The following is an 865,883-nucleotide window of genomic DNA, read 5'->3' on the forward strand; positions in this document are numbered from 1 at the left end:
GGGTTAAGCAGATTTATAGGAAATTTAATGCTCTTTCGTTTGGAATAAACAGATTTGCTCTAGGATAAAGGACAGAAAAGTTACGGCCGTTTTTATGGTGAAAAAAAAAACGCGAATATCGACGGAAAAGTTAAAAATGCAAATATCTTGGACACTATTGAGAATCGGGCCAAAGTGAAGAGAATATTTTCTGAATATATAGGTTTCGTGACCGTAAATTGTTAAACTTAGGATTCAAGATTGGCGAGGAATCGGTAAAATAAAAAAAAAAACTGGTCTTCTTGCCAACACTTCAGAGCGTGGCTATGCGGGTTGGTTGAGTTACAGGAAACTGCATAGCTACGCCCTGAAGAGGACAATATATTTGTCGAAACGTTTGGCAAGAAGACGAGTTTGTTTTTTATTTGGACCGATCCCTCGCCAATTTTGAATCCTAAGAATATTTTTCTATTGCATTTAAGATGCTGAATCACCTCCCGGAAGTGCAATAAATAGTAATGGCACTTTAAAGGAAATGGATAATCGCCTCCTCTTCCCGGAAGTGCCTGCCCACTGTTGAAATTTTGCGGAAATAAGGTTGTTGATCTATAAATTTGTTATTAATATACAATTTTTTTTTTTTTTAAATTTATTTCGTTATTTACAATCTGAATAATACACTATACAATAAGTAAATATGGAGATAGAAGTATAGAGGCGTGAAAGGCAGGAGGAAAGAAACTGCCCAGCGGCAGCACTTTCTACAGGATATTAATTTTAGGCCTTCAGACTGCGAGGAAGTCGCGGGGCCAGTCGACGCGGAGGATTGTCAGGAATTGTCAGAGGAGGCGAGAGACTGTACTAGAGGATTGGAGCAAGTGGAGAGAGCACTATGGAATTTTTGATATTTAGTCTTGGCTAATTGGTGTACGAAGGGGATGTTGAGGTCGTTGTGTAGAGTGAGGTTAGTCACGTAGAAAGGAGCGTCAGCTATCTGTCGAAGTAGTTTTGATTGAAATGTCTGTACAGTTCGTATGTTTGTAGGTTTGGCTGAACCCCACAGCTCTAGTCCGTAAGTCCACATTGGTTTGAGAATAGTACTGTATATTAATCGTTTAATAAGTATAGCCCCCACGGGATAGCTGAGTGGTTTAAATCTGTGGCCTCTCAGCGATGTACATTTATACAAATTTTAAAGTTTAAATCGTTGGAGCCTTTGAAAATCGTCGAAAGTTGAGGGATTATAATCAATAGGGGCTCCTCAAAATGGATACATCTGATTTTTTTTTTTTTTTAAAAAATCTAAATCTAAATTTTTTGACTTGATTTCTCCAACTTTTTTGTACCTATTTATAGAGAAATTAAACAATTTATAATCATGATTAAGATCAAGAGAAAAAAGATCTACAGTTAAAAGTGTGTACAGCAAAGTTAGATAATGACATACTGAAACAACAACAAAGAACAAAAAGTAGTTGTAGCCTGTAGTAAAGAACATCATCAACTCCCGCCCCCGCCTGAAGACTTCACACAATGCCACCACCGCCACCTGTTGGCACCGACATCAAGCACAGATGTTCGCTTTCCTTTTTTTTCCCCAAGTGCTAATGTTATGTGTATACATTTGTCAGGAAAACCGCTCTCCTCGCGCCCCACCCTGGTACCACCTTCACTACAGCTCGTTTTTAACATTCTCTTCTACCTCTCTGCCAACTAAATTGACCGAAATGTCTGAGTTAAGCGTGCCAAGTGAGAGAAATAGTTTGAAAATGAGTAGAATGAGTAGAAAAGATGTTGTTGCTAAATAGATAATGTAATTTAACAGACGATAACAGATTATTATCTCTTTATTTACCTTAAACCTTTTTTTCTTTTTCTATTTTTATTGTTACTTATTCTTACGCCTGGCGAGGAAAGTACTGCGATCGTGTGCATCTTCAGGAAATGGAATTTTAACCGGAAATACATCCTTTTAAGGTTTCTGATAGACGAATTTAGCGCTATGGTTTGTCGTGTGTGTTGGTTTGTAACAGGATATAGTCACCGATAACTTCAAAAAAATTCTGTATATTTCGACTTGGGAAAACAGAACATTGAGTAACTGTTTTGGTGCGAATTGAACCAAATTTGAGGACGTGAAAGAAAGATCTATGAGCACAAAGAACAAAATCGCGTGTCGTCTACTCTACTTTTGCTCCGGTATGAAGATGCTGTGATCTGTGGACAGCATCCAGCATCGTTATACTAAAAGTGACATTACTTAATATTGTCGCTTCCGGAAATGTTTCGAACTTCGTTATTGTTGTTGTTAGGGTTGGAATAGAATAATAGAATTGAATAGAATAAATATTTATTATAATAAATATATACATAAAATAAATATTAGAAGTATAAATGTATACAAAACATTTCAACCTTCTTAACTAAGTGAAGTAAGAGAAAAGTTAGGTGAGGAGGATTGGAAAGCAGGGAAAAAAGGAGAGGAAAAACCTGCAGCTAGTGTACAAAGTTAGAGTAGGATATGTTTTAGTATTCTGTGACCTGTAGAGAATAGAAGGATTGTAGGAGGCTCTGTCGCGACAGAGGGGATTAGGATGACAGTCTAGGTTGGAAAGGAGTTTGAGCAGACGATTTTGGATATAGGAGTGTACCAGTCTCCGTGGAGTGAGTCAATTCTAGTGTGTCGTGCAGAGTCAATCGCTAAGTCTGAGATATTTGTTTTGCGTTATCTTGAAGTTTCTTGAAGTTGCTACTACATGTCAGGGGCTCCAGACGGAGCAGGCGTAGAGCAACATCGGCCTAATAACCACTTTGTATAGGAGGAGTTTGTTGGTCCACAGTCATTTTGGAGTCACGTGAGTGTAGAGGAAATAATGGTCTTACTAGTCCAGTTTGCCAGCGTTTACTTTGTCCCCAACGTGGAGTAGTGAAAGTCAGTTTGTTGTCTAAAGTTAGCCCTAAGTACTTAACGTGGGTAGACCACGGAATGAGAGTGTTATTACATCTGATTTGACGGTTAAGAGTGGGTCTGCGTTTGGTGAAGAGTATAGCGCTAGTCTTGTCGTGGTTAATTTTAATTTTCCATTTGCGCAGAATTTTGTAAGTCTGTCTATTGCAAGAGTAAGTCTTGTTGGTGATGGTGTCCATTCTCCAAGATGACGTGTAAAAAGGCCACGTCATCAGCGTACAAGGCAAGGTTGACATGAGGAGGTTTTAGGGAGGAGGATTTATGTAGGTGATAAACAGGATAGGACCTAGGGATGGAACCTTGGGGAACGCCTGCTGCGATTGGGTAGGGGTATGAGGAGGCAGAGCTAGGGTTGGATCTAATTTAACGTCTTTAGAACAAAGGGTGTTCTTGGTAACGTTTAATTTTCATACATCGTCATTTACTTTTCGTTCTAAAGTCAATAATTGACACGACTTTACGAAACATCCTGGCTCCAGTGATGCTTTTAAGGCCATCTGTAGGTTCACGTTATCTTTTGAAGTGTCCAGTTTCTTATACCTGGCGAAAAAATTAAAAGGTGTAATTAGGATTTTGAACATCACACACATTTGGTGCAGATGATGGCATAGGCATTAGGCTTAGCTTTCATCTAAGGCAGATTCAAAGCTCAGCTAAACATCTTGAGATATTAAGTACCGAGTTTTGACACCGCTCATGATCATGCTGGCACCCTTTTTCGTTGCAAGTAAATGCTTGTCCAAATTTGTAAGATTAGTTCGTTCTCACTCATTTTTGAACCCAAAAGAATATATGTGCGGGCGGGCGGAGTCTCATCCTCATCAATTAGCTAAGAGCTTGAAATTGCTAGCCGTCATCTTCAGCTAGCTATAATAGTATACCCAGTTTGTCTATCGTGTTTCCACTAAGAAAACTAAAATCTCGAAACTCACCATACTTCCTAGTAGTGGAATGATTAGAGGAAATAACAATAGATGCTTTTTACTGAAGTACTAGACCACTCTACCATCTCCTTCTGAGCACTTTAAAATGTTCTTACCTAGGGAAAAAGAAAGAGCTTTGTTTAAACCCTAGAAAATTGGTATAAAAGCTTTGTTTCAACTTAATGGTTAAGTAAACTTAAGCTTGTGGCTTGAGTGGGAAGATTAAATAACTTTTCCATAATACTTAAAAATAAGCTCTTAAAATGAATGATATTCTTCTCTATTAATAATAATAACAAAGGGAAGAGATTAGCTACGCGGTTAGCTTATTGGATTCTCAATTGGACGCAGGTTTCGGGTCCAGCTGCTGACCCTTAGATTTTTTTCTTTATAGGAGCTTCTTACAGCTCACTGTCCGGGTGATGTACAGTGTTGGTCTATAACGAGAGAACACTGAAAAAAGCTCCGGGCGCCAATAACCTCAGATGTGGACGCGCCTTAATTCATTAAATAAATTAATAACAGATCTCCCCGCTCCAAAAAATATGAAATTTTGCGGATTCTGTTTTTTCCTCTTTTCCCAAAAATTATAAACATATTTGTTTTATGTGCCGTAGGAGACATGTTTACGAGGTGTGGCTATTAAATAACGAGACTATTGCTATAAAACATTTTATTTTAAATTTATACATATTTAGTTATTATCACCTTCAATATACACCCCTCCCCTATCCCTACAACGCTCCATGCGAATTTACTATTGTTCCGAAACAGTGCTGGAAGTCTTTTTCTGTGAGCTCCTGCTTGACGCGTGCCGCTTTTTCTTTCACACAACTTCAACGGACTGAAATCGTGTTCCTTTTGACTTTGGGGAACAGATGAAAGTCACATGGGGCCAGGTCAGGCAGGCGAATAAGGCGGATGGCCTAAAAACGGGGGTGTTGTACTCGGCTAGAAACGTCTTGCGACAGACAATGCAGTGTGAGCCGGTGTGTTGTCTTGATGGAGAACCCATGACTTGTTCTTCCACAACCTCTCACCGGAGTTGAGCAAGCACCTCCGGTAGTAATGTTGATTAATTATAATCGATATTTTCACGTCCGTTTTGGACGTAGAAGAGCGACCCGGGCGGTCATCATCTCCGACATCTTCTCGGCCATCTTGGAAACGCTTGAACCACTTAAAAAACTCGCGCACGTGATACAACATTCATCGGCATAAACTTCTTTTAATCAAAAGATAAGTTTCAGGTAGCGGTTTTACCAAGTTTGGTGTGAAATTTTCACGACAATTCGTTGCTTTACTAACTACATGTGTAGTATCGTGTTTTGCGGCAAAACGAAACTAACACCTCTTACACAAACACGTCAGGTTCCGGTCAGACAGATTTCTCTACAAACACGTGAGGCGCTACAATCGAAAGAGAAGGCTTTACGCTGCACAGCTGTCGGTCGTTAGGGATTTTGGCGCATGCATAGTTCTTCTGTAGCAGCATCAGTCTCGTTATTTAATAGCCACACCGGTCGTATCCGGTTTTTGGATTTTCATTACGTCATAGACGTAAAAGTTAGAAACTTTAGTGCGAGTGTTTCTCACTCTCTTTGTTTCTAGTTCTTTTAAAATTAATTACAATTCTTTCGTAAAATTAATCATATTTTAAAATTAATTATCTAGTAAGCATTATATTTCCGGTATTTACATTCTCTTTGCCAATAAAGAAACTTTGAAAGAAACTTCTTTTTTTGGCCCACTTCTCTTTTGGGTAATTTTTTTACTTTCTCATTTCTTTTAGCTGTCTATCTCAATTTTCATGCTTTCTAAGCACAAGAGCCGTGCTAAACAAAGTACAGAAAGGAACAAGAAAGTAAAAATAGAAAGAACAACTTGATACAAATATAAAGTAAATTCAAAAAGGCAAGAGAGATGAAGTAGTTTGGGAGGTAAAAGTTTGAGCTTTCTAATAATAAATACAATTCTATTACAAGTTATATATTTATGCATGGCCCCGTACTTATGTCTGTATTCAGCGCATAGAATGCGATCTATTATTATTATTGAATAACAGGGCCCAATGGCTGTGTTTAGTGCCTTCCGTTTTAGCTGGGAATTGTGTGAGAAAGACAAATTTGACGTGAGACTTGTCTGTAGGGAATTCATATTTAGCCCCACTATGTATTGCTGAAAGAGAGCACTCTACTGGCTGACTTTACTACTACCATATTTGTACGGCCAGTGGCGGATATTAAAAGTTTTTTTTTTGTTTTTCCGTTTCATGGCACCAGTGAACGAAGTGAAAAATGTATACGAACGTAACCAATAAGTCGATTAGTAAATTGTTTTCATTTATATGTCTAATTCGATTTTGATACTTCCTTTTTGCACACACTTCGCGTAAGAGATTTTCCATCTTGTGTCAGCGGAAGTACCCGATTTGAGTTTCTTCTAGTTTCCCTAAATTCGACTTTATGGCGTGACTGGTTGTGAAAATGGTGATCACCAATAAAGTCATGAGAAATGAACAAAGAATTTGGGATTAACTCGACTGTCTTTTGTCACAAATTGCGTATTTAAATTTCCTTAAAATTTAGAATTGGTAACGGAAAAGTCGGAAAACATCAAAATAGTATTTCCGTTCAACAGATGAGCTTAAAATTTAGAATTTAAATTAAATTCTCTGCAATTCTATCGCCTCATCTGGATCCTGTAACAGCTTGCCGTGCACTCCAAAATCACACCTAAATCTTCTCGAGCCTTGGCTACAAAAGTGGAGAATCAATCTAACATTTCATTTCACAGTGTTTTGTACAGAGTTACCAACTATGTATCAAGAAAGTCGCTTTGAACGGAAGTGGGAATCTCCTCGAATAGATAAAATAGTCAACAAAAAGATTATCGCTTTCATTTGGGTTATAAAGGCGCTACGGTAGCCAAGCGGGTTAAGAGGCGAGACCTGCAAAGCTAATATGCATTGTGGTACTGGGTTCGATTCCCGGTCTTGGCCTTGGAATTTATTTAATGGTTAAATGAAAAATAGTAAAGTACGTTTCCTAGTCGCCTCCGTCCACGACACCTAGTAAATGGTAGTTGGACGTTAAGCCCCGCCTGAAAGAATAGGCGATTACTTTACTTTAAAGGCAAAAAAAAAGTATTTGAAAATTGAGGTGTGGTACTAAAAATTCTTCAACTCTTTAAATTTAAAACCGGAAGTTGTGTATATATATATTCGTGGTGAGTTGTGTTTTCTATCCTGCAACCATTTCCGCTATTAGCTAGTCTCTAAGAAGATTAAGAAAATTTCATTATAGAAGAAATAAACCATTTATTTACAAGAAAACAAACATGACATTAATGTAAGCAGACAAAGGAGGCGGAAGGAGAAAGAGCGAATCATTGAAATGAGCGAGCGAGAGAGAGGCAGAAGTATTTCCGGCCAAAGACAAAAGGGAAATTCTTATTTTTTTAAGATACAAAATTATATAATCAAATTTTTTTCTCTCTTTTTCTATAAAATTACAGAAAAGCCTGGCATTTTCTATTTTTTTTTTTTAAATTACTTTCTATAAAATATACAATCTTAAGAATAGCACAAAAAGAAAAGCGGGTTTCCTTTACTTTAATTTTCATGTCTATATATATTTATTTGCACCAAAAAAAGAAATTGTGTAACTCCAGCTTTTCCAAGTTTTCTCTCCTGTTGTATTATCCAAGTATTTAAAATGTATTTTAATTTCGCTTCAGGATACATCAAATCTTTTACTAAAAATGAATTTACAAATTGTTTTTCGTTTGCTCCTTTAAATAAACAAGAAAGAGGAAGTTGTTATGACAGTAGTTTTCTTTTGATTTCTTCTTTTCTTTTTATTTCCTGATACTAGTTTTGGATATCTATCTATATATATAACATATAAGATATGTTTCGAAATTCTAAGTCCTGGGCAAAGAAGTGGCGGATTAAAATGAACCCACAGAAATGCCAGCATGCCACTCTCCGGCGGGGCTCCTGTCCACCTGTCTTAACAGCAATCCTCTTCCTTGTACAGAGTGCGCTACCTTGGGCTCTACATAGACAAAAGACTCACGTGGAATCCACACACTAGACTTAAAAGACCAAGGCAATGACGAAACGTGCGAAACTGCTTTAAAGGATTTCTTGGACGACGCTCCAAATTACCCATTGAACTCAAACGCTTGATATACAACACTATTCTCAAACCTATGTGGATCTACGTGGACTAGAGCTGTCTGGGGTTCAGCCAAACCTACAAACTTACAGACAGTACAAGACACTTCTGTCAAAACTACTCCTTACAGATAGATGACGCTCCTTTCTACGGTGACTAACCTCACTCTTCACAACGACCACAACATTCCCTTCATAGACCAACTCGCCAAGACTAAATACCAAAAATTCTATACTACTCTCTCGACTAGCTCTAATCCTCTTGTACGGTCTATCGCCTCCTCTGACATCCCTAATACTCCTCGCCGACTGAATCGCCAGTGGCCCCGCGACTTCCTTACAGTCTGAAGAACTAAATCTCTTCTCTCTCCTACTCATATTCTCCTCCTCACATTCCCCTCTCACCTATAGAGAGTGCTACCGCTGGGTAGTTTCTCTCCTCCTGCTCCCCTCCCGCACCAGTTCATCACTCTCTCCTCCTCACATTCCCCTCTCTCCTATAGAGAGTGCTACCGCTGGGTAGCTTCTCTCCTCCTGCTCTTCCCGCACCAGTTCATCTTATTTACCTCCTATTTACTTATTGTATATATTTATACATATTGTAAATTACAAAATAAATTAAAAAAAAAAAAAAAAAAATTCCAAGTGCAAATAGAAAAACCACGTGTGTGCGTTTGTTCACGCTAGAATCAAATTCGGCTTGATCAACACGCGAGTTGTTATTAATTTTGATCAATATTGTTTACAAATACTTTTCGGAAGTTTCCACAATGTACAAACAAACATCTCATATGTCCCATATGTTCACTGTTATTTCTGGAAATGGATGAAATTCTACAAAAGTTAGAATTTTATTTAATTGTACTTAGTTTTTTTGTTTGTTTTTCCCGCCCCCGCCCTGGTCACAGTCACTGTAGTAAAACTTCTTCGCAAGGGCATCATCATCTTTCAAAGATACATTCTCCATCTTAAGGTGACGGTGGTTTGTGCAAAATTCTTGTACAAAATGTTCTTTAGGGGCTGACAAAGTTAACATTGTTACTCCTACGGTTTCATCACAAAGAGGGAAAACAATGAAAGGGGAAAAATGGAGAAAATCCTGGCACTATTTCCCCCTTTCCTCTGTGACTTCATATTGTTTTTGTTCATCCTAACTTCATTTTTCTTTTGATTTTTGTTTTGTTTTTTTTGTTCAGTATCCTTTGAATGAGTTACAGTATAACCTCGATTAACTGGCCCTCGGGTTTAACCAGGATCATGTTGAGTCATCATAAGAACACTTCGGATCAGCGCCGAAAACAAAAGTTAATTTTCGGTGGCGACAGGAAAAAACGTTTTTGTCTACCGATGTACAATATAATTGTAGGCGATAGTGATAGAGATGCTCCACAGTTTGCATGCCTTAGTCCTAAAGAAATCGTCCAGAACATTTGAGAAGAAAATGAAATCGATGAAGAAGAGAATGATCACCCAGGAATATCCCTGGATCAAATTCAGTTGCTGAATTGATTGAATTTTTTCACAATAAGGACATTCCAACCAGTGACAAAGTTGTGCTTTTTAAATTGCGCACAAATTGAGTGGTCGTTTGATAAAAAAGCAAAAAAAGCAAACAACTCCTGGAAAAGTATTTTTCAAAAAGTTGAACGGCAAAAAAATCAAAAAAAATTTAAAAAAAAGAAAGAAGTTAGAAAAAATATGTAAAAAATAAAAAAAAGGTTTGCCGTCTAAGATAGGAGTTGATCTCTGGGACGAAACAGTAATGTATTAACTATGTAATACTGTGTATTCGGTTTAACCCGGATTTCAGTTTTCCGGGGTGGTTACAGCCGGAGGTTGTACTGTAGTTAAAAAAAGTAAAAGTAAAGTATTCGCCTATTTTTTCAGGCGGGGCTTAACGTCCAACTATCATTTACTAGGTGTCGTGTACGGAGGCGACTAGGAAACGTACTTTACTATTTCTCATTTAACCATTAAATAAAATCCAAGGCCAAGACCGGGAACCACTATTACTCGTAGTACTGTAGGTATTTCTAATATTTGTATTGATTTAGAAGAAGTAAGGGATAAGTTCAGTGTACTGGATTCACTTGCTAAGAGCTTTTTTTACAGCCCTGGTGATGGACAGTGTTGTCTGTAACGAGAGGACACTGTTCAGAAGCCAGCAGTAGGCCGGAAATAGCTCCAGGAGATGCTGAACTCGCTTTAAATTAAAAAAAAAAAAATCATAAGATCATGCAGGGATCATGTTTCTAATTAACTGGTCATATGGAGGATATGAAGAGCTATTGACCTTTTGGCGTAAAGCCCCTTTTTCTTTCTCATACGCGCGCACACACGTGAGTAAATAACACGGGACTATTCCGTACAGGTATTTAGGTCATGGAAACTGAAGGAGGTAAATAAAAAAAAGGAAAAAAGAAAATAGAGAGAGGAAAAATGGGGCTGTTAACGTTCCAGTATTGAAAACCTGGACAATAGCCTGAAGGAATGGCCCCCTTAGTATAGGAAAGTGAGATGGTTCCCGGGTGGCAGGCGGGTAGGTTTCGGTTGAAGTCGTTAATGAGCAAGGCTTGGACTTCCGCTGTTGTCTGCTTACATTCTTTTGTATTTTCCAGGCTATTTTTTTTTTTTTTTTATCCATTACTTCCTCATTATTCTCGTGAATGCTGCCTCATACATCTATATACATCCTGTATGTATGTGCATTAAAAAAAAGGAGATAACTACCTACGAAACGTTAAAAAGGAAATTTAACTCAGAGGTAGCATTTTTCTTCTTTTTTTTTAAACTTTAAATGAAAAATCGGTTCAATAAACTAGCACTTCCGGTATGCTTACTTCACCCCCGAGGTGCCACGGTAGCCGAGCGGTAAGAGGCGAGACCTGCGAAGCTAAGATGTATTCTGGTACTAGGCTATATTCCCCGGTCTATACCTTTAATAGTTAATGAAAGAAATTTGCAGTAAAGTATGTTTGCTAGTCGCCACGATAGCCGAGAGGTTAGAGGCTAGACCCGCAAAGCTAAGATGTATTGCGGTACTAGGCTATATTCCCCAGTCTATACCTTTAATGGTTAATATGAGAAATTCACAGTAAAGTATGTTTGCTAGTCGCCTCCGTCCACGACACCTAATTTAGTAGTTGGACGTTAAGCCCCGCCTGAAGAAATTGGCGATCACTTTACTTACTAACACTCCGAAAGCTTTGCACCGATTCCCTTATAAGTAGCGTTTTCAATACATCAATTTGAACTATCTGAGATTTATGATTCATTAACAGGATTATGCAGACTCAAACCCACAAAATAATTTTGGTAAAAACCAATTTTTTTCTGATTTAAGTTGCCTCGAAACGGATATTCTCCCAGCGAAAAACCTGGTTCGTAATACATTCTTCTAAAATAGTAATAAAAGATAATAAAATTTGATGTCTGATAATTTTTTTTTTTTTTTACAAAATATATATATATATATATGTGTGATTTCACATTATTTGCAATCGATCACTTACTGCAGGAATGATCCTGTTGAAGTAAGGTCTACCACAAGGTTTTGCCACGTTTACTCTCCGGCGGAGCTCCTGTCCACCTGTCCTCTTCAACAGCCATCCTCTTCCTTGTACAGAGATCTGGTGCGTTACTTTGGGCTCTACATAGACAAACGACTCACGTGGAACCCTACACACTAAACTTAAAAGACAAAGCATTGACAAAACTTGTGAAACTTCTTTATAGGACTACTTGGACGACGCTCTAAATTACCCATTGAACTCAAACGCTTAATATACAACACTACTCTCAAACCTATGTGGACTTACAGGACTAGAGCTGTGGGGTTCAGCCAAACCTACAAAACATACGGACAGGACATTTCAGTCAAAACTCCTCCGACAGATAGCTGACGCTCCTTTTCTACGTGACTAACCTCACTCTTCACAACGACCTCAACATTCCCTTCATAGAACAACTCGCTAAGATGAAATACCAAAAATTCTGTACTCTCTCGACTAGCTCTAATCCTCTTGTACTGTCTCTCACTTCTTCTGACATCCGTAATACTCCTCGCCGATGAATCGCCAGTGGCCCCGCGACTTCCTTGTTGTCTGAAGAACTAAACGCCATTACTCTCCTATCTCTCTTCACATTCTCCACTCTCCTATAGAGAGTGCTACCGCTGGGTAGATTCTCTCCTGCTGCTCTCCTCCCGCACCAGTTCATCACTCTCTCCATATTTACTTATTGTATGCTGAATACAGATTGTAAATCACAAAATAAATTATTATAAAAATATGTAATTTTATATTTAACAAAAAAAAAACTGTATTTATTTTAGTTAGAATATTAAGGGGCCCAATTTTAGAAGTGCCCCGGTCTTTGTTGGACACTAAGGGCAAAGTTTTGTACTATATGTAAGAAAAACACTTTCATTAATTAACAAAAAAAATTATTTAATAACCATTGAAAAACGAGGAAAATAGTCTAGATAAGTGGTAATTAATTTAAGTGAGAAAAAAGGTCAGGGAAATTGTTTATTTTCCCGTAAACATCAAGTATTTTTCGCGATCAATTTCCATAAAATAAATAGGGATTTTATATATATATATGTATATGTATATAAAGAAAATATGATATTGGAAAAGTTCAAAGATAATTTATTATATCAAGCAAAAAATATAGGTAATGAGGAAAATTAATTAGATATTCCCTAGTTAACATGATATAACATGTGACGTAAGGAAAAGTATCTATCTAAATATGGATCAATTATGTAGTGGAAAATTAATTAACTGGAGAAAAAAGGCAGATACATTATTTTCTCGTTAATACGGCTCCAGCCATATTCTTTGTTAAACTTCAAAATCTCGATGGGTAGAATGCATTGTTTCCTTCTCAGTGTTTTGTTTTGTGACTATATTTCCGTTCTTCGATCGCATGGCTTCCGTTTTGAGTAGATGAGAGGAAGTAAAAACATGAGTATGCCTACAGGATGTCTAAGTGTGGCCTGGTAAACAAAAAGAAAAGTTTCGACAGTGTTCTTACATCTCCCGCTTTTTTTAAAGTTATGTTAAGAAAAAAGACCGCAACCCCTTTGTATCTATTGTGGCTCCCCACCATTCTCTAGAGCTCACTCTCCAGAGCCCGTCCATTTAATCAGACTCTTAATTCTGGGAGAGCGACTCTTGGGTAAAGCTGCTCAGGCCTTGGTTTTTTCCTCCCCCGAGAAGTAACATCCTTAGCCAGACAAGTCCTTCGCACTGATACAACACGTGCAGCAGTGCCGTTTACTCCTCCTCCTCCTAACAGAACCTACAAAGGCTCTAAATCTGCCAGGCCCATGTTTTCTGAGCCTACAGTGACCGGTTAATAGGCTAACCTATGACCCGCGGGTCGGACACTGACCCGCGCAAGCTTTTACACTGACCCACAATTGCTAGGCAACCATTTGTTTGTTTACGCGGGTTGATTTAGATTTTCTAATTGTTGTGGATAATTTATATTCTATCTGTATTTTTTTTTCAATCACGCATTGACACAAAAGCAATTTAAATGCTATCTATAATCTTTAATTTGTTCATTACAGTTCTATAAAACGCAAATGACGACAAATGCTTTTGTAGTATTTGAAATAAAGCAAAAGTGTTTACAAAATATCAACTAAAATGTATAATTTTACTCATATTTTGTTTGTTAAAAAAATCGACAACTCAAAGCAAATAACCATATTTAGATTTTTCTTCAGATAAAACACACTTCTGTAATGTTTTGTTCAGTTATGTTTGTAAAAAGAGACTTCCATAGCACTTGTTTCGTCCCGTTTTACCCGTTAAGCCAACTGAATTTTAAAGATGTTTAGTTTTGAAAATATTCAGTTTAAAATTTTTAAACTTAACTCTTGTACAAATGGGCATTAGTGACCCAAGAGCTAGTACTAAAAAAAAAATGAACAAAATTTGACCTACGTTTCAAAAAGGTTCGCCATCCCTGGCCTAGACTTTAGCCTGATAACCCCAATGGCCTTGACGGATTAATTCTACAGTCAGCCTTGGCGAATAGCCCGTTATGAACTTCTTCGCCAATCTCTGCCCCAGTGGTGGCTGTTAAGTATTTAGCTAAGAGAACTTCATTCTGGCCTTTTGGGAGGATGCTTTCTCATTGTGACATTTAAAAAAAAAAAATGTCGTGTTTACGTGTAAGCGCTTATTTTGTAAAAATACTTAACTAACACGATCGCTTCTCATTACTAGAACACCCATTTAGACACAATGAAATGCTGTGAAGCATAGCTTGCGGAGATGCTGTAAGATAGCTTTAAGTTAGACAAAGCACGCCAAAGAAGAAAGACTAACAACTAACTGCTTACCAAAGCTTAGCTTCTATTTCTAGCGTAGCTTTTCTTTGCTGTAGCTCTAATCATACATCTCCTTAACAAAAACTTACAGTTTCAAATGTTAAGTATAAGGTACAAATGTTAAGTATTAAACGCCAAAAGGTACACAAATCAGCGTGTGTCCTACATTTCATTAATACTTCATTAATAGTCAAGTAATTCTACTGCATTAATTTTCATTAATAAGTTATTTTTTAGAATTTATTAGATGCCCTTATGCTGGCCATTTTCGTCTACAAAATATAATATGTTCAAGTAGCACTGTAGATTGACTGTAATATCTAGTTATTTATAATAATCAAACTATTAATTACAGGTTAAAAAGAAAAACGTTACAAAAAATAAAAAAAATTATGAGGCTAAAAAATTCAAAACTTTTTTTTATAAAAAACTTACATCAATGATTTTGTTTATTTCATTTATTTATTTTTATTTTTAAATAAAAATCGTCGGTTTAAGTTCATTCTTTGATTAAAGCAATTGTTATTTTATGAAGTAGTCAAACGTTTATAATAATAGATAATAATTATCTGGCTTTATCGCAAATAATATAGTTTTCTTCAATTACATTCTCAATCTAGGTATTCATCCCACAATGTTGTATATATGTAATATCGGTAAGACGAATTCAAGACAGTAGCCTACCCTAACTTTGTATTTTTCTACTTTAACATGCTTGTTCATATATATGTAGATATACATATTTTTAGGACAGCTAATTATTCCAGCATTTTACTATAAGTAAAATTAGGGGGACTAAATTAAATTACAATTGAGAAATCAATAATTGTTGTTGAATAATCTACTTGTTATTAACTGTTTGTTATTTGTGCTCACGAATATTTCGGTAAGACGAATTCAAGACAGTAGCCTACTCTAACTTTGTCTTGTTCTACTTTAACATGCATGTACATATATATGTGATTTATCATAATTATAACAAAAAATATTATAAATGAAGTGGCCAGCATAAGGGTCTGTGACATCTAATAAATTCTAAAAAATAACTTATTAATGAAAATTAATGCAGTAGAATTACTTGACTATTAATGAAGTATTAATGAAATGTTGGGTACACGCTGATTTGTGTACCTTTTGGCGTTTAATCAACCCTTATACTTAACATTTGAAACTGTAAGTTTTTGTTAAGGAGATTTTTGTACCTGTTGGATAGATTTTCCTTTTTGTCTATTTTACAAAGTTACATATCTTCTTTACAGATTTTTATAAAATTTGGAACAAGCAATTCTATCATTATAATCTGATAAGGTGTTAAGTCGGAACCGTAACTACCACTGGAGAGATCTTTTTAAAGAATGATTATAGTTGCGTTCCCCCAAACCATCCTCAATAACAATTTTTTTGAAAAAGCGTTTTGAATAACATAGGAAGGTATTTGTACGTAAATAGCAAAATTAAACTGCGATTTCAGTACTTCCTTTTAAGAGGAGTAAGAAAAATAAACTACGATTGCAGTACTTCTCCCTAAAAGGCAAAGAGGCAAAGATTTTTTAATCGAACGACAATTCATTGATTTAAATCGGTTCATTCATTGATAATTTAAACGATTGCAGTACTTCCTCTTAGTAGGTGCAAGAGCATCAGCAACGTAGAGGAGCTTTAACCACTTATTCGAGCTGAATTTTATCAAAATCGGATTTAGCGTTATAGAAATATTGGTAATAATAGTTTTAGAAAGGGCCTTATTTGGGTGGGGCAAACTCCCCTCCTTATGAGGCACGGCGTCGAGACTTTTAAAGTGCAAATCTGTACAAAATTTCGATTCGAATGACACTTCATTCATGAAAATCGGTTCACGTGTCGATAATTTGCAACGATTGCTATACTTCCCCTCAACAAGTGTAAGAGCTGATCGCCGCTTTAATGTTACGTAGGGGAGCCCTAACCCTATCATCCTACCAAATTTTATCAAAATCGGGCCAAGATTTACAGAGTAATTAGTAATAATAATTTTGGAGGGGCCTTCCATTAAGGGGGCTAACTCCTCTCTTGTTTAATGTACAGCGTCGAGACCCCCAAAAGGCACATCTACATAAAATTCCGAATCGAATGACACCTCATTCATGAAAATCGGTTTGCGCGTTTAGGCGCTACGTTGTTTACAAAAAAGGTAACAACAAGAACAACAAGAACAACAAGAACAAGAACATTTTTTGAAAAAGCGGTTTTTGCTCATTTTTGGCAACTTTTTTCTCGAAACCTATTAGATCTGGGTCGTTACAAAAAAATTACAGTTATAAAGGAGGATTTCCCTTATATTTTAAAGAAAATTTGGGAATTTTATCTTTTATAGAAAAAGAGAAAAAAATTGTCAAAGTTGGGTGTTTTTCAACGTTACGCTTTTTCGTGCAGTTTTTGACGATCAACCCTTATACAACTGTCCTACCGGACAGTTTTAATCAGAACAGACCCTCGTTTCCACAAGGAAAAGATACACCCTATAATCAGCTGACAAGCGTTCATGCTTTTTTTTCTGCAGAGCTTCTAAAAGAAAATTCTCCAGCATGCGTGGAAAAACAATGTAGAGATTTTTTTATTTTATTTTTTGTACCTCCCGAAAACTTCTACATTTACCGTGGATTTCCACTTTCCATCCATCCATTCCTTTCTCGGAAAATATGGTCACTCTTGAAGAAGAACATGTACGAACTGGTATATGTTTACTTTAAATTTTCCAAGGTTTTCTCTGAAGCGTAAAAAAAAAAAGTTTTCACATAAAAGCGGAGTATAATTATATATATATTTCTATATATAGAGATGTTATTTTTCCATTATTTTCCTCACACCCCCTCCGCACATAATAATGAAAGGAAAATTGCCGTAAGGTTTTTCTTTTTTATTTTGTAAATTTTTATATTATATATTCTTTTTTTTAAACTAGTGAGACAGAAGAGCCCTTCTATTCTATTTTTTCTCCCCTAATCTAAAGTTTTCAAACCCTTAATGACGTTATTTTATTATTTAACTTTTTTAAAATTTAACTCACGTTTTTTTAATTAAAAAATCTCTGTTCGCGGGGGCCCCCCACGTATGAATTAAATATAAATAAATTTTTTGTCATTTTTATCATTTAGAATACGGGTGCTTAAGTTTCAATTTTATTTTTATTAATTATATTTATTTATTTATTCTAGGCGCCTCGGTAGCCGAGCGGTTAGAGGCGAGACCAGTAAAGCTAATAAGTATTGTGTGGTACTGGGTTCGATTCCCGGTCTTAGGCCTTGGATTTTTCGAGGGTTGGCTGAAAAGTAATGCACACATGCTAGGAGAGGGGGAAAGAAAAGTGTTATCAAGTTCGGGTAAAAAGTATATTAAAGTGCAATTCTTAAGCTTCACAATTATGTATTACTTTTCAATGTAGACACCATTAACGCTAGTACATTTCTCCCAACGTGAAACAAGTTTTTTCATTTCGTCTCTGAAGAATTCTTTTGGCTTTTCTTGAATCCAGGAATTGACAGCTGCCTACACCTCATCGTCTGAGGAGTAGTAATTACCCTTGAGATCTCTCTTGAGTAGAGGAAACAAATAAAAATCGCAGGGGGGCAAGATCCGGGGAATAAGTAGGGTGTGGAATTGGTTCAAACTTTAGTTTGAAAAAATTATTTAATAACCATTGAAAAACGAGGAAAATAGTCTAGATAAGTGGTAATTAATTTAAGTGAGAAAAAAGGTCAGGGAAATTGTTTATTTTCCCGTAAACATCAAGTATTTTTCGCGATCAATTTCCATAAAATAAATAGGGATTTTATATATATATATGTATATGTATATAAAGAAAATATGATATTGGAAAAGTTCAAAGATAATTTATTATATCAAGCAAAAAATATAGGTAATGAGGAAAATTAATTAGATATTCCCTAGTTAACATGATATAACATGTGACGTAAGGAAAAGTATCTATCTAAATATGGATCAATTATGTAGTGGAAAATTAATTAACTGGAGAAAAAAGGCAGATACATTATTTTCTCGTTAATACGGCTCCAGCCATATTCTTTGTTAAACTTCAAAATCTCGATGGGTAGAATGCATTGTTTCCTTCTCAGTGTTTTGTTTTGTGACTATATTTCCGTTCTTCGATCGCATGGCTTCCGTTTTGAGTAGATGAGAGGAAGTAAAAACATGAGTATGCCTACAGGATGTCTAAGTGTGGCCTGGTAAACAAAAAGAAAAGTTTCGACAGTGTTCTTACATCTCCCGCTTTTTTTAAAGTTATGTTAAGAAAAAAGACCGCAACCCCTTTGTATCTATTGTGGCTCCCCACCATTCTCTAGAGCTCACTCTCCAGAGCCCGTCCATTTAATCAGACTCTTAATTCTGGGAGAGCGACTCTTGGGTAAAGCTGCTCAGGCCTTGGTTTTTTCCTCCCCCGAGAAGTAACATCCTTAGCCAGACAAGTCCTTCGCACTGATACAACACGTGCAGCAGTGCCGTTTACTCCTCCTCCTCCTAACAGAACCTACAAAGGCTCTAAATCTGCCAGGCCCATGTTTTCTGAGCCTACAGTGACCGGTTAATAGGCTAACCTATGACCCGCGGGTCGGACACTGACCCGCGCAAGCTTTTACACTGACCCACAATTGCTAGGCAACCATTTGTTTGTTTACGCGGGTTGATTTAGATTTTCTAATTGTTGTGGATAATTTATATTCTATCTGTATTTTTTTTTCAATCACGCATTGACACAAAAGCAATTTAAATGCTATCTATAATCTTTAATTTGTTCATTACAGTTCTATAAAACGCAAATGACGACAAATGCTTTTGTAGTATTTGAAATAAAGCAAAAGTGTTTACAAAATATCAACTAAAATGTATAATTTTACTCATATTTTGTTTGTTAAAAAAATCGACAACTCAAAGCAAATAACCATATTTAGATTTTTCTTCAGATAAAACACACTTCTGTAATGTTTTGTTCAGTTATGTTTGTAAAAAGAGACTTCCATAGCACTTGTTTCGTCCCGTTTTACCCGTTAAGCCAACTGAATTTTAAAGATGTTTAGTTTTGAAAATATTCAGTTTAAAATTTTTAAACTTAACTCTTGTACAAATGGGCATTAGTGACCCAAGAGCTAGTACTAAAAAAAAAATGAACAAAATTTGACCTACGTTTCAAAAAGGTTCGCCATCCCTGGCCTAGACTTTAGCCTGATAACCCCAATGGCCTTGACGGATTAATTCTACAGTCAGCCTTGGCGAATAGCCCGTTATGAACTTCTTCGCCAATCTCTGCCCCAGTGGTGGCTGTTAAGTATTTAGCTAAGAGAACTTCATTCTGGCCTTTTGGGAGGATGCTTTCTCATTGTGACATTTAAAAAAAAAAAATGTCGTGTTTACGTGTAAGCGCTTATTTTGTAAAAATACTTAACTAACACGATCGCTTCTCATTACTAGAACACCCATTTAGACACAATGAAATGCTGTGAAGCATAGCTTGCGGAGATGCTGTAAGATAGCTTTAAGTTAGACAAAGCACGCCAAAGAAGAAAGACTAACAACTAACTGCTTACCAAAGCTTAGCTTCTATTTCTAGCGTAGCTTTTCTTTGCTGTAGCTCTAATCATACATCTCCTTAACAAAAACTTACAGTTTCAAATGTTAAGTATAAGGTACAAATGTTAAGTATTAAACGCCAAAAGGTACACAAATCAGCGTGTGTCCTACATTTCATTAATACTTCATTAATAGTCAAGTAATTCTACTGCATTAATTTTCATTAATAAGTTATTTTTTAGAATTTATTAGATGCCCTTATGCTGGCCATTTTCGTCTACAAAATATAATATGTTCAAGTAGCACTGTAGATTGACTGTAATATCTAGTTATTTATAATAATCAAACTATTAATTACAGGTTAAAAAGAAAAACGTTACAAAAAATAAAAAAAATTATGAGGCTAAAAAATTCAAAACTTTTTTTTATAAAAAACTTACATCAATGATTTTGTTTATTTCATTTATTTATTTTTATTTTTAAATAAAAATCGTCGGTTTAAGTTCATTCTTTGATTAAAGCAATTGTTATTTTATGAAGTAGTCAAACGTTTATAATAATAGATAATAATTATCTGGCTTTATCGCAAATAATATAGTTTTCTTCAATTACATTCTCAATCTAGGTATTCATCCCACAATGTTGTATATATGTAATATCGGTAAGACGAATTCAAGACAGTAGCCTACCCTAACTTTGTATTTTTCTACTTTAACATGCTTGTTCATATATATGTAGATATACATATTTTTAGGACAGCTAATTATTCCAGCATTTTACTATAAGTAAAATTAGGGGGACTAAATTAAATTACAATTGAGAAATCAATAATTGTTGTTGAATAATCTACTTGTTATTAACTGTTTGTTATTTGTGCTCACGAATATTTCGGTAAGACGAATTCAAGACAGTAGCCTACTCTAACTTTGTCTTGTTCTACTTTAACATGCATGTACATATATATGTGATTTATCATAATTATAACAAAAAATATTATAAATGAAGTGGCCAGCATAAGGGTCTGTGACATCTAATAAATTCTAAAAAATAACTTATTAATGAAAATTAATGCAGTAGAATTACTTGACTATTAATGAAGTATTAATGAAATGTTGGGTACACGCTGATTTGTGTACCTTTTGGCGTTTAATCAACCCTTATACTTAACATTTGAAACTGTAAGTTTTTGTTAAGGAGATTTTTGTACCTGTTGGATAGATTTTCCTTTTTGTCTATTTTACAAAGTTACATATCTTCTTTACAGATTTTTATAAAATTTGGAACAAGCAATTCTATCATTATAATCTGATAAGGTGTTAAGTCGGAACCGTAACTACCACTGGAGAGATCTTTTTAAAGAATGATTATAGTTGCGTTCCCCCAAACCATCCTCAATAACAATTTTTTTGAAAAAGCGTTTTGAATAACATAGGAAGGTATTTGTACGTAAATAGCAAAATTAAACTGCGATTTCAGTACTTCCTTTTAAGAGGAGTAAGAAAAATAAACTACGATTGCAGTACTTCTCCCTAAAAGGCAAAGAGGCAAAGATTTTTTAATCGAACGACAATTCATTGATTTAAATCGGTTCATTCATTGATAATTTAAACGATTGCAGTACTTCCTCTTAGTAGGTGCAAGAGCATCAGCAACGTAGAGGAGCTTTAACCACTTATTCGAGCTGAATTTTATCAAAATCGGATTTAGCGTTATAGAAATATTGGTAATAATAGTTTTAGAAAGGGCCTTATTTGGGTGGGGCAAACTCCCCTCCTTATGAGGCACGGCGTCGAGACTTTTAAAGTGCAAATCTGTACAAAATTTCGATTCGAATGACACTTCATTCATGAAAATCGGTTCACGTGTCGATAATTTGCAACGATTGCTATACTTCCCCTCAACAAGTGTAAGAGCTGATCGCCGCTTTAATGTTACGTAGGGGAGCCCTAACCCTATCATCCTACCAAATTTTATCAAAATCGGGCCAAGATTTACAGAGTAATTAGTAATAATAATTTTGGAGGGGCCTTCCATTAAGGGGGCTAACTCCTCTCTTGTTTAATGTACAGCGTCGAGACCCCCAAAAGGCACATCTACATAAAATTCCGAATCGAATGACACCTCATTCATGAAAATCGGTTTGCGCGTTTAGGCGCTACGTTGTTTACAAAAAAGGTAACAACAAGAACAACAAGAACAACAAGAACAAGAACATTTTTTGAAAAAGCGGTTTTTGCTCATTTTTGGCAACTTTTTTCTCGAAACCTATTAGATCTGGGTCGTTACAAAAAAATTACAGTTATAAAGGAGGATTTCCCTTATATTTTAAAGAAAATTTGGGAATTTTATCTTTTATAGAAAAAGAGAAAAAAATTGTCAAAGTTGGGTGTTTTTCAACGTTACGCTTTTTCGTGCAGTTTTTGACGATCAACCCTTATACAACTGTCCTACCGGACAGTTTTAATCAGAACAGACCCTCGTTTCCACAAGGAAAAGATACACCCTATAATCAGCTGACAAGCGTTCATGCTTTTTTTTCTGCAGAGCTTCTAAAAGAAAATTCTCCAGCATGCGTGGAAAAACAATGTAGAGATTTTTTTATTTTATTTTTTGTACCTCCCGAAAACTTCTACATTTACCGTGGATTTCCACTTTCCATCCATCCATTCCTTTCTCGGAAAATATGGTCACTCTTGAAGAAGAACATGTACGAACTGGTATATGTTTACTTTAAATTTTCCAAGGTTTTCTCTGAAGCGTAAAAAAAAAAAGTTTTCACATAAAAGCGGAGTATAATTATATATATATTTCTATATATAGAGATGTTATTTTTCCATTATTTTCCTCACACCCCCTCCGCACATAATAATGAAAGGAAAATTGCCGTAAGGTTTTTCTTTTTTATTTTGTAAATTTTTATATTATATATTCTTTTTTTTAAACTAGTGAGACAGAAGAGCCCTTCTATTCTATTTTTTCTCCCCTAATCTAAAGTTTTCAAACCCTTAATGACGTTATTTTATTATTTAACTTTTTTAAAATTTAACTCACGTTTTTTTAATTAAAAAATCTCTGTTCGCGGGGGCCCCCCACGTATGAATTAAATATAAATAAATTTTTTGTCATTTTTATCATTTAGAATACGGGTGCTTAAGTTTCAATTTTATTTTTATTAATTATATTTATTTATTTATTCTAGGCGCCTCGGTAGCCGAGCGGTTAGAGGCGAGACCAGTAAAGCTAATAAGTATTGTGTGGTACTGGGTTCGATTCCCGGTCTTAGGCCTTGGATTTTTCGAGGGTTGGCTGAAAAGTAATGCACACATGCTAGGAGAGGGGGAAAGAAAAGTGTTATCAAGTTCGGGTAAAAAGTATATTAAAGTGCAATTCTTAAGCTTCACAATTATGTATTACTTTTCAATGTAGACACCATTAACGCTAGTACATTTCTCCCAACGTGAAACAAGTTTTTTCATTTCGTCTCTGAAGAATTCTTTTGGCTTTTCTTGAATCCAGGAATTGACAGCTGCCTACACCTCATCGTCTGAGGAGTAGTAATTACCCTTGAGATCTCTCTTGAGTAGAGGAAACAAATAAAAATCGCAGGGGGGCAAGATCCGGGGAATAAGTAGGGTGTGGAATTGGTTCAAACTTTAGTTTGAAAAAATTATTTAATAACCATTGAAAAACGAGGAAAATAGTCTAGATAAGTGGTAATTAATTTAAGTGAGAAAAAAGGTCAGGGAAATTGTTTATTTTCCCGTAAACATCAAGTATTTTTCGCGATCAATTTCCATAAAATAAATAGGGATTTTATATATATATATGTATATGTATATAAAGAAAATATGATATTGGAAAAGTTCAAAGATAATTTATTATATCAAGCAAAAAATATAGGTAATGAGGAAAATTAATTAGATATTCCCTAGTTAACATGATATAACATGTGACGTAAGGAAAAGTATCTATCTAAATATGGATCAATTATGTAGTGGAAAATTAATTAACTGGAGAAAAAAGGCAGATACATTATTTTCTCGTTAATACGGCTCCAGCCATATTCTTTGTTAAACTTCAAAATCTCGATGGGTAGAATGCATTGTTTCCTTCTCAGTGTTTTGTTTTGTGACTATATTTCCGTTCTTCGATCGCATGGCTTCCGTTTTGAGTAGATGAGAGGAAGTAAAAACATGAGTATGCCTACAGGATGTCTAAGTGTGGCCTGGTAAACAAAAAGAAAAGTTTCGACAGTGTTCTTACATCTCCCGCTTTTTTTAAAGTTATGTTAAGAAAAAAGACCGCAACCCCTTTGTATCTATTGTGGCTCCCCACCATTCTCTAGAGCTCACTCTCCAGAGCCCGTCCATTTAATCAGACTCTTAATTCTGGGAGAGCGACTCTTGGGTAAAGCTGCTCAGGCCTTGGTTTTTTCCTCCCCCGAGAAGTAACATCCTTAGCCAGACAAGTCCTTCGCACTGATACAACACGTGCAGCAGTGCCGTTTACTCCTCCTCCTCCTAACAGAACCTACAAAGGCTCTAAATCTGCCAGGCCCATGTTTTCTGAGCCTACAGTGACCGGTTAATAGGCTAACCTATGACCCGCGGGTCGGACACTGACCCGCGCAAGCTTTTACACTGACCCACAATTGCTAGGCAACCATTTGTTTGTTTACGCGGGTTGATTTAGATTTTCTAATTGTTGTGGATAATTTATATTCTATCTGTATTTTTTTTTCAATCACGCATTGACACAAAAGCAATTTAAATGCTATCTATAATCTTTAATTTGTTCATTACAGTTCTATAAAACGCAAATGACGACAAATGCTTTTGTAGTATTTGAAATAAAGCAAAAGTGTTTACAAAATATCAACTAAAATGTATAATTTTACTCATATTTTGTTTGTTAAAAAAATCGACAACTCAAAGCAAATAACCATATTTAGATTTTTCTTCAGATAAAACACACTTCTGTAATGTTTTGTTCAGTTATGTTTGTAAAAAGAGACTTCCATAGCACTTGTTTCGTCCCGTTTTACCCGTTAAGCCAACTGAATTTTAAAGATGTTTAGTTTTGAAAATATTCAGTTTAAAATTTTTAAACTTAACTCTTGTACAAATGGGCATTAGTGACCCAAGAGCTAGTACTAAAAAAAAAATGAACAAAATTTGACCTACGTTTCAAAAAGGTTCGCCATCCCTGGCCTAGACTTTAGCCTGATAACCCCAATGGCCTTGACGGATTAATTCTACAGTCAGCCTTGGCGAATAGCCCGTTATGAACTTCTTCGCCAATCTCTGCCCCAGTGGTGGCTGTTAAGTATTTAGCTAAGAGAACTTCATTCTGGCCTTTTGGGAGGATGCTTTCTCATTGTGACATTTAAAAAAAAAAAATGTCGTGTTTACGTGTAAGCGCTTATTTTGTAAAAATACTTAACTAACACGATCGCTTCTCATTACTAGAACACCCATTTAGACACAATGAAATGCTGTGAAGCATAGCTTGCGGAGATGCTGTAAGATAGCTTTAAGTTAGACAAAGCACGCCAAAGAAGAAAGACTAACAACTAACTGCTTACCAAAGCTTAGCTTCTATTTCTAGCGTAGCTTTTCTTTGCTGTAGCTCTAATCATACATCTCCTTAACAAAAACTTACAGTTTCAAATGTTAAGTATAAGGTACAAATGTTAAGTATTAAACGCCAAAAGGTACACAAATCAGCGTGTGTCCTACATTTCATTAATACTTCATTAATAGTCAAGTAATTCTACTGCATTAATTTTCATTAATAAGTTATTTTTTAGAATTTATTAGATGCCCTTATGCTGGCCATTTTCGTCTACAAAATATAATATGTTCAAGTAGCACTGTAGATTGACTGTAATATCTAGTTATTTATAATAATCAAACTATTAATTACAGGTTAAAAAGAAAAACGTTACAAAAAATAAAAAAAATTATGAGGCTAAAAAATTCAAAACTTTTTTTTATAAAAAACTTACATCAATGATTTTGTTTATTTCATTTATTTATTTTTATTTTTAAATAAAAATCGTCGGTTTAAGTTCATTCTTTGATTAAAGCAATTGTTATTTTATGAAGTAGTCAAACGTTTATAATAATAGATAATAATTATCTGGCTTTATCGCAAATAATATAGTTTTCTTCAATTACATTCTCAATCTAGGTATTCATCCCACAATGTTGTATATATGTAATATCGGTAAGACGAATTCAAGACAGTAGCCTACCCTAACTTTGTATTTTTCTACTTTAACATGCTTGTTCATATATATGTAGATATACATATTTTTAGGACAGCTAATTATTCCAGCATTTTACTATAAGTAAAATTAGGGGGACTAAATTAAATTACAATTGAGAAATCAATAATTGTTGTTGAATAATCTACTTGTTATTAACTGTTTGTTATTTGTGCTCACGAATATTTCGGTAAGACGAATTCAAGACAGTAGCCTACTCTAACTTTGTCTTGTTCTACTTTAACATGCATGTACATATATATGTGATTTATCATAATTATAACAAAAAATATTATAAATGAAGTGGCCAGCATAAGGGTCTGTGACATCTAATAAATTCTAAAAAATAACTTATTAATGAAAATTAATGCAGTAGAATTACTTGACTATTAATGAAGTATTAATGAAATGTTGGGTACACGCTGATTTGTGTACCTTTTGGCGTTTAATCAACCCTTATACTTAACATTTGAAACTGTAAGTTTTTGTTAAGGAGATTTTTGTACCTGTTGGATAGATTTTCCTTTTTGTCTATTTTACAAAGTTACATATCTTCTTTACAGATTTTTATAAAATTTGGAACAAGCAATTCTATCATTATAATCTGATAAGGTGTTAAGTCGGAACCGTAACTACCACTGGAGAGATCTTTTTAAAGAATGATTATAGTTGCGTTCCCCCAAACCATCCTCAATAACAATTTTTTTGAAAAAGCGTTTTGAATAACATAGGAAGGTATTTGTACGTAAATAGCAAAATTAAACTGCGATTTCAGTACTTCCTTTTAAGAGGAGTAAGAAAAATAAACTACGATTGCAGTACTTCTCCCTAAAAGGCAAAGAGGCAAAGATTTTTTAATCGAACGACAATTCATTGATTTAAATCGGTTCATTCATTGATAATTTAAACGATTGCAGTACTTCCTCTTAGTAGGTGCAAGAGCATCAGCAACGTAGAGGAGCTTTAACCACTTATTCGAGCTGAATTTTATCAAAATCGGATTTAGCGTTATAGAAATATTGGTAATAATAGTTTTAGAAAGGGCCTTATTTGGGTGGGGCAAACTCCCCTCCTTATGAGGCACGGCGTCGAGACTTTTAAAGTGCAAATCTGTACAAAATTTCGATTCGAATGACACTTCATTCATGAAAATCGGTTCACGTGTCGATAATTTGCAACGATTGCTATACTTCCCCTCAACAAGTGTAAGAGCTGATCGCCGCTTTAATGTTACGTAGGGGAGCCCTAACCCTATCATCCTACCAAATTTTATCAAAATCGGGCCAAGATTTACAGAGTAATTAGTAATAATAATTTTGGAGGGGCCTTCCATTAAGGGGGCTAACTCCTCTCTTGTTTAATGTACAGCGTCGAGACCCCCAAAAGGCACATCTACATAAAATTCCGAATCGAATGACACCTCATTCATGAAAATCGGTTTGCGCGTTTAGGCGCTACGTTGTTTACAAAAAAGGTAACAACAAGAACAACAAGAACAACAAGAACAAGAACATTTTTTGAAAAAGCGGTTTTTGCTCATTTTTGGCAACTTTTTTCTCGAAACCTATTAGATCTGGGTCGTTACAAAAAAATTACAGTTATAAAGGAGGATTTCCCTTATATTTTAAAGAAAATTTGGGAATTTTATCTTTTATAGAAAAAGAGAAAAAAATTGTCAAAGTTGGGTGTTTTTCAACGTTACGCTTTTTCGTGCAGTTTTTGACGATCAACCCTTATACAACTGTCCTACCGGACAGTTTTAATCAGAACAGACCCTCGTTTCCACAAGGAAAAGATACACCCTATAATCAGCTGACAAGCGTTCATGCTTTTTTTTCTGCAGAGCTTCTAAAAGAAAATTCTCCAGCATGCGTGGAAAAACAATGTAGAGATTTTTTTATTTTATTTTTTGTACCTCCCGAAAACTTCTACATTTACCGTGGATTTCCACTTTCCATCCATCCATTCCTTTCTCGGAAAATATGGTCACTCTTGAAGAAGAACATGTACGAACTGGTATATGTTTACTTTAAATTTTCCAAGGTTTTCTCTGAAGCGTAAAAAAAAAAAGTTTTCACATAAAAGCGGAGTATAATTATATATATATTTCTATATATAGAGATGTTATTTTTCCATTATTTTCCTCACACCCCCTCCGCACATAATAATGAAAGGAAAATTGCCGTAAGGTTTTTCTTTTTTATTTTGTAAATTTTTATATTATATATTCTTTTTTTTAAACTAGTGAGACAGAAGAGCCCTTCTATTCTATTTTTTCTCCCCTAATCTAAAGTTTTCAAACCCTTAATGACGTTATTTTATTATTTAACTTTTTTAAAATTTAACTCACGTTTTTTTAATTAAAAAATCTCTGTTCGCGGGGGCCCCCCACGTATGAATTAAATATAAATAAATTTTTTGTCATTTTTATCATTTAGAATACGGGTGCTTAAGTTTCAATTTTATTTTTATTAATTATATTTATTTATTTATTCTAGGCGCCTCGGTAGCCGAGCGGTTAGAGGCGAGACCAGTAAAGCTAATAAGTATTGTGTGGTACTGGGTTCGATTCCCGGTCTTAGGCCTTGGATTTTTCGAGGGTTGGCTGAAAAGTAATGCACACATGCTAGGAGAGGGGGAAAGAAAAGTGTTATCAAGTTCGGGTAAAAAGTATATTAAAGTGCAATTCTTAAGCTTCACAATTATGTATTACTTTTCAATGTAGACACCATTAACGCTAGTACATTTCTCCCAACGTGAAACAAGTTTTTTCATTTCGTCTCTGAAGAATTCTTTTGGCTTTTCTTGAATCCAGGAATTGACAGCTGCCTACACCTCATCGTCTGAGGAGTAGTAATTACCCTTGAGATCTCTCTTGAGTAGAGGAAACAAATAAAAATCGCAGGGGGGCAAGATCCGGGGAATAAGTAGGGTGTGGAATTGGTTCAAACTTTAGTTTTTCCAGAGTTTCACGCGAGGTGTGAGGGCGAGCATTGTCATGTTGCAAGATTATTGGTGCCAAGCTGCCTCTAACACGACAATCTCAACGTCGGAGGTTTCTTAGAGTCTGTACGTACCGAGAAGAATTGACTGTTGCTCCTGGATCCAGGAAAATCGGTCACATAAACTTGGTGAGCATCCCAAAACACAGTCAGAAGAATTTATTTCAGCCGAGGTGAAGGACGCATGTCGATATTTCAGTGCTCTGCCTTTTCTCTTCTGGGTGTCGTAATGATGGACCCATGATTCGTCCCCAGTCACAATATTCAAAAGAAAGTCCGATAACAGCACGCTGTTAATCTCGCAGTGACATAGCACCAGTACACGTGTCCATACTTTGGCATCTAGAAATACACTGGCTGAACGCAGCGAGTCCAAACTGCGCAAACGTAATAAGGGGAAATGTGACTTTCAAATGCCACCTCGCGCGCTTTTTGAAGCTCTTCGTTCGCGCTCGGCAAGCATGTGTGCATTACTTTTCAGCCAACCCTCGTATTTAATGGTTAATAAAAGAAATTTACAGTAAAGTATGTTTGATAGTCGCCTCCGTCCACGATACCTAATTGGTAGTTGGACGTTAAGCCCGCCTGAAAAAATAGGCGATTACTTTACTTTTTACTTTATTTATTTATCTATTTATTCTTAATTATAAAATGCGTTAACATCCTAAGGTCATTAGATGGCCCGTAATATTTTTCAAAGTTAGGATAATCTGAAACAGTTCTTTTAACTTTAAGGCAGTGTTCCGGAACTTCCTTCAATCCGAAATACTTTGCGATCGGGATTAATTTTCGAAATTTGAGTTTTTCACCGGAAGTTGTTGACAGTGTGTAAGCTAAATCTCTAAACTGATTAAAATTAATTCTGATAATAGGTTGTAAGTCCGTTACCGGTCAGGGATATTAGAAATATACGTTTTAAGATCGATAAAATGGTAGATATAACTATTTCTTGTTAAATTTTTTCTAGAAGATTTGAGAGAAGAGTAGTTTGGGATAGATGGTTTATGAGCGGGTTGAAGTGTTGGGAAAGTTTTGGAATGTAATTTGGTGTAACGGGATTAGGCTAGGTCAAGGACAAATGGGATTTTTAGGTCAGGGTGGATAGTGTGATTGCTTACGTAGAAAGCGTTAAGGATGGTCGTAGGATTTTCGATTGAAGGGATTGATGCGGTTGAATTGGAACGCTTTGCAATGCGGCACAGTTCAAGTCCTTATGTCCAGATTTGGGCTAGTAGAGCTGTGTAGATTTTCTTTTTGTCGGTAAGAGACAATTTGGAGCGTTTGTCGAAGAGTCTTTTGGTTATTCTGTGACGTAAGTAAAGTTCCCGTCGCTTAAGTCGAGTATGGGGGTTCCAGGTAAGGCGTTTGTCGAGAAAAAGTCCAAGATAACGCACCTTATTTGCCGGAGGTATAGGAATATGGTTCAAATAGATTGGTATGTAATGAGATTTAGACTCGTACACCTTTATTCTCCGTTTGCGAAACCATGGTTCGAGGATATGAAGATGAGATTGGATGATCGGATTCATTGGATCTGAATCGGCATACGAATAAATTGAGTGCTAGGAAGAATAGATTTATGCTTAGCTAGAAGGCCTTGATGCCACACTTTGTCAATTGCCTGGGAGACATCCAGAAAAACTCCTGGGCAATATTGCTTGAGCTCAAGAGCGGTGGCGACAGTATCCACCACACGGTGAACCTGGTGGATAGTAGAGTGACAACCTCTGATTAACGTTAAAAATTTTAATTTTACAAACTACGAATGTCGATAAGAATTAAATACCGGCGCGCAAAATATTCCAAACTCAAAGTGAGATTTAAGAAAATAAGAAAAAGTCTAACTTTGAATGAATCCACAGAAGGGGGTATGACGATTTATTTATTGGTCGGCAAGTACCAGTCGGAGTTATTGAGGTTGCCAGAAGACCATGGGTGTTTGGAAACGAGGAGGAAGATGTTTTGCAAAGTTAATATTAAATAATTCCATCGCAAATATGAAAATGGGGAAGACGGAATGGGTTGGGTTGGGTTGGCGTCCATACCCTCCAGTGCCCCAACTATTACAGTGATTGAATGATGTTACAGTGTTGTTGTTGTGGGGGGGGGGCGAGAGATTGTGTCTGTGTGTCTGTGAGAAGGAGAGAATGCTAGACAGCTTCTGTTGCGGGGGAGAGGATGTTCCGCGCCCCCCAATAGATGGCGTGCCGCACGCTACGTCACTCAACTTTATTCCTACTTCGCCGCCTGCAAAGTCTTACTGTGTTGTACGTTGGCCGGCCCCCTTGTCTCTCTCTATCCCCTAGAATAAAACCACCAGAATAAAGTTAGGGGGCTGCCATTTATTCCCGACATACATACTTTCTGATCTCATTTCTAACATCCCTACGTCTGTCAAAGTTCATCTTCTTCCCAGGCGGATACTACTTACATTTACTTTTATGTTTCATATCTATTATATTTTGTTTTCCACTCCCCCCACCCTTTACCCCCTCAAAAAGCGGAAATATTGCCATCGTGCTAGTTTTAAATTTTTTAGTTCCACCGGAAATATACTTAGGACGCATTCCTACGTAAGAAGAAGTGATTTATTTTCACCTGTTCTTCCACTTACACTTACAGTACAGTGAAGGTGATTGGGTAATTGTAATTTTGCAGATTTTTTTTGTATTAATATCTCACCGGAAGTAACTTCTTCTTTTATGAGTACGTATTTATCCGCCATAATTCACAAAATGAAACAAAATAAATTGCAAAAAGCTCAAATTTTATATTTCACTTATAGCTTTTGCAACAAAGGATATGAAAATATGGTTTTAATGATTAAAATCGATCAAACGGAAGTACTACTTTGCGGAATCGATTTAAAATAAAAATAACGGTTTTATTTAAACGTTGTTGAGGTAATTGCCCTCATATACTAGAAATAGAAATAGAAAAGAAATTTATTATTCTGGGACAATTGTCCCCTAAGAATAAATACAGGTACAAATAGAGGCCTTAATAGTTTAGCCTGTGATTAAAAGAAAATAAATAAATACATAAGTATTTACAAAAAGTGAAAATAAAAATAACAGCAGAAATTAAGGAAATCAATTAAAACAATTAGAATTTCGGAGGAAGCTGAATAGAAAGATGATAACTGAATAGAAGGGATTTAAAGATAGATAGGGTAGGAGCATGGCGGACAGATGATGGTAAGGAGTTCCAGAGAGAGGTAGCACGTATCAGGAAGGACTAGATCAATAGCTTTCATGATTATTAACTTTTTATCAGCGACTTATTATTATTGAAATTTCTAAAATCTGCACGACGAAAGACTTCGTCTTTCTACAATGTCTTTAGAGAAAATAATACATTTTGTATATCCTACTAATGACCCTCTAGAATACATGATTAGAACTATGAATAGTATCTTAAATTTCTAGTATCTACTTGCTCTTAGGTAGTAGCAAGCAACCAGGGTAAATTTTGCTACCTTGAACAACATCAAAGAGGTAGTAAGATGACTCTATGTCTCTTTGATGTGGTCAACCTTATGGTAGTACACAACACAACAAGAACACGGCTTAAGTCTTAACGATAGGTAGTTCGCGTGTGGGGGCGGACGGTGGGCGGGTACGGGAATAGATTGTGAGGTTGAGGGTTACATTAAGGCTATGCAATCCAGGAGGCCATGCACTGATCCTACATTAACCTTTTCCTACCGGTTATATACTCCCAAAAACAATTACATTAGCATTTAAGGCTCAACTATAGCATTTAAGACTCAACTTTTTTTCTTTTTTTAAAAGATTTTGTCAGAAATGGCTCTTAAAAACTTTCCTTACTTATTGGGCAAAAATAAACTTATATCCAAAGCAGCATGCTGGAAGAAATAATTGATTAAAAGACACTTCTAGCAAAGAAGTGGATGGACTTTTTTTTCTAAATTCCCAATTCAGTGAACTATATGCACTTAATCTTTATTAATCTCAAATTTTAATAAATAAATAAAACAGCTGAATTCCTAAGCTGAATAATAGTGGGTTACCACCGGAAGTGCATTTCAGTGAATGGATTAGCGATGTGTATAATATTGAATTTTAACTATTTTTTTTTAGAACAAAGAGTGAATTTCTAAGTTTAATTACCAAACAAAGAATTGGAAACCTCCTGCCACATGTTTAAGTGATCAATATCTTTCATTTAAATGATCAAACTTATTTCTTAATTTATCAAATAATGCACTTTACTCAACTTGTGGTAACATGTACTGTGCCTTCAAAGGTGCCTCCTCTGGCTTGCAAGCCAGGTTAGCCAGGAGGTTATCAACTGCTCTCTTGTATCTGAGGAGGCACCTTTGAAGGACACAGTACATGCTTCACAAGTTGAGTAAAGTGCATTATTTGATAAATTAAGGAATAAGTTTGATCCTTTACATGAAAGATGTTGTGCACTTAAATATGTGGCAGGAGGTTTCCAATTTTCTTGGTAATTAAACGCAACTCTCCCAAAATTACCAAATAATTATTAAACCTTCTTGTTTGTAACAGATGTTTTTTTTTTTTATTTGTTTATTTATTTTGCAACTGTATGCAGTACAATAAGCAAAAGTGATGAGTGAAAAGGGATGGCACAAATACACATGCACGCATATGCATATCCATAATACGCGCACATGCATGTACGCCAAGGGCGTGATTGGAGTGAACGACGACCATCCAGTGATGGAAGCCGTTAGTTCGCCAGATTGGGCAAGCTTACACAGCAACCATCCTAGGAGGTCGGCGTTGTGTTGAGATGGTCGCGTGGCCACCGCCGCTTTAGTCTGCGTTGAGGATTAGAAGGAAGTGTTGTGGCAGACATGTTATGGATCAGAGGGTTGTAGTGATCGTGTAGGTTTGAATGGAGTTTTGTGTATCGAGTTTGGGCTATTTCAGAAACGAGAGGAATATTGAGATCAGAGTGTATAGTATGATTGGAGACGTAGAAGGGAGCGTTAACTATGGTTCTTAGAATTTTTGATTGTAAGGTCTGAAGTCGGTTGATGTTCGAATTTTTGGATCTTCCGTAAAGTTGTATTCCGTACGTCCATATTGGGGCAAGTAGAACGGTATATAGTGATCGTTTGTTTGTCAGGGTCAGTTTTGAACGTTTGTCGAGTAGTCTTTTCAACATTTTATACCTCAGATTGAGGTCAGTTCGTTTGAGTCTCGTGTGATGTAACAGATGTAAAATTAATTTTTAGCCATTTTATGCTTGCTTGAGATCATCTAAAGCTCTTAAAATTTGATTATTGCTTAGAAAATCACCCGGAAAACTACTTATTTCCCGATATTAAGAAAAATACTAGCTTTACGGCCTTGGCAATATTTTTAGAATAAAGGGGATGAAAAAAATACATAAAAATGACCTCTCCCGTGCTCTTCTTTCTCTTTGATAACAAGTTAAAAAAATTGAAATATGATTAATAAATATCCTATTTTGAAATGGCCTAGCACCTTTAGTTTTGAAGATATCGAGTTGCGGTTTCCGGTTTCTTTCATAACTTTTTATACTCTTTAAAAGTGTGTGTAGGAAAATGGATGGGTTCCCCCTCATTTTTGGTCGCGCGTCAGCCGCGTATGCTGACAGGTATCTAAAATCAAGTCACATATTCTGAAACTAGAGGTGATGCGCAACAAATTTTATGCTCTACCAATTTTTTGCTCAGATCAATCGTTTAAGCATGAAATGCATTTGAGCCGTCTTAAAATGAACATCCTGTATAACAGTAAAATATGAGCTTCCGTCTCCATCCAAGGTGCCTTGGGACGATGAGCTTCCACCTGCAAAAAAAAAGATGGACGTTTACTTATTCAAATAAGTACTCCGCTGTAAGACTAATTCGTTTAAGTTTTCTCAATGTTTTTTTAAAAAAAAATTCTTTCTGATTAAGAATTGAATTAAAAGACAGGGAAAGGATGCAGGAGAGATGGAAACTTGAAGGAAAGATATGGGGAATGTCCAATTAACAGTTTTAAAGAGATCTGGACCGTATTAAAAAGTAAAATGGTTTGTGGTGGGTGATTAATTTAGATTCATTGAGAAATAGATTTATTTGATGTGAATGAATTAATACTTAGTATTTAAAGAATGAACTTGGGTCAAAGTAGATCAAGATTTTTTTTTGTCACAAAGTATCCAGCAAATTAACGAGACAATGTGCGATGACAGTACACATGAAAAGAGTTAATAAATTGAACTACACAGAACAAAATGATTAAACATATGGAGATAGTTCAAATGTAAAGCTGTAAACTAATAGGATGTCCCCCTTTTGTCCGTCGTGCAAACGTTATTTGTTCACACTGACCAATCAAAATCACCATTCTATTAATTTCCTTTGATGGTGAACAGCATTATTACCATCCACAGAAAAGCCTTTGATGATTGGGCAAGTCGTTATTAGTTCAGTGAATAAATTCTTGTTACTAGTTTTCAGCTGGCGGATATGAGTTCTTCAGATTTCACATGATTCCTTGTTTCTAATTTTAACCCATTAAATACATGATTTCCTTTTATTTCGGGTCTATCTTGTGTGCTCATAAGAAACTCGAGAAACAAAAAAAAATGATATTTTTTGGGTAACGTTTCTCTATACAGATCTTAAATACAAATTTAAATTTCAACTTTGTGTGTGTGTGTGTGTGTGTAAACGTTCACCTTAGTGATGCATTTAAGAGCATTTTGGAGGGAGGGGATTAGCAGTGTCCCACGCTGAGATCCCCGGGTTCAAATTCAGCTGCTAACCCCTTCCTAGGAGCTTCTCTTCTCTTGTTTCCCGCCCATTTCGACTATGGTTGCCTTAGTAGTCTGGCCGGTCTTAGTGGTGATATTGAAGCTCTAAGCCGGTGTTTCCCAACGTGGGGCCCACGCCCCCCAGGGGGGCAATTCGAAAATGGACTCGACACGACTTTAACCCTTTCGCTCCGGGCCATTTAAATGCAATGCTAGATATCGCTGCCAAATTTTATCAAAAAAAGCAAATTCTTAAATAATTGCGGTAAATAATTATTAGGTATAATTCCGTTTGACGAGACCAAAATATCAACTGGGTGATTGGCGTCGTCAAGTAAACTTCGTCCGGGGTTCACCGCGGAGCGTGCAGTCTGCCGCGGGGAACCTCGGACGTTTTAAAAACTCGCTAAACAGCGCAGTTGTTGGCACTTAATTGGCCCATCGCTGCATATCAAATATGCAGTATCAAGAAGAACTCGCAGAATTGCAAAATGATGAGTCAGTTAAAACTTTATTTAATATAAAAGGAGCGATGGCATGGCTTTGTGAGGAAACAGAAATCAAATACCTAAATTCAACCAAATATGCAAGAAAACTATTGCTACCATTTCCATCTTCATTTTTAGCTGAATGTGGATTTAGTGCTGTAAATGATTTACTGGTAAAACAAAAGAAATCGGCTGGATATAACACAACGTGGAGACTTGAGACTGCAGCTAACCAAATTGGAACCTTATATAAAATCTCTGTGCAGCAAGCTTCAAACGCAAGGATCTCACTAAATTAAAATAATAAATTAATATAGAAATATCTGTATTAAAATTATTTGGAATTTGAATTTCAGTTTTTCATTATATGTTTTTGAAACGCCAGTACTTTTTTTGGCTTCATTCCTTTTCCAAGTTATCCTAATCTCAAAGACACCATCTTATATTTTCCAACTCTTCAAGTTCAAATCCTCGATCCTTTCTCCCAATACTAGATCTCGTTCCTCTGATCTCTATATTCCCTCACACCGTACTTCATCCTTTGACAAATCTTTCTTAATTCGTGCTACCTCTTTCTGGAACTCCTTACCATCATCTGTCCGCCATGTTCCTACCCTTTCCATCTTTAAATCCCTTCCTTTCTACTCAGCTTCCTCCGCAATAATAATTGAATGCATTTATTTCTTTAATTTTAATTCTTATTTTTTGTAAATACTTGCCTATTTTTTGTGTATGAATATCTAAAATACAGGCCAAACCAGTAGGCCCTCCAAACTATACATGTATTTATACTAAGGGGACAATAGTCCCATGATCCAGGATAATAAATTTATTTTCATTCTTTCTTCTTACAGCTCACATTACTTTTATTTCCATAGCACAGTATTTTCAGATATATAATATACATCTACCATATAATTATTATTTTGATGATTATACTAAGAGAATTGGTTTTTGAGCAGTTCTGGGTAGGTATTATGGAAGACTTCCGGGTCGTCTCCATTATACTCTAGTTTAGAATGAAATTGATTTTAAAAGAAAATATGAAAATTGATCTGAAATTCAGCAATAAAGTCTTGTGAATTTTCGTGCGATATTCTAAATAATTTCGAAACCAAAAATTCAATTGTTATCTCATTTCAAAACTATCCCCAAATTCTTGTATTTTTTTTTTTTTTTTTTTTTTTAAAGAAAAGCCTAATTTCTTTCTCTTTTTGTTTTAGAAGCGGAAGTTGAAGAGAATGTAAAAATAAGGTAAGGAGCAGCTTTCTCATGTAGAATTAATCTTTTATAAAGAAATTTTAGACCAAGAAGTCTTGGCAAATCTACCGAAATTGTAATTTAGAATGAAAATTCGAATTAATTAAATATGCCAGTCTTATTGCTGATTTAAAGAATTTAAAATGTACGAACAGAAGTGCAACCCAGATAATGAGAGCTGCTAATACGATTCGACGTTTTCCACAACTGTGGGGACCGTCCTTCCAAAAAAATCATACAGTGGGGGCGCAGTTATTTAACCCGTTGCCGCAAATGACGGCTATAGCCGTCCGATCTTTGTTGATATATAGGCAAACGACGTCTATAGCCGTCGTGCACATTTTAATTAATAAAAAAAAAGTTCAGCGTTAGTACGAAGTGTACTAACGCATACACTTGTTAATTATTGAATTAGTAAAGCAAATGCTGTATAGTCGTCACGACGGTCATAGCCGTCATTTGCTCTGGAAAGAGAAAAAAATGACATGATGTGCAAATGACGGTTATAGCCGTCGAGAGTTTTTTTTGGAAAAACCGTGGCCAAATGTGATAATTTTTATTTCCAAACATACAACTTACACTTGATTCCATCTGCCAGTCATAAACAATTGAGAAAAAAAAAGTGTGTTTCTGAGCACGATCATCAAAATAAAAGTGTGCGGCAACGGGTTAAAGAAGTTTATGTAAGGGCCTCGTTAGGCTATGAAAAGGAAGATTGAAATATAAGAAATGTAGTAAATCATATTCTGAAAAAATCTTATGCCTGAATGAATTATTTACACTAGTAATTGTACTAAGTATTTATTAAGTAATTACACTATAATAATACTTTTTCTTCTTCTGGGGCGCTACAGTCCTGAAAGGACCTGGGCCTCCTCCATTCCTCTCGATCCAGGGCTCTAGAAGGCCACCTATGCACGCTCATGCTCCTTAGGTCAGCCTCTACATCATCCAGTCACGTCATACGAGGCCTCCCTCGATGACGTCGACTCCCCCCCACCCCACCTGGAGTGCAATAAAGTATCCAAGTGTTCCGATTTCATCTGCTCCGCATGACCAGGACCACCTAAGGGTGTCCTTGTTTAATGAAGGCTACGAGATCCGGTTCCTTTCAACTCTACATTCGACCTAATCCTCCACCGATCTCGCTCCTTCACTGAACCTTTCTAAGGATCTTCCTCTCCTCCAGACATATAGGGGGCCCGCTCGTCTTCCCTGGTCAATATCCACGTCTCACTTGTGTAAGTTACTACTGGCCTATAACACCAGTAACTTTGCACAAGTAGATAACGTTTTATAAGTTTACATTTTGTGAATCGCGAAATAACTTCTTGTCTTATTGTCTGAGCTAACGTCCTTCAGCTCGATAACAAAAAACGCTCCTAAATATTTGAAGCTTTTTACACTCGCTAATTGATATAGTTCATCAACTTGATGAAATCTTCTTCTTTGCCCGGATCCTCTTGCGGTTTTCTTGAAAAAAAAAAAAAAACTATCTTCTCCGCATTTATTTGTAAACCAAGCTTCTTTGCTGCATCCTCAAAACTCCTGCAAAGCTCCAGCATTCATAGTATGCACCATTCTAACCACATCATCGGCGTAAGTCATGTGCTGCGTGAGACGATTATAAATAGTCCCATGTTGGTTAGTGCAGGTGGTTAGTTAAATAGTTATGTAAGACGTGGTTTTTTTGCGACTTGAAATCCCGCCGGAAACTGTATTGTAGCTTATCTTTTTTGATTTTGAGGATTTAGACTGAAATCTTATTTTCGCAACCTTACATTGATACATAAACACTTTTTGATACTTTTCTGCAGATAGAAAGACAACAAAATATGTATTTCCGGTGTTAAAGAAATATCTCTAAAATCTACAAGATTACAGAACTTCCTCTTAAAACACGTGAGTGTAAAAAAAAAAAAAAAAAAAAAATAGAATCTTTATTCTCCTAAGTAAATATTATTTACTACAAGAAAGGCCTAAAGCCAAATTTGCATAATGTAATTTCAGCTTTATTTCTATGAAGTAATTTAGTGCGTAGAAGGGGAAGATAATAAATATAAAAAAAACGAGGGGGGCGCTATTTTCTCAAAAAAAAAAAGCCCCTCTATTCAGGTAAACTTGTTTTTTAAGAGAAAATTATGCCGGTCTTTGCCTCACATTTTCTGAACTTACTCTAGAAGTAAACTTCCGCATTATTCTCACTTAATAATCAGATCATTAAAATGATAAAAAATTATTCATCTTCATATTAAAGTTATAAATTTAATTGGGATGATGTAATTGTTGTCTTGACTTCTGCTGAGAACAGCTGATGATAATTGAACTGAAAATACATCCACAAAGAAGGGTACATGTTTAAAATTTCAGTTATCTCAGAGATACAATAAAAATTGCATTTATAAACGAAGATTTGCCCTATATTTTAAAGAAAATTTGGGAATTTTATCTTTTTAATAGAAATAGAGAACAAAAATTGTCAAAATTGGGTGTTTTTCCAACGTTAAAGCTTTTTCGTGCACTTTTTGACGATCAACCCTTTATACAACTGTCCTACCGGACTTTATTCTTGAATACTCTTCAAAAAATATTCAAATTCCTCTTATTAACGGGAGATTCCACTTTGCGACTACATAGAACTAATCACCGATATCTATTTTTGTAGTGCCAGATAACCGTTAAACAGTTAAGCGTTTTTGACGTGTATACACGTCAAACCAAATCTCTATTAAGGTACGTTACGATGGGCACACTCGTGAAAAAATATAAAATTGCCATTAACTACAAAAAACTCGAAATTTTAATAAAATACAATAAGAATATTATTTGGTGGGGATGTTTCCTTTATCTTACCGATAGAATTGCCAAGTATTTTATACGGAGGGATGTGGTGGAAGTCAGCCAAATGATAAGTGGTTGGTACACATGTTTGGTCTCCGTATTAGAGATTGGGAATAACGTACACAAATAGAAGCTCTCAACCCTTGTGAAATGCCCCGTTTTTACCTTTTAGATAGAGGTTCAGACCTCAGTACGAGCATGATTTCATTTTGAGCACAGAATTCAAAAAGCTCTTTTCTTCCTTGTAAAAGCTCTGGCGTCTCTAGTTAACTAGAGCAATGCATACGTGAAGAAGCGGTGCAAGATTTTTGAATGAGCACAGAATGCTCTGGTAATCTCAAGCCCCGCAGAGATTGCAGAAAAAGTCGCTTGCAGTGACTATTATGACGTAGTAAACTTTTAGTTGTTTTACCCTGCGTTCGACACGTGTACACACGTCATTGTCTGATTTTAATTCCGCACACTGTGTTTTTTTTTTGTTTTTTTTTAACTAAATTCCACGCTTAACTGGTTAAAGCTCCGCCGATGAAACCGATCCCTAGTTCATGTAGGGGGAAGTTGGAAAGCGAGAAGGGGATGGAGGTACTTAAGGATAAGCTCTCCCTGGTGGAAGTTCCTTTCTCCCCTGTAGTGTCCACATTAAATATAATCAGTCTCCTCCACTATTTAAGACTCAGAATGCCTAGCTAGGTTACATTCTTCTCCCAATCCCTGGTGACCGGCCAGGCGCCGAATCAACAGGGATAAAAACCCCTCAATGGTGTCTAAACATTCCTCTCCTCTTAGAGGGAAATATCCTCCCAAAGGATGTTCACAATACCCACACCAAATAACCTGCAAATAACCAGGAAAAGGCTACTCAATTCGAAGGAACACTTCGCAGGCTTTAGTTTCAACCCGGAAACCTCTGAGCCATCCATTCTTCAGCACGAATCGCATAAAACCTTCAGTTTTGCTCAGAGTTGTATTGGCTGTACGGAACTCCCAATTTCCTTAGAAATTGAAATTTTTAAGACACTCTAATGACGTTAACTGAGTCGAGGAATTGTTTTTTGTTTTGGGCCCTTCCCAAAAAAATATTTTTTTCGCATTTAGAAGATCACGAAAGATTTGTTACCAAAGTAGACTCAAGACGATTACAAATAAAAAAAAAAAAATTCTAATTTAAGAAACATTCCACCTAAAAAAAAGACTTAAAAAAAAAAATGCAAATCTTTGTCACTTTTTTTCCGCTTCCGGGCCAACGTTTTAGAACGAAAATTGCCCCCTTTCCTTCATCACCTTTCATCCGGTCATTTATTTAGCAAAAAATATTTCCGTCAAGATAAGAAATTAAATTATTTATTTATTTATGCAGAATAAATAAATCCATCATGGCGCTGTTGGCTTTAGTCGAAAAAAAGACTAATGACGATTAGAGTGCCGCCATAGTTTTTGGTAACGCCCACTATCACTCATTTGTTGTTATTTATTCTATTTTATTTATTCTTCTATTTTTTTGGGGGGGGACCAATTTAATTTTTATAGCACGCGATTTATTTTTATTTATTTATTTATTTATTTTTTTACTAAATATAAATACTTTTTTTATTTAAGTCGCGTCCGCATTGGTGGTCATTAGCACCTGAAGCTTTTTCCAGTGCACTGCCGGCTTCTTCTGGAGCTGTCCATCTAGTTCGATAACTACCCAACAATATCTCTCCCTTAAAAGTGCTTTTTAAAAGGAATTACCAATGATTAACCAATAATTTGATAATTTAGTGCTAATTTTGTTTATTAATTACGAAGGTCGTTTGAAAAGTCCGTGCAAAAATAAAAACTACTTAATTTTTTGGGGTAAACCTTTTTTATTTTTCAACATAGTCTCCTTTTAGGCTTATACACTTCGTCCAACGCTGCTCTAGTTTGTTGATCCCTTCCGAATAATAGGATTTGTCCAAGTCTGAAAAATAGCCATTCGTTTCTGCAATCACCTCCTCGTTTGAATAAAATCTTTTTCCCGCCAGCCATTTCTTCATATTGGGGAACAAATAGTAGTCCGAGGGGGGCAAGCCTGGAGAATAGGGGGGATGTGAAACGAGTTGGAACCCTATTTCCATTAATTTTGCGACCACAACTGCTGAGGTGTGAACTGGTGCGTTGTCGTGATGGAAAAGGACTTTTTTTGTGGGCCAATCGTGGGCGTTTTTCTTGTAGCTCGGTTTTCAAACGGTCCAATACCGATGAATAATATGCACCTGTAATAGTTTTACCCTTTTCCAGATAGTCGATGAGGATTATTCCTTGCGAATCCCAAAAGACAGTCGCCTAATCTTTCCGGCCGAAGGAACGGTCTTCGCCTTTTTTTGGCGCAGATTCCCCCTTGGTAACCCATTGTTTAGATTGTTCTTTGGTCTCAGGAGTGTAGTGATGTCCACAGTGACGAAACGACGCTTAAAGTCCTGCGGATTCTTCTGGAACAGCTGCAAACCGTCCTTGCAACACTTCACACGATTTCGTTTTTTGGTCAAGCGTGAGCAATCGCGGCACCCATCTTGCGCGGATAGCTTTGTCATGTCCAAATGTTGATGCAAAATATTATGTACCCGTTCATTCGAGATGCCCACAGCACTAGCAATCTCACGCACCTTCACTCTTCTGTCATCCATCACCATATCATGGATTTTATCAATGATTTCTGGAGTAGAAACCTCAACAGGGCGTCCAGAACGTTCAGCGTCACTTGTGCCCATATGGCCACTCCGAAAATTTTGAAACCACTTATGAACTGTTCTAATCGAAGATGCAGAGTCACCATAATGTTTATCAAGCTTCTCTTTAGTCTCCTGAGGCGTTTTGCCTTTCATAAAGTAGTGTTTAATCAACAAACGAAATTCTTTTTCGTCCATTTTTTGAAAATCCTTCCTCGATCCAAACGAATGCCAAACACAAAGAAATAGACCGATCTGGCTGAAACTTGGTGTGTGTTCTTCCAAGAGATGCTACTAACTAAACATAACCTCGATACGCGCCAGTGGTGCTATCTCTCTGACTTTGCACGGACTTTTCAAACGACCCTCGTACTTTATAAGTAACGATAGAGTAAAATTCACAGAGATGGGAGATGTAGAGGGAGCTGTAATCCATTCCTTTCCCCGGAAGTTGAACTTTCTCTAAAAAATCATTTTAAACAAAATTTAAAGATCAACATATAAACAATTTTAAATGAAATCGTTGGAGTCGTTTTTTTGTTTAAAAACAAAATAAAAAAACGTGGTAAAAAGATACTGGAACGTAGTACTTGACGGTGGTCGATTTTGACGGATTTTATTCAGTGACGTAAGCGAAATATCAAATTTTTAGCTTTTTGGGTCTTTTCATTTTTACAGGAAGTGAGAGAACGATAGTGGGAGAGAGTGGGGAGAATCTTTTTGTCAATAAAACTTAAAAAAACATTTTTTTTTCGTACTCATTATCACCTTAAAAAAAAAAAAAAAAACTGAGGATGCATCATGGACCCGGCCGTGTGTTGTACGTGAATACGTTTACGTAACGGGTTATATCTTTTATATAAACGTCGTAGTGAAACGTGCACCAGCTACTGCCCAATGTGTCTTCATAATCGACGATCGAACACAATCTATGCCTATACAGTCCGTTGTCGATGTAGAAGCGATTTCATCATCCACTTGCATAATTTCAACCTCCCCATCTGCAGATGTGCAGACACCGTCGTTGATCCGCTCGGCCGCATTCATTCTTTTACGTTCCCAGCACAACTTGACTCGGTCATATGGTGTTTTATTATTACCATTCGATTGTTCTTGAGAAGCCCTTTCCAACCGTATACCGATCTCTGTATTTGGTTTTGGCTATTCGACGCGTAATAGGCCGACATTATATATTTTTGATAATATTTTTTTATTTTAACACCTTATTATATTCACTGTCACTATTTTACACTAATGTTTTATATACAATCGATAGATTGTGACGACAGCTGACGATTAAAACTTAAACGAACATCGTAGCTTCTCCGAGTCAAAAGTTATACTAATTGCAAATCTCGATACGCAGCAAAATGATCTCAAAATGGCGGCGCTTCCCCCTCCACCACGCGCGTGATACGTCACAGTCCTCGCTTATCGTAATGAAAATTCTTTGATCCTTTAGCTTTCCAGTGGTCTAATTTAATTTTGGATGTAGCCGATAGATTCGAAACTACAATGCCAAACTGAATCCCCCGATTTTGTTATCATTAGGTTTTTTGGATTGCTTCCATATGATAGCAAATTTCAAGACGTATTCACGTCATAACGAATATTTCCGGTTCAATTTCAAAATCGATTATCTCGAAAAATCAAAACAAGTATTCAAATCACGTGAATATTTTTCCGGTAAAATCTCGATTATTACAAAAAATTTCACATCATTGTACGTATTAAAAAGAAAAAGATTAGGCGGTATGGGTTTAATATTAAAAAAGAAAATACCGCGTAATAATCTTCACGTGATCAAACCACCTACCTGTCCAACCATCACGTGAACTTAAAAGGGTATAAAAGTGACGATAAAAGGAGTTAATTGTTTTTGTAGTTTAATGTTATTAGAAAACTCCTAGTTTTAAGTAATTGTTAAAATTTTCACTCAACTCTAGGCCGACATATTGTGTGCATATCATGTGTGTAAGAACCCTTTTATCCTATGGTAATATTTCACCATCAATGCACACGATATTGTAGTGAACCCGTCAACGTCATATCCTGTGGCCCATGTTCTCTTAACCAATTTTAATCTGTATTCCGTTTTAGCCTTTAAAGCCCTTTAATTAACAGACACCAGTAATTTTTTTTTTTTTTTTTTTTTCATGTGCCATCTAGTTCGTAGCATGAAACTTATAAAATCATTTAGCAGACTGTATTTGATGCATCAGCTGGTAAACTAATCTCACGACTTCCATCTCTTACAATTGTAAATGAACAATTTACATGAAATGTTTAGTTTGACTCAGATAACTCAAAGGCAGGCTTTTTTTTGGCATAGTAATTGGTATAGGTATAGAATTTAACCCGTAGGGGGAAGAGGATTAGCCACTTCTTTAGGGTACTTGGCGTCCCTGCGGGTATCCCAGCCTAACAACATGAACATGAGCAACATATACTGTTACACCCCCCAATACATTTACACAGTACACATAGGACATAGTCATCTGTACAAGGTGGGGGCTTATTAGCTCGGAACCGTTGTACAGATTGTGTCAGGATGAGGAGGAGACGGCCTCTCTCACTGGCTGTTCTGTGAAGGCGCATCAATATCTGAGCTTTGTCGGCCTCTGAACGTGATCCCTCGAGTTGTAAGAAGCTTCTAGGAAACGAAAATCAAAACAGTCAGCGCCTGGATCTCAGGATCTACGCGTTGGAATTTATCACGCTAACCACTAAGCAAATCCCTTCCCAAAATTTCCTTGAAGTGGTCTAAGACCCCCCACAATGGTAGGTAGGTAGGTTTTAAAGATATATGTCTCTTTGATAACATTCCAGAAGTGTTTGAATGTAACCATGGCTGCCACTACGAATCGTTTGCCGTTGCGGTTATGCTCACTTCAAACTCTTCCCTGTTTAAAGATGACTTCCCTAGGACGTCATTCATCGTAACTAACACCTAAAATATCGCAGTGTTTTGTTTTAATTTAATAACTTTAATACAATATGAATTTCTTGTAGTCAACAATTGATTAAATTAACAAACGTTTAATAAGTAATCAAGTAAGATCTGTCACTAGTTTTGATTAATATTAAAGTGAAGAATGACGCCATTACTTTCTCTTACCCTTTGGAACAGAAGTAATGTAATCATGCAGATTTTTATTTGGACTTTTCGCCAGAAATAAGTTCATTACTTTTTTTCTTCCTTTTTGTAAATTTTAAAGCGCGACAAAAACTGAGGTTATTGTCGCCCGGAGCGTTTTTGAGTGCAGTAAATGGAGGTGGTTCCAATTAAGGGGACGGATGGTCTTCGTCGCGGATATTTAGAGAGAATTCAGATTTCTGAGAAGTTTCTAGATGTTGGGGGAGAATATAACCTGTTTTTGGGAGGACTTGACTCAAAGGGAATGCTGTAGCGGGATGATCTCTGTCTCACAGTAGGGGACCCAGAAGATCTATAAAGGTCACAGTATCCTCTTCTCTCCCTACACCCCTCCAAAAAAAAAATCGTTACCCCGAGAAAACGTGATGAGAGGTTTCAAGAAGTGGTTTTGAAAGCAATTGAAGCTCGCGCAGACAATGTCCATTTTTTTTTTTTTTTAACGATGTGGAGAATTACCAGGATGAGAGTGTGTAGATAAAGTTTGGAACGATAGGATTTCTGGTGATCTGCTAGATTGAGGTGGAAATTCAGTAATCAGGTGTAGGTCATCCCCCTTCATTACTTCATTGACATTGGGGACTTCATCGTCATGATGGAGGATAAAGATTAGAGTCATAGTAAGGGGCGTTTAAAATTCTACGAAGGATTTTTGGCAGGAAGGATTCTATAGGTTGGATATCTGGAAAGGTTGGCGGAGTCCCACAATTTAGTGACTAAATTTTTACGAATAAAACAGCACTTTCGTTACATTTTTGCTGATTTTTGACCAGACAAACTTTATTCTCTTGATTAAAAAGTGACGCAATAAATTTAAACATGGAATTTTAAGTTCCTGTTAACCACAGAGTAAAGAATTAAGATAAGTGGGGTGGATGATACAAAACGTTTAATTCGAAATGAGATGAGATACTTAAAAGGGTTTTTTATTAAAAATTCAAGTTTTAAAAGATACCTTCTGGTTAATGATAATGGTATAAAAAGAAAGGGAAGTAGCCTGGAAGCTGGAGATGGACCTTTTTATCCCCTTTCTTTCTGTGGCACCCACCAACCCTCCTCCAAAACTTCCTCCAGCCAATGTTTACAGGTAAGTGTTTTATATTAGAAGCAATTAATTAGTGAAAAAGGTATGATTATGGGCTGTTATTATTAAAAGGTAAAGTGGCCATTCCCTTTGCCCGCAATTCCCTTCATCCTGGTACTTTTACACGGCTTCATGTTTTTATTTATCGCCTTCTCTCCTCCACCGATCCACTGTCGTCTCCTAAGAAACTTATTGTTACCCTCTATTGAAGAGGAATGATGCTGACAAAAACTCTCCAATATCCCCTCTCTTTTCTTGGTTATTATTATATCCTGTTTTGGAGAGAGAGAGAGAGAGAGACAGAGGGTTTCCAGGCACACAGCTAACACAATCAATCGCTTATTAGAGATTGCCGTACTTCTTCTTTTTCTTTCTTTTATTAGCGAAGTGTTCTTTATATCCGGTGACGTCAAACTTTTCTTCCTTTTTCTTTATCATTTTGTTTACTTTCCCATTATGCAGATTCTTTCATGCTTTTTTTTTTTCTCAGTTTTCTCTTTTGCTACAATTTTCTGTGAGCTTGTTTGCTTTTCTTTCCACAAATTAGAAAGTTTCATTTTTCATTTAAAGCAAATTGGATGATATTGCTTTTTCTCCTCTTCTATTTTTGTTTTGTTCTTTTTTTGTTCGTTCGACACAAAGATAACAAAGTATCATTGCAGAACAATGATTTTTGTTGAGCTTAAGATAAAAAATGATTTTCCTAAGAAAACTTGTTTCCTTCAGTTGATTTCTAAATATATTAAATGTTTTCTTTTGGAAAAATGTGGTTATTTCCCATAGTTTAGGATAATATCTTTGATTAGGGTATTTTGTTCCCTACAAAATATTCTGGATGATAGATTTTATCCGTACTGGCACGATTAGATTGATATTCATTCATTGTCAGAGGTAAATTAATTAGTTTGGTTTAGACATTTCGTCATCACTTTTCATTAAACTAAAATTCTATTCGATAAAAGGGCACTTTTTGTTAACCGATTTTATTTTATTTTTCCCCAATTTAGAATTCTAATTGAAATTGAAAAGTTTATTTACAATTTAAAAACAGTTGTACAAATATACAGGGTGAACCAGTAAGTATTGTCCATTAGCCTACTGTGTGTAGTACGAGGGTCGTTTGAAAAGTCCGTGCAAAGTCAGAGAGATAGCACTACTGGCGCGTATCGAGGTTATGTTTAGTTAGTAGCATCTCTTGGAAGAACACACACCAAGTTTCAGCCAGATCGGTCTATTTCTTTGTGTTTGGCATTCGTTTGAATCGAGGAAGTCGAGTGATTTTCAAAAAAATGGACGAAAAAGAATTTCGTGTGTTGATTAAACACTACTTTATGAAAGGCAAAACGCCTCGGGAGACTAAAGAGAAGCTTGATAAACATTATGTTGACTCTGCACCTTCGATTAGAACAGTTTATAAATGGTTTCAAAAATTTTCGGAGTGGCCATATGGGCCATATGAACGTTCTGGACGCCCTGTTGAGGTTACTACTCCAGAAATCATTGATAAAATCCATGATATGGTGATGGATGACAGAAGAGTGAAGGTGCGTGAGATTGCTAGTGCTGTGGGCATCTCGAATGAACGGCTACATAATATTTTGCATCAACATTTGGACATGACAAAGCTATCCGCAAGATGGGTGCCGCGATTGCTCACACTTTGACCAAAAACGAAATCGTGTGAAGTGTTGCAAGGACGGTTTGCAGCTGTTTCAGAAGAATCCGTAGGACTTTAAGCGTCGTTTCGTCACTGTGGATGAATCATGGATACATCACTACACTCCTGAGACCAAAGAACAATCTAAACAATGGTTTACCAAAGGGGAATCTGCGCCAAAAAAAGGCGAAGACCGTTCCTTCGGCCGGAAAGATTATGGCGACTGTCTTTTGGGATTCGCAAGGAATAATCCTCATCGACTATCTGGAAAAGGGTAAAACTATTACAGGTGCATATTATTCATCGTTATTGGACCGTTTGAAAACCGAGCTGCAAGAAAAACGCCCACGATTGGCCCACAAAAAAAGTCCTTTTCCATCACGACAACGCACCAGCTCACAAATCAGCAGTTGTGGTCGCAAAATTAATGGAAATAGGGTTCCAACTCGTTTCACATCCCCCCTATTCTCCAGACTTGGCTCCCTCGGACTACTATTTGTTCCCCAATATGAAGAAATGGCTGGCGGGAAAAAGATTTTATTCAAATGAGGAGGTGATTGCAGAAACGAATGGCTATTTTTCAGACTTGGACAAATCCTATTATTTGGAAGGGATCAACAAACTAGAGCAGCGTTGGACGAAGTGTATAAACCTAAAAGGAGACTACGTTGAAAAATAAAAAAGGTTTACCCCAAAAAATTAAGTAGTTTTTATTTTTGCACGGACTTTTCAAACGACCCTCGTACAGATCTCCAAATTCCACTCATCTCCTAGAACTTGCCAATAACTTTTTTTTTTTGCAGTCAGAGGACCTCACAAAACGTGTATTTCTGGTGGAAAATTAATATTGAAAACCGATCACGAATAGACTAAAATTGTAACTTTGATCTTAAATATCTCGACAAATATTACGAATATTGAAACGGGGTCAACGTCATTTTTTACAGTTTTGTATGTAGTTTTCATAATCATGGTGGTCTTTATGAAACCTTGATCAGTTTATTTTGTCCGTAACTCCACCAAAAATAAAGATACATCAACGGGGGTGGAAAATTTGAAAACTAGACCCAAATAATCATATACAGTCGATTCTCGATAAATCGAAATTCAAGGGACTACAAGAAAAATTCGAATTATCGAGAGTTCGAATTATCAAGAAGTTTGAATTATCAAGAAGGGGAAAAAAATTCGAATTATTAAGAGTTTTTATTATGTATATATGTAAGTACATACGTATATTGAAAATACGTATGAGCTTACCTAAGTTTTAGACATATATAGCCTCAAGTAAAATAGTAAAAATAATGAAAACGACAAAAAAGAACAAAAAAATTACATATGTATTAACATTTCAATAAATAGTAATATAAATATGTACCTAATTAAAAAAATGAAGAACAGTTTTTTGTTACAATGTGGCTTGACTTAGTCAAGTGACTTAGAATTGTAGAAAGCGTTGATGGTGGAATATTGAAAGTTTTGGCGATATTTTTATTTTTTTCGAACCATTTTCCACGGCCGCGATAATTTTTCTTTTTTGTCGGACACAGTAAGGGTGACGTACTTCCCATCGTGACAAACTAAGAAAGTGAATTGGAAAGTTAAACTGGACAGGAAAGGAGGGAAACATTACGCAGAAAATGAACAATAAGCGGAAAATGAGAAATAAACATTACTAGGGAAAATTCGAATTATAAAGAGGGGAAGGTGGCCTCGCTCGAATTATAGAGCCTTCTCTCCCCCTGTTGTTAAGGGAAAAGGATTTCGAGTTATCGAGCGTATCTAAATACACTGCATTTTTTCGATTTACCGAAGTTAGCAGCTGTAGAGTTTGAATTGTCGAAAAATTCGAATTATCGTGGTTCGAATTATCGAGAGTCGACTGTAGTTTACTTTGTGTTTTTTTTTTTCGAGATTCCGCTTCCCTAAAAAGTTATTAGCGATTGGTGCGTTTTAAATGGATCATCCACACATACCAATTTGTAAACAACTTTTTTTTGTTTTGCGCAAACTGAACCTCAGAAAAAGGTAGATTTCCGGTAAATGCTCAGAATTTTAAAATTTGCACGATAGTAATACTATAAGTGAAAGTGCTAAAAAAGAAGGGTTAACAGTGAACTAAAAATGAAATGTTTATAAGAAATTTCGTAAAATTTAGTGTTTCAAATGATATAAAATAAAATAAAACATAGTTTTAGCTTCCGTTCAACCATATATTTTTACGCGAGATAAAAAAAATACTCTGAATACCCTTTGGTGGGACCCTTCACCAACACAAAACCGGATGTACTAGTTTTATATGTAAGCCATTTCCTGGCGAAAGTGTTTGCAATTCTCTTTATCAGATTGGCATGCTTGTTCCGTTCAGTTGAACATTTCCTGTTTTTTTCTAGCTATACTAGAGTATATAAAAAAATACATATCATCGTAGATGTAAAACTTTCATGTTGATCGATATCCAGCCAATAAAATCTGTAACTACCGCTTAATAATTAACTGTGGAAAATGTAAGTAAGCTGTTTTTATGTTTGACCATTTTCAGACTTTTCTTGTGGAAAATTGGCTAACTAAAAATGTTATTTCACCTAATGTTAGAAGTTTTTTTTTAAAGAATGTAAGCTTTACCCAAATTAGGAGTCTGGATAAAAGGACGGGTCTCTAGAGTGGGGGTGGGAGCCACAATAGATCCAATGGGGTCGTAGTGGCGTAGCTTTTAGGGGCTGCCCTACTAGAATCTTATCTTATAAAAGTTTTTCAGTAACTTTTCCAAGAATTTTTACCTTTAACGTGGAACTTCTTTTAATGTTGATTGAAATCAACTATTGTTTAGTAAAAACTGTATTTTCCAAGAAAATTTTAAGTACGTAAATTAGAGAATAAAAGTGGTGCGAGTGTGTATTATTTTTGTACAGAATATCCTGAAATGTGCTTGCATTGTCTGGGGAAAAAATAAAAAAAAATAAAAATAAAATGATCTTTAAGGACGAGTATAACTTAGGGCAAAAATCTAAAAAAATGTAGATCCTTTATTAGGGCGTGCTCGCAGGTAGAAAATTGCGAACGTACAAAGGGGACCGTTTTTCCGTTTGAAACAATATAATTTTCTTCTTCCTGTTCTCTAACAAATGATATTTACCCTTCCAAGTACATGGCGGCGGCTCATTGGCAAAGCAAGAGGGTAAGATTGTTGTGGCTGTGTGGGCAAGTGAGAGGGAAAGAGATAAAGAACTAAAAATATACCGCCTCCACCACTACCTCATGAGGTTTAGTTGCGAGAAAATAAGACTGGAGGCGGAGCCACTTTATTCAGATCAATTCCCCACGGATTTTCTCCCTTTGAATGGAAACTGGGTTTGACTTCTCTTGCTTAGAACACAGGGAGGATATCTTTTGGAACTTTTTTATTTTTTTATTTTTGAAGGAAATGCCAGGAAAACGAATAGAAGAAAAGCTCGCTCGACAGGGAACTCTACTAAAGCTTTTCCTTTAACATCTTATTTGTGAATCATGCTGATTTTCCACCTATATGTAGCACAATATATATCGCTTCAGGATCTGTGCTATATATTCCGCGTATCAGATAAAGTACGTAGATATTGTTACCATCGAAAAAGAGATAGAGATAAAAGTAAATCTAAAATGTTTACGCAAAAATATAAAAACCAGCGTCCCCCTGTTAAAGATGTACATACTTCAGCATTGAAACGCTTACGTATTACAACTCTTAAATTCTTATTAAAACTATCCGTTACGATAGTTGTATATAAGGGTTGAGATCGACCAAAAACTGCACGAAAAAACTCCCAACTTAGACAATTTTTTTTTTTTTTCTATAAAAGATAAAAAGCCCAAACTTCCTTTAAAATATAGTGTAAATCCTCCTTTATAACTTCATTCTTTTTTTGCAAGAATGCAGATCAAATAGTTTTCGAGAAAAACAACGCCGGAAATGGGCAAACAAAAACCGGTCTTTTCAGAAAATTTTCTTGATTATAAGAAATATAATTACCTATATTTCACTATCACTATCCTCAAACCTATGTGGACTTACAGGACTAGAGCTGTGGGGTTCACCCTACAGGACATTTCAGTCAAAACTACTGCCGACAGATAGCTGACGCTCCTTTCTACGTTGACTAACCTCTTACTCTTCACAACGACCTCAACATTCCCTTCATAGACCAACTCGCCCAAGACTAAATAACAAAATTTCCACACTGCTCTCTCGAATAGCCCTAATCCTCTTGTACTGTCTCTCGCCTCCTCTGACATCCCTAACACTCCTCGCCGACTGAATCGCCGGTGGCTCCGCGACTTCCTTGTAGGCTGAAGACCTAAATTATTACTCTCCTCTCTCCTCTTCACATTCTCCTCCTCACATTCTCCTCTCTCCTATAGAGAGTTCTACCGCTGGGTAGTTTCTCTCCTCCTGCTCTCCTCCCGCACCAGTTCATCACTCACTCCATATTTACTGATTGTATACAATGTATACAATCAGTAAATTACAAAATAAATTTTAAAAAAAAATTTCAAGCGCCTTGTAAAGTGAGAATATTTTTTTCTTGTAAATTCTAGGACAAATTTTGAATTCAAGTTCAACAAGAGTTGTTTCCGGTCGTCTGATTTAGTCATTTCCTGAAACAAAATGTGTGTAACTACCACATTACTATTTTTCAGCAATCGACAAAAGATAGACTACAATGTAGGTAGCCTATTTATATAATAATAATAACAATAATAATATTAGCGTACTGGATTCCCACGCGGAGGCTCGAATCCAGCTGCTGTTCCCTTAGATTTTCTCTTTCTAGGAGCTTCTTACAGCTAAATGTCCGGTGATGGACAGTGTTGTCTGTAACGAGAGAACACTGTCCGGAGGCCGGCAGTGCACTGAAAAAAGCTCCGGGCGCCAATAACCTTAGAAGTTGACGCGCCTTAAATCATAAAAAATAATAATAATAATATTACGTTACTCATACGTTATTTTCGGTAAATATCGTAGATAAGACCGTAAATCTGCTTTTCACTAAAGAGAAGTAAGTGAGAAGTAGAATTATTTGAATTGAATCCATAATATTAACAATTCAAAATGGACTCATAAAAAAAAAATAATAATAATAAAACCGATTTAATAATCAGGATATTGTTTAAAACAGAATGAAAGGAACAGATTACAGGAATAAGGAGAGAGAGAGAGAGAAGACGGAAAATCAGAAAGAGACAGAGATCCATTTTAATTGGATAATCATAGTATAGTTTGTGCTACAGAATTAATTTCTCCCTCAAACCCTCCCGTAAAAAACACTTCTCCCCCTACTGTATCACAGTCTCTTACCATCCGGGGAGTATTGTTAGCTACCACTTCACTAAAAGAGGCGACTAAAGGATTCTACTGATTCTCAAGAGACCTGTTTATTTAGCTTCTTGGGTTCGACTTAAAAAAAAAAAAACCTGCCGACGATCCTACTCACTTCAGCCTTCGACCACTTCAACAATTGGCGTTTTCCTTCTCCAGTAAAGGAGGGGGGCGGTTACTGCTGGAAGAAAACCTCAACTCACTTACCTTTAACCTTTTTCTTTATTTAAAAAGACAATTCATAATCGTCCTCCTCTTCAATTAATAACAGAGCTTTTTTTTTTTATTTTTATTTCTTTAATTAAAATTATTCTTTTATTTTTATGTTTCATTACCAGTTAAGAAATTGTAAGAGGCAAAATTAATATTCCGGTACTTAGAATCAAGCGGACAAGATAGATAAACACAGCCTGGACAATATAAAAACCACCTTTTTTCTATACTCAGGGAAGTTTCAAATTTCCGGTGAATTACGAAATTTGGTACGATCATACAACTTCCTCTTCCCATGTATGGTGAAATAAAGTACAAAAAAAAGGGGGGGGGGATAAATATCCTTTAATTCAAATTAAAATATACAGGGTGACCAGAGTTATATGCTCCACCCACTTTTTTGTTTTAAACGGCGGGAAATTTCGAAAAAATAAAAAACACTTATTTAATCATTTTTAGTCTAGTTTATTTTCAGTGATCGACCCATTTTTTTAAACCCCTGTATCTCGAGATACAGCATCCAACTTTTGTTTTTTCAAATAGAACGTTATATTTTTTTTAGCATATTTTTATAGTATTTGAGCTCCTAAAGAAAACAAAAAAAAATTTTTTTTGAAATCGGTTAGGTTTTTCAAAAGTTATGGGGTATTTAAAATATGAAAAACAAATTTCAGTTTACTGTCAAAATTACGTTATTTTTTTTAAAAAATCTGTTCAAACTGGGCACAATCAACGGATAGACTAGCCAAAACTCTGGACTCCCACGCTTTGCTTGTAGCAGCACTTATGGTGGCGAAGTCAAGATCTAGACAGGCTAGAGTTATTCGACGTTCAGGCTGTTTATTCAACAAACGTTTGGTGTGGAGTTTTAGGAAATCAACTAATTGGCCTATACTTCTACAGAGAGAACTTAACTGGTGCAAGCTGCAAAGTAACTTTTTTTAAGAGACATTTAGCCAGTTCTGCTTGAAGATGTTCCACTACAACGTCGGCTAGGTATGTATTTTCAACAAGATGGTTGCCCGGCACATAATGCGAGAGTGGTTCGACGTTACCTGGACAGAAATTTCTGTGAAAAGAGCATAGGAACTATAATTGTCCCATCCAATGGCCACCTCGATCTCCGGACTTGACCCCCAATGGACAACTTTTTGTGGGGATATCTAAAAAATAAAGTGTACAGTAACCTTAATCTCGTGGCCATGATCTGAAACGTCGACTAACTCTAGCCTGCCTAGATCTTGACTTCGCCACCATAAGTGCTGCTACAAGCAAAGCGTGGGAGTCTAGAGTTTTGGCTTGCCTATCCGTTGATTGTGCCCAGTTTGAACAGATTCTTTAAAAAAAAATAACGTAATTTTGGCAATAAACTGAACTTTGTTTTCCATATTTTAAATTACCATAACTTTTGAAAAACCTAACCGATTTCAAAAAATGTTTTTTTGTTTTCTTTAGGAGCTCAAATACTATAAAAATATGCAACAAAAAATATAACGTTCCATTTGAAAAACAAAAGTTGGATGCTGTATCTCGAGATACAGGGGTTTAAAAAAATGGGTCGATCACTGAAAATAAACTAGACTAAAAATGATTAAATAAGTGTTTTTTATTTTTTCGAAATTTCCCGCCGTTAAAAAAAAAAGTGGGTGGAGCCTGTAACCATGGTTACCCTGTATATTAATTTATTGAATACAATTTCTCGGAATGTTTTGCCCGCTCTAATATTTTAGCATTCAAATAAATTATTAATTTAATGTCGCTTTTACTCGCGTAATATTTTATGTGAAATGTTCAACTAGAATTATAATTAAATTAAGTCCAATTAATTTTAGAAAATAAACCCATTGAACTAATTAATTAAAAAATGTTTTAACACACTCGTCGTGACAAAAAATTTAAAATTGAAATCACTTTATCACAGGTCAGCAATATCCAATTCTATTTAATTCAATTAAAAAGATCAAAATGGTTGATTGGGAGTTATCTAGAGAACTATTTGGATGGATATGGATGGTGGTTGATGGAAGGGAGAAGGGAGAAGGGAAATGATTGGTGATTTATTTTCTAGAAATAAATTAATTCATTAAATTAAATTTCTGACCCTTGTACTTCTCCCAACAAAGTTACTGAGCTACCACAAACTTTTCTTTCATTAGGGACTTTAGTGAAGAGAATTTGGCCATCATCTCTCATTGTTAACTCTCTCTTTACGCTCGTGTTTAAGGTTAATTAAATTGTAGGAGAAAAAATCTGATGTGAACGGCATTTTATGACTTCCTCTTACGCCATTAAATTGTCGTTAAACTATGATTTTGTTGAGTATCGATAATCTTTTTTTTGGTGGGCGGGGGGGGGGGGAGGACTGATTCTTCAATTCTTTAATTCTATAATCTTCTGCCCAGCCTGCTTAAGAACTGAATGACAATAATAGACAGGACAGAAGATAATTGAAGAGGACGATTATGAATTGTCTCATTAAATAAAGAAAAAGATTAAAGGTGAGTTGAGGTTTTACTTCCAGCAGTAACCGCCCCCCCCCCCCACCTTTACTGGTGAAAGAAAACGCCAATTGTTGAAGTGGTCGAATCGCCGAAGTGAGTAGGATCGTCGGCAGGTTTTTTTTTTTTTTTAAGTCGAACCCAAGAAGCTAAATAAACAGGTCTCTTGAGAATCAATTAGAATCCTTTAGTCGCCTCTTTTAGTGAAGTGGTAGCTAACAATACTCCCCGGATGGTAAGAGACTGTGATACAGAAGGGGGGAGAAGTTTATAATAACAATGTAAAAAAATTATATTGTCAATAAGCCACGAAGATGACCCTAGTCCTTAGGACAAAAGCTCGGCTAAATAATTATTTAAAAAAAATAATGACGAAAATTGGCATTATTCGTTCTTTCCTGCCTCTAAATTTGTAACAGTTTGTTGGGTTGAAAAAAATGACAAACAAATTTGGTAAATCGCGTCACTGGTAATATGATCTTCAAACAAATAAAGAAAAAAGCATTTTCTCTCGTTTCTTTTTTTGTTTTTTTTTGTATTTTCATTTGAAGTTTATTAAAAAATAAATAAATTTAATGACGCAATTGTAACCGTTTGTCGGGCCCATGAAAGCAAACATCTGTGCACTTAACTGCTGTTAACACCAACTACAAATTGCTTTCTGTTAGTTTATTAAAATTCCCCCCTATTGTATCCATTTTTATTCTGTTTATTTACAGAATTAATTAGTGCTATAAAATAGATCTCTGTAAATTATATTTTACAGAATTAAAAATGTTCTTGGAAGTATTTTTCAATTATTTATTTTAAAAAATCAACTCGATGAGTCAGGCAATACTGAAAGTCTAAATTCTTGTATAAAAATCACGAAATTGGAGCTGGAAATATTCCATGAGAACATAGCAAGGGTTCTTCCAGTCAAAATATAAGGTTATCTGGGTGTTTATTATTCAATTTTTACTTTTTCTTTCTCCTCATATTAACCATTAAAGGTATTGACGGGGGAATATAGCCTAGTACCGCAATACATCTTAGCTTTACGGGTCTAGCCTCTAACCGCTCGGCTACAGAGGCGGCTAGCAAACATACTTTACTGCAAATTTCTCATATTAACCATTAAAGGTATAGACCGGGGAATATAGTCTAGTACCGCAATACATCTTAGCTTTGCGGGTCTAGCCTCTAACCGCTCGGCTACCGTGGCGACTAGCAAACATACTGTACTATAAATTTCTCATATTAACCATTAAAGATATAGACCGGGGAATATAGCCTAGTACCGCAATATATCTTAGCTTTGCCGGTCTAGCCTCTAACCGCTCGGCTATCGTGGCGACTAGCAAACATATTTTACTGCGAATTTCTAATATTAACCATTAAATGTGTAGACTGGGGAGTATAGCCTAGTACCGCAATACATCTTAACTTTGCGGGTCTAGCCTCTAACCGCTCGGCTATCGTGGCGACTAGCAAACATACTTTAATATAAATTTCTAATATTAACCATTAAAGGTGTAGACAGAGGATATAGTCTAGTATCGCAATACATCTTAGCTTTACTGGTCTAGCCTCTAACCGCCCAGCTACCGTGGCGACTAGCAAACATACTTTACTGCAAATTTCTCATATTAACCATTAAAGGTATAGACCGGGGAATATAGACTAGTACCTCAATACATCTTAGCTTTGCGGGTCTAGTCTCAAACCGCTCAGCTACCGCGGCACCTGCTGGATATTTTATAATTTAATGAATGTTTATGAGTTAGAACTTTGAGAGTAATAGTGGGTAATAGTCGTGTGTGTGTTCACACATAGATCTCTTTTAATTTAAACAAAAAAATGTATGGGTAATAAACCTATATTCTTGCACTAATTACATTTTGAGAACAACACATTGTGCAGTCCAAACAGGCTTTCATAGAGAATAATTATAATAATAATAATTAAATCCATATTTAATGTTACAATTTATAAAGCTTTGCGGTTTTGTAAAAGCTATACGTAAAATTAATTAAACCTTAAAAGCTTTTTGTTCAATTAAAAGACTACATTTATTAATAAAACCAATATGTACGCTTTAATTAATTGAGAAAATTTAATGGAAAATGATTTCCTCACATTATCACTATGTATGTATGTGTGCATTTAAACATCTGATCTATTAATTTCTAGCATTACAGAAACAATAGCTCTCTCTATATCTGCACTAGATCTAACCAATTACCATATTCATGTGATACAATCATACTTCAAATTGGTTACATTATTTTAGTGTTATATTAGTATTGAACAAATACATACATTTTGTATGTGTGTACAATGTACATATAATTTCCTATTTCTAGTTATCACTATATTTTATACTGTGAGAGAAACTGATTTAAATTATGTAGTGCCTGATAGGTCATATTGTAGACTATTTTGATTTCCTTTTGTTTAATTTAAGACAGGGAAATTTCTTAAGTCTAAATATACCAAGTTTGGGAAAAAGATTTTCTGAGTTTTCTTAATAAATAAAATTATTCTTCTTGATGAGCTCATACATGTATATATGATGGCTCATAGATAACATTGATAGGAGACCACTTTAAAATTATTATTAGATTAGGTGGGCCTATACGGAGTTAACGGAGACACCTAAGGGCCTGCTCTAGAAGCAGCCTTCCGCGGTATGCCTTCGATATCGTAAGACAGCTCTGAGCTCCTGGTCTTCCCCAACGTTCCATTCAGAGTTTACCTCCTTTATTTCCTCCATTAATCCTTCTTGTGGCCAAAAAACAGTACCCGATAATAACAATAATCCGTTTATAGCATACATTACGATGACACAAACAGTAAATTTAAAAAAAATAATAGGTAAAAAATCCTGCTGTTACTTCTGGTTACGTCGCTCCAAGGAAGTTTAAGAATTCCGGAGCCGGCAGCACGGTGTACCGCTCCTTGGAGCAAATCACATATCCTCCCTTTGCCCTTCATCAATATTCTGGAGAAAGCTCCCATCTATAGAGTTCCAGGCAGGCTTGTGTTCTTCTCTCACACCTGGCAACTAATCAGGCTCTCTAAAAAAAAAAAAACCTTCTACGTTGTAAGGTTAGTTCTCTACCCCATAAAAAATGGGAAAACAAGCTCCTTTACAAGTTCTATAAAGAGAGAGAGGAGCCCGGCATAATCTCCACAGTTTTTTACATCCAATACTCTCTCCAGATTTCCAAAATTGTCCCAAAATATCGGTCAAGAGTATTCTAAGAAAGGTTTACACCTCTCCATCCTGGGAAAACTAGTAGGGAAATCCCAGGAATCAGGTAGCCGGCCCTAAAAAAAAAATCTTTTCTACAATAGAAGAGTATGTTCTCGCTCACTTCTCGATATTCACGAAGGTTTTTCTACGCTAGCGAAATGCCCTCCAAAGTTTGCGTTCACTGGAAAAGGCCTATCATCCTTGGTGGCGACCGATATTAAGGCTTGGTTTACGATATAGACACCGCTCTGATCATGAGTTGCCATAGGTTGCGCTAGGAAAGTCAGAGATAAACAGCAGCACTCCTTGGCGCTATAATATGCTGCTTTCCATCTCTCTAGCTGTCCTCAGGAATTGATCTCGGATATGGGGGAGAGTTCTCATACCGTCTCTCTTTGCGTGCTCTTATCCAGGTACCATGAGGAGGTAATGATTAGATTTTGCTCCTCGACATTCTCTATAATGTTAATGAAACGTTGAGCAGCAGCTTTTCTGATCCCAACTTTGGTGAAAGTTCTTAGTAGAACAAAGTATTCTTTGGCAAAAACTTGGGCGAATCCTAAATCTGTTATAGTTATTTAAACATTAATAGGAATAAAGTTGTCTATGTTGAACATAAAAGTGTTTTGTGCATCCAACCATCTGACGATAGGGAGTGTACTGGGGATTGGACCGCATACAGTAGTGTTGGCCCAATAAAAGACTGACGTTCGCTGAATATGAATGAGCCCTAAACATCTAGCTGAAGTTTTACAATGGACATGTATATCCCAGGAGAAGTAGAGAATCATTACAGCATCACTAAGCTAAAAGATCTCTTGTTTTATCCATTTCTCTCCCGCGCATATTCATTTCTCTCTTTTCAAATTCTATTAACCATGTTTACTTTCTGCTAAATTTTATTTTCTTTTAACTCTCCATTTGTACTAATTGCTATTCTATTTATTCTTTGTCCAGATAAAAACTCTTGTTATCAACCGATGGCATATTTTATATCAGTGTTTAAAATAATAATAATAATAATTTATTTATAGATTATTGACTTACAGTTTGAATACTATAAAATAATTACGGATACCATTAATCTATATTATTTTAAATAAATATTAATGAAAATGTACAGCGCATGTGCATTTGAATATTCATAAACGAGAATAGTGAATTTCAAATGCTGTCCGAACAACTCCACTATCATATTAATTAAATATTCAACTGATCAAACTGAAAATAATTGATCTAGGAATACATAAGTTATATGTTAGTTATACGAGGGTCGTTTGAAAAGTCCGTGCAAAGTCAGAGAAATAGCACCACTGGCGTGTATCGAGGTTATATTTAGTTAGTAGCACCTCTTGGAAGAACACACACCAAGTTTCAGCCAGATCGGTCTATTTCTTTGGGTTTGGCATTCGTTTGAATCGAGGAAGTCGAGTGATTTTCAAAAAATGGACGAAAAAGAATTTCGTGTGTTGATTAAACACTACTTTATGAAAGGCAAAACGCCTCAGACTAAAGAGAAGCTTGATAAACATTATGGTGACTCTGCACCTTCGATTAGAACAGTTTATAAGTGGTTTCAGAATTTTCGGAGTGGCCATGTGGGCACAAGTGACGCTGAACGTTCTGGACGCCCTGTTGAGGTTACTACTCCAGAAATCATTGATAAAATCCGTGATATGGTGATGGATGACAGAAGAGTGAAGGTGCGTGAGATTGCTAGTGCTGTGGGCATCTCGAATGAACGGGTATATAATATTTTGCATCAACATTTGGACATGGCAAAGCTATCCGCAAGATGGGTGCCGCGATTGCTCACGCTTGACCAAAAACGAAATCGTGTGAAGTGTTGCAAGGACGGTTTGCAGCTGTTCCAGAAAAATCCGCAGGACTTTAAGCGTCGTTTCGTCACTGTGGATGAATCATGGATACATCACTACACTCCTGAGACCAAAGAACAATCTAAACAATGGGTTACCAAGGGGGAATCTGCGCCAAAAAAGGCGAAGACCGTTCCTTCGGCCGGAAAGACTGTCTTTTGGGATTCGCAAGGAATAATCCTCATCGACTAACTGGAAAAGGGTAAAACTATTACAGGTGCATATTATTCATCGTTATTGGACCGTTTGAAAACCGAGCTGCAAGAAAAACGCCCACTATTGGCCCACAAAAAAGTCCTTTTCCATCACGACAACGCACCAGCTCACACCTCAGCAGTTGTGGTCGCAAAATTAATGGAAATAGGGTTCCAACTCGTTTCACATCCCCCCTATTCTCCAAACTTGGCTCCCTCGGACTACTATTTGTTCCCCAATATGAAGAAATGGGTGGCGGGAAAAAGATTTTATTCAAACGAGGAGGTGATTGCAGAAACGAATGGCTATTTTTCAGACTTGGACAAATCCTATTTTTCGGAAGGGATCAACAAACTAGAGCAGCGTTGGACGAAGTGTATAAGCCTAAAAGGAGACTAGTTGAAAAATAAAAAAGGTTTACCCCAAAAAATTAAGTAGTTTTTATTTTTGCACGGACTTTTCAAACGACCCTCGTAGTTATGTATTCCACCAGTAGTTATCATGTTTATTGTGCTAACAATAATTGTTCTTCAGATCATCAAGATAGCAGCATCATCACGATGTTGCATTTATTCTCTAAGTGACCGTCGTCACTAATATGCTAGGAGAAAGCCGTTAATTCCTCGCAATCCAGGATGTACCATTTTATTTTATTATAACATTTTTTTTGGAACAAAGGGCACTTTTATTAAGAGGGCGGGTAACAAGTTAACCCTTCCTCTCAAAGGGAAGGCATCCCTCTTCCTTTTGAACTCCTTTTTTGCTGTTTAATAAAGGACGAATTGTGCACAACTTGAGGTTCTAGATTCTGATACTGGACAGAAGGTCCTATGCTGACGCGTTCTAGAGAATCTATTTGGAGTAAAACAGTGTAGGGTTCATTAAATCTTCTCCTGCTACTTCAGTTAACTTCAAAAGAAAATAATTATAGTCATTAATGACTATCCGATTGCTGAAAGGATTATTTCTTTTACCATATGAGAACGGATTCAAATTTAACAGATTATATTCCTACTTTGATTGGAGCATTAGTATGGTTTGGATTCGATAAAGATTAAATTCCTTGACAGGGCCTTAATTCCTTAAGTACAATTAAGGCACAGGTCCCTGCAAATTCTTTTACATACACTTTTGTAAAAGCCGTTGGACTTATTCGACCAAATATTAAATTTAAAAAAAAAAGAATCAATCAATAAATAATCTATTTTTCTATTTAACTATAATATATTTATAATATATATATTATATATAAATTGATATAAATGATAATATTAAAACTGACCCGTAAGACAATTATATAAGAGATCGTCAAAAAACTGCACGAAAACACCCAATTTTGACAATTTTTTCCCCCTTTCCTATAAAAGATAAAATACCCAAATTTTCTTTAAAATTGAAAGCATATCTTCTGTAATAAGTTGTAATTTTTTTTTTTTTTGCAACAACCTCAAACCTATGGTAGACTTACGGACTAGAACTGTGCGGTTCAGCCAAACCTACAAACATACAGGACAGTACAGAACATTTCAGTCAAAACTCCTGCCGACAGATAGCTGACGCTCCTTTCTACGGTGACTAACCTCTTACTCTTCACAGCGACCTCAACATCCCCTTCATTGACCAACTCGCCCAAGACTAAATACCAAAAATTCCATACTACTCTCTCGACTAGCTCTAATCCTCTTCTACTATCTCTCGTCTCCTCTGACATCCCTAAGGCTAAAAACATAGTGGTGCGGCGAGCAAAGCGGTGATGATAGGGAAGAGCAAAGCGGCGAAATCAAACGCAAGTTAACATATGGGACCGCGCATAGTGGGGAGCAAAGCGAAGATAGAGCAACGCTATCTATAGAGAGTGTTTGTTTTCCCCGCTCCACCATGTTTTCAGCCTAATACTACTCGCCGACTGAATCGCCAATGGCCCCGCGACTTCCTTGTAGGCTGAAGACCTAAATTATTACTCTCCTCTCTCCTCCCCACATTCTCCTCCTCACATTCTCCTCTCTCCTCCCCACATTCTCCTCCTCACATTCTCCTCTCTCCTATAGAGAGTGCTACCGCTGGGTGGTTTCTCTCCTCCTGCTTTCCTTCCGCACCAGTTCATCATATCCTCTCCATATTCAATAATTGTTTACAACTGTATTGCATATTGTAAATTACAAAATAAATTAAAAAAAAAATAAAATAAATAAACTGGGAAAGATTAAATTCAGTGCCTGAAAAAGAATAAATAGTTTAAGCGAGCACTGAATGTAGTCAATATTACTAATTTATTACTGTAGACAAATACAGTGAAATTTATCTGCAATTAGAATTTCATGATGTTGACAATATGATGGCTTTTTGTTGCTAGTAGAGTATAGGTGATAGACAGATGATAATGTAGGCCAAAAGAGGCATTCTCATCACTCAAAAGAATCTTCAAATATTTAAAGTCATACCTGTCAAGCACTGGTATGAATAAGCAATTACTCTTGAAAATATAACAACGTTCCGTAATAAAATATTTAAAGTCATTGTATTTGGGAAATCATAGGTTTTAAACTTCATACAAACATTTATGGTAATAATTTCTAAAATATAGAATGTACATGAGAAAGCATCGTTTGAATCTTTTTCGTAGTGTAATAACTTTTGGAAACATTCATGGAGTATTTATTTTTTTAAAATGCGTTTCAAATCGTTTACAGTTTGAAAATACTCTCCCTCCACATGATTTCGATTGGAATAAATAATTTAATAATAATAAATAAAAAAGAAGTAATAAAGCCCGATGTTTTGCACCAGTTAGAAGCTGCAGTCAAATGGTCAGTCTCCGACAGCTGAAGACAACTGGGCAATCTGACGAATGCATGCAATTTAACTAGTGCATTAGGCGCCACAGTAGCCGAGCGGTTAGATGATGCTAGACCCGCAAAGCTAAGATGTATGGCGGTACTAGTCTATATTCCCCAGTCTATACCTTTATTGGTTAATATGAGAAATTTACAGTAAAGCATGTTTGCTAGTCGCCACGATAGCCGAGAGGTTAGAGGCTAGACCCGCAAAGCTAAGATGTATTGCGGTACTAGGCTATATTCCCCAGTCTATACCTTTATTGGTTAATATGAGAAATTTACAGTAAAGCATGTTTGCTAGTCGCCACGATAGCCGAGCGGTTAGAGGCTAGACCCGCAAAGCTAAGATGTATGGCGGTACTAGTCTATATTCCCCAGTCTATACCTTTATTGGTTAATATGAGAAATTTACAGTAAAGCATGTTTGCTAGTCGCCACGATAGCCGAGAGGTTAGAGGCTAGACCCGCAAAGCTAAGATGTATTGCGGTACTAGGCTATATTCCTCCGTCTATACCTTTAAAGGTTAATATGAGAAATTCGCAGTAAAGTATGTTTGCAAGTCGCCACGATAGCCGAGCGGTTAGAGGCTAGACCCGCAAAGCTAAGATGTATTGCGGTACTAGGCTATATTCCCCCGGTCTATACCTTTAAAGGTTAATATGAGAAATTTGCAGTAAAGTATGTTTGTTAGTCGCCTCCGTCCAAGGACACCTAATTTGGTGGTTGGACGTTAAGCCAGCCTGAGAAAATAGGCAATTACTTTACTTTACTACTTGACTTTTTAACTACTGCATTATGAGCGCTCACTTGATAACATACGAACTATACAATTAGACGGACTTATTTGGTTTTGGTGGACTTATTTATTTCTTTTTCATCTTTATCAGCAACAGATACTTTGTTCAGCATCATTAATTATCCTGAAAATTTAATCTTGCCGAGTAGCTTATTCCAACTTATCTCCAAGAATAGCTCTAAAAACTAACTTTCTCTTGGAAAATGATAACCATCTCAGCCTCCAAATGTAGACTGACAATTCCATGATGTACTGGAGAACTGGTTTCTGGTTACTGAAGACGTCCTTCTGGATATTTTTTTTTTTAAAAGAAAAATTCAGAAAATATTTTCTTATCCACTACTTTTGAATTATTTTTTAGGGCGGCCGTAACAAAATATCGTTCCAGCCATTGTTCTAATAATGAGCGTTAATTCTGTTCCTCAATGAATCTCCAAGTATTATGTTACCTTATTTCAGTTTACATGTCCATGTTACAAGTAGTAATATGTGAGATTATTTAGAAATATATGAGAGTTAGTTGCTAGAAGTTTCAACAATGTGCATAAACAAACGCTGGCTATGCCGCCGAAGACAGGGAGTAATGGGAGCCATATTTAGAGAGAGAGAGAGAGAGAGGAGAGGAGAGTGAGAAAGAGACAGGGAATATGGAAGGCAACTTGTTGCTCTGTATACGAGTATAGTAAGGGTTAGTCTATAATACTTGGCTGATAACACTACTGTTAACTATCGCTAACTAGATTATATTCTTGGATCCTAAACAAGTGACTTCATTTGCCTTTTACACTGCCTTATAGATTTTACAAAGTTTATCATAGTTTTTAATCTTGTTTACATAAAACTTTACAATAAATAGAATCTATTTACAAAATGTTTAAATTATGGAAATAGGTTTTCCCCCCCTCTTTTTTTCCAATTAAATTCTAATTGTTTCGCCTCTCTCCCCCTCCCACATTCTTAGATAATTATCTCATCTATTTTGTAACCACTAGAAAATCTGAACCTCATGTCTGGTACTTTCATTTGCAACAATTCTTCTGCAGGTTCTTTTTATTTATTTATTTAGTTAGTTATTTACAATCTGTATATACGTACACAATAAGTAAATTAGAAGATGGATGAGATATATTGGTGCGTGATGAGCAGGAGGAGAGAAACTACCCATCGGTAGCATTCTCGTCAGAAAACCGATTATGATAATCTCCTTGAGGTCTCGGGGGACCATTGACGATTCAGTCGGCGAGTAGTATTGTTAGGGTTGTCAGAGGAGGCGAGAGAAGAGGATTAGAGCTAGTAGAGAAAGCAGTATGGAATTTTAGGTATTTCGTCTTGGGCGAGTTGTTGTACGAATGGGGAATGTTGAGGTCGTTGTGAAGAGTAAGAGGTTAGACACCGTAGAAAGGAGCATCATCTATCTATAGGGAGTAGTTTTGACTGAAATGTCCTGTACTGTACGTATTCTGCAGGTTCTAACTTGCACGTTTATTTTAATCTATAAATTATAAAATTCATTCTAGAGTACATCCTGTTGCGTCATTTTTTTTTTGGTGGGAAAGATAGATTATGGCCATACTTTATAAATGGTGATCGATTTAAAACGCACCAAATCGCTAATAACTTTTTAGGAAAGCGGAATTCTGAAAAAAAAAAAACATTAAATAAACTAAATGCTTTTTTTGCCCTAGTTTTCAAATTTTCCACCCACCGATGCTGTATCTTCATTTTTGGCAGAGTTACGGGCCAAAAAAAAAAAAAAAACTGATCGGGGAGGACCACTGGTTTTTGACAATGATTATGAAAACTACATAAAAACAATTGTAGAAAAAATGACGTTGACCCCTGTTTCGATATCCCTAATATTTGTCGAGATATTCAAGATCAAAGTACCAATTTTATCTTCGTGATCGGTTTACAATATTAATTTACCACCACCAGAAATACACGATTTGGGAGGCCCTCTGCCTGACAAAAAATGTCATTTGTGACGTTTTAAATGGATCTGTGAACAGGTTACAATTTACATTGATTCTGTGATAACAAAAAGTTGTTTACAAAAATTATTTAACTTTTACTGAATAAAAATTAATAATTTGTTTTACATTATAGGTAATTTTGTCTTAAAAGTTATTTATTATCTGACTACGATTTTTAACGTTCAGACTCCCGAATTATCTTCACTTTAAAAGTAACCCGATTTTCCCTGCTCCCAAAAAATACCCTTCATCAGATTTACGGGAAAAGAATTTCCCAGTAAAAGTTGTAGGATACAGGATTTATTTTGTAATCATTTTACAGAGTTTAAATAAAATCGTAGCGTTACGTTAATTCCGGTTGATCAATTTTGACCAAAAACCTTATTGTGGCACCTTCTTGTTGGTAACTAAGTTAAATATCAGATTTTCTGAGATTTTTTTTGGGGGGGGGGATTGAGTTAGGTGGATACAAACACACACACCCATAAACCAATTTGTAAAAACAACTTCCTCTTTTAGGACTCAGGAGGAACTCAAAATGGATCATTGAAAACACATAAACATGAACAATACCTAAATTCAATTTCACTGAGTAATAATTTAGGACTTATCTAATAAATAGAAGCTCATAATTAATTAACTCCATTATTTATTTTTATCTGATTATTCAAACTTTGATTACGTTCGAATAAACTTTGAAAAGATAACGATCTTTTTTTGGGGGGAGGAGGGAATCTCAAAGTAGAAAATCCAATAAAGCCATTATTATGGAAGCTGTAAAAACCAGGAAGCTCCTGGAAGAACAAATCTTAATGGGGGGATAGTGGAGATGGAGGAAAATGAACTCCTAATTATTGGACAGTTTTCCTTCAAAAAAAAAAAAATGCTATTGTTCTCTGGCTGCTGTAGATGGACCAGTCTTGATCAAAATAAAGACGGTGAATGAAAAGGAATGGTTTAGCTTTAATGGGTCTTATTTTCATCACCACTGGGGAGTCAGAGTCTGTCCTAGATGGAGGGAGGCAGCAAAGGGAAAGTACTCTTTCTGTCCTTTCTTGTACATGGTAGTTCAGAGAGTGGTGCCAGTTCTTCGAAGTTGTGGTTGCTGAAGCGGACAAAGAAAAAAAAAAAAGAAAGAGGGAAAATAATTTGGAATATTGTGTGGAGGGAACTTTCTGGACAGTTCTTCTTGAACAAGGAAGTATGGATATACTAAGGGGATCGGACCGCTTTATCTTCATCTTTTTTCTTTTTGTAAAGTAAGACTTCGTGACTTTAGTAAAAGGGTTGATAATTCTGTGCGTACACACTATTTGGATTTTAGGACAGATGGGTTGGGTTTAGGGCTAGCTGTGTGGGAGGTCTGCCAAAGAGAGAGAGAGAGAGAGTGAGAGTGCGAGGGAAAGGGCAAGTTTAAGCGGCGGAGAGTTGAAACCCTTTAGGGCTACTATCATCATCATTCTGCTTCACCGGATTTCTCTTTCTAATCCCCATCCCCCGCCGGACTTCTTCAGCACACTGTTACCAACATACCAATATTATTCCTCAATATTCCCCATATACATATTTCTTATTTCATCTTCTTGTTCTATCTTTATACTTGGTCGAGAAAAAGGAAGGAAATAAAGTTATTTCTCTTTATTTTTTGAGCATTACACTTTCTCTTACATTTATGAAGAGAAAGTACTGTAATCGTTCTGATTTCCTATTAAAGATTTCATCACAAATATTCCCGTAATTGTGGATAGTGAAGCTAAAGTTTTTACCTGTAGGTTCGCTAAACCCAAATATTTGATTTCAATATTCGTCTTCCTCCGATCAAACAATTTTCACCAAATTTAGAAATTCAGTCTAATATTTGATTCTAATTAATATTATTCGGTGGTAACTCAATGCAACTTACAAAAAATGACATTTTAGAGGGATGCCCCAACAAATCCCTCATTTTTCAACTGAGGCGTTTTTCCAACAACAACAAAAAAAATCCTGGTGGAATAAAGGTGATAGTTGTTATGATACTCAGGATTCAAGATTGGCGAGGTATCGGTCAAATAAAAAACAACTCGTCTTTTTGCCAACGTTTCGACAAATATATTGTCCTCTTCAGGGCCTGGATATTACAAATACAAAAATACAAACAATTTAGAGAATCAGTAACACAGAAAATCAGTAAAAATCAGTAATAAAATACAATAAATTTTTTATAATTATTGAAAACTTAAGTGGCTTGATTGAGTTACAGAAAACTAAGAGCCAGAACTGGAGAACAGGTATATACAGGGTAAACCAGTAGGTATTGTCCATAGGCCTACTATGTGTAGTACATCTAAAGTGAAGTTCAATGACGTATTGGCCAACTTTATATTTTCCACTGTTCTTGAGTGACGTCACTTTAATTTTTTCCTCTAAAAACATTACTTTTTTCCAATAAAAATGTTATTACTCAGAAAGTTTTAGTCCGAATTCGGTTCTGATGACACGGTTAGAAAGACAGATAAATTTTCTAAAAATTGATACCATTTCGAAGCATAAGTTATTCTCAAAACAGCCTCAATCTTCCTTCGAATGCTGGAAAAATAAAAGTAATCGAAATTTTTAAGAAAACTCATTAGGCCCTTACGTGATCATTATCAGACCTAGGTGCTGCCACTTTTTATAAAAGTTTCCTTGTTTAATGGGCTTTCAAACGGTATATCATTTTCCAGGATTCCTTTTATCTTCGTATGAGAAATTACGTTTGTTTTGCAAGAAAATGTGTTCACGAGCACTCAACAGTGTTAGTTATCAAGTTGTTTAATTCATTGAAAACTCTTTTAGATGGACCAGTAGTCAATTTTTAAAGTAGATTGTCTTAAAATAAGGAAGTCAAAAGTTATAGCGGGACTTACAAGGGAATTTTGGTAATGATAATGGGACAGATACAATAGAGTAATAACAATGTTCAATTTTGGCAAAAGAGTAAATAAAATAGATATTGGGAAATTTCTTTTCATACAAAAAAAGCCGGAAAAACCAAAAACCCCTTTATGACTAAATAACTTAAGAACCAAATGATTAGCAAATTTTAAAGAACACAGCAATAATTATGTACAGAATTTAGATATCTATTTATTTTTTAATGACAAAATTGTAGCAGTTGGCTAAATTCGACGTGTCTGTCCTAAAGTTCACTGTGTTGTCTTGTTTCACTATGTGGCACATTTCTAGAAAATTACGTTTGTACTAGTTCTTTTCGAGTATTGTCCACATTCTGGAAGTCAAAATTGTGTTTATTTTCAATGTGGTGTCCTAAGTAACGCGGTGGAACTGTCGTCTATTTTCGGTGGGTAGCTAAGCGCAAGAAATCATCAAATTTCAACTTTAAATGCCAAAGTTCTCGTAGCACCAAACAATTGCTAAGTTCAGCATTTGTCCAATGACCCGAATCGTGAATATATTCTATACATATATTGTGACCTAACCATTTTTTAAAATATATATATATATATTTTTTTTTGTATCCAAACAAATTTCCCAGAATGGTGTTAGTTATTACGTATGCAGTTTTCATTTTATTTATTTATTTCAAGGAATACTGTATTTTTGAGAAGTAATCCTTTGTTTTTCCCGAAGCGTGCCTTGCACTAACTGGATCGATAGGTCACTGAGTTAGTAAATATATTCCAGGAACATCCCTTTTTTACCGCTAAAATGGGAAAAGTGACATTTCAAGTACCTAATTAGTGGACGTTATAAAAGTGAAAGTTTGCTTCCACACTTTGAATCCGACGTATACGAGGATTTCCGACTCGTACAAGGATCGTTATACAAAATGTTTAAAAAGAGTCACTTCTAAATTAATAGAAAATTCATCAAATAGGATGTCCCCCAGTTTTTCTTCGTCTTTTTTCTGTGCTAATTATGGCAGCATTGACATCCGCTTTTCCCCCCACAAAAAGGGTCATTACGTGTTCCAGAAAATGTTAATAATTATTACCGTTCATTTATTTTTGTGTATGGTTTAGTTTTTTGTGCTAAATTTTCTTAGTTTTTCTTTTTTTTTCCTAATAAATCACTGCATATTTTCTTTATTTTTCTAATGAGGTGATCCATTGACGTAATTAGGCAATTTAAATAATCATTTCCTGTAGAGGATTTTGTTTATAGAAAACTTTGCTGTGAAAAACTTAAATGAATTCCTATTTATTAAAACTCAAAAAACGATGCGATTCAAAACCAAAGTTTGTGATTGGATTAAATCATTGGGTGAGTCCTTATTACAATTGGTGAGGTTATAGTGGCTTCTTGAAGGAGCTGATCCCTCTGTAAGCGCAGAAGGAAGTTCTTTTTTTTGTAGAAATCCAGGAGTTTTCCCACCAACCTTTTTTTTTGAGCTCGCCTGTTCTCGAATTGTTGTCCATCGTCATAAACTAGCTAAATTATAACGTAATCAAAGAGGTTTTCAAGTGGTCGTTTCCTCTTATTCACAGTCTCAATCTAAACAGGAGATCTTCTGAGCTGATCAGTCCCAGCCTCTGAGATATTTTTTTAAATCTTATTTTTACTTTGTCCACTAAAAAGTTAAATTGATTCTTCTTGGGCACTATCCTGATCTGGAACAAAAAAAACTCGCGCTAAGTTTAGCAGTGGTACAATTGGAAATTTGGCCAATAGAGAGATCATTAAGATGGACCAGTGCATTGCATGCTGCCCTTAAGTAACTAGTTCTTCTACTATAAAAATTCTAAGGGCAATATCCATAAAAAATTGGCATAATCACAACTGATAAGATGGTGATAATAGAAATTAATGGACCACCACAAAAACAATATAAAAGAACAAAATATGGGCTAGGGCTAAAGTAATGATGTCATCATATCTTTGCGCTGCCCTAAAGACATAATTTATTAAAATATTTCCAAACTTTATAGGAGCTCTTGTGATAAAGAATTGAAAACATTGTGGCGAAGAAAGATGCTATTCATTGGCTATGGTCGAACAGGAAGGAAGATAGAAGGGGAAGACGGAAGGAGTGAGATAGAGTGAGAGAGGGAGTGCATTCTAACCTAGAAACTCCCCTCAATCATACAGCCACAGAAGAAAACAATTTCAGTTGAAAAATGAGCCCATCAAAAAAATATATTTTATATTTTTGTTTGTTGAAAAGATTCAGTCGGGAAAATAAAGGAAAATTATTTTAAAGAAAACAGATAAAGTGAAAGCAAAGAAAAAAAAAAAAATTAAGGGCTTTTCATTTTGTTGCAAATTTAAGATAATTGAACTCTGGGCTAATAGTTTTTAACTTCCGGGTTAATGAAGCGTCAGACCTTAAAAGGGAAAGGTTTTATTTCCTTCATTTACGCAACATTTCTGAGACCTCTTCAGCTTCATTGATTCACGCTCATCTCATTGCGACTCAATCGAACGGTAGGTACAGAAAACATCTTCTGAGTTTAAGTCTAATCAACTATGGAGCTCCTGATAGGGCAGCTTGTAACTAAAGTAAAAGGAAGTGACCTCTTACATTCAGTTTGGTCGCGATGTAATCGCGTTTTTAGTCTGAGACATTTGACGCCTTAAGATAGTAGAATGGAAAAAATCTGCAGAACCTTTTAGGTGGAGCTTTCTTGCTTTGAAGGGTTCAGCGTTTTAGCTAAAGTTAGGCAGAAATGCCTGCAAAACCTATATGAATGTAGGGTTTTCCTGTTTTTGAAGGGTTCAGCTTTTTAGCCTCTTTAAGGCTGAAATGCCTGCAGAACCTTTATGAATGTAGGGTTTTCCTGTTTTTAAAGGGTTCAGCTTTTTAGCCTCTTTAAGGCTGAAATGCCTGCAGAACCTATATGAATGTAGGGTTTTCCTGTTTTTGAAGGGTTCAGCGTTTTTAGCCTCGTTAAGGCTGAAATGCCTGCAGAACCTTTATGCAGGTAGGGTTTTCCTGTTTTGAAGGGTTCAGCGTTTTAGCTAAAGTTAGGCAGAAATGCCTGCAAAACCTATTTGAATGTAGGGTTTTCCTGTTTTTGAAGGGTTCAGCTTTTTAGCCTCTTTAAGGCTGAAATGCCTGTAGAACCTTTATGCAGGTAGGGTTTTCCTGTTTTGAAGGGTTCAGCGTTTTAACCTGGTTAAGGCTGAAATGCCTGCAGAACAAGTACCACCCTATGAAATGGTATGATCACAGTTTCTTCTTCCTATATCAGCAAAAAATAATTTTTTGTTTTTCGTAAATATCCTGAAAATTTTTAAAAATATTAAACTCAATTGCTCGTACAACTCATAAGATTGATATCCATTACTATGAGCTCAAACGCATTTTGAGTTGCTGATTAGAGCTGTGAGGCTTAACCATATCTGCAAACTGATTGTTCAGTCATTACAATCAAAAACTGCTCTCTTTCTAGAAGCTTCTTACAGCTCACTTACCATGGGCTGTTTTGTAACTTAGATAATACCTGTCTGAAGATCCGGAAATAGCCCCGGGTGCTAATGATGTTAGATGTTGATGCGCCTTAAATTGAAAAAACTAAAATAATCAGCTAGCTGATGTCTTTGTCACAAAACCTTGGCCACAAAATGCCTCAGAAACTGCTGACTAGCTGGAATCGAACAGATTCTCGTCGCTACAGTCATTTAGACGAATCACTTATTTTGTTGAATCGCACTTATTTACTCGCTGTGTTGAATTTATTTACATTCAAATTGTTGGCCAAAAGAAAATGTTTCATGGACATGAAAATTATTTTTCGAATTGACAATTTTCTTTTCGTTTTTTTATACCTGTAGCGATTGCTTTTATTTTCCACGCCTTTTTCTTTCCTTTAACTTCCGCCCCAAGGAAGATAGTTTATACTTTTTTTGTTCCTGTTTGAAATGCTATTGCATGCACCCCTGGAGAGTATTGACTGTTGCCAGGCTGCTGTGCCGCCAAGAAGTTTCCGGCACTGTAACCCAATCTACATACATTATGAGGGGATGGTGAAATTCATATTGTATGACTACAATTGGTGCAAAGGGAGGAATAAAGAAGTACAATAAAAGATAGAAATAAGGCAGACAGCTAGCGAATCTTTTATATTAGAGGTTTTTGTATTTTTTATTAAGATTTTTTGCCCTTTTTTTTCTTTTTTCACAAACTGGACAGCGGAAATCGGTAAAGCTAGTCATAAAAAATGAATTAGATTAGAAAAGGTGACTACGGGAAAATCGTTGCTTAAGTTTTTCCTCCCCACTCCTTGAAAGTGCTAATTTTTAGTCCTCTTAAATTGAGTATTGGCAGAATGGCGATTAAGTTTTCACCAATATCTGCTCTTGAGAGGCTCCCCCCCCTGAGTAAAAAATAAAGTGGTGTTTTGTTTGTGAGTGTGAACGAATTATCCCAAAAATTAAACTAAAGTTTTGGTTTCGTCCAAGCCACGGGTTGCGCCTGTAAAACTGGGTAACCAAAATTCATTATTAAAATGGTACCATTTTGCTCAATGAACTATTTTTTAAAAAAAAAAAAAAAAGTAAAGCCTATTGTTTAAGGCAGCCTTTAGTCCAACTACTAAATTAGGTGTCGTGGACGGAGGCGTAAATTTACCGATTTCCGCTGTCCAGTTTGTGAAAAAAGAAAAAAAGGGCAAAAAATCTTAATAAAAAATACAAAAACCTCTAATATAAAAGATTCGCGCTGTCTGCCTTACTTCTATCTTTTTTTTATTGTACTTCTTTATTCCTCCCTTTGCACCAATTTACGCAATTTACTGTAAATTTCTCATATTAACCATTAAAGGTATAGACCGGGGAATATAGCCTAGTACCGCAATAAATCTTAGCTTTGCGGGTCTAGCCTCTAACCGCTCGGCTACCGTGCCGCCTAGCAAACATACTTTACTGCAAATTTCTCCTATTAACCATTAAAGGTATAGACCGGGGAATATAGCCTAGTACCGCAATACATCTTAGCTTTGCGGGTTCTAGCCACTAACCGCTCGACTACCGTGGCGACTAGCAAACATACTTTACTGCAATATTCTCATTTTAACCATTAAAGGTTTAGTCCGGGGAATCTAGCCTAGTACCGCAATACATCTTAGCTTTGCGGGTCTAGCCTCTAACCGCTCGACTACCGTGGCGACTAGCAAACATACTTTACTGCAATATTCTCATTTTAACCATTAAAGGTTTAGTCCGGGGAATCTAGCCTAGTACCGCAATACATCTTAGCTTTGCGGGTTCTAGCCACTAACCGCTCGACTACCGTGGCGACTAGAAAACATACTTTACTGCAATATTCTCATTTTAACCATTAAAGGTTTAGTCCGGGGAATCTAGCCTAGTACCGCAATACATCTTAGCTTTGCGGGTCTAGCCTCTAACCGCTCGGCTATCGTGATGCTTCGATATGTTCTTTTAATTCTCTCCAATGAAGTGAAGATTAGATTAGATACGAAAGCGGGCCTATGCCACGCGTCGTCGCAGCCACAAGAGGCTTACTGTGCCCTTCCCTTTGGATCTAATTGACGAAATCTCCCCTACTAAAAAGGTTGAGAACTTCCCCTTCTAGTTCTTTTAGCGCTCCTATCTCCTTTGGTCTTAAAGAGCTAAAGGTTTCATAGCGCATCCGCTCGATTGCAACGCAATCGAACAACAAGCAAGAGGCCGTTTCCTTCTCTTCCTATCACATTCTACACAACGATTCCGAGCAAATAAGCCCCCGCCTTCTACAGAAGCTTCATGAACCTACCATGCCCCTGTGAATAGGCTTGTGATCAGAGTACAGCCCAAGCTCAAGCACAGAGTCACTTTGGTTCTTTGTTTATACACATCCCGAGGCTTCATAGTCTTGTGTGTTTAACCCCAGGACAAATCACCCAGTACTTTTCATGCTCTCTCCAGATCCAGTCTCTGAAAGTCACACATACTGGCCAGCCAGGACAGGTTCCGGACCAATGAAAAGAAGTATTAGCTCCGTTTCTTCTGGTTCAGCAGATCGGCTATTTCATTCCACTTGATCCCCCCACATGACCTGGCACCCATTTCAGCCGAACTTTATTGTGTCGAGCATGTTGTCTCAAGGCCTTTTTACATTCCCTTTGTCCCAAGGGTAGAGGTAGTTCTGAAGAAAGTAAGGGCCTTCAGTGCAGCCTCGCTGTCCAAAAGTAAATTGAAGTGTAACACAGACTTCAGGAGATCCTTTTGAAGAAGTCCCCAGTATTGGGAAGAACTTATATCAGCAAATTATTTATTTTAATATTGTAAGGATTTTCAATATCCCCAGATAATTACATTACAATGGAAATTGTTTAATATCAAACAATCCATCCTGGAAGGACTAACCTACGGTACTGCTTCTAAATAAACCTTTTTTTGACAAGAACAGTGGGGGAAGGAAATGGTTCGACCCTGAAGCAGAAAGAAAGGAAGTGCAGTAACTATTAGAAGCGCCCAGCTTCTCTAAAACTCTTTAATGAATTAATTATGAAGACGTTGTGGGTAAAGTTATCCAAGATCTTACTAACTAGTGAACTAGTCTAAATCCAACTGGCTAATTAGATTACAGTTTCGCTAACTAAAGACTGTAGGGTAAAGGTGTATTAAAGTTCACCAGAAGGGTTGAAGAGTTTCAAGGAAAGACTGCGTAAAGGGTTATGTACTTATGTAGGAGCGTATGTTACATACGTAATTTTGGAGCAGAATGGAGGAGACTTCCGGCCGGAATAGTGAAAGAATTTTTTTTTTTAGTTTTATCTTGAGCCTACTTCCGTTTTCAGGTATTCCTTCATTAACAGAATATGTAAGAAGAAGAAGGGGGAGGAGGAAGAAGAAAAATAGGCATTAATACGACTTAGCCCGAGTAAAAAACTCACCATACATAGAAGAGAATTTAGATTCAAGAAACGAGAAAGAGAAAACAAAGTGCCTTAATAAAAGAGAAATAAACAGTTCCTACGCCTTGCAGAGATTTGCTGTTACTTATGAGGAGAAAATAGGATACGGCAGATCAAGAGAAGCTTAACCTTGAAATCCCTACCGTCAAGATTCCAGCATAAAGATAAAGCTACTGGCTATAAAAAGGAAAAAAAAGGAAAGCTGAGAGAGAGAGAGATGTAAAGAGCAAAACTATGCAAAGGGAGAGTGTTTACCCAGAAGAAGATAGGAAGAAATTATGTACACACGGCATAAAGGGTAATAATAAGTTAGGGTTTGATAAGCCCTATAAAGAAGTTTCCTTTTCCTTTTGTATGTGTATATATTTGCTTAAGCATAAAAACGAAAATAAATAAGAATTTAGTAGCTTAGGGGTTATGACATGGGGTCATAAATATTGGCAACCATTTTTTTTTGGGGGGGCAATAAGTTGCAGTAAGGGTTTAACAGATCTATTGGGCTGTTCCTATGCTTCTACTCAATAAGGGACATCCATCCCTGGAGTACTACATCCTTCCAGCATCATTTACCTAAGCTATCCAAGAATCTACAAAAAACAAAAAGGTTCTAGAGGAAATCCGTGTTCCACTCAGGGAATAAGCAGCCCCACAAACTTAACCGTTTCCCCTACCGGTTAAACAATCGCTCCAGAGCACTTGCTAAGTCCCAAGTCTAAGAAAGCCAGACCCTTTTTAAGAGAAATCTACTTAGTAGGAAACAACAAACTCCTTCGCTGCGGTACATCACATTGAAATGGCCCATTAGAAATATGTCTTCCATTATCCCTCCCTTCTAGACTTTTCCTTGGGAAAACTTAACAAATCGCAGCTGTTTTTCTTGAAGAAATTCTGAAAAAAAAATGTAAAAACTGAATTCAATAAAGGGCCTTTACCGAAAGGGTCCTCATTTTATCCGGATCCATTAGTGGCCCTTAGTCTTCCCTAAAAAAACTACTTCAAGAATGACCGCGATTCCCGCCCAGGTGTCCAGTCCCATTTTGCAGTTTTTCCCAGGATACTTGTTCTTCTATTGCCATAGGTTTTGTTGTAATATATAGAGCAAATGCTTCCTAAATCTACCCATTCTACTCCTTCACTTTATTGGTTATCCTCCAATGATTAGTACAGGCATTAAAAAATAATTATTATTTAAATCCCAGACCTTACCAATTTTTGAACTTGCTATAAATAAAATTATTCATTTATTATAAATATTCTTAACTGAACTTAATTAGGATTTTTTTTAATTGGTATTCAGATGAACAGCCGTTCTTGTCCACCTGTCCACCTTACCTTAATTAAAAAAATAAATAAATAAAAATTGAGGACAAGGGATGAAGATGTTATCTAACTCCCTAGGCTTTCATAATGACATGTTGGCGTAAAGTTAAAGGAGTTATATATAAAATGTAAGTAATTACACGCTCATTTGTCTGTGTAATTAATAATTACATATAATATAATTACATTTGTAATTCATCAACCTTACACTTCATCTACCTTTATAGAATATATAATAATTATATGTAGTTTACAAAACAAATCATAAATACGTATGCTCATTAGAAACAATTATACATGATATTTTGATGGTTATTACGCACATATACTTAAAATTGACATGCAAATTGGGCATAATTATTTTATTTACCAAGACTTAGCACGCAATACGCAATAGTTGTTGCATATAGGCGCCACGGTAGCCGAGCGGTTAGAGGCGAGACCTGCGAAGCTATTATATATTGTGGTACTAGGCTATATTCCCGGTTCTATACCTTTAATGGTTAATATGAGGAATTTCACAGTAAAGTATGTTTGCTAGTCGCATCCGTCCACGACACCTAATTGGTAGCTGGACGTAAAGCTTGCCTGAAAAAAAAAAATTGCATATTCTGCAAGGCGTTAAGTTTTACAAAATTCACACTTTTAAATTATGACGGGGTATATAATAAATATAGTTAGTATATAAAATAGAATAGATTCTGATAAATGTTGATTGGAAAAATAGATGTGCCAATCTACAACTTTTTGCTCTAAATATTTTAATAGTAAACTACTAAACACAAGTTAGGCGCCACTAGATGCTAGACCCGCATAGCTAAGATGTATTGCGGTACTAGTCTACATCCTCTGTCTACAATCTGCACAACTGTTCCAAGCTAGCAAGCTCCACCTTGTAGTACAGATGTTTTCTGAAGCTACCATAGGTCTGTAATCAGATTAATCTAATTTCTACCCAAGCTCAGAATCTCTTTGGTTCCTTGTTTACACATCCATAGGCATCATAATGGTTATTGTGAGAAATTTACAGTAAAGCATGTTTGCTTTACGCCACGGTAGCCGAGCGGTTAGAGGCTAGACCCGCAAAGCTAAGATATATTGCGATACTAGGCTATATTCCCCGGCCTATACCTTTAATGGTTAATATGAGAAATTTGCAGTAAAGTATGTTTGCTAGTCGCCACGGTAGCCGAGCGGTTAGAGGCTAGACCCGCAAAGCTAAGATGTATTGCGGTACTAGGCTATATTCCCCGGTTTATACCTTTAATGGTTAATGTGAGAAATTTACAGTAAAGTATGCTTGCTAGTCACCTCCGTCCACGTCATCTAATTTGGTAGTTGGACGTAAAGCCCGCCTGAAAAAATAGGCAATTACTTTTTACTTTGACTAAACACAAGAAAAATTACCAAGATCTCTCTCACTCTATCCCTCACTATCTCTCTGTCTCACACACACCATGATGATTACTATTAGCATCTAAACATCCATAATGTAGCTGTACTCGTTCATCCACCGTAAAGTTAGATCATCAGTTAGCTGTCAAGTCTAATCTTACCATTTACACCTCGGTACATCTCAATCATACAACAAAATCCCATCTTGGAATACAGGATGCTGGAAAATTAATTGCTATCAATCATATTATCAACACACCTCTATGAACAGGGTTTATTTAATGTGTAATTTGTTTAAAACATTATTATTATAATATTAGTTATTATTTTGACGCTATCCGAAAGGCTAGTCTACGGACTATGTCCCATTTAAGCAGCGCTTTTTAGGTGCAAAGTTTGGGGATTGGTAGGTAGCATAGTCACTCCATTATAATTTTGTTAGTTAGCTTAACTTGTTGCGTGAATATAGATTTGAAGAATAAAACCATTTGCTTTAAAGTTTATCCTAAAACTTATCTTTTTAAAATAAATAAATGAGTAAGCCATAAAAAAAACCTTACTTTTAAAGTTCCTAAATAATTCGTAATGTTTATTGTGAAAACAGTTTTCCCTTTTTAATTTTGGTTTTCATTAAAAACTTTCGGGAAAATTCATTCATTAGGCTACAAAAAAATATAAAAATTTTATGGCTTCTTTTGTTCAATTTCGATATGTTTTAAGTTTAAAATAGATCTTCATTTTCATATAAAACAGGGACACTGAACTTCCCGAAAGGTTTAGTGGAAACTTTAATAAGGAAATCTTATTATTTTCTTCTCATCCCCAGGAAAGAAGAAGTACGATGATTGCGTCCAAATTTCAAAACCGACTTTTAACCGGGAACAACACAGTTTTTGTGGGCTAGCAAGTCTGAATCTTTCTTTACAACTTTATTTTGCGAATTTTATTTTGAACCTAAGTAACCACTGAACTGGCATTTCCGGACAATGTTTTTAAAACGGAAAACATCGCAAAACCACTAGAAATTAAAATTACTTAAAAAAAAAAAAAATTAAAAACTAGAATAAAGTAATTGCTTGATTTAATTGAACTAATTGCAGCAAGATCTGTTGCAATAAAGCTCCAAGGATCAATAACCACTAATTAGGTGAATGCACCAGTACAGGGAAACTATAGTTAAATTGTGCAATTGGTTGACAACTTGTTACTTATTGTATAATTTAGACGCTAATAGCGAGGTCTTGTGTTAAAGTTTAAATAATTCACAATGTTTGGAAGGTCACAACTAGTAGTTGGTGAAACAGTAGTTCAACCCACGCTACGATCTACCTGTACGGGTTGTTTTGGCGTTGCTGGTAGTGCTAATTGGACAGTTACGATAATGACTGTTTCCAATTTGGGTGTAATTATAGTTTTATACTATTGATTGTTAAGCATGAAGTGATAATCAGTATTATTGGAAACTAATAATAGTTTTACAGTAGTTTTTACTTTGTCACATTTCTTCTTTTTCATTTGGAGGCTATCCTTAGTGACGCCCAATCTTGTTGTATTTCCTCCACTTTTCTCTCCCCGAGTCAGCACCTGTCAACACCTCCTTTTAGGTTTTGATCCTTATCATCCATGGTCTGACTCCTTCAAGCTCAGATAAATCCAAAGAAAAAAATAAAATACAGTAAAGTAATCGTCAATTTTTTCAGGCGGGGCTAATCGTCCAAATACCAATTAGGTGTTGTGGATAGAGGCGGAAGCTCATACTTTACTATAAACGGGCGGGTGTTGGCCTAGTGGTCAAGATCGTGGCCTTTTAACTAGGAGATCCCCAGTTCGAATCCCGCGTATGACTGCTTTTTATTTGTTAAATCCAAAGTAGTCTTACTGATAGAACATAATTGTTTTTAGTTTCGGCACTGATATCTTTATTCCCCAAAAATTATTAGGTTATAACAAAAAAAGGATCTGGTAACTGGCTGGGAATAGAAAGCTATCAGTGAATTTCCAGTAATGTGAAAGGGTCCAAAGCAGGTTGATAAACTGGCTTTTGAAAACGAGCAAATTTTAGGTTGATAACACTGCGTGATCTTTTTAGTAACTGTGTGGAAACCAGCCTCTAAATGGGACCTTCTGTGTTAACCAAGGGCAAACATATTTACAACTTGTCCCAAAAATTATCCTCGATCATGAGTAACGCAGAATCTGATTAATTACGCCACAGACGCGAAGGGCAAGAACTGTGATTCCCTACCAAAAAGGCTGGCTTAGAAAGAAAAATCTTCTTCCTTCCTGGTAACCAGCACTTGACGTCTTTGCATTTCTATCTCTGTCCATTCTCCATTTGGCAAAGTGGATGATATCCCTGCAGGCAAATCAAGCCACTACGTCTCTGTCTTTATTTAGAATATTAAGAGTGATTCATATTCAGCGAAAATAGCTTTTTTGACTTGAACGCTAACTGTGCTGGGCACTATGAACATATTTAGAGAGCCTGCATAGTGATCAGGTGATGAAGGAGGATATACTCACTTTTTTGGGAGCGCGAAGGTGTTTACAAATCAGGCAGTGGTTTAGCCAACATGCCCTTTTCCTAACGACTCCCTACTGTGTTACGAGTCTCCAGATTTGAAGCAGGATATATCCTCCAAAAAAAAATTAAGAAAAGCATCAGAAAGTGATTTTCCCAAATTGCTGGCAACCATTCTCCCTACCTGGATTTTCCAAAAGAGCCATCCGATAACCAGGATTGGTCTACACTCTCCATAGAAATTTTCAAATCTCTTTAATTTATGTTCTCACCTTAAGAATATCTAGGGTGGAGAACAACGTTCAGGGTAAGGTTTTTGGCCCCAGAATGGCTTTTCTCCCTTTCTACCAAATAATAAAATAAAATAATACAATGAACTAGGGTAGTTTGTAAACCAGGATGTGATTATCCCAGAATATCAGCTCTCCTTGCTTGCTTAAACTTCCCTACTAAATTTCTAATACGGAGAACGGTCATCCACCTCAGTACCATCTTGGGAGCTTTAGATGGTGGTGGCATCCGTAACAGTCAGCTTCCTTCCAAGTTTCCAAGCCTTCTAGGAGAATGCATCCTACTTAGAATTCTCTGCTACTAAAATAAGAGCCTATTTTATTGAACAAAAAAAAGTTATAACTTAAAAAAAAAGAAATAATTAGCAGAATTACTCGCGTTTGCTGCGAGTAATTACTCGTGAATAAAAGAGTCGAACTCACTAATCCGACGTACTGTATTAGTTATATTCATTGACGGAGCGTTATACTCGTATAAATACAAAAGTAAAACGTTCTATTTGTGCCCAACAGTTACACCCTTTTAAAATTGCCACAGTTCTTTTACTGACAGACAAACAGAAACGTTAAATTGGTGCGCCCTAACACAAACAAAATTCACAAGACACAAAGAGTAAAACACAAAACCCCCCACAACAAACAAACATAACAATAATTGTCTGTATATATGTATGTATATATAGAGAAAACAAGTCCTTCTATAAGCTTTTAATTTAAATTGAAATTGCAATTTTCAAACACCAACGCGTATTGGTCACACAAACCGACGCACAAACGAAATAGAAATCACGAATACGCACGCATACCACTTAGCAAATTAAAATTGGGTGGGAAGGGGGGAACTGTTGACGCAGTTAATTAAAAGATTCGTTCAGATACAATTGCCTACACTTAAATCTATTGTGCTCGACTAAGTATTTTGTTGCCTTTTTTTTCTGTCTTTCTTTATATCCAAAACACGCTTGAATTAATTTATTGTGCACAATTAATTTCTCTTATTATTCTAGAACTACCCTTTCATTCAATGGTTCGTTCAATTCATTTAAAAATGGCTTCTAGGCTATTCTGTGGAAGTATTGATTGGGTTGGGGCTTCATTGTAAGGTTACATTTCAGTGAAATGTAAGGGTTTTTACAAACTGTATATTGTTTCGTGAGAATCAATATGAGTTAACAGAGTTTGAGGAAATTGATTGGGTTAGAACCTTTCGGAATTGTAGGAAGAGAACAGTCGTGAGAGTTGATTTTTTTTCAAAATTATTTTGTAATTTAAGGTGCGACAACATCTGAGGTCCGTCGCGCGCAAAGGCTTTTCTAGTTATCTAGCAGCATCCGGGACAGTATACTCTCGCTAAAGGCTGTGGTGAGCTGTAAGAAGTTCTTCCGGAAAGGGGGTGAAAAAAATCTTAGGGCCATCAGCTGGATTTGGGTCTCAGAGATCCTTCGTGTGGCAAAACAGTGTTCACCGCTTCCTTGCGGACAATTCGAACAACTTGGGGCATCTTTCTTCTTCCTTTGAACCAAAGTCCTACGTCCTTGGTCTTCTTTAGCAAATCACCTGCAATCTTCTCACTCTAAGTCACCTTCCGCCAGGGATATCCTGAGCATCCAATGGGGGGGGGGATAGCCAAAATTCTTTCTATCATAACGCGGGGGATCTAAAATTAGGGATTTAGGGCATAATTTGGAGATCTTTCATCACACGATAATTCTCCAGATGACGCCCTTTTTCAATGAACTCTCCGCGACTGGGCTTTCAACATTGATCAGTTTCATGACTATAGATACTTGTCAACAAATTTTGATGTTGCATTGTGACGGTAATAAAAAAAAAAGCACAGCTATCTGCATCAACCGTATACAAAAAAGAAACTAACGGAAGTCATGAAAAGGACCCAAATCTATTCATCCGTAATTTATATTAAGAGCGACGTAAATTTTAATTCATTATTAGGTTAATATTTAGGAAGTGAAGCTTGTTAAGAGAGAGAGTGTGTAGTTAGACAAGGAGACCGAGAGGGCGGACGACAAAAATGGGGTAGGGAAAGCTCACAATTTCAACAAGCCAAGACATTGTGTTGGTTTAGTTGAGCGTAGTGGTTAGGTGTGGGACGGCCCTGGGATGTCTGTCGGTAAAGCCTTGGGTTTTAGAGCTTTACAGCGGCTGGCAATAGATGAGCTTCACTTCAAGATCCTTTTAGTAATTCAACCGCTAGCAAATGATGACTGGGTATCCTGTTTGGTAGGGAGGTAGAGCGGTGGTACAAGTACTTGACAGCTCACTATGTAGAAGTTGCAGAAGGATGCTGAGCAAACGCTGATGATGTAGATACTGGCTTCATCACTGGCGCGTACACAAACACATTCATGTACAACAAAACTTCTCAACACTAGGTGGAACAATTCATCCTCCTACTAGATAAGACAACTAACCTAAACATAAACAGAGACAAGACGACAGACACTCTGTCAGCGTGCCCCATGTTCTTACAAGCTTGGTCATGATGAAAGCTCTCTAGTAAAATTAATCTTTTAAAAATTCAATTTAGTATCACATTTCAGTTCACAAATATATCAAAAACGAATGAATGACCCATAAAGTTTTTTAATCAGGTCAAATTGTATTTATGTCCACCAGTGTTTAAAGAAAGAATTGAAAATAAAACAGCGCCCCCATCCGAACCCACTCAGTACAATATATTGAGGAAAGATGCTCACTGAATGTAGCCAATTTAAAAGAACTGGATAAGGTACACTGTTGCCAACATTTAAAGAAATATACCTACATGTATCATCTGCAAACGTTCTTGTACGAACAAGGGATGAATTAATGTGTCTTGAGTTGGTGTTTATGGGACAAGATGCAGGTGTTCATCGCTTTCTACTTGGATAGTGTTTGGTTCTTCCTCCTTCTTTGAAGATGGTGTTCCGGTGGAAGAATGTTTGTGTGTCTGTAACTGTTCACCGTAACATATTTGATAAAAGCTTGGTTTATCACTTCTTCACCAAAAGAAACTGTACACAGATGAACAAATAGAACATAGACTATAGGACTGGTCTTTACGATTGAAGGTATACGTACTCCTATACAACAACCACCTCACCTTTACCATTGTTATTTTGTGAGGTTTTTCCTCAGGTAACTGTGGACTGGCACCAACCACCAAGTGTGTGCTTTATGTCCACCACTTTAGGCCAACAGCTATTCATTTGTCACTGGGGGCCTCGTATACAAGGCACGTTATCATTTGTCAATAAGAACAGGGCTTTTGCAATGGGATTGTACCATTCTCTACTCCATAAAAAAAAAGAAGGAAAAAAGTCCCCCTGCTGCAAGCACCTCGAACAAAGTACAACTTTGAGACAGACCCACAAAACCATAACTCAGGAAAACTTCCGTTCGCCTCTCTCTGTATGGAAAATGCTGTACTCTGCTTGGAGCTTAGCACTTAATAGAAAATCGTTTTCTAGCGCCATTTTTTTTTGCACCAAGTAGAACCGGCTTAAGAATAACTAACTTCCCCCCTTTGTAAGTATTCCATCTAATAAATGGACGGAGGCGACTAGCAAACATACTTTACTGTAAATTTCTTGCATTAACCATTAAAGGTATAGACCGGGGAATATAGCCTAGTACCGCAATACATCTTAGCTTTGTGGGTCTAGTCTCTAACCGCTCGGCTACCGTGGCGACTAGCAAACATACTTTACTGCAAATTTCTCAAATTAACCATTAAAGGTATAGACCGGGGAATATAGCCTAGTAACGCAATACATCTTAGCTTTGCGGGTCTAGCCTCTAACCGCTCGGCTACCGTGGCGACTAGCAAACATACTTTACTGCAAATTTCTCATATTAACTATTAAAGGTATAGACCGGGGAATATAGACTAGTACCGCAATACATCTTAGCTTTGCGGGTCTAGCTTCTATCGTGGCGCCTAAATTGGTAGTTGGACGTAGAGATCTGACAAGAAAAGGAAATTACTTTACTTTACTATCCAATAAATTTACTCCATTGAAAAATTTCCCAAAATATTTGCTATTTCAGTAACCAATCAAAACAGTCTTAACTTCAGCTCAAACATACAACAATCTTGTACATCTTAAAAGTGTATCTTCAAAAAAATAAAATAAAATCATTTAAACGAAACAGTATAATATACATGCCTGTGTATTCGCGCCATCCCTTATCTCTCACCTCTTTTGCTTGTTGTATTGGATACAGTAGCAATAAACAAATTAAAAACAAACCAAAATATATACGATTTACGTGGCACTTTTTATGTACAGTTTCAGTATATATCAGAAAAAATAATGAATGAAAAATCTTTTATTTATTTTATTATTTACAGATATAAACATTTTATTGCTAAATTCATCCAGTTCATGATTACATGTGTAGTATATAATACGTTTATATATGATAATTTATGAAATACCAAAGGGCTAAACCTACAGACCATGCTTTCAAAAATGAATATAATATATTCTCATATATACCAGAAATAAATAAATTTACAGTACACAAAATAAAAAAATTGAATACAAATGACCATTAAAGTATAATACACTATTTTGGTGGAGGGAGATGACTGGACTTTCTTTGCCATCTATATAATTTTAATAAAAATCATAAAAGGGATGGAATTTCCTGATTTACAAAATAATAAGCTAACTGTGCCATTTTCCTGAAAAGATTTCCATGAAAATTACACTTATGATTTCATTTTCATGAAAATGACTGCAAACATATAAATGTACGACACACATATTGAAATTACTTGTCTTTTCAAGAAAATTCTGTTAAAGGTATTTCTGAAGGAGAGAGGAGATTGGTAGATTCTCCCCCCCCCTCGTAGAGGTCCGTATTTCTGTTAGGATCTGTTGTGTGCTATTGAAATGGGTTAAATGTATTTATTGTTAAGATCGTGTTTGGAGATTTCTCATCTGCAAGGTACTCCTACATTCAATTGGTTAGTTCACTTTCTTGAAAATGGTTGCCCAGGATATTCGGTAAACTTCGTATTGATTGGGGAGGGTTAAGGCTTCTGTGTGAGGTTTACATTTCAGTGTAAGGTTTGGAAATATTCCCAGTTCGTGCGAATTATTAATGAGTTAGAACCTTGGAAATATGGTAGTAAGTGGAAGTCATGCGAGTCTACACACCACAGATTTCACAGCCTGATATATCTCTCTGGCTGTAATACGGCATGTCCCCCCCCTTTTTTTTTCTAGGTCAACTGGAAATTGAGCAATATTTTCGTATATCTACAAATCCACAAAAAGCCAAAGGAACATAACCCAATGTGGTAATAACAATTTATCACCGAGTATAACCACAGTGTGAGGTTGTATTTCCCAACAGACACAACCATCCCCTCACTGACTGTCTTGGGATACCCAGACCATCAAGCTGACTTAGCTAGCAGAAGACGTCCGGAAAGTGAGTAGGACAGGGGCAGGGAAAAAGCTGATGCAGAAAAATATTAAACTTCCGGTTTGGCCGTTTGGTACACATAAATATGTGTTGAATTTATCCGAAATACTACTTCGATAGCTAGAATCGATCATAAATCATTCTTAATCATCATTGTTAAGTCACCTAATGATAATCATCAAGTAACTTTGAATTTCAAAAGTTGAATTGATGGCCAAATTAAAAGTCTGCACGCCTAGGTTTTCAGGAAACATGGGTAGATCTTAAGCAAGCCAGGTAGACCATTCGGAAGTCTATAATCCTCTGTAAGTTCTATCTTCTTACGAGGAACACATGCATCGAATGGTCCCATCAATGCGAGACAAAGTATGCCTACTTACAACTTTAAAACAAAACTTTTTTCGCATAAGTTAAGAAAAATCAGATTTTCTTGAACAATCTTTATGGTTAAAACAAACTTAATAATTTGTATTAGATCCTATTCCTCCGGCAGATGAGGTGCGTTATCTTAGACTTTTACTCGACAAGCGCCTTACTTGGAACCCCCATACTCGACTCAAGCGACAGGAACTTAAATTACGTTACCGAATGACCAAAAGACTCTTCGACAAACGCTCCAAATTGTCTTATTACCAACAAAAAGAAACTCTACACAGCTCTACTAGCCCCCAATCTGGTCATACGGACTTGAACCGTACGGTACTGCAAAGCGTTCCAATCTCAACCGCATCCAATACCTTCAATAGAAAATCCTACGCACAATCCTTAACGCTCCTTTCTGCGAACCACCACTATCCACTATCCACACTGACCTAAAAAATCCTTTTTGTCCTTGACCTAGCCAAATTCCGTTACACAAAATTTCATTCCAAACTATACCCAACACTTCAACCCGCTCATAAACAATCTATCCCAAACTACTCTTCCCTCAAATCCTCGCCGAAGTCTGAAGCGTCGATGGCCTCGCTGATCACCTGAGTGCATGATAATAAAGGGCATCCTTCGAATTCACTTCAACGGCATCTTACGTTAGCCAACTCATGATGGTTATCGTTGGATGGCCCTCATTCAAATCTTTCCAGCCATTTTTATTGATGTATTTAATCCGATTTACTTGTTACCAATAGGCAGTTGCAAATTAAAGACATATCAACTCCAACCATTTTTTTTTTTACTTCCATTTCTGTGACTTAGCAGCCAAGAATCTAGGCTAGCAACCTGGATTATTCTTATCCAGGGTTCCAGACAATGTGTACCAATACTACGCTGTCCTACTGTCTTGGAATAAACTTCGTAGGACTTCATAGCCGGTCTAAAAAAAAATTATGACTCTGGTATAGATTACGTCTTCTTGTAATCCCAGCAGCACTAATTTGTTCGCTGCTAAGCTCTATCTGGAAGTGTGAGGACCAGTCTTCCGAGGACTATCTGGTTATCTTACCTCGGCTTTCACTCCTTCTTCTGACTTGGAGCCCAAGAACTTTCTCAGAGTCTTAAAGCTTAAAGTAATTGTATAATTATTAATTTGACATTTTATTATGTTATAACCTAAATAAAGGAAGAGTTTAAATTGAAAAAAAAAGGTATATACTTCTCAAACTGAATCCACCCGCTTCTCTCTCAGAAAAAAAAAACAAGTTTGGATACGCCCCGCTGTAAACAGCTTGTCCACAGCTTCTATTGATCATTTAGCAATTAATCTTGTTTCATAAAAGAGTGGAATGCTGCTAGAACTAATTTAAAATAAATACAACAGAGTATAAAAAAGCAACAAAAAAGCATAGGTTTTAATAACTAGCCATTGACAACAAAATATTTTTTACAAAGTATTGTTTTTATCAGTACAAGGAATTCAATATGTATTGTTGCAAAAGATATCTTTCCCTCAACTAGAATATGTATCATTTTTCTTTTTCCATTCATTTTCACTGAAACAAATAGAAATTTTCGTGGTATTAATTAGTTTTACCCAAACAGCAATCCCTTGCCGTCAGTTATTTTATTTTACTTTTTTCTTTTATTAATATTTTGTTTGGTTATCAGATTACATAGGAATATGCGGCTGTCGTTATTTTATTTTTCCCCTCTTGACATTAATTAATGAACATCAATTATTTTATTATACAATATAATGATTATAATGAAAAGTAAGCCTAAAAATAAAAAACAGGCTAACTTCTTTTCTGGGAAAACGCTTTTCTAATTTCTAGTGGAGGTGATGGGCCATCCTAAGCAAGCCTAGGGGGGGTGAGAGCATGCGGAAGACCATAATCCTCCACAAGATCTGCTTCTTAAAACACATTATCATAATCAACGAGAGACAAATTAGTTGGAAAGGGTGTTTTAGGCGGATTTGAGGGGCGCAAGACAGAATAGAATTGGCTTTCCCTCAAGATGGTATTTTGATTATTGATATTTATATTTCCATCATTACTTTCAAAGCAATATTTTTGGAGCTTTTCATTGGCATTAAGTTGTATACTAGCATTTGAAAATTATTGAAAAAAATAAAGAAAACTTAAAACTAAATTCATAAATTTTTAATTTCTTTCACAAATAACAATGAAAATTTAAAAATTGTTTTTATCCAAATCACAATAAATTACCTATATCTCAATTGAAATTATTTTGTCTGCAGATACCAGTTGTTGCTCTTGTCCAGCTTAGTACAGTTGTTCGTGAGCAGCCAAACTGTCCCATCTCTCCATTCTGTGTAAGTAGATTTTAATTAATTATTTTATTAAAAAAATTACGGTTTAAATGAATTCATTTAAGATTTTAATTGTTCACTAACAAATAGTGGCAGCACTGGTTATTGATTTCTCTCTTCCTGTGTCCGTACGGTTGCGTTATGCGTCCGCTATGCCGGGCAGCTTTTGCATCATATACGAGGGTCGTTTGAAAAGTCCGTGCAAAAATAAAAACTACTTAATTTTTGGGGGTAAACCTTTTTTTATTTTTCAACATAGTCTCCTTTTAGGCTTATACACTTCGTCCAACGCTGCTCTAGTTTGTTGATCCCTTCCGAATAATAGGATTTGTCCAAGTCTGAAAAATAGCCATTCGTTTCTGCAATCACCTCCTCGTTTGAATAAAATCTTTTTCCCGCCAGCCATTTCTTCATATTGGGGAACAAATAGTAGTCCGAGGGAGCCAAGTCTGGAGAATAGGGGGGATGCGAAACGAGTTGGAACCCTATTTCCATTAATTTTGCGACCACAACTGCTGAGGTGTGAGCTGGTGCGTTGTCGTGATGGAAAAGGACTTTTTTGTGGGCCAATCGTGGGCGTTTTTCTTGCAGCTCGGTTTTCAAACGGTCCAATAACGATGAATAATATGCACCTGTAATAGTTTTACCCTTTTCCAGATAGTCGATGAGGATTATTCCTTGCGGATCCCAAAAGACAGTCGCCATAATCTTTCCGGCCGAAGGAACGGTCTTTGCCTTTTTTGGCGCAGATTCCCCCTTGGTAACCCATTGTTTAGATTGTTCTTTGGTCTCAGGAGTGTAGTGATGTATCCATGTTTCATCCACAGTGACGAAACGACGCTTAAAGTCCTGCGGATTCTTCTGGAACAACTGCAAACCGTCCTTGCAACACTTCACACGATTTCGTTTTTGGTCAAGCGTGAGCAATTGCGGCACCCATCTTGCGGATAGCTTTGTCATGTCCAAATGTTGATGCAAAATATTATGTACCCGTTAGCACTAGCAATCTCAAGCACCTTCACTCTTCTGTCATCCATCACCATATCATGGATTTTATCAATGATTTCTGGAGTAGTAGCCTCAACCTGGGCGTCCAGAACGTTCAGCGTCACTTGTGCCCACATGGCCACTCCGAAAATTTTGAAACCACTTATAAACTGTTCTAATCGAAGGTGCAGAGTAACCATAATGTTTATCAAGCTTCTCTTTAGTCTCCTGAGGCGTTTTGCCTTTCATAAAGTAGTGTTTAATCAACACACGAAATTCTTTTTCGTCCATTTTTTGAAAAATCACTCGACTTCCTCGATTCAAACGAATGCCAAACACAAAGAAATAGACCGATCTGGCTGAAACTTGGTGTGTGTTCTTCGAAGAGATGCTAGTGACTAAACATAACCTCGATACGCGCCAGTGGTGCTATCTCTCTGACTTTGCACGGACTTTTCAAACGACCCTCGTATTGTACTTATTGTATTCACACTTTTAGATTCTGATAGGATAGGCCCTCAAGGCCTACGCCACTGCGACCCCTTTGGATCTATTGTGGCTCCCCTCACTCTAAAGGTCACCCTCCAGACCTGTCCTTTTAATCAGATTCTTGATACTGGAGAGCGACTCTTGGGTAAAGCTCCTCAGGCCTTGGTTTTTTTTCTGCCCGAAAAGTAACATCCTTCAAGCCAGACAAGCTCCTCGCACTGACACAACACGTGCAGTGCCGTTTTCTCCTCTTCCTGACAGAACCTCAGTACAAAGGCTATCATCTGCCAGGCCCATGCGATGCATATGTGTTTTCTGAGCCTGCAGTGGCCCAGTTAATAAGCCTACAATTATCCTTATAGCCCCACGCGGCCTTGACGGATTTAATTCTGCAGTCAGCCTTGGCGAATAGCCCGATATGAACTCCTATTCACACTTTGTCTGATGTATTTTCTAAAGTAGCAATAAACATATATATTAATAATAGATATAATAATAATCGTGTTTATTAAGAAACAACATGCTTACAAAAACAAAATATTCTCAGAGAACCCTACTGAGCAATCAAAATAATCAAACATTCCTATATTTATCAACAAAACAAACCTTGGGAATGGACTTAGTCCTCTCTAATTTATAGAACATTTACTAAACTTCGATACTAAACAGACAAATTTTTATAAAATTATCTACTAAAAATTGCCTATAATTCCAAGCTGATACTTTATACTCATACAGCTTGCCCTCAATCAAGGCCATTCAAATAGAGAATTCTTGAGTAATCTGTTTCCCCAAGAAACTGTACCCTGAACTCCTGTAGAATCCGGGACATTCCCCAATGAAATGGATTATTTCTTCAATCGCTCCAAGATTCCAGAGAGAACAATAAAGGCCTATTTTCATCCCTGTTTACACAAAAAATTTAAATTATACAGTGCTCCTCTAAGATTCATTATTATATTAATAAATTTCAAACTGTTTTTATCCAATAATATAACCGCTCTCCCATAAATCCAATACTAATTCTTTGTAAATACAAATGGTATTTAGCACTATTTGCTTTTCGTAACAGACTATCTCTAAATTCTGATTTTATCTTTAGCAACAATTCATTATTACATTATTTTATTTACTAAAATGTAATTGAGCTGGGCTAGGCCATGATATATACAATATTATAGTTTCCTAAAGTAACCAACATCGTTGAACTTAACCAACATGAATAACCAAACTATGCGGGGAGAATAATATTAATAGTTGAACAGAATTTATTAAATTTCATTTTTATTACTTTAATATTAATATTAACATTTTATGATTACGTAGTTTTGATTAAAAAAATGGTGAAAACGTTTGTATGTACATTGTTTTATCACTTAATATATTATCATTACAATTACTTTTAAATATCAATTTGTGCAATCGATCATGAAATATATGATGATTGAAATACAAAAAAACAAAATGCAATTCACTACCAGAGTGCAGTCATTCACAAGCTATTTTATAAAAAGTATCGGTTTTTATCAATTACCTATATTATTTATTTTTCATAACAATTTTGAACAATTTATTGAAATTTAAATGAAGAAAAACCAAATCTATTTAAATTATTTTCGCTAAAATCAAAATTATAAGGGCATACATGTATAATTATTCATAAGGCAGTGTGAGGAGCCATGTTTAAGTAGAGTGAACAATATGGCCTTCGATTATCAAGTGCTAATTAAGTTGATATATCGAATTTGGATTTTAATTTTGTTATTTGGTGAAGTTTTTTGTAAGTGTTAAATATTATTTAGATTATTAACTTATCAAGAGAAAAAAGGAAAAGTAATTTTGTTTCATGACGAATCCATCATCACCAAGTGAAGTGGTAAGTACCCATTATTAATACAAAATTGAATGTAAAAGAAAGATTGAAGTACTATCAAACTGATTAGTTATTGTAAATGGAAACTTGAAACTAAAAAACTGAAAATAAATTTTAAGGTTTTGATTTAAGAATTTCATTTAGTGAAATGGTCAAGAATTTTCAAATTTATTTCGAATAAAAGCTTAATTTTATAAGTGATTAGAAAGTCCACCCACATTTTTTGATGTTTAAAGTGCTTTAAATATTCATCGTTGAGAAGCTTAAAAGATTTTAGTCACGTAATATTATTGTAATTAGTTTTTTGAATATATAGAAATTTGGAAGATTTCCATTTTTTAAAATTACTAAACCAGATTACATTTTTAATTTAGAAGGTTAAACTTTGAAACTAATATTTTCAAAACAGTGTGTTAATACTTTATAAAGTAAATGCAGTTTGTTTTTATTGGAATTTAAGGAAGATTGCTTTAAATTTGGTGAAGTTAAGAAGATTTTAAGTTCTTAATAGCTTTTTTCTTTTTTTAAAAAATAAGTATTAACTTAGAGAAGTTTAAGTACCCACTTTTATAATCCATTTCATCTAACTGCAGTGAAAGTTTCAAGGTTTTACTTTTCAAAACCTATAATCCAACAAAAGTTCAGAATATAAAATGGAAAACAAAAGGCAAATGAAGTTTAATTAAACCTTTTTAATTGGTGTTTTGTGTAATTGATTTGTGATTTCTACATAGGACTTGATCAAAATTAAAAAAAAAAAGGTTAAGCACTTGAGCAAAGTAAAAAGTTACTTCAACATACCTTACTTATTCCTGAATTTACTCATTTAAGCATAGATTTTGAGTAAAACAAAAGAAATATCAAGACTGTAGTAATGACAAATTCAATTCTTCATGATTAGGTTTCCTCTTCAGTGTTTAAAACTCTTCCAAGTAAAATACTATGTATTAAAATCTCAACCATGTCTGGAACAGATACACAGAAGTTGTAAAATTTTGAATTCTTTATAGTATTTTAAATTAGTGACCAACAATAACTGTTCACAACATAACCATAAACTTGTGCTAATAGTTTTTCTTCATTTCAAAGTTTTGCAATTAGATCATTCAGTAATATCAACCAACCGAAACATTAATTCACTTCATTTATAACTATGAACCATTGTATGAAATGATAGAAAGACATGAAATTCACTAAGAAAGTAGCACGTTTTTTTTTTGCACACAATGCTTACAATGACGCCATGTAACTTAACCTTAAAACCTTAGTTACACATGTAAAGCGCCATCAGAATTAAGATTTCCCCACTCTACCCAAATTGCGGGTGTTAGAGAGAGAGACGAAACATAATAATCAACCAAATATAGGTTACAATTTTTGACAAGTGCTTCTATCTAGGATTTTGATGGTTTACTTTTACTGTTGACATTCTAAAACTGGCCAATTTCAGTAGATAAAAATTGCTGAATCTATGTTCCCAGAGAATTCTTCGTTTAGATTTAAGCACTATTAGCTTTATTTAAAAAAATAAATAATTGTAATTGTCCACACAATATGAACCATACTTATTTTAGAAGTAAATTTAATGAACTAAGGCTACATCGTTAACTTATACCCTGATAATATGTGAAAAACATTTAAATGGTCGTTATTTTATGAATAACTTATCCCGGGAGCTAATCCAATGAATAGATTTGGGGCTGTTAACGATATCGATTTGGAACTACTAGCTACCGACTTCTGGATGTTAATTTTCTGTAAAATATATCACAATCTCTAAGTATTGGTATTGAAAACTGTATCCAGCGCTATTGGGATTGTTCTATTCATAATTTTAAACAAAAATTTGGGTATAATGATGCTCTTGGGACCTTTAAGGTACTTCGTAGATTGTACTCCCTTACTGATGCTTGAGTTAAAGTCTGTAACACAAACTCCAAATTCATTCAGATTTCAGAATCTGAGATGGTATCAGTAAGAATAAATCCTCCGCTAGCACCTGGTAATTTCCTAGTTGCCAAATACTTTTTTTTTTATATATAATATCAAGATGGTCGGGTAGTAGGTTTATTGGAGCATCTTTTTTTTTCGGAATCTACAGTTCCACATACAGCTTCAACATGTGACCAATTGCAGTCGACAATAACCCGAGAATATAACCTTCAACTTAAAGAACCTCAAACCGGGGCAAACTTCAAATCTATTTCAAATATCTCTACACAGACAGATTTTCACCTGCTGCAAACCTGAGAGACTGGACTTATCTTCTCGTTTCAACAATAGCTTCTTACAACAATTTTTTTGTTCACAACAATGCTTACTTTTTTTCTGGATACCTCAATCCACATTTCTCAAGCGTTGCTTTTTCTTCAATCCATTTGGTTATATCTGAACAAGCTGTCATTGCGATTTTCCTCAAAACTGAATATTCTTTACTCCAACAGGTTAGCTATCCTTACAAACAGTTATACCCATTTCTCAGATACTGAGTTTTCTCTATACCAACTTAGGTATCTGCATACAAGCATTTTTCTCAATCACTGCATTTTTGTTTTTGTTTAGGTTACTCCATCTGGTTATTTCATTACAACAAACCATGAAATCCACATTTTTTTTAAAACACTGCATTTTCTGTACTTCATCTGGTGATCTCTGTAATAGCTATTACAATTTCTTAAACAATGTCGTTTTCTCTTTATCAAAGAAGCATCTCCATACAAGCAGTTATAACCATTTTCTGTTTTAACCAAATTCATAGTCTTAATGAACTTCTTTAGATTATAGGCTTTTACTTTACAGCCAAATTATTTAAAATAACCATAGGTGAAGATAGGGATTAAGTATTGTGGTTAGCGTACTGATTCTGCAGGCTCTTAGATTTTTTCTACCTAGGACAGGGGTCGGCAACCCGTGGCTCGCGAGCCGCATGCGGCTCTTTTATCCCAATTGTGTGGCTCTTCAGCCTGCCCAAAATATAATGTATATTTTAATTTTATTGAAACGAATGAAAACTCCATTTATTAAAGGTATTTTTAAAAAAATAAGATCAAAACTGGTAGAAGTACTGAGCAAGAACAAAGTGTGGGAGACCTTCTGCCAGATTTCTGATATTATCAGTGGAACAGAAGTCACCTCAGAACATCGTGTACCCTTTACAACCAACGAGATAACTTCTTTCAGCAAGGCACCTATAACATCTGTAGATGTTGAATGATCTTTTAGTCGTTACAAGTCCATCTTATCGTCACTTTACGTTCCAACATTTGAAATTTCATGTGGTTGCAAACAATTTCGAAGAGTGAAGTTTTCAAAATTGAAAATTTAACACATCTTTTTATAAATAGTAAAAATGTTCTTTGTTGTATAAATCATTATAACTGGTAAAAACAAATTATTTTGTTCCTAATAAATTATTATAAATTGAAATAATATTCTTTTCTTGTATAAATAATTATAACTTGTCCCCCCCCCCAAAAAAATTCCATTTTCATAAAAAAAAAATGTCCATTTTACTTAAATATTCCAGAAAATATTTTAAGAAAATCACATATTTTCCACGTAATTGAAAATAAATGCATATTTTAATTAAATATTTGGCATTTTTAAATACATAAAAATCCGTTCCTTAGTGATTACAAATGATCTTCAGAGTTGTTTACACTCTATCACCCTTGCGGCTCTTGGTAAGAATTATTAAAATTATTTAAGGAGAAATGGCTCTCTACTTAAAATAGGTTGCCGACCCCTGACCTAGGAGCTTCTTACAGCTCACTTACCGGTGATGGGCATGGTTGTCTCTAACGAGGAAATACTGTCCGGAGGCTGGCAGTGCTCTTAAAAAAGCTCTGGGCGCCAATGTACTTAGATGATGAAGTGCCTTAATAATAAGTACATAGAACATTAAGTGCATTCATGTTAGTTTTAAGTAATTTTTTAAATCCAAAACTTTTTACTTAAATTTTTGTTTTTGCTTTTTTTTGCAGGAAGTACGGGAGTGTTAACATTACGGAAGTGTTTTTTTTTTTTTTAGCGGAAGTGCTCTTTAAATAGAATAAAAAAATGTATTTTTTTAAAATAGTGCTTTAAATAAGTAAAGTGAAATTCGGTTATTCCAAATTCCGTTTTTTAGAAAAGCAATGCGTTACAGTATTTTTTGTTGCGTTACACTTTTTAAACTGTGTCCAGTGTCCAGTGTGGATGAACAGCTGAAGACCATCGATGGATGTATGTGGACTGCAAGAGATGTCTCACGTCCCAGCCGACAGCAGAAATGGTAAGTCATTTTTAAATATTGTATTTCTTTTAACGCATGTTGTTAATTGTATTATTGTTGTATATTTTTTAAAATGCATTTCAATGACGGTACTTTATTATTTCGGGGATTTATTTATTTTTTTTAGTTTTTAAATATTTTTAAAGTTTTGGTTTTACATGATGGTATTTTTAAAAAAAACTTTACTTGGTGATCTAACTGACTTCTTTAAATCATCTAGTCTTTCTGATTGAATTCGTTGTGGATTTCCGCTTTGTTTTTTGGATTACCTCCATTTCTGCAGAAGTGGCTTAGTTTTTTTTTTGGTTTATTTCTTAAGTTTGTCTGTTGAATAAGTTTTTGTTCTAGTGATTATGTTAGTCGTTTTTCTGTCGATTGTGTAAAATGCCTTGTATCTGAATGTTTCTCTTCAGTAATTTCTGCTTAAAAACGCGATTAAAATCCTCTCATATTAAACGACCCTGCTTCTCAACTCCTGCCAAATGTCCATTATCCACCAATCGGTTAATCCTAGATGATCGTATTCCTTATCGTGAACTGTTCAAGCTTCTCTTCCCGCTCCTCTTCTTTTTCACCATTATTGCATCTCCATTGTTATCGTTATTTGCTACTTATGCGCCTGTTCGTGATAGAGTATAGAACTAGCTGGAATACAGAAAGGAGAATAACTGAGCTCTACCTCTACAGCACAGCAGACTACAGATCCGGTAGTATTTCCAGGAAGTAGATAAAGAGAATATTCTCAGTTAGTTGACTCCTACATCTTTAAGGTGAAGGTTATTCCTTTTTTTGGTAACCTTGACTCCAGAGCCCTGATTGTTTATTCTTCCCGAATCCTTTTAGTGTCACCAGTTGTTGAGGCCATTAAATATGTCAAGAAAGCTGTGCTTATAAAATAGTAAATCTTATTTTCTTAGTAAAGTCCAGCTTTATTGTGCTTATTGTTTTGGTCTAGATTTATCAATGATCCTTTTGTTGCAGCTTACAGAAGCTCATTTAAAGCAGAGTTTAAGCCGAAAAAACCGTGATATATCATTTTCTGAAGATGATATACAATTCGAGACCGGTTAATATTAACTGAAAACTAGTTTTCTAGTCGGATTAAGTCATAGTTACGTTACCGTGCAGTTGTAAGAAACGTCCAAATTGTAAATTTTCTTACATCTAATAAGAAGATGTATTGCGATTAGATCAAATTGTCGAAATATATGTTTCCATTTAAACAGGTACATTTTGAGGTTCCTGATTTTGTAATTTCCGTTTGAGTGTATTTGTGCGTGGGTACTTGTATGCCTCAAAATCGGGAAGTCGCAAAAAAGTCCAATATTTTGTTCTAAACTTACTGATTAAATTGTTACGATACTTCTTCGCTTTAGAATTGATCTAATGTTTATCCCCGTCACACTTTTACCTAGAGCGCATAATTTCAAGCATGCAGAATTCTGAGATAACTATTTGTTTCAAAAAAAGTTATTCCAAGATAATTTAATCAAGCCAAAACTAGCAAAAAAACTACGTGTTATAAATATAGATACAACTCACTTGGATTAAGATAGGGTTTTCCAAATTAAGTGACAGTATAGTTTGCGATGTCAGATAGTAGTTACATGCTGCACTAGTCTGTCACATCAACAAACCATTGCTAGATTTTATATTCTGACAAGTGACCATAATGATAAGCTGGGTAGGTTGTCAAAATTTTGAAGATTTACTGTTACCTAAATTTGGCATTGGTACGTAGTATCCAAATAGGATGACAGTAAAGTTTTAGGTTGTTACTAAGGAAATGTAAATTCGACATTGAATTAATATATACGAGGGTCGTTTGAAAAGTCCGTGCAAAGTCAGAGAGATAGCACTACTGGCGCGTATCCAGGTTATGTTTAGTTAGTAGCATCTCTTGGAAGAACACACACCAAGTTTCAGCTAGATCGGTCCATTTCTTTGTGTTTGGCATTCGTTTGAATCGAGGAAGTCGAGTGATTTTCAAAAAATGGACGAAAAAGAATTTCGTGTGTTGATTAAACACTACTTTATGAAAGGCAAAACGCCTCAGACTAAAGAGAAGCTTGATAAACATTATGGTGACTCTGCACCTTCGATTAGAACAGTTTATAAGTGGTTTCAAAATTTTCGGAGTGGCCATATGGGCACAAGTGACGCTGAACGTTCTGGACGCCCTGTTGAGGTTACTACTCCAGAAATCATTGATAGAATCCATGATATGGTGATGGATGACAGAAGAGTGAAGGTGCGTGAGATTGCTAGTGCTGTGGGCATCTCGAATGAACGGGTACATAATATTTTGCATCAACATTTGAACATGACAAAGCTATCCGCAAGATGGGTGCCGCGATTGCTCACACTTTGACCAAAAACGAAATCGTGTGAAGTGTTGCAAGGACGGTTTGCAGCTGTTCCAGAAGAATCCGCAGGACTTTAAGCGTCGTTTCGTCACTGTGGATGAAACATGGATACATCACTACACTCCTGAGACCAAAGAACAATCTAAACAATGGGTTACCAAGGGGGGGGGGAATCTGCGCCAAAAAAGGCGAAGACCGTTCCTTCGGCCGGAAAGATTATGGCGACTGTCTTTTGGGATTCGCAAGGAATAATCCTCATCGACTATCTGGAAAAGGGTAAAACTATTACAGGTGCATATTATTCATCGTTATTGGACCGTTTGAAAACCGAGCTGCAAGAAAAACGCCCACGATTGGCCCACAAAAAAAGTCTTCCATCACGACAACGCACCAGCTCACACCTCAGCAGTTGTGGTCGCAAAATTAATGGAAATAGGGTTCCAACTCGTTTCACATCCCCCCTATTCTCCAGACTTGGCTCCCTCGGACTACTATTTGTTCCCCAATATGAAGAAATGGCTGGCGGGAAAAAGATTTTATTCAAACGAGGAGGTGATTGCAGAAACGAATGGCTATTTTTCAGACTTGGACAAATCCTATTATTCGGAAGGGATCAACAAACTAGAGCAGCGTTGGACGAAGTGAATTAACCTAAAAGGAGACTATGTTGAAAAATAAAAAAGGTTTACCCCAAAAACCTCTTGACCATGCTCTTGCGTGGCTTTGTAAGTGAGGAGATCTTCAGTTCGAATCTAGCGTATGGCTACGTTCTTTTTGTTAGGAAAAAATTGTTTATATAGTGAAGTATGAGCTAATTGGTGTAGTTGGACGTTAAGCTTAGATTACTTTACTACTTTATAGTAAGTAGTAGTAAAGTAATTGCCTATTTTTTCAGGCGGGCTTTACGTCTAACTACCAAATTAAGTATCGTGAATGGAGGCTACTAGCTAACATACTTTAACTATAAATTTCTTTTATTAACATTTAAATAAAATCCAAGGCCTAAAGACTGGGAATCGAACGCAGTACCACAACTTTACTTTACTACTTTATATTTAACCCCGATTGTTCGCTTAAATTTTCTTTTGACTTTACCTAACTATTGATTAGAGAGGAAATATTGGAAAATCGATTCTAATTTTATCTAATGATTATTAATCTTATGTATAGTTATGCTGCTTCTTTTGGCGTTCCAAAGCTGAGCTTACTTCCAAGCTTTTTTTGTTTTTTTACTTAAAAAGAAGTAGATTAGTTTTGTATTTTCTCTATGTCTTTAGAAAGTGGGAGTATTGAGGCAGATTTTCGATCAATTTAAGTTTAAAAAAAGTTGTTTTTTCCCCCTAATAGTCTTTTGTGTTTATATATAATAGTTTTTATGTGTAAAATATCCACTACTACAACTACGTAGCCCTACAGCCCGGGGTGGGCCTTGGCTTCCTTAACAATTCGACTCCAGACATCTCTATTGGCTGTTTCCATGCCGATACTCCAAGGACTCTCAAGTCCTACTCAACATCGTCAAGCCAACGTCTTCGCGGTCGGCCAACTCTCTTCTTCTTAATTTTAAGAATTAATTTTTATTTTTTTTTCAAATTTAGATATTTTGCTTACGTATCTTTATCGGACCAGAGAGTTAGGTTTATTTCAATAACGGTCTGCCCGGAAACGTCTCTTGACAGGATATCGATTTTTTTTTTATTAAATTACATATTTCGAGATTTTCTCAAAGATGGCTCCTCTCTTTTCTATGAACTTTTCGTAATTATGCGAATAATTTTTTTTCCAGAAAATTCTAATAAAAGCGGTAGTAGCCAGAAAAACAAAAGTAATTTCATCTCTTTTGCTTTAAGGAGATGTCCTAATCCAATATGAGGATGTATAATATCTGAGATTATATTTAAGACCGTCGATATAGATGTAATGACAAGACAGGGATAGGGAAAAAACACTACAAAACAAAAGAGTGATTTACTGGACAAAATTATTTTGTCAGGACTTAACGGAACTGAACTATGGGGTTCAAACCCAGCAATTCCTGTAGCGTCCAGACATCCTATCTAAAAATTCTCTCCTGAATCACAGACGACCCACATTTTATGTCTCTTCATGATGTTCTTAATATCCCTTTTCGTTTCCGTTCTGGTTTCATTTAGGTCTACGAAATTTTGTACTCCTTTCCTTTCCACGCCAATTCCCTGATATCCTCATTACCAGCTGCCACTCTGTCCGTTAACCCTAGGCAGTCACCTGAAAAGTGGTCTAAGAGAATCATCTCATACGATAATGCAAATCTGCAGTTAGAAAGGCATTCTAATGCGACTGTACTACGTCCAGTGTCCCCTGTGTGTTATTATTGTCTCTGCGATTTATTTTACTTGTACACAATGCAGTTGTAATCACCGGAAATGATATTTCAAAGTGTTTTTTTGTAGCTTTTCAGCGATTTTCTTTAGTTTGTTTTTTTTCGGCCAAAAAATATTACCTTTTAATTGAATATGTATTGTGTTGTGAACTACTTTTTGGTGTAAATTGTAAGTTAAAAGAAAATCTAAGTGGATAAATCAGTGTAAGTGAAAGGCGGGTGATGGAAATTTAAGCTAAAAGTGAGCCAAGTAAACTAGATAATAAGTAATGGGGAATTAGGGATGGGAAATCTAGGGAGAAAGGAAAAACGTGGGAAATTTATATGTTTTCCGATTCTTTTTTCTTTCTATATTTATATGGGGGGATGGAGAAAGAGGTAGAATCGTTGACGTACACATGCAGTTTCCGTTCTTTTGTATGTGTGTATTGGTACGGGAAGTGTGCACTGATTGCCACCATATTTCCTGAGCACTGGACTCGGAACTCTTCCTAGACTGGACAGGAGGGCCATTCTTCTTTCGGAAAAGGCACAGAAAGGAAAAGACAGTGGTGGTCTTTAACTGAAGAAGATGGAGGAAGGAAAACTCTTCATTTTTCTTCAGGTGTTCAGTTTTTACTCACAATCATTTTTCTACTAACCTACATATATGTCCAGAGAAAAAACCGAATTTTCTCCTTTGCACTGTCCATCAGTTGGCCAACCTGTAACCTCCATTATAGCTACTCTCATCTATTACGCAATCTTCTTTTCTGGAAAACTCTCCTCCTTTTTCTTTGTGTATCCCTTATAATACTTCACCCCCCAAAAAAATATCCCAAAATAATATCTCATGTAACTTTCAAGGGTAGTATAGCAATCAAGACCAACTACGGAAATTAAGTTTTTAACCGGAACAACTCGTTCTTTTTGACCACGAAAACAACGTTTTAAGCGTTTTTCCTCCTCCCATGTGATCGTGCGTTTTAAACAAGATATGACAAGAAACAGAGTGGTTATAGTTAACTATAGATAACTATAGTTAACTATAGCTAATTCAATCTTGATATTCCGTTTTGATGTGTGAGGGGGTACGCAGGAACTTAAAATTTGTTAGTTCGCTTACGAGAAGACGCGACAATGCGGCTTCGATCGAAATTGGTCCACCCCAAGTGTCAGTATACTGACTTGAATACTTTTTCTGTCTTGAGATCATGCAATTGTTTAATTCAAAGGAATTGTGGGCAATCTTTTGCTTGTGGATTTGTAGACAATCTTTTGCTTGTGGATTTGTATAAAATCTTTTGCTTGTGGATTTATATAAAATCTTTTGCTCGTGCATTTGTAGACAATCTTTTGTTCTGCATTTGTTTTGAGCCTTGTATGGCCATAATAAGCGTTTTATTCCAGCTGAAGAACACTCTCCTGTCTTAAGTCATATCTGATCATGATGTACTTTGTCGATTCCTGTGGATAGGACACTCCCATCAGAATTGGAGAACTGTACATAAATATGTTTGCAACAACTTACAGCCTTTCATGTCTACTTGAAAATTTGGGACTTCGAGGAATATTTTGATGCTGAAATTTCATTATTTTTCATTTTTCGGGAAAAAATATTTTTGATATGCTGCCCGCTGTTCCTTTAAAAGAACTCCATGAAATTAACACTCGACTGGTTAATTAGGAAAACACAATTAACTGGATTAACAAGCTAAATGTTATTGTAAACAAATCGTTGAAACAATCATTAATCGACTGATTAGTATCATGCTAGTCATTAATCAGCTTTATTAAGTCATTACAAAGCTCTTTATTACTTCGATGACGTCAGTAATAACAGCTTTCAATATCATTTTTACATATATATTTATAAAGTTAAACATTATTCGCAATAAATGATGTAACAATTTCTTGCAACATAACCGTTTAACAAAATGGTATCATTTTGTAAAATGGATTAGCTAATAACATGAAGAAAATCCCTGGTATTACAGAGAGGAGTATAGTTTTATGGGTTTGGATTAAGGATAATAAGGAGTCTGGCAGTGCGAGATAATATTCTTGTTGCCATGGTGATGTAGAGAAGACTTTTTTTTTATTACAAAAAAAGTAAAAGAAAAGAGTTTTGACATTGGTTTTGGCGAGAATTTTCTTTTTTTATTTTCCCAAACTAGATATCCATTTCCCTTAGTAGCTTCCGCTTTAACTTCTAGTGCGAGCTTTCCGCTTATTGGTCTTCAACTCATTTTCCTTTTCTTTGGCAGTAATACCAAATAACATTCATTCACTTCAGTTCAATTAGATTTTCGCCAGATTTGGAAATTTAGACCCTCATTCGATTATTAACAAAACTATACAGGGTGTTCATTTTAAGACGGCTCAAATGCATTTCATGACCCCCATTTTCATATACACAGTTTTAAAGAGTATAAAAAGTTATGAAAGAAACCGGAAACCGCAATTCGATATCTTTAAAGGTGCTAGGCCGATTCAAAATCTGATATTTATTAATCATATTTCAATTTTTTAACTTGTTATCAAAGAGAAAGAAGAGCACGCGATAGGTATTTTTTCATCCCCTTTCTACTAAAAATATTGTAAAAGGCAGTAAAGCTAGTATTTTTCTTAATATCGGGAAATAAGTAGTTTTCCGAGTGATTTTCTAAGCAATAATCAAATGTTAAGAGCTTTAGATGTTCAAAAGCGTAGAAAAAAGGGCTAAAAAATAATTTTACATCTGTTTCAAACAAGAAGGGTTAATAGTTTTTGGATAATTTTGAGAGAGTTGCGTTTAATTACCAAAAAAATTGGAAATCTTCTATCACATATTTAAATCTTCAATATCTTACATTTAAAGATTCAAACTTATTCCTTAATTCATCAAATAATGCACTTTACACAGCTTGTGAAGCATGTACGTGTCTTCTTGTTAGCTAGGAGGTTATCTACTGCTCTCTATATCTACCAGATCCAGATACAGAGAGCCATTTGAGAATGCAGATGTGCTTGCTAGCCAAGTATACCACTGTATAGTTTTGGCCAGATAGCACAATACACATAGAATTATATTTTTTAATCCCTTAACCGTCCTAAACTCTCAGAAATGCCCTGACTTGAATTTTGTTCGAAAATGTTAAAAAAAATTTTTTTTGGACCTTTTTTTTGAGGAAATCTCAAAAAACAAACGATTTAATAAAGCACTTCCGGTTTACTGAGCTTGACCGTGACCTTATTGTTGTTTCCTTTACACGGCACCTAAACGAAATATTAAGTTTGTACTACCTGTTTTTTTTTGGATTTAGTTCTAAATAGACAGACACCATTTAGTGAAAACCACTTTTCTGGTTCAGGGGATCTCGTAATGGGTACTTACGGCGTGATTTTCTAAATTGAAAGTCAGTACGATTTCATTACCTTTCTATTACTGTAATAAAGTATGAGTGTGTAATGAAATTATGTAATTAATGTTCTAGTACAATGATTTTTAGTGCCAACAATTTTTTTTTTGATCGAGTAAGATTTCTCATATAACAGCATCCCTTTTCTTGCAAGATGAAATCTGGCAGATTGGAGTTTACCTTATTGGGTAACATTAGCTTTTCTCCTACAATTCAGCAAAAAAAAAAAAAAAAACTTCAACTAGAAAGAGCTCGTTCCCCATTGGAATCCAATGGGTTCTGTTTGAATATTTAAGAATCTTACCATATCGTTTAAACCTCTATCTACAACTCTTGCTCCCATGAGCGGCAGTAAAAACACAGAAGGCAGCCGCGTAGGGAGTTAGAGTGAGATGAAGCCGGTTAGCCTGGGTGAGGAAGTGGTAGATTGTTACTTTATACATGAAAACGTGAAACCGAATGGAGTAAAAGAGTCCCCGGGACTAGTAGGGCTTGCCACCCTGGTTCCTGCTATTAGTTATCATCCCGTTGTGGCCAGTTGCGGATTAATGACCACTCATACCATTGTAGATCCATTCGCACTCGGCTTTTCTTCAAAAAAGCTCAAAGTCAGTGTGCGTTAGACCTATCACTTTGATTTGAAAGAGAAAAATGGTTTTTAGTTGACTTTTGGAGTAGCTGGGAAATCATGCTTCCTTCGACAGGGTACAATATTTTAAAACTATCTTTTATTTCAGTAAAAAGTACAAGTATTAAGAAATTTCACTTTTTATAAACAATGATAAGAGAAAGTGGTGTACCTTTCTTCTAATAACAATGAATTATTTTTTATTTTCTCGTACTCTACTGCAATAAGAGTAAGTGCAGTAATCCTGCTGATTTTTAATTCTGAAATTTTCGTTTAATTTTGGAAATATTCGTTTTTAAGACTCACATAAAGTATGTTTGATAGTCACCACGGTAGCCAAGCGGTTAGATGCTAGACCCGCAAAGCTAAGATGTATTGCGATACTAGGCTATATTCCCCAGTCTATACCTTTAATGGTTAATATGAGAAATTTACAGTAAAGTATGTTTGCTAGTCGCAACGGTAGTCGAGCGGTTAGAGGCTAGACCCGCAAAGCTAAGACGTATTGCGGTACTAGACTATATTCCCCGGTCTATACCTTTAATGGTTAATATGAGAATTTTATAGTTAAGTATATTTGCTAGGCGCCACGCTAACCGAGCGGTTAGAGGCTAGACCAGCAAAGCTAAGATGTATTGCGATACTAGGCTATATTCCCCAGTCTATACCTTTAATGGTTAATATGAGAAATTTACAGTAAAGTATGTTTGATAGTCACCACGGTAGCCGAGCGGTTAGATGCTAGACCCGCAAAGCTAAGATGTATTGCGATACTAGGCTATATTCCCCAGTCTATACCTTTAATGGTTAATATGAGAGATTTACAGTAAAGTATGTTTGCTAGTCGCAACGGTAGTCGAGCGGTTAGAGGCTAGACCCGCAAAGCTAAGACGTATTGCGGTACTAGACTATATTCCCCGGTCTATACCTTTAATGGTTAATATGAGAATTTTATAGTTAAGTATATTTGCTAGGCGCCACGGTAGCCGAGCGGTTAGAGGCTAGACCAGCAAAGCTAAGATGTATTGCGATACTAGGCTATATTCCCCAGTCTATACCTTTAATGGTTAATATGAGAAATTTACAGTAAAGTATGTTTGATAGTCGCAACGGTAGTCGAGCGGTTAGAGGCTAGACCAGCAAAGCTAAGATGTATTGCGATACTAGGCTATATTCCCCAGTCTATACCTTTAATGGTTAATATGAGAAATTAGCAGTAAAGTATGTTTGATAGTCACCACGGTAGCCGAGCGGTAAGATGCTAGACCCGCAAAGCTAAGATGTATTGCGATACTAGGCTATATTCCCCAGTCTATACCTTTAATGGTTAATATGAGAAATTTACAGTAAAGTATGTTTGCTAGTCGCAACGGTAGTCGAGCCGTTAGAGGCTAGACCCGCAAAGCTAAGACGTATTGCGGTACTAGACTATATTCCCCGGTCTATACCTTTAATGGTTAATATGAGAATTTTATAGTTAAGTATATTTGCTAGGCGCCACGGTAGCCGAGCGGATAGAGGCTAGACCAGCAAAGCTAAGATGTATTGCGGTACTAGACTATATTCCCCGGTCTATACCTTTAATGGTTAATATGAGAAATTTGCAGTAAAGTATGTTTGCTAGGCGCCACGGTAGCCGAGCGGTTAGAGGCTAGACCAGCAAAGCTAAGATGTATTGCGGTACTAGGCTATATTTCCTGGTCTGTACCTTTAATGGTTAATAAAAGGAATTTTATAGTTAAGTATATTTGCTAGGCGCCACGGTAGCCGAGCGGTTAGAGGCTAGACCAGCAAAGCTAAGATGTATTGCGGTACTAGGCTATTATCCCCGGTCTATACCTTTAATGGTTAATATGAGAAATTTACAGCAAAGTATGTTTGGTAGTCGCCACGATAGCCGAGCGGTTAGATGCTAGACCCGCAAAGCTAAAATGTATTGCGGTACTAGGCTATATTTCCTGGTCTGTACCTTTAATGGTTAATAAAAGGAATTTTACAGTAAAGTATGTTTCCTAGTCGTTACGATAGTCGAGCGGTTAGAGGCTAGACCCGCAAAGCTAAGATGTATTGCGGTACTAGGCTGTATTCCCGGGTCTATACCTTTAATGGTTAATATGAGAAATTTACAGTAAAGTATGTTTGCTAGTCACCTCCGTCCACGACACCTAATTGGTAGTTAGTCGTAAAGCCCACTTGAAAAAATAGGCAATTACTTTGCTTTCACTTTGAAACATTTTTCCCGGAAAATTCCAATTAAGGGGACTTCTAGGAGAGAAGGGTGGGGGATAAAGTGCAATTCCTGTGTATAGTGTTATCTGGTGGCTACCTATATAATTTTATTGTGAATAAAATATTGGTCTAAAAAAAGTAACCGCCTAACTTTTACGTCTAATTTTGGGCAGGGTTGCGGAGTGCCATCCTGTTTAATGAATTAGAAACCTTGGGATTTTAAGAGAAAGTCTAATTCGAATCCAACTGATGGCCCTCAGATTTTTTCTGTTCCTAGTAGCTTCCTGCAGTTTACCGTCCGGTAATGCGCGGCATTACCTTTAACGAGAGTACGGAGGACGGCACTTAAAAAAAGTTCCGGTCGCCGATGAGCTCAGACCTTGATGCGCCAAAATAAAAGTCGTTTGAGTGTTCTCACTAGATTTCTTTAAAAGCAAGAGAAGTATTAAAAGATAAATTATGGAAAAGCATAAAAGATTTTAAAGATAGTTCTTTTCTTTTAATAATTTAATTTTTCTATTTTCTTTTTCCCATTTGAAACTAACTTTTCCCATTGGTGCTATCTTTGGACTTTAGTTACCATGAGAATTAGGCAATCTACCAAACTACTTTTAGATGTAAAAGAACCTCTTATATATCGAAGGGCGAAGGAAAGGGGCTTTAGGGAGGAAAAAAAAAGAGGAAAGTTTGGTGCCTTAGGAAGACACCGTTACCTGCATTATTGATGAACTTCTATCACTTAATCCTCCTGTGTAAAGGAGAAGACGAAGAAAGGGCTCGAAGTAAGCGAAGTTAGGGCGAACTCGCTCTCTGCCTTATCTTACTTTAACTTTGGCTCTAATAGAAATCAGAATTACTATAACTTTATTACAAGGGAATTACCGGATTTTTTTAAAGAAATTTAAAATCAATATTCATTACTTTTACTAAATTGTTTTTTTAAAATTAATTATTTACATTTTTCCTCCATTATTTTTAAATTAATTATTTACAAGAAGTATTAACAAATTAATTATTAAATCTGTTTTCATAAACTGATTTATTTGAAATTTGAAACTTACAACTACAGAACAGTTATGGCTTTACGTCTAGCTACCAATTAGATATCGTGCACGGAGGTGACTAACAAACATACTTTACTGCAAATTTCTCATATTAACCATTAAAGGTATATACCGGGAATATAGCCCAGTACCTCAATACATCTTAGCTAGCCTCTAAACGCTCGGCTATCGTGGCGACTAGCAAACATACTTTACTGCAAATTTCTCATATTAACCATTAAAGGTATAGACCAGGGAATATAGCCTAGTACCGCAATACATCTTAGCTTTAAGGGTCTAGCATCTAACCGCTCCGGCTATCGTGGCGACTAGCAAACATACTTTACTGCAAATTTCTCATATTAACCATTAAAGGTATAGACTAGGGGAATATAGCCTAGTACCGCAATTCATCTTAGCTTTGCGGGTCTAGCCTCTAACCGCTCGGCTACCGTGGCGCCAAGTTTAATTACTTGATCTCGCGGACAGCACCATCTAAGGAGCCGAGAAGAATAATTGTTGGATAGGGTAAGAGATGAGAGGTGCTGGATTAACGGATTAGGATAATCAAAATCATTGGGCGCAGAATTCGGGACTGAAATATTTGTAGGCGGCAAGATATTGGGCCTGCTTGGGCAGAATCTCAAACATATAATTCGTAAGACCAAATCGGTTTCAGTAGTAAGTTAAGCAAATCCTTGCTTTGTTGGTCATTGCTAGTTTTAAACTTTAAGGTTTCTATTTCCATTTAAGTTTTCATTGTTTAGGGTTTATCTGCGTATTCCATGTTAGTTGTTTTTCTCAATTTAACCTTCACTTGTCTTTCTAACATCTAGTAACTTATCAGATTCTATAGAGAAGGGGCGAAATTCATCTCTCTCCGGATATTCTGAACAATAGAACCCGTATATTTGCTCATCCTCCCGGATATTGTCTCAAAAATAAATAAATTCAGAAAATTCCACAGTTTACAAACATTTATCAAAGGTAAAAAATGATTAAGATAATGTCAGTTACAACCAAAAAAAAAAACAAAAAAAAATGTGGAAAAAGACGCCTTTTTTTCCACATTAATATAAACTGAGCGGAAAGGGAAGAAGTGGCTCGTCAGTTTCATGAATAAAACTTTAATAAACTGTTTGACATTGTAGCGTACAGACAGACTGTTTTATTTCCTTTGCACAGCGAATTCTAACCCATTTCAGCTTTTACTTTTCAGTTTAGTTATAATTCAGCTTGAGAGACGATTATTTAGTTGTAAGAAGTATTCCCTAAAGGGACTTTAGTTTGTAAACTTACTATACATTGGAACATTTGTAAAGCGCTTAATATAAATAATATGACAAAGTTTTAGCTGACATATTTCGGGGATTGTTTAAAGCTGGATTTATAAGTCATGATTAAGATATTTGACTATTTAAGGATTATTAAATTCAATTTTCCTCATTTTACTGTTGTGAATTTTGAGGTAGCTATAAATGGAATAACTATGTTTTGCTGCTGAATAAGGGTCACATTTCCAAAATTGTGGATAATGAAGAACTTCACCTATCACCCTTAAGTGTAGCTTAGCTTTTATCACAGCCTCAGAAGGATTTCCGATCTATTAAAGGTCAGTTTGAGACTGCTGGAGATAGTTTCCGCTAGAAATGGTACATATTTTCCTTCCTATATTTTTCAACTCCTTAAGTTTAAATCCTCCATCCATTCCCGTAACACTAGATCTCGCTCATCTGATCTCTATATTCCCTCACACCGTACCTCATCCTTTAACAAATCCTTCCTTATATGTGCTACCTCTCTCTGGAACTTCTTGCCATCATCTGTCCGCCATGCTCCTACCCTTCCTATCTTTAAATCCCGTCTATTCAGTTATCTCCTTTCTATCCAGCTCCCTCCGAAATTCTAATTGTTTTAATTTATTTCCTTAATTTCTGTTGTTATTTTTATTTTCACCGTTTGTCAATACTTATTTATTTATTTTCTTTTAAACACAGGCCAAACTGTTAAGTCCTCTATTTGTACCTGTATTTATTCTTAGGGGACAATTGTCCCAGAATAATAAATTTCTTGTCTATTCTATTCTATTAAACTAGGTTTTTCCTTCTACCAAACCTTCTTTTCCGGAATTGCCCTTAATCGAATGTTTTCTTCTGGAATAACGATTTGAATAAAACTTGTAAAACCAATAAGAGTCCGACAGAAAAACTTGGTTAAGATTCGAACTAAAATACTTCCTGATTCTTCAGTTGGAATTGTGCTATAGACCAAAAGCTTGACTACATAAAAAAACAAGCTTTCAAAAGACAAGAAAGCCTTCAGAGATTGTTCAATCCTCTTAAATGAAAGCGAAACTTTTTTTAAAAAATTAGTGGAGAATGTTCTGCAGAAGAATCAAAAGTTTACTCGTTTATGGACCATAGAAGAGGACACGAATACCATCACTGAGATGGTATTACTGAATGAGGTGCTTGTAGAAGAAAAAGAAGCAGTGCAGGATAAATGACTACATAAGAGAAAGGATAGAATTCAAAGGTTTTTGGACGACTGAAACGTCTATAAGGGTAAGCGAAGGGTTGTAAAGAATGCCTCTAAAGAGTAGATGAGGGAAGTAGGTATACGTAATAGATCTTACATCTTCCAAGGGTCGCTTAAACTGGAGCAATCAATAGTAGAAGAGCATCAAGAAGGGAGATTGAAATGGGAATATGGAGCTCACTACGACCTGGGCAAAAGATACCAGAAGAAAAGTCTTCATGAAGTATAAGAAGTTCAGCAGCATTTATTGACCCAATATGCTTATCTATAAAAATCATTCATTTCCAAGTATTGCGCTTTGTGAGAGCCTATGACATCACTCACTGCATACCCACCAATATGGTGTTCAGCTTGAAATGTTTACTGAATACACAATAAACGCAAAACAAGACTGTAAACATAAACACACTCTACAGTAGAACAATAGTACTAATAATTATAAATACCCATTTATATCACGATAAATTATCTGCTAGTTATACTATGGTGTGCATAAACTTGTATATTATACATCACAGTGTAAACACAGTGACTTTGTATCGTACATTGCATTACACTTCACTTGCAATCAATACCCCTCTATCGTTGGCGCTTACAAGTTGATGGAATATGTATCTACTATATAGTACAGTAACTTGATCTCTTTGTAAATCTAAGATTGATTATTATCGATTTACAAAGTTGATATTTTTTTTTACTAATCTTTCTTTGATTTGATTTGGGTCCTATATTCTAGGCACTACAGCAAAGCGAGGCTTATATAGTGCTGAATAGTTTTAGGTATAAAGTGAGTGACTGTATATAATTGTGTTTCCTTTTTCTATTGTCAGGGTTTTCTTGTATATCGGTTAGGCTTATCACTTCTTCTGCCCCTCGAGTTGCCAAAATCGTTGCCTATAAGACCATTTCCTCTTCTAAATATCTGCAGTAAGTTCTATTGCTACTTAATTCTGCCCTCGATTAGTCATAGTTGCTAAGTTTTCGCTCTAAAAGCACATTAATCACAGCAAATTTTGTCACCTTGACTGTGTTAATGTCAAAAAGGGAGAGTAATCTATGCTATGGCTGGAAGGACCGCCCTTAACATTCCTTATTTATGCCCTGTACCTACCACTTACTGTGACAGCTCAGGCCATTTAAATTAACAGCCTAATATTCATAAATTTACATTGGTTTCGTTACATAAGTTTCATCAGTTTCGACTAGAGTATAACGGTGTATATTGACTAGAGTATAACGGTGTATATTGACTAGAGTATAAATAATATTTATTTATTTTTATTTTTAATAACTTCATTGATATTTAGAACAGCAGGTGCGATTGTTATTGCAACAAGTAAATCTAATAACTGATGTAATAAAATATGAGAGAAGGAATTAGCTCAGTTTTAACTCATACTGGATTCCAACGTGAAGATTCCAGGTTCGAAACCAGCTGTTAGACCTTTAGATTTTCTCTTGTTAGCAGCTACGGGCACAATTGGCCTAAGATAAAAATAAAATAACATACGAAGAGTAACCATCTGTTGGTTTCTCTACTGGAGATTGTGGCATCTTTACCAGAACTCTCTTAGGTTTATTCAGTGCACTGGGCGATTGAGTCGCCATGCTCCCTAGAGACCTGTTACTACTTTATTAGTTGATTATATTAGCATCTGGCAACTTTAGCTGGATTTATTGGTCTTGAAGCCCCGGTATCTCTCATGAGATGAGTGGTGGGTGGGGAACAATGGGCATTTTTGATTGCCTGTGTTCCTTCTCCTTTCTGGTGGAACCGTCCTTCTAATACAATCTACAAAATCTACAAACTACCCGTTGGTAAAACAAAAAATCTTCTAATCAAAGAATCTGGAGAGATTTTTCAAATTGTGAACATTTCTAGATGAATAGATATTCTTGCAAGTGTAAATGGGAAGTAGGCAAACAAGAAGTGGTAAAAAAAAAGAAGTCTTTGAACAATATAACTCAGTATGGCTGGTGTAAAAGGAAGATTGTGGAATGATAGTAGTGAGAATGAGTGGTAGCTGGCACAGAAATAGTGTGTGTGTGCGGTTCTTGGGACCGAACCATGCATTAATAAGGCGTAGAGAACACCCAGCCAGCCACTTAGGCCCATTACTGGGACCACAACAGCCATTAAGCAGAGACCCTGGGCCGGCCTAACTTCTATTTTTTTAATGCTCCTACTCCTGCTACCACCCTAGGCACCATACTTCTTACTCCTCTTAGCTTGTAACTTCGTATACAACTTGTTTGCCCGCTATCTATCTTGTAAGTTAAGCCACTATTTTGCTGCTTGTTTGAACTTGTTCTTGCTTCTCTCTTTTTTCTTTCTCACTCTCTCTCTCTCACCTTCGTGGGAGAGGAATGGGAGACACTTCGCATTACAAATATTAGACTAAGATGGTTTAAACCTTTTATTTATTTATTTGGTTTTGAGCAATAAGTTTGAGGAATGCAAAAAACTGCATGAATTAATCACGCAGTTATCTCTTACAGCAAATTTGCTCTGTTCTAATTAAATGAAATCCAGCGAGAACACTCACATGACTTGTTACTATTCTCTTATTATGAGACTTAAAAGAACACTTCAAAACCCTTTTAAAAATGAATTACCACAGGAAATTATTCAAATAAGAACTTTTCATCTAAATACGAAGTTTTTTTTAGATTACTTGGAGAAACCAAAGTAAAAAAATCCATTCAGTAATGTCATACTTCCGGTATTTTTGGAATTTTATGTCCTGTTATTCCGATTCTCTTCAAATTACAAAATTTTAATTAGTTGTTGAAATCCTATTGGTTTTATAAAGATAACGAGTCAATTTATTACTCATTAAATGAATCTTTATAGGCAAGATTAACCCTACTTAACCCTTAATACTGCTTTAATAAGTCTTTTTGTTTGAAATTATGTAATATAAACGTTTTAGAAGCGCCACGGTAGTGGAGCAGTTGTAGGCTAGACCCGCAAAGCTAAGATGTATTGCGGTACTAGGTGCTATATTCCCCGGTCTATACCTTTAATGGTTAATTCGAGAAATTTACAGTAAAGTATGTTTGCTGGTCGCCACGGTAGCCGAGCGGTTAGAGGCTAGACCCGCAAAGCTAAGATGTATTGCGGTAATAGGTGCTATATTCCCCGGTCTATACCTTTAATGGTTAATTCGAGAAATTTACAGTAAAGTATGTTTGCTAGTCGCCACGGTAGCCGAGGGGTTAGAGGCTAGACCCGCAAAGCTAAGATCTATTGCGGTACTAGGCTAAATTCCCCAGTCTATACCTTTAATGGTTAATATGAGAAATTTACAGTAAAGTATGTTTGCTAGTCGCCACGGTATCCGAGCGGTTAGATGCTAGACCAGCAAAGCTAAGATGTATTGCGGTACTAGGCTATATTCCCCGGTCTATACCTTTAATGGGTAATATGTGAAATTTGCAGTAAAGTATGTTTGTTAGTCGCCACGGTAGCCGAGCAGTTAGAGGCTAGACCCGCAAAGCTAAGACGTATTGCGGTACTAGGCTATATTCCCCGGTCTATACCTTTAATGGGTAATATGTGAAATTTGCAGTAAAGTATGTTTGTTAGTCGCCACGGTAGCCGAGCAGTTTGAGGCTAGACCCGCAAAGCTAAGACGTATTGCGGTACTAGATTATATTCCCCGGTCTATACCTTTAATGGTTAATATGAGAATTTTATAGTTAAGTATATTTGCTAGGCGCCACGGTAGCCGAGCGGTTAGAGGTTAGACCAGCAAAGCTAAGACGTATTGCGGTACTAGACTATATTCCCCGGTCTATACCTTTAATGGTTAATATGAGAATTTTATAGTTAAGTATATTTGCTAGGCGCTACGGTAGCCGAGCGGTTAGAGGCTAGACCAGCAAAGCTAAGATGTATTGCGGTACTAGGCTATATTCTCCGGTCTATACCTAAAAACCCAATATACGAGCCTGTTTTTTCAGCTTATTTCCAGGTGTTACTAAAAAACACATGTTTCGTACTAACTTGACGTACTAATATCTATTTTCGGTTTAAACTTAAAAAATAAAATTTACACTATTAAAACTTCTCTTTAGTTAGGTTAGTTATTAGTTTTAAAAGATGGTAAAAATAATTACTAAATAAATTAGGTATCTAAATTGGAGATCACTTTGTGAGCTACTTAGTGGCTGTGTTCGCTGGACGTATAGGTAAATGACAATGTTATTAATGCACGTCTCCGTAGGGCTGGAAGAGGGTGGGTGTTTATGAGGTTAGGGATACCGGGGTACCTGTGGCTGTAAATATGCCCTCTAATACATTATATACAGGAGGGTGGAAAAGGTGGCTTCTCAGGTAATATCCCCACCTATCATGTGTTTTCCATTACTTGAAGTTGCTCTCTCACTCTTTCTCTCTCTCTCTCTCTCTCTCTCTCTCTCTCTCTCTCTCTTTCTGGTACACACACACTCCCACAACAATACGCTCTCACACTTACAAAAACTGGTCACTATCTTAAAACCACATTCACTTTTCATGGCAGCCATAATTAGCTAGCTAAAACAATATATTCTATTAAAACTTCATATTATTCAACATCTGTCTTCTTTCATTAAAACATAATTTCTGGTCGAAATGTCTGTCAGTTCGTTACGAATGTTTTGGTGCCAAAAAGTAATAGTTACTATTTTCGAGTTAACAGAGTTTTTTCTCACTCCCCGCCCTCCCAGGAGCTCTTTAATCCTGAGGTTTTCCTCAATTTCTTTTAATTTCAGCTTCAAAGCTGGTTCTATCCCGGAATAACCCTCTTCTCTCTGTCCGTAACCGTGGAGGCTTTCTTGGACGCCATCTGTCCATTATTCATTGGCTCTGCCCTTTCTTTTTCTTCCTTCAGCTTCCCCAGTCTTACGATTTCCTTAGCCATTCGTCACACTTTCACTATCTAATTTCCTCTCTTATATTCCCCCATTTCGACTATGGTTGCCTTAGTAGTATGGCCGGTCTTTCTGGTGATATTGAAGCTAAGCTCAAGCGCCTCATGAACTGCTTCATACGATTTATTTTTGCAGCATTTCCAGAGACTCTCGCATTTCGCACTGCTACGATGAGTTGAAGTGGCTTTTTCCTGTCTATCGCCGCCAATATCTTTTGGCTTCTTTTCTTTTTCAAGTCATCCAGTCTCAAAGGCCATCCTATATTTTTCCAGCTCTTTTAAATCCTTGATCCATTCCCGTAATACTAGATCTCGCTCATCTGATCTCTATATTCCCTCTCACCGTACCTCATCCTTTGACAAGTCCTTCCTAATACGTGCTACCTCTCTCTGGAACTCCTTACCATCATCTGTCCGCCATGCTCCTACCCTACCTATCTTTAAATCCCGTCTATTCAGTTATCTCCTTTCTATCCAGCTTCCTCCGAAATTCTAATTGTTTTAATTTATTTCCTTAATTTCTGCTGTTATTTTTATTTTCACTTTTTGTAAATACTTATTTATTTATTTATTTTCTGTTTAATCGCAGGCCAAACTAATAAGGCCTCCAATTGTACCTGTTTTTATTCTTAGGGGATAATTTTCCCGGAATAATAAATTTCTTTTCTATTCTATTCTAACATATTCTATTCTAAAATAAGCAATATGGCTATTGGGTCAAATTTCTTCCAACAAGTCCTCCACAGTGCTTGCTGGATTAATATTGTTGATTTTTAACCGTTGTAGCCAAGCATCTTTGTTTGTATGCTTGACCGGTTTCGGTTCTTCATCCATCATCAGCATTGAAGAAAGATTATTGCCAATTTCAGTCATAATTTCTAAATTTTAGGGAAGGGATTAGCTATGCGGTTAGCGTACTGGACTCCCACGCAGAGGTCCCGGGTTTGAATCCAGCTGCAGACCCTTAGATTTTCTCTTCCTAGGAGCTTCTTACAGCTCACTGTCCGGTGATGGACTGTCTGTAACGAGAGAACACTGTCCGGAGGCCGGCACTGCACTGAAAAAAGCTCCGGGCGCCAATGTTGACGCGCCTTAATTAAAAAAAAAAAAATTCTAATTTTATTGCCCAGATTTCGGACCTAGGTCATCTTTTTAGGGCGGTTGATGACTTCGGTACATTGATTTCATATGAAAAATAGTTTAACATATGGTTACAAAATTAAGTTTATAAACAGCTGATTCTATATTTTAATAAGGAATATTTAGAAGTGTGAGAGGAGTGGTATGCAGAAAATTCTCAGATTCATTATGGTTGAAATTCCTGTGCATGAATGAATTCCGGGCATATCTTTATCTCACCTGGATAAATCAATATTTCCAGATTATAAAGTTACATTCACTCTTTGTGTTCAGTGTGTGTCCGTACCTTGTTTTCCGATGTATCGATATGTTTAGAATATTACTTTGTGGCCCAATATCATCCCAATATTGAGGCACCTTAGGTTACTAGGCAACGTCTAAATACATGTATCAACTTGTAACTTTTTGTAATTTTAGCGCCGAAATTGAATGTGTGGCTCTTATTTTTTATTACCATATTTTTCCTCCTTGGTACCGGAAGTTTTTTGGTAATCCCTGGTCGATTTCTCGTATCTTTACCCATTAATTGAGTTTTTAGTGTAGTAGAGCATTCAACCTCAACTCCAGATAATCGATGAGTCGTCTGAAGACAACGGTTACTGTCTGAAGACAGCGATATTATTCAGCTGCAGAAACTATCCTTATTTTCAATAGCATTTTTGAAAATTAATCTTCAAGATTGAATTAATTTTATTAACTACGCACCTTCAACAATAATGTTCTTATCTCTTTAATTAACTTGTCATCTTCAGCATCTACAACAACTTCTACGGTTGGCCGTGTTCTCTCAGCGGAACCCTTTGCAGAAGTCCATTTTTTTCTATTTTTTAAATTCACTTAGTGAATAATTAAAGTGTAAAATTTGATTTCAAAATGAAAACAATTAAATTAAAGATTCTTGTTAACGATTAGCTTATTAATTACTAAGTTAATTTACTCTGTGTCGGTTCTGCTCTGTGGAATACAGGAAGGAATCTGGTATATGGGTATGAGTTGAATGGCATTGTACCCGAATGGTTTGTGTTATGTCAGACGGAGGTCGAATACAATATGTTTCTAATTAACTGGTTGTTGGCGATAAGTCGTCAATTACATCCTCCAGGTTAATTGGAGAAGAGAATAGAGCGGTTGTAGAGAGAGAGAGAGATGCAGAGAGAGAGAGAGAGAGAGAGAGCCTTACACCCTCAGACAAACATAGAATAGATCAGTTTGTATGGAAGAGGTGGTAATTGGGCATGCGTGTAACTGACAGTTGATTTGATAGCGTCATAGTGAATGGTGTCGTCATTATATAGAAATTCTGCCTTTACAAGAGAATAGAGAATGTTATGTAAATGACACGATGAACTTATTCTAAAACTGTCTTTAAAGCAAAACTTAAACCAATCATTAAACTCTCTTTTAATGCTGGTCTAATTAAAGACGTAAGATTGCAGTTTCCGTGCAGCACAACGCTTTAGGTCATTATACTTCCGCTTTGCTGAATCCTCGCACCCAATGAAGCCGGTCTAGTTAGGCTCGTTTGTTTCTTTAAGCCTATGATGTCCCATCTAGTTGATCGCTAATCCATAAAATCCAGCCGAAAATTCATAAAAAAAACTATGATTTATTTATCACAAAATCATGGCAAATCTTCAAGCTTCACCATCATACTCCTAAATTCCTAAACCCAGTTCCTAAATCCCTTTTAACCTTCTTCTTCAGCCCTTTGCTCTATCCGCAGCACGGATCTGTTGCCACAAGCACTCATACTTTATCATTGTAGTACTGGGTTCGATTCCCGATCTTTAGGCCTTGGATTTTATTTAATGGTTAAAAACAGAAATTTACAGTAAAGTATGTTTGCTAGTCGCCTCCGTCCACGACACCTAATTGGTAGTTGGACGTTAAGCCCCGCCTGAAAAAATAGGCAATTACTTTACTAATCATACTTTATCTCAGGCATACGCCATTTATTCTAAGTCAGGGGACCCCAAACGTTTTACACAGAAGAGCCAGTTCACTGTCCCTCAGACTGTTGGAGGGCCAGAATATATTTAAAAAAAACTATTTTAAAGGACAAAAAAAAAAAAACGGGAACAAATAGTATATTTCAATTAAAGAACATGTAAATTTAAATCACCAAACTGCCCAGTATTTCTGTGGGAACTATGGACCTGCTTTTGGCTAATGAGATGGTCAATGTCCCGGTTTAGTTACAGTGCTTTGCCTTTTTTTCCTACTTCTGGCTGTTATTTTTCGGAGCCGTGATGCGTCCGTCCCGCGTCACCGGAAGTAGTACTGTACATGAGCGACGCAACGCTTTGTGGTAGTGTAGTGCTCCTCTCACTGACCACCAATGAAAGAGATGCCCCTTCCGGAAGTGCGGCGAGGGCCGAATAAATGTCCTCAGGGGGCCGCATGTGGCCCGCGGGCCGCAGTTTGGGGATCCCTGTACTAAGTACGCGGCTAAATACTTCACTGTTCTTCTCCATTCTACGGCTACATTTCTCACTTCATTCCTTTTCGATTCACACTCTACTCATTAAGAGTTTCTTAACTCATGTAAGAACCCAACTTAACTCTCATGTAATCTTTTTAAGATCTAAGTATAGCTCGAGAGTATTTCAAGTTCGATATATAGAACGCTCTATACACCACAACTTTGTCTATTATTTTATCATGTATTTCATTTATTTTAAATATCGATATAATTTATAAGAAAAGGTTCGGACAAAAGCATTAGAATTTGGGCTAATCCAAGCCACAAAAACGGATGTTGTTCTGTATCAAACTCTTTATCAAACTCTGCAACACATATGGATCAGTCTAATCCTCCAACAAGCGAACAATCACAAAGATAAGACTGCACAATCAGCTGACATTTAAATTGATTTCCAGTTTAAATTTAGTAAATATCTTAAGAACTGTTTTTTTTTTTCATTTAAAGACGAGGTTTTATAAATTGATTCCTTACACTTGTAAGATCTAAAAGAATGATACAGCCTCCGGTAGATTGATTACTACAATAAATCACCTGGATTGGTTCATCTAACTTCAGCCATGCTTTCCCCCCCCCTCAGGACCACTCATCTTAAAAAGCTCCCTATTTTTAACATTTATTCCCGATGTACTGTTTCCCCCTATTTTTAGGGCCATAAAACCCTTAAAATGTGTGTAAGTTACAAAATAAAATAATCATAATTTTGTATTATTTATGCAAATATAAAGATTAGAATCTCTATAGAAGTTTTCCTTAAGGGAATTATACATGTACGATATATATGTATATAGTTTTCCTCCTCTGAAGATGATATATACGATGTACGTATTCCCACGGGAAACTTCTTCGGGCGATTCTCTGTACAGCTTCTTCGCTTTACTCCTACTTCTATTTTCCTGGGAAAACAGTAACATTTTCTTTACTTTAATTCTGATTCACTTGGGAACATTGTGAAAATTCTCCATACTGTTTTATATATGATATATTATGTGATGTTAGGTATTCATTTTTCTTATTTACAATTTTCCTATATGTCAACCATATAAATATTTTTTATTTTATTTTTCTTTTAAGGGAAAATAAAATATTTATGTGTATTTTCTTTTATGTTTTTTCATTATTATTACTTTATATTTATTTACTTATTCAATTTAGCCTTTATTTATTTAATAATACTGAATTGGGAAACTCTTCTATTTCCAGCAGTTTTCTAGGTCACATTATACAACTATTCATGTTAAATAATTCAAAGAAGTTACTTATAATTGCTTTTTCGGACTAACTTGGACTAGAAACTAAATTTGGGTTCTCCATATGGAACAGGTCACTAGTAAAGTAAACAGGTTTAGGTGGGCTTGAATTCTAGCGCCTTTAATCTAAGCTGTATTAGATATTCTTTGGCTAGATGAGACCGTAAGTATTTTAGAAGGGAAAAGAAGTCTTCTACATCGGTGCTAAATTTAAAAAGTCTTGTGTGATTGGTTATTTGGGCATGGAGTTCCGAGTACAGCCTTAAAGGAGCTTATAGAGTTTCCGCCATTGCGTATTTCCGTACAGTTCCTATTGTTTATCCTATTAATCAATAAGCATCATCCCATTAACGCTTTTTGTTCTAGACAAGAAGTAACGGGGGGGGGAGAAATTCCCCCTTATCTATGGACAGTGTTCCGCAACTTTTTATCGTTTTTTGGCACTTCCGGTTCACTAAATTTGTATTTCGTGCCAAATCTTTCTCGGTTTTTCATTTTCGAGAATTTAGTAACATAAATTTTTACGCAATAATACACTTATATTTCGGTTTAGTAATGTCCAGTTATTACTTAGGTGCACTGCAATGGGACCCAAAATTGGATATAGTTATCCCCTTCATAAGAAAGGGCTTAGCATGCTCCAGGTGGGTGAAACCACTGAGACCAGCATCTCTAGGAAATTCCTGAGCTGGCGCGATAGATCACCACTTGCTTAGCTAACATATCCTCGCTGTTTAATCCTAAAGAAGTCACCTCCAGATTAAAAGAAAGTGGTAGGATGCTAATACAAATCCATGTTTCTTCCTTAGGAAAGCTCAAAGGGAGTAACTGAATGTTTGGTGTAACCATACTCTGTTATCAGCTCACCCCTTCTCTGCTGTACCACCAAAGAGGGTACATCCTCCTCTGTTATGTAAGTTATAAAGTCGGTTGAGGAAGTCAATTGGAAAAGAAACGAAAGAAAGTTGTGCCAAAGCCGGCTATTTCCTTAGCTTCGAATGAACATATGTTTTCTATTTAACATATTTCCGCCTTTTTTTTTTTTTTTTTTGGCATTGGCTTCCGCCATACAGCCAGCATCGTCTAGGTGCTTATCACTAGAATATCACTCCCCATTCTTACTTATAAATACATTCGCTTCACACATTCATCCCTCTACTATATACAACTATTTACATACAAACTTTCAACTAATGGATGGAGCAGCACTCTGTGCTCCTGCCATCCTTATAGCTTAACCAAAATTAAAATCACGTAATCCTTCTCTAAGCATTTTCTTCCATTCATTCTAATTCGGCTATAGCTTTTAAATACATTCATATTTCATTGCTAGCTCTGCTATCGACTTAAGCACATAAATGTTGGTGGAGAATATAATGTCTTCGTAGCGAAATGGTGCATCTAAATACCTGTATATATCGTCAAACATTCGTTTCCTTTCTACCACATAACGTGGACATATCCATTATTATATGTTTGAAATCCTCCTCCTCATTGCAATCTACGCAAAGAGGAGAGGACCTTTTGTTGATCCTGTGTAGATACGATCCGCACACCGCGTGGTTCGCTCTCAGCCTGCTTATTGTCGTAACAACCCATTTTTCCGCCTTTTAAAAATTCCCGAATCTTACCCCGAAAACAATAAAACCAAATTGGGCATCGGTTACGAAACTATGATGCATAGTACCCGCCCTAAAGAAATTTACCTACATTTCGTATCAAAATTCGAACATGCAGACGTGGATTCTAATTTTGCGTGAACGGAAACAAGATCATGGTCTACCTGTTCTAGGATCTGAACTGGTAACGGGTTATTCTTCCATATTAAAGGAACCTGCTTGGACATTACCATTTCTCTTTGTGAGTTCTCCGATAATTGTGTATAGATGATAATTTCCGTCAAGTCTTTGGAAGATTGACGGATAGCGTCAAATTGAATAATGGAGTCCCTCAAAAATAAACCACAAGCTACGTACTTGGTTGTTACTGATGCTTAAACGCTTACAAAATAACATTATAGTCTGGATAGGCTGGTTTAAAAGGGTAGAATTCGGGAATAGCCTCCGTCCCGATCTTATCTACAGCAATTCGTACACAAATTGGCCGTGGCAGAAGTAGGGAAGAGCAATGAATTATATAGAATATCTTTTCTATTAAGTATATCTGTTCGGAGGGAAGGAGTATTTTAAGATTCCTGGGAACAGGGCGCGGAATCGAGCTGGATCAATGATATCAACCATCATCCTCTTTTATATAAACGGCAATTTTACAGAGTAGAATTGGCGAAATTACGCGTTTATATCGATAACTCTGAGTAGATATTGTCTACTGAGTAGATATTGTCGCGTTCCAGCGCCACCATGAAAATCCTATTAATATATTTGCCCATTTCTTTCTTATAAGTATTTACCTTAAATAAGTATCAAAAAAACCACTTCAGTCGATGGGCCGTTTAAAGTGCTTTACGAAAATCGTTCTAGTCGAACATTTACCATCAACACGAAATTGCCTCTTACTTAAGTGGAACTTGAACGAACAAGTGAAATGCTTTGAAAAGAAATAATAATAATAATAAACTTTGACATGCTCTTTAATCCATTAAAGCTGTGGCAATGTTATTTAGTTGAACACAAGTAGAACATCATAATAGTGGCAAGCTTAACTTGAAAGCCGAACATAAATCTCTTTGCCTTTGTGTGTAAGCTCAGCTTTTAGACACACTATCAAATCTTCTTGCCTATTAATATTCCATGGTTAATGTATATTACCTGTTGTCAGACTAAACTGCTCTCTATCTACTCAAACTTTAACTACTAATAGCTAATAATCAAATTTTCATTTCTTAACTCTTAATTTAGGAAATTCTTAATTATAATTATACGAAATCATTGGGCTTAAATATGAAAAAATATGAAATTCTTGAAATTGATGAAAATGTATATTTTCACTCCATTATTGGTGTTCCAATCAGTGCGTTGGTGGCTATAAGTGACAACGATAATAGTTAACAGTAGAAGTAAACGAGTGGATAAGTTACCCAGTGGTAACAATCCAAGAAACTGAACTTGTCACTCTCTTCACTAGAGAGGAGATCTCGAAGCCACTGCTTTCTTTTAAGACATCCTATTGGCACATATGATTGCAGCTTGAAGTACAGTTTCCTGTATTGGGTTTTGGCGAATGTTTAGAGCAGGGATGGCGATCCTTTTTGAGACGTGGGTCAAATTTTGTTCATTTTTTTTTTTTAAGTACTAGCTCTTGGGTCACTAATGCCCATTTGCACTAAGAGTTAAGTTTAAAAATTTTAAACTGAATATTTTCAAAACTAAACATCTTTAAAATTCAGTTGGCTTAACGGGTAAAACGGCACGAAACAAGTGCTATGGAAGTCTCTTTTTACCAATCATAACCTGAACAAAACCTTACAAAAGTGTATTTTATCTGAAGAAAAATCTAAATATGGTTATTTGCTTTGGGTTGTCGATTTTTTTAACGGACAAAATATGAGTAAAATTATACATTTTATTTGATATTTTGTAAACACTTTTACTTTATTTCAAATAGGTACTACAAAAGCATTTGTCGTCATTTACAATTTAGAACTGTAATGATCAAACTAAAGGTTATAGACAGGCATTTAAATTGCTTTTGTGTCAATGCGTGATTGAAAAAAATACAGATAGAATATAAATTATCCACAACAATTAGAAAATCTAAATCAACCCGCGTAAACAAACAAATGGTTGCCTAGCAATTGTGGGTCAGTGAAAAAGCTTGCGCGGGCCAGTGTCTGTCCCGCGGGTCACAGGTTCGCCATCACTGGTCTAGATGATAAAAAGTCTCATGAAAAAATAAATAAATTTATAAATAATAAATTTTTCTGAGTCCCATTAAATGGTTAGTACTCTGGACTCCCGGCTCGGAAATGCCGCTCCCCTAAGATCGTACTCTTCCCAGGTATCCATACAGTTCACTGCCCAATGCAGGCTGGATGATTCGCGCACCTATGATTTAAGACGTTGACTTCCTTTTAAATTATAAGAAATAAATGAAACCTAATATTTATGGTTTTTTTTTTATCAACACCTTTCTGCGTATAATTTATAATAATAATAATATATAAAAGAATGCCTGGAATTCAATAATAAAGTATTATTTGTTTCAAAACGTTAAATGGTAAACAATATTAAACGGAAATAATTTTCCCAAATATTTTCTTTTTCATTTTAAAGTTATGAAAAATCATTTAATTTCATCAACATTTTTCTCTTTTATTAAATTTTTGTTTATATTTCACTTTTCTCCGTCATTCTGTATCTGATTTTCATAATTTTCTCCAGAGGATTTAACCTTTTACTTACGACATTCACCTTAATGTGCTTTGTACGATAGTAAAGCATTTTCAGAGAACATACGGGGAAGTTGAAGAACCGGAATTGGAACTATGGACTAGGAGTGCGAACACACAAACTAATCATATGTTTTGTGAGTTCGAACCTAAAATATGTAACTGCGCATGCGGTTACCCTGACCGGGTTTCAGAGATTCATCCACCATCAGAGGTAGATTAATCAGTTTGTTGAAGAGATTACGACGTCACTTATGTTTCCATCACGTACTACACATGCTGACTCAAAAAGACGATATTTTTTTATTAAAAAAACAGGAAGTGGGTACGTCTATCTTTACTGCACAATATGTTGCTTACTGGATCCAAAACTTCTATAAAAGACAGATATCCTACTTCCGCTTTGCGCACCCAATTCTTTATAATTATTCAATAACTTGTTTTTGCATTTTTTTTGCCTGTTTTAATTATTTATATTCGCAGTTTGAATTTCACTTCCTCTGATTCGGCCTTTACATTTGGATCTGAAATAAGTTTACGATAAAGAGGGATATTTCTTAGGCAAGAAGTATTATTGAACGAGGGAAAGGAATGAATTTTAGGATTGCGGAAGTGAGAGATAATGAAAAGAACAAAAACGGAAAAAAATCTAAATCCGATAAGAGGATGTTCAATAAATTTAATACAATAAATAGCGATACATAAAGCAATAGTGTAAATATAGTTCCATCTCTTACAATATTCAAAATAGCCATACCTCTTTGTATCAAACTGAAATTTATCTTCAACAATAGAAACTGTAAGGCATGTACACCAAAATGTTCTCCCCATTCCTGGGAAAATATATTCGACAGGCGATAATGTGATCTCCAAGATTTACGGGACAAGTTTATATCGGAACTCTCTAACTCTCCAGAACATAACCCACTGCTTCGCTTCCATCAGGTGCCCAACTGCATTTGTGTGTGTGTCCATTATTCCTGTAATATAAATAACATCGAATCTATAGGATATAGTGATTTTTTGTATCTTTTCTTCGCTGATCTTTAGGATCCGTAGCGTATTTAGCGTATGTAGGCATCATTTTAATTCACATCTTGGCATAGAACGATGTTTTACTGCTGGTAGCTGGGAGTATTCTATGAATCCATCCTGTAGAAATAGTAGTGTCGCCTAGATATAGTAATGTCCTGTGACACCGATGTATTTCCCTCCAAGATGTAGCTAGGAACCTTGGTTACATGACTAAAGGGGTAGCCAAACTATCTACCTGTTCCCCTTATTGCGTCCAGCTTTAGGTTAAATTTAACGTCACAGAGATCTAGCCAATCTAAGCTGAGATAAGGTTCTAACACTGCAAAATATATGAAGTTAGGCGCCACGGTAGCCGAGCGTTTAGAGGCGAGACCTACGAAAGCTAATATACATTGTGGTACTGGGTTCGATTCCCGGTCTTAGACCTTGGATTTTATTTAATGGTTAATAAAAGAAATTTACGGTAAAGTATGTTTGTAGTCGTCACGGTAGCCGAGCGATTAGAGGCTAGATCCGCAAAGCTAAGATGTATTGCGGTACTAGGCTATATTTCCCGGTCTATACCTTTAATGGTTAATATGAGAAATTTACAGTAAAGTATGTTTGCTAGTCGCCTCCGTCCACGACACCTTATTGGTAGTTGGACGTTAAGCCCCGCCTGAAAAAATAGGCGATTACTTTACTTACTTACATGTAGTTGACCCTTTGAGTGAGATACATCAACCCAAGTTTTATCATAAAAATAAAGTTCATTGATAGGAACTGTTGAAAGGCCGTGACCTTTTCACACTAACAAGTGAATGTATCCATTGTTTCATGGATAGCCTATAAAGAGAATGATTGTGGTCTATTCTGAATAAGTGCAGAAGAACGAAGAGAGAAAAAAAAAACAACTTTCGGGAGAGGCAGAGGAAACTTGGTAATCCTTTAGGAGACACAACCAGGCAACAGTCTCCAATAGTTTTATATACAGGGTGTATACGGAGGAGGGGTCGAAACTTCGGGAGGTGATTCTGCAGCTCAAATGCAACAAAAAATATTCTCTTCACTTTGGCCCGATTCTCAATAGTGACTAAGATATTTGCATCTTTTAACTTTTCCGTCGATATTCGCGTTTTTTGCCATAAAAACGGCCGTAACCTTTCTATCCTTTATCCTACAACAAATCTGCTTATACGAAACGAAAGAGCATTAAATTTCCTATAAATTTGCTTGGCACAGAGCCTCAAAACGATTCTAATAACAATGAAATTTTTACTTGAATATCTAAAAATTTCGTTCTCGATGATTTTGGTTAAAATTTTTAACTGCATTTTTTCAATGGTTAATGAATCAAGGAATCACATAATTTCAGAAAAAGTAGCGCATTTATTGAGCTTCAAGATAATATGGATTTTTTTGGTTTTTAATAAAACCCTACCCCGAACAGAGGGATGTAAATGCAGAAAAGTGGGATTTTGCGAACTGACTTTTCATTACTAATTTACTCAAATGTCAATTTTTACCATTTTAGTAACCATTTTAGTTTAGAACAATGATTATTTTATAAAACAGAAGTAAAAAATAAAGTAGCAATAAAACACAGAAGTGAAAAAGTACAATAGGCAGGTGCCTAGTTAAAATTGCTACAAAAATCGTTCGAACTATTCAAACAAGGAAGTGGGAAAGAATTGTGGCAAATTTTTAGTTTCTAGACTACAATTGTTTGTGCAACATATTTTAACGACATAATGGAGGATTTTTTTCATCAAAGTTAATTAATAATAATTCAAAACTTATCAATTTTTGGAGAAGGAACAAAAAGATTGTAACCATTTTATTTTTGAATTATTATTAATTAACTTTGGTAAAAAAAAACTCCATTATGCCATTAAAATAAGTTGCATAAACAATTGTAGTCAACTATTGCGTTTTATTGCTACTTTATTTTTTACTTCCGTTTTATTAAATAATAATTGTGAAAAACTAAAATGGTTACTTTTCTTTTTGTTCCTTCTCCAAAAATTGACATTTGAGTAAATTAGTAGCGAAAAGTCGGTTACGCAAAATCCAAGTTTTCTGCATTTACACCCCCCTGTTCGGGGTTGGGTTTTATTAAAAACCAAAAAAATCCATATGATCTTGAAGCTCAATAAATGCGCAACTTTTTCTGAAATTATGTGATTCCTTGATTCATTAACCATTGAGAAAATGCAGTTGAAAATTTTAACAAAAATAATCGAGAACGAAATTTTTAGACTTTCAAGTAAAAATTTCATTGTTATTAGAATCGTTTTGAGGCTCTGTATTGAGCAGATTTATAGGAAATTTAATGCTCTTTCGTTTGGAATAAGCAGATTTGATGTAGGATAAAGGATAGAAAAGTTACGGCCGTTTTTATGGTGGAAAACGCGAATATCGACGGAAAAGTTAAAAAATGCAAATATCTTGGACACTATTAAGAATCGGGCCAAAGTGAAGAGAATATTTTTTGTTGCATTTGAGCTGCAGAATCACCTCCCCAAGTTTCGACCACTCTTCCGTATACACCCTGTATAACAAGAGACGGACGTGTACACCTTTGGTAAGAAAATGTACGATGAAGGAAGAAGTTTTAGAAGAGATGAACAGAGAACAGTCTACGGCCTCCTACATCAGCTGTTACTATGTGGGAATAAAGGGATGGCTGATATCCCTGTATAGTATCTGTGGAAGCATGAGGAGAATGTAGTTTAAAAAGAAAAGGGAAGGAAAATGGAGGAAACGGGTATGAAAGGAAACGGATGTCCAGGTCGTATTTCAAGAACATACTGCACTGACGGCTCGCTAAACTTTGTATACGTATATTCACTACAAGGGATGCTGTATCTTATTACATTAAAACGTTCATTTAATTTATTTACTGGAAAATGAACAATTAAAAAAAAAATAGAACAATAAAAATAATTGTCGTGATCATTAAAATTAATAAATATAATTATATTGCAATATTTTGAAAAGCAAATCTAACAAATCATATTTTCTTTTTATTTTAATTTAATAGAGAAACATAATCCATTTTATATCAAAAGATCCAATTAGCTGAGGGCTTTATTAGGGCTTTATTTATTTATTTATTGCTAATAAAAATAAATAATCTTCTTGCATGGAATTGACAATAGATGCTTGCGATCAATAATAATTTAGTCATAAAATATTATTTAATAATAATAAAATTACATTGATTAGGATTTTATAAAATTTAACGGAAAATATAACTTTTCTTTAAAGTGATGTCAACTATTTTTGGGTACTTGTGAGTTTCAAGAAAATGTAATTACGTAAATTGTGGTTAAAAAGTCTTAGGAGTGTTCTCAAGTGATTTTTTCCAACTTTTATTTTTTGAAAATTAAGGCACGTCACTATCTGAGATCTTTGGCTCCCGGAGCTATTTTCAGTGAACTACAAGCCTCCAGACAGTGTCCTCTTGATTGTAGATTGTAATAAAAGGGCGGTTCCACCAAAAAAAGGGAAGGAACGCAGGCAATCCAAAATGTCCATTGTTCCCCGCCCACCCCTCATCTCATGAGAGACGCTGGGGGACTTCTAAACCAATAAATCCGGCTAAGAGTTTCCGGATATCAGTACAGTAAACTAATAAAGTAGCAACAGGACACTATGGAGCACGGCGACTCAATCGCCACAGTGCACTGAATATAGTACCTAAGAGAGTTCTGGTAAAAATTACCAGATGCCACCAACTCCGAGATGGGAAACATTTAACCTCCCCCAAAGACAAGAAAACTAGTTTTAGAATCTCCACTGCTCTGTTCTACAACGTCGATAGGATACAAAGATAATGGGCTGAGGAGACATTATTATCAACGCAGCTCTTTCCTTAGTTGTTTCATCAGCAAGTTCGTTACCCGGAATCGCAGAATGACCAGGGAACTAAGCAACCGAAACAGTATTCAAACAAATTGAGAGCAGCATGGCCAAGAATTGACCGAAATTTGGTTCCTACTAGGAGAAGCCAGAGCTTTAATTGCAGCCTGGCTATCTGTGAAGAACCTAATATCAGTATCGGCAAATTCCCTTCCAGCAGAGCAAGGTAGCTGCCATCTGTCCTATCGATTAGTTGTCACTGTCCAATACCGGATAGTGGGCTGTAATAAGATTGTAGAAAAAGAAATATCCTAGAGTCAGCAGCTGGATTATCCACAGTTACTGCTTTAAATTACTTAGGAGTTTTACGAACAAATTTTATTTTTTATAAACTGCTCGCTACAAAAGTGAGGGTTGTTAGAGGAAATTTACTTCCAATATCCGCCAACATGTAAAGTTGAATTGAAGGTGGGTTAGGTAGCAGCAGATAATGTGGGTGGACAGTGGACCATAGTTTGTATGGTACGAGTCTCTAAAGGTAGTAGCATTATACCCGTGGGTGAGTATGGTACCAGTCAATGATGCTCCGTTATTGGACGATACAGAGGGCTAATAACATGTTAATTGCGCAGTGAAGGCAATCGAAAGGCCTCGCACAGATATACAGGGCTCGGTTGTTAACGGTCGAGAATGGGAGGTTACATTCGACCAAAATGTGCCTGCCATACATGAATGGACAGACATACACTGGACCCATTCGTTCGCATATCCACCTAGTTCGACCAATTTGCATATTATTGGGGCTACTACGGTAAAGGTAGGTAGGTTGGTAGACCGGAAAGGAGAGAGAGAGCACACGTATGCAACATATTATCTGGTGGTAGTCCGAGGATGTGGATGACTCTATTGGGAGCGGCTAGAACTGGGCGGAATACAACCTCTCTGGAGTATATCACACACTTAGTTGCCGCCTCTCGCTCTCTCTCTCTCTCTCTCTAACACTCACACCCCCTCTTTGTCCTGCCGCCTCCAAATTTATTCAAATGTGTTCACTAAACAATACTAGTGATGACATGGTCCTTCTTTAAATAAATAGGAAGTCCTCCTGTAGGACCTCATCACTTTAAGATGATCCATGCATGTTCACTTCCTGCTATCCTGTATCCTGTTAATAAATTATGTCTCACAATTTTGTGTGAGGAACTACCGAGATGGCGTTTTAATTCCAGAATAGAATTTGCTTGGATTTCCCTCTAAAAATGGCTTTCATGGTCAATATGGACATTGGTATTGTTTCAGTTCTTCACGATTCCTCTATAGTTCACTATCGTTCCTGTAGATAACCCAGTCTAAAAACACTTCAAAATGATTTTTGGTGAATATCGAGGTGCGGTCTTGAATAAACACAACTTTTTTGCTTTATACCAACGTTTCGGATAATTTTTACTACCTTCTTCAGGGTCTGTACAAAAGGAATATTACACTAATATAGATAAAATTGGAAAAATAAAAATAAATGAATAAAAATTATTTCTAAAACACAAAATTAAATAGATAGATAAATATAATTTGGAAAGACTTACATTATAAAAAATGTTTGTGAAGTTCTATGTAGAGAGCTACGAGTATATCATCATAACTGTTAAGGAATTCACTGGAAAAGCGGGTTAATATAGTGATAAGGGAGGGGTGAAAACAATAGGGCTGGAAAAACCTAAGGAATGTGGTGAGTAATTGTTAAGTTACTGTTTGAAGAACTGTTATTGTAAAAATTAGAAAGATTGTTCGTGTCTGTCCTAAAGTTGATGGATTTTTGTTGTTTTTTAATGTGTATCATTTCTAATATGTTTCATTTATTTCTGTTGGTGTTAGTTGCAAGTATGGAAGTGTTGTCAAAGTCAAATTGGTGTTGTAATTCCTTTTGTACAGACCCTGAAGAAGGTAGTAAACATTACCGAAACGTTGGTATAAAGCAAAAAAGTTGTTTTTATTTAAGACCGCACCTCGATATTCACCAAAAATCATCTATCAATAACGGTCGGAAAAAACCAAAAACCAACACTTAAAAATGTTCTTCTTTGAAGATGGTTTAAAAGAGTAACTTGGATCTAGCGAAGCAATCTCAAGCTCAGTTTAGTACAAGATATTATTGTGAGGTCCAAGCCATAGCGGAGACTTAGGAAGGCGTATAGTTTTTCACAAAGAGCCTGCCATATGTTTACGGTAGGATGATTTAAGAACGAATCCATCCTAAGGCAATGTAAAAGAAAAACAAAAGGATAGAACTACAGTCTAGTAATGCTAGTTTTAAAGTAATGCTAATTATAAAACATTAATTTGGAGTTTAAAAAAAAAAAGTTTGCGGTTAGAAGATGTGTAACTAGAATTCACAAAGGAAACCAGCTCACAAAGGAAACCAGCTCACAAAGGAAACCAGCTCACAAAGGAAACTCATCCACAACTAGATTTTCATTTACTCATTCATACAGAGCCAAACCGGAGAGTCACTCACTGGCTGGTTTACATGAAAACCTTTTCTCCCACTCACTATATATAGCACATACCATATGTATGTTTGTACGCGTGAATGTTTTTTTCTCTGTAGTGTAATGTTATATGGGTACATACCAGTAATATGCATGGAAGTGTGGTGGTGGTGGTACACATATGCATACATATGTACTACACATTCTCAGGGAGAGAAAGCTTAAAAAAAGCTCCAACATTTCATTCCGTGTGGGCATGCGCACTAAACTAGATGAAAGAGCTTTTTAATCAAATTATTTAGTTGAAAGTCAGATTTTCCTTCTCCCCCACTCTTTCATTCATCCCCCTCTCACTCTTGTTTTTCCCTTTTGTTTTTGTTTTTGGTCCTTTACATGATTAATGAAAAACAGACTCCGCAAAAAAAAAAAAAAAAAAATTGAAAAACACAGCGAACGAATTAACTTTATGATCCTGGACCAGATTTTCAGTTATATATTTTTATTTTCAGGATTTATTATTATTTGCTTTATTAATTATTTAATTTTTTGGCCAATAATGCCAGTAATTTAATATTTTGAATATATTATAGCCGAACGGTTAGAGGCTAAACTCACAACGCTAAGATGTATTGTGGTATTAGGCTATATTCCCCGAACTATACCTTTAATGGTTAATATGAGAAATTTGCAATAAAGTATTTTTGCTAGGCGCCACAGTAGCCGAGCGGTTAGAGGCTAGACCCACAAAGCTAAGATGTATTGCGGTACTAGGCTATATTCCCCGGTCTATACTATTAATGGTTAGCGTGAGAAATTTACAGTAATAGTTATTTATTTAACAAGTGTTAAAGAGGAAAGTAGTACTTTTCCTCACGCGAGGCAGGGTTTGCACGCACGAGCGAGCGAAGCGAGGCGAGTGCAAGTGCAAATTGCCGAGTGTGAGGAAAATACTTGACACTCGAGTTAAATATTATATTTTTTCTGCAACCATTAGATTTATTAACTAAAAAAAATAAAAATTTCATTTTTACAGTCTACAAAAAGTAATTTATTTATTATAAACATTTATTGTTATATTACAATTATTTACATTACTTACGTATTTACATTACTGATTACATTTTCTGCTGTTTCTTTTATTGATGGAGTGTTTTCTAAACAGGAATCGCAAGAATCCATTTTAAATTTCTATAAGGTAACACTATAACCTTTTTAACTGTTATAATTAAAAATATCTAATTATTTATTAAAATATTATTTTTATTTCTATATTCCTTCCAATTTTTATTTTATTTTTTAATATTCGTTTTTTAATTATTTAGTTACGTTAAATAAGCTTATTAAAGTTTTGCAGAAAATATTTATGTTAATAACAAAACTTCTTATATCAAGGAAGCACAATAAAGTTTTTCCACTCACTTGTGCGGAAAGTGACACTAATGGGAATTTTTCCCCACTTGTGTGGGAAGTTGGGCATTACACAGCTGATTTTAATTGAGTAATGAGAACTTCCCTACATGGTTGCAGAAAAAGTATGTTTGCTAGTCGTCACGGTAGCGAGCGGTTAGAGGCTAGACCAGCAAAGCTAAGATGTATTGCGGTACTAGCCTATATTCCCCGGTCTATTCCTTTAATGGTTAATATGAGAAATTTACAGTAAAGTATGTTTGCTAGTCGCCACGGTAGCCGAGCGGTTAGATGCTAGACCCGCAAAGCTAAGATGTATTGCGGTACTAGGCTATATTCCCCGGTCTATACCTTGAAAGGTTAATATGAGAAATTTTTAGAAAAGTATGTTTCCTAGTCGCCATGATAGCCGAGCAGTTGCAGGCTACACGGCTACACCCGCAAAGCTAAGATGTATTGCGATACTAGGCTATATTCCCCGGTCTATACCTTGAAAGGTTAATATGAGAAATTTACAGTAAAGTATGTTTGCTAGTCGCCACGGTAGCCGAGCGGTTTGAGGCTAGACCCGCAAAGCTAAGATGTATTGCGGTACTAGGCTATATTCCCCGGTCTATACCTTGAAAGGTTAATATAAGAAATTTGCAGTAAAGTATGTTTGCTAGTCGCCACGATAGCCGAGCGGTTAGATGCTAGACCCGCAAAGCTAAGATGTATTGCGGTACTAGGCTATATTCCCCATTCTATACCTTTAATGGTAATATGAGAAATTTGCAGTAAAGTATGTTTGCTAGTCGCCTCCGTCCACGGGATCCAGGAGATCTGATCTAGAGAGTACTCTAGAGATAAGTTGTTCATATACTTATTTTCTCCATAAATCATAGCTCAGATCCTTGTACAGCCTTCCAAAAGAGGAGTTTCTAGCATTAATCTAAGTCCAATATTATACGCTACATTCGCAGCTGATCTATAAAAATTGTCATGTTAAACATCTTGGTTGATCGTTTCTATTGTTTTCTCAAGTTTTTATTGTGGTGGGCCCCTTTACTGCCCTGTAAAGGTAAAGTTTATGTATAAAATATAGAGTAATTCAGAGAAGAACTTAATTTTACCTGTTTTTTTCTAGCCTTAGGTAGTGAACTTTACCGGAAAAGAGTACGTACTCAGTACGAACAGTAATTACAAATAAATAAATAAATAATTTGGAAAAATTGCGTACGATTTTTTCAAGTACTTCCTTCCTCTTACGAGTGAAATAAATAGATAAAAATTGATCCACAGGAATAGTTGAATATAGTTTATTAAATTCCACTTTACATCTAAATTCAATGAAAGCAAGCTAGCTAGTGAAATGTTGGTATTAATTTGGTTAATTGTTGAATATTCTATTGGTTGAATATTCTATTCAAATGTGACAAATGATTTTCCTGAGTTAATTTAGGGTTCACTAAGTGACTACTCGCTATTAGAATGAATCAATGTGCGAACGTATACGCTTTGTCTGGATAGATAAGAGGGGAAGTCCTGAGGAGATATATGCAGGCTCCCCTAACTGGGATGATATGCCACGTAGCTATATGTTCACTAATGGTTACATTAGTGTTTCTCACATTCTGGTTAGTTTAGTTCATGTTATTTTAATAGTTTGACCATAAATGTTGTAAATTTGAATCGATGTTATATTAATAATTTGACCATAAATGTTGTAAATTTGAATCGATGTTAAAACCGAAAGCTTTAAGCTGCCAAAAACATAGCTGCTTTAAGCTTTCGTAATCATAGAGATTTGGCTAAACAACTTTTAAAACGTACGAAAAATAATAATATCAAAAATATGCATTGCTAGTAATAAAAAAACAACCCATCTATAATTATCATTAAGGGGTGCCTCCAGTATTTTGGGCCAAGGCTTAAGAAAGTGAAGTAAGCCTATTTTTTTGGATAAGCTTTTTTTTTTAGAGACCTCTTTACGAGGGTCGTTTGAAAAGTCCGTGCAGAAATAAAAACTACTTAATTTTTTGGGGTAAACCTCTTTTATTTTTCAACATAGTCTCCTTTTTGGCTTATACACTTTGTCCAACGCTGCTCTAGTTTGTTGATCCCTTCCGAATAATAGGATTTATCCAAGTCTGAAAAATAGCCATTCGTTTCAGCAATCACCTCCTCGTTTGAATAAAATCTTTTTCCCGCCAGCCATTTCTTCATATTGGGGAACAAATAGTAGTCCGAGGGAGCCAAGTCTGGAGAATAGGGGGGGGGGGGTGTGAAACGAGTTGGAACCCTATTTCCATTAATTTTGCGACCAAAACTGCTGAGGTGTGAGCTGGTGCGTTGTCGTGATGCAAAAGGACTTTTTTGTGGGCCAATCGTGGGCGTTTTTCTTGCAGCTCGGTTTTCAAACGGTCCAATAACGATGAATAATATGCACCTGTAATAGTTTTACCCTTTTCCAGATAGTCGATAAGGATTATTCCTTGCGAATCCGAAAAGACAGTCGCCATAATCTTTCCGGCCGAAGGAACGGTCTTCGCCTTTTTTGCGCAGATTCCCCCCCCTTGGTAACCCATTGTTTAGATTGTTCTTTGGTCTCAGGAGTGTAGTGATGTATCCATGTTTCATCCACAGTGACGAAACGACGCTTAAAGTCCTGCGGATTCTTCTGGAACAGCTGTAAACCGTCCTTGCAACACTTCACACGATTTCGTTTTTGGTCAAGCGTGAGCAATCGCGGCACCCATCTTGCGGATAGCTTTGTCATGTCCAAATGTTGCTGCAAAATATTATGTACCCGTTCATTCGAGATGCCCACAGCACTAGCAATCTCACGCACCTTCACTCTTCTGTCATCCATCACCATATCATGGATTTTATCAATGATTTCTGGAGTAGTAACCTCAACAGGGCGTCCAGAACGTTCAGCGTCACTTGTACCCATATGGCCACTCCGAAAATTTTGAAACCACTTATAAACTGTTCTAATCGAAGGTGCAGAGTCACCATAATGTTTATCAAGCTTCTCTTTAGTCTCCTGAGGCGTTTTGCATTTCATAATGTAGTGTTTAATCAACACACGAAATTCTTTTTCGTCCATTTTTTGAAATTCACTCGACTTCCTCGATTCAAACGAATGCCAAACACAAAGAAATAGACCGATCTGGCTGAAACTTGGTGTGTGTTCTTCCAAGAGATGCTACTAACTAAACATAATCTCGATACGCGCCAGTAGTGCTATCTCTCTGACTTTGCACGGACTTTTCAAACGACCCTCGTACATTACATGCTCCACAAGCTGCCTAAAGTGCATTATTTGATAAATTAAGGAATAAGTTTGATCCTTTACATGAAAGATATTGATCACTTAAGTATGTGACAGGAGGTTTCCAATTTTTTTTTGGTAATTAAACGCAACTCTCCCAAAATTATCGAAAAATTATTAAAGCTTCTTGTGTGTAACAGAAATAAAATTAATTTTTAGCCCGTTTGTTTAGGCTTGTGAATATCTAAAGCTCTTAACATTTGATTATTGCTTAGAAAAATCACTCGGAAAACGACCGATATTAAGAAAAATACTAGCTTTACTGCCTTGGCAATATTTTTAGTAGAAAGGGGATGAAAAAATACATAAAAATGTCCTATCACGTGCTCTTCTTTCTCTTTGATAACAAGTTAAAAAAATTGAAATATGATTAATAAATACCAGATTTTGAAATGGCCTAGCACCTTTAATTTTAAAGATATCGAATTGCGGTTTCCGGTTTCTTTCATATTTTTGTATACTCCTTAAAACTGTGTATATGAAAATGGGGGTCAACTGCGAACCCTTTACTTTTGGTCACGGGTCTGCCGCGTATGCGGGCAGAAATCTAAAATCAAATCGCATATCCTGAAACTAGAGTTGACAGGCAACCAATTTTTCCTCTACCATTTTTCGCTCAGATCAACCGTTTAAGCATGGAAAAGCATTTGAGCCGTCTTAAAATGAACACCTTAAGTCTCTCAGTATGTAGGTGTTTTTTTGCCAGCGTGACTCAAAAAAAAAAGTTCCGTTATTAAACCCTTTTTTTGCTCAAATCAGCATACCGGAAGTGCTTCTTTATTAAATTGAATATTACAGTTATTTGAAATTATTGGGAACAGCTGCAACGTATTGATTTAGAAACTTTGCATGCACTTAGTGCACATGTAGATCAGTATCTAGTGTTTAACTTGCACAATATTCGCCGGAAAATAGTTCTTATGATAACAAGTTAAGAGGTAATGATAAGCTTTCCTCTTAAGTGTAATTTTAAGTTAATAAATTGGGCAATTCATTTTTTATTAACCAGTCAAGTGTGGAATTTAGTTTAAAAAAAAAAAAAAAAAAAACTCACTGTGCGGAATTAAAATCACGACAATGACGTGTATACACGACGTCGATCGCAAGGAGCAAAACAACCAAAAGTTTACAACGTTGGTAATAGTCACTGCAACGCGACTTTTTCTGCAATCTCTGGTGGTGCTTGAGATTACCAGAGCATTCTGTGCTCATTCAAAAATCTTGCACCGCTTCTCACGTATGCATTGCCGCCTAGTTAACTAGGGACGCAAGAGCTTTTTACAAGGAAGAAAAGAGCTTTGAATTCTGTGCAAAATGAAATCATGCTCGTACTGGAGGTGTGAACCTCTATCTAAAAGGTAAAAACGGGCACTGCACCAAGGGTTGAGAGCTTCTATTTGTGTGCGTAATTCCCCAATCCCTAATGCGGAGACCAAACATGTACCAACCACTTATCATTTGGCTGACTCTCACCAACCCAAATTCGTATGAAATACTTGGCAGTTCTATTGGTAAGATAAAGGAAACATTCCCACCAAATAATATTCTTATTGTATTTTATTAAAATTTCGAGTTTTTTTTTATAATTAATGGCAATTTTATATTTTTCACAACGAGTATACACGTCATACACGCTTAACTGGTTAAATAAATTTCAAACAGATATTTCAAGTAGGAAATCGGTACGATTTGCAGTACCATCTCTTACTAAATATAATAGTAAATGAACTATATCAGGTACGATTTTGATGCTTATTATGTGATGTTAGCGTTTTTAGGTGGTTGTAAGGTAGTAGTGATGGTAACAGGTTAATTTGTATACTTACCATTCGTTTTGATCATTGCGACAGTAATTACCCCTGGGGCAACGCCATAGTGATGGTAATTAAATAGGCTTGTTTACACCGACAGGGCTTACAAAGTCTAAATACTTTGTCTGCTTTGACAAAAGTGTAATTCACTAGTTACCCACTCAGACAACAGTACCTTGTTATTTCAATGTTATTTACACACACACACAAAATTTAATTTTTTTTTCAGTTTCCGGCTTTTTGATCGAAAAAAAATGCCTCTAATTAAAATTAATTTTTTTTTTTTTGTTGAGACTATTTATTCTAAAATTTTCTATCAAAAACCACATCTTGCTAGTTTATTTTTAAAAAATATACTTAGATCGAAGAATTTCATGGAACCCCCACACTAGACTTAAAAAAACAGAACTAAACAGACCGCTATCGACTACTTAAAAGACTCTTAGACGATATCGTAGATCAAAACTCTCTGTGGACAACAAAAGACTGATTTATATTTCTATTTTGAAACCCATTTGGGCGTATGGAATAGAACTGTAAGGTTCAACCAAACGCTCCAATCTCCGAAAGGAGTCTAATCTCTTCAATCTAAAATACTTCGAACTATTTATGTCTCCCAACCTGGACTATACACACTGACCCTTAATATTCCTTTTGTCCACACAAGTTGCTAAAACACGATACAGAAAACTCTACTTCAGCCTGCTCCTCTTGCTCAAAATCTTTCTTCTAGAACTCTTCCTGATGACCCGAACAAGACGTCTTAAAAGGCAGTGGCTGATCTCCTCTCCAGTGAAGAGAGCGACTAACCATATATAATGTTTTGGAGTGTTACCACTGCGGTAACTTCTCCACTCGTTACCTTAACATTTGTTACTCGGTTATCACTGTTACTTATAGCGCCAACGCGCTGTTTGTAGCATAAATAAACGCACAAAAAAAAAGTGTACTGTGAAACGATTTTGAAAATGAATTGTGATTCTGAAAGAGCGATTTTTGGGTAAAAATAATCTGTGAAGTATAAGACCGAAATTTGTTTGGTTTTTGACGAAATGTCCTGCACTGTAATCTGCATTAGACTTTAGAGTGTGCCTCCCTCATACACAAGTGTTGAAACCTGCATAACCTTGTAAACTGTAGGAATAGTTCTAGACGGGAGAAATGGGAGCCATCAGTTAGGGATAAATTACTCCCTAGATCCTGCTCTATCTCGCTCTCTCTCTCTCTCTCCTGCATTGCCCACCCTAAATATTCTAGAGCTAACTCTTCCCAAGAGAATTCTGTAGACAAGGGGTATATTCTCCTCTTAACACCTGCTTACTATCCAGACTTACCGGTAAACGTGAAGTATATTCCATGTTTTAAGGTTTATTAACTCTCTAGTAACTCGTGCACTTTTTTTATTCCCGCAAAACCCTCATCAGATGGTCCACAGCTGCCCCCCCCCTCTCCGATTTAAAAGGATACGAGTGTTTTAAGAAGGTTATAAACTCTGATAACCACCTTAGGCTCTTTAGCGATATGTAAACCCTGATTCTTCTCTACAGTAAACCTTCCACATTACTGATAACTACCCAGTTGCTCTCTGGTGAACCCCCAGAAATGACCACCCTTCTCTTCTCTTCATCTTCCTCCAAAGTATAGATACATCCTCTTCCTCTTTGTTGAGGTTAAAGTTTGCCAAACAAAGCCACTTACACCAAGCGCTCTTACAGTATCTTAGAAGCACTGTCAACTTTCAACAAAATATTTTCTGTTAAAAAAACAATAAAGGGGTTAAATAAAACAATAAGAATTGAAAAAATAACTGCCATTTCAGTCGCGTAAAATTTATTATGCCGAGCTTTCGACCTAGGGACTAGGTCATCTTCAGGGCTGTGGAACATATTTACAGATTGTTAACAATAATTCTATTAAAATGAATATGTATAATGTAACAAAATTTACAAAAATATTTACCTAATTTACAAAGGGTTGGCGTGTCTTCTGTCTTATCTGTTCATGGACTGAGTGTGATCGGTCTGTGTGTAATATGTGTTAGGTTGTGAGGAAGTCTGTGTTGCCAATTGTCACAAGTATTTTTGTTGTAAGTTGGCCGTATATGTTCTTTAAATTGTTCGTGTCTGTTTAGAAGTTTAAACTGTTTTTTGTCTTAGGTATGTATATCATTTCCAGAACTTTACTTTTTTGTGTGTTGGTTTCTGATTTAAGTGTCTTTGTGTTTGGAAACTCGAAAGTGTGATGATTTTCTGTGCTGTGTAAGATGACCTAGTCCCTAGGACGAAAGCTCGGTAAAATAAATTTTACTAGACTGAAATGGCAGTTATTTTTTCAATCCCATTGAAACTGTGAATCAGTCACCAAAAACAACAACAATAAAACTATAAGATTTATTTACAAACTTTATTTTTTTTCTTTATTTACTATGTACATAAATATATACATTCACAAAAAAGAAATGGCAACCCTTCTTTATATACATACATAAAACCATAAGTGGAAAATAAATAGACATTCTTTATTTAGGCATATTGTAGGTTCTCTTTAAATCGTGGTATCGGCCAATATTTATAGTACAACACTTTTTACTTTAAGTACCCTTTTTGACCATTAATGGATCTTAGATCTGGCCATTATTTGGTAACATAAAAAAGGGAAGAAAAGGAAAGGTCCTAAAGGTCAGAACAAATTATTTTTCGAGAAAAAAATTATTCAAAAATAAAATTTTTCATTTATTTTTCCCACCTCAAGTTGCTCACCTACCTTTGGGGTTTTCTCCACACTTTATTTCCATTTTATTTTTTACATCAATTCTTTCAGGACGTTTCTTTATTTTCCTTCTTCTCGTACATCTCATTTATTTCTTTAATTAGTTTAAAATTATCTGGTCATTTTGCTGAAAACTTGCTTTGGAACTAGATATTTTTGACTATTTCCTCAGCGATGTTAATGCCTGCCATAAGCCTTCAAACTTTTGCTTTGAAGTTTTCAAGTGATGAGCAATATGGTTAATATTAGAGTTATGTTGTAGGTAATTTTCCAAGCTTTTCCTTTTACTGAAACATAGAAAATGATGGAGCAAGTTAGAAAGTGATTAGAAAATAATAATAATAATAAATAAATAAAATAGAGATAAGTAAGGTAGGGAATTAGATAAGTGGTTACCCCAAGGTCGACTCCTTAGATTTGCTCTTCCCGGGAGCTTTTAACACTTCACTGTCCGGGAATTGGCTAGGGTTCTCTTTGTAGCAAGAGAACACGATTGGATAAAGTACATTGGATAAAGCTCCCGGCGCCGATTGATCTAAGACAGAGATTCCCAAGCTTTTTACCCAGGGGGGCCTGTTCACTGTCCCACAGACTGTTGGAGGGCCGGTCTATATAAAAAAAAACAACCTATTTTAAAGTAAAAAACAAAACAAAACGGGAACAAATAAAATATTTAAAATAAAGAACAAGTAAATTTAAATCACCAAACTGCCCAGTATTTCTGTGGGAACTATGGGCCTGCTTTTGGCTAATGAGATGGTCCAATGTCCGGTTTAGTTATAGTGCTTTGCCTTTCTTCCCTACTTCTGGCTGTTATTTTGCGGAGCCGTGACGCGTGCGTCCCGCGTCATCGGAAGTAGTACTGTACATGAGCTTGCGCAGCGCTTTGCAGCACCGCCACATATAGTGGCTTCTCTCACTGGCCACCTAGTGAAAGAGATGCCCCTTCCGGAAGTGCGGCGAGGACCGGATAAATGTCCTCTGGGGGCCACATGTGGGGTAGCCCTGATCTAAGATGTAAATTAGCGGCTCTAAATAAAAAGAATAAATTATAAAACCCCCATAGAAGTAAGTGGGTCTAGGCAACTTCTTCACGGATCTTGGCGTCCCTGCGAGTATCTCAGTCTTAGCAACACGAACAACAAACAAGGATATCAATCACTAACAATCACACAATACACATTGGGTGTTTCAGCCCTATAGGGATAATTCGGAAGGCTAGCTCTTATGATACTGTAGGCAACCCCCCGTGGCTGCTTCTAAGGGTTTTGGGCAGAGAGGGGGAAAACCATTCAAAATGGTTTAACCTAGCCCAACACCCATTTTGGCATATCAAGGTTAACTGAGCTCCTTCGGTAGTTCGACGAGCTACTGATTTCCATCCTTATATCCTTACTTTCTCTCACTCTGCTACAGCCAGAGAGGGGGGTATTGTAGTCAGCTTTTCACTGGAAGTATTCCTGTTGAGGTCCTCCTCATGGACATATATCCCACCCTAACACGCAAACGACAAATCGCTGAAACTTAGCCATTTTCAGTAGAGAGGATTTGCCGATTCTGGCGCACCTAAAATACAAAATGGCGGCCATCCCCTCCCCTCCCACCCCCCTCCCCCAACCCTACCCCCACCCCTCCTTATTGACCAATCATCGAACTCGACGACCACTTAGGCCACGCCCCCTACCCCCACCCCTCTGCTTTTGACCAATCATCGAACTCGACGAGGGCTTTAGGCCACGCCCCTTCCCCCACCCCACCCTTCTTAATCGACCAATCAGCGAATTCGATGACACCCCTTTTACCCCCACTCCTTCCCCCACCCTTATTAATTGACCAATCAGCGAATTCGACGACACCTCATTACCCCCACCCTAGCCCTACTCCTATTACATGACACCTACCTTTACCCCCACCACCTCTAGGTCGTCGTATTCGTTGGCCTCTTAAGCTCCTCCTACAAGATGGCGGCTCTCCTAACAGCTGTAGTACACAAGATGGCCGACCTCGTACCAGCTGATGACCACAAGATGGCGGACCTCATACCTCCACCCCCCTCGCCCATTGATAGACAGGAGGGGATTTTTTTTTTTAATTATTTTTACTTACCTGGGATTCGATCCTACAACCTTCGTACTGATAGACACGTCATCTGCACCAGTCGGCCACAGTGGTAGTCTCGCTTACTCTAGTTTTGAATGTTCTCTTATGTTTTAACTTGGAATTATTTTTTAAAAAATCTAACCCCCTCACCAAGAATTTTTTTTTTTTTTTATTTAAATTACCCCCACTATCACAAAAATATTCAACTTAAATAAAAATGGATAACCTCACTGTAGGTAATAGAAAAATTATTTACTTACCCCCTCCACCTGGACTGCTTCCGTTGCTGATGACGCGACCTACACTCACTGAAAACTAAACCCGAACTGACACTTGGACTGCGATACTAGCATTAACCCCCCACCACAAATACGTCACACTCTAACTAGCCAATAGAATTGCATCTTTTTTTCCAAATGATTACCTCTCTGGACAGGTCTCTGTAGCAAGCCACCCCCTTTCCCTTCCACATCTTTTATCATACCTGTTAATTTATATATATGCCAACATAGCTGAACATGCTCCAACAAGTCTGGACATGTAGCCAGCTGTTTGAACAGGCAAGTAAAAATAATGATGACTCATACCATTGTCATATCCTCAACGAGCACAAACATGCTCCAACAAGTCTGGACATGTAGCCAGCTGCCTCTTTCGCTTTAACCGTTTTTTTTTTTTTTTTTTTTGTTATTATGAAGTTAAAAGTAAATTGAACTTTGAACTTTCATATATCTTATTATTATTTCCGTTTACCAACTATACAAACCTGTATGAACATGCTCCAACAAGTCTGGACATGTAGCCAGCTGCCTCATTCGCTTTAACCGTTTTTTTTGTTATGTGTGATTACCTGAACATGCTCCAACAAGTCTGGACATGTAGCCAGCTGCCTCATTCGCTTTAACCGTTTTTTTTGTTATTATGAAGTTAAAAGTAAATTGAACTTTGAACTTATTAATAAAATATAAATAAGTTTTAATTAACTTTTCTTTATTTATAAGTGTATAAAGTAAAAATAAGAATGAACAAACATTAATTAAAACATTTTATTTTTATTTAACGGAAGTATACAAGTAAAATAATAACATTTATTTCACAGTATAAATTTTATTTAAATTCTATGTCATATCTTCCATTATTAAAGCCTTTGTACATTATTAACAGTTTTTTCTTTGATTGTTGGTAATCTTCCACCATTTCATCAGTTATCACTGCCGCAAATCTGCGTGGAAGGAAGATCCTCGTTGGGTAGTCCATTGTCGGGCCAATATAATGTAAATGGGCAACGATGGCATCTCCAAATTTAGTGTTGATTCTTTCGAATTGCTTCACTTCGTATGAGTATCCGGTTCTTAGATCTGATAATTTGCCAATGCCCACAGACCTTGTATTCACATCATTCAAAAAGCTTGCCAACTTAGACATCTGAAAGAAGAATATTATATGAAAGTATCACATCATTATCAAAATATTGTTTCAATAAAAAAAAGTATTATTACTTACCTTTGAAGTATGAAGTTAACCTCTCGAGCTGTGGGCAACGAATGACGAATTACCTTACAAGCTTCACTACTCTACCGTTACGGATGTCCCCCCCCACTCTATGACGTCACTCATAGTTAGCCAATAGAATTGCGTGCTTGTCTTCCCTCTCTCTCTCTCGCAAGTGTCTCTCTCTCTCTCTAAGGTGAATCATACCTCCCACCTTTGATGCAGGACTCAACCTGTCCGTTAACTTCATATATGTTTCTTAGAAAAAACAATATTTTTGAAACTGAACTTTGCCCTTATTAGCTTTTATTGCTTTATAAATAATAAAACTTTGAATGTTTGTAGACTTAAAAACTTACTTTTTAAAAAATGTAAACACGCTTGCACAACATGTTTGTACAGCCAAGTAAAAAATAATGATGACTCATACCATTGTCATATCCTCAACGTGCAAAAGCTGCAGCTTAGTTTTTTCTTCTTTTTTTTTAACTAAATAAATTTTGTATATGCGCCCCTCTTAGTTCGGCTTCCGCCTTAAGCTTCCTCACCACGTCAAGGTGGAGGTCATCGAGGAAGTTTTTATTTTTTTTTTACTTTTTTTTATTTTTTTTAATAATTTTATAATAGTAAAAGGAATACTTGAAAAATAAAGCAATAATTTAATTTAATACATTTATTGAAATAAAACTTTAAAAGATACATATCTACAGAAAAATATAAAAACTTAAAAATCAACTTCAAATACAAATAAAATATTTAACTTCTAATTAGTACATTAAAGTGAAATAAATAAGAAATGTTTTGCTATCGAATCAGTTTATTTTAATGGTTGTTGGAATTTTAGCTGCCTTGCATCAATCGCATTCATACATTGTACAGAATCTGCACAAATCCATTCATGGTTTACGGGGATTTTACACCCCGCCAGTGACCAACATTCAGGTTTGTGTGCAACTCAATGCATTCGCCAGTGACCACATTCGTTCTTCAAGGCAAAAATATTTCCGTCTCATTCCAACCAAATTTACTGTTGAGCCAGCAATTGATGGCTTTAATTCGATATTGCGTACATTTCTCTTTACAAGTATTGTGTATAATACACTGATTTCCTGCTGTTTCTAATGAATCAAGTTTTGGACAGTCATAATCTTCTAAATTAATTACACAACAACTGTACAGATTTTGTAAAAGAAATCTTTTCTTTTCATAACCCTTAACAAACACAAATTTATAATTACAATCAATAAACTTGAAAATATCTCTAATCATTTCATATTCAATATCCCCGTCATTCCACTTAATTTTATGATAATAATTTTCTAACCAATAATTGGTTCTTCTACTTTTTTCACATTGTTTATGTTGGACAGGTGGCTTGAATATCCAGTGTCTGACTGATTGAAAATTATAGTCTAATAGAGAAAGCTCTTTAACAATATAACCTCCTACACTGTCTACAAAGCACTGGAAGTCAGCTATCAGCACGCCTGTCTGAGCCATACTGAACACTGAACTAGCTCTTCAAGCCTTCTTATACCATACGACGTACAATACCTGTTAGAGGATTATATTCTACCACCCTGTCGTGAATAATAAGGCAATAAGCAGTGGTGTTGGGCGGGAACATTTCTTTTGATTCAAATTCCAATCTAACATCTACCGGGCCACATTTGATAGATTCACACTGTTTAGAACAATCTATTACAATTAAGGGTGTTTTCTCTTTAAAATTTTGTAAAGAACTTAGAGGATACATTTGTTCTCCATAATATGACATTTGAAAGGAAGCATACATATGATATAGAATGGCAAAACGGTTAGAGGAAAAATCTACATTCAAATCGCCGTATGGGAAAGCTTTACAATTAAGATAAAGTTTTACATTTGAAATAGAACAGTGGTCAAAGTGACTAGCGTTGCTTTCCACATTATTAGCACGTCCGGTCTGAAAAGCTAGAATGATATATCGGGGCTTTTCCATTTGACTAGAAGTCTTTACTGACCAGATTTGCCTCTGAGTGGCCGGCAACAAAGGGTAATCATAGAGTTCCCAACTTCTAAAACTTAGAGCAAATACCTTAGCAGATTTAAGATGACGCATAAGAGCCAATCTCTGATGTTCGTTGACTGTTACATAGGGCAGCATCCAGCAAAGCTTCACCATTTCAATTTTACACCTCTCCACCGCTTGTTCTTCATTCAATCTGTTGAATTTATAGGCATTTCCATCTTGTCTGCTTCTAACAAGTATCAATTCTTGTTTAACATTAATCACAATTTTCTGGTAATCTTCACAAAATCCCAGCAGCGATGACAGCGGAATGCATAAATTAAAACATCCTTCTGCTGAAGTGATGTTGAGAGCATCGCTTTGGGGATAGCACCAGCCCCAGTTTGTAACATACTGGCAGCCTGCCTTAAGCGAAACCAGCCCTTTAAGTGTACAAGCTATTCCTGGGTTTTTTACTCGATCTATTTCAACTCCACTTAGTTCGTATCTTATTTCATCAAATAGAAATGCAAAAGCATTATTGGTCAATTTGGATGAAACAGGAACTGCAGAGCCGTCTTCCTTTAAAAACTTGCCTTCCAAGTAGAGCAAACTTTGACTGGGTAGCGTATATAGATCTTGATGTTGTACACTAATGCGTATTTCATCGCCTGGCAGTAGTTTTGAAGAAGCATATGGGTGATGGGAATGCAATTCTATGCACTCGATTGAATTGTCAAACTGACATTTCTCTTCCAAATCTAAGACTTCCATGATGACGATAGAACGTAGTAACCTGCAGACTGAAGAAATCGAATACTACTGTTGGTCAGCGATGTTCGCTCGGCAACTGTTCTCACTGGAATGATGCTCTTTTTCTCCGCAACTGTCCTTTTATCGCCTCTTCTAAAGTCTAACCCCATCTCCGTCTAGTGATCAAATGGCCAACTTCAGTTGTGAGCCTCTCTTTTATAAGACATCCAGCAGGAAGAGTAGACAAAGCTGGCCGCAGTTGTTAGTGCCAACTTTCTGATACTGCTTCCTGTTCCATGAAATTCGACTTCCCTTTACATATCGGACAAATTCAGCAGGGGGATTGGCACCACTGCTATCGAAGAATTGAACATATTCTCCTCTCTTCTTGTAACAAACCCAGTGAGTACCACTGCCAACACTGCTATCCAAATTAAAAATGGCTCGTTCATTTTTCCAAGGTTTCTTTGGAAATTCATCAATCATGAATACTCCTCTGAAATGAGGAATTTTATTTGATTTCGCCAACTTAATTAGATCAAAATTACTTAACCGCAGGCGAGGTAGCGTATCCAGCATTCGTTTAGCTTTTCCACTCAGTTTTGAAGATTTGCCACCCATTCGTCTAGGAGTGGGGATGATTCTCTTCTTTTTCTTCTTATCTTTAGCACGTCTCATGATAAACTAAAACGTTGTTAGTTGTTTCTGGCTTTATATATGAACATTTTTAACATTCTCCCAACTGTTGTGTGAATTATCTAAGCCCAACCATTTCACCAAAATTCTATCACCTTTCCGTTTAATAACCTTCTCCACTAGGTAACTGTCGGGATGTTTGGCCAGCTGCAGTTCCTCTTGATAGAAACCTCCAGCAATCATTTGCCCCTTATAATCTTTCAGATGATAGGTGATCGGTATGGTATTTTTCACTTCAGCAACTTTAAATATTTCTGTAGACCATGAAGGGCAGTAGCCTTTAGCAAATTGAGCTTTATATTTGGATATGCGTACATGATCACCAGCTTTGAACTTGGGAATGCTGGCATTTTTCAAAGTTTTCTTCGCATATACTTCACGTAACAGCTGTTCTTCTATTTCTTTTCCCCGTACTGAAGCCGGCGTCATTTTGATAGTTCTGTGTTTAGTGTTATTATATTTGTTCACTAGCGATTTAATGCCGGTTAGCCATTCGTACGATCCTTGGAGACTAAATTTTTTCCACATTGCCGCTTTCAGAGTACGATTGAATCTCTCCACTATTGAAGCTTTTAAGTTACTATAGGTAGAGTAGTGATTTATACCGTTCACGTTCATCAGCTTGCCAAATATCTTGTTGTAAAACTCTTTTCCATTATCCGTTTGCAAATTGTTTGGCTTCCGATCGGCTAATACTTTCTCGAATGCTTGACTCACTTCCAGGGCTGACTTATTCTTCAGAGGGATCGCCCATGCATATTTGGAGAAACAATCAATCACGGTCAACAGATATTTATGACCTTTATTGAATCTAGCGTAGGGTATTAGTTCCACCAGGTCGGCTTGCCATAGGTCATCTAAGCCCTTTAGAAGAACTGCTCTTCTCTTGAACACTCTTCTTGCTGGTCTATGCAACTCGTTTACAATCTGTTCCTTAACAGAGGCCATGATGAAATGAAGCTTGCTCATGACCACACTACGCTATTATACCTCCATCTCTCAGCTGGGCTTCAATACTTTTTATTTCCGCGCTGGCATTGTTGGTGCCAAGTAACCTTCTTAATCGATCTACAAGCATGTTAGGATCTACATATCCGGCACCTCTTTTTGTTGAAAACAATTTTGAAATCACATTCTTGTATTTCATGTTTGTGTTCAGAACTTTAATTGGTCCGGAAGGGCTGTGCCCTTCTCTATGAGCGTTCGTCTGTTGCAGTATGCTCTTATAATTGATATAATCCGTCTTTTTCACCATAGACAAGTTTGGATTTGTCAAGAATAATAACTCGAAAAGACCTGGCGTGCCGAAATAGGTATTATCACCAACGGATAGAATATCTTTGCTGATGGAGACCACTGAGTCACCAATACTAAATCTCCGGCCGTCATAAACTACACCATATATCATATCCAAGTCCTTGGTCTCATTTTTAATAAATTTTTTGATATATTTTGAGGACATTTCTCCAACTTCCTTCAAATATTTTGCTGAAATTTCCTTCCCTTCGGGAGTTTGTGCTTGTTCTCGTACCTCTTGAAGCGGGCTGGTTGCTTCAGCAGAAGCAGAAGAAGATAACTTTAGAACTTCCGGTCGCTTTGGGGTTGAAAGTTCTTCATGCCATGTTTTTGTAAATCTTGACGGCGGTGTTGTAGCCGATTCCAGCCTCAGAAATTTTAGTCTCTTTGGAGGTGGAAGGGGTGTTTCACAAGTAGCTACTTCCGGTTTAGGAGATTCTTTTAATTCAAGTGGTGGCTTTTCCTGCTTTTCCACCAATGCTTTCAATGGACTCAATAAAGGTTGATATTTCATTTTCAAATATTCATCGGTCTCTTCTCTGTTTCTCTTCAATAAATTACACTTTTCTTGAATCGCCTTTCTGGTTTCGATTATTTCACGCATTACAACGTCACTAGTTGACCCCTCCATGGCTCAATGAACAATGATCTTCAAGTACATAGTTAAGGTATTATATAGGCTTCGAAACCTTTTCGATACCTTCCCTCAGTAATCTGTCTATCTTTGTCCAACACTAGAAAACCATATCTATTTTCTTTCCAACACCAGTGGCAAATTTTTCTAAAAGTTTGGAATTCCATGTCGGAATTGATATGGTCATCGTAAATTCTTCTCAAATTTAATTCATCTTGCCGAAAGAGTATTAGGAAATTTGCATTTTCTCTTACTAAGTGCTTAGGAACTCTAGTATAACTTTGACTTAGATAAAATATATCAACTCCGCTGTGGCGCCCCATACAAAAATAGGCTCTTACATTATCTTGCTTGTCACATGCTATATCATCGAAAATAATTATTGAATTTGGCAGGGCCTCTTTAGGTGGGGGAACTTGAGAATTGTCTTCAAATTCAAAGTACCCAATATCTTTTAAAGGTTCTAAAATTTGAGCTAACTTCCGGTACTTGGGCTGTTGTAATGACTTTGCAAACAAATATATATTTTCACATCTCAACCCCTTTGGATCGTATATTAAGCTCAACATCAGGTTAGTTTTCCCACAATTAGACGGTCCACATATTAAACATCTAATGGAATTTGGGAAAAGCGGACCGTGTTTGGAACATTTCTTGGAAGAGGCCCTGTCGTCAAGGTTTTGCACGGAGAGGGTGTGATGTTGCTTTATCAAGCGCATGATGGGAACTAATAAGGAACGCTCTCTCGCTTCTGTATATATATATAACTAAGCTATGTACATGGCACAGGAAATCTATCTACACTGCATTCACACACCCGCCACCAACATTCACACATCCTATTTACATAAAATAAAATAACTAAAACTAAAATACCCACCACCTTTTTTTTTTATTTATTAATTTTTTTATTTTTTTTTTTTTATTTTAATAAACTATTAATTAGAAAAAACTTAATACTATATACTAATAATAAATAGAAAAAATATTTACAAAAATACGTTTAAAAAAAATTAATAAATAAAGATTGACTAGAACAAAAAAAAAAAAAAAAGACCTACTCTAAACAAGGTAACCATGTACATAGTATATGAAATATATATATTTACAAAAAATCCACAACTTTACACAGGCAAGTCCGCTATGGTAAAGTGGCCATGGGCGAGAGTATGTACACGATCGACTAGATGGCGTTTGTCGTCGTGGGGCGAAAGGGATACTTTTCTCTGTTCGACGGAAAAGAGTTTATGTTCTTTAGAAATTATTGTTCTAAACGTGGTTGTAAACTCTTTTCCCTCGAACAGGGCAGCCATATAATCATCAAAGGTGATTTTTTTATCTACGGCTGCCTTCTTTATCCCTTTCGCCCGCTTCTTCTCTAGGCCGCGGATGCGTACTGCGTACATCTTTGCGCGGAGGCCCACGAATTCAGAGACAGGCTCTCCACTGGCTTCATCCTTGAACTTCCCCAACACCTTCTTGTTTCTATTGTTTTTACATGGATGTCCGTCTGGGTAGTCGCTGGTGTCAAATTCGTCCATCATTGTAGTTATGTCCTCGTAAAAGTCTTTCGTCTTTACTAAGTACATGAGGCTGTCAGTGTCTGTATATAACAATTTTAGTTTGTCAGGTCCGTATTTTGTCAGCATTGTAGCGTAGTGAAAGTCATACATCCGGACTTTGGACAGATCAAGAATGGCCATCCCAACATAGATTGGTTTGTTCATCGTGATCTGTTCAAAGTCCAGATGTACAGCAGTCAGCGTCTCAGAGTAGATCGTCCTGTCTTTAAAAGTAGGTTTCGCTATAAGTTTCCGTATTCTACGTTCGTCAGTTACTAGTTCTATTTTTGTTCGTTTTCGTACGTCCTCCATGAATTTGCCAAATACTGCGTTGTTCATTAGTTTGTAGAAGTCTTTGTCAAAGTCGTTGGTCGCCTGTTGTCTCATTTGGGTGTTGAGGTCGATGTAGGGACGAAGCCAACGGGACTGCTTGAATCGCAGCGCTCTATGTACGCGTACCAACCGCAGACCTAAACCCATAGCCTGCCTCAAGTTGACGAAGTGAACAACGTATTTCTCCCTGTTTGTCAATGAAGCCAACAATTTCTTATTAACCTGTCCCGGAGGCACCCTATTCTCCGGGAGAAGGGGGAAATCGTTGTGCAGTTCGTGCAACTCGGCCGGATACTCAATATCGGCTTCGACAATATACCCGAAGGGACCATCTTCCTGCATATTGCCCCAGTCTAGAGTATCCGGATCTGATACCCATTCGAAATCCCCGTAAGGAAGCGGATTTGACATTGCCCACCCGTACAAATTATTTGCATCTAGGTAGGCAATGTAGCTAGATTCCTTATGGGGATCTCGATCTGGGTACAGATAAGCATTGTCAGCTTTACCATAGCGAAGACTGCACTGGCAAATGCCACCCCTAATACCCCGCTCAACCATCAGGAGCTGGTCATAATCAGTGAGTAGATCTAATTGTACCCCTGTACACTTCAGCATGGCATCCCAAGCCAGTCCTGGGGCCGTGAAATACCAGGCAGGGTCCAGCGAATATGCTCTTATGCAAACATCTCTGAAATTTTCAAAGATGTCACATAAGAGCATTACGTCTACCTTAAGGTAGAGTTCGCTGTACCCCCCTAGGGTACTAATTTCAAAGGCCTCCCAAACTGACTGGGCATGCTGATAGTCTTCGTCCGAGATGTGGCATTCATTAAGGGTGCTGTAGAATGCCTCCTTAGGGGGTAGAACCGTCTCCCTAAGTTTCTCGAACGAATCTGTGTAGTCATAGGGGTACACTCCTTTTCTTACGACCAGATCCATCTTGTCGGCGGGGAAGAATTTGCCCGTGTCTATAAATTTATTGTTGGGCAAATTCTTGGACAACCTATCTAAGCTAGAAGACATGAAACGGAAGGTGTCCACAAATCTGACGGTTAGAGCGCCCACTTGCTTGCTAAATGAAATGTATTTCTCTTCGCTGTTGGGGATGACGTCAATGCGACTTGAGTCATACCCCAACTGGCGAACAATAAAGTGGGCGTCATAGCCGCTCAGATTGTGGAGGAAAACGGGAAGGAAACGAGGAGTGCGGTAGAGGATATTGCAGGAATTGTGAGCAGGACCACGATACACACCAGTGATGTGATCGTGATCCGCCACTTTAGGATCGGTTCTGTTGAAGGGAAGATTACAGAGGTGACATTTTGGGGACCGTTTAAAGCCTTCCAACTGAGATGGTGTCAGGGGTAGCATTGGCCGCTTAATGGAGTACACCAGAGCCACCTTCTCGGCCACCGCCTTTATGTAAGCCATAAATTTCTCTGCGGAATCTTCACCCGTATAGATGTAAGGTTCCGCAGGAAAATCGGCAGGAAGGCAGTGGCATATGTCTTCTGCCACTTTCACATAAGTGCAGAAACTCATAGGAAGATGGCTCTGGTAGGGAGTTGTGTACGACCGGCCCACATTGTTTCCGTTTGCATCCATTTTTTTTAAAATTGCCTCAAAATCAGCATAAACAACGAAGGGAACCCTCATTTGGTTTTGTATTTTTGTGAAAGATATTTTTGGAGGGGTCCCATCGTCGTTACATTCTGGCAATACAATCCGGGTCGGTCTATTTACTCCACAATACTCCATATGTTCCCTCACCCGCTCGGCGATGCTTTCACCATCCAAGTTGAAATGGGTAAAGCACCGCTTGCAAACGTGTACCCTTTTTCCATGCGCAGTAATTTGTCGGACCACTAATTTATTAAAATCTTTGATGTATGTGTAGTGGCTCCGTCCATTCTCTAAAGTCAGAAGAAGGAGATCGCGATGGTCTTCCTTCTCCTGCTTTACCACTTTTAGAGGGTACACGTTTCCTTTCTCTCCAAGGGTGAAAACATTTATCGTAATGTTGTTGTACTTTTCAAATTTTTTCACCTCATGGAGAGGAGTGGGGAAGGAAATGCAGTCAAAATTGTACCTGTGCTCTATATTAGCATATTTACTAACACGTTGTGGATCCTTTGTGACGAAGCGAGAAAGAATTGAGTACTGAAAACACCGGTCATCCGTATTTTGGACATTGATGACGGCTTTTTTATTGGCAATGTGAGGAGGAAGGGGAATGAAGCTGGAGCCGCCGAGAGGGGTAAATTTATTTACTTTTAAGAGGACTCCGTCGAACTCTTTTAGGCACCAGCCGCTCCCCTTTAGTGTTGACTCCTCCATCTCTACTACAATCTTCTTGAAGCTCTCATTAAGAGAATCGTCGATGGAGGAGTCTTCATAAATTACTTTATTCTTAGTCTTGAAGGCGCGATCACAAGTTTCACCTTTGATGTTTTCAAAGGTCGCCTCCAAGACCAAGTTATATTTCAGGGGAGAATCGCTGTCTGCCATTACTTCCTGAAGCAGACGACGCAATGTTTCTATCTGACCTGTTAGAAATTCCATTGCGTCGACTGCCCCAGAACTTGGAAGGAAAAAAGTTCGAAGTGTCCTCCCAAAAGCTGACTCCACTTCATATAAATGGCCTTGAGCTGCCTCAATACGAGCTCGTTTTGCCATGACTGGTGTTTCAGTATCGCACCGTCGCAAATGAGCAAGCATCGTTTTTCTTGAGGAATAACATTCTCTACAATTTGGACATTGACGAGATTGCTCATTTGCGGCGCAAGCACGTTCATGACGTTCCTTAAAGTCCCCCCGTAAAAACATTTTTCCACAATATTGGCACTCCATTATTATTCAAATAGTGAGTAACACAAAATAATAACTACAAATATATATATATTTAAACCACGAATATTTCAAAATTACTAATAAAAAGGAATAAAGAATATAAACTAGACTAAGATATTACTAAAGAAATATATACAAGAAACAAAATTAACTATATAAAATGAAATTAAAATTGAAAACTTATAAAAATGAAATACTAAAAAGTGAAATAATAAAAAAAAAAAACGAATATATATATATTTGTTGAAAATTAATAAAAAAAGTACTTACAGTTCAAAGAAGGCAAGACGCTGGAAAAGCTGTTGACACTAAGAACACTAAACACTTTATGACCGCAGCCGAATTCGGAGCGACTTTTATATCATCAGAAGGATCGATTATGATAATCGATTATTAGTAAAAACACGAAATGCCATTGGCTAACAATAAGTGACGTCATAGAGTGGGGGGGGACATCAGTTAGTTACTGGCCAATTCAAACAGGGCAAGCTCAGACATGCAAGTTGAGCAATATTAAGCCATATACAAATTATGTGATAAATAAAGAAAAGTTAATTAAAACTTATTTATATTTTATTAATAAGTTCAAAGTTCAATTTACTTTTAACTTCATAATAACAAAAAAAAAAAAAACGGTTAAAGCGAAAGAGGCAGCTGGCTACATGTCCAGACTTGTTGGAGCATGTTTGTGCTCGTTGAGGATATGACAATGGTATGAGTCATCATTATTTTTACTTGCCTGTTCAAACATGTTGTGCAAGCGTGTTAACATTTTTTAAAAAGTAAGTTTTTAAGTCTCCAAAACATTCAAAGTTTTATTATTTATAAAGCAATAAAAGCTAATAAGGGCAAAGTTCAGTTTTAAAAATATTGTTTTTTCTAAGAAACATATATGAAGTTAACGGACAGGTTGAGTCCTGCATCAAAGGTGGGAGGTATGATTCACCTTATAGAGAGAGAGACACTTGCAAGAGAGAGAGGGAAGACAAGCACGCAATTCTATTGGCTAACTAAAAAACGGTTAAAGCGAAAGAGGCAGCTGGCTACATGTCCAGACTTGTTGGAGCATGTTCAGCTAATCATACGTGTCATCCTATTGAGACTATAACGATATGTTCATACAGGTTTGTATAGTTGGTAAACGGAAATAATAAAACGGTTAAAGCGAAAGAGGCAGCTGGCTACATGTCCAGACTTGTTGGAGCATGTTCAGCTATGTTGGCATATATATAAATTAACAGGTATGATAAAAGATGTGGAAGGGAAAGGGGGTGGCTTGCTACAGAGACCTGTCCAGAGAGGTAATCATTTGGAAAAAAAGATGCAATTCTATTGGCTAGTTAGAGTGTGACGTAATTGTGGTGGGGGGTTAATGCTAGTATCGCAGTCCAAGTGTCAGTTCGGGTTTAGTTTTCAGTGAGTGTAGGTCGCGTCATCAGCAACGGAAGCAGTCCAGGTGGAGGGGGTAAGTAAATAATTTTTCTATTACCTAAAGTGAGGTTATCCATTTTTATTTTTCAATATTTTTGTGATAGTGGGGGGTAATTTAAATAAAAAAAAAAAAATTCTTGGTGAGGGGGGTTAGATTTTTTAAAAAATAATTCCAAGTTAAAACATAAGAGAACATTCAAAACTAGAGTAAGCGAGACTACCACTGTGGCCGACTGGTGCAGATGACGTGTCTATCAGTACGAAGGTTGTAGGATCGAATCCCAAGTAAGTAAAAATAATTAAAAAAAAAAATCCCCTCCTGTCTATCAATGGGCGAGGGGGGTGGAGGTATGAGGTCCGCCATCTTGTGGTCATCAGCTGGTACGAGGTCGGCCATCTTGTGTACTACAGCTGTTAGGAGAGCCGCCATCTTGTAGGAGGAGCTTAAGAGGCCAACGAATACGACGACCTAGAGGTGGTGGGGGTAAAGGTAGGTGTCATGTAATAGGAGTAGCGCTAGGGTGGGGGTAATGAGGTGTCGTCGAATTCGCTGATTGGTCAATTAATAAGGGTGGGGGAAGGAGTGGGGGTAAAAGGGGTGTCATCGAATTCGCTGATTGGTCGATTAAAAGGGTGGAGTGGGGGAAGGGGCGTGGCCTAAAGCCCTCGTCGAGTTCGATGATTGGTCAATAAGGTGGGGTGGGGGTAGGGGGCGTGGCTTAAACCCTCGTCGAAATCGATGATTGGTAGGGTTAGGGGAGGGGGGTGGGAGGGGAGGGGATGGCCGCCATTTTGTATTTTAGGTGCGCCAGAACCCCCAAATCCTCTCTACTATTTTCATTGACTGCCAAAAGACGCCATAACCAAATTTTAGGCCAAATTGGTTAACCGGAAGTCAATGATTTATTCGTGGGAGTGGTTCACACCAAATTCTTTTTTGGTTATTGTAGGTTGAAAAGAGGAAGTAAAAAAGAAATAAGAGAATAATATAATATAATTTTTTTACAAACAGAAAATGTTATTCCATTGAAATAATATTGAGATTGCAAATTAGCTTATTGTTAAAAGACGCGGACTTAATGCAATGACGTAAAGCGATATTAGATTCGATTTCAGGGGTTTTAGCCTTGTGTTTTATCTAGCGTGCTAATACGCTTAATGTAGCGTAAGCTATGCCTGCTACTCGCCTTCGTCCAAGTTATATCAACGATTTGCTGTTGGACGGGCTCGAAGTTAGTGTGTATTATTCTTGTTTAAATTCTATATTCCTAGTGATTAATGAAGTTGCCTATGATGCTGAGAGAAGATGAAAATTTAAATCCTGGAATATTGCCTCTGTAGGAAGAATTTAAATTTATAAACTCTCTTTCTCTTTATATTATTTTTTTACTGTCTCTCTCTCTTTCACTCTCCCTTTTTACTTATTCTCTCCACTCGTAAGAGGAAATATGGTGATCGTGAACAATTTTTAGAGTTTGAAAATACACCGGGAAATACACGTTTAGTGGTTTCCGATAAGTAAGAAGATTGGGCTGAACAAGAAATCGTGTTTTTTTACAAATTTATCAGTGTGTGTGTGTGTATTTGTGTGTCTGTGTAGATGTTCAGCATATCAGTTCGAACTTGATAAGAGCCTAGAAGCTACCAAAGGATAAGGTCAATTCAGTTTCTGGTCTAAATTATTTCGAACCACAAAAATGGATCGAAATATTACTTTTTTCCGCATCACATCTGCGCTCATTGGCGCTTGAAGCTTTTTTTTTTTTCAGTGCACTTCCGGCTTCTAGATGATGTACTGACACAAGCTTCTGGGCGGAACGGTAAAGGCTCTATAAAATATGCAGTGTAATGCACACCATCTGAAAAATGTTAAAAAATATTTTCTAAGTAAAATTTCAAATTTAGAAAGAAATCAACTACCTTGGGATGTACATCGACAAAAGACTGACGTGGAATCCGCACACTAAACTGAAAAGATTTGTACTCAAACCGACGAAACAAATTACTACTGCGACTAATTGGCAGACAATCTAAGCTGCCACTGGAACAACAGTGTACCGATCTGGACTTACAGACTTGAACTGTGGGGTTCAGCCAAACTTCCCAATTCACAAAAGATCCAGTCCTTCCAATCAAAAATACTCTGTCAGATTACGAATTCTCCACTTTTATGTCTTTAACTCCACCCTCCATAACGACCACAAAATCTCATACGTAACTGACTGAATCTAAATCTAAATATATAAAATTCTTTGACTCTCTTCCACTCTGTACCAATCCTCTTGTTCGAAATCTTGCCTCCAAAACGATTCTAGATTGTCCTCCACGACGATTGAAACGCTGTTGGCCTCGTGACCAGCTTCAGTAGTGTAAGAAACTCCAGCGAGAGTGTTGCCGGTTGGGCAGCTTCTCTCCTCAAGCTGATCCTGTCATGAAGTCTTTTTGTATCATATTCACTTTGAGGTGTGTTCAAAAAGTAACGGGAATTTTTAAATTTCGCGGGTTTGGAGAGTCTGATTGTAAAAATTTTTTTTTTATTATGTTGGTACACATGCCCCTGAAGTAAGATAAAATTTTCAGTAATATTCATTGTTTACTTCTTAAGTGGCAGCCGTTAAGGTTAGACGTGTTTTTCGAGCTTGGCGATTTTTGTTTGTTAAAAAAAATGGATCAAAGAATTTGTATTAAATTTTGCGTAAAAAATGAAATAAAGTGTAATAAAGTGTGTGAAATGTTAATAAAGGCATATGGTGAGTCTGCTATGTCTAAAACAAGGATTTACGAGTGGTATAAGCGTTTCCAAGATGGCCGCGAAAACGTTGAAGATGACGAACGACCTGGACGTCCAAGCACATCAACAACCGATGAAAACGTGAAAAAAGTGAAAGAAATGGTTATGAACGATCGCCGAATCACAATCAGAGAAGTCGCTGATGATGTTGCCATATCAATTGGCTCATGCCATGAAATTTTTTCGGATGTTTTGGGTATGAAACGTGTGGCAGCAAAATTTGTTCCAAAATTGTTGAATTTCGAACAAAAACAGCGGAGAATGGAAGTTGCTCAAGAGTCACTCAATGAAGTCGACAACGATGCGGATCTACTGAAACGTGTTATAACAGGTGACGAAACATGGGTTTACGGATATGATGTCGAAACTAAGGCTCAATCGTCCCAGTGGAGGCATTCTGGATCGCCAAGACCGAAAAAGGCTCGACAAGTGCGGTCGAATGTGAAGGTTATGCTCACTGTGTTCTTCGATTTTAATGGCATAGTGCATCATGAATTCTTGCCACAAGGTCAAACAATCAATAAGGAGTACTACCTACAAGTTCAACGCCGTTTGCGTGAAACAATCCGAAAAAAACGCCCGGATTTGTGGCAAAACAATTCATGGATTTTGCACCACGATAATGCACCTGCTCACACTTCATTGCTTATTCGTGAATTTTTGGCCAAAAACAAAACTTTAACGATGCCCCAGCCTCCATATTCGCCAGACATGGCTCCATGTGACTTTTTTCTATTTCCAAACATAAAGAGAACATTAAAAGGCCGTCGTTTTACAAGCATAGATGACATTAAAAGCGAATCGCTGAAAGAGCTGAAAGCTATCACAAAGATCGAGTTTCAGAAGTGTTTCGAGGATTGGAAAAAGCGCTGGCACAAGTGTATTGTATGCGAAGGGGACTACTTTGAAGGCGACAATATTAATGTAGATGAATAAATAAATATTTTTTTCAAAAAACGAAAATTCCCGTTACTTTTTGAACACACCTCGTACATTTTATTCTTTTTGTAGACTGTGAATAGCGAATAGATTAAAAAAAAGAAGGAAATAGAATAAATCGGAAGTGCCTTATATTTCTTTTTTTCCAAAGTTTGAAACCATTTTATATTGGAAATACGGTTTCAATAATATTTTTTGAAGTTTAAATAAAACAACATTTAGGCCTGTTATTTTTTGAAATTTATTGTGGTTAAGTCCACAGTGCTGGACCAATTATCTTTGATTATACTCGTATCCGGTCGTAGGACGCATATCTCTGACCGGCTTCGGACTTTCAACCATCACCAGAGGTAGAGATTTTCACATTTATGTTGCCTTCAGGTGCAACTTACACCTGTTTGAAACTACTTCTGTTGGAGATATTTTCTTTCTAGAAAGTTAAAGCGAATTTCCTCGGGTTAAAGTTAAGGTACGGTTTCCGACAGTTTGTGTAGAAAATTTAACGGAAATTTGAGGAAACTCGCTTGACACCGGAAGTTGAATCAATTGAACATAAATTTATTTTTTTAGCTTTTCTATAACATCTTCTGAAATAAGATTTTGATCAAAAAATTTGTTTATAGACTTTGGTACAACTTTGATATTTACCTCTCTAATAAAATTATGACAAGAAATATTTGGATTGTTTGGAAAGTAAGTCCAATTATCTTGTCAATACGGGAGATGACATCTGACACAGATAGTAATTCTGCCTTACAAGTTGATTGATGTACAGGTATTTAGAGATCTTTCAACAATGGTTTTGTAGCGAAATCGCCGTTACATCAACCATTGTTGTCTCGCGATGTCTCTATATTAAAAATTTTGGTATAACCAATGTTTTCTTTTATCATGACAGTTGATTGGGTTAAAAAATTTCCCAGCGTTTTGTTTTCTTTCCTTTACAGTTTGAAATACGAGGGTCGTTTGAAAAGTCCGTGCAAAAATAAAAACTACTTAATTTTTTGGGGTAAACCTCTTTTATTTTTCAACATAGTCTCCTTTTAGGCTTATACACTTCGTCCAACGCTGCTCTAGTTTGTTGATCCCTTCCAAATTATAGGATTTGTCCAAGTCTGAAGAATAGCCATTCGTTTCTGCAATCACCTCTTCGTTTGAATAAAATCTTTTTCCCGCCAGCCATTCTTCATATTGGGGAACAAATAGTAGTCCGAGGGAGCCAAGATGGAAAATAGGGGGGATGCGAAACGAGTTGGAACCCTATTTCCATTAATTTTGCGACCACAACTGCTGGGGTGTGAGCTGGTGCGTTGTCGTGATGGAAAAGGACTTTTTTGTGGGCTAATCGTGGGCGTTTTTCTTGCAGCTCGGTTTTCAAACGGTCCAATAACGATGAATAATATGCACCTGTAATAGTTTTACCCTTTTCCAGATAGTCGATGAGGATTATTCCTTGCGAATCCCAAAAGACAGTCGCCATAATCTTTCCGGCCGAAGGAACGGTCTTCGCCTTTTTTGGCGCAGATTCCCCCTTGGTAACCCATTGTTTAGATTGTTCTTTGGTCTCAGGAGTGTAGTGATGTATCCATGTTTCATCCAAAGTGACGAAACGACGCTTAAAGTCTTTGCGGATTCTTCTGGAACAGCTGCAAACCGTCCTTGCAACACTTCACACGATTTCGTTTTTGGTCAAGCGTGAGCAATCGCGGCACCCATCTTGCGGATAGCTTTGTCATGTCCAAATGTTGATGCAAAATATTATGTACCCGTTCATTCGAGATGCCCACAGCACTAGCAATCTCACGCACCTTCACTCTTCTGTCATCCATCACCATATCATGGATTTTATCAATGATTTCTGGAGTAGTAACCTCAACAGGGCGTCCAGAACGTTCAGCGTCACTTGTGCCCATATGGCCACTCCGAAAATTTTGAAACCACTTATAAACTGTTCTAATCGAAGGTGCAGAGTCACCATAATGTTTATCAAGCTTCTCTTTAGTCTCCTCAGGCGTTTTGCCTTTCATAAAGTAGTGTTTAATCAACACACGAAATTCTTTTTCGTCCATTTTTTGAAAATCACTCGACTTCCTCGATTCAAACGAATGCCAAACACAAAGAAATAGACCGATCTGGCTGAAACTTGGTGTGTGTTCTTCCAAGAGATGCTACTAACTAAACATAACCTCGATACGCGCCAGTAGTGCTATCTCTCTGACTTTGCACGGACTTTTCAAACGACCCTCGTAGATGAAAATAGAAAATAGATTTTTATATTTACCATTACTATTCTAAAGTCTAGAACTGCGACCGGAATGAAATTAAAGGTTGTTCCTCTATTGAGTTGTCGCCGGAAATAAGCTTTTTAAAGTCCCCTAAATCGAAAAAATATTGAGCGGGTGGACAGCGTGACTAGAAATCGACAAAATTTCTGTTCAGCTAATCGGAAGGGCCATTTCAATAAATCGAAATTTCAATCATTCTTCCCATCTGGGCGTATGGAATAGAGCTGTAGGGTTCAACCAAACGCTCCAATCTCCGAAAGGAGTCTAATCTCTTCAATCTAAAATACTTCGAACTATTTGTAAACGCTCCATTTTATGTCTTTAACCTGGAGTATACACACTGACCCCTTAACATTCCTTTTGTCACACAAGTCGCTGAAAAAACGATACAAGAAACTTCATTTCAACCTGCAACCTCATATAAATCCTCTAGCTCAAAAATCTAACTTCAAGAACTCTTCCTGATAACCCGGACAAGACGTCTTAAAAGAGACAGTGGCCTCGTGATCTCCTCTCCTAGTGAAGAGATTAGTCTAATGTTTTGGGAGTGTTACCACTGAGGTAACTTCTTCACTCGTTTGTATTTACCATTCATTTCTATCATTGTTACCCATTGATCCTAACAAAGTTGCAATGAATTGAGTAATTGCTTGACGAAGCGCTTGTATTAGAAGTAGAAGTCTTAGAAAAACATCTGGATTTTCCTGTGGCAGTTTTCTTCTGGACAATGATCGCCCTGAAAGGCCCATTTTTGTTAGTTGGAAAACACTTCCGAGTTAATCGCAAAAATTATAGGGAAATCAGAGGCGGTTTAGTTTACTATTCTAATCGACGAATTCCAGCTAGAATCTTAATTTCTGGAACAAAGAAAACTAGATCTACTTATTCAGTAAAATAGAACTTGTTCTTGAGTTATTCTATTCGGACGTACATATACCACTTTCTTGTTACTTTTAGTGGCAATGCGCTGATTTTAGCACAAATGAACAAATAATACTTGTTACTTTTTCTTTTGTAATCAACGTAGAGCCTAAACGCGCGGATGGATTTTTAGGAATGAGGTACCATTCGATTTGGAATTTCATGTAGATTGGTGTTTTAGGGGTTCCAACGCTGTTCATCAAATGGGAGAGGAGTTAGCCCCTAAAATATATGTAAGGCCGCCTCCAAAAATTGCTAAATTACTCTGTAAATCTTAGCCCGAATTTAAAAATAATTTTGGCAGAGCAGTAATGAATGGGTTAGGGCTTCCTTAAGTAAATATTAAAGGGCCAATTCTCCTGTATATTTTCAGAACTCAGTGAACGGAATTAGTTATTTTTTCTGTTGCATCGTCTTTAAAGGTTTTTTTTTTCTTTTTATGTTTAAAAGTTCATCAAATCGGCCAAACTTTTATTTTATTATATCTTTTTTGTCTCAGCAAAACGCCAGTATCATGTCAAAGCCACTGATAAAGGTAGTCACATCCATACCCAGGGCCGGATTTAGATGAAAAGAGGTCCTAGGCTATTCCACTTATGAGGCCCTTTCACCCTTTCGCGTTGATCTTAACCAATATATTTTTATGTTTGTTTATTAGTCATATGCGTAGAATTTCTCCTTATTTTCGGTTCAAAGTTTTAGTGTTCACTGTTTTTTGGAATAGTGTAATTTTAATTTTGCTAACAATTTGAATGTAGGCCACTCTTGATCTTGAGGCCCTAGGCTGAAGCCTAGTTAGCCTATAGGAAAATCCGGTCCTGACCATACCGAAAACGTTTAAATAAAATCATATTTCATAAAAAGATCATATTTCCTTCTTTTTATTTTTTGGCTCTTCGTATGGACCGTGTAGCAGCTTCAATGCTCCACATCTCTGATTAACTTTTTCTTTAATATTTATCTTTTATTTTATTTTTTTGTGAGGAAAAAAAATAAAAGATTGTAACAATGTCAAACCACCATGGGTTTACAAATTATAAAACGCAACAGGATACTGGTGGCAGTTGTTATCCCTAGTTAAAGGGATGAACACCAGAACTCTCTCCCTAGCTAGCCTTTGCTCCATCCTCACTTCGCCACACCATTCCCTTGACGTCAACATCGCTAAAGGCAAATCCATATTGAAGTCACGTACATATAATGTCCTGTACAGTGTGGCCCCTCCCCCACCACCGCCACTCACGTACAATCCTCGGCTAAAGCATGTTACGACAATTAAGGATCTGGTTTCCACAAACCGGATCTCTTCCCAAACACAAACACACGCACACGCACACCATTTTAGCGCCTCTCTCCCTCTTTCACGCGCCCAGCCAAAACCACTTCCTCTTTGTACTCAAAGAGCACTCGTGAGTATTACCACCACTATTGGGAATGCCCCTCTCTATGCGCCAGGACTGGCGAAATCCCTGCTATTTCTGCAGCATAACTGTTGGTAATTCCGTCGGATATCTGCTACTCAAGCGGCTATATGTACACACATACTCGTACACACACACACACGCACGTCTACAACTTCCGTATTTAGATACAATCAACAACTTATATGAATAATCAACAGTAATAATCATGCTAATTATACACTGTTAGACCATACTATTAGTTTGGTTAGTGTATCGATTTGTATTCGATATCCCTGACCATACAATTATATTGTATTTATTAAGTAGATGTACGTGCTCAAATATGATGCATTAGTTAATCACATATTTTAATTGCTACTTTCAGCTTTAGGAAGAATCGATGATTTAATATTTTTTCGGGAGTTGTAATTTTTATAGGAAGCGTAGATTTTTCAGATCAAATAAATCTGTACTTCCTCATCGACCAAGTCGACATTCACTTAATGCAATTATTAAAACTGTTTCCGGTAGGACAGCTGTATAAGGGTTAATCATCCAATAAGTGCATGAAAAAACGTCACTTTTAAAAACACCCAACTTTGACAATTTTTTTTTTCCTCTTTTTCTATAAAAGATGAAAATTCCCAAATCTTCGTTTATAAGGGTAATTTTTTTTGCTACGTCACAGAAAACTAAGATTTCGAGAGAATCGGTGCCAAAAAAAGGGGTAAAAACGGTATTTTCGAGAATCGGAAACTTCCTTTTTGGTTCTTGTTTTGTTCTTGTATTCCAAGTCAGTAAAAAGATTCATTGATCCTAACGGAGCGTTGCAATGAATTGAGTAATTGCTTGACAAAGCGCTTGTATTAGAAGTGGAAAAGTCGTAGGATTTTCCTGTGGCAGTTTTTCTTCTGGACAACGATCGCCTGAAGGGCCCCTTTTTTGTTAGTTGGAAAATACTTCTGAGTTAATCCGCAAAAATTTTAGGGAAATCAGAGCGGTTTAGTTTACTATTCTAATCGACAAATTCCAGCTAGAATCTTAATTTCTGGAACAAAGAAAACTAGATCTACTTGTATACAGTACAACCTCGATTAACCGGGGATTCTGATTAACTGGGATCATGTTGAGTCATCATAAGAACACCTCGGATCGGCGCCGAAACAAAAGTTAATTTTCGGTGGCGACTGGAAAAATTTTGTCTTCCAATGTAAGATAATTGTAGGCGTGGCAGCAACTCTTTTATACCTGATTTTCTTGAAGGGTCATTATGTATGTATGTATGCAATATGTGTGAAAACCTAAAATATGGTGCAATTAGTACTGAATTTCTTGAGATATACCACGGTCTTACAAAAGAAGTGTCGTAAATGGTTGATTTTCAACTTCACAGTTATATGTAATATTTTTATGGATAATTAACCTGCATTATTTTAATCTTCCCAGAGAGAGCAGCCTAATCTCAAGCTAGTCTTCAGTCTTAATCAGTACCGTCCTACAGGAAACATCTTTCGTTTGCCCCTTTCCGTCGAATGTTTATTTCACTTACGCAATGGAATCCGTTAAGAAAACTGGTGCTAAACGTACGAATGTACTATGTAATACTGTGTATTCGGTTTAACCGGGATTTCAGTTTTCCGGGCTGGGTATAGCCGGAGGTCAGCCTGGTTAATCCAGGTTGTTCTGTAGTAAAATAGAACTTGTTCTTGAGTTATTCTATTCTGACGTATACCACTCTCTTGTTCAGAGAATATTTCGCCATTTTTTTCTGCATAACATTTTCCTTGTTGCCTTGCCAAAATACTGGTGAATACCTTGCCAAACATTTCAATCGTACCTTGTCTTAGTTGAATGAGTATACTTAAACTAAGAATTGATGTCTTCAATCCGCGTGGATGTTCAACATTCAGGCACTTTTTCCACAGCTTCTAAAAAAGAAGCAAAACTAAAATTGCTTTAAAAGAGGAAGTTATTGTCTTTTCCGCGCGCAGGTAGAACCTAGAATGGGGCCCGCCGAACTGACAAAAGTAATTACATCACAACTTTATCGATTTAACTTCCAATGAAACTATTACATTTAACTATTGTACATTCATCATTATTGGACCATATACGAGTTGATGAACTGCAGTGGCTGTCGTCCGCTTTAGGGTCACTTTAGTTTGCAGTGGTTTAGAGTGGCTCTCCATACACAAATTTACATCTATTATTTGATTAAAGCACGTCCAGACATATTAAACACTCATTTATAGAGCTTTTATTGATTTGATCAATAGATCGGCCACAATTCATTAGTAACAGACTTTAACAAGCTTAGCACACCCACTGTTATTGCTGTTGAATCTGGATGCTTATTGGTTAGGTCTTTTTGGTTCATTGGAGTTTTGATTTTTAAATAATTTTAATCTCCGCACTCCTTCCCGAGGCTTAAAACTAGTATATCCGGTGAAAACTTGATATCTAAAAGCTGAAAAGATCGCAATACTTCCTCTTAGTACCGGAAGAGGAAGTGGAAATCATAATAAATAAACAATAAATAACTTAAGACTGTAAATCAAATACAATAAAGTTGGTATTTTATACCAGAAAAGTTTTCATACCAAAAGTTAAGAAAATTCCAGACAATACCCATTAGGGGTGGTTGGTGGAGGAACGGGATGCTTTCTTAACCAACCCTAGGACGGTACAGGGAAACTCACAAGACTGAGTTTTCATATCTTTTCAACAAAAAAAAAAGTCTTAAGCTAAACTCTTAATACTTCTAGCAGCCCACAAGTATTTAGAATTTATATTCATAAGTGCGTGTACAGACATGTATAAACGTGAATATGTTTGTTTATTTGAGTGCTTTTTCCTTAAAAACTTCTGTTAAAGTACAGTTAAGTACTTCTTAAAGCTAGAATGTAAAACGCTATCGTTCAAGTTTTATATCCTTTTACGTACAGTGGATATGCATTTAAAATGGAACGTGGATTTCAGGAATCTTTCATAATTTAATTAGGAGATATAACTCTTAATTATAATACTTTCAGCTTGCAGCAGTTTTCTTGAAATGAAATTACCCTTTGGGGGGGGGGGCGAGTAGGTGTAATTACTTTTTTTATAATTCTCGTCTTAATTTAATTTTATATATATTTTTTTAAAAAGTTATTTTTATCTTACAAATTTTTAAGTGTTTATTTTTTTTTTTTAAAAAAAAAATAGAATTGGCTTACAATCGTAAAAACGTAATGGCTGGCTAAATTCTGACAGCTTTAAGCTCTGGGGTGACCTACCGAGACTGAGATCTGTTTCCTTATTGAGGCGTTTCCAATCCAGAGGATATCCGGAAAAAAAGCTTTTACCTAAAACGTTAAAGTATCTATGATTCTGTAAGGAGTTGAATTGTTACCACAGCCTGGTGGGACTTGATTTTGGGAGTGGCTTAAAACATTACTAGTAATAGGGTGTAACCGAAAAATGGTAGTGACCCTTGGACTGCCAGACAGGCGTGTTGTTTACCGCTAATGAATAAGAAATTCATTCCGTGCGGTTCTTTCGGCCGGGCCAGTGCTTCGATTAACCGTAAGTTACGAAACTCTTATTCTTATTATTACGATTTTGTATAGAGTTTTCTCTCTTATCCATTATTTAAATAATTAATTTGTTGTATACCTTTTCCTTTTACATCATTTTGGTTTGCACCAAAATTTTCTATTATTTTAAGTTGTGTGTTCTATTAAATAAAGTTATTCTTTTGTACGAGTAGAGCACACTAGAGGATCTTATTTCGCTTCCTGTCGCCTGCTCCTCTCCGGATTGAGCGATCCCTCCAGAGGCGCCCTTAAGGGTATATTTTGTTTGGGGCTGGTTAGGGCTATCTTCTCTGATAGCTCCGGCTATCTGGCGCCCGTAAGGATACCGTCCCCCCTCTCACCCCTAGCCGGTAACAAGGGGGAACGAGTATAACTATTTTGGTCACAATGTTATGTTTAATCACCTCAAAAAATAAAAATAAATAAAAAAAATTATAACTTAAATAAATTTACTGGAAAATTTCTTCAGAATTGTGAACAAGAAGACGCAGGAATTATAAGTAATTAAACAGAACAGGATACGCAATGTGTTATTGGGTAAAGGATTCCCAGGAAGTGGAATGGGACGCGTGGAACTAACTAAAAATATTTCCCTAAAGAAGGTGATTTGGTGTCCACCATGTCCAGCAATGGGGGTTCATTGACTGGAATTCGGCCCTTAGCCTCTTTGTTACTTCCTTTGATTGTTCATCTCTCGGATGAATTGGATTTAGTTGAATGAAGTGAAATGAAAGGAATTGGGTAACATGAATTTTAGTTTTTTTCTTTTATCCATTGTTAGTCTAGTTCCAGTTGATGTAGTTTATTGAAGCAGGGCTCTCTCTCATCAGGGAAGACAAAGCAACAAAATATTGCTGATTATAGCAAACATTATTTATGAGCTTCGGCTCTAAGCTGTTCGCAACAAAGCTGTAGGCACTTTGATCCCAGAAGCTTTATCCATAACAGGAAATTGAATAGCTTAGGACTGTACAGGAAGCTTTCTAAGAACTAAAGCTTACTGTGCACTCTGTAATCCTGGTGTGTCTTTTCTAAGCTCAGCAAAAGTTCTCGAGCCTGACTCAGTGATCTAAGCAGAAATCGGTGATAAGGTTTCGTTTCTTAGTTTTTTTATTCGTTAAGTTTTTAGGCGCGTCAACATCTTATTGGACTCCCAGAGCTTCTAAGAAGAAGAAATCTACGTCCAACAGCTGGATTTCTACCCAGGATCCAAATTAATCCCTTCTATGGATAAGCTATCTTATTTTGACAACTAATTTATCTGTTGAGTTGAACATTCTTGTCACTTATAAGACGATCAATCATAGCCTAGGCGGAAGGACATCTCTTGTCTTTTAGCTCGGTAGTATGAACCACTTCTACGTTGCCACTACCGGATAGACATGCCTGATAATCTCGTTATTAAAGCTCAGAACACTTGATCAAAGTTGATATTACAAAAAAAAAAAAAAAAAGCTCCGAAAGGGACCAGTATTATTTTCGAATTCTCTTACCAAATTGAGAAAGGAAGTATCGCGATCGTGCCACATTTCAAACGGGAAATCTTTGTTATGGCGTTCTTTAACGAAAATGATGAAGTTTTTGTGCGAATGAATTTTTTGTTATTAAACGTACAAATTTTTTTATTATTTTTTATTTATTAATTTATTAAGAGGGGAATGTGAGGAGGAGAATATGAGTGGGAGAGAGGAGAGCTAGGAGAATAATGACGTTTAGGTCTTCAGCCTACTAGGAAGTCGCGGGGCCACTGGCGATTCAGTCGTCGAGGAGTATTGTTAGGGATGTCACAGGAGGCTAGAGACAGTATAAGAGGATTAGAGCTAGTAGAGAGAGCTGTATGGAACTTTTGATATTTAGTCTTCGTGGGTTGGTGTACGAAGTGCGTTGAGGTCGTTGTGAAGAGTGAGGTTTGTCACCGTAGAAAGGAGCGTCCAGCTATCTGTCGGCAGGAGTTTTGATTGAAATGGCCTGTAAAGTCCGTATGTTTGTAGGTTTGGCTGAACCCCCACAACTCTAGTCTTGTAAGACCACATAAGTTTGAGGATAGTATTGTGGTATTAAACGTTTGAATTCAATTGGCAATTTGGAGCGTCGTCCAAGTAGTCCTGTAAAGCAGTCTAGTGTGTGGGGTTCCACGAGAGTCGTTTTTCTATAAAGTGCCCAAGGTAGCGCACCCAGATCTGTACAAGGAAGAGGATTGCTGTTGTAGCTGACAGGTTGGACAGGAGCCCCACCGGAGAGTAAACGTGGCATTTCTGTGGGTTCAAATAAATTTTAGGCACAATTTTAATAGTTTTTCAGGACAAAAATGAATTCAGTTCAATAATATTATTGGTTGTAACAAATGTAACTAACACAAAACTCAACACCACCAAAATGTATTATATTTCCTGTGGGATAAACATCATCTCTGAATGGCTAAAAATATTAATTAAAACGTAACCGGATATTATGGGACCTAAAGTCAAAATAAATAAATATAAATACGAGCAACGTTGTTCTAATTAAGCAATCAAGGTAATAATATCCGAGAAAGATGTTCCACCTGTCTAGATTTTTTTTTTGTTTTATTTATCTGCCCAGGTTCCGGTAAATATTACATGTTATACAAATAAAAAATATATATTCAGATATTTTTCAAATACAAATAAATGATGAGGAAGTCCTACATGGGCGCACATTGGGGGGGGGGGGTTACGTTTTGTTACAATACAAAAATAAATGATTAATGATTCCAGCCGCGGAGCCTTACCATTTCCCTATGCCATTCTCTGGATTCTCTCAATTCGTGTGTCACGGGAGGAGGGCGGGGAGAGGTTTAACATCTACCCTCAACAAAACCAGGATAGTGTAACCAAACCAACATACAGGTACCACCCACATATCCCTCTGCATAGTAACCACGTAGAGGTAAAATGTTGTCGTGTGTATGGCATTAAGTTTAAGGCTATCTCATGTTACATGCATTGTGGTTTGGCTATTCGTGAGTGTATTAGTGCATGAGATGAGAGAGAGAAAGAGAGAGAATATTACGTGTGCGCGTAGTTTCCTAAAAGTTAGTGCGTGAACGTGAGGAAGTAGAATTTGGAAGTATATTCTTTATCTTCATAGAAAATGCGCTTTCTGTCTCTTAACTCTGCAGAATTATGTCCCTAATGTGTTTTAACCAAGACATATATATATATGTACACAAAACACACTAATCCAGTTGAGGGAAGCCATCCACTACCTCCAAGAATAGCAAGAGAATAAAGGAAACTAAGGTAAACAACAGGAAGCCTAAAAAAAAGAAACCCATCACTAATGCCAAAAAGGAAAAAGATTGGTAGAAGCAAACCCATGGGTTATGTGCATTTGTTTCAATTCTCCTCCGCTAGTTTTTCCTAGCAGCGGCACTCTGGACCCACCTCCTCGTATCATCCAGGAAACTTGTGTGTACAACCTACCAACAAGCCGTGTGACTTCTCACTTTGTGAGAAAATTGAGGTCGAGCCCCAGTAAGGTCGTTCGAACAAAGAGACCATCCGTCGTTCTCTTTGCCGCGCCTTCTTCTTCTTCTTCTTCTTCTGCTAAAAAAGGCAAGTCACGTGTTGTTCTACTGCCATACCACTGAGCAGGAGGGGGAGGAGAAGAAGAAGTAGGAAGTCCTGTAAACGCGTGCGTGTCCCATCAGTTTGCCAACACAGTGACTTGGTATACTCCCTGGGAAACTACTCCAGTGATACCTTGGTTGGTGTGTACAAGTGGTAAGAGGATATAACATCCTGAAGGAACACCATCTCCCCCTACTGCCCCCGAAAGATCACCTTCCTTGTAAACTTGTACCAAAACAATTTCACTTTCAGGTGTAATAAATTTAACTCGTGTTTGTATGTGCTTGCACGGTTAAACTGCCTTTATTAGTGTAATAAAAAATTATTACACCTTCCTTTTTACACATATATTATTTATCTTATTCCACTATAAAACCACCGAACAAAACATTTTAATTACTTGAATAAAAAATAATAATAATAGTAATAATTCAATAAAACAGCAAAAATAGATACGTGAACAATAGGTAAAACTAACAGCAGAAAACAAGAAAAATTCATTTATACAAACCAATTTATCATTGATGTACCAATGAAATAAAGCGGCAAGATATTATTTATTAGATGGACAATTTAAATTGATTTCATTACCAGTTGCATGTTCTTTCAGTGAACCTTTTATGTTTGGTCCATTGTTTGGAAGAATAATATAACCATTGGTTTAGTTTTAATAAATTTAATTAAAAAGCAAAGGCCTTGGAGATACCTTAAAAATTAATCTATAAATAAATCAATAAACTCATGTTAACCATTAAAGATGTGGACCAGGGAATATAGGCTAGTACCGCAATACATCTTAGCTTTGCGGGTCTAGCCTCTAACCGCTCGACTACCGTGGCGACTAGCAAACATACTTTACTGCAAATTTCTCATATTAACCATTAAAAGTATAGACCGGGGAATATAGCGTAGTACCGCAATACATCTTAGCTTTGCGGGTCTAGCTTCTAACCGCTCCACTACCATGGCGACTAGCAAACATATTTTACTGCAAATTTCTCATATTAACCATTAAAGGTATAGACCGGGGAATATAGCCTAGTACCGCAATACATCTTAGCTTTGCGGGTCTAGCCTCTAACCGCTCGGCTATCGTGGCGACTAGCAAACATACTTAACTGCAAATTTCTCATATTAACCATTAAAGGTATAGACCGGGGAATATAGCCTAGTACCGCAATACATCTTAGCTTTGCGGGTCTAGCTTCTAACCGCTCCACTACCATGGCTACTAGCAAACATACTTTACTGTAAATTTCTCATATTAACCATTAAAGGTATAGACCGGGGAATATAGCCTAGTACCGCAATACACCTTAGCTTTGCGGGTCTAGCCTCTAACCGTAGCGCCTAAATAAAGCCTAAGTGAGAATAAAATTAAAAAATTTGTAAACAAATGTACAAATACCAATAAATATTGGTGTTAATGAAAAAACTCGTAGATAATTATGTTTTTTGGGGGGAATTTTTTGCTGAATTTGGTTGAAAATTTAAGTATGCAGCCTAGAGAGTATGTTACTATTGCGTAAGTTCGAGATATCTTTAAAAACAATCGGGAAGATCATGATTTCAACATGGATTGAGGTAGAATCAGCCCGATTTCATGAGCTATAGCCCAATTTTTTTTGTACTTGTTCCAGTTCATTTTATTATGGACCACCCTGTATGGAATGTATAATTTTTGGAAACAAGTACTATATTAATGATAAGAACAAGGTGAAATTTCAATTAGAAGTATAATCAGTAGAGTTGGTTTGCATGTAGTAGGGTAGATTGGGGAATGGACGAACGGAATTGGAACTAGTAGTGGCTCCCCTTTAGCCCCCTACTAACTTGGTTGTTCCAACTCCTGGACACAGAGCTCTGGAGCCACTATTGCAGGTTTATATGACTATAGTAACTAGTGTGCAGTATGTGCCCGTATCTATGTTGTGTTGTAAATTGCAGCGGCCGCCCCCAGCTAGCTAGCTACTAGTGGATGATGTTGTTGCCGCTATGTTGTCGATGCTAGTAGCCTAGGAATTAGTATTCACTATTCCGTCCTGTACAATGGAAATTAGGAGGTTAGCTGGGGCTGCCCTTTCCCTTGACCAACTCTATGAACTACGACAAGCTTCATTTCAGAACCTTCTACTCCTCTCTCTCTCTCTCTCACCCACCACGGCCTCCAAGCGACCTAGTTCGCATATAATAATGATGATGAACGTCATCATCATGCCCCTTGTTTCTACCCAACCCTTTTACTTATTAAAGGGACCTGTAGGGCTAGTCACTTTGACCACAACATCTCGTTCAATATATTACTTGAAGACAAACCCAACTAATTTATTAGTTTTAAACATAGACCTAATTAAGGAAATTACTTCCTCCAATTTCTCGTAAAAGGAAACATTGCAATAGATTGATATTTCCGGAAAATTACTTAGAATTCAAAATTTTTTCACTATTTTCACTGAAGGTAATCGACGGTTTAAGTAATTAAAGTAAGAGTAGTTTGTGAATGAGTGGATTTCAAGGGATATTTTTGGAATAAAATTTAGTGTACCGGGATTTGGCTGGGTCCAGAACAATAGGGATTTTTAGGGCACTAACTTTCTCCGTTGGGGGAAGTGGATTAGCCACTTCTTCAGGGAATTTGACGTCCCTGCGGGTATCCCCAGTCTAACAACATGAATATGAGCAACATATACAGTTACACCCCAACAATACATTTACCCAGTACACATAGGGCATCATAGTCATCTGTACAAGGTGGGGGCTTATTAGCTCGGAACCGTTGTGTGCAGATTGTGGTCAGGATGAGGAGGAGACGGCCTCTCTCACTGGCTGTTCGATTGCGTTTGCAATCGAGCGGTTGCCATATGAAACCTTTTGATCTTTGAGCCCAAAGGAGATAGTAGCACAAAAAGAACTAGTAGGGAAAGCCCTTAACCTTATTAATAGGGGAGGTTTCATCTACTAGATCCAAAGGGAGCTGGCACAATAAACCTCTTTTGGCTGCGGTGCCGTAGGGCATAGGTCCCGTCCCGCTATTGTAATCTAATCTAATCTACTATAATTTTCAAAATTTTTATTGCACATTACTTTGAAATGACACCCTACAGCATAGTCTAACCCTAATAATTATCTGAGACTGGAGAAGTGGATTTTCGAAATTGGTGTTGGTCTCTCTCTTTGTAGTTTTCTTAAGGATATTTTCAGTTTGGAAAATCCAACATAATCGCATTAGACTATTTCACTAGCGATAAGGGAAGGAAAATTATTGGAAGGTTGGGCGCAACAGATCTTTTAAGGGAACTTTTTAAAGACAGTTCTACGCAACTGTCTTCTCTTCATTTTCATAATACCTGATTTCCAATATTACCTTCTAAGAGGCGAAGTATCACATTAAGTATCACAGGTGGCAGAAGTACCTGTGCAAGTTGTACTAGGTTGAACTGGCTAAAGAGACAGGTGGGCAGTTCTTCGACCTCATTAGCGACAAAAAAAAAAAAGTAGTTTAAACTGAGATCCGATTCTCAACAGGTTTTAGGATATAGTGGCTATTCCATATATTTTATTCTGACGTAGATGTAGGCGTTAAACGATCACTCATGTGGACCACAAGGGGGATTTTGGGTAGAGGGGGCAATTTTAGCCTCCTCTCTTCACTTAATCCTCAAGCCAACCCTACCTCCTCGCGGTGTGGTCTGGACATCTCGCCTACTTCAATTTCCAGAGTGTGAATCCCCCCGTTGGTTTGTTTTTTGTTTCTATTTGCGAAGATCACGAACTTTGACTAAACAAACAAAACTTCAAAAGATTCTCTGGAATTAAGGCGGGATGGCTAACAGGGCTCTGGCGTCTAGGGTGGAGGGCGAGAGTCAGTAGCAAAAAGCAACTTATCTCTCTACAAAATCCCTGATTATCCCTAATTACTATTCAAGGCCTAAAGTAGTTACGGCTATTCTCTGCTTCAATATGTTCACGTTCGCTGAACATCTTAAGGAAGTTTCCCTGCCTCGTTTTAGGGAATTTGAAGGCAATTCTTTTGCCACTTGAGCCTTACTTCAAAATTTTAACCAAATAAGTCAAGTATCACCCTTCACTTCTGGGTGAAGTTTAAATAAAAAAAATTTTAACAACTTAGGATTAGCCTAAGCTAACCAAAGTCCCCCAAACAAAGTTTCATAAAAGGGAATAATCTACCTTTTTAGGTTCCCTAGAAGAACTTGAATTAACCAATTAACCAATTAGATTAAAAAGAGATCCGTCAAAATTAATCCAATTTAGTTTAAATATTTCTGTTTTATTGACGGAACTTCCTGAGGCGTAAAGTTAGTGGTAAAGTATTGCGGAACCTCTACAGGAAAGGAAATCCTAAGAAAAGTGATTTGGAAATTTAATTTTCCGTCATAATTTTCTTATTACCCATCAATACCAAACACTATGCAAGAATAGTTTATTGGAAAAATGCATAAATTGAACAGCACTTATCAAACTTAAGCGTAATTCTGTTTCTATATTGTTATTTCTGTCTAATCTGTTAAATTAAATAAAATTCTGTTTTTATTGTTACAGGACGCGCGGAAATGTTAAAATTCCCCGGAGTGCGGGATTAAAATCTCTGGGAGTGCTTGTCGGGAGTTCGGGATCGGAGTGCGGAAATGTTGAAATCCCCGGGAGTGCGGGAGTGTTAAAATCTCCGGGAGTGCTTATTGTCGGTAGTTCTTACTCTTTATTAAGATGGAGGTGATTACTTTTAACCTGTGCGCTTAAAAATAAAGTAATAAAATGCTCCGGTTATTTTCAAAAAAAAAATCCGTCATTAACAGTAAATACGTCACAGTTTCATTTCCCTTTAAAATCTTTTAAACTGTGTCCAGTGTCCAGTGCTGATGACGAGCTGTAGAAGACATCGATGGATATGTATCTGCAAGTGTTTGGTGCATATCCCAGCCGAGAGCTAAATAAGGTAGGGCGAGGAATTAATTATGTGGTCCATATTAATGATTCTTAACTCTTTTTAACTGCCATTCTTCGGGATGGCACACTACTCCTGCCACAGATCTAATAATAACTCTGCCTATAATAATTATAATTCCAATTATTTTGCTTGCATGAAAAAAAATGGCACTAGTCATTTCAGAAAAATTAATGGAATTATAATTAATTAAACATTAATATGGCCACTATTAATATCCTCCTTCGGAACTTCAAGTCCAAGTAGAGCAGACCAGGTTAGTCCATTTCTGCATGTCTAATTTGCATGTTTTTTCTCTTTTTTATCATTTATATATTTTGAAATGTATGCGTATGTCTTTGTCGGGTTTTAATTTTCAGCAGTTTCAGGGACGATTTTAACCGATAAGATGCTGATACCGACAGATTTAAGTTGGTTATCGCCCCTCCATTGGACTCTTTTATAAGCTGCGTAAATCTGACAGTGTACCGCATGGTACCTCAAGAAACCAGAAGAAGCTGGATGTACTTTCTACAGCTGCTATGTTCAGCCGGACTTCCAGTAACCCAGTATCATCTTCTGGAGGACGTCTTCAACATAGTTCTACTCTTCCATCTTCTGGAGGACGTCGTTGCTCTTCTTATCCACCTGTCTCTTTTACTTGGATTCTGTTTAAGGGATCAAGTCATCACAGTCTTGCCAGGTAATTTCCGTACATTTATCTGATTGGTTCCGCCTTTCGTAACTGTCTCCTATCTATACCTTACTTTGGATTAAAATATGAACTTAGAAAAATATTCTAGGTTTTTCAGATTTTCTTGAAAATAATAAACTTCTACGGTTCATTTAAATCCGGGCTCAATTAATTCATGTAAAAACTTGAAGAACTATACCGTTTTTCTTAAGTAAATAATTGATTCATAACAGTGAAGCATCAAGTAAAATAAATAAGCATTAATAAAGTACATTAATAAAGTAATAAGTGGTACCAGAGACGGTAATTCAATGGAATAAAAGAACTGCGGAGTTAATAGAAGGAGATGGAGAAAGAAATATAACAATGGCAGAAGTTATACGAGTGTGTAAAGGCGGAGGTTTCATAAACAGCCGGTGGGTCTCTTAAATGGTTTGGAAACTGTGGGTCTTAAAATGGTGGTGGGCGAATATTTAGGATAGAGTTGGGTGGCCAAGTGGTAAAAGGTGTTTGAGGTGGGGGTGTGCATGTTGTGACAGGTATAAAGTCGTGACAGTTTAGTAGAACTTAGAACACCAATACAGTAACCATTTCTTTTCTATCCAATTTATCATTACGGGCAGCGTACTCCAGAATATTGTATGAATAAGGAGCCACTTCTTTATTTTCCTATAAAAAGGAGAGGATGGTTATAAGTTTGAGGGAGCATAAAATAAATAAATAAGTTTAAATATTTACTATCTAATATAAACAGCCTGTCAATCTAAATATTCTTAACTAATACATAAATTCTCCCTTCTTTACACAGGGTGATCCACTTAAAACGCACCAATCGCTAATAACTTTTTAGGGAAAGCGGAAATCCGGAAAAACCCCATTAAATAAAATACATGCTTTTTTTTTGTTTAGTTTTCAAATTTTCCACCCCCCGATGCTGTATCTTCTTCATTTCTTACGGAGTTACGGCCAAAAAAAACTGATCAGGATTTCATAAGGACCTCTGGTTTTTAACAATGATTATGAAAACTACATAAAAAAATGACTTTGACCCCGTTTCGATATCCCTAATATTTGTCGAGATATTTAAGATCAAAGTTATAATTTTATCTTATTCGTGATCGGTTTTCAATATTGATTTTCCACCAGAAATACACGCTTTGGGTGGTCCTCTGATTGCAAAAAAATGTTATTTTTGGCGCAAAGAACAGAAATACGAGGGTCGTTTGAAAAGTCCGTGCAAAAATAAAAACTACTTAATTTTTGGGGGTAAACCTTTTTTATTTTTCAACATAGTCTCCTTTTAGGCTTATACACTTCGTCCAACGCTGCTCTAGTTTGTTGATCCCTTCCGAATAATAGGATTTGTCCAAGTCTGAAAAATAGCCATTCGTTTCTGCAATCACCTCCTCGTTTGAATAAAATCTTTTTCCCGCCAGCCATTTCTTCATATTGGGGAACAAATAGTAGTCCGAGGGAGCCAAGTCTGGAGAATAGGGGGGATGTGAAACGAGTTGGAACCCTATTTCCATTAATTTTGCGACCACAACTGCTGAGGTGTGAGCTGGTGCGTTGTCGTGATGGAAAAGGACTTTTTTGTGGGCCAATCGTGGGCGTTTTTCTTGCAGCTCGGTTTTCAAACGGTCCAATAACGATGAATAATATGCAACTGTAATAGTTTTACCCTTTTCCAGATAGTCCATGAGGATTATTCCTTGCGAATCCCAAAAGACAGTCGCCATAATCTTTCCGGCCGAAGGAACGGTCTTCGCCTTTTTTGGCGCAGATTCCCCCTTGGTAACCCATTGTTTAGATTGTTCTTTGGTTTCAGGAGTGTAGTGATGTATCCATGTTTCATCCACAGTGACGAAACGACGCTTAAAGTCCTGCGGATTCTTCTGGAACAGCTGCAAACCGTCCTTGCAACACTTCACACGATTTCGTTTTTGGTCAAAGTGTGAGCAATCGCGGCACCCATCTTGCGGATAGCTTTGTCATGTCCAAATGTTGATGCAAAATATTATTTACCCGTTCATTCGAGATGCCCACAGCACTAGCAATCTCACGCACCTTCACTCTTCTGTCATCCATCACCATATCATGGATTTTATCAATGATTTCTGGAGTAGTAACCTCAACAGGGCGTCCAGAACGTTCAGCGTCACTTGTGCCCATATGGCCACTCCGAAAATTTTGAAACCACTTATAAACTGTTCTAATTGAAGGTGTAGAGTCACCATAATGTTTATCAAGCTTCTCTTTAGTCTCCTGAGGCGTTTTGCCTTTCATAAAGTAGTGTTTAATCAACACACGAAATTCTTTTTCGTCCATTTTTTGAAAATCACTCGACTTCCTCGATTCAAACGAATGCCAAACACAAAGAAATAGACCGATCTGGCTGAAACTTAGTGTGTGTTCTTCCAAGAGATGCTACTAACTAAACATAACCTCGATACGCGCCAGTAGTGCTATCTCTCTGACTTTGCACGGACTTTTCAAACGACCCTCGTATAAGTCTCGAACTATCTATGCATTACAGTTAAACTAAGGATGAGATATTCAAGGAATGAAATATTAAATAAAGTAGCGTCAAACAAATAATTGAAATAAAATCTTTATAAGCAAGAGAACTGACGTACGGACACGGAAGTCCGGCTATTTCACCTTTGTACAAAGCTATATCCTATCTTAGCCTTCCAAATATGGGTGACAGGTGATGACACATAATATGACGTATTGGCAGCTGATCCTGACGTAGTGATATCTATCTATTTTGGCCCAAAATCTTAACTTAACATTCCTAAACAGTAACCTGAATAATGGTATTTTAGATAATTTTATTCTACATTAGAATCTATTTTGTGACACAGGAAAATCTAAAAATTCTCAAATTTTACTGGATTTTTTTCTCAATCCATTACTGATTCTCCCAGGATATGTTCTCCGAAGACTGAGCTTGGAATGAAATATTGATCAGCATAATGCAGAATGAAGCTAATTAGATCTTTTCTTGGTTGAAAATTATCCTTGAATCAGAAATTAGATCAGCTAGTACCTTTTTGAAATTAATTGCATTTGTGCCGCTAACCAAACAGAAGTCGATAATTGAATTGCATAAATATCCAGCGTTGAATGAATTAGATAGATCGATAAGACTATTTCCAATTAAGGGAAGCTAGCTTATTTATTTATTTATTTTTTGGAACTACCTGGAAAATAAATATTCTAATAAATGCTTAATTTTAATTAATGGGACGTGCTTTTAACAATAAACAGATGCTGTAAATTAAGTTCCATTATAGTGATTATAGTTGTATTAACTTCCTTGGAGCGTAGTCACAGATCTAAAGACCGCAAACGTTCCCAGCATCCGATACTGTACTCACCCTTGATTGCTGTAACCTTCACGATCTAATCAATTCGTGCCTACAATTAATTTTTTCTAGCTGAACTTATTTTAATTACATTATCATAGAATTTATTTGCTTGTGCGTCTTTGACGTGAAAATAGAAAAAAAAAAAAAAAATTTAAGTAATGACTGTCGCCCTTTAGAAATTATGGAATTCGAAAATAGTGACATTACTGGATTCCTACGGGAAGATCACGGGTTCGAGAATCCAGCTTCAGGCCCTTAGATTTTCTTTTCCTAGGAACCTCTTACGGTTCTACTGTCCTGGTGATGGACAGTAACGAGAGAATACTATCCAGAAGTCGTTAGTGTACCGAAAAAAAAAGCTCTGGGCGCCATTGATGTGCCTCAAATTAAAATTAAAATAAAAAACATGATCTGGTTTTGAACACTTCAGGGTGAAACGGTACCAGTTTCTTGCAATAGCACTTCAAACGGAAGTGGCCAAATACTTCTTCCACCCGGAAAACCTTGTTCTAAAATGAATTTTCTTCTTGTATTCATCTTCTTGTATTAATCTTCTTGTATTCATCTTCTTGTATTAATCTTCTTGTATTAATCTTCTTGTATTCATCTTCTTGTATTAATCTTCTTGTATTCATCTTCTTGTATTCATCTTCTTGTATTCATCTTCTTGTATTCATCTTCTTGTATTCATCTTCTTGTATTCATCTTCTTGTATTCATCTTCTTGTATTCATCTTCTTGTATTCATCTTCTTGTATTCATCTTCTTGTATTCATCTTCTTGTATTCATCTTCTTGTATTCATCTTCTTGTATTCATCTTCTTGTATTCGGTCATCTTGTTCTATTCATTCTACATCACAGTAGCTATGCAACGCAAATTTGCTGTAGCTCACTTGCTTAACGCACAGCCGGAAATAGATTTTCGCTAGTCCTAAGATAATGAACTGAATCTTCTGCAGTATTTTTTTTACCATTTATTGGATATTGCCTTCCAGCATCCATGTTACATACAACATAATTGTCTTTCCAGGATAATTGTCTTTTCTTTGACATCCATTTTGCTTTTTGCTTTTTTTTCTTTTTTTTCAGGTGAAACATTCTTTCTAGTTGAAAATTCTTTTGATGTATTTAAATAAAAGAAATTGAAAATTTCGAGAGAAGAGGCTCGAAATTAAATGAATTTAAAGAGAGAAAGTTTGTTACAGAGAGGTGTTGTGATTGGCTGAAGGTTGTACAGGTACGGAGAGTAGTTTGGCTGATGGTTTTTGGTTGGTTCGTGTGAACGTTTGTGTGTGTGTATGTGTGTATGTGTGTATGACAGTAAGAGGGAGAGAGAGAGAGAGAGAGAGGGGAAAAGAGGGATACGGGATCGTGGCACAGCTGGCGGAGTGCAAAATTCAAATCTGAATTTTAACAACACCATTAATATCATTAGTCGACTGAATAGAAAGTCGTCTGTCAACAACATTAATAATGGCTCAAAGTGAGTGGGAGGGGAGGAGGGAGGATTTAGAGCGGAAGTTGATAGTGTGGGAAATGTAGGGCGCGAGATGATGCAGAGAAGTTTGGCGGCGGGAAAATGTGACACAGAAATCCATGGTTCCTTTACACTTCTAGGTTTCACGACAAACCTGGTGGAGTTTGATAGTTTCAGGGAAATTGGAGGTGAGGAGGGGGCGCGTAATAAACACAGAACAGCTTTGGGGAAGTCTCGTTAAGTTTGGTGATAACTTTTAAAGGGGCTGCTGGCTTCATCAAAGTCACCCTGATCTACTTTACCTTGTACTTGATCACGCTTGTCTCTAAGATAAGAGATTATGGAAATAGAATTATATCTTTTTATTCGTCCATCCGTAAAACACGCCGATGTCCCTACAGAATCACTGGAGATTGATGATGTCTTAGAATAGGATAGAATAAATCTTTATTATAATTTAAATATTCTTTATACAAAAAAAAATAAATATACGAAGTGTTAATGTACAAAACATTGTAACTTTCATAACAAGTAATAGTTTAGAAAAGTTATGATATGATGGATACAGAATGCAGGGAAATTGGAAGGAAAAAACCTGCAGATAGTGTAGAAAGTTAAAGAAGGATGTCTTTTGTGTCCTGTAGGGGTATAGAAGGATCTGTAGGAGGCTTTTTTCGGTTGAGTGGATTAGGATTATAGTCTAGAATAGTAAGGAGTTTCAGGAGACGATTTTGGATATAGGAGTGTGCCAGTTCTCCGTTGAGTGGGTCAATTTTAGTGCATCGTGGAGAGTCAGTAGCTAAGTCTGAGAAATTTGTTCTGTGTTGTCCCTGGAATGTCTTAATGTTAACTACTTACTACAAGTGCAGGTTCAAAGCGGAGCAGGCGTAGAGTAACATCGGCTTGATGGCCACTTTGTAAAGGATGAGTTTGTTGGGCATAGTCATTTTGGAGTCACGTGAGTGAAGAGGAAATAATAGTCTTACTAGTCCAATATGTATTGTGGTAATTTTTCCACAATTCCACGATTCCCAGACTTAGGCCTTGGAATTTATTTAATGGTTAATAAAAGAAATTTACAGTAAAGTATGTTTGCTAGTCGCCTTCGTCCACGACACCTAATTGGTAGTTGGACGTTAAGCCCCGCCTGAAAAAATAGGCGATTTCTTTACTTTACTTTAGTCTTGTAGCCCAGTTTGCCTTAGTTTTCCTTTGTCCAATAAGTAAGCAAGGCTGGAAGAGTCCAGCATCTACTTTAGTACTTATCACACTAATCATAATATCAAATAGGAAACAGAAGAATGGCAAAAGAACAACATCCTATTTAACCTGAAGCCAAGGTATTCTTCATCTTATCGCTTCTACTGGAATCTATGTACCAAGAACTATACAGTAAAACTGTTCTTCATCTGACACAAACCTGGGATTGAAACTTCAAATTATTTTTAATGTCATCAATTGACCTATTTTCTTTATCATTTTTGTGAATTACGAGTACATCACAGTGTTTCATCACTTAAGCATTACATAAAGAAAGGAACGCCTTTAAGGCCAAGTAGTGGAATCGATTCTCTTTATTCCACTTAATGTTCTAGCTTATGAGTACTTAGTCTATTCGTTCATCAAATCAATAGCTAACAAGTATCGGCCAAACTTGGCTCATCATTAACGAAATTAGAGGCACAACGTACATAATAAATTAGGTGACGAGGACGAAAGCAAATCCTTTATTAATATTTTTTTCTACCAAAAATAAATAAAAAAAAGTAGCTACACTGGGGATCTTTCACTTAGAAATCCACGCTTCATAACCACAGCACTTGCATACTTCCGTTAAAGACGCTCTAAACAAAATTTTATCCTCTCTCTCCCACCCCAAAGCCACAAAAGTGGAAATTACATTATTTGTGATTATAGAAAAACTATTAAAGGAAAATCGTTAAACGAAAAATTAAATCAATCAAAACCAAAGTTTTACTTCCGGTTTTAGGGCGATTGGATAAAAAATTAATTATTTTCTTCTTACAGTTAAAAAATAAGTTAAAAATAATAAAATACTATAATTAATCTTTTATTAACCATAATAACCATGATTTTTCATTAAATAAGAAAAACATGAGCTAATTTCTACAATATTTAATTGTCTTTATTAGAACTTTGTCTAAATAAATTACTATAATTTATTTTTTGAAATAAAGTTAGCACTGGGATGGTTAAAGGGCTGTTGGTCATTATAATTATCTTTTAAATAGTGCTGGCAATGGTAGAAAAAGGGCAACACCAAGATAAGGGTAAAAGAGTTTGGAAGCCAGAAAATTGATGAAAAGTTTAGGTTTCGCATTTTCTTCTCCAATTTTCTCCCTTTGTGGTGGTAGGGGGCGGGAAATTACAAATAAAATTATTCTACTAAAGTGGAAGTTTTCCTTTTTGGAGAACTAAATATTTCACTTCCTGTTACATTTGGATAATAATTGGGATCGCATCAAACGTTTAAATTTGAGTTTTTAGATCCTTGATATCTCTTTCGCTGAGATAATCCCTGGATAAGGATTACGATATTCGAGGAGCATTTGTAGTGGAAGTCGGAAACATAAGTGAAGTCGAAATCTCTGTAAAAAAGTAAAAAGAAAAGTAATCGTCTATTTTTTCAGGCGGGGCTTAACGTCCAATTACCAATTAAGTGTCGCGGACGGAGGCGACTAGCAAACATACTTTACTGTAAATTTCTCATATTAACCATTAAAGGTATAGACCGGGGAATATAGCCTAGTACCGCAATACATCTTAGCTTTGCTGGTCTAGCCTCTAACCGCTCGGCCATCGTGGCGACTAGCAAACATACTTTACTGCAAATTTCTCATATTAACCATTAAAGGTATAGACCGGGGAATATAGCCTAGTACCGCAATACATCTTAGCTTTGCGGGTCTAGCCTCTAACCGCTCGGCTACCGTGGCGCCTAGCAAACGTACTTTACTGTAAATTTCTCATATTAACCATTAAAGGTATAGACCGGGGAATATAGCCTAGTACCGCAATACATCTTAGCTTTGCGGGTCTAGCCTCCAACCGCTCCGCTACCGTGGCGACTAGCAAACATACTTTACTGTAAATTTCTCATATTAACCATTAAAGGTATAGACCAGGGGATATAGCCTAGTACCGCAATACATCTTAGCTTTGCGGGTCTAGCCTCTAACCGCTCGGCTACCGTGGCGCCTAGCAAACGTACTTTACTGTAAATTTCTCATATTAACCATTAAAGGTATAGACCGGGGATAGTACCGCAATAGTTATTGGTGCCCGGAGCTTTTTTTTTATTGCATTCTTGGTCTTGCTCTGGACAGTGTTCTCTCGTTACAATTTCCATCACCGGATAGTGAGCTGCAGGAAGCTCCTTAGAAGAGAAAATCTAAGAGGCAGCAGCCTGGATTTTCGTACACGGGATCTCCACGCTGCTATATCTCGTTTTCTATTATACAGAATTCTATGTATTTTGACACAGTTGTGGACTACAGGTGTTTTCAGTATGGTGAGAGCAAATTTCTTCTCTCATATTGTTATTATTTATTCCCAATTCTATAAAAAACAGTTCTTTTCAACTTACCTGCAAGAATTATTCAGAATCACTCTTCCAAATTATGCGAGAAAAATTTTGTAACTTAATACTATCTACTTACATCAACTTTGATTCCTTCCACTTTGTAGGAGACTTGCTTTGGATTTGATTTTGGTACAAATCTATAGAATTCTTCATTCTCTTTGTACCATTTTACTGCGTACAAATTGTCACCTTCTAGTTCATAATGACATTCTAATATTGCTATCTCTCCGCGCATCTTATACTGTGGTACCACCAATCTGGACAACCGTAAACTCCAGCTACCTGTTTCAACAGAAGAAAATTTATAGATTTTTCTCATTTAAGATTAAGATTCTAATAGGGCGGTCTTTAAGGCCTACGCCACTGCGAGCTCTTTGGATCTATTGTGGCTCCCACTACTCTAGAGCTCGCCCTCCATAGCTCGTCCGTTTAATCAGACTCTTAATTCTGGAGAGCGCTGGGTAAAGCTCACTAGGCCTTGGTTTTTCTCTCCCCAAGAAGTAACATCCTTAACCCAGACAAGCCCTTCACACTGACACACTTGCAGCGCCGATTCCTCCTCTTCCAGACAGAACCTACAAAAGGCTATCATGTGCCAGGCCCATGTTTTCTGAGCCTGCAGTGGCCGGTTAATAGGCCTACAATTATCCTTATAGCCCCACGCGGGCCTTCACGGATTAAATCTGCAGTCAGCTTTGGCGAATAGCCCTTAATGAACTTCTTCACCTGACATTTTTCTCATTTGGTCTTGCCGGTGCGATAAAATGAATGTTACATCCATTGATTGGAAATTATAATCATCGTATAACTTAAAAGAGATTTCTCTTCAATTATTTTTAGAATCGAGAAACACAGATCGAATTATATAAGCAAGTAATCAAAACCCAATCAATGTGGCAGGTGCTAAAATGAGGTCAACGCAACCATCTGATTGTAACCATCATGTACTCGTAGCACCTAAACGTTTACCTTATTCTTGAATTTCCCAATTATAGATTTAAAAGAGTCAAATTAATATTAAGATAAAAATAATTTCAAAATTATTATTTATTGGAAAACAAGTAAAATAAGCCAATAACCTAATGGTGATTCATTAGATTCTGTTCGGGAAATTTCTATATTCTTTATAATTAATAGCTCTTTTGGAGAACTTCCGTTTCACTTCCTACTTGTGCGATAGTATAAGTCCATCATTAAAAAGGACTTAATCAGTTATTGCTTTTATAGCGGAAGTTAGGCGTTTTCCTCCAGAGCACACCTGTGCAACACTGAAAACCCTTTTTCCATCTCCACCGCTCCTCTAAAATTTCTATAAAATATCAATCTTACTATAAATTATGTGGAATTTCTGTAAAATATTTTTCATTGCCGCTGGAGAAAAGTTTGAACAGGTTTTTCTAACTCTGGCTCATTTATAATACAAGTTTTCTTTTTTATTTCCTTACTTTTTTTTTAGAAAATAAAAAAATCAAACGAATCTGTTTTCTTGGTGGCGGGAAATTCAGAAAAAAACATTAAAATAAATAAAAATTATCTGGCCGCTCAGATTTGTCCCTTCTTAGGAGCTTCTAAGGACCAGCAGCTGGATTCGAACCCAGTATTTCCTCTGAGATGATTCGCTTTTAATAAATCTCCTAGAGTTCTCTCTCATGAGTTCTATCATAAAAGTAATCAACCTTAATACTTTATTTTTTTTCTTCTTGCGTTTATTTATGCTACAATCAGCGCGTTAGCGCTATAAGTAACAGTGATAACCGTGTAAGAAATGATAAGGTAACGAGTGGAGAAGTTACCTCCAGTGGTAACGCTCCCAAATATTAGATGATTAGTCACTCTCTTAACTGGAGAGGAGATCACGAGGCCACTGTCTCTTAATGCGTCTTGTCCGGGTTGTCAGGAAGAGTTCTTGAAGAAAGATTTTTATAGTCCAGGTTGGAGACATAAAAAGGAGGGTGTACAATAGTACTTTAGATTGTAGCGATTGAATCCTTTGAAGATTGGAGCGTTTGGTTGAACCCCACAGCTCTATTCCATACGGCCCAGATGGGTTCACAAAATAGAAGTATAAATCAGTCTTTTGTTGTCCAGAGATAGTTTTGATCTATCGTCTAAGAGTCTTTAAAGTAGTCGATAGCGTCTGTTCTTTTAAGTCTATGTTAGTGAGGGGGTAACCTTAATACTTAAAAATGAAATCAAAGCTAATAAGGCTTAATTTTGGAGGAATTCCTCTAACCAACTGTGCACTGTTTTTACTTAAAAGAAATTCTTATATTGTTACGATTATTGATTAATTCAAATAAATGCATATCAGTAACTTTAATTTTTATTCTTCCAAAAGGGAAATTCGTTTAACAGCATTGCTGAAACAGTTTAATGAGGTTTTCCACATTAAAATGCATAAAGATGGAGAAATTTATTTATTTATTTTAATCATTTAGTTAGTTACAATCAACGCAATATTGCTTACGAGTATAAGCAACAATGATAACAGTAAGCAACAGTCACACATATCCGGAATGGAGAAGTTACCCAGCGGTAACACTCTAAAAGCATTCTAAATTTTATTGACTTTCTTCATCGGAGTGGAGATCGCGAGGTCACACTGTCTTTTAAGACTGTCCTAGAAGGGTTGTCTGGAAATATTCTTGAAGATAGATGTTGTACAAGTGGGATTGTGATGTTGTTAAGATGGAGTATTCTGTAACGTGTTTTTGCAACTTGTGAGACGAAAGGAATGTTCAAATCTGTGTGAATGGTTTGATTGGTGACGTAGAAAGGAGCGTCAACTGCAGAGCGATTTTAGACTGCAAGGACTCTGGATCCTTTGCAGATTAGAGCGTTTGGCTGAACCCCCACAGTTCGATGCCATAAGCCCAGGGCTGGCTTTAATATACTTACATATATAAGTCTTTTTTTTTTTTTTTGTCTAGCGTGAGTTTTGATCTGTTGTCGAGTAGTCTTTTCAGTTGTCGGAAGCGTCTGTTGTGTTCTGTTCTCTTAAGTCGAGTATGAGGGGTTCCATGTAAGTCTTCTGTCCAGGTAAAGCCCAAGGTGGAGAAAAATTAAATGCATTTTCTAATGCGGTGATTAAAGAAAATTTGCCCGTTAAAATGTAGATTATTGTAATAGGAAAAAGATTGAATTTTTCTCAAATTATTATTATTATTTTTTCTTTCATTGAAAATGGGTCTTACAAAATATTCAGTACCATTTATGGCCCTCAAGAGATAAGAAAATCGTGAAATAAGGTTGGAAATCCAAAATTATTATATTAAATAAAATAAAACTAAAATAGGAAAAATATTAGAAAAAGTTCTGCTGATTCCATAAGAAAATGAAGGCTTAAATAAAGGAGTATATTCTAAGTAGAGATGGTTAAAGTCCGCTGGTTAAGTTCTCAAAGAACGATAATGTAAGAAGCCTAACATTAAGTAGAAAGAAAGAAAAGAAAAACCTTAGTCCCATGTACAAGAACCGGAAGACCTTCCTAAGAGTTTACTTCCACGAAAAACAAGGAAACGGTGAATAGGATTGCGATTTTGGTTGATTCTTTATTTTTGCGGTGACTAAGTGGAGGGGCTGTTTCGGGGAAAGCACATTGAAGACAGGAATTTGTATGGTGGTGGGGTGGGGATGAAATCGTTTTATGGTAGGAACAAGGGAAGCTACTATTTCTGCAGGTAAGCTAAAATGTGTGGACAAAGAGGATGACTACTATCTTCATACCAGCGATGGTCTGTGGGACCATGTCGTGTGGGGGGAGGGGATACTCACTGGCTATAAAGTAGAAACCTCTGGGATATATGAGGAAGTCAACCCTGCTTCCTTATGCTTACCAGATAGGTTATCAATAATTCAAGTTCCTGCAAAGTGTTGTTGTGGAGAAGGAAGTGTTCTTCTATATATATATATATATTCGTATATAATAGAGCAGGAAGATGTTGCTTAGCTTGGACGAAAAGAGACGACGGTAGAGTGCATAGTAAGTTGGCAGTCCTGGAGACCAGTTCCTTTCTAACTGGAGGCGGTGAATACTCTCTGTCTCTCCCTAAGTGTAGTTGTCTTTTTTGCCTGCCTCCAACTGCCCCCACACCCACACAGTTACAGCCTTCCTAACTTCCTCTCCATCCTGGAAATACTGTCTCTCTGTCTCTCTCCATCTCACACACACATTCTCCTCCCCTCAGCCTTTTATCTTTCTCCAGTTTTTCCCCCACCCAGATCCTGCTACGTTTAACCCACTGTCTTTCACTTTGGTACTACCTCTTAGAAATGCGCCCGCTTTTTCGTATAAAAAATAATTCAGCCTACTTTTTTGTACAGAGGGAACCTTACCCTCTTCTTAGATTCTTTCTCTTCTTCGTCTTTCAGTTATACACCATTTCTTTCTTCAGCTTCCTTCTTCTTCTACAGGATTAAAAAAAAAAAAAAATTAAGGAAATTGTATTTCTTTATTTCCTCTTCAAAGGAATATTCGAAAACCAGGAAAGTTTAACGGTGTTGTTTCTTTTTCTTGGCCGAAAGAAAACGCTTTACTTTGCGTTTAATCCGCTTGCGCTGGCAATTAAGCTTTAAATAAAATAACAAATTTAAATATTTCATATATTTTCTACATTTTTATTTAAGCGTAGAGTCTGATCTATATTTTGGAATAGTAAAAAAATTAAGAGAGCTTGTTGTTCATTATTTTTGGTGACTGATTCATAGTTTCAATAGGATGAAAAAATAATTACCATTTCAGTCGTGATACATTTATTCTGCCGAGCTTTCGACCTAGGGACTAGGTCATCTTCAGGGCTAGTTTACAAAGTTATATTTTTACATTACAGGGTTGGTGTCTACTGTTAATCCGACCGATCACACTCAGTCCATGAACAGACAAGACAGAAGACACACCAACCCTGTAATGTAAAAAATATAACTTTGTAAACTAGCCCTGAAGATGACCTAGTCCCTAGGTCGAAAGCTCGGCAGAATAAATGTATCACGACTGAAATGGCAATTATTTTTTCATCCTATTTAAGAAAGCTTGTTTGGCTAACTCTAAACCAAAAGAAATAAAACCAGACGATGGCCATTTCCATATGATTTCAGCTTAAAATAAGGTGGGAAGTAGGGGAGGCAATAGCTGACGTCTATCTCTCCTTGACATCACTCCCCCGTCTAGACAAACAGGCTAACCGTGTGGCGATAAGTGGACTTTCCTTTCGATTGGGGTTAAGGCAAACTCTTCAGGGGGAGGGAAAGCCATCTTCAGAACATAGGAATGGTGGGCGTGAGTCGAAACACAAGGGATATTTTGGCATTAGATTTGTGGCTATCCCTGATCGCAGGCAGCTCGTTTCACATACCTGGGGAAGCCTTGTTATTTAGCAGCTTGCATTTGGAACAGGTTGTACCTCCCTCGAAGACACTGGAGGAGAGATTTTGTTACCTAACAGTAAGTTTCCTATTTATTCTATTGTTCCAAGAGGATCTGTGTAGTTACCCGGAAAAAGGATTACTTTTCGGGGAGGAAAAATCTAAGGCCTGTGAACTTTACCCAGGAGTCGCTCTCCCAGAATCAAGAGTCTGATTAAACGGACGGGTCTGGAGGGCGAGCTCTAAAGCTGGGGAACTACTAAAGATCCAAACGGGTCGCAGTAGCGTAGGCCTTCTTGAGGCCGCCCTAATCTAATCTAATCTACCCTGAAAAAGATGGATATACATCTTCCCTAAAATTGTCCCAGTTTTTTTTTTTTTTAAATTTGGGTAGAAATCTTTGAAACAACTGGTGAGGGAATTAATGGAGGATTGATTTGGATCAAGTATTGGTTATTCCTGATTTTTTGTTTTTTAAAAATGCCTACCTAAAAGAAAGAAAATTCCCAAGAGTAGTAAGCAGAATAATTAAAGAAGCTCTATGAAAAATTAGGTAGTGCGTCCTATATTGCAGAATTTCCCATCTAGTAAAGGCTTAAAGCATCTTCGAGCTTGTAAAGGCTGGTTAAAGAAATATAAAAAAATTAAAAGAACAAGTGGTTTAGGCTTTAAGTAGTGAGAGAACTTAAAAAGGAAAAAAAAACCTTTTTGCTCCCTCTCCCTATTCCCTTTATTCCTCTTCTCACTGGCAACTCTTTCCAGCTTTTAATTTGTAAATATTTGCAGCCTTAAAGTTTTACTTAATAGCAAGAAAGAGGGCCCAGAAATTAAAATCAAGGAGTACGAAGTAATAGTTTTAATTTCTGTTATATTACTAATATATTACCCAATGGGTTACCATTAATCCCCAAATAATGTTCGGGACTAATTTTTCTCTTCATCGGAGGAGAGAGAAAAGCTAACAGCGATTTAAACGCCGAGGAGGAATGGTCATGGAATGTGTTTGTGATGGTCAATGATGGACAAGATGATTGCAATGAGAAATATTGATGAAAGTATGACTTCCTGGATAACCTGAAAAAAAAAAAGAAAAAGGGAATTCTGTTAGAAGTGAAATTTAAATTGGGGAAATTCGTATTCATTCGTAGTTCCGTATATACAGGTATGTATTCGTAAAAAAAATACGCATAATATGCTGCCACTACTTCCGGGAAAAGTCACTTATATGCGCAAACCATAGTTGTGCATCGCGTAAGGGCAGCCATGGAACATGGCTGTGAAATCCCAGACTAGAGACGCATTATAAATCGTAAAGTGACTGTTAACAAATTTGGCGAGAGTCTAAATACAGGAAGTGTGAAGTTCTTATTTACGTTTTCTACGGAAGTTTCGTGGGTGGGGGGAGCAGTAATTACAAGTCAACCCCCCCCCCCCCGACAAGAGAAGGAAAAATAAAGGTACACACAGAAAATTGCAATAAAGGGAAAATATTATTACATAGGGAAAGAAAATAATCAGCAAGTCAGTCTTAGAATAGTGAAAATTGATGTCGAATTAGCATGACTACATGCAATTATAAAAACATTCTTGTTAGTCTATTGTATTTAATCTTTAGATTTGCCTTTTTTCTTTCTCATTCATACACGATTTATTGCTATTAATTATTAAAAAGAAAAATGGAAAAAAAAGTAATTAAATCAATGAATAATAACTATTTTATTGCAGTCACAAGAACAACAACTAGAAAAAATGTGCGGACACTGTCACGTGACGTCACAAATTCTCGAGGTTTCTCCTACAATTTTAACATTTTTTTGGGGAGGGAGGGCGATTTGGTTCCAAAAAAAAAAAGGTAACATAACTTTACATGATATGGTCACTGTCATGATGTGGTGGGGGAAACGGAATGTAGTTTTCTAGAAACGACATAGTAAACCGTTTTACTAGGGGCTCTTGGGTGACGATGATGTCAATGTAGTTTTGCAGGGTTGCCAGTGAAACCTATAAAAGTGGTATTATTTCTTAAGTATCGTTTCAATAATTAATAAAAAATAACGTTTTCAATGCTCGATATATTTGTGAAAATCGATACATTTTTTTTATTGATACTCCGAATTATAAAACTTCTCTAACATAGTTATGATAGGATGAAAAAATAATTGCCATTTCAGTCGTGATACATTTATTCTGCCGCGAGCTTTCCACCTAGGGACTAGGTCATCTTCAGGGCTAGTTTACAAAGTAATAGTTTTACATTACAGGGTTGGTGTGTCTTCTGTATTGTCTGTTCATGAACTGAGTGTGATCGGTCTGTGTGTGATATGTGTTAGGTTGTGTGGAAGTCAGTGTTGCCAATTGTCAAGTATTTTGTAGTAAGTTTGCGTATATACGAGGGTCGTTTAAAAAGTCCGTGCAAAAATAAAAACTACTTAATTTTTTGGGGTAAACCTTTTTTATTTTTCAACATAGTCTCCTTTTAGGCTTATACACTTCGTCCAACGCTGCTCTAGTTTGTTGATCCCTTCCGAATAATAGGATTTGTCCAAGTCTGAAAAATAGCCATTCGTTTCTGCAATCACCTCCTCGTTTGAATAAAATCTTTTTCCCGCCAGCCATTTCTTCATATTGGGGAATAAATAGCAGTCCGAGGGAGCCAAGTCTGGAGAATAGGGGGGATGTGAAACGAGTTGGAACCCTATTTCCATTAATTTTGCGACCACAACTGCTGAGGTGTGAGCTGGTGCGTTGTCGTGATGGAAAAGGACTTTTTTGTGGGCCAATCGTGGGCGTTTTTCTTGCAGCTCGGTTTTCAAACGGTCCAATAACGATGAATAATATGCACCTGTAATAGTTTTACCCTTTTCCAGATAGTCGATGAGGATTATTCCTTGCGAATCCCAAAAGACAGTCGCCATAATCTTTCCGGCCGAAGGAACGGTCTTCGCCTTTTTTGGCGCAGATTCCCCCCTTGGTAACCCATTGTTTAGATTGTTCTTTGGTCTCAGGAGTGTAGTGATGTATCCATGTTTCATCCATAGTGACAAAACGACGCTTAAAGTCCTGCGGATTCTTCTGGAACAGCTGCAAACCGTCCTTGCAACACTTCACACGATTTCCTTTTTGGTCAAGCGTGAGCAATCGCGGCACCCATCTTGCGGATAGCTTTGTCATGTCCAAATGTTGATGCAAAATATTATGTACCCGTTCATTCGAGATGCCCACAGCACTAGCAATCTCACGCACCTTCACTCTTCTGTCATCCCATCACCATATCATGGATTTTATCAATGATTTCTGGAGTAGTAACCTCAACAGGGCGTCCAGAACGTTCAGCGTCACTTGTGCCCATATGGCCACTCCGAAAATTTTGAAACCACTTATAAACTGTTCTAATCGAAGGTGCAGAGTCACCATAATGTTTATCAAGCTTCTCTTTAGTCTCCTGAGGCGTTTTGCCTTTCATAAAGTAGTGTTTAATCAACACACGAAATTCTTTTTCGTCCATTTTTTGGAAATCACTCGACTTCCTCGATTCAAACGAATGCCAAACACAAAGAAATAGACCGATCTGGCTGAAACTTGGTGTGTGTTCTTCCAAGAGATGCTACTAACTAAACATAACCTCGATACGCGCCAGTGGTGCTATCTCTCTGACTTTGCATGGACTTTTCAAACGACCCTCGTATTGTTTAAATGTACATGAAATTTAAACTGTTTTCTGTCTTAGATATGTATATCATTTCTAGCACTTTCCTTCTTTTGTGTGTTGGTTTCTGATTTAAGTATCTTTGTCGAAAGCTCGGCAGAATAAATGTATCACGACTAAAATGGCAATTATTTTTTCATCCTATTGAAACTACGAGTATGAATCAGTTACCAAAAAGAATGAACAACAATAGTTATGATACTGAGATTAAGCATAGTTTTATGCAATTATAAGAGTACAATGTGACTCTTACAAAGCAGATTTTGCTGATTTCATTAATATTCTATGTTATGATAGTTTTGGTATTCGACCGTTGTTTATTAATGATTTTATGGAATATTGTGATGCGGTCATTAAATTTAAACACAAATTTTTGGTTTTTTTCATACCAACGTTTCGGTATAAATATATTACCTTCTTCAGGGTATTGTAAAAATTTGTGGAGTTTAATTTTAAAGCTATGATGATGTATTATAGCTTAAATTTGTGTTTAAATTTAATGACCGCACCACAATATTCCCCAAAATCATTCTATGTTATATTATTTATATTAAACACATATTAATATGACATAGTTTTGAGCAAATTTTAGAAAGATTTGAATTATAACACGATCTGATAATCCAGCTCCAATTTGATGGTGTTGAATCAATAGTGAACATGAATCTATCTGTCAGTGGCTATTGTTTATTGGTCCAGTTTAGGGTCCATAGTAATGTGGTTGTCCAATAAATAGGCTTAAAAATAAAATAATTTTCCTTGAATAACTCAAGTTAGAGCTTTATTAAGCTCCTTTTTCTCACCTTGACACTAACTTTTAAAAACCGATTAAGTTGACAAAATGAAAAGTTAGGAAATTGTTTGACCTGATTGAGATTTTACCAAAGTTTTCTTAAAGATTCTTTTTTATTTTTATTTTTGCTTTTCTATTTGATTGTTTTTCCTTTTTCTTTTTACCACTGCGATCGTCAATCATTTAACGTCATCCTTTCTTCTTCGTAATGATAACTCTGGGAAAGTTCAACAGGTGCTTGGATTTTTACAAAACTGGTGGATACTATACTTTTGCCTTGAAAAGTTACAGGATTTATTGGGATATTTAAAGGATGAGATGGTCCACTCCTTTAAACTGACATAGTTGCTAAACGTTCTAGGGCGCCCGTTTCATGATCATCATCAGCAACCCGCTTTGTGTGCGCGTGCTCCCGTTGAAAGACAGGCCGTGGAGTAACAAGGAAATTCGAGAAAAACAATAGATTCAGAAATTAGGTACTCTCTCAAGAGAATTAGCCAAATACTGTTGCATTAACATGTTGGGACGTTTTTCTTTTGGGTTTCCCCTAAGGAAACATATCGTATAACCATTTTTCTGGACCCGCAATCACACTGAGAATGGTGCGATTAACTGGTTCCTGAGTAACCTACATTCAAGGAAGATAGAAAGGTGTCCCTGCGGAAGAGCTGCCAAATCTTCCAATGCTTGAAAATGCCCAACTAATACCTTATATTTCAATAGGATGAAAAAATAATTGCCATTTCAGTCGTATTACATTTATTCAGACAGACCGATCACACTCAGTCCATGAACAGACAAGACAGAAGACACACCAACCCTTTAATGTAAAAATATTACTTTGTAAACCAGCCCTGAAGATGTCCTAGTCCCTAGGTCGAAAACTCGGCAGAATAAATGTATCACGACTGAAATGGCAATTATTTTTTCAACCTATTGAAACTATGAATCAGTCACCAAAAATAATGATCAACATCTTATACTTCCTTAAAAAACTAAGATTAAGGGGTACCATCCATTCCTGGCTCCTCTCTTAAATACTAGTACCTGCTACCTCTTCTTGACATCATCATGTCAATCGCGTACCATTTTCATGAAGCCATAATCTGAAGTTTCATGAAACATTATTACACTATGTTTCGTATTTCTATATATCTGGTTGTCCCTAATGTTTGTTGTATGTACGCTTTACGTACGCAGCGTGCTCAATCGTTCTAGATCTCTTTTAGGGTTAGGTTAGAAGACCCACAAATGGGTAAAGAACCACTTTTTCTCTTCAGGGAACACCACAATTAGCTTTACAGCTGAAGACACTAAATAGAAATTTTACATAACTTCAGTAGAATCATCTCTCAAACGATAAATGAACGTTTCTTTATTTTATTTATTTATTTATTTATTTTTTTGAGTTGGGAAATAACTTTTTTAGTTAAATGAAAATAAATATAAATAAATTATTAATTAAACCGTATATAAACTAGTTGCTTCGCCATTTCCCTGAAAGTAAAACCAAGTGGAAAATGGGTTTATCTGGCTTTCTCTCTCTCTTTTAGCCCTTAATGTACATATATGCCCTTTTTTCCTCTCCCTCAGTTGCTTTTCATATTCACTTTCCCCGACGTTTACCTTTATTTGTGGAAAGTGTATTTACATATAAGTGTGTTTATTTTATGTAAAGGTCTACTACAATTTTATGTATTAACCGTTTTATTAAAACTTTACAGTTTATTTGTTAATATAATGGTATTTCCTATTGATATTATTGGTCGATTACTGTTTAACTTTGTTGTATTTTTAGTGGGGGTGTAAAAAAGAGTAATTAAAACGAGATAAATTTAGTGATAAACTTTTTCGCTATTTACCTGATTGGGAATCAATTTGGAAATGTCTGAGTAGGGATGAATTTGGTTACCAGGGATTTGCAGGTTTTCCTTCTTTTTCTTTTTCATAGAATTACCTTGGAAAGCTTTGTTTTCCTTAATCTGGAAGCGTTTATCCTAAGAACATCTGTGTATAGAGTAGATTCCTAAGAAATCTCGGATTACCTGTATAGCGTAGGAGGACGTTTTTAGAGAGTTCTGGGTAATTATTAGTCTGTGTCTAGACAGTCGGCCGATTCTGTGGTAAGTTGAAGGAAGTTCTAATTGATCTGTCAAGATTTTTAGAAACCCTCCTGTGGGAAGATGCCCCTAGGGCTGTAGCAGGATATTCTTTCAGATTTGGAGATCGCTTAGATACGAGGTGGTGGCTATTAAATAAAGGAGACTATTGCTGTAAAACATTTTATTTTAAATTTAAACATATTTAGTTATTATCACCTTCAATATACACCCCTCTCCTATCCCTACAACGCTCCATGCGGGATTTACCATTGTTCCGAAACAGTACTGGAAGTCTTTTTCTGTTAGCTCTTGCATGACGCGTACCGCTTTTTCGTTCCGCTGAAATCGTGTTCCTTTTTTAATGTAGATTTGACTTGGGGGAACAGATAATAAGTCACATGGGGTCAGGTCAGGCGAATAAGGTGGATGGCCTAAAACTGAGATGTTGTACTTGGCTAGAAACGTCGTATTGACAGACTATGCAGTGTGAGCCGGTGATGGAGAACCCTTCCATAAATCGGGTCTTTTTTTTCCTTCCTCTTTCACGGAGTTGAGCAAGCACCTCCACGGTAGTAATGTTGATTAATTATAATCGATATTTTCATCCGTTTTGGACGTGAAAGGGCGACCCGGGCGGTCATCATTTCCGACGCCTTCTCGGCCAACTTGGGAACGCTTGAACCACTCAAAAACTCGCGCACTTAATTAAAATTCATCACTATAAACTTCTTTTAATAAAAGATAAGTTTCAGGTAGCGGTTTTAACAAAGTTTTGCTGTGAAATATCACGACAATTCGCCGCTCTACTACATTTGTAGTATCATGTTTTCTCGGCAAAACGAAACTAACACCTCTTATACAAACACGTCAGGTTCCGGTCAGACAAGATTTCTCTACAAACACGTGAGACGCCGGCAATCAAAAGAGAAAAAGCTTAACGCTGCACAGCTGTCGGTCGTTAGGATTTTGGCGCATGCATAGTTCTTCTGTAGCAGCATCAGTCTCGTTATTTCATAGCCACACCTCGTATATCTTGGACTGGAGGATGTACGGTGTCTCATCTAGCATCTCTGAGGCGGCCACAAAACATCTTGGGAATCACAGTGAAGAGAAATGAGAGAGAGTAATAAAAATTAAATATTTACTTAAGTTTTATTGAACAGTACTCTAATTTATTTACTCTAGAACTTTACTATGTATATGTTGGTAATAATCAGACAAGTGAAGTATAAAATTTAATCCCAGTGTTGGTTTGCTTTTTAGTTGAATACATCCGTTTGTATTTATGTACGTAGTTTAGATTGTTTCCCAGACAGTATTATGGGTGGGTATTTGCTAGGACATGAAGGTGTGCGCGAATGGGTTAGTGTAGATTTGTGTATGTACTCTAGATTCTGGAAAGGGTGTGGGTGGAGGAGGAGCCCTAAAACTCCCTTCATGCATGTTAGCTAAGCAATGCTTACACACTACCAGGGGTGTCAGCCAGTGTTTATATATGAGTGTATGTATAAGTGTATACATAAGAGCATTTACACATGATTCTGTATGTATGTGTGTGTGTATAAGTTTAAGTTCCTCATGGAGTGGTGCCTCCCAAATTCACCAAAATCCAATCGGCTAAGTAAATACGAGTCTATCGAACGTTCACCCCGGTTCTCTTTCTCTATCCAATCACTCCTGTGCTCCCATCTCCCATCCCTTAGGACTCTCTGGATTTGGGTTTAGATCAAGATACTTGGCTTTATCAACATCCTAATCGCTTTGTAACTATCTCCATGAGTAATAACGATCTGGAGAATTTTTTTTTTTGCGTCATATTACTCGTATTTCTCTCTGCTATCCTGATAACTTGATGAGAAATGATGACAAAGCCTGCAGATATCCGAGTCGGAATTTTAACTGGAAGTATTAGTTTTTCGGTTTTCTCGAAACTCGAGAAAACGGAAAAAACTTTTTCACACACTTGTCTTTCTTTTTCTTTTCCCAGAAAATACATCAAGTTCGGGCTATAGATCTTAGTGATATTGACGTTGATGCTACAATTTTTTTTTTAGATTTTTAGTCTGAAAAATTAGTGTTTATTTGGCGGAATGGGAAGTTGCTATAACTTTGGCTACTTCCTGTTCAGGAATAAATACCCGCAATATTTACTTAACCCAATTAGATCTCGAGAAACATCCAGAGAAGCCAATAAAATCAATTCAATCCTCCATATTCTGAAATTCTTTATCTCGCATCTTTTTTAATCAATAAAACTACAATAACATCATTTAATACTTATTTAGACAGGCCCACTTCCACCGTTTGGTGTAGAGGGATTCCCCCACTCCGATTTTTTTTGTAACTGTCTTTTTTTAATCTTTTTAGATTCGGAGGGGGGAGAATCAGCCTACATTACTCCCCAGCTTGTTGAAGATGCTGCGTGCTTTAATCTGGCAATACCAGCTGCTCCTACCAACTTCCCTTGAAGTAACGTACCTCTACTACTTGAGACGTCCTTCAGGACCTCAGGTTGTAGCCAGGGAATCCCTCCTCCTTTTGCAACCAGGCTTGGAATCGGGTTCGGCGGAGTTATCATTTAATTTTAAATCGTATAATTATTTATTGCAGTTACTCTGAATAATGAATAAATATTTATTTCTATAAATATATATACATAAAATAAATACAGAAGTTTAATGTATAATACAAGGCGCCATGGTAGCCGAACGGGTTAAGAGGCAAGACCTGCAAAGCTAATGCATTGTGGTATTGGGTTCGATTCCCGGTCTTAGCCTTCGATTTTATTTAATGGTTAATTGAGAAATAGTAAAGTACGTTTGCTAGTCGCCTCCGTCCACGACACCTAGTAAATGGTAGTTAGACGTTAAGCCCCGCCTGAAAAAATAGGCGATTACTTTACTTTTACTTTATGTATAATAATTTCAACCTTTTTACCAAGTGAGGAACGAGAAAGGTTAGGTTGAGCAGGATAAGAATGCAAGGAAAAAAGGAGAGGAAAAACCTGCAGCTAGTGTAGAGAGTTAGAGGGGTATCTGTCTTTTGTGTTTGTACATTATAGAAGGATCTGTAGGAGGCTATGTCGCGGCAGAGGGGATTAGGATGACAGTCTAGGATGGAAAGGAGTTTCAGGCAGACGATTTTGGGTATAGGAGTGTACCGAGGGGATAATGGACGCACTCTCCGTGAAGTGAGTCGATTTTAGTGCGTCGTGGAGAGTTTGTCGCTAAGTCTAAGAAATTTGTTCAATATTTTCCTGGAGTCTCTTGATGTTACTTACAAGTCCAGGCTCCAGGCGGAGCAGGCGTAATAGAGTAACATCGGGGCTTAATGACCCACTTTGTAGAGGAGGAGTTTGTTGTGTTACAGTCATTTTGGAGTCACAAGATTACAGCTACTCTATGTTAATGCCAACGAATAAATTTAGTTTTATTTTATTTTTTCATTTCTTTTTTCTTGGCCTGATGTTTCTTGCCACCTGTTGTAAAGAAAAGACCCTTAAGACCATTGGATTCGATTCATCGTCTTGTTTTGCGATTAGAAACCTTTATTAAGGAATAAGAGGAAGTGAAATTTAAAATCGGATGTAAAAAATCACTTTTGTTTTACTAAATTATTTGACGGTGTTGTTCCATCAAAGAATACGAAATTACCCCCTAAATTATTCTAATATTATTTGCATATTTTCTTTTTTTTTGATAAAAATTTCCAGGAAATACTAATGGAAATATGTTTTTCTTACTGTTTTACTTATTCACGAAGTTTTATTTAAAAAAGAAAAAACAAGACATATTTATATTGCTTTTACTGAACACTAAAGTATAAAAAATATATAATAACTTGGAGGTTGCACTGTTTATATTCCCAGCTAGTTTTACTCAGAAAAATGTAAGTAAATAGGAAAATGGGTAGTAAAAAAAGAAGTGAAAAGGAAAAACAATGAAAAACTGCAAGCAATAATTGGGTTTATTGGGTTTGAAGAGTGGGTGGGAAGAAGAGTTTTTAGATAAACATGCTGCAGCTTTTCAGAATATGCTGACCAGCAGCACACTATAGTTGTGCTGTGCCGAAGAATCTCTTCTATTCAAGCAGCTCTATAATAGAGTCTGGGAACGCTCTAGTATCTTAACCAAACTCTCTAGAATCTCCCCTCCCCCCTTTCCGCCACATCTTGGACGCCATCTTTTCAGACCAGACCAGAGAGACTATTCGACTCACGTCTCTTCGGGCCAGTTGTTTTCCCGAACCCTATAGGGATTCCCTGCACACTGTTGCCCCTACCTACCTGTATTCTTGGTTTAAACACTCGCTCCCAACCCCTTTGCCCTTCCTCTTTTACCCTCCTATATCCTCTACTTCCTTCACCACCTCCATCCCCATTTTTCCAATTGGACCCTGAGTAAATATTTTATTTAGACACAAAGACAAGAATCCAGAGGAGGACCTGGATGTGTCTTGCAATTGTGACCCCACCTCTGTCCTGGATATCCAGACCTTTCCATCAAAAATACATCAGCTGTAGTTCTCGTTTTTCTTTCCTTTTTTCTCTGTCTCTCTCCTTTTATGAGTTTTTCCCCAAACAAACACAACACTTACTTACAAATTATATATTTCCTTTCACCTCTCCAAGCGTTTCCAGTTTCTACGCACACGAGAGAAAGTTTAATATATTATTTCCTGTCACCCATTACCCCTTCCCCCCAAAAGGAAGTATAGTGATTGATCGTGCAGAGTTTTGATCCTAAAGTTTCGCCGGAAGTATAAATTTTGAGAACTCATTATTACGAAACAGTGGCCCTTTACAAATCGTTTCTGAATATCTACTGTAATTAAACGGAGGATTGCTGACCAATGCGATATAGTTTAGGTGATATATGCGAACGGGACAGTAACCTCGTTTTAGTCATACAGCTTTAACGGAAGATTTTTTTTATAACAATTTTTTAGATATACTGTGAGGGTATGGCACACGGGACTGCTTTATAAACTCAAACGCCTACTGACTTCTACGTTTTATCTCATTCTTAAGTCTTATCTCTCCGACCGTTTCTTCCAAGTCAGACAAGGTTCTTCTTCTTCTCTTATCCTTCCAACACTCGCTGGAGTTCCTCAAGGAAGCATTCTAGCCCCCTTACTTTATATTCTCTATATTGCCGACTTACCAACTCACCCGACTACAATTACGCCGACGACGCTGCAATTCCATCACCTCATCTGGATCCTGTAATAGCATGCCGTGCACTCCAATCCCACCTAAATCTTCTCGAGCCTTGGCTGCAAAAGTGGAGAATCAAAGTGAACGAATTGAAATCTAAATACATAGTATTCACTCTGAATAAGAAAACTCTCCCTCCTCTCTCCTTCCACAATACTTCTATTACCAACCAACTACGATATCTCGGCAAGTACATCTAGACAAACGACTAATTTGGAACCCCCACACGAGACTCAAACGAATTGACCTCAACCTGAGATATAAAATGTTGAAAACACTACGCGACAAACGTTCTAAACTGAGCCTGACGAACAGAAGAAAACTATAACACCGCCCTACTTGCCCCAATATGGACGTACGGAATACAGCTCTACGGAAGCGCCAAAAAATCGGAACACCATTCGACTTCAGACCTTAAAGTCTAAAATTCTAAGAACAATAGTTAACGCTCCCTTCTACGTCTCCAATCACACAATACACTCTGATCTAAATATTCCTCTCGTCTCTGGAAATAGCCCAATCTCGATACACAAAACTGCACTCAAATCTACAAAGCCATTACAACCCTCTGATCCCACAACATGTCTACAATAACACTTCCTTCAAATCCACACAGCGCAGACTAAAGCGGCAGTGGCCACGCGACCATCTCAACACAACGCCGACCTCCTAGGATGGTTGCTGTGTAAGCTTGCCAACGTGGCGATCTAACGGCTTCTATCACTGGATGGCCGTCCTTCACTCCACTCCACATGCATTTGACCCGTCTTAAAATGAACTCCCTGTATATACGTGCATGTGTATTTGCGCCATCCCTTATCTATCATCACTTTAAAATTTAAAAAAAAAGAAGAAGATATACTGTAAGAAAAAAATAATGGTTAATTTGCAGTATTATTTTTAAAAAACTTAAAATTTATACTCCAACTAATTTCATCATCATCAATACGACGTAATTCAGTGCGCTGAAGGAGGAAGAAAAACTCTGGACCAAAAACTTCCCCTCTAAAAATGAAGAAGAAGAAAATTATAAAGGTTTTCTAGGAAAAGATGGAAAATGAAAAGTAAAGAGGAGACAAAAAAAAAAAGTGTCCCTGGATGCGAACAACTCGTACAATTTTTTTCAGAATAGCAAGCTGGAAAACTCCAGAACTGAGAGCCAAAGTACGAGTATGGCGCGAGGAAGACAGAGGCCATATTGTGAAGAGTAAGAGCGCGTGTTGGGAATACGAGAGCGGGAACAATAGGAATAAGCGCGGGAATTTTTCTATACGGAAATGGAAGCGTATATATATATATATATATATATATATATATGTGTGTGTGTGTGTGTCTGTATGTACTAATGCTCCCCATTCTCCTTTGGGGAATTATGTTCTTCCGCAAGATTGCGCGTAAATCACAGAGAAATGCATTCTTGTGTGCTTTTGTTGTTGTTGTTCCTTTTCTATAATAAATATCTCTCCTCTTTGCTGCGGTGGGAAGTTTGTGCGTAGTATATGTGTATATATGTGCGTCGTCCCTTATTTATCCTCCTTTTGGTCACATCTACGTCGCGTATATGTAACAATGATTTTGTATGCACTGTTCAGCGTTAAGAATTAATGGAATTTAGTTTGCTCTCCATTTCTGCAAATTATTATATATAACAATGGGTAAAGGCTTTATATGGTCTTTTATAAAACACTTCAACTTCATCTATAGGTTCAGCTAAAAAATCAATTCGTCTAGCGAAGCATTTAATTAAGTTCGTTTCAACTGTCCGAGTGTGTAAAAAAGATATTTTGTTCCAGATTAACAGTATGGATTTATATTTTTTTTACAGCTACATCATAATCCCTTAATCCGCAGCTCTCGTCCCTTACTACCCTCCCTACCTTCTGCGTAGGCTATAGCGATGATGGCGGTACAATAAACAGGACATCCTTCGGATTCGATATATTCGATAAAATCTGCATTAACCGCCTTATAATGGTCATCGTTCGATTATCTTCATTATCCAAGCCTTTCTATTGATTTAGTTTTAGTTTTTATTCGATTTTTATGCTTTAATTTTCTATATTTATCTTAATTTGCTTGTTACGTCACTGTAATATGCAGTTTCGAATGCATTAATGAAAACAAAAACAAACAAAAAAATTGTTATGCAACAGCATCATATTGTTTCTTTTCTGCTTGTTCCAGATATTCCGCACAGCAATTCATTAGTGCCAGATGAAACCATCCTGCAGCCACATCGGTGATGAAGTAATTCAACCAGCTATTCTAGAGGAGTTCGAGGAAGAGACAGAGGAGCTGACAGAAAGTAATTGGAAGCCAACACATTCTTCTCCTTTGTTGTACAACGCTCAGTTTCTGCAGGTTAATCTTTATTTTTGAAGGCTTTTTCGCAGCGGTATATAATAAGACAGCAAGTGAACAAGAAAATAATTGCCAAATCTGGCGTCGTCTAGGGAGGGAAACGACTGAATTGTTTTCCATGTTTAGCCTTCTGACTTTGGGAAGTTCTAGTTCCGCAGAAAGGAGCAGCTTACAGCAAGATATTCATCAAGAAATTTTAGTTCATTGTTGATAACTGTGGTACCACAAAGATCATTAAACATCATCTCAATCATCAATCAACCCCAATGGTTAAAAGGAACTGCCAGGACACATGAATGGCCTAAATTGCAATGTCCTGGTATAACTTACGAGGATATGATCCCATGTTGTCGAGTTAGGCGTTTCTATTAAAGCTCTCCACTCTCCTCTACCCACCGTAAAGGGGGGGGCAAAGCTCTAACTTATTGTAGTTCACTTCATTGCAATTTTTTTGTGACCCTTCTGTATTTGCGAAACGAACGATTGTGTGTCAGTCGTTAAGAAGAAAAACTAAACTAATGAAGAAAATTATTCTCTTAATTTTGTGAAAATTGCTCTTAAAAACAAAAAACAAAAATCTTTCGCCAGTTTTCCTATTCCGATGAAAAGCTCTGCTTCAAAATGTCTGATATAATATTTAAATTATTTTGGGACTGAGAATGAGTCTAAAGTGAAAATATACTTAATTAATGGAAAAATCTATTTTGTTTTCTTTAATTATCAGCATATGCATAAAATAAGATGTGTGTGTGTGTAAGATGTGTAGTAAAGATTTGTTTGCATGAATATATGCATTTGTTGCACTTATTTGAGCGTTTGTATGGCTTTGTTGTAACATGCAATCCACTAGAGGCGGATATGATAACATAGTATAGTGTGTTAAGACCGGAATAATTTGCTTTCAAGTCCTGGGATTAATAATTACATTGTGATGTGTATTCATTACACACAACGATGTTGGGCTATATAAAGCAGAGACTCTCCACTATACGCACATATGCACCCACACGTTGGCAACACTAACAGAGTTGTGGCTTCGCTTCTAGAGGTTATGGCAACGTTATGGGAATTCAATGTTAACATTAACATATTGTTGTATTAATGATCAGAGAAATGTTAGCCTGGTTTAAAATTGGTATGGTTTAATTCTATTAACAAAAAAAAAAACTGGGAAATCTTCAAAATTGAGTTTTCATCAAGAAAAAATATCCTTTTTGAGATCTGGAGTCCTGGAAAAAGTGATTTTTAGAAAACAACTCAAGGTGGTAGCAATTTTTGACCAATCGTTGATATTATCTTCGAATTAGTAGGTCAATCATATAATTAGATCATCTTCAGGGCTTAGATTTTTTTTGATTAATATCAATTTGTACAAATTTTGGTCAAAATTATTGTGCAATAATATTAATTATTGTACTACAAAAAAGTGAATTGAATAAATTTTGTTGGCCCAAACCTGCAGCCCTCATTTCCTTCCGGAGTTCTTGACCTGTTTACCAATCATTCGCTCTCGTTTCTTAGTACCAGGGAGTAAATGATTCGACTCTCCATCCTCCCGCCTATTGACACATATCCTCCAGAATATATATTCAGAAGAATTTTTTCGTTTCTTGATCATTTAGACATTGAGGAAGTATTCCAGAGAAAGTATTCGGGGATGATTTCCGGGCAAGTTTCTGGTTTCTAAATGAACGTGTTCTTTGTTTGGTTTTATGGACGTCTAGACAATGACTTTTTTGACTACACTTTGATTTGATTGATTGATGGCGTCTGGCTCCCGGAGATGGCTTGCTGAACTCAAGAGCGTTTTACCAACTACATATTTTCTCATTCTTCAATCTTCGTCTGTGGTAATTCCTACTCTCCTTCTTTCTCATTTCGTGCAGGTGTTCCCCCAGAGAACTGTTCTTGGGCCTATCTTCTACACCATATACACCGCTGATATTCCTACCAATCCTCATACTTTTCTTTTTTTATCATGCCGGTGATACGGCAATCCTCTCTCTTCATAACGACCCGGTTTCTTGCCTGTCGCTCCCTTCAATCCCACATAAAATCTCTAGAGCCTTGGCTAAAGAAATGGTAAATTAAAATAAATGAATTACATTACATTCTCCACCTGTTTACTTAAACCTCACTCCTCTTCATGGAAAAATGCCTAACCTACAGTCCACGAGCTCAGACTTAAGCAGAAAGAACTAAGCAGACAATTCAAACTTCTTTCTAGATTTCTCGACTAACGATCGAAACGTTCACTAAACAATAAATGATACTGACACACAATACATACTGATGCATAAAAAATACTGACACTGATAGATAATACTGACACTGATAATGATACACAATGATACTCAAACCTGCCTGGCCTTACGGAATCAAACTTTGGGGCTAAGCCAGGGGACCCCAAACTTTTTACACAGGCCAGTTCACTGTCCCACAGACTGTTGGAGGGCCAGAATAAAAAAAAAAACTATTTTAAAGTAAAAAAAAAAATATATATAAAATATTTCAAATAAAGAACAAGTAAATTTATATCAACAAACTGCCCAGTATTTCTGTGGGTACTATGGGCCTGCTTTTGGCTAATGAGATGGTCCAATGTCCGGTTTAGTTATAGTGCTTTGCCTTTCTTCCTACTTCTGCTATTATTTTTCGGAGCCGTGACGCGTGCATCCCGCGTCATCGGAAGTAGTACTGTACATGAGCGACGCAGCGCTTTGCGGCACCGCCACATATAGTGGCTTCTCTCACTGACCACCTAGTGAAAGAGATGCAGCTTCTGGAAGTGCGGCGAGGGCCGGATAAATGTCCTCAGGGAGCCACATATGGCCCGCGGGCCGTAGTTTGGGGACCCCTGGGCTAAGCCAAAGCTTCCAGTATCTATAAAAATACAAAATCCTTCCAGTCAAAAAAAAAAACTCCGTCGAATCCGCTAATGCTCCTTACTTTGTGTCTAAGTCTACCTTGCACCGAGATTTCCTTGTTCCCCTATGTTTCAGAAGCTGCACGCTTCAATTACCTTACATCCTAATCCGCTAGTGCACTAGCTTAACTTACTGTGCATTGTCTGGAAATCCTCCCAAGACGGTTGAAGCGCTGGTGGCCACCGCGATCTTCTCAATGAAGTGCCAGAGTGAACTGTACCTCTTCGGGAGTTTCACCAATGGGTTAATTCTCCCCTCATGCTATTCATGTATTTATTCTATGTATCTTGTTGTAACAGCTTCACTTGTTGCAGAAATCTGCTGCAGTTGAAAATAAATAAAGTAAAAAAAAAAGAAATCTGAAGGCACCATCAGTGTTTTAGACAGATACTAATTGATTCATTTTTTTTGTTCCTTAAAGAAGAGTTAGATAGTCGAAAACCATCTTTATTTTTCTTTCTTCTCCAGCATCTTCTTTCTCTTCTAAGACATTCACTAATTCCTTTCTTTTTGATTAAACACAAATGATTCCTGATTCTCCCTTTCGTTTCCTTCCTCTTTGTGTCTTTCTTTCTGTCTGCCATTGATGACTACAGATTACCTAGTGGGTGGTTCAAAAAGAAAAAAAAAAAAGGAACTTTATTAAGTGCAGCTTACTGGAAGTGGCAGCTACTTAATTGGTAACATCAAACTTAGGCTCTTTTTAAGTTCTTTTTCAAAAGGAAAGAGGAGATTAACATTTTTTAAAAGTTAATTTATTACGTAAAATATTTTGGTACAATATTTTTCGAAGTGGTTTAAGAGGGGGTTAGGATTTTTAGAAAAGCTATTGCTTAAAATTTCCCTAAATAAACTTCCAAGTTATTGGGGGAAATCTACGTTAAACCTCTTTCCACATAACCTGCTAAAATAAATTTTCATGGAGAAAATTATGAATTAAAATTATAAAATCTTTTTTTTTTCTTTTTTGTAAGAATTTTTTTCGTAGAATTTCCGATTTAAAGAAAGCAGATCAGCCGGAGCGCTTTTTCTCTTTAAGTATATCGTGGAAAACTGTAGGCAAAAGAAAAAGAAGCTTTTCAGGAAAACCACATTTCCGGTTATACCATTCACTTTGGTAACGGAAGTTTAACAATATCTTAGCGGAACAAGAACAATTTCTGAAAAAATTTAATTGATCGAAATGTAATTGATCTATGTTGCGGTAAAATGGAACATGTTCTTTTTTACTTAGTTCTGTACTGTTCAGCTCTGGTCTGGCTTTTTACTTAGATCTGTACTGTTCAGCAGGTGTTGAGAATTCAGTGATTTTCACCTACGTATTACATGGTGTTATTGCGCTTCTATTTCTGACTTAGTGTGACTTCATTTGTACTGTCCTGGTTTTGGAACATTGTAGACGGAAATGATCCTTTCTGTTTCTTATATTCTTTGTCTTGGACTCCTTGTACTTCGGCCATTTTGTCCTCTTCATTTACTAGTTCTTCTTGATTTCTTTCTACCAACTTTTGTCTACATTTTTTGCCTCTCTTCATTGGCCTGTAATGTCTATTATAACATATTCTTTGTCTTGAACTCCTTCTTCTTGTCTGCCATTTTGTTCTCTTCCTTCATCTTTCATAGTTCTTCTTGATTACTTTCTACCAACTTTTGTCTACATATTTTGCCGCTCTTCATTTGCCTGTAATTTCTCTTATATTCTTTATCTTGAACTCCTTCTTCTTCTTGTCTACCATTTTGTCCTCTTCCTTCATCTTTCATAGTTCTTCTTGATTACTTTCTACCAACTTTTGTCTACATTTTTTGCCTCTCTTCATTGGCCTGTAATGTCTATTATAACATATTCTTTGTCTTGAACTCCTTCTTCTTGTCTGCCATTTTGTTCTCTTCCTTCATCTTTCATAGTTCTTCTTGATTACTTTCTACCAACTTTTGTCTACATATTTTGCCGCTCTTCATTTGCCTGTAATTTCTCTTATATTCTTTATCTTGAACTCCTTCTTCTTCTTGTCTACCATTTTGTCCTCTTCATTTAATAGAAATAGAAATAGAAAAGAAATTTATTATTCTGGGACAATTGTCCCCTAAGAATAAATACAGGAACAAATAGAGGCCTTAACAGTTTGGCCTGTGATTAAACAGAAAATACATAAATAAATAAGTATTTACAAAAGTGAAAATAAAAATAACAGCAGAAATTAAGGAAATAAATTAAAACAATTAGAATTTCGGAGGAAGCTGGATAGAAAGGAGATAACTGAATAGACGGGATTTAAAGATGGATAGGGTAGGAGCATGGCGGACAGATGAAGGCAAGGAGTTCCAGAGAGAGGTAGCACGTATTAGGAAGGATTTGTCAAAGGATGAGGTACGGTGAGAGGGAATATAGAGATCAGATGAGCGAGATCTAGTGTTACGGGAATGGATGGAGGATTTAAACTTAAAGAGTTGGAAAAATATAGGATGGCCTTTGAGACTGGATGACTTGAAAAAGGAAAGAAGCCAAAAAATACCGGCGGCGATAGACCAGAAAAAGCCACTTTAACTCATCGTAGCAGTGCGAAATGCGAGAGTCTCTGGAAATGCTGAAAATAAATCTTATGAAGCAGTTCATGGAGGCGCTTGAGCTTAGCTTCGATATCACCAGAAAGACCACGCCATACTACTAAGGCAACCATAGTCGAAATGGGGGAATATAAGAGAGGAAACTAGGAGTTGCTGGGTCTTAATTGGGAAAAAGGTGACGGAGAACTATTAAACTGCTTCAGGATGTGGATTTACTCCCTTCATCTTCCATAGTTCTTCTTGATTTCTTTCTACCAACTTTTGTCTACATTTTTGGCCGCTCTCCATTTGCCTGACTCTTATATTCTCAGTTTTGAACTCCTTCTTGTCTGCCATTTTGTTCTCTTCTTTCATCTTCCATAGATCTTCTTGATTTCTTTCTACTAACTTTTGTCTACATTTTTGGCCACTTTCCATTCGCCCAAAATGATCCACTTCTTCATGTTATCCGCACTAGTGGTTGTGAAATGTGGACATCCAGCTACCTCTATTCTATCCACCACATAGGATCACTTTGTCCTATTTTGGCTGGCTCTTGGCCATCGTTTGCTTGTCAGCCATGTTCAAAATTTGAAGAAATTCATGAGTTTCGAACTTGGAGAATAGTAGAAGTAAGTGCAAGACGTGAGAATAAGCACAACAGTTTTTGTTTCTTATATTTAGTGGAGGCAGCAGTATATTTGTTTGTAGAGAGGAGCACTGTTTACAGAGTTAGTGAACAAGGTAATATTGTACCATTCACTCGTGGTGTTTGTGTATGTATTCTGTAGGAGGAGGAGGATGTGAGAATGTGAGGAGTAGTGGGTGTGAAGTTTGGGGAATGAGGAGGACAAACAGGTGTCCTAATGGAGAATCCTGGTTTGTTCGTCGCCCCAATTGTAAGCGCTCCTATGTAGAGATAGAAGGGAATTGTAATAATCTGGAGTTAGTTAGTGTGTCTGTGTGTGATGTTTTAGCACTGTAGCTGGCTCCACTGTAGCAGTAGACGTACCTAGCAGCTATAACAGCACATTCCGCCGCTATAGCCTCCTCCTCCTAGCGTGAAACACCCCGCCTTCGCACTTCCTAGAGCTCCTAAAACTCCTTTGCAACCTCATGTAACATGCTAACAAGCCTGTATTTACCTACAGGATACCTCAATCTACAGCTACGCTTCGTTGTCAAGAGTTGGGGGAAACTTATCATTTGTTATTTCTACCACAGTCACTAAGTTTATTATTGTATTCTGCCCGCTCTAGTTTGTTGTGTCATTCTTATAAATCTTTAAAAACAGAAATCTTAAAAAGTTCCCCAAAAAACCTTTTTTTAAACAAAATGTTTATATCTCTTAAAATTTAATCTGTTACAAAATATCTTCTATGGGCACCCCCCAACATTTGGTGGCTTCTCTATGAGCGTAAAGGCATTGTAGTGCTTTTTATCAAATCCGTGTTTTTACTAAGGTAATCGACGGTTCAATTCCTTCGAGCGGAATGCAAAAGTAAGAATAGTTTGTGAATGAGTGGATTTCAAGGGATATTTTGGAATGTGTACCGGGATTTGGCTGAGTCCAGAACAATAAGGATTTTTAGGTCACTGACTTTATCCGTAGGGGGAAGTGGATTAGCCACTTCTTCAGGGGATTTGGCTTCCCTGCGGGTATCCCCAGTCTAACAACATGAATATGAGCAACATATACAGTTGCACCCCAACAATACATTTACCCAGTACACATAGGGCATCATAGTCATCTGTACAAGGTGGGGGCTTATTAGCTCGGAACCGTTGTGTGCAGATTGTGGTCAGGATGAGGAGGAGACGGCCTCTCTCACAGGCTGTTCGATTGCGTTTGCAATCGAGCGGTTGCCCTATGAAACCTTTGGATCTTTGAGCCCAAAGGAGATAGTAGCACAAAAAGAACTAGTAGAGAAAGCCCTTAACCTTATTAATAGGGGAGGTTTCATCTACTAGATCTAAAAAGAGTAGGGCACAATAAGCCTCTTTTGATGCGGTGCCGTGGGGCAGGTCCCATCCCGATAATCTAATCTAAAGCACTGACTACAAACCTAGAAAGTTGCATAGTACGAGTAAAAAGTAAGTAAAGTAAAGTAATGGCCTAATTTTTAAATAAGCGTGGCTTAACGTCCAATTACCAATTAGGTGTCGTGGACGGAGGCGACGAGCAAACATACTTTACTGCAAATTTCTCATATTAACTATTAAATAAAATCCAAGGCCTAAGACCGGGAATCGAACCCCGTACAACAGCACATATTAGCTTCGCAGGTCTCGCCTCTAACCGCTCGGCTACCGTGGCGAGTATTTTCGATTGCGGAAGAATCGATTGCTATTAAGGTTGAGAGCGCCTAGCATTACACTTTCAAGTCCGTCAAGTCCAGTAAGGCTGCTTGTTTTTTTTTTGTTCGTTACAGTCCATCTGGATCGTTTATCAAGTTCTCTCTTTTGATCATTCGGTGACGTAATTAAGTTAAGTTCCTGTATTTTAATATATGATATGGCATTATTTTTTTATTTTTAAGTATAAATTCAGAGTTTTTGGAAAGGAAATTTTTGTAAAGTGCGATAAGTGATTTTTCTTTTGTGCCATTAAATATTTAATTTTAGGATTTTGTAAAAATAGTCCAGTAATTAGGTAATTTTCTGTTTATTAATAATTAACGGGGAACATACGAGTATATGTATTATATAAAATTGCAAAGACTAAGGATTATGTTCCCATTATTAGAATAGTTAAATCTTCTAAAATTTTGATATTAATTAATTATTATGTACATCAACTAAAATTTACTTAATTATCATGACATTTATTATGTAATTTTACCATTATTTTACATACTGACCTAAAATATTCTCCTCATAATTTCATTTTAAACTGACAGAAATTAATATTTTAAAGGGTAAAATTAAATTTCAACGGCTCCATCAAATTCTGTAATAGTAAATTTTAGTCGGAGGGTGGGGTTGGGTAACTTTAGCAATTCAATGAAACTTAGTAATGGTCAGTCAGTTGTTCAGTTGAAGGGGGGGGGGGACCAAAATTCTGGCATGAAAACTAAGTCTCTGAAATCCTGTTAAATTTCCTCAAATTTTGCACTTTTACTAATACTCAATAAATGTATATGTTCCCTTTAATAATACCACAAGCTCCTATGGGTCTAAAATTATTTCTTTATTTCTTATTTATTATCCTAAAATTTATCAATCAACCAACAAAATTGGGATAAAATTTTAATAAAATATAACTAATAAATTTTGTGAGCAAATTTATGTAAGTAGGAGCTTTTTATTTACGAGGTTTGACCCAATTCAGTTCCATTAGGACTTGAACCTGTTCAGCTCAGGGAAAGCTTGGGGTGTGGCTGGGTGGTGGAGGAGGAGAAGGAGAAGGAGAGGGTGTTTTATAAATTGTGGTCTAACTTAGCAACTTATCTACTTAATAAATATTTCCACAGAATTTATGTTTAATGAATTAGATTTTCACTTGGATCTATTTTTTTCCTCCTCCTCATCAATAATCAATTACATCCCAACATGTAACTGGAAAATATACTATCCCGTTTTTTTCTATAAAATACCAACCATATATTTTGATAATTTATAATCTCACTTCACTATGTTTATCCATATGATAACATAGAATTTAAGATGAGAGCTACGTTATCATATCAGCTGGTGCAGAATTTATAATTCATAACCTGTTATCTTATAACCTCCAGTGCATGTACTGTGGCCCTAAATATAGAAGTGGACCTTCTTTATATTTATGTGTGTATATATATATATACATATATATTTATGTAATTTGTAAACAGGTACACTGAAAACATTCAAGGGACTGAGTAAAGTCCAATCTCTTTAAACCATTTTCTTTATTTTTGGAAAATTTATTTGAAAATTTGTCTAGCAAAATCCGAAACATGGAAATAGCCTTGATATCCAATGACGTCGAAGCCGGAAACACGCTCGCTCTTTCAGTGATTGCTAGTACCATATACACTACTACACTTCACTTCCGTGTTGATGCTTTATTGCTCTATTGCTGGGCCATCTTCACCTCAGTTTTCAAGGGAGATGACCTGGAATAGATGATAAAAGAAACGTGGCAGATTAAAGGATTGTGATGACTGGTTCTAGAAATCGGGATAAAATGGTCGCTACCAACTGTTTTTTTTTTCTCTCTCTCCTTAAAAAAAACAGTTCCTCCTGAAGATGGATAAAAGTCTTAAACTACTTAGAATTAAAAATAATCGACTTTAAAACGAATAAAATCAACTAAATGGTTTTATAGCATGCGAAAATCAATCTAAACGTCCAAGTTTTTGATGAAAATGCTCATATAACATATTGTTTTAATTTAAAGGAGAATTACTTTTAAGGTAGATCTACACGGAGACACTAGCGTCTAGCTAGAGCAGGTGTCACAATGTGGACAGTTACTAGAGCAGCCTCCTAGATCGAGTTGCATCCCCACCACCACCAGTTGCGGGAAGTGTCGGGCTTTTTTCTCTGAAGTACACGCGTGTAGACAATTGACCAGTAAGTGTCTTGAGATTAGGTGTCTCCTAGTTTTTCACTCAGGTGAAACTTTTCCCTATTCAAACAAAAATGACACCACCTGCACCAATTTTACATGCGGCAGTGGACGAAAGAGGAAACAGAGCACCTCATCTCGCGGGCTTGAAGAGTCCTACGTACCAGAGTTTTGGGACGCGACTGGTGATTTGTACATGGCCCGCAACTGAAAGTAAAAATATTGTTGCTCAACTCGCAATAGCGTTTAATACAGATCACAAGGAAGTGACGAGGAAATTACACAATTTAGATGCTATAAATTTTGGTGCAAAGTTTTTTTTTAAGTTTTCCGAGCTTTTTTTAAAGACTTTAATCCATAAATTCTATGGGTTTTTCTTTAAACAACAGGCAAAGAAAAACGAACTTTTTTCCTTTTTTTATCTTGTTAAATAATTTTAAGCTTTACGTATTATATATAGGAGAAGCTCATTCTAAACTTAACTGTACAGCATCCTCATCTGACGACAGAGCTTCACTCGTGATTATCATCTAAGTCACGTCCTCTTTTATCAAAAAAACTCTTTCACTTTGCTCGCTTTTGTTGCATATATATACACACATAGACACACACTTTGTTGCCAATGCTGACTTTGTTTGTTAGTAATTTTCAGTTTTCCTCTTCCTCCTCCTCTATCCTGTTGGGAAAACTCCGTTCCTCTTCGCAATAAACTTAAGGCTGTTTGTCTACCATATATAAGGAAATTCTCTCTCTCCTTAATAATCATTTTCCAAGTAGAAAACAAAGTGGGAAAATGGGAAAATTTTTAAAAGACATAAATCCGAATTCAAAAACTTGTCTTTTTGTTTTGTATCATTTCCTCCTAAAGCACTCAAAAGCGTCCTGCAAGTTTCTTTCCCATACTTCTTTGCCTCTCCCCTTTTTTTTTTATCCTTTACTCTATTCCCAAAGTGAAGGGGTGGATGGATATCCTACTGTTCGAATAGCTCCTTTTCTCTTTAACAGCCATCTTCCCACAACCCTATCCTTACTTCTTTATAAAGTCTTACATATTTTTACATTATATCAGTGGTTATATCGTGAAAACTGGAAACGCAGAATCCCTCCAGCCACCATCTCGTATCCATTTCACCAATCTCCTCCAGCCAGGAAAAAGACCAAAAAAAAATCCTTTACTGCTACAAACATATTTTTTCTCCATCTTACTTCCTCTTCGTCCAGTACCTCCTCATGCACAATCCTACTTCCCTAACATATACCAACTTATATGATTATCCAGACCAGCTCCAGGCATTTCCTTCTTAAACTTCGTGTGTTTTACTTACATATATACGATATCCTTTCACCTAAATCTTATCTCTTATATCCCCTCTCCCGCAAAGAAAAAAAAAGGGACTTTCTTCTTCTTAAAGTGTTGAAAAACGTAGAATCTTTCCTTCTTTTACATAGTATTCCCTTGAGGATCTTGGATTTTCTTTTTGGTTTAATGAATTGTAACCAACCATTTTGATCGAAATAAACTTTCCGGTTTATCTAACTTACTAACTTAGTTTTATATGCTTAGAATAAACATGAAAAATCTAAGTTACTATCATCCGACAGGCAATAAATGTGGAGAAAATAATGGGTTACCAAATAAGTTCGTTCGGTTTTTGAGGGAGGAATAAATAACAATTTTTTTGATACACAGAATAAATTTTAATCAATTATATATTGGACCATTCTTATTGGTAACTTCTTGCCATCTTTCCACCAACTTCATTATACCACTTTCTGCAGCTTATCGTCGAAAAACCGATCAAAATGTTTTTTTTGACAGTCTTCTCATTAGCGAAAGTTTTTCCGTTCATGGAGTTCTGCAACTATCAGAGTAAATGATAATCAGAAGGTTCCAGGATCGGTGAATACGAAGGATGAGGCAAAACATCCCAGCAGTTTATTCCGAGTGGTCAATGACGTATGCGATCTGGCGTTGTCGTGGTGGGAGACGACAACTTTGCGATTTGCCAATTCTGGACATTGCATTGTCCAATTTGGTTAACTGGTAGCAGTATGCGGTTGAATCAATTGTTTTGCCTGAGACGGTAACAGCTCGTAATAGATGATACCTTTATAATCCCACCATACGGAGAGCATGATCTTCTTCGGATGCAATTTCGCCTTCGAGCTTGTTTGCGGCGGCTTACTGCAGTGCTTCCATGATCTTTTACGCACTACGTTATCGTGGACGATCCATTTTTCATCTCCCGTTACCATCCGCTTTAAAAATGAGTCGTTTTCTTGACGTTTCCGCTGCGAATCGCAAATGGATATGCGAGTGGCAAACATTGAGCCGAGAAACGTATCCCAGCCGGCGCAAATGGTTTTCGGCGCTCGTATAGGATATGTTAAGTGCTATTGCTATCTCTCTCACCGATTGTCGTGGATCTTTATCGATTACGCTCAATTGTCAAACATCATCTGAATTAATCTCGGTCGGGCGACCGGAGCGGGGCGCATCATTAATGTCAAAATCTCCAGAACGGAATTTGGCAAGCCACTTTTGGTACACGCGTTTCTGTTAAGGCATCATCACCATAAACAAAACATATCTTTTTATGAGCCTCTGCAGTTCGTTTGCCCTTTTTAAAAGAATAGAAGCAAATCGTGACGAAAATGCACTTTATTTTCTTCCATCTTTACAGCTACGCAGCAAGCACAATAGTAATGTTTGTTAAACCGAAATCCATAGAAAGGTTACGCTTAACATAATCTTTCAAATGAACAATCGAGTTGTGCGCTTGCGCCGAAAATAAAAAAAGAAAATCGGGATGAATCTGTACCAAAATAAAAACTGAACGAACTTATTGGCCAACCCATTAAAATATGAGATCTTTTGAAAGGAATTACCCGGAAGTTATATTTTTAGAGAATGAAGAAAAAGCATGGGAGCACAATGTGGAAGTTTGGAACAGTGTTCCCCTAAGGAAGAAGGAATTATCTTCTTTTAATTAGCAGAATCCTTTTCCATTTTCCTTAAGGAGGAATTTCCTTCTTTTGGCTACCTTAATTTGAAATAAATTTTCATTTTCATTTATCATTTTACAAAAGTAATGCTTTTAACATCGCTTTTTAAGTACACAAAAGGGCTGGAACTTAAAACTGAAAACAACTTATTAATGTAAACTTTACATTTACACATGAACTTTGCTCTTCAACATGTACGACTTATATAAAACAATTCATGCTCAAACTTCGCTAATATTAAATTAAATTCAAATATAGAATTGCCTTTACAAAGTTGTGAAAGCTTTACGTTCTTCTAAAAATAGAAAAAAACACCCAGCTTTTCATAATCTGCGCCATTAGTGTGAAGCTTTTTAAGTTGGTGCTTTATAGTGGGAGTATTGTGAGCTCTCTCTCTCTCACACCTGTTTCTTCCTCACAGTCGTGCTCTCTGTCTCGCAGTCCCAAGCTCTTGGACTGTGTAGTTGTGTACAAATAAACCCAAAAATCGAAAAAAGTTTAATATTTTGTTTCGTTTGGACATTCTATCGTGTCAGGTTTTTAATTTTATTATTATCATTATTTTTATTTAAATGCTTTGAAAATTTCAATATTTAAGAAAAGTCCTCAACAAAAAAATTTCCCTTCTTTTTCTGAAATAACTCCTACGATTTTCTCTTGGATAAATCGTTTTTTTTTGTTTTTCTAGAAGTTTTCATCGTTTGTCGGTAGATCGTCTGTTCAGTTCTTTTCGTTTAAGCCTAGTATGTGGATTCCATATTAGGGCGTTTGTCCATGAAGTGTCTTAGGTCTTTATCACAATCTGTGGCGCAAAGTAGAGCCTGCGGTTCAGTTGAAATTCGCCTTGAGGAAAAAGTACGTTGTCATTACATTTGTTTTCTTTATTTTTTTAATCAATTGCAGCACTCATGTTTATTGTATTCCTTATTTCTTAGTTTCTTACGTCTTTTAAGTCTTGATATTCTGGCTGCCCTTCACCAGTTATCCATTTCGGTAACTGTTGGTGCTTCCGCTTTTAAAGCCTCAAGGTCCAAGTATACTTTATACCAAATATACTACGTATATATATATATATATATTTTTTTTTTGGTACTGTGCAAAATATGGCCGCTCCCATAATATTCAGGGGGTTCAGCATGCTGATTGCGCTTACATTTCTTTGTAACATTGCATTTTTTACTTGAAGCATCCCTGCTGACGCCATTTGCCCAAGTATTTGAATTAATCAACTGTAGTGATTTCTGTTTATTGATTAAAAAACTATCATTTCACAATATTAATTCAGAAATATGTTCACTTGGTTACAATTTTCAAATAAACCTGTAAAATGTAGGGATTCAATTTGTATTATATTTTATATTGATTTGGTTGATCACCAGTCCTTTAGGGAGATATTCCACCCACTATAGTTACAGGAACCTCTATAGTTAATATTCTATAGGTCGCCCAGGATGGTAAATAATAATTTATGTTGTACCTTTGAAACATAAAATATTAATATTTATTTAATGGAGGCCAAATGGACATTGTATAATATATAATATAAATTTTGTTCTGTATTTAGTTTTATGTGATAATGGCTTCCATTATCTAGGCTAGCATCAATTATAGAAAAGATTGTCATTGTTGATTTTATCCCTCATAGCGCGTTTGTTTATTGTATCCTTGACCGATTTTTTAGGATTCTCTTCCATCATCAGAGGTACAGTAACCAGTTTGGTGTAGAGATGTCGACGTCACTTATGTTTCCATTACTCATGACGCCCTTAAGCTAGCTTAAGCTCACTGCTCGATATCAAACTTGAAGCTCATGCACTAAGGCAACTTAGGGGAAGCTCATAAGGAGAACGAGTAGAGGGAAAATGGCGGTTCTTTGTATTATATATTATTAATATTTAAATAGCAGTAAATTCGATTTTTATGTCAACCAAAAATTATTACTTTTTTCAAAGTATTTCAATGACCCGGTGATTGACATACCGAATTTTCGGTGGTACCAGTGTTTGACATGGGGTGGGACCAGTAATTGACAACAAGTATATTTCTGAAACGACCTAAAAAATTCAAAATACCTAAATCACTGTTCCACTTAGATTTTTAACAAAAAATCAGTCTTATTCATAATTAATAACAATCGGTTTTTAATTGGCCCACCTAAATTATGTAATATTTTTCAACATTACGCTTTTTCATGCAGTTATTGACGATCAACCCTTGTACAACTATCCTACCGGAGAGTTTTAATTTCGTTCAAACCTTCTAGGGCATCTGCGTCATTCATTTATCGAGAAACTTCATTATACAAAACGTTCAAACTAGTATTGGTTACTTTGGCTCAAGAAACAGTTCGCTTATCCTTCTTGCAATGATAGGATGACGGTTCCGGAATACTTTCTACCAAAATTTACCTGGTAGGTTATTATTGAAAAGGAACGGTATATCAGTATTTTAATAAGTTGCCCACACACTCATCAGTAGATGGCTTTTAGTGATGGGAAACCCAGCTCTGGCAACGGACGTGATCCACAAAACTAAAAAAAAATCCTCTTCCGCAGAGGAGAGTCATGTACCTGGCTCCATTCGTCTGCTGACTGTAGATTTACCTTGCAATTTGTACTTTCGAGTAGGGTAACTCGAGCGACTGGGTGCTTTTTAGCAGCTTACTAATTGATGTACCTTGACCTAAAACTACCTCCCGCAGTTAAGAACACATTATTGGCATGAAATTTTGTTCACTTATATACTACACTTTACTGAGTTATAACTTATATGCTGTAGTTTCCTTGGGTATAGACTATTCATATGAAATTTTGTGCTCTTACACACTCGGTTTTACTGAGTAGTATGCTATAGTTTTCTTGAGTACAGGCCCATTTGTTGAGAAGATATTGAGAGTTGAAAATTTTTTGGGTCATGGTTATACGGTGAAATGGGGCCCTTATAACTCACACAGTAAACAACAGATTATTCGTATGAAATTTTGCGCTCTCACACACTCGGTTTTACTGAGTAGTATGCTATAGTTTTCTTGAATACAGATCCATAAGTTGAGAAGATATTGACAATTGAAATTTTTTTGGGTTATGGTTTTGCTGCGAAATGGGGCCCTTATAACTCCCACAGTAAACAACAGATTATTCGTATGAAATTTTGCGCTCTCACACACTCGGTTTTAGTGAGTAGTATGCTATAGTTTTCTTGAATACAGATCCATAAGTAGAGAAGATATTGAGAGATGAAATTTTTTTGGGTCATGGTTTGGCTGCGAAATGGGGCCCTCATAACTCTCACAGTAAACAACAGATTATTCGTATGAAATTTTGTGCTCTCACACACTCGGTTTTACTGAGTAGAATGCTATAGTTTTCTTGAATACAGATCCATAAGTTCAGAAGATATTGAGAGTTGAAATTTCTTTGGGTCATGGTTTTGCTGCGAAATAGAGCCCTTATAACTCCCACAGTAAACAACAGATTATTCGTATGAAATTTTGCGCTCTCACACAATCGGTTTTTCTGAGTAGTATGCTATAGTTTTCTTGAATACAGATCCATAAGTTGAGAAGATATTGAGAGTTGAAATTTTTTTGGGTTATGGTTTTGCTGCGAAATAGGGCCCTTATAACTCCCACAGTAAACAACAGATTATTCGTATGAAATTTTGCGCTCTCACACACTCGGTTTTACTGAGTAGTATGCTATAGTTTTCATGAAAACACATCCATAAGTTGAGAAGCTATTGAGAGTTGAAAATTTTTTGGGTCATGGTTTTGCTGCGAAATGGGGCCCTTATAACTCACACAGTAAACAACAGATTATACGTATGAAATTTTGTGCTCTTACACACTCTGTTTTACTGAGTAGTATGCTATAGTTTTCTTGAGTACAGGCCCATTTGTTAAGAAGATATTGAGAGTTGAAATTTTTTTGGGTCATGGTTTTGCAGTGAAATGGGGCCCTTATAACTCCCACAGTAAACAACAGATTATTCGCATAAAATTTTGTGCTCTCACACACTCTGTTTTACTGAGTAGTATGCTATAGTTTTCTCGAATACAGATCCATAAGTTGAGAAGATATTGAAAGTTGAAATTTTTTTGGGTCATGGTTTTGCTGTGAAATGGGTCCCTTATAACCCCCACAGTAAACAACAGATTATTCGTATGAAATTTTGCGCTCTCACACACTCGGTTTTACTGAGTAATATGCTATAGTTTTCCTGAATACAGATACATAAGTTCAGAAGATATTGAGAGTTGATATTTTTTTGGGTCATGGTTTTGCTGCGAAATGGGTCCCTTATAACCCCCACAGTAAACAACAGATTATTCGTATGAAATTTTGTGCTCTTACACACTCGGTTTTACTCAGTAGTATGCTATAGTTTTCTTCAATACAGATCCATAAGTTGAGAAGATATTGACACTTGAAATTTTTTTGGGTCATGGTTTTGCTGCAAAATGGGGCCCTTATAACTCCTACAGTAAACAACAGATAATTCGTATGAAATTTTGCGCTCTCACACACTCGGTTTTACTGAGTAGTATGCTATAGTTTTCTTGAATACAGATCCATAAGTTGAAAAGATATTGACACTTGAAATTTTTTTGGGTCATGGTTTTGCTGCGAAATGGGGCCCTTATAACTCCCACAGTAAACAACAGATTATTCGCATGAAATTTTGTGCTCTCACACACTCTGTTTTACTGAGTAGTATGCTATAGTTTTCCTGAATACAGATCCATAAGTTCGGAAGATATTGAGAGTTGAAATTTTTTTGGGTCATGGTTTTGCTGCGAAATGGGGCCTTTATAACTCCCACAGTAAACAACAGATTATTCGTATGAAATTTTGCGCACTCACACACTCGGTTTTACTGAGTAGTATGCTATAGTTTTCTTGAATACAGATCCATAAGTTGAGAAGATATTGACAATTGAAATTTTTTTGGGTCATGGTTTTGCTGTGAAATGGGTCCCTTATAACCCCCACAGTAAACAACAGATTATTCGTATGAAATTTTGTGCTCTTACACACTCGGTTTTACTGAGTAGTATGCTATAGTTTTCTTGAATACAGATCCATAAGTTGAGAAGATATTGAGAGTTGAAATTTTTTTGGATCATGGTTTTGCTGCGAAATGGGGCCCTTATAACTCACACAGTAAAAAACAGATTATACGTATGAAATTTTGTGCTCTTACACACTCTGTTTTACTGAGTAGTATGCTATAGTTTTCTTGAATATAGATCCATAAGTTGAGAATATATTGACAATTGAAATTTTTTTGGGTCATGGTTTTGCTGTGAAATGGGTCCCTTATAACCCCCACAGTAAACAACAGATTATTCGTATGAAATTTTGTGCTCTTACACACTCTGTTTTACTGAGTAGTATGCTATAGTTTTCTTGAGTACAGGCCCATTTGTTAAGAAGATATTGAGGGTTGAAATTTTTTTGGGTCATGGTTTTGCTGTGAAATTAACCTTATAACCCCCACAGTAAACAACAGATTATTCGTATGAAATTTTGTGCACTCACACACACTCGGTTTTACTGAGTAGTATGCTATAGTTTTCTTGAATACAGATCCATAAGTTGAGAAGATATTGAGAGATGAAATTTTTTTGGGTCATGGTTTTGCTGCGAAATGGGTCCCTTATAACCCCCACAGTAAACAACAGATTATTCGTATGAAATTTTGCGCTCTTACACACTCTTTTTACTGAGTAGTATGCTATGGTTTTCTTGAATATAGATCCATAAGATGAGAAGATATTGACAGTTGAAATTTTTTTGGGTCATGGTTTTGCTGCGAAATGGGTCCCTTATAATCCCCACAGTAAACAACAGATTATTCGTATGAAATTTTGCGCTCTCACACACTTGGTTTTACTGAGTAGTATGCTATAGTTTTCTTGAATTCAGATCCATAAGTTGAAAAGATATTGACACTTGAAATTTTTTCGGGTCATGGTTTTGCTGCGAAAAGGGGCCCTTATTACTCCCACAGTAAATAACAGATTATTCGCATGAAATTTTGTGCTCTCACACACTCTGTTTTACTGAGTAGTATGCTATAGTTTTCCTGAATACAGATCCATAAGTTCGGAAGATATTGAGAGTTGAAATTTTTTTGGATCATGGTTTTGCTGCGAAATGGGGCCCTTATAACTCCCACAGTAAACAACAGATTATTCGTATGAAATTTTGCGCACTCACACACTCGGTTTTACTGAGTAGTATCCTATAGTTTTCTTGAATACAGATCCATAAGTTGAGAAGATATTGACAATTGAAATTTTTTTGGGTCATGGTTTTGCTGCGAAATGGGGCCCTTATAACTCACACAGTAAACAACAGATTATACGTATGAAATTTTGCGCTCTCACACACTCGGTTTTACTGAGTAGTATGCTATAGTTTTCTTGAATACAGATCCATAAGTAGAGAAGATATTGAGAGATGAAATTTTTTTGGGTCATGGTTTTGCTGCGAAATGGGGCCCTTATAACTCTCACAGTAAACAACAGATTATTCGTATGAAATTTTGTGCTCTCACACACTCGGTTTTACTGAGTAGAATGCTATAGTTTTCTTGAATACAGATCCATAAGTTCAGAAGATATTGAGAGTTGAAATTTCTTTGGGTCATGGTTTTGCTGCGAAATAGAGCCCTTATAACTCCCACAGTAAACAACAGATTATTCGTATGAAATTTTGCGCTCTCACACAATCGGTTTTACTGAGTAGTATGCTATAGTTTTCTTGAATACAGATCCATAAGTTGAGAAGATATTGAGAGTTGAAATTTTTTTGGGTCATGGTTTTGCTGCGAAATAGGGCCCTTATAACTCCCACAGTAAACAACAGATTATTCGTATGAAATTTTGCGCTCTCACACACTCGGTTTTACTGAGTAGTATGCTATAGTTTTCATGAAAACACATCCATAAGTTGAGAAGATATTGAGAGTTGAAAATTTTTTGGGTCATGGTTTTGCTGCGAAATGGGGCCCTTATAACTCACACAGTAAACAACAGATTATACGTATGAAATTTTGTGCTCTTACACACTCTGTTTTACTGAGTAATATGCTATAGTTTTCTTGAGTACAGGCCCATTTGTTAAGAAGATATTGAGAGTTGAAATTTTTTTGGGTCATGGTTTTGCAGTGAAATGGGGCCCTTATAACTCCCACAGTAAACAACAGATTATTCGCATGAAATTTTGCGCTCTCACACACTCTGTTTTACTGAGTAGTATGCTATAGTTTTCTCGAATACAGATCCATAAGTTGAGAAGATATTGAAAGTTGAAATTTTTTTGGGTCATGGTTTTGCTGTGAAATGGGTCCCTTATAACCCCCACAGTAAACAACAGATTATTCGTATGAAATTTTGCGCTCTCACACACTCGGTTTTACTGAGTAATATGCTATAGTTTTCCTGAATACAGATACATAAGTTCAGAAGATATTGAGAGTTGATATTTTTTTGGGTCATGGTTTTGCTGCGAAATGGGTCCCTTATAACCCCCACAGTAAACAACAGATTATTCGTATGAAATTTTGTGCTCTCACACACTCGGTTTTACTCAGTAGTATGCTATAGTTTTCTTGAATACAGATCCATAAGTTGAGAAGATATTGACACTTGAAATTTTTTTGGGTCATGGTTTTGCTGCAAAATGGGGCCCTTATAACTCCTACAGTAAACAACAGATAATTCGTATGAAATTTTGCTCTCTCACACACTCGGTTTTACTGAGTAGTATGCTATAGTTTTCTTGAATACAGATCCATAAGTTGAAAAGATATTGACACTTGAAATTTTTTTGGGTCATGGTTTTGCTGCGAAATGGGGCCCTTATAACTCCCACAGTAAACAACAGATTATTCGCATGAAATTTTGTGCTCTCACACACTCTGTTTTACTGAGTAGTATGCTATAGTTTTCCTGAATACAGATCCATAAGTTCGGAAGATATTGAGAGTTGAAATTTTTTTGGGTCATGGTTTTGCTGCGAAATGGGGCCTTTATAACTCCCACAGTAAACAACAGATTATTCGTATGAAATTTTGCGCACTCACACACTCGGTTTTACTGAGTAGTATGCTATAGTTTTCTTGAATACAGATCCATAAGTTGAGAAGATATTGACAATTGAAATTTTTTTGGGTCATGGTTTTGCTGTGAAATGGGTCCCTTATAACCCCCACAGTAAACAACAGATTATTCGTATGAAATTTTGTGCTCTTACACACTCGGTTTTACTGAGTAGTATGCTATAGTTTTCTTGAATACAGATCCATATGTTGAGAAGATATTGAGAGTTGAAATTTTTTTGGGTCATGGTTTTGCTGTGAAATGGGTCCCTTATAACCCCCACAGTAAACAACAGATTATTCGTATGAAATTTTGTGCTCTTACACACTCGGTTTTACTGAGTAGTATGCTATAGTTTTCTTGAATACAGATCCATAAGTTGAGAAGATATTGAGAGTTGAAATTTTTTTGGATCATGGTTTTGCTGCGAAATGGGGCCCTTATAACTCACACAGTAAAAAACAGATTATACGTATGAAATTTTGTGCTCTTACACACTCTGTTTTACTGAGTAGTATGCTATAGTTTTCTTGAATATAGATCCATAAGTTGAGAATATATTGACAATTGAAATTTTTTTGGGTCATGGTTTTGCTGTGAAATGGGTCCCTTATAACCCCCACAGTAAACAACAGATTATTCGTATGAAATTTTGTGCTCTTACACACTCTGTTTTACTGAGTAGTATGCTATAGTTTTCTTGAGTACAGGCCCATTTGTTAAGAAGATATTGAGGGTTGAAATTTTTTTGGGTCATGGTTTTGCTGTGAAATTAACCTTATAAACCCCACAGTAAACAACAGATTATTCGTATGAAATTTTGTGCACTCACACACACTCGGTTTTACTGAGTAGTATGCTATAGTTTTCTTGAATACAGATCCATAAGTTGAGAAGATATTGAGAGATGAAATTTTTTTGGGTCATGGTTTTGCTGCGAAATGGGTCCCTTATAACCCCCACAGTAAACAACAGATTATTCGTATGAAATTTTGCGCTCTTACACACTCTTTTTACTGAGTAGTATGCTATGGTTTTCTTGAATATAGATCCATAAGATGAGAAGATATTGACAGTTGAAATTTTTTTGGGTCATGGTTTTGCTGCGAAATGGGTCCCTTATAATCCCCACAGTAAACAACAGATTATTCGTATGAAATTTTGCGCTCTCACACACTCGGTTTTACTGAGTAGTATGCTATAGTTTTCTTGAATTCAGATCCATAAGTTGAAAAGATATTGACACTTAAAATTTTTTCGGGTCATGGTTTTGCTGCGAAAAGGGGCCCTTATTACTCCCACAGTAAATAACAGATTATTCGCATGAAATTTTGTGCTCTCACACACTCTGTTTTACTGAGTAGTATGCTATAGTTTTCCTGAATACAGATCCATAAGTTCGGAAGATATTGAGAGTTGAAATTTTTTTGGATCATGGTTTTGCTGCGAAATGGGGCCCTTATAACTCCCACAGTAAACAACAGATTATTCGTATGAAATTTTGCGCACTCACACACTCGGTTTTACTGAGTAGTATGCTATAGTTTTCTTGAATACAGATCCATAAGTTGAGAAGATATTGAGAGTTGAAATTTTTTTGGGTCATGGTTTTGCTGCGAAATGGGGCCCTTATAACTCACACAGTAAACAACAGATTATACGTATGAAATTTTGTGCTCTTACACACTCTGTTTTACTGAGTAGTATGCTATAGTTTTCTTGAATATAGATCCATAAGTTGAGAAGATATTGACAATTGAAATTTTTTTGGGTCATGGTTTTGCTGTGAAATGGGTCCCTTATAACCCCCACAGTAAACAACAGATTATTCGTATGAAATTTTGTGCTCTTACACACTCGGTTTTACTCAGTAGTATGCTATAGTTTTCTTGAATACAGATCCATAAGTTGAGAAGATATTGAGAGATGAAATTTTTTTGGGTCATGGTTTTGCTGCGAAATGGGGCCCTTATAACTCCCACAGTAAACAACAGATTATTCGAATGAAATTTTGCGCTCTCACACACTCGGTTTTACTGAGTAGTATGCTATAGTTTTCATGATAACAGATCCATAAGTTGAGAAAATATTGAGGGATGAAATTTTTTTGGGTCATGGTTTTGCTGCGAAATGGGGCCCTTGTAACTCTCACAGTAAACAACAGATTATTCGTATGAAATTTTGTGCTCTTACACACTCTGTTTTACAGAGTAGTATGCTATAGTTTTCTTGAATACAGATCCATAGGTTGAGAAGATATTGACACTTGAAATTTTTTTGGGTCATGGTTTTGCTGTGAAATGGGTCCCTTATAACCCCCACAGTAAACAACAGATTATTCGTATGAAATTTTGCGCTTTCACACACTCGGTTTTACTGAGTAATATGTTATAGTTTTCCTGAATACAGATCCATAAGTTCAGAAAATATTGAGAGTTGAAATTTTTTTGGGTCATGGTTTTGCTGTGAAATGGGTCCCTTATAACCCCCACAGTAAACAACAGATTATTCGTATGAAATTTTGTGCTCTTACACACTCGGTTTTACTGAGTAGTATGCTATAGTTTTCTTGAATACAGATCCATAAGTTTAGAAGATATTGACTCTTGAAATTTTTTTGGGTCATGGTTTTGCTGCGAAATGGGGCCCTTATAACTCCCACAGTAAACAACAGATTATTCGTATGAAATTTTGCGCTCTCACAAACTCGGTTTTACTGAGTAGTATGCTATAGTTTTCTTGAATACAGATCCATAAGTTGAGAAGATATTGAGAGATGAAATTTTTTTGGGTCATGGTTTTGCTGCGAAATGGGGCCCTTATAACTCTCACAGTAAACAACAGATTATTCGTATGAAATTTTGCGCTCTCACACACTCGGTTTTACTGAGTAGTATGCTATAGTTTTCTTGAATATAGATCCATAAGTTGAGAAGATATTGACACTTGAAATTTTTTTGGGTCATGGTTTTGCTGCGAAATGGGGCCCTTATAACTCCTACAGTAAACAACAGATTATTCGTATGAAATTTTGCGCTCTCACACACTCGGTTTTACTGAGTAGTATGCTATAGTTTTCTTGAATACAGATCCATAAGTTGAGAAGATATTGAGAGATGAAATTTTTTTGGGTCATGGTTTTGCTGCGAAATGGGGCCCTTATAACTCTCACAGTAAACAACAGATTATTCGTATGAAATTTTGTGCTCTTACACACTCGGTTTTACTGAATAGTATGCTATAGTTTTCTTGAATACAGATCCATAAGTTGAGAAGATATTGACAGTTGAAATTTTTTTGGGTCATGATTTTGCTGCGAAATGGGTCCCTTATAACCCCCACAGTAAACAACAGATTATTCGTATGAAATTTTGCGCTCTCACACACTCGGTTTTACTGAGTAGTATGCTATAGTTTTCTTGAATGCAGATCCATAAGTGGAGAAGATATTGAGAGTTGAAATTTTTTTGGGTCATGGTTTTGCGATATTTTTTTGGGTCCCTTATAACCCCCACAGTAAACAACAGATTATTCGTATGAAATTTTGTGCACTCACACACTCGGTTTTACTCAGTAGTATGCTATAGTTTTCTTGAATACAGATCCATAAGTTGAGAAGATATTGAGAGTTGAAATTTTTTTGGGTCATGGTTTTGCTGCAAAATGGGGCCCTTATAACCCCCACAGTAAACAACAGATTATTCGTATGAAATTTTGCGCTCTTACACACTCGGTTTTACTCAGTAGTATGCTATAGTTTTCTTGAATACAGATCCATAAGTTGAGAAGATATTGACACTTGAAATTTTTTTGGGTCATGGTTTTGCTGCGAAATGGGGCCCTTATAACTCCCACAGTAAACAACAGATTATTCGTATGAAATTTTGCGCTCTCACACACTCGGTTTTACTGAGTAGTATGCTATAGTTTTCTTGAATACAGATCCATAAGTTGAGAAGATATTGAGAGATGAAATTTTTTTGGGTCATGGTTTTGCTGCGAAATGGGGCCCTTATAACTCTCACAGTAAACAACAGATTATTCGTATGAAATTTTGTGCTCTTACACACTCTGTTTTACTGAGTAGTATGCTATAGTTTTCTTGAATATAGATCCATAAGTTGAGAAGATTTTGACAGTTTAAATTTTTTTGGGTCATGATTTTGCTGCGAAATGGGTCCCTTATAACCCCCACAGTAAACAACAGATTATTCGTATGAAATTTTGCGCTCTCACACACTCGGTTTTACTGAGTAGTATGCTATAGTTTTCTTGAATACAGATCCATAAGTGGAGAAGATATTGAGAGTTGAAATTTTTTTGGGTCATGGTTTTGCTGCAAAATGGGGCCCTTATAACCCCCACAGTAAACAACAGATTATTCGTATGAAATTTTGCGCTCTTACACACTCGGTTTTACTCAGTAGTATGCTATAGTTTTCTTGAATACAGATCCATAAGTTGAGAAGATATTGACACTTGAAATTTTTTTGGGTCATGGTTTTGCTGCGAAATGGGGCCCTTATAACTCCCACAGTAAACAACAGATTATTCGTATGAAATTTTGCGCTCTCACACACTCGGTTTTACTGAGTAGTATGCTATAGTTTTCTTGAATACAGATCCATAAGTTGAGAAGATATTGAGAGATGAAATTTTTTTGGGTCATGGTTTTGCTGCGAAATGGGGCCCTTATAACTCTCACAGTAAACAAACAGAGTGTGTTTATTTACAGACTAAGAGATTACCATTTCCTGTTACCAAAATAGCACGCCTGCAATGTACTAATAGGGTCCGATATGTTCCCCTCCATTATAATAGTACGTAGTAGTATTCTGAGACGCGATAGGAATTTTTAGAAATACTAAAAAGTAATCTATTTAGTCAAAATCTATTTATTTATTTTATCAATATCTTAAGAAAAGAGTTGGGAAGAACATTTAAAAAAGAGAGAGAGAATAAAAATGACGTCTGTCAAGATAAAAAGATACTCTACTCTAATTGCCTAAAACTGCTCTTATATATAAGTATATACTTTAAAGGAAACTACGTAATAACTCATTTGAAGTAATTACGTCATGAATTGTTTGGTGGGTCGTTTGGACTCACTGGTTTGAAAATACCACAAAGTGGGTATCCTAGTGGCCAAGGGGTAGTGTGCGTCACACACACACAAACACATAGGATACCCCCACGAACATCATTGGTCGTTTCTCTTTTCTAATCTTACAAAGCTGTAGAAATCCGTCTGCAGGATTCTTTAAAGGCGGCTGGCGATCATGTTGACAATTATTAAATTTGTCTGTCAGTAACAGCAGTCAACTTATATCCTTCATTTTATCTGGGCGTGTGTATATTTATGGAAAATAGGCAAAAAAATTATTTTTTAAAATCAAATTTATTCATATTTAAAAATACAGGTAAAATTGCTTCTGCCAACTGATTCTTGTCATGAGCAGAGTTTAACACCCATTAATGAGTCTCTAAAGAGTGAGATCTAAAAGTCAAGTAAAGTAATCGCTTTTTTTTTTTTCAGGCGGGGCTTAACGTCCAACTACCAATTAGGAGTTGTGGACGATGGTGACTAGCAAACATAATTTAATGTAAATTTCTCATATTATCCATTAAAGGTATAGACAGGGGAATATAGCCTAGTACCGCAATACATCTTAGCTTTGCGGGTCTAGCCTCTAACCGCTCGGCTACCGTGGCGACTAGCAAACATACTTTACAGTAAATTTCTCATATTAACCATTAAAGGTATAGACAGGGGTATACAGGCTAGTACCGCAATACATTTTAGCTTTGTGGATCTAGCCTCTAACCGCTCGGGTACCGTGGCGCTCAAGAGTGAGATCTATAATTATTGACTTTCACTTCCAAGTAAATCGCTAGGCTAGCTTTTCGGTTCAGGTTCGAATAGTTAATAGAGTAGCGCAGATTAAATAAGCTTTACGTAGACATAGCGAAAGTTAATTAACATTTATTTAATTCTTTTATAGTTTATAATAAATTCCTTTTGTCGCAATCATAGTCTCTATGCAATAAATCTACGAAGTAATGAACAATAAGTTTTCTCTGAGAGACTGTGGAGCGTCTCCTTAGTCTATATATCACAAATCTTTTCTCTCTTGTTCTCCAGCTGACTGTGACTTAGTAGTAAAGAAGAAAGTATTGTAAGTGAAGATTAATGATAAACCATGGACAAAAGCAGATAAGAAGCCCCACAATCCTTTAGGAGAAGAACGAAAAGAAAAATACTTCTACCAAGTACTGGAAAGATTTTAAAAACCTTTTGATAAGATCATTAGATAAAGGAGACAATGGCGATCTCTCTCACTTGGGATTATCTCCTGCATACTGGGAACTTCTTTTTATTATTTAATTTAATAGGCGGAAGCCTTGGACAATCGTGACAATTTTCTTCTTCTTTTTTCAATTCCTGTCTGGTGGTAAATTGGGAATAATGTAGCTTTGGTGAAGTGATACTTTGATACTTTCTCAGGAAATATTAATTGTAATGAATTGCTATGAGGGGAGGGAGCTATGACATCACGTTTTCTTCAGAAGTTTCCTGTAATGAACTTATTTAATATTGAAGATCTTGGTTTTCCTAGGGCCGGAAGTTTAAATCATAATAGTTTAAAATATGGTTAAATACTTATTGATCGCACAAACCACTTTCAACTAAGTTAATAAAATTCAAGCTGAAATAAACTCAACAACCATTTGTATCCTAAACAAATACATCACGTGCGAAATTTATGCATCCGCCCGTTCCAGTTCCGGGAGAATGGCAAGTGGCTAGTTCAGATCTCTCCCTAACATAGCCTATACTACGAGTAGCCCAACTAGCCGCATAAACAGTATTCATATTATTTTGAATTTAAAGTAGCCTTGGGTTATTTATGGGATATGGTACTCATTAATATTATTTATTTTTGTTATTATTATAAATTTCTATTTTTGATTAAAATTTATGATGTTTTAATTTGAATCATTAAGGTGGTTTTAATTATTCATTATTTGTGTATCATTAATTTATAACTAAAATCCCCGTAGATGTTATTGGCTAGAATGGTTGGGTGCAATAAATATATTTTTTTTAAATATATTTGTTAAGTTACATCATCACTAGATACACTATAAGTAACAATGACAATAACTGACACAACTACAAACCCCACTAATTGAGGGGAGAAGTTACCCAGTGATAACACTCCCTAAGTCGTCTCCGAGGATTAGCTACTCTCTTCAGAAGAGAGAAAATCGCCAAGACCACTGGCTGATTTTAATCGCCTAGGAGGATGATCTGGATCGGTGATGAGATGATAAATGGCGGACAAAAGATGGATTGGAATGAGAGTGCAAGTTCTGGATGAAAACTTTTATAGGCGAGTTCGTGCCAATCTTTGGACCTACAAACGGGAATTTCCAAGTCTGTGTGGATAGTTTAGATTGGAGACGTACGTAAAATGGAGCTGTTTAACGATATTGCGGAATATTGAATTTTAGACTGAAGAGATTGAATTCTGTGAAGATTGGAGCGTTTCGTTGAATCCCACAGTTCAATCCAGGCGGGTTTTAGTATAGAATTGTAAATCTGTCGTTTGTTATTAAGTGAAAGATTTGATCAGTTGGTCTAGTAGTCTTTTAAGTAGTCGATAACGCCTGTTAACTTCAGTACCTTGAAGTCGTGTGTACGGCTTTCAAGTCATTCAATAAAAATAATAAATAAATAATTACTAAGATCAAAGTAAGAAAATAACGTTTGTCCTGCGTTCTTTATTGTAAAATATAGTTCTAGACGGGGGCTTTATATACATAGGGACTAAACTCCTCTCTTCTAGGATGTACAACATCGAGACCTCCCCTCCCAAAAAAGGACACATCTACTCCGAATTCTGAATCTAATGGGCACTATATGCAGGAAAATTGGTTAATTATTTTTCCAAAACGTTTTTCTTCGATTTTCTCTCTCTAAAAAAAAAGAAAAAGAAAAGTGCACTAAACTTACAGAACTCTTAAAGGTTCCATTGAATTATTATTTAATTATTTTTACAAGATGTTTGACGATTCATTAAACATTTTTGAATAACAACATGTACACTCATGTAACCTTCCTCACTCAGTCAGCAAGTGAAGTACGGAGATGGTAACTCTAAGTGACGTAGAGACGTAATCTCTACTACAGCAAACTGATTCATCTACCTCTGATAATGGTAGAAGTTCCTAAAAAAAAAAAAACCGTTCAGGTGTATACAATAAACCTGCCTGCTTACTTTACTTGGGCCATCACAGCCCTAGAAGGGCCAGGACCTTAGCCACTACATTTTTCCAAACCTTCACGGTCCCTCGCAGCCGTTCTCCAACAGTCCTCCACGACCCTCATCGATTTCAGCCTGGCTCTGGGCCCACACAATGCTCTCTTTGGGGTCCTTATATCCTGTATCCGGTGTATGTGTTCATCGCAGTCTTCCTGCTTTCATGCAAGCCTTAATATCAGACTTCCTCCAAACTGTTCAGCTACTTCTTAGTTCGCCATGATTCTGAAGCTTTCCTCTGCTCTCCTAGGTCCAAAAAAATTCTCCTTAATATTTTCAATTTCCCACCTGCGTAACCTTTGTTCATCAACTTCAGTTTTTAACGATGGTTAAATTCAACACCATTTTCATCAGAATAATAATGTATACAGCAGTGATTTCTATCATAATTAAATCTCAGCACGAAAATAGATATATAATTTATGAGGAAAAAATGTAACAGTCTTATATACGTACTATTATCTATTCTAACTTGACAGCTATAGTATTACGAAGTCACGAATAGAGAAGGGAGAAGGTTGCATTAAGAAATTGGCTGCATTTACCCCCCATCCACCCGCACCCTTGCAGGTTGATGCAGGGGGTTAGAAGCGATAAATCGATTCAGTACTGTGGAGGTGTCAGGCTTGATGGTATCCTATATAGATGTAGGAACTTTTTTTTTTTTTGTACCATTGGGGTGAATCATCCAGTTTCTATCCTGTCGAGCGGAGGGATGAGGTGGCTGTTCCGATGATGTGGATGCTATCCAAGACTTTGTCGATCCTGGAGAGGAGGTTGGTGATGTGGCAAGTCCCCCCACCTCCAGAGAGAGAGAATGGATGAGTTCCTATTATCCAACCATTTTATGAGCTATGCATTAGGCATAATGCTTTTGTCCAGGAGTCAGGCTTGTGTGTAGCCATTTTCATTCCAAAATGGGATGCCTTACAGCCTCTTCGATCACCTTTTTCCCCCCCTCCATTCTCTTTGTCCATTGTTAGTATTTATGTCCATGTTTTATTCTCTCTCCTACTTTCTATTATTCCACACAATAGATACATTACCATCAGAATGCCGGCCACAATCCGATAGCTATTATAATGTCACGATAACAATGAATACAGTTTTATTATTTTTTTCCCAGCAATTATGTAAATGGACTAATTTTCTACAGAATTAATCTTTATAAACTTAAAAAAAGATTAAAAAAAAATCACAGGGCGTAGTCTCACAAGACTCCTTTTTACGGCAGTCTGCGGAATTAAACTATTTATTTCGCAATAGCTTCTAAAAAAATGGTTGAAGTCATGTTAATACTCTGGAAATAAAATAAATAGTAAAAAAAAAATCTAATCTCAAAACCAGCCGGGATCTTATAAGGATGTCAGCATCACTAGAGGGATACAATCATTGCATTTAGTACACATTCTTGAAATGACGTTGTACCTAAGTATGCTTGTTAAGGTTAAACATGTCCAAACAAGTCTGTGAGCTGGCTGAAAAAAAAGTATGGCTGCCAAGAGCTAAGAGTAGGAGTCAGTTTCTCCATTTTCCCATTTTCTAGAAGAAAGACAAGTACGCCATTAATCTTCTAAAAATCAAAAGGGCTTTAAAATTTAGTACATAACTTGAGAAACTGCCTAATATAATGAGAGACTGCGGCCGCATCTAGTCGGTTAATTTCTGATTTGCAATATGGAATTCCATATCACAGAGCCATTCTCAGTGCACACTGTCGGCCACCAAACAGTGATCTCTCGTTACAGATAAAGATGCTTCATAATTGAATGATGCTGCACAAAGAAATTTCATATTTGCTACAATTTTTTTTACTTAAAGAATAACTTCATGTTTTTTTTATAGTTTTTTTTTTTGGCATTGGCTTCCGCCATGCAGCCAGCATCGTCTAGGTGCTTATCACTAGAATATCACTCACTCTCCATCCTTACTTACGAGGGTCGTTTGAAAAGTCCGTGCAAAAATAAAAACTACTTAATTTTTTGGGGTAAACCTTTTTTATTTTTCAACATAGTCTCCTTTTAGGCTTATACACTTCCTCCAACGCTGCTCTAGTTTGTTGATCCCTTCCGAATAATAGGATTTGTCCAAGTCTGAAAAATAGCCATTCGTTTCTGCAATCACCTCTTCGTTTGAATAAAATCTTTTTCCCGCCAGCCATTTCTTCATATTGGGGAACAAATAGTAGTCCGAGGGAGCCAAGTCTGGAGAATAGGGGGGATGTAAAACGAGTTGGAACCCTATTTCCATTAATTTTGCGACCACAACTGCTGAGGTGTGAGCTGGTGCGTTGTCGTGATGGAAAAGGACTTTTTTGTGGGCCAATCGTGGGCGTTTTTCTTGCAGCTCGGTTTTCAAACGGTCCAATAACGATGAATAATATGCACCTGTAATAGTTTTACCCTTTTCCAGATAGTCGATGAGGATTATTCCTTGCGAATCCCAAAAGACAGTCGCCATAATCTTTCCGGCCGAAGGAACGGTCTTCGCCTTTTTTGGCGCAGATTCCCCCTTGGTAACCCATTGTTTAGATTGTTCTTTGGTCTCAGGAGTGTAGTGATGTATCCATGTTTCATCCACAGTGACGAAACGACGCTTAAAGTCCTGCGGATTCTTCTGGAACAGCTGCAAACCGTCCTTGCAACACTTCACACGATTTCGTTTTTGGTCAAAGTGTGAGCAATCGCGGAACCCATCTTGCGGATAGCTTTGTCATGTCCAAATGTTGATGCAAAATATTATGTACCCGTTCATTCGAGATGCCCACAGCACTAGCAATCTCACGCACCTTCACTCTTCTGTCATCCATCACCATATCATGGATTTTATCAATGATTTCTGGAGTAGTAACCTTAACAGGGCGTCCAGAACGTTCAGCGTCACTTGTGCCCATATGGCCACTCCGGAAATTTTGAAACCACTTATAAACTGTTCTAATCGAAGGTGCAGAGTCACCATAATGTTTATCAAGCTTCTCTTTAGTCTCTTCAGGCGTTTTGCCTTCCATAAAGTAGTGTTTAATCAACACACGAAATTCTTTTTCGTCCATTTTTTGAAAATCACTCGACTTCCTCGATTCAAACGAATGCCAAACACAAAGAAATAGACCGATCTGGCTGAAACTTGGTGTGTGTTCTTCCAAGAGATGCTACTAACTAAACATAACCTCGATACGCGCCAGTAGTGCTATCTCTCTGACTTTGCACGGACTTTTCAAACGACCCTCGTATAAATACATTCCCTTCACACATTCATCTCTCTACTATATACAACTATTTACATACTAACTTACCAACTAATGGATGGATCAGTACTCTATATTACTGCCATCCTTATAGCTTAACCGAAATTAAAATCACCGTGATCCTTCTCTAATCATTTTCTTGCATTCATTCTAATCGGCTATAACTTTTAAATGCATTCATATTTCTTAGCTAGCTCTGCTAAAAGATTTAAGCACATAGATGTTACTGGAGAATATTATATCTTCGTAGCGAAATGGTGCATCTAAATACCTGTATATGTCGTCAAACATTCGTTTCCTTTCTACTCTACATAACGTGGACATATCATTATTATATGTTTGAAATCCTCCTTCTCATTGCAATCTACGCAAAGAGGAGAGAGGACCCTTTTGTTGATCCTGTGTAGATACGATCCGCACACCGCGAGGTTAGCTCTCAGCCTGCTTATTGTCGCTTATTGTAGCTTCATGTTGTAACACGTTTACAAGTTATGAAATGATTGTGATAAAAGAAATTTAAGGCTCGGCAACATCTCAAATCATTAGCGCCCTGAGGTTTCCCTCCTCCCCACCAGCACTACAAAAGTTAACTGTCGGCCTCCAGATAGAGTTCTCTTGTTACAGAAAATACTGTCCGTCACTGGAGACTAAGCTATATAGCAGCTCCTACCAAGAGCTAGCAACTGAATTCGAACCCAAGATCTCTATAGGCATCCCATCTACAAACCACTCATCTCCTAATACTTCTCGCTAAAGCATTTTATTATTTATTATACTTTTTCACTCGCAGCTAATTGATGAGCTATTTTTCTGCAGTAAAAGTACCACAATTAGGCACAAAATTTAGCTGATGTTTGCTTCCATTTTAAAGATAATCGCTGAACATTTAGTGTCGTCCACCATTTGCCATTATTGTATATTTGTGCTGTTCATGAATGATTTACATCCAGAATTGTCCAGAATTGTTACAGTTCAAATACTGCATTCTAATTCGTTTTATCCAACCGTAAACAATCATTTGTACCCGACGAAAATACCAATGTTACGAGTTAAATTTCTCCAAATGACAGTTGCTTCCACCACCATTGTATGTGTTCACTTATTTTAGTTTTATTCTCTCGGGGCATTCTTTTAAATAAAAAAATTTCTTAACAATCCATCACTTTATGACGTCACTTAATGTGCCAGAGTCGCCTAAATTTATCTGCTCACATTTATTCAATGCCAATTCACTCCGTTGAATTCTTGATAATGATAATAATTTTTTCTGCAACCATGTAGGAATGTTCTCATTACTCAATTAAAATCATCTGTGTAATGCCCAACTTTATCTCACTAGTAGGGAAAAATTCCCATTAGTGCCACTTTCCTCACTAGTGAGTGGAAAAACTTTATTGTGCTTCCTTGATATAAGAAGTTTTGTAATTAAATATTTTCTGTAAAACTTTAATAAGCTTATTTAAATTTATTTTAGCTAAATAATTAAAAAATGAATATTAAAGAAATAAAATAAAAATTGAAAGGAATATAGAAATAAAAATAATATTTTAATAAATAATTAGATATTTTTAATTATAACAGTTAAAAAGGTTATTGTGTTACCTTATAGAAATTTAAAATGGATTCTAGTGATTCCTGTTTAGTTTTTTTTTTAGTTAATAACCCTAATGGTTGCAGAAAAAATATAATATTTAACTCGAGTATAAAGTATTTTCCTCACACGAGGAAAAGTACTACTTTCCACACTTGTTAAATAAATAACTATTATCTGATAAAGATTAGAAACAATAAAATAATTAAATAAAACGTAGTGAAGATCAAGAAGTTAATATAAAATATAAACACAACAGTAACATTAATTTGCAAGCAGAAAGGGAAGAAAAATAGACCTAGAAAGTATTATAGTTGCATGGAGTAAAAGGTTAAAAGCGGAAGATAGGTAGCTTCAGGGCGTTTTGGTTTGTAGAAGAAGTTAGCCGGAAGGAGAAGAAGTAGAGGAAGAAAAAAAGAAGGGGTTTGGAGACTGGGGAACTAGACTTTTCGCCAGGTCTTTCGCGATTAGCTAGCGCTAAAGGAGGTGGAAACTTAAAAATGTAAAGCAAATTGGTGGAGACGGCAGACAGAGATGGGGGGTGGCAGTTAGCTGTTTTGAAGCAACAGTAACGCTAACTTATTAAAAGTTTAGCTTTGTATAAAGTTTTGGTTGTCCCCCGCCTTCCATTCTTAGTTGGTCGGACAGTCGCCCGGGTACAAGGCGATGAAAGTTGGACTGTTGTCGGTCTGTATGAGAGTTCTCCTGGACACCTTTAATTTCTTCTACTTCCCTACTTCTTGTTGGCGCTCTGTTTGGTTTTCTACCTTACAGCTTCCAGACTTTCCAATGGCCGTATCAACGTTTAGTAAATGTATATATATACATCTCTATAAAGAGGTTATTAAAAATAAATTGTGCTGCTCTCTCTTTCCGCCCCTTTCTCTCTCTCTTCAACCACCCTACTCGCTCAGAACTTCTCTTATTCGAATTTTCTCTGCAAAATATTTATTTTCGTGTAATAATAATGCCAAGTTAAAAAAAAAAAAATAGTAGAAGCAAATAGGAGAAAATCTGAAGAAAATTGTTAAATCGATTCAATAAAGTGACACTTCCGTTGTACGATTGGCCGCAAGAATTTCAACCAATCACTTACAATTTATTGGCTTTAAAACTTTTTATAAGTGTTAGTTGGCAACCATGCGAAAAGTATCAGCCAGCTATTCGATTATATTATTTACGATGATATGTGAGCTCGAATAAAGTACTTTTTTTTTAAGAACAGCGTACCGTGATCTGATTTATTTCTGGCAAAAAAGTGTACAACTGTCAGAAATTTTCTCGCAAATAATATGGCAGTAGTTGCATGAATCAGCAAAGTTTTTTTAGGCGTGGGTGGAAAAAGTTTAAATGTTGGAAGAAAAATAGACCTAGAAAGTATTATCGTTGCATGGAGTAAAAGGTTAAAAGCGGAAGATAGGTAGCTGCAGGGCGTTTTGTAGAAGAAATTAGCCGGAAGGAGAAGAAGTAGTCGAAGAGAAAAAGAAAGGATTTGGAGACTGGGGAACTAGACTTTTCGCCAGGTCTTTCGCGATTAGCTAGCGCTAAAGGAGGTGGAAACTTAAAAATGTAAAGCAAATTGGTGGAGACGGCAGGCAGCGATGGTGGTGGGGGTGGCAGTTAGCTGTTTTGAGGCAACAGTAACGCTAACTTATTAAAAGTTTAGCTTTGTAAAAAGCGAAGTTCAAAAAAACGGGAAACGACGGTAAGACCAGTATCAACGTTGGCGTTGCAATTTGATGGAGAAACGCACCATCAACAGTTCTACGCTACTCAGACATGATTGACATGTAAAATCAAGCCCAAGCTGATGAGGAAATGCGTTGTGGTAAAATAGGTGCTTCTGTTTCATCCTCTTTATAGCCTGATTGGTCCAATGAAAGAAGTATGGCGTCCAGTACAAAATGGCAACGAAGAGGTGAAGAAAAGAGAAAAGCCCCAAAACTGGCTTCGAGCTCTAGGACCAACATGATTACCATCGTTGGATCGTGCTTCGAGAAAGTTCAAAGAAAAAAGCGATACTTTCAGTGGCGAGATTCGGATCCCTAAAGTAGTCAGGTCAGCTGCAGAAACCAGAATTATCTATTTCATGGCATTTATCCGGTTACGAATGTTCCTTGATGCACGAGCGTTTTATAAAAAAAAACACTTTTCCTAAATCAGGGGAGGTTTAAAGCGAATATTTCTGGTAAAAAGTGGAAGTTCCGGTGAAGTTTGACAAGATCGTAATAGTTTCTCATACGTATTAAGAGAAAATACAAAATAAAATCGTTTCCGCTCTTGTGTAATTTTTGAATAAAAAAAAATAAAAACGAGGTGATTTTTAGTTTTATGTGTATCGTTATTAAAATGTGCGATTCTATAAAGAAAGCTTGCTACTCACGATTTTCGTGCTCCTTATCTGTCATATCGTGAAAAGAACTAACGACCTTTTTTCGTTTCTTATCACATTTTCTTATCAAAAGATCGTTCAGCTCGTGGTGGGGAAGAGAGAAAAAAAATAAAATTAAGTAACCCAGCCCCTGCCACCATATTAACCACCTGCGGAGTGTGGTATCTCCTTCTCATGATCACTTCCGCTTACCTCCAAAATCACCCCCCATTAGATTATTATTTACCGTAATTTCCTGTAAAGTAGAAAGCGTAAAGTTTAAATTAGTAGCATTAATAATTATTTTTTGTTTTTACTCAAAATAATTTTTTTAATAAGCATCACGAAGCCAAAACTTACTAAATACAATAATTTAAAATTTTTACAAAATATTTTCAGTAATTTGTCTTTCCATTAATGTTAAAGGAATCGAATAAAAAAATTCTGCACATTTACATAATAAAACAATTATTGTACCTCTCCATAATACTGTCTCCATGTTCAGGTTACTTCCTGCATTTTCGTGACTTTGGTGGTGTTCCTGCAGGGGTCATTTTTGGAGGGCAGAAGTAAGCCGTTAAGCGATAAGATATTGTTTTATATTCATAAAACTCTGGACTGCCACGGTAGCTGAGCCCTTTTAGAGGCTAGACCCGCAAAGCTAAGATGTATTGCGGTACTAGCCTATATTCCCCCGGTCTATACCTTAAATGGTTAATATGAGAAAATTGCAGTAAAGTATGTTTGCTAGTCGCCACGGTAGCCGAGCGGTTAGAGGCTAGACCCGCAAAGCTAAGATGTATTGCGGTACTAGGCTATATTCCCCGGTCTATACCTTTAATGGTTAATATGAGAAATTCATAGTAAAGTATGTTTGCTAGTCGCCACGGTAGCTGAGCGGTTAGAGGCTAGACCCGCAAAGCTAAGATGTATTGCGGTACTAGCCTATATTCCCCGGTCTATACCTTTAATGGTTAATATGAGAAATTCATAGTAAAGTATGTTTGCTAGTCGCCACGGTAGCTGAGGGCTTTTAGAGGCTAGACCCGCAAAGCGAAGATGTATTGCGGTACTCGGCTATATTACCCTGGTCTATACCTTTAATGGTTAATATGAGAAATTCGCAGTAAAGTGTATTTGCTGGTCACCACGGTAGCCGAGCAGTTAGAGGCTAGACCCGCAAAGCTAAGATGTATTGCGGTATTAGGCTATATTCCCCGGTCTATACCTTTAATGGTTAATATGAGAAATTCGCAGTAAAGTGTGTTTGCTGGTCACCACGATAGCCGAGCTGTTAGAGGCTAGACCCGCAAAGCGAAGATGTATTGCGGTACTAGGCTATATTCCCCGGTCTATACCTTTAATGGTTAATATGAGAATTTTACAGTAAAGTGTGTTTGCTGGTCACCACGATAGCCGAGCAGTTAGAGGCTAGCCCCGCAAAGCTATGATGTATTGCGGTATTAGGCTATATTCCCCGGTCTATACCTTTAATGGTTAATATGAGAATTTTACAGTAAAGTATGTTTGCTAGTCGCCACGGTAGCAGAGCGGTTAGAGGCTAGACCCGCAAAGCGAAGATGTATTGCGGTACTAGGCTATATTCCCCGGTCTATACCTTTAATGGTTAATATGAGAAATTCGCAGTAAAGTATATTTGCTAATCGCCACGATAGCCGAGCGGTTTGAGGCGAGACCCGCGAAGCTAATATGTATTGCGGTACTAGTCTATATTCTCCGGTCTATACCTTTAATGGTTAATATGAGAAATTTGCAGTAAAGTGTGTTTGCTAGTCGCCACGATAGCCGAGCAGTTAGAGGCTAGACCCGCAAAGCTAAGATGTATTGCGGTATTAGGCTATATTCCCCAGTCTATACCTTTAATGGTTAATGTGAGAAATTTACAGTAAAGTATGTATACTAGTTGCCTCCGTCCACGGCACTTATTTTGGTAGTTGGACGTAAAGCCTTCCTAAAAATAGGTATTACTTTACTTCATTTACTCATAAGAATCTTCAATAAAATCTCCTAGAAGACTGAAACGCCGCTGGCCCGTGATAATTTTTCTTTAAGGTCTGAAACACTGATAGTAGTTTGGCATAACATCGAAAGTCTCCTTTTGCAGCCAGTCTTTTGCATCCTGCGTTTAATTGAGAATTGCGTTTTTTTCCCTGAATCTTCTTCCCCCATACTGTTCAGGAAGGTTCCTGATGCTAAATCCTAGTTTGACCTAAAGTCCTGCTCCCATATTACGAAAGATATATATTTTTTTTTTTTTACCATATACTTCTTCTTTTCTACCAATGCTGAAATCCCATAATTTTTTCCCTTGATGCTGGATGTAATGTTTTCTTCAGATAGTGAGATAAGTTTCAATGAATTTTATAATTGTTTCTACCAAAGACTGTTTCAACTGACACTCAACTGCAATCAAATAGTAGTCGTACAAAAATGAGGTCCCGAGGAGTGGGCTCCTACAAAAATAAAAGCAAATCGATCTCCTACCATTTCCGCTCTCATTAATAATCCAAAAGTACAAATAAATGGCCCTTACTCTGCTTTCCAATTTCATTTAAATTACTTGCACGTGATCGCTGACCATTTAACATTAATACGCTTTGTATCTCTCTCTCTCTCTCTATATATATATATAAATATATATATATATATAAATATATATATATATGTGTGTGTGTGTGTGTGTAAGCAGCCTTAATTAAATTGTTTAAAAAAATCAAAGGATTATGAGCTCTAAAATAATATAAACTAGGGATTACGCTCATTAATTCCAATCGGAGTAAAAAATCCTCGGATTAGTAACAGATTGTTCTTATTTATTGCACAAATCCTAACGCAAATGTAATTGCCTCTAAATCTGGTACCAGAATTTTTCTAAAATGCTGTGAACTTTATCATGCTGATCTTCTACAACTTATTGTCGTATCTATTTCTGGGAGGTGAGCCAAATCTGTTGTTCATGAAAATGTTGTCTCGCACTTTCAGTCAGCAAGTGAAGTCTGAAATCTCTTCTTTACCAAACTGAATAACCAATCTCTGATAATGGATAAAACACTAAATCCGTGCTATAAAATCAAAGAACTTATCCTACAAGTGGAACGTTTTGATTTAGTGCTGTTACAACCTTTATTAACCCAAAAATAGGAAACTGAGTTAATTGCAAGATAATTGGGAAGGTATTACTTTTATGCACCCTTAGCTAAGGGCACTATATTAGCCACTCGTCATGCTATGGTCACGATGCGCTGATCTACGCGATAGTGTTTACACAGATTGGAACCCATTTCGTTTTGTATGCCAAGTTCTATCTTCAAAATTCTCCTGAAATTTGGTTGCCGTACCTGCCAAGATCTTATACAGTACAGCCTTCCCATTTCCGTTAGTGATCGTTCAGCCATCTAATTTAACTTAAGCTAAATCTTAATGAACAAATCATTATTGAAATTTAGTAAGGATAATTTTTTTTTAAAACGGAAAGCACTCACCCTTCGATCCCAGCAGCATTAGTAAAAATAGAAACTGATGTAATTCTTTATCCATGACGTCAACAACCATTATTAGCATTGTTTTCGCATCATGCCTGAAACAGAAGCAAAATTTAACTTTGAGCTCAGATACTTCGTTAGTCAGTTTTCAGTATGCTCAGATTATCGTTTAAACCGGAAATGTACTTATTGAGTCCATTATAATTTGAAAAACAGGATATTGCCCAAGGTTGTAATTAGTTATTTCGTTTAGGTGCCGCCTGAGATCTAAAAGCGTTTTTTAGACGTGAATATGTCTTTAAATTTGATATCATATGGAGTCAATCCAAAAAACCTAATGATAACAAAATCGGGGGATACAGTTTGGCATTATAGTTTCGAATCTATCGTCTACATCCAAAATTAAATTAGACCACTGGATAGCTAAAGGATCAAAGAATTCATCATGATAATGATAAGCAAGGACTGTGACACATCGCACGCGGTGGACAGGGAAGCGCCGCGATTTTGAGATCATTTTGCTGCGAGATTTGCAATTAGTATAACTTTTGAATCGGAGAAGCTACGATGTTCGTTTAAGTTTTAATCGTCAGCTGTCGTCACAATCTATCGATTGTATTATAAAACGTTAGTGTAAAATAGTGACAGTGAATGTAATAAGGTGTTAGAATAAAAAAATATTATCAAAAATATATAATGTCGGCCTAAACGCGTCGAAAAGTCAAAACCAAATACAGAGATCGGCATACGGTTGGAAAGGGCTTCTCAAGAACAATCGAATGGTAATATTAAAACACCATATGACCGAGTCAAGCTGTGCCGGGAACTTAAAAGAATGAATGCGGCCGAGCGGATCAACGACGGTGTCCAGTACATCTGCAGCTGGGGCGGTTGAAATTATGTAAGTGGATGAAGAAATCGCTTCTACATCGACAACGGACTGTATAGGCTCTAGATTGTGTTCGATCGTCGATTTGTTTCCTTGATTTCATCCTAAATACATAAATAAAAATATTTTATATAAAAAATATAACCCGTTACGTAAACGTATTCACGTACAACACACGGCCGTGTCCATGACACAGCCACAGTGGTTTTTTCTTTCAAAATGGGTTAACCGAAAGTATCAATTAACCGGATGTAATAAATCCGGGGGTGTAAACGAGCCAATCTTCCAGTTCTAAGTCTTTCGTAGAATTGTAAACGCTCCTTACTATGTCCTCCAATCGTATCCTCCATAGAGAACTTGAAGTTTATTAAGTCAGTTAAGTAGTACTAAATGAGCCAATCTTCCATTGTAAGTCTTCCGTAGAATTGTAAACGCTCCTTACTCTTCCAATCGTATCCTTTATAATGAACTTGAAGTTGTCTATGTCAGTTAAGTTGTACTAAATGAGCCAATCTTCCATTGTAAGTCTTCCGTAGAATTGTAAACGCTCCTTACTCTTCCAATCGTATCCTTTATAATGAACTTGAAGTTGTCTATGTCAGTTAAGTAGTACTAAATGAGCCAATCTTCCAGTTCTAAGTCTTCCGTAGAATTGTAAACGCTCCTTACTCTTCCAATCGTATCCTTTATAATGAACTTGAAGTTGTCTATGTCAGTTAAGTAGTACTAAATGAGCCAATCTTCCAGTTCTAAGTCTTCCGTAGAATTGTAAACGCTCCTTACTCTTCCAATCGTATCCTTTATAATGAACTTGAAGTTGTCTATGTCAGTTAAGTAGTACTAAATGAGCCAATCTTCCAGTTCTAAGTCTTTCGTAGAATTGTAAACGCTCCTTACTCTTCCAATCGTATCCTTTATAATGAACTTGAAGTTGTCTATGTCAGTTAAGTAGTACTAAATGAGCCAATCTTCCAGTTCTAAGTCTTCCGTAGAATTGTAAACGCTCCTTACTCTTCCAATCGTATCCTCCATAGAGAACTTGAAGTTGTCTATGTCAGTTAAGTTGTACTAAATGAGCCAATCTTCCATTGTAAGTCTTCCGTAGAATTGTAAACGCTCCTTACTCTTCCAATCGTATCCTCCATAGAGAACTTGAAGTTGTCTATGTCAGTTAAGTAGTACTAAATGAGCCAATCTTCCAGTTCTAAGTCTTCCGTAGAATTGTGAACGCTCCTTACTCTTCCAATCGTATCCTCCATAGAGAACTTGAAGTTGTCTATGTCAGTTAAGTTGTACTAAATGAGCCAATCTTCCATTGTAAGTCTTCCGTAGAATTGTAAACGCTCCTTACTCTTCCAATCGTATCCTCCATAGAGAACTTGAAGTTGTCTATGTCAGTTAAGTAGTACTAAATGAGCCAATCTTCCAGTTCTAAGTCTTCCGTAGAATTGTAAACGCTCCTTACTCTTCCAATCGTATCCTCCATAGAGAACTTGAAGTTGTCTATGTCAGTTAAGTTGTACTAAATTTCCTCCTCATTCTAGTGTCCCATCTTTATCCACCCATTTCCATCCTGATCCCAGACTCTTCCAGCAACCCACAGTGTGCCAGCGCTGTCTGGTTTTTTTCCCCTCGTCACCCGGTTGTGACGATGAGCTAGCTCGGTGACGCAACCTATATGTTCTGCATATACATATTTTTTGCTTATAAAACAAATATAAATAAATAAAAATTGTCTCGAACATTTTAAGAACTGATAGTCGGGCAACCTAAACCCTAGACTTCTAAATCCCTCACGTTCCCTTCATCCAAGAGACGCTACAAAGTCTCCAGAATACAGGATAGGAAGTCTTTTCTGTTTGGTTATTATGTTAGTAAACAATCTGGGGGTAAATATGTTTGTTATTTATTGATGATGTTGGTTTACACGGGGGGGGGTATATTGCTTGTAGTTGTTTAAATCAGTGGTTACCTGTTTTCCGAGGTTACTAGAACTTGATCTGCAAGGTTACTAGAGAAAGAGAGGAGTTGCCATGGGAACTGTATAGAAATAAATTACTTTCAGAATAACTCCCAAACCTGTTGTAATACAACCTACCTTCTTATTTCTTGTACCTTTTGTATTTGTACATTGTTTAACGCATGTTGTAAAATTTACTGGTGTAGTTTTACCTTAAGATTGCAGTAATATATTCTTCTCTTAAGTTATAGTTAGTTAATGTTTTTATTTTATCTATGTAATTAACAATCTGTATATAAATAATATACAATAATATAATGGTGAAGATGTTCCCGCAGGGGGTAGCTGTTGCATGCAGCCTCCCTGGGTGTTGCAATCCCACGGGATCCTAGCACAGTACACCATGCACTTTCACTTGTACAATAGGGACACATTCACGATCACAAGGCACATATGATACAGTACACGCTCAAAGCGCTTGGAGATAGCTTCGGTTTGTACCCTTTTAAATCCCAAGAACCTTTATTAAATCGGTGAGATGGGCTTAGTGATGGACAGCCCTACCCTCCAATAGCTTGATACGTCTCGGTAATAATCTGCAGACTTCGAGGAAGGTCTCGGGGAAATCCACTGGTGATTCAGTTACTGTCTGGAACTCAGTAAAAGTTGTTGATTTAATGTTTCTTAACTAGAGCTTGAGAAAGTTCCAAAAAGGTTTGAGGAGCTTTTTGTGTTTCCGCTAAGATAACTACGCAGCGAATTCGCAGAAATCAAGAATCTCAAGATTTGTTTGTATGCCTCCATGATGTAATCAGTAATCAGCTTACGGCCGAATTTTAAGTGAAGTTTAAACGAAACAACAAGTGTTTAGGTAATTTACATTTAAGTACTTAATACTGTTAAGTAAGGAAAAGCACTTACTACCTTAAGTATTATCAGTTTCGTTTAGACTTTGTAAAACAATTCGAAGAATCAAGTATTAATTTGATTTCATACTAAATATTTCTGTTCGTTTCAAATATTAAGTACAAATCTGCCGTGCTTTTATCATATCAAATGGCAACAACTAGAATTTTATTGTATTTTTTTGGTATTTGCTGCCTAATCGTGGATCCTCTGGTATCTTGAACTTGGACTTCTACGGCGATTCGACACTCTCGGACGTAGAGGTTGTCCTGAGTGGCACCATTTTTTGCTGGAGATGGATGAAGTTACATAGGGCCAGCAAGTCAAACAAGCACTTAGATCTGGCCACCCTGAATATTGAGATGAAATTTACATGGTTCTGTTTAATCCCTTTTTATTGTCTTCTTCTTCGTCTTCATCATCCTTTTCATCCTTCACTCTTTAGTCTTGTCCCAAAATTGTTTCTTGTCAGCGTCCACTAGTTTAAGGAAAAAAAAGGAACTGTGCCGATCCTCTCCTCTTTGCGTGGATTGCAATGAGGAGCTTTTCAAACATATAATAATGACATGTCCATGTTATGTAGAGTAGAAAGGAAACGAATGTTTGACGACTTATACAGGTATTTAGATGCACCATTTCGCTACGAAGACAATATTCTCCACCAACATATATGTGCTTAAATCTATTGCAGAGCTAGCAATGAAATATGAATGTATTTAAAAGTTATAGCCGAATTAGAATGAATGGAAGAAAATGATTAGAGAAGGATTACGTGATTTTAATTTCGGTTAAGCTATAAGGATGGCAGGAATATAGAGTACTGATCCATCCACTAGCTGTAAATAGTTGTATATAGTAGAGGGATGAATGTGTGAAGGGAATGTGTTTATAAGTAAGAATGGAGAGTGAGTGATATTCTAGTGATAAGCACCTAGACGATGCTGGCTGTATGGCGAAAGCCAATGCCAAAAAAAAGGAAAAAAAAAGGAACTGTGCCGATAATCCCAACTCTTAATAATCTCTCCTGCTACTTCTACTGCAGACAGCAGGAGTCAATTATTGCTATGTTTTTAGTTTGGAATAACATGCTCATTCCTAAGAGTCACAATCCCCGATGTTAAAACCCCTACAAGCTCCTGTTCCAGACTGGCTAAATTGCTCCTGGCTGGAACCATCAGCATATTAGCTGTCTGTAGCCGTTACTCAACGGAGCGTATCTGTACTCCACTGGCAGGAAATATTAACAAAGCAGAAATCGCTTAGTTTGAGTCTCGTCTTCTTTCATATTCTGCTAAATCATCCATGGAAATTTAAGAGGACCAGAGTAGCCTGAACGAGTAATAGCCTAGTGTTGACATTCAAGAAAACTACGATATGAAAGGATATGGTAAAGAAAAAAGAAAAAGCATGTCGGAAAACAAGAAAAGACTTCTCCTTTTTTTTGTTTTTCTGTTGTCCTTGTTGACAGAGGATAAACAGTGGCCGGCTAATGACGGCCGTCTGTTTACTTGGTAAATAGCCACTCCGTGGGGGCGGCAACTATTACGGACTTGTTGGGGATGTTAACTAAGGGTAACTGATTAATTAGTATTACCTTTTTTTGTTCCCCCATCTTACAGCATACTTGGGGACTGGCTTCATCCTTTTATAGGATAAAGAAAAAGAAAGTTAATTGTAAATTGATGGTCCAAAGAAAGTTGTCTTAAGAGCCTTAACGTTGCTTTCAAGAATTCTTCTTCTTTCGAGAAGGCACAAAACTAAACAAGAAAGAGGTACATGAAGATTTGCAAATTAATTGGCATTGAGGAATTTGCTTTCATGTCCTAACTGGAATTCCTCAGAATTTCTTGGTTAAAAAATGATATTTCATGCTGTTCGTAAAATTTAAATATATATTTTTTCAAAATAATCTTTCTCCAATACCGAATCGTTCATTTTTATGACGTTTCTCGCCTATGGGAACTTACTGGTATTAGGTCTTGTTGCAGTGGAAGGGATACTTCGCTTAATTATCCAATAAAACTACAAAACTGATGTCACGGAAGGAAGTAATAAGAAATTACCGACATTTTTCTGTAACTAACTTACCCTAAATTGATGTCTATCTCAGGGGTCCCCAAACTTTTAACTCAGGGGGCCCAGTTCACTGTCCCTCAGACTGTTGGAGGGCCGGACTATAAAACGAACTATTTTAAAGTAAAAAAAAACGGGAACAAACAGAATATTTAAAATAAAGAACAAAGTAAATTTAAATCACTAAACTGTCCAGTATTTCTGTGGGAATTATGGGCCTGCTTTTGGTTAATGAGATGGTCAATGTCCGGTTTAGTTATAGTGCTTTGCCTTTCTTCCTACTTCTGGCGGTTATTTTTCGGAGCCGAGACGCGTGCGTCTCTGTACTGTACATGAGCGACGCAGCGCTTTGCGCAATGTGCTCGAGAGAAGTTATTAAAGTGACAACAGACTTGGCTCGTTTTCTTACAGAGACGACAGTTTGGGTGTGGGGTTATTAATACGATCTCAAATTTTCTTCAGTATAATTTCCGCGGTTAGTGTTCTGTTTTTTATGCTGAGTTGGCATTTTTCTGCAGTGAATTGGAAACTGAGCCAAACTATAACAGAAAAAAAGTAAAAATAATTGGCCATCTATCCCTACTGTTGGTATGGCCATCTGTCCCGAATGCTAGAGAGAGGTGGCCAACATGATAAACATAACTCAACGCGTACTTTTTGACAGTTTTAGAAGTTAGGATTCATTAATGTATACTGCACTTTCCTAATATGTAAAAAACAACACTAAAATTTCTGCACATACATTCAATATGCAACTATCATAAAATTTGTTGTTGAGGCGATAATGTTTTTATTCTCTGAGTTAATTAATAACGCTTTGACGCAGACCAAAATGAACTCACTGTAGTCAGACATAAATGTTCATCACTTGAGAGGTCACGCAGCGCCGTCGGACGACATTTCGGTTAAATTTCGGCTGTTGGCCGTCTCTCCCGATTGGCCATCTCACCCGACTTTACCATCTCACTGACCACCAATGAAAGAGATGCCCCTTCCCCGAAAGTGCGGCCAGGGCCGGATAAATGTCCTCAGGGGGCCACATGTGGCCCGCGGGCCCTAGTTTGGGGACCTCTGATCTATCTGTACGTCCATAAATATAAAATCCAATCGGAATATTTCATTTTTTTTTTTAAATTTGTAGCATTTTTATTTAATTAATTTACGGTTTTAACTTGTTCCTGTACAATATAATAATTCTATAATTTCCGGTTACATTTTCCGTGTTATTTCATGAGTACAGAAATAAACAGCATTGTAATATATGAATAATAACGCTTCATATTCCTTTTTTTTTTTTTTTTTGATTAAGAACTGCTTACTAAATTTACATTCAAACCGGAAACCAGGACATATGTGAGTAGCGAAACCCATTTAGAGAGTCCAAAACCAGAGCCAAATAGCTATTATGACGTCATATCTCTTTCCACTTAAATGTATATACTTATATACTAACAATAACGCTTTAGAACAAAACGCTAAATGCTTTGCTAACACCCCTAATCCTGCGATATGAATGGCTTATACAAATCCCTTACACATCGACATGTTCGTGTAGACTAGATTTACGAAACCCTGTGTGTAGTCCCGTAAGCTGTTAATATTAAGCATTCCCCCCCACCCTTTCCCCACAAGAGCTGAAAGCTGTTACTACTAATTAATTCAATTATGATTGTCTGTTATGATTGTTGAATAGATTACTTATTTTGGTAATTTATTATCATATTACTAAGTATTGTATAAGTATGTTGGTGTTGGCCTAGACCTCTTATATTTCCCCCCACCCATACCTATGAAGCATCTTTCAGATGGAGGACAGTGTTGTATGTAACGAGAGAATACAAGAGAACTGGGCCCGGAAGTACACAAATTTTGCCATCAAATATCGATCGATTTTGATTGAGAGTACGTAGACCATACTACAGACAGACCAGATTCTCGCCAATTAGTGACGTCCTTAAAGCGATATTTCCGCTAATAAGTCCACATTGTAATTCTACGTGATTGCCAAATTTCCTGTCGCAAGTAATATTTTTAATTTTTTTGAATTTTCTACAATCTAATCCTTATTTTCATTAATTGTAATTAATCATTTTTCTTTGGAGCAATATAAATATCTTTAGAAAGATAGAGATTGTTTTTATTTTTGCATTCGCTCTACGTAATTAATTTTTAAAATCAATTAGGGATTGCACGAGAGACTTTAAGCAAGAATAAAATTTCATTATCTTTATTTTTGAGAGGGTATATATCGAAAAGAGTTATCTGAAAGGTCATTATCGATAGATGGATTTACCTTAAATTGTGTTTTTTTAATTTTAAAATAAACTTATCGAGAAAGATTTTTAAGTGGACCAAGAACTTTTAGTTTTTTGTGTGCGTGCGTGCGTGCGTGCGTGCGTATGTGTGTGTGTGTGTGTGTGTGTGTTTGTGTGTGTATGAGGAGAGAATTCAGTAGGCAGAGATAACGGAATTTATAGTCCAAATGGATGCCGGTAGATCGTGAGCGATCTGGATACATCTTAGGAGTATATTCTGCTAGTGCTGTAGGGTATTTTCCCCTGAAATCTGAAGTTATGACAGTGCACTGAAAAGAAAAACGAAGTGTTACCACTTCCGATTCTGCAACGCCTTTGCATTGTCCATGACTTCCGTTTATCCTTTCTTCCAACTGTTTCTAAGTCTTTCAGCGAACCTATCAATCATTTATCTTCCCTGTCTCTGGAATCTAGAACTATCGCCGTAGTAATCATGTTTATTGCATACTTGACCGATTTCGAAGAGGAAGATTAATCACTTTGTTGTAGAGATTTCGTCTTCACTTATGTTTCCGTCTCGCACAACACTTGCTGACTGAATAAACTAACCCTGACGATGGATAAAAGTGTGAACCCCAGTTAGTGATGCAAATCAAAGATAATATCCTGCAGTCATAACTACACTGTCTCCATTACTTTAAATATCCATATTAAGATCCTATCTTAATATGGATTAATTATATATCTTATTAAGGCGCCAAGGTATCCGAGCGGTTAGAGGCTAGACCTGCAAAACTAAGATGTATTGCGGTACTAGGATATATTCCCCGGTCTATACCTTTAATGGTTAAAATGAGAAATTTACAGTAAAGTATGTTTGCTAGTCGCCACGGTAGCCGAGCGGTTAGAGGCTAGACCTGCAAAGCTAAGATGTATTGCGGTACTAGGCTATATTCCTCGGTCTATACCTTTAATGGTTAAAATGAGAAATTTACAGTAAAGTATGTTTGCTAGTCGCCACGGTAGCCGAGCGGTTAGAGGCTAGACCTGCAAAACTAAGATGTATTGCGGTACTAGGCTATATTCCCCGGTCTATACCTTTAATGGTTAAAATGAGAAATTTACAGTAAAGTATGTTTGCTTGTCGCCTCCGTCCACGACACCTAATGGTAGTTGGACGTAAATCATTTGAAAAAATAGCCAATTATTTACTTTTACTTATATATCTTAATATAAATATTTTATAGAGTTAATTCTTGATTGAACGTGGCGAGAAATGTGGCCGAATAGCGCATTCACTTGTTATCCGAATCAGTAATTCATGAAAGGCTTATGCCTTTAAAGGCTAACTAAAATTCAAGTTAAAAATAAAATAAAAAAATTATAATTAATTACGTAACTATATGAGACCAAGAAGGGAATTTTTCACAGCGGATATAACTTTTTAAATTTCTAAAATTGGGTAAACTTTATCAATTCATTTAAACAGTTCATTCTAAATGAAAATGACAGTGAAAAATAATTGTATACAAGCACTAAAGTTTGGGAAAATTATTGTGTGCCAAATTTCCTTTAGACTAACTTGTTTTTCATTAGTATACTGTCGGCTAGTTTGGCTAACAGTAGGAGGAAAAAAAAAAGAAAATGTTATATTTACCAGTGAAAATAAATTTCCTTCTTGACAGTTTGGCGGCTGTGAAAATTTAAACCACTCGTATGTAAACTTGATTTATGTAAAACATTGATTTACATGTGGGCAAATCAATCAATGTGTGATAAATCAATATTTACTTTTTATACGAACTAGTACAACCAGTTGCCAAGAATGATAGCAAAAATCGATGCTTAAAATTGCATTATAAATTGCTTGATATCGTCCGTGTAGCAAGTGTTGTTTTTTCGCCAAGTATTTTTACTGATAACGTTTGCTGGCCGCTAATTATCAATTATCTTATTTTATTTTATTTTTATCTAAAAAAAAAAATTATTATCACGATTTATATTGCTGATATGTTGATAATGTGGTTAGTTATTGGATGATATCTTAGACTTTATCCGTTCAAGTCACGAATGTTTATTGCATCCTCCCTCTACAGTATCGGATTATTCAGTTTCGTGTTGTTTCCGTCACACATTACACTCGCTGAAGAAACATGCTGAATAAAAGCAACTACTTATTTTGTCCCAGCATCTTCCGCAGAAATAGCGATGCCATCTACATCCGCTATTTGACGCCTTTTCAGTGCTCTTTTCAGGCACTCCCAAAAGATTATAATTAATTCATTAACAACATGGTTAAATATGAGTGAAAGGTAGTCGTATATAAGTCTAGTTAGTCCTCGACATGGTTAAACATGAATGTAAGGTGGTCCTATACGATATAAGTCTAGTGAGTCGTCAGCATAATTAAATATCAGTGTAAAATAGTCCTATATAAGTCTAGTGCGTCATCACTACTTAACTTAACTTAACTGTTTTATTCCGATAAAATTCTTCATTCAAATCAAAATTAGGCTCATGGTAATTAAAATATAACATATTCTGCAATTATTCATAAACTGTAGTTGATGGTGAACCGTAATATAAATCTTCAAAATAGTTTATTATTGTTTTTACATAATTTCATTCTTTATTAAATACCTATAGAGGAAAAAATAGTGAAAAAAATCTAGAGAACATTTTTGTTGAGAAAAAAACGCCTAAAAAGTCATAATGGTGGAACGTAGAAGAGGTATGTGGGCGTGTTATTGAGTGTGGTTAATCCCAACCTACCTACGGTTCTATTGGCCAGTAGACACGCCCACTAGACACTTATTCGATCCGCCATTAAGATTTTTAATGTCTATTTTCTCTATTAAAACAATAGTTTAGAATTTTTTTACTATTTTTTCTCCCATAGGTATTTCATAAAGAATCAAATTATGCAATAAAAATTTGTCATAAAAAAATTAATGTAATATTTATCTTAACTGTTTTATTCTGACAAAATTCTTCAATTGAATCAAAATTAGGTACATGATAATTAAAAGAAAACATATTCTGCAATCATTCATAAACCGTAGTTGATGTTGAACCGTAATATAAATCTTCGAAATAATTCATTTTGGTTTTTGCATAATTTCATTCTTTATTAAATACCTATGGAGGGAAAAATAGTGAAAAAATTCTAGAGTACCTTTTTGTTGAGAAAAAAACGCCTAAAAAGTCTTAATGGTGGAACGTAGAAGTGGTATGTGGGCGTGTTATTGAGTGTGGTTTATCCCCACCTACCTACGGTTCTATTGGCCAGTAGACACGCCCACTAGACACTTATTCGATCCGCCATTAAGATTTTTAATGTCTATTTTCTCTATTAAAACAATAGTTTAGATTTTTTTTACTATTTTTTCTCCCATAGGTATTTCATAAAGAATCAAATTATGCAATAAAAATTTGTCATAAAAAAATTAATGTAATATTTATCTTAACTGTTTTATTCTGACAAAATTCTTCAATTGAATCAAAATTAGGTACATGATAATTAAAAGAAAACATATTCTGCAATCATTCATAAACCGTAGTTGATGTTGAACCGTAATATAAATCTTCGAAATAATTTATTTTGGTTTTTGCATAATCCCATTCTATATTAAATACCTATGGAGGGAAAAATAGTGAAAAAATTCTAGAGTACATTTTTGATGAGAACAAGAGACCTAAAGTCTTAATGGTCTTAAATTAAATTACTTTTTTAAAAAAACTAGATCACCACATGTCCCTCACGTGCCTGTTCTTGGATTAACTATGGTTCCCTTACCTGGATAACAATAAGACGCTGGAATATTGAATTAAAAAAGAAAATTTTGCTTGGAATTAATAAAATACAAAGTATAATGTAGCAATAGTAGTTTAATTCCGTAGAAAATACTATCACCTCTTTCTTGGGCTATCTAGATAACCAATTTCAGCAGAGTACATAACTTTCTGTTGTCCTAAAGCATGTTTTCCGCCCTACGCCTATCACCCCCCCAGGCTTCCCCATAGTACATGGAGGCTATAATTGAAAACCGGCTGAGTACGTCCAAGTGTACCTAGTTAATTACAAAGGCAAAGGGAGAGGCCCAACAGTCTGCAGAGGCTTTGCGAAGGGCACATTGTGTTCGGTCCCGATTGAATCTTTGATTTAAATTCCCCCCACCACCCATCCACCTAACAGCCGTCATGGTCTCCCTTGTTTAAATTAATAAGCTGATAATGTTTGCAAATCGCTGGCTCTTCGTGAATCATCAAATTTGTTTTGGGGAACTTCCTCAGTCTTATTTATACTCACTCGCTCATTGTTAGAACTTTTGGCTTTCATCTTTGATTGAGTTTAATTTCTGAACCGATATATTCATAAAATTATCACAAATTTTGAAAAAAAAAAAAAAAAGTAAAGTAATCGCCTATTTTTTTCAGACGGGCTTTACGTCCAACTACCAAATTAGGTGCCATGGACGGAGGCGACTAGCAAACATACTTTACTGTAAATTTCTCATATTAACCATTAAAGGTATAGACCGGGGAATATAGCCTAGTACTGCAATACATCTTAGCTTTGCGGGTCTAGCCTCTAACCGCTCGGCTATCGTGGCGACTAGTAAACATACTTTACTGTAAATTTCTCATATTAACCATTAAAGGTATAGACTGGGGAATATAGTCTAGTACCGCAATACATCTTAGCTTTGCGGGTCTAGCCTCTAACCGCTCGGCTATCGTGGCGACTAGTAAACATACTTTACTGCGAATTTCTCATATTAACCATTAGAGGTATAGACCGGGGAATATAGCCTAGTACCGCAATACATCTAACCGGCTACCGTGGCGCCTAATTTTCATTTATATTAATGTCCTAATGGACGGAAACTGAAACTCTGGTATTCATTTGTACTTCTATTGAAGTAATTTTGAATAAAAATCAATAAAAAAATAATAGCCTCAATTTACGGACGATAATTTGTCATTAATAAATTATCCAAGATAATGATATAGAAATCAATTATTCATAAAACGTTTATTACATTTTATTGCGACATTTAAGATATCAAAACTTTTCTATTTTTACATCTCTATTTCTTTTCTCTCTCTTGGCCGGAAAAGAGAGTTCCAAGAATAGTAAAGTGGCTAGCTCTAGCTAGCTGTGACTGTCACGTGTTTCCACGGAGTAAATGAATGGGAAAGATAAGAAATAACAGGGTCAGAGTAAAGAAAAGGCTAACTTCGTAGAGGTTGCGAGGGGTTGGAGCGGGGGCGTCTAGTCTACAGAAGGAGGCTACAGCCTCAAGACAATACTCTTGTCTACGCTGTACTTCGTGCTAGAATTTCACAGATGAGTACTATCCTCTCTGTACGCTATCTATATATTACAGTATTAAATGGAGTGTAATATCTAGATTATTGTTAAATAATATTATACTTACAGTATGTATTATGTATTTCTATGCAGCAAAAAAGAAAAACTGAAGTTTAAGGAAATAGCTTTTTCCTTGAATACACTATCGATATTGGGGGAAATACTTTCAGAAGATTCGCGGAAGTAATGTTGCAATAAATATGCGGAAAAAAAATTAATATTATTAATTTGGCGCTTCGTAAATTTCATGATTAATTATTTCCGGAGCTTTTAATTTTCTGTTAATTACTAACTAAACTTGTAAAAGTCTACTTAAAGCTCGGCCTGCACTATTTGTTTCTCTCATTCAACCATCAATCTTCAGCTCAAGGCACCTCCAACTCAAATGGAGACTTCCAGTATGTAGCCTAGGTATACATCCGGAAGATTCCAATTTTTTTTTGGGAGGGATACATACATGAAAATATATTGAGTTACAATATTAAGGCTGTGGATGAAAGGTTTTATTCACAATTCTGTGATTCAGATTGATATGATTCAGACTATAGTTCCATGATGGCTTTAGAAGCACGCTTGAACGCTATGAAAAGAAGAAATGTCCAAATCTGCGAAACGTTTCTTCCAATTATTTGAAAACTTATTTTTTTTCTCTCTCTTTTATTGTGGTACAATCTGCGCGTTGGGGGCTATAAGTAACAATGATAACAGAGTAACAGTAGAAGTAAATGAGTGGAGAAGTTACCCAGTGGTAACACTCCAAGAAACTGAACTATTAGTCACTCTCTTCACTAGGAGAGGAGATCACGAGGCCACTGTCTTTTAAGGCGTCTTGTCCGGGTTATCAGGAAGAGTTCTAGAAGAAAGATTTTGAGCTAGTGGGATTTATATGAGATTGCAGGTTGAAGTGGAGTTTTCTGTAGCTTGTTTTCAGCGACTTGTGTGAACAAAAGGAATGTTAAGGGTCAGTGTGTATAGTCCCAGGTTGGGAGACATAAAATGGAGCATTTATTGATAGTTGGAAGTATTTTAGATTGTAGCGATTGAATCTTTTGGAGATTGGAGCGTTTGGTTGAACCTCACAGCTCTATTCCATACGCCAAGATGGGTTCACAAAATAGAAGTATAAATTAGTCCAGAGAGAGTTTAGATTTATCGTTTTAGAGTCTTTTAAGTAGTCGATAGCGGCCTGTTCAGTTCTGTTCTTTTAAGTCTTGAAACCTTATAACAAACTTTCTATTCTTTAATAACGTTGATCCCAGTTGATCCTAAATTGGGACTCGCTGGTTTGAAGGGCCCATTACTTTACACAGATAAACTATACAGATCTTACAGTCACGTTCAAGTCTGAAATGAATCGCTGCTATCAAACCAAGCAACTACTGGACCATACTATCCTTTAAACAACAAAGTAATGCTCTAAAATCTACTCTTAAACCCCATTTGGACTTAGCTACCCGAATTATGGAGTTCATCTTGGGCTTACCTACCATTCCAACACCCCTCCTTCCACCAAATCCTTCAATCGAAAATAGTTCGTTGTATATAAACTAATTTACCAATATATGTATCTGTAACATGATTAATCTCATTCATCAAATAGCCTAATCTGGAATGTGTTATTGAAAATTACACACTCCCATCGTGTACGTCATCCTTTAATCCTTTAATCCTCCCACAATTATCCATCCCAGATAATCCTGTCCGACGACTGAGGTAACAGTGGCCACGCGGTCTCCTAATAATGTGTCAACAGTGAAATAATTTAATGTTTGGCGAGGATTTACTGAAAGAATGTGGTTAGGGGGGCTCATATTTGATTTGCTGGAGGTGAAATGTTCTAAAAATGTATTTTTTTAAAGATTGATTTAAAAATAATATTATTAACTTTATTTTTTACTTGGGATTTACTTAGATCGATGACTTTCTTTCCTCACACTTAGAAGAAAAAAACTAAACAGGCACTATCGACAACTTAAAAGACTTTTAGGTGATAGATCTGTCTCTAGACAACAAAAGACTGATTTTATACTTAGGGTTAAACGTAATTCTTCAGATCTAAAAACATTCCTTTTTTTACCTTCCAAGTCGCCGAAAACCTGATACAGAAAACTTTGCAATCACAGCAAATCCTCTACCACAAAATCTTTCTTCTAAGAACTCTTCCTGATAACCCGGACAAGACGTCTTAAAAGAGACAGTGTGGTCTCGTGATCTCCTCTCAAGTGAAGAGAGTGGACTAATAGTCTAATGTTTTGGGAGTGTTACTACAGGGTAACTTCTCCACTCAGTATGTATCTTCTATTCAGTGTTCTCATTAGTATTTATAACGCCTACGCGCTGGTATACACCCACACTGAACGTTAATATTCCTTTTATCGCACAAGTGGCTGAAAACACGATACAGGAAACTTCATTTCAACCTGCAATCTCATATAAATCCTCTAGCTGAAAATCTTTCTTCTAGAACTCTTCCTGATAACCCGGACATGACGTCTTAAAAAAGACAGTGTGGTCTCGTGATCTCCTCTCAAGTGAAGAGAGTGGACTAATTTTTTTTTTTTTTATGATTTAAGGCGTGTCAACATCTATGGTTATTGGCGCCCGGAGCTTTTTTTCAGTGCACTGCCGGCCTCCGGACAGTGTTCTCTCGTTACAGACAACACTGTCCATCACCGGACAGTGTGCTGTAAGAAGCTCCTAGGAAGAGAAAATCTAAGGGTCAGCAGCTGGATTCGAACCCGGGACCTCCGCGTGGGTGTCCAGTACGTTAACCGCATAGCTAATCCCTTCCCTGAGTGGACTAATAGTCTATTGTTTTGGGAGTGTTACTACTGGTGTAACTTCTCCACTCGTTTGTATCCACTACCATTCACTCCTATCATTGTCACTTACAGCGCTTATTGTGCCACTAATAAATGTGATTTTTGTAAAAAAATTCTTAAATTCTAACAGAAAAATACAATCTTCATGAATCCGTTTAAAATTCGAATGTATATAAAATGGCGGAAAGTGGTTTGCGCGGATAGAGGACAAGTGTTCCGGTTATTCTTGAGTATGGCGTTACTATGTGATACAATTTTGTAAAACATGGATCAGATCATGTACTAGTTTGGTGTTGTTTTCAATATTTCTATCCTGACTACAACATTGAGCATGACCTATATATGTATATAGTTGTATACGTGTGCACAGCGTATGTTGTACAACCATGTACAGAAGTGTTGGTAATCATTTATTAACGGTGTTCCCGCAAAGCTACTCTCTGTTCTGTGTTGATTATTCTGGGATCAGATTGTTGTTGGAGATGGAGTTTTGTTGCTGGAAAGTGTAGATTATTGGGGGAATAACTTGGTGGAAAGGGAGGGTTGGGGGATCCAAGTTGCAAGTTCAATTCAGTTGAAAGTTTAAAGTTAGTGTGACACCTGTCCAAATAGTCAGAAATTGCAGCGCACATGGAATTCTCCAAAACCATCCCTGGATAAACCAATCCTCGAATTGCTGCTGGCCACAGCAAAGGTGATTTAGGATTTTTTTTTATAATAAGTAGGAAAATTTTTGCTTCTCTTTATCCATTAGTTATGGAGAACGTGTCAAATCTGGAGCTTTCACAGGAATTATATTTATAAAAAGCACACAATACGTGAAAAAATATTAGCACACTCTCTGTTGTTTGCGCATGTGCGAAACGGGGCTAAAAATAAAACAAAGTTGAAAGCTCTAACTTTATTTCCCGTTTTGGTAATAATATCGCTTCCTGTAGCACAGTTTTTGGCGGATATCCTTCAACTAAAATTACTGTTTTACTGAAGCAATTATTTTTTTTAAACTTGCCTTGAGATTATACGACCATATACCACACTGAATTGACACTTAATAAAAGAAGCCTGCTGTTAGCCTGTACTCTGTTAGAAAAACCAACTCAATAGTCAACAGTCAGTCTCATTTGTGGGTACCTAAGGTACTTAGATAAAATAAGAAACATTTGAACATTATGTTGAGTTTTATTGACTAACCACCAACTTTTTGGTATTTTGGAACATTTCCGGTGACGGCACATTTATTCTCACTCTATACTGACGACGTCACTTTACTCGCCAATTATTTTAGAAGGACTATGGCCAGTTAGGGCTCAGAACAATAGTAGCTACCCCAAGCCATCAGAGTATATAAGGTCGGAACACTCAATCGCATCCAGGCATTACGTTCACTCACTGAGAATTCATTCTTACACTCTATTCACGACCTTACTCTACTGGTCATCCAGTTTAGGCCAATTCTTTTAGAAGGAATATGGCCAGGTAGAGCTCAGAACAATAGAAGCTGCCCAAGCCATCAGAATGTAAAAGGACGCCAGACTAGGGACACTCAATCGCATTCAGCCATTGCATCCCTCACTGAGAATTCATTCTTACACTCTATTTACGACCTTACTCTACACAGTCATTCAGTTTAGCCAATTCTTTTAGAAATCGTTTATATTTAGTTTACCCTAGTTATTGTAATTTAACGCTCGTTCCCTGAGTTAGTGTTAATGATAGCCACTAAACTCTTAGCCAGTAATATTATCTCTTACTCTATTTCAGCCCTTCAGCCTTCCTAATCAAATCACTAATATTCCACTCTTGCCTATAAATTATCAGCTACTTCTATCTTCTTTTTTAGTGGCTGAACTCAGCGACATCAACCTCATCTACGGCCACCAACACAACTACCACTTGCGAGAGGCAATAAATAACAGAGAGAAAAAAAAAACTAAGGAAAACTATACAAGAGAATAAATTGACCAAACCAAATCGATTTTAGCAAGAATTTATTTGTGCATAAATTCAGGTTAGTACTTGTCAACTTATGTCCCAGTCTCCTCTTTATGTAGCTAATATCTTTACCCGTTCAGCTATAAATTTGCTACTGTTATTCTAGATTTTTCAAATAAGAGTTAAACAGACTGACGCTCATTTATATTTTAAATTTAAATTTATTTTACATTCCATTTTTGTTATTACAAAAAGAGCAAATTTGGGAATGGGTTACTTTATCATCGAAAATCACGCGTAAAGAATGAGGCTCTTCTAGACTCGTTGAGGTATCGGTACAATATATATTCTGTATGCATAATTATTATTTAATTAATTGTCAGTTACTGTATACCATTATTGATGGAATTTCAATCAATTTTCTGCTCACACATGCGCACAAAATCAAAATAAATCTAATAACGATTATAAAATTTTTTTGAATATTCTCGTACGTTATTACACGCAAAATTAGATTTGCTAGTATACGAGTGTTTGACGACATATACAGGTATTTAGATGCACCATTTCGCTACGAAGATATAATATTCTCCAGTAACATCTATGTGCTTAAATCTTTTAGCAGAGCTAGCTAAGAAATATGAATGCATTTAAAAGTTATAGCCGATTAGAATGAATGCAAGAAAATGATTAGAGAAGGATCACGGTGATTTTAATTTCGGTTAAGCTATAAAGATGGCAGCAATATAGAGTACTGATCCATCCATTAGTTGGTAAGTTAGTATGTAAATAGTTGTATATAGTAGAGGGATGAATGAGTGAAGCGAATGTATTTACGAGGGTCGTTTGAAAAGTCCGTGCAAAAATAAAAACTACTTAATTTTTTGGGGTAAACCTTTTTTATTTTTCAACATAGTCTCCTTTTAGGCTTATACACTTCGTCCAACGCTGCTCTAGTTTGTTGATCCCTTCCGAATAATAGAATTTGTCCAAGTCTGAAAAATAGCCATTCGTTTCTGCAATCACCTCCTCGTTTGAATAAAATCTTTTTCCCGCCATCCATTTCTTCATATTGGGGAACAAATAGTAGCCCGAGGGAGCCAAGTCTGGAGAATAGGGGGGATGTGAAACGAGTTGGAACCCTATTTCCATTAATTTTGCGACCAAACTGCTGAGGTGTGAGCTGGTGCGTTGTCGTGATGGAAAAGGACTTTTTTGTGGGCCAATCGTGGGCGTTTTTCTTGCAGCTAGGTTTTCAAACTCCAATAACGATGAATAATATGCACCTGTAATAGTTTTACCCTTTTCCAGATAGTCGATGAGGATTATTCCTTGCGAATCCCAAAAGACAGTCGCCATTTTTGGCGCAGATTCCCCCTTGGTAACCCATTATTTAGATTGTTCTTTGGTCTCTGGAGTGTAGTGATGTATCCATGTTTCATCCACAGTGACGAAACGACGCTTAAAGCCCTGCGGATTCTTCTGGAACAGCTGCAAACCGTCCTTGCAACACTTCACACGATTCCGTTTTTGGTCAAGCGTGAGCAATCGCGGCACCCATCTTGCGGATAGCTTTGTCATGTCCAAATGTTGATGCAAAATATTATGTACCCGTTCATTCGAGATGCCCACAGCACTATCAATCTCACGCACCTTCACTCTTCTGTCATCCCATCACCATATCATGGATTTTATCAATGATTTCTGGAGTAGTAACCTCAACAGGGCGTCCAGAACGTTCAGCGTCACTTGTGCCCATATGGCCACTCCGAAAATTTTGATACCACTTATAAACTGTTCTAATCGAAGGTGCAGAGTCACCATAATGATTATCAAGCTTCTCTTTAGTCCCCTCAGGCGTTTTGCCTTTCATAAAGTAGTGTTTAATCAACACACGAAATTCTTTTTCGTCCATTTTTTGAAAATCACTCGACTTCCTCGATTCAAACGAATGCCAAACACAAAGAAATAGACCGATCTGGCTGAAACTTGGTGTGTGTTCTTCCAAGAGATGCTACTAACTAAACATAACCTCGATACGCGCCAGTGGTGCTATCTCTCTGACTTTGCACGGACTTTTCAAACGACCCTGGTATAAATTAAATTTATAATTATAAATGAATAATTAATTTTACTGTGTCATTTAATAACTAATTGTAATAATATTTGGTTATTTTCTATAGAATATTCAATTAAACTATTTCCTTTTTTTTTAATTAATGCTTTGTGTTTACAGAACAAGACCAATATTTATTTAAATGATAAAACTTAATTAATCTAATGCTTGTAATGACGCAAAAGTAGATTATTTAACTAATTACTAATATTATTATTAATAAATAATTTATTCAACAAACAGATTAGATATTTATAATAATTCCAATAATAATAGTCTACATAGTACCCCATTTTCGGTCTATTATTTATTTATTATTACAAAAAATAAATATTTAATCTTTTTTGTACATTATATTATTTATTTATAATATAGCTTGGCTAAGTTCAGGAGGCCAAAAAATAAAAATATGCATTAAAAGTATGAATTTTTTAAACTTATGTTAGTTTTTAAAATATTAAATTTTTATTTATTGATTTTGTTTAATATTGAAAAGCGATCATAAGTAAAAACCAATCAAAAAACGTATTTTTTTAACGTCGTTTCGGCAATTTTATTGCCTTTTGAATATTTAATTATAATTACAAATTTAATACAAACAATATCAGAATAAATAATTAATGACAAGACATTTGGTGAAATATCTAACTTTGATTAATAATTACAGAATAGAGTCGCAAATGAAACACTACACGTTTAGACTTAGTCATGAAGGCATTGGCAACAGACCGCTGATTACAGTATGATTATAACCAGAACACAGAGTAACCTTCTCTTGTAGTGCTCACATCAGCCACTGTTTGGGAACTTGCCTGAAATCTTTTGACTAGACTTCGTCCAACTAACCAGTGTTCACATCAAATGTTTATGTAGGTAAGTACATTGAAATAAAATGTAATTCGATTTATTTGTAATTCAATAACAGTGAAATATCATTCGATCAATCGAGCTGTACATAATTGATTGTTATTAGAGATTTGATATCTGTGCTACATCTTAGTAATAGGTTCCATCATCTTATCATATTCAATTAATATTCAAGTTGTTGCAATCAAAATTGATCTTTGATTTGATACGGGTAATTTACATAACATTATATTACAATTCGAACCAGATGTCAGACCCAGTAGCTGATTTTTTTAAAAAAAAAAAAAAAAAAAAAAGATTGCAGTTTTAAGACAACTCTAGTTGATATTCTATTGTAAGAGAAGTTCTAGAAAAGTTGGATTATGCCCTAGACTAAACTCTGATCACTGTCTTAACCTAGTCTTTCATACTTATTTTTAGTTTGTGTGTGTAACAATCAAACATTTATCAATCAAATATTTCCGAACAGAGAGATTTCTGACTGACGTTTGTATAAAAGTAAAGTAAACTAAAGCCTATTTTTTCAGGCTGGCTTTACATCCAAATACCCCAAATTAGGTGTCGTGTACGGAGGCATATATACTTTACTATAAATTTCTCATATTAACCATTAAAGGTATAGACCGGGGAATATAGCCTAGCACCGCAATACATCTTAGCTTTGCGGGTCTAGCCTCTAACCGCTCGGCTATCGTGGCGACTAGCAAACATACTTTACAGCAAATTTCTCATATTAACCATTAAAGGTATAGACCGGGGAGTATAGCCTAGTACCACAATACATCTTAGCTTTGCGGGTCTAGCCTCTAACCGCTCGGCTACCGTGGCGACTAGCAAACATACTTTACAGCAAATTTCTCATATTAACCATTAAAGGTATAGACCGGGGAGTATAGCCTAGTACCACAATACATCTTAGCTTTGCGGGTCTAGCCTCTAACCGCTCGGCTACCGTGGCGACTAGCAAACATACTTTACAGCAAATTTCTCATATTAACCATTAAAGGTATAGACCGGGGAATATAGCCTAGTACCGCAATACATCTTAGCTTTGCGGGTCTAGCCTCTAACCGCCCGGCTATCGTGGTGGCTAGCAAACATACTTTACTGTAAATTTCTCATATTAACCATTAAAGATATAGACTGGGGCATATAGCCTAGTACCGCAATACATCTTAGCTTTGCGGGTCTAGCCTCTAACCGCTCGGCTACCTGAGGCTACCCGACTAACGTTTGTGTATGTTATGGAGAATTGTTATAGAGATTTCTGGCCTCAGAATGACCTGAAATATTTTGAAGTCCGTCTTCTAGTCTTCTTCCCTTGCTTCCCAAACTTTTGTTCAAGACTATTAATGAAGGATTTGCTGTCTCATAGTTTGATCCATTTATAAATTTTAGCTCCCCTACTAACAACTTTTGTGTAATAAACACTACTTTATTTAAGAATATAATCCAAGTAGATTCTACAATCTAACCTCTCAATCATCTGCTAGTAAATAGAAAAATGATTGCAAAAAATAAACAAAAATCTGATCCATTAACTTGTAGTGATTTTGTCCCGAGAAAGATTCGTTCTTTTGCTTTGTTTCTAAAGAACGAATCAAACATTGGTGGAGATAACATATGATTTTTTTCCCACTTCGTTATTTTAACAGCTATTTCACAATATTGCTGTTAAAGATAAACTCAACATGGTTCACCCAGTATGTAAATAATTGATGACCAGTTTTTTGTTTAGGTTAGGTTTTGCCAAAACATGAAATCAAGGTTTTTATTGCATTATATTTAATTATTCTTGCGAAAAGTTGTTAAACATTTAATAATTTATTCAAATTCAAACCGTTAAAATGGTTTTAAAAACAAAATTGCTCAGAAAATTCAGTGGTTTGTAAAAAAAGAAGGGCGAATTGGAAAATTAAGAGTATAATAATGGTACATTCAAATTAGTTTGTGTCGATATCTTTCTTCTTCGGAGTACATGCTCTGCTAAAACAAAAAAAAAAATCTAGTACTTACTTCTGGTGTGTTGATTACCGGTCGCAGGTTCAACGTCTACTGAACACTTATACACAACAACGGGAAGCCCAGCTTCACCCACTTGGCCACCCACATTTAGACAGAGAGAGAGAACAGGAAGGTGAAGAGTGGCTTCCTGAAGACACACTCGCCCGAATTTTGTTTTCTTTCAGTTATAAGTGACAATTACAAGTAGATATCCCGGAAGATATCGTTTATTTTGCAAAGCATTCATTTATTTCGTTCGTCAATTTCCGGTATGCTATATTACGAAATTCAAATTTGCTTTTCTGGGTTACAGCACCGTACTTAAATATTTAAATATATATTATATACATATACAGGGTGAACCAGTAAGTAATGTCCATAGGCCTACTGTGTGTAGTACATCTAAAGTGGAGTTCAATGACGTCAATTGGCCAACTTCATATTTTCCACTGTTCGTGACGTCACTTTAATTTTTTTTTAAAAATCATTACTTTTCTGCCATAAAAATGTTATTACTCAGAATGTTTTAGTCCGAATTCGATTCTTGTTGACACGGTTAGAAAGACAGATAAATTTTCTAAAAATTGACACCATTTCGAAGCATAAGTTGTTCTCTAAACAGCCTCAATCTTCCTCCTGGATACCGGAAAAATAAAAGTAATCGAAAATTTTTGAAGAAAACTCATTAGGCCCTTACGTGATCATTATCAGACCTAGGTGCTGGCCACTTTTTATGCAAAAGTTTCCTTGTCTAATGTGGACTTTCAAACGGTATATCATTTTCCAGTATTCCTTTTACCTTCGTACGAGAAATTACGTTTGTTTTGCAAGAAAATGTGTTCACGAGCACTCAATAGTGTTAGTTTATCAAGTTGTTTAATTCATTGGAAACTCTTTTTTGGATGGACCAGCAGACAATTTTTAAAGCAGGCTGTCTTAAAATAAGGAAGTCAAAGGTTACAAAATTGCACTTTAAACATTTACTTCTGATCTCTCTGAAATAGGTATTTGAGAAAATGTTAGGAAATATTTTAAAGAAGTACTACATATTTTTATAATCGAAGGTTAATTTGCTTAGGATAGAATAGAATAAGTATTTATTATAATAAATACAATCTATTCATAAAATAAATATAGAAATGTAAATCTATTATACATTTCAACCTTCTTAATTAACTAAGTGAAGTAAGAGAAAAGTTAAGTGAGGAGGATTGGAATGCAGGGAAAAAAGGAGAGGAAAACCTGCAGCTAGTGCAGAAAGTTTTTTTTAATGTAGAAAGAGTAGGATATGTTTTATTCTTCTGTGTCTGGATGTTGTGGAAGGATCTGTAGGAGGCTATGTCGCGACAGAGTGGATTGTAATGGCAGTCTAGGATGGAAAGAAGTTTCAGTAGACGATTTTGGATATAGGAGTGTACCAAGGGATAATGGATGCAGTCTCCGTGGAGTGAGTCAATGTAGTGCGTCGTGGAGAGTCTGAGAACTTTGTTCTGTATTGTTCTCTGGAGTTTCTTGATGTTAAATACTACAAGTCAGGCTCCAGGCGGAGTCTAATTTGCTTAGTTTCAAAATGGGGTTCAGTAGAAAATTTTGAAACCAAGTCTAACAGATAAGGGAAGTTTATTTGTTAGGCACCTAGTTAATACCTACCTAATTCAGATATAAGGATTATCTGTTTGTGGGTTCAAAGGGTTGTTAAGGCTTATTCACATTCTTATCTTTTTCAACAGAGTAGTTGTGTGTGAAACTGTAATTTGGAGTAAATACAAACTATATGAATTTTTTTTTTAAGTACTTGTTTAAAATATTTCCTAACATTTTCTCAAATATTTCATAGAGATCAGAAGTAAATGTTCTACAATGGGTCTTTTAGTGAGCTTATTTTAGCTGCTGAGTCTAGAATACAACTCTAGAAATTCCCAAGTCTAATTTAATCTAAAATAATCACCACTACTCAACGCTGAGTTGTTTAAAAAAAGTAAACGATAGTCTTCAGTAATACCAAAATCGTTTTTGTTAATTATCTTCACGTTTTGAAAAAGGGAATTTAATTTTAGTTCGAATATCTCTCTCTCTCTCTCGCTCTTCTGGTATTAAATCATTATTCGCATTCAATTCATTCTCAGGCCAATTTGCCAGCCAATTAGCAGTCTTCAAGAAATGACGCCTAGTACGTGACTCGTCGTCGCTTTTCCCCTTCAATCCCCGGCGTTTCCTCCTCTGATTTATAGCTAGCTTTTCTAGATTATAACCCAGATTAGCGGGACAGGGAATTTTGTGATAACGCTATTTACCATCGTCGTTGTGCTAACGTCGTTGTTGGCGCTTTTAGTCATTCTCTACGTCGCCTTCTCTAGGCTGTTATTCTGCGTGTTTATTCAATTAGGCATTAAATTATATTATGACCAAAACTCTCTCTTCGTCTTCCACCAATTCCTCTCTCTTCTAATCCTTGGAAAATGTCGTGGAAATTTTCCCTACATACATTTTCTAGTATATTATTGTTGTTAAAATATAATTTTCTCGTCTATTTTTTTTTTATTATTATTTATTTGAGGAAATTCAACAACTTTAAGGAAAATAGTTTCCATTAATAAGGCTAATAATTTAGGGTTTTCATAATATTTAGGGAAAACATTAGATTTCCCTATTAGTAACCATAAACATTATTTCCGATTTGTATTAGGTTAGAAAAATGAGGCGGTAGCTAAGGCATTGTAGCTAGTAGAGGTTACGGCTTTCTCTTTTGAGTCAAATAGAAGAAACCACTTCCTTTTGCATGTTCTAGGGTTTCTCCATCATCAGAGTCTTTTCTTGATTTTATACCCTTAACTTGCGATTGTAATGCTACCCCAGACAGGATATAAGAGGTATTTATTTCTCTGCTCCAGTTAGTCTATACAATGATTGAACCCATTCACTGTTAAGCTTCCGGAGAAGTTTTCTATGTCTACAGTGCCCTATAGATATGCAGTATTCAATCTTTCCACTCTGCAGTGTCTCCAGAAAAGATATTTTGGATTCTAATCCAAAATCTAATAACTAGACAGTTTCTCTTACCCTAGGGCTCTATGAGGAATTCACAATGCCCTGCTAAGTGACAGATTCAATAATGGCGACCAGTTATTTGGTGGTGCGTATTCGTGTTTGGAGTTTTTTGGAGTTTGAGGGCAAATGAAGGCGAAGCGTTAAAACTTTTTATCTGACCTTAATAGATTATGTCGCCGTAAGATAGGCCCTAAATTTCCCTACGTATATATTAGAGAGACCTTTATTGATAGTGTATCGAATAAATACTGTTTTATTTCTAAAGAAAAATAACTCTCTAATATTATGACGATAATAAAATCCGTCAGCTGATTGCACTTCTTAGCATTATATACGTCAGACAAATTTAGTCTAGCGAAAAATAAATCGATGTTAATTCCGGTTGAAAATAAGGTCTCTAACTGAATTTCAATTGATATTCTTCCTATCGATTCCCACTTTTTGGTTATCTTCATAAATATTCCCAAAAAAAATAAAAGTAAAACAGAATTTTTTTTTATCTCTTTTCTATGTGAGGTGACGAAGAAGTAAAAAAAAAGATTCAGAAGTTTCCATCTTAGGATATGCGTCGGCCATCTTGGAGGAAGATTGTGGCGCCGAGTCCAAGAAGGTAGGCGCTCCTGTCGTCGGCTCACACTTGGGCTAACCTACGTGACGAGGGTGGAAATATAGTCACACTTTTAAATTATAACTCAATGGTTATAACTTTCTTTCCATTCATTTTTTTTTCCAGGAAAATGAATAAAATACCAACTTTAGCCATCGTTCCTGGCAGATATGGGAGAAAAAAAATTGTTACGTGTATGCTCTGGTGAGAACACCCATATGAATTACTCCTGCTACAATTCCCAAGGTTCTAAACCAACAAATTTCCTACAAATTTCGAACATTTGAATGGTATTAAATTAGTACCAAAATTACAGAGTTTGTAGAACCGTACATTAGACTAAAATATAAATTTAGAGCGAAACTTAACCCAGCTCCTCCTCAGGAACTGCCCTAAAACAATTGATTCTACATTTTAAATCTATCCTAAATTGACTCTAAATTAGATCTATTTTGAGCTTCTCCTCCAGGCGTGTCAGGAGAAACTCTAAAGCACTCTTATTACCCTGGTGATGAATGAACTCAAGCTCAAGCAAGGCTTACTTGGAAAGTTTTAGGAAGGGCTGTGAGAATCAGGGATAACAAACTCTCTAATGCAACTCTTCAAACGCTTTCCAGATTTTTCAAACCACAAATTAGGGGAAACCAAGCCTCCAGCATGGGTCTAGGAAGAGAGTTGGACCGGCTACTAAGAAATAACCCAGGAGGAATGCATTTTTCTTTCTTGATGGGAGATATTATAAAGGTTTGTCGTGTTCTAGTGAGAAAGTAAATCTCTTTATTTCTGGCAACCTCTCAGGCTCTCTTGGGAAACCGCAAAGGAATAGTAAGCTGGCACTTAGGAATAACCCACTTGCTGGCATTTAACTTTTCACTCTGCAGTATCTCCAGTAAAGATATATTCTAATCCAAAATCTAATAACTAGACAGCTTCTCTTCCCTAGGGCTCTATGAGGAAGTCCACAATGCCCTGATAAGTGGAAAGGAAAGGCTGTTTGCCTTTTCATCCTCAGGCGACATTCAAGAGTAATGTTTCTTTTTCACTTTCTTTCCTACTTAGTTTTGCGCAGAACATGATAAGATCACTATGATTGCATTCTTCTGCACAGTTATCATTTTTGGAAGGTCATGGCCGCTATTTATGAACTCGTGTAGTTTGGAATCAAACAGGCTGTTCTCAATTAGAAAATTGTTTATAATATCAAGACATATTCGATTAATAAGGCCATGGTAGCTGAGCGGTTAGATGCTAGACCCGCAAAGCTATGATGTATTGCGGTACTAGTCTATATTCGCCGGCCTATACCTTTAATGGGTTGATATGGGAAATTTGCAGTAAAGTATGTTAGCTAGTCGCCACGGTAGCCGAGCGGTTAGAGGCTAGACCCGCAAAGCTAAGATGTATTGCGGTACTAGGCTATATTTCGCTGTCTATACCTTTAATGGTTAATATGAGAAATTTACAGTAAAGTATGTTTGCTAGTCGCCACGATAGCCGGGCGGTTAGAGGCTAGACCCACAAAGCTAAGATGTGTTGCGGTACTAGGCTATATTCCGCTGTCTATACCTTTAATGATTAATATGAGAAATTTGCTGTAAAGAATGTTTGCTAGTCGCCACGATAGCCGAGCGGTTAGAGGCTAGACCCGCAAAGCTAAGATGTATTGCGGTACTAGGCTATATTCCCCGGTCTATACCTTTAATGGTTAATAAAAGAAATTTACAGTAAGGTAAGTTTACTAGTCGCCTCCGTCCACGACACCTAATTTGGTAGTTGGACGTAAAGCCCACCTGCAAAAATAGCCATTACAGTACTTTATTCGATAAATAAAAAGTTAATTAGTGGAAATTAAGACCTGAAAGAAATAACTACCAGAAAAATGATAATAAATATCTTAATCAATGCCCCTGTAGTTTAATTAGACCAAACACTTGGTAGCAGTCACGCTCTTCTAAAAGAGCGGATGTCCTCGTTTCTTGATGTAAACTTTTCGCTCCGTTTCCTTCACTTGTTTGTAGTGTTGGTTAAATAAAGACAGGAAAAACTAGAAAAAGAATGAGATTACACTGGTGACTAACTCATTTCCAACTACCCGCCACGTATTCACAACTAGGAAATCCTTGAGAATTTTCCACTTTCCCAAACCATCATGTCTTGGTTTAGCTTTTCTTTTTCTTTTTCTTTTTTCTTCTTTTCTTCTTATTTCCTATTCTTTTTGCCTACTACTCTTCTAGTTTTGTTTTGTTCTTTGTGCACCCACACAGTTGCTGTACACTTCACGCTGAGTCCTAGTTTTACTAAAGGACAACGAGGATTGGATAAAAACAGCTAGAGCCGGAAAACTCTAGGTTTTTCTCTCTCTATCTTTTTTTTTTAAGTTTAATCTGTCTAAATAACATTTTTCTTTTTTTAGTTCTGGAAGAAAAACTATGATGTGCAATATATATATATACGTGAGAAAAAAGGAAAACCGACTGGAAGAAAACAACTTGCTTTACTCATTTCCCAAGTTTTTCCATTTTCTGGTGTTTATACATTTATACTATATAGGTATTACAGGAAAATGTAGAAAAAGGTTATCCTTATATATAAATTTTGGTCTACTTAAGTACATATCCTAAGTTCATATTCTAAAAACGTATGCTTTGTTTTCCATTACAGATGGAGTCACGATTTGTACAAACAGGAATAAAGACTATATTAAGACTATATTAAGGTAAATTAAAGAAAATACTAATCGTATATAAGGACAGCTAGTTCTAGTTATTAACTTATTTTAATTTTTACGCAATTTTCTCGTTTTTCTTTTTTATGTAAAAGTTTTGCTTTTTATTTAATTGAATTTATGGTAATTTGTTTCTATGTACAGTAAAAACTCAGACAGACGGCTGGCTAAGGATGATGGTTGTGGAGGGAGATGGTAGGGATTAAAGCAAAGGTGGCTTCGAACGAAGAGGTCTGCTGGATATATATTTCAACATCCTTGTCTGCTACACACATCTTGGGCTCATCTATGAACCTTACGGTAGAGTTGAGCTGTGCTCCTGTCTTAGCTAGTAGAGGAAAGCTTGATTAGTGTAGTAAAGTACAGAAGTCTTTTCTTAAGCTGGTAAGTTTTACGTTAATTTCTACCGTTCACCGGACAGTGAGCTGTAAGAAGCTCCTAGGAAGAGAAAATCTATGGGTCAGCAGCTGGATTCGAACCCGGGACCTTCGCGGGGGGATTCTACGTTAAAAATATTTCAAATAAATGTTACAGATTTTCATGAATTTCATGCGAAAATGAAATAGAATTTCGTGAAAATTGTTTTTCTAGTGAAAATATAAAGTTTCAGCTTCATACATTTTCTTTTGTTTTTCTTCACACTAAGATAAAAAATAAAAAAAAAAAAAACCACTTCGTGGGAAATATTGAAAAGTCTATATAGAAAATTTTACACGATCCACAATACTTTTCCAGTAGTTGCAGAGAATAATAATAGAAAAAAGGAAAAAACATCCTTAGAAGAAGAAAAATACTGATTTGTCAACTTTTTCCATTTTCTAAAAATATATATATATATATATATCGCAGGATGTTCTATTAGTGTGTATGTAGGTTTATATGTCACGTTTGTTTCCGTAAATAAATGTGTTGGTTGTTAAGAAACGAAAGGTGTACGTAAGTATGTTTCCAAGTTGTCACATTGCATCCGCTTATCAAAACTACACATCGATAATTCTCTGCAAATGCCACATACCAAACATAGAGACAAAACTTGTGCGTATGTATTTGTTATTATTGCACTGGCCGTGGGAGGGGGGAGAATGAAACGGAAAAGAAAAATAAAATAAAAAAAAAAAAGGGCTTCAGACAGTTTTCCTTCCAACTGTTTTAGATTTTCTTCTTTTATTTTAAACCTCCATTTCCTTTCTTTCTGTTAGTTCGCTTTCGATTCTCTGCAACCGGAAAATTTTCTTCCCATTCCTTATATATTACTACTTTAGGTCGATTTACATTCCTCTTTCATTTCCTGTTTAAAGTGAAACGCTATTTGATGTAGTTCATTTGAGGAGGAAAATTTTATCTTATATATATATATATATATTATATAGTATTTGTTTGTGAAAAGAGAAAAGCGTTATAAACCTGTGGTATTCGTTGCCAAGTAGAGCACATTTTCCGTTTGTTCCTTCTGTAGTAATAATAATAGAAAAGATATGGGAGGGTACAGTATTAGCGAGGGATAATGAAGCTGACATCATTGAACATCATTGGCAACATTCTTTCCCAGGGGAACCCAAATTATATAAAGCAGGGGGTGTTAAACTCAATTCAACCACGGGCCACTTGGTGCAAAAACAGGCAAGATTCACGCCGGCCATAAACATATTTACAACATATTTTCCCTAGTTTTCCAATATCTGGGGATTCTCAGAGACTGAGAGCAGACAATCTTGATTAAGGCAAATAGATATATATATATCCAGTCTCGATCTTGATCTGCTGTTTTTCCGTTTTACTTAATTTCCTGTACGGAAATAGTTGCTCACACAAGTACGTATCTCCAAACATTTGTACAGCAAACATTTTTGGATATTTCTCACATAAATAAGAATATATTTTGGGAATTCCTACTTCGTCTTTTAAAAGCCGAATCATTCTGGAATTCCACTGAGAGTAGCGGACAGACGTATCGCTTCTAAAAGTCGCCTGAGGTAGTCATTGCGTTACCACAAGCCCAGTGGCCTTCAGGTAAGGCACTGGGCCACGTGTTTACTCGGTTTCAGTAGTTAAACGGTTAACAAGGAAGGGAAATGGTGTATATACGGTATTACCTCAATCTCCCATAAGCGCTATTTTTCTCATAACAATTTTTGTTATTGTCATTTTATTTCAGTAGATGGTGGACCACAAGAAAATACCTCAGGGGGCCGTCAGTTTGACATCCCCTGTTATAAAGGGTTGTTTGAGAATTAGATGAGACAAATCAGGAAATATTTTACCAAATTTAGTCTACATCCAACAGCTAGTATCCTAGGTCACAACGCGACTCTTCTTCACTGACATTCGGGATTTTACTGTCCTCCGACACCCTTTCATCCATCACTTAATCGAGTTTAAAGGCGAAGACTATGTTGGTAACCCTTTTTTTAAATTAATTTTTTTTTTACTTTAATTTTCTTCAAAGAATTGATATTCAGAATCATGCCCTACAAAACAGAGTCCTTTTTTTTGCCATGATTCTGGGCTTGATTCTCGATGTTTTAATAAATAAGCGTAAAATATAAATTTTATATATATATATATATATATATATAATCCATTTTCCTAAACCGGATATGAAGGCGCGACAATTCGAAATTAGCTGGCAATATACTTCTATCTTCTGAGAACCCACTATGAAGGTACTAAAGATCTTTGATGGCGTTGAACCTAAAAAAATGAAATTACATTAAAAATAAAAAATAAAAGTAAATATTAAATCTACAGTAATTAATTAAGGCATTAATTAAGAATCATCAACTCTTAATTCCAGTTTTTAGAATATTCTAAAAAAGTAAACTTCCAAATTTACAGCACAAAGTAATAATAAATCAAATTAATTTTAATTAAAAAAGAAAATTGAATAAACCTTATTAAATAATAATAAAAAATAAATAAAATAAATATACTATGTACTATGTGTGCATATATGAATACATAAAATAATAAATTATTTAAGTTTTCATTCCCATGAATAAATTTACATGCTCTTTATCTCTTTTTTAAAAAAAAATTAACGCAATTTTACTTCTGTAATTAGAATTCTACTGTAGTTTAATAATCTCTTTGAGATTTATTTTCAGTTTAAATAAAAATAAATATATATATCACGTACTTTATGTTTAACTGCTTCAAGAGTACAAGGAGCTAAAGAGTTGTAGGTATCCGTTATTGAGAACGCGTCAAATACTGAGATTTCCGGTTTGTTGGCAGTTTTTTGACGTGAATACGTCTTTAAATTTGCTATCATATGGAGGCAATCCAAAAAACCTAATGATAACAAAATCAGGGGATACAGTTTGGCATTATAGTTTCGAATCTATCGTCTATATCCAAAATTTAAATTCGACCACTGGATAGCTAAAGGATCAAAGAATTCATTACGATAAGCGAGGACTGTGACGCATCGCGCGCGGTGGAGGGCGAAGCGCCGCCATTTTGAGATCATTTTGCTGCGAGATTTGCAATTAGTATAACTTTTGAATCGGAGAAGCTACGATGTTCGTTTAAGTTTTAATCGTCAGCTGTCGTCGCAGTCTATCGATCTATCCTATCTATCTATCGATTGTGTATAAAACATTAGTGTAAAATAGTGACAGTGTATATAATAAGGTGTTAGAATAAAAAAATATTATCAAAAATATATAATGTCGGCCTATTACGCGTCGAAAAGGCAAAACCAAATACAGAGATCGTATACGGTTGGAAAGGGCTTCTCAAGAACAATCGAATGGTAATAATAAAACACCATATGACCGAGTCAAGCTGTGCCGGGAACGTAAAAGAATGAATGCGGCCGAGCGGATCAACGACGGTGTCAGTACATCTGCAGCTGGGGCCGGTTGAAATTATGCAAGTGTATGATGAAATCGCTTCTAAATCGACAACGGACTATACAGACTGCCGATTATGAAGATACATTGTTTCATTCTAAATACATAAATAAAAATATTTTATATAAAAAATATAACCCGTTCCGTAAACGTATTCACGTACAACACACGGCCGTGTCCATGACACAGGCACAGTTTTTTTGTTTTTTTTAGTAAAGACGTCATAGGTTCATTTTCATATCGATTTTTGAACTCATTGCGTTTTTGCGACTTTAATTTGTATTGAAGACACATTTGTAAAAAAGACTGACATACAAATACAAGGATCTGTTTGGGGAAATATGTAACAATGGTGAAAACTCTTTAACTAATCATTTGAACTCACCACGAGTAAGAGAGAGAAAAGAAAAGGAGTACAAAAGAAAACCTGGGAAAACCAAAAAGAAAAACACACAAAATTTATTTGATACAATTTTTTAAAATTTTCTCATAATATACTCTTTTTTTTATATTGTGAAAAATTGGTTGGCCATTTTTCACTTTCCTGTTAAAATAGTGAGCACAAAAGAAAAGCGGCTGGGGAAAGCGTGTGAAAGAGAGAGAGGGAGCTATTGACTGGACCGGCTGTCCAAATCTCCTCCAGGCCATTCGTCCTCTGTCAAGTGTAACACGGTAATGCACTGTGGCTGCAGAGAGAGGAGCAATGATGCTTCTTCTTGCACAGGAAGAAATACGTATTATAGTGCTGTTTTTAGATGGCATTGGCATGGCCTATAACCGTATTCTTCTTGTCTACTTCCTTTCGCATTCTCTCTCATTTTTTTTCTTTTTTGTTCATCTTCATTTTCCTTTAAACTTATTTCCGACTTTCCAGGATATTTCCGGTTAGAATTTACAATTTCCCAAATTTAGCATGATCCCAATTTTTCCCTTTAGTTAAATAAAGTAAAAATAATTTAATGGTCATTATTACATTTTATCTTTATCTTATTTTTTGGCCGAATAAATAAAGATGGTAAATTAGTTAGGCAATTTCCCGTAGAGAATGTGAATAATATTTAAATTCGAGAGAGTTTTCCAACGTGTCTAAACTAACTTTTCATGAGGGAACCCTAGTGATTATTCTAAAAGTTTTTAGGATAACTCTACTAAATCAAGTGAGAAAAATGCCACCAAGTCAATAAAGTTGATCTCTATATTTTATTTTCCAAATGAAAATTAAATAGAAAAAGTAGCTGAAGCTTCACTTTTCCTAGCTCTACACGCACGGCAATTCTCACGGCAAGAAATTCGATTCTTACTTTGATCCTTTATCGATTAATCGTTAAACTGTGATTCTGAACAAATAAATCGTTCAAGGAAGATTACTAATTAAAAATAGCCCTTTTGTTCAAGGAAAAGGAGTTTTAATTTTCACTGTTTTTATTTTATTTTTATTTATCATTTTAATGAAATTTACCCCTGTACCTAAAGGGTACAATAAGTAAATGCGATAAATGTATAAATAAATAGCGTGGCAGACGTGAATGACGGTCATCCAGTGATGGCCGCCATTAGTCACCCAGAGTTGGTCACGGGACCAACGGCGCCTCAGCCGTCATCTTCGAGGATTGGAGGGTAGCGTAGTTGAAAGACAAGTTTGCAGCTAAAGGGTTGGGATGAAATGAGAGTTTTTGATGAAAATTTTTATATCGGATTTTGGCAAGTTCTCGGAGATGAGTGGAATTTGGAGATCTGTGTGTATTGTGTGGTTGCTAACATAGAATGGAGCGTCTACTATGCGGCGGAGTATTTTGGAATGGAGTGTTTGCACAGTCTATTAGCTATTCCGTAAAGTTCGAGTCCATACTGGTGTGAGAAGAGCTGTATAGAGTCGTCGTTTGTTTCTGCAGTGAGAGTTTTGAGCGTTTGAGCGAGTAGTCTGGCTAGAAGTTTGTATCGTTTGTTTAGTTCGGTACGTTTAAGTCTTGTATGGGGGTTCCAGGTAAGTCTCTTGTCTAGGTAGATTCCCAAGGTACCGCACATGGTCGGCTGGTGGGATAGGTGTATGATGTAAGAAGTCAGGTGGTGGAGTGTGCAGACTATGTGTTTAGACTTAGTTAGGTTAATTTTTATACGCCAGTTTTCTAACCAAGGAGTGAAGGTGGAACTGTAGTGAGCGTACTGCGAGGATAGGGTCATAGTGTGTGGTGAGAATGGCAGTGTCATCAGCGAAGCTGTAAATAGAGGTATTATTCACTAAGTTAGGAAACAAATTTATGACTAATTTTACGTGGAAAAACTTGTTTGTAAACAGGAAATCCATACTAATCTCTCTCACTCAGCTTCGTGGCATAAGTATCAAGCTTAGTACAACTGCCGGAAAAGGACTGTGTGTTGCTAGTCAGGGTCAGTGTTTTCTTGCTGTTAAAATGTGGAAATAAGCCCTTCCAAGTTTGTTGTCAAATTGCCGGCACACTTCTAGCCCTTTATTCTGGGGCCTAGTCCCTTTTTTTAGGACGTGCGGTGGAGGATGAATGACAAACGACACTTGTGAACTAGCCCTTTACGGCAGGTAATAAAGGTTAGAGTGGCAGGAAATCTGGGATACCCCCCCCCCAACAATGCCACTTTGCTTTTAACTATTTTTTTTTACTTCCTTTTTTTAATACATTTTTAACTGTACAATTATGTCCGGGGACACTTTAGGTATGCCAATTTTTGGCACAAATTCAACTGTGAAAAGATGATGGAGATTTTTATTCTGTCTGCTGTGAGCTTCACTATTTTCTATTATTATTTTTGTCACCATTTCCTTTCTTCTTTTTTTCCCACCCAAGCTCTGTCCCGGTTGTGTTCGTATGTCCTGGTGAAATAGCTTTTATTACAGCCGGCCGGCGGTCTAATGTGCCAACAGATTTATGAAGAAATGTCCATTCATTTCCTCCCCCAACCTTGCCTACCACCATATCCTGCCAAAATGACCCATCATTTCAACAACCCATTTTCAACAAGCTACAAAGTTATAGGATCCTTTATTTCTCTCTCTTTCCATCCAAAGTAATTAATTTCCCGCAATGATATTAGACAGTATTTCAAATGTCAAAAAAAAAAAAAACTTTGTGAGTTTGTGTGTTTTTCATTCCAATTTTTCTCACCCCAGATTATCTTTTATGGGAATTTACAAAAAAAAACTCCCCCTATTTCCCTTTATCATAATTTTTAAAGGTTGAGGCGCCACGGTAACCGAGCGGTTAGAGGCTAGACCCGCAAAGCAAAGATGTATTGCGGTACTAGGCTATATTCCCCGGTCTGTACCTTTAATGGTTAATATGAGAAATTTGCAGTAAAGTATGTTTGCTAGTCGCCACGATAGCCGAACGGTTAGAGGCTAGACCCGCAAAGCTAAGATGTATTGCGGTACTAGGTTATATTCCCCAGACTATACCTTTAATGGTTAATATGAGAAATTTGCAGTAAAGTATGTTTGCTAGTCGCCACGGTAGCCGAGCGGTTAGAGGCTAGGCCTGCAAAGCTAAGATGTATTGCGGTACTAGGCTATATTCTCCGGTCTATACCTTTAATGGTTAATATGAGAAATTTGCAGTAAAGTATGTTTGCTAGTCGCCACGGTAGCCGAGCGGTTAGAGGCTAGGCCTGCAAAGCTAAGATGTATTGCGGTACTAGGCTATATTCCCCGGTCTGTACCTTTAATGGTTAATATGAGAAATTTGCAGTAAAGTATGTTTGCTAGTCGCCACGATAGCCGAACGGTTAGAGGCTAGACCCGCAAAGCTAAGATGTATTGCGGTACTAGGTTATATTCCCCAGACTATACCTTTAATGGTTAATATGAGAAATTTGCAGTAAAGTATGTTTGCTAGTCGCCACGGTAGCCGAGCGGTTAGAGGCTAGGCCTGCAAAGCTAAGATGTATTGCGGTACTAGGCTATATTCTCCGGTCTATACCTTTAATGGTTAATATGGGAAATTTATAGTAAAGTATGTTTGCTAGTCGCCTCCGTCCATGACACCTAATTGGTAGTTGGATTTAAAGTCCCGCGTGAAAAAATAGGCAATTACTTTACTTTTAAAGGTAATGATTGTTGGTAAGAAAAGAAAGCGCCATCTGTGATTGCTCCTACAAGTTTACAAGTCGCGCGGCTTGGCTATTGAAGACAGGCTAGTTTTGTTTTTATCCCCGTAGGGGGAAGTGGACTAGCCACTTCTTCATGGAACTTGGCGTCCCTGCGGGTACCCCAGCCTAAAAACATGAACAACACTTCTTCTACCGACACCCTAATATCTTCATACAATACATTTATTGCCTGTTAAGTGTGCAATTATTTGGGCTTTAGGATACCCACAAGCAAACTAGAGGCTGTTAATTTTGGGTTTTTAAATACCCAACAATAAACACTGATGCCACTAAGGTTGTCACTATAGTTTCTCTAAATCTCAGTGGATTTAGCATCTGCTAACTCCCTTTTACACTCTTACAACTGTAGTCTTTCTGTGGGTAGAGCTATTTGCAAAATAATAATTTGCTAGTTTTTCTAAGAAAAAGAAATAAACTGCGCTTCTCCAGAATCGTCTTAAACGGAAGTGCTGCCCTTTAAGCTATCAAGTTCTGCAAACTTGAAAGCCAGTGTGGACTGTATGAAGTTTTCCTGAAGAGAATTGGTGGCCCAAAATATGGGCTTACTGGGATAATGAGACGGGCAGTTCTACTGGGGTCATTCCTGTGTAGCACTCTTACACAGAACCCCACTAATTCAGTGAAAGTTATCTCCAAAGTTTATCTTCAAATCTGAGCTCGGTTACACTGGCTTGGATGGTGGTCGATCCTCTAAATTTTAAAATCAATTTATGGTCGATTTCTAAACTTTCAACCAGATTCATAAAATTTTTGAAAACTTCTTTTTTCTAATTTCTAAACATTCTCCTAGTGGTTTTTCTCATATCTACTTTTCTTTTTCGGCCACAGAAAAAAAAACCCACATCTTTCCAGATAGCTTACATCTAAACAGCAGTTACCATGCCTGGAAAATTATTTGTCTAACTTCAACATAGAGCCTAGCACAAGTCGACGTGAAAACTCTGTACTGTTATTTTCCTCAAGTCCAGTTTTCTAGCCCCCTTTCTATCTTGAAAATAATTTTTTTTCTTTTAACACTATGAGAACCCGCACTTTATATTTTCCAGTTAGTTCTCGCCTATTTTGTGGAAAAAATTTCATTTTCGTTCTTACAAGTTAGAAAATAAGAAAAAGAAAATGGAAAATGCAAACAACAAATTTGCCATTCTCTTGTAAGGTTGCCAATTGTTGCAACTTCTCTTTCAATTTCTCTTTATTTATTTATTTTTCGCTCAAAGTTTTGATCGAGTGGACGGAAGTTATGAGAAAATAAAAGAAAATACTATGGCAATTTGACTTGAGGCTATTTCCTGTGCGAAAATTGATAAAATGGTTCCTACTTCTTAACAATACTGTTTTTCTTATTCTGATCAAGTTTTTGATTATTTTTTCTCAATTTCTTTTTCTTTCTTACTATTAATATTGAGTATATAAATTAAGTGATAATATCATGGTGAATAAGATCCGGTACATTCACAGTATAAGATCTCCCTCGAATTATATCTTTATAATCTTTATAGCAAATTTTGGGAAAAAGGAAACACTCTAAGAAGGGGAAGTCCAAGTAAAGATCCTTCAAGCTCATGAAGGTCCATGAATATCACTGATCGGAAAATGGAAAAAAAATAAGTACTTAGTAAAAAGCTGCAAAAGTATCAAAAGGCTATTAACAGTACAATGTATTGGCCAGCGCAATTTCTGTCATGTGCAGCAATCAATTCAAGGAAAAAAAAAAGGTCCAAAATTGACGTCATAGAGACATGTTTCAACATGATTATCTCATACGCCTTAATCTCAAATCGTTTCGCTTGCTTTTTTGCTCTCTCTCTCTCTCTCTCTCTCTCTCTATTTCTAATGAATTCCGCGTGAATTATATCCTGAATTACCTTGAATTTTTTTCACAGCACAAAACCTTAAATTCTGTTGTAATTTATATTATAACGCACCAAAAATAATCTATATATATAAAAATGAATGTGTGTCTGTTTGTTTGTACTCGATAGATTCAAAAACCATACATCCAATCGCCGTGAAAATTTGGGAAATTATTAGGTATATCCCCGGGAAGGTTTTTGCAAATTTTTTTTAAAAAATCAGAGTTGGGGTTCCAGGTGCTCCCGAACAAATATCCCAAAAATATCAAAATAACATTTAATTAGTAATATTTGTTAAAAGTGTAACCATGAAAACCAAGAAAAACAGTTTTTTGCAATTATTAATACGAGAATAAATTATACCGAAGATGGTGGAAAATCCATTAAACTAAAAGTACTCAACAATACTATTGACGTTGATAATCGTAGGGTAGTACCATATTCTCTATTACTACTAAAAACGTATAACGCACACATAAATGTTGGGTACTGCAATTCAGTGAAAGCTATAAAATATATTTGCAAATATGTGAACAAAGGAAGCGATATGGCAGTGTTTGGGGTGGAAAATACAACTGCATCTAACGATGAAGTCACCCAATATCAACTGGGACGCTTCATAAGTAGCAATGAGGCCGTATGGCGTATTTTATCGTTTTCCATTCATGAGCGATGTCCAACGGTTGTTCATTTAGCAGAAAATGGACAGCGTGTGTATTTTACATCAGAAAATGTACGTGCAAGAGCAATGTCACCACCGCCAACAACATTAACTGGATTTTTCACATTATGTAGAAATGATACCTTTGCAAGGACACTACTGTACTCTGAAGTAGGGATAATTTTATTGTTAATTTTCATTTCGATGTATTGTATACATTTGATCATTAATAAATTATGTTTGAGGTATCAAAACTGCCTTTTGGTTAAACACAGCAACGTGTGAACGGGTACAGCTAGTAATTAATATAATTAAAATAATTTATATAATTAAAACATCAATAGACTACAAACACTCCAATCCAAAATACTCCGCCGCATAGTAGACGCTCCATTCTATGTTAGCAACCACACAATACATACAGATCTCCAAATTCCACTCATCTCCGAGAACTTGCCAAAATCCGATATAAAAATTTTCATCAAAAACTCTCAATTTCATCCCAACCCTTTAGCTGCAAACTTGGTCTTTCATCTACGGCTACCCTCCAATCCTCGAAGACGGCTGAGGCGCCGTTGGCCCCATGACCAACTGGGTGACTAATGGCGGCCATCACTGGATGTCCGCCATTCACGTCTGCCACGCTATTTATATACACTTATCGCATTTACTTATTGTACCCTGTAGGTACAGGTGTAAATTTCTTTAAAAGGATAAATACAAATAAAATAAAAAACAGTGAAAATTAAAACTCCTTTTCCTTGAACAAAAGGGCTATTTTTAATTAGTAATCTTCCTTGAACGATTTATTTGTTCAGAATCACAGTTTAACGATTAATCGATAAAGGATCAAAGTAAGAATCGAATTTCTTGCCGTGAGAATTGCCGTGCGTGTAGAGCTAGGAAAAGTGAAGCTTCAGCTACTTTTTCTATTTAATTTTCATTTGGAAAATAAAATATAGAGATCAACTTTATTGACTTGGTGGCATTTTTCTCACTTGATTTAGTAGAGTTATCCTAAAAACTTTTAGAATAATCACTAGGGTTCCCTCATGAAAAGTTAGTTTAGACACGTTGGAAAACTCTCTCGAATTTAAATATTATTCACATTCTCTACGGGAAATTGCCTAACTAATTTACCATCTTTATTTATTCGGCCAAAAAATAAGATAAAGATAAAATGTAATAATGACCATTAAATTATTTTTACTTTATTTAACTAAAGGGAAAAATTGGGATCATGCTAAATTTGGGAAATTGTAAATTCTAACAGGAAATATCCTGGAAAGCCGGAAATAAGTTTAAAGGAAAATGAAGATGAACAAAAAAGAAAAAAAATGAGAGAGAATGCGAAAGGAAGTAGACAAGAAGAATACGGTTATAGGCCATGCCAATGCCATCTAAAAACAGCACTATAATACGTATTTCTTCCTGTGCAAGAAGAAGCATCATTGCTCCTCTCTCTGCAGCCACAGTGCATTACCGTGTTACACTTGACAGAGGACGAATGGCCTGGAGGAGATTTGGACAGCCGGTCCAGTCAATAGCTCCCTCTCTCTCTTGCACACGCTTTCCCCAGCCGCTTTTCTTTTATGCTCCCTACTTTAACAGGAAAGTGAAAAATGGCCAACGAATTTTTCACAATATAAAAAAAAAGAGTATATTATTAAAACATATTATTAAAAAAGTAGTTTATATTGTAACGCACCTAAAATAATAATTAATATAATTAAAATAATTTATATAATTAAAACATCAATAGACTGCAAACACTCTAATCCAAAATACTCCGCCGCATAGTAGACGCTCCATTCTATGTTAGCAACCACACAATACATACAGATCTCCAAATTCCACTCATCTCCGAGAACTTGCCAAAATCCGATATAAAAATTTTCATCAAAAACTCTCAATTTCATCCCAACCCTTTAGCTGCAAACTTGTCTTTCATCTACGGCTACCCTCCAATCCTCGAAGTCGGCTGAGGCGCCGTTGGCCCCATGACCAACTGGGTGACTAATGGCGGCCATCACTGGATGACCGTCATTCACGTCTGCCACGCTATTTATATACACTTATCGCATTTACTTATTGTACCCTGTAGGTACAGGTGTAAATTTCTTTAAAAGGATAAATAGAAAAAAAAAAAAATGCTTTCCATTTTTTTAATGAACAAGTTTATTAACTACGTTTTTTTTGAAAAGGGTAAAATTGTTACGTGTTGACATTAGCATTGTGCCGCGTGGTTTAGTTGGTGTTGTTGTAGCAGCCTGAAACAATAACCGCCTCTCTATCTACTATAGCATTTAATTGGCCACACTTGCATACAAACAATATCGCCCTAATGACGCCACTTTAATCACTAAACTAATTAATAAGCCCCAGCGTGTGTAAAGCAGACGATTGTAATAAATCGTGTATTAGATTTCTATTTGTACACTTTGGTAATAATTGCGGTGTAACTGAATGGGTATACTATTTCTCCTACCTCTCTCTCCAGGTTCGTAACTACCCTCGCCTCCTGCTGCTAATTCTCTTTCCTTTGTATTGTGATTGGTTTGGCTGGAAACGTATTGTGTTCCGTTTGTGATTTCTGTGTGTCTATTGGTGGAATATATTTTGTACTATTTGTTACGAATCAGGACGATTCAACTGGATTTATATCCAGAGAAAAAATAAGTTGTAATATTCATTCCAATTTTTTTTCTCCCTTAAATGGATAAAAATAATCAAATTGTCGTACAATATTATTTGTGGCCAGATTAGGTTGGTAAGATTGCCAATATTTTTTTTGCAGGAAATGGATTCTCTTCAGATATCGATCTTTTAAAATTTAAAAAAAAAAATTGGCAATTCATTTATCTTTAATAAATTGTGCGACATGCAGGAAGTATTCCAATAGCTAGTTCTTCAGTGATCTTCCAGTCCCAAGTGTGTATCCCCATTTTTCCTCAGGCGTCTCCTTCTCACCTGGTAACCTACAAATTTGAAAAATTCTTTTTTCTCCTTAACTATTACTTCTTGAATTTTACTCTATCATAGGGCTAGATAGTTTTCTTAATTGAATAATGGATAACCTATAATGATTACAACAGATCGAAGCACTGTTTTTATCATGTTTTTTTGCCCTTTTTTTGGCCTTGGCTTCCGCCATACAGCCAGCATCATCGTCTAGTTGCTTATCACTAGAATATCACTCACTCTCCATTCTTACTTATAAATACATTCGCTTCACACATTCATCCCTCTACTATGTACAATTATTTACATAAACTACAGCTAACGGATGGATTAGTACTCTATATTCCTGCCATCCTTATAGCTTAACCGAAATTAAAATCACCATAATCCTTCTCTAATCATTTTCTTCCATTCATTCTAATTCGGCTATAACTTTTAAATACATTCATATTTCTTTGCTAGCTCTGCTAAAAGATTTAAGCACATAGATGTTGGTGGAGAATATTATGTCTTCGTAGCGCAATGGTGCATAAATACCTGTATATGTCGTCAAACATTCGTTTCCTTTCTACTCTACATAACGTGGACATATCATTATTATATGTTTGAAATACTCCTCCTCATTATGTTGAAATAACCTACTTGGCTAATAAAGGTTAGCCCGATCCACCTTAAATGTGACCAATAGTTTCAAAAAAAAAATAGGAAGTAAATGGAGGACCAGTAATGAACTTACAGTCGATGCCCAAAAAATTAGAAATAACAAAAAATAAAATAATTATGATATAATGACAAACAAGGAATACACGATATTATGGCAAAGAGCCAAATGATGGTTAAAATGGTGGGCAAACTGGACATCACGTACTGGATAGGGGGGTCTAGTTTGTGGAAAATTTGGCCCGTCATTTCCAGCATCCTGGGTAATATATTTGGATTGGTTTTGTTCCCCCCAACTAACCACTTTACTTCACCTGTTTTCTAACTTATCCCATATACATTACACATACACAAACACTTTCTCCTACCCTCGGCATGCCTATCCATGTAACCGTCCAAAATAGGGATTGATTGTGAGCTAGAAAAATCAAGGTTAGATCGTCCCATGGTAATCGCATTGAGTCCACAGATACAAGGAGTGATGCCACGATAGCCGAGCGTTTAGAGGCTAGACCCGCAAAGCTAAGAAGTATTGCGGTACTAGACTATATTCCCCGGTCTATACCTTTAATGTTTAATATGAGAAATTTGCAGTAAAGTATGTTTGCTAGTCGCCACGGTAGCCGAGCGGTTAGAGGCTAGACCCGCAAAGCTTAGATGTATTGCGCTACTAGGCTATATTCCCCGGTCTATACCTTTAATGGTTAATATCAGAAATGTATAGTAAAGTATGTTTGCTAGTCGCCACGGTAGCCGAGCGGTTGGAGGCTAGACCCGCAAAGCTAAGATGTATTGCGGTACTAGGCTATATTCCCCGGTCTATACCTTTAATGGTTAATATGAGAAATTTACAGTAATGTATGTTTGCTAGTCGCCACGGTAGCCGAGCGGTTAGAGGCTAGATCAGCAAAGCTAAGATGTATTGCGGTACTAGGCTATATTCCCCGGTTAGTACCTTTAATGGATAATCTGAGAAATTTATAGTAAAGTATGTTTGCTAGTCACCTCTGTCCACAACATCTCATTTGGTAGTTGGACGTAAAGCCTGCCTCAAAAAATAGGAATTACTTTACTATACTTTTTACTACCAAAGCCCGCTGACTTACCCGGCCTCCTCCACCTCTTATGTTTCAAAATATAAATATGTTCATTTTCCAAAAAATTAATCAAATAACTAATTAGCCGACATAAAATGTAATAAAACTATTAGAACACTGAACGCGGTTTGTTTTTTTTTTTGCCCTTTTGTTATAATGTTTTCCCCTTTCTGGTAATAAAAACAGAGACAAATTGTAAAGGATTTCCTTTCTAAGATAAAGTAATGGCGCTTATCAGCAGAGAGAACCCGAACATTTAGCTGGAATAATGACCCATGTTTCCGCCCCCCACCCCAAAAAAAAAATTGAAGATAAGATTTCCTTGCTACATGGACCCAACTGCTAAAAAACTTTCTTGCTTTCTATTTTATTAAAAATCTAAAAAGAAGTTGCTTTCATAAATTTATATATTAATTTTATTACGGTAATATACTCGAATCTATTAAATCGTTAATTGCTTGTTACCGTGTAATAATGTGGCAATTTTAGTCGTAATTTTTCATTATTTTTTGCCCAGCTTTCGATCTAGGGACCAGATCAACTTCAGGGCTTTTACATGTTGACAATTATATATATATATATATATATATATATTCTACATTTTTAACAACAAAGATTGGTACAAGATGGTTACTTTCAAGGGTTCGGTATAATTCTTGATCGTACAGGCTTTTATTTATACATAGAACATGATTCTTTTCATCAAAGCCATATTGTTTGCTTGTTTTATGGTAGCTTGTTTAGGAATTGTTTTTTTTGTAGTTAAAACGTAAAAAAAATATTCTAATTGTCAACGAACATCAGTTCTGAAGTTGACCCAGACACTTCTCGACTGCATTTATGTTTTTTTAATCAAGCAGTTAATCAATCCAGCTTGATTGATTGCAAGCAATTCTTAAAATATACTGCTACTGTTCTTGGCGCGCCTGCGCATAAAAATTGGACTCAATTCGCTGTCTACTCAGGGTACTACCCAATCTCCGAACATTAAACCTCTCGTTACAGTAACAGCTGTTAATCTAATCCAGCAGTAACAGGCTTAGGGGGGGGGAAGGTGATCTAAAAATAGCAATAAATAATTATCTTTGTATAAATTATGTGCGTGCAATATGTATTGTGGCACGCCTGAGTCTTTCTAAACTTTGTAAAACACTTAAATACTAATTAAGCACCAAAATTAATTGAAAACTTTCATAATGAAAACAAACTTAAACGATAAAGTTAGCCATGTTGCCTTGAAAATACGTCAAACTTATTTGACATATCCGACAAAACCTAGTTAACCTTATTCCTTAGATATGATTCTGGATGGGTTGGGCAGGAAAATTAGGTGATGTTTTTCAAGTTAAAAAAAAAATAAAAATAAAAATAAAGCCCCTGACTTAACTGTGAGTTTTCCCAAATAAAGTATTCATTTTCCAAGTATCCATTTTAAGTTGCTGAGAGTTGCGACGGAAGAAAAACCCTGCGATTTCCTTTGCATTGATTTCCGCCCGTATAACATTCCAAATGATTTGTGTCAGTTACACTCCGGACTACATTGCCCCTTACTATTCTCCAATACCGTCTAAGCCCCAGCTATTTTGAGGCTGCTTCTATTCTATTCAAAAATTTTACTAGTCGAATAAAAAGAAAAAATAAATTATTATTGGTTATATAATTTTTTTTTTACTCTTCGATCAATATTTCATCTAAATTTCCGTGAAACTCTAATTTCTAAATATCTAATCTATAAAATTCCTAATTTCTCATTACAGACTTTGTATTAAGCATAGTAGGATAAATAGTGATTGATTTTTGGTAAGATTTCTGTTTGGAAAAGATTGATGTTAACAGACATCTGCCTTAATTAGGTTTTAGAAAAAATCGGTCGATTGGTATCAGTTATCTGAAGCTTTTTCTTTTTTCACTTTTCTGAATAAAAAAAATGAGATTATTTACTGCAAATTTCTCATATTAACCATTAAAGGTGTAGACCGGGGAATATAGCCTAGTACCGCAATACATCTTAGCTTTGCGGGTCTAGCCTCTAACCGCTCGGCTATCGTGGTGATTAGCAAACATACTTTTCCTGCAAACTCATATTAACCATTAAAGGTGTAGACAGGGGAATATAGCCTAATACCGCAATACATCTTAGCTTTACGGGTCTAGCCTCTAACCGCTCCGCTACTGTGGCGATTAGCAAACATACTTTACTGCAAATTTCTCATATTAACCATTAAAGGTATAGACCGGGGAATATAGCCTAGTACCGCAATACATCTTAGCTTTGCGGGTCTAGCCTCTAACCGCTCGGCTATCGTGGCGACTAGCAAACACTCTTTACTGCAAATTTCTCATATTAACCATTAAAGGTGTAGACCGGGGAATATAGCCTAGTACCGTAATACATCTTAGCTTTGCGGGTCTAGCCTCTAACCGCTCGGCTATCGTGGCGACTAGCAAACACTCTTTACTGCAAATTTCTCATATTAACCATTAAAGGTATAGACCGGGGAATATAGCCTAGTACCGCAATACATCTTAGCTTTGCGGGTCTAGCCTCTAACCGCTCGGCTATCGTGGCGACTAGCAAACATACTTTACTGCAAATTTCTCATATTAACCATTAAAGGTATAGACCGGGGAATATAGCCTAGTACCGTAATACATCTTAGCTTTGCGGGTCTAGCCTCTAACCGCTCGGCTATCGTGGCGACTAGCAAACATACTTTACTGCAAATTTCTCATATTAACCATTAAAGGTGTAGACCGGGGAATATAGCCTAGTACCGCAATACATCTTAGCTTTGCGGGTCTAGCCTCTAACCGCTCGGCTATCGTGGTGATTAGCAAACATACTTTTCCTGCAAACTCATATTAACCATTAAAGGTGTAGACAGGGGAATATAGCCTAATACCGCAATACATCTTAGCTTTACGGGTCTAGCCTCTAACCGCTCCGCTACTGTGGCGATTAGCAAACATACTTTACTGCAAATTTCTCATATTAACCATTAAAGGTATAGACCGGGGAATATAGCCTAGTACCGCAATACATCTTAGCTTTGCGGGTCTAGCCTCTAACCGCTCGGCTATCGTGGCGACTAGCAAACACTCTTTACTGCAAATTTCTCATATTAACCATTAAAGGTGTAGACCGGGGAATATAGCCTAGTACCGTAATACATCTTAGCTTTGCGGGTCTAGCCTCTAACCGCTCGGCTATCGTGGCGACTAGCAAACACTCTTTACTGCAAATTTCTCATATTAACCATTAAAGGTATAGACCGGGGAATATAGCCTAGTACCGTAATACATCTTAGCTTTGCGGTCTAGCCTCTAACCTCTCAGCTATTGTGGCGCCTAATAAAATTAATATATTTCCTCTTTAAATATTTTAAAATGAAAAATTACTTTTTCTCCTAGTTCCGCTTCCGTCGGCTGACACCATGCTTGCGATTACGTTGATGTATAAAAAAAAGAAGTCGTAATCATTTCAATATAATTTTTTTTTCCTCTCCATTATTTCTTTTCTAAGTGACTAGGTCATTAGGATTTGGGTAAAACGCAAAGTAGAGGTCATTAATTATTAGCCCCCGATAGCTATCTACTGACGGGAATAACTATGCCCTTTCCCAGAATCCTATATATTGAAATGATTTAATTTCACTCGCAGTAGCAGCCCTTTGCCCGAGGGCAATTTTGCACCCTTTTGTCGCATTCATAGCCCGTATAACACAGAGAGGAAGGTAACTCTAATGGAGCCTAACCTAACTCTGTGATTTATAATGCATTTAACTGTCCATAACAAATAGTGAATAAATGACCTTATAATCTTCACAAATAATTTCTTTATTTTTATTATTATTTTTTCCATTAGACAATAATATATTATTTTATACAAAAAAAAGGGGGAAAATTGTTTATAACTTTTTTTAATCTATATTATAAAAAGTGATATTACCGGATAGTTGCAACATTTTTCAAATTTATATGCTTTTCAGAAATTCTGCATCCGCTTAGAGAGACTGCACGGAAGTATATCTAGCTCTATGTTGCACATAGTTCTAGACATTCCTATAGCTTCAGGTCTTTGTTCACAACACAGATAATTTAGGCACCACTATAGAGTAGGGAATGGAAAGCAGCAATCTTGGTCCTTCCCTATTTCCGGGATGAATCCCACTTAACGTTTCATTCTTCTTCTCGCTAATCTATAAATTCATCCTAACACCTGGTAGTTTGAAGCCTTCTCTTCTACTTTCCACTCTCCTAGCCACTGAAGACGGCGATGACTGTCTCCAATGAACTCCTATTATGGAGAATATCTGGAGAAAGATCCAGGCAGTTCGTCCCTTCTTTTCAGGGTACTGCACACGATGTTGCACATGTGCAGTTGTACTAGTCGTGGTGAATAAATAAACATTATTATTAGTACTTCCGGGAACCATTTTTCTAATCAGTGACCCGCTAATTTAAAAAAAGTAATCATAATAATATATTTATTAATTTAAATTGAATTTTAAAATCCCCGTTTACTCTCCGGCGGGGCTCCTGTCCACCTGTCCTCTTCAACAGCAATCCTCTTCCTTGTACTGATCTGGTGCGCTATCTTGGGCTCTACATAAACAAACGACTCACGTGGAACCCCACACACTAGACTTAAAAGAAAAGCAATGACGAAACGTGCGAAACTGCTTTACAGACTTCTTGGACAACGCTCCAAATTATCCATTGAACTCAAACGATTAACATACAACACTATCCTCAAACCTATGTGGGCTTACAGGACTAGAGCTGTGGGGTTCAGCCAAACCTACAAAACATACGGATAGTACAGGACATTTTAGTCAAAACTACTCCCTACAGATAGCTGACGTTCCTTTCTACGGTGACTAACCTCACTCTTCACAACGACCTCAACATCCCCTTCATAGACCAACTCGCTAAGACTAAATACCATAAGTTCCATACTATTCTCCCGACTAGCTCTAATCCTCTTGTACTGTCTCTCGCTTCCTCTGACATCCCTAATACTCCTCGCCGACTGAATCGCCAGTGGCCCCGCGACTTCCTTACAGTCTGAAGAACTAAATCTGTCCTCTCTCCTACACATATTCTCCTCTTCACATTCCCCTATCTCATATAGAGAGTGCTACCGCTGGGTAGTTTCTCTCCTCCTGCTCTTCCCGCACCAGTTCATCTCATTCACCTCCATATTCACTTATTGTATATATTTATACAGATTGTAAATTACAAAATAAATTAAAAAAAAAAATCAAATAAAGATGTTCAAGAATGGTTGATTGGTTTGAGGCTGCTTAACGATAAACAAGTTCATGGTACTGAACGGCCCTGTAAAACTTAATACGCTATATAGGCCCAGATTAAGCCGGACTTAGCGGGATATTGAAGTTGTAGCAGTGGCCGGGGGTTGGTGGGGACAGAGGTGAATGAGTGAAGAGGAATACTGTGCGAACTGAAGCCAGAAATAGGAAGTGGGTTGGGAGAAAAAAGGTCAGATACAGTTTTACTGTATTAATTAAGAAGGATTTTAAACGTAACATGGGATTTCCACAGGATTTGTTTTTTAAGTACACTCCTCCGATTTTTTTCACTCTTTATCTTTCCCTCTCACTCACTTTTTGTAGTGGAATACTGAGTTTAGAGAGTTTGTGGAGCATTTACTCATATATTTGCATATTTATTATACAAACTAAGTTTCAACTTTTTAATATTCTTTTACGATCAGAGAAGAGGTCCACAACTTTAAGAGTGCATCAGTTAGTCTGATAAATAATAGCCAACATCATGCTAAATCAGTTTGGTCCAAGAATGATGAGAGATGCTTAATCTACAAAGAGATGTGTGATTATAATTACTATAATCAATATTACTGGGAATACTTCTTAGTTTTGCGTGCCTCGCCTTTTATCCGCCTAGATAATTTACTGGGCCTTGGCCTCCTCAATCCGCTTCCGCCAGTCCTCCCTATCCATTGCAGCAACCTTCCAATTCCTCAACTCCTGGCAGATCTCTGGCATCCACGCCTACCACATCATTCCATCTCAATTTAGGTCTGCCCACACTCCTGACTCTGTGTACATCTTCTTGCAGAAGCTGTCAGGGTGTTTCCAACTCAGACCTTCCTGGTCCGCCCATCTGAGCCTGCCAAGCCTAATTACCTTTAAGATGTCGGCTTCCTGGAATAGATGCTGTAGTTCCTGATTCTTTCTTCTTCTCCAAATCGTGCACCCCACTTTAATAAGGCCAAAAATTCGTCGAAGAACTTTTCTCTCAAACACTTGCAGCATCCTTTCATCTTTTTTTTTTTTTTTTTTTGAAATTACCCAAGCTTTGGAGCCATAAGTTAATACAGGACCGATCAGGGTCTAATAGAGAAGCACATTTGTATTTTTTTGATATTAGGTTGCTTCTCCTATGCTTATTTACGCCATAATAGCATCCTGGGTAATTTCCAGTTGTACGAATACCGGTGCTAAATTCAGTGAATTGATGCGTTTGAGGAGGGTATGAATTGTCTCCAGGGAGTAAGTTATCCTTTACTGCTTGGGCTCCCCACTATTCCTGTGAGTATTGGTATAGAAATATATCTCTATATGCTCCTGCGACAAGGAATCAACAGCCGAGGCTAATCATATTATCTTGGCCTACAGCAAGAACAAGAACGGTACGGATCAGCTGTAGAGGACAATATTACAGACGAACTGCCCACTTCCGGCCAACTTAAACACTATACTGACGTACCCAGACTTGAATAACTACTTTAGGACTACCAAAATTAAAATATAACTTTCACGCAACCATACGAACAATGATTTTAAAACTCTACATACTAACAGACAAACTACCCAACTGTTTAAAGACAGACACCGAATGATGGCTAATTTGGAATCACCTTAAGGGCAAGAAGAAAAAAACTCAGGTGAGTGGTTTCATCACTAGAGGATACTTCGGGATCTTATTCTAGCATTAGAGGTGGAGAGCTTGATAGATCTAAGGCTGGAAACATAGTGGAGCGGCGAGCAAATGCGGCTATGATAGCGAAGAGCAAAGCGGCGGAATCAAACATATGGGACCGCGCATAGTGGGGAGCAAAGCGAAGATAGAGCAACGCTATCTATAGGGAGTGTTTGTTTTCGCCGCTTTGCTCTTCGTTATCATCGCCGCTTTGCTCGCCGCTCCACTATGTTTCCAGCCTAACGCAGAAAACGCAGCTCTGATATACGTCATCTCCCTCTCTCCCGCCCGAACGAAGCCTCGAAAAGCCTTGAAACGGATTTTTTCAAGGGCAAACTTTTTTTTATTGATTAAACACAATCGGAATACGACTTCCCTATTTACCTATAGTTAGAGGAAGTAATAAACCATTTACTAAAGACCCAATTTTCATTCCATAATAACCAACCCTCTCGAAATACCACGCCCATATTCATGTTGAAAATCTTACTCCAATTATAAGGCTAATTTGACCTCGATGGTTGGAGTGGGGCGGGGCACTGACAAAGAATTGAGCTCAAAAAGAGAGAGGGATAATATCACCTGAATGGCTGATGTCCTTCACAATATGGCATCCGTTTGGCGGAAGTAATCCCAATGGACGTACTTCATATTATTCGTATCTTTTTTTTTTTTTTCTTTCTTTTGTATTTCCGGCTGAAAGACATAATGTACTGTATTTTCTTGGTTAGCTTGTCGTTATTTTTTCTTAAACATGGAGGATTAAACTTAACACTACTAAATGTATACAGGTGACATTCACATTACGAAGACAGACCTGCCCTCCACTAACTATTTTAACAATACTGACCTACCGACTTCCACACAGGTTCGATATCTAGGGCTCTACCTAGACAGCCGCCCTAACCTGGAACCCTCACACAAGACTTGAAAGACAAGAACTGAACGGACTACTAAGGAGACTCCTTGGACCGAAATCCTCCATGAACGTACAAAACAAACTTACACTTTACAAAACACTATTACGGACCAATATGGGGACATATGAAGCAGAATTATGGGGAGGGGGGGCTCCGCCAAACCATCCAACATCCAACCTATCCAATCTTTCCACAGTCTAAAGTCCTCCGCTGAATCTTTAACGCGCCCATTCTATGTGTCTCCAACCGCACCCTCCATCATGATCTCAATATTCCTGTATATGTAAATGAATTAATCCACACCCCCCGATTCCTGAAATTTCCACAGCAAACTCTCTGTGATCACCCAAATCACATCGTCTCATCCTGACAATCCTCCACGTCGTCAAAAACGGCGTTGGCCACGTGACGACCTCATTGCTTCTTAAACCCCAATAAGTTCCTAGAGAGTTCCAGCGCTGACTGGTTTCTCTCATCCTGTCATCCTGGTTGTGGCTCACACAATCTAATGTTTACCTGTAAATACACATTTGTTAGATGTATACTTTATACAGTTACAAATAAATAAATAAATAAATAAATTTTCTTAAAGACATTTTAGTTATTATTTTCGTTCCAGAAATGGTTCCTTAAGCTTGTGCACTTATTACTCCTGTCAGGTGGGGATCTCACCTACGGCCTGCCTGTCAAAAAAGTAGGTTCTACTTCACTTAACCCATTAATTTCATTCGTACACTCTTCTATCGATTTTGTCCAAAGTTGCGAGTTGATAAATAATAAATGAAATAATTAATTAGTTTTTCAAATTGCTACATATTTAAAGAACATCTTCTCTTCTCTCTCTCTCTATTTTGCGATTGAATAATGCTCACATTGTTACACGGTTGCTGAAAACACCGGGTTTTTTTAATTAACAATGAGCTAAAAGCCATTGTAAATTGAAAATATATGACTTTTTTTTGTTTTCCTGAAAAAGGAAAAAAAGTTGATTTTAAAAGCAAATCAGAGTATTAGATATTCTCAAAATGAAGCGAAACAAAAGCTTAACCGAACCCCTGCATGATATTAGCATGACTGTGGGCAGTGTGTGTGCATGAAAAGTGATAAATTGCTTGAAATAACCATTGCAGGCATTAGGTTTTGTGTGTGGCTAGTAATATAGGCAATGATAATTTGGCCATAACTCAAACGGTCCGGGAAATTCAAGTAGCATACAACAACACATAGTATTGTTGGATATAGCCAAAGTGGGTGAAGGTTGTGCAGCAGCAGGTTATGATGAGGATATGGAAGAATGGTTGGGAAGGGGTTGGCGGAGGGTAGTTTTGGGGGGGGATGGATTGAGGAGGACAGAATTGGCAGTAGTCCTTTTGAGGGCCCACTTTTGTATTTTGTGTGGGCGAATACAGGAGTATGGTAATATGATGCTAGCCTAGTTTCTCTTGTGGTTATTGCAATTCAGCCCAAAATAACCTTACCTAAAATAGACACACCTTATCCCAAACCCTTTGAGGCAAGAACTCTGCAAAGATTTCTAAGTTTTTTTTCTTACTGCCTTGTAAGTGAAAGAAATTATTTGTCGTAAAATTTGACCGAGTTTCTTACACTTCGTAGTTTTAGTTATAATGCTCTTCTTTATGATTACCAATAAACATTTAAATGTACTCAGCATTGTCTTGGGAAAATTGCGTCACGAATTGGTTTTTCCAATCAGCTGATCATCAATAATACTCCCAGCGGTTCAGCTCTCGACCAAATCAGACTCAATCCTAATCTGAATCATAATGACTCAACAATAACAACTCTGAACAAGGAGAAGTGCACGTATTCGACCTATGATAATACTCGACTGAGTTCAGCACGATGGATTGATTTCTCTATTCAAAACTGGAATCAATAGTAGCTAAATTCAATACTAACATCTCCAGCTGCTGTGGTCCCTTAGATTTTCTCTTACTAGGAGCTTCTGAAAGCTCACTGCCCCGGTGATGGATAGTGTAACGAGAGAATACTGTCCGGAGGCCGGAAAAAAGCTCCTATTTCCGCTAGTTTCCCTATTTGCAATTTTAACAAACCACACTCTGATGTTCATCATCTCCACTCTTACAAGATTACGCAGATGACCGCTTCTTCTTTCAAGATATCACAAAATTTATGAAGAAAAAAAAACAACAACTATCTTCTGTAGAAAGTGACCGTCGAAAACATTAAAAATTTGAAACACTGGCATTCTTTGAAAGTTGCAGGACGAAAGAATAAAAATAACTAGTTTAATCCTGACACAAGACTAGTTGGAGGCGCCACGGTAGCCGAGCGGTTAGAGGCGAGACCTACAAAGCTAAGATGTATTGCGGTGCTAGGCTATATTCCCGGTCTAAAGCTTTAATGGTTAATATGAGAAATTTATATTAAAGTATGTTTGCTTGTCGCCTCCGTCCACACCTAATTGGACGTTAAGCCCCGCCTGAAAAAAATAGGCGATTACTTTGCTTTATTTTTTTACTCGGATTCTAAAGTAACATTGAAATTAATACAAGTCTACCAACCTCTTAGACAATTCTGCCCTCTAATTAACCGATAAGACACCACTAAAACAATGCTCCTAGACTTCTTTATTAATCCATATTCTGACTATCTATGGACACGCGCATTCCCTGCTCTAGCTGAAGGGTTAGAAAGACTACAATAAAACAAAAAAAAAGAAGTTTTTTTCTAAAATAAAGTATAGCGTGAAGCTGTAGGTCCATTCGTCATGCATCTTGGAGATTCCGAAGTGCTGTGAATCTTATGAAGTGTCCCTTATCGACTTGTTAAAGGGATTAAAGAAGCCATTTCGCCCCGCAGAAGCAATTGTAGATTGTATTAAAAGGGCGGTTCCACCAAAAAGGGGAAGGAACGCAGGCAATCCAAAATGCCCATTGTTCCCCGCCCACCACTCATCTCTTGAGAGATACCGGGGCTTTAGAACAACAGTTCCGGCTAAAAGTTGCCAGATGCCAATACAATAAACTAATAAAGTAGTAACAGGACTCTAGGGAGCATGGCGACTCAATCGCTCAGTGCACTGAATAAACCTAGAAAGTTCGTTAAGATTACCAGATGCTACAATCTCCGGTAGGGAGACATTTGAACTTCCGAAGACGAGAAATCTAGTTTTAGAATAAACGGGGCACACTCTACAAAGTGCCGCACAGTCTCATTGGACTCCATCACAGCCGGCGCAGATTAGCGACTGGGTAAGGCTGCATTTGAAAAGATGGTACGCTAAATTCGCATGTCCACTCAACACCTTAACCAACTGGCGGATCCGGGAACTGCTAAAAACAACTATAGCCGTTTTTGACAGCCAAGAATTTCTTTAGCCGCAGAAGCAATACTCCGGAGGGATTAAAGAGACTGCAAGGGAGTAGGTCGTAGAGTCTTCGTCGCTTTCATCAATTCGTTGAATTGAGAGTCTAGGACAAGCTCAAAACTTACTCAAGGCTTTCAAAAATGAAGCTCTTTCATCTCATACCAATATCAAAAAATAAATAAAATTCAGCAAGAACCAATAAAGTTATATTAAACTAAAATTGAGGAAAAAAATAATAAAGCAATATTAAGCTATTGAAATATTCTCAAAGACAATAGAGATGAAGAGAAAGAAAGAAAATCAATGAGGCATAGAAATATTGAAGAAGAAATTGTTTTTCCAGGTTTTCCTTATTCGTGTATTCATGTTAATGAAAATAGAAATATTGAAATGCAATAGAGAGAAATAATTCTGATATTGTGCGTTCTCTATGAAGCAGCGATCGAATGTAGACGCTAGGAAAGCACGCAGTGACAAAATGAAACCAATATCCAAAAGGGAAGATGGAGCTAAAAAAAAAATCATTTTTTTTTCATAAGATAGATCCTGAGGTCCGCTGCAAAAAAAAAAAGGAAACAATGTCTTATACTCTGGCGTTCTCTGGAGACGGTCAGGAGGCAGGAAACAGGAGACAAGCCCTGTCTTCCCACCTTAATAAACATATAGATTGGGAAAAAAGCTGGAGTGGAAAAAAAAAGAAAAACAACAAAAAGGAAAGCGCGCGTACCTCAAGACCTCTACTAGGAGCACAGCTGGGAAAATCAAGTAAAATTGAACTAACAATGTCCTCCACTCCTGTCGGTCCTGCTTATATCCAAAGGGAGCCCCTTTAAATAAGAATTTTCCTCCAGCTACGACCTTCCCCTACTTCTCTGCCACTTCTTAAATTGTACTTATTTACAGCATATTGCCTTTTTATTGTTTCCAATATAAGAGAGTTCGCCCCTTCAATTCATTTTAAAATTTTCTCTTATTTTGTTGGTAATAAATTTGTATTATTTTCATTTTCTCTCTCTCTCTCTCTCTCTCTCTCTCACTCCCTCATTTTCTCCCTCACTCCCCCTTTTTAAGCCTAGAAGTTATAAAAGTTTGAAGAAACAATTAAAAAGCCTAAAACTCGAAGTCAATAAATATTTTGTTTATTCTTATATTATCAGGTTGGCCAATAAGTTCGTTCGGTTTTTATTTTGGTACAGATTCATTCCAATTTTCTTTTTTTATTTTCGGCGCAAGCGCACAACTCGACAGTTCATTTGTAAGATTATGTTAGGCTTAAACTTTCTATGAATTTTGGTTTAACAAACATAACTATTGTGCTTGCTGCGTAGTTGTAAAGATGGAAGAAAGTGCATTTTCGTCATATTTTGCTCTATTATTTTAAAAAGGGCAAACGAGCTGCAGAGGCTCATAAAAAGATATGTTGTGTTTACGGTGATGATGCCCTAACAGAACGCGTATGCCCAAAAGTGGTTTGTCAATTTCTGTTCTGGAGATTTTGACATTAATGATGCGCCTCGCTCCGGTCGCCCGTCCGAGATTAATTCAATATATGTCAAGAGCGTAATCGATAAAGATCCATGCGAATCGGTGAGAGAGATAGCAACAGCACTTAACATATACTATACGAGCTCCGAAAACCATTTGCGCCGGCTGGGATACGTTTCTCGGCTCAATGTTTGGTTACTGCATGAATTAACCGAGGCCAACTTAGCCACTCGCAGATCCGTTTGCGATTCACTGCGGAAACGTCAAGAAAACGACTCATTTTTAAAGCGGATTGTAACGAGAGATGAAAAATGTATCGTCTATGATAATGTAGTGCGTGAAAGATTATGGAAGCACTGCAGTGAGCCGCCGCAAACAAGCTCTAAGGCGGAATTGCATCCGAAAAAGATTATACTCTCCGTATAGTGGGATTATAAAGATATCATCTATTACGAGTGGTTACCATCAGGCAAAAAAATTGATTCAACCGCATACTGCTTGCAGTTATCAAAATTGGACCATGCAATCCGCGCAAAACGTCCAGAATTGGCAAATCGCAAAGTTTTCGTCTCCCACCACGACAACGCCAGACCGCATACGTCATTGACTACTCAGAATAAACTGCTGGGATGTTTATTCTCTTCCTCCGTATTCACCGGACCTTGCACCTTCTGATTATCATTTATTCTGATAGTTGCAGAACTCCATGAACAGAAAAACTTTCGATAATGAGAAGAATGTCAAAAAACATTTGGATTAGTTTTTCGACGATAAGCTGCAGACCTTCTATGAAAGTGGTATAATGAAGTTGGTGGAAAGATGGCAAGAAGTCATCAGTAAGAATGGTCCAATATATAATTGATTAAAATTTATTCTGTGTATCAAAAAAATTGTTATTTATTCCACCCTCAAAAACCGAACGAACTTATTTGGTAACCCATTATTTTTATTTCATCTGAGTAAATTTACAGCGTAAAAGATTAATTGTCTCGTATCTCGTTGCGTACCAATCGCTTCTTGACGATATTAGCCCATTATTAAGTGACCCTGTAGTAAAAAAAAAAACATCCTGGAGCCTTGAAAACCAAAGAAGATATACGCAAAAACGACTGGTAGTGAATCCCTGGTCCCTGGTCCTGTTGCGATAAATTTACTGATATTTTGGAAAAATTCTAAGTATCCAATGGTGAATAAAAAATAAGTTTGGTGTTGAAAGAGGTTAAAGCTTGATGAAGTAGAGAAATCCAGCAGGAATGATGTTAAACGAGAAAGAATGAATTGCGAAGCTTTTGTTTGAACAAGGTGTGATGACCAGTATTCCTCTGGCGGTCCTAGAAAAAAAGATGTGAATCTGGGACAATCTGTAAAAGGATGACCAAAGTGTGAATGGAGTGCTCAATCAAGGTAACTGTGATGAATATCTAACCACGGTGAAAGTGCTCTTTTACAACTCTTGTAATGCATGGCGATGACCATCGTAAAGTATAAGAGTGTGTTGATTCTAGGATCGGGCGGGGTTTTGTGGCGACAGAAGATTTAACCCTCCGTTGTACCATGATGTCCTAAAGGGTGATGTTATCACAGAGATACATACCTCTACCTGTAAGCTTCTCTACTGATAGCGAACAGTGAACAGTACAAATCCTTTTTTTCATCTTTCTTCTTATCTAAAACCTTCTAAAGCACATATACACTGCGCAGGCGTGTCAGTACTGTAAACCAGCTCAAACATGTACATACGAGCACAACTCTAACCATGATCATCCTTTTTTTTGGAAAGAAAAACTAGCTTCCTCCGCAAGGTCCTGCTTCTTCCAGCCAATCCTCTTATCGACGTACTATATCAATATGGTTGGATATCCCTAAACCGCAAACATATGTCTTTAGCCCTTTTTCAAAACATTCTTCAATTGGTCGATACCTAGAAAGGAAAAAAAAAAACATTTTTTAGGCTCTCTAACGTTTAAGTGGAAAACTCAGTCACGGGTATGTGTTCTCCTGTGGGTAGTTACAAGAATGGATGGCCAAGATGTAAATGTTGGTTCTGTTGGAAGATGGTGAGAAGATATGGTAGGGATGGGTTTAACTTAAGTTGGACTAAACTTAACCTTCCACATGCCAGGTTACATCTACACGGACACAAACCCTTAAAGGACTTTTCTGCCCTCTCTTTCTCCTTAAGGGCCATCCTTTTCCCTTCCACGTAGAACACTCTAATCTCAGGCACTGTACCTACGTACACACACACACACACAACATCCCACTTTTGCACCAACTGGGAAATGTTACCCAGGATTTATCAAGACCAAATAATAAATCGACTCTCGTATCTCTTGAATTACAAACGTACCTCCTGAGGAAACCAATAACTGTACCCTGCACTCAGAAAGCGGAAAGAGCACCACTGCTCTTTAGATTCCTGAATGTTTAATAGCATATTTTATTAAGTGAAGTTAACTCACCCTCTAGTCTGACACATAGCCGGTCTAATGCTTACAGTACAGGGAAGAAATATCTGCAAAACGTCTACCGCCCATACAATTTGCAAGCAAACAAAATCTGCTGTGCGTCACTCACACGATGCTTGCAAGTATTTCTTCAAAATGGTAAATTTTAGTGTTCAGAATCATATGATATGTTACATCAGGACTTTTAAGAGACATGTGACGTTCCAGTACTCCACCCTACAATTAAATCTTAATGAAAAGAATTGCCCAAAAAAGGGGTAAAAAGAAATTATTCTTAAGACCACCTTTTTTTGTGGAGGAAGAGGTGACATCACAACTTCTAGGGTTACTCTTAGCTATATTTAGTGCTGGAGCTGGAGTGGCACTCGCCTTACAGATTTCTGACATCCAGATAGCCTGGAAAGTAAAGCCATATTACTCTACCCCTTCATCTTGACCATCGTGGCTTTATTACGTCTAACTACCCAATTAGGGGTCGTGGACGGAGACGACTAGCAAACATACCTGACTATAAATTTTTCGTATTAACCCTTAAAGGTATAGACCGGAGAATATAGCCTAGTACCGCAATACACCTTAGCTTTGCGGGTCTAGCCTCTAACCGCTCGGCTACCGTGGCGACTAGCAAACATACTTTACTAAAAAATTTCTCATATTAACCCTTAAAGGTATAGACCGGAGAATACAGCCTAGTACCGCAATACATCTTAGCTTTGCTGGTCTAGCCTCGAACCGCTCGGCTATCGTGGCGACTAGCAAACATACTTTACTATGAATTTCTCATATTAACCCTTAAAGGTATAGACCGGAGAATATAGCCTAGTAACGCAATACACCTTAGCTTTGCGGGTCTAGCCTCTAACCGCTCGGCTACCGTGGCGACTAGCAAACATACTTTACTATAAATTTCTCATATTAACCCTTAAAGGTATAGACCGGAGAATATAGCCTAGTAACGCAATACACCTTAGCTTTGCGGGTCTAGCCTCTAACCGCTCGGCTACCGTGGCGACTAGCAAACATATTTTACTGCAAATTTTTCGTATTAACCATTAAAGATATAGGACCGGGGAATATAGCCTAGTACCGCAATACATCTTAGCTTTGCGGGTCTAGCCTCTAACCGCTCGGCTCTGTATTTGTTTCAAATGAGCACTGTTATTTATTACCGCTTTCAGCTTACGAAAAGAGAGTATTAAAATTGAATAAATATTTAATTAACTAATTTTTTTTGTACCAAACATTCTTTAAACAAATTAACATGTACCCATCGTAATATTTTGTAATCACACACTTACATGTAGACACAAAGTACACATAAAACTGTAACCAACTTACACAGTAACTAACTACCACCTACCCTTGTGCGTCACCCACATATCCCAGCTCTGATCCCCTCTTCTGGATACATACATTATGTATTTTATTATAATTGAGTGGTAATTGCTAGCTTGTTCAGAGCCTACCAAACAGCGTAGCGGGGGGGTCTGTAGATTGGGGCCTAGCCTTCGTCTACATACCACTCCAGTACACCAAGACCCTGTATATATATATTTGGTATCCTTTTTGCCATCCTATTTAATATACCATACAAAACTGTTCATATAACTAGGACGAACACATACGTACATCAAAACATATAAACGCCAACAACTACTACACGTTGAACACTTGGAAGTCCATCCGTCCAGTTTGTGCTCCTACATGGCTTAGATTTTATTATAAAGTACAGATTCATTTTAAAGTCTGACGCAGTCGACATTATTTAATATCATGTAAATTAAGTGCTAATTAAACGCTTGCTTGACTTTATAACATTGTTATGCATTTTCACATGAAATATGGTAATATAATATTCTGTAAACATTTTATTTTATTTTTCTCTCGTTTTTATCCAATAAAAATCCTTAATTCAATTAAATATATATTTTATTTTTGTAAAAAAAAAAAAATTGTAAACAAGAAAATTGTATAAATCCATTAAATCCATAAAATTTATTTCTAAGAAATGTAGCTTTGTAGATTTGCATGGCAAAACTATTTTAAAGCTTTCTGAGTTAAATAAGGATATTTATATTGTTCCAATTTACCTTAACTACAATGAATGGAAATACGATTTTGATTTAGTAACTGATTTTGTATTACAATCTAATTTAAATAATATCGTATTAATTGGGGATACTAATGCTAGAATTTCTAAAACGCAAGGAATTAGAACTGATTTAATATACAATGCGAATATTTATACAGATCGTAAATCCAAAGATAATTGTGTTAACTCTAAGGGAAAGTTATGGATTGGGTTTTGTGAAAACAATGATTTAGTTATTTTAAATGGGAGAACCAAGGGGGATGAGGAAGGGGAATTAACGTTTGTTGGAGCCATGGGCTCCTCGGTAATTGACCTGTGTTGTGTAAGTCAATCATTATTGTCATCCATTGATAATTTTGAGGTCATTCCGGAAATATTCTCGGATCATCTACCTCTGGTTCTAACCATAAAAACAAATGAGGATAGTTCTGATGAGATACCGTTGCCCCTATTGCCAAAATTAGTATGGTCGGAAATGGATAGTAAGCATTTTAAAAATAAATTAGAGGCAGAATTACTGACTGGGGATTTGTTGGCAAATGAACCAGAAATATCTTTACTTAAATTAACCAATTCAATGAAAAAAATCGCAGCAGTTAAGGTTAAAAATTTTAGTGTAATTTTACAGAAAAATCAAGAATGGTTTGATTGGAGCTGCCTTAAACTGAGAAATAAATCACTTAAATTATTAAGACGATATAAAAGAAATAACTCTGTAATTATGAAAAAATTATATTTAGATTGTAATAAAAGGTACAAGAACGTTTGTAGTTTAAAACGAAAAGAATATTTTGATGAACTGATTGAAAAATTGAAAAATGTTAAAGATTCGCAACAGTTCTGGCAGACAATAAAAATATTTAAGCAAAAAAATTTTTTGTGTAATAAAAGTATTAGTATTAATGATTTTAAAATCTATTTTCAAAATTTATATAGCAGGCAAATTGATACACCCTTAATATCTCACTGTGAACCGCTATATAAAGACGAATTATTGGACAGTGACTTTTCAATGTCGGAGTTAAGGGCGGTTCTGGGAAAAGCAAGAAACGGCAAGGCCCCTGGTATAAACCGGATCCCATACGAGTTTTTCAAAAATGCGCCTGATTGCTTTTTAAATAACTTAGTTACAGTTTTTAATAAAATATACAATACCTTCCGTATTCCAAGTAATTTTAAGGATTCTCTCATATTTCCTTTATACAAAAAAGGGGATTCCAGTCAGGTCTCTAATTATAGGGGTATATCCTTTTTAAATACAGACACAAAATTATTTACAGGGTTATTGTTAAACAGACTTCAAATTTGGATTGAGGAGCGTAACGTGGTCTCCGAATTTCAAGCAGGTTTCCGTAAGCGGTATTCCACTATCGATAATATCTTCTGCTTAATCAATTTAATAAAATTAAAATTGGTAGAACGATCTGCGAACCGGATATATTTGTTTTTTGTTGATTTCAGAGCTGCATTTGACACTATTCCGAGAGATCTGTTGTTCTATAAGTTGTCTAAGTACGGTATTTCTAATAAATTCATAAATATAGTAAAAAGCTTATACGAAAATACGCGAGCGGCTGTCTGGGGTAATAACGGCATGTCGGATTTTTTCGATACATCCATTGGTCTTAGGCAAGGGTGTCTTTTATCACCAATATTATTTTCCATTTATATTAATGATTTAGTTGAAGAAATAGAAGGTGGTATAAATATAGGCGGCATAAAAGTGAATCTGCTAATGTACGCAGATGATATAGTTTTGATTAGTGACCGGTCGGATAAACTGCAACACATGATAAATAATTTGTGTACATACTGTAAAACTTGGGGACTCGAGGTTAATCTCGATAAGTCGAAAATAATGATTTGTAAGAAAAAAGGTGGAAGGTGGGGGGGAAGCTGGGACTTTGATGGTAAAAAGATAGAAATTGTAAACAATTACAAGTACTTGGGGGTTCATCTTACTCCTACTTTATCCCTTAACTATCACTTGAAAGAAAAGCTCTCTTCGGCGAAACTCGGGATTAATTGTACTTGGCAGAATGTGTTTTGTAACAGTAAGGTACCTCTTTCCTCCAAGGTGAAGGTATTCAATGCAGTATCCAGGACTGTCATGTGTTATGCTGCTCAAGTTTGGGGGTATAATAGGTACGAACAAGTGGAAAAACTACAAAGATTCTTTTTTAAAAAATTATTTGCGCTTCCAAGCAATGCGCCAAATTACATTTTAAATTTGGAATTGAAGATTTCCAGTATGTACTTGTATACTTTGAAACTTCATTTAAATTATGTAGCAAAGGTCTTAAAATTGCCTAATTGCAGACTGCCACGAATTGTTGCGACAGAAGTAATTAAAAGAAATTTATACTGGTGTCAAATTTGGAAAAATTTGTGTAATCAATATAATATTAATACAGAGGCAGATGGTGACACTATAGTGACAGTTTGGGAATCCAGTATAGGTGAACTAATTGGTAACATAAACCGGGAAGAAAGAGCTAATGCGGAGGTAAATGCAAGGCAAGGTGTTTCGCATGGATTATACCCCTTGTTAGATTATAATCGTTCTAGTTATATAGATTGTTGGCCATTAAATGAGGTTAAGCTAATATTGAAGGCTCGGTGTGAGCTGTTAAATTTAAATTATAGACCATTTAGGCCAGAAGAATGTCAGCTTTGTTCTCTCTGTAACTGCAGGGAAATAGAAAATGTAAAGCACTTGATCGCTATTTGTCCCATATTGAAGCCATATAGATATAGATATTTTAATAAATATTCCTTATCAGAAAATGAGCTGCTAAACCTTCTGAACGGCCAAAACTGGACTGCCTTAGTCGGATTTTTGAAAGAGGCATTATATTATAGATCTCTATTAGTTAGAGAATTTAATTATAATTAATATTCATAAAAAAACAGAGTTTTTTTTCCTTTAATAAGTGTTTTTTCTTGTTTTTTATTATTATTTTTATTTATTATATTTATATTGATTCTTTAACTTCGCATTTGCAACTCTGCTGACGGATAATATCCAAAGCAATAATAATGTTAAATTATTGTATATATACACCTATGTAAAAATATTCCTGTTAATAAACATTAATAAATAAAAAAATAAAAAATAAAAATATAAATCCATTAAATATTTTAATAGGAAAAATCAGCTTACGTGATTTTCAAGGGAAATTCAAGGGTTGGAGACCCCCCCCCCTTTATATAAAGTGAGATACAGTACTCAAATTTTAAGTTACCATATCAAGCTTGTAATTTACCAAATCTGTAACAACAATTAATAACTGCTAACAACACTAGAACTCAGTGAATCTAGGACATTATAGTAGATTCGGTAGCGGTAGTGGAAAAGAAAATATCTATTGTACACTGTTAGGGGTCGTAGACGGAGGCGAATATCAAACATACTTTACTGCAAATTTCTCTTATTAACCATTAAAGGTATATTCCGGGAAATGTAGCTTAGTACCGCTATACATCTTAGCTTTGCGGGTCTAGGCTCTCGGCTCCATAGCGACTAGCAAACATATGTACTTTACTGCAAATTTCTCATATTAACCATTAAAGGTATAGTCCGGGGAATATAGCCTTGCACCGCAATACATCTTAGCTTTGCGGATCTAACCTCTCGGCTATCGTGGCGACTAGCAAACATGCTTTACTGCAAAATTTTTCTTATTAACCATTAAAGGTATAGTCCGGGAAATATAGCCTTGCACCGCAATACATCTTAGCTTTGCGGATCTAACCTCTCGGCTATCGTGGCGACTAGCAAACATGCTTTACTGCAAAATTTTTCTTATTAACCATTAAAGGTATAGGACCGGGGAATATAGCCTAGTATCGCAATACATCTTAGCTTTGCGGGTCTAGGTTCACAAGACTCAGTTTTGTGTTGCAATTTCTAGGTTCTGTATGTGTTTTGGCTCAGTTTTTTTTTTTTTGACTTGAGTTTCGAAATGAGAGAGAGAGAGAGAGAGAGAGAGAGAGAGAGAGAGAGAGATTTTTTTTGATAGCCCTATTTTTGCAATACTTTAATAAAAGGCCCTTAGCCAAATGCAGACTATTTTAGACTTTTCCCTACAAATGTTTTTTCAATTTAAAAAGTTGATATAAAAAAAAAAATTATAACCATAAATAAATCTAAAATTAGTGCAAATTAGACAGGATTGATGAAAAGAAGTTGCGATTTAATTGGACTAAAAAGGAAAATTCTTTGGTTATGGTGGAGCTAGAGGTTGTTGAGGTGCAGGGAAAATAAAATCCAACACTGGTAACCTTAGGGATTTTATGCATAAAGTACTTAGTGGCCCTTCAACTAGAAAAGAAAAAAAAAAAAAAGAAAGGACAATCCGGAGATGGAGATAGAAAGGAAAAAAAGCACGGCTTGAAAGTAGAAAGCCGCAGGAGCTGAAGAAGCAGGACAAGAAGAAGAAGAAGAAGAAGACGACAACGTCTTAACCTTCTTGAATTATTGCGCTATCCTTCAAAATGGCGTCCCTTCCCTCACTCCTACCGCAACCCATCCTAACCGCCCAGTGATTTATATAATGTGTTTGGAACACCAGCATTCACACACACACACACACTCACCTAGGGTAATTTATATACTCACAGATATTGGACTATTTTGCTCTTAAACTACGGTGCTATGTCCGTTCTATAGTTTTTCCTTTATTTGACACACAAATTTTCACACCCTTAAAAGTGTGCATATATGTGGAAAATTTGTTTCTGTAATGAAGGAAAAATGGGGGGGGGGGGAAATCACTTTCTATTTGCTTTATTTCATGATTTACTTTCCCATCTAAAGCAATTTTCTACTGATTTCAAATAATAATTGGGAAATTCAGCTTAATGGAAATCAAATCCCTAAATATTTTCATCTACCGTCGCATCATTCTCCTCCCAATTTATTACAATTTAACCCCTAATTCTCTCATCTATGTTTTACCTTGAGCTGTCCATTGATATCCAACAAATAATTGGATACCTTTTATTCAACTAAAAAGACGCGTATCCTGCTATTTGTATGTGCTTTAAATTCTAGATTTTAAAAATTAAATTTTAAACTTTGTAGAACACTTCACACCCACTCAGGCGAACTGACGGCTCATGGGCGAAGTCAGACGAAGAAAAAGCCGAACACCTGGCGCTGCACCTCTCCTCGGTGTTCTCACCGCACCCTGACATACAAGACCCACAACACACGGAACAAGTCCTCAACGAACTAGACATACCCCTTCCTCTTTCTCTACCTCCCAAACCCTTCACTCCATCTGATATCAAATCCATCATCCACATCCTTCCCAGGTCCTGGATATGACCTGATCACAGCCAATATTCTCCATCAACTCCCAAGAAAAGCAATAGTTTTCATTACTTCACTCTACAATGCAGTCCTACGAACCACATACTTCCCTATCCTTTGGAAGTTTTCCTCTATACGCATGATCCTTAAACCCAAAAAACCAGCACACGATCCTGCCTCCTTCCGACCCATCAGTCTCCTCCCAGTTCTTGGGAAAATGCTAGAGAAGCTACTCCTGCTTCGCCTGCAAAGTATCCTTACTCCTAATCCTTCAATTTCATCTATTATTCCCGATCATCAATTTGGATTCCGAAATTTTCATTCCACCATCCATCAAGCACATCGCGTTGTAGACACCATTGCCACCTCTCTTGAGCTAAAGCAGTACTGTCCAGGAGTCTTTTTGGATGTGTCTCAAGCCTTTGACAGAGTGTGGCATGAAGGACTTTTGCTGAAGCTCAAGAATGTCCTTCCAAGTACCTACTACCTCATCCTGAAATCCTATCTATCAGATCGCTTTTTCCAAACTGTCCAAGGCACGTCCTATTCCGCTATCTATCCGATCCTAGCTGGAGTCCCGCAAGGAAGTATCCTTGGCCCCCTATTATACACTGTTTACACGGCTGACCTTCCTCCTCATCCAAATACTAGCATTTATACCTTCGCAGACGATACTGCTATCCTCTCCCATAACACCGATCCGGTTATAGCCACTAGATCCCTCCAGGCCCATCTTAACATCCTTGACCCCTGGTTCCGTAAATGGAAAATAAAGGTAAACGGAAATAAATCCCGCTGCATATCCTTCACTCTCAACAGAAAGATACTCCCTCCAGTATACCTGAATCACATTCCTATTCCTGTAGCTGATACCGTTCGTTATCTTGGAATATACCTTGACAAGCGACTCACTTGGAATCCACATACTAGACTCAAACGACTTGAACTAAACCAGAGATATCGAATGCTCAAAAGACTACTCGACAAACGATCGAAACTGACTCTTACAAACAAGAAACGACTATACTCAGCCCTACTCGCTCCTATCTGGACTTACGGACTTGAACTGTACGGAACAGCTAAGCGTTCGAACCTAAACCGAATCCAAACCCTCCAGTCAAAAATCCTTCGAACCATCACTGACGCACCCTTCTATGTGAGCAACCGTACCATTCACACCGACCTGCAAATCCCATTTGTTTCTGACCTTGCCCAGTCCCGCTACATCAAATTCCACTCCAAACTTTACCAACATCATAACCCCTTAATCAACAACCTGTCCTGCACTAACCTCCCGTCAAATCCTCCTCGCAGACTGAAGCGCCGGTGGCCTCGGGATCACCTGGTCGAAAGATAAACAAGGCCATCCTTCGTATTCCACTCATTCGGTATTTACATTAACCGACTTATGATGGTCATCGTTGGATGGCCTTCATTCATGCCATTCCAGTGATTTTATTTTATTTATTATATTACTTTGTTTTTTTTCTTTTTTTCTTTTCTTCTTTTTTCTTTATATATTGTTTTATTTTATTTTTATATATCGCATTATGTACTATATGTTACGCTATCATATTTGCTTATTGCGTTTTGTACTACGCAGTTGCGAATTCAAAAATAAAGGAAAAAAAAAAAAAAAACTGTAGATATTTGTGTGTTTCTGAAACTTATCTTCTATTAAAAGAAGTTTATGGTGATGAATACTAATCATGTGCGCAAGTTTTTGAGTGGTTCAAGCGTTTCCAAGATGGCCAAGAAGTCGTCGGAGATGATGACCGCCCGGGTCTCCCTTCCACGTCTAAAACGGATGAAAATATCGATTATAATTAATCAGCTTTACTACCGGTGAGGTGATTGCTCAACTCCGTGAAAGAGTAAGGAAAAAACGACCCGATTTGTTTGTGGAAGAACAAGTCATGGGTTCTCCATCAAGATAACGCGCCGGCTCACACTGTATTGTCTATCCAAGACGTTTCTAGCCAAGTACAACATCCCAGCTTTAGGCCACCCGCCTTATCCGCCTGACCTGGCCCCATGTGACTTTTATCTGTACCCCAAAGTCAAATCTGCATTAAAAGGAACACGAACACTTCAGTCCGTTGAAGCTGTGAAAGAAAAAGCGGCACGCGTCATGCAGGAGCTCAAAGAAAAAGACTTCCAGCACTGTATCGAACAATGGTAAATTCGCATGGAGCGTTGTAGGGATAGGGGAGGGGTGTATATTGAAGGTGATAATAACTAAATATGTGTTCCAGCAATAGTCTCGTTATTTAATAGCCACACCTCGTATGTCTTCGTAGCGAAATGGTGCAACTAAATGTAAAGGACGGAATTGTGGTTTTGGTAAATTGTAATTATATTTTCTTTTAGAATTAAATTGTTATACATAGAGGACGTAACACGATACCTATAATGTAGTCTTAGAATGCATAGTCAGGAAGTTAATGCATTGTTCGCGCTGCCGACGGAATGGTGGGAGGCCTAGAGAGTGGTGTGTGTGTGTGTGTGTGTGTAGGGTGTGTCTATGTGGGGCTGTGTGAGATGGGGTATGAGAGAAAAAAAGGGAACAGAGAGGAGAACAGTGAGTGTGACCGAAAGGAGTGGCTGGAGCTGAGTGCGAAAAACCCTGACGAAGACGAGAAGATTTTTGGTGAGGAATGGGCAAGCTGCAGGTGTTGGCGGCGGGTAAGCCAAATCAGTCTATGGTCTTTGGGGTACCACTCTCTGGTCCCGGTTGGCAGGGCGACGGGCGGTAAGGGGGAACTCCTGTATTAGTGGTTGTTTTTTATCCTTTTTAGTTAATTTACATATTTACAATTTACGTGTATTATTAGTTAAGTTACATATTTACAATTTACGTTAATTAGTTAATTATTAGTCAAGGGTTTTATGTAAGATAATAAAGTTTTAAAGTGTCGACCAGGTGTTCTTCTTTTTTTTAAATTGAAACCCCTAAAGTCTGGGAGGAGGGTTGAAGCATTACCTGTATAAATCGTCAAACATTCGTTTCCTTTCTACTGTACATAACGTGGACATATCATTATTATATTATGTTTGAAATCTTCCTCCTCATTCTAGGGTTGAAACAAACGTTTTAACCTTCAATCCCATGTTAATACTCCCTTCTACGTATCCCCCAATTTGACCATTCACAGAGACTTTGGAATTCCTTTCGCCCGTTGATCTTCTATCCCAACCTAATCCCTTTGCCAGTCATCTCTCTCATCCTGCATCACCCTTAGAAAAAATGACAAGAGCAATTGGGATGGTTATTCTTTGGATAGCATCACTTTTCACAATCATGTGTGTGTGCTAAGCAGTGTTACTAATAGCAACTGTAACCAATCACTAATGAAAAAGAAAAAAAAATTGAATATGTGTTATTGCTGCACGAGAAACGAGACAAATCTCGGTCTCGGTACCGAGACCGAGACCGAGACGAGACTTGAGCAACCGAGACCGAGAGCGAGATCGAGACATGATATATATCTCGTCGAGAAATCTCGGTCTCGTCTCGGTTTTTCAAATATTAATTTTTAGCTACAAAATTATAAAATTGTGTTCTTTATTAATAAATAATCATTACGGGTATTGAATTAATTATTAAAAGATACGATTTTATTATATATGTTCAATATTACTACATCTATTTGACTTCGAATTACATAAGTAAAGTAAGCAAAGTAAAGTAATCGCCTATTTTTTCAGGCGGGGCTTTACGTCCAACTACCAATTAGGTGTCGCGGACGGAGGCGACTAGCAAACATACTTTACTGTAAATTTCTCATATTAACCATTAAATAAAATCCAAAGCCTAAGACCGGGAATCGAACCCAATACCACAATACACATTAGCTTCGCAGGTCTCGCACCGCTCGGCTACCGTGGCGGCCCCCTTCGAATTACATAATTTTTACATAAATTCACTAAATTTCACTATTCATATCATTCATTCATTCAATTTCATAAATTTCACTATTAATAATCTAATACTTTGAACTTTGATATCATTTGAATTATATTTTAGAATTTTGGAATTAGTGAATTTGAAAAAAAAGACTATCTATGCACTTAAAAAATATTGCCACAAATTTTCGTTTTTAAGATACACTTTGCCCAAGCATTGATACATGAAAGAGCTTTTACTGAGTCAGAAGTTAGAGAAGATCTTCTATTGGTCATTATCATCGCAGCTTGCGAAAATAATCTTTCCGATGGCACTGAAGTTGCACAGATACTAAAAATATCTTTCGCCATTCTAGACAAATTTTTGAAGGAATTCTCAAGTGTTTTCCACCATTCTAAAATGTCAACGTCTACTGGTGCTTGGTCTAATTTGGTGTAATTAATTATTTCTGTCTTCCATGCTTCGGTGATATTTGCTGATTTTTGAGCAAACGGTGCAAAAATATTGATGCAGTCGTCGTCGTCGTCAAAAGGTGAATCATCAGATTCTTTATCTTCACCAACAGCCATAACTAATGGAGCGGGAAGTTTGTTGGGAGGTGTATTTTTTATTTCACGAATCGACTTGTTATAGTAGGCATATATGTTATTTGGGTCTTTCATTTGGCGCGTTTTTAACATCTTTTTGAAATTATATAAAGATATATATAACAGTAATAGTAATATATGATGCATTGAAGTGTAAGTAGTTGTCTTCTTTTACACACATTTTCATTACCAATATATAAATTAAAATAATTATTATAAAATAATTACATTTTTTTAAAAGATTATTAATAGCAAACCGCTTTTAATACTTAAACAAAAATTCAAAAAACCGAGACCGAGATATCTCGACGAGACCGAGACCGAGACTGCATAAAGTCTCGCCTCGTCTCGGTCTCGTGCAGCACTAATATGTGTTTTCCTTTAGCCATAAATAGTTTTCCATTCGTTTTTCTTGGCCCCTTTTTTCTTAATAATACGTCACCCCCCCAGCGGAATCCTTAGGTGAAGATCAAATGGCCGAGAGCTCAGAATTTTCATAGCTTTAATTTTACCATTTCCCTTGCTTTTCTAATCAAAATGAAAATATTAAAACTTTGCTGTAAATACTAAATTTTCTCTCAAGGAGGTAATTTTATTAAGTAAATATTAAAATTTACTTCAATTTTCTCCATTTTTCTTTTATTCGAAGTAACAATTTCTATTGAATTATTTTACTGACATCATTTTTTAAACAGCTGTCATTACTTGGAAAAGAAAAACATAATTTTTAGAAATAATAATAATAACAATAATAATATTAAAAAGAGATAATACAAAAAATAATAATGTGAAGGAATTACTTTAAAAAAATAAAATTAAAATAACATTTTATAATTTAGAGAGAGAACCATATTAACCTTATTATGGAAGTTATTTTTTTGTGAAAAAATAACAAATTTATGCCCAGGGAGAAATTTAAATATGTTGACATTAAATAGGATGATTATTATATCCCATTGTTATGTTTTAATTAATCATGTCCATTTGAAAATGGTATTTATCTCCTTTTATTTATAGCATTGTAATTAATTATGTTATTACTATGTATCTAAATGTATATTTAAATTTAAATTATTTTTATTGATTTGTTTTTTTTCCCTCTGTATTGTGGAGGGTTTAAAGTAGAGAAATTTATTGAAACTTTTGAATGAATTTTAAAAAAATTACAAATATTACTAAATAAATACTAGATTTGTTGAAAATGTGATTAGGTTCCCAGCGCTGGATGATGATGGCATTGATTTGTGTCGTTGATGCTTGTCGTTGATTCGAGCAGTTGATTCGTGTCGTTGATTCGAGCAGTTGATTCGTGTCGTTGATTCGAGCCGTTGATTCGTACAATGTTTATTGTATCCCTTAAGGGTACGTTCACAAAAGAACTGTGAGTATAGATGATAGTAGAGATGTTAACTGATAGAGTAAAATATAATCGCTGATTAGTGTGCACAACGGAGCTGTGATACATGCAACATGTCCGAGTAGTGAAGAAGAGTTCAGCAGCAACAAAATGGTATATTTAAAAGAAGAAACAATTTAGAAAATTTCATGTACATCCCATAAATAAAAAACGAAGTACTTTGGGTGAATTTCACCATTTATGTTTTATATAAGGAACATAGAAATTATCCGGATCGTGTGAGGATGGGTTCACACCCACATTCGACTATATTTTAGAAAAAAATAAGGTCAAAATTAAGAAAACGGAAAAATTGTCATGGAAATCCTAAAACCATAGAAAAAAAACTGCTGATTACTCTTAGGTAAGTAATGGTTTTATTGAGAAAAAACCAATACACATGAAAATAAATGTAAGCACGATTTAAAAAACAAAATATTGTTTAAAAGTAAATAATAACAAAAAATAATGAGTAAATACAGCACTAATTAATTTTTCTACGTCCATTTTGAAGCTCCGATACTGGAGTTCAGGCTAGCAGAAAAATAAAATACTTAATTCTATCATCTCTCAACACCAAAAGTATCTTGAATCCCTATCCACGGACGATAACTCCCTCTGGTTTGCCACTAAAAAAATATTAAAATATCACACTGCTATTTCCCCTATCCGCTCTCCTAATGGCTCCTGGGCCAGGGGCGATAAGGAAAGGGCTGATGTGTTTGCCAACTATTTACAGCAAACCTTCACTCCACATCCTGATGTAGTTGATCCTCTCCATGTGAGTCATGTCCTTCAAAATCTCGACATTCCCCTTCCACTCCACCTTCCTTCCAAACCAATTCATCCTTCCGAGGTTAAATTCCTTATTGACCATCTACCTCGAAAAAAAAGCCCTGGACATGATCTCATTACTCCTGTCATACTTCGCCAACTTCCACGGAAGGCCATTATTTTCCTTACAACCATTTTCAATTCTATCCTACGCACAACCCACTTTCCGGCTCAATGGAAATATTCCTTAATAACTCTTATCCCTAAACCATATAAACCTCCTAGCGAGGTATCTTCTTATAGACCTATTAGCCTTCTTCCTACTCTATCCAAAGTCTTGGAAAAATTACTCCTTAAGAGACTTATCCCCATCCTAGAAGTCCAAAATATCATTCCTACCCATCAGTTTGGTTTTCGCACCCGTCACTCCACTATCCAACAGTCATTCAGAGTCGTCGACACTATTTCCTCGGCTCTAGAACAAAAGAAGTACTGCCTGGGTGTCTTCCTCGACGAGGCCCAGGCTTTTGACAGAGTTTGGCACCCAGGACTACTATTTAAACTTAAAAAATTCCTCCCCACTCCTTTTTACCAACTCCTGCAATCCTACCTTACCGATCGCTGTTTCAGAGTGAGATGCGGTGGAGAGGTCTCTGATCTTCATGCAATACACGCTGGCGTGCCACAGGGCAGCATACTTGGACCAATCCTATACACCATCTATACTGCTGACATCCCTATCCATCCCCAAACCCTAATCACAACCTACGCTGATGACACCGCCATACTATCTTCCCACCCTGATCCTCTTCAAGTCTCTAACATTGTCCAAGAACACCTTGAGCTCATAGAAGCTTGGTGCCGAACATGGAGAATTAAACTTAACACTACCAAATGTATACAGGTGCCATTCACATTACGAAGACAGACCTGCCCTCCACTAACTATTAACAATACTGACCTACCGACTTCCACACAGGTTCGTTATCTGGGGCTCTACCTAGATAGCCGTCTAACCTGGAATCCTCACACAAGACTTAAAAGACAAGAACTGAACAGACGCTACGGACTACTAAGGAGACTCCTTGGACCGAAATCCTCCATGAACGTACAAAACAAACTTACACTTTACAAAACACTATTACGACCAATATGGACATATGGAGCAGAATTGTGGGGCTCCGCCAAACCATCTAACATCCAACCTATCCAATCTTTCCAGTCTAAAGTCCTCCGCCGAATCGTTAACGCACCATTTTATGTCTCCAACCGCACCCTCCATCATGATCTCAATATTCCCTACGTAAATGAGTTAATCCACACCCGATTCCTAAATTTCCACAGCAAACTCTCTGATCACCCAAATCCTCTGGCTCAATCACTATCCACATCGTCCCATCCTGACAATCCTCCACGTCGTCTAAAACGGCGCTGGCCACGTGACCTCATTGCCTCCTAAACCCCCAATAAGTACCTAGAGAGTTCCAGCGCTGGTTGGTTTCTCTCATCCTGTCATCCTGGTTGTGGTACTGAGCCAGCTCAGTGGCACAATCGAATGTTACTAGTATTTTTGCACTTTTGCTAAATGTATATTTTTGTACAGTTGCAAATAATAATCATAATAAAAAAAAAAAAAAAAAATTCTATCATCTAACACAGGGATGAGCAACACGCGGCCCGCCAAGCATTTCTAAAATTGAATTTATTTTATCGACTTTCTCCCATCAATATATTGTTATAAAATTAATTATAATAAAATGGTAGTACCATACTAAACCGAAATATTTTTTTATGGCGAGTTACTTGTCGACGACGTTTTTAAACATGCAATACGAACGCGCCGCGTCTGCGCGATTTTTTTGTGACGAGATACACACTTGTCGGTGACTTGTTCAAACATGCAATACGGATGTTTCGTAAATTATTAGTAAGAGTTAATCTATGTGCGGCCCGCCAAAAAAAAAATTTAAATTTAAATTGGCCCATTGATTAAAAAGGTTGCTCACCCCTGATCTAACATGCTCGTTTATAGCAGCGCGTATGAGTCACTAGTTGCAGCTTCGTTGTGCACGCTCACATTCGAATGTACGTATTATGTTTTTCTTCAAGCGCTGATGCCATCACTTCTATCATCTCTGCTATCATCTATGCTCACAGCTCCGTTGTGAGCGTACCCTTACTCGTTCCGGACTTTAATCTGTGATCAGTGATAGATTAATCAAGTTGGTGTAGAAAATTAGACTTCATTCATTTTTTTGGTCTCCCACTACACGTCACTTTAATCTCTCTCTCATTCAGTGAGCAAATGTAGTGGTTGTGTAAGACAAAATCATAGTTTAAGTCGAATTCTGAACACTAATATTTCTTTAAGAAAAAAAAACTACCTTCATTGTCGATGATTCAAGTGGAGAAACAGGAGAGCAATATTATCCCCTTACATTTCCAGGCTCTGTCCAAATTTTGTTCGATCTGGATTTCAGCTCTTGGTGGAATCAGCTCCAGTGGAGATTATACGAGATTATACAATTATATCGTAGGCTAAGGGGACCGCTGATAATCTAAAAGTTGGTGCGGCGACAGAAAAAGAAAAGTCTCTGGATACCTTAAAGCTGATATAAATTCTATTACTGTAAGTGAAAGCAAAAATTTGTCATTTACAATGACCATAATTTGGGTGTCAGAAAATTGGTAACCATTAAAGTGACGTATGACAGAACTAATCTATCATTTCCTAGAATTGATTATATGACGTAACTTCCTCAAAAAACTAATATAGAAAATTCTAATTTCAAATTCAAAAATAAAAAAATAATTTGGATAATATAATTACGGCCAATTTGTAAAATGGAAAATAACAAGAAAAATTAATGTATCGTCAAAGCTTTTATAGCGCTAAAAGTTAAGTAAACCCGTCGGCCGGTAATAGTAATTTCCAGATTATTGGGATAATATTAATGTCTAAAAGTATATTGCTGTAAGACTTTTTTTTTTTTACGCTCTATGAAAAGTTAAAGACGTCTAAAAATGGTTTTCGATAGCCACCATAATTCATATTGTATCGATTTCTGGTGAAACCATTTTTCCTATCAAAAATTATGGTTGGCAAAACGAGAGTGACAAGGTAATTGGTCTGTTCATTACTAAATTGTAGTTTATTTTTTTTACCCTCTCAGCGAACCAAAACAGTCTACCAGAAACTAATCATGTACAAAGCATGTAGAAAATTATAGATAACTTCTCCTTCAATGATCTATTCTTTCGAACCTAATAAAACTAGTTTTTACCACGAAAACTATTAAGTTATTAAACTTTCCAAAGTTATGCATTATAAATGTAATAAGTATAATTTATTAAACTCCATTATCATAATATCTATTTAGATAATTTCGGTTACAATAACTTTTACAGTCAAATGAATCAATTATGATTATAGTTCATCTTCTGTTGATGTTATTATCGTATATAGTGGACAAAGCCCTATTTCCTTTGTCCTCGTGGAGCTGCCAATAAATAAAGAAGCTTTTCAATTAGAATATAAAATTTATTTTTCACAGAGAAATTGGCGAGATCAATACTAATCAATAATAAATAATGGAAATCAAAAAAATAAATAAATTGACAAAAATATCAGTTCAATAATTAAAAATAAACAAAGCCAACACATTTACTTGAACTCCTAGAAGTACTTGAAATCAGCATCTTTGTCTACTGACAGCCCACCACAGAGATCATTTATAAGAATGAAATTGCCCACGACATATATACGTGCCGAAACGACACACAATGCTTCAGATCGTCCAACTGCTCGCTATCCGAGATCCCCCAAATAACCTGGTGCAGAGCTAGAGAGTTCTCCTAGGACATTCCAGCACCAATTTCAAGGTGACTTAGTGCAATCTACATAGCCTGGAGTTACTTCCCTAAGAACACGACATACAGGGTGTCCCAAGCTATATGGATAACGACTTTTTCTCGGAAACTAAGATAGCTAAAATACGTGTTCCCTTAGTTTTTTGATAGAAATCCAAATTTACTTTGTAAATTTTTTTCGGTGCTTCCAGAAGCGAGATACAGGCACCAACTTCATTTTTTCAAATGGGGAGGTGCGGTTTTTATTTCAGAAATAGATTCCTCTATTTTTTTTAAAGGAAAATTTACTTGAACGGTTTTTTTCTGTGAGCGATATTTTAGAAGTTATGAATGAAAACATGATTCTTATAAGAAATGTCAAAATGATAATTTATTATTAAAGTCTTTATTTATAAATGTTACATGCTTAATAAAGAAAAATACAATTCAAAATAAAACAATCAAAAGACATTACCATGGTCATAGTCCGTCGGTGGAGTCGAAAAAAAAAGAAAAAATTCCATTGAAATGAAGAAAAATGCTTCAAGATAACTAAATAAAGTATAAACAATATTAATCCAAATGAGCAGCAGAAATATAAAATAAAAGTATTAATGTTAATTATTACAGAATTAAGAGAGAGTGAGCTAATCAAGTAAAAATACTACTGTATAATTCTAAATTCTTACATAAATTGATACGTAATCAAATCGTACAATAAATAAGAGTCTATGAGTAATTTAGAACATGCACATACGCAGCTTTGATGTAACTAACAGTTGGGACCCAGTTACGACCGTTCCTGTATGCCAATGCTTCCTCTCCAGATAGTTGCAGCTGGCCAAAATATCCGAGCCTAATGTCGGATTCAAAATGATAATATTATAACGGTTTTTTGATTGAATAAGAAGAAAAGTACTATTTTCTTATAAATTTTACTCCTCATTAATATTACAGATCATGCTCGAACTGGCCTCCACCACTAGAGATGCATAGAAATGCTCTTTCTTGCCAATCGTCCCTTACTGCCAAAGAAATAGATTCGGCTTTAACCGAGTTACAGGTATCTATTATTCTCTGCTTTAGTTCATCTACAGATGCCATCCCGACTTGATTCTGATGCACCTAGATTTAGAAATGCTTTTAGATAAGCAGAAATAAGGAAAGAAAGAAAAAAGTTATGAATAATCACCTTGTTTTTCAGGTATCTCCAAAGGAAATAGTCCATAGATGGCAAATCCGGTGAACGAGGTGGCCACTGAATTCCCCCCGTGTCGATATAACACCATCAGGCATGTAAAGAAGTATCTCGATAGGCAATTTGATGGGCGTGTTATATCGACACGGGGGGGCGATTCAGTGGCCACCTCTCTCACAGGACTTGCCACCTATGGACTATTTCCTTTGGGGATACCTGAAAAACAAGGTGATTATTCATAACTTTTTTCTTTCTTTCCTTATTTCTGCTTACCTAAAAGCATTTCTAAATCTAGGTGCATCAGAATCAAGCCGGAATTGCATCTGTAGATGAACTAAAGCAGAGAATAATAGATGCCTGTAACTCGGTTAAAGCCGAATCCATTTCTTTGGCAGTAAGGGACGATTGGCAAGAAAGAGCATTTCTATGCATCTCTAGTGGTGGAGGCCAGTTCGAGCATGATCTGTAATAATAATGAGGAGTAAAATTTATAATAAAATAGTACTTTTCTTCTTATTCAATCAAAAAACCGTTATAATATTATCATTTTGACATTTCTTATAAGAATCATGTTTTCATTCATAACTTGTAAAATATCGCTCACAGAAAAAAACCGTTCAAGTAAATTTTTCTTTAAAAAAATAGAGGAATCTATTTCTGAAATAAAAGCCGCACCCTTCCCATTTGAAAAAATGAAGCTGGTGCCTGTATCTCGCTTCTGGAAGCACCGAAAAAAATTTCAAAGTAAATTTGGATTCCTAACAAAAAACTAAGGGAACACGTATTTTTTAGTTTCTTTCTAGCTATCTTAGTTTCCGAGAAAAAGTCGTTATCCATATAGCTTGGGACACCCTGTATATTTGCGGAAACGTCATACCATGCTTCAGTTTTGTCCAGTACGTACATCCAACTGCTCGCTATCCAAGATCCCCAAATGACCTTTTGCGGTCTGGAGAGTTCTCCTAAGACATTCCAGCACCAATTTCAAGGTGACGTAGCCTGGAGCTACTCGAACAGGGTGCAAATCCCCCTCTTTTTCTGGGAAACCACAGTAAAATAGCATCGGCCGCGCTATGGATCAGGTAAACACAAAAAAAATATTTCAATTTTGGGATGAAAGGCCACATTTTTATTTATATTCTGAACTTTTTATTTATCAGTTTTCATTTATTGCATCCATAAATGTTTGGTAATTTTAACGTTCGATAACCTGCCCTGCTAAAAAAGCATCCTAATTAAATTCAATTATCGAAGTTTACTGTTGGAATTTAGTAATGAGTTATAGTATCGTAGACATTAGTATCAAAACTGCTAAAACCTATCATAACTACTGACGGATGACAATATTATATTTTTTTTAAATATAATATTGTAAATTTATAAAATTTGTTACTAAATATATTACGTAAAGTATTTATTTATTCAAAAGCGAAATATATATTGGTATCAAGAAAAGTAAAACGGTAGAAAACGTATCCAAGTAAGGGGATACATATTGACAATATATATGTATGTGTAAAGAGATACAGACCAGCTTCTTGTTTTTGGAGCAAAACATGTTTGTTGATCAAGGAGGCGATGGAGCAGGTTTTGCAAGTGGTTACAACGCCTTCTAGATACAAAACAAACAATAACCTTCTAAACACATCACACTGACACATGGGAGAATATATGTGTATACGAGTATATATAAATATGTTTGCGATGGCAGATCTCTTGAACCTACTCCATGTGTGCTGAAAAATGTAGACGCGAGCCCTTTAAACTATATATTTTGATAACGTAAATACATTTTTTTTTTTTTGTTGCTACGTAAATTTATATAAGGGATGTTCACGAAAAGATGTTCTATCACCAAAAATTTACAAAATTAAGAACACTCAACATGAAATTTGACTTTTTTCTTTTTTGGGCAAAGTATTTATATCCAAACACAATTTGGAAGTAAATGAATAGAGCCAAAGTGTGTTTATTGAATGTAAGTTTTATTGGGAGGCCAGGTGACATGGTAGCCAAGCGGTTAGGGGCTAGACCTGCAAAGCTAAGATGTATTGCGGTACTAGGCTATATTCCCTAGCCTTTAATGGTTAATATGAGGAATTTATAGTAAAGTATGTTTGCTAGTCGCCACGATAGCCGAGAGGTTAGAGGCTACACCCGCAAAGCTAAGATGTATTGCGGTACTAGGCCACATTCTCGGTCTGTTCCTTTAATGGTTAATATGAGAAATTTGCAGTAAAGTATGTTTGCTAGTCGCCACGATAGCCGAGCGCTTAGAGGTTAGACCCGCAAAGCTAAGATGTATTGCGGTACTAGGCTATATTCCCCGGTCTATACCTTTAATGGTTAATAAAAGAAATTACAGTAAAGTATGTTTGCTAGTCGTCTCCGTCCACGACACCTAGTGGTAGTTGGTCGTAAAGCCGGCCTGAAAAAATAGGCATTACTTTACTTTATAGGGAGGCCGAGCATAATGTTTACCTGGCTCACGCAGACGGCCAAATCAAAGGGGTGCCTATAATGATTATTGACACATGGGGGCAAGTTTCCACGGTACTATAGCCTATCCCTGCTTAATAATTGAATTTCCCTCTTTTTAGGCTCGGCTAAATTTTGTTAACTGCATGGCGAGAATTATTTAGAGAAGTTAGAAGGAATGGAAATTTACTGAAAGCCCAAGAGACAAATTGAATTATCACCTAGAAAACAATTCTGCCCTTTTTGAAGCTGAAATTCTCGCAACAGCTCACTAAGTCTATTTACCAAAAATGTATAAATTCCATCTTTTCAAAATTATTTAACTTTTTTTCCCCACGTGAAATTAAAAAAAAAGCTCATAATTTTATAAAATTAGTGAAACTTTCATGATAATTTTACCATCTTAGCCAACACATACGTACCTAAAGTTTACATTCCCCCATTCAAAATTAGGACTCATGAATATTCAGGTCATAACCTGCTCCACTACGCTCATCTCTTTGGTGGAAACACTTGCAATTAACCATCTGTTCGCTTATTTTTTTTTTTAAGGGGTGGGGGCGAATCTATTTTTTCTCTCTCTCTCTCTCTCTGGATTTTTAAGTGAGAAGTTAGATACACTATACTGTTATGAGGAGAGTAGGTCACGGGGCCATTTTCTCTTCAATCTCCTTGGAGGATTGCCTGGTAATGTGGAAGAAGATAAGTGTTCAATTAAAGGATTAGGATGAGCTGCTTGTAAAGGAATGAAATTTTAAGAAACGAGTATTAGTAAGGTCGTTAATGAAAGGGATGTTGAGATCATTATGAATGGTGAGGTTAGAAATATAGAATGGAGAGTTAACATAGTATTTTTGATTGTAAAGTATGAATGCGTAAAGAATTGGAACGCTTAGTCGATCTCCATACTTCAATGCCGTATGACCAAATAGGTCTTTTGTTTTGTAGGTTGGGTTTAGATCGTTTGTCAAGTAGTCTGGCAAGAAGTTTTGTAGCGTTGGTTAGTTTCTTGTCTTTTCCAGTTTAGTATGAGGATACCATGTCAACCGTTTGCTTCTACGAGTAGGTACAGTCCAAGGTAGCGTACTTTGTCCACAGTTGGTATAGGAGTTTCGTTCAAGATGATGGGAGGAAGAATTTTTCGTCTTAGAGTAAATACTATATATTTTGATTTCGTAACGTTAGTTTTGATTCGCCATTTGATAAGCCAGTCCTATAAGTGGTTGTAAGTTAAAGTGAAAATCAATTTAAGTGGATACAAAAAAAAAAATTATTGTTTTAAATAACTGCAAGAATAAAAAGTCTTTTAATTGCTACATAAATGTACAACAAATTCGATCTGATAGTTAATTGGTTTTTGACCATTCCAAATCAATAGAAGAATCAATTTTGTACAATAAATCTAATTCCCCTAACCCCCTTCACCTGCCGCTATTACATTCGTTATATTGAATAAAGTAAATAACCCAAGTTAACAGGTGTGTTGATAATTTGTACGTCGATAGCACTATTTTACTTTTTGTTCGCTTATTTTTTTTTCAGGTACATCTATTATGTTGCTAAATTTATATACAAATAAGTTTATAGATTTGTTGAACTATTTATTTTTCGCTTTTTAACATGCAATAACACCTGTTGATCAAAGTGATTTCTATCGTAGAAAATATTTAATTGAAATTTTAAGGGTGTTTATTTTGAGTGGAGCAACGTTTTTTTGTAAAACGTTTTTATCATGATACGCTTTTTGCGCAACAAGTGGTGGTTAAGCGGTTGCAAGGACAGGCGAAGAACAGAACTGACAGACAAAAATTTAGTGTTAAGGACTCTTGACAAAAATATTTATAAATAAATCGAAAAGGCTATCATTTTTAGTACGGATTAGTGGGCCACTATCGAGTGAGGAGAATTAGTACACAGTTCTCAACAATAAGGGGTCCAAGTCTTCTTGCATTACTCCAGAGTATGGCTAGGTTAGTATAATGTGCTAGCCGTATGCAGGGGCAACAAACCTGGCTCTAGCCTTAACTATACCTTCCACTATCGTGCCCAAAACATGTAGCTTAATTATTTAAACAGGCTTATATAGGAGCTATGCATTTAGGCCACATGGGAGTGATACATTTTCACTATAACTCCTCTAACTCCTGTTTTATATACTTAAATATTCTTTCCACACAGTAACATAGTCTAATAAAGAAATTTTAATATACTGGATTATTCATAACATAAATAATTTTAAAAGCGTACATTATCCTAATCTTCGCCATTTATTAATCCTTCTCTGTATATTATACGTAAAATATTTTTTAAAAAATATTCTTCTTAAAATTTTGCACGAAAAACCGTCATTAAGCGAGTGCTTAAACTTTAAAAAACTCTGGTAAACATTGTTCGTATTAAATTGTAATTAAACACACCGGTAGGACAGCTGTACAAAGGTCGATTGCTTAAATTTGACCCTTTTTTTAACACTTTTCCTACTCACACGACTTTTTCTAACTACAAATTCTCATCGATCTAACTCACAAATTTTTTTGTTTTCTAACTTACGGACAATTGAGTTATATTTCATTCTTATCACTCTATCTTAAAGAATTGATTTTCCAACAGATGTTTCTAGCATAAGTTGTAGATTTATGTGTTTGTAATAAAGAGTGCTAGATAGATTTGCTCGCCATATCGGAATCAACTCACAATGGGTTCTAAATTATTGTTTTTAAAAACGCCAGTCTTTTGCTTTTCGCTCTAATGAATTCCGAGCAAAGTTATTACAGGAATGAGAAAACTTCGTCTCCTCCATCTGATCCGGGAATAATGTATTTATAAGTAAAGTAATGCCCATTGACGGGCTTTACATACAACTACCAAATTAGGGGTCATGGACGGAGGCGACTAGCAAACATACTTTACTGCAAAATTCTTATATTAACCATTAAAGGTATAGACTGGGGAATATAGCCTAGTACCGCAATACATTTTAGCTTTGCGAATCTAGCCTCTAACCGCTCGGCTATCGTGGCGACTAGCAAACATACTTTACTGCAAAATTCTTATATTAACCATTAAAGTTATATCAAAGGCTAGCGTGCCTGAGTGTCACCGGTGCCATGAGGACCTCCCCTACTGCGGCCTTGGAGGTTTTGTTAAATCTGCCCCCACTGCACATATACATTCAAGGCGTTGTAAGGGCCGTTGTCGTTAGGCTTATGGAAGGACAAGCTCCTATTACCGTCAGGCATGGAGGAGCATATCAAGAGTTATATGAGGAGCTGGAGGCCGATTCTATTTTGGGCCTGCCTTCGGATTCTATGACTCCCAAATATAACTTCGACAAGCCGTTCAAATTCTGTATTGGAGACCGGGAGGCTTGGAGACGTGGACCCCCAGTGGTGGGAGATTCAATGTGGTACACTGATGGCTCCAAGATGGAGGAGGGAGTGGGAGCGGGAGTGTACGGGGTGAAGCCGAAATGTAGCTTTTCGGTTAGCCTAGGGAAGCTAGCTACAGTTTTTCAGGCTGAGCTGGCTGCAATTAGGTTCTGTGCTACCGAGATTGAAGGGCGAGGAATTATTAATTCTAAAGTCGTAATTTTCTCGGATAGTCAGGCTGCTCTACGGGCAATTAGTTCCTATCAGGTTAACTCAAAACTGGTTTGGGACTGTCTGGGTGCCCTGAAGGAAATTAGTGACCAAAATAAGGTCTTTCTGGTCTGGGTACCTGGCCATTCAGGACATAATGGTAACAAAGCGGCAGATTTATTGGCCCGGGAAGGCTCTGCGAGATACTTCGTTGGCCCGGAGCCCTGTTTTGGGGTTCCGAAGTGTATTAAGACTGCGACCATTAACTTATGGGTGCAGAGTAGGTCTCAGGAGTGGTGGTTTGCCACCACTGGACAGAGACAGGCGAAGGAGTTTATTAAAGGCTATTCGCCGAGGCTGACTGCAGAATTAATCCGCCAAGACCGTGGGGCTATCAGGATGATTGTAGGTCTATTAACTGGCCACTGCAGACTCAGAAAACACATGCATCGCATGGGCCTGGCAGATGATAGCCTTTGTAGGTTCTGTCAGGAAGAGGAGGAAACAGCACTGCACGTGTTGTGCCAGTGTGAGGGGCTTGTTTGGCTAAGGATGTTACTTCTCGGGGAGGAAAAACCAAGGCCTGTGAGCTTTACCCAAGAGTCGCTCTCCAGCATTAAGAGTCTAATTAAAAGGACAGGTCTGGAGGGTGAGCTTTAAAGTTAGGGGAGCCACAATAGACCCAAAGGGGTCGCAGTGGCGTAGGCCCTGAGGCCACCCAAATTTAATCTAATCTAATCTACTTTACTGCAAAATTCTTATATTAACCATTAAAGGTATAGACTGGGGAATATAGCCTAGTACCGCAATACATTTTAGCTTTGCGGATCTAGCCTCTAACCGCTCGGCTATCGTGGCGACTAGCAAACATACTTTACTGCAAAATTCTTATATTAACCATTAAAGTTATAGACTGGGGAATATAGCCTAGTACCGCAATACATCTTAGCTTTGCGGGTCTAGCCTCTAACCGCTCGGCTACCGTGGCGACTAGCAAACATACTTTACTGCAAAATTCTTATATTAACCATTAAAGTTATAGTCTGGGGAATATAGCCTAGTACCGCAATACATCTTAGCTTTGCACGTCTAGCATCTAACCGCTCGGCAACCGTGGCGACTAGCAAACATATTTTACTGCAAAATTCTTATATTAACCATTAAAGTTATAGACTGGGGAATATAGCCTAGTACCGCAATACATCTTAGCTTTACGGGTCTAGCCTCTAACCGCTCGGCTACCGTGGCGACTAGCAAACATTCTTTACTGCAAAATTCTTATATTAACCATTAAAGTTATAGCCTGGGGAATATAGCCTAGTACCGCAATACATCTTAGCTTTGCGGGTCTAATCTCTAACCGCTTGGCTACCGTGGTGACTAGCAAACATACTATACTATAAATTTCTCGTATTAACCATTAAAGGTATAGACCGGGGAATATAGCCTAGTACCGCAATACATCTTAGCTTTGCGGGTCTAGCCTCTAACCGCTCGACTACCGTGGCGACTAGCAAACATACTTTACTACAAATTTCTCGTATTAACCATTAAAGGTATAGACCGGGGAATATAGCCTAGCACCGCAATACATCTTAGCTTTGCGGGTCTAGCCTCTAACCGCTCGGCTATCGTGGCGACTAGCAAACATACTTTACTGCAAATTTCTCATATTAACCATTAAAGGTATAGACCGGGGGAATATAGACTAGTACCGCAATACATCTTAGCTTTGCTTGTCTAGCAACTAACCGCTCGACTACCGTGGCGACTAGCAAACATACTTTACTGTAAATTTCTCGTAATAACTCGTTGGAGATCGCTAACCACTTAGCTTATCACTTCCGCAAAAGTTCGTAGATAATAATAAAATATGTATAAGTAGAATCTTAGGTTTACTAAAGTAAGGGAGAGCCTTATAAATGAAATAAGTGCCATTTCTACAAGACCTTCAGCCAAACACTAATTTATTTTATTTTATTTTATATTTTCACAAAGGATATTGTAAGGATATAAATATTATAAAAGGCTCATTGTGAGTAATAAAAGTGGATAAGGTACTTTCAGTTGAAGCTCCGCCTTTGTTAGACTCTGTGTGACAGAGATATCTTCTACTTGCTCTCTCTCCACCACTAGTGTGATGAAAGGTTATTATAGCGTCATTGATTTTTATTGCTTTTTATATCAAGCGGCTTTACTAGTGACATTTTCATTAATTAGGTCGTTATTAGTATTTTAAAAGAGGTTATATTCTAGCTTAAAATTTATGACTCGATCTTTTATAATTGATATTAAAGCTGTCAGCTACATGGGATAACTTTAATCAATGGAGCTTCTATCTTTTATTCTTCATTTATTGTGTAGTGTAGTAATGCCTTATTGCCTTCTGGCGAGCTTCACGTCCAAAATTAGGTGTCGTGGACGGAGGCGACTAGCAAACATACTTTACTATAAATTTCTCATATTAACGATTAAAGGTATAGACCGGGGAATATAGCCTAGTACCGCAATACATCTCAGCTTTGCGGGTCTAGCCTCTAACCGCTCGGCTATCGTGGCGACTAGCAAACATACTTTACTGCAAATTTCTCATATTAACCATTAAATGTATAGGCTAGTAAAAAACAATGTTTTAGATTTGATTTCTTAACTCTTGTAGTAGTTTAAGCAATACTTGTAGTAGGCAATACTCAAGCTTAATAATTGGAACTGTTTTCCATTCCGAGCCGGACATAAAACAGACTTTTAATGATTTTTTTGTCCCCTCATTTCTCTTAAATCATCTAATTTTTAAAAATCCTGATAACAATATGCGTTCAAAGAAATTTTGTTTAAAAATAAGAAGAAGAAACCTTATCTTCATTTTTAGAATGGGTACACTCCGATTATTTTTTTTAAACGGTGTGGGGGGATGCTCAAGATGTGGTTTGTGGAGGAGATAAAGAAAGAGGGAATTAGATAGAATGAATCTGTAGATTTAATTAAGGCAAAACAAGTAATGAATCCAGCTTTCTTTTTTTTTGTCTTGTACTCTCAACATCTAATTGAAGTAGATGAAGGCAAACCCAGGGAACAAGCTAACCCCTACATTGGGTTATAAGAAGATCCACGGCAGCTATATTGAGAATGTACGAAGGTGTGACCACAAAATGGGATGAGATTGAAACCTATCTAGCCTGGGTAGATGAGTTCTGGTTAAAGAAAGATTACTCCCTGTGATAAGGTGCAAGGAAATTATCCTGAACTTTACACCTAGAAGCAAAGTGAGTTGGTGTTACAAACTCTCCCTCCTTGTAAAAGATCCTGTGGATATAAAAATGCTCCCACACTAAATTACATGGACTTCCTTGACACTCCTCTTTTTTTTTTTTTTAGAGGGGAAAAATAATTATTTCCTGAGAGAAAAATTGAGAAGCTAAAGCATGTTGTAATGTAAAATCATTAGTGACACAAAAATATTTGAATTTAATTTGGTTTTCATTACCTCTGCTTGACTTCATCCGGTCTGGAAACAAAATCTTCTTCCTTACCTTTGTGTATTGTTTATCAAGCCTTATTTTTCTGCATTTCCCACCTAATTGCTTATGGTAAACTGGTAATCATTAACAGAAATGTTTTTGTTAATTAATCTGTATAAGTTATATGTTATGTTAAGTTTCACGTATTATGTAAAATCAATTACCGTTTAGATGTAAAAATTATAGATTAAGGACATTTCAAGTTGGTGTAGATGCAGAGGAACATAACTATTCACCTGCCAAAGTGTTCTTAAAAAACATATTTTTTCGCCCCCTCAACGACCGCAAAATGTTTTATTTTGGTTTAAATTTAATTTCAAAAAATCCTTAATCCTAAATATTGGGCCTATAAAGTACAAAAAAAATTTTTTTGCAATTCATTTAACCTTTATTGATATTTTACAAGTGAAAAAATGCCTCAAATTTAGGCCAAAACGGAAGCGTAAACAATTTCCCTTTTCCACAGGTGCCCTACAATGAAATTCCCCACCCCCTAAAAACCTTGGTACTGATTTTGGAATATAGTAAACATGGAAATATTGGACTGGCGATGATTCAAGCTAAATATAAATATAAGGAAAAAGTCACAAGATGCTGTGTGAGGGAAAACGGGAAAAGTAAAATGTAAAACCCTTTACTCCTGGACATTCCTTATACAGACAGACTGCCAGAAAAACGGGAGCAACATCATGAGAGAGTGTTTGTATGTGTGTATCCTTGCATTCCCAAACCAGCCAACAAACATGGGCTAGCTATAATGTACTTGTAAAAGGGATTGTAGATACGCTGGTGTCCATGTTGATGTGATACGTGATGTCTCCTAGCTCGATTCTTATCCCATTTCCCTGGGTAAGGTAAATTTAGGGTTGAGTACGCTCTAGGAATGTAAAGAGAAAGAAGGGTTGGAAGAATCCCACCCAAAGTTACCTTCTATTTTGCGTGCCAGATTCACTACTATATTTGTACTAATGTACCACTATTTTTAGAGTGCTCCTCTTCAGCAAAACCAAAGAAACTAAAATTACCTTCTCAAAATAAATTCATAAGATTAAGATTACTCTTGATTACGAAAATTTTTTCTCTCAAAATAATCAATAAAAGAAATTTAAGCCATTTTCCAACCATTTTCCAAAAAGGAAAATTGAATAAAGGAAGTAGAAGCATCATTTTAATATCTCTACATACAAGAATCACAGACGATGCTTAAAATTGTAAAATATACAAGGAGGAAGTGGTTACCTTAATTGATATCTTATGCTTCCTAAAATACCAGATTCAAAGTAAACTACATAGTTACAAGAAATTAAACATTTTAATATCTAGTTCTAATGTATTTCTGATTAATTATTAGCATTGTTTTTGTGTAGGTATTAAATTGTTTTTAATAATGTATTTTTTCAGGCGACCTATCCTAGAACTACTTTGCACTATCCAGGGAAATCAATCAAGATTTTAGCGAAGAAATATTATTACGAAAACTTAGTGAATTTAATTGTAACACCTCAAAAAACAATTTTATTTAAGAAAATGTATAATAAAATAAGGTTTAAAATAAGTATAATATTATATTACGATTAATATGTATTATAGGGAGTGAAAATAATAGAAAAACTAAAAAAAAAAACTGAGAAATTCTGTAATTTGCAAAAAAATACCGACTAAAACAAACGAAAAATGCAGTTTTAGTATCAGTAGGACATTACAGTATAGGAGCTCACGGCAAAATCATCGCAAGAAGTGTGACAAGGAGTGGGGGATATGTACCAGCCAATTAGAATTGAGTTGCTTTATATTCGTTACTTTTGCCATTTTGGTTGCAGCCCACTAAGCTGTAGAACTGCAATACTGCTTTCTGATTGGCTAATAGCTTCTTCCAATCCAGTGCCACTTGTTACCATTGACTTTGCAGTGAGCTCCTAGCGTATTATGTTACCCGGATATAAAAATTGAATTTTGCCCTATTTTTAGTGGGGTTTTTTTGCATTATTTTTTGTTTTTTTCAGTTTTTATGCATTCCTTTAAATATTTTGTCCATAATTATAGTATTTAAGCTTTATTTTGTAATAATAAATTGAAATACACAATTTTTATCAAAAAAAAATAATTTTTTGGCAAAATTTATTGATTAATCGTTTACCTAAAATCTAAAACGCTAAGGCGCACATAATTTCGAGTGCATACATTTAGTTTAAAACAAAACGAGACTATAAATTTCACCGTCGAAAGCAATGATCAATTCTAGTATTGTATTATACTTGCACACGTGGCCAGATTTAAATATAAGAAGACAAAAATATAATAAAAGTAAGTATTGTCTCTTAGTTTGACTAGATATGTTAATTTCTGAATCTTAGAACAATTTTTAAGGTAAGTGAACATAATAGAAACACCAGCAGCACAATAAAGATATAATAAATCCAAGAAAAGGAAGGACAAATAATAACCGGCTCTCAAATTACCCAAGAATACTTCAAATTCTATCTCTGGCAGCATAAACCAATACCAGCAAGATATAATACATTTTAAGTCGACCAGGTTTCGATATAAAGTTTTTAAAACCATGTGAAAAGTAAGAGTTCAATGTAGTTTGGCTAATGGAGCAAATACCAGTCACACAAAAAGAGATTACCATTACAAAGCGTTCCACCAATGAATTACTCATTAATTAACATTGTCCTTGTTTGGATATAAAATTGTTTTTAATTTTCCACATTTAGGTGACATGTCCTAGTAATAATTTACTCAAATTAAGGGAATACTGCAATAGAAAATCAATGATTTCAGCGAAGAAATTTTATAAGGAAACCTCAAAGAATTTAATTGTAACTCCTTAAACAACAATTTTATTTAAGAAAATGTATAAGCAATATATAAATTTACAATATCCTCTAGTAAAAAAAATGTTTAAAGTAAGAATAATATTTTATTAAGATTAATATTCGTAACAGGTAGAGAAATTAATAGAAAAACTAATAAATATCTGAGAAATTCTTTAATTTACAAAAACTACAAACTAAAAGTAACGAAAAATGCAGTTTTATTAACTGTTGGGGCATAACCGTACACGAGCACATGGCAGAATCTGCGTTAGAAGTGTGTGAAGAAGTAAGGGGACGTACCAGCCAATCAGAATTGAAATGTCTGCACTCGCCTTATTTTTAGTTACCGCCCACTGAGCTATTCTAAACGTAGAACTGCATTACTGCTTTCTGATTGGCTAATAGCTTCTTCCAATACAATGCAAGTTGTTACCTTTGACTTTGCAGCGAGCTCCTAGCGTATTATGTTACCCAGATATAAAAATTGAATTTTGTAACGAAAAATGCAGTTTTTATTATCAGTATAGGCATGTCACTATAGGAGCTCACGGCAAAATCATTGCAAGAAGTGTGAGAAGGAGTGGGGGATATGTACCAGCCAATCAGAATTAAGTTGCTTAATATTCACTACTTTCACCATTTTGGTTGTAGCCAACTAAACTGGAGAACTGCAATACTGCTTTCTGATTGGCTAATAGCTTCTTCCAATCCAGTGCAACTTTTTTTTCACGACTTTGCAGTGAGCTCCTAGCGTATTATGTTACCCGGATATAAAAATTGAATTTTGCCCTATTTTTAGTTGGTTTTTTTTTTGCATTATTTTTTGGTTTTTTCAATTTTTATGCATTTCTTTACATATTTTGTCACTAATTATAGTAGTTAAGCTTTATTTTGTAATAATAAATTAAAATATACAATTTTTATTAAAAATTTATTGATTAATCTTTTACCTTAAACCTAAAACGCTAAGGCACCAACAAAACTAATGGCTGTAAGAAATCTCCATAATAATTATTGATTTAAATAGCGTCCTTTTTATAGTTTTTCTTTTGTAAACCAAAAACCAAGCTGGTCTGCTTGGTAACTTCACACTTCATATTATAGCTTTAACCTCTTCATCAGTTTATTTGAAGGTCTTGTTTTAGTTGTTCTTGGGTTAGATGTAACCCAATATTAGCATTAATTGATTCAGAATGAATAAGGATTAAGGTTTTGACCAATAATTTAAAAAAAACTGTTCAATTTTGTTTAAAATTATATATTTTTATTTAATTAATAAAACATAGCTGTCCATTTTTTTAAAACTTTTTTTTACATACCTTTAATTACAAATATACTTTGAATTCCATACAATTAAACAATTTAATGATAAATTTATAGAATGCCGAAGTTTATTTTATTTCATCATTAATTTACAAATATTAGCAGGGGCAAAAATGAAATTTTATAAAATAAATTATTAGAAAATTTATTAATTTTTCTGTTTGCAAATTGTCATCAGTAAAATATAATTAAGTTACAATTAATTTTATTTATTTATTAAATAACTATATTGATTTGAAGATGAAATCTTCGTTTTTTTCCCCCCCCAATCATCTTATGAAACTTATTTTTAAGTATATATATAATTTTTTTTTATTATTTATTTTTACATTACAATATACAAATTTTCTTTTTTCTCAAAAAAAATCCACTATTTAACAAATTTTTCACAATTGATTTCCAACTTTCTCTTACATTTCCTAATTACATGGATTTTCTTTTATACATATATAATTTATTAAAAGGAAGATACTGAAGAAAACACTTATTATATCTGTCTTTGCAAAGACGAAAACTTGGAGATCATGCCAAAAACAAAAGAGGAGCAGATTACGACAGAAGTTTGATTTTGGGAACCAGTATTCTCTTCCTTAAATTGGCTGAAACATGTCTCTGAAGATGCCAGAGAAAATGGTCTCTCTCTCTCTCTCTCTCTCTCTCTCTCTCTCTCTCTCTCGGAATGGATACAAAGCCTTGTCGAAGTTAGAAGAGGAAGCCCAGTTTGAAAGCGAAAAAGGCAGAGAATGTGATGAATAGGGAACGGATTCGTATGTATTTACATATTTTTTTCTAGGTAATTTACAGACGTTTTTCAACTAGAAGTATTCATACTGACACTTTTTAAGCCGTTTGAGCCTACTTTTATTTCACATATTTCCACATATTTGGATGTTATCGCATATTTATACATATTTGATTAAAATAAATAAATATTTCTACATATTTAATCAAAATATGTACATATTTTTCATTTTGGGCATATTTTAATAATTGGGAGGTGGTTGACAGGAACTGTGAACCACAGACTGTAGGGCTGTGAATCACAGTGGTTAAAAAAGTGTTCTTAAAAGCACCAAGTCGCATTAAAATGCTAAAAGATCTCAATCCAGACTTGTGCCTTCCACCAGAACCAATATTGACAAGATGGAGTACTTGGCTGGAAGCAGCTCAGTATTACTATGAAAACTACAATAAAATCAAGAATGTCCTTTCAAAATTGAAAATTTAACACATCTTTTTATAAATAGTAAAAATGTTCTTTGTTGTATAAATCATTATAACTGGTAAAGACAAATTATTTTGTTCCTAATAAATTATTATAAATTGTAAAAATATTCTTTTCTTGTATAAATAATTATAACTTGCCCCCCCCAAAATTCCATTTTCATAAAAAAAAAATGTCCATTTTACTTAAATATTCCAGAAAATATTTTAAGAAAATCACATATTTTCCACATAATTGACGAAAATAAATGCATATTTTAATTAAATATTTGGCATTTTTAAATACATAAAAATCCGTTCCTTAGTGATGAAGGTGTGGTTTAAGCCCTAAGTAAGGTCCTAATAAAGACAAAGAACAGTTTTTTTGGTTTATCTATTCTCCAGTAAAAATTCCACGTTATAGGAAACTGCAGTAAGAGAAAGTCTAATGCACTTTTTTATGCATTTAAATTTCTTCAAAATAGAGCATTTTATTTATTTTACTTATACAAAGATTTAATATTAATAAAAATTAATATTGATCAATTTATTTTTTTACATAAAATAATAAATGTTTATCCTTTTTTTAAGAATTGTACGTAGATTACACTGATTTGCTTTCAATTAAAATACATATAATTTTTTTCCCCTCAAAAAGTTTATCTATAAAATATAATTTTATTACAATTTTTAATAAAAAATAAAGTACATGTATAAACATCGAATATTCATTTATTTTTTCATGTAAATTAAAAGAATTGTGCATATTAAATACATTAAATGTATTATGATTTTTAAATGACTATTTATTTATTTATTTATTTAAAATTGAACAATAAATACCTTTTTACTGCAACCGGAAGAATCAGAGAGAAGACCAGCCGGTACTGACAGGTAGTAAGTACTTTTTAAAAAATCCAGACAGGGTAAGTAGGTACTGGTTAAAATGATAAGCTAGGGGAGGTTCGACGATTGATCTTTACAGCAATGAGATCAATATTCATCTTGGTGAGAAAGTCTTCCAATCACACTGGCTAACTTCCTTTTAACTATTGGCTTTTCTAACTCATTGGCTGGTATAAATAAACGTAAATATTCCGGTAAATTCCATGTTAAAACCGGAAATGGTGATTAATTCATTCCGAAATTTCCAAATTTCTCACGATTTGACCAATTATCCATCACTTGGATGATAGAAAAGGTGATATTCTGAGTGAAGATTAATTATTTTGTAGATTCATCAGGCTGAGAATTCAATTCATCGACAACTAGAAAGCATTAGTGGTTACTTATTATCTTGGAATGCTGGCTAGAATCTAGTTTTAATGGTCATTGAAATGATATTAGAAGGAGGCGTTTGGGGTTCTTGGACTACGTATTTTAATATTAACCAGGCAATGAGTCGGCTGAAAAAGTGTTAAAAAAAACCGGAAGTGGAATTCAATAGACGGATAAGGCCGATTTCTTTTAAATACACTGCCAATGTTATCTCCTCCAAGGAAATGTGTGTGTGTGTGTGTGTGTGTGTGTGTGAAGAACTTCATTTTAAGGGGGATTTCTGAAGACAAGCTTTGTTCATTGTTCAACAGTTTAAGGTCAACTTCAGGTATCTTAAGTTCAGGATCTGATTTCCCCACCACCTAGGTTTTGGTACAACAATAGGGTTTCAAAAAAAAAAGCCCTTAGATAGTTCAGGGCATCGTTGTTACAACCCAGAAACTAACTTTGACTTCTTAAATTATCTGAAAAATAGGACAGTACAAGTAGCATGTATCATTTGCCATTGGCTGCCTTCAAAAGATCGATTCCATTTACAGATTCAACTATTAAAGGCGAAATAAAATGTGGGGCCTTATTTGAATGTATTTGCAGCATTACAGGAAGTTAGTTTTTTGTTGCAAATAAATTCACGGTTGCAGAAAAAAAAAAAGAGAAACTTAACAAGTGTTAAAAAGATTTGTATTCACACTGTTGGATAAATATTTTTTTTTAAAAAAAAAACTTAATCATCTGTTCTAATTTATTCAATTATTAATTCGAAATTAAAAATATGTCTTAAAATACTAGTGTATACTTTTTTAAACAGAAAAACACCGGTATTTTTTCTATTTAAAGTTTTCTTTTTTGTGCTTAATGAACTTTTATATCAGCAAAAAACAGAAAAAATAAAAAATTATTTATATTAATTAAAATAACTTTGAAATTATGATTATTTTTTGTTATTATTTTTTATCACAGCATTTCTGATGAGTATTTCATCAATGAATCCCATCATGTGGAGACGAGTGTTACTATGGTTACCAAAATCAGTAACCAAGAGCACGGTTTATAAAATGTTCCATCACCTCTCACTGTTCAACAGAAAAATAATTAAAAAATCACATTATTAATTTAATATTTTCTATAAATGTAGAATCATTTAAAGAATTTAAATATTTTCAATATAATATATCAATTCGTGGTCGGTGCTAAGACAGGATTGGTTTGGAGAACTAAGCTTTATTAATTTCAGTAAGACTAGATCGATAAACTATATCGACTCTTCCACTAAGACCGTGCTGATGACGAAAGCATAAACCTGGAGTGACTATGAGTGCAGAAATGTGTTAGCATATTCAATGACCTAGGTTGGGAATATATAAAGTCATTTCACTCTGGGTTGCCAGAGCATTAGTCGGAAATAAGTCGGAAGGCGCCCTGACTGTGCCTGAGGAATTCAATCAAGAAAACTAATCTGCAGGGTTAGAGGTAAGTAAAGTGATGCCTATTTTTTCAAATAGGCTTAACATCCAACTACCAAATTAGGTGTCGTGGACGGAGGCGACTAGCAAACATACTTTACTGTAAATTTCTTATATTAACTATTAAAGGTATAGACCGGGAATACGGCCTAGTACCGCAATACATCTTAGCTTTGCGGGTCTAGCCTCTAACTGCTCGGCTACCGTGGCGACTAGCAAACATACTTTACTGTAAATTTCTTATATTAACTATTAAAGGTATAGACCGGGAATACGGCCTAGTACCGCAATACATCTTAGCTTTGCGGGTCTAGCCTCTAACTGCTCGGCTACCGTGGCGACTAGCAAACATACTTTACTGCAAATTTCTCAAATTAACCATTAAAGGTATAGACCGGGAATACGGCCTAGTACCGCAATACATCTTAGCTTTGCGGGTCTAGCCTCTAACTGCTCGGCTACCGTGGCGACTAGCAAACATACTTTACTGCAAATTTCTCATATTAACCATTAAAGGTATAGACCCGGGTATGTAGCCTAGTACTGCAATACATCTTAGCTTTGCGGGTCTAGCCTCTAACCGCTCGGCTACCGTGGCGACTAGCAAACATACTTTACTGCAAATTTCTCATATTAACCATTAAAGGTATAGACCCGGGTATGTAGCCTAGTACTGCAATACATCTAAGCTTTGCGGGTCTAGCCTCTAACCGCTCGGCTACCGTGGCGACTAGCAAACATACTTTACTGCAAATTTCTCAAATTAACCATTAAAGGTATAGACCGGGAATACGGCCTAGTACCGCAATACATCTTAGCTTTGCGGGTCTAGCCTCTAACTGCTCGGCTACCGTGGCGACTAGCAAACATACTTTACTGCAAATTTCTCATATTAACCATTAAAGGTATAGACCCGGGTATGTAGCCTAGTACCGCAATACATCTTAGCTTTGCGGGTCTAGCCTCTAACTGCTCGGCTACCGTGGCGACTAGCAAACATACTTTACTGTAAATTTCCCATATTAACCATTAAAGGTATAGACCCGGGTATGTAGCCTAGTACTGCAATACATCTAAGCTTTGCGGGTCTAGCCTCTAACCGCTCGGCTAGGATTAGAAGTATACAAAAAAATACCAGTCATTTCAAAAGCTGGGTTTGAGGAATTTGCCTTTTTTAGAGAACTGTATCGTCTTCCGAATTCTTTCATATAGCTTCAAGTTAAGCAATTAATAGAAAATTTATTTTTAAATTTAATAATACAAAAAAATACAAATAATCAGAATTTTATACTAATTACCCAATAATAAAGCTTCTCTGTTGCTAAGTAACGGTGCCATACTTTCGACTACGCTCTCTCGATCTCCTTGCCAAAGTACAGGCGAAAGGCTGGCTACGCATTTCGCTCGCATGATACCTTGGCTGAAATGCTCTGGCAGGGCGGTTATTCTTAGTCCAAGCATGGCAGTTTTCAATCCATGAGGGTGTGACATTATAGGATATTGGATTAGAGCGTCAGGATCGTTTACCTAATCAAAAACGCAGGAATAGATACAAATTATTTTAAAGCATTATCTTGTACGATGTGGTGGTCTCTTGTTCAAGGACCTCCACCTGCAACTTAGCCAAATTTTACAGGGGATCTAGGCGTTTCTCTGGGTATACCAGCCCAACAGCACTAACAACACTCACACTGACAGTCTACAAATTCTCATACAATACGCACACATCCTGCAGAGGTAGCTGGATATATTTTTAAATTATCTACTTTATAAATAATACATATCACTATACTTTGTAAAAAAAAAAATCAAAATAATATTTAGAGAAAATCTATTTTTGTACTTCTCTCTTCCCCTACCTGGAGAGTTGCCGAGCTTATTGTTCCTAGAAACTAATTTAGGTAAATCTGAATTGAATATGAAACCATTTCTAAGACAAAGGATCTATTGGAAACGTGGGAAGACAAAGAGCCCGTCTTTCAGTAAGTTGAATTAGATTGTTAAGACAGATGGAAACGTACAGCTTCCAGAGACTCTTAGAAGTACAAAGTATTAACAGCATTATGGTTGTGATATTATACTATACTGCTGGAGTAATAATTGTGTAAAAGAACGTTTTGGTTGGTAGAAAAATGATAACACGTTCTTTGATGAGGGTAAAAATGAACCGAGATGATTAAAAACCTTAGATCATGATGTTTTAATTTTTTATTATAGAAATAAAGATCACTGAAGACAGTAAAGAACGCTCTATTATATAATAATAGTCTTATAAAGATATATAATATCTTATAATTCGTGTCAAAGGTTTTTCTTTTTTGTAAATTTTTTTCTAAGATAAAAGTTATATTGGAGTCTAATTACTGTGGTTAGGAGGTAGAAGCTGATCATCCTCTATGTAGACATGCAGATATTGTGAACAAAGATCTATCTAAAAGAATCTATCTTCGCAGCCCTACTAGCCCCAATCTGGACTTGGAACTTTACTGCACAGTTAAGCGCTCCAATCTTAACCGCATCCAATCCTTTCCAATCGTTAAAGCACCATTCTACGTCAGCAATCCGACTATCTTCTCTGCTGGCCAAGAAATCCCTTTTCTTCTTTGTCCCAGCCACAAATCCTTTTACAACAAATTTCCTTCTAACCTGTCCCCAAACTTCTATTCCGCTCAAAGTATCCTCCGTCCTCGTGATTACCTGAGCACGTTATAGAAAAAATCCTTTGAATTCACTTCATCCGTATCCTGAGCTAGCCAAATCTCGTTGGATGCCCTTCATTAAATTCCTTCAATTTATTTTGTGTATACTCGTACATTATAAGCATTCATATTTTCTTGTTACCAATAGGCAGTTCTAGATTTGAGTTAATTGAATTATGTTATACTAACAAATGCTATTCAACCTAAGCGTGTTTGACGTATATACACGTAAAAGCAAGTCTCTATTATGGTGCGTTCGACGTGTATACTCGTTGTGACAAAATATAAAATTGCCATTAACTATAAAAACTCGAAATTTTAATAAAATACAATAAGAATATTATTTGGTAGGATGTTTCCTTTATCTTAACCAATAGAACTGCCAAGTATTTTATACGGAGAGGGTTGGTGGAAGTCAGCCAAATAATAAGTGGTTGGTACATGTTTGGTCTCCGCATTAGAGATTGGGGAATTACGCACACAAATAGAAGCTCTCAACCCTTGTGCAATGCCCGTTTTTACCTTTTAGATAGAGATTCAGACCTCCAGTATGAGCATGATTTCATTTTGCACAGAATTCAAAGCTCTTGCGTCCCTAGTTAACTAGGCGGCAATGCATACGTGAAGCGGTACAAGATTTTGAAAGAGCTCAGACTGCTCTGTAATCTCTGGCCCCCCCAGAGTTTGCAGAAAAAGTCGCATTGCAGTGACTATTACGGACGTTGTAAACTTTTGGTTGTTTTGCCCTGCGTTCGACACGTATATACACGTCATTGTCGTGATTTTAATTCCGCACAGTTTTTTTTTTTTTTTTTTTTAACTAATTTCCACGCTTAACTGGTTAGGAGTTAAGTTTAAGTACCTGGGTTCTGTTCTTGATAAAGTAGGAACAAGTAAAGATGAATACGATCTGTGCACTTATAAGTGAAAACACAGAGGTAACTATTTCTTACAATGGTGAGAACTCTCAGTTTTTTGATTTGTTTAAATTCGATCAACTGTTTAGTCTTTTTAGAAAGAAAGGAGCTGATAAAAATAATGTTTATCTCAAAGAAGAAAAAGCGGAAATAGTAAAAACTAACAGGAAATCTAGACTTTCAATGACAAAAAAATAAAAAAACTTTGAAAGCATTTACCAAAAATGCTAGCAACTTCCTTCTGTTAAGCTCTGTCACAAAATCTAACCAATAGAGAATAAGAAACTATTAGCAGAACACAAAAGAGGTGGTGCCAAAGTAATTGAGACGGCCTTAGTGAAGAATTACCAGCCTATATGACTATAAGAACATTCGAAGGAACATGGGCAAGGAACAGTGGGGAAATAAGTAAAGAAAAGGTTCCAGCAGAAGAGCTGAAATCTGTGAGAAAGACGGAAGTGAAGGAAAGATAGAGATAATTACAGAACCAGATAATGGATCACTGGAGTGAACAACTGACCAGGACTTCTTCAGATACAATCTTCACAATCTTAATTAACAATCTTTTTTTTTTCTTTTTGAACCAGGAATTTCTGAACAAACCGTTTTACCAATTAAAGTGCCAAGTATAGCTCTATCCGCTTGTTCAAATATTTTTGAAAAATATCTTTACCAGTAATCACGAGTTGTAAATGCAACTGTACAATATATACGAGTATATTTTCTAAGTTCGCTATAAATTTTCCAGACCGTCACCAAAGGGTTAGATTTGAAGTTAAGTTCGTCGTGTGTTAGGCGATGTAATAGTACACACTGCATAGGGAATAATAATTTTACCGGAAATACCGCTATCCAATAAAAAGTTAAGAAGTTAGCCAATTGCTGCTGGAAAGCAACATACCCTCATACCCTGGGAACACTTTCACAATTAGGGAGGCACAATAACAATTTATGATTGCAGTTTACTGTTACATTCCGGAAAAAAAAAATGTGACTGTGTCTTTGGCACGGCCGTGTGTTGTACGTGAATACGTTTACCTAACGGGTTATATTTTTTATATAAAATATTTTTATTCATGTATTTAGGATGAAATCAAGGAAACAAATCGACGATCGAACACAATCTATGCCTATACAGTCCGTTGTCGATGTAGAAGCGATTTCATCATCCACTTCCATAATTTCAACCGGCCCCAGCTGCAGATGTACTGACACCGTCGTTAATCCACTCGGCCGCATTCATTCTTTTACGTTCCTAGGCACAGCTTGACCCGGTCATATGGTGTTTTATTATTACCATTCGATTGTTCTTGAGAAGCCCTTTCCAACCGTATCTCTGTATTTGGTTTTGGCTTTTCGATGCGTATAGGCCGACATTATATATTTTTGATAATATTTTTTTATTCTAACACCTTATTACATTCACTGTCACTATTTTACACTAATGTTTTATATACAATCGATAGATTGTGACAACAGCTGACGATTAAAACTTAAACGAACAACGTAGCTTCTCCGAGTCAAAAGTTATACTAATTGCAAATCTCGATACGCAGCAAAATGATCTCAAAATGGCGGCGCTTCCCCCTCCACCGCGCACGATGCGTCACAGTCCTCGTTTATCGTAATGAATTCTTTGATCCTTTAGCTATCCAGTGGTCTAATTTAATTTTGGATGTAGACGATAGATTCGAAACTATAATGCCAAACTGAATCCCCCGATTTTGTTATTATTAGGTTTTTTTGGATTGCCTCCATATGATAGCAAATTTATAGACGTATTCACGTCAAAATAATGTCAACCAAACATAAAAATAAATATAATTCATTTCCAATAAATCTAATCGCGAACACATAATGCAATCAATCATTTGGCCGCAGCTACAATCAACAAATCATATTTGAATAACATTCAATAAAGAAACGTATAAATCATTGAGAAAAATAAAATAAATAAATAAAATCAATTATTTGGAAAATATGAAAACTTTAAAATGATGGTAATCCAATTTTAAATAATAAATGTCAACCAAACACTAGACTCAAACGAATTGACTTCAATCTCAAGATAGAAAATGTTGAAAAGACTACTCGACAAACGATCAAAACTGACCCTGACGAACAAACAAACTCTACTTGCCCCGATATGGACGTACGGAGAACACAGCTCTACGGAAGCGCCAAAAAATCGAACATCAACCGACTTCAAACCTTACAGTCTGAAATCCTGAGAACAATAGTTAACGCTCCCTTCTACGTCTCCAATCACACAATACACTCTGATCTAAATATTCCTCTGGTTACTGGAAATAGCTCAATCTCGGTACTCAAAAAACTCCACTCAAATCTACTCAGCCTTTACAACCCTCTGATCCCACAACATGTCTAACTACAACACTTCCTTCAAATCCACAGCGCAGGCTAAAGCGGCGGTGGCCACGCGACCATCTCAACACAACGCCGACCTCCTAGGATGGTTGACGCGTAAGCTTGCCTACATGGCGAACTAACGGCTTCCATCATTGGATGGTCGTCGTTCACTCCACTCACGCCTCTTGGCGCACATGCATATGCGCGCACGTGTATGTAAGTGCATATATGTGCGTGGATATGTATTTGCGCCATTTCCTTACTCTTATCCTTTTTGCTTGTTGTATCTATTACAGTTGCGAAATAAATAAACATAAATTAAAAAAAAAAAATGCCAAATTTATAACACAATAATTTATGTTGCCAATGATGTCTCATTTTCGCAGTCTTATTTTTCAATTTTCCTGATCTGTAAAGCCACCGAAAGATACCGAATTATATTTTTACATTTAATGGTGACATAAACAATAAAGATCTTTGGACTTTCCAGTAGAGTAACTGCTCTTATATAAAATTTATGCAATCTCTAAAAGAAAAAAAAAAAAAAAAAAAAAAAATTAAAAGAGAATAGAAGAGGAAGTTGTAAACAACTTGTTGATCAGAAAATTCTCTACAAGACCAACAGTGTGGAAAGCATTGCAGGGTGGTGTTAGGAAAGCTCTACTGTGTCTTCTTATTGGTCAAGATATTACTTTCCCAGTTTTTCACGCTCCAGCAATATTCTCAGTTATCTGCTTCTGACAGATTTTCCGCGCGCCCCCCACCCGCCCACTTGATTTATTTTCCATGGAAATTTCCTCATAGATTTCAGTTTCAGATGATATTAATCAGCTATTGGACATTATGGTCCAGAAAATATTTTTAAACAGAGAGATATGGTGATTGAAAATTTACTCCAAAATTTACAAAATTACTCAATCAAGAAGTTGATTGATGATTTTGTTGACGAGGAATTAAGTATGTCAGTGTTTAGCCAGAAGGAAGCGTAAAGGAAAACTGGAAAAGAAGCAAGAGTGAAAAATGAAATTACTCTATTCAAGAAAAATGAATGAATAAATAATAAAACATAAAAATAACTGATAAATGAAATATGAATAACAGCCTAAAGAAAATTAAAAATCGAAGTAATTTTGGGTTTAAATTTAATCCGCAAAGGATTTATTTGTTTTTTTGTTTTCCCACTTTTTTCACAGAGTTCAAAATTTAAATGATGTAAAAGGAATCACGGATTTCAGGAATATAACCTAGTTTTTGAAAGGACTGGTTTATTTATTTATTTTTTAAGGGAAATATCGTTAAATAAAACTGCTTTTCATGTTAAATATGATTTTCAATGCTACCCTAAACAGAGATGAGTATACAGTCATCCCTCGCTACTTCGCGGTTCATTTATCGCGGCCTCCAGTACATCGCGGATTGTTCTAAAAATTCAAAAATTGAGGAATTATGGCGCGAAAGTTGCCCGCACGCCAGCAGAAGGCAGGGGGGAGTGCCCACACAATTCAAAATCTAAATAAAAGAGTTCTAAATACATATTTACAGTATGTACACTTTAGTTACATTTACGTATATTATACATACACACGTATCATAATAATATCATTTATACATTATTTTATGTATGTTATTTATACTATTAATATTTTATTTACACGTTTGAAACTATTCTTTAATGTTCTAATGTTAACATATACACTTATTGATATTATAAATACACTAAAAATGAGAGGGTGGCTCTACTTCGCGGTTTTTCACTTATCGCGGCCGGTTCTGGTCCATATTAAAGCGCGATAACTGCGGGATCACTGTATTCTTATTTAAACCCTTAAAAATACAAATCATTAAGAAATGGACTAACCATTCACTTGTTCAGGAAAATTTTAGTAGGTATCCCTGAAGCGGGATCCCTGTCCCAAAAAAAAGACACGCTAAGATGTGACATTGTTCGGGTTTAAGTGATATTTATTCGATTCTTATCACAATTTTTTATTTCATAACCGCCCAAGGGACATTCTTTTTTCTCTTCTTTAAAAACTCGTGGCTCCTTAAAATGGCTACTTCCGGTATATAAGTTATTTGCAATTTTCTGCTGTTATCTAACTTCCTGTTACTGATAAAAAGTAGAAATTTGAGAAAGATAATAACGGATAAAAAGAGAGATTCATTTATTTATTTTGTGCAACGAAATACATGAAGCATAAATTAATGCCGGGAAGGTGAAGCGAGAAGTTGAACCTCCAAAAAAAAAAAAGAAAACTGCAACGAACTGACGCACATAAGGAAAAACGATAGATTGCTTTCGTGATATTTACATACAAAGTATGGATATTATTAGGATTGTGTAGGAGAAATCCAGCTTATGCATACAATTATAACAGTTCGCTCTGATTCTCTATTCAAAGCCTATGGTTTGGGGGAGCCAACAGGATGATGAATTTACACTAACACACATAACACACATACACACTCTGACGTAACAAAACACCATAATCTAGACTGCCTGGAGCACATTGCCAGCGTATACACACACATACAGTTAGTTGTAATATATTATCACACGCTTAGTAAATATTCAGTACCTGTTGCTCGTTGACAAACCAATGTAGAACTGAAGCTGGATATGATTTACCAGATGTACAGTTCAAGTTGATTTCATCGCCAATGTAGTATTGTTTCTTCTCGCCAGTTATTACTGGGCCACCATTCGGTAGAACTGCACCAAAAACAAAACAAAAAAGAAAAAAGAAAAATAAATAAATAAACTTGGAAAAATAATAGATTAAAGATCATCAAAATCATCATACAAAACAATTTTTATTTCAAAGAAGTGATGCTTTACAGCAGGGGTGACAAACTCAATTTAAATACGGGCCAATTAGGTGCTACATACAAGATTCACGCGGGCCACAAACATATTTACAAATCTTGTTAAATCTGTATTCTGAAGTGAGGGATTCAGGAATGTGGACAAGATAATTAAAACACTTTATAAAATGAAAATTAAACTGCTTTTTTTACCGGAAACTTGGCCGGCGCTTTCCTCGTTCTAGTTTTCCAGCATCTGGATGCAGAGACTGAGAACAGACAATCTTCATTAAGGCTGACAGATGTTTATCCAGTCTCGATCTTGATCTTTTTGCCTTTTTATTTAATTTCATGGACAGGAAATAGTTGCTCACACAAGGACGTACTCCAAAAATAACACAAAAATTTGTGCACCAAACTTTTTGTGGGGGGGGCTTCCGCCATACAGCCAGCATCGTCCAGGTGCTTATCACTAGAATATCACTCACTCTCCATTCTTACTTATAAATACATTCGCTTCACTCATTCATCCCTCTACTATATACAACTATTTACATACAAACTGATGGATGGATCAGTACTCTATATTCCTGCCACCCTTATAGCTTAAAATCACCGTAATCCTTCTCTAATCATTTTCTTCCATTCATTCTAATTCGGCTATAGCTTTTAAATACATTCATATTTCTTTGCTAGCTCTGCTACAGATGTTGGTGGAGAATATTATGTCTTCGTAGCGAAATGGTGCTTCTAAATCACCTGTATAAGGCCGTCAAACATTCGTTTCCTTTCTAATACTACTTAACGTGGACATAACATTATTATATTGTCCTGAAATCCTCCTCCTCATCGTAATCTACGCAAAGAGGGGAGAGAGGGAGGACCTTTTTGTTGATCCTGTGAAGATATGATCCGCACACAGCGTGGTTCGCTCTCTCAGCCTGCTTATTGTCGTAAACAACCCATTTATTAGTGACAGTTCCCTTAAACCATGGTTGTCTAGGTAACTGATCTACCATAGTTTTACAGAATCTCCCTTTATTATCATTACTTTAATCTGTCTGCACCAAAAGTTTAATTTCCGGATATTTCTCACCTATATTATAATATATTTTGGGAATTCCTGTAAGGCTTGATATTTACCTTTTAAAACCGAATCATTCTGGAAATGATTTAATTCCAGTCGTATCAAATTAGGAGCATTAGGGTGGTACGGTATTGCCTGGATCTCCCCTAAGCGCTGTTTTCTTCATAATTTTTTTTTTTCTATTTTTATTTTATTTCAGATCATTGTGGGACACGAAAAAATTACTTCCGAGGGTAATGCCAGTTTGACCATCCCTGATTCCATCGCAGAACTACTCCTCCCCCAAAAAAGGAAATGTAGATATGAAGTTTAGAGATTATGAAGATAGAATGATTGTAATGGTGTTTGAGGAGATGTTGGTTGTAGATGTTGATGGATAAATAACACCTTGTATTGGTATAAGATATTATATATGTATTTGACTGACTGCCAAGGACTGTATACTTTACACTACAAGAACAGAACAGACTGACTGACGTGGCTAAAACGATGTGTACAATTAAAGTGCAAGACTTTGAACAGAATCTCTTTTTGACTTTCCTCTCGTTTTTATATACATTCGCCGAGCCTCCCTTCTCTGTGTGCCGAGGGGGCTGTCTCTTTCTCTCTGGCTAGAGTGGGTGAGTGGTGGGGTTTCACTACCCCTACGCTAGAGTGGATGAGTGGTGGGGTTTCACTACCCTTACATGATTAAGAAAAATCCATCCTAAAAAAGATCCAAAAAATCAAGTAGTAATTCTGATTGTTGAGTTACTCAACACGGTTTACTCAATCTTTCATGAGTAAATTGCAATAAGAGAACATCGTACGAGCGTATTAACACCCACCGGATTGGTTTTTCATTTTTATTTTGCGTGGGGGGGGGGGTAAATGGAAGAATGATCCCCCCCACTGGAGATATAGAGAGGCGTGATAAAGCCTGGAAAAAAAGGAAAGATTGAGTCTGGCAGAATCATTATAACAGGACAAACAGCCCTAGGCGTATAACTCTTAAAGCTGCCCTAGGCTATCAGTTTTATTTTATATTAAAGTTTACTGCTCCATTTTTTATCCTCTCATCTCTTACAAAATGTCCTTCAACTTCTTGTCTCTCTCTCTCTCTCTCTTTTAATTACTTTTTTTTAATTTTCTCCCTTAAAAATTAATAAAACAAAAATAAATTAATAAATAAATAATAGAAATAGAAAAGAAATTTATTATTCTGGGACAATTGACCCCTAAGAATAAATTCAAATACAAATAGAGGCATTAACAGTTTGGCCTGTGATTAAACAGAAAATAAATAAATAAATAAGTATTTACAAAAAGTGAAAATAAAAATAACAGCAGAAATTAAAGAAATAAATTAAAACAATTAGAATTTCGGAGGAAGCTGGATAAAAAGGAGATAACTGAATAGAAGGGATTTAAAGATAGATAGGGTAGGAGCATGGCGGACAGATGATGGCAAGGAGTTCCAGAGAGAGGTAGCACTATCAGGAAGGATTTGTCAAAGGATGAAGTACGGTGGTGTGAGGGAATATAGAGATCAGATGAGCGAGATCTAGTGTTACGGGAATGGATGGAGCATTTAAACTTAAAGAGTTGAAAAAAATATAGGAAGGCCTTTGAGACTGGATGACTTGAAAAAGGAAAAAGACAGGAAAAAGCCACTTCAACACATCGTAGCAGTGCGAAATGCGCGAGTCTCTGGGGAATGCTGAAAATAAATCTTATGAAGCGGTTCATGAGGAGCTTGAGCTTAGAGCTTCAATATCACTAGAAAGAGCGGCCATACTACTAAGGCAATCATAGTCAAAATGGGAGGGAAAATAAGAGAGGAAACTAGGAGTTGCCGGGTCTTAATTGGGAAAAAAGGTGACGGAGAACTATTAAACTGCTTAAGGATATGGAATAAAACGGAAGGGAGACACAAGTTTGGGAAACTGGAAAGAAGAAGTATGTTTTTCGGTAGGAAAACTGTTTTTCTAAAAGTTGTCTCAATCTGAGAAAAAAGCCCTCACCGGAAGTGAGAGAAAATTCCACTTTTTTACTCTTTGTATTTCCTGAAAAGGGTAAAATAATACCAGTTAAAGTTTAGCAAGCTAAAGATAACATTTTCAAATTTATACTTAGAATCCCGGTAGTCCCTTTAAGGCTAGGTAATAAATTATAGTAGCCTAACTTACAACAGTTCTTGCTTAAGAAATTGAGTAAGCTTTGAGTCGTGTGAGGAGGGGTGGGCTCTGGTAGCCTTGAAAATGGTGTGCAACTATGTACATAGATGGCCGTGCACCTTAAAACGGGTTTCTGGCTATATACCAACTTATTCAGTGTAATGGAGTTAAGTAGCAGTAAAGGAGGCTGTAGGACGAAGGCTTTAAGTCTTACTTTAGGAGGTCCAAGCAAGCTTTGCCGGGGAGGGGGGTTTGAAAGTGAGGGAAATTGTTTAGACAGCCAGGAGAGAGCGACCGTCAAGGTATATGGAAGGCATGAGACAAGAGCCAAGAGTCTGGGGGTCAGCCAAGGGACCTCCTAGCTGGATGGTCCCAGTAATACCCTGTAACACACTACGTCCCCTGTTTTGCCTCATTCTGCCCGTCATCGTGCAAAACTTGGGGGGCGGCGATAATTAGAACACTTTGTCCTTCCATGGTCGCCTAGACTCTTCGCAAGTGTTGCCGTCTAATCATAAATAAACAGGATGGGCCTCGTCCCAACTATTACGGGCCTAGAGAAAGTTAGGCCCTTCCCCTGGAAGAGGGATCTACTTCGCCATTTATCTCTTACTCCTTCTCGCAAGGAGCCACGGAACTTTACTAAAACATTGGCCAACTTTATGCACACCTACAAGCACACACTAACAAACGTGGCCCCAAAATCGCCCCCTCTTGGTTCTAGAGAGAAAGAGACAGAGAGAATTTCTCCTCACAGTTACAGGCCAGCACTATATCTCTGCCATTCGCAGCATCCCGTTCTTCCCTCGGCGAAAGACCTGATCCTCACCCCAGCCCCCTATCTACCGCCACTTAGTCTAGGATGCTTCTGCCTTCATGCTAGTAATTCTCTTAATTGCTCACAACAAACTATAATAATTGTCGTTTTCCTTGTCCTCTATTATTAGTGCAGAACGCTTGCTGGGCATGCACGCCTGCGTAGAGACATAACTTTACAACTAACAAACTGTCGGAGAGAGAGAGTGAATGGAGTATAGTCTAGAACATGATTCTATTTGTGCTTTTGTGGTATAAAATGGTTGGCTGGCTATATTAAGTACATAAACTCAGGTAGAATTTTGAAAAAATAGTAAAGTAATTGCCTATTTTTTCAGGCGGGGATTAACGTCCAACTACCAATTAGGTGTTGTGGACGAAGGCGACTAGCAAAAATACTTTACTACAAATTTCTCATATTAACCATTAAACGTATAGACCGGGGAATATAGCCTAGTACCGCAATACATCTTAGCTTTGCGGATCTAGCCTCTAACCGCTCGGCTACCGTGGCGACTAGCAAACATACTTTACTGTAAATTTCTCACATTAACCATTAAAGGTATAGACCGGGGAATATAGCCTAGTACCGCAATACATCTTAGCTTTGCAGGTCTTACTCTCTAACCGCTTGGGCTACCGTGCCGCCTAGCAAACATACTTTACTGCAAATTTCTCACATTAACCATTAAAGGTATAGACCGGGGAATATAGCCTAGTACCGCAATACATCTTAGCTTTGCAGGTCTTACTCTCTAACCGCTTGGGCTACCGTGCCGCCTAGCAAACATACTTTACTGTAAATTTCTCACATTAACCATTAAAGGTATAGACCGGGGAATATAGCCTAGTACCGCAATACATCTTAGCTTTGCAGGTCTTACTCTCTAACCGCTTGGGCTACCGTGCCGCCTAGCAAACATACTTTACTGTAAATTTCTCACATTAACCATTAAAGGTATAGACCGGGGAATATAGCCTAGTACCGCAATACATCTTAGCTTTGCAGGTCTTACTCTCTAACCGCTTGGGCTACCGTGGCGCCTAGTTTGAAAAAATTAGCTCATCCAAAAGGAACGGACATTCATTTTGGCAGCCAGGAACTCTTTACAAGGAGACTGATTAGTTTCCGGCATCTTTACAGTTTCTCTCGAAATCTATTAGATCTGGGTTTTGGCCGAAAATTACGGGTATAAAAGCGCGGATGTTCCCTACATTTAAACCAAACAAAAATTAGGGAATTTTATCTTTTATAAAAAAACTAAAAACTGACAAAAATCTATGCTTTCCAAGTTTCCCCGTTTTCGTGTAGTTCTTCTTTAACCCCTTATAAAACTGTCCTACCTCATATCTGTACGCTTTATCTTTGGCGACATAACATAAAATGAATTTAATTTCAGTCACGTTCAAGACTGTCACCACGTTCAAGGACAAGCAAGCGAACTTATCCTGTAGAAATATTTATTACACGTGAGAAGACCTAGATTGAAAAGGAACAAATGAAGGAAAAAAATAAAGGCGGTTATAAGAGGTACTCCAAATAATGGAAAAATACACTTTAGGAAATGCTCCAGTACTTTTGAAGAAAGTACCTTTATGATCAGAGGTACCCAGCTTGGGTAAATAAAGGTGACAGCTTCGGGTAGCACTGCAAGATTCGTTCTAATTTTTTTTTTTTTTTTAGTTTTCTCTCTCTTTGCCTCCCTCTCCCTTGGAAGCACAACTTTGCGAAGTCACTTCTCATATATATAAAGCACTACCAAGATTTACGACGATTTCGAGTGACGTGTAATAAATATTGTATACAATATCAGAGAAAATGTGGCTCACTTTTTGGAAGGCTGGAGAAATAGTAAGGAAGTGAACATATGGAACTTTAGACATATAAATCGGGAATTGGAGCCAATGATTTACCTTTATTTAATGTATTTTTTTTTTTATTTGATTTAAGGGGCGCCAACATCTCAGGATTCTCTTTGCTAGGAGCTTTTTTCAGTGTACTGCCAGCCTCCGGAACAATAATGTCCTATCTTCGGACAGAAAAAAGTAAAGTAATCGTCTATTTTTTCAGGCGGGGCTTAACTTCTAACTACCAATTAGGTGTCGTGGACGGAGGCGACTAGCAAACATACTTTACTGTAAATTACTCATATTAACCATTAAAGGTATTCACCGGGTAATATAGCCTAGTACCGCAATACATCTTAGCTTTGCGGGTCTAGCCTCTAACCGCTCGGCTATCGTGGTGACTAGCAAACACACTTTACTGTAAATTACTCATATTAACCATTAAAGGTATAGACCGGGTAATATAGCCTAGTAACGCAATACATCTTAGCTTTGCAGGTCTAGCATCTAACCGCTCGGCTACCGTGGCGACTAGCAAACATACTTTACTGTAAATTTCTTTTTATTAACCATTAAATAAAATCCAAGGGCTAAGACCGGGGAATCGAACCCAGTACCACAATTTATTAGGATGATTGTATTTATTAGGACGAATGTGATTAATAAGATGAGTATATGAGTGTACATGTAAATGTGTAAATGGTTTTTTTTTTAAAATTTAGGTTAGATCTCTGTGGGGTGCGAGGAATATCGAGTACTCCACCCCAACATTAGTTGGTTAGGTTAGAAGAAAATAGGAGTTAGGCCAACCGTTAGGTTTGTATCGATCAGATTGACTAGGTTAGGCTGTGTAGTAAAGTGTCTATTCTACAGTATAGTTTAGGTGCAAAGGACCCTTGTTGTTGCGCACCTTACAAAAACCCCAAACAAACAAACAAACATCTTACCTTTGCGGGTCTAGCCTCTAACCGCTCGGCTACCGTGGCGACTCTATCTTCGGACAGCCAGCTGTAAGAAGCTCTTAGCAAAGAGGAAATCCGTCAACATAGAAATAGTAACAGGAGGATCAGACCGAAATGTTCCGTAACCCCTTAAAAACCCAGGAAACTTGTTCAATTTTTTTTTTTTTTGCACGATTGCAAGAATTCCTTTTGCCAGGGTGAAGTGAAAGCAAATAAATAGTTGTTTAAAATATTTTACGTCGACTTTTTTTTTTTTGCTGAAATCCTGCAAAAACTGAGAGGTTTAGTCTGAGGATTTCCTTGCTGAGGGTAGAACAATACCACGAGACCGGAAGTGCTCTGTAAATAGCTCTGGGCAAAAAAAAAAGCCGATAAACTTCAAATGATTTTCAAATTTTAAAAAAACATAAATAAATGAACGTGTTAATTATTGTACTAAATATGGTATCTTCTATAAAACTGTAACAAAACGTCACGTGAACTTCAAAGTGTATTCATTTCAATCAAATGTCTGCGTACCTCTCTCTCTCTAAACTTTCAAGATCTCAAGATACACGTAACAAAATTGAATTTAAGAGTTTCGATAACAAAGCCAAAGTTCAGGAAGTTTTGGTTGGGGGAAAAGATTTTTGTACTGTCACAGAAATGACATGGTGAAAGAGGTGGATGAGCAGAAACCTTGAGGGCATTTAACGGCCTCACTTGGCGCGCTTTTTGGGTACCTAACCGTTGCGCCATTGTGAAAGAGTTGTTGTGAGGGAGAGGAGGGGGGAGAAACGCTGTCAGCGCTTAGTGTTAAGAGGAGGAAAAGAGGTGCGTGCTCTCTGTTGTCGCGTATGCTCAAGAGAGAGGAGAGCGCAAGGGTTGAGCGTAATGGTGAGCAAAAGGAGAAGGGTTTATGTTTTAGACAGTACAAGCAGGAGGCGCGCGCCCTCCTCCGAAAAAGGGATTAGTAGAATCCGTCTCTTTCAAGCACAGAACCCTGTTGTGTGGAACTTTTACCTTATTAAAACTGTGCAAAGAGAGAAACACGAGAATTAAAGGTACCACCCAGTGAAATCCTTGCAAGGATGCGGCGAGGAAGAGATTGTCCCTTATTTCTGTGCTCTGCCCTCAATTCCCTTTCATTACTACCAAGCAATTCTTGTGCAGCGTCTTCCTAGCCATTCATTCCTTTCACAATTACTGCCAACACAGGAGTAATGTACACACTTTCATACCCCAAAAACACATAGTTGTTCTTGACAACATTAGAACAATAGAAATACTAGCGCATACAAAAACTTTATCCAACTTATTCTCACTCATTTATCACTCGTGATTTTAGAAAAGGGCATTTTCTCTCATCAACTACTTCATTTAGAATTTAGACTTCGCTTTTGCATCTCCTTTTATGGGAATCATTTCGAAAAGGAAAGGATTACGCCTCAAATCCAAGGATTAGGCCCACTGACTTTCAAAAGAATCACACATAAGGCCTGCTCTGAGATAGTTGAATTAGGCCACTATTTGGGTTTACCTTATTCATCTTATACACATTTCACACTTAAAGGTGCATCAACATACACTTTGGATAATCCAAACAAAATAAGAAAGAATAGGGAGATGTACGCCGAAGCGGATGTTGCAAAAGTGTTCAAGACAGGAAGGCTGATCTGGGCAGGCTACTTAGCCTAGAATGGAACCTGAGATTCCAAGGAATGTGTTAGAGAAGAGACCATTCACCGAACTAGAAGGGCAGGAAGGCTGAGGCTGTGGGGGGACCCGCTGATGCTAGGAGCTCTTTTGGGAATTTCTAACCGGAAAACAGCCGCACAAGATTGAGCAATATGGCGGATGCTCAGTAGGGAGGCCTTGCCGCGAGGTTGTAGCGCCTTAAGTAAATAATCCAAACAAAACCTTTAAAGTCACCATGGATTCGGCAAAGTAGTCACTAGCTTTAAAAAAAAACTACTCAACACCATAAACAGAGCATGCTCATTTATGCTTTACCATTGATTTTACTTTCAGGTGGCGTAACTTAATTTTTTTCAAATCAATAAATATTCTCATCATATCCGTTATAGAAACAATTTCAAATACGATTATTTTTTTAACGACTACATATAATATGTATATACTTTTTTTTTAATCCTGCCACAAAACACAACAAAACCATTACTATCAAAGTTATTATTGGCAGACCACCTATCCAATCTTAAATCTACGAACACAATACAAACAGTAACCCATTTTGTTACAGGAGAATCCAATCCAGTCGATGGTCCCTCCCGGCCCCTACCAAATGCTTCTGCTTTTTCTAAAACTTTACATATATACACACATATATACATGGAACACATACACATAACTTTATGAAATGAATCGATATCTTGAGCCACTTTATTTTATGAAAATGGTAAAGCACCGTTGAGAAAATATTATTCAAATTGCTTATCTCCATTCATAAATGTTATTTATCTATATTCCTTTTCTTTACACTCATGTTTAGCAGCAAGTGTTGCGATTCACATTTTGGGGATATTTAGTTTTATTTTTCATTAAATAAGGGAAAATGCTGGCTTTAAACACCCAAAATATCGGTAAATGATTGTTCTAGGGGAGTATATGTACTCCCTTTAATCCTGCTTTCTATCCTAGCTTTCTAGGGGGATCCCAGGGATTGGAGAGCAGGTAGATAATGAAAGCTAAATACTCTTTCGCTCCCAAGAGAAACTACATTCTGGGAGAAGTCCAATGTCCTCCCCTAGGAAAGGCAATTACTACAAGGAACGCTTGTTGCAGAGAAAGTACTCTTTCAAATATTCATCCCTGAAAATATCCACTGTTCGTCACCGGATCCTTCTGCCCTTTGAACCTCCCTAAGAAGGACTAAATAGTATTTATGAAGGATTAAGAACAAAAGCTGTCCACTACAATCCGATTAAAAACACATATGGCATTGGGATGCTGCAATCTTGTTGTAAGGTATTGTTTTAGCGTAATTCAAGGTGCTATGTGTTATTATATATCGTAATATTAAGTATGGATTTTGGAATAATATTAATCTAGTAATCTGGCAACATAATTAGCTGCACTATTAGTAACAATGGCTATAATATTGACACTACTAAATTCTGACTAATTGAGGGGAGAAGTTAACCGCAGCGATAACACTCCCTAAGTCACACCTCTAGGAGTAACTCTCTTCAGAAAAGAGTAAATCGCCGAAGCCACAGGGTGATTTTAATCGCCTAGGGGAGGAGATATTCTGGAAGGTGATGAGATGATAAATTGTGGACAAGAGGATTGATAAGATAAGATTTTAATTAGGGTGGTCCTTAAAGCCTACGTTACTGCGACCCCTTTGGATCTATTGTGGCTCCCCTCACTCTTCAGACCCGTCCGTTTATTCAGACTCTTAATTCTGGGAGAGCAACGCTTGGGTAAAGCTCCTCAGGCTTGGTTTTTTTCCTCTCCAAGAAGAAACATCCTTAGCCAGACGAGCCCCTCACACTGACAAGAGGATTGGAATGAGTCTGTAAGTTCTGATGAAAGTTTCTATAGACGAGTTCGAGCAACCAGGACTTACAAACGGAATTTCTAAGTCTGAGTGGATGTTTAGATTTGAAACCTAAAATTGGAGCCGTTAAAGATAGAGCGGAGAATTTTAGACTGAAGAGATTGAATTCTTTGAAGACTGGTACGTTTCGTTGAACCCCACAGTACAATACCGTGCAGTCAGGATGAGTTTTAATTGTACAAGAGTCGTGCAAAAAGATAGCACCAGTTAAACGATAGCGTCAGTTCGTTTAAGTCGTATGAGCTTGATCCAAGTCAATTTTTATTGTCTAGGTACAGTCCAAGATGGCCAGGAGGAATAGAAATTGAGTCCTCCTAGACCAGAGAAAGCTAGAAAATCTAGTATATTAAAAAGTCTTTTGCCATCACATAAAATATTAGATATTTATTTGAATACAAAATATTTTGAAGTTAGTTAAAGCATTACATCGTTTTAGTAACTCAGGCCAGCTGTGACAGGCATGGTTAGAGAAGTAACATCTGTCTAACCACAGCTACTCTGAACTAGAGAGACAGAGAGATCCTTGCCAAAGTGCCCGGCCCAGACTGTTTGGGGTAGGAGGATCTTAATAATAGATTTCATAAATGGCCTAGACTAAAAACCGCACACCGGAAACACCATCGTGCAGAAACCTGAAGAACCTTGATAACTCTTCCTCTGGTTAGATTATCTCGTCCAGAAAATCCTCCAACATTGTGTGGAGTGGGGGGGGGAGGAGGAAGTTTAAAGGAAGTTACTAGTTCATTCAGCAGAGAACTTCCTTTACAAGAACTTTGCTTACAAAACTGCCTCCTAGATAAAAACAATCCTGAAGTTCCCCTTTACGATATTTTGTATTAATGGATAATTGAGTTTTGCTTAACTTTTTGAATTTTTATTAACACTGCCGTAAGGTTGCCCTAAAACTAGTTCAAAATGGAGGAACCTTACCTAAAAAAGGGCAGTGAGATGTACTTTCTTGGCGAAAAATTCAAATTAAAAGATCGATACAGGGCGTCTTCACTGCAGACTTGATAAAATCCATAAGGGAAATCCTTTAAGACTTATACAGGACGTTTATTTTCTAATCTGCACTGACTATAATAGGTTTTCCATCAAAGCTACCTTCTTGGGGATGAAAATAATTCAAATGTGAACTCTATACCTCTACAGGGTGAACCGTAACTATTATCCTACTGTGTGTAGTACATCTAAAGTGGAGTTCAATGACGTATTGGCCAACTTCATATTTCCCACTGTTTTTGAGTGACGTCACTGTAATTTTTTTTTTTTAAATCATTACTTTTTTGCAATACTCAGAAAGTTTTAGTCCGAATTCGATTTTGATGACATGGTTAGAAAGACAGATAAATTTTCTAAAAATTGATACCATTTTGAAGCATAAATTATTCTCCAAACAGCCTCAATCTTCCTCCTGGATACTGGAAAAATAAAAGTAATCGAATTTTTTGCAGAAAACTCATTAGGCCCTTACGTGATCATTATCAGACCTAGGTGCTGACCACATTTTAGTAAAAGTTTCCTTGTCTAATGGGGCTATCATATCATATCATTTTCCAGGATTCCTTTTATCTTTGTATGAGAAATTACGTTTGTTTTGCAAGAAAACGTGTTTATGAGCACTCAACAGTGTAAGTTATCAAGTTGTTCAATTAATTGAAAACTCTTTTACGAGGGTCGTTTGAAAAGTCCGTGCAAAGTCAGAGAGATAGCACTACTGGCGCGTATCGAGGTTATGTTTAGTTAGTAGCATCTCTTGGAAGAACACACACCAAGTTTCAGCCAGATCGGTCTATTTCTTTGTGTTTGGCATTCGTTTGAATCGAGGAAGTCGAGTGATTTTCAAAAAAGAATTTCGTGTGTTGATTAAAACACTACTTTATGAAAGGCAAAACGCCTCAGAAGACTAAAGAGAAGCTTGATAAACATTATGGTGACTCTGCACCTTCGATTAGAACAGTTTATAAGTGGTTTCAAAATTTTCGGAGTGGCCATATGGGCACAAGTGACGCTGAACGGTTCTGGACGCCCTGTTGAGGTTACTACTCCAGAAATCATTGATAAAATCCATGATATGGTGATGGATGACAGAAGAGTGAAGGTGCGTGAGATTGCTAGTGCTGTGGGCATCTCGAATGAACGGGTACATAATATTTTGCATCAACATTTGGACATGACAAAGCTATCCGCAAGATGGGTGCCGCGGTTGCTCACGCTTGACCAAAAACGAAATCGTGTGAAGTGTTGCAAGGACGGTTTGCAGCTGTTCCTGAAGAATCCGCAGGACTTTAAGCGTCGTTTCGTCACTGTGGATGAAACATGGATACATCACTACACTCCTGAGACCAAAGAACAACTCTACCGTTTTGGACTTTAAGAACTGTACACGAAAAACCATCTCTATGGAGCTAGGCTTATTGCCTAAACTACGAGTTTTTTTGAAGAAGAAGTTATTTGAGACTCTCTTACTGATTAGGCTTAAGGAACATCAAAACGCTGTCGACAATTTCAAAAAAAGAAATGGATTTAGGCTAAGATTTTTTATTTTATAAAAAAAAACATTGAACTTTTGGAGGCACATCATTTTCACCATTTATTGATGCTATGTACTGATCAAAACGCATACACAGAGTGGGATGGAAAAGTAGATCCCTCACTCCCACAAACTTTGATTACTCAAAGTTTAAAAACAAAAATCAATGAAAATAATAATATGAAAACTTGAATATTATGTGGCCTAATTAAACTTTACCATCATCATGATAATTTTAATCATGGAAAAGACTGAAGCAGTAATTTGAGAAATTGATGGGAAATGAATGCAGCCAGGAATAAAATAAAAGTTTTTCCCCCTGATAATGAAATCTGATAAGTGAACAAGAGGAAAAGTTTCTAGTGAAAAACACAATATAGATCCCCTCTGTCTACTTCATTTTAGGATTTTCTATCAAAGTTTTGTTACGACAATCGTTAGGAATTTGAAAATACTTTTAGTTAAACTCGTTTTGGTGATGAGTTGCCTGCCCTCACATCTCCCTTTCCCTTAATTGCGTCAATAAATTACGTCATTATTATTACTTTTAACTGGGGAAAAACCAAAATTGCAATCTCGTATCTTGCTGCTAATCAAAAAGGAAGTTGCCAAATTTTCGTAACTTAATTAGATAATAAAAAGCTAAATAAATAACTAGCATTTTGATTCCAGAAATCTGATCTGGAACACCCGTACAAGTTTTAATTTCTTCATTAATTACACTTTTCTGATAACCTGCTTTTCAGTGTGAATAGATTAGATAAGATTATTGGGACGGGACCTGTGCCCCACGGCACCGCAGCCACTTATTGTACCCTCCCCATTGGATCTAGTGGACGAAACCTCCCCTTCTAAAGAGATGGAGGACTTTCCCTACTAGTTCCTTTTTGCGTTACTATCTCCTTTGGTCTCAAAAGATCCAAAGGTTTGATAGCTCCTCTTCCTGACCACAATCTGCACACAACGGTTCCCCGAGCTAATAAGTCTCCACCTTGTACAGATGACTATACCTTATGTGTACTGTGTAAAATGTATTGCTAGGGTGTACCAGTATATGTTGCTCATGTTCATGTTGTTAGGCTAGGGTACCCGCAGGGACGCCAAGTACCCTGAAGAAGTGGCTAAAATCCACTTCCTCCCACGGGGGAACAAGAACCTAAGTATCCTAACTTTTTTTAAATGATGTCGTACAACATTAAAGTCATTGGACATTTCTTGTATTTGTGAGTGTGGTCAGTGTGAGCAACTACGAGCAATTTATGCAACATCCAGCTTCTGGTGTCCCTCTAAAAAACAGAAAAAACATTTGGGGAAACGCTTGAACCTGAAAAGGTAGACTAGCGACAGAATTCACATGATTTGAGGCAACAATCTCTAGCGTTAAATTAACTTTAGGAAGGAGAAGATAATTTGGAATAAGAAATAAGAATTCAGTAAGAAATAAGTAATATTATTAACGTATTTACTTTAAACAAAATTTGGAAACTTTATCTTTTATAGAAAAAGAGAAAAAAAAAATTGTCAAAGTTGGGTGTTTTTCAACGTTACGTTTTTTCGTACAGTTTTTGACGATCAACCCTCATACAACCGTTCTAATAAGTTATAATAAGATTGGTCGGTCTTCGGTGCTGACTGTTTAGGTACTATTAAGCCTAGGTACAGTACTCCGTCTCATTGACTTGGAAACATAAGTGAAGTCGTACCCTTTACACCAAACTGGTTAATCTAGCCCCCTTAAGTATGGATGAAAGACTGAATCCGATCAAGGATACAATGAGCGCTGTATGCGGATAAAATCAACGTTATTATCCATCCCTGCGGGTCAAAACCACATTCTCCACATCTCTGCCAGCCTTTTTGCACTCTATTTGGTTATGCCAAACATTTGTAATAATACGAGGAAATGGATATGGTACACTTAGAAGTTTGCTCTGCGCTAGAAGAAGGTCCACTCGGACTATTCAAGAAGGGCATCGCTGTAGTAGGGTGTTGATTTGATCGTATTAGAGAACTCAGGATTTTCTGTGCTTCGGATCCCTTCTTAAATCTCACTTGGTCCAACCAGGAGATTTATTTCAACAAAAAGTGGCTTCAACAGATCAACTTTGGTAGTAGACATGCGTTATTGAGGTAATTATAACAACATTACAAAAAAACAAAAAATGTTACCAAGATCAAATGAATACTTTTTAACTAGAAACGCCAACATACAGAGAATAAATTAAGCCAGAAGCTTTAAACAAAATTGTGAATTTGAACTGTTCACAAGACAAGCGGGCTCTTTTTTTCCTCCCCATTACGCTACCCCAATTGATCATTGTTACATAATTAACCGTGTAGGCGTGTGTATGTCCGCTTAATATACAGGAGTTTCGTCTGCGGTTTCAACTTCACTTAATTAGTCCGGCCTTTTATTAAACTAACAACGTCAATGGATACATTTAATGCTGGGAAAATTAAGCTTTTCCTCAGTATGATTATACTGAGTTAATGAAAATGATGATTTCCACATGCTTTACTCAGTCCTAGCTGCACATAACTCTTTTTTAAAAAATTTAGTAAAAGTAGACTTGTTTAATGCAAACAAACATTGGGCTGGTACTGTTCCACAAAGAAACCAGTTTTAAAGTGACTTAGTAGTGTACTGAAGTTAAAAAATGTTATCATTATTCCATGGAAAACGGATGGAAGTAGTTCTTACTTAGATGTAGTCTGGAGGAGAGACAATCAGTGGTTGTCTAAACGCCTTCCTGGTGACAACCTGGGTAGTTACCCAGTTATTAGAACGGGAATTGCCCGCTAACTAGTAATCTTCCAGTTTCTTCTAGCCAGTCTACCTCAAAATATCTTGGAAGGCGTTGAACTTGGAGTGGCAAAGAGAGAAAGAAAGAAGAAAGATACGTTTATTATGCCCTGGGACTCATGTCCCTTAAGGGCAACAAAAATAAATAAAATTTACATAATAAACTCAAAAAAAACTCTCGGTTAAAATAATAAATATAAAATAAAATCCAAACAGCTGTTCGCAAAAAATTATTTACAATAAATATAAACTAATAAGAAAAAATTATAACTTTCACAACTAGAATAAATAATAAATAATAAAAATAAATAAATAAACTATTTCCTCCTAAATTCCTGTAATAAGTAGTCATAAAACAAAAATCTAAAATTAAAAATTGTTTTCCTGTTCGTAAGGTCCGTTGGTAGGTCGTTCCACAGTCTACAGGAAGTAACGAAAAAAGAATTCTGATAGGTAGCAGTCCTGTAAGTTGGTATGTACAGTCTGGCGAGGACAGTCCTTGTAGTCCGTAAGTCCAGTACACCCTTAGCAGTAAACATGTCAAACAGATATCGTGGAGTCTGCGTCCTAAACAACTGGTACAGAAAATTGCCCTTAAAATATTTCCTGCGGAACTCAATATTAAGCCACCCCCAACTCATGGTAATGTGCTGTTAAATGTTCATCTTTTCGCACATTTAATATAAAACGGACACATGAGTTTAGTGATCGTTTTAGCTTTAAGTTGAGTTCCGCAGTCAAATCAGCATACACTAGGCAGCAATAATCTAAATAAGGGGATATCAGGTGTACTGACCAGCTGTCTACGGAGCGGTACAGATAGCAAGTCTTTGTGGAGTCTTAGCTGGTACAGTGGACTTGTAAATACTGTTTGAAATATTACTGACATGATTATTCCAGGACAGTGTATTTGAAATGGTCACTCCTAAACATCTAGCAGACTCCACATAAGGTATTGCAATGCTATCGTTTACAATACTTTTCGGTGCTATATCCAGCTTAATAGAACTTATATATCTGTTACTGCTAATTATCATTGCTTTAGATTTAGAAATATTAAATGAAATAAAATTACACTTTGTCCAGTTATAGATAGCTTCTACATCCGCCTTGACTTTTTCTATTCCATCTTCTAATTCTGAGAGAGAGAGTGAGAGAGAGAGAGGTGATCCATAACTCCCACCTCACTTTGGGTAGAAAGAGGACGAATGGGTATCTAAGATAAGTAGACTAAATAGATCTATTTTAGCCGGGAATGCAGTAGATTAGAACATCTCTTTAGATGTAGATTTCAAAGCACGGGTACATCTCAGCAATAGTTAAAACATTATAGAATTCCAAACCAAGCATCAAATCACTGCATTAATGCCCTAAAATGAGCCACTTGAGCCGCAGATGGTATAAAAGTTAAAATTAATTTTCTACAATTAAATGAAATAATAAAATTTGTCAAAAGTTAAAAACCCTTTTAAGTTCAACCCTAAAACTTTTAACAGAAATTTTAACCAAAAAAAACCCTTTTCAATGAACCAGTTCAAACACAAACACACACCCCACCCTAAAAAGTAAAAGGTCACCTAAAGTTGACCCCCATTGCTGGCTCGCTTGAAACCTATTTCAATATTTAAATATGGATGTTATAAAAAAGTTTTCTTTACCGACAAACCTACAAACTATATTATTTATTTACTTTTTTTGTTTTTCTTTAAATATATTTTTTACAATAGTTCACCGCCAAAAACAAAATAACATCAGCTATCCTACATTCCGGCCAGATGTTACTCTGGACGGACTAGATAAAGGTTTTGCTTCTTTAGTAATTTCTGTTATTTTATCCCAGCTGTTTTCCTTCAGCTGACGGAAGTTTAGCGTCTAAACAGAAACCAAAAAGTAAAAAAAAAATACTTAGTAATTTATTTTTGGTACTTCAAATGATTGCTAAGTTCCGTGAGCAGATGTCGACTAAAACGATATTCCAGCCATATATGTTCTATTTTTTTTTTGGAAAAGATCGTGATCTGCCTTAATTCGACTACATTTTATGCTGCTGCTGAATTTTAATTAGTTAAATTTTTACTAATCTCTACCAACGGGAAGTATTGCGTTTATGTAGGCTATTTATTTTGACTTTTAACCGGAAAGACAGATTTTACAGTTCTGCTGAGTACGAAATGATAGATTACTATCCGACTACCTTCTCTGTAGAGCCATGCTTTCTGATTTTAGGGAAACTACACTCAGAACATCTGGGTAGCGTTTGAGGAGGATGGCTAGAATTGTGTCAGAAGGCCAAGTTTGAAAAGAACCTTTAGAATTGTAGCAAGAGAAATACGAAATACGAGAGAAATGGATGAAGTACAGTGATGCTGTTGGTGAGAAGATGATGGGCCTCGTACCGAAATCGATCCCTCCAAATACTTCTTTGATCGCTCATTTCCTTCTTTCTCTTGTGTAGCGTGGGCATTATATGTTTTAGATCTTCTTCTTCATTGCGGTGAAGAGATCTCTTATTGATTCTGTGCAAAAATGAGCCATAAACTACTTAAACACCTACTTAACTCAACCTACGTACTTATTTTGCTAAAAATTCTTTACTCATAAGCCTATCCATTGAACTAAGACTAAGACCATTTGGGTAATTGAGTCCGTTATTGGGTTGTAGAGTTTTTACACATTGTTGATCTTACTCGCATGAATGAACTGCTGCTTCACCGCTTCGTCGGCTAAAACATTAAAAAAAACCAAGTCACTTCCTGTCTAAACTTAGTCCCAAGAAATCTAATACGATTACTCCATGAAGCACTATTTCCCAATACTTCTTTCCGGGGAGCGGGGGGTTTTCCAGATGGGGAAACTAGGTCGAGGAAATATGTGAAAGTGAAAGGATAGTAGATGGAAGATATTAAAGTGGATATGAGATTGAACTGTGCGACCATCATTACGAAGTCCCGGCCATTTTCTAGGGATAAACGTTTTTATGGGATCCCAGCAATCTCTTTCCATTTTCGTCGCCAGTAATTTCATATTTACCCTACTTTCTTCGAATCCATTTATATATATATATAGGAATGGATTCCAACCTCCTCAACTATTACTTCTATCGCAGGATATTGGACAGAGATAATGCGTTGCCAGCCAGTTGGGTTCAGATATCAATTTAATGAAATTTGGATAAGATGAGATGATGACGTCAGTGAAATAAATATGAATTTCATAAAATTTCTATCTTCCTAATTAGGTACATTTAAAATTTATTTTGCCTAATTTATAACATATATTTTTTTTTTACGAAATTTGTTATTTCAGCGCAATGTTATTGGCTTATTAAATGTTAAGGATTATACAGGGTGATCCATTTAAAACGCACCAATCGCTAATAACTTTTTAGGGAAAGCGGAAATCCGGAAAAACCCTAGAAATAAACTATATGTTTTTTTTGGTCTATTTTACGAATTTTTCACTTCCCAATGCTGTATCTTCATTTTTGGCGGAGTTAAGGACAAAAACCCGATTAGAGTTTCATCAGGACCACTGGTTTTGACAATGATTATCAAAACTACATAAAAAACTGTGAAAAATGACGTTGACCCCGTTTTGATATCCCTAATATTTGTTGAGATATATTTTTTTTAATTTATTTTGTTATTTACAATCTGTATACTGCATATACAATAAGTAAATATGAAGACTATGATGCACTGGTAGCGGGAGGAGAGCAGGAGGAGAGAAGCTACCCAGCGGTAGCACTCTCTATAGGAGAGAGGAGAATGTGGGGAGGAGAGTGTGAGGAGGAGAACGTGAGGAGGAGAATGTGAGGAGCAGAATACGAGGAGGAGAGAGGAGAGATTTAGTTCTTCAGCCTACAAGGAAGTCGCGGGGCCACTGGCGATTCAGTCGGCGAGGAGTGTTAGGGATGTCAGAGGAGGCGAGAGACAGTACAAGAGGATTAGGGCTATTCGAGAGAGCAGTATGGAATTTTAGGTATTTCGTCTTGGGCGAGTTGGTCTATGAAGGGAATGTTGAGATCGTTGTGAAGAGTAAGAGGTTAGTCACCGTAGAAAGGAGCGTCAGCTATCTGTCGGCAGTAGTTTTGACTGAAATGTCTTGTACTGTCCGTATGTTTTGTAGGTTTGGCTGAACCCCACAGCTCTAGTCCTGTAAGTGCACATAGGTTTGAGAATAGTACTGAATCGTATATTAAACGTTTGAGTTTTAATGGCAATTTGGAGCGTCGTCCAAGTAATCTGTAAAAAAGTTTCGCACGTTTTGTTATTGCTTGTCTTTTAAGTCTAGTGTGTGGGTTCCACGTGAGCAGTTTGTCTATGTAGAGCCCAAGGTAGCGCACCAGATCTGTATAAGGAAGAGGACTGCTGTTGAAGAGGACAGGTGGACAGGAGCCCTGTTGAGTTATTTAAGATCAAAGTTACAATTTGACTTATTTTGAATATTTTTCACTATATAGACTTTTGAACTTTTTAACGCAAACTTGCATAATTTGTAAATTATTATTATTATTTTTTTTTTGTAAAAAAATTTATACGTTTCAATAAAATTTAATTACGTAAAACTGCAGTTAAGTAATGTGAGTTCTTAACGTGAATTCTTAACATATTCCGCCCGCCCTCCAAAATAGTTTCATGTAACGTTTCAGTAACCTATGTTAGGAGGTTTCACGCCTGTAAACTTGTTTGTGCAAGTCTACATAATTTTATTTGTAAACTTAGTATATTAAAGATTTGGAAAATTCAAATTAATGAACTTTGTGGACACATCTTTCAAGATATTATTTCTGTGCTTTAAAAGTTGCTTCTTTTAACGAAAGAAAACGAAATTTAAAAAAAACAAGATCTGCATAAAGAGTAAATTTGGAATTATATCATTATTTCATTTTATTTTTTTTCATTTATTTATTATAGGCCATTATTTTCTTACATTTTTTCCTCCCATTCCCTTTGTTCGGTCTTTATTTTGTTATACTTTTTCTTCATCTTGAAGAAATACGAGTTGTTTTTTTTTATTATAACTTCTCTCGCCTAACAAACATTCATTCTTCTTCCTTTTTCGGCACTGTACAGGTAATAAATAAAATGTACAGGTGCGCAACACTGTTTGCCTCGCATTAACCTTAAAAAAACAACATCTTGCCTTGAAAAAAGGAAAGGAAAAAGTTTAGGCCATTCTCCTTACACTGGAGGTTGATTTTTCTTTTTTCTTTTTTTCTTTTTCCTGTCATTTCATTTACTATGGAAAAATGTTTCAGTGTGTGAGTAAATTTTTGTGTTATTTTGTGTTATAAAACATTTAAATGTTATTGAATATCATAAAATAATAATTTGTGAATACAAATGAACTACAGAGATGTTGACCACTATCAACCTTGCGGCTTTTGGTTAGATTTATTAAAATTATTTAAGAAAAAATGGCTCTCTACTTGAAATAGGGAACCCGACCCCTGACCTAGACGATGCTGGCTGTATAATATAGACGATGCTGGCTGTATAATATAGACGATGCTGGCTGTATAATATAGACGATGCTGGCTGTATAATATAGACGATGCTGGCTGTATAATATAGACGATGCTGGCTGTATAATATAGACGATGCTGGCTGTATAATATAGACGATGCTAGCGGTATAATATAGACGATGCTAGCTGTATAATATAGACGATGCTGGCTGTATAATATAGACGATGCTGGCTGTATAATATAGACGATGCTGGCTGTATGGCGAAAGCTAATGCCAAAAAAAAGTCAAAAAAAAAAAATTTGTGTTGCCTAAGTTCCTCGCTTGGTCCTGTTTTAATGAAGGGCAGTTCTAGGGACATTTTTTTTATAAAACCTGTACAGTTGAAAAAGTGATCAATGTATTCCCTTATTATCCACAGATATCTGGGTATAGGTAGGTTTAATAAGTATCACTTCCGCCGAGATTCTGCAAAGATATTAGACTCGAAGTCTATCCCTGGTTTTTAGAGGCAGTTAAAATGTGGTTTTAGATTATTTTAAGGAAGAAAAGTGAACTGTGACCGGTTATAAAGCCGGAAGTGATCAGAAAATATGTAAGTCAACACTGGGGAGCCTTTACGGCTCACTGTCCAGTGTCCAGCAAGAGAACTCTGTCTAGCAAATGTACCTGGAAGGCTCCAGGTACCAGCCATAATGTTAAAGAGTTTAACGCAATAAAAGGAAAAGCCTAAACCAATGGAAATAGAAAATACACCACTCTTTCTCCCCCACCCTAAGCAGAAAGGGAAAACCAGTAGCAAAAGAAAATTACTGGAACAAAAAAAAAAGATGCTTTTAATTAGAAAAAATTTAAACAGTGAAAAACTGGGAAAGTAACCAAGGCTATTCCTTCACCCTGATTCTCACATCCCTGGCATTGGTCTCTCTTGGCTCCCTAGTGGCCTATTTTACTAGGTCGTGCCACTACCGCTTGGCACCGCTACTTGTTTAAAAAAAAAAGGAGCAAGAGATTTTTCCTCGGGTTTTTTTCTGTTGGGAAAACGCTGTTTGTTTTTGTGTGTGCGCGCCTATGTGGTTGGTTGGGTGCTTTGGGAAACTGATAAAATGAAAAGGAATTTAATTTAGTTTTCATTTAGGTACTTAATTTCCCCCTTCAGTAATAATGGGATAAAAAATGTACATGCAGGCACTAAGTAGCTGAATATAGCTTTTTTTTAAAGTGCCTCCCACCAACCTTACCATAGCGCTACCAGTGGCAGCCATAGTAAAACAACTACTTAGTCTTTTTTAAGTGCATTTCTATGTTCATACAATGTTTAAAGTAGAGAGCTACATAGTTGTTAAGCCGATTGACATAGAGCTGTAATTTATTATGTATAAAGAGACAAATGTAGCTTTATTTGGATATAAAAAAAATAACCTAGAGGACAATTACGAGGGTCGTTTGAAAAGTCCGTGCAAAGTCAGAGAGATAGCACCACTGGCGCGTATCGAGGTTATGTTTAGTTAGTAGCATCTCTTGGAAGAACACACACCAAGTTTCAGCCAGATCGGTCTATTTCTTTGTGTTTGGCATTCGTTTGAATCGAGGAAGTCGAGTGATTTTCAAAAAATGGACGAAAAAGAATTTCGTGTGTTGATTAAACACTACTTTATGAAAGGCAAAACGCCTGAGGAGACTAAAGAGAAGCTTGATAAACATTATGGTGACTCTGCACCTTCGATTAGAACAGTTTATAAGTGGTTTCAAAATTTTCGGAGTGGCCATATGGGCACAAGTGACGCTGAACGTTCTGGACGCCCTGTTGAGGTTACTACTCCAGAAATCATTGATAAAATCCATGATATGGTGATGGATGACAGAAGAGTGAAGGTGCGTGAGCTAGTGCTGTGGGCATCTCGAATGAACGGGTACATAAAATTTTGCATCAACATTTGGACATGACAACGCTATCCGCAAGATGGGTGCCGCGATTGCTCACGCTTGACCGAAAACGAAATCGTGTGAAGTGTTGCAAGGACGGTTTGCAGCTGTTCCAGAAGAATCCGCAGGACTTTAAGCGTCGTTTCGTCATTGTGGATGAAACATGGATACATCACTACACTCCTGAGACCAAAGAACAATCTAAACAATGGGTTACCAAGGGGGAATCTGCGCCAAAAAAGGCGAAGACCGTTCCTTCGGCCGGAAAGATTATGGCGACTGTCTTTTGGGATTCGCAAGGAATAATCCTCATCGACTATCTGGAAAAGGGTAAAACTATTACAGGTGCATATTATTCATCGTTATTGGACCGTTTGAAAACCGAGCTGCAAGAAAAACGCCCACGATTGGCCCACAAAAAAGTCCTTTTCCATCACGACAACGCACCAGCTCACACCTCAGCAGTTGTGGTCGCAAAATTAATGGAAATAGGGTTCCAACTCGTTTCACATCCCCCTATTCTCCAGACTTGGCTCCCTCGGACTACTATTTGTTCCCCAATATGAAGAAATGGCTGGCGGGAAAAAGATTTTATTCAAACGAGGAGGTGATTGCAGAAACGAATGGCTATTTTTCAGACTTGGACAAATCCTATTATTCGGAAGGGATCAACAAACTAGAGCAGCGTTGGACGAAGTGTATAAGCCTAAAAGGAGACTATGTTGAAAAATAAAAAAGGTTTACCCCAAAAAATTAAGTAGTTTTTATTTTTGCACGGACTTTTCAAACGACCCTCGTACATTACCTAATTAAACTCCAAAAACTTGAACTATATTTTTTTTTCAAACAAGAGTTTTTACTTACCCTTACTTCAAGTTAAAAAATAATAATTTTTTAATTAAATTTTCAAAAAGTGGCCCAAATTTTAAGTAAGTTTAATTAATGCGCCTTAAAGCAGCATGTGCTTGCGACTTAAATGTTTAGCGAAAAGATGCATTGTTTCTGATATATAGTTCTTAAACTTTGAGCCCACATCTAGAATAAGCGTTAATCGTCTTCAAGAAACTAGAAAAGGTCGATAGATAGAAGTTTTTTTTAAACTTTAGACGAAAACATAATATATGAAATAAAGACTTAACGGAAAATGACCGAGACTAGACGACATAATCAAAGAAGACAATGAAATAGATCGACTGGATGACCGGTGGTGAAGAGAAATGACTGAGTGGACACCGCTCTGAGTTATAGAAGTAAAAGAAGCACTAGGAAGAGGCCAGAGCTTTAATTGCAGCCTGGCTATCTGTGAAGAACCTGATATCAGAGTATCGGCAAATCCCTTCCAGCGGAATCATTTATTAAAGTAAAGATATTTTTTCAAAAAGAATTTTAACTGTGATCGGTTAGAAATTGAATAGAATTATACTAAAATACAGTACGTAATATATAGAAAAAGAGAAAAAAATTGTCAAAGTTGGGTGTTTTTCAACGTTACGCTTTTTCGTGCACTTTTTGATGATCAACCCTTATACAACTGTCCTACCGGACAGTTTTAATAAGACTGCCGCCATTTTCATTCAAATACAGGTTTATTTATTATTTATTTGTTTATATACTTTGCAATATGTGAAGATAAATGTATTAAAACTGTCCGGTAGGACAGTTGTATAAGGATTGATCGTCAAAAAGTGCACGAAAAAGCGTAACGTTAAAAAACACCCAACTTTGACAATTTTTTTCTCTTTTTCTATAAAAGATAAAATTCCCAAATTTTCTTTAAAATATAGGGCAAACCCTCCTTTATAACTGTAATTTTTTTGCAACCCCCCAGACCTAATAGATTTCGAGGAAAAAGTTGCCGAAAATGAGCAAAAACGGCATTTTCAGAAATTGTTGTTGTTCTTCTTCTTCTTCTTCTTGTTGTTGTTGTTACCTTTTTTGTAAACTACGTAGCGCCTAAACGCGAGAACCGATTTTCATGAATGAGGTGACATTCGATTCGGAATTTTATGTAGATGTGCCTTTTGAGGGTCTCGACGCTGTACACCGAATTAGAGAGGAGTTAGCCCCCTTTATGTAAGGCCCCCTTCAAAATTATTATTACTAATTATAATCTCCTTAACAAAAACTTACAGTTTAAAAAGTTAAGTATAAGGGTTGATTAAACGCCAAAAGGTACACAAATCAGCAAGTACCCAACATTTCATTCAAGCTTAGTTGATATAATTTAAGTAATTTTGCTGCATTAACTTTTCCTTCACATTTTTTAGAATTTATTAGATGTCACAGACCCTTATGCTGGCCAGTTCGTTCATAATATTTTTTTGTTATAATTATGATAAAATGAGTTCTGAATTATTCTGAGTAGTCACAAACACATGCATGTTAAAGTAGAAAAAGACAAAGTCAGGGTCGGCCACTGTTTAAATTTGAAACACGGAGGATTTAAAACAATATTTCAGACTTGAATTCGTCTTACCGAAATATTCGTGAGCACAAATAACACACAGTTAATAACAAGTAGATTATTCAACAACAATTATTCATTTCTCAATTGTAATTTAATTTTACTTACAGTAAAATACTGGAATAATTAGCTGTCCTAAAAGTATGCAATACTTATTTATTTTATATTACATAACATATATATATAACATTGTGAGAAGAACAGCTACATTGAGAGTGTGATTGAAGAAAACTATATTATTTGCGATAAAGCCAGATAATTATTACCTATTATTATAAACGTTTGACTTCTACATAAAATAACAATTACTTTAATCGAAGAATAAACTTAAACAGACGATTTTTATTAAAAATAAAATAATCGAAATCATTGATGTATGTTGGTGTAAGCATTTTTTTAAAAAAGTTTTTAAATTTTTTGGCCTCGTATTTTTTTTTATTTTTTATAACGTTTTCTTTTTAACCTGTAATTAATAGTTTGATTATTATAGATTAATAGATATTACAGTCAATCTACAGTGCTACTTGAACAAATTTTTTGTAGATGAAAATGGCCAGCATAAGGGTCTGTGACATCTAATAAATTCTAAAAAATGTGAAGGAAAAGTTAATGCAGCAAAATTACTTAAATTATATCAACTAAGCTTGAATGAAATGTTGGGTACTTGCTGATTTGTGTACCTTTTGGCGTTTAATCAACCCTTATACTTAACTTTTTAAACTGTAAGTTTTTGTTAAGGAGATTTTTGTACCTTTTGGATAGATTTTCATTTTTGTCTATTTTGCTAAGTTACATATCTGCTTTACTGTTTTTTTTAAATTTGGAATAAGCAATTCTATCATTATAACCTGATAAGGTGTTAAGTAGGAACCGTAACTACCACTGGAGAGATCTTTTTAAAGAATGATTATAGTTGCGGTCTCCAAACCATCCTCAATAACAATTTTTTTGAGAAAGCCTTTTTATATAAAATAGGAAGGTATTTGTACGTAAAAAGCAAATTTAAACTGCGATTTCAGACCTTCCTTTTAAGAGGAGTAAGAAAAATAAACGGGCGATTACAGTACTTCTTCCTAAAAGGCAAAGAGGCAAAGATTTTGAATCGAACGACAATTCATTAATGTATAAATAGTTTCACTCATTGATAATTTTAACGATTTCAGTACTTCCTCTTAGTAGGTGTAAGAGCATGATGGCACTTCACAGCCATGTAGAGGAGCTTTAATCACTTCTTCGTGCTAAATTTTATCAAAATCGGACAAAGCGTTATAGAAATATTGGTAATAATAGTTTTAGAAACGGCCTTACTTGGGTGGGGCAAACTCCCCTCCATACAAGGCGTAGCGACGAGACTTTTAAAGTGTAAATCTGTACAAAATTTCGATTCGAATGACACTTCATTCTTGAAAATCAGTTCACTTGTCGATAATTTGAAACGATTGCTATACTTCCCCTTAACTAGTGTAAGAGCAGATCGCCGCTTTAATGTTACGTAGGGGAGCCCTAACTCTATCATCCTACCAAATTTTATCAAAATCGGGCTAAGATTTACAGAGTAATTAGTAATAATAATTTTTAAGGGGGCCTTACATAAAGGGGGCTAACTCCTCTCTAATTCGGTGTACAGCGTCGAGACCCCCAAAAGGCACATCTACATAAAATTCCGAATCGAATGTCACCTCATTCATGAAAATCGGTTCTCGCGTTTAGGCGCTACGTAGTTTACAAAAAAGGTAACAACAACAACAACAACAACAACAACAACAACAACAAGAAGAAGAAGAAGAAGAACAACAACAATTTCTGAAAATGCCGTTTTTGCTCATTTTCGGCAACTTTTTTCTCGAAATCTATTAGGTCTGGGGGGTTGCAAAAAAATTACAGTTATAAAGGAGGGTTTGCCCTATATTTTAAAGAAAATTTGGGAATTTTATCTTTTATAGGAAAAGAGAAAAAAATTGTCAAAGTTGGGTGTTTTTTAACGTTACGCTTTTTCGTGCACTTTTTGACGATCAATCCTTATACAACTGTCCTACCGGACAGTTTTAATTACTCTGTAAATCTTAGCCCGATTTTGATAACATTTGGTAGGATGATAGAGTTAGGGCTCCCCTACGTAACATTAAAGCGGCGATCTGCTCTTACACTAGTTAAGGGGAAGTATAGCAATCGTTTCAAATTATCGACAAGTGAACTGATTTTCATGAATGAAGTGTCATTCGAATCGAAATTTTGTACAGATTTACACTTTAAAAGTCTCGTCGCTACGCCTTGTATGGAGGGGAGTTTGCCCCACCCAAGTAAGGCCGTTTCTAAAACTATTATTACCAATATTTCTATAACGCTTTGTCCGATTTTGATAAAATTTAGCACGAAGAAGTGATTAAAGCTCCTCTACATGGCTGTGAAGTGCCATCATGCTCTTACACCTACTAAGAGGAAGTACTGAAATCGTTAAAATTATCAATGAGTGAAACTATTTATACATTAATGAATTGTCGTTCGATTCAAAATCTTTGCCTCTTTGCCTTTTAGGAAGAAGTACTGTAATCGCCCGTTTATTTTTCTTACTCCTCTTAAAAGGAAGGTCTGAAATCGCAGTTTAAATTTGCTTTTTACGTACAAATACCTTCCTATTTTATATAAAAAGGCTTTCTCAAAAAAATTGTTATTGAGGATGGTTTGGAGACCGCAACTATAATCATTCTTTAAAAAGATCTCTCCAGTGGTAGTTACGGTTCCTACTTAACACCTTATCAGGTTATAATGATAGAATTGCTTATTCCAAATTTAAAAAAAACAGTAAAGCAGATATGTAACTTAGCAAAATAGACAAAAATGAAAATCTATCCAAAAGGTACAAAAATCTCCTTAACAAAAACTTACAGTTTAAAAAGTTAAGTATAAGGGTTGATTAAACGCCAAAAGGTACACAAATCAGCAAGTACCCAACATTTCATTCAAGCTTAGTTGATATAATTTAAGTAATTTTGCTGCATTAACTTTTCCTTCACATTTTTTAGAATTTATTAGATGTCACAGACCCTTATGCTGGCCATTTTCATCTACAAAAAATTTGTTCAAGTAGCACTGTAGATTGACTGTAATATCTATTAATCTATAATAATCAAACTATTAATTACAGGTTAAAAAGAAAACGTTATAAAAAATAAAAAAAAATACGAGGCCAAAAAATTTAAAAACTTTTTTAAAAAAATGCTTACACCAACATACATCAATGATTTCGATTATTTTATTTTTAATAAAAATCGTCTGTTTAAGTTTATTCTTCGATTAAAGTAATTGTTATTTTATGTAGAAGTCAAACGTTTATAATAATAGGTAATAATTATCTGGCTTTATCGCAAATAATATAGTTTTCTTCAATCACACTCTCAATGTAGCTGTTCTTCTCACAATGTTATATATATATGTTATGTAATATAAAATAAATAAGTATTGCATACTTTTAGGACAGCTAATTATTCCAGTATTTTACTGTAAGTAAAATTAAATTACAATTGAGAAATGAATAATTGTTGTTGAATAATCTACTTGTTATTAACTGTGTGTTATTTGTGCTCACGAATATTTCGGTAAGACGAATTCAAGTCTGAAATATTGTTTTAAATCCTCCGTGATTCAAATTTAAACAGTAGCCGACTCTAACTTTGTCTTCTTCTACTTTAACTTGCATGTATAAGATGTTACAACTTCAGAATAAAGGGCATATTAAAGATAAATCAGAAGAATAATTTGGAATAGAGTTAAAATAAAGTACCTATTTAAAAACGAAGATATAATATACATTTTATCATAATTATAACCAAATAATATTATGAACGAACTGGCCAGCATAAGGGTCTGTGACATCTAATAAATTCTAAAAAATGTGAAGGAAAAGTTAATGCAGCAAAATTACTTAAATTATATCAACTAAGCTTGAATGAAATGTTGGGTACTTGCTGATTTGTGTACCTTTTGGCGTTTAATCAACCCTTATACTTAACTTTTTAAACTGTAAGTTTTTGTTAAGGAGATAAAACATATGTTATTGGATATCATAAAATAATACTGTTCGGTCGTGACCGAGACCATTCGGCCAGTTTGGCTAACTTCCGACTCCCGCGGCTCAGTCTCGCGCCCGCGCGCGTACTAATGTACACATCCGCCTTAATTTCCTTTTTCTACGTATCACTTATCGCCAATTACTAAGTTATTATTTTACACCTTTTTTATCCTCTCAAACTCTCTATATTAACTTGTTGTTTCCGCTTCTATTTCCTTTATTTGTTGTTCTATATTCTGAACCCTTTGCCCCACTACTTCCTTTGGACCATGTGGTCACCTTTCTAGTCTGTGCAGTTCCCTGCTAGTCCTTGGTTAAGACGCCTCTCTGCTCACGCTTTAGCAACTTTTAACGCATCTCAGCCCGCTTCACTTCCGCTGACACCTAACAGTACGCATCATCCGCATCTAAACGCCTCTCCAGAATATCGCTTCACGCATATTCCACCGCTTATAGTGCACTTATTGCACTATTCCCCCTTTACTCTTCCGCTTACCTCATTTCCACTTCCGCTACGCTTCTCTGAGCCTGAGCCCAAATATTGCCTCCCTTTCTCAGAGCTCAACACACACACACACACACACACACATTTACATAAACATATATACACGCTTCCGCTCCACAGCTTCCTTTCCTCTCATCGCTTCTCAGGCAGATTATCAACATACCTCACGCACATCGCTCCTTGCAAAGGGTAAGTACCTTCCCCTTTTTCTTTTATTTCTCTTTATTTTTTCTATTCTTCTTTGTCTACTATTATTTCGTACAGCGCCCACTTGGGCACCTTAGCATTTGGGTGTAGGCGGCCACGCGCGCCTACAAATACTTTGTGAATACAAATGAACTACAGAGATGTTGACCACTATCATTCTTGCAGCTCTTGGTAAGATTTATTAAAATAATTTAAGGAGAAATGGCTCTCTACTTAAAATCGGTTGCCGACCCCTGATCCTAGGCGAATATAAATACATATTTAATGCGATTGTTAAAAAAATAAACAACTAGAAATAAAAGTTTAGGCAACTTTACCAACTGAAATTTACCTTTTTCACACCTAAAAAATTGAGTTCATCTAAAAATCTCAAATTTTTAATCAAAATTACTCTATCCAGATTTCAGATTATTATTTTGTCAGGAAAAACTGTTACAGTTAAGTTGATTACAACAGAGACAAAAAAAAAAACCAAAAAAAAACATGCATGTACAAACAGGCAAATAAAGTGAGCCTAATGTTTCCACAGCTTTTCCATACAGATACAGAAAGCTTTTCTTTCCCCCTCTTTATCAAAATTGGAAAGCTCTACAAACTTTTTGATCCTACAAATGCCAGTACAGTAATATAGGCAGGGCCACAGTTGGGGGGGGAAAGCCTGTTTTTTTTATGGTCGTCAATGAAGAGCACTGTTAGTATTTTCTAATCAGCCTGAAATGTTTCCTTTCTCTGGCTAAGCATAACAGGAAACAAGTATTCAATTTTAAAAATTGGATTCTTCACCTGAAGTAGATTTTTTTCTGTAGATGTTCTGTACACGTAATTAGATTCTTCAAAGCGAATAATCTGAATATCAATTTGGACAAAATATCTCAAAACCAAAAAAATAAAAATAAAATTGAAGATAATTCCAACTTGAAGCTCAAACTTTTGAATTACGTTAAATAATTCCGTTACGGGTGGGGGAGGGAATTTAAAGGAATGTCGATAATCTGTGTAAATTGGGGAAAAAGCGTACCACCAATCAGTAATCCAAATCCAAATCCTAATCCCCTAGTTTACTGTCTCGCTATCACTGGCAATTCTTTTGATGTTAAACCATTCAACGCGCTTCTATTTGTACAAAACTTAGCCCGTTTATCTTCACTAGTAATTCATCTTATTCTTTAGAAACAAAAATTTACGGAACTTTGGTTGAAATAAATCATTAGAATTAATAGTGAGCATAGCAATTTACATGAGAGTACAACAGTAAAGTATGTTTGCTAGTCGCCACAGTAGCCGAGCGGTTAGAGGCTAGACCCGCAAAGCTAATATGTATTGCGGTACTAGGCTATATTCCCCTGTCTATACCTTTAATGGTTAATATGAAAGAATTTACAGTAAAGTATGTTTGCTAGTCGGCACGGTAGCCGAGTGGTTAGAGGCTAGACCCGCAAAGCTAAGATGTAGTGCGGTACTAGGCTATATTCCCCGGTCTATACCTTTAATGGTTAATATGAGAAATTAGCAGTAAATTATGTTTGCTAGTCGCCACGGTAGCCGAGCGGTTAGAGGCTAGACCCGAAACGCTAAGATATATTGCGGTACTAGGCTACAGTCCCTGTCCACGACACCCAATTAGGTATTTGGATATAAAGCTCGGCTGAAAAAATAGGCATTACATTACTTTCCTTAATTTTTTACTAAGGGCCAATCCGCCGTTCGTACACCTGAATATCCAATTAAAAGACCAAAAATAGGAGAGGCGTGTACAGATAACCAACTTCCTGATTTAGATGTTTAATATTTGGCAAAGATCAAGAGCCTTGAGTAGACCGGATATCTGTGTAGGCGTGATCTGGTGGTACTTCTCACCAGAAAAAGAATTTGAAAGAAGTGCTAAAAAGAAATAGTTCTATACTTTAGGCTGTGTTGTAATAGGAGCACATAATAATAGGAGCACATAGTGTTAGTATATTTTTTTTAAGAGTGCTACGACAGCAAAGCAACCAGCGTTTAGTGACTTATGTGGTAACATAAGGCTCTTTTTTCTTCCGCCCCAACTGTGAGTGGAAATGGGTGGATGCAAGTAAGTTTGTATGTTCGCTGCGAAAGGAGTTGTGGGGGGGGGGGGGTGGAGGGCGGGTTTATGCAACGAGTTATGTAACAGGAGAACATATCTTCTTTAAACACCAATAGTCACCCTGTATATGGCTCCTCTTGAAGGCCTTCTTGTATATACATGCTTACTAACAAAGTAAGCTTATGGAAGCATAGAAGAGAGAGTAATGCTGTGTGCTAGTTTCGGCCATATTCTCCCAAGAGCCGGGTGTAAAGGCATCCCCCACCACCAAGCTTTACTTCCCTTCCCAAACTTGCTGCTTCGTATCCCGCTAGCTTCTTCCTTAACCCAGTATATTTATGCTATAGTAAAAACTCTTCTAGCTACCTCCATCCCAATCTCCCTCTCTCTCATTCCTAGATTTATAAAATCAGAGAATGTCTTCTTCTACGCTTATATTTATAACATAGCACATAGTCTAAAAAATAAAATAAAGTTGGGCATATATATATATATGTATATAATTTTTAGTAGCCTAGCGCGTCTAAGAAGTTTTCGCCGTACGCCAGCCGACTCCAAAAATAGCTGGGGCATATTACCATCCCCATCATTCCAAGCTACTCCAAAGCGCACACTTTTTCTAAGACCTACTGTGCATGGGCCAAGCTGTACGCACAGTTTCTTCCCCCTCTTCACAACTGTATTTGCTACGTCACGTGCCCTCCCTTTTCCTCTTAAATATGATAAATGTGAAATGTTCTAAATAAAGTTATGTTAATGGTCTACTAGGTGTATTTTTTGTCTCCTCCCCAGAGGCGCGTTATAAAAAGGAAGAAAATCTAAGAATTGTAACTTCTTTTCCGGTTTCTTTCTTCTTTTTTTCTACTTTTATATAAATTTATTTATTTTTTTAAAAAAAAGTCGTTTCCTTTAAACAACTTTCCTCAAGCTCCCTGCATTCTATTGACTTTTCTTCCCCGATTTAACATTTTATTATAAAATTTGCCAAGTTTTGGTAAATGTGGCATCCCGTGTTTCTATTCAAGCTATAGAAATTCCTGCTCTTTCAACATTACCTTAAATACAATCTCCTCAATAAAAAAGAAACGTGTCCTAGCTCCTTATATTACTAAAAATACAAAAAAAAAGGACATCTTTCTGACTTCTATTCTATATTCCAAGGTGCCTCTGTGCCAAAAAAAAATAATTAAAAATAATAAATGTATTAGCAACCTTCCCTTAAATGAAGATTTAAGATTGAATTGGGCATTTCGGGACCAAGCTTGGGGAGCTTAAATGCCACTTCAGTGCAGTTAACTTTTATCTTACTCACAGTTTAATTATTTTTTAGGAAATTTAGAGTTTAATTAAAGATTCCAAATCTAAAGAAAACTGACTAGCCTAGAAGTGAATAGAATTTCTCTTGATGTTTTAAAGATTTTCGGCCAAATTATTCGATTTGATTTTCTTTAAATTTTGTGGATTAGATTAATAAGCAAGAATATTTTCTCAGTAAATTTAAGCGGGGCTCAAAGGGAGGGATAAATTTAAGCCTCTGATCTAAAGTGCTGTTAAATGTACGGTTCCAACAAAGTAAAGCAGAAATGCGTTAGTATTGCGATACTAGGCTATATTCCCCGGTCTATACCTTTAATGGTTAATATGAGAATTTTGCAGTAAAGTATGTTTGCTAGTCGCCGCGGTAGCCGAGCGGTTAGAGGCTAGACCCGCAAAGCTAAGATGTATTGCGGTACTAGGCTATATTCCCCTGTCTATACCTTTAATGGTTAATATGAGAAATTTACAGTAAAGTATGTTTGCTAGTCGCCACGGTAGCCGAGCAGTTAGAGGCTAGACCCGCAAAGCTAATATGTATTGCGGTACTAGGCTATATTCCCCTGTCTATACCTTTAATGGTTAATATGAGAATTTTGCAGTAAAGTATGTTTGCTAGTCGCCGCGGTAGCCGAGCGGTTTGAGGCTAGACCAGCAAAGCTAAGATGTATTGCGGTACTAGGCTATATTCCCCGGTCTATACCATTAATGGTTAATATGAGAAAATTGCAGTAAAGTATGTTTGCTAGTCGCCACGGTAGCCGAGCGGTTTGAGGCTAGACCAGCAAAGCTAAGATGTATTGCGGTACTAGACTATATTCCCCAGTCTATACCTTTAATGGTTGATATGAGAAATTTGCAGTAAAGTATGTTTGCTAGTCGCCACGATAGCCGGAGCGGTTAGAGGCTAAACCCGCAAAGCTAAGATGTATTGCGGTACTAGACTATATTCCGCGGTCTATACCTTTAATGGTTAATATGAGAAATTTGCAGTAAAGTATGTTTGCTATTCGCCAAGGTAGCCGAGCGGTTAGAGGCTAGACCCGCAAAGCTAAAATGTATTGCGGTACTAGGCTATATTCCCCCGGTCTATACCTTTAATGGTTAATATGAGAAATTTGCAGTAAAGTATGTTTGCTAGTCGTCTCCGACTACGACACCTAATTTGGTAGTTGAACGTAAAGTCTGCCTGAATAATGTTCACCTAAAAGCGATCGAGAATAAAGAATTATTTAATTTTGTTTTAGAGCTTTAATGTGGCCTAAATCTGTAAAGTTTCAGATCTCCACTGGATCTGATTCTTGTGATTGATTCTTCAGCGTGATGATTCTAATACTCGTTGGCCTTCTTTGGAACTTAAGTTCGCATTCCACAACGTACCAGTCTTCTCCTATTTTCTGATTAATTCCAAAGTTAATGAAGTGTTAAAATAACAAAGTTTTACCTCCTAATCATTCTAGAAATTAGTAATGCATGTAATATTAATTAATTAAAGGCCAGCTTATATATTATATACTACATTAAGTAATACCATAGAATATCTAATTGTGATATTATAATCAACATTTCATGCATTTACGCACTTTCAAACTACATACATATAATTAATAAATCATTAGCAAGATGTACGGTCCTAAATTTGCACTGATTAATTCATTATGGTGAAAAATCATTAAGAAACAATGTTCTTTAAATTCTAGATTTTAAAAATAAAATTTTTTTTGCTAAAGATTTATTTTTTACTTCTACGAGTACTTAGTAGATGTTTGTGTGTTTCTGTAAATGCATGTTCATACGTGTTCATACATGTATATACGAACTCGAACATGCTCACTCTGGCTCAAAAACGAAACATTACAGGAAACTTAAAAACTTCTTTTGAGTATCCTATTAGCTCAATCTAATACTATGCAAAAAGTATTATTTTATTTTACTTTCGGGGCAATATTTTTTTTTATATAACGGCGTTAAAGATTTTCTGATAACTTGAAACAATAACTGCACTCTTAAAGATCTACGAGGTGAGGCTATTAAATAATGAGGCTGATACAGAAGAACTATGCATGCGCCAAATCCTAACGACCGACAGCTGTGCAGCGTAAAGCCTTTTCTTTCTATCTGTCTGACCGGAACCGTCGTTCGTGTATGAGGTGTTAGTTTCGTTTTGCTGAAAACATGATACTACATATGGAGTAGAGCAACGAATTATCGTGAAATTTCACATGAAACTGGGTAAAACCGCTACTAAAAACTTATCTTTTATTAAAAGAAGTTTATGGCGATGAATGTTGTATCACGTGCGCGAGTTTTTGAGTGATTCAAGCGTTTCCAAGATAGCTGAGAAGACGTCAGAGATGATGACCGCCTGGGTCCAAAACGGATGAAAATATCGATTATAATTAATCAACATTACTACCGGTGAGGTGCTTGCCCAACTCCGTGAAAGAGTAAAAAAAAAAAAAAAAAAAACGCCCCGATTTGTGGAAGAACAAGTCACGGGGTTCTCCATCAAGACAACGCGTCGGCTCACACTGTACGAGGGTCGTTTGAAAAGTCCGTGCAAAGTCAGAGAGATAGCACTACTGGCGCGTATCGAGGTTATGTTTACTTAGTAGCATCTCTTGGAAGAACACACACCAAGTTTCAGCCAGATCGGTCTATTTTTTTGTGTTTGGCATTCGTTTGAATCGAGGAAGTCGAGTGATTTTCAAAAAATGGACGAAAAAGAATTTCGTGTGTTGATTAAACACTACTTTATGAAAGGCAAAACGCCTCAGGAGACTAAAGAGAAGCTTGATAAACATTATGGTGACTCTGCACCTTCGATTAGAACAGTTTATAAGTGGTTTCAAAATTTTCGGAGTGGCCATATGGACACAAGTGACGCTGAACGTTTGATGGATGACAGAAGAGTGAAGGTGCGTGAGATTGCTAGTGCTGTGGGCATCTCGAATGAACGGGTACATAATATTTTGCATCAACATTTGGACATGACAAAGCTATCCGCAAGATGGGTGCCGCGATTGCTCACGCTTGACCAAAAACGAAATCGTGTGAAGTGTTGCAAGGACGGTTTGCAGATGTTCCAGAAGAATCCGCAGGACTTTAAGCGTCGTTTCGTCACTGTGGATGAAACATGGATACATCACTACACTCCTGAGACCAAAGAACAATCTAAACAATGGGTTACCAAGGGGGAATCTGCGCCAAAAAAAGGCGAAGACCGTTCCTTCGGCCGGAAAGATTATGGCGACTCTCTTTTGGGATTCGCAAGGAATAATCCTCATCGACTATCTGGAAAAGGGTAAAACTATTACAGGTGCATATTATTCATCGTTATTGGACCGTTTGAAAACCGAGCTGCAAGAAAAACGCCCACGATTGGCCCACAAAAAAGTCCTTTTCCATCACACCTCAGCAGTTGTGGTCGCAAAATTAATGGAAATAGGGTTCCAACTCGTTTCACATCCCCCCCTATTCTCCAGACTTGGCTCCCTCGGACTACTATTTGTTCCCCAATATGAAGAAATGGCTGGCGGGAAAAAGATTTTATTCAAACGAGGAGGTGATTGCAGAAACGAATGGCTATTTTTCAGACTTGGACAAATCCTATTATTCGGAAGGGATCAACAAACTAGAGCAGCGTTGGACGAAGTGTATAAGCCTAAAAGGAGACTATGTTGAAAAATAAAAAAGGTTTACCCCAAAAAATTAAGTAGTTTTTATTTTTGCACGGACTTATCAAACGACCCTCTTATTGTCTGCCAAAAGACGTTTCCATGCCAAGTACAACATCCCAGTTTTAGGGTCATCCGCCTTATTTCGCCCTGACCTGACCCACATGTGACTTTTATCTGTTCCCCAAAAGTCAAATCTGCATTAAAAGGAACACGATTTCAGCAGTCCGTTGAAGCTGTTGAAAGAAAAAGCGGTACGCGTCAGGCAGGAGCTCACAGAAAAAGACTTTAGCACTGTTTCGAAACAATGGTAAATTAAATATGTATAAATTTAAAATAGAATATTTTACAGCAATAGTCTCCGTTATTTAATAGCCACACCTCGTGCAATGTATACAAATATTTCCAAAATTTCTGATTGTTGAAAGAAATATTTATTCGACTTCTGGCTGTGTACCCATTCTTACTATGAACTATGAGAAGATTTAGGTACAATTTTGGGAGGAAGATCTTCAACTTTTTTTTACTTTTAAGGTTATTTCTGATTTGTTCAGCAGTGTTCTTAGATGAGTGGGAAGTCTGGAAGTGAATTTTATGGTGCATTTTCTTGCGTAAACACTGAAGTTTACGCAAGGATGCTCTGAACAGAGTACAGCTTGGCCATCTTACAATAACAATAACAATACAATAACTTTTCTCAAACGCTTGAGAGATAGTTTTAAAGGATCAGTCCCCTCTTTCTGTTGAAGAAATCTTTTCATTGTCATCTGTACAACATCACGAAGCAATAAATTAATAACACTAATAAAAAACCAGAACAAGAGAGACAGAAATAAAGAGATCTGAACACTGATAATAGAGACAACAAATGTTTATTAGTTGTGGGATAAATTTATTGGTTAACGAAGAGTAGAGGGGGGAATCAGCTGATTTTTTATTCTGGGGCGGCGGAAGGCGCGAATAGTAGCGCTACTGCTTGTAGATCGTGTTCCTAACAATTGATACTTATTTTTTTTTGGTGTGAGTGTGTGTGTGTGTGTGTGTTTTATTTTTTGTGTGTCGGTGAGACTTGAGTTATTTTCATTGGTCACGTAAACTTCAACTTAAATATAATTGCCAGATTCGTTAACTTTTTAACGTAACGCGGTGACCATATTAAAACAATTTCCTCAAAACTTCCCTCTCTCTTCCTCCCTCTCTCCCTCCCTCTACCCCTCTCTCACTTTGATCCAAATTATTTACAATCATTTCAGTTTGCCCATAAAAATGCTAATGTATTTTCTTGATAGCTTTTATGAGTATAGCATGCATTTTGGTAACTTTCCGTTGGTATATAAGTTCACAGCTAGCGCTTTTTTTTTTGGGTGGGGGTAAGCTACTGATTTTTGTTTTGTTTGTTTTTCTTTTTTCATGTTGTCCTTCACCAGGATCTCAGTAAGTAAAGTAATGGCCAATCAGGAAGTGCTTAACGTCCTAGTTACTACAAATTAGGAGTTGTGCAAGGAAACAGAGGCAAAAAACTTAGCTATTAACAGTAAAAAAAAAAGGTAAAAAGTAAAGTAATCGCCTATTTTTTCAGGCGGGGGTTAAACGTCCAACTACCAAACTAGGTGTCATGGACGGAGGCGACTAGCAAACATACTTTACTATAAATTTCTCATATTAACCATTAAAGGTATACACCGGGGAATATAGCCTAGTACCGCAATACATCTTAGCTTTGCGGATCTAGCCTCTAACTGCTCCGGCTATCGTGGCGACTAGCAAACATACTTTACTGTAAATTTCTCATATTAACCATTAAAGGTATAGTCCGGGGAATATAGTCTTCGTACCGCAATACATCTTAGCTTTACAGGTCTCGCCTCTTAACCCGCTCGGCTATCGTGGCGTCTAGCAAACATACTTTACTATAAATTTCTCATATTAACCATTAAAGGTATAGACCGGCGTATATAGCCTAGTACCGCAATACATCTTAGCTTTGCGGGTCTAGCCTCTAACTGCTCCGGCTACCGTGGCGACTAGCAAACATACTTTACTATAAATTTCTCATATTAACCATTAAACGTATAGACCGGCGTATATAGCCTAGTACCGCAATACATCTTAGCTTTGCGGGTCTAGCCTGTAACCGCTCCGGCTATCGTGGCGACTAGCAAACATACTTTACTGTAAAGTTCTCATATTAACCATTAAAGATATAGACAGCGCAATATAGCCTAGTACCGCAGTACATCTTAGCTTTGAGGCTCGGATATCGTGGCGCCTGCTATGTACCTACAGTATTTTTCTAGTAAATAAAAAGAAAATCAACCTAACTAGTTTTATACTTTAGGCTGTGTTGTAAGAATCTTTCCACTTACAAATCCACCCGTCATAACCACTACACCAACACCCTAATAAAGCTTTAATGCTGGGAATCAGCTGAAAAATGTTTGAGTCCAATAACTTTGTATAAGAGGAAGTCGTTTGGGTGTTCACACCTTTAATTTCTTTTTATAATTGCAAGCCGACAGGATTAGAGAGGGTTGTTCCCAAGTAACAGATTACTGAGCCATAAGAACTGAAAAGAGATTCATAAAATTTTAAACCAATTCACAAAAACGCTTAGTAGATTTATTACTGTTTCTTTTAACCACGCAGTACCTTTCCTTGTGCCCCTACAAGCACCCTAACTCCCCATTTTTCCACAACAGGAATAAAAAAAGGGCAAGAAAAGTTGGAAAAGTAGAAAATTACATTAATGTAATATTGCAGTATAAGCACATATAAGCTACGTAAAAGTCCAGCGCCCTCAAGTCAAGGGACAGATGATAAATATATTTTTCTCCTTCCACTTTCAAAAGAAAAGGCCCACCCCCCACAGAGTTAGGGCAAACCTTCCTAAATTAAAATGAACTAGAAAAGGGAGGAAATACTCATTTCTCCTTCTCTCACAACCAAAAAAAGAAAAAGTGTAACAAGATTATTTTTACCTTAGGAAGTGAGTTTCCATGAGCAAGAGAAAACCTTCTACCCATAGGCTGAAGGTCTGCTAGGAAAATCTTTTACAATTTAATTAATTCTCCAACACCCGTCCTCGGATAATTTCCCTTTTTCCATTTTTAATTTAGCCTCTTCACTTTCTATTTCATATAAACTAAATATCACTCGAGCAAAAGCACTCACAAAGAGTAGCCAAATTTTGCTATTTAGTTACGATTTCGATTTCCGCCTTAGATTTTTGCATAATATAAAGACAAATCTGTTCTTTATATCTTTACTAGTATTTTCAAAATTTTGACTCGCAAATTTTCTTAAGAAGTCAGAAAGTTTGTTTTATAAAATCCTGATCAATTTAGAAGGAGTACCTTAATAGAATTCTTGGAATAAACTTTCTGGAGAACCCATCTCTAGATTTTTTGGAATATATGTTACAGGTACTATTTGAAGGGTTTTATGTATTTTTTTTTTTTTAATAAAAACCCTATGTATTCTATATCCACCTCTGATGATGCATGAAAGTTCGAAGCTGGTCAACGATACAATAAACATGCGTACTATAATGGATAAAAGCAACGATATTAGGCTCTGCGGTCCTGATAATCCTGATAACATTTTTAATAGCTTGCCCGGATAAGCTGCTAAATTATTATTTTTATTTAATTTTTTAATAACTACAGCAGTATATCTCTGGTGATGGATGATATTGTGGAACAATAAACGTGCTTCGATTTAGATAAAATCAACAATAAACCCTTTTATCATTAAAACTACCACACTCAATTGCGCCAGAAATCTTTCCTGTTATCCCAAATTCGAATTTAGCTCGAACTCCTTTCCTCTATAATTAATTCATCCTGATAATCCACCACGACGAGGTCTAAAACAACGTTGATCTCATGCTCTGCTATCCTAGTCAATGGTAATCAATAAAATTCCCAAGAGTGTTAGCGTTGGCTAATTTCTCAGCTGACTTCTTGATGAGCTCTACGGTTGCGTTATGGCATTGGCTATGCCGGGACGTTTTGCGAAATGCTTCTTTTTTTTTAGAAAAAAATAAGTTATAAGATAATGAATGTTAACCAAAACTTTACACGAACTTCATGCTATTAATTTCTAGCTAAAGAAAATAATAAATAACTTAAATAACTCACAAATGTTTTCAAATTGTGGCAAAGGTACTTAAATATCACTCAAAAACCCTATATGATTCTATGAAAGGAATTGAAAAGCCAGAGATCTATTTGATCCCAATAATAAGCTTTAAAGGTGAATGACAACCCGGAAATTTGGTTTGTTTGTTTTTATGACGCCATAACTTTTAGTTCTCACAATTTACGACGTAGTATCATAAAAAGAAAGAAACAATAAAATAAAGACGCAAAAAAGTGGTCAACAGAAACGTGGAGGAATCCCCAAGGAGTAACATTAAGGAATATACTAGATCATCCCTTTTGATCGTCCATAATTCTTCTTTTCAAACTCTCATGATTCTGACCAAATGGGCATACACACGGGAAATACGATAAAATATTTTGGTCCATTCACTGGAAAAGACAAAAATAAAAAATGCAACACTATTTCCTTTAAATGGAAAATACTAAAGTGAAAATATACTCTCCAGTAGCAACCATAACCACCTCATCTAGAAATAGATACTGAGGTTAAAGGAAAGAGAAAACAAAAAGAAATTTTTCCACCATTGCAAAGTTTTCTTCTTAGTAGGTAACTTTTGCTTCTTATATTGACACCATTGGCTGATATTGAAGTGGAAATCATAAAACAATGAAATAGGAAAAATAAAAACTTGAAGCTTGAAGAAAATTTATAGCAGCAAAGTAACTGCGGTTATTCTGCAAGTTTATTCATGGCTTTTCTTCAATAAAATAGAATAAGTATTGTTTATATTTTATTCATTTGGAGGGTGGTTAGATTAACTCTATTTATTATTAACCTCTCTTAAGTTAAAACATTTCGAATACGATGAACAGAACGAATCAAGTTGTCCAATAGAAGTGACAGATGGACGAACTCTAAGCACCAAAATCTTCAGTCGTTTAACTCACCAAATTCATTTACCAGTACACCTTTAAAAACTTTGCGGATACGCCCACATTACACTACAATAAAAATAGTTATTCTAGTCCGCAGTGAATATGACTTTACATGCACAATGGCCACTATAAGGCGGATGTCAGGATTACCCAGCCTGTTAGTGCTCCCCATCCCCAACTGGTCAACTACCAAGGCTCTCTAGGGAAGGACTGTGAAGAGCCATACACTAAGTGATAATCAACCATTCGGCGCTCCTAATACAATGTGCTCTCTCACATGTTCTGAAGATAGGATCCCTAAATTAAGAGACACTCTAGGGAAGTTGCAGGAATAGTATGAAGCCGGCTGTCTGAGATAACAATTCACTGTAACCGGATATCTCCCTTACAACGCTCTCCGCAGGTATTAAATTGGATACTTCCGCCAAATTAAGAATCTATAAAAAAGATGATTGCCAAGTTTTCGACCTGGTGACTAGGTCATCATCAATGCTTAAAAATGATTAACAATTGTAATTTGTATTTACATAATGTGTTACACAATAGAAAAGCACTTAGGGTTTACTGCCAAAATGCAAATTAAAAATTGCAATTCTTAGAAAGTATAAGCTCTGTAGATAATATACTAGTTCCTAGATTGAAAACCAGCAATATAACACTGTCCGAAATTGGCAATAATCTTCCCTTTGGATTAATTAAAAAAATAATGAACAACACTTAACAATCAAAATAATTCAGATCTCTAGACGCCACGGTAGCCGAGCGGTTAGAGGCTAGACCCGCAAAGCTAAGATGTATTGCGGTACTAGGCTATATTCCCTGGTCTATACCTTTAATGGTTAATATGAGAAATTTACAGTAAAGTATGTTTGCTAGTCGCCACGATAGCCGAGCGGTTAGAGGCTAGACCCGCAAAGCTAAGATGTATTGCGGTACTAGTCTATATTCCCCGGTCTACACCTTTAATGGTTAATATGAGAAATTTGCAGTAAAGAACGTTTGCTAGTAGCCATCGTCCACGACACCTAGTTAGGTAGTAGCTGGACTGAAGTAGTATCTACTTATTTCCAAACAAACCTAACATCCAAATATTGAGCCTAAAGAAGCGAAAGATTCCTCTTATTAAGCGTTGTAATATGAGCATAAGCAGAGTATTACACAGTTTAATCTATACCGCCACCAAAAGCCCCAAAAAAGAGGATAAACTCTTACATATATATCAAGGCATTATCAGTACAATAATAAATAACAAGCTACCGGATTGGCAAACTTGTTTGTTAGCTAAATAGCATTTACTTTGATGTTAAGACTTTCCGCTTTTCCAAAGTTTCACTTTCATTTTCCCTTATACCACTTCTTCACAGCCCAGTCAGCAGGAAAATACAGCGCAACAATGTTTGGAATTTAATTCAGAGGAAAGTTTATATATATAACAGACAGACTTGTTGTAATATAGGGAAGGATCTAGAAGGTAGGGGTTTTTCTTTGAGTGTAGGGTGGAAAGAGTAAACCCCGGTAATATATGCATACAGGTTCCTTATATACACTGTTAGTTCCTTGAATTGCTATACAACATAGTGTATATACCTAAATCAAATATATATCGTATGTGTAACCATAATAAAACATGCGTTTTACAACATTTTCCACTTTCCCAAAAAACAATTGCTTGTATGTACAAAACAAATTACAACAAAACACTTTTGTTTGCTTAACTACTCACAAAAGGCGAGAACTCAGTCATTCAGATAAAACTGTTACATAGACACACACACACACAGTAAAATAGCGCATAGACAGAGAGAGAGGTTTAATACGCGTAGAACATCACTTAGAATATAGGAAACACAAAGAGCCTACAAACACTATATATGTATATCTCATTCACTGTACGCATGTCAGTGCTTGTCAGCAGTTTCGTTTTAAGAGAGTTTCTACAAATGGGAATGAAGCCCCCCCCCCTCCCATTCCAGCTATACTCACGTACAAAGAAATACCACAAAGTGGAGAGTGAAGAATACTACTATGTAGACAGAATTACTTGGGAAAACACCAACACTATAAAATACCCAGTGGAGAATTAACTTTTCGGTTTTTATTATGGTTATAAAGTTTATTTTATTCAATTTTTTTATAAAGTTGTTACAAAAAAAAAACTGTTTTCTACAAAAGACAAAATTAAATAATAAATAATAATGTAAGGGACTTCAAAATAATGCTTAGTTTTTGTTAAAACACTTAACCTTTATTACCTAAAGTAAGGTATAATTTGCGATAGTATTGAATTTTTGAAATATCGTCCCAAATCTTTCCCGAAAATATTTGTTTTAAGGCCCCCGCCCCAAAAAAAGTAATAACTGTTTTTATACAGGGTGGAACAGTAAGTATTGTCCATTGGCCTACTGTGTCAGTACATCTAAAGTGGAGTTCAATGACGTATTGGCCAACTTCATATTTTCCACTGTTCTTGATTGACGTCACTTTAAATTATTTTTTCTAAAATCATTACTTTTCTCCAATAAAAAGGTTATTACTCAGAAAGTTTTAGTCCGAATTCGATTCTGATGACACGGTTAGAAAGACAGATAGATTTTCTAAAAATTGAACAACCATTTCGAAGCATTTATTCTCTCCTCTATACAATTTACACTGCTGACCTTCCACTGCATCCAAATACAGCTACCTATACCTTCGCTGACGATACGGCCATTTTATCGTCTGACAATGATCCTGTCATGGCAACTCGCCATCTTCAATCCCATCTTAATAACCTAGAACCCTGGCTACGAAAGTGGAGAATTAAGGTAAATCAACAAAAATCCAAACATAATTTTCACACTAAACCGGAAAAACCCTCCCTTCCATATATTTCAACCATATCGCTCTTCCTACCGTTTTACAAAAGTACGTTACCTTGGACTTCACCTCGACAAGCGACTAACTTGGACTCCTCATACTCGACTAAAACGAACTGAGTTAAGTAACAGATATACAAAGTGTTAAAAAAATTACTAGACAAACGTTCAAAACTGACGCTACGTAACAAAAGACAGCTGTACTACATACGAGGGTCGTTTGAAAAGTCCGTGCAAAAATAAAAACTACTTAATTTTTTGGGGTAAACCTTTTTTATTTTTCAACATAGTCTCCTTTTAGGCTAATTCACTTCGTCCAACGCTGCTCTAGTTTGTTGATCCCTTCCGAATAATAGGATTTGTCCAAGTCTGAAAAATAGCCATTTGTTTCTGCAATCACCACCTCGTTTGAATAAAATCTTTTTCCCGCCAGCCATTTCTTCATATTGGGGAACAAATAGTAGTCCGAGGGAGCCATGTTTGGAGAATAGGGGGGATGTGAAACGAGTTGGAACCCTATTTCCATTAATTTTGCGACCACAACTGCTGAGGTGTGAGCTGGTACATTGTCGTGATGGAAAAGGACTTTTTTGTGGGCCAATCGTGGGCGTTTTTCTTGCAGCTCGGTTTTCAAACGGTCCAATAACGATGAATAATATGCACCTGTAATAGTTTTACCCTTTTCCAGTTAGTCGATGAGGATTATTCCTTGCGAATCCCAAAAGACAGTCTTTCCGGCCGAAGGAACGGTCTTCGCCTTTTTTGGCGCAGATTCCCCCTTGGTAACCCATTGTTTAAATTGTTCTTTGGTCTCAGGAGTGTAGTGATGAATCCATGTTTCATCCACAGTGACGAAACGACGCTTAAAGTCCTGCGGATTTTTCTGGAACAGCTGCAAACCGTCCTTGCAACACTTCACACGATTTCGTTTTCGGTCAAGCGTGAGCAATCGCGGCACCCATCTTGCGGATAGCGTTGTCATGTCCAAATGTTGATGCAAAATTTTATGTACCCGTTCATTCGAGATGCCCACAGCACTAGCTCACGCACCTTCACTCTTCTGTCATCCATCACCATATCATGGATTTTATCAATGATTTCTGGAGTAGTAACCTCAACAGGGCGTCCAGAACGTTCAGCGTCACTTGTGCCCATATGGTCACTCCGAAAATTTTGAAACCACTTATAAACTGTTCTAATCGAAGGTGCAGAGTCACCACAATGTTTATCAAGCTTCTCTTTAGTCTCCTGAGGCGTTTTGCCTTTCATAAAGTAGTGTTTAATCAACACACGAAATTCTTTTTCGTCCATTTTTTGAAAATCACTCGACTTCCTCGATTCAAACGAATGCCAAACCCAAAGAAATAGACCGATCTGGCTGAAACTTGGTGTGTGTTCTTCCAAGAGATGCTACTAACTAAATATAACCTCGATACACGCCAGTGGTGCTATCTCTCTGACTTTGCACGGACTTTTCAAACGACCCTCGTATTACTAGCCCCTATATGGACAGAACTATACGGGACAGCCAAACACTAGAACCTTCACCGAATCCAATCCCTTCAATCCAAAATCCTTCGTACCCTAGTCTATGCTCCTTTCTACGTCTCTAACCATACTATCCACAATGACCTTAAAATTCCCATCGTCTCTGTCCACGCCCAAATCACTTTACGTAAAATTCCATTCCCAAACTATCCTCTCACATGAATACTTTAGTCCAAGCCCTCTCAACCTCCACCTTCCTAACTAATCCTCCACGACGGTTGAAGCGTCGGTAGCCTCCAGACCATCTGCGACTAGTGTGACAGTCGTTATTCTCTTGCTATTATGGCATATTACGACTGCTATCGCTGGATGGCCGTCGTTCATGTTAGTCATGTCAATGTGTGCTTGTTGGCCTAGCCTATCAGCACACTCTATTATCGACCATCTGTTTTACTTATTGCATTGATTTCTGTGCAGTTGTAAAAATCTAAATAAAGGTTAAAAAAAAATATTCTCCCAACAGACTCAATCTTCCTCCTGGATACTGGGAAAAATAAAAGTAATCGAAATTTTTTGAAGAAAACTCATTAGGCCCTAATGGGGATCATTATCCGACCTAGGTGCTGGCCACTTTTTAGTAAAAGTTTCTTTGCCTAATGTGGGCTTTCTAACGCGGTATATCATTTTCCAGGATTCCTTTCTATCTTCGTACGAGAAATTACGTTTGTTTTACAAGAAAACATTCTTCTCTAAAAACTTCTTTTTCTAATTCAGGGACTCCAAAAAATTGTAAGTTCTTTGAAAAAAAAATCAATTACAGAACTTTTACTTGATCGCGTTACTTCCCATTACAGGAAATAAGAAAAAGAAACAAACCCATTCTTAAATGTTTTACACATTTTTTCTGGATTTTAAATTAACCGTTATTACTACCGTTTTAGTCTTCTGCAAAATGAATTGTAATTAGAAGAGATTGGTAGGAACAAGTTGAAGCCAGGAAAATTAAAGATAAACTAGTAATAAAAATAACTTTTCCTTTAACAACAGTTAGGTGGTAACACTGTTTTGAAAATAAGAAAGAAAATGGGGCGAACAAAAGAACAAAATAAAGACTAAATAAAAAAGTTAGAAAGATTTGTGCTTACTTTGTCTAGCAATCAACAAGTACCCCCAATTACTGAGCGTCAGTTTTGTGCTACTTTAATACCAACGATGAACAAGTCTTATTCTTGTCTATAAATATTTCAAACCCTGCTACCGTACGGCTCGCTACTCGCTCCCTTGGTGGTGAGTTAAAAGTGAGTAAAACTGACTCATTGTGACCCACTTTTCGGGTCTTAACAGAGATAGCCTTGCCCACACTATCCACCCCTCTTTGGACCCCTCTCTTTCCAGATGAACTCACAAGGTATTAATAACGGAATTCCGTATTCTTTTTTTTAAAAAATAATTGTGCTTTTTTTCCTTCGACATGTCTCTAATCTTTTCCCTAATTGTCAAAAAATATCAACAAAATTCTAGTTAACTTTTGATTCACTACAATAAAAGAACTTTTGGTTCAAGCTTGACGTGCAAGAACAATCTCTTTTTCAAGGGAAAAAAAGAAGCTTTATGTAGGTGAGAAACTTCGAGAATGATTTTTTTTTCTCTGAGTAAGTAAAAATAAACTATTACCTATTTTTTTCTGGTGGCATTACGTTTAAATACCCTAAATTAGGTGTCATGGACGGAGGCGACTAGCAAACATACTTTACTGTTTTCTTATATTAACCATTAAAGGTATAGACCGGGGAATATAGCCTAGTACCGCAATACATCTTAGCTTTGCGGGTCTAGCATCTAACCACTCAGCTACCGTAGAGACTAGCAAACATACTTTACTATAAATTTCTCATATTAACCATTAAAGGTATAGACCGGGGAATATAGCCTAGTACCGCAATACATCTTAGCTTTGCGGGTCTAGCCTCTAACCGCTCGGCTACCTTGGCGAATAGCAAACATACTTTACTGTAAATTTCTCATATTAACCATTAAAGGTATAGACCGGGGAATATAGCCTAGTACCGCAACACATCTTAGCTTTGCGGGTCTAGCCTCTAACCGCTCGGCTACCTTGGCGAATAGCAAACATACTTTACTGTAAATTTCTCATATTAACCATTAAAGGTATAGACCGAGGAATATAGCCTACTACCGCAATACATCTTAGCTTTGCGGGTCTAGCCTCTAACCGCTCGGCTACCTTGGCGAATAGCAAACATACTTTACTGTAAATTTCTCATATTAACCATTAAAGGTATAGACCGGGGAATATAGCCTAGTACCGCAACACATCTTAGCTTTGCGGGTCTAGCCTCTAACCGCTCGGCTACCTTGGCGAATAGCAAACATACTTTACTGTAAATTTCTCATATTAACCATTAAAGGTATAGACCGGGGAATATAGCCTACTACCGCAATACATCTTAGCTTTGCGGGTCTAGCCTCTAACCGCTCGGCTACCTTGGCGAATAGCAAACATACTTTACTGTAAATTTCTCATATTAACCATTAAAGGTATAGACCGGGGAATATAGCCTAGTACCGCAACACATCTTAGCTTTGCGGGTCTAGCCTCTAACCGCTCGGCTACCGTGGCGACTAGCAAACATACTTTACTGTAAATTTCTCATATTAACCATTAAAGGTATAGACCGGGGAATATAGCCTACTACCGCAATACATCTTAGCTTTGCGGGTCTAGCCTCTAACCGCTCGGCTACCTTGGCGAATAGCAAACATACTTTACTGTAAATTTCTCATATTAACCATTAAAGGTATAGACCGGGGAATATAGCCTAGTACCGCAACACATCTTAGCTTTGCGGGTCTAGCCTCTAACCGCTCGGCTACCTTGGCGAATAGCAAACATACTTTACTGTAAATTTCTCATATTAACCATTAAAGGTATAGACCGGGGAATATAGCCTAGTACCGCAACACATCTTAGCTTTGCGGGTCTAGCCTCTAACCGCTCGGCTACCTTGGCGAATAGCAAACATACTTTACTGTAAATTTCTCATATTAACCATTAAAGGTATAGACCGAGGAATATAGCCTACTACCGCAATACATCTTAGCTTTGCGGGTCTAGCCTCTAACCGCTCGGCTACCTTGGCGAATAGCAAACATACTTTACTGTAAATTTCTCATATTAACCATTAAAGGTATAGACCGGGGAATATAGCCTAGTACCGCAACACATCTTAGCTTTGCGGGTCTAGCCTCTAACCGCTCGGCTACCTTGGCGAATAGCAAACATACTTTACTGTAAATTTCTCATATTAACCATTAAAGGTATAGACCGGGGAATATAGCCTACTACCGCAATACATCTTAGCTTTGCGGGTCTAGCCTCTAACCGCTCGGCTACCTTGGCGAATAGCAAACATACTTTACTGTAAATTTCTCATATTAACCATTAAAGGTATAGACCGGGGAATATAGCCTAGTACCGCAACACATCTTAGCTTTGCGGGTCTAGCCTCTAACCGCTCGGCTACCGTGGCGACTAGCAAACATACTTTACTGTAAATTTCTCATATTAACCATTAAAGGTATAGACCGGGGAATATAGCCTACTACCGCAATACATCTTAGCTTTGCGGGTCTAGCCTCTAACCGCTCGGCTACCTTGGCGAATAGCAAACATACTTTACTGTAAATTTCTCATATTAACCATTAAAGGTATAGACCGGGGAATATAGCCTAGTACCGCAACACATCTTAGCTTTGCGGGTCTAGCCTCTAACCGCTCGGCTACCTTGGCGAATAGCAAACATACTTTACTGTAAATTTCTCATATTAACCATTAAAGGTATAGACCGGGGAATATAGCCTACTACCGCAATACATCTTAGCTTTGCGGGTCTAGCCTCTAACCGCTCGGCTACCTTGGCGAATAGCAAACATACTTTACTGTAAATTTCTCATATTAACCATTAAAGGTATAGACCGGGGAATATAGCCTAGTACCGCAACACATCTTAGCTTTGCGGGTCTAGCCTCTAACCGCTCGGCTACCGTGGCGACTAGCAAACATACTTTACTGTAAATTTCTCATATTAACCATTAAAGGTATAGACCGGGGAATATAGCCTACTACCGCAATACATCTTAGCTTTGCGGGTCTAGCCTCTAACCGCTCGGCTATTGTGGCGAATAGCAAATATACTTTACTGTAAATTTCTCATATTAACCATTAAAGGTATAGACCGAGGAATATAGCCTACTACCGCAATACATCTTAGCTTTGCGGGTCTAGCCTCTAACCGCTCGGCTACCTTGGCGAATAGCAAACATACTTTACTGTAAATTTCTCATATTAACCATTAAAGGTATAGACCGGGGAATATAGCCTAGTACCGCAACACATCTTAGCTTTGCGGGTCTAGCCTCTAACCGCTCGGCTACCTTGGCGAATAGCAAACATACTTTACTGTAAATTTCTCATATTAACCATTAAAGGTATAGACCGGGGAATATAGCCTAGTACCGCAATACATCTTAGATTTGCGGGTCTAGCCTCTAACCGCTCGGCTATTGTGGCGAATAGCAAACATACTTTACTGTAAATTTCTCATATTAACCATTAAAGGTATAGACCGAGGAATATAGCCTACTACCGCAATACATCTTAGCTTTGCGGGTCTAGCCTCTAACCGCTCGGCTACCTTGGCGAATAGCAAACATACTTTACTGTAAATTTCTCATATTAACCATTAAAGGTATAGACCGGGGAATATAGCCTAGTACCGCAACACATCTTAGCTTTGCGGGTCTAGCCTCTAACCGCTCGGCTACCTTGGCGAATAGCCAACATACTTTACTGTAAATTTCTCATATTAACCATTAAAGGTATAGACCGGGGAATATAGCCTACTACCGCAATACATCTTAGCTTTGCGGGTCTAGCCTCTAACCGCTCGGCTACCTTGGCGAATAGCAAACATACTTTACTGCAAATTTCTCATATTAACCATTATAGGTATTGACCGGGGAATATAGCCTAGTACCGCAATACATCTTAGCTTTGCGGGTCTAGCATCTAACCTCTCGGCTACCGTGGCGACTAGCAAACATACTTTACTGTAAATTTCTCATATTAACCATTAAAGGTATAATGGGGAATATAGCCTAGTACCGCAACACATCTTAGCTTTGCGGGTCTACCCTGTGTAACGCCTTCCCTTAAAAAAAAAAAAATAAATAAATAAAATTCAAGTAAAACTATAAAAATCTACAAGTAAACATTCAGTTTGACAAGTTCAAAGAAAAGCAATCGGAACAGTTTTTCTTGGAGGAAATCCAGAAAAAGAAAAACTGAAACGTTGATTCAGAAAAGTTAAAATTTACTTCCGATTAAACTCAGGGTACCTGTATTAAGGTATTTCTTTTAACTTGAATAAATCTAATTTTAACTTGTATTACATTTACTCAAGGAATATTCATTGTATAATGAGAGAAAGGATTAGTTCAGTCCTAAGAGATCCCGGGTTCCAGCCCGGCAGCGTGTCTTAAGACTTTACTCTCCCCAAATTGCTCTTAAATCCTGTTGCCTGATGATGGACTGTTATTATGAAAAAAGATAAAAAAAAAACTGCCTAAAACAATATCCACCAGAGCATTGGCATTCAAGTGGGATGCGGAAATGGGGAAGGTTATATTATCAGAAAATGGCGGCAAGAGATAAAAGAAAATCCAGAAATTACCCAATGAGAAAACTATAATAAAAGCTGTTAAAGAGATTAGAAAAAGTTTAATTTTAATTAATTCAGCTTGAAACTTCTGTCACATTCACCAATATGGCTTAAGTGTTAAGCCATAAAAAATTAAAAATTAAAAGAAAGAAAAATCGAAATATTCTTTTCAGCGGAAAATCTAATTGTAATCAGAGAAAATAAAGAAAATCATTGGAATATTTCCCAACTTTACAGAAATGGTTTGAACTTTTATAAGGTATGTAATTGAAAAGAAACGACCATAATTTTCACGAAAACTGTATTTTAAAGGAAATAACTTAAAAAAAAAAAATTCAAGGTAATAAAAAATGTATATATTATATACATAAAAGTTAATGCCCTTTAATTATACATATTCATTAGGAAGGGCATTAAGAAGTCTGAAAAAAAAAAACTAGAAATAATAATAAAGCAAACTGAACTCCCCTTGCACAGGACTTTAATTTTTTGCCCTTCTCCCTAAGGGCATATAATACTTAACCCTTATGCCCCCGACCCCTGTATTACAAGCCACACGCGAGAACTCAATAGAAAATAATAGCAATAAACTTTTGCGTGCTTGATTTTAAAGAAGGTAGCCACGATTTGAGCTTACAACTTTAAGCATTTCTGACCTCAAAAGGTTTTTATATATTTATTCGGCTTTTCGCATTTTCTTTTTTTTTTTTTGTCATTTTTCTGAAATCCTTGGCTTCAAGGGCATATTTATGTTAATTTTTATTTTTTATTTTTTTAATATATGGTCAAACCGGCACCTTTCTATTGATTTGGTGACCTAGATATTGCCTAATTGCTTCGTTTTTTCAGTGTGTTTATAACTATTACAAAAATAATTAAATTTCTTAATGAATAGAATTATTTCATGCACAAAAAATTAATAATTATGTTATAAAATACAGAGAGAAAAAGTGGTTCTCATGTAAACTCATTTGCGCCACGGTAGCCGAGAGGTTAGAGGCGAGACCTGCAAAGCTAAGATGTATTGTGGTACTAGGCTATATTCCCCGGTCTATACCTTTAATGGGTAATATGAGAAATTTACAGTAAAGTATGTTTGCTAGTCGCCACGGTAGCCGAGCGGTTAGAGGCTAGACCCGCAATGCTAAGATGTATTGCGGTACTAGGCTATATTCCCCAATCTATATCTTTAATGGTTAATTCGAGAAATTTACAGTAAAGTATGTTTGCTAGTCGCCACGTTAGCCGAGAGGTTAGAGGCTAGACCCGCAAAGCTAAGATGTATTGCGGTACTAGGATATATTCCCCGGTCTGTATCTTTAATGGTTAATTCGAGAAATTTACTGTAAAGTATGTTTGCTAGTCGCCACGGTAGCCGAGAGGTTAGAGGCTAGACCCGCAAAGCTAAGATGTATTGCGGTACTAGTCTATATTCCCCGATCTATACCTTTAATGGTTAATATGAGAAATTTGCAGTAAAGTATGTTTGCTAGTCGCCACGGTAGCCGAGCGGTTAGAGGCTAGACCCGCAAAGCTAAGATGTATTTCGGTACTAGGCTATATTGCCCCGGTCTATACCATTAATGGTTAATAAGAGAAATTTATAGTAAAGTATTTTTGCTAGTCGCCTCCGTCCACGGCACCTAATCTGGTAGCTGGACGTAAAGCCTGCCTGAAAAAATAGGCAATTACTTTACTTTTGACTTTACGCGGACGCCATTTTCTGTTACCGCAATTTAAGAGATTAAATTTTACTGTAATAAGTAGGAGTAAAGTAAAAAAAGCCATGCTGAAATATTTTGGCACAAGGCGCCACGCAATATTGATATAATAAATTATTAATAATTGACATCATCCTCTCTTAAGTAAGTTTTGTACGAGAAAGGTTTTGGTATTATTACTGGAGAATGTTTGGTTTTGTCCTGTGGCTTTGTCGTGTCACGCCATTGTGTGTGAGATGGCAATACACTCTGTGTGTTTGTGTCGGAAGTTATTTAATAAATAATAGGCCTGTGAGTTCTGAGGTGCCACAGGAATATCGGCCGAGATGGTGGCTTTAGGGCTGGCATTGGTGTTTTGTTAGTGAGCAGGAGTGGGTGGGGGTGGGGAAAATGATTGTGGTCTGGGATAATTGAAGTTGAAATGGTTGAGATGTCGCCTGCACGTGTGCTCGCACGTGTGTGTCCCTCTGACGCACAGTCGTATATCCTTCAAGCTGGGAATGAGAGGTGGGTGTTATATATACTAGTAGCCGCCATATTCTCTTGTCCTTGGTAACGGCGGAAATAGAGTGAGAGCGAAGGCTTTTGTTCTTTTCCCTTTCACTCACTATCCCCAAATTCAAAACCTCCTTCTTCCGTGGACGGAGCAAGTATATCGGCAAGTATTGTGCGTAGTGAATGTCAAACTTCATTGTGATAGTCCTGAAGACAAAAAGAGGGAGTTCTGCCAGGGATATGCATACAACAGCTCCTCCACCTTGGAAGGGAGTAGAGAAATAGTTCTCTCTCATGTCGGCGGCGGTAGGTTCTGCGGGTAGTTTATAACCGGCTAAAAAGGAGACCGAAGTACTTTGTGAATGTCAACCCTTCTACAGGGTCTAATACTTCCTAAGTTGTAGTCACCCCACTCCATCTTTGCCCCCTCCGTTCAGGGGGGGAGGTCTTCTGTATACTCTTTAGTACTGAACAGCCTAAACTTCCACCACCCAGCGTTCAGTTATAATACTGGAAAAACAGTGGCCGGGTGCTTATCGTTCGGGTAAAAGCCTCAATGTTCCACCCCATCGATACGCCTCTCTATAGCCGCCTCCAAGTAAAAAAGCGGAGTGCCGGGAGAAAGAGAGGGGGTCTCCCTCTCACTCCCGCCCGCAACTAAAAACCTTTCTTCTTAACCAGCCGAAAACTCCCTCACCCGAAGAGGTCGAGTCTCAGGGCTTAACTCTGGCGGGGCCAGGAAGGTCCTTGGCTGAAGAAGAGATGATATTAGTTAGCCAAGGATGGAAGGATGAAGAAAGCGAGAAGGTTTAACACCGTTCTTCTCTCATACCACGTTCATCGGGAAGGCGGCAACCCTCAGATTGCCGGGGTTGTGAGGGGTACACCGCGTATTTGGCAGGCTGCCAAGTTAGCCTTTATTGCTGTACTGTTGCCTAACCTTGCTACTCGTTCCGTCTCAGCCAAACCGCAAAAACCTCACCTACACCCCGCACTTCCTACCCAGAAATCTCATTCCATTTCGTTCTAACCTTCTTCATCTGAATCTAAATGCATTTCTCTCTCTCTCTCTCTCTCTTTATCTCTCACAGCATCTCTCCCAGCATCTCCTACACCAAACACCGCTAATTAATTTTATTTGCCTAATCTAGCCAGACTAACACACTCAGTTAGCCCAACTCTCCTTGTTCTTGAACACCATTAATGATTTCCCTTTTAAGAGACTTTAATAAAAAGGAGAAAAAACCCATTAGTTTATTATTAAATCCTATCGTTGTATTACATCTGTTAATTACCAGTCATTTTCCTTTTAATTTCTCTTACTCTGGTAAGATTTCTCTTACTCTGGTAAGAGAAAGAACTTACTTCCTGTTGATTTTCGATTTTTACTGTTCACTAGAAATAACCGTTTCTAATCCGCTTGAGTCCCTAAAAGTGGTTTAAAACAAAAAGGGACTCACGGTCAGGATGAGGGTCAGCATAACTGGAACATGGAAAACCTGGTGGAAAGATCAACGCCTGGATTTAGGCAGTTCTGGTAAATTAAGGTATCCCCTTAAATGCGAAAAAATGTGACTTCATTTACTGGGCAATTTTAGGAAAAATTATAAAACATAAAAAGTCTTCCTTTTTTCGTGTGTGTGTGTGTGGGGGGGGGGACCTTCCTCCAAGAATAAATTTCTGATGATCAAATTCGACACATTACACTGAAATACAACTTAGCTGGTGGGGGGCCTAACCTGGCCTAAACTGAATTTTTTTTTTGTTTTTCTAGAACGATGATAACGGTAAAAGCTAATATCCATATGTACAAGGAAGTTGACGGAAAATTCGAAGGAAAAATTTTTGAGAAAATCCTAACAAAATGAAAAACCCAATTGGGAAGCAGAGATTTTATTTCCATACAAATTTCAAGGAACTAAATTTGGGGGAAAATAGATTCACGAAATATTATTCCGCTAACAGCTGTAAAAACGTAAGATTTCCGGTTTAAATAAAATAACTTGTCTCAATCTCAACTAGAAACACATTATTTTTATTTTGTTTATTTCCTTTTTTGGCCTTAGATTGTTAGCAAACAGCCAAAGGTTAGGTTGTATTATTTAAGAAATGGGGCTGCTATAGTGGGGTAACATTATATCGTGCAAAATGTGTGTGCTGTGGTACTTATTGTTTTATTATTATTTTTAAGTTGTTTTTATTGTTGCTATTGTGATAATTTGTATCGGATTTATGGAGAAGATGGTGTCTGTAGTTCAACCAATTCAACGTGGAATTTAGTTTTTTTTTTTTTTTTTAAAAAAAAACCTACAGTGTGCAGAATTAAAATCACGACAATGACGTGTATACACGTGTCGAACGCAGGGCTAAACAACCAAACGTTTAACAACGTCCGTAATAGTCACTGCAAGCGACTTTTTCTGCAATCTCTGTGGGGGGGAGGGCTTGAGATTACCAGAGCATTCTGTGCTCATTCAAAAATCTTGCACCGTCTTCACGTATGCATTGCCGAGCTTTTACAAGGGAGAAAAGAGCTTTGAATTCTGTGCTCAAAATGAAATCATGCTCGTACTGGAGGTCTCAATCTCTATCTAAAAGGTAAAAACGGGCATTGCACAAGGGTTGAGAGCTTCTATTTGATCGGTTTGTTCAGCTAGTATCGACTCTAAGAGGGGAGGGATTAGCTATGTGGTTAGCGTACTCGATTCCCACGCGGAGGTCCCGGGTTCGAATCCAGCTGCTAACCCTTAGATTTTCTCTTTCTAGGAGCTTCTTACAGCTCACTGTCCGGTGATGGACAGTGTTGTCTGTAACGAGAGAACACTGTCCGGAGGCCGGCTGTGCACTGAAAAAAGCTCCCGGCGCCAATAACCATAGATGTTGACGCGCCTTAAATCATAAAAAAAAAAAAAAAAAAAAATCGACTCTAAGTTGGCAGGTAGTGGGCATTTTGAGGCAGTTCTAAAAATGTGCCCTGCCTTTCTTGAATTTATCGCAGTCCAAGATAATTATTATTTAAAAAAATAAATAAAATAAATAAATAAATAAAAAAAATAAATAAAAAAATAAATAAAAAAATAAATAAAAAAAATAAATAAATAAAAAATTAAAAAAATAAATAAATAAAAAATAAATAAAAAAATAAATAAATAAAATAAATAAAAAATCAATTAAATAAATTTCCATAAATGATACTAAAGCATAGTTAATAATAAAAAGAAGTGAACTTATTTTAAGTTTAAATTGAGTCTACATCCGGCTCCACATTATATTTATGTGAGGATTAGTTTTAAAAACATGTTTTTAACTATGACGTGAACTAGGAAAATTATTTCCAACTGTAATTATAAACTTTTACACTACCAGGATGGCCATTTCAACTGGGACGTGAGGTGGGGTAGTAAAAGCTAGTGAAAAGTGGAGGAAAAATTTTGTAGAAAATTAAAGAAAAGTTTATACTTACATATAACTTCCATTTTAGATTCTTTGTGTGCCGACGAGAAGGAAGGAGCTTCCGCAGACACTTCACATCTGTACAGTCCAGTTGATTTTAGATTTACACCGCGTAGAGCTACTTGCTGGCTGTCAGAGAGTTGATGCTGGAAAAGCAAAATTATTGATTTTTATGAATGATCTTTTCGTAAAAGGGATTTTATAAATTACAATGTCAATAATACTTGAATTATTTGTGTCGAATATATGATTCAGCTTTTTTGGCTGAAGAAATAAAGGAATTGTATCATTTCCTCTGCTGAATCTATTTTACGTATGTTCCTGCATTCTGGTTTCCTAATGACGGGTAGTACGCCCCACATATCTGACGACAAAAACAAAAAGGCAAGGACAGCAACTTAATATAGACACTCTTGTGAATCTGGGTACTAACGAAATCAGTTATCGTATCCTCAATCTGTGAGCAAGCTGGCCAATAAACAACCAAAACATATATTGGAATTTCCAATAACTCACAGAGATCAATGCCAAAGTCCGTGAGTCTTTGTGGGCTACGATTTGATTTGAGTTACTATGTCGTCCGGGGCTAATTAGGTTTGGCTTAAAATGGATCTTTTTTTTATTTCTGGGCGAGTTGAAATCGTGAAGATATCCCAGATACGTTAGTCCAGGAAACTCGAAAAGATAAATAGAAACTTTTGCTTCGAGGAACTTCTATAGCCGCCTATTTCAGGCGGGCTTTACGTCCAACTACCGAATTAGGTGTCGTGGACGGAGGCGACTAGCAAACATACTTTACTGTAAATTTCTTTTATTAACCATTAAATAAAATCCAAGGCCTAGACCAGAAATCAAACCCATTACCACAATACATATTAGCTTCGCAGGTCTCGCCTAGGATCTTCTATATTTACACACAGAATCCGCTTTTGGTTTAGCCACCAAACTCTAGCTTATCGTCACAGACAATTTCCCAGATAGCTGGGCTACTTTTGACAAGTTTAAACAAAAAAATTTGACACACATCTTCTAATTCTTAGGAGATCTGTGTTCGTAGATTGCTGGAACAAGATAATGCTGTAAGAAGTATGTTGTGTGTCTGCAAGTAACTTTGAAACACATTGAAAGCTTTAATTAAATTAGATCGATTTCTCTATGGATCGATTTCTAGATAGATCGATTTCTCGATAGATCGCTTTCTTGGTTTTTTCAAAATGAATTTGCTATTTATATAGCTTGCAAACAAACCTTTCTTTTTCATTCAATTACTTAGGAGATAAATCTTGCGGCATCTAAACAATCATTCGGATAGATTATATCCTGGGCTGGAATTACGAGTATAAATCACTAAGTTCTGGTTACCCGTATAGATTCGGAATTGGGCTTGGACAAAGTTGAGACAATCCAGACACCATAAAGGACGATGTACATTCTAGAGACAATCATCATCATTCTCATCTCTCATCCAAAAAAAGAAGCAAAATATCTACTTACATCAACTTTGATTCCTTCAACTTTGTAGGAGACTTGCGTTGGATTTGATTTTGGTACAAATCTATAGAATTCTTCATTCTCTTTGTACCATTTTACTGCGTACAAATTGTCACCTTCGAGTTCATAATGACATTCTAATATTGCCATTTCACCGCGCATTTTGTACTGGGGTACAACAAGTCTGACCAACTTTATACACGAACAGCCTGTAATCAAATTAATAAAATTGTTACAAAATCTTTATTATTTCCATAATTTATTCATTATCAAGGAAAATTTCATAATAATCTATAATTAGAATTAAATTATGGATTATGAATTTAAATTTACTTTCGTGTTAATTTCACGAAGTTAAAACTATTTCGTAAAACGATTTATAAAGTAAATTAATTCAAATTTTGTATTTGCTTAATTGAGTTGCTTTTCCGGGGAACTATACGAAAATTAACAGCATACACTCAGGAAAACTCAGGAAAAACACCACCTGTTGATAGCAATTAATTCAAGTAGCTAACATTGTGTTTATTGGTTTAAAATTGCAGCAAAGTTAGTAGTTTTCTGGCAAGGTGTAAATATATGTAAATAAATCATTTTGGAATACAAGAGAGAATGACATGTTTATATAACTTTTTTTCTTACGTAAGTAAGGGAAAGTAATAAATCATCATTGTTACTTCTCCAGATGATTGCAGAACTATCGTAGTAAATCACCTAATGCTGGAAGAATGTAAAAGAAAAATTGAGGCATTTATAAAGAGCAATAACAAACCGCGCAATAACCATTTCAAACGGTACAGAAATAAAAACCACCATAAATAATGCGAGATGCGATGGTACACCACCATAAATATTAAAACATGATGAAATGGAGGATGCTTGAATCATCAATCTCTTTGATGGGAGGTTATTGCAGTTATACATTTCATGGAAATTAAAATTGCAAAACTTTCATGGGACCAGTTATTTGTGTTAAAGCTGGTGTTGATAAATGTTAACAAAAACCATTTTATTGAAGGCCAAAGTTAATTATTTTGTTGTAAAACTGGTTGCCACAGAATATTACGCCAATTTCCTTGCAAAAGTAGCCATTATAATAATTACACTCTCTATTTTAGGATGTGACCAAGCATTATGCTGTTTAAAAGTTCCCTCAGGATCTAACTTATGCTATCTGTAGTTGGAAAACAAGAACATATTATCGCGTTTAAATGGGAGAACACCATCTCAAGAAGATCACATCTGCTCCCCATTCTGGTGCCAGGCGGCGACACTAAAGGACACCCGCTTTGTGCATTCCCGGATATGTGTGAAATGAATCTAGTAGTAGTAGAAGTAGTAATTGACAATTGTTTCAGGCGGGCTTTACGTCTTTTGGTGGTCGTGGACGGAGACGACTAGCAAACATACTTTGCTGTAAATTTCTCATATTAACCATTTAAGGCATAGACCGGGGAATATAGCCTAGTACCGCAATACATCTTAGCTTTGCGGGTCTAGCCTCTAACCGCTCGGCTACCATGGCGACTAGCAAACATACTTTACTGCAAATTTCTCATATTAACTATTAAAGGTATAGACCGGGGAATATAGCCTAGTACCGCAATACATCTTAGCTTTGCGGGTCTCTAGCCTCTAACCACTCGGCTACCGTGGCGCCTTGAAATGAATCTATTTTGTCCCCCATACTTGAACAATTTTACCCGAATCTCCCATATTTCCCTGAAGTTTGAGTTGAATATTAATTATCAGGTTTTCTCGCAAGAGGAAGTGGGTTAACTAGTCTCTTCTTCAGGAATCATGCCTACCATGTAGGGAGCCCAGGCTAACAACACTCACACTGACACTTTAAACAAAAAAACTGCGTCCTCTCCTTCCTGGCAGGTTTAAATAACTCGAAGCGCATTCCATCTTCCCCATTCTTTCTCACCCTCATACATATCCGATCGATCAGTAGACAGAAACACAGGCAACCTCTGAAAGGACTGATTTCAGGTCCCAAGCTCTGCTGCTAGTCAACACTTCTCACAAGGCCTAAAAGTCAGTATGAGTGTTGTTTGTATTGTTAGACCGGGATACCCGCAGGATAGGCATGATTTCTGAAATCCTGTCAAGGCGCCAGAAGTCCATTGCAAGATCACTAACAGAACCAGGTGAGGAAGTTACTTATTTAGTTCAATGGGTTAAAGTTATTGTGCCCTATGTTACTAATCATAACAAAGACGATAATGGCCAAAATTGTCGATGAACCAAATGAATAAACCTCTAATGAAAGCAAAAGTAACATGCTAACTAAAAATGTGCCTACATTAACAAGCGACAAGAGAGGTTTAAATACATGGCGAGCAAAGCAAATAACAACGTTATGAATCTATTTAATTGGGTGATTAGAGTAGCGCTAGCCCGAGTGGCAAGGCAACATGGGTAACCATGATGCAGGGGAGATGTGGGTAACTAGGCTATCATGTGCAGTAGGTCTAGTTTTTGCCGTACGTTCAAAAACCACACTGTAGCTGTATGTGTTGAGTAAGACTAATTGATGCTGACTGCTGTAATGTGTGAGTGAAACATTCATATATGGCGGAACCTCCGTTTCCGTTTCTTTACGCTCCTGTGTTTCCCATCTAATTATTCACTCATAAATTTTCTCATAAACTTCGAATCGTTGCTTAACTTAACATAAATTTTAGGGCAAGAAGCTAGAGATATCTCAGAGTTCTGATTCAATCTTTTCCCAGTAGTTCCCTGGAGCAAAACGTAGATAAGGCTTTAGGAAGCGTTCAACGTAACCAGCTGGCTTCTCGCTCTTCCTGGGGATTCCCTAGTAGAGCTTGGGAGGTTTCAAGAATTGGGACGAGATATTCTCTACCTTGGTGCAGTTGGGTGCAGGGATAGGCTGACGGCTCCCTGTAGATCTTTGGGATTTCCCTCCCTATTAGAGCCCAGGCGATTACCAAGGTTGTAGATGGAGTACATATTCCTTAAAAGGGTCCCAAATTTTGGAAAATCTGCGGAGGAAGCATACTGCTTGGGATATCATACAGGAAATTATACCAGACTATAGGTTTTCCTATTTCTTTTTTCCCCAAGAAGTTCCTTGTAGAATAACTGGGAAACATTGGGTGGAGGAGGTTCTTCGCTTGCTGGAGAGGCTGAGTTCTTGCTAGGTGATAGGGGGGGATACACCTGGCCTAAAATCTGATACCCAGAATCCTCGTATTTCCCACTGCTTTATTTAGAATATTTAAAAATGGCAAAGTTGGGAGGAGCGGTGAGTTATTACTAGGAATGAGTTAACTATTTATCCTATCTGCTCCCGGAACTTCTCTCAAATATGATGAGAGTGGTTTCATCACTAGAGGGATGCTGCCGCGTCTCACCTAGCACTAGTATGAACAAAAATAATGATCCTCTAAAAAGGAGTTCACCGTTATGCTGCAGCAAGTGAATTTAAATTTATTACGAATCATACCGGAAGTTGAGTGAATATGGGTACGGATATGTTGCCGTCCGTATGTCTGGATAAGGCCTTCGATACATAAGTTAAACGATACTATCGTTTATATTCTGGTAATCAAGCGTCTACTCAAACATGTAAACACGAAAGCTGCCTATGTTTTACCCATAAACGTTCAGAAAACCAAACATTGTCATTTAATGACACAATTGCAAATCCTGTTTGTTGTCTTCCCATCGCCGACCATTCCTCTCCACTCCGTCACAAAACCATCAGTTGGAAAATTGTAATGCACAAGCGTTTTCCCTCACATTGGACGGAAATAGTGAATATTACAAAAGTTAAACTACCTCCCGCCACTCCAAACCATCAGTGTACTGATACTCCAACCATGTTACTGGGTTACTTCGCCATTCACATCGGTCATCAATTTATTATTCAATTATCCTAATTTACATATATGGAGCTCTCTGACAGTGGAGTGCATTGAAAATTTAATTCACTGTGGCCAGGTGAAATTGATGTTGAAGGTATAGATGTTCTGAAATCAATGAGTGGGGGGAAACTCAAAAAGATTATTATTAAGTACTACATAATTAAAATGACTGAAATTAATGAGAGGCTTAAATAATCTTCAAATTACGAGTAAATTGAAAATTTAATTGAAACGTAAATTTGAATCAGAGTTATTTTGAAATGGGCATCAATGAAAAGAAAAATAAAAAAACAAATTTTACTTTAGACCGGGGCGTTTCCCAACCTTGGGTGGTTGGAGGTACACGAAAAATAATCAATAATGGCGGACATACAAAATTAAATCATAAAAACATCTTAAAGAAACGTTTTTCCCTACAATACATAAAAATTATTTTAATTAATAATATTATACAGTAAAGTTGTTAATGTGTACAGTAATGAGGTTAATCTGTCTTAAGATATACGAGAAAATATAATAGCACATTTAACAGGATTAAAATTGTCTTTCATGGAGTATTTTCCAAAACCCGAAAAGAAAACATAAATGATAATTGGATTTCAAACCCCCCCTTCTAGAATTAGAATTGCTCATTAGAATGTTTATATCACAAACCTAATAGTAAAGTAATCGCCTATTTTTTCAGGCGGGTACTTGACGTCCAACTACCTAAATTAGGTGTCGTGGACGGAGGCGACTAGCAAACATAAATACTTTACTATAAAGTTCTTTTATTAACCATTAAATAAAATCCAAGGCCTAAGACCGGGAATTCGAACCCACAATACATATTTAGCTTTGTAGGTCTCCACAAACCTAATATTTCTATATTAAAACAGGGAACATGCGCACTTAACTGATTTAAATAAAGTAAATAACATTATGTTCTTCAATATATTTTGGAATTCTCAAATTTTTTTTAAAATTTATTTATTTATCCTGTTAATGAGATTTACACCTGTACCTACAGGGTACAATAGGTAAATGTGAGAAGTGTATATACAGGGTGTTCATTTTAAGACGGCTCAAATGCATTTCATGCTTAAACGGTTAATCTGAGCAAAAAATGGTAGAGGAAAAATTTGTTGCCCCTCACCTCTAGTTTCAGAATATGTGACTTGATTTTAGATTCCTGCCCGCATACGCGGCTGACGCGCGACCAAAAGTGAGAGTTCGCAGTTGACCCCCATTTTCATATACACAATTTTAAAGAGTATAAAAAGTTATGAAAGAAACCGGAAACCGCAATTCGATATCCTTAAAATTAAAGGTGCTAGGCCATTTCAAAATCTGATATTTATTAATCATATTTTAATTTTTTAACTTGCTATCAAAGAGAAAGAAGAGCACGCGATAGGTCATTTTTATGTATTTTTTTCATCCCCTTTCTACTAAAAATATTGCCAAGGCCGTAAAGCTAGTATTTTTCTTAATATCAGGAAATAAGTCGGAGAGGTTTTTCTAAGAAAAATCAAATGTTAAGAGCTTTAGATGTACTCAAGCATACACAAAATGGCGATAAATTAATTTTACATCTGTTACAAACAAGAAGGTTTAATAATTATTTGGTTATTTTGGGAGAGTTGCGTTTAATTACCAAAAAAATTGGAAACCCCCTGCCACATATGTAAGTGATCAATATCTTTCATGTAAAGGATCAATCTTATGCCTTAATTTACCAAATAATGCACTTTACTCAACTTGTGAAGCATGTACTGTGCCTTTAAAGGTGCCTCCTCAGATACAGAGAGCAGATGATAACCTCCTGGCTAACCTGGCTTGCGAGTCTGAGGAGGCACCTTTCAAGACACAGTTCATGCTGCAAAAGTGCATTATTTGATAAATTAAGGAATAAGATTGATCCTTTACATGAATAAACCTAACCGATATCGAAAATTTTTTTTTGTTGTTTTTAGGAGCTCAAATACTACAAAAATATGCAACAAAAAATATAACGTTCCATTTGAAAAACAAAAGTTGGATGCTGTATCTCGAGATACAAGGGTTTAAAAAATTGGGTCAATCACTGAAAATAAACTAGACTAAAAATGATTAAATACGTGTTTTTTATTTTTTCGAAATTTCCCGCCGTTAAAAAAAAGTGGGTGGAGCATATAACTCTGGTCACCCTGTATATATATATATATTTTATATAAAATATTTTTATTCATGTATTTTGGATGAAATCAAGGAAACAAATAATTACTGTGTTACAATATAAATTTATTAATTATAGGTCTGTGATATGAAAAGTACGACACAGATGGCATGCAAGATACATCGAGATTTCTGGTAAACGTTAAATCAATATAGGTATTACCTAACGTTGTTGGAGAAATTTCAATATAAGACAAATTGAACTCGCTGAGCATGATGTCGGGCAATGAGCGATTTTGTGAGACATCAACATTAAAGTCTCCAACTATCATAATTGGTGTAGTAAGACCAGGCTCGTAAAATCGGGTATAATTTTAGAGATGATTTTGGAATATTTTAACAACGATCGTAACATAAAGAGTTTAATTTCTGCTAACGCTGTGGCCGGATGGATATACACACACCCGAGTACGAATTTGAAGATGCCATTGGCCTTTTTCGTTTACTAGACAGACATCACCAGCTTTTGCGTCTTTCATTTCCAAATAAATTTCCGAAAAGTCAATGTTAACTCTATTACAATCAGTGAAGCTATTGATGTTGCGATATATGGCGACTCCACCGGCTTTGCGACTTTTACCATTCGATTGTTCTTGAGAAGCCCTTTACAACCGTATATGATCTCTGGCTTTTCGACGCGTATAGGCCGACATATATATTTTTGATATTTTTTTATTCTAACACCTTAATATATTCAGTCACTACTTTACACTAATGTTTTATATACAATCGATAGATTGTGACGACAGCTGACGATTAAAACTTAAAGGAACATCGTAGCTTCTCCGAATCAAAAGTTATACAAAGTTGCAAATCTCGATACGCAGCAAAATGATCTCAAAATGGCGGCGCTTCCCCCTCCACCGCGCGCGCGATGCGTCACAGACCTCGCTTATCGTAATGAATTCTTTGATCCTTTAGCTATCCAGCGGTCTAATTTAATTTTGGATGTAGACGATAGATTCGAAACTATAATGCCAAACTGTATCCCCCGATTTTGTTATCATTAGATTTTTTGCATTGCCACCATATGATTCAAATTTAAAGACGTATTCACGTCAAAAAAAAAGAAAACACGATACTAACTGATATCTACAGTATGTACAGAGCCACCCAGAAATAGTGAACTCTAGCTCAACATAATCATGGTGGTTTGCGGCACATGACGAAAGATGAATGGGTTTAGGGAACAGTGAATACTGAAGCATGCTGAAAAAGAAAAAAAAAAAAAATTAGCTGAAAGAGGCGGCTGACCATTTTCAGGCACGTCCTTTTGCTTCCAGTAAAACTGGTAGAGCTAACCCTGAATTCTCCTTGGGGTAATTTCACGTGATATATTGGAGTTTCTACTATCTCCTCAAAGAAGCTGTAGGTAACATCGTGTTCCAGACTATCTGCTTCCTTTTCAAGCGCCTTTGATCATTATTCAGATCAAGGCTCACTTCAGACCTGTCCAGCATATAATTAAACCCAGGACATATCAAGTTTGGAGTAGCTACTCGGTGTTTGAAGCTTTTATATATCCTCCTTAATTTCGTACAGAAAATTGTAAAATCATTATTTAAATACTTAAATTAAAAATCCCTTCATTTTATAAATTTTTGTTTAAATAATTCACCAAAAAAAAATTCTTATCTACAGAAAAACAAAAAGAAGAAAAGTATTCTGTAACAAATGTGCGGCAAAGCTGGAGTTGTTAATTAAATTCTTGTCCTCTAGTTTCATTAAAATTAACTGCAGGGGGGCCTCTAACAGAGCGCGTTACTGGTAAGAGGGGCCTTCGCGTAGGAGGCCAAGAGAAATTGCGGTTTTTACATTCCTAGGTTTAATACTACTTATCACCGTGTTACAGCATGTTTTCCTCCATTTGTAAAAAAAAAGTTATAGTATTTCGTTTTAGGTTTAACTTTTGGAAATTAGAGGTTGACTTGAAATGTTTAAAACTAAGTTGGTACGAGCACTGTCAGTTCGTTTTGCCAGTAAAGTAGATTAAAGGGCTTACGCTAACTTGATAAGAGTATTTTTAAAGTAGCTAGTTGTATTGACAGACCAAGCTGTTATCTGTTCCATAAAATTTGATATTGGATATTTATTAACAAAGTCTAATATATCCAATAACAATATCCGGTAGAACAGGTCAACAATTACACGAAAAAGTCTAATGTTGAGAGAAAAAACACCCAAATTTGACAATTTCCCCCCCCTCTTTTTCTAAAAAAGATAAAATTCCCAAATTTTCTTTAAAATACAGGGTAAATCTATACAGGGTGTTCAGCATAAGATTACGGTAACTTCGGGAGACGATTCTGGGCATCATTTGCAACAAAAAATTCCATATAAACTATGGCTCGATTCGGCTTCGTTTTGTAGATATTTTCAATTATATGTTTTTTCAAGGTGTTACTACTTTTTAACAAAAAGTTGCCTATATTTCTCAAACTATTAAAGCTGCAGCTATTTTAATAAGCTCATTAGAAAGAAGGTTAAATTTCCTTTTAAATAAGCTAATTTGTATTCCAAAATAATAATATTAAGTATTTTACTTTGTGGCCCAAACATAAGAAATAGCAAGTTTTTAATTTTTTCCAAAAACTTTGACTTCATTTTACTCAAAAACGTTTTATATGAAAAAACCGTGCACTATTCAGGAAAAACATCTACATACGATCACCTTTCGAACGGTATACAATAATTGGGGTTATGTAAAAAATTGATGCAGAAATCTGTGATTAATTGCAAAAAAGTAGGCCTCAAAACAACGTCGGCATTATGAAAGGAATTCTCCTACCATAAGAATATAACTGAACAGAATCATCAAATCCAGTACGATTTTTTGCAAACGTGTAATTTAATAATTAATTTATTTAAGAACTATATTCAAAAATATAAAACTTACATTAAAAATAATAATGATGTATGACATATCGCGATATTCAGTATTCGAATATTGGAATTGGCATATTGATAGCAAAATGACAACTAAATATCTAATGAAAATGTAGACTTTAAACTATCTTTTCTTCTTCTTGTATTTATTTGTTTTTATAAGCCGTATTAGGATAAAACATTTCAGTTTTTAACTTGGAGATTATAGCGATAAGTAAGTTCTCGGCTTATTCATTAGCTCTTCACAACCTGTTAATTCCAAAAGTTTATTGAGTAGTTCAAAATGATGAAATGATGATTTATTCACATTATTTGGCATATTTCTTTAATTAACTAAAGAATAGCACACAGATCTAAACTCGTTAAACGAAAATCCTTTCTTTCGAAATTGGTACCTAACACTCATTTAACATCATATTCATTTTTATTCTTCTTATTTTATTTTATTACTTTTAATGTAAGTTTTATATTTTTGAATATAGTTCTTAAATAAATTAATTATTAAATTACACGTTTGCAAAAAATCGTACTGGATTTGATGATTCTGTTCAGTTATATTCTTATAGTAGGAGAATTCCTTTCATAACGCCGACGTTGTTTTGAGGCCTACTTTTTTGCAATTAATCACAGATTTCTGCATCAATTTTTAACATAACCCCAATTATTGTATACCGTTCGAAAGGTGATCGTATGTAGATGTTTTTCCTGAATAGTGCACGGTTTTATCATAGAAAACGTTTTTGAGAAAAATGAAGTCAAAGTTTTTGGAAAAAATTAGAAACTTGCTATTTCTTATGTTTGGGCCACAAAGTAAAATACTTAATATTATTATTTTGGAATACAAATTAGCTTATTTAAAAGGAAATTTAACCTTCTTTCTAATGAGCTTATTAAAATAGCTGTAGCTTTAATAGTTTGAGAAATATAGGCAACTTTTTGCTAAAAAGTAGTAACACCTTGAAAAAACATATAATTAAAAATATCTACAAAACGAAGCCGAATCGAGCCATAGTTTATATGGAATTTTTTGTTGCAAATGATGTCCAGAATCGCCTCCCGAAGTTACCGTAGTCTTATGCTGAACACCCTGTATAATCATAAAGTAATATATATATAGTCATAAAGTAGGATTTACCCTGTATTTTAAAGCAATTATTTGTTTCCTTGATTTCATCCTAAATACATAAATAAAAATATCTTATGTAAAAAATGTTACGTAAACTTATTCACGTACAACACACGGCCGTGCCCATGACACAGCCACAGTAGAGCTTTTTTTTAAAGGTTGAGATATCTGGCAGAAACGTCACGGAAGAAGTGGCTAATCCAATAACCCGACTAGATGTTTTAACAGATGGTGGCTATGTTATCCCTTCTCTAACGAAGCGTAACGTTGCTACAATCATTGCTGGTGCAAATCTCGATGGTAGTAATTGAACAAACATCAATAAATCATTACTCCGGATAAATATCCGAAAAATATCGAAAGTATAGTAATATATTGGTACCCCCCAATATTTAGCAAACAATATTTCCGATATTGTCATTGGTATTACAGGAAGCTATTAATAATAAACAAATAGCATAAGTGAAATAACTGTACTGGGGAGAATACTGCTTTGGACTTGGGATCCCCTCGCAAAATGGGACGCACACATATTATGAGCTCACAACCATACACAGACGCATGCACATAATATAAATATCCCTATTTTGGATGAGATCGCCTGGGAGTTTTCGGGCTATTAAGCGTGCACCCATTGGGCCTATCTTCCACACACCCACGAACAGATTGTGGCGTGCACACATTGGCTCGTCGACCAACAAATACTCTCCACCCCCTTCTCTACCCAAATATTGTTGAACTCGCCCAGGACGAAGGACCGGAGATTGTTCAAATTCTCGACTGAGTGCCACAGCGCCCAGAATATCCACACACACACCCTTCTTCTAGAATTGATAATCTAACCTTCTCCCCTTCTCCTCAAACGTTTAGCTGTGGCCAATCCCTGTTAGCCATAATAGTAAGCTGAGCAAAACGGAAGTTATCGATAGCAACACCAACCTCTGCTACAATCTACCAACTGTGCATTCACATAAATAGCTCGCCCCTTCTATACAAAGTGCAGCTAAACTGCCAAGTATATTATAATATACATGAAATGTTACATTACACTATGCGTGTACAATATCACTTTTCCTAGGTGTTACAATATTGGGCAGCAATATTGGTTAGATAATAATCGCGAACAGAGTTTATACAATATACAGGATATTATTAAATAGTCCAATCTATAGCCAATAGTTGTAAATAATTTTGCTGTCTAGAAATCATGTTTTAGCGTAATTGCAGTCCATTTTCAAAGATGGCTGACTTGAAATTCTTTAATGATCCCTTATTTTTTTAAAAAAAATATTCATACGCTCCGATTTCGCACCATTCCGGTACAAATATTTTTTATATTTTATATTTTTTTATAGTTACCACCAAAAATTTGCCAATTTCCCAGATATAAGTTTAAATTTTTCCTACATTTTTAATGAACACATTTTTCTTTTTAATAATTTAAGGCGCGTCAACATCTAAGGTTATTGGCGCCCGGAGCTTTTCTATAGTGCACTGACGGCCTTCGGGCAGTGTTCTCTCGTTACAGACAACACTGTCCATCACCGGGCAGTGAGCTGTAAGAAGCTCTTGGGAAGAGAAAATCTAAGGGCCACAGCAGCTGGATTCCAACAGCAGTGGGAGTCCAATACGCTAGCCTTTAATATGCAAATTATTATTATTTTTAATTATTGTTATTAAAAAAAGACATTTTACTATTTCATTTGAGCCCAATAAAATAAGCCTACAAAATTTTGTTCGCCAACTAGAATTGAATGCCTGTCGAACAAGAAGCTATTAGATTAGATTATCAGGGTGGGACTTGTGCCCCATGGCACCCCAGCCACTTATTGTGCCTTCCCACTTTTTGGATCTAGTATGCGAAACCTCCTCCCCTACTAAAGAGGTTGAGGACTTTCCCTACTAGTTCTTTTTGGGCTACTATCTCCTTTGGTCTCAAACTTCCAAAGATTTGATTTGGCCATTTCCTCCTCATCCTGACACAATCTGCACGCAACGGTTCCCCGAGCTAATAAAGCCCCCCCTCCACCTTGTACAGATGACTATGCCCCTATGTGTACTGTGTAAATGTATTGTTAGGGTGTAACAAGTTATGTTGTTCATGTTCATGTTGTTAGGCTAGGGTACCCGCAGGGATGCCAAGTCCCTTGAAGAAGTGGCTAATCCACTTCCCCCTATGGGGAAACAAGAAGCTATATCCTAACTTTGTAAATGATTTCGTACAACGTCTTTGACACTTCTTGTATTTATTTATTTTTTGTTCGTATTTATATTATAATAAAGATTTATCCTATTCTAGAGTTGAAGTTATTTAATCTAACAATTTTATCCTTTATTTATTAGATAACAGCCATTTTATGTGAATATTTATAGTGATTTAGGTGTAATAAAGTATTTTTAACTCTTAAAGACAAGCGATTCACTTGAAATCTCGTAAATGTCACTCATAAATAATATGGGGTATCACATGAAAATTGTATTATGGCTAAAAATAAATAAATAGATAAGTTTAGGGTAAATAAATTTTGGAAGGAAGTGTGGATAAGATTTATCAAAATGAAAAAAGTTAAATATCAAGAGATAGAAGTCACAGCTTCGGCGAAAATTTCCAAAATAAAGAAAAGCAGATAACCATAAATCACAACAGAAGGACATAATGAAATAAAAGAAGACCAAGATAGAAAGAGAAAGAAAAAAAACGGGGGAGTTACAGTTTAATAGAATTTCCGATAGAGATGGGGGCGAGGTAGAATGAGATGAGATGAGAGCAAATATTTTCTCAGGATGGTGGCACCATCAACAGCAGGAAGCTCTCTCTCCTGGCGGAGGAAGGTAATAGGGTAGCTGCTGGCTAGCTGCTGTAGTGGGTACTACAGGATATTATGGGTTTGGCAGTTTCCAGTGGCCCAGGTAAAGTGTACCAAGAGTGTGTCAGCAACAGTATTTCATGTACGTGTATACGCGCGCGGGTGTGTGGATGTAAAAAGGGACACAACAGAAATATGATTTAGGTGGCACAACACATTTATCAATAAAATTCACAATCACTTCCCTTCTATGTTCCTCGTCTTTCCGGCCCCAGTAACCGCCATTGTTCTCGGACTTCACTAGCTAAGTGCAACTATTACGATCTTATCGATGTTGTCTATATCGAATTTACACTAGAAGTATCCATTTTGAACTCATCTGAGTTTCCCTCCAAAAAAAAAATGGTTTTAACGAATTTGTTTTTTGAAAACTCTTTTCTAATAAAAGTGAACATTTTCCGGAAGACCGTATTTAATCTAAACTTTATTGTAACATCCTTTGGAAACGCCTAAATGAGAAAAATCAAAATTTGAACTTGGTGCAATTTATAAGTTTTGAGTTATGGTGGACTAACATCTATCTGTGAAACAGATAGACAGACATTTAAAGATGAATTTGTAAAAAAAAAAAAAAAAAAAACTCTTTTTCAGATTTGTGACGATACGGCCATATTATCGTCTGTAGAAGTAGCAGTAAAGTAATTGCCTATTTTTTCAGGCGGGGCTTAACGTCCAACTACGTCGTGGACGGAGGTGACTAGCAAACAAACTTTTCTGTAAATTTCTTTTTATTAACCATTAAATAAAATTCAAGGCCTATAGACCGGGGAATCGAACCCAGTACCACAATACATATTAGCTTCGCAGGACATATTTCGCAAAAAAACATAATATTTCAACGTCTGACAATGATCCTGTCAAGGCAACTCGCCATCTTCAATCCCACCTTTATATCCTAGAATCCTGGCTACGAAAGTGGAGAATTAAGGTAAATCAACAAAAATCCAAACTCATAGTTTTCACACTAAACCGGAAAAACCCTCCCTTCCATATATTTCAACCATATCGCTCTTCCTACCGTTTTACAAAGGTCGTTACCTTGGACTTCACCTCGACAAGCGACTAACCTGGAATCCTCATACTCGACTAAAACGAACTGAGTTAAATAACAGATATAAACTATTAAAAAAATTACTAGACAAACGTTCAAAACTGACGCTACGTAACAAAAGACAGCTGTACTACTTATTACTAGCCCCTATATGGACATAAGGAACAGAACTATACGGGACAGCCAAACACTCGAACCTTCATCGCATCCCTTCAATCCAAAATCCTTCGTACCCTAGTCTATGCTCCTTTCTACGTCTCTAACCATACTATCCACAATGACCTTAAAATTCCCTTCGTCTCTGTCCACGCCCAAATCTCTTTACGTAAAATTCCATTCCCAAACTATCCTCTCACATGAATCCTTTAGTCCAAGCCCTCTCAACCTCCACCCTCCTAACTAATCCTCCACGACGGTTGAAGCGTCGGTGGCCTCGAGACCATCTGCGAATGTCGGCTGTCTAGTGTGACAGTCGTTATTCTCTTGCTATTATGGCATATTACGACTGCTATCGCTGGATGGCCGTCGTTCATGTTAGTCATGTCAATGTGTGCTTGTTGGCCTAGCCCAGGGGCAACCTATTTTAAGAAGAGAGCCATTTTCTCCTTAAATAATTTCAATAAATCTTACCAAGAGCCGCAAGGATGATAGTGTAAAGAACTCTGTAGATCATTTGTATTCACAAATTATTATTTTAGGATATTCAATAACATTTAAATGTTTTTTGATTTATTTTCACATATTGCAAAGTAAATAAATAATAACTAAACCTGTGTTTGAATGAAAATGGCGGCAGCCTTTATAATTACGTACTGTATTTTAATACAATTCTATTCAATTTCAAACCAATCACATTTAAAATTCTTTTCACTTTAATAAATGAAATTTTCCTTTGTTTCAATAAAATTGAAATATACAATTTATTTTGGACTGGCAGAAGAGCCACAAAATTTGGATAAACGAGCCGCATGCGGCTCACGAGCCGCGGGTTGCCGACCCCTGGCCTAGCCTATCAGCACACTCTATTATCGACCATCTGTTTTACTTATTGCATTGATTTCTGTGCAGTTGTAAAAATCTAAATAAAGGTTAAATTAAATTTCACATTTACGGGGCAACAAAGCGGATGTTACCGGTAAAAAGTCAAAAAAACAATGCTTCCTCTTACTTACTTACAAGTGTAAGAAAAATTTAGAAAAAGGAAACGTTCTGTCCATTAACAGAAATGCGTGGAATTGATTTTACGACCGAAAACGTTTAAAGAAACGTATTTTAATGAAAGAATATATAAACGTAGAAATGGGCCAAACGGTATCTCTTTTGGTTCAGTCTTAAGACGCTTCCAGAATCTCACTAACAGACTAAGAGAGAGAATCTCTCTCTCTTAGTCTTTAATCTGGAATAAACCCCTCCCTCACACAGGTCACTGATTATCGTTTCGTACGTTTAGGCTATCAGTTATGCGCGGAAAAATAATCGCAGAGAAGAAAAAGGGGTACCGATCTAAAAAAGGAAAAAGACTGCATCAAGTTCTCCTGCTGGATTTTCCATCTATCAATGATCTTCCCAGCCTTGCACAGAGAGAATTACATCCTCTCTTTGGCCGGCCCCCCCCCCCACCGCAACTCCAGGAGGTAGTAGCCTGTTAGCCACGGTCTACTGGATCTTTACACTTGACAAGACATACCTCTTCCACTCCTGCCAGCAGTTTGCCCCTTCCTGCCCAAGGCGTTTATATTCCAGAACTTAAAAACCTTCCTCCTCTATTCTGGCTGAAAGTACCTCCTAACCCATGGGTATCTTCTTCTAACGAATTATTTCATCCATTTTATTCAAGCCCGCCTCCAAAGTCTGAGATGGATTTTCTTTTCCCTTCACTGGTTCAGTGAAATTTTCTAAAAAGAATTAATAATGTTGAGAAAATTATTAACTGTTATTAGTATCAATAAAATATTAAATATTTTATACAAGTACGTAAATGAAAACTCAACATCTTTTTTAGAAAATAAAATTTCCCTTAACACACTCCATTTGGTAATTTTCCTTTTATACATACAAAAAAAAACGATAAATTTTCTTATTTGCCATATTATTTGTAAGATGAAGATTGGCCGCCACTAGGGCAGAGACAGGCGAAGAAGCCAAGGCTGACTGCAGAATTAATCCGTCAAGGCCGTGCGGTTATCAGGCTAAATTGTAGGGCTATTGACCGGCCACTGCAGGCTTAGGAAACAGATGCATCGCATGAGCCTAATCATAGCCTTTGTAGGTTCTGTGTCAGGAGGAGGTGGAGGGAACGGCACTTTATGTCAGTGTGAGGGACTTGTCTCGGTCCTCGGGGAGGAAAAACCAAGGCCTGAGGAGCTTTACCCAAGAGTCGCTCTCCTAGAATTAAGAGTCTGATTAAACGAACGGGCCTAGAAAGCGAGTTCTAGAGTGGTGGGAGCCAAAATAGATCCAAATGGGTTGCATATGGGTTGAAAACTTAAAATCCAAAATCTTCACGATTAAATTACTTTTTTTTTAAGTAGAATAAAAGAAGGTAAAAAGGAAATAGCCTAAAATAAATAGGATGATGAATTGACACAATATTATAGCCTAAAAGAATTTGCTTTCTATCAAAATGAATAGTGATGAATCAGCCAAGCGTTTCTACAATAGTTGCATAATAATAATCTAAAAAAAAAATAAATTAGTGAATTACCAAATACGTACAGCGACTCCCATTAATATTGGGACAGTACATACAGAAGTTAAAAATTGACGAAAATTAAAAGTGGCACCCATTTATTCAAATTTTTATAAATTCATTTCATTTGATAATTACTATTAATTAAATAAAAACTATTTAAATAAGTACATAAAAATGTTTTGGTAGATTAAAAAAAATATATATAATAATAAGAGCTAATTCTACCTCTCATAAATATTGGGACACTATTATAATTTATAGTTTGTCCAAGGTTTTGCCCGAATATTTATACAATTTGTAAATATATACCTTAAGCATATATTCAATATGAAATTAATAATTAAATTAGTTTATATAAATCAAGCCAGGTGTAACATGTCACGCAAAAATACAAATACAACGATTGAACAAAGAGATATTATAATTTCTTTGCACAAAGACAATAAAAAGTGTTAGAGAGACAGAAAAACTGATCGGACCTAAAACATCTACTGCGTGGAACATCATTCAGCGTTACCAAAAAGAAAAAAGAATTGTTTCAACCCCACAAAAAGGCCGTCCACAACTGCTCTCTGAGAGAGAGCAGCGTTATATATTAAAAGAATTAAAAAAGATCACCGACTTAGTGCTCCAAAACTTCTATGTGAAATTTTTGACATGTTCAGAGAGCAAAAAAGGAGCAGAAACAGTTCGGAGAGTGCTAAGAAAACTCGACTATCATGGTAGAGTAGCCTGGAAGAATCCTTTTGTCAGTAAGATAAATCGTGCTAAGAGAGTGAAATTTGCCGAAAAATATTCCAATGTAAATAGTGACTTTTGGAATGATATACTCTAGCGATGAATCAAAATTTAATGTTTTCCAGTGAGATGGAAGGGTTATGGTCTGGAGGAAAGCGAATGCTGAACTCGAAAAGAAGAATTTACAGCCAACTTTAAAGGGTTTTAAAGCTGCACCTCCGGGTGGAGGTGGGTCAGTTCTGGTTTGGGGCTGGATGTCCGCATCAGGATTTGGAGAATTAGTGTTTATTGATGGAATGATGCACAAAATGGTTTATAGTAATATATTAAAATATAATTTGAAAAAAGTGCCCAAACATTTGGTATTTTAGGGTCTTCTAAATTCTACCAAGATAACGACCCCAAACCTACGGCTTGGGTGATACGTCAGTGACTGTTATACAATTGCCCAAAAGTATTCCAAACGCTTGGCAGTCACCAGATCTTAATCCCATTGAACATTTATGGCAATATTTAGCCAGTGCTTTAAGAAAAACGAATAAGATCTAACAAAAATGAATTAAAACGATGTTTCCTGGAAGAATAGGAAAAAAACACCACCTGAATTAACCAAAAACTTGTTTCACCTATGCCTGATCGTTTGAGGGCTATTGTAAGTCAAAAAGCAATTATTAAATTATTACCAACCAATTATTAAATAGTAGGAGATTTTAAATATTGAACATTTAAACTCTAGCACTTCTGGTGTCCCAATATTTTTGAGAGCCTTATTTTACACTTTTTCAAAAAGTGCTACCTAACAGTTTGGAATTTCATCGATTTATACTTATATATAATTTGTACAGATGTTGCTAATGTTATTAAAAAAAAAAAAAATTCCAAACTTTTGTATGTTGTTTTCATTTTCCTTTTAAATCATTTTGTAATAGGTGTCCCAATATTAATGGGAGTCACTGTATATGAAAATCCCATTTTGATGATTCGTATTAAAATAATAATAATTTTATAACCATGAACAGTCTTGCATAATATGTCAGTTAAGCCTACAACATTCCGAGTTGAACGCAACCGAACCGAGAGTAAATTTTGTCTGGACAAAATGGTGCATAAACACGCTTGAAAACGTCCAATTGAATTAGCAATTTAAAACATTTCACAAAATAGTGATGCAAAAACGGCTTAATTTAAATATAACATAGATTCAGCGTATAAATATATACATATATTTCAATTAGAGTACGAAATAGATTTACAAAAATAAATAAAATAAATAACAGAATGTACTAAATTTAATAGTGAATTAGCAGAATATTGTTAAAAACAATAAGGGAAAAAGTAATAATCCAATTTCCATGGCGGAAAAGCGGCACTTATTAAAAAGGAAAAGAATGGTATCTTGGAAAAAGTGCTATTTGAATGTAAATACTATCTATAAGTTTTCAGTACAAAAACTACCACCATAATGAAAGAAAGGAAAATGAAAAGTCCATACAGAGAATTTCACCATGCTTGGGAAAATTTACAATTCTTTTTATTATATTTCATTTTCTTAATTAAGTATTTCGTAAGTATTGAATTTGTAAGGAAAAATTTGTGACCACAAATGCTATTTTAATTGATTATTTTTTCCAGAAATATTACCTTTAAGTGAACATGTATAAGGGAAATAAATCAATTTAGGGCTTAACTTTGTGGAATTCCTTTACTTTTTAGGGCAAATCGTAAGTTTCCAATACTGTGCGTGTTAGTGTTGTTCAGTTGAGATCCGATCTGAAGGCTCAACCGAGTCGAGCTTCGACTCAAGCCTTTACGGCTTCAGCCTTCCGAGCTCGAGCCTTATAGCCCTCGAAGCTGGAGCCGTGAAGCCCAAGTTGGAGGGCTCACAAACCTGGAGTTGAAGGCTCACAATAATGTGCGTGTTAGTGTTGTTCAGTTGAGATCCGATCTGAAGGCTCAACCGAGTCGAGCTTCGACTCAAGCCTTTACGGCTTCAGCCTTCCGAGCTCGAGCCTTATAGCCCTCGAAGCTGGAGCCGTGAAGCTCAAGTTGGAGGGCTCACAAACCTGGAGTTGAAGGCTCATAAAGTGTGAGCCTTTTAAAATTCTTAAGGAATGACGAATATTCAATTTCAATGAGCAAAGAACATTTTAGAAATTATTGTACTCATTTATACAAAAATATGTTTGAAAAATTCATTAGCTGCTATAAGTTCATTTTATTTTAAGAAATGAATTTATTAATTAAGAACAAATAGAATGCTTCATATAAAAAACAAAAAAAAAAAAAGCTCGAGCCTTTTGAGTTGAACCTTGGAGGCTCACCGAGCTCTCTGTGTGGCTTCAGCTCGAGCTCTGACTCGAACCATCCACTGAACCCTGAGTGCTCGAACCTTATAGCCTTATGGCTCAGCTCTTGAACAACACTAGCGCGTATTCATACCTGAATAAATCTCTCTGAAATTTAGTTTCTAAACATTAGGGTTAGGTTACCATACTGAGAAGATAAGTGAAATGAATATAATGTGCCTTTTCTATCCAATGTTTGATTCTACCATTTTTAAAATTGAGCTTTTAAGCCACAAGAAGGAGTAAACTGCTGTCCATCATCACAGGTACAGGGAGATGTAAGGAATATACCCGTGTCAGGTAGGAGAATGGAGAATATTTACGAGAGAGAAAAAAGATGGAACAATGTTTGAGTCACAGAGTGAGAGAAAAATCGTCGTAAACTACACGTTAGAAACGAGAAACTCTCTCACAAACCGCGCTAAATAAGACAAAGAAGGAAGAAAGGGCTACGTGAGATTTACGAGCTAGCGCTAGCTACGGTGGAAAACTTGGTTTTCACTGGTTCTGTTTGTGGGCACTGATTGAAAGCGACTTTGACAGTAGGAAAGAGCCGAGAGAAAGAATGACTATCCTAGCTAAAGAGATAGAATCTAGCCAATAAATTACCTATCACGTCGTTATGCTCACTGTTTTACTATGCCTCCATTACCAAAATTGTTCCAAGTAGTAATAAAAGAAAGTACATGCACTTTTTAAATATTTGTTTGCCACTCTATAGTAAATTATTGATAATAATAATAATAATAATATTTTTATTTATTTATTTATTTTTATGGAGGGAAAAAAATGCATAATGCATCATCGTGGGGAAATGCCCACGGTATGTGGGACACTCAGCCACTAAAAAACCCACCTCCCCTAGAGGCACAGAAACCCATCCTGGAACCACTTGCGCATTACTTCAGGATGGTGCCTCAAAGTAGCTCATACGAGCTCCTACGAGCTCCTACCGGCCTTTATTCGACTCTCTATTATGACAGGAGCAGACGGAAGTCCAGCTCCTGTTTCTTTCTTTTTAATATTACCTTGACAAAGATAGCCACCCGGTCACAGCACTCTCTGTGAGAGAGCATAATCCCTACTATGTTCTCGGGCGTGATTCTCCCGATCTCCTGCACCAAGCTCTCCCTCTACGGTACCTATCTATCACAGAGAAAGAATGTGTAATGGGGGTTTCATCGAGGTTAGAGTCTCCGAAGATACATGAAGGGTCTTCAACTTTCCCCCATCCTATACAGGTACAGGGAGGTGAAACACCCGTGCCCTGTAAGAAACTGGATGAGTCGACCTCGCCATACTTTCTTCCGGTCCACTCAGAAGGGTTGTCAATGAGCCGAGCAGTCCATCTGCTTCGAGTGTCTATTCGCTACCTCTCATGCCAGGACCGGATAGAATGATCCCTGGCCACCACCTTCGCCTCCGATCTTCCGAAGACTTCCCTTAGATCGTAGGCCATCTTTCGTTCTTGGGCCATCAAATCGATAGGGATCACTCCAGCAGCCACCAGTGCCGTAGGCTCCGAGTTCGTTAATAATAATAATAATTGTTTCTTTTCCGAGGGGAAAAAAAATGCCACAGACACCTTCCAGATTAAGACTGGGTGTGTGGGGCTCTACCCACTGAAAAAAACCCTTCTCCAGGCATAGCGACCACGCCGGAATCGCCATAAGCATTACTTCAGGGTGGTGCCTATTATTGAATTAAACTATCCAAATTTACATCTTGTCTGGGCGGTAGATCTTATCGACGGTCTAGCTCCTTCTTCTTTGTTCTTAGCACAGACCTAACAAAGTACGGAACTTTCTCCCACAGGTCTGGGCTATCCAGCATAGTTTCAGCTATGCTGTGCAGTGAAATAATAATAACTAAATTTTAAACATTTATTGAATACTTCACACGTCTCAGTGTTTATAAAATAAAATAAAATAAAAAAACCGTGAATCCATATTACATAAGGAGATTTTTAGGGAAAATCTGGCTGACCTTACACCGGAAGTGCCACTTAACTGCATACTGTTTTCCACATGTGAAAGATCTTTTCAGATTTTGAAGGCATTGTGGTGAATTAGAAGTTTGAGCATTGTAGAAACAGGAAATCAGTGTGACTTTTCTCACTAGAATTTTCTTTTACTTAATACCTCTTGGCAGGTTGGTGAAAAACTATTTATAATCTGGAAAAGCAATGTTTGAATATAGAGGGGGGCATAACTGGGATAACTGGGAGCGCTGGTTTGGTGAGTGTGTGAGTGTGGCTATGTAAAGGAGAGAGCCGCCGGGTTACTTTATCACATCGTTCATTTCCAATCGTGAACAGACGTTACCTCGCATTTATTTTCTAGCGCCTAGAAATCACATGAAGTTGGACTCTACTGAAAAAGCTAGGCTACCCAGATTTTACTTTTTTCCTCCATCGATATATCATTTATTATTTACACACTTGGAGATTATTAAATATCTTTTAATATATGTATATATTGCTATATGACATTGAGTTTTGAAAAATCTCTTTCTCTCATTCTGAATCTATCATCTTTGACAAATGCTAAATGAAACTAAGCGCCCCAGCGAAGGAAAGTTGACTTTACGAAGAGGGAGTTTTGAAGGAACCGGAAACGGATTATATATATATATATATATACAGAGGAATATATAGCGGAATATAGCTCAACAGCTGGACGTTTTAGAGCGAGATCTGCTAAGCTCCACTGTAACTGTTCGGTCTTCTTCGTCGATTAGAAGAAATCTTGCACTTTCAATGCTTCCATCTCATTTCAGGATTTGGAAGAAGAGGCTGGTCCTTCTTCAGTAGGCTATAAGTGATAGGGGAAAATGAGAATATTGTTGCGGATTAAATTAGAGGTTCCGATCCGACTAACTGCAAATATTTCAACAATAAGCTCGTTAGCCTGTAAGTAACGATAATAGTGAACAGTAGATGCATACGAGTGGAGAAGTTACCCAGTGGTAACACTCCAAAACATTAGACTGTTAGTCACTCTCTTCACTAGAAAGGAGATCACGAGGCCACTGTCTTTTAAGACGTCTTGTTTAGTTATCTGGAAGTGTTCCAGAAGAAAGATTTTGAGCTAGAGGAATTTCGGGTGATTGCACATTAAAAAACCAACTAATATCTATTTTTTTACTTTTTATGACTGAAACTAGCGAATGAAAATCATAATAAATTTTAAGTAAAGAGGGAATAATGAATAGAAAAGCTGATAAGGGTGTAGGAGTCTGTGCAATAAAGGTTAAGTGGAGGTGAATATCTCAGCAACTAGGTTAGGCTACTCTAAGAGGACGCTGGATTTTTGCTTGGTGGTTTGTTTACTTTGTACAGACTCACCTGTGCCATCCATTCTTCGGCTCCGGGACGCATTAGCTAGCTTCAGGATTGGGCTAGGGAAGTATGCAGACTCGGATATCCTGATCCCTATACAGCTATATTACCTCCCCACTCACAAAAAAAAAAAAAATATATTTTCCAGATTTTCTGAGATTTACTCCCCTTACTCAATACTCAGGAAAAATGAAAAGATGAGACTGAGGATCGCCTCAATCCTTAGGCCGTCTATCTTGATTTGCTCATAGGAGTCACTCAAAGGAGTTCTGTTCCTAGGTTGTATTACTAGTTGGGGGCAATATGAAATAGTTATTTATTTAACAAGAGTGGAAAGTAGTACTTTTCATCACGCGAGACAGGGTTTGCACGCACGAGCGAGCGAAGCGAGGCGAGTACAAGTGCAAATTGCCGAGTGTGAGGAAAATACTTAACACTCGAGTTAAATATTATATTTTTTCTGCAACCATTAGATTTATTAACTAAAAGAATTAAAAATTTCATTTTTACAGTCTACAAAAAGTAATTTATTTATTATAAACATTTATTGTTATATTACAATTATTTACATTACTTACGTATTTACATTACTTGTTACATTTTCTGCTGTTTCTTTTATTGATGGAGGAGTATTTTCTAAACAGGAATCACTAGAATCCATTTTAAATTTCTATAAGGTAACACTATAACCTTTTTAAATGTTATAATTAAAAATATCTAATTATTTATTAAAATATTATTTTTATTTCTATATTCCTTTCAATTTTTATTTTATTTTGTTAATATTCGTTTTTTAATTATTTAGTTACGTTAAATAAGCTTATTAAAGTTTAACATAAAATATTTATGTTAATAACAAAACTTCTTATATCAAGGAAGCACAATAAAGTTTTTCCACTTACTAGAAAGGAAAGTGACACTAATGGGAATTTTTCCCCACTAGTGTGGGAAAGTTGGGCATTACATAGCTGATTTTAATTGAGTAATGAGAACTTCCCTACATGGTTGCAGAAAAAAAATATTTTTTTCTTTTAAAGCTACATCCCGCGGCTGGATAACGACAGGACATTGCACAAAGGTCGGCAGGGCACGCTGAGAAAGCGCTCAATAACTTATAAATTCAATTAACTAAATTTTTCAGTAATACCATTAGAGATATTACAGAATTTTTGATTTAAAATAGAACTCTACATAACGTGTGCACATTTCCCAGTACTATGGAATATTCAATAAGTAGCCAGAACATGCTAATGGATGAAACAAGCTGGTTTTGTATAACAATCTCCATCGTGCTTATTTAATTAACGGTTATGGTTTTATGCAAAATATTAACATTATTTTTACACTAAATTTTCAACTATTTTCATTGAATATAACCGTAAATAAGTAATTTTTTTTTTAAATGTTTTTGAGTGTGGTACAGACAGGAAGTGAAAATGGTGAGGGGCAGTTTTTGATATTTTTTTAATCAAATAATTTCCGGTTCACCCTTGCAGCCGTTCACATGATTTCCAATAATTGCTCATGAATTTTATCATTTGAGATTAACAAGAGCCAATCGAAAAATTAAAAAAATCGAATGGAAATAATCGAACAAAATTGTTTTGACTATCTCTAACTTTTTTTTTGAAAACGGAAACTACACTTACGTGTACTACGTTGTGATCGTGTCCAATTTTTTGTTGACGTTTTCAGCGGAAGTACGTACATTGATGTGCCCTCTCCAAAAAATAACAACACGCAAACGAGAAACAATTCACTCGACTTTCACTTGCTACTTTCTGAAGATTGAGGCTCTCAAATTTTGGTCCCTTACAGGAAATCATACTCGAACCTTTCCACTAAGGAAGTGAGAAGTTAACCGAAAAAGCTAACCTTGGAGCCACACTTGAGTAGGTGAAAATGTTTTGGGTTACGAGTCACTTCCGGTTAAACATTTTTTATGTAAACACAATTTTTTAGCTACATACTATTTTCATCTCCGTTAATAGTGCACAAAGTATCATTTTGTGAGATCGGATGTAAAGCGAAGAGGAAAAAAAATCCAAAATACTGAGTTGTCCCAATTTTTCTAAGAAAAAATCAAGGAAGAATATAAGGAAGAATCTCTTAATAGGAAGAAAAAATAATTGCCAATTCAGTCGGGATACATTTATTATGCCGAGTTTTCGACCTAGGGACTAGGTCATCTTCAGGGGTAGTTTACAAAGTATTATTTTACAACATTACAGGGTTGGTGTGTCTTCTGTCTTGTCTGTTCATGGACTGAGTGACACACCAGTGAAGACACACCAACCCTGTAATGTAAAAGAATGTTTGGCACAATTAAGAGTAGATTTAGACAGACATCTGGAGACAAGTGTAAAGATTTAGCAAAAATAACAAGCCAGGACTTTTTTTCCCCAAAAAATAATTAGATTCACAAGATTTAAAATGGATACGGAGCAAAAGCTATTAAACTTGTGAAAAGAAGTGAACCACAGGACCAAGAGGACGTGATGAAGATGGGCAAATCTTAAGTTCAAGTGGGAGGATGATGTCAAAAAAAAAAAGGATGCAGGAGCCGTAACTGGAAAGCAGATGACCTACGAAGACATCTATCTATGGCTGTTATAACCACTCAAGAATAACTAGAAATATTTAAACAACTGCATAAAATTTACTTAAATCCTTATTCAATTTAAAGTGTATTTAAATTTATACTATTACCATGGAATATATAAAATAATAAAAGCACTGTTTTGGAATATATATATAATGTACTACGGTAGAGAAATTACTATTTAAACTATAGACAAGAGGAATAACTGTTGGAGAGAGAGAGACAGAGAGATATTCCTACGTCTCTAGATCGTTACTATTTAAATTTAATGTACGCTGTAGAAAAGCCCTCCTTTAACCCAGCCGAGAACTATAATAGTAATCTTTGTAATAATAATGGTGACATTTTAAAACAACGAACAATAACATCCCACTGCATTGTCCCAGTTTGCAAAACAACGTCGCCAAAATGGCCTCCGCCATTAAAGAAGTGGGGGTCGGCTTCAGCTTAATAGAACCTTCACCAGAGTGTATTGTTTTATTGTGGCTATTTTCTTAACTGAACAATCTGCTGTGTTCACACTCATACGACTCACGCTGCTCTTGGAGTAGACTTACAATAAATTGTTCCATAAAAATCTACATCATTACGAAGCGTCATACAAAGCATAGCAGGCATTTTGGCCATTATCAGAGGTGGAATAATCAGTATGTTGCAGAGAATTCCACTTCAATTATGTTCCCTTCTAGCACTACACTTGTTCACTAGACTTACTATAACCTTTTCCAGTTAACTTCTTCTCACTTTTCTACTTCATCCTGAATAATCTACCTCTGATAATGGATGAAAATCCGAAATCAGGTCAAGGATACAATAAACATGCTTGCTACGCTGGATAAAATCAATGATATTGCCGAAAAAGTCTTGGAAAAATGGGAAATCCGTTCGATAAAGTTGGTAAAGTCAAGTTCGAGAACAAATTTTGTTACCTCCTTTATAATAAGTTAGAACGCAAAAAAAGGTACATTTCATTGTAATGATACTTTAGAGCAGCGTTTTACAACCTTTTTTGGGCTCGCGTACCACTTGGTAGTAAGTACATCATGCTTCAGTGGTGTACTACTTAGTAAAAATGATTGGATTTCGTGAAATTTGTTATTTTATTATTACTATCTTTATTTGTATAGACAAACAATGTATCTGTTCACTTTATAAACTTTGTAAAGTGTAAGATCTTAGTTTTAAAACTTTTTTTAAATTAAATTTAATGTTGCTTGAATAGAGCTTACTCATTACAATCAGTCTCCTTAAGCAGATTTTTACATAGTTATCATTTAAGTTCTGTCACATGATAATTCTATTAAAATTTTCTTTATCTTTTATTGATAATGATGTAGCTTTTCCAAAATTTTCTTTATAGAAGGGGTTTGTGTTTTCGGGTTTTGGAAAATACTCCATGAAAGTCTAATTTTAATCCTGTTAAATGTGCTATTATATTTTCTCGTATATCTTGGGACAGACTTACTTTATTCCTGTACATAGTTATTAACAACTTTACTATATAATATTTAATTAAAATAATTTTTATGTATTATAGGAAAAAAACGTATCTATGATAATTTTATGATTTAATTTTTTTATGTCCGCCATTATTGATTATTTTTCGCGTACCACCAACCAGCAACTCGCGTACCACAGGTTGGGAAACGCTGCTTTACAGAGAAGAATATCAAATCTCAGAGTATTGCAGAAGTTTTCTTGATGGAATTTTCCAAAGTAAAAGTTTCAGTTAAAAGATGCAGAACATTTAAGAATACAAAAACAAAAACAAAAATCGTTTAATTGGTCTTTGGGTTTGCATAACCCCCCCTCCAAAGGAAAATCGAGGAAAGTTCAACGTGGAGTCCAAAGACTTTTCTATTTTTTTATTTTTTATTTTTTTTAAACTTAGTTTACAGTTTGGGAGGAGAGTTGGTCATCTAAGTGTAAAGTACTTTTATGATATTATTAGTCATACATATACAAAAAATTATAATAGGTTTTGTGAATGTGAAAATTCCCAGGGATAACTGGCTCGACACAATAAAGTTCGCTTGGTATTAGGAGCCAGGTCATTTGGGGGATCAAGGGGAATGAATTAGCCGACTAACTGGCCAATGAATGGAGTGTTAGCTGTCCTGGAGATCACCAAGCGGCTCTCAAAGACTGGATCTGGAGAGAGAGAACTGGGTGATGTGTCCTGGGGTTAAACACAGCAATACTATGATGTCTTGGCTGTGTAAACAAAGAGCCAAAGAGACTCTGGGCTTGGGTAGGAATCAAGATTACTCCTGATCACAGGCCTATTCACGGGGGCTTGGGTAGGTTCAGGAAGCAGTTCTGTATAAGGTGGGGCTTGCTAGCTTGGAACTGTTGTGCAGATTGTTGTGTAGGAAGAGGAGGAAACGGCCTCTTATTTGTTGTTCGAATCGAGCGGTTGTGCTATGATATCTTCGGCTCTTTGAGACCAAAGGAGATAGTAGTACAAAAAAGAACTAGTAATGAAAGTCCTCCATCTTTTTTAGTAGGGGAGGTTACGTCGACTACATCCAAAGGGGGAGTAGCACAATAAGCCCCTTTTTGGCTGCGGTGCCGTGGGGCATAGGTCCCTTCTCGCTATTTTATTCGTTATCCCTGCTATTCGAATGCGAATGGTTGTACTATGAAACCTTTGGATCTTTGAGACCAAAGAAGATAGTAGCCCAAAAAGAACTACTAGGGAAAGTCCTCAACCTCTTTAGTATGGGAGGTTTCATCCACTAGATCGAATAAGCCTCCTCTTGTGGCTGCAATGCTTAGGTCCCGTTCTAATCTAGTCTTATCTATGATATTAATAAAGATTCAATATTTAAGTAAAAATTCCAAACTTTTAATAAAATCTGTTGAACGGCACTACGAATTTCAAAGAAATTTCATTACGTCAAATTTTATAGCCCTAAGTGAAAGACAAGTGAGTGTGTAGATAACATCAGATCACTAATTTTTCACTTTCAAAAAAATATTTTTCGTAAATTACTCTTTTCGATTCTCTATCTCTCTCTTTCACTTCTTCACCCTTTTATTTTAAATTGCCTCTGTGGGAACGATAAATTGAGTGATTGGAGGGGGGGGGGGGGGTAAAAAAAGGACATCAATTTGATGTTGACCTGTTGACCGTAACGCTCAAACTTTTTTACACTTCTGACACCTGTCTAAAATGAATTTTACAATATTAAATCACTTGAGAGAGAGATTTTTATTTTTTTATTGGTCCTAATTGCTCATCCAGGTGGAAGCTGGTTATTTTAAAAAATAAAAAATGAATGAAATGTCACACCAATTTTCGCCTACAGCTGGTGTTCAAAAAAAAAAGAGCTCTCCCAGGGATATGTTGGGAAATGAGAAGACGGACAAAATGAGAGGAAGGTTTTTTTGATGCAGGCCTAGAGCTTTGATAAAGTCCACGCTCTTCAAGTTCTGATGAGACCATAATCACCAACCACCGACCCAAAGAGACTGACGAGAGATGTCAATTCGTTAATGGATATGATGACCAGCCCACTTGAGGCACAGAGAAATCATTGTTCTAGCTAGGTCCTAGGCACGATAGTGGTGAACTTGGTTACTATGGTTACCAAGTATAGTTTCCCTTAAGGGCCCAGTTTTCAGCGATGCAGAAACAAAAGAAAGAAAGAAAACAAATCCGCAAATAGAAAAGTTGAATAAAGATTTTCACTAAATTACAAAGCACCATTACTTTAAAATAATCCTTTTATTATTTCGCTTTTAGAATTATTACTCGTACTTAGATTAGGTTGATGTAGATTTCTCTGATCGGTTAAAGAAATACAAATTGTTAAGAAGTCTTGAACTGGCAGACGGGCAGATCTTTCCACAAGTCTATTCCTTTATCTTCTTCTACTTCTCCTTAGAGAATATAAATAGGGCACAAGGATATGTACTTGGAGCAGAGAAAAGAGGAACTTCTTTTATGCCTTTTATTTTTGTTTTTTTGGTTCGTCAAGTGGAATAAGAAAACTGTTTTTCTCCGTCAACTATTTCAAGAAAGAGTAGACTTATATAGGACAGACAGTTCAGCAATCTTATGGTGGCAGCGCTACCAACCCATTTAGTTGATTAAATTCCATAAAAAAAAAAAAAAAAAAAAAAAAAAAAAAGCCCGTCTAGATTTCTAACATCCCATCCTATCTCCTTCAATGGGAAGCTGCTGTTCATAAGATGTAAAGCGAGTGACAAACATTTTGTAGTAGAGACTTGTGATGTCAACAACCTCATGATTGTTAATGCGTCACAAATAGTGACGTAGTTAATTCGCTGTAATTAATAATTTCATTTTTTTTTTTTAAGATCATATTTTGACAAACGATCAATAAGCTTTCACTAAACAATAAACGACTTATTCTACACAATGATACTGTAAAACCTGCCTGGACTTACGGGAATGGAACTTTGGGGCTCAGCCAAAGCTTCCAGTATCTATAAAAATCCAAAATCCTTCCAGTCAAAAAAAAACACTCCGTCGAATCCGCTAATGCTCCTTACTTTGTATCGATACTCTACCTTGCACCGAGATTTCCTTGTTCCCCTATGTTTCAGAAGCTGCACGCTTCAATTACCTTACATCCTAATCCACTGGTACCCCCAACTTACTGCATTGCTTGGAAATACTCGCAAGACGGTTGAAGCGCCGGTGGCCACCGCGATCTTCTCTATGAAGTAAGTGCAAGTGTACAATAGTGAACTGTTCTTCTTTGGGAGTACCACCAATGGGTGAATTCTCCCCTTATGCTACTCATGTTTATATTATGTACCATGTTGTATCAGCTTCACTTGTTGCAGAAATATACTGCAGTTGTGAAAATAAATAAAGTAAAAAAGAAAATAAGATCATATATACTTCCAGAAATGATTCATTTAAATTAACTTCAATTCCTGAAAATGCAGCGTAAAGCCTTCTCTTTCGATTGCAGCGAGTCTCATGTGTTTGAAGAGAAATCTGTCTGACCGGAACCTGACGTGTTTGTGTAAGAGGTGTTAGTTAAATAAGACAAAATGAAAATGGAAGCACATTGGCGAAGTGAGAGAGAGAGAGAAAAAAGATCGTGCGTCTAAGTGTGACCGTTTTATTTCTTGACGATGACGTTTGTCCTTGCTTAGTAGAAGAAGAGAAAGAAGTACATACTTCTCCAGGCATGGTGAGTAGTTCCATCATTCGGGGAAGCCTATACAAAGAAAAGGATAAAAAAAAAAAAAAAGCCTGGAAACCTAATGCGTTCTAGAAATACATTCCCCATTATTTGTGAAAGCTTCATTCCCTGAAGCTCACCACTACCCTCACCTATTAACGGTGGTGGGGGGGGGCCATCCCAGTTTTTCTCACTTCCAGCGAAGCACTAGAGAGTATTCCAGCTGTGGACCACCTTTCAAATACGAGAACTCCATTTATGAAGCCTTGCGTAAAATAATATTTCCCAAGAAAAGATATCTCCCTCTCCCTCTTGTTCTTCCTGTTAGGGCTTCGGGAAGTGGGTAATATATAAAAGAAAGGATGGAGGAAGTAGGGCAAGGAAAATGGAATTTTTTTGATGAAAGATGGAAAAGCCAAAATATATATATTTGTTATTAAGTAGAGGAATAAAGAAGCTGCGAACCACAGGTGTGTCCCTTATAACCAAGATAAATTTCTTCGAATAAGTTTTCACCACTTATTTTGAAAATATTAATGCAGTTTTTCTTCCATCTTCCCAATAGAAATTTTCCTAACAATGATCGATTTTTCAGTTTTTCGCCACACAGATTTTCTTCAACAAAGAAAATCCTTTTTATATCAGTACTAAGGCCTCAAAAAGTGACATTCAAGTCTAAAGTACGGCCCAATTTTTTGTAGTACTAATAGAAATTCAATAAGTACGTAAAATTCTAAATTTGAACGGAAATCTGTAAAACGGAAGTTCTAATAACTGTTTTTCAAATTTACAGTAAGAGAAAATCGTGAGAATGTTTTCACAGTACTATTTTCTCAAAAAGAAACAAACAAATCTTACAAAACACATTTTAATTTCTATTAATTAGAAAATTTATTTATTAAATTTTCTAACAACAATAATTTCCACCAAAACTATCACGTATTATATTACATTAAGCTATTACTGAAATACATACCATCGAATGAAAAATCGATCTGATAAACGTAATAATAAATAAAAAAAAATTCGGATGATGCGCGAGGCCAATTTTCCAAATATAGTCTAGCAGAATTTCTTTCTACACGAACATAGCAAAAACTTTCCATTTATTATTTCTACAAGATGTAGTTTTATATCATGCAATGCTATTTACTAAAGATAGTTGGATGATTGAATATGAATAGCACAAATTTTTATTTATTTATAAATATTTTCTTCATTTTATTCACTTTTTCTCACGAGTAAAAGAGGTCACCAATTTCCAGTATCGAGTTTTTCACCAAGAATAACTGGTTTGAAGCCCCCGAGTCCTCGAGTAAAAAAAATAAGGAAAAGGGGAGATTTCCGTGGCTCAAGACCAGAAAAAATATATTTTATCTTAAATTGCATCCGAAACCCAAGTTGGGAGGAGATTTCCCCCTCAAATAATAGTGGGTCGCTCAATTTCAAGGAAATTTGGTACTTGTAAACCTGTGGGCCTTGTTTTAGGGAAGCAAATTGATCTGAGAGCTTGAAAACTATTAATTAGGTGTCGTAGACTGGGACCAAAGAAAAAAAGAAGAAGTCATGGATTGCCACCTGAGAAACAGGATCATACAAGATGTAAATGAACTAACGGAATAGGACACTTCAGAGTTCAATTACCAGGTCCAATTACCAAATAGGTGACATGGACGGAGGTAACTAGCAAACATACTTTACTACAAAAATATCTCATATTAACCATTAAAGGTATAGACCGGGGAATATAGCCTAGTACCGCAATACATCTTAACTTTGCGGGTCTAGCCTCTAACCGCTCGGCTATCGTGGCAACTAGCAAACATAATTTACTGCAAATTTCTCTTGTTAACCATTTATGGTATAGACCGGGGAATATAGCCTAATACCGCAATACATCTTAGCTTTGCGGGTCTAGCCTCTAACCGCTCAGGTACCGTGGTTCCTTAACTATGTCTACTTATTTCTTCTTGCCGATTGCGCTACTTGCTTCTAGCAAGAGACTACTTGTTAAGGACAGAATGAAGAAGGAAACTGACATCAGATATTGGTTCCATGAATAGACAATAATATTGGATATCAATAACTTGAATATACCAAATACTGTGCAATAAGAAGTAGCCAATAAAAATGGCTACTTCTAATATCAGAAGAGATATTATCTATCCATAATTTCTGTGCTGTCAGAAGATGTTAATTTACGCAAAACATAAATCAAGTAGAATGGTATATCAATAATTGTAAAGGAGAGTCGTTATAAATTTTAGGCTTCATCGCGGCGAGGATATAAAAAAAAAAAAAAAAACCAGCTGACAGTGGTTTGGGTGAATGGGAATGGATTCCTTCTACGAGGTGTATATTCTGTGCGTTTAATCTAAGTGCCTATAACCAGGAGCTGGTTGCTATCCTGACGCCCTTACCACAGGACCTTTCTAGTTAACGATTTATGTGACCCCCTCCCTTAAGCCAAACCCCCCACCACCAAAAGGGGGAGGAAATTCTGGCAGACAGGCTCCTGTACCCTCTTCCTCAGCCACCGACAGCAAAAGGCAGCTTCTTCTTCGTCTCCTTCTCTCTCTCCTGCAGCCAATACTGGGTTTCCCTTCCCTGAAAAGCTACAGTTTCCTCTTCTCCATATCTTTACTACTATATAGATTAAAGAACTCTCCAGGCTTCCCCGACTTCCTGGCTTCTATTTTCTACATATCTAATCCTTTCCATTATTCTTCAGCTAACCTTTCTTCAGTGAGTTCTCTCCCACGGGGTTGCTACTTATTTTTTTGCTCTTCCTCTGCCGGCCGCTTCTTGTAAACATAATGTTTAACCGCTTTTACCATTTCCAGACCCTTCTTCTTCTTCTTCTTTTTTTTATCTTAACTGCTTCCGCATGAATTATTATTTTGGCAACTGAAAGTAGATGAATGGCTTCTACTTTACTTCAATTTTTTTTTTTCATTTCCCTTTTCTTTTACGACTTTTCCTTCTGTCGTGCCCATTAAATTTTCTTTTCATTTCATATTGACTCTTAATACTGTTATTACTCGGTGGTTCCTGTAGCACCCATTTAGGAAACTTTTAAGTAATTTGCCGAGACAATACTTTACTGCAAATTTCTCATATCAACCGTTAAAGGTATAGACTGGGAATATAGCCTAGTACCGCAATACATCTTAACTTTGCGGGTCTAGCCTCTAACCGCTCGGCTATCGTGGCGACTAGCAAACATACTTTACTGTAAATTTCTCCTATTAACCATTAAAGGTATAGACAGGGGAATATAGCCTAGTACCGCAATACATCTTAACTTTGCGGGTCTAGCCTCTAACCGCTCGGCTACCGTGGCGACTAGCAAACCATACTTTACAATAAAAATTCTCATATTAACCATTAAAGGTATAGACCGGGGAATATAGCCTGGTATCGCAATACATCTTAGCTTTGCGGGTCTAGCCTCTAACCGCTCGGCTACCGTGGCGACTACCAAACATACTTTACTGTAAATTTCTCCTATTAACCATTAAAGGTATAGACCGGGGAATATAGCCTAGTACCGCAATACATCTTAGCTTTGCGGGTCTAGCCTCTAACCACTCGGCTACCGTGGCGACTAGCAAACCATACTTTACTATAAAATTCTCATATTAACCATTAAAGGTATAGACTGGGGAATATAGCCTAGTACCGCAATACATCTTAGCTTTGCGGGTCTAGCCTTTAACCGCAAGGCTACCGTGGCGACTAGCAAACATACTTTACTGCAAAATTCTCATATTAACCATTAAAGGTATAGACCGGGGAATATAGCCTAGTACCGCAATACATTTAGCTTTGCGGGTCTAGCCTCTAACCGCTCCGCTACCGTGGCGACTAGCAAACATACTTTACTGCAAAATTCTCATATTAACCATTAAAGGTATAGACCGGGGAATATAGCCTAGTACCGCAATACATCTAAGCTTTGCGGGCCTAGCCTCTAACCGCTCGGCTACCATGGGAACTAGCAAACATACTTTACTGCAAATTTCTCATATTAGCTATTAAAGGTATAGACCGGGGAATATAGCCTAGTACAGCAATACATCTTAGCTTTGCGGGTCTAGCCTCTAACCGCTCGGCTATCGTGGCGACTAGCAAACATACTTTCCTGTAAATTTCTCATATTAGCCATTAAAGGTATAGACCGGGGAATATAGCCTAGTACCGCAATACATCTTAGCTTTGCGGGTCTAGCATCTAACCACTCGGCTACCGTGGCGACTAGCAAACCATACTTTACTATAAAATTCTCATATTAACCATTAAAGGTATAGACCGGGGAATATAGCCTGGTATCGCAATACATCTTAGCTTTGCGGGTCTAGCCTTTAACCGCTCCGCTACCGTGGCGACTAGCAAACATACTTTACTGCAAATTTCTCATATTAACAATTAAAGGTATAGACCGGGGAATACAGCCTAGTACCGCAATACATCTTAGCTTTGCGGGTCTAGCCTCTAACTGCTTTATAACCAAGCTTTCGAACAAGAGGCTAGATCTAGATATTTGTAAAAAATATCACAAAGTTGCCCCTGAAATAGAGCAACCATATTGTTTGCATCCATAGATTTCCTGCAGTTCTTAAAAGGTCATGCTGTTTCTAATAGTTAATTTGTTTCTTTTTCAGCAAAAGATATTGTGTTGAAAAACATGGTTTGTTATTATCGTGGCTCAGATATCTTCAAACAGATATTGAAAATCGCAACACTGTAATTTAATAATGTAGAGTATTACTCTGAAACAAGAGACCAGTTTTCCTAAAAGCGTTTTTAAGATAAAGTAAAGGTGTTTTTTTATAAAATTTACCAAAGTAAAAACAAAGTTATTTGTGGAATCGTCTCAACAAAAAAAAAAAAAAAAAACAAAAGAAATAATTAGTAATTTTCAACTGTAGTGTGTGACAAAAAGTAGAGAAGAAAAAATATAACTAAAGCATGTATCCTTTAATGAGGTCAATGACTATGTGTAGCAAGATACAGCAATATGTCTGTACGTATGTATGTATGTGCTATGCAGAGAGCTGGGAAATAATGTGACTAGAGGAAAGATATGTATCTGTCTGTCTGTAGGTAAGGCAGAAAGGATAGAGTTAGGAGAGGCGACAGGTTATCTCCTCCTATCCAGTGGGAGAAGCGGTGAGGCTGGGGGGGAGGGATATGAAAGAGCGACGAGTGTCTCTGAGGTGTAAGAGGACGGGGTGGAGAGAGGGGAATGTAAAATAAAAAGAAAATAAAAAAGAAAAACGTGAAGGTGTAGAAGAGAACACCACGGGACTTGCAGAAGAGGGTGGTCTCTTCCCTACCAGAACTGGGAGCAGACCTCCCAGGGTGGGACTACTGCAATGCTTACTTCCATTCTCATTTTAGAACACTTTGAACAGCTCTCTTCGCCCTTCCACAACAGATCGATCCACGGTGAGGAAGTAACGCATGAAGATCTCTACCGACAAGCGCGCACACACACTCACACTGTAATAGCTTCAATAGTACTTTTAATTACACTAATTAAAATCCACCAGAGCGGAAGTGTGTCACCCCTAGAACTGGCCCCAGTAGTCCTAACATTGGCCGAGGCCATTTTAAGGGCGCTAGGCCGAGTTTTGAGGGCACAAGTACAAAAAAAAGAGTAGGAATTCAAGTAAAGAAATTGCCCTTGGCTAATTTAACTTAATGGTTCAGTCCTAAGTTTCTTTTATTTTATTTCCCCTTTTAAATTTTCCTTCCTTTCTTTTAGTTTTTTAATTTGTCTTTTGGGTTAGTGTCAATATTAGATTCGCCACCGCAAAGTACTCTTCACTTCCTCCCAAATAATAATGAATTTTCTTCTCTCCTTTCCATCTCCCTCTTCCTGCTTTTCCTCTTTCCACTTCCCAAAAATAATAAACTCCAGAGAGTACAAAAAAAAAAAAAAGGAAAAAGGAAAAATAAAATAAACAAACAAAAAAGAAAAGAATCCTATTATCCTGAATAAATAATAGGAGGCAGTTCACCTAATTAAAAGGAGTAACATTTAAAAATAAAAGGATGAGTAAAGTATAGTCATTTTCTTTGTTGATACTTAATTGTCATTAAACATTTTGGGGGGGTGCGATTGGAGGGGGATGTTGGGCAGAAAATTTCTTGTTTATTTATTTTTCCTTCAAAGGTTTCAAAACCTTTTCAACTTTTTCTTTTAATTCCTTTTTTTCCCCAATTTTTTAGTCATTAAATTCTACAGTTTCATTGACTGGGGCCCCCACCCCATTCACACCCCCACTCAAAATTAAATTCGACCTCTTTTTACTGAATCTACAGCCATTCTCTCTGAGCCCCGTCCAAATTGTTGTCTTTTTTTTTTTTGTAAGACTTTAATGCCACGAAAAGCTATCAAGGACTAGATATTTTTTTAAATTATATTTAAGTATCTAGTCGTGAGATGTTTGCTACCAGTAGCCCATCCTGTTTCAGGCAGGATGAATCTTTCTACTACGGAAGTCCCTCTGAGGCTTAGCAGTATCATGGTCATAGGCAACATGTTAGGAGATACCGTGCTGTAGTTGAATTTAAGACTTCCTTACTTATTATATGTAACAATCTAAGATTCATCCATGAATTACTTATCATTCTCTACCTTTTCTTACGATTTACTAACAGTTTACTTCACCGGAAACACCCATTTGACGCTGATTACAAAGTGTACTTGTTTTATGGTTGTGTGGTGGCATGATGGTGTAAAAGTTTGTGTGTTGTGGAGGGAAGCCTAAAATAAAAATGAATCGTAGATGGCTATACATACTACTTCCGGTAAAAATAGAACGTCCCATCGACTACGGCGACTATCTTTTGATACTAGCATTAGCAGTAAGTTCTACTTGAATTAACCAGTTAAGTGTGAAATTTAGTTTTAAAAAATCCCCCGACAATGTGCGGAATTAAAATCACGACAATGACGTGTATACACGAGTCGAACGCAGAGCAAAACAAACAAAAATTTACAACGTCCGTAATAGTCACTGCAAGCGACTTTTTCTGCAATCTCTCTGGAGCTTACAGATTACCAGAGCATTCTGTGCTCATTCAAAAATCTAGCACCGCTTCACGTATGCATTGCCGCCTAGTTAACTAGAGACGCAAGAGCTTTTACAAGGAAGAAAAAAGAGCTTTTTGAATTCTGTGCAAACTGAGGTCTGAACCTCTATCTAAAAGGTAAAAACGGGGCATTGTACAAGGGTTGAGAGCTTCTATTTGTGTGCGTAATTCCCGAATCTCTAATGCGGAGACCAAACATGTACCAATCACTTATCATTTGGCTGACTCCCACCAACCCTCTCCGTATAAAATACTTGGCAGTTCTATTGGTAAAATAAAGGAAACATCCCACCAAATAATATTCTTATTGTATTTTATTAAAATTTTGAGTTTTTATAGTTAATGGCAATTTTATATTTATTCACAACGAGTATACACGTCGAACGCACCGTAATAGAGATTTGATTTTACGTTTATACACGTCAAACACGCTTAACTGGTTAATGGAGTTCGGTGGACCGTACTAAAAAAACCTGTAAAAGTCTTAAATTATCAGACAAACTATAAACAAAATATTATTTTAAGTCTCACTGACAATTTTTTGGTACCCAGAATGGAGAAGAGATGAAGATGAAGAGCATGTTAACCGAAAAGGTTCCTCGCTCAAAAACATAAAACTCATAATTCCCCCAAAAAAATGCTTTAAAAAATGTACCTGTTTTGGTAGCTGAAGTGATGAGATAAAGCCAAAATTTGTACTTACCTGTAAACATAATAAGTACAGATATTAGTCAAAAGAAAACTAACAGAGGGTACTTAGAATATTACTGAAGAAGAATAAACATTTATTATAATAAATATATACAATACTTAAAATAAATGTAGAAGTATAAATGTATACAAACATTTCAACCTTCTTAATTAAGTAAAGTAAGAGAAAAGTTAGTTGAGGAGGATTGGAATGCAGGGAAAAAAGGAGAGGAAAAACCTGCAGCTAGTATAGAAAGTTAGAGTAGGATATGTTTTAGTCTTCTGTGTCTGTATGTTGTAGAAGGATCTGTAGGAGGCTATGTCGCGGCATAGTGGATTAGGATGGCTGTCTAGGATGGAAATGAGTTTGAGCAGACGATTTTGGATATAGGAGTGTACCGGGGGATAATGGACGCAGTCTCCGTGGAGTGAGTCAATTCTAGTACATCAGAATATTAGTGGTTTAATGGAGGACCTTCATCTTTCTTCGCTGAATAACGACTCAAGACATAGTCCAGAGACTCGGATGAAAACCCAAAAAAATTTCTCGTTTCAGTCAACAACAGCCACTAAAACCAAATTCTACTTTCTCACTAACAATATCTTTCCAAATAATACCTGTTTACAGGTCCAGCAGAAATGTTGTTTCTATGCAAAGATCTTGCGGGCTTATAGATTTTCTTTAATCTCCAGGGTAGTCAACAGTTCTGGATTCAATTAAACTTGATGAAAAAGGAAAAATGCCACTTTTTGAAGATTTTGAAGACCCCTGAACAACCCGAGCTAAGAAGAAGTCCTAAGCACGCTTCATTTGAAAGAGAGACCCTTCAAAAACTTAAGTTTCATTTCACATGTTTCCCATACTTGATGAGAAGAAGAATAAAGTAAAATATTTAACAACTTAAATGGCCACAGAAAAAAAGGAGGGTTGAAAAAGAAAATTGAGAAAAGTTAACATTTAAGAAGATAATTTTCCTGTAGTAATAAATAATCCTTGAAGCAGTCTTAGGATTCTTGCAAGGCTTTGCTTGCGCTCTAGAGAAATAAGTTTGTTTTTTTTATACAAAAAAAAAAGTCTAGTTTGAGAAGAAGAAGTTGGAGGAATTAACTGTGAGAAGAGTGCGATGGAGGCGGATGACTGAATACCTCCCACAAGCAGAAGAACAAGTTAAACACTAACACCGAAGGCTCTGCCACCGAAGAGAATTATGAGCCCAAGAAGTCCCATTTGGCCATAACGCCGAGATCACTTATATTTGTCTGATTAGGCTTACCAACTTCTGCGAGAGGAAAGTTGTTCCTTAAGCTTGCATTTTTTTTTTTTCTTACAACGCCCAGGACTGGGAAGAACAACTAGTAAGAAGGGAACGAACCGAGGAACTGTGTACAAACAACGTCACGCTTGTACATTGCCTCAACTGGCCACAATTCTATCTCTAAGACCAATTGTCTGGACCAAGATTTGTACGTTGCTGGAAGCTTATTTAAGAATTAGTTTTTCTTGTAGACCACCTTGATCTGGTAAAAAAAAACCTCTTGCGGACTGACTGACTGTCTTGGGAAAAAGAAGGGGCTGTTCCCTCTTGTTCTACTGCTCTATTATATGGAGGAAAACTCCTTGCATCCTGGATCCTCTATCTTATTTTCAACCATCTTGGGAGCAATTTCTTTTTTACACAACCTTCTATTAATACTTCTCGCTATTCCTATCTCCAAGTATAACTTCTTTCCAAGCTGTGAGAAATTTCCATAGTTACTTTTACTTTTCTCTTTCCTGTTTCTCTTTTAGCCACTTATTACTTCCTGCCTCTTGAGCCTCTTGAGCAATTCTAAGAACTATTACTATTTTGAAAATTCATTTCGACACATGCGTCTTTCACAGTCCACATTGTAATTACACTAAATAAAATACTAAATCACTTTAGTATAGATCATTTTTCAGTTTTGGAAATTTCCAAATCTCTAATTTAGATCCATAGAAAACTCAAACGAGATAAAAAATTTGTAATTCCTGCAATTTTCGTAAACTGGATACCAACCCGGTGATGCTTGGTTCGTATCCAGCTGCTATGGCCCTTAGATTTTCTCTTCCTAAGAGCTTTTTATAGCTCAATGTCCGGTAATGGACAATGATGTCAGTAACGAGAGACAGGAACTGCATTGAAAAAAATCCCGGATATCCTACGACCTCAACATATTTGCGCAACGTAAATTAAAATAATAATAATGATGCTGAGAATTTTCAGTCAAATCTAAACGTTGATTCAAAAAAACTTCATGCTATAGTATAGAAAATGCAAATTATTACGGTCATGTACCATGTGATGTACCATGTAATGCAATTTAATGTTATTTGAACGTTTTTTAGTGTGATTCTAAATGCATGTCTAGACAGCCATGTCACCATAAGCATGATGATCATGTACAAATTTGTTAGACCAAACTATTCCCAGAATTATAGGCGCAACAGACATTCATGCACAAACATGTGTGTGTGTGCATGTTACTGTTATCAAAGTAAAATGGCACAAACGCTCTACTCCATCATTTTCCACATTGAATGTCCCATTGTTAACATTCGCCTAGAGGCTTCCAGCGCACCTGAATGGTAGTGAACGGCCAACACATATTCACCATAAAACGAAATTCTCCCATTTGATAACATTGATCACAAAACAATAAAACATGGAAATTGGATTTTTAACTGTTACAAACGAACATTTTTTTTTATCGTGTACCTAAATTTTAAAAAATTCACCTGAAAAATCATAAAAATGAGTTATTTTAACGAAATAAATAAAGAACCAGAAATAAAACAGAACCGTTTTTCTCAATAACCATGAAATTAACAAATAGGCTAAACGTTTTGTTTTTATCTTTAATATAACTTTTTTTTTTAAACATTTAAGACGCAACAAATTATTGTTCAGGAGCTTTTTTTCCCCCAATGCACTGCTGGTTTTCTGTAAGTGATTTCCAGTTACAACCAACATTGTCCATCAACGGACAGTAAGCTGAAAGAAGCTCCTAGGAAGAGAAACTCTAAGGGCCACAGCATCTGGATTCGAACCAAGAATATCCGCGTTGGTAACCAGTATAAGCTAAACACTGAGATAATTCCATTCCAAAGATCATAATTATTATAATCCCTTGTTTTTATCCGTCCATAGCAGGCGCCATGGTAGTCGAGCGGTTAGAGACTAGACCCACAAAGCTAAGATGTATTGCGGTACTAGGCAATATTCCCCGGTCTATACCTTTAATGGTTAATATGAGAAATTTGCAGTAAAGTATGTTTGCTAGTCCCCACGATAGACGAGCGGTTAGAGGCTAGACCCGCAAAGCTAAGATGTATTGTGGTACTAGGCTATATTCCCCGGTCTATACCTTTAATGGTTAATATGAGAAATTTGCAGTAAAGAATGTTGGCTAGTCGTCACGATAGCCGAGCGGTTAGAGGCTAGACCCGCAAAGCTAAGATGTATTGCGGTACTAGGCTATATTCCCCGGTCTATACCTTTAATGGTTAATATGAGAAATTTACAGGAAAGTATGTTTGCTAGTCGCCACGATAGCCGAGCGGTTAGAGGCTAGACCCGCAAAGCTAAGATGTATTGCGGTACTAGGCTATATTCCCCGGTCTATACCTTAATGGTTAATATGAGAAATTTACAGGAAAGTACGTTTGCTAGTCGCCACGATAGCCGAGCGGTTAAAGGCTAGACCCGCAAAGCTAAGATGTATTGCGGTACTAGGCTATATTCCCCGGTCTATACCTTTAATGGTTAATATGAGAAATTTACAGGAAAGTATGTTTGCTAGTCGCCACGATAGCCGAGCGGTTAGAGGCTAGACCCGCAAAGCTAAGATGTATTGCTGTACTAGGCTATATTCCCCGGTCTATACCTTTAATGGCTAATATGAGAAATTTGCAGTAAAGTATGTTTGCTAGTTCCCATGGTAGCCGAGCGGTTAGAGGCTAGACCCGCAAAGCTAAGATGTATTGCGGTACTAGGCTATATTCCCCGGTCTATACCTTTAATGGCTAATATGAGAAATTTACAGGAAAGTATGTTTGCTAGTCGCCACGATAGCCGAGCGGTTAGAGGCTAGACCCGCAAAGCTAAGATGTATTGCTGTACTAGGCTATATTCCCCGGTCTATACCTTTAATGGCTAATATGAGAAATTTGCAGTAAAGTATGTTTGCTAGTTCCCATGGTAGCCGAGCGGTTAGAGGCTAGACCCGCAAAGCTTAGATGTATTGCGGTACTAGGCTATATTCCCCCATCTATACCATCTACGATACCTAATTTAGTATTTTGATGTAGTGCTGCCTGAAAAAATAGGCATGACTTTACTTTTTTAAAATTATTATTCTTATTTTTTAAACTCTGTACATTAGCTTTCTATTTCATTATGACGTACCTTAAAAATAACTTAATAATAAAATATTATTTTATATTCAAGGCTAAGCATAAATTTTATGATTTTTTAATCACATTTTCTAGAAAGCTGAGTCTAAGAATAAAACTGGCAGATAGAAGAAAATCCTAAGACAAGAATATTTTATTTTTACTTTTTGGACTTCATCTTCTGATACTTAAAAATGAAATTGTTTAAATTTTATATAAACTAAAAAATAACTTTTTTTTTTAGCTTTGTATTTATTTATTCATTTCATTTTTGTAGCAAATTACAGGTGAACTATAGCAAATAAATTATGTATCTGCATTCTTGACGTAATAAACATTTAACAATAACACGTATTTATAGAAATAGCGTTTTTGACCGTTATGGAAAATAGAAAAACGGAAATCTTTTTTCATTTTTTTCATCCATCGGAGCAGAATTAGGGGATCCACCAAATTCTCAGAGAACCAAAGAATACAGTGTCTCCGATCCAATGTCTTCAAATCCATGCTTTCTTTTAAATTCCTGAAGATATTCTCGATTAAGACCTTAAAGTATTGTCGATTTCCCAACAAATCTACTAAGTTCTCCTTTTTTCCCCCCAACTCTAATCTACTTAGTCATTCTAATCTTGTATCTCAAGTCTTCTCCTTCGCTTCCGAACTTACCAGGAATGCTTAAAACGGCAATGGCTTCGTGATTTCCTCGTATAACTGAAGGAGTAAAGTGTAAAGTTTCTCGTTACGTTCTCAGTAAGTTTGTTGCTAAAGGGCTATCAAGCTATCTGATAATTGAACTCTATACGACAGATATTGGAAAATAACAAAATAAGTTGAGCTTCATGTTTTTTCATGAGCTTGTAAAAGAGAACTAATACCGGTTTGATGTAAAACGAGCCTATTTGATGCATCTGATCAAAGAGGTAGTATTGCGTTTATGTCAAATTTGACGAAATTGAATTTTACAAAAACAAAAAAAAGTTTTGAAGCTATCTAAATATGAAATGTTTGTTTGACAAGTGAGGGTAGAAGAAGGAAGTTCCGGTTTTATACTCGGGATCAAATACTGATACGAAAGTTACATGCTGTCACTCTACTTTGAAATGTTTTCCCAGTAAATGGAAATTATTTATTAATTTCCAGTGAAATAAATCGTTCAATATTCTTTTAAAGTGTTACATCAGAACAATATACTGATCAATAAGCTTTGTAATGCCATTAGGGGGAAATGGATTAGCCACTTCTTCATGAAACTTGATATCATTGCGAGCAGCACCCTAGTGATATCAAACAACTTAGAATTCCAAGACTAGGGAACCTAATCTACGTAGTTGACACGTAACTCAAGCCCGATGTACCTACAGTCGGCAAAAGAGGTGACTTTGCCGAGAACGGGAGGAGGACCTTCTAGGATTAATGCAACCTCCTTGGAAGGTCATTAGGCACACTTTAGCTATTAGCCCAAATCTTCCAGTTTGGTGCAGAGCCTGGTGAGTTACCAGTTGTTATATCTTTTCAATTAGGCGCTGCGAGAGCGTGTGGTGGACTAATGCTATTTTATAAAAAATTATATGAGCCTAAAATTTCACTTATTGAATCAAATGAGTGGTTTTTAATAGTAAAATTAATTGTGGAATGCAATACTTTGGTGTTAGGTTGTTTATATTGGGGACCCACTGTGAATGTGGACTCTTGTAGCACTATCTTTCGAGAGAAAATTGATTTTCTTAAAGAAACTCTTCCTTCCGAAACGTTGTTTGTTATTATGGGTGATTTTAATGCAAGGGTAGGAAATTTAGATTACTCGGACGAGCAAGTGTTTTTGAAACCAAACTAGAGTGGCCCAGATTTTCTTATGATAATAACCTGAATAAAAGAGGTACTTTGCTTTTAGAAATGATGGATAGTCTAAATTTTGAAGTATGTAATGGTAGAACAAAATCTGATAGACCGGCTCATTTTACCTATATTTCCACAGTGGGGAAAAGTCTAATTGATATGGTCTGGGTGAATGATTCGGCCTTAAAATTAATAAATGATTTAGAAGTAATTGATTGTTTTGATTATTCACAACATAAGGCATTATATTTGAAACTAGACGTACCTTCTGCTAGTGTAATACTTTCAGGAATTTCGGTACATTATAAAGATTATTCAATGATAAAATGGGATCCCAACAAAGTTGATCATTTCAAGTATTGTTTGCAAGCCTATGATAATATTTACTATAATAGCTCTGATCCGGATAATTTATATATTAACTTTTTGTTGACTTTGCAGCAGGTGGCTAGGGATTGTGAAATGTTTAGAGTTTGTAAAGAGTTATCATATGTTAACTATAGTAAACCAAAACCTTGGTTTGATTCTGACTGTAAGCTTAATAATAAAAAACTAAAGCAATTATATAAAAATTTAAGAACTACAAAATATAACGAAGAATCTTTTTTCTTGTATTCCAAACACAAAAGACAGTATTTTCAATTAATAAAAGATAAAAAAGAAAACTACTACAAACAGCTAACTGCGGACTTTTGCCAGGTTAAGAATTCTAAACAATTTTGGGCAGCAGTAAAGACTCTTTCACCTAGACGAGCACCTGCTATTCCTATTGTAATTAAAGATTGGTTAAATTATTTTCAGGTGTTATACCCAAGCATTGACTATGTACATACTGATTATTGTAATGTTGGCTGCCAGTTGCTTGATTCAGCAATAACCTTAGAAGAACTCCAATTTGCTATTGCCTCTAGTAGTAATAATAAAAGTCCTGGTAATGATGGTCTAGTTTATGAAGTCTTTAAAAACCTTAGCCCTGAATGGGAACACTATGTTTTAAATTTGTTTAACTTAATATTTTTAGCTGAAAAAATTCCGCAACAGTGGGCTAGTATTATTCTTGTTCTTTTATTTAAAAAAGGCGACATTTGTGATCCTAATAACTATCGGTCCATTGCTCTTGTTAATACAATTGCTAAACTCTTTACATCAATTTTGCTTGCAAGGCTTACTACCTGGTGCGAACTCAATAGTATAATACCTAAAGAGCAATCTGGATTCAGAAAGGGTCGCTCCACGATGTATAACTTGTTTTCTTTGTCCGTCTTAATATCGCTTCATACCCGAGTTTATAAGAAACCCCTTTTTGCAATCTTCATTGACCTTCATAAAGCTTTTGATAGCATTAATCATGATCTCCTCTGGAATAAATTGAATGTAATCGGTGTTAGCGGTAAATTTATTAGGTTGATTAAAAATTTCTATGCCGAATCAAATTTTCAACTGAGAGTAAATAATAGATTGAACAGTGCATCTTGTAGGATAAGTAGGGGAGTGTTGCAGGGTGAATCCCTATCCCCCTCTTTATTTTCCTTATTTCTGTCAGATTTTGTAAAATTCTTCGAAGAAAGAGGGTTATCTGGATCTAAAGTCGGTGATGAATCGAGTATACTCTGTCTTATGTTTGCAGATGACCTTGTTCTGTTTGCAGATTCCCATGAGGATGCTCAAATTAAATTAACTACCCTTCATGATTATTGTGCTCTTAATCAGCTGCAGCTAAATACCGACAAAACACAAATCGTTATTTTTCGTGCTTCCCCGAAAGCAAAGTTTTATCCTCCACTTTTTTATGACAATAGAATTATTGAATACACTAATACATATAATTATCTTGGAGTTCCTTTTACATGTACAGGAGCATTTAAGTGTGCTTCCAAGTACTTCTTTACTAAGGGTAATAAAGCTCTAGCGAAGGTTCGGGAAATTTTAATTAAGGCCAAATCAAACACATGGGAGTCTAAAATTAGATTATTTGAGTCAATCTCAGCTGCTACACTTCTGTATGCTTCTGAACTTTGGTCCATCAACTATTTGAAAGTACCGGAGAAACTTCAAGTTTCGTTTTTTAAAGGTCTATTTCACCTACCATTAAACACCCCTAATCATTTTATTAGAAGTGAAACTGGGTGCAAAGATATTCGCGTGGTAATACTGGAGCGTACTCTTAACTGGTGGATTAAAGTACTCGCTATGTCTTCTTCCGAGCTACCAAAGATTTGCCTTTTCGAAGTATATAAGCAAGACAATACAATACAAAAACACTGGTTTTCTTATCTTGCCAAAGTATTGCATACAATTGGTTATTATGACGTAAGATTTAGTAGTTTGGATCTGCTCCGACAGTGTAAAAAAGACATTTTAGAGAAATGGTCGAACCACTTAAAATCCCTGGATCTGGAGAGAGTGTATAATTCAAAATATAACCCAGATTTTAGATTTTTTGTACAAACAGACTGTGTTCCTTTTTATTTTATTGGTAATTCAAACATAAAACAGCAAAGGTTATTAATTCAGCTTAGGCTAAGTAATATAAATCTAATTAGAATATATTTAAATGGAGAACAGTATGTCATAGATACAACAATTAATTGTCAAACTTGTAATCTAAATGCAAAGGAAACGCTCGCTCATATCTTAAAATATTGCCCTTCTTATAACAATTATAGAAAATCTTTGTTTAAAAATATAAATGTAATAAATAGTGATGTAGCAGATATATTAGATGTTGCAAACTGTCAACAACTTAATAACGTTTATAATTATTTTTTATCTGCTTTAAAATTCAGAAAATTTGTGTTTACTTGTTTTGATTGGTAAGTAGAAGAAAATTGTATTCAGTTATGCACCAGTGAATTATTTTTTTCGTTTATTTTGTACCACTCACTGTAATACGTTTTCATAAATACAGAATATTTATCTCTCTTATCTCTCTCTCAATTAGGCGCTGCGGTGGCCGAGCGGTTAGAGGCTAGACCCGCAAAGCTAAGATGTATTGCGGTACTAGGCTATATTCCCCGGTCTATAGCTTTAATGGTTAATATGAGAAATTTGCAGTAAAGTATGTTTGCTAGTCGCCACGATAGCCGAGCGGTTAGAGGCTAGACCCGCAAAGCTAAGATGCATTGCGGTACTAGGCTATATTCCCCGGTCTATACCTTTAATGGTTAATATGAGAAATTTGCAGTAAAGTATATTTGCTAGTCGCCACGATAGCCGAGCGGTTAGAGGCTAGACCCGCAAAGCTAAGATGCATTGCGGCACTAGGCTATATTCCCCGGTCTATACCTTTAATGGTTAATATGAGAAATTCACAGTATATTTGCTAGTCACCACGGTAGCCGAGCGGTTAGAGGCTAGACCCGCAAAGCTAAGATGTATTGCGGTACTAGGCTATATTCCCCGGTCTATAGCTTTAATGGTTAATATGAGAAATTTACAGTATATTTGCTAGTCACCACGGTAGCCGAGCGGTTAGAGGCTAGACCCGCAAAGCTAAGATGTATTGCGGTACTAGGCTATATTCCCCGGTCTATAGCTTTAATGGTTAATATGAGAAATTTGCAGTAAAGTATGTTTGCTAGTCACCACGGTAGCCGAGCGGTTAGAGGCTAGACCCGCAAAGCTAAGATGTATTGCGGTACTAAGCTATATTCCCCGGTCTATAGCTTTAATGGTTAATATGAGAAATTTGCAGTAAAGTATGTTTGCTAGTCGCCACGATAGCCGAGCGGTTAGAGGCTAGACCCGCAAAGCTAAGATGCATTGCGGTACTAGGCTAATTCCCCGGTCTATAGCTTTAATGGTTAATATGAGAAATTTGCAGTAAAGTTAGTTTGCTAGTTGCCTCCGTCCACGACACCTAATTTGGTAGTTGGACGTAAAGCTCGCCTGGAAAAATGGGCTTTTCTTTACTTTATTTTTTATTCTTGAAGGTAATAATTTAATAGAAATTTATTTTTTTACTTTATTTGAGATTAGTTTTCTAAATAAAGAGAAAAACATACAAATGTGTGGAAGAAAATTCTGTGTTTACGTTAACATAAAGAGTGATAATTTTCCACGAATGTAACAAAAACATGGCGGCAGATAAAGCTAGTAAGCAGACATGTAAAGGGCGAGCAAACAAAAACAGAAAAGCAAAAAAGTTTTTCCTCTGTAAATATTACTAAGAAGTAGGATGAAATTAAATGGTGAAACTCGATTTTTTTTTTTTTTTTTTCTTACCTATAAGAGCTTCAATTTATACAAACATTAAGTCAAGTAAAAAACAAGCAAAATTCATGAACTTTATTATAAAAGTTCAACAAAGAATCGTAAAATAAAGAAATAAATGTAAATTCTATTCGAAAAGAATTTAACAAAAGAAAAAGGAGCGCTTAGAAGAAGGTGAATAATGCATGGGAAAAATCACCGACAGACAAACATAGTTTTATCATTTTAAAAAAAAATAGATTTTAATAGGAATTGGAAAACTCGTAGTTAAAATAAAACTACTTTTGCTGTAATTTAATGACTGTAACATAAAATTACATTTGGAAGGTATAGAATGTAATCAGAAACTATATAGCCAATAGTGCATCAACTCCTATGAGCTTAGGCAGAGGTCAACAGGGTAATCGATGTGAACGAGTTGAACATCGAAATGAGGAAGAGAATATGAGTAAAGAGGAACGCTTGGAAATCTATGGAAGTCAAGCTTTTAACATGAGAAAGATGGGTCCAGAGAAAGATTGGCTAGAATGGTGGTGGACGATGAGGAAAAAGGGGAGAGGAAACCGATGTGAAAATTGAAGGATTAGATTGAGTAGAAGACGACGCAGGATGTACACGAGCGGATGTATTCCCGGCATCATCTAACATGTGCCCCCTCCTACTTATCTGGTTTCTTCCTCTATTTCACATCCAAGGACTCTGCTGATCTCCACTATAAATGTTCATTTCTAATACTAGAGATGTTTTCTTTTAGATTCAGGTTCAGGGATTTTTTTTTTTTTTTTTTGAAATTACGCAAGATTGAAGCTGCGGAAAGAGAGTGAGATTATTAGGGATCGTGCGGCGACGAAGCCTAGTCGTCCTTCATCTGTTGCGGAAAACTCCATTGTATCACAGATTTTATTGAATCGAGAAAACTTTGTTCAAACTTCCAGCTTTCCCCCTACCCCCCGGAAAATGCATTTTCGTCGATTTATTGTCAAAGAAAAAAAATCTACTATTAAACCAATGCACTAAATGCTGGGGCTACCGTACCGGAACCCTTTAGACGGAAGTCGTTCCCATTTCCGTTCCACAAAAGTGGAGAAATAAGTTGAACAAAAGTTTTAAAACTATGTGCGCAATTGTGGTATCTCCGGATGAGGTCTTTTGTTAAGTTAAAGACGTGAATACGTCTTTAAATTTGCTAGCATATGGAGGCAATCCAAAAAAAACCTAATGATAACAAAATCGGGGGATACAGTTTGGCATTATAGTTTCGAATCTATCGTCTACATCCAAAATTAAATTAGACCACACTGGATAGCTAAAGGATCAAAGAATTAATTACGATAAGCGAGGACTGTGACGCATCGCGCGCGGTGGGGGGGAAGCGCCGTCATTTTGAGATCATTTTGCTGCGTATCGAGATTTATTAGTATAACTTTTGACTCGGAGAAGCCACGATGTTCGTTTAGGTTTTAATCGTCAGCTGTAGTCACAATCTATCGATTGTATATAAAACATTAGTGTAAAATAGTGACAGTGAATATAATAAGGTGTTAGAATAAAAAATATATTATCAAAAATATATAATGTCGGCCTATACGCGTCGAAAAGCCAAAACCAAATGCAGAGATCGTATACGGTTGGAAAGGGCTTCTCAAGAACAATCGAATGGTAATAATAAAACACCATATGACCGAGTCAAGCTGTGCCGGGAACGTAAAAGAATGAATGCGGCCGAGCGGATCAACGACGGTGTCAGTACATCTGCAGCTGGGGCGGATGAAATTATGCAAGTGGATGATGAAATCGCTTCTACATCGACAACAGACTGTATAGGCATAGATTGTGTTCGATCGTCGATTTGTTTCCTTGATTTCATCTTAAATAGATAAAAAAAAATATTTTATGTAAACGTATTCACGTACAACACACGGCCGTGTCCATGACACAGCCACAGTTTTTTTTTTGGAACTGAGAGGACTTCGAAATATTAAATAATGCTGGTGGAAATGGCACAAAAAAAAAATTTGATGTGATCGTCATGAAAAAATAAGAAGAAGAGTTTGAAAAAGAGAAAAGATAATATAAGTGATATGTTTGGATATCAATATTATATTAGTCCGGAATACAGTCTTGCCAACTTGGGTTAAAGGAAACGTTGAACGCTGTTCCTGGTTTTCTACTAAGTACATAACTTATCTACGTTGAACACCTTTTAACCTATCCTCCACCCCCCCCAAGTATGAGCATAAAACCTGAAGGATTTAGCGGAAGTTGAACTCGAGACCGACTGATGTGGTAAAACCGTCCAACCAACCGCATACGCGCGAGTGAATAGCCCGCATTCAAGTTTGAGGAAGCGCACCCTTGTCTGACACTTTTGACACGCAGCTACTTCTTCACTTCCGCCCCCCCTTTCCGCAGCCTCCACAGCCAAACATCATCTCCAACGCGCCCCGGGCTTTATAACTCGCGTACTTTTCATACAGTTGATAAATTATTTATACGACCGTAATGCGGCATACCACTCGTACAATTTCCTATCCCTTGTACACCTTCATCCTGCCTTGGTTATGTTTCCGCCCTAAACCTACAAACTCTTCAAATACAAATATACTATACACTACCTATGTATTTAATAAAACTTTATGTACCAGACTATCAATCTATACATATCTATAAATTCAAAAATAAAACTTTATCATTTTAGTTTTTTAAGTCTTAAAATCTTGAAGGAAAGAGCTTCGATTACATTCAATTACGATCAAATTTACAAAATACAAGTTTCTACAGGAAATAGATGTTTTCAAGGAAGTCTTCGGTAACGCTCGAATGATTGCGAAAAGGAAACACAAGTAAAATCGAATTTTCTACAACCAAACTGATTTATTTACCCCTGATGATGGTTGAAAGTGAGAAACCCGGTCAGGGATGCAATAAAAATCGACGAAATTTTATTTTAATCATTTATTGCAACGAAACAAATCCACCATCAACACTTTCTGCGGCGCCCAAGGGTAACACCATTGCCTGTGGCGGATACACTCATCCTCTCCAATGCCCTCAAAATAAAATTTTAATGGCTGATCCCCCCGTCCGAATAAAATAAATAAATAAAACTGGAAATACTTGATAAGATTTTATTCCCTTAAAACAATTTGTAAACCACCCAGGATTCTCTCAGGATGAGCGAAAAGTTGGTAGTTAAAGATAACCAGTTGCTAGGGCCCCCCCATTAACATCGGAAACGGTGGAGATCCCGAGCTGACTGCCGCCAGGCTAAGGAAATCCTTGGCCTGTCAAAAACGGATATGGTTGGTTTTAGCAGGTCCTGGATCCGCCAGTTGGTTCAGGTGTTGAGTGGACTTGCGAATTTAGCGAATCATCTTTTCAAATGCGGCCTTATCCAGTCACCAATTTGTGCTGACTATGGTGAGTCCGATGAAACTGTGCGGCACTTTGATGAGGAGTGTCCCGTTTATTCTAAAACTAGATTCCTCCTCTTCGGGAGGTTAAATGTTTCCCTTCCCGGAGATTGTGGCATCTGGTAATCTTTACCAGAACTCTCTAGGTTTATTCAGTGCACTGGGCGATTGAGTCGCCATGCTCCCTAGAGCTCTGTTACTACTTTATTAGTTTATTATATTAGCATCTGACATCTTTTAGCCGGATTTGTTTTTAAACCCCGGTATCTCTTATGAGATGATGGGTGGGCGGGGAACAATAGGCATTTTGGATTGCCTGCGTTCCTTCCCCTTTTTTGGTGGAACCGCCCTTATAATACAATCTAGGGCCCCCTCATGCCGCAAAATGACCTGAGGATCGGCTTTCCTAGCTTAGGAGAACTAGGCTCTCCAGGAAGTGAAAAAAAGAGTCGGCATTCTGGAACAATCACTTCTTGTTGGGGTAACTTACTCCTTGTTGGGGTAACCCATTCCACATATTCTGAAGGTGTGATCTCCTAAATCTAACTAAACAAACGAAATGATGGAAATGCCACTGTACAGCCTTCACAAAGCTATCCTTACCAATCCGAAATCAGAAATGAAATCTATTTGGCAATCAAAAAAATAAATAAATAAATAATTGTAAATTTGAAATGAACGCAAAACTTTAATTTGAGGGCACTTAGACGAAGAAATGAGAAATCCCTTAAATGCCCTTAGTTTCCTTCATTAAATACGATTTCATCTAAAAATAAAAATGCTTATTCCGAATCAAAATGACACCTCATTCACTGTTCACTTCCGCTCTTACTTGCTTTTGGAAGATTGCCCAAAATTACCTTAATACTGAGACAAGCAAATATCACAGGAAAGGAGATCTTGCTAAATCTGCTTTCTTTGGGTGAATAAGATGGAAGAACACAGACAGAAAAAGAGATGGGGAAGAAGAAGATGAAAAAAAAGGAAGAAAAATATAGGTTTTACCACAGAGGACCGAGACAGTGGTATCGTAAGTTAGGGAATAGAATTGAGAAGGTAGAGATGTGATTGTATTAAATCCATTCCGGTAGATCCGCACTCACACAAGCGCAAAACAACCACCGCCTCCAATATGCCAGATATAGTGGCCGGAGGAGGAAATAAATCGGCTTGGTTATGTCTAAAGGATTTGTGCCGGTCGCTTGCGCTACATTAGGTCGGATGAACGATCTAGAATGGGTGTCGCTGGTTTAACTTTGGAGGCGGTGTACGGATATTGTCCGGGTACTGTGTGTTGGTATGTTCTAACTGTTCCTCTTTTGATTCCCATCTCTCATACCATTTTCCCGTCCTCCACTTCTCTTTGGGACGCTTCGACTTCCTGCCTTCCATATCCGCCAGTCAGTCTTTATACCAAGTTCTTATTCCTTTACTCAAACCAAAAATACCAATGCCTTCTTCAATCCCACTAAGGAAATGGGTGATACTTCTAAGCGCAGGATTGTCTTTCTTTTTCTTTCCTTTTTACTTTCCCAATCCTATCCTGCTCTTCCGCTTCTTGACTGGGAGAGAAGGGAAGTGAATGCGCGAATTGCAGAGGTGGTGCTTCACATCTTTCGACTTGCCTCTTTCCATTCTAACCATCAAAAATGGATTTCTGTAACTTTCCATCTTCTTAACCGTCAGCGTGAACACTGAAAGCACATATATATAGCGATTTCCTCCGTCCAAAACTCCTAATCGGTAGTTGGACGTAAACTCCGCCGGAAAAAAAATTTGTAGCGGATTCCTTTACACTTGACATCACACGAGTAAAGGCTCGTGTTTTAAAAGATTGAGAGAGACACACACACAAATAATTTCTTCTTCCTTTACCAACACTGTTCTATTTTTTTCCAAGTATCGGTCGGGTAAAGTACCCAGCATCTTTTAAGCGAGAAATCCACGAAATAAAGTTGCATCATACCTCTCGACTAGAAACATCAAAATCAACTGATACTAATCTATTCCAACAGCCTGGAGCCAATGAAGCACTCAGCTTATCGTCAGCTGAAAAACTGTTCTGGGTATTTGCTGAAAAACTCAATACTTAATCTGCGTTAAAAAAAAAAACAAAAAAAAACTTAAATTTGCCTTGTTCTAGATTGCAGGATGTCAACACCCTCATCAAAAGAGGGAGAAACCTAGCATTTCTAAAATTCTGTGAGCGTGCTCTTAGAGCAGAGACCAGCAAAGAACTTCTGAACAATTATAATATAAAGAATTCAGTGATTTTCTTCGACGTGAGCTATATACTGATCGGATAGGCGCCACGATAGCCGAGCGGTTAGAGGCTAGACCCGCAAAGCTAAGATGTATTGTGGTACTAGGCTATACTCCCCGGTCTATACCTTTAATGGTTAATATGAGAAATTTGCTGTAAAGTATGTTTGCTAGTCGCCACGATAGCCGAGCGGTTAGAGGCTAGACCCGCAAAGCTAAGATGTATTGCGGTACTAGGCTATATTCCCTGGTCTATACCTTTAATGGTTAATATGAGAAATTTGCTGTAAAGTATGTTTGCTAGTCGCCACGATAGCCGAGCGGTTAGAGGCTAGACCCGCAAAGCTAAGATGTATTGCGGTACTAGGCTATATTCCCTGGTCTATACCTTTAATGGTTAATATGAGAAATTTACAGTATAGTATGTTTGCTAGTCGCCACGATAGCCGAGCGGTTAGAGGCTAGACCCGCAAAGCTAAGATGTATTGCGGTACTAGGCTATATTCCCCGGTCTATACCTTTAATGGTTAATATGAGAAATTTGCTGTAAAGTATGTTTGCTAGTCGCCACGATAGCCGAGCGGTTAGAGGCTAGACCCGCAAAGCTAAGATGTATTGCGGTACTAGGCTATACTCCCCGGTCTATACCTTTAATGGTTAATATGAGAAATTTACAGTATAGTATGTTTGCTAGTCGCCACGATAGCCGAGCGGTTAGAGGCTAGACCCGCAAAGCTAAGATGTATTGCGGTACTAGGCTATACTCCCCGGTCTATACCTTTAATGGTTAATATGAGAAATTTACAGTATAGTATGTTTGCTAGTCGCCACGATAGCCGAGCGGTTAGAGGCTAGACCCGCAAAGCTAAGATGTATTGCGGTACTAGGCTATATTCCCTGGTCTATACCTTTAATGGTTAATATGAGAAATTTACAGTATAGTATGTTTGCTAGTCGCCACGATAGCCGAGCGGTTAGAGGCTAGACCCGCAAAGCTAAGATGTATTGCGGTACTAGGCTATATTCCCCGGTCTATACCTTTAATGGTTAATATGAGAAATTTGCAGTAAAGTATGTTTGCTAGTCGCCACGATAGCCGAGCGGTTAGAGGCTAGACCCGCAAAGCTAAGATGCATTGCGGTACTAGGCTATATTCCCCGGTCTATACCTTTAATGGTTAATATGAGAAATTTACAGTATATTTGCTAGTCACCACGGTAGCCGAGCGGTTAGAGGCTAGACCCGCAAAGCTAAGATGTATTGCGGTACTAGGCTATATTCCCCGGTCTATACCTTTAATGGTTAATATGAGAAATTTACAGTATATTTGCTAGTCACCACGGTAGCCGAGCGGTTAGAGACTAGACCCGCAAAGCTAAGATGTATTGCGGTACTAGGCCATATTCCCCGGTCTATACCTTTAATGGTTAATATGAGAAATTTGCAGTAAAGTATGTTTGCTAGTCGCCACGATAGCCGAGCGGTTAGAGGCTAGACCCGCAAAGCTAAGATGTATTGCGGTACTAGGCCATATTCCCTGTCTATACCTTTAATGGTTAATATGAGAAATTTGTCCTATTATGTTACATTTTTGGAATCGCTTAACATTTATTTATTATTTAATACTTATTTCATGATAATTGCGTAAAACAGTGGTTGAAAGTTGTACTTCTTTCAATAAATTTCTAATAATCATGTACAAATTTTGTAATGATATGTTCCCATCAGAAATGTTTCTATTTTCATCCAAATGTTAACAAAATTAACACAGCAATGCCACGAAATATTCCATGAAATAACTCAGATATGCCATAATTCGTGTTTTTTTTTCCAACACATCAATGTCATGCTTCGATTATCTAAACAGTGAAAGACATTAAGTAAGATTTGTTCATGAAAACTGGCATATCGCATGTTAACTCATCGTTATCATATGGCCGCGGGGAATCACCTTTTTATTCACCTACCCACCTCCACTTCTAACCTATTACGTCATAAAAACGAAACAAATATGGTTGTTTACACTTTAGTGTCTTATATTGATACCTTATTATGTACATTCACATAATATATGGAATAAAAGTGATAGCAAAAAAGATACTTAATATTCAAAGCGTGAATACTGTAATGACACGTCTGATGACGCAATATATGTAATTAAATTTAATTACAACTAAGAAGTTGACCATTTAGGTTCACTTGTAATAAAATATTAAAGGAATTGAGTAGTCACTTTTCCCCCCAGAACTCCACTAAAATCAAATTAGGCATAACATACGTCATGTCCAAAATTCAGATGAAGATCTTAAGCTTTAGAAATTTCAGGAAACCTAAAAAACAAAAATTTCTGGTATTAGAACCGTACAATATACTGGACTCGACACCATAAAACAAAAAAGCTCAACTTCAGAATCCCTACTCAGAGTTTTCAAGTCAAATATTTCATAATAAAAGGTATTAAATAATAAAAGGTATTAAATAATAAAAGGTATTAAATAATAAAAGGTATTAAATAATAAAAGTACAATATTGTGAAAATTAGCGGTTGAGGTGAGCGAATTAAATAGTGTACTTCCAAAGGCACCAATCTCCAAAGGATTCAATCGCTACAATCTAAAATACTTTGATCCTTAGAATAGAATAGAATAGAATAGAATAGTATTTATTTGTTTTTAGAGTTACACTCTTTACAAATGGGTCTGGTTTTCATTTGTAAACAAAACTAGAAAATAAAAGTAATTCTTACAATAATTATACAATTAAATTTACAAAACTAGAATACTGAAAAAGAAAAAAGAAAGATAGATGAAAAATACAATATTAAAGAAAAGAGGCTAACATGCCAACATAAGATGCTCAATTTTAGATTTTGTACATTTTATTAAGTTTGAGAGGGCAGAGTACGGAAATAACTGTATTGTTGAAGAAAGTATAATAATAATGACAATAATAGTTGAAACACACACAATGTTATCATTAAGTATCTTATTACAATAATATTAGTTGTCGTATTTTTAAGGCTTCTATTGCAAAATAGTAAATGTCATTTAATTTTTCTTTGGAATTAACTGTTAATATGTTATGCAGATTTGTGAGATTAGAGACATTTTTATTAATATACTTATACAGATATCTGCGCCTAGGGTCATTATACATAGCGCATTCCATTAAAAAATGCAATAAGTTCTCGGGATTACATGAATTGCAAATCGGGCATATTTCCGAACTGTTTAATTTGAAATGTTCATTGTTAAGATAAAAAGAGGGCGAATCAAAATTTGATAGGCGAATTTGAGAAACCAATCTATGCTTTTTAATGGAACACCTAAATTCAAAGTACTCTTCACCACCCTTTAGAGAGCTAAAATGCCTAAATTCCTTATTATACTTTGAATGGCTGACCCTATCGATATCAGAGGACAACAAATGGTTATAGAATCGCTCGTCAATATTGTTTATTTCAATACTAGAAAGGCTGGAGTTTAATTCTAAAATATGTTCTGAACCAACAGGCAAAAATTTATTCTTAAATTGGGTGTACCAGTTATAATTTACGTTATTATACTTGCAACTATCGATTGCTTTTAAAGCATTAAATACAATTTTTGGTAACCGCTGGTCAGTCATATTTTGTATTTTATTGTGCCAAGAGACCATTCTTTTCACTACTTCAGTCTCTGGATGAGGGAGACCGGTCTCCAATCTAATGAAATGACTGGGAGTTAGACGAGGTAAATGATAAATATTTTTAACGAAATTGTTTAGAACTTTATCAAGATCACGACTGTACATGGGAGCCCAGACTTCAGCACAATAAAGTAGAGAACCGTTTACTATACTTTTATAGAGTCGCTCCTTAGTAGCCCATGAATCAGACTTAGACTTAATCAGAATATTTTTAACGATGGAGGATGCATATTTAGCTTTTTTAATGAACATCTGACTGGCCTGCCTAAACTTTCCGGATGAGCTAAAGTGGACACCTAAATATGTATAGGAATTTAATACCTCAATAACGTGATTATTGTAAACAAGCGGCTTAAATGTTTTCTTTCTTCCAGCTTTATGGAAGATTACAATTTTGGTTTTGTCAGTGTTGACAGTAAGTGAATTATTACTACAGTATTCCTTCAAGAAATTCAGTTTTTTTTGGCATTCATGCCACGAATCAGACAGAAAAACCATGTCGTCCGCATATAATAGAATGGATAGATCATAGTTGCTGGAGATTGGAATACCAAATGAATTTTTAGATTTATAAAAATCAGCAATGTCGGAAATAAATAGATTAAACAAAAGAGGGCTAGCTGTTTCTCCTTGGAGAACACCTCTGGTAATATTAATCGGATCTGAAAGCGAATAATTATAATCTAATAGCATATTAGCTTTGTCATAAATATTTTTTAATGAAATTATTATTTTTTGAGAAATTCCAAACGAGTGAAGTTTGCACCACAAGTTAACATGGTCAATTGAATCAAATGCTTTCTGCATATCAACAAATATGGCAAAGACATATTTATTTTTCTTAATAATATTCAAGTTTATGGCAGAACTCAATGTGAAAATGCTATCAATACAACTCCTGGACTCACGAAATCCGTTCTGTTCCTCGGGGATAATGTTATTTCGTTCAGACCAATTAGAAAGTCGTTGGGTTATGATAGAAGTAAAAAGCTTCATCATAGTGTTAACGAGGGCAGATCCTTAGTAAACGCTCCATTTTATGTCTCTAACCAGGCTATACACACTAATCCTAACATTCCTTTTATCACCCAAGTTGCCTTAACAGTATATAGGAAACTCTCCAATTTAACCTGAAAATCGTCCTTCTAGAACACTTCTTGAAGGTAAGTAATAATAAGCATTTTCTAGTATTTAGATTTAATTATATTTTTATATTATTCAGGCTGGCTTTACGTCCAACTACAAAAGTGCCGCAATACATCTTAGCTTTGCTGGTCTAGCATCTAACCGCTCGGCTACCGTGGCGACTAGCAAACATACTTTACTGCAAATTTCTCATATTAACCATTAAAGGTATATACCGGGGAATATAGCCTAGTACCGCAATACATCTTAGCTTTGCGGGTCTAGTCTCTAACCGCTCGGCTACCGTGGCGACTAGCAAACATACTTTACTGCAAATTTCTCATATTAACCATTAAAGGTATATACCGGGGAATATAGCCTAGTACCGCAATACATCTTAGCTTTGCGGGTCTAGTCTCTAACCGCTCGGCTACCGTGGCGACTAGCAAACATACTTTACTGCAAATTTCTCATATTAACCATTAAAGGTATAGACAGGGGAATATAGCCTAGTACCGCAATACATCTTAGCTTTGCTGGTCTAGCCTCTAACCGCTCGGCTACCGTGGCGACTAGCAAACATACTTTACTGCAAATTTCTCATATTAACCATTAAAGGTATATACCGGGGAATATAGCCTAGTACCGCAATACATCTTAGCTTTGCGGGTCTAGTCTCTAACCGCTCGGCTACCGTGGCGACTAGCAAACATACTTTACTGCAAATTTCTCATATTAACCATTAAAGGTATATACCGGGGAATATAGCCTAGTACCGCAATACATCTTAGCTTTGCGGGTCTAGTCTCTAACCGCTCGGCTACCGTGGCACCTTATATTTTTATATTATGTTTGATTGGAATTTAATGTTTAAAGTAATTCCATTATAATTTTGTAAATACCCCAGATCTCACGTTTTTCTTTTTCTAGCCCTGAAAATGAATTAAATCAAGTTCGAAACTTTTTATTTATAAAAACTGATCAAGATCAAGATCGAAATCTGTTACTATTTTAAAGTGATAATTAGTTCAATGATTTGGAGACTCATCACTTATAGCTCCAATCGTTTTGTAATCTGCAAATTTTCCATTTTCATGATTTTTCCGTTTAAACACACCCCCTCCGTTCGCTAAACACATTTTCTTTTTTTTTCGTGGTCGTATTTTACAGTGGGATTTCATTTTTTAAAAATTATCGCATTACTTATTGCCTTATTAGGAAAAATACTAATCGACATAGATAACAAAAAAGCGAATAGTCTGGTTTGTATGATTAGACGGAGTTTTAATTAAACGGCAATTAAGAAATGAATAAATAAATATGTAGATTATGAATAAATAATAGCTGGAAATTATGAATAATTGTGCATAAATAAAAATTAATTTTAGTGTATACCTTTATATTGTGTTATAACGGGTTGCGTGTAACCAAATAATAAGGTGAAACTAGAGGGGTATTACCCGTAGAGTCGCCACTATACTCTTTGTGCGGCCATTGTGAACATAATGACCCGCGGCTCCAGGCCAGAGCCCAAAGAGACCCGACCTAATGCACAATGCCGTCCCCCGGTCTAAATTCTCTATATATCATTATATAATTACTGCTAGTATACTAGCCATTCACTGTACGCCCCTTTTTACTCATTTAATGGCACAGTCTCTTGTATGTACCTGTATCATTAACTATGTAATTAATACGCCAGGGCTTTTTGTTTTCATTTTTATTCATATTTACGATTTTCTTTTTTAAAATGTTGCTTGAAATATGAAAAATCTGTTATGGACACGAAATTTAAAAAAAAAAAAATACAATTCACAAGGTTGTTCTTTCATATTTCAATATATAATTTATAGTAATTGTTATTCTAATAACCGCAAAATAACATCATATATTGTTAAATTATAAATGGTTGTTAGAGCGCAAAGAAACCTGACTTCATCTCGCCAGATAGAGGATCATGATATAGGGAGGATAGACAGTTTTATGATTCTAGATTCATTGATGGATCCATCAAATCAATCACACATATTTTGACAGTTTACAGGTCATATTATGGACTTAAATGCTGGTAGAACTAGAAGCATCTAGCAGAGAGGCAGGACCTTGACAAAACTGTTTTATTTACAAATCCTAATAATAAAACTAAAGATATTTCACTAGAAAATGTTACAACTAAAATGGGTTAAAGAAACAGTTTATTTGGGGCAGCTAATTAGTTTTGATGACAGGACTAGCAAAGAAGTAGAAAGACGAATTACGCTTGCCTGGCAAAAAATACTGGTCATTGAAATATTTAATGAAAAATAGAAATATTAATATTAAACAAAGAAGTCAAGTTTTAGAACGATGCGTAATGCCCTGCCTTCTGTATAGTGCTAAAACATGGTCTTGCACAAAACTAAATCTAAATAGACTTCAGACTACTCAAAAGAGCTATGGAGAGGAGTATGGCTAGGAGTTAGTCGGAAGGATAAAGTCAAGAGCACAATCATGAGTGAGCAAACTGGTTTGACAGATATTATAAAAAAAGAGGTGAAGATGGCAAAGTGGAAATGGGCAGGAAAGCTGATGAGAGTGAAAGATGGCCGATGGACTAATCGACTTACTAACTGGTCTCTGGAATTCAGGAAAAGAAGGGTCGGCAGACAAAAAGAGAGATGGGCGGATTATATTTTACAACATGCTGGACTATCATGGACTAGGAAGGCGAAAGATGAAGAATTGTGGAGTTCAATGGGAGAGGCCTATGCTCAAGTAGTGGGCCTGGTTTCAAGAATAACTCAATATATAGTATTCTTTTTTTTGAAAGGTTATTATTTTATTTGTTCCATTATAACATGTATTATATACCTAGTATATAAAAAAAATATATTATTCTTAAACCAAATAAATGGCTTTATTATTATTAATATGGACTTATTTGAAATTTTTTAATGAGTAGGAGAGGTGATTAAATTCGATGGGAAAATTCTGCGATAAATTTTCAGCTAGAGTTAAAGAAGGAGGACTAATTGGCAGTTTTATGAACTCTAAGACGAAATAAATGCCCCCATAAATTTATAAAATTGTAACAATTACGTAGGTTAAGTCATGTTCAAGTAATGAATGAATGGTGAAATGTTGTACTACCAGATTTGGAGGCAGAAAACAAAACGGATTGGCTAATTCAGATGTCCAGCTGGAGCAGAAAAAAAAAGTGGTGGAGGTAGTTGGTTTCAAACCAATGGTGGAGGTTTCAAGTGGAGGCTATAGCTCGAGACGTGAATGAATGAATAATCTGTGAATGAATAATGAATTAAAAAAAAAAAAGGCGAGGAACATCTATCCTTTGATAACTTTTCCAAGATATTGAAGGAATCAAGTTGAGTTGTTTTGCAAGAGATTACAAGAGATTATGAATGAGAAAATAGTTTCGTAAAAGAATGAGAAAAATTGAGAATAATAACAATGCTATAGCTGCTGACCCTTAGATTTTCTCTTCCTAGGAAGTGTATTACAGCTCACTGTCCAGTGAGTAACGAGAGAACACAGTCTGGAGGCCGGCAGTGCACTGAGAAAAGCACCGGGCGCCAATAACCTTAGATGTTGACGCGCCTTATATCATAAAATAATAATAATAATAGTGCTATAAGAACTATATTACTTTCATTAATACCACATATTTACTAAATACAATACATCAAGCTCTACAGCCACTGATGACGAATGAAAAACCCACAAAAACGGCCGGAAATAGGAAAAAATTTGCGCGATGTGGAGACACAAAAAAATCATTGACCCTAAATACTTAGTAATGAAAATTTTAGTAATTTAATGAAAATTTTAGTAATTCAGTCAATTAACTTTAATAAATGTGTCATTACGCCACGAAATAATAAATAATGGTCAATACGTATACAAGTAAATATAATATTGAACACCATAAATAAATACATCATTACGCGGATGATTTACACGATAAGTATAGAGGAAATGACATCATCATTATTTTGAATTATTGATTGATTTGATTAATTTTAATACACGTCATACCGATATATTATGTATTTATATTTAACCCCACTCTTTCAAGGTATCAAATATATTTAATTGAATATACTTGCATTATGTGATGAAAGCAAATTATAAATTTTGATTGGGCTACATAAGTTTTTATATAATCAACTTATGGAAGATTTAAATTGTTTGCACAATTTGTGCGTACATATTTTATTTATTATTATTGTTCTAATTTTCGATACGAGCAACAAGAAGGAAACGGATGTTTGACGACATATACAGGTATTTAGATGCACCATTTCGCTAGAAGACATAATATTCTCCGCCAGCATCTATGTGCTTAAATCTGTAGCAGAGCTAGCATAGAAATAAGGTTGTATTTAAACGTTATAGCCGATTAGAATGAATGCAAGAAAATGATTAGAGAAGGATTACGGTGATTTTAATTTCGGTTAAGCTATAAGGATGGCAGGAATATAAAGAACTGATCCATCCATTAGTTGTAAGGTTTATGTAAATAGTTGTATATAGTAGAGGGATGAATGTGTGAAGCGAATGTATTTATAAGTAAGAATGGAGAATGAGTGATATTCTAGTGATAAGTACCTAGACGATGCTGGCTGTATGGCGAAAGCCAATGCCGAAAAAAAGGCAAAAAACAAACGTAACACGATTGCCTTTCGCACAATAATATCGACTTATTGACCGGTAGACTTGAACTGATATGAATGGATACTAAGGCAGAGTTATCCAGGCAATACTTAAAGCGTTATAAAAGGACTGCTTATTGTGCCTCTCTCTCTCTACCAGGACCCCACTTGAGGAGAGCCAAATAACCTCTATGATCTCCCCATGTTCGCTGTGGGTATTGAGTGAATACTGTGAGCGACAAAGCTTTAAGATATCTCCCAACCCCCCAAATTGTTTGCTTCAATTTAAACTGGATTTTTAAGCGAGTTTTGAGGATGGGGAGAATTTGAGCTCCTCTCAATCGAATTAAAATCTTCTCTTAATTAAATCATCGCTTCATTAATAAAACTGTTGTAGAACCATACAATGTGATTGGTTAATGATTCAGAGTGGAGCAAATTATTTAATTAAAAAAAATTAAATTATTTTTCTCTCTAAATTATGAGATTTATCAATTTAGGTGCCACGATAGTCGAGCGGTTAGAGGCTAGACCCGCAAAGCTAAGGTGTATTGCGGTACTAGGCTATATCCCCGGTCTATATCTTTAATGGTTAATATGAGAAATTTGCAGTAAAGTATATTTGCTAGTCGCCACGGTAGCCGAGCGGTTAGAGGTTAGACCCGCAAAGCTAAGGTGTATCGCGGTTCATGGCTATATTCCCCGGTCTATGCCTTTAATGGTTAATATGAGAAATTTACATTAAAGTATGTTTGCTAGGCGCCACGGTAGCCGAGCGGTTAGAGGCTAGACCCACAAAGCTAAGATGTATTGCGGCACTAGGCTATATTCCCCGGTCTATACTTTTAATGGTTAATATGAGGAATTTACATTAAAGTATGTTTGCTAGGCGCCACGGTAGCCGAGCGGTTAGAGGCTAGACCCACAAAGCTAAGATGTATTGCGGTTCATGGCTATATTCCCCGGTCTATGCCTTTAATGGTTAATATGAGAAATTTACATTAAAGTATGTTTGCTAGGCGCCACGGTAGCCGAGCGGTTAGAGGCTAGACCCACAAAGCTAAGATGTATTGCGGCACTAGGCTATATTCCCCGGTCTATACTTTTAATGGTTAATATGAGGAATTTACATTAAAGTATGTTTGCTAGGCGCCACGGTAGCCGAGCGGTTAGAGGCTAGACCCACAAAGCTAAGATGTATTGCGGCACTAGGCTATATTCCCCGGTCTATACTTTTAATGGTTAATATGAGGAATTTACATTAAAGTATGTTTGCTAGGCGCCACGGTAGCCGAGCGGTTAGAGGCTAGACCCGCAAAGCTAAGATGTATTGCGGCACTAGGCTATATTCCCCGGTCTATACTTTTAATGGTTAATATGAGGAATTTACATTAAAGTATGTTTGCTAGGCGCCACGGTAGCCGAGCGGTTAGAGGCTAGACCCACAAAGCTAAGATGTATTGCGGCACTAGGCTATATTCCCCGGTCTATACTTTTAATGGTTAATATGAGGAATTTACATTAAAGTATGTTTGTTAGGCGCCACGGTAGCCGAGCGGTTAGAGGCTAGACCCGCAAAGCTAAGATGTATTGCGGCACTAGGCTATATTCCCCGGTCTATACCTTTAATGGTTAATATGAGGAATTTACATTAAAGTATGTTTGCTAGGCGCCACGGTAGCCGAGCGGTTAGAGGCTAGACCCGCAAAGCTAAGATGTATTGCGGCACTAGGCTATATTCCCCGGTCTATACCTTTAATGGTTCATATGAGGAATTTACATTAAAGTATGTTTGCTAGGCGCCACGGTAGCCGAGTGGTTAGAGGCTAGACCCGCAAATCTAAGATGTATTGCGGTACTAGGCTATATTCCCCAGTCTATACCTTTAATGGTTAATATGAGAAATTTACATTAAAGTATGTTTGCTAGGCGCCACGGTAGCCGAGTGGTTAGAGGCTAGACCCGCAAAGCTAAGATGTATTGCGGTACTAGGCTATATTCCCCGGTCTATATCTTTAATGATTAATAAATGGAATTAATTTATTTATGTTTAGTCTCCCACCTGAAAATTTAGGCAATTACTTTTTACTCGATTAATTTTTGTTTTTCAATCGCTTATTATTTTCTTTTTATAAGATGAATCAAGTAAAAGGGGTGCCTCGTGTGGAAACAGTGTTTGTGAAATAGTGTGAGGGAGTGAGTGAGACAGACTTGAGAAAGAAGACGAGCTTTACTCATATGCAAAGCAATGCGCTCAAAAGCTAATATCGAACCTTTTTTTTTGAAAATTTAAGTAAGTTTAATAAAAACCAAAGTTATTTAAAAAAGTTAAAAATAATATTATAAACAATTTAAATATAAAAGCAATTCTATGAAATAGAAATAATTTAGAAGCAAAAGTTGAAAGTTTAATAAAGCTACAGGTCTTCTAGCAGTAGTGGACAACAAACAGAAGTTATACTAAATTGGTATAGCTGGTGCGTAGTGCGGATCTAGTATAACCACCAGGCGAAGAAATGAGGATTTCCACCTCTCTACGCGTTCCATTTCGACCTGGCCACATGCGAGTTTATCTACACCGACAGAACCTTCCATTATAGAAGTGAATGCTTTCTCTTTCTTTGTGAGTGCGTGTGTATGCGTGTAAAACTTGAAGATAGGTAGCCCCAGTTCTATTTTTTTTCGTCCTGTATTTTTGTTTGTTTTCATGCAATTGAGTTGGCAAGAGTGTTTGTACACTGCCTTGAATTATTGAACATGTTATGAAATGCAATGGTTGATAATATTCGACCTTAAGGCCCTGTTTTCTTTTTCCTGCTGCCCTCTACCCCCCTCCCCCACCAGCACACCAGTCTTATATCCCCTTTTTAGGGTTTAAAGGAGAAAATAAAGACCAGTCTACATCCTGAAGGAATTGCTTTGCGGTTTTTACTACTCCACATATAAAGAGAGCCCTTTGGAAAAGCATTTTCCCCATGGTTTTTCATTCCCCCCCTTTCACCCTGGTAAACCATTACCCTCCCCCCCCACTCAATCATAAAAAGTGTCGACTAGAGAAGACCCCCAGTTAGTAACGGACAGTGTTCCCAATTTTCTCCTCTTAAACCATAAATGTTTTCCCAACGCAAAAGTACTTACACAAAAACACATTAAATCCCACTTAAGCGGAGCCCCGGAAAAACAAAAAGAAGAAGAAAATACAGTCCTATTTTAGGAAGTTAAAGCCAAATTACAAACCCTTTTTGTTTTGTATTTTTGTACCCATTTTTATTACAAGGGCATACAAAGTAATAAAAATCCATCTATTTAGAAAGTAAGATGGTATTGTTCTTTATTTTAGTTCATAGCTTTTATGTTTATTGTGCCCAGGATAGAATTATTCCTTTCCTTTGATTGCATTGTCTATTCTTTATTATTAAATTTAGATCGGGGAATATAGCCTAGTACCGCAATACGTCTTAGCTTTGCGGGACTAGCCTCCAACCGCTCGGCTACCGTGGCAACTAGCAAATATACTTTACTGTAAATTTCTCATATTAACCATTAAAGGTATAGACCGGGGAATATAGTCTAGTACCGCAATACATCTTAGCTTTGCGGGTCTAGTCTCAATCCGCTCAGCTACCGTGGCGACTAGCAAATATACTTTACTGTAAATTTCTCATATTAACCATTAAAGGTATAGACCGGGGAATATAGTCTAGTACCGCAATACGTCTTAGCTTTGCGGGTCTAGCCTATAACCGCTCGGCTACCGTGGGCTGAAATGCGTAGTTTTTCAGCAATCTTAAAATTACCGAGTGAGAACGAAAGTATTTTCGAAAATTGGTGTTTGTATGTAAGTGGAAAGCTTCCGGCAGGATCTCGGTGGATTCGGTGAATTCGGTAATGCCAATCAAAAGAGTAAAAGATACATTCGTATGATTGTTCAACATCGGAAGTGATGTGAGAATTACCGATTGTAAAAAGTTGTAAAAAAAAAATAATACAATTAAAAAAAAGGATCTATAAATTAGTACCTGATGAATTGTGATTATGTACACAGAAATTTCTTTTTATTACGATCAAGATTATCGCAGCAGATAAGTCTAACAGCTAGAAAATCTAATTCTAACCAAGCTATTAACATTGATTTTACTGCCGAGAATCTAGGTGGTGAATCTTGTATCATTTACACGCAATGTCTTATAGTATAAAATTTTACGTGGAATACATTTTGTTTCACCGGCTGGAAATTATGAAAATGTGAAACGTTATTGTACAATGTGAAACGTTATTGTACAATGTGAAACGTTATTGTACAATGTGAAACGTTATTGTACAATGTGAAACGTTATTGTACAATGTGAAACGTTATTGTACAATGTGAAACGTTATTGTACAATGTGAAACGTTATTGTACAATGTGAAACGTTATTGTACAATGTGAAACGTTATTGTACAATGTGAAACGTTATTGTACAATGTGAAACGTTTTTGTACAATGTGAAACGTTATTGTACAATGTGAAACGTTATTGTACAATGTGAAACGTTATTGTACAATGTGAAACGTTATTGTACAATGTGAAACGTTATTGTACAATGTGAAACGTTATTGTACAATGTGAAACGTTATTGTACAATGTGAAACGTTATTGTACAATGTGAAACGTTATTGTACAATGTGAAACGTTATTGTACAATGTGAAACGTTATTGTACAATGTGAAACGTTATTGTACAATGTGAAACGTTATTGTACAATGTGAAACGTTTTTGTACAATGTGAAACGTTTTTTTTTATGTGTTAACTTTTTTTTTTTTTTTTTCAAAAAGTGGTGTGTCTGTCAGTTAATTGTGGCAGTCAGGAAATCAATGTGGCAGGTCTGCCAGGAAGTATCTACTCACTATAACCCAAAAAGAAAAAGAAAAAAGAAAATTAACAATTTGAAAAAATTCTAATTTTAATATTTGGTTTAGGCGCCACAGTATTCTATCGTTTATTGGGGATAAATATTTGCATAAAATTCCAGAATTTGATGATTTTTAACCAAAACTTGGTTGATAGAATAAAATATAGCAACGGAAGTTTTTTTTTTTTTTTTTTTTTTTTTGGGCGCATCAACAGCTGAGGTTATTAGCGCCCGGAGCTTTTTCCAGTGCACTGCCGGCCTCCGGACAGTGTTCTCCTCGTTACAGACAACACTGTCCATTACCGGACAGTGAGCTGTAAGAAGCTCCTAGGAAGAGAAAATCTAAGGGTCAGCTGCTGGATTCGAACCCCATTCGAAGTTGTGTTATTATTATTATTTTTATTTCAGGCGTGCTTTACAACCAAAAACCCAACAAAAGGTCTTCTCTCCTCTTTGCGTAGATTGCAATGAGGAGGAGGATTTCAGGACAATTAATAATGATATGCCCACGTTATGTGGTAGAAAGGAAACGAATGTTTGACGACATATACAGGGTATTTACGATAGATGCATCCTTTCGCTGCGAAAACATAATATTCTCTACCAACATCTATGTGCTTAAATCTATAGCGGAGCCAGCAAAGAAATATGAATGTATATAAAAGTTATAGCCGAATTAGAATGAATGGAAGAAAATGATTAGAGAAGGTTTATGGTGATTTTAATTTCGGTTAAGCTATAAGGATGGCAGGAATATAGAGTACTGATCCATCCATTAGTTTGTATGTAAATAGTTGTATATAGTAGAGGGATGAATGTGTGAAGGGAATGTATTTATAAGTAAGAATGGAGAGTGAGTGATATTCTACTGATAAGCACCTAGACGATGCTGGCTGTTTGGCGAAAGCCAATGCCTAAAAATAGCAAAACAAATTTGGCGAAAGCCTAGACCGTGTGACCGGTCAGGGGAAAGGGACGGTATCCTTGCGGGCGCCAGATAGCCGAAGCTATCAGAGACGATATCCCTAAACCAGCCTCAAAAGAAAAATACCCTTAAGGGTGCCTCTGGCGGGATAGCTCACTGGTGAGAGGAGGGAGGGTCCTGGAGACAATGCCCTGGGCGATAGGGAGTAAAATAAAATTCTCTCTTGTGCTTAATGAACCAAACGACAAAATACCTTTAATTAAGGAAAATAATCGTACAAAAGGAAAACTTATACTAGATACGAAATACTAATAAAAATATAAAACTCACAGACGATAGATAACATAAGCAGGCACTGGCCAGGCCGAACGCACGGTAGAGAATGAATTTTTTTATTTTTATTTTGGAATCTTGGCTGTAAACAGCACCTGGTCTGGCAGTCCAAAGTGCAAATTTATTTTATGTAGCAGCTCCTGCCACCTACGACTATTTTTCGGTTACAACCGGAACTCGAACCCACTACCCCTGTCTCAAAAAGTGGCTCTTAATAGAATTTTTCAGGAAAAATCTATTCAAATTTAATAATCATGTTTTTCTAAAAACACTGTACGAAATTTTAAATAAAATCGTAGCAGTCGTTTTTTTGGGTGTGTGTGTGGGGGGGGACCATGTCCAAAAATAAAATACTGGAAAATCTATTTATTATTGTGGCACTTTTGGTTTGCCAATTTTTCTTAATTTAAGGAAATTTAGTTACACAATTGATTTTATTTTCATTATTGTAGGTGGGTAGATGATAAGAAGTTTTTCCTTACAGTCAGCAAAAGCGGAAGATAGAAATTGAGTTTAATGAATTAAATGAAAATATGCGGGAATTGAGACAAAGGAATGTCCACTAATCCAGACATATTTTCTTCTTTCCGCTTCTTTTATCATAGTTTATTTATTTTAAGTCTGACAGGATTGTGATAAAACAAAAACAAAATAAAATAAAAATACAAGGACGAAGGACAAACAGACAAAAAAAAAAGGGAAGGATAACTAGCGTGAAGTGACGGAGTGGGATATAGCAGGTTTGGTTGTGCCATGATATTGAGGATTTGGGATGTCCGATAGAGGAGCAGCATTATCTTTGTTTAGCTATGTATTTCTCATCACTTTGGCAGCATTGTGCGCTTCCGCGCATGTATTTGTGTGTGTTTAAAGTGACGTCACACACACACACACACAAATCAAACCAAATACAATGTGGGCAGAAAAAAATCTGTCGGTGAAAAATATGATCTATTGTTTGCAGAACATATATATATGTTCTCACTTAAACCAACTATCACCTAGGATTATATATATTTCACTAACTTTTTCACTTCTTTCTCCTCCTCTAATCATCACTTCCTCTACTGTGTGTTTACGTCTAGTTTAGGGATGATTTAAATGTAAAACTATTTCTGGAGAACTAGAATAATTTTACTAAATCATCATATTATAAAAATTATTCAATCAATACAAGAGCCCAAAAAAAATAGGAGCTAAAAATCAAGCGATTTCTTTGTACAAATCAAGATTTTTGAATAATTTCTATAAAGAGAATTTTCGTGAGATAAAGTAATACGAAAAGAGAGATACTTTAGCCGGAAATAGATATTTAGGGTACCAAACAAAAATGTAGCTTATCCGTAACTGGTTCTCATGGAAAACTCTTGTTTATTTCCTCTATCGCATCATCTACGGTAAAATATGGATAATATACCATGAGAAAACTAATATGTTAGAAAAGTTTAATAAATATTATGTCCAAATTTAAAATGAAACACTTTTCACAACAAAATTAACAATGAAAACCTTTTTTCCAAAGTAAAGTTTAGAAGAAAACTTATCTTTTTGACCCCATTTCTTTGGAACCCCCCACAAAATAATAAAGAAATATAATTTGTCCATACTACAAAAAAAAAAGAAAGAAAAATGAGGGAGGAAAATATGAAAAACTTATGAAAAGCCTATTATCATAGTGGACAATCTGTGTGGGTACAATGTATAATAAATTTGTAAGTATCTTGATGTCTGTGTTTAAGCTACTGGTGGCTGTGGCTATAAATCATAACTTAGGAAAATATTCTACTATGAGAAAAATGTATTTTCCCCACAGGATGTTGACATATTTTTCTATTTTCCTTTCCTTTTACTTTTTTAGTAATTAGAATTCTTCTACTATTATAAAGATAATTTATTTTATATTCTCCATTGAACTAAAAAATATATTTGCTAAAATTTGGTTCTACATTCCCTAAACGAATTCATGAATAGTAAAACTAAGCCATATATAGACAATACTAGTGCCTATATACGAGTTAAATATAAACCTAAACGGTAGATTAGTTTAGCAGAAAATAGAGGCTAAAGTTTTCATAGTTTTACAAAACCCGAAATTTCAAACCTCAATATCTCGCTCCACAGTAATCGAATCCTAATAAAAACCTACACAAATGTAGACAATACTAGTGTCTATATACGAGTTAAATATAAACCAAAACGGTAGATTAGTTTAGTAGAAAATAGAGGCTAAAGTTTTCATTGTTTTACAAAACCGAAAATTTCAAACCTCAATATCTCGCTTCGCAATCACCAAAACATAATGAAAACCTACATAATTGTAGACAATACTAGTGCCTATAATCGAGTATAATATAAACCTAAACGGTAGATTAGTTTTGGAGAAAATAGAGGCTAAAGTTTTCATTCTTTTACAAAACCGAAAGTTTCAAACCTCAATATCTCGCTTCGCAATCACCAAAACATAATGAAAACCTACATAATTGTAGGCAATACTAGTGCCTATAATCGAGTATAATATAAACCAAAACGGTAGTTTAGTTTAGCAGAAAATAGAGGCTTAAGTTTTCATTGTTTTACAAAACCGAAAATTTCAAACCTCAATATCTCGCTTCGCAATCACCAAAACATAATGAAAACCTACATAATTGTAGACAATACTAGTGCCTATAATCGAGTATAATATAAACCTAAACGGTAGATTAGTTTTGGAGAAAATAGAGTTTAAAATGTTCATAGTTTTACAAAACCCGAAATTTCACACCTCAATATCTCGCTCCACGGTCATCGAATCCTAATAAAAACCTACACAAATGTAGACAATACTAGTGTCTATATACGAGTTAAATATAAACCAAAACGGTAGATTAGTTTAGCAGAAAATAGAGGTGATCTATAATATAACTATTGATGATCATATCGCTAAGTGTATCTACTATTGTCTATTTTTAATTCTATTTTCAGTTATCATTTATTATAAATTAATATAATATATTATAGACATGTCTATATTATACACGAATATACGCGTATATTATATATTATACATGTATATATTATATTATATAGACATCTATATTATAGAAATGCTGATAGTTTTTTAGACAAGTTTAAATATTTTTGGTAACTATTAGAATTAGTAACGTTTTCAATGCTTTTACGAGGGAAACATTTTCTAATTTAGTCCCAGATGTAACTTTTTTATTTGAACTCAAACACTTCTGCCCTTTCTGGTGGGGCTGAAATTCTTTCAAGTAGTTTGAAGTACTACCAAAAAATAAAAGAAAGAAAAAAAGAAAATGAAAACTGAAAAGTATGTGTAAAAAGTTTTCCTCACCAAGAGTTGTAGAAAGAAAAATACATTTTCAAAGACAAACAATTTCCAGAATTCTAGTGGTTGAACGAGTGCGCGTTTGCTGGAACGGAAGTGGAATAAGAAGATGGTTTGTAAAGAGTGGGGGGGAACTCCACCCTCTGGTGGTAAAGTGAAACCTTACACTTTTTCTAAAGTGTGACTTCGGTCCGCGTTCAAATCTACCATTTAAATAGATAATTTTTTACTTTGTGAAAAAATAATGTATTTTCTCTTACAGTTAGTTGTTTTCTCACAGTTAGTGAGAAATTGCTTTTTAGTTTGTTTTTTTTAAACTACGAATTTTATCGTCATACATAATTAATAAATTAATTTTGAAATGACCGGAAATAAGGGCTAGAGCTATTGTAAATAACAATAAAATTTTATTTTCTTTAACTACGTATTTCTAGTTAAGAATTTTAAAGCAATCAAGTTTTCAAAATTCAGTCTTTCCGTAGAAATATCCGGTTGGAGATCACTTGAGATCCCCTCTTAAAAAATTCATTTATTTCGCCTAACAATTCGATTTTAAGTAACTGCACAAGATTTGCTTTAAAATTTGTTGATTTTGTTTTTTTTTAAAGTTGCACAAATGACACAAGCGTACCAATAAGCGGATTGCCTCTAAATGTTTAGCTGCAATCCGGAAGTAATCACTGACTGCAGAAAAGTTCTACTTACGTCATTTTATTAAATATAAACAAGTTCTTAACAGAAAATTTCGTTTAAGAAAATAAACAACCTTAAATGGTGCTCTGAAAAAATAACACAATAACATAAGTCCTTCGAAGCTTCATTTTGATGCCTGGGCCACAAAATTTAATAGAAAAATGCTTGTCTATCAACTACCAAAATATCAAGTCCTAAAATGGTAATTAGAAATAAGGAATTCGATAGACTTGTATTTATTTCGAAAACACGATAAGTCTAAATTCATTCAACTTATTTTCCAGCAATACGACTTTTACCACTGATCGTAGAAATCTAAATTAATGTTGAAATTAAATAAATACAATGATAACGAAAGCAAATTATAGATCTTATAGCAACATTTTACAAATCTGTGTAAATGAATTAGTCCAGAATACAATGAATAATGGTATCATCTCAACTAACGAGCTTCAACAAGAACTACACCCCATTTCTTAAATTGATTTGTGAACTACACAAAGTAGCCATTCCCTGTTCTTTTTTACTCTACATTCTACACAATGTACTCTAGATAACCCAACTGTACTTACACGATAATCCAAAACGATAACAGCGCTACCCTGTTTCTAAAAAAAATAGACATTCATTAACGCCTAAAGCATTTCTTCTTTTTTTTTTTTTACAGTGCCGGCCTTCCGGACAGTGTTCTCTCGCTACAGACAACACTAGGACAACAAAGCAGTAAGTAGCTCCTAGGAAGAGCTTATTCCAAGTGCATGCAAATCCAGGATCACCATTATTTGCTAACCACTGCGCTAAAATCCCTTCCCTCACGTTCTAATCTGTTCATTATGTTTGTTATAATGAATTATTTATTTAAATTAGGTATTTTTACTTTTGCTTTTGCAGTAACATGACTGACGAATTAATTGTATTTAAAAAAATTCACAAATAATAAAATGAAATCAACTTCCTTTTAGTAAATAAAAAACTAAAAGAGAAAATACGGTTCTAGTAAAACTCCTTACAGCTGATTAGTGCTGCACGAGAAACGAGACAAATCTCGGTCTCGGTCTCGGTACCGAGACCGAGACGAGACTTGAGCAACCGAGACCGAGACCAAGTTCGAGACATGATATATATCTCGTCGAGAAATCTCGGTCTCGTCTCGGTTTTTCAAATATTAATTTTTAGCTACAAAATTATAAAATTGTGTTCTTTATTAATAAATAATCATTACGGGTATTGAATTAATTATTAAAAGTTACGATTTTATTATACGATATATGTTCAATATTACTACATCTATTTGACTTCGAAATACATAAGTAAAGTAATCGCCTATTTTTCAGGCGGGGCTTTACGTCCAACTACCAATTAGGTGTCGCGGACGGAGGCGACTAGCAAACATACTTTACTGTAAATTTCTTCTACTAACCATTAAATAAAATCCAAGGCCTAAGACGGGGAATCGAACCCAGTACCACAATACTCATTAGCTTCGCAGGTCTCGCACTATTTTCGTTTTTAAGATACTCTTTGCCTAAGCATTGATACATAAAAGAGCTTTTACTGAATCAGAAGTTAAAGAAGATCTTCTATTGGTCACTATCATCGCAGCTTGCGAAAATAATCTTTCCTATGCCACTGAAATTGCACAGATACTAAAAATATCTTTCGCCATTCTAGACAAATTTTTGAAGGAATTCTCAAGTGTTTTCCACCATTCTAAAATGTCAACGTCTACTGGTGCTTGGTCTAATTTGGTATAATTAATTATTTCTGTCTTCCATGCTTCGGTGATATTTGCTGATTTTTGAGCAAACGGTGCAAAAATATTGATGCAGTCGTCGTCGTCGTCAAAAGGTGAATCATCAGATTCTTTATCTTCACCAACAGCCGTAACTAATGGAGCGGGAAGTTTGTTGGGAGGTGTATTTTTTATTTCACGAATCGACTTGTTATAGGAGGCAGATATGTTATTTGGGTCTTTCATTTGGCGCGTTTTTAACATCTTTTTGAAATTATATAAAGATATATAACAGTAATAGTAATATATGATGCATTGAAGTGTAAGTAGTTGTCTTCTTTTACACACATTTTCATTACCAATATATAAATTAAAATAATTATTAGAAAATAATAACATTTTTTGAAAAGATTATTAATAGCAAACCACTTATAATACTTAAACAAAAATTCAAAAAAACTGAGACCGAGACCGAGATATCTCGACGAGACCGAGATTTGAGCGACCGAGACCGAGACCGAGATCGAGACTGCATAAAGTCTCGCCTCGTCTCGGTTTCGTGCAGCACTACAGCTGATATACGGCAGTATTTTCCTTTTAATTGAATTAATTATTTCTTTAGCTTATCTTCTTGAATTAAAATTTTTTTTAAAAAAATCTTTTTTCTAAAACAGAGTCAAGTTTTCCTTAATTTGTGAACTAATAGAAATTCTATTTATAATTCAATTAGTTAAATGAACTTCTTAATTAATGTTAGTACACCATTACGACGTGGTTTTGCATACTTCAGTAATAGCAAGTTGTAAATTACTACGCTATTGTTCTTGTTAAGTTAATGGGACTTTCGCCATTTTTATTTACAGTTTTTTCTTTATTAAGCATTGAGATTGTGCAGCTTTTTTTTTTCCACCGGAAGTGCAGGTTTTCTCTCTAAAATATGAAAAAGTTATTTCTACAATTTTTTTGTCTTTTAAAAGAAACGAGAATCGCAAAAAGTTTTTAGTATCCATGGTACCATCATTTGATTTAAATTTACATCCGGTCAATAGAACTTAAGCTCCATCAAAATCAACCAAAATATAAATTCGCATTCCATCCATGCGAATAATCGATTTAAATCAAAATTAAAGCAAATCGTCGAATACATTAAAATAAAAAAATGACAATTACACAGACGCATTCTCTTAAATTTTTTTAAGGCTTCATTTTGATTCACATCAACGACCGGAAGCCAGCCTTCCGGAAGCCAGGCTGGATCTGATATCTTCAAAAATAAATCATATTTCAAACAAGAGGTAGTATTCGTAAATACAGAATATTTCTTTATTTTTATCCGGATTAATATAAGGCGATCTTTCGATAGCACAATAAATGGTAAAAAATAAATAAAAAATTACGTCGATTTCTGGAATCGATTGTATCGATCTGGAACGAGACAAGCTTCTGTTCCAATGTCTGATATGTCGTCCGCCACCTTGGGCTGTTCATCGTTAAAAAAGACTAACACTAGACTTAAGCGACAAGAGAAGAATATACATTATTTTAATTTTAATTTATTTATTGATTGTGTATTGTACAAGAATAAACGTTACAATACATAGAGCTGGATTTATACAATAAACGATATTAATTAAAAAATTAGATAAAGAAGAAGTAAGGAGAATTAGAAAAAAAAGAGTAATAATTAGTAAGTAAATAAACTTTAAACTTTATGAACAAAAAATGAATGATAATTCAAACTGAAAAATATAATAATACAGTTCTGGAAATGTTAACAATAGCAAAATAGAAAGAAAATATGAATAAAAGACTGAAGTGCATTAGAATTAAAGTACTAAAGAACCCAGGAACGTAATACAAAAATTTCTAAACTCAGAGAAGAACATACTACCCACAGATAGTTCAAAAAGACTATTAGACAACTGATCAAGACTATTGCTAGAGAAAAACAAACAGTCACTTTGTACAAAAGTTTTGCTTTAAACCAATATGGAGCAACAGTATCGAACTTATGGAGTTCTACAAAAGCAGTTCGACCATCAAAGAATGCAAAACCTTACCATTAAAAACCCTCCGTTAATGTTGCCTTCTTTGTACCCAACCGAACCATACGTAATGACCTCCCATATTCCTATCCTGCCTGGAAGTAAGTTCAATTCAATACAAGAAATTTCCACAACACCTTATCCACCCACCCATTTAGTCTATCGCCTCTCGTCACGAACAATTCCTGTCGAATTTTCCTGGACGTTTTACTCCCGTGAATGTATGGGATTAAAGCTATCAAATCTTTTGTGCGACGTGCCTATAATTACCGCAAAATTTTGCCATTGTAATAACTAAGGAACGGATTTTTATGTATTTAAAAATGCCAAATATTTAATTAAAATATGCATTTATTTTCGTCAATTATGTGGAAAATATGTGATTTTCTTAAAATATTTTCTGGAATATTTAAGTAAAATGGACATTTTTTTTTATGAAAATGGATTTGGGGGGGGGGAAGTTATAATTATTTATACAAGAAAAGAACATTTTTACAATTATAAATAAGTTTGTGGAAAGGGATATCTGCTTTAACCAAAGCCCGACACAGATCTGTATTCAGAGTAGACTTATTTGATGATGGAGATGTAAGGAAAGCTTGATAGGACGTCCTCTCTTTCTTTCTATTTTTATTCTCTATGTGCGATCCGGTGGCAATATGTTGGGTGACTTGGAAACGTTGAGAGCAAGAAACGCGCTTGTCACAAGCTGTACAGTACAAAATGTCTCCATCACTTCGAAAAAGTTCTGCTGGAAACTCGCGAAGATATTTAGCAACCAGTTGTTTGTTTGAGGCCGATGTTCGTGGCATTTCACCCAAAAAAGAATACACTAAGTGACCGAACGAAATGAATTGGACACTTCAACGAACGAGCTGAAAGAACAGACAACGTCAGACAACTTCAAAGAACTAACAAGTGCCCCGTCACTGTTTAGCAGCATTCTGTGTAAATTACAATAACCATTGTACGCACTGTGATTCACAGCCCTGCAGTCTGTGGTTCACAGTTCCTGTCAACCACCTCCCAATTATGAAAATATGCCTAAAATGAAAAATATGAAAAAATATGTACATATTTTGATTAAATATGTAGAAATATTTATTTATTTTAATCAAATATGTATAAATATGCGATAACATCCAAATATGTGGAAATATGTGAAATAAAAGTAGACTCAAACGGCTTAAAAAGTGTCAGTATGAATACTTCTAGTTGTAAAACGTCTGTAAATTGCCTAGAAAAAAATATGTAAATACATACGAATCCGTTCCCTAGTAATAACTTATTATTTAAAAAAAATGTATCGATAAACTGATATCGATTTTTTTTTTAAATAATATATTTTTCGATAGAAATATCATTTTCAACCATTTTAAAATGATAACATTCTTATTACCAACACAAGGTAAGGTAGGTAATAACACATAACAAGACCTGGCCGGTTGTAACCTTTCCCTGCAATGCGGGTTTGCAGGCCTACTGACTGTAGAAATATTATTATAGTAACTGTTTTTATTGGCAACAATGCAGTTAAAATAAAAAAGGACAGAAAATACACTTATACTCTACATTTAAAAAAAAGCCTACAATTGAACATTACAACTGAACTAACACACGTACGTACATCTTGCTGCAGTATACATGCGCAGCTTATCTGTGTGGACAATAAATTAATAAATCTTTTCTGCATAATAAATAAACTGCAGTTTGTTTCTAATTAAAAAACAAAAAAAGAACCTGGAAAGCCACATGCATTTTATTGCAATGTACCATGTGGTCATGTTATGCAATTAAGTTTGTATCATAAATTCGGTAAAAACAATTATTAAAACTTCAATGTTTTTAAAAAAAAAATTGTTGTTTAGTAAGAAGCTTCTAGGAAGAGAAAATCTAAGGACCAGCAGCTGGATTCGAAACAGGGATCTGCCGCGTTTTGAATCTGGTATACGCTAACCACTGGACCTAATCCCCCTTTACTTTCGACAAAACATTTTGTAGAACTATATAGAAGCAAAAAGTAAAGTCAAATTGGAGGAAAATCTAAAATAATCTATTATAGAAACTGACTAATTTCTATAGCTATTATAAAATCTAAAGTGGAACTATACAGGGTGTTCAGCATGCGACTACGGTAACTTCGGGAGGCGATTCTGGGCAACATTTGCAACAAAAAATTCCATATAAACTATGGCTCGATTCGGCTCTGTTTTGTAGATATTTTTAATTTTATGTTTTTTCAAGGTGTTACTACTTTTTAGCAAAAGGTTGTCTATATTTCTCAAACTATTAAAGCTACAGCTATTTTAATAAGCTCATTAGAAAGAAGGTTAAATTTCCTTTTAAATAAGCTAATTTGTATTCCAAAATAATAATATTAAGTATTTCAAATTGTGGCCCAAACATAAGAAATAGCAAGTTTCTAATTTTTTCCAAAACTTTGACTTCATTTTTCTCAAAAACATTTTATATGAAAAAACCGTGCACTATTCAGGAAAAACATCTACATACGATCACCTTTCGAACGGTAAACAATAATTGGGTTATGTTATGTTAAAACAGCGTCGGCATTATGAAAGGAATTCACCTACCATAAGAATATAACTGATCAGAATCATCAAATCCAGTACGATTTTTTGCAAATGTGTAATTTAATAATTAATTAATTTAAGGACTATATTCAAAAATATAAAATTTACATTTAAAATAATAAAATAAAATAAAAAGAAGAAAAATGAATATGATGTTAAATGATGGTTAGGTTCCAATTTCGAAGGAAAGGATTTTCGTTTAACGAGTTTAGATCTGTGCGTTATTCTTTAGTTAATTCAAGAAATATGCCAAATAATGCGAATAAATCACACATTTTCTTGAACTACTCAATAAACTTTTGGAATTAACAGGTTGTGAAGAGCTAATGAAAAATATAGTCAAAGTTTTTGGAAAAAATTAGAAACTTGCTATTTCTTATTTTTGGGCCACAAAGTAAAATACTTAATATTATTATTTTGGAATACAAATTAGCTTATTTAAAAGGAAATTTAACCTTCTTTCTAATGAGCTTATTAAAATAGCTGTAGCTTTAATAGTTTGAGAAATATAGACAACTTTTTGCTAAAAAGTAGTAACACCTTGAAAAAAACATAAAATTAAAAATATCTACAAAACAGAGCCGAATCGAGCCATAGTTTATATGGAATTTTTCGTTGCAAATGTTGCCCAGAATCGCCTCCCGAAGTTACCGTAGTCTTATGCTGAACACCCTGTATACATGGTGAACCAGTAAGTACTGTCCAATAGGCCTACAGTGTGTAGTACATCTAAAGTGGAGTTCAATGACGTATTGGCCAACTTCATATTTTCCACTTTTCTTGAGTGACGTCACATTTAATTTTTTTTAAAAAATCATTACTTTTTTTTGCAATAAAAATGTTATTACTCAAAAAGTTTTAGTCCGAATTCGATTCTGATGACACGGTTAGAAAGACAGATAAATTTCCTAAACATTGATACCATTTTTGGAGCATAAGTTATTCTCCAAACAGCCTCAATCTTCCTCCGGAAACTGGGAAAATGAAATTAATAGAATTTTTTGAAGAAAACTCATTAGGCCCTTATGTGATCATAATCAGACCTAGGTGCTGGCCACTTTTTATACAAGTTTCCTTGTTTAATGAGCTTTCATACGGTATATCATTTTCCAGGATTCCTTTTATCTTTGTATGAGAAATTACCGTTTGTTTTACAAGAAAAATTCTTCTCTAAAAACTTCAACAGTGTTAGTTTATCAAGTTGTTTAATTCATTGAAAACTCTTTTAGATGGAGAAGTAGTCAATTTTTAAAGTAGGCTGTCTTAAAATAAGGAAGTCAAAGGTTCAAATTGCACTTAAAAAAAAAAATCAGATCTCTCTGAAATATTTGAGAAAATGTTATGAAATATTTTAAACAAGTACTATTTTTTTAAACGAAATTCATATAGTTTGTATTTACTCCAAATTACACATAACTACACTGTTGAAAAAGACAAGAATGTGAATAAACCTTAACAAGTGCAATTTGTAACCACAATTTGTAAAATAGACAATTTTTAAAATGACAATTTGTAAAATAGAACTATATATAGGAGCAAAAAGTAAAGACAAATTGGAGGAAAATCTAAAATAATCTACGAGTATTTAGTTAAATGGTCGGGTGATTTGGTCCAAATGGTTAATCACGGATCTGATGGCCACCACCTTAATAGCTATCAAATTAGACACTTTCTACTTTTTTTAAAAAAAAAAAAAAAATTATATTTTGACCACAGGAAGTATTAACACAAACAGACGTACAGATGTGGTGTTGTTCATCATTTTAGGTGACTAATTTTTGTGGCCAATCAAATGAACAAGAACACTTTAGAACCAATCACGCAACAGAACAGAAAACACACCAAACCTTTTATGGTTAACAATGTAAAACAAATGTTAATAAATCAATCAAATCAATGCACACGGTAAACTGTTGCTATAAAACATATGTTGCACAGCCCTGAAGATGACAAAGTTCCCCTAGATCGAAAGCTTGGTCCAAAAAAAGAAATAGAAAAAAAATGATGACCGAAATAGGCAATTATCTGTCTTCTCTTTGTATTAAAACTATTCGCTAGGATAGTTGCCAAAAACTACCCAAAAAATCCCCCAAAATTTGATAAGTTTTTTTCTCTTTTCCTATAAAAGAGAAAATTCTCTAATTTTCTTTAAATTAAAGAGCACATCCTTGTTTATGTGGGTAATATTTTGGCAACAACATAAGATTAAATAGATTTTATCCTAATCAACATTCAATTGGCTACTTTACACTGATTAATCCACCAATCAATGATCGATTATTAAAAATAATAAAGCGTTCAATAAATAGTGTGTTTTACAAGAAATGCTATAAAAAAAACATTTATTTATTTATTTATTTTAAAGATACGATCATTTAATTCAAGCCAATTTAAACCGGCACAATGTGTAAATGATGTCACTGGCGATGACACTTCAACAATCCATTCATACTTTTTTATTTATTTAATTTTATTCGTCCATTGATAAATACATCTTGAATGGAGAGACAAAGAAAATTTATTTGTATAGCGTATATTTTTCTTGCGTTAATATTTTATTCATGACTACGAGTCAGAGAGATAGCACTACTGGCGCGTATCGAGGTTATGTTTAGTTAGTAGCATCTTTTGGAAGAACACACACCAAGTTTCAGCCAGATCGGTCTATTTCTTTGTGTTTGGCATTCGTTTGAATCGAGGAAGTCGAGTGATTTTCAAAAAATGGACGAAAAAGAATTTCGTGTGTTGATTAAACACTACTTTATGAAAGGCAAAACGCCTCAGGAGACTAAAGAGAAGCTTGATAAACATTATGGTGACTCTGCACCTTCGATTAGAACAGTTTATAAGTGGTTTCAAAATTTTCGGAATGGCCATATGGGCACAAGTGACGCTGAACGTTCTGGACGCCCTGTTGAGGTTACTACTCCAGAAATCATTGATAAAATCCATGATATGGTGATGGATGACAGAAGAGTGAAGGTGCGTGAGTTTGCTAGTGCTGTGGGCATCTCGAATGAACGGGTACATAATATTTTGCATCAACATTTGGACATGACAAAGCTATCCGCAAGATGGGTGCCGCGATTGCTCACACTTTGACCAAAAACGAAATCGAGTGAAGTGTTGCAAGGACAGTTTGCAGCTGTTCCAGAAGAATCCGCAGGACTTTAAGCGTCGTTCCGTCACTGTGGATGAAACATGGATTCATCACTACACTCCTGAGACCAAAGAACAATCTAAACAATGGGTTACCAAGGGGGAATCTGCGCCAAAAAAAAAGGCGAAGACCGTTCCTTCGGCCGGAAAGATTATGGCGACTGTCTTTTGGGATTCGCAAGGAATAATCCTCATCGACTATCTGGAAAAGGGTAAAACTAATACAGGTGCATATTATTCATCGTTATTGGACCGTTTGAAAACCGAGCTGCAAGAAAAACGCCCACGATTGGCCCACAAAAGAGTCCTTCCTTTTCCATCACGACAACGCACCAGCTCACACCTCAGCAGTTGTGGTTGCAAAATTAATGGAAATAGGGTTCCAACTCGTTTCACATCCCCCCTATTCTCCAGACTTGGCTCCCTCGGACTACTATTTGTTCCCCAATATGAAGAAATGACTGGCGGGAAAAAGATTTTATTCAAACGAGGAGGTGATTGCAGAAACGAATGGCTATTTTTCAGACTTGGACAAATCCTATTATTCGGAAGGGATCAACAAACTAGAGCAGCGTTGGACGAAGTGTATAAGCCTAAAAGGAGACTATGTTGAAAAATAAAAAAGGTTTACCCCAAAAAATTAAGTAGTTTTTATTTTTGCACGGACTTTTCAAACGACCCTCGTATTTAGTAAAAAAAGAGTAAGTTAAGAAGAATATGGTTTGGAATTTAGTAATATAATTACTAAATTTAATAAATTTTCTTTACATTTCGAGCATTTGAACTATATTTCATGCACAGCAAACATTATACAGTTTGGTATATTTTACAGCACATTACACCGAAATTTAGCCTTACAAAGAAAATCTATATCAACTTTTCACTCCCCAACAATTGCCTTAAAAGAATTCTTCTAGGTTAATGGCGTAAATCTGTAGGTGAAATGTAGTTTAATTTAATGTGTTCACAATAAAAATGTATTAAAGGAAAACTTTCCTAGTTTTTCTGCCATTTTCTTCAAAAAAAAGTGAACAAAATCTAATGCGTAAAAAGGACCGTACTTCCGACTGAGGAATTTCCGATTTTGGTAACAAAATTTAAACTATTTAACTCATAAAAAAAAAAAAAGGAATAGGGAACTTGCCTGAAGAGATTTTAAAGTTCACAAAGTTGGTTTACAAAAATTTCAAAGATAAACCAAATTAATATAGAAGAGTCTGAATTTAAAGACTTAAAAAAAATTAAAGAGAGAAATAAAGGATTAAGACTAAGTGTACGTTTCGTTAAGTCTAGTGTGGTTTAACTGGAAATCAAGTCCAACCAATCATTTGGAAGGTTTTGTAAATTTAAAATGATGACAAATGAAACTGTCCGCTTAAGATCAAGCGTTCTACGAGTTTTTTTTTTTTTTTTAGGACAATATAAAACCGGATAAGGAAATATAAGTTTAGGTAAGAGCAGTTTTATAAAGAGATATAGGGCAACATTTTTTTAAATTTTTTATGCAGTCTTAATAGGTTATAGCAGCGTTTCCCAACCTGTGGTACGCGAGCGAGTTTCTGGTTGGTGGTACGCGAAAAATAATCAATAATGGCGGACATAAAATATTAAAAAAAAAATAAAATCATAAAAATACAGAAACGTTTTCTCCTATAATTCATAAAAATTATTTTAATTTATAATATTATACAGTAAAGTTGGTAATACTCGTAAGTACCGTAATAAGGTTAGTCTGTCTCAAGATATACGAGAAAATATAATAGCACATTTAACAGGATTAAAATTGTCTTTCATGGAGTATTTTCCAAAACCCGAAAAAAATCACAAATGATAATTGGATTTCAAACCCCCCCCCCCTTCTATAAAGAAAATTTAGGAAAAGCTTGTATCATTATCAATAAAAGATAAAGAAAATTTAATAGAAATTTCTTGTAAAAAAATCTACTTAAAGAGACTGATTTTAATGAGTAAGCTCTATCCGAGCAACATTAAATTTAATTGGTACTTACAGGTAGTTGAATGCTTAAAAGAAATCAATTTAGAAGATTTGGGCACAAATATAATGATCCTAAAGAAGAACTTTGTAAATTAATTAATAATTTTGAAGAGAAAAATATGTACGCAATTTTTAATTATTTAAAAAAAGTTTTAAAACTAAGATCTTACAGTTTACAAAGTCTATAAAGTGAACATGAACTTGTGAACTCCTTTGTAACAGATACATTGTATCTCTATACAAATAAAGATAGTAATAGTAAAATAACACACTGGGAATAACAAATTTCACGAAAGACAATCATTTTTACGAAGTGGTACAATTTAGCATGATGTACTACCACCAAGTGGTACGCGAGCCCAAAAAAGGTTGGGAAACGCTGGGTTATAGTATAATATACCATTGTAGATATTGCCATAGCATATTAAACAATCCAAGACAAGATATTATTTATTTGTGATTGTCAGTCACAAAACATTGTGCCAAAATAAACGGTAAACACTATCCTACATTAATTACACTGATTTTAATTATTAAATGTAAATTAATCGCACTTTGTAACCTGTTACTGCCAATTAATAGGGCTTTTGATTTGCAAATATTAAATTTAATAAAGGTTAAACTTAAACCAATTAAGGGATGGGATTTTATATCGAGATCTGGCTTTGGCAATGCCAATTCTAAGTTCTGACTGTTAACGGTTCAGAGAGAGCTACAGTGGGGACCAATTAAAAAATGTCTTTGATACAATTTGTACAATTTTCTCACTGTATTTGACCAATAAAAATATTATGTCTGCATGCAAAAATAATGACGTCTAACCCAGTGATTGGTTAAAACCAAAAATCGAGTAAAAACTAAGACTGTTTAATAATATTATGTGACTCACATGATGATACCATCTTTTTCAATCCCTTTATTCCTTTGAACTATGGCCAAAAGCTGGTTCCCTGAATCCTGGAATCTAGTCTGTCAGCCAAACCGTGCACTAATCAATAACCGATACATTACTGAGATATTGGAAAACGCATGAGAAGGTTATACACTGTTATAAACAGGTGGCTGATACCACTGCCTTATTGATTTGAGTTTAGATTTATTTATGTGTGAATTAGGTTTTTTTTTTGTTTGAATGTTCTTTTTGGTGAACAGAAATTTTTTAACGATGGCCATTAGCTGATGAACTAGCCGAAAAATACGTACATCATGATGGGTTTACCGCACACTGGCTCTACTTAAGTTTTATCGCGGCATTTATCCAAATTATTTACGAATTTAACCAACAAACACTTCCATTGGAATATTATTTACATTAATTGGTATCCAACCAGGACATAGAGAAGGTAATAAATTCTCAGTATAATTCTTTATATAGAGTAATATCTAACTACAGTTTGACAAAACCAATTTTACAAATTAAATGTAATCTCACATTTCTAGTTTGTTGTTCAATTAAGATTGACGGGAGCGAAACACATCACATTTTACATCAAAGATAAAAAGTATGTATTCAACTATCCATATATTTCCCCATTGTGTATGAGAGATACAGATAATTTAATAGATTTTTGTTCATGTTCTAGATTTTATAATTATATATTTTTTTGGGGCGTTTATTTATGCTACAATCAGTGCGTTAGCGCTATAAGTAACAATGATAACAGAGTAACAAATGATAAGGTAACGAGTGGAGAAGTTACTACCCATTGGTTACACTCCAAAACATTAGATGGTTAGTCACTCTCTTCTTTAGGAGAGGAGGTCACAAGGTCACTGTCTTTTAAGGCGTCTTGTCCGGGTTATTAGGAAGAGTTCTTGAAGAAAGATTTTGAGCTAGAGGATTTATATGAAATTGCATGTTGAAATGGAGTTTTTCTGTATCGTGTTTTCAGCGACTTGTGTGATAAAAGGAATGTTAAGGTCATGTGTATAGTTCAGAGTTGGAGACATAAAATGTACAATAGTTCGAAGTATTTTAGATTGAAGAGATTAAATCCTTTGGAGATTGGAGCGTTTGGTTGAACCTTACAGTTCTAATCCATACGGAATCCAGATGGGTATCAAAATAAGAAGTATAAATCAGTCTTTTGCTATCCAGAGAAGGTTTCGAGTCTTTTAAGCAGTCGATAACGTCTGTTCAGTTCTGTTCTTTTAAGTCTAGTGTAGGGTATATCGATTTAAGATCTAAATATATCAACAAGCATATTGGAGATCATTTGCAATTCCCATCTGAAGTGAAATGGGAAAAGCTATTGATGGTTGACTCTTTCCAGGGAATTAAGGATTTACTTATTATATAAAGGAATGTTTAAAACTGAGAAATAATCATTTAAAGCAACAGCCGATTGGTTATTTGTAATGAATGGGCACTTTTTGGTATTACTTTTTATGGAATTTATTAGGCGCCACGGTAGCCGAACAGTTAGAGGCGAGACCTGCGCAGCTAATATCTATTGTGGTACTGGGTTCGATTCCCGGTCTTTAGGCCTTGGATTTTATTAAATGGTTAAATGAAAAATAGTAAAATACGTTTGTTGTCGCCTCCGTCCACGACTACTAATTGGTAGTTGGTCGGTAAGCCCCGCCTGAAAAAATAGGCGATTACTTTATTTTACTTTTATGGAATTTATTTATTTAGTATTTATGCAATAAAGATACATAAGTTACTTTATTTTTTTTTATAAATAAGAATTATTATTATTTATACAATATTTTTTAAAAATACTTTTCATTCGTTTCTGTAATGTTATTAGCCTTTTTATGTAAGTTCTTTATATATTTTCCATGTAATTTCTGCTTGAGCTTGTCTCTTTGTAAATACATAAGTATGTATTTACATTAGACAAGTAAATAAATAAAAATAATACATAATAATTGGTATCTAATAACAAACAACCTCAACACTCAGAATAAATACAAGACGATCTCCAGGAACTTGGTGATTGCAACGGCTTAGCCTTGTCAAGTATGAATCTACATTCTGCAAGTTAATTAAACGACATTCCCTAGCCTAGGCAATCAACAATTCTGCAAGGAAAACACGATTCAATTTATCTAATTAATTAATTCCATTACTAAATATTATGGTTTCCTGTTTACTTTATAATGGTTCCGGAAATTGTATTACAGCCGGTTATTTGTGGTCCCTTTTTGCTTTTTTGTAAATTTTGATGAAAGACAAAAATTGAGGAATGAGAAAAACCAATTAATTTAAAGGAAATTCCTGGTAAATGAGGTAAAGAGAACGATCAAGGAACACCGCCTGTACAACAAATTTTGTTTCCCTTTTTTTAAGGGAATTTGAGGGCGTTCAAAGCAGTAATTTCTAGTAAATTTTGTAGAGAGAGAGAGAGAGAAGTACGTCAGAAACAGCACTGATGTTCAGGAGGGATTCTGCTAGGTGAGATTAAATCAGAGGTCGCCAAAGTGGTCTATATAGATCCCCAGAGGTCTATTTAACAAAAGTAGGGGTCGACCTGAGCCAGAACTCAACATACGCTTCCGACAACTGAAAAGACTACTCGACAAAAGATCATGATTCACTCTAGACAACAAAAGATTTTTACGAGGGTCGTTTGAAAAGTCAGTGCAAAAATCAGAGAGATAGCACTACTGGCGCGTATCGAGGTTATGTTTAGTTAGTAGCATCTCTTGGAAGATCACACACCAAGTTTCAGCCAGATCGGTCTATTTCTTTGTGTTTGGCATTCGTTTGAATCGAGGAAGTCGAGTGATTTTCAAAAAATGGACGAAAAAGAATTTCGTGTGTTGATTAAACACTATTTTATGAAAGGCAAAACGCCTCAGGAGACTAAAGAGAAGCTTGATAAACATTATGGTGACACTGCACCTTCGATTAGAACAGTTTATAAGTGGTTTCAAAATTTTCGGAGTGGCCATATGGGCACAAGTGACGCTGAACGTTCTAGACGCCCTGTAGAGGTTACTACTCCAGAAATCATTGATAAAATCCATGATATGGTGATGGATGACAGAAGAGTGAAGGTGCGTGAGATTGCTAGTGCTGTGGGCATCTCGAATGAACGGGTACATAATATTTTGCATCAACATTTGGACATGACAAAGCTATCCGCAAGATGGGTGCCGCGATTGCTCACGCTTGACCAAAAACGAAATCGAGTGAAGTGTTGCAAGGACGGTTTGCAGCTGTTCCAGAAGAATCTGCAGGACTTTAAGCGTCGTTTCGTCACTGTGGATGAAACATGGATACATCACTACACTCCTGAGACCAAAGAACAATCTAAACAATGGGTTACCAAGGGGGAATCTGCGCCAAAAAAGGCGAAGACCGTTCCTTCGGCCGGAAAGATTATGGCAACTGTCTTTTGGGATTTGCAAGGAATAATCCTCATCGACTATCTGGAAAAGGGTAAAACTATTACAGGTGCATATTACTCATCGTTATTGGACCGTTCGAAAACCGAGCTGCAAGAAAAACGCGCACGATTGGCCCACAAAAAAGTCCTTTTCCATCACGACAACGCACCAGCTCACACGTCAGCAGTTGTGGTCGCAAAATTAATGGAAATAGGGTTCCAACTCGTTTCACATCCCCCCTATTCTCCAGACTTGTCTCCCGCGAGCTACTATTTGTTCCCCAATATGAAGAAATGGCTGGCGGGAAAAAGATTTTATTCAAACGAGGAGGTGATTGCAGAAACGAATGGCTATTTTTCAGACTTGGACAAATCCTATTATTCGGAAGGGATCAACAAACTAGAGCAGCGTTGGACGAAGTGTATAAGCCTAAAAGGAGACTATGTTGAAAAATAAAAAAGGTTTACCCCAAAAAATTAAGTAGTTTTTATTTTTGTACGGACTTTTCAAACGACCCTCGTATATGTAAGTATATTAAAGCCAGTCAGGGCTTATGGCATCGAACTGTGGAGGTACAACCAAACGCTCAAATCTGCAAAGGATCCAGTCCTTGCAGTCTAAAATTCTTCGCTCTACAGTTAAACGCTCCTTTCCACGTCACCAATCCAAATCATTCACACAGACTTGAACATTCCTTTCGTGCAACACAAGTTGCTGAAAACACGATACAGAAAATTCCATCTTAACATTCAAACACATCAGAATCCCTCTTGTACAACATCTATCTTCCAGAACATTTCCAGACAACACTTCTAGGACAGTCTTAAAAGACAGTGTGGCCTCGCGATCTCCTCTCTGATGAAGAGTCAGTAGAATGTAGAATGTAATTGAAGTGTTACCGCTGGATAACTTCTCCACTCTGATATGTGAGATATGTTGCTTATTGTTACCCTTGTTGCTTATAACGCAAAAAGCGTTGATTGTAACTAAATATAAATGATTAAAAAGAAAGAAAGATTTTTCATAAAACTATTGTTACACAATGTCACAAAATTACTTTAATAAATGTTTAAAATAATAAAATAAATGTACAAACACACAGTACCTAATAGATAGTTTTATTTTAATTAAATGAAAATTACTTTTATGGGGGTCTGTTGGAGATTTCGAAAAATTATATAGGGGGGGGTCCATGATCAAAAACGTTTTGGCGACCCCTGGATTAGATAAAAGTAAATTAACAAAACAATGAAGCAAAATGAAAGTAGTTTCTAACTATGAGTTACAAGACAACAACATAAAAATGAAGAAATTAACCTTAATAAGTAGGGAAAAATCGTGGTTTTTCTCAGAAGAAAATTCAGAAATAAAGCTTTACTGAATTTTCATCAACTAATAAATGGTTCCATTTTTCGAGTACACGTGGATAATAGAACAAGGATAACTCCCAAAATTACTGCAAGGGAAATAAAAGGCAAAGATGGATTATATACTCGTATATATATGTATAACATGCATCATGCATCATCATTAGATTTCTTAAAGAATCGTTTTAAGCACTTTTTTTGGCGGGGTGTAGAGGGGGGGACCTCTTTCTCCTGGCTTTTATTATTAAAAACTTACTGTGGTATTTTTTAATAAATTTCCTCTGGACGGGAAAAGAGGAGGAGGACATAAGTCTTCAGTGAGATGGCTACTGAAACACAAGAGTGAAAGTAGAGGGAGCACAAAGGATAATAAGAAGGAGGAAATTTTCTTCCAGTTATAAGGAACGGGAAAATTTTTATTAAATTTGAGTAGGGTATTAATTTAATTTTAAGAGGGGCAATCATTGTCTCCCGGTATCCCAAGGGTTTTTTTTTTTTTTTTTTGAACTGCTCCTCTTTTTTTTTTAAGCGGTGTTTTATTTTTTATGAGGTTAGAAAGTGTCTGTAAACTGGGAAGGAAGAAATGGCCTGGAGTAGAGCCGAATTTTCTCCTAGAGGGGACGAAAAATAAAGGTAATTACATTTTATTAAATATTTCTGGAAGAGAGGATGAACCCAGCAGCTGAGCAATGATAACCAGTGATGACAAGATTTTCTTTTTTTTATAGCACATAAATCTCAGGTAGATATTTTGGGTTACAGGAATTCAGGGAGAGAGTGGAGAGGTTTCCGAAAAAAAGTGTTCTCTCACCACAGAATCTTCACATCATCGGTCAGTGGAGCTGTAAGGAGCTCCTAAGAAGAGAAAAAAAAAAAAAATCTAAGTACCAGCAACCAGGATTCGAACCCATGATCTCTAATATCCTTAAACCACTGAGCCTAAACCCCGTTTAGAATAAATTTTATTTTTATTGTTCAATCTTTTATTGGAATTTACAACTGCAACGATTGTTGCAACAAGCAAATATGGTTCCTGATAAAAGAAAATCATGAGTGGAGAAGGCACCCAGTGGTGTCACTCCAGTAACGTGATTTGCTCTCACGATAAGAGTAGATCATGAGGCCATCTTCTCTTTAATCTCCTTAGAGGATTACCTGGTAATGTGAAGGAAGATTGGTGTACTATGAGAGGGTTAGGGATGAGCTGCTGTGGAGGAATCAAAAATTTGAGAAAACGAGTGTTAGCAAGAGATCTGTAATGAAAGGGATTTTGAGGTCATTATGGATAGTGTGAGGTTAGATATACATAGAATAATAGATTAAAATGGAAAAACTACTATTTTTACACAGCCTAATCTGATTGGGTATTTAAAAAGATAGAGACCATTTTCAAAGTAATTACTTTTAACATTGGAGCATAACTAAGCATTAAAACAAGCCGAAGACCGTGCTTGAATGTTAAGTTTAACAGGTACTTTGTAATTGGATTAAGTGGTTTACGCACGATTGGGTATTGGTTAAATTAATTCCAATTCAATTAAAATCTATTTTATAAACACTGTGTCCTAAATTAAGTACTTAGGGGCTTTTTTTAAAATTTAAATCATTCATTTTCCGGATGTGCATGCGAAATAAGTCCTTCATTAGGTTATAGATTATTAAAAGTCGATGAAGATGATTTTTTTCAAAAAATAATTAACAAAAACCTGTTTTAGCATGAGAATTTTATAAATTTATGTAAAATATATGATTGTGAGGTAAATTATTGCAATACATCTAATGCAGTTAATTTGTTGGATAAAACAAGAATTGAAATGCAGTTTACTGCCCAAAGCATATCGTTGTGTTTATCATAGTATACGAGTTGTGGCGATTAAATAACGAGGCTGATGCTGCTACAGAAGAACTATGCATGCGCCAAATCCTAAAAAACCGACAGCTGTGCAGCGTAAAGCCTTCTCTTTCGATTGCAGCGTCTCACGTGTTTTGTAGAGAAATCTGTCTGACCGGAACTTGACGTGTTTGTGTAAGAGGTATTAGTTTCGTTTTGCCGCAAAACATGATACTACACATGTAGTACAGCAACGAATTGTCGGGAAATTTCACATGAAACTTGGTGAAACTGCTACTGAAACTTATCTTTTATTAAAAGAAGTTTATGGCGATGAATGTTGTATCACGTGCGCGAGTTTTTGAGTGGTTCAAGCGTTTCCAAAATGGCCGAGAAGACGTCGGAGATGATGACCGCCCGGATCGCCCATTCCACGTCCAAAACGGACGTGAAAATATCGATTATAATTAATCAACATTACTATCTGGTGAGGTGCTTGCTCAACTCCGTGAAAGAGTAAGGAAAAAACGACCCGATTTGTGGAAGAACAAGTCACGGGGTTCTCCATCACCGGCTCACACTCCATTTGTCTGTCCAAGACGTTTCTAGCCAAGTACAACATTCCAGTTTTAGGCCATTCGCCTTATTCGCCTGACCTGGTCCCCCCCCCCATGTGACTTTTATCTGTTCCCCAAAGTCAAAACTGCTTTAAAAAAGAACACGATTTCAGTCCATTGAAGCTGTGTAAAAGAAAAAGCGGCACGCGTCATGCAGGAGCTCACAGAAAAAGGACTTCCAGCACTGTTTTGGAACAATGGTAAATTCGCATGGAGCGTTTTAGGGATAGGGGAGGGGTGTATATTGAAGGTGATAATAACTAAATATGTATGAATTTAAAATAAAATGTTTTATAGCAATAGTCTCCGTTATTTAATAGCCACCCCTCGTATTTTTGGTAGTATTTTTTGACAGGTACTTTTGTGTAGTATTCAAGGAGGATTATACAGGGTGTTTTTAGAATCGATTTTGAAGAAAAGTTATCAACTAGAAGTAGAAAATTCTGGTATCGATCATGCTAATGGTAGCATTAACTGCAACAGATATTTGCAGCAATTTTTTTGGGGGGGAAAGGGGAATTCAACATGTAAGGTTTCCCACACCAGATAACATAGAAAATATCTTTACAGCCAGAGAAGTTCGTGTTACTCGTATTGTTTATAATAATAAATAGTGTTTTTTTTCCTTTCTACATCGTTTAAAACATTTAATCGAACATAAATAAAATTTTCTCCTAGTATTACGATTTATAAAAAGGGGAAAAACTGTACAAAAATAAAAGTTATAGAACCTTAAATTAAAAGAATTTCCCCCAACGGTATTTTCCACTTCCTAAAATCCTGGGGACCAATGATATTTATTTATATCCCGTCTGATATATACATCTTACTTTAAGTCACTTGGAATCTGTCCAAAGTTTCTAAAAGGAGCTGGGGAAATAGGCGGAAAAAAGGTCGGATGAGGCAGTCGAATGGAGAGGTGGGTGAGCGAGAGAGTTGGAGAGAGGGGAAAATTCCTTTCCCAGGATTTTGTAAGAAGAAAAAAAGGAAAGAAAAGGGTAACTAGAATTAAAAAAAAGGGATAAAATGTCTTCCGCGGCAAGACCCATACTGGGATGTTAATAAGGTACCTTTATTTAATTAATTTTTAATTAAAGCCAGAATGGTTTTGGAGGGCGTAACTGTAGTACTATAAAACTGGGCGAATGGCTCCCCTTTTTTTTTTATGGGAAAGGCTCTTCGAAACACTCAGCGGGATATCAGCTCCAGTTGTCATTACAGTTCTGCTGGAAGTCTTTCTTTTTTCCACCCACTTTTCTCTTTTTAAAGAAAATTAAACTTTTATAAAAATTTTTCCTTATTTTCTAAGATAGCATTTTCTTTAGTTCAAATACTTTTTACATTTGCTGTTCAAAAACAATTTATATTTCCAAATTAATATTCAACCAAATTATTTACTGAGATGGGACCCGAGGGAATTAAAGAAAAATGGATTTGTACTGTGTAACGCATACTAAGACCATGAAAAACCACATTTTTCCGGATTCAAGGACTTTCTGGTAAAAAACAAAAACTCTAGTCAAAAAATTTGATCGCAATATTTTCCTTACCCTATTAAGTGAAAATCCAGAAGTATATTTATTTACATTGTGATTTTTTTTGTACATTTTTACTCTAATAATTTATTTTAACCAGTTAAGCGCGGGAATTTAGTTTTTTAAAAAACCCTCCCACAGTGTGCGGAATTAAAATCACGACAATGACGTGTATACACATGTTGAACGCAGGGCAAAACAATCAAAAGTTTTGACAACGTCATAATAGTCACTGCAAGTGACTTTTTCTGCAATCTCTGGGGGGGGGGAAGGGTAGGCTTGAGACCTTGAGATTACCAGAGCATTCTATGCTCTTTCACGTATGCATTGCCGTCTAGTTAACTAGGGTCGCAAGGAAGAAAAGAGCTTTGAATACTGTGCTCAAAATGAAATCATGCTCATACTGGAGGTCTGAACCTCTATCTAAAAGGTAAAAACGGGCATTGCACAAAGGGTTGAGAGCTTCTATTTGTGTGCGTAATTCCCCAATCTCTAATGCGGAGACCAAACATGTACCAACCACTTATCATTTGACTGGCTCCCCCCTCCGTATAAAATACTTGGCAGTACTATTGGTTAGATAAAGGAAACATCCCATCAAATAATATTCTTATTGTATTTTATTAAAATTTCGAGTTTTTTTGTAGTTAATGGCAATTTTATACTTTTCACAACGTGTATACACATCGAACGCACCTTAATAGAGATTTGGTTTGACGTGTATAATAAACACGCTTAACTGGTTAATGAATTATATTACAAATTATAATATATAAAAATATATTTAAATTATGGCATTTCCAAAGAAAGTTGGGCAGAATAATAGAAGTTAGATGGGGTCAAATTTTTGGGCCCTCAATAATGGAAATAATTAATTATTTTAACCTTTTTTGAAGAAACCATTTCCAAAATATTATATTAAAGGATACAAAAAATAAATTAACCTAAGTTCTAATAAGAACCATAAATTCAAAATGAGGACGTTCTTGTTTTTTTTATATATTTTTTTTATAACCAAATAAATAAAATACGAATAAAGAAATAGAATAATAGGAATAAATAATAGCAGTAAAAAAGGGAGATTTGCATTTTTTCGGACAGTTAAGCTGCACTGAAGGCCCTTACCTCCTTCAGAACTACCTCTTCCCTGGTTTGGGAATGTAAAAAAAGCCTTAGAACAACTGGCTCGGCACAATAAAGTTCGACTGGAATGGGTGCCCGGGTCATGTGGGGATCAAGGGGAATGAATTAGCTGATCAACCTGGCCGGGAATGAAGTTAGTACTTCTTTCATTGACCCGAAACCAGTCCTGGGGATCACTAAGGGTCCGGCTCTCAGAGCTTGGATCTGGAGAAAACATGAAAAGAAACTGGGTGATGCTCTCTGGGGTTAAACACGTCAATAGTGTCATGCCCGCTTGCTGTGTAAACAAAGGACCAAAGTGACTCTCGGCTTGGGCAGAAATAATCAGATTACTCTGGTTACAGGCCTATTCACAGGGGCTTGGTTAGATTTTAAAAAGCACCTTCACAAGATAGGGCTTAACAGCTCGGAACCGTTGAGCAGATTGTTGTGCAGGAAGAGGAGGAAATGGCCTCTCACTTGTTATTCGATTGTGTTGCAATCGAGCGGCTGCGCTACGATATCTTTGGTACCTTGAGACCAAAGGAGATTGTAGCGCAGAAGGAGCTGGTCGGGAAAGTCTTCAACCTTTTTAGAAGAAGAGATTTCAACTATTAGACTCAAAAAGGGGAAGGCACAATAAGCCTCTTGTAGCTGCGGTGCCTTGGGGCGAAGGTCCCGTCCCGCTTTTAAAATCTAAATCTAGAAAGAGGAGTAGAATTAAATTATTTGCAAACACTGAATATAATAAAAAAACATTATTTAAATCTGTATAGCGAATAAGGGGTACAAAATGGATTTAGTGAAAATTTAAAATTAGTTTTTTACGGATGTGGCTATAATAACGTAACGGAAATGGAAAACAATAGCCCATATATATTACTATAGTGTACCGCACAGTGATTAGGATATTCATGGAAAAACAACGTACAAAAGAACATGCACTTACGCACAAAACGAAGTTAACCTAAATAGCAGCCAGTTGTGCCAAATGAAGTGGGTCGTTGAATAACGATCTGGTGGTTTTTCTAACAATACCCATTCTCTACGTATCTCCCTCTGTATATGGGTATATATATACCTATATATGGGTATATAGGGGCTGGCATCTTTGGCGAAACAGCTGGAACGGGAAACGCTTGTGATTGAGCCAGAATTATTAGAGAATTTTTGGTTTATCCCTCTCTCTCTTGACACACACACCCACAAAATATATATATATATATATAATTTATAAAGAGAAAATGATGGAGAGAATAACAGAGAAGAAAGAAAAGAGGACGGCAAGTATACAGGAAGCTGTGAACAAGCCGGAAGGCCGTAGAAGAAAGAGGCGAATATAACCTTATATATTCCGGTATCCTGGCGGGATTTAGAAGGCTATGGTTTAGAAAAAAGAAGTTTAGGCTCGTCTGTACGTGTGCAGCATTCACTCACACAGAGAGAGAGCTGTACAGTAAGTATTCTTTGTTATTACACATATACATCTCACTTTTCTCCCTAGGGTCTGCGAAAGGCGGGGGATGTGGGATAAGGGTTTTGGTATGAGGAAAATCGCTTTTCCCCAATAGCCACGGTGAGAGGGTGGAAGGAAGGCAGGAAGTAAAAAAAAAAGAAAAGAAAATAGGGTATTGCCAGCCAGTGATTAGAACGACTTTTCCGTGTAGCTTTTCATTTCGTTCTGGGCCTTGCTTATCTCACAGCTCACATACATTACTGTTTTTATTTTAAGGGAAAACTTCTCCTCTCCCCTCCACTCGCAGAGAGACATTTCCATTTTAATGAACTATTTTACAAATAATATATACATTTATATTTTTTAGATTTTCCCAAACAAACAGATGTGTTACTTTCTGTGAGCCGATTTAATTTTATAATTATTTATATTTGTTTTGATTTTCTTCACTACTTAGAAGTTGCATTGAAAATAGTCAAATTTTCGACTCAATTTTCTACCGGAAAAGCCGAAATGTAGATATTCGGTTAGCCAAGGAAAACTAGCTACAGTTTTTCAGGCTGAGCTAGTTGCAATTAGGTTCTATGCTGCCGAGATTAGTGGGCGAGAAATTATTAATTCTAATGATTTTCTCGGATAGCCAGACGGCTCTGCGAGCTATCGGTTCATACCAGGTCAATTCAAGGCTGGTTGAGGGACTGTCTGGGTGCCCTGAAGGTTATTAGTGAATTAGTGACCAAAATAAGATCTTTCTAGTGTGGGTACCTGGTCATGCAGGACATAAGGGAAACGAAGCGGCAGATTTATTGGCCAGGCAAGGCTCTGCAGGACACATTCGTTGGCCAGGAGCCCTATTTTGGGGGTCTCCAAGTGTCTTAAGACTGCGGCCATTAAACTGTGGGTGCAGACTAGGTCTATAGGAGTGATGGCTTGGCCACCACAGGCCAGAGAGGCAGGCGAAGGAGGAGTTCATAACGGGCTATTCGCCAAGGCTGACTGCAGAATTAAATCCATCAAGGCCGTGTGGGGCTATAAGGATAATTGTAGGCCTATTAACCAGGCCACTGCAGGCTCAGAAAACACATGCATCGCATGGGCGCCTGGCTGATGATAGTCTCTGTAGGTACTGTCAGGATGAGGAGGAGGAAGAAACGGCACTGCACGTGTTCTGTCAGTGTGAGGGGCTCGTATGGCTAAGGATGTTACTTCTCGGGGAAGTGAAAAACCAAGGCCTGTGAGCTTTACCCAGGGAGTCGCTCTCCAGAATTAAGAGTCTGATCAAAAGGACGGGTCTGGAGGGTGAGCTTTAGAGTGAGGGGAGCCACAATAGGGGTCACAGTCGCGAAGGCCTTATAGGGGCCGCCCTACTAGAATCTTAATCTTAATTATAATCATAGAATTATCGTGTATAAAATGAAACTATGTTTCCTTTACCAATCTAATACTTTTCAACAAATTAAAAAAACAAAAAACAAAAAAAATCAATTTAATTGTAAATTAACCAGGGGGAAAAACCAATCAATCAATTTGGTCAATCATTCATAATCAACCTACACTCCACTCATTCAACCGGAAGCCTGGTATTAATATAATGAAGAGATACCAGAATCAATCATGTCCCAGTTTTCTTTATAGTACCCTAGGAATTATGAAGCAAGATTATTAATGACATAATTATCAAAGCAAGGCTGTATTCACAATCAATTGATTGGCTGACAGTTATTGATGTTTTCTATATTAGATTTTTTGTGCATCATTTGATTCATCAATATTAAAATGTTGAACATTATGTTTTCATCATCTTCTTTTTTAGACATTTAAAACACATATTGGAGTTACATGTTCAATTTCTCTTATTACATAAATACAGTAAGAGAAATGAAAAAAGGGTGGAATTTTGGATGGTTGATCATAATAATTGAATCTTTAGTTGGTGGTCTAATTCGCAGGGGCTTTCCCGTTCGGAAAATTCCATTATTCCTTAAGGTTTTCATAGGAGAAGCAGATAAAAATTTAAGTATGATAGAGGAGTAGTTAGGCAACCCGAATACAGACAAAGTTGGTTACTGTAATGGGAGCCATGTAGCCCAAAATGAGATCAAATTTAAGTAACTATATGGTGAAATATTACTCCTTAGACTGACCAAGTGGGCCCCAACCTGCAGCTACGAAAGTATAAAAAGTATTTTATGAGAAATAAGTAGGACCTTTATTGGTCCTAGAATGTATTTATTGACCAAAATGTATTATACTATAGTGTAATAATTATTGTTTTAAATTATATTCTTACGGTTTTTAAATATGCTCTTTGTAATTACTTCTCCTCTCTTTTTCTCTCCAATGAAATATAAACAGACCGCACGAGATCCCTTTGAAGAAGTATCCAGTAATGGGAATAATTAATGACAGGAAAATTAATTAAAAAAGTAAATTAAGGAAGTAATTGCTCGCCCCAAAATACGAGGCATGTTTTTTGACATGTTGGCTACACTGCCGTGTAGCCTGATTCCTCCCCTCTGGTCCGAGATCAGTACGTTGAGAACTGGTCGACGCGACCATTGGTTACGTGAAAAATGTCAATCCAATCTCCCGCCAAGTGCGAAATACGCGGCGTCATCCGTTATCTCGTTTGGTACGGAAAAAACTTCGGTTGAGGTTTATAATGAGGTAAAAACTGCATATGGTGGATAAAGCTATGAAATCGTACGAGTGTGTTCAAGTGGTGTCAAACGAGTTTAAAAACGGTCGGAACGTCTGTGCATGATGATCAGAGGAGAGCGAAAGACCTTCAATTATTGTGACTGACGAAATTGTGTGGAAAAAAAAATCGAAAATGCGCTCCGTGATGATCCACAGATTTACTGTGGATGAACTTTCTGCGATGTTTCCAGATCTCTGGAAACACGAAACCATCACAGAAACTCTCGGATAACAGAAAACTGTTCGCGAGGTGGGTCCCAAAACAACTGACAGACCGACAACACAAGTTGAATCGAGTGGAGGCCGGGCAAGAGTTTTTTGAGACGCTGCAAAACTCCATGGAGATGAATCACTCCGCTCCATTGTTACTGGAGATGAAACTTGCTTGGAACTACACAACTGAAACCAAAAGGCAGTCTCAACAGTGGCGCGTCACACCTCTTCACCCTCCGCCAAAAAGTTGAAAAAAAAAACACAATTTCAGCCAAGAACATCATGGCATCCATATTTTGGGACTGTCAAGGCATAATTTTAACTGAATACATGCCCTCAAGGGGAGACCATCAACTCTGCAAGATACTGTGAGACCTGTATTATATTACCCACAGTATGTCGGTGGGCCTTTTGATTCAAAATTGCGTCCAAAAAATTGTAGTGTCTGCCTGTACGAGTTTGCAGCAACGACTCAATTTGGAGTAATTGAAAGAAATCGATTAGTATATCGTATTGTTTAAATTAAAATTCTAATATCTCAAAAAGTATTGGACTAATAAACGAAAAAAGTATAAATATTTCTTAAAATAATGTTCGCACTCAAATCTCGAAAGGTCCTAGAAGGAATTTCCTCTCCAAAAAGGAACTACAAAAGACTACAACAACAGCAACAACAAAAAATACACCAATTTTCATGTAAATATCAAGCATTGAACAATTACAGCTGTCATTTACCCCCCCACCACCACCACGGCCCACGCCAAAAAAACTCCTTACCCCAAAAGACAATTTTTTTTAGAAGGTTATTTCACCAATCGGGCCCGGTATGAAAAAAAAATTCGAGCTAAAAACCCCCACCACAATCAACAGTGACGTCATGTCGTGACGTTACCTTTTTTTTAACCAAATAACCCTTCCATAAAACATTTTTCTTGGGTAAAAACCTGGTTCAAATATTAAATTGAGATTTTTTTTTTTTCTTCGTATTTGGTTGAACCTATACAAAACCAATAACCATGAACCATGTGAAAAAAGTTAGTTTTTACACCCCACTTGCTACACAAGAGTTCCTAAAAACCACGCTCCAATTTTTAACCAAAAAATACCAGTAATATTACGTACGGAACAGAAACAATTTTAGCATTCTACGAGTTGGAAAAAAGCCCTAACAAATTCGGATAAAAGTCATAAAAAATAAACAAGAATTTTTATTGTTAATTGTAGCGTACAAAAATGAAAAATTCAAAGTAGAAGAATGATAAAGATGACTTACCGGTAAAGAGGATGAAAATGGCAAATTTCAGCATCAGTGTGGAGCCCATGATTGTTTGCATGATGATCGGCATTGACGCAGGCACACTTATGTGAAATGATCACATTATATTTCGTTCGGAAATCTGGAAAATAAAATAAATTCATTAATTAGGTTGATAATTTTCTTAGAAGGATTTCTGATCTTTCATCGCCATACTGGAGGAGATACACTGCACTTAAGATAAGCAGAGATAAGCTGATGAGTGAATAACTGTTTTGAATTTAATGAACCTATTGGTAAATTCTAGCTCATAATCACACATTATATGATCATTCATTCAAGGGCACATTCATTTCAAAAACTGAACCACAATCATGTAGTATTTACTTACGTTGGAATTAATAACGGCAGCGAAACGGTTAGATTCTAGACCCGCAAAGCTAAGATGTATTGCGGTACTAGGCTATATTCCCCAGTCTATACCTTTAATGGTTAATATGAGAAATTTGCAGTAAAGTATGTTTGCTATTCGCCACAGTAGCGAAACGGTTAGATTCTAGACCCGCAAAGCTAGGATGTATTGCGGTACTAGGCTATATTCCCCAGTCTATACCTTTAATGGTTAATATGAGAAATTTGCAGTAAAGTATGTTTGCTAGTCGCCATGGTAGCCGAGCGGTTAGAGGCTAGACCCGCAAAGCTAAGATGTACTGTGGTACTAGGCTATATTCCCCGGTCTATACCTTTAATGGTTAATATGAGAAATTTGCAGTAAAGTATGTTTGCTATTCGCCACAGTAGCCGAGCGGTTAGAGGCTAGACCCGCAAAGCTAAGATGTACTGTGGTACGAGACTATATCTCCGATCTATACCTTTAAATTAATTTTTAACTTAACTGATTTATTCCGACGAAATTCTTCAATCAAATCAAAATTAGGCACATCACAATTAAAATAAAACATATTCTGCAACCGTAGTTGATGTTGAACCGTAATATAAATCTTCAAAATAATTTATTATTATTTTTGCATAATTTCATTCTTTATTAAATACCTATGGAGGGAAAAATAGTGAAAAAATTCTAGAGTACCTTTTTGATTAGAAAAAAACGCCTCAAAAGTCTTAATGGTGGAACGTAGAAGTGGTATGTGGGCGTGTTATTGAGTGTGGTTTATCCCCACCTAGCTACGGTTCTATTGGCCAGTAGACACGCCCACTAGACACTTGTTCGATCCGCCATTAGGATTTTTAATGCCTATTTTCTCTATTAAAACAATAGTTTAGATTTTTTTTACTATTTTTTCCCCCGTAGGTATTTCATAAAGAATCAATCTATGCAATAAAAATTAGACATAAAAAATTAATTAAATATATAACCTAACTGTTTTATTCTGATGAAATTCTTCAATTGAATCAAAATTAGGCACATCACAATTAAAATAAAACATATTCTGCAATAGTTCATAAACCGTAGTTGATGTTGAACCGTAATATAAATCTTCGAAATAATTTATTATTATTTTTGCATAATTTCATTCTTTATTAAATACCTATGGAGGAAAAAATAGTGAAAAAATTCTAGAGTACCTTTTTGATTAGAAAAAAACGCCTCAAAAGTCTTAATGGTGGAACGTAGAAGTGGTATGTGGGCGTGTTATTGAGTGTGGTTTATCCCCACCTAGCTACGGTTCTATTGGCCAGTAGACACGCCCACTAGACACTTGTTCGATCCGCCATTAGGATTTTTAATGCCTATTTTCTCTATTAAAACAATAGTTTAGATTTTTTTTACTATTTTTTCCCCCGTAGGTATTTCATAAAGAATCAATCTATGCAATAAAAATTAGACATAAAAAATTAATTAAATATATAACCTAACTGTTTTATTCTGATGAAATTCTTCAATTGAATCAAAATTAGGCACATCACAATTAAAATAAAACATATTCTGCAATAGTTCATAAACCGTAGTTGATGTTGAACCGTAATATAAATCTTCGAAATAATTTATTATTATTTTTGCATAATTTCATTCTTTATTAAATACCTATGGAGGAAAAAATAGTGAAAAAATTCTAGAGTACATTTTTGATATGAATTTTTGGCTTCAAAAGTCTTAATGGTGGAACGTAGAAGTAGTATGTGGGCGTGTTATTGAGTGTCGTTTATCCCCACCTACCTACGGTCCTATTGGGTTCCCCATCACTAAACGCCAACTGCTAATGAGTGTGCGGCAACTTATTAAAACACTAGATAGACCGAATCCTTTCAATAATAACCTACCAGGTAAATCTTGGTACTAAGGATTCCGGAACCGTCATTCTATCATTGCGACAAGGATAGGCGGAAACCTTACTGTTTCTCGAGCAAAAGTAACCACCAATACTACGTAGTTTGAACGCTTTGTATGATGAAGTCTCTCGATACTTAAATGAAGAAGAAATTGCGGATGTCCCTTGAAGGTTTGGACGTAATTAAAACTCTCCGGTAGGACAGTTGTGTAAGGGTTGATCGTCGTGAACCGCATGAAAAATATTACATTATTTAGGTATGCCAATTTAAAAACGGATTGTAATTAATTATGAATAAGGCTGATTTTTGTTATAAATCCAGATGGAAAAGTGATTTAGGCATTTTGAATACCTAATGTCGTTTCATGAATATACTTGTCTGTCAATCACTTGTACTACCCCATGTCAAGCACTGGGTACCCCCGCATATTTGAAGTCAGTCACCGGGTTATTGACATAAAGATCGAATTTACTGCCATTTACTTAATATACGAGGTGTGTTCAAAAAGTAACGGGAATTTTTAAATTTCGCGGGTTTGGAGAGTCTGATTGTAAAATTTTTTTTTTTATTATGTTGGTACACATGCCCCTGAAGTACGATAAAATTTTCAGTAATATTCATTGTTTACTTCTTAAGTGGCAGCCGTTAAGGTTAGACGTGTTTTTCGAGCTTGGCGATTTTTGTTTGTTAAAAAAAAATGGATCAAAGAATTTGTATTAAATTTTGCGTAAAAAATGAAATAAAGTGTAATAAAGTGTGTGAAATGTTAATAAAGGCATATGGTGAGTCTGCTATGAGTAAAACAAGGATTTACGAGTGGTATAAGCGTTTCCAAGATGGCCGCGAAAACGTTGAAGATGACGAACGACCTGGACGTCCAAGCACATCAACAACCGATGAAAACGTGAAAAAAGTGAAAGAAATGGTTATGAACGATCGCCGAATCACAATCAGAGAAGTCGCTGATGATGTTGCCATATCAATTGGCTCATGCCATGAAATTTTTTCGGATGTTTTGGGTATGAAACGTGTGGCAGCAAAATTTGTTCCAAAATTGTTGAATTTCGAACAAAAACAGCGGAGAATGGAAGTTGCTCAAGAGTCACTCAATGAAGTCGACAACGATGCGGATCTACTGAAACGTGTTATAACAGGTGACGAAACATGGGTTTACGGATATGATGTCGAAACTAAGGCTCAATCGTCCCAGTGGAGGCATTCTGGATCGCCAAGACCGAAAAAGGCTCGACAAGTGCGGTCGAATGTGAAGGTTATGCTCACTGTGTTCTTCGATTTTAATGGCATAGTGCATCATGAATTCTTGCCACAAGGTCAAACAATCAATAAGGAGTACTACCTACAAGTTCAACGCCGTTTGCGTTAAGCAATCCGAAAAAAACGCCCGGATTTGTGGCAAAACAATTCATGGATTTTGTACCACGATAATGCACCTGCTCACACTTCATTGCTTGTTCGTGAATTTTTGGCCAAAAACAAAACTTTAACGATGCCCCAGCCTCCATATTCGCCAGACATGGCTCCATGTGACTTTTTTCTATTTCCAAACATAAAGAGAACATTAAAAGGCCGTCGTTTTACAAGCATAGATGACATTAAAAGCGAATCGCTGAAAGAGCTGAAAGCTATCACAAAGATCGAGTTTCAGAAGTGTTTCGAGGATTGGAAAAAGCGCTGGCACAAGTGTATTGTATGCGAAGGGGACTACTTTGAAGGCGACAATATTAATGTAGATGAATAAATAAATATTTTTTTCAAAAAACGAAAATTCCCGTTACTTTTTGAACACACCTCGTACAATCTTATGGAGCGGTACAATTGTCCAACCTACAGCTGGAGCCAAAATAACGGAAATTATTCTAAACGAAACTTGAATTTATCTTAAGCTGTCAATTACCGGTCTTACCCCCTTCACCCTACTTTCCGATCCACCAATCATTATCTAGAAACGGCACTTCTTCGACTTTATCCGAGTTATTAGAATTATTATTCGATTTTTCAAAATATATATATATATATATATATTTGGCCACCATTCTAGAAGAGATTGCAAAAAATAAACGTTATATTTTCCCATGGGGAAAGAAGTTTATTCCCCACTAAATACAATATGTCGTCCAGCTTCCTATCATCAACGTGATGCCATGAAGAGGGGTACCTATAGCTTTGGGAAACAGCATTTTCTCCAATTTTCTTTCTTCAATTCAATAGAAAAGATCAGATTTCCCTTTATATCGTATATTTATATATAAGAAATAATCAAGCAATTGCTTGACGTCACAAGATTACCTTAACAATATCTCCAGACATAATATTTTTATTCCATTTCTTATTGCTTACACAATAAAGGTAGTAGTGTAATCGTGCCTAATTTGTCACCGGAAGTATAAGTTTAAATGATTTGTACTACCCCATGTCAAACACTGGGTACCCCCGCAAATTTGAAGTCAGTCACCGGCTTATTGACATAAAGATCGAATTTACTGCATATGTATATGTATGTATGTATATGTATTTATATAAAGTCTAAAGTCTCAAAACTACTTTTAGCTGAATGTTTCAATCCCGGGTTTCAATCCCCCAGATTTTTCTCTTCCTAAGAAGCTTCAGAACAGTTCAGTGTGACGTTGATGGACAGTGTTTGACTTTGACGAGAGAACATTGTTCACAGGAAGTGTACTAAAAAAAAAAAAAACTCTGGGCGCCAATATCCTCTGATGTTAAAGAGCGCCTTAAATACTCTTTGTGGACGATTTCGTGGATATTGAAAAAACAAATCAGCATGCATTTTTTATCTTCGACTTCGCCATCCTTGCTTTTTTGGGCCTTGGAGAGGTTGAAGTGTGCCACTCCATGCTCTGGCGCTTGGTTTCTGGGCCGTACTCAAACACGACTGGTCCACCAGTCTCTTCCCGAAATTGAAAAATCAACTCAAGGGAACTCATTTTGGGACAGTCGAAAACATTCAAACGGCTGTAACCGTCGACCAGCTGAAGGCTATTCCAGTATCGGAGTTCGAGCACTGCTATGAGGAGTGGAAGAAATGTCTCCTCCAGCGCTGTGTGACTTCAGAAGGAAGTTATTTTGAAGGTGACAATATAGAATTGTAGTTCTTTTTGAATACAAAAATTTTAAAAAAATCAGTCTCATTACTTAATTTACAGACCTCGTAAGAGTGTACCTTGGGATAATGGATGCAGTCTCCGTGGAGTGAGTCAAATTTAGTCCGTCGTCGAGAGTTTGTTCGTAAGTCTGAGAAATTTGTTCTGTGTTGTTCTGGAGTTTCTTGATGTTGCTACTTACTACAAGTCCAGGCTCCAGGCAGAGCAGGCGTAGAGCTCCATCAGCCTCATGATCACTTTGTAGAGGAGGAGTTTGTTGGTCCACCGTCATTTTGGAGTCACGTGAGAGGAGTAATAGAATAAAGGATAATATTACTGGCTAAGAGTTTAGTGGCTAAACATCAACACTAATTCAAGGAACGAGCTTAAATTACAATAACTAACTGGGATAAACTAATACTAAAAGAACTGGCCTAAACTGGATGACGAGTAGAGTAACGCCGAGAAGAGAGTGTAAGCTACGAGTGATTAGGCCAGAGTGAGTCCAGAAAGCGAATCCAGAGTTGTGCTCCCATGCAGCGGAGACTTGTGAATGGATCGACCTAAGTAAACCCTCGCTTATTGAAAAGCTCAAAAAACCCAAATTAGTCCAATCTACCTATAAAGCATCCCAGAACAGTAACCTGTACACCCAAAAACGAATTACTGCTACACTTTCATAACCAGGCACACACAGAATTTAAAAAATTGCTTCTTCCAAAGAGCTACCAAAACTAAGCACAACTTCCAGAGGAGTTCCATATTCAAAGAAACCACTTAAAGTGAAATTTGTTACAATAAATTGAGCTTCTAAAAATTAATGCGGCAATTATTTTTCCATCAATTCAAATCCTAGAGAAATGCCGTTAAATTTTCCGTGGGAATGTTTCAACTTCATGGAATGGAATGATGAATCCGTAAGGATTATAGTCGGATCAAGTGGGGTTAATGACTACTAATCCCAGTTCTCCTAATTGATTACACCCTTTCATTTCGGTAGCAAAATTTCCGGTTAATACCTCTATTTACGTCATACTGGGAGGAGTTTTAAAGAATGACGCGATAATACTCCAATTTATGCCAATTTAATGAATAAATTTTTGTTTTTCTTTCATTTTATTCAAGTTTACATGTTTATTCTCTCATATAAATTCATGGAGGCTCATTAATTTCTGTGACTGTACCCAGCGAAATCAATTTCAACAACACAGCATCTTAACTGGCTCTAGTGGAGGCACAGTTGATCGATATTACCATACACTATGCGCTTTAATTAAATAAATATATGGTAATCGATAACTTCTCTACTTTTTCATTGATCGTTGAGCCCATAACACTTTACAAACTAAACCAAAACCATAAAAATACAGCAGCAGAAAGGAAAAGTGAACAAAAGTTTTTCCACTTTTCCCCCTCTGATCCACCAGAAAATTCACTGATGCATTCATTGGCCAGTTCTACCTCCAGAGTGGTATTAAAAGTTCCTACCCCGTCAATGCTCGGAGGGGGCCGTAGTAACAAAGTATCGCAAAAAAAAAGAAAGAAAAAAAACAGAAGATTCTATTTCCGGTCAGTACCCTTTCCGTCAAGATAGGACCAAATTGTATTTTCTGAACAAACTTTATTTATTTTCTTTTAAAGTAAGTACTTTTATTTGTATGTAAACATTTACGTTTCTACTCAGAAACAAAGATGACGACAGACTCTCCTCGCTTTCTCCTGCTTGGATAATTGGCAAATTTGTTTACGTCATAATACACCTCACATCAATCCTTCGAAACTAATACGAGGAAAAAATACCACATGGCCAGTATATAAAGCAAAGAATGAAGTTTTCAATTAAATTAGAGTTAAAGTAAAATCATTACTTACAGTCGTTGGTAAAGTTTTAATAATTACTTCAAATCTTCGAAAAACAAAATAACCAATTTAACAGTAGTTACGTGTTAAATTGTTAATTCAACCAACCAGAACAAGTTTCTCTTTGGTTTGTAATAGACGGCTGTTAAATTTTCTTGAAATATTACTTTGATTAATTATCTCTAAGACTAAGACAAATTTTTTCCCTTGCAGTATTAATAAAAAACTTTATTATTTGATTTTAATAATTAAAATTTCGATTTTCAACAAATAATTTGCGAGAGGAAAGAAATAAAAATTATTCTAATATTTCACCAACAGCATTCTGATTTTCATGATGGAAAAGCAGGAGTCAAAAAAGTGTTGGATACATTTTTTATAATACAAATTAAAATTTCCATTTTAACAAGTGCTTTTTGTCCTTGATTATCATTTACAAATATTGTAGACGTTACAGGAAGCTGAATTCGTAAAAAGGATTTCCGTTTAGGAATAGTTTTATATTTTATAATAGGAATAGAGTTCAAGTTACGAGGGATTAACTTTAAGCCCTATTTTTTGCCTATTCCTTAATTTTTGGGGGGTTTACCTCCTCTTAAAAGCTTTTCCGAAATCAGTTTTGGAACATACATTTGTACAGAATAGAGTTCTTTACGTAAAAGTATCTAAATAAATTTTTGAAGAGGTTTTTTGCGCATGGTAAAAGTGTGTAGAGTTCAATAAAACTTCAGTGAAGTTCAAGTAAAAAAAGTCTAAGTTAAATTTGTTTGTCTTTTGTTTTTTTTAAAAATCTTTTATTGAAATTTGCTTGTTGCAACAAGCAAATGTGATGTAATATAGTGGTCTTGATTGAAGATAGGAGAAGGCACCCAGTGGCGACACTCCATTAACGTGAACAGATGCACTATACTGTTATGAGGAGAGTAGGTCGCGGGACCATCTTCTCTTCAATCTCCATGGAGGAGTACCTGGTATTGTGGAAGAAGATAAGTGTTCAATTAAAGGATTAGGATGAGCTGCTGTAAAGGAATGAAATTTTAAGAAATGAGTTTTAGTAAAGTCCATTAATGAAAAGGATTTTGAGATCATTATGAATGGTAAGGTTAGAAATGTAGAATGGAGCGTTAAGTAGTTTTCGTAGTATTTTTGCTTGTAAATTCTGGATGCGTAAAGAATGGGAACGTTTAGTCGATCCCCACACTTCAATGCCTTATGACCAAATTTAATTGTAAAAAAAAAAAATTAAGAAAATAACTTTTAATCTCTCCCATTCGGGATAAACCTCTATTGGAGAGGAGAGCTCTTTAGGGTATGGTTATCCCAAACTGCCAGCTTCACTCTTTTATTGGGGCTTCCCCCCAGAATGGCTGAATTGGTTACTTTCATCTGTTAGGGCAGCTGAAGGCGTCAAGAAGTAGATTTAGTCCAATCCTCCAATCACTGAGATTTCCCTAGGGCTTGGATAATTTTATGTGGAGGGGAAAACGGAATTAGTGGTGAACCACCACTAATTTGAGGTGTGTCATCTTTGAAGGATCCTGGATGTAGGACTAGTAGGTATCACCGCTTTATCTGGAACTTGCTTTGAAAGCTAGGATAGTTTGGGAGGATAGTTTGAATATAGCTTCTCCCAGAATCCTGTTAGAAGAGCTCCATTGAGAGTTTTTAAGAAAGGAGTGTATTGGCTGCAGAAAGTGGTTATCCCATAACTATCAATAGGGTGGTAATCCCTGCTACCTGTGACCTGTGCTGAGGAAAATCTGCGAATGAATCTTAGGGATAGGGAGGTTCGCATCTTTTCGGACAGCCAAGCCGCGCTGAAGGCCATTGTCTCATCGTGGGGATCACCACGAGTGCAGTTCGTGAGGCTCTCAGAGATTGGATCTGGAGAGAACACGAAAAGAACTGGGTGATGCTTCCTGGGGTCAAACACAGCAATAGTGTTATGCCCTTGCTGTGCAAACATAGAACCAAAGAGACTCTGGGCTTGGGCAGGAATCAGATCACTCTGATTACGGGCGTATTCACAGGGCACGGTAGGTTCAGAAAGCACCTGCACAAATTAGGGCTTATTAGCTCGGAACCGTTGTGCAGATTGTGCCAGGAAGAGGAGGAAACGGCCTCTCACCTGTTATTCGATTGCGTTGCAATCGAGAGACTGCGCTACGACATCTTTGGGACTTTGAGACCAAAGGAGATTATAGCGCAGAAGGAACTGGTAGGGAAAGCCCTCAACCTTCTTAGAAGGGGAGGTTTCACCTACTAGATTTAGAGGGAAGGCACAATAAGCCTCTTGTGGCTGCGGTGCCGTGGGGTATAGGTCCCGTCCCGTCCGTCTAAATCTAAATCTAATCCCTGCTAGAACCTCCCTGGGGATATGGCACTGTTAATCGAAACAATAAGGTGCGCAGGGCAGAAGTGCAATAAAGTAAACGAATTTGATAAAAGAAAAGGAGTTTTCAAATTAGCCAATTCACAGTTCCTTTCTTGTTTACAATGTTAACCAATTACAACTTATTCACTTTACAAACAATCATAAATAACAAGAGGAACAAGGGGCCAAAGAAAAATTACTGCCTAGCAGGGCGAGTATTATATATCATTTAACAGATTTGCAAGCTCGACTCGCCAACCTACATTCCCTAGGCGCATTTAATATATTAGATAACGGAGAAAAGTAAGAACTTGACTGCTGTTGTAGGGCGGGAGTGAAAGGATGATAAGACGAGGAGCTGGAGGACCTTACTCCTTCACCATCCTGTCTCAACATGCACGCTATCTTTATCTCTCTCTCTCGGCTCTCGTCCATCCCCTCATCAAGGGGTTAAAATAAATGGCAGTGCGTGCAAACACATTCCCCTATATATATATACGTACAAAGACTGTTCCAGTCTATTTCAACTTCCGTCCGTCTGTCTGTATATGTGTAATAAATACCTTGACTTGAGTATGTGTGGATTTATTACGTGAGAAATATAACATCTATCAAAGTGTACGTGTAAATAATAATGGTAAGTACAGGGGATGTAATAACTGTTGAAAATGTATAAACCTAAATAATGATTTCAATTATTTATAAATAACAGTTATTTTCAGAAATGTTATTTTGTAACAAACAATATGGTACGTAGTTAATTTGGATAGACATTGTTCAATAAGACACGCATCAGTTTAATATGTTACGTAAAAATTACTGGCATACATAGAAGTTTCTAGATAGTATCTTGTGACGTCTTTTTTTTTTTGCGTTTATTTGTGCTACAATTAGCGCGTTAGCGCTATAAGTAACAATGATTCAATAGAGAAGTTACAATGATAAGGTAACAAGTGAAGAAGTTACCACAGTGGTAACACTCCCAAATATTAAATGGTTAGTCACTCTCTTCACTAGGAGAGGAGATCACGAGGCCACTGTCTCTTTTAAAACGTCTTGTCCGGGTTATCAGGATGAGTTCTAGAAGAAAGACTTTGAGCTAGAGGATTTATATGAGATTGCAGGCTGAAGTGAGGGTTTTCCGTATCGTGTTTTCAGCAACTTGTGTGGAAAAAAGGAATGATAAGGGTCAGTGTGTATAGTCACAGGTTGGAGACATAAAATGGAGCGTTTACAATAGTTCGAAGTAATTTAGAATGAAGATTGGAGCGTTTGGTTGAACACCACAGCTCTATTCCATACGCCCAGATGGGTTCACAAAATAGAAGTGTAAATCAGTCTTTTGTTTTCCAGAGAGAGTTTTGACCTATCATCTAAGAATCTTTTAAGTATTCGATAGCGGTCTGTTTAGTTCTGTTCTTTTAAGTCTACTGTGTGTGTGTGTGGGGGGGGGTCTCGTGACGTCTAGATTTCATGAAGTGGGAAACAAGATAACTTTCTCTTACCCTACAATTGCAAGGTATTGGTGATCGTGCCGATTTTTCATTTAAAGATTTCACTGATTTTTTTTTGGATCCTTCGGGAAAGATGTTTTTACAAAAGAAACCGGAAAGATGCAACCGTAGGATGCTGATATAAGTTTATTGGTCAAAAATAGCGGAAATACCATTTTTATTGAAACGTTTTTCAAAAGTACAAAGCTCTAAACGTTTTTTCCTTTAAGGGATACATGAGTAGCACGAAGCGAGAATCTGCCCTATAGTGGTATCACCAGCGCTTCAACAGTCATGCAGGATTTCTTGGCAATACAGTTAAATTGGTGAACGGATATGAGGAAACTGAGACACACAACAGGGCAGGAGATCTTCCCTGAGTTTCAGAAACATAGGTAACAAGATGATGATAGAAAGGAACCTAAATCAAATTTTAAATCTAAACCCAGCGATTTTCTCATTTCAAGAATCTGAAGACCTAGAAAATTTGCTTTTCTGGAGTAAAACTTCAAAATTTAGAAATCAGCAGCTTCAAAATTTAAACCAAGCTGTTCTCATTCAAAGCAATTGGCGATGGCACCAATTTCCAGCGTATTATAAGCTGTCAGTTATATTACGCTACAAGTAAAACGCTCAGTTTTACAGTTTAAAAAAATGTCTGCTTAAAAAGCAAGAGAAAATAAAAAAAAAAATTATTTAATGAAAAATATAATTACAAGAGGTAAACAAGAAAATTAACAAAAAAGAATTTAGTATATAACCAAGCGAATAAAAACGAGTAATGAGGGAAAACAAGCAAGCTTTTTCTGGTGGATGGTTAAAACGTAGGAAACGTCATAAAAAAAAATAAGTGGGGAGGGTAAAAAATAAAATAAATATAAAAAGCTCCAAGTTAAAATAAAAAAAAATCTTTAGAAGCTCCAGCCTAACTTCCGCTATCATTGGTTAAGTTTAAAATTAAAAAAAAATTCCAGGTTAGTCATGGTGAGCTCCTTTCTTTTTCACGTCCTCCTAATCAATGTAAGAGCCGTAGCGTTGTTATTTTATCTGGGTAGACCGGCAGGGTGACTCATTTATACAGTATTAGATTCGTAATTAAAAAAAAACAACAAAAAAAAAATGTTTTTTTCAAAGATGCGATTTCAGACCAATGTATGGTCTCATTATCTGTATATAGTATTAATCGGGAATATTTATTTTATTATTTATTATTATTTATTTACAAGCTTAAAGGTAAATACCTTTAGCTGGCAGTTGCAACAACATTGCACAAAAAAGTAGAATAACATTACATTAATACAGTAGTAAAATAGAGGAAATGAAACTATTTTTTATGAAATAAAAAATTGGAAAACTAAAACATAACTCATTGGCAAACATACGAGGGTCGTTTGAAAAGTGCGTGGAAAGTCAGAGAGATAGCACCACTGGCGCGTATCGAGGTTATGTTTAGTTAGTAGCATCTCTTGGAAGAACACACACCAAGTTTCAGCCAGATCGGTCTATTTCTTTGTGTTTGGCATTCGTTTGGATCGAGGAAGTCGTGTGATTTTCAAAAAATAGACGAAAAAGAATTTCGTGTGTTGATTAAACACTACTTTATGAAAGGCAAAACGCCTCAGGAGACTAAAGAGAAGCTTGATAAACATTATGGTGACTCTGCACCTTCGATTAGAACAGTTTATAAGTGGTTTCAAAATTTTCGGAGTGGCCATACGGGCACAAGTGACGCTGAACGTTCTGGACGCCCTGTTGAGGTTACTACTCCAGAAATCATTGATAAAATCCATGATATGGTGATGGATGACAGAAGAGTGAAGGTGCGTGAGATTGCTAGTGCTGTGAGCATCTCGAATGAACGGGTACATAATATTTTGCATCAACATTTGGACATGACAAAGCTATCCGCAAGATGGGCGCCGCGATTGCTCACGCTTGACCAAAAAGGAAATCGTGTGAAGTGTTGCAAGGACGGTTTGCAGCTGTTCCAGAAGAATCCGCAGGACTTTAAGCGTCGTTTCGTCACTGTGGATGAAACATGGATACATCACTACACTCCTGAGACCAAAGAACAATCTAAACAATGGGTTACCAAGGGGGAATCTGCGCCAAAAAAAGGCGAAGACCGTTCCTTCGGCCGGAAAGATTATGGCGACTGTCTTTTGGGATTCGCAAGGAATAATCCTCATCGACTATCTGGAAAAGGGTAAAACTATTACAGGTGCATATTATTCATCGTTATTGGACCGTTTGAAAACCGAGCTGCAAGAAAAACGCCCACGATTGGCCCACAAAAAAGTCCTTTTCCATCACGACAACGCACCAGCTCACACCTCAGCAGTTGTGGTCGCAAAATTAATGGAAATAGGGTTCCAACTCGTTTCACATCCCCCCTATTCTCCAGACTTGGCTCCCTCGGACTACTATTTGTTCCCCAATATGAAGAAATGGCTGGCGGGAAAAAGATTTTATTCAAACGAGGAGGTGATTGCAGAAACGAATGGCTATTTTTCAGACTTGGACAAATCCTATTATTCGGAAGGGATCAACAAACTAGAGCAGCGTTGGACGAAGTGTATAAGCCTAAAAGGAGACTATGTTGAAAAATAGGAAAGGTTTACCCCAAAAAATTAAGTAGTTTTTATTTTTGCACGGACTTTTCAAACGACCCTCGTAAGTGAGAAATAACTTAATTAGTTAGACATAATTTACTCAACAGTTATCACTCTAAGAGCGAAGAACTTCTGAGATTCAGAGCTTGGTATCTAACAATTTGAGAAACTTATCATTTAAAGAATCATTTGAAGACTGATACGAGTTAAGAAAATGACTTCTAATGGGTAAAAGTGAGGTAGATTCAAAAAGAAAATGAACAACTGAATCAGGAGAAAAAAAGAGTTACAAATGAGGCAAATATTGTTTTCATCAAATTCATAATAGGGGTCATTAATATAGAATCTTGCCTTGGACAAATTGCACTGCCTTAATTGCACTACCACTCTCACTTTTTTTAATATTGACTTTCCAATCCAGATATGGCTCTGGTAATCCGAGTGTAGCTAAAGATCTGTATAAACAGTTGTATCTGGAGTTGAGAATGAGATCAATATCCTCACTGACACATTTATTTGTTAATAAGATTGTGAAATACTTTTCTCAGTACAGCAGCACTTTGACAGTGAAAGAGATCCAACGAACCAACAGAGATAAATATATTTTTCAAATTGGAGACCCAGTTGTTATCCTTACTAGAAAAAGAATTGTCTAAGTTAAAGAGAGCGTTTATAAGAGATTCTGAGCAAACGAAAGTGAGGCATATCTAAAATTTTAATAAGTAATGAAAGCATAGACTGAAATACAATTACTTTAACTGGGAGAAGACTGAATTCTGAACGTAATTAATCGGAAATAAAGCAAAGTATCAAATTTGAAGAGTGGACCGGAAGTAAAATTAAATAAAATTTTAGTAAGAGATGAATATATGTTCCTAAAATTTCGAATTTTGTAGTAAAATTTATATGTGAGTTAAAAAAAAAAAAAGCAGGCGACTCCATAATGATGTGGTCTTGACTTCCAGGATGTTCGTTCACCACACCAGACTCCCCTGTCTCTGTACAGTAATCTTGGTTAAGGAGAGAGCAGTGAAAAAGAGGACATGTTATTAGGGAAGCCAGTCGTAGTAAATAGCCAGCCAGAGGTTGTCCTATTTATCACGTGACAGATTTGCATCTTTCCGGTGATATTAGGGCGTGATATGTGGAGGAGTGGCTCTGACATGTAACAACATGAGAGGGGTGGGTGAGCCGAGGGAGGGGGGCGATGAAAGGTAAACGATACTCAGGAGAATGGGAGAGATAGAAAGATCTGAGTAGAGAGGTAAGCTGAGTGGAGGGTTGATCGTTTTCTTGCGCGGCAGCTCTCCCATTTCTGGAGAGGATGTAAGATGCGGTTAGAGAATAGAGAAAGAGAGAGAGAGAGAAAACATGCAGCGGAAGGAGAGAAATGCCTGGACATCCGCTCCAAATATTAGCTACAAATTTGCTGAAATAAATTGCGCCCCTCCGTTAGAGACCGGTGGTGAAGGAATAAAAAAGATTTATCTTGATGAGTAAATTTTGGGGGGAAAAATTGGTAAGAACACTCACACGACTTCCTGAAATCCATTGATTAATATGACACTTCCGGTAGTTTGGGAATTTTAAAAGAAAACGGAATTTGTTCAAGACGTTTTTAACCGCTCTTTATAATAATACAAAACTCGAAGTATCGTACTTCACACTGAAATGGAACTTTAGAGGGATGAACAGCCACTTCCACTGCTAAGAGTCCCTTTAATCCAGCGTTTCCCAACCTGTGCTAGTTGGTGGTAAGCGAAAAATAATCAATAATGGCGGACATGGAAAATAAAATAAATCATAAATATACCATATAAAAGTTTTTTCCTATATAATACATAAAAATTATGTTAATTAATAATATTATACAGTTAAGTTGTTAATACGTACAGTAATAAGTTAGTCTGCCTCAAGATATACGAGAAAATTTAATAGCACATTTAACAGGAATAAAATTGTTATTCATGGAGTATTTTCCAAAACCCGAAAAAATCACAAATGATAATTGGATTTCAAATCCCCTCTATAAAGAAAATTTAGGAAAAGCTACATCATTGCCGATAAAAGATAAAGAAAATTTAATAGTATTATCATGTGACAGAACCGAATGAAAACTCTGTAAAAGTCTGCTTAAATGGTATGGATTGTAATGAGTAAGCTCCTATCCAAGCAACATTAAATTTAATTGGTACTTACAGGTTAGTTGAATGCTTAAAAGAAATCAATTTAGAAGATTTGGGCACAAATATAATGATCCTAAAGAAGAACTTTCTAAATTAATTAATAATTTTGAAGAGAAAATATGTACGCAATTTTTAATTATTTAAAAAAAGTTTTAAAACTAAGATCTTACACTTTACAAAGTTTATAAAGTGAACATGAACTTGTGAACTCCTTTGTAACAGATAAATTGTATCTCTATACAAATAAAGATAATAATAATAAAATAACACACTCGGAATAACAAATTTCACGAAATACAATCATTTTTACGAAGTGGTACAATTTAGCATGATGTACTTACTACCAAGTGGTCTAAGCGAGCCAAAAAAGGTTGGGAAACGCTGCTTTAATCGAATTTTCCAGGAAAAAAAATGGCCTACGCTAGTGTAACAAAGGAAGTTTAAATAAATTAATTACAGCTATTTTTTTGTTTTTCTTTACTTCAGTAACGAAATTTCCTTCAAATTCGTAATTTTAGCAACACATTTTTAATAATACGTAGGATACAGAACCGTGCATTATACTTAAATTGTTCTTCAGATGTAAGAACTTTCGAGAAAATCTCAAAATTATTAAAAATCCGCTCAATAAAGGGGTACTTCCGGTAAAAAGATCTTGATCGATAGGTTGGTTAGCTGTAGAAGCATATCGATTATTTATTAAATAATTAGGAATACATTGAAGGAAATTGTCTGTGAATGTCGATTTTTCCCGTTTTTAGTTTTAGCATTGAGATCGATTTTTTTCCTTGTAAGCAAAAAAAAAATGAAAAAATGAATAATGCAGGAGTTCATAACTAAATGGGTGAATATATTGTGTCCTGTATTATCAGCACGGAAATGGGAACTCCCTTGTTTTTCCTTTCTTCCCTCACTTTATCATTCCACCGCTATTTTCCTTATGTTTCCCGCTCGTAGACTGACTGGGAAATTTTTTTTTTTTTAAAAAAAGAAAAAGGTCTGTAGCAGACATTAATGGTAATATGATCCACTGCATAATACTGTGGCACTTCTCTCTTTCTCCATTTTCTTTTGCCTTCCGCAGGAAATGAAAGCAAGTGTATGTTCGCCCTTTCCTTTTAATATTACCATTATTTACCCTTTAAAGGTAAAATTTATAAAAATCCCTACACATTTGTAAGAAGTATTTTTTAAGTCACCTTGAATTACGAAAATATACAGGGTGAACCAGTAAGTATTGTCCGTAGGTCTACTGTGTGTAGTACATCTAAAGTAGAGTTCAATGACGTATTGGCTAACTTCATATTTACCACTGTTCTTGAGTGGCGTCACTTTAAATTTTTTTTTTCTAAAATCATTACTTTTTTGCAATAAAAATGTTATTACTCAGAAAGTTTTAGTCCGAATTCGATTCTGATGACACGGTTAGAAAGACAGATAAATTTTCTCTCTGTTATTAACCAATACAACTAGGCATCTTATAAATAAACTTCCCTGATCTGTTAGACTTGGTTTTTCAAAATTTTCTATTGTACCCTATTTGAAACGAAGCAAACTTCGTTTACAAAAATAGCACTTTAAAATATTTTCTAACATTTTCTCAAATATTTCAGTAAGATCAGAAGTAAATGTTTAAAGTGCAAGTATGTAACCTTTGACTTCCTTATTTTAAGACAATATACTTTAAAAATTGACTACTGGTCCATCTAAAAGAGTTTTCAATGAATTAAACAACTTGATAAACTAACACTGTTGAGTGCTCGTAAACACGTTTTCTTGTAAATCAAACGTAATTTCTCATACGAAGATAAAAGGAATCCTGGAAAATGATATACTGTTTGAAAGCCCATTAGACAAGGAAACTTTTACTAAAAAGTGGCCAGCACCTAGGTCTGATAATGATCACGTAAGGGCCGAATGAGTTTTCTTCAAAAATTTCGATTACTTTTATTTTCCCAGTATCCTGGAGGAAGATTGAGGCTGTTTGGAGAATAACTTATGCTTTGAAATGGTAACAATTTTTAGAAAATTTATCTGTCTTTCTAACCGTGTCATCAGGATCGAATTCGGACTAAAACTTTCTGAGTAATAACATTTTTATTGGAAAAAAGTAATGTTTTTAGAGAAAAAAATTAAAGTGACGTCACTCAAGAACAGTGGAGAATATGAAGTTGGCCAATACGTCATTGAACTCTAATTTAGATGTCCTACTACACACAGTCGACCTATGGACAATAGTTACTGGTTCACCCTGTATATATATTTAATTTCCTGAACAGCATATAATTTTCTATTACAGTCATTCATTCTTGCTACTACCAAAATCAAATTAGTCTCAAAGATTAGGAAATTAAAAAATAACTTATAGGTCAGTTGTATAAGGGATGAGATCGTCAAAAACTGTACGAAAAAGTTTAACGTTGAAAAAACGCCCAACTTTGACAATATTTTTTTTCTCACATCCTATAAAAAATATAATTCCCATATTTTCATTATAATATAGGGTATATCTTTGTTTTGGTATATCTTTGGCTTGCCACCACTGGGCAGAGAGACAGGCGAAGGAGTTTATTAAAGGCTATTCGCCGAGGCTGACTGCAGAATTAATCCGTCAAGGCCGCGTGGGGCTATAAGGATGATTGTAGGCCTGTTAACTGGGCCACTGCAGGCTCAGGAAGCACATGCATCGCATGGGTCTAGCAGATGATAGCCTTTGCAGGTTCTGTCAGGAAGAGGTGGAAACGGCACTGCTCCACGTGTTGTGTCAGTGTGAGGGGCTTGTCCAGGCTGAGGATGTTACTTCTCGGGGAAGGAAAAAACCAAGGCCTGGTGAGCTTTACCCAAGAGTCGCTCTCCAGAATTAAGAGTCTGATTAAAAATGTTCGAAATGGACTTAGCAACGGACCCATATTGCGCTTGTCGAGACCCAGAGACAGCGGAGCACATTATTATGCAAAGTGATCTTTATGATGATTTACGCTATATTATGTGGCGGAGGGTGGGATTCCCGTTCTGCGTAGCTGGAGACGTTTTCCCCTTGTTACTGGAGAACACGTCTGCGTATGTGGCTTTCCGCGAATTCGCACAGGCGGCCTTTGAGAGGCGGATGACCTCGGTGGTTGGCAGATGAGGCCGTGGATCTGGTTGGTTGACTGGAGCGTGTTGTTGGGGGGTTTGGTTTGTGCGGTTTTTCGAGTTTGTGTTGGGTGTGTGCGTGTGTGATTTTATTTTGTTTTATTTCTTTGTAATTATGTGATTATTGTTAATAATTTTGTTGTTCTTGTTATTGTTATGATTGTTGGTGGCTGTTGGCATTTTGTGGACGTTTGGATGAGCGGTAGAGGTGTGTACGTGAGGCGGGTATGAGCTAGCGCTCGGGGACCGCCCATAAAAAAAAAGAAAGTCTGATTAAAAGGACAGGTCTGGAGGGTGAGCTTTAAAGTTAGGGGAGCCACAATAGATCCAAAGTGGTCGCAGTGGCGTAGGCCTTGAGGCTGCCCTAGTCTAATCTAATCTAATCTAATACCTTTGTTTATAAGTGTAATTTTTTTGCAACACCCTAGATTTTACAGATTTTGAAAAATGGGCAAAAATGGAGTCTCCAGAAATTAATTTTAAGTCAGGAATTCTTTTTTGATAATTATTTTATATAAAAATTCAAAGCTGGGCCAAAAAAAAAAGACCTTGAGAATTGCAATGAAATTTTTCCAACTTATAAGACTTCGTAAAATTTACTACCGGAAAACCAAACTGTAATTCCTAAATACGGTCATGACTATAATGCAAACTTCCTCTTCATACAAACAATAAGTTGGAGGTAAAACTGTAATTACTAAAAAAAAAAAAAAAAAAGTTATAGACGTAATTACAGTTAATCTCGATAACTATAACAGTCTACAAATAAAAATGCATAATTATTCAAAATGTTATTAAAGAAAATAATAAATGGTGGCATAAAAGGAAGAATTGTTAAGATATATTCTCAAATTAATTATTCTTATTATTTATCCAGCAGTATCGTGAGCCGCTCCAAATGGGCGGTGCCCCTCTCCCCCCAACCATTAAAAAAAGATATTAATTTTACTCTTACAAGGGCATTAAATAAGCTTATTTCCATAAAGCGGACAGTGAACAACTGCTATTAAACAGAGATCGGCCCCTTTCCCATTTTTTCTCTTTCTTTTTTTAATCGTTCGTCCTTATTCTCCTCCCTTTATTCTGTGCCGAAAAGAAAAGTTAGAATAAAGAAATTGATGATCAATCTTTGAAAAAAAGAAGAAGAATAAATGGCAATTTTTACAATTGTTTTAATATCCACAGTGCTTTCTTTTGTAAATGATCCAATAAGATTATTTTGAATATAAAACAGTTTAATTGCTCTTTCTTTTATGGCAATAAAATTACATAATCTTTTTTTTTTTTTTTGGACAACTTTTATGTTAACGACAAGAAGTTTCAGGATGAAATTGTTCTATAAAGGTATGAATCCAAAGACCCAATTCTTTTATTTTTTTGATACCAAATTTAAAGAAAAATTGTTGGGGAGTATAGCCTAGTACGCAATACATCTTAGCTTTGCGGGTCTAGCCTCTAACCGCTCGGCTACTGTGGCGACTAGCAAACATACTTTACTGCTAATTTTTCATATTAACCATTAAAGGTGTAGACCGGGGAATATAGCCTAGTACCGCAATACATCTTAGCTTTGCTGGTCTAGCCTCTAACCGCTCGGCTATCGTGGCGACTAGCAAACATACTTTACTGTAAATTTCTCATATTAACCATTAAAGGTATAGACCAGGGAATATAGCCTAGTACCGCAATACATCTTAGCTTTGCGGGTCTAGCCTCTAACCGCTCCGCTACCTTTTTTCTGTTAATTTCCTTTTTGAACAGTGGCAAATGAAACGTGTTTTTTGTTTTTTTTTTAAGGTTAAACGTAAAAGGCAACAAAATGGCTGCCCCCAATATACAATGAGAAAAAGTGTAACGGCTACGCTATTCAGTGAAGGGTTAAAGTGAATATGGTTAATTATATTAGGAGAAGAGAGAGGGGAAAAAAAAGAGAAACAGCCTTGCTTTTGGATAGAATTTGTTTTATATTTATAGCTTGGGAACCATGTTTTGGGGGAAGTGGTGTCGCCGCCTCCTTTCCACCTCCGCTTATATAAGTACATATATTTATAAGGTAGTATGTATGAGGTGACGGCAAGCGCTAAGTAAGTAAAACTAGGTTAGAAAATTTATAGCAAGCGTGGGTAAAGTGACTGGCTAGTTAAAAGGGAAAAGTGTGGTTGTTAAAGCCAGGAACGAGGTTCACTGGGAGCGGCTGGGAGAAAAAAGCCATCCCCCCTCCACACACACACACAGCCGGGAACATAGAGTATAAGCAAAATAGGAACTGGAGAAAACAGAGAGAGGGTGGGTGCGAGTAAAGTAGAGGAAACGAACCATCCTAGTGGAGAAGAGACTAACCGAGGAAAAACCTGGCGCAGTAGAAGTGTCGGAAAATGGCAATGCTACAAGATTACATGAATTCTTCTTCACACCGCTGCGAGGGAAATGAAAGGGAGGAAAAAAATTTCCACCAACTCCCTCTCTCTCTCTCTCTTCCGCTTCCTCTCTCTCTATCCCTCTCTCTCTCTCTAACACACACACCCAAAACTCCAGGATAATATTCTCCAGCATTTCTCTTCTCCAGAGATCTCTAAACTCCCCCACTTCGTTGCGGTCCATTTCTTTTACTTCGCTTTTAAGAATTGTAAGAATTTGCTATGTACTTATTGCTCCAAGCGTTTCTATCTAAAAGGGTGCAAATATAAAAGTACAGAAAACTACTAAATCTGGGTTCTTCAAAAACACACTCTTTTTTTTTTTTGCCTTTCAAGGACTATGTTAAACAAGCTAATTTTAGCTTAAGAAAACCCCTTAAACCCTTAAATTTAGCTAAAAAAAAAATTATTACTTCATTTTACTGGATTTAGAGGAGTTAGGTACTTTAACCATTTCTTTAACAGTCTTCTATAATGCGATGCAGTTCTTCTTACCAAGACAGTAATTTTAGCAAGATTCTACTATCTTGCTTCTACGGCATTTAGTGTCGTAGTAGTTACGAAGCGTAGATATGTAAGAAGGAGATCCCCAATTCCAATCCCTAGTAAAGTATGTACTTTCAATCCCCGTCCACGATACCCGGTTTGATACTCGGACATTAGGCATCTCTAAGAACTTCGCTGAAGTACATTTTCGAGAAATTGGGCAAATCCAGTGAATTCCGGTTTTGGGAATTTTCTCCAAACACGATTTGAACTAATGCATAAATGTAATGTAACAGAATTAGGAAAATTCAAAAGATGGGAATAGTTGCTGTGAAAGATTTAAGGAGTTAAAGACCAGGTAGGGCTTAGAAGAATAGGAGCTGCCCAAGCCGCAGAGTGGACACCAAACCACAGCTCGGGACATTCAATCGCATTCACTCACTGAGGTTCCATTCTTACACTCTCTTCACAACCTTACTCTTCTCGTTATCAAGTTTAGCCAATTCTTTTAGAAAGGCTATGGCCAGAAAGGGCTCAGAACAATAGAAGCTACCCAAGAGATCAGAGTATATCAGGACGCCAGACTAGGGACACTCAATCGCATTCAGGCATTGCATTCACTCACTGAGGTTTCATCCTTCAAGTGTCATCATGAAGTGTAGTGCAAAACGAAAAACACAAGTGAAATGGAAATCTCTGCACCAAACTGATTGATCTCCTCTGCTGATGGATGAAAATCCGATACCGATCGGGGATACAATAAACAAGTGAGCCATGACAGGTAAATTAAAGATAGTTTTAATTTCTAAAAACTATAGAAGCTGGAAACTATCCTAAATTGATACTTTAAAGAAAAGCCTACCTCATTTCTCCAGAACTTCCTTATAAAGAAAATGAAAATATCATGAAAAAAAAGAAAAGAAAGCAGCCATTACTCCAAGAAAAGATTAATATAGGGGACCTGTGCAGAAAAGAGGATGGAAGGATTCCCTCCAAACAGGAGGTACCAACAGCTTCCTTGAAAGCATTTTTCACGTTTTTTGAGAATGATTTCACGAAAAATGTTCCTTCCTAATATTAACTTTTATTTAGTCGCCACGGTAGCCGAGCAGTTAGAGGCTTGACCCGCAAAGCTAAGATGTATTGCGGTACTAGGCTATCTTCCCCGGTCTATACCTTTAATGGTTAATATGAGAAATTTACAGTAAAGTATGTTTGCTAGTCGCCACGGTAGCCGAGCAGTTAGAGGCTAGACCCGCAAAGCTAAGATGTATTGCGGTACTAGGCTATCTTCCCCGGTCTATACCTTTAATGGTTAATATGAGAAATTTACAGTAAAGTATGTTTGCTAGTCGCCACGGTAGCCGAGCAGTTAGAGGCTAGACCCGCAAAGCTAAGATGTATTGCGGTACTAGGCTATCTTCCCCGGTCTATACCTTTAATGGTTAATATGAGAAATTTACAGTAAAGTATGTTTGCTAGTCACCTCCGTCCACGGCACCCATTCTGGTAGCTGGTCGAAAAGACCGCCTTGAAAAGATAGGCAATTACTTTACTTATTAACTTTTATTTTAATATTTTTTTACTGCATCATACTTGTTTTTTAACATATTTTTCAAATCTTGCAAGGCTTAAGTTTCTTACCCGCATCCCAGCTATTATAATGGTCCACTATAGCCGTATCATATAACTCGTATGTACGCAGATATATATGAAAGATACAGCTTGAGTGAAGGCTTGTAAAAATGAAAGTAATAGAACTTATTTAATCTATATTTAGAGTATTAGGTTCAGACCGATCTCTGTAGGATTATTCAACTACGCAGCTTTAGAGGAAACTCTAATATTGTATCGTTCCAATCATTGCGCTACGCGGCTGTCTAAGCTGCGGGATATTTAATACTCGGTTTACAGAGTACGGGGTTATGAATGCTCAATGCGGTGGATTAACGAACTAATAACACTTCAATTAAAAACCAATTACAAAAAAATGATAATCGACCACCTCATATTGCAATTAAGTTTTGTAATATTAATTACTAAAGTTCCTTTGACGTAAACAGAAAGCAGTGGTGAAACGTATTTCCTGGACTGCCGGCCTCAAGGCCACACTGTCTATCACTGGGTAGTGGGCTGTGAGGAGTTCCTGAGTGAAAGAAAATCTAAGAGAGGGGCTGGATGTGAAGGTTGGTATCCAGAATACGCTTAAGACTTCCCTAAGTCGTAAACAATAAATTGTTCCACCTGCTCCAGCTTCAGTTTAATTTTATAAGTACTTCTGGGCTATCAGAAACGTAATAAGTTGATAAGTGAACTGTAGAAATATCTATTAGAAGTGAGTTGCAAGAGGAGAGGTCTAACTATCCACAGCACTCTTGAGTGGTTCCCAATTTGCTGGTCAGTCCCGAAAGAGATCTTGGGAACGTTTGAGCTTCAGTCGGCTGGGGAGGATTATCAGAGATGGTAGAAGAAAGCACGCAAGGATTAGGATAATGATAAGTGCATTGTGCAGTGAGGACTTGCGCAGTAAAACGGTGGCACCAATTTAGACGTAATGTGTGAGCCCAAATATCTTAGTTCCGTCATTAGTTTAGATCTTCGCTCATGAAATCAGTAAAGAAATTTAAATAATATTCTTATGCTACAATAATGGATCAACCAATATTTTGTAAAGTTCCTAACCAAATTATATGGTGTAAGTTCGAATTTTGATTCTAGCTCAAGCACGGAATTCCCAAAAATGTTTTTTAACTCATTCTGGCATTATAAAAGTAGTAAAGTAAAGTAAAGTAATCGCCTATTTTTTCAGGCGGGGCTTAACGTCCAACTACCAATTAGGTGTCGTGGACGGGGGCGACTAGCAAACATACTTTACTGTAAATTTCTTTTATTAACCATCAAATAAAATCCAAGGCCTAAGACCGGGAATCGAACCCAGTACCACAATACATATTAGCGTCGCAGGTCTCGCCTCTAACCCGCTCGGCTACAGTGGCGCCATTCTGGCATTATAATAGTTCGCCAAAACGTACTTTACAATTCCTGAAGGAAAGGCTTTACACTATTCCTAACCAGAACGGCCCCAAAAATAGATTCTACTATAAAAACAAGTATTGTTGTATCGTTCTCGTATCGTAATTATAGCTATTTACCGGACGAAAGCTTATGAAAAGCCGATTTCAATCTCTAAATGCCCCCAGACACCCTGTTAGTCTGGAGTCCTGGGCATTTTCCTATAAAACCAGACCCTTCCTTAGCCATTCATGCTAATCACCATCCTTTCTATTCGGTTTCTCCTCTTTTTCAACTGCCTACTCACTCTGCTTTTAACTGATATTGCTTTTCTCCACTAAAAGTTCTTTCCAGAACCACAAAAAGAGGTAAGAAAAAATAAATAATTTATATTTATAATCAAAAATTCATCATAAATCAATCAATAACACACACAAAAAATCCCCAATACATATTCATATCAAAATGATGTACGTTTAAATATGAATAATACATAAATAAATAAAACAGCGATAAAAAAAAGAAAAGAAAAAAGAAAAATTCGATTGTAATATCGATCCTCCACTCTTATCGATATTGCAGTTCAATTTATTTATTCTAAAATTAGACTAGACAATAAATATTTTAAGCAACATGGAACGTTATTATTTCAGACACGCTAAGTTTACAATATACAATATGAATAATAATATCAGTTGATTTTGTTATATTATATTAGCAAAATATTTTTAGGCAATGCAGAAATTTTTTTTGAAAAGTGATTGCTTTCATAGCGCTGGATAGGATCGATTTTTATCGATAATAGCTGATATATTTTTATTTTTTAATTGCTAACCGACTTTTTTTTGTTGTTGTTCAGTTATGGTGGACACATACACACTAACACTCTGATAGACGTAGACATACACTCACTTAGATTAACTAGAATAATCTCTGTTAATTTTATTTATTTTTTATTGTTCTCAGAGCTCCTGAGAACCCACAGTGTGCGGAATTACAATCACGACAATGACGTGTATACACGACGTCGATTGCAAGGAGCAAAACAATCAAAAGTTTTGACAACGTCATAATAGTCACTGCCAAGCGACATTTTCTGCAATCTTTGGAGGGGACTTGAGATTCTACAGAGCATTCTGTGCTCATTCAAAAATCTTGCACCGCTTCTTCACGTATGCATTGCCGCCTAGTTAACTAGGGACGCAAGAGCTTTGAATTCTGTGCAAAATGAAATCATGCTCGTACTGGAGGTCTGAACCTCTATCTAAGGTGAAAAACGGCATTGCACAAAGGGGTTGAGAGCTTCTATTTGTGTGCATAATTCCCCAATCTCTAATGCGGAGACCAAACATGTACCAACCACTTATCATTTGGCTGACTCCCACCACCTCCATCCGTATAAAATACTTGGCAGTTCTATTGGTAAGATAAAGGAAACATCCCACCAAATAATATTCTTATTGTATTTTATTAAAATTTCGAGTTTTTTTGTAGTTAATGGCAATTTTATATTTTTCAAGAGTATACACGTCGAACGCACCGTAATAGAGATTTGGATGGACGTGTATACACGTCAAACACGCTTAACTGGTTAAAATAGATATTTCCTGTGACATTTCATATGTCAAGATCTATATATACTATATATATTATATAATTACGAATTATGTAGTTTTTGCTTCATACGAAGTACAAATGAATACCAACGTTTCAAAGAATCCGTCCATTTAGGACATCAATATAAAGGTGTACGTGAACATATCGGACCCTCTGATATGTCAAGATCTTAGATCAGGATAGGATAAGAGCTAAATTTTATCGTGTGAGCCTATAATGAATAAACAAATATACAAAAAAACGAGTAGCCTAGATCTTATGCACTATTCCCTACTTTAACTTCGACAGTTAAAATAAGTTCCTAATAAAATTATCATTGAATAGTAATTTCGTATAGCTCTTTTCAGAAAATTCTAATAATTTTATCAGCTGATTTGCATTTGGTAATATTAACAGTACTATTAATGACACTTAAAATGCATCTTTTTCCACAGGATACGACATTAGCTTCGCTTATTCCATGACGTAACCACCTCTTGAGCGTTTTGTACTTTATTTATATATTTTTTTTACGTATCTTATTTTTTTTTTTGTCTAATTTATGGCGTCATTGACACCAGAGACAGCACTATCCATTACCGGGCATTAAGCTGTAAGAAGCTTCTAATCTAAAGGCCAACAGCTAGATTCGAAACCGTTATCTCCTCATTGAAATCCAGCATACGCTATCACTACTACCAACAACATAAGTGCAAAAAATACTTTCACAGGCGATTCGTTCAAAATATCTTGTTAAAATTCGTATTTAATCAAAACTATAATTTGTGATGCCCACAGTTACTTTGATGAACTAATAATACAGAAAGTAACATTAGACTTGACCGGAAATAACAAATAAACTTAACATGAGCAATTCTAGAGTAATAAAATCAATAATGCTCAAATAAAAAATACATAAAAATCTGTTCAATTAATTATACAGTTAATATACAAGTTAATTATGCAATATTTTAGGTTAATTATGCCATGTTATTAATGATTTAATGTTCCCGATTCTCATTAATGTTGTATTAATAAATGATGAAACGAGAAACGTACTATATCGGAAAAAAAGCCGATTTCTTATATAAACTTTATAAATAATTCAAAAATGTCTACAGACATACAAAACCAATCGATAGATTGAAGAAACGCTGTATATTATTTAAACTACTGGTACATATTTTTTGTAAAAAAAAAACGCATAAATACGTGTGCAAACACTTAGGCTTCCGGTGCGTGTCTCGTATTACAAGAATCATTTTATTTACTAAGAGTACAAATAGAAATAATTTCACACAAAACTTGACTCTGTTTTACTCCAACTAAAGCAAGAAGTAAGAGACGCACAGCTTCCAAAGCTACCCCCAAAAGCAGGTACAAGGGCTGTTATTCTGTTCAGACTTAAACGGGACCGTTGTACATCTAAAGAAATTTTTAAGGTAATATTGGAACCTTTATCGTATCAAATCCCTTCAATCCGAAAATCTTAAGCACCCTAGGTCAATGTCCCTTTACTACGTCACTAACCACACTATCCACAATGACCTTAAAATTCCCTTCATCTCTGTCACCCTAAAAACCTTTTTACCTAAAATTCCATTCCCAAACTATCCTCTACCAACGAATCCTTTAGTCCAATCTTTCTCAACAACTAATCCTCCCACGACGTTTCGATGTCCTCGCGCCTAGTCGAGGCATGTAGCGTCGAGTCTTACAGACAGTATAATGGCTAATTACGACTACCAACCTTAGATAATCGAAAGAGACAATTCATTCGAGAGAATTTTTAGCATCTTATTTAGTATTTTGCGGCAATTTAAAGTCAAGCTTAATCGTCTCCGCCTTCCAAAAAAAATGAAGTTACCTCGAGAAATTATTCACGTAATTATTGTTGTACAGTGAGTGTACTAAATGCAAAAGGAAATAATCAAAGCCTTTTTCAGAGGAAATGAACAAAAAGGTGAAAAGAAACTCTTCCAGTTGTGAAATCGCCCAATTTTTGTAAGGCGGAAGTAGCTATTCGAAGTTATCAGTTTAAACTTACTCCGGAAACTTGCAATTCCGATGAAAAAACAATATCCTCTCTCTAGATAAAAGTGAAAGGGAAGTAAATAAATAAAATAAAACAAGAACACACCTAAGGAAAGTTCAAAAGATAAGTATCGATTGTTTAAGTAATCTGGTTCTTAATCAATTATTAAAATTGAATCGATAGTCCCAATCTTATATATTAGTAAAATCACTTCTATATCTAGGCCAACTTAAATAAAAACAATATTGAATCAAGACGCACGCCCTACGCTAGAACACAACCTTGTTTGAACAAGTTAAAATTTCGTGGCTTTGTAAGTGAGGAGAGATCCCCAGGTTCGAATCCCGCTATGGCTACTTTTTATTTGTTAGAAAAACAACTGTTTATAGTAAAGTATGAGCTTCCGCCCCCGACCACGACACCTAAATTGGTGGTAGGACGTTAAGCAATGTCTGGAAAAAAATAGGCAATTACTTTACTTTACTAAATAAAATTTATAATTTAAGCATAGCAAAATTTTTAGAGAAGTTTTCTTGCTTCTTAAATTGGGAAATATGAAATAGAAAAATTGTTGCCAAAAAAATTGGTTAACAGGTAGTGGAAAATCTTGTAAATCATCTCAGGATTTTATCTTATTTCCGTATTTCGGAATTCTTATGAATTTAAAAGAAAAACTTCTTTTTTTTTTTAGCAGTAAATTCACATATTTTTGCTATATAATATATAAGTTATGGTCAAGATCATGCTGAGTTCGGGATTCACACGCGGTAGCCGTGAGAAGATCTTTGTTATCACAAGCCGCCCACAACAACAAAAGTATAAAAGATACTGCAGCCACGCACCACTCTGGATTCTTCATCTAAACCAGGTCACTTCCGGCAGTTCTCTGTCGTATTCAGCACCTTAGAGTCTGCTGTACTGTTTTGATAATTAATGCAGTCCGGTATATTCTTGTAATTCAAATAAAGTTGCATTTTTAAAAATAGTTTTTCCCCAATGAAAAACAACTTATATATATATTTTTTTTAATTTTTAATTTTAGGCGCATCAACATCTAAGGGTATATGCGGGATTGAAGCTTTTTTTTCCAAGTTTTGAGTTTCTGTTTTTGAGTTGGAATGGATAATTAAAAAAACACACACAAACAGCTGTTAAAAAAAACTACTTTGGACTCAAAAAACCTCAACAAAAATGGGATACTTCCGGTGACTACTTAAAATTGCACCACTATTTCTTTTATAGAGGAAAAGAAGGGTGCAACTTTAAACTAAAAGATAACTACTCGTAATCTCTGTTGGAGTAAGCAGGACCGGAAATCCGCATGTAATTTCCAAGTTAATAGTTTTTTTTAAAATGCATTTCTTATCATTGCGACATTGTAAAATGGTTTGGTGTATGCGTTCTTGTGGGTACGCCAACAATAACTTTAACAGGAATGAAATTTAAACCCATTAGTGAAATTTTAATACGATGTAAGAAAAAAAAAAATTAAAAAAATCTACTAAATATGGTAATTATTACAAGGAATACTTTATCAAAAGAAAAGTTAAGATAGAAAATTATTCAGTGGAGTGGGGGGAAAACGCCATCAGATTTCTAAAGTAATACTTTAACATGCTACTAAGGGTGGAAAATTACGTGCACAATGTACCAATGATTTATCTCCTTAACGCACAACTCTCGTCGCTAATTCTGATGTAAGGCTCTCTGCAGCACAAGTTTACGATTAAAATTATATTCTTTACAAAGTAGAAAGATTTTCAATTTAGCAAATCCCTTTTTTTTTTAGCCCTTATTTAATTATTTTCTCGCTTGTACTATTCAATTTTTTATTCTAGCACAGTTTACCTTCAACTCCATGAACCCTGGGCTCTCCGCCAATGGAGGATCAAGGTTTATCGAAGAAAAATCTAAATACATAGTGTTCAGATTACATCGCCAAACTTCGCCCACCTTTATACCTCAATAATCTTCTCACCTTTGTGAAATTGAAGTGTAATGTCGGGGACTTTAACTGGACAAACGGCTCACTAGAGTAAGAGGGTAGACCCGCAAAGCTAATATGTATTAGGGGAACTAGGCTATATTCCCCGGCCTATACCTTTAATGGGTTGATATTAGAAATTTACAGTAAAGTATGTTTGCTAGTCGCCACGGTAGCCGAGCGGTTGGAGGCTAGACCCGCAAAGCTAAGATGTATTGCGGTACTAGGCTATATTCCCCGGCCTATACCTTTAATGGGTTGATATGAGAAATTTACAGTAAAGTATGTTTGCTAGTCGCCACGGTAGCGAACGGTTAGAGGTTAGACCTGCAAAGCTAAGATGTATTGCGGTGCTAGGCTATATTACCGGTCTATACCTTTAATGGTTAATAAAAGAAATTTGCAGTAAAGTATGTTTGCTAGTCGCCACGGTAGCGAACGGTTAGAGGTTAGACCTGCAAAGCTAAGATGTATTGCGGTGCTAGGCTATATTACCGGTCTATACCTTTAATGGTTAATAAAAGAAATTTGCAGTAAAGTATGTTTGCTAGTCGCCACGGTAGCCGAGCGGTTAGAGGATAGACCCGCAAAGCTAAGATGTATTGCGGTACTAGGCTATATTCCCCGGTCTATACCTTTAATGGTTAATAAAAGAAATTTACAGTTAAGTATGTTTGCTAATCACCTCCGTCCACGACACCTTCAAAATCAACTAAAAAGGAAATACTTTAGCTTCAAATACAAAATAGCCAAACGACTATTCGACAGGCTCTCCAAACTAACACTAAGGAATAAAGGAACACGGCACATTGCCTTACTAGTGTCCCTACAATGGACATAGTGACTCGAACTTTACGGGACAGCCAAAACGATCCAATCTCCTTCGAATACAAACTGTCCAAGCCAAAATCGTAAGAACTTTAAAGTAAATGCTCCATTCTACGTCTACAACCTGTACCATCCACATTCCTGTACGAATCCAAACCTAGCCCAATTACGCTATACTAAATTCCATGGCAAATTATCTGCCTACTTTAGTCCACTTTAAGCCCTTTCTTCCAGAACAATCCCATGCAATCCTTCTCGAAGACTTAAGCCCTGCCATCTTCTTACTTCTTAACGTCATCCCACTTGTATTTATTTCTCTTTATCATTTATCAAATACCAACTTCTTCCAGTTTTGTTTCACTATTTCAAGATTTTCCCAAGATTTGTTGCTTTGACTTTTATTGGAAAGAATTTCCCAGGAAAATTCTATTAAGGACGAGAAAGGAGTGGAGAGGCTTTTCTCTAAAAAGGTCCATTTGAATATAATGTCCTACATATTATATTGGAGGGTTAAATTTTTATGCCCAAATTTAGTTTGATAAAAAAAAAAAATCCACAATTACTGATATCCGTAACGAGAGAACACAATCCCTAAGCTGACCTAGCGTATTGAATTTACTGATGGCTAACTCATACGACGATTTAGGTATGCTGGGGACATATCGCATCCACAATAGTCGAGCGGTTAGAGGCTAGACCCGCAAAGCTAAGATGCATTGCGGAACTAGGCTATATTCCCTGGTCTAATGGTTAATATGATAAATTTGCAGTAAAGTATGTTTGCTAATCGCCTCTGTCCACGACACCTAATAGTTAGACGTAAAGCCCGCCTGAAAGAACTGGCATTACTTTACTTGCACAAAGTTTCTCTATAAAAACGTTTGATTGACCTACGAATTAGGCCAAGAAAATGAAGTCACGCTGTGCTAAGTTAATATAATAACATCTACCTGCAAGAGAAGCTGCAATATTGGGTAATAATTAAAAAAAAAATGGAAGAAAAAGTTAACCAATAAAGATACACCTAATTACCAGCTTTATCTCAGTATTTTGATCTCCGCCCAAAATAATTGTGTCCCAGGCTCGTACTTTCATAAAACACTGAATAATGGAACGAAAGTGAATCTGTCGTTATTATGAGGGAGAGGTTATTTCGATGTTATACTTTAGTGTATTAAAAACTGTAGATTATTTCTAATAATGGCACACCTAACTAACCTGACCAAAACTGTTTACTTTTACCCTTATAACCTTACACTTTAATTAAAGACTTCCTAACCTAAGCTAATCTCGTTCTGACGTCCAACTTTAAACTAACACCAAAACACACTGCCATTATTTTAATAAAAAACTTTTGTAAAAAGAAAAGGACCGACCACAACTGTGCTATCATATCCTCTAAAAAAAAAGATGCAAAAATTACGGGAGAACTCCCTTAGATAGGTATTTAAACTATATAAAACTTGGGAGAAGCACTGGCAAATTTGACCTTCAAATATAATTTCAACCATTTTAAAAAGATTATTTCTGCTACAAAATTTATTAAAGTAAATACATAGAATTTTAAGGTTGCCCTAAAAATACATTCTCAGTAGGGTTCTTAAAATTAAGGCTCAACATTTCTTGGACACTAAGAATTTTTTTTGAAGTTTATTAGCATTACAGTTTGTAGCGATCTTACATTAAACTGTAATCATACTTTGCGAGAGGAGTTTTTGGGAAACAGAACATTGTGGATCCATTTACCGAAATCGCCTTAAATCGAAATTTCCTAGCAAAATGATTGCAATCTATTGTATTTACATTAAGTTTATAGAAAGTCTAAGTAAATGCGGATCCAAAAAAGGCTAAAATTGTTCTGAATGTGCCAATTTGAATAACGACTGTATTTATTGGGCAGAATGGTAACTAATTACTAGGATAATCTAATTAACCTGAGATCAAAGTGAGTGGGACAACGCTACAGCTAGATCCCTAGGGCAACTTTAAAGGCGCTAAATTACCTTGGCAATTGATGCGTCCCTAAAACGTTTACTAGTTCGCCTACGTCCAGGACACCTAATTTGATGTAATACCTGCCAAGAAAAATAGGTATTGTTTTGCTTTTCTGCTTTTTATATACAGGGTGACCAGAGTTATATGCTCCACCCACTTTTAATAACTCTAGCCTGCCTAGATCTTGACTTCGCCACCATGAGTGCTGCTACAAGCAGAGTGTGGGAGTCCAGAGTTTTGGCTTGCCTATCCGTTGGTTGTGCCCAGTTTGAACAGATTCTTTTAAAAAAAATAACGTAATTTTGACAGCAAACTGAAATTTGTTTTACATATTTTAAATTACCATAACTTTTGAAAAACCTAACCAATTTCAAAAAATGTTTTTTTGTTTTTTTTAGGAGCTCAAAAACTATAAAAATATGCAACAAAAAATATAACGTTCCATTTGAAAAACAAAAGTTGGATGCTGTATCTCGAGATACAGGGGTTTAAAAAAATGGGTCAATCATTGAAAATAAACTAGACTAAAAATGATTAAATACGTGTTTTTTATTTTTTCGAAATTTCCCGTCATTTAAAAAAAAAAAGTGGGTGGAGCCTGTAACCATGGTCACCCTGTATATGTAAAGGTGCCATCAGAGGGTGCTGACGACAACTCTACACAACCTGAATCTTAGGTTACAGTCCCTTTGGATTTAGCGTCACTTTGGACTTTTGACATTACATGTAGTTCGTTAGAGTGTTTAGTATTTTAAATTACTAGTCTATATGTTACCGTCACTGAACACTATGAAAACACTCTAAAGAACTATATAATGTCAACAGTCCAAAGTGACGCTAAATCTTCCGAGAGTGTAACCTAACATTCAGGTTGGGTAGAGTTGTCGTCAGCACCCTCTGATGGCACCTTTATATATATTTAATTAAAGGAAGAAGGCGCCACGGTAGTGGAGCGGTTAGAGGCGAGACCTGCGAAGCTAATATGTATTGTGGTACTGGGTTCGATTCCCGGTCTTAGGGCCTTGGATTTTATTTAATGGTTAATAAAAGAAGTTTACAGTAAAGTATGTTTGCTAATCGCCTCCGTCCACGACACCTAATTGGTAGTTGTACGTTAAGCCCCGCCTGAAAAAAATAGGCGATTACTACTACTTACTACTAATTAAAGGAAGATGTAGTGGTTATGAAGCCTGGCCTAGTAAGTGGGAGATCCCCACTTAGAATACTGCGTGTAGTCAATTTTTATTTGTTAGGTCCATGGCACCTAATTGGTGGACGTTAAGCCAGTAAAAATAGGCGTGATCACTTTAATTTTATCTTTTTTTTATATTTAAATTAATTAAAAAAATAAATAAATAATGTAGAATTTATGTAGGAAGGGACGTATAGGCAAATATTTCACTAATGGTTCTCTGATATAAACCCATTTAATGACCGAATTTAGATTTCTAAATCTGCAAAGACCCTGGACTACCCTAAGAGAGGAGGATCCTAACTCAATAAAAAAAAGAAAAGACCACCTAAAACTTGTTAACCGAGCTATAACTTCCGTTTTATCACCACCTGCTTTCAATCTAGAGCTGCTGTTCTAGGTACCCTAGAATACAGCAGTAACCTGAATACCCATGGGTCAGAAGGGTGTTCTGTAGACGTGACCTATTGGAAAATGAAACCAAACAGTTAATAAAAGTTTATTAATTTTATAAACTAATAATTTTCAGTGAAAAACAAACAAGTATGGTGGAATTTTATTTTATCAGAATTCTATAAGAGGAAAACAAAATTTTATGGAAAACTCGCTTCCTCTTCCGGCAATTTACGGAAATAAAATTTTTCTTTAAAGTAAAGAGAGTTTGTACGAAATGAACGATAAAAATAAAAATTCCGCAGAATCGATTATCCGCAAATTTGATATTTAATTAACATAATTTGTACTATAAAAATAATGAGGTCATACTTTAAATTTCAAAGAACCTTTAAAGACATGCTTATCACCTTTACCTTTACCCCAGAACTGCCTTAAAAAAAAAAACCTAGCAAATTCGAGCAATTTCTCAAATAAAGTGAGAAATTAATTTTTGGTAAGTTGGTACTTTTTAAGTAAGCTGATCTTGTTTTGAGGTGGTGGCACCTTTTTCCGGAATATCAAATTGTTTTCAAAATGAAAAAATGTATCAAATGTTTTGTAACTATTTTAAAGAAAATTTGGGAATTTTATCTTTAGTAGAAAAAGAGAAAAAAATTGTCAAAGTTGGGTCTTTTTCAACGTTACGCTTTTTCGTGCACTTTTTGACGATCAACCCTTATACAACTGTCCTACCGGACAGTTTTAATACAGGAAACCGTATAGTTTCCTATACGGAATTCCTATAAGGGAACTTCATATCCCTTCATAAATCTCTTAACTAGTTTCTCATTATGACAATCATAATTGGTATTTTTGATAATAAAGATATGGGGAACTCACTAAACAAACTAGCTAATACGTACATCACATTGCTCGCCAGAGGAACTACTAGCTTAAATAGCTTCGTCAAAAAAAACGTGCGCTAAACAAGACGTTAATTGAATAATTTGTAGCCTTGGAAATGTTTGTGCTCACAACACACAGGAGGCGCTATTGTGGTTTGTAACATTAATAATCTCAAATACGAGCACGGCCTTCTTTTTTAATAAAGATTACGTCATTAACTCAATTTATTTTTTGGCTATTATTTGTGGTGTGTGAGAGGTTCATGGCGATAGATTACTTTAGAAATTAAAGTGGGTTTATTTTTAAAAAAAAATAAAATCAACAATTAAATCAACAAAATCAAATAAATTTAGAGCCTATATAAGATGATGTAAAATCAATTGTTGCGAAACATACTGCTCTTGATCTAGCCGATTAAATCCTAACAGAGAAACACGTAATCGTATTCTTATTACCCACTATAATTCGTACAATTCTGGTAACTGATAATTTTCCATCTGCCTGTCCCCCCACTCAAATAAAATAAAATAAAATTAGGAAAAGTCTGAATCATTGCGACGAAAATTTTTGCAATTCTATTTGAAAAAAAATTAAAAGTTGCCCCATATTTATTATTAAGCTGAAACTTCTAACCAATCAAATTAAGACTACAAACTTAGTTTTTCTTTTTTTTTAATTGGTGATTTAACAATTTGAAAACTCCTTATCTAGAAGGCAAATCCGAGAAGTCTTTTTTCTTTTTTTTCTCGCCCTCCGCCGGCGTTTTGCTAACGACTTTTCACACTAACGAGCTGAGCCGATTCTCCTACCACCCCTCCTCCGCGCGATTCAAGTGGGTACTCAGAGGCCCCCTTATAGATTACTCTATACAAATTACACTTTCTCTGCATTTAAAATATAGCTACAGTTTTTCTTTTTTTAATTTTCCATTCCTTTTTCTTGTTATAATTTGAGAAAATTGTAAATTACTACTCGTATATATAATTGTTACTTCTTATTGGCTGCAACAGTAATAATTATAAGTCAGAGGTCGATGAGAAAAACTGTTCCAGAAGCCGCTGTGCTTGCGGTTGCTTGTGGTGATGTCCATAGACTTACATCACCCAGGTTGGACACTGCAGACTCAGAAAACACATGCATCGCATGGGCCTGGCAGATGATAGCCTCTGTAGGTTCTGTCAGGAAGAGGAGGAAACGGTACTACACGTGTTCTGTCAGTGTGAGGGGGCTCGTATGGCTAAGGATGTTACTTCTCGGGGAGGAAAAACCAAGGCCTGTGGAGCTTTACCCAAGAGTCGCTCTCCAGCATTAAGAGTCTGAATAAAAGGGCAGGTCTGGAGGGTGAGCTTTAAAGTTAGGGGAGACCCAAAGCGGTCGCAGTGGCGTAAGCCTTGAGGCCGCCCTAGTCTAATCTAATCTACATCACCCAGGAAAAGTAAAAGACTTCTGCGAAAGAACACTCAAGATAGATGCGTTTAGGCCGTTAATTGGGCCAGAAGCGATTTCTTGACAGGAGATATTTCTGCCGAAAGCCATGACAGATGGGACAACCGAAGGACCGGAATTAAGATGGATCTATAGATTTAAGCACATAGATGTTAATATTCTCCACCAATGTGCTTAAATCTGTAGCAGAGCTAGCAATGAAATATGAATGTATTGTATTTAAAAGTTATAGCTGAATTAGAATGAATGCAAGAAAATGATTACAAAAGGATTACGGTGATTTTAATTTCGGTTAAGCTATAAGGATGGCAGGAATAAAGAGTACTGATGCATCCATTAGTTGTAAGGTTTATGTAAATAGTTGTATACAGTAGAGGGATGAATGAGTGAAGCGAATGTATTTCTAGGTAAGAATGGAGAGTGAGTGATATTCTAGTGATGAGCACCTAGATCAGGGGTCGGCAACCTATTTCAAGTAGAGAGCCATTTCTCTTTTTAAATTATTTTAATATATCTTACCAAGAGCCGCAAGGATGATAATGTGAACAACTCTGTAGATCATTTGTATACACAAATTATTATTTTATGAAATTCAATAAAAGTTTTATATATTTATTTTCATATATTGCAAAGTAAATAAACAAATAAATAATAACTTAACCTGTGTTTGATTGAAACGGCGGCAGTCTTATATAATTATGTACTTTATTTAAAAATAATTCTATTCAAATTACTAACCTATAACATTTAAAATTCTTTTTGAAAAAAAAAAATATTTACTTTAATAAATGAAATTGTCATTTGTTCCAATAAAATTGAAATATACAATATATTTTGGACAGGCTGAAGAGCCACATAATTTGGATAAAAGAGCCGCAGGTTGCCGACCCCTTGAACTAGACGATGCTGGCTGCATACCTAGACAATGCCTGGCTGTATGGCGAAAGCCAATGCCCAAAAAAAAGCCCCCCCCCAAAAAAAAACAACAAGACAGTGGTTGATTAATTTTTTTTTGTTTCAGAACTTCGTAAAGAGGAAAAGTAGAATCCAGAAAACGGAATACGGCGTTTAACTTTGATTTTATTCTGAGATTTCCTGCTGGACCAAAAAACACACAACTATGCCTAAAAAAATCTTCTATTTTGTTTTTCCCCACGTATTCAACGGAACTCGTATTTCCGGTATTATGACAAAATATAGATAAATAATTGAATCACCAAAATAAAATAACCCCCCCCCCCCCAAAAAAAAACAGCAAATATTTATTTATTTATTTTTTAAAATTTTTAATTTAGTATACATAAAAAATTCCAAACAATAAATAACCTACATCAATTCATGCATAATAAAATAAAGTTATAGTCATTTATTTTATGGTAAATAATAAAGTTATATTGACTCCGACATTTATATTCACTTTTTTGTTTTTTAATTTTTCCATTTTATTCCAGGATTTTTTATTACGCTTTTCTTTTTATTTTTTTCAATAATTTAAGTACAAAGAACTTAAAATAAATAAATAAAAGCACTTCCGGCCAGTTAGTACCTATATAGTAATTTTCTTTTTAATACATTTATTTTATTAGGAAAATTTATAGTTTCTTTTCCCCGTTCGCATCCCAATTTGATTGGATTTTATTTTATTTTCAGTATATTAAAAATGTAGGAAAAGCTGTGAAAATGCTTAAAGAGAAAAATAAAACGTAAAGTAACGATTTTACTCATTTAAACACAAATAAAAGGAAAATTATTTAATTCAATAAAAATTCGAATTTTTTTTGCTCCGCGCAATTTCTGCGCAAACTTTTCTTTTTTCTTATGAGCTTTGATAAAAAAGTACAGAACTTTTTTTAAAAATTATTTAAGTTCTTTTTTGGAGGGGGTTGGTCATCTTGGAGGTAAAATAAAATTGCCTGCAATTGACGTATTTAAAATTTTCCTGAAACATTGAATTTCAGCTAACACGGAAGTTTGTACGTAGTTTCGTTCCTTCCAATATTAGTACGTTTACGATTAAAAGAAACGTTGTAAAAGGAAAACGTGACGTCATAGTCCATCCCAATATTCTGTTGAAATCAATATACCCTAAGAAAACGATACATCTTTAAGTGACAGGCCTAAAGAATGGGGATTTCTATGTTCAAGGGAAATTCTCTTTCAGCCTACCTAGAAAAGTACAGAAAAACGAAAAAGTCGTACCGAATAATAACTAAAATTTATTAAATTAAAAAAAATTAAATATTGTGAAAAAAAAATCTTCTAAAATCTTATGAATTAAAACAATAAGAAGAGCGATAAAAGAGATTTAAACCATCTCTTACACAAATAAGTGAGATAAGATGTTGCGATTGTAGTATAGAATTTACAAATATCACAAGAAATATCAGTTTTCTTGTCCAGCAGCACAAAATAACTCAAGAACATAAAATAATCGAAAGTTTTGAATCGATTCCAGAATGGTAATAAGTTTTATTGACAACATTTGCCAACCGGCGTTACCACTTTTCGATTTTTCGATAAAATCGAATCGATTTTTGGGATTTAAATTCAACTACGTATACACATTGCAGGCACAGATCGGAGGCGTCTAGCCAATCATACTACACTGTTAAATTCTCTTATTAACACTTAAAGGTATAGACTGGGGAATATAGTATAGACTAGTACCGCAATACATCTTAGCTTTGCGGGACTAGCCTCCAACCGCTCGGCTATCGTGGCGACTAGCAAACATAGTTTACTGCAAATTTCTCATATTAACCATTAAAGGTATAGACCGGGGAATATAGTCTAGTACCGCAATACATCTTAGCTTTGCGGGTCTAGCCTCTAACCGCTCAGCTACCGTGGCGACTAGCAAACATACTTTACTGTAAATTTCTCATATTAACCATTAAAGGTATAGACCGGGGGGATATAGCCTAGTACCGCAATACATCTTAGCTTTGCGGGTCTAGCCTCTAACCGCTCGGCTACCGTGGCGACTAGCAAACATACTTTACTGCAAATTTCTCATATTAACCATTAAAGATATAGACCGGGGAATATAGCCTAGTACCGCAATACATCGTAGCTTTGCGGGTCTAGCCTCTAACCGCTCGGCTACCGTGGCGACTAGCAAACATACTTTACTGCAAATTTCTCATATTAACCATTAAAGATATAGACCGGGGAATATAGCCTAGTACCGCAATACATCTTAGCTTTGCGGGTCTAGCCTCTAACCGCTCGGCTATCGTGGTGACTAGCAAACATACTTTACTGCAAATTTCTCATATTAACCATTAAAGGTATAGACCGGGGGAATATAGCTTAGTACCGCAATACATCGTAGCTTTGCGGGTCTAGCCTCTAACCGCCGCTCGGTTACTGGGGCGCCTTTAAAATGAATTAAAACACTAAGAATGTTTTGTAAGCGAAAGTTGTAGGAATAACAGTTTTATGAATGAATTATTTATTTTTAATTGGCGCAATAAAGATGAATGTAAGACCTTCTACTAATAAATAACATTTATTTTGAATTAATTTGAATGATGTCATAAAAGGAAAGAAAAATGAAAAACTGGGTTAAGTTTTTAAAGGAAATAAATAGAATTTTAAAAAGTAATTTAAAACTGGGCTGGTAATAAAAGAAAAGCACTTTAACCGCGGTTATACTTCTTTCTAATAACAGTTATGACAAAGACAGTTACGATCTCAAGCGCGCATCGTTTCCATCTTACTTTAGTTGAATTCTTAAAAACTAACGACGAACATGACTATAAAACGTTTAACGGAAAAGTCCCCCTTTTTTTATGATAGTACACGTTTCTAACGCTGTATAAGGGGACGTTTTGGTGATCGCGTTATGTTATTTCTAAATTTGTACTTTCAGCAACTCTTTTTTTATGATCTCTTAAGTGCGACCAAAATTTAAGTTGCTATTTCCAATTAAAATTAAGGCACCACGGTAGCCGAGCGGTTAGAGACGAGACCTGCAAAGCTATGATGTATAGCGGTACTAGGCTATATTCCCCGGTCTATACCTTTAATGGTTAATATGAGAAATTTGCAGTAAAGTATGTTTGCTAGTCGCCGCGGTAACCGAGCGGTTAGAGGCTAGACCCGCAAAGCTAAGATGTATTGCGGTACTAGGCTATATTCCCCGGTCTATACCTTTAATGGTTAATATGAGAAATTTGCAGTAAAGTATGTTTGCTAGTCGCCACGATAGCCGAGCGGTTAGAGGCTAGACCCGCAAAGCTAAGACGTATTGCGGTACTAGGCTATATTCCCCTGTCTATACCTTTAATGGTTAATAAAAGAAATTTATCAGTAAAGTATGTTTGCTAGACGCCTCCGTCCACGGCACCTAATTTGGTAGTTGGACGTAAAGCCCGCCTGGAAAAATAGGCAATTACTTTACTATTTTCAATGAAAATAAAATTTTCAGAAAAATAAAATAAGTTTTCTCAACCGAACTTGCTTTTAAGGTTTCGGTAAGTACAAATAAGTTGTTTTTTTTTTGAAAAAAAAGTTTGCATATGTTTGTTTGTCAATTCTACGCTGAAAAACAAGAAAATTACAACGAGCTACTTTTGGAGGGATAGGACTCTTAATAAAATACGGACAAGAAGTAAGCGGTACCGTAAGTTGCATCTAACTGAAATTTCTTATTTCAATTTCTAATAAATACGAAAAATATGATTTCCACTTAATTTATTCCAAACATTTGCTTTCAATTATCATTGTACCTGATGTAGATTGGCAACATCTATTTGAAACTTCGTTTTTTGGGGGGGGGAGAAAATCCTTGAACGATTACTGAATCGATTTTCCTTTTCTTTTGTGATTTTCTCCAAAAACAGTTCTTTCGATTCCCTTTTGAATTGAAACATATTCCCAGGAATCGATTAAGAGCAATCAGGACAAGAAGAGTAGTTAGGCAACCATATCATGGGATATTTCCGTTTAATTAAAAAAAATTGACTAAATTATTTAACTAAAAAATGTTCCAAAATCCCCCTTAGGAAGAAAAACAAATAGTTTTAACAAAAATTAATGTTATAGTTTGGCGTTTCTATCTTATTTGACATGGTTCTGTCTGTCAGTATGTGTAGTAATATAGTTTTAGCGGCACAAAGAAAATTTCCCAAAATTAAGGAAATTCTAAATTTTGTTTTCACTAGAAAATGCTCGTTTTTGAGGTGCCCCTAGAAATAGGATAACTTTGACGGATTTTTCATATAATCAATTTTAATTTTATCACGAAAATTGATTTTAAAAGAGTTTCCAAAAATGTGATGTTGAGGTTTTCATTTATCTATTTCAAGGATACTCTACGCTTTTTTTTTGTGCAAATGAAATGTTCATGGGGAAAAGTAAAAGTTTGTTGTTAAATTTTCGAGTTAGGTGAGAAAATTTGAACATCTGTTGGAAATTGAGTGAGAAAAGTTTCGCGTATTTTTTAAAAAAAATTAAAATTATTTAAAAAATGAAAAAGGAAAAATTGGATTACCTTTTTTTTTTAAAAAAAAAAAAAAAAGTGGAAATGAAAATTGCCCAGATAGGAAAAAGGAAAACTCATTTCTATTAAACCAAAAACTAATTTCAATTCTTCTAAGTGTACGACCAAGATGTTTATACGATGCCCTTGAGCGTAAGTTCCATCCTATTTCAGTCGCAGTATCCTACTAACTACAGAAACTCATAAAAACGTTTTTCCTATTTTCTTTCTTCTGTATGTTTTTCTTATTTCCCAGAAAGAAGTAATGACAGGAGGAAGCTATTTGAGTTGGGTGTGTTTTTTTGCCTTAAGTACGTTAAAAAGGGTATGTTTTGTAAGGGTGAGGAGAGGGGGGGAAGATCCGGTAGTTACTTCAACATTAAGCATTAACTCAGTAAAGGACTTTTTTTTTTAGACGTAATGGGATTACCGGGCGATTCCTTGTACATTTTAAATCTCCCTTCTTCCTTTTTTATTAAACCCTGGGTTCTAGGGCTAAATCACCTTTCTCTCCGCATTTTATTCCTTGTATAAGCCTCTTTTTTTTAAATAGTTTATTTTTTCCCCCCTGTAGCAGAGATTTTCCTTCCTGTAAGGAATTACACCAAAGTAAATAAAGGACTTCTTTACAAGTAGTTAAAAGAAGAGTAAAATAAATAGAAATAAAATGCAGTAGAACTCATTTACTTTAATTATTAAGTTCAAGCTTTAAAAAAAGAACTTGAAGGCAAAGAAAATAAGGGAAGGAAATAAAGCTTGACTTTAATTAATAAGGGCGAAACTTTAATCACAAATTTTAACCCTTTCATTGTGATAATAATTAATTTAAAAAAAAATCTTTTCAATTAAAAATTCTAATCAACGAACATTTAAAAAATAAATCAATTATTAAATCAATCAAAATATAAATTTAATTGTTTTGTATCTACTTACAAATTTTACGATCGACAAAGTATTGAAGACTTATTTTCAAAAAGTTTATGTTTTATATTAATTTTTACCTTTATTAATTTTTAATAACGATAATTTTTGCGGTTTATAGTTTTAATTAAAAAATATATATTTAATTAAAATTAATTTTTTTTTTCTTGTTTTATAGTGCAGCAAAATCGCGCGACGTTCACTGTTGGAAGGTACAACCGACACTGCCGTTGGTTGGCCAAGTTTGGCTCCAGTACCGCTACTGGCGGTCGCTCCGTGTAGTACCTTAGCCAGACAGCGGTGTACATAGGTGGGGATGGTAAAATACTAAAGATGGTAAAGGGAGCGCCAGGAGCTCTTCACATACATACACACGGGCCAAGTATAAACCATTGTAAAGGCGCATGCTCGACACCCTTACTAATCAAATCACAATACATAGACACATTCTATAGTAAACAGTAAACACATACAGACAAACATAAACCGCACTGGACTGAATTACGTGTCTTCCCCCTCCAATTCAGAGATGTGACAAAAAAAAAAAACCTTTAATTACAAACAAAAAACTAATAAAACGTGTGTTGAAGGAAAGCCGTAAAATTGGAGAAGAGTATGATCTGGCTGACGAGAGTAAGATATAGAAGGCATTGGAGGCTGAACAAAATGGAGCTCAAAAACTGGGAAAAACTAGAAATAACAAGTCACTCAACTTCCTGTTCTAATTTTCTCCAAGTTCTAACACGAAAAACAAAATTCTTTAATAAACTTCCGGAACATTACAAGTCATATTTAAAAGAAGGAATCTACACATCTCTCTTCAGAAATATTCACAGTAAAGCTTCACAGCTTTAAAGCTCCAAATTAAAGCTCCACAGACTTAATTCTAAATATTTTCTTGTCCCAGGACAGTTCCAAGCAGTGGTCTCGTTCCAGTACTTCTTTTTTGGACAGGAACGTGTTCTTGGAACTAAAGATGATTTCTGTTCTAACGAAAATTGGTTGATATATTAGAAAAAATAAAATTAAGTAAAAAAAAAAAAAACTGTGGCTGCGTCATGGACACGGCCGTGTGTTGTACGTGAATACGTTTACGTAACGGGTTATATCATTTATATAAAATATTTTTATTCATGTATTTAGGATGAAACAATGTGTCTTCATAATCGACGATCGAACACAATCTATGCCTATACAGTCCGTTGTCGATGTAAAAGCGATTACATCATCCACTTGCATAATTTCAACCGCCCCAGCTGCAGATGTACTGGACACCGTCGTTGATCCGCTCGGTCGCATTCATTCTTTTACGTTCCCGGCACAGCTTGACTCGGTCATATGGTGTTTTATTATTACCATTCGATTGTTCTTCAGAAGCCCTTTCCAACCGTATACGATCTCTTGGTATTTGGTTTTGGCTTTTCGACGCGTAATAGGCCGACATTATATATTTTTGATAATATTTTTTTATTCTAACACCTTATTATATTCACTGTCACTATTTTACACTAAGGTTTTATGCACAATCAATAGATTATGACGACAGCAGACGATTACAACTTAAAAGAACATCGTAGCTTCTCCGAGTCAAAAGTTGTACAAAGTTGAAAATACGCAGCAAAATGATCTCAAAATGGCGGCGCTTCCCTCTCCACCGCGCGCGCGATGCGTCACAGTCCTCGCTTATCGTAATGAATTCTTTGATCCTTTAGCTACAATTTTCTACATCTGGTCGCTTGGAGGTCAGATCCAGAGCTCTGAATTCTCTAATTTATGTAAATGTAAGTCTTGTATGTGGTTATTATTGCATTGCATGATGACCGTAAAGTAATTTAATAAATGTATTTCGAGTATTAGATCCAACAGATATTGAAGCTGACTATGGAGAAAATGAAATCCGAGTCTTTATGCACCAGATTTAATTTAATATCAACGACGCGATCTATCAACGCGTTTAGAGATTATATTAATAATGGAGGCAAAGAAATTCCTGAAGATTTACACATTTTAATTCGATATACTAAATACTATTCCTTTCAGTTCGGCAGAGTGCGAGCGAGGATTTAGTAATATGAATATTACTTTAAAGGAACAAAGAAATAGAATATTAATAGAAAATCTAGCAAATCTCCTATTTATAAAAATGAAAATTATTTAATCCAAATGATTATGTAAAAATTTGGTTGAGGTATCCATCGTTCAGCAGATGGCAACAAAATAAAGAAAATTCAACCAAAAGATCCTGAACATAATCCTATTTGGAATATTTTATAAAAATTATTATTTTTAATGTATTATTATAAATATTTATGCAATTTTTTATGAGTACTATACGTATTTTATATATTGTTAACTATTTTTGTAAAACGTTATTATTATTGTTATAAACGTATGTATATACATAAAATGGGGTTCGCAATGATTTTCCTTTACTTTTTGGTGCATAACGAATATTTTAAAAAAAGTATATCTAAGCGTTCCGTTAAAAAAAAAAAAAAAATTAACAGGACACCCCTGGTTCCAAGTATAGATGAGGAATAACTTTACATTCTATCTAATGTCTTAGTATCCTGTGAGTAAGGTTAACAGCAATTAATTATGTTATGAAGTTCCAAGCTCGCAGGAAATATAGAAAAGTTATATGTAACGGGATGCTTGGAAAAGTTTTACCTCAATAAATAGAACGTTGAGAAAACTACAGTTGGTATTTTTCACTTAAGATTTCCATGAAAATTTAGTTCAAAAGTAAAAAAATTAGCATTGGATGGTATGAAAATAAATATCTTAGAATCAGTATTACGCTAAGTTAGTTACAGCAAACAAAATTTGTTTGCTTGATGATTTACTTGTTGACTACACAAGTCAAAATAAAACCACCGGAAATTAACAAAAAAAAAAAAAAAGAAAGCCAGTTTTTCCCACAATATATATATTTTTTTTATTTTACGCCAATGAAATGAAGTTTTCATAAAGTTTCACTACTCTGCATCACATTCTGTGAAGAACATAACTTTCCACTAATCAAAAGAAACCTGTAAAAAGGCTTTTCAAGAAGCTGTATAAAAATTTAGCGACTATATATAACACTATCTATCAGCCAATCAGTGAATAAGTTCAACAAATAAAATTACTTCATCATTTTGTTGTGTTTAAGCGATATTTAGAGAAGGGGGTGGGTGGAGGAATCAAGCTTGAACTCAAACGAATTTCTCTTACTACTTATATTCTTACTGTTTCAAAATGTCAACAGTTACGATATGATGATGTAGCTTAATAACAATAAACTCTACAAATTTTACAATAATCTGAAGAAGGTGGTAATATATTTACCGAAACGTTGGTTTGAAGAAAGAAATGTTTTTGTAAATTTATTGACCGCACCTCAATATTCCCCAAAATCAATAATAATAATAAAAATTAGGGAAGGGATTAGCTATGCGGTTAGCATAATGGACTCCCACGCGGAGCTCCCGGGTTCAAATCCAGCTGCTGACCCATAGATTTTCTCTTCCTAGGAGCTTCTTACAGCTCACTGTCCGGTGATGGACAGTGTTGTGTGTAACGAGAGAACACTGTCCGGAGGCCGGCAGTGCACTGAAAAAAGCTCCGGGCGCCAATAACCATAGATGTTGTATTTTTGTATTATTTAATTGTCGTATTAATTAATTGTAATTAATTATTTAAGGGTCGTTTGAAAAGTCCGTGCAAAGTCAGAGAGATAGCACCACTGGCGCGTATCGAGGTTATGTTTAGTTAGTAGCATCTCTTGGAAGAACACACACCAAGTTTCAGCCAGATCGGTCTATTTCTTTGTGTTTGGCATTCGTTTGAATCGAGGAAGTCGAGTGATTTTCAAAAAATGGACGAAAAAGAATTTCGTGTGTTGATTAAACACTACTTTATGAAAGGCAAAACGCCTCAGGAGACTAAAGAGAAGCTTGATAAACATTATGGTGACTCTGCACCTTCGAATAGAACAGTTTATAAGTGGTTTCAAAATTTTCGGAGTGGCCATATGGGCTCAAGTGACGCTGAACGTTCTGGACGCCCTGTTGAGGTTACTACTCCAGAAATCATTGATAAAATCCATGATATGGTGATGGATGACAGAAGAGTGAAGGTGCGTGAGATTGCTAGTGCTGTGGGCATCTCAAATGAACGGGTACATAATATTTTGCATCAACATTTGGACATGACAAAGCTATCCGCAAGATGGGTGCCGCGATTGCTCACGCTTGACCAAAAACGAAATCGTGTGAAGTGTTGCAAGGACGGTTTGCAGCTGTTCCAGAAGAATCCACAGGACTTTAAGCGTCGTTTCGTCACTGTGGATGAAACATGGATACATCACTACACTCCTGAGACCAAAGAACAATCTAAACAATGGGTTACCAAGCGGGAATCTGCGCCAAAAAAAGGCGAAGACCGTTCCTTCGGCCGGAAAGATTATGGCGACTGTCGCAAGGAATAATCCTCATCGACTTTCTGGAAAAGGGTAAAACTATTACAGGTGCATATTATTCATCGTTATTGGACCGTTTGAAAACCGAGCTGCAAGAAAAACGCCCACGATTGGCCCACAAAAAAGTCCTTTTCCATCACGACAACGCACCAGCTCACACCTCAGCAGTTGTGGTCGCAAAATTAATGGAAATAGGGTTCCAACTCGTTTCACATCCCCCCTATTCTCCAGACTTGGCTCCCTCGGACTACTATTTGTTCCCCAATATGAAGAAATGGCTGGCGGGAAAAAGATTTTATTCAAACGAGGAGGTGATTGCAGAAACGAATGGCTATTTTTCAGACTTGGACAAATCCTATTATTCGGAAGGGATCAACAAACTAGAGCAGCGTTGGACGAAGTGTATAAGCCTAAAAGGAGACTATGTTGAAAAATAAAAAAGGTTTACCCCAAAAAATTAAGTAGTTTTTATTTTTGCCCGGACTTTTCAAACGACCCTCGTATTACCTTTATATTATTATTTTCTATAAATTTTGTATATTTGTATTTTCCTTTAACATTCTGGTTACACCAACCTCTTTTGTACGGGGCTAGACCTCGATTGCATATAAATAAATAATAATAAATTAATCAATTAATTTTTTTATGGAGGGGGAAAATGCATTATGCATCATCGTGGGTGAAATGCCCACGGTATGTGAAACCCTCACCCACTAAAAAACCCACCTCTCCTAGAGGCATTGAAACCCACCTTGGAACCACAAATAATAATAATAATAATAAATTAATACATAATTTTTTTTTTTTTTTTTTTTTTAAAGAGGGGTGAAATGCATTTTACGCACATTGTGCCGGACTCCCTCGCGGCCTACCGGCTAAAACATCCCCCTACTACCAGGCCTAGCCTGGATTCGCTTGTGCAGCACTACTTCAGGCTAGGCTCCTGTTCCTTACCCACTAGGGGTTATCCTCCTCTCCATCCATGCCTCTTCTTTTAAGGGTTAGAACTACCCTTGTAAACATCGCCACAGCATTCCACTGCGCCCTGCCAGAGAGCATTATGCTTTGGAAGCGCTCAGAAACCCATTGACCCACTCTTTCTTCCAAATCTCTTCTGATACGACCCCATCTTTCGCACTCAAAGAATGTGTGATGGGCGTCGTCTCTTATTCCTGAACAGTGGGGGCAATTTCCCACCGACCGCTTCCCTATCTTCCGGAGAAACTCCCGGAAGTAACCATGGCCACTGAGGAGCTGGGTGAGGTAGTAATCTACCTCACCAAAACCTCTACCAACCCAACTTCTGACATCTGGGAGCAGAACTGCCGTCCATCTGCCACGAGTTTCCCCCAGTCCACGCATCTTGCCACGCAGCCATTGTGCGTTCCCGCTCTTCTCTGTAGGCTGCTGCTCTATCGGCCTCCCACCTTCTTTCAAAGAGCCGTTTCCTCTCACCGGCCAGTAGCGCCACGGGAATAACTCCCGCGATCACCAAAATGGCCGGTTCAGAAACTGCTCTGTAAGCGGAGGCAATCCGTAACGCGCCAACCCTCTGTACCCGCGCCAGTCTCTTTCTGTATACCTCCTTCTGGAGCGCGTCCGCCCAGATCTCAGCCCCGTATAGCAGTAAGGAGTGCGCTACTCCCATTAGCACCATACGGGTATGAGCCCTCGGGCCCCCTACGTTAGTCAGTAACCTACTTAACTTTCCGACATATTTTGATGCCTTATCGGCGGCCTTCTGTAATTGCTTGCCGAAAGTTAACTTGGCATCTAAGGTTACTCCTAAATACTGGACAGTGTCCTGTGAGACAATCGTCTCTGTACCCACCTTGAATGGGAGGCCCGTCTCAATCCGTCTCCTAGTGAGCATTACGACCTCTGTCTTCGCCAGTGCCAATGACAATCCGTGTGCCGCCATCCACCAATTTACCCTGCGCATAACCTGGTTTAACTTCAGCTGGGCTACATTGAGGTCCCGCGCCGAAATTAGAGCTGCTACATCATCCGCGTATCCTATCAACAGCGTTTCCTCCGGTAATATTAGCCGAAGTAACCCGTCGTACGTTATGTTCCAGAGGTCAGGTCCTAGAATCGAGCCTTGCGCTACTCCGGCCGTAACATTCATGGATCTAACCCCTTCCTCCGTCTGATATACTACAACTCGGAATACATAATAATAATAATAATAATAATAATAATAATAATGATAATAATAATAATAAATTAATTAATAATAATATCTTTTGGAAGAAAATTTCTTTTAAGAAGAACCTTAAAAACGGAAGAAGAGATGAAAATTTCACAAAATTTTACTCATACAACAAAATTGTGTATATATGTGGCCAAATTGCCCTAATTAAAGCGTACAAGTAGGGTATATAAACAGAACCATATAACTTGTCTGGATGCTCTAAAGGCTAGTGACATCATCAGAGATGTTCCAGTAATTCTAGACCTTAGGCGGTCTGCACATATACACAATGAGTAGTATTGCAATCAATTTAGTTAATAGACGCATGCTGAAACAAATGGGCAAGTGGTTGGAATTGCAATTTGCGGTTATAGTGTATATATATATGTGTATGTCGTAGGGGCTTTAAATGTGTATGTGTGAAGGCGGGATTCGAAGTACCAGGAGTGGGGATGAACACTAGTGCGACAGGATTAACAATATAATGATCATTTCCGCTTGGTTCCTCTACCTAGACTCAACTATTTACATAATATGTTGTAAATAATTTATATGTATGTATGTAAGAACAAATTTGAATCGATTGATTCGATTGACTTTGAAAGGTATTTGAGTTTTTTAATGGGCTTCGAGTTAGTCTTAATTTCGCTGATGGCAAGGGTACACTTAGACATTACTGGACACATGATAGCCGAGCGGTTAGAGGCTAGACACACAAAGCTAAGATGTATTGCGGTGCTAGGCTATATTCCCCGGGCTATACCTTTAATGGTTAATACAAGAAATTTACAGTAAAGTATGTTTGCTAGTCGCTACGGTAGCCGAGCGGTTAGAGGCTAGACCCGCAAAGCTAAGATGTATTGCGGTGCTAGGCTATATTCCCCGGTCTATATCTTTAATGGTTAATAAGAGAAAATTGCAGTAAAGTATGTTTGCTAGTCGCCACGGTAGCCGAACGGTTAGAGGCTAGACCCGCAAAGCTAAGATGTATTGCGGTGCTAGGCTATATTCCCCGGTCTATACCTTTAATGGTTAATAAGAGAAATTTGGTAGTTGGAGGTAAAGCCTGCCTGAAAAAATAGGCTTTACTCTACTTATTAATCAGGTCTGTGTGGAGGTTATATTTGATACCTACTGCGGTGCTTCTACGTCTTATTTTGGAATGGATAGAATTGCAGAATTTCTTTTGAAATTTGAGCGCTTGGTTGAGCCCCTTTGCAGACAAGATAGACGGTAATACGGGTCTTTTTTTTGTCAGAGCCTCAAAAGATGGCCCAATTAGGCAAAGAAGTAAGGCAAAGTGGTTATCTAGGAAATTCAACCTGGTCTACAACAAGAAAATAAGATTATATTTTGATTTAGATTAAATGTTCTGTTTTACTGATAAACAAGTAGTATGTTAATTGAGTTCCCGCACCTCATGGGCATGAAGATTATGTCCTTTGGTCACATCATAATTAATGATTCCCCATATGCCACTATTATAATGTAATGTATACCACTTTCCCGAGAAATCTGTACCCTATTTCCTGTCACTGTTGGCTCCTAATACGAACTATAACTTCCGTATTAAAACATAATTAAAAATTCCGTGACGGAAATTCCCCTTCTCTTCCCACTCCGACTAAGACCGGAGTTTTTTCCCCCAACCCAGTCCACCACATAAGTGACCGCCCCCAAATCCCTCCAACGGGGGACTACCAAAAAAAAAAATTAGCATATCAGAGTTTGGAGGCGACAGCCATCAAATAGCCATAGAGGGGTAATGGCTTAACTGGAAAACGGAATAATTGAGCGAGTATAGCCGCCATATACATACGAGCGCTCGTCCATACATTCACACTTCCGCTTCCAGCGCCTTCACGAGTTCTAGAATCTAAACTATTACCTTAAAGGGCCGTGGCAGAGTGGAAGCTCGTTAAATTCTCCCATAATAATGAGTGTAATTATGTGTGGGCCACCCCTTTTGGACTACTGCGACATCTAGACGCTCAAATTACCCTTCTTCGCCAGCCAGTCGCCACTTCCTAGAATGCTAGCTCTCTTTTCTCTCTCTAACTCTCTCTCTCTCTCTCACTCTATATATATAAATCGACACCTAAATTAATGGCCCCCTTGAGTTAGCGAGTTACAATCCTGGGACCACCTTTTACATCGACATTATCTCCAACAAAAATATTTAATCTTTGGTTTTTACAAAATAAAACTTTTAATTCCTCACTTGGAGCTTGTAACTTTTTTTTTGCAACTTAAATGTGGAAATCCCATGACTTTTCCAAACTATAATTTTTTAACAATCTAACTTATACATATACTTCGAAAACTTCTTAACGCTCCGTTCTATGTATCTAACCTCACTATCCATAATGACCTCAAAATTCCTTTCATTACAGATCTTGCTAACACTCGTTTCTTCAAATTTCATTCCTCTACAGCAGCTCATCCTAACCCTCTCATAAAACACCTATCTTCCTCCACATTACCAGGTAATCCTCTAAGGAGATTGAAGAGAAGATGGCCTCGTGATCTTCTCTTATCTTAAGCACGTTACTGGAGTGGCACCACTGGGTGCCTTCTCCAATCACGATTTCCCGTTATTTCTTTTCCCTTTCACCGTATTTCCTTGTTGCAACAACTGTTGCAGTGGTAAATTGCAATAAAAGATTAAAAAAAAAAAAAAAACACATTTTTTTTTTTAAAACGTTTGTAGATTGTAAAACCAAACAATGCATTAAAATTATATTTTAGAGCTAAATACCAAACAAAGCAAAAGTACAAACTACCAACTTAGCACGACGAATTTCCTTGGAAATATGTAAAGTTTTAGAGTTTTCTGAATACACATATTCTATATACATTAAAACTGTTTCCGGTAGGACAGTTGTATAAGGGTTGATCGTCAAAAAAGTGTACGAAAAAGCGTAACGTTGAAAAACACCCAACTTTGACAATGTTTTTCTCTTTTTCTATAAAAGATAAAATTTTCATATCATAAATTTCCAAATTTTCTTAGTAATATAGAGTAAATCCTCCTTTACAACTGTAATTTTTTTTTTTTTTTTGCAACAACCCAGACCTAAATCTATATACGAGTTTTATACGATCGCTAATTCACATGGAAAATTTATTTAAAAAAATCATATTTATTGAGTAAATAGATAATTATAATAGGAAAAAGAGGAAGGCATCACTCACCATTGATCCTGACGATGAAGAAACATACGAAGCTATCCTGGGGAAAAAAAACAAACAGAATAATTAAATTAATTTTAATTTCAACTCACGTGGAGCCCACACCCAAAAAAAAAATATGCAAGCAATGACAAAACGTGCGAAACATCGATACTGACTAATCGGAAATCGCTCCAAATTGTCTATAGAACGATTGATATACAATAAATATCGTCGTCATAAGGGCTAGAGAACTGTAATGGTTGAGCCAAACCTACAAACATACGGACAGTACAGGAAATTTCAGTCAAAACTACTCTCTACAGACAGCTGATGCTTCTTTCTACGGTGACTAACCACTTACTCTTCAAAACGACCTCAAAATCCCATTAGTACAACAACTCACCAAGTCGAAATATCACCAATATCAAACCAATTACTTTAATCCATTTAAAACAGTATCTCGCCTCTACTTTTATTCCTAACGATACAGCTTGCCGTCTAAAGCGCCAGTGGCCCCCCGAGACTCCCTTAAGATCATCGATCATCGAAAGAATCATCGATTTCCTGAAGAGAGTGCTACAGCTGAGTAGTATCTCTCCTTCAGGCTCTTCACGCACCATATATACCTTCATTATTTACTTATTGTACGTATTTATATACAAATTATAAATAACAAAATAAATTTAAAAAAAAAATATTGTAAAGTGATGCAGTAAAAGTAAACTCAATGCTAAAATGAAGTCTAAATTGGTGCTATAAAAGTACTTTACAAAAAACTGTTTACATAAAGAAATCAGCATCTGAAGTGAAAGGAGCTAGCTAGAACAGTATCCAACGTTTCGCTTTAAAAGCTAGTTTAAGCTTAAAGTATGCTAGTTACCCAGAAGTACGGCTTAGATAAGTGCCTTGAGTTTTGCTATGTATATTCTCGACCATTCTAGTATTAAGTAGGTAACTTACTCCGAAAATTGCTCCGAAGTTAAACTTCTCCCAAAAGAGCCACCTAAGTTTGAATTAAATCAAATATCTAGAAGTATAATTTAACAAAGAAAACTTTTTCTAAATATTTTCTTCCATGAGAATATTTTCTCATGGAAGAAAATATTTAGAGATGAGAAACTTTAACACGACTATCGCTTACCGACATTTTCCAAAGAACATTTTGCATAAAGTTCCACTATTACCGGAAAAGCCACAATTCCAAATTGATTTTTCAATTTCCACAAAAAAATGGCTCCCAAAATTTTTCTTTAAAATTGGTTCCCTAACAGCAATAGTAATAGTAAATCTATAGTAATATCTATTTGAAGGATGTACCTAAGAAGAAATAGTTCTCTGAGAGAAATTTAGAGTTAAGCTTCTCACTTTATATTATCATCTAAGTGTAAGGTACTCGACTCAGTAATTTTATAATACTAACAGGAATAGGTTGATAAATTAAAAGTGAAGTAATGCCTATTTTTTCAGGCAGGCTTTACGTCCAACTACCAATTAGGTGTCGTGGACGGAGGCGACTAGCAAACATACTTTACTGTAAATTTCTCATATTAACCATTAAAGGTATAGACCGGGGAATATAGCCTAGCACCGCAATACATCTTAGCTTTGCAGGTCTAGCCTCTAACCGCTCGGCTATCGTGGCGACTAGCAAACATACTTTACTGCAAATTTCTCATATTAACCATTAAAGGTAATAGACCGGGGAATATAGCCTAGCACCGCAATACATCTTAGCTTTGCGGGTCTAGCCTCTATCCCCTCAGCTGCAGTGGCGACTAGCAAACATACTTTGCTGCAAATTTCTCATATTAACCATTAAAGGTATAGACCAGAGAATATAGCCTAATACAGCAATACATCTTAGCTTTGCGGGTCTAGCATGTAACTGCTCGGCTATCGTGGTGACTAGCAAACATACTTTACTATAAATTTCTCGTATTAACCATTAAAAGTATAGACCGGGGCAATATAGCCTAGTACCGCAATACATCTTAGCTTTGAGGGTCTAGCCTCTAACCGCTCGGCTATCGTGGCGACTAGCAAACATACTTTACTGTAAATTTCTCATATTAACTATTAAAAGTATAGACCGGGGAATATAGCCTAGTACCGCAATACATCTTAGCTTTGCGGGTCTAGCCTCTAACCTCTCGGCTATCGTGATGCCTAGTTAATAAATTAAGAACCTTACAAAATACAATCATTGGAAAAACTAAACTGTTCCCAAGAAGTCTTGCGAGGATTAAACAAACAAAAAAATAGGAAAAATTAAAATTAGTTTTCCACAACAGAGAAACACAAATTAGGCTTAATTTCTTCGAAAAGTTTTGGGCAGAATTATCACTCTGTATGACACCATATCTTTTAATCAAAATATTTCCCTGCTTATTTTGCTGGAAGTTAAAGCAAGCACAAAATATATATCGTTTAAAGAAACTGCTACATAAAATATAATTTTCATATTGTGTATTTCATGTATACATATTTAGGTAAATAGCAAGACGTATCCTGTTTACAAATATTTTTTTATTTATTTATTATTTATTCTTGATGCATTTGTAATAAATTGTTTGCTTGTAAATTTTATCGAATCCATTGTAGCTCGAGTCTTGGAATAGAATTCAATTGAAGAGTTCTGCTTTGATTTTTTAAACTCCATTCTCGAACTTATTTAGTGAATCTACTTGTAATATATCTACGATTATTTACGATGACAACAATCTCAGTAGCAAAATTCAGGTATCAATCACTCACACGACTTTTAATAGCAGCAATTCAAAATCACCTACTTTTTTTCTGGCAGAGCTTATATCCAACTTAGGTGTTGTGAACGGATGGCGGAAGTACTTACGTAGGGTACTTTAACTTCTTCTAGAAGAGTCCTTCATTGCATTTTCATGAAATGGCACTTCCGGTTAGCCAATTTTGGAGAGAAAAAAAATTCTTATTGTGGTATCTTTTCAGAGGAACGTCTAATTTAATCTTTATTCAACTTTTCTTTTACTGAATAATAGAAATCATTGGGTGTCGGGACTGAAATTAACAACGAATCAAAAAACCTATTTGATTTTGGGGTGGGTTACGAATAACAAAATAAACATTTTGAGGAAAACTACTGCAGAGCTGACAATTTAAATTTTCAAATGGAAAACTGGGGGGAAAAAAGGAAAAAGAAAACATGGAAAATAAAATAAAATCAGTGGTCTCTGTATGTTAGCATATGATTCGGTCGAAAAGCTAGTGGAGCGTGTAAATTCAGCGTTACAGCTTTTTTTTATTTTTTCTGTAACTTTTTTTTTACCCAGCAACAAGAACCCCCATCATATGCTTGCACGCCAGGAGTCGAGGCCAGTCACGCTCTGAAAATTTTACCTCGGTCACCCTTTAATAATTTCCCAGGTAGGCGTCACTCGTCGCTAGTCCGTGAGAGAGGGTACACAGCCAGCCAGGGTTTTGTGACTGTGTTACTGGCGCTGGGGCGCTGGCAGCGTAAAAAAGGGTGACAAAGTGAGGAGATCTGAGGTAAAGGGCAGAAGTAGTAGTAGTTGTACGCTCCTACTACCACACGACGGACCACCCTCCCCCACAAAGGGTGACGTGTAAGGTTTTTGTGAAAGCAATAATTTAAGGTGGTAGGACATTTCGCGGACGGACGTGTGGACGTCTCCCACAGGAAATCACCCACTACTTTATATACCCTCTCATCCTAGGCCAGGGCAGAGTTTTCTTTCTTCTTTGTTGGTGGTTGGTTGGTTGAGGGGGGGGGGGGGGTTGACCAGCTCTACGTTCCATTTTCAGCATATCTCTCCATTTGCCGATTTCCCACCTACAAAACTACATTTTCGAACCTTTCTCACTTCGCCTATAAAATAAATGAAAAAAAGACAAAAAGAAAAACCCTAGACGTTCATCCCAACGCACGCACCCAAAAGCCTTCTACAATATTTCTGAGATAAAGGATTAAGATGTCCCTGTGTCATCTGCTGCTAGGCAGAGATTCTTGGCCCAGAGAACCCCTATACTTATCCAGTTCTCTCGGGATAAAAAGAGAAAATACCAGGACAGAAATGAGAGGCTGTAGAAAGGAGAAACTTATGAATTATTCGTCAGATGTTCGTGTTCCCAGCGACTGACTGACTGATAGACATAGTACAGTCACGTACCTAGGTGATCATGTTTAATACCTGAGTGAGTGTTAAGGTCCAGCATTTTATTTGCCCCTTTACCCTTAGTGAGAGGACGTAACGAAGAGAAAGGGACCACCACAAAGAAGAGGACGAGGAAAGATCTGAGCAATTTCATGGTATTTCAGGACATCCTCGAAGAACTTCAAGCCAGCCACCCCCATCTGCCTGTGGGGGATGATTATTATTATTTGCCTGTGGAGAAGAGACTAAGCCCTAAGGTATCCAATGCTGTTGTGGGCCAAGATAGCAAAGCAAAAGAGAAACGGAAGCCGAAATGTAGGATAAAAATTCAGATCCTGATTTAAGCTTCCTTAAACTCACACAGCTACCCACCTCTCAAATATGACAATGATCATAAGATAAAAAAGCAACCCAACCTCTCTTCCACAAATAACCTGCATCTGATTACAGTCGAATCTCTCAATAACGGCCACTGGCGGGGGAAAGCAAAGTGGCCGCTGTTTGGAGGTGGCCGTTAGAAGGAGTGTAGGCAAGTTTCATAATGAAAAAATATGGGTTTTTTTTCCCAAACATCTATTTAAGAATTGTTTATTATTAATAGATTTAAAAACGTACATAATTGCATAATTATTGCAGCTATATGATATGCATAAAAGTTTTTCTTAATTATCCAAAAAATTTATCAAAAAACTACATATTATTCACTTAATTAATAAATTTATGGTAAAATTATCATCATACTATCATCTATTATTAGAAAAATAGAACAAACCTTTCGGCAAGTTTGGTTCGATGGCTCGATTTGGTTTTTGCAAAATCTTCCAACACATTTATTTTCTCTTCTAGAGTTAACCACTTTCGTTTAAGAGACATATCCAGAAAAAATAATATTGTGCGTCCAAAATAATATTGAAAAATGATTAAAATGGTACATGATGTATGGAGCTTATATAGTAAACTTTAGGAAAAACTAGAAAAAAAAAAAAAAAAACTTGCGAGGGGATAATTGTTTTTATCACCGCGTCAAACGAACTTTTAATAATAAGGTGGTCGTTGGTGGGAGGTGAAACATATAATCTGTTCCCCAAAATCAATGTCCGCGGTCGCTATATAGTGTGACCGTTAGACGGAAGTTCTTTTATGTAGAAAGTGGTATAGGGATAAAACGGGGAAATCCAAAAACTGTCCGTAAATAGAGGAGGTCGCTAGTGAGAGTGTCCTTTATGGGAGGCTCGACTGTATTTCTTTATACCCTTAATCTGTTCTGAAATAGAGATGTGTCCAGATTCCTTGGCCAAACCCTGTTCTCCTCCACAAAAAGATACTCTCTGACAAAAGTACCAATTTATAGAGGATGTCTCCTTAATTAATACAGTAAGAAAACCCAAACAGCAGACCAGGACTTTGAGCGACAAGAATTATCTTCGATGATTTTATTTATCGTAGCACGGATGCTGCTTCTTCTTCTTCCTCTCTTCATTCCCAAAGTTCTTGAACGTTTTTTTATATTTATGAATATCAGGTTATATTATAGTTTCTAAACGTGAACGTTGCGAAGTTTAACCAAATTAATTAGTAATATTCAAAAATTAATTGAAGAATTTTTTTTATTAAAATAGAAACGTCTTATAAAGATCTTCACAAAGCTGGTACACAATCTAAAGGAGAATGTTTCACTGGATTTAATTTTGTATTGAAACAAAAGATTTAATAGACAACAATTTACCAGTATTTTCACCACAAAACTAGCTGGATAACTGACAGACAAACTTGGACAGACACGCAGAGAGAACAATGCTGAAGAGTTTAGCCGTCAAGTTTTCAGTGTAAGATGTCAAGAAGGATGAGAGAGAACTAATTAATCTACTACTACTGTTAGTATACCAGGGAGGAGATCAAGAAGATAGAATATTTTGTAGAAGATTGTGTTAGAGGCAGGGAAAGTGGCACAGAGAGAGAGAGAGAATGGAGTTTGGATATTGTGTAGAGTGGTACGTATACTCTCTGTGGTTGTAGAAGCAGGATGACTGGGTTAGAATATATATCCAGGAATAGAGAAAGGAAGAGATGAGTATCAAAACCTCCACAGGATGGTGACAAATCGTCCAAGCCAGGTGCTACCTTAGGTGACTAATTATCCAATGGCAGGGCAGGTATTCCTGGCTGCATTCGTGGACAACATCCCCCCCCCACCCAACCACACCAGGAGATTAATTGAGCTAACCGCAGAAGATAGTCAACGACGACGGAAGGGAAAATGGAGACCATACTACAGATAGTGAATGTAATGTGTTGCCCCACACACACATACACACCAAAACATTAATTATATATATATATATATATAGAACAACACATTTCCATTACAGAATCCAGTATATACACGTTTGGTTATCACCGACCTTTTCAATACATTATTAATCTTAAACCAAAATACTCCATCTTCCACGGGCGACCAACCCAAAAAAAAAAAAAAAAAATTATAATCTAAATGAAAACCCTAAAATAGGACCCAGAAAATAAAAAAAATCATCCTCTATAATAAATTTTCCCTTTAATAGGGTCACAGCTACATACAACATACAAACACCCAAAAAATTTAATTGATTTAAAAATCCAAAAGAGAGTTAATTAAATTCTGTCAATTAATCAATTTCATGATTGGCTTGAAGGATGAATTCCTACCCGTTCTATTTCCAGGACTTTGCAGGATAATACTGTGAAGAAGATGAACAAAAATTGTATTTGGAAAATTCCAAGCCAACCATTAGTTTGTGTGATTGGCTATTTGTTTGTTTTTTTTCCGGAAGTACAGGATCACTATAAAAATGGCCAGACAGATTACAGTAATGGTAATAAAGGGAGATTCTATAAAACTACGGCTGATCAGTTACCTAGACAACCATGGTTTTTAAGGGAACTGTCACTAATAAATGGGTTGTTACGACAATAAGCAGGCTGAGAGCGAAGCACGAGGTGTATCGTATCTTCACAGGATCAACAAAAAGGTCCTCTCTCTCCTCTTTGCGTAGATTGCAATGAGGAGGAGGATTTCAGGACAATATAATAATAATAAGTCCACGTTATGTATAGTAGAAAGGAAACGAATGTTTGACGACTTATACAGGTATTTAGATGCACCATTTCCCTAGGAAGACATAATATTCTCCACCAACATCTACGTGCTTAAGTCTATAGCAGAGCTAGCAAAGATATATGAATGTATTTAAAAGTTATAGCCGATTAGAATGAATGCAAGAAAATGATTAGAGAAGGATTCCGTGATTACGTGATTTTAATTTCGGTTAAGCTATAAGAATGGCAGGAGCACAGAGTACTGGTCCATCCATTAGTTGTAAGGTTTATGTAAATAGTTGTATACAGTAGAGAGATGAATGTGTGAAGCGAATGTATTTATAAGTAAGAATGGAGAGTGAGTGATATTCTAGTGATAAGCACCTAGACGATGCTGGCTGTAAGGCGAAAGCCAATGGCAAAAAAAAGTACGGGATGCCAAATAGATTTGTACTTCCAACATTTATGATTTTCTTAAGGTGTTTCAACTAAAGGAACTTCAGAACTTAAAGGCAAGTCGATAATTAGATGTGATTGGCGGAGAAGACGCTCCAAGGACTGCCCGTTTAGTGTGGTTGTGTGGTTCTGGAAAAGATAATTTCAACAATAACGACACCCTAAGTTCTAAGAGCAAGAGAGTGTAACAAACACGAAGCACAATAGTAATGGGCAATAATTCTAGAAATTGGAATCTGGATGAAATTGATGTTCACTATGACATCAAGAAGGATTTTCGGACCTGTAAGGAGCAGGATGGCTATAGAATCAGGACGAATCGAGAAGTCGTTGAACTGTTCGGTAAGCCTGATATAGTAGCCAACTATAAAGTCTGGTAGACTATGGTGGCTGGGTCATTTGCAACATTTGAGAGGTCCCAGGAAAGCTCTATAAAGGACACCCTGGTGGAAAAAGGCCGATGGATAGGCCTCGACTAGGATGGTTGACCGACGTGCAGGAAGACATGGAAGCCCTTGGTCAGCAGAGATGGAGAACGTCGGCAAGAGACAGAGAGAGGTGGAGAGCTGTAGTGGCTGAGGCTCGGGTTCTTCATGGACCGTTATAGCCCTTGAGTAATTAAGTAGTAAGTAAGTAAGTATGACAACAAGAATAATGTGGTTTATAGTTCCGAGACACCTATTTGGAGTTGTGGCCGTCTTGGACGGAGATCTACCAGGAGGAGGCGATTATTGCCATGTACCTGTTATTTAACGATCGCTTTGCAAAAACAAGACATGTTGAAAATTAAAATATGTAAGGCTTTCGCAATTGAAGAGGATAGAATTAATTTTTATGGATCAAATAATTGGAAATTGTTAGTTTTCTCGTCAACCAGCTTGTGGTTAGTTAGTCTTTTTCTTCAATTCCTTTCACAAGAGAAGGGCGACACAAAGGGCCGCCTTGGGAAAAACCATGGAAAGGTCCCGACAACGTTTTCGTATAGATAGTTCAAACCATTAGTTACAAGTACTAGTGATAATAACCTCAGGAAAATTTTGTTTTAATCCCTTTGAAGGGTGCGGTTAAGTTTTCTTTTCTTTCTTTTTTTTGTGTGTGTGGGGGGAAGCATTGAATGTGAAAATAATACCAGCGGCAAGATCAAAGATATACTTTTTCCCAGTCAGAAGGAAAATACCCATCTTTCTATTCTTGCTCCTCTTATTTCCACAACAGTTTCTGTTTTCCTACAAAATTATATAGAGCTTTTCTTTTCTACTTCCTCCTTGTTCTGTTACTATAACTTCTCAAGGTTCTAACTTACCCTTTTCTTCCCCAATTCCTAATTTTATAATGTAAACTGTGTGTACTATCCAGAAATAGTATAAGGAACGGAGAGAGCTACAGGAAAACGATTAATTAAACACTCTAAGCCGTTCCTGGGGGGACTACTGACAAGGATTTCCATTAAACCAACAGTTCCTCATCCAGTTTACATCTCCATAATCCCTATTTATCTCACATTCAGGAACTATCTCAACTGTAACAAGCTAAAACGGAAACTACCTGCTGCTCTAACTTCTTCCAAATCATTCAGCAAAAAACTTATGCAGAAACACGGGGGGGAGCTTCTTCCGTTGAACCCATCTCAGTGGCTACAGCAAACCAAACGGAAGCATAATAGATCATTCGAGATAAATGAGTTGAAGGGGTAGATTAGTATCTTCTGATGCGTAAAGCAAAAAAAATGGACCAACGTTGAGGCCAAAGATCGGACATGTTACCCTTTGTGTTCATCCAAACCAAAGCAGTGATTCCCAACCTTTTTTTGGTCTACCGCCCCCTTTTCGAGAAAAAAAAATACTCACCGCCCCCAATAATCTAATTGTAATCCATAGGTTCCCATCTTTATTGGGTCGTAGTCAACTTTTTTCAAAGAATGATTCGATAGCGCTCGGGTCTTGGGTGAAAAACCAGAAAGATTTAGAAAATTATTTTATTAGAAATTATTAACAATATTGGTGTACTGCTCAGAATTTGACAATCTGTATACAGTATATGTTACAATAAGTAAATATGGAGAGAGTGATTAACTGGTGCGGGAGGAGAGCAGGAGGAGAGAAACTACCCAGCGGTAGCACTATCTATAGGAGAGAGGAGAATACGAGGAGGAGAATGTGAGGAGGAGAATGTGAGGAGGAGAGTGTGAGGAGGAGAGTGTGAGGAGGAGAGAGGAGAGTAATAATTTAGGTCTTCAGCCTACAAGGAAGTCGCGGGGCCACTGGCGATTCAGTCGGCGAGGAGTATTAGGGATGTCAAAGGAGGCGAGAGACAGTATAAGAGGATTAGAGCTAGTCGAGAGAGTAGTATGGAATTTTTGGTATTTAGTCTTAGCGAGTTGGTCTATGAAGGGAATGTTGAGGTTGTTGTGAAGAGTAAGAGGTTAGTCACCGTAGAAAGGAGCGTCAGCTATCTGTCGGCAGTAGTTTTGACTGAAATGTCCTGTACTGCCCGTATGTGTTGTAGGTTTGGCTGAACCCCATAGCACTAGTCCGTATAGTCCACATAGGTTTGAGAATAGTGTTGTATATTAAACGTTTGAGTTCTAAGGGCAATATGGAGCGTCGTCCAAGTAGTCCTGTAAAGCAGTTTCGCACGTTTTGTCTTTTAAGTCTAGTGTGTTGGTACCACGTGAGTCGTTTGTCTATATAGAGCCCAAGGTAGCGCACCCAGATCTGTACAAGAAAGAGGATTGCTGTTGAAGAGGACAGATGGGCAGGAGCCCCGCCGGAGAGTAAACGTGGCATGCTGGCATTTCTGTGGGTTCATTTTAATCCTCCACTTCTTGGCCCAGGATTCTATTTTATGTAAGTGTGTCCTGTAACTTGTATGAAGCTGATGAAGGATGTGTACTTGTAGCTAGTATGGCTGTATCGTCTGCATATGTACAGAGTAGTGTAGAGGGTAAATATATAACATATTATTAAAAAAATAGATATAATATTATTAGTGAGAGGGCTGAGTCTGGTGTAATGACACGAATTTTTCGAAAATTTGGTGCCATTTTGGTCATCTGCAATCTTAAGTCACCGCGTTCCACTTCTGACAATCTGTTTCTTTTGCTTGTTAGTAGATTGAAGACTACGCTAAATACAGTTTCGGCTAAATTTGACGATGGGAATGCAATAAAAAACTTTCAGACTGTAGACCATACGGCCGGATATAATTTCTGGACTTTGCCTTTGAAGCCAAAATTCTTGATATCCATTTTATAATTTCAATTTTAACTCTTCTTAGTTGACAGTTCTATCAACTCCTCCTGCAGTGATAAATCTGCTGTTTGTAGGTTAGAGGATGGTTCTAGGACCTAATGAACATGTTGAGGATATCCCAAAAGCTATTTTGTAAAACCTTCTTTAAGTGTTTCCCAATGCTGGCAATCTTGTCATGACCTACGCACGACCTATGCTTTGGCTCCTTTCATTCCCTAACGAGGCGTCGGCTAGTCCTCAACGCCCCCCCCTAAATTTGCCTTTGACCAAGCCCTCCCCCCCTAGATCACTTCAGCGCCCACCGGTGAGCGGAACCACTGAGCCAAAGCATTCTAATAACAGACGCTCGCTATTCGCTATTCTTACTCAGAAGATGTTGAAAACATGTTTTTTTTTGTTTTTTTTTAACGATTTAAGGCGCGCCAACCTCTAAGGTTATTGACGCCCGGAGCTTTTTTCAGTGCACTGCCGGCCTCCGGACAGTGTACTCTCGTTACAGACCACACTATCCATCACCGGACAGTGAGCTGTAAGAAGCTCCTAGGAAGAGAAAATCTAAGGGTCAACAGCTGGGCATTCGAACCCGGGACCTTCGCGTGGGAGTCCAGTACGCTAACCGCATAGTTAATCCCTTCCCTGAAACCATGTTTTGTGGACTTCCAAAAACAGAAAAAGTAATAGGTCTTAATTAAGGCAATATTCTACAAGAAAATTCTTAGAACCAATTGCTATTATCGTGAAAAAAACCTGCTATTTTTACAACAGGTAATTCAGAAAATATAGGAAAAACTTATTTTAAAAAAATAAATAATAAAAAAACCCTCCCGAGGACTCTCTGGACAAATGTAATTATATCCAGAACAGATGTTTCTGTTTTTATAGCCTTAAGTGGATAGAAAACGCTATTAAATTGTGAGCCGGAAAATGAAAACTAAACAAAAAAGGAAATCGATATATCTTTTAAACTTTTTTCCACCTCTTTTAATAAAATGTCCAATATGTACGAGTAAATTAAAACATTTCTTTAATGCTATAAAAAGAGAGTTCTTATTTCCTTAGTAAGTTCCTGAGCAAGTTGACAGGTACAAGTTTTATTCGAAGGTGAGAGGGTTAAGTTAAAAATAATTAAGTTAAAAAGAAAAAACACTTATATCGATGTTTGAGTATCGCTTTTTAAAAGTATAATCGATTCTTTACTTCGATCAATTGAGTGGCTAAGTAGGTGACAGATGTCCGATAGTTATGGAAAGTCATTTCTAGTAATAGTGTGTAAAGTATAGCGGGTACAGTGAAGCTAGTTCAAGTTTTTAACTAGTTTTTAAAAGTAACTAAACTGCTCCACAAAAAAAGTGGCGCACTTTGAAAAAAGCGTTTATTTTTTGTTTTATCACATTTTGGGGAAAGATTATTAGTTTAATTGTTTTCATAAACTGTCAGGGAACAATTATTCGAATCAAGGCCCAAAGTTTCTTGTAAATAGAGAAGCAATTCCTCGTTTAATCCCCTTCGGTCTTTTTGTGTAAACAGCAACGTGAACTTTACCTCAACAGTAAATAAATTTATTGACCTCTACAGTTGCGTTTCGACTTTTTTCAAGCTGAAAGCATTGCAAATTCTCAGAAAATGGTGTTTACTGCAGAGCAAGTGGCCCGTATTATTGCATTAGTTGAGAATGGACGGAGTGAGCGGTACGCAGCACGAACGTTAGGGTTGCCTGAGACCACCGTCCATAGAGCCATCCATCGTTACCGGGAGACAGGCCTCTGCACTCGCAGATAAAGTTCGACAGCTCGGAGAGCCACAGAAACACTTGATGACCGATTTATTAGAATTCACACTCTGAGAAATCGTACATCAACTCCTTCTGAAACTGCTCAAACACTGCTTACTGTTCGTGGAGTTTCAGTCAGTTCTGAAACTGTACGAAGAAGGCTCGCTGAAATGAATTTACGCCCCAGGTAGCAAACCACGGGACCATTTCTCACCGTAGACCATCGGAAAGCCCGTCTAGAGTTCGCTAGGGAACACCGCAACTGGTCTGAGAACGATTGGAGAAACGTTCTCTTTTCAGACGAGTCCCGTTTTGCTCTCTACGCACCTGATGGGAGGCGACGAGTTTACCGAAGGCCTGGGAAGCGCTACGCTCCGTGCAATATTTCTGGTAGACTACCATTCGGAGGTGGTTCAGTGATGGTGTGGGCTGGGATTTCTTTGGGGGCTTAGACTGAGCTCCACGTGTTCAACAGGGCAATTTTGAATGCAGATTTGTATGTGAGGGAAATTTTGCAGCAATATGTGATACCCTATGCACCATTTATTGGGGAAAATTTTATTTTTATGCAAGATAATGCCCGACCACACACTTCCGCCTGTGTTGTTCAATATCTACAGGATACTAGCATTCGTGTTTTGAGGTGGCCTGCACGCAGCCCGGATTTAAATCCAATTGAACATCTTTGGGATGAGCTGGGTAGGCGATTAAGATGGAGAAATAATCCTCCCAGGAGCTTAGAAGAGTTGCGAGGTGCTCTGGTGGAGATATGGGAGGAATTAACAAGAAATTTAATAAGGAGTATGCCGAGGAGATTGGATGCAGTAATGCGAGCAATACACGTTACTAAAATTCTTTTTCTCTTTTTTTAATCGGAAGAAATACATTTTTTTTCAAACTCATATTTTGCTGAGAAGTACTTTTTTGTTAAATTAAAGGTTTCTATTTCTTTTAGATCATTTTTTATTTTATTTTAGCCCTCCCGTAACTTCATACTTCTTATATTTGCTAACTAAAATAAAATGTAGAACAAAAAAGTTACAGAGAAAAAAAAATAACGCATTTTTAAAGTGCGCCACTCTTTTTGTGGAGCAGTGTATTTTCTCAGCGTGTAAAAAAAAAAAAAGTTTACCAATGTCCTCGCCAGACATTAGAGGAAGGAAGTGCTGCAAATGAACTTGAATCTTGGTTATCTATTATTACGAACCGAGGGGGAGTAGCACAACTCAAAAACGGTAAGATAGTTATCAAAATTTTAAATTTAATTTTGGGAAGCTGGTAAGCAGCTTGCTCTGAGGAACCATTTCAATGGATTTAATGAGGATGGATGCAAAATCCGATCTCATCCTCCTAGTGGTGCTTTGGACGTCAACTAACACGGGAGCAGGCCAAAAGAGATGGTAAAAAGAATTTGTCCCATTAAATGATATTTGGGAGAAGAGATGGAAATACACGGCGTTAGGGTGCAGGATATCGCAGAGTACTGACTTCCTTTCTTACCATGTAGGTCCCCAAATCCAAGAAATCATGTGACTAAAGCATGTGATAGCGCAGAGGTTACTTTGTCTCAAAATGAACTGTGTGACCGGCTAGGGGAGTGAGAGATCCCTCTCTCTTAAGGGACGTTATCCTTGCGGACGCCAGATAGCCGAAGCTATCAGATACGAGATCCCTAACCAGCCTCAAATAGAAAAATACCCTTAAGGGTGCCTCTGGCGGGATAGCTCACTGGTGAGAGGAGGGAGGGTCCTGGAGACATTCACCCGGGGCGACAGGGAAGCAAAAATAAAATTCTCTCTGGTTCTTACTTAAGAAAAGATTGATACAGAAAGGAAAATTACACTTAATACAAGATAATAATAAGGAAAATATAAGACTCACAGACGATAACATATGCAGGCACTGGCCACGCTGAGCGTACGGTAGAGAATGGATCTCTTATTTTTATTTTTTTTTTTGGAATGTTAGCTGTAAATAGAACATCGAAATTGCAGTTCAAAGGTCAAATTTATATTATACAGCAGCTCCTGCCATCTATGACTATTTTTCGGTTACAACTGGACGCGCCCTGGAATAATTAAACCCTTTTGCTTAGTAGATGCGAGCTTAAAGAATGACTCAGAAAGCTTTCATAACGTGGTGAAGGTAGAAGGGAGAAGGGTCCTGCTTTAGGGAGTGGGGTAATCCTCTATCTACCGGCTAATCCGATCTCTGGAATTTCCATAGAGAGTCCAGATCGGTTGTAGAGTTGGAGGGAAGTAAACTCTCAATAGAACACTTCCAATCGTTCCTTTTTTTTGAGGGGGGATTAATTTAAGAAAACTCAAAGTAGGAATGAAAGGGATTATACCAGACTATCAACTGCTCCTACTCTTCTTTCCCCAGAATAGCTTGGTTCCCTTTTTTGATCGGATCATTAGAACATCAGGGAGCGTCAAGAACGTGACATGGTTGAGATTGACTTATTGACTAACTTTCCGTAGTTAAGAGGGGGAATGCACAGCCTACTTAGGAAGTGGGAATTTCCTTCATCACATGACATTAGAGACATTAGAGGAAGTCTATCCCACTATCCCGCTGTAGAACGAATTATCCTTTACAATCAAATAAAAGTTATAGGCCCTCGTGCAACTCCTGTAAACAGGAAATTGAATGAAAGACAAGTTTTCATTGCCAACACCCCATCAAAGAAGAATAGCCAAAGATAAACAAGGCAAAGAAAGGTAAGCATTTAAATTGGAATAAGTTTCAGGAAACTGAAATTAATTAAAAGAAACAACAATGTTTAACGTTTGTAGTAATTCAATTAATTACAGGTAATTTGGTTTTAATGTAGGTCACAAATGTACGTACAATTACAAATATTACAAAAAATATTTTAGCACAAAGTATAAATAAATAAAAGAAAAGATGAAGTGCTAAAAGCCGGAGGGCGAAAAAAATTAAATATAATCCTCATCTAACCAGTATATTAACAACTTGTATGTGAAACTGTGGAAATTATTGAACAGAAAATTTGTTTTCCAAAAAAAAAGACAACCAAATGTGGGTTCGATGGGGGTAATCCCCTCTCATAGCTATTCTCCGCTTGAATGGGTTTTGTAAGGCTGGGGTTGGGATGGAGGCGCCATATTATGGGGCTTGGGTTATATTTAGGATTGTATTGGGTTAGTATATTTTTTTTTGGTTTTCTGCCCACAAATGCTCAGCTGAATGTCTGTTATTGTAAACTGAATTCCAATGTTAGTAAGAAGAGGGAAAAATAACTACAAAAAAAAAGAAAAGAAAATGAAATTGAAATGATAACAAATTGAAAATTGGGTTCTCAATAATATCGCCACGAAAGCCGAGCGATTAGAGGCTAGACCTGCAATGCTAAGATGCATTGCGGTACTAGGCTATATTCCTCGGTTTATACCTTTAATGGTTAATATGAGAAATTTATAGTAAAGTATGTTTGCTAGTCGCTACGGTAGCCGAGAGGCGGTTAGAGGCTAGACCAGCAAAGCTAAGGTGTGTTGCGGTACTAGGCTATATTCCCCGGTCTGTACCCTTAACGGGTAATATGAGAAATTAGCAGTAAATTATGTTTGCTAGTCTCATCCGTCTACGATACCTGTTTGGTAGTTGGCTGAAAGCCTGCCTGAAAAAATAATATAAAATAAAATAATAATCTTATCGAAGCAGAGCTTTTGGATGATTCTTTTATTAAGCACGTTCGTTCCTGTTAGAAGATCTGCTTAAATAAGTCCTAACTATTTCTTATAAGAGTATTAACTAGAGTAAATTGTGTTGCCAAAGTATTTGAAAACCAAAAGAAATTTACCTAATTTAAAATATAATTATTTACTTCCTACAACAGGAAATGACCGACAGACAAGACAATTGGCAGGTGGAGGGGGGGCAACATAAGTCTGTGCTAGAGAGATGTCTAAAATCAAAACAGCATCTCACAAGATTAATTAGGATAACTTGCGTATAGACTTTAGAGTATAATTTATGGATATCAATTGCCAATTGGTGGAATGGATGAAGTTTGGAGTAAGTTTGGAGGATGTAGGGGGGGGGGAAGGAGCCGATCCCTCTCTCAATCATGCAACATTGATCTGGCCCATAAATCAAGCCAATTCAAGTTGAATACACACCTGCCACCATGATCTTGGCGAGTAATGGCTGGCAGCGGGCTAACTTCTATAATCACTATTTGCGTATATATAAGATAAATTCACAATTACCATAATATACCATTATTAAATGAAATAACATCCTCAGAGCCACCAATCACTCGATTCTATTCCATATTCTCGAAGTCTATAAGTTATTGCAGCAAAAAAAAAATATCGATTTGAGGATTTTGAGTGGGAAAAGTATCTATAAATCGAGAATTGTAGTAAAGGATATTGTGTGCGTTTATACTAGATTCTTTTTTTGAATCAATCTATGTTCGTTAAGGAACAAAAGAACAAAGTATTGAGATTGTCGTGGGCAATTTGGAGTTGGGTTTCGTAGATTTGTTATTTAAGTAACAAAAGTTGAATGTGATATCGGCTTGGGGAGAGAAAGAGAGACAGAGCGATCACGAAGAGGGTTACCAGAGGAAGTAAGCGCAGGAAGACGGCCAGAAGAAGGAGGAGGAGGAGGAAGAGAGGTAGTGGGAACCAAAGTCAGCGAACATGGTACTTTTGTTTCGTTTCCATTAATGCCAGCAAGAAGAGAGAAAGACCAGGGCCAGGGCTAACCATCCCTAACAGTAGGCGGCCTGAGGGACTTGGGTTAATGACACCCATCCTCACCCGAACTCTGTGGCAAGGGACACAAAGGAGTAGAAGCTGCAGCCAGAACTCCGAAATCAACCCATCGCCCTTCTTCCTTCTCTGCCCTTTTCTTTAACCCTTACCGCAGCCACCGACCCGCAGTACATCCGCGTCTATTCACTTCCTCTTTTGTATATACAACACACCACCACGAAAACTGACCTTGTTTAGCGGTCGGTGGGGGGAGGGGGCCCGGCAAGACCTTTGTTTGGCTATATCGCTGGGTTCCTTTTACTGTTTACCTGATTATATATTCTAGATCCTTTAATTCCCCTACCGCTTCGTCATTCGCTTCTAACTTCATCCCTTCCAACTACCAACTCCTCTACTAATAAAACGTCCAAACCATCTTACCCACAATCCATTATTACTTCCCCCGTAAATTTCCATCTTCAATTTTCAACACAACTTGTTACAGGACTCATTACGTATTTACCTTTTTAGATTTGGAAATTAAATGTTTTTTGTTTTGTTTATGGCAAACTTGCAGAATTTTTTTACCGGAAATTACCATTCTAAGATTCGAAAAAATTGGACAGTGGGTGTGGGGAGAAGGGGAGGAGGCCAAAGTAACTCAGAAAAAGATTAGCAATCTCTGATCCGTCAGCTGGTAAAAGTATGGACTACAAGCTTTGAACCGTCTACTTAATCTTCCCAGTTCGACTAGAATGGGTGCCGAGCCATGTGGAAATTAAGGGGAATGAATTAGCTGATCAAATTTGCCAGGAATGGAGCTAGTACTCTTTTCATTGACCCGGAACCAGTCCTGGGGATCACTAGGGGTGCAGTTCGTGAGGCTTTCAGAGATTGGATCTGGAGAGAACATGAAAAGAAACTGGGTGATGCTTCCTGGGGTCAAACACGGCAAGAGTGGCATGCTCTTGTTGTGGTAAACGAAGAACCAAAGAGTTTCTGGACTTGGGTAGAAATTAGATTACTCTGAATTTACAGGTCTATTCACAGAGCATGGTAGATTCAGTAAGCAGTTCTATACAAGGTGGGGGCTTATTAGCTCGGAACTGTTTTACAGATTGTGGTCAGAATGAGGAGGAAACGGCCTATTACTGGCTGTTCGATTGTGTTTGCGCTACAATATCTTTGGAACTTTGAGGCTTTTGAGACTGACTGGTACTGCCTTCTCACTGGATAGGAAAATTTCCATAAAAGTTTTTCTTGCAAATCAGTATCTTAAGACTTCATTTAAAAACTAAATATGCTGATAACAAGCAAATAAATCTACAAGTTTTCCGGGGAAATTCTAACATTTTTCCCGCCAAGTCTATTAAGGAGGATAGGATAAATTCTTTCAAAAGCAGTGGTTCCCCAACCTGAGGTCCGCAAAAACTAAAATATGGTCCGCGAAATACTTTACATTTTCAAAAATAATAATATATTTATTTGACATGCAGCCGCGTGTGCGGCGTCGGCGCGGTGAGTGGCAAGGTCGAGCGAGCGTAGAGCGCCTAAAAACAAGTCCAAGAGACGACTGAAAGCAAATGATGATGTGCGTTTAGCTTTAAACAATCTAATCAATCCCAGGATTACCCCATCTTGTTAAGAAAATGCAAGCTCAAAAAGCTCATTAATATAATAATTAAAAACATAATCACAATGTTAATTGAAGTTTATTTTTAAAATCTAAAAGTAGTTTATTGTGATGCTGAACCTTGTGGTCCCTGCTAACAACAAAAATATTAAAATGGTCCCTGGTCATAAAAAAAGGTTGGGAACCACTGTTCTAAATTGGATAAGTGTTAAAATAAGAACTCAAAAGCTTGGAGTTTGAAGAAAAAAGTTGTGAGTTAGAACTTATGAGTTAGAAAACATATAAACTCAAAATATATATTTCCGTTAAAAACTATATTTTGAAAATTCAGAATTTCATAATATTCTGGAAATGCACTTTTCTTTTATAGTTTAACAAAAACATTTAACGAACGGAAACAATAAAAGTAAATGCGGTGTAATTGTGAACAACTTCCGGTTGTAATAAAATCAAAATTAGTTTTAGCGAGAGAGAGAGAGTAAATGAACAGGTGTCCTGGAGTCCTGGTTTTTAATTTGGAGTCCTGGAGAATTGGTTGACCTCCCCCTCACGGTCGCCCGGCTGTTGTTATTACTTACTGTAAATTTATTATTGTTGACAAAGTTGACAGAAGAAGTTAAAAAAAAGAACCGAAAAAATAAAATGCAGGACGATTGGTTCGTAACGATGTTTATTCATTAAGGAAGAAGAGAGAGACGGTAAATGTGGAAGTGAGAGAAGAGAAAACAGCAGCACCAGTCGTCGTTATGAAACTGTAAACAATAAAGCGAAAAACAACAGCAACAACAACAATAACATGAATTTGGAATGAGTATTGTTGGTTGAAGTGGCCCGGGAAAGCTCGCTAATTGTCGCTACGTCAGAGTTGGGTGCTGTTGAGTGTAAAGTGAGTTTTGAGTAGACCTACGTCACAGTTACTTTGTGCTTTCTTCTTATTTCTACTTTGTACACATTTATATTATTACAACCTTTTTTCTTTTTCTTTTTTTTGTGATGAAAAGCGAGAAAAGAAAACTGGATAAATGGTCAAATTAATTGGGAAAACAAAAAACCTCTGGTTGGAAAACATTTTTCTTTTACTGCATTTTAAGTATACACAGTACAACCTCGATTAACCGGGCTGACCTCCGGCTATACCCACCCCGGAAAACTGAAATCCCGGTTAATCCGAATAGTACATTTGTACGTTTAGCACCAGTTTTCTAAACGGATTCCATTGCGTAAGTGAAAGAAAAATTCTACCGAAAGGGGCAAACGAAAGATGTTTTCTGTAGGACGGAACTGATTAACATTGAAGAAGACTAGCTTGAGATTAGGCTGCTCTCTCTGGAAAGATTAAAATAATGCTGGTAATTATCCACTAAAAATATTACATATAGACTCTCGCATTTCGCACTGCTACGATGAGTTGAAGTGGCTTTTTCCTGTCTATCGCCGCCAATATCTTTTGCCTACTTTCCTTTTGCAAGTCATCCAGTCTCAAAGGCCTTCCTATATTTTTCAACTCCTTAAGTTTAAATCCTCCATCCATTCCCGTAATACCAGATCTCGCTCATCTGATCTCTATATTCCCTCTCACCGTACCTCATCCTTTGACAAGTCCTTCCTAATACGCGCTACCTCTCTCTAGAACTCCTTGCCATCATCTGTCCGCCATGCTCCTATCCTATCTATCTTTAAATCCCGTCTATTCAGTTATCTCCTTTCTATTCAGCTTCCTCCGAAATTCTAATTGTTTTAATTTATTTCCTTAATTTCTGCTGTTATTTTTATTTTCACTTTTTGTAAATACTTATTTATTTATTTATTTTCTGTTTAATCACAGGCCAAACTATTAAGGCCTCTATTCTTAGGGGACAATTGTCCTAGAATAATAAATTTCTTTTCTATTCTATTCTATTCTATAACCGTGAAGTTGAAAATCAACCATTTACGACACGTAAATCCCGATGTCTTTTGTAAGACCGTGGTAAATCCCAAGAAATTCAGTACTAATTGCACCATATTTTGGGTTTTTACATACATACATACATAATGACCCTTCAAGAAAATCAGGTATAAAAGAGTTGCTGCCATGCCTACAATTATGTTACATCGGAAGACAAAACATTTTTCCTGTCGCCACCGAAAATTAACTTTTGTTTCGGCGCCGATCTGAGGTGTTCTTATGATGACTCAACATGATCCCGGTTAATCCGAATCCCCGGTTAACCGAGGGCCGGTTAATCGAGGTTGTACTGTAAGTTTTTTTTTTTTTCTTTATTTGAAACCTGAATTTCATGCCCCAAATAAAAGATGGGGGTAGAGCCGTCCTGACGTTAAGAACAGCTAGTAGCTGGCAGAGTCTATATGAGTTCTTCTTCCATTACCCAGATTGGGTAAAAATCTTCATCTGGTGGTTGAGAGATGGATGAAGTCAAATAACTACTGGAGAAGGCTCTGAAAGGGAGAGAGGTGGTTTTTTTTTTGGTATACCTTGACTTCCGGTTCTACGCTCTTCCTGCTCTGAAGAACCTGGAAAGATACCAGGTGTTGTGTTAAGGAAGGATTTACCCAATCTAGCCGTCCGAGTAGGGAAGGCGGATACCATCTCTCGGGGGGGCATTGGAGGAGAGATTGTTTTGAGTAGAGGGAATGCCGAATACTTCTTTTCTCTGGGGACCATTTTTTTAAAGACTTAACAATTGGAGAAGGATATATATCCTTTTATCCTGTATCTGCCACTTTCAAGTCTTTCTGAAGCTGACCTTAAAGCAGTGATGGCGAACCTATGACACGCGAGCTCATTTTTGGTGATACGCATCTTCAAAGATAAAAAATTTCATAATTCAAATATTTGTCTCTCAAAGCGGCCAGAGTTGGTTATTAATAATAATATCGATGAAATATATAAAACCATTCTCTAAATGTAAATCATTGATTTCATAATTTTGGTTTTTGTATTTTAAATGGCGTTAAACAAATAATTAACTTTAAAAAATTATAAATACATATGTCTATTTTTTTTTTTAGTTTTTACTTTTGTGATGTGTGACACGCCACGAAAATTTCAAAATTTTGACACACCGAGCTCAAAAGGTTCGCCATCACTGTCTTAAAGAGACTGGATAGTTACCGACTGTTTGGAGAGATGTAACATAACTACACTCCAAAAAGTTTCTTTTAATTTGGAGAAATCTTAGGATTCTGAAAACTGATCCTTCCGGCGTAAATTCAAATTCTACTATAATATCTGTACGAAAACACACGATACTTCCTTTTTACAGAGAACGGCAAGGGAAGTTAAATTGTTTTGGTAAACTGCAGCAAACTCACACTCCAAACAAGTTTAATGAAGTTGAAACGAAAACCCTTTTGAATTTAAGGGTGGTAGAGAATGGAAAAGGTTAAAATGGTGGCGTAACGGAGGTGTAAATGTGTGTTAGTGTGTGTACAGGAGAACTATTAAATTACTGTTAAACACGAATAGTAAAGATCGTGGTTATGATAGTAAGTGTGGGGGGGGGGCCTTAACTTTAATTGTTTTTGAGTGTTACGGGAAGGGGCAGGAACTTGGTAGGCCAAGGACTTGCTCTCTTACAACACTGGACACGATGTAGACATGAGAGCACGCTCGTTGTAAGAAGTGAAAAAAAAAAAGAAAAAAAAAGGTAAAGGTCGAAGAATATGGCAAAGACTTTGCAGGAGCCGAAAGCTGCTGCCTTCACTGGCGACTGAGGTAAAGTTCAATCATATATCTCTCTCTTTATCTTGAGACTGAGAGAAGACTGACGTCCTCAAAATATCACCGAATAGAGTTAGAGGATAGGAGTAGAAGATAGCGGTTACTACAGTTAACAACGCCCTTCCTAAAACTTCTCCAGGACGCTTGAGAATTGTTACGAGGAACTTAGAGGAATATACCTCTCTTACGGTCCTTTCAGTATACTCTATTTACGAGATACTTGGTATTTAATGGCCAAAGGAGAGAACAATATGATAACCAAGGTTAAAGAAAATCGAACCAGTCTTTTTCCTACAGAATCCTCTTTAAAAAATCTTATATTACCTTCAAAATCCCACTTTTGGAAACATAAGCAGATTTTTAAAACTATATAATCACGTTGAAAATTGATTTTAAAAAAAAAATTAAGCACGATCTCAATAATTCCACGCTTTCAAGTAAGCTCCCTCTAGGACGGCCGAGATGGTTGCAACTTACAGAGTAGACTTGTGAAGTCGGGGCCCTCTAATTTACTAATAGAGAAGGTGACCGCCCTGTGCTTATCGCACTTCTCTAACTAAGCACGCAGCCAAGTTTCTAGCACCTGATGGCCTCTAAGGTACCGACCACTCCATCATTCCCATTTTGCCCACTTCATTACCATCCTGTGGGAAAGCAGCCTAATCACAAAGTTGGCCTAAACATTAAGTTAATTGCACTGATGGTACTAATTTCAATATTTATAATTTTCTTTTACTATTTATTCAAAACAGGACATATTTCGATTTTTTAGGAGCTTAAAATTAACTTTCGACTAAAAATACGGGTTATTGTTACAAACAAAAACCAGAGTTAGAACCAGTAGAATCTTAATTATTTTTTTTTTTTAGCTCCTAATGAACTCCTCATAATATCAGATCATGATCATGAAGAGAACATGTTGGGAGTTGTCTTAAAACCTGAAGGAACCTACTGTAAAATTTATAATTTAGCCGAAATGAAATTTTTCAATTTTTTGTCAGTAATGCAGGAAATTGTTTGTAGAAACAAAACTTAGATTTTTTGGAAATAACGTGTAAATTTTGCCCATCAAAATCTTAATTCCAGATTTGGAAGAAAATTAATGGTTGAGAACAGAAAGTGATAGATAATCGAGAGGGTTTTGGAGTTCAAATTTTTGTTCCATATTTTTGGTCAATCTAAAAAAGTAAAGTAGTTCATATATTTATTCAGATAGGCTTTATGCCTAAATACTAAATTAGGTGTCGTGAACGGAGGCGCCCAGCAAACATATTTTACTGTAAATTTCTCATATTAACCATTAAAGGTATAGACCGGGGAATATAGCCTAGTACCGCAATACATCTTAGCTTTGCGGGTCTAGCCTCTAACCGCTCGGCTACCGTGGCGACTAGCAAACATACTTTACTGCAAATTTCTCATATTAACCATTAAAGTTATAGACCGGGGAATATAGCCTAGTACCGCAATACATCTTAGCTTTGCGGGTCTAGCCTCTAACCGCTCGGCTATCGTGGCGAGTAGCAGACATACCTGTACTTTACTGTAAATTTCTCATATTAACCATTAAAGGTATAGACCGGGGAATATAGCCTATTACCGCAATACATCTTAGCTTTGCGGGTCTAGCCTCTAACCGCTCGACTATAATGGCGCCTTGGTCAATTTAGTAAATTTTTGGTTCATGTATGCAGAATACAGGTTACCTAAAAAAGTATAACATTGAAGGAAAATTCGAAATCAAAAACATGAACGATAGCAATCTTTTGTAATCTTCCTGTTAGATTAATGAAAATGAGAAAAGAAAGAGAAAAAAGAAAGAAAAACAAAATAAGAACATTACAGTCAATCTGGTAATAAAAATTTTCACCTTAAAAAGAAAAACATCCCCGCCATACTTGCATACATAAACCATTCTCTTACGTTAATAAATTATTGTTTTAATATTCGCGTGTTTAGCTAACTAAAGCCATTAGCAATATTTAGGCGTATAAATCAGTAGGGCGAATGTGGCATTAAAAAATAAATAAATGAAGCCATAAGCCATTACAAGGGGCTGGAGTCCCGGTTACAACTTAGGAAAAAAAGGTGGAAACATGTTGCCTTGGGTAAAGGAGGAAGCAGGGCAAGTGAAATGGGCCGACTTTAAAGAAAATTAGTTTTTCTTTTGAAAAGCTAAAAGAGTACGACTTTTCCAACAACTACCAGGATAATTTCGCATTAAATAAGACTGTAGAATATTTATTAAAACAACGGATACCAATTAGGTTGTCTTTGAGCTGTTCTATTCATCGTTCTTTCGGGTGGCAATCGTCCTAGACCGGCGCTAAGGTTTTTAAAATTAGGCTACAGAAACTTAACTCCTTGCAGTTACTCCCTATTCTATGTCGGGTTAGTATTGTAGACGGAGGCGACTAGCAAGCATACTTAACTGTAAATTTCTCATATTAACCATTAAAGGTATAGACCGGGGAATATAGCCTAGTACCGCAATACATCTTAGCTTTGCGGGTCTAGCCTCTAACCGCTCGGCTACCGTGGCGACTAGCAAACATACTTTACTGCAAATTCCTCATATTAACCATTAAAGGTGTAGACCGGGGAATGTAGCCTAGTACCGCAATACATCTTAGCTTTGCGGGTCTAGCCTCTAACCGCTTCAAATCGGTGACTGTCAAGGAATCACGAAGAAGTTAGTAGACTAGTATATAGACCTAGTATATAGCATTAGAGTTGATAGGATGTCCTACTTTGGGTATGGCATTAACCAGTTAATCGTGGAATTTAGTTTTTAAAAAATCCCCCACAGTGTGGGGAATTAAAATCACGACAATGACGTGTATACACGTCGATCGCAAAGGCAAAACAACCAAAAGTTTACAACGTCCTTAATAGTTACTGCAACCGACTTTTTCTGCAATCTCTGGAGGGGACTTGAAATTACAGAGCATTCTGTGCTCATTCAAAAATCTTGCACCGTCTTCACGTGTGCATTGCCGCCTAGTTAACTAGGGACGCAAGAGCTTTTTTTACAAGGAAGAAAAGAGCTTTGAATTCTGTGCTCAAAATGAAATCATACTCATACTGGAGGTCTGAACCTCTATCTAAAAGGTAAAAACGAGCATTGCACAAGGGGGTTGAGAGCCTCTATTTGTGTGCTCAGTAATTCCCCAATCTCTAATGCGGAAACCAAACATGTACCAACAATTTATCATTTGGCTGACTCCCACCGCCCACTCCGTATAAAATACTTCGCGGTTCTATTGGTAAGATAAAGGAAACATCCCCACCAAATAATATTCTTATTGTATTTTATTAAAATTTCGAGTTTTTTGTAGTTAATGGCAATTTTATATTTTGTCACGAGTATACACGTCGAACGCACCGTAATAGAGATTTGGTTTTTACGTGTATACACGTCAAACACGCTTAACTGGTTTTAAGGTGGAAGTAGTGAAAGACCTGGAGATCGTTCCGAGAGGACATCCATCTATCTGCGGCCCTCGAAGCTTTTTGAACTGAAGAGTCGCTTTAAGTCATCTTTACGTCATAAAGTTCATCTCTTTATGCTGGTTAAGGCAAGCGGTCTCGCTGGTAACATCTGTTGAGCCGAGTGCATTATGCCTCATTTATAAGGCACGATAAGTCCCCCCCCCCAAAGAAAAAAAAGTAGCAGAATATGCCACCAGCTCCAGCGGAAATTATGAAAGAAGAAATTACTTTTTCAGGTGGGCCTTAACGTCCAACTACCAATTAGGTGTCGTGGACGAAGGCGACTAGCAAACTTTTTACTGTAAATTTCTCACATTAACCATTAATGGTATAGACCGGGGAATATAGCCTAGTACCGCAATACATCTTAGCTTTGCGGGTCTAGCCTCTAACCGCTCGGCTATCGTGGCGACTATCAAGCATACTTTACTGCAAATTTCTCATATTAACCATTAAAGGTATAGACCAGACAATATAGCCTAATACCGCAATACATCTTAGCTTTGCAGGTCTCGCCACCTAACCGCTCGGCTATCGTGGCGCCTAAATTACTTTTTATAGGACTAATTAAATAAGGAACCCAAAATTTGGTTATATTGAGGAAAGACAAGGAGAAAAACCTTCAGGTGCATGAGGATATGGTCCGAGTTTCTAGGTTCATCAAGACAAGAGACATGAAGGGATGAGAAGAACTACTAAGGGCTAAAAGAGTGCACGTGACCGAAGTGGTGTCCAGGGCGTCCCTGAAAAAGGAAAACTAAGATCTAAACCCCCCTAGGAGGGGGTCTAAACTCCTCCTCTTCATTGGTCATTATCTCACGGATGCCCCAGTCCTGATAAAAACCCTCCTCATTTCTCTTAAACCAGAACAAGCCGCAGTACGATTCTTTTCCTCTTATCTTTGTTATCGTTAACACCCCCACTATTTCCAACACTTTACCTTCCCACCAGTGGAACACCCGTCTCAATCCACACGAAACAACTAATCCTAATTATTTTTTAACTAAGAGATAAAACCCCCAACGCTATGCCCTACTACTGGTTAGAATTGGTTTGGTATAAAGTGTTGGTGGTAAAAGTGGTTTAAAGCTTGTGTTCCAAGCCCTTTACTTCCTAACTACCTAAAACCAAACCACTTCACTTTAACTTGACTTGATCGTACATCCACCTCCTATCTACACTCACACAGTGGAAGCACAGCCCCCCTCAAAACCCCGCAGGTGGTTTTCTAGATAAGTTCGGGAAATTAAAGCACTTAATTTATTAACAAGCTAACTAACTTAGTTTTCATCTTGAAATAGATTTCACCCGTTCCGCCTTTTTTTTTTTCTAATTTTTCTTTTTTCCTGATGCTCAACTTTAACCCACTTCACTTATTCAACTAAAGCTGTTAGAAAACAGAAAACTTACTAATTCATTTAATGAAAAGCCGTCATTCGTATTAATAGTTGCACGAAATGTGGTTATTTTTGTTCTGTGTGTGAGAGAGAGACAGATAGACAGAGAGAGAAATGACCCTTGAGAAGAGATCTACCCATCCCTTCCCCAAAAGTACCTTTAATTAGTAAAAAAATTGTTTTGAAATAAAAATGTATAGATCTATATATACACCAAATTAGTACGAGTTCAAAAAAAAAAAACACGGAAAAATTGATTCAGTAATGAAGTACTTCCGGCCAACCGGATTTTGAACGAAATAGCTTTTTGTAACGACCTCTGTTGACATCTAAGCTAAATTACAAAGTTTGAACAGCCTGCTGATTTTTTTTTTCGTTTGTATTCATACACGAACTACTAAAGCTGGCCACCAATTTTGGGAATCTCAAAAGGGATACTTCCAGGGTAAACTTAAAAAAGTCGAAAATCTGCAAGATTACAGTATTTTCTGTTACTTAGTAGTATACTACTACTAGGCTAGACCCGCAAAGCTAAGGTGTATTGCGGTACTAGTCTATATTCCCCGGTCTACACCTTTAATGGTTAATATGAGAAATTTGCAGTAAAGTATGTTTACTAGTCGCCACAATAGCCGAGAGGTTAGTGGCTAGACCCGGAAAGCTAAGGTGTATTGCGGTACTAGTCTATATTCCCCGGTCTACACCTTTAATGGTTAATATGAGAAATTTGCAGTAAAGTATGTTTGCTAGTCGCCACGGTAGCCGAACGGTTAGAGGCTAGACCAGGAAAGCTAAGGTGTATTGCGGTACTAGTCTATATTCCCCGGTCTACACCTTTAATGGTTAATATGAGAAATTTGCAGTAAAGTATGTTTGCTAGTCGCCACGGTAGCCGAACGGTTAGAGGCTAGACCCGCAAAGCTAAGATGTATTGCGGTACTAGGCTATATTCCCCGGTCTACACCTTTAATGGTTAATATGAGAAATTTGCAGTAAAGTATGTTTGCTGGTCGCCACGGTAGCCGAACGGTTAGAGGCTAGACCAGGAAAGCTAAGATGTATTGCGGTACTAGACTATATTCCCCAGACTTCACCTTTAATGGTTAATATGAGAAATTTGCAGTAAAGTATGTTTGCTAGTCGCCACGGTAGCCGAACGGTTAGAGGCTAGACCAGGAAAGCTAAGGTGTATTGCGGTACTAGTCTATATTCCCCGGTCTACACCTTTAATGGTTAATATGAGAAATTTGCAGTAAAGTATGTTTGCTAGTCGCCACGGTAGCCGAACGGTTAGAGGCTAGACCAGGAAAGCTAAGATGTATTGCGGTACTAGACTATATTCCCCAGACTTCACCTTTAATGGTTAATATGAGAAATTTACAGTAAAGTACGAGTATGTTTGCTAATCGCCACGGTAGCCGAGCGATTAGAGGCTAGACCCGCAAAGCTAAGATGTAGTGCGGTACTAGGCTACATTTCCCGGTCTATACCTTTAATGGTTATTATGAGAAATTTACAGTAAAGTATGTTTGCTAGTCGGCTCCGTCCACGACACCTAATTTGGTAGTTGGACGTAAAGCCCCGCCTGAAAAAAGTAGGTAATTACTTTACTTTAATAATTTACGATTAGAGTTACTAAGAGATGAGAATTAGCCCTTCAACAGACTCCGCAAAGCTCCTCCCACACTGGGCACTGGCAAAGGAAAAAGAAAACCGTGAAAAGACAGGAAGCGAAGCGAAGGGATTCCCGTGTATAGTTAATTTTAAGGACTTTGGAATTCCTTAGCAAGGCATTAGATAACTCCGTCGGCAGACATATTAAGTTCCTTATGTTCTCTAAACTATTGGTTACGTAATAGTATACGTTTAACTATGGTTCGGTGGGTAATCTAATTAAATCTAATCTAGAGGTTAATTGAGCTTAGGCGTTCAGACCATAAGGTGTTCACTGTAATTTGTGGAATTTACTCCTACATTAGATCTTGTCCGACTAAAATCTGAGAAGCCCTAATCAATTAAAGAGCTGCCTTTAATTTTATAAGTAGAATAGAGGGAGTGAAAGAAAAGCGGATGTGGGACAAAATGAAATGGAATGGTAGTAATGGAAGAAACCAGCCTAAAACTGTTTAGTGGTAGTTGTAGAATTGCCTCTAATGGGCTATTTCAATGAAAAGTACATGCTCAAGACCTGCATTATACAGATAAGTTAGTGAAATTTCAAACTTGACGAATAAAGGACTCACCGGAAGTGAAATAAACTTTTAATTGCTATAACTATTTAGAATTTTTTCAGCGGATGGAACAGTTTTTTATGTCCCAATGTCTTCTTTTTCGATTTCCATTCCCGGAATTATTCCGGAGTTATTTCATGTCTCATGACATGCAAAAATTAAGTTAGTTGGTTATGTCCTAATAGAAGGAGGTTGGTCACTAGCGTAAGTTGCTGGAACAGAGTTTGTTCCCTGTAGGAATTGGTATTTATTAAAAAAAACTTCGCCCCTCTCTACATAGTTATTTCTAAGTACGTTTTATTGGCTACAAATACTTGGTTAAATGTCAAGATCGTTAAAAACTAAGTAACAACTTTTAAGACTTAGTTTGCTGTTAGTTATAGTTGTCAACAAGTCTTGAGAAAAGATGACATTGATTATAAAAAAAAAATATTTTTAAACATATAGCAAATTAAACTTTATAGGAAAATTGTCTCCTTTTTTCCGCCATGGAAAAATTATCTAACTAACTTCCTTTGATGATTTTTAACTTATTTAATAATGTTAACATTTAATTTTCTCTCAAAAGTAGAAGATAGAAAATTACTTCAAGTTAGTTAAGGAGTGGGGTAAACTCGATTTCCCCTTAACATATTTCAGATTAAAGAATTTTTACTTAAAACAGAAGATAGATGGCGTCAATATTTACTTGTTCAATATAATGAAATGGTACTGATAAAGGAAGTATGACGTCACAGAACACCTATGTTAAAAAAAATTATTCAACCCAAAGTGAGACGCTTTGATGTACATAAATGATGTAAATTAATGTACTTATCTATGAGTTAGTAAGTATAGCAAGAAAAGGAAACACAAGAATGAATCTAGCTCTAATGATGGATGAAAGCTCAAAATCTGACAGAGATGGTGGAAATGACACTTCCGGTAAGTAGTTTAATTTGGAATTTTTACCCATTTAATCCAAATTAATATTTAATAAAACACAATCCTCAATATACTTAATTGTCACTTTAGAGCCCCGTCCTACCATCTCGCCAGGAAGTCCTCTAAATGGACTTCCGATTTGCTAATTAATATTGATCAAGAGCAAATTAGTTCACGAAGAACCAGTAAAGTTGTTCCAGTTATTTATAATTCATCATAGCATTATGCCTTCCGAGGAGATTCTGAGGCCGACTAGGTAGGGATACGATAGGGTTCAGAAAACCACTCTTCGCCTCTATGTACGATAGATTTTACGTCAAGAAGGAGGCAAAACGGCTTCTCCAGATATCCCTGTTTGACGCTGAGATATTTGACACTATACAACCAGAGAAGATCATAACAGTGGAGATCAAGATTCTGGACCCAGTGAGAAGGGTAATGATTGGGAGTAAAATCCTCTCAGTAAGTAAAGTAATCGCCTACTTTTTTCAGGCGGGGCTTAACGTCCAACTACCAATTAGGTGTCGGTGGACGGAGGCGACTAGCAAACATACTTTACTGTAAATTTCTCATATTAACCATTCAAGGTATAGACCGGGGAATATAGCCTAGTACCACAATACAACTTAGCTTTGCAGATTTAGCCTACCATTTGTCCTACAACGTAACAATCAGAAAACTCCTGAAAATTGTCATTTTTTTTTTTTGACCACTTTTTTTTTGAAATCTATTAAATCTGCATTTTTAAGGGTCTAGTCTCTAACTGCTCGGCTACCGTGGCGACTAGCAAACATACTTTACTGCAAATTTCTCATATTAACTATTAAAGGTGTAGACCAGGGGATATAGCCTAGTACCGCAATACATCTTAGCTTTGCAGGTCTAGCCTATAACCGCTCGGCTACCGTGGCGACTAGCAAACATACTTTACTGCAAATTTCTCATATTAACCATTAAAGGTTTAGACCAGGGGATATAGCCTAGTACCGCAATACATCTTAGCTTTGCAGGTCTAGCCTATAACCGCTCGGCTACCGTGGCGACTAGCAAACATACTTTACTGCAAATTTCTCATATTAAACATTAAAGGTGTAGACCGGGGAATATAGCCTAGCACCGCAATACATCTTAGCTTTGCGGGTCTAGCCTCTAACCGCTCGGCTACCGTGGCGACTAGCAAACATACTTTACTGCAAATTTCTCATATTAACCATTTAAGGTTTAGACCAGGGGATATAGCCTAGCACCGCAATACATCTTAGCTTTGCGGGTCTAGCCTCTAACCACTCGGCTATCGTGGCGCCCTTAATCTCAGTAATTTCGTACTAAAGAGCAAAATGAAAATATGGTGACTAATCAGCTGTTGCAAAACAAAATTATTGTTACAACAACAACTAAAAAAAAGACGTAATCTTTGTAGCATTAACTTAGTTTTCTGAAAATAGTTTATAAAAAATTCTATTAAATTGTACTTTCACACAATAAAAATAACTACAAACTCCAGTAAGTTATAAGTTACAAGAGCTAGTATATTACATAAGTCTTGTGAGTTATATTCTATATTTAGGCTAGGAATTATTTATAATAGAAATGAATAGTGGTAGTTGTGTGTAAGCAAGTAACCAAAAGTATATTACATTTAGTTGTAGTTGTGCACTACTCGGTAACTACTAGCCACCGTGTTGGGCTCGCGTTGGCCACTATTCTTAGCTTAGGGGTGCCCAAGACACATTACTAATGAAACATCGTAACTGGTAACTATGTTTGTTGCTATTAGTAATTTACTATCCTAGCACTAAGACATTATTACTACAAACTCTTCTGCTCCTGAACAGTAGATCTGTAGTAATAACTCTTACTACAAAAATTCTTTAGTTATTTTGTTCTTTTCTTTCCTAATATTTTATTGAAATTTTTTACTGATGTGTTGGTGTAATATTTGAAAAAGAACACTTTCAAAAAATGAAAATGCTTACAATAACAATTAAAAAGGGAAGTGATTAGCTATGAGGTTAGCATACTGGACTCCCACGCGGAGGTCCCGGGTTCGAATCCAGCAGCTGACCCTTAGATTTTCTCTTCCTAGGAGCTTCTTACAGCTCACTGGCCGGTGATAGACAGTGTTGTCTGTAACGAGAGAACACTGTCCAAAGGCCGGCAGTGCACTGAAAAAAGCTCCGGGCGCCAATAACCTCAGATGTTGACGCGCCTTAAATCATTAAAAAAAAAAATAATAATAATAATAATAATAATTAAAATACAAGTTCGAATGACTTAAAAAAGGAATTTAAAAAAAAATAAAAATAAAAATAAAAGTTTTCAAATCTTCCAGGAGAAAAATCCCAGAAAAGTAAAAAATTTCAATCCCTAGTGAAATCATCTTCAACCCAGGTATTTTTTCAAAAGTATTTAACAATCCCTTAAAAAAGTAAATATACAACGTTGAGACACCCCCCCCCCCCCATGATTTTCATTCATGAAAATCGATCAACGCGTTTAAAAGCTACGTTGTCCTACAACGTAACAATCAGAAAACTCCTGAAAATTGTCATTTTTTTTTTTTCTGACCACTTTTTTTTGAAATCTATTAAATCTGCATTTTTAAGGGTCTAGTCTCTAAGTGCTCGGCTACCGTGGCGACTAGCAAACATACTTTACTGTAAATTTCTCATATTAACCATTAAAGGTATAGACCAGGGAATATAGCCATGAACCGCGATACACCTTAGCTTTGCGGGTCTAGCATCTAACCGTTCTGCTACCGTGGCGACTAGCAAACATACTTTACTGCAAATTTCTCATATTAACCATTAAAGGTATAGACCGGGGAATATAGCCTAGTATCGCAATACATCTTAGCTGTGCGGGTCTAGCCTCTAACCGCTCGGCTACCATGGAGACTAGCAAACATACTTTACTGTAAATTTCTCATATTAACCATTAAAGGTATAGACCGGGGAATATAGCCATGAACCGCGATACACCTTAGCTTTGCGGGTCTAGCCTCTAACCGCTCGGCTATCGTGGCGACTAGCAAACATTCTTTACTGCAAATTTCTCATATTAACCATTAAAGGTATAGACCGGGGAATATAGCCATGAACCGCGATACACCTTAGCTTTGCGGGTCTAGCCTAGTAGTAGAATACTACTAAGTAAGAGAAAATACTGTAATCGTGCAGATTTTCGACTTTTTTAAGTTTACCCCGGAAGTATCCCTTTTGAGATTCCCAAAATTGGTGGCCAGCTTTAGTAGTTCTAAAAATTTTGTTACCCTTATAAAGGGAAGATAAGCACTTTATTTTTTTAAAAAAAAATTGGGAATTCTATCTTTTTTAGGACAAATTGGGGGAAAATTGTCCAAGTTGGATGTTTACTACAATTTTTCTCCCAGTTTTTTGACTATCAATCCTTATAAAACTGTCCTACAGGATACACAGTCTTGTAAATTAAGTTATTCAAGTGATATACGTATTAAAAGTAAGGTAACCACAGATAAACGTTCTAGATCACGTTGTGTCATCAATTGAGAGTAATAAATTAAAAGAAAATGTTTAAAACTATTTTCCACAGAATTGCAAAAAAAGAAATTGGAAAATCCATTAAGAAAAGTTGTACTTGCGCTTGAGGGAGCTTAAATAATAACAGTTTTAAGTTTACTAGTTGAAGGCGATCAAGCCCAGCTAGATATAGAAGGATTTAGAAGTTTTCAAATCTTCCATTAATGAAGTTGAAAGCATTGAACGTTGCGCAAAAAAAAGTAATTCAATCCAAGGAAGTTGTAAGAATGTCCTTTGGTGAAAGAAAGAGACTGATTGGCCCGACTTCTAACTGACTTCCGCTGCTGTCTTCAGCACTGATGAGGAGAATCTTCCCCCCCCCTCCCTTTCAATTCTCTGCGATAAAGGATCTCATTCTAAGTGAGAGTACTAATGTGAAGGTTCATTAAGTCTCCTCTAGTTTCAGAATTCTATTCTATCTTTCTCTCCTAGCTGCATCGCTACTGAGAGGCGGATATTGGTCTTGCGGTTTATGAAGTCTTGGCTTTGTTAGTGGGGGGTGATCGCCAGTTCGAATCCCGGGTGGAGCTACTTTTTATTTGTTAGAAACGATTTTGATTTTATCGATTTACAAGAATCTCTGAACTGTTTTGAACTTTCAACCATTGTCAGCCGTAGAATAATCAGTGTGTCGTAGAGATTTCGTCTTCATATACAGGGTGATCTATTTAAAACGAACCAATCGCTAATAACTTTTTTGGAAAGCGGAATTTCGAAAAAACTCACGAAGTAAACTATGTTTTTTTTTGGGTCTAGTTTTCAAATTTTCTACCCCCGTTGCTGTATCTTCATTTTTAGAGGAGTTATGGCGAAAACCCCGATTGGGTTTTTATAAGGACCACTAGTTTTGACAATGATTATGAAAACTAAATAAAAAATTGTGAAAAATGACGTTAACCCCGTTTCGATATCTCTAATATTAGTCGAGATATTTAAGTTTAATCAAAGTTTATCTATTCGTGATCGGTTTTCAGTATTAATTTTCCACCAGAAATACACGTTTTGGAAGGTCCTCTGACGCAAATAACAAAAATAATAATAATTGAAGATTTTAAAATAAGAAGTGTAAAGTAATGGTTGTGGGTGAATCAGGATAAATTTGTTTTATCATTAAATAAAAGCAACCATCCCATCAGTTTAATGTATCCCGTATGCAAAAGACTTCTTGACCTATGATTACGGTAAGAGTATGCAGTCATTCTTATAACTTAAAAAATAATAATACTTTTTTGAATAAAATGTAGACATAGGCGGGATTCGAACTGAAGATTTTTCACTTACAAAGCCACGCTCTTGGCCACCAAACCAACACCCTGGCAAGAGATTCTTACCGTAATCATTGGTCAAGAAGTCTTAAATACTGGGTGCATTAAAATAATGTGATGATTGCTTTTATTTGATGATAAAACAAATTTATCCTGACTCACCCATAACCATTACATTACACTACATGTTTTAAAATCTTCAATTATTATTATTTTTGTTCTTTGCGTCACAGATAACATTTTTTTAAAGTCAGAGGACCTCCCAAAACGTTAATATTGAAAACCGTTCACGAATAGATAAAATTGTAACTTAGATCTTAAATATGTCTACTAATATTAGAGATATCAAAACGGGATTAACGTCATTTTTCACAGTTTTTTATGTAGTTTTCATAATCATGGTCAAAACTAGTGGTCCTTATAACAACCCAATCGGGTTTTTGGCCGTAACTCCGCTAAAAATGAAGATACAGCATCGGGGGTGGAAAATTTGAAAACTAGACCAAAAAATACAAATAGTTTACTTCGTGGGTTTTTTCGAAATTCCGCTTTCCTAAAATGTTATTAGCGATTGGTGCGTTTTAAATGGATCACCCTGTATGTTTCCTTCATGCAATACACTTGCTGCATGTGTGGCGGAAGTTTAAACTGGTGTGTATGTGCGTTATTCAATGTGATAAAGGAAATTTAAATATGTGTATAGAGTTCTCGGTTATAGCGTAATAACTGGGTCAGGCTAGGCTACAGGACTGAAATTAAGTTTTGAAAAATTAAATTATAATTTTATTAAAGTAATAAAACTAAAGTTTATTACACTGGTTTAAAACATTATCATAACGATAATGATAATGACAAATATAATTGCCTGATTCCATGTGTGAGTTGGAGAGGATATTTGTGAGAGTTTTACTCACGCACACGAAGATGACGACATCGAAGGAAGTGCCAAGTTTCTAGCTAACAATTTAGCCTACACCAAGTTATAACTTACCGTTATTACTTAGTTGCTTCCATTAGCTAATTAATTTCAGTAGGGAGGCAAAGTAGCTGACAGATGTGATACATATGCACCACAGCTTCCATAATCATCTTCTCGACCGAACGCCCTCGCTCCTAACATAGCGCAGTTTTCCTTAAACCATCCCCGTCGGCCGCCGCCTTACCACACGTCAAGCTAACTCAAAACTATGGTTACTACAAATATAGTATAACATGCTTTTTTGGTTATTATTTTAGATGAAATGGTAACCACTATACACTTATAGTGATTGTGAAATATTAATGGATTGTTGACAGGGGACTTTTAAGTGCATTATCCAATTCCAAGTTTTCCTGGTGGGCCTTGAAATGGTGTGGGAAGAAATGAAATTAGAACTGCCTGTCAAGTATCAGCTGTGCAATTGAGGAAAGAAATCGACTTTATCCGTTAATCGATCAACTTATTGCTTTCTCTTACTAGTTAGAGAAAGAATTCGTTATCGTGTAGATATTCTCTTTCACGTTTTCACAGGACATTTATTCCTAATTTATTTCCTCTTATTCATTTCCTCCTAAATATTTGATTAAGGGCATATCTTGGGGGAGGGGGTTGGTTAGGGTTTCCTTTAAATAGTGTCATCACTGTTTATTAAACTAAATTTTAACATGAGATCACTTAGAAAATTTGATTTGATCGCGTTACTATTTCCTACATACTCTGGATACCATAGTTCCGTTTTACGATCAAGTGATGGGTTATGAGACGGTACATTACACTGGATTGGCACCAAGTTTAATAAAAAAGAAATTGATGGATCGTATTTTCAAGGAAATCTTCGGGAAAAACTGGTAAATAATTTCAATAAAAAGGGAAATGGGACATCACCACTAATTTGTACAATAACTTTTCCTTGTGACGTACGTATATCCCCTTTCGGCTACAATACTGTGTGAAAACTTACACAATTTCACTACTTCCTGTTTGTGGTGTTGAGATAATGTAAAAAAATAGAAATAATTAATTATGACCACAAAAAAAAATATTGTATAGTGAAAATTAATTATACACACTTTTCTTTATTAAAGAGATAATAACTGCTAAACAGTTAAAACTAAAGTGGTGCAAAACTGCCCCGTAAAATAAATTTCAGCGCCCTTAAATTCACTTTATAATCCATAAACATATAAATGATAACAGTTATGCGTAATAAGCGGTTACTTTCAAGTTCTTTGGTACATAATATTAATAAAAACGCTTATCTTAATTATTAATCAACGAAACGGTTTATCTTTTTCTTTTTTCGAAATTTATTTAAGTATTATTTTAATTAATGAATGGCAAGTAATTTGAATATTAAGTAAAAATTGACTATGGCGCACTTTTCTGAGCATAAAATGTTGTTAATATATTTAACTAATTCAATTTTAATGACAAATAAAATCTGGTGTAAAGCTTTCTAGTTTCCTTGCTGCAGTAAGAGAATTTTCGTTTTGTTTCTAATTTAAGGTGCGTCATTTAAGGTTTAAGGCTCGTGCGACTCTTAGAGATTGGATCTGGAGGGATGATGTGTCCTTGGGGTTAAACACAGCAAGACTATGATGCCTTGTCTGTGTAAGACAAAGAGCCAAAGAGACCTTGTGTTTGGGCAGAAATCAGATTATTCTGATTACAGGCCTATTCATAGGGGCTTGGGTAGGTTCAGAAAGCATCTGTACAAGGAGGGGGGGGGGACTTATCAGCTGGGAACAGTTGTGTACTGATTGTGTCAGGATGAGGAGGAAACGGCCTCTTACTTGCTGTTCGATTGCGTTACAATTGAGCGGCTGCGGTGCTACGACATCTTTGGAACTTTGAGGCCAAAGGAGATTGTAGCGCTGAAGGTACTGGTAGGGAAAGTCCTAAAACTTTTTTAGAAGGGGAGGTTTCGTCTACTAGACTCAAAAGGGGTAGGAACAACAAGCCACTTTTGGCTGCGGTGCCGTGGGGCGTCTTAAGGTGCGTCAAAATTTGAGATTATAAGCACCCGGAGCTTCTTTCAGTGTGCACTTACCGGCCTCCGGACAGTTTTCTCTCGTTACATACATTCACTGTCCATCACCGAACAGTAAGTTGTAAGAAAAAAAAACGTCTGGGAACGGAAACACTAGCAACTATAACAAAGCGTTTTTTGAAAATTCAAAAATATTAATAAAAATCTCAAATATGCCTACTAAGTCAGCTAAGAAGGTGGTGAACGTGGCTGGAAAGCGTAAAGGGACGGAGAGTGGACTGGTCCCTACCACTAGAAGCATGTTGCGCCAACCGGATGTGAAGGTAGCTATGGAACTGACTGAGGTAAGCACCAACCAAGAAGCAAACAAGGTAAGTGATGACCAAATTTACACCAAGGCGAACAAAAGTACAAATGGATACACAAATATGGCATATCAAAGTACGGATTTAGGACCCTTTTATGTTATAGTGGAAAGCACTAACAAGGACAAAAAGGGGCTTTCGAGGGTGCACCCAATGTCAGTTGGGAAACTATTATACGAAAAACACATGGACATTGCCAAAAGTATCGACGGAATTAAAAAGCTCGGCGTAAATAGAATGAGAGTTGAGATGAACAATGGGGTAGCGGCCAACAGATTAGTGAGTTCCGCAATTCTAAAGGAAAAGGGGTTCCGAGTATACATACCCAGATATTTATTGCAGAGAAGGGGAGTAATTAGGGATGTAGACACGGATCTGACAGAAGAGGAGATAAAGGAGGTTATGAGGGGCCCATTAGGGGCTGAATACCAGCTAATAGAAATCAGAAGATTAAAGCGAAAAGTGATAGACAGGGATACGAAAGAAACAAAATTCGTTCCCACTCGATCGGTTTTGTTCTCGGTTAGGGGACAGCAGTTACCACAATACGTTTATATACATTACGTAAGATGCGAAGTGCACAATTACGTTCAAAATGTTATACAATGTAAACAGTGTTTACGATTTGGTCACTTTAAAGACCAATGTAAAGGGAATGTAAGATGTGGGAAATGTGGGGAGAATCATGAAGCATCTCAATGTAAAGATAACACACCTAAGTGTGTGAATTGCGGCAGTGCTAGCCATTTGGCAACTAACGTGAATATGTGTCCCCAATATAAGAAAGAGAAAACTTTAAAGCAATTAATGGGCGAGAAGAATATCTCATACTTGGACGCAAGAAGATTGCTATCCAGTAACTCGTTTGCCGCCTTAGCGGAAAAACAAGCCCCCACTTTAGATAGTCTAAAAGAATTCCCCTTACTAAATAAACTCGTAGGTAACGATAATAGGCCATTCGCGTCTACCATCTCTTATAAGAGGAAAACCAAAAGAAATAGGTTTGAGGTGTCCCCTAATTTCGATAAAAAATTGATTAACGACCTATTAATTCAACCGGGTACGAGTAAAAGTACACCAGGAGGATTAATTCCTCAAAACCCATACCGCCCCTCAGAGGTAATGAAAACTGCGAAATCCCTTCAACAGGATCCCCATTTAGATATATTATATGAAGCGGTATACTCCATTTTAAAGAGTATAAATGGAATAGAATTAAAAATACCTGACGACAAACTGAGATTACTAATCAAAGATAAAGTGATAAGTTTGAACGAGGCAATGTAAATTTCCAATTGGTTCTGTTATTAAGTAACAAATACTTTTTAACTGTACAGTGTATATAATATCTCATAGTTTTACTTAGTATACTTTCATTTACAACACATGAATAAAATAAAAATACTACAATGGAACGCAAGATCAGCCGTTTCCAACAAAGGCAGCTTGGAAATCTGTCTAGGCGATGAAAAAATAAATGTAGCTATATTAAGCGAAACTTGGTTTAAGCCAAAGTCAATTATAAAATTTACACATTTTAATATAGTGAGAAACGACAGAATGGACGGAAAGGGCGGTACAGCGATACTAATTAAAAATGATATCCCTTTTAAAGAAATTACCAATTTGTACAAAATAAATAAGCTGATGACTGTGGGCGTTAAAATTCCATTTTTTAAGGATGAATTGTCGGTAATTTCGATATACAACAACCCGGAGAATAAAATAACATATCGCGAATGGAATTCACTCTTTCAGAGTATATCCCCTCCCTTTGTGGTTGCTGGTGACTTCAATGTACACAGCCAAGCGTTTGGCTCTAGTTACACTGAGTCTAAGGGTCGCTATCTATTAGAAGCAATACAAGATAACAATTTAGTTTATTTGAATGACGGAGCGCCCACTTTATTGAATAATTTAAAACAAAAAAATAATTCGGCCTTAGATATTACGATTTGCACCGCACAAATTGCTTCAAAATTTTCCTGGTCCGTAATGGATGATACAATGGGCTCAAATCACTTTCCCATTATTATAGAAACGAATGAAAAATGCTTAGAATGTATTTGTCGACAGAATTTCCGGACATGGAATTTAAAGAAAGCCGATTGGCCGACGTTCCAAAATAGGTTAGATGAGGCTATTTCCAGTGTAGAAGATTATGACAGTTTCATAAATGCTTTAAATATTGTAAATGGAAAAGCTATACCTAAATTAAATCCACGGGTAACCTCGCGTAGTAAATGCTGGTGGGACGAGAAATGTAAAGCCAGTGTAGCAAGTAGGAAAGATGCATTTAGAAAATATAAGTTGAATCCTAACTACGACAATTATATAGAATATAAAAAACAAACTGCTAAGACGAAATTAATTATTAAAGAAAGCAAAACGAAACATTGGAGGAATTTTTGTGAAAATTTGAACAAAAATACTCCAATAAGGCTAATATGGAAAAAAATCAAATCTTTAATGACCCCACCAAATAGTTACATTCCAATAGTTAAAGGTGACTGGTCCAACGATTTTATAAACAAATTAGCTCCCCCTTTTACACAAAATAAAATAGAATTAATGGGCAATAATAATGATAAACATACGCTATTAAAACCGTTTACCATCAATGAGTTTAAAAGAGCTATCAAAAACCACACGAATACGGCCCCAGGAATGGATCAAATACATTACGCAATGATTTTTCACCTTCCCTTAGCGGCTAAATACAGGCTGTTACAATTGTATAACGAAATGTGGAGTAAAGGTGAATACCCACAACAGTGGAAAAATTATTTAATAAGTCCGATATTGAAGAGAAATAAAAATAGGGACCAATGTGAGTCATATCGACCAATTTCGCTGTCTTCTTGCGTCATGAAGACGTTCGAAAGGATGGTGAAAAACAGGTTGGAATGGTGGCTGGAGTCAAAAGGTTTACTTCCGAATAGCCAATGCGGGTTTAGGAAAGGCAGATCGGTACAGGATAGTCAGACTGAGCTCGTTACCGACATTCAGTTGGGTTTCACGACCAATAAAATAACATTAGCATTGTTTTTAGATTTTACCGCTGCTTATGACTCGGTTCAAATACCTATACTAGCAAAAAAGTTAGAAAAATTTAAATTGCCGGGTAAATTTATTAGGAATATTATCGAACTAATATCAAACAGACAGATCTTCTTAAAAATAAACAACCTTCTGGAAGGCCCCCAGCTGACCCAGATAGGCTTACCGCAAGGAAGCATTTTAAGCCCAATCCTGTACTCTATGTATGTAGCGGATATAGAGACAGTGTTGGTCGAAAATGTTAAAATGCTACAATACGCCGACGACGTGTGCATCTACACAACACAAAAAACTTCTGAGGATTGCAAAAAAGCGCTTGAAGAAGTTATGGTAAACCTAAAATCCTGGACACTTCTGAACGGGCTGTCGCTGTCAGAACCAAAATCAGTTCTCTGCCCATTTACTAGAAAGAGGAGATTGGGCCTCTCCGGTGAGATGGTACTGGCGAACTGGAAATTTCCATGCCAAATGTCCGCAAAATTCTTAGGGTTGACAATGGACAAAGTACTTAATTGGAAAAAACACATCGAAACCGTGGAACTAAAAATAGAAAAGTACTTCAACACACTACGAGCCTTTTCCCATAGGAAGTGGGGGGCGGACCCGGAGGTGTCCCTAATGTTCTACAGGGCCACAATAAGAGCGGTACTGGATTACGGGTGTGTTCTGTACGGTCAGGCCTGCAAGTATGTTATGCGACCCCTTCACGTATTACAAAATAAATGTATCAGATTGTGTCTCGGATTCTTGAACAGCACACCTGTGGACGTAATGTACGCGGAGGCTGGCGAATTACCGCTCGCTTATAGAATAGAAGTACTGTCCGATCGATATGTCTTAAAAAAATTAGCCACGAACCGAATAATTTATAACAAAATAAGCCAATTAAATACCGAAGTCCTCACTCACAAATATTGGACAAAAAAGAAAGGCCCCATTTACACAGAAAGTTTTATTAGAATCTCTACCTTTAGAGATAAGGTATATTCGAATAATAAGTTAGATGTGTACAACTTAAAATACGAACATTTATTGAGCGAATTAAGTGTTAACACTTCCTTCGACTTGATAAAGGTACCGGAAAAGATGAGAACTGCGGCCTTCGAAGATTACATTTCTTCCCATTATCCGGGCTCATATCGTTTATTTACAGATGGGTCCAAAATCAATAATAAAGTCGGAAGTGCTGTGTATGATCCGGTTCGGAACTATTTTACGATAATTAAATTAGAAGATGAGGCGTCCATCTACACAGCGGAGCTAATTGCTATTTTAACGGCTTTAAAATATATTTTATTCGTTGTCGGAGAAAAAATATACCATTATTAGTGACAGCCAGAGTGCGTTGTGTAAATTATCACATATACACAACCAGTCTGCAGGAATGAATCACATTATCGCAGAGATTGTAGAAACTATTGCCATTTTTAAAGAGAAGGGAGTCTGCATTAATTTTTTGTGGGTAAGAGGTCATTGTGGTATAAAAGAGAATGAAATTGTTGATACACTTGCAAAGGAAGCCACCAATAGTGGGGAAATGGCTAATTATAAATTACCACACACCGATATCAAGGGTATAATTGCAAAAGCAGCACTACAAAAATGGCAGACAGATTACAATAATGGTGATAAAGGTAGATTCTATAAAACTATGGCAGATCAGTTACCTAGACAACCATGGTTTAAGGGAACTGGCACTAATAAATGGGTTGTTACGACAATAAGCAGGCTGAGAGCGAACCACGCGGTGTGCGGATCGTATCTACACAGGATCAACAAAAGGTCCTCTCCTCTTTGCGTAGATTGCAATGAGGAGGAAGATTTCAAACATGTAATAATGATATGTCCACGTTATGTGGTAGAAAGGAAACGAATGTTTGACGATATATACAGGTATTTAGATGCACCATTTCGCTACGAAGACATTATATTCTCCACCAACAGTTATGTGCTTAAGTCGATAGCAGAGCTAGCAATGAAATATGAATGTATTTAGAAGCTATAGCCGAATTAGAATGAATGGAACAAAATGCTTAGAGAAGGATTACGTGATTTTAATTTTGGTTAAGCGAGAAGGATGGCAGGAGCACAGAGTGCTGCTCCATCCATTAGCAGTAGTTTATGTAAATAGCAGGATATAGTAGAATGATGAATGTGTGAAGCGAATGTATTTGTAGGTAAGAACGGAGAGTAAGTGATATTCTAGTGATAAGCACCTAGACGATGCTGGCTGTATGGCGGAAGCCAATGCCAAAAAAAGAAAACAAAAAAAAAAAAAAAACGTCTGGGAAGAGAGAGAAAAATCCTGAGGGCCAGCAGCTAGGATTCAAATCCGTGTATGTCTTCACTCAGTTCATGAACAGAAAAGACAGAAGACCCACCAACTCTTTAATGATGTGAAATATTACATTGTCAATTAGCCCTGAAGATGACCAAGACCCTAGGTTGTAAGCTCGGCATAATAAATTTTACTCGACTGAAATGGCAATTATTTTTCATCCTATTGAAACTATGAATCAGTCACCAAAAAGAATGAACAAGTATAATTTTTCCTTTGTAAATTATGTAAATATCCCTCTCTGAACTCGTTCAGTCACTATTCTCACTCAGCTCTATTACCTTGCTAATTACTCGCATCTCGCTCATCTCAAGTTCTTCACTATTCCCCTATCACGTTCACAATCTACTGCCGGCATATTTCTCATTGCTCACAGCTTGACAATATCTCGGAGGGATGTCAGTGGACAACTGCTCCACTCTTGTGCTGATTTCTTCCCTTCATCATATCTACTAGGTGCTAATTTTGCAGTTGTAAATTTTTTAATAAATAACTTTTTAAAAAAAAGTGAATTTATGCCGTCCGGAAGTGAAAATATGGTTCTTCCGGATTTTAGCGTTGATGTGGGTATTTCAGCCAAACACACTATAAACTATTAATTCACTATTTTGCCAGATAAGATCATTCTTAGAGAAAACTAACTCTTAAGACTAACTAACTAACTAACTAACTAACTCTAGGGAAGTTATCTTAGAAAGTTCTACTAAATGGTTGTAAAGAGTCAACAGTTCCACTCAAATGCCTTAATCTAAATATTCTAGAAAAGATTCTACAAAATTAATCTGGACTAAATGGTTTCCAGAAAGGGGGATATACTCCCCCTCCAACAACGATGCATGGTAACTAGTTCCCCCAAAGAAGCTCCTAGAGCTAACTAGAGTTTCCCTGAAACTAGAGAAGCAATCAGAGCTAACTGGGGCTAAACTTTGACCTTTTTCTCATCAAACAGAACAAAATGAGAAATCAGAAATTTTAATTACGAAAGAATAAGATTTAGGATCGCTCTTTGACTTTTTCTTTGTCCACTTCCTCCTCGTCTGTCCAAAAAATAAAAATAAATAAATAACTGTTCTACTTGAAATAAAATCTAGAAAAGAGAATAGCACAATGGAGTTATTTTTAAACAAAATTTTTCGCTTTTCAAATGGTTCAATTAGATAAAAACTGTTTTCTGAAAAATACTTTTTTGTAAAACTTTGATCCAGACAAAATTTAAAAAGAAAAGAAAAGAATAAGGAATTAACAGAAAACTGGAAAATAAATTGTATTTTCAATTTTTCCTCGAGCCATAAAAAAGGAAAAGTTAATTAAGTTTATTCCTTTCCTTATAATAATAACTTTTAGAAAATGGACTATGCAGATAAAAAATAAATAATGAAAATTTAAGAAAATTCAAACAATAATTAGGCATCGGGTTCTTTTATCTTTTAACTAAGGATAATTAAGGAACGCTCAGCGCAATAGTGGCCCTACCCACAAAAATGTGAAAACTGAGATATCAACATGTTTGCACTCACCATATATGCTAATCTATGAGTGTAGATCACCTTCTCAGTCTACTCAACAGATGACATGGAAAGTATCTTATTGCACAGAAGAAAATCACAGCATCTGGAAGGCAACTAGAGGCATTGCAAAGTTCAAAAAGAACTTCATTTAAGAAAAGCTGAGTCTGGCCAGAGCTGGAATTAAGGCCGATGCTGATGTAGGAAAAACCAGAAAATGATGTTACAGTTATAGCGTTTGATCTATTGAAAACTTGGTCTATACCGGTTCTCTCTGTGGGTATATGCTAGATATTATAAAAGACATAATCAATCTCAATAACCAGGATGCTCTTATGTATGTCTGGGATGAAGGCTTCAAGGGGTCCTCAAGAAATAGGGTCTTGCATCTTGCACTATATAAAGGCATTTGTAAAGACAAGCAAACTTTTGTACAATGATCAATGTGGAAGTCAGAACATTAATAACATTAAAAGAAAAGAAGTGCAGCAACAGAAGACCCTGGTTTATTACTGGGAAGTTTTAATGAAGAAGAAGGAAGTGGATAAGATGTGAAAAGTATTCATAAAGAATGGAACGTATTATCTTCTTATATTACCGGATTTATAGCATTATAATATTAGCCTATCCCACATATTTTTCCAAATCAACTGAAACCGGATATTGCAATCGTGTCCCTACCCACATGTACTAGCAAGAATTGTTTGTTTTAATGTACCAATTTAATGCATAAGTGAAAACTAGGTACCTACACTGCAATATATGATAAAGTTTTGGAATTTACTTGAAAAATCACCGCCATAAAAATAAATACAGATTTTCATCAAACTTTCAAATCTACTTTTTCCAAATAAGTACTTCAGTGTAGTTGGGCCAGTATTGCGCTGAGCGCCTCAATTAGGTAATAGAACCAACTATACTATGTTAATATAGTTTTGCTACAACACTACTGGAAAAATACTCAGCTCCTATATCTTCTAAATTCCCGAAATAACCAGCCATCCCAATCTAAATTCATCTAGCCAACCTCCTGATTTGCTCTCCTTATCCAATCTTACCCTCCCCCTGTTTTTTCCTGTCGTTTCAGATTTTGTAATACCAGCATCCTCCAGAAACTTAAAATACCCACTCGTAGTCTTTCCATTCCATGTCAATCCCCCTCATTATCAACACTAGACTTCCTGAAAACCTTAAGGCAATGCCTGCAGTGCAATGTGTGTCTCTCAGGATCAATTTTATTAAGGAGTTTTATTTTGGTGTTACTGTTCATTGTTTTTGGTGGCTGATTCATACTTTCAATAGGATGAAAAATTAACTGCCAGTTTCAGTCATTATATATTTTTGTATTATGCCGAGCTTTCGACCTAGGGACTAGGTCATCTTCAGGGCTAATTTACTAAGTAATATTTTACATTACAGGGTTGGCGTGTCTTCTGTCTTGTCTGTTCATGGACTCAGTCATGGACTCATCTCTGTCCATGGGATCACACTCAGCCCATCCTAGTGTAATTATTTATTATCATTTATTTTGGAGCATACTCACAACCTGTAGCCTAAAAGATTCGCTCATTTTGAGAAGAGAGTGAAGCCAGTTCTCTGGTTTCCCCAATGGTTAACACATTACTTGTGGATGCTGAAGATGGTTGAGGACAACCTGGCCACAATATTGAGAAAAAACGGGGCTCACTTTTCTGAAGACTAAATTTTTAAATCCTAGAGGCTGTGCACATTTAATTCTGACAAAACTTGGAACTTGAAAAAAAAAATTTTACTTGATTTCCTCTTATGAACAACTGTAACCGGAAGTAATATTGCTAAAAGCAATGCTTTATAAATCTACAGAAAATTGATTTAAAAAAAAAATAGGCTATTTCAAGAATTTTCTTCTCCCAATTCGACTAAAGTTAATCTGCTCTAGTGGATCTGTCTAGAGTTTTCTTTCCATCCATTGAATCAACTTGAAATGAGGAAAAGCGCCAACAATGGTTTTTTCCAACTGGCAGTAAGGATTGGATTGGAGAAAACGCGTTAACTTCAGTTAAGATTACATTCTCCCGTGGGAAGGGGAAGATGTACGCTGCCGAACCAGCCAATATACAATGGAAATAAACTAAGTCTGTACCATATTCCTTTCTACGCATTGCATTTATAACGCAGACTTTGACGTACAATATATATACGAGTATGTATAATATATCTTGATGTTTGTTTGATATATAATATATTTTGCAGACATCATCAATTATTTGTATCGATTTAACTCACCATAAAGAAAAAACAACGACTGTTTCTCGAACTGGGACTTTTTTTTCCGGACTCGTTGTCGCTTTAAACTGATATTTCCCGGTACAAGAAGCGAAATCAAAAACTACGCGATCAAATTCACGCGATTCTCTCCTATTCTAGATCAAATTCTCCCTTACTTACCCAAAAAAAAGTAAAAAAAATAGAAACAAAAGGAGGTAGTAATTTACTACAAGTATTCACACGGCTTAGTATTCATTAAAGTTAGCAGACTCATATGTTGATGATGATGAGGGTAAGTTAGAGTCTTGTCTCTCGTATAGAGCGGGGAGGGGGGTGTTGTCAAGAATAGGGCTCTAGAGGCAAGTCCCAAGTGACCCCGCAATCAACATGGTAATCAGAGTACAACCCTCCTATTCACCCACACTAATATCCCGTCAAGTTCTCAACTAACTAGTCTCCCATTCTCTTCAGGGATAAGGTCCCACATACAATCTAGGACACACTAGATAGATAGCCAATCTTATATATAAACGCACAGAGATAACGTGCTCGATTTAGATGTTCGATCTTTTTTTTTTTGCTATCGACTTTAATCGAAATTTCGATTAAATTAATATTATTCAGAACCAAATCGAATTAGTCCACTTCCTATGATTAATTTAATGGGTTAAATTAACCTAATAGCAATTAACTCAGACCATTAGCCCTAATTAAAATAATTAGTCCAACTAATGGTTTTGCTCCAACAAATAGTAACCCTAGATTGTCCTTGGCTATGAAACGAAAACATTTCCTTAGATTTATAATCAAATCGTTTCCCCCTTTAAAAGTAGTTGATATTTATCGTTTATTAAAAGTGTCCGGAAGTGCAGTTGTATAAGCGTTTATCGGAAAAAAGTAGCATAATGTTGAAAAATATCCTACTTTGAAATCTTTTTCCAGTTTCCCTCAATTCTCAAATTTTCTTTAAAGTAAAGGATATAATCTTCTTTATCTGTAAATATTTGTTTATGCAAAAGTCCGTTTTTTCTTATGGACCACAGCCTAAGAATGGTATCTCGAGATATGGATAAGTAGGCACTACTTAGCCCCCCCTTTTTTCGTTGTTGTTGATTGCTTGGATACAGGGATGAGCTAGTGGTTCTCCCAGATGATGCATTGTGTGGGAGAGAGAGTGTGAGTGAGAAGTGAACTGTAAGATGCAGTTGATGCGAAAAGAGAGATGCGATAGATGCACAAATGGGTACTTTGAAGGGTTCAAAATTAAGCCTTAATTAAGGAAAATAAATTTCAAAATTTAAGCAAAAACTTTGTGAATCACAATAACAGGAAGACGTGTAAAAACCTAGCTTTTGAAATTTAATTTTTATGATTCATTTATTCTGATAAATTTGAAAATTTAATAACTATAATAGCTTAAAGTGATGCAAAGTTGGTACACGTGATTTTCAATTATAAACTGTAAGCTACAATAAAGGAGCACGCAACGGAAGAATTACCATTCATATCATGTCATCACTGAAAGCTCTACCTAACTTCCGTTTACAGAAACAATTTTTTTGTTCTTAAGAGAGGCCTATTGATTACATATTTAATTATAATTCTCAATTTTTTTATTAAATGCAAAATTTCAATAGCAGCTTTCGTATTCAGGGAGGCATGAATTAAATAATTTTTAGAATACTGTTGTAAGTTTCAACTAAATTAATGGATTCGGGAATATCCGATGCGACTTGGTGTTAATCCTTCCTTACAAGTTAAAAGTGATTGTGCTTAACCTAATCTGGACATGAAAGAAAACCAAATTTCTGGCAAGTTTGGATGCTTGAATTTTATTTAACACCATTCACCGAAGTGCAATTTAAAGAGAAAAAGCCCCATCAACTCTCCATTAGCGCCGTTAATCAAATTTTTACGGCAAAAAAAGTGATAAATAAAAGTTATGGTACCACTTTTTCGCCAAAAAAATGAACCACGTTTGAAAATGGAAGACGCCACGGTAGCGGAGCGGTTAGGGGCTAGACCCATAAAGCTAAGATGCATTGCGGTACTAGGCTACATTCTACGGTCTACACCTTTAATGCTTAATATGAGAAATTTGCAGTAAAGTATGTTTGCTAGCCACCACGATAGCCGAGCGGTTAGACGCTAGACCCGCAAAGCTAAGATGTATTGCGGTACTAGACTATATTCCCCGGTCTATACCTTTAATGGTTAATATGAGAAATTTGCAGTAAAGTATGTTTGCTAGTCGCCACGGTAGCCGAGCAGTTAGAGGCTAGATCCGCAAAGCTAAGATGTATTGCGGTACTAGGCTACATTCTCCGGTCTATACCTTTAATGGTTAATATGAGAAATTTGCAGTAAAGTATGTTTGCTAGTCGCCACGGTAGCCGAGCGGTTAGAGGCTAGACATTCAGAGGCTGGCTAGACGTTCAAGGACACCTAATTACTTAGTAGGACGTAAAGCCGCCTGAAGTAAAAAGTTTGAAAAAAAGAAAAAATCGATTTGTCCCAAAATTGAGATTGTCGACTGTACCTAAACCAAATATCAAATTTGGGCCACAAAATCAATTTGTAGTAAAAAAAATCACCTTTTTGGACTAAAAGAAAAGTTCAAAACATGCATTTCCACGGGAAAAATTAAATGGAAAATCTAAACGATTGTAATAACACGTTCAGAAAAGAAAATACAATGTTCTAAAGAGGAAAATTATCATTTTAATTTCCAAATTTATTATTTATAAAGACTAATCAAATATTTACACGTAATTTTTTAATTTAAATAGAATTGAATATACAGCTGATTTTGACAAAGCCTCATATATTTATCTAGTAAATTATTTTCAGTTTACATTAAAACAAGCAACCTGTTGACATTACATTCAATGTATATACAGTGTTAATTATCACCGAAAATTTTAAACTGATAATCCTAATATAATTCAGTCCAATTTTCAACTCCCATATACATTAATAAATGTATAACATCACATATATACATACCAAATATACATCCATATACATAATCCAGGTATGCATGGCAACATGGAAAACATTGTATTAATTAAAGATACCTAATTATACATTTATTTCCATGTAAATTTATACTAGGAATAATAATTATAGCCGGAAAAGAGTGCGCATTAAAAATGGCTTGACACTTTAATTTAACTCGAGAAATCGGTGGAGATTTAACGGATTTGGATTTTCTTATATCGATTTAGATTTAAATCGATAAAAATTTAGATTTTCGAAAAATTGGAAATTACGCTGTTCCATTAGTTTCGTATTTTTACCTGATAATCAATTTAAAAAAAAAAAAACCAATGGACTTTTTAGACATAATTAAAATTAAATTATAATTACAATATTATGTAAATATTAGTAGCTTTTATATTCTAATTTATTGCATATTCTATTTTATATTCTAGATTATTATTATAATAACTAAAACTTTTTTATTTTTAACAAGAGATAATGGTAAGTATAAAAATTCATCAACGGTGATTGCATGTTACGTCACTCATGTAAAATCAATTAGTACCTTGATGGATTCGCGTTTCCCTCACAACCCCTAGTTAATCTCCTTTGCTTTTTTCTTTTTTTCGTTAAGATATCAGCACGCTCCCTTTTAATGATAAATTGAAATAACCTTCCTTATGGAAACGAGAATCAATATGGGGGAAAAAATATATAACTAAAATGAATCACTTAGCTTTTTTTAAGATATTCATCTTAGTTAACTATAATTATATTTGTGACGTAGTTAGCATTTCTTTCCCTTTTCCTTTTTTTACGGCAATAACTTTAGTTGAAAAAATCTTTACATTCAACCACTAGTCAAGAAAATTATTACAATTATGTTTTCATTTAAATTATTTAAGCGACTTGGTAAGGTTTGCTCAGCTCTGTAAAGGCATGACTCCGAGCTTATAAGTAAATTTGGTCGTTTATAATGTTTTGGCGAATAGCTTTCTATTTGTATAATCGTATTCATTCTTAGATATCCGTACGTATTACTTTCCTTCAAGTAGGTATCATCTTTGGGTTGTTAAATACCGGTGACTCTGATTGATTTAAGTGGTTTGCGTAAATTGTGTCCGTTTTCTTTTCAGGCCAACTACCAAACAAGTGTCGTGGACGGAGGCAACTAGGAAACATACTTTACTGTAAATTTCTTATAATAACCATTAAAGGTATAGAACGGGGAATATAGCGCAATACATCTTAGCTATGCGGGTCTAGCCTCTAGATTAGATTAGATTCCATCGGGGGAATTGGCTATTCAGCCTACGCCACCGCGACACCCCAAGGATCTATTGTGGCATCCCCCTAGTTGAAGACCCTCTCCCTATCCTGTCCTTAACCAAACTGTGGAATTGGGGGGGGGCTCCCAGGTGGTCGATCAGAGCACCTGCCATCAGAGCACCCTCTCGAGTTCTGCTTGCCTTAAAAGCCTTAATAGGTCCGAGAGAGGGCCCTGGCTGAGGCTTGTTGGCACCAGCTTCTCTTTGCCAAAGAGGCGGTACCTTAGCCAGACCAGCCCCTCGCACTGACATACCACATGCAGTGCCGTCTCCTCTTCTTCCTGACAAAACCTACACAGGCTATCCGTTGCCAGGCCCATGCGATGCATGTGCTTATTTAGTCTACAATGGCCAGTGAGAATGCCAACTGCTATCCTTATGGCCACCCGGCCTAGTTGGAGTAGTTCTGCAGTTAGCTTGGGCGAGTAGCTATGGATAAACTTTTTCGCCTGTCTCTGGCCTGGAGTTTTGACCCACCATTCCCTTGATCGGTCCTGCATCCATAGCTTAATGGATGTGCTCCTGAGGCATCTTGAGACACCGCAGAACGGCTCCGGCCCGATAAGCGCTCTCATTGAACCCTCCCGGGCCAGGCGGTACGCCGCCTCATTGCCTCTGTGACCCGAGTGCCCAGGTACCCAAACCAGGAAGACCTTATTATGGCTACTGATTTCCTTCAGTGCACCTAGGCAGTCCCACACCAGCCTTGAGCTGATCTCCCACGAGTCAATTGCCCGCAGAGCAGCCTGGCTGTCCGAATAAATGACAACTCTGGAGTTATACACTCCCCGCCTTCTTATTTCGGTAGCGCAGATAATAATCGCGACTAGCTCCGCCTGAAAGACCGTAGCTAGCCTTCCCAGGCTCACCGAGATATTACATCTCGGATGAGCCCCGTACACGCCGGCTCCCACTCCGTCATCCATCTTAGACCCGTCCGTGTACCACATAGATTCGCCTGTAATTGGCGGCCCATTCTTCCATGCCCCTCTGTCTAAAATCAGGACTTTGAAGGGTTTTTGGAAGTCATGCCTAGGAGTCATTATGTCCGTAGGCAGGCCCAAAATCGGGTCCGCCTCCAGCTCCTCCCATAGGTCTTGATATTTCCCCGTATGCCTGGGATAAATGGGCGCTTGTCCCTGTTGTAGTCGTGCCACAACTGCTCTTGCCACGCCTTGGACGTGAATGTGGAGTGGTGGAAGGTTTAACAGGACCTCCAAGGCCGCAGTGGGGGTAGTCATCATGGCACCCGTCGTACTCAAGCAGGCCAGCCTCTGAATGTCTAGCCTCTAACCGCTCGGCTACCGTGGCGACTAGCAAACATACTTTACTGCAAATTTCTCATATTAACCATTAAAGTTATAGACCGGGGAATATAGCCTAGTACCGCAATACATCTTAGCTTTGCGGGTCCAGCCTCTAACCGCTCGGCTACCGTGGCGACTAGCAAACATACTTTACTGCAAATTTCTCATATTAACCATTAAAGGTATAGACCGGGGAATATAGCCTAGTACCGCAATACATCTTAGCTTTGCGGGTCTAGCCTCTAACCGCTCGGCTACCGTGGTGACTAGCAAACATACTTTACTGTAAATTTCTCATATTAACCATTAAAGGTATAGACTGGGGAATATAGCCTAGTACCGCAATACATCTTAGCTTTGCGGGTCTAGCCTCTAACCGCTCGGCTACTGTGGCGACTAGCAAACATACATTACTGCAAATTTCTCATATTAACATTAAAGGTATAGACCGGGGAATATAGCCTAGTACCGCAATACATCTTAGCTTTGCGGGTCCAGCCTCTAACCGCTCGGCTACCGTGGCGACTAGCAAACATACTTTACTGCTAATTTCTCGTATTAACCATTAAAGGTATACACCAGGGAATATAGCGCAATACATCTTAGCTTTGCGGGTCTAGCCTCTAACCGCTCGGCTACCGTGGTGACTAGCAAACATACTTTACTGTAAATTTCTCATATTAACCATTAAAGGTATAGACTGGGGAATATAGCCTAGTACCGCAATACATCTTAGCTTTGCGGGTCTAGCCTCTAACCGCTCGGCTACTGTGGCGACTAGCAAACATACTTTACTGCAAATTTCTCATATTAACCATTAAAGGTATAGACCGGGGAATATAGCCTAGTACCGCAATACATCTTAGCTTTGCGGGTCCAGCCTCTAACCGCTCGGCTACCGTGGCGACTAGCAAACATACTTTACTGCTAATTTCTCGTATTAACCATTAAAGGTATAGACCGGGGAATATAGCGCAATACATCTTAGTTTTGCGGGTCTAGCCTCTAACCGCTCGGCTACCGTGGCGACTAGCAAACATACTTTACTGTAAATTTCTCATATTAACCATTAAAGGTATAGACTGGGGAATATAGCCTAGTACCGCAATACATCTTAGCTTTGCGGGTCTAGCCTCTAACCGCTCGGCTACTGTGGCGACTAGCAAACATACTTTACTGTAAATTTCTCATATTAACCATTAAAGGTATAGACCGGGGAATATAGCCTAGTACCGCAATACATCTTAGCTTTGCGGGTCTAGCATCTAACCGCTCGGCTACCGTGGCGACTAGCAAACATACTTTACTGCAAATTTCTCATATTAACCATTAAAGGTATAGACCGGGGAATATAGCCTAGTACCGCAATACATCTTAGCTTTGCGGGTCCAGCCTCTAACCGCTCGGCTACCGTGGCGACTAGCAAACATACTTTACTGTAAATTTCTTATAATAACCATTAAAGGTATAGAACGGGGAATATAGCGCAATACATCTTAGCTATGCGGGTCTAGCCTCTAACCTCTCAGCTTCCGTGGCGCCTAACTTTCTAAATGTTAGATTACTAAACTTACAACTACTAAAATATTATTGAGAGTGTAAGTAAGTAAAGAAACTTTAGCAATATAATTTTAAATTAAAACAGAATTAATACTAAGTGTCTACATAGAAAGACTACTAATTTCCATATTATTAATTTAAAAAGCAATATTACACATAAAATAACTTAATAGAATAACTTTTCAGAATGTACAAGAAACCATACTGTCTCTGGCTGTAAGAAATTAAATCCCAAAAGGTGCCCGCATGATGGTGTAATAGTTATGGTTGAATGTAAACTTAATTGGGAACAAAAGGTTGTATAAGGGCGTCGCAACATATGTGAACATATGTATGTAATGTAGTAGGCCACAAAAGGTTTCTACCCACACTTCTGGATCGTTTGTGCCACATTCTTGGTGGTGCGCAAGCTGTATACTCTTTGTTTACTATAACTGTCTTATTAGTTTCTGTTCTCTTTGGGTTTACTGGGATCTACTGAAAGATGTTAGTGTTCCGCAACAACACGCGGAACCTATTATCGACTACTAGAAACTTCGTTCTGTTTTTTCAACTCTTAATCTTACTGCAGTTTTCAAAAGTAGTAAACAATTTCTTTTTAAGCATAGATATAAAAAAAAAATGTATTTCTGTAATGATCAGCTTAGGTCAAATACAAAGAAAGAACAAATTAGCCTGAAGTAAGCCTTAAGAAGAGAAGAATTACCAAGAAATAGGCTGTTCAAATCGGATGAATTTAAAGTTTTCAGCGTTCCCATTAATACTCAAAATTTCTCTCACTCAATCGAGAACATTTTGAGACAATAACAAACCAAAAACAAAAACAAAAAACACTGGTGACTTCGCAATTTATGAGCTAGTTCGAGCGATTTATTTCATTGTTACCAACTGTAAGTTTAAAATTAAATTGTATGATTGTATGCAATTATATAAGCACTAAGCGGATGCATTCATTAGCAATTAAATTTAGTAACTTTTTATGCATCGAATGCCCATCGAGTAGGCCTCCCACAAACCGGAATCGGCCTAAGTGCCAATGTCATCCACTTTGAAAATCCCTAGGACTTCTTGTACAGTTCTCCGAAGAACTGCTCTTCAAAAGAGAGGGAAAAAAAAACAAATAACGCATTTTGGCAAACTGTTCATATTCCATAATTTTTTTAATTAAAATTAATGGACTCACCGGAGCTTCCTTGTGTCCTTTAACTAGTGCCTGCGCAGCCTTCCTGGAAAACATAAGAATACAAAAAATTATTAAACAGGAAGAAATGGACGCTTCTCATTTAAGTCAATGCTAAATTGTGATAACATTGAATTAGGCTATCAGATGCTAAAAGAGCTCTCTAAGGCTGGAAACATAGTGGAGCGGCGATGATAGTTGCTTCAGATCAAAGGGACCGACAAGCAGCGAGCAAAGAGTCGCCATGCACATAGTGACCGAGTTTAGTCGACGAGACATGATGGAGAGGAATTATTTCTATACGAAAATTCTTGCTTGAAAATTTGGTATTTACAGCAGCTTAGTAGCAGGAGCTGCAGTGTTCTTTGATATAAACAGGACTAGATATGAACATGGTGAATTCATTCCATCACTTGTACCAACAACTTCGGGAACAACCTGGCAAGTTTCATGCGTATTTTCGAATGTCTGTTTCAACATTTGATTACATACTATACAGTGTTTTGAAGCACGTTAATCAAGAAAAGGGCGAATTTCAATGTTAACCCCATTAATCCTGGTCCCATTTCTTATCCAACACAAATCGGTTGTGATGTAGAAGATCCTTTTGGTCTCACAGAGGTTCCTTTAAAAAAACTACACCAATAAATGCAGCAATATCCATTTTAACCTTTGAAAATTGAGGCGCGATGAGAGCGAAGAAATTTAAACATGTCACAACACGTTGCTCTACTCTCTCTCTCTTGGTAGCGTTGCTCTATCTTCGCTTTGCTCCCCACTATGCGCGGTCCCATACGGTTAACTTGTGTGTTTGTTATCGCCGCTTTGCTCTTCGCTATCATCGTCGCTTTGCTCGCGGCTCCACTATGATTAGGGAGAGGCAAATAATAATAATGAATAAAGAAAGAACTTCTCATTCAAGGGAACTTCAAACTATGCCTTTCCGGTAAAACTCACTCTGAAATTAGTAAAAACGCAATACTTCCTTTATTAGAATAGTAGGAGAAAAACTAAAAAAACTTCGTGTAATTTCCACCAAGAGGAAAATAAAAAACCAACTGGGAGTTGGAAGTGGAGGAAAAACTAATAGATTCATCCAAATTCAGACAACGGATGTAGAAACAAACTAAAAAAAAAAAAAGAAAGACAACTTTTTAGGACAACAGGATATTTGCAAAGACTTAAGGGAATATTCGCCTGTCTGAAAATGATTACAAAGTAGGAAAAAATAAAAGAACGAGGACAGATACAATGTTTATGAGTCGAAGAAAACCCAGAGGTCGACTTTTTTCTTTTCTTACACAGAAACAAAAATACAATGTGGGTACCCATGGAAATCAGTCCCCCCTCCATCGGGGAAGAGGGAAAGGGGGGTCTGAAGGTTTCAATAACTTGAAAGTGGTTTGAAAGTAAATAGCACGATCTGAAGAGGAGAAGAGGAGTTAAGCTAGTCAGCTTCTAAGTTTGTAACTTTTTCCAAAGTCCCCGCGCCATCCCCCCCCCCCAAAAAAAGCCTACCGGAAACTAGAAGACAGCCTCTTCCACTATCTGTTACAGTCGCTTGGGACAACTATATTCTACCGCCCGCCCAAAAAAAAGTTCTTCCGTTTATGCGAACGTATGTAGGGGGTACACATTACTTTAACTTCCGTTATTACGCACGTTGCTGGTAAGTTTCCATCAATGAGTGTGTTGTTGGCTTGCATATTCACATTTATTCTCTCCTTTTTCTTTTTCTTTTACCAATAAATTTTTTCTTTTCTCTTTTCACAAAGTGGAAAGCATGGAAATCATGCGGGTTTTCTATTCAGAGTTAACATTCGGAAATACACGTTTTTAAGGTTCTTTCAGTATCATAGTTTTTATTTATTTTTTTTAAACGTACGTCCGAACAAAGTATCGCAAATCGCAGGAAGGTGGTGGCAGGAAATTATGGACTCTACGTAGCACTCAAAATCTTTTTGTTTAATTAATTTATTTGTTAAGTTACACCAGCGCTAGCCACGCTATAAGTAACAATGACAATAACTGACACCGCTACAAACTCACTAACTGAGGGGTGAAGTTACCCAGTGATAACACTTCCTAAGTCGTCTCCCAGGATTAGCTACTCTCTTCAGAAGAGAGAAAATCGCGAGACTACTGACATTTTAATCGCCTGGGAGGATGATCTGGATGGTGATGAGATGATAAATGGCGGACAAGAGGATTGGAATGAGAGTGCAAGTTCTGGATGAAAACTTTTATAGGTGATTTCCTGCCAATCTGGACCTACAAACGGGAATTTCTAGATCTGTGTGGATAGTTAGATTTGAAATGTAAAGCGTTAACGATAGTGCGGAGAATTTTAGACTGAAGAGATTGAATTCTGTGAAGATTGGAGCGTTTCGTTGAACCCCACAGTTCAATACCGTGTAGTTCAGGCGGGTACTCAAAATCCTATAACAGGAATTACTATTTTATTAGGCGACTTTTTTTTTCCATAATTTTTCCAGATTTTCTGAAAAAGTGCTAAAAACGAATTAATTACTTTAGGCTCGCTTCGGAAAACTAATTCAAAACATGTTGATTTACAACTTTTATTTGGAAAATGTTTTCTGAAATGTTTCCTGTGGGAGTAAAAGTACGTAAAGGTACCCTTATAAAGCTCCATTTCAGTATTATGTACGAAACCAATTAAGCACTTATCCAATTACTAGACCCTTCACTACGTAGTCTAGTCGACCATCTTCTATCGTTTTCTCTTTGAATCGAATATTTCCCAGTCAAACTTTAGCTCACCATCTCCCAAGTTTTCTTTCACACAAAAACATGTTAAAATTTACTGAAGTCTTTATAAACGTGCTGACTTAGTTCCGGTGACATTTGGAAGCCATATGTCCTGCCACTCTCAGTGGAATTTTAGAATGATTCCGCTTTTTAAAAGAAGAAGCAGGAATACCCAAAATATACGTGATCCCCAAAAGGCACATCTACATAAAATTCCAAATCGAATGACACCTCATTCATGAAAATCGGTTCACGCGTTTAGGCGCTACGTTGTTTACAAAAAAAGGTAACAAGAAGAAGAAGAACAAGAAGAACAAGAACAAAAACTTTTTCCTGAAAATGCTGATTTTTCTCATTTTCAGAAACGTATTTTTCGAAATATATTTAATTTATACCGTTGCAAAAAAAAACTACAGATATAAAGGAAGGTTTGCCCTTTATTTTAAAGAAAATTTGGGAATTTTATATTTCATAGAAAAAGAGAAAAAAATTGTCATAGTTGGGGTGTTTTTCAACGGTACGCCTTTTCGTGCAGTTTTTGACGATCTACCCTTATACAACTGTCCTACCGGACAGTTTTAATTCTCATTTAGGTGAGAAATATCCAAAAATGTTTACTGTACAAATTTTTGGAGTACGTCCTTGTGTGAGCAACTATTTCCTGTGCATGAAATTAAATAAAAAGGCAAACAGATCAAGATTGAGACTAGATAAACGTCTGTCTGCCTTAATGAAGATTGTCTGTTCTCAGTCTCTGCATCCAGATGCTGGAAAACTAGAACGAGGAAAGCGCCGGCCAAGTTTCCGGTAAAAAAAGCAGTTTAATTTTTAGTTTTATAAAGTGTTTTAATTATCTTGTCCACATTCCTGAATCCCTCACTTCAGAATACAGATTTAACAAGATTTGTAAATAGAGTACAACCTCGATTAACCGGGCTGACCTCCAGCTATACCCACCACGGAAAACTGAAATCCCGGTTAAACCGAATACACAGTATTACATAGTACATTTGTACCTATGAATGTACGTATGTATATAAGTATGTATTATACGGGTGCATAGGTAGACTCATCAGTAAGAGGCCTATGTGAAAATATAAAAATTAAAAAGCCGTTTCGTCCCAGAGATCAACTCCAATCCCAAGAAATTCAGTACTAATTGCACCATATTTTTGGGTTTTTACGTACATACATACATAACGACCCTTCAAGAACATCAGGTCATAAAAGAGTTACTGCCACGCCTACAATTATGTTACATAGGAAGACCAAAAAAATTTTCCTGTCGCCACCGAAAATTAACTTTTGTTTCGGCGCCGATCCAGGTGTTCTTATGATGACTCAACATGATCCCGGTTAATCGAGGTTGTACTGTATGTTGTGACCCGCTTGATACTTGCCTGTAGCACTTAATTGGCCCGAGATTTAAATTGAATTTGACACCCCTGACCCCTGTCATAGTAAGTTCATGTAATCAATAAATATATTAATGAAAATTGCAAAAATTTGAATTTTAAAAATTACGATAAAAAAAAAAGAAGAAAATGCAGCTATTTTTCTGCAAAGACCTAAAACAGTTTAGTAACCTCCCTCTTTTTTTTTCTTTTTCTATCCTTTTGAACATTAGTGTTAAAGGGCTGAAATATTATAATGATTTCAGTACGCCCCCACCATTTGTAAAAATTATTGAAAATGGGCGACATGATGTATTGAATTTCTTATAAGTAGGGTTTCCTTCTCCCCCTACCCTTCAATTATAGGGTTTAGAGTTGTCCTTCGTAAGTTCTTCTTTTTCTTCTTCTTGTCACTCTCTCTCTCGTATTTTAGAGTTTTCTTACCAATATCTGCACGCCTGAATATTGAGCTCCTTTCTGCCTTCTTGTTCATTTCAATCCATTAACAGTCTTATCATCCACTCACAAGACATTTCCATTTCTTATTCATTCTCTTTTCTTTTCTTTTCTTCTTTTTTACTTTTATTTCCTTTATTATTATTATATTTATTCTTTAGAATTCTTTTAGATGATTTTAGGGGAGGGCCGGAAAAAATGGAAATTGAATGAAAATGAGTGAAAAAAAAGTATAAAAAATTAATATTTCTCTGCTTTCTTGTCTTCCTTTTTCTTCTATTAAGATGGAAAATGTGATCTCGTCAAATTTTCTGAATTTAGTTTTCCCAAATGCATTTTTTGAAATAAAAAATCTGATGTAAATACGCACACATAGCCTTTTAGCGAGTAAATCACAAATTATGGAAAACTCAATTCGGTATTAGTAAGGTATGTACTTCCGCCTCCGCTCATGATCTACCTACTTGGTAGTTGGAAGTTAAGACCCTCCTAAAAGAATTGGCTCGTAGGAGGGCACATTTTCCAACAAGGTCGAAACAGTTAAACTGGTTAAACCTAAAAAAATCCAGCCCCATATCTGATTCTTATTTATTTTAATGATTTAAGGCGCGTCAACATCCTGAGGTTATTGGCACCCGGAGCTTTTTTCGTCAGTGCACTGCCGGCCTCCGGACAGTGTTCTCTCGTTACAGATAACACTGTCCATCACCGGACATTCTTTCCCGTTTTACCCGTTCCTGTGCAAGTGTAGGGGTACTTTAAGGTCCGTTCCTATCCATTCGGATATACCAGACCCCCTATGCAAGCACAAGGTCGTTTTACAAGAGAAGGATGTCACCACCCCGGGGAGGCTGATGTGCTAGGCCTCTCCGTGGGAGAAGTGCCACCCCGGGCACTCCCCCGCTTGGCCGCCAAAGAACCACAGCGCGTGGAGCCAACAACCGTTGGCCTCACTTCCAGATCGTAGAGAAGGCTAACTCTACTTTAGCTCTGGTCAGCCGCGCCTTCTAGCGAAAGGCACTTCCATCATACGATGGCAATGTCTACTCTGGTTTCTATAACGGTGTACCTCCGCTCAGCTCACGTCCTAGGACAGCAAAGCTAATGGTTCACCAACGGCCACTACGAATCCTACCTCAATTGCAAGCAATTTGGCTTGGTAATCTGGTACAGCTTGCACCCGTAGTTCAGTACTTCGCTATTGAACTATAGCCGCATGACTGATCGCACGCTTGATGGTCTTACGGACAGTGAGCTGTTAACAAGCTCCTAGGAAGAGAAAATCTAAGGGTCAGCAGCTGGGATTCGAACCCGGGACCTCTGCGTGGGAGCCCAGTACGCTAACCGCATAGCTAATCCCTTCCCTTATCTGATTCTTATTACTACCAATCTAATGGAAAGTCACAAAACCACTTCATGAAAATTCTTGCATCAAAATTTTCCTTTTTTGGAAAAATGGTCCAAGAAAAAAAAAGAAGAAGTTTTACACCACCAAGAGAGTTGCACAATGTTTGTGGAAAATTGTTAAGTTATTCTACAAGGTAAATGTTTATTCAGTGAAAAATGTGTCACTCCACGTGCAGGAAAATGTATAAGTAACAATCGAGTTTCCATCACATGGTACTCAGATTTAAGAAATGTGCATTACATTAACTTGTCAACAACAATATGCATTAGGAAAAACTGCACAATGTACGAGTGCGTAGTTTTGGATATTGTGATGCAAGAAAAAAAAAAAATCTCACCGGAAACAGCTTAAAAACCGGGTGGTACATTTCTTGCTTCCTCTCTATTCTGCTAAAATGCATGGGCCCCTTTTAAGGGGTATGTTGCCACCTCTCTGCATCAAACAGAAAACCGACAATAACACTCAGCCCTAGAAACCCTTTAAGTACTAAATGCGTCTACTTATTCTTGATGTGAACGCATTCTTTTTAATTTCTATTTTTTTTAACAACAACTGTCGCATTTACCACGCATTTCAATCTACAGACTGACAGAAAGTGATGTGTATACTCGCACGTCATTTCCCCTTCTATAGTTGAGACAAATTTACCGGAAATACATTAGGTCAAAATTCACTACCACACCTTTTGTTCCGTGGTAGGGGTAGTACTAATATTAGGCTGAATAGTAATTAAAGAGGAGCTACGATTGTTTTATTGCTCAGAAGTTTCATTGCAATTCGAAAAAAAAACAACATTTTTTTTAACTTTTAAGCACTAGCGTTAACCTTGAAAATTTTGAAATTTTACCCCCCCACAAGCGAAGTGACGTTAAAAGTCGATTTCTAGGCCGCAAATATGATGGGTATCTCTTACACTCACCGCTTGTATCATAATTTAATTTCAAGTAACTTAGAATTTATAATTGAAAACTTAACTTTAAGTACACTATAAATTAACAGCTTAAAACGATCTTTTAAGTCTTATATTCCTTACACCCGTTTACCTAAACCTCACTCCTCTTCCCGCAACAGATTGTGTTAAGGACCCAGGACACTTCATGGACAAACGCCTAAAGCTGGAATCCAGATACTAGACTTAAACGGCAAGAACTGAACAGACGATTCAAACTCTAGACTTCTGGACAAGCGTTCTAAACTCTCACTACAAGAATAAACGATACTGGAAACCTGCCTGGACTTGCGGGAATGGAACTTTGGGGCTCAGCCAAAGCTTCCAGTATCTATAAAAATCCAATCCTTCCAGTCAAATACTCTCTTGGAAAGTCTTTAGTCTTGGAAAGTTGATCTATGAAGGGAATGTTGAGGTCGTTGCGAAGAGTGAGGTTAGTCACCGTAGAAAGGAGCGTCAGCTATCTGTCGGTAGTAGTTTTGACTGAAATGTCCTGTACAGTCCGTAGGTTTGTAAGTATGGCTGAACTCCACAGCTCTAGTCCGTAAGTCCACCATAGGTTTGAGAATAGTACTGTATTTCAAGCGTTTGAGTTCAATGGGTAATTTGGAGCGTCGTCCAAGAAGTCTGTAAAGCAGTTTCGCACGTATTGTCATTGCTTGTCTTTTAAGTCTAGTGTGTGGGACTCCACGTGAGTCGTTTGTTTATGTAGAGCCCAAGGTAGCGCACCAAGATCTGTACAAGGAAGAGGATTGCTGTTGAAGAGGACAGGTGGACTGGAGCCCCGTCGAATTGCAATTACTCCTTACTATGTCTCTAACTCTACCTTGCACCGAGATTTCCCTTGCTCCTTATGTTTCAGAAGCTGCAAGATCCCGTTACATTAAATTCTACGCTTCAATTATCTTACAACCTAATCCTCTAGTCTCCCCAAATTACTACTCTACCAGAAAATCCTCCCAAGTGGTTGAAGCGCTGGTGGCCACGCGATCTTCTAAATGAATTAAGTGCTGTACAATAGTGAACTGTACAACTTTGGGAGTTTCACTAATGGGTGAATTCTCCCCTCAATGTATTCATAAATTTATTCTATGTATCATATTGTATCAGCTTCACTAATTGCAGAATTATACTACAGTTGTGAAAATAAAGTAAAAAAAAAAAACATTTATTAATCTTCAAACTGTCTATAGTTGCTAAGTTTTAACAAATAAAAATACCAACTTTTAAGAAAATTAGCCAATTACTAATTATTATTTCAAGCAGTAAGGGGGAAAATCGCGTGCTTTTTGGAAAAACCCCAGTTTTTTCCCTGCAACCATGAAGAAAAATAATTTCCTTATAAATGAGGCAGAAAAATGGCTCCATAATTTCTTTAATATTAAGCTTCACGTTTTAAAATAATAACCAATGGTGTGTGGTTAAATCGAAAGGAAAAAAGAAAAGAAAACGGGTTTAAATAACATTCAATATTGTACAGTCATGTTGTAAATTCTGTTATTGTTATTAATCTGGACCGGAAATTAAATATGGTCCTATTATTTATGTGGCAATTTGGAAAGGGGGGTTGTCCTTATTTTTTAGATTATTACAGTGGTTTACTTGTTCCCGATCTTTGCAATGGTTTTAAGGCTACCTGAATTTTCTTTTTTCCAAATATGTTAAACTCAGGATGAAACAGAAATAAAAATAAAATAAAATTACAGACGCGATTGTACTGTAACAGTGTTATAAACTTTACTCTGACTCGATAATGTACAGGTTAGATTAATAATAGATAAACAGGTTACTATTTTACACGCTTCGGTAATTATTTATTTTTTTTTATTTTAATGTATTTTTCATTTAAAAGTAAAGTAATCGCCTATTTTTTCAGGCAGGCTTTACAACCAACTACAGATTAGATGTCGTGGACGGAGGCGTCTAGCAAACATACTTTATTGCAAATTTCTCATATTAACCATTAAAGGTATAGCCCGGGGAATATAGCCTAGTACCGCAATACATCTTAGCTTTGCGGGTCTAGCCTCTAACCACTCGGCTATCGTGGCGACTAGCAAACATACTTTACTGTAAATTTCTCATATTAACCAGTAAAGGTATACGTAGACTGGGAGTATAGACTAGTACCGCAATACATCTTAGCATTGCGGGTCTAGCCTCTAACCGTTCGGCTATCGTGGCGACTAGCGAACATACTTTACTGTAAATTTCTCATATTAACCAGTAAAGGTATAGACCGGGGGAATTTAGCCTAGTACCGCAATACATCTTAGCTTTGCGGGTCTAGCCTCTAACCGCTCGGCTACCGTGGCGACTAGCAAATATACTTTACTGCAAATTTCTCATATTAACCATTAAAGGTATAGACTGGGGAATATAGCCTAGTACCGCAATACATCTTAGCTTTGCGGGTCTAGCCTCTAACCGCTCGGCTACCGTGGCGACTAGCAAATATACTTTACTGCAAATTTCTCATATTAACCATTAAAGGTATAGACTGGGGAATATAGCCTAGTACCGCAATACATCTTAGCTTTGCGGGTCTAGCCTCTAACCGCTCGGCTACCGTGGCGACTAGCAAACATACTTTACTGTAAATTTCTCATATTAACTATTAAAGGTAATAAGGGAATATAGCCTAATACCGCAATACATCTTAGCTTTGCTGGTCTAGCATCTAACCGCTCGGCTACCGTGGCGACTAGCAAACATACTTTACTGCAAATTTCTCATATTAACCATTCAAGGTATAGACCGGGGAATATAGCCTAGTACCGCAATACATCTTAGCTTTGCGGGTCTAGCCTCTAACCGCTCGGCTACCGTGGCGACTAGCAAACATACTTTACTGTAAATTTCTCATATTAACTATTAAAGGTAATAAGGGAATATAGCCTAATACCGCAATACATCTTAGCTTTGCTGGTCTAGCATCTAACCGCTCGGCTACCGTGGCGACTAGCAAACATACTTTACTGCAAATTTCTCATATTAACCATTCAAGGTATAGACCGGGGAATATAGCCTAGTACCGCAATACATCTTAGCTTTGTGGGTCTAGCCTCTAACCGCTCGACTACCGTGGCGACTAGCAAACATACTTTACTGCAAATTTCTCATATTAACCATTCAAGGTATAGACTGGGGAATATAGCCTAGTACCGCAATACATCTTAGCTTTGCGGGTCTAGCATCTAACCGCTCTGCCCGCTTGGCGTCTTGCAATTTACTTTATGTTTTCTTCCACTATCTTAACGTCCTACATCCAGGTGAATGTTGTCTGAACAAGAAGTTTACTATTGTATTAGTAAGAATACAAAATATGAGCCAACTGTACAGCGTATGATGAAAAAATTTGTGAATTAAAAAAACTTGTGAGTGACCAGGTCAGATTATTATTTACGTTTACATAGAACAAGTCAGTCTTCCTAAACACCAACTCAGTTAACCTCCCCACGGTATATTAGTAATGCAATAGACTGCCCGTTATTACAATATACCTACCACAAACTATATCTAATAACGCCTAACATTACAAACTAATTAACCTGAGTTAATCGAGTTTAAAACGGAAAACAAGTCATTGCTGGTGGCTATAAGTTGGTGGAACATGAAAGGTTTCTGGTACACCCCTTGGTGACGGATTTCCTGTTAGCTCCCCCCCAAGCGAACGACTCCAAATTATATCGATGCTTTCACGATTATATTCCATGTTTCACGCAACTCTTTTGAAATCATTTTAATATTTACTTCCGTCCAGAAAAACGACATGCTTTCTTTATAATTTTTATTGCTTTATTTCGTTTATTTATTGTTAATTATTTATATTTAAATATTCACCTGGTGTTGATTAATTTCAATTTAAGACCAAATTAATACTAAATTTTCAATTTCCATGGAATATTATTAAATTAATTACAACTTTGTGTAATTAGTTTGTAATTGACTAATTAAAGTATTATATAAAACAATTAAAAACAAAAAAAAATCGGATTTGATCAATCACACGAGTCCATTTTACAACAATTCTGGATTATGGGTTTTCCCAAGTCCAAATTTGGTTTCAAAACATGTTTAATTCTAATAAATGTTATTAATATTCCATAACTTGCACCTTATACTGAAATAATAACCTTTTCAGGCACCCGTTTCATCCCTCCGAATTCCTAAAAACGAATTTTCGTAGAATATATCCACAAAAAAAAAAAAAGAAAGCACATCTAAACTCATCTGGACATGCGGATCAGAGCTGTGGGTGGTGGGGGCTCAACTAAACCATCCAATAATCTCCCGCATCAAATCCTAACAATCAAAACTCCTCTGGCGTAATAACTTCTGGTTATGTCACTAGCCTCAAGCTTTCACAAAGATCTGAAATATCCTCTCCCCCCACTTTGTCAATAAAAAAACATTAGTAAAAAAGTACTATAGGGAGGTGGCTAGCTAAAATTGCTACAAAAATTGTTCGAACTATTCAAACAAGGAAGTGGGAAAGAATTGTGGCAAATTTCTAGTTTCTTGTCTACAATTGTTTGTGCAACATATTGTAACGACATAATGGAAGTTTTTTTCATCAACTTCCGTTTTATTAAATAATAATTGTTAAAAACTGAAATGGTTACTTTTCTTTTTGTTCCTTCTCCGAAAAATTGACATTTGAGTGAATTAATAGTGAAAAGTCGGTTACGCAAAATCCCAGTTTTCTGCATTTACACCCCCTCTCTGTTCGGGATAGGGTTTTATTAAAAACCAAAAAAAACTCCATATGGCAGTGGTTTCCAACCTGTGGGGCGCGCCCCCCTAGGAGGGCGCGAGACTGTTGCAAGGGGGGCATGCAGCTGTTGCCAAAATATCATTTTCGAATACAAACCAAAAAAGTGGAATAGGTGTCAAAAAAATGAATCAGCAAAATAGGTATACGTAATCCGCAATCCTCGACGCGAATTTTTCGGGTACAAATGCTAAAACATCCATCCATACTCTTGCTGGAACGAAAACATCTCGCTTTCACGTTTGGAGCCGAGCGCCGGCAGGGCGATTGGAAACCCATTTGTGATTGAAAAATATGATGATTTTGGCCTTACGACAGCAGAGCAGGAAATGATAATTGACTTATCTAGTGATAGCACACTAAATCAGATGTTTCAAGACGAAAATAATATTGTTACGTTTTGGCTACGAGTAAAGGACGATTTTCCTACTTTGACAAAAAAAGCTTTAGAAATTTTATTGCCATTTGTAACATCTTACCTATGTGAAACTGGTTTTTCTACAGTAGCTGTCTTAAAAACAAAGTATCGATCTCGCTTAGTGATTGAAAAGGAACTGAGAACCGCGATTTCTTCAATGATACCACGGTTTGAGAAAATTTGTGCTGAAAAACAAGCTCAACCGTCGCATTAAATTTTTATAATGTATTAATTATATATTCTTTTTTTTTTGTATTTTTGTAAGATTTGTTTTTATTACATTTAAATTTATTATTTCTTATAATAAATAATTATTGTTTATGTATATTTTTACATAATATTGTATATTATTTTGTAGCCCATTAAATAAATTATAATATCAGTTGAGTATTTATGAAATTAGATGGTTAGAGAAATTAAGGGGGCGCAACAATTTTTTTTTTAAAGGGGGGCGCAGGTACAAAAAGGTTGGAAACCACTGCCATATTGTCTTGAAGCTCAATAAATGCGCGCAAGTTTTTCTAAAATTATGTGACACCTTGATTCATTAATCATTGAAAAAATGCAGTTGAAAATTTTAACAAAAATCATCGAGAACGAATTTTTTTTTGACATTAAAGTAAATATTTCATTGTTATTATAAGTAGGGAACGGATTCGTATGTATTTACATATTTTTTTCTAGGCAATTTACAGACGTTATTCAACTAGAAGTATTCATACTGACACTTTTTAAGCCGTTTGAGTCTACTTTTATTTCCCATATTTCCACATATTTGGATGTTTTCGCATATTTATACATATTTGATTAAAATAAATAAATATTTCTACATATTTAATCAAAATATGTACATATTTTTCATTTTGGGCATATTTTCATAATTGGGAGGTGGTTGACAGGAACTGTGAACCACAGACTGTAGGGCTGTGAATCACAGTGGGTACAATGGTTATTGTAATTTACACAGAATGCTGCTAAACAGTGACGGGCACTTGTTAGTTCTTTGAAGTTGTCTGTTCTTTCAGCTCGTTCGTTGAAGTGTCCAATTCATTTCGTTCGGTCACTTAGTGTATTCTTTTCTGACAATTGCGTATTTCTTGCACAAGCCATTACCCAACTTGAGTCCCAAAATGTTCGACTGACAGAAAACGTGTCCAACGTTAAAAAAGACATCGAAAAGGTGGAAGGAATACCTGGGAATAAGGGAGATCTGATCAGATCAAAACTGTTAGAAGTACTGAGCAAGAACAAAGGGTGGGAGACCATCTGCCAGATTTCTGATATTATCAGTGGAACAGAAGTCACCTCAGAACATGGTGTACCCTTTACAACCAACGAGATAACTTCTTTCAGCAAGGCACCTATAACATCTGTAGATGTTGATCGATCTTTTAGTCGTTACAAGTCCATCTTACGCCCAGATCGTCGTCACTTTACGTTTCAACATTTGAAATTTCATGTGGCTGCAAACAATTTCGAAGAGAGAAGTTTTAAAAATTGAAAATTTAACACATCTTTTTATAAATAGTAAAAATGTTCTTTGTTGTATAAATCATTATAACTTGTAAAAACAAATTATTTTGTTCCTAATAAATTATTATAAATTGTAAAAAATGTTCTTTTCTTGTATAAATAATTATAACTTGACCCCCCAAAAAAAATCCATTTTCATAAAAAAAAATGTCCATTTTACTTAAATATTCCAGAAAATATTTTAAGAAAATCACATATTTTCCACATAATTGACGAAAATAAATGCATATTTTAATTAAATATTTGGCATTTTTAAATACATAAAAATCCGTTCCTTAGTTATAAGAAACGTTTTGAAGCTCTGTATTGAGCAAATTTATAGGAAATTTAATGCTCTTTCGTTTAGAATAAGCAGATTTGTTGTACGATAAAGGACAGAAAAGTTACGTCCGTTTTTATGGTGGAAAACGCGAATATCGACGGAAAGGTTAAAAATGCAAATATCTTGGACACTATTGAGAATCGGGCCAAAGTGAAGAGAATATTTTTTGTTGCATTTGAGCTGCTGAATCACCTCCCGGAAGTTTCGACCACTCTTCCCCGTGTACAACCCTGTATAGTACGAGTATCTTAGAGATGCCGATAAGCCAAAAATCTGCACGATAATTAACTTTTTTTTTAGGCAGTGGTACTATGAAATAGTAAAGTTTTTATAACCTAATTTAAAAAGCCTACGCATCATTCCCCTTTTTACCCACTTGCAGATAGACGACTGTTTATTTCAATTTGTGACAGCGCACAAAAGCGCTCCCACCACAGCGCTACTAATGACGTCATCAGCCTAATGAACTCATCATTTCACTTCTAATGTTCTAACTGTAGCGGACGAGACCCTACTTTGCTCTAGGGGTTGGTTGCGGTGGCTCTCTGCTCTTAGGGAAAACGAAGGGCTCTCTGGAACTACCACCCACTGAAACCCCTCCATCTCCAGTAGCAAATATATAATTCATTAAAATTCACTCGCTCAAGTTGGAAGTTTTAGTGGTGACTGTTTGGGATGAATAGAGCTGGTGAGTGAAATTTAGTGCGGACGGATGGGGGGGGGGGATAGCGAGCAAAATTGAGTGAGCGAGTAAAAGGAATATAAATATTTATTCAATGGAGATTAGGTTTTGTGATGTTTAGAATAATATTAGTGTATTTGATATCAAGGGCTGTGTATTCATATAGACAAACCGACGTGCGCGCGCATTCATACCACGCTCACTCTCTTACGTCACCATTATGAACTGACAGATAGACGAAAACAAGAGAGAGTGGTGGGGGGGTGGGGCGGGGAATCTGTTTTAACATCCAAAAAAGGGGAAACAGAATTTGAATAGACAGTAGCCATTGAAGTTGTTGTTGTTGGATTTGCAAACATTTGGGGATTTTAGGCAAAAGAGGAAACTTCATAGACGGGGATGGTTCAGTGAAGGTTCAATGTTCAAGGGATAGCCGCTCCACTCCCGCCCCCTCACCCAATCCAGCTGAATGCAGAGTGGTTCAGAGTGCAACTGATGATACCAGGAAATGTGGTACCATCATGACGTCAACAGCCATACATTGTATTCTATGTGTATTCCCGTTTACATTCGTGAATTGTGTAATTTTGGGTCTTTGGCTGGGGGGGATACAATTACTGAAAGGTGGTTGGCAGACACATGAAGATGTCATCAAATGAGCATCCAGCGTATTGGTGCGTATCTGGGGGGGAGGGGGGAGAGCCACTCTAGGCAGGGCAACTCGTGCGCAGCTTCCAAAAAAGTTAAGGTAGACTCGTTGATTTTGTGTGAGTGTGTGTGTGTGTGTGTGTGTGTGTGTGTGTGTGTGTGTGTGTGTGAAAAGGTAGAGGGGTTGGTTTAGCCAATCCCCATTATTCATTTTGATGGTTGAATAGTCCTGTATGGTTTGTTGTGTATGTACGTACTACATTTTGTATGCCATCATGATGTATATATTACAGTGTACATTATACTAATGACCTGCTTAATGCTATAATGCGCTAAGGACCAACGAACTTGTGTTTAGCATTTGGCACAACGTTTCACGGAAATCGTGCTTTTTTCAATTCCAAAAATAAAGTCACACTCATTGTTAAACAAGTGGTTTGTTAGATTTGTGAATGTAACGAACTTTTTGCATAATTAGCTAAATTCCATCAATCATCAAATTTAGAAATTCAAGCTTGATTTTGATCCATAATTAATATTATACAGGTAGTAAGAGAGTACAATGAACAGTAATGACACTTTAGAGGCATGCCTAATCATCCCTTTTTTCACCAGTTTAATTTTTCTGGAAAAATGATTCCAATAAAACTTAATAGATCTATATAAAAAAAAAAGCAAAGTAATCGCCTATTTTTTTCAGGCGGGGCTTAACGTCCAACTACCAATTAGCTCATACTTTACTATAAACAATTTTTTTTTTCTAAAAAATAAAAAGTAGTCATATGCGGGATTCGAACTGAGGGGGTTACACTTACAAAGCCACGCTCATAACCACTAGACCAAAAATAAATTGAAAAATAAACGATTTTCTAAAAAATTTGGTTCTTTTTATTGATCGATTTAGAGCAGTGATTCCCAAAGTGTGCGCCGCGGCTCCCCGGAGCGCCACGGCTCCCGTCATAAGGGCGCCGCGAAATATTCAATTAAACAATTCGGCAATTTGGTAGCATGGAAGTTTCTGATTTTTTGGATATCAGTAAAAAAAGGAATATCCACTGGTTAGTCGAAAAGCTTCAGGAATATTAATTCCATTTGCAACATCCTATTGGTGCGAAGCTGGGTTTTCGGCGATCGCGGTAATAAAAAGTAAATATCACTCGAAAAGTAACGTTGAACAAGAAATGAGGGTAGCCGTACCCAATTTTATTCCGAGATTTGAGAAGTTGTGAAGTGAACATCTTCGCCTATCCATCCCATTAATAATTTTAATAATTTTAATCATCAATGGATGTTCAATAAATTGTTTGTGAATTTAAAATTCGTGTTTAATTTCTTTTCCAATTATCTAACCACATGGTGGTTGTCCCGTCTCCATATGGATATTACCGAAACAGTTGAAATTAGATATTTTATATTATCCCAAGGAAAATAGTATCTGTTTTTAATTTTTCGCTGTTAAATGGGTAATCGCTTATGAAAAGGAAAGTTTTCCAATTTTTCAAGAAAGTCAATGTTTATGTATTATGAGGGCGCCGCGGAAAAAAATCCCGATTATTTAGGGAACCGCAAACCGAAAAAAATTGGGAACCTCTGCGTTAGAGGAAAATATATTACGTCATCCTCTGGTGGTACCTAAGTGAAATATCAAATTTTCATCTTTCTACAATTTCTCATTATTCAGTTAAGGTGGAGATACACACTAAAACACGCACATACGAGGGTCGTTTGAAAAGTCCGTGCAAAAATAAAAACTACTTAATTTTTTGGGTTAAACCTTTTTTATTTTTCAACATAGTCTCCTTTTAGGCTTATACACTTCGTCCAACGCTGCTCTAGTTTGTTTGGGGGATGTGAAACGAATTGGAACCCTATTTCCATTAATTTTGCGACCACAACTGCTGAGGTGTGAGCTGGTGCGTTGTCGTGATGGAAAAGGACTTTTTTGTGGGCCAATCGTGGGCGTTTTTCTTGCAGCTCGGTTTTCAAACGGTCCAATAACGATGAATAATATGCACCTGTAATAGTTTTACCCTTTTCCAGATAGTCGATGAGGATTATTCCTTGCGAATCCCAAAAGACAGTCGCCATAATCTTTCCGGCCGAAGGAACGGTCTTCGCCTTTTTTGGCGCAGATTCCCCCTTGGTAACCCATTGTTTAGATTGTTCTTTGGTCTCTGGAGTGTAGTGATGTATCCATGTTTCATCCACAGTGACGAAACGACGCTTAAAGTCCTGCGGATTCTTCTGGAACAGCTGCAAACCGTCCTTGCAACACTTCACACGATTTCGTTTTTGGTCAAGCTTGAGCAATCGCGGCACCCATCTTGCGGATAGCTTTGTCATGTCCAAATGTTGATGCAAAATATTATATAACCGTTCATTCGAGATGCCCACAGCACTAGCAATCTCACGCACCTTCACTCTTCTGTCATCCATCACCATATCATGGATTTTATCAATGATTTCTGGAGTAGTAACCTCAACAGGGCGTCCAGAACGTTCAGCGTCACTTGTGCCCATATGGCCACTCCGAAAATTTTGAAACCATTTATAAACTGTTCTAATCGAAGGTGCAGAGTCACCATAATGTTTATCAAGCTTCTCTTTAGTCTCCTGAGGCGTTTTGCCTTTCATAAAGTAGTGTTTAATCAACACACGAAATTCTTTTTCGTCCATTTTTTGAAAATCACTCGACTTCCTAGATTCAAACGAATGCCAAACAAAGAAATAGACCGATCTGGCTGAAACTTGGCGTGTGTTCTTCCAAGAGATGCTACTAACTAAACATAACCTCGATACGCGCCAGTAGTGCTATCTCTCTGACTTTGCACGGACTTTTCAAACGACCCTCGTACATCCAAAGAAATGTGTAATTACTGGACCACAAAATTATCGGGACCTAAAATCGGAAATTATCGATAAAACTCTTAAAAAATCGAAAATCAGCTCGATTATAACACACATCCTGTTCAAACTAAAAAATAAAAATATAGTATAAAATACGAACAATATTAATAATAACACCGGGAGAAATCATTTTGAAGATAATTATATTCATTATGGGCAAGATCGTGAGGTATAAATTCATTAAGCATATATTGTACGTTTGTATACATTTATGTACATGTATAGTGTTTACGTATGTATACATGAGACGGCGTGAGATTCCAGAGCGGGAGAGGGGGCAGAGAGATCTAGTTTAGACTAGCAAGGCTCCACCTGATATCATTAGATTACAGACCGACTCTGGCAAGCATGCCGAGGTAGGCTTACTGGAATCTGTAATTGACTTATCCGGTGTCGTGTCAATCTACATACATATCACAACTGAATTCGTTTCCACTATTATCAGGGCCGGAAAGATTAAAGATTTTGTTTTTGCATTCCGGTCTGAACAGACTTAAGATTTTTCACTAGCCGCGGTTACTTAATTAGATTTTCTTAAAAACTTGGAATTTGTTCTAAAAAAAGTAGATAACTTCAGAGTTGTACATGTGAACACAAAAGAAAATGCTGAAAACTTCAAAAAAACTAACAAGTGAAAAGTAACTTTGGGAAAGATAATTTTCTTAAAATTTGGGAATTTGGTTGCGTATACAATAAGCTTGCCATGTTTGAAGAAAATCATAAGGGGGGGGGGGTCGTTTTTGAGAAAATTCCTCTTTAAATAGAACAGCTAACAATCGATTCATCATTTTTAGTGGCACATCCGACTGCCAAGTAAGAAACAAAAGATTTCTGGAGGAAAATAAAGTGTCCTAGGAAAGCAAAGAAAAGTCATCCAAAAGGGAGAAGAATGATGAAAGACATGAAGAAAGATCTGACGAAGCTTTAGATTGAGAGGAGATGGCTGAGCCACCGGATAAACAAGACCGAAATGGGCATTTGTTGACAAGGAAGTCAAAAAAAAAATGGTCCAGTTGGGCCGTAGAAAAAAAATTAAAATAAATAAATGAGACCCAACCCTACACTAAAATGGCCCTTTTGAAAAGAACCTACAACCTCTACCTCTTCCAGAAGTGCCCTAACAAAGAATTTTCCTGGGATCCATAGAAAAGATTAAAGAACTTCTTGAACTTAATTAGAATAGCAAGAGTGAAATTCCTCCAGTCATTTAAAGTTTGTAATGCATACGTTACGAGACCAAATAATGCTAATTACAAAAAAAAAATACTTTTTCGACGGAAGGCATATTTTTTAGAGCTTGCAAATGAGTGCTCCAGACAACCCTGAGATGAAAAGTCCAAAAGAACCAGGATCCAAAGAAACCAGGAATCCAGGATCCATAATATGATGGATGGTGCCCAAAATTTAAGTCCAGAAATGCAATTTATGTATTTAATCACGAATATAATACCAATATAACTAACACACATTTTGAAAAACAGAAAAAAAAGAAGCTTGATGCAACAAATAATAATATCTACTGTTTCTGATAAAATAACCCATACTTTTATTAGAATTTTCAAATCTAATTGTACCACACCATCTAAGAAAACCAATTAAAATTAACAAAAAATAGGAAAATGTAGCAGATACTCAATACGTACTTGTTATCTAGTATTTCTATCAGAATCACTTTTGCAATAGTTAGCATGCTAAAAGTTGAAATTGTTTGACAAAAAATCTATAGAAAAACTGGTAGAAACAGGCCAAAAAATACGCTTGGAGCAAACATCCAATAATGTTACGTCTTATTGCTAAACAAAATCACCAAAAAATGATCTTATCCTTAAAGTTAAGATTGCAGGATACATTCTGAGAAAAACGATGAGAAAGAGCATTCTATGTCTAGAATCCTCAAAAAAGGTATCATAATTATTGTTACCTCACATTGTGTGTAAGGGCAAGAAAAGGCGGCAAAAAGAATATATTCTCTCTCTGGAAATCCAAAAATATTCCACTTAAAAAATAAAGTAATCGTTTATTTCTTCAGGCGAGGCTTAACGTCAAACTACCAATTAGGTGTCGTGGACGGAAGCGACTAGCAAACATACTTTACTATATTCCACTTTATTAACGTTAGAATCTTCTAAAGGAAAAACAGCACACCCCCCCCCCACAAATTGTGAAAAACTAGAAGAAAAAGGCAAAGCGAAGCTAATCTGTCCCCAGGGATTAAAAATGTTACCCCGCATTTTTAATAGAATCAACTATACTATCGTTGGTAAACTCAGAGTTGAAATTGTAACGTTTTGAAAATACTTGTAGAAAGATACATAAAAGAAGCATACAAAGAACAAAAAAGTTACTAAAACTGCCCTAAACTACTTTTGGAAAAAAATTAAAAGATAAAAGCATTCTAAAATTATTCATTTTAATTAGTATTCTCAATAGAATAAACTATACTATCCTTAGAATATACGAAGTTAAAGAAGTATTGAAAATGTGGTTAGTGCTGGACAATATCTTAAAAAATATTACATTGGTGTTACACAATCGCCTACAATATCGCATGAACCCTCAAAGTTGAAATTATAACACACATTTTTAGAACTACTAGTAATAATTTACAAAAAAAATCAACTACACTGTCGTTCAAATCAATAAAGGTAACATTGTAAACCACATTACACGAAAATTTAGATGAAATGACACAAAAAGAAAATCCTAGAGTATCATTAATGTTATCTTTAGAATCCTCAAAGTTCAAATTGTGACATACATTTTGAAAATATTTGCAGCAATAGATAAAAATAAGCATACTGAGACTTAAAGGCCCAATATATTGCATTACATTTCAATGATAACCACAAATACCCCTACTAGAATCCACAAAGTTGAAATATACCTTACATTTTACGGATAACTAGAAGAAATAGACAAAGGGGGACATATTGAGGTCAGATAGTTCATTATACTGTTCTACATTTCTAATACTCACACAAACGCTCATAGCTAAAATATACCGCACATAACTAGAAGAAATTGAAAAATTGGAGCAAGCTGTTCCCCAAGATCTCAATAATAATCAGCGACAACTGCCCATCTTATAGCTGTAAGAATTCTTAAAGATGAAATCCGTAGCATATATTTCTAAAATACTACTAGAAATTATCAATAAGAAACATTCTGGTACCCCAAAATTGATCATTTTAAACTATTCTTAATAGAATGAACTTTACTATCGCTGGCATCCTTAAAAGTAACATTATTACAAACTTTGTAGGAAAAATTAGAAGAAATAGAACACAAATGAAGCAAACTCGACTCTGGAGATTCAATAATGTCACTCAGTATGACACCTAGTATACGCAGCAACCGATCAAGAACAAATTTTATCACATATTATGAGAAAACATGCAGAAAATGTCTAAGTAGCAAGCTCTGACTTAGCCAACTAAAACAATTATCATGCATTTCTAATAAAACCACTTATTTATTCATTATTTTTGGTGCTCACAATTATGTTTGATGAATAAATAGTCATAATAGGTAATATTGCTGCAGTTGTGTGGAATAAACTGAACAATATTTTACACAATTGCTTATTCAAATTAATAAAAGTACCAAAAATTTAAATTTTATCTTGTAAATCCTAGCAAACTTGCTCTATTGCATATATTCATGGAAGTTATCAGATAGTGTCTCTTAATACTGAATGTATTTTTATCATTATGTCAGCAAAAATTCAATTTTCTCCCCGATTATTGATTAAAATAATCGTGAAAGTGATTTAAATTGATTAGAAACACTAATAAAACTTTGAGTTTGACACTCTAAAAAGAACTAAAATCCAAAAAAGGAAAGTAGATTGACTTGTGTCGCTTTTGAAAGCAAGATATGAATCACATACTTTAAATTCAAAAAATAACTTCCTAATTTAAAAAAACTACCATCATTTTATCTGTTCAACATCACTTTTTTGTATGGATAATATTCTAAATAATTCAATATCTAAAGTGTATTAGACCACAAAGTTATGTTTAAAGATTACAGCTAAACACTTTTGTTTTAGAAAATTTCACAATTATTAAAAATGAAATTGAAAAATTGGATTAAGTAAAAAGAAATCAATGGCAATAATCATGCATTCTAGATCTTTCACAAAATAAAACTCACTTCTTTTTCATAAAATACTTTTAACAATAGGAAGAATCTACAGTACCAGCACTAACTGTGAACTGGTACAAATTAATGTACAAAGGAAATCTGGGGATAATAATAAGGCATAATCTGTAAAAAAGTGAACGCCGAAAATAATGTATCATTAAATATTTTACCATACTTTGAGTATATTAATTTATTCTAATCTTATGTTCCATAATAATCTAGAAGAATTGAATACCAATGTCCTTGAAAGCCCCCATTCAGGGCATTCAAATTAAAAAGCTCATTTAAAACATTTTGGGTAATTTTTTAAAGTAATTCTACTTTCATATTGTACTAATCTAATATATGCATTGAAATATTGAATAAATTAAGGAAAATTAACTTAATTTAGTATAAAAAAAAATGAATAAAAAATCAAGTAAGTCACTCACTCACCATAAGATTCGTCAAGAATCACAGCTTCCAAAGGATATTCAACCGATTTTTAAAACACTCACTTATAAGAATATCAATTTTAATTAACAAAGATACAATAAAATTACAATAAAACACTTAAATAAGAAACGAATATAATAATCACGAAATTATCTAATTACAGCACAAGAACACGAACTACAATGGCTGCTAGATTTAATGACGTAAGTAAGTGGCAGTGGTGTATTCAAAGAAAATAATTACTTACTTATTTTTTTTTTAAACAATAATTTAGTTAATAAAATTAATTAAAAATAATAATTCATTTTTACAAAATTATAAATTATTATCAGTTTTACTTTTAAGTTTTTTTTTTTTTTTTAACATGAGTACTAAGTACCCACTTCTATGGAACCAGCCAGTCCAAGCATCTTTCCTTTTCCGAATCACTGTGGCCATCATCCGCCCCTATTTCCAACAAGTTGTGATCTGAAAACCAAGAAGATGATACGCATTTAGCAATTATCCAAATATTACCAAAGGAATTAACAGAAAGAACATTAAGTAAGTAGATTAAAAGTTTTAATAAGTACTAAGATTGCAGTTCTTAAAAAATGAATAATTGATGGGGCAGACATATTGTGCTAAATTTAAAACCACGAATTTTTAATTCAAAATTAAGGATTTGTTTGATAAAACTACTGATTAATGCATTAAAATTATTAACTTCTTTTGTACTATGGGAATAAAAAGGTAGATTTGATACTAAAATAATGTGAATCTTGATACCAACTTTCAACTAATTTGCATTTACCTTAGAAATAAGAGTCGTAATTCCTAATTAAATTAGGTAATTCTGAAATGAGTTTCTGAGTTACACGTTTATGATTAAATGAACGTTTTATTTCTGATAAATTGAGTACCTCAATGGCTAATTTGGCTGCGAAACTCAAGATTGTTAGAACAATTAACGTTATTGCTACAACTAGAATCTACTAGATGCTGTTTATTAAATGTCGTGCATCAAGCATGGATCCGTTATTTTCTTTAAATGTGCATCACACTGCATCATTTAATTAAATGTTGCACAGAATAACATTACTTAAGAAATTATTCATGTAGTTATTTCTTGAACTATAAACTGAATTCGACATGAAAGGTAATAACATAGACAATATTAAGATTTCTATTTACTAGCATTGAACAAAATACCAATAAATTTCAAAGAATACTTCATTTCAATAGAAGGGATGTATAGTTAACTGCTTAGCAATTCCCAGACATCCAAATATCTTCATAAAGGGACACACACCAGATCCATAATAGCTTAACATCAGAAACACCAATAAAATATGTACAATTGACAATTGCAGGTATGTGTTAACAATAGAAAGGATTTTTACCAATGAAAGCACACATGTACCTCCCAAAAAAAAGTTAATTCAGTAACTGTAGACAAAATAGCTTCTCTTACTAGAACTAGTAATGATTAAAAAAGGGCAACAGCTGGTCAACATGCTAAACTAATTAGGTTAACCAAATACCTGGGTTTTTTTTGTTTGAAAAAAGTTCCAGTTGTTGGCCATAATGTTCTTTTGCAATTACTGTTCTACTTATTTACTTCTTTTAATTCTTTTAAAAGCATCTAAAAACATGAATAGAGAAACACTGTTTTTTTTTAAATATATGTAGATACTCTCACTTTATCTGATTAGAAAAATTCACACCAAGATTTACACAAATATCCTGGAGTCACTTTAAATAGCAGGATTCCAACATCTTCATAGTTAAATTGATGTTCAAAAGTTGATAATGCGTGTGTCTTTTCTGGAAACAACATAAAATGCTAAAAAATATTTTTATTGAAATTAATTATTACGTTTAATTGCAGATATGCATGTAGTTGCTGTGAATAAGCAAGAATATTCTCATGTTTGCTGAATTTCATCTTTAAAAAGTTTCAAGAGTAAGATAGCATGCTTATAATTTTTATAAAGTTATTAACAGTAATAGATTATAATAGATAATCTGCACCTCCCTTGATAGAGTTACCAAATTAATTACCTTTTCATTCTTTCCTAAGTCTAAACCGTGAAATTTCCTCAACAATTGGGCATAACCTCTTTAAATTTGCTAAAGATGCCATTGTTGTTTAACTCATTGTCCATCTTTCTAAGTAATGCGTTTTATGAACGTAGTTTATAACTTATTTTACAAAGTACACTGACAATTTTTCAAACTAAACAGTTTTTTTACATAAATTATTGGCTATAAATAAGACGACCGATCGTAACGTCACAAATTAAACAGTATGAGCACAAAGTCTGTAACCCTTTTGACTCCCACTCTTTATTGGTCAGCCATTAATATTATTGTACAAGCGAGCCATCTATTGGATTTTCATTTAAAAAAAAAAAAATTTAATGACAGAATTTAAATTGCTGTCTTCAAAATAAGTATTTTGGTTGATTTTGGAGTAATTTAAAGAAATCCTTGTAAAGAAAACAGCCATAATTCAGCTTCCCAAGTTTTTATTCAATATTCTTTGTAATTTTCTACTTCTTGATACATTACTTTGCTCTACCCTGGCGCTTTTGGCAATGAAGGTGTCTTCGGAATGACAATGATTCAGTTAGGAAAAAGTTTATTAAACCTTACCTGTCCAATTGGATAAGCTACTGTAATGAAGATTTTGTAGGTTTAGGAGTGTGAAGACTGTTTGTGATAGTTAGGGTTTTCTGTGCCTTAGGGAAGTGTTTTTTTTTTCCTAATTCCTGGGGTTAATACCCAGGGTTTAATCGAAAATTTATATTTTCTCCCAACATACATCTTTCTGCAGGGCCTCCTCAGCCATTAAACCAGATTCTGTCAGGACCTCTTCTGCTATGTTTTTTTGTTTTAATGTTGTTCTGTCTCTTTCTTTTTTTCTCCATTTCATCAGTTGTTTCGGTGATTCTTGGCTCATCCATTCCAAGTGCATGGCCGAACCGTTCCAGGCTACATTCCTATATTCTCTTTAGCGTAGATTTTACTACAATCAAAGCCTTTGTTACAATCATGTTTCTGATCATTTCTAATCTTGATTTTAGGGTTTATCTCCTCCAGAAATCCATTTTTCTTTTTACTTTTTAATTTTTCATTTACGGTGAAAGTTTCATTACCACAGAAAATTACACTTTTAATTATAGAATTCTAAATTAAGTTTTGAACATTCTGTTTTAAGTTTTTACTTCACAATATTGGGTTAAGTAATCCTTTGACACTTTGATCTTCTGCTATCCTCTCATAGGATAAAAGTACCCTACTTAGTACTTAGGTACGTTGGTAATTTCTATTCAAGTTTACCATGATATCTGTTAGCTCTTCGGTTTTCCTCTTCATGTTTCATGACAATCATTCGCTTCTCTAATAACTTATTTCTTAGAACCAAATTTTTATATACTACGGCTAGTCTTGAACATTTAAATTTGGAGTCCTTGTTTTCCACAGTAATAATAACCTAGTTCTTTGAGAAGAAAACAGATTGTGTAGATATTTATTAACACTTAATTTTATAATACGACTGGGCCAGACCTGCAAGACCATTCCCACGTCTTTAAAGTTCTTGATTGGGGAAAGCAGCAACCTTGAAGAATAACCTTTCATTGTTGAAAATTCTTTTGATAAAGCATTCGCCTATTTTACCCAGTTATGTAAATGCCTCTTCTCAAACAATAATAACCGTAGCGATTGCACATAATGCCCAAAATCGGCCTTTGAAATCCTTTTTGCTTTAGAAGCCTTTCTCCTCTCTTTTCGGAAAGGGCATGTTGGCAAAAAAATGATCTACTGAATAAAGGAGACGTCTCTCCTGCTTACAAGAGGTCGGCACCCTGCTGAATAGGGTCCAGCCCTCTGTCAAATCTATTGCCGCAATAAGGAAAAAATAGGTAACTTAGAATGTAAATAAATTGAATACATAAAACGTGATATACTTTCTTTTTTTTTTGGTACATTACTGTGTTTACGCACATGCGAGCACCCAAGGCAGCTAGCTACGTATGTACAGGAAATTATACTTTTATATTACAAGGTGGCCCTTTGTATGTGACTGTACATATCTTCTAGTTCCGTTCAAATTACCAATGTTATTACCATCTTGCAGTGAATCTGTGCTGCCAGTTTGCGTCTAGTTCCGTTCGTTCAATAAAAAAAAAGAAAAAAAAAAAGGAAATCGTTCAGAGACGTAGAATGTCTCCAGCAGGAATACATTCCAGATATTAATAAAATAGAAGACATGGGAAAGGAAGAACTGTTTCTGTTTCTTATCCAGCAGCTGTAACAGAGATCTACTTTGAATCGAGAGTGCTTTGCCAAAATGATGGCTGACTCTATGATGTTTTCTCTCCATCCAAATGCTAGTTTCTCTTCTCGAACTTTTGTTATTTTCGGGTTTTGGAAAATACTCCATGAAAGACAATTTTAATCCTGTTAAATGTGCTATTACATTTTCTCGTATATCTTGAGACTGACCAACCTTATTACTGTACATATTAACAACTTTACTGTATAATATTATTAATTAAAATAATTTTTATGTATTATAGGAGAAAAACGTTTCTATGATATTTTTATGCTTTAATTTTTCTATGTCCGCCATTATTGATTATTTTTCGTGTACCACCAACCAGCAACTCGTGTACCACAGGTTGGGAAACGCTACATTATATTGATTTAAAACATTTTCTGATAGGATTTTTGGGAGGGGGCGTTGTTCATAGGAATTTCGAGTTATTTTATGTCCTAGAGACGGAGGAAACAGAGAAACTTGGATCAACAGATAATGGTAGACCCAACGCGTTCAATAAATCTTATCCAGAGATTGGGTAACACACTTTGCATTTATCCAGTGATGGAGTTATAATGTGAAATTTGGTAACTTCAAATCGAGAAAGATGTGACAGCAGATTTGTTTTTAAACAATAATCAAATATTATTCGTATAGCTAAATGTGTAAATATTTATGTTTACGCAATAATAGGAACAATTTAGTAAAGAATATAATACTGACCTAAACTCACAGCAGAGTTAATTGACAATTCCAGTTATATCTCAAGTTCACCTATTTTACCCAACATTTACACATTATTGTATTACCTATTTATTTGTATGTAATGGTGCAGTGTATCTGGTTTATTATTTTCTGAAGGTTATAGTTAGCAAGAGTGATTGTGTTTTCTGAAACTGTTTGGTTGTCTATCCTGATTGTATCTACAATCAAACAACCAGCTGTTTGGTTTAGACGTTTATTTATAGTGCATGCGTTTTGTTTATAAGCAAACTACACTGATGGACAAAATTAACGCACCACCCTTAATTTTTTTATGATTTCCAATTTGTGCAAATTTTGGACTTTCAAAATAATGTTGGGTGAAAAAATAAGCCATTTGTAACTATGGCCATCAGAAGAATTTAGGCCTCATCTGTGATGCGAACTCTCTTCCAGTTGTCTTAAGTACAATTCACATGTTCACGTGCAAATTGAAGCCTGGTCATTTTGTGAACTGTGGTAAGGAGAGGGCCACGAGCAGGATGTCGGGCTCTAAGGTTACTTTCATTAAGTCTTCTTCTAACAGTCCTGCTGGAGATGGAAACATTTCGGACTTGCCTTATGAGACTTTTTATCTCATTTCCCGTTGTACTCCTGTTTCGCAAAGCCAGGTGCCGGATGTACCTATCGTCTCTCTCTCTCTGCTATACATCTCTTCTTGAATGACCTCTTGTCTCCCTAAATCGCTTTAGACAAGTGATGTACGTCCAAAACAAAAGCGGAAAATAATTTATTTAATTTTAACTAAACAAAAACTGAGTGGTGCGCTAATTTTGTCCACCAGTATATTTTACACCTTTATGAATCAAATAGATTGTTAAAATTTTAATTCGAAATGAAGCGTGTAGGCACCCAAAAAAAACCGTGATGGTCTTTTAGTTTGTTCAGTGCAAGTATTGGTGGCCTGGACTAGGTATGTGAATTTGCAGTGTTCGAGAAGATTGGTCTTGTAAGATAATCAATCTGGATCATAATTAGTGAAACTTAATCAAGAAAAACGTTATGAATACAGTACCAAGAAGGCTGATTTAGTTTTTATGGGCGAATTGAGCCAAGGGGACACTGCTCTTAAACAGGTTAGCGACTCTGGTAAATAAGTAAATATACACTTTGTCACAAAATTTCCTGTTGCTGTAACCATGGTTTCAACTCAAACAATTTCATCACCTCTGATCCTCTAAATCTAAAGTACTGTTTTAGTGAAATGTTAAGTTTTTTTATAAAATGGTATGATGTTAGTCACAAGAAGGGGAATATTTTTTAGAAAATTATAAATATTTCATTATAGATTCATTTGGTGTTCACAAAAATATTTTGTTACATTGACAAGTTATTTTAAATTCACTTTAAAGCTTTATTCATCCATATTTATGTATTTATATTTTATTTATGTATTTATTCATTCTGTTGTTCATCTTGGATAATAAATAACATAATATAAACATTTTGATATTAAGTTGTTACTGGCAGGAAATTTGTTTTTAGTTTGGTTTTTGGTTTTTGTCTGCGATGAGAAATAGAATTAGTTTTTCAGTCTGTATGTCGTTATGTGTAAATTTTATATTCAAAATATTTAGAAAATGGAATTTCGATGTTAACCCTTAAAATATTGCAATATTTGCATTATTTTGGAGAAACACATTCAACTGGCGGAAGTAAATCCTTAATCCAGTGACTTACATGGATCAATTAAAAGTTACAGAACAGGACTGTTCAACCAGCAGTCGCAAGTAACATTTTTGAGCGCTCCTCAGGACGAACATTGAACCAATAAAATTAAACTATCAACAATCGGGAGTAACTGTTAAGTATTTATCCACAGTATAAGATGCTCGCTGCAGCAGTCAGTCGCGACTAGAACTGGTAATTAACGAAGTGAAGACCAAGTATATGCGCACAGGATGTGGCTCCACCGCTTAAGTGCAGTACTTGAGCATTGCACATTTTAAATTTGAGAAGGTTGATTAGTTTACTTATCTTGGGTCACTTGTAAACGGTGAGAACCATTGTTGGTTCAGAAGTAAAAAAGAGAGAATAATGACCGCGAACAAATGTTACTTTGGCTTAGTAAGGCATGTAAAAAGTAGACTCATTTCTCGGGACACAAAAGCCCTTCTCTACTAAAACCTCATCCGTGCTGAGTTATGGTTCCGTAGCGCGAGCGATAACCAAGGCAGATTTACGCAAGTCCTTTCACTTTTTGAACGAAAGGTACTCCGTAGAACGCTATGGTCCTACACCCGATGGACCGAATTGGAGAAGTAGGAAAAATCAGGAATTGTACACCCTGTTCAAGGATCCTGATATGGTAAAAATAATAAAAAGCTTGGTAGACTGCGGTCGGCAGGACATGTAGCTAGGATGAGTGAAGATGAGATTCCTAAGAAAGTGCTGGAAGGAAACATACAAGGAGATCCAGGAGATCTAGGCAAAGCTGCACTAGGAGGATAGTGTGGCAAAGGATGCTGCATCTAGGTTAGGATTCCGAAATTGGAGGGCGCTGACGGGCAGGTCTTGAGAAGGCCCAAGACTCTACATGAGTTATAGCGCCACTTAAAAAGAAGAAGAAGAAGATAAGATGCTCGGTAAAGTTAGTTTGCTCACAGTAATCAGCTGAAGATTGTTAGTTATGGTTCTCCTGCTTAGGGCAACAATACAGTAACTTTAGGTACAATACCTGTATTGTATTTGTATTTCTGAGGAAGTATGGACACTTCAACAGTGTTCTTTCGTCAACAGGCAACATATCTTAAGGTCTAGAGTTGCTGGATTCGAACCCGGGGATCACCGCGTTGGAATCAAGTACAGCTGAAGATTGTTAGGTATGGTTCTCCCGCTTAGGGCAACAATACAGTGTCTCCAGGTACAATACAGTACTTCTGAGGAAGTATGGTCACTTCAACAGTATTCTTTCGTCACAGGCAACATATCTTAAGGTCTAGAGTTGCTGGATTCGAACCCGGGGATCACCGCGGTGGAATCCAGTACAGCTGAAGATTATTAGGTTCGGTTCTCCCGCTTAGGGCAACAATACAGTATCTTCAGGTACAATACAGTACTTCTGAGGAAGTATGGTCACTTCAACAGTGTTCTTTCGTCACAGGCAACATATCTTAAGGTCTAGAGTTGCTGGATTCGAACCCGGGGATCACCGCGTTGGAATCCAGTACAGCTGAAGATTATTAGGTATGGTTCTCCCGCTTAGGGCAACAATACAGTGTCTCCAGGTACAATACAGTACTTCTGAGGAAGTATGGTCACTTCAACAGTGTTCTTTCGTCACAGGCAACATATCTTAAGGTCTAGAGTTGCTGGATTCGAACCCGGGGATCACCGCGGTGGAATCCAGTACAGCTGAAGATTATTAGGTTCGGTTCTCCCGCTTAGGGCAACAATACAGTATCTTCAGGTACAATACAGTACTTCTGAGGAAGTATGGTCACTTCAACAGTGTTCTTTCGTCACAGGCAACATATCTTAAGGTCTAGAGTTGCTGGATTCGAACCCGGGGATCACCGCGTTGGAATCCAGTACAGCTGAAGATTATTAGGTATGGTTCTCCCGCTTAGGGCAACAATACAGTATCTTCAGGTACAATACAGTACTTCTGAGGAAGTATGGTCACTTCAACAGTGTTCTTTCGTCACAGGCAACATATCTTAAGGTCTAGAGTTGCTGGATTCGAACCCGGGGATCACCGCGTTGGAATCCAGTACAGCTGAAGATTATTAGGTATGGTTCTCCCGCTTAGGGCAACAATACAGTGTCTCCAGGTACAATACAGTACTTCTGAGGAAGTATGGTCACTTCAACAGTGTTCTTTCGTCACAGGCAACATATCTTAAGGTCTAGAGTTGCTGGATTCGAACCCGGGGATCACCGCGGTGGAATCCAGTACAGCTGAAGATTATTAGGTTCGGTTCTCCCGCTTAGGGCAACAATACAGTATCTTCAGGTACAATACAGTACTTCTGAGGAAGTATGGTCACTTCAACAGTGTTCTTTCGTCACAGGCAACATATCTTAAGGTCTAGAGTTGCTGGATTCGAACCCGGGGATCACCGCGTTGGAATCCAGTACAGCTGAAGATTATTAGGTTCGGTTCTCCCGCTTAGGGCAACAATACAGTATCTTCAGGTACAATACAGTACTTCTGAGGAAGTATGGTCACTTCAACAGTGTTCTTTCGTCACAGGCAACATATCTTAAGGTCTAGAGTTGCTGGATTCGAACCCGGGGATCACCGCGTTGGAATCCAGTACAGCTGAAGATTATTAGGTTCGGTTCTCCCGCTTAGGGCAACAATACAGTATCTTCAGGTACAATACAGTACTTCTGAGGAAGTATGGTCACTTCAACAGTGTTCTTTCGCCACAGGCAACATATCTTAAGGTCTAGAGTTGCTGGATTCGAACCCGGGGATCACCGCGTTGGAATCCAGTACAGCTGAAGATTATTAGGTTCGGTTCTCCCGCTTAGGGCAACAATACAGTATCTTCAGGTACAATACAGTACTTCTGAGGAAGTATGGTCACTTCAACAGTGTTCTTTCGCCACAGGCAACATATCTTAAGGTCTAGAGTTGCTGGATTCGAACCCGGGGATCACCGCGTTGGAATCCAGTACAGCTGAAGATTATTAGGTTCGGTTCTCCCGCTTAGGGCAACAATACAGTATCTTCAGGTACAATACAGTACTTCTGAGGAAGTATGGTCACTTCAACAGTGTTCTTTCGTCACAGGCAACATATCTTAAGGTCTAGAGTTGCTGGATTCGAACCCGGGGATCACCGCGTTGGAATCCAGTACAGCTGAAGATTATTAGGTTCGGTTCTCCCGCTTAGGGCAACAATACAGTATCTTCAGGTACAATACAGTACTTCTGAGGAAGTATGGTCACTTCAACAGTGTTCTTTCGTCACAGGCAACATATCTTAAGGTCTAGAGTTGCTGGATTCGAACCCGGGGATCACCGCGGTGGAATCCAGTACAGCTGAAGATTATTAGGTTCGGTTCTCCCGCTTAGGGCAACAATACAGTATCTTCAGGTACAATACAGTACTTCTGAGGAAGTATGGTCACTTCAACAGTGTTCTTTCGTCACAGGCAACATATCTTAAGGTCTAGAGTTGCTGGATTCGAACCCGGGGATCACCGCGTTGGAATCCAGTACACGCTTATCACTTAGCAACCTTAACTGTACCATTAAATATGAAATATAGCATTAAATTTGCTTTTTTGTCATTGTAGGTTGTGGCCTTTTCTGCCTGTAAGTTGGAGAGGAAACCTAAGTGAAGCTGAAACGTGCAATAAGGATGCTGGATGAAGCTCGTAGAAGCCATCTGTAAGTTTGATATTTCCTATTTTCTTGATAGTACATTAGCTATTCGCAGATTTTATCCAATCATATCCAGCCTTAGCTATCCAAGGGATGATTATCCCGTTTCTGCCGATTTTCGCTTCTTTCTTTGAACCTCTTCAAAGATTCTTAGTGATAATTAGGTAGTTGGTTGGCATAACCTATCTAGCGGAAATTGGTTTTGAGCTGAAAAGACCTATTGGCATGCTTATCCCAATAAGCCGGCTTGCCGACCTCGTGTGATTTCCCTAGAGAGCTTAGGGGGGGGGGAAGTATTGAAGGTATAAACACTCTTAACTTCCTAATTTGGCGGGGGGGGGGGTCCCCGTCTTTGGAAGTCCACGGGAAGGGTGGGATGAAATATCTGACGACCAGTTTCTCTCCTAGTTTCTGTCAAGCACTTCTGTAGTTTCCACTTTTGTTTCATCTTCTAGAGGTGTTTCAATGAGGAGCCATCTTTAAATTAAGCCATATAAAAAATAAATAAATAAATTCTTTGGATTAGGTGTTGTAGGATATAAATAATCAACTGGCATTTGGGATGATTATTGGAAGTATTTATTTCGTCATTGCCAAATTTAAAATGATTATATAAATTCAGAATTACGTCATGAAATGTTCCTTCCCCTTCCTTTTATGTACTTATATGCGCGACTTTTTTAAAAAAAATAATGACATCACCATCTACAATAAGGCGTGATCAATGATGTATTACGATGTGTCGCACAAGAATTAAAAGATGGAAAATCCTGACCTCCAATAGCGTTCGATATGGTGGGTAAAAGAAAATTATCATAATTTATTATTTTCATATCTGATAATCGATTAACAGGAACTGATAACGATGAAGGGCGATCATTAGTCGATTTTAATTGCTTGCCAATTTGTAGTAAACATTGTGAAAGACTGAGTACGCATGTCCAGCCGTAAAATAGATATACTGAAACAGATAGAATGAAAAAGCAAAAATTGTAATAGAAAAAAATAAATAAAATATGGCGTGTTTACACGCAAAACCTTATCTGTAGTTATCAAAATTTAAAATTTATAAATTTTCTTCTATTATAAATATGGTGGTGGGGGCATAACCACCAAGATTTATGGTTGGAGGTCTCACAATTTGACATTTTGTGAGAATCCGCTGACGTCTATCCTTTGGACTTGAAAGAAAATAGTTTTTCCAAGGTTTTAAAATAAATATTTGGCCAATCAGGGTGTAGATTTAAGTTTAGATTAGAAGAAAATTGGGGCAACTCTGGTCTCTGGTGCTGTTATCTTTCTCTCCCTCTTCTAGAATGATGCTGATCCATTTCCGGATAAATCGTTTGATGACGTGCTTCAAAAGTCTACTACTACTACTACTACTACTACTAGTATTGGCCCATTACTAGCCCTTGGCCTCCCCAATCCGCTTCCGCCAGTCCTCCCTATCCATTGCAGCAAGCTTCCAATTCCGCCTAAGATTTTTCTCCGACCGGAAATTCCTATGATTGTTTAGTTCATTTATTCTCAATCAGTCCAAAGAACTGAAAATAAAAGACCCAGTCTTTCATTTGATAAACTGTTCAAGGTTTTGAATCAAGCCTTCTTGAAGATTATTATTTAGGTCGTAACCCCATGAACTCCCATGACTCCCATAATTTTTCATATTTCCCGTTTCTTTGCTCTGCCAATGATTTTGCCGTATTTGCTAATGATGGATGAAGATAAAAAAAAAAGTTCGCGTTAAAAGTTCAATGGCTACTTTGCATTTAATTTTGGCATACAAGTGGCTATTAATTTTTCTTGTAATGCACAGGAACTTAGTAAAATGAGGTGGTTAAATTAGAGACTTGCCGCTTCCGCTCTGTTTACAGGGTGAACCAGTAAGTATTGTCCATAGGCCTACTGTGTGTAGTACGAGGGTCGTTTGAAAAGTCCGTGCAAAAATAAAAACTACTTAATTTTTTGGGGTAAACCTTTTTTATTTTTCAACATAGTCTCCTTTTAGGCTTATACACTTCGTCCAACGCTGCTCTAGTTTGTTGATCCCTTCCGAATAATAGGATTTGTCCAAGTCTGAAAAATAGCCATTCGTTTCTACAATCACCTCCTCGTTTGAATAAAATCTTTTTCCCGCCAGCTATTTCTTCATATTGGTGAACAAATAGTAGTCCGAGGGAGCCAAGTATGGAGAATAAGGGGGATGTGAAACGAGTTGGAACCCTATTTCCATTAATTTTGCGACCACAACTGCTGAGGTGTAAGCTGGTGCGTTGTCGTGATGGAAAAGGACTTTTTTGTGGGCCAATCGTGGGCGTTTTTCTTGCAGCTCGGTTTTCAAACGGTCCAATAACGATGAATAATATGCACCTGTAATAGTTTTATCCTTTTCCAGATAGTCGATGAGGATTATTCCTTGCGAATCCCAAAAGACAGTCGCCATAATCTTTCCGGCCGAAGGAACGGTCTTCGCCTTTTTTGGCGCAGATTCCCCCTTGGTAACACATTGTTTAGATTTTCTTTGGTCTTAGGAGTGTAGTGATGTATCCATGTTTCATCCACAGTGACGAAACGACGCTTAAAGTCCTGCGGATTCTTCTGGAACAGCTGCAAACCGTCCTTGCAACACTTCACACGATTTCGTTTTTGGTCAAGCGTGAGCAATCGCGGCACCCATCTTGCGGATAGCTTTGTCATGTCCAAATGTTGATGCAAAATATTATGTACCCGTTCATTCGAGATGCCCACAGCACTAGCAATCTCACGCACCTTCACTCTTCTGTCATCCATCACCATATCATGGATTTTATCAATGATTTCTGGAGTAGTAACCTCAACAGGGCGTCCAGAACTTGTGCCCATATGGCCACTCCGAAAATTTTGAAACCACTTATAAACTGTTCTAATCGAAGGTGCAGAGTCACCATAATGTTTATCAAGCTTCTCTTTTAGTCTCCTGAGGCGTTTTGCCTTTCATAAAGTAGTGTTTAATCAACACACGAAATTCTTTTTCGTCCATTTTTTGAAAATCACTCGACTTCCTCGATTCAAACGAATGCCAAACACAAAGAAATAGACCGATCTGGCTGAAACTTGGTGTGTGTTCTTCCAAGAGATGCTACTAACTAAACATAACCTCGATACGCGCCAGTAGTGCTATCTCTCTGACTTTGCACGGACTTTTCAAACGACCCTCGTACATCTAAAGTGGAGTTCAATGACGTATTGGCCAACTTCATATTTTCCACTGTTCTTGAGTGACGTCACTTTTAATTTTTTTTTTTCCTAAAATCATTACTTTTTTTGCCATAAAAATGTTATTACTCAGAAAGTTTTAGTCCGAATTCGAATTCTGATGACACGGTTAGAAAGACAGATAAATTTTCTAAAAATTGATACCATTTCAAAGCATAAGTTATTCTCCAAACAGCCTCAATCTTCCTCCTTTGAGTCACCTTTAACTTCCTTAATTTAAGACAATCTCCTTAAAAATTTGCTACTGGTCACATCTAAAAGAGTTTTCAATGAATTAAACAACTTGATAACTAACACTGTTGAGTGCTCGTGAACACGTTTTCTTGTAAAACAAACGTAATTTCTCATACGGAGATGAAAGGAATCCTGGAAAATGATATACCGTTTGAAAGCCCATTAAACAAGGAAACTTTTACTAAAAAGTGCCAGCACTTAGGTCTGATAATGATCCCCATAAGGGGTCTAATGAGTTTTCTTCAAAAATGTTTCGATTACTCTTATTTTTCCAGTATCCAGGAGGAAGATTAAAGCTGTTTGGAGAATAACTTATGCTTCGAAATGGTAACAATTTTTAGAAGATTTATCTGTCTTTCTAACCGTGTCATCAGAATTGAATTCGGACTAAAACTTTCTGAGTAATAACATTTTTATTGGAAAAAAGTGGGGATTTTAGAAAAAAAAATTAAAGTGACGTCACTCAAGAACAGTGGAAAATGTGAAATTGGCCAATATGTCATTGAACTCTAATTTAGATGTACTACACACAGTAGGCCTATGGACAATACTTACTGGTTCACCCTGTATATACGTGTATATTCACACACACATATTTCCACTATTTCTTGTTTTTTTTTTTTGTATATTTTAGATTAATTTAAAATGAATGCTGAACATTAAAATGCAAGAACAGAAACAAAACTTTCTGTTATCTCTAAATTAAAAATAATATAATCATTCAATTCTCGCAAATAACTGAACTAAAAATAAATAAACAAAAACCGTGATTAAATCAAGAAAGGGAATTAATAATTCCCCTTCTATAGGAAGTCAACAAGCCTGTAACTCTTGATAGTATTAAAGGAAACAATTAAACATGTTTTTCTATTCACAGAAAAGATTACGTACCCTAATTTCAGTATAACTCTGAACATAATGTGTTTAACTGAGTGAATTATGTTAAGCTAAATACCTTCCTAACAAATAATAAAAACTGTTAAATACAAAGGGAGCATATCTACTAAATTCCACAACATTGAAAACAAATATGGCGTATTTTGTTTTTGTTTAACTAGTTTTAGGAAATGACGTAAACAAAAGATGGCTGCTTACTTCCTATTTCATTTTTAAAAATTGCTGTAAAATTAACGATGTTATCGTTCACACTGTCTTTTGATCGCCCTGAATATTTTAAGGGAAATTCAAATAAAATTTTAGCTATTTCAGTTTATAATTACAAGCTAGATTAACTTTTGTTATGTACAAAGTTATTAAAAAATTAAAAAACAACATAAAAAGAAGAAAAATGGAAAATTTGTTTATAACATTATTAATAAAAAGTTAATTTACTTAGAGCGTAAGCCTAAAGGCTTCTTGTTATAGTATTCTGTGACAAGTGACATTTTTAATACAAGACAAGCCGTGGGAAACGTTGTGGGGCGGAAGCATGGGTTTCCCCCCCAGAATACGGGGGGCGGCAGCAAGAACAATGACATTTCCTTGTCGGACAACACCGACAAGAAGTTGTAATTTCATTAACATCAATTTTCTTGTTCTCATTATCAACAACACTTTTAACAAATTTTTACTGGATAATTTTTTTTTTTTTTCACTGACCACGTACTTTATTATCATTTTCTCTTATTCCTGTGTGAGGTTGGTAAGCGTGAGAATAGTTCCTGGTCAAGGATTATACTGAAAAGTGGAGTTATGAACCACTTTCATTTATAGGTAACCAGATAATAGCGCGTAATATGACCATCGCAAGAATTTAAAAAAAAAAAAAACATGGAATGGTTCTAAGGAGGGTATCGCATCCTGGTAACCATCCAGGCTCTCCCAGAAAATCCTAGGGAAGCGTAGAGAGCCTGCGATTAGTGATAACCACTCTCTTAAACCTTCTATCCCTAATCCAATCCCTACGAAGATATTGCTCATATTAAAAACTGCTTAAAAGTTGATCCCTACTATCCAGGGAAAGCCCTTGGAAGATATGGGCACCGACTGATTGGGATAACCACTTCACAATGGAGGATAGATTGAGAATACCCCATCCCAAGCACAAGACAGTCTGGAAAAAGGTTAATTACTATTTTAAGGGGGGCGGTAGGCCATAATCACTATCTTCTGGCCAAATTTCCGGTTATCTATGTGTGTGTGCGTGTTCCTTTTTTTCCTTGTTTTGAGGTTTCCAAAAAAAAAAAAACATTTACTTCAGACGATAAATGCTCAATTTCGAAAGGGTTAGAAATTAGTTCAGTGGTTATTGGATCACCACGAGGAGATTACGGGTTCGAATCCAGCTGCTAGCCCTTAGAGTTTCTTTTTTTTTTTTTTTTACAGCTCTGGTGATGCAGAGCGTTGTCTGTAACGAGAGAATACTTTCCAGAAACCAGAAATGCACAATTACCTTAGGTGACTTGTGAAGCATGTACTGTGCCTTCAAAGGTGCCTACTCTGGCTCCGCAAGCCAGGTTAGCCAGGAGGTTATCAACTGTTCTCTGTGTCTGAGGAGGCACCTTTGAAGGCACAGTACATGCTTCAAAAGTTGCGTAAAGTGCATCATTTGATAAATTAAGGAATAAGTTTGATCCTTTACATGAAAGATATTTGATCACTTAAATATGTGGCAGGAGGTTTCCAATTTTCTTGGTAATTAAACGCAACTCTCCCAAAATTACCAAATAATTATTAAACCTTCTTGTTTGTAACAGATGTAAAATTAATTTTTAGCCATTTTGTGTATGCTTGAGAACATCTAAAGCTCTTAACTTTTGATTTTTCTTACAAAAATCACTCGGAAAACGACTTATTTCCCGATATTAAGAAAAATACTAGCTCTACTGCCTTTGCAATATTTTCAGAAGAAAGGGGATGAAAAAATACATAAAAATGACCTATCGCGTGCTCTTCTTTCTCTTTGATAACAAGTTAAAAAATTGAAATATGATTAATAAATATCAGATTTTGAAATGGCCTAGCACCTTTAATTTTAAAGATATCGAATTGCGGTTTCCGGTTTCTTTCACAACTTTTTATATTGTTTAAAACTGTGTATATGAAAATGGGGGTCAACTGCAAACCCTCAATTTTGGTCGCGCGTCAGCCGCGTATGCGAGCAGGAATCTAAAATCAAGTCACATATTCTGAAACTAGAGGTGACGGGCAACAAATATTTCCTCTACCATTTTTTTTGCTCAGATTAACCGTTTAAGCATGAAATGCATTTGGGCCGTCTTAAAATGAACACCCACCCTACATAATTTTAGTTGAGGAAAATTAAGTGAAATGGACGCACATTATTTTCTTTATTTTCAACAAATTTTACAGAAATCCAATAAAATTTCCACAGGATGTACAATGTAAAAGTTAAAATGACGTAAACCTTTTTTTAAAAAATGTTTTTTGTAATAAATGGTTTGTAAAAAATACTTGGCACAGTGTGAGTGTGTTTGTGAGGAGATTGAGCCCACTACTTGGGGCTCAAAATACTTCGAAACCAACTGTACGAAGTGGTATTGCAGGGAACCAAAATTGGACATTAATTGGTTTGCGCGAAGAGCCGCTTTCAATCGCTAATACTGGGGGCCCCCCCGCCAGTGTGCTTTCTTGTAGAATCACATCCACTCTTGCGTCAATATAATAGAATTACATAGCGTAACTGGGGCTAACAATAGTCGGTCAGAGATTACAAGAGATGGTTGAGGAAGTAGTTAGTGGCGGATGCGGAGGGACCTGTTGGAATATACTGGGAGAGAAAGGGATGTTCGAAGGAGACGATGGACCATTTTTTTTTTTTTCTTTTCAATGTTGCTCGCTCCCCAAAATGGTGCGTCAAAACATTAACCCAGCATCCCAGGTAGGTAGTCTCTGAACCAGCTGATCCAAAATAATTAGTAAACCCAAAAATCGAATCTAGCAACACACTCTCCAGTTTTTAATAGTTAGTTTGTGGGTTAAATTGCCAGGAAGTTGGCCAAAAAAATTTTTTTTACTTCTCAAATTTTGAGTTTAAGATTTCATCGGTTTAAAATTACTAAATTTTTTCACACCTCCCCCGGAAATGACGTGTTTTATGTTACCTTGATTAGGAAACAGTGATTTTTTTACCAATTCGTACGTCTGATTGTTCACTATTATTAAAAAAAATATCGATAAATATTCAAAGTTTTATATTTAGCTTTGTTGCCAAGAATGGGACTACCAAGAAGGGGAAATTGTACCCAAAATTCCAAATACAACCGGAAGTTAGCACTTAATAGAATCCTTTTAAATTTTGGGATTATTATCTCACGTGATTTAGTCTAAAAATTTTATTTAGAATATTACTTTCTGAAAAAAAAAAACATTTATTGTGAAGTAACATTCTACAGGGTGTATGCAGAGGAGTGGTCGAAACTTCGGGAGGTCAGATTCAGCAGCTCAATTGCAACAAAAAAATATTCTAAAATATTCAAGTCCATATGGTTTTGAAGCTTAATAAATGCGCGCAACTTTTTCCTGTAATTGGGTGACTCCTTGATTCCATTGATCATTGAAAAAAATGCAGGTTGAAAATTTTAACAAAACTCATCGAGAACGAATTTTTTTAGATATTAAAATATTATAGCAAACTATTATTCCAACATAGGACAAGTGGAAAGTACTCGATAAAGTTAACCCAGGATCGATTAATAAGCAAAATAGATCCTCAGTTTAGATTGTGGGTTATGTGGGTTACAAAAGAAAGAGGACCTGGTACCATATTCTTGTTGAATGCCCACTTTACAAACCCATTAGAGAGTATTACCATTCTGATAATGTACGGGGAACATATTGAAAAATTGTTGAACCCAGAAACTGTCAATTCAGCTCATGTTCTGTAATAAATATGTTACTTGCATTTTGAAATTAAGACATTTTCTTTCAATATAAGTATGAATGGTTTTATAAAAACATATATACAGGGTGAACAGAGTTATATGCTCCACCCACTTTTTTTTTTAACGGCGGGAAATTTCGAAAAAATAAAAAACACGTATTTAATCATTTTTAGTCTAGTTTATTTTCAGTGATTGGCCCATTTTTTTAAACCCCTGTATCTCGAGATACAGCATCCAACTTTTGTTTTTCAAATGGAACGTTATATTTTTTGTTGCATATTTTTATAGTATTTGAGCTCCTAAAAAAAAAAAAAAACATTTTTTGAAATCGGTTAGGTTTTTCAAAAGTTATGGGGTATTTAAATTATGAAAAACAAATTTCAGTTTGCTGTCAAAATTACGTTATTTTTTTTAAAGAATCTGTTCAAACTGGACACAATCAACGGATAGGCAAGCCAAAACTCTGGGACTCCCACGCTTTGCTTGTAGCAGCACTTATGGTGGCGAAGTCAAGATATAGGCAGGTTACAGTTATTCGACGTTCAGGTTGTTTTTTTCTACAAACGTTTGGTGTGGAGTTTTAGGAAATCAACTAATCGGCCCATACTTCTACAGAGAGAACTTAACTGGTGCAAGGTATCTAACTTTTTTTAACAGACATTATGCCAGTTCTGCTTGAAGATGTTCCTCTACAACGTCGGCTAGATATGTCGAATAACTCTAGCCTGTCTAGATCTTGACTTCGCCACCATAAGTGCTGCTACAAGCAAAGCGTGGGAGTCCAGAGTTTTGGCTTGCCTGTCCGTTGATTGTGCCCATTTTGAACAGATTCTTTAAAAAAAATAACGTAATTTTGACAGTAAACTGAAATTTGTTTTTCATATTTTAAATTACCACAACTTTTGAAAAACCTAGCCGATTTCAAAAAATGTTTTTTTGTTTTTTTTAGGAGCTCAAATACTATAAAAATATGCAACAAAAAATATAACGTTCCATTTGAAAAACAAAAGTTGGATGCTGTATCTCGAGATACAGGGGTTTAAAAAAATAGATCAATCACTGAAAATAAACTAGACTAAAAATGATTAAATACGTGTTTTTTATTTTTTCGAAATTTCCCGCCGTTAAAAAAAAAAGTGGGTGGAGCATATAACTCTGGTCACCCTGTATAACTTTGGTCTGCATAAGATAATTCATTTATTTAATCTGTATTTATAATTATTACGATTCTATGTTATTAATCTGCAACACCATCACCAACATGCTCCTTTGTATGGGGGACTACCCCTATAACAAATAAATAAATTGAATTGACATTAAAGTAAAAGTTTCATTGTTTATAAGAAACGTTTTGAAGCTCGATATTAAGCATATTTATAGGAAATTTAATGCTCTTTCCTTTGGTATAAACAGATTTGTTGTAGGATAAAGGATAGAAAAGTTACGGCCATTTTTATGGTGAAAAAAACGCGAATATCGACGGAAAAGTTAAAAATGCAAATATCTTGGACACTATTGAGAATCGGGCCAAAGTGAAGAGAATATTTTTTGTTGCATTTGAGCTGCTGAATCACCTCCTGGAAGTTTCGACCACTCCTCCGCATACACCCTGTATATATTCTTATTTTTGAAGCAAAATTGGTCGTGAATATTGCTTCAATTTCACTAAGAGGAAGTTCTTTAATTGCATTCCATAATTGGTACGTAGAATCATTTCCGGTGACCTAATCCTTTACTTCCGTTCACCTTTCTTGTATACGCACAACCTTAACACCTATAAATTACTAAAGCAAATAGAAATCGATCTTACTTACGTAAGAGGAAGAATCCAGTCAGCGTTGAATAGATGAGAATGCCCAGCTCAAATATATTCTCTTTGATCAGCATCATACCGGAAATATGTGCAGCTAACAGGAATACCAACCTTATCATTTCCGCTACCAGATATGGATATATCATTTTTACTGCAAGCTGAAAGTAAAAACAAAACAAGGGATTGAATAATTGAATCTGATTGAATAATCAGATTTTGGTTCAATCGTGGAGATAATCTTCTGCAGCACGTGACCAAAAATCCTTGAATGAGATCACAGTCATTCAGGAAGTGTAGAGAATATTTCTCTATTTTCTCATTGGATCTACAGAGATGCCAGGCAGGTTCAGCTGCTTCTAATGCTTTTTGAGTCTTTTCGATTCCTCGTCAGGAAATACGTAAGCTTATCTAGGCTTTCCAAGAACCAGGCCTTCAAAACGTTCTCCACACTTCCTTTGCTGGACCTCTCAGTAAAAAATTAAAAACTACAGTAAGGGGAGCCTTAAAACGGTTATAATCAATGAAAATTCAAATTCTGCGCAATAGTTCGTAGAACTTACTCAGTAAGAGGAAGTAGCGAGAAGTATTTCGTAAAGTTTCACTTCCGGTCAATACTATTTACATCAAAGTCGAACTTTATTTACACAGATGGTTATGGTTTTTTTTCGACCGTTATTGATAGAGGATTTTTGGTGAATATCGAGGTGCGGTCATCAATAAACACAACTTTTTTGCTTTATACCAACGTTTCGGTAATGTTTACTACCTTCTTCAGGGTCTGTACAAAAGGAATTACAACACCAATTTGACTTTGACAACACTTCCATATTTGCAACTAACACCAACCGGAAACAAACGGAACATATTAGAAATGATACACATTAAAAAACCACAAAAATCTATCAACTTTAGGACAGACACGAACAATCTTTCAAATTTCTACAGTAACATTCTTTAAACAGTAACTTAACAAATTACTCACCATATTCCTTAGGTTTTTCCAGCCCTATTGTTTTCACCCCTCCCTTTTTTTTTTTTTTTTTTTTAATTATTAGTATTATTATTGTATATAAAACTCTTTTTATAATTCATATAAAAAGTGACTATTGCTTCTAATACCTCTATGTTCTTGCTTAAAATGATTGTATTATAATTGAAGGGACATGTTTCATGTTTAGTTATTATATTAAAGAGAGGGTCTCTTGCAGTTCCATAGTACGGGCATATCATCATCGCATGTTCTAGATCTTCCCAAACCCCACATCTGGGACATAGCGGAGAGTTAACTATTTTTAACTTACTCAAGTAGGCTCTACATATAAGGTGATTGCTTCGTATTCTGCATATACTGGTCACTGTTGATTTACTAACTGACATTTTAGCAAACCACGGGCGTCTCTTTAACTTGAGGAATAAAAGTTTATAGAATCTTCCTTTCTCTTTGTTATTGTTATACTGTTTTTGCCATATTTTTGTTATGGAAGATCTAATAATTGAGGTGAAATCTTGGAATGGAATTTTTATTGTTAAGAGTTCTCCATTGGTAGCGGCATCCTTGGCCAGCTGATCTACTCTCTCGTTATATACTATCCCAGAGTGTCCCTTTATCCATCCAAAATTTATCAATTTCCCCAATGATTTGGCGTTATTTAAGGTTTCCATTATATGAACTATTAAACGGCTGTTAGTGGAAGATACCGATATACTACTTAGTTTAGTTAAAGCGCTTTTACAGTCGCTTAGTATCGTGAAATTTGTATTATCCATTGTTAATATGTATTGCAAAGCCATCACCCCTCCCTTACCTCTATATAAACCCGCTTTTCCAGTGAATTCCTTAACAGTTATGATGATATACTCGTAGCTCTACATTAAACGTCACAAACATTTTTTATAATTAAGTCTTTCCAAATTATATTTATCTATCTATTTAATTTTGTGTTTTAAAAATAATTTTTATTTTTTCAATTTTATCTATATTAGTGTAATATTCCTTTTGTACAGACCCTGAAGAAGGTAGTAAAAATTATCCGAAACGTTGGTATAAAGCAAAAAAGTTGTGTTTATTGATGACCGCACCTCGATATTCACCAAAAATCATTTATTTACATATTTAACTCTCACTAAAACTGTAAAGTTGTTCAGACTGTACCTTACAATCCCCTACCAAATGTTGAATAGAATTAAATATACAATTGCTATATTCAAACAATATTAAGTATTAAACATGGATGGAAAAAAAACTAACTTACGTATAATAGTGTAATAAATAAAGAAAATTTTCAATTTCCTTAAGTGTTCATAAATAAAGGAGTATTACAAAGCGATTCCCCTAGGGATTAGCGCTTAGTGAAGGGAGTGTGTAAAGGGCTCAAAAAAGGGGAGCAAGAAAAATGCATCGAACCTTGAAGAACAATGGTAAAAAACTCTCAGAAATTTTCATCAATGACATAATAGGCGTGAGTAAAAGATATTTTTTGAACCCCAAAGAATTTTAATTTCTTTCTGAGTAAAATAACTCATACAATGGAGAATGAGAAAAGTTCATAAAAATAAAAAGAATATTCAAGAGAAAAATCAATTTCTCTTTCTCTTATCATAAGAGGAAATGATGCTTCCTGAAAAATGTTCTAATTCGTGTTCTAGCCGGAAATATATTTGTTTTTAAGTGCGGCTACGAAAAAGTGGGTTTGGGCTGGGTATCCCAAACTTTAAAGTGGGTTTGGGCTGGGTATCCCAAACTTTAAAGTGGGTTTGGGCTGGGTATCCCAAACTTTAAAGTGGGTTTGGGCTGGGTATCCCAAACTTTAAAGTGGGTTTGGGCTGGGTATCCCAAACTTTAAAGTGGGTTTGGGCTGGGTATCCCAAACTTTAAAGTGGGTTTGGGCTGGGTATCCCAAACTTTAAAAAAAAATAATTATGGAATTGCGCCAGCTTTTGAGTAAAAAATAAATAAATAAATGGGACGTAACCAGTATCCTTCATAACAATTTATAGGATTACCTCATACCCAAGGGAACATCCATGATAATGCAGTCAAATGTCTGGGATTTGATTTATAAGGGGGATATGGCTAAATATGATTACCAACAGCCAATGTGCAGTGTCTGCGGCTCATATTTTTTCTCTCATTCATTTTCTCAATTCTGATGCTTTTTTTTTTATCACCTCATGATTTGATTCCTCTTTGAGCGGGGTTTCTTCCTTAATCATATCTCCCCACCCTGAGGAACACTCCCAGAATCTTAAACAGAGAACGCATAAACTCAATTGGTTTACAATGATTTGGATATCCACATTCTCTCACAGATTGATTGGGTCCAGAATGGTTTTTGGATAGATTGAAAGTTATCTCTTCTCAGATAGATGGGGGGAGGAGGTTATCAACTTCAGTCCACGCTGACGTCTCTTTCCGGACATCAGAAGAACGTTCAACGATGACGAAATTTGCGCAGTCGAGGAAATAAAGTGAAAAAGACTCAAGAAGTAAACTTAGTGCTACGAGATATGACGTCATTGTTACAGCGATATTAACTGCCAAAGTTTAGTCTCGAATCCTAGATTTTACATAGTATAGTGTACATTCCGCGCTTGTAGATCCGAAAGACTCGGATCAGTGAATGCTGATCCATTTGTTGAACAGTTGCGGCCATTACCAGCTTTTCTTCGAGCACGATTCGAGTGGAGGGCACCAATTTTCTCAAAATTTAGTCCCACGATTATACATCCATCTAATTGGCTCCCTCCTTCAGGAAAAGCGACTTATAGTGCGGAAAACTCTTAGCATTACGGATTACTTCACTTCTGTCTTACATCAGCTTTTAATAATTAAGAAAAAAAAAACTCTAAACTAACGCTGTAGAACAAAAGACAGATTTACTGTACAATTATTTGACCAGCCTTGATTTGTCGGAGCTGGAACTCCAGCTAAGGTTATCAGATTTTTTTTTACCTGAAATCCCGGGGACACCTGGCAGCTCCATGTAAACAGATGAGCGTATCGCTACTGGTGTCGCCCACTGATAAGAGTTAAAGATTTCTCAAAGTAAATTCAATACTACTATTTTTTTTTAATGATTTAAGGCGTATCAATATCTAAGGTTATTGGCGCCCGGAGCTTTTTTCAGTGCACTGCCGGCCTCCGGACAGTGTTCTCTCGTTAGAGACAGTGAGCTGTAAGAAGCTCCCTAGGAAGAGAAAATCTAAGGGCACAGCAGCTGGGGGTCCAATACGCTAACCGCATAGCTAATCCCTTCTCTTCAATACTAACTATTATTATACACTATAAATATAATTATTAATACTTGATAAAACATAATATTCTTGGTCTAGCACAATTAAAGTCACAAGTATTTTTGTGATGAATGTACTCGTATTTTTTTGTAATATGTCATCTCTTGAACTAAGTTTTGTACCAGATTCTTGGACAAGTCATAGGAAAGTTAGTAATGATAGTTAACGGGGACATTCCGGGGACAATCGGAAACAGAAGTACGAATTCGGGGGCTGTCCCCGGGAAACCGGGGACAGTCTGGTAACCATAAATGGGTTTCAACCAAGCCTTCAAAATAAAAAAAATTTAATTATAGAAACCACAAAAAAATATTCACTTCAATTTTTTGTGGTTTCTATAATTTTAAATTAACATCAATCATTTCTCAGATCAGGCTAATTTTGCCAATAAATACTTGTAAAATATAAAACGTATTAAATATAACAATTTATTGTGTTTATAACCATCTCTTAAACGCTGTGATATTCGTTTACAAGTTGAGAACCAAACAATAACAACAATGTTTAGAAGCGCTGTTGCCAAATCTATTCCCTAAGTTAGCAAACTTTAACATGCACAATTCTGTAAGAAATTCCGTTTTGTTTATTGGCTAACAACTAACTAGTTCAGCAAATAGAAACGATTCACCATTAGCGAAGTTCATCTTACTTGTCATGTTCTACTGTAAGAGTAGTTAATTAGTTTTTATTCAGATTTTCGAATTTTGGGTTTTCTCCGGAAGTAGTCGTTTTGAGGCTCCCCCCAGAGCCGGAAATGACATATCATTCTTGCTTCGTCATTTCCTCTTTTGTATTTCAGATAGTTTTCTCTCGTTCCGTGTCTCTTTAATTGCCCTTCGACGTTTTTGTGTTTTTACTTCTTCATGGCATTCTTCTGGACTACCACGGAACTGGTGCCCAATACTTTTGATCTAAGTATACCATCTCTCTTGGGCTGCTGTCAAATGCTTTCATCTTCCTTGATCCGTATTTCCTATCAATTCATCTTCTTGTATAACATGTTTTGTTCAGCATGAAGCGTCCAGTCAGCCTTTTTCTAATCAACCATCTTCTAGGCGTTGCCTGTTGTTATTGGATTCTGTATACTGGACACATTTATAGGGAAGTGATCGCTTCCATAGTTGTGCCCGTTTAGGAGGTTCCAAATGAAATCTTGTGGCCAGAGATGCACTTTGATGCAGTCAAATCCATTGCTGACATTGGATGCAAATGATGAAGAGAGAGAAAACCCTTCTCTTGTTACCAGAAGGATTTCTCTATCCTCCAGCATCACTAACTTCTGATCTCCCCACATCTGCAGTAGTTTAAACAGTCTTAACGACCGCGTAAATATTTCATTTAGTACAGAAAGAACTCATGTGCTGCACAAGTTTTGTTTCTGCAGTCACCTGAGAAATCGTGATTTTGTAACATGAGTTGTTTCTGCAATAACCGATTCAAATACATATGATATGTTCCTATTAAAAAAATCATCTATGAATAGGTAAACATTTCAAACCAATAACTGTTGCAAGGGTCGTAAATTGAAACAGCAAAGCGTTAATAAAGGAGAAGTAAATTATATGCGGACCATGTGCAATATTAGTCAAAACTAAGGCAACATTTTTTCGCAATTTTTATATCTTCCTCCATAATAACTTTTTTTTGCGTACCCCAGGTTGGGAACCGCTGGGTTAGTCGGTTATGGCCGATTCTCAGTCGAGCTAACACCTGTCTTCTTCCCTTCTATTACCTCTGTAACTAGTGTCCCAGGGTGTTGATGGTATCTTTAATTTCCCTTAGTTTTGTTTTGCTAGTTACTGGAGGTCCACTCAACCTTTTTTGATATCTTTGGATTACATCAACTGGTAGATTCTCTCTGGACCGTAGCCTCCATATTGGCTGTGCTGCCACGTCAGCAGTTTCGTTTCCCATTATTCCCGAGTGACCTGGCATCCAGCCGAATATTATATTTGTCCCCTCTTGTCTCAAATTTGTACAGCGATGTATGGATATTCTGTACAATTGGGTGCTTCGAGTACACTTGTCTCAGGGAGCTTGTGGAGTCTGAGCATATCGGCTATGTTCCCCACAATGCCTCCTACAGTCACCAATAAAAGGAAGTGTTAAATATGTTGCTAAAATCGTGTTTGAAACTCCTTCCGGAAGTTCCTTTTAACTCCATGGATAGTTCATTTTCTTGGCTCCTAGGATTTCCGGAAGACCTATTACTTTAAGTCTTTATTAGATAGATAATTTTTTATTTATTATTATTTACTGTTAATAAATCTTCGTTACCGTCAAAACAAAAATACCGTAAGTGGCTGCCAATGAGCGTTCATTTTGGTCATTTCAAAATTTCCTTTCACCTTTCCTGGGTGGGAACCCCTCTCCCAAAATCTGGACATTCCAGAGCACATTTAGCCCAGAATTTAGCCCGTTTCCTCTCTCAACACCCTGGAACTGGAATATGCATACATGAAATTACCTGGATTATACTCCTACCATAGTATGCTATGAATGGAGAAAGCATTGTTCCATTTCCTATGAATGAATTCGAGTCTACAAAATGTTTACACCCACATGCAGCTAGCCCTGTGTTGTAAACTTTAAATAGCTAAACACAGTAATAATTGTAAAACATATTTTACGTGTAAACAGAGGAAAGGTGACAAATTCTATTTAGTAAATAGGGTTTAATAGTTTAGTGCGCTTCTACGTAACAGTAAAACGATTGGATGTTGTAGTGTTTACATACAAAATCCTATTGGTTGATTTTAGATGAACATACATAGACACGAGTTATACTGTTTCATTGGCTAAATAGCGTATGGGGCAAACCACTGTTTCAGCTGGTAGAATCACTTTGTAACTGAATAACACAACGATGCTCTTAGCTTATAGAGCGAACTCACCCAATAGGAGAGCTAGAGAGAGACAGAGAGAGGATTGTAGAGTTGTTACTCTAGTTTTGTTATGCTGTTACATGGGGTTGTGCATAATGTTTGTTGAACACAGTTGTAGCCTCTTTAGTGTTAGCCCCACACATACACAAACATTGGCACATTGCCCCACCGCCCTTAAGAGATACATGAGTTATGAAAGTTGCCCCTTCAATTCCCCTTCCCATTTCCTCACCACGTCACTTCCCTCAATTCACACTAGTTTAGTTCGCTGAGTTATCATTGGCGCACTGATGTCACCCCATTATTATCTAAGAACCTAGCATTAAATAGTAAATATTATAATATAATAAGCCTTTATTTACATATTTTACAGAAAAATAAATATCCATCGCTCAGTTTAAATAAGACAAATATTAAATATAGAATAAAAAAATAGTAGACTAAATAGAATAAATATTTGTTGTAATAGATATATTTTGTACATAGAATAAATATTAAAGAAGAATAAATGTATAAAAACATTTCAACCTTCTTGACTAAGTGAAGAAAGAGAAAAGTTAGGTGAGGAGGATTGGAATGCAGGGAAAAAAGGAGAGGAAAAACCAGCAGCTAGTGTAGAGAGTTGGAGGAGTATCTGTTTTAGTCTTCTGTGACTGCATGTTGTAGAAGGATCTGTAGGAGACTATGTCGCGGCATAGTGGATTAGGATGGTAGTCTAGGATGGAAAGGAGTTTCAGCAGACGATTTTGGTTATAGGAGTGTACGGGAATAATGGATACAGTCTCGGTGGAGTGAGTCAATTCTAGTGCGTCTTGGAGAGTCTGTTCTGAAGTTTCTTGATGTTGCTACTACAAGTCAGGCTCCAGGCGGAGCAGGCGTAGAGATCAACATCGGCCTAATGACTACTTTGTAGAGGAGGAGTTTGTTGTGTTACATTCATTTTGGAGTCACGTGAGAGTAGAGGAAATAATAGTCTTACCTAGTCCCAGTTTGCCTGCGTTTACTTTGCTCTGAACGTCGAGTAGTGAAGGTCAGTTTGAATGTCCAAAGTTAGGGCCTAAGTACTTAACGTGGGTAGACCACGGAATCAGAGAATTATTATATCTGATTCGTCGGTCAAGTCGGAGGGTCTGCGTTTGGTGAAGAGTATAGCGTTAGTCTTGTCGTGGTTAATTTTAATTTTCTATTTGCTGCAGAATCTTGGTTAGTCTGTTTATTGCAAGAGTAAGTCTGTTGGTGATGGTGTCCATTCTCCAAGATGACGTGTAAAAGGCCACGTCATCAGCGGTGTACAAGGCAAGGTTGACATGAGGAGGCTTGGGTAGAGGATTTATGTAGGTGATAAACAGGATAGGACCTAGAATGGAACGTATTAAAAATAAATAAATAAAACTACACTGATTAATTTAATTGTTAATAAATAATTGTTCATTGAACCATTCTGCTGTAAATATGTAGGCCTTCCCGTAGGGGAGTTTTGGTCCTTTGACGGTGACCATCCGTACCCTGATTTCTCCATCTGCTCACATTTCTTATTCCAGTAGGCTCCGTCTTCCGCTTTCCACATCCAGCTGACTCCCTCTTCTTTTTTCATCTCGTCTGACCATCTTTTGCGCTGTCTACCTTTTTTCCCTTTTCCTTCTAAAGGTAACCACTCCGTAACCATCTTTGTCCATCTGTGGGTATCCGTTCTGGCCGAATGTCCAGCCCACTCCCTCTTTAACTTCTTACAGCACCGAGCGGCGTCTCTCACTGAAGTTCTTTCCCTTATAATTTGGCTTCTAATCCTGTCTCTTCTCTTTATGCTTAGCATGCTTCTCTCAACGCTTCTTTGCCAAATTTCTATTCTCTTCTCTACTGCTTTTGTGGTCGACCAAGTTTGGCATCCATACGTCAGCACAGGAAGTATATTGCAGTTAGTCTTCCAATTAATGTCCATGTTTGCCTTCATCATGCACCTCAAGGACCAATATTTACGACCAAGTAAATATTAGATTTGTGTTATAAATGATTGGGTTTTAAATTTACCGAATTTTTATTAGGGCAGCCTTGGCTATTGGAAATGACTATAACATGGTTCTAGAACATTACCTGTCGTGGTTGGGTTAAACAGCCTGGAAGATGCTGGGGTAATTTATATGTTTATAGTGTGCCTCTTTAGGCCAAATATTTGTCAGCCTAGAAGTTTTCGATTCAACTAATGAATCACACGTTTTTATACAGTCTGAATTAGAATCCTAATTCCGATTCTTTGTGGGAAAAAAGTTCTTTATACTGGAGGTAAAGAACATGGCAGATTTGTACTTTTAATTTATGTCCCTCATTAGGAATGTTCCTAACAGCTGGAAGCTAGCAGTCCAGAGATGATTATCTTCCAAGGTTGCCAAGGCAACCATGCTTTCCAAAAATCCTCTCCAGGGAATCTGAAAGCTTTTGGACCTTTCACAAAGGAATTTATTGTGGCCAACTTGTCTAAACCAAACGCTGATCATAGGCCTTCATACTTCATATGGGAACAGCTTCTTTTTTTCAAATTCCAGTTCTGCTCCCGACCAACTGGACAATAAGATCGAAAGAGTTCTGAGGAAAGCTTGCTGCTATGTTGAGGAGCAGTGTTTATCGTTTTTTTGGTGGCTGATTCATTCAGCCCAAAAAAGGAGCTAGACTGTGGCCAATTTCAGTCATTATTTTTTGTCACGTTTCAACCCAGGGAAAAAAAGAAAATCTGATAATGGCCGCAACTATTCTACGAATGGATCAGCATTCACTGATCCGAGTCTTTCGGATTAACAAGCGCGGAATGTACACTATACTATGTAAAATCCAGGATTCGAGACCAAACTTTGGCAGTTAATATCGCTGTAACAATGACGTCATATCTCGTAGCACTAAGATTACTTCTTGAATCTTTTTCGCTTTATTTCTCTCTACAATTTAAATTTATTAAAATTTCATGTGCATACATACGAGTACATAATACATCCAACCACCACCAAACAGTACCATTTCTGGCCAACCTTTAGAAATACTAGCAATTTTTTTTTTTTAACATAATTTAAAACGCTTTTTTAAGTGCTCTACCGTTCTCCAGTTAGTGTTATCTCGTTGTAAACTACACTGACTATAAGAAGCTCTTGGGAATAGAAAATTTAAGGGGCTACCGCTGAATTCGAACCCGGGATCTCTGCGTGGGAATCCAGTAAGCTGTATCCACTTTGGGTTATCCCTTCTTTCAAATTTTTGTTGCTAATTTATAAAATGAAGTAATTCATTCAATTATTATCTTACAAAAAGTACGTAAATAAGATCAGAATCTTGTAGGGCGGCCTTGAAGCCACTACGACCCCTTTGGATCTATTGTGGCTCCCCTCATCTGACCCGTCCGTTTAATCAGACCTAATTCTGGAGAGCGGCTCCTGGGTAAAGCTCACAGGCCTTGGTTGCGTCAGCATGTGCGTAAGTACGAACATACTCATTACGTAACACTATCTTTTTTCTAAAGGATTACGTAAAACGGAAATAGCAGATGCTCAATTTAAACACATAAATTCTCAAGATTTCTTTTAAAAAGTTGTTAAGAAGTTGGTTTAAGGTAAAGAGCCTAGTAGTGTAGCGCCTAGAAGAGTTACGGTGGCAGCGCCCCTACCTCAGTGTGTCTCTCTCTGTGAAACTAGTAAAAGGGTTAAATAAGGACACGCAAATTCCCAGAGGAGCTGTGCATCTTAAGTTGTTCCACCACCAAAACTAACACTAAGTATATAGTAGGTGTACGTTTCTGCTCTCTGTTGAGAATACACCTTTATCAAGTTGGCCGTAATGTTACTAACGGTACTGTCGGCGGGGACAAGGGGGCGTGATAATGGGACGAAGAGTGTGGTGGAAGGAAGTTTAGATAGATCATTTGGTTTATCTTTAACCTGGGATGTGTAAAGCAGAGGCCCCCGTAGGATGTCTCTAGGTGAGAGTGTGCTATAAAAGCTTCAAACTAGTTCCCACAACAACAACACTGGGCCCATCTTCCCATAATAATTTAAATCCTTTATTCATACTTGTTCTAAACTTAATATGGACAGGGAATGTCCTAAAATTTATGGAATACTTCACTATAATAAACAAGCAATTTGAGATTTCCCAGCCACTGGGAGAAAGTGAGATCGAATTTTTGATAGAGGAATTAGCAGGATTGGCAATTTAAAATGGGAAAATGACTGAATTTAGGGCGTATATGTGGCAATCGTAATATCCACTTTGTTCTTGCTCTTCTGTGATGGCCTGGGTTACATTTGCTCTATTCTAAAAGATCCTATCTTTGCAGATCTATTCTAAATTAAAAAAAAAAAGTAAGGGAACAGAAATGATTCGTTAGATCTGCAAGAGAATCTTTTATGGGACCCACCAATGGTAGAACAAATATTGGACTCACGGGATCTACTAACCCCCAAGAGCATGCAAATATCGTTCAGCAGATCCTACCTAGAACTTCACCAGTACAAATGCAATTGGATCTGTGCATGATTTTTGTGATGCCTGGCTCTATCTTTCCATGGAAGAATTCGAGTCCAACAGTAATTAGCTGAGGAAGAGATTAGCTTAGATAGTTAGCATACAATCGATTCCTACGCGTGGAATCGAATTTAGCTGTTGACTTTTTTATTGCTTTTTCAGATGTTAGAGCTTCTTACTTCTAACTGTCCAGTGATATCTTTTTGGAGCTTTATTCTTTGAAACACCAATAGCTTTCATTTTTAAGTTGGAATTTTAGCGACCTTTAAATGGGATACTAAGTTTTTGCCTTTCTTTTAGACTGACGTTGCACTAAAATAATTTTTTTCTTTTTTTAATATTCAAGTTCTTAAGGAAAATTTGACACGATTACAATACTTCCTATTAAAACTAGAAAGAAGTAAGGGAAATTAGTAAAAACAGGAGATAAAGTTTTATCTTACCTTGTAAGATCCATAAATTTCTAAAGTACATGTAATAATATGGCATACGGCAAATATCGTGAACAACCAGCTGAAGAGTTGAGGATCTGTTAAGGATACAAAGCAAAATACTTTATTAAGTACGTAAACTTAAAGTAAATTTAAAATGAGAAGGAGAATTCTAAAGTTAGAAAACACGATGCTTTAATAAAACTTAAAAAAGCGTGAGATCCAAAAAATTTCAAAGGTTTCTTGAATAAAAGATATTAATATGGATCAATGGACCAATCCAAAAAAATAAGTTGGAGAAGATTTGACGCGACTTGTGATAAAGAACCAGAAGTATTTAAAAGCTCCTCTCGATTTGAAGCTACATGGATGGTCTCAGAATGATGAAGAACGAGTTATGTCCTGCGGGCGGCGGCCCTGAAATCGCCCGAGGAGCAAAAAGCTCTGTAATTAAATTTTAACAAATTTTTGTTGTTTTTTAATTAATTAAAAAAGAAAAATTATCCTCCATTTTCGTTTTAAAAAAAAATAGATATCCCATTAAAATAAGTGGGAAAACAACAGTTCCCAAGATAAAGTAATATAATTAAAAAAGAAATTAAAGCTTTGTGTTTTAATGAGTAATTTTCCGGAGTGGAAAAGCTGCTCCTTTAATTTTTTTTATTATGAATATGTTAATTTCATTGGCCACAGTAAACTTACAGGCTTTTCTTTTCTCTCACAGTCACCATGTATGGGAGGGAGGAATTTTCCTATTTATTTCCCTATTATTTAACCAGTTTTCTCTTAGAGGTGGGTTAATAAATTTAACCCAAAAATTTAAAGTAAATAAACGAAACGCTTTTGGGCTTTTAATTAAGAAAATTATTTATAGCTTTCTTAATTTATATTTCCCACTTTAGGTTTGTGTTTGTGAGAAAGAACTAGAGAAAGACTACGAGCTACGTCATCTCGGGAAGCTTGCCAGGTTGTTGGTTAATTCCTCTCTACGCATTCCACCACCGGAAGTGGCGTTACGTCCTAAGATTGAGCCTATCGGAAATATTATTTAATCTTTTATATCTATCCCAATATTTTGATTTATGTGTCCTGAAATTTAAGCCTGAATATTTAAGATTTGTACCAAGGTCTGGGGCTTTTCGCAGTTTCCTGCACTTGAGCAACTCACCAATCCAATATAAATAGAAATTCAAGAAAATTGTTGATGCCTTTTTTATTGAGAAAAACACAAAATGCTGGAAAATTGCCTTTCTTGAAAGCTTAGTCACTTACTTTCTTAGAAAGCAAGATAGGTGGCACCTAATTTTAATATGGTTTTGCAGGTTTTTCCATTTTTCGTCGTTATACCTGCACTATGTCCTCTATAGACAGACTGACGTGTACAAACCATTTTTTAAACTGAACGAGTGCTGGTCAAATTCCTCAGCTTAAATTTGGACTACAAACTGACATTCTCTACTCCCATTTCCAGGATAAAGCGAACTCCGACAAAACTGACTACAATACTAGTATATCAGGGAAGGGATTAGCTATGAGGTTTGCTAACTGGACTCCCACGCGGAGGTCCCGGGTTCGAATCCAGCTGCTGACCCTTAGATTTTCTCTTCCTAGGAGCTTCTTACAGCTCACTGTCCGATGATGGACAGAGTTGTCTGTAACGAGAGAACACTGTTCGGAGGCCGGCAGTGCACTGGAAAAAGCTCCGGGCGCCAATAACCTTAGATGTTGACGCGCCTTAAATCATTAAAAAAAAAATACTAGTATATCCGATACTCTCGCGAGACTCCAAGATGTTCTGCACAGAACACAGACTCTCCTCCACTACAAAGGCCGATGTTACTCTATGCCTGCTACGGCTGGGGCCTGAACTGTAGCAGTAACCTCTCCAGAAACTCCAGGATAACGCAGAACAATTTTCTTACAACTCTTTTCTCGAAGTCAAACTTAGAATCGACTCGCTATTTCATGGTATAGCTTCCATAATCCCTCCGTACACTTCTTTACATACCCAATACCGTCTGCCGTATCTGCTCTTCACTCTGATATCCTAATCCACTCTGACGTAAAACAGCCACGATCCTTCCATTCCCTATACACACACACAAAAGAATTTTAACATATCCTTTTCTATTTCCTGTAGCTGCAAGTTTTTCTATCCTGTTTCCCTGCACATACTTTTTTCCCCTAGTTCCGTCCTAAGCGTTTTTCTGTACGAGTGCGATATCTTCCTTTTTTTTCGAATAACACTTCTCATTGGACTAAGGGAGAATACAATTAATCTTTCCCTTTTCAAATAGTTCCCATTATTTTGGCCCAACATTCTGGGATATCCACTTTGAATCACTAAACTGGAAACCATCCTAAAGAACAAGTCATTTCTTCAGGGAATCTAAGTGACGGTTTTTCCTCAAGTATCCTAACAGAAATTTAATTTAAATATATGTTACTGAGATTGTCCTAGATTGTCTGCGTTTAAGTCGCACATTCACATATCTCTCATGAATGTGAATGTTTTAATGGAAAAGAGGCATTTTACCACTTTTTACAAGTTAAAGGGTTATGGGTTAATCAGGAGTTGGAAACTTAAGGAGCCATTAGGGAAAAGTGCGCGCGAGTCGTTTGAGGAAGAGGAAGTATACCCTTCTGTTCATCCACAAACCCATTTCTTCCTGGATGTCCCTGTTCTTCTTCGAAAGTATTACCACCTTTATAACTGTACAACAAATAAAAGCATACTCCGTGCTCTTACAATCGTGCGATGTTCGGTAAGCAGAACTCATTCTTGCAGATGTCATTTCCACTTTCCCCTGTGATTGTTTGAATGTCAAGATGGGAGCACTAGCGACATTTATGCGTACGACTTAAAATGCTTTTCATTTAACGGTAGTGTTTAAAACTGAGTACCTCTTGCTAGAGTATTAAGGATACTTAAAATGAACCTCAATTTTTTTCAAAACAACCAAAAACTAAATGGTACCCCTAACTTTAGGGGCCTACAGAGATCACACTTTTTTATTCGCAATTGATGTCATTATCCAGAGCCAATCAGACAATACTGTAACAGCTCTGATATACGCACAATATTTAAATATAATACAGTCTCAATATCATACATACCATTTTTAATTTCATTAACCAAACGGGTTAAAAATATAAGATTAACATCTTCAGTGATGGTCTGTAGATATTTTCTGGCATTTGCCGATGTCTGATTCACCCATATCAAGCCAATGATTGCACATATCGATGATTGTATCTGTAAAAATTAAGAAATTATTGACAAAGGAAAGAAAACACAATTAATACGTTTGTATGATTATCTCAAGAACCTAAAGAGAGTTGTGTGCCTAAACCGTTTAAGATGATAGGCGAAGAGACCTTGGGCACCTGGCTGCTATAGTGACGATGAGAACCCTTTCGAGTGAGACCTGCTAGGCATATCTTGACGAAAAGTTAGGTAAAATCTTAAGGGAAAAGTGGAATTATTTCACTAGACCTCAAAGCCTCTTAGAAGCCTTTTTTTGGCTACAAGGCTAAAGTAGCAGGATCGACCTTAATTTATTAGTTTTGCTAAATAAGCGCCCACCCTCCATCAAACACCCCCAAAAACCCCTTTTACATCTTTCAAACTCAATGGACTTCAAAAACAATTCTTTTCTTTTTTTTTGGAGTACAGTCCAATTTAAAAATTTACGCGAATCAATCAAGTACTTTTATAAGTGAAGATAAGGTATTAGAAGATAGACGTCCTCTAAAGTGTCATTTTCTGTGATGTACGGTTATATCTCTTGTTTGTTGTTGAGGAAGGGGTTAAAATGAAGGCTAAAATGGAGTTTTAAGAAAATTATTCCAACCGGAAAAACCCTCTTTATCCTGGGCATTGTTCAACGTTTTCGAAAATTTGCTTTAGACTTATCTGTATATTTTTATTTCACCCACATTGATGGCTTAAATGTGTGAAGGAAGTGGGCGTGTTAGAACCCTGAGAATTAGTAGAAAGAGCAAGTTGTGGAAGTATGCACACTGAACGAAGAGAAATACGTCAAATTCTCTGAAATGATGTCAGACAATTCGCTACTATTTTTTTCCCCAAATTTTTGATGAACGAATTCCAGAACAATCGTCCAAAAAAACCAAGTCTACTCTGTCGTACAATATTAGTGTGAAAAAAAAGAAAAGATTGGCTTAAAACCCACCAGTTCCTGGGCACTTCCAACATACCACAGCCATCGTATGTTGGCGGGGCAAAAAAAGAAAAATACCTAAAGGAAAGAAGTGGTGGTGAGGTTAAAATATTTTCCTCTACAAGGACAGGACAGGACGTAGTTATGAATTTTTCACCCAACTGATGCTTAGCTAAGTACTTTTTATTTAGGGCTACATGAATTTTCACACCTTTATCGCGAAAAATTATTACAGAGTAATGTTGGGGAAAATTTTTAAGCAGGCTTTTAAAGGCACATTTAAGTTTATTTTCATTAGGCAGTAAGCTTTTATTTCATCAATAATATTTAAGCATTATTTTTGGGTTCTTAAATGAAAAACTGATCTTGAATTAAAGCAAAATGAAATTTCCCTTTAAATATATATAATTATAAAGACCTGTAAAGCTTATTTGTATTGTGGTACTGGGTTCGATTCCCGGTCCTAGGCCGTGCATTTTATTTAATGGTTAATATGAGAAATTTGCAGTAAAGTATGTTTTGCTAGTCGCCACAGTAGCCGAGCGGTTAGAGGCTAGACCCGCAAAGCTAAGATGTATTGCGGTACTAGGCTATATTCCCCGGTCTATACCTTTAATGGTTAATATGAGAAATTTGCAGTAAAGTATGTTTGCTAGTCGCCGCGGCAGCTGAGCGGTTAGAGGCTAGACCCGCAAAGCTAAGTTGTATTGCGGTACTAGGCTATATTCCCCGGTCTATACCTTTAATGGTTAATATGAGAAATTAGCAGTAAAGTATGTTTTGCTAGTCGCCACGGTAGCCGAGCGGTTAGAGGCTAGACCCGCAAAGCTAATATGTATTGCGGTACTAGGCTATATTCCCCTGTCTATACCTTTAATGGTTAATATGAGAAATTAGCAGTAAAGTATGTTTTGCTAGTCACCACGGTAGCCGAGCGGTTAGAGGCTAGACCCGCAAAGCTAAGATGTATTGCGGTACTAGGCTATATTCCCCTGTCTATACCTTTAATGGTTAATAAGAGAAATTAGCAGTAAAGTATGTTTTGCTAGTCACCACGGTAGCCGAGCGGTTAGAGGCTAAACCCGCAAAGCTAAGATGTATTGCGGTACTAGGCTATATTCCCCTGTCTATACCTTTAATGGTTAATATGAGAAATTAGCAGTAAAGTATGTTTTGCTAGTCACCACGGTAGCCGAGCGGTTAGGGCTAGACCCGCAAAGCTAAGATGTATTGCGGTACTAGGCTATATTCCCCTGTCTATACCTTTAATGGTTAATAAGAGAAATTAGCAGTAAAGTATGTTTTGCTAGTCACCACGGTAGCCGAGCGGTTAGAGGCTAAACCCGCAAAGCTAAGATGTATTGCGGTACTAGGCTATATTCCCCTGTCTATACCTTTAATGGTTAATATGAGAAATTAGCAGTAAAGTATGTTTTGCTAGTCACCACGGTAGCCGAGCGGTTAGAGGCTAGACCCGCAAAGCTAAGATGTATTGCGGTACTAGGCTATATTCCCCTGTCTATACCTTTAATGGTTAATAAGAGAAATTAGCAGTAAAGTATGTTTTGCTAGTCACCACGGTAGCCGAGCGGTTAGAGGCTAAACCCGCAAAGCTAAGATGTATTGCGGTACTAGGCTATATTCCCCTGTCTATACCTTTAATGGTTAATATGAGAAATTAGCAGTAAAGTATGTTTTGCTAGTCACCACGGTAGCCGAGCGGTTAGAGGCTAGACCCGCAAAGCTAAGATGTATTGCGGTACTAGGCTATATTCCCCGGTCTATTACCTTTAATGGTTAATATGAGAAATTTGAGGTAAAGTATGTTTGCTAGTCGCCACAGTAGCCGAGCGGTTAGAGGCTAGACCCGCAAAGCTAAGATGTATTGCGGTACTAGGCTATATTCCCCAGTCTTTACCTTTAATGGTTAATATGAGAAATTTGAGGTAAAGTATGTTTTGCTAGTCACCACGGTAGCCGAGCGGTTAGAGGCTAGACCCGCAAAGCTAAGATGTATTGCGGTACTAGGCTATATTCCCCGGTCTATACCTTTAATGGTTAATGTGTGGAATTTACAGTAAAGTATGTTTGCTAGTCGCCTCCGTCCACGACACCTGCTTGGTAGTTGGACGTAAAGGCTGCCTAGAAAAATAGGCATTACTTTATATAATTAAAAAATATGAATTAAATGATAGAAAGAATAATAATTTTTTTTCATGCTTATTTCCAGGACCCTAGGGAGTGTGGAGTGGCTAGCTTCTACATCTTCCGGTTATTTCAGCCCCAACACAAAACCCTTAAATACTGGACACACACAAACCTACATCTTGGGCCAAATGATGATTGCATGCAACTAGTTATTGCGAGTTTGTGGAACCTACAGACGAACACTCTCATGAGTTTATCTTTATTAATATTAGGGTAAAGTAGGGAGTTAGTAAAAACCGTACATTATACTGAAATGGAAACTTACTAGGGAAAGCCTATCCTAGCCTTGAAATGATGGGAAACAACAGCTAAAGTGGCTATAAAATCACGGAGAAGAACAATCTTAAAAAGGAGAGACTACAAATAGTGATTGGACGCAAAGAATGACGGAAAGACTGAGGAAGAGAGAAGATCGAAGGTAATAACCAGGAAGACAAGGAAGGGCTTTACTTTTTACCCGAAGTTCTGAAGGAAATCAAGGGATTCGTGTCCAGGAAGTCGGAAAGCAAAAAAAAATCAAAATCAAATTGAGCTGGCTAAGATTTTCTTTTAGTTTTAGTTCATCGAAAAAAATAATAAATAGTTAATTTGTCGATTAATAATAATTCGAGTTCCCCTAGGATGATTAAAACATTCATAGCCAGGTTATAACCAGGAACCAGGCGCCAAGAAGATGTGGTTCAGAATATACCTTGTAAAGATTAATGCCATCAATTTAATAATGCTAGACATAATGGCGCCTGTTAAATCTTTAATTACTTAGCAGCCTCCTTCCGGCTTGTAGTGCATTCCAATTGGTCAGGCCCAGCTTTACTGGGCAATGTATAAATAATCCCTTAAAATGAATATAAGTTGGCTATACTGGGCCCCGCAGGTAATTTGTAAGCTAAAAAACCTTTAATTTCTTAAGACAATAATTTACAAAGGCACTATCTTGACTAATTCAGCAGGTTCGAACAGGCAAACTTTGTAATTTTCTCTTGCTACTTTTTCTTATTCTACCTATTGATAATTTTTTCCTTTTTTTTCCTAACTTGGAATTTATACTTTACCTTGTGTACGGACTAAGAATTTACTCTTTTATTCAATTTAAACGGTGATCTATAACTACTTTTATTTTGAAAGATGTTGCGAGGAGAATGCAAGAAAGGAGTAGTTAGGCCTCCCTCTACTGGACCATTGCAGTATAATGTACAGTTATATTCCCTATTTTTATACTAAATATTTGATTATAAAACTTCTTTACAAGTACTCAATTATAAATTTAGAAATGTATTATTATTACAAGTAGTTACTTATTTGTTACTAAATGTGTGTTAATTTGGGCTCAAGTATTCTGCTGTTTAACAGATTATAAACTAAAATTCAAATTACAACAAGTAATGGACCGACTCCAGCTTTTTCCCCTTTATCTAAACTCTGCCTCCTCATACCTGTAACCAATCACAGCAGGCGTTTCCCAAGGTTCCATCCCTAGGTCCTATCCTGTTTATCACCTACATAAATCCTCCTCCCTAAAATCTCCACATGTCAACCTTGCCTTGTACGCTGATGACGTGGCCTTTTACACGGTCATCTTGGAGAATGGACACCATCACCAACAAGACTTACTCTTGCAATAGATAGACTAACAAAATTCTGCAGTAAATTGGAAAATTAAATTAAACCACTAGAAGACTAACGCCATACTCTTCCCCCAAACGTAGACCCTCTGACTTAACCGACGAATCAGATGTAATAACTCTCTCATCCAGTGGTCTACCCACGTGAAGTACTTAGGGCTAACTTTTAGACAACTAACTGACTTTCACTAAACCTCGTTCAGGACAAAGTAAACGCAGACAAACTGGACTAGTAAGACTATTATTTCCTCTACTCTCACGTGACTCCAAAATGACTGTGGACCAACAAACTCCTCCTTTACAAAGTGATCATTAGGCCGATGGAGCTCTACGCCTGCTCTGCCTGGAGCCTGGACTTGTAGTAAGTAACTTCAAGAAACTCCAGGACAATACAGAACAGACTCTCCAAGACGCACTAGAATTGACTCACTCCACAGATACTGCATTCATTATCCCCGAGGTACACTCCTTTATCCAAAATCGTCTGCTCAAACTCCTTTCCATCCTAGACTGCCATCCTAATCCACTCTGCCGCCATATAGCCTCCTACAGATCCTTCTATAACGTGACTGTGGACCAACAAACTCCTCCTCTACAAAGTAGTCATTAGGCCGATGTTGCTCTCTACGCCTGCTCCGTCTGGAGCCCCTGACATGTAGTAGCAACATCAAGAAACTTCAGATAACCCAAAACAGACTCTCCACGACGCACTAGAATTGACTCACTCCACGGAGACTGCATCCATTATCCTCCCGTACACTCCTATACCCAAAATCGTCTACTGAAACTCCTTTCCATCCTAGACTGCCATTCCAAGCCACTCTGCCGCGACATAGCCTCCTACAGATCCTTCTATCCACCTACAGGACACAGAAGACTAAAACATATCCTACTCTAACTTTGTACACTAGCTGCAGGTTTTTCCTCTCCTTTTTTCCCTGCATTCCAATCCTCCTCACCTAACTTTTCTCTTACTTCACTTAGTTAAGAAGGTTGAAATGTTTTTATACATTTATACTTCTATATTTATTTTATGTATTTTATATATTTATAATAATAAATATTTATTCTTTATTCTTCCCCTTTGTCTATTTTAATGTGCCCTTAGTTTAGAACAACGGAGGAAAAATTAGGAAACAAAATTTTATAAAAACACAATAAAGCCAATGAATGGCTGAAATTACGAGCTGAAATATATGAGCTGAAATGTTGAGTACTTGCTGATTAGTGTTCGCGTTTAAATGAACCCTTTATACTTGGTAACTTTTTAAACTGTAAAGTTTTATTGTATCCATCCGTAGTACGCGTATTTATTTTATCTCTGGTCCGGTTACCATCTTTTATCAATCATGAAGTAATCAGTTTTCATTCAGTCATCAGTGAATTAATCAGTTCCGGTGTAGGAATTTCGATCTTCACCTTATATTTCCCTCTAACACAATTTTAGGTTGAATGCAGGAAGAAGAAGTGTTGGAGAATCTGTTATGTTTCGACTCGGTATACAAAGTCAAATGCATGTATTTTTTTTGGGTAATTATTTCTATAAAAATTAGAAATTTGTTTTCGTTAATTTAATAGCTTTTTTATTATTTATAAAAGTGAATTTATTTTTGTTTGTGTTTTCTTTTTTTCCCCTTGATTTCCTTTATTGTATCTGTAAAGGCACGAGTCAATCCCTTGCTACAATTGTACATTATAAGCAAGTTACAAGAAATAATAATAATATTAAATAAATACATTATATTTCCCTCACAAAACTAAACTTGCTGACTGTGTGAACAAGGTTACACCATGATGTGTTATTGTTATAAATGTTACTTAAAATGTTAATGAGATTTTCACGAAAATGGTTTTTAACGTCTTTCTGGGAACTTTTCCTTTTTTTTAAACACTTTCTGAGATTATTGAGTCTTCTCCCATCGGTTTTTCTAGTTTAGTTTTATAGCTTTAATATTTTTACTGTATCAGTTCCATGAACAGAAAAGACAGAAGACAAACCAACCCTCTAATGATGTAAAACAGTACATTGTAAATTAGCCCTGAAGATGAGACCTAGTCCCCTAGCACTAAACCTACCACGACCGGTCAATTGACTGTTTTTTAAATTTGATTTAAATTTTCTAATTACAGCGTCATCATACCGCCATTAAACTTCACGACTTTTCCTAAAATGTGTATACAATTGTTTTTTTAATATTCACTTCTTTTCCTAATATTTGATTTTTGAGAAAAATTTGTAGTCCCTCTTAACTACCACGACCGGTCATTTGACCGGCTGAATATTTTCATTTACTTATTTTAATATTTTATTTATTTATTTTTGTAACAGAATTCTCTCAAAAACTCAATTTGATAATGCATTTATCGGATTATTGTTTGCATGTGGTGCATATGAGGCGAAAAATGTACGATATTGCCATTTTCACTGGAACAAAAATAGGGACGAGCATTCTTCTCAAACACTGTGAGCAGAAATGTATAGGCGGAAATTTTCGAGGCTTATTCGAGTGGATCAAAGAAATAATCGTTTACAAATCGATAAATTGGCTTTGATTTCTAAATTTTGGAACAAATTCGTTGAGAACAGTCAAAACTGTTCTAACCAAGAGCATATATCTCTTCCAAGGACGTTTGTTCCCAACAAAGTCAAGATGCAGATTTACTCGGTACATGCCAAATAAACCGGATAAATTTGGTATCAAATCTTGGCTAGCGTTCGATGCAATAAAAGGATTTCCATTTTTGGAAAAACGTGAAAAAAGAGAAACTTTCAGTTCCGCTTGGGGAGTTGGACGCTCTGAAATTAGCAGAAATGAATACAGCTCGTGGAAGAAATATAACCGTAGAAAATTTCGAAGATGGTCTCAACAAATAGTTTTCAATATCCGGGACTTAGCCCCGGGATTAATGCATGGATTTTGTATCAAAAACTACCGGAAGTGAAATTTCAAGGCAAAATTTGTGTTACCATTGCAAAAGCATGACAAATACTAGTACAAGAACAAATGGTCGGAAAATAGCCAAATAAGATACTGCAAAGGCAATAAGACTAAAAAATGCTGTCTAAAATGTAAAAAGTAAGTATGCGGGAAATTTGCTATTGAGAAGCCTGTAATTATAAAAAATTATGCAAAAAAGAGTAAAATCTACGAGATTTATTTTTAAACAAAAGAAACTATGCTTTTTCATTGTTAACTAATTATTATCTTCATTCTAAAATAAGAAATTTAAGTGATTTTAAAGTGCGGTCATTTGACCGGTCATGGTAGGAATAGTTATGCATAAATGTCGGTAGGTTTAGTGCTAAGGTCGAAAGCTCGCGGCATAATAAAGTTTATAATGACTGAAACTGGCAATAATTTTTCATCCTATTGAAACTATGATTCAGTCACCAAAAATAGTGAACAGTCATTATTATTTATTACATTCATTATGGGCAATAAAATCAAACAGTACTGTACTTGACTTCCTATTAGTTTAAATTTAATGGTAATTTAAATCTTATTAACTTTGTACCTAATTAACAATTTAAACTAATTAAATTTATGCTAATAAATATTTAAATTTATTTACTGTGTCTAAATCTATTTATTTATTTAATATGTTACTACCATTTGTATAAATACATATATTGTATTATGAATACAAATACAAAATTTAATTTACAATATTTTATCTAAAATAAAATTTCCATTTTCTTGAATTATCAATTACAAAAATATTACCAAAGATAAAAGTGCACTTTCAGTAAAGGCTCACGGCATTTATGATTATGATGATTATTATTAAGAACTAATTTTATCTGGGAAATTGATCAGGTAAGTGGTTTATGAATAGTAGATTTCAAAGTGGAGATCCCAGGTTCGAATCCGGTGGCAGCTGATATATTTATTTCTTTTCTTACTAAGGAGCTTCTTAGTGTCTGCTAAGTTACAGTTGGATCCCACGGAAGAGAAGACTAAATCTATGTATAAAGTTTAAACATCCTGAGATACGAGGGTCGTTTGAAAAGTCCATGCAAAGTCAGAGAGATAGCACCACTGGCGCGTATCGAGGTTATGTTTAGTTAGTAGCATCTCTTGGAAGAACACACACCAAGTTTCAGCCAGATCGGTCTATTTCTATGTGTTTGGCATTCGTTTGAATCGAGAAAGTCAAGTGATTTTCAAAAAATGGACGAAAAAGAATTTCGTGTGTTGATTAAACACTACTTTATGAAAGGCAAAACGCCTCAGGAGACTAAAGCGAAGCTTGATAAACATTATGGTGACTCTGCACCTTCGATTAGAACAGTTTATAAGTGGTTTCAAAATTTTCGGAGTGGCCATATGGGCACAAGTGACGCTGAACGTTCTGGACGCCCTGTTGAGGTTACTACTCCAGAAATCATTGATAAAATCCATGATATGGTGATGGATGACGGAAGAGTGAAGGTGCGTGAGATTGCTAGTGCTGTGGGCATCTCGAATGAACGGGTACATAATATTTTGCATCAACATTTGGACATGACAAAGCTATCCGCAAGATGGGTGCCGCGATTGCTCACGCTTGACCAAAAAAGAAATCGTGTGAAGTGTTGCAAGGACGGTTTGCAGCTGTTCCAGAAGAATCCGCAGGACTTTAAGCGTCGTTTCGTCACTGTGGATGAAACATGGATACATCACTACACTTCTGAGACCAAAGAACAACCTAAACAATGGGTTTCCAAGGGGGAATCTGCGCCAAAAAAGGCGAAGTCCGTTCCTTCGGCCGGAAAGATTATGGCGACTGTCTTTTGGGATTCGCAAGGAATAATCCTCATCGACTATCTGGAAAAGGGTAAAACTATTACAGGTGCATATTATTCATCGTTATTGGACCGTTTGAAAACCGAGCTGCAAGAAAAACGCCCACGATTGGCCCACAAAAAAGTCCTTTTCCATCACGACAACGCACCAGCTCACACCTCAGCAGTTGTGGTCGCAAAATTAATGGAAATAGGGTTCACATCCCCCTATTCTCCAGACTTGGCTCCCTCGGACTACTATTTGTTCCCCAATATGAAGAAATGGCTGGCGGGAAAAAGATTTTATTCAAACGAGGAGGTGATTGCAGAAACGAATGGCTATTTTTCAGACTTGGACAAATCCTATTATTCGGAAGGGATCAACAAACTAGAGCAGCGTTGGACGAAGTGTATAAGCCTAAAAGGAGACTATGTTGAAAAATAAAAAAGGTTTACCCCAAAAAATTAAGTAGTTTTTATTTTTGCACGGACTTTTCAAACGACCCTCGTATTTCATTATTTAGATATTTTTTTTAAAACAAACTCCTAAGTATCAGGAGAAACTTTGGAAATTTGTGATTTTCTAACCTAGTAAGAAAAAAAAAATAAATGTTTCAAAAACTAACCAATGAAAGTATTCCAACAACGATTGAGCCCAATCTAACTGAACAGCAGAAACAAAAACTATACATAAAGACCATTTCTAATTTTATGAATTCGTTTAAACAAAAAATTATATGAAAAAAAAAACTTTAAACAAAATAAATATAATTAAATAACTTTACGTGAAAACAAAAAAAGAAAACACTGAATTGTTTCAAAACAAAAAAAGAAAACACAAACCACAAACAGTAACAAACGTTCAGAACAGAAATGAATGATATATATGATGAATAGGAGCTCAAATGCACAAGCGTGTAATCAACGCTTTTTTTTTTTTCTTTTGCGTGTTTATACAGGAGCTAAATGTTTTTGTTTTTTTTCGGTTAAGAGATTTTGTGTTTTGTGTGTGCGTTTTTAGTTCAATTTTTTTTTTTTTTAGTTGTTTGTGTTTGTTGCCATGGTATCAGGCGAACATGATAATCGCCCTTACTAAATACATGAAAATTATTAATATATTTTATACGCAAACAATATACATATATATATGTATATAAGCCTATAAAGCAGTCACACTATTCATCAATATCTCATTGGATTGTTTTCACCGTGTGCAAGATCCAGATAGTAGAGCAAAGGGTCGCACTTTGTAACACATTATCTGTTAGCGTTTTTTTTCCTTCAAAAAACAGCTTTGCTTCAATGTGAGTGATACAATAAACACATGAAAGTTTTACTAGTATACAATTACAGATACAGCTGGTCCATAGACAACCCTGATAAAAACAACCACGCTACTACTTACAATACTTTGCGCATAATTTTTAAATACATTTGGTTTTAAAAAATTGCTTAGAAATTGTGAGGATAAAATAGCACGAATTGACGCCTTATTTTTAATTTATTTTCTTTAATATACTGCAAAGAATGAAAAAACAAAAAACCATTTAATCGTACGAATCTTAGAGAAATTATTCAGACTACCAACAATTTGAAAAATATATTATTTACTTTCGTGGTGAAAATAAAACTCATCCGGCCTGAAACGACTGTGTCAGTTAAGTGAACAGACACTAGTTAGAATATTAAAAAACAAAACAAAATCATTAGCATTAAAATAGGGAGGAATTTTTAAGGTAAACCTATTTTAAGGTCGTCTAACGAACTGTGTGTGAGAAAATAAAAAAAGAATATCCTATTTCCAACATTTAGTGCTGATTCTGTATACAAGTTTTTCAAACCAGTTCTACACATCATACACAATACAGAATTGTCCTTATTAAGTGCAGAAACAGCAGAAATCACAAGTAATTTGGAGACTATTTCCACTTTTCCCAATGGATTATACTTCTAATTTTTCAAAATAGATCGACCCAACATGTACTACCTAGCATGGCCCTTAATATCAATTATCAAATGCAGAAACAGCTGCATCAGGTGAAATTAGGAGACTATTTCTACATTTTCCACTAGATTTTACCTCATGGTTGTCAAAATATGCCTTCATATTAACTATGAAATGCAGAAACAGCAGCATTCCAGTGAAATTAGGAGACTATTTATACTATTTCCATTGGTTTTCACCACTCTGTTTTCAAAATAGATCGACCCAACATGTACAATCTAGCATTGCTCTTAATATTAATTATCAAATGCAGAAACAGCTGCATCAGGTGAAATTAGGAGAATATTTCCACTTTTTCCAGTGGTTTTTACTTCTTATTTTTCAAAATAGATCGACCCAACATGTACAATCTAGCATTGCTCTTAATATTAAATATCAAATGCAAAAACAACAGCATCAGGTGAAATTAGGAAAATATTTCCACTTATTCCAGTGGTTTTTACTTCTTACTTTTCATAATAGATCGACCCAACATGTACAATCTTAGCATTGCCCTTATTATTAACTATCAAATGCAGATACAGCAGCATCAGGTGAAATTAGGAGACTATTTCCACTTTTTCCAGTGGTTTTTACTTCTTACTTTTCAAAATAGATCGACCCAACATGTACAATATAGCATTGCCCTTCATATTAACTACCAAATGCAGAAACAGCAGAGTTCATCTCTAATTAAGAGACTATTTCTACTTTTTCCATTAGTTCTTCGTTCATTCTTTTCAAAATAGATCGACCCAAGATGTACAATCTAGCATTGCTCTCAATATTAACTAACAAATCCAGAAAGAGCAACATTCCAGTGAAATTAGGAGACTATTTCTACTTTTTCTAATAGTTATTACTTCTTATTTATCAAATTAGATCGACCCAAGATGTACAATCTAGAATTGCCTCTAATATTAACTATCAAATGCAGAAACAGCAACATTCCAGTGAAATTAGGAGACTATTTCTACTTTTTCTAATAGTTTGTACTTCTTATTTTCAAAATAGATCGACCTAACATGTACAATCTAGCATCGGCCTTACTATTAACTATCTAATGCAAAAACAGCAGAATTATGATGACTGTTTCCTGATGCAGCTGTTTCGTCATTTCATAGTTAAAAGTAAGAGCAATGGTAGATTGTAGACCTTGGGTCGATCTATTTTGAAAAATAAGAAGTAAAATCTAATGGAATAAGTGGAAACAGTCCCTTAAATTCTCCTTATTGCTGCTCTTTCTGCATTTGATAGCTAATATTAAGAGCCATGCTAGATTGTACACCTTGGGTCGATCTATTTTGAAAAATAAGAAGTAAAATCTAATGGAAAAAGTGGAAACAGTACCTTAAATTCATCTTATTGCTGCTGTTTCTGCATTTGATAGCTAATATTAAGAGCCATGCTAGATTGTACATCTTGAGCCGATCTATTTTGAAAAATAAGAAGTAAAATCCAATGGAAAAAGTGGAAACAGTCCCTTAAATTCACCTTATTGCTGCTCTTACAGCATTTGATAGCTAATATTAAGAGCCATGCTAGATTGTACATCTTGAGCCGATCTATTTTGAAAAATAAGAAGTAAAATATAATGGAAAAAGTGGAAACAGTACCTTAAATTCATCTTATTGCTGCTGTTTCTGCATTTGATAGCTAATATTAAGAGCCATGCTAGATTGTACACCTTGGGTCGATCTATTTTGAAAAATAAGAAGTAAAATCTAATGGAAAAAGTGGAAACAGTACCTTAAATTCATCTTATTGCTGCTGTTTCTGCATTTGATAGCTAATATTAAGAGCCATGCTAGATTGTACATCTTGAGCCGATCTATTTTGAAAAATAAGAAGTAAAATCCAATGGAAAAAGTGGAAACAGTCCCTTAAATTCACCTTATTGCTGCTCTTACAGCATTTGATAGCTAATATTAAGAGCCATGCTAGATTGTACATCTTGAGCCGATCTATTTTGAAAAATAAGAAGTAAAATATAATGGAAAAAGTGGAAACAGTACCTTAAATTCATCTTATTGCTGCTGTTTCTGCATTTGATAGCTAATATTAAGAGCCATGCTAGATTGTACACCTTGGGTCGATCTATTTTGAAAAATAAGAAGTAAAATCTAATGGAAAAAGTGGAAACAGTACCTTAAATTCATCTTATTGCTGCTGTTTCTGCATTTGATAGCTAATATTAAGGGCCATGCTAGATTGTACATCTTGAGCCGATCTATTTTGAAAAATAAGAAATAAAATCCAATGGAAAAAGTGGAAACAGTCCCTTAAATTCACCTTATTGCTGCTGTTTCTGCATTTGATAGCTAATATTAAGAGCCATGCTAGATTGTACACCTTGGGTCGATCTATTTTGAAAAATAAGAAGTAAAATCTAATGGAAAAAGTGGAAACAGTACCTTAAATTCATCTTATTGCTGCTGTTTCTGCATTTGATAGCTAATATTAAGAGCCATGCTAGATTGTACATCTTGAGCCGATCTATTTTGAAAAATAAGAAGTAAAATCTAATGGAAAAAGTGGAAACAGTCCCTTAAATTCACCTTATTGCTGCTCTTACAGCATTTCATAGCTAATATTAAGAGCCATGCTAGATTGTACACCTTGGGTCGATCTATTTTGAAAAATAAGAAGTAAAATCTAATGGAAAAAGTGGAAACAGTACCTTAAATTCACCTTATTGCTGCTCTTTCTTCATTTGATAGCTAATATTAAGAGCCATGCTAGATTGTACATCTTGAGCCGATCTATTTTGAAAAATAAGAAGTAAAATCTAATGGAAAAAGTGGAAACAGTACCTTAAATTCATCTTATTGATGCTGTTTCTGCATTTGATAGCTAATATTAAGAGCCATGCTAGATTGTACACCTTGGGTCGATCTATTTTGAAAAATAAGAAGTAAAATCTAATGGAAAAAGTGGAAACAGTCTCCTACATTCAATAGTTGGCTGCTGTTTCTGCATTTGATAGCTAATATTAAGAGCCATGCTAGATTGTACACCTTCGGTCGATCTATTTTGAAAAATAAGAAGTAAAATCTAATGGAAAAAGTGGAAACAGTCCCTTAAATTCACCTTATTGCTGCTCTTACAGCATTTGATAGCTAATATTAAGAGCCATGCTAGACTGTACATCTTGAGCCGATTTATTTTGAAAAATAAGAAGTAAAATATAATGGAAAAAGTGGAAACAGTCCCTTAAATTCACCTTATTGATGCTCTTACGGCATTTGATACCTAATATTAAGAGCCATGCTAGATTGTACACCTTGGGTCGATCTATTTTGAAAAATAAGAAATAAAATCTAATGGAAAAAGTGGAAACAGTACCTTAAATTCACCTTATTGCTGCTCTTTCTTCATTTGATAGCTAATATTAAGAGCCATGCTAGATTGTACATCTTGAGCCGATCTATTTTGAAAAATAAGAAGTAAAATCTAATGGAAAAAGTGGAAACAGTACCTTAAATTCATCTTATTGCTGCTGTTTCTGCATTTGATAGCTAATATTAAGAGCCATGCTAGATTGTACACCTTGGGTCGATCTATTTTGAAAAATAAGAAGTAAAATCTAATGGAAAAAGTGGAAACAGTCTCCTACATTCAATAGTTGGCTGCTGTTTCTGCATTTGATAGCTAATATTAAGAGCCATGCTAGATTGTACACCTTGGGTCGATCTATTTTGAAAAATAAGAAGTAAAATCTAATGGAAAAAGTGGAAACAGTCCCTTAAATTCACCTTATTGCTGCTGTTTCTGCATTTGATAGCTAATATTAAGAGCCATGCTAGATTCTACACCTTGGGTCGATCTATTTTGAAAAATAAGAAGTAAAATCTAATGGAAAAAGTGGAAACAGTACCTTAAATTCATCTTATTGCTGCTGTTTCTGCATTTGATAGCTAATATTAAGAGCCATGCTAGATTGTACACTTTGAGTCGATCGATTTTGAAAAATAAGAAGTAAAATCTAATGGAAAAAGTGGAAACAGTACTTTAAATTCTCCTTATTGCTGCTCTTTCTTCATTTGATACCTAATATTATGAGCCATGCTAGATTGTACACCTTGGGTCGATCTATTTTGAAAAAAAAGAGGGAAAATCTAATGGAAAAAGTGGAAACAGTCCCTTAAATTCACCTTATTGCTGCTCTTTCTTCATTTGATAGCTAATATTAAGAGTCATGCTAGATTGTACATCTTGAGCCGATCTATTTTGAAAAATAAGAAGTAAAATCTAATGGAAAAAGTGGAAACAGTACCTTAAATTCATCTTATTGCTGCTGTTTCTGCATTTGATAGCTAATATTAAGAGCCATGCTAGATTGTACATTTTGAGCCGATCTATTTTGAAAAATAAGAAGTAAAATCTAATGGAAAAAGTGGAAACAGTCCCTTAAATTCACCTTATTGCTGCTCTTACAGCATTTGATAGCTAATATTAAGAGCCATGCTAGATTGTACACCTTGGGTCGATCTATTTTGAAAAATAAGAAGTAAAATCTAATGGAAAAAGTGGAAACAGTACCTTAAATTCACCTTATTGCTGCTCTTTCTTCATTTGATAGCTAATATTAAGAGCCATGCTAGATTGTACATCTTGAGCCGATCTATTTTGAAAAATAAGAAGTAAAATCTAATGGAAAAAGTGGAAACAGTACCTTAAATTCACCTTATTGCTGCTCTTACAGCATTTGATAGCTAATATTAAGAGCCATGCTAGATTGTACATCTTGAGCCGATCTATTTTGAAAAATAAGAAGTAAAATATAATGGAAAAAGTGGAAACAGTCCCTTAAATTCACCTTATTGCTGCTCTTTCTTCATTTGATAGCTAATATTAAGAGCCATGATAGATTGTACACCTTGGGTCGATCTATGTTGAAAAAAAAGTGGAAAATCTAATGGAAAAAGTGGAAACAGTACCTTAAATTCACCTTATTGCTGCTCTTTCTTCATTTGATAGCTAATATTAAGAGCCATGCTAGATTGTACACCTTGGGTCGATCTATGTTGAAAAAAAAGTGGAAAATCTAATGGAAAAAGTGGAAACAGTACCTTAAATTCACCTTATTGCTGCTCTTTCTTCATTTGATAGCTAATATTAAGAGCCATGATAGATTGTACACCTTGAGTCGATCTATTTTGAAAAATAAGTGGAAAATCTAATGGAAAAAGTGGAAACAGTACCTTAAATTCACCTTATTGCTGCTCTTTCTTCATTTGATAGCTAATATTAAGAGCCATGATAGATTGTACACCTTGAGTCGATCTATTTTGAAAAATAAGAAGTAAAATCTAATGGAAAAAGTGGAAACAGTACCTTAAATTCACCTTATTGCTGCTCTTTCTTCATTTAATAGCTAATATTAAGAGCCATGCTAGATTGTACACCTTGGGTCGATCTATGTTGAAAAAAAAGTGGAAAATCTAATGGAAAAAGTGGAAACAGTACCTTAAATTCACCTTATTGCTGCTCTTTCTTCATTTGATAGCTAATATTAAGAGCCATGATAGATTGTACACCTTGAGTCGATCTATTTTGAAAAATAAGTGGAAAATCTAATGGAAAAAGTGGAAACAGTACCTTAAATTCACCTTATTGCTGCTCTTTCTTCATTTGATAGCTAATATTAAGAGCCATGATAGATTGTACACCTTGAGTCGATCTATTTTGAAAAATAAGAAGTAAAATCTAATGGAAAAAGTGGAAACAGTACCTTAAATTCACCTTATTGCTGCTCTTTCTTCATTTGATAGCTAATATTAAGAGCCATGCTAGATTGTACACCTTGGGTCGATCTATGTTGAAAAAAAAGTGGAAAATCTAATGGAAAAAGTGGAAACAGTACCTTAAATTCACCTTATTGCTGCTCTTTCTTCATTTGATAGCTAATATTAAGAGCCATGATAGATTGTACTCCTTGAGTCGATCTATTTTGAAAAATAAGAAGTAAAATCTAATGGAAAAAGTGGAAACAGTACCTTAAATTCACCTTATTGCTGCTCTTTCTTCATTTAATAGCTAATATTAAGAGCCATGATAGATTGTACACCTTGGGTCGATCTATGTTGAAAAAAAAGTGGAAAATCTAATGGAAAAAGTGGAAACAGTACCTTAAATTCACCTTATTGCTGCTCTTTCTTCATTTGATAGCTAATATTAAGAGCCATGATAGATTGTACACCTTGAGTCGATCTATTTTGAAAAATAAGAAGTAAAATCTAATGGAAAAAGTGGAAACAGTACCTTAAATTCACCTTATTGCTGCTCTTTCTTCATTTAATAGCTAATATTAAGAGCCATGCTAGATTGTACATCTTGAGCCGATCTATTTTGAAAAAAAAGAGGAAAATCTAATGGAAAAAGTGGAAACAGTACCTTAAATTCACCTTATTACTGCTCTTTTTTCATTTGATAGCTAATATTAAGAGCCATGCTAGATTGTACACCTTGATTCGATCTATTTTGAAAAATAAGAAGTAAAATCTAATGGAAAAAGTGGAAACAGTACCTTAAATTCTCCTTATTGCTGCTCTTTCTGCATTTGATAGCTAATATTAAGAGCCATGATAGATTGTACAACTTGAGTCGATCTATTTTGAAAAATAAGAAGTAATATCTAATGGAAAAAGTGGAAACAGTACCTTAAATTCACCTTATTGCTGCTGTTTCTGCATTTGATAGCTAATATTAAGAGCCACGATAGATTGTACACCTTGAGTCGATCTATTTTGAAAAATAAGAACTAATATCTAATGGAAAAAGTGGAAACAGTACCTTAAATTCACCTTATTGCTGCTGTTTCTGCATTTGATAGCTAATATTAAGAGCCATGCTAGATTGTACATCTTGAGCCGATCTATTTTGAAAAATAAGAAGTAAAATCTAATGGAATTAGTGGAAACAGTACTTTAAATTCTCCTTATTGCTGCTCTTTCTTCATTTGATAGCTAATATTAAGAGCCATGATAGATTGTACACCTTGGGTCGATCTATTTTGAAAAAAAAGAGGAAAATCTAATGGAAAAAGTGGAAACAGTACCTTAAATTCACCTTATTGCTGCTGTTTCTGCATTTGATAGCTAATATTAAGAGCCATGCTAGATTGTACACCTTGAGTCGATCTATTTTGAAAAATAAGAAGTAAAATCTAATGGAAAAAGTGGAAACAGTACCTTAAATTCTCCTTATTGCTGCTCTTTCTGCATTTGATAGCTAATATTAAGAGCCATGATAGATTGTACAACTTGAGTCGATCTATTTTGAAAAATAAGAAGTAATATCTAATGGAAAAAGTGGAAACAGTACCTTAAATTCACCTTATTGCTGCTGTTTCTGCATTTGATAGCTAATATTAAGAGCCATGATAGATTGTACACCTTGAGTCGATCTATTTTGAAAAATAAGAACTAATATCTAATGGAAAAAGTGGAAACAGTACCTTAAATTCACCTTATTGCTGCTGTTTCTGCATTTGATAGCTAATATTAAGAGCCATGCTAGATTGTACATCTTGAGCCGATCTATTTTGAAAAATAACAAGTAAAATCTAATGGAATTAGTGGAAACAGTACTTTAAATTCTCCTTATTGCTGCTCTTTCTTCATTTGATAGCTAATATTAAGAGCCATGATAGATTGTACACCTTGGGTCGATCTATTTTGAAAAAAAAGAGGAAAATCTAATGGAAAAAGTGGAAACAGTACCTTAAATTCACCTTATTACTGCTCTTTTTTCATTTGATAGCTAATATTAAGAGCCATGCTAGATTGTACACCTTGATTCGATCTATTTTGAAAAATAAGAAGTAAAATCTAATGGAAAAAGTGGAAACAGTCCCTTAAATTCATCTTATTGCTGCTGTTTCTGCATTTGATAGCTAATATTAAGAGCCATGCTAGATTGTACACCTTGAGTCGATCTATTTTGAAAAATAAGAAGTAAAATCTAATGGAAAAAGTGGAAACAGTACCTTAAATTCATCTTATTGCTGCTGTTTCTGCATTTGATAGCTAATATTAAGAGCCATGCTATGTTTTACATTTTGAGTCGATCTATTTTGAAAAATAAGAAGTAAAATCTAATGAAAAAAGTGGAAACAGTCCCATAAATTCACCTTATTGCTGCTCTTTCTTCATTTGATAGCTAATATTAAGAGCCATGCTAGATTGTACATCTTGAGTCGATCTATTTTGAAAAATAAGAAGTAAAATCTAATGGAAAAAGTGGAAACAGTACCTTAAATTCACCTTATTGCTGCTGTTTCTTCATTTGATAGCTAATATTAAGAGCCATGCTAGATTGTACATCTTGAGCCGATCTATTTTGAAAAATAAGAAGTAAAATCTAATGGAAAAAGTGGAAACAGTACCTTAAATACACCTTATTGCTGCTCTTACAGCATTTGATAGCTAATATTAAGAGCCATGCTAGATTGTACACCTTGAGTCGATCTATTTTGAAAAATAAGAAGTAAAATCTAATGGAAAAAGTGGAAACAGTACCTTAAATTCATCTTATTGCTGCTGTTTCTGCATTTGATAGCTAATATTAAGAGCCATGCTATGTTTTACATTTTGAGTCGATCTATTTTGAAAAATAAGGAGTATAATCTAATGGAAAAAGTGGAAACAGTCCCTTAAATTCACCTTATTGCTGCTCTTTCTTCATTTGATAGCTAATATTAAGAGCCATGCTAGATTGTACATCTTGAGTCGATCTATTTTGAAAAATAAGAAGTAAAATCTAATGGAAAAAGTGGAAACAGTACCTTAAATTCACCTTATTGCTGCTCTTTCTTCATTTGATAGCTAATATTAAGAGCCATGATAGATTGTACACCTTGAGTCGATCTATTTTGAAAAATAAGAACTAATATCTAATGGAAAAAGTGGAAACAGTACCTTAAATTCACCTTATTGCTGCTGTTTCTGCATTTGATAGCTAATATTAAGAGCCATGCTAGATTGTACATCTTGAGCCGATCTATTTTGAAAAATAAGAAGTAAAATCTAATGGAATTAGTGGAAACAGTACTTTAAATTCTCCTTATTGCTGCTCTTTCTTCATTTGATAGCTAATATTAAGAGCCATGATAGATTGTACACCTTGGGTCGATCTATTTTGAAAAAAAAGAGGAAAATCTAATGGAAAAAGTGGAAACAGTACCTTAAATTCACCTTATTGCTGCTCTTTTTTCATTTGATAGCTAATATTAAGAGCCATGCTAGATTGTACACCTTGAGTCGATCTATTTTGAAAAATAAGAAGTAAAATCTAATGGAAAAAGTGGAAACAGTACCTTAAATTCATCTTATTGCTGCTGTTTCTGCATTTGATAGCTAATATTAAGAGCCATGCTAGATTGTACAACTTGAGTCGATCTATTTTGAAAAATAAGAAGTAAAATCTAATGGAAAAAGTGGAAACAGTACCTTAAATTCATCTTATTGCTGCTGTTTTTGCATTTGATAGCTAATATTAAGAGCCATGCTAGATTGTACACCTTGAGTCGATCTATTTTGAAAAATAAGAAGTAAAATCTAATGGAAAAAGTGGAAACAGTACCTTAAATTCATCTTATTGCTGCTGTTTCTGCATTTGATAGCTAATATTAAGAGCCATGCTAGATTGTACATCTTGAGTCGATCTATTTTGAAAAATAAGAAGTAAAATCTAATGGAAAAAGTGGAAACAGTACCTTAAATTCACCTTATTGCTGCTGTTTCTTCATTTGATAGCTAATATTAAGAGCCATGCTAGATTGCACATCTTGAGCCGATCTATTTTGAAAAATAAGAAGTAAAATCTAATGGAAAAAGTGGAAACAGTACCTTAAATTCACCTTATTGCTGCTCTTACAGCATTAGATAGCTAATATTAAGAGCCATGCTAGATTGTACACCTTGAGTCAATCTATTTTGAAAAATAAGAAGTATAATCTAATGGAAAAAGTGGAAACAGTCCCTTAAATTCACCTTATTGCTGCTCTTTCTTCATTTGATAGCTAATATTAAGAGCCATGCTAGATTGTACATCTTGAGTCGATCTATTTTGAAAAATAAGAAGTAAAATCTAATGGAAAAAGTGGAAACAGTACCTTAAATTCACCTTATTGCTGCTCTTTCTTCATTTGATAGCTAATATTAAGAGCCATGATAGATTGTACACCTTGAGTCGATCTATTTTGAAAAATAAGAACTAATATCTAATGGAAAAAGTGGAAACAGTACCTTAAATTCACCTTATTGCTGCTGTTTCTGCATTTGATAGCTAATATTAAGAGCCATGCTAGATTGTACATCTTGAGCCGATCTATTTTGAAAAATAAGAAGTAAAATCTAATGGAATTAGTGGAAACAGTACTTTAAATTCTCCTTATTGCTGCTCTTTCTTCATTTGATAGCTAATATTAAGAGCCATGATAGATTGTACACCTTGGGTCGATCTATTTTGAAAAAAAAGAGGAAAATCTAATGGAAAAAGTGGAAACAGTACCTTAAATTCACCTTATTGCTGCTCTTTTTTCATTTGATAGCTAATATTAAGAGCCATGCTAGATTGTACACCTTGAGTCGATCTATTTTGAAAAATAAGAAGTAAAATCTAATGGAAAAAGTGGAAACAGTACCTTAAATTCATCTTATTGCTGCTGTTTCTGCATTTGATAGCTAATATTAAGAGCCATGCTAGATTGTACAACTTGAGTCGATCTATTTTGAAAAATAAGAAGTAAAATCTAATGGAAAAAGTGGAAACAGTACCTTAAATTCATCTTATTGCTGCTGTTTTTGCATTTGATAGCTAATATTAAGAGCCATGCTAGATTGTACACCTTGAGTCGATCTATTTTGAAAAATAAGAAGTAAAATCTAATGGAAAAAGTGGAAACAGTACCTTAAATTCATCTTATTGCTGCTGTTTCTGCATTTGATAGCTAATATTAAGAGCCATGCTATGTTTTACATTTTGAGTCGATCTATTTTGAAAAATAAGAAGTAAAATCTAATGGAAAAAGTGGAAACAGTCCCTTAAATTCACCTTATTGCTGCTCTTTCTTCATTTGATAGCTAATATTAAGAGCCATGCTAGATTGTACATCTTGAGTCGATCTATTTTGAAAAATAAGAAGTAAAATCTAATGGAAAAAGTGGAAACAGTACCTTAAATTCACCTTATTGCTGCTGTTTCTTCATTTGATAGCTAATATTAAGAGCCATGCTAGATTGCACATCTTGAGCCGATCTATTTTGAAAAATAAGAAGTAAAATCTAATGGAAAAAGTGGAAACAGTACCTTAAATTCACCTTATTGCTGCTCTTACAGCATTAGATAGCTAATATTAAGAGCCATGCTAGATTGTACACCTTGAGTCAATCTATTTTGAAAAATAAGAAGTAAAATCTAATGGAAAAAGTGGAAACAGTACCTTAAATTCATCTTATTGCTGCTGTTTCTGCATTTGATAGCTAATATTAAGAGCCATGGTATGTTTTACATTTTGAGTCGATCTATTTTGAAAAATAAGGAGTAAAATCTAATGGAAAAAGTGGAAACAGTCCCTTAAATTCACCTTATTGCTGCTCTTTCTTCATTTGATAGCTAATATTAAGAGCCATGCTAGATTGTACATCTTGAGTCGATCTATTTTGAAAAATAAGAAGTAAAATCTAATGGAAAAAGTGGAAACAGTCCCTTAAATTCACCTTATTGCTGCTCTTTCTTCATTTGATAGCTAATATTAAGAGCCATGCTAGATTGTACATCTTGAGTCGATGTATTTTGAAAAATAAGAAGTAAAATCTAGTGGAAAATGTGGAAACAGTCTCCTACATTCAATAGTTGGCTGCTGTTTCTGCATTTCATAGTTAATATTAAGGTCAATGCTAGATTGAACATCTTGTGTCGATCTATTTTGACAAACAAGAAGTATAAACCATTGGAAAAAGTGGAAATATTCTCTTAATTTCAGTGCAATGCTGGAATTTCCGCATTTGAATGTTAATATTAAGGGCAATGCTAGATTGTACATCTTGGGTCGATGTGTTTTGACAAGCCAGAAGTAAAAACCAGTGTAAAAAATGGAAATTGTCTCTTAATTTCACTGCAATGCTCCTGTTTGTCCATTTCATATTTAATATAAGGGCAATGCTAGTATGTACATCTTGGGTCGATCTATTTTGACAAGCCAGAAGTAAAAACCAGTGTAAAAAATGGAAATCGTCTCTTAATTTCACTGGAATGCTGGTATTTCTGCATTTGAATGTTAATATTAATGGTAATGCTAGATTGTACATCTTGGGTCGATCTATTTTCAAAAACAAGAAGTAAAAACTAATGGAAAAAGTAGAAATAGTCTTCTAATTCCAATAGTTGACTGCTGTTTCTGCATTTGGTAGTTAATATTAAGGGCAGTGCAAGATTTTACACGTTTGGTCGATCTATTTTCAAAAATAAGAAGTAAAAACTAATGGAAAAAGTAGAAATCGTCTCCTAATTTCACTGGAATGCTGCTGTCTCTGCATTTGATAGTTATTATGGAGGGCAATGCTAGATTGTAGATCTTGGGTCGATCTATTTTCAAAACAAGAAGTAAAAACTAATGTAAAAGTAGAAAGAGTCTCCTACATTGAATAGTTGTTGGCTGCTGTTTCAGCATTTGATAGTTAATATTAAGGGCTTTGCTAGATTGTACATGTTGGGTTGATCTATTTTCAAAAGCAAGAAGTAAAAAGCAGTGTAAAAAATGGAAATCGTCTCTTAATTTCACTGCAATGCTGGTATTTCTGCATTTGAATGTTAATATTAATGGTAATGCTAGATTGTACATCTTGGGTCGATCTATGTTGAAAAACAAGAAGTAAAAACTAATGGAAAAAGTAGAAATAGTCTTCTAATTCAATAGTTGACTGCTGTTTCTGCATTTGGTAGTTAATATTAAGGTCAATGCTAGATTGTACATGTTGGGTCGATCTATTTTGAAAAACAAGAAGTAAAAACTAATGGAAAAAGTAGAAATAGTCTTCTAATTCAATAGTTGACTGCTGTCTCTGTATTTGATAGTTAGTATGGAGGGCAATGCTAGATTGTACATGTTGGGTCGATCTATTTTGAAAAACAAGAAGTAAAAACCAGTGGCAAAAGTGGAAATAGTCCTTTAATTTCACTGCAATGCTGCTATTTCTGCATTTGATAATTAATATTAAAGGCAATGCTAGATTGTAGATCTTGGGTCGATCTATTTTCAAAACAAGAAGTAAAAACTAATGTAAAAGTAGAAAGAGTCTCCCAATTTCACTGAGATGCTGTGGTTTCTGTGTACGATAGTTAATAGTAAAGCAATGCTACAGGAATGATGCTGCTCCTGTATTGAACAGTTAATATTAAGGCTAATGCTTATTGGGTTGATCAATTTCAATAGCAAGAAGTAATGAGGATATGTGGATAGAGTGGGTTTCGGAGTGAGTGGAATTTGTAACTATATTATGTAGGTATTTGCTCTATTTGTATCTAAGAATAAATCAGAAGTTGACGTCCTTATATTTGAATTCATTATATTTCTTAATTTTTTTTTATATTTAAATAATTTCTTTAAATTGGGCATCGTTATTAGCAATTCTATAGAGTCTGTTCTTTCTTTCAAATTAGGAATGGGAAAACTAGACGTAATAAATGCATGCCAGTCCCATCTAGCGACAGTAGCTTGAACTAGTACATTGTAAGTTTATTAAAACTAGTTCCATTGATCATCGCTAGGTAGCATTAACAGTTATTTCGACAGTATTAAAATAAACATTAAATAACCTCCTAAGTAGACAACTGTCCGTCCGGTAATCCGGAAATTCTAACATATTAAAAATAGATTTTTTTCTAAATATTTATAAATTTAAATGAAAACAATTGTATAAATAATAGTTTAAATAATTTTTATATTTGTTCTCAGCGTTCTTTCAACATTCTAATGGTAATTCTGAACTAGTTCAATTCAAACAAATGGCTGGGTTGATGACATTTTATCCAGTGTGACACATTTTAACTCTACAGCATCAGTAAGTACATGTTTTCAGCTTACAGCATGTTGTTTCTCAGTTAAGATATTATGTCGTGCTATCTAAAGATAAATAGTAAAGTATACAGTAAGAGATTAGCTACCTAGTAAGTGCAGTCATTTGCCTAAATTCAAACTATCCAGAAGGTTTAGGTTTACGTTTTTTTAAAAAAGTGAATGTGCTTACACTTTTGATGATTCTCTATCATCTTAGGGCTTTTTAGTGATCAAATTAGTTCACTGAAGTGAATTATTAAGTCAAAACGTTAGTGTTGTACAGATTGCACATTCAGAATATTTAATTATATAATTTGACTGGTGTTTTTACTTTTTCAGCACTGAACTTTTTGCAACAATAAGTCAAGTATCTCAAATAGACAGATGGGGCGTGTTGGCTTCCGCTGTTATTACCCATTTCATTATTTTGAAGGATCCTTCTATATTTCCAGCAAGTACGACCTTATTTATGAGCTAATTCGCATCCATTCTGTTTTGATAATAAACTAAACTAGATTCTCTAACTGTGACACAGCTCTTAATTTCACTGCAATGCTGCTGTTTCTGCAATTGATAGTTAATATTAAGGGCAACCCTAGATTGTATATGTTGGGTCGATCTATTTTGAAAAACAAGAAGTAAAAACCATTGGAAAAAGACAGAAAGACTGCTGATCCACTTTTTCCAAGGGTTTTTCTTTCTTGTTTCTCAAAATTGATTAATCTAGCTTACACGATCTAGCCTTGATCGTAATATTAACTGTCAATTACGGAAACATAAGGATTCTAGTGAAATTAGGAGAAATATCCACCTTTTCCAACTGTTATTACTTCTTGTGTTTCAAAATAGATCGACCTAATTAGTACAATCTAACATTGCTTTTAGTGTTGACTATTAAATCCAGGAGCAGCATTATTCTTGTAAAGTTATATGAAAAGATCCTCTTTTTCCAATGGTTTTACTTTTTTGTTTCTCGAAATCGATTGACCTATCGTATACAATCTGGCATTGTTCTTAGTATTAAGTGCCCTATACTGAAACATGAGTATTCTAGTGAAATTATGGGTAATGTTCACCTTTTCTAATCTAATCATGTTCTATGCTGATTAAAAGTTTTCCATTAAATATTTTACTAATTAATATTAGTTAACTAATATTCATTCATGTTTTACTTAATAATTATTTCGCAGTGAAAATGCAACAATATCCGTGTTTTAAACTTAAATTCTCGCGCCTCCCTCATATAAAATACATTTCCAACTTCTCAGTTCTAAAATATTACTCACACAGAATTAAAAAAAAAAAAATCCTTATAACATGTACTTGATTTCAATTATTTTAATTCATAATTTTTACAAATGTTTGACAATTTATTAATATTTTGGATAACACTACGTAACCTCCCTTACTCAGTCTTCTAGGTTAGTAAGTGTAGTGTGGCCATGGGCGAGCAGTGAATTCGAAATCCTTACCCTAAACTGGTTATTCTACCTCTGAGATGGTTAAAAGACCGATACCTATAAGGGGTATAATAAAAATACGTCCTACTACGTACAAAATTACAAATATTATTACGCACTGCGGACGTAACCTCATTTTCATAAGACTAATAAATTCTTAAGCCTTATGAAGACCTGTAATAGGTAAAGTTCGAGAAATGTTAGTTCTGTATCGAAGTGAAGTAACGAAAACCTCAAGACAAAGTACCAAGAAGAGGAAGATAAGTACGACAAGCTTAATTCGCTTGTAGAACGAGTTAGACCTGAACGTGACATTGACTTATATTAACAGTATAACTGAGGGGTCATAAAATAAACAGATTTAGATTTAATAAAATGGAACCTTATTTAATGATATTTAGTAAACTATATACGTATTAATACAATTGTTTATGTACTTTTTGAGAATCGTTTCATGTTTTGGTTATTGTTGTACTTCGTATAATATAGCCATTGTAAGAAAATAACAAGATGACAATGTATATATATCGTAAATTTTAGGGTTTGAAAAGGGTGTAAAATATATCGATACTTTGGTATTTATGCATGATGGTGATTTCGGCTATTCAGATGAAAAATTAAGTGGCTTCTTAGATGGGACTGATAAGAAGTTACTAGCTCTGTATTTCGCTGGTAATGGATTTTGACTATTTCGTAACAGAATGAAGAGGGTAGTAGTGCCAACGAGCAGGAGTAGAATGAGAAGTACTTGTTGGAGCAAGTGTGTGAACAAGACCTTTCCTTTCGTATTGGGTTCATAAGGTATGTTGCTTTTCTTTGTCACTTGGCCCTTTAATTTTCCACTTTTACTTTAATATCCACCAAGCACTCGTTACAATTCAATTACATTTTCTTGCCCATAACAATTACAAGGTGTTACGTTCAAGTAGAATGTTATTCAGTTTTCATCGGAAATATTTGTTTACGATAAATGTTTTTACGAATCGTCAAGTTTCGTGTGTGATGAAAATCAAGAATGGAAAATTTAAATTTTGATATTTAGTTTGAAGGCTTTTTTTGGCGAAATTCTTTCAGTTTAACTACAAATTTACTGAATCTGATGTTTCCTATTTTCTCTTGAACAGATTACGATTTTACGATTTTTTTGTTAACTACGTACTTTCATTATATTATTATGATCTAGTGCATGTATTAAAACATTGATAAAACCCAAAAACTCTCTGTAATAAATAAAAGACTGCTATAGCAGCTGGTATGGAGCATTCTGTGCTTTGACAGAAATCGTGGGGTACTACTTTTTTCAATTGTCAACGAATTCACTCTCTCCAATCATAAATCTTTAGGAAAATAGTATATGCTTTTCGGTTCGCATTGATCTTACCATTCATAATGACCTCAAAATCTTTTATTCTTCATCTAGCAAAATTCTTTCTTTGCAGAATTATTGTTATGTGCATATCATATAGTCTTAGTTAAATTACAGTCACATTTATTTAATTTTATGAGTATTAATTTAATCAGTAGTTATAGATATTAAATGTGTTTCTTTAGTTTTTATGAATTAAATGAAATAATTTGAACAAAGTTGTACTTGAAAAATCTTTTATTTTGGTTGACAAACTTAATAAACTGATGATTTAAATTTATGGCAGAGTATAACTAGACTAAAACAAGTGGAGTACAACGTTGAATTGCGACGTAGGAGTAATTCATGTAAAAATAATGTTTTACAATGCTACGAACACGTTTCTAAAAGATTGATCTGTTTAAAAGATTTAAACTAAAATTTCAGCATTCATTATTTATTTATTTCTTAAATTCCAGAAAGATAAAAATTTATCTTTTCAAATGGTTGCGTTTTAATTTGCAGTATCATTGAATAGAATGCTTTTTAATTAAAGATTAACTCTATAAACTGTTTATTTCATTGAATAATGATTTTCAGATTGAAAACAGCAAATAACTGCAAAACTGTCGATCATCTAAAGTGGAAATGAAAAAGACGTCGAGAAAACATCGATCAAATGAGTATGTATAAACCACTTTTGTTATGAATCAATTGCTAAAAAAATGTATTATTTAGGTAGCTATATGTGATTTGCATGTTTGTATCGCAATCTTATTTTGATTTTTAATTTTCTTGCCGGCGTATCGATGTCTATGGTAATCTTATTTATTAAATGATTTTTTGACTTAAAGTGAAAATAAAAAGTATTATCTAGTAGGAGAATAAAGACAAATCTTTAATTAAAAAAAAAAAAAATTATATATTTGCATACCTATTTTGGTTTTGTATTTACATTGACTTCATATTTTCATTCTACTATACAAAGAAATATACTTATAAACCAATAAAATACAAAAAGATGAAGAGAAACTTAAAATATTAATAAAAAGCTATTTTCAATCATATTTGTTTTAATTTTAATGAAAAATTCTATATCAAATATAATACAGTAGCGTGCAACTTCTGTAGTCTTTATTCACTATTTTTTTAACTAAATTAAACTTTTTTGTGAAGAAAATTGAATATATGTTGGTTAAAACAAAAAAAAAATTAATTAATTAATTCTAGACTAAAGTTGAATTTGCTTTAAAAAAGCTTAAGTTCAACGATAAAATGCTATATCATCACCTCAGGACTGTTAATAAGGTTCAAATAATTTACTTTTTACAATCCTATGCATTATAATTAATTCAAGGTTTATCCGTTTAAGAGATTTATAATTTAAATAATTTCATTAATATTTCGAAATGAATCAATTACTGAAACATGTCTTATTTAGGTGTAATATGCAATGTCCATGTTTATGTCACAATCTTATTAATTAGATGCATTTAGTAGGAGAATGAAGAAAAACATTTAATTTCAAAAATATATATATTTATTTCATACCTATTTTTTGTTACATAAACTTAGTATTTTACTTTTTATGATAAGAAAATATACACATGTAATTTAATAAAATACAAAAAGAAGTGCTAAAAAAACGTTTAAAAAAAAAAACTAACAGAGAAACTAAGTCACTCAAAAACAAAAATAAAAGATTAGTTTTTAAAAAATTCGTCAGAGGGCGCCACTTATCACACAGGTGTAAAAATAGCCATTAGGTAGCAGTACTGTAACCTTTCTCTATCTATATACATGAACAGCACAAATTCTCTTCAGTACGACTTGAGTAAGGCACTCCAAATATATCTAGTTTTGTATAACATTCATCACCTCTCTCCCAAAGAATCATGATGTTGGGTCATAGTAAGGGAGATGTCGCTTCGAGGTCGGAGAACTACTATTCTCTAGGTTAGAGAGGTAAACTGGAGTCTCAGTAAAATAAGTAGTAACCAACGTCGGGTCAAAGAGTAAGCAGTTATTCTTAACTTCCAAAGACACTACCTGAGAGAGAATAATGAAGCTAATATTCTACAAAAATAAGGATACTTTAAGTGCAAATTGGTTGAAAAACAAGTAAGTTCTTAATCTTATATAAAATTGCATGTGCATGGCTGGAACACCTCCAAGTTCACTAGTTTTCTGTACACAATATTTCTATGCAATATAAAGTATAATAAATCCCTATCATACTAATAAGTATGATAAATCCCTTTTAGCTCCTACTTTTTACTCTTCATTTTGCTCCCCTTCCTCTGCCGTCTTTAAGTTTAATTATTTATTATTTCACAGTAAAATTAAGATGTTTAAAACAATTTTTCCCCATAGGTATTTGATAAATTATCAGATTATGCTATTAAAATTGTAAATAAAAGTGATAATATGTCGGTTTGTCTTATACGAGGTGTGTTCAAAAAGTAACGGGAATTTTCGTTTTTTGAAAAAAATATTTATTTATTCATCTACATTAATATTGTCGCCTTCAAAGTAGTCCCATTCGCATACAATACACTTGTGCCAGCGCTTTTTCCAATCCTCGAAACACTTCTGAAACTCGATCTTTGTGATAGCTTTCAGCTCTTTCAGCGATTCGCTTTTAATTTCATCTATGCTTGTAAAACGACGGCCTTTTAATGTTCTCTTTATGTTTGGAAATAGAAAAAAGTCACATGGAGCCATGTCTGGCGAATATGGAGGCTGGGGCATCGTTAAAGTTTTGTTTTTGGCCAAAAATTCACGAACAAGCAATGAAGTGTGAGCAGGTGCATTATCGTGGTGCAAAATCCATGAATTGTTTTGCCACAAATCCGGGCGTTTTTTTCGGATTGCTTCACGCAAACGGCGTTGAACTTGTAGGTAGTACTCCTTATTGATTGTTTGACCTTGTGGCAAGAATTCATGATGCACTATGCCATTAAAATCGAAGAACACAGTGAGCATAACCTTCACATTCGACCGCACTTGTCGAGCCTTTTTCGGTCTTGGCGATCCAGAATGCCTCCACTGGGACGATTGAGCCTTAGTTTCGACATCATATCCGTAAACCCATGTTTCGTCACCTGTTATAACACGTTTCAGTAGATCCGCATCGTTGTCGACTTCATTGAGTGACTCTTGAGCAACTTCCATTCTCCGCTGTTTTTGTTCGAAATTCAACAATTTTGGAACAAATTTTGCTGCCACACGTTTCATACCCAAAACATCCGAAAAAATTTCATGGCATGAGCCAATTGATATGGCAACATCATCAGCGACTTCTCTGATTGTGATTCGGCGATCGTTCATAACCATTTCTTTCACTTTTTTCACGTTTTCATCGGTTGTTGATGTGCTTGGACGTCCAGGTCGTTCGTCATCTTCAACGTTTTCGCGGCCATCTTGGAAACGCTTATACCACTCGTAAATCCTTGTTTTACTCATAGCAGACTCACCATATGCCTTTATTAACATTTCACACACTTTATTTCATTTTTTACGAAAAATTTAATACAAATTCTTTGATCCATTTTTTTTAACAAACAAAAATCGCCAAGCTCGAAAAACACGTCTAACCTTAACGGCTGCCACTTAAGAAGTAAACAATGAATATTACTGAAAATTTTATCGTACTTCAGGGGCATGTGTACCAACATAATAAAAAAAAAAAATTTTACAATCAGACTCTCCAAACCCGCGAAATTTAAAAATTCCCGTTACTTTTTGAACACACCTCGTATATGCTCAAGGGAAGTTTGCTAAATTACTTTTGTCCTGGCTTTACATTACGTAGTACAACCTGTAACATATTAATTATGAAGCTTACTCAGATTAAATCTCCTTTACAACATTTCAACTTCTGTGTGATAAATATATTTTCAAAATTGGTTATTCTGTTGTAATGTGTAAATCGTTTATTTTGAACTCTTGGGTCTCATATAGTGGACTGTTTTAGAGGCTATGCCTCAACTCATCTTACGTTTTAATATCAAAATTGCATTAGAAGGGTTTCAATATAAAAGTTATGTGTTTTAAAATGTAGTATGTTTTTGTCTTCATCCAATGCCTTTGCTCAAAGACCCTTTCTGCCCTTTGCTGGCTATTCTTGATCATGGTCCTTTACATCCAGCAGCACTCCCATATAAGTTGAGGTGATTCACATAATCTAATTTCTACATTTCGTTCTTGAAACAAATTACAAAATCTTGGAACCTACCCTGATAATTAATAGTTTTAACCATTATTCATTATACTGAGGTTTTAATATAATATTTCTCCTCTTTATCTAGAGCTTTCATCCATATGAAGACTAACAGCTCAGTTAAGCTCACCTTTCATCTGAAGTTATCACCTTTAAGGGCCTTTCTTCATACTGAACAGTACGCCCACTAAGAAGTTGAAGTGATTTGCATCCATTACTTTTCTTGACAATAAACAAACCGAGGAAATCTACCAACCACATTATCTGTGAAGCGGTTATCCTTCAGGTAGGCTTTTTTGTTATTTTATATGTTCATAGCATTTTAATATAAAAAAAACCTTTTTTACGATAAATTAGATATTTACGTTTGAATTAATATTTTTGTCAGAAGGTATTAAGTAAAACCTTTTCAAGTAAAGTGATACGCGAAAATACTCTAGCTTTTTTCAACCAAGCTAAACAACTTTCACTTTTATTAGATGAAAAAATAGTTATAAGTGTTTGAAAATGCTAATATTAGGTTACAGTAGAGATTATCCGATTGTCTTTTTTTCTGGTTTTCGTGCTTTCTTGAATATTTCATTAACTGTAATTAACGTTTATGTATGACGGTTTACGTTTTGCAAAAAATAATTTAATCATTTTTGTATTAATAAATAGCTATTTTCAATCATATTTGTTTCAATTTGAATGATAAATTCTATATCAAATATAATGCACTTCTGAAGTCTTTATTCAATAATTTTCAACTAAATTAAACTTTTTTTTTAAAAAAAAGAAAAAAGAAAATTGAATATATTACGTTAGTTGAAACAAAAAGTTAATTCTAAAAGTTGAATTTCCTTTAAAAAAGGTTTAGTTCAACCATAAAATGCTATAACATTACCTCAGGATTGCTTGCTGAAATTTTCCTCAATACGGAAAAGAGGGTGTTGCCAGAATAAAGAAAAACCTTTGCTATTAATAACTGTCTTTATTTATTTTCTTACATATTTAAAAATATAATACAAAAGTATGGCATGCAAAAGAGACATTAAAAAATGGTGTATAATGTATAAAAATAATGAATTTAGGTAAAAAAAAATTAGTTCCAAAAAAATCCGTCAGAGGGCGCCACTTATCAAGACAGGTAAGAAAATAGTTCTAAAAAAATCCGCCAGAGGGCGCCACTTAACAGGCAGGTGAGAAAATAGTTCCAGAAGTTGCCACCAGGTAGCAGTAGTGTAACCTTCCCTATATATACGGCAGCAGCACGGGTTCTCGTCAGTACGACTTGAGTGATGCAGGGGGGTAGATCGCTCGTCGCTCCAAACATATCTCTTATCTAGTCTAGTCTAACATCCATCAACCTCTCTCTCAAAGAATCATGATGTTGGGAGATGTTGTCGCTTCGACGGTTCTCCCCACCCTGCCCCGCCCTTCCAGCGAACTTAGTTATATAGCCTCCCACAGCAATATGGCGGCCAATAAACTCACCTGATCGGTAGCCTCCTAGATCGCTCCAGCTGGTCTGTTGCTCTTCCACACTCTCACGACTCTCTCTTCTCTCTAGACTTTGTAACCTTCCTTTTAGGTTTTCTTTTTCACTTCTACTACTCTCTAGGCTTTGTAACCTTCCTATTAGGTTTTCTTTTTTACTTCTACTACTCTCTAGACTTTGTAACCTTCCTTTTAGGTTTTCTTTTTTTCTTCTACAACTCTCTAGACTTTGTAACCTTCCTTTTAGGTTTTCTTTTTTATTTTTTCGCATTTTCTTTATCATTTTGAAATATTAATAAAATATTATTAATTTTTTCGCTTTTTTTTTTTACTTTTTCATATTAATTAACACATTAAATGGAAAAATAAATAGAATTTTTTTTAAAATAAAAAATAAGATTTTTATTAATTTTTTTTTAAACATGCAATTTTTAATTTTGATGGAATCATGCATATTACGAATAATAATTACTTACCTTTTTTTTTATAGATTCCTAACCAATGTTTGTTGATGTATTCACATCGGATTCATGGTGTACGTCTTTTTCACTTGGGCTTCCATTGATGAACAGTTTTGCAGGCAGTACTCTGGTATCCACACTACTAATTCTGAAAATCAACATTATTTACTGTAATTAAAATCATTAAAATGTTGACTTATGTTTATGTTAAAATGTTTAGGTATTACCTAGCATTACCTCGAGAAAAACATCTGTAACAATTTATGTATATTATAAAAATTAAATAAAGAAGACTGATTAAACTAAAGAGTTGATCCTTTTTTTATAAAAACCTTGATCTTTTCATTCAATGATAATGAAATATAATTCCAAAACACACATTATTCCATATGAATAAAATTAATTTCATTGGAAAAGTATAATAACACACACAATCTACATTTAACATGGTTAAATAATGAGAGTAAGGTGAGTCCTACAGAGATCTAGTGAGTGACCAACATAATTATATTTGGGCGCAAGATAGCCCTAAACAATACTAGTAAGTCATCAACTTGTTTAAATGTGAGAGTAAGGTTAGGTCCTTTAGAAGTCTAGAGAGTCACCAAAAGTAATAAATAAATGATTAAATCACGATTAAGGCTATGATTAATTTAAATAATTAAAAAATTTTGGCCACTCCAAATTAATCGTCAATCATGCGGCAACTAATCTGAATGGATCTTAATCGCGATAAAATCCATTACTAAAACTAACCTATAGACGTTTATCTGTTAATGACTAATGTAAACGTGAATCGCGATTACGTTTTACCAAACTCTGAATATGAACTACACAACTGACAAAAAATTATTATAGAAATAAAATTTGCAAATAACTAATAAAATAATTAAAAAACAGTAACATAGAAAATAGAATAAGAAATGCTTTTTTTTTAAAAACGCCAGTGATTGGTAAATTGTTTCAGTGTCGAAAAAGTTATGACAATTAACTCTATGTGAGTAAGAAGATATTAATACAATCCAAGTTTTTGACCAGTCAACTGTGAAGGTAACTAATTCATGTTCAACAAAAGTAACAGTCGAGGCAGTTCAATAGATTTTGTAACAGTTTTTACTTAACTTTTCTAAAAAACTAACAAAATTCTTTGTGAGCAGTTCCATCTTTGACCACAACTTTATACGTATCTAAGGAAGGTTGCATTTAACTTGTTTATAACTCCAATGTGGTGGATTTGAATTTCGTATTTTGAACCTTTTTTTAGAGTGAAATTTAAGTTTTCATAAGAGATTTTAATGTGAATTTATAAATCAACTGTTACAAATCAATTGCTTTAATTGTAAAAATAGCTATTGTTTATAGATCTTGGACCAACCTTAATTCATCTATTCTAGGTAAATTAGATGTAAATTTTAATTTTATTTACCTGTTTTTGGCGGAGGAGCTTGAAGTTGATTGAATCAGAAACGTTTTCAGGTAAACCTCATTCTACGTGTTGTCAAATATGTGGTATCAAGTATTTTCCTCCGCCGCAGCTTATGAAGGTGGGTACCAGTATTGGACTGCAGTCCAGAAGAATAGCTTATTAGTTTTGATCCTTTTTTCTTTATAATCATTCCTACGATCTCTACGAAAGTCAGCTGGTCAGCCGTAGTAGTGGCCATGTGCAATCAAACAACTACAGCCTTCTAGATTACCAGCTGATTCTGATGGAACAGAAACTTTCTTTTGAACTAATCATTTTCTTTATTAATTTTTAGATTTATATTCATAAATAACATATAATTAAAAATTAATTACAATAGAAAATAACTAAATGCTTAGTATATACAGGGAGACCAGAGTTATATGCTCCACCTACTTCTTTTTTTTTTAACGGCGGGAAATTTCGAAAAAATAAAAAACGTACATATTTAATAATTTTCAGTCTAGTTTATTTTCAGTGATAGACCCATTTTTTCAAACCGCAATACAATATCTCGAGATACAGCATCCAACTTTTTTTTTTAAATGGAATGTTTTATTTTTTTTGCATATTTTTATATTAGAGCTCCTAAAAAAAAACAAAAATTTTTTTTTGAAATCGGTCAGGTTTTTCAAAAGTTATGGTAATTTAAAATTTGAAAAACAAATTTCAGTATAATGTCAAAATTACCTTATTTTTTTAAAAAAAAGAAGCTGTTCAAACTGGGCACTATCAACGGATAGGCAAGCCAAAATTCTGGACTCCCACGCTCTGTTTGTAGCAGCACATATGGTAGCTAAGTTAAGGCAGGCTTGAGTTATTCGACGATCCAGCTCTTCGACTAAAGCCACAGGATTAAGGTTACTTACGCTTTATTTTTTAGATATCCCCACAAAAAATAGTCCATTGGGGTTAAGTACGGAGATCCAGGTGGCCATTGGATCGGCCAATGAGTTCCTAAGCAATTTTCATGGAAATTTCTGTCCAGGTAACGTTGAACAACTCTCGCATTAAGTGCCGGGCAACCATCTTTAGGATTTCTGATTCAGTGTGTTAATAATTAAGCCAGATGTGGAATGTATACTCAGAGCAGTCTGAATTTTTAGTTATGATTGCAATATAAGTGAAAAAATAAGAAAATATCGTCTATAGTTACTGAAAAGATCGAGATTATGGCTTCGTTGAATAACAACTAAGCCACAAGTGGGTTGTAGAGACACAGAGTAGCCCGCATTTGAAATACAAAATGAATGGAAAAATAAAAAATTCTTGAAAATTTTTAATGCAAATATTAAGATTTCTGCTTTATACATTAAAGCTATTGTACATTAAGGCTACATTAATATTGTGCCGATCTATTTTGAAAAACAAGAAGTATAAACTATATCAGAAGGTGGAACTTTTATGTATAGTGGTACTGGGTTCGATTCCCGGTCTTAGGCTGTAGATTTTATTCAATGGTTTATAAAAGAAATTTACAGTAAAGTAAGTTTGCTAGTCGCCTCCGTCCACGACATCTAATTGGTAGTTGGACGTTAAGCCCCGCCTGAATAGGTGGAACTTTTGTCGTAATTTCAGTGGAATACTTATGTTTCCTTATTTGACAGTTAATATTAAGATCAAGGCTACATTGTGTAAGCTAGATTAATCAATTTTGAGAAACAAGAAAGAAAAAAAATTGGAAAAAATGGATCAGCAGCCCTCCTGGGGACAATTTCTCTTATATCCAATGGTATTTATTTCTTGTGTTTCGGAATTGATCGACCCAATATGCACAATCTAGCATTAGCCTTAATATTAACTATTAAATACAGGAGCAGCATAATTCCTACAGCATTCATTGCCTTATTATTAACTTTTGTATTCAGAAACCACATCTCAGTGAAATTGGGATAAAAATACAATTTTTCCAATTGTTTTTACTTTAATTCTTCAAAAATGATAGACTTTACAATTATTACAATCTAGCATTGGTCTTAATACTAACAATTTTGACTCTAATTATACTGTTAATATAATATAAGTAGTCAATGTCACGTTCAGGTCTAACTCGTTCTACAAGCGAATTAAGCTTGTACTTATCTTCCACTTCTTGGTATTTTGTCTTGAGGTTTTCATTACTTCACTTCCATACAGAACTAACATTTCTCGAACTTTACCTATTACAGGTCTTTGTAAGGCTTAAGAATTTATTAGTCTTATGAAAATGAGGTTAAGTCTGCAGTGCGTAATAATATTTGTAATTTTGTACGTAGTAGGACGTATTTTTATTATACCCCTTGTAGGTTTCGGTCTTTCAACTATCTCAGAGGTAGAATAAACAGATTAGGGCAAGGATTTCGAATTCACTACACGCACCAGACCACGATACACTTACTAACTGAGAAGACTGACCTTCAATAAAAGCTCTATTTCAGGAATAAAGTTAGTATCCAACCCATTGTCACGTATTCGTTCGTTTTTCCACATTAATTTAAGTTGTTCCTGGAAGGTTTTTTCACGCCCTTTCACCTTTCCGTTCGTAAAATTTTCCCGTTTGAATTGGAAACCTTTTTTTATGCCTCTTACTTTCAAAGAGATTCGTACCATTCTATGGTCAGTATGGTTCCTAATGAGTTAGAAACTGACCCTACGGCTTGGGTACTGATAGTACAGTACAAAACCTATAATCTAATCAAATTTATGGTTTTTTTGCTGTTCAAAAATTCAAATAAATAAGTTGGATCTTAGTTGGTAGATCGAGTAGGTAGATTAGAATCTAAAAACAGTGCTGCAGACAGCTGATTAGTGTTCTCGATAGATGGTGTGGGCATGTCAATTCTTGCTCTTTAAAACAATGAACAAAATAATATAAAGTATTCATTTAAAATTATCTATGATTGTTAAACTTTGAAGCACGTCTAGCAGAGGTTATAGTTTGCATTGGTACATTTTCTTTGTTTATATTCTTGGTAATAGTGTCCCATAATTGGGGTTTTGTTTTAACAACTATAATTGAAATTTTGTTTCAGATTTGTTAAAAAAGATCTGGTAAGCATTATTCATACAGTCCTCGATGAGTTTCTGATGGTTAAAAATCAAAATGTGCTAATTCACACATTGATTCACTTCAGTTATCCGATAGTAATCCAGTTCATACACAGGTTTCTCCAATTTAGACAACCATATGTGGATTATTCAACTGGAATACTTGTAGTGATTACTATTTCACAAGAAAACCAGGTAATACTCCGCTATTAAAACTTAAATTCCCTTTTATTACCGAATTATGAGGATCTAATAAGTATGATCGTGCCCAAGCTTTTTAAAGAATCAAAAAAGGGATTTCACAGTTTAGGCTATGTTATAAGTACTTTCTTTTTGTGCTGTTATTGATTACGGTTCTAAAATATAATACAGTTGCATGCTACTGTATTATATTTGATACAGAATTTTCATTAAAATTGAAACAAATATGATAGAAAATAGATATTTATTAATACAAAAATGATTAAATTATTTTTTGAAAAACGTAAACCGTCATACACAAACGTTAACAAAAGGTCTTATTTTATATTAAAATGCTATGAACATATTAAATAACAAATAAGCCTACCTGAAGGATAACCGCTTCACAGATAATGTGGTTGGTAGATTTCCTCGGTTTGTTTATTGTCAAGAAAAGTAATGGATGCAAATCACTTCAACTTCTTTGTGGGCGTATTGTTCAGTATGAAGAAAGGCCCCTAAAAGTGATAACTTCAGATGAAAGATGAGCTTAACTGGGCTGTTAGCCTTCATATGGATGAAAGCACTAGATAAAGAGGAAAAATATTAAAACCTCAGCATAATAAATAATGGTTAATACTATTAATTAACAGGGTAGGTTCCAAGATTTTGTAATTTGTTTCATGAACGAAATGTAGAAATTAGATGTGAATCACCTCAACTTATATGGGAGTGCTGCTGGATGTAAAGGACCATGATCAAGAATAGCCAGCGAAGGGCAGAAAGGGTCCTTGATCAAAGACACTGGATGAAGACAAAAAACATACTAAATTTTAAAACACAACTTTTATATTGAAACCTTTCTAATGCAATTTTGATATTGAAACATAAGATGAAGTTGAGGCATAGCCTCTAAAACAGTCCACTATATGGGACCCAAGATTTCAAAATAAGCATTGTAACAGAGTAACCAATTTTGAAGATATATTTATCACATAGAAGTTGAAATGTTATAAAGGAGATTTGATCAGAATAAGCTTCATAAACAAACTCATAATATTATGTTACAGGTTGGTATTACGCAATGTAAAGCCAGGACAAAAGTAATTTAGCAAACTTCCCTTGAGCATAATATTATATAAGACAAACCGAACATATTATCACTTTTATTTACAATTTTAATAGCATAATCTGATAATTTATCAAATACCTAAGGGTATAATAGTTTTAAACATAATTTTTACTGCGAAATAATAAATAATTAAAGACTGCAGAGGAAGGAGAGCAAAATGAAGAGTAAAAAGTAGAAGCTAAAAGGGATTTATCGTTTATACTTTATATTGCATGGAAATATTGATTTCAGAAAACCAGTGAACTTGGAGGTGTTACAGCCATGCACATGCAATTTTATGTAAGATTAAGAACTTACTTGTTTTTCAACCAATTTTGCACTTTGTTTCCTTATTTTTGTATAATATTAGCTTCATTTTTCTCTCTAAGAGTAGTGTCTATGGAAGTTAAAAATAACTGCATACTCTTTGAACGTTTGTTACTACTTATTTTACTGTGACTCCAGTTTATCTCTCTAACCTAGAGAATAGTTGTTATCCGACCTCGAAGCGACATCTCCCTTACTATTACCCAACATCATGATTCTTTGGGAGAGAGGTAATGAATGTTAGACAAGACTTCACATGTTTGGAGCGAACAACCCTTACTCAAGTCGTACTATCGAGAATTTGCGCCGTTCACGTATATATAGAGGAAGGTTACAGTACTGCTACCTGATGGCTATTTTTACACATGTGATAAGTGGCGCCCTCTGACGAATTTTTTAAAAACTAATCTTTTATTTTTGTTTTTGAGTGACTAAGTTTCTCTGTTAGTTTTTTTTTTAAACGTTTTTTTAGCACTTCTTTTTTTGTATTTTATTAAATTACATGTGTATATTTTCTTATCATAGAAAGTAAATTACTAAGTTTATGTGACAAAAAATAGGTATGAAATATATATATTTTTTAAATTAAACGTTTTTCTTTTTTCTCCTACTAAATAATGCATATAATAAATTTGTTTTGAATAAACTGTTTAGTGGTTCTCTATAATGGAAATTTTTCGTACTAAACTTTAATTAAAAAAGGTTTTTCGTCTTTTTGGTCAGAGCTGAGCAAACGAAATTTAACTTCGTTGGTGATTAACTAGCCTTTTTAGAACACCTTACTCTATAGAAATAAACACGTTAATAAACTTATTACAGATTATTTTGGGTAGTTATGGAACGTATGCGTTCTAAGTGCATTTAAGTTTGTTAATAACTAATCTATTTCTTAAACATCATTCATCTATTTAACTATTACAAGTTTTAATTGAATATTATTGGTCTATTGGAAATACTTCTTCGGGTAAAGCGAAGTTTTTCAATTTGAATGAGTTTTTAAAATAAAGAGAATGTTCATTATACATTATATACGTGGCTTAAATTTAAATTTGAAGTACAAACAAGTTCACTTGATGTTTTATCAACTTACGTTCTTAACTCATAAATATCAAAGATCATCCAGATGTTTGATGGGAATCTTAATTATTAGGTAGGACTGTTTTACCTATGCTTCTTTACCTACATCAGTTAGGTTCTGTTTGAATGCATATCTGCAGAAATCCATTTCCTAAAGAGTATCAAGATAAATAATTTTAGAAATTTACATTATTTTCTTTGAAATGATTTATTACCAAAAAATTATACAAATAGTTTTAGTTACAGATGAAATAAAAATCTGTTGGTTTTTTACAATTTGTCTTAAAGTTATAAACAGGTATCGGAAGTCAATGGTGTAGCTGGAGTACCATTGCACGTTGGCCTAGAATATCCAACTTTATATCTTTGGGCATATCGCGTACATAATCCATGTCTGAAAATCAATATTATTTTAATGTTGAATCAACAAAAAAAAAATTTAACAAAAACTATATAAAATGCAGCATATTAACTATTTATTTAACCAACCTTGACAGTAACAGTATAAAATCTCTTCTGAACTGTTTGGTCAATATTGCATATAGGTATGGATTTGCGCATGAATTTATTGGATAGATGAATACTAGCAAGATTTTCGATTGGGTAACATTGATCAATGGATAGCCAGAAACGGCAGTTAAAGAGAAAAATGCCACCGGAGCCCAACATGCTAGATTTGTCAATACCAACACAGTAATCTTTCTGGCAACGTTCCCTTCACTACGCGAATGTCTTGTTTCGTACGACAATGACATGTAGATCTGTATGTAGCACACGCACATGACGATAAAGGCTAAAGCCGCTCCACCCAACAATATTAGAATGTACCCTACAGAAAGGTAATCATGAGTGTCCATTGGCAAGCATATACTGAAATAAAAGTAATCCATTAATTTCTAAAAGTATTTAATAATATACGCATTACTTATTATATTTAGAAGAATAGATGCTTAGGAGAAATGGTATCATGCTGTAAGAATGTGAGCATTGTAGACAAAAAAAATTATCTTTACATTGTATAAGGTTTTTATAAAATTAGATTAGAAGAATAATTTAAGAAAAGAACAGAAATTAAAGAGAAATTGATAACCTGAACAATTTTACCAGAAGAATATAGAAAATGACTTTAACTAATAATTATTGTGCGTAAAACTTATATTTTGTGCGTAAAAGAAAATGTAAGTATATAAGGGGTGTAAAATACACGGATTGATATAGTAGCTGAAGAAAATATGATTTACATACAATAGCGGATTATTATTGTCGGAGGACAGAAAAAAAAACTTATATTTGCAAATTTAATTTGATTTCTGGAATAATAAGAGATCACAGATCAAAGAAGTCAACAAAAATCACGGTAGGGATTGCAAAAAAGTATGAAGGAGACGACTATGTTGCGGGAAAGTTTCGAATGGCCAAAGATAAAACCTACAACCACTCCCTACCCTATCTTACCTTGTAGCAGAATAACTGCTGATACCCAGAAGTGGTAGGGCCGCCATTATAATAGAATATAACCAACCCACAGACATTATACGACAAGCTCTGGATATATTCAGTAGCGGAGAATACAAAGCATGCCTTATTGCAAACCATCTTTCAATAGTTAACAAGGAAAGAGTGAACAATGACAGCTGACTGCTGAACACTGTCAGGAAACCTGCTATTTGACATCCTGCACCTGAAAATATAATATTAGTTTAGAACAATTAAATTAGTTAATAGAATTAGGCAAAGTAAAATTTTGTGCAGATCGTTGGGTTCGTCCCCTAATTCAAGTACTTCAGACTTAATTATTAATTAAGGTTTTCAAATAAATAATAATAATAATAATAATAATAATAATAATAAGACACTTTATTGAAAATAATTACAAACTTTAGAATTGAAAACAAAACAAAAGCGTATACGGCTTGGTAATCCGTCAGCCGGATTTTCAAATAAATATTGAAGGTATCAAATGAAAAGTTTTAACTTTTAAATTTTAATAAAAGTAAATTAAAGTTATAACAACAAGATGTCAACCGAACCATTCAATTTCGACTAAAATAGGTTTATCAATTGTGATGGACAATTTTAATTTAAACATTAATATTTGTGAATTAACACTCGAAGAATTAGTTATCTGACAAGGCTGATATCAGATAGACAGAGATGAGGTTTCACCGACAAGTCAAAGACAAGATCAAGAGACCGTATCAGAAACAACTCTATTAGATCCACATTAAAATGCAAACTGCTTTTCCGATTAATGGAAAGAGCATAATGGAGATGGTTTATTTTAGTCAACTCCGACAACGAGAAAGGATAATTTGGATAGATGATGTAAACAACGGGAAACAAGAAAAGAGGAATAGGCTGATGGCTAGAATCTTAAAATGTTGGCGCTGGCCAAAGAGACAAACAACGTTTCTTGTTTTGGTGACACTCTACATCGTAAGGTTGAGGATTATTTTTTTTTTTTAAGCCAATAAGAGAAAGAAATCACACTGAACTCACCTAATTGCCAAGCGGCAGCATAATTGAAATATTCATCCACGGATACAAGGTCCATTATCGCCAGCAGTAGTAAGTATATAGCCATGGAGAGATCTGCTGTAGCCAGATGGGACATCAACATCCTCGGCAATGAACGATCGTGCGATGTGGTAGCCAGCACTAACAGTACTGTAGTGTTCCCTAGTAGTGCTGTGGTCAGCACGATCCACACAGATATCCTCAGCCATACCCAGGATAGCATATCTTCACATGGGTTCAATGGGTCAGCCACTGGCCAGCAACGTACTTTGCTCCTGGTTTTTTACGGCACGAGTATATATTTGTTTGTTTTTGTTTTTTGATTGAGTTTTTTTTCATGTTATATTTCAGTTAAACTGCTGGGTTATCTGAAATTGGTAATATATTGTGGGCGTTTTATGAATAGCTTGTTAACAAATAGTTGGTAATCTTTTTTAATACAACTACACGCAATGTATTTAGGTTCGGATCAGACGTGGTCACTTCAGACAGTGTTTGTGCCACTGTTGTCGAATGCAAAAAGAAGCTGCATCTTCTTGTGAAACAAGAAAATTATTTATTAAAACAGAACGCTCCAGGGTTAAACGAAATTGAGTCATGATTAATTTAGACATAAGAATTATTCATGATTAAATTTTGCCTAACCGGAGCAGACTAAAGTGTTCCTATTTTAACCTTAAGAGTGACAACATCTCAAGAACCCTTAATTTCTGAGCTTCATTGCGATCATTGCTGCATCATCAAAAACAAATGATCACTCCTGAAGCCTACCATTATCCACACATTTCAATTTAATTACAAAAAAAAAAGGAGATTAAAACCAAATCAGTGATTTTCAAAGTAAATCCAGATTAGTAACAAAAAAAAAAATCAATTGTAGGCGTAGCACATCTAAACGACTGTACTTTCTGAGATTATTTTCGATTCCGAATTCTGATATGTCGAAAATCTTTTGATTTTTTTTAGAACGCAATTTCAGAAACAAAGGGAAAAAATCAGTTTGTGGAATTGTGTTCGTACGAGATAATAGTCTTGATTGACATCTTCAGAGTTTGGACTCACCAAAAACAACATCGAAATGCATAGATAGAAGTAATGTTTTAATCCTAAGAACTATTACATTATGGGAATGGGAGGTTTCTTTTGCTAATAATTGTGGTTACAGGCCAAAGATTAAAGTTCTGGGACAAATTATTGAAGAACGCTGGGAATATTCGAAAAAAAATGCAATTTCAGTTTTGTACTGTCATTTTCGAGAGAATGGTACTGCACATTATATGCTTTTGGCTATTTAACACTTTTTTTTGGGAATTCGTAGGAATATTCTATGAACCTAACAAAACACTAATCATTCAACTTAGAACTAGAGTAGGGATTTCATTTATAACCGAGAATACATTCTGAAGTTTTGAAAACCACTGGGTTTAAAAAGGTCTAAAATCAAGTTTATTTACAAACAACCAAGATTATAATTTTTACACTTGCCTCTTTGTTAGATTCCCACAGGTAACATGAACTTTAGTATTTGGTAATTCTGCAGACTGGTTATGAAACATTTCGTGAATCATGTGTTCTTCATCATTATCGAAATGAAATCTCCACATATCTTCTTTTTTTTTCAGTAGAGAAGAATGATGATAAGTGAAAACGTATGTGTACAAACAGGCAAATGTTAGGCAATAAATTTCATTATAATAAAATAACAATGTTTACCTTCTGTATAATTCTGTTTGAAAATTGTATGATTGTGAGTTCCAGCTTCAATATAATCATGTTCAAATTCTCTAAATCCACCATCATCAATACTTCTTGCTTTTCTCTCAACACTATTACTACAAAATTTTCTCATAGCTTCTAAGTATTTCTGTTCAAAATAAAATAAACATTTTAAAGATTTACTATTATTAGAGATCTCCCAGAGGTAACTATCCAGAGATGGTCATTTAGTCAGAATTCTGTCCGGAGGCCGGCCAGAATGAATAAGGACGCTTTGATCCGGCGATAACTTCTAATGTTAACACTTTAAATTAAATTAAAAAAATAAATAAAATATTCACACCTGGTGTCTGGCGGGATCATGTCTTTCTGGATAATGAAACGCACAACAATGGAAGAAATAGGTGAGATATGCCTTCTTTAGATGCTGAAACAAATAGATTTTTTTTTTTTTGAGTTAATTTCGAAATTTTACAAAGTAAAATAATATAACTTCTTTTAATTATTATTTAATAATGTAAATTGAATAGAAACAGTGCTAAATCATCGGTAAAACCTTAAAATCACTAATTTTTTCAAAGGAAAAGATCCTTAATATTTGTCTAGAAATTACAACTTAATGACGACAAACATATTGCAACCTCCATGCAACCCTATTGAAAAGGTTATTCAAAATGGCCAAAGCCTTCATGAGCGATTGAAGAAACGAATACATCCAATTCTGCTTTAGCACAAACTTTTTTTACACTATTTTGATTAAATACGAATAGGAAAAAAAACTAATTTTTTTTCACCATTTTGATTTAACAAGATTGACCCAAATTCTAAGAAGAAATTTTTGCTTTGCTTTTATTTTTATAACTGCGACATTAGAGACGAAGAATTTAATGGAGAGATAGAAACCTATCTAACAGTTCGAGACAGAAATATACTTATTTCTTCATCCAAGCTCCGTACTGATCACGAATTTAAAAAAAATGAGCACTACATTACATCAAACGACCTTTATTCGTACATCCTAATAAGATTTAATTATTTAAAATAGAGTTCCGCAACCGATGTGCTACGGCACTTTCACTTCTTGCCTCTGTTCGAGTTTCAATGAGCATATTCTTAGTTTCTTTGAATTTTGGGTTCTTCTTCGAAATATCTTCGAATGCTGATTCCAACTGCCGACACACTTCATTTTGAGCTGTTGAGAAGAGGAGATATGTTGCCATCAACGATTGCCAGCGCCTTCCTAGGGTTTCATTGGAGAGCTGGGCAGGCAGTTACCTGGTGTTACTAGGGGATTTACGTTATCTAGCATCCTTCCAGTTTCAATGAATTTGGGCATTCTTCAAAATAACATGGATGGAATTCAAAGAAAAGCTTATATTGGCACAACATATGAGAAGACATCCCTGACTGCCGGCTACCGATACTCTTTCTAAAAAACCTGGGTGAAAGTTTAATCATTCAAGCTACAGGTTGAGTACATACACGAGAGTAGTAGTAAAACTCGTTAATAAATACAACAAAAAACAAGAAAAAATTGTTAAAGAAGGGAATTTCGAAGGACGATTGTAACACTTTAGCATAAAGCACAAAATAACTGAATTTATGCGTAAAAAAAAAGTTTAGAAAATGTTCTGCAAGAAACTGGGAACTTTTAGGCGTGCCGAACGAAGTGAAATATAGAATTTGGTAATTTGGCAAATTGAAAAAAGGTTGCGAAACTCTAATTTGAAGGAATCTAATGTTAAAATGATACAGGAATAAAACCTGCAGTTTTCTAGATCAAAGGACAGAAAATAATAATAATAAAAAATACAGTGTGCATACGGTAAGATCGTAGATGGAAGGGATAGTTTTCAAAGAAGGAGTATTTGTAATTACAAGTACTTCTAATTCCTCTAGGCCAGAAGTAGGTAAATACTGTATCGCTGTTTCAGACAGATCTCTAAAACAAAGCAAGACAAATCTTTTTATCTATCTTTTAATCTATAAAATGTTTTAAAATTAATGGATATACATAAATTGCAATTTTAAAGCATAGTAATAATACTTACAAATCTCTCAAACTTTTAAGCCCACTAAAAGCGTCCTTAGATAGATCCTTCAGAAATCTGTTGCCTCGGAAACTTCTGAAAAAAAAAAAAAAAAATCTATCATGAACAATCATACAATTACACACATTTTTTTCTAACCTTAATTACAAAATTAAATCAATTTTTGAAACCTGAAGTTACATCTGAACCTAACTGAAATAGATGGGTAAACTTGTAAAGTAAGTTTCAAACCAAGGTAAAAGGTTAAAAGTTATTAAAAACTTTTTGGCAAGTACAACAATACAATTAAAACCTGTACTTCGACACAGTTTTTTAAAGAAGAGCTTATCTTCACCTCTGTCTCCCTGCTTAAATTAGTACCCAGAAAAAAATAAAGTAATAGACGTACATTTATGTAGTGTACGTACTATGTTTAAAAAAAATTAATAGAACCATTTTTGGAAAAAAAATAAGAAAAAGCTGAAAAATATTTTCAGAAAAGTTGCATTTACAATTAGTCAACCCGGTTTGCAACAAATTTTTAATCTTAATTTAATTCTTTTTTAACATAGTTATGAATTCACTTAAAAGATTTTTAAAGAGCATTTGCTTTTCTGGAAAAAATTTCTCAAATAAAAATTATTTTTCTATAAGTAAGGGCCATAAGTATACCAAAAATTAAAGAAACTCGTTAGAATCTTTTTTGAGAAAACATAACAAAAAAAAATGATTGAGTAAAGAGGCACTTCTGAATGAACATAAACCCAACATAGAATTTGAGTTTTCTGTAATTTTCCGTTCTTGAGTAATTCTGAGTACTCTCATTGAAAAAAATGGTGAAAATCACTTATATTCTCAAGACTATAAAATATTTATTAAAGAAGAGAGTTCAAAATTGAAAACTGGCTCGAACATTTTCCTTACGCGGGATTTAAAAAATAAATAAATAAATAAAAAATATATATCTAGACGTTTGTAACATAAATTAGAAAAATCTATATCTATTTACAGTTTTCCAATCTGTGATCCTTCAAATGCCCAACCTTGTATAGTTGTTATTCTATTATAATCCAGAAATCTGAAACATAAACAAACAAAAGTTATTTTAAGAGACGTGGATTTGTAAATAATAGTGTCTACATAAACTCAATCCAAATTATGTGAAATCTCTTACAATTGTTCAGTGGTTATAGCAATATTATTAGATTCCAATGTCTCTATCATGTTGCTCTCAAAATCTCTGGAATTTTTTTTTTTTTTTTTGTAAATTATAATATTCTGTATAATTGAGTAATATTCAGTTGATAATAAAAATTTACTTACACAATATGTAGTGGTCTTATTTTGCCCAAATCCTTAATTTTAGGCAATCGACGAAGAAACGTGTGAACAATTCTTCTAGAAGAGGAAATTTGTGTTATTAACCTTATTATTGAAATAATTATTGACGAAATTGATATTATTTGAGCTGTAAGATACTGCAAATATTCCGGAATATTTATTTCCTTCTTCAGAGCAGAAAATGAGGGACATTACATTGAATAAGAAGAAGCAAATTTAATAAAATGTTTTGCATTTTTTAGCCTTAAATACTGAACTGTAACATGAATTATAATTTATTATCTAAATTAAATTACTTTTCAAAATAATTATGGCAATGAATTTTATTTACACATGCGTACTCACAACAATTTTATTTGAGGCATTTCATCCAAAGCTCCGTCTTCAATGTGAGTCAAATGATTCATACGTATGATTGCTCTAGATGAAAAAAAAGAAATGAAAATAATCGAAAACTACAATTTTTAAAACTGGCACTGTTACTATTAAGAGAATTTGCTAATTTAAATACTATCTCAAAGAATAACAAAGCTCTACACAAGAAACCATCTAGTAATCATAATAGGTGTTTCAAACAAAAGTATCCCAATTTTAAAGACATTTAATTCTAAATGCTAATAGTCAAGGAATAATTTTTAAAATCTTATGAGATTTGACCTCGACGAAAAGTTATAAAAATGTTGTAGGCATGTAATATACAAATGAATTAGGCAAAATCACTGGATAAGTTTAAATTGGATTGTCGAAGTTAAGACGAAGTTTTTAAGCCTAAAGAATCAAGTAGTCATCATTCTTATTGTAGCCCGAAACTACTATAGATGCCTGGACATTACAGATTCAAAAAAACAGTACCTTCTTGTTAAACCTATAACTTTATGACAGGGATGTCAAACTCAATTAAAACACGGGCCAATTGGTGCTACAGGCAAGATTCACGATAGGCACAACACATTTACATTTTATTATAATCTTTTTTTTTTACTCGAAACTTGCCATTGCTTTTCTCGTACCAGTTTTGCTATATATGGATTCAAAGAGTGAGAACATAAGAATATATTTTGGAATTCCTACTTCTTTTTGTCTCATCATTCTAGAATTCCACTTAGAGTGGCAGACATATCGCTTCCATACGTCGCCGGAACTGGAACAGCGTGTTTATACACGCCCGCAGGCCTCCAGGTAAGGCACTGGGCCACGTATGTACTCGTCTTCAGTAGCTAAAGGGTTAACGAGGGAGGGAATTGTGGGTACGGCATTGCCTTGATGTCCCATAAGCGATATTTCCTTCGTAACAATTTTTTCTATTTTCATTTTATTTCAGAACATTATGGGCCACAAAAAATTAACTCAGGGGCCGCATACAGCTTTAATAATTAATACTTACAACTCCAACAAAGATTCTTTGTAATTCCTCAAAGAAGTCGTAGATATATTTTTCATAGTTCCGTAAGCAACTGATCTGAAATTATAATGAACTAAACTTAAAATTTGGCCAAAAAATTTATGATAAAAATAATCTGATAAAAACGGGGGGACGGAAGCTCATAAATTAATACCAACATTTCACCAATTAAATACAAAATAATCACAAAAAGAATCTAATCTTAATTTTCTTCGAATCGACAATCGCTCAGACTTTTGCAGTAAAATTGAATATTGATAGTAAAACATCTTCATTCTGGCTATTAATTGTACGAACTTTATTACTTCCCATTCTAAATCATTTTCTATACGATCAAACTTATTGTCAATAAAAATTGATGAATAAATGCATAAAAATAAATAGATTCATTCTCATCATACTTGAAGCTTCACTTCAATATCATTGCCAATATCAACGGATAATGGCGATACTATTGACCAAGTAGGGTACGCTCACTGTTCCCTGGATACCATTTGACAGCTGATTAATTATTAACACAGATTTGTCAAACTTCTAAAAACCACTTTTTCATAAACAAGGGAACCGTTAAACGTGTACAATTGCAATCTTCCTCTAGCGTAAAAAAAAAAAATAAATAAATAAATCAATAATTGGCATAAAAAAAAAAGTTTAACACTTACAAAACCTGAACATCACCATCAGCTAAATGATTTGGTAAATCAGGAACATTCCCTTCACATGTGCAACTTGTCAGATTGTCTCTCACATTGCAAAGACACTCTTGTACATTGCAATACACATTTGGCAAGCTTAAAATTAGTACTGTGAATCCTAAAAATTTTAGCAATAGTTTTTTTTCTGAATAGTAATTAAAAAAAAAAGCCATGTTTAAAAAAGAAAATGTAAAATATTATTCACCTAATCTTAGTTTGAACTTCATATTTTCTTTTAATGTAAAAAAAGATATGCTAATACGACATTTCCTTGAGCACAACTACAAAGCAATCTTATTGCTAATTAATCTGAAAGCGTAAATATTAATTAAAGATTACATCACAAAGATATAACAATCATGGAAAAAAAAAGTTTTGTTTATCAATTTCACAATTATTAACCAAAAAAAAAGAGAAAAAAGTGTCTTTGTTACCATCTAATAAATAAGTTCAGTGTTTATCCTGTGTCATCTTAACAGTAATGAAATGTAAACACATAAACATGTTAGATAAAGAGGCACAAGTATGTAACTGACTGCAAAACTTGTGATTGTCCTATTAATAAAGCCTATTTAACTTGTCAACACAATAATCTATTTAGAAAAATATTTGCTTGTACGTTATGTCATTTTAAAAAACAGACAATTAACACAAGTTATTCTAATTGCAAAAAAACAGAAGAAACAAAAATAAAAATAGGAAAACCTCATAATAATTCTTAACAGTAGATTCTCGTTGAACAGATCTAATTAAGAGTAATATGTGACACTATTCTTCAAGGCTGTTTCCATTTCTATCGAGCAGCGCCACTTATACTAGCTTACGTTTAATGAAGTTTATTATTATTTGTTTTTTAAAATTTAGAGTGAAGACTCATGCGATATTATCTTACTATACAGTACTCACTGTAGTAACTAATCTTCTGAGCATTCCATTAAATACAAACTGTTGGTAACTTATTTCATTCACTTGTAAAACTTATAGGTGTAAAAAATATAGAACACACAGAAAAGAGAAAAATCACGGGCATGAGTTCTAAAAGAAATCCTTAAAGAAATTCGCATTTCTCAACTCAGCAACTCATTTAATCCTATTTATATGTGATAAGGGTACTGAGGGAAAAAATTCCAATCGCTACTTCCTCAAAGTCCTTCCCAGAGGGATAATTACAATAATTGGAACAGGCGAAACGAGATGTTATGAGACCCAATAGCGGAGATTATGGTAATCCCCAGTACCACACTAAAAGGCAACCAAAAGGAGTCATCCACCAAACATAAAGGTAGAATGTTTGGAGGAAGGAATGCCAACACATAGCGATATACCAAACTGCTGTTCCCCTTTTTTTTCCTAGCAATTCTCTAGCCATAGCCCAATCAGAGGCACCAGACAACTCTTATCTAAAGATGGATGTTTCTAAGTTTTTTTTGAATGAAATTTCGTAAATCCGTAAATCATTATTTAAACAAACCAACGATAAGTTCCTACAATTTCATAGTAAAGGTGAAACTATACTTAAAGAAAAAAATTCTATCGTGTAAGAAAATTATTCCAATTATATTACTGGAGAAAAGCAGTTTGTGGAGTGATTGATTGAAATCTACAATTTTTGTCTCCAAAATGACAATAAGATATCGAAATTTATGAAATATCCATTCAGCCTTGAATTTAGTTGAATTTACCTATTCACATCTCTTTGCTAATTGAAACTGAACTGGTTTTTCTCTTAAATTGCAGCCCAACAGTCTATTAAATCATTTTAAATAACATCACTTGTTTTTACCAACGAATTTGTTTTAATTTTGAGACCTTTGAACACAAATATGTGTGAATATAAGGTCATCATAGTTCGAAAATGGAAAAATCGTAGAAAGTACGTATTTGATGTTATGTATTAGTCAATTTCCTTGGACATCTTTACTTGTAAAAAAAAAAAAACCTTTAAAATAGCATGAGAACGCCAACTATTGATACGGAAGGGTTCCCACAATACTTCAAAGAATCTGAGCGATGCTGCAGCACAAAACCCATTCAGCTCCTACAAGTGGAGGGCCATTCGAAGATCAATCACATTTTTATATTATTGGAAAACGAATATTATGTACTTTCGGAAGAGCTAACTGCTACATGGAGTGTTTAGCCGTATAAAAGTCCACGCCAAAAGTCTTAACTTCTATTTGCTACACTCTCTTATCACATACCAGAAATTGATGTATTACATTAATCTCTGATAAAAGTAAATTAATTTGACTTCTAAACTAAAGTGTTTAAACAAGGTGAATGTTATGATTAATTTTGTCATATGTTATGTTACAAGGAAAGAAAATAAAGGAAAAAAATGACAGATAATTGAAGCTTGATTTTTTTTTTAAATAGAAACCTTTCAGACTTTTTTTTTAATCACTTCAAAATAAATTTTTGAACTTCGGAAACTTGTATTAAAAAAAAAATACACATAAGATAAGAATTGAGAAATCATATGGGACGAATTTTGTGGAAAAATAGGCTCTTACTCATAATGCGAGTAAAAAAACAGTTAAATAGAACCTTGGCTTTTTTGGCCAAAAACACAATTACTATGTTATCAGTTTAACAATAAAATACAAGTAATTTATATGCAATATTCGTGTTTTTTTTTTGTATTGTTTTTTTAATAATTCATATTTCTTATCTGTATGCAAACATTGAGGAGAATAAACAGCTCTGTGGTAAAAAGAAACGCGAGAATAAATAATTATTTGCCTGAAATAACAAACGTAACTTTTAAGTAACATTTAATGATTCTCTCTTGTCGCAATTTACATAATGCAATTTTTTAATTTTCACTTTAAACCTAAACTGTGAGAGAAACAATAAATCACAAAATTTATTTAGCACTTCAACTCAATAGATTTATAACTTATTTGAAATTTTACCAACACATTTAATTACCATTAATATAGCAGGTAATTGCCACTCATCAATATATTTGATTGCACTTTTTGCAGAGGGCAGCTTAACTAGCATCTCCCCCTTAAGAAGTATTTTTCTGGGAAAATGTTCAAATAAAAGTTATATGCGCTCGAACAGATGAAAAGAAGAAAATCTTTGAGTATTCTTTATCGAGAAAAAATACCAGAAGAAGAAAAAATAAATTTAGTAAAGTCGTATATCGATTGACAAATTTTTGTCAATAAATTAATCAATGATTAATTTGAACATTCGCGATTTCCCGTTTTTAACTAATGCTGATCATTTCCAAAAACATGCTAATATAATTTGCAAATTGTAACTTTTTCCTTTTCGGAGGACATGAAAACGATATTTGCTGTAAAAACTTGAAATAGAAAACCTGCAAGATCACAATTCTTTCTTTAACTAAAATTGTAACAGAAAATAGGACAGAAATAAAAGAAGTATAAATCGGTTGTATCGTAAATGTTACAACAGTTTTTCTATGCATCTCCTGCAATCACTTTATTTAAAAAAGCTTTATTTAATCTTTAGAAACTTGTTAGTTTTTTTAAAAATTGCTATGGGCACTATGTGATCAAAGTTGCAACTTAGCAACTTTTCCTAAATAAATATGAAATATTTATTTCTCCGAGCTCAAAAATGAATTAAAAATGTCATATAATTACCTTATTTTTTAAAACATTCAAACTTGTAACCAGCCCTATCTAAAAATAGAATCATTTCTTCCAATATATGCGTGTAACACGATTATTTACCTACCTAGAAATGAAAATGGAAATTCTTTTAAAATTAAGCAGAAAGAGAGAAAAAAGATACTGTAAATTACATTCAATAAACAAATTATAAAAAGGTAATCATAATAAAAATTAATCTTGAACACTACTCACTTATCATCAATACCTTTGGCCACTGATCAACATAATCTTGAACTGACTGACACTTGAATGTATTTATCTTGTTTAATTTTATATCATAAAATACATGAATCGATTCTACTTTTTTTTATATAGAGGAATATTAAGTGCTAGAATTGCACTGCTTTATCTTCTTGTGGATACTGCCGTAACTAGAAATTTAAAGTTCAATTGTTAAGACAACTCTAAGAATTAGAACGAAGAGATGGGTAGTTTATCAACTATAGTTTTAAGCAAATAGAAGCCCCGCTAATAATAAGATATGATTCAAATATTACGCTACTTTAGATTGTGCTGCTATCTAAATTTCATGGGGAAATAATATTCTACTCCTGTTATTTGAAATGAGCGAGGAAGTGGTGAGCAATTATCAATCAAGTTGGACTGTCAGTCAAGTTTGACTGGCCTCAAGTAAATATTTGTTTTAAAACCTTCTTTTCTCCAATCTTTAGTCCGTTTTTTTTTTCTAGCGATGTGTATGCACATCATTCCAAAGTTTGTAACGTAAAATTACTCTTGATTAATGCAAAACTGTTCAGACTTGAAAGAAACGTTTTCCAGGACTAATATTAAATTGACAGCTACTCTGTTTAAAGTCGTTTGCAGGGCCGGTGAAGGTATTTTGTCACCATTCTCCTGAGATTTTTCAACTTTTTTTTTTACAAATCGTTTATTTGCATGCAACCACTCTAATAACGCACTGCAAGTCGATATTCAAAGTTTTCATTAAATTAACTGTGCGTAAGATACCCCAGTACTGGTAAATTTTGTATTGACTTTTAGTGACTATAAAATATTTATATATAAAGATACAAATTAGCGAGGAAATTGGTCCAGAACAAAAAACAGTTCGGCTTTTTGCCAACGTTTCGGCAATTTTTTTTTGCCCTCTTCAGGGTGTGGCTATGTGTGTTGATTGAGTTACAGAAAACAGTTTTCTGTTTCTTCTGTGTGATTTACAATTTTTCGACACTTTCAACTATAAAAGTATCAGTATTAGCTCATGAAATTGCAACTTGATTACCTACAGCTAACTTCCAACCCACAAAACTCAATACAAGCTATATTTCCCAAAATCCCAAGGAAGAGACTAAGTTTTCCATGCTACTTAAAGAAAAGAATGTAGAAAGAAAATCTAATGGGCTAAGCTGGTTACAAGACTTTTCAATCCTTTAAATAAGTGTTGTGCCATTGAAAATAAGATCTAGCCGATTTTAGAAATTTCAATAACCAGAAAGTCTTGGTTTTGCTCTTAATATCCGTTAATATTTAGAAGGGAAATCTGCATTGTATTGCTGGACAGTAGTTATATGTATTGACATATTAAAATTATGGTTGTGGGTTTCGACTGAAACTTTAATTTAAGTAACACAGTGATTGTAGCATGCAGATTTAATGTTTCAGTCTAGGTAAACACTCAATTTTGAAATGTTTTCAAAGAAATAAACTTACCAATGTGTAAAAATCTTTCTTCTGTTAACATGAAGTTATTTTGGTATAATGCATTTGTTTTATTTATAGCATAACTTAATTAAATAAAAAAAAAAACAGAACAATGACGTCTTAATAAAAATAAACAACACTTTCATAAGACAGCATAAGCGGTTCCAAACCTAGAACCCAAAAATATAATTGTAGTTACTTCTTATTCTTTGGGTGAGAATGTAATCCGGTCTCGATAGTAAAATTAACCAAGTAAATTTGAAAAGAAAAATCTTATTAAACTTTGATAGTTTTAAAAAAGCAAAGGAAGCCTTTAATTTAAGGCGTATCAACATTTAAGATTATAGGCGCCTGGAGCTTTTTCAGTCCAACGCCGGACTCCGGACAATGATTTCTCGTTACGGACAACTCTCTCCATCACCGGACAGAGTTGTAAAAAGCTCCCAGGAAGAGAAAAGAAATGCCTAAAATTAAATTTACGTCAAACTACCTAACAAGAATTATATTTACTCTAATCTAATGTAATTAACTTACTGTATTGAGTGCCACTTATATTTATTTTCTTACGTACAAATTAATGAAGTAATCAAAGAAACGTCTACTAAAGCAAAATTTCAATTTCTATTGACTTACTACTTCCAACGTACTACTTAAACCACTGAAACAGAAATACTCAGGATTGAGTTAATAATAACTGCAGCATCTTGCAAGCGAGCACCACCGACAAAATCCGAACACATTCGGTTTAATAAAAATAAGATCTTAATGAGGTGTTAGCCGTATTGGGTACTTATCTATGTGAATTTTAAGATTGGATCATATTCTGACTTAAAATTTTTCCACTAATTACTTTCATGAAGTATCAAATGTGTACAATTGATGTAAGAAAAATTAGTCGACCTAACGGCCACCACATTGCAACAGCTGTATTACTGTTCGCAACCTTCACCTACGATTTCTTGATAAATAAAAAAATGTTTTTATATGCCATAATTTCGAATTTTATTAAAATAAAATAAAAAAAGATAATGGTATCACGAGTTTTAATTATTTTTGCCCATAGTATGTAATTTTCAGAAGTTAACATTTAGAGCGGATTCACTTTTAAAGTACTCGTGTAGTATAATATAATTGTAGACCCATATTAATATTTAACTCAGGCAAACCGAATTTAAATCAAATTTAAAATCATTTCTAAATTGTAGAATACTTGCAAATTTTGTGCTTAATATCTAATTGTTTGAAAAATTATATCGACTAAAACTGAATTTAAATGAATTTTCCAAAGAAATCAGCTTCTTCAAGCAAGTGAGGTAAACTGATGCTGAAGCCTTTTTGAAGTGAATTGCCGACCTCCGGACAGTGTAAACCCCTTCATTACCGAACAATGGACTGTTAAAGGATCCTACGAATAATTGTCATCAATTATGAATTTATTTTTATCAATAGAAACAATTCATACAACAAAAATAAATAAATGGTGTCTTCTCATCAGTTCTCTTGAAACTAATATTTTTTTAAAAAATACATTTTACACATTTTTTTGTAATGTACATTTGTTTCTTTTCGCTGCATAATTAGAGTATAAAATGAATTATTAATCTCATTTTTAATTTTGTTTCCTTTTCACAATAATTTTTAATAAGATTTCATTTATGTATTAATGAACGATAAATGTTTAAACAATTATTGTCAAACAATTTGCTATGAAACATTCTATATAAATACATGTATAATATTTATACACATCTTAATTGGTATATTTATTAAATATTCTTCAAGTTTTGAATATACATATATAAAATTGCAATACTACATTACAACAGAAATAATCAAATGATATGGTATGCAATATAATTTATTTTATATAATTTCAAAATTTAAATATCTTTGAAAACATTTTTCTACGCACAATAAAAATGTTTCTTTGATCTAATTTCATAAATTTACCGTAATTCATATTATTAATAACACATGGATGTTTCATTTAAAATAGTGTTAACTATTTTTTCTCAACTCTTTTTTTAGTATTATTTTTTAAATAAATATAATTTTGAAAATCTAAAAATGATATTTACAAAATATATAACATTTTTAATTTTTCATTTGAATTCCTGGCACTTTGACGCATAGAATACTGATGAACTTTAATTTGCTTTATGGCCGACATTAAAAGTCTTTTTCATCTTTAAAATATTGAAATTTTTAAAAATGCAGATTTAAAATTGAATAATAAATTAAAGTTTTAAAACGCTAATTTAGAAGTATCATTTTAAGAATGAGTCCGATCCTTTTAATTTTTGCGTAATATTCGTTTTCTTTTATCCAATTTTCTTTTATCTATATATTCTATACTTTTAAGAAATAAATGTCATCACCTAGTCGGCTTGTCCTGTTCGAGAACTTTCTTATCACTTAATTTTCTAGCTTTTTCACGCCTTGTTTTAATTAAAATTCCATGTCCTGGGCAATCGGCTTCTTCCAGGTAGCATTTATTACGGCAACAGGTTTTACACAGCGACGAAGTACATTTCAAACCCTATAAACAAATACAAAGTTTTATAGTCTTTCAATAAGTTTACAGAGAATAATTTTCTACATAAATGAATTAATTCTTGATCAACTATCCGAAAGAAGTAAACCAATTATTTGGAAAATATTTTCCATCCAGTAAGAATTTTATAAAAACCATTTTCATCTGCCATATTCATATACACATTCAACTAATGGATTCATACTACAATATTCAGAGCATTTATTAAAAGTATATTGTGATCATCTTATATATACGTACGAAAGCAAGGTGAACAGTTTTTAAGTCAAAATCTATATTCAAAAATGCATTTATGTTTCAATGATGTACGCTTTAAGTTCAGCAAACGCACAATATTTTTTTTTAATGAATGGATTCCATCGTTAAGTGGGATTCTGGACCTTTGGCAAAATGCCCATTTGCTGTTTTTACCTCTAAATTTGACACAAAACTTTTCCCAGTCACAAATTGCTTTAGGTGGAAACTAGGGAGGCTAAATCTAGTGAGTAGGGTGTATAAGTTCCAACTACTCGTACATCATTACCAAAGTACCACAACAATGGAAGTTGCAAAGCTTTGTACGTAGAAAAGTAATATACATTAAGGAAGAGACGAAAATAGTAAAAAATACCCGGAACATAAAGAATCAATAAGAAAGTGAACATTTTTGAATAGAACATCATCATTGCTGTTAGGTCTAATGTGTTATGAGTCCTACTATATCTTTATTTTTGCAAGCAGGCGTATTGTTATGATGTTTTTTTGCAGTCCGTCTCTTCTCATTAATTTTTTCGTCCTATTAGTCTAAGATTGTCACTTACTTAATTAGTTAATGTTTACTATGTTAATCAATAAAACGTAACCTATTTACACTTCAGATAACTCTGGCAATGACCAGAGATCAACTTAGATTTTTTCTTTTTATAAGAGGCTTAATGTTTTTTTGCAAAAAGCTTTCGTAAATTTAATTATTGATGTTAAATGCACCTGAATCCTTCTTAGGATAGACTTAAGGGGTCAGTTACTTGATTCAACTTTAACCACCACATGTTTGTAAATACCGTACACTGCCGTCATCTTTTCGATGTTTCCTTGGTTTGCACTTTTGGACGGAGGGTCCGTAACATGGATTATTCAAGAGAAATATCCCATGCTTTTATTATTGAAAAAGATGGAGCAGATTCTTATAAACCTTCACCAACTTCAAATGAATTTGTACTGGTAAGTACCAGTCTTAAGCGAAGAATTAAATGACGGCACAGCACAATATTCCTGAATTTTATTTCAACGAAATATACAACACAACGCTTCTACGAGGAAGAAAGATATTGCCAATTTTAGCCATAAATCATTAAGACTAAAATGAAAATAATCATCTTTCTTTCCAAATAAAGTTGACCCTGTTGTTGCAATTAATATATCAATAAGACCAAATTTTAATTAACCAACAAGTTGAATTATAATCATTACCCTTGGATTAGGACATTGTTTACAGATGGCCACTTCTTTTCTGCAATGAGGATTCAATGAAGTACCCCGATTATTGCAGCGAAGTAATTTCTTCAATTTCTTCTTAGATAGTCCTACAGCTTCTTGACCCTCTTCAGCTTCTCTTTTACAAGGTATACTTCCTTTACAGTTCTATAATAATGAATAATTATTCAAAATTGATTAATTTAAATAACAAGGAATCTAAAAGGAAGCAGGAAGCTCCATACTTCTTTTTCCGCTTTAGCACTTTCTTCATCTCTCTTAATCTCCATTTTCTTCATATGATCTTCTGGACTAATACGGACGTACGGTTGGCACAGCCAAGGTGGTAGTTTCAAATCATAACCTGAGGCAAATCGAATACTATTATAAAAACAACAAATGCCAAAAAAATTAATAAAGAAAAAATAACTATATAGTTTAAAAGATAAAAGTTCTTTTTAAAACGTCTCTCCCTTTAACTAAACGTTTAGGTCAAACGGGCTAAGGTTAAAAGGTTGTAGCTCCCAGAAATTTTAATGTATTCCGTTTGTAATCAAATCTCTCATTTCTCTAATATGTCGTAATTCCATTTTATTAAATTTTAACACGATCAAAATCCTGAACGTAACAAGCCTTTCACTTTTGATAATTACATAATCCATTTGAAAACAAGAATTTAGGAACGCTATGTACTATTTTAAATTTGAATGCATTTTGTAAACGCATTTAATTTATTGCTATTTTCTACCCACAAAACTGATTACTTGATAATTTACTGCAATTTTTTATGTAAATTTCAAGATATTTAAATCTAACAACTCAAGGGCAAATCTATCTATCTCAAAATAAATTCCTTACTTTGCTACAGAGCTTAGACTTGTTAAAAAAATGTAGGGATTAAAAGGTTCGTTTTAGATCTTTAACAACATATTAAAAAATAATAATTAAAACCTGAAAAACTTACTGTTCGTTGCAGAATTCCAAGGGACCAGCCCTTCATGAAGAGGTAAGTATTTTTCTTTCAGCTTTATTACTGCATTTCTGAAATCTTCTAGACCGGCACCTTTAGCTATTTCTTCCCTTAGTTCTACATTTTCCTCCAAGGCGAATCTTTATGTACACAAGTAAAAATTCAAAGCATTAATAGGCAATTAATAGTTTTTTTTTACTTTTTGTTTTAAAAAACAGTACTCACAACTGATGGAATATTTTGAATAGGTGTCCTCTAGAGTAGGATGTAGGACACGGGTATTGTTCCACTAGATCTAGATATTCCAGAGCTGGCTGCCAAGCAGGTGGATAAATTCCTTCAAAAATGTAAGGATTGTAGAGATTACCTTCGGCAGTCATTACTCCATTTACACCAGTTTCTTCAAGACATCGTTCAATATCGTACATGCATTGAATATTACCATTAGCAAACAAAGGTATCTTAACGTTTTTCCTAAACAGGGAAATTCTGTAAATAAAATAAGCATAACAAAAAGAGAATTAAAACAAAAAGAAATATAATCTCATTCAACAAACCTAACTGCTTTGATGTGTTTCCAACTGGCAATACCCGTCAATGGTCCTTTTTGTTCTCTGGTACGTCCATGAACGGTTAACATCTGACAACCAGCTCTTTCCAACATCTTAGCATATTCCACAGATTTCTCAATACATTCAAATACACGCACCTTGCAGGTCACCGGTATACTCAGTTCAGATCTTAAAGTTTTTACTGAAACACTAAAAGTATTTTAACCAAATAATATATGATATGAACATAATATATATTATATAAAAATTGTAAAGCTAATCTTAAATTAATAAGAACATTATGAATGAAATATAATGAACAAAATATAATGTTATTCTGCAGGCCTTTTTCAAGAAAATAATTATGTACTATTACACCAGTAAATCAACCATGAGAGATTTTGACTAGTAAACTTTATGCTGGATCCAAGGGGATACAAACAAAATAAAATTTGAACATCCTGGAACTTTCCGTTTTTACAAACGCCCACGCAAAGAGAGAAATTTTATGAAAAAACCTTTTCAAACTCAATAGACTTCAAACTGGAAATTTCCGATCAAAACCATGATATAGAATGTTCAATATGATCGGAAAGAAAAATAGTTAGAATAACGAGTAATACTAAAATTTATAAAAATGTATTATACAACATTAAGTAACCATTGCTTTGCCGAGAAAGATGATTATAATTTTTTACTGCCTTACTAGTAAGACTTGAATTACAACTATTTTGAATACCCACCCCAATCACTAAGTATAGAATGAGTGATTGGATCCTCAATGGAACCAATGTGTACAGTGAAGCAAGAAAGATAAAACCTCTGAGATCTTCCAAGATTTCTTGATAAACAATACGTTAATCGGAAAAAAAATGCCAGTTACTATTACAAGTTTTTAAATTTGCTTTAAAACCAATAAAGAATTTATCTTTCTGCATTCAGTTATATAACTTTAAAAATAAATTACTGAAAATACGAACTTATTTTTGTAAGAAGTTCCCAATCATCCTGTAGAAAAGCTCCATAATTGCCTCTTTTAGCTATAGCTTGAGGACATCCAAGGTTAATATCAATTGCATCACAATGAGGTTCAGCTAGTTTTGCTGCTGCCAATATTGTATTCGGATCATTTCCACAAAACTAAAGAACACAAAAAAGAGAAAACAAATTATAAATGATTGAATTTACTTTTATTATTTCAAAAATTTCTTGTAATATAAACATCCTTCTACGAGTATTTGAAATAAATATCAATTTTTTCAAATGAAAGTATCCGTTGATTTCAAAACAATCATCAAATAAATATGGAGTTCAATACTGATTGATAAGCATTAATTTCAGCTGAGAGGGGGTAAAACTATGAGCTCGGAAGGAACAACCTAACAATTCCGATTTTTCTCTTAGAATAATAGGATTAGCTCTCTGGTTAATCAATCACCATAGACTTACAAATTACAGAGATTTTTCTTTAATTCTATTAATTATTAACAAAAAAGTAGAATTGCCATATAATAAAATATGTGAATTTGCCTTTACCTAACTACTGGAGGAACCTACATAGAAAACCGAACTTAACAAGATTCCCAGTTCAACAAAACTGGTAGCAGTAGTACAACCTATCCACTGCCAAATAGACAGTGGCTTCAGAAATAAGTTTTAGTAAAGAAATCAACTAGGTTTCCTTCCAATCCTAACCGTCAAATATTTTAAAATTATTTAAGAAATATCCAATGCTACTTTACAAAATATGAATTTTTAATAACAATTTTGTTTAAAAAATAAAAAAGTACATTGAACAAGAATTTTTATTAACACCTAATCACGTTAAATATTATATTATTATTATTATTATATTAAATATTTCTCAGCAGTTAAATGATTAAATGAATTATCTACTAAATAAATAAGGTTTCAAGTGATATTTAATTATGAATGTCATAAACACTATTCTTCTTGCCATGTTATAAACACAAAGAATGTTTTCTTTCTGAAAATTGTTAGTTAAGTTTAATAAATGATTCTTAAATGCGCAATTTTAAAAGTGTTGAATAAATATTTAATAAAAACACTAGTTTTTATATATTATTTATTCACATTGAGAATAAACTTCATTTTTTTCCTTCAACCAGTATATTTTATTTGCTCCCAAATCCTTATTTTAGGATGTCTCTGAAACATGGAAATAGAGTAGGGTAAGTTGCACTAGCAACAGACTGGAATGCTCTATCTTTTCCTACTTCTTCCTAAGAGAGCCTTAAGCGGTTAGAGAGATGTCCACCCGCCTAGAGTTCTCCCAATTATACTAGAACTTCCCCATAGACAACATTGGTTAGTGGTTTCATCACCAGAACGGAATCTATGATGAACGATCCCACCTGATACTATTGGGGGAGGTAATAATAGATTTATTTTTGTCGAATAAACAATATAACCAGAGGAGTAATGAATTTTCTATATAAATAACCTTCCACAAAATATGACATATTTTAAACGACGATAATTGGAATAAACAGATTTCTGGAAGGGAGTGGATCTAACAACTTCTTTAGAACACACTGGAAAGCTCTTAGAGTCACTAAATACACACACATAAGCCTTCAGAATTAGCTGATATCAACAACTATTTGGCTTAAACGTTGAGATAGGAAAACTAATCACCACAACAAACCGTTAAGTAAAACGTATTTACACTATTACTATTCGAGGATAGTAATTGAACCCTTTGGGTAAACAGGTGATTTAGAAAAAAATAAAAACCTACCTGAATAATTAACGGTCTATCTTGTGGTGAAGACAATAATGCTTCTCGACGGTATCTAGCGTCCTTAATGAAAATTGCCGAGTGATACATAGGTGAATAACAGAGTTGAGCTTTGTGAGCCCTTGAGAGTAGTCGCCATGCTAATTCGCTGGCGTCCACCATAGGAGCAACTACCAGCTGTGGTCGTCCAAGTCGAATCCATACGTTATCCTCTTCAATGTCACTTCCTTCGCTCATTTTGGTTTTCTAATAATAAAATAAAAAAAACAATTATTTAAACTACAAATTTAAAAAGAATTTCGAGTGTTGCTTAACACTACTTTATCAAAGGCAAAACGCCTCAGGAGACTAAAGAGAAGCTTGATAAACATTATGGTGACTCTGCACCTTCGATTAGAACAGTTTATAAGTGGTTTCAAAATTTTCGGAGTGGCCATATGGGCACGAGTGACGCTGAACGTTCTGGACGCCCTGTTGAGGTTACTAATCCAGAAATCATTGATAAAATCCATGATATGATGATGGATGACAGAAGAGTGAAGGTGCGTGAGATTGCTAGTGCTGTGGGCATCTCGAATGAACGGGTACATAATATTTTGCATCAACATTTGGACATGACAAAGCTATCCGCAAGATGGGTGCCGCGATTGCTCACGCTTGACCAAAAACGAAATCGTGTGAACTGTTGCAAGGACGGTTTGCAGCTGTTCCAGAAGAATCCGCAGGACTTTAAGCGTCGTTTCGTCACTGTGCATGAAACATGGATACATCACTACACTCCTGAGACCAAAGAACAATCTAAACAATGGGTTACCAAGGGGGAATCTGCGCCAAAAAAGGCGAAGACCGTTCCTTCGGCCGGAAAGATTATGGCGACTGTCTTTTGGGATTCGCAAGGAATAATCCTCATCGACTATCTGGAAAAGGGTAAAACTATTACAGGTGCATATTATTCATCGTTATTGGACCGTTTGAAAACCGAGCTGCAAGAAAAACGCCCACGATTGGCCCACAAAAAAGTCCTTTTCCATCACGACAACGCACCAGCTCACACCTCAGCAGTTGTGGTCGCAAAATTAATGGAAATAGGGTTCCAACTCGTTCCACATCCCCCCCCTATTCTCCAGACTTGGCTCCCTCGGACTACTATTTGTTCCCCAATATGAAGAAATGGCTGGCGGGAAAAAGATTTTATTCAAACGAGGAGGTGATTGCAGAAACGAATGGCTATTTTTGAGACTTGGAAAAATCCTATTATTCGGAAGGGATCAACAAACTAGAGCAGCGTTGGACAAAGTGTATAAGCTTAAAAGGAGACTATGTTGAAAAATAAAAAAGGTTTACTCCAAAAAATTAAGTAGTTTTTATTTTTGCACGGACTTTTCAATCGACCCTCGTAAGTATAATGAACAGAGAAGGTAATTTTCGGAATTTCAGTAGTGCAAGATACATAAAAATAATGTAAACTCATCCACGACTTCCAATTACCGAAATTAAACATTCTTGGAACTAAGATTGATAATCAAACAGCTAGGTGACTTCAACATTATAATTTTTCACTATAATAAAACACGATACTGTTTCACGAAGCGTAACGTCACAGCTTAAAAAAAGATACAGAAAGAAAGGCACCTCAGATTATAGAATTTAAATTTTTATTTATTTTTTGAGGGGCTGGATAAGGATATGGAATATCGTAAAGTTTATGATAAAGTAGCAAAGAGAGGAATACATTAACTGTAGCTGAGAAATGAAAGTTGACTGAATGGGACATGGTACTAGAGAAGAAACTCGGAAATAATTAAAGGATTGAGTTTTTTAAAGAATGGGTGTTGAGCAGTAAGGGATGAAGCAAGGATGACGAAGAATGCTGTAAGGAGGTTACTTCCAACTAAAACTTCTCCCTCAAAAATTCAAGTTTTTTTCCTCCCCTAACGAAATAAATAAGAAAATTTATAGAATAATCGGTGTGAAGGGATAATTTGAAGGCGAAATGGCAGACAAGATCTAAGAGAGAAATACAGTAATGATCTTGTTTGAAAACGGTATTCCAACTATTGGGATCAAAGTGAAATAAACAAAACTGAAAAGATAATTAAATAATTTTACCGCACTAATCACAAAACAATCCGGACCAATCGCATACTGTGCTGCCAATTCAGGGGTTCCTCAGAACATTAACTACAGGGCTTCACACTTTTTAAGAATTTAAACTTGGACGTTACTATTTAGTCATTATAACAGTATGAGAAAGTCAAAAGGAATACCCACCACCTTTAAAAAAGAAAAATTAATAATAATTGAAAAAAAAGTCATGCCACGCAATTTTATATTTACGCACAACATTAAACACGTTTAATTAAATAGCAACACTTTCTTCCGCTGTAACAATTTCATTTAAATTCATTCTGTACTTTCTCTTATAAATAATTACCAGCATGAACCGTATCAGCAATTATTATTATAAAAATAGAAACAAGGCTGATGAAGATATTATAGTTAAAAAACCGCAGATAAAGCAGATTTTGGTACTTTAAAAAGGTTTTACCGTCAACACACAGCAAAGTTGGTGTATTGTTGTAAATAGGACTGGATTCGATTTCCATCTTGGACCTTAGATATCGATACTTATGAATCGTACAAGACAATAATTTATTTGTGAACTTCTTTGTCACTAAGATAGTTCAGTGGGTTGCAAGAGATTTTTTTTTCTAGTTTGGGAGTTTGGGGGAGCAAAAGAACGATAAACTGGTTCTTTAAGACTTTAATAGTCAGATGGATTCTGCCAAGACGTAGTGAAAAGGCGGGATCAGGTATGAATTTATGAATCTCTTACGTTCTGCAAATGAATCTCTACATTCTGCAAATAGCCTATAACCCAATTTACTATCTAAAAAAAGAAGAAATTAAACACAATGGCCAAGTTGCAGACATAGCCTATGACGTATATGAAATTACTCTAAAATCAGATCAAAATGAATGATGGTTTATTTTTGCCAGCAATTTTCAATGTTGGAGCCAGCCCCCCACAAAAAAAAGAATGGGAAAAGATACATTAAATGATTGAACGAGCTGGTAACATAGAAATAATGTGGCCTTGTATATGCTGGTAATTTCTTCCAAATATAATAGTCAAATTAGAAGATGTAGTAGCGTGCTAACAATTGCAGAAAATTATTATAGCAAATCTCTGGAGCCATTATTTTTTATTCCTGTTATGCTATTAAAGCAAGAGAGGGTAATGTAATCGTGCAGATTATGATCACCGTGGGTGTGTGTGTCTCAAAGTTCAAATTTCACTTATAGGTTAACAAGCAACAGAGGATGCAACCTTCTCAGATCTAGAGCACCAATATGCTACCGTTAAATTTATCCGACGTATCCCGCGCATGTTTATAGCATTTTTGACCGGTTTTAGACTTTCATCCATCATCAGAGAGAGAGAGAGAGAGAGAGAGAGAGAGATTAAACGATTTGGCACAGAGAACTGACAGATGAAAAGCCAAAACCTGTTAAAAATACAATAAAATGCGTAATGCTAGGGTTAAAATTAGCGATATTACATAACACTTTGGACTTTACCACCTTATTTACCATTTATTAATTTTTCAAGTTTTCTCGAAAGCCTATGATGTTTCGAACTACGGGTTATATATTTAGAAATGTTTATAAACTTTATTTCAAACCTTATATTCCAGGAAAATTCGATTAAAGGCACTTTCTGGGTGAAGGGATGTGGTTAGACAACCCTTAAAAGTGTGCTATTACTGCTGACTGTACGGTCTTACATAATCCTACATGGTTCTATATAATGTCAACAAGAATCAAATGTAGGAATAAATCTCCGAATTTATACAAATAAAATTGCCACTTATTGAATAGATTTTTCAGAATTTTGGGACTTTTTCGAAAATATCTCCCACAATTGACGTAAATTACGTGTATTCACACACATTTATAAGCCCTTTATCTTTAGAAAAAAATTCGTTCTAGGATAATACCTGAGGAGAGAGTATGGCAGGTTTCCCTGTAAGTTTACATTTTGGTGTAATTGTACGGTTTTACAAATTTAAATGTATGTTGGTAAATGTATATAATGTTGGTAATAATTTAATATTGAATCATGAAATCATATTTTTTAAGTTACAATCTTTAAGAAACGAACGTAAGTTTAAACTCTTACCCTTTTGATTTAGAGCGAACGGTTCATAAAAGAAATTTCTATCCCAACAACAAAAATTTATTACAAAAGAAATTAAATGAACAAATACAATTTTACCACTTACTTAAAACTATAATAAGTACTTGAATACATTTATTCTTATATTCTGTACATTTACATATTAATAAATTTGTATTAATTTACATGTATATCTTAGTCTTCAGTACAATTTCCCAACAGTAAACTTAAAACCATCTTGTTTTGATTAAAATGGTCTCTACCATATTAAAAGGTCAGCATTGCAACTATAATTTATTGTTTGTTTAGGGAAGTCATGCAATGTATTAAAACGAAACGAAAATTTATAGAAAGGCAAACTAATAGTTCTAGTTATAACTAAACCTTACACACATTTATGCAAAGTACTTGTTTAAAAATAATTACAACAAATTTATTTAGTACTTTACCTTATTATGCTATTAAGAGGAAGTATTGCAATCGTGCAAAATATTGAAATTAGTTTCCAGCGGACATACGAGTAAGAAACGAAAAGCTTCTGAGACCATAAATGCTCAGGTATCCTAAGAAAAGGCTGCCATGATTTTACCACTGGATTAGAACCAGAGATTTCTTTCATCCATTGCTGGTTGTCCAAGGACCGCCCAAAAAATAAAAATCGATTCGCCGATTTAAGATGTGTTGAAACGTCAATTACTTAGTTAATAGCATGCATCCTGGACTAGAAATCTACCTCTAGCCTACCCTTACAAAACTGTCCAACCGGACAGTTTTAAATAGCCCTACTGCTCCGACACCAGTCGCAGACAGATAGAAAAATTTATGCATGAATTAAAAGGTTAAATAATCAAATAAATTTGTGGTAAAATTCAATGAAGAAGGAAATAATAATAATAATCAAAATGGAAATAACCGCAGAAAGAGAAATCTAGACGAGTTAAAAAGACAGAATGGATTAAGATTATTTAAAATTAATTAAAAATATGCAATTTAATAATAAATAAAAAAAAAAATCATATGTTGAAACGTAGCATTAATTGTTGATGTTCTTGTTAACTTATACTTCAATTTACCAATTAATTTGATACAAAGAAACTGGAGGACTTCAAAAAAATAAATTAATTAAACTAGAAGATGGAAATTAGAGAAGAATACATGGTAAGAGTGCTAATACCACTAACAACGGTAGAAATAATCACGAGCAACGGTGGTCAATATATAGCCTCGTTTGCCTGGACGAACAACGTTAAAATAAAGATATTACCAAACGAACAGCAGTACCCAGAAACTGGCGAAGCGATGTGCCAAATAGTTGGCGAATTAGCTAATGTTATAGCCGCCATAAATGTGATCGCTGTAATGACAAGTAATGATCAATATTTAGACGCTGAAAGGCGGCAAGAGATTAAAATCATTATTGATAACACCGAGGCTGGCCGGATTATTGGCAAAGGTGGATCCAATTTAAGAACTATAATGCATTATTCTGGTTCTAAGGTTAGGGTATCTGCAAAACGGAATACCGTATGTTTTAAGAATAGATGTATCACAATCAAGGGTAACCAAGCTTCAAATAATAATGCTTGTAGAATTTTATTAACATTAATGACTGATTTAAAAAATAATTACGACGCTCCACTAAGTAGATCAATGGTGGAAGTGAAATTAAATTTTTATAGTCCTATCGATGTTGAAGTACAGGCAACTGATATCCTAACATATTTTATACCTGAGATATTATTACATTGCGGATATACGCAGGAAGCAATTACAGAGATATTACCAGCTCTGAACGTACTGTCTGGATACGGACTGTTATCTATTGGCATGATAGACGATTCTGATACATTTTCAGCGAATGATGAAGAAGGAAAGCTGCCACTCTTGGAATCTGTTGTAACTAAAGATGATTTTAGAATTATTCACAGCCGAGTTAGAATTTGGTAGTGTAAAAATATATACATATACATTTAAATTTAGAGAGAGTTATCTATTATTATTATTATTATATCATAAACGCAAAAGCATATACATTTTTACAGTTAGTTTATTGCAACATGTTTGCATGAATATGAATTTCGTAAAATCTAATAAACACCATCTGATGTGAAAATTCACACGATTTTCCTAACAACATTACTCGAGATTCTAACTTAATCGTTTTCTAATAAAAATCTATAAATATTAAATATATGTATAATAATATATACGGTTAGCAGAACCGTACAACACTTTAGAGAGAAGATCAACCTCATTCCTTTTCACAACTGGCAAACTATTGAAGAAAAAAGAAAAAAAAAAGACAAATTAACTGAAAGAAAATTGAAGAAATCATTTTGAAAATAATCTACAACAAATTTGAAACTGTACTAAAATGCTACTTGGATTTTTTTTAAAACTCAGGATTGTTGCAATGAATAAAAATCGCCATAACAAGTATCTTACTACATAAGATTGAAATAGCACGAGAGAGTTGTCCCAGTTTGAGAGATTTTGACAGCTAACTTTCAGTTAACTATGTTATGGCATTACTCACATATAAAGTTACACAGCTCTCTGCGATTGTACGGTTTTGAGCTGGAGAGCGACCACACTTAATGTAGGAACCATTTTTTAAAAAAAATCTGGCTCAAGAAAGTTTAAAACGTCGGAAACTCGATACCAAAAGTTTCATTACAGGATATACTTGAAGCCTGCTCATAAGGTATTCGTCTCAGGCATCCAGTTGGGCTCTCCTTATTAATATAAAAGTAATTACCTATTTTTCTCAGGCGAGGGAAGACGGAAGCACATATTTTACCATAATGATTACAACATAAGGGATTCAAACTGGAATTCTCCCACTTACAAGTCATTATTACAACAACAATTGTGAATCAATCCCAACTTTCATTCCTTTATTAAGGGAATATAACTTAGAAAATTCTAAAGAACAGGTTGTAGATCAAGTCTATTCTATAGCGCCAATCTAGTCGCTAAGTAATCGTTTTACCAGCACTTACTATTATTTTCCCAATCTTGATTTTCAAACTACAAACAGAATAGATACCTAAAACCTTATTGATTTCATTCAGGAAGCATATTCGCTAATTACATCTTCTTTAGTATGAAGACGCTGAAACAAAATCCTCTCCTAAGTTCGCTTTTGCCTTGTTCCGTTCGCTAACGAAATATTAAGCTCGAGCATGTTTAGTTTTTGAGGCATACCGTTCACATTTAAACTCGGAGCTAGCATTCAAAAAAAAGGTAGTTATATCTCCTCTATTTACATAACTTATTGAGTTTAAGCTATGAAGTATCAAAATAATTTAAAAAAAAAAATGTCACTTAAATCCATATTTTTTTATTTTATTTACTACCAAATCCTAACTCGACTTTGAACAATTGTGTACTGATCGATAGCTTCTACAGATTTCGATTCTATTGCTTTCTTCTTATCTACTTCAAAATTCCCCGAATATGTTTCAGGAGCGTCTGATGTGCTAATAGATAACAGTCCATATCCAGAGAGTACATTCAGAGCTAAAGTTATCTCTCTGATTGCTTCCTGCGTATATCCGCAATGTAATAGTAACTCAGGCACATAACATGTTAATATATCAGGTACTTGTGATTCAACATCAGTGGAACCATAAAATTTTAATTTCACTTCTACCATTGATCTATTTAATGGAGCGTTATTATTTTTATCACCAGTGTTATTGATATTATTACTAATAATTCCATTATTCATTAATGTCAATAACAAAATTCTTAAAGCTTTATTATTGGAAACTTTATCACCCTTGATAGTTACATATCTATGCGTAATAGTTTTGGAACTCTGTTTTGCAGATACTCTAACCTCAGAACCAGATAGCTGCATTATCTTTCTTAAAGTTAATCCATCTCTGCCAATAATCCGTCCAGCCTCAGTGTTATCAATAATTATTTTTATCTCTTCTCGCCTTTCAGCGTTCAAATGTTCCTCCTCCTTAGTTGACATGTCAGCGATTACAATTACAGCGGCAATAATATTGGATAATTCGCCAATTATTTGGCATAATGTTTCATCAGTTTCTAGCCTAGATTCCTCCTTTGGGACAATTTTCATTTTAACATTATTCATTAATGCAAGCATAGCTAAGAGTTGGTTACCGTTATTAGTCATTACCTCTGCCTTTGTTAGTGGTAATAACATCTTTAACGTGTATTCTTCTTTAACATTCATTTTGTTCAGATTTATTTATTGGAATTATATGTTTAAAATTATTGTTTTAGGCTCACTTCTAAATCCTTAAAATAAAATTAGAATGAACAATCTTTTTGTATCAATGATTATTTTAAAAAATTCAAATAATGAGAGAAAAAACGAGAACGTAATATTAACATATGTTATAATCAATTGCGTCATTTGTTATTTACTAATTAGGTAATACAAATCCTAATAAAAACAAAATTTAAAAAGAATTCTCACTAGATTACATTTTCCTGCAACGCTGTAAATGGTAATTTTTTCCCCCCAATTTCTAGCACGTACTAAATGAATGCTCTTTGAGAAAAATCTATTGTGAATTTGTGATACGCTAACATAACTATTTCTTATTAAAATTAAATCTTTTATGTCTTTGTTCTTTTTAATAAAATTTTGAGACTGCCAATTACCTCGAGATTCTTTTTTTTATGTTAATTTATACCGATCTTAGACCAAACCAAAGATTTCCTCTCATCCAATTATTATTTTTTAGCTTAAAGGAAGCATGTTATATTTTTAGTTTTTAAACTGTTAACTAAATTGGATGGACCTTTTTTGGATGGTGGCAGCATTCTCTTAATCTAATGTGGTATTCATAAATTATATTTATAGTGAACTAAAGGAAACTCATCTGATTTAGTGATTTTAATCTAATAACAGCAAGGTACCTATCGTGAAACTGTTGAAACCATGCTACTAGATTGTATTTAAATTTGATTTAACAGATTAGAAACGGACAAATTCCGAAGGTAAATTACTACCTCCTTTGAACTCAGGCGTTTCATCACATTCTCTAATCCCTAGAACTCAGTTAAGCAGTCCCAAAAGTACAAAAAAAAAAGCTGCTTTCAACAATGCCTAACAAACAGTTAATCAAATTTAAAAACTGGTAACTCTAACGGTCGTTATTAACCATGATTTTTTTTGGAAATAAGAAGTACTTTTTGGTCAGTCTAACAAATTATTTATACTTTTCCTAAAACTATTTAGATTTACTTTAAAAGTGAATTTTACCTTTAACGTGCCTTGTCAGTTTAGTGTACAGTTTTACCACCCGCAAAATTTACTGCCAGTGAAATTATGAAAATCAGTCGAGTTTTCAAGGTTTTTAACCAGATAAATACTGAATGGAAATTAGATTAGAATAATGCTAATTAAAAAACCAAAAAAAAAATAGTTAATTACCAGACAAGCATAAAGTTGACATAAAACCTTGTAACCAGTTAAATCTTTAAACAGTATGGAAATAAAGTAATTACCATTTATGAGAGAGAGGGTGAGTGGAACCAAGAGGTATGGCAAGTCGTTAATTAGCGGAATCTACCTGTATTTTTTTTTTTTTTTTTTAAAGAACCTAGTGCAAGATGAGGAGTAATTTTGCAGCTTCCTGCAAAATAGTAAGAAACAAAAACACTCTGGCAAATCCACTACGACACATTTCATTCTGACCTACTTATTTGTATTTTTTTTTAAAGTGATGCTGCATACTAAGATGCTAATTTTTGACCAAAGAATTTTTAATTAAAAACCATTAAATATGGTTATAAAATGGTAATAACAGTTTCTATTTTATGGGACCTTAAACAAAAATAACTCTCAGCCGAAACAACATATGTACGTGTACACTGATTTCTTTTAAATTTCCGCGATTTCACAAAGAACCATTTTTATGTGAAACTTCCAGCATATTAATTTTAGGAATATTCTGGAGGAGGGAAGACAGGTAAGTTTCATCGATTTTTACGGTAGTATCACCTTTGTAACATTAGTGCTTACTTCTTCACTGATAAGTCCTGATTCCGGAACGTCACACTTGCCTCAACATTCTGAAGCTTTTATTATGGACATAAAAATTCGAGGTTTGGCGAAAACCTTGAAAATTCTAATAAATTAAAGTCGTGTTGGTTTTTAGCTCACTTTTATTTTATTTTTTTTTGTTCAAACGGATTCTTTCTCAAGAGTAATGTCTTCTATTGCAGTAGACGTAGGGAGAAAATTGGAAAGCTTATTTTATCTTTTTTATGTATAACAGTATTATGTTAAAAAGTGGGGTTTTCAAACCGAAAGAAAGATGACAAGCAACTTATCATGAGATTATTGCGAGTGTAAAACATCTTTCTCTCAACTGGCTTGCCAGTCTCATCTTGTCCATTCATCTTACAAAAAGATCGATCAGCGAGGACATACATATATAACAGCACATATAACCTCGCATCAACTGTTTTCAGTGCCAAATGCATATTTGTATTTCAAATAAAGGTATTATGAAAAAAAAAGTAGGCGCGAGGCAAATGGAGATGCGTAAAAGGAAAAATAAAATCTAGGAAAGTTAAGCCACTTAAACGCAATAAATCTATTCAGCAAGTACAGTACGACATTGTAACGTATGTGAAGGCGAAAACCAAAAACCGACTAATTATTCTATCTCTGATAGATGGAAATCCTAAACTGGGCAGGGATATAATGAACATACATGCTAACAAAGAGGAATAAAATTAAAGATATCCAGCCCTGCGGACCTAACCACACCTTCAATAATCCTGTAGAGTATTCTTTCTTCTGTACAATCCTAAAGAAAGTTCCAAGAGTAACAACTACCTCTATTGACTCTTGTGACCATTGTGAAAGTGTTGAGAGTTTTCGTGTATTATTAGACTGGGATACCCGCAGGGACACCAAGAGTATAATAAAATAAACACCAGTTTACTCGATCCTTACGGGAATCTTGCACATTTCCATCTATACTGGACCAAATATTTTTACAATCAACAATGTAAAATAGTTTTGAAAGCTGAAGGTGTATAATGTTAGTTATACTATACCAGCGGTCCCCAAACTTTTTACACAGGGGGCCACAGTTACTGTCCCTCAGACCGTTGGAGGGCCAGACTATAAAACAAACTATTTTAAAGTAAAAAAAAAAAAAAAAAAAAAAAAAAAAAAAAAAAAAAAAAAAAAAAAAAAAAAAAAAAAAGGGAACAAATAGAATATTTCAAATAAAGAACAAGTAAATTTAAATCACCAAACTGCCCAGTATTCCTATGGGGACTATGGGCCTGCTTTTGGCTAATGAGATGGTCCAATGTCCGGTTTAGTTACAGTGCTTTGCCTTTCTTCCTACTTCTGGCTGTTATTTTACACTGTTTTCGGAGCCGGTGACGCGTGCATCCCGCGTCATCAGAAGTAGTACTGTACATGAGCAACGCAGCGCTTTGCGGCGGCACCGCCACATACAGTGCTCCTCTCACTGACCACCAATGAAAGAGATGCCCCTTCCCCGGAAGTGCGGCGGGGGCCGGATAAATGTCCTCATGGGGCCGCATGTGGCCCGCGGGCCGTAGTTTGGGGACCTCTGTACTATAGGAACAGTTTTCTTTTACTTTCTAATTAATTTAAATATTTTAAAGGAAAACTTACATTTTGTTTCTGATTTTACTTTTTGTTGGTCTTTTTCTTTTAAACCAAGTTATTCTTTTCAAAATAGGTTCCAACAACTCTTCAACCTGCAAAAAACGAAAAAGAGTATAAATTTTAAAGTACATTATTTCTTCCTGTTAACAATTTTAAATTCAAATAAATTCTACTTGACAGAAACAAACAAATGGATTATAAAGCTTTTAGAATATTATTCTGAAAATACGATTATGGGGTTTCGGGTTGAGTTTTAAGTCCACTTAATGCTTTCAGGATGGGGGGAAAAAAATAAAGGAGAGACGCAAGGTTGGAAAATGAAGATTTTCTAAGGAAATCCTCTTTGTAGAAGTGTGCTTAAAAACAGTTAATCTGTATTTTTTTAACTTATTTTTTATCTTTTGTTCTAAAAACACCTGCAATTTTAAAAGTAAACAAAAGCATTTGAGGAGGATACACAAACCAAAATCCAATTAATTTTTGAAAAAATGAGATAACGTGCAATTTCCTTAAAGATAAACTTACTAGGAGCCTATGTAGCTCTATATCCGTCAGTGATCAGGCTTCCTTTATCAGAAAAAAAAAAAAAAAACACCAGTCAGTTTTGGTAATCAGGCAGAGTTAACAGTCTCTCTCTCCGGTGTTATATTTTTGTACCAAATATAACGAACGAGTTGTTGGTAAGTTGTGTTTCTATTTAAAAAAAGAAATAATACCAAACCGTTGCAAATACAACTCGCCATCATAATTGGACAACAAAGTATGATGCATGTACAGTCGATAAGGTACAGGAGTAAAGGAGAATTCACAGTTATCCAACCTAACCAGCCCCAAATAAAAATACCCTTAAGAGATTACCTCCGGTGGGTTAGCTCTATCGAGAGGAGAGGATGTCCTGTAAAAGAACGTCGGCGGCAGGAAGCTAATATAAATCTCTCTCGAATCTGAAAAATGGAAATAGAAAATAAAAAATAAACTTTAATCTTTACTTCTCATACTAATATAGGTACAACCGAATTAAATAGAACTGTATTCAAAATGATATAAATCTCGCCACTCACGGGAAAGAAAGGCAACAAAAATGCATGCCACTGCGTTGGCCTGGCAGAGAGTTAGCAGACAGGAATCGTTGACGATAAACAGTTTGTGAAGCATTCGAGTTAACGGTAGTTCAAAGTTGTAATACAAATATACCCATCTAGCGGAAATTTTGGTCACAATTGCAACAACCCAACAACAAAACTATCATATAACATGGTGAAGTAAGTACATCAATAGACTAAAATCAACAGGCAAGCGCTTCAAGCCACAACGCTCCTTTCATCATAGAACTAAGGCTCCTTACTAGCAATAAACGCGCTAAACAAGAAAAAAATAATGTGAGCAAATTTCTCTAATTAATAAACTTGCATATCTCTTTATCTAACCATTTTTCTACAAATTCAACAAATATGAATATACTAATTTCTTGAAAAATAAATAAATGAAATTCTAAAGTTGATGTCAAAAGATATTAAAAATCTAGAAACATTTTGATAATGGAATGGAGTAAACTACATAATGTTTAGTTAGCATGTCCAATGACGATCAAATTGAAGTCTTTAAGAAGCTGGGGTATACAGGGCATTTTATACTTTCTTTTTTATTTTTAATACCATTTCCTAAAAATAACGTAAAATGTGGCATATCTAAAAATAGTTATTTAAATTGTATTAAAATTAAATATACTTTGATCCATTTTCCACTTATAAAATATGTACAGTCGAACCTCGCTTAACGAGCATAATTCGTTCCAGAACCTTGCTCGTTACGCGAAATACTCGTTAAGCGAAACAATTTTTTTATATAAATTAAAATAAAAGGGGATAATTGCTAGATCAGCCACACTTACACCATTTTCTCGTTTCTCAATGATTTTACGTTTCAATTCTAACGTTATTTTAATTCTTTTCGAAGCCATTTTGTTAGAGGGATAACAAAATAAACACAATAATATTTAAACACAAATATCACTATATGGACTTCCCCTATACACCACTCATTCGGTGAAGTTCGGTTTTGACTGTATCAATGCATTAGATACGTGGAGAATATGAAACGCATATGCGTAAACAGGAATGACTAATCGAAGAATGCGCAGTTTTCGATGAGTCAGCGAAAACTGCGCAGTCAGCGAAATGTCATTAGAAAACTATCGTTATGCGAAACATCGCTCGCTATAAGAATCAATTTGTTTTACTCGTTATGCGAATTACTCGTTAAGAGAGGTACTCGTTATGCGAGGTTCCACTGTACTTAATTCTGAACAATTATTAATCAATTTTCGCGCTGTAATACAATTGTGCCGTAAATGTCTCACATGAAGATGTCTTGATGCGTTTATAAATCTAACCGATATATTTATACCTATTGTTATTTCAACTAGTAAGAACGAATTTAGGAATTAAATATATAGGTTTTTTTGTTCGGGTAGACCTGACTTCACTAGAATTTAGATTGATATAAGGAAAGTGTAAGCTGCAACAGTTTTAGGTATAAAGAAAAGAGGCTCTCACGGCGAAAGTGAAAAATCACTTAATTTCATTCTGTGAACAATACTGCTATCAATTTCCATTCTTCTTTAGCTAATTATAGTGTTGTTAATCAATTTTCTTTCACAGCTTTCAGTGAATTTGGAATATCTTTAATTTACTACTAGCTAATGACTATTCTATTAAAACTGACAGGACTCTCGACATTGTGCTCAACTAATTTTGATAAATATGTATTTAATGAAAGTTCTTAACTTTTTAACATTACATTCAAAGTGACAAGAAAAATAAACAATATGAAACGAAAGTTCAGCCACAGAAGTAATTAGTAAAAATGTCAATCAATTTATTAATAAATAATGTTTTAATAAAAGGTAGTTTTTTAAAGTTACTTAACCACTATTTCCTCTTTTAACGCCCAGGCAATGAGAAAAATTTCATCCGGTTTCATCGTTCTTGCTCTAGTTTTAATTCCACAAAACTGCCCGGATTTGGCTTACTCTCTTTATTGATTTAACAGGACATGCAGGAGATCCCCTTTAATGATCGAAGGTAGTGCTCTTTACAGGAAATTTTTGCGGAAGTTTCATGTAAGAAATCCTAGCCTTAGGATATTGTATGAACGTTTTGCATGAAGTACTGAACTTAGGAAACCCATAAGTACGAGTATACTCTTGGAGAGGCGATATTCCCAAAGGAGTTGCATTATGCAGTACCATTACATATTGTAGATGTATACATTAATACTTTTATTGATATGGCAGATTTATATTTTTGTTATTTATTATACATTTTTAAGTTCACTAGTTCATTTTAGGTCGATAATAAGTCCGACACGTATTCGGACGTTCTTCTGAATAGGCCTCACAGAGGACCAAGATAAAAAAAATTATTAGGTCGAAAATTTACTAAAAATGGCTTTTAAGAAACTTGCTTTTAACAACGCAGCACAATACAAGATCATCAGTGTAGATAATTAGCACAACTCAAACAGACAGCACTAACCCCCTGGTATTTTTACTAAGTAGCACCCAATTAGACATTAATAATTTTGAGTAAATTCCTCTAACAAGGAGGAGTTTTTCTATTTACTCGTGCTTTTTTACTCTACTTGCTCATTTGCCCAGAAAATATTTTATGAAATAAAAAAGTTTTTCACAAATTGGGTCTGTTGTTTTTATAAATATTTATAAATGAGGTTTGCAAAACATTAAGAACTAAAAGTTCAAATTGGTTATTTTTTTAGCGTTCCATTAGGAAACCTAACAGTGTTTTAGTCAAAAATCGATCTATCTAATTAATTTTATTTTATTTTTTAAAGATTTCTTTAAATCTATGATGCTGCACGAAATGTTTTTCGCGAAAATTCAATTCAACGGATCTTGGCAAATTGGTATCATTAGACTTTTCCCTAAATTGCCACTTCCATGTATTCTACAATTTTAACATCCAAAAGTTAGCATACTTATATTTATCCAGAGTACTGCTTTTGATTTATTTAACGCACAAACAGAAGTCTGATAACATAATTATCGACCCGAACATGAATAATATATGCGTATCGTTGGTAAAAACGAAATTTCAGTGGAACTTTCTATAATTAAATAATTAATATTAAAAAAAATCGTGTAGAGAGCTCCAGATGAACAGTATAAGAGGCAGCTGCCACAACATAAACACGTAAACATTTTTAAAGAAGTTTAAGTGAGGAATATTGACATTAGTTTAAGTTACTTCTATCAAGGTTTACCCATAAAGGTTTAAGCCTAGATTATGAAGGTGCATATAAACATGCAACACACCCATAAATTATCGCATACATGTATCTCACAATAAAACTATTTCCTCTCATGATAGCATGTGACATTTATTCACAGCCGTTTTAATCGTCAAATGGAAAACCTAACCGAGGAATTAATGGATCAAGAGATTAATTGGGCTAGTTATTTTTTTGGTTTATTCCAATATTCATTACTTACCTGACGGTATAATCAATTTTAGACGAAACATTGCTAATAATTTAAAAAATGAATGATGTGGAGAATGCATTTATTTAACACATAAAAATTATTTAAAAAACGCTGTGATAGCAAGTCAGTAACCTTAATATTAACTGAATCATGGTAGCATTAACATAAATAGAACCTCTCTATTCATTTATGCACACAAAAAAACATGCAGAATTCAGAAAAAAAAAAAAACTTTTAAGGAGGTAATGAACCTTGATAAAGTGGCCAGTTCGCAGCTTCTATCGAGGTTGGTTTCTTCTAGAATTCAGGACTATACATTACAGGTTTTTAACTCATTACAAGAATTATGTTCTTGCCGCTGATTTCTGGAGTCATTTTACATAATTTTTCACATTCTTCCCAACGTTATTGCAATGAATGTTACTACCCTGATCTGAACCAATAACGAAGTGGTAGTTGCCCAATTCCAGGCCAGTTTAGCAGGAACGGTAAGTACCAACTTCGTAACTTTTTGTTATAATTTAACTGAACAAACTCCACTACATTTTTTATTATAATTATTTGGGATCTAAGCCTAAAAGTGTTTCTTATCCCCACCATTCAAGTATAATCCCTTTCCGTCCCGACACCATCAATACAATATCATAAGGTTCCCAATTACCAGGATAATTTTCTCTCATTAATCTATAAAAACCCAAAATGGGCGAACAATGGTTTACCACATTCCCCTAACTTTCCCTAGGTACTGAATAATAAGGTTAGTTTTCCCGCAGGATATGGAAAATAAAAAAACCTGAGACATATGCGGTATAAAATTAGATTTTTAAGGTCCTAAGGGATCTATCTACTTCAGAGATGAACCCTTATTACTATTTTGTTTATTGCTTCATATAACTAACGATAAAAATATTGTGTGGCGCACTTAACTTTGAATTAATATAGTTCATATTTTCCACATTAAATTGTACAGTCGACAATTTGGCTCAGTAGAAGAAAATTTCGTTATAATATTATTCAAAACCGAGACTGATATTTATTTTGGGTGTAAGGTTCCTTTTAAAAACGCCCCATCTCCAAGTGGAGACTATTAAGAATGTGCACTTAGCCCATAGCAGGTATTGGTTTAATACTTAATGTTGTTCGTTCTATCTTTTCTGGTTAAGGAGGAGCTAAAAAAGAAGCATCCTCAGAATATCTAAGGAGACGTTGGCGGTTGGGGTGGATTGCACAAACTAGTGATTACTCCAGACTTACAGGTCCATAAATTGGATTGTTTCCATGAATATGTATTGGCAAAGGATTAAATCTTCTAAAGAGGATACTGGCTGGAGAACTGTTTTGGGCCAGGCAACGTTATCCCAGATTACCATCTCTTTCTAGGACTTCACTGGAGTTGCTTTGGTAGTTACCAGATGTTGGTAGGGAAAACTTCCTCTCCCAGAACCTTCTCAGATTATTTGACAAAAAATTTGTCAGTTAGAACAAATTAAAAACAGTAGGGTGAGAATTTCACTACAATTTTTCCATCGTCACAAAATAACATATTTTTTTTTATTTATTTATTCATTATTTAATAAATATGAAAGCATTTAAATGTTGTTAAAGTGAATTAGAAGTTATCAAAAGTTGTACACTATAATATGACGTGTTCAGTATAATATAAATGTTGCTCTACCTGGGGAATTAAAGTTACTCCTAACTTTATTTCAAACTTTTAACATTTAGCATTACATATAGTTTAAAGTGACAAGAGGACAAAATTTTATTGGCGAATAAATACAACCGTTTCTTATTTCTATTGTCATTTGCTTCTTTTAAGGAAGAAGTAGTTTGATGGTGTCAAATTTTCCCAATTGAGTTTACACCCGTGATGGACAGGAAAGTGTTCAAAAGTAAATGCAATTTTCTCAAAAAACGCTGTCACATTTTCTTAAAATTTCCCACATAAACTTTATTTTGAACCTTTTTTCCCCAGGGAAATGATTAGAAATACAGAATAAACTAATAATGGTATAACTATTAGAATGATACGACACCTAACAAAAAAAAAATCAATTCTTAATAGAAAAATAGAAAAGTGCATTATCTGCATAAGAACGATTTTCTGTATCACGAACAGGTACATCACCAGCATGGACCCAATTCAATAGTCTGAATAAAGATCAGGAGAGATAACTGAGCCCCTTCAGGAAACCAATTGTGAATTGCAACACTCTCTCCACGTTCAGCAATAAATGAAAGAAAAAAGGGCAGACTTCTGTCATACCTACTGTACCTACCTCATAACCTCCACAGTATTAAATTCTTTTAAAATTACTACAGTTGACAATTCCAGAATTTAAAAACGAAAGAGAAGGAATAGGAATTAATATAAGTGAAGATTAAAAAAGTTAGCAGAGAGAGAATTCAAGTCAGGCAGAAAAAAAGAAAATGCCACTTTTCATGGTTTGAAAGAAAGAAAGAGGAAAAATATATAAATAAGCTGATAAGAACAGATACTACACTTTGATCTTAGCCAAAAGGCCTAGAATAAGGCGCCACAGGGGAGGGATTAGCTATGTGGTTAGCGTACTCGATTCCCACGCGGAGGTCCCGGGTTCGAATCCAGCTGCTAACCCTTAGATTTTCTCTTCCTAGGAGCTTCTTACAGCTCACTGTCCGGTGATGGACAGTGTTGTCTGTAACGAGAGACCACTGTCCGGAGGCCGGTAGTGCACTGAAAAAAGCTCCGGGCGCTAATAACCTCAGCTGTTGATGCGCTTAAAAAAAAAAAAAAAATAAGGCGCCACGGTAGCCGAGCGGGTTAAGAGGCGAGACCTGCACAGCTATAATATGCATTGTGGTACTGGGTTCGATTCCCGGTCTTGGCCTTGGATTTTATTTAATGGTTAAATAAGAAATAGTATTGTACGTTTGCTAGTCGCCTCCGTCCACGACACCTAGTAAATGGTAGTTGGACGTTAAGCCCCGCCTGAAAAAATAGGCGATTACTTTACCTTTAATTTTTTAATAAATAAATAATTGTAGATTACGCAGGTAACCTAAGATAGTAGTTCAAAAAAACTTGAAGGGGACGCGAAAAATTTTAAGAGGATACATTTTATTTGAGCAATTTTTAAGTTTCCTGCAATAACCAGAATTTTCTTCACTTTTAATGTAGTTCTCTTGTTTGTAGAGATATTTTTAGTTATAGCTAGACTGTTGGCTCAACCGCGAAGGATTTATAACGTTGGCAATAGTATACGCTAATATATTTTTGGGTTAACAGCCTACGAGTAATAATTAGAAAAAAAACAAACTAGAAGACCTACATAAAAGTTTAATATTCCCCACCTCCCAGAAAAAGAGCCTAGTCATTAAAAAAAAATATAAAAGGAAAATGTTATAAATAAATATTTTTTTATTACACGATAAACATTTATACAATATAGTTGCATGAATGGGCTCCCAACAAAGTAAATATATATATATATGTAACAACAATTTTGACAGTATTGAGGTCGAAATCGAGGTTGATAAAATCAAGATTGATGGAAGTTGGAAGTTTAATCCATTGGCAATATAACCCACCTTCTTCCCCACTTGCCCTAAGAGTGGCCTACTCGATTTCATAATACATACTGTTGGCATACATACTATATAAGTAAGGTTATTGCATACCACAATATAAAGTCAATATTTATCTATCCAGGAGGCAAGTTTTTATTTTTATTATTATTAATGGTGGAGAATGAGAAATAGCTTTCATTTTCCTAACATTAAGTTAAACGTAAATTTAAAAAAAAAAAAATGATAAAAAGTTATTTTATTAATTGATAATCTCCAGGAGATTTAAGAAACTATAGTACAAAGTTTTTCTTACAGCAATCCTAATTGGACACGTTACCAATTGTTTCGTTGCCCCAATTAATTAAGTAGCGATTTTACAGCGTCCATCTTGAGAGGCAGAATTTTTGAGAATGTCGAGTGGATAATAAGCGGACAGTTAATACTATGCCCAAAATTCTTGTTATTATATTGACACAAAAATATTTAAGTTGTCAGAAGTATTGACGATATCGACGAAAGTTTGATCAATTCTGTTGAGACGATACCTGTGACAGATCCGACCGTTTGAGTGGAGATAAATATTTATTTAAAGGGGTGTTCGAACGATGATAAAATCCTTACTTCGTCAATATTATTGTCATTATACTTTTAATAACAACGAAGTGAAGTCAGCTATAAACCCAATCACCTTTCATTTTATGTAATAACGCCTCTTTAAACAGAATACATTTTACTTGGGATACCACAAACGATAATGGTGGTATGAAAGGAATGGGTTGGGGAAAAATGGACTAGAAAAAGTTCAACTATCCCGCAGGAGAACCTTAAAACGGGCACTTCTAATTGATAAATAAGCTGAGTTCCCCTAGCGATGCCAAGACTGCTTATTCTCATTTGCACCGAATAAGAGAGATGCGAATTATTATGTGAAAATTTACTTCCATAGAATAGGGTCTGAACTGGATTTGTTCTATCCAACCAAGAAAAAAATACTTTTTATTATAATAAACTACTAACAAAACGTAATTTTGCTCATGTAAGTTATTAAAATAAATTTTTTGTCTAGACATTATGTAAAAGCCTTTCCCAACGTGTACTGAGTACATAAGACCTAATTTTCTAGGAGGTAATATATCTAGAAAGGTTTACCCCATAAATTACTAGCTGTGTCGTTTTGTTCTTCTGAATAATGCATCATGTGATAAAGTGCCCAGAAGTAAATAACGCGCTTAATAACAAATTTAACGCTGTAACTTTTTTTTTTTTACTATCAGTTATGTGCAGTTTATTGCACCATGGTTTAATGAAAGATGTTTAGTTTAAATTTTAAAGAAATATTTTAGTATATACATGAAAATTAAGTCGCATCAACATCTGAGATTAGTGGCATCCAGAGCCTTTTTCTGTACACAGTCGGCCACCAAACGTTTTACACTCGTTACAAACAACACTCGACTAGCATCAGGCAACGGAACTGAGGCTCCTAGAAAAAAAAAAAAAACATTGACTCTTCACAAGTTGAAAATCTTTCATGAAGCATGCCTCATTGCAAAATCAGATAGAGGCATCGTTTAAACGAGACTTAAACGTGCTACTACGCGAGAATACGTCCAACTTTATCCTCCATACTCCTGCATAATGAAAGACATAATTGTTATAACTAATTATAAAAAAAAAAGGAGAAAGAAAGTTAAATGAACACATCACAAAAATAATAGGCCAAGGTGTAGTTTTAATAATATAATAGAAAAACTTAGAAAACAATAGAGACAGAAAAAAAAAAAATCTAGTTTAAAAATAAAATATGAAGCAGTTGATGGGTAGGTAGGGTTGGCAACCTTATTTACTGTGTTGCGTGTAAACACCAACACACCCGAGTATTGCGCTTTTACTTTAAACCGAGCCAAAACCACCTACATATTTTATCACCTTCGTGTACCCATCATCTAGGGAAGCAGTTTTATGGGAAGGACACGATGTATATTTTTTTTGTACCCCTCCCACTTATTCATTTTTTAAGCATACTGTATAATCCAGTCAATACCTAATAGTTCTGATTGTCTTGCTTGGTATTTAAACAAAAAGTGAAGGAAAATGGAGGAGGCTAAATCAGGAGGAATCTCTCTCTCTTCCTGGGACCGTTTGTAAGAACTTTTGAGCAAAATGAGAAACATAAATCTAATCTAATATATTAGTGCGTGTTTTATAAAATAAATGTAGGTTTATAGAGAGTCTTTCTGCACTATAATACTTCCTACTAAAAAAGGAAAGCATTGAAATAACTAGAACAAAGCCAGAAATAAAGCTAGTAATAGTAAATTGTCATCCTCGCATTTAACTTCCTTGTTTAAATGTAGTTTACCCTTTCCCTTAAAAGGGTTAGCGTGTTTCCATAAACAAACTAAAAATATATTTATTTTTCTCTAAAATATATTGTCACAACAGGCAAAATAAAACAGATGGGGAGGTAACATTAAAAAGGATCAATAACTACGATTTAGTTGGATACAATTGAAAAAAATAAATAAAAACCAATTTCGATTTGTGCTTTAAAAGAGAATATATACAGTATATACTACGAGCATATACAGTGGTCAAAAACAGTATTCATGCACTAAGTTTTTTTTACTTTATCTACTGAACTTTTGGTTCTAGGATGACTATTTCTTCAGCACTGAAATCGAAGATAGTAACAATGAATTTAATGCTCTCATTTTCTTTTATAAACATAAAGAATTGGTTAAAAAGCAGAAAAATAATTTATTCTATGCAAAATAGTCTGAATGTTATAATTAACAGGATAACGATCCCAAACATACAGCCAAAAAAAACTAAGGAATGGCTGCTTTATAATGCCTGGAAACAACTTCTCCCCTCCACAGTCTCCATATATAAAACCTATTGAAAATTTATGGTCTTATTTGGAGTGGAAAATTAGAAAATTGACATGTTTTTCCAGAGAATAGCTCATAACAAATTTAAAACAATTATGGGCAGAAATCACATCTCAAGGGACACTGAACCTATGCCAAGAAGGCTTCAGGCAATAACAAATGCAAAGGGATTGCTTACAAAATATTAGGTCTTTAGTTTTGCGTTAATTATTACATTCAGACTGAGCGTTTGAATACTTATTTTGTATACAATAAATTATTTTTCTGCTTTTTCATCAATTCTTTATGTTTATAAAAGAAAATGAGCATTAAATTCATTGTTACTATCTTCGATTTCACTGCTGAAGAAATAAAAAGTTCAGTAGTTAGTGTATGAATACTTTTTTTTGACCACTGTAAATATAAACTTCGCTGTTTTTTGTACCTTGTTCAATTAAACAATTTAGCAATACGCGTTACATATTGATTTTGCTTGTTTACAACAAGTTCAATATTTATTCATCAATCAAATTACACCTTAACTACAATACATTTTCAATTTCACACATCTCTTATGTGAGAAAGAGTATTTGGTTGGGTGTACTATTTTCGATTTTGGTACTATTTTAACTTGAGAGAATCATATTTTTTTGTATCTCATTACTTGAATTTTTAGAAAAGAGTAAAAAGCTACCTGTTACTCACTCTATTGGCTATAAAGCTGCAAAAAGACATAGTACTTAGTGGTCTTCAGTTTTGAGATAATTATGTAAAACCTAGGTGTAAAACTCTCATGAAAAACCTCTTAGCTCGGCGATCGGTCCCAGACGAATCTCCTCTCATTCTTACAGCTCAAGATTTCATCTTTTAAAGACTAGTTGTTTTTAATGACTAGAAGAGCCTGTAATTGTAAATTGAATTAGCTTCGAAATTATTATAACTAGATAATCATTGTCATGAACTTGATTTAGATAAAGGACTATTTATTTAATATAGAATATATATTTGTTTATAATAAAAACAATCATTCGTAGTAACCTACCCAGTTTTCAATTAGTTCAGAGTTACTATTTATTTTCTGTGGAATATCACGATGTGCTTTTTTTTCCAAGTATCAAAGCAATCGAACCGCTTTTATTTCTTACAAAGTTTGGAGTTGATAGGCGAAGTAAAAACATAAACAAAAAATAAATAAATAAAATGCTAAATTGAATATTCCGGAAGCAATTTTCAAATTTTAAAGATCGCTTAACACTTCAACGAGCCTTGTAGTTATCCATTTAACCCAGTTCCTTTCCTGTATTAGAACACACAAAAGCCAAAGAATACCTGTACGAATTTCTCTACAAGCAGTTTTACATGTTAAATTTTCTTAAAACTTAGAAATGATACAAAAAAAGATAGTTGACAATATTACACATATTTCAATTTAGTAGGATAATATTGTTAAAGGAAGCATGATGTAACAGTTCCCCTCTGTAAAGTGGTGTTTCTTCAAGTCTGGAACTATACGATAGAATATTTTAACATAATAATTTTTTAAAATTATTACCTATTTAATCCCTATTTATGTTATAAGATAAGTAAAGTAAAGTAATCGCCTATCTTTTCAGGCGGGGCTTAACGTCCATCTACCATTTACTAGGTGTCGCGGACGGAGGCGACTAGCAAACGTACTCTTACTTTACTATTTCTCATTTAACCATTAAATAAAATCCAAGGCCAAGACCGGGAATCGAACCCAGTACCACAATGCATATTAGCTTTGCAGGTCTCGCCTCTTAACCCGCTCGGCTACCGTGGCGCCTATGTTATAAGATAATGAGTATCTCTCTCTCTCTCACACACATACTCATGTCCAATTTGAAAAAAACTGTTTATTTCCAGCATAAACTGCACAATCGTAATACCATCCTTACGAGGAGTAGGAGAGAAGACAGAAAGAAGCATTAATAAAATCTTCGAACACAAAAACCAGGATGAAATTTCCACAATAAATAATGAAATAAAGCCATAAATATTCAAGTATAAGATTAGGAAGTTGGTATTTTACTGGAGTGAATTCTTAATGTACTTTCCAGGTGTCGATTTTGCAGAGGAGTAAGGCTGTATGAGTCAGTGTAATATTTTCAAAGATACAAGGTGATGAGGTATTAAAATATTTAACTTCAATTTCCAGATAAAGAGAGTTATGAAATAGTAAAATGAAAGTATAAGTTGTATGCAGTAGAGAATCTAGCAAAACAGCCATGAATAAACCACCCTTAGGAAAAGAGGAAGAAAACTAATAAGTCTTCAAGAGGATAAAACCTTCAAGGATCGAGCTGTAAAAGAAAGAACCCGTACAAACGGTGCACCATATATGTGTATATATTTATAGCAGAAGCACTGCTTTTAGTATATATATACATATATCTTGTGGAAAACTGGCAAGAGCAAAAGGTAGTTGCGTTACGATGAACACCCTGAAGGCTGGCGAGTGTATTGGGGATTTCACTACAAGAGAGAATGAGGGTTATGATTCAGTCTGTATCGATTCCCCCCTTGGGGGTATTTAGAAGAGGGGAACCTGGAAATAAATAGGGAGGTAACAGCACTCCGTCTTCCCCCCAAACCATTCTATCGTCGCCAATTACGTTTTTACTGGCCAACCATTAAAAATGTATTCATTCTGACAGATTAAAACTTATATAGTTTTTTTTTTTTATTATTATTAATTTTTTTTATAGTGCACTTTTAAAAAAGAACTCATTCTACCTTTATTTTTCTTCATAAGATTAGAAATTGGATTTCAATACAGCAGAAAAAGATAATCAAAGGGAGAGATGGTTTAAGAAAAGGTGATCAACTTTAAGGTCGCTTATTCGACTGAAATTAATTTTGTGTACTCCAGATTATTTATTTATAAACAAAAATCGTTCAAATTAAAAATAAAATCGAAGCTTACATTCCTGCTTTATAACCACTGCTAAAAATATATATTTGTTTTAACCAGACTACGTCTGGTCCCCCCTCGACTTCAGTAAATTTAAAAACGGCCTCAGAGCTTTTTTCAAAAAGTATCATTTTTTTATATCGCTCAAAAATCTATAAAGAGCTTCCACTTAGAGCCTTCCATAAGCTGTTAAAAACAAACTCCAGCTACATGGAACATCAGGTTTGAAGAAAAAAAGTTAAAGTTCAACACTCTAGCGGACAATCAAGAATCTCGTCATATTTTCAAGCAATCTCCATCGTACTACTAAAGAAATTTTGTCAATACAACATTTGAAGAGTTTCGAAAAAAAAGAAGTAAATTACAAGTCTCCACTGTTTAGTACTTAGACGCAAGAAACGTATGCTGTTTTAACAACGCACTAAGATTAAATATTTGAAAAAAAAAATCTGGAATTAAAACAGTTCATTCATTTATCCTATGTCTGCTAACAACCTACAGCTCGACAAATATTTCTTTGACAGTTCTTCAAATTACGACAGTAATTTCACTTAAGTACCATTCAGAAGTCAGTCAATGCAAGTAGTAAAAGTTCTTCCAACATTTATCACTCCTTTTATCATTAATAATATTAATAATTCATTCTAACCTTTTCAATGTAGAAGACAAAATAAACTAGAACCATATTAGTTAAAGTAAGCTTCATTTAAAACAAACCATAATCAGAAGTATACCACAATGTCCTAAAAATAGACAGTCCTTTCCTCATACCAGACAGGAATCCCTTTATACACAAACGCTACATATATTATTAACAAACAGAACCATTTAAGTAGAAACAAACCCTAAAACAAGCCTTGTCATTGTATAAGAGGGTGCCACTTAACCATATCACTGTTGCTTCCATATACGTCCATCATATTACAAGAGTTTAAAAGCTACAGTCTAATAAAACATTTCTTTTATACTTTACGCATTTTTATACTTTTTTTCTACTACTTTCAGCTATAAAACAAATAATTATGCTCTTGACTAATTCGTGAAACTTACGATAATGATGCTACTATACGCTTTAAAGATCGCGTTAGTTTTTAGTATGTGATCTTTTGTAATCGATACCGGCAATAACATCCGATGATCCCATATGCTACGTCGAAAGCTCTCAATAATATTTCCAAATACAAAAATAAAATAAATAAATAATAATAATAAATCAGCCAGAAACGAAAAGCAAATTTACGCAAGAACTGGAACACTTTTGGGATTTAAGACCCATTATCAAAACTAATATACTGTTAACATGAAGGGCACAAGATAACTTATATATATGCCAGACGGGAGACACCATTAAGGAAGCGAAGGTATTTAAGTTATCTTCATACACTACCTTCTTGACCAAGAATGAGATATATGAAAACATCAGAAGCAGGTGGGGACAATGTGAAAGACACAAAGTAATAAGCATGTCTCAGAATAAGCAAGCTTACTACAAAACAAGTTAAGTTAGTTAGCTCTGAGGGGGTGTTACTGTCTTAGCCGACGAATTAAGAAAGAAACTGCTAAGAAAGAAAAGTTTTCTTAAATACCTAAAGACAAGTAAGTAGACAAGAATGATTCAGAAATGGTGAATAGTTCAACGATCTTGAAAAAGCACTGAATTATTAACCAGCTGTAGAAGGAAAACTTTTAGTTATAAGAAAACTAGGCAGACTGTTAATGCTGCGTTACCTGCACAGAAAAGTATGTGTAGAAAACTAAAGTTGACCTAAGTTGCGTTTTTTACAAGATGTTGAGAGAGTTTTGCTGAAAATGGGCCCGAGAAGTATCGGAGCATCTGCTAAAGTCAGGATTTCTGCAACAACATCTCAGCTAAAGCTAAAAGATAAAGACAGACGATTGTACATTAATATAAATAAATTTATGATAAATAATTTGTGAAACCCTTGTAATATTCATCAATGTAATGAAATTCACCGGAATTGAAAATAAAATAAAGAGAAGATAAATGTTACTGAGATCCAGCAACAAAACAAAGTGTCATCGCTAAGCATCATTAACACTGCCCGGAAATAACACGAGGATGATAAATGAGGTACGAATCATATATTTGTTCTCTTCAAAAAACAGAAGATATAATGCATTTTTTTAAAGAATTTTTTTTTAACATTAGTAACTTTCTCATAATTGGTCAAAATTGCAATCACAAGAATGGTTCATTATAGTTTTAATTTTTTTGCTGGCTAAGAATTATAAAAATTCTTCATGAATGTCACACAATAGAAAAAGAGCTTTGATTAAAGCTTGACATCCTAATAATATTTACTTAGAATAAACTTCTGTAAAAAGAATTTCAAAAAAATTGATGCGCCAGTTGAAACAGTTTCAAGTTTAGGTGAAATACGAAATTTTAGCGACATATTTAGGTAACACCTTTCAAATCAAGTGAACTGGCCCTTCAAAGGAAAACAACACCAACCATCCCTCATTACTGCCCTAAAATCATTTTCCATGGAAAAATGGTTCAAACGAGGGTAAAACCTTTAGTAAAATTGGTTAATAAACACCAATTTTCTAAAATTCCAGATTTTAGATACTCATTTTAAACTTCGTTATCTAAGATTACGCAAGAGCGTACACCTAACATCTTACTTTACAGGCACGACTAGCCTAACACTGTCCTAGACGATTTAAAATTTTTGTGAGGAAACTTTTCAAATAAAACTATGTTTCTGTATCTAAGCAATTAGATCAAAGCCATATATTTTTAATTGAAATACGTCTTCTGGAAGAATGACTACTTTTACAATTTAGACATTTCCCCTTTTCGAAAAATTTTATCGAGAACATGTAAGTTCATCGAGGTAATAAAACATCAAGCAGATTTCGGAAGCAACACTTTTTAATACCATAATAAAAGTAAGGGACATTCAGCTTAGTAAATTTGGTCAAAAATATATATGTATTAGGTTTGATACAGATTTAAGATCATGCTCTTCAGATCTTATTCTTTATGTACTTTCAAAAACCCAGTTTCACCGATCTTCACGGTATCTGAGTATCCGAGATAAAGTGGCTAATCACTAGTGTAAAGGGCGCTCTTGTACAATCAAAACAAAAAACATGCAACAGCGTATTTAACCTTTGATACTGGTGAGCAACATAAGGGATTTTGTAATTTGTACAATTTTTAGAACAACTGAAAGTAAATAAATCAATATACCTTTCTAATATATCCAAAAGATTGAAATAGGATTTTACTCCACTTAGGAAATCAGAATCGATGCGATGGCTTCTAATATAACTCCATTTCTCGTTTTCCGGGTAAATTTTTTCATCTCATTCTATTATGAGAAAAAAGAAAGATAATGTTCTGCTAAGCACGAACTGAAACATCAATCTTATACTTAGTAAACCTCACATAATTTTTATTTTTATGATCAAAAGTACTAAAATCTCGTTTCATATGTGACCTCGCAAATTCTAAGTGTTGCAATTTTGGTCAAAATGTTTTTTATGATTCGAATAAACATTAAATGATTTCATTTCTACTAGGTACTAGAAAGGCTTCAGCAAAATAAGAATTACGAAAGTAATCACACAAGAAAAATGTTTCTATAATTTCTCTTAACATGCAACAAGAACACTAAGAAAGGTTTTTCAGCAAGGTTAGTTCAATGTGTAAGAGGTTTCCAGTACGAACTGTTACCTAGCACTTAAGTTAACCAATTCTTATTGAATTACTAATTAATAAAACATAAAAAAACTAGTAATTAAAAAAAAAGAAGAAGTAAAATTAGATGCTTCTTAGAAAGAGCATATTTTCATGAGATTTAGATGAGATCGCGGGGTGGTTGCTGTCTCTTAAACACAAATAAAAAAGGTGCTGGGTCCGTGTGAATGAACTCGCTTAGTGCTGAATGTCAAATGGTATCTCAAGAAATTCATTTCTCTACTTCGGCCGAAAGCCTTCTAGACTAGAATCAAAATCCCTGCTACCTTGCACACGTAGCGTAAAACCTAGTAGAATAGTTTATTTGCATCTTGATAATAAAGACAAGTTTATAAATTGCAATATATTAAATTAAACAGTGCACTTATGAACCTGTTTTAAAAAAATAAACGAAATCACTTCATCAAAGATCTTTTAAAGAAGACTTATAAGGAGGATTTATTGTAACGCTTTAATTTGCACTCAGTACCAATGTGATAAAATTGTTTACGTAATATTTTTTTTTTAAATGTTACTCAGTATAAATCTATTTACAATTTCACTATAACATCTTATTGAAGTCATTATTATTATTGTACCTTGCTTTATGTTCTTTATTTTGTACATATTATACTAACATATACAGAAATGTGTTGTCAAAGAATTTTACAATGAATACGAAAAAATAGAAACTGTAACATCATCAAGGTACTTTCTACTTTCTATTATAATACGCTACAGTAACTTGCTAACTCCTGGATTTTAACATGTCTTCAAATTACCTAAGGTATCGAATTTGTCAAGTCAAGTAATACTGAAAATAAACCTGTAATCTACAACAAATATTATTTTGTATTATACGTGTAACCCAAAGTGAAATGTACATTTCTACGTTTTTTACGTAGTATTTGTTTACACTGACTCTGAGACACAAATAACAAACTTCTCTTACAAGCAATATCACATATACATATATATCGAAAATCCAATCTGAGAAGACAACGTTCAGACAGTTTGGCCTTCTGTATTCAATGTTGGATACAATAGATTGATGTAAACATTGCTGTATACAAGCAAGGATGCTTCGCTTCTCTGATATTTGTTCTTGAAGAATGGGAAGATTAATGTACAATACATTATAGGCACTACTCTCTCAATGTGATCTATATGCTTGGATGTACATACATTACCTTCTCCTTCAGTCATTTTAAAAACAACATCTGTATTCATATCGTTATCTGATGTTCTCTCTCTGTGTTTTTTTATCTTGATGACCATGTTAAACAAAGCAGCTCAGTAGGAATGTGACCTAAACAATTAATTCCACTTTTTGATATCTTTATTAAAAAATTTTCTGACGAATCTGCTGTGTGTGAAACATTTTTCATCAAAAATATCAAATGTTTATATTTCCTGGACAGATGGCTGTTTTTCTTTCAATTTATTATTGTTCTTATTTAATTAAAGGTTTAATATCGGAGATCCTTTTCAGTAGACTGCCAATTTCTCAACAGTGTTCTCATAACACTATCCATCGTTTATCACCGAACAGTTACGAGTAGCTTTAAAGAAGCTCCAAGAATGAGAAAATCTAAGAACTAGATTCGAATGCTGGATTTATGCGTTGTAAACCAGAGCGCTAACCAGTGAGTTAATATAATCTTTACTAATCGAAATTGTACGGAATTCCCTCCTTTGCTTAGGGCTTTGACTTTTGGCTTAGCCACAGGATACGTCTGTAAGAAAAGCTGTATGAAATTATACTCCTAGAGCAGTAAAACATTTTCACATGCTATTTCTTGCAATTTGTCACCAGATACTCAAGGATAATTGAATCCATGGCACAAATTATTCATAAACCCTTAACATACATAACCTCTAAGCATTCAAAATCCCATTTAAGCTGCAAGGATGAAATAAAATAAGGTAAAGTAACTGTTACCATTCATAAAGAGCAAGTTAACAAAATACTAAAGGTCTGATAAATATAAAATTAAGTTTTGTCTAACTGTCTTCAACATTAAAGAAGAATGAAAAAGAAGAAGAAAAAAGTTATTTATTTATTCTCTCAGCCATTCTGAAATTCAATAAATAAAGAACACTTACTATTATCAAGAATAATGTAGGACATAAAACTGCAAATTTGTGGGAAACATATTTTCTTACTATTTTATCTATGTAAAATATGGATACATTTTTATGTTAAGCTTCGTTGGAAAATTTATATTTCAAGTTAGAATAATTCAGAATTAAAAACAGACACTGATTTTTCCAACCATTTTTCTTCTTTATAGTTACGATGAAAAAGTTTTTGACAAACGCTTATCCGGGCATTAAATTGTTAGAATAGTGTTTGGACATCCATAATTCATATACGTACATTACTATCAAACCAAGTCTCTTTTCTACAACAAAGACTTCGAAAAAAACCACATACATAAACTTCAGCACAGAAGTAAACAACCAACTTTTCAAAACAGGAAAAGGATGAAATTGTCAAGAGAAACTTTTTAACAAAATGGAATAATAGAATATTCTACTTTATTGATTAATGAATACTTTGTAAGTCACCGTTTTGTCTTCTTTAAAAAATTTAAAGAGAGAATATATTTTCCTTTAAAGTCATTTTCTTAAATTAAATTTCTCAACACTCGAATTAATTATTTTGTTTCAAACTCAAGCTTTTTATAATTTATTTTTTCTCATTTATATTTTATAGATTTAATTGAGGGCACCAGTACACCTTGCTTCGCCCCGAGCCGTACGTAGGGCGACTTTGATCTTCTGTTATTTTGAAAAGAACAGAATAATCAGCTAACTTTGGTACCTATTAATTCAATTTAAAAAAATAATTACAGGCAGTTTGTATTTGTAACAATGTTTTTTTTAATAAAGTTAAAAATCCACGTTTCAAAATATGGCTTTTAATGAGAGTTGCTTAATTTTTGTTTTTTCTTTTAATTTTATTTTCACCAAGAAAAACTTTACTTCTGAAACAGAATTAGTGAAAGAGGTGTTGGTTCCATAGATCCCAAACTTTATTAGGGCTGCAATGAAGGGAACAAGTCAACGGCTTTAAAAGGACAATGGGCATAGGGCGTCCCTTAAAGCAATGTAAAGGTCCTAATACATCTCCTTTAGGATAACAATTTCTAACTTGAGAAAAACTTTGTCATCTAGAACAATGAGAAATCATGAGAAAAAGTTTTGTTAACATTTACTTTTACTTAACTTTACAACGGAAAAAAGTTTTTTTTTTTTTTAGAGAGAATCAATCTCCTGAAAAGTATTTCCACAATGGTAAACATAGATTCCCAAAAGGAAACAGTAGAAGATAGTCAATCACTAGCCCACGGAATGGTAGAATGGTTGCTAGTAATTTGCAAAAGCAAACTGGACTAACTTTGCGGCTGTTACAACAGTTTGCGACAATGATGAAGGAGTTGACAACAGACTTTGGAATAGTCTTAGTTAGTATAGTTAGCTAAACTTTGGCATGATGAGGGACGAGGTCAGTAGGATATCTTTAGCCAATCAGTTTGCTTGAACTATTCTTTGTCTTAAACCTAAAAAAAGATTTTCTAATAAGCTCAACCTTCATCCCATTCTAAAAATCATTTCTCTCTCCCAAGTCCCCATTCCGGTAACCAAATTTAAGCAATTACTTAAAAGCACCATCAATACCCTTATCCTGTTTTCAAAATCAACATTTCTTACACGTTGTCATGAAGTCGTGAAGTTTCCAATGACTGCATTAATTCAGATAGGAAGCAGGACTGCAACTAATCTTTCAAAAATGAATGAATGAATGATTGCTTTCCTCTACACTCTTAATAGAATTATTATTGAGACGAAGTTGCTGTTGATATGACGGATAGGATTATCTAACGTTCTGAAAGGAGCTTAAGAATTACTTCTAAAATGAATAACTTATTCCAGTCTACCTTGAAATAAAGATTTTGTAGTTGTTTTTTACTTTTTCTTATGAAGTGCTCGTGTTAAATTTTCCAAATTGAGTAAATACTGGAAATAAATGTTTTGTGATGATTTGAACAACATAAAAAGTTTTTATTGAGTAGTCAGCAAGGATGATGCATGGTGTGTACAGAATATTTCAAATTCGATAGAAGCTTAAACTTAGTATTCCGTTTCATACTGCTGTTGTTATTGATACAGAGGTTTTGCTGTGGAGTAAAATCTTCTTGGAGTGAAAAAAACTCGTATTTTTACAGACTCCAAAACAAATATTCTCTATAATATATACAGTATACATATTTCACAAATACGACACCATCATAATTTTTCTGCAAGTAGAGATTTTTTTGTTCTTCAGATATTAACATATGTTATGTGCTATTAATAGAACCATTAAAGAGATGATCCGAAAATAGGTGTACGTTACTAGAGATTTTTTAATACATTATGAAATCGGAGATAATAGCACTTAGCTTGGGGATTTTCAAAACTGACGCTTCCTTAAAAGAAAATTTCATTTCGTAATAAACGTGATAGATGGGAAATAATAAATTTTATAACAAAAAAAAAAAAAAAAGAGATGTAAAAAAAAAGGAACTAACCTGGCCAAGAATACATCTTGAAAGGTTGTGAAATAAATGATGGTTATAAATTAAAGAATTCAAAGGGAAAACAAAAGAGCATTCTTCTATTTATTTTCCACCTGATATTAATTAGAAACTTCTTGATGAACGTGTACTAATTAAAATCCCAAGACTGGTATTTTTCTAAAAAAAATAATGCTTTAGGGATGTGTCCAGCATAAAAAAAATCCTGCGGCGCTAGGAGTAATATTCAGGAAAGTCAGATACGAGAAATTTTATCTGGAGTCCTACGGATAACACATCAATCCAAAACTCACATACACAGGTCTATGTAGTGAGAGATAAGTGAAGCATTGCCTATTCGATTTAAGCTGATCTACGAGGGTCGTTTGAAAAGTCCGTGAAAAGTCAGAGAGATAGCACTACTGGCGCGTATCGAGGTTATGTTTAGTTAGTAGCATCCCTTGGAAGAACACACACCAAGTTTCAGCCAGATCGGTCTATTTCTTTGTGTTTGGCATTCGTTTGAATCGAGGAAGTCGAGTGATTTTCTCACGCTTGACCAAAAACGAAATCGTGTGAAGTGTTGCAAGGACGGTTTGCAGCTGTTCCAGAAGAATCCGCATGACTTTAAGCGTCGTTTCGTCACTGTGGATGAAACATGGATACATCACTACACTCCTGAGACCAAAGAACAATCTAAACAATGGGTTACCAAGGGGGAATCTGCGCCAAAAAAGGCGAAGACCGTTCCTTCGGCCGGAAAGATTATGGCGACTGTCTTTTGGGATTCGCAAGGAATAATCCTCATCGACTATTTGGAAAAGGGTAAAACTATTACAGGTGCATATTATTTATCGTTATTGGACCGTTTGAAAACCGAGCTGCAAGAAAAACGCCCACGATTGGCCCACAAAAAAGTCCTTTTCCATCACGACAACGCACCAGCTCACACCTCAGCAGTTGTGGTCGCAAAATTAATGGAAATAGGGTTCCAACTCGTTTCGCATCCCCCCTATTCTCCAGACTTGGCTCCCTCGGACTACTATTTGTTCCCCAATATGAAGAAATGGCTGGCGGGAAAAAGATTTTATTCAAACGAGGAGGTGATTGCTGAAACGAATGGCTATTTTTCAGATTTGGACAAATCCTATTATTCGGAAGGGATCAACAAACTAGAGCAGCGTTGGACGTGAAGTGTATAAGCCTAAAAGGAGACTATGTTGAAAAAAGGTTTACCCCAAAAAATTAAGTAGTTTTATTTTTGCACGGACTTTTCAAACGACCCTCGTACATCCACTAGCATAGGATCATTGTTTTATCAATTGTAAGAGAATAAAAGTGACTAAAATTGAAGCCATAATCTCTGATATTCACAAGAAGAACACTGAGAACTAATTTTTTATTTCTTACTTGATTGTAACTCTTATTTTAATTTTATTTATAGTTTTAATTTAAGGCGAGTCAACATCTGTGATTATGGTCGCCCGGAGCTTTTTTTCATTGAACACTGTCGGCCTCCGGAGAGTGTTCTTTCGTTACAGACAACACTATCGCATCACCGGACAGTGAGCTGTAAGAAGCTACTAGCAAGAGAAAATCTAAAGTCCAGCAACTGGATTCAAAATTGGTATCTCTGCGTGGGGATCCACATAGCTAATCCCTTACAAGTAACTCTTATTATATTGCAAAAAAAAAGAAAGAATGAAAAATCAATTCAGAATCCGGTGAATCTATTTTTTCGAGTTTAAAATTCTCTCTTCTAATATAAAGTGCTTTTTAATGTACATTCCTGTGGTAGTTACCAATAAAAGTTGTACGTAAGCAATGAGTATTTCAAGTTCAATAAAAAAGTTAGATCATTTTCCACAAAAAAAAACCACTTAGTAAAACGGAACTTCTTGATGACTGTGTGCGTATTGGAAGCCAATCTGAGACCTAAACTAAACACTTGCTCAGTTGCCCACACTGCCAAAACCGATACGTGGCTAAACTACCATATTGTATCTATATTGTAAGTAATGAAAAAAGTTAACCAAAAAAGAAATTAGCAAAGACACTAAAAGTGTAAGGAGAAAATTGCCACTGTAGTTCCCCTAAATATTTCCTTCAAGTCGACACCCCTAACAGGGGAGAGTGATAAAAGCTAGTAAAGGGGAGAGAAAACATTATGAGATCAGTGAAGTCCAGACTGACGATGTCAACAGCAGCAATATACACACCCTACTAGCCATTATTCACCCAACAAGACCACTATGTCCGTTCTCAACAATCCTATCATCCCTTCATTTGTTTAAAATAGAAAATATTATCACCAGACATCTCTTTGTCATTATGCCCATTACTAAGTTTAATGGAAAATTGTTAAGACGCATTGTAAATCGAAGGAAGAACCCAAAAATTTGAAAACCCGCCATCAATAAAAGAGCATTAACAAAACCATATTGACCAAAACCCTGGTGTAAGAAGCAAGAATAAATCCAAAACAAAAGTATGAAATTTGAACTTACTACAACCTTTGCAATTTGTGTTCAGACGACTCGCAATTTCCTAAATTCCATGATAACTCAATACCTAAAATTTACTTCGATTTCAATACTTCCATTCCAATACTTTTTTAATGAACAGAAAAAATGAATAAATAAATAAATAACATAGAATAAACACTTAAAACTCAAATACCTCCACATGACAGTTTATCTAATCTAATATTTACTTAACACGTCCAACATTAATGAATATTAAATGAATTTACTATTGAATCAATAAATTCACTAAGTACGAAGACAATATTAGTTAATTTCTATATTACTGCAATCCTAGGATCTCAAGACTAGTCTTTAATTAAATGATTGAAAGGATCTGTGAATAATCACTACATTTTTAGAAAATATTTGTAATAAATTTAATACGTCATTGTAAGGAAATTTAAAAAAAAAATAGTATTACATTGCTGGGAAATTGTTTGGTTTTGGGCTACACTGCCAAGAAAGAAGAAAAATTGCATAAATATAGGTCTACTACTTTTATTTGGGGACAATTCCCCCGGAAAATTCGATTAGAAGCACTTCTATAGGTTTTCTTTATCAAAATTAACATTTCAGTAAAAATATTCCTAGATCTTGTCCTTTATTACAGACATTATAGGCGGATGGTGAAAATTCCTCAAAAAGAAATACTACTTTTTGAATGGAATGTAAATGAAACCAATTGTATATTTTAAACTTCGTTAGAAATAAATTATACTCACGTAGAACTCCAACTTTTTTTTTGAATAATTTTCAGAGGAAAATTCCATTTATGGCATCTCTGAAAAGGAATGGGAGAGATGTCATTCAGTTTCATAATATATTTCATGTTAATAAAAATTCCAATATGTTTTTAAACATTTTGAGTTCGAAGAAAATTTTAGTAAGAGAATGACGTGTGCATTTTTCTTCTCAGAAAATGAGGATGCAACAAATTCAAATAAATGCACTGACCGAAAAAAAAAAACTTGTAGTGGAGTCCTAGAATTGTTAGGAATATTCAATACAGAATGTAGAGTATTGATTTTAAAAAAACTATTTCACCCTCTAGTTTCTGAGTCATTCACAAAATACAAAAGGAATTATTTAGTACAAAGAATTTTGTAGTATCTTTATTTATAGCTTTAAATATTGGCGTCAATGCACAAAACATGTCTAGACATATCTTGTATAAAAATTAGAGCGACACATCAATAATATGTAATAATAATAACTATGTTCTGTCTTGTTCGAAATTTTTTCTAAATATATTAAAAGAGGAGTCTTTTGATTTAGAAGCACGTAATCTACGTTTGCAGTTCGAATGGAACCTACCGAACTAACAGCACCATTTTAATGCTCTTTAAGCAATAAACAAGTTTCTCAGGCACCCAATGCTTCTATACTAGGTTTTTATCATAAACTTTCTTTAGAGGTAGCACAAGAATATAAAATAATCTTACTATTTCATGTAAAAAAAAAAAATAAACATGTGAAATTAGCGAGATCGTTTTTTCCTTTTGGAGTAATGTATCAGTCACCAAAAAACCATGAACAATACTCTAACAATATTTGGGGTACGATTAGATCCCTTCAACTTCAAGCTTCTTGAATAAGGAGATAAGTACGTTTTAGAGTATATAATAATAAACAATATAAGGGAAGGGATTAGCTATGAGGTTAGCATACTGGACTCCCACGCGGAAGTCCCGGGTTCGAATCCAGCAGCTGACCCTTAGATTTTCTCTTCCTAGGAGCTTCTTACAGCTCACTGTCCGGTGATGGACAGTGTTGTCTGTAACGAGAGAACACTGTCCGGAGGCTGGCAGTGCACTGGAAAAAGCTCCGGGCGCTAATGACCTCAGCTGTTGATGCGCCAAAAAAAAAAAAAAAAAAAAAAAAAAAAAAACAATATAAACGAGAATGCTGTGATGTGGAAGTAACAGGTCTTATGAAATTTGCAATATACTCGTATACAAGATAAGGAACATGCATATCAGTAGTGTTATAAAAGAACGCAGATTCATAAAAAAAATGTAATAAACAACTCAAATATATGCACCCATCTAGATAATAAATGAATTTCAAAAATAAATAGATTCAAAATAAATAAATAAACAAATAACTGTAAAAATTATTAATATCAAATCAATGAGCAAACAAAGAAAAAAGATAAATGAGTCAATAATGTGAGCTCTTATTAAGAAAACACGAACGCAAAAGAAAATTGTTTTTCTTCTTTACAATATTTAATTTAAAACAAGATGCACCATTAGTTAATTCATCACATTTTAATCAATTATTTGTAAGTACATTGTTTCATTGTTTGAAACGGAATTGAGTGGACTTCTACGCAATTACATCTTCGTTTTTATCTGATTCAGATAATCAAGTCGTTCACCACAAACTGCACATATTCTGTTTGAATAATTGATTCCATATACTCGTATTGACCTAAACTGATTAGAGCAGGAGTTTCGTAGGAATCGATGGTGCTTGGATCAATTTTCTTCATCATAAATATGCACGAAAATCTACAAAAGGATGGCCAAACTACAGCTATGTACGCAGATGGTAATGGTCACATAAACACCTCCCGCTATATAATCTACTTTCTATATTCAAAGCATGTATTTTCGGTAGAAAACTTAAAACGATCTTAATGCTTCAATTTTAAGTGAGATCGTGCAGTTAACAGATATATACAAAAGTAATCTGCGTAATCTAATAACTACAACAAAAGAAAGGAATTTTTTTTTAGAAATGTAAGCACACGATGGATCCTAAGTAAGCATAAATATTATTTTTGAATAGCGGCCTAAAATCCACATACCACAATAAAGATAATATATTTTTGAGGATTTTACTGGTTTTTATTATTATTGTGTCAGGTATTACCGTATATATAAGAGAGTCAACATATATGAATGGAAGAGGTACATATCTGTGGGAGAGTTGAATACAAAATATAATACTATACAAGCAAAAGTTGTGGTTTGGTTCTCAATGTTGAAAATACGCAGAAAAAAAAAAAAAAAAGCTCAGCAGGGTAGGCTATAGAAAAATGCTTTTATTTTGCTGAAGGAAGCAGAGATATTATAATGCAGGCTGAAACAAGTACTTCAGCTTGAAAGTTCCTCTTTCATACAATACAATGTAACACAGTTAGTTTACTACGCACAATATGGTCGCCTAAACAATTTTGTTGATTTTTTTTTTATTTTCTCTTAAGGGATTTCATTTTTTTTAAAATTGTATTCAAAATGTTTGCAAGATTTGTTATGCTTCAAAAAAACATAAAGGTGATATTCCTTTACTTGCTCAAAAGAAACATTAAAAATCGCAAATTTGAGCCAAAAGGATTGGTTGATTGAATGCAACAAAAATCTAGTTTAGTTAACCTTAGGCTTACTTAAACAACATAGACACAAAGGTTACCGAGTGGTTAGAGGCGAGGCCCGCAAAGCTAAGGTGTATTGTGGAACTGGGGTTCGATTTTCGATTTATGCCTTAGATTTTACTTAATAGCTAAAGTGAGAACTTCACAGTTTCCTGGTAGCACCTCACCTAATTCTGTAGTTGGACGTTAAGCCTCATAAAAAAAATATTAGCATCACTTCACTTGTCTCACTCAGACTTTCTCTTGCTATCTTACATTTCTAATAGCCACAATTTTAAGGTTTGGATGTTAAGTTTAAGAAACATAATAGAGTAAAATTAAAAGGATGGGCGTTTTGTAAAAAAAGTGAGATAACAAAAGATCACATTACAGATATAAAACAGTAATTTATGAGAACAAGCGACCCATAGAACTCAAACGAAGAACTATGGTGAAGTATGGCAAGAGATCAGTATTAACCATTACTAAATTTCAAACGATAAAGATTCATTACCTATTACAAACTAGGAAAAAATATGGCAGCAACCCAAAAACATAATTAAGCTAAGTGCATTTGTTGAATTCACCAAAAAACTAACAACAAATTCCAACTTATAAATTGAATGAAATCCACTGTGAGTAACGACAAAATACTGAGCTACAGAAATTAACATTTGTTTGCCCCCAACTGGCGTGTTTATAGACCATAAAAATTGAGAAAGAAAAAGTCTCAACAACAAATTGTAACACAATCGTACTACTTAAAAATGTAAACCTAATAGATTTACCAATCAGAAATTGGTCTTAATGAACCGTATTTCCTTGTTTAGTTTGAAGAATTGACACAGAATTTGCAATAAGGTAATTTACGGTTTATGCTAGTTAAAAGTTAAATACATTGACGCAATTATGAGGAAAGCATGCAGCATTTTTTTTTTTAATATCAGGTGAAAAATTTAAATTTCAGAAGATAATTTCGAAGACCTGAAAAATATTTCGAGGGATTTAACGTCTAATACGTACAAGAGAATTAATTTATGGACCTTACTAAATCGGTAGTTCATGCATTCAGCAGGTCGCATCAATACTCTTGAACGTCTTAAAAAGACATTTTTCCATTTACCTTTTAACGTATTTCCTTAGTTTATGCCACTTCCACTTTATATTCCGATTCAATCTATACTTCATCGCTGTCAGTAGTTAAAGCAGGAATCACGTTAATTCATCGCTTGAAAATAAATTTGTAATAATTAAAAATACATAATTATCAAGGTATACTAAATTAAAAATATTTTTTTAACTTGTAAGTACAAACGATGATCTCTGACGTGAACGCACGTTTTTGAATAAAAAAAACTGGAATTACTTTGTGAGTTTAGATCTTGAAAACTGGCTTCTCATCGTTTTTTAAAAGTTTCAACTTGATAGTTCACTCTCATCACGACAAATACCAAACTGGGCTTTTCTGAGACACGGTACACTGATAAGTGAGAGGAGTATGATCCGAGAGATGGTTATGATCATGTGAGACTGCAATGGCTGCCTGTTGCCGCTGCCTTTATGATTCGATGGTTAATTATTTTGTTGTTTTTTTTAATTTAATTTAGTTTTTCTGTAATTATTGAAGATCTTTGGCAATGTTTACCTCCAAGGTAAATTTCTGTGGTTTTTGTTATTTTTTCCACTTTAACTTTGTTACTTTTTAACGTTGAGTGCTATTGCATTATTATTTTAAGAAAAAAGTTTTAGTTGCCGAGATGGATTACTGGCAGGCAGCATGAATATCATGGCTTGAAAGAGTATGAAACGTGCAAATAAAAAAGAAAACTAATGTTAAAATGTGCTGCAGAAGGTGGAGAAAAAGAAACTTGGATGGATAAAAAGAATTGAAGGTAAAATAATGGCTAAAGACATCCTAGACTTGGAAGGATAAGGAAGACGAAGAAAGGGCAGACTCAAGGAAAAGTGGATAGATCCAGTTGCAAGTGTTATTGTGAGTAGTTCTAATAATGATTAGATTCCTTTTCTGATGTTCATGCCCTTTTTGTGATGAGGACATTGATAATTTCACACGTAATACATCCATCCCCACATCATTTCAAAGCCATGGATGAACCACTGGTCGAAAAAAAAGTTGCTGGACTGATAAATTCAAAGAAAAAAACAAAAATCCAAAACAAATTTATTATTGTAGGTCCTGAACCATCCAAGAATTTTATCTCAAAGACAATGTTTTGTATGTATATTAAGCTGTTATTTTTTTTTACTTCAAAGGTGAGCTTTGATTAGAAGCTTTCTACTGATTCTAAGATAAAATAAAAACACATCTGATATACAAGAACTGTGTTTTATCTCATAAATTTTTATACAAACTGAATGAATTTCATGTAAATTTTCCCATTAGAATTATTGATGGTGTATATTTGTATAGCAATATGACTTAGTTTTAAGTGAACGAAGCAAAATAAAAATGATAAAAGTGAATTATAGTTTTATTTATTTTAAGTTAGAATTATAAGAATACTTACAATGTGGAAAATTAGGTGAGAACACACAAACCTAAAAACACTGAAAAACTCGCTTCTGGTATTTTGCAGCCGATTTCTAGCATTTTTTGCGGTGTCAATATCAGAATCGGAATATCTAGTCAGGGCTGTCTGCAATATTTCTTTGTTGAAATATTTTGCCACTGGACTATTCGATCTTAGAATACCTCTTCTAAAACCTTAATTTTCCATTGAAACCCTTTTATGTACAAGTAAATAAGTATAAAATAAAATATAGACAAAATGGCAATCCTCCCTCTCGAGTAAAAAGTAAAAAAAAAAAAAAAAAAACTTAGGTTAACCCTCAAAAGATTGATTGAAGATTTATTTGATGAAATCTGGTGTCGTTTAAACACCCAATCACCCTCATATGTTGAACGTAACTGGGATAAAAACCCCAATTCCCCAGTGGATGGAGGAGCATGGACATATATATTTTACCTTTCAATTTGCGGACGGCGGATAAGCCCAAGACTGGTTTAGAATTCATTACGTACAGGCAACTACCCTCTACACGGTTTTTCTCATTTAAATTAAAACACAAAACCACAATTACAATTTACCTCTTAATCTACACTCATAAGTGCATTTAATAAGGTTTAAAATAAATTCAATTATTACAAAGTTTTTGTGCAAAAATAAAATGTAAAAATTTGATGGAAAACACAACTTACTTTGTACAATAAGTATGCTAAGTTAAGAAAAAATGTTGGAGCAATTTCAAGAAAGTAGAAAATCCATTTAGTGTGTGCCACACTTGCGATAGAATTCCGATTGGAATCCGTGATGGAAAATAAACTTACGTAATAACATTTAAGCTTCCAGATAGTTTTTTCACACATGCACAAGAGTCCATTGTTACTTTATAATGCATTATACTTTAAAATGTAAAAATAAAATAAGTTTGCCTAATCGTTATAGTTGTAAAAAAGAAGAAATACGCTTATATAAAAGTGTATATAAGCAGTTATTTCAAGCTGTTACAAGTTTGGGATATTCCAAGCATATCAGAACAAGGATGTCTAGAAGGTACTTAACTTGATCTCTTATCGTTTAATGTCTTATATACTATACTTAAAGAAGTGTGGAACTTGCTATATTGATTCTTCGTTAGAGTCTTCTTTTTTGATAAGTACAATATCGATGGCAAGTTGTTGTTATCAGGTCTGAAGATATTTCTTTTATATTACAGTCTGGTTTATTGAGTTTTTTTTTTTTTTGTGAGTATAAATTTTATTGTAACCAGATAAGTTTCTAAGACTACTTAAATGAATAATGCAAGGAAAGTTAAAAGCCATGTTTTCAACTTACGTTTAGGATCCAGCACTTGTTAGGTATCACTAATTAGTAGTTTTAATAATTAAAAATTGTGTCTTTGAAAACATAATTGAAAATCGCTAGACCCTTCTAACTTCTTACTCCGCTTTGATGATCAGAAAACTGTTCTTAGCATGTTTTTTCTTTTTCCACTTCACCGATTTTCTCAAAAACCCAACAACTTTCTTTAAATATCCACGTTTACGTAAATGAAGAAAGTCAGAATTCCAAATTTGTAGAAAATGAATCAACTTATTTAGTTATATTTTTCAAAATGACCGCATCGATTTTCCTTCAACTTATAATGGTTCCGCAGCTATATTAAATATATCACTTTTATTTTCCTCGATTCTTTAAAAACAAGACGATTAAAAAAAAAAAGGTAATTTACTTACACCGGCGGAGGTTTCTACTGAACAAAAAAACTGTTGGAGCCTCCCCTTCTATCTAATCAACTGTTCAAAAAATCATATAATATGCAAACCTTTGCTAACGCAAGGAAGTATTATTTTTATATGGAATGAGATAGTCTCCTGAGATCCACCGCTTAACCGAACAGTTAAGTATCCTCTTACATTATTAGAAAGAACACCGATCAGAAGGATCAGAAAGAGCAAATAACAAACAGTTGCTGAGGGCGGCGAATGTAGACAAAAATGAGGATAGAAGCTACATCACTAACATTAAAATTAATAGTATTAATTCAATTGCTACAAATACAAATAAACCTAAACCTTTTGAAAATTGAAAGGCATGTTTAAACGCTAAATAATAATAATAGGGTCCTTTCAATTTTGACGAAGAAATTTAGAGATTTAAAAGGAATGCAATTGATACAGTATACATCAAAGCTGATAGTAAAAACCGAATTCGCCGTAAGGATCTGAATTTCGCCTAAAAAGAAGTCTAAAAACTGGACATATAACTTCTAAATTGTCGTACAAAAAACAATTAAAAAGATTACTTTTAAAAAAAAGGCCTACAAACACAAAATTTGTAATAGGAGCCAAATCTAATTACACCTCGAAGTAGAACCATACTATGTAACGCCACTTAGTTAATTTTGAAAACGTAATTGAGGGCGATATCTTACTCCTAACAGTAAACTAGAAATAAAGATTATTGAGTAAAGAGTACAACAATTTTTTCCATTTTTTTTTTGTTAAGGATGAAATAAACCTTGCTAAAGCAAACATTAAAGAAAAATGACCAAAAATTAAACAACTTTAAAGTAAAGCTCGATTTTTTTCACATCACCACAGCCACTTCTAAAGTGGCTTTATAACAAATAGAGATTTATATACTAAAGTAGTATGCTAGAGAATGGTTTAAATATTTGTTTTCCTGATGTTCTTCACAAAAAGCATTGTTATCTCAGTTGTGAGTTCTATAACAAAGGAACACATACAGTTGGAATATCGCCAATTGAGCCTCTGTCTGCGCATCGAGGATGCGAAAACTCTTGGAAGTTATTTTACAATAAGAAAACTAGGACAGTTACCTAGCGCTTCATTATACTCGATACTACACTGTTCCTTCTATAGCCGTCATTACAAATACAATAAAATAGAATAAAGTCACAAAGTAAAAAAAGAAAATTATTTATTTATTAAGTCACTTCGTATAACTTTATATAAATCTGTTTCCACGTGCCAACTGAGTTTATTGAAGCCATGAAGTGGGAACAATGATAAAACCACCAACTATACCAACTCAAACTTTATGCTTTTCTTAGATTTCTCGCAAGGCAGCATCATGCAACATGAAGAATTACAAATATTAGGAAAATAATACTACTGCTTAAATAAATAACTTTTGAGTATACATATGCAGCGCAAATAAAAAAAATAAACTATTAGAAACGTATTATAAAGTCTGTAGACTTTAGATTGAAAAAATAGGTTATCGCCCTTTAAATTTAGAAAATAAAATGTTTGGCGCATGCCCACCAACCAGTCCCTAAGGCATCCAATTAACTATCGTAATCTTTCCAAGTTTTCACCCTTCTATAGTACTTGGTAACATGGCCCTGTTTAGTTTGTAAAATGATTGCGAATCCACATATGTAATTTTCTTTGAGTAAAAGAAAAACATGAGATAAAACGCCTACATCCGAAAACGAAATTCCACGTGAATTAACACTTTTTATGAACCATAGACTAAATTTTTTAAATAATTATGCATACTGAGTGTTTGGATCACTCTTTCTCTACATACTGTTTCCCAGAATCAATATTTGATTTAGGAAACTTTAAAATCGCTCGGTTTGCAACTAAAGCACGTTGTATACCAGTTGTATACAATACCATTTTTTGTTTTAACTACATGCAAAGGAAAAACTTTGTTTAAGGAATCCATGTGAAAAACAGAAATCTATCAGTTTTTTTAAGTAAAACAATGAAATTTATAAGTTTTTTACTTGTTAAGAAAAAATACCACAATGTAATGGAAAAAAATAACTGCATATTTTACTTCAATCGTAATGGCGTCAGGATTCTTGGTACTGAAATAGCTGCGTTATGAAAAAAAGATCAAAACCAAATAAGAAAACAAATCTCCCGAGTAAATAATTCCTCTAGAATATTGAAAAATTCCCTCTCAATTAATTTTTAGCGAAGCTTATTTATAAATAAGCATCCAAACACTTTTAAAATTAGGAGTTTCTAAATTAAAGTTTAAGAGCTTTCTCTTGTATTTTATATTTAAATTTACTGAAAAATTGTACAAATAATTAAAGCTAATATTTAAAGGTTAATCGAAATTAACTACAAAAATAAGTATTCACAAAACTGCTAAACAATCGATCAAAAATAAAAAATTACAAAATAAGAACTTAAAAATTATTAGTCGAAATAATTAATAAAGTAAAATTATTATCTACTGAGCGTAAATTATCTAAAAAGCTTGATATATGACATATGAATACCTTTATTTTTCTAAAATAGGATTTAGCGTTAAAATTCCAATTTGATGAAAAGTCAAAATTTCCAAATTTAGTGATTATTTGAGAAGACTTGTAGCAAGATGTCACGAATGTTTCTGACTTTCCGGAGATTGTTCACGCTTCTATGAAGTCTGTAAAAATAAAACAAAGATAATCAGAATATGAATTAAAGAAAAATGAACAAATAAAAATTAGAATGTTAAAGTTTTTTTAAAAAATATTTTAGTTTGATCACATTTGATTATCATTTTCATTTTTAGACATTTCTATAGCGCTGTATACACAATTTTCGCCCTCTACACAATTCAGAATTAATACAGCAAATCCTTTAGCATCCCATTCTTTAAGATTAACTTCTGTACTCTGAGCATCCGTATTCTCCAGACCCTGACTTGGCTACTACCATTATCTTTGAGCGGACGTCATTGGACTTAACAGCCTGTAAGGCCAACTGGACGTAACTAAAAATGACGATTTTGGAATTAATTATTCCTTTGTCTAACTATGGGCTAAACGAGAAAGAGATAACAATTGAATCACCCCTCCGATTCTCACCCCTTTCTTGTTTCTCTTCCTGTTGTAGCGGATAGACGAGTATACGACACGGAAATATCTATCAGTGGAGGTCCCCTGCTTCCAAGCCCTTCTAACATATGACTTCTCAAAACCAAGCCCGTCTCCAGTACCTCTTTGATTTCGCTAAGCCTGCAAGGCTATAACCACTTTAAGAACCTAAATGAATTCCCATGAACATCTCTATCTTGAGCCATCGAAAATTTATATTATATATTCCCAGCAACATATTCTCAAGGACTGAGAACCAACTAGACAAATTTCTAAAAATATAATTTCTGGAGCTGTTGACAAAATGGTTCCAAAATATTTCAACACGCATAGTTTGTAATTTTAATAATTAAATTGGTTTATTAATGAGTTAGATTAAAAGGAAAATAATTGGTTTCTTGTAAATAAAACATAGATTGGAAAATTCAATAGTTGAGAATTTCCTTTTTTAAGATGACACTAGTTTTCTTTATCCCAGTTTTCGTAAATACCTAGCAATTTCATCACCATTTTCCGGACAATTTTTTATTTAATTAAATTAAAGGGGAAATATTCAAATGTTTTTTTAAAAAGAAATAGGACAACGCAAATGTTTTCAATTAATTTTAATTAAAGATAATCAGAGAAGCATGTTTAACCATCGTTACCTTAGAGGAAAAAATAAAATTAACATTTGTACGGCAGCCATTTCCACAGTTGCAGAAATTAACACTGTTTTCCCCCTTGTTTCAATCTCTGGAATAATTAACTTTTTTTAATTATTTTTGTCAATAGTGGGTAGGTTAATTAATTATAAGACATTCATTAATTAGAATAGCTTCAGTTATAAAAATGTACATTAACCAATCAATAAATTGTTTAAAACTTTATCCTCAAGTAAAGAAAAAAAAAAAGAACACAAGACCACTAGCCCACCACTGGACTTCAAAGAACAACATATCCGCAGAGGATATGGACTGGAATTTTGATAAGTTCTTTTCTGGTCTTTACAGCTAAAAAGTTTTTGGTATCTCCTTTGGTGCAGATGTCGCTAAGAAACTTAATAAAGAATACAAATAATTCTTAACGAAACAGACTGTTCAGTAAAATTCTTAGTAGTCTTATAAGAAAAGAAAGCAATTTTAAAATTAAAATTCAAACATGATTTGCTTCTTTAACTATTTAGTCTTGAAACAAGAAATTTTGACTTCTTCTTATTATTATATTATTTTCTAGAATCAAAAATTGTTTATCTTAATCTATCTTTTAATCCTCCACAAGGAGAAGCTTTTTCTCTGTTAAGGGTGTCAAAAAAACTTTATTATTATTATAATCTATCTTTAGAGTCAAACATCCAGCTTTTTACTTTCCCCATATTTTTACTTCTTCTAACTAATGTGCGCAAGATTTATTAAAAAGTAAAAGTAAAGTAAAGTAATCGCCAATTTTTTCAGGCGGGGCTTAACGTCCATCTACCAATTAGGTGTCGTGGACGGAGGCGACTAGCAAACATACTTTACTGTAAATTTCTTTTATTAACCATTAAATAAAATCCAAGGCCTAAAGACCGGGAATCGAACCCAGTACCACAATACATATTAGCTTCGCAGGTCTCGCCTCTAACCGCTCCGGCTACCGTGGCGCCCTCGCAAGATTTATTAGCAATCGAAGGATGCAAAGTCTAGGGTGAGAGAGAGGCTTAAAATTCAATCAATGTGCACGTTTAGCCTGGCCTGTGCGGTCTTATTGCGTTTTCTTGTTCTAGGGATTTTCTTTTTAGAAAATTTGAAAGTACCCATTCTGGCTAAATAATCGTATGACTCTCTGGATAAAGCTGAATCACTTACTCGTAGTCTTACCATAAGATTTACTTTACTTTGTTAACAAATATATATTTCTTTTATATAGTTTATATATTTATTTAGTTATTTTCAGCCATTGGCTGATTAAATCTAATATTTTGCTTTTATTTATTCAGAGTAACAAAATAAATTAAACTTTTCAGTCAAAAGAAAATCAAATTTGATAAAACTAAAAATCACTCGGGTTTTTTTTTTTTTAAGAAGCGTTCTATTTACTTCTAGACAGCGAGCTGCTTACCAATGATGGTTTTGTGGTTAAGTGAGTTTGGGAGACACAAAATGGTGACCAAAACGTTCTAAATTTTTTGAAGCAGACTCAATTTAGCTTGAGCAGAAAAAATACGATTTCAACCACTATTCAAGCCGCATTCAAGTGAAGGGATGATACTGAAACTAAACAATGCTAGTTTTTCTCTTTTGATTTTGACATTAGTACTTTTCGCGTCTTTTTTTAAAAGTAATTATTACATGCTTTCCACCTTGAAGAGAAAGGTAAGAATAAAATTAGAAAAGTTTTACCCTCAACTGAACAATTCTAATACAGACGACAATAATAAATAATAAAAGTCTAGAACAATAAAATATCACCTTAGTAATGTTTACCAAGTTTTTCATCTGAGAGTGGAGAAGTTGCTCTAGATGAACCGTACTAAATGTCAAATTCTACGCAGAGAAAATAACAAGACAATGGAGCACATTGTTAGCTGGCTGAAGTACATTATTACACAGACAAAAGAGGAGAAAGTAATGAATGAATGAACTTTATCAAGATACAAGAGCTTGAGTAAATTTCATTAAATTAGATAGGTCACGTTATCGAAATATTAAAACTTAGAAGAATTTATCATCTTATGGTAAATTGTAAAACAGAGAATCTAAACTAACAATAATGAGTAATTAAAAATAATTATTAGGAAACGATTTTCTTTAAAAAAGGTAAAGTAAAACAAAACTAAGAAAATAATAATCAGTAGAGTAAGAGAAATAAACAGAATCATAATCAATACATTTTGTGATGGAAGTACAAGGTACCTAAGGGAAGAAGTAGATGTACGAGCAGAGGATATCCCTCGAGTCGGAATGCATAATGCTCTGGTATAAGAAGAAATTGTATAGGTCCAGACTTTTCCTCTCCAGGGATTTTAAACAGAGAGTAAGATTACTGCCCTAGATATACCGGATAATTTAGTGAGTTTTAAGTGAATGCGCAGACGGCACTCAATTTTTAATTATTTACATAGTCAACGGAGAGGCTTCTCTGCAAGAGTATTACATCACTGTGAAGTATTAAAGAAAATAATTAAGAGTAAACATTATTCATTTTCAATTGCTTGCCAATTACGAGCAAATTTAGGTAGTTTATGTTAAATAGCTATTTCAATAAGATAAAAAAATAGGTAAACATAAAGGAATTTGTATTACAAATAGCCAACCGAACCCATCTTATCCTTTTATGCAATAACGTATCAAGATAAATTTATACAACGCTAAACAAATTAGGATTTTCTTGGATAAGCAAATAGAACACGGTGGTGGTCGACTGAAGAGGAAATATTTTTCCTAGGTTATTTAACCGACTTAGTAATATTTATGTTTGTATGTAAGCATACATGGTGAATAAGATCATTTCTAAGCAGATAGAGCTATCTACAAGCATTTGATAGCTCTTGGGGTTATTGAGTTACATACATTGATATTCAACGCTCTCATGTCTTAAATTCTTATGTAACCTTCTATAACCAGGACATAAAATGTTTTTACAAATTAAATTTATATCTGAAGATATGATTGGAATGATAATCGCAAATTTATATACAAAATTTACCAATCTAAAAACAAAAAATGTGATATCATTTTCACGATTTTCTCGTACCTATGTATATTCTTAGATTTCCACCAATTTCAAAGTTTTACTAAATGTTAATTGGTTAAATTAAAGAAACATTGTAGCAAAAGGACATAAGAGAAGTATGACGTGCAAGATTTGGAAGTTTTAGGAACTTATTTAAATCTTTCTAATACTACACAGATGGTAACTACGTACAAGTTCAGTGCAAGAGCTCTTTTTTTTTTTAGAGGAATCACCTAGCCCATGTTACCACCAGACTGTCCTAAAATTAATTTTCTCAGTAAAAAGTTGTAAAAGATTTTCTGAGTTTAAAATATATCAGGTATTTTTCTCGACCAGAGACTGGCATGTTGCCCCTAAGTAGGCTTACGAAGAGCCAAACCGGGACGCAGAGAAGGAAGAGGCTCATTTTCGTTTTGCTTTTCGCTTAATTTGTGTTTTTTATATTTGAAATGCAATCAAAATTATTAAGAACTGAAAACATATTAATAAAAGGGCGCGGGGGAACGATCCGCCGGGGTGTCGGTGTTGTTCAAGTTTGACCGGGACGCCGGGACAGGGATCTCAAACCGGAACCATCCCGGTCAAACCGGGACGTATGGTAAGCCTAACCCTAAGTAACTTACCACTTCAGTAATAAAGTTCTAAAGACGATAAGTTAGCCGAAGATGTCCTCGAATCCTCCACCAAGTCTTGCTTCTAAATTCAAGTGCTAATCTTCGCCTAATGCTGCATATCCAACGGCTGCTAAAGTCAAGGAAACTATAGAGGAACTTGGACAGAGTAGCCTACTTCCGCCAGCTGTCTACAAAATATACCTTTTAAAAAAAATAAACAACTTTTGGACAAAGTTCAGCGTGTAACAAAAAAAAAAAAAAAGTTAAAAAAGCAAACCAGGTTGAGAGGTTCTACAGTAACTTTCTTTGTTGCTAGACCATAGCACCCACCCATTTTTTCTTCATGATGCTTTTTGGCAATAATTTTTTTTTAAAAAGGAACTAAAAACCAAAGTGAATTACGGCATGAAATTGGAATTTATCCAAGCAATTTCGACTACCATAGATAGAATATTTCATCTCAACAATTGTAAGATGTCGGGTACCAACCTAGCAGACGACGTAATTGGATGAGCGATGTCATCTAATAGTACAACAATATCTAGCTCAAAAGGAGTATTTGTGATTTTTAGAGCGTACAATTCCTTGCTTAGTACCTGATGATATTATTACTACCTTCTAGTCCCAGTCTGTTCAACTAACCGTGATCTCTACTATATACACATGACCTGTAAATACATAAAAAGTACTCTTATACTTATTTATACATAGCATTACCGGCACAAGTAGTGAAGAGGTTAACAACAACAACAACAACAAACCTGAGGAAAACTTAACTAGAAAGTCATCAGAGTTGGCTATGGCGTCATCACAGCCTCCTACACTTCAAACTATAATCCCAATTCCGAGTTTAATTCAATTTCTTTACAGTACAATAGACTCCTTCAACTTCTATTCCATTATGAGAGAATTCTGTAAATAATTCCATTAAAGTACCTACTATTAGATTGAAATCAAATCAAGTTATTTCTTGAGCATTGGTTTAATAATTTTTATTTAACTACGATCAGCCCGATAGGAAAATTTTAATTTGAAATTTCCTCGAATCGATATCTATCGATATCTTGTAGTTATTTATTTTCAAAATAGTACGAGCAATAGTTGAGAAAATAAACAGAAAACAAATGAATAACCACCAAATAGGGAATGAATGATCCTACCATTTACATAGTACGAGAAACATTACTATTGATCAGATTATCATATGAAGTCAAGCGATGGAAGCGCATGGAACGCTATTTAAGTCATAGACGTCTTTATAAACCATCAACAGCCATTGGATAGAAAGTAACTAGAAGAAGAATGGTCACTGCTTCTGGTAAGAACAGAGTATGTATTTGTATGAATCTGTAAATTTAATTGTGGAACTAGAGGGGACAATGTAGAAGCAAACCTCTTAGAATCATAATGGGTAATATAAATATATGGGTAGAAACAAGGAATTACAAATTATAATTACAGTTAACAAGTTGTGCTTTCGCAAAACGATGTATTTCTGAATGAAAAAAGCCTGCCCTCAACCTTATAAAGAAGTAAAAGAAAGGAAATTGGCCCTTCTTCTTTCAACTGATCAACCCAAAACAGAATATTCACGACTTTTGGCCTAGCAAAGCAGGAGGGCTCTTTAACTTGATTAAATTAAAGACAGTGAAGAGGAAGTTAATAATGTTAACAAAATTACAGCACTTAATCATCAAAAGTTTTCAATTTCGAAAACAACAAATTTATATTTAAAGAAGATGAAAAGTAAATACAAAAAAGTAATACGTAACCAAATTTATAAGATTGTAAGTTTTAGTGGCAAAGTTTGCTTTGGTAAATATGTGAGTTTTGTACCTATCCACAAGAAGAAAAGATAGATAGGGCTTAACAGGAAACTAAAGTTAAGTAACAGTACGGGTTTTAATACTAATAGAATTACCAAAAACCTTGTTTCAGTATATTGTAAAACTTTGTGTAAGCTTCAATTTAAGTTTGAGTTATACATTGTTATGTAGGCTTCAACTTTATTATGTTTGTATTTCAATGGTAAAAATCTTGTTTGCATTCAAAATAGATTAAACTTAAGATTAAATTTATTTACAATTTTAAAAACCATACGCTGAAGTGATAAAATACTATTTTAAAGAGAATCTCTCCATTAAAAAAATCATTTTGCGAAGCAGTGGAAATGTCCACCAAAAATTTTGGACATTTCACGACTAAAAAAGAAGAACTTTTTTCAACACGATCAAAATCAAAATAAATCAAAAAGGAAACTATAGAGCTATTGGTACATGTTTCTATTAATCTATAACTGATCTAACGTTTTATTTTTTGTAATTTTCTTGAATAATATCCATCATTACTTTGTCCAGACTTGTTTTTTGTTTTCTTTTTTTTGGCATTGTCTTTCGCCAAACAGCCAGCATCGTCTAGGTGCTTATCACTAGAATATCACTCACTCTCCATTCTTACCTACAAATACATTCGCTTCACACATTCATCCCTCTACTATATACAACTATTTACATACAAACTGATGGATGGATCAGTACTCTATAATCCTGCCATCCTTCTAGCTTAACCGAAATTAAAATCACGTAATCCTTCTCTAATCATTTTCTTCCATTCATTCTAATCGGCTATAACTTTTATATACATTCATATTTTTTTTTTTTTTTTTTTTTTTTTTTTTTTTTTTTTTTTTTTGGCGCATCAACAGCTGAGGTCATTAGCGCTCGGAGCTTTTTCCAGTGCACTGCCGGCCTCCGGACAGTGTTCTCTCGTTACAGACAACACTGTCCATCACCGGACAGTGAGCTGTAAGAAGCTCCTAGGAAGAGAAAATCTAAGGGTCAGCTGCTGGATCATATTTCTTTGCTAGCTCTTCTACAGACTTAAGCACATACATGTTGGTGGAGAATATTATGTCTTCGTAGCGAAATGGTGCATCTAAATACCTGTATATGTCGTCAAACATTCGTTTCCTTTCTACCAAATAACGTGGACATATCCATTATTATATGTTTGAAATCCTCCTCCTCCTCATTGCAATCTACGCTAAGAGGAGAGGACCTTTTGTTGATCCTGTGTAGATACGATCCGCACACCGTGTGGTTCGCTCTCAGCCTGCTTATTGTCGTAACAACCCATTTATTAGTGACAGTTCCCCTTAAACCATGGTTGTCTAGGTAACTGATCTGCCATAGTTTTTATAGAATCTTCCTTTATTACCATTACTGTAATCTGTCTGCCATTTTTGCAATTATACACTTGATATTGGTGTGTGGTAATTTATAGTTAGCCATTTCCCTACTATTGGTGGCTTCCTTTGCAAGTTTATCCACAATTTCATTTTCTTTTACGAGTATACCACAAACTTTATTGGGGCAGAAAACCTGGGAAATTCGTAGCTTGTTTCCTTATAAAAATTCTACAATTTTCTTAAGGCCTAAGCCTAAAGAATACAAAACTAGTAGTCGTATGACTACACACTAACTGCGAAAGAGTTCTATAAAAATTATCTCATCTACAATACTTAACAAAAATAAGTTCTCACTGTTTATAACAAAACTATAAACTATTATTACATAGGAAACTAAGAAAAAAAGTGCTTTTAACAAGAATAAACTGCCCTGCAGAAGAGAAAGAAACTAATAGAAGAGAAAAATGACAAAGAAGAAAAAGAAGAATCGGAAGAAAGAAAAACATTTCTATTCATCTGACACAAAGCAGAACAATATAAGAGAGCAGTTGGTTAGATATGGAGTGTGCGAAAAGTGCCAGAGCGGTAAGCAAGTAGTGTGTCTACAGCTATACTTTCTTAACAAGCAAAGAGATAAAAAGCGGAATGAAATAAACACAAAGAAAAAGGTGAAAAAGTGGGCATAAAAAAGAATTAGAGATTTTATTTGCGGGTTTGTTTTCTTCTGCTTTTTCAACTTCTTTCCTAGTTATCTGCTTTATTTTAGAAATATTATTAATATATTAGGTATAAATATATTTAGCATTGTTTTACACATCTTGTGATAGGTAGATTATAAGAATGGAGGATATCCTTTTAACAGAATTTTTCAAGGAAAATCATTTAAATGAAAGTTAATGAACTAATTACACGCAATTAGTGCAAGACTTGTGATTGGGTAGGGGAAGCACTGTACTACTTTTAGGATAGTGCACCCGTCCGTTTCATCAATACCAGGTTTAGTACATAATCTTGATAGATGTATTATCAAGGAATTGCTTGGGATATCACGAGATATCTTACGATTATTGTAAACAGACCGGGAATGTTACTTCGGAAGAGAGTTTTAAGAGTTCTTTTGGGGAAGGCTGGGGATAAGGGTTCCGCGCAGTTCAGGAAACTACTTTACTGTTTGTAATCATCAGGTACTGCCATGTTGCTGAATATATTGAACATGCTTTCCTCTGAGCATGGCATACCCATCATTAAAAGAATGATTGAATAAAAAAGGCAACTGACAATCGAATTTTGATTAAAACCAGTAATAGAAAATATTCCGAAACGTCCATGCGGAGTAAATAACCGTTTTCTCTAAGAAAAGCACAGTGGCAAGGAGGAGACAGATTTACATACATCCTGACAAGATAGGCGCCTATTTTTTTTTTTTTTTTTTTTTTTTTAATAGCAAATCCCATTATGAACCGGGTACACGTCTCTGCAGAATAAGCGAAGAGTCTTTCAAAGAAGAGAGAAGCGCACAATAAAAGAGAAGGCCGAATTGACGTTAAAGCCTCTGGCTAAAACAATAAAAACTTACAACGGAAAGTGACGCATGGCTCAGTCTAAGAAAAAAAAAAAAAAAATGCAGATCAATTGCAAACAGGTTTCCTGAAAGAGTGACTCTTGCTGATTCACGGTGGAGTACTCTAGTCATCTCACGATGCCAGTGTCCAGAGAACTGTTAGAAACCTCGTGTTCTAGGCGCCACGGTAGCCGAGAGGTTAGAGGCAGACCTGCGAAGCTAATATGTATTGTGGTATTGGGCACGATTCCCGGTCTTAGGCCTTGGATTTTATTTAATGGTTAATAAAAGAAATTTACAGCAAAGTATGTTTGCTAGTCGCCTCCGTCACGACACCTAATTGGTAGTTGGACGTTAAGCCCCGCCTGAAAAAATAGGCGATTACTTTACTTTTTACCTCGTGTTCTTAAGATTTTTGTAGGAGGAAATCAACTTTCTAAAACAATTTTGAGATCTTAAGGTTGCTAAAAGAAATAAACTTCGGGGAGAGATCGTGGAATGAACCGGCCTAATCCTAACCACAAAGGAAGAAAAATAGACCCCTTTAAGCACGATATATCCTAAATACTCCCTTAACTGCTAAGTTAGAAGAGGAAAGAGATAGCCTTACCAACACCGACGGGCTACCTTTTCATTCATCAGGTTCACCCATAAATAAGGGTCCATTTTTTCTTAACTTCTATTGTTCTTTAAATAAAAATTGCACGGTATTGGCTAGCAGAAGTGCCCCTAGAGTAATCAAGTGAGTTAAAGCCATAAATAAAAAAGGGCAACACGAATATCCTGATGAAATATTCATTATACGGCTTAAGAAGTTCTTCTTCTTGATAGAACTACATTACCAGAGAACGTGACTAGCCAAATTACAAACCTATTATTTATGAGGCGTAAATAAGTCCTTTTTTTATAATCTTCAGAAGCAAAAATCTACTTATAAACTTCAACTTTATCACCATTAGTGCAAAATTATATTACCAAAGAATATGGTTAAATATTTTTTCCCCATAAACATACGATCGCAACTCCTGTTTTTTTACTTTCTCTTACTAGGAAGTATTGAGATCGATTTTTGTCAAATTTTCTGGATTGAGTTTATAAAGGAATATTCGTTTTATGGTCTCCTGAGACAGAAAAAGTAGGTTTTAGAAAATTAATACACTGTGTCAGCAGTATGTGTGTGAATATTAACGTTAAACTACGGTTTTGTTTTTGATAAATAGAGAATCTTAAAACAAACTCCGGTAAAACCATAATCTTAATAAAACAAAACGCTATTATCGGGCCCATAATATTTCCTCTTTTGAGTTATCAGTAAAAGTTACAAAAATATATTCTATCTTAAAATGTAATAGTAGAAAGAAAATCCATTTCAATAATGTAAACATTTGATAAATAGAAAAGTTATTTAGAAAGAAAAAGAAATTGCAATAGTAGCAGCGTGAAAATGAAAAACTAACTGACGTGAACTAACTCCGAATCTATCTTTCAAAGAGAGAAGTTATACATTGCTGTTGGAACTTATTAATATTCTGGGGTTAACTTACAAACAAGAAAAATAGTATTTCCAATTTTGCTTGGAATTATCTTTAGAAACTTTCAAAAGTTTAGTAAGAATAACTATTTTGTCGGAGTATAATGATACGAACCTAATATCCATATTGATTTTATCCGCCTAATAAATCGTAAAAGTAATTGTGGGGACCGCAATGCGATTGCAGATACATTCATCACTTCCAAGTGTTTTCATTTCGTATGTTGCTTTTACACCCGCCTGTTATTTGTTTTTTTCCATGTCCCATCATATCCCACCAGTGATTGTATTCCAGTAAAATGTTTTTTGCCCCTGTTAAACAAAAAAAAAAAAAATAAAGTAAAATAAAGCAAATGTTTGTTCTTTAGGTTTCAAATATTTATGTGTAAAAATGTATAATATTGTAAAAAGCAAAACAAGCAACAGACAATATTGCATGAGATAGTTAGCTGCAATTAAATATCGCATATTTTGCCATTTTTATAAATGGTTTGTTAGTTAAAAACAGAAGTGGATGTTTTTGAAATTTAGGGGGTGTTTCCCACATTAAATATTAGTATTTGTTTCAATTTACTGCTCATTTTTTTGAAATGCCAGTAAGATTAGGACGCTGAACATTATCTACGCTTATGGGTGGCTTAAGGGTACGTTTACAATGGAGCTGTGAGTATAGATGATAGCAGAGATGATAGCTGATAGAGTAAAATATAATCGCTGATTAGTGTGCAACATGTCCGAGTAGTGAAGAAGAGTTTTTATGTTCAGCAGCCACGAAATGGTATATTTTAAAGAAAAAACGCTTTTTAGAAAATATCATGTACATCCCATAAATAAAAAACGAAGAACTTTGGGTGAATTTCACCATTTATATAAGAAACTTAGAAATTATCCGGATCGTTTTTTTGAATATGTGAGGATGGGTCCACCCACATTCGACTATATTTTAGAAAAAATAAGGTCAAAATTAAGAAAACGGAAAAATTGTCATGGAAATCCTAAAACCATCGAAGAAAAACTAGTGATTAATCTTAGGTAAGTAATGATTTTATTGAAAAAAAACAACAAATAAATACACATGAAAATAAATGTAAGCACGATTTAAAAAACAAAATATTGTTTAAAAGTAAATAATAAAATAATAACCAAAAATAATGAGTAAAGACAGCACCAAATAATTTTTCGACGTCCATTTTGAAGCACCGATACTGGAGTTCAGCTAGCAGAAAAATGAAAAATTCAATTCTATCATCTATGCTCGTTTATAGCAGCGAGTATGAGTCACTAATCGAAGCTTCGTTGTGCACGCTCACATAAGAATGTACTAGGTTATTCTATAAGCGCTGATGCATCACTGCTATCATCTCCGCTATCATCTATGCTCACAGCTCCGTTGAAAACGTACCCTTAGTAGCCGTAAGTCCATAGATCCACGTCTGAATACTGGGGCGAAATCATGGAGGTTGGAAGAAAAGTATGAATATTCGACCAACTAATGGATGCCTTTTAGAAGAAAAACAGTTCTGGAAGTAAATAACTGGAGAACCCTAATATCATAAAACACTTCGTAAAGCCATATACTGCAAGCATCATTTTTCCTACCCTCTCCAAAGAGAACTCAATTTGGTTACCAAGGAATTCAAAAAAAATGTTCATAAGACGAATCAAGGACAAGGATACAATAACTACTTTCAAGTTTCCGATCAAACTCAAAACTTAACTTTGAGTCGGTTACAAATTAATGTGTAGGGAAAGTGAGAAAAAACAATAAATAAATATCTGGAATAAAGATAGAAGAAAAAAAGAAATTAAATCAGAACTGAGAAGGAACAAACAAAATTGAAACTGATGTGTTTTGCTAAGATTTTGAAGCGAAAATTGTCAGGAAATTTTTTTTATTTGAAAAAGATATAAATACATTTACTGGAAACTAACGACACGATAAAAATCTTTAGAAGGGCCGCTTTTAGTTAGAAGTTACACAGAAGTAAGAAAACATTGTAAATATAAAGTTTTTGAATAGAATAAATAGGAAAAGCTTTAGTTTTTTTGTTTTTTATACATAAAAAAGTTTGTCAAGTTACTTAAAATAAAAGCTCCTTTAAGACTTTCTAAGTCAAAATTACAAATAAAAAAACAGACAAAAGTCTTTTGCTCAGAACAAAAAAATGAAGGAGAGATTAAATCCAAACACTATTATCAGTAATTCTTATCAGTGTTCTGAACCATATTTTGTGAAACAAGATATCTATCTCTAACTTTACTCATCTTATTGTTCTAATATTTTGACCCTAACTAAATCATTCCCCAGCCTTAGGTAATGTCATGAAATTTAGCTCAAGTTTAAACTACAGACGTGATTTTTGAACAATGAAATATGCTTAGTTGTTATGTAAGGCTTAATTGTTTGGTACAATATTTAATGTTGGCTATGTAATAAGACATTTTGAGAATAATTTGAGTCTATTAAATCCATTTTAGAAAAAAAAAAGAGTGTTAAAAACTATGCATGGAATTACGAAGACAATGATTTTCGATTCGAACTCGCTGTATGGCGCCCAAAGACATGGGAACCTAACATTGGTCTTATTCCCCCAATTCCAACTCTTTTAAAGACAAAAAGTAAAAAGACTTAAATGACCTGCAAAACAACAATATTCCAATATCTTTTGAATTTCCAAATTAACACAATGGAAATTCTAAAGAATTCGATCGCTGAATCGATAAGAAGATTAAATATTTTTCATGTTACAGTACCTATTATAGTTTGGTGGATGGAAGTGAACCAACCGCTTCTTCAGTCCCTGTGGGTATCCCAGTGTAACTATCAATCGATACTAACATTTCCAACCCGAGGACCTGCAATTTTGAAATTAAGATTTTTCTCTAACTAAGCACAGCATAGTTCTCTGCTTGTAGCTAGCTCAATCCTTTGTGTTGCAAATGAAAGCTATTCATAAAAGTCTTAAATTTAATAGAATTATTTTATACAATAACTAAGAATAATGTAATTCGAAAGGAACATCCTATTATCCTGCAATAATGGACCGTTTAACGGGTGTTGATGAAATAAAAGCCATCTCCTTTCTAATACATCTCTACCAGTTTAATCCGATTACGCTGAATATTTGGGAAGTTTACTTTATGCGATGTAAAATACTCTGTTGCCCATTAAACATTTTTAACAATGAAAGATCTGCTCATCACTCGTTTATTCGTCATTTATACTCTTTAATTATTTACTCCGCTTAAAGGAGAAAACTAAAATATTTCGTTATTTCTCTTGAAAACCTTATTCTCTAGAATTTCTAATATCATGTACGTTCTTTAGTTGATTAATATTACTAGAGATGGATGCCTGTACACTAAAAAATAAAAAATTAATAATTTGTTTGTTGTAACTAGTAATAATATTGAAAATGTGGTTAGGCTCGGAGTGCAGGTTAATATCTTAGAATTTATCCATCTCAGGTCACAATTTTTACAGCATCCCGGTTTCGTGCTTTCAACCAACACCAAAAGTAGTTCATTAGTTTGATGTAGGAAATTCGACTTCACTTTTCATCCACAACTTATATCATCATACTCAGCAAATGTAGTGTGAGACGCGAGTTTAATCAGATGATTTTGTACAATATCAAGTTAAAGCAAAAATGCAGTCACAGAATTTTGAAATTCGGGGAAATGAAGTTGGATTTGGACGAGAAATTCCCCTTTAAAATGAATGAAGTAGTTACTGTCGTACTTTAGCAGTCCAAGTCGCACGCGATTATTACTAATTCAGGCAAAATCCGGTCATTCCAGAGATTTCTGCTTACTTTTGCTAACTACTGGTCCAGTAAAGGATTGCGACTTTTTCAGGGAATCTATTCGTAAAAAGGTTTTTAGAAAATTGTCTGAGTATAGGTGAAAAAAAAAGCACAATAAATCGCGCAGTAAACTAAAATATCATTTTTTGATTGGCTCCCGGCAAATGGATTAGCGATTAAAACTCCTGAATCGAAAGTATGTGCCACTTTTCCTAATTCATTTTTTCATTCACATTATTGAGATTTTCTTTGATGATATGGTTCCAACGATTTTTTTTAAAAAAGAAAAATTACCAGGAAACCATCCTGGTTAACCATTTCCTTGAAGCCTCGAACCTTTTGTCTCAATTATAATATAGAACCACCTCTTTTCAAATTTCGATAAACAAACTTTGCGTATTTTTGGATAAAAAAAAAAGTACTAAAAATACAATAAGAGGAAATCCAATATAGAGAAATGGAGTTGGAATAAGTAAACGAACACAGATGTGTTTTATATGCTAAAATATTCCTTTTAAAAACAGCCGGGCGAATCAAGCAAGTGGAAATCCGGCGTAGCGCTAGAGAGAGCAACAACTTATGCTGTTCATACTGCGTTGTTACAAAGATAATTTTTTCCTGACTAAATCCTTAAAACAAATAAGAAAAATTTAGTTTGTCAGTAAATTCTGATCAATTACTGACAGTAATGTCCGACTTCTTTCACTTTTCTTGAAATTTGAAAGGGAATACTATATTCTGAAAATTACCAAAAAAAAAAAGATAGTATGAGTAAAACTGACTTTTCGTGTGGGATATTGTAGATTTTTAGTTATATATTTTCTTTTAGTTCAATGAAATAGATTTTATTTTATTTACACTCATACATAAGGTGACCAAGAGCAAGAACAGAGTGTAAATGGCACCATCGCATCACGAACGATACAGAACTAAATCCTGTACCAATGTTGAAGTTTGTTTTTCCACAATTTTCACGAATGTAGATTTTCTTTTTTTAAAAAAACACCCGTCTAATAAAACTTTAAAATTACGGCCAAATAATTGCATCACAAACCACAATAGCCGAAGAGATTTTTGCAACCATCACGCTATATAACGTAAATAAAGAAACCAAACTTAAACAATGTGATATGCTCCAATTCCAATAAAAATAAGTAATAAAAAAACTAATATAAATAAGTTCGTGTAATAAGAGAAAAAAATAATTTAAAAAAAATAAGAAATCGTGCACAAACACTTGAAGATCTAGAAAATAAAAAAACTTCCAACGGTTTTCGAGAAAAATAAAATAAATAAATATAAAAAACAATAAAGACAAATTTTATTCAAAAGAAGTGGCAATTGCAGTTCGCTGATTTTCTCCCAAAGTTTATTACTGGATCAATATAACGATTTATAACATCAAATGTGAACCTTTCTCATATTTTCATGCAGATAAATTTTTAAATACCACTTTTTCCGAGTTTGGACAGCGTAAACTAATATTTCCAATGAAAAGTTAGAATCGAAAATTTACCAGGAAGTCGATTATTAAGGAGTAATTGATTTTCTAGGGAGCGAAAAGTGTTGCGGAAAATCTACGGCCCGGTGTACATTGATGGTGAATGGAAGCTCCGAAAGAACGAAGAACTCAAGAAACTATACGGAGAACCCGACATAGTTTCTTGTATCAAAAAAAGCAGGCTGAGGTGGCTCGGCCATGTTGAACGGATGCCCCATCACCGAGTTCCTAAAAAGGTACTATATGGGACACCCGGGAGGCGCAAGACGTAGAGGTCGTCCCAGGATAAGGTGGTTAGATGACGCAGAAAGAGATCTGCGAAAGGTGGATGTTAGAAGATGGCGCCTAAAAGCCGAGGACAGGGAAGAATGGCACTCTCTCTTGAATGCGGTCCAGGTCCTACTAATAGGACTGTAGCACCAAGGGAAGAAGAAGAAGAATTGATTTTCAAAAAGAGGAAAGCTGAAAAAAAAAAAAAAATTAGAAAATGTAGCTGAAATGTTATAATACTAATGTCCCATAAAAAGATTGGTATGAGACAGTTTTTTAAACAAAATAGATGAAAGTATGTTAATAGAATGAAGTTTTTAACTAAGTTAATGGCAAAACTAAGTTAGATGGACAAAGTTTTGCAAGTTAACACTTTAGAAAAGAGGGGCGTACTAAAGTTAAGCATCGCCGCCCTCTTTAGAAAATTGATAAAGTAATGGGAAACTGTTCATTAATGGGTATGCAAATCAGTTAATTAAGATAAATATAGTTTTCTCTAGATACAATGATCTGTAATTTTAGCATCAAATTTTAAACAAGTTTCACTAGAATCTCTTAAACATGGCTTGATCACAATATTTTCTCTTATTTAGAAGGAGAAAATATAAACAATAATTAAATTTAATAATATAAATTATTTAACTTGTATAACTTTAATATACATATAGCTGTTACAATGTAAAAATTCGTTCATCTTAAATGTTATTCTTTTAACATACTCAAATTGTAAAAAAGAACGAGTTATAAATGTACGAGGGTCGTTTGAAAAGTCCGTGCAAAGTCAGAGAGATAGCGCGTATCGAGGTTATGTTTAGTTAGTAGCATCTCTTGGAAGAACACACGCCTAGTTTCAGCCAGATCGGTCTATTTCTTTGGGTTTGGCATTCGTTTGAATCGAGGAAGTCGAGTGATTTTCAAAAAATGGACGAAAAAGAATTTCGTGTGTTGATTAAACACTACTTTATGAAAGGCAAAACGCCTGAGGAGACTAAAGAGAAGCTTGATAAACATTATGGTGACTCTGCACCTTCGATTAGAACAGTTTATAAGTGGTTTCAAAATTTTCGGAGTGGCCATATGGGCACAAGTGACGCTGAACGTTCTGGACGCCCTGTTGAGGTTACTACTCCAGAAATCATTGATAAAATCCATGATATGGTGATGGATGACAGAAGAGTGAAGGTGCGTGAGATTGCTAGTGCTGTGGGCATCTCGAATGAACGGGTACATAATATTTTGCATCAACATTTGGACATGACAAAGCTATCCGCAAGATGGGTGCCGCGATTGCTCACGCTTGACCAAAAACGAAATCGTGCAAGTTACACAGAAAACAGTTGCAAGGACGGTTTGCAGCTGTTCCAGAAGAATCCGCAGGACTTTAAGCGTCGTTTCGTCACTGTGCATGAAACATGGATACATCACTACACTCCTGAGACCAAAGAACAATCTAAACAATTGGTTACCAAGGGGGAATCTGCGCCAAAAAAGGCGAAGACCGTTCCTTCGGCCGGAAAGATTATGGCGACTGTCTTTTGGGATTCGCAAGGAATAATCCTCATCGACTATCTGGAAAAGGGTAAAACTATTACAGGTGCATATTATTCATCGTTATTGGACCGTTTGAAAACCGGGCTGCAAGAAAAACGCCCACGATTGGCCCACCAAAAAGTCCTTTTCCATCACGACAACGCACCAGCTCACACCTCAGCAGTTGTGGTCGCAAAATTAATGGAAATAGGGTTCCAACTCGTTTCACATCCCCCCTAATTTCCAGACTTGGCTCCCTCGGACTACTTTTTGTTCCCCAATATGAAGAAATGGCTGGCGGGAAAAAGATTTTATTCAAACGAGGAGGTGATTTGCAGAAACGAATGGCTATTTTTCAGACTTGGACAAATCCTATTATTCGGAAGGGATCAACAAACTAGAGCAGCGTTGGACGAAGTGTATAAGCCTAAAAGGAGACTATGTTGAAAAATAAAAAAGGTTTACCCCAAAAAATTAAGTAGTTTTTATTTTTGCACGGACTTTTCAAACGACCCTCGTAGATATATAAATAAATTCCATTTTGCAAACATTTTAAAGATTGAATGACTAATCGAATGTAGACATATGGAAAAATGTAAATGTCACATGTAGAAAAGATTTAATTAATTTAAAAATTAAATTCCTTTTATTGTTTAAGAAAACTTTAAAATTTCAAAATTAGTAGGAGTAGAGAATTCTTCTTTTTACGTTTTTATTATTATTTCAAAATTTGGTAAGTATATATTTTCATTATACTAGTCTGCAATCCTTTGCTAGGGAAAAGCAACTGATAATAATAATAATAATAAAATTATGCTATTAAATGTTGTTTACATATAATTGAACTCAGTGGAAATTGGTAAGATATAAACATCATGAAACGAACAGACTGATTTCACAATTTAGAAATTTAATATAAACATTTTCAAGACGAATGCCTAAATTTCAACTTTCCATCGTAACAACTATCTAGAACTTTTAAATTTAACAATGAAGTAAATTGAACAATGAACTAAAAGACTACGGACGTAACATTAATATACCTTGGTCTACCATGTACTTGCAGCAACTCAATGCTTACCTACACTCCTAACATACCATTGGAATTAAGACAGGTCAATTAAAATTCTTAGTTCTATCTTCTAATTAACCGTCGGATACCACAGAAACCATATGGATATGTTTATACATCAATCTACGCATGCCCTATTTGTTTGTGAACTAATAAAAAAACTGCAAGCCAACAAATTGCAAGCATAGCAAAACAAAGTACTGCTAATCGTTTTTTAAGCACCATCATGGTTCATACGAAACGATCCAACACAGTGGAACTGGAAATACCAACACTCGACAACGACTTCATAGAAAAGACATTCCATAAATCTTCTTGATAATCTACTTATATTTAAAATAAGAAAAGTAATTACTTAAAATTTTAATGCAGACAGTAAGTTCCTTTGTAAATAGGGAGATGGGAGCTATAAAACAGAAGAAAAACACAATAAAGTTAGATCTTTTGTATGGAATTATCATTGGAATAAATAGAAATCAAGGATGTACAATCAAGCAGCTTTCATCGAGAGCATACTGGGTCAAGAAAAAACATCTACTTGCACTAATAAAAACTGCAATAGAGCAAGGGAAAATAAATGAAACATCGGACGGACTCTATAAGGTAAGCATACTAAACTTTTGTTCGTATTAAGTTTAAAAAAATAAAAATTATACACTGAGACTAGCTTGAGTAGATGGAAAAATTAGCATCCCCTTTCTCCTAAGTCTTAAACATTCTTTTTTAAAACTTATTATTAGTTAGATGTATTATTAGTTATCTCATAATCTAAATATAATTAGTTAAAAATGCAGAATTGAAATAAATTTGCTTTTGGTAATTGCTAATTAATTCAGTTTGTCAATAATTATTTTTAAGCTAGTGCTAGGCGAAATAATTACGATTTTGAAAATTCATTAATTGCTTTAATCATGTTAATAACAACTAAATTATCGTTACAAGCTTTCTAATGTGCACATAAAAATGTGAAATGGACGAGTTTAGTGAGATTTAGCAGGAAGAAAATATTTTACAGAATAGACATGGTGAACATAAAATGAGAATTACCTTTATAATTGTTTAAATTTACTGAGGTAATTGGTGGAATTCTGATCTCCGAAACCAGCCTCTGATTGGTGAAGATGCTGTAAATTGGCCATTGTTAACCAGTGGTACCTCCGTTTTCGAACGACTTGACTTGATCGAACAGATCGGTATTCGACCAAAAAATTCGAGAAAATATTGTCCTGAAATCCGAACAAACATTTAGAACTCGAACACCCGAAATGAGCCGAGTTGATTTTATATTTACTCTTTTAGATCTTATTTCTTGTTTACGTGCATGTTTTTTACATGAAATATAAAAATTAGGCCAGTAAAACTGGCATATTTCTGGGGCTTAGAAACGAAATAAACTACATAGTTTACATTATTTCTTATGGAATAAATTGTTTCGGTTCTCAACCGCACTTCAGGGACGAATTGTGGTCGAGAACCGAGGTACCACTGTACTGTGATTATTGATTGTTGAAAGTGAAGAACGATATAGGATTTGGTTGCCATTTAACATATTCGACAATTTGTAATTTAGGTAAGCTGGGCCGACAATGAATCAAGCCGTAAAAAACGAGGCATTACAGCTGAAGGCTGCAATTGCTATGCTTGCGAACATTGGCGTTCACTTGAGACGGAAGAGAATGAGAATCAATAGCATGCTATAAAATGCTTCTACAGCGTTCAAAATACACATATTACTTGTAATTGGTTTGATACTCTACAAAAAAAAAAAAAAAAAAAAAAAAAAAACAAAAAGAGACTTCAGAGGCGACATTTTTATTGGATTATTTGTTTGGAAAAATGCAAAGTGGGAATTAAAATAAAAACCATACACTTATATACATATATATACATGAATGAAGAGAGCTTGTAATAAAGCACAATGAAAACAAAGTTGTTAGTCACAGAGTGCGCTAACTAAAGCTGGTGGCCAAGTAGGATGGACGGTTATTACACCCATGCAAATCAATGATGGCTATAACAATTAGCTCCAATATAACGGCGTCAGACTTCCGCGCCGGTTTTTTGGTTGCATTCTATTCTCTATTTTTCTTTTTTTTTATTTCTAGTTTTCATGTAAACAACACAGCTAGCTGAGAAGGAACTATTGTGAATTAACTTTTATAACTACTTTTTAAATAAACAATTATTATATCATACTGATCGTTGTGGCCAATTTTTTGATATTAAATAAAATATTAATGCAAAGAAAAATAGTTTGAAAAACAATAAAATAAAAGTAGTTTTACTAAAATGGTCCATGGGTGCAAGTATGTACGAGAGGGGACAGTATCTCAAAAAATAAATTAAAAAATAAAGGAAGACTGAACAATAAAACTGAATAGATCTAGCGAGGAGGTGGGATACGACTGTGGCAGAAGCAATCAGTTTTCCTCAACTTTACTGAATGCTATATAGATTCTTTAAATTTTGTATTTTCATTATAGTATAAGAAAAAATGTTCTAAAATTCTTGAATCAAACTAGAACAGCGAAGGTTTTTTTTACTTTCCCCAAAATGGACCCAACGATTTTAATTATACAACTCTTTTATTCGAACCAATTTGACAGAAAATTGGATATTATTATTATAATATTATTTATGGTTAATTGCTTACGAGGGGGTACCCAAAAATAACCGGAATTGCGTTGCCGCGCATGGAGCTTATGTAGTACGCATTTCTGCCGCTAGACGTGTATAGCGCAATTCCTTGCCAGTTCAGTCCTGCCTGTGTTGTCTGCCTGGCTTCTGTTCATCTGCAGTGATTGTTTTTACCAGCGCTGTTTTGTTCTTTTTTCGTTTTTTATGATGGCAAGTTTAAGTGAACAACGTGCAGCTCTGAAATTTTGTTTTCTACTCGGCAAAAATGCTGCTGAAAGTGTTTTAATGTTGAAAACAGCTTACAAAGATGACGCTATGGGAAAAACTCAAGTATACGAGTGGTTTACTCGGTTTAAAAATGGCGACATGTTGATTGATGACAAACCTCGTTCTGGACGTCCATCAACTGCCCGAATCGACGAAAATGTTGAAAAAATTCGAGAGCTGGTGTTCACAGACCGTCGACAGACAATTGATCAACTGTCAGAGAGTAGTGGGTTATCTTGGAGCTCGGTTCAGCGAATTTTAACGGAAGATTTGGGGATGAAAAGGGTTGCTGCCAAGTTTGTTCCTCGAGTTCTGACTGACAATCAAAACGAACATCGAGTTGAAACATGTCGTGCTTTGAAACAACAGCTTGAAACTGATCCAGACTTTCTGTCAAAGGTCATTACTGGTGATGAGTCATGGTGCTATGGTTATGACCCAGAAACAAAGCAACAGTCGAGCCAATGGAAGACGTCATCTTCACCCCGACCAAAAAAATGTCGTCAAGTCAAGTCAAACATCAAAACAATGCTGATTTGCTTTTTTCATGCCAAAGGCGTAGTCCATTCAGAGTTTGTCCCCCCAGGTCAGACCGTCAATCAAACCTTGTATTTGGAAGTTTTTGAAAAGATTGCGCAATAGTGTTCGCCAAAAAAGACCCGATTTGTGGCAAACAGAAGACTGGTTCTTCCACCACGACAATGCACCTGCACACACAGCCATCTCTGTTACACAGTTTTTGGCTAAAAATGGCATGGTTCCGCTGCCCCACGCACCTTACTCGCCTGACCTGGCTCCGTGCAACTTTTTCTTATTTCCACGCATGAAAAAGGGCATGAAAGGTCACCGATTTGACAACATTGAAGAGGTCAAGAAAAAAACGAAGAAGGAGCTGTCAGCCATTTCTAAAGATGACTACAAAAAATGTTTCGAACAGTGGAAGCACCGGTGGGACAAATGTATTAGTTGTAATGGAGAGTATTTTGAAGAGGATAAATTTGTTCTGTAAAAAATTTGTAAATAAATAGCTTTTAAAAAATAATTCCGGTTTTTTTTGGGTACCCCCTCGTATAGTTTACAATTGTAGCAAGGGGTCCCGTGCATTTACAGATATAATACAAGAAAAAAGAGAACAAAAACAAAAATAAATTCACTTTTATAAATAAAAAAAATATATTAACTCTTTGAGGCGCCTTAACTCTTTGAGGCACACGATTTTAAAGAAAATAAAAGCCCTAGTTGCACAGAATTTCTTTTATTACAAAAAAATGGAAATAAACATTCATTTCCATTATTTTACAGATGTAATCATCCCTCTCAAACAATCATCACTCTCGAAATAAGAAAAAAAGAAAAGAAAAAATTAATACCATTTCAATAGTCCTTTTTTAGTGTGCGGGACACTGGTATTGTATAATACCACTATGCAACTAATGCTTTACATGATGTTCATTCAAACACAACTTTTTACCAAAACAAAGCGGAACTTTGCAGATAGTACAGCACTGTCCTTCAGCTCACTGTTCCTTGAAATGTTTAAGTTCCATGTTTTGACCCAATTTTTTTATAAACAATATATTAATTAACAACAGCTGCATCCAAATAATAGAACCATTTTTTACTATCTCGGTCAAGTTTATAATGAATATAAAAATTATTTCACTTATTTTCGCATTTACCATTGGTGCATAGCACTGCCAACTGAATGAAAAACAAACTTTAAATGACATATTAAGCTGTATGTATGAATAACTTCAACTATTCGAGGTGGGTTAAAATATATCCCACCATGCAGCAGAAGGTGGGACAGTTTTTAACCCACCTAGCCGCAAAGAGTTAAATTAACGAAAACAAATTTCTAATTTTTATAGAAATAATTACCCAAAAAAAATACATGCATTTGACTTTATATACCGAGTCGAAACATAACAGATTCTCCAACCAAATTTCAGGTTGTACACAAGAAGAAAAGTTTATATTGTAAATATGTAAATACTTGGATCTTAAAACATCTAATAGACCGGGCAGATAATTAGGAAATGAATTAGATCATCTTTAGTGTTCCCACACAGCACACATTAAACTTTTAAACCCTACTGAGGATATAGTAGAGTTGAGGCTTCTTCTCAGATATTAAGTTGACTAGCAATTCTGATCATATCAATGTTGACATTTAAAGTGAACGTAATATTCACCCAATCCAAAGCTGCTAATATTTTGGATAATTAAGGTTATGAAAAAAATGTATGGACGTTCAAGCGTTTAAGGCTTAGGTGTTTTTTGAACTACAAAACAATAAAAACTTAGGAATCATCTATAATCTACGAGGAATCATCTATAATCGTATGATAGGATGAGAGTCAACACTATAGAGAGAGATAGTTAAGATTACCCGTTTATTTTATTTAAGTAGATGTAAATTTTGATTTATAAAAGTTGCCATTAATAAATTGTAAGTAATAAGAGGAAGTCTATGGAGTGTTTCATACTATATTTTTGTCTTCACTCTTTTGCAAAATTCAATTTAAAAAAAAAATCGAACTCGATAACAATCAATCATAATCTTCAATTCCTTCACGAGTAGTTAAAGATACAATTCTATTCCCTGGATACAATTTTGTTTTTAATTTTACGAAAATACTGATTATTCAAACCATAAAATTACGGCTAACGGTCAAGATTTTCAACCAAGTGTAAAAGGAAAATTATATAGAGAGGGCTAGAAATTAAATACCAAAACAGTCAACTGGGTGGAACTTCTTCAACCTAGCAATACTGTTAGAGAGAGAAAAAAAAAATCAACTAGCAAATTTTGTAGACACTTTTATGCAGTAATATGCATTGCAAGGACTATTTTTTTCCCCCCTTTTCCTCATTTTATGCAACAGTAACAGACAATATTTTCTATGGTTTCCTAAATCTAATTATTCATGGCTTCCTAATCTAATTGAAATAATCTAATAATGAAAATGATTTTTCCTTAAACCAGAAATGAACAGTTACGATTAGGATTTATTTCAGTGAGGCTGCTGACGGAACAAAAGAATAATAATTTGCATTTAATAGTATCCTGACTGTATATCTAATACTGTACATAATAAACAAAATAAAAACCTCATAAATTTTACATTATTTTTCCACGGTATCATGCACTAATTGAAAGCAGTAAGTTTTTTATCAGATCAGGCTTTAGAAACAAGCTTTTATGTAAATTATTTTCTAATGTAATTATTCTATTAAAATTACAAATTAATAAATAATTGCTCATAATATGATGCGTATATGATGAATTTGAAGAGAAATACAGAAAATGAGGCTTACAAATGAAATTAACTTCTAAAAAAAAACACGAGGTTCCACTTACTTAACATGATTTGGAATAAATGAAGTCTCCAATTAAAGAAGGTCCAAATTGCCAAATACCTCGACCCTTATAGTACAGGGATGGAAGAATTAAGAGTGAGAGAATAATCCAAATAAAGTTAAACCCAAGAGGTATTAGGTTATTGCGGTCTTCAAGTTGAAAGTAAGAATAGATACCATCCTTATTATAGTCAAAAGGATACTTCCTTACAGGCCCTGAAAAATTAATTGTTTTAACTATTAAATGACGACACTGAAATGCAAGAATGTACCTGCAAAAATGGAGATCAGGTGGTCGGAGAATAGTTACGATAATGAGGTTGGTGGAGACGTTATGAAGAAGTTATAATCCTCGGACGCAATGGAAGTACAGAAAATATTAGATGACAGGTAGTCAAATACCATATTGATGAATAATGAAAGATCAAATTATGATTTCTCTAAAAATTATTACATATTACGAGGCGTATTAGTAGTTATCCCACAATAAATGGCTCCTCTTAGATTACAGAACAAAAATGCCAAAATTTTATACAAGATATTGCTAATTTATAATCATCAATTATTGCATTTATTAATACTGAATTTAAAAATGAATTAAATTTGGAATGGTATGATTTTTTTTTTTTTTTGTGAGTATGCAAATATGAAAACTTAACCCTATAGTGCATCGTGTTGCATATCTGCTACATAATCTTTAGCTTTGTGCCGGAGAACTCTCTTGGATTTCATTTGAATTAAAATATGATGAATATATGCCACAACATGTCTAGTGTCATTTTGTATATGGTTTATGTCGGTTCTAGAAGGTAATGAGCTAATATAAAGCCAAAAGTGAAAAAAAGTCAACACGACCGTAGACTGTGGTAAAGACCGCGCAGAAATTACCGTTCTTGTCCTATTTTATTGAAAATTAACATCTTTAAAAATTTTACGTGCTTGGGAAAGTTAGTATTTATCTATTATTACTTTATAAATTTGATAACAATTTTTGCTTAGACCAAAAATTGAAAATAATTTGTGTTGCATATATGCAACATCATGTTATGAGATAATATGTCTTCTAACTTTGTACACTGATGTCTGATAATATCAATTCCGTAATTTTGCTGGAAGTTAGTACTATATTAGTACATCTTCTGTCCACAATTTATAGTATAGAACCGAAAGATAAAATTAGACGATTTGACAGGCTAAGCAAGGAAGTTGATTGCACGAACGCAATGTATGTCGCAAAAAGAGTACAGAAAGGAACTTGGTGAGACCTTGTGTAAAATAGGCAGATCCATGGCGCCTAAAAGAGGAAGGCCATCTCCTTCACTGGACGATACTTTGAGGAGAAAAAAATCTGCATCAGCGAGACCACCAGCTAGCGTCAGAAAAGATGGATTAGATCATTGGCCCTTATGGGATGTGAAACGAAATATATGTAAATTAATTGGTTGCAGGGGTTATTCTTATGCAAAGTGCAAGAAATGCAATTTAAATTTTTGTTTCAACAAAGACAAAAACTGTTTTTATAATTATCATAACCAATAAACTTTTTTTCCCATAAATTTTACATTTGATAATCCCACCCTCATTTTACAACAAAATCAATTTTTTAACATGATGTTGCATATATGATACATAACATAAATTTCACTTTCCTGAAAATTACAAGCGACTAATATTTTTTAAAATATTTTTTCGTTGTTTCGTATCAAAATATAATTTAAAAAAAAAATAAATTTGAAAGAAATAAAAAGATCATGCATTAGAGGGTTAAGGCACATTACATGACTACAAGTCACTTATGACTGGAAGTATTTACAATATACTGTCTGATTCAGTCACGATTAGCGAAAGTTAAAACTTCCTTTTCCAAATTTATCACACGAATAGGTAGGCCAACTATTTAACGGTAGCAGAAAAAAAGTATTTTCGAATACTTTCAGAGAGATTTGATTTCATTCTGCCTGATTTCATCCATCAAAAGCTGGTCACATCATTTCCACACTGATTTAACTTGTTCAAATTTGGTGTGAAGTAGATAGGCCTTTTCATTTTTGAGGAAAAACCTTTCATCAGATTCTTTCCACAAGCCTGACACCTTAGTTTTGAAGATAGAAAAAATTTGGGAACTGGTGGAGAATGAAAAGAAATAATTTATAATCACATCACAAGGATGAAATAAAATGAAATTTTATTGGTAACTGTCTAATTCACCTAAACAAATGTGTTTTTTTTTTTTAAATTTACACTTCATCGCACAAAATAAGTGTTACCCTATTAACTGTTAAAATATTGAAATAGAAAACTAACAAAAAAACAAAACGCTGTGTTCCCAACTTGAACCATTCAGTTCCAGTTGACCTGCTGTAGAATGTTAACTACATTCAACAAATCGTTCTTATCTTACATCAGTACTACGTACTATACAAACAACTTTTTCAATCAAGAGGTTTGTCTAGATTTTTTTCCAGTGATTATATGTGAGGAGTGTACACCCGATTGAATGAAAACCAGTTTGGATAGAATACAACTGCCTTCCTTTCATACCAAAGCTGAAACAACGGATAATTTATTCAATTATATTGAAATGACTCTTCAAAGTTTAGAGGAATGTCAAACATGATTACCAAGTACCAAATAGGAACTTGAATACGAAGTAAACCTGTTCTTAAGCTGAATAGGAAGTAGGTAAGTTCATAAGATTTGTCTGAGACCCATATACACACGACCTACACCTACGTGTAGTATTACAATTCTCCAATTATTGCTCAAGGTATTGGTAATTATCCCTCAAGAAATACTGAGGGATTCATTTTTTTGTTTGAGACATTCTTAAAAAAGAAATGACACTGAAGATTATCTTAAAATTAAAATACTCATTCCAACTCACAATATTAGTAATTAATACGGGCATTTCCGGGGTAAGAAAAGAGGTTAGCCGTCCCTATAAAGAGCTGATTGGTGTAATAATGACTGGACTTTTATCATAAATATAAAGCAGTAAACGATGATTGGTTTAGCTTCCACATTTGTGAGTTTGAAGAAAAAAATGTGTCCTCTGACGAGGTAACGATACAATGCAATTGAATAAATAAGCGGCTGACTACCTCACATCACGTAAAAGGATTTTTTTTATGGCTTTAACATATGACCAGATAATGTTTTAAAATTAATAAAGGGAGATACAAAATTTGATTGCAATTAATTAAAAAAGATATACAAATAAATAAGCACAAAGTACTCGTAGCTAGTGGTGTAAAAGACAACTTTAAATTAATTATCAGCTAATAATATTTGGTTTTACTAGTTCCCTTCTAACTCAACAAGCAGAGTTGAAAATACTCTGCTAGAAGAGACAAAAAGACCCTATGTAGTTTCATAATTAATGCCAGTTCTAATTAGAAAGTAGCACTATATCGGCATGCTATATCCGGACACTTGTAGAAGGAAATCATAACAACAGAATTATTGTTAACTACATTATACAACCTCACTCATGTTGGACAACTTTTAATAGCAAGTTTCTATTGTTTTCTATTTTCCCACCCCTTGTTTTAATAAAAATAGAATAAATCTCTAAACGATATGAAACACCTACTTTGTTTCACGGACATTAAAATACCATTTAACAATCTTCCTTAAATCTGGAAATAGTTCAATGATTAATCAGCCTCAACATTACGCATAAATTCCTATTATATTGTAAATAGGCAACACCAATAAGCGAGGTACTCAATCAGCCATCAGCGAAAATATTAATAGCAAAAATTTTTGAACCAAACCACAAAAAATATACAGAATGAACACAATAAATTTTTCCTAAAACTACTTTAAACCTAAAAAATATAATTTATATGTTCAGTATTAGGGAACTTACGATCAAGGAAAAAGATAACCAAAGTCACCTATGCTGGTTGGTCGTAGGAAGCAGGAAGCACGGCACTGCACGTTTTGTGTCCATTGCAAAGGGCTGTTACGGCTCTTCACAGAAATAAAACTCATACCTTCATACTTTGTCTAGCACAACTCACTTTAAAGTCCCTTTAAGGAGCAGGAATTTCGGCCAACACTCAAGGAATGTCCTTTATATGTTTTCAAGGAAAACAACCTAGGTTCTTGTTACAATCAACTTATCCCTACCCAAAGATCCAGAACCTACTTTCTGCCATCCTAACAATTTGTCATGTGAGGAACAAGAAAACTATTTTTTTAAAAAAAGTGTATTTTCAGTCAATCTGATTTTCTTATGAATAATAAAGTTCTTGAAGGAATTGGCTAGCGAGAGTAGACACCCTAAAGTAGGTCACTAGAATTAAGACGTTGAGATTTCAGTTAGAGACACACTTCCAAGAAGTCTCTTTATTATTGATCTTACAGTGTTATCTGTATAGGTCAGCACTGATGGCCGGCTGTGTACTGATAAAGCTTTTTATAATAATAAAAGGGTGCTCAATTAATTCAGTACCTGAATTGCTAAAATCTTGCGAGTTTAAAGGAATGTAAGCCGAATAATAGGTGCGTAGAAAAGAAATACTGAAACAAGAAGAGATCAATTGATGATACTATGTACATCGGAGAATTTTTTTGATAATTCGAAGCTTAGCAATTTAGCTAAATTTCCATGTATAGAAGCTCACCTCGAGGCGTTGGTGATTATCTTTAGCAGTAACAATTCGCGAAGTAGTAAAAAAAAAAATGTAAATCCGAAAAAGGAAGGACTACTGCTACAAATCATGAGTATATTCGTCTTGCGAGATTAATTACTTCTTAACAACTGTTTGATATACAGAAGAAACAGCAAACAGTACATTCAGTATTAAAAATCAAACTGAAAAATTTGTAATTTAAGAAAATTAAAAACATTAACGGAAAAACTCTTTCAACAATTAGAGGAAACCTGAGAGATAAGACTAATTTTCATTTATCTCTTTCCAATTAAATCTTGAGATGATTTATTTAAAATACAATTAATAAAAAAAAAAAGTACTAGCCTTAGGGTTGTTGAAAAGAAAAATCATTATTCCATTAAGCCAACAAGATTGGAAAAGTGCTTCAACTGTGGAATAAGGGGGAAAACTCCTGAACGAAGGGTTCCTAAACATAAAAAAGCAATAATTAAAAAAAAAAGAAGAGATTTCTATAGCTATCAGATTACATCAGCATGAACTTTCGAAACTTTAATCCTCCATTTCACGAAAGAAGAGTTTACTTAAATGTTTGTTAAGGCAGGGAGGAAAATGAGATTATTTTTTTATCACCTACCCTTCCTTTTAAAAAGAATCAATTTACCGAAAAATTAAACAAAGATTACATTAAAAACAAGAATGTAGTCAAATTGTAATTACTGTTCAAATGATTACTAGTTAAAAAAGTTTTATAAGAAGCTCAAATTAAATTAATTTTGATTATTTTGCAATGATAATTATTGTACAACTTTAAGTACAAATATCAAACATTCTGTATCAAAATGTTTAAATAAATAACTTATGGATTTAATTTTCTATCATTACTTTATGATCAGAACAAACAAACATCTAATCATGGGAGGAGTTCAGTATAACACCCAAATCAGTTTAAGTTAAGAACCATTGTCAAATGCCCCATAAGTGCAGCAGAAGAAAAAGTTTATTTACAAGAAAAGCCCTTAACTCACAAAAGATAGATTTCTCCTACTAGGCAAAGTGATCATTCGGTTTTTCAGACAGAAGAGAAAACAGCACTGGACCATGTGACAGTGCGAAGGTCTATATAGTACGGTTTGTCACAACAATCAAACTTGTAGGCCCCTTACTTGTGTCTAGTTGCCGATTTATATTTTGCTAATAACTTAGAAGAACTGATTTGATTGTAAGTACTTAAAGAAAATTATAATCATAATCTTTTGATGTTACCCATAATGTTATGAAGAAAGCCTATGTTTTTCTTAGGTTAAAGAACAGTGGCGGCATTTTATTTAAATAATATTTAGAAAATAGTTACCTTATAATCTTTAACATTTTATACGTCTTAACATGCATGTTTTTCATGTTTATGACATGTTTAGAACCGGACAAAATCAACCATATTATCCACCAGCACCACCACTGGCAGACCGCATTTATCTACTGACTAGTAATAGAGATTACTGATTCCTACGTTGTTGCGAATATGTATAGAGATGAAACTATGAGTTGTAACAAATTTAGAAGGTATTTGTTATTTTCATTTCTATCCACCACCCAAAAAAAAAAAGTGATGTTACAACTTTAAAAATCAAAATATTGCATAATGTTGAACGTAAATCGATGGATTTTACAAAAACCTTATAGTTTCACTGTTCCTAAACAGAGAGAAAGTGCAAATGATTCGAATAATGAATATATTAACCGAGAAACAAGACGGTGATTCACACTTTACACCTTAGAAATTAGGGAAACCAGAAAATAACCTTCCTAACTGGGCAAATAGAATAGACCAAGGGCACGAATGTTGAGCAATCGATAAATGTAAATATTTAATTTTTATTAAACTGAGAGAAAAAAAAGATAAAAAATATATACACTAATTTTTATTGAAGAAAACAAAATCGTAATATTAATAAAAAAAAAACTAGGGTGTAATACTCATACGAGTTTTTTACTTCAATTCTCATAATAGTAATTTTCACGAAATCTATCAAATCTAACTGGTTCAAAAAAAATTACTCTTGTAAACGGGGATATACCCTATATTCTAAGAAAAATTTGGAGATTTTATCTTTTATGGAAAAAGAGAAAAAAAATTGTCAAAGTTGGGTGTTTTTCAAAGAAACGCTTTTTCGTGCACTTTTTGACGATCAACCCTTATACAACTGTCCAACCGGGCAGTTTTAATAAGTGGCAACTTAGTATTTACCTATCATTTAGATCAGAGCATAGGGTGAGTCTTGTTTCTCAAGTGCAAAAACATAATTTGAAGGAACATCTCATCTTTAAAAAGAGTTTACCCGAAAGAAAGAGGACTATTTTGTGACCTGCTTGCATCACTTATTTTGAAAATTTGTTGAGTCCATCGGAAAAGATATAAGAGATTGGTTCCTGTCCTGTTCGGTCGGTGACACATAAGGAGATATTTTCTGAGCACATTATGCTATATAAAGAAAAGACATGGGAACTATGCCCAGCCTGTGACAAGATTAGACCAAAATTTAATGACTACTAACTGGTGTAGCATTTGTCTCGACCCTCGCAGGCTAAAATACAGTCTCTATTTTGTTGCTCTAAAAACTCTTTAAGTCAATATGTGGAGAAGTTGTCCTCCAGAACAGCCGCAAAACTCTAAATAGTTGGATGGCCATACGATCGCCCAAGAAGCTTTTCCTATTGGCCTAAATTTAGATATTAGTCAGATCCCAGAGTAGGAACCTAAACATTACAAACTAGTTCCTACTACCTCTTCTCGAACATAGTCACCCAACAGTCTCGGAAATGAACGGAGAACATAGCAACTTCGTCCCTTCTAAATCATTTAATTTACAACACCTTTAAAAAGGTGACAGATGAGTATAACGCATTAAAATGGCATTATTATAGAATTAAGCCTAAATTCACGTCTACCAAACCTATACGTTGCCAAAATTGTTTCAAATATCCCCAAAGTTTGCAAGTAACTTTAAGATTACAAACTTACCTCCCCCCAATCAAGTATAAAAGGTTAACCCAATAATAGGATAACTCAACTTCTAACAAACTGTATTGGTGGTAATAGTTCTTGGCTCACATTTCAATGATGTCTGTCACGAGAGATCATTGGTGGTCGACAATACATTGGAGAAGGCTCCTGAAGCGAATGATCTCAAATGTATCGTTCTAAATAAAAATAAATAAATAATGTGAATTTGGATAACTAGTTTTATATAAGTCATAAAAGAATGAAAAATCCACTGCACATGAACTATTTCCGATTGTGGGGACACGAACCTTCTAAACTCGCTATACGGAAGATCTCATGGTGTTGTATCCACCCACACACATGTATTAAATGTACAGTTTGAACTACCTTATATACACATATACACCGCTTTTTTCTAAATCTGTAGATTCGCACTCACGAGGATGGGCAAAACGTAAATAAAAACACAAATTACATCGCAATAAATTTTAAGTGGAAATGCAAAAACCAGGAATTCCATTAAAAAGCTGCACCACAAAGCTGACCAATTATGAAGGGTGATAAAAAGAAATTTATAGTTTCTTTAATTGCACATCTGTAAATTTATAATGACAGCAACACGTTTAGATAATGTTCATTCATTGATATATGAAGGAAACTAATTAAATTCATAGATTCAATTAATAACTAACTGCCAGCAGTTCGTCTTAATTGTTCTGAATTATTACAGCACAATTGTAATGCCAATCACTATCTCAAAATTTTATTAACACGTTTGAAATGATGATTAATTTAAAAATATAACAAAAAATCAAATAATCTATGAGATATATCGATAACTATTTTTAGGTAGGAAATTTAAAAAAAGTACCTGTTATACAGAGTGTATACGGAGGAGTGGTCGAAACTTCGGGAGGTGATTCAGCAGCTCAAATACAAGAAAAAATATTCTATTGACTCTGGCCCGATTCTCAATAGTGTCCAAGATATTTGCATTTTTGTCGATATTCGCGTTTTTCACCATAAAAACGGCCGTTTTTATCCTTTATCCTACAACAAATCTGCTTATTCCAAACGAAAGAGCATTAAATTTCTTATAAATCTGCACAATACAGGGTCTCAAAACGTTTCTTATAACAATGAAATGTTTACTTTAATGTCTAAAAAATTCGTTCTCGATGATTATTGTTAAAATTTTGAACTGCATTTTTTCAATGACTAATGAATCAAAGGAGTCACATAATTTCAGAAAAAGTTGGGCGCATTTATTGAGCTTCAAGATCATATGAATGTTTTTGGTTTTTAATAAAACCCTACCCCGAACTGAGGGGTGTAAATGCAGAAAACTGGGATTTTGCGTAACCGCCTTTTCACTACTAATTTAATCAAATGTCAATTTTTGGAGAAGGAATAAATAGAAAAGTAACCATTTTAGTTTTTAACAATTATAATTTAATAAAACGAAAGTAAAAAATAAAGTAGCAATAAAACACAGTAGTAAAAATGTACAGTAGGGAGGTGCCTAGCTAAAATTGCTACAAAAATTGTTCGAAGTGGGAAAGAATTGTGGCAAATTTTTAGTTTCTTGACTACAATTGTTTGTGCAACATATTTTAACGACATAATGGAGGTTTTTTTCATCAAAGTTAATTAATAATAATTCAAAACTAATCAATTTTTGGGGAAGGAACAAAAAGAAAATAACCATTTTATTTTCGTATATTACTTTAAAGTGGCCCCTCCCTCGCCAAGAAGTTCCTTTGATAGTATATATTTCTTGGGATTTTTAAAAAAATTTTAAATCCATATTATAGTTAAATGAATATTCAATGTTTAAAGACAATCGTAAGAGCTATTTCTGAAATTAAACAAAATTCTATAGTCGCATATCCTAGTAAATAAAACTGAAAATTATCTTTGTTTAGAGTTTTGAGTTCTTGTTTGTGTAAAACATTCAAATTTGTAAAAAAAATCATATTTTCGAATTCAGCTAAACTTGAAGCGTAGTATTTTTGTTGAAAAACACAAAATCGAAAATATAAACACACCTAGTATAGACATCCCTTAGAAGAAGAAGAAGAGCTAATAAAAAGCAAATATCACATAATCCGAACACTCAAGTTTCCTAGCATCAAATCCCTTCCGTACCACGTATAACTCCCTTCTAACAAATCCTCCTCTTAAATACAAAATAAACATAAATTTAATCACAACAAATGCTCTGATCCGTTGCCCATGTTAAATAAAGGATTATAGCTTAGATAGTTAGTTAAACCTAATACTTTAAATTATTTTAACCATATAATTCCAAAATGCTATAAAGTATTGCTACTTGAATTTGTAGTTGTACATAAATAACTAAAACTTTAATCTATATACATTTCACAATTGGAATTTATATTCAGATTTTTGGGAGGGCAGGGAAGCGAGTTAAGTTTTCTTTTAAAGTTGAATGATACACAAACTTTGAAATCCCGTTATGGAAATTGGCAGGAAGCGAGCAATGTTCTACAATGCGGTCTACAAGGTAAGGAAAGGATATAATACAAGCATTTCTGCATTCTATAGATATAGGATGTATAACTTTCTCATGTTACTTGAGATCTTCAACATCAACTGTAATTGGAGCCTCTTTCTAATGCAAGACCAGCCACGGAACAGTGTTTTCTCTTTTTTTCAAACAATACTATCCCACTCTGGAAAGTAATTATACAATACCGATTAATTTTTCACATTAGATTTTTTTTTTTCTAAAAGAGTTTTTCGCTTTCACACTATATTCACTTTAGAAGTGAAATTATTTATAAAAAAAAATTAATTTTGCTGCAATAGACAACAAAACTATGTTACCAACAAAAACATCTTATTACAGTTTGTATATGTTTAGGCGATATGACTATGTGACAATTTTGCTACACCTTTACCTGAATACCTATCCAAAGATGTTAACTAGAATATAAAATAAATTAAATAGAAAATATCCAACAACAGATGACAAATCTTACTCTTTTTTTTATTACAGATAATTATTAGAGCGTAATACTTGTAGTACGGTTATTAACATTCAAAGGTGTAAATAATTAATTGCGAAACTTTACATTCCAAATGTGCACTTTAAATTACCTTTATTAAAAATTTTATTTATCAATAAATGGTGTCCATCATCTAAAAGTTTCAAGGCAGGATGGATGGCCAAAGAAAAATTTCCAAAACACAGATGGAACGATAATATTGTTTTAATTGCCATAGAAACTAATCAACAATACAAGTAAACATATAAACAATTTCGGAAAAACACATATTAGAAATTATGGAACAACCGAATATTTCAATAATGGATGTAATTTCTGAATTTGATATTAAAAAAATACTTAGATTACTTCCGATGATGAATTCAGCAGCCACCCTAGATTTGGTCTATCTAGTGAAACGACTGAATGAAGATACAACACAAGAAGTAAAAGTTGAAACAATAACATTAATAACATTATTCCTGTTATTATTGTTGACAATTACTGTACTGTGTTCCAATAAAGAGGAATTAATTTAATTGAAATATCATTATTACAAAACAAAATGAAATTCTTTGACCAAAAATATCAAAACCTTCTCATTTACTCATCAACAAAAATGAATAACTAAAAATTTTACTAGTGAAATACTTTTACAAAATGTATCTTTCGAAGTACCAAACAGGTAATAAAGTCTAATAATTGTAATAATTTGGTAAAAAAATCTCTTCATTATCTAATAACTTCAACTTTATGATCACAGATAAATAATTGCTTATAAGTAAAGTACCACAAACTGAACCAACAATTTTCGTTTGGTAATTCAATCAAATCGCATTATATTTTACACAGCATTGAAACTATCACAGATAAAGGATCAATATTTACAAATCTTTATGTCTGCCCAATTTTGTAGGAGCGTTGAATGATTTATTTCTTTGTCTCAGTGACAAAGCACCACCGTAGTCCAGTGTTCTGAACAATTACATCTCAAAAAAAATTATGCTAAAGTAGTAGTCGTTTAATAGTATCCCATTCGTGGAAAAGCGCTTTAAAATTTAAGCTACTCATTTAATTCCCATTAAAATTAAATTAAGTATAAGTGACATGATCACATAATATACTAAAAATTGACACCTTAGACGGAAGCGAAATCTCACTCTCACCCTAAAAATTACTCTGGCTCAGGGGTCGGCAACCCGCAGCTCGCGAGCCGCATGCGGCTCTTTTATCCAAATTGAGTGACTCTTCAGCCTGCCCAAAATACATTGTATATTTTAATTTTATTGAAACGAATGAAAATTACATTTATTAAAGGTACTTTTTCAAAAATAATTTTAAATGTGATAAGTTCGAAATTGAATAGAATTATACAATATTAAAATAAAGTACATGATTATATACTCGTATATTGTAAGACTGCCGCCCTTTCATTCGTTTAGTTATTATTTATTTGTTTATTTACTTTGCAACTTGTAAAAATAATATATAAAACATTTAAATGTTATTGAATATCATAAAATAATAATTTGTGAATACAAATGATCTACAGAATTTTGTACACTATCATCCTTGCGGCTCTTGGTAAAATTTATTGAAATTATTTAAGGAGAAATGGCTCTCTACTGAAAATTGGTAGCCGACCCCTGCTCTAGCTAAATAAGCAACTTCTTTGAATTAAAAATACTAGATTTACACTTATTACAAGTTTTTATTTTGCCCAAATTCAGTTTAGGATAGGCAATCTTCTAGAAACCATCAATAATCCTCATTTTCATTTAAGTATACGAGGGTCGTTTGAAAAGTCCGTGCAAAGTCAGAGAGATAGCACTACTGGCGCGTATCGAGGTTATGTTTAGTTAGTAGCATCTCTTGGAAGAACACACACCAAGTTTCAGCCAGATCGGTCTATTTCTTTGTGTTTGGCATTCGTTTGAATCGAGGAAGTCGAGTGATTTTCAAAAAATGGACGAAAAAGAATTTCGTGTGTTGATTAAACACTACTTTATGAAAGGCAAAACGCCTCAGGAGACTAAAGAGAAGCTTGATAAACATTATGGTGACTCTGCACCTTCGATTAGAACAGTTTATAAGTGGTTTCAAAATTTTCGGAGTGGCCATATGGGCACAAGTGACGCTGAACGTTCTGGACGCCCTGTTGAGGTTACTACTCTAGAAATCATTGATAAAATCCATGATATGGTGATGGATGACAGAAGAGTGAAGGTGCGTGAGATTGCTAGTGCTGTGGGCAACTCGAATGAACGGGTACATAATATTTTGCATCAACATTTGGACATGAAGCTATCCGCAAGATGGGTGCCGCGATTGCTCACGCTTGACCAAAAACGAAATCGTGTGAAGTGTTGCAAGGACGGTTTGCAGCTGTTCCAGAAGAATCCGCAGGACTTTAAGCGTCGTTTCGTCACTGTGGATCACCCTCGGACTATTGTTTCCCAATATGAAGAAATGGCTGGCGGGAAAAAGATTTTATTCAAACGAGGTGATTGCAGAAACGAATGGCTATTTTTCAGACTTGGACAAATCCTATTATTCGGAAGGGATCAACAAACTAGAGCAGCGTTGGACGAAGTGTATAAGCCTAAAAGGAGACTATGTTGAAAAATAAAAAAGGTTTACCCCAAAAAATTAAGTAGTTTTTATTTTTGCACGGACTTTTTAAACGACCCTCGTATATTCATATTTCTCATTCAATACTTTTTTCTATTAAGTGGAAGTAAGCGATCGTTTTTATGTAACGATCACAGTTATAAATAACATTATATTTAATTGAATAAAAAATAATATTAATAAATAATAATTGACATCTTGGTACAAGTAGGAAATATAAATTCTAATGAAAGATTTGAAGTCGTTATGTTATTTTATCTTTTAATAAAATGTAAGTAAATAAATAAATCAGAATTGGGTAATTCTGTGGAATGAAATTAATTAAAATTAAAAAAAATCCATCACCTTAATTACAGAGCCAATAATTAAACCGAACTCAACAATTGTGTACATTATGGACTGTTGTTTTGATAATGATTTTTCTTTGACTAAAAAAAAAAATTAAAGATAAAAAGAGCACTTCTTTTATCAGATAAGACAATCAATAATACACTACTACCAGGTCAAATACTTTGCCATTAACCCGGTGCAATGAAAAAAACGTACTGACCTCCTACACAAAATATAAGTCATTTATCTTTTCTTAGCTAAATGCAAACCATAAACAATAAATTTAATAGTTTGATAGGTTATAAAAGTAAAATAATTTCTGTCATTTTTCTAAATTCTCATACAAGTATGCTACTTTTTTTAGTAATTAAGGCCAGTGACAAAGTCATTATACAGGGTGATCCATTTAAAACGCACCATTCGCTAATAACTTTTTAGGAAAGCGGAATTCCGAAAAAAAAACCGCGAAGTAAACTATACGTTTTTTTTGGTCTAGTTTTCAAATTTTCCACCCCCGATGCTGTAACTTCATTTTTGGCGGAGTTACGGCCAAAAACCCGATTAGGGTTTCATAAGGACCACTGGTTTTGACAATGATTATGAAAACTACTTAAAAAAACTATGAAAAATAACGTTAACCCCGTTTCGATATCCCTAATATTTGTCGAGATATTTAAGATCAAAGTTACAATTTTATCAACTCGTGAATGGTTTTCAATATTAATTTTCCATCAGAAATACACGCTTTGGGAGGTCCTCTGACTTTAAAAAATGTTATTTGTGACGCAAATAACAAAAATAATAATAATTGAAGATGTTAAAACATGTAGTGTAATGTAATGGTTGTGGGTGAGTCAGAATAAATTTGTTTTATCATTAAATGAAAGCAACTATCACATCATTTTAATGTACGCCTTATGCAAGACTTCTTGACCTAACATTACGGTAACAATCTCTTGCCAGGGTGTTGGTTTGGTGGTCAAGAGCGTGGCTTTGTAAGTGGGAAATCCCCAGTTCGAATCCCAAGTATGCAGTCATTCTTATTACTTAAAAAAATCATAATACTTTTTTTAATAAAGTGCAAAGACCAAAATAAACAAATAGTTTACTTCGTGGGTTTTTTCGAAATTCCGCTTTCCTAAAAAGTTATTAGCGATTGGTGCGTTTTAAATGGATCACCCTGTATAGAAAAGTCTGCGTTAAGTAAAAAAAAAAAACTTAATTTTCACGTGCATCACCTAAAGGTTTATAAGAATGAAATTGATAATCAAATAATAAGCCCCCTCCCCAAATTTTCGACGATGAGTTTTCACTAGAAATATAAAAATTGTTTAGTGTAAAAAAAATGGTTTTTACAAATTACTCTCCCTGAGTTTGCTTTTGGACGATAGGAACAAATTTTACTAGCAAAAATTTCAATGTTTGCACAATATTAACTTAGACCGTTGGGTACAAAAAAAAAAAGAACAAACATCTTTGATCTTTTAGATGATTCTAGGTATGAGAGTGAACAAAAGAAATAGGAAAGAGACAAATAAATTTTGGATAAATTAAATAAACATCTGTATAGTAGTGCATGATTTGCATTAACTGTTAATCCAACATTAAGAAGCAACATTATTAGCTAGTCCTTGTCAGAAATTAAGAGTTATTTAGTAAAACTCGGAGAACGTGGAAGTTTTAGCCAAAAAGTGATAGTTGATAGATAAAAGTATAGTCGTATAATTAGTGAGAGCTAAAAGTACGAGTATAAGTATGATTCCCAGTACGAGTATAAGTATGAAGTCGTATAAGTCGTATGATTCCCAGTGTGAGAGCTAAAACATCTGTCTTGATGGATAGAATCTTGACAAAACAAATACCTCAAGAAACTCTGCAATTTCTCAAGAGATAATCCCAAATCCGTTGTACTAATACCGCCTTATGACTCTGTCAACTAGAAATATTAAACACAGTGAATCGAGTTCACAGAAATAACGTAAAAACTAAGAAAGACCAAGTGAAAACTAAAACATTTTGCTATTTTTGCTAGACAACTAATTAGGGAAGGAGGTTAAGAAACACTTTAAAGGATTGCAGTAACATGAAGAAAGAATTAATGAATGAACAAAACCTTATTCAGAGTTGGGTTTCTCGTCTGGGAGTCCTCAACTGGGAGTTACTTGGATGAAAAACCTAAAGGCTATTCACAATAATTTCTCAAATAAGGCATTTAAAGTAAATCTATAGAAATTTGGATGAAAAACCTGAAGGCTATTTACATTTAAAGGGAAACCATAGAAATTTGGATGAAAAACCTAAAGGCTATTTACATTTAAAGCAAATCCACAAAAATTGGATCCACAAACTGATTCTGATTGTAATATTCCTTATTTTGACAATAAAAGAAAATTAACAAACTGAAATAATGAGGAAATTAGAAGAAAATCTTTCTGTTTTTCCTTTTTTACCCTTTCATTTAATATCATAAAATTAATGTAGCGTTCAGCTGTATATTCAAATAATTTTTTTTTTTTTTTGTAAGGGAAAGCTTATTATACGATTTAGAAAACGATTTTAATTCCTTCTACTAAACGTTTTCAGAAATACTAAATATAAATTAAGTTATTTTGAAGTATTTCCTTAATAATGAATCTGAAAATTCAAATACTGTGTTAGTATACATTATTTTCTTTTATGGTTCGAAAAAAGAAGTTCAGCGATCATAACCGATTCTATAACATCCTTTTGCGATAGATTATTTGAGGGCTTCTGAAACCGAATGAAAAAGTTGTATCTGATGAGTTTTTTAAAAAAAAACAAAAATTAAAACTGAAGTGCTCAATTTTGATGAACGAAAATACGAACAGAATTAAGAATTTGTTTTATATATATAATTATAGCCAAGAAGCTAAAAGATTTTAACATTGTCATCATTTCGTTTTTCTATTAAAGGAAAACGTAATAAAAAAAATTGTAATAAACTAAGAAAATTGCGTGGTGAATTCCTCTGAATATCTTTATGCAAATAATTTAATGTCTTTAACAATTAATCGCTACAGTGGGAATAAAAAAAATATTTTAAAAAAATTCCTCATGAGATGCGAGATACACTCTCTTTTCTCATTACTTCGTTCATTGACTGTAATGCAACACTTAGAAATTGTAGAAACGAGAAAAATATAGCATTCACTTCATTATGTCTTTACTTTAAAAAAAATAGTTTACTTCTATAAACTTGGTACTATGAAAGAGCTTCACTATTTAACGTCACCATTAACGTTCTCGTATACTAAATTAAATTTGTGTTCACATCATATAAGAAGATAAGAATCTTTAAGTTCAGTTAATTTCCTACTTTGAAATTTAAATTTACATAAATATTTAGTCAACGTTTTCCTTATAAGTCATTAAAAACCAAATTAGTGTATTTTAAGGAAATAACCTTTCCTAACGTTGTCATCAAAGTACAAAATATTCTTAACTGAGTTAATGTTTCTTAAAATGTATATAATCCTGAGTAGAATTTTATTGCAGTAAACTCAAAGGTCAGTATGAAAGAAAAAGCATACCATGGTAAGAACTTAGAATCCGATTACATACGAGTATTAAATCATTTTTCTTATTATTTATTTTGTCTAAGTATTATATAAATGTCTAGCAATCACTTTCATTACGTAAAGGAGACGTGAACAAACTACTTCTCCAAGAATCTTGGAGTTCCTGCTTGTATTCCACTTTAACAACAACTAATACCCCCCTTACACACAGCTTCTGCAGAGACAGTTGAAGTGTACAACCCCTAGCAGTTTTAACGAACCAATGGGTCAATTCTAGCTCATTATCACGTTATTCATTCACAAATGTTTCGCTATAGCGAAGCATAAAAATTTATAAACAATCATTTACACTCAAATGGAGCAATGGAATGTCAAAATCTTTACAGTCACTTCTTGTACGAATGTCAAAGCCTATCCTTTTAATGGAAATATTCAGGAGAGGCATATGGTTACAATTTACTCTAGAAGAGTGTATAGATAATTTTTAATTTCGTTGGTAGCAACAGATTTACTACCAAAATTTCGAATATGGAGAAAAATCGATTGATTAGAAGAGTCAATTCTTAAAGATCATCAATCGAGAGAGGGAGAAATAACTTTATTTTGGAATAATTTTAGTGAAATGCAAGGGAAGGCAAGATATCATGTTTTTTAAATTGTTTTTGCGTTTTACAATTCAGAATTTTTAATTTCATTCGGAATATTACTAATAAATTTAATTTTAAATATTACTTTATTATTGCCAAATTATTGAATTGAATTGAAGTAATAAAAATGTATTAAAATAACTTAAAAGTGTTTTACTGTTATTAGCAAAATAAAGCAAAACATCTGAAATTTATAACTTCTGGATTATAGGGGAATGCAATAAATTCAAGTTAGGAGAGTAGCGACACCGACTGTGGTTACAATGCCAACATACAATCTGAAGCAGTGTACTCTAGTAGCTCCACAATACAAACAGCTTGTGCGACAAAACATTTTCTAAACTAATATATTTTCTTAATTATATAATTAAATACGACCAATAATTAAAACAAAACAAAAAAGTAAAAGGAAAACTTATTTCATATAAATGTATAAAATAAAATATAACATATTTTCGCGTCCAAAGTTGACTATTAGAGAAAATAAAATTAAACAAAGTGGTGCATCAAATTTGAAAGAGCAATCATATTTCATATTTTAATGGGTAAGGGACAAGAAAAGGTAACAGAATCTTGTCAATTTTCACTTAAAATTCAAATATTTTAGAACGATAGTTTTAAGGATTATCAGTTATTTGAACTGATCTTTATAACAGCTCGCGGTGTCACCTAGACCTCGCGGTTTCACCTAGACCTGCAGAGAAGGTAAGAGGGGACACCCAAATCAGATTTAATTCAGTTTTCCTCACAATTCATCTTTTGTCAAATGAGTAGAAAGAAATAAAATTTAAGTTTATACAGATATTTAGTACTTATTCTCTTCCATGACGTCAACAACGCTACTAACGGAAACATATTGGCTAGTAAATTGAGTGTCGACTAGGACCAACCCCTAAGCTGTGTATCATGCATTCCTCTATCTATTTTATTGACTTTTCTAACAACCATTGGATATATGAATTCTAGCTAAAGCAAAAGTTAGAGACGTATCCAAGAGTACAAAATAATTTTTAGTGATTAACCAGGTGATTTCTCATTCGGAAACACGTAAAAATTCAAAATAGCTGTAATTATTGAATTAAATATAAAATAATCAATAATGAAATCCATGACGTACATAGGAATAAATTACCATTCCATTAACTTGCTAGTAATTAGAACCAATATCTGGTACATCTTGTGGGCCGAATATGTTAACATGAATTTAACAAGTTAAGTGTACAATAATTATACAGCGATCGATAACCAAAACATACTCGTAGTGCGCACCAATGAGTAGGTCTAATATTATTAGCATTTACTGTAAATGAGATATTTTTTGGGACTCTCTAAATTTTTTTTGAAATATTCGCAAGTAAAAGTTTGATGTGTAATGTTTTAGCAATTATTTCAAGTTAAAAAAACAATTCGTATCTCATTTATGTAATTAAATTTTCATGATATTCGCACTTAAAAAAAAGGTTAACTTCAATATTTTATACCTGTTTAGTAATAAAATAGTAGTGTTGATGGAACCATAAGTTAACACCTGCTTCTGAACCGCAGTAAAAATAATTATTCCCTAAGAAAAATAAGTACAAACCAAGTATAAGGTACGTCATTTCAAGTTCTAATAAAACCCCATTCAAAGATCTTAGAAAATTACAGCAAAACACGAATACATTTCCACTATGATCTTTATGACAAATAACAAATAGCTCTTAATTGCTTCTTATCAGAAAAATGTTATTGCAGCATTATCACTTATATGACCCACTATAATGTGTGATTACATATGTTTTATCAAAGTAAATACAAATGCCTGTTTTTCTTTTTTGTTAATAAATAAACTTCAGTTGAAAAGCACTTATTACCTAAACATATGTGACAGCAAGAAGCAGATTTAAATACATTTGCTCCCGGGTTCGAATCCAGCAGCTGACCCTTAGATTTTCTCTTCCTAGGAGCTTCATACAGCTCACTGTCCGGTGATGGACAGTGTTGTCTGTAACAAGAGAACACTGTCCGGAAGCCGGCAGTGCACTGGAAAAAGCTCCGGGCGCTAATGACCTCAGCTGTTGATGCGCCAAAAAAAAAAAAAAAAAATAAATAAATACATTTGCTCGTAATTTAGTATTATATACTCCGTTTTTCCTTAATTCCAGGTCGGACAATTCAAATATATTTAAAGTCAGAGAGTACTTCAACCAATTTCGAACCAAGAACATGATTTTTGTTTTGTTTTGTTTTCCTTGAATTTGAAACTGACAAATAATCATTTCCGCATGGTTCATCACACAAAACTCCCTTCTACTTTGACCTGCATATCTATTTACTTATTGAGGCATTTATGAATTTTTAAATTGACTTTCACTGGTATTTATTATTAATTAATTAATTAATTATGGATAAACTAATTCAATCGATTTATCTGTTTTTATAATACAAATTGTAAAAACTAAGTAAAATATGAAACTCGTATATGCCAAAAAAAGCATCACTCAGAAAAAGTAAAGTTACTCTCTTGTTTACTCGCTTGTAACTCTCAGTTTTTTTCATATTAACCATTGGATAATCCAAAATAATAGAAAGATTTCAATTGATTAAAAAGTAATTTACCTAATCATTCACAGATTCTGTACATGACAATACTTTAAAAATCAGTTTTGGTATCTCTATTGAACGAACCATTATGTTGATGTCATCTACAAACAAGATACTGCTCTATCTGTATTGCAAGATACAAGAACAAGTACAAATTTTACCAACTTCCCTTCCCGATTTGAAACCCATAGAACATTTTTTACGGTAAGATAAGTCGGTGTAAAATCAAGAAACGATTTATAGAAGCTGCGACATTACCTATAGCAGCATGTGTTCCACAATACGACATCGATCACCTCAATTAAAGCATAAATCGGAGTGTTAGAGAATCTAATATTTGTAACCAACTGTGAGTAAAGCATGATTCTTCATTATGTGACATCATCCCTTCCAATAAATTTCTTTAAAGATGGTCTAGTAAGGTTAATGTTAAGTAGAAAGATTCAACTCTGTAACTTTAGCCTTCTTCTTATTTTTTTACTTTTAGTTCATTTTAAGTACTAAAGAATTAATTACTAAATAAATGCATTATTTACTGAATTTATTTTTCTTGCTGTTTGTGTTTTTTCCTCCATTGTAGGTGATATCGTTCTGTCTAGTTAACACTGTGTGTAGTCTGTCAGTGTTATCAACATGCAATGACGCCACTCGGGATTATTTTTAAAACCTTTCAAAAAATATAACTAGAGACATTTCTGACGGTGACAGTAACTGTTAGTAACATAAATTTCTTAGCGCTGTTTCAGAATTAATACTTAAATTATAACCATATTTTCTAATACCGACAGATGGTGTTCTTCATTAATATTGTTTATTCTATTTCACTGTTGGTTTAGTGACGAACAAATTGAAAAAATAAAGCTCTTCAGGCATTTCAACATTGCAAGGTATCTCTGCCTACACACAAAACCTACGATGAACCTCTAACAATCGAACAATACTCTCCTGGCCAGCAGCGCACCTACGAATAAGCTCTAGCTCGTCACACATAGATAATCACAAAGCAAGTGCAATATATCCTAGTAAAATTTTCTGACGGATTATAGTAGCTATTTCACTTAAACAACTAGATTTTGAATATAAACAGTATTTTGTGAATGCTGTGCGGTTCGTATCTTCACAGGATCAACAAAAGGTCCTCTCCTCTTTGCGTAGATTGCAATGAGGAAGAGGATTTCAAACATATAATAATAATATGTCCACGTTATGTGGTAGAAAGGAAACGAATGTTTGACGAGATATACAGGTATCTAGATGCACCATTTCGCTACGAAGACATAATATTCTCCACCAACATCTATGTGCTTAAATCTATAGCAGAGCTAGCAATGAAATATGAATGTATTTAAAAGTTATAGCCGAATTAGAATGAATGCAAGAAAATAATTAGAGAAGGATTACGTGATTTTAATTTCGGTTAAGCTATAAGGATGGTAGGAGCACAGTACTGATCCATCCATTAGTTGTAAGTTTGTATGTAAATAGTTGTATATAGTAGAGGGATGAATGTGTGAAGCGAATGTATTTAGTAAGAATGGAGTATGAGTGATATTCTAGTGATAAGCACCTAGACGATGCTGGCTGTATGGCGGAAGCCAATGCCAAAAAAAGGCAAAAAAAAAAATTGTGAATCTTTATTGGTTGCTCGATCAAGTTGGCATCAAATACAATCAATCTTAAATAAATTTTATTGTCTAAGATTTTGGACATCACAGTACGATCACCACATAGTCGCGTCCGGAAGTGTAAATCTCTTGAATAACATGATTTTAGTTACCAAATACCCCGAGACTAGGAGACCAAAGAGAATGAAATTCCTTCGAAGAAAGCTAATTTCAAATGGATTTCTGAGAGTCTGAAAGCACAAAAATAGCGTTTTATTTTAACGAACCTTTAAATAATTTAGTAGAAATTTAAAAACTGCAGAAAATTCATTCTGGAAAATATATATTTGTTCTTCTTTTTGCAAAAAGAGTAAAATAGAAACTATTCTTCACTGAATTTGCCTCAAAAATATATATATGGAGCAAAGATTGTAACTAACTCTAAACATTCTAATTCTTTCAATAAAACTGCTAACTACGAAACACATGTCAACAGGTTATAAATCAACAGATTAACTGGAAAAACTATAAAATATGTGTTTAAGTAATTCTTAATGTCAAAAAAAAAAAAGTATTGAGCGGACTAAAACACCTTTTGCCCTCTAAAGTTCATCTAATGCTTCATTTATTTCTTTAAAGAAAAGTTAAAAAAGTATTTGTTTTATTTATTGAATTAGTGTGATCTGGGCCTTGTCGTAATAAGGTTATTGAATTAATACAAATAAACAATTGAATAGAAAATATATTTTTATAAGTCATAAGCATGCTTGAGTGACTAAGAGAAAATGGAACATCTATGTTCATTTATGATGTGAGAAGTTCCGCTCATTACCTAACATAATGCAGAGTGAATACAGACAAAAACGAAAAATTGTGTCGAAAGTAACTAATTAGTGTTAAAAGTATGAAAGAACTTAAGTAAAATTACCTGAGTTAAAGGAAGATGGTGGCCAAGACAAGAAGTGTATGGCAAACGGCCTGATAGCTAGACTTTAATGTTGTTGTTTGGTTAATGGTGAATCTGGGAGCGGGACCCAAGCAGTTTGACGAGCGGGTCTTGGTGCCATGTGTGGTGTGGACGGGTTTGACAGGCCGGATTCATGTATCGGTGACAATGTGGGTGACATTGGATTACTCTTTCTACGTAAATGACGTCTATGTGGCACAATTCTCTTTTGTACTCTTGGACCTTGCACAGCCGACAATACTTCGCTCAACTCTTTCAACGATACACTCTGTATTTGCCTTCTGGTTGGCGGCGGTAAAGATGGAAGACTTGTTAAAGAACTGCTCCTCTCTGGTCTTGGCTTTACGACGACCGTCGTCCCACCAGTACTTACACTACCTACAGAACCAACACTGCCGGTAGAAAATGATGATGGCATACTTCTACTTGGACGTACTTGATTTCTTCTCACTTGTAGATCAACTTCATCACCTGAACACACTTTGGACAACCAATTACCATTTGACTGCCTTCTTTTCATTTTCCTTCTAGCTGATTTCCTTTTATACGCGTCGATTTGTTCTTTCAAAGTTGGATCTGCTTTTAACATTTGGCAATAACGACATCCTGGACAAGTTTTCCTGATCACTTGCTGGTTAGTAGGCACTAACTGTCGTTGACCATTAGTATAAAACTTGCTGGTGTCCAACTGGAAGCTCGAATTTCTTTTCAACGAAGAAATCTGACTGTAAGAACCGTTCTTTTCTACATCGGAAGTATTATGATTGGTCGTTTTTACATCAAACTTATTTTCGTTGTTTTGAAAATCTATGCTCTTACGTTGTGTACGTTTTAGAAATTTCCAACAAAATCTTTCGTTCGTTTGTACTACAGGGGTTATTGGCGTTCTAATGGAATTTGAATCGCTGAAATTTGTTACGGATTTCCTTCTGTAAGCAAGTTCATTTATATTTGAGCAATAATCTGGTCCAGATTTATCATGTTCTCGTTGATTATAATCAGAATGTACTGTGAAAATTGGTTCGGTGGATGTGTTCGAACTTGGAAGATTAGCTGAAGAAAGTCTGCCTGTTCCGCCTGTAGAAATTTGCCTGTAATTCCTTATATATTCATAGGTAGTTATGCCAAGATAAGAAATGTAGGCATGAAAAAGGCAGAGGTGCATCAAGAGACCAGCCGCAATAGCCGCAAGAGTTCCTACCATTGCGGTGATAAAAAGGAAGACATTGTCGTTCAGGGCGAACATGTTGACAGATTGACGTTCGTATTCGGTGCCATTGAACGGTGAATAATACCAAATGGCCAACCATGTCTGATCGGTATGGTAGAGTATGAGGACGGCCACACAAAGCACCAAAATAACTAAGCATGCTAGCACCGCGGATACGACACAAACTAGAAATGGTACATAGTTTCTACCACCTATACAATGGTTCAACCATTTACAATGATGATCAAATCGTCCAACACACTTATTACACACACTACAGTGTTTAGTCCTTGGACCTGATGTCTTAATATTACACAAGTGGCACCTACCGTTTTCGATCACGTGGGCATGTTTACTACGATCAAATTCTGGTACAGCAGTAGATGTACACTTCAATTTTCTTAATTCTACGTCGGCTGGATCAAGTAACAGAGCTGTAAGATGTGAAACAACGTGGACAATGAAAAGACTGATAAGGACGGCGAACAAAGGCGGCCAAAGAGAGGGCGTTATAGACGGTATGACTAGTAGAAAAGCTGAACCGGCGAACAATATTAATAACAGCCAGCCGAGTATTTGCTGCGGATGTAACGGCCGTTGCAGGCCGTGTAAACGACGCCACTTGCGATGCTCCGGGGCTGCTAGCCCGCTCTGCACCGAGCAGCAGCCATGTTCCGTCATTGGACCATCTCAGCAGACTACTGGCGGCAACTACAGTCCGCACAAACTACGAGATCGATTTGCGCAGACTGACTGAACGCTCGGCAACGTTCCCCACTACAAAACAACTCTTAACTGCCGCCCCCACTTCAAAACAATACTACCTATTCTAATCAAGCAAAATCTATTCAGATATAATCACCTGTACAGTATAACAATTAATGTTATTCCACTATAATTCTAGCCCACCACTTCTTATACAATGATAAGGTAACTACTATACGGAAAATACTGAGACATAACACTGCCGACTTCCGCATTTTACTGCCATTGATAGAAAGAGTTGGTTTAAAGAGTGGCGTGAATTAGCCACTTTGTTGATTGACACATGTACAAGGAATAGTCAAGCCACTTTTTCAGAAAGATAGCAAATCATAATTAAAAGAAATTTTACAATTGATGTATTTTTTGTTAAATTAAAAATGAAGCTGATGAAAATGTCTAAACTTCTACAATGTTTAGCGGCGATAAATGTTAAAGATGGATATACAAATTGTAATTAAATTTCAATATATTTGAGATGACCACACTAGCTTAAATTTTACCCAAAAAGTGGAAAGTTATGCAGTTTTCATTTAAAACAAAATTGACTATCAATAATTTTAAATGGCAGCGATTGTGAAATATTGACGAGTAATGAAATACTGACAGAAATCAAAATTATATACGAACTTTAAATTATCTTCAGAAAGTTCATATCTTTCTTTGACTTTAGTTTTTAAAAAAAATCTAATTAGAATCAGAAAAACTTCAGACAGATGATTAAATGTTCAAAGTTGAACTATTAAAAGTTGTTAATTATTAAATAAATTACACTTATTGCGTTGTAACCTAACAGACTACTTATTAAGGGCAAAACATGAAAGAGAATCATGTTAAATAAACATATACGTAAGTGCCATCACATTCGAAAGACCACAAATCAACCACTGAATTAAACAATTTTGAATTTTGGCAAAACATAAATAGCATCAGACTTCAAATTTCCAGAATGCACTCAACAAAGAAAATATTACATTTGTGGGTATATTAAATAACATAAATAACTAAGTAAGTGGTATAAAGTTACTAAAATTGGAAATTATACAATTACTTGAATTATTTAACTGAACTTCAGCTTTAAATGCTTATTGTATATATTTACATCTGCATACTGTATAATAGTTTAAAATGATAGTTTGTTTAATAAGTTTAATAAGCCTATACAAACTTTTTTTTTATTACAAATGATGAAAAAATGAGATTATGGAAATTCGAGTGTTGTAAGTTTAGTATACATATAACCCGAATTCGTTAGCGTTAGAAACAAGCTTCGTTCAAAAAGTAGTTTGTTTACTAATTGTATGTGCATTAAACGTTTTCATGAGGCAAACAATAACTCTTGATAATGATTTTACCTGAAGATAATAAGTAGTTTCAACAAATTTATTCTGGAGACTTAAGCAGATACTATAAACTTAAGACACAATATTTGTTAAACCTTTGAATATATCAACTTCAAAAATGGCAACAAACTGTACGTTGTTTTTAAATGTACACCAAACCCCAACATTAAATTCGAAAATGGAATATGTCCAAAAATATCAATTTCAAATATTACTTTTCATTCAAAACAATCATCACTCACTTTAATGAACGCATTAAACAAACGTCAAGTTTATTTAATTTAATAAAGACTTCCGATTTTTTATTAGTAGTTGTTACGAATGTATAGAAATAGAATCAGAACAATCACAATTAAGAACTAATATAATTAAGACATATTTTTTCAAATATCAAAGCAATTATTAACGTGAAAACATTAGAATAGTATTTGTCATAATGTTGATCCAAATAGACTTGTACTGAATCACCTACACATTGCTCAGTTAGTAGTACCCATCAATAGCAGGCAAGCATAAGTCAGTAAGGACTTTAAGATAGATGTATACAAAAGTCTTGAGAGCAATGATTTGTCAGAGTTGTTCGTTAGTTTAAGTGAAGTCAGAGCTGTCAGAGAGCTTGGTAGACTTGTCTTAATTTCAGTGGAATGTGTGAAGACTAGATTATTATGAATCGAGTTTAACAGCAAGTAAAAAGTATTACTACAAAGTTGCCTTTTAGTTCCTAGATCCTATTTGACTTGTTTTATTGGTACACAGCGTCGGATGCCATACTTTTTGTTTTAACTCTCGAAATTGTCCCGGTTTAAAAATATATGGTAAGAATAGTTATAGAACTACATGAACTCGTACTTCCATTTAAGAGGACGGATGGGTTTACCTACTCGAGGTAACTACTGATTGAAACATACAATCCCTGGATTTTTTACTCGTTCTATTTCTTTCAAGGCATTACAATCCTTTAAAAGAAATTATTCAAACGTTTCAAGACCAATAAAACATCGTAGATGATATTACAATTTCAGCCGGACGAAAGCAAATTAAGTGGGCACTTTGTAAAAGAGCCAATTAATGAAGGGTGTAAAAACATTCGACTAGATCTTATTAGATTCTCAGGTCTTATCAAGTTTTATAAAAAGTAAATTCAAAAAATAAACTTACTCTTTGTATTGTGTTGAACTCCAGTAACCTCCTATCACTGACACTAGCTGGATAGACACGTGACGCAGTTGTAACCTCCCTTTGAACGCCATCTGGATACGAAAATATATCGAATATTAGTTTTCTTTAAACTGATTAGCTACGCCACATTTTTGCATAAAACATGAAATGCATTTTAATATATACATGTATTTTTTAAAGTAAATGTATGCTCGTAAACATAAAGAGCTATCATGTGACTGTCACCGTGGAAAATCACTCTTTTATACCTGAAATTTCAAAAAATACAGGCCCTTGTTGAACCCAATAGGGTAATAACAAGAGCTCAATGACATGAATCACCAAAATGAAATAAGAGAATTTCTATCAAATGATCAGTAAATAATTCAGTACGCGAGCTATGTATCTGCACCTGAAACTAGTTTCTCAAATCGTTAATATTCTAGCCTTTAACAGTGTTCCTTACATCATAAAAAAGTTGATTTCAAAACAATACAATAAGCATTAAACATACAATTTCCATGTAATCATAAATTAAAAATACTTTCTTTGAGTTTGATGGCGACTCCTCAAATATCTTCGGCTTCGAGCTCAGAAACAAATTTTCACTAGACATCTGGGGACTGGCCTGAAACACCAATGCAAAAATTCTTAGGCAGTTCGTTATTTGACAGGTCCTAAATTATTTAAGGTTTTTCGGCAATCGAGTCTTTAACTTCCCGCTTATCGGGTTCCGTTGCTGTCCTTGATATTACGTTGGAGAATAATTGCATCATTAAAAGTAAACTTACGCTTCAAAAGTTCATTAACAAACTTCTCTTATGTATTTTTTATAGCAAAGAATATTGCAAACTTATAACTGATACCTACCTTCAACTTTGAATCCTACATTTTTCGGAATTGTTACGAAACAAGGAGTGAAAATAATTTTTTTTTTTAGATATTACGAACAGCCAGCCAAAAGTATTTAATATTATATACTTATTATATTAAATAGCATTTCCTTTTTTAAACCAAATCTTGCCAATGGAAATTATTTAGGACACCATAAGTAGTTTACTTTTATTCTATAAAATACTTATAGAATACCATGCGCTTCCTTGGAACAAATATCAAAGTACTTTATAAACTTTGCGAAATAAGACAATTACAGTTTATTGTAAATAAAAAGATTCATTCTGATTGCATCCAATGGACCTGGGAAGTCTGCAAACATAATAAATAAAATCAAGGTAATCATACCACAACCTCACAAAACCATAGCTTGGACTTAGAAATGTAACTAAATACCTTTTTGAAGTAAAATTGAAAGAGATAAATAAAAATACCATTACTACATAACTCCGTTTAAGTAAAGTGAATTAAAGCTCATCTCCATCTTCTTAAGAAAATAATCGTCAGGTCAGCCAAATCACTAACGACTAAACCGCCATTTTTCTTAATTTGAAACTAAATCTTGCATGAAGGTTACGGCTTTCCCATTAATCTAACGATTTTTCTGGTATCAAGAGAATATTTAATTTGAACTGAAAGCAACGAATGGAAATTTCTTTTGAACGTTGAAATATTTTGGCTATAACTTTAATCTACCTCTTAAAGGGCAAAAAACAACCAATCTAAATTATTAAACTATAAGAACTTAAAAGAATTGAAAGGATTTTTTGTATAAATAATGAAATTTACTTTTTTTATTTTAAACTAAGGATGAATTTATGATGAGTTTAAAGGTTTCTGATATATGTAAAAAGAAATTGAAAAACCACACGTGAGAGTGTAATGTTTGACTTCTGATGATCGTGAAATTTGTTATAAGTATACAATTATTATACAATATTTGCACTATTATGTACAAAAATACAACATATGCTTAAATATTTAAAATATAATCTTTAAAAAAAATATATTACAATTTTATCAACACAAATTTTCAAGTAAAATTAAAATCTTCATACCATTTTACAACATTTTTTGTAATCGAAGGTTTTACACTTTTCAAAGCTGTGATAAAATGCTTATTTTGAATATTTTCAACATTCATTCCTTCGCTGGTCAAAGCTTCCAATGCAGCCTAAACAAGATATAGATATTATAATTCTAGTAGATAGAATGGAATATACTTTAGAATTTATAGTTACATACTTCTCTGCACAAGTTACTCAGATCCGCACCAGTGAATAATTCAGTATTAGTGGCAATTATTTCTAAATCAACACATTTATCCAAAGGTATTCTGGAAGAATTCCAAAAATTAATGGAAGGTATTCCGACGTATATTGAACGAAAAATCTTTAATTAATAACAACAAACAGGCAAAAGCGCATAAAAATTCAAATCTCCAGTGAATTGAAAAAATAATAATAATGTAAAAAGCAAAGCATGAAAAAGCAAATCAGATAAAAGTACTTTTTAGTAAGAACCCGTAATATGTCTATTCGGTCATGAATATTAGGAGGCGGAACAAACTGTAGTCTATCAAGTCTTCCAGGTCTTAAGATCGCCGAATCTAAAACATCTGGCCGATTGGTAGCTGCAACGACTATTACATTTTTCTCTAAATCGCTCATCTGAAAAGAAGATTAGATTAAACTCTTCAACAATGAATTTGGTTAACACAGAAAATAGAATCCTCTGTTTCATAATTATACATACGCTCCTGGCTCCTTCTGATTCTTTAAGACCAACTCCATCCATCTCTGTTAGAAAAGCAGAAAGTACCCTCTCTTGAGCTCCCTTCTGGCGACCACCGCGATAGCCTACCAGGGCATCTGAAATAATTTCATCACCTCAAAAATGACCTCATAGAGTTAAATTTTATTTTATTTTAGAAGAAAATTTCACTTTAAATATTTGACCTATTTCATCGATGAATAGTAATGTTGGGGCTGCAGCTCTTGCCCGCTGAAAAAGATAAGAAATTGTTCGTTCTGCTTCTCCGACATACGGTGAATAAAGATCTGCCGCAGATACAGCCAGGAATGTTATATTACTTTCGGCAGCAACTGCTCTAACCAAACTTGTCTTTGCACAGCCGGGTGGTCCATAAAGCAGGATACCTAAACAATAAAATGCTTTGTTCTTCCCTCAATGAAATTAAAAAATTGACAACTGTCTTCCTAAAATTATAACATGCTACAATATTAAATTTAACTGCACATACAGTAGGCCAGTAAATGAAACTAGAAGAACAGTTAATAGTTGGTTAATTAATGCAAATTATAATTATTAAGATTGACGTCTGAGTCAAGCACTGATCTATTGCTGAAGAATATTTACTCATTATCAATGGTTGCTTTTAACCTCTTAATGGTACTTAGCAATAATAATAATTATTAAAAAAGTATCTTTCGGTACCTGAAGGATGTTTAATGTTCAAAGATTTAAATGCCTTAGTATGAAGTAAAGGCCACTGTATTAACTGAGTTAACGATTTTTTAATTCCTTCAAGGCCACCAATTTCTTCTACTTCCTGGTTGTTTTTCACTATACCAATCTCTCCCCTTAATGCACTCGGCTCAATGACAGTTGCATATTTCTTGAACAAGTCAACGTTAATAGCCCTACAATCACAGAAATATTTTTTTCCCAATAATTTAACTAAAAATCTGACTTAAGTTTAATATAATGATAATTTACCAAGAACTTGTAGCAACATTCGAAGTACTTCTTACTACACGATTAACAAGTAATGCTAAATCTGCTAAGACAAAGCCAGGAGTAAATTTAGCTATCTTATCCAAGGAAGTTGATGATAAAGTCATATTTTTACACAATGCCGACAACATTTCAATCCTTTCCGATTCATTAGGTGGTCCAATGTAGATCTTTGAAAATTCATTAACAACTGTTTTAACAGGTAATCATTTTCGAAAATGTTCTTTGGCAAATATTTTTTGTTAAACTGCATTTTTTAACGCAAATATAAATAGGAAAAATTGCAATGTTTGTGTTTAAAATATATATATGTTACGGTAAAAGTAGATATTGCGGCAAATGTACACATTTTCCGCTAAATGTGCACATTTTCCTCCTCGTTTGGGTAATGTGCATTGAACTAACATTTACAATTTCAAAGAAGGGAAATGTACATTGAATTCACAATGACCATGTCGTTTTGGTAAATGTGAGCATACAAAATACGAAATCGCGAACAAAAGTTTATATCATACGAAGATGTTCCTCAAGATGTTGAGAAATCGGTAAGAGAAATTATAGGAATGCAGTCCCTTACTGGTGGACAAGGTTTTAAAAGATGCATCTGTAAAGGAACATGTTCCTCAAAAAAATGCAGTTGTAAAAATGCTGGAATATTATGTAATTCCAAGTGTCACAATACGTAGCAATTCTTGCTCAAATAAATAAAACTTTTTTCATTATGAAATTTCTTATGTTCCTTTATAGTTTTATAAAATTTAACTGTTATTGTCCTGAGAAGTAGGCAGCAAGCCATACTTCAGGAACTTACTATAAAATGATCTTGTTTTACATTCTTTATTTAATGTTTTGCTCTTCACTTCTTTCTTCATCTCTTCTTTCTTAAGGGGAATTTTCAAAAAACTTATAAACTTTTACCCCTGGCAAATATTTAACAAAATTTTGTGAAAATTTTGTTATACTCCCGTTAAATATTTGCACAGTTATAATAAAGAGAAGTATGTTATTATTATTATTTGTTTGCTTCCCATCGTATTGGTCCTGAAAAACTAGACGATTAGACGAAAATTGTATTTATGAATATTGGGATCATAACCTACGACATATTATATAATATGCAAAGAAAAGTATGTTTTGTTTGTCATTTACATTTTTTAATTAAAATAATTTTCGTTATTAAAGCCTTTTGTATTATGTTTATTTAAATAAATATTTTTTTACTGCAACAACATTTTTAATTTATTTGTATTCCAACTTTTCTTAAAACATGAAGGTAAGAGTATACATTTACCAAAACGTGAAGGCAAGAGTACACATTTGCCGGGAAATGTACATATACATTATATTCAGTTCACATATACCTAACTTTTTAGGAAATGTACACATTTTACGGTAAAAGTGTACATTTCCCAAGAGTGTACATTTACCGTAACATATATACAGTGGCTCGCAGTCAAAATGATACACCAGGTTATTTGTTAGAAATTGTTGAATAAGAAGTTCAAAATTATATTTAATTGAAAAAAAATTATTTATTTCAATTAATAAATATCCTAGTTACATGTTCTTTGTGTGAAAACAAATAAAAATGAACCAATGATTTATTAATAAGAATAAACACATTTTTTTACAATTGACTAAGCTCACAGTGAAAATGATACACCGTTATTTGCCCCTATATGTGTGTATTTGTTTACTTTAAATTGTTTTCTCCTCTGGTTAATTTTGTTTAAATTGTTTTCTAAACTCTTCTGGCGAAATCATTTGGTTCTCTTCAGAGACAATATCTGCCGTTTATTTGAACTTTTCCAGTAATGGGAGTACATACAACTCTTAAATGAATTGGTCATTAAACATTTTAATCATGGGAAATCGCTGAACGAAATAGCCGAAATAATTAAAAAAAAAAAGCCGTTCAACTAGCATATAGTGGAGAGGTACAAAAAGGAAAACCGCATTGCCAGGAAAAAAACTAAATCTGCAAAAAAAATATTAAATGATAGGGATGAGTCGTGGATCCTTAGAGAAGTGAAAGAAAATCCATTCCTGAGTGCACCAAAAATAGCCGTAGAGCTATCAAAACGTTTAGGTCAGTCAGTAAGTCCAGAAACAGTCCGACTTGTGCTAAGAAGAAACAAATTTCATGGAAGAGTAGCGCGAAAGAAACCTTTCAGTTAGGGTACAATTTGCAAATGAATATTTATTAAAGGACCCCGAGTTTTTTACTACAGTAATTTAGTAAATTTAATATTTTCGGGTCCGATGGACGTTCCTATCTGTGGAGGAAACCAGGAGAACAACTTGCCAAATCAAAATTTTCGCCTAACTGTGGAACATGGGGGGTGGCAGTGTTATGGTGTTTTATGGCTTTTTATTTATCTATTCAAGTGTATCAATTTCACTGGGAGCCACTGTATATATGAGCAGAGTGGTGGAAGAAATTATCAATACAAAATATATAAGTGACAATACATGCTGATTCGTCATTTCACAAACCCAATTAGCTCCACTACACAGTTCTGAGCCAGATATCATCAGCATTTTAAATTGTTGAAAAGCCATCGAATTGTTCATGGCTGGAAATCAGTAAGTCATGTTCACAAATGTTGGTTTCAGGAATAATAATAAATAGGCGCCTACTTTAATTGAACAACTGAACTCCTCTAGTTTCAAAGACCTGCAAACAAACGCAGATGTCGGACAGAAATACCGCAAGGACGCCAAGACTCCCGAAAAACAAAAAATGACTAAATCACATCTAGGAGATAAGCGCGCAATTAAAAGTTCCTTCATATAAAGATTGTTAAGTTAGGAAATTAACAGAAGTTAAACATTTATAATTTACTTAATTTCCATTTGACGTTTACAACGAATATTATCTCACTATTAATACCTCACCATTATCATTTCTTTACCTGATGTGAAAATCTCGATCTAAGAGACTCATGGAAAGTATTTGCATTACTTGTTGGTGCGATAACGATTACTTTCGTATTGTACATTATACTGCTCAATAAAGAATTTAGCTGGAACAAAATTCTTCCAGCCTGATTTCCAATTACCTCAAGACGAAGAAGAAAGATTGCAACCATACCTACACAAAAAATAAAAACATACAAATCAAAATAAGCAGCTCAAGAGAAAGAATGAGAGACAGAGAGAGAGAAATTCTAACTTACATTCTTTGGAAAGTTGCAAAGCGTATTCAAATTTCTTCTTTAATAAAGATTCAGTTTCTCCGGGCTCTGGTCTGCACAATTCGGAACAATCAATTTTTTGCAAAACTGTACAAGTATTATTACATATCTGTTGAACTAACGTCTTTTTGCCACAACCTGCAGGGCCCAAAAGAAGAACCTGCAAAAATAACAAAATATTAAATATCATAAAACTGAGTGCTAACATTAATTTCTCCTTGTTGTTCAACTTTTAAAAAGAAATGGACTATACATGCAGAAGAATGACAACAAGTCAAATCATCATAAAAGTGCCAGATACGAGTTGATTGTCAAAAACTGTGCGAAAGAGCGCACGGCTGAAAAACTCCTAACTTTAACTCGCCTGGGAATCAGAATTAAGGCAAAATGTAAGAGGTGAATTAAGAATTCAGGGACACATTGTACAAATGTTGGTAACCAATACTAGTTGTAAAAAAAAACAAAAATAAATTTTGGACAATCCTGTTCCTATTATAGTGTTTTACGCTTTTTAAATGTTAACACTAATGAATCTAAAAAGTTTCCATAAGTCGTACTCTCATTTTATTAAAGAATGCAAGTCTTATGAAAATACAGTAATCTAATAAAAGTAATGACTACATACCTGAGGAAGAGGTAGTTCACAATGAGCTTGTTGCATACGAGTTCTACCCATAAAAACTTCTTCTAGATCTGCATAAGGCTTTCTCAGAAAATTAACCTCATTTCTAACACTTTTTGTAACATTGTAATGTTCCACGCTCAAACAATTAATAATTTTGATTTTCGTTGAATTCACCACTTTGCCAACACCTTCAGTCTCAATCTTAACCACTTCTATATAACTAAGGCCCATCTTTTTAAATTCTTTAATTTTATTAATATTTAATACACAATTATTGGTTATTAGAAAAAATTGTAAAATTTGCTTTACTAATTTTCTCAAATGATTATTTACCCATTTCTCTCTGTCCCACACGGATGTAAAAATAACTGTAACAGCAACTTTTTTAATATAATCAATAGTTTGAATTTCTGTAATTTTTACATTTCCTTCAATTTCTGAAAGACTTGTTGGGTTGGGATCTGTAGTAGGATAAAATACAGTTTTATCAATTAAACACATATCTGAAGATATTAGTGGTTTTGCGTACACTTTACATATGTAAGTCTTATGGTCATTTAACTGAACATATACATTTCTGGCATAAAGTTCTTTATGAATGCCATAAGAGAAATAAAGCTTTTGTAAATTAAATAAAGTATGCGGCAATGTAACAACATTAAAATTCATTTTAGCGTCCTATAAATCAGAATCAAAGAACATAGTTGACTGAATGTTACCCAACAGCAACAAATTGTATTTCATAGAGCTGCCAACACAAATGCACCGGTATAACCTGCTCTTTGACACCTTTTTATTTAAAATAAAAACAATCGATTCTATACTCTTCGAAACAATCGAACATATTCAGTAGGCTTGGATATTTCTCTAAAAATGTAATGTAATTTCTCGACAATGTAATTAAAATGAGTATACTGAAGCTTGCATTAATTATAAATCTCTATCTTTAACGAAATAATGTTCTCCGAAAACACTTCCCCTATTTTCTTTTAAAAATCTTAGTTATGTTACGTTATAACTGAAACTGGTGGAAAATAAAAAAAATTACAACTTTTTACAATTTATTTCTTTTACAACAAAAGCACGACGTAATTAATGAGAAAAAAGATCTTTTACCATAAATATCCTCAAATTGTTGAAGTGATTGGATAAGCATATTATTTTGTTGCTTTAAACTATCTGTTAAAACTTGTGTTTTTCTTAATTTCAACATTTTTTCTTCAATAATTTCTGTAGTTTTCATTTTCAATCTAGCAAATTCAATGGCCCTTGACGAACTTAAATTCATTTTCATTTCAATATCCTTTCTAACACGTCGAATTTCATCTTCAAGTGGTTCTTTTTTCATAGTATCCAGTAAAACATTAACCCTATCAATTTCAGCGTTCAATTCACGAACTCTGACATAAGCTAAAGTTAAGAGTACATTTTTCTCTTCGAGTATTTTACTTTTGTAATCTTTTTTAGATTTAGATATTTTTCTAAAGAGACCTACGTTACTTTTATTCAATGTAGAATAAGAAACGAAAACCATTTTCATAAGAGATTTTTGAACATAACTCTCCTCTACAATTCAAATTCAAAAATTATGATGGGTAGAAAATTATTAAAGAAATTCTGTGATAAATAAGACATACAGCATTACACTTTGAAGTACAGTGATTATTAAGTTGCAATCCAAATTGATTACAATTTTTTTTAATATATCGTATTCACTACAAAAGTAACTGTATTTCTTGCGAAAATAATGATTTAAAACCAATGAAAATTAAACATATGCTATTAAAAAACCTGGTAATTGAGACACAAATATAAATTCATCAGAATTATACGTACGGTTTATAAATTAGAAGCAAAAGGATTCTGAGCCCAGTTGTTGATTAAATTGGCAAACTAAATCTCTTGAAACTATTTCAAACTTTTTTTTTAATATAGCTTCACATAAAAAAAATGAAGTCGATAAGTCTCTATCTAATTCTTCTACATCGTCAGGAGTGTAAAAATTCATATAAAATACAGTTTTGGTAAATAAGTGTAATAGGTGGTGTAGTTTTAACAAATTACGCTATTTCTAATTTTTTTTCATGGTAGATGTAAATATCTTCAATTTCCTGATAGTAACTTGTTTCCCATTTTACTGAGTTAAGAAAATCGGAGCTTCTACCAATTTACTTTTCATTCCCAATTACAGCCATAATCTCTGCCATAAATGAACAGTATTGTTCAATAACACTAATTTTCACTTCCCACCCTAATGTAATTTGTATTCATTTGCAAAACCTATGCATTACATCAGCAACAAACTACCACTGGATTTTAAAGACGTCTTTTGATGCGATGGCATGACATACTCAGAGCGCCTTACACTTCCAAAATCTGCCAAATTGTGAATGTGCTTGTGCCAAAGGCTGTGGTAACCATTGAGCCTTTTAATAACAATTGTAAATGTTCAGTCCTCGATAATTCAAAATGCAATAGCTTACAAAAAGCGGCATGTGTGTTCTAAAAACATTTATAAACTAATAAACTCAAAATGTTTTTCATTTTCGAGAAAAGTTTTTTGGTAAACTCAGCCTTGCAGCTTGAATCTGTGCATTTGATTGAGAAGGGATGCGATTATTTCTACCAATACTCCGGTAATACAAAAATAATTGAAAGAGGATTTTTTTTTAAACATTCAATGAACGGAATAAAATTAACTCTTCTTTTTAATAGTTTTCCTAAATTTACTATAATTATTTACAGGAGGGTCATAACAACAGATATACACAGCTGGAAAATAGAAAATTGGAAATAAGAAAGAATATTCTTACATATCACAGACGGAAATGTAAAATATGAACTTAGTATTAAGGAATAAATAGAAAAGAAAATAGAATAAATGAATAATTTATATAATAAAATATTGCATTTTAAAAAATAAATAAAAATTGAAAAAATGAACATTTAAAAAAATAAACTTATCAAAATGAAAATGAAGGATGGATTTTTTTTCAAGATTATATTTAAGTTATGTTATTATAAATTTATATTAATATTTATTATTATACATTCAAATTAGTTTTTCACGTAACCCACACAAAAGATTTTTTTTTGTTCTGACTTCTCCGTTCCCCAGTTATTTTACATAATATATATCTGTATAATAAATATCTCTTCCAAAAGAATACGTCTGTATTTATTTAAATAAATAATAAAAAATGAAAATAATAACTTGTATTTATTAATTTTCAACCATTATTTACAATTTAGTGGTGATAATCACATATAATTATAAAATGAAAGTCACACAATAGTAATTTCTTCCTTTAATTAGTTCTATTAACTATTTTGAACCTTTTGAATATTTTTTTAAAAATATTATATTTATCAGTTCCATTTGTTCCTTTTTAAATAAATTCTTTCTACATACAAGCTTCTCCTTTTTTTCTTTAACTTTTAGAGGAGCTTAGGAGAAAAAGTTCCTCATTAAATTTTTCTTATTTAAATAAATGCAAGTATTTTTGATAAAAGTTAGTTTCTGTAAATATGGAGATGCTATAACGCATATACAATAGTGGTGTAGTTACAAATACGAAATGAAATTATATTAAAAACTAAATGAAAAGTTAAATATTGAGGAAAATTAGAGTAATTTTGGATTTAAGTGGAGTTAGAAGTGAATTATTTACCTAATTTTCTGCGGACACCTCTGGGTGGAAAATTTATGTTTGTATCAGGGCCTACATTAAAATTCAACTTCTTAAAGGATTTTGTATCTGTTCGAAAGGTCAGCTGCGCTAATGAATTTCAAGTGCTTTCTCATCGAAATTGAGGCAGAAATGTTGTTAGGAACCAGAGGAAGCTTCACTATCAAAGATGTTCTTGTGGTCTGGGGGAGCAAGTAATAGCATATTTTGGGAAATGAGTAGTGGAAACGAGGGTAATTTCCAGCCAATCTTTCTTTCAGTGAACCTGCTGATGGCGTGTCTTTGGACATTTCTACCTGGTTTCCCAGGTATTGGTCGACATTGCAGCATTATATTTGAAAAATTCTACTAATTTATAAGTTCCATTGGGAAATGTGTCTCTGTTGAATATCTTGGAAGCGATGTTTGATGAATCTAACTTCCTTAGTAAAACAAAAAGAACCACAACCATTTGACGCTATTTTATAAACTGTGTTTCCAAAAATCCAAATTGTATTTTAACAAATATTCTTTTCTGCTATTGAATGCCCATAACAAAAAGTACAAAAAAAAATACATTGTCATACAATTTTTAAAAAATAACTCTATTAAATAAATATTGCCCTAGAATTAATTATTAACAAGAAATTCGTTTAAATTAATTTTTCCTCCACATTTAAAAAAACACTTTTATCAATTCTTTTTTAGTTTTCTTTTTACAACACTATTTTCTTTTTTAATTTTTTAAAAAATTTTGTTTTTCACAATTTACAAATCTCAGAAAAGTTCTGTTTTTTCTTATTATTCTTTTTTTTTCTAACATACAAAAATATTAAATTACATTAATTGTATTTTATTTATTTGCGTATTTATATATAATTGCTTTTATGTATGTAAAGAGTGCAACAGTAATTAACAACATATGAATAAAAATAATCGTTAGAACTATACTTTTGTATGCGTTTAAAAAAAAAAAAAAAGAAGATAAATAGAAAAATAATGCAAATAATTTAAGAATCAATCCATGCAGATTTTTGTTTTTTTTAGAAGAAAAAATCAATAATATATTAAATCACAAGGTTCAAATTATTAAGTTGACTAAACATTATACAGAATGAGTACCAAATTAATCTCCCCAAAGTTAGAGGAACACCTCATTTGAAACAAAACAGTTCATATAAACCATGGGCCGATATTTAATCGTTTTATATCTGTGAGAAAACATTGTTCAAAGGTGGACGGCTTTGAGAAGGTACCTGGTACCCATGGTATCAAAGGTTGACGCGCCTCAATTGCACTTCTGATGTAACTCAGTCTCTGGGAATGGAAGGGTACTTCCAGAGATTAAAAAGAGCTGACTATAAACCTTTACAGCTGAGGGACATTGACACAAGGAAAAAACATTTCCATGCAAGCTTCTAGCTGCGGAGATGAAGTTCTGGCGATAAACTGGTGTAGTAGCCGAAGGATGTAATGTAGTAAGATATAGAAAAGAGAGAACCAAAGGTAAGCAGAGAAGGGTGAAACAGAAGGAAGCCTAATGGGAAATATCCTAAATGAAGAGGAAGCCCTAGATATGATTAAATGGAAAACTTGTTAAAGAAGGAATTAGGTAGAAGAATTGCGGCAAATACTTTTGAGGGATTCAACTTAAAAAATAAATTGAATAATCAAACAAATCCTCGTATGATTAATTTATAAAGCTCGTATAGGCAAAGCAACCAATCATCTTATTTTGAATCATTTTATTTATTCTTCGATTATTAAAAATAAAGTTGCTGAACTCTCAATCTAAATAACAATATTTATGGAAAAAGAAGTGAAGCAAAAACAAAATTAGTTAATGATCTTTTTCTCAAAACTATTTGAGAATCGGACCATGTTTTATATGAATATTTTTTCTAGTAATTGAATTATGGAACAAACTCCTGAAGTAGGGCTAATTCAGCCAGGTACACCCACCATGTATTTAATTTTGGTTTTAAATTACAATCTGTTTAATATTAAAATAAATTATTAAATTATGATTACAGATATATGCGAGAATATAAACTATAGAATAGGAATATAATTAGAATAATTACTACTTATAAAATATAAATATTCTTTTGTAAATGAGTTAAGAATAAAGTTGTCAAGAAATAGCCGATAAATAGAAAAATTTATATAATATTAAAATATGAGAGAAAAATTATTATTTTTTTTGTGAAAACTGGAATTAATGAAATAATATATTTAATTAAATTTTAGGCCGCTTTACTTTAAAGATAACACACCTATAATAAATATTCCGCACATATCATAATCAAAATAATAATAGTAATAATAAATTTCTTATAATACTTCGTTAAACACATTTATAATGAATGTACGAATTAAGATGGTTTCTTTGTAAAGACTATTGTTTAACATGTTGAGCGCTTATTAATATAGGGCAGGTAGGGCGGCTATTTCGGGGTTGATCGTCAAATACAAGTGGAGAATTGAATCTTGACACAATGACTACCAGGCTTCGGGAACTTTTTTCTCAAAAGTTAATTCAACCAAGTCCATAAATTTTATACTTAGTGTGTGATTTCGTATGGCCAAAAATAAGTACTATTAAAGGAAAAAATGAAAATGATCAGAAGACGTAATTTTAATAGTGTAAAATTTTCAGATTTGTAAGCCCACTTATTCAAGGATATTGTTTCCGTCCCAGCAGCACATTTACATGAAACCCTAAACCTCATGCATTTCCAAAATCACATGTAAAAATAAAAACACACTTTGAATTAAACAAACCAAAACCAAGGTAGAGGGATTCTTATAGAAAAATAAGTTAAAGTTAATGCAGTTGGAAGTTTAATCTAACCACCAGATGTTTTTTTAAGCCCGTTTAGCTTAACCCGACAGTATTTAACATGAAATCCCAGCATTCACACAATTTAAGCTACTATTTCGTGACTATTCCTTTTGATTTCCTACACTCACAAACAAAATACACTACACATCCTAGAGATTCGAAGAATTTAACCAAGAACGAAGTTGAGCATCTGGATTTCTGAATTACTACCTTCTTATTTTTCCAGCAATTCCTCCACCCCACTTTTAACGAACTAATATGTCATAAGGTGTGTATCTCTAAATACTTTGTTGTCTGTTCTTAATCATTCTTACTCCCTTAACTCGTAGTCTTTGATCCTCGCTTTTACGCAACCTTCTTTCATGATTTTACTAGCAGACATGTTCGGGCGTTTTTGTGCGTGTTTAATACATTATTACCCAATTTTTTGGAAGTTTGTATCTATATCTTTAAATATTTATTATGTTATCTTTACGGGATGCTACTTAATGATTTTTTTATTTTGTATTCTTCCTCTGTCCTCTTTTTTCATTCGTTCTGTAAGCACCATCCTCCTCCTTAATGATCAATGGCCATGCACCTTTGTCTTTTACACATCACCTAGCTGAATCCTTTTTTAAGTCATGTACCGAATTCAAGCACTTTCTTGCATCTCTTCTTGAAAAACCTATTATAATTTCCCCGAAAAGTCTTATTTAAATTAAATCTATTTAAATGTGTTTAAACGCTCAATGTGTTAAAACTTTAAATGTTTAAAAAATAAAAATGTAGCACTGTACAGACAATAAAAAATAAAAGCAAATGGCATAAAATGAATATCAAATGATAGTAATTCACTTTGTTTTGCATCAAAATAAATAAAAAAGAATTAATCAACAATTTTTTTTGTTTTATTTTACAAAATAGCACATTTTTATTTTTATTTATTTTTTAAATTGACTAGTCAATAAGCTATATTTATTATATAAACACCTATATAACAAAATTAAGGTTATTTGTTTAAAACAATAATAATAATAATAGTAATTAGAAAAATGAAAAATGATAGAACATTGCCAAAACAAAATCAAGACTAGCCTAGGAAAGAGTGGTCCATTAGTTACAAAAAAAAAAGAAAAGTTCGAAAATCTAAAGAAAATAATAATGTTTTTCTTACTAATTGGCACTCTTTTCTTTTAATTATTTTTTCTTTTTATTATTGTGATGTCATAAGTACAAAAAATCAAAATATATTATGAATATAAATCTTATACAATTATAAATAAACGATTTTTGTACAATAATCATACAATTACAATAATAGCTCAATTTAATTATTTATACGGTTTTTGCATTCTCTTCAGCTATGAGTAAAATAATATATATACTATATAAAAAGAAGACTTTTTCATGTGTGTTAATAGATATTATTAGAAATCAAGAGAAAATTAGTTTAAAAAAATATAAAATATGAATTTAACAGAGAAAAGTAGAAAATCTTCGACACGTTGATTGCCATCCCAACACTGATGGTAAATTTTAACCCAATATTCCTGAGGCCAAGAACTTGTCCCTCTTACCACAATGCCACAATGG

At 35.5% G+C, this 865,883-nt stretch overlaps 10 protein-coding genes, 5 long non-coding RNA genes and 1 pseudogene across 90 annotated transcripts; 6 read left to right on the forward strand and 10 right to left on the reverse strand.

Annotated features, from left to right (window-relative positions):
* Positions 1-37,703: 37,703 nt before the first annotated feature.
* Positions 37,704-339,233, forward strand: LOC141454021 (uncharacterized). 5 transcript variants are annotated; one of them, XM_074127765.1, is made up of 12 exons: positions 37,704-37,735; positions 91,597-91,671; positions 99,001-99,290; positions 179,846-180,504; positions 180,608-180,930; positions 208,738-208,914; positions 267,203-267,370; positions 270,078-270,283; positions 278,350-278,511; positions 278,598-278,652; positions 278,806-279,045; positions 339,171-339,233. In XM_074127765.1, the coding sequence occupies exons 3-4, from the start codon at positions 99,154-99,156 to the stop codon at positions 180,018-180,020; spliced, it is 312 nt and encodes a 103-aa protein (XP_073983866.1). In that variant the 5' UTR covers positions 37,704-37,735; positions 91,597-91,671; positions 99,001-99,153; the 3' UTR covers positions 180,021-180,504; positions 180,608-180,930; positions 208,738-208,914; positions 267,203-267,370; positions 270,078-270,283; positions 278,350-278,511; positions 278,598-278,652; positions 278,806-279,045; positions 339,171-339,233. The 5 variants fall into 5 exon arrangements, 4 of the variants coding, with proteins under 4 accessions (XP_073983866.1, XP_073983865.1, XP_073983868.1 ...); XM_074127764.1 differs by having other exon boundaries at positions 179,846-180,930; XM_074127767.1 differs by having other exon boundaries at positions 179,846-180,930; positions 278,806-278,961.
* Positions 87,896-92,193, reverse strand: LOC141454023 (uncharacterized). Its single transcript, XR_012458369.1, has 4 exons — positions 91,753-92,193; positions 91,565-91,667; positions 90,550-90,886; positions 87,896-90,457 (listed from the first exon to the last, which is right to left on the reverse strand). It is a non-coding gene; the product is annotated as an uncharacterized lncRNA (long non-coding RNA).
* Positions 189,393-272,338, reverse strand: LOC141454022 (uncharacterized). The gene is made up of 3 exons (XM_074127768.1): positions 272,294-272,338; positions 249,084-249,178; positions 189,393-189,658 (listed from the first exon to the last, which is right to left on the reverse strand). Exons 2-3 carry the CDS (start codon positions 249,160-249,162, stop codon positions 189,441-189,443), a joined length of 297 nt encoding a protein of 98 aa, XP_073983869.1. The 5' UTR covers positions 249,163-249,178; positions 272,294-272,338; the 3' UTR covers positions 189,393-189,440.
* Positions 339,234-342,601: 3,368 nt separating the features above from the next.
* Positions 342,602-652,025, reverse strand: LOC141454773 (uncharacterized). Of its 5 annotated transcripts, XM_074129359.1 has the most exons (12): positions 651,772-652,025; positions 651,435-651,534; positions 651,252-651,352; positions 649,729-650,196; positions 626,891-626,933; positions 570,414-570,450; positions 516,832-516,955; positions 414,395-414,600; positions 412,911-413,046; positions 354,421-354,554; positions 347,154-347,382; positions 342,602-345,465 (listed from the first exon to the last, which is right to left on the reverse strand). In XM_074129359.1, exons 7-12 carry the CDS (start codon positions 516,902-516,904, stop codon positions 345,386-345,388), a joined length of 858 nt encoding a protein of 285 aa, XP_073985460.1. In that variant the 5' UTR covers positions 516,905-516,955; positions 570,414-570,450; positions 626,891-626,933; positions 649,729-650,196; positions 651,252-651,352; positions 651,435-651,534; positions 651,772-652,025; the 3' UTR covers positions 342,602-345,385. The 5 variants fall into 5 exon arrangements, with proteins under 5 accessions (XP_073985460.1, XP_073985458.1, XP_073985459.1 ...); XM_074129357.1 differs by having other exon boundaries at positions 651,252-651,534; XM_074129358.1 differs by lacking the exon at positions 570,414-570,450 and having other exon boundaries at positions 651,252-651,534.
* LOC141454775 (uncharacterized) lies at positions 650,132-690,179 on the forward strand. Its single transcript, XR_012458965.1, has 4 exons — positions 650,132-650,271; positions 651,599-651,673; positions 660,046-660,139; positions 688,809-690,179. It is a non-coding gene; the product is annotated as an uncharacterized lncRNA (long non-coding RNA).
* Positions 651,772-696,049, reverse strand: LOC141454774 (uncharacterized). 2 transcript variants are annotated; one of them, XM_074129363.1, is made up of 5 exons: positions 695,800-696,049; positions 685,512-685,650; positions 682,407-682,492; positions 670,280-670,440; positions 660,880-661,094 (listed from the first exon to the last, which is right to left on the reverse strand). In XM_074129363.1, exons 1-5 carry the CDS (start codon positions 695,872-695,874, stop codon positions 661,013-661,015), a joined length of 543 nt encoding a protein of 180 aa, XP_073985464.1. In that variant the 5' UTR covers positions 695,875-696,049; the 3' UTR covers positions 660,880-661,012. The 2 variants fall into 2 exon arrangements, with proteins under 2 accessions (XP_073985465.1, XP_073985464.1); XM_074129364.1 differs by lacking the exons at positions 682,407-682,492; positions 695,800-696,049 and having other exon boundaries at positions 651,772-661,094; positions 670,284-670,440; positions 685,512-685,634.
* Positions 696,050-711,037: 14,988 nt separating this feature from the next.
* Positions 711,038-720,493, forward strand: LOC141453903 (uncharacterized). Of its 3 annotated transcripts, XR_012458291.1 has the most exons (6): positions 711,038-711,223; positions 711,559-711,674; positions 713,220-713,480; positions 714,625-714,707; positions 718,335-718,532; positions 720,216-720,493. It is a non-coding gene; the product is annotated as an uncharacterized lncRNA (long non-coding RNA). The 3 variants fall into 3 exon arrangements; XR_012458292.1 differs by lacking the exon at positions 711,559-711,674 and having other exon boundaries at positions 711,053-711,223; XR_012458290.1 differs by lacking the exons at positions 711,038-711,223; positions 711,559-711,674 and having other exon boundaries at positions 712,353-713,480.
* Positions 719,781-726,622, reverse strand: LOC141453902 (uncharacterized). 8 transcript variants are annotated; one of them, XR_012458285.1, is made up of 6 exons: positions 726,288-726,622; positions 725,247-725,376; positions 722,342-722,492; positions 721,613-721,892; positions 720,202-720,334; positions 719,781-719,999 (listed from the first exon to the last, which is right to left on the reverse strand). It is a non-coding gene; the product is annotated as an uncharacterized lncRNA (long non-coding RNA). The 8 variants fall into 8 exon arrangements; XR_012458282.1 differs by having other exon boundaries at positions 721,613-722,239; XR_012458284.1 differs by having other exon boundaries at positions 722,096-722,492.
* Positions 726,623-727,562: 940 nt separating this feature from the next.
* Positions 727,563-743,061, reverse strand: LOC141454111 (lutropin-choriogonadotropic hormone receptor-like). Of its 6 annotated transcripts, none has more exons than XM_074127963.1 (19): positions 742,921-743,061; positions 740,917-741,095; positions 740,695-740,788; positions 737,280-737,383; positions 737,042-737,192; positions 736,362-736,436; positions 735,323-735,397; positions 734,960-735,034; positions 734,811-734,876; positions 734,646-734,714; positions 733,658-733,732; positions 733,431-733,548; positions 731,950-732,033; positions 731,604-731,754; positions 731,376-731,499; positions 729,873-730,165; positions 728,829-729,054; positions 727,863-728,243; positions 727,563-727,767 (listed from the first exon to the last, which is right to left on the reverse strand). In XM_074127963.1, the coding sequence occupies exons 4-19, from the start codon at positions 737,299-737,301 to the stop codon at positions 727,662-727,664; spliced, it is 2,091 nt and encodes a 696-aa protein (XP_073984064.1). In that variant the 5' UTR covers positions 737,302-737,383; positions 740,695-740,788; positions 740,917-741,095; positions 742,921-743,061; the 3' UTR covers positions 727,563-727,661. The 6 variants fall into 6 exon arrangements, with proteins under 6 accessions (XP_073984064.1, XP_073984065.1, XP_073984069.1 ...); XM_074127964.1 differs by lacking the exon at positions 742,921-743,061 and adding an exon at positions 742,396-742,414; XM_074127968.1 differs by lacking the exon at positions 742,921-743,061 and having other exon boundaries at positions 734,960-735,031; positions 740,917-741,153.
* A 740-nt stretch (positions 743,062-743,801) lies between these two features.
* On the reverse strand, positions 743,802-847,831 carry Dus1 (Dihydrouridine synthase 1). Of its 50 annotated transcripts, XM_074127976.1 has the most exons (17): positions 828,888-829,288; positions 827,900-828,002; positions 822,916-823,130; positions 808,584-808,780; positions 797,301-797,449; positions 791,635-791,739; positions 774,128-774,323; positions 771,900-772,032; positions 762,506-762,591; positions 750,675-750,920; positions 748,894-749,053; positions 747,920-748,115; positions 747,588-747,836; positions 747,357-747,502; positions 746,638-746,756; positions 746,390-746,560; positions 743,802-744,925 (listed from the first exon to the last, which is right to left on the reverse strand). In XM_074127976.1, the coding sequence occupies exons 10-17, from the start codon at positions 750,909-750,911 to the stop codon at positions 744,761-744,763; spliced, it is 1,443 nt and encodes a 480-aa protein (XP_073984077.1). In that variant the 5' UTR covers positions 750,912-750,920; positions 762,506-762,591; positions 771,900-772,032; positions 774,128-774,323; positions 791,635-791,739; positions 797,301-797,449; positions 808,584-808,780; positions 822,916-823,130; positions 827,900-828,002; positions 828,888-829,288; the 3' UTR covers positions 743,802-744,760. The 50 variants fall into 50 exon arrangements, 10 of the variants coding, with proteins under 10 accessions (XP_073984077.1, XP_073984080.1, XP_073984074.1 ...); XM_074127979.1 differs by lacking the exons at positions 771,900-772,032; positions 774,128-774,323; positions 791,635-791,739 and adding exons at positions 787,876-787,934; positions 798,530-798,617; XR_012458437.1 differs by lacking the exons at positions 743,802-744,925; positions 746,390-746,560; positions 746,638-746,756; ... (4 more) ...; positions 750,675-750,920; positions 828,888-829,288 and adding exons at positions 763,358-763,443; positions 778,086-778,232; positions 779,578-779,741; ... (3 more) ...; positions 802,951-803,101; positions 845,811-847,831.
* On the forward strand, positions 755,989-756,801 carry LOC141454434 (RNA-binding protein Pasilla-like). Its single transcript, XM_074128658.1, has one exon. The coding sequence runs from the start codon at positions 755,989-755,991 to the stop codon at positions 756,799-756,801; it is 813 nt and encodes a 270-aa protein (XP_073984759.1).
* On the reverse strand, positions 758,210-759,064 carry LOC141454435 (RNA-binding protein Nova-1-like). Its single transcript, XM_074128660.1, has 2 exons — positions 758,601-759,064; positions 758,210-758,516 (listed from the first exon to the last, which is right to left on the reverse strand). Exons 1-2 carry the CDS (start codon positions 759,062-759,064, stop codon positions 758,210-758,212), a joined length of 771 nt encoding a protein of 256 aa, XP_073984761.1.
* LOC141454826 (U2 spliceosomal RNA) lies at positions 769,442-769,535 on the reverse strand (annotated as a pseudogene).
* On the forward strand, positions 792,080-792,995 carry LOC141454116 (uncharacterized). Its single transcript, XR_012458449.1, has 2 exons — positions 792,080-792,163; positions 792,248-792,995. It is a non-coding gene; the product is annotated as an uncharacterized lncRNA (long non-coding RNA).
* On the forward strand, positions 816,152-818,438 carry LOC141454115 (uncharacterized). Its single transcript, XM_074127981.1, has 3 exons — positions 816,152-816,308; positions 817,043-817,250; positions 818,218-818,438. Exons 2-3 carry the CDS (start codon positions 817,047-817,049, stop codon positions 818,335-818,337), a joined length of 324 nt encoding a protein of 107 aa, XP_073984082.1. The 5' UTR covers positions 816,152-816,308; positions 817,043-817,046; the 3' UTR covers positions 818,338-818,438.
* Positions 847,832-850,395: 2,564 nt separating the features above from the next.
* LOC141454119 (ATPase family gene 2 protein homolog B-like) lies at positions 850,396-860,843 on the reverse strand. Of its 4 annotated transcripts, XR_012458450.1 has the most exons (12): positions 857,796-860,843; positions 857,153-857,330; positions 856,889-857,067; positions 853,956-854,143; positions 853,674-853,879; positions 853,175-853,375; positions 852,972-853,087; positions 852,726-852,886; positions 852,462-852,552; positions 852,275-852,390; positions 851,613-851,848; positions 851,373-851,528 (listed from the first exon to the last, which is right to left on the reverse strand). XR_012458450.1 is itself a non-coding variant. In XM_074127988.1 (11 exons), coding segments are annotated over exons 1-11 (2,106 nt in total). In that variant the 5' UTR covers positions 858,465-860,843; the 3' UTR covers positions 850,396-850,413. The 4 variants fall into 4 exon arrangements, 3 of the variants coding, with proteins under 3 accessions (XP_073984089.1, XP_073984086.1, XP_073984087.1); XM_074127988.1 differs by lacking the exons at positions 851,373-851,528; positions 851,613-851,848 and adding an exon at positions 850,396-850,414; XM_074127985.1 differs by lacking the exons at positions 851,373-851,528; positions 851,613-851,848 and adding an exon at positions 850,441-850,950.
* Positions 860,844-865,883: the final 5,040 nt, after the last annotated feature.

This window comes from Rhodnius prolixus, unplaced genomic scaffold (assembly GCF_049639745.1).
Source record: "Rhodnius prolixus isolate KJV_2025 unplaced genomic scaffold, Rpr scaffold_9, whole genome shotgun sequence".
Lineage (NCBI taxonomy): Eukaryota > Metazoa > Arthropoda > Insecta > Hemiptera > Reduviidae > Rhodnius > Rhodnius prolixus.

Bases quoted from the DNA above. Each gene is read 5' to 3' on its own strand.
- LOC141454111 (XM_074127963.1), bottom strand. From the start codon at position 737,301: ATGAAGTTCAAACTAAGATTAG. The intron at 730,166-731,375 runs GCAAGTGTAAAA...GTAAAAAACCAG, and splicing joins TGTGGGAATCTAACAAAGAG to GAGCAAAGTACGTTGCTGGC. The intron at 728,244-728,828 runs GTAAGATAGGGT...CTTTTATTTCAG, and splicing joins AGCAGTTATTCTGCTACAAG to TATATGCTTGCCAATGGACA.
- LOC141454435 (XM_074128660.1), bottom strand. From the start codon at position 759,064: ATGAATGTTAAAGAAGAATACACGTTAAAGATGTTATTACCACTAACA. The intron at 758,517-758,600 runs GTTATTGACATT...TCCATTAAATAG, and splicing joins AATAAAGCTTTAAGAATTTT to ATCAATGGTAGAAGTGAAAT.
- LOC141454115 (XM_074127981.1), top strand. From the start codon at position 817,047: ATGGGAGCTATAAAACAGAAGAAAAACACAATAAAGTTAGATCTTTTG. The intron at 817,251-818,217 runs GTAAGCATACTA...TTTGTAATTTAG, and splicing joins CATCGGACGGACTCTATAAG to GTAAGCTGGGCCGACAATGA.
- Dus1 (XM_074127970.1), bottom strand. From the start codon at position 750,911: ATGAGCGAAGGAAGTGACATTGAAGAGGATAACGTATGGATTCGACTT. The intron at 747,837-747,919 runs GTTTGTTGAATG...TTCCCTGTTTAG, and splicing joins AAACACATCAAAGCAGTTAG to GAAAAACGTTAAGATACCTT. The intron at 746,757-747,356 runs GTAAGTTTTTCA...GATTTGCCTCAG, and splicing joins TTGGAATTCTGCAACGAACA to GTTATGATTTGAAACTACCA.
- LOC141454119 (XM_074127985.1), bottom strand. From the start codon at position 858,464: ATGAATTTTAATGTTGTTACATTGCCGCATACTTTATTTAATTTACAA. The intron at 853,088-853,174 runs GTCAAATATTTA...AAATTATTTCAG, and splicing joins ACTATTCATCGATGAAATAG to ATGCCCTGGTAGGCTATCGC. The intron at 850,951-852,274 runs GTATGAAGATTT...TTGGTGTTTCAG, and splicing joins ACAAAAAATGTTGTAAAATG to GCCAGTCCCCAGATGTCTAG.
- LOC141454021 (XM_074127764.1), top strand. From the start codon at position 99,154: ATGCGTTACAGTATTTTTTGTTGCGTTACACTTTTTAAACTGTGTCCA. The intron at 99,291-179,845 runs GTAAGTCATTTT...TTATTGTTACAG, and splicing joins CCCAGCCGACAGCAGAAATG to GACGCGCGGAAATGTTAAAA.
- LOC141454773 (XM_074129359.1), bottom strand. From the start codon at position 516,904: ATGCCGATCATCATGCAAACAATCATGGGCTCCACACTGATGCTGAAA. The intron at 414,601-516,831 runs GTAAGTCATCTT...ATTTGATTACAG, and splicing joins CATTTTCATCCTCTTTACCG to GCTGTTCGTGTATAAAGTTG. The intron at 413,047-414,394 runs GTAAGTAGATAT...TTGCTTTTCCAG, and splicing joins TTGAAGGAATCAAAGTTGAT to CATCAACTCTCTGACAGCCA.
- LOC141454022 (XM_074127768.1), bottom strand. From the start codon at position 249,162: ATGCTAATAATGGTTGTTGACGTCATGGATAAAGAATTACATCAGTTT. The intron at 189,659-249,083 runs GTGAGTGCTTTC...CTGTTGAAACAG, and splicing joins AATGCTGCTGGGATCGAAGG to GTAGCTGGAGTTTACGGTTG.
- LOC141454774 (XM_074129363.1), bottom strand. From the start codon at position 695,874: ATGGTCTTTATGTATAGTTTTTGTTTCTGCTGTTCAGTTAGATTGGGC. The intron at 682,493-685,511 runs GTATGTATGATA...TATCCTTAACAG, and splicing joins GGTTAATGAAATTAAAAATG to ATCCTCAACTCTTCAGCTGG. The intron at 661,095-670,279 runs GTAAGATCGATT...TATCTGTTTCAG, and splicing joins GGATTCTTCCTCTTACGTAA to TATATCTATTTTACGGCTGG.
- LOC141454434 (XM_074128658.1), top strand. From the start codon at position 755,989: ATGGAAATTAGAGAAGAATACATGGTAAGAGTGCTAATACCACTAACA.